Source organism: Papio anubis, chromosome 11 (genome assembly GCF_008728515.1).
Source record: "Papio anubis isolate 15944 chromosome 11, Panubis1.0, whole genome shotgun sequence".
Classification (NCBI taxonomy): Eukaryota; Metazoa; Chordata; class Mammalia; order Primates; family Cercopithecidae; genus Papio; species Papio anubis.
In genome coordinates, this window is record NC_044986.1 from 5,764,289 (window position 1) to 6,669,553 (window position 905,265).

The following is a 905,265-nucleotide window of genomic DNA, read 5'->3' on the forward strand; positions in this document are numbered from 1 at the left end:
GTGTGGGAATAACGTTGTCCTCCTACTGAAAGGCACCAAAAATACCCACAGCCTTGACCTCTCCATCTGGGAATATGATTTTACTCCTTCTCCAAGGGACTGAACCCTCCCACTCATATGTGCTGCTCTCACCATCTGGACCATCTCCATCTGGGAATTGGATCCTAAGCCCACACAGATGTACTCAAAGCCAGCGTCTCTACCCGGCAGACACTCTGACCTCTCGGCCCAGGAGGAGACACAGAGCAGCACAAAGTAATTTGTCAGAGTCTGTATTTTCTCCTCCTCATCCAGAACCTGTGCCTTCTTACTCTCCCTGGGATTTGAATTGGGTTATTTTGTGTTCAGTTTTATTTCCAAGGGTATGTTGTTCTAACTGGTAATGCATTTAGGATGATCTTTACTAATTAGTATGGCAAAACTCCCTTGCCCTTCCCTGCTGCCCCCAAGACGCACAGCCCTCCAAGCCCATACAGATGGAGGATTGGGGTCACCCAACTGAGGGCTGCACAGCAAATTTACAGGAAGATGAAACTGGCAGACTTGGATGCAGTTTTCAGTTCGTGAAAACTGTTGTATGTGAATGAAATGCACGTTGTTGATTTAATCAAGTGGGAATGCGTAGCCTGCCCTAAGAACAGGAGCAGTCTGGCCAAGGGAAACGGGCCTTGAACACTTTTTTATTAGGTGGTTACTCCAATCGTCACACTGGCCAGCCTCCTAGAAGCTTGTAAAGATGACTAACTAAGCCTAATGCTGGTAAGAAAAGCTGTCACAAAGGGCTTTGTGGCAAGGCCTTCTGAGGGATCTAAGCATCCAACATCCTGCACCATTCACACAAGGCCGCCCAAAGCTTCCAATACCCTTGGCTGGGACTTCTGCCAATGACCTGGGACACTCATGTCTTTACGGATGCTGGTGCCTGGAAGACACTTAGTATTTGACCTGCAAATGGGGTAATTGAGTCTTAGCTTCAAACCACTGGGCAGCAGGTCAGAGGGGCATTGAAGGACAGAGTAGCTGTTTCTTCAAATGCTTGAAAGACTGTCACATCAAAGAAAGGGGTTAATGTCAATGAAAGGCCGATTCCCACTCAGTGTAAGGAACAATTCAAACTGCTCCTGAGAGTACACAAGTGAGAGCATTCCTAAATGGAGTGCCAGAATGATTCAGGTTCAAATCTTCACTTTACTACTTCCCTGTTGGATGACCTTGAGGAGGTTATTTCACCCCTCTGGTCATCTCTTTCACTTGCTCATTCTCTTCCTCAGAGTTGTTATGGTGGTCAAGTTCAAAGGCGTGTGATGGATCCCAATTCAAACTATAAATGTTGTCACCTGAAGTGGTCATCATTTTTAAGAAGCAGAGCCAGTGGTTGCCAAGGTTATCGGCAAGGGAATTCATAGGGTAATAACAGTTTCATTCATTGTTCATTGAACTGTATTATTCACTTACATGATTTCAGATAATCCTCTCAAGAACCTCTGAAAGAATGTTGGAATTCTCATCCTGTAGGTAAGGAAAGTGGGGCTTAGAGATGTGAAGTAAATTGCCCAGATGACTGGCATCACTGAAACTGGAACCCACATCTGTGGGGGCTCTTATCTCCTCTGGGTCCCCCACATAGCCCTCTTAGTCAAGGGAAAAGGTTATTCCCAGTGATTCCAACAGGGTCCACTGCAATGCAGAATAGAAAGAAAATGGAAAAGAAGTGTGCACATGTTCCTACAAGTCTCCACCCACTGAAATCTGGTCACACCAGGAGATCAGCACTAGTTTAAAGGTTGTTTGCCTCTTACTCTCTGACAGAGCTGCCCTGCTCCTTCCTGTACATAGCAGCTAAAGCTACACGTGTATAACACTTGAGAAGATCAAAGGGTTGTCTTCTAAAATATGCTGTAAATAGCTATTAAATTCTACTTTAATCTGAAGTATAAATTCTACAAACACAGCTGTGATCTCCCAATGTATTATGAATGTCTGAACAGCTGGGCAAAAGCTGCACTGGTGTAAATGGACTCGTCTCAGACATGTCTGTCGCAGCCCAGCATGAATTGGAAAAATTTTCCTGTGATATCCCTTTGGTTTGTTAATAAATTATTACAGGCAGACTGAGAGTGAGCTAAACCCTACAATTAGTGTTGTGAAGACAGGAGGAGAAAATGTGCCTATGTACACATCGCAGATCAAATTGTGTGCTCTGAAAACCTTGCTGCCTGAAGTTCAGAGTCCTGTATATGATCAAGACCAGGTATCAGTCAAAATGTCATCTGCTCAGAATAAAGAATCTATGCACCCTTTTTTCCTTCTCTTATCTTTCATTCTTTCCATTTCTCCCACTTCTCCCTTCCTTTCTTGCACCCTTCATCCCTTTGTCCTTTTCCTTTGCTTGTCAATTTTTAGTTTTATCAAACTTACACATGTACGTAAGTTAAAGAGCCAATTAATCACACACATTTCCTCACTCCCCTTTCCCCTTCCCAGAAGCAATCACTTTCAACACCTTCAGCTGATTATTTTATCACCTCCATGTCTACAAAAATATGCCTGTATTCCTTCTTTATTTTTCTGTTTCAGACATTATAGAGTTAACTCATCATTTTAGTGAGATCAACAGTTGTTTACATATTGTGACTTTGTAACATCAGACACAGGGATGCCATATAGTAAGCTAAGAGTATTCGTCTTTTCCTGCACAACTTTTGCTTTCTCTGGAGTTAATAAATTTATCTCTTTAATTTGATGAATTGTCTATGTACTCATCCTTAATCCATCAACAAAAGCTTCATTAGTGGTATAATCTCCTCTTAAGACCTTCAGACGCATCTGGATCTTTGTCTGTTTAGTTTTCCTGAAGAAACCTTTCTCAGAGTTTCCCAACCCACTCCAGTCTGAATCAGTCAACCTGTAAGCTTGGGGCACAGCCGTCCCTAGAATCACCCTTCAGAATAATTTGCAGGTTTCCTCCATTTATCTTTTGTCTTCATCATAAGCTCTTTTATTCCTATGTCACTTTCTTGATCTATACTCTATTTTGGTGTGAAGCACATCCGTCTACAGACTCATAAGAAATGGTGCATGAGAAGTGCATCTTTGAGACAGTGCTTGCCTGAAAATATCTTTATTTCACTCCACAATTTCCTTCAGAATTACAAAGATCTCATGCAATTGGCTCTCAGCTATACATGAGTGTTATTGAGAAGACTGAAGCCTTTCTGATTCTGAATCTGATGTGACTTTTTTTTAAACTTATAAAAGCTTATAGATAGGGTCTTCTTTTTCTTCCTGAATGTTCGGAAATTTTATGATATGTGAACAGATTTGGTGAGGCCTATTTTCAACTATTGTGTTACATGTTTGGCAAGCTCTTTTAAACTAGAAACTAATGTTCTTCCATTATTGGAAATTTTCTTGCATTATTTCATTGATTATTTCTTTCCATATGTTCTCTTTTTGGAACCACTATTTCCATATTATTTAAATGTTGAACCTCCTAGACTTGTCCACTAATTATTTTCTTCTATTTTATATTTTTTAAATCTTTCATTCTGCTCTCTGGGGGACTCCCTTGACTTATATTTCAAACTTTCTACTGACTGTGCTCTCTATTTTGATGTTTTTTATTCCCAATAATGTTTTGTTGTTGTTGCTGTTCTTTGAATATTCCTTTTCTATAGCGTTCAGTTCTTATTTCATCATTTCATTATATCCTCTTATTCCTGTAAGGTTATTACTGATCGTTTTTTAGTGTTGCTTTGATCTGGTTTGGTTTTGATGTTGTCGTGTTCCTCTTCCTGTATAGTTCTATTTCCTATAAGTTGTTTTTTTAACTTTAGAAATGCTCGATATCTATCTTCCATGCTAAAGGCTTTCCTCAGATGTCCCTTAATATTTGATTGTCTTCTCCTATTAAGTAGAATGCACTGCCGAGTTGGCCATGAGCTTTAAACACATTAGGTGGAGGTTTTCTTCTATGTGCCTCATTGCTAGGTGGGCTGGATGACTGCTCAGCTGGGGAACCTCCAATATTAGCCTCTTTGTGTCTTTCCTTCGGGTGGCCAAACAACCCAGGAAAGAATGTCCAAATCTTATGACTGGAGGGTGAAGTGTCAGGCTTGTAGGAACTGAGTGAGGGTAGAGGGTTGAAAGAGATTCTCAGGACCCAGGGTGTCCATATTCACCTGCCCCCTAAGTTCTTAGTAGAGTATCTCTGCATTCAATTTTGCCTAGTTCCTCCAGTGCAAAACCCTCCTTTTTATTATTGACAAGGAATAAACTTCCAGTCTTATATCATGCAAGGGGCACAGGGTAGAGGTAGTCACCTAGAATTAAAGAGGGAATCTGGGGTCTGATTCCTTCTTAAACCAACTTCTAAAAACACTCCTTACTTTAGTCACCCACTTTAACTCTACTTCCAGAGGTATCTGGTGCCACTAAATATTAAATCTTTTGAGGTATAAATCATGTTTTGTTTTTTTTTTTTGAAGTGGAGTCTCACTCTGTCACCCAGGCTGGAGTGCGGTGGTACAATCTTGGTTCACTGCAACCTCTCCCTCCTGGGTTCAAGAAATTCCTGTGCCTCAGCCTCCCAAGTAACTAGGATTACAGGTGTTTGGCACCACTCCCAGCTAATTTTTGCATTTTTAGTAGAGATGAGGTTTTGCCATGTTGACCAGGCTGGTCTTGAACTCCTGGCCTCAAGTGATCCACCTGCCTTGGCCTCCCAAAGTACTGGAATTACAGGCATGAGCCACCACATCTGGTTGAGTCATCTTAACTCTAAGTTTTTTCCATTGCCAGTTTAGGATTAAGTTTTCCAGGGCCTGATAGGTAATTTACCCCTTTTTCTATCTTCTTTGTCTCTTTCAAAATTGTATTGTTGTTGTTTCCTCCCTCATTCTCCTTATCCTTTGGGTTTATGCTTGTTTTAAACATCCTTTTATTATGATTTTAGTGGAGCTTCTGGAGGCTATAAACGCAGATGCATATGTTCTATCTTCCACCTTTAGTGGAAAGTCAGCCAAGATTTCCCTTTAACAGTTGAGAAATCACTTGTTTATATCTACCTCTAATATCACGTATTAATGTTTAAACTCATTTTCTCTTGTCCCATTTTCCATGATGATGAAAGACAGCTAATCAATGATTTTCTTATGCACGTTTTCAAGTACTCCATTAAGGCACCATTAAACATAAATGGAAGGAAGTGACTGCTCTTTTTCATTAAGAATCATCTTAACTTTTAATTCGTACTTAAGTGCAGTTTATAATCCATTGTGATTCCTTAGATACTTTTTTTAGTTCTGCTTATTCCTAGTGAGTAATTTCTTGAAAATAAAGCAAGGCTTAAGTAAGTAAATAATTTATTCACTTAATCAGCAAGTATTTATTATTTTCCAATCACTGTGTTAAGCACAGAAATAGCAACAGGAAATTAGAAAAATATGTCATGTGCACAGGAACCTTATTTCCTGTTCTAGTGGAGCTTAAATTCTAGTAGTCATTCTCTAAACTGATGATTAAAATTTGGCATGGCCTGTGTTTTTCGGACTGGCTATTTCTTTCGTGTTTTTAATCATTTTGAACTCTTTTTTGAAGTTCTCTTCTGCAATGTAATGATCCTATTAACACATCAAAAAATTCTCACACAAAAAAGTAATTGTTTTGGATGACATTATTTGGGGGAAGATTAGGTTTTGGTTTCCATCAACTTGGTGTGAGAACTTCACTGGTCCTCTTGGCACGTTAGTTACATTTACATGTAATATGGAAACTCCACTTCACAAAGCTTATTTCCCAAGTTCTAATGGTTACATAATAGAAGAAAGAAGCATCTCCTTATATTATTTTATCATCTTTAATTACAGTTTGCAAACAAACATTTTATGTAATATACTTATATTGGCTTGCCACTAAAAACTATGTTAAGATATTTATGTATTTATAGGAACCGTGTTTGGGACGTGGTTATTATAAGGGCATATAATAAAAATTGAGAATACAGCATATGAAAAAATCCATTGCAAGTGCTATATTTTGCATTTTGCTGTATTTTTTCAGGCTAGAAAACTGGTGTAAAACTTTCACCTAGCAAGAAATATGTGAACCATACTGAAATTTAGAAATAAATGTGTCCTTATGAGGGTTTGGTGGATATATTTAGCTGTAAAATTGCCCAAGGATTTCCTAATCATCACCCTGTGGCAGTGACTACTCATGCCTAATGTGCCTACTGTTGTGCATGGCCTGGAATCCAGGTACAGTCATATTCCCTGAAGCAAGCAATCCTGGGTGCTGCCTCTTCTCCCTGAAAATATGCTTTTTATAAGGAAAGATGGCTGTCCCGGGGGCATTGTGAAGGTGACACCGCCATCTCCTGTCACTCAGGCCACCTGTCCTATTCCAAAAAGCTGAGGGAAGGTGGTTAGACATTAATAATGATCAATTCTGAAGACCCAGCCCAGTCCACATGACATCCCAGCAATGGGCAGACTTATTTATCTTTCCTACCAATTCTTCCTGGTGTTTAAATGTCTCGTAGACTCTCTGGAAGACACAGAGAAAGCCTGTCTTTGAAGAGAAGTCCAGTGGACATTTCACCTTCAGTGGACTTCCATGGGATTGTCTTATATGAATGTCTCCCTCCTGAGGCTGATCCTCCACATCATGGTTCTGAGGTTGTCATTCATAAATGAGGTTCATACGTAATGAGACTCAGCATGTCATGCACCGTGTTCAGACAGAGGGGTCTTTCCTGGCCACAGTTGATTGAGTCAGGAGAGAGTGCCGGCCTGGAGCCTGGCCAGTCAGAATCCTTCCACCAGAGTTTCCCAAATACCAAGGACTCAGAGCACGAGTTTCCTTCTCAGGGAGTTTCCTTCTCCCTGAGCCGCTGAAGCTGTTAGATGAGCACAAGGTATCCCCAGGTCCAACTACATGAATGAAGCTGTTCTGTCGAGTGGGAGAAGAGAGAAGCCAACAGAGAGAGAATGGAGGAGAACTTTCCAGACAGAGTCCGGCTGAAGCTGGACCTGAGATCAGTGGCTTCTGAGGCCCGACCACACTCCTTCCTCCGTGTCTGAGAATATGCTTTGTGTTTCAGAAACTCCACTGAACTTGGCTGTCGCCACCTGCCATCGAAGGAGTCTTGACCAATAGCCCACCCCAGCCCAACACATGCTGTTTGGTTTTCCTTAGAAGCAGATGTTGCTGATTTCCTGTGGTTCTTCCTCAAGCACATTGAGCCAACATTTTCTCAAAAATTGTTCTGTTTCCAGAGTTCACATCAAGTGATATTTCACATTAGAATAAAGAAGGGGAGACAAAAGAAAAAGAGTCTGTTGGGATCAAAGTTGCTTTGAAATACACAGGAAACGTCTCTCTGAGCCAGCAACAATGAGAGTCCCGCTGGCATGTGCAGTCAAGCCACCCTCAGAGGGGATGCTTCTCCCTCTGCTTGTAAGAGAGTCCCTTTTTGGAGCACGGAGCCAAATGAGGGTGAGTTGTCACATTCCTTTCTTTACTGGTTCACTTACTCAGCTCATGCACTATTTTAATAGGCCTCCTACTCAGCGCCAACTGCTTACGGACAGGGATGCATCTTCTCCTCCCCCATCTCCTCCTTCTACTTTGAATCCTGTGATGTAGAGTAGAGGAGGCGCACAACAGATCCTCGTACATGAGTAGATCAACTGTCTTCCTTCATCAAGGAACTGGTTACCATGCGACAAGCCAAATGTATCTCCTGATGCTCCCTAATGGAAAACCTTTATGCCTATATCTAAGGAACCAGAATTATGATGTCTTGATGTTTCTCCTGCATCAAATCCCCAAACCTACCGTATTACAACCAGAACAATACCAACACACAGCTTGAGAGGGCTGTGGCTACAATTTCACAAGGGTTGGAATTATGGATTTTGTGCTCACAAAGAAGTGTTATTAGTGTCAACAAGACTTGGGGTTAATAATAGTGCAATATGCTTAGTTTTATATGTGTAAATATTTTCTGCAAACTTGAGCACCATTCTATAATTAAACATGGAAACAGAAACTTGTGCACATAACTTAAGCAAAGAAAATTTAGCTGAAAGTAAACAGACATCCCACACAACCACTCTACTATAAGAATTCTAAAACCTTATGATTTTAAAAAATATGTAGTTTAAATCTTACAATTGCTTTCCTTCTTTCCAGCAACTGAATATCTTACTATAGACGAGAGGAGGGAAGTGGGAATGGAATAGATTTTTCTAATCTATTAAAATTTTTTTTAGCATACCTTGTTCCAACAACTGTCTCAGACCATTTCACCAAATAGAAAGACTTTCTTTTCTTTCATTAAGCCAAATTATATTTTGAAAGTGTAAAAGCTTTTAGCAGTATTTTCTTCGTGAAAATACACAGATGGAGGGGTCTCCTAGTGGCAAGTGATTTTCCAAGCCAGGACTATTTAAAATATACAGTCATTACAAGGGGGTATTAATGAACAAGACTTCGACAAATAAAGCCATCAGATTTGCACCTGGGAGTAGCTGCTTCAAATAAAATATACTCCTTGACTGAGATCCAACACAGTTTAGTGTCTTGACTCCATGGCTGTGACCTTGCCTGTCTGCTCATGATATAGAGGTATGCTTTGTGTCTCTTACTTTCTTTTTCTTTTTCTTGAGACAGGGTCTTGCTCTGTTGGCCAGGTTGGAGTGTGGTGCCTAATGAAAAGTCCTGGATTTTCTCTTGGGCTATGCAGTATTAGAGCCCAGTGCGAAGCAGAATGAGAGAAAAATACAGAGGTGACTACAGTCAGCAAGTAAGGCCAATTTCCATCATTTAGGATTATAATTATAAAATGGTAAATATCCACACGAGCCTCTAATTTGTTAGTGGAGTGTTTATAGAGCTACTGAGTCATTCAACTGCAATTACGTAAGACACTGTGTTACCATTTGAGAATTATATTTCTTGTCATATTTTATGCCGACTCCTGTGTGTGATGCTGGGCGTGTGAAACACAGAGCACAAGCCAGGCACAGTGGCTCATGCCTATGATCCTAGCACTTTGGGAGGCTGAGGTGGGCCGATCGCTTGAGGCCAGGAGTTCAAGACCAGCCTGGCCAACATGGTAAAACCCTGTCTCCACTAAAAACACACATACACACACACATTAGCAAGGTACAGTGGCGCACACCTGTAATCCCAGCTACTTGGGAGGCTGAGGCATGAGAATTGCTTGAACCCAGGAAGCAGAAGTTACAGTGAGCCGAGATTGCACCACCACACTCCAACCTGGCCAACAGAGCAAGACCCTGTCTCAAGAAAAAGAAAAAGGAAGTAAGAAACACAAAGCATACCTCTATATCATGAGCAGACAGGCAAGGTCACAGCCATGGAGTCAAGACACTAAACTGTGTTGGATCTCAGGAAAGTCGATAACTAGAGTCCCCAAAAGAAGACCTAACATGGTTTCCATGACTGTGATGCTGCTGCTGCTGCTGCTGCTGATGATGATGATGGTGATTCAGGGGATAGGGGGAGTGCTATGCCAAGAGTAATGCTAAAAGTAGCAATTTTTTGAGTACTTACAGAGGATCAGGCTCTGTACTGAGTACTGTAAGTGTATTACCTCATTTAATCTTTACAAAACCCTGTAAAGCCGTTATTGTTATTCAGGACATTTTACAGAGTAAGGACATGATTCCTAGATAAGTAAGTAACTTACCTAAGGCAACCAGCTAGTGAATGGTGAGCTGGGAGTACCCCTAGGTCTATAATGCCAGTGCCCATGACCCTGATGGGGGTTGGATAGCATACAATGCATTCCAGTCCCACCTGATTTTGCTCATTGATCTGAGGCCAGGAGCCCAGGGAGATCTGCCTGCCCACACTTGATTTGCAATGTAGCTGTGTCTGTTTCTTAAGTAAAGTGCAGTTGTATTTTAACTGGGATCTTGCAAATATCTGTTCTTCCAACCTGATACAATTTGCTGCTTCTGAAATGGTAAACTTAAGGAGAGCTTGGAAATTGGATAATTATTTAAACCTTCCAAAAGTTCTTATAAAAAAATTGAATGTAGCATTTAAAATTAATTTTTTGAAGAGTTACTAATGAAAGCATAGTATCAGTGGTAACACTGGTCCTTTGCAAAATTCTTTCATAATTTGGAACTTCTGGGATTGTGGACAAGAGAGTTCATATTCTCAGTGGCAAGTTTATGCATAATCTTTTTGAAATATAGCATAATATCATCTGTGAGTCAGAAAACAGAGAAGTTCTTATCCTTAGAACCCACAGAGCATGGATTAATAATTAGGAGTATGTCCCTGGTTTATTTATATGGAGCTCAGTTTCATCGGCTGTAAAATCTGAAATTGCAGCATCTTTTTCCGCTATATCAGAGAATTATAAGGATCAGTTCAGGTATGGATGTGAAAGCTTTTTGAGATATAAAAAGAAAAAAGCCTTATCCAAATGGAAGTGATTTTTTATGGTTATAGCCACAAAATGAAACAAAAGAATTTTTAAAGCCTCATTCAACTCCCCCATCCTCTGTTAGATCTTCTATTTTTGTGCTTATTGGCAGGAGTTTATAACCAAAGATGCCACTGCCTTTATTCTCCCTCCCTGCTCCCAATTTATGAGAGAGCTAGTCAGTACACATTTTGGATGGAGGGTAATTCAGAACCTTCTCATACTCACACGCCCCAGAAACAAAGGAAATAAAGTCTCCCACCTAAGAAGGGGCAACTTTATATTAATTGTGCTTGTTGAAAGTTTTATATAATACTTCCAGTAAAATAACACCCTAAGGCAGGTGCATTGGGCAACTGAAATGTTATGGCCAAATTATTAGAGGACATCAGAGTTGTTTAGTAGAAAGCAAGACATTGGAGAAAGCACTGACGTCTGACTTCAGTGGAAAGAAAAAACAGTAAGGCTCCTGGTCAAGCATCCAAGCAGCCAAGGTGAACAGTGTACGGTAGAAGCATTCGTTTGCAAGCTGCAGAAAACTCTGCTCAAAGCTGTTTAAATAAGAGAGAATTTATTGGATTACATCAAGTGAAGGGCTAGGGTGGATATGGCTTCTGGCATGATGGATTCCAGAGCCCCAGCCCTTATCTTCGGGGACTGGTGCCTCCCCATTTTCCTGTATCCCTTAATACTATTGAAAGTTTTCCCTTGCTGTGGAAAAATGGCTACCAACAGCCCCAAGACCATGGAAGAAAGGAGTTTTCCTTCTAGGCGGGTTTAGCAAAAATCTGGACTCCACGTGATCATCCCTGCACCCATCCCTGCAGAAGGGAGCTTAGTAGGCGTCTGACTAGTTGCACCTTGGTCACATGGCCACCCCTGGAATTGAGGCCAAACCCAGAGGAACCACAGGGCCAACAGTATGGGAATGTGGGTCCCCGACATGCAATCTTTTGCTACCAGAAGGGGGAAAGGATACTAGGTGGTGACAAACAGCTAGTGTCCACTGTGCAAACCTGGAGAAAGCATAAGGACATCATGACCAGCTCTCTTCATGACACCTCCTTAATTTCTACAAATGAAGTCCAAATCCTGGACTTTGTGATTAGATATCAGACATGTTTCTGTCCTTAATGGAGAACCCATCTCATCAGCTGTGTCCCCACCCATATCCCCAGCATCCTCCGATGTCTTCTCTTGAAAACCAGAGGAAACTTCCAATTAAAAGAATTTTTAAAACTTAAAAAAAAAAAATCCACAGAGATGCACCCTCTCCTTTGGGACAGTATTTTATATTATTAAAAGAGATGCTTCACTTACTATCCTGGCCTGAGGTGCTTGCCTTTGAATTTGTGTTCACTCAATATCTGCAGCAATGCAGAGGACACAGAGTGACTGCTTGGCCTACACCTGGTGGTCAGGAGGGCTTCCTCCAGTTATTCTCCCGTAACCAAGAAAGAGTCCACACCAAAGCTTTGTTCCTCTCCTGAATGCTGAGAAGCAAAATTCTAGCAGTTTTTTTCTGTGTCTGGTAATCAGCAGTGCACTGCACCCTGCTACCCAATCGAGATGAATGCTGGGGGCAGGGAAGAAAGTCGGGCATTTTTATCTGGTTTTTAAACCTCCCTTTTGGCAGATGAGGAGCTGAGATTGCAGCCCCATTGTTTTAATCCTGGACAACGAGCAGCCCATATTGAAAGTACGGTTTGTGTCTCCAAAACAATACAGCATGGAGTAGGGAGAAAATAGAGCCAAGAAGCTCAAAGCTAGAGGAAAATTAATTTAAGCTCAGTGTTTCACAGATAAGGAAATTGAGCATAAGTAGTGCAATGACTTGGTCAAAGTTCTGCAGCTAATCAGATAAATAAACAAGGCTAAAAGGTCTATTTGGGAAGGCATAATAAGTGCTTATACATAGAAAGCCCTCAATATGTGAAAACAGAGTTTGGAATCAAGTACAGCTGGGTTTAAGTCTCCTCTATGTTTTAGCTGTATGGCCTTGGGCAATTTACTGGATTTCTCTACGTTTAACTGAGATAACACTACCTATGTCATACTATTGTCGTAAGGATTGTTGTAAGGATTCAGAATGTTTACCAAAATACTTGCCATTAGTAAGCACTCAAAAATGCATGATTATTCTGGAATTTTACTTTCACAAAGGAGGAAAAGAAGGAAAGAAGGGAGAAAGGAAGACACAAAGTGGTCACTTTTGAAAATCAAACAAATCTGAGAATTTCTTCACATACTTAGAAAGTAAAACGAACAAAAGATAAAAGCCTAAAGAAGATAATACAATGAGATTAAAACAGACCTGGCAGGCCTAAGTGAAGATAACGAAGAGAAAAACAGTGCCACTGCAGAAATCCCAAATGTTTTAGAAGCTGCAGTTACCAGAATCGACACTGCAGAAACCAATTCAATAACATTCAGGACAGGACTGAACAGTCACAGGTAACATAGAGGCAGAAGACAAAGAAACAAAAAAAATGACAGAGAAAATTACTGTTCGGGTGCCCGACATTTAAGCCTCCCAGATTGTCTGGGCTGCACACCTCTGGACCCCCTGGGGAGCCTCAGCAGGGAGGCTGCCCTGCCCCGCAGTGAAGACAACCTGCATCAGGGGCTGCAGCCACACACACAGTACAACCAACACACACACCTGGCCCCAGGTCAGGACCTCAGGCATTTCTCCTAATACCACAGGCTTAGGCTTACATCTGCATCTAACCCCCTTCTCCTCCCATGAACTCCAGGCTCAGATGAAGCATCATGCGCTGGGACGAGGACTCCGACTGCCCAGCAGCTGCCGGAGGGCTCAGGTAGCACAACCCAGTATGAAGGAGCAGGTGGTGAACCCTGTGGTAAACTTGGATGGAAAGGAGCAAGCAGACAAATGTTACCAAAGACTTGGTGACAAATGATTTGGACCTCCACCCGCGCTGCCTGATGAACTGTTCCAGGACACAGTGGTCCCTGAAGCCGCGGAACACGAGCTGTCTTCTATGGATGTGAGACCAAATCAGGAATGCACCTTGCTTTTGCTTTGCCTTTTCCTTTGCTTCGTTCACTGCCGTTGTTCTTTCATCCTTGCTGTCCTGGAATTGGATTCCAAACAAACGGTTCCATGAGGTTTTGCTCATTATCTGTTTTGGGGGGTAATTCAGACTTAGAAAATGATCAAAATGTGATGACAATAGAGATGATATTGGGTTCCATGAATTAGAGAATATGATAGAATAGAGAATGTGCCAATGGAATTAATAATAAAAATGCAAGAGAAAAGGACTTTCAAGAAATGTACCATGACCTAGAATATTATTAGGGAACAATAAATACTGGAATTTATCCTGGTAAGATTACTAAACTTCAAAATAACTAAAACAAACTTATAAATATTCAATAAAAAGAAACAGGTGGTTTATAAGCAAAAATAAAAAATAAAAGATTGGGTAGAATGTCTCCTCAACAACATAAGACTGCAGGATAAAATGGAACAATAAAATGTCTATAATATTTTAACAGAAAAAAATGCAAGTCTGAAAACTGTATACTCAAGAAACTTATTTACATGAGAAGTCTGCAGAAGGACACTCGAAATATCCAAAAGGGATTAATATATGAAACGCGCTTCGCTTGATATAATCTCACCCAATAAGTGATACTGTCCTGGAACAGAGATTTAAATAAAACCTTAAAACCTTTTATCTTCAAATGGGAACATATTTTCTTTCCCATGACCCAATAACCAGAAACTGTAAAGAAGAAAGAAAGAAAGATATTTGCAAGGCAAACACAAACAATGCAAGATATAATTACCAATGTGACAAAAATGCTAATATCCAATTACATCAGGAAGTTTTAACATCAGTAAGAAAAGGTGCCCAGCTGAAAAATGGACCAAATACATGAAAAAGCAATTTATAAAAGAATTCCAAGTGTGCATGTGTGTGTGTGTACAAATGTTTGTTCTTACTCATAATGAAAAAGTGCATATTCAAACAAGAATGTGATATTGCTTTTTACTTAACCTATTGGCAAAATTGAAAAAGGTAGACAATGTTCAGTGTTCCTATAGTGATATGACTGTTCTGGGGGGCAAGTTACAGTAAGTGTTGAGATTGTAAATGTGTATAATCGTTGACCAGCTTTCCCACTTCTAGCATTCTATCATTATAAAACCAGAGGACAGATGTGTAGTAGTATACATTTGTAGCAATCTTCCCGTTAGCATAGTGCTGTGAATAATCTAAATGTCTATTAATAGAGGATAGCTTAGTTAAGTATGATATATCCATTCAACTGAATATCATACAGATGTTCAGCACAATGCTGTATTTCAGCATTCTTCGACCTGGAAAGATATCCATCAATATTTTGGATTTCAGAATGAGAATTTTATAATCACGTTTATATATTAAAAAGTATGTGTGTGTGTGCACACACGCATACTCCCACCCACATCACAAAGGTATCTGAATGCATGAGGATGGTTCTCCATGGGGAGAGAGATAGGGGTTACATTTTTACTTCTTTGTCCTTTCTTAGTGTAAATTTTCTAACTGTCTGACTTTTAAATTTACAGTAAGAGTCATTAATACAACTGCCTTTATTTAAGAAAAACACTACTTAATCTTTTTATACTAAAAGATTGTGACTTTCACTGGAGAGTTCCTGTGACGTTGGTCTTGCTGTGTGCCACTTTTACCATATTAGTGTTCCACAACTAAAGAGCACCCAAATTAGGACAAAGAGAGGCTATGCATTCAGAACTTCTATGGCAAGGGTCAGGCATCATCACTTGCGTTTGGCAGAGATTTGAAGGCAAGCGGGGGAGCTGGAAAGTTTCGTAGTGAAAAACGGAATGGCTTCCAGTGTGATATACTGGCAGGTTATTGGTGTGGGGAAACTGCAGGTGGAGTAATGTGAAGTAAGACATCGTATATAATTGGTTGGAGAACATATTTGGCTTTTTCTGCTGGTTCTGAGTTAGAAGTTGGGGGCAGGGGGAGGGAATTGGGAATGCTGGCAGTCATTGACCACATCCTGGCTGTTCGGAGCCCATTACTGCAGCGATTGGCTTCCTGAACTCGCTGCTGCAGCCTCGTGGGTGTGCATCGTTTTGCATGGTCTGACTATTGCCCGTTTGTATATTCATCTCTCAATGTGCTGCAATTAATTTACACTATTGGCCACACCATTTCTAAAAAATATAGAATTTTTCCCTTGGGACTCAGCCATACCAGCATCTATATTAGCTTAGCAATATACTCAGAATAATATCTAATCTATATTTCCATTATCAGCAAGTATTATCTGCCTCTATTCTTAACTGATTTAATTTATAAGTATGAGTTATATAGCCAACTTTTGATTCAGCGTTAAACTGGAATGTTCATAATACCCCTGCTGTGACTCTGGCTGCCATTTATGGAGCACTCACATGGGATCAAGCACTGGGTTGAGTGCATAACATGTACTATTTCTCTTATATCTCACTACAGCCCCATTGGGATGTCACTGAGTCCCATTTTACAGATGAGGAAACTGAGGCTTGGAGAGGTCCAGGAACATGGCCACAGTCATGGACCTTGTTAAGTGGTATGCCATTTGAGCGCAGGTATGTCTGACTGTAAAGCCGGTGCTTATAAATCCCAGGAAATGTGAGACCCTGTAAAATGATTTGACCACATATCCGGCCTGGGTTACCAAATCCCAGAGAAGTCTGGGAGAGAACGCAATGCACCAGCTCTGAGCTGCAGATCTTGCTTCTTAAAGACTATAAAGGAATCTTAACCCATAATTCTTTTATATACCTGGAGAGTTTCCATCATGGTTGCAGGAAGCAGGATTCTAACTAGTGTCATCCTTTGGCAGTGACCGTAATTCACTTTGATGAGTACTAACCTGCTTGCCCAAGGATGCATGGAGTCCCATCGTGGACAGGGGAACAAGAGTTACAAACCCCCCGCAGGCTGTCTTTTCCAGTAAAACTTTTAGTGCATTTACTGTTGTAGATGGCAAGACACCGCAGATCCATTCTTTACAGAAGAGTTACCTTACAATGTTGTATCAGTGTTTACCAAGTGCAAGGTCAGCTTCTTTATAATTTCATAATTTTCTGTTTGAACTGGGTCCAGTCATTTTCTAATTGCTCCTTTGTTCTTTCCCATGGGAATACATTTCACCACAGGAAATATATCTTGAAAATTTCTAAGACATCTTGGTTTCCCCTCACTGTGTCCTTTCTGCCATTTCTGTTTACTTACTCTGCACCCTGTCTCTCCTGTAATCAAATGCAGCCAGCTTTTCTTAACCAACCTGTGCCATTCAAACGTTGGGACACTCAAGTAAGGTAAAGGCTTCAGACACTGGGCTGGGGACACATTCATATACTGGAGTCAGACTGCTTGGGTTCCCAACGTGGCTTTACTGCTCACAAGCTACATGACCTTGGGCAGAGAACTTAACCTCTTTGTACCTAGTGGCTTATCTGTGAAATGGGGCTAATAAGAGTATCTACCTAAAAGGTATTTTGTTGTATTTTTAGAGTTGTTATGGAAATTGAATGAAACCATGTGTAAACTCTTCAACCAGTGACTGGCACATAGTAGGACTACAATAGCACAATTATTTATATGAGTTTAGGCCCTAAAAGAATCTAAGTCTGAGCCTCAAGGTTGTTCTATAGCACGCAGGGACACAGACAAGCCCTATGAAGGAGAAGCTTGCTTACATGTGTGATATGGTTTGTCCGTGTCCCCACCCAAATCTCATCTTGAATTGTAGCTCCCATAATTCCCATCTGTTGTGGGAGGGATCTGGTGGGAGATAATTTATTCACGGGAGCGGTTTTTCCCATCCTATTCTCAAGATAGTGAGTTAGTTCTCACGAGATCTGACAGTTTTATAAGGGTCTTCCCCCTTCATTGTGCATTCATTCTCCTTCCTGCTGCCCTGTGAAGAAGGACATGTTTGCTTCCCCTTCTGCCATAATTGTAAGTTTCTTAAGGCCTCCCTAGCCATGCTAAACTGTGAGTCAATTAACTCTCTTACCTTTATGAATTACCCAGACTCAGTTATGTCTTTATTAGCAGTGTGATAACGGACTAATATAACACATATACTTGTGGTTTAACACCTAACAGATTCTTTTTTGTAGGTGTTGCTCACGTACTAGTCAAATTTGGTATGGATCTCACTTCTTAGGGCTCTGTTCCAGCATGGGATGGTCTTCTCCCATAGCTGAGGTGGCCACTCTTAATGTCAGTGCTGGACAGACTCCACAGTGTCCCCCATGGTCTTTATGTCCCCGTGTCCATTCCCTTGTTTAAGTTCCTCCCCTTGAGTGTGGGCAGGACCAGTGACTTGATTTTAGCCGTTAGAATACAGCAAAGGTGATGAGATGTCACATTCATGATGATGTTACCTAAGATTACAGCACCCCTCTTGCTAGAAGATTCTCCCTCATGATGGTGTTGGTGAAGCTAGCAGTCACAGTGGGTACCTATGTGGCAAAGAACTGATGGCAACCTCTAGGAACTGAGGTGGCCTCCTGCCAATAGCCAGCAAAAAAACTGAGGCACTCAGGCTTTCAGCCACAGAGAAATGAGTTCTGCCAACAATCACATGAGCTTGGAAGCAAATTTTCCCCCCAACTAGCCTTGAGATTATACTGTGGGTAGTTGGACATCACAGATCACAGAGCACCAGCTTTGAAGCCAGGCAGACCTGCCACTTACCAGATATGTGACCTCAAGAAAATCACTGCATCTGTCTAAGCTTTAGTTTCCTTGTCTGCACACAAGACTAAGAACACCCCAGTGCCCCTCACACGGCTGTGGAGGGGCAAATGTGACACTATATGGAAAGCACTTGGCAGCAACTTCAGACCTGTCAAGTGGAAATTAGGTGAACATTGAGGAGGAGCCAGTTGGTAACCACATGTTGAGTCTCACTTGTCTCCTTGGGTTAGATTCCTTGGCAAAGTTTCTCCATAAAGGGCATTAGCTGGATTTAAAACTTGATAGGCAGATGTCAGCCAGGTAGGTGCCAGCCAGAGGCTCAGACACACTAAACAATGCACAGTGCAAGATGGAGCTCATAGGCGCAAGGCCCAGCAGATGGAATGATCCTGCAGGACCCAGTCTTGGTCTTTATTATTCTGGAGAAGGATGTTTGGGCTGCAAGGGCTGCATCTGTGGCACCACCATGGTTTGCACTCCAGGAGAGGCATCTTGCCTTTCATCTCCCTTAGTGTAAGGCAAGCATGAGAATGACCTTGCAAGCTGGGGACAAACACTAAGCTGGTGGGGTCAGCTGCTCAGAAAACCTGCGCACCTGGCTTGGGGGAAGGTGTCACTGGAGGAAGTTGAAAGTGTGCACAGCCCACATGAAGAGGAGAAACACAGGTGAGATTCCATCCCAGACAGCCCTGAAAGAGCCATCACGGTCAACCAAAAGACCATCTTTACCCCATAAAGGAGAAGTCAAGCCAAAATCTTCCACCAACAGAGAAGTCTGCCTCTTTCCTCACCATATGAGTGTGTCTGAACATTAACAACAAGGAGTTCAGGAGGGAAAGAGTGGAAGGGAGGCTCCTGGACCCTCACTATTATTTTCTGATGGGACAAAAGGAGAGATGAGAATATTGAGTGTAGGAACAGGCCTTTTATATCAAATTGCCATATTCTCAGCCTTACTGCATGTGGGAGATGAAATCGAATTGTTTTCAGATTTCCCTTCCCTAAAATGTTGATCTCTTACTGCAAGTACTCAAAGATGAATGGGATGAATGTTTGCAGTAGAAATTTTATAGCAGACCTCTCTGTTTGTTTTTTAAGGATTTAGCATTAGAAATAAATAACCAACAGAAAAAAAAGAGAGGAGCACCCTAAAAATTCAGGTGCAAGAGTAGAAATCCTATTATTTTATATTATTTTATTTCTTTGCTTGAGCCTTAACCCACAGACTTTCCACCCATACTCATGTGTATTAGTCAAGGTTCTCTAGAGGGACAGAACTAATATATGTATGGAATTTATTAAGTATTAACTCACACGACAACAAGGTCCCACAACAAGCTCTCTACAAGCTAAGGAGTAAAGAGAGCCAGTCCAAGTCCCGAAACTGAAGAGTCTGATGTTCAAGGGCAGGAAGCATCCAGCACAGCAAAAAGATGTAGTCTGGGAGGCCAGGCCAGTCTCTCCTTCACATTTTTCTCCCTGCTTTATATTCTAGTTGTGCTGGCATCTGACCAGATGGTGCCCACCCAGGTTAAGGGTGGGCCTGCCTTTGCCAGCCCACTGAAATGTTAAACTCCTTTGGCAACACCCTCACAGACACACCCAGGGTCAATACTTTGTATCCTTCAATCCAATCAAGTTGACACTCAGTATTAACCATCACAACATGCATCCCTCCAAAAAATAATGGGGGATATGTCTATGACAATCTCAGTAGATACTTGTGAGAACAAAATGTTCCTCATTCACACATGAAAAATAATCCAGGGGCGTGGCATTCTAGCCTCAAGACCAGTTTCAGACGATGGGCCAGGAACCTGCTCTACTGCCCCAAATCCCCTCAGCACCTTGGAGAGCAGCCGCATTCCAGTCCCAGGGTCCTGGCCCAATCCAGGGCTTCACATCGCAGCTTAATTACTTCTCAGGACAGAATTGCAAAGCAGGTAAGGAAGGAGGGAATCCATGTTGCCGGATGTCATTCACACAACGAATTTCTCCTACTTTTATTGAAACCTGCTAGGTGCGTATTTTTCATTCTTCGGAATTTACGAAAACCAAAAATACATTTGATGATGTCATTTCTTTGCTTAAAAACCCTCCAGTGGTTTCCTCTGTCACTCAGAGGAAAAATAAAAGTCCTGCAAGGCCACACAGAAGCCCTCCTACCTGTAAGGTGCCATCTCTCTCCACCCTCACCCTGCTCACTGCAAGCCAGGAAACTGGGATTCTCGCAGTTCTCAGAGATCCCTTAACTGACTGCTGAATCAGAAATCGCATCCCCATCTCCACCTCACAATACTCCAGCTCCCCCTTCCTTACTGTTTCTCCTTATCACCATCCGAAATACTATGTACATTCACACACTTATATATACACGCATATATAGGATTATATATTAAATATATACTTATTTTCTCTAACTCCATCACCCATCCCAACCCAATAATTGGGCTCTATTTTCTTCACTGCTGCATTCCTAGTACCAAGAACACAGAAGGTTCTCAATAAATATTTGTCAAATAAATTAATTAATAAATGAAAAATCTCCTAATGTCAGTAATACTGGCTCCATTTTATGGATGATGAAACTTGGGCTCAAAAGGATTCCAGAAGCTTGAGCAAGGTGGCACCACTGAGTGAACAAGGACCTCAGGATTCAAGTACAGTTCATGTGGCCTGGGTGCCTTTGGTATCTTGCCTCCTAAGCTTCCCTTTGCACTCTCCTCCTCCACACCAGCATTCTCTCTCTCCAGGTATCGTGGCCCTCATGAGTTCTTTTCCTTCTCTTCCAATAAAATCTCTCCAGATAGAACATGAAGATCAATCACATTCAGGTAGAGTTGGCCAAAATTGACTAAAAGATTATTCATCCCTTGGGATGCTTGCAGTCCAAGGGCTTCCAAAGCTTTGCCTGATGCATCCAGAACTAAAAGTGAAATTCAGGCCCCCAGCAGCAACCTTGGTGTTGGAGGGTAGAGGGTCACCAGGGCCCTCTCTCATCACTGCCCCCTGTCACCCCAAGTCACTCTCCTACCTGCCAATGCAGCCTTGAGAGCAGGCCTTGCTCTTAAACATTTTATTCCTAAAACTTTAGCAAGAGGTGCAATTTTTCTTCAGAAAGAAAATGCTCTTGCCTACCAGCTTTTCATCTGCTATGATTTTTGGAGTGCAAATAGTTTTTCATAGGCCTTTTTCCCCCTGAGGTTAAAATGATATGTTAGATCTAGAAGTGGGAAGTGAATTTTTCCAATTATGTTTTTGGTGTTTTATTATTCCAGTCAATCCATATAAATGCAAATAATAGAAAATTAGGAAGATTCTCCTGAAATAACAATCTTTTCTGTACACCAGATGCCTCATTGACACCACAGTCACCATGAGCTTATTAATGCAGTAACTCGCGTTCTACTCCACAGGAGTAAATAACGCCTATCAGCCTATCTAATTAGCTTCCCTGCCAATAACGTTAGGCAGATAAGAAACGCCAATTTCCCTGACAAACTTCTGTCATATTTTGCACACTTTATTGGAAGCACTGTGCATGTTACCCTTGAAACCTCACGGTGCTGCAGAGCCCTTTGCCGCATTTGCAGATGCTCCGAGAGAACTCCAGTTTCGGGGCCGAGGGTAAGGAGAGTGGTGCTGCCACAGGCTGATGGCTTAGATGTTTAAAGCCACCTCATAGGAACAAAGGCAGAGGCCATAGTGGCAGTAAATGGCAGAAAACATAGTGGCAGAGGCCATAGTGGCAGGACACAAGGATTGCCTGAGGACTTCACTGCATCTGTGTCCACATACACAGGGAGAAGTGGGAAACGGAATGATTTTTGGGGGTTAAAAAAGAATTAAAGGTACATCCACTTTGAAGGGTTTTGCTTGTTTCTGATTTCAAATATTTCTTTAAAATCTCAATGACTTCAGCCACTTGTGTGGCCACCAAGCAGGAAGGCAACTGGATGTCATTAATGGATATGGGAAATGCCTCCAGATCCTACGCCAAGACCTGGAGCACTGCTGGGCTGATCTCTCATTTCAACACTTGCACAGAAGTCTCCCATCTGCCCCTGGGAACAGAGACAGGGGCCACGGTGCCGCTGAAGGGATGGCAGTGGGCTGGTATGACCTCTCATGTGGCTGCTGGTGGGGGAAGATGCCAGGGCCACTGCTAATGTGACCGTGACTGAGAAAGGACCAGGCCCATGAGCAGATGAGGGAGCAGCAGAGGAGCAGGTGGAGGACGCCCATCCTGAGCTAGCTCTTCCTCTCCCAGTGCCACCCACACCCTGTATCCCCACCTGTTTGTCCTTGCGGATGCCCACAGTCCATGTTTGCATCAAGACTCAAGGCCATGCCTTTGCATCTAGAAACTCGGCCCATAGCTGCCCCTTCTGGTGTGTGTTCCTGTGCATGTGTGTGTCTTTAGGGGAACACTGATGGGGAGAAGGAGGTGATCTTAGAAAGAAAATATGGATTCGTTTAAGCAGACTGTTTAAAAATTATTGAAGGGTATATCTGGCTTTCCTATACATCAAGCATCCGCTGAAAGAAGGACCAGACTGGAAGGCCACGTGTGTGGCCTTGGATCCAGGGAACAGTGAGGGTGCAGTGGATGATGCAGCAGAATGAGCAATGTCCTCCTCTTCCTGCTCTCTCATACCCCTTCGTAGGGGTCTGCCCTGCCACAGACCATGCAGCAGTCACAGACACAAGACCCTGCCTGCATCTCTGGCTTCTGCAGAGAGAACCAGGAGTGGATCCCTAACCCCAAAGGGAAATCAAAGATGCTGGCCTGGGGGAGGTTCTGGGCCTGATGTTGTGAGGCCCTATAGAGCAACACAAAGTCCCAGGCAGATGGAAGTTATGGGACAGCAGAAACAAAGGTCTTGCAGACCATCCGATTTGCAGGGAAGAAAACGCAGCTAGAAGGGCACAAGGGACCCCGGAGGGCAGGGCTGCTACCTGATGGCTTCTACTTCTACCAAGCTCCTCTGTGCTTCCCAAAATGTGTTTCCCTGAAGTTCCCTGATCCTTAAAATAAATGCTCCTTCCCATAACTTGCATTTGCATGATCTGTGTTACTTCATCCCCCAATACTTAGGACGAATCTGTATAATAAGAGTAAAATAAGCACACCCCACAACTGTGAAACCACTTGTTTTCATAGAAGTCAGCAACAAACCACAGAAGACCTTTAGGGGCCTCTGTTTCTTTCAGTGGGCACTTGGCACATCACCAACAATATGGCAAGTGTAAAGACTGCTTTGTGTAGAAACTGATTTGGTTGTGTGGACCTAGATAGTTACTGTGAGACCAGCTCACTATGAGTACTGTTTTCTGAAGATTGTGCTTCTATCCGAAGCTGATGACTAAGGACAGGTCATCCTGAGGCTTCCGCTGCCCCCAGTCTAGGAGCTGTGTGTGGCTTACAGCGAACACCCTTAGTGTGCTACAGAATCCAATATGAGTGAACAGATGTATATTAATGTTATGCATTTGAAATAACACGTCAACCAATGTCGTGTTACCCTTTTTAAAAAGCAGTGTCAGGAGTTTCAATGCCAAAAGTGGGGGGTCTTTCCTGGAAGAATGGGGGAAAGGAGAGGGCGTTAATCAGCACAGTTTGGGGAATAGATTTCCAAACGGTTGCCCCGACAACACAGGGCACTGTCAGTCTCTGTTGTTGTTGTTACTGGCAGCATTTCTGTGTTTAAAGATTTTAAAAGGCAACAAATTTCCAAGACAAGACAACAAAACAACACCCTATAGCTAAGTATATTTGGAATAGGAAAAGGGAGACAAGAATGACATCTAGAGGGCTCTGGCAATGTTTGTTCTTGGTTTCAATTAATTGATTGATGGATACAGCTGTACCATTCACCTTAATGTTGGTTAACTTCACAAGCCCCTTAGAAACAGAAATAGCACATCCCCCCCCCCCGGAATTGGGCCTGTTAAGTCATTTGAGAAAATGGTATTAAAAAGAAAAACAAATATCGCAGTATTCATGTTATGATATTATAGGCAGGAAAAAAAAATCATACAATTGTGATGACTGTCAACATGCTCATGCATTCTGGCCAAGTTAAAACCAAAGCAAAAGTGTCCATCTCATTCGGGAAAAAGTTACTAATGGACCACATAAATCGTTTTTTCTCTCACAAGTGGAAGTTTGAGACAGGCTTATTATTTTTTTCTTTTTTTACACAATTTACTCTGTACCAGTTAGGAGAGGAAAAATATTTGAGAATCAAGAGCATGCCAACACTCAATGATAAGGAGACGATGGACTTTGAGCATGTCAGTCACACTCTACAATTTGAGATTAATTCCCGGAGTCCTTTGCACACTTAGTCATGATTTTGCTCTTCGAAAGGAAGTTTTTTTCATCCCTGTGCCAACTCCATTGCGAAAGGACCTTTTCACAAACATCTTCTCCAAAATTGGCTTTAGAAAATCTAGTTCTTTGCTCCTGTCCAATCTGGTTGGGCAGCTGTTCAGCAGAATGAGAAAGTAATCAGATTTTCCAGACACCTGGCCATTCAGATCGGGGAGGAGAAAGAGAATACAGCCTTAGGGTTAAAAGTGTATTTCAACAGTAACAACTTTCAAAATCTTATGGCGATAAATCCAATACGTCCATCATCTTAAAGGCAGAAGTTTTGCTAAAACAATAATCTACTTTAACAAGATACAAAATATTATTTGGCGTGATCTACCTACTTGTCTAATTTTTACACTGCTTATATACTTGCTGCTATTCTGTATTTACATCAGGCACTACACATAAGTCATCTTGTTGCTGTTATTTTATAAAGAATATTTCAAGCAGCACTAATTAGCCCTGGGAATCATTTTTAAAATTGACTTAGAAAAACAATCCATGAGGATCAAACTGTAGGTGTCAATCAGAACCACCTTTCTCCTGGGGCCTGTCCTGGGCCATTTGCCAAGTTTCCCCATAAGGATGTCTTCCTACTTGAACAACAGCATCTTCAACTTCTGACTTCACTTCAGGTCCTCATCAGTGGCTCGAGGCCTGGATAGTGTAGGAGAGTGTAGGGCACTTAGTGGTGGAAGAAATAGATCTGCCATCTTAGAGTTCAAACTGGCCTTCAGGAACCTGAAGTTCAACCCCATATTTTGCAGAAAACAAACTAAGTACAAGACCAAAGGTGCATGCCCTGTGTCGCAGGGCTGGAGATTCCAAGAGGTAGCTCTGCCCCAGGGTTTGCGTACGAATCATCAACACTTGTCATGTTTTCCCTCGTGCATGGTTTCAGAAGAATTATAACACACTGATAAGAGGCTAATACAGATTTCACCAATAAGGCAAAACACAGATTTATCCATGATCTGTATGCTGCTTGCGTTATGGGCATCCTCTTGTCCTACTCCTGAACAAAGCTCTGTGAAGTAGATACTGTTATTTTCAACGCATCTGACTCCAAGTTTAGGTTTCTCAACTAGACTAGAACTACAAGAGGAAAAGGAAAGTGAGTGCTTTTATTATCAATAAAGAGACGTACTAAAATGCAAAACTCAGACTTTTTTTTTCTATCTAGGTGCAGGAAAACAAGTGTGGTCTCAGGTTACTGTATTTGGAAGTTGAAATGGGGCCAGAGGGCATAAAGCGTTCCCTGTAATTCTTCACCCACGAGTGGGTGGTTTACTGAAGATTCAGTGCATCCCAGACAAATCACTCTCACTGGCCTCTGGGGAAAAAAGAAATTGGGGTTTTTTTCTCCCTTTTTCATCTCAGAGAGTTTGGTCAGAGAGTTTCCAAAATACTGGTCATGAGAAAACCAATCAAACACTCTTAGTCGGACAACTGCTACGTGTTTTTCCGTGTGTTAATGGAGGAAATCTAAACATGGTAGATAGAATGCCTTCTATTTAAAATCCCCAGCAGGGACGGGCCTCTGAGTCATTGCAGGAAGGGAAGCAAGCCAGTTCTTTCCAGAAATACTCATGATGCCACCTTTATACTGCAAAAGGAATGTATCAGTTCTGGTTATGAGATTCCTGAAACATCCCTAAAAAGACACTGATGCACTTTGCTGGTCATTGAAGGCAGCCCTTGCCAGGGCGGACTCATTAACATAATAAGGTTGTATATTTGCCTGGTTAATGGACTCAGTGACGTTCGCAACAAATACTATAAAAGACTATGTGTCTTCTGCCCTCATAATCATTCACCCTAAGCAATCGAATTAGCATGAATAGCATCCACACTCTTACTACAGGACTAGGTAATAACAGGAACAAAACTGTCACATGCAAAAATAGAAAAAAGGAAAATGCAACGAAAGGAGAAACATTTCATTTATGGACAAGGAAGTCTCATAAGTATTTTAGAACAAAGTACATTCTTAAATTCTTTTTAAAAAGCTACAGAGAAGAGTCTGTTATTCAACAGAAACGTCATGAGTAAACCTTTGGGGAAAGAACAAAAAGTAATTAGGAAGACACTTGAGAAAATATACCAATTTATGGATTGTGACTCATCAGCTTGATCAATGTGGTGTCTTAAAGAATTGATGACTAAATTCATGTTGAATGCTCATAAGAGTAAAACCAAAAAAAGGAAGCTATATTAAGTAAACAAGAAATAGAAAAATGACAGATGCGAAGATTAGTGAAAAGGTCAATAATATAAATAACTAAATCATTATGTTTGGACATAATTTTATCATTTAGGATTTATGTGACATCCTTTTATCCTAAAAGTAGTTTCATAAATCACATTGATTTCAGTAATTATAATGTGATAGATTTTTAGTGAAAAAAAGTTAAAGTTCAAAATGCCGTCAATGACAAAAGGTATTTTAAAATTGTAAACAAAATACTGACATAAAAACAACTGAAATATGATGTAGAAATAGTATTAAATATTCCAAAGAAAGATATTTATTTTCTGAATGTCTTGAACAGTTCAATGAACATAGGAGCTCAATCAATATTCTCCAATAAATATATGAATTAATATTTTATGTGATATTTTATTTAGATCTAACATTTTATCTATATTCTGCATCTGAAAAAAATTCAACTGTTTTTGAAAAATGACCACTTTATTTTTAATACAGTTTCCATGGTTAGGTGTTCACTTTGATTATGAATGAATGCATGTGGAATAAATAAATTGCCATTGGCAAAAAAACCACATTATTTTATATTGAAATGAATATTTCCCTTTGCAGGAGCAAACCCTAAATAATTCAAAACAAATTTGAATATAGTCCAGTATTACTTGTCACACAAATATTTTCTTTTACTAACGTCATCAATCTGCTGACTTTTTCCCATTGAGAACTCTAATAATAAAGGAAATTACTTTTCTGTCACATGTTCCTTGCAAGTATTTGGAATTTACATGCTTTACCATTCTAGTTATCTATTTAAGTATCTAAAATGGAGGCAAATCCTTACCTTAGAAGATGGAACTGGATAACACCAAAACACATGCATTGTGGACAGCGACAGAACTAGGATGAGATTGAGTTTTAATGAGCTGCAAAGTAGAAAAAATCACAATCAAAATTTAGTCTCATGTAGGCAAAAATAAGTAAAACAGCATATAAAAATTCAACATTTTTCTTTGCAGAAAAACGTAGCCTTTTACCTAATCATTTTGGACTTCCGAAAATCTGTGCAGATAGGTGATTTTATTGCCAATTTTCTCACACTTACTGTCAGACCCTCACTGAGTGGCCCTTTTATACCAGAAAAGTTTGGGAGTGAAAATGTCATCTCATCCCTCCTATATGACTAATTGTTCCGGCTGTGGCCTTTTGTTCTTGTTAAGTAGGAAAAGGACATAACATATAGGCATTGTCATCGAGCTGCCAATGATGGACTTCATTTAAAGTTTGCCATTAAGAATGTCCTTCAAAACCATTGTCTTCGAGACTGCATCATTGTGGCATGGGTGGCCAGAGGTCTCAAAAGGAAACAAAAGGTTTTCTTAGCTTAGAATTTAAACCTTTAAGAAGGATGACATTCTTTGTTTGAATGCCCCAGACATTATGTTTCAGAAACTAACACAAAATGCTTACAGGAATAAAGAACATCAACCCGGCTGGGCACGGTGGCTCACACCTGTAATCCTAGCACTTGGGAGGCCGGGGTGGGTGGATCACCTGAGGTCGGGAATTCGAGACCAGCCTGGCCAACATGGTGAAACCCTATCTCCACCAAACATACAAAAATTAGCCAGGTATGGTAGTGCACACCTGTAATCCCAGCTACTTGGGAGGCTGAGACAGGAGGCAGGAGAATCGCTTGAACCCAGGAGGCAGAGGTGGCAGTGAGCTGAGATCGCACCACTGCCCTCCAACCTGGGTGACAGAGCCAGACTCTAGCTAAAAAAAAAAAAAAAAAAAAAAAAATTATTCAAACAACTAATGCAGATTATTTACATTTTCTACTTTAGATTTCTTTCCTTTAGGACTTCAGCAGTTAAAGTAGGAAAACAAACGTCACACCTTTTCTGCTAGTCATCCAAATAAAGGAAGGACACTGTGTATGCCCTGTCCATGCCACATGCACTCCCAAAGTCCCAGGCCCACAGTTCTGGGAGAGCCTGCTTGTCATGGCTTCCTTTTTCCTCCCCAGGGTATGGGATTTCTCCAGGAAGCCTTTGCTGTCCTTGCACTTCAATGGGCATCTGCATTAATAAATGGATTCAGGAGCGCTAAGTGTGAACAGATGTTGCTGAGGCTTACAATGGAGAAAAACACCAAGGGAGGTGCTTTCTGCTTGGATAACTAGTGTTTCTGAGATGATGCCAACAGTTTTTGAATACAAAGCAACCAAGGATAATCCATGCGTCCTCGAGATCAGCACCTTTTGGAGGACAAAGCTGCCCTGTGTCTGGGACAGTTGCTGCCAATTTGTTGGCACTGCATTTCTTTCTTTGGGGAACTGCCATTTGCATGATTGTTATGTAGCTGTCAATCATATAGTCACAGTTTGCCTTTCACAAGGAAAAGCAGATGACCCAGACTCTCAAGAGAACCAACCTCACAGGATTAGAGCCAAGTTGAGGAGCTGAGGCAAGTGATCCAAACGTCTTTGATCAGTGTTCATATGGGACATTGTGTGGATATTAGAAGACAAAGGACCTAAGAGTACCGAGGGACTGAACATACACATTTACTTTTGGTTGTTTCAGCCAAAACACACACACACACACACACACACACACACACACCAAAAAAGAATGTAGAAGGATTTTATCAAGTGATAAACAATTGATCAAGTAGATCTGAGAAAGGAGCTTACTGAAATACCCCCAACAGACTCAAGTTATTTTTGTGTGTAGTGAAGATAGTATCAAAATGGAGGGTTAAGTGGAAATTTGTTTAAGAATCAGCTCAATCAATAACACATCCCCTCCCAACTTCCCATTGCCAGACACTGTCTACTGTCTAGAATTGGCAGGAGATGACAGGTTTATTATCTTTATTTTTTCATTTTTTATTTTTTATTTTTGAGACAGGGTCTCCTTCTGTTGCCCAGGCTGGAGTGCAGTGGCACAATGATGGCCCACTGCAGCCTTAACCTCCTGAGTACAAGTGATTTTCCCGCCTCAGCCTCCAGGTAGCTAGGACTACAGACATGCGCCACCTTACTCATCTAATTTTTTATTATTTTGTAGAGACAGACTCTTACTGTGTTGTCCAGGCTGTTCTCAAACTCAAACTCCTGGACTCAAGCAACGATCCTCCTGCATTGGCCTGCTGAAGTGTTGGGGTTACAGGTGTGAGCCACTGTATCTGGTCAGAGAGGTTTATTCTAAGGAGAAGGTAAACAGAGGGGATCAGGTATAGTGAAATGAAAGAGTATCTTTCTAAAAACAAAGATTGAATAAGGATTACACTCAACGCTGAGACCCATGGACCTCTTCCTTGACACAACTCTCAGCATACTGCCAGACAGGTCTTAAACCTCAAGACAAGTCAACAGAAGATCCTCCTATGAGAAGCCCAAGAGGAAAAACCTAGAGATACAGATGTTAGGATTTCTAATAAAAACATCTCAGCCAATTGCAGTACACAGAAGTTCACAGTTGACAATTCCCAATAACACACAAAATCCTGCCATGAACTTTTTAGTGTCCACTTTTAAACAGACAACCCAGAGACACACTGAAATGAATGAAGGATATTTGTGAAGTCATAATCTAACAAAAACAAAGAAGATAAGAACTCTATAGCAATAGTAATTTATCATGAAAAATGGAGACCAAAACACGCAGAAAAAAAATAACTCAAAGGAATTAAGAGAAAACATAGGAGAAGAAAACCTTAAAAATAAACACCTTAATATTCTTCATGAAAAGGGATGATACTGAGATATTGTATCTACAAATAAGAAAAGAAATCTATGAAAGAGAAACATCGGTTGGATCCTGAGCAAGATGGCCAAATAGGAACAGCTCCAGCCTCCAGCTCCTAGCACGAGCCACACAGGAGATGGGTGATTTCTGCATTTTCAACTGAGGTACTGGGTTCATCTCACTGGGGAGTGCCAATCAGTGCTGGTCAGTTGGTGCAGCCCAACCAGTGAGAGCTGAAGCAGGGTGAGGCATCACCTCACCTGGGAAGTGCAAGGGGGAAGGGAATCCCTTCTCCTAGCCAAGGGAAACTGAGACACACAACACCTGGAAAATCGGGTAACTCCCACCCTAATACTGCACTTTACCAAGGGTCTTAGCAAACGGCACACCAGATTATATCCCACACCTGGCCTGGAGGGTCCCACGCCCACGGAGCCTCCCTCATTGCTAACACAGCAGTCTGAGATCTAACTGCAAGGTGACAGCAAGGCTGGGGGAGGGGTGCCCACCATTGCTGAGGCTTAAGTAGGTAAACAAAGCCGCTGGGAATCTCGAACTGGGTGGAGCCCACCGCAGTTCAAGGAGGCCTGCCTGCCTCTGTAGACTCCACCTCTGGGGACAGGGCATAGCTAAACAAAAAGCAGCAGAAACCTCTGCAGATGTAAATGACCCTGTCTGACAGCTTTGAAGAGAGCAGTGGGTCTCCCAGCACAGAGGCTGAGATCTGAGAATGGACAGACTGCATGCTCAAGTGGATCCCTGACCCTTGAGTAACTTAACTGAGAGACATCCCCCACTAGGTGCAGACTGACACCTCACACCTCACACGGCTGGGCACACCTCTGAGACGAAGTTTCCAGAGCAAGAATCAGACAGCAACACTTGCTGTTCAGCAGTATTCTATCTTCTGCAGCCTCCACTGCTGATACTCAGGCAAACAGGGTCTGGAGTGGACCTCAAGCAAACTCCAACAGACCTGCAGCTGAGGGTCCTGACTGTTAGAAGGAAAACTAACAAACAGAAAGGACACCCACACCAAAACCCCATCAGTACATCACCATCATCAAAGACCAAAGGCAGATAAAACCACAAAGATGGGGGAAAAGCAAGGCAGAAAGGCTGGAAATTCAAAAAATCAGAGTGCATCTCCCCCTCTAAAGGAATGCAGCTCATCACCAGCAATGGATCAAAGCTGGACGGAGAATGACTTTGACGAGTTGAGAGAAGAAGGCTTCCATTGATCAAACTTCTCAGAGCTAAAGGAGGAACTACGTACCCAGCACAAAGAAACTAAAAATCTGGAAAAAAGAATGGAAGAATGGAAAACTAGAATAAACAATGCAGAGAAGGCCATAAACGAACTGATAGAGATGAAAACCATGACACAAGAATTACATGACAAATACACAAGCTTCAGTAACCGACTCGATCAACTGGAATAAAGAGTATCAATGATTGAAAATCAAATGAATGAAATTAAGTGAGAAGAGAAGTCTAGAGAAAAAAGAGGAAAAAGAAATGAACAAAGCCTCCAAGAAATATGGGATTATGTGAAAAGACCAAATCTACATCTGATTGGTGTGCCTGAAAGTGAGGGGGAAATTGGAACCAAGTTGGATAACACTCTTCAGAATATCATCCAGGAGAACTTCCCCAACCTAGTAAGGCAGGCCAATATTCAAATTCAGGAAATACAGAGAACGCCACAAAGATACTCCTCGAGAAGAGCAACTCCAAGACACATAATTGTCAGATTCACTTCATTTCCTTCAAGTTCCTTCATTTCCTTCAAGTTGAAATGAAGGAAAAAATGTTAAGGGCAGCCAGAGAGAAAGGTCGGGTAACACACAAAGGGAAGCCCATCAGACTAACAGCAGATCTCTCGGCAGAAACTCTACAAGCCAGAAGAGAGTGGGGGCCAATATTCAACATTCTTAAAGAAAAGAATTTTCAACCCAGAATTTCATATCCAGCCAAACTAAGTTTCATCAGTGAAGGAGAAATAAAATCTTTTACAGACAAGCAAATGCTTAGAGATTTTGTCACCACTCAGGTCTGCCCTACAAGAGACCCTGAAGGGAAGCACTAAACATGGAAAGGAACAACTGGTATCAGCCATTGCAAAGCATGCCAAAATGTAAAGTCCAATGATGCTAGGGAAGAAACTGCATCAACTAAGAAGCAAAAATAACCAGCTAATATCATAATCACAGGATCAAAGTTCACATACCAATATTAACTCCTTAAATGTAAATGGACTAAATGGTCCAATTAAAAGACACAGACTGGCAAATTAGATAAAGAGTCAAGACCCATCAGTGTGCTGTATTCAGGAGACCCATCTCACATGCAGAGACACACATAGGCTCAAAATAAAGGGATGGAGGAAGATCTACCAAGCAAATGGAAACAAAAAAGCAGGGTTGCAATCCTAGTCTCGATAAAATAGGACTTGAAACCATCAAAGATCAAAAGAGACAAAAAAGGCCATTACATAATAGTAAAGGGATCAATTCAACAGGAAGAGCTAACTATCCTAAATATATATGCACCTAATATAGAGCACCTATATTCATAAAGCAAACTCTTAGGAGACTTACAAAGAGACTTAGACCCCATACAATAATAATAATAATGGGAGACTTCAACACCCCCACCGTCACCACATTAGACAGATCAACGTGACAGAAAGTTAACAAGGATATCCAGGAATTGAACCTCAACTCTGCCAAGTGGACCTAATAGACATCTACAGAACTCTCCACCCAAATCAACAGAATATATACATATCTCTTCTCAGCACTACATCACACTTATTCCAAAATTGACCACATAATTGGAAGTAAAGCACCTCAGCACATGTATCAATGAGAATAGAAATTATAACAAAGTGTCTCTGGGACCACAGTGCACCACACTAGAACTCAGGGATTAAGAAACTCACTCAAACCACCAAACTACATGGAAACTGAACAACCTGCTCCTGAATGACTACTGGATATATAACGTAAATGAAGGCAGAAATAAAGATGTTCTTTGAACCAATGAGAACAAAAGACACAACATACCAGAATCTCTGGGACACATTTAAAGCATGTAGAGGGAAATTTATAAAGCACTAAATGCCCACAAGAGAAAGCAGGAAATGCTCCAAAATCGACTCTAACATCACAATTAAAAGAACTAGAGAAGCAAGAGCTAAACACATTCAAAAAGCTAGCAGGAAGGCAAGAAATAATCCAAGATCAGAGCAGAACTGAAGCGTGAGTATGGAGACACAAAAAATCATCAAAAAATCAATGAAATCCAGAGCTGGTTTTGCAAGACCAACATCAGAATTGATAGACCACGAAAGCAAGACTCCACAAAGAAAGAAAAGAGAGAAGAACGCGATTCAAATCAATTGAAATGGGCTTGCTACTGCCCAAGGTTATTTATAGATTCAATGCCATCCCATCAAGCTACTCAATGAGTTTCTTCACAGAATTGAAAAACTGCTTTAAAAGTTCATATGGAACCAAAAAACGCAAGATTCGCATCTCCAAGACAATCCTAAGTCAAAAAGAACAAAGCTGGAGGCATCACACTACCTGGGACTTCAAACTATACTACAAGGCTACAGTAACTGTAAAAACAGCATGGTACCGGTACCAAACAGAGATATAGACCAATGGAACAGAACAGAGTCCTCAGAAATAATACCACACATCTACAGCCATCTGATCTTGACAAACCTGAGAGAAACAAGAAATGGGGAAAGGATTCCCTCATTTAATAAATGGTGCTGAAATTGGCTACATAAGTAGAAAGCTGAAACTGGATCCTTCCTTACCCCTTATACGAAAATTAATTCAAGATGGATTACAGACTTAAATGTTAGACTCCATTACCATAAAACTCTGTGAGGAAAACCTGTAGTAACGCATTCAGGACATAGCATGGCAAGGACTTCATGTCTAAAACACCAAAAGCAATGGCAACAAAGTCAAAATTGACAAATGGGATCTAATTAAACTAAAGTGCTTCTCTAAGTAACAAAAGAAACTACTATCAGGAGCGGAACAGGCAGCCTATAGAATGGGGAGAAAATTTTGCAATCTACTCATCTGACACAAAGGGCTAATATCCAGAACCTACAAAAGAACTCAAACAAATTTTACAAGAAAACAAACAACCCCATCAAAAGTGGGCAAAAGGATATGAACAGACATTTCTCAAAAGAAGACATTCATACAGCCAACAGACACATGAAATGCCCTCATCATCACTCGTCATTGGAGGAACAAATCAAAATCCATTACTGAGATATCATCTCACACCAGTGAGAATAAATCATTCAAAAAAAGTCAGGAAACAACAGGTGCTGGAGGATGTGCAGGAAATAGACTTTACACTGTTGGTGGGATTGTAAACTAGTAGTTCTGAACCATTATGGAAAAAACAGTATGCATGACTTCTCAAGCGATCTAGGAACTAGAAATACCATACCCACCCAGCCATCCCACATTACTGGGATACCAAAGGATTAGGAAATCATGTTGCTATAAAGACATATGCACACGCATGTTCATTAAGTGGCATCTATTCACAATAAAGGGAAAGACTTGGAATCAACCCAAAATGTCCATCAGTGACAGACTGGACTAAGAAAATGTGGGCCCACACCATGCAGAATATCATGCAGCCATAAAAAGGATGAGTTCGTGTCCTTTGTAGGGACATGGATGCTGCTGGAAACTATCATTCTCAGCAAACTATAGCAAGAGCAGAAAACCAAACGCCACATGTTCTCACTCATAGGTGGAAATTGAACAATGAGATCACTTGAACATGGGAAGGGGAACATCACACACCAGGACCTATTGTGGGGAGGGGGGAAGGGGAGGGATGGCACTGGGAGTTATACCTGATGTAAATGACGAGTTGATTGGTGCTGACAAGTTGATGGGTGCAGCACACCAACATGGCACATGTATACATATGTAACAAACCTGCATGTTGTGCACATGTACCCTAGAACTTTAACAAAAAATACAATAAAATAAAATAAAAAAGAGAAACATCAAGGACTTAGAAAAAGCTCATGAAAAATTAAAATGATAAAAAAAAAACTTAGAAGAATTAAAAGATAAGGTCAAATAAATTTCCCAGATATCAGAGAAAAAAGACAAATGAGAGAAAATTAACATAATAATAAAATAAGAATAGTTTAACAGGTCCAACACAGAAACAAAAGAATTCTAGAAACGAGAACAGAAAAATGAGGGTGGAAGGAATTATCAATAAAAAATACAATATCATGTCCCATAATGCAAGGCTGTGACTTTCCAGATGGAAAGGACTAATCAAGTTTCCAGCACAGTGAGTAACATTCAACCCAAACCAAGGTACATCTCATAAAATTTCAGCAAATTGGATCCTACCAGCTTCCAGATGACCTACAAAGTCTCAGAAGTCAGAAACACTTTGGACTTAAAAATAACCCTGGGAGCTTAGAAGACAATGGAACAACATCTTCAAAACCCTGGAAGAAAAGAAATAATAGTTTTAATCTAGAATTTATTTCCAATGATTCAAGAATAACTAGACTGTATTACTCTCCATTAATACTATAATAAACATTTTCAAATATGTAAGATCTCTTTTTTTTTTGTTCTTTATTTTTTATTTTTATTTTTTTAAATTTTATTTATTATTATTATACTTTAAGTTGTAGGGTACATGTGCATAACATGCAGGTTTGTTACATATGTATACTTGTGCCATGTTGGTTCGCTGCACCCATCAACTCGCCATTTACATCAGGTATAACTTCCCAATGCAATCCCTCTCCCCTCCCTCCCCATGATAGGCCCTGTGTGTGATGTTCCCTTCCTGAGTCCAAGTGATCTCATTGTTCAGTTCCCGGCCATGAGTGAGAACATGTAAGCTTCATATTTTCTGTTCTTGGTGATAGTTTGCTAAGAATGATGGTTTCCAGCTGCATCCATGTCCCTACAAAGGACGCAGAACTCATCCTTTTTATGGCTGCATAGTATTCCATGGTGTATATGTGCCACATTTTCTTAATCCAATCTGTCACTGATGGACATTTGGGTTGATTCCAAGTCTTTGCTATTAGAATAGGTGCTGCAATAAACATACGGTGCATGTGTCTCTTTATAGCAGCATAATTTATAACTTCGGGTATATCCTGCATTTGGATGGCTGGGTCATATGGTACATCTAGTTCTAGATCCTTGAGGAAATCGCCTATACTGTTTTCCATAATGGTTGAACTAGTTTCAACCTACCAACAGTGTAAAGTGTTCCTATTTCCACATCCTCCAGCATCTGTTGTTTCCCTGACTTTTAATGATCGCCATTCTAACTGGTGTGAGATGGTATCTCATTGTGGTTTTGATTTTATGCTTCCTGATGTACAGTGATGATGAGCATTTTTTCAGCATGTCTGTTGGCTGTATGAATGTCTTTTGAGAAATGTCTGTTCATATCCTTTGTCACTTTTGATGGGGTTGTTTTGTTTTTTCTTTGTAAATTTGTTTGAGTTTTGTGGTGGTTCTGGATATTAGCTCTTTGTCGATGAGTAGATTGCAAAATTTTCTCCCATTCTGTAGGTTGTCTGTTCACTCTTGACGTAGTTTCTTTTAAGCTGTGCAAGCTCTTTTAGTTTAATTAGATCCCATTTTATCAATTTTAGCTTTTGCTGCCGTTGTTTCTTTTGGTGTTTTAGACATGAAAGTTCCCTTTGCCCATGCCTATGTCCTGAATGGTACTAATACCTAGGTTTTCCTCTAGGATTTTATGGTATTAGGTCTAACATTTAAGTATGTAAGATCTCAAAATTATACTTCCCCCGACCCTTTCTCAGGAAGCTACTTCAGGATGTACTCCAACAAAATAAGTATATAAACCTATAAAGAGAAAAACATGAGACATACATAAACAGGCCATAAGTACAGGAGACAAAAGAAAAATTTCAGGATGACAGCAAAGAGAGATCTCCAGTGAGAACTGTACACTGGACCTAGAGGGCAACAGATCCAGATTTCTGTGGGTTAGAAGACTCTGAGAGGCACTTCTGCAGAAGTATGAAAGCCATAGAATGTCTGGACGTCTTGAGTGGAGAATCAGGAAATTAGAGAACTTGTGATTGAACTAGTGATAAATCTATAGAAAACTAAGCAAAAGAAAAGAAAAAGAGGAACATGTATTCCCTCCAATGAAACAATATTATATACAAAAAAGAAATATGTATTTCATAGTTAACTACTTCACTCAGCTTGGAGTAGTATTCACATGGTTATAATAATGTCATTACCAAATAATAATCTAACAATAGGATAATTTAACTATAGTGGGAACTGGGTTTAGGGAAGGGTATATTTCTGTGGTGAGGTGAATTGCCTAACTTACATAGAAGGAATTCACAACAGGATGAAAAAATAAAAATCAAAATGTACTATGTAATTTAGAAAGAATAGTAAGATAATCAGCTAAAAGGTTTGAAATTGATGACTCCAGGGGAGGAAACTGAATGAGAAGCAGAGACTGCTGCTTTTGTAAAAATGCCCCTTAGAAAGACCTGATTCCTTAAATATGGTTCACCATTAACTGCAAAGAAACTAAAGCTTTGAAAAATTACATCATTATGGACTAGGTATGCCTGGAGATTCCAGAAAGCACCTGTACAACTGCATTGAGAAAGCCTGCCTGATAAGGAAGCATACACCAGAAGCCAGAACCCAGAGATGGAGAGAAGAGGGAAAAGGAGGGAGAGGGCTGAAAGAGAGAGAGAGAGATAGAAAGAGAGAGAGAGATGGAAAAGGATGGAGAGGAAGAGAAAGAGAGAGAAGGAGAGGAAGAGAAAGAGAGAGAGGGAGAGGAGGTGAGAGAGATATGGAGAGGGAGAGAGAGAAATGGAGAGGTGGGGAGAGAGAAGGAAAGGGAGAGGTAGACAGAGAGAAAGAGGTAGATAGAGAAGTAGAGAGAGTTGGAAAGGTGGAGGGGGAAAGGGAAAGATGAAGACATAGAGAGAGAGGCAGAGGAGAGAGAGAGAGAGGGAGAAACAGAGATAGAGAGAAATTGAGAGGTGATGATATTGTTTAAACTTTTGGCTCCAACCATGCTTGAAACTAATTTCTCTCCTTCAATTCCTCATTTACATATACCAGCTCCCACACCCCCTTTATACAAACTAGTGATTGTAAGTGAAAAAGTTTGACTAACATACCCCAGGCTGAATACAAAATAATAATGGGCCTCCCTCCAACATAACAACTACTGGTTTAGACATACACCTATAACAAATCCAAATTGTCTCACCCCCAGGCAGATGGAAGCTGGACAGATGGCAGCTCTTCCCACCTCTGCCATCATCCTCACAGCACCCATGCATTCACTCATTCATAGGACAAGGTTCATAAAGAGAGCAAAGAGTACAAAGTCTTATCGTGAATGATGCTAATGGGATATTTCTGGCATGTATTTGGTCTGATAGATGAGATTCTTGTTCAGACATATTCACTCCCTCCTGTCTCCCCTCTCCATGCAGAGTGAACTTTCCCACCCTTCAGATTTGAGGACAGCCATGTAAGTTGTTTTGGTGCATGGATCTCAGTCAGACATAATGCTACAAAAGGTATGAAAGGCACTTGCTCTCTTGCATGTCCGTTATTGCCCTGAGAAGAACATGCCCATGTCAGGCTGCTGATCTCAGGAAGACAAGAAACTCATGGAGCAGTGCTTTCCAGATAGCCCAGCCTAGATCAGCCACCCAGCCTGCAGACTCAGGAGCCATGATAAATAATAAAATTAAGTTTTCAAGGCCTGGGTCTGCCCACAGGAACACCTCCTGCCTTTGAAAGGAACCTCTGAATCCATCACAATGTTTAGTTCAAGAGGCGTTCAGTCTACCATTGACTCATTGGATCCATATTGCTTGGTCATCACCCACATACTGGGACCTGTGCCAGATGCAGGGGACCAAGAGTGAGCAAGATGCCCTTGACCCCTATCTCTTGTCTTCATGGAGCACTCAGTGAAGGCTCAAATAGCAGGATTTGCTTTTTAATTCTGAGCTTATTAAAAGCAGCACCCAGGAAGCAGCTGTGCATACCCTTGGGAGAGAGCAGGGCTGGGGCTCAGGTTATGTAAATGGTCCTGACTTCTGAGGCAGGGCCAAGGCTTCAGCATATCAGCTTCCTTCCCAAATCACTGATAGAGGCTTGACTTCCTCAGTGAGAAGCAGAGCCTTTCACTACTCTAATTAGGGTCTAGGATCAACATGTCCCAACCCAGCAACAGCATCACCCTCCTCTGCAAATGACTAATGCAAGATATTTCTTTCAACCAGATTTTAACTGTGGCGAGGACAGAAAGAAAACGGTGCTCTGGATGTTTAAAATCATAGGTGGCTACGTGTCACACACGATGGAGGGCAGAAATGGGAACAGAGTGTCAGAAATCTCGAAAGGATTCTGACTGGTGCAGGATTATGAGGGTTTGCCTGGCACTGGACCGTCTCTTGGTGATGCTTCTGAAGTGTGATGTCTACACTGAGCATGTAGTGTGCAATTAGAACGTGCAAAGACCAACTGTCTACACCAAAAGCAAAGGTCAGCACCCAGCCCCGTCCTGGAATTTGTACAACTTCTCATGGAATGTTGACCCTCCTCTTTGTCATGAGGTAACTGTCTTAGAGTCACCCAAGCTCTCTTCACACGTTTCCTCCTAACATCAGTGCAAAAGCAAGAGAGAGTGAGCAAATTCTTTTTTTTTTTTTTGACTTTTGCTTTTCATTTGTCAATGCTAACATGTTTGAGATGCTTTTGGAATCACCCCTCAGAAGTTCAGTATGTCAAATCAGACATATTTTGGACAGAAAAGATCAAAGGAGGCCTTTTCTTATTCCTAAAGCTTCCTGTTGTCATACAATAAAACATCTTACAAGGGCCAACTTTATTGCTACTGGGTTTAGCAGCTTGCCAAAAGCAGGACTTAGAAAGGTGTTAGACTGATTTTAAGGAAACAAGTGACAAGCTGGAAGAGGTTGGCAGTTCAACACGATTTAGGGTTTTAGTGACTTTGAAACAAATTCTACAATTGATTTCATTGTCCCTAATTATAATGCACATTAAGTCCTGCATCCTTCTGCATGTATGGAAAAATCAATTTAATTTTACTGCTTCTTAATTCATACAACCGTTATAGCCTCTGAAAGTATAATTAAAATGCAGAATGTGTCTAAGTGAATTTTCTGGTTTTATACTAGAGTGGGAGAAATAAAGGCGTGTGCAGAGCTTAGGTTAATTTATTGGAATAAATCATGGTTCCAATTCACGGAGGCTCCTAAAATGCTTTGTTAGAGTTTTCATATATGCATTCCGAATGGGCCTGGTGTTTAAGATCAATGCTCTACAGAAAAAAAACAGCAAAGAAAATCCAGAAAATGATAGTACTCACGGTGGCAGAATACAAAAAGTGCAAGCAATTCTTGTTTTTTCTGGAGCACCGTTTCTCAACACTGGTGCTACTGATATGTTGGGCTGATGATTCTTGGTTGTTGAAAGTTGCCCTGTGCATTGGAGGAGATTTAGCAGCAGCCTTGAGCTCTGCCCACTAGATACCAGTCCCACCAGTAGCCCAGTTGTGACAAGTGAAAATGTCTCTAGATGTTGCCCACGTCCCCTGGGGCAAGGTGGGGAGCAAAAGCATCCCCTGTTGAGAACCACTATTCTAGAGGTAAACTCTATACTCAGACTCTCCTGGTGGAGGTGAACAGGCAGGGCAGTCACACGCTTTACAACCAGGGGTCACAGTTAATTGGCAGCGTATTTTTCTTTATTGATAGTGCATAAAATAAGGAAAGGGGCGCATGGTGATCTGAGGACCTGCAGATGGCTCGGTCTCACTGCCATAAGGACCATGTGGGAGGACACAGAGGATCCCCACCGTGCAGGGCATGGGTGCCAGGCCATAGCATCTGGGCTTAATTCTGAGGGCCCCAGAGGCCACCAAAGGGCCACAAGCAGGGATTGGGCCTAATCAGATCTGTGGTTTGGAAGAATGATCTGGCTGCCAGAAGCAGGCAGAAAAGAATGGGAGGGTGAAGGAGTGGGGCAGTGCTGTACATAAAATAACAGCTCATCTTATGATTGATCAAGTCTTAGATTCAATGAAAGATGGCACTTACTTTTAGATATATGGAAGGCAACAGCATGTGGGACAAAAGGTTTATGTATTACATATTGATTTAATTGTAATAAAATACGCTATTAGGTTTTCTTTTCACTGACATATGTTCTTAGTTACAAACTTCTACATATGGTCTTATTTTTCTTGTACTTTTTTTGTAAATGATACTCTGAATTTGTTTTTAAGAAGGCAGATGTTACACCAGGCATGATTTCATCATATCCTACATGGTATTCTGTTTAGTAAATACCCATCAATCATTGATGTGGTATCTATGGTTTACTACGTATATGCCTGGATCTTTCTGAATAAGTAATAGCCCCTCTTTCTTTCTTTCTTTCTTTCTTTCTTCCTTCCTTCCTTCCTTCCTTCCTTCCTTCCTTCCTTCTTTCCTTCCTTTCTTTCTGTTTTTGACGGAGTCTCGCTCATGCTCCCGGCCTGGAGGCAGTGGCGGCACCTTGGCTCACTACAACCTCTGCCTCCTGGGTTCAAGCAATTCTCCTGCCTCACTCTCCCAAGTAGCTGGGACTACAGGCACGTGCCACAACATCTGGCTTTTTTGGTTTTTGTTTTGTTTTGTTTTTGGTATTTTGTATTTTTAGTAGAAACGGCGTTTCACCGTGTTAGCCAGGAAGTGTTCCATCTCCTGACCTCATGATTCACCCACCTCGGCCTCCCAAAGTGCTGAGACTACAGGCATAGCCAAGTAATGGCCTTTCTAAGGAACCACCATAAGAAGGGAAAATCCTGTTACAAAGCGCCTTGCCCTGCCAGGGACAGCACAGCCTCCTGAAAGCATTTTCAAAGACAGCTCTTTGCAGGAGCCAACCCTGCATTTATACATTTTTCAAAGAACCAGTGAGGGTCCTCTACATACCGGGGACTGGATGAGCTTCTGGGGTGCAGTGATAAGTCAACACCAAAGAGGCGTAAAAGCAGGAGATATGGGAATGTCAGAGTGAGACTGAGGTGGAGCAGAACCCAGGAGAGGGCAGGAGCAGCATGTGTCACAACCGGGGCAGGGACGGAGCCCACGGTGATCTGAGGACCTGCACGTGGCTCAGTCTCACTGCTGCAAGGGCCCACTTAGGTGGCCCCAGCAGGTCCCCATTGTGCAAGGCATATGCGCCAGGCCAGAGCATCTGGACTTGATCCTGAGGGCCACAGAGGCCACAAAAGGGCTGTAAACAGGGGTGGGGGCCTGAGCAGATCTGTGTTTTGGAGGCTTGCTCTGCCAGAAACAAGTGGGACAGAAACAAGTCAGTGACTGAGGTAGAGGGCCCACCCTATGGGCTATGGTATGAACCCAGGTGAGAATATGGGGCCATGGACCAGGGCGGTGGCAATGAGATGGGCACAGGAGCAAATGGACACTGTTACTAATTGGATATGTGGGTGTGATGAGGGGATCTTTACCACCAACTCACTGCAGCCACTCAAAAACGTGCCTCCTCCAGATGTCTACTCAGTCCCTTTCCACCTGAAGTGCTCCCAGTCACCACCCCTCACGCTTTCCCACCCCACAACACTTCACCCTCATCGTTGATAACTTTGTTTCTTCTGTTTGTTTATTTTTGGTGTCCTGTCCCATTCTACAAGAAACAGGTAGTTTACCATCTTGTTCTCTGCTTTATTCTGCAGAGCAGAACAGAAATATCTCAATAGTCATTTGTCAAATGAATTCATTAATGAAATAAAGAGAAGAGAATGCGTGCATCGTCAACAGCAAAAGGATTATGGCAAAGTTTTATTTCACGAGGGAGATCACATGTTCAGTTTTACTCTAGAGAAACTGTGTGTTTATTTATGCAACAAGTATGTTTGGAGCTTCTCTCGGGGCCGTGCCCTGTTCTTACCAGGCACAGGGTGGATGAAGAAGAAGCCTAAACGATGAGAGCAACAGGGATTGTCTTCCTCCTCCCTTCCCTTCCCTGCCTAATGTGTCACCAATCACCCACCCCCACTCTCTTCCGGACAAGGTGGGGGCCAGGTTCGAAACGGGCGAGGGGGCCACGCTGCCGTGAAAGTCTGGGGAGACCGGAATCACCTTTGTGGGACACATCCCATGAGCATGTTACATGTTTTCTCCGGCAAAGGGAGCAGCACTGGAAACAGCCCCTGGGAATTGGCAATGGGTGTCCAAGAGTCTTCAGAGGTAACCTAGGGTAGCCATGAGGATGTGCCCAGGATGCCTGACCAGATGTTCAGGTGAGTGTCATGCCTGAGTACAGCCGGGTTTAGGGGACAGGGTAGATTGATTAAGGGTGGCAATGGGGTTGAGGGAGAAGGGGGCACCGCAGTGCGTAAGGGGCAGAAATGAGGAGGAAGAACGGGAGACCCCGTCACAGGAGGAAACTGGAGCCCCTCGCCTGGTGGGCATCACAACGCTGGAGAAGCCAAGTGGCTGTAAAGGTCCCACCGCGGAGAAGGGGAAGCCAGGATCATGAATGGCCTCTCAAGACATCAGTGGGCCAGGCAGAGGGGCAGAGCTGTGCCAGGTGCAGTGTCCTGCTGGAAGGTACAGAACTTTCCTCTTCCTTCTGTGCATCTCAGAGATTAGACTAAGATGACTGGGGAAGAGAGCCGTGTGTGCCGGGCACCGTGCGGTTGCTTCACACTCACTTCTGTACTGCATCCTCCCCATGGTGATGGGAAGCAAGGGCTGTTCTCATCCCTGCTCAAGGATGTGGATACCCAGGCATCATCTGGGCTCCAGCTTAGACATCCGAGGTCACTCTCACAATGCCCCAGCCAGGGCGTGACCCCACACAGCTGTGCCCAAGGAAGAACCATAGCCTGCAGAGCCACCAGCTCCAGGGGCCCAGCCCTGCCTCCCCTTCCTGCTTCCCTCCCTCCTGCTCCAGAGGCAGCTTCCCGAATGATCTCCCGAAGCATGGCAATGCAGATAGCAGGTGATGGGGCAGGGAGCAACGCTGGCCTGGACAGGGAGGCACAGCCAGCCCCCATTAGCCCTCACCTTCTCACATCCCTGAGAGAATTTTGCCTGGGCTCCAGAGCTGAAAGGCTCAGAAACAACACAACAGTCTTCAGGCCCTTCAGGGGCTGCTAGCTTCAAAGACTTCTCTGGAGGCAGTGCTCCACACCTCAGTGATGCCAGTAAATCCCAGCTCTCAGGACGAACCTGCTGGGTATGTTCTGTTTCCCACCTCTGTCCTCATCTCTAGCTCTCTCTTTTTTCATTTTTGCAAGGTTTTAGACCTCTCATCCATAGATTCTACTATCGAGTTTTTATGAGTACATAGTTATCTTCCAACTACGTACCCCTTTAAACTTTACAGTCTTTTATTAGGGTTGTATTCACGGACAAATAAATATCAGGCACTTGAAACTTTATCTACTGGAAGCTTCTGCTTTGGCCTACAGAATGATCCTGATCTCCCAGCTAAAATAATTTTGTGTCAGTATCAAGTTCCTCTGAGAGACAGAGCTTTCTGAATCTCAGGCCCCTACACAAGACAATGATAAGTTTCACTCAAACTCCCTCTTGTTATTTTGTGAATCTTTTTTACCATTTTTGAATTTTTATTTAGAATTCTGAAGCTATCTGTGACTATTAAGTATATAATTTCCCTGCAGAAATGAACATTAAAGCCTGATTATAAACATGGCATCTACACTACATGTGGTTTGGGTTTGGAGTGGACTTCCGTTGGTTGTCACCTTTCATTTTTAGACAGATTATGAATACAGTTGCTTGTGAAAATTGCAAGGGCATCCAACTAATATTTTAACCACACAATTAGTAACAGATACCACAATTCACTCCTGCACAAATGAGAGGCTGCTGAACCCAATAAAAGCAGCTCGTTTCCTCTAAATATCTATGTCCTTTATTCCTACCTTGTTAGATGCTTAAGTGGGAAAAATTTGAAACACACATCTGACATTGGCCAGATGGAAAAGTTAAATGCCTAATAAGAGTGGGTGTGGCTGGGGGCAAAGATGAGCAAAAGGAAGGCTCAGGCATGGGGTTGCTTTGACAGAAAATCTCACCAAGCTGGGAGCAGAGCCAGGGCACAGGATCCCTCCACCAGGACGGGGGCAGTGTCTGGCTTCCTGGGAGGCAGAAGGTTTGCGATGGCTGGTGTTGGGGCTGCTGCGTTTATTCCCTGGCCCTTCCTTCCTCTGGCCGAGGATATGTCACTGTGATCTACAGATTCTACCCCGTGGCCCCCTTCCCTGAAAGAAGGAGGGAGAGACAGCCATGGCTGTCACCTGCTTTCTTCTTTGTGCTGCAAGAAAGGCAAGAAGATATGTGGAGAATTCGCCTGTGAGGCTCCAACCTGAAAACCACTAATAATAGTGTGTTTTGAGTCTTGCATTTGGATAACACACTCATTTTTTTTTTTCAAGCACTTTCAGGTATTTGGTCCTTAAAACAACTTCATAAATTTGGTCATATGGTTTGGCTGTGTCCCCATCCAAATCTCATCTTGAATTCCCACATGTTGTGGGAGGGACCCGGTGGGAGGTCATTGAATCATGGGGGCAGGTCTATCCCATGCTGTTCTACTGATAGTGAATAGGTTCCCCCAGATCTGATGGTTTTGAAAAACAGGAGTCTCCCTGCACAAGCTCTCTCTCTCTTTGCCCACTGCCATCCGTGTAAGACATGACTTGCTCCTCTTTGCCTTCCACCATGATTGTGAGGCTTCCTCAGCCACGTGGAACTGCAAGTCCAATTAAACCTCTTTCTTTTGTAAATTGTCCAGTCACAAGTATGTCTTTATCAGCAGCATAAACACAGATGAATACATTTGGGAATGTTTATTTTTATTTTACACAATAGTTATTGCTGATTTACCTCTCTGTGTCTCAGGCACCCCTGAGACACAGAGAGGTAAATGAGCAATAACTATTGCCTCTCTATTTTCTCTATCTGTTTCCTCATCATGCTCACATCAGGATACTTCGACGGGGGAGGCATCTGGAGATGTTTTAAACTTAGCATTGAAAGGTAACTCAGCTGCCAAAAAGGATCTCCTTGTATTTAAACAGCAGCCTGTAGGTCAACCATGTGTTGGTGGGTTTTTTTCCTGCCATCTCCTGCTCCTCTCCCAGAGGCACCTGGCTACGGTAGGAACTGCTCTGCTGTGGCTGCAGGTAAGGGATTCCTGTTTCTTGGCTGCTCCTTCCCGGAGCAGGGCCGTCCCACAGGTGTCTGAGACTGGTGTGTTCTCCTGTCCCCACCCTGTCCTGACAGCTCCATCTGCCCCTAGCTTGCTCACCTGCAGCCTCACCAAGGGGCCTGGGCTTTCTTGCTCTGGTCCCCTCAGGTGGGGACAATGGCTTTTCGACTTTTAGTTGCCTTCCACTGAGAGCAATAGAAACGCCTCTGTTCCTCCCTCTCCACCTGATGGTTCATGGAGCCCTGCGGAGTTATCTTTGGTCCTCTTTCTGGCTTAGATAACCCTAAGCTGTGGTTTCTATTCTGTGGTCACCCATTCTGGTTCGGGAGTCAACAATGAAGTCCTTCCAGAGACTGAGAAGAGAGGTTAAACCCCTCTGCTTCTGCGCCATTTCTATTTATCTGAGACTTTTCTACTGATTCCCTCTGCCACCAAGTTTCCACTGTGGACAGAGCTGCGGATGGGAAGGGGAGATGGGCGAACACTGACCTCTCACCACTGGCCTCCTTCCTTCCCTCAGAACTGGAAAGGATTTGTGTGACTTTCACTTTCTGAATTACAAGGAATCCCCTAAGTCATAGCTTCTGCCTTTTTAAGGTAGCATTCATGCTTCCCCTCGCCAGTGGAATTGCAAAAGACAAACATGGTTGATAAGCTATGTAAGCTTCCTTAATTAACCGTCTCGGAAAACATGCCCATCACACTAGGTCAGCCAACTAGGAAACGTCTTCTAACTGGTGACCTTTCAGAGTTTCCTTGCCTGTGAAAGCAACGATGACCATGGCAGAGCATTGAAATTAGGTGGAATTGGCAAAGTTCTTTAAAACTTGCTTCCATTTCTGCAATATGTAGCTTAGGTGGGGAAAAAATGTTAGGGTTTCTTGTTGACAATAGTAAGTTCTATCCTGTAGCCTTAATCAAGTTGGCCCAAAAGACTGGAAGATGAGGGGAAGGCCCCTGAGGGTCAGAGCAGATATGGTTTAGGATTCCAGAGGATAAACTTGCAGGTCTTCTGCTGATGACATGTTCTGTCCCAAATGTTCCTCACACCCCTTTCCGCAGCCCTGGCTGAGTTCTCTTGATTTCCCAGTGGGAGCCACTGGGGATTTGCCTGCAGGTCAGTCCTCAGGCCTCCATTTGCTTTTCAACTTCCCTGAGGGGGCGGGACGCCCACTCCTCCTGCTGGAACATACCCCCAGGCTTAGTGCTAGACTCTGCACTTACTCAAGAGTGCACGGGGGCAGGTGCCCCTTCCCGCTGGAGTGGACTGCCCGACAGCACTGCCAACCACCTCATCTCAGCAGCCAGAGCTCTGCCAGCCTATCTGAGTGCTGCTGGCCTGAGAAATAGGCAGCAAAAACAGCCATGGTGGACACTGCAAAGGAAAGAGGCAAGATTCCAGCGTGGGGAGGAATCGCATTATAATGGCATTCACTGGCTACCTGATGCCAGGTCCACCCCCAGGAACTGACCACACCTCCTCTGTGCTGTGGCCATTCCTGAAGGGACTTGCCTTGAGCTTGAGGAAGTGTTTATGGCTTCTTGGCACTGCTTCATCCTTCCCTGATAGTCTGTGCTTCCTAAGCAGGGCTGTCCAATCTTTTGGCTTCCCTGGGCCATATTGGAAGAAGAAGAATTGTCTTGGGCCACACATAAAATACACAAAATATCATTAAAACACTAATGATAGCTGATGAGATTTTTTTAAATTGCAAAAAAAAATCTCATAATGTTTTAAGAAAGTGTATGAATTTGTTGGGCCGCATTCAAAGCCATCCTGGGCCGCATGTGGCCCCCAGGCCATGGACTGGACAAGCTTGCCTAAGAGATTTATCAGCCCCAAAGTCTGTCTGGTAGTTGCGTATTTTTTTCTTCTTGTTAATACAGATTTCTGGCGAATCCTCAAGAATGGACAAGGTGGAGGAAGGGTGTACCATATTTTAGAGATTGCTAACTACAAGATTGAGGAAGTTCTAGAGGAAGAGAAGCACAGAGGCAGGCAGGCCTGGCACCAGCATGGGCGAAGTGGAACTGCCGATGTCTGCCCTCCTCTCTTCCCTGGGCTGCTCTGTGCCCAGCCCACCCTCGCTGGTAGCCAAGAGCTGGCAGGGCCTCCAAGAGCCAACTTCAACTTCATGTCTGAATAGCACCAATATCCTGGTTTTGAAAGATTTGTGAGGACTTTTGAATTTCACTCCTTTTGGAATTATTTTACTTATTTTCCATGAAAGCTCATGAAAGACTTGGCCAATTCAGTCTAAAGAATCAACACATCTACATGGCAGATTATTCATTTCCTTTACATTCATATGTGAAGCTCTGGGAGGAAGGCGGGGGCCTACCGGCAGAAAGCGGGACATTCTTTCTGTTTGGAATTTGGCTTAGGAGGCCCAGAATGTGCCTCCTCCACCTGGCAGCAGCTAGAGAACCTGGGAAGCTGGGTCCACCAACCAGGATGACGATTTCATAGGCAGCTCAGAGAGATTCTACGGCAAGTTGCTACTTGAGAAAGATGTCAGTGCTACAGAAAAGATACCTGTCAAAGATGAAGCCTCATCACACGTTAGAATAAAGAGCTCCTTTGGCTTCTCAGCTGAGCATGTGATAAACATGGAATTTCTCTGAGCAGCCACAAGAATAAATTGCCAGTAAAGTTGCCAGAATGTAAAGAGCAGAGTCCTTGACTTTGAGCTCAAATGGCCACAGCCATCTTTTTCTGAGCACCTACTGTGTGCTGGGTCTGAGCCAGGCACGTGGCAGGCATTGTTCTGTTGCCACAATCTAGCATGGCAGTTATTGTCACCATGCTCCACAGACAAGCACCCCAGGCCCTGTACAGGGTGGAGTTTTCGATTGTATGACACGGAGATGGGCTCATTCAACCAGACCAAGGAAGTCTGTGGGAGGCTCACAGGAAGAAAGGAGTTGAGCAACGGGGCCTGGGGCTGGCAGATCCAGGCAGACCCAGGGATCTTGGTAGCAGAAACGCATGGACGCAGCGAGGTGACAGAGCACTTAGCAACTCTGCCCCCTAGGAAAATTCCAGAGAGGAAAAAGTTAGAATGGTCTATCTGGCTCATAAGGCTTTGCTAGGGTGGGCTCAGGGCAAGCATGAACTACTCCACTAGAGCATCCGGGAAGGTAGTCGGGCCTTTCCATAGAGTTCACACAGAGGGCTGCCGCCTCAGAATCCTGGGAATGCCAGGTGGGCAAAGGCACAGAGAGAGCTCAGGGAGATCAGATACTTGCCTCAGAAGCAGCAGTGTGTGAGGTTGTGAGCATCAGACTCTGGAGCCTTGAACCCCCACCTTGTAGCTTTGTGACCTTAGACAAGTGGCTTAACCTCTTTGTGCCTCAGTTTCCTCATCTGTAAAGGGGAGCTAATAATAAATACCAATAACTACTTGATAGACTTGCAGTGAGATGCATGCAGACACAAGTGCCTAGAACAGTGCCTGGCACAGCTCAACGGGGTCGCCGTTATTGTCACCATCTTGCCTGAGATCTAGGACCTGCTGCATATTTGCAGAGCCACCCAGTGAACAATGAAAATATGGGGCTCCTTGCTCCAAAACTACTAAGAATTTCCAGACAAGAACAGCAGAGCATTACACAAACGAGGAGTCTTTCTGAGCATGGGTCCCATGGGACTGCATGGGTCACAAACCCATGGAGCCGCCCAAGGTTGGAATTGAAATGCTGGACCATCTCTGTTCCCCCATATCACCTCTCTATGGGGTTCCCTTCTCATTCTAAAGAACTACATACAAGAAGTAGCGGGGTTCTCTGAGGAGCTCAGGGACATGCAAATCCGGAAAGAGAAGCCGAGATGAAGCTGCTGCTTTCTCCAGATGACTGCAGAGAGACTGTGGTGCGGCTTAGTTACCAAAATCAGCCAGGCCACTCCAGAAGCTCTCAGGCATGGGGTTCCAGGGAGAAAAGGCTGTGGGTACAGAGCTAGGTTTCAAGTGATAGCAAGAAGGCCATGAGGGAGCACGAAAGGCCAGAGGCAGCTTGGCTCCTCACCATCTCCAGGTGACAGGCTTTATTAAGAAGTGACTGGTAGGGGAAAGAGCCACACGACAGAAAATGTCAGCAGGAGCCCAGGAGTTGATGCCTATCATCTTCTGCAAATGGTTCCCTTCAGAGAAAGCAGCCAGCGTCACGGCAGCATAATCCCAGCCCAAGCGACACCTTGTCTGGGTCTGAGCTCCCGGCCTGGTTTCCACTCAGGAGCAGACGCTTGTCCAAGAACATCATACACCTTGGCCAGGGAGTGTTTCTCGTGTCAGTCCCCTTTTCCCCAAGTCTCAGACTGCTCTTTCGAAGGTGTCTTTCTGGATGGCTGGGTCCCATTTTGTCTCTGTTAGCGATTTGAGACCATCTGTTGGAAGTCAGAGGAGAACCAACGCGTGTCCTTCCCTCTGGTGCCGTCTCCCGTGTCCCCAGTGTTTTTCAAAAGAGAACAACGAAGTGACTTTCCTGCTGAGCTTCAGCGCTACTGCTCATCAGCTTGGTCCCTGGTGACCATGACAGCCCCATCTCCTTGCCCTGGTCCCAGCTTCCCGCTGTAACTTCTCAGCACTTCCCTCTCTCTCTCTCTCAATCTCTCTCTCTCTTTTTTTTTCTTTTAAGACAGAGACTCACTCTGTTGCCCAGGCTGCAGTGCAATGGTGCGATCTCAGCTCACTGCAAGCTGTATCTCCTGGATTCAAGCGATTCTCATGCCTCAGCCTCCCGAGTAGCTGGGAGTATAGGCGTGAACCACCACACCCTGCTAATTTTTGTATTTTTAGTAGAGATGGGGTTTCACCATGTTGCTCAGGCTGCTCTTGAACTCCTGACCTCAGGTGATCCACCCACCTCGGCCTCCCAATGTGCTTGGATTACACGTTTGAGCCTGGCCCTGGGTACTTCTCTTGCATTGCAAACAAGGGGGCCCCGGCAGCCCTCAGGACCCTGCTTGCTGATTCTGTGCCCCAGCTCCTCCTCCAGGCTCCCAGGGCCAGCACCTGCTGCTCTCCTTCAGAGACTGCCCCTGGGAGATCCTGGAGCAGAGAGCCAAGTGCAGCCAAGAAAATAAGAAACATGATGCCTTTGAATTTTCCTTGTGGCTTTCAGCCACACAGTTCACACTGCCTGGACAATTGCTAATCAGAGACAATCCCTGCATGAGGGCAAAAACCCAAGTTTTTTGACTCCATTAGGGACAACTCTGAGATATCTCATAGATGGTCAGCCTGAAGCAAGGCCACATTGTGACTTTCATGGGTCAAAGCCATTATTGTCCTCATAGGCCCCTTTCTTCAAAAAAAAAATGTTTTAAAGGAATATTAAATTTTATATATTATGACTGGTGGCATAAAGAAAAATATAATCAGGCTGGTTTATAGTCTTCTGATTCTAAAAACAATTAAAGTATCTTCACAGGCTCTAAAATGCCATAAGCCCCAGGCAGAGGTCCCACTGTGCCTCCTGGATGTGCTGATTCTGGGCAGAATTTGGCTCTGATGCTGTCACCAGAGCTCCTGCCCTTGTAGTTCCCTTGCAGCTGCTTCCTCACCTGCTGCTGCTATTCCCAGGAGCGCTTTCTGCCTGAGTCCCCCTTCGCCAGCCGAGATGCCCTGATGTCTGTAGAACCCACGTTCAACCATGTGTCCCCACACTCTTATCCATGTGTGAGCCTGTTCCCAGCTGTCTAGGAACCCCATAAGACCAAGACACGCCTTGTCCAAGTGCATGTCCCAGTGACCCAGCACTGTGTTGGACCCATAATAAAGGACACATATAAACACTGAACAAATGCTTGTTAAATTCATTCATTCATTCATGAATACTTCTTTGTGACAAATTACAGTCTACAGACAACGTTTTAACCAAAAAGCAATTATCTGTAAAAACCTAGAGCTTAATTCCAAGTTTGGGAAAATAAGAAACACGATACCTTTGAATTTTCCTTGTGACTTTCAACCAGTCAGCCTCAGATGGTGCTGACTTTCAGAAAGGAAAAGTCATTCTGAATCAGAGCTGTGAATTCAGTGGGGGATCAAACCAAGCAATACCGTATGATTAGGGTAGAACATGAAGCGTGGCTGGGAAGACATGAGAATGATTTTCTGGAGTTCCAGAGTTTCAAATAATGTAGCTCTGAACACCAGATCAAACAGCTGTTTGAGTGATCATAGAAGCCCTGGAAACCATGAGTAGACTCAAAAACTGATGATTTTGAACGGGAATGGCACTTCCAAAAATGCATCAATTGAGGGTTATATTAAAAATCACATTCTCATCCCATTGTAATAAAATCTTGTTAAATCTCCGAGCTCTGTCATGTGATGACGATCTGACAGTTCTTTGAAAATGTAATGTACTTTTCAGAGTCAACTAAAGCCACAAAATTGCAGTTTATCCAAACATTCTGGCAATCTCTAATAAGGACCTAGGACCTCTCTAACCCCCTATTTCCGTAGCAAAGTAGAAATTTGATCACACACACACACACACTTCATAATGCTTCATTGTCATAAGCATCAGAAACTAGGAGGAGGAAAATTTTCGGCTGATGTGGGAAGCGGGCCACAATTCGTTCAGCAAGACCGAATCTTTATTCCAATTTGGCAAATGAGTACAACCGAGAATTTCTAGTCTTTTCTCTATTGTAGCTATTTGACATTCTCAAGTCCTATTTTCACATCGGAGTGCTAATTCGTGATTTCAGATAACTGCTGTATTATTTTCTTCTTTTAGTAACACTTCACAGCTCACAGTCAGGGCCACATTTTCAGACGATCTTCAGGAGGTTTCGGTGCAGTCTGGTTTTCTGAAGTATTTCCAGCATGGCAGTCCCGCCCACAGCTGGCTCTTCTCTTGATAAAGCTTGGCTGGCTGTGAACATCCTGGCTCCACACCACAGCCCCAAGCTGATCACTTCCTCTCATGAAAACAATGATGGCTTGAAACAGGAAGAGGCTTTCCAAAATATGCCAAAAAGATGCAAAGATACCTTCTCATACATGTTATTTGGCTTTCTATTGTGAATGTGGATTCTCTTACAACATTTCATCTGACGCAGGTGAACAAGGAGTAAAGCTTAGGGTCGGTTCATCATCTCAGTGAGACCCTCAGCCAGATGAGGACACTGGCTCTCCTGCTGCCTCTGAAAGCTTCCTCCTATCCTGTGTAATGAAAAGGTGCTCTCTTCTACCCAGAAGAAACTTTGGCATCAGAAGTTCTGTTGCTCATTTGGTGGGACAGCTTTTCTCACTCCTAGAAGATTCTGGTTTAATGAGTTAGGTTTCTTTTCTCTCCTTGAGGAATTGCCAACCAGCTTTTGTAGGGTTTTGCATCGTGTTGCAGAGTTGGAAAAAGGTGGGACAGATACATGGAGAAGTCGTGGGAGAGGTGTGTAGGAAGGGGATGCTGGGGGACCGGAGCCTGGGAGAAAGGCAGACAGAGGAAGAGGAAGGATTGGGAGAAGTACCGCCCTGCATGAGACATGCCATTCAACAAGAGTGCAAAAGACAAGGAAGGAATTGGGTTAATTTGAAATCACTTTCTGGTGGCTGAGCTGTTATTAAAACTTTGATAGTGCCTTTCATAACGTTCCACTCCAAACCTGATCATCTCAAAAGTGCATCTAAAATGAAAGCTTCCCCTTTGAATTCCAGACTCATATTTCAAACTGGCATGTCCGCAAGAATATTCCTAGGAGATCTGAATTCACACGTGTGAAACTGAACTTTGGCTTTCTTGCCACTTCCCTGTCTCTTTCTCTCCTTCCTGGGGAAGGGGAGGAAACAGGTTTTGATGAAGAATGGCATCTCTGCTGAGATATGAATTATGTGGCTCCCTGGGCTAGGAGAAGAATCTGAAGGCAACCTCTGTTCAGTCACTGCCCATCTGAAAGACCCGGGGTCCTGTGCCTTGAAGGCCTTTGATCATCAGTCATATGTGAGGGCTCAGGGAGGCCATGCCTATGTGATAAGAAATCATGGTCGATGTTTGTTGTACTATAGAAACATCCAGAATGGCTTGGGGCACCGATTCATTAAAGTAGGCCTTTCGAATATGTTGTCATAAGAGCCTTGTATCTGCATGTCCCATTTTTGAAAAACTGTGATTGAAATGATTACGCATAGCATTAATTTTCAAGTTCTTCTTTGCTCCTAAATATTTAATCTCTCACTTAATATTGCCTCCCCTTATTTTGTACCAATAGAACCATTCCCAGTTGGAATTTTAAATAAAAGTAATTGAAACTGTATCTTGTAGCTGGGTAATAAGTGGAGAATCTGTCCATCTGTTGGCAAAGAAGGTAAGTACTGTTTACCTCTTCATTGTACCTGCCTCCTGTAATTTGGGTTGCAGACAGCACCATCTGTTTCCAAAATCCACTTATCTGCAGTCAGGCAAGAGGGTAATAACCTTCCTGGCATGGATTCAATCTGCCTCTCATTCTGACCATCCGCAATACTCCCCCTCCCTTCTGCCTGAAAGATTGGCCACGGGAGGCTGGGAGCCCAGGTCAGCTCAGCCGGGATAGCCCCACCTTCCTCCTAACAAAGAGGATGTGTCCTACGCCCAACAAAACCCACAAGTCTAGGAAACAAAGAGCCTGAGAAAGGACCCTGAACCCGATGAATATGAAGACATTTCTGTTGCCTGGGAGATGACTCCCTTTGTATCCTGGGATCAGCACAGACACATTCTATAAATTTCCTCTCAATGATATTCTCATCTTGCTGATGTGCAGCATATTGAGAAAAGCCTGACATTTGATAAAACTTGGATGGCAATCCACTAAATCTGATTAACCCTTTTTAGCATGAACTGTCACTTCTTGAGATTCAAAGCAGTAGTAAAAGCTTTAAGCCTGAGTACAACACATTTCCAACAGTTAATAAGATATCTTGCTTACAGGCCTGTCTCCCCAACTTTTATGGGGGGGAAGATGGGGCTTAAGCCATCTGGTGTATACTTAGCAAGCCAGAAAGAACTTTGTGAGGTAAAACAGCTGGTTAGTAGTCAGGCTGAAGAAAGGTTTTGGGAGAATTAAACTCCATCTATTCATTGAGCTGAGTCATCTATGAATGACAGTTAAATATGGGAGGATGATTTAGGAGGAGAATGTCTCCATTGACATTTGTATGATAGTTGATTCATTCTTAACTACAACATGGTTAAGAATTTGGGATCATTATTTGTGCTCAATCCAGCATCACAATTGCTACTTTATCGGTATCCTATTCCGCATGTTCAGTTCAAAAATATGTAATGAAGAACCCTATTAGTGTGTACATGGATTTCCAGTGGTTGTTTCTTCAAGTTGCTAACTACCTATGTTGCTACCCAGTTTAGAGATGTTGTCCTAGAGAATTAACCTGTCCACAACTACTTGAATGCCAGAATTAGAGCTCTGCTATTTGTGTGTATCTCAAACTCTGATAAGAAAGGCTTCTAACTCATGGAAGGCAGAATAAAAGGAATGTAAGTGGAACTGGGGGAAATCAGCAGGACATTGTCAGCAGTGATCAAAGCACGCCCATTTGTGCCTGGGCTTCTCTGCAGTGAATGGGGAGGATAGAAACCAGACAAGGCTGCTCTCCAAGGGGTTTAATAACACTCTGGTTCTAAGTCCGTATTTTAATATGCAGAGAATGATGAAACAATCGTCTATAAAAACCCTACTGTGTGCCAGTCACTGTGTTATGGACTGGGGACTCAAAGAAGCCTGTGTCCTGGTTTCTGTACTCAAAAGTTTATAACACAGCTGGAGAGAGACATGCACAAAGAAAATGGGTGACTCATAGCAGCATCAATGTGCCAACAGGGTGGCACGGAAATGGGAAATTCATTCCCCACCCCTCCTGCCCACAGCAGGCATCCCTCATTGTAGCACTCTTTGTGTCTGAACTGAGATGTCGCTTCCGAATTTTCCCCACCATGGTCCTCCAGGCAGCCACTATGAATCAGTTACAGCTGTGTACAAGGACAGCTGTGTGCCATCCCTGGGATAGACTGTCAGTGCTGGGAAGGAGAAGGAGACTCCTCCACAGATCTATGTCTGCTGATATTCTTTTTTCTTTTTTTCTCATTAAACTTTTTTAATGGGTCTCAAAATTCTGTGACAAATTTTTGGTCAAGTTGTTTCCATTAAAAAGTACTGATCTTAAAAACTAATAACTCAAAACTGCCACATGCAAAAAAGAAAACCAAAGTGGTCCACAAAACATTCTCCTTTCCTTCTGAAGGTTTTATGATGCATTATTATCATTAACCAGTCTTTTACTATGAAACTGAAATGGCCAATTGAAACAAACAGTTGTGAGATAGTTCTTCCACCACTGGCAGGGTGGCAGGTATCAGGGATAATATTCATTTAGCCTTCTGAGCTTTCTGGGCAGACTTGGTGCATGTCTGCTGATATTCTAAAGGCCAGTCAGCACACCTCTTCCGAGCTCAGTCAGAAGCAACAGAAGGGTTTTAACCCTTGTAGCAAAATGCCTGAGCATGGAAGGATTTCTCCTAGTGGAGTGTCATGACCGCTGCGGGCAACCTTAGATTCCCTGATGTTATGTGAAGTCTAGGGTATGTTTCCATCCCAGTGAGAAGTGAAGCCGCTTAGACCAGGCCACTGAAGAGCGGATAGGATGACAGGGTCTTACCTGAGTCCTCACAAATAATTCTAAAGATTGGCAGAGAGTGTAGTCTTGCCTGGAAGGGGCATTTTCACTGTCGTGGCAAGCATTCCAGTCCTACCATTTGGCTGAGATAAAGCATGTCACCTGGACCTGCAGCGAGGCATGAGATGGGAGTGTTTTGACTTTGGAAAACAGATAATAACATAGCGGGGAGTAAGACGCTTGCATCTTGCAGAGACTACAGGCCAGACACCACCAGAGCGAAAAGGAAATAGGTCTTTGAGACTGGCAGATGGTTATCATCAGAGCAAAGTTATCTTTGAGAAAGGGAACAATTCACTCATGCCTTTTGTGAATACCTTCTGTGTGCCCACCCCAGGTAGACTACAAGAGCAAGCAAAATTAACCTGGATTCTACCCTGTGATGTTGACAGTCCACTAGGGGAAAGGCAACATTCTTCACCCAGCCCCACCAATAGTGGCGGGTCACCACATAAGATTTTGACATATTACTACACTTGTTTCCTATTGCTGCTGTAACTAATTCTCATAAACTTAGTGGCTTAAAACAACTCAGATTTATTATCTTACAGCTCTGGAGGGCGGAAGTCCAAAATGAGTCTCATGAGGCTAACACCAGGGTGTTAGCAGGCTGCATTCCTTCCAGAAACTCCAGTAAAAAAAAAAAATCTGTTTCCTTGCCTTTTCTAGCTTCCAGAGGCTGCCTGAATTCCTGGCCTCATTCCTCCCTCCATCTCCAAATCTCATCCCTCCAACCATTGCTTCTGTTGTCTCATCTCCTTTTTCTGATTCTGACCCTCCTGCCTCCCTCTTATAAGACACGATTGATTACGTTGGGCCCACCCTGATAATCCAGGATAATCTCCCATCTCAAGATACTTAGTCACAACTGCAAAGTCCCTTTTGCCATGTAGGGTAAATTCACTGGTTTCAGGGATTAGAATGTGGTCGTCTTTGGGGGCTATTGTTTAGCCTATAATAATTACCATCTGTTTTTTCTTTGAGTTCCTTTTACTTCTTCCCTCCCCTCCACCACTCAAGCAGCATGAAGGGCTTTTGTGAACACCTCCTTTGCCCTGGAGGAGCTCTAAGAAGATGAGAGGAGGCTGGGGCAAAGGATGGTCTTGAAAGCCACAGCACTGAATGGCGAGAGCTAGGCCCTTGAGAGAGAAAAGGCTGATTTGAATTCCAAAAAACTTCGCTGGGAAAATCAAAAGCTGAAGTCTGAAGGATGAAGGCAGAAAGTTAATCCATATATAATAGATTAGAAAGAGAAGTTGTTTGTTTCTGTACAAAAGGGGATAAGGCTTTGCCCAGTTGGTTGTAGGAGAAAGAGCAGAGGGGACTGGCATGAATTGAGAACTTGTAGAACCTTGAGAAGTCTGCAGCCCTGACCCACTGCTGAGGTCAAAACTTCAAAAGAAGGATGGGCAATGGGAACCACCAGGTCACCATGGGACTGTGAAGCTGCCCTTGGGTTTCTCCAAGGACAGCCAGATGTGGGTGCCTCTCCAGCCTCCCATCCTATGGGCTTTGGAGTTCCCTACAACCCATAGTGGGGCAGACATGCACCTGAGATGTTCTCATTTCCCTCAAGATTGGAACGGAAGGGCTGAAAAGGAACCAGAGGGCCCAAAGTCTAAGGAAAAGAGAGAAGTCAGCCTTCAGGAGCCACGACTGGTGGACAAGGACAGCGGTTGGGTGGATGAGCTACATCCAGAGGAGGCCATCAGTGTGGAAGTAGCCTGACCCAGGCCGTGCCCCCAGGGCCAGGTGACACAGAGCCCCTCACCACCCCACCCACCCCAGTGTGGTGTCTGGACTGCAACCCAAAGAAGTGGGAGACAAACAGGGAAGAGGACCCTGAACCGCTTAAGCTTAAGTCTCGTTTTGACCACACTTAAAGCAAGAAGTCACGAGGTCATTTTTACAAAGACTGAAATAAAATGGGAGCAGGTGACTTCTGTTTCAGAAAACACCTAAACTATGGACAGTGATGTAGAATTCTTTTCAAAAGATGTTCAGGGAAGATCCTCGTCTAGACAGGTACAGTGAGGGTCACTCATGGGAGGTGATGTTTGGCCTGAGACCTGCAGTCTTTTCTGTCATTTGGTAATCACCAGTTCTGTAAGGTCCCTTAATGCTTTTTGAAAGTGTCAGCCCAGCATTTCGTGTGGGTGTAGGCGAGAGCGAGAATGAGGATGGGCGAACATTGATGGAGGATCTGCCATGGGACTGTCACTCGGCCAACCACTTCACGTGCATCATCTCAGCGACTCGCCACCTTAGGCCTATGAAGTGGGTTCTGTCATTGAGTCTGCTTTACAGATAAGGAAACTGAGGCTCAAAGGAGCTGTCACTGCCCCAGGTCACACAGTGAGGAATTCTCCATCTAGCCAGTTTGTGTCTGGTTATTTTTTTTTTAAAGGGTCTGTCTTCACACAGTCCTGAAGAGGGCAGCTGGCCAGGGCTGACCTGGGGAGCTGGCCTTGGGCATCTGAAGGGGAAGCCACAGGAGGAGGGGAGATCCTGAGCCAGGGATTCAAGGTTAACCTTCCTGAGCCCTGGTAATATAGGGTCCAAGGTATCTGAGCCTCAACAGTTTGCCATTCTGTTCCCCACTTCTGACATTACTGTGCCTGCCTTGGGGTAGGGGGCAGCTCTTAAAGTTTCCAAAACACACACACTGCACATCTTCCCACGTATCAATTTTCTTTTTAAGATTTGGAAAAAAAATAAGTATTTAATTAGGAAATAATTTCCATGTTTTCTTAAGAATGTAATCAAGTATACCGAAAGTGTTTTTGGGGTTATGAATGCATTTTATTTTATTTTATTTTATTTTTCACTTTGATTTTAGGTTCAGGGGTACATGTGCAGGTTTGTTATATGGAGAAACTACATGTCATGGAAGTTTGGTGTACAGATTATTTCGTCACTCAGGTGATAAGCATAGTACCTGACAGGTGTTTTTTTCTGATCCTCTCCGTCTTCCTATCCTCCACCCTCAAGTAGGCCCAGGTGTCTGTTGTTCCCCTCTTTACATCTATGCTTTCTCCTTGTTTATTTGTTTTTTTGGTTTTTGTTGGGGGTGGGGGTTGTTTATTTATTTTATTATTATTTTTTTTTTGAGATGGAGTCTTACTCTGTTGCCCAGGCTGGAGTTCAGTTGCACGATCTCGGCTCACTGTCATCTCATCTCCTGGTTTCAAGCCATTCTCCTGCCTCAGCCTCCCAAGTAGCTGGGACCACAGGCACTTGCCACCACCCCCAGCTAATTTTTTTGTAGTTTTAATAGAGATGGGGTTTCACCATGTTGGCCAGGCTGGTCTTGAACTCCTGACCTCAAGTGATCCACCCGCCTCAACCTACCAAAGTGCTGGGATTATAGGTGTGAGCCACTGCGCCCGAAGCATTTTCCTTGTTTAGCTCCCACTTACAAGTGAGAACATGCAGTACTTGGTTTTCTATTCCAGAATTACTTGCTAAGAATAATGGCCTCCATCTCCATCCATGTTGCTGCAAAGAACATGATCTTGTTTTTTATAGCTGCATAGTATTCCATGGTGTATATGCACCACATTTGCTTTATCCAATCTACAACTGATGGGCATTTAGGTTGATTCCATGTCTTTGCTATTGTAAACAGTGCTGCAAGAAACATACTTGTGTATGTGTCTTTATGGTAGAATGATTTATATCCCTTTGGGTATATACCCAATAATGGGATTGCTGCATGAAATAGTAGTTCCATTTTAAGTTCTTTGAGGAATCACCACACTGCTTTCCACAATAGCTGAATTAATTTACATTCCCACTAGCAGTGTATTCATGTTCCCTTTTCTCTGCAACCTAGCCAGCATCTCTTATTTTTGACATCTTATTAGTAGCCATTTTGACTGATGTGAGATGGTGTCTCATTGTGGTTTTGATTTGCATTTCTCTAATAATCAGTGATGCTGAGGTTTTTTTAATATGCTTGTTGGCTGTGTGTATGTCTTCTTTTGAAAAGTGTTTGTTCATGTCTTTTGCCCACTTTTTAATGGGGTTGTTTCTTTTTTGCTTGTAAATTTGTTTAAGTTCCATATAGATTCTAGATATTAGACCTTTATCAGATGCATAGCTTGCCAATATTTTCTCCCATTCTGTAAGTTGTCTGTTTACACTGTTGATAGTTTCTTTTGTTGTGCAAAAGCTCTTTAGTTTAATTAGGTCTCATTTGTCAATTTTTGTTTTTGTTGCAATTGCTTTAGGTGTTTTTGTTATGAAATCTTTTCCGGTCCCTATGTCCAGAATGGTATTTCCTAGGTTATCTTCCAGGGCTTTTATAGTTTTAGGTTTTACATTTGAGTCTTTAATCCACTTTGAGTTGATTTTCTTATATTACGTAAGGTAGGGGTCCAGTTTCAAGCTTCTGCATATGGCTAGCCAGTTATCCCATCTCCATTTATTGGATGGGGAGTCCTTTCCCAATTGCATGTTTTTGTCAGTTTTGTCAAAGATCAGATGTTTGTAGGTGTCTGGGTTTACAGCCGGTCTCTCTATTCTGTTCCATTGGTCTATATGTCTGTTTTGGTACCAGTACCATGCTGTTTTGGTTACTGTAGCCTTGTAGTATAGTTTGAAGTCAGGTAATGTGATGTCTCCAGTTTTGTTCTTTTTGCTTAGGATTGCCTTGACTATTTGGGCTCTTTTTTGGTTCTATATGAATTTTAAAATAGTTTTTCTAATTCTGTGAAGAATGTCAGTGGCAGTTTGATAGAAATAGCACTGAATCTGTAAATTGTTTGGGGCAGTGTGGCCATTGTAACAATATCAACTCCTCTATCTATGAACATGAAATATTTTTCCATTTGTTTGTGTCATCTCTGATTTCTTTGAGCAGTGTTTCATAATTTTCATTGAAGATATCTTTCACCTCCCTGGTTAGCTGTATTCCTAAGTATTTTATTCTTTTTGTGGCAGTTCTGAATGGAGTTGCACTCCTGATTTGACTGTCAGCTTGGATGCTGTTGGTGTATAAGAATGCTACTGATTTTGTATGCTAAAGTTGCTTATCAGATCAAGGAACTTTTGGGTTTTCTAGATATAGAATCACGGTGTCTGCAAATAGGGATAGTTTGACTTCCTCTTTTTTTATTTGGATACCTTTATTTATTTCTCTTGCCTGATTGCTCTGGTTGGGACTTCCGATACTACATTGAATAGGAACGGTGAGAGAAGGCATGGCTCTAGTTTTCAAGAGAAGTGCTTCCAGTTTTTGGCCATTCAGTATGATGTTGGCTGTGGACTTGTCATAGACGGCTCTTGTTATTTTGAAGTAGCATACACAGAGTTTAAGCATAATTAACATACAGAGACATTGAAGGAAGAATGTCATGTCCAACTGAATACCTACCATGCAAATCAACACTTGAAATAATTGTCTTACCAGCTCAGACAGAGGTTGTTGTTGTTGAACCACTGAAAAGTAAGTTGCACACATCCTGATGCCTCACTATTAAATACTTCAACTGGATCTCTTTACAATATGAACATTGGCTGGGTGCGGTGGCTCATACCTGTAATCCCAGCACTTTGGGAGGCCGAGGTGGGTGGATCACGAGGTCAGGAGATCCAGGACATCTTGGCTAACATGGTGAAACCCCATCTCTACTAAAAATACAAAAAATTAGCCAGGCGTGGTGGTGGGTGCCTGTAGTCCCAGCTACTCAGGAGGCTGAGGCAGGAGAATGGCATGAACCCGGTAGGCAGAGCTTGCAGTGAGCTGAGATAGCACCACTGCACTCCAGCCTGGGCGACACAGCGAGACTACATCTCAAAAAAGAAAAGAAAAGAAAAGAAAATATGAACATTGAAATTATGGATCACTATCACAGCTAAGAGTATGACATAATTTCTTGTCTAATGTCCAGGTCATGTTCATATTTAATCTATGGCAGATGTCTTTTATAGCTCATTTGTTTTCCAGCCAGGATCCCAACAAGTTTCACATACTGCATTTCTTTGTTATATCTCTAATTTGAAATTGCCCCTTTACTTGGTTTTAATGACATTGACTTTTTGAAAAGATAATTCCAGTTGTCTTGAAAAATATTCCATGTTCTAGGTCTGATTATTTCTTTGAGGTTTTCCTTAATTTTTTCTTTATCCATGGACTGCCAAGCTTTTCTAAGTCATGTTTTCATATGTACATATTTTTATAATCTTTGTAATTTATTTATAATTAAAAAGGATAAAAATTTACTCTGATCCAGGTAATTGTACAATGTGTGTTGCATGTATTACCTGATGGAATCCTCACAGAAACTTACAAGGAACACATCCTGACCCTTTTAATATATCCATTTTGAAAATGAGGACACTGGTCTTTAAAGTGTTCAGTCATTGTCTTAAGACTATAGAGTAAATGGTTGGACCGGGCTTTTGACCTCTTTGTGTCTCTCAAGCCCAAGCACACTGTAAGCCTCACGCTTGTGTTGCTCTTTAAGGGCGAAGTCATGTCTTAACCTCGCTAGCCTCCAAGCACAGAGCCCAGTGCTTCTGCCTCAGTACAGATTCAGAAACAGGAATGCTGAGTGAATATAGCCTTCTGCTAAATTCTATAACGTTCTGGATTTCTTTTATTATTTCCTGTGATGTTGTCTCTGTTCTCTCATCCACTAAATTCGCTATAAACTGGCAATGAGGTCAAAAGTCTTTGTTAGATTCTGGTTAAACATTTTTGGCAAGAATGCTTCAAAGGTAATACCGTGTGGGTCAGGATGTCAGCCTACATTCCTATTAGTGATGTGAAGTCCCACCGCTTGGTTAAAGGGTGGCCCCGGGATCTCCTCCTGTAAAGGCTGGATTCCCCACTGTGAGTAGTCAGCAATCCACATGGGACACTTCGGCACTATGCAAATGTTCCGTTCCCCAACATTTCAGAATGGTTTTAGCATCGTTTAAGTCTCCTTGCTGATATCAGTTATTTCCTTGAGGACTGCAGAATGGTGATTTGCCACATTTATCATCATTTCTACATTTATTAGCCAGCATTCTTCTGAAAGAAGAGCTTGCTAGTATAAACTGGAGATAAAGATCATTTCTCAAAAAATGCAGTTTATGCTTTTCCCCCTTCAATTACCAACTTTCAGAGTAAAGAGTTAATGCAAAGCCACCGGAAAACTTACCCCCTCCACCAGCCCCCTCTCAGGGTGCACCACTTGGGGACTCATGTATTTTTATGTATTCTATGAATCAGTCTTTTTTTTTATTTTTTGAAGTTCAGCTTGTCTCCCCCTATCTCATTTAACCAGTAGAGCCCCAGTCATTTTAATAAGACCCCTTTAGCCTTTGAGTATTTCCATGTTTTCTGGATAAAAATGATGTCCCAGTTTTACCATCCATCTTTCTTATCTGAAATCATTATTTTCTGCCCCAAGAATCCTGATTTCCTTTTAGGGGAAAATGATATTTAGAAACAAAGGTCTGGGTGTTAGATAGGTTTGTTGCTACTGAGGAGTCAGAGTCTCTAGGCTCTCTCAGGAGGCGAAGGTAGGATTTTATTTTTAAAAAGCATGAGTTCATATTGCTATTCCAATTCAAATTAAACATTATAGGGTTTTGTTTTTACGCTTTTAGACTTTATAGTTGTATTTCTTTTCTGATACCATGAATATCTTAGTTTCTAATAGCATTAATGTATTTCCTATTTACTTTATCCTACAATGTAGATTAAACTTTCAAAATTACAATACCAATATAATTTCTACCCATGAAATCACTAAGGAACATTCAAACTTTCTTTCTTTGCTGTTCTTTTTGTTGAGGTGATATCTCTCACCCTGTGCTGACCATCTGGAGAGTGTATCCAAATGTAACCAGTGATAGCTCACTCCTGCAGATTTTTTTTTTAACCAACTCTATTTGTAGTTAGTTTCGTTGATTCTATTTGAATTTTCTTTTTAGATTTTCTCTTTTTTTGCCTTTTAGGATTACATTTTACTTTTTGAATAATAGGATTTGAATTGAATAAATCATTTTCAGGATTCAAGGCCATGACCGTATAAAAGGTATTATTTGAGAATTCGCATTTCCTTCTCTACCAGCTCCACCTTAGTCCACTTTCCTGCCTCTGTGGGCAGCCGCTTCCATTCATGCTTTTGTATTTGTGGAAGTTTATTTTCAAGGTAGCTTTTTAGAAAGGAGATAGTCTGGTCAAGGACAAATACAGTAGGTTTGCTGGCTTACACCACATTCCACTGCATAGCGTTCATGTAATTGTGTGTTCCTACCAGAAATATATAAAAGCCTATCTGTCCACAGACTTTCCAACAGTGTGTTTTTCAATGTCTGCATTTTTTAAATGACAGGTAAAAAATGACATTTCAGGGTAGTTTTAGTTATCTTTCTTTTTTATTGTTTATTTTATTTTATTTTATTTTGAGACGGAGTCTTGCTCCGTTGCCCAGGCTGGAGAGCAGTGGCGCCACCTTGGCTCACTGCAAGCTCCGCCTCCCGGGTTCACGCCATTCTCCTGCCTCAGCCTCCCAAGTAGCTGGGACTACAGGCGCCCGCCACCGCGCCTGGCTAATGTTTTGTATTTTTAGTAGAGACCGGGTTTCACCGTGTTAGCCAGGATGGTCTTGAGCTCCTGACCTTGTGACCCACCCACCTCAGCCTCCCAAAATGCTGGGATTACAGATGTGAGCCACCGCACCCGGCCAGTTATCTTTCTCTTATCAGGACTGAGGCAGAGCCTATTTTTATACACCAAGTGGCCATTTACCTTTCTTTTAATCTAAACTCTGTGTTTGGCATCTATTTTGGAAATCAGGTTTATGAATCTTTTATTCTTGTTGTTTTAGAGAACTTTTTATATCCTAAGATATTAACCATTTGCCTTGGGTTTAAGATGGAAATGCTTTCTCCCAGAAAACACAGAAGTAGAACGCAAAAATCACATGAATTTTGAACATAAAATATGAAATGTAAAGAGCTTTCTTTCTTAGGATCCTTGGAGTCGTGGCTTTTGAGGGCACTGGAGAGGTAGGGCTTTCTAATTTGGGCCTCGTTGTCATAAATGATAATAATAGCTACCATTTATTGAACACTCCTCATGAGCCTGGTGCTAGGCTAAGCACTTTATGTTAAATTCTCACACCAACTCTATGAGGTAGGCAGTATGATTCCCCTTTTACCAGTGAGGGAACTGAGGCACACAGATAATTTAGGGCATATGTCCAAGGCCACCCAGTTAGCAGAGGATGACGATGGGATTTGAACCCCAGTTAATTTAACCCCTAAACTGAAGCCCTTAACCTCTAGGCTATTTGCCTCCTACTTTTAAAGGGAAGCCGTAGATCAGAATGACCATTTTCCAATAAAAGTACTTGCCAGAGTCCGTCTGTATTCACGTAGCAGCAGCTTGTCCAAGCGTCATGGTGGAGAGGAGAAAAGGAATCACTCTCTGGGGAGGTAGAAACGTGGCCCCCGAGTTCAGAGGACAGCAAGCCGTCTTGAGAACTGAAACAAGGCCACGGTTCCCAGGTGATCTGCAGCTAAGGAGGATAAGGAGCTATGGGGTCTGCGGGTCCAGCTGTGGCTGTGATTCCCTAAGCAAGGTCTTCCCCACAGAAGCACGTTCAGAGGTGGGGCACCAGAGGATCCGGAAGAGGATGAGATTTTTGAGGCTTTTCTTTTGCCTCTGCACATTCTTTACTGGGCCTCTTAGGGATGAAAAGCCAGGCCATGGGGCCAACCAGCCTGGTCTGAATCCTGCTTCCCCACTCTGTGGCACTGGTTTTGTGCCTCTGACTTAATCCTGGGTATCTCTCCCCATTCATAACCAGCGGAAATAACACTGTAGCTTATGCTTCAATTGATATAAATTGCCTCACACTGCTACCTGAATCATAGCAATTGGCCAATAAAGGCTTCTCATTATGTTTTTTTAAACTTTGTTTTAATAAGTGAACTTTAAAATGTTGCGTAGACTAGAGCAGCCACTGAAACACAGCCACCCTTCCCGCCTGCCATTAGGCACAATACCCCTCCCCAGGCCCTGGAGGGTTCGAACGATGGCTCTTTCTCTTGACGGTTCACAGAGTGTCCACACCTGTTCTCGCCCTCACTTGTTACAGTCACCCAGGGCTGTGTGTGTGTTTTGTTTTGTTTATTCCTATTTTAAAAGTGATTTTCCCTCATCATGAAGGGTATGACTGGCAGACCCAGTTCTCCTGTTTCCAAAGCAAAGCTGACTCTAGATGGTTAAGATCCATATTCATATCCCAAGATCATTTCCCAGGGTCTTATTTAGTGCTAGTCAGCGAGGCTCGGGGAAATGTACTTACGTTATCACATTTTATTCCATGTTGACAAAAATATGGAGGCAGGAAGCATTTTTGCCACTACACTGCAAGTTGGACTCCATTTTGATGAGAAAAATGAAGTCTCAGCAAAGCTGAGTGACTTGCCCAAGTGAAACAGCTAACAAGGGCAGGAGGTGTGATTTTAATCCTAGGTGGTCTAATCCCAAGTCTACTATTCTTTCTTCCTTTTTGCCATTTATTCATTTATTGATTCAATAGTTTAGTGAATAATTTTAAAGCAAGCAATGTTGCAGCCATCACTGCAGTCATGAACTTGGCCAGTCACCCCCTTTCAACCCTAGACCCTTGCTTGCTCTAGGTCACCACTCTCTGATGTTCAAAGTAATCACATCCTTGGGATCCCTTATGTTTTTGTCACCTGTGTTATCTTCAGATATTCCATTTAACCTTGCCCATATTTTGAAATTTGATATGTTTTTTAAGTTTTGAGTAATTCATATTGTTTTTCTTTCCCTAAAGTTTATATGGAGAAGACCCCAGGCTCTTTGACTTACAGTTTCCCATAGATTGGACTTTGCCGACTGCAAGATCCCGATGTGGTTCATCATGTTCCTGGGCCTCCGTATTTCCTGGAATTTGTCAGCTGGATCTCAAAGCTGGGTCACACTCAGGTTGGAACATTTTGGCAAGTCTGCAGGTTGTATTCTTTTATCAGGAGAAAAGAGGGTCTGATTTATGGTCTCTTTAAATGTTAGCAGCCATGTTGCTTAATGCCTGTATCCATTAACTCCCTGGGCGTTAAAGAACAGTGATGTTCTCATTCCATCATTTCATTTCATTCTATCATTTCATTTCACTGGAATAATTTTATTTATTTATTTAGTTTTTTTTTTTTTTTTTTGAGATGGAGTCTCTCTCTGTCACCCAGGCTGGAGTGCAATGGCACGATCTTGGCCCACTGCAACCTCCGCTTCCCAGGTTCAAGCAACTCTCCTGCCTCAGCCTCCAGAGTAGCTGGGATTACAGGGGCCACCACGCCTGGCTAATTTTTTGTATTTTTAGTAGAGATGGAGTTTCACCATGTTGACCAGGATGGTCTCGATCTCCTGACCTTATGATTCACCCGCCTGGGCCTCCCAAAGTGCTGGGATGACAGGCGTGAACCACTGCACCCGGCCTCACTGGAATAATTTCATAAAAAGATGCTTTCTTCTCCCACTGTTTGGTTATCAGTGGTATAGTTCTTAAAGAAAAGGTGAAGTAAATGCTTAATTCTTTTCTCTAATTTTTCCCAGCTTCCAAGACAACGAATTGGTTCCTGTCATTTTCCAAAGGTGACAAGTTAATTGTTTAAAAAGTCATTGCAAATTCATCGATATAAACATATTTGTTGGAGTTCAATGCATTGCAATTCTTATTCATAACAAAGCCCTCTTGTTCCACATTTGGCCAGAGGAAGTAGTCTTATAAGCTTCCTTACTACATTAGTCTGTTTTCACAGTGCTGATAAAGACATACCTAAGACCTGGCAATTTACAAAAGAAAGACGTTTAATTTAACTTACGGTTCCACGTGGCTGAGGAAGCCTCAAATCATGGCTGAAGGCAAAGAGAAGCAAGTCGTGTCTTACATGGATGGCAGCAGGCAAAGAGAGAGAACTTGTGCAGGGGAATTCCTCTTTTAAAACCATCAGATCTCGTGAGACTTACTCACTATCACGAGAAAAGCACGAGAAAGACCCACCTCCATGATTCAGTTACCTCCCACTAGGTCCCTCCCGCAACACATGGGAATTCAAGATGAGATTTGGGTGGGGACACAGCAAACCATATCACTTACTATCCAGTATTATGTGATGTTCCAGATTCATCTTATACATCTCTTGCTCCAGACCTGGAATCAATTATTTCTGTAAGCTCTTGTTTCTTTTATTGGAATATGATATTTCAAGACCACAATCTGGGTTCTTACAATTTTCATTGCTACTGGATGTTCACAGTTACAATGGACAGAGTTGGGCTATATCAATAGATGATTGATAGATAGATAGATAGATAGATAGATAGATAGATAGATAATAGATTTCTCACTCCCCACTCCAAGTAAAAATAAAATAATGTGTGAGTTCATACTGATATTTTAAAATTACATTCAAAGTTACAGGGTTTTGAACTCTATTACATTGAAATTCCCCCTGGCCTTTTTTTTACACTAAAAATGTTGGTCCTAAAGGACGCAGGAAATGGTAAAATTAGAATACCTATAATTACTCACTTGTTTCATCTTATTTACACATACTAGAGTCAGATGGTAATTATTCTGCAGTGAAATGATCTACCCCTCAGCTACACCCCCTTGCTTAGATGGCAAGCATTCTAATACTATCATCACCGGTTATGATTATTGAAAACATTTTAATTTTTTAATTTTGCTTATAGCCATTACACGCTATGATATTTCCCTTTCAGCTTTTATTGAGTCTTCATTACAAGGAAATATATATGTAACACACACTCCAGCCCTTAGGCTGAGACTCTAGGGTCATTCTGATTGCCTGAAGCGTGTTCTTTACTAGTTCCTTAGGAAGATCTCACTTGAACAAGATTCCTTGAGTTTTTTACATTGGTAACCATTTATCTGTGCTCTCTATACTTGAAGATAAACTTTATCAGATGTAAAATCCTGACTTATATTTTCATTTCTTAAATATCTTAAATGTGCTACTTCCTTTTCTTCTGGCACAAAATGTTCTGAAAAAATAATCGTCTGTTAATAATCTATGTTTATTTTCCTTTTTAATTGTATTTTATTTTTTGGCTGACTAGCCAGAGGACTTTTCCTTTTTTAAAAAAAAATAAGCCTAGTGATTTCACTGGAATAGATCTTCTTATTGCTTGTTCTGTGTTGATATTCTCAGGCAAATAGTGTGCTGCTTTGGCAAGTAGTTTTATATATCTTTCTTTATTTCGAGAACGTTTCCTTGCATTAGAGTTTGTATTATTTATTATATGTCTTTCCTTTAGTTTTCTTCTTTAGGGACTACTCTTATCTGTTGGATCTTCTTTGTCTATCTTTAATCCCGTTGTGCATTATCTTCAATTTAAAAAAAAACATATATTTTTATTCATTTCTTTTTTTTATTTTTTTATTTTTATTTTTTGAGATGGAGTCTCACTCTGTCGCCCAGGCTAGAGTGCAGTGGCGCGATCTCCACTCACTGCAAGCTCCGCCGCCTCCTGGATTCACGCCATTCTCCTGCCTCAGCCTCCCTAGAAGCTGGGACTACAGGCGCCCGCCATGACACCCGGCTAATTTTTTTTTTATATTTTTAGTAGAGACGGGGTTTCACCGTGTTCGCCAGGATTGTCTCAATCTCCTGACCTCATGATCCGCCCGCCTCGGCCTCCCAAAGTGCTGGGATTACAGGCGTGAGCCACCGCACCTGGCCTCTTTTTTTTATTTTTAATACTGTATTTTTCAACTAGTATATATATATATTTTTTTTAAAGATGGAGTCTCGCTCTGTTGCCCAGGCTGGAGTGCACTAGTACAATCTTGGCTCACTGCAACCTCTGCCTCCAGGGTTCAAGCGATTCTCCTGCCTCAGCCTCTTGAGTAGCTGGGACTACAGGCATGCACCACCACATCCAGCTAGTTTTTTTGTATTTTTAGCAGGGACAGTGTTTCACCATATTGGTCAGGCTGGTCTTGAACTCCTGACCTCAAATCATCCACCTACCTCGGCCTCCCAAAGTGCTGGAATTACAGGCATGAGCCACTGTGCCTGGCCTTCACCTACTATTTTTAATAAGACATTATTTGTTTGCTTATTTACTCTTGCATTCCTTCTAGTTTAATCCTAATTTCTAATTACGTTTTAAAGTTTGTATTTCCAATTGTTTCTTGAGTTCTGTTACCTGATTCTGAGTTTTTCTAATTCTGATTTATGTTGTTCTTTTGTGTCATGTGTTGTTTTCTCAATGTCTTAGCACGTTTTGAAAGGGTTTGGCTTTTTGGAATGCTTTCGTTGTGGGGATGTTACTCTGTTCCATAATCTAATTTTCCTTAGTGTACCTTGGCCTGGGATTTCATCTTGATAGTAATCTGTTGTCATTCTTTACATGAAATTAGTTTTTCTGAACTTCTAGAAGGTGGCTTGTTCCGATACAGCTTTTGTAACTTCTGCTGTTTGTATATGGTGTACAAATACGACTGCTTACTTTTTGATATTTCATGGCTCTGTTTCCTCCACTTCTACAATTTTATCTCACTTTCCATTTCTATTATCCCTGGGGCTCTTTCCTGCTCAATTTTGATTGCACTTCTAACAGCATATTCTCAATTTAAAGCTCTGTCCTAGAGGTTCCTAAGAGTCAGTTTCAAGATTCATCAGGGCTAGATAGCCTCAGATTCTTCTTAATCCCTGTCTCTTGTCATTGCTCGTTATTGGAACAAGCCAAATCTCTCCACATTTCAACCACTGTTCTCAGATTGTCACACTGTGCTTACCATGAATACCTGCTGACCATCTTGGGGACCCCGTGTTCTCAAGTCTTTCTTCCCCTTTCTCCCATACTGACTCCAAAAGTCTGGCAACCACTGGAGATTGTTTCCCATTTGCTTGCATTTTTGAAATTGCAGGAATACCTTGTTAGCTAGTTTTCCTGTAAATTTTGTCCATGGGTTTTGATTTGCTATGTAGTTGCTCTGTTTTTATGTGGAGATTCTACAAAATTCAAAAACTATGTCCCCTGACAGCTTCTTTGAATTGTATTCTTTTGGGGAAAAAAGGAAATTATAAATTATTTAAAATGCATAAAAATGTAGAGAATAAGATAACAAATATTGTACAATCACCATCCCGCTTAAGAAGTAAAAGCATCACAAATATAGTAGAAACCTACCAGGGATCCCTCTTCAATCACTTTCCATAGCACACCATACCAATCCTCACCACTCCCCAGACGCAGCCAGTCATTAATAAACAAGTCGTGGTATATTCACGGAATGGAATATACAGCCATGAGAAGGAATTGCTTAAACCACAGGTATCAACCTAGATAGACTTCAAGAACTCCGTGCTCTTTCCACAGTCAAATGCACATGACTATCTTAATTGAGCAATGTGTAGCTGCTTTTATATCTCATTCACTGAAAGTTCTGTCTGTCTATGTGGGAAGCTGATGACCTTACCAGTGACCAGAAATTTCCACCAGGGAGTCCTTCCAGTGCCAGCTAATTCTTCAGTAGGCATTTTTCCCATTTGAAACACAGACTTTTCTTACACTTCACGGTTTGTAATTTTCACAGGTTAATATGCTTTGCACCAAGAAAAAACATAATTACTTTGCACTAAGCTGTAAGGAGCTGTACCAACTCAAGAACATAATTATTGCTGTGTTGTGAGCACAGTGGAGTTGATTCTTATTTGTAATCCTGAGTTATTATGCTGCAAGTCTGCAAAATTATTTAGACAGAAATAATTATACCCAATGTAGTCAGATTCAGAGAATCACAGATTGCAGTAAATTAGGAAGCCTGATCCTAAATATATATATTATGTTATCTTGTTTTCGCTCTCTCTTTCCCTGAGTCATTTATCCCTTTCCTTGCAAGTTTTTGATTCACTTAACTGCTTGTCTTTGAAGGTTTTTTTTCTCTTTTCCTAGCATCTTTTAATAAGATGCAAATGATGAGCATACAGGAAGCCAGTCCATCCTCGGCTGCCTGTCTTTTATGAGCGTATGTGATTGTGTAGTTCCTCACCCACGCCCTGGACATCTACCCCCTACTCAGTCAAGCTTAGAGACTCACATAAAAAGTAATTATCAAACAACTTCTAACATGGGCAAGCCCCACTCAGCATAAACCTTTAAGAGTTTGCAGGCCATGTGATGCAATGGCAAGACCACTGGGCTTGGCCTAGTCCGAAAACCTGCGTGCTTGTTCCATCACTTGCAGCTGGGCTAACTTGTGCAAATGCTTTTACTTTTCTGAACACAACTTTCTTTGTCTGTAAAATGTAGTTGACAAGATCAGCCCTACCTAATTCAGAGTGCATACTGTGTACTTTGTAAGGTATTGAATATGATTAAGGAAATTGACAAGCAAGACTTTTTTCCGGGATGACCTCAAAAGTCAGCAAAAGGCAACCAAATCGACATGCATTTGAACAGGGTTTTATTTAACTCGATTTTTCTCAATGCTGGCTGCTCTAGAATCTTCTAAGAAAGCTCTAAAAGATGAACAATGCCTTGGCTTCACCACAGGGATTCTGACTTAAGTGGTTTGGAAAGAGGGCAAAGTACTGTTTTTTAAAAGCTGCTGCAGGTGGTTGTAATGTGCACTCAAGACCGAGACGCTTTGACTGCTTGGCTCAGCTCTAAGGTGATCTAACATTTTACCTTGCAGTGATTTAATCCTCTTTAAAAGTATTGCTGACCCTGCTGCTGGCTTTGAATAATTATAAATTTGTGCTTCCCAAATACAGCTCTGCTCAGAATCATCCCAAAAGGTATTTCAAAGTGGAGATTTCTACAAAAGCCTAGGTCTGCTGAATCAGAATCTCTAGGAGCAAAGACCAGAAATCTGAGTCTTTTTCATAAGCAGCACAGCTATAAATGATTATCTAAATGCCAGCAGGGCTTGTTTTGCTATTCATGGAGGGATTGTTTATCAAGAAAAAAAAATGAGCTCGGAGCTAGGTTTCTCCTTTGAAAACCAAACAATGTAGATGAAATTGAGTGGGCTATCTGAGTTCATGCTAAGTCATTTTATATCTCATTTTCTTCCAAGAATCTTTCCTTATTTAATGTGGCTTTATTGAACACCTGAGTACCTACACTGTGCAGACACCTTACAGGTCCTTGCTAGAAAATATCAGTAAATCAGGTATGACCTTTTCCTCATAGGAGCCTGATGGAGAATTAGTGATCAAAGAACACTGGAAATATTCTTGCATTTTTTTTTTTCGTTTGGGGGATTTTCAGAAGAAATAAACACATAAAACATTTTTAATTTCTTGAAAATGCATATTGTTTGGTGCTTCCATATATCTCTAGTTCTGAGCAGTGTGGAGTCACTTTTCTAGCCATGATGAGCTTAAAGCATCCACCTCACTGAATTTCAAAGAAGGCCGCTTCCTGTCATCTAATCTGCACATCCAAAGGCGGAAGTGCATGATTACTGTGTGGGTGCCGTCTACCTCTGCTCTCCTGAGAGTTATGGAGGAAATGTTCTCATCAACACTCCTTTTGCAAATGCTCCAGCTGCACGAAGGGTTGACTTACGTCCATCCTTTCAAGTCATCTTCTAAAGAGCCAAGATCGCAAGGAACGAGGGAAGGAAAATTTTACTTTACAGAAAGTGTTTTAGTAAATGAGAATCTGTAACAAGCTTTTAAATATCAAATCTGATCTTCCCTTGCAATATAACATTGGAAAAACTTGTGGTATTTGCAAAGGGGTTACGAGATTACAGCAAGGCCATTGCTGTCATTCATGAGATGCCCAAGTCCTTTTTAAGAACAAGCTTATGTGACCAGGTGTTAAAAGCAGTCCCGTCCACTGCTCTCTCCCAAATTTTGGATTTTAATGAATCTCAGCTATCTAAGACTGAGCTAATGGCCCAAAAGATAATCATTCATTCATTCATTCATTCAACAAATGTGTGTCCTGTATGCCAGCCCTCATTAGAGGCTGTAGCAGAGGGTTGCATTCACTCAGCATTCCTGCTTCTGAATGTGTACTGAGGCAGAAGTGTTGGGCCCTGTGCTAGGAGTCTCCATAAGTTAACACGTGAGTTCACCCTCCAAGGGAGACACAGGTGTAAGGCTTATAGTGTGCTTGGGTTTGGCAGACAGAAAAAGGTTAAAATCCTGGTCTAGCCATTTACTCTGTAGCCTTAAGAAAGTGACTGATCTCTCTTTGAAGCATAGGGGCTAGACAATGTCATCTAGAGCTCCTCTGCAACACTTAGGTCTGTGCTTTTATTACTACAGTGTTGCTGTATGCTGGAGAAGTCTGTGTATAGGGTTGGTGCCCGAGTTATAACTCACTTTGTATATGCCCATGTGGGGTTTGTGCCAGGTGGCTCCACCTTTAAATTTGGGTTTAATCTCATAAGCAATTTCCTTTTTGTTCAATGAATCCCTGATGCACATGTGTCTCTGAATAAGAATTTTTAAAGCCTTTCCCACGGGCAAGTTCTGGTCTGCCTGCCTAGCCCTGAATTAAATGAATAATTCGCCGTACATAATGATCTGTATATTAATCCCTGAATCATGAGATTAAAAAACTCCTTGAGAGGTTTTGTATTTAAAAAAAAAAAAAAAAAAAAAAAAAAGAAAGTGACTGATCACTTTAAAGATCAGTGCCCTCATTTGCAAAATGAATATAATAAAAGTGTCAGGATGTCTTCCTCATAAGGTGCTGTGAGGATTCCACAAGGCTGTGTATGTAATGTGTATAGCACAGCATCAGGCTCAAGGTGAATGTTCCATAAATGTAGCTTCTTCGTTCTGATCTTTTTATAGGAACCTGAAAGCCACAGAGTCTCTGGAGAATGGTCAGTATCCCCAGGCGATCACAGTTCAGGTGACAAATAGGTTTCATCACTCCTGCCACCTCCAGCTGATTGACAGGACATTCCAGGAGAACTGTTCAAAGAAAAAACCATTTTTGAGTATTGTGTCGAGGTTGACATTTGATGTCTCAGAAAAGGAATTGCTTAAAACCTGAGTCTAGTGGACCAGAGAAGTTGTTTCCTGTGGTTTCTTCAGACTTTCTGATTTCCCAAGTAGATTTGGAACAGCAGTATATGGCAAGCTCTAGAAACTTCAGCCATCTAGGAAAGCATCCTACCTCTTTTTCCTCCCGATTGTCATTCTCCCTTTGTAGGTGCTTGATTTGATGGAGATAATGATAGGCGAATGGAATCAATTATAAGTTTCTCGTGTTGAGATTCCCGTGTGAACAATGAGTTCTCATGTTAGTACAAGAACCACAAGGTAGCAACAGACCCTGTCCCCACTGCCATCTTCTCTGGGAGTGTTTCTTGGTGCATCTGTCAGGCAGGTGATAGCAGCAGGTAGGAAGAGGAGTTCAGCCTTCCAAGGTTTGCCTGTGGTTCTCTCTCTAAGTTGCCATTAACTGAGACCCATGAGGGAGGGCTCAGGGGATGTACCGCTGAGTATTTAGCAGTCCCTCCCAAGTATCCTCATGCCAAGCTTAAGGAAACATAGACTGACCTGTGACCAGCGTCTCCCTATTTAACTCCTAACTAGTCAGTTACGTCAGCTATGGCAGAGCATTACAAAGTCAGAGGGTCCAAAGTTATGCATTTTAAACACACATTTAAAAATTCAAACGGTACAAAAAGTACTCCATAAAACATGTCTTCTAGCCCAGACTCCAAGTTCTAGAGGAAGCCATTGTTAGCAGTTCGTTTTGTAGACCTCCAATATTGTCTATGGAGATACAAAAACAGGTTCAGAGTATATACAGACATGCTTTTTTTTTTTTTTTTTTTTTTTTTGAGACAGAATCTCACTCTATTACCCAGGTGGAGTGCACTGGTAAGATCTCAGCTCACTGCAACCTCCACCTCCCAGGCTCAAACAATCTTCCCACCTCAGCCTCTCCAGTAGCTGGGACTATAAGTGAACACCACCATGCCCGGCTAATTTTTGTATTTTTTGTAGAGACAGGGTTTCACCATGTTGCCCAGGTGGGCCTCAAACTCCTGAGTTCAAGCAATCCTCCCGCCTCGGCCTCCCAAAGTGCTGGGATTACAAGCATGAACCACCACCGTGCTCAGCCCATGCTCATCTACTTTTTACACAAATAGTAGCATATCACACATCTCAAACTCTTGACCTTGCTTTAAAAATACTTTGTGTTGTGAAATATAACACACATACAGAAAAATACATAAAATATAAACTTACAGTCTAAAGAATTATAATAAAACAAACATCCATGTAACCACCACCCATATCAAGAAATAGCATATATTCAGGAGACTGAGGTGGGAAGGTTGCTTGAGCCTAAGAGTTTGAGACTAGCCTGGGCAACATAGCAAGATCCTGTAAAAGAAAGAAAGAAAAAAGAGAGGCAGGGAGGGCAGGTGGCAGGAAGGGAGGTAGGAAGGCAGGCAGGCAAAAAGGAAGACCAGTGTCTCAGAAGCACTCTTCCTAGGAAAGGCAAACATTATTATGATCAATTTTATGATAGTCACTCACTTGCTTTTCTTATGATTTTGTGGCATAAGAATGCATTCCTAACACCATGGTTTAGTTTTTTGGGTTTGTTTTTTGTTTTTTGTTTTTGAGACGGAGTCTCGCTCTGTCACCCAGGCTGGAGTGCAGTGGTGCGATCTCGGCTCACTGCAAGCTCCACCTCCTGGGTTCACATCATTCTCCTGCCTCAGCCTCCTGAGTAGCTGGGGCTACAGGTGTGAGCCACCACACCTGGCTATTTTTTTTTTTTTTTTTTTTTTTTAGTACAGACGGGGTTTCACCGTGTTCACCAGGATGATCTCGATCTCCTGATTTCATGATCCGCCTGCCTTGGCCTCCCAAAGTGCTGGGATTACAGGCATGAGTCACCACACCCGGCCCATTGTTTAGTTTTGACAGCTTTTGTACTTCTTGTCTGTGGCCAAACACAGTATCTAACATTTTGTATGTGGCTTCATTTTTCCACATGACACCTGTGAGGTTCATTCATGTTACTCTCTACAGTTGGAATGCATTCATCCACGTTGCTGTACATTCCATTGTATGACCATATAAAAGTCATTTATCCCTTCTATTATGATAGGCATTTGGTTGACTTCAGTTCCTGGTATTGTGAATAATGCTGCCACAAATATGCATCCCTGCTGGGCACCTACCCAGGAGTGGAACTGTGGGTTCACTGACAGCACATGATGTAAAGATGTTTCCAAGGTGCCTGCACCAATTTCCCCTCCCACTAGCCATGCACAAAGAGGCCTCATTGCCCCCACATTCTCACCAACATTTAATATTGTCTATCTTCTTAATTGTAGCTACTCTGTTGGTATTAGGGGTTTTAATCTGCATTTCCGTGATTAATAGTGAAGCTGAGTTTTCCACATTTTATGTCATTGGTCATTCCACTTTCCATTCCTGTGAATGGCTTGTTCATGTTTCTTATCTATTATCTGCTGGGTTGTCTGTCTTTTTGTAGTGATTTACAGAGTTTTAAAAAATATTTTGATTATCTCCTCTTTATCAGTTTTATGGGTTGCAAATATCTTTTCCTACTTTTTTCACTTAATAATGTATTATATTGTAAATAGGTTATATCAGGACACATAGAACGGTCTATTTTTTTAAAGGACTCATATGTTGAAGCATTTATGTTTTCTTCTAGTCATTTGCTATTTAAAAAGATAACTTTATTGGAATATAAATTACATACCACACAATTCATCAATTTAAAGTGTGTAATTTGATGTCTTCTAGGATATTCACAGGACTGTACAGACAGCCACAACATAATTTTAGAACATTTTTGTTTCCCCACAGTAACTCCATGCTCATCAGTACTCAATCCCCCTGCTCCCTTGACTTCCCCTTCCATCCCTAAGCAATTGCTAATCTACTTTCTGTATTTATAGATTTGCCTATTCTAAAAACTTTATATAAATGGAATCAGAAAATATATGGCCTTTTGTGACTGGTTTCTTCCCCTTAGCATGTTTTTAAGGGTCATCCATGTTGTAGCATGTACCAGCACTTCATTCCTTTTTATGGTTGATTAATAGTTTATTGTATGGATAACCCATATTGTGTCTATCCATTCATCAAATGAGAGACCTTTGGTCCAGCCAATTACTAGTCAAACAAAGCTGCAGAGAACATAGCAGTCTGTGCACATGTACCATTTTATCTTTAAAATAATAGTATAGCATTGGAATGTCAAATTCAAAGGTTACATGCATTCTGACTTTTAATAATGTGGCCAAATTAGCATCTACTAGTTTCCAGAGGAATGTAATATCATAGCAATAATAGCGAGTATAACAGGCTGAACTGTGTCCCTCCAAATTCATGTATTGAAGTCCTAACCCCCCATAGCTCAGAATGGGACTGGATTTGGAGCCAATGTCTTTAAAGAGGTAATTAAGGTACAGTGAGGTCATATGGACGGGCCCTAATCCAACATGGCGGATGCCTTTATAAGAAGAGGCGATTGAGAAGCAAACAACACAGACCAAGGTGTGACCGTGTGAGGACATAGCAAGAAAGCAGCCATCTATAAATCAGAACTGCAAGAAAACATATTTCTGCTGTTTAAGCTACTCGGTCTGTGGCACTTTGTTATGGCAGCCCCAGCAAACTAACACAGGAGGCATCTTTATCATAACTTAACTGGAATGCTTCTCGTATTTTCCCCACTCACTGGATGCTAGCTTTTGGTTTTACACTGTAGAAAGATTTCCACAATGTCTTACTTTATTAAGAAGTATTTGTAGTGTAAAAATGGGATGTGAACTTTTTCATGTATGTACTTTGCCATCCATGGAGAAGTTCATTTGTTCATTCTTCTTTGATTAATTAATATCTTGCATTATGTTAGTGGATTTGCTATGTCATGTTATCTACAAATTCTTGGGAAAAAACACACTTGATAGTAGTAGATTTCAGTTTTTGTAATAAGTTACTGGAATCTATTGCTAATATTTAATTTCAAACTACTGTAGCAATATTTATAAGTGAAATTGCCCTAGCCTTCTGTCATATCTTTGATATGTCATGTTATCCATACATCCTTGGGAAAAACACATTTTATAGTAGTAGATTTCAGTTTGTATAATAAGTTGCTGGAATCTGTTGCTAATATTTACTTTCAAATTACTGTATCAATATTTTTAAGTGAAATTGCCCTAGTCATCTGTATTGTTTTGTTTTGCTGTGTTTGACAAGTTTTATTTTCCATGTTACTCTGGCTTTAATAAAGAAGTTAGATTATGTGTATTTTGAAGTTTTGACAAAATTTGCCTCTGAGACTTCTTGATAATTCTATTTCTTTCCTGGAAATTCATCGACTTTGATGTTCTGTATCTTTGTTTTCTATTGCTGCTGTAACAAATTATCGCAATTTCACAGCTTAAAACAGAGCCCATTTATGATCACACAGTTCTGTAGACCACATTTCTGGTGGACTCAACTGGGTCGTCTTCTTAGGGTTATGCCAAGCAGAAATCCAGGGGTCAGCCAGGTGGGCACTTGTCTGAAGGCTCTGGGAAATAATCTGCTTAAAACCTCGTTCAGTTCATTGGCAGAGCTCAATCCCTTGTGGCTGTAGGACTGACGGCCCCACGTCCTTGCTGCCTGACAGGGCTCTCTACTCTCTGCTCCTAGAGGCCACCTGCATCCGTTCTTGGGTGGCCCCTTCCATCTCCACACCCACAATGGTGCACTGAGTTCTTGCACTTCAAATCTTTCTGACTTCCTTCTACCACCAGCTGGAGAAGGTGCTCTGCTTTTAAGGGTTAATGTGATTAGATGACCCAAAAGCTCCTATTTTAAGGTCAAATGTGACATACAAGAAGACATCATGGTGGGAATAATATTTCATCATATTTACAAATATTTACATCATATTTACAAATATTTCATCATAAATACAAATTCCAGGGATTAGAGTGGAATATCTTTGGTAGGCGTGGGGGAGTATTTGAATATGTGACCACAGTCTTCTAGGGCTAATGTTGGTAATTTTATGCTTTCCAATTGGAAATCCATTCCATCCAGGTATTTAAGATTTATGCATAGTGTTGATGAGGTATACCTTCATAACAATTATTTTAATCACCTTGTATTTGCTTTTAATTTTTCACTTCCATTTCTGATTTTTTATATTTATGCGTTGTCCTTTTTTCTTAACTATTCTAGCTAGGGTTTCTCTCCCCCACTGCAAAGAATCATCTCTTAAAGGTAATTGATTAGTTTTCGCCAGGAGCGGTGGCACCCCAGCACTTTGGGAAGCCAAGGTGGGCAGATCACGAGGTCAGGAGATCGAGACCGTCCTGGCCAACATGGTGAAACCCCATCTCTACTGAAAATACAATTTTCAGTAGAAATTATCTGGGCATGGTGTCACCTGCCTGTAATCCCAGCTACTCGAGAAGCTGAGGTTGGAGAATAGCTTGAACCAGGGAGCTGGAGGTTGCAGTGAGCCGAGATTGCGCCACTGTACTGCAGCCTGGCAACAGAGCGCGATTCCGTCTCAAAAAAAAAAAAAAAAAAAGTTAATTGATTAGTTTTCTGTTTCTATATTTCCAGTACATTAATTCCCCCTTTTAACTTTATTATTTCATCTTGCTTTCATTTGTCTTCATTATTGTTTGCTTTTATGCTGCATTATTTAAATGATACATTTATTTTCAGCTATTCTTATTTGGTAACAGGTATTTAAAGCTATAAAACTTTTCTTTATCCTTTAGCTACTTTTGTAGTTTGGGTACATAATTCTTTACTTATTATAATTTTCTAGATAACTTTGGTTATCTCCTTTTCAACGTGTGTTTAAAAGAGTTTTTCAGATTTCCAGGTGATAAGAAATGTTCGATTATTAATGGATAGTTTTATTTCATTTTGATTAGAATATACATTCTGTATAATTTCTACTTTTTTGGAATTTTAGTTATATTGCACTTTAATTCCTTTAGGAGTTGCCTATAATTTTAACATACTTAAACCTTTTCTTCATTTATCATCTTTACTTGATTTATTATCTTTGAAAGCATCAGTTGTCTCCTCCCACCTCCTCTGCACTCTTGACCTCCCAATATTTATACTTAAGTTGATTCTACATTTCAAGGTTTACAGTATTTTTTCTGTTCTGTATACATAATTATCATATTTAAATAGATTGAATGCTCACCGCCAATCCTTTCACCCCAACTTTTTCATTTTGCTGGATGTTTTCAATCATGTAATGGTATAAATAAGGGATCAAGTATGCCCTGTGCTCTTGTCTTGCTAAATAAGTGACTTGATTTTTATTCCCCTTTGTCTGATATTTATACAATTTACGTCTTGTCTTTACATCTCAAACTCTCTCTCTCTCTCTCAAGTTTTCACTCTGTACTAGTTTTTCTTGTTGCTCTTCCTGAGTTCATATTCAGTCATTCGCTGCTCACAGGAAAGTTTTCTTCTGCTGTATCCTTGAACATGTTTTCAGTTCCATGTGGCCTTTTCTCTTCTCCAAGAACACCAGATTTGTGCAGTTTGCGGTTCCTTTGTCTGTCTTGCAGGTATAACATTTCTCTATAATCCTTCACACTCTGCTTTTTTCTATCTTATGTCCTCGAGTTTCTTTTTCATGTCCCTGACTGCAATTTTAACAATGTCAGTCTCCTTTTTACTGGTTCTAATTTGGCATTCATATCTGTAAATGACTTGCTTTTTCTCTTTCATTTTGTTCCCAAGCTCTTCACCACCTTCTGTTGTCTTATCATCTACCTTTGAGTTTTTATAGCTCACTTATGTGTGCCTGTTTCAATGTGACCGCACCGTCTTTTATTTATTTGCTATCACAGAGAAGTGTCTGTTTACTAGTACGTGTTGTTTCAGGGCATAATTCTTTCATTTGTGTATTTCGGTCCTACATTTGATTTTTATCAAATGTTCTTTTGCAGTTTTACTTCTGAGACCCATACAGATTCCTTTTTGGTGCTTCTCATCTTTGAATAAGTGTTTTCAAGCCAGGCATTTGCCCAGGTACAGCACAGGGGGTGTGCCAGGACAGTGAGTTTGGATGAGGACTGAAGAATATTGATTGTCCTATTGCTGGGCAATCTACCCTAGAGAGGCATCTCTGCTTTGAGCAAGCAGGGGCTTGCCTGGCTCACAGAGGAGCCCCGTATGTAAAGGCCCTTCTGGCACAAACTTAATGTTTTTATCTTTTCTGCTGCCTGAGATCAAGAGTTGCAGACCTGATCACCACCAGCTGTCTTTCTTTCACTCTGACACTCATACAAGAAGCATCTTGCAAAGACACTGTGTCTTCTTGGGTCCTCATTCAGCCCTGTGTCAACTGAAACTCTGCAATATCACCACATGATCAAGGATGTTCCACCAGAACCCATCACTCCAAGCAAGGTATTTCCGGCTTGGCCACTTGATATCACAGAGCTCAGCTTACTGCTTAATATCTGCAGAGTCCACACCCTTTCTTGGCCTCTACACTGCATTCTCCTGCTGCTGAATTCGGGAGCACACAGGTGTGTATCCCCCCCAAGTAATGTTTACATCCTGGCAAAGGGAAAGGTCTCTCTCTGGAAAGCGATTCATTTTACGATAAACCAAGACAACATGTCCCAGAACGTTGTTTTAAAGCCCAGAATTAACAGGTGAAGCTCTAAGTGCAGACACATAAAGTGGAACCTGGATGTTCGCCAATGTTTGCCATTGATGAGAAATTGAGTAGGAGAATTAGCATTTTATGTTCTTCCTGAGTTGTTACCTCTTTTACTTTCTGTGAGCCAGGAAAATTGGGCCATACCATCTAATAAAAATTCTGCCATCTGCATGTCTGCCCGTGCAGTTACTTTGAAACAAAAGAACCCTGATAGGAAAGCTCAGCTGTGATGAGAATATGTTTGATTTCAATCTCCCCAATGTTAATTGGGGAACTTTCCTGACACAGAGCATAATGAAGGTGGAAATGACGAATATGGTAAATGATTACATGTCAGAGGCATTTTCAGGAATGCTTAATGTCTAGATTTGTTTCCAACTAATGACCAAGATGGTATTAGGAAATTAACAAGAGCTAGACACCGGGGTCAGGCTACTCACTGTGATGAAGCTGATGTAGTGTGGAAATCACAAAATAGCTATTGGCAAGAATTTGAAAGAGTGACTCCAGCAGGCATGAAGGATGCCGGCGAAACACACGTAAGTCAGGGAGTTCAGATTCTGCGAGCCACTTTCACAGACAGAAATAGAACAAACAGAGAAGCAGTGGCTTCTCCAGGAGGCCGTGATTTGTTTACCCAAATAGCAAAACGAACGCTGTCATATGAAAATTAAGGGCTGGTTATGGAAAAGATCGTGCAGGAAATCAAATAAATTGGAGCAACAAAAAATGGCCACCCTCACTGTGAAATAGTATTGGGTTTCTGAAGTCAGAGGAAAACCACTTCCATTTTGGAATGTGATGGAGATAGATTGGACCACTGATTCTGCTCCTTCGCCGTCTGTGATGGGATTCCGTGCCTCTGCACCCCTGCCAGGTTACTCTGCAGCCCCTCCCCTGCCAGCAGACTGTTCTTCTCCAGTTAGGTTGGCCTTGGCCGTGTGACTTGCCTTGCTCAATGGAAGGTTGTGAATGGGACCTGAGCGGAGGCCTTACCGGCACAGTACACTTGAATCAGGCCCTTGTACTCTTGCCTCTTGCTATGAGAAAGCTATGCCCCGAGTAACAGGGGTCAAAGAAGCAACATGTGAATAGGACAGGTGCCAAACCCTCAGCCACAGTGCCAATCTGCCACTGACAGAGCTGCCCACCCATGCCTCAGTTCAAATGAAACTAAATAAACTAAAGAAAACTCAAGTCTCTGACACCAAGTCTAAGGTGATTTGCCTTTTTCAATGGTTTTCTTTTCATAAAAATTCAAAATCCCAATTTTACAAAAATTTAGGAGTTGTGAGTTCTATCTGTATTCTCAGCACATTTAAAAAATTTTAGATTCAGAGGCTACATGCACTGATTTGTTACCTGGAATATTTCATAACAGTGAGGTTCGAGCTTCTAGTGTACCTGCCACATGAATGGCGAACATTGTACCCAGCAGGTAACTTTTTCTAACCCTCAGGCCCCTCCCATCCTCCTTCCTTTTGAAGTCCCCAGTGTCACTTTTTAAAATTGAGGTAAAATACACATAACTTAAAATTTACCATCTTAATCCTTTTTAAGTGTCCAATTCATTGGCATTGAGTACATTTACATTGCGGTGAAGCCATCACCACCATCCACCCAGAACTCTTTAATCTTGCCAAACGAAAACTCTGTACCATTTAACAACAGTTCCCCTCTCTTCGCCTCCTCCAGCCCCTCCTGACCACCATTCTATTTTCTATGTCTGTGAATTTGACTATGCTAGGTTCCTCATAGAAGTGGAATCATGCAGCATCTGCTTTTTGTGACCATTTTATTTCACTAAGCACAATGTCATTAAGGTTCATCCCTGGTGTAGCATGTGTCAGAAATACTTTTTTTTAAGGCTTCCTAATATTCTCCTGCATGAATACTCCACTTTTTGCTTATCCATTCCCTCACTGATGGACACCTAGGTGACTTCCACCTTTTGGCTGTTGGTTGCTTTCCAGCTACTATGAATCATGCTGCTATGAACACAAATGTACAGATACCTGTTCGAGTCCCTGTTTGATTTGTTTGGGCATCTACCCAAGTGAAATTGCTGGATCATATGATAATTCTATTTTTAATTTTTTGAGGAACATCCATACTGTTCTGCATATTTCAAGGTTTTTTTTTTTTTTTTTTAACTCTTCACTTCTGGAGGAAAAAACACTCATACAGAACACAGGCCTGGCCCTGCATATTTTTAAACGAGGAAACTCAGTCTTTAGAGGGAATGGGGAATGCACACAAGCTTACACAGCAAAGCTCTATGTTATGGTAGATAGCTTTGTTTATTCCAGTTTTGCTAGAAAGCTTTCAAAATTCAACTCAGAAGATGCTCTCTCTGAGAAGCCTCTCTTCATGCTCCAAAAAGGAACGACCTGCCTCGGGCCCATGGCCCCATCGACACTGTGCACTCGTCTATTTTGTTCAGATGTCTGTCTCCCCTCCTAACTGAAAGCCCTTGGGAGGCATAATCCCTCAGTGCTTAATTGACATTTATTGGAGGACCGATGCAACGTGTCACCTCTGAATTGCTGTGCCCCCTCAGCCCTCAGTCTATTAGTATTTGGATACATTCCAGCACATACTGGAGCAGCCTCTGCAGCCACCCCTGAGCTGGTTTTCCGGACCTCCCCAAAGCACAGACATGGTTGGTCACTCCCTCCGTGGAAGCCTCCGCTAGCTCTTGTCCTACATCTCGGTCATCATTTCTCAGGGTGGGCCACTGTCCCCTTCACCAGGGCTTCAAGATTTTGTGTTCTTAGCCATCAAGTTTTCCTGCAAACCTGCAGCCACTGAAGAAATCATGTGCCCGTCCCACGATTCCCACCACGCATCCCTCTGCTCCTGCTCCGTCTACCTATCTTGTCCCTCCCTGGCTCTGAGCTCCACGCCACTTTTTCCAGTGGCCTAACAGCAGTTCCCACTTAGAGAGCCCACCCATGCTTTACCCGCTCTTGCCTGTGTCCTCACCCCACCACTCATCCTGAGCTGCTTAGCTTCGTTAATGGCCTTGCCTTCTTCCTCGTCACACCCAGAGGTCCCTCACAGTGCTCTTTATAGTATCTAACAGCTTGCTAGAAATGTCAGCCCGTCCCTCCAGGGCTCTCCAGGCTGCCTGTTTCTTCCTGTGGATGCCGCCACCACCTTTGTGTAGGCCTTTGCCGTCCATCTCACCACCTCCCATGTATCCTGCACGTGATTACCCAATGCAGATGATGCCAACTCTGCCCAAACACCCCCAGTGGCTTTTTACTCTTACACAGGGCGGGCAGACACCTGCACAGCCCAGAGCCTGGCTCCATGACGCTCTGCCTTGTCAGCCTTAGCGAGGCAACAGAAGGAATGTGAAGAATATGAACCCGCATTTCAGCCTTCACTGTGTCACCAGGGAGAGCATGTCCACACATCAAATCACTTCCCCATCTTTACAATGTGGCAATGGTTTCTGGTTTTTAAAGAGAGATCTCAGAATGTCTCCATCTCTGTCTAGACTTCTGTCCTCATTCCTTCACCTGCAAAGTCCTGCACCTCTCAAATCTTTCAGACAAGTTTTGGCACAAAATTTCATCCCAGGCATGATGAGATGACAAAGACCCCGCCCTCTGGGTTCTCCTTTTCATCGCTGCAGATGTTTCCACTTGCATTCTTGCACTTGGGATGCAAACAGCAGCCAGGTTAGGGATCTTCATTGTGGGCGCCTGTGCCCCTGACTGCTGCAACAGCTGCCAAATGCCATGCAGCGGCTGCTCCGGCCCCACAGGGTATGACAGCAGGATCCTAGGAAGAGGCGGCTGACTGAGGACCGTGTGAGTTCGTGAGCAGACAGATGGTCTCCCCTCTGGAAACCTTCACAATATTCTCAGGCTCAGCAAGCATGGAGAGGTGAAGTCCTGGGCTTGGGCGGAATTGGCGCCTACCTGGGCCCAGCTGCATGGGGTGCTACTAGCCGGGGCCCGCAGGAGATGCAAGAAGTGCTTGTTAAGCAGCTGTGATTATGGCAGTTTGCACGGGGAAACTGAGTGGCCCGCTGGACCTCGCCAATCTGTGGCTGCTGCTGGGGTCTGGAGGCTAACAAGCCTCTTCAATCAGACAAGATTAATTTTTGAGAGGCAAAGGCCACTAGGGAGGAAAAAGGGACTGTGAATCTCAAAAGAGCCGATTCCTTACGGAGTGCGAATCCTAACAAGTGCTGGGACCACTGCCAGGGTCTCAGATCTGGGTTTAAGACTCTCAGGCCCAGAGCCAGAAGTGGGGTGGATTTCAACTCTGACAGTTCAGGATTGGCTGGCTAAGAGGGGAACCACATCTGGGACCTGGCCTGAATGTGCACTTCAAGTATAAATGCAGGCCCAGCCACTGACTTCCCAGCATCATGAAAAAACAATTAAACCCCCTCTGCAGGAAAGTGCAGGCGAGGGTACCGCAATCAGCATGGGAGCGGAACGAATGACCTTGAATCCAAGCGAACTTCAAGCGTGGCCAGTGACAGCGCATACGGAATCAGCTATTTTGATTCTTCAGAAGAGATACTGATAAACAGCTCCTCATGGCAGGTTCCTGCACAGGAAGTGAGCCCTGGGGATACAACCAGGGGCATGAGAATGGAGAAAGTGCCGGATCATTACATAAAACAGATGTTACTTATCCATGGAGGAACCAAACTGACGTTTTGGCAGGGCCACGGATGGAAGGACTGGCAAGGTGCAAAATATGAATCAAGCTCCATCAAACAGGCTGTAGGATGTGCTGTCTAGAGTGTCTAGAGCAAGTCAGTCTCCCACCCAAGACTGACAGAGAGCATGGAGGTGCGGGCGGAGGGCAGAAGTAATCAAGGCAGTGCCAAAGAAGGAAAGCCAGCCTGCGAGGACGTTTGGAGCAGTATAGCATTGCGTGATATGCAAGAGCCAGGAGAGGGACTGGGACTAAAGCACAGACATGAGGCTCTCGTGGGAACAAAGATCCTGAGATGGACGATCATTAGAAGACTAAGACAAAAAAAAATACGCATGCTTGCCACAGGACTCCTACAAAGGGAAGCCCACACAGGGCATTTTTAGTGCAGTGATATGATCCTGTGTTGATACTGTAATCATGCATATGTGACATTACGCATTTGTCAAAACCTATAGAACTGTAAGACACAAGGAGTAACCCTGATGTAAACCAACACCTTCAGTTAATAATCAGATAGCAATGCTGGTTAACACCTTCAGTTAATAATCAGATAGCAATGCTGGTTCATCAGTTGTAACAAATGCAGCAGACCAATGTAAGAGGTGAATAGCAGAGGAAACTAGGGAGCGGAAATGCGGGAACTCTGTTCTTTCTGCTCAACGTTTCTGTAAATTGAGAGCTGCTTTAAGAAAAAAAGTCTGTTAATTTTTTTAAAGACAGCCCTATGGGAATGAAGAGCACCCAACTGAGAGCCTGCCTCAAGCTCTTACCCCTGACAAGGCCATGTGAAATATAAGTAACACTGTCCTTATTTAGTGACCCCTGAGTCACCACATAGCTTATGATATGGCTTATTTTACTCTAATCTTATAGTAAAATGATTCCATATTTGAATAAATGTACTTAATTTCGGTTTATCTTTTCCAGATTCCAGAATACTCATATCAAGATTTGGCATTTGTGTTTGTTTCCTTGCTTGATGAAGGACTTCATTTACTTAATGTTTTCATCTTGTTGTTGGACAGATAATACACAAACAGGAGGAGATTTTGCAAAATAATGCCATCATTTTTCATCTACCAGAATAGTACAGAACTTTTCCCCAAACTCAGATGGAATTTCTCATGCCAAATAGCTTGTTAAAACTATACCTTATCATTGAACTTTTTGTTTGGAATCATAAACCAGACTAAATAGAAATTTAGCAAAATTTCTAAAACTTTCACAGTGTCAGTTCTGTATTCAACGCACAAATGCACCCACAAAAGACCTAACATAACCCTAAATTGCAGAAAACAATTAAACAAAAATGCTCCTATGACACCAACAATGTTCTTCTAGTGTGTATCTCACAGTGGTTTTATTTTTGCTAAAGCACAGTTATGTTTAAATTCCCAGTTGTACTTTTCTGCTCCTGAACTTAGATTACACTGAGCAATTTGCCTGTCTCATTCACTTGTGATCTATTGGGGTTCGCAGTGCCTGTGAGACAACTCTATAGCAGAGGGAGCATCATAGAAGTTTGACAATGAGATCCCCCTTGTATCTCAAAGCTGGTGAAGAGATGAAACCTTTCAGTGAGATGCTAAAAATGAGTCTGCAGCTGCCTGGGCTCCCTGGGTAGCCTTACTGAAGGAATCCCACTCAACTGTGACATCTGAACACCGACATGCCTTTGCACAGGGTCTTTCATCTAATGAACAAAGCTACAGCAAGAGCCTGTCTGCACCAACTTGCCCACTACCAATGGATGGCATTAGTGGTCACACTGTCTTCAAGACCTCCATTGGGCTGCTCCCTGGCTGGATAAGCTCATGCTCAAGTTTGGGGGGCTCTATAATAGTTTTAACTTCATTATGTCTGATAAGCACCAAGCCAGTCAGAATGTAAACAAATGCTGAGACTATGAATGTGAAGGTGCTGTGGTCTGAATATCTGTGCCCCGTTTTCCCCCAAATTCCTATGTTGAAATCCTACCCCTCATTGTGATGGTATTACAAGCTAGAACCTTTGGGAGGTAATCAGGTCATGAGGGTGGAGACCTCATGAATCAGATTAGTGCCCTTATAAAAGAGAGTCTTGAGAGCGCTCACCCCTCTTTCAGCCATAAGAGGATACAATGAAAAGAAGGCAGTCTGCAACCCAAGAGAGTACCTCAGAAGAACGCAACCATGCTGGCATCCTGATCTTGGACTTTCAGCCTCCAGAATTATGAGAAGTCAATATCTATTGTTTATAAGCCACCCAGACTATGGTATTTTAATATAGCAGCAGATGAAGACAGAGGGAAGTATGGTCATGCAAATAATAATAAAGAAGATCTTTTTAATTGAAAAAAGATGACAACAGAGTATGTTTATATGTGTATATGTGCGTATGTGCACAGCCTTTGTATATGTGGATATGTATATGTGGCCTTAGGAACAGTCTTTAGAACTCAGCCTGTCAGGAAGGATACAGGTGTCTGTGTCTATGAATTCACTTCTGTTGATGTCTTAGGCAATTTTCTGTTGCTTATAACAGAATACCTGAACCTGGGTACTTGACAAAGAAAAGGAATTTATTTTTTATGGTTATGGAGGCTAAGAAGTCCAAGGTAAAGGGGTCACATCTGGTGAGGGCCTTCGCATTGGTGAGGACTCTCTGCAAAGCCCAAGATGGCACAGGTCGTCCCATGGCAAAGGAGCTTATTGTGCCAGCTCAGGTCTCCATCACTCTTCTTATAAAGCCAGCAGTCCCATTCCTGTGATAACTCATTCATTCATTAATCCATTAGTGGATACATCCACTCATGAGGACAGAGCCCCCAAGACCCAATCACCTCTCAAAGGCCCCGCCGCTCAATATTGCCACATTGGGGATTGAATTTCAACATGAGTTTTGGAGGGGGCAGATATTCAAACCATAGCAGTTGGCTTTGGGAACTGCAAGGATTTGGATTCAAATATGGGAGAGCCACGAGACCCTCCTAAGAGGCTCGTTGGGAACACAGGATGCTGGAAGTAGGGGCAAAGCAAAGTGAAACATAAAGAAGAAACATCTGTGCGGGGAATGCTTGGTGCAGGCACAGCAGGGACATGGGCTTGGAGCCGCCCTCTGACGGCCGGGGTGAGTGTGGCCTCGAGCCCCACACAAGAGGGCAGAGCTGAGGGACCTTTATTCAGTTAACAACTAACAACTAGTCCTTAAAAAGTACTTAGCAAGTGCTGGGCTTCAGCATCCTGGGAGGGTTTTTCATGTAGTCTTCATAAGGGAGGAACGGTGATTGTCATCCCACTTTAAACATTGGACAATGGAGGCACAAAGAGACTAAGTAATTTGCTCAAACTGTCCAGTAGGTAAATACAGGAGCTGCCATCGCAACCCAGTCTGTCTGGTCCAAGTCTTCATTCTCAGCTATCACACTGTGAATCCAGTCGCTTGCCAAGAGTGAGTGCAATGTAATTCTTACCATATTTATTATGTTAATTTTATTATTTTGTTTTAGCAATTATAAAAATCATGATCAGAGGTGGTAGGAAGAAGAATGCTCACTTCCCCACCCCCCCCAAAAAAGTCCATGTGCTAATCCCTGGAGCCTATGGTATATTAGGTTATAAACAAGGGAAACTAAGGTTGCTGATGGAATTACGGTTGCTAATCAGCTGAATTTAAGATAGAGAAATTATCCTGGATTATTTGTGTAGACCCAATGTAATCACAAGGGTCCTTGAATGAGGAAGAGGGAGGCTGGAGAGGAGATCAGAGATATTCTTTAAGAGAACTTGACCTGCTGTTGCTGGCTTTGAAGATGGAGGAAGGGGCCATACACCAAGAAATGTGAGAAGCCTGGAGAAGTCGAGAAAGCGAGGAAACGAATTCTCTCCAGCCTCCAGAAGGGAAGGCAGCGCTGCCAATGCCCTGATTTTAACCCGGTAAGACCTGTATTAGGCTTCTAACCTACACAAGTATGAGATAACTTTGTGTTGTTTCAAGCCACTGTGTTTGTGATAATTTGTTACAGCATCAATAAAAAACTAATATATAAGGAAGATATATTAGGTGAGATAGAGAGTACTCAACAAATACTTTTGAATACTCACTGTCTATCAGGCACTCATGTGTCTCCTTATTCTATCCTTACGACAATCCTAGAAGAGCACCATTATTCACCACATTTTAGAGGTGAAGAAATTGAGTCATAGAGAGATTATTGCTAACTGTGGGTTTGTGGAGCGCACCTGCTTCTAATGAGGGTTTGCAGTTAGAGGGGAGGAGGAGGGGGGCTTACAGACCATCCCAGAGGCTCTGACTCTTCTAGGCTGAGTTAGGAGATTCATGAAAGAGAAGAAGCTGGGCCACGCAGAGCATGGCTGGGTGCCTCAAGCCGTCCTGGCTCCTGGTCCCAAGGGATCTCTCCTGGAATGTTTCTTCCTTTGCCTGATTCTCTCGCAGGCCCATGAGCTCACAGCTGATCCTCCTCCAAAGCAATGCTGACTCTCTACTGCCTGGCTCAGCGGCTGTTCTCTGCATTGAGTCCAGCAGTGTGAAAATGTAAAATCAGGATGCTGGGGTTCCAGTCCCCACTCTGCCACTCGAGCACAATCTGCATGCAGCTTCCTGGGCCTCCATCGTTACTCCCGGTCAAGGGTATGTCTGTGCAGGCAGCTTAGGTGCATGAAGCCTGATGCCTGCAAACCTCCAGACAGCTTTGCTTTGGCCCTTGATTCATGGTAATGAAATCATATTCTGTTCTCCTAATGAAGGTACAACAGTGATTAAACTGCTAAAAAATTATTTAAAAAAAAAAAGAGTTTGAAATTGCATTACTTTTGTCCCCATTTTTTTCCAGTAAAATTTTGAAAATAGTAAAATCATAAGAGAAAAATAAAAACTTCGGAACCAAAATTCCCATTACAATCTCCCAGAGGTTACTTCTTCGTGAATTTCAGACTACTCCGGAGAATTACTTATTCCCCAAAATTAGTTTTTTAAAAAAACAAATTCATCTTCAGGCGATAAAGAACGACCATTATAAATACAAACAATGCACTTTCCCCTTGGCTTTTTTTATAGACACCTCCTATTGTTGAATAATGAAGAAGAGAAGACATAGCTGTGTTTGCAGAACAGGAAGGTACTCCAGTGGGGAAGGGGACTGGGGAGGGGGAAGGAAGAAGGAAAAAGTTGTGGCTGCATAGGTGGGCAGCTCACTGGATGTCTAGGAATAAGCTGTGCTGAAAACTAGAAATAAAAATGTCACCTCCAGTGCTCCATCTGATTTAACTAGGAGAAGATGGCCTTGAATTTAAATGATAATTGATATAACACATTTCAGCAGACATTAATGGTGAGTCTGCTGTTTGCTAGCCCCTGCACCAGGCAAGGAGGATACAGGGATGGCTACACCCTCAATGAACTCACCTAAGTGGAGAGAAGATAAACTGTACTATGGGCAGAATCAGAACATCAGGGAAGCCATTGCTGCGATTCATTATGTTAAGAGGTTAAATGAGAAAACTGTATGGTCGTCTATATGGGTGCCAAAAAAACATTTACTATGATCACAATCCACTTCTGATATGAATTCTAAGTATTCCAAGAGTAGAAGTAAATTTTCTAAAATTAAGAGTATCTATTAGAAACATCCCACAAGCATCATACTCACTAACACATCATTAGACTGTTCTACGCCACTACATTTTGGGGTGATTTGTTAAATGTACTAGTCTGCTAGGGCTACAGTATCAAAGTACTGGAAACTAGTGGCTGAAACAACAGGCATTATGCGGAGCCACAGTTCTGGATGCCAGAGTCTGAGATCAAGATGTTGTCAGGACTGGTTTCTCCTGAGGGCTGTGAGGGAAGGATCTCTTCTAGGGACTCCCTCCCCGGCTTGTGGGCGGCCATCTTCAGACTCACACGGCATTCTTCCTGCGTATGTGTCTATGTTTCCTTTTCAGAGCTACCAGTCAGATTGGATTACAGCCTATCTTAATGACCTCATCTTAATTTGCTTACCTTTGTGAAGACCTTATTTCCAAACTAGATCACATTCTGAGTTGTTGGGGTTGCAATGTCAACACATGAATTTTAAGACACGCAATTCAACCATAACATCACACAATAGATGACTCATACAGTTGGGAACAAGAATAATTGCTATTCTTCAACTTTGTTCTGAAGGCTGTAACTAACATACTAAGGCAAAAACACAAAGCAAGATGTTTAACTATTGCAAAGGAAAAGACGAGATGATAATCATTAGAAGGTTACCTCAATGTCTACCCAGAAAAATCTAAGAGCATTTCTAAGAAACATGATTAAAACTCCTTAACAAGAGCATTTCTTAAAATTCCTGCATATAACATTAAAATCCTTTTCAAAGCAATTTTCCTTTATATCAGTAATAACCCATTTGAATATATAATCTTTAAAACTATATTCACAAAAAGGCTTGTATATGAATGTTCCTATCAGCTTTACTAACAATATAACAAAATACTATTTCTAATCCAAAGCAGAAACAACTCAATTATGCTTCAATAGTTAAATGTCTAAATAGTGGTATACAGTGATGTTTACATTTAACAGTATGTACATGTGTGGTATATAGATTTTTATATAAAAATATGTTCAGTGGAAATATAAAATACATCAAATCTACACTTAGTATGGGTGCATTCATTTTATTGTACACTGATTAACTTCAAAAAACAACTTTTTAAAATTCCAATTGTGTTAAAGGGATAAATCTAAAAAAAAGAAGACATTAAAATTCCAAAGAAAATTTAGAAGAATATTTTTATAACCTTATGGTAAAGAGTAATTTCGTCAACATGAAAGAGCAAAGCAAAAGCTATAAATTAACTGATTACTATACAAAATAATTAACCGGGCATGTTGGCGGGTGCCGGTAACCCCAGCTACTTGGGATGCTGAGGCAGGACAATCACTTGAACCTGGGAGACAGAGGTTGCATCAGTGAGCTGATATTGCACCACTGCACTCCAGCCTGGGTGACAGAGCAAGACTCCGTCTCCAAAAAAAATAAAAATAAAAATAAAAATTTACATTACATAAAACATCGAAATGATTTGTATGTCAAAAGACACCAGCAAAAAAGTTTAAAAACAAACAACAAACTTGGAAAAACTGCAACATATTTGGAAAACAATGGGACTCCATGAAAACCAGTAGTCTAGGGTGTGAAGTGAGAAGAGAGAAAACTGCTGGGACTCCTGGAACCTCGGAGATCCAAGAACGGGAACGACAAGGATGCCGGACCCATGTGATGTCCAAGCTGCCAGGAAGAAAGGCAGGAGGAGAGGCAGGTAGCCAGCACCAGGCGCTCATGCCCCAGCCACACTGGGTAGGAAGCAGTGGGGGCATCCTGTGCTTCTGTGTTTAGTGCAAAGCAACGCTGATCCTCAGGCTTAGCTGCAGGTGCGATGCAGTCAGAGAAGATCAGCCTACTGTCTTCTCCTCCCTAGGTGAGAGCGGGATTAGGACAAGGATTCACTGGGCCAGTACTTCTTGAACCTTTGGATCTCAGAAGAGTTTTACCCTCTCAAAAATGTTTGAAGACCCCCAAAGAACTTTTGTTAATGTGGATTATATCTATTAATGTTTATCGTATTAGAAAATAAAACTAAAAATGCTTCTAAATTCTTAATACAGTTTAAAATAATACTAATAAAGTCATGCTGTATTAACATATGCTATTTTATTTTTTTAAAATAGCTATTTTTTCCAAAGCGAACAAAATGTAATGCAAAGAGTGGCGTTGCCACATATCTCTTTAATGTCTGGCTTAGTAGAAGATGGCTGGATCTTCAGAATTAACCTGTTGTGATCTGTGGTTTTGGTAGAAGTATAATAAGAAATTCAGGCCTCATTCAGATATGCCGTTGGAAAAGGGAGAAGTATTTTAATAGCCTTTTCCAGTCATTGTGGATATTCTTCTTATAGACTATATAAAAACTCAGCAAGTTATAGGTTCTTAAAGCATATTGCAACGTAGAATCAGAAACCCCACCGGGGAACATTTTCTGCTCTTCTACATTAAACTCTTGGTCCATCTTGTGCTTTGAAAGGATCATTTCTCCACATAACACCACGCATTGGTCATTGGAAAATGGCAGGTCACTGAGTTATGCAGATCTTCCAAATGTTGACACATTTCATTGTACAAGATTTAAAAATCATCTTTGTTAAAATCACCACCTGTGTCATCAGTGAAGTATTTAAGTCGAGGGAGGCTGTCAAGCTCATGGTGGCTGATAGGAATGTTCCAAAATTCCAATTTTCACTTGAAAGCTTGAATTTTATCACGAGCAAAAAATAATGTCAGTTGCATTCCTTGAAGTGACAGTCTCGCTTCGTTCATTTTAAAGAAAATGTCCAGCAAATACCCCAGTCTGAACAGCCGTGGTACGTCTGTCAGTCTTTCTCTGAAGTGAAAATGATGGTCCAAGGAAGATGCAGTTCATTCAGCTCAGAACCGAATTAATCGCACAAGTGCTTTTACTTGAGACAGTGCGCACACTGGGTACACACACTTCACATTTTACCACGGAGAATATTAAGGGTATGTACACAAGGGCCAAGGTTCAATAAAATTAATAATTTACCCTGCTTTGTCAAAAACATTCTTAAGTGAAACTTAAGCTTTGTTTTTGTTTTTTTCTTTTGAGACAGAGTCTCGCTCTGTCACCCAGGCTAGAGTACAGTGGCACGATCTTGGCTCGCTGCATCCTCCGCCTCCCGGGTTCAAGTAATTCTCAGGCTTCAGCCTCCTGAGTAGCTGGGACTACAGGTGTGTGCCAATAAGCCTAGCTAATTTTTTTGCATTTTTAATAGAGATAGGGTTTCACTACGTTGGCCAGCCTGGTCTCGACCTCCTGGTCTCAAGTGATCTGCCCGCTTCGGCCTCCCAAAGTGCTGGGATTACAGACATGAGTCACCGCATATGGCTGGTGCTAAAAAAAAATAAATAAATAAAAAAAAATGAAAAATTGTGAGTACATAAAATGACCAGGAGTGTAGTTGGCTACCGCTAATTTGATTCCTGCTAAAGATCACTGTCTTACTCACCACTGCTTTTGTACCATAAGTACAAATGTCTGCACAGTGAAAGAGAAAAGGCATCTTATATTACTGTGAAAAGAACTTTAACCTCACAGACCTCCTGAAAGCGTCTCAGGGACTTTCAGAGTCTATACTTTCAGACACACTCTGTGATGCTATTGCAAGGAAGTCATCAGAAGTTTGTTCAAAGATGTGTGGTCAGATGTTAATTTCAACAACGTTTGAAATAGTCAAAGGCTGAAAATAAGCTGAATGTGCCTAAGGAGGGCACTGTTTAATGACATGTGGTGCAGCCATGCAGTGAAATATTACACAGCAGTTCGGGCCTCAGGGGAATCGGATGAGAGACTGAGATTTGCTTGGGAGGTTTGCTGGGGAGAACATTCAGGAACAACACCTGGAATGACGTGGAAGAAGAATTGAGCAGGTGCTGTTGCAAAAGAGGCCTCAGCTCACCATACTAAGAGCTGGCAGGCCTTTCAGAGGTACCTGCAGGGCAAGGGAACAAGACCTTTATACCCTTGCATCAGCCAGCGATTAGAGGGTATGTGCCTGGGCAGGGGCTCAGGTGTGAGCTGTGAGCTGCAAGCTGTCCTAGCAGCAGCTTGGGGAATAAGTGCCTCATTGCTGAAGGGGATAGTAGAGGTCTGGAGGCAACAAAACAGAGAGAAGTTTCTGGAAGGAAGCAGCTGTTCAGAGGAGGAAGGAACAGTATGAGAAGGGAGGGAGAGGCAGCCTGGGAGAAACTGGGGTGCCTCAAAGACCTGTCCCAGAGGTTGTGACAAGCATCTAGGCAGTGGGGCATTAGAAGTCTTTGAGTGAGCGATTTGATCATTCTGGGATGGAAGTTGCACTTCTGAAAAATTAATCTGGCAGCTCAATTGTTCAAGGAGACGTCAGAGAAGCAGAAAGATCAGTAGAGAAAATAAATGGGAACTACAACGAATGGATTTCAAGGAAAAGAATGGAGCCCTTAGAAAGAATGCTGAAATTGTTGAAGCCACGCTAATGCACTGTGCTTAGTGCTGCTCAGTTCTGTGTCCAGTTACGGCTATCGGAAAGGTCACCAGGAGAAAGTATTCATTGGATCATCGACTACTTTACTCCTCACTCAGCCTGCATCTATTGAGTCCTCCCATGTGCCAAGCAGGTGTTTGATTGTGTACAAGTTTGTCAAAGCTTCACATTCCAGGCATAGCTAACCTGTCCATGGAGGACATCTGGGAAAATTCAAGCCACATGCTGAGAGACTGAAAAGCAGGGAGAACCTTGAGAAGCTTCCGTTATTGCATTATTTAATGCTGGGAACACAGAGCAATCACCTCTGCAAAATTATTTTGCTAAGAGCTTCATGCCAGGAGGTTTAAGACCTATGTCTTATGACTCAGCGTGAGCAAGAGCGGCAGGGATGACCGGGCCCTGCAGAGGCCACTGCTCAGTGGCTGAGCCCGCACGGCAGGCTCAGCACCAAGGTCAGCAGCAGAGCTCCAGCAGGGAGGCTGAGCCAGGCTGGGGCCCAGGCACAGAAGCAGGGGGGCTGGGACAGCGGGTGTGCTGAGCTGCTACCAGGGAAGCAGAGCACAGAGCGGGTGGATTGCTGCCGCTGGTCCCAACCACAAGCTCTCTACCCGTGGCAGTGTCCTGTCACTCACTGGAGCCCACGCAAGTCCATAACCGTGTGTAAGGCCCCAACCCTGGGCTAGGACAAGTCCCATTCTTGAAGAACTCAGAGTGACCCATAGATCCAAAAGTCAAACATCTAATGAGCTCTAGCCCAAATCAGGTGCTGGCGGGTGTGCGATAGGGGCTGAAAGGGTATTAGGGGAGACAGGGAATGACAGTGGAGTCTCGTAGTGGCAGGAGGCTTCACAGAAGCTTTGGCATTTTGGCAGAGCCCTTGACAGATGAGGGTGATTTTAAGTGGAGCCCCTCTCATGTTGCAATAAGAATTTCTGAAATATGAGATGGTTTTCCATATTTTCAAGCACGAAATCATCTTAACACCACGCCGTGAGAAAGTGGGATCTTGCATTTAGATCTCCCCTCTGCCTCCCTTTCTCCCCTACACAATCCACCCTGGAATCCAGGGCTGAATAAATTTTTCTAACAGTGTTTTCATCGTATCGCCCCAAGATCAAAATCTCCTGCCATGATTCTGCACATAGAATTAAAAAAAAAAAATCAACGAAACTAAGAAATGTCTCAGAAAAATGGGGTGGTGGGGAAAGCCCTGCTTTCAAAGCAGCAGCTCTGCTAAGAAAGGCCTGGGAATTGCCAAGACACTGGTCCTGGTAGAGCCCACAAGTGGTCCCATTAGAGCCCAGGCAGCGACTTCTTAGAGCCTGGGAGTTCCTGGACTGCATAGAAAGTTGACAGAGTTTAGACTATGGCATCCCAGGAGTCTGGAGAGCTCTGTTTCCCTCTGAGAGAGTGTCCTTTAAAGGGGAAATTGCCAGTGGGGAGCCTGCAGAGGAGGGAGACAGGATGAGGATAGTCTGGACACCGTGGGGATGGGGACTGATGGGAGAGGCTTAATCCAAGAAGAGCCTGTGGGAGCTGGAACCCCAAAGAAGGAATCCCCGCGGAAGGTGAATCATACCTTCTGTCTGCAGCTCCCAAAAGCAGAGGAAAGACCAGGGCTAAGAGCCACATGGAGCAGACTTGGACTCAGCAAAATGGAGACTTTCTTAGGGACATGATGGCATATTGAGCAGAGAAGTCAACTTGCTCAGCAATTGCCAACACCTAGATTCTTCCTTATATTCATCCCACCCCAAATCTGTCCTTGGAGGCAGTGGGAGGAGAAATGGTATTGAAGCACCATTCTGTGCTGGTCCCCATGCTGGAAGCATAGCGTCCCTAACCTCATGAGTCTTGTAGTCTAGTCAAGAGCAGGGCTCAGCGACAGCCCCCAGCTCAAACTGGGCCTGCCACCTCGTTGAGTAATAATTTTCTTGGCACACAGCCAAGCTCATTTATTTACGTATGGTCCTGGGCTGCCTCCGTGCTGCACTGGCAGAGTTGAATCGTTGCAAGAGAAACCCTAAGACCCATAAAGCTAAAAATACATTCAGGAGAAGTTTGCCAGTCCATGCTCTAGATGAGAAAATGGGCTTCATCTAGTGTACAGCTGCCACACCAGCTCTTAGAGATGTTGTGATGATTAAAGGGTAATTCATGCAGAGTACTTAGTGCAACTCTTGCCACATAGTGTCTGGAAAGTCACAGCTGTTGATGATGAGGAGGGGGAGGGTGTGAGGAACGCCATAGGAGCACAAGAATAGCAGTTGTGGGGGCAGGAGGGAAGGCGTCCTGGAAGAAGTGATGTCTGTGATGACTATCTGAAGGACCAGTGTTAGCCAGGTGGATTACATTCTACACAATTACAATTACATGGAAATACCTCATGTAGGTGTCAGAGTGAGGAGGCATGGTGCGCTGGAGGCCGTTTCAGCTTGGCTGAAGTGAGCACAGGGGAGACAGTGCTGGCGGGGATGTCAGGGCTGTAGAAGACACTTGAGGGGTTTCTCCAGTGGAAATTCAATACAGGTTTACTGGGCACTGACACAATCAGGCTCGAAGTCTAGAAAGACTTGTCCTGACTGCAGTGTGGAGAGTCATTGAGGGACAGAGAGGCAGGGGAGGGAGGGAGACCAGGTGATGTCCTGCTGGAAGATGACAGTGGTCTAGACAAGGATTGTGGCCAAGAAGATGGAAAGCCCAAGAACAGAGGTCGGAAGCTTGAATGGGGTGAATCCAGGTGGTGAGGGAGAGGGAAATGTCAGGAAGAGTCCCAGTGCCCTGGCTGGGGCAACTGGGTGGTGAGGGGCCAGTCACTGAACTCAGAAACAGGGGTGAGCAGGGAGTGGACAAGGGGGAAGGTGGGCAAGAGCAGGCAGAGAGACAGGGGGATCATCACACTGGCTGCAGAAGCAGAGGGCATGCCCGTCAGGGAACCCAGGGGAGGGCAGCGAAAGCACCAATGGCAACAACCTGGGCAGGGATGAAGGGATGAAGGGGCAACTAGGGACAACGAAGCTGCCGGAAAATGGGGGCAGGAGGCCAGCACATCCTCCAGGCCTGAAGGTGAAGGGAGCATCCATTACTGAGTCAGAGGGAGCAGCTGTGCAGAGGGGAACACAAAGTCAACCCCCAGCCCTGCAGGAAAGGGGAAGGGAGAGAGCCCGCAACTCTGCCTGGGCCCTCCAAGTCTCCCGCAGAAACCCAAGGGGGAGGGGCCCGTGGCGCAGTCCACAAGGGTCACCTCCTGGGCACGGAGCAGGGTGGAGATGGGGGAGAGCCAGGCAGAGAGCAGCCAGCACAGACATGGGGACACTGAGGGCCCAGGGGACATCCTGGTGGCCCCTTACCCACGTGGTTGAATATACACGCCTGAAACTTGGGAGAAATATCTGGGCCAGACACAGAGTGAGAGGGACCATCAGCTGAGATGTGGGACAGGCACAGCCAAATTCTGCGAAGGTACTTGGAGAAGCCATCGGTGAGGTGTGAGGGAAATCAGGAGAGTATGGCTTCCCGGAGGCAGGGAAGATGAGGTCCCTCAAAGGGAAGGTGAACTGCATGGAGTGCTGGGGAGAGGTGAAACCAAGGACCAAATATTGCCTATGGATATGATGAAAGATGTATCATCAGTGAACCCAGCATAGGGATCTTACTGGATGAGGGAGGAAAAAGCCCATCTGCACTCAGCTGAAGTGAAGGCATCAGGTGTGGTTCGTCGTGAAGGGGCGGACGTGGCAGAACTGAAGGGCAATGGGGGCTCTCCCTGCACACTGGAGGATGTGGTCCCAGTGGTGAATGTGGAGTCAAGAACAAGGCTCCTGCCTCCCTGGAGGGCTGAGCAGAGCAGAGACATAGCCCCGTAGAAGTTCTTGCTTCCCTGGGCTAATAAGCTCCACACTCTATGGGTTTGGATATGAATAAACCACTGGAACCTTCAGTAAAGGAGAGTGGAACATCTCATCTGTCCAATCTCTTGTTTCCATGCTGTGGGTACTGGGGGTAACAAGGAAGGGCCCTTCATGGGGGACAGAGAATGGAAGGGAAGGAGGATGTAGTGGGCACAGCCTTGCAGAAAATGGGAGAATACTGGCTATGTAAACACACAAGATTTTCCAGGCTACATATAAAACCCAGAGATAGGTGTTATGACCTTGAGAAAATTCCTCGGCCCCTTCAGGTCTCGCCCTAACTCCGTTCATTAACTGAAGGTCGTACCTCCAGCCCCATAGTGTGAGGCTGACAATCAGGTGGGGTGATGATTACCAAGTGCCGGGAAGGAACTGATGTCTAGTAGGGGCACAATACATGTTCGTTGCTTCTCCAAATTCCATGTGTGTTTCTGAAAATACTTGCCTCTTCCATCAACAAAGAAGCCTTAAAAACTGTAAACCCAAAAGAAATAACTTGGTCACCAAGATAAAGAGGTGGAGAATAGTTCACCCTTCTTCTAAGACAATAACATAACCAAATGTCTCTTTTGGAGGGACAGTTTAATCTATAACCTTTCTGACAATAGAAATCTTTAATGACGTAGAACAAAAACAACAACAACAAAAAGAATGCTTTAACACATAGCCTTTCAGCTGGCATTTAAAATACAAATGGAATAAATCTTTTTGTCAGGCTATTCAATCCTTGTTTCCATGTTTGTTTTAATTAGTTCAAGCTCAAGCTACCTAAATTATCAGAGGAAATAATTAAAACAAACTTGCTAAAAAAAATACTTAGCTGCTAGGAAACAATCGAAGAGGGCATTCTATTTTTTCATTATCTCTTAACTGTTCTGGTCTGACAAGAATTATTTTATTGTCAACAGATTTGTTACAAATTTATGAACCATTTTAACCTCTTTCTGTTGCGCTGGGAACATTTTCTGGTGAAGGAGTTTGAAGAAATTGTTCAAAGCAACCTCTTATGAGGAAGTTCCTCCATTTTCCCTGGAGAGCTTCTGGGAGAATGATGCACTCCACCGAACTTATCAAGAACAATCGCTCATGTCTGTGGATGGGAGCATAATATTTAGGACGTTTAGAAGTCATCTTCATAATATAATAAATAGGATGAAGCACTGTGAGATTGTTCATGTCTATTGACCTATGAAAGTGAAAGAAATGATACAACCACATTTAAAAAAGGTAAGAAATAAAGTTCCTTTTAGGGAAATCTTTTTAAAACACTTCACTTTCTGCCATTGATCAAAACACTCCAAAATTATTGTTAGTTGATCTACTTTTCTTAATCAAAACTCACCTCTACATTCTGTAGAGGGCATAGCTGCATCCATTATAAACTGTTAGAAGAAAAAATAGGAGTGAGTGTCCAGTGCGTTGATTACATTGTATTCTTTGGACAGTAATCTGTCAGAGAGAGAGGATTATATGTCTCAACATCACTTTTATTGAACAAGGAAGTAAACTGAAACATTTTCTTTCACCTGTAAATGTCATTATCTCACACGTGAGCCTGGGAGAGGGACATGAGAATATGATCATTCAGCCAAAGTGTTAGCCACTTCTCTTTTGCAGAACGAAAGCTCTCAGGTCAGGGTTCAAGCAATAATTAGGCAATTTCTGTATACATTGCCTCCAATAATGCCTTTGTGTCTATGACAGAGATGATCCAATGAGCGTTCAGGGAAGTGGCAGGATGACAACAGCCTTGTTTTGATCCATGGACCATTTGTAGATTAAAACAAACACAAAAAGAAACTCTGCATGTTAAAAGCCCTTGAAAATGCCTGAGTAGCATAAAGAAGAAAATGTTACAACCTAAGCCCCTGAATATAAATGTATAAAAAGAATTGTCCCCTTACAACATTGAAGAAACTGGTAAATATTCTTTCTTAGAAAGTATCTTGCCTATGGGAACTGGGGGTATATGGAAACTCTCTGTACCTTTTGCCCAGTTTTGCTGTGAATCTAAAATTGCTTTAAACATAAAAGCTATTTTAAAAAATGAAAATAACTTGCATATACCATATGGAACAGCATTAATGTCACTAGGAAAGCACTGGGTAAATAGTTTTGAACATTCTGAGGATTTTAAAGTCACTGTACACAAGACATTCAAAGTCAGCAGCAATTCGCCTGGTCTGCTACCTGCATAACCAGGTAATTAGGGACAGGCAGGGGATGTCTTTCTAATCTCCAAATATCAGACCAGATTTTCAGACTGGAATAATGAAGCTTGACGAGATTAAAGTTGAAAAAGGGTTGATAACAATGAATCTGCTACAAGCTCTGAATTTTAACACAAGGGTAATATTATGCTTTAAATGAAAAGTTAGCTAATCTGCATGTTTTTAATAAAATATAACATTTCACAAAGAAAATGTGTGCCCAACAGACACTAGAGTCATTGACCTTGGAAATATATTACTCAACAAACATTTACCAAGTTCCTACTTGATGCCCAGTGCAGCGCTAATCCCTGAAAATGCAGAATGGAGGGAGACAGAGCCTGCCCTCGAGGAGAAAGACGGACACTGAGTAGCATCGGATGGGATCACTCCAATCACAGCAAAATAACTAAGTATTCTGAGGACGCAGAGATGATTTGAGAAAATGGTCTCCTGTGGCTGAGAGTCAGAAAAAGCTTTGCAGAAGAGATGATGTTTGATTTTGTCTCTGAAGGGAGACTAAGAGTATGCCAAGCAGAGAGGGGATGTTTGAGGTGGAAGAGACAGGGTGACTATATGTATAATATCTATAGCTTTATATATTTACATTTATTCACATGCTTAGGTATATCTAAACACATACAAATCTATATAAACATATAAATATATAAAACTTTGCACTCTAGATGATACATATTATCTTGAAATATCCCTGGGCCATGTACAAAAATTTAAAATATTTTTAAAAGTTAAGAGTGTTTAGATCACCTTCTTAGACCACATAAAAATGGATGACGAAAATTCAACCATTGAGAAGTAAAACATTTCAATCTTATAGATAACACTTGACACAAGAAAAAAATCAAAATTGCAGTTACAAAAACACACAGTGAGGAAAGGACAGTCTTTTCAAGGAATGCTATTGGGGGCAACTGGATACCCACATGCAGAAAAATGAAATTAGATCCTTATCTCACACCATATACAAAAATCAACTGAAAATGGATTAAAGAATTAAACATAAGACCTGAAACTGCAAAACAACTAGAAAACATAACGGGGAAGCTCCATGATGTCAAGCTGTGCAATGACTTTTTTGGATATGACCCCAAAAGCACAGGCAACAAAAGTGAAAATGCAGTTGTCCTCCCTACTGAAACTGCTTTCTGCAGTTTTAGTTACAGTTTCAGTGCAGTGCAATAAGATATTCTGAGCAAGATAGAGAGGGAGAGAGAGAGAGCGACTACATTCACATAACTTTTATTATAACATATTGTTACGATTATTCTGTTTTATTAGTACTGTTGTTAATCTCTTACTGTGCACAATTCATAAATTAAACTTCACCATAGGAATGTATGTGTAGGAAAAAATGTAGTATTTATAGGGTTTGGTACTCTCTGAGATTTCAGGCATCTACCTGGGGTCTTAAAAAGTATCCTCATCGATAAGTACGGACTATTGTAGACGAGTGGGATTTTACCAAACTAGAAAGTCTCCACACCGGCAAGGAAACAATCAACAGAGTGAAGAGACAACCTATGGAATAGAAGATAATATTTGCAAATCCTATGTCTCATGAGGGGCTAATATCCAAAATGCATAAGGAACTCAAACAACTCAATAGCAAGAAAACATACAACTTGATTTCAAAAAATGGCAGAGGGCCTGATAGACATTTCTCAAAAGAAGACATATGAATGGCCAGCCAGGATATGAAAACATGCCCAGTATCACTCATCATTACAGAAATGCAAATGAAAAGCACAATCAGATACATCTCACATCTGTTTGAATGGCTATTATCAAACAGATGTAAGATAACAGGTACTGGTGAGGATGTGGAGGAAAAACTCATACCCTGTTCGTGGGGAAGTAAATTAGTACAATCATACAGAAATCAATGTGCAGATTCCTCAAAAATTAAAAATAAGACACTACATGGTCCATCAATCCTACTACTGGGTATATATCTAAAGAGAATTAAATCAGTATGTCGAAGAGATATCTGCACTCCCATGTGAATTCCAGCATGATTCACAATAGCCAAGAAATGCAATTAAACTAAGTGCCCATCAACAAATGAATACATTGTGTGGTGATTTCTCAAGGATCTAGAACCAGAAATACCATTTGACCCAGCAATCCCCTTACTGGGTATATACCCAAAGGATTATAAATCATTCTACTATAAAGACACATGCACACATATGTTTACTGTAGCACTATTTACAATAGCAAAGACTTGAAACCAACCCAAATGCCCATCAATGATAGACTGGATAAAGAAAATATGGCACATATACACCACAGAATACTATGCAGCCATAAAAAATGAGTTAATGTCCTTCTCAGGTACATGGATGAAGGTGGAAACCATCAGCCTTAGCAAACTAACACAGGAACAGATAACCAAGCACCACATGTTCTCACTCATAAGTGGGAGTTAAACAATGAGAACACATGGACACAGGGAGGGAAACTACACACTGGGGCCTGTTGAGGGGTAGGGGGCGATGGGAGGGAGAGCATTAGGACAAATACCGAATGCATTTGGGGCTTAAAACCTAGATGAAGGGTTCATAGGTGCAGCAAACCACCATGGCACATGTATACCTATGTAACAAATCTGCACATTCAGCACATGTATCCCAGAACTTAAAGTAAAACTTTTAAAAAAAGATGGTAAATTTCATGTTATATGTATTTTAACACAATAAAAAAGTTGGAAGAAAAAAAACCAAAGGAATAGATAAAGGAAATGGAGTATATGTACACAATGGAATACTATTCAGCCTCAAAAAGAAGGAAATCCTGTCATTTGTGACAACCTGGATGAACCAGGAGGACATTATGGTAAATGAAATAGCCAAGCACAGAAAGACAAATACCACATGATCTCACCTAAAAGTGGAATCTAAAAAAGTGAAGTCATGAGAGTGGAGGGCAGAATGGTGGTCAGTAGGGGCTGGAGGTGGGGCACTGGGAGGTGTTGGTCAAAGGGTACAAAATTTCAGTGAGGAGAAATAAGTTCCACAGATCTATTGTAGGGAATGGTGACTATGCTTAATAGTATATTCTTGACAATTGCTAAAAGAGTAGTTTTTGTGTTCTCACCCCTGAAAAAAAGTATGTGAGGTAATGCATAGGTTAATTAGCTCAATTTAGCCATTCCACAATGTATGCATATTTCAAAACATCATGTGCATGATAAATGGATATAACTTTTATCAATTTAAAAAATAATAAATAGCCATTGCAGAGTATTAACACAATAATGATACTGGAAACTTCAAATGTAAAAACCTTATTTAGATGAAGTCACACTCTCATTTGCTTTTTCATTATTAAATCAAAAAAATTAAAAATAGGCTTATCTCTCAACCAAAGACTTAAGAGAGAGAGAAACCTGAGGAAGCCATGATAACACGATTAATCAAAATAAAGGAGAAAATAATGGAACTGGAATATACAAAGAAGATGAAAACATTGATGAGTCCAACCAATGTTTCTATTAAAAAGACAATAAAAAGATAACCTCTGGAAAATCTAATCAAGAAGAATGATTTCCAACAAAAGCACATCATTATGAATGACAAAAGATATAAACACGAATACAATAATTTTAAAGGTAGGGTATAAACAACTCTCTGAAAAGACGTTTTCAAGTTTGAATTAAATGGATGCTCTTCTTAGGAAAGCATAAATAAACCACGGTCAATTTAAAATGAGGTTGAAAGTCAAATAAGCCAAAGTCATTTTAAATCTATCAAGGAGTCCTTATGGTGAAAACTCAAATAAGCCAAAGAGAAAATTTTATGTCTATCAAGGATCTACTTTCAAAATAAAATTTTAAAAACTTCCTGTTGCAAATGGATTTGTGAGTGAGTCCTATCAAACTCCCAAGAAATTGACCATTTCTATGTGATTTTAGCCATTCCATGTCATAAAAAATATGGAAACTGTCCCAATTTATTTTTCCAATGTAACAGAGCTACATTAGTTATCCATTGCTTTATGATGAATTACCCCAAAACTTAGTGGCTTTAAACAAGAACCTTTTACTGGCTCACAGCTTTTGCGAGTCTGGGATTCAGAAGCAACACAGGTAGGTAGTTCGACCTCAGAGTTTCTTACAAGGCTGCAGTCGAGGTGTTGGCTGGGGCAGCACTGATCTGCAGGCTTCTCTGGGGCTGCAGTTTGCAATTCCAAGATGGTTCATTCTCATGGCTATTGGCAGAGGACTCCTTCTTTTCTGGCTGTCAGAAAGCAGCCTCAGTTCCTCACCATGTAAGGCTCTCCATAGGCTTAGATATTCTCTTGACATGGCAGCCAGCTTCTCCAAAAATCAGTCATCTGAGAGAGAACAAGAGTGAAGTTGCGATGGTTTTTATGATTTAAGCTTAGAAGTCACACCCTGTCATTTCTGCCTTATTCTATTCATTAAAACGAAATCACTAAGTCCAGTCCATATTCAACGGGAGGGGAATGAAGCTGCACATCTTGAAGGAAGTGTGTCAAAGAATTTGTGGCTATATGTTAAAGCCAGCATAGCTTGCCTTCTGGCCACAAATGATTTACATATCTTCCACAGGCAAAATATACTCACCCCTCCCCAAGACCCCCTCAGAGATCCATTCCCTTATATCATTAGCTATGTACAGAATGTTTTCCTCTAAGTCAAGTCTAGATTGAATGGGGCTCCTTGGATGCAGTTCCTGAAATAGAGTTCCTCATATGCGCTCCCTTTTGACTGGAGACCTGTGCACCAAAAAGGAACATTATCCGACCCTTACACATCCAATGTACAGTGGTGGGGTGGGCATAAAATAATTGCTATCGACACTTGCTCAAAAAGGGAAATTGGAAGACATGAGGGATTTGCCATACTAATTTTAAAATCCAGCCAGGCAAGCTGTAGATTTTTTTTAAAAACTAGGACTTGGTCCCATTCCTGCCTTGGCTGTTGGCTCTATCCCCTGAACTCTTGGTTCTGCCTTCCAAATCATACTTTCATTTTTGTAAATGGTAACCATGTTTACACCTGCAAAAATTTCTCAACCTGCTTCCAGTCTGAATTTGTGGGTCCAAAATTTTCTTTTCATTTTCTATTTTCTCTCTCCCTTGCAGTCCAAGCTGGTGGTATTTATGCTAATATACTTCTTTTTAAAAGTTTGGGGGTCTCCTGCAAATCTAATTGAACATTCATTCCATTAGACCAAAGCCACAGCCATGGATATCTTCAGGATAAATCCTTTTCTACCTTGAGCTTCTGCTAAGGGACAATTCCCCTAAGCTTCTTGGAAGCTCTACTATTGGATTGAACAATTCTCTGAGGCACCACGTTATATCTTTCCAGGGTTTAAACAGAGGACTTCACAGTAATACTCCTGAATTTATCTGGAGGCAATACTTGCCCATGAGCACCCCGAATGTGATTTTTACCTAGAAGCCATTTATTTATTTCAGCATTGTTTGCCTTCAGGAAAGGCTAAGTTCCAAAAACACAAGTCCTAGCTCCTTTAATGTTTAGTGGCCCTTCCTTTAGATTGTCTCTCTCCTCTCACATTTTACTGTAAACAGCAATAAGAATCCATCTTTATCACTAGCTGCATTTTTATCACTTTGCCTGGAAATATCCTTAGCTAGATTATCTAGTCCATTATTCTACCTCCCACATTATCACAGGTGACAGTGTTGCTAAACTTTCTGCCAACATATAACCAAAGATGATCTTTCCTCCAGTTTTTAATAAGATTTTCCCACTTTTAGAAAGCTCCAATTCATTTTCTGCATTTTTTCGTTAATGTGACTTTGTGAAAGTACATTATCACGACACTGACTTTGCGTGTAGGCGTTGCGTGTGTGTATAAACATGTTGAAGCTGCCTCAATAAATGAAAAGATGTCCCCTTTGAAAAAAATATTCCTTACTTTCCTTTAACACCTATGTCAAAAGTCATCATGCTTCTAAAATTGGTTCTTCAAGGCCTTTCAACATTTCTTCACTAACTCTCCTCAGAGTCCTTCTGGCTTCTGCCTACTGCCCAGTTCCAAAGCTGCTTCCATACTTTAAGCTTTAGTTATAACAGCACCCTACTCTTGGTATCAAATGTTGTATCCATTAGGGCTCCATTAGAGAAGCAGATTAGAGCCACTGGAATATATCTAAAAGGATCTGACCGTATCTATTGGTTGTGAATGCTGGCTGAATTGTGTCTGTATTATGGTTGTGTCTGATGGTGGAGCTTCAAGTCCACAGGGCAGTCAGTTGGGAAGGGAGCGCAGATATCAAGTGGAGTAAAGCAAACATGAGCTGGAGTTCCTGGGCACAAGCTGAATCAAACCCATGAGGACAGACAACAGCTTGTGACAGTCCCACTGCCTTTTCTCTTGGTAAAATGCATCAAGAGACTAAGCACACAACTGGCCCTGGAGTCAGAGAAGCCAAGGAATGTTCAAGGGAGGGTGGAGCAGTTGCCGGTCCAGCTGCTGCCCTGTGCCAATGAGGTGAATCAACAGACAAGTGACAGCATGTGAGCTCCAAAAGCACCTGCCCTGACCATCCACCTGGAAAAACAAAAATGGCTGTGGCCTTATTACATCTCATACAAAAATGTCTGTGGCCCAGCCTAGCTCAAAACTACAGAATAGGAAATTTGAGGAATTGGTTCAGCCTAACCTTAGTTCAGTCAGGCCAAATTGACATATTATGAAGTTACACAATGGTCCGAATACCAAAATGTGAAACCAATGCCCACATTTCACCCAGAATAAAACGACAAACAAATCCCCTTTGTGAAGATGAAATAAAAAATTCTAGCAATAATATTTGCAAGTGGAATGTGTGACTTTATTAAATGAATACAAATACTACGTCATGACCAAGGAAGGCATTTGTAGAAATAAAATTACAGGTCAATGTTAGGAAATTAGTGAATACCTTTTCCTTTCCAACACATTGACCAAATTATCCTAAAATTCACTTGGAAAAATAAATTGGTGAAAATATATTTGGGAGGCTAAGTTGGAAATATTAGCCAAGAAAAGAGGCTAAAAGAAGAGTCATCATGGAGAGAACTGCAGTCTCTAGAAGCTACCTCTATCTTCTAGAGCTCTCTACAGAGAAGAAGTTAGATTTTTTACTGCAAACATTCTGCAGCCATCAGGCATGTCTTGAGCAACCCTGAGACTGCGCTATGAGCCATTATTCTGGAACCAACATGGAGGGAGCAGCATATTTGGTGTTTTTTTGGAATCTAAAGAAGTCTTTGAAGCCAACAAGCAGTAATACTATAAAGTAACCTCTCCATCATGTTTAATGTCAGCACCGTCTACCACAAATGGTGGCCCCCACTTACCTGGTCTCACCTGCCCCTACACACCTGAGGGGAAGAGATCATCAGAGCTCTTCCACCATGCCCTCCCTGCTGTCTCCCCTGCACCATCCTGTCCTCATCTCTCTCCTTTGTCCACCTTCCCTCCCTCTACCCTCCCTCATCCTCTGCCATAATCTGCTCCCTCCTGTATTCTCTTCACAACCCTCCCGACACAGCCCCACACGCTTGTACAAATGAGTGGTGCCATCCTATGTGCATTTTCTTTTCTTATCTTGTAGAAATTTGTCTACATTCCTCTTTTCTAGGTTCTAATTCTTGGTTTACTCTGCAATGAATGATTCATTGTATTGAAATGAGCCAGGAAAATACATCCAGGCACATCTGCGAGTGTGCGAGATGTCCCCATGACTCTCCATTTGCCATTATTTCTCATGACAAGATTTGGTTTGATTCACCCAGATTTGCTTTACATGTGGATTTCCAGAAATATATTTGCAGCCAAAAGATGTTTTTATTTAAAGCCAGTGGTTTGCACGGACTCACTATCCCCAAATCAAACTTCCTGTGCTCTGATGATCTCTTCCCTTCAGGTGGTTGGGCAGGTGAGACTGGAAAAGAACAGCTTTGCCATGCACCTGGGAATGGAATCCCAGAGGAAGTAGCTTCCTGGGTCATTTGCCTGTGGAGGAAAGTTTTGAGTCCTGGTTGGATTAACTCCTAGCATAGAGAAGAGCAGCAGGAAGCACTTTCAAAGCGGCCCTGCCGTGTATTTCTTTGAACGAAGCCTGCATTTCTATTCTGTTCATTATTTCTATTTCCCAAGGTAGATTTCCTCCCTTTCCAACATAGCCCACTTTGGAAGATGCTGCTCAGAGCCACCTATCATCCATCCATCCATCTACTCATCATTTTGACCAAGCACCCCTATGAACAAAGATCCAGCTGCTGAGGCTGTAGGATAGACTAGCCCCTGGCCTGCCCTGATAGGAAGACCCTTCCCTCCTGAGGCTAAAATCGACCCACTCCATCCTTTAAGTACTCAAGTGATACACACTCTGGAGCAACCAAACAGTTTTCTCACTGACAAATACTATCCAGCCTTAGCACCATGTATAGCTTCCCTGGAAATTAGGTCTATTAAGACCATCTGAGGACACAGCTTGCCATCTTCCTAAGAGCTTTCCCGCTGGGCAGAGAGTACACTTTATGATCAGGCAGGTCTCAGGAGGCTGCGAGGGAAGGCACGGAGCTTGAGATCAGAGACCAGGGAATGCGAGGGAATCCCCTGCCTGTGGTGGGGCTCAGCTGGTGAATCAGTGCCAGCACATCTGAACTGCCGGGTGAGTTCTTTCTCTGTGCTGAGCCTGTGTCGGGGCAGCTTTCCCTGCAGGATTCTGAACCACCCCCGCAGAGCCTCCTAAAGGCCTGCCATGTGGCCAGAGAGAGATGGACCACCGGGGTCCCTGCAGAAGACCCTCAAAAGAAATCAGGAGTCAGTGGATGATGGTGGTGTGCGTGCACCCTGGCTAGCCCTAACCGGAACAGCTGCCCTCACCGTGGCCAGGGATGGATTCGTTCATGGCTCTATCCAGCCTGCTCTTTGGTACCAAGCTATCATCTTCTCAGGTCTTGAAGAAAGACTCCTTCACACAAGCAAATTCTAGGATGGGCAGAGGGAAGGAACTGGAGTTTGGAGCATGACTTCGTTTGTAAGACAAAAGGCTCTGAACCATGAATTTCAGAGAGTTTCCCTGGACACAGGGATTCGTGTAAGATCTGAAACAAAAGACATTGTGTAATGTATATCCCTTGATAAGACTCACTTTGTCAAGGCAGGGCAGGACTCAATACAGACGTATTTTAGATTCTGAAATTCATTACTGAGGCGCCTAAAGTTTTATTATAAGGAGTTCAGCAAGATAGGCACTGGGATGTTTCCAAAGTTGATATGCTCAGCAGAGAGCCACATATTAAAGATGATGTTTTAGAGGGTCTTTTTCTCATTGTTGTTGCTGACGACATTGGCTTCTGCTGATTTTTTTTCCTTCATAATTTACTGTGATGGGTGGGTTACACAGCAATTATGTATTGAGTGCTTAACGTGTAAAGAGCCAGGGGTGAGGAGCTAAGGGGAGCCACCAGAAGTTGAAGTAATTGAAAACCAAGCCTGAGGAACATTGAACAAATCTAGATAGGAGTGGAACTGGGTTGAGCCGTCCGTCAAGGAGGCAGGTTGTGCCAGGGACCGGGCCTGGGTTTGAACTGAGTTTGGAAGGATGTGATAGGCATGCTGGGTCCAAGAGGGACAGCACAAACCCAGGTGTGGAAGCAGGGCTGGGGTCTCTGCAGACGTAAAGACCAGCCCTGCAGGTCTGGGGGGACCATGGCCGAGCTGCTGATCCCTGAGCCAGGATTCCATCCTCCCATCCTGAATATGGCAGCTGCAGTTCTCAGGGCCCTCTGCCACTCAGAGTGTGACCTACAGAGCAGCCGCATTGGTCCGGTTGTATAGCTCCTGACTAGTTCCAAAGGCAGGCTGGTTACATTCTTAAAAACTGAAGCCTGGTCGGGCACGGTGGCCCACACCTGTAATCCCAGCACTTTGGGAGGCCAAGGCAGGTGGATCACGAGGTCAAGAGATCGAGACCATCCTGGCCAACATGGTGAAACCCCGTCTCTACTAAAAATACAAAACTGAGCTGGGCATGGTGGCGCACATCTGTAGTCCCATCTACTCAGGAGGCTGAGGCAAGAAAATCAATTGAACTCGGGGGGCCGAGGTTGCAGTGAGCCGAGATCGTGCCACTGCACTCCAGCCTGGGCAATAAAGTGAGACTCCATCTAAACAAACAAAACAAAACAAAAAAAACTGTGGCTAAGTGGCACGTGGCTCTGTCCTGGTCACTGGTCCCGCCTGTGTCCAAGCTGGCATGGCTGGCCTTGGCTCCTAATACTGTGCTCATCCTCATGTAACCGCCTCCTCTGGGTGGGTGGGGGCCACAGGGGTCTCCTGTGGCCTCCTCCCACACTGACCCCTAATTCACTGGGGCCACAGCTCTGTTTTCGTACAGGTCCTCTCAGTAAAGGGGAGCCTAAGACTGGTTGGTTGTTTTTGGAAGGATCTATGTACCTGTGGAAGGAGGTGATGGAACCAGCCCTCGCCTGCCCAGCTTCGCGGGCAAGCATCTATGAGCCCACTGGATCATGCGTGGTGCTGAGATGGATCACCTCTTCATGCCCTTCCTGGGCCCTGTCACTCTGCCTTCTCTCTACTTTGAGCTGCTAAGGGCAAAAGGGCTTCTGCTTCATCCCTGCATGTGGGATCCAGACCTTGCGGGATGGAGAGGGAGGCTGAAATTGCCACTGGGTCCCAGCTGGGTTTAGCATGGACAGTATCACCTCCTGGAAACAGCTGGAGGGCAGGGTGGCATGGAGGGCTGAACTTGAAGCCCTTCTAATCTGGGATGAAGGGCCGGCTCTACGCTCACTTCTTCTCCTGTCAAGGGGATATAATCTTGCCTAATAATGTGGAGAAAATGTCTAGTGAACCGAGGAACATAAAGCAGGCACTCAACAAACGGCCTTTCCATTGGAACAGTTATTTGTTAATAGCTATTTCTAAAGCACCCTGCATGCGTGAACACACACACAACACACAGAGACACAGATACACATGTGTGCACACAACACATGCCCACACACATGTACAAAGTACACACTCAGATGCCCAAGGTCACAGTAGATAAGCTGCGCTGTCATTTCCCAGGAACAAAGCAAGGAGGGCCGTGAGTCTCCTGAGTCCTCAGCTGTTGCTCAGAGCACCTGCCTCTCCCCTGTGGTCTTCACTTACAAAAGAAGAGGAGAACCACTCTCTTTATTGTGTGCAGGGGTAGGGACACCCCTTGCTGTTCCCCAGGTTGGCTGGCAGCAGGGACACATCAGGAAGAGGGGCAGGGACAAGGGGCGCTCTGGAGCTCAGGAACGTTAACTCCTGCTCAGAAAGACTTGTGACCTCTCTGAGGCATCATGGGAGCACGTGTGTCCTGAGGAAAATCTCACCCAGCACATGGATGTGTTGATGGGGACCTTGCCTCGATGAGACAGCCTGGGCCATGTGCTAAGTGAAAAAGATGCCTGAGCCAGTGGCTCCCTGGTACTTTGTCAGTCTGAAAACACCCATAATATGGAGGTTAGTTCTCAGGGTAATTTGGGAAATTCAGCAGCATACTCAGAACTTTCAGGATGAACGGGGCTGGGCTCCATCAGATCCCTGAGGAGGACTTTGTTCACCAGCCTGGGTTAAGCACAAGTGGCAGTGGCCCTAAAAGGGTCTTGTCCCATCTCAGCCAGTCCCCCAATATCGACAAAGGCAGGAGAGTTCCTTGTATCCACGTGTTTTCCTTCATCAAGAAGCACCACCCCCACATGATTCCATGGTGAGAGTCACTTCCAATTATGCTGTCCCATCACTAATGCTCTTTGTCAGGCAGAAATAAGAGCAGTGGCAGCAAGGCAGTTCTAAGAGGAAAATTGTTTCTTTAGTGTAACTGTGACCTGAAGAACAAGCAACCGTTCCCAGGGAAGACACATAATGATAGGTTAGCAAGACTGTCGGGAACTCCACAGCGGTGGGCATTGCCCATTAGAGATGCTGCCCTCCCGCCAGCCTCCCATCAGCTCCTATCTGCAGGGGAAGCTGTCTTCCCGCTCAGGGACACGCCTCCCCAGACAAAGGCAAGGGAGCCGGAGGACACGGTGCTGTGGTAAGCTGTGGGCCTGGATAGTCTAGCTTAGGGAATCAATCCTGGTTTAAATCTCAGCTTTTCCCCCAGAGAGCTCTGGGACTTGAGGAACAGTCTTCTCAGACACAGTGAAATGGCAGTGCCTGCCTCCATAGGTTGTGGATGATGAGTTGGATGTCAGTTGTGACAGCTGCCAATCACTGTGCCCTGCACAGAGCTGAGTGCTCCATGCATGTCGCATCACTTCAGCCTCTTGACTGCCACCACAAGGTAGGTGACCAGTTCAGATGCTCACAGCTGTAAACAACAAAGGGCTCAAAGAAGCGCAAACTAAACTCAAAGTAAGCAGAAGGAAGGAAAGTATGAAGATGAGAGCATAAATAAATGAAATAGAGAGGCGAAATCAATAGAGAAAATCAACAAAACCAAGGGTTGGTTCTTTGAAGAGATCAACAAAATTGAGAAACCTTTCACTAGACAGACCAAGAACAAAAGAGAGAATACTCAAAGTACTAAAGTCAGGCAGGAAAGAGGAGGCATGGCTATGCTGACCTTACAGAAAGAAATACCCAGTTCAAAGAACAAGCAAAACCACCGTTTCACATACAGTAACTGGAAATCGAGGACGACAGCTCAGCAGTGCCATCAGGGACACAGGCTCTCTCTGCTTTGTGACTCCACGCTCACCCAGTATTTCTACACTCTCTGCTTCCCAGCATGTAGAAATACTTGCTAGTATTACACCACGCTCCTGCTCACCGCTTGAGTTAGCCGGTAAGTGTGAGCAGAATGGCACGGGTCACTTCTGGGAGGCTGCTTTACGAGTGGGGCAACGTTCACAGTATGTTCTTTTCCCCTCTCTGGGATGATTGTGGAAGCCCCTTGTGGGAGGAAGCTTCTGTCTGCCTGGGCCACTGAGTTCCTGCAGTGAGTAGCTCCCCTTTCTCCTCCAGGAGGGCTGAATACAGTGGATCAGATAGTAAGAGTAAGTGATGTGTGTTGTTTTAAGCCACTTAGATTTCAGGGTTGTTTATAACTGCATGTGACTGAGAGATTATCCACAGGGCCAACCTGGTGCTAAGGTTGGTTGTCCTGATTACCAGAGAGCTATCCAATAGAGTCCATGCGTAGTCATCACTGGGGACAAAAGCTGTCGTTCTCACGACCATCAAGAGCAGGAGAACCTCTTCCCCAAGGATAAAAAAAAACAAAAAAAACAAAACAAAAAAAACTCCCTTTAGTCTGATTGGGTCCATGTAGGTTTCATGTCCATCTCTGGACCACTAAAAATTGCCAGGGGATGCTCACGCTGATTGGCTGGGATAATGACCAGCTGACACATCAATCCCATTCTTCAGTACATAGATTCATATTATTATTCAAATGACTTATATCATGATTTGATAGTGATGATGAGACTTAGGTTCATTAACTTGCTCAAGGTGAATGATTTGCACAAGTGGTAAGTGGCAGAGCTGGGATTTACACTGGGCTGTCAGGTTCCAGAGACAGAGTCCCTACCACTCTGTAAGCCCTAAGGTGAAGGGCTTTTTGGATGGGCATTTTCCCATTGCCTTATCCTAGCACCTAGGAAAATGGACTTAGGTGGAATAAATGAGTATGTCAGGCTCCAGCCACCGGATGGGGTGTTGAGAAGATTAAATGAGACATTACCTGTTCTAAGCCTCATGGGAGGCCTGACTGGAAAGTCTGGGGGCTTGATTTTGCCACAGCCACAGGGACCCAAACTTCTCAAGTTTTAGTACCTCCTCCATCAAATGGGAAGGAAATACGTTACTCTTCTTATCTATTTACAAGATATTTATAAAAATTCAATGAGATAGCTGGGTGCGGTGGCTCACGCCTATAATCCCAGCACTTTGAAGGAGGCCAAGGCAGGTGGATCACAAGGTCAGGAGTTTGAGACCAGCCTGGCCAATATGGGGAAACCCGTCTCTACTAAAAATACAAAAATTAGCCATGTGTGGTGGTGTGCGCCTGTCATCCCAGCTACTCAGAAGGCTGAGGCAGAAGAATCGTTTGAACCCGGGAGGTAGAGGTTGCACTGAGCCGAGATCATGCCACTGCACTGCAGCCTAGGCAACACAGTGAGACTCCGTCTCAAAAAAAAAAAAAAAAAAAATTCAATAAGATAATACCGGTGAAGGTGTTTTAAAAAGTAGAACAATTACTGCTATAACCATAATGCAGATTGTTATATTTTATGTACAATAATAATTCACCAACACTATAATTTTCTTGGCTCATGACTAAGGGGCTCTAGGAAGCTGATGACAGTGATTAATTGTTAAGGTTTTTCTGTTTTTCATTTCCTCAGACTTCAGATGGCATTTCCTGTCCCCATCAAAGAAATCTATCAGGAAGGGAACAAGTGACAGAGAAGGGTGAGAATTAGCCTTGTCAGAAAGAGGCAAGCCTGGGCACTCGGTGGGCACTGACTGGGATTTTCTTTCTTTTTCTTTCTTTGGTTGTGCATCCTCTGAGTCGGTGAAATTGATGACAGGTCCCCCAGAGTGTGTGAATTAGGTAGAGCTGCAGCTGCACAGCTGGGCCAGGTGTTCTTTTTGTCTTGTCCTTTCTCCTCTCTTCTCTTCTGTCTTCTTTCCTCCCTCCTTCTTTTCCTTTCTCCTCTTCTCTCCTTTTTCCTCTACCTCTCTTCTTCCTTCTTTCTCTCTCATCTTCAAGTATTGTCAATCCCACTTTCTCCCTCTGTGGACTGGTCTGTGGTAACAGGAGTTCTCAAAGACACACATGGCCCTGCCGCTGCTGCTCTGGACTTGGAAGCCCAGTGCTCTCTTGGGGTCTGCACCTGCACCCACCTTCTGGAAGCCCCTCCCCATCACCTCCACACCTCCCTTAACCTGAACCTGGATTGCTTTGCTGCCTGACTCCTGCAGACCCTGATTCCCTGCAACCGTCTTTAACAAACCCCGTTTCCTCTCACATCCCCTGTACCTCAGGGCTAGGGTGGTGGTGATGAACAGGTACTTGTCCTTTTTGCTCCTGGTTGCCACCTCCTGACCACTCCTCCCCCATCCTCCTCCTGCTCCCATGGAGAAATGATGTCCACCACCACCAGTACCTGGCCCTGAGCTACATCTGGGACCAGATGCCTCATCCCAGCAGGTTCCCCATCTGCAATCCCTTACTTTTTTGTCATCTGCTGACCTCCTGATCTTCTCCCTCACTTCCTAGCAACTCCAGACCCTGGGGCCTGGTCCTTCTCGCCACCTCAATGCCTGTTCTTCTTCTCAGGTGCTTCATAATCCCTGTTGACCCTCCTCTTCTTCACCTTCCATGCTCATGGCTGATGACGTTGCCTCCCGTGTCATTGCTAAGTACAGTGGACACTCTCAGGATGCCGTGCCATGCTCTCTGGCTCAGCTATGACCTCAGCACAGTTGAAGAAGTGACAGGACCCACCCCCACTGCCCCTTTGCTCTCAGCTTTGTGCCTCAAGGGCTTCTCTGAAGCTGCTCAGGCTTTCTCTCAGCCTAGAGGGTTGGGGCACTTAATAGCCCCACAGGCGACTCTTAACCAATGGGAACCCGAGCCCGTGTGCCCAGCGAACTCACTCTCCAACTGAGGGTGTTGCTAGGGTTGGAGGATAAGAATAAGGCAAATTGCTGGTTACAGGAGGGGAGGAGCACTGGTGGCTCCTGGTCTCACCCAGGGCAGGACAAGGACAAGGAAGGTTTCCTGGTCATCCATCAGGTGACCCTCTCCACTGACCCAAGCTCCAGTGTATATGGGTGGAGGCTCCCTGCATCCCATCTTCCCCCTCCCCTGGGGAAGGACCAGATGGCTTCTGAGGATATAGTACTAGGAGCAAAGGCACACAATGAAATCAGACTGGGTGGCCACTCGGCTTCCCCAGCTCCAGCAAGAATGTGAGGCTTTACAGAGGGTCCCATGGGTGCTGCTCCAGTGGAGGAGACAGATGCCCAGGGGCAGAAGGGGGGCGGTTAGCTGAAGGGAGGGCACAGGGAGAGCAGGGACCCCTGACGTAGGAAGGAAGTGAAGGACATGGAGTCCTTCCTCCAACAGCATCGTCTCTTCTTCCCTGTTGCCATACATGGCATGATCCATGTGGCAGGAAACATGGTGATGGAGGCACAGCCCTCTGGGGTCTCCATACTCACCTGGGAAGGGGCTCTGGTTGCCTGATGCCTGTGTGGGCTTCAGGTAGGCTGGGAGGACCCTGGGAACAAAGAGCTGAGTCCTGGAAGGAGGAGGAGACCTACCTTCAAAAGCAGGGAGAATGGCAGGTAGAAACAAACGAAACGTCTGGAATAGGAAGGGTGAGTGTTCCCAGAGGGCTTTGGAGGGAACTGGGAGTGGGGCAGAGTGTGAGGGCCCAGCTGCCACGTGCATTGATGAACAGTGATCAGAAAGGAGAAAGGCTGTTTTTAAGCTGACTAGCAGGGCTTTTAAGAACTGTACCTGCTACTCCTTCCCGGCCCTTAAGTTCAGTGGATTTCTGCAAGACCGTTGGTTTTAATCCTTTTTTTCTATTCAAATGTTGCTCATTTGAGTCTGCTTTTCTCAAAGACTGGCTCCCCTGGGGCTCTGGGTTACAATGAGATTATTCAGAAGCAGCCTGTTTGGGTTAAGAACTCTATTTCTCTTCCCCTGGACCCTGGCCAACTGGGTGTGCCCCTTTCCCTCACAAAAGTGAGGAAAGAAAGAACTGGTTCTCTCTCTCTTTCAACATGGTTATCCACGGAGGGTGGTGTGAAAGGATGGCTACTTCAATCATTGACAGGTTGATAGCTTTGAGTAATTAATATGTACACAATTTGGTAAGGCACTATGGCATGAACAATCGCCTTTGGTAACTGTGGCTTTGGCTCATATTTACACCATTGTTAGAAAAGGAACTGCAGCCCCGCCAGCTACTTGGTTACACTTGTAGAGGGAAGAACAAGGTGGCCGCTGAGTACTCCAATCTGCTGCTTTCAATTATGAGTCGTGCTTCACACCAATGAAGGAGGCTTGGAGCCTTAAGAAAAATAAAAGACCCACCTTTCAACTGTCCATTTCTAATCCAAAGTGAGCTCTAATGAATGTCATCAAATAGCAAACCAGCTATGTGACTTGGCGTATTGCATGGCCATTCTGTACCTTGTCCCTCCCAGGCTCACGTGGAGTATTATGATGAAAAAAGACTCTAAACATTGAGGGCATTGAGCACTGTGAGTTCTCAGGGTCCTTCCTGAGACAAAAACCGTAATTCATTTTTGGCTTTTCTAAAACACGAGCCTGTTCCAGCTGTGGATCCCTCCTTTCCTTTTACTTCTGATGGCAAATTCAGCTGGAAGGATTGAGGTGGCTAATGCATTTGAGTCTTCATTGCATGACAGATTTTGAAAATTCCAGGTTGCTTTGCTGAGCAGCAGGGCTCTGGAGGTCACGTTTGCTTTCTGCTGGGTCATCCCTTCCTATGATGACGGCACACTCTCCACAATTCCATGCAAATCTCTTTTCTCAGCCAGGAGGACCGAGGTACTTGGGAAGTGCACCGTTTTAGCTGTCAGCTTTTGCGTCTAATCCCTAGCGGTCCTCCCTTGGGGACAGGGGGCATTTATCCAAGGAACACTAAAAAACAAAACAAACAAACAAACAAACAAAAACAGCCTTGACCCACAGGCCCCTTCTGTCCATTTCACCTCCAGGCTGCCAACTGAGCCTCCTCGGGAGGCACAGGGCCAAAAGAAGGAGCACCTGCCTGCTCCAGAGCTAAAACAACACGGTCTTCCTGTCAAAGAGCACTCATTTCCCTAACATTTCTGAAAAATGAAACATTTCTGAGGAATGCTTCTGATGTTGCTTTTCCATGATAATTGCTTTGCCTTTCAAAGTTTGCTTTTCATGTGAAAAAGCTTTAGCAAGGCAGTGAAACCCCACGATGTCATCTGTGTTCCCTGCAGAAAAACCAAAAAATATGTAGGAGCTTAAAAATAACCCTGCATTTTGCAGGTCGCTCCTTATTTGATATTAAGTGCCCTCCTCTCCAATGCAAGTGGACATAATGCTAAATTAACTGTTAACATTTATTTTTAAATAGTCTAATTTATGCTAATTCAAAAAGATTCCCATTCCCAAACTGCATGTTTTCACCTCCCAAATTGCTGCACTTTTGCATTGAAGGCTGATGAGTCAGGGTGCTGTGATCAAGCTTCTGCGTGGCTTCTGGACTCCTGGTCACTTCCATGGGAGGTGTCCACGGGAGGTGTCCATGGGTGCACATGCACAGCTTGCCTCAGAACCCCGTGGACAACAAATTTGTGTGTTTAGTTTTACACTATGGATATGACCTGCTGTGACTGTTGGGAGGATGGGGGACATCACCAGCACCGTGAGGCTTCCAACTCCGAGGACACATGGGCCTCCTTGTCTCTTAGGGTAGGGCAGCCATGGGAGAAACCATTGGCTCCCACTGAGGGCGCTCCTCTCTCCCCTCTCACCCATAGCAAGAACATTAGGAACTCTCAGGGTGGGGACGAAAATCCCAACACCAACTGCCGTTTTGGGGGCTTTTCGTTTCCACTAAGGGGTGGACCTCTGCTTTGTCCAGTTGATAGGAGAAGCCAGCTGGACTTCCTGGGTCCAGTGGGGACTTGGAGAACTTTTCTGTCTAGATAGAGGATTGTAAATGCACCAATCAGCACTCTGTAAAAACACACCAATCAGTTTTCTGTGTCTAGCTAATGGTTTGTAAATGCACCAATCAGCACTCTGTAAAATGAACCAATCAGCAGGATGTGGGTGGGGTCAAATAAGGGAATACAAGCTGGCCACCCAAGCCAGCAGTGGCAACCTGCTCTGGTACCCTTCCACGCTGTGGAAGCTTTGTTCTTTTGCTCTTCACAATAAATCTTGCTGCTGCTCACTCTTTGGGTTCGCACTACCTTTATGAGCACACTACCTTTATGAGCTGTAACACTCACAGCAAGGGTCTGCGGCTTCACTCCTGAAGTCAGCGAGACCACAAACCCACCGGGAGGAACAAGTAACTCAGAATTGCCACCTTTAAGGGCCGTAACACTCACTGCGAAGGTCTGTGGCTTCACTCCTGAAGTCAGTGAGACCACAAACCTACCAGAAGGAAGAAACTCCAGACACATCTGAACATCTGAAGGAACAAACTCTGGACACACTATCTTTAAGAACTGTAACACTCACCGCGAGGGTCTGCGGCTTCATTCTTGAAGTCAGCGAGACCAAGAACTCACCGGAAGGAACCAACTCCAGACACACAGTGGGGGGTGAGGAGACCCTGTGGCCACACCTTCTACTTCCTCCAGCCAACTGCAGGGGGAGCACTCCCTCCCAGCTGGCCCTCACCTAAGGAAGGTTGGTCATCTCTTCCTCCTCCTGCCTTTGTCATGAAACCCAAGCTCTTCTAACTCATGGCCTGCCCTGGCCAAGCTCCCTGCCCACAGTGCCATCCACTGGCTCTTCCCCCTACTCTCCTTCACCTCCTGCTTCTGTTTTGCAGATATTCCCAGGTCAGTCCTAGCCCAAGCAAGGTCTGTGTGCCTGCTGACTCTTTCTCCACACTGTACCCTGGATTCTCACTGAGCTCGCAGGTCTCTGCCGAAGTCTCCCGGCCTCAGGGAGGACCCCCGGCAGGGGAGATGAGCCCGCCCTTTGGATGACTACCCTTTCTCACCCCTTCCAGTTCTAACGGCCATGTGGAATGGCCTTACTTGGTTACTTGAATATTGCCTGTCCTCTCCCTGAGGAACTTGGGAGACGTTGTTTGTCCTGCCCACCTGGGTACCGAGTCTGAACCGGGCTGGGCTTGGCAGGGACTCTGTAAACATTTAGTATAGACAAGAAAACACTGCCCTTACTGTGGCCTGCCCAACGCCCCTGAGATGGGGACCCATTTTTCCCTCCTTTGGGTTCCATGTGGAGCCTTGATTGTTCTAGAAGCACAGAGGTGGCTACCTCCTGTTAGGAGTCTCTGCCTCCTGTTAGGGTGGCAATGTGCCTGTAAACTGTTTTTGCGAAATCCAGCATGTAGGCATGACCAAAAGGCTTTGTCAGAGAAGCAAGTGAAAATGATATCATTATTCCCTGGGGAAAAAAGTATTTCTAGCCTGGAAAAGGAATGGCGTTCTGCACAAGTACAATATGGGTCATTCCCGCCCCCCTCCCCAGAGTAAGTTGGAAGTAAGTTGCCTGCCTGGTACCGCACTATCCCCAATGGCTCAGCGTTCTTTCTTTTTAAATGATGACATCCTCCTACATAGCCACAGTACAACCAACAAAGTAAAGAAATGAACACTGATAGATCACCGTCGTCCAATCCTCAGACTCCATTCAAGGTTTGCCAGTTGTCCCAATACATCCAATGTAGAGAACATCTAGTTCCAAATTACAAGTTGCATTTACTTGTCGTATCTCTTTAGTCCGCTGTAGTGAGGACTAGGTCATTCATGGCCTTGACCCTTTCCAAGATTATAGGCCATTCAAAAAAAAAAAAAAAAAGCTTTATTAAGATATAATTCAATAATCATAAACTTCCCCCCTTTAAAGGTACAATTCATGGTGTTTAGTTGTGTCATATAGTTGGGCACTATCACCATAATCTAATTTTAGACCGTTTTGATCATCCTAAGGAAAAAACCTGTGCCCGTTGGCAGTTACTCCTCCCAGCACCTGACCACCACTAATCTACCTCCTAGCTCTGTGGGTTTGCCTCTTCTGGACATTTCATGTAAATGGAATAATATATGAAGGGTCGGTGGTTTCATAGACTGCCTCCCAGTTTAAGTCTGGCTGATGTTTTCTTGTGATTTCATTCTGATTATGCATCTTTGGTAGGAATATTGCAGAGCTGATGTGTTCCCAGAGCATTGGTACTGTGGTGGTGGGGGGAGCACGTAATTTTAATTTGTCCCCATACTGATGATGTCCTCTTTTATTTCTTGATTAAGGTGGTATCTGCCAGCCTTTTCCACTATGAAATTGTTTTTCCCTTTGTAATTAATAAGTGTTTTGTGGGAAGACACTTTGAAACTATGTAGGTATCCTGTTCTTCATTAAATATTCAATTTTTTTGTTGATTTATATCAGCATGGACTTACAGAAAAGTCCTACTTCATTCAATGGCTTTAAAATTTGTTACTATCATCATTGATTTTGATGCTCAAATTGTCCCAGATGTGGGCCATCCCATAGAAGCCAATTCATGTGGGCTCCAATGTCTTTTTGAAGTGTGGCCCTTATTTCTTGAACACTTCCTTGTATTCTGGTACAAAATGTTCTAGGCTGTCTTGTATTCCCAGACCAGAGTCAGCCATTTCTTAAAGAAGCCTTGGTTTGTTTGATTGGAGAATGGTATTTAGAAGCCAAAGAAGAGATGGAATTAAGCACTTCCCCAAAGTGAAAAGAAACATTCATTAGTAGCAACAGCTTAAACCTGGGTGCCAAAGGTTGAACAAAGTGACGGGACAGGAAGGAGATGAGGAGATAGTGCTCTGGGGCTAGACAAAGGCATGGAGCCCTTCCTAGTGGCGGGAGGGCAGCATGGTCACTGGAGTTTGCATGGCAAGTTCCGGAGTCCTACATTGCAGACAAAGCACATCAAAAAAAGGAAAGGCCAGCACAGCTGCATGGGAGGCCTGGTGAGGCTGGCTCAGGACCAGCTCCCAAGCCACCTGCTGGGGGCCGGGGGAACAAGGACAGGTTAACCCAAGAGCTCAGCATGAGAGGCTGCAACACAGGGAAGCCGCAGAGCGTGACCAAGGCGGACTGAGATGAAGAATAGGTCATGGTGGCAAGCTCACGATGGTTTACCAGGAAAAAGAAATTCTGTTTGGAATTTAAATAGGGAAACCCTGAGCATGCAAAGTAGCTTCCTACAGATGAAACAGCCCTGGAAAATGAAGGACGACCCAAGGGGGATGGAAGGAGGGAGGGGGAGAAGGAAAGAGAGAGAGGAGAGAGAATGCCCAGCCAGTTGCAGTGAACCAGTGCGCCAGGCCCGTGAAGGAAGCCATCTTGGACGTTCCAGCCTCAAGACACCATGACAAGGTGGCAGCAGATATTATCACGTGACCCAGAGACACTCATGACTGGAGAGGCTAAGTGGCTTGCTTGGGGGTCTCTAGATTCTTGGATTCTACTCCAGGTATCCCTACAGTCACCTGTTTCTGCCAAATACCACCTTATGAGAGGAGGTTTGCTATGGTCTGCCCTTTGTCAGAGCGTGTGTGTGTGTGTACAGAGAGAGAGAGAGAGAGAGAGAGAGAGAGAGAGATTTAAGGAATTGGCTCAGCCATTGTAGGGGCTGACAAGTCCAAAATTTGTAGGGCAGGCCAGCAGGCTAGGAAGTCAGCGTGGAGTTGATGCTGCAGTCTTGAGGCAGAATTCCTTCCTCTCCAGGAAACTCTAGTTTTTGCTCTTAAGGCCTCTTCAACTCATTGGATGAGGATGAGCCACATTATCAAGGGTCACCTCCTTTATGTAAGGTCAACTGATTATAGATGTAAACCACATCTACAAAATACCTTCATAGCAAGACTTGCAGTTGCTTTGATTAACTGGCTACTGCCGTCTGGCCAGGTGGACACTTAGGACCACATCAGAACTCTTTTGTCCAGGGCTGAAACTAACCCAGGAGTTTTGCCACGCATCAGACATCCAGGGAGTCCTCACTTCCCTCTCCAGCTAGCGACACTGCACTCAGGCCACTGTACAACCTGGAGGAGCAGAGGTTTCCTCATGTGTGTGGGAGATAAACAGGGCAGGACAATTCTAGCTTATTTGGGTACAAAGGTTTATTGGCCTACAGGTTCCCTATTTTTTTGAGCCATCATCAATGAAACAGTAGATGTTTAAAAAATTCTGAAAAGGCAGATTGCCAAAAAGTGTGGTGGCAGAAGTTCCCAGACTTTAAAAAGTGAGTAAAATATTAAAAAGTAATTAGAGATAGAATTAAAAAGCAAAAACGAAAATCCATTAAACTAACAAAGAGTTCCATGGACATGAAACAAAGTGCAATACCATAAAAGAATCCAGAGCAGAAGATAACGAAATCTGTAAGAAATTTAAATGATCAAATCTTTGCATGAAAGAATAATCTTAAAATTGATTAAAAAATAATTTCTTTAAATACTAGGAAGCAATCTTTAAGCACCAAGTGTGGTTTTCAAGTAAGAAAAAGACTTTTCCATTTATAAAATACAGTTTATATACTAACTACTTTGAATAAAGATTTTATTAAAGCACATATGAAACTAGGTAGTTAAAAGTAAAGATGGATTTTTAATAGTCCAGAAAGCTTTTGGAAGGCAGGAGAATAAAACCAAAATGTAACTGCATGTGTGAGAGCAAAATTTGGCTTTGAGCATCCTGGAAACCAAAGCAAAAGTAGAACCTAAGAAGCTCACCATTCATGCTTTAGAGCATGCGTTTGCAAAAAGGCAGTATCACCCCCTGAAAACTAGTACTTGGGAAACAAACAAACATTTTTTAATGTAAAAAAGCATATGGATACATAAAGTAGATAATAGATATGCAGTATGTAGTCTAAGTGATATACAGTATGGCTGTACTATTAAAATTTCATCATGAGAGTGATGGAGGGAAAAAATGTCTAAAAAGGCTCCTTGAAAGGTAATTGTGAAAAAAAAAAACAAAAAACCGGTTAAGAAACAGGGTTTCTGCGTAGAAGGGATGTGTCCCTCCATGTACAGAGGCAAACCTTCCCCTGGAGCCTCTTTCCAGAAGGAATGCATGTAGCAGGCACCGTGCGTGGAGGCCGGTTTGCCTCTGCTTACTGTGTTGCAGCCCATCCATTGATTGACAAGCTGAGGACATGCTGCATCCGCATGAAGCGTTTGAGAAGTTTCCTCATCGGTGAATATATTAGCATATTTGTAATTTGTATTAATAAATAGGACATTTCCGCAACATTTTGGCTGTCTTTACTTTTCTTTCTCTAACTGTTCTGTGTTCTCAACAAAACCTCCCAGCTCTAGGGATCCCTGAGGCATATAAGGTCCTTGGGGGGCTGTGGGGTGGGGATTCCAGTCAGGGTTGTGCAGTGCGAGGGTTAACCCAGTAGATGGGGGAAGAGCAGGAGCCCACACACCATTCCACAAGAAAACCATCATTTATCATAGGGCCAGGCACTATTCTGTGTTTTTATTTTTTTATAAATACAATTATATTTTATACATTTTATAATTTTTATTTTTTATAAATACAATTATATTTATAAAGATAAAATTTATATTTTTTTATTTTTATAGATGGACACGGAGATGGAGTCTCACTCTTGTCACTCAGGCTGCAGTGCAATGGCACAATCTCAGCTACTGCAACCTCTGCCTTTCAGGTTCAAGCAATTCTCCTGCCTCAGCCTACCGGATTGTAGGTGCTTGCCAGCATGCCGGGCTAATTTTTGTATTTTTAGTAGAGACGGGGTTTCACCATTTTGGCCAGGCTGGTCTCAAACTCCTGACCTCAGGTGATCCACCCGCCTCAGCCTCCCAAAGTGCTGGGATTACAGGTGTGAGCCACCGTGCCCGGCCTATTCTTTCCGTTTCTGGTGGCCGCTTAAACAATGTGGGGCATGGACTGCCCAAAAACAATCTGTCCCCAGGCTGGGCTCTCCGTGGTAACCTACATGGGTGTGCCCATTTGACAATTTCTAGGGTTGTGGATAATATTCGGTTTCTCACACACTCGACAGAAGATGAATATTTATCTTGGTGCCACAGTTGAAACAGTGAAGATTCGTGAAGAGAAAAATCCCACATTCAAGAGAAAAATCCTACGGTTTCTCGGGGGCGGAACGGATATTTACAAGCATGAATACGCTGGGGACAGTACCCGAGTGGGAGAAGAGCCTCCCAGCTTCCTGGGCTCCACAGCAGCCTCCTCCTAGGCCAGGTTAGACGGGCAGAGGGGCACATCCTTATGGCTTCCACAAGTCTGGCAGGAGCAGAGGTGAGAGCCCTGTCCATTGAGAAGAGGACCTTCTGCCTTCCTTGTTTCTTGCCACCCCAGATCCAGCCAGGTAGGCCCTGGAGAAAGCTCTCCATGTCCAGGCCTCTACAGCTAAATCACACACCCACTAACCAAAGCCCTCTCTTAAATTAGCAGCTGAAAAGAGGCCCACGTGATCTGCAGCCCGAGAGCCCTGTGGGTTTGGTGATGGGAAAGCACTCAGCTGGGGCTCGGCTCAGCTCCTGTCTATCAGGACATACAGCCATGCACGGGACATGGGCACTTCCCATCCGGGCTCCAGATCAGACACAATTAACAGAGAGGATTAAAAACAACGTTTGAGGAAGAGGTGCATATACTAATGTGTGTCACCAAGCACTTTAACAAAGCACAATAGAAACAGCAGCGTCTGTATTTTACAATGAAGGATACAAACATAATATGTCAGACACCATGAGTGTTTTAAAATAACATTTTATTTTTCATTGTCAATGATTAACTTTTGAGTCTATTAGAAGAGTATCATGATTATAGTGAATAAAAAAATATAGATGAGAGAATACAAATATTAGGTTATACAAAGTTAGTTTTTTAAAAATCATTGTCCACCAAAATTTTCAGGACTTTGGAGTTCTGAAAAAAAAATTTAATTTGTGTGTGTGTGTGTGTGTGTGTTTGTTTAACACTTGCGGCAGTTAAAAATTAAGAACACATATGGAGAATCATTTGTGGACGCCTATTATAATAAACAGAAGGACCACAAAAATTAAAACAAGTTCTAAGAACCGTCATATATACAAATTTCTGTACAGAATGAGGACAAAAACAGTTCCCCCAATTAAAACCAGCTCTTGTGGTGCACACATTCTTTTTCAGAAAAGAATGAAAATTTATCTTCCTCTATGCACTTGTTTTTCCATTTGATTCAGTATTTTTAATGCTGTTTCCACCCCATAAATTAGTAACTGTTCAGTAGCTGAGAAATATCCTATTTTAAATTATGCCAGGGGAAATCAGGAGCTTCCCTGGAGGGGCTGAACTTCATTGTCTGATGCAGGCGGGAGACACACCTCAACCAACGAAGTCACACCACCAGCCGGAACAAGGAGGGGCTGGATAAAACATCCCATGGCAGTGAGGAGGATTCCTGTACATCATCACTACACCACTTCCCAAGAGTAAAGGCCTAGCCTCTCCTACTTGGCTGAGCTCAGGGCAACTGAGCTCTTTGCAAATGCAAGTCATTTGGCACAAAAAGAGAGAATGTTTGGGCAAGACTCAGATTCTCTCAGAGGCCCCCAACTCTGATAACCACAATGGCACATCCCGGGCCCATACCCACCTCCCTGACCCACCTTGCTCCATGACACTAAAGGCCACTCACTCCATGGTGAGAACTGAACTCCTCTGACGGAAAAGCAATTGCACGAAATGTTAACATCGCAGGCCCAATGAGGTAAACAGCAGACTCAGGGGACACGGAAGGAGAGGACATGGAGACGGGGGAGGGGCAGCGCACTCTTTCCAGACGGCCTTGCGACGTCACTGCACGATCCCGGAGTCCACCGATGTCTGCTTGCGAGTTGTCTTTGGAGGGGGAGGAGGCGGAGTTTTGCTGGGCAGTGGAGGTGGCAGATGCTAGAAAACATGAGGATGGGGAAGACGTTACGTTACTGATGTCCTGACGGAAAAGAAGCCGTCTCCAGGTGGGGTCTGACCTGGCACAGCCACTCAGCCGGAACCATCCTCTCCACGTGAGTTGGGCTCCATACTGTCTGACTCGGGGCTGCCAGGTCTGCTAGGCTCAAGACTGGGCTGCTATGGGCCTGGGCCTGGGCCTTTCGGACGCCTCTGAGCACTCTCCTACCGTCTGCTCGGTCCCTGAGAGGTACCATTGCCCTTTGCGTGGCCTTTTTAAATTTAGATGCTATCGACCAAGTTATCCATCTACTGTCTAAGGGATAAACAAGTCCTTAGAGGCACTCTCCAGGGGTGAGATGAGAGAACTTCTTTTGCTTTCTGAGCTTCGGGCAAAGGTTAGCAAGCTTTTCCTGGAAAGGGCTAGACAGTAAATATTTCCAGCTTTTCGGCAGGCCACACGGTCTCTGTTGCAGCCACTGAACACCGCTGGTGTGGCCGAAAAGCGGGCATTGACGGTGTGTACAGAAAGGGGTGTGGCTGTGTTCCAAGAAAACTATTCACAGAAACAGGTGGCTGGTTGGCTGGCTTCAGCTCATGGGCATAGGTCACTTGAGATTCACAAAAAAGAACATTAATTTCCAATGTGAAGATAATAGCAAACCCCCTGCTGATGGGCCTGGCTGGAGTGTTACGACTGAGGGCAGCTGCACCCTATTGCTTTTAGGACCGTCATGCCCATCACACACACCTGATGTTCAGGAGACGCTCTGGAAATATGGGTCGATCAAATAGGAAAATGGATGAATGAGTGAATACATGAATGAGCGAATACATGAGTCAGTGGATAAATGAAGAAATGAACAGGTGAGTAAACAAAGAAATGAATGAAGAAGTGAACAGACCAGGGTAGGTGGGAGCATGCCACAGGCAGAGGAACCAGACTGAACGCACAGAACACTATCATCTAACTTAAGGGTAAGGGTGGATTTTTAACAGCCTCTCAGTGTGGGTTTGCATTTAGCTGAATGTGAGAAAAGAGGTTTTCAAGGATAGACAGTGACGTAGTCGAGTCTCTCACTCATCGCCCAGATTTCCTCCTGATTCACAGACAAGTAAATACAAAAATGACTGAGTGCTTAACACAGAGAGCAGAATACATGTGGGAAAGTAAAACTGTTAAAGACATCCTATGAGTATATGACCTTATATTAAGGAAGGTAAAACAACAATGAAGTCTTTTTAAGGCTGGTTAGAACCGTTAAAAGAGACATCTCTTTTGAGGTCTGATGAAACTGCTTGTTTACATGTGAAAGCCATACTGATAGGCCAATGAGGAGCAGGCAAGGACCAGACTAACACAGCCTGATACCAACACAGCACTGCAGATGACCTCTGTGCCAAATATGGGCATGTCAAAAGCTTACCACCAACAAGCAAAATGATAGCTCAGATTACTGAAGGGAAGAGCTGTTTGGAAAGAAATGACAGCTTAGTGGCAACAACTAGAGACAGAGTTGCCCACAAGCCTGAGGCTGATCAATGAGAGTGACAGGAGGATATTGATCACACCCCCATCATGGCAGACGGATGATCATTATCCCAGAACAGCTTTCAGGGCCTGTGCAAAGGGAGGCACCCCAGGAAATGCAGCCGCTTCCGCCTAATGATGACATACTAACCAGCAGCATGTCACCTGAGCATGCGCTCAGGCTGCAAGTAAATTAACAAGAAACAAAGACGGAAGACACTTGGGTCATCAATCTAATTGAATTCACACCCCCTTTATAAATTGAGACAGAGCTAATCCATGTTATCCCTTACTTAATCAACCATATGTGGCAGCGGTAACCCACAATGGCGTATCCAAGAAATTGAGACAATAAAATGTTACCCCAGAGTTGATGTGTAACAAGACGAGGAAGTGGCTGTAATTCTTTTTTTTTTTTTTTTTTTTTTGAGACGGAGTCTCGCTCTGTCGCCCAGGCTGGAGTGCAGTGGCCAGATCTCAGCTCACTGCAAGCTCCGCCTCCCGGGTTCCCGCCATTCTCCTGCCTCAGCCTCCCGAGTAGCTGGGACCACAGGCGCCGCCACCTCGCCCGGCTAATTTTTTGTGTTTTTAGTAGAGACGGGGTTTCGCCGTGTTAGCCAGGATGGTCTCGATCTCCTGACCTTGTGATCCGCCCGTCTCAGCCTCCCAAAGTGCTGGGATTACAGGCTTGAGCCACCGCGCCCGGCCTAATTCTTAAGTTTAGAATTTTCAGTTTACTAGTGTAGGGAGACTAGGGGGAGTTTAGAATTTTCAGTTTACTAGTGTAGGGAGACTAGGGGGAACATTCTTGCCTTTCCAGTAAAATAAAGAGACGAAAACGTGACCAATTAACGTAGCTGTTAGGGAAACAATACTCCAAGCAACCCAGTATTCTTGCTAGACCCCCCGAACCTCGTTTTGCTCTCACAGTAGTTAGAAATGCCCGCGAAAGGTCAGGCTTCCATTTCTGCGGTGCAACAAGCCATCCCAGCCTGCCAGAAAGCGCTCTTCACAGGGGAACCTGGTGCCTCCTCCAGGACCGGTTCCTCATCAAGGCGTCTCTAGGGAGAGGGAGCCTGTTTAAATGGCACTTGGGTCTCGGAAGCGCAATCTGCCTCTTTGATATTAAAGATGACTGCTTGTTAGTTTTCTGATCCAAAGGGAATGATGAAATACGTATGATGTACACAAACACCCTCTCTCTTCCACTCGTCTCATAAGGGATGTAATGATCTTGTGGAACACGCCGGGAACAAGTCTCCATAAAAAAAAGGAAAAGAAACAGCATGTGGGATTTATAGTGTTTATTAAAGAAAAAAAAAAAACAAACCCATGTCTCACCATGATGAAAAAAACAGAGCCACCCAACAGTCTCCTGTTTTCAACGTTCTACAGGAGTTTTGCAGCCATATAATTACTGAGGCTGGATAGCAAAAAAATATGGCCAGCTGTCCAGATATGAAGAGGGATATTTTACTCTTCAGACCACACTGATTTAATTGTCAAAGGCTGTGAATAACATGGCCCGGGGAGGGCTAGGCCTGGAAGCAGAAGTTCCCGCCGCAGCTGAGTCAGTCACTGGCCCGCCTCCATCCCACTCATGCTGCCCTCCGCACACGCCTGGGCCCGCCACGAGAGGATGGGGCTGGGACCCACAGGGCTGAGTGATGCCCGACAGCATCCTTGAGAACCAGGAGAGGAACGGGGTAGATCTGAAAAGAATGTTTCTAGAACCGTCAACTGGTAACTGAGATGCTTGTTTCAATGGCTTTTTATGACTCCGACTAACATTGCACGGGCAGGCAGGCCCAGGGGCTGTTCGGCACCAGGCACGTCGGGTGGGAAGAATGACTAAAACGGTTGCTGGGAGGTACCAGCTTCAGGGACTCACACCAAAGAAGGGTTCCAGCGGGTTGCTTAGGCTTACAAAGGCCAGTGCTGCCAGAGGAAGCCAAGCTAGCACCCCCGAACTAGCACTGGGGAGGGCGCTCAGGGGTGGGGGCACAGTGAGGGTGACTGTCCAGGAGCCAAACCTGGCTGTCCTCTGCAGTCTCTGTAAGGTGAGTGCCTGTCAATACCCAGGAGCTCCCAGCACCAGGTGAGGCTGCCTGGAGGAACGTTTGGAGATGAGAATGTTTGGAGATGAGCTTCTCCAGGGCCAAGCAGGTGTACAACAGGTGCCTGCCATACAGGGCGATACCGGCCAACCTCTTTAAAAAGTCAGACCTCTTGATAGAAAAGCTACTTCTCAAAAATCAAAATTTCATTAGAATTGCATTTCCAGTGGAATGACCTCCGTGGTGATAACCGATGACAATCTTGGAATGTCTATCCTCTTCCTCTTTCTGAGGCATGATATCAAAATGTGCTTTTTGATGCAGTTATTGATAATGACACAGAGCCACAGATCTTACTCACCAGAGTCCTTATTGCTTTGATACCTTTTGCAAAATCAAACCCGGCCCATCATACATGGTTTTCCTCACGTGCTCACTAGCCCAAAGTAAACCTGCTAATATCTGGAATGAGGGACTCGTCCTACTTTGTGGAGGGGAAGTAATGAAAGCCCATGTTTCAGATTGCCGACTTACCCTCTGGTGTGGAGGTGGAGGTGGAGGTGTTGGCGAGCCCAGCAAGTCCTGGTTTTCCATCAAATTCCCGTAATCTGCCACGCTGCCTTTGAGAGGCAGAGGGGGTGGGACGTCGGCCACGTCTGCCCCCGTCATGCCATTCAGCTCCAAGCCTGGAAAACCGGGATTTATTTAAAATCGGCCCAACTTCCCCATGGAGCCTGATTGCTCAGGGAGCTGCTCCACGTTCCCTCCCAGACAGGCAGGCACGCTTGTCAACAGAGCAGATGAGGGCAGGGAGGGGGCGAACACAAAGGGTGGGACCCTCTCCCAGTGGCAATGTTCTAGAAAGAGAATAGCAAGTATCACATGACAACTAAAACCGGAGCATGAAGCAAGGCATACAGCCACTGTAGAAAGGGTGACGTTCACCACGGCCTCTTCTGTCCTGCCTCGGGCCCCCTCCCTCGGGCCCCCTGCCTTGGTGGAAGTTAAACAGCTGGGTGCCACAGGACTGCCTCCGCTGCTGCTGCTACTGATTTCAAAGCCCAGCCAGGCCTCTACAGTCACCCCTGCAGTTATCACCTGGAGAGATTTGCTAAGCAAAGTCTAACATGGTGACCAGCCACCCAGCGTCCAATCTCTTTCCACAGAAAAATCCACAGTCGTATGAAATGAAGTTATTAGCTGTAGCAGTCACTGTGGCTGTTGCTTTAAATAAGCCAAGGGGAAGTACAATTGATTTTTAAAGTAAACTGGAAAAAATAGTCGTTTTCAAACGGAGGAATAATCATTAAGACAGGATATTTTCTCAACCCTTGTTGAGACTCTTAAAAATAATTTGTTTTCTTTTATATTAAAGAGAGAAAAATTGACATTTTTACTGATGAGTCTCTTTTGGAGTTTTCCACTAGGATCCGTCTCATGAAAAATCCTTTTTTAGGAAGATGCATCCTAGGAAGGGCACAGTGTCAGCTTAGAGGGCAGCTCTGCCATGGGGCTGAGGGAAATAAGCCTTCGGTGGGTGACTGTCTCCATGATTGCTGCCTATTTGTTTGCTATTATTGTGGTAAGATATATAGGATATAAAATTTGCCATTTTAGCGATCTTTTAGGGGACAATTTGGTGGCATTAATCACATCGGCCATGGTGGACAACCATCACCATGATGTATTTCTGAAACATTTCCATCACCCCAAATGGAATTCTGTAATCATTAAACAGTAACTTTCCTCCAGCTCCTAGTATCCTCTACGCTACTCTCTTTTTTTTTTTTCTTTTTTTTGAGATAGAGTCTCGCTGTGTTGCCCAGGCTGGAGTGCAGTGGTGTGATCTCAGATCACTGCAACCTCCACCTCCCAGGTTCAAGTGATTCTCCTGCCGCAGCCTCCTGATTAGCTGGGATTATAGGTACACACCAACACACCCAGCTAATTTTTGTATTTTCAGTAGAGACGGGGTTTTATCATGTTGACTGGCTGGTCTGGAACTCCTGACCTTAGCTGATCCACCCGCCTTGGACTCCCAAAGTGCTGGGATTACAGGCCTGAGCCACGCCTTTCTGTCTCTATGAACTTGCCTTAGATCTTTCATTTAGGTGGAGTCATACAATATTTGTCCCTTTGCGACTGATCTATTTCACTTGGCATCATGGTTCTGAGGTTCGTCCGTGCTGCAGCACGTGTCAGACCTTCACGCCTTTCTACGGCTGGGTAATATTCTATTGCACGGACATTTCTTTGGATGTACATTTTGTTAATCTGGCCATCAGCTGATGGACATTTGGCCTGTGTTTGCTTATTGGCTCTTGTGAAAAATACTGCTACGAATATTAAGTATCTGTTTGAGTCCCTGCCTTCAATTCTTTGGAGTACAGGCCTAGGAGCAGGACTGCCGGTTCATATTACATGTTTATTCTACATTGAACTTTGGAGGAACCACTAAATTGTTTTCTGCAGCAGCAGTGATGGTGCCTGTTTTCAATATTAAAATAGATTTTAAACACATTTTTAGAAAGATCATGTAGTAATAGTGCAAGGATGTGAAGATGCACCCTCCAAAGACATATCCAGTGCCCAAAAAGCTCTCTGCCTACTCAAGTAAACTCACACATCCACTCCTGGAGCCAGCCTCCCCACCCACTGACAGTCTCCAAAATCATGACTGCTCCCCTTTCAGCAAGAGGAAAATCAGGAGCAGAGGACACTCACTCACTGCCTTGCACAACCCTCGCCACAGGGCATGGAGCTCTCCTGCCTGGGACCCCTCTCTGTGCCACAGGAAGGAAGGAGAGTGGGCTCCCCAGTTCTGCTGCCATCCTCACCCCCAGCACCTTCTCCCTGCCAAGATTTCTCCTCTCTGCTGGCTCTGAATCCAGTGGTGAAAAGCTGTCTACCACTTACAGTAAGTTGAGTAGAGTCTTTCCAAAATGCAGACCTCTTAGGGCCACCCAGAACCTCAGAATGTGTCTTATTTGGATTTAGGGTCTTTGCAGATGTAATCAGCGAAGGATCTCAAGGTAAGATCATTCTGGATTTGCAGTGGACCCTGTATCCAATGACTGCTGTCCTTCTAAGAGGAGAGGACACAGAGAAGGAGGCCACGTGAAGACAGGGGCAGAGAGGGGAGTGATGTGGCCACAGCCAAGGAGGGCTAGGGACTGCTGGGAGCCACCAGAAGGTGGAGGGAAGCCTGGGACAGGCTCTCCCTTGGAGCCACCAGAGGGAACCAGCTTGCTACCTCCTTGATTTCAGAGTTCTGGCCTCCAAAACCTTCAGAGAACAGATTTCTGCGTTTGGAGCCACTAGTTTTGTGGCAACTTCTAGGGTAATTTAAACATTGGTCAAAACTAGAAAAATAAGCTGTGCCCCTTAGCTTTTGCCAACTGCCTGGAGGTGCTTCTCCAGTGCACAGTCCTAGATACAAGCAGGCCCACGGCCTCCTACAGCTCTGTGTCCTGGGATAGGAAGTGGGGCAGTTCCACGTGCCTCACAGGTCCCCTCCACATGGACCTTGGGACAAACCCTGCACTTTCTGCCCCTCCAGCGCTGGAGACCTGGGGTCTGAGTTTTGGCTTGATTTGCGAAAGTCCAGACTCTACAGCCTGCTCCAAGGGACACTCCCAGGAAGCCAGGTGTTTATCTGAACTCCCACCCTCTGCTGCAAAGGGAGGCAGGAAGCGCTTCTAACCTCAGAGCCTTCAGCCAGGGGAAGTCACAGAGCTATAGCACGATACGTATGTGCGGACTCTTCTACTTACTTGACTGCATGCTGAAGCTGAGCTTGGCCCTTGGTGTAACCGGAGGAGGTGTTTGCTGGGAGGACGGTGACGAGGGGGACACTGAGAAGCGCCTTTCGCTTCCAATGACGTTGATCACCTGGCTCTTCGGTCTCTGGGGCCGCAGCGGACTTATCTACATTGAAAGGAGAGAAAGAGCACAGTTAGGGTCTGTTATGGGCCGAGTTGCATTTCCACCTGAATTCCTGTGTTGAAGTCCTGACCCCCATTACCTTAGAATATGACCTTAACTGGAAATAGGGTCTTTGCAAATGATCAAGCTGAGGTGTGGCCTGTTAGTGGGCAGATTGTAAGACATGAACAGGAAAGGTGGATGGGGAGGAAACTCTGGAAAATCTCATGCCCCAGAGACCCCCACAAAACACACATGCTAGGTGTGAGCAGAGGGGAAGGGAATACCTAGGCAGGAGGGAGCACCCTGAAACACCCCATAAGACACCCAGTAATTGCTCCCTCTGCAGCTAACCTGTTACAATGTAGCTGGCTACATGCTGATCAGGAGGGAAACAGGGCAAGGGGTTAATTCCTAAGAGATACACTCGCACAGTAAGTACAGATTTGACCGCAATACGACCTTCTTGGGGGTGGTGGTAATGAGCAATGCTGCCATTAGGTGGGATTCCTATTGATCACTGAGCCCGAGTGTGCACATCAACTAGCAGCAAGGGAAAGTCCCACAAACCTGGGCGGGAACTAGGCAGGGAAAAGGTGGAGACTTAAGACAGCTGGGAAAATACACAAAGACAAAGGGAGAGGCTTAAGACAGAGGTGGGAGCTTAAATCAGTCCAGTATAAAAACCACAACACAGAACTCCCAGGGGCTGCTCTCCACAGGGTCAGCCTGCTCCTCTCCTGGAGTCTACGCTACTTTTATTTCCTTAATAACCCTACTTTACCTACTTTACTAATTTCCCTACTTTACTAATTGGTCTCTTGGCTGAATTCTTTCCTCTAAGACTAAGAATCAAGGACCTGCACACTTCCCAGTAACAGGTCCTAATCCAATAGGACACGTGACCTTATGAAAAAGGGAAGTTTGGACACGGACACGTGTTCCAGGGCAGAATTATTCCCAGGTGTGCTCAGCATGCTTTGGTCTCTTTGGTATGTACCTGAAAGTCTAGGAACTGGCTGAAGGATTTTTGCTATTCCTTTCCTTTGCTGCTTCTCACATTCTAGGTCATAACCGGGCAGGGATTCTTTTTCTCTCCTTTTCAATGCATTTTTTCCTGCTCATCTCTGGCTTTCGGAGGCACTTGACTTTCCCCCACCGAAGCCCTTTCCCTGTTTGTTCCATCAGTAAGTTGTATGTATATATTTCTTACAGGTTGCTCATCAGGCTTTGGGGAACAGGAGCAGTGACAGAATACTCTGAGGCAGGAGTAATTAGAAAACTTATTAACCCAGCCAAAAAGGAGGGGTCAAGGTTCTCCCCCAAGGAAGGGCAGGCAGGTGAGTGGGCAGCTCCGGCTTGGTGCTAGGTCTGGGGGCCTGGCGGATGGGCTGTGCTGGTTTGGGTGAGCAACTGAGCAGGTAGGCTTCAATGTCTGCCCCAGGAGGAGTCAGCCGAGCCAGGGCCAGTCTGGAGGTTACCGAGGCTGGAAGGAGGAAATGGGAACCAGGCTTGGGAGGAAGATTCAGGCCTTCTGGCAAATGAGTGACAGAGCCAGGCCAATAGGTCTATTTCCAGAACTATACTATGCTGTCAGGGAAGCCAAGTGCCCAGGAGCTGCACCTCCTCTGAAGAAATGGCCTTGTTCCAGGCAGCAGAACTGCCGTGGGAAGTCGGGAAAGGCTGGGTGAAGTGCTGGGCCCTCTGAAGGCGAATGTGCTGGCAAGAGAGATTTGGGATCTGCTAAGGTGCTTCTCCTGGCTTCCCCGCATCCCAGGGCGGGCACATTCTGATTCAGAGAGCGTGAGGAGGCTGGCCTGCTGCGATGCAAATTGCAGCCTGGAGGCTCTGGCTGGAGAGGCTCAGCTAAAGGTCAGGAAATTGTTGATGATGCAAATCAAGTAGGAAACCAAACCCAGCCCCAGGGGTGAGGAGGGAAAATCTTGGCAGAAGCTGGGGTGCAGGGGAGGCCAGCATGGGGGAAGGGCAAGGAGGACACTACAGGAGGGGTAAGCGGGGGTGGGGGGGGGTGGGGAGGGTGCCTGGTGTTGTCCCCAGGGAATGGGTTGCTACTTCTGCTCCTGTGAACCTCCTCCCCACCTCCCCTGCCGCATGGCTGTTTCACAGTCGCCTGCTGGGAAACTTCAGGTGTCTGACTGTCCTCACAGACCTTGCCGGCACCCGTCCCCTGGAGGAGGTGGCCTCTGTGTAGACAGACAGGTCGCTGGGCTGGACCAAGAATAGGAAGCCTGTCCCCAGTGGGAGGTTCGGATGCCCCGCCTCCTGGTGCTGGAAGGCTGAAGCTGACACTGGGCCAGATGCTGAGAAGCCCCACCAATGTTCTGTGCTCTGACCTTGCTGAGTTCCTGCGGATTTGCTGAGGGTGCTACGGCCAACCGTGGGGAAGCAGCCCTTGTGGTGCTGCCCCTAGCCCTGCTGTTTGCAAGGATCCTAGAAGGATGCTTGGGTCACCACAGGCAGGGACAGAAAATGCACTGTGCCGGCTCTGTGCCTGTCATGTGTGTGCTTGTGTCTTTGGACTTTTCACACAAGTCAGCTGTGATCAATCCTGCCACTTGGCACAACTTCTCTGAGGCCTCCAATTTAGCATCTTAAAACGGAGCTTAAATTAAAATGTATGAAAGACTTGCATAGTGTCTGGCACTAAGTAATATTCAAAAAGGCTTCTGTTCATTCCCCTACCCAGCTACGATGTTTTGAGACTTGAGAAATCTACCTGGGGCTTGAGAGAAGGAGACTTCAGCCAACCTCTGGGGTGGTGGGCATCCCAACTTCCGAGAATAGCAGACAGAGCACGCTGTGTGGTCAGGACCCCCTCAATCTGCTGGAGGCTGAGCGTCTGGGTGCTTCGGGCCAGCCTCCAGCCAGTGCCCCCCGAGGCCTGACATCTCGGCCACCCTCACGGGAATTCTCCAGCCCCGCTGCAGCCACAGGCCGCAGAGCAGCGCTGGCCTGCTGGACGTCAAGTCATGGCTGGGGGGTTTGCCTTCCACCTCTAGATAGCCAGGTAGCATGTGACTGCTTTCTGAGTGGCATGAAGTATAGATAAAACCAACTTTCTGGGTTTTAAGTTATAAACAAGCAGTGCAGTACGTCTAACCCTCTAATCATAGCCCACTGGCTGCCCAGGACTGAGACAAGCAAACGCCCATCCATTTCCAGGGAGGGCAACTCCAATCCTGACTTCGCCTTTGAAACTGACAGCCCACGAGAACCCCTTCTTTATTTTTGTTTCCAACTACAGCTAGCACTTTCAGAATCAAGTTCGCTCTGGAAGTGGGCTGTGCCTCATCTTTGCACTCACACTCTGATACAGCTTGTCTCCTCCAAATCTCATGTTGAAATGTTGGGGATGCGGCCAGTGGGAGGTGTCTGGGTCATGGGAGCTGACCTCTCATGAAGGGCTTGGTGCTGTCCTTGCAGTAATAGGGGTAATGAGTGGGTTCTCATTCTATCAGTTCACGTGAGACCTAGTTATTTAAAAAAGCCTGGAACACGACCCCCTGCCCATACTCTCTTTCTCACCATGTGACATGTCTGCTCCCCTCCCCTGCCTTCAGCCAAGAATAAAAGCCTCCTGAGGCCTCACCAGAAGCCAAGCAGATGCTAGTGCCATGCTCATACAGTCTGCAGAACCATGAGCCAGATCAACCTCTTTTCTTCATGAATGACGCAGGCTCAGTTATTCCTTGACAGTAACACAAAACAGATGAACACAGACTCCCAATGTGGTGTACTTCTGGGAGGATCAGCTCTCAGGCCCAGCCCCAGGATGCGAGCCGACTCCTCGGTTTCACCACCTCACACGCTCACAACTGTGGAACGAACGAGACTCACTAGGACCTGTTTTTAAGGTCGGTTCAGCAGCACGGGCCACGTGAAGTCCCTGTAAGTCCTTGTGAAAGACGGCCAGGAGACAGAAAGGTAGAGCAGATGAGACAGAGCAGGTACCCCAGGAGCAGGTGCAGCTGCTGGGGCCTGGTGGGAAGAGGTCTTTGGATTCTAGTTCCGCTGATTTTCACACTTGGGCTATAACTAGCTTAGAGTTCCAGTCAACAAGGGGCGAGGAGAAGGCAGTATCTGACACGCAGGACTGTTTCCTGACCACAAAAGGACTCCTGCTCATCTTCTGGGATGTTAGGACATGGGTAGGAAACAAGTCCAACAGAGCCAGAGCGGCAGAGCCTAGCAGCAGAGCGGCCCTGCCCCAGGCCCTGTGGAAGCTGCACGAATGCTAAGCCCAGCTCTGCGGCTCGGCTGTCCTACTGCCTTGGGACATTCGAGGTTAGGGGAGGAGGACCCCAGGTTTTTGAGTTGCTAATTTACAACAAGCGCAGTCAGAGCCCACTGTCAGCCCTGTTGGCTACAGGTGGGGCAAAGGTAGGTCCCTGAAGCTACCACAGAGCGAGGGAAGATACCCTGTCAGGTTACCGTTTCCGAAAGGATCACAGCCTCCGACTGCTGCAGGGAAATGTCGGTGGGTTTAAATTCTTTCTCAAATATCTCTTGATGTTTGCTGTTCCTTTTTTCCTTCTTCTTGTCCTTCTTCTCCTTCTCCAGGTCATCCTTGTCCAGCTTGTCCTGGGACCTGGAGTGCATTTTCTTTGGCAGGAGAGGCTCCAGAGCAAACCTAAAGGAAAGGTCAATGATGTCTTAATAGGAGAGCAATTGCTTTCCACCCCACAGACACGTGTAAAGTCACTCACAATCCATCGAAGACATTTACAAGGAAAGCAATGATTTAAAAGGGAGGCCAAGGGCGACTTCAGATACACAGTCACCAGATGCAAGGACTGTGTTTCAATCCCAACACGGAAAACTGTGAAAAAGATAGAACACTTAGCACGATACGGCAAATGTGAAGTCTGACCGGATATTTGATGATGACATTAAGGAATTGTTCATTTACGATGGGAGGATGGTATTTAGGGTATATTTCAAAAGGGGAACCCTTGTCTTTTAGAGATTTATATAGAAATATTCTGTGTATTTTTTAATGGGGAAAAATGGACATCAATGCAAAGAAACGTCTGCTACCTTAATCCTGACCAAGGCTCTATGATTACAGATAGACGGTTGTTTCCAGGTGAAAGCACTTTGCATGGCTCGGTCAGAAGCAAGCCAGGGCCAGCTCACAGGTGCTTGGAGATGCCCTGAGGTTTCCAGCTGGCAACTGAGCTGGAGACAGAAGACCTGCATTCTAGCTCTGCCACTTGTGGGTGACTCTTGATGTCCTCACAACCTCTGGCAGCTGTTTCACTTATAAAAGGGTATGAAGACACCACCACCCTTCTGCCTACCCCACAGTTGCTGTAAAAACACATTCGTGGTTACGCCATGGAGTAAATGAATCTTAGGCTAGTTTCTAAGGCATGTACCAAAAGGTTAGTGTGCACGCACATCCACACACGATTGTGATTTGTCACTCCAACACAAGATTGGCATGTCCATCCTGTTTCTGGTCCTAGAAGTCTTATCAGGAGGTGGAAGAAATTGATCCAATTCTAAGACTAGAGTCTCATCCCTAGAAGCTCCTGCTGTGAAGAGGAGTCAGGAGAGGCGGTTGAACGGATGAAGGCATGGGCCCGCCTGAAAAACCGTATAGCATAACTCACATGGGAGGCAGGGCTGTTACTAGGATCTTACATTTTCAAATTATAGCCTGCTCTTTGGAGCTCTGAGTCCTCACAGCAACTTCCAAACCTGACTTCCTTGACTGCCTGGAGAAGAAATTGGCTTTTTCAAGGGGAGCATGATTTCAAGAGAAGAAAATTTAGCCAGCCAGTCATATTTTCATCCTAGTTCTAGTTTCTCTTACATGTATTTCTGAATGGGACACTTGGAAGAAAGCCACTGTTCTCATTAAGAAGGCCATTGCAAGGCTGGACGCGGTGGCTCACGCCTGTAATCCCAGCACTTGGGGAGGCTGAGGCGGGCGGATCATTTGAGCTCAGGAGTTCGAGACCAGCCTGACCAACACAGCAAGATCCTGTCTCTACAAAACATACAAAAGTTAGCCAGCCATGGGGGTGTGCACCTATAGCCCCACCTACTCAGGAGGCTGAGGTGGTAGGATGGCTTAAGCCTGGGAGGCAGAAATTGCAGTGAACCGAGATTGTGCCATTGCAGAGCCTGAGTGACAGAGTCAGATCCTGTCTCAAAAAAAAAAAAAAAAAAAAACAAAAGACAGCCATTGCAACAATCTTGCTCCCCACTGATGTGCTCACTGGACGGCCACTGCAACAATCTTGCTCCCCACTGATGTGCTCACTGGACGGCCACTGCAACAATCTTGCTCCCCACTGATGTGCTCACTGGACGGCCATTGCAACAATCTTGCTCCCCACTGAGTGCTCACTGACGCCATTGCAACAATCTTGCTCCCCACTGATGTGCTCACTGGACGGCCATTGCAACAATATTGCTCTCCATTGATTTGCTCACTGGACGGCCATTGCAACAATCTTGCTCCCCACTGATGTGCTCACTGTTGATTTCCAGGTTGTGTGTCCCATAGTGGGGAGTCAACTGAACCAGGAAGGGAAGGATCATTCGCAAAACTGCGCTTAAATCCGCTGAAGATGCAGACTGCCCAGAGCAAGGAGCACCACCTACTCTTTGCTTCTCCCATCTAATGTGGCTGTGCAGTAGGATGTGCTGCAGGAACATACACTATGTAAACAGTAATGGTATTAAATCTAAGCACTTCATCAATAGCTGTTAACGTCTCCATAAGACAGATAACAGGATATGATGTGCCTCTGAATGGAAGAACATACAAGTACCTATGAAGTCATCCCTAAATCAAATCTGAATCTGATCAAATCGCTAGATTCAACTACCAATATGCAGGGAATATGGAGAATCGAGACACGAATTAAACAATGCGATAGGGCGTGCTATCAGCAAAGTCCTGATGGTGGGGACCATGACAGGATATGCAACCTAGGATTTCCCACAAATAAATTACGTCCCACCTTGAGCCAGCCACAGGCATTTACTGCCCAGAATCTTGGATGGGAATGGGCTGGGTTGAGGGGGTTGGCTGAACTTAATCACAGGGACCAGTGCTGTACAAGGAAGGGGGAGAAGCAGGCACACTTCATTGTGATCTGGAATGTCCCTTTCCAGATGCTATACAAATGCCAGTTACAGCCTGAAATCCCACAGAGGGTGACACATTGTCCCTTGCGGAGGGCAGGCTGGGGAGGAGGGGCTGGGGGCGCGGGCAGGAGATGGGCAGGCCCAGCAGGGAGGGTGCAAGTGTGGTGTTAGAATCTTGGCCGGCCCTCAGAGGCCACAAGATTGAAGGACACAGCTGCACCATCAGCTCTGCGTCTGAAACAGAACCCTGGTCCCTGGTCCCTGGCTGTTCTTGTAGGCCATGCCATACTGCTTCTCTTTCCCATGGAACTCCAGAGATGAGAAAAGGGGACTGAAAGAGACCTAAAGAGATAATATCCACCAAGTGCGAGGTGCAAGGTGGGGACCTTATTTGGATTTTGCTTTAAACAAACTAAAAAAAAGACATGACAATGGAAAATTAACACTAATATATTATTATAATAATATGGAATTCCTGTCAATATTTTTGGTGTGAAATAAACTATATTACTATAGTTTATATAATATAACCTAGTTATGGTTTTAAAAGAGTCCATACCTTTTAGAAATTCATATTGAAATAGCTATAGATAAAATGATATGATATTTGAGATCTGCTGGAAAATATGATTGATACAGACTGAAAAAAAAAGATTAGTTAAAACCTGATAATTGTCAAGACTGGCTGTGGGGCATGGGGGCCCCATTACACTATTCAGCCCACTTTGTATATATCGGAAATTTTTCTTTTTTTCTGAGACAGTCTCACTCTGTTGCCCAGGCTGAAATGCAGGGGTGCAATCACGGCTCACTACAGCCTCAACCTCCCCAGGCTCAGGTGATCCTCCCACCTCAGCCTCCCAAGTAGCTGAGACTACAGGCATGCACCACCACACCCAGCTAATTTTTGTATTTTTTGTAGAGATGGGGTTTTGTTACATTGCCCAGGCTGGTCTTCAACTCCAGAGCTCAAGCAATCCACCTGCCTCAGCCTCCCAAAGTGCTGGGATTTTAGCCATGAGCCACTGGACTCAGCTTTGAAATTTTTCTATAATAAAATGCTTAAAAAATAAAAAATGACTGATAAAATATACCAGTATTGACTTAGATCATTAAGGCATTTTGGGACATCTGGACTTTTCGCACTGGATCTATGATACATCCATAACCATTAGGTGTGAAATATTGTATCTATTATAAGCAACAACCAAACATTTCATGATTTTATTCTAGGTTTAGCAGAACTTGAGATAATGTAGGTAAGAAAAGGATTAGTAGATGCTGTTTAGCTCAGGGAGAAGACCCCGGTTGTGAAATCCTCATGCTTATACAAAGAACCCAGAGAAAGGCAGGTGGAGTTCTAAATTTTCACATTATGAGAAGCAACTGCCTACAGGATGAACTTTATTCTGCACATAACCTGTGACATTTGAGACCAAAGCCTCATTTTCTCCACATTAGTTAGCTAGCAAAGGGTGGTAACCCCAAGAATGAACACAAATCTGGACTGTAATAAAGATGCCTTCCAGTTAAAGGTTAAACAAATGCCTTCTGGGGAAGAGCTGGCAGCCCGAGTTCACATGTGCAATTCACTGCTCTTCTATCTAAAACCTCCCCATCAATTTCCACCCTAACCCCTATGTTCCTAGAAATATAAAAACCTTTCCCTAACTAGCTTGGGGATTTTCTCGGGGAGAAGTTGAATTAAATTTCTTTAGCAATCTTGCTGTAAGTGACAAGCACACATGATTTAAATACCTCTAAATTGAGAATTTCCATATGGACTAGGCCTTATAAATATCAGATGCTGATAAAAATTACTGTTAAGAAAAAATGTGGGGATAGTTTGCAATTATCCATCGGGCACATCAGTCGTTGGCAACAAAGGGCAGTCAGAGTTGAGCCGACCCTTGGGGCTCTCTGGAAGTTTGTGTCTGTGTGTTGAAGGGGCCAGATGCCAGCGGGTTTGATGGGGTGATGGATTGTAAACCAAATGGGATTGGACACACAAACTGTGCAAATCGGCAGTAAAACAATTAGAGGTTCTTCTGTGTTGTTGAAATTGCATGCAATATTTTTTTCTTTTTGTAGAAGAACAAACTTTACATGCTTGCCACTCAAAAATACAAAAAAATACCAATGTTGCAGTTTTCTTTGCAATAATCTGAGCTAATGCAAGAGCCACATTAATGCAAGAGCTCAATAAATGTTAACTATTGGGTACTCAAGAACAAAAATGCATCTCGGAAGTGGCCTTGTAGAAAGAAGGTGGCCCATGGGTACTTAGAATAGTCAAAATCATAGTGATAGAAAGTGGACACTGGCCGGGTGTGGTGACTCACAACTGTAATCCCAGCACTTTGGGAGGCCGAGGTGGGCAGATTACGAGGTCGGGAGATCGAGACCATCCCGGCTAACACGGTGAAACCCTGTCTCTACTAAAAATACAAAGAATTAGCCAGGCGTGGTGGCAGGTGCCTGTAGTCCCAGGCTACTTGGGAGGCTGAGGCAAAATAATTGCTTGAACCTGGGAGGCGGAGGTCGCTGTGAGCCGAGATTGTGCCAGTGCACTCAGCCTGGAGAGGGGGACTCCTCTCAAAAAAAAAAAAAAAAAAGAAAGTAGACATTGTCAGGGTGTCAGGGGTGCGGGGAAAGGAGAATGCGAAGTTAGTGTTTAATCGGTATGGGAGGTAAAAGGTGGGGAATTGTTCAGTGGGTACAGATTTCAGTCTGGCAAGATTAAAGAGTTCTGGAGGTGGACGGTGGTGATGGCTGCACAGCAATGTGAACCTACTGAATCCCACCGAACTGTTCACTTTAAAATGGTTATGATCGCTTGAGCTTGGGAAGTGGAGGCTGCAATGAGCTGTGATTCCATCACTGCACACCAGCCTGGGTGGCAGAGTGAGGGTCTGCCTCAAAAACAAAATTTTTAAAAAGGATAATATGCCTTTTATTTTCCAGAGTTGTCCTAAAAAGTAGGGACAGATGGTCATTCTCAGAAGCACTCACTTAAACACCATTTCCCTTTAAAAGGTAATAAACCTCACCAGAAACAAAAACAAAAAATTTGCTCTCCAAAAACATGAGGAAGGGAGGAAAATAAAAAAGAAGGTGGCCCAGCCATCCATCATGAAAGCCTGACTCTGTGACAGTTGGCTTGGCAGAATGGTGTCACGGGTAGACAGTGCAGGTTGTGTCATGCTCAGACCACACCAGCTCCTGCCTGGGCATGGCCCTGGAGGTGAACAGGAGATGAAAAGTACAAAGTGCTTGGCCAGCAGGGAATGTACCTTGCTTCTTCCCAGGGGTGTCCAATCTTTTGGCTTCCCTGAGTCACTTTAGAAGAATTGTCTTGGGCCACACATGAAATACACTAACACTAACAATAGCTGATGAGCTATATATATATAAAAAAGAAGCCACAAAAACAATCTCATACTGTTTTAAGGGAGTTTATGGATTGGTGTTGGGCCACATTCAAAGCCATCCTGGGCTGCATGTGGGCTGTGGGCCGTGGGTTGGACAAGCCTGTTCAAAGCCGTGCTGAAGAGGACTGAACACTCACTGGACGTTCTAAATTAGATGAAAACCTGACCCAAAGTGGTACCCAAAGAGAGGATGTTTTTCTCAACAACTCACAAGACCTCAAAGTGATATTGGGCACTATGGTCAGAAAGTCTCGGAGGGTCCCAGTTTCAAAGATAATTTTGATGGACACAAAATCCTCAGTTGTAAGAAAATAAACCCAGAGCCCTGGGTGGCTCCTTCCAGATCCCCCAGGCCCTCGCTGCTCAGCCCAGCCCTGCTGTGAGCTTGACTCACCCGTCGGAGCCTGGCCTGGAAGGGGTGCTGTCCGATGAGAGGGAAGAGACAGAGGCCACAGACAGCGGCCGGGATGAGGAAGGCATCGTGAAGGACCGCACCATGGACCGGGGGCGGCTGCCTCTTCTATCGTCCAGACTTGAGGGCTGAGAGCGAGAAAGAGAGAGAGAGAAAGAGACTTGTTTGATGCCTGTGCCTGCCATGGTCAGACTCCTGAGACAAAGTGATCTTAGCAGTGTGGAATCGAGACCATCATCGTTTAGACTTCTGTAAACAGTACCTGTTCTTGTTCTGAGTGGAAGACAAAAACAATGATTATTTTGGAGTATTTTAAAACCTAACCCAATACTGTGAAAGCATCGGAAGGAACCTTCTTAGCCTTTTAATACTCAATGCAGTTTTCTTCAAAGACCGCAATGTGTCAATACATTCCAAAGCCACAGGAGAATGTGCCGACCAGAAAGTTTAATGTAGAGTAACACCTAGCGAGTGATTAAAGAGTCTTTCGATCTTTAGATGAATTTTGTATATCTCTGCATGTTGATAGACTATACAGGCCATCAAAATGCATGAATCCATAATGACTGACCTCCTGTAGACAAAAATAAGATGCTCCTGCTGCCTAATTAAAAGTATGTTTCCTTTCTGCAAGTGACTGATGCCGTGGAGTAGATGAAACCACCGCTGAAGTTGCTAAAGCTTCTCCCACGTGCTAGGTAGTGAACTAGTGATGCATTGTGCCAAAAAAAAAAAAAAAAAAAAGATCTCTAGACGGACTTTTCCATCTTCTTCTTGACATACTACTGAAACAAGTATCCTTGAAATATAGCATGTGTCAACATCCAATTAGCTAGAAAATTCTAGTGTACCTGCACCCCAAGCCAGATGTTGGCACATCTGGGACTGCAGCTGCTGCACAAGGACTTTCCTTTAACCTGAGGATGTGGAAACTAAATTTCTGTAGGGCACTTCCTCTCTGTGTGGCGTTGACTTCCCCACGCTGCAGCCCCACCCCGCCCATCTCATTCAGCCAATCACCTACCGAAGACCTGCTGTAGACCATGGTTCCAGCCCTCTGAGGCCAGAAGCGGTAGATTACAGGTAATATTCATATAACACCACTTCACCATCTGAAAAGTGGGCCTTTCTTAAATATGTGATCCCAAATAAAACAGCATTTGATGTGTAAACTATCTCTTCAATAATAAAAACTTCAAAATCGTAAAAGGGCACAAATTGGCCCCCATTTTCTGCACATTTTCTGTAAAGCAGTGGTCCCCAACTTTTTTGGCACCGGGAACCGGTTTCATGGAAAACAGAGTTTTTCCACAGACTGGCAGGGGGTAGTTTCAGGATGAAACTGTTCCACCTCAGATCATCAGGCATTAGATTCTCATAAGGAGTGTGCAACCCAGAACCCTCACATGCACAGTTCACAATGGGGTTCATACTCCCACAAGAATCTAATGCCGCCGCTGATCTGACAGGTGGCAGAACTCAAACAGTAATGTTCCCTCACCCGCCGCGCACCTCCAGCTGTGGGCCCAGTTCCTAACAGGCCACAGACTGGTACCAGTCCATTGCCTGAGGGCTGGGGCCCCCTGCTGCAAAGGACCAGGTACGCATTTTAGGTTTGCAGGGCATATGGTCTCTGTGGAAACTACCACACGCCGCCACGACAGCACAAAAGCAGCCACAGACAATACAGAAATGAATGAGCATGGCCCGCCTGCCAACAAAACTTTATTTACACAACCAGGCCGGGGGCCACAGTTTGCTGACCACTGGCTCTGAGTGACGTGCATCTGGGATTTGGCAGCAGAGAGGAGCTGGTCAGTCTTGGACTGACCAGGCACCAATGATGGTGCCAGGGGATAGCTCCATGGAGATGTCCATTGTAATTACTCTGCCTTTAGAAGAAACTAAAAGGGAAATGGTTCCTTGGGGATTATCCCCAATTGTGAAAACCTTACCCTATACTTAATCTCAGAAGGTGACCTCAGGTCTTGGCTGAGATGTGTGAGTATGGATTTCAAGGAATGAAGGAAGAGGGCTGGCAGGAGGATGACTCTCGCCAAGGAAGGACAGAGGGTACTCTCGGGGTCCCATATTTGCAGGGCACTCCCTGGGTGCAACCATGGATTCTACTGGGCGGTCTGCCTCATAATTCCTTCTTGATTGAGCAGAGCCTCTAGAAATCAAGACCTCAGGGCTTTACTTTTGTTCCATCTGATGCAATCAGAGTCTCACCCAGTCCTGGCAGGTGTGACTCCAGGGCCAGACACTGACTGAAAGCAGGGCTGGTGGGTAGGAGTTGGGGATATTGGAACTAGGCTAGAATTGTGGCCCTGGCACTGACGGTGTGACCCTCCATAAAACCCGGAGCCGCTCCGAGCCTCAGCTTCCTCCTGAGCACACAGGGAACAGTCCTTCCCGCCCAGAGGGCCAGCGTTAGGACTAAATGAAATGATGCCAGGGACACCCACAGGGCTCACTACCCTGATGGCTGCTGCCGTCTTCACAGCCTAAGCACTCACTCCCTCCAGTTCTCTGACCAGAGCGACCCCCGGCCCTGCCTAACGACCCTGAGTTTTACATCGCTGTCTCCCTCCCAGCTGAGTTGTAACGTCCCACCTCGAGCCAGCCACAGGCGTTTACTGCCCAGAATCTTGGATGGGAATGGGCTGGGTTGAGGGGGTTGGCTGAACTTCATCACAGGGACCAGTGCCGTACACGGAAGGGGGAGAAGCAGGCACACTTCATCGTGATCTGGAATGTCCCTTTCCAGATGCTATACAAATGCCAGTTACAGCCTGAAATCCCACAGAGGGTGACACATTGTCCCTTGCGGAGGGCAGGCTGGGGAGGAGGGGCTGGGGGCGCGGGCAGGAGATGGGCAGGCCCAGCAGGGAGGGTGCAAGTGTGGTGTTAGAATCTTGGCCGGCCCTCAGAGGCCACAAGACTGAAGGACACAGCTGCACCATCAGCTCTGCGTCTGAAACAGAACCCTGGTCCCTGGCTGTTCTTGTAGGCCATGCCACACTGCTTCTCTTCCCCATGGAACTCCAGCACATGGAACAGGTGAAGCTTAATGCTCCTGCTGAGGCTTCCCAGTCAACACCCCTCCCAGCAGCCTCTGAGGAACCCCGGGGTCCCACAGATCCCAGTTAAGAGAACTACTGGGATGGGTCCCCCTGGCAGCTGTGGAGGGAAGGCGAGAGGAGAAATCCTGGAAGCTGGGGGCCAGGTCAGGGGCCAACTGTGATGGCAAAGATGGTGGGGTGAACCCCAGCACTACCAAGGGATACCGCGGCTAGAACTAACTTGAGGGAGGAAGGGTGACTGCTGGGTCTCTCACGGGTCTGGGTGGCCAGTGGGTGTTGTGACAGTAGGTGGGGAGGTAACAGGGGGATGGTGGCATGTTGGGGTTATGGCTCTCCATGGTGTTTGGAGTGATGAGGTGGACGGGAGTAGAGAGTGCAGAACCAGGGTCAATTACCCTGCTCCTAATCAGACTTGAAGAGGTAGATGAAGATTTGGTAAGAAACCTAAAGCTCTTTTTCACAAGCCTGAAGGCCAACACACATGCCTCCTGCACGCTGTGGGCCAGTGAGGGCGCGGGGGCCAATGCCAAACCTGGCGCTGTGGGCCAGTGAGGGCACGTGGCTCAATGTCGAATGTGGTGCTGTGGGCCGGTGAGGGCACGGGGCTCAATGTTGAACGTGGAAGATGCTCATGGGCTCATCCCCAGGGCCCTGCACGCCTCGCTCCCTAAAGGTCAGGAGAAGCTGAGCTGCAGAGCTGTCATCCAGGGAATGGCAGCTCCTTGGAGCCCCAGGACTGGAAAGATGAAAGCCAAGGCAGAGTGGCAGAGGGGCCTGGGTATCGAGAAGTCAGAGGGCGTCCACATCTTCTCTTTCAATGGCTTAAGCTGGCTCAGAAACATTGACAAAATGGTTTACCTCCTTTCTATGGGATTATTTTTAAATTTTAAAATCCATCTTTTTGCAAACAGGGTGATACTAGATGGCTTTTCAAAGTGCTCTGAGATGCTTGCAAGTTTCCAAAGTAGGTAAGACAGGAAAGGCACACCCCAGACTGCTTTTTATTGCCACATTTCTCAGGGAAGGACAGGGGGACCTGCCAGTCCCCTTGCCTGCTCAAAGGTTGCTTGCAGAGCCTGCTGTTGGGGTCGAAGGATGGAGCAGGACTCTGCAAGGTGGGCCCAGAGAACAAAGTATCCCAGGGTGGAAAATGCAACCTTCATTCTGCAAAAGCCTCCCACCCGTAGGAGGGGCGCCCCAGCTGGCGCTACAGAGAAGGGTGGGGAGTTTGCTGGAGACGGTGCTGTCTCACGATGTGCTGGAAATAAGCTCCAGCCAAGGACACACAGCACCCCAATCCACACGGCACCGCAATCCACACGGCACCCCAATCCACACGGCACCCCAATCCACACAGCACCCCAATCTACATGGCACCGCAATCTACACGGTACCCCATTCCACACGGCACCCCAATCCACACGGCACCCCAATCCACACGGTACCCCATTCCACACGGCACCGCAGTTCACACGGCACCGCAATCCACATGGCACCCCAATCCACACAGCACCGCAATCCACACGGTACCCCATTCCACACGGCACTGCAATCCACATCCACACAGCACTGCAATCCACACGGCACCCCAATCCACACGGCACCGCAATCCACACGGCACCGCAATCCACACGGCACCCCAATCCACACGGCACCCCAATCCACACGGCACCGCAATCCACACGGCACTCCAATCCACACGGCACCCCAATCCACACAGCACCCCAATCTACACGGCACCGCAATCTACACGGTACCCCATTCCACACGGCACCGCAGTTCACACGGCACCACAATCCACATGGCACCCCAATCCACACGGCACCGCAATCCACACGGTACCCCATTCCACACGGCACTGCAATCCACATGGCACCCCAATCCACACGGCACCACAATCCACATGGCACCCCAACCCACACGGCACCGCAATCCACATGGCACCCCAATCCACATGGCACCCTACCTTCCTGCCCTTGCTTTCTCCACCTGTGCCCAAAGCAAGCACACTCAGAACTCATGAACCGTGGCAGAGAAAGGGATGTGCAGGATGTCTGGTGAGCCAGACAGCTTTCTGTGATTTTGAAATATACATTAAAAGACTGAGAAAAGAGGAAGTTTTTCACTTAGGAAGAAAATGTCAAGATTTCACAAGTGTTTGTTTCTTAGAAAGAATTAATACAGGCATCAACTTTGAAAGAGATGTGCCGTGACGCACTCCGAAACGCTTCTTGCCACTCAGCTCTGATTGTAATGAGTTGCAGGCTCTGAAGCTATCAAGCACTACTCTAGCATCCTGACTTGCACAAAGGGTCCTCCAGCCCAGCCTTGAAGGAGAGTGCCTTGATTGCCATGTCTGTTCACCTGCAGCAGCTCATGCGGGGCTGGCAGTTCCAGACCCCCACTTGCTGAGTTTGCAACCTCAGAGCAGCAGTTGTGTTATGTTGGCTTTGTTGGGTTCAAGCCCTGCTGGGCCTGGGACGTCTCATCTGATGGACACCAGGCCCTAGGCTTAGAGGCACCAAGGTTCAGTCATGCCCGGCAGAGGCGGGGAGACTGGGAGGGCATGCAGTGTGATCACAGCCAAATTACCTTCTCTCAGGTGTTGTCCAGGTCTCATGTGCATTTCCTACCATGTGGGAAAGAGGCAGAGAAGCTCTGTGGTGCCAAATGTTAGCCCCTGGAGTAGGGGCTAAAAGCACAGACCCGGGAGGTACATGGATGGGGCTTGAACTATGGGTCTGCCATGTGCTAGGGTGTAACTAGTTACCTTCCCATGTCCCCATTTCCTTGACTGTAAAATGGGGATAACTGCAGTGCCTGCTTCACAGAGTATGAGGAGATTAAGTAACTGAGTATCTATATAGCACTTAGGAAGGTCCCTGGCATGTGGGAAGCAGTTTGCTTATTGAGATCAAGGTGTGAAAGAAAAGAGGGTTCAACAGAGAGCAGCTGAGAACTTCAGGGACTGGTGGACAGGCCGCCCTGGGCCAAGAAAAAAGCCAAAATGGCACACCCCACTCGATACCTGGTCTTCAAGGAGCAGAGGAAAGTGCTGTATGTCATCTGGGAGAAGTAGTGCGACTTCCCACAGCTCACCTTCCTTTTGCAGGGGAGTTGAAGCCCTGTGCACACCCCCTCAGTGCCAGCAGGCATGGAATTCCAGTAGACAGAAGAGAGCTTCCTGCTTCTCCGTGCCACACTGCCCCCATCCCTGAACAGTGGGGAGTGGGGACCCTTTGCTGTGCCTGGGCAGACAGTGTAGGCCCCGCAAAGCTCCCAGAGGCTGAGGAAAGATGGGAGCGGCACTCTGAGCTGCAGAGCAGGGCAGCACTCTGACTCACGGTGCCTGGCTTTGCCACCACATCTGCTAAGGCATGGCTCCTGGGGACGGTCTCAAGTGGGCTGTAAGACTTGAACTGTAAGGCTTTTGCATCATTAAAACTCTACAAGCTGCTCTCCACCCTGCTCCTGATGCCAGCCTCTCCTCAGAAACCTTCCATAAACTCATCGCCGAAGCTCAGTTCTGCCCTTTATCCCAAGCAGAGCCTCCTGCCCCAGCCTGGCATCCCTCGTTCTTGGAGGTTGGATGCCTTTCCATGTCTACTCTGAATTTTCTTTTCTGCCCAAAGCATGCCTGTGTCTGCACTGGCCCCTGGCCTGCCATTCAAACGCCTGCCTCTCAGCCTTTGTTGAGGAAGTTCCTTTCTCCAGGCAGTGTCTTCCTGATCTCCTCCCCTGACCACATCTGGCTTATCCTCCTTGGTCTAGATCAATTACCCCTTCCTACAACAGGTAAATCTTTGCTAATAATTTCACACTCCAGACATCCATCACTTCTCCCCTGATGGCCATGATCCTCCGACATCAACTTTGGGCTGGGCCACCTCTGTCACGGGCCATGATGAGTGCTGTTGCCCTGTGGATGACCGAACCCTTTGTGTGTATTATATGACTGTAGGTGTGCGCTGTCAACCAGCTGAGTTGCCTGGGCGCTGTGAGATTTCTCCATTGCTCTACAACAATAAGGTTGGACCGTGTTCACAGCAGGTGAGGGGGCATTTGGCTATCAAGGAAATTCATGAATGTTTATTCGCCCTGGCATTTCCGGTTATTGAAAAGAGGTTGCGGAGCTGCTGGTAGACAGACTGCCCAAGGGGGCTGAGCTCCCTCACATCCCACTTCCTAAGCAGGAACCATGTGCACATGTGAGTTCCTCTGCCCTGGGAGCTTGTCCTAGTTCAACAGTGGGATGCCCAGACACCCACTCTCCTGCAGTACTACCCATACGACCCTCTTACCATGATTCGGACGCCATACTCTTTCTCCACTTTTTCCTTCAGCTGTTTGAAACAGGCCTCCATCCTCTCGTGGAACGGCCTCAGTGCCTCCGTGACTTTGTCTCCATGGATTCTGATCCCTTCGGCCAGAAAAGGAATCTGGAAAATACAGAGGTTGACATTCCTTATTTCTTGGATAATGATCTAGGAAGAGCCACGCACACCTGGGGAAAGGGGAACTGGCAAAATGATCTGCTTTGGTTTCCAAATCAAACCAGTGGATTCAATTCACCAGCAGGCATATTACCACCAAAGACCAGAATGGTTACATGAAAACCATTCGTGTTCTGAATTGACTGTGTCCAGTGTGGTGCGCCCTACACCATGGCTACTCAATCAATTTCCCAGAATAGACTTTTTTTTTTTTTTTTTGAGACGGAGTCTCGCTCTGTCTCCCAGGCTGGAGTGCCCTGGCGCAATCTCGGCTCACTGCAAGCTCCGCCTCCCGGGTTCATGCCATTCTCCTGCCTCAGCCTCCCAAGTAGCTGGGACTACAGGCGCCCGCCACCTCGCCCGGCTAGTTTTTTGGTATTTTTTAGTAGAGATGGGGTTTCACCGTGTTAGCCAGGATGGTCTCGATCTTCTGACCTCGTGATCCGCCCGTCTCGGCCTCCCAAAGTGCTGGGATTACAGGCTTGAGCCACCGCGCCCGGCCCAGAATAGACTTAATCTGTGCTTTTCAGTTGAGTTTGGGAAGAGCTGCACCTCGAATTTGTTTAGATGTAACTTGTTCTGTTAGCAAAGGGTCATGTCAGAGTGCAAACATTCTTTAGCTAAGAATATTGCCGTTACGAGAACCCTATTCCAAAAGGTAATTACATGTGATCTATAGTCCTGAAAAATATTCCTTTTTTGGAAGGGAAAACCAAATTTATTCTTCTTTAAAACTAAAAATAATCGCTTCTCTGCCGACACTGCTGTCACAAAATATCCATGCCAACACTTCACATCCGAGAGTGGAGATGAAGCTGACCTTTAAAAACGTTCTAAGAGAGACATTTTCATTCTCCCAGCTGCAGAGACCCACCAGAGTTGCTGCTGTTGGGGGCGGGAGAAGCAAAAGTCTTCCTTTACGTCCCTGGTCTCCGCTTCCCGCCAGGGCTCGGACTCAGTTAGACATTCTTCCATGTAATCAAGCTAAGAGGCTTCCTCTCAATAATTTATAATTAAATCAAAATACTGATTAAAAACAGATTTTCCTAATAGGACAGAACACCAATCTAAATGAGCAGATTTATTAGTATGAACGATAATAAGTACACAATTGAATTTCATGTGAGCAAATTCAAGAAATCTTATCAAGATGAATCAACGCATCAAATGTATTTGGTTACCATTTATAGCACGCAGCTGTTGCCTCTCTTGATGCTCCAGGAAAGGAGGGAGTAGCAGTGCTCTCCTCACTCACAGCCCTCCTAGCCTGCTTTGAGGTTGCACCGACACAAAAGTTTGTTTTGTTGACAGCTGGGCCCAAACGCTAGGCACACGTCAGGCCTTTCTGGCCAGTTATCACCGAAACGACAGCATGCAGGAGAGATTTCAAAAGACATGGGTTGTTTTAATATTCCCTATGAATTACTTGTGCAGATGGCAGCTTCCCCGGGGCTAGCCGCAGTTTACTCAGGGCCAGCAGTAGAAAATGCTCACTGTCAGCCTTCTGCCTCCTGAGTTCCGCCTTGGGGGATGACGCAGGCAGACTGGGACAACTTTTGGCGGGATGTCGAATGTGTTGTGTCTCTCTCTGGATGCAAAGGCAGGGATGTGTGGAGGCGCTGTGGCAAGGTGAAAGCACAGGCACCCTAGATACTAAAAGCATTTCTGATTTAGGGTGGGCCTTTCTCAGACTATAAAATGTAACCTAGTTTCTGAGTTTTGCTATTGTTGGTGTTGATGGTGGTGTGATAAAACTCTTAATTGGTCAGATTCTTTCTGGCAAAGAAGGTTCTTGCTAGATGACAGTTAAGACCATTTGCTTTAGGTCACTGGTGCTGCTCGAACTGCAATTTGACAGGTGAAATTTAGAAGGTGTGAGAATTCATGACTCTCAACAGTTCCTGACACTGATGGGAAATAACCTTCTTAGAGGACAGACCTGGTCCCGTTTTATGTCTACTTGGGGCTGAACTGCAGGTGTGATTCTAAATGGAAGAAGGTAAGAGGATGCCCTGAGTAAACACATTCCAACGCACAAGGCACTTAACATACAGATAGACCTAGGGTCTTAAATGGTCTCTGGAGACCCTGTAGTTCAGTGGGTTCCACTCTGGCTAAGCATCAGAGTGTCTCGGGCAGATTCCTGAACCCCACTTCCAGAGCCCTGATTTGCTGTAGGCAGATCCCAGGAATCTGCATTTGTAAAGAGCTTCTCAGAGCCCAGAGCTGGGAGAGCACGTTCCCTAAGTTACACCTCTAGTTGATCAAAGCGAGCTTGCTGCCTGCGCTATAAAGGCGCCCTCCTGATGGGCCGTATTTGAAGTCTGCTCCTGTCTGTCCCCTGCGCAGATTCATGCCCTGAAAGCAGCGCAGAACATTTGGAAGCCTTGCTCAGTGCTCCAGGAGCACCACCCCTGGACACAACAGTCATGCTTGTCATCAGCTGGGGATGATGGCTGAGTTCAGCCTTTCATCTTTGTACTTTTCAAAAGAGAAATATGTACACATCACAGTAGTTTAATATGGGACTGTATGGATTTATCTTTGGATACTCGGCAGGGATGCTCCACAATGACAGCTGTGTATGGGGAAAGATGGAACTGTGCCTTTGAGAAAGGGACTCATGACCTGGTGCCAGCTGCGAACCTAGAGGAGGCACCTCGCAGCGTGCACCCTGACTGCAACCTCCACCCAGCGAGGAGCAGGTCAGCCCATCCTCTGTTTCCGAGTTAGCAAGCAGGGCTGAGGAGGAGCTGTCTGGGACTTAGTAACCAACCTTCACAAACCACTGTAGGCATTGGAGCTGTGCTTATTATACATCGGTGATGAAAACTCTGCACATGAGTCCTGGGGCTCCCAGGAGAAAAGCCTCACTCTGCCCTGACAGAGTTTCAGGAAAAAACCAAACCAGATGAACTAATACACAAAAAGAGAACAAAGCATTCTGATAAACTCAAACTTCTTATTTTTAATGAACATATGACTCAGCTGCCAATACCAAGACATGGGTTTTCCAAACATTTGCAAATGAATGCAAAATCACAGGTGATGTTTGCAATATGCATTTTTCACCACTCTTTGATATAACGAAGTTACTAGAAAACTGATTCTTTTAACTTTCCTGTGACCTGCTTTAACATTCATCCTTTAATACAGTTATTAGGAATGATGACACGGTGCTGACATAAAGCTGCTCTCTGGGGAACAAATTACTTTCCTCTGTAGGACTTGAAACTCTTAAAATCCAATTTGCTGTAAAAGCTTACAGGAAAAAAAAAAATCAATAGAACTTTTGCAGACCAAACTAGTTTTTGTATAGCAATAGTTTTATAGCCTGCAGAGGAATTTTGAATTTCGTACCCTTTAGTACAAAATCTACAACATCTGAAATGGAAGCATTCACAATTTTAAACTCCTACTTTTTTAGTGACAGAGGGACACTGTCTACATGAGGCTTACATTCCATGCAAAGAAGCCACAGTTGGCCAACAATGTCCCTTTCAGTCAAACTCTGAGGACTTTCAAAACCATAATTCCAAATGCAGATTTCAAATGCAGACAGATTTGTGACAGTCTGATTTCTTCCCTCTTAATTTTTGTTTATATATACATATAAATAAAACTTCTCACTCATTAAAACAGCTATTATTTAAAAGACAAACAGGCCAGGAGCGCTGGCTCACACCTGTAATCCCAGCACTTTGGGAGGCTGAGGCCGGCGGATGAGAGCAAGAAATCGAGACCATCCTGGCCAACATTGTCTACTCTACTCTACTGAAAATACAAAAATTAGTTGAGCATGATGGTGCACGCCTATAGTCTCAGCTACTCGGGAGGCTGAGGCAGGAGAATCGCTTGAACCTGGGAGGCGGAGGTTGCAGTGAGCCAAGATCACGCCACTGCACTCCATCCTGGTGACAGAGCGAGACTCCATCTCAAAAAAAAAAAAAAAAAGACAAAATAACAAGTCTTGTTGGGGGTGCAAAGAAGTTGGAATCATGCATTACTGCTGATGGGAATGTCAAATGGTGCTGCGACTGTAGAAGAGTTTGGCAGTTTCACAAAAAATAAACACAGAATACCACATGAGCCAGCAAGTCTAAATTTGGGTGTATACCCCAAACTATGGGAGTATTGAAAGCAGGGACTTGAGCAGGTATTTGTACACCCACATTCACAGCAGCATTGTTCACACCAGCCAAAAGGTAGAAACAACCCACATGTTGTTCCTCGACAGATCCGTGGAGAAACACATTGTGGTCCAGCACTATAATGGAGTATTACTCAGCCTTAAAAAGGAATGAAGTTCCAACACACGCTACAACATGGATGAACCTGGAAGACATTCTGCTAAGAGAAACAAGCCAGACAAATAAGGACCAGTGTTACACAATTCCACTCATATAAGGTATCTAGAGTAGGCAAATTCATAGAGACACAAAGTAGAATGGTGGTGACCAGGAGCTGGGTGGAGGGAGGAATGGGGAAGTTGTTCAATGGGTACAGAGTTGGAGCTTTGCAAGACGACAAGGCTTTGGAGATGGACGGTGGTGGTGCTGGTTGTACAACAACAATGTGAATGTACTTACTGCCTCTGAACTGGACACTTAAAAATGTTTGAGATGGGAAATTTTATGTTATTTACATTTTATCACAATTATTTATAACATATATATAAAACATATATTATGTTTGTATAACAATATAAGTACTTAGAATTATAAAAATCCAACCCGTCCTATACATCTAAACACAAATTTAAAAGGACTCGTATCTTGGCTCACAACCAAAGCTCAGCCTTGCTCCACTCTGAGATGTCTCATTGGCCAATGTGCTGACAGCAGAGAAACCACTAAGAAGAGGCCCCGCTGGGATGCCAGAATAAAAATGCTCACAGTGGCCTGGTGCAGTGGCTCATGCCTGTAATCCCAGCACTTAGGGAGGCCAAGGCAGGCGGATCACCTGAGGTCAGGAGTTCAAGACCAGCCTGGCCAACATGGCAAAACCCCATCTTCACTACAAATACAAAAAAAATGAGCTGGGCATGGTGGCACACACCTGTAGTCCCAGCTACTAGGAAGGCTAAGGCAGGAGAATCACTTGAACCCCAGAGGAGGAGGTTGCAGTGACCTGAGATCACGCCACTGCACTCCAGCCTGGGCAACAGAGCGAGACTTCATCTCCAGAAAAAACAAACAAACAAACAAACAAACCTGCTCACAGTGAAGTCTCATAAGAGGAACAGCCTTGCCTTGTTCTTTTTTGTTTGTTTGTTTTTGACGGTTTTGCTCTTGTCACTCAGGCTGGAGTGCAGCGGCATGATCTCGGCTCACTGCAACCTCTGCCTCCCGGGTTCAATCGATTCTCCTGCCTCAGCCTCCCAAGTAGCTGGGATTACAGGCATGCGCCACCACGCCTGGTGAATTTTGTATCTTGCCCTGTTCTGGACTGAGTACAGATCAACTGCACAGCATCTCTGGGCCTCGACTGGGAGCCTAGGACCCCAGCTTAGCAAAGTGGCCTGAGCTATGACACCCAGTCCAAACCCATGCAGGCCTTTGCCTCCGCCTCCCTCAACTCCCTTTACACAGTGTGGCGAGACCTCGGGGACAGCAGCCTCCTCGCCTCCCACATGAGAAAGGGAGGCCTAAAGTGGCAGTGGCCTAAAGCAGCAGAGCAGGCAGGTGCCGGCCAAGCGCTTGTAAGGACAGGCTCTTGATGACCCCTACACTTCAGGCTCAGGAAGGCTCTGAGAAGCACAGACACATCTGCTAGGTTCTGACACTGAACCCGAGGCACCCAGAGTCTGCCCTTTCAAGATGATGGCCCTCTGCGAAAGGCTCCAGAGGCTTCAGGAGCATGAGCAGAACAGTGAAATAACATGCACAACTTCAGCTGGGAAAACACAAATGAGGACACGCACCACTGCCAGAGGTGCACGAACAGGGAGAGGGTGCACCGCAGCTTCTGACCTACGTGCGTTTCACAGGGACTGCACTGGCCCGAGCGCCTTTCCTGGCATAGGCTAGAGCTCAAGGCTTCATGGCACTGAGCTCACCTCAATGTTCTATCAATACAGACAGAGAAAGAGTTTTCCAGCAGCTGGCAGAAATGACCAAGGGGAGGAAAGAGACCTTGTTCCTTTGCAAGAGATGATTTTCTGGGTGTTCAAATTCCTGACTGCAGCCCAGGAGCCGAGCTGATCATGACAGCAGTGGGTGGGTTCACCCAGGGACAATCACAGTCATGTGCATCATGACTGCAGCCCAGGGACCTCCATGCCGGCTGGTGTGTGTGCTGAGCCTAGACCCTCCTAGCTTTCCTTCCCTCCAGCCATGCACGGCTCTCGCTGGACACCTTACCTGCCAGGCAATCAGATCCTTGAGCTTCTCGATCTTTTCATGGGCCTCAGGGTGCTCCTGCAGGTACCGGTCTGTAAAGAAGGCCTGGTGGAGACAGGGAGAGTCACTCAGTGCACCTGCTCAGCAAACACAGGTTTTTGCACACTTACTGTGCTCCAGGCCCTGAGAATAGAGCTGTGCATAAAACAGATACACTGCAGGAGCTCACTGCAGACCTAGGGTCACACCCTCTGCAGCACCCAGGACAAAATGTCCCATAAGGGCAAACACCGAAAGTGGAGCTAATGGGCTGTCTACAGCAGCAATCCTGCTTCTTGGGGTCCAAGAAGGCCATAGCTGACCTGGTGGCTTGGTCCTGCTGGATGGCAGTGAATACAGCCCTCTCACCTACTCACATGCCCATGCCCCCCACCCAGCCCCTGCACCTGCCCAGGCCTGACCTACACCTGAACGCAACGAACTTCTTTGTGCAAGGGCGGGTAACCGCCTCCTCGCAGCCTTCTCTCAGGCAGTACCCCTCTTATCTCAGTTTTCACTCTGTCTAGATCAGGGGTCAACAAGCTTTTTTTGTGAAAGGCCAGACGGTAAACATTTTAGGTTTTGTGGACCATACAGGTCTCTATCACAATTACTCGATGCTGCCACTACTCAACTCGCCAGTTATAGTGTCAGGAAAATAGCCTCAGGCGGTAAGTAAGTACACAGGCACGGCCTTGTTCCAAAAGAGTTGCATTTACAAACACAGGCAGGGGCAGGCCCGTGGTCTAGGATACACCCTGTGTCCTTCAACTTCTACCCGTTCCTACAGAGTTAGGATCCAGGGAGACCAGCGGGCCAGGCCCCCTCCACCGTCAAAGAGCTACCTCCCTAGTCCTGATATTCTGATGTTTTTGTTTATCTTTTGGCCTTTAAGATCCCAGACCTTGCAAAAGCCACTGGAGGCCTGGGCACAGATAAGCCCAGCCTGGCTGTCTGGGGATGCCCAGGGGAGCCTTGCCAGGGGCTCAGGCCTTGACTTTGCTGCAGCCTTCAGGGGCTACCACTGGCTGCTGCTGCCTGGCCTTGGCTGGGCCACTGCTGAGATTGCTCAATGAGACCAGGCGCGTTTCTGGGCTTTGGGGACTTTGGAATTTTCAGTCTGTCCCAGGGCAGGACTGCCTGCCCAGAGCAAGCTGGTGGATCCCGTGCCTTTTCGTAGTTTGTGAAGCCCCCCATGACAGCTGGGTCCACGATGCCGTTCAGGAGCATGGAGAGCGGGTTGATGGGCAGGCTGGGGTCATCCAGGTGCTGCTGCACCATGCTGTTGATCTTGTCGTTCGTCAGCTGCATGGTCTCGATGGCGTTCTCCAGGGGGCTGATTTCCACCTGCAAGGAGAGAGGAGAGCCCGCATGTCAGCCCCATGGCTGCCTCCACTCCCAGGGTCTCACCAGAGGAGCCATGTGCTCTGGGGCAGGCTTCCTGCTCCTCCATGAACCTTTCTTCCAAACAGAATTTTTGGGCAGCTGGGCATTTTATTATTATTGTTTGTTCTCATAGATGAAAATTCCAAAGGAACAAAGCAAAGCTGCTGCTCCGCTCTGGGGGTGGGGGCTGTGTGTGCACGTGGCTATGCACACATGTGGTCATCCCGGGAAAACACAAAGCCTTGAGTGGTGCTTGAACACACCTGCTTCAGAACAGAGACTTCCAATTCTGTTCTTGTTCTCTGCTTGCTGTGCAGAGGGAGATGTTCGGGACTTGAGGAATCCAGGCCCGGGCAGCCTGCACTACCTGTCCAGTTAGGGAGGGCAAAGGAGGCCAAGGGAGGGCCCTGCCATGGCACCACACACCATCATGTGAAGGAGGAGTGATGGGCAGGTGCAATGGCTCCCGCCTGCAATCCTAGCACTTCGGGAGGCTGAGGTGGGTGGATCACCTGAGGTCGAGTTCGAGACCAGCCTGGCCAACATAGCAAAACCCTGTCTCTACTAAAAATACAAAAATTAGCCAGGTGTAGTGGTGCATGCCTGTAATCCTGGCTACTTGGGAAGCTGAGGCAGTAGAATTACTTGAACCCAGGGGGCAGGGGTTGCAGTGAGCCGAGATTGCGCCACTGTACTCAGGCTGGGCAACAGAGTGAGACTCCAAAAAACAAACAACAACAACAACAACAACAAAGAGAGCTCATGGCCCCCGGGGTTGGGAGGAAAAGGCTGCCTGGAGCACTCAGGCTGCCCTCACAGGCCTCATTTACACACCTGCCATGGTTAACGAGACTGTCAGTGCTGGAGGTAGGGGACTGACCATCTGTCCTCCTGGCTCCCAGTGCATGTCTCTCAGAGACCTCCACCCTCTTTCTCTGAGGGCCCCACAGGGCCTGGCCTGGCCAAGTCTCAGCCCAGTGCCCTCCAGCTCAGCCCTAAGGTGCCAGGGCAACGTGGCTGGCTTGGTCTAAGGCAGGGACCACAGCTGCCCTCAGATCTTGCTTGAGCAGACCAAACCTCCTCCTCACGCTGGGCCACGGGGACCACGTCCCAGGGTGACCCCGGCAATAACTTTGCTCCTTCCAAAGGAGGCGTGATGGGCCCCTACCCGTGCCCAAGAGCTCTGGGTATCTTCATGTCTGGCGTTCTTCCTGCTGCAGCCTCCAGGGGACTGCCTGCGAGTTGGGGGTGGGGTAGGGCAGAGATGAACAGAGAATGGGCCATTCTGTTCATCAGCAACCCCAGACTGGCACTCCTAGGTGGCTGTGGAGATAACAGAGGCTCTCTGCCCACCGATGTCACTGTCCTTGAACTGATGGAGGGACAGCCTCGGGGAGATTGTGATACACTGGGTGTGGCCAGCCAAGTGCACACTGCTGAGAGGGCCCCTTGTCCGGTGTCCTGGACAGCAGGCATAGCCATGCTGTCCTGAACCCACAACTTGCTTTGCCAGGCCCTATATTTCATCCCGGGCACAGTTTCACCAAATGCACACTCCAGGGCAGTATTCCACCTGGGCTGACTGTTAACTAACTCCCTGTTACTAATCTCATTTGTGCTAAGAAAGAATCCTTCCTATTTTTATGGAACAAGGTTAGCTGCTGCTCCTACAGATATCCCATGGGCGTTGGTCCAAAGTGGCATAAGGAGGGCACCAGGGTTTGGCAGCAGGATGTCAGTCCTGCCATTCTGGGATTATTTGCCTTCCTGCCCTCTTAGTCTGTTCAAAATGGCCAACGCACCTGAGGAGAAGTTGCATCCTCACGAAAGCTCAGGGCTCCCCTCTCCACCTCCCTAAGCTCCTGCATCCGGCAGCCGCTGGCTGGCAGGCCCCGGCTACAAAGGGCTCATGCGCAGAGGGTGATTAAGAGGATCACGGCCTGTTTAGGTGGAGGGCCTGCTCTTCTGTTGTCTCTTGTATGTACAGTGCTTCACCAGCTACAAAGGGACCCAGCAAAGGCGGTGCATTTTTACCACCTGACACATAACTCCTACAGCCTTCTATCTGTCAGGTGCTGCCTGGCTGCTAGGGGCACAGAAAGGGAACTCCAGAGCAGAAAGTGCCCCCAGGAGGGGTAGGCGAAGAGCCCTGGGTGCTTCGAGTATAAAGAGGTGGCTCTGACCACAGGCGACCTCTCAAACAGAGTGGCCCATAGCTGCCCATAGCTCATGCTGGTGTGGGCAAAGGAGAAGCCTTGGCGCTGGACATGCAGCTGGGCAGACAGGTGCCGGCCAAATCCTAGAGATGAATAATCAGGGGTTTCGGGGGGACTCATTGAAAACTAAATGGCAAGTACCACCCCCCTCAGTGAGTTCTTGCTGGGGGAAAACAAAAGGCATTGAGACACATGAACAAACACTTACATATTTCAATCAGATGTTTTTATATTGCCAGTTGCCTTGGCCTTGACATTTCAATACTGTCAATAAATCTGCTGCTCAACTCCGGTTCATGTAAATGAAACTATCCAATAGCTCACTGCAAATGTGAGTTTCATGTAAATGAAATGGTCCCACGGCAAAGCAAGGTTCAGCTTTGCTTAGAGGTGGAAATCGTTATTTCTTTAAAAAGGGTCAGGGAGGGGTATGTTCTCAGGCTATTCTTACTTGAAATGGGCAAGAAGTATTAATTAATAGTTGTTTGTCACGTAAAAGGCAATAAAACCATCAGGAAAAAATATCTTTAAAAAAGTTCATGTAAATTGGAATTTGTCTTAAGCTTTTCACTTGGTTAACAGAAAGCACTGTCAAACAGCACAGCTATGACTGAATTTAAATATGCTGTAAGAATAAATGAAATCTTCATTCTGGTTTTTTGATAAGCTAGAGTTGGTCGTGATTACACAGCATTTCCACTAGAATATGAATATGCGTGGGCGAGGAGATATTGATGCTCTCAAGAACAGGTAGGGTGGTTACGTGAACTGTAGGGTCTGCTGTGTGCACATTGCCACCGTGACCACGGGGCACGAGCAGGTGAAGAAGGCGTGGCAGACTGTATTGAGGAAGGGAACGGACAATTCCTCCTGGGGTGGGGGCCATCCTTACCATGAAAACAGACTTGACCTCAAACCACCTTAAAATTCCAGGTAATTTATACGCAGTTGTGTATACGGTTCTCTCGATCCACATATTCTGCAAAGGAAACACACACACACAACACGGGTTAGAAGGATGTCAGCAGGTGGACAGCTCTGCCTTAAGGGGGATTTACAGAATAACTCCACAGCAGTCAGGTCCTTCAGCAGGACAGGGTCTGTGGTGCTCAGCACAGGGCACGTGTGCCTTCAGGTAGTACCTCACAAGCCACGCTCTGCCTAACAGTCCCTCAGGACACATCAAAGTATCCGCTGTCCCCTAGCCAACACTGTCCACCACTCTGGTATATGACAATGCAGGTACACTAGGTGAGTGAGAAAGATGTGTACACTCCAAAATGAGGCATGGGGAGCCCCTCATGACCAAAGAGATTTTGAGAAAGGCTCCAAAGAAGTCTTACATTAGCCAGTGTTCCTAAGAAACTAAAAGGGGTAAACACATCTTTGGGAGACTGGATTTAATCCAAGTGACCTCTGATGTTCTGATAAAACCAGTCGGTATTTTAAGCTTTAAAAATTTTTGACGTGGCCGGTTGCAGTGGCTCACACCTGTAATCCCAGCACTTTGGGAGGCCGAGGCAGGCGGATCACAAGGTCAGGAGATTGAGACCATCCTAGCTAACACGGTGAAATCCCGTCTCTACTAAAAATACGAAAAATTAGCTGGGCGTGGTGGCAAGTGCCTGTAATCCCAGCTACTCGGGAGGCTGAGGCAGGAGAATGGCATGAACCTGGGAGGCAGAGGTTACAGTGAGCCGAGATCGCGCCACTGCACTCCAGCCTGGGGGGCAGAGCGAGACTCCGTCTCAAAAAAAAAAAAAAAAAAAAAAGTTTTGACGTAACTAATATGTTTACATGAGAACATAAAGATATGGAAACAGCAGGAGGAAAAACCATCCCCTACCTAAAGCTGATAACCTACATGCTTTAGTGTCTATTGTTCAAGACTTCTTACTAAGTATTAAAAAGTGTGTCTATGCATATTTTAAATAAAAACATCATTTATCTGTGTTCTTTGTAAAATAATGTATTACATATCGCAGGAAACTGTTCTAAGCCAATAAATATAATTCTACTTCTCTTTAGGGATTGCACAAAAACTCCATTGCAGGGGTCAACTGGAAACCCTACCCTACTGCCTCTTTTGTACTGTCTAGCTGGCAACAATCTTCTGCCGTTCCAACCTCCCTGCACTGCAGGGTCACCGAGCAGTCTGAGTCTGTCAACAGGAATCTAGACTTAAGCAGATTGGATAATGGGATGCCAGTCATTCCGGAAAACTGGACAGGCGCGGGGGCTCACACCTGTAATCCCAGCACTTTGGGAGGCCAGAGCAGGCAGATTGCCTGAGCTCAGGCCTTCGAGACCAGCCTGGGCAATGTGGCAAAACCCCATCTCTACTAAAAATACAAAAATCAGCCAAGTGTGGTGGCGGGTGCCTGTAGTCTCAGCTACTCAGGAGGCTGAGGCACGAGAATCGCTTGAACCCGGGAGGCGGAGCTTGCAGGGAGCTGACATTACACCACTGCACTTCAGCCTGGGCAACAGAGCGAGACTCTGTCTCAAAAAAAAAAAAAAAAAAGAATTCAGAAAACTGGCTTGGATCTTGGAAAGCATTTATCCCACACTTCTAAGGGAAGGAGCTGGTTGAAGCCACAGGGACACAGGCAAGGCCTCCATGCCCCAGGCCAGTCCTCCTTTGCCCCGTGGGGACGGCTCCCTCAGGTTTTTGTCCTAGCAATGGAAGCAGGTCTGCCTCTCTCACATCCACCTCTAGAACAGATTCCAGTGCTTTTTCTCATGTCAATATACCCTGAGAGGGACCTCTGGGTTCCATCCTGGGCTTTACGGCCAGCTCCTGCTCACACAGGCCCTGTCTCATCTTCCTCCTTGTCAGTGCCCTCACTCCCCAGCACGTCAGTCACCCCTTGCCAGGTCAGCAGATGTGAGCCACCTTGCTCTGCTCTCGGCCTGTTGGGCAGCTTCCCCAGCCCGCTGCACTTGGAGCTGGGCTCCCTGCTGTAGGGCCGGAGCCTGGCTTCCCAGTACAGCAAAAGACTTTGTACTTATCTGAGGTTTTGGGGGGCATGTGAAGGACCAAATCCTGTGGCTTCCGAACACTTTGTCCAAGTGCCCAGACCTAAACGGGGCCATTAGGGGACTTCAGGGCCATTTAGAAGAAGCATAGCCTCTGAGGCTCAGCACAGCTCAAAATGTCAAGAGCTTTCGTTATTCTTAGCTCTGCACCCAACTGGCTGCGCACCCTTCAGCAGTTCACTTGACCTCCTTGTGTCTATTTCTTTATAGTCTAAGAATATATCTACTTGCCAGATGGGAGAGGTGTGAGGGAAATTCAAGAACTGCCTATAAATCCCACAGTTGAGGGACTCCATGTAAATACTAGCGTTAGTGCTTGTGATGACAGTAACAGGTGCAGACTGCTCTGAAAGCCACTGCCCTTAGCGAGGGTGTCCAGGTTAGACATGCCTAGGTTCTGCCGCACTGCTGCAGACAATAGACACTGCAGTGATCAGTCCTGGAGGAGGTCCAGGGTGCTGGGTTCACCAATAAATAGGGTCTTAATCTTCAAACAACCAACCTGCTGGGACTGCACAATACTGCAGATTCCACCAACTCCAAGCTCCTTTGTGCTCCTTGGTGACACCAAGGAATCTGGCCTCAGGGCTGGAAGGAACTTCCCCATGGCTCTTAAGAGCTGAGATAGGAGACTCACAGGTACTGCCCTGAGGATCCGATGACTGGCGGACCCCTGAGGGACTGGCAGGGAGAGTGCGTAGATGCCACTCTTCACTTGAGGCAACCCTGCTGGAAGGGTTCTGAGCTTTGCTCTGGTCAGGAGTAGGGTGCTAATTCACCTTTGACCTTGGTAGCCTAGATGCCTTCAGACGGCACACAAGAGAAGTCATTCTCAGCAGAGCTGGTCCTCCTTGGGGGACCCCAGACTAATGCCTCCTTGCAATACAGGACTACACAGGGATTTCCGGAGGTTTCCCAGGCAAGATGGATAAACATTAACATTTTTTAAAAATTATGGCTTCTTTGATGCCTTTTCAACATGGATCCACTTACTTGAGCCCAAGAGTTCAAGACCAGCCTGGGCAACATAGACCCCACCTCTATACAAAAAAATAAATAAAATAAAAATACAAATGAATCCATGAAAGCAGTTTGTATGTAGAATTTTTAAAAGGCTCTACGGCCGGGTGCGGTGGCTCACGCCTATAATCCCAGCACTTTGGGAGGCTGAAGCGGGCGGATCACGAGGTCAGGAGATTGAGACCATTCTGGCTAACACGGTGAAACCCCGTCTAAACACACAAAAATAAAAGAAAACTAAAAATACAAAAAATTAGCCGGGCGTGGTGGTGGGCACCTATAGTGCCAGCTACTGGGGAGGGTGAGGCAGGAGAAAGGTGTGAACCCGGGAGGCTGAGCTTGCAGTGAGCCGAGATTGCACCACTGCACTCCAGCCTGGGTGACAGAGCGAGGCACTGTCTCAGAAAAAAAAAAAAAAAAGAAAAAAAAGGCTCTAAAGACGTTTGCTGTTATTTCTACAACTCAAATGCCGTGGTTTGCAACAGGGGGTGGATGTTTTATTTTGCCATTTCTGTTTTTTTTGATGGAGTTTCACTCTTGTGCCCCAGGCTGGAGTGCAATGGAGCGATCTTGGCTCACTGCAACCTCTGCCTCCTGGGTTCAAGCGATTCTCCCGCCTCAGCCTCCCAAGTAGCTGGGATTACAGGCATGTGCCACCACGCCCAGCTAATTTTGTACTATTAGTAGAGACAGGGTTTTACCGTGTTGGTCAGGCTGGTCTCGAACTCCTGAACTAATGTGATCCACCTGCCTCAGCCTCCCAAAGCGTTGGGATTACAGGCATGAGCCACCACGCCCAGTCTGGAAATCTTTTTGATTGGCTGTCCCAACTGGGGTGGTGACACTGGCACCTAGTAGGCAGAGTTCAGGGATGCTGCCAAACATCCCTGGATGCACAGGATGGTCCCCCCCACAGAGAACAACCCAGTCTGTATTGCCAGTAGTGCTGGGGTCAACCCTGCAGTTGTGTGTTGTGCTCCAGTGAAGTTCAGGTGCTGGATACTGAGTTAGGATGAGCACCTGAGTTAGGGATGAGTTCATGTGCTGACTGCTGTGTCACCTGCAGGAAGCCACGTCAGCACCCAGCACCTCAGCATTCCATGGGCCCATTTGTAACTAGCGATAATAGGCACCTGCTTTCTCACCTGGGGCTCACAGGGAAGGCAGGCTACTCATATGGGAGCTCTGGCATTCGGACGGCACAGTCTCCTTATCAAATATCTCAGTGACCTTAGTCATATTGTTAGTGAAATGGCAATTAGTTTTTCTAACTTTGGAGGGGGTAATAGATTAGGATTTCCGCACACAATATACAAAGACATTTAATACTGCCCTGTGGCTGCCTTTGAGGCCATGCTTCTCCACTGGCAGTTCTATTGGTGGTGGAATGATATTTTTTATTTGTTTGTTTTGGTGGTTTGTTTTTTACCGCAAATTCATTGTCTGGGTTTTTCTCTCCTTTCCGGATTGGCCGAGAATATTCAAATCGCTGGACCTCGTTCACCCTGTAAAAACTATACAGAGACAGACAGATCATTAGACATTTAACCCGGCAAACAGCCAATTTGCTTTTGGACACAGGGTCTGGCCTTAGAATATGTCACTGCCGCCTGCAAAATCTCCCTAACCTTGACCTGAAGCCATCGCCTTGGCGTCCTCTCCCAGTCAGGGAGATGTTGGCAGGTGGAAAAATTAACTTGAGTTTTTGCCTCTTCCCCGTCCCCGCCAACACCTCGAGGGAAAACAGAAGCTGAGTAAGAGCGAAATGAGCAAGAACAGAGGAAAGGTGAAGCGAAGGAGAGAGAAAAAAGGCTTTTGTGTTCAATGTATGTGTTTATTATTATTTTTAAAAAGTATCACATACTTTAGTTTCAGATCTACAAAGTACAGATTTTGCAACCACCGCAAGAGTGACACAGAGGAAACGTAAGTAACCTGCCTCCGTGGCCAGGGTGGGAGACAGGCTATCCGCACGCACAGGGAGGGCGTGGAGAGACCGACACTGATTCCTCCCCTGCACTGAAATGCAGGCAGGCTTCCACAGCAACAGAAACTACTGCATCTGAGAAGGCTCTAAGCTTCACTATTTGCTTAAGGCCTCTGAAAAAAAAAAGGTTGCAACCCTTAAAATGTATGCCTTGTGAGAGCAGTCATTTGTAAACACACGGGGTCCCTGTTTATTTCCCATTATTGCTGAAGAAAGGTCAAAGAAACGATGAAAGGTCAAATAAACCACCAAACTTCAGGAAGCAAAATGAAGCAGATCCTAAGGAATATGAAGTCATCAAAGAGATTAATATTTTCACCAGAACATGGATCAAACAGAACAGCAAAGTCTTAATATCAAACACATCTGTTAAAGCAGGTCTTTCTATGCCATTGCTAAGTCAGGTGCGATTCAACCGACAGGCAGAAAATCTCATTCAACTATGGACAGTTGACTCAGGGGGCTTAAAAGCCCCCTCATAATCCTACATTATGGAATTGCTGTGCTGTGAGGCTGAAGGGTTCTCCTGTGTGTCACCAGGAGCAAATGTGCAAATCCCATTTCCCACCTTTCGAAATGCAAACATTCAGGCCGCACTCACGTGTATGGACTTGGCTTTGCTGGAAATGGGCAGGATGCACTGCTGGGAAGCTCCCTAGGAGATTGTACCCCGTGGGGCAGGCCTATAAAGGAGACCAGACGGCCTCCACTGCCCGCTTAGGTTTTTGCCGTCAGCTGACTTTGGGAAAGGAATAGGCTTTGCACACTCCCAGCACACGGATTAACATCTCCTTTCACTTTTTTTGGATGCTGAAAATAATTAGCTTCCCTTGCTCTTCAAAGAGGACAGAAAGAGCATTTGGAAAGCGAATCAAAGGCTAAAAATCATCCTTTAAAAGGTGGAATCATTAGGAAGAGATCTGTCCACACAGCCTCTTACAACCCTCATGTTGGGTAAGAAAAATGGGATGATTACCTTACAATCTGCTCTGACACCGGCCTGTGAAACTTAGGAGGCAGATCGAGTTTGGGCTTCACTGTGAAGCACTGAATATCTGAGGTGAGGGGGTTAAGGATCGCTAAAGCAGCACAGACATCAACCATGAGAGAGGCCCCCCATCACACCCAACCACCCAAATGAACGGCGTCGCCACGGCTTCAGAGTTGATGCGGTTGTCTTAAAGGATACACTGGCCAGGGGAGTTTTTAATATCGTCGCCTGGTGGAGATGTTGTCTTCATTTTCTCGGCGTTTGGAAACTGAGTTAACAGTCGAGCCTCAAAATCTTCCCGGCGCTCATACTCTTTCCCTCGGTAAATGAAAACTTTTCCCTGGAAAGGGTGACATTCATTTAATAACACCACAGAGAAAGGGCCACGAAGAGTTCACATGCAATGTGCTGGTCTTAAAATATGCCTTACGGGTTCTTACAAAATGTCATTGAATTTAAGAACAACTTGTAATTTTTTTTTTTTTTAACTTGCGTTGGCTTTGTTAATCAAGAACACATGGTCATCAAGCATGTAAGTTAATACTGTTTAAGAGGCACTCAACACTGAGCTACTAACATCTGTGCTATGTTTTCATCTTGACAGTAACAACTGATTTAAAAACTATGTGAAAAACCAAATGAACACTCAGAAGCCTACAACAGAGCGGGCATGAAAGGGTTAGAAGGGGGTAAGGCAGCCAGGGCAAGTGGATAATGATGTCCACGCTTTTTCTGGTTTTTGTTTTCTTTTCAGGTAGGCCCTAATGAAGTCGTTTTCATTCTGCCATAAGAAATTTTTTTTTTTTTCCTTGAGACGGAGTCTCGCTCTGTCGCCCAGGCTGGAGTGCAGTGGCCGGATCTCAGCTCACTGCAGCCTCTGCCTCCCGGGTTTACGCCATTCTCCTGCCTCAGCCTCCTGAGTAGCTGGGACTACAGGCGCCTGCCACCTCGCCTGGCTAGTTTTTTGTATTTTTTTTTTTAGTAGAGACGGGGTTTCACCGTGTTAGCCAGGATGGTCTCGATCTCCTGACCTCGTGATCCGCCCGTCTCGGCCTCCCAGAGTGCTGAGATTACAGGTTGAGCCACCGCGCCCGGCCCATTCTGCCATAAGGAATTTAAGAGAGCATGAGCTAAGGTGGGGTCCCAGCGCCTGCGCACGGCCACTCCGCGCCGACTCCTGTGAGACACAGTCGAGGTGAGCAGAACCCGAGGGGAAGGGATGCAGTCCAGAGCCCAGAGCTCCTAAGTTCCTGGCCTCCCCCGAGGGAGTGACTGGAGAAGGACGGAGAGCAGGACTTCCCTTCCTGCACTCAAGAGTGCTTGTGCAGGTCATTACTCATCAACATATGTCAAGATAAAATACACAGAGCTCTTCTTGGAAGGGCTGGGTTTGGTCCATCTCCAATGACACTTTTGTCACCTCCATAAATTCCAAGTTGGAGTGTCAGTCCACTGGGGTTGTTATAGATGGCTAGGCTAGGCTAGGCAGCCTGGGGCGTGGAGGGGAGTTAAGTAGGTAAGTTTTCTTCCTTCCGCAAGGCTGTCTTGTTGAGGTCTTTTCTGCCTGAGTGTGACACAGTCCTCTATAAATACACCTGTAAGGAACGTTTTTCTTGCAAGATATAACAGGTCTCCCTGTTTTCCCGAATTCAACACGTGTGTTCTGAGTGTCAACTGGGTCACAGAAAGGGGCCAATGAGTAGTGTAATGCTGCTGCTGGTTTTGGAAGCCTTCTGCCTCCCGCCACCCACCCTGTCCCATCTAGGGCTGTCTCAACTGAAATGAAAACTGCCGCAAGGAGAAGACAGCAAGCAGGAGTCACCGGGGTACAAGAAACAGAAGTCTGGGGGTAACGCTTTCCAGGACGGGATGTGGTTGCTGAGGTGCTTCTGTTCTTCGATCAGGGGACGCTGGGAAAGAACCTCCAGGCTGGCTGCTCCCAAGTCAGCTGCAGCCTTGCCCCATCTGCAGTCACTCCTGGACAGGTGCCAGAGAGGGAGATGAACAGACAGAGGCAGCCAGAGGACAGCACCTTGCTGCATATTTTTACACTTATCCCCTAAAGACCAAGATTGAAGTCAAATTAAAATTTGTCTAACGAATGGATTTTCAAAAGGATTAAGAGAGATTGTATGACACCGAATCAACTGATCCCTGCTGTGGTCTGAATGTTTGTAGCCCCCAAAATTCAGATGCTGAAACCTAACCACCAAGGTGACAGTATTAGAAGGTGGGGCCTCTGGAAGGGAATTAGGTATTGGGGCTGCACCCTTGTGAAAGGGATCAGTGCCTTAGAAAAGAGGCCCCAGAGCTGCCTGCCCTTTCCACCCTGTGAGAACAGGTGGAAGGCGCCATCTACGAGGAATGGGCCTCCTCAGACTCCAAATCTGCTGGCACCTTGATCTTGGACTTCCCAGCCTCTGGAACTGGGAACAACACATTCTGTTGTTTATAAAGTACCCAGTCTAAGGTATTCTGTTACAGCAGCCCCAGTGGACTAAGACAATCCCCTTCCCTCGCCCCAGCTTATTCTGAGTTCTCCTAAATCACTAAAAAAGAACCAGTTTAAGAATTGAATTCTTTTTCACTTTGTGCTTAGATATGTCTTAAAAGTACCATTATGGAAGAAAAATATTCTATTTATCTCCAAAAAAAAAAAAAAAAAAAAAAAAAAGTCAAGCAGAAACCAGATAAAATGTAGTCTTAATTAGAAATATAAATACACAGTTTGAATATCTTCTAAGGCTATATAAAGCCACACACTTCCAAAATTCAGTAAGATTTAATGTATAACAGACTACTATGAAACTAGCAAGCATTTTTCTTATGCTTTACATAAGAAAGACATAATAATAAAAATGTATATAAAAACTTTAATAGAAAAACGCCGGTGAGTTATAGATAAAAACACGAATAACATTTTCTGAAAATGTCAGTTACTTTGCATTCTGAAATGATCCCTTCGAACATGAAAACAAGGGGAAAATGTACATATAGTCAAAGATATTTATTCCTTGTAAGACCTACAAATATTAATATGAGTACAAACAACAGTGAGATCAATTTTTAGAGAAAAACAAAGCAAAAGGGACAGCTAGTCAGTTCTTGGAGGCTCCTCTCCAGCAGGGCATGAAGCACTCAAACATTCCGCCCACTTTTTGGTAACTTGCTAGTATCACTGGCAGATTGACCCCTGCCAGGTGATCTGTGAAGCGTGATAAATACATTGCTGCAGCCCCGCAGAATGATCCAGGTGTGGCGGGAAAGTCAGTTCAATATTAACCAAGCCTGTTAACCTCTATTTGGACTTTTCATTTTGTCCTTTTGGTGGTGGAGATGACCCAAGACCGTCCCTGGAGCCTGCCGTGCATGAGCTCCTGGCACAACCTGGCATCTACTGGGCTTGGGGGCTGTGACATGTCCTCCGCACCCGGCACTGCCCTCACATAATATTCCACGCAGGCTGCTCTCTTGCTCTGGACTCCGGGATAACCATCCTGCATGGATCCAGAGTTGGTGCCTACATATCCAGAGGTAGATCTCCATCCACAGGGGCCACACGCACCATTTAACACCAAGCACTGCACAAGGCTGCCATGGCTTGGTCCACTTCTCTCCCTTTCTTAAAGATGTATGTTCTGGAGCACACACACTCGAATTAAAGCCTTTAGCAACAGTAAGTGGCTTTAACTCTAAGCTCATTCCACCCTTCAGCTTTGTTTTTTATTGAGAATGAAGCTAATTTCAAACTTGTCTCTAATTCACAGCTTGTAACTAAGCCTCCTTTATTCATTCTCTGGAAGGGAAGACTTTGTTCAGAATCTGTGCTTCTGATCAACCACTGTCTTTGCTGCACGATGAAGGCAAGAGGAGAAGCTGACCGGCAATGACCAGGAGTGACCAGAGGCCAGACGCCTCCATCACCAGGCAGGATACTGAGGAGTGGGCAGCCAGCCTCACCTCGTGGAGCAGGCCAGAACTGTGGGGCTCTCCTGTCAACAGGGACATGTCCTTCCTAAGGGGAGGTTTGTATCCTCTGGGTACTGTGATGAAGAGGTATCTCACACTATTAGTGACTCCCGTGGAATCGGAAACACAGGAGCCCAAATGAGCAACGTCTGGAACCAGTGGAATCACCCAACTGGTTTCAACTGCCCCGGACAGCCGTGCTCAAGACACAGAGCTTCTGCTTCCTAAAGCCAGAGAAATCACACATGGCCTCCTAGGATAAGAGAAAACCACGTGTCAAAAAAAAAAAAAAAAAAAGTCGTAAGAAATATCAGGAAATCATGACCCATTGGTCAATGCCATCCAAGAATGTGTTTTTGAGAAAATGTATAAACAATTCTATGGTAGGCCAGGCAGCATTCTTAATATTTATATAACTTCTCCTTTGGCCTCATGTGAATATTGGGAAACGGGCATCTGGCAGGTGATCACGGTTACTGCTTCAATCACATGTCTGAAAGCACGCGCCTGTCTCAGGGATGGAGCCTGATTTGGAGTTTCCAGCACCGTGGCCATACAGATCCACTTCCAATTTCCCATATAATTAAAATCATACATCTTCACAGCAGCACATTGGGTGGGGACAACCCAAATGTTCATCAATGGATCAATGAATGAATAAAATGTGGCCTCTCCATGCAACAAAATACCATTCAGCCTTAAAAAGGGTGAAGTTCTGACACATGCTACAACCTGGATGAACCTGGAAGGCATTCGGCCGAGTGAAACACGTCAAACACAGAAGGGCGAGTACTGTACAATTCCACTGATACAAGGTCCCTAGAACAGTCAGATTCATAGAGACACAAAGTAGAATGGTGGCTGCCAGGGGCTAGGGGGAGGGAGAATGAGGAGGCAGTGTTTGACGGATGGAGAATTTCAGTTTTGCAAGATGAAAAAGTTCTGAAGGCAGATGGTGGTGCTGGCTGCACAACAATGCGAATGTATGAATACCACCGAACTACACACCTGAAAATGGTTAAGATGGCAAATAGTATGTTACACATACCACACCTCAATTAAAATAATACACGTACATCTCTGAAGGAGGGTCGTTTTAAGGAAACATCAGATGGAAAGGTTATATGCAACCAAAGAAAATCCTGTCAGTCTCTCTCTGTCCCCTGGGCTAACCACCAAGCTATGGCAGTGTGGAGAGCTGCACCTTGCCACGCGGATGCAAACTCCCCACTCTTCCTCAGAACGGGAAGGGGATTCTCTGCTGGGGGAACAATCATGGCTCAGATTAGGCAGAATCAAACTTTACCCGCAGGAATGTGGGGAACCCTTGTCCGTAGTAGCCAACAGCAAAATAGTCAGGCTTGGGCCTGATCACTTTGACGATGTTTTCATAAAACTGAGCCTGTTTTTTCTGGAAGGAAAAAAGAGAATGCATTTCAGGTTTGAGTATTCAAGCATGTGTGCCTCTGGATTCTTCTTGTGGGCTCTTTAAAAGCTCTGGCAACTTCTACAGGGTGGGAGAGGGAGATGGTGGGAGATGGTACTCAGGCTGCACCTGAATTTCATCTCACTCCATCGTTTTGACATTATTTTTCACTCCTTCTCCATCATTTCGCAAAGGAATCTGAACAAACAAAGACCAAATTCAGCAAACAGTTGTGACTTATGGGTGTTTTCAATAACCGAAGAGGTGCCAAAGAAATGCGTTTTCTTCTGATTAAATGACTGGCCCTTAGTACTTTTTAAAAGGTATGGGTCAGATAGTGGGATACATTCAAGGAGAATTTAAAAGAACAGAATTGTTCTGTTCTAAATTCATGACACACATTCCCACATCATTAAGGTGATCTGCTGAATAGAAAAATGACAAGTTGGAGGAGGCAGTGATTAGAAACTAACAGCGTTCCCATGGCAGAAGAAAGGTCTGGTCATTATCTGTCCATTCCTCTCTCATAGAAGGGGTCAGTTTTTTTGTTTTTTGAGACGGATTCTCACTTTGTTGCTCAGGCTAGAGTGCAGTGGCGTGATCTCGGCTCACTGCAACTTCTACCTCCTAGGTTCACGCCATTCTCCTGCCTCAGCCTCCCGAGTAGCTGGGACTACAGGCGCCCGCCACCAGGCCTGGCTAACATTTTTGTATTTTTAGTAGAGACGGGGTTTCACTGTGTTAGCTAGGATGGTCTCGATCTCCTGACCTCGTGATCTGCCTGCCTCGGCCTCCCAAAGTACTGGGATTATAGGTGCGAGCCTCCGTGCCCGGCCAACGGTGGTGCTATTAAAAGTGATTTTTACAATAATAATATATTACATTTATAACTATAAAATCAAAATTACAAACATATATATATATATATATATATTATTATTATTTTTTTTTTGAGACGGAGTCTCGCTCTGTCACCCAGACTGAAGTGCAGTGGCGCGGTCTCAACTCACTGCAAGCTCTGCCTCCCGGGTTCACGCCATTCTCCTGCCTCAGCCTCCCGAGTAGCTGGGACTACAGGTGCCCACCACCACGCTGGGCTAATTTTTTGTATTTTTTAGCAGAGACGGGGTATCACCGTGTTAACCGGGATGGTCTCGATCTTCTGACCTCGTGATCCGCCTGCCTCAGCCTCCCAAAGTGCTGCGATTATAGGCGTGAGCCAGCGTGCCCGGCCTCGGGTCAGTTTTAAACTAGTACAAATGGTCAGAGACTCCTGGGCTGTCAAGACCACTACACAGAAGGTCAGCAGTTGTTTACGTACAATTTGTTCATAGAAGCCTTAAGAGTTTGGTTATAAGAGCTGAATTGGGACTAAAAAGTAAATATTTATGGGCCAAGTATCAACCAGCAAATAAACTAAAATCATCTTCCTAGGCAAAACGGAGGGACATGGCCCGGGTCCCAGAGTGCCTGGGGTGAACCCCAACGTTGACATGGAAAGAGAAATTCCTGAAAAACCAGCTGAGATTGCCTGTGTTGATTTAAATGAAAAGAAATAAAGACTCACCAGCAATTCGCTGAGTTGCTCATAATCAAACATTTCGTTCTCATACTGCTCGGCTAGCTCCTTGCCCAAGGCAATGGCCTCCTCCCACATCTGTGAGTTGAAACAAAGAAAAGAAAGAGGAATCGAGGCCTGAACTGTGCGAAGAGTAAAACAGGAATGCAATCATTCAAAATAAAACAGTGTAGAAGTACATTTGAAGAAATGAAACACTATGGGAGTAACACTGAAAAAATACAAATATTTTCTTGAAGCTCCTGTCTTTTGGCTCGTGACCCACAGCATCAGCTGGTCAAAGAGGTCAATCACTGGCATGTCAAATACGCAGGCCTCTGGCCACGGTAACAGCAGTCTGTTGGCCAGTCCTCACAGCTTCTGTCCTTGCTCTCCTGCTGCCAGCTGGGGCCCGAAGCCCATCTGTCCCAATAGCCTTGGAGCCAGGGAAAAGGAACTGTAGGGTGGAGAGAGGCTGTGGGATTCATTTATGTAGAAACTGGGGGCCTGACTTGGCTCTTTTCCCATGTCATCCACCTACAAAATGCTATGTCGAAAATCATCAATGATCAGAAATATCAGGGCAGACTTCGACTCTAAACTAAAGCTTGCAGAAAGTTTGATGTATGTGTGTGACTATGCTATGGATATAAAGCCGGGTATCATTTTGAAAAGGGGGAACTTTGCAAGGTAAGTTACTTTCTAAATCAGTGATTAAAATGTTGATAAGCTTTTGACACATATGGAATAATTTTTTGAAAGATAGTTGGCCTTAATTTTCTTTATTTTTCTTGGGAAAAACAAAGTGGATTACTGGAGAAAACCACGGAAAAATCAGAGGAACCATCTCTTTCAGGAAGCCTTCCTAGCTGCCTCCCACTCTCCTCCTTTGTGCTTCCACAAAGACCCAGGATCCTGCTGCCTCAAAACTTCTGGCAATGTACGGAAACTAGTATGCCGCTTTGTCATTCTTCCTCAGAGAATACAAGCCCTTGAGGACAGGGGCTCAGCTTTATCAACCTGGAAAACCTCTGGACCTTAACCCAGGGCCTGCCTGACAAGGTTTAGTGAACAGAACTGTTGGATGCTGATTTACAACCAGGAAAGCTTCCTATCATCCTACATGCTGCATTCCCAGCCACGAATCACCACTTCTCAACTGCCGTCATTCCCACAAGATGGTAGCACCAGTCCTTAGCGGGGAACCACACAGCTTCGGAACCACCCAACAGGCCAGGCTTTCCAGGCCCCAAACCTGGACTACCCTTGGCACTAAGCCCCCATCCGCCGGCTGCACAAAAAAAGACCAAGGCCTTGCAGTAAAGAAAGAGTTTAATTGACATAAGGCCAGCCATGCTGTTACAGCAGGTAGCTAGTCAGGCATGAGCGGGGCAGGAGAGGGCTCCCCTGACCTCCTACCAGCGAAGTCAGGTGACTGTCAGGTGACGGTCAGGCAGTTGTTACACTGTCTCTCTAAAATAATAATTGGTTGCAGACAGTGCCAGAGAAAGGCAGTTTCCCAAGAGCTAGAAACACCTGAAGCTGGTAATCAGCAGCTTCCTGGTAAGATTTCAGGAGCTGGCTGAGTGGGCTCAAGCATGTGAATTGAGAGGCATCATGGCGGAGTTTAACTGGTTACCTTCCAGGGACATTCCACTGGAAAAGGGACACACGACGCTGGAAGTAGCCCAGCATATCAAACCCCAAGCCCAAGGTCAAATGGGGCACTTGATCTCCAAGATGTCTGCTTGGCCCTCTTCCAAGTGTACTTTCTTTTCATTCCAGCTCTAAAACTTTTTAATAAACTTTCACTCCGGCTCCGAAACTTGCCTCAGTCTCTTCTTCTGCTTTATGCCCCTCAGTCGAATTCCTTCTTCTGAGGTGGTGAGAACTGAGGTTGCTGCAGAGCCGTAGGGATTTGCAGCCAGTAACACTACTCAAATCAGTCTCCCCAAAGGCTCCCAGGGGAGGGGCTTTTCAAAGGCAGTCTGGGGGAGGGGGTGGTGGTGGCCAGCTAATGGATGCTGCTGCAGATGGGTTGGGTTGGAGACGAAATCACAGGGGGTCAGAGCTGCCCTCTTGAGCTGAGTTGCTTCTAGGTGGGCCACAGGAGTGGGGCTGGTGGTTTGGGTGGAGCCAGGTGTCAGACAAGCCAAAAATCTGAAAAGAACTCAAAAGGCTAATTTACAATAGTGAAGTTACGTATTTTGTGACCAGTCTACACCTTAGCAGAATTCAGGTTTCTCTCCTCTTCCTAGCCTGAAGGCCTTTCATTAGCTTTATAAAGGCGGCTGAGTTTTAGAGAAGGCCTATTATCATTTAAACTCTAAACTAGAGGTCTCCCAGAGTTGGCTTAGCCAAAGCCCAGGAATGATTATAGGAGAGGCATGACTGAGCAGGGCAGGAGCAGGCTCCCCTGACATCCTACCAGTAAAGTCTGGTGACCGTCAGGTGTCGGTCAGGCAGTTGTTACACTGTCTCTCTAAAATAATAATTGGTCGCAGACAGTGCCAGAGAAAGGCAGTTTCCCAAGAGCTAGAAACACCTCAAGCTGGTTACAGGGGGGCGGGTGAGGATTTCCATTAGATCTCTTTTATTGACATGCTTTCCTCACTGTTAATTTTTTTGCAAAGGTGGTTTCAGCTTTTCCTAGCTTACTCGGTCCAGCCACCTGTGCTCTCCCGTTTAAGGCCTCCAATCACTTTGTCAGGTGGGCATCTGCATTATACCCATTTTGCAGATAAGGAACCTAGGGATCAGACTGGTCAGTAGCTTTGCCAAGGACGCACACCAGATAAGCGGTGGGCTTGACCCAGCATGGCCTTTTCGAAAGTCTTTGTTCCTGATGGCCACGGAGCAGCCCTTCCAAGCTGCTTCCCCACCTCCTGCCAGGACGGATTTGAAGAGTCCAGGCTGGCCTTGAACTCGAGGTTCTCGCAGGGGAGACAGACTGCCAAGCCCTAAACATGGGTCATCCTTGGCACTGAGCCCCCACCTGCCCGCTGGCCTTTGCCTTTTCTTTCTGTAGGATGACCCCATTGAAGCCTCACTCACTTCAGAGCCACCTAAAAAACTTAAGAACATTGTTTTACTTAAATGCTCCCAAAATACTCCTGTCATAGCCACGACGTAAAGAAGCCATCAGCTATTTTCGATGAGAGTAAAAGTTATTCTAGAATCAGAGTGGCATTTTAATACTTTGAATAACAAAATAAAAGTAAGCCCAAAGAAAACAAAGATTTCAGAGCTGGGACCAGTGTCCAGGAAGGGCAGGAGGTGGCCCAAGACGGTCCCCGCTCTGCTACCTGGTCCCTTTCCAGAGCCCCCATCTGTCTCCCCCATCCTGCTAAAGGTTTAACGTTGCCTCTCGTTCCTGGAATAGCTCAGTCTGCTGCTCTAAGTCTCTCGTGTGTCCTCTGCTAGAGCCCCAGCTCACATTTTCTAGGAAGGGAGAACTTCCTTACTTTTAATGTTTTTTTAAAGCTCCAGTGACCACTTCCTCTCTAAGCAGATTTCCATTTCAAAGAGAACATTACCTTTCCTTGTGGTCTCTTACACCAGATTATTATTTTTTTTTTTCAGTTTTCTGCAAGTAGATACAAACTCTTTAGCTTCCTAGAATGCCAGGGCTTCTAATTCATTCCTGAGTAAAAGCCTAATCTGTCTTTATCCTAAATGACAGAGGAGATACTTTAGATACATATCAAAAGTAATTGTTTTTAAAAGAAATACAAGTCTTGAGTAAATATCTTCTCAGACTCACCCTCAGGTTACATGGTGGTCTTTTCTATCAGATTTCCTGTAAATATGTATCTCTCATCCCTCCCCACTACCCCCAGCCTGTTTCAAAGGCCTCTGCATCAAGGAGATTTTCATCTCCTTTTAATTGGATGGGGCTTTACAGGGAGTGTGGGTAATTCATACGTCCAACGTGAATACCTTGGACAACGTTTCCGTGCCAGAGAGAAGGCAGATTCAGTAGGATCTAGATTTAGATTATCTCAGTGAAAGAAGCGCTTTAGCCTCTGCGATTGAACACCCTGCTTTGGCTCCGTTCTCAGAAGTGCTACAGGTTTATCAGGTTTGCCACAGTCCCAAATGAAAAAGCCCCGTATCAGCAGACAACTTTATTTTCTGATGGGAAATCTTTAATCCAATTTATGGCATTCTCGAAATTGCCGGTTGACTTGCAGCACGGAGGACGGTCTCCCCACCCCTGCTTTCCCCCAGATGATATCAGACGTGTTCTTTTGAGATGATAATCTTCTCTCTATTTTTCTGAACCTGCTGGTTTCAGGAAGTTCCATTTCTTCAAGTTCCATGTATAGAAACTGGAATAAAAACTTTCTTTTATAATAAAACTCCTTCCTTAGTTCCCAGACAGAAGCAGCTGTAGAGAATGTAGCAGGAATTGATTTCTTACCCATGAGGTGATGTTGATGATTCTGATAGGATGACAACATGGATGTCACAGGACAAGGGAACAGCAGCAGATGAAAGGCAAGATGTCAGCCGGGACAGCCGTCCCTTTCTAATAATTCAGGCTGGCGATGACTCACCAGGATACTGGTGGGCGACTCTGGTTTCATTTGCTGACTAGCTGTAAGTAACTCACCAGTGGAGATACTTTATAGGATGCTTGCATTTCAGACATCCTTCTAAAATTCATCTGTTCTGTTTTTTTACAGCAGTTATTGGGAAAAGAGTCATACTCAATTACCCTCCGAATTTCCAGAGTCCCACACACGTCTCTGACATCAAAATGGATTAAAATCACTGGTGTGGAAGAATCCAGAGCTCTGGGGGAGGTCCATCAGCAGCAGCACAGGGGCCAGGGAGGCCCAGGGCTAGCAGGAGGCTGCGTTCAGTCCGTTCTTTGCTCAATGCGTGCTGAGTGACAGCGTCCCTTCCAGGCTGGTGGCCCTGGTGAGGTGGGCCTGGATGATTCCAAGGGCCCAGCTAGTCTTGGTGTTGCCCGCAACTGTGCTGCAAGGAATGGAGACCCTTTTCAAGCATGTCCACTCTCTCCAGGCCCCTCACGTTTTCCTTGAGCCAGGCCTCATCCTTGGTCCTCCTGGAGTGCTCAGCCGGCACTGACTGATCTCGTGCAGGACTGACTTTTTGCGAAGACCTTTCTGAGGCAGACTCAGGCCTGACTCCCTGCCCCAGCAAAGATGGTCTGCAGTTGAAAGCTGACTGATCTTGCAGTAATGATGCCAAAGTCACCCCAAGTGTGTACAAGATGGACCAGACACGGCAATGTCATACTGGAGCCACTGCCCCATCACAAGGGAATCCCTGCCTTGTCAAATCAGAGTCACAGCTGTGTAATACAGGAGTCACTGCCTGTGTCATCCAGGAGCCACGACCCATGTCATACAGGAGTCACTACTCAGGTCATACAGGAACCACTGTCCAGGATATGCAGGACCCAATACCCGGGTCATACAGGGACCACTGCCTGGATCATACAGGAGCCACTGCCCGGGTCATACAGGGACCACTGCCCGGGTCATACAGGAGCCACTGCCCGGGTCATACAGGAGCCACTGCCCGGGTCATACAGGGACCACTGCCCGGGTCATACAGGGACCACTGCCTGGGTCATACAGGAGCCACTGCCCGGGTCATACAGGGACCACTGCCCGGGTCATACAGGAGTCACTGTCCCAGTCATACAGGACATACTGCCTGGTCACGCAGGAGCCACTACCTGTGTCATGCAGGAGTCACTGCTCAGATCTCATATGATCCACTGCCCATGTGACTTATGCTCATCAACATGGCTTCTTTATTCCACAGCAATTCCTTATTAGTCAAAACAGAAAACTATTCACTCAGCTTGTAATGTGCTAGGTAAAAAATGAATTTTTTTTTTTTTTAACAGAGATAGGGTATTTTTTCTTTTGTAGTTTTGCAAAGACTTTTGTCTTTTGTAGTTTTGCAAAGACTACATTTGTAGTTTTGCAAAGAAAGACCTTGAAAAGCCTAAAGCAGGCAGCAAGAGATATAGCTGGTTCTTGCTCGGTGCTTTAATTGGAGACAGAGAGACACAGAGCTGCTCACTCCTGCCTTCCACAGGCAGTTACTGGCCACTGGTGAGGGAGTGGGCTCCAGAGACAACAGGAGGAGAGGAACAGCAAGTGCAGATCACCCTTTATGGAGTGTTGTAGAAAGAGGAGGAGAAATGGGCAATGGCTGGACAGGGGAGTTGGAACAAGAAAGAACTCTCCTTAAAGATGAGAGCAATAATGGCATGGTTGCAGGTGGGAGGGTGGGAGCCGACAGAACAACACGTGGTTGCTGCAAGGGGAGAGTGCAGATGTGCTGGTGAGATGTCCTGGGATTGGGGGGAATCCAGGGCACAGGGTGGCGAGCCGCCAAGTATCACTGCAGCTGTGACCTGGCCCAGGGTTCTCTATGTACCCAGCATCACTGCAGCTGTGACCTGGTGCAGGGCTCTCTATATACACAGCATCACTGCAGCTGTGACCTGGCCAAGGGCTCTCTACACACCCAGCATCACTGCAGCTGTGATCTGGCCCAAGACTCTGTACACACCCGGCATCACCGCAGCTGACCTGACCCAGGACTCTCTATGTATCCAGCATCACTGCAGCTGTGACCTGGCCCAGGACTCTCTGTATACACAGCATCACTGCAGCTGTGACCTGGCCCAGGGCTCTCTATGTACCCAGCATCACTGCAGCTGTGACCTGGCCCAGGACTCTCTACACACCCGGCATCACTGCAGCTGACCTGACCCAGGACTCTCTATGTATCCAGCATCACTGCAGCTGTGACCTGGCCCAGGGTTCTCTATGCACCCAGCATCACTGCAGCTGTGACCCTGCTCCTTTCTCCCTTTCTTGACCCCGTCCTTTAAATGCCCTGCACAGGACTGCTCCGTGTGCGCCCTCGCTGCCTTGCTCAATGCTGAAAGGAGGAAAGGACCCCATCTGCTCTCTGCAGCAAGTGGAGCATTTCCTCCGTACATCTTCCTCCCAGCAAGAACTCTGGGCTTCCAGGCCAGTGGTGGCCCCAGTCACTCCTGGCACATGCTTTTCTGACTCTGACCCTGTTCAAGGGTCTTTGACACCGCGGAATTAGCTAACTTGAAGTCTCATGACATCACTTCCACCTGCCACTGGCTCTGTGGGACTCAGGCCTGGCCCAATGCCCCACCCCTCGTCTGGTCTCTGGCCCCCACCCTCCCTCCTCTAAGTCTGCTGCCACCATGTTGCCAGAATTACTCCCTGAAAAGAGGAAAATGATGTCATTATTTTCTACTTTCATGAAATTTCCACTGGGTCCTTGTAAGCCAAATCTTTAGGACACAATACAGGGCCACTGGCAAACTAGCTCCAACGTCCTTGCTATGCTCTGAATGTTTCTGTCTCTCCCAAATTCACAGGCTGAAATCCTCAGCTTCAAGGTGTTGGCATTAGGAGATGAGGCCTTTGAGGGTGATTAGGTCAGGAGGGTGGAGCCCTCACGAATGAGTGAGGATGAGTGGCCTCAAAACAGAGGCCCAGGAGAGTGCCCTCACACCTGCCAGGACATGACGACACAGAGAAGGCAACATCGTGGAGCAGGCAGAGGGCCCTCTCCAGACATCGGATCTGCGAGTGCCTTGATCTAGGAATTCCCAGGTCCAGAACGGTGAGAAATGAATTTGTGGTTTATAAACCAGCCCGTCTGTGGCATTTTGTTACAGGAGCACGAAGGGACGAAGGCAGCCCCCGCATTGCTATCTCCCAGGATGGCTCGACTTCCCTGGAAAAGCGAGATGTTGTCAGTAGCTCTTCCCCTTCCGGCGCTATTCTCACACTCTGGAATTCCCGAGCCTTCCAGCCATCATCTGGCAAACTGAATTTCACTCTTCAAGAAGCACTAAATATGACCATCTCTGTGAAGGCTTCTCCAGCTCTCCAAAAGAAGGCATCACTCCTCACCTGTGAGACAGGGAGAGCCAGCGCCCACCTGTGTGATGGGCGGAAGGTGGGTTTCGTTATTTATCTGCTCATACAACAGCCCTGATGGTAGAATTGCCTCGAGGTGGGCCTGGCTCCATCTGGATATTTCATGGTGCAGGATGGCACTGGGCACACTTGGGCTTTGAGTGGAAAAAGCTTGTTAGTGATCCCACATGAACTAAGGGAGCAGTGTTGTTACTGACTCGAAAATGGACTTTCTCAGGCTTTGTCATAAATTACTGTACAGGAGCAAATCATAAAGAACATATGATCTTTCTGAATATTCAGGCCAAATGCTGGCTGAATAGGTTCTGCTAATATCACATTTTCAAAAATTCTAGAAATGCCAACAAGAAACCCATATGAAGGCTCCATTATGTTGACCTGCAATCCCTCTTAATAACAACTGTTTCCAAAGAGAAACTTAAAGGATGAGAAGATTTCACCCAAATACTTGGAAAAGAGATGCAAACATTTGACCAAAAATGGAAATTTGCTCCAAACTCCTATTTTTAGTTTACATAATGATGCAAGATGCTTTTTTTTTTTTTAAACTTTGGTGCAAGGCAAAGTGTGAACTTTGTCAAGGGAAGGTTATTTTCAGGGAAAATAAAACAGAGCTCCAGCTGAAAATAGTCACGGGGCTTCATATATCACTTGGGTTATAAATTATGTATCGCATTTGTCAACCTGCCAGGCTGTTTCTTGATTTCAGAGGTGGCTGGTGTTGGCTAATACTGACTGCCTCACTCTGACTGCACTTTCCTTAGAGGAGGACTTCTATCTTTGACTCTCAGCCTCCACAGAGAAGCCTGGTAATTTTCAGTGAAGTACTTGGATTAAGGGCTTTATTGAAAATTACTAGGCCTCAACCAAACACAATAAGACAGACAATTCAGAGCATCTTCAGAAAAGAACACTGGTCTGCCATGATAAAACCAAACAGAAGGCTTTTGGGGGACGCTCAGGCGGGCGGTAAGAATGGAACGGAAAAGGAGCAAGGAGTCATTATTAGCTCGGGAAGGAAGAAACGTAAAAGAATGAAAATGGAAACAGATGGAAATGACATTTTGCAGAGAAAAAGATTAAGAAACCAAGAGCTAGGCTGAAAGACATTCAAAACTTTAAAAAGCGGTGGAAAAGTAAAAATAGAAGAATGATTCCTTGGGGAAGAAATACAGAAAGATAACAGAACATCATTCATAAAACCAGTGTCCAATATAAAACAGCAGCAAATCCATTCTGCCTTGCTGGTTTCTAAGCACAAAGGCAGAGAAACTTTAATATCACCCGATTCCCATCTCTCCCTGCCCCCCCCCGATCTCCCGGGGAGCAAAGAGAGACACCATTGCAGGGGGCCTGGGATGGGGACCCCTGCTCCCTTAACGGCCTGCTCGGCCTTGTCCGGAGGCAAGCTTGTCCCGGATTCTGGAAGCCCCTATTTGCCCTAAGAGGCTGTAGATATTTCAAACAATGAATGAGTTCTAGGATGTATATCCTTTCCACAGAGAAAGTATGTAAATGAAGATTTCCTTAATTGCATACGGAAACGGGCCACGAGGAGACAAGCTGGGCCAGTGGAGCTGTAGCTGGGTCACGGTTTTGCCAGACTGATGTCCCACTCGGCTTCCATTTTATCATCTTGCAAGCCCCAGTGATCACCGGTCTCCAAGCTTAACTGAGGTCTTAAGTCTCCTTACCCCAATACATTTTTAAAACTGGAATTGCATTTTTTTCCCCCTAAAATGAAATACATGTAAGATCGAACCAAGGAAATTCTTGTGATATAAACACTCCAAGGGCTGCGGGCACATGCTCAGGACGTGAGCCTGGTGCACGTGGCGCCATCAGCCAGGTCGGTAAGTTCTGTGGATGCTGACTGTCCTCCCTGCATGCTTGTCTGCCCGTTCGCTCACTGAATAAACTGCTGTAATCATTCGGACGGAAGATTGTTATTTTTAACATACAAGATTCTAGACAGGAAAATCCAGCCCTGGTCTTGCAAGAATCTGTCTCCATCTGATCCATAACCATTGCAGTGAACATGGTGCTAAAGTCAAGTTAGTGTTAGCCTTGGGAAAGGAGCACCCTGATAAAATCCGACTGCAATGCGGCACGTGGCAGAGTGGGGTGGGATCTGCCCCCAGCCCGGTGCTGGGGACAGGTGGGAGGCATGGCCTTTCGCTCTCCCAGGGGCTCAGTCTGGGTCAGGAGGCAAGATCTGTAACAAACAAAATATGCCTCAAATAAGGAACTTTGTGGAAAGTCTGACTGACGGCCACCTTCTTGATTGTGTGCTGTTTGCTCAAGTGCTGGCCAGAATGTGCTCATCTCACTAACAAATGACCACCTTGAAAGTCCCGTGCCTGTGTATGTGTGTGGGCAGGGGGTGTCTGGGACCTGGCTGTACTCACTGTTCAATTCTGCTTTGAGCCTAAAACCACTCTTTAAAAAGCTATTTTAAAAAAATGGAGTGGAGCCCAGGCCACGGCCCAGATCCCTCAGAGGGAGATCCAGAGGTGGCAGCCACAGCCACTGCCTCTGCTCTTAGGAGCTTATGTCAGCACGGGCCCTGGGGACTCAGGGATGGTTGCTGGAGCAGCTGGGACATCGCCTGGGAGCTTCTCAGAAATGCAGAGCCTTGGGCCCCACCCCAGACCAGCTGAATCAAAATCTGGATTTTTAACAAGATTCCCCAGTGAACTCCAAAAGCCAAGAACGTTTGAGAGCAGTGAAATATGCTCAGAAGGCGGGAAGGCAGCCGTCATGGCAGCCGTCACACGAGACAGCAGCAAGAAGCAGCTGGTCCACGCCGGGCCAGACCATGGGAAGATGCAAGGGCTTGGGGATCAGAGGGCATGTTCAGAAGAAGGCCAGATGCTGTGGGTGATGAGAGGGTACATCTGGAGGTTCGATTCCTACTCTAAGAAGCCTCGTGCCAGGTGAGAGGCCTGGATCGCCTGCAGAGGAGATGGGGGAATCCCTGAGGTTTGGGCATCTTTGAAGCAGTTCACGCTGTGATCCAGAGGCCACATTATTAGAAACCCGACTAGTATCTACCTGCAGGAGCAGAAGGGTGGAGACAGGCATGGGGCCTTGGGGAGGAGAGTGGGTAGGCATCTCAGACAGACCCAGGTGAGAGGGACCGAGAACTTACAAGGAGACACAAAGTAAACTGGATCTAGCAGCAGGGCTTCTGCCCAGATGCCCGAGTTATTCAAAAGTGCCCCAGGTAGAACTGGGCCAAGATGCTGCCGATCTTAGAGCCAGTCTGTCAGCGGGGAAGGCTCATATTCCCTGAGGCATGTGGATAGACAGATCCCGAGGAGCAAACGTGACTTATCCTTGCTAAGCCCGGGAAATGAAAAATGAGATTGTAATGGGATTTGTCCAAAGCACAAATGAAAACAACATCACCGAGGGGCAAAATTCTAAATTTTAATAATAAAATACGTATCGGAAAACTCTGTCTTGCTCCAACAAGAAGATGCTGCTTTTTCTTGATTTCTCACACTTTATCTTCGCAGCTACCTCTTTCTACCTCTCTTCTATTTGCCTCATCTGTATTTCCTTCAGGGCCATGTGAAAGCTCCCAAGTCCCCCTTCCCTCCAGGTTCCCACTGGTAACTGCCGTTCTCTTGACAGCTGTCTCACTGCTACGGAAATGACTTTGAGTCACAGGACAAAAAACATCGTATCTTGGTGCTTGTGATTACGCTCGATCATGCTTTCTTCCGTGCCATTTCCACATATATTTTATTCTTTCCAGACTTGGGTCCCCATTTTGTAACTCTTTTAGAAATCTTTAGCTTTTTAAATATTCATGTAGTATAAGGAGTAGATACCAACAGGCACGCAGGCAGTTCCGGCTGCCTGTGAGGCCCCACAGGACAGCGGGCAGCTTCCGCTTCCCAGCCGAATGTGGGCGGCAGTGCTGGTCTGATGATGTTCTTGGCGCTCAACAAGAGCAAAGTCTTTGACTCAGAGCAGCACCGTCCAACAGGAACCCAAGAGGAGCCACGTCTGTGAATGCTGCATTTCCTAGCTGCTACCTTTTAAAGAGTAAAACTAATTTTAGTACTATCGACTCTATCTAAAATATTACTATTTCAACATGAAATCTATACAGACAAATGAATGAGACATCTGGTGTGGGTATTAGTTTGCCAGGGCTGCCATAACGAGGCACTGACTGGGTACTGGGGACCTCAAGTCACATTCGTTCACTTCCTCACTGTTCTGGAGGCCAGGATTCTGCCATCAAAGTGTCTGCAGGGCTGGTGTCCTCTGAGTCCTCTCTCCTTGGCTTGTGGACGGCCGCCCTCTTGCTGTATCTTCAACACGGTCTTCCCTCTGGGTGTGTCTGCATCCTAATCCCTCTTCTTATAAGGATACCAGTCAGATTGAATTAGGACCCACCCTAATGACCTCATTTTACCTTAATTACCTCTTTAAAGACCCTACCTCCAAATACAGTCACATTTTGAAACACTGAAATTAGGACTTCAACATAGGAATTTTGCGGGGATGCAACTCAGCCCATAAGAACATTTGTTTTTTTGTACTTCATCGTAGAAACATGGTTCACACGGGCCCAGTGGCCGCATGTGGTTCAGGACTCAGTACTGGACAACAGTGAGGGTTAGAGTCCTACCCATTAATTGGGAGCTGGTTTCTCTGGTGCTCAGCTGCTCAGAGGGCTTAAAGAGACATCTAAGACTAATTGATAAAGAAAAGAGGTTTAATCAGCTCACAGTTCCACAGGCTGTACAGGAAGCATGGCAGCATCTGCTTCTGGGGAGGCCCCAGGGAGCTTATACTCATGGCGGAAGGCAACAGGGGCAGGCATCTCACATGGCAGGTGCAGGACTGAGAGCAGAAGGCAGGGAGGTCCCACACACTTTTGTTTTGTTTTGTTTTGAGATGGAGTCTCTGTCACCCAGGCTGGAGTGCAGTGGCTGGATCTTGGTTCACTGCAACCTCCACCTCCCAGGTTCAAGCGATTCTCAAGGCTCAGCCTCCCGAGTAGCTGGGATTACAGACGCCTGCCACCACGCCCGGCTAACTTTTGTATTTTCAGTAGAAAAAGGGTTTTGCCATATTGGCCAGACTGGTCTCAAACTCCTGACCTCAGGTGATCTGCCCGCCTCAGCCTCCCAAAGTGCTGGGATTACAGGCGTGAGCCACAGCGCCCAGCTGGTCTCACACAGTTTTGAACAACCCAGATCTCATGAGAACTCACTCACTCTCACGACACAGCACCAAGAAGGAAATCTACCCTTATGACCCAATCACCTCCCACCAGGCCCCACCTCCAACACTGGAGATTACAATGACTTGGGATTTGGGCAGGGACCCAGATCCAAACCATATCAGGGCCCCACACCAATCAAGGCTCTCCTTCAAGTTTCCTTGGGCTGTGTCACCTGCCAGTTAAGGCCTGTGATGACCTGTGGACCATTTAAAAAGTATTTTTCCCCCAAGATAATTGCAATCTGGGAATGGAGTGTGGAAAGGCATGCCCTGGGCCATTCCAACTTCCAGCTTCTCAACCTTCTGTCATGGCCTTCGCCTTATTCCACTGCATTTAGGAAAGGCAGGAGGATGTTATTTCCCAAATGATGGCACATCCCCAAAGCAACCAGGGATACTCAGGCCTCAGCCTTATTTCTTAACAAAAGTGATTCAAAGTCTGGCACAAAATGGCACACTTTGAGCTTCTACTGTGACCCCCTCCCTCCCGCACTGGCCACCTGGTGGGATTCCCCACATCACAGTCACAGGGGTCAGGAGCCCATTCTCTCAGGCTGCTTCTCCTGCAGGATCCTGCCTACCTAAGCCCCCTCTCTAACAGAAGAAAGAAACTCCACGGCAGAGAAACGAGGATTGAGGCCCAATACGTTTTATGAGATGCTATTCTCACATTTCTAGTTGTGGGGAAGTCGAGTTATTTGGGAGACTAGTGTGGACGTTGTCCTTCTCAGAATACATGCATACTTAGGGGATTTCTAGATGAACTTTTGTTAATCTAGATTGGATTGTGCTCTTGATTGGAACCCGACTCACCTGTCTAACGAGCTGTGTGGTGCACGTGGGTGCCGCTCACACTCACCTGCCCCTAAGGGCACTGCTCCACCCCTTGAAGTCTGGGGTGACCATGTGATCTGCTTCAGCCAATGACATGAACACTGTCATTTTGGGGCAGAAGCCCCAGGGCAGGGGACTCCTTGCTGTCCTCTCTGGCTGTGTCCTTCTGTGGCAGAACCTTTGCTCACCTGGGTTCCAAGTGAAAAGGAGGACATGGAGCATGTGTGAGAAACACACCTGAGCTGTTTGGAGCCATGGAGATTCAGAGAGGTTCAAACTCCAGCGCAGGCCATCCAGACTGCTACAGAAGATGAATTATTTCCTACTGCTCTTTTCCCCAGAAAATGTAATACTTGTTGATGTTAAAATGAATTTTTTGCCTTGCAGCTGATCACTCAGATACTTCAAATTTCATTTTATCAAATTCTTTCCAGCACCTGTTCTTCGTCTCGCTTTAGTTTAAGAGGGATAAGGAGGCTTTGTTCCTTTTTAACATTCTCGTGGAAATATTATGGATATTCCGAAGTGGTTTTTCCATCGGTTTTATCAATACAGCTACTATGAAGAAAATCCTCCTGAAACTCATTCTGATTCAAGGCCAGCCAATGATCACTTTGCCATAGCCCTTGTTCTGTCTCCACCAAAACACAGGGACATCTGAGGACAATCCTTGAGTCAGTTTTCCTTTAGCTGCCCATCCCATTTTGTCACTTGAATTTATTTTTTCTAAGGCGGGCTTTCTCAACCTGGACACGACAGGGATTCTGGTCTATTTCTTTCTGGTGTGGGTGCCATGTGTGCACTGTTGGAGGGTTAGCAGCACCTTCTCTTCCCCTAGTCAGGAAAACCCACAATACCTCCTGCAGATCTCAGTTGAGAACCACTGTTCTGAACCAAACACATTCATTTTGCCCTTCCATGTGATTTTTTTGATGAATACCACAATGTAGAAAAAGATATTTGGCTACCTTTGCTAAAAAAAAAAAAAAAAAAAAAAAAAAAACAGAAAAAGAAAAAAGAAAAAAAAGACTTTGTTTTTTGATTTATCATTTATTGAAGGCCACCTGTCCTGCCATCCATGAGCATTTCTCATATGTCAGGAAGCATGTTAAATGTTGACTTTTCATTCATCTGTTCATTCTTTGCACACACATCTATAATGTAATGAGCACGTGCTGTCTGCCAGGCACTGTTCCAAGCATTAGATGCGTGGTGGGGAATCGACGGGTGAGGCTCTGTCTTCACAGAGCTCAGAGCCTACTGGGGAACTCATTAAAGAAACACACAAGCAAATCTATCATTGCAAATGATAGTAGGTGCCATAAAGGAGAAAAGAGGATGTTTCCGTGGCTGGAGAAGAGGTGACATTTCAGCTGACCCAGGAAGGAGTAAGCCCAGGGCACAGCAGGGAGACATTCTTTGAGTCCACCATGCACACGTGGTCCTCTACCACAAAGAAACAGGTAGCCCAGAATGCCAATCGTGCCCAGAATGAGAAAGCCTGGCTTAGTAAAAGCTAATTCAAGTGACAAAATGGTACAGGCAGCAAAAGGAAAACTGACTCAAGCAATGTCTTCAAGGCAGCGCAGCAGAAACCCGCCGGGCAGTGGCAGGAAAGGGCTGGTGCATTTCAGGACGCAGAAGGGCCAGTGTGGCTGGAACACAGAGGGCAAGGGAGGGAACGATGGTGGAGAGGTCGCGGGAGCCCACGCTGGTCAGAGGATGTGCTGCCACAAAGAGAGCCCAGCAACAGCCATCAACAAATGCACACATGCCTTCAGTCCCACGACCTCTGGCCCTTGGGCCTCCCGGCCACCCCAGGGTCCCTGCCTCCTGCCCTGCCCATTCAGTAGCACTGCTCGCCCTTCCCTAGAACACTATGGAGCCAAGAAGCCACTGCAGGGAAGGGTTGGCTGCATTTGCTCCATTTCTTTGCCAGTTTGCTGAGAAACAGGATTCTCCTGGCTAACGTAGTATAATTTCAGTAATTGGCCCTAATCCTCAAAGCTTCTCATTCCGGAGAACAAAAATATATCCTGTTCTACTACAGCAGCGGTCCTCAACCTTTTTGGCACCAGGGACTGATTTCAGGGAGGAAAATTTTTCCATGGACCGGGGTAGGGGATGGTTTCAGGATGATTCGAGGGCATTACATTTATCGTGCATTTTATTTCTATTACTATTACAGTGTAATACATAACGAAATAATTATACAACTAACCATAATGTAGAATCAGTGGGAGCCTGAGGTTGTTTTCCTGCAACTAGATGATCCCATCCGGGAAAGATGGGAGACAGTGACAGATCATCAGGCATTAGATTCTCATAAAGAGGGTGGCCCCTGGATCCCTCACATGCACAGTTCACAACAGGGATCATGCTCCTGTGAGAATCTAATGGTGCTGCTGATCTGGCAGGAGCTGGAGCTCAGGTGGTAATGCGGGCGGTGGGGAACAGCTGTAAAAACAGATGAAGCTTTGCTCGCTCACCCGCCGCTCACCTGCTGCTGTGCAGCTTGGTTCCTAACAGGCCACAAACTGCACCGGGGCCGAGGACCTGGGGTTTGGGGACCCCTGACCTACAGGACTGGGTGTAATTCACAGAACATTTCTGATCCTTATTTCCAAGCAGCCTTTGGGAGCCCACATGCCATTCTGAAAACTTCAGACTTTCTCCCTGTGTCAAGAATGGCAGGGACAAATAAAGGATGCAGCAATGCTTACTCCGAATGTGAGCAGAATCCCAAGCTTGGGACCACGGGGACTGTGTTAAGTCATTGTTTTCTATGGGGTTTGGTTTACGTCAACAGCCACAAAAAGGGGCAGCCATCATCCCTCCCGGGCGTCACTGTACCTGTGGGTAGGACTGTGTCCCCAGAAATATCTGAAGTCCTAACCCCTGGTATTTCTGATTCTGACCTTATTTGGAAACAGGGTATTTGAATGTAATCAAGGGAAGATGAGGACCTGCTGGAGGAGAGTGGGCCCTCATCTAACTGCTGGTACCTCCTAAGGAGAAGGAGATTGAGACAGAGACTCGCATGAGGAGAAGGCCTGTGATGATGAAGGCAGAACTTGGAGCGACGCAGTTACAGCTGACCAGTGCCAGGGACCACCAGCAACACATGCAAAGGAAAAGGCACGGGGCAGATTCTCCCCTGCAGTCTTCAGAGGGGGGTGGCCACACCAACACCGTGACATCAGGCTTGCAGCTCCCAGCACTAAGCTATGAGAATACATTCACGTTGTTGAAAGCCACCCAGTTTGTGCTACAGCAGCCCTAGGATGTGAACGTCGGTACCTTCATAAAGTGTGCCAGTCACTTTTCTCAAAGGAAAATAAAATAAAACAGGTTCTGAAATGAGTTAGGAATCTTGATGAAACCAAAGAAGGAGTTCCAATGTCACTTCGGTGGCAGGTTTCAAAAACTTCTGAAACTGAAACAGCCTTTTTTTTTTTTTTTAATAGTTACTGCATATCTGAATCACAAGAACTACAGTGATCAAATACAATACTGGCTGATTAAAATGACGGCAGGTTTCCTTTTAGTGGAAGTCAAGTGGAATCTATAATTTTGTTTAAGCCAATTAAACTAGAAGCCACCAGGATGAAGCAATATCCATCCTACCATGGGATTAATTCTTCCGTGACAACAGAAAAATGCAAGATGTCAAAGGAATACATTAGCTCTGTGGGCACGGAAACACCTCCGAATCAGTGTTCCAGACTTAGTTCCCTCTGGTAAGGGTTATAAAAATACTTGGTGCTTTTTTAGAGCATCTATAAAAGGGCTATTGATTTTTTTTTTTTTTTAAAGATTTCTACTTTTAAGTGCAAGCTGAAGGAACATGCATAAAACATTTCAATATACAATTTGTAACAAATTTCTGGTTCTGCAAACATCACATGCTAAAAAAACGTGTTTACAACGTTGCAGGTAGGTGCAAGGAAAGAGGAAAATAAGAAAAATTGCTTTTTGTTTGCTTTTTACCTTGCCTTTGTCGAAGTAGTGGATGATTTCCTGGTAGAGCTGCTCCTTTAGCTGTCCCTGCGTGGTGGCCTGGTACCCGTCCCGCTGGGTGAGGTGGGCCACACACACATCCTCCGACCACTAAGGGAGAAGCAGAGCATGAGCGGCCCCGAGGCAGACACACCCAAGGACGTCAGAATGGTGTGAGCTTTGCATCGGACACGTGTGGGGGCCGCGGTTCTGGAGACACGCGTGGCTGCTGTCAACAGGCTGGGGATTGCCAGGGCAGAGCCTCTGTCTGGACACACCGACAGGCATAAAAGACGTGGGGGAGGCAGAGCTGCAGTGGGGTTCACACAAAAGAAAAACCCAGCAGGTTCTGGAAAGCACAGAACTGGCAGCTTGCAAATGCCACCTCCTAATATCCCGGGACAAATCAGGAACCAGGTGATCCAGGGCCATCCCAAGGGCGGCACCCCAGGGCTCTGGTCTCAGTGTTGTGTGGGTTGGCATTTTAATCAACAGCAAAGACAGTATATGGAAAGGGACCGGAAAGGCTGTCAAGCTCCTTAAGGATGGGGAGGTGTCTGCACCATCAGCCATAGGCATGGTGCTGGGCACAGAGTCAGGGCTTGGCCAGTATTCCTGGAAGCATTGGTGCAGTCAGTGTGTGAGCTGAAGATGCACGAGGAGACACGCCAGAGGGAAGGCAAGGCCACTTGACAGATACAACGTGTCAGCTCCTGAACTTGGACTCAACACATCAGTGGCATTAAGTATAGGGTTCAATAAAATTCAGCAGCTATTTGATGAGGACCTGCTGTGTGCCTCGAGCTGGGTCAAAGAGGAAGTGGAAGACGCCTGACCCCCAGGATGGTGCAATTCTACATTAGAGCATAATGACACAGGACAACACTGTGTGAGCTAGGATCGGGCCACTGTACTCTAGTCTGGACAACAGAGCAAGACCCTTCTCCAAGAAGAAGAAGAAAAACAGAACAAGAAAAAGAACACTGCAAAAAAAGACTCCATGAGCACCTAAGGGCAGGAGGCATGTGCTCCCACTGGGCAGCCTGGAGGCTCACGGGAGGACAGGGTGAGCATGCGCTTGCTTACTGCTGGTCCCAGGAGAGGGAGCTTGACCCTGTTTTCAGCCAGGCCACGGAGGGTGCTGCAAATAAGGCACTAAGTGGGAAGCTGGGGTCTAGGCAATGGGGCAAGGCTCCGTCAGCTGCTTACTGTCTTAGCACATGCCCCTCCCCACTTCCCTGAAACCACGGGCCTGAGGGCACCTCCTGCTAGACATCAGGTCTCCCAGGCACTGGGCATGGGCCCTGAATGGCTCCCCCTTTCCAGGAAGGTCAGGCAGGAGTGAGAAGCCTTTAAGTGGTCTGCAAAGTTTTTCACCTTAAAATTAAACTTGCATATCTCCATCACAATTGGACAAACTCTGTAACTTTGAAGTTTGTACAACATAATTGGTCTACTTTTATTGGAGGATGGAGAATAAAAGTAAAACTAGATTCTGAAATGTAACCACAATAAAATAAATTAAGAACAAGCAGGTTCAGAATCCAAATGACTTCTTTGCATTTTTAAATCAGGTTTGCAAATGAAAACATTGACTAGGGAAGGAAAAATCCTCTCTACCTTCCACTTCCACATGGAGATGTAATAATTTGATTGCTAGGTGAAAAACTAAAGCTTTTATCGCTCTTGGTTTTGACGAAAGATATGCCTAACCAAAAAAGATTCTATTTGAGGATTTTCAGTTAACAAACAATAATATATCTGTCATACTGAAGAATTTTCACAACGATACAAATCATGTCCTTTGGTGAGTTGATTAAATAGCATGAATTCACATTTACAGTAATATCAAAACATACTTAGAAAAAATTGCAAAATGTAATGGGGCAAAAGATATGGAGAGAGATTATGTAGAATTCACCATTAAACTGGAAAATTCAGAAGCCCAGGGGAAATGATAATGCAATTGGGCCTATCGATTTGAGCTGTGAAACAAACCATCATGCAGTTTGTGACAAACCCATCTGTACTCAATAAATCCAATGATTAAACAAATGATGCTTTTATGCACATATATATGTTTTACATTCACACACGCATATAAAAGTTTACATTCTGTGAGAGACGGAGTAAGGGTTGAGTGAGCAGTTTGTCAACCCCATTTTAATTTCCCTGGGGTAAAAGAAATATCTTCACATTTGCAAAAACACCTTGTTACTGAAATTTGAGTTTCGAATAAATGAAGGCCGTCAGAATTCAGAGTGTGAGAGCTGGTATCAGATGTACCAACTGAAATCTCCATCCTCATAAATTATGCTCCTTGGGAGAGCCTTACGTGGCACGGGGCCAAATGGGTCCTCAGCCAGCCAGCCTCAGGAGGACAACTGATGAGGCCTCCAGACTGAGCTGAACTCTGTGTGTTTATTTGTAACAGACACTGCTGTTTCCAGGCAGAGGCCAACTTCCACTCCCAAATGTCTCTAGGGCAGCCTGTGTATATCTGTGTCACAGAAGCTAGCAGAAATTTCAGCATCGGGCCAAAGATGGAAAGAGTCTTACCAGAGTTTTACTTCATAACACAATGTCTTCCTGAACTCCTGTTACCTAACTGACACTACTTAATACCCATTTAGTGTAATTTTCTCTGGTTCTCTTTCATTACATTTTTGGTTTTAGGAGGCTGGCCTAGATTTGGAAACATGACTCCTTGAATGAGTAGTCTTGTGGAATGCCACCAAACTAAATTCTAATTCTTGTAACTGTTCTTATTCATCCAGTTCATAATTTTTCAAATTTTTATAAGGATGTCATGAGCAAGATCATCTAATAACTTGCTGAAGTGGTGAAATATAAAACTAGAGGCTGTACAGCAATTTATCCATCCATCCATCCATCCATCCATCCATCCATCCATCCATCCATCCATCACTGTAAACAAAGGAAGTCAATGTCTGAAGCTATCTGAGTAATAAAAGAACCACTAAGAGTTGACAGTTGTCATGCCAGACCTGTGCTAGGAGCAATACTCTTTAGAAGAATCAGGCAGAGAGCGCCAGCAGAAGGTCTCAACGTGAACTGATAGAGTGAAAAGTCGTGATCTGGTCCCTAACTCTTTACTAAGACAATTAGGGGTGTGTCTCACCCTATCTCTTAGTTGTTCTACCAGGAAAATTCCTTCTTGATATTGTTCTTCACTGTCCTGGAGTCCTCTAGTCCTGAACAAGGAATTGTAGAATCTCTAACTTGCTGTCAGCTCACAGCCAAGGATGGGAGTTTACAATGCTTAGTGATCACCTGCTATGACATCTAATTAAATCTGCATTCAGAAGGGACAAATCTCTAACCAAAGTACTTCCTAAATTTTTTTGATTGTATCCTTGCATTTATTTAGTCAATTTCATAAAACCTTAAGTTATACTTACTAAAATTTGTCATGGAAAAATGAAATTCTCAATACTCTTAGAATGTATAACAATGGAATCATCATGTAATTGACATTACCTTAAGAAGCTTTGCATGGAGAAGCAAGGTGTAAGCCGCCTCGGTGTAGTTATCACACTCCTTGTGCAGGTCACAGAGCTTGTACAAATACCTGAGACAAGAAGACAGAGGTATGTTCTTAAAATGTCACTAAATAATTTGTGTTGAGGATTGCAAGAGCTAAATTCTATGTTCAACAGTAAATCACAGCTATACTTTCTTTTTACAATGTTCATAATTCATAATGCCTTAAAAACTTTTGGTACAGAAAGCACTAAGAAAAACTCAGGAAAAAGATAAAGATGATACACAAAGGTAGAATTTTCCTTTAAATTTCTCATTCCTTTTCATTTTCCCTTAAACATTTTTAATGAGACACCCAATGCTTGATTGTGATTTCCTACATTTCTACTGAGTCCAAATGCACAACGAAATCTGTAAAACTACAAATCCATCAGAATAAAGAGCTCCAATGGTTACAGTCAACGTGATCAAAAGAATTTCTTTGCCATAAAGAAATACAGGTAACTGAGTTATTGAATTCATATAGTATGTTTTTAAAAAGGAGAAATAAAAAAACCTATAAATAGAAAATTAGACAACCACACTCAATGTAATAAACACATCACTAAAAACTCATGCTGTGTAGGTTACATCCTTCTCCTAGTGTCCAGAGTGGGAATCTTCCTAATTATTTGACACTAGACTTTAGAAGTAACCAAGAGAGAGGGGCTCAATCACAGTCCCTCACTTCAGGGAGCAAGGTGAGGAGGGAAGCAAAATCCAGCAGGCAAAGCAAAACATTTCTCTTCTTCATGGAAGAAAGACATAAAAAACATGGGACTAGGGCATCCGTTAACTAACAGCACACCGAAAAATTATCACTCACCTATGTCTGGTAAAGTTATAACTGGATTTCTCACTGGATCATACAACTTACTGTGAAACATTAAAATGTATGTGCTTATCTTTTTGCAAAAGGGCCACAAGAGTTGGTCAACAGGGACAAAACACTGTGAAACAATTATTAGTAGTTTTGCTTCTGAGTTGACTAAAGGTGACCACCAAGAACTCAGCACCAGTCTGGACAACACGAGGGCTGCACGAGGGCTGAGAATGTATCCAGGAGCTCCACCAAACTCTACCTTATACGTTTCGCAATTTTCTACAAAATAAACCTCTGTGGCTATAACACATTTCTCAGCATAGGTAAACATACAACATATATTATTATTTATAATTAACATGCAAACAAGTGTGATGCATACATACCTTATGTACATTTCTTCTCTTTCAATTTCTTTGTAGAAATTCTGAAAAACCATAATACTGTCTTAAGAAATCTGTTCCACAAAAGGTGTCACATGCACATTAAAAATTCAAGATACTTCATCTTCTGTCAAACACGGCCAAATGGACCCAGCTCTTTGGATCAGAACCATAAATTCACATAAATTGCAAAACCATCTTACACGGTTCTTCACTTTTATTTTTTGCTAGTCAAACACAATTCCATTTCTACACTGAACACTATAACGACTAAAATCAACTCCTATCACTTGAAAGTCACTTGTCTTTAGTTAAAACAAAGTATTACCCAAAAAGACATGAAGATGTGATATCTTAGCCATAGTAATCTTATGAGAACAAACGAATACATAAATAAATATCCCAAATTTGGGAATAAGCAGATAAGTATCATCAACATGATTTAAAGCTTTCTGGGCCCAGCCTCAGCAAAAAAGACAATATGATAATATAGATCTGAGGTATGAATACACTAGCCAATATATTAAAGACATATATTAAAAGGTAAAGTAAATTTAATTAACACTGAATAAATAATTCACTTCCCCCAGCTGCACTTGCCACGCCTCATGGGGCTAGTGTTACTGTATCAAACAGTATAGACACAAGACCGTTCCATTATCACAGAACTTTCTGGTAGATAGCACTGTTCCAGGCAGACAAACCTTCCAAACCACGGTTAAAAAAAAACGGGCTGCCTCTGAAAAAGATCCCTGTGTATACACACTGATGGAGAAAGCTTAGTTAGTAGATTAAAACCAATGGATTATTTCTACATCTTTACTGGAAAATATCGTCTGGTTGAGCAACCATATTTCTATCAAAATTATATTTCTTAAGGTGAACATCTCCATAAACACTTTAAAACCTTTTTCACACAGGAGCCACCAGAAGGGCACAGAAGTCACCTAACAAGGCCTAAGGTAAGGAAACATCAGAGTCACTTTCAATGTGCAATTTAGCACCTAAAAATGATGTTAGTTCTCTAGAATTGGAGCCTGAAGTAACTAGTGAATATCACCATTACAGAGACATACAATTATCCAAGAAAATGGCGTAGGCTCTTTAATTTCATGAGCGAAACCCAGCATTGCTTCGACAAATGATGTCTCTGAAAAGAAATGATAACTAAGTCTAGAAAATAAGCGGGGGCACATTTAGAAAAATGCACCAAGATTTTCAAGTTTCGTTGCCTCTGACATTTTAATGTCCTCCAGTTCATATGACACGGCTCAGTAATGAGGATATTTTCAGCAGACAACTCAGCGTCGCAACAAAGAGAATCTGCATCAAAGGCAGACGATAAGTCCTTCATTTCCAACTCAATCTCGCCAGTATTTACAAGCCAGGGTTTCACACCAGCCCCTTCTCTACTCGTATTTTTAATCCTTCCTCAGGTTTTGATCATTTTTCTTTACAATTTCACAACGGGAATATCATGCGACCTTCATTCCTCTCTCGGAGATACGAAATGTCTTCTATTTTCTGCCTGTGCTGAGTCCTGTTCCCTTCCTAGGACTTCAAAACCTCTCCACAACCGAAGTACACTCATCTCCAATCCCAATTTCTATATAAAACCTTTGTGTTTCTTACGTAAAGGTCCACGCGGTGCTCCCACTCCTCCTGGACTCCGCGGGCAGCCTTGTCTCTCAAGTCCCCCCACACCAGGGCTGACTGACGTCTGTGCCAAGCTTGCAGCTCAGCTCCCAGAGGAACCCCATTGGGACCGGCCCCCCAACTCCAATCCACTGCTAGGCATTGATCTTTCAGAACGCAGACATCAGAATTATATTTCCATTTTGGACTAAAACAGATACCAAGATTTTAAAAATACCGGACCGCACTCTGCATTTAATTAGCCTTGTCACGGGGCCATGAAGAGAAGTAACCGGCATCTGCAAAGTAATGACAAGTCTACCCGTCTCAGAGATGGGATGTGTGGATGAGTGCACAGAAGAACTAAGTGACACTCAGCAACGTTAGTGACCAATAATTAAAGATGCTCGATTATGAGGTGTCAGTGAAATCCTAGTTAAAGAATTACAAATATATATCCAAGATCCAATATACATGCAGATATCCTTGCAGGGGATGTCTTGGGGACTTAGGTGGCCAAGGAGCGTGACTGCTCGCATCTCTTGCTTTTTCATTTTCATTTTTCTTCTTTTGTTGTTGAGACAGAGTCTACCTCTGCTGCCCAGGCTGAAGTGCAGTGGTGTGATCTGGGCTCACTGCAACCTCTGCCTCCCAGGTTCCAGCTATTCTCTTGCCTCAGCCTCCCGAGTAGCTGGGATTACAGGCACCAACACCACACCCAGCTAATTTTTGTATTTTTAGTAGAGACAGGGTTTTATCATGTTGGCCAGGCTGGTCTCAAACTCCTGACTTCAAGTGATCCTCCCTCCTTGGCCTCACAAAGTGCAATAGGTGTGAGCCACTGTACTCGATCCCATTTTTGTTCTTTTAAGGGCAAAAAAATAGGACGTGAAGGAGCTCACACAGCTTACAATGTTCCACTAACTGTGTTTTGGTAAGAAACCACAAAGCTGGTTCTAAAGAAAACTTGGCAACAGACTTAAAGAGCATCAGTAAATTCTATATTCATTTTATTTATTTAACTTTTTAACTTTAGGCTTCATTTTTTCTTAGTGACTAAAAGAGTGTATTTTATACATCTCTAATATCTATACATCTATGTTCATTTAGAGATGGTTATACATACCCATCCCTATTAGACTCTGCTGCTGTAATAAAAGTACCAGGAGGAAAGGGAAAACCTGACCAGGAAATGGAGCTGGGCGGTGAGTATTTATGGATAGGACACCCAGCTACCTATCTTTAAAACTCTGGTTTCTTGTTTCTCTTTATTCCACAGATTTATTTTCTAAATGAAAAAACGGTGACCGTTGGGATCCATTTTACCATCCCCAGGAAATGGTTAAGAACATAACACTTGACTTTTCACTAAATGACTCAGGACATTCCCATTTGAAGAAAGTTAATAATGTCAGATAGTCTTGAGAACCCTGGGTGTATTTCTTAGTTAAAACTGAGCAAGTGCCGACCACAGTAACAGTACATGGGCACTGAGGCAGGCTCTGAATGAAAGAGGAACACAAGTTCACATTAGAAAGTGTGATTATAGGTTTTAATACAAGAGTTTTTTTTCCTGACCCTAGATTCAGGTGATAAGAGCCCATATTCAGAGCACACCACCATTTCTCCACTGTTCCACGTCCTGGTGAACCTAAGAGATCTTGCTTAAAACAAATAGAAGACTCAATCATCAAAGTCGGAAAACTAAAAAACTTCTTGATAATTCTTCCTTCTGGGCACTTATCAGCCTCTTAGATCCCCTTAAGGATTAGGAGGAACACTAAAAAGTTATGTCCATAATAGGGAAGGATTTTGTAAAGGTCTCCCTTTCTTTCCCATAGAAAAATACTGGTTCCTATTTCACGTCAATTACATTGGCACCATGACAATACATTACTTTGAATGCTGGCTGGAATGCAAGAAGACAGTGAAGCAAGCGCCAGGTTCTTTCCTGTCTGTAAGATCAAACCAACTGACCTGGGGCAGAGCTTGCTGCTGTACCCCTTGCTCAGTCTCCAGGCGAATATGAAGACAAACACAGTCACGGCCCAGACCTCAGGGTCAGACATCAGAGGCCAGTAATTTCGACAGTAGCCTAAGACACTATGATGGATCTGCAAACATTCAGATTTCTCAAGCTCACAGATTCTTCTGTGTCCAGTTGATCGACGAGACCATCAGAGGCATTCTTCGCACTGTTGCAGTGCTTTACCCATCTTCTTTGGTGTTTTATCTACTTTTTCCACTAGAGCCCTTAGGATATTCATCATAGTTATTTTAAATTGCAGCTCTGATGATTTCAAAACCTCTGCCATATCAGAGTCTGGTTCTAATGCCTGCTCTGCCTCTTCACTGTGTTTCTGTCTTTAGTGTGCATTGTGATAACACGTTGAAAGTGAGTATGATGGACTGGGTAAAAGGAATCCAGTACCGGCTCCAGTGGTGGTTTCTGTTCCTGGGCTTCCACTCTGTGGGTCTCTGTATCTTCTTGTTTCTCTGACTTTGGGGTCAGAAGTTTGTCTATGGATCTAAGAAGATGGAACTAATAATTGTTGATTGTTTTCCATTTATTCAGCTTTTTTCTTGTTGTGAGGACGGGAGTGACAATTTGCAAGCTCTACACGCTAGACCAAAAACTGGTTCCTTATATTTAGACTTTTAAGGAAAGGAAAACGTGTTAGAGAAATGCTTATCATTAGCCTAACCAGGTTGTCCAGCCATGGGATGAAGGGGCGAAGACTGCTCATGATCTTTTAGCTGTGAAATTCCTCATGGCAAAGCACAGATCCAGCACTGATACCACAGTCGATGAAAAGTGAAAGTATTCCTTTTCGTTTATCTTTTTAATCCACACAACTCTGGCTTTTTAAAGAATGAATGATGTGTCATGTTCCTCCTGGCACAGAAGTCCATTTCCGTGAGCATAAAGCACCCACAAGTCCACATACAAGGTGGATGTGGCAGTGAGGGCTATGTATCCAAATGTTATTGGCGACTCTGAAATCCAGAGGCCAGTGGCTGGGAAGAGAAGGGAGGTAAGCAGAGCAAAGCAGGAGTAGTATTTTCTTGCATTCCTGCCATGGGACAGGCAAGGAAACTTGAGGAAAGCCCTACTGCGGCCAGGAGTCAGCCCTTGTGTTTCCTTATAAGAGAAGCAGCGAAGGGAGAAGCAGAGAGCTCTGGAGCCAGGTTGTGGGAGTCACGAGGCTGCTGAGAGCCATGAGGCTGGCCGGGAGCTGAGCTTGTCGCAAAGCTTCCCAAAAGCTCATCAGTACTAATGGATTTCCTGGATTAGGGACCACAACGACACCAGGAAGGCGGTGTCCACAGAACCCAGCTGTATCAGGGCAACAGCAGGAATGCAAAAGGCAGACAGATGGCAGCAGCCAAGGTCACCCAGGCGTCTGCTCTCCATGGTGCCCAGATCTGGTTTCCTGTGGCTGCCGTAACAAATTACCATCAACCTAAAACAACAGATGTTTCTTCTCACAGTTCCGGAGGCCAGAATCTGAAATCCAGGTGTGAGTAGGACAACGTTCCCCTAGAAAGCGCTAGGGGAGGATCCTTCCTGGCCTTCTCAGGCTTCTGGTGGCTCATGGCATTCCTTGGCTTGAGGCTGCATCCCTCCAACCTCCGCCTCCATCTTCACAAGGTCTAGCCTCTGCTTCTGTGTCTTCTCCTCTTTTGTCTCTTATGAGGACACCTGTCATTGGAGCTAGTACCTCTCCACTCACCTTGCAGGTAATCCAGGATAATCCCATCTGAGATTCCTAATTTAATTATATTTGCAGGGCCTCTTGTTTCCAAATAAGGTCTCATTCGCAGGTTCTAAGGACTGGGGGATGGATCTACTTTTGAGGCCACCATTCAGCCTACCTACTACATAGCATGCGTTTATAGTCTCCTAATCACAAAGCCTTAAGGGTGTAATCAAGGAGGCACTACCCTGGCTGCAAAATACGATGACTCATCATTCACAATGACAAGGAGAGCTATGTTAAAACGTCCAGAGATGGGACAATTTTACAGACTTATTCAGAGTGGACAACTTTATGATTTCTTCCCTGCAACAGATGAGGAAACAAGTAAAGGAGATTGTTCTGCCGTGGAAAGCTTCGTGGCTGACTGTCACAGATAAGGGCTGGGGCACTCCCTGCTTCAGTTCCTGGTGTGCTGTGAAAACTGAAAACACGTGATTAACCTTTCACTCACCAGCACATTGACGGTGCAGCTCATGCGATTTTCTTTGTTCTCGTCGTGCATGATGGTTCTATAATCCAAAAGCCTTTCCATTAAGCGCACAACGAGTTTTACAAAAGTTTCTCCTGTTTTGGCGAGGTATTTATGCTTCCTGCAGTGCTCCAGAAGGCTGAAAAATAATTATACACACCTTGTTAATCACACTCAGAAAAAGAAACGGAGGTGCAATTTTAACTATTTTCCATTATTAACACATTTTAATTATTTCTGGGCTACAAAGTTCATTGTAGTCTAATTACGGTCTCCCTAATTATCTCTCCCTGAGAGATATAGAGCTCTATATCTCTCCGACATAAATCCCACTGCTAATCAACACTTACATTTTATCAAATAACACTTTGTACTGTTCGTCTCCTCTGCCTCCTTCCACTTCATGATCCAGCTTGGTGATGATCTCATTTTCAAACTATAATTAAACAGAGGAAGCGTAAATAATCAGCATGGCGGGTATTTCATTTTATGACTTGAGTGTCAATAGCACATAAATCAACAAGAGAGATCATCCCAGACACTACCCTCTGCCTTTGAAGCCTCATTTAAGAGTTGCCAACACAGAACCCCTGGAGTTTCTGATGGTCCCCGGCCACAGGGGGACCTTTCGTTTCCTTCTCTGGTTAATGGAGCCTGAACATGCATGTCCTGATAGCAGGAGCAAGAACCAGGGGAAGAAAGACAAGGAAACTGTAGGGGGAAAAAAAAAATCAAAGCACAGCATGGAAAAAAGTCTCAAATTTCATCTCTATGAACACGTAACATCCAAAATAGCTCGTTGGTTCCTGAAATGAGCAGATGGTGTTTCTCCTGCCAGTGAAGAGTTCTCGGCAATCTGAAAACATCCTAGGGGCCACTTAGCTGCCATTCCTTGATAGATCCTAGTGAAATACCTCACTCTGGCTGAAAAAATGTTCTAAAGAGCAAGAGGAGCAATGTCTCTAAAGACAGACCAGCAGGCACCTCAAGAAGGTCCATCTCCAGCCGATCCTCCATCCCCAAGCTTCTGATTAAATTTCCTGGGAATCAGGGTGCAGAAGGGTTGCCAGTATCAGCTAGTTATGTCTCAGATCCATGCTTTTAGAAAACTCTAAATTCTGGGGAGGTGGAAATCTCTAAAATGTCTTCAAGCGTCTGATCAGGCTGAAAAAACCTCAATAACAATGGATGTGTTTTCTCCATCCTCACTGCCCAGTTCCCCATCCCTGGCAGAGTTCACAGCCACCTCAGTACTGGGACTCTGGCCTGGTGATCAGCCATGCTGCAGGGGACCCTGAGTTACCATCGACTTGTGCCAGTAGAGGGGCTGTGAGATCATTTGCTCCCTTAAAGATGAGACGTACACACTCTAAACTGAAGGAAGATGGACAAAGGAAGAATTGAAGAAAGCTGAATCCAGGGTTCAGAAAGCAGGTACGCCACGGGCATGTACGCAAGGGTCTCCAGGTTCTCTTTAAAGCCATGTTCAATCACCTACTTTCTCAGGCAACAATGCTCAAGCCGTCCACTGTTATCAGGATCCCAGTGGAATTTAAGCTGAGTGAGAGGAAGAATTTTTCTTTGGTCATTGCTCTAGCCAGCCCCAAAACCTCAAACAGTGCCTTTGATGCTGTAATGGAATGAATGTGCTGTGTGTATAGAAACTATTGAATACAGTTGGTCTTAGACCAACTTAGATTGGATAAAGTGCTTAGACTGGATAAAGCTGGAGAGGGCTTAATATGTCAGCAAAGGAGTGGTCTACAGGGTTGATAAATCACAACCTGCATTCTTGGCCAAGCCAAGCCCAGAAGTGAAAACAGCTCATCCAGAGTGCCTGTGACAGACGCTGTGAGCACCAGAGACTTGGGGATGCCCCAGCAGGAGCAGGTGACTATGGCCCCCTGAGAAGCAATAAGCAAGGAGTGGTGATACCCAAGGAGGGGCCTCGAAATGGACACAGACGCCCTGCCTGTCCTTGATCAGTACACACTGCCCAAAGCCACAGCTGAATCACACTACAGATGAAACACAGGCTTTCAGGGCTGGAGAGAAGTATTGATTCTTGCCTGACATCAAGGATTCAGTAACATTCCCAGAACCTGGACCTTAGCGAATCTCTCCAATTTTCTTCTTGATCTTCTCCACGGTCTCTTCCCCCAAATAAACACTTCTTTTGATTCTGTCTGGCCTAAGAAGTTGAGGGATTTTAGCAGCATAGACAGATGGTTCTATTGAAGGAGGAATGACTTGCTTTATTTTTTTCACCTGAAATCTCACATTAACGATTTTTACCGTAAAATAACAACCTTTTGATACTAAACACCACTATCCTGCTCTTTACAGAAAATAATTCTGCAAAAGGTAGTTCTTTTTGGAATCAGATACAAGGGAGAACACTTGGTAGTAGCCCAAAAGTTGGCATTTCAAGGCAGTCCCATCTCCCAGGTGGTGGCATGATCCAGACAGACTTCAAAGACTAAATATTTGATGAGGGCTGATGCTTTAGGACAGATAATAAAGACACAAAATTAAATTAAATTTAATCAAAACATGATTCAGTTTCATGTATGTTTAATGAGTACAGACAACACGAAAGGTACAGAGAATGCAGAGAAAGGTGCAGAGAAACATGGGCAAACACACAAGCATTTAAAATCGCTCCTCACTGGTCAATCCGAAGGGATCTGAACGCGGAGTGTAGGTTATGAAAATGGCACGTTTTCTCTGCTTCCACGTAAATCTAGCTGTCACAAACACCGGCAATGGGGAAGCTACAGCTACCTGGCTGTGCTGCTGATCAAATTTTGACTGAAGAACTTAATGATTTCCAAAAAAAGTGGATGAATGGTAAGTCCATCACAACACAGCTGATTCTAATTTTGCTAACCCTAGTCCAAACTAAGTAATTTACACAAACACCTGGCCACCCTATTCTGTTTATTAGCAAGAATTCAATACCGAGATCTACAGCTAGCCTCCAATTCTAGGATCCTCGTTAATTTTTACAGAACACACTCGAATTGATTCGCTAGTGTGCTGTGAACTGTTACTATAATCAGAATGAAATGATCCTGTCCCACTAAATTGGAGACAGTACACTTGCTGATAGAGCAGAGCTGGTTTTATAAAAATCATGCTTATTATCTTCCTCGTAAATGCACATTGTCTGCTGATTTGCAACAAGGTTCTCTGTGGCTGGGATAAAATTAGCAAGGGTTTCCTGCGTTGCTCAAAAGGTGGCAGAGGCTCACTCACATAATAAGCAAAACCATTATATTTTCTTCTCTTTTCTGAATCACTAATATTGCTACAAAAATATTCACAGGGTGTCCAACTTAAAACACTGAACAGAGAGTCTCTAAGCGTCTGATACCAGCGGCCCTCTGAGAACATGAAACAAGAGAACACTTATGGACAGAAGGCCTTTCGGAAAGTTGCTGTTAAATTGAACGTGATGGAATCAGGGGGTTGAGCTCAAAGTGGTATTGACATCTTGTTAATTCAATTAACTTGAAAAGGAACCACTGCTTTTGCCACTCACTGCCACAGTTAACCATGGCACCTATCTGAAAGATCGTGGAGAGAAGGATCCCAGTAGTGCTAACCCAAAAGCCAATTATATGTGGTTTGGAATGCATAATTTTTGTTTTGGGTGAGATTTACTATTCTTACTAATGCATTTATAATTTTATACGTCTGTAATGTCTAAAATCAGCCTGCACTTGCCAGCCAGCCAGGACCACGCTTTACATAATAGAAGAGCTCCAGCGTTCTGTGGGAGTGCAGCAGGAGGCTGCGCCAGGGTGGAAAGGTTTGCACAGATCACTCACCACCTCGACGGAGGGCTCCGAGGTCATCAAGAGCTGGGTGAAATCTGAAATCTATGGACATGGTCTGCTAAGTACATTAGCAGAAGGGCTTATTTGACCCTTTACAAATAAACCTTAGTACAATGCTGCTGTTTGCCCGGGGTGCTCTAGTTTCTCCTGTATTTAAAGAAAAAAATGCTCAGAAGATACTGCAGGCAGGGGCATGGTGTTGGACCACCTCCTGGTTTCAGAGGGCACCAAGGAATCAGACTCCCTCTGCCTTCTCTCCCCGGAATGGGGCCAATCTGATGAAACTGCACAACCACACCTTACCCCTTGAGGATGTGCAGGAGGAGGTGGGCGGGAGAAAGTTGCTGGACTGCATCTGGGTGGAACTCAGGACTGAGTTCACTCAGCCTTGAGTTCCTGTGCTCAGACACATTCATATCTTTATATATAGAGCATTCTTCTTGCCTAACTGCTCCGAAAACTTAATTACACACTTAATTAATCAGTGGCACTTCATCCCATATTCAAAAACCTCCACATCCTCCTACATCCACCAAGCAGGGGGCTTGCTGACCTTGGAGCTCTCGTGAAACACTCATGAGCCTGGAGGACCCAGTGCAACTCACGTGGAGCTGCCTGGCTGGGGAGCTGTCCATCGCAGGCCATGACACCTTGCTGATGCCTGTGACAGGTGCAGCGGCTCCTTACATCTACACGACACAGATCAGAGTGACTTTAGGGCTGCATGCAATTCCAGTGGAGTCTGGGAACATGGCCTCAAAATTAGTCCTGTTTAATTTGGTTAAAGGGGATTATGGAAGTTTGAGAATCTCTTTGTTGGAGGGCTTTTAAGAATGGAATTCAATATAGTCACTGCTCCTGGAGTCAACGATATTGGTTTCCACAGCCTCTCAGACCATCTTTGGGTCTGGATTCAATGAAACAGAAGCCTCTTGTGCCGTATTTCCTCTTTAGGCAAGAATTATTTTGACATCGAAAGCAAAAATAAACAAACCAACAAATAAAATCCCAATGAATTAAAGAATAAACAAGACAGAATTGCTACCAAACTCATTCACATTCATATTACAGTGGAAAATACATTGGCCTTTCCACCAAGTGGCAGAAGCCGACGACATTCACCCGGCTGTTCAATTACTGGCTTCTGGTTACCGGCACGGGCAGCGGGAAGAGATTATTCAAACAGGAGCCTGGCAACACTGATGACATGAAGATTACTCATGTTCTAATACTGTTAGGACTAAATGGGAATTTCTGGAAGTTGTGGAGCATTTTACTGAGCCTCACAAAGATGACAGAAAATAGCTCCATGATTGAAAATATTATTTTTGCTGGGCAGCTTTTTCCATTCCATTTTTATTAATGGTCTATGGCCCACATGGTCATTTGCTGCAATTCTCAGCTGTTAGTTCTGTATTTTCCAAAGGCATAACAAATGGAATTCTTTAAAAAGATGCCAGGAGGGAATTTAGAAGTATGCTTTTTATTATGAAGCAAAATCCAGTATGAGGGTGAGACTTGGAGTGTGGTCCATGGGAGGGCAGGGTTCTTGGTGAGGTAGGGAGAGTCAGCTTAAGGCCAGGGGCGGGCTCATCTCCTGTGACCACGGGCAGGCTCGTCCAGGTGGATGGGATAAGGGACATGAAGACCCCAATGCCACTCCATATCTCCCCTGCCAGCTTCTCAGTTCCGAAATCTTACCAAGGAGGGTCTCTCCTTTCAAACAAGTGGAGATTCCTAGAGTCCTGAGTTGAGGGGTAAACATGCTACTCTCTGGACTGGGGTGGGGACAGGGCGAGGGGGTGGGATGAACACAGCTGTGGTGGTGTCTTGAGGAGTTGGCCAGCTGTAAGGAAAGGGGGCAGAGAATGTGCTCTTAGGCACCAGGACAGGAAGAAGCAGCAGTGGGGGGATGAGTTAGGAGAATGGCTGGGGCATCGGATCATAAAAAGATTCACAGAAAGTGCTGGAAGAGCCAGGATGACCACAGGCAGCGGGAGCACTCAGAGACAAAAGAGGCAGAAGAGACGAGAAATGGGTTTTTGCTGAGGAGCTGCAGTGAGTGCCTTAGGTCAGCCTGACAGAGCTGGCTCTGGGGAGGTGGTGATGAAGCTCTGCCAAGGCCTCCAGACAGAAGGTCTCTGATGCTAATGGAACTTCCCCTGTGAAGGGCCATGTTCTGGCCGGAGCTTGGCCAGACAGACGCCTAGGAGGCCCCAGATTTCCACAGTGGCCTTGAGTATGGACAGGGCAGGGAAGTGGCACAAGAGTGCCCAGTGATGTAGGGGGTGGCTGATGACAGCGGCCACAGGGCTGGGGGCCACCTCAGGGGCATGGCTACAGTAGGTATCCACTGGGGCTTCCCACATGCATCCCCACCTCCCTCGGCCTGCAGTGTTCACACTACAAGCACTAGGAGGAAAAGAAATCCCTCCACAGGCAGCAGCCTCCTGGCCGTATACAAACAGGGCTGGGATGGGAGAGAGGTGTGAGACTGCTAGAGCGTCACGCAGCGTCCAGTCGCTGGGAGCGCCTTTCTGTCAATGGACCGGAGCTCTATGGCTGTAGACCCAGCCCACAGTGAAACATACGACTTTGAAGGTAGGAGGGATTTCTAAGAAGAATTCACGGCCACTGTGCACATCTGGGGGCCTCCCATCTCACAGGCTTCTGTCTGGCCCAGCCCCTGCACAGCACGGCCCTTCACAGAGGGCTTCCACTAGCATCAGGGACCTTCAGCCTGGAGCCTTTCGTGGAGCTTCATCGCCACCTCCCCAGAGCGAGTGCTCTCAAGCTGACCTAAGGCACTCACTGCAGCCCTGGACAGAGTGTCCCAGGCCACAAGGAGGACATGGCCCATGAAAAGATAACTCCATGCCACCCCATCCTGCCGCCAAGAGAGCCCACTCAACACATGGACCCTGGAGAAGCAGGATAAGGGCGAGGCTGAGTCTGTTCTGAAGGAAAATTTGTGCTCTTTCTTGCACAAGTGGAGACAGGAAATCAGCAGGCTCTTGAGGAGGTGTAAGGGAAAGAACGTTCTAATGAGATGCCCTCTGCTGCGGCTGAAGAGCGAGCACGAGAGCAAAAACTCCAGGCAATGTTAGAAAAGCCCATTTGTAACACATGCTTTTAAAATTCCAGTAATGGTTTGGTGCAGTTTAATCTTGAGTAAAATAGCAGGTTTTTCTTCTGAATCCAGCAGGTCTCCTCTCTACTCCAATCGTAAGAGTAAAATACAACCTGGACATACATATTATTTCATACTTCACAAACAGTAGCACATTAACAGCTCCACTCCAAAAGACATAGCAACCTTTAAAACGTAAGCTCTATCATGGGTTCAAAACACTAAAGTGTTGTAAAAACAAACCCCCTAATGTCTTCCCCCCACTCCAGTAGGGTTTGCACATCTGCTATAAAAGTGGAGGCAACTTAAGCCCTTGCTGAGGTGACTAATAAGGTGAGGTAACTGGGCTTGTGGCAGGAGAGTTAGGCAGCAGCCGACCATCCCCAGCCCAGAAGCTCATGGATGGAGAAGCAGGTGGGGCCAGCCCTGCACCAATGCGCCACACACATGCCCACTCTACACATTTGCCCACATCACCAACAAAGAATAGGGGCCATCCCTTGTGCTTCAGAAGACCAGCTGAGGGACGAGTGGAACTGGGGGCAGAAAGGACTTAGAAAACGTAGATAGAGTAAGTCAAGAGACAAATGCTGTGGCCCAGGAATAATCCTGGCCTAGTGCAACGGTGACTGTGCAAAGAGGATGGAGGCTGCAGACGAGACAGAGGGAGGATTGATGAAGCTTCACAAACGACTGCCACGGAGGCCAGGGGAGCAAGCAAAGGCCAGGCCAGCGCGACCCACAGCCGGAAAACCCAGTGACAAGGAGACTGGCAGAAAAGGGGACGACGCTGCAGGCTTGGGGCATTCCAGCTGGGAAGCTGAGCTGGGCACATCAAACAGAAGAAAACTGATCTTTTCCCAATCACAGAAGCAGATTCACATCCAAGAGAGATTTTTCTAAAACATGGGTTAGTTTTTCTGCCTTCATGTTAAAGATCTTCAATGTACGCTATCCCTTGTCTGCAGAGGTTCAAGCAGATGCCAACACAGGTAAAACAGGTGACTCTGAAGCAACAGTTCAGGGAGCTGACCACGCTCGGTGGGTCCTTCTTGTGGGTGAATCTGTGTCTTCACGCTTACGCTTGGATTTACATACATCCGAGCACGGCATGTTTCATGCCTGTGAAATAGTCTGGTGTTTATGAGATGGAACTAAATATACCACCTGTTTCATGGTATTACTCAAAAACAGTTTGGTTTTCTGGAAAGATGTTTCCTGACGCTGGGGGGAGTGTGAAGCCCAAGGGGAAGACAGTGTTTAAAATGGTGGCACAAATTCTGTGGCTCTCCTTAACTTCAGACCATTTCCTAGCAAACCTGGGGCCCCTGCAAATTGGAGAAAATGAACCACTTCCTCAGAAGACTACTGTAAGATTTTTTAAACCTACCACAAGGCAGCCATGAGACAAAAGAATGTGAGGGAAAAGGGGAACAATTCAGAAACCAAACTCTTATTCATCTTTATTCTAACTGCTCTTAACCTTATTTTGACCCAAAGACTGCTTAAAAAGTGACAAATGAAATGATATTTTAAATACTTTTGATCTTAGTTTTCTGTGCTAGTGACATTTATCTATATAAATACACTTTCCCCCTTAGCCTGATTCTTTAGTAGCAATTTTTCACAAAGTCCTTCTTTGGGCTTGATTTATATAAAATTCAAAAAGTCAGATGAAGTTTCTGCCTAGGAAAAAGCATTTAAATTATAATTCGTAGTTCCAATGAGTTGGCAGTGAAATTGGGGCCATGATATCGTGCCAGCAGCAACAGAGACGGGGCAAATCTTATGGTACTAACATCAAACCATTTGGCAATAATATCAAAAGTTACAAACATATTTGAAATCAGTAATTACATTTATGAGAATGTATACTGGGAAAACTTTCAAAATAAATTCAAGCTATATGCATGAATGTGTTCACTGCACAGTTATTCGCAGCAGTGAAAATCTGCAAACAACCTACATGCTCAGTTATATCAAGAAAGTGATAGTTCATTTTATGCCATCAGTAATATCACTAATATGGTTGCTATGTTGTAATTAAGGGAAAGCTCTTTGATATATTGTCAAACAGAAACAACATTAATAAAAAAATCTAAGTATAGTATTTACAATGTTGTATTAGTACAGTCTTTATACAAACACTTTGTATATACACAGACTGAGAGTGAGCCAGAGAAACAAAAACAGCTGTTCTTTCGAAAACGAATTATCTTTAATATTATTAAAAATAAACACAGGGAGACCTTCTGCTATCTTGGAAAAAAAGAGAGAAGGGAAGGAAAGAAGGAAGGGAGGAAAGAAGGAAGAAAGGGAGGGAGAAAGGAAGGAAGAAGGGAGGCAGGTACTAACACCACTCATCCCAGCACAACTGATATTACACTGGGGAAGTTAAACTAAAGCCCTCCCTACTGTCCACAGTTAGAATAATGTGAAAATAACAGTCACCTTATAAAAAACTGCCTAGGGCTGGGCGCGGTGGCTTACTCCTGTAATCCCAGCACTTTGGGAGGCCAAGGTGGGTGGATCACGAGGTCAAGAGATTGAGACCATCCTGGTCAACACGGTGAAACCCTGTCTCTACTAAAAATACAAAAATTAGCCAGGCGTGGTGGTGTACGCCTGTAGTCCCAGCTACTCAGAGGCTAAGGCAGGAGAATCGCTTGAACCCGGGAGGCGGAGTTTGCAGTGAGCTGAGATTGCATCACTGCACTCCAGTCTGGACAACAGAGTGAGTGTCCGACTCAAAAAAATAAAAAACTGCCTAGTGGAGCAAAGTGCAAAAAACAAATAATGATACCCTAGCCAGGTGTTAGGCTCCTCTGCAATGGGTTTGGAAGCACAGTTGTGGGCGTGTGAAGGTTGAAGGAAACGGCTCCAGCAGTCAGACTCTGTTCATCTCCCGTGCGCTCCTCCCCGGCTTCGGGAGCAACCCCGATGAAATGGCCACGCCCGGGTTTGTATGCAGCGCTGGGCCCCACGCGCCTGCAGACACTGGGGGCTCACCCTGCAGGCTGCCCCCTGCACTCCACAAACACCCAGACCAAGGGAGGTTTGAGCCCTGAAAGAACAGCAGCGTCCACAGCCGCCTTTTACGGTGCCGGGCACCATGCTAGGGGGTGTACAGGTCTGATTTTATTTCACTCTCACTACACGCCTTTCTGGTAGATTCTATGTCATGCCAAGGTTACAAGCTTGAATTGGAGACTTAAAAGATGCTGAGTGATTTGCTGAAGACCCAGATAATACCTGGCTAAGCCTGTGAACCTCAGTCTCCCTGCCCTCAGTATCTAAACTCAACTTCCACTCACGGTGTGGAGCCTGTTTTGGTTTTGTCTCTCTCTTTTCTGTTCAACGAAAGAGCGAAATCATGCTTCGTGGATGCTGCCTTCGTGTGATATGATGAAGACGACCAATGAAAATCTATAAACTACTCAAAGCTCCCTTAAATGATAAACTGCAGAGGTGGGTAAGGATAATATACCCTTTAATATTAGATCCCACCAACACTAAACTATCTTGATTGATGAAGTTTTGATTTCCTTTCATTATAGGAATTTTTCTGCAAATTCCTCTAAAATCTATGTAAAGTGCTTAGTATGTTGACTTGAATTGCTATAATAATTTTTAATTTTTATGTATTTATTTAGAGACAGGGTCTGGCTCTGTCACCTGGGCGGGAGTGCAGTGGCGTGATCACAGCTCACCGCAGTCTTGACTTCCCTGACCAAGGCGTGCACCACCATGCCTGGCTAATTTTTGTATTTTTTGTAGAGACGGAGTCTTGCCATGTTTCCCAGGCTGGTCTCGAACTCCTGCATGCCAAGTGATCTGCCTGTAGCCCTCTCAAGTGCTAGGATTATGAAAGTGGCTACTCCCATCTGGTCAGTATAATTTTTAAAAGGTATCTTTCAATTCAGAGGACTCCCTAGCACTTGGACTTCTCCTAGGTCTCCTGCAAAGCATCATGGCCAAACCATTAGTACACTAAGGAGAAAGTCATACCATGTGCATGTGTGGGGATGTGCATGTGTATGTGTATGTGTGTGGGGATATACATTGTGTGTGTGTGTGTGTGTGTGTGGATATACATGTGTGTGTGTGTGTGAGGGATATGCATATGTATATATACTTGGGATATCACGTGTGTGTGTGGATATACATGTGTATGTGTGTGTGGGGATATGCATGTGTATGTGCATGTGTGTGTGGTGATATGTGTGTGTGTGTGTGTGGATATACATGTGTGTATGTGTGTGGGGGATATACGTGTGTGTGTGTATATACATGTGTATGTGTGTGGGGATGTGCATGTGTGTGTGTGTGTGTGGATGTACATGTGTATGTGTACATGTGTGGATGTACATGTGTGTGTGTGAGAGGATGTGTGTGTGTGGATATACGTGTGTGTGTGTGGGGGGATGTACTGCGTGTGTGTGTGTGTGGATATACGTGTGTGTGTGTGGGGAATATACATGTGTATGTGTGGGAGGATGTGCATGTGTATGTGTATATGTGTGTGGGGATATATATGTGTATGTGTGTGTGAGGATGTCTATGTGTATGTGCCTGCTTATGTATGAGGACTCTGTGTGTGGGGATACACATGTGTGTGTGTGTGGGGATGTGCATGTGTGTGTGGGGGATATATGTGTGTGTGGGGGGGATATACATGTGTATGTGTGAGGATATACATGTGTATGTGTGTGTGGGGAATGTACATGTGTATGTGTGTGTGTGGATGTCTATGTATGTGTGTGTGTGAGATGTGTATATGTGTATGAGATAATAACTCATATGTGTGTGTGTGTGGGTCTCACGATGTGTGTGTGTCAATGAATCTCACGATGTGTGTGTAAGGGGATATACATATGTATGTGTGTGTGGGATGTGCATATGTGCCTATAAATGATAATATGGATATAATATTGTGTGTGTGTGTATGTGCATATGTATGTGTGTGTGTGGATATATGTGTGTGTGTGGGGATATACATGTGTATGTGTGTGTGGGGATACATGTGTGTATGTGTGTGGGGATGTGCCTGTGTATGTGTGTGTGAGATGCATGTATGTATGTGTGTGTGGGGGGATACACATAATGTATATGTGTGTGTGAGGATGTGTGTATGTGGGTGTGTGTGGATATGTGTGTGTGTGTGTGAGGATATATGTGTGTGTGTGGGGATACACAGGTGTGTGTGTGTGTAATGGGATGTGCCTACAATGGCCAATGTGTGTGTGGATGTGCATGTGTATATGTATGTGTGTGTGGGGATATCACATGTGTATGTGGGGGATGTGCCTGTGTATGTGTGGGTGTGTGTGTGGATATGTGTGTGTGCTGGGGATACACATGTGTATGTGTGTGTGGGGATACACATGTGTATGTGTGTGTGTGGGGATGTGCCTGTGTATGTGTGGGTGTGTGTGGATATGTGTGTGTGCGTGGGGGATACATGTGTATGTGTGTGGGGAATGTGCCTGTGTATGTGTGTGGGTGTGGGTGCCAACCCAAGAATACATAAACACCATATACTTATTTTCTTGGGATCCAGGAGATTTTGTTACTTCCTGAGCGTAAGTTATGCAGCAGAGTTGGTCCCTCATGCTGTTTGGCACAGTATGTTTTGAGCACTTTATATACACTTTCTTAGAGGAATTTTCATCAGTTTCATCGCACAGGCAAAAGACCTTAAGTCTCTTAAGGCACACACTTAAGAGAATAAAAGCAAAGACTTTAGCTTTCAAAATACCATAATTCTGCAATAAGCAGCCGGACTGAGAGAATATAACACATGACCTTTGAGTAAACACTCTACAAGAGCACGTACCAAGAAGTGGGAGCAAGAGACTTTTATCCAGGGTTGAATGTGTAAGTAAACCCAGATTAAAAGAAGTAAGTAAGAGCTAAAAATTCAGAATAATCCTCCCGAAAGTTGAGTGCAAGGGATGATAAGCTTCTTCAATAAGGAAAATCACAGGCCTTTTCTGTCTCAAGCTGTAGGAAAATGTGTTTTCCACGTTGGCACCTTTAACTCTAGAATTGTCTACAAGTTTCTTTCAAGGTTTTCGGGTTTGTCTCCTTCATGTCCCCGGCCACTCGCTGCACATCTATGTCCTTACCATTTGGAAGCTTCGGGTCGAATGGAATTCACACTGCATCATATCAAAGAAGATGGGGATGGTGGCTTTGCGCAGCTCCGTCTCGGGAATTAACGTCATTTCTAATATTGGGCCCACCATTTCTGGAATGAACTTTATCTTGTGTTGACCTTGGAATAAAGAAATACAGTATTCAGAAATAAAGAAAAATAGAATTCTAAAATGGGCTTAAATGGATAAAACAATACAACACAGATCACTGTGACTTTGAGCAGCAGGATCCTGAAAATATGCATCAAATTCTCTCTGCAGATGATGATTTTGAACTTTCCCAGCCATTAGTATAAGAGGTGGCCTGTATTCCACATTTTATAAGTGAAGCTATTCAAAGAGCTGCGCAATATAAGCCTGTAATCATGACTTCTCTGTCAGAGAAGATAAACACTGTTTTACAAGCAGCCGATTCTATCACACGGATTCAGAACACATGCAGCTTGATTCCCAGTTCTGAATAGAGCAGGGGCTGCGAGTGGGGAGTCTCAGCCTCTAACTCTGTGCACAGTGACAGGAACAGGAGCCGACAAATGAGAGAGAGCAGATAGTCTCTTGGGTCCTTTTTATCTCCCACATCTTATGAAGATGAGTTTAGCATTTGACACCTCTGTAAATAATGCAGAGTGATTTCTGCAACATTCCAAATGACTCCAATCAAAGTAAATCAAGGCGCCGGCATCCGAGGCTGAAACCCTAAAAACAGCAGTGATTCGACCTTCTCGAGCTATTGTTTGATAGGAAAATGTTTATTTAAAGAACAACTTTATTGTATCTCATCTCACCTAGCTTGTCCCAGATATGATTTTTAAAGAGCTAAGAAAAATGTTTCTCAAAAGTTTTCAAATGTGAATCATAATACGATCATATTAGCTAGCATTTACAATTTACATGACAAGCTCAGGAGAAAGCATCATCTCACTGAATTTTCACAGTAACCCTGTGAGATGGGCACCTTCTTAACCTGTTAAACAGATGAGGAAAGTGGGCTGTTCCCAAAGCTATTCCGCGAGCTGTTCAGAGAAAGGGAGGAGCAGGATTTGAACCCGGGTCTGAGATTATGAAGGCTTAGCTGTGACTCTCATTTTACAAATTCCTTCCCTGTTTGCTTGTCTCAGGATCTTTGCATGCCACTCGGACCCTACCCGCCTCTCTGAAAGAGAAACTGTTTGAGCTGTCCACTCCCTTATTCGTCCTCTATAATTGCAAAATGAACAGAGAGGTCAGTGATCTGTCATTTTCTGTCATTTTATCCACCACTGCTGAGATATTACAATTCTAAAATAAACTCCCAGAAAGTAGAGACTGGCTTCTCACAAGCACTCAATTTATGTTTTTAATTGCAATGGTTTTTGTTGGAAATCTTGGTATCGTACTTTCCTGGGCCTCTATCTCTGACTTAGAAAGATGCTAGCCCAGGATCACCATCGGGAAATCTGGTGACCGGGCCGAGCAGCCGGTGGTTGGGCCTGATGTGGCCAGCCCCTTCCTCCTGCTAGCTGTGGGTTGGCTGCCACTGTCCCCACCCCAGCTGGGGACCCCATATCCTGTGGGTACATGGCTGCTGCACCTCTGAGGATCAGGGTGAGCTCCTAAAGAGCTTGAAGTGAACCAGGCAAGTTCAGAGCGATGGCGGCGGGCGGAAACCACAGCAGCTGCCAAGCTTCTTTCACCGCCTGGACCCTGCACCTCCGGAACGAAGCTCCTGGAAGACTCCTTCCTAAACACGGGGCTGCGGACCTTAGTTAAGGCGACATAACGAAACTCAGAGGCAGGTCCTATCAAAAAGGTGGTCTTTTAAAAGCCGACCCTCTTGTCTTTCAGAAATCTTGATTTTGTTTTCATTTCACCCCACTGCAACTAAACCATTTCATTTCCGAAATATAACAGAAGAATGCCCAAGAAATTAAATGTTTGAATAAAATATTTGCGATATTTTGTTAACACCAACAATGTATCCCAAATTAATCAATCTTATTAATATTTTTACACAATCAGGAAACTAAATTATTGAGTTTTCTTTGCAATTCAGCAAATATACATTTCTGTAAAGAGAATCATTAAACAAATGTGGCTACTATAACTATACTTAAGAAAATAGGTAATCCTCATAATTAGACTGAATGACTTCTTATTGGATGGACATACACACAAAATGTAATTAACATCTTATTTTTAACTTTTACGATATAATTAATAATTTGACTAAGACTATCATTGTGTGATTCTCATCACTTTCCCAAATGTTTAATGTTTCTGAAAGGCCTGTAACTGCTGCAAAGCATTCTCTTGAAAATGCTATTATATTCCATCTCTCAGGTGACAACTTTCCGTGTATTATGCCTAAAAAATGTCAGAGCCAATGTTTCAGAAAACAGATGATGGTGACAGCAAGTTGTTCATCAACCACAATTTCAGTGTCATAAAGTTCTGTCTGTCACCAACAGGTTTTATTGTTCCAAGCTGGGAAAAACATAGAAAGCAGTAACAAGTGGTTGTAGAAGCAGGGATTGGAAAAAGAAGCGACCAAAACGACAGTAGCTTAACCTCTGATTATTACCCTCCTTATTAGAACAGACACACACTGGCCTGGAGCTGGTACCGAGTTCTGTGCACAGTGACAACCCTGGGGACTGACTCTTCGCAAACCAATGGTTCCCAAGGCGAGCAGGAGTGGGAAGGGAATGTTCTCTGGTAGCCACTGTTTTTTTTTTTTTTTTTGGATATTTGTATTATGGATTTTCCCTGGAGCACATCTTGCTCAAATTTAACGATGAACTCAGGTTTGGAACCAGTGAGGACCAAGGTGACTCCTGCAGTGTAGACTTAAAAGAAAAAGAGGGCACGCTTTTGAGACAAAGGAAGGTGATGAGGAGAATATTTTACCTCCAGTCCTTGCCAGTCTCATAGCCCACCTAGAGTCTGTTCTAGTTACAGAACATGGAGCTGCTTCCCCTGGGAACAACATCTTGTTTTCTCACGAAGCCAGGGCCTCCCCTGTCAGAAGCCTCCTTGTAGGTGTTTAAATGATCTCTTTGCAATCACTGGTGTTAAAAAATCTGGGATATTAAACATAGACTCATCCCAGAAAAATCTCTATACACAAGAGCAGGCAGAGCAAAAAGTTCCACCACCCAGCCAAACCCGTTAGGCCACCCTGTATACAGGTTTTAATGAAAAGCATACAATTTGCTCAGTCACCAAAAAACACCCATGAAGGGAATCCCTGCATGAAAAATATCCCAAACCCAACACGGCGGATAAAGATCTTGCTCCAAGCACATTTGTTCTGGCTGGCTCGGGTCTAGCGCTCGCTCCAGTGTGCTGGATGTAATAAACAAAATGTAAATCGAGGCGGCACAGGCAAGGAGATCAGGTACTCCGGCGGGCTGCTGCACAGAGTACGCTTTGATAAATAACTCAGGAGCTGGGTAAAGAAACACATTTTCCCCCCTTTTTTCTTTTGAGAGAGCGCCTGCTTTCGATTTCTCCTTTCAGACTCAAAATATGACAGGTTTGGGAGGGAAAGAAACACATCACTCTGTCCCATGGGGCAGTGCCACGTTTGCCCTTGCATTAAATTGAGCAAAACAGACCCCAGATCCTTCCTCTGAGGCTGGGCATGGAGGAGGCAAGAGCTGAGATGCTCCTCTCTATGGGCCATGCATACTACTGGAAAGACTCAAGGAGGAGACTCGTGGAGCGTTCAGCTGAAGGTCTGCTCAAGTGACAGTTTATTAATTGCAAGCTGATAAATAGATCTGATTTCCATTTCTATTTTCTTGGCAGAGTCAGTGCTATCATCCTGCCAATATGTTCCCAAACCTGCACCCATTTACAAAAAAAGTAAAAAGCAAACAAACAAACAAAAAAACTATGTGCAAAGTAGGCTGTGTACATCCTGGGAAACTGAGATGTGCTGTCATAAATTTGGAGCGTGACAGCCTTGGCAAAGACACTCAGGCACCTGGGATCATGGCAGGAAGGAGCTGGGCTCCTGAGGCCACCCTGTGGGGCTATCCTTAGCTATCCTGAGAGGCTGCTTGGGGAATATCCTGTGGGCTGCAGGTGCTTTGACGATCATCTCCCTCACTTTGAAAAATAACTTATTTTACCAGCAAGGAACCCAGCTCTGGTGGCTGACTGTTATTTCCTATTGTTTCCAAGTCCGTGACCCTAATTGGCCGGTCATGGTTTACTTTTGACCTCTTGGCCGCTTCTCAGGCCAGAGTCAATGTTCCTGGCTAAAAAGCTGCAAAACACACATCTCATGCATTAATCACCATATTCAAATCAGCCACTGACAGGAAGGAAGGGGGAAATTTGCTCTCTTCACTGCAACATTTTCCAAATCAAAAGTCTCCTGTCGCTTGACTTGGCCTATCTGGGGCATGACAGATAACGTCAAGAGAACCAAGTGCTTTGTGTCAGACCCAAGTGTATCCTCAGAAGGCCGGGCCTGCCCAAGCACTTGCAGGGGGCACGAGGAGAAACTCACCATTTCTGGGCCCACCTTTCCTTCCTTCATTGTTATCGTGGCACGTGGCACAAATTGAAATGGAGCCACTTTCAATGGTGATCAATCTCAGGGACTACAGAGGTGACATTAAATATTCTTGAAAACAAAAACAACCCCAAACCAGAAAACTAGAAAGGCAGGAGCACCCATCAGTCAGGGTGATCTCTGGCCAGCTGTGGCTCGAGCTGAGTTTTAGAGGCTCCCTCGGTGCTAGGCAATGACCGTGGCACATGGAGAGCAGTGGAGGATCCTGGGGGTGCTCAGGGGCCAGGGTGAGTCGCATGGTGGCTGCAGCTGTGTACGGGGAGAAGGAAGCATTTCAGTATGTAAATACCCATCAGACCCTCTGCTAGGGTGGTGTCTCCAGTTATCAAAAATGATGTGAAATGTTATTGAGCCACTCCAGAATGAGAACCTTCATTTGAAAGTCTATGTGCAAGCGTCCTCTCGGGGAAGATAGACAACTCACCATCTATACTTCAGAGCTGAAGTGTAGAAGAAAACGGACTCACTCTTTTAGGAGGGGCCAGGGTAAAAGATGGCCTCAGAGAGAGCCTGTGTCCAGAGGAGAGGTCTGGGGTCTGCCCTGAGAGCCCGACTGTGGCAGGTGGAGCTCATGTCACCTCCTTCATGAATGCTGGTGCCTATAAAAGTCCTGGACTCCCTGAATTCCAAGAGAGAACAGCCCCCCTCCATGCCACTGCTGTGAAAGCCCTCTGCCCTCTCCTGCCTCCCTCTCTCCTGGGACCACACTGGGTCCCCGCCTGGCGTGGAGCCTGCCATCTGGCCTGCCAGAGCAAATGACACATGCATCTGTCAGAGCATGATTTTAACAAAGAACACAGAGAGATCAATTAGAATGAATCATGGATGGTCCTCCTCCCTGTTCTAAAAGCCTTAGCACTTTATTACTGAGATCATCGTATATATATATATGTCATAGAACTCTTGAGTTTTGGGATTGGAAGGCTCTTGAAAAATTCAGTCCAACCACTTTATCTAACAGCCCAGAAAGACTGAGCCATGTGAACTAGGCCTCACAGGGAGGCAGGAGTAGGAGAGGATGAAAACTTCAAGATGGGACTTATCATCTCTCTTGACTCTGAGCCCAGAGCCCCTACCTTCCTCCCTGGGATGGCAGGAAGGCCAAGGACAAGATGGTGCCTGGTAAATATCATGTTGCAGAGATCAGCAGGCCCTTTGACAGCTGAGACCCCATACTCAGATTCTGGACATAGGAGCTACTGCAGCAAAGTCATGTGCAGAGACCTAGCACAGAGCTTCCTTGAGGGGTCCTCCACTGACTCCAGGACGGACACCCAGAAAGGATGCAATGGTGTAGGTTCTCTTTGTACTGGGAGGGCACAGGCAGACAGGGCCACTCTGACCCACTCTCCATCCTCACCTGGGAGCATCTGCTGTGGCTTTCCATTCCTGAGAACCTAATTAGGCCTCATGTCAAACCGAACAATGGCAAGGAAGATGCAAAAGCAAATAGTGAGCTGGAAGTGAAGTGTGGCTCGCTGGGTTCCGCGTCTTTCTTGCCATGTTCTCCAGCCACCGCAGGGACTCACAGAGGCTCAGGAAGTAAGCAGGCTGGGGCGCAGCTAAGTTGTCCCAACCTTGGTGCAACAAGTGAAACCCTAATGCAACGAGGCTAACAGAGTGATGCGGACAGACCCCTGCCTGCTTCTAGTAGGAAAAGATTCGCTGAGGTAGAGGGGAGAGTGGAGGGTTTCTCGCAACAAGCCAATGCAGGCTTCTCGTGTCCATTTGAAGGAAGGAAGTAGAGGCCTGGAGATCCTGGGGCAGAAAAGCAACTGATGCTTTGCTCAGGACCAAGGCAAGGCCACCAGCACCCCATGGCCTAGGACACCTCGGCACAAAGCAAGCCCAGGGCTGAAGGCAGGAGCCAGAGGGAGCTTCATCTCAAGGAGGAGTGAGGCCGGATTCTGTACTGTAGAGGTACCATAGAGATGCTGAGGGTACTGTAAAGATGCTGGGAAGATACCAAGTTATTGTCAGTCACTGATTTCTTGAAGGGGCTTATCTACAAGAATTACATGTCACATTGGTTGAAATTTTAATAGTGAATTTATTCTTACTGTTCATGATAAAATTAGTTGGAAAAACTTAATTACTTAATTTATAAATAAAATCATATTAATTTCATATATACACACAGACCCTTCACTGCTTTGAGTGCAGGAGCATGTTAGGCTGCCACCACCTGGTGGCAGCGTACCTAAATACAGGATCTGCTTTTGAGGAGGTGAATTAACCCTTCAGAAGGCAGAGTCTATAAAACTGAATATGCTAGGTGATGGCAACTGTCAAAGCAGGATGAGCTTCCTGTTTGACACAGAAGGAACTGAGGCGACTGGGGGAGGAAGGCAATGCCAGGGAGGGCGGAGCTCCAAGCCATATGTCCACCTGACACAAGAGGGTGCTCTGCGGATTTTTCTTTTTGCCACACCCGTGAGATTTTCTTTCCTTGCCTTTGGTCTTCTATCTCTTAAATCCTGAAAACAGTTACTACAAAGAGTAGCAACTGCTGTCCAAGGAACAGAAGCCATTAAGATCTTAAGACATCCCAACACTGATGAACAGGGCTAGTGTCATGACGCACCAAGGATGCAAGATATTCACCATGCTCCCACATCCAGGCTACTCACCAAGGTTGTACCACATGTCTCTGATTTCAAAGCCAATCTGTCTCCTCATATCTCCGTACCTGGAAATCAGGGAAAAGAAAAACACTGAATCACTCCAGAGGGCATCTGAAAATCGGAATGGAATTAGTCTTAAGTGCAATCAAGCCTTCTAGCACTGAGACAAATAAAGAGAGTGTCAAAGCTTCAACTTCTCTCGCCACCAAAAGGAATCAAAGGAGGAGGGATCTAGCTGGGGGAATCTCACTTTCTCATCACTGAGGAGTACACGACATCGTCCCTCCCGTGGGAACGTGGGGGAAGTTGTGCAGAGTCATGAAAGCATTTCCCTTTCTTCAGTCTCTTGGCTCCTGGGTCCAAGGGGGAGCTTGGTTCCATGCATGTTGTTAGCGTCTAGGCACTGCAGACACCACATAATATCCTACTGCACACAACAGATTTTTTTCCAAAGTTAAAATTAAATCCAGAGTCAGGGCAGACCTCTTCCAAAGTTCTTGCATTTCTCTATGTCATTTTAAATGTAAGGAAGGGCTTAACACCAAAAGATGCCAACAAATCTTCCACCGTTTTGTTTACCAGGGAAAATAAATGCTAATTTTCCTCCCGAAGGGCGCACAGAGGAGGTGTGTGTTTCATGAGTAAACAGAATTTGATGCTCCAGAAGATAAACCTTTATTAGTTTGTGAGCAATTTAACTTTTTCTTTTACTGCCTAAGGAAAAAGCTGATTATATTAAAAATAATAATTTGCAAAATGATCATACAGGATTACAGTTGAGCAGCTGTGTCATCGAGCTTGCTCTGCTCATCCTCGTGTCAGGAGATGTGAGAAGGAAAGCACTGATTATAGACAAACGCGCTGTGGCTCTCGAGACGAAGATCCTGGACGGTAAATCAACAACCTCGGCCTGCTGCCACCTTATTAGAGAAGTCTCTGGTGCCCTAAGCACCTGTCTGTCACTCATGGCGTGAGCAGGCTACAGCCAGAGTGATCATCTCAACCACAGAAGATCAATCTCGCCTGGCAGCTCTGCTGTGGTGCGTGGGAGGCCACGCGCCTTGGCCCACAGTGCCGGCGGAGAAAAGGAACTGGAGCCTATGCCACTCGCTACCAGGACACGCTAGCTCTAAGCGCAGCCCTCAACCAGGTGAGCACTGATGCAGGCAGACTCGGTTAAGGGGGGTGGATCTCAGATGGGGAGACGGCCCAGCATTGAGGCCACAGTAGGAGAGGCCCATCCATGGTTGGCGAAAGCACGCAGGCAGCAAAGCTACTGGATCCGAGTGGGTGGGAGAGAGGAAAGCACCTGCCTAACTCACGCCCCCAACTGCCCAGGAGACACACGACCTGAACACTGCTTGGAAGCTTATACTGCTGGCTCCCCATTCCCATTTTGCTCCTGCACTAAGACAAAGGGATCCCAGCGGCTGCTGCGGCCAGGGCTGGGCAAGGATGTAGCTGGCTGTGGGGTGACCTGGCAGGCTGGCATCCTTGAGGTTGGTGAGGTTCTCGCTGTGCAGGTGGGTGAGTCACCTTCCAGCCAAGCAGGTGTTGGGCAAGCCCAGGAACGTGGCATCAGAAAGAGGTGGCCCCCCCGAACACAAACAGCCCCTGCCCCCGTGTTCCCCAGCAGAGGTGAAATGTTCACAGTGGGGTCGGCCTGGCATGTACTGACCCACTCAAGCTCTGCACATGCTTCTCCATCCCAGCGACACAGAGTTCTTCTCATTCTGGGATGATTCCCTCAAAATAGGATGGCCCAGGCCAGGGGCGGTGGCTCACTCCTGTAATCCCAGCACTTTGGGAGGCCGAGGCAGGTGGATCACCTGAGGTCAGGAGTTCAAGACCAGCCTGGCCAACATGGTGAGACCCTGTCTCTACTAAAAATACAAAAATTAGCCAGGCGTGGTGGCACGTGTCTGTAATCCCAGCTACTTGGGAGTCTGAGGCAGAAGAATTGCTTGAACCTGGGAGGTGGAGGTTGTAGCGAGCTGAGATTGCACCACTGCACTCCAGCCTGGGCGACAGAGCAAGATTCTGTCTCAAGAAAAAAAAAAAAAAAAAAAAGGCCCAATGCTAGGCTGAACTTCATCAGTGTCTGTGCCTTGCTGGACCCGGCTCAGTTACTTCTCTCAGGTCCCAGAATGATTAGAATGATAATGATTCCAGGGAAATCCTAAAGTTCAGACATCCTAAAGTACAGGAGACTCAGCTGCAGTGGATTTCCCACTTGCGGTTTGGGAAATTCAGGAGTGACTTGCTGTATTTCCAGAGCTGGCACCACAATCTGGATCTGGAAGGCCAGGTGCATCCGCTCCTCCCCATCCTCTTTGCCCCTCCCCACCCCTCCCCGATGCTCCCCACCCCTCCCTGCTGCTCCCCACCCCTCCCTGCCTCCCTGCACAATGCCTCTCCATTGGGTGGTGAAGGAGGTTGAGGGGTGAGGGAGTTCCATTCTCAGGTAGACTTTACTGTCGTGTAGGTGGAAGATGACAGTCGCTGGCAGTATTTGAGAAATGGGGGATTAGCAAGGACAGGATAGCACACCCCTCAGGAGAGTCGGGCCTGCAGCGTCAAGGTGCTAAAGATGCGGTTTTAATTGTCAAACAGGACAAGGGCGCTCTAGCCTGGAGCACAGGCAGTGAGGGAGAGCGGGGACTTGAGGGGAAGGGCCGGCTGGATGTCCCTGGCAGCGAGAGGGATCTTTTCCTTGGTTTTAATAAGAAGGCAGCTTTGATGAATCTATACATGCCCCAGAATAATCCCCAAATAAAGTCACAGCTGTCACCAGACCTCAAGAGGGCTTCCCAAGCCATTTCTTCGTTCTTCCCACGGAGGAGGAAAAAAGGATAATTGAGAGTGTAGGGCTAATAAAGCTTATTGCCTGGAAGCAGAACCCCGGGCTGGCGGCAGCCCTGGGGACCATAACTAAGTTCCTCTCTAGCAATAAACAGCCTAAGGGACTGCACCAGTTGTACAGGAGAGAAGCAAAAGGACATGGCCATCCTCACCGGGAAGGAGTAGAGAATCCAAGTCTTCAGACTCCCACACCCACAGCACGCACCCCCGGGACCAGGGACTTTCCGTGCCTCCACAGCACGACACAGCGTCGCATCTTTCAAAGTGCTTTCCTTTCACTTGCTTTTGGAATCAGACTATGAGCTGAGCAAGCCGACACCTCTGTGCCCATTTTCTCAATAAGAGAGCTGAGATTCACAGTGGGGAACACACATGCCTGACTCCACCGAGCCAGGATGGCCTGGAGCTTCTCACCTGCGCCCACCCACGGCATGACTGAGCAGGAGAACGTATGCTTAGGAGGCACACTTCCTACCACCTAGGGCGATCTGGGATCCCACATCCAGGCTGTAACCTGGACATAAAATTGTGTGAATTTGGTCCCTGTGGTCTAACCTTAGCACCTGGTTTCTTGCATCTTCACTCCAACAAACATACCCCCGAGCGACAGCCCAGGCTTGGGGGTAGGGCCAGCCTGAGCCTGAATCTAAGCACACTGGGCAATTTACTCGACCACTCTGACCTCCATCTCCTCCTCTGTAGTGCTGGGAGAATGGTGCATGACGCTCAGTCCTAGGTGTTCGTGAACAACAAGAGAGTGATGATGTCCCTGTCTTATCTGGCAGGCACTGGAGCCACGCTAGGTCCTTCCTTTAAAATCTCAGGCTGGGCATAATATTCCCCTCATGATTGCAATGGTCATTTAGATCGATTCACTTAGTGAACATTTACTGAGCACTTGGGCCAGACACAAAGCTAATGTAGAAATATGACTATTCATATTGGAATATTAATATTACTATAATATGGAGAACAGACAAGACCCACAAACCATAGTGGGCTATGAGCATGGTAAGAGAGACGAACATTAACAAAATAATCACACAAGATAAACATGTATAGATATAGAGATAGAGGAATTGTTTTTGTGAAGGCCAGGATCACGGCTTTGTCGGGAAAACATGGGAACTGTGAGAAAATTTAACAGTGGGCTCAGCTTGCCTCTGGCAGGAGTTTTCTAGGCCAGTAATATTTGCTCTGAGATTTGAAGAAGGGGAGATGAAATCTGGATGAAGAGCGTAGGGAAGAGCATTCCGGGCAGAAGGACCAGCAGGCGCCAAGGCCCCGTGGCAGGCAGGTGGGGAGTAGGTGAGTGCCCGGTGGGTGTGGCTGCAGAACACAGAGCTGGCTCCTTCAGTGGAAGAGGCCGGGGGTGAAGGGGATGCACTGTGAGCAGAGGCTGCAGGAGGCAGGTGTTTTTAAAGCGCCCCCCCTCCGCCACTTCTTTTTAAGTTTCATAAACTTTTCTGACATAAAAAATACATGTATTAACCAGCACATATATTAATATACGTGTATGTGTATAAAGTTTTATGAAATGATGCTTAACCTTACTGCCTGCAATGAATGCTGGTATTTTTTCCTAGATTCTATTTCACTGAAAAAAGAAAAAAAAAGTCTATTGGTCATGACTAGTGTGGGTTGGACTGTGTCCCCTTTAAAGCTATGTTGAAGTCCTAAACCCTGGTATCCATGACTGTGACCTTATTCGGAAATAGTCTTTGCAGATGTACTGAAGGTAAGATGAAGTCATACTGGAGTAGGGTGGCCTCTAGATCCAGTGACCTGCGTCTGTATAAGGAGAGGGAGATTGACAGACACAGATACATAGGAAGACAAGGGAGAAGGCCACAGGAAGATGGGGCAGGGATTGGAGTGACACAGCCACAAGCCAAAGAACGCCGAAGACCGGGGCAGCCACCGGAAGCCAGGAGGGAGGCAGGGAACCTCCAGAAGGAACCAATCCTGCCCACACCTTGATTTTGGACTTCTGGCCTCCATAACTGTGAGACAATAAATTCAAGTCGCCCGGTTTGTGTTCACTGTTACGGCAGATCAGCCGAGGAAACAGATGTGATGGCCCTTTAAGTGAATATTCTGACCCAATCAAAGGTTGAGACCTGCAGTTTGAAAAATGCTTTCCTAAGGAAAGAGCATAGAATGTGAAGGCCTAAGACCAAGGTGTGAGGAGCCCCCTGCCACTCGATGCTGGGGTTCAGGGGTAGGAATCTGACAAGAGAGAGCAGACACCAAAAAGCTTGGAGAGAAACTCAGGAGAGTTCTGAGAGCGAAGAAAAGTGTGTTCTGAGATGGAGGGAAAGAAGAAACCTGTTGAGGATGGAGGAGAATATCTAGGAGGCTGAACACCCTTCCACCTGCCTGGGGGCAGCTGGGACCTGGCTGAGGTTCTGGGGGAATGCTGGGAGGTGGGGAAAGGAGACAAGGAGAAGGCTGAGATGGACCTAAAGGAAGCTGGAGGGAGCTGATGGCTGGGGTGAGGCATTTTTAACTTCATGGGAAAGACTGGTGGGTTCTTAAAGAGGTGAGAGGGGTGGGACCTCAAATGGGAACCAGTGAATGGGAGTAAACCTTGCCAGACACAGGTCTGATGTGACAGTGCCTACCTGCCTGAGGCACGACACACCACCACCGGTGCATGTGGGACACAGTGAGCTTTTCTGACTTGAAGTTGGCACAGGTCACCGCTTGTTAAGTCTAACTCCCTGAGTCTCCTTCTAATAAGTGAATTTAATTTTGAATAATTTCAGTCTCTTGAAAAAAATTAGTACAGACACAAATTAAATTAATCACATCTCCTGTTACAATCAGGAATATACAGTTGCGGCTTCTGATTAGGTCACACTGCAAAATGGGGCTTGCATAGCATGTTTATTTCCTGTTAGTTTCCTTAAAGGTAGTATCTAGAGTTTGACTTAATCTCCTGGAGGTGCAGAACCCAGTGTTTGGTCAGAAGGAGATATTTTGGTCCCATTGTGAAACCTATCCTCTTAGAACACTGCAGACTTGTATAGTTACAAAAAAACAAAAACAAAACCAAAACCTCCCCAAAACTGGAAGCAGCCTAGGGACCAGGTGGGGAGGAGGTCTTTGTGGATGGCCTCTCTGCACTGAGCTGAACTTTGCCATCAAACTTTAACCTCTCGTGCTGAAACTTTAAGTGAGCCCTTTATGCTTAGACATGCATGAGGCCCAATTCATGAACCCTTTTCCTCTTCTGGTCCTGAACACAGAAGCTCCTTTGCAGTCTTTCAACATACTGCCCCACACCAGGGTGCACGTGTCTTGCATATCAAAATTGTCAAGCTGGCTGCTAATCAAAAGTCATCCCTTTTACATTTTGGTCATATTTCCTGAGCCCCAATAATGTAAAAAAGTCTAGGGGGCTGGATTGGGAGGAAGAGCTGCTGGTCAGGTTTAGAATTCTGTTAACATCTCTGTCCTTCCTTGGGGGTCACTAGCACCAAGGATGTCTGAAGGTCGAGCCAGTTAAAATTTCATATTATGGACTTGATTCCTAGGGGTTATTTATTTTGTGGTACACTGGTGAATATTATACTCAATTTGGGTCTGCCATAATCAGTTCTCTGTGTGGTATGGCCCATTCTTTTATTTACTCCCATGCACGTTGGGGAATGTCTTTAGAATGAAAATCCTAATTATCTCCCCAACCTCAGTCATTAGGAGGATGGAGCAGGCAGGTCTCCTGCTGCTGGAATTTCTATTGTTTTGAGCCACAAAGCTGTGGACCAAGCAGAGGTGAGGAGCTGCAGGGCTTGGCAAGGGGGAAGGGAAGGGTAGGCTGAGGGGTTGGGGATGCTCCCTCGGATGCCTTAGGTTGGACTCACAAGCCCTAGAGTGAGAGACAGGCCCCAGATGGAGGCAGTGCTGAGCCTACTAAGTGGGTGTGTCATGGCTCCACCTTTAGACCACACGGCTTTCCCCCTAGAAACAGACAGGTGCATGCATCTTGCTCCATGGGGCTCCAAGTCAGCGCTCACCATTTGCTCAGAGCATGAGGTTGACTCCCAGACCACGAGCCCCCACGCCCTGCCCCAAGCTCCAAGTCGCCCAGGTCCTGCTGCTCCCTTACACTTTGACAACCCAGATCATGTCTCTGCTTATATGTAGATGGCGCCATGCCCTTTGGCATTTGATGTTCCCTGGCAAACCTCTCAGCTGCCTTCACCACCCAGCCGGGAAGCTCAAGCTGCCAGGAGGCTTCTGTCTCCCACGGCTGAGTCCCACAGGCCATCTCCGGGCTGCCAAGGCCCTCTGTCACCACTCCATGTGTGCCCCACTCCATTCATTATATTTGCTTCTCCATTTACCCCACTAGACCATGACCTTCTTTGTTATGAGGTCTGTGTCTTTGTCCCCGGCACCGGGACCCAACTGAGCACAGAGTGCGCACTGAATCCCTTTTAACCAGACAATTTTAAATCACATTTCTAGGTACTGTATGTGCCCGAGAAAATTTAAGCACTGGGGTAGGACATCTTCACATATTTCTTATGCAGGTTTTGCTATTTAGAAATAAAATTTGCAAATGGACTATGAAGGGCTGAAGGCTTATCAAGTGGCATAAAGACTACAACAAATAAAGCTGACCCTCCATATGTGTGTGCCACACGGCCTCAAGGTCAAGGCAGCCTTATCTCAGGCTCCGGGGCTTTGTCCTGGATCTCCTGTCACCTCCACAAGGGGAGTTCTGGAGGGGCCCCTCAGACAGCACAAAGCCCCGAGGCTATCCTGCCAGGGTCTGCAAAGACAACTTGTGAATTGCCTGGGGACTTTTCCTGGGGAAACTCCAGAGTCTCCTGTTGTTACCATTGTGACAAAGAGAATACGAAAGCCCTAAGGAGAGACCCTGGGTGACTCCTGAGGGGGCGATACCAGCTGGCTGTGTTTAATTTTCTGTGGCTTTGAAGCTTCTGAATCCACGCCACTGTGTGGGAAGCAAACGTTTTCTTTAGCAGCCAAAGCCCTTCGAGGTTAATGTTCTTTTTCTTTTTTCTTTTCTTTTCTTTTTTTTTTTTTTTTTTGAGACAGAGGGTCTCACTCTGTCAGCCAGGCTGGAGTGCAGTGGTGTGATCATGGTTCATTGCAGCCCCAACGCCCTGGGCTCAAGAGATCCTCCCACTTCAGCCTCTGGAGTAGCTAGCACCACATGTGCGCGCCACCACGCCTGGAGAATTTTTGTATTTTTTTGTGGAGAAGGGTGTTGTCATGTTGTCCAGGCTGGTCTCAAACTCCTGGACTCAAGCTATCCTCCCATCTTGGCCTTCCCAAGGGCTGGGATTACAGGTATGAGCCACTGCACCGGTGTTAATGCTTGTCTCGATGTTGCCTTAGGCTCTTAACACTCACACCAACAGGAGGAAGGGCCCAGCACAGAGCTGCCCTGCTAGGGCTTGCGGGGTGCTCAGCCCCAAATTGTTTTATTCTAGAATCCACTAAGAAGATGCCAGTTCTTTTGAGGCAGATTTCCAGTTTAAATTCACCTCTCTTCTCCCGCAGGCATCTCCAAGGCCAGGAGCTGCAGCGTGCTTGGCAAAGAGTGGGCTCTGAAGACAGCTGGGGCTGGGCTCGGGTCCCAGCTTCACCCTACAGTGGGCCCTGGGCACGTGGGCAGGCGGCTCCACCTGCTGTGGCCGAGCTGTCCTTTCGCTGGACGGGACAACAGGGGGCGTGTGCTGAAAGAGGTGTGTCTGCACCTAGTGGATTCACAGTGCATTGAAGTGCATTGTGCTTCATTTGCTTAGTGTGCACTGGTCACTACCATCTGCACTACAATTCCCAGCATGAAGACAAATCAACAACAACAGCAACAACCACAAAGCGCCATCGCTCCCTTCCCCTGGGCCCTGAGGGAGCGCGCATTCCACAAAGCAGGAGCCCGCGCCTCTGCTCAGCCAGTCTCCAGAAGATGTAGCCTGGAGAAGTCTGTCTCTTGATGCTAGAAGCCAGGACGAGCGGCAGCCACCTGTGCAGGCCCAGAGGTGGGGGGCTACAGCTGCTGCGTGCCGCTCCGGTAGTCAGAGGCGAGCACCCACTCTGCCTACACCATTCTCAATGCTCGGCTCAGCAAGTGCATTTCTTGTTTCTGAACAATGATCACTGTTTGCATGGATGGCTGTCAGACAGGAATCACCCAGCTGAGGAAGCCTGGCGGAAAGATGGCCAGGTGAAAGGTGATCTTTAGTTAGATAGGTGCAGACCAAAAGCTTGAAGGTTCTAAAAGCAGCCCAGGTGAAAATCGTGGGCCCTGAACTGCCTAGATTAGAATGCTGCTTTGCCACATTCTAGGTGTAGGACTGGCCAAGTGGCTCAGTCACTGTGTGTGACCTTCCTCATCTAGAAACTAGGGCAGATATGAGGGCCTAAGGAATACTTTTGCTTTTTAATGATTATAGCTGAAAAATGCACATGAAATGCTTAGAAAGTCATTGACATAAAGTACTGGCTGAGTAAATGATTTGCTGAAATACACTCATGCTTTGCTAATGACAGGGATATGTTCTGAGAAACATGTCGCTGGGTGATTTTGTCATTGTGTGAACATTGTAGAGTGAACTTAAACCGAGATACTACAGCCTACTACACAGCTCTGCCATACGGTATAGCCTACTGTTACTAGGCTACAAACCTGTACCACATGTTTGTAAGGTACCATGTGACTATAATAAATACCACAGGCAAATGTAACACAATGGTGAGTATTTGTGTATCTAAACAAAGAAAAGTTACAGAAAAACACAGCATGTAGTCAGTCTGTGGTTATGTAGTGCGTGACTATAATTCTTTCTTTTCTTGTTTTTTGAAAGGAGGTCTTGCCATGTTGCCCAGACTGGAGTGCATGGCAATTCACAGGTATGACGATGGTGCACTGCAGCCTTGACCTCCTGGGCTCAAGTGATCTTCCTGCCTCAGCCTCCCAAGTAGCTGCTATTACCACTACTGGCTGAGGACCAGAGCCCAGCTCATGACTATAATTCTTACTCTCCAGAGATCATGTGCTTTGGATTTGCCCTGAAAGTGACATACAGACTCACAGGATATGAGAAGGAGCAGCCGCCGCCTTCTGAAACTCTTTCTGGAATCTCCAACCTCAGTTAGCAGCATGGAGTTGGCCAAGCCTTAGAACGGTCGAGATATTGCAGAGTATTTATATAATGACAAACAGTGACTGATGACTCGGCAACACCACAGCAATTTCAGAACTCTTCTCCAAAGGACTTATGAAAAGAACACCGACAGCAGTGAGAAATTAGTGAAACTGAGGCAAAAAGACAGGAGCAAGACCCTCCGGGTGCCCAAACACGGGAAGAAAGCCCATGCAACAATTGTGTTTCTTGAGACTGAATCATGAGCAGTGCATGATGCAAACTGGGGTTACAGAGCGGAAGGAGCCGGCAAGGATCTCAGCCTTCATGGAGCTTCGGAGATGTTTATTTACAATGATACAAGGTGCCACTTTAGTCCATTCAAAGCTCCTGCCCGGAAGAAGACAGGGGTTTTCTGCTGCCAAGAAGGAACCACCAATAACTCCCCAATGAGTTGTTCAACAATCCCAACAGAGCCAAGAGCTTTCATCAGAAGCTCCTTTCGAATTGAAGAATTAAGCACTAAAGTGAACCATATGTGAAATGACATCAGAATAGTGCACAGCAAAAGGAATTATCTCCGGAAACTGAAATTCTCCGATGTACTAATAGTCTTGAATTACACTGACTTGGAACCTTCCAAGATGAGTCCTGCAATTTTAGATCTTGATTCATGGGTTAGAAAAGGCAAAACCTGATTCATGATTTAAAACCACCCTTTCATTACACCACGATTACATCTCAATTTGTACCAAGTTGGCTTAGAAACGACATGAAAATTATGCTATTAGAGTTGGAGGCTCCTGCCCGCAGTTTCAGAGCTGGACGAGAACTTACTTGTTAAGGATTTTGGCTCTCTTGGCACTTGAAAAATTCTCCAGTTGCAGGGACTCTTGAGTAAGGAAAGCAACAGCCAGGTGAAAGTAGTTGTTCCACAGCTGAAAACCAAAAAGGAGGAGATGCTAAGTTGTTAAACAGCTTGATACAGGATCTCAACAATGCTCTCAGACATTTATCATTTCCTCAGCACACACTTCTGAAAACTTAAAAGAACCCCACACTCACTCTATACATGTTGCTAACCAGCCCCCCACGGTGTAGTTCAGGCCTGGGTGTGTGGGCTCGGAGGCCACAGTGCACATATTCAAATCCCGGCTCTGCCATTTACTTGGACAACTACTCTAACCTCTTTCTGCCTCAGTTTCCTCATGGATGAAATGGGAATTTCAAGAGTATCTATCTTATAGGAGTGCTCAGAAGATCAAAGAAGTAAATATATGCACAGAATTTAAGGCGGTATGGTACAGAGCATGTGTAAGCACTTCATCAATGTTAGTTTATTTATTTATTTATTTATTTTGAGATGGAATCTCCCTCTGTTGCCCAGGCTGGAATGCAGTGGCATGATCTTGGCTCACTGCAACCTCTGTCTCCTGGGTTAAAGCAATTCTCCTGCCTTAGCCTCCTGAGTAGCTGGGATTACAGGTGTGCACCACCATGCCTGGATAATTTTTGTATTTTTAGTAGAGATGGGGTTTCACCACGTTGGCCAGGCTGGTCTCGAACTCCTGACTTTAAGTGATCCACCTCCCTCAGCCTCCCAAAGTGCTGGGATTACAAGTGTTAGCCACCATGCCGGGCCAATGTTAGCTTTTATTAATGTAATTATGAAGCTCTTCAGTTAAGAATAGTATAGATTTCATGCCGGGCGTGGTGGCTCACGCCTGTAATCCCAGCACTTTGGGAGGCCGAGGCGGGCAGATCACGAGGTCAGGAGATCAAGACCATCCTGGCTAACATGGTGAAACCCTGTCTGTACTAAAAATACAAAAAATTAGCCGGGCGTGGTGGTGCGCACCTGTAGTTCCAGCTATTTGGAGGCTGAGGCAGGAGAACGGCGTGAACCCGGGAGGCGGAGCTTGCAGTGAACCAAGATCGCGCCACTGCGCTACAGCTTGGGTGACAAAGCGAGACTCTGTCTCAAAAAAAAAAAAAAAAAAAAGAATAGTATAGATTTCCAAAATTTAGGATGCTACTATACCCCCAAATCATATATACACTAGACAAGGAAAACAAATGTAAAAGGATCAAATATTTCGTGTTTCAATACACCCATATTTCAAGGGTTTAGGGACTACATATGTGTGGTTTAAAAGACTATGGCCTTTAGAAGAAAGTTGTGGGTCTCAGTTTTCTCATTTACAAACCAGGGATAATATTTATTATATCAAAGGAGATAGCTGCAAAGAGTTCTATAAAAATAAAGTGTGAACATTATATTGACCCTATTTGTAATGACCTGAGAAGTAAGTGGCAATTTAAGAGCATTTGTAGGATTTGAGAAAAGTCTGTTGGGTTTGCATTTATCCAACACTTCCCATGAATGGCACACTTTCTATAGTCATGCACCAGCTCATTTGATTACCACAGAATAACCAAGTAGGTGCTGTCATCTCCATTGCAGAGCTGAGATTTAGAGACCAGCCCAAAGCTACAGGAAACACATGAAGCAGAATGGGGGTCTGAGCCTGGGACCCCCAACCTCAGAGCCCACAGTGGGGCTCTTTTTTAGCCCCCTTTATAAAGAAAGGGGAGCAGCAGTCAATAAAATACAAGTCATTCCTTTTGTTTTTGGGACTCCCACCGATTTCAGCCTTGCCACAGCACCGGCAGGAATCACTGGCTGCAGCCACCTGTATTCTGAGAATCATGGTCAGGGGCTCAGCCAGAACAGGACCCATGCCTGCAAGGACACAGAACAGATCTTAATTCCTACCTGCTCCCTTTAACAACAACAACAGCAACAGCAGCAACAACAACAAAACACGAATGCTTCTTTTTACATGACAGCTTCACCAACTCCTAATTCGTTCTTTTCCTATATAGGACCAGGACTGCCTTGGAGGCAGAGCACTCATGGTAGCGGTGGTGGTGTTTAAATTAAGATCTGTTCTGGGTACGTGCAGACACGGGTCCCGTTCTAGATGGGCCTCTGACTGTGACTGTCAGAATGCAGCTGACAGCAGGCAGCAATTCCTGTTAAACCCTCCTCAAACAATAAATACGTGTGTCACACCTGCCAAGGGGCAAAGCTCTATGTGGGCCCTGAAGCACATGGCTTGCAAGGTGTTTGGGCTCACGGTGAGAGTCCAAGGGGCCATCCTCATGAAACAGGAAGAAAGCCAGGGAGCACCAGCATGCTGAGAAACAGGCTCCACCACCAGAGCAGCCACACCTACCACACACAGGAATCTACCCAGCAAGCCACGCATGAGACCTGACCTAGAAAAAACTAGAAAAATGGCACAACAAATACCTAAATAGTCCAGCATGAGATGGGGAAAAAAATACTGCAAAGTATTCCCTCAAATACTATAAACTTCCCCCAAATTTATTTATCAATTCAATGGGATTCCAGCTAAAATCCAAGCGGTATGTTTTTAAAAAAGAAACTCAGCCATCTGATTTTAAACTCTGAATGGAACAGGACATGCACAAAAACAGTCAAGATAATTCTGCAGTAGAAAACAAGTGGAAGGCGGGTCGTGGTGGCTCAGGCCTGTAGTCCCAGCACTTTGGCGGGCGGATCACAAGGTCAGGAGATCAAGACCATCCTGGCTAGCACGGTGAAACCCTGTCTCTACTAAAAAATACAAAAAATTAGCCAGGCTTGGTGGCAGGCGCCTGTAGTCCCAGCTACTCAGGAGGCTGGGGCAGGAGAATGGCGTGAACCCGGGAGGCAGAGCTTGCAGTGAACCGAGATCGCACCACTGCACTCCAGCCTGGGAGACAGAGCAAGACTCCGTCTCAAACAAACAAACAAACAAACAAACAAATAAGTGGAAAAGTAGTGACTCTGCTAGCTGGGCACAAAGGTAAAAGGATTAAGCCTCTATGATATTAACACAAAAAATGGAATTTATACACACATACATTTATAATTATGTTAATTATAATTTCAAATCATTGGAGAAAGGGTCATCTATTCATGAAATGATGTAGTAAGTTAGATCCTTACCCCTATACTAACTACAGAAATCCCAAATGGATTAAACACTTGAAAGGTAAAACAAACACAAAAACACAAAATCACAAAGGTATTAGCAGATTCTAATACAAAATAGTAAAATTTAGAAGTATATAATATTAAGGCAAGGAGAGATTTGCCAAGTAAAACATAAAACCAGACAGCTGTAAAAGAAATACAGATTTTCTACAGATTTCACTGTAGAAAAATGAAATATTTCTATATGATAAGCCTAAAACCATGCCTAGCCTATATCAAGAATTCCAACTTATAAAAAAGGAAGACAGTCAAATACAAACATGAGCAGAAGAAATGATCAGAGAGTTCACAGCAGAAACCCACACAGCTGCTAAGTATTCTTAGCCTAAATAATCATCAGAAAAATGCCAATAAAAACATAAATCAATCATTTTAAAGAAATCAGTGTTGAAGAAGATTCTAGATAGAAAGTGGCTGCTCTCAAACAAGGTTGGTGGGATGGCAAATTGCTCAAATCATGTCAGGAAGGAAAGTGCTCATTTTCCATCAAACTTAAAATGTCGTATCATTTGGCCTAGAGATCAATCTATTCCACAGCAATGCGTGCACTAAGAGGCACATGTATCGCAGCCTTCACGGTAGCACAGCTTGTGATTGTAAAGAACGGGAAACGGCCTCTAGGTTATCAGTGCAGAAATGGCTGAATAAATGTTAGTACATTCACATCGTGAATAAATGTTGGTACGTTCACATCGTGAATAAATGTTGGTACGTTCACATCGTGAATAAATGTTGGTACGTTCACATCGTGGAATATGACAGAGCTGAAAAACACAGAGTATGATCCAGTTCATGTTAAAGGTCAAAAGAAAACACACACAGGCCCATATAAATGCTGAAAGCGTGACCAAGAATTCAGAACAATGAGTTAAAAGTTACTCCTGCAGAGAAGCAGTGAGAGGCAGCAAAGCGGCAGGAAGGAATGTTTCCTATTTTACCTGCTAAACTGATATTCAGCACATATACATTGTATCAGGAGAAAGTATGTTATTATGACATATGAAAACAAGCATTCAGCAGAGAAAATGATAAAAAAAAAAAACTACAAACAAGTAACATGTTTAGATATATGGCACCTGATATATTATTATCTAATTCTGTCCTATAATGCCAATATGATAAAAATTTAAAAATTAAAAATTATAAAAATAAGGGCAATGCAAATGGAAAAGTAGGTGGCTATATAATTTTTGCTATTGGGTAACTTATTTTGGGGTTGGATCACCCAATGGGTAAACAAAAATTCTTCAGGTTCCTTTTGAGAGAGTGAACCATGTTGCCCAGGAAATAAACATGCCATTGGTATCTGCATGCCTTTCAAAAATTTGTAAACTATACTAAAATAACAACTAAGTAATAATAATGACCGATAAAATCATTATTAGCAGAAACACATCAAGAGTACAATGGAAGTGAGAGCCACACATTTTGAATGCACAGTAAGAAATCAGGCCAGGCAAAAATCAATCCTCACAGCAGGCATGCACACACACACACACACACACACACACGCTCTCTCTCTCACACTGCGTGCACCAAAGGAGCATTTCCAAGGGACCATGGGGTCTCGGGGGCAGGGTCTCTGGCCTGCTAAAAGCCACTGCTAGTAGCACAAGGCTGAGAGAGGATATGGAGGGAATACAGAGTTATAAAAGCAAACTGAGCTCGAGGTGCAGACCCGCATCTCCTCCTCTGCTGATCCTCCCTCCACAGTAAGATGAGCTGAGACAATTTTGGCAGCTACACACACTGGGACTCGGTGGCCTCCCTGCTTGGAGAGTTCCTCCTTGTCACTCTGATTCAATAGCTTCTCTCTGAAACAACGCTATCTCCTTCCTTGCTAAATTAAGCAAATACTCCAAAGGCATAATTTTCACTCCTCAGGTTCCAATAGTACATACTATAAATTCCATTTCCGCATCTTGGATGGGAGACCAATTAAGTTCAAGGATTAGAAATACTGTAAGATATTGGCTCAGACCAGCAATTTGTTCCAACATGATTTCTCCACAAAGGTCGTGTCTACCTCTTCTCTTACCTGTAGCTCAAAGTTGGCTTGATCCAGAAATTTTTTGTTCAGCATATCTGCATACTGATTAATTGCTCGCAGGAAGACTCTGAAAGATCAAGAGAAAATTACATAATTATACACTTACGCTCTGGCACTTCGGTAGGTTTGGCATTTCAATTAGATACAATCCCAGACTGTCTGGAATGTGAACTCTCCAAGTCTTGCACAAAGCTGTGAGGTTTTGCCAATGAAAAGACCACGGAATTCTATGCAGATGTTCTCCAAATTAATCAAGGAAATTAGCACATGCAGGATGAAAGAAACAGACCAAAATAACAGCTTCTGAAAGTAACATTTGAAAAGTATCACTTAAAAAAAAATCTAATTTAAAAAAAGAAAAAAAAAGGTGCAAATTAAATCTTTTTCTCAAGTTGCCATGTCTTAATGTTCTATGATGCCACTGATCTTTGCTTAGCTGGCTTTTTCAAGTTACCCATTTGAAAGCACTCTTCGCAGGGGCTATCAGGCTCGGAAGAGGTTGCTGCAGTATCTCTAGGCTTGGAAGCATCACTTACGACTTCAGTATCACTGGCCTACTTTCCGCATGCTAATTTTGACCACTATTTTACTAGAGAAAAAGTTAAAAGCTTTAGTAGACATGAAAGTGATTTGACAAGAATTTCATCAGGAATTTTAATTTCTTGATTCATTGATAATGTATAATTTTAACGCTCTATAATACCATGACTTTATATACTTTTTATAATGAAATATACAATTTGGACGATCACACATGACTCTAGAATACTGTTTCTCACATTCTTAATCATTCAATAGATTTGTTTTATAACCCTTGAAAGTGTTGACAATACTAAAGCTTCGTCCACTACTTTTTCAATGGCCCTTATCCCTTTGCACAAAGGCAGGATGCAAGAGGAATTAGCATTAGGTCACAGATAATAAACTTAATTCCACTTTCTCTATTTAGACAGCAGGGAACAGCCAGAGTAGAAGGGAAATGTAGGTTACTTACTAGTAACTGCTGTCCTCTGACAGCGTTATCTCTTCAGCTAAGTGCACCTGGAGAAGCTCCCCATGCCCTGGCCATGTCACAGCTGCTAAAAGGCAGTGAGCCAGGAAGGAGGGAAGAAGAAATTCACCACCTGGGGTTTTAAGGAGGTCTCTATCACCACCTTCCACCACCACCTCCCGCCTATCACCTGCGGTCACTGCAGATTCTCTCACACTCACACCGCCTGCCGCTCTGAGAAAGGGATTTGCAGACATTATTTCATCAAGAAACCTATCAGCTGGATCTGGGACCAAAACAGCTACGACAAAGGGCCCATCACGGAGTTTGCTCTTTTGGTCACTAAAGAAACTGTAGGCAGAGTTATTTGACTTCTTCCCTGGGGACATTAAAATATAACCAGAAAGGAGGAATGAGTGTTTTTAAGTGACTATTAATGGAGAGACGCAGGCATTGCTGCCTTGTCCATTAACCAAGAGCACGGGTTGGGCAGCAACATTCCTTAGCCGCAGGGTATGCCCGGTTAAATTTGAATAATAGCTCTTATTGCTGAATTCTGTAATTGATTGGAAAAAAGAAAAGCTGAATACAGGACATTTAGGGCATCCTGACAAATTAATAAAGGATCCAGGACAAAAGTTGCAAAATTCAGGACATACTTTGCATATAGTGGATGTCTGGCAACTCTAATCAGCCTCCAGTCTTGGGCTGGGGTCTGTCCTGTCACCTTCAGCCCCCGGAAGTACAGGGTATGAGCTAGAGAGATGGTCTAAGTAACCCATCTGACCTTGGTAACTGTGTTGAGATAGCCTCTGGGGATGTACACGCAGCAACCCTAGGGATCACAGAAGAGCCCCCAAGTATCAGTGGAATACAACACCTTCTTGTCATTACAGGGTGGGCTGTGCCATGATGCATAAGGACATGGGGCTTCTGACCACTCACAGTTTTTTTTTCACTCATTTTTTTCCTTCAGCTTTAGAACTCTGCTATTTGCAGAGTACCCTAGGGTTCTCATGGGCTTTAAGAAGACACTCTTTCCAGCCCTCTATGACAATAATGACAAGTTTACTAAAACACACATTATTATTATAGGGTAATTATTTTGCCTCAAGATAGCACCTAAACAGTTGCAATATGCTGCTTCTAATTAAGCTCTGGGACAATTGCAACTAGTTAAATAAAGACAGTTCTCAAAATGACTTTTTAAAAAATGCGTTGGCCGGACGCGGTGGCTTATGCCTGTAATCCCAGCACTTTGGGAGGCCAAGGCAGGCAGATCATGAGGTCAGGAGATCGAGACCATCCTGGCTAACACAGTGAAATCCTGTCTCTACTAAAAATACAAAAAAGTAGCCGGGTGTGGTGGCAGGTGCCTGTAGTCCCAGCTACTCGGGAGGCTGAGGCAGGAGAATGGCATGAACCTGGGAGGCGGAGCTTGCAGTGAGCCCAGATCGCGCCACTGCACTCCAGCCTGGGTGACAGAGCGAGGCTCCGTCTCAAAAAAAAAAAAAAAAAAAATTTATATATATATATATATATGTATACACACACACACACACACACACACACACCATGCTAAAATAATGTGAAGGCTGAACAAAAACTTTTTAAGAAACTGACAACCGAGAAAGTGCAGGGCTGAGAGGCAGATTCTGTAATTCAGATTCCCTATAAATTTTTTAAAATGCTGGAACAAAAACAACATGGGAATTCAAGTAGCGTGAGGAAAACTGAAGGAAAGATCACATAAAACCATAATCAGTGCAGTAAACAAAGATCAGATGGTGCCTGGGCTCAATGCGTCAAGAGCTGTGTCACTTGCACAGAAACTTCCAGGACATGCATAAATGATCTGCTACAGCCCACACGTGACGGGACAGAAACACAGCTACGCCTCGGGCCAGTCACCTAACGAGGCAAGGAGAAACATAACCAGAGACTGACTTTTAGGTAAGAAAATCTATTAGTCAGCCGCGTGTGGTGTGGGAGGCCAAGGTGGGCAGATCATCTGAGGTCAGGAGTTCAAGACCAGCCTGGCCAACATGGTGAAACTCTGTCTCTACTTAAAAAAAAAAAAAAATTACAGGCTGGGCACGGTGGCTCATGCCTGTAATCCCAGCACTTTGGGAGGCCGAGGCAGGCAGATCATGAGGTCAGGAGATCAAGACCATCCTGGCTAACATGGTGAAACCCCATTTCTACTAAAAAATACAAAAAAATTAGCCAGGCATTGTGGTGGGCGCCTGTAGTCCCAGCTACTCGGGAGGCTGAGGCAGGAGAATGGCATGAACCTGGGAGGTGGAGCTTGCAGTAAGCTGAAACTGTGCCACTGCACTCCAGCGTGGGCGATAGAGTGAGACTCCGTCTAAAAAAAAAAAAAGAAATACAAAAACTAGCTGGGCGTGGTGGTGTGCACCTGTAATCCCAGCTACTCAGGAGGCTGAGGCAGGAGAATCACTGGAACCCAGGAGGCAGAGGCTGCAGTGAGCTGAGACTGTGCCACTGCACTCCAGCCTGGGTGACAGAGCAAGACTCCATCTCAAAAAAAAAAAAAAAATCTGTTAGTTACTGTAATTCATAAGTTATGTCTAATAAATGTGAAAGTAGGGAAAATAAATAAGAAAATCAAATGAGAAGCGTTTGCATACCAATCTGCTTTCTGTTACAGAGGAATACGAGAAGGATCGCAGGCTAAGCCAAGTGTTTGCATGGGAGGCTGCCTTGCCAAAACTACATGAAGGGCTCTACACAGTGCGGGATCCTAGTCCTTTGTCCAGCAGGCAATCCTAGGGCGTGCGGGGTATGAATGTGCCTGACTCTGCATCCTGACGACTCTACCTGTGCTGGACGCTGCTGGAGTTGGCTTTAGGTAAGAGAAGCCCTCCAGATTGTGAGTAAAGTGTAGGTGTTTCGAAGGCAGTGGCCACATCTGCTTGTTCACCCAAGTGTCCTCAGTGCTGAGTCAGCATTTGGTGCACAGTATACGCTCACTAGGTAACGGACACAGGAATGAATGAGTAAGAGGATGGAAGAATAAGTGAATGAATGAATGGATGAAGGAGCTGGCTCAGAAGGTCAGGCTCTGGCCCAAATGGGAGCCTCAGCATTTGGGAGGCTAGAGTATTTGGCTGCCTCTGGCTCTCCTAGAGTCCTTGCAGAAAACCAGGTAGGTTTTCTGTGGTGGGATTCAGCTCTCTTCAGGTTCTTCTTATGCAAACTTCTCATTAGAGATTCTACCAGAAACGCCAGAAACTCAGGGGGAAGGGATCAAACGCCTTGTGAACCACACACGTTATGAAGTTATGTCTTATTCTGAGCCCGGAGAATTAAGTAATTTCTAAAAAAAAAAAAACAAATGCTGTGAGAATTAAATGCTTCCAAGAATGCTGTCCTAAAAATGGTCAAAATCTATGGAAGGATTATTGGTAATCTAAAATTCAGGAGATAAAACCAAACATACAAATAAATAATCCAGAAACAATCACAGGGAAATTATGTCAACCTAAAAAGATTCAAAAAGCGATAAGGTCTCGAAGCCTGTGAATTTTATTTTTAATGGCTCAATGGAGAGAAATGTTATCTCTTCTTGGTAATTGATTCCTGTCTCCAGGAAGCCAGAAGCATCATCTTTATCAAACTTGTCATAACATTATCCACTTAAAAAAATGTGAGGCCAATAGGAAAGGGAGACGGTTCACTCCCAAGCCAATGCAATTAAAACAACAACAACAAACCAGGAAGCTTTCCTGACTTCTTTCTCTGCTATCCTGGACATTTAACCCCATTCGAAACAAAAACTACTAATTCTTGACAGTGTCAAACATGAGTTTAATTGGAGCCTACACATACACACATTTGTAAAATTAAAGTCTTAATTCACGTATATCTATCTATCGATGACTTCATGTCCATTTAAACATGGAGCTACCTGACCTTCAGAATGTTGCTCAGCACCACCAAGAAACGAGATGTGAGGGAACAGACATGTGAATTCGTTGGATTTAATCATTCCACGATGAATGCATGTATCGTAACATCCACTGCACACCATGCACATACACAATTATTATCTGTCAATTGGAAATAGGATTAAAAAATGTCAAAACAAAAAATGTTGCTGAAGTTTTCAAGATCCTCATATTCTCCACCAACAAATGAAAGCGCTCAACCACAGCGCCTCTAAGCTCCGTGGAACTTGGAACCTACAGGTTTTGTTTTTTGACTTTTTAGATTAAAGGTAAGGAAGAGGCGTCATCACATGATACAAAGTTATTTGAACACCGATATGATTCTCCCTTGATTCGCCCTTGACACCTTACAGAATGTTAAGTCTCATTTAGTGAAAGAGAAAGACAAGCCCTGTGAATTCCGCAGTTCTGTGCGTCTTTGGGAGGCAGGTTGGTGTGGCCGGCGAGGCTCTGCCTGCAGGAGGCACCTGCCGAGGTCCAAGCCTCTCGGAAGCACAAAGGTTCTAGAGGAGCTCCCGCCAGCCTTGCTTTTGTTCTTGGACCAAAAGGGCCGGTGGACGCAGTGCGTGGACTCCCACAGGAGACCATCCCCCAAAGCTGCCTATTTGGAAAGCCATGTGCCAGTAAAAAAAGTAGCACAGTCCTAAATAATTATGTGTTAACTGACTAGAGGGAAACTTAGCAAGTGAAAAGTAATCAGGAACCAATTTAACTATTCCAGGCTCCTGGCACAATTATAGGCCCTTGATTATGACAGAGCCTCAGGCCCTTCTAGCACCCCTGTTACCCAGTGTTTGCTGCCAATAAAACAGGAAGATGAGGAGCCTCATTACTAGAGAGGGAGAATGTGGAGAAAGACATGGAACTTCCAGTGGTTACACAGCCCCATTTCATCACAGTGTGAAGCTGTGGGGGTTTTAAAATTCCTTCCCTAAACTTACTTTACGTTACATAATTAGCTTGTTCACTTCAATAAGAGGGCATTTAAATACCTCCGGCATGAAAACAGACTGCTTTGGGGGTGGAGACGATGTATCTTTTAACACAATGTTTTACCCAAAATGGGTGGGAAAGAAAGGAAACAAATTAAAAGCGACACATTCCTCCATCCCTGCAGAAAAATTGAGTCTAGCAATAGTAGCTGGGAATTTGCCTTCAAATGATTTCTGCATAATTCAGGGATGCTGGGAAGAGGCAAGTTAAGGTGAAGTGGTAACAGAGATGCAGAGAATGTCACTTCAGTTCCATGGGAAGGAGAATCAATGCTTCACCTCAGCCGGTCTGTCTCCTGGCACCTCCCCACACGTGGCAGGGTGGCTCCTTCGTCCAGGTGGTGACTCACATGGCCAGTGACTTCCTACCTGGGGACCTTGACGGGGAAATGAAAACCACAGGTACGGAAAGAAGTGACTTCCAAGAAAGACCCCCAGAATCACAAGGGCAAAGTGATGCAAAGCTGGGGGCCTGGATGCGATCTGCCTCGTGTCTTTGGGATTTGGGAAATGGTGGGAAGACAATGTCACTGGAAAGTTTTGGGAATGAGGTGAGAGGGATCAACTGGGCCAGACTGTGAGAGATACGGATGTGGGGCTCTGGAGTCTGCATATTTGCTTGTGGGCAACAGGGGTGGAGAGGGCGGAGGATTTTAAAGCGAGGAAGGGACCTCTGGGGTCAGGAGCAGGAAAGCCAAAAGATTTCATTGCTATTACTTCCTGTCTGCACTACACTGAGTTTCTTTTTTCCAAGATTTCCTTTCTTTTCTTTTTCATATCAATAAAAGCTTAAACATCCATCAAACTCTTAACTGAAACCTAAATTGCCCCGGACCTCTCTGCTGGTCAGCCCTGCTAGGCACAGGCGTGGGCTATGATGCCGACAAGAACATAGAGGATTCCCAGGGCGCGTCTGCTCTAGCCTTAGGCTGTGTCATCCCCACTTGGGCCTCATGAGCCAAGATTACCGGGCCTTTGTCTACTAATCTGATGCCTGCTAAACAGAGTGACATGCTGTATGCATAGCATCCCAGTTTCCACCAAAACAGCATTCCTGGCCAAGGAATTGTCATGGGCCAAAGGTAAGAAATCCTGAAAGTAGTCAGTTCCCAGCCACCGGGTCCTCCATACTCTCCCAAACGACCACCTCTAGTTTCTGCTGCTTTGCTGCGAAGCATTTGGTGAGTACCCACTAAGTTCCAGACACTGTCATTGCTTTCACATAGATCATGTGATTTAATGCTCACAAGTCTTCCGGGGTATGAATCACCCAATATTTTACATATGAGGAAAAGGAGGCTTTTGGATGCATATGCCACATCGTGTATACCACTCATTTATCTGTTGATGGACACTTGAGTATTCCTACCTTCTGGCAACTGTGAATAATGTTGCTATGAACATCGGTGTACAAATATCTCTTCAAGTCCTTACGTTCAATTACTTTGGATATAGACTGAGAAATAAAAATAAAATCCTAAGTTTCCCAAAGGACTGAACAGACCCCTTCTTGGCCAAAGGGGCCCCAGAGAAGCCTTAAAAACTGAATCCAGGCTGGGCGCCGTGGTTCATGCCTGTAATCCCAGCACTTTAGGAGGCCAAGGTGGGTGGATCACCAGAGGTCAGGAGTTCAAACTAGACTGGCCATCTCTACTAAAAATACAAAAAGTAGCTGGGCGTGGTGGCAGGCGTCTGTAATCCCAACTACTGGGGAGGCTGAGGTAGGAGAATCGCTTGAACCTGGGAGGCGGAGGTTGCAGTGAGCCAGATGGTGCCATTGCACTCCAGCCTGGGCAACAAGGGTGAGACTCCATCTAAAAACAACAACAACAACAACAAAAAAAACCCAGAAACAACAACAACAACAAAAACTGAGTCAGGCCATGACCATGATGGGATGAATTCTCTCCTAAGGAGGAAGCAGAAACTGGCTCTAGAAAACAAGAAGCAGACAACTCATTCCTATATCACCTGTAGCCACCTGTCTGGGCCGCAACTGGACTCCCCCTCCCTCTTTGCAGTTTCCATGTGACAGCTTGCCAGTTTCACACTGCATGCCCTCCTGCTGAGAGGCCACCAACTGCAGGGTGGCTCTGGCCCGTCTAAGGAGGATGTGCAGTGAGGGTTTTCGTGGCCTCTGTTTGACGTTTTGACATCAGAGGGCCAAAACCTCCACCCTCAGGTCATCCTAATGCTGGTATTTTTTTGACCATGGGACCCACAAAGAGGCATGGCTCAATCGCACATGCGTGTGTTTCTCCTTCATTAATATTCATGACTTCTTCTACAGCTTATTGATTATGCATACTTAGCCAACCCACTCAGCATAAATTCCTGTCTCATTCCTCCTCCCTGGAAGTGCTTGCTCCTGGCAGAAGCCGGAGGCCACGCTTCCTAGTCTGCGGAATGGCTGGCCTGCAGGCTGCAACCCTTTATGAGAAATAAAGCTCTGCTTTCCCAATTTATGAACCTCATGATTCTTCAGGTGACGATACCCAGAAGTGGAATTGCCAGATCATCTGGTAATTCTATTTTAAAGTTTTAGAGGAACTATCCTACTATTTTCCAGAGTGGGTGCGCTGTTTTACATTCCCAGCAACAGTACACAAGAGTTCCAATTTCTCCACACCCTCATCAACACTTGTTATTTCCCTCTTTTTTCTGATGTAGCCATCCTAATGGGTGTGAGGTGGTTTAAAAAAAGTTTTATTAGAACACAGCAAAACTCTTTTACTAGGGATTACCCAGCCATTTCCCCAGTCCACCAGCAGTGCTGAGTAGGTGTGCCTGTGTTGGTCCTTTAAAGAAAATTTTGCCAAGGTCTGAAAAGTTGTGATTCAGTTCTGATATGTCCGCTTTACAAATTTTGAAGAGTTCTCCACCTACTTTCTTTTGGTGGGGAGTCGGAGAGTTCACACCTAGGTCATCAAAACATAAAATTCGTTGATCAAAAAGACCTTAAAATGCTCCCTCCAAAGCTTACAGACAATTAGCCACTATGAGCCCTAACGTGGAGTGAGCAAATGTCGGGATAAACCAGTTTGGAAATCAAAGTAGGCAGGTTCCCTCAACTTGCACCTCCAGAGCATCAAGCCCACCCTCACTAACAGTCTAATTTCAGGATTATGTTTTAAATATCATAGGTCACCCACTCTCCCTCCACTCTCCCCTACTTGGTCCTTCTTATTCGCCTCTACCTCCTCCCAATCCTGCCTGGTCCACCTATTTCAACTTCACAAAGTAAGTGTTGACGGATTTAGCAGCAGCTTGGGTAATGAAAAAAACACCTCCAAGACAAACACATCAGACATGCCCATCAGCAAACACCAGGAAGTGAGAAGTCTTTAGGGCTGGGGGAGGCCGCGAGAGAGGGCAAAGCCTGACTGTAAGACTCCATCCCGGCAAATAAAGAAGGGTCCTGGGTTGCCCCAGAGTCCCTGCCCCAGCACCCCATGTCTGCTGACTCCAGAATCCTCATCCCAGCACCCCAGTGTCTGCTCACCCTAGAGACCTCTGCCCCAGCACCCCAGTGTCTGCTTACCCCAGAGACCCTGCCCCAGCACCCCAGAGACCGTGCCCTAGCACCACAGTGTCTGCTCACCCCAGAGACCTCTGCCTCAGCACTCCAGTGTCCATCCCTCAGGCCTCCTCCCTCCTCTCCCAGGCTCCTCCTGTTGTCCTGTGATCACTAATTGAATGAGTGAAGGACAGCCATGGATGGGCAGAGGAAGCAGGGAGATCACACCACTGCACTCCAGCCTGGGCGACAGAGCGAGACTCCGTCTCAAAAAAAAAAAAAAGGTAATTAAGGTTAAACAAGATCATTAAGATACGGCCTATCCCATCTGACTGGTGTCTTTATAACAAGAAGAGATTAGGACACAGACACACAGAGGAGAGGCCATTTGAGGACGCGGGGGGAAGACAACCCTCTAGCAGCCAAGGAGAGCGGCCTCAGAATGAAACCAACACATCTCACACCTTGATCTTGGATGTCAGACTCCACAACTGTGTGAAAAGAAGTTTCTGTTGTTTAAGCCCCGCTACCCAATCCTGAAATTGGGTCAAATAATAACCAGAAAGAGCAGGAGCTTCAAGGTCATAAGTGATCTATAAGTGACAGGTCATGTTGATTCATGTCCTATCACTTTGAGGCTGTGCAACCCTCCTCAAGTTAATAACAGCTCTGAACTCTTTTTCCTTATTGAGGTCTTGAGAAGAAGGAGATTAGAAGCCTCAGTGTCTATAGAGAGCCTGGGTCCTACCAGCTGTTCAATAATTGGTAGCTACCGTTGAGAGCATGGTAAAGATACAAAAGATGGCGGCTTCTGTCATCTTCTTTGCTGTATATTTCAAAAGAGGTCTCCGAAGGATCTTCTCAGCTTGCAGTGGGCAAAGGAGAATTGAGGAGGTTAATGTCCATGATAGCCCGGCTGCTGTCAAAGCTCTTAGGAAAAGAGAAAGTCTTGTAGCTGAGAGCTTTCAGCTCCTTCATTTTATGGTGGCTCAGAATTATTATCATTCAATTATTGAGCACGTGGGACTTTTTTCAACTGTCACTGTCCATGTACTATTTCTAAATCTTTTCCTTATTATTGTATTTGTTACAGTGATCTATGATTAAGGATCTTTGATGTCACTTTTTTTTTTAGACAGAGTTTCACTCTTGTCACCCAGGCTGGAGTGCAATGGAGCGATCTTGGCTCACTACAACCTCCGCCTCCCAGGTTCAAGAGGGTCTCCTGCCTCAGCCTCCCCAGTAGCTGGGATTACAGTGTGCACCATCACACATGGCTAATTTTTGTATTTTTAGTAGAGACGAGGTTTCACCATGTTGCTCAGGCTGGTCTCGAACTCCTGGGCTCAGGTGATCCACCCTTCTCGGCCTCCCAAAGTGTTGGGAGGACAGGCGTGAGCCACCACATCTGGCCTGGTGTCACTCTTGTAACTGTTTTGGGGTGTCAGGAACTGCATCCATCTACGACAGAGAGCTTAATGGATAAATGTTGTGTGTGTGTGTTCTGACTGCTTCACCAACTGCCCTTTTCCCTGTCTCTGTCCCTCTCCTCAGGCCTCCCTGTTCCCTGGGACATAACGATCCTGAAATTGGGTCAAATAATAATCCTACAATGGCCACTGGGTGTTCAGTGAAAGGAAGAGCCACACACTCTTACCCGAAACCAAAGCTGGAAATGACGAAGCTGAGTGAGGAAGGTGTGTAGGAAGTGGAGACAGGCCGAACGTTAGGCCTCTCTGTGCCAGTTGGCCAAGCCGTGAATGCAAAGGAAAAGTTTTTGAAGGAAATTAAAAGTGCTACTCCAGTAAACACACGAATAAGAAAATGAAACAGGCTTACTGTTGAAAGTATGGTAAAGACACAAAAGATGGCGGCTTCTGTCATCTTCTTTGCTACGTGTTCAAAAGAGATCTCCGAAGGATCTTCTCAGCTTGCAGTGGGCAAAGTTTTAGCGGTGAAACTTTTTTATGGAGAAAGTTTCAGTGGTGTGAATAGAAGATCCAACCAGCCACAACATTCCCTCAAGCCAAAGCCTAATTGAGAGCAAGGCCTTAAACTCTCTTCAATTCTGTGAAGGCTGAGAGAGGTGAGGAAGCTGCAGGAGAAAAGTCTGAAGCTACCAGAGGTTGGTTCTTAAGGAAAGAAGCCATCTCCATAACATAAAAGTGCAAGGTGAACAGCAAGTGCTGATGGAGAAGCTGCAGCTAGTTCTTCAGAAGACCTAGAATAGACCATTGATGAGGGTGGCTACACTAAAAAGCAGATTTTCAGTGTAAATGCAACCACCTTATATTGGAAGATGTCATCTAGGACTTTCATGTTTAGGAAGGAGAAGTCAATTCTTGGCTTCAAAACTTCAAAGGACAGGCTGACTCTGTAGCCGGGGGCTAAGGCAGCTGGTGAATTTAAGTAGAAGCCAATGCTTGTTGGTTATTCTGAACGTCCAAGCGCCCTTAAGAATTATGCTAAATCTACTCTGCATGTGCTCTATAAATGCAAGAACAGAGTCTGGATGATAGCATATCTGTTTGGAGCATGGTTTACTGAATGTTTTAAGCCCACTGTTAAGACCTCATACTCAGAAACAAGATGCCTTTCAAAAATATTACTGCTCATTGACAATGCACCTGGTCACCCAAGAGCTCTGATGAAGACGTACAAGGAGGTGAATGTTGTTTTCATGACTGCTAACACAACATCCATTCCACAGTCCGTGAATCACGAAGCCATTTTGACATTCAAGTCTTATTATTTAAGAAATACATTTTATAAGGCTATAGCTGCCAGAGAGAGTGATTCCTCTAATGGATCTGACCAAAGTAAATTGAAAACTTTCTGGAAAAAATTCAGCATTCTAAAAGCCATTAAGAATAGTCATGATTCATGGGAGGAGGTCAAAATATCAACATTAACTGGAGTTTGGAATAAGTTGATTCTAATCTTCATGGATGACTTTGACGGGTTCAAGACTTCAGAGGAAGAAGTAAATTCAGATGTCGTGGAAATAGCAGAGAACTAGAATTAGAAGTGGACTGTGAAGATGTGACTGAATTGCTGCAATCTCATGATACAACTTGAATGGATAAGGAGTTCCTGCTCATGCTTGTGAGCAAAGAAAGTGGTTTCTTGAGATGAATCTACTCCTGGTGAAGATTCTGATAACATTGTTGAAATGACAACAAAGGATTTAGAATATTACATAAAGTTAGTTGCCAAAGCAGTTGGCAGAGTTTGAGAGGACTGACTCCAATGTGAAAAGTTGTAGTGTGTGTAAAATGCTATCAAACTGCATCACAGGCTACAGAGAAATCTCGTGTGAAAGGAAGCATCAAATGATGTGCAAATTTCACTGCTGCCTTATTTTAAGAAATTGTCACAGCCACTTCAGCCCTCAGCAACCACCATCCTGATCAGTCAGCAGCCATCAACATTGGCGCAAGACTCTCATCAGCAGAAAGATGAAGACTTGCTGAAGCCTCAGATAATTGTTAGCATTTTTTAGCAATAAAGTATTTCTATTAAAGTATATACATTGCGTTTTTAAGACATACTTTTCACACTTAAGAAAATACATTATAGTGTAAACATAACTCATATATGTGCTGGGAAACCAAAAAATCTGTGTGACTTGCTTTATTGCAAAATTCACTTTTTCGTAGGGAGCCCACAGTATCTTGAATATATAGCTTTGACTATATATTCAAAGAGATAAGATATAATCACCTACCCTAAGCCTAAGAACGGTTTCCACCACTTTGTCCTTGTAAACGAATTACTCCTTTCCCATTTTGTAGTTCAAGTCTGCTACCTTTTCATATCAAGACCATCTGGTCTTTATTCTTTCCTGGACATACAGGAGTTCGACTACCAAGAAACCCTGAGCGTCCTCCTTAACAAAAGCCCAGGCTTGAGATTTGGAAGGCTGGATTCAAGCTTTGGTTGGTGTTGAGAAGCAGGTTAACATGCTGGTTAGAGCAGGGACTCCAGGAACAAACACCCAGAGATGAAATCCAGGCTGTACCACTGACCAGTTGGTTGTGTAAACATTGAGTAGATTTCTCAGATTCTGCATCTGGGAAATGGGTGTCAAGAGCACACCAGCCTCCTAAGTGGTAACCATCAAATAAGCTCACATTGCACAGAGTACCCAGAACAGCTTCTGACACACAGTTAGCAAAATGAAAGACTTAGGAAGTCTGCAAATTACTCTCAAGTACTCAAACAGTGAGGGCCATCAGTTGGTTGTCAATCTTTAATCCGAAAACCCCATTCCACGAGAGTGACCTGGGTGGGTGCTTCGGCTATCCTTATCGTGATCAAAAGCAGAAACCGCAGAATGATAATAGTTAGAAATTATTTTCTGTTGTGAGCTTTGTGTTTTCTTAATGAGTGTAATGATTTAGAGAAATGGGTTCTCCTTGTTGAATTCCACACCATGCAAGGTATGTAGATGAGCTAAAATGTTTCAGGGACTCTCCCAGGCTGTGCGTGGATTGGATGTGTGTGTGTGTAAGAAGCCCAGTGTTGAAGGACAGTGCCCAATACTGGACCCTATGTTCTAGTGGTAAGAAGCTGTGGGTCTGGAGGATGCTGGTTCCCTAAGATGACTATCAGTGCAAACTGAATCTTGCCTCCAGAATACTTTTGGTTTGCTTCTAACGAATCATTTACCGAGGCTCAGGCGGAGCACCTCAAATGACAGGGAAGGGGGTTTTATGAAGCCTAAGAACAGACTGTATGCACTGATTGTACAAAAGTGTTTTTCATAAATGTCTGTGTGTGTGGCTGACTTTGATATGACTTTCTTTGATTATAACCTGGTAGCGAAGTGGTGAGATAACAGTTAACTTACACCCATGTCTAGTGATGACCAACTCACAGTATCTTTGAAAAAAATAACTGAAATATTGCCTTTGCTCAGCTCCCAGTGGTGGGGCTCTCTGCCAAGAGAGGTGTGACTGGGAGCTGCATGAGACTTCAGCTGCCACATCTGCAAAATGGGTTGAGAAAGAAACCTGCCCTGAGGTGACATGCACATGGGTCCCCAGTCCCACCCAGAAACCCCAGTGGAAGCCAAAGGGGTTTAGAGACCTAGAGGCTGTTTTCTCCATCTGCCCATCTCCATCTCCAAAGCAAGAAATCTACTTTCCAGGCATTTCTGATTTCTATTATCGACAGAATTCTTTAATGAACGCCTGATTAATGGCAAGCCTGAGACGACAGGCAGATGATGGTTAAGGTCACTTCCTGTTTCCCAGGAGACATGGCTGGTGCTGTACTGTCAACTGAATTTGAGATGGGTGATTTTTGCTCAGCCCATCTCTTGCTGTTTGACACTTGAGGTCCAGGGTGGAAGGCATCAGAAGCAGATTCTCCCCAACCGTGGGCTCCTGTGCCAGCATCTACCTCACACTTCCTCGCCATGGCCTTGAGATTATCTTTGTTTTCCTGCTGTTCCTTCATCCTGGGACCACTCACAGCTAAGCTGGGAGAGCCACCGCTCCCACTCCTCAAGAACCAAGAGCCAGCTCGGCATGGAGCATCCTGCTCCACTGCCCGCTCTCCCAGGAGGATGAAGCAGCACAGGGCCTTATTCCACTGGAGGCTTTGGCACCACACAGGAGCGAGGGAAGTGCTGAACACCAGCTCGGATGCCAAATGCACCGCAGGGGAGGAGCAGCCTTCCCGTTCTTCCCATGAAGGAGAAGGGAGCTCCCATTGATCAAGCGGCTCTAACATGCTACCTGCTGGGCCAGGAGCTCACAAATGCCCTCTCAATTACTCTCTCCAATTTGCTGGTGGTAATGAAGAATCGATGAGGTTTGCCACTTGCCCAGGCTACCCAGCTTGTAGGTGGCAGAACTCAAAGAATCTGCCACGTGACTGCCCATCCTTCTGTGCACCTCACGGATCAGTGGCCACGTGGTCTGGAGAAGGGCGACGCTGAAACCCAGACTCATCACCCACAGAGGAAGACCCCACAGATCTATTCAAGTGCCTGGTGTTACAGAAAAGTACCCTTTGTGGATAATGATGTTTGGCTTTTAGAAGATACATCAGAGAAACTGCAATTTAAGTGGCCAGCCTTTGCTTCAGCACAATTGGCTGGAAGGAACCACAAGCACTTTGCTCAGCCACCAGAAATATCCACAGGAGAGACGTCCCCATCAGAGGGGACATCTCTGAGAGGCTGGAGGGAGGCACGGTGCCAGACACACACCAGCACCACCCTTAGGCAAATCAGTGAACTAACTGGGAAGAGCGGCCATGGGGAAGATAACGTCTCCTGTGACTCTGGTCTGGTGTTTGCGCCTTACCCCTCATTTTTATGTTGAAATCCTCACCCACAAGGTCCTCCCCCAGCAGAGGGGGAAGCACTGAACACCAGCTCGGATGCCAAATGCACTGCGCGGGAGGGGCAGGCTTCCCATTCTTCCCACGAAGGAGAAGGGAGCTCGCATTGATCAAGCATTGATCAGTCATCCAGAACTTGTGAAACAGACTGGGGCGAGCACACGGGGAAGCACACGGTATCCTCCACAGCACGCTTTCTACATAGTATGTTCTCAGGTCACATCCCAGTGACTGATTATTGATTATTGGTCACAGTCTGTGACTAAGATGCAACCATTCTTAACAGTGCACTTTCCATTCTAGACAGTCTAGTCAAGGGATCAGTACCCTTTTTCTGCAAATGACCAGATAGTAAAGAAGTCAGGCCTTGCAGACCATATGGTTTCTTCTGCATCTACTAACAGACTCTGCTATTACAATAGCGCAAAAGCAGCCACTGACAATAAAAAAAGGCAATGGGTATGACTATGTGCCAATAAAACTTTATTGATAGACAGTAAAATTTAAATTTCATAAAATTTTCATCGGTTATGAAATATTATTCTTGCCTTTTTTCAATCCTTTAAAAACATAAAAACTATTCTTAGCTGGTGGGGCGCGCGCGCACACACACACACACACACACACACACACACACACTACAGATGGAGGGCTGGATTGGGGTCATCAGTTACAGCTTGTCAAACCCTGGCTTAGAAAATTATGTGTGTGCCGGCTGGGTGCAGTGGCTCATGCCTGTAATCCAGCACTTTGGGAGACTGAGATGGGTGGATCACTTGAGGTCAGGAGTTCGAGACCAGCCTGGCTAAGATGGTGAAACCCCGTCTCTAAGAAAAATACAAAAGCTATCCAGGCCTGGTGGCACATGCTTGTAACTCCAGCTACTTAGAAGGCTAGGCAGGAGGATCACTTGAACCCTGGAAACAGAGGTTGCAGTGAGCTGCAATCATGCCACTGCACTCTAGCCTGGGCAACAGAGTGAGACTCTGTCTCCAAAAAAAAAAAAAAAAATTATAAAATTATGTGTGTGCCAATCTGCCATGGCCTATCATTCTTTTTTTTTTTTTTTTTTTTTGAGACAGAGACTCACTCTGTCTCCCATACTAGAGTGCAGTGGCATGATCTCGGCTCACTGCAACCTCCACCTCCTGAATTCAAGTGATCCTCATGCCTCAGCCTCCCAAGTAACTGGGATTACAAGTGTGTGCCACCACACCTGGCTGATTTTTGTATTTTTTGTAGAGACAGGTTTTGCTATGTTGACCAGGATGGTCTTGTACTCCTGACCTCAGGTGACTGGCCCGCCTCGGCCTCCCAAAGTGCTGGGATTACAGGTGTGAGCCACTGTGCCTGGCCTCTTGCTCATTCATTCTTTAAGCAGAAGGAGCACCCAGGTCATGTCTGGAACTGACCTGGTCTGGAAAGGGTGACAAAGTAAATTTAGCAGGGCGGGGGTGGGGGGGGAGGGGTACAGCTGAGCGGAAGGAGGCTGTAGAGGTGACTGGGTGTCTACCTCATGCAGAAGGTGGGGGAATCATCCACAACCATGGGGAGTGGGCTCAGAGCACCTCCTTGGGGATTGGAGGGGACTGTGCTCAGTCTTGGGGACACAGGTGAAAGTGGGGTCTGGGATCAAGTGAAGGTCAAGAGTGAAAGGTACATTTTGAACTTGGTCTCAGTCTGCTTATAAAGAAATCCTTGGAAATCAGTGAGAGAGCACTGAAGAGGGATTTTAGAATAAGAACCTAAAAAAGAAGGCTGAGAAAAAAGCCTTGGAGAATGTCAGTATTTCTTCTGGGCAGAAAAAAAAAATGAGCTTGAGAGAGAAGAGAAGACAAGACAAGACAAGAGAAGAGAGACGATAGGGAAAGGAAAGAAGGGAAGGAGGGAGGAGAGGGGAGGAGGGGGAGGGGAGAAAAGGGGAGGGGAGAGAGATAAAGCGAGAGGGAGAGAAGGACTGAGACATGCCAGAGGGAAAAGGGGCAGATGTGGGGTCATGGAAGATACTGGAGAAGAGCACTTCAAAGCAAGGGCGGCACCAACCGTGTCTGAGACCAGAGAGGGTGGTAATGTGGGCTTACTGATGAGGACACCAATGGTAACTGCAGTAGAACAGATTTCGTTAGCCTCATAGGGAGATGAAGAGTGAGTGAAGGCTGGGGACCTAGGAACCACTCTGTGTGGTCTGGTTGTGAAGGACAAAACAGGGGTGTCCACAGTGAGGGTTAGGGTGAGGTCAAGGGAGCTTCCCTGCAGTAGAAGAATCTGGAGGTGAAGGGACAATCGACAGGGAAGGCTGGAGCCTTCAGATGACTCGGAGCCCCAGATCCGGGGTTTCCCGGGGGCAGATCCATTCTACACCCACCACAACTAGTGCTTAATAAATATTTTTAAAACAAGCGAGTGCCTAAGTGAATGGCATTGTGGCCGGATTTTAAACTGAGGATCTGCCACCTTACCACCATTGTTATTCTTGTCTCTGTCTCTTCTCTCCCCATGTCTAGTTTCGGGCTCACCACTGTCCCTGGGACACCTCTGCTCACCCCATCTGCCTTGAGCCCATTCCTCAAGCTGCTGTTGGGTTTACAGCCCCCACCTCCCTTCCCTGGCTCTGACCTCTTTCCGGGCTCTCCATCCCGGTGCACGGTGTCTGATTTGATGCTATAAAACCTGACAGGTTTCCAGCCACGTGGCCACGCTGGAGGGAGCCCTGGGCATCTCATTCTACTTATGCAAGGACTTACGCAACTGCTCCTTGGTTGCACCGGCCCCTGTGTGTTGGCGACCCCCGAATACCCAGCCAGCCGCTGGAAAGACTCGAAATAGATTTTTAAACCAGCTCCACATCTGCCTCTGCTTTTCCTGCCAGATTCCTTTTCTTTTTTTTTTCTTTCTTTCTTTCTTTTTTTTTTTTTTTAATGACTCCTTTATTTCTTCCATGCTCTTGTCTTAATTATAAAGAGGTGAGTCAAAGGCCAGTGTCTGCAAGGTCAGGCCCCAGAAGCTTTTGCTCTTAGATGGCTACTGGGACTGGGAGTAAGAAAAGGAAAAAACCTAATGAGTTATTGTGGGCACCAATGAGTGTACAAGGGCTCTGGCTTCTAACTTGTTGACTGCTCTGCTACAACAGCCCGCGAGGCAGATTCCACGGCCTATATAATATGGTGATCATGGCTTCTCCACCTTATGGGTTGATTTAAGATGAAATGCGATCCCAGACAAGTGGACCACTGGACAAAAGCCAGCTAGCATCTTGCCCTCGCCCTCTACCCATCACTGGCAAGCAACTCCTAGGTCATGCCAGAAGGACACATGGAGCAAAGACCAAAGTCTGTCTGCAGCAGAGCTCAGGTTAAACACAATTAGTAAGGCAGAGCCGATCAGACACGTGGCCACATGATGCTCTGCTTCCAGGCAGGGCACGGGTGGCCCAAAAGCCACTTTCGCACTTGACTGTGAATATGGGCTGTCCATGGCCCATAGGGGATGGAATTCAGGATTTCCTTGTTCCGTCTAGTAAATCGTATTCACCAATATAACAGTTCTACTTTCCATATAACTCCCCATTTTACCACTCGAATATGGCCACAGCGATGGTTTGCACTGACTTTGCTATTAACAGGAGGCAAATGGGTGATCATGGGCTAACGATCATCTACCTTCTTAATGCTAAGTGACTTATTACCCATAAACACATGCAGGAAGTGCTCTGGGAAGCTCCTGCCCGCCGAACACATGCAAGTTAAGCTTCTTAATTGAAAATATAATCTGTATTGCAGAGATTAAAATATATTGGATTCATTTTGGCTAAATTCTTCCCCATTGTCCCACATACATTTTCTTTATGCTACACAATCAAATTAGTTCCCCTGCTACGGAAATTATTTCAACACAATAAATCAATTTTATAGTGAAGCTATGACTGAATGTCCTATTTAAAGGAAAAGCAAATCAGGGATGGAAACAATTTTCTTACTGATGTGATCAGTATTTGCGCCACGCGCCTTTGGTGATCTCTCTTGGTTTTATCTTTTCTGATTTCTTCATTTTCTTTTCTTCCCCTTTGTGGTCCTTGGGGAAGGCAATCAGTTTTGTGTGGTAGAGAGAAGGCAAGGAGGCAGACCCCTGCCATCAGAGTGCCAGAGCAAGTCACAGAGGGGACCCTTTGCAAGGTTGGCTTCATCATTCCAGTCTCTGATGAAGGGACAGCTCCAGCACCCATGCTCCAAAGCCTTTCCCAGGCCTCCCTGCCCACAGCAACGCAGCCTTCCAGGCTCCTCTGGCCCCTTGTTATACTGTATCTATTTCTATTCATAACACTCACAGTCTCTGACATTGCATGGCCCAGTTACCGGTTTGCTGGATTACTCTCTGAGCCCCTGCCTAAGTAGAAGGCAAACTCCACGAAGGCAGAGGCTTGGTCAGGCTCATTCAGCATGACATCCCCAGCATTTAAAATAGGTCCTGGTACAAAAGTCCAATCATAATCAAAACACCTTATACAATGAGATCACTCCTCCATGCCATGCCCAAAGCATTCATGAGCTTCACTCTCACTGCAGGAAGCTCGGGGAGGGAAAGCAGTTATCAGAGTGGCCTTGAGGCCCTGACATATGCTTGTAGGAGGGACCCAGTGCTGCGCCCCGGCCCTGCCTCCGTCCTTCCTACGCACTGGGTCTTTGCACATGCTGCTGCCTCTCCCCAGGAGGCTGCTGCCTCCTGGACACATGGTGAACTCCTTCCAATGTCACGGCTCTCAGCCATCCCAGACCTACTAGTCTCCTCACATGCTCTTAGAGAACCGCGTGCCTCTCCTTCAGTGTGCCTGCATCACACCTATCATCTCATTCGGTTGCTCAAGCCATGTCCAGTGTGCCTCCTCTTCACCCCCAGCCTCTCAGCTCCCAGAAAACAGGCTCCACACCTGCGTTGGCTCACACAGTTCCCGTCATCTAGCACTCTGCCCAGCCCTTAGCAAGCGCTCGATGCACACCCAATAGGGAAAGAATGGACAAACTTTGCAACGAAAATAATCCACAAGTATATGCATTATTTTCACTTTGAATGTCATTGAACTTAGCAAATCAGTATCTAGTTGTGTCCTTACACACATTTCTACTTAAAGGTGGGAAAAGAGAAGGGAAATAAGTCCTGAGCAAGGACCATGCCCCAGACAGGCTGCCAGCCGCATTAAAGATGCCACCTACCTTCAGTAGAAGGGCCTGATGACTCCCCTAAGGCCACTGTCTTCTTTACCCTTCAACAGAGAGAAGTCAGAGCCTCCGGGTACAAGAATACAAACCAAACACATTGAGGAGTCAAAGTAAGAGCTCAGGCCTCTTCCAAGAACACCAAGAACAGGCAAGGCACTGCTAGCAGCGTGGGAGCGGCACACACAGAACATGCAGGCCCACTGGCAGGTTTCAAAGACTTCCTGTTGTCGGATTTTCAAAGCTGGCCAAGTTCATTATCTCAACTAACCCAACCCTATGAGGCGGCTCCGGGACATGTATTAAGTTGCTATTCAAGAGGCTGCAGCGCAAGATGGTTTTGGTGAATCGCCTGCTCAGTGTTATCAGTGGGTGAATGTGCGCTCCAATCCGGAGCTCCTGACTCCGTGCCTTGCCTGTTCTTGGTGTTCTCGGAAGAGGCCTGAGCTCTTACTTTGACTCCTCAAGGTGTTTGGTTCGCATTCAGTTTGTACCCAGAGGCTCTGACTTCTCTCTGTTGAAGGGTAAAGAAGACAGTGGCCTTAGGGAAGTCATCAGGCCCTTCTACTGAAGGTAGGTGGCATCTTTAATGCGGCTGGCAGCCTGTCTGCGGCGTGGTCCTTGCTCAGGACTTATTTCCCTTCTTTTCTCCCACCTTTACGTAGAAACGTGCTTAAGGACACAACTAGATGTGCCTTCTCTCCACCTCGCTGTGAGTCCTGTAATATAAATGGTGCTGGGTGAGCGGAGGAATGAACGGTGCCCAGCATAAAGGGCAAGACAGCTGGACGCCGGGTTGCACATTTGCAAATCACCTGCATGAACGCGGCAAGCAAATGAACGTAGGAAAATCTGTATGATTTCAGCAAATCCAAGAATTCTGTGTTATGCCATATTTTAGAAAAAACATGGCTTCAATATTTTTTGGTAACAGGTTGTAGTGAGCTAAGCCACTCTCCTAGTCCAAACTCAGATGTATGGCCATGACTCCGAAAGGCCAGGGTTGTTTTTAACTTGGGGTTTTTAAATAAGAATACAACGTGTGTCCTTGCACCGATACCCACAGGCTCATAAAAAAATATGCATTTAATGAGGTCACAGAGTTATCATTGAAATGTCTGAAATACATACTGTGGGTCCAGAAAAACTGTCAGCAAAGCCTCAAAATAGCTTTCCTAAGGTCTGTCAAGTTTTGGGAAATAATCCAGGAAAATGATATGGAGCGTATACAGAAAAGTCAGCTCGCTTTAGCCAGTGACGGCACAGTGGACAGTTTGGGGTGAAATATTTGATTATCTGAGGGGAACGTTTATGTTCCACGCTGATATTCTTCTTAGTGTTGGGGAGGGGGTCTTTGTTCTTGGTGGGGGAGTGGCAATGTTCAAGCCCACCCACACACATGGCCACACGTGTACCTGGGATCCAGTGGGGCAGAGCAGGGTTTGCAGCAAGGGGAGGCTGACAGGTTGCTGCTTCAGGCCCCACTCTGTGGTCTGCCCTGTCTGTACACTTCTGTGTCCCTGCAGAATAATGCTGCTCATAAACCCACCCTCGGTTAGCTTGTAAACCCCATCCTTTTGAGTTAAGGGTCATACATCTTTGCCAAAATCACCCGCAGTCCCAGAAAATAAAATAAAGGCATCACAAAAATGACAACCCAAACAGTGCTTCCAAATATAACAAGGAAAGAAGAAATGAGGCAAACCCTTTTGTTTTTAGGAGTCAATTCAGAATGACTCCAATACAAAGCCAAACAGAACACAGATGGCTTTTTCTAACTTTGTCTCCACATGATTTCTGATTTCCAGAAATAAAAAAGCAACGTTACCCTCCTCCCTTCTAACTAATATGATGGAGTTTTATCACCAGATAGACATAGTGCATCAGTCTCTGTTTCACCCACATTCTAAATAAAGGTGGGGTGAGTGGGGAAAACGGGGAGATCTAAGTCAAAGGGTAGAAAGTTGCAGTTCTGTCCATGAACAAGTCGAGAGCTCTTAGGTACAGCACAGGACCAGAGTTAATAATATTGTATCATATACTGGAAATTTGCTACATGAGTAGATTTTAGGTACTCTGACCACAAAAAATAAAAACTGAAAGGTAACTCTGTGAGATGATGGATATGTGAATTTACTTGAAGGTAGCCATCACTTCACTACATGTATCAACACATCTCATTGTAGGCCTTAAATATACACTTAAAAAAAAAAAAAAAAAAAGAGTAAGCATTCAAAGGCCTGTCCCCAGCCGGGCACAGTGGCTCACGCCTGTAATTCCAGCACTTTGGGAGGTTGAGGTGGGTGGATCACTTGAGGTCAGGAGTTTGAGACCAGCCTGGGCAACATGGTGAAACCCCGTCTCTACTAAAAATATAAAAATTAGCTGGGCGTGGTGGCGGGCACCTGTAATTCCAGCTACTCAGTAGGCTGAGGCAGGAGAATCACTTGAACCCAGGAGGGTGGAGGTTGCAGTGAGCCAAGATTGCACCACTGCAGCCTGGGCGACAGAGAGAGACCCCATCCCAGCTCTTCGGAAAGGATATCTGGAATCCTGAAATTCAACTGATGTGACTTCAGGGGCAGCTCTCATGACAAAGACTGGTCATAGGATTCCCTATGAGTTTGTCGGGGCTGCCCTAACAAAAGGCCACAGGTAGCGGGGCTTGAACAACAGAAACTTCTTTTCACACAGTTGTGGAGGCTGACGTCCAGGATCAAGGCGTGAGATGTGTTCGTTTCATTCTGAGGCCGCTCTCCTTGGCTGCTAGAGGGTTGTCTTCCCCCCGCGTCCTCAAATGGCCTCTCCTCTGTGTGTCTGCATCCTAATCTCTTCTTGCTATAAAGACACTAGTCAGATGGGATGAGGCCCTATCTCAATGATCTTGTTTAACCTTAATTACCTTTTTTTTTTTTTTTTGAGACGGAGTCTCCATTCTCCAGCCTCAGCCTCCAGAGTAGCTGTGACTACAGGCGCCCGCCAACACGCCCGACTAATTTTTTTTTTTTTGTATTTCTAGTAGAGATGGGGTTTCACTGTGTTAACCAGGATGGTCTTGATCTCCTGACCTGGTGATCTGCCCGCCTGGGCTACCAAAGTGCTGGGATTACAGGCGAGAGCCACCGCCCAGGCCCCGTAATCACCTTTTTAACAGCCCTATCTGCAAATACAGTCACATTCTAAGGTACTGAGAGGTAGGACCTCAACATGAATTTTGGATTTCTAATAGTCCACAGAACAGGTTTCCCTGGATGTAGCTCTGCGTACATTTGGTGTTACTTTTCCTTGTTAACACCCCCACCACCATCTTCTAATCCACTCTCTCGGAGGAGGGGCAGCTCTCTGCCATGCCAAGGGCATAACCCCACTGACATTAGGAAGAACGAGCTGGCTTAGCCTACCCAAAGATGAGGAGCCTCCCAGGGCTCAGGCCCTGGGCCACAAGGAGGGGATTTGCTTTTTCCAGGGGCTGCTCCTTCCCCTGCGGGCACTCCCCTGCTCCGTGGTGACCAGCTCCTGTTATTACCATCACAGTTGTTTCTAGATATCTGTCTGCCCATGTGAGTGGCAGGAACCTTGATCTCGGAGTCCGAGTGCTTTCTGAACACACCCCCGCTGCTGTGTGTTACTCACGATGCTGGTGGCCTGAGACGGTCTCAGCCCCCGCCTGCCCTAGGAGGGTGCCAGGTCAGCACACACACGGCAGTGAGCTTCCAGACCCTGACAGACAGGGTTCTTTCCAGCAGCTACTTTCTGGAGAAACCTGAGAGGACTTTGAAAACTGGCTTCCCATGAATGTGCTTCTGGGCCTGGGTGGCTCTTCTGGCTTTAAGAACACAGGGATTTTGTCACATTGTGACCTCTAATTTTCAACAAAAACCTAGCACTGGAGACAGGATCTGTGAGGTTTTGCCTCTGTGTACACACATACATCACCATCTGCCATTCCCAAGAAGGCCAGGAGGGCATTCAAAATAACTCACAATGAATGAAGTCCATTTACACTGGAAGTTGCTCAAGCTTCCCGGCTTCTCCCCAGCATGAATGGGACGCTCATCTGGAGTCTGGCAGGCACTGCGCAGCCACAGCTCGCCCAGAACCCGCTGCTGGAGCCACTACTGGTCTCCAGGTAGTCCTTTATGATTCCTTTCCCCCTTCTTCAGTGTGTAGTTGAGAAAAATGATCTATCACATCATACCTACACACACAACACACACACACTCCCACCCAGTGCTAAACTCGAAGCTAAATACTCCCACAAAGGAAACATTTCCACGGCCTGCCCTTTCCTGTTTTCAGGATGCACTAAAAATAGGCATTATTCGGATCCCCAGGTCTTTGGAGGAAAGTCATGCCATGAGCAGGCTCATCAGCTCAAGTGTGAAAATAGGTGCGTGCAGATGCTTCTGAGTTAAGAGAAGTATTTCTAGTCTCATTTATTCACGGGCATGAAAGGTCATTTTCTCTAGAGGGTGCAAAACTCCAAAAACCACCGCATAAAATATGTTTCACACAAAGCATCTGAACAGAACAAATCGATGTGTACATCGGAGGGAGATCCTATAAAAATGTAACACACACAGGCCGGGATCAAACACAAATAGGAGCAAGCTCAGAGCCAGATGCGAGCCAGAGAGCCAAGAGTCCCTGGAGTATCCTCGAGGGGCTCTAGTTCTAGATGAAATCCCTCAGCTCTTAGGTGAACCTGTCTAACAGGAACCAGCATTTGGCAGCATCCCTGAAAGTACCCCCAAAGGGAAACGAGGCAGCCGGGGGAGCGGGGGGAAGAGGAACCCTGGAGGTGTCTGCTGCAGGGCGAGGGGTGGAGGACGGGTGTGGACCGGGAATGAGGGCCTTCTCTCAGGACTCCATCCTTCTGAAAATGGTCACCTGAGGCAAGCCCCCTGAAGGGTACGGTTAGGGCTGAAGCAAGCCCATAACAATATCAGAAAATGAGAAATCAGCTCATTGATTGACCCAAGGAGGAAACATTTCATTTGACATTTTATTGTGGATTTCGGAAATCCCATTAGCTATTTTCTGGCGATGACTTAAATGCTGTTCCCTAAAAGTCCAGTGCTTGTGGTGGAAGGAACCAAGCAGTGATATCTATTGTCCATTTACCCACTCTTCCATTCCGTCATTGCATGCCTACTCATGAGCTTGTTCTGGGATGTAAAGATGCTTAGAACATTGTTTCTGCTTGTGTGCGTCAGGGCTATTGAGAGTGATTGCATCGCATATGGGTGGCACTCCCAGGGGAGGTGAGGGGTGCACCTGGTGACTTATGGAAATGGAGGAAGATGAGGGTCTGGGGCTAGTATCCAGGTGGGAAGACTTCATAGAGTAGCTGGTGCTTGGAGTGGGTCATACAGCTGAGGTCTGGCTGAGTCATGATGTCTAGCAGAGAGGACGGCATGGGCGATGGCTGAGGGTCAAGGGAGCCCAGAGCTTCAGTTTGTTTGCAGCCCAGGACTGGGGGGGGCCACGGAGCCTCAATGGTCAGGCTAGGCTCTTACATCTCTCCTAAATGGCAATCCTTGAAAGCTTTCCAGTAGGAAAGAGAAGTGGTCTCGATGTGGAAAATGGTATGTGGCAGGAGGTCCAGAGACCAGAAGGTGAGTTGTTTGGTGGAAGGGAGGGAGAGAAAGAGGGAAGGAGGGAGGGAGTGATGGCTGTGAGGGGGAAGGCCATCTGGCTGCCAGGAGGATGGGGGTGGAGGCACAGTGACAATGGGAAACCCTAGCAAGTGAAGAGAGAAAACTAACATTGCTTTTGGTAAATAGAGGAGGGACAGGCATTGCAAACCCAGCAGCCCACTGAACAAGCCCACTGGGACAAGCCCTTAAAAAATTTGGCAGGGGCTAGTCCTCAAGCTCTGGGGGTAAGGACGGAGACAGAGTGGACCCTTGGCCCAGTGCATACCAGTCACCAACCTAAAATGCTGCACAAGTAAAGGAAGTGTGAAGCCCTCACTAGAGGCCATCCCAATTCATAGGGCTTTCCTACCCATGGGGACTTGAGAATGCAAGAAGAAGTCTGTGCCCTGCAGAAGTGCGTAGGGCCTGGGAGCCCAGATCCCTTGTGTTTGCAGCCCCCAGAGGGGCAGTGACAGCCCCCACTGCCAGCCAGTGCACTGGGGAGTGGATGGCTCTGCTGCCCTGTCCTCGGAATCCACACTGGAGAGCTTGGTGATCATCAGTGCTACTTCTATGGACACTGGCTCTCACGAGTGCCGGCTGGGATACCTGCAAACCCGCAAGTTGAACAGCCCCAATCTCTTCTTTGTAGGCAGTAATGGGCCCATCAAGAGCTCTGAGTTCATGACAGAATGCCATGAAAACAAAAGCCAACATTTGAGCCACAAGAATATATGTTGACAGCCTGGCAAACATGGTGAAACCCCATCTCCACTAAAAATACAAAAATTAGCTGGATGTGGTGGCGTGGGCTTGTAATCCCAGCTACTCAGGAGGCTGAGGCAGGAGAATCTCTTGAGGCCGGGAAGCAGAAGTTGCAATGAGCTGAGATTGCCCCATTGCACTCCAGCCCGGGTGACACAGCGAGACTCCATCTCAAAAAAAAAAAAAAAAAAAATAGATACACATTGAGCATGTAGGAGTCCATTTAAGCAGACCAGAGCAAACTTCTTTGTCCTGAGGATGAGGCAAGAGGGGAATGGGTTAGATAGAGGGTGTAGGGAGTTCAAATCTGATCACTCAGAATCAGCTGTGCACAGACAGGGACAACAGTTATGTAAAGGACGAAAGGACGACTACGAAATAAAGAACAACAGACTGAGTATCCCCGATCTGAAAATGCTTAAAACCAGAAGTGTTTCAGATTTCATTCTTTTGGGGGGATTTTGGAATGCTTATAGGCTGAGCATTCCCTAATCTGAACATCCAAAATTCCAAAATACTCCAAAACCCGAAACTTTCTGAGCACTGACATAACATTCACAGGAAATGCTCACCGGAACAGTTTGGATTTCGGATGTTTGGATTAGGGACGCCCTAAGTGTAGGACATAAAGGAAGACCATGAGCTGTTTCTGGTTCTGCCTGGAGGATGTTCCTTCTGCGGGATGAATAAGAATCTCTGCAGGTCCCTTCTACAGGATGAAGGAGAATTTCTGCAGGTTCTTTCTGCAGGATGAATGAGAACTTTGCTCCTCAAAGCATGGCCCCAGGAACAGCTGCCTCAGAAGCATAGAGGAGCTTGGTAGAAATGCAGAGTTGCAGGCTCCTTCCCAGACCTTCTGGATTGGAATCTACATTTTAAAAGAGCCCCAGGCGATTCCTGTGCTCAGTGAAGTCTGGGAAGCACTGGGGCAGACAGCCTTTTGGCCTATTCTTATGCCCAATCTGTCATCTTCAAATATCTCTGTACTAACAAATAAATCACACTGAAAAAGCGTTGAGTTCAAGCTTGGGTTCTTGAACTTAAGAACCATACAAGCTGCCTGCATCACACTCGTTTCAGGGTAATTTTCTGCCATCAGCTTTGGTTGCCCTTTTTTTTTTTTTTTTCTTTTCTTCTTCTGAATGTCACTTAATAAGACATAACAGGAGATAAATCAGTCTCCTAGTTTGGCGCATTAAGAGATTGTAGTAATGTGTTCTAGCAGCCCACTGGAGTTTATGTCCTTCTATTTCACGACAACTGGGGCATTAAATAATCTTAAATCATTGGGCTGTCCGTTGCCTGCTCTGTGGCCACTCCTGTGGCTTTGAAAATCTAATAAGAGAAATCATTCTTTATGGCAACCTCCGCAGCTGCAAGCAAAGCAATTTAGAGAACACTTTTACGAGAACAGTTTCTACATACTCTGCTTCTGTTACAAATTACTCCCTCCCTTTGACAACACTTACAAAATGCACAGTTTAAGTAATACAAATGAGTTATCACATTTCCATAATGTAAACAGTCAAAAAAGCTGTTTCCTATCAAATCCATAATAAGGCAGCGACAAAGCCAGGCCATGCCCTCGGCCTCCCGTGATTCCTGCTAATTGAGCACTCAGCTGCTGGGGCAGAGCTTTCATCCCATTTCGTTCATTTTCAGAGGTGATCTGAGAGGTGATCTGCTTAATGATGGCTCGACTGCTTCATTTCTTCCTTATATTAGGAAGGCTGTAGGGGTGGGGTGAGGGTATGGCATACAACAGGCTCTCATTCACAGAAAAATCCCAGGTCCAATTCTCACTAGGATCTATGTAAAAAGTGCAGAGCAGGCTGGGTGCAGTGGCTCATGCTTAAAACCCAACACTTTGGGAGGCTGAGGTAGGCAGATCACTTGAGGTTGGGAGTTGGAGACCAGCCTGGCTAACATGGTGAAACCCTGTCTCTACTAAAAGTACAAAAATTAGCTGGGGGTGATGGCACGTGCCTGTAGTCCCAGCTACTTGGGAGGCTGAGGCACAAGAATTGCTTGAACCCGGGAGGTGGAGGTTACAGTGAGCCAAGGTTGCACCCTGCATTCCAGCCTGGGTAGTAGACTGAGACTCTGTCTCAAAACAAACAAACAAGAAAAACAAAAGCATGGTATTCCTTTAACCTAACACATAAGATACATGGTGAATTGTTTAGTGTTGTGAGTCATCTCACTGATTAAAAACATTGACATTGAAAATTAAGGAAGTCCTCCACATGGCTGGTCTCAACCAGCCTTAAAAATGATCAGAGGGATCTTCGACAAACCAAGCAATGGGGAAAGCATTCCCTATTTAATAAATGGTGCTGGGAGAACTGGCTAGCCATATGCAGAAAACTGAAACTGGATCTCTTCCTTACACCTTATACAAAAATTAACTCAAGATGGATTAAAGACTTATATGTAAAACCCAAAATGATTAAAAACCCTAGAAGAAAACCTAGACAATACCATTAAGGACACAGGCATGGGCAAAGACTTCATGATCAAAATGCCAAGAGCAGTTGCAACAAAAGCAAACGTTGACAACTGGGATTTAATTAAACTAAAGAGCTTCTGCACAGCAAAAGAAATTATCATCAGAGTGAACAGGCAACCTACAGAATGGGAGAAAATTTTTGCAATCTACCCATCTGACAAAGGTCTGATATCCAGAATCTACTAGGAAGTTAAACTTACAAGAAAAAAACAACCCCATGAAAAAGTGGGCAAAGGATATGAACAGACATTTCTCAAAAGAAGACATTTATGGTGCCAACAAACGTGAAAAAAGCTCAACATCACTGATCATCAGAGAAATGCAAATCAAAACCACAATGAGACATCATCTCATGCCAGTCAGAAGGGCGATTATTAAAAAGTCAAGAAACAACAGATGCTGGTGAGGCTATGGAGAAATAGGAACACTTTTACACTGTTGGTGGGAATATAAATTAGTTCAACCGCCATAGAAGACACTGTAGTGATTCCTCAAGGATCTAGAACCAGAAATACCATTTGACCCAGCAATCCCATCACTGGGTATATACCCAAAGGAATATAAATGATTCTACTATAAAGACACATGCACACGTATGTTTACTGCAGCACTATTTACAATAGCAGAGACATGGAACCAACCCCAAAGCCCATCAATGATAGACTGAATAAAGAAAATGTGGCACATGTACACCATGGAATACTATGAGGCCATAAAAAAGAATGAGTTCACGTCCTTTGCAGGGACATGGATGAAGCTGGAAGCCATCATCCTCAGCAAACTAATACAGGAACACAAAACCAAGCACTCCATGTTCTCACTCATAAGTGGGAAGTTGAACAATGAGAACACATGGACACAGGGAGGGGAACAACACGTACCAGGGTCTGTCAGGGGGTTGGGGGCAAGGGCAGGGACAGCATTGGGACAAATAGCTAATGCGTGTGGGGCTTAAAACCTAGATGATGGGTTGATAGGCACAGCAAACCTCCATGGCACTTGTATACCCATGTCACAAACCTATACGTTCTGAACTTATATCCTGGAACTTAAGGTAAAAACACACAAACAAAAAAGATCAGAGGAATAAAGAAGCTTGGTCAAGGCTGTGTAACTGGGAGAAAGATGTAGACAACCCTATACTGAGTCCAGCATCTCAGGTCACCTCCACCAAGGAGGTGGCAAGGAAGTGGCCAGACCCCACACTGGAGGGGCTGGTTAGCAGCCCAACACATGCCATGATGGCACCACTCAGCATGAAGACACTCATGAGGGTTGAGAGGAGGATGGAAGGCCACGGCGCTGGCACGCCAAGAGCTTCGAAGGGCATGTGGTTTCTGAATTTCCACAAACTGAGACGTCAACAGAATTGAAGGAAGAGACACAATCTGTGATGCAGCCAATGGTGCTGCCAGAAACAGCGACGTCATCCACCAGAAAGAAGCCTGACGGCTCCAGCCCCTCCCCAGGAGTCCCCATGGTTCAAGGCAGTCTCAAAGGAAGCCAGATCACCAGCTGGCCAGCCACTAGCCCACAGGGGCCACTCGCTGGGACAGCCAGAGGGCTACATGCCCCACCCTCCCCACAGACTCATTCTCTGCATTGTGACAATTCCAGGAAAACTCACGGACAGGAGAGACGGGAAGCCTTTTGAGGGCTGGGGCTACCATGAGAAAGACTGTAGGTGACATGAGACCAAGGAGACAGAGAGAAGCTTTGCAGCAGGATGTCCCAGAGATGGTGGCGTTCACACCAGGATGTGCGCTGAACTCAGAGTGGGGGTGAGGCAGGCACCCAGCTATGGCAGGGAGTCAGACAGTACCCAGGGTTTCACGGGGCGAAGCCAGGCCTACCCAGGGCAGGACTCGAAACCCAGAGGTTGCAGAGGTGTTTGGCATCCCGTTCTGCCCCAGGCCAGGCCTGGGAAGGATCACCACCATGCGACACCTCCTTGGATCGGGGAGGGACGAGGCAGCCTGCCGCCAGCAGAGCACGTTTGCTTCTCGATTGGGCGCTGTTTGCCATGACAGTGCGCTGAACGACAGAACTCCATGGAGGATTTGGGCGTCCAGTGTTAGAGGCTGGGTTAAGATCTAAAACACCCCAGAGAGAGGAGGGCGGGCAGGGAAGAGGGGATGGTCCCACAGAAAAAGTGCAGAACCTGAAAAGATAAAACGTCAAAACATGGCAGCAAAATGTTTTGCTTGATGATGCCAGCCCAGGTGGGGGACAATGCTGCCCAACTGTGGGCCAGAGCAGGACGGAGTTTCACCTGTCTCTCAAAAAATGACAGGCTGTCAACACAGAAGACTTAAATACGAAAACAAAGTGAAGAAAGGCCAGGAAAATAAGAAGTACCATAAACTTGATTAGCATAGTTCCAGTAGGCTCTGGAAAACTCTTTTTACCTGCTCTCAAAGTAATATATTGAGAAGTAATATAACGAAGTTATCAAATTAACATTACTAAAATGAAAACATTTTCTTACAAATGGATCTCACTTTTAATCCTAAAACAATTCCCAAACTATTGACAGTGTATTGCATCTTTTCAATTATGGTGAATGTAACGGGTACACTTTGCACATAATATATGTAAGTATTTTCCTTAATTCTTATCCAGAGAGAGATTACGGTAAAATTCCTTTTAAGAAATCAAGACTTTCAGATTCTGAAACTTCCTTTATAATGGCCCCCACTGCCTTTGTTTGGTTTAGTTTCATAATAGCTGAAAAACTATCACGGAGAGAGAAATTTAAAAGTCCCCCAAACAGTTATCCAAGCTTCCCATAATGTAGTCAGTATAAATAGGATGTATTTTCCTGATAAAATTCCTAACACCATGCCAAAGTCAGAGAAAGCTGATGTAATGCTGAATAGGGTACAAACTCCTGTGTCAAAGAAGAAAGTTCTCATAATCCTCAACCTCCTAGGTGCCCCTGAGAGCTCCTGTACCAAAAGTTGTGCCTCTAATGTGTGATGCTGAGCCACATCTTCAGATGGACACCACGTTCACTGCTCCTGAATGCAGGAGCCAAGGGCATGGCCATAGCACCAAGCACCAACAGTCCATTCAGATGAAATCGGTGAATGTGGAAACCTATCCCTAAAATGCTGTGTTCTCACAGCCCCCTTTGGAGGTTTTCGAGTTGATTCACCAACTCAAAATCAATTATGCATAAAATGGGCTGGTCGTGGTGGCTCATACCTGTAATTCCAGCACTCTGGGAGGCCGAGGCAGTTGGGTCACCCGAGGTCAGGAGTTCGAGACCAGCCTGACAAACATGGTGAAACCCCATCTCTACTAAAAATACAAAAAATAGCTGGGCGTGGTGTTGGGCACCTGTAATCCCAGCTACTTGGGAGGCTGAGGCAAGAGAATCACTTGAACTTGGGAGGCAGAGGTTGCAGTGAGCCAAGATCATGCCACTGCACTGCAGCTTCAGAGACAGAGCGAGATTCCATCTCAAAAAAAAAAAAAAAAAAAAAAAAAAAGAAAAAAATGCGTAAAACCTACTTGAGCTAACCACATAAAACCTTCAGCCTCTAATAATCATATTTAACCACAATGTGGGTGCCAGCCATCTGGTCAACCCAGCAGAGTAAGGGGCATGGAGGAACAGGGGCCATGACATGCACAGAAACTGAAAAAAACAAGACGAAAAACTACTTCTGAAATCACAGGAAACAAATCAATAAACTTCTTCCTCTGTGCGGAGATGCCACAGCAAATTGCTGTGTCAATTCTCTTAGCTGCGTTTCCTCTGGGTTCTTTTCTGACTGTACACAGTGTCCAATGAACCCAACATGATGTTCCTGAGGATCTGTCTTGAGGCTTGAACACAGTCGCTGCTACTCCCTGCTGGTCTCCAGCAGCTCCTTGTCTGATCTCCCTAAGGGCACATCTCATTTCTCCACTGTTCCCAGAATGGCCTCCTGTCTCCTACACTGTGTGCCCTTACGGCTGGACCAGATCATGTATATCCAAGTGTCCCCTCAAGGTCTAGCAATGTGTGTTGGGCACTCGAGGAACACGGAACTCCTCACACATGATTTCCAGGGAAGCAAGGCTTTGAGGTAAGCGAGGCTTTGCAATGCCTCGGGACAGTACACTGACCGGTGTCCATGGCAGACTGACCACTCGCGGCCACAGGCTCCCCTAGAACACCTGGGCTCTTCTGCCCCACTCATCAGAGTGCACAATCCCAAAGTCATTGAGTTTCACCCAAAATCCAATTCTCCCCGACAGGTGGCTAGAGTTAGGGGACTGACACCCTTGGGACTCAGGTGCATGGCAAACTCAGGTTGGCCGAGCCAGGCCAAACCTGACTTGAATTTCTCTAGAGCAGACCAGAAGCAGGAAACACAGGCTGCGGAAAAGCTCTGGGCCACAGAGGAACTGGATCAGTATTCAAAACTTGTGCTGCAGGCAGAGAGGACCCTGGATCCTGAGGCTGGCCAGAGAGGGTCATGCAAACCCACAGGGCCACTGCAAGAAAAAGAGAAGGCACACACGAAGCAGGCAGGCAGCCTTTGTCAAAAGATTGCATGTTTTTTTCTTTTTGAGATGGAGTCTCATTCTGTCACCCAGGCTGGAGTGCAGTGGTGCGATCTCAGCTCACTGCAACCTCCCCCTCCCGGGTTCAACTGATTCTCCTGCCTCAGCCTCCTGAGTAGCTGGGACTATAGGCGCCTGCTACCATGCCTGGCTAATTTTTGTATTTTTAATAGAGATGGGGTTTTGCCATGTTGGCCAGGCTGGTCTCGATCTCCTGATATGAAGTGATCTGCCTCCCTCGGCCTCTCAAAGTGCTGGGATTACAGGCATGAGTCACAGTGCCCAGCCAAAAGCTTGCATTTTATGTCCAAGGATCTTTAAATGGCTGGTTCATTACAAACCCTTGCCCATAATACATTTGATTTTCAAATAAATACTAAAACCTAGATGCATATATTCACTGGTGACCACAAAGCCTTGAGAAATCCCTGTTCTACTCATGACAACAGCAAAGTGAAGTCGTTTTGCAAACACCCTTCTTTCTTCCCCCCACCAAAAGAAGCGGTTAGCACAGTACTCACTGAAGTGTGTTTTACACATTCATTTGTTATATTAACCTAATACTGGGGTTATTTAGCTAGGCTCAATATACAGGGTTAGCAGCTCAAACGAAGGAAGCAGCGCTGACTTGTAAGACTGCTTATTGCACAGCGCTGGTGTGAAAAGCAACCCCGGAGAAACCTGATCATTAACCCTCCGATCCAGGCCTAACCTGCACTTCCGCCCAGCACTCAAGTGACACTGAAACCCTGCATTCAAGCAGCATTGAAACAGACCCAGTGCCTGCCCAGTTCTCACTGTAACTGAAAAAAGCTTCACAAATCCTCCCCTTGGTGGATCCTGGCTTCTTTCATAGAGCTCTGATTGCACTGATGCGTGTTGCTAAGACAGAAACATTGACTCCTCTTCCCCAGAGAGTTACGATTTTGACATCTCTTAAGCAGTTCAAGGGTTAGAACAGGCTAAGGGGTTAGGAAAAGCTGGATATCTGTTCTGGAGATTATAGTGAGCGGATATGGCCAGCCCTCCCAGCCTCCGGCCTCGGGGTGGGGTTGCAAGCGCTGATAGGGTTTCTCCAGCCTCATCACTGCCTTCAAAATGGCAAGGAGGAATGGATGAAACAAGCTCAGCCACAGGCAAAGCAAAGCAAAGAAAGTCAGGTGGGGCCCTCCGGAGGACAGGCAGGCCAGGCTCCAGAATTAGGGAAAGAAAAAGGCTGGAGAGGCCATTCTGTGGTGGCCCCTAAGGGGAAAAAAGGCCCAAGAAAAATTAGCTCCCTGAAAGTATTCAAAGATGGATCAATCAGGCATCTCAGGCCTGAAAGGGAAGAAGAAAGTAAACTGGAATATAATTTTTGGTACTAGCATGACTGGTAACGTTTATGCTATAAAAGGGAGGGCGATACCTCCTTTCTATTTTTGCGGCCTGACGTCGTCTTCCTGAAGGGTGATCCCCATGGGCCTTAGACTCTGTCCTTCGATAGGTCCTGGAAAGGGGCAGCTGTCTCCTCTGCAGTCCCCAAGGCTAGAACATAGAATCTTTTCTACTGTGGCCATCGTTGCCTAAGCCCAGTCTCTTTTTGTGGCTCATTTCCTGTTTGGCTTTTCCCAGGAAGCTTTAGAAGAGACCCAGAAGTATCCAGAAAGCACGAGAGAGGAGACAGACAACGGAGAGAAGCCGCAGAGGAGGGGTAGTGTGAAAGAAGCCTTCCAATTCGTCTTCAATATCCTGCTTTGCATGGTGGTCTCTAGGGGGCAATTCCCAAGAGTTCAGGTGAGGACTCCAGGAAATGCCATCGGGGAGGATGCCAGCTGGCCTGCAGAACTTTCCAGAAAGGAAAAGCCAGGTCAGGGTTTGCTGAGCAGGTGGAGTCCACTGGTCACCTTCCCTTTGCTGGGTCTGCCTGGTTTCCACTCCCTAATCACGTCTCAGGACAGAACTCACATGACAGGGCTGCATTTGGAGAAACAGAGTCAGCTCTCAATGGCCGGATGCTCTGAGAAACGCCATGGAGCCTGAGATAAGTAACTTTGCAGGAATACTTTTCTTTTTTTCAAATCCACATCTTTAGAAAGGCAGGAGAAAAGGATACAAGGTTTGATTGTACTGGGTTGAGGCAAGAATGGGCTCCAACAACTTGGTTGAACTAACGAAGTCCTATGCCTCTCGCTGATCATACCCTGGCTAGCTCCAAAGTAGGTAGGTCTAGGAGATCACATCGGGACTTAACCAGTCACACGGAGAGACGACATGTCAGTTTCCTATGGTTGGTATGACAAGTGACCACAAGCTGGGGGGTTTAAAGCAATATAAAGTTATTCTTGCCGTTCAAGAGGCCAGAAGTCCCGATCCAGGTGCTGGCAGGGCGATGCTCCCTCTGAAGCCCGTCTGGAAGACTCTGTCCCATGCCTTCCTCTTAGTTTCTGGTGTTGCTGGCAATCTCCTTGACTTGCAGATGTTTCACTCCCATCCACCTCCACGGTCACACAGCGTTCTTCCCATGTGTCTGTGTCTTCTCTTATAAAGACACCAGCCATTGGATCAAGAGCCTGCCCTTCTCAGCCGGGCACAGTGGCCCACACCTGTAATCCCAGCACTTCAGAGGGCCGAGGCAGGTGGACCATCTGAGGTCAGGAGCTCAATACCAGCCCGGCCAACACAGTGAAACCCTGTATCTACTAAAATACACACACAAAAAATTAGCCAGGTGTGGTGGCACGTGCCTGTAATCCCAGCTACTTGGGAGGCTGAGGCACGAGAATCGTTTGACCCTGGGAGGTGGAGGTTGCAGTGAGCTGAGATCACGCCATTGTACTCCAGCCCGAGTGACAGAGCAAGACACCATCTCAAACAAAAAATAAAGAGCCCACCCTGCTCCAACACGCACCCACCTGAACTTGATTACATCTGCAAAGACCCTATTTCCAAATAAGGTTACAATCACAGGTGACAGGAGTAAGGACTTCAGCGTATCTTCAAGGCGTTCACAATCTATCTTACAATAGACACCTTGGCTGACTCTATCCCATCTCCCTGGACAACCTCGACATCATCCGAATTACTTTATGAATAAAACAATCCCCAGGACACCCTGGGTGGGTTCTCTCCTTTCTCACAACCATGGCTCTCAGGTACCTTCCAAAGCCAAAATGCAGAAAAGCTCTGACAAAGGTACCGGCATGATTTTCAAAAGAGATGATCTGCTAACTGCAGGCCCTGGGCTTCGTAATATAAACCCCGACAAGTTTGCCGGGTGTTTCCTTCGAAATCAACTGCTAACAATTTTTATGCGTCTTCCTAAGATTTAATAAAGCCCAGCTCTGAGCAGATCATTGCTTCCAGCTTGCTCAGGAGCAGACAGCAACCTCAGTCACGAGACAATTTATGGCCCAGCTGGGAAAGAGGGAAATGCTGTGGGGAAATTCTTTTTGGTTGACAATGGTCAAAGCGATTGCTTCTCACTCAAGGAGAACTGAAGGATACTCCAGTACGTTTAAAAATGAACGGAAAACTGCCTCTTAACTGAACCAGGAGCAGGAATTCAACAAAAAGATTTCATTTCAGGTAATGGATGATTTACTGAAAATGCAAATACATTCAGCCCTCTGCTACAATTATCACTAGAATTTCAAAATAGGGGACTTGCTTTCTAATTAATCACAGATTCAGGCTAACCCCCAATAAAGGGGCTCATCTGTGAAACGCCTGATTGGCTGACCTGTGATTTTTGACACTAATTAGCATATAGATATTATTTGTTTGGATAGTAAGGATTTAAGGTTACAGAACATGGTATAACACAGTATGCATGAGCAAATACTAAAATTATGGTGCTCATAACAAGGAAACAATCTGATCTTAATAATAGTTTTAAAATTCACACTGATTCACACTTAATGGATTATTTTCCCTACAGATGGCTTATTACACGTGGTGGGAATAATTGCTTTTCCAATATTATGTTTGGTGGGATTAATTAGGTAGTGTTTGTTTCCCCTCAAGATAATATAAACAAAACCTTGAAATGAATAATATTCAGATTAGCAAGCAGAGACGAAGGCATCCCAATAGGTAATGGGCGGTGAAATCGGGCCTTCTTGCTCCTACACGTCTGAATAATGCATAGCTTTGCGATGCTCCAAGCTGTCATCACTTTCTGCTAAAAATGCTTCCCTCATTTCCCCTCTCATTGAGCTGATTTTCATCACAAGGGCTTCCCATGCTAGTGCCATGAGGGTTTGGTTTATGTTTTCTATATTCCAAGGTGCTAAAACACAACTAGAGAGTTCTGAAATGTATTGCTGTAAAGTTGGGAAGAAAGTATGGCCTGATTGAGAGGTGCTCTGTATTTCTGAGGAATATTATTCTGTGGGTTCATTATGAAAATGTGATGAAAACACATCACAGCAAACGCACCCTTCCTTGGTGTCAGTGGCATACTCCTGCCTGGTCAAATGCTTCCTTGGTGTCACGGGCATACTCCTGCCTGGTCAAATGCTTCCTTGGTGTCACGGGCATAGCTCCTGCCTGGTCAAATGCTCCCTTCCTTGGTGTCAGTGGCATACTCCTGCCTGGTTCTCCTCTCCCGCTTCTGTGCTCACTGCCCATCTCTCTTTTCTTTTCTCCCTCCCTCCATCAAGATGGTCCCTATGACAATGTGTCCCCAGTTCTCTCATCACACATCCTACTCTCTACAATTAGGGCTCATTCTTATGACTCAATGACCCTCTATGATCCAGCCAATATAATCCCTTCCTGCAGAAGCCACTTGCTTCCCAGCTATGGATTTGTCCTTCACGTTCCCGCAGGTTAGCTTATCCCACTGCCCTGGAGGCATCTCAAACTAAGCATGTCCAAAACCAAGTCAATGACCACGTCCCTCCATTCCAATGCCCCCTTCCATCTCCGGTAATGGCATCCACCCACATCTTCTCTTGGCCTGTGCTTGTCTTCCACAACTAGCTAGTGGGCAAATCAGCAGGTTCTCCCTCTCAACCATCCCTCACTCCCACCCTCCTCTGCACACCGTGGCTGGTGTTGATGAACTGGGAATAGCTGCCCCACGCTCTGGGCTGGCCTCCCTGACTCGACGGCCAAGCTCACATGAGGCCACCGCAAGCTGTTCAGAACACCTGACACAGGCGCTATCTCAGTAAAAACTCGAATGGTCCTACCTCCAGCCAATGATGGGCCCCAGCTCACAGCTGCCGCGGCTGAGCGGCTCTTCAGGAGGCATTTCCAGGCTGCTCTCCTCCTTCAGCTGCGCCCTGAGATTCAGGCTAAGCCTCACCTCCAATTGTGGCTCTAGAGCGCCCCCTACCCCTTTCCTGTGCATGCCACATAAATGCCACCTCTGACAGCCTCTCTCTTCCCCTTCCTTCGTCCCCTTGTCCTGGAATCCGCTGTGCAACCCACTAGACCAGGGGTGTTTAGAAGCTCAGCCCTGAGGCAGACAGAGAAGCAAACACACTCTGCAGCAACTATTTTCAACTGAGTTAGAGAGCAGGAATCTGGAAGATTCTTTGCCTGGTGTAGACAGAGCTTTGATGGCATCTTGCAAGGTTTCCTGACCTTCACTCCACATGGCAGGTTTCCTGCTGGCTTGCTTTGGCAGCCATGTAAAAAGAGAAAAGCAAACCCCACTGCTGGATAATCTTCTCTTATGCAAAACGGACCACAGCTAGGCTTGCACAGAACAGGCCTGCAGGTGGAGGTGCTGAAAGGGGCTTGAAGGACTTTCTGGGAGACGGGCAGGTGCAGCTCCACTACGTGAGGATGGGTCTGGCTTCTGACACCACCTTCCCCTCCTCCCCTGCCTTCCCTTGTGAGTAACTGTGATGCTTCGTTGCACTGTAAGAATCTATGTGAATAACAGCTTGCTGACCTGCGTCCATAACAAAATCGAATGCCATATGGCACAGTCAGGTATAGAGAGGTAATGCTCCATCCTTTAACAACAGTCAGAAGTTTTAAGAAAAGGCCTCAAAAATTATACAGCAAGTACAACAACTGCTCATTTCAGACAAGAGGAAAAGAAATCCCAGAGAGGTTAAGAAACGTGACCCAAACCACACAGCATGCTGTAAGAAAGTCAGAGCCTGTCTCCTCCAATTAGGCCCCTGCTATATTTATTTTTACTTAAGAGCATCATTATCAGTATCCAATAGAGGAGATTTAAATATCTATCTCCAACCTGATTTTAGGTTTTTCATGTTGTCAACACCCTAGTTACACCCATCACCTTTTCTTAAGAACAAAAGGAACTTAATGTATCCTAGCTACTTTATCGGGTATCTAGGGGTGAGGCAGGAATCCCGAACCTCATTTGGCACAGAGCTGTGGGCTGTGTTTGTTCAAGCAACCTTGGCCCCAAACCCTCCCAATCACAGTTCTTTTTCTTTTTCTTTCTTTTTCTTTTTTTATCGGGGTGGGGTGGGCAGGGTCTCACTGGACTGCAGTGGTGCAATCACAGCTCATTGTAACCTCAAATTCCCAGGCTCAAGCGATCGTCTTGCCTCAGCCCCCCAAGTAGCTAAGAGTACAGGTGCACACAACCACACCCAGGTATTTCTAAATGTTTCTGGAGGGAGGGGCGATATGCTTTGGATGTCTGTCCCCTCCAAATCTCACGCTGAAATGCAACCCCCAGTGCTGGAGATGGGGCATAGTGGGAGGTGTTTGGGTCATGGGAGTAGATCTCTTATGAATAACTTGGTGCCCACCCCATGGTAATGAGTGAGGTCTGGTTCGATAGTTCACATGAGAGCTGGCTGTTCAAGAGAGCCTGGCACCTCCTCCTCTCTCTCTTACTCCTGCTCATGCCATGTGACATGTCTGCTCCCCCTCTGCCTTCTGCCAGGAGTAAAAGCTTCCTAAGGCCTCTGAGAGCTGCGCAGATGCTGGTACCATGCTTGTACAGCCTGAAGAACTATGGGCCAAATAAACCTCGTTTCTAAATTACCCAGCCTCAGGTATTCCTCTAGAGCAACACAAAACGGACTCACATAAGGGGTCTCACTTTGTTGCCCAGGCTGAAAACTTAAATTCCCAGCATCAAGCGATCCTCCCACCTAGGCCTCTCAAAGCCCTGGGGTTACACCCAAATCCCCATAATAATTCTGTATGTGCTATCCTTATTTAAGAATAGGACAACTTGCCTGGGTGCGGTGGCTCATGCCTATAATCCTAACACTTTAGGAGACTGAGGTGGGTGGATCACCTGAGGTCAAGAGTTTGAAACCAGCCCGGTCAACATGGCGAAACCCTGTCTCTACTAAAAAGTACAAAAATTAGTCAGGTGTGGTGGCGTATGCCTGTAGTCCCAGCTACTCGGGAGGCTGAGGCAGGAGAATCACTTGAACCAGGGAGGCAGAGATCGCAGTGATCCAAGATTGCGCCATCACACTCCAGCCTGGGTGATAGAGCGAGACTCCGTCTTAAAACAAAAAAACAAAAGAATAGGACAGCTCACATAAAACACTACATTTGGCCGGGCGCAGTGGCTCACGTCTGTAGTCCCAGCACTTTGGGAGGCCAAGGTGGATGGATCACCTGAGGTCAGGAGTTCGAGACCAGCCTGGCCATCGTGGCGAAACCCCATCTCTACTAAAAATACAAAAATCAGCCGGGTGTGGTGGTGCATGCCTGTAATCCCAGCTACTAGGGAGGCTGAGGCAGGAGAATTGCTTGAACCCGGGAGGCGGAGGCTGCAGTGAGCCGAGATCGCACCATTGCACTCCAGGCTGGGCAACAAGAGTGAGATTCCATCTCAAACAACAACAACAACAAACAAAACAAAACAAACAAAAAAACCATATTTAGTGCAAATAATGGTCTCTGGGAAAAAAGGAAGTTCAACTTGTAACTAAAATCTGTTCTATTGAATTATATCTGAGGCAGGCCTTAAACTGGACACCCCAAGGACCATGAGGATACAAGAGAGGGCGTCAGTAACAAGTTGAGTTGAGGGGCCAGGTGGGCTGAGAGAGGTGGCCACCCACACTTGCCCTGGAGGGTGATGTGGGCGAGCACACACTGGCTTCCTCATGCTGCATATCCGCGGTGTGTTCCGGGTGAGGAGTGAGTGGGTTCCTACTGAGGAGTGAAGGACCTCAGTAGCCTGCATGACGGAAGCAGACCAGATGACTAGGCAGGTTCTCAGGGCATACTGGAGGCAGAGAGTTGGGTGGGGAAGTGGGTGGTGGTTCTGGCAGAGGCCACATCCTGTCTGTTCTCATCAGGCTTTTAACAGTGAAGAGTCTTTTCTTTCGTGTTGGTTTCTTTTTGATTTCCTCAAGCATTCCACAAATATTTGGTGGGTGCCACCAACACCCTAGGCCCTGTGCTGTATCTAAGGGTGATCCAGCCACAGAATCTGCTGCCTGGCTTCAGAGGGGTTGATCTTCTGTTCACAGGGCAGGCAAGTCGCCCTCATCCCATGTCCCCAGACTCATCCCTTTCACAGCAGGTGCAAGAGGATGAGCTGCCAATGTGGGGGTGGGATGGGGTGGGGGAGAAGCATGCTTTGGTCAAGGACCTCCATCCACCTCAATGGCAAAGCCATCACAGTGCTTGCTGGGAAGGGACCAGGAAACCAGTCTGGGATGCATGCACCAAGGGAGAATGTAAGTGACACACAAAACCTGGTGCTGGCCCAGCGGTGTCCAGACAATGACAGCAGTGCTCCTTCATGGCACCAGCCACAGGTAAGGAGAGGCAGCTACACTCAGCCCACTTGTGTTCTCTCCATGGTGGGGCAATTTTTTCCTTTCCCACTTGTGCTAAGGTCTCTTTGAGATAACAGATTGGACATCAGTTGCAGCATCCCATCCCCTATGAAAAGGACATTCCCGCCACTTCTGTGCTTCTTCAGATGACACAAGGCCACAGGAGCATGCACAGGAGCTCAACGTCCCTGACGCTTTGTGGCCCCAGGCTAACAGCAGGCCTCTTCCCAGGATTATGTCCTGGGAAGAGGCACCCTACAAGAGTCCTCCAGGGCACCTACAAGAGCCCCTTCCTCTCCCGCACTCATACTATTAGCAGATAGATCCCCTTTCTCTTTGCCTTGTGAGTGTGGGGCCAGCAGCGTTGGCAGGAAGCTGCCTGGGTCCTTGCTTTGTTTCTCAGCACCTTTCACATTACAAATTGAACCTGTCAAGTGGGGACTTCCCACCCCTGTTTTTAATATCCCTAACAACTCGGAGGCAGCAACCTGGTGACCAGGAGACAGGACATGAAATTTGTCTGCCAGTATCAGCTCTCAGCGGGTTGAATGTCACTTCACATCATCGGCAGGTTTTCCTCGGGAAGCACAAAATGTAAAGCCCATCACTGCAGGTGGAGCTGCGGGAACGACTTTATTTCTTCTTAAATAATGTGATCAACAGCATACCTGACAAGCAGGCACGCTGCACCTTGAATCAATCAGCAGGAATGCAAAAGCGTACAACGATGTAAGCAACAATGCATCTGAGAAACAGGGAGTCACAGATAATAATGATCACACCTGCAATTTGTCAGTTACCAACTGTCTTTTTTTCATCTCCCCAGCATGACTCCACAGCCCCAAGGCCCCTGTTTGCCCTTCTCCTAGGCATGCTGCTCTGATGGCCCATCTCCCTTGTAAACACCCAGAAAGGCCCCCTTGTACCATTTCACACTTCCAGTTCTTATGAAGCAAGAGAAAAGAGCTTTGCAGCAGAGATGGCCAGTGGAGAGGGCTCCCAACCAGTAGTAGGGCTGCCTGAGTCACTAAGGTCCTAGGGCCCAGGACAGAACCCTGAGCTTCCTTCCCTGGCGTTGGCATAGAACCCACAGTGTCTGGATGGGTATTTCCAGATAGACATGGACCACCCCCACAGAAAACATTAAAACAGAAGATTTAAAAAGAAAAATTAATGCAGAGACCTGGAGTGGTCATGTTGGAAATGCAAATGGTGAAAACAGTCCAACAACAGAGTGGTCTATTAGAAATACTGTCAGAGGCTAACTGTGACTCAGTTCAGGCAGGTCCATGAAATATATCCAAAGGCACTTTGGACACACAGACTTCCCAAAGATGGGCTGCTCTGTGCATCCTTGTCAAGCCACAGATACCTGCTCTGGAGTGGTGCCTGGCACAGAACCTGGCTTGCGACCCTGGGTCAGGAGGTGCTCTGTGAAGGAGGGAGGGAGCCCAGAGAGGGCCTCTTTCCTCACACAGGCCTTCCTACCGCAATCCCACCCTTGTTTAAAAGACGATTTATGGCTGCATTTCCCTGGATGTGCCCTGTCACCAGAAATGCTATGTGTCCCTCTGTTCTCTCTATCTAGCCTATAATAAACAGTACACAGCCAGTGCGACAGGAGAGCAGAGAGGCTGAGCTCTGTCTCCCTACGAGGAAGAGAAATCAGCAAAACCAAAGGAAGGAGGCAAATGCCTGGGGATGCAAGCTCAGCTGCTGATGAGAGCTCCTGTCTGACCGTAAGCAACTCTCCTTCCCTCTCAGGTTCTCACAGAACTGACCCGACAGGGTGCTACTGTCTATGACAACTGCCCCAGCGCTGGCACTCTCAACACATGAGGCTGTGCTGTAAGACTCTGGCACTGGCCACCAGGGACAGAACTAGACATAGGACCCAAAGGGACATTCAGAGTTCTGTCTTAGGACGTCTGGAACTCAAATTAAGGGACTGGTGTAAATCTCTGTCGGGGGTGGGTTGTGGGGACTGAGCCTGAGAATGCCAAGTGGCCATATTCTCTGCCTGCTTTCAGGATAAAGGGGACAGGGCACGCAGGAAGGAAGCTGGCACCTGCTACCAGGTAAAATTCGATACCACTTGCCTCACACGTGCACAGTGAGTATCGAATGGTCCGTCCAGTAAATCCAAGTAAATCCAGTAAAGCCTAAGACATCTACAATTGCTGGAAAATAAAAAGCTCTAAAAACACAATACAAAACTGTTTCCACTCAAAACTACCATGACCTTCATTCTGAATATCACAGAAAAGGAGTTTCATGGTATTAAACAAATATACACAACGTAATTATTATTTACCAAAATTGTCATATGCATTTTCCTTCCAATAAATCCACATGCTGCTTAAGCACTGTGAGCCTATGTGCTGCCCTTTGTAAGCAAAAGTCTTGACTGAAGTGAGAGGGCTGGAAGTGAGAACAAGCGATGTCTTCCCAATCTCAACCTAAGTCACAGTACACAGACTCTAGAATGTGTCTTCAGCTGAAGTAGTCGAGGATGCAAAGTCCCAGCTGTCCTATGCATCCCTGAGGCCCCAGCAACCTTAAAGTCCTGCCTCCCAGACGTTTACAAAACTAAACATGCAATTACCATAGGATCCAGCAACTGCACTCCTGGGCATTTAACTCGGAGAAATAAAAACTTTTGTGCACATACAAAAAACTGCACACAAATGTTCAAAGCAGCTTTATTTAAAATAACTCAAAACTAGAAACAACCCAAATGCCCTGGTATGGTTGAAAATAATTATGCTACATCCGTATTACGGGATACTACTCAGCACTAAAAGGAACAAACGATTGCTACATACAACAACTTGGATGGACCTCAAGGGAATTATGCTGAGTGGAAAAGAAGCCAGTCTCAAAAGGTTACCTACCGTATGATCCCATTTACGTAACATTCTTACAGTGAAAAATTATGGAGATAAAGAAGGCATTAGTGGTTGTCAGAAACTGGGTAGGGTGAGGAGAAGAAAAGTGGCTTTGCCTTTAAAAGAGTAACACAATTTCTTCGTTGTGATATATCACAGTTATGCCAGATGTTACCACGAGAGAAAATTGAGAGAAGGCTCTACAGGATCTCTTTGTATTATTTCTCATAACTGGGGACATCTATAATTGCTGGAAAATAAAAAGTTTTAAAAACACAATACAAAACTGCTTTCCACTCCAAACTATCATGACCTTCATTTTGAATATCACAGAAAAGTAGTTGCATGGTATTAAACAAATATACACAACATAAAAACACAGGAAATGAGGAAAAAAATAAATGCTATCTGGAGTAAGATAACATCATTGTACCTTCAATTAGTTCTGTATATTTTTTTACATATGATCTATAGCGTTCATTTCAGGAAAATCTAGGCGTACCAGAAACCAGGATGTGATCATAAAACAAGACTGACTTCTTCCCAAAAAACTCAACAGAAACAGATCCACAGAAACAGAACCACCAAGAGTCTCTGAGGGACCAGAAGACTGAATAGGGAATTTTAGTTTCCAATTAGCAAAAATAACCAAATGAAAATTCCATAACAGAAACCGAGAACAAAAATGCATGAATTCACCAGCAGATTATATGACAGAAGAAACACAAACGTTAAAAAATGTATCAGAAATATATAGCTAGAATAAAATAGAGAGAGAAAATGAATGAAAAATAAAGTTTTATAAAAAAAAAAAAAAAAGCATAAGACACGTATGTGATGTGGGGATAAGGTCTAACAAATCTGTAATCGAGTTCCAGAAGAAGAAGAGAAAGGGAATGAGGTAGAAGTAACGATAACCGAGATACTGGCTGAGAATTTTCCGAAATATTATAAACTCTAAGCAGTAAAGAAACCAAAAACACACACTGAGATCTATAAAACTGCACTCAGATGCCATTTCTCGCTTGATAAATTTTCAAAGGTACAAAAGTCTGGCAACATAATACGTTGGAAAGGTGGAGGAATAACCAGGCTCGTTTATTTCTGGTGAGATGTTAAAATTCAATAATCCTATGGCGTTCCATTGAGTATTATTTACCAAAATTGTCATATGCATTTGCCTTCTAATTACATCAACCCACTGCAAAGAATCTATCATGAAGACACACTGGCACAACCATGTACAGATGTGTGCAGGAGGCTATAAATGAAGCACCACCTGGAACAGTAAAAGATGAAAAACAATCAAACACCCATTATTAGAGGACTGGTGCAAGAAAATATGAATATGCATGCAATGGAATCTGCACAGTGGTAAAAAGTGATGAGAAATATCTCTATATACTACAACATACCAATCTCCAGAATACAAAGTTAAATGAAAAAAGCAGTATCGATGTTACCATTTAATAAGAAAGGGATGGGAATACAAGTGTGTGTGTGCACACGTGTGTGTGTGTGTGTGGGGGGGGGGGTGTATTTACTGATATTAAAAGTTAATTTACAATGTATAGATAAACAACAAATGAATAAAAATGGTTTTCTGTAGGGAAAGGTAGGGGCAGAAGTGAAAATACCATGAAAACACTTGCTTAGTATACTTGAGGCACATTATTCTAAATGAAAAAGTGCAATCACTAAAAATCAAAAACAAAATAAAATTATCCTAATATCAAATTGATGAGTTTAGCTACATGCAAGGATTCATCTCAAGTGCCGGAGAAACATAATGACTTGATTGTGTATCTCTGCAGGATATATTCTAAGGAGAAAACAAACTCTTCAAGTAACAATTGGTATTGTTATTCTCAAACTATTTTACATGTGTGTGCGTGTGTGTGTGTGAAATATATATTGTATATTATATACTATGTATTCTATATTATGCTGTATATTACAAATTGTTATATATTTTATATATACAGACAAAGCAACAAGACATCATGTTGGTATCATTAGGGACCAAATTTTCAGTGTAAGAAGCAAATTACACATATAAAATCAAAGAATAGAACTAAAATATCCATAATCCTAAATTGGAAATGGAAATATCAGTATGAATTCATGTTGTTTTTTTTCCCACTGAAAATGTATTTCCTTACTTTACATGCTGGTGCAGGGAAAAGAGAATTTAAAAAAAGAAAATGTATTTCCTAGCTCTGCCCACTAAAAGGCTTGGAAAAAATGACTAACTCAGTTGCAGTGAGCACCCTTGTTGTCCAGATTATGATCTCTAAATACCACTTCCCACTAAAAGCAACTATATTTGCTTGGCTTATTCCAGGTTTGGAATGGAAAATGTAAAAGACCAGCCTGAGATATTTTGTCACATCAAAAAGAAAACCATTATCAAAGACTACTTGAGCAGGGTGGTAACGACCCAGGAATCCACCTGAAAAGACCCCCAGTGGACCAAGATGGAAGAATTTGTTCAGCAAAAAGAATCATAACTACGATGGACTGAGACACATGATAATTCATGAAGACATTAAAGAAAAAAAATTACTGGTCATCCTTGGAGGATGCCAGGGAACCAATTCACTATTTAGCAAATAGATAATTAAAATGAAAGAGACAAGCATTTATCCTTCCTTTCCTTTAAGAAACGCTCTCAGGGTACCATCTATTTTATGAAAAAAGTTTGTATCTTGTGAAAGAATTCTGGCTAATGAAAACAGACAGAATAACATAATTAGAGTAATAATTTTTTTAACCCCAAAGGAAAAATAATGGGTCTAGTCAATGATCATCATTGGTTGTCATAACAATTAGGTGAAAAACTACTGTATGTTGAAGGAATCTGGATAAATGCTGGCAGCACTTGATGCCACTAATCAACCTTCATGTTATAAGAGAGACAGAAAAACAGGATGGGAAGAACACCACACCACTTACCAGGTATTCTTGTTAAAAAATAACAAACAAACAAAACCTGAATCTCATTAAGTCGGTAGATCTATCAGTTTACATAAATAAAGGTGACAGAGGAACATGTTAAATAACACCCTGTGGATTCAATCTGCAAAATTCAGAATGTGGAATTTCCTACAGAACTTGAACAAACATTGCAATATAAATTGTAAGGCAAAAAAAAAAAAAAAAAAAAAAGGAGAGCCTGGTGCAGTGACTCATGCCTGTAATCCTAGCATTTTGGAAGGCTGAGGTGGGAGGATCGCATGAAGCCAGGAGTTCAAGACCAGCCTGGCCAACATGGTGAGACTGCACCTATACAAAAAAATTAAAAATTAGCTGGGTATGGTGGTGCACACCTATAGTCCTCGCTACTCAGGAGGCTGAGGTAGGAGGATTGCTTGAGCCCAAGAGTCTGAGGCTGCAGTGAGCTATGATCACATCACTGCACTGCAGCCTGGACAACAGAGTGAGACCATGTACTTTAAAAAAAAAAAAGTAGGAATATCAACCTAAAGATTATCAGAAACTTACCAGATATAACAACCAAAGGCAATAGTTTTACCTTGTTTAGATACTAAATTGCACAACTATAGGAACTATATATAAAACAATATTTTTTAAGGAGTAATAATATAGAGGTGTTAAAAAGTTCTGATTTTTAAGAGATACAACTGAAATATTTATGAATGACATGATATAATGCCTAAGATTTGCTTCAAAATAATGGTGAGAAAGAGTTGGGATGATAAATCTAAGAACCTTAGCTATGGTTGACAGTGGTAAAGGTGAACAATGGTTATAACAGGGCTGTAGTATATGCTATATACTAGAATAGTAATAATATATACTATTCTACTTCTGTACATGTATGAAAGCTTTGATAATAAAAAGTTTAAAAACAAAGATGAAAAAGCACTGAGACTAAATCTCCACTGGAGAAAAAGATATGTTATCTTCCACAGAAACAATGAAAGCTAAAAGATGGTGGAATAATTATCTTTGAAGTGCTGAAAGAAATCAACTGCTAGCCTCAAATTCTAAATCTGAATTATCCTTTGATATTGAATTTTTGAAATAAAATAAATTTCTTTTTCAGACAAACAAAAAGAGAATTCAAAACCAGCAGACCCAGGTGTTTCTCAAGCAGAAAAAAAATGACCACAGATGGAAAGTAAGATATGCATCATTTACTTTTCCTGGAAATGAAAACGATTCAGGCCTACACATGGAGTTATCCGAGGGCAACACAGGAAAGGGGGATTGCAGTAGGCGCATCGGGCTGAGCCCAGTCGGAAGCCAGCTGGAAAAAGGGCATGCTAGGACACCATCACCAACCAGAGGAAAACACTTGCCCTGCCTTTTGAGGATGATTTGAAAGTGGGGAGCCAGCCTCAGGCTCGTGAGAGCCCAGTGATATCAGATCAGTTCACTGAAAGACTGAACTGCTTAGGTAGTTTCACAGAGCCCAGATAGAGGTCTTTTAGGTGATTCCTGAGACAAAGCCACCATCTCACAGATAACAGGTCGTCAAGCAGGAGGGTTGGACTGTGGAAGCACATTCTGAAGAGTATCCTCAAATCCTCCAAATCTTCCTGCTGGCCAGCAGCAGCTCCATAGGGACCACTAGTGCCCAGAAGATGGCATGACCTTGGTGGTCTGACTGCAACTTCCATATGACCACTCCCTGCATGCCTCACCCTCTGGACCTGGCTCCCTGCTAACGGGACAGAAGTGCATCTAGGGTCCTCAGCACAGAGTCCCGCTCCCACCTCCAGAGTGAAGGTGCAATGGTACTGGAACAGCCTGCGAAGTATCAGCCCCACTGCCAAAGCCTGGAGAGAGAAGATATAGGCACAGACCAGAAAGTTCTACATGAAACAGTCAGCAATGGCCATTTATGGAGGATGAGTCATTTACTTCTCATCTTTCATTGTTTTTCATAATAAACATAATTTCCTTTGCACAAAAGGAACAAATTATGTTGAGTATGAAATCTGGCACCAAAAGGTGTGCCTGTTTTAATACTGAGCTCTAATGCAAATCTAATCAAAATTAAAATAAAAAACTATTTTTGCTGGATTTCATGGAATGATTTTAAATTACATTTGGTAGAACAATAGGTTAAACTACAGAAGAAAAATCAGAAAATGAATAGTAAAAGAGCGATGGGCTGCTGGATATTGATTTATTATTTATTTTGAGACAGGTTCTCACTCTGTCATCCAGGCTGGAGTGCAGTGGCATGATCACGACTCACTGCAGCCTCGACCTCCTGGGCTCAAGCAATCCTCCTGCCTCACCCTCCAGAGTAGCTGGGATTACAGGGGGCACACCACCTCACTCAGCTAATTTTTAAATTTTTTTTGTAGAGACAAGGTCTCACTATATTGCCCAGACTAGTTTTGAACTTTTAGGCTCAAGCAATCCACCTGTCTCAGCCTCCCAAAGTGCTGGGATTACAAGCGTGAGCAACCGCACCTGGCCGATGCCAAATATCTAAAACACACGATAAAGAACTGGTAATTAAAACAATGTGGTACTAACTCAAGAATAAAAGGTGATGATGATGATCATTGTTATTTAGAGACAGGGTCTCACTTTGTCACCCCGGCTGGAGTGCAGTGACGTGATAATAGCTCACTGTAACTTCGAAATCCTGCCCTCAAGTGATCCTCCCACTCTGGCTTTCCAAAGTGTTGGGATTACAGGCATCAGCCACTGTGCTTGGCCAAACATGTTATTATTGAAGCAACAAATTGCCCAGAAATTACCCCTAACATTATGTGAAAACCTTAATTGAAAGAACCACTTTTAAACCGTAAAGAATTATTTAACAAATGGTGCTATAATAGCTAGTTGCAATTTAAAAAATCAACTTATATACATTTAATACAAAGCATCAAATTCTAGATAAACCAAAAGTTTAATATAAAATAATAAAATCTAAAATAGGATATCAAATTTATAGAGGGAGGATGCTATTATGGAGAAATCATTTAAAAAGATGGAAAGATAAGTATTTGTATGTAAAATAACAAAAACCAAGTTTTACAAACCTAACCAAACGAGATGGGCAAACACCACCACAGAAAAAATAACTGTGGAAATATGAAATAGGTTACCATGAGCATGGTATAACAATGTTTAAGAAGATTCTTAAGAAAAAAACTAATGAGCAAAGGATGTGAATAGTTTACAAAAAACAGAAACTACATTTGGAAAGAAAATGGATGGGAACTGTTTTATCTTGCAAATAACTGAAAAAATGAAAATTTAGTAAACATAAAACATTTTGCTATGACAGTAACAATTTTTTTTTAAAAGATAATATTGAATTCTGGCGGGAGTGCAATAAAATGAGTAAAATCCTTTTGGAAAGCAATTTGACAATGTGTATCGAGCTCCAGTAATCCGACTTCTGGGAATGTGTCCTAGGAAATAATCCAAAATATAGAAACCATATGCATGAAGACACTCACTACAATGTTATCTATAATAGATACAACTTGAGAGCAACCTAAACGTACAAAAATGATAAAGAGTGTGCTGACAAGTCATGGTATACCCACTGGATAGACTCTTACGCAGCCAGTAAGAAAGTTGGCAATGAAAATTCTGGAGTAACATGGAAAAATTCTTGTGATAGAATGGTAAGTAAAATAGTGCAATACACAGATGATATTACACCATGATTATGAAAGAGTAAAGTATGCATGTAAATAGATCTACAGAAAACCAAACCGGGAAGAGTTGCAACCGTAATAGGATTACATGTGCTCTTTTCACTCCTTCATTTTTCAGAAGATATAGGATGGCTCTATTCCTTCTATAACTAATGAATGTAATGCATTGAAAGGAAACTATTCAGTGTTCCCCTGGCCTGTGAGTTGGATCAGACAGTGTGCCTTCTGGAAGCTTCGGTAACCTCCATGGTGACAAGACTGCAAAGGTGGGCCTAGCCCCTGTTCAAGGGTTTGCTCCAGCTTCACTCATTTGCCTGGCTATGCAGTCCAGGCCTCTGTTCCCAATTCTGACCTGCTACTTCCAACAATTGCCGCCTGTGGCAGACAAGGAACCCAGCAGTCCCATCCAAGAGTGAGCGTGTGGAAGCACAGCTGGGAAACAGAATTGATGGTTCATTATTCAAGGCAGCCGAGCAGAACTTCCAACCAGCCTTCAAGGCCTTCCAGAGCAAAGCAGGAGGTGCGGCAGCTGGTCACAGACCATGTAACACCCCTTGTTGCCACCAAACAGGCTCCAAAGAATGCCCTGCTCTCCCAGCACATTCTACACTCTCAGGACAGGCAGCCCTGGTGCGGAGACCTTTCCCTGTGAGCTCTACGTTTATTTGTTCTTCTGTGGTAGGAGAAAAGAGGATGGAAACACAGTTGGTAGGATCCACGTGTGACTCTGCTGCCCCTCTGGCGGCTCCCACCACCACTCTGCAGAGACCGCCTATCCTTCTTCACGTCTTGAAAAATAAAGGCTGCCACTAAGAAATGACAACTGGATGTCACCACAGCAGAGCTTGCTCTCAGGTCTCACGAAGACGTTGGAAGAAACTGAGGGAGGAGAATATGTAGTCAACTGAATGCTTGTTACCGAACCAAGAGGCAAAGCAGGTAAGAGCAGGCAGAGCGCCTGGACAAGTGTGCGCTAAACGGAGAGGCAGGTGTGTGCCGTGGCTTTGCCCTGGTGACCCCCTTGTGGGTGTTCACGGACCTTTTTAAAATTAATCTTTGCAACAGAATTCTAACCACTTTTCTTTCCTGCAGATCACCCTGATGGGGGAAGTGTCAATGAATCTGAGAACAAGCCTGCTCCAAGCAGGCTGCCTGACTTCTAAAGCAAGAGGAAATCCTGCCTGTGTCTCTCAGGTGAGCTGCAGGCTGCCTGGCCACATCACAGGACCTCGGAGACATGCAAGTCAATGAGTCTGTGCCTTCATCCTCTTTTCCATTCAGCACACGTTTCTCCCCCAGGCCAATGGTTTAGCATCTGGGACTCCCCCAACAGGACTTCTTTCAGAGTGAGAGATGAGAGAGAGAGAGAGAGAGAGAGAGACAGAAAGAGAGAGAGAGAGAGAGAACACAAGAGCGCACCCTTACCCAAGCAACCAACCAAGCTGAAAGCTGCAAGTTCTTCTGTCCTCGAATCTAAGCTTGTCCAACCCGCAACCCACAGGTCACATGTAGCCCAGGATGGCTTTGAATGTAGCCCAACACAAATTCGTAAACTCTTAAAACATGAGATTCATGCACAGATCTTTTTATTAGTTGACCAGCTATTGTTAGTATTGGTGTATTTGTTTATTGTGTGGCCCAAGACAATTCTTCCAACGTGAAGCCAAAAGATTGGACACGCCAGCCTAATCCCAGTAGTGATGCAACACCACTGATCTACAAGGAGGCCAGCGTTCTCCTAATCCCTGCATCCCCGTACCACGGGAGGTGCCAGGGACCTGTACGGAGCTAAGTCAGCATCTACTCATCTGAATTGATAACTGCCCTGCTCCCACCATTTCTAAAATCATCCTGGCCAAAAGGCACCTGGCTCTTGATGTGAGATTGGAGTCCATGTGCACGGATCAGCCCTGCAAGTCTTCTGCTGACCTCTGACTGCCACAAGCCCCTGGGGTCCCCCTGCAGCAATGCCAATGAGGCACGGGGTCCTGAGGCGAGGAGGAACCCCGTCTCTAATGTGTGATGAGGGCTCCTTCAGAGACACCAAGTGTGTGTGCAGCACCTGTGACCCACTCCCAGGGACAAAACAATGAAAGACTCTTCCCTACTGACGCCTCCTGGAGTGAAACGTCCTTCTGCGTTCTTCCACGAAGGTCAAGAACGGTCCCATTCTCAATTATCCCGGCAAAGGCAGTGTTTGTGAGGCTCTGCCGTGTCACTGCTGTGTCCTTATGCTTCCTAAACTCTGTATCATTTTCTCAACAAGCCACAAAACTACTTGAGCCCATTACAATTTGCTATGCCACAGCTCAATGAGCTAATCCTTCTTTCTTGCTAACTTTCTACCAATTACGATTTTGGCAATGCATTTTAGGAAAGTCAGAGTTTTATGAGTTTGCTTCTTGGAGGATGTTAAACAAATCCACTTTCAATTTAAAAATAAAACTGTATGAGTGAGGCAAAGCCCTGGAGCCTCCACTTCCAGCCACATTGGAAACACAGAAGCAAAATCTCCCTCACAAACCAAACACGGAAGCCAAGGCTGTTATTTAAAACAAATACTTGCTAAATGGAAATATATTAAATATGGCTTTACTGTAAATTCCAAAGGAGTAACTCACTAAACTAAATACTGTTGGTGATTTGCTAACTCAAGGAATAAAATACGGACCATGGGCTGAAGCGATCTTTACTTCCTTTGCACTATTTTACCAAAGGTAAAGTTGAAAATATTCTGATGTTCCTTAGCTTGGAGGAAAAAAAAGGACAGAAAGAGATCTGCAATTCTACACCAGCACAGGTGTCGACAGCAGTATGAAACCTCTCAGAACACGGTGAAGAATGATGGCATTTTGCATTTCTATTGTAAGCCCTTAACTTACCTGCACATAGCTTGCCTCTGCAGCCACTGATTTCTGATCTATGCCCAGAATTCTCTGATGTTAAAGTGCTCGGCAAGAGGCTAAGTGCTTGCAAGAACAATGAACAAATTGCCAACTTTGTCCCTAGCAGTTGTCAAGGATGAATGAGCTCCCGTCATTCTGGCCTTCAGTTTTGCAAGTGCCTGAGAGCTCTCTGACTGCAAGGTATGTGAATGGGTAAGCGTGATGCTGTGTGAAATGTAGGGCATGGTATGTCTGTGTAAAAAATAAAAAAAACCTTAAAAAATGTTCACTACCAGGGCATTTTACTCAAAGAACAAAGGCTTCCCCTTTTTACAACATAAAAATATATGAAATAAAATTTTTAAACCACAAAAATGTCTTTAAAAAATGAATATATGCATTCTCAAAGCATGACACGTGCCTCAATTTTCTCGAACTCTATTACGTGGCAATACTAGGAAAAAGCCACTGCTTTGAAAGAATGAGAGATGGTGGAATAAAACAAGTATTGCCTTTGCATGTGATAATCCTTTATAAATTACCAGGCTCTCCCATTCTTGCCAAGGGCACCAGCCTTAGGAGCCTTTTCCCAACAGAGCTGCGGCCCAGGCAAAGCAGTGAGGTCTGAATACACCAGGCTGGGAGGGGCCTTTGTTCTGTGCTGGTTTTCCAAAGTGGATTGTGAAAAGGTGAGGACCGGCCCTGTAGAAAACAGTAACATGTTTCTTTGTTTGAATTTCAGCTTTATATTTATACCCAGATATTTACTCAACTGGCAGAGGGTTACAATTGGTATAGAAGTTCTACGTCAAAACGTGTAGAGGAAAATGTTTGTCCAAGAGATTACCTTATTGGATGACCTCATGCCTTTGTCTTTTCCCCTAATCACCCAAAAAAGGTTAAAGAAAATACAATGGAGGTAAATAATAATAATAATAATAATAACTGGAGATTTGACATACAGAACACGGACTTTGGAGTCAAGCAAAGCTGGTTCTTCTCTGACTTATTAGCCACATGACCTTGCGTGGGATACTAAATCAGTATTGCCTTCAGCTTCCTTACCTGAAAAATAAGGATCACATGACCTGCCCTCTTATAAGGATTTCTTAAAATGATACTTGTAAAGTGTGGCCTGCACTAAAGACACAATAAATATGAAATGCTTTGAGTTTGATTTTCATTATCTTTAATAATAATTTGTGAGAAATCCACCTACAAGTCTAATAATTTGGGGGCATTTCCAGCTGTTTTAAAGCACCACGAATGCTATTTTATTGTGAAAAAGCCATGTGTGTGGATTCACATTACTATAGGAAACACTACATTGGAAAATTATTAATTAACTATAAAGCAGGAACAACAGAATTTGTCAATCACCAAATCAAGTATTTCTGGAAACCCCAGACTGTTCATGACACTGCCTATCTCTCATGGGGACGTGCTGGGCACCTTAGGGCCTGAACATCATGCTGGCATTTCTGGTGATGAAGACTTCAGGAGTCAGCCTGCACAGTTACTAATTTTTGTCCCCATCATCTTGTAAGTAACAGATCTAAACACTGTCACTCTGATCCCCTGCTTGTCATACAGAAGGAAGCTCTTTCTATTTGATAAACATTGCTGAGAGCATCTCATGGGTTTGCTAACGATGGTGATTACATTTTGCCAAGAAACAACACATCTTTTTGAAGAAAAACAAAGTTAAGCTCCTCTCTCCTTCTCTCTTTGCCTCCCTGTGTGTGGCCAGCCTCACAGCCTGGGTGGTGCTTCACCGGGTGATCAGGTACTCTGGCTCAATAGCCTGGGCTCTGGGAAGAAAATATGTCTTTTGAGTTAAATCAGCCTCCTTTAGTGACTTCCTGAATTCAGCTACCTGCAACTCCCTCGCCCTTGCTTAATTCTCTCTCAGATCGGATGAGACAAATTAGCTGGAAAAGGGAGAAAAAAACCTCCTGGTCCAGTGAATTCTAGTTCTGCTTGCTTTATTCTTTACCCCTCAGATCTTAATACAACTTAGTCTCATTTTCTGAGGACTTGGGAGCTCACCAACCTGCCCTCTTTGCCAGGTAAACAAACAGTTAATGAATGGTTGCCTTACTGTACCACATGCTAATGGTCTCTTGGCTGGGGAAAGATCTACACAGTGGAATTTCTGTCTCTTTCTTTTTAAAAGGTAACTGCAGTGACTCAAGGGACACCCATGGGCAAATTCACTTACACTGGACACTGGTCAGTGAGAATATACTTTTTTACTCTAACACAGTGTTTAAAAATCTGCCTAACAGCATGAGGTTCCATTTGATAGCTCCCCTAGTGATGTGATCATGTGGCATCTACAGCTAAGAGGGACACGTGTGCGCATGGATTAGTGAGTGTACACAGCTGTGTGTGCTCCATACCTGCTTTATACCAAATAAACCTGTTAATATAACTGTATTACTTAATGAAATACTATATAAAAGGATAAAATAGGGCTATGAAAAGAAAGTTGACTTTTACATGAAAATGAATTCTAAAGATTTGAAAAGATTAAAAAGATGATTCACTTGAAAAAGTGCTGGCAAGTCAGATGGGTGAGAGACCATTTAAAGACTCACTAAATCTAAAAAGCGTTCAAATTGTTTCATCTATTGTTTTCAGTTCTTTTTTTGAGATGGAGTCTCGCTCTGTCACCCAGGCTGGAGTGCCGTGGTGCCGTCTTGGATTACTGCAACCTCCGTGTCCTGGGTTCAAGTGATTCTCCTGCCTCAGCCTCCCCAGTAGCAGGGATTACAGGCGCCCACCACCACACCCGGCTAATAATTTTTTTCCTATTTTTTATAGAGATGGGGTTTCACCACATTGGTCAGGCTGGTCTCGAACTCCTGACTTCAGGTGATCCACCTGCCTCAGCCTCCCAAAGTGCTGGGATTACAAGCATGAGCCACCACGCCCAACCCTTATTCAACTTTAAAGGTATGAAAACTGGCTCACAGAAAACAAAAGCAAACACTCATCTATAGACACATCTTAAGTCAAATAAAAAAAAAAAAAACAAGAAAAAGCAACTTGACAAATGCACATGCTTTGTGAAATGGATGTATATTTACCTACTAGAAGTCAAAATGAAGTGTGCAAGGTATATATGTGTTTTTTTTAATGATCTATGGCCTTATCAAAATTTTTTTATTAGAAACCAATAATGTTGATAATTGTATAGGATAAAATGCTTCTACATTTTTAAATGGACAATTTCTTAAAGTCAAAAGGCCATGTGAATCACCGCTGCGCTTGAGAGTAACATTCTTTTCTGAAAGGGAAACTGAGCGTGTACCAGTTGAGCTCAGTTCTCCATACAGAGGCAGCTGAGATAGGAATCCCTTAGTCATCGCCACCCCAGTCAGAATCACATTTCCAGTTGAACCAGAGAGATGAGGCCCCCCACATCAACGTGATCAGTAAGATGCATCTAGTCCATTAGTTTTTCCAGCTCTGTGCACACTGACCAGTTGCTCACTGGCACCAGGGACATTCATCTTACGATTCTGAGGATCTAAGAAGGTAAAGTAAGCAATAGGCAATGGCCCATAATGTTTACCATGTGATTTCTAAATTCCCTTCATGAATTCTGCAACAGAGGAACTGGAAAAACAATGGCCTCATGGAGACCAAAGAGTAAGTGGGATAATATAGGAAAAATTTGATTTTCAAAATTTTTGCTGCACCCCTGATTTCTGGGACCTGATAAAGGAGCTTGGAGCAGAGGTGTACAATCTATACCTCTAAACAAAATAGAAAAAAGATCAGGCTGCCTGCCTGAAGCATCCCACAGCTAGAGCCTGAAATGTCCATGTCACCAGTGTCCTGAGTCCCTGCTTTGTGGTCTTAAAGAATCAGAGGGTGAGAAAGACAAAAAGCACAGGAGGCGAGAGAAGGAACAGGAACCCTGGTCTTCTGGGAATTTCCACAATGAAACAGCAGAGAGTTCTGGAAGACACCTGAGTATCACTGAACTGTATTCAAAGAAAGAGGACCAGCAAAAGGATGCTTAACGCTTCCCATCCCCCCTCCCTCTCCCAAATATCCCTAAGCCAAGTCAAACAGAGAAGATGCATACAGCCACTGACAGCCCATGCATTGGAAAGCTTTAAGAATGGTGCTCGGACACAAGTCATCTCTCCAGGGGCTCTGGTTCCTATGTCCACAGCCAGCATCCCCACCCAACCTCTCCAGTGGCCACCCAGCCATGACGCAAGCATGTGGGAGCAAGTCTGATGAGGGCTATTTTGAGAGACTGGAGGATTCTGATGGCTAATAGGGTTTGTTGAAGCTTAAAAGACAAGATCCATCGAGAAATGTTCACAGGAGGATGATTTAGCATGAGTTATTTAAAGCAATCTATCATTTTAGACTCTTCTACTTGTGAGGCCTCTCCAGGGCGTTACATAATAAGGCTGCATGAGCCGCAGGGATCTCCAACGTGGCCTGTATGCCATGCGTGGGCATTAGCGGGGAAACTGGTGAGAGGTGAAATATTAATGTGGCCATCATAGAGATATAGAGAGATCATATTTGACTATTCCCTGCATCCCTTCTCACTAATTACCTGAACTCATACTGCAGTCGGAAACCAGAAGCCACATGGGTTTTTCTTCCATCCTCCAACCACCACCTCCATCTACACACAGGTTGACACCTGTACCTCCCTCTGTCCTCTCCTGTTACAACAAATCACCTGACCTTGCTCCTCTCCAGGCCAGCCCCTCTGCCATCCCTTTCCTCTAGAACTCACTGCCCTCGTGAACCTCCTCCATCCCAGCATTTCCACCTTCACCCATCATCTGCTCATCTCCACCGGAGTGTTCCCAACATGCCCTAAATCAAGAGCAGATACCTACAAACTCTCCTGGTATCACAGCTCTCGATATAGGGTCACCATCTGTCTGATCCTGAGCGCCATGAAAACCCAGTGAGCACCCACAGCCAGGGTGCCTACCTCGTTCCATGCCTTCCTCTGTGCCGCACAGCAGGCTGGCCTCCTCCTCTGCCACTTCACTCCACGGAGGCAGTTCTGGTCCATAGGAGCAGTGACCTCTATGTGGCCATATCCTCTAGTTACTTCTCTGTTCATTTCTACGCTCTCTCTCAGGAATCCAACACTGTCTTCTCTCTCCTGTATTTCTTTTTTCCTATGACTGACTCCTGCTCTTGGTCTCCTTTGCTGACTTATCTTCCACTGCTAAACCCCTGGATATCAAAGTGCCCTGGGGCATTAGCCTGGATTGGCTTCTCTTCCCTAGAGACACTGCCCCCCAGGTGGCCTGAATATCATCATCTGAATTCGAAATTGTACCTTCTAGCCTTACCTTTCTTCTGAACGTCAGTGCAGAATTTCTAGTTGCTAGCTAAACTTCTCCATCTGGCCACCTCCTGGGCACCTCAGAATGAACCAGGCCACACAGCCACACTGGGGGAAATGTCTCCACCAAGGGGGTGAAATTGATTCTTGGGAGGGGGGCAAAGAACATTTTCGATATTATTCTGCTTGTAGTCCTCCAAAGCACACCCTACCCCACAAATTCTTATTCCTTAGCATTTAATTTCTCTTCTTAATTAAATTTGAAGTTAATTTACTCCTCTCCTTAGGAGGGTCATAATGGGGAAAAAAAAATAATAAAGCAGGTTGAGAAACACTGCACTAGGCCAAAACAGAGCTCAGGAACACTCCCATCTTGCAAGCCCGCTTCTTTATCTTTAAACTTTCCACCAATCACTTCTGGCTCAAGCCAAAAATATTAAGACTTTTCCTTGATTGTTCATTTTTCTTCACTTCTTACATCTACTTTGTACAAGTTCATGTGGCCTCCAAAACACACCCCAAATTTCTCATCGTTTTCCTCTTCCCAGTGGCTACCTTGGCCAAAGACATGGCCATCGCTGGTCTAGCTTATCCCCAGAGCCCTCGCTGGCCCTCCAGTTTGCACATGAATCTCCTACTCTCTGCAGAGTGGCCCAAACAGTCTCTGAAAATCATCAGGCAGTGACAGCAGTGCTCTGTTTGAAAGTTTCCAGCAACTTTCCATCTCTAAACGAATGCGGGCTATGGCAGCAAGCCCGGCCTGTTTTCGGTTCCATGGGCTCCCTCCAGTCCCTCTTCAACCAAAAGTCTCTCTCACTGGAGGTATATACGGTTTCTTTAAGCTAAAACACCACCCCAAATCCAAGCTCCAAGCAGAGTATCAATGGTAACCAGGACCAGGACATGCCCTTTCTCTACTGTTTCTGTCAGTATTGGAAACTCACTTCATCATGCGCTGTACTTTGGGAGCTCATGGTCCATGGCAGACAGGCAGCTATTTGAATACTGCTTTGAAAAGGAAGGTCCTGTGAATTACATGCAGATTATGTTTACCTCCAAGCATATCTCGTAAGAAAAAAACACTTTATTCTAAATCCAGCTTAATTCTTAGGCTGAATATCATAAATAAATACATCTATCAATTCATCAGCTTGCTTTTTAGGTCCCATTTCCAAATCATCTGCAGGCTAATAGCTATTTTTTTTTTCTTTGAGACAGTCTCCTCGGTAACCCAGGCTGGAGTGCAGCAGTGTGATCTCGGCTCACTGCAACCTCTGCGACCCAGGTTGAAGCAATTCTCCTGTCTCAGCCTCCCAAGTAGCTGGGACTACAGGCGCGTGCCATCACACCCAGTTAATTTTTGTTATTTTTAGTAGAGATGGGGTTGTGTCATGTTGCCCAGGCTTGTCTCAAGCTTCTGAGCTCAGGCAATCTGTCCACCTCAGCCTCCCGAAGTGCTGGGATTACAGGCCTGAGCCACCGCACCCAGCTGCTAACAGCTAATTAAAAATACGTTTTGCACAATATGCTACAGCATCAGATGGCAATAAGATGGCCATTTACTTAAATAAAGTAAAGGCTACACATTTACCTCAGTGAAGCAATAACATTCAGTTTGAAGAATCAAATCAGATTCCTGGCCCCATAGTCCAAGGGACACTGGGGACAGCTGCAAGGAGCCAGCTTGGCGTTAGCAGGGAGTGGGGAACTTCCAGAGTCCAAGCAGAAGCTGCCACCTATTAAATCCTGCACAGCTGCCTAGACTTCCTTAGCTAAGGCAAAGGAAGGCGCATAGCAAAAGGGTGAAGGGCGAATGCTGGGAAGCTCCTCAAAGCAATACCAAAGTGGGAGGTATTTACGGTCCAGCCTCAGTCCAAAGAGCCCAGCCCTACATCTACCCGCTGCATCTCAACTGCAGAATTCAATCTGTTAACTTAGGATTTTCTGGCTCTTACAGGAAACTTTACTTTAGTGTTTTCCCCTGAATACAAAGAATAAGAAAAGGTGAGGCCGTCCACCATCATCACAGAACAGAAGAGGAAATGGGGTTGACATGGTTTGGCTGTGTCCCCACCCAAATCTTATCTTGAATTCCCACGTGTTGTGGGAGGGACCTGGTGGGAAGTAACTGAATCATGGGGGCAGGTCTTTCATGCTGTTCTGGTCTCTTGAGAGTGAGTAAGTCTCACAAGATCTGAGGGTTTTAAAAAGAAGAGTTTCCATGCACAAGCTCTCTTCTCTTGTCTGCCACCATGTGAGACATGCCCTTCACCTTCTCCCATGATGATGAGGCCTCCCAAGCCACATAGAACTGCAAAGTCCAATAAACTCTTTCTTTTGTAAATTGCCCAGTCTCAAGTATGTCTTTATCAGCAGCGTGAACACGGACTAATGCAGGGATGCTCCTCTAACCTTCTTTGCCAAACCTCTGCATCCCAAGCAACATCACTGAGGCAACAGCAGCAAATCAGAAAAACTAGAAAAAGTGATCTTTTCTGTCTATAAAAAATAGATTGCATGCTGAGAAAAGTGGCAGGTGCTAAAAGCTACATCCGTCAGAGAGTTAAAGAACTCCTTCCCTTTCAGGGTATGGTTAATATTTATATTTACAAACATTAGCATTTAGAACAATCTCTCTCTTCCTAGGACTCTGTGTGTCCATGACATGGAGCCAGTGGCCGCCGAGGTTTGAGCATGAAGAACAGTTCACAGTGGTGTCTGCCAGAGCATGGAGGAAAGAGGCTTCCGTGCGGGTCTTTTGTTTTGAACCATTGGAATCCACTGAACTGAAAAGATCAAGCTGTCAGAGTTCATTTTCTTCCTAAATCAACCACACTGCAGAATAACACAAAATGTTTCACTTTACAACATAATTTGTATCTTCAATTTACTTGCAGCTCTGGGAATTTGACAGGTACAGTATTAAGTAAAAACCTTCTCTGAAGTCTTATTGGAAAGGTTGACCACAAAACAGCAAGTAATCGTGTCCAGCAGCCTTCCTGCCGCTGCAAGACTTGCACTTGTGATGGAACTGATGTGATGCAGTTGGCTGGAACGTACAAACACAGATCAACACAGATCGCCCTCGTGCATTTTGGTGGTAAATTTAGAACAACATTCAATTAAGGAATTAGCTCTGGCTAATAGATCTTAAAGAGAATAAGAGGTATTTGTTCACTGCATATTTATAGCTGCAATTGTTTCTTTGTGGACTCAAATATAAAAAGAGTAACTGCCATTTATTCTCCGAAATGAACTGCTACAAAAGTATTTCATGTATTTTATTGGTTCACTTTGTTCCTAGAACATTTCCTAGGGATATGCCTTCAGCCCAGCAGTTACACAGTCACTGCCTGTTGAGCACCTACTGTGTGCTGGGTAATGGGACAGTGCACGGTGCAGCCACTGAGATGTTCAGAAGAGATTTCCCCCAATGCCAAAGATCCACACATAAATGCACAAAATCCCACGTGACAAATATTAAATGCTACATAGAAGGGTCCTGCATGAAAAACAATGTATAGAAAAGTCACAATGCTGTTAACATTTCGATTTTGTGGAGAAATTATAATTAAATGTTATCATTTCTTTATAGACCTGAAGATGTATTACATAAGTGAATTTTTAAAAATTTAAGTATATCACAGTCAGGCTTCCTTGAAAATGGAGACAGTATATTATTCAACTTTATTTCCAATTTTATGTTGAAAAAATAGCAGGAACTTGACAAAGAATGGTGGAATTGCATGTGTGGTTTTGAAGATAATTTTATTTTTTAAATGGCATTTCGTGAAGCTTCCACATAGCAAGCATGCTGAACCTTGCTACCCAGACAGTCACCAGCAGGTGAGTCCATTCAGGTTCTTTCTGCAAGCATCTTCAAAAGACATTTTAAATGTCACCCAACAAAAAACACTATTAAGAGACAAAAAAAAAAAAAAAATCCTGCCAGTCACTGAGTGGAGAAAGAAATCTACAGCACACATACCTGACCCAAGGATCTTATCCAGAACATATATATATATATATTTATACACATAAATATATTTATGTGTATAAATATATATGTATAAAATATATATATGTGTATATGTGTATAAAGGATCTTATCCAGAACATATATATACACACACACACACATATATATAACTCTTGCTAAGCACAGAAAAATGAGACAAGAGCCTTGAATACAAGAGAAAATAATAATAATGATAATTTCTCATAAATAAAAACGTGCTCAACCTAATCAGATATCAAGGAAAGGCGCGTTTAACACAATCTCACTACACACCACCAGACTGGATAAAGAAAACTCAGTCTGATGGTATAAAGTATGATTGAGACTGCATAGCAACATGAATACTGCTTGGGGGGGGTGGAGATGTGTAAAAAGGTGGAATGAACAATTCTGGACACTAATGAAGCCTTCTCTGGAGTCTTGTTGGAAAGGTAGATGGCGGCTCCTATAGAAGTTGAAGACACGCAGCTCCCCTGCCTACACACCACTGCACACCCATGAGAACGGCTAAAATGAAAAACAATGACCACACCACATGCAGGCAAGGACACTGAGAAAGAGGGAGGGAGGGAGGAAGGAAGGGGAGAGAGGGAGGGGGAGGAGGAGGGAGGTGGGAGGGAGGAAGTCAGCCATGCAGCATTTTCTGCTTTGGGTGGCACAGGCTGGCATCAGCTGTGATTCATTCAGTGGAGCATGAAATCAATAGAATGGGTAGAATGTGAAATTTTACTTACTTATTTATTTATTTATTTAGTGAAAAGGGACAGAATGGATGGGCTAGAATAGAACAGAACAGAACAGAATAAAAACATCGGAGGGTTCTACATAGTCAGGAATTCTCGCTCAGTTACACCTCGATGGGGTTGGGAAGTGCGTCGAGCAGTGATCGGACATGTTTTTCTTCGCTGGAATTGTGTTCAAAACCGCTTGGAAGTCTCTGCTTAGCTTTTCTTGCAAGACATCAGGAGCCTGTGGAGGTGGGGCCAGGGCTGAGATGTACACTGATTTGAGAGCAGGACGCCCCTGCCACAGGAGAGAAGGACGGCAGCTCGGAGGAGGCTCTGGGGAGCTGGCTTCAGGAACTCCAGTCCTATCCACTCGGGCCCGTGTATGACTGGCTCCGAGGGTGGGAGAAGGAGAGGAGGCAGGTGGAGTCCCTGGTTCCTGTGAGGCCCTGTAGACAGTGCCACCTACTGTCACCAAAACTGAGCGTGGTCAGGAGTTGGCATTCATTTACTGAGGACCTCCCTGTCAAGCTCTCTACTCTCGTTATGCCAATGGGGCTTCCCAAGGAGCTGCATGGGTGGTAGGCGTCACTGTTCACATTTTATCTGCCTGGCCTTGAATGAGGCTTAGGAGCAACCAGTTCTGCAGTCTGCGCTGCTACTCACACAGGGCGCCCGCAGCCACTCATTCAACCTCCCTGAATCCAGTCTGCCCTGCGACTCACACAGGGGGCCCGGAGCCACTCATTCAACCCCCCTGAACCTCAGAACTTCACCTGCACATGAGGGACACGGGATCCACTCTGGGGACTGCAGCTCTGTCCTTCCAAGATGCCAGGGCAGACAGGACCACCATTCTGGTGACTGGCTTCTGAACAGAGACACTGCACAAGACCTCTGCTTGACAGTGTGTCAGCCATGTCACATAAAGCAATTTGCAAATGCTGCTTCTAGGAAAACAGCAAGCAAAATGGGTTGACTTAACTACCTATAAATCAAGGAAAACCGTAATTTGAATAATACAAATACCCTCACAAGAAGAGAGTGAATCTCTGAAAGCAAAGAATTGTATTTCTTTATAATGTAACTTCTCAATACACGGACAAAGTGCTCTGAATCTCCAAGGTAATGTCTGTGCTGCACACCCTACCTGTGGGCTCAATTCTCAGATTCAGAGGGACACTGACATACTATCATATCATCTTCATAAAAATGGAGGTGGCTACAGACACCGCTTGTTGCAAGGTCGCTGGAGGTCAGGCTCTGAACAAAGCACCCCACATGTACTTTCTCATTTATTCCCCCAAAACACTCCAGCAAGGCTTGACTTCTGTCTCTAATTTATGGGTGAAGAAACTACAGCACGGGGTAAATCTGCCAAATACTAAACTGACAAAGCTCACAACTGGTGGAGCATGGATTTGACCTGACAAGCTGACTCCAGGGCTCCGCTCTCAACCCTTGCACTGAAGGTGGCCTCTGGCTGGCAGAGGTAGAGAGGAAAGGCATCTGGCTACTCCTTCACCCCAGGCTCAGCAGAATGGGGGTACAGGAGCTGGCAGCCCAAGCACCCTGAGAACAGGCTCTTGCTAATATTTTCAACGCATGTCCCACATGCCAGCTAGGACTGGAGGCAGCCCTGGCATGGACATTGGTGTCACTGTGATTCCAATGCCGTCTTGCTCCCAATCACCACTCCAAACCAAAGCCCACAAGAATCTCGTCCTGCAAAGACACCGCAGCCCTGGGCAGAGTGACTTGGGGAAACTGCCTCCAATTCTCCGACAGCCCCCTAATAAGTGAAGATGAGTCCTATGTTCAGCAGGCAGCTGCTATTATTTGTTCTAGAGGTTTGGCTGAGGTCATATGGCCGAGAAGGGTGGCTGAGAAATGGGGAAACAAAGAGAAAGAGTCACTGCAATAAAACACACATATTTCTCTCTCTCTCTCTTTTTTTTTTTTTTTAGACAGAGTCTCCCTGTCGTCCAGGCTGGAGTGCAGTGATGTGATCTCAGCTCGGTGCAACTTCCACCTCCTGGGTTCAAGCAATTCTCCTGTCTCAGCCTCCTGAGTAGCTGGGGCTACAGGCACACGCCACCATGCCCGGCTAATTTTTTTTTTGTATTTTTAGTAGAGACAGGGTTTCACCATATTGGTCAGGCTGGTCTCGAACTCCCTCGGCCTCCCCAAGTGCTGGGATTACAGGCATGAGCCACTGCACATATATTTCTATATATTTCTAATGGTTACTTAGCATCACTGAGACTCTGTTTTTTTCATCGATCACAGGGAGACACTAGTGACATTTTGGATGAAATGACTCTTTGCGGCAGGGGGCTGTCTCATGCATGAAAAGATGTTTAGCAGCATCCCTGGTTTCTACCCACAAGTTGTGACACCAACAATGTGTGTGGACACTGTTGATTTTCCTCTAGGGGAAACAACTGTCCTTCACTGAGAGCTACCAAAAAGACACGGAAGACTCTGCCCGGCAAGCCCGCGAGGACTCAGTTACCATGACTTCCTCCTCCTCCCGATCTAGACAGAAAAGCATCACACCAGAGGGTCCTATACCGCATAGACTTTCTTCCAAGTCCCAGTAGCACAGGAGGTTTAAACTTAGCATGAGAGGATCGGGAGGAGGATCGTAATAAACTGTATTTCCTCCATTTTGCTTTGTGCGGAGGGATGTTTCATGCATAAAACAGAGAGGGCACTTGGCTTCAGTCCTCATCACGTGAAGTGCCTCCTCTGGCATTAAGTGCCAGCGGGATAAGGCATCCGTACCAGCCAGGCACTCCCGACGAGGTGCGCATGGTCTCTGAGAATTCTTAAACAGACTTTGCCCTTTTCAAACCTTCCTCTAAAGCGAGCTTCCCTAAATGAGAGTCCTGCAGAGAGCTCTTCATCACCGCCACTCCTTTGAGAGTAGCTTGATTTTTCATCTCTCAATTAAAATTTAAAAGAGGCAATCTGAATAAGACGACACAGTTTAAAATATCTAGGCTATGTGCACTACCTTGGTTATAAACAACCAGGTAAAACTCTGGAAATTATTTGCTTTAGTTATTAAGCAACGAGCAACAGCAGCCATGCCATAGAATAACTGGTACGGAAAGTATCTGAAATAATTTATGACCATGCCTTAAGAATGAACAGAACTCCAACAGGTAGCATTTGGTCATAGGTCAGTTTCCATCCCAAGGTGCGGCGGGCTCTGATACACCAACTGCAACCATACCTAGGCCCAAAAGCTGCTGACAGAGAACTGCCAATGTGCCTGTGTCCTCTCTAAAAGCAATCTGTGAAGGTAAAACTAAAATGATAGACGTAGCAATGTAGCCCCAGTGGGGTCCTTTTCCTGCTGCAGGGTCCAGAGCATCATTACTGGATCCAAGTCAGTATCTGTCTTGAAATCCGGATGCGTCACAATGGCCAACACAGCCCCCAAAAAAGTCTCATGTGTTTCTCCGGGTGACTTGCCAGAAATGCACTCAGGTACGGCCCAAGTTAACCAACCTAGGAAGCAGACCTGGGGCCCTGGGGCCTGCAAACTGGGGGCTCTGGGCTGTGAAATGTCTCAGGCTAGGCCAGTGCTTGGAGAGGAAGGCGGCTCAAAGAGCAGTATTGTTAAGTGTATGAGCTGTAGTAAAATGCAGCTATGGAGAACTCTAGGGAAATTTTCATTCCAGAATGTTTTCACTATACTGACTTTGAATTGCTATTTTTTTCACCCCAAATTCTCAGAGATCATGCACATCTCATTGTGGGCACCTGGCTGGTGTTAATACCGCATCCCGCTGGCACTTAATGCCAGAGGAGGCACTTCATGTTATGAAGACCAAAGCCAAATGCCCTGTCTATTTTATGCTTGAAACACCTCTCGGCACAAAGCAAAATGTATAGTCAGCATGGTCTGTGTGTGTGTGTGTGTGTGTGTGTGTGTGTGTGTGTGTGTGTGTCTGTGTGTGTGTGTGTGTGCTGGTACTTAGCTAGTTGTGTTTCGACAGTGTTTCTGTCAACAACTGCTGTATACTGTTTCATAGGAAAAAAATAATTCTAAAGTGTGCCTAAACTCATCAAGCCATTGGATGTGCAAAACCTCCATAGTAAACCAATAAATTTTAAAAATAAATTAAATGAGAAGTCACAATATCAACTAAAATCCAGGCTTCAAAGAAAGGAAACAAGATGTTAAGAAGTAATAATCCAAGAGTTTCTCAAGTCCCAAATGCTGTATAACCGTGATTTCAACCCGCACAAAGAATATTCAACTATGCACCCTTAATTGGGATGCAGAGGTGCTTCTCTGGACGGAGGGAGAACAGGAAAGAAAACAGGCAATCCTCCTGACTCAGCCATCCATAGGCTGCCACTGGTGCCATGGTCCTGGGGGCAGGTCCCCTGCACATGGGCGCTAACTCTTCCCTCTCTCCCATCCTAAGGCAAGTGGTGCCTTAGGATGTCAGGCTGGTGAAAATGCAATACGCCACGTCAGTGGATTGAGGAAAACACTTCCTGGCTGAAAGAAGGATGAATCATGGGGAGAGGAGGAGAGGCCACAGAGAAATGAGCCAAGGTGGTCGTCAAAATGCAGTCAAGAGATCAAAATCCTCCACCCTTTGCAGACTGCAAGCATCATCCTGATCTGTTTGGGACGGTCTCCATATGGCCATGGTTTTTTTTTTTTTAAATGTGTAACACATAGACACTGGAAATAAATAGCAACATGATCTCACAAACTCCAAATAGGGATGAAATTTCAAAGTGTGAAACGACAAGTATAAGATTAATTAATTGAAGATAGAACAAAACCAAACAATAGTTTTTGACTGACAATCTCCAATGTTGAAATGGTCAATGACTGGACAAGACTAAATGGAGCAGGTCAGCTAAATCCCTTTAATTTGATGAGCTAGTCTTTCAGACAAGTCCAATCATAACCAGCCATTGATATAACCAACATGCTGACTGGTAACATCTTACGCATTTCCTAACTGAAAGAATAATCTCTTCTGTTTTCTACAGGCAGAATTTTGAATTCTCAACTGATTCCTTCCCTATGATCTTCTCTTGATCAGTGTCTCCTATATAAAGATCTACATCATGGCCGGGTGTGGTGGCTCATGCCTGTAATCCCAGCACTTTGGGAGGACAAGGCGGATGGATCACTTGAGCCCAGGAGTTCGAGACCAGCCTGGGCAATATGGCGAAACAACATCTCTCCAAAAAACTAAACCCACAAAAAATTAGCTGGGCACGGTCGCATGTGCCTGTAGTCCCAGCTACCTGGGAAGCTCAGCTGGGAGGATTGCTTGAATCCAGTAGGTAAAGACTGTAGTAAGCCATGATCCTGCCACTGCACTCCAGCCTGGACAACAGAGTGAGACCCTGTTTCGGGGCGGGGAAGTGGAAAACTACATTGTGAACCACCAGCTTCCCCTGGTAAATGGCAAGGATCATTTTCACCATCCAGTGAGAACCTGGCAACTGTCTTATTTGCCTTTACGTTTTATCTTGCAGTCAGCTTTGAGTATTGTGACTTCTAGAAAGCGTCGTTTTCTCTACAATTTTACATATTCTATTTTATAATCATGTTCTATGAACCTTTACTTGCAAGACATACCACGTCCTCTGTGAAAGTGTGTGGGCTTCAAAACACTAATCATTATTTCCGGTAGGTCCCAGCCTAGCCTGAAAACGAACAGGAAGTCTCAAACACAAAACCTATGCCAACAGAGAGGAATGCCTGGAAGCAACTGATAATCCCAGTTGCAAACCACACTAGCTCTGAGGAAATGCAAATGCTGGTTTCATGTCTTTATTATCCTGAGAGCAGAGGGTACGGTAGGCAGGGAGGACTAGGGAAGTTGTGAGCTGGAGTAGTTGAATTTTTAAAAATTCTGGTACAAGTCTGAGTAGCTGACAACTGTGGATAAGGTTTTGTTACACACTGTGTAGTCACTATGAACAAGAAAGTCCAATTCCAGAAATAGGGGAATACATTCAGTACTGGCCTCTCTCTCAGCCACTGCATGTTGTAGAAATGCGTTTCTCAAGCAAAAGTAAGGCAGTTAATAAGAAATGGTTTCTTCGAGGTGACAAAGGGATTCAGTTTACCTGGCCGACTCACTTCCTACCAGGTCATTCCTATCACTTAAAATTCTACTAGGAGTTATTAGTATATAAACTCAAGCACCCTACTGGAGCACTAAGGCAAACCCTAAGGCTAGAAGAGACACACAAATTCAAGCAAGTGGTCATATTCTCATTAACAACCAAGGACAACTCTAGGATGGCCATGGAATGACTGCTGGCCCTTAGACTATGCTGCACACACAAAGCGTGAATCTGAGAAAGTCAGCTAATAAGAGTTCCAGGATGGATACCAGTATGTAGGTGCCAACAGGGAAAGGTCTGTGCTTCCAACAGAACCTGAGAGCTTCAGTGAAAACTTAGCAGCTGTTCCCCTCTGGGAAGATTATAAAGCACTTCTGGGTGCTAGTACACAAGCACACTTCTACTCTCTCTGTGCTGTGCTCATCTTAAATGTCATCTTGCCATCTGGCACTCTCATATCCTAGAGCAGAGCTATAATGTCAGGCCATCGCCAATCAGTTCCCATCTTGAACATAACAACCGAGTGAACACCGTCCTTTGGGATATTCATTAAATCCTATAATTTTGATTCTTGATTTACAAGTCGTATCACCAAAACTAATAGATATTGTCTTTAATTACATTTTACAAGCCCCACGTATCGAGGAAAGGTATGTTCACAGAGACAAAGATAAACAAGCATAAGAATATAAGAGACCACAGAGGCTGATTTTGTCCATTTCTAAGCCATAGGTGGTAAAACTACATGTCCAACTGTGCCATTAAAACTGAAACAGACTCCAGAAGCTTCTGGAACCACTGCTCATCCAGCCGAGGCAAGGAAGTCTCTGGTACTTGTTAAGGGGTGGAGGAAGCAGGGAAGTCTGGCAACATATAAAATGTTAATCTAGTAAGATGCAATATAGATACACATATCTGGCAGGTAGATAAAGACATAGAATATGGTATCTGTAATTTCCATAAGGGGATTACTTTATGACAATACTAGGGAGATGTGATTTTTCTAGACTGCACAGCAAGACTGGCTTGTATGAAGCACATTAATAAATGGTGCATACCCTTCTAAAGGTGAAGAAAGTAAGTAGCAATGTAATGAATTCCATGCTCAAAATTCACTCATGTAAGCAGTAAACCTTATGGAAAGTTGTTATGTTTTATGGACACTCGAATAAAAACAAAACAAAAACTCCTAACACTCTCTTGGGAAACAGGAGACCTACTTAAGACCAACAGGCAGCGTAGCTGGGTGGCTCAGGCGCGGCTCTGGGGTGGATGCTCTGGATTTCAGTTTTGGCACTAACACCGCCCAGCTCTGTGTCTTCTGGCAAGTGACCCGACCTCCATGCCTCAATTTTCCCACATGTAAAGCGGACATAAACACAGCAGCTGTCCCGAGGGCTGCTGAGGGCATTCAGGATGTGATGGCATGTGACATCCCCATGGCAGGGACTGGTGCTGGAAGGCATGCCCAGTGTTAGCTCACTCTCGGCTCCACAGTGCGGACGCGCACTGCCTCCCAGAGAATGCGTGCGCACAGGGAAAGGGACGCAAACCCTTCATTTTGAAGCTGGTATTGAATTTTGAAGCTGGTATTGAAGCAAAGGTGTCAAAGAATACTTAAGGGTCTTCCAACCAGCCGTCTCCAGACAGTGTCAAGTATCTGACCACAGGGAGGCAATAACCTTCTTCAAACACCCACCTGATCCCGCTTCTAAACATTCATCTTGTTTATTCAACACAAAGGGCAGCATTTGGGGGCAGAAGGATGTGGGAATAAAAGTTACAGTTATCAGTGACCAACTCCAATCGGGACCTAAAATGCCTCTTCCGTGGCTGACTCTTGTGCTGTGTGACTTCGGGAACTTGTTTCTGCTCAGTGTGTCAACTGGGATAGGAATATGGGTTTGTTTGAGCTTCTGAGTCAGAATCTCTGCAAATAAAAGTGCCTTTCCTTGAAACCAACACCTCAGCACACGGGTACACATACCCAGACCCACATGCACACACATGCAGGTACACACACAGATGAGCACGGGTACACACCCACACCCACATGTACACACACAGATGAGCACGGGTACACACCCACACCCACATGCACACACATGCAGGTACACACCCACACCCACAAGCACACACACAGATGAGCACGGGTGCACACACACACCCACATGCACACACATGCAGGTACACACCCACACCCACATGCACACACACAGATGAGCACGGGTGCACACACCCACATGCACACACATGCAAGTACACACACACCTACATGTACACACACACATGAGCACAGGTGCACACACACACCCACATGCACATACATGCAGGTCCACACCCACACCCACATGTACACACACAGATGAGCACGGGTACACACACACCCACATGCACACACATGCAGGCACACACACAGATGAGCACGGGCACATCCACAGGCACACACCACTTCTCTGCAGGAAGCTCCCATGGAGGAAACACTGGCTGCCCAACGACCTGGCCTCAGAGAACTAGAATCCTTGATGAGACGGTTCAGCATAGCATTTTATGTAAAACAGAAAATAAACTGTAGGATTTTACATTCAGGCTGCTTCCCTTGTCAAGACGCCTTTGCAGCTGCCGTCTGTGTACACGATGAACAAGAGAACAAGGTGGACTTTATTATCACCAAGGTAGACTTTATCCTCAGAAGTCTCATCCAATCAACCGCTGAGAGGACACTGAGCACTGTGGCTTCTCCCACAGGGTTTCCCTGTCCTCAAAACAAAAGACTCTCTTCCCTGTTTCTAAGACGGAAAGGCTTTGGTCCCAAACGCCACTGCACCAACCTGCTGCTGCAGTGCGTGTACCTGTGTCAGGCACCGTGCCCTGTGGAGGGGCTCTAGTGAGGAGGGGTGCTGGCCGGGGAAGGTTGCCACTGGTTTGCAGCGAATTCACGATTCCAAGGAATGCGGATCAAGCCACCTGCTCACCCCACAAACAATAGAATATCCCAGGAGAAGATGGACAAGGTCTCTGGAGAAGGGAACCAGAACCATAGCACTCTCAGGGTTGAGCCCCAGACCACTTACTTAGTGACTGTGTGGCTCTGCACTGCGGCCAGTGCTGCAGCAACCCTTATGTAGCGCAGGGTTGGTGGCAGGAGGAAAACAGTGAAGTAGGAAGAGAGAATGATGCGGCCACAATGTTCCAACTGAAAACAGGCTCTCAATTATAAAAAAAGAAAGAAAGAAAGAAAAAAATCATAAAATAAGTAGATTTTGACTATGCCCTCCTAAACAGGAGACCCTCGGAGTAGAAGCGACATGAATGCAACCTCAGGGAGCCCGACCCGCCTGACCTTTGTCAGAGCAGTGCTCACCCGGGGCCACAGAGTCCACAGCCTGACAGTCAGGATGAGCTGCTCTGCTGGGAGACCTGAAGGTCAGGTCTACACGTGGAGGAGTCAGGAGGCAGAGGAGGGCATCCACCAGGCCAGGCCGCCTCCACAGCCTGTGCTCAGGGGCCTGCTCAGCCACACCTCTGCTCCTGGCCAATGATGTCATGAGATCTATGGCTCCAGGGCGGCGGGGGTTTTGATCCCTGTTGCTGGTGTGTTTGCTTGTTTTCTCTATGTGCAAAATACAGCCATTCAAAACACAACCCGATAGAGCTCTTCACAGGAAATCTAGACTGTCCATCACAAAAGTTCATCCTGACAGAGAAAAAGGGAAAAGACTAGTGCTTTATTTTAAGTCCATCATTTTCTAGAGGACGACTTGGAAGCTGAGAGATGGCCACAGGAATAATTGAAAGTCACCCAGCAGGTGGAAGGGTGAGGAGGAGCAGAGGCCAGGACCCCCACTCTGGTCCCTGGGCCAGGGCTAAGGATACAGCAATGCCAGGGTCTCTGGGGCGTCCTCACCATCTACTCTCAAATGCTGTCTTTGATGTGTGGAAGGAGACTTCAACCTCAGTAACATCTGACGTGGGGTGAACATCACTCCCTCCCTCACGCTTACCCCTCAGGGAGGTTTGCAGGACTCCTGCAGCCATGGTACACAAGGCCAATCTGTCTCTGCTGCCCCAGAAAGCAGCAAAACCCAGAGGAGGCCAAAGGAAAGGTCGTGTTGCTTTGGATTTGTCGAAGGGAAGGACAACAGGCATTAAAAAGAGGCAAAGCCATCACAGAAAATTCAAATGTAGTATATCTCCTAGGGAGATACACTACACACCTACCAGCATGGCTAAAATAAAAAACAGTGTCAACAGCAAAGGCTGGATATAGACAAACCGAATCACTCACCTGGCTGGTGGGAATGTAAAATGGTAGAGCCACAGATTGGCAGTTTCCTATGTCATGAAATGTGCAATTACCCGACAACCCAGCATTTGTCCACAAAGGCATATATGCCACAGAAACAAACTCATGTTCACCCAAAAACAGCCGCAAGAAGGCTGCTGGCAGCTTTATTCATAAGAGCCACAAACTGGGGATAGCCCAGACGTCCTCCAACAGGAAAATGGTTCATCACACTTGGTCCAGTCGTACCACAGAACACTACCCAGCAATAAAAAGGAATAAGCTATTGATACAGGCAGCAACCTAAATGGATCTCCAGTGAATTAAGCAAAGTGAAAACAGCCAGTGCTAAAAGCATACATACAGTATGATTACACTTATGTAACATTTTTGAAATGAAGCAATTATACAAATGAAGAACGAATGAGTGGTTGAGAGAGCTTAGGGATGGTGGGGCGGGGAGGGGAGAGGTATATGTGGCTATAATTGGGCAACAAGCAGAACCTTTGTGACGATGGAAACGCTCAGTGGCTTCACTGCGGTGGAGTCCACAGTATATACAAGTGGTGAAACTGCACACAACTCAATACAAACACTAATGAATACAAATTAAACTGAGGAAATCCGAGTAAGATCAGTGAATTGCATCATCGACTCCCTTATACACAAGATCTCTATGACTTCCTACAACTGCACACGAACCCACAATTATCTCCATAAAAACTGCAATGAGAAAGAATAACAGAGATGAACAGAAAGTTCTTCCGAAAAATCCCATGTGACTGAGAATTCTACGGTCATTGTTAGTGCTCACAGAAACGATAAAAGCCGGTGTACTAGAAAATTAACCAGCAGCCCTCACTGGAGATGATAAACAAGGCACAAGTTCAATACTGAATGAGTAAGAAGAAAACGCTCATGATTAAAAAAACTGAAATACGTGAAATGTCAACACTTTGCAAAAGCCTCGTGCATGGAGCTGACGGTGGCTAGGGCTGATAAAAACATGTGGGTAACATGAGAGCGCAAAGCGACGCTGAGCAGAACCCGTGTGCCCATGACGACAGCTATGGGAGATCCAGGTCCACGCTGTTTTTCTCCAGGGGATGGAGCTCAAGTTCTTACAGCTAGAGCCCTGTGTTGTCATAAGGAAGTCACCACAAACTCAGAGTCCATGTCTCCCTAGAACTGTTTGCCTCACAGAGTTAGGAACAGCGTTTGCAGAACATTTTATTGAAGCCAGCTTGGTCTCCAGGCAACATCACTGTTCCCAGCAGACATGAATTGGGAGCCATAGAAAAGGTGAGAGCCATTCTCCCCACACTTACTTATTTTGCACCATGTTCATGATCACCCAGTCGAAGGGGTAAACGTTCTTTCCAATGAGGTTCTTAAACATGATGAATGTTTCCATTAGGAAATCCTGAAATAAAAAAAAACAAAACACTGAAATGGCCCACCAAGAAAAAGGTAAAAACGATACACCCCCCGTCGATGATTAGATTATAAAAGACCCCATTTTTAAGGGCCAAATGAAAACATCCTGAAAAGTAATGAAGATACATTTCATAGGAGCTGTGAATTAGACCTTTCTGTTTACCCAAGCACCTCCTGTCTGAGCTGGCTCCTTCAAGAATATATTCTGAAATAGTCCCTGAGCATGTCTCTTTAATAGTTAAAGAGTAAATCCCCAAAGGTTAGGAATAGGCATTCAAATCCTTTTTGCTTCTAGGAAAACATGATTTTTACAAACAAGGCTTGCAGGTTACAGCTTTTTCTTATGTTTGCTCTAAATCCATTTTTCATGATGAACAGGACATGATTTCAGGTTGAATACAGGATGCTACTGTCTGTTCCTTTCTCTCATGGAATTTCAAAATGAAAGGCTCCAATAGGAACTCCTGACCATCTGCACAGATTCGGCACGCAGTAAACCATTTGAGTGTATGGCCATGTTGCCAAACTCTCCTAGATGGCAGCTACATCCCCAAAAGCTACCGAGTTACGCTTCTGGTGTCTTAGATGATGCTCTCTGTACTTCGCAGGGCAACTGAAAAGAATCAGGGTTTGGGACACACCCAGCTGCTCTACCCTGCTTCCACGCCAATAAGAATGTGCCTGGCATCAGGAAGGGGCAGCCAGTTCCTAGGGGCTGTCCATTATGTGTGTATCAGAATTAGAAGATTTCCTACTTTCGAGAGCTTGACAGGTGCTCTGAGCTAACCTGAACAAAACAAGTGGCTATCCCAAAAAGCACACATCCCTGGTAGCCCCAAACTCACACAACACCCAAGGTGGGAAAGGAAAAGGCAACCAAGAACTGTCTTAGAAAAGCGAGGCCGTGGTCAGGGATCGTCAAATGAGTGGATATTTCTCATTTATTTAATCTCCTGAATCATAATTAGGTGCAATGGCTGTGAAGGCCAAGGTGGTGAACAGAATTTAAGCAGCCAAGAAAGCAATTCCCAGTACAAGGTCTAAATAAGCAGCTCCTGCAAAGAGGCACAAGTTAAATTTGATGACAATAACAAGCTAATGTTCAAAGTTAACATACTTTCTCTCCAACTCTAATGGCCAAGTCAGGTTCTGGCAGGTGAAGTCCGCGGTGTGAGGAGTTTGCTGTGCCCCCACCGTAAATAAAATGAGTGATCCTGATCACTCTATTTGAGCAGATGCCTCCAGTCTAGGAGACATTAGTGACCTGGACAAAATCAAGTTGGAAAAGTCAGTCCAGATGTCCTCCAAACTCTGCACGTGGGCGCTGTGTCCTCCTGATCTCAGGAGCGGGAGCATCCCAGTCCTCCCTTCCGACACAACAAATGGCTTCTTTTCCAGTTTAATTATTGAAATTCATATTTCACTACTGAGTTTCCTCACTTTGTCAAGAGTTTCCCATTTTAACGACCAGGCTGCATATTTTGTAGGCTGAGTACCGCAATTCAGTCACATCTCTATTTGCATGAAATTGCTGGCTTTCTTGATGATTACTTCTCAAATCCTAATAATTGAGATACAGGCTCTCGTTTTTATTATTCTGGAAGAGAAGCATATTTTCCCAATTCTCTTTCTTTTCTAAGAGACACAGTCCCATACTTCATTAGTATGGCTCAGCTGTTAAATTTTGGTACTTTGCTGATCAAACAAAATGCTGCATCTAGTGGGAGATGAGGCTCTGCAAGTCTTCCTGTTTTCTGCATAATTCACTAGCCATGGCGGTGGCCCCTAACAACTGTGTTTGCCTCGAGCAGCTGACGAGGCTTACCAGACTGTTCCACTAGGGTCTCCAAGTCAACAAGGGGTATTTTGTAAAAATTTCATCATTCAACGTGGATTTATTCCTGTTGCATTTTTTAGTTTTAGTTTCTATTTATTTTATTTATTCATTTCACTCCCTCACCCAGGCTGGAGTACAGTGGCACGATCTTAGTTCACTGCAGCTTCAACCCTGGGACACAAGTGATCCTCCTGTTTCAGTATCCTGAGTATCCAGGGACCACAGGTGTGCACCACCATGCCTGGCTAGTTTTTTAATTTTTAGTAGAGATGGTATCCTGCTATATCGCCCGGGATGGTCTTGAACTCCTGGGCTCAAGAAATCCTCCTGCCTCGGCCGCCCAAAGTGTTGGGATTACAAGTGTAAGCCACTGTGCCCGGCTGCATGTTTTAGTTTGACTATTCACAGGATGTCTTATACAACAAGCAGGCTGCTCTAACAATAGCCATCCATCTATTTCAGAGGCAAGATCATGTCATAACTCTGTCTGCACCTTTCCATCCCTGTCCCCACTTGAATAAAACAGCCATCCTCTCGCACCTGGACTTAGGTCCATCCTTGTCCTTTGTTGTCCCCACGCTTCACTTTTCAAATGATAAATCTGATCAAGGTATCAATGCTTTCCAGACATCACATGGAACCCATTTCTGTAATGGCTTCCCAATGCTCTTAGACTAAAGACAAAGCACTTGACTCTTAGACTTAGGAAATTTCCATTCTGCTCAGCCAAAGGAGTAATCATTATAGACAAGGACCAGCCATAGATTTTCAACCCATCCAATGAAGGATTGTTAGGGAAATAGGACATGTCCACATTTTTGTGGATTCAAAGTTTCATCCAAAGATTATCTGATAATTGCAAAGGTAGGAAGAGGTACATATTTTCACAATGGAGGGATCTGGAAGTTACCAGCTTTTAACCCAGCGGTCAAATTCAGCATCACCAGTAGTGGGTGAGCATGACATGCCCAGCCTCCTGAAGTAACACAGCAGAAAGCTTTCAACACCAGTACTGAAACACTCTTGCCAAAGAGTTGAGCTTGAATCTCAGAACAAGCTTCTGGTTTGCAGAACACACAGGGGGATAAAGAAACCAGTTGAAAGGCATATTACAAGGCAGCATTAAAAAAGTCCAGAATGGGAGATAGTCTACAAAAGCTATGGATTGATCTCTTTAGAAAAACTAAAAAGCAATGCTATGAAAATAAAATAAAACAATGTGATGGTGATGGATTTATTTTAGAAAAAGAAAGATTAAAGAGACACAACCACCCGATGTGATGGGTGAAAAGGACGTAAAAGTTTGGAAAGAATGAAGGAAATCTGAATATAATATAAATATAAAAGGGGTGGTTGGTGCATTCTGATGGAGCAATAAGACCAACAGAGAATGTCTTTCCTCCCCAGAGATGTTTGCTGAACAGCTGAGGGCAGGTGCCTTCTCTGTCTCTCACTGACTCAAAGGGGTTGGCTGTATAGACAGAGATACTTGGAGTCACATGACGGAAGCAAATACGCCAATGTGCTTTCAACTGATGAATTCAGGCGGCAGGTAGCAAGATTTCCATTTTTTTTTCTTTTTTTTGAGACAGGGTCTCATGCTATCACCCAGGCTGGAGTGCAATGGCATAATCTTAGCTCACCACAGCCTCAAACTCCTAGGCTCAAGCGATCCTCCTGCCTCAGCCTCCCAAGAAGCCGAGACTACAGGCATGAGCTATCATGTCTGGCTAATTTTTTTTTATTTTTTGTAGAAATGGGGGTCTCACTATGTGGCCCAGACTGGTCTTGAATTTCTGGGCTTAATAGATCCTCCCACTACAGCCTCCCTAAGTGCTGGGATTACAGGCGTGAGCCACTGAGCCTGGCTCCATTGTATTATCCTTTCAGCTTTTCTGTATTTGTAAAATTTTTTTGTGATCCACAGGGCAAAGAGAATAAGGAAAACACTGGTGAAATCTGAGTAAGGTCAGATAAGCCCTTTTCCTTGCAGAATCTGATGCTAACTGCAGGTAGATGGTGTCAGAATTGAATTGAATTGTAGGACATCCAGCTGGTTTCAGGGAATGGGTTGCGGTGGGAGACACCCACACACTTCTGGTCACAGAAGTGCGAGAGTGTAGGAAAATTTAGTGTGTGTTTTCCAAAGCCACACAGTGAGAATTTGTGAGAAGTGGCAAGACAACACTTTCCGCTAGAAGTCCCAAAGCCCTCCTCCTTTTCCCTTCTAGTTGACTACAGAGAATCGGGGCATATTCTCTGCTTCTGTTACTGAGACGTGGACACGTGGCAGCCAGCAGCCCCTTGGGCAGATCAGCAACTTCAGTGTAGAGGATTCTACAGATTCTTCGTGGTTCGAATCCTAAAGGGTTGGGATGGCCTCCGTCCTGAGAGTTCTGAGCTGAACATGTCTATTGCTTTTCTCTTCCGGATCAGTCTTTCCACTTGTGCTCTGTATGCTCACTATCATTGGTGTTGGTAATCAGTGTGATTTTGTATGAAAATGACTCACGCAACCAAACAGGGCTAAATCTGAGAACCTGAATTAGTACTTGTTAAAAGGAAATAGTCTCAGGAAAATGGCTTTGGCTACTTTCATATTGAAATACTAAATAACATCAAATAATTTTGTACAAAATAATCTTTTATTTAATAGTTGTCAGAGAAAGCCGGGCATAGTGGCTCATGCCTGTAATACCAGCACTTTGGGAGGCTGAGGTGGGTAGATAACCTGAGGTTGGGAGTTCGAGACCAGCCTGACCAACATGGAGAAACCCCGTCTCTACTAAAAAATACAAAAAACTTAGCCGGGCATGGTGGTGCATGCCTGTAATCCCAGCTACTTGGGAGGCTGAGGCAGGAGAATCGCTTCAACCTAGGAGGAGGAGGTTGCAGTGAGCCGAGACTGCGCCATTGCACTCCAGCCTGGGCCACAAGAGTGAAACTCTGTCTCAAAAAAAAAAAATAGTTGTCAGAGTAGAAAAATAGTCATATACTCGGTATAGTTAACAGATAGGAACACATTTTACAAAAGTTCTGACAATTAACAACAGTAAAAAAGTTCACAATCTTTCCAGTCTAAATTTCTGGTACAAAAAACTGCAAACGTCTTTTTTTTTTTTTTTTTTTTTTTTGAGATGGAGTCTCACTGTGTCGCCCAAGCAAGAATGCAGTGGCCCAATCTCGGCTCACTGCAACCTCTGCCTCTCGGGTTCAAGCGATTCTCCTGCCTCAGCCTCCCCAGTAGCTGGGATTACAGGCGCCCCCCAATACCATGCTGGGCTAATTTTTATATTTTTAGTGGAGATGGGGTTTTGCCATGTTGGCCAGGTTGTTCTTGAACTCCTGACCTCAGGTGATCCACCCGCCTCCGCCTCCCGAAGTGCTGGGATTGCAGGTGTAAGCCACCGTGCCCGGTCAACGTCATTTCTTAATGGAAGTCAAACTGTCTGCAAATCATTGATTTTCTGAACTGTTGTGTCTATGGAAAAACATCCCCGGGGAAACTGGGACCACAACACATAGTAAACATCTGATCCTGGGATCTCAGCAAAGACAGAGGGCACACAGCTGGAATTCAGCAAGCTACAGTAATTTTTAAATACCATTTGGCATCACCACTTTTCACTTACCTTGAAGGTTCCTTATCAATCACAGCACTTAATAGTTCAGATTAAATGTTTGCATGTGTGGATTTTTATGAAGTGATTGTTCTGAAAAAGGGCAAAGTACTAATTGGAGTCCTGACTTTTCCAGATGGGTAACTCTTCTATTTCTGAAGACTTTATTATTCAACCTGGAACGTTATCTAAAAAACTGTTCCTCTAGCTTTAAGCTACAACTATTCTTTACACTCACCAAAGCAGGGGGTAGGGTGTAGTTTAGATTCAATTATGGAATAAAATGTTACAAATGTAAAATGTGATTTTGCTATGCCATGATTTCCAAAGAGTCATGGGATATAAACATTGGATACAGGTTACATATTTGAGTATACTCCTACTATCAACTACTCATTAATATTCAGGAAAAAACAGACACAGAAATACAAACATACACATACTCTTGTTCCCTTACTTTTATTGAGAGGAAACTGCTAGGGTTTTAAGGTCTAGACCCATTTTTGTTCTCCTTAGAAATCTTAAAGTACAGTCACACGTTGCATATTAACATTTTGGTCAGCGACAGACTATGTATATGTCAGTGGTCCAAAAATTATAATGGAGCTGAAAATTGTTATCACCTGGTGACATCACAGCCATTGTATTACAACTGCCTATAGTATTCAGTGTAGTCACATGCTGTACAGGTGTGTAACCTAGGAGCAGCAGCCTAGACCATCTAGTCTAGGTGTGTAGTAGGCTCCACAATCTAGGTTTAAGTAAGGGTACACGCTATGAGGCTCGCGCAACGACGAAATCGCCTAACGATGCATTTGGCAGAACTGTTAAGCAACACATGACTGTGTGTATGTGTGTGTGTGTGTGTGTGTATATGTATATGTATATGTGTATGTATATACATGTACATATGTGTATATATATACACATGTATATATGTGTATATATAAATATAAAAATATTGTATCTTCAAAGAATTATTTCTAATACATTATTTTCTTATTGTTGCCACTATAGATATGTAATAAAATTATGCATTATATATATAGCGGCAACAAAAAGAAAATTATGTATTAGAAATAATCCTTTGAAAAAAATCGTGAAGATCATTCTCTTCTTCCCATTTCTTAATAAGATACATGTCAAGTGCAACAACCCTTGTTCTAGAAACACTAGGACACTGCCGTGTTCTGCAGGTATCTATGGGTATTCTGTTGCAGTGGTCCCCAACCTTTTGGGCACCAGGGATCAGTTTCCTGGAAGACAATTTTTCCATGGACCAAGGGGTGGTGCGGCAGGTTTCAGGATGAAACTGTTCCACCTCAGATCATCAGGCATTAGATTCTCATGAGGAGCGTGCAACCTAGATCCCTCACATGCACAGGTCACCATAGGGTTCGTACTCTTATTAGAATCTAATGCAGCCGCTGATCTGACAGGAGGCGGAGCTCAGGCAGTAATGCTCGCTTGCCCACCACTCAGCTCCTGCTGTGTGGCCCAGGGATTGGGGACCCTGTTCTACAGGACTTTATGGATCCTTAGAAATGGAATCTAAGAGTTCAAGTCAACATGTAATCACGAAGTCTGCCAACAAGTTTGGTTGCAGCTTTGCAGAGGATATTTGCCATATGGCAATGTAATTTCAGGTCATTAGGCAGGTAGTTCGTAAGCAATAAATTCCCCTCTATTATACTTTTCCTAATTAAGTTGTATCATAGTTTTACTGAGGATGACTAGAGAATTATTTGGAGAAATGTTGATGAGCTTCCATGATTACAGCTAATTAATAACGGAGTACAACTTAAAGCTGAAAAGTCACTCTGGCTTCTGCTATTAAAAAGTCAACCAATAAATGAATAGGAGTTAATGGGAGACCATCCATGGATAACATCTCCAAATTTTCAATTACCCCAAAGCACAGGAGAGGAGACTGTCACCAAGAAAGACAAGAGACTTCCCTGGGCTCGGCCCCTGAATCATTCTCCACTCAGCCCTAGAAGCAAGTCTGCAAGTCCGGACCCTTGTCTTGTTAGAAACGAGGCTTCAGTCAGACCTTCCTAGGAGGCATTTGAAATCAATCAGAGACAAGTTCTCATGCAAAATCCTATTTTAGATGAATATATTGATATCAGGCTTTTGTCTAAAGTGCTGGCCCTAAAACATGGTTACATGAACAGGGTGAAAGGGACACTTACTACCACATCAGTCCTCATTTTCCCGAAAGTCTTGATCAAGTGGGCATAATGGTAATCCTCCATTTGTCGTAAAATGGCTGTCATGCAAGCCACGAAGTTTCCCTGTAAATGAATCAAAAGACAGAATTAGTTGAGACAGAACAACACTCATGGGAAAAGCCGGAATCATCCCAGATGCTGGGACTTGAAACTGTCAGGGAGAAGCAATGGGGCACGGACAGGGAGCCCTGGGCTCCGCTGCCCCTCTCTCCGGGCTGATCAGCATAAGGCGTGGGTCACTTCCAACCTCAGGAATGGTTTTTTGGTAGGGGGTCCTTAGAAGATCAAGTTGAAAGTAGAAAGAAAAGCAAAACCCTCGAGGGGGTCTCACAATGCTGAGGACATGAGCACACAGTAACATGAATGAGACACACTGGCGCGCTCACACTCAGGGCTGTATTTTATTCTCCCTGACTAGTAATACCTCAAATGTTTCCTGATACAGGGTTGTCCAGACCGGAAAAAAGAGCTTGAAATATTTTTGCATTAAATACAAGAAAATTAAGGACATTGGAAATTAAAGACATGGAAATCACGACTTCTGTGCTCCCCTGGAAACTTGCTGCCGTTATTATCAGGCAAATGTGTGTGCAGCCTCTCCTCTTGGGCCATGACAAAGAAAGGCCTCTAATTTCTCAAAATCAGCCTGTATCCCCCTGCACCCGATGTGGAGGCAATCACCACAACTCCACAATGAGTTATGGCCCAATTCTCCTCCCCGAGAAGAAGGAGAGGAGGAACGCGGGCTCATCAGAATGTCAAGTGGGAGAGCTGGGAGCTTCTCAGACCAGACAGAGCTGGGGAGAAAGGAAGAGAAGGAGGAAAAAAGAAAGCAACACAGAAAATCAAGAATGGGGAAGGTAAAGGGCCAAAGCTGAAAAGTCTGTCTGGCCTCTGCAAATGGAGGCAGACAGTATGTGTGTGGACGTGCGTGTGCACACGTTTGTTTGCGTGCCCTGAAGCGTGCCTGCTTTGGTGGGGGGTTGTGAGCTAGGCAGTTCTGTTGCCATTAACTGCAACTGCTCACTGCTAGGGCTTGTAGCTAAGAACACTGTAAAGCCTTCCTTGCTCTTAAATATTTTCCCCTAAGATAATGACATTGAAGGAACATAGGATATATATATTTTCCCCATTAAACCAGTACAAGTTTGGTAAAATTATAGCATGAAACATACTTTGAGACATGTCTCTATTTTTCCCCTATTAAATGAGCTCTCAAATTGCATTCTTTTACTAACTCTCCTTTTACCAGCAATATATCAGAATGCCTAAATGTCTTCTATATTAACTTGGAATACAGGCTTTACAGTGAAATGTTAAAAGCCAGTATTTTCTCCAATTCATTTTATACATATAGTATACATATCTGCCTCCAAATGAGTCCTCGAAGGACACATTACTCAAATTGAACAAATACAATAATGATGATATGATATCTTCCATTTGCCCAGAAATATAAATTATTTGTGAATGATGATAATTGCTGAGATTTAGATTCCAAGTTGGTGTTCAGGGAAACAGCTAAATAATGCTTGTTTTCCATTGAGGCAATGATTAGTAAAATGGCAAAATGGTCTATTCATGAACTTTTGAAACACATAAATATTTGGCATACCATTCAGCTCAAGAGAGGCTGCCTTTGTGTCTTGTCTACTCCTTGTGACAATGAGATGTGTCCTGTGGATAATCGTGTTAATAATATTACACACCGATCAAGTAAATAATATTACACACCGATGTGCTAAGGCTGTTAGAACTATGGCCCTTTCAACACTGTGACTTTAACAGAACACAACCTCTTTCAATCACACACAACTTTCTCTTCCTGTCCTACTTTACAGGCAGTGAAACTGAGGCTTACAGGTTTCACTCTCTGAAGAAGTGAATGGCAAACCTTGGTGTGGAGGCCGTACTCCAGGGCTACAAGACAGGTACTTACTGGCTAACCTTATTTCTTTACCCCTCGTCCAGATGCACATTTTAACTCTTCCTCTAAGGAATCTGAAGCCACTGTTGATGACCAACACAAGCTAGAGGTTCACTTTCCCCTACTCTTGCAGTCATCAGAAAAAGTTGGAAGAGGGGGAGGAAGAAGAGCCTTCAAAGTACTCTGCCCACATTTGATCCTGATGCAGTTGCTGTGACCCAGACTCTTCCCCATGAGATGAGGAGCTTTTCCTGCTAAGGAAGAGGCCTGTATCAGCCTAGGTGGACCTAGTAGGTGCTGAAATCAATTTTCTGCAGGTCAAACCAGTTCCACAATGGAGACTTACACATTAGAATAAACGAAATCACACAGTCAGCTATTTATCACCAGAAGCAATGTATCAATGTGCTTAGCTTAAACGATCAGGCTGAAAGTAGAAAGAAAAGCATAACCCTTGAGGAGGTCTCAAAATCCTGAGGGTATGAGCACAGAGTAACATTAATGAGAAATACCAGTGCAGCCAGACTCAGGCCAGAGACGTGAACAGGTGATGTGGACATACTGAATTCAGGGAGCGGACCGTCATGTCATGCTGAAAAATTCATGCAAGGCAACAAATGCCAAAACTGTTGTAACACAGAAAACGAAAAACTGAAGAGAACACAGCAGTTTCCATAAAGCAAGTCCTGGGAGTACGTAAATGCCCTGTTGGGAAGTCTCCTGGGACAAGAATATCAGAGAAGGCAACCGAACGGCCCCCTGTTTAACTGCGATGGGGATTCATTACAGGAAGCCCAGAAGGGCCAGAAAGATGGTCATTTCCACAAGTTAGAGGCGGTGCTGCCGGGCACTGTGCGTGCCCTCTTTACCAAACCTAAGGAAGTATTCCAGAAGTCATTTACATCGTTCAGGCTTTCCTTTCTTAGCGAAAGTAAGTCTTGCTTTTTCAGTTCTTTTCTAAGGTGTAGCATGAATTCCATTAGGAAAGGGATGATCTGCATTCTAAAATTCACTGAAATGCCCCTCTCTTTCCTCCCTGCCCTTTGGGAATGGAGTCCCAACCTTGGGGCATCAGTATTTTCACTGGGCAAACACTGCAGACACCATGAAGCCTTATGGTTTCCATGAACACAACAGAACTGTGCAGCATATCTGTGGGCTTATAAGGGTGGATAAATGAGTATTTATGGAAGCCCTTTGAAACCAGTCATTTATTAAGAACAAAAATGAGGGAGCTCTGTGAAAATAAAACTTTAATTCTGTATGCTCAGAAGAAAATTACTATTCTATGCTTTAATTGATTTATTTTAAATGCATTTGGGAGATGACTCCTAAATGAAGCTTTTATCTTCCAGACAATGGGTAGCCTAGCAGGTAGGCTGGGAGCAAAAGCCACGGTGCAGAATCATCCCTGAGCCCGAACATAGGGACCAGGCTCCAGCACCAGTAGCTGAGGAAAAATAAGTCGATAAGTAAAAATAAGACATATTCCTTACAACTTCAAAGCAATGCAAAATGGGGCCACAGAAGTCAGGATACACTTGCAGAAAATTTAAAAACCAGGACACTAAATGCCTAATAAACAACAAAAAAAAAGTGAACCTCATTAGCAATCAAAGATGAAAATGATACATCGTTATTTGCCTGCCAAAATAGCAAAGAAGTATTTCAATGATGATAATGTGAGCAAGGGTGCAGGGAATGAGGACTCTTATATGCTGTTGGTGGGAACATAAATTGCTATAACCTTTTTAAAAAGCGATTTGGAGATAGGTTTGAAAAGTCTTGAAAATAAATACTCATCTCCTCAGTAATTCTATTTCTAATAATCCACCAAAGGAAGTAATTCAAAATAGAAAATTTCATACCCAAAGACGTTCATAGCATTGCTGAAAATTTTAAACATCCACCACAAGAAACTGTGTAAATAATATGATATTTTGTAGGGTTGCAAGATAAAATACAGGATGCCTAGCTCCATTTGAATCTCAGATAAACAAAGAAAAATAAATATGTCCTAAACGTTGCAATGAAATATTACATGAGATATACATATACTAGAAAAAGACATCTGTTGTTTACCTGAAGTTCAACCTGAACTGGGGGTCCTATATTTTTATTTGGCAAATCCAGCAACCATAACTTGTGTTATGATGAAATATTGTACAACCATTAAATCATTAAACGTTAACTATGCAAATATGGAGCATTTTATTAGCATGAGAAAATAATTGAAGAGGAAAACTGCAGTAATTATGTATATACATTTGACCAATGTAAAGAATATACAGTACAAGAAAAACAAAATATGACTAGAAAAGATACCAGATAGTTATGAGTGGAGGGAGAGTAAACCAAGATTGTTTTTATAAAGAGAAAGTATCTCAATATTTTTAAAGGTGGTCCAGAAAGAAAAGGATCCACAAACTCTCCCTGTCTGCCCCTGATCTAGTTCATTTCTTAGTCTCCTGTCTTCAAACATCTCTCTCGCAGGGCTCCCCCTGCTGGTGTGGCCTTGGCTACTGCCTGGCACGGCTCCTGGAGGGAGCCCTGGACAGAACTCGTCCCCGCACACCCCCAGCCCTCCTGAAGTACCTCAGTGCCCCAGTTTTAAATCTGTTTGGGCCCCATTTCACTAGGTAGTTTGATAGGCAAAATGGAGAACAGGTAGGACTGAGCACAGGTAGAAGGAAAGGCAGGTAGAACTGAGCACAAGTAGAACTGAGGCTGGGTAGAAGGAAAGACAGAACTGAGTACAAAACTAAGTGTAGGTAGAATGGACAATAGGTAGGACTGAGGCTGGGTAGAAGGAAAGGCAGGTGGCACTGGGCACAGGTGGAAGTGAGTCTCAGCAGAAGGAAAACAGCACAGGTAGAATGGGGCGCTGGTGGTGGAGCAGGGGGACGTTTGGTGACAGGCAAGTTGAATGTAGGATGTCACTGGAGGATATAAAAACAAAAGGCTAACAAAAACACAGACTGGAGAATGGAAACTCAGGATGAGACATACCTTTTAAACAGTGCCTTTGTCAACTACGCCTAGTGGAAGGTCTAAGTATGAATTAGAAGACAAAATCCAAAGGGTTTTAATTCATATTCTTGAGGAGCTGTGAAGGTGTAATAAAAATGGACTTAGCCATGTGCCTTGGATAGCAGGGTATAAAATTGCTCCTGGTAATTTCATCGGCCAGACAAGCTGTCTCAATCGACCCCGGAGCTCACACTTTGTACCGAGCACAGATCTGCTCTCTGGGACACACAACACAGGCAGAAAATTTAATGTTTTTCTCAGTTCTCTAAATTCCAAAGGCTCTCTGGGCTGTTTCCAGCCTCAGAAGCTGTTGGAGCTGTAAACAGAGACACAAGATTGCCGAGTGTGGAGAGAGCAGTTGCCCAGTTTCAATAAAAGCAGAATTCTAATGACTGAATCCGGGATTATATTTGATGATTTCAACTGGGGTCTTGTTAAAAAGTTTAACCATGTTGTCACTGAGGTAGGTATTTTGAAGAGGAAATCTCATTCAAATGCTTAAATTTCAAACATATCAATGAAAATAAAGCCATCTTATAATCATCATAAAAAGTAATGAAAATGAATTATCCAGTAACATTTTAAAATATATTACTAAACAACAACAACAACCACAACAAACCCATAAAGGTGATGACTTCTGGATGATTATTTTGGGGTGCATTCAAGCCAAAGAATCAATACTGTAAAGCAACATTATGGAAAAGAGAATATAGGAAAAGAGAATGTAACTGAGAGTCAAGGCCTTCTTTTAAAATGATTTGAAATAAATCCAAGTATTACTAAGTTCTCAGAGCTGATAAGATGGAAGGCCTACAGAGCACAACGGCGTTCTCTTTTCTAGAGGGAAGGCCAATGGCAAAATGTTCATATGTGGTCTTTTCTGTAAGAAAATATGAAAGGGAAAAAACAGGGAGTCTAAAAAACAAACAAAACCTCAAAATGTTATAAATTAGCCCCAAACTCCTGCAAAATCTGCATAGAGCTGGAGTTTGTCAAAGTATACATAGGGGGCACCTACATCACAAATTAAAAACTGTTTCAAACATGCATTCCCGATTCCTCACATTAAATGACAGTAAGGCACATATTAAAAATGCACAAAATCACAAGGATCAGGGGACTCCGAGGAGATGCAACTAAAGACAAGAGAATTCTGGAAGCAGGAAAGAGGGTAATGAGCCCTCGAGGCGAGAAGGTGGTGACATTGAACAGGAAGCCTGTGAATCCCTGGTGCAAAACCCTAGGAAGGCCCAGAAACTGGGGGTGCCAGGTACTCAGGAGGCTACATGTGAGGTGAAAAACAACAGTGCTGATCGCTTTGAAGTGTGACCCTATATCCAGTCTGCCTATGCCCAGCATGTCCAGTGAGGGGCTCCCCAACTCACTCCTGGGGAGACGACCACGTGTGTACTCCCCGGACAAGGGAGGTGCCTGAAAAGCAGAACACAATGACAAGAATCACCTGGAAGAAACACCTGTTTAGTCTGATGTCAAATCAAACAGTATACTCCCCTCTCTCTCTTCTACTCAGCTCCCAGCATATCAGCAAGGAGGCTTAAACTAACCCCCGCTAACCTCAGTCCCACACCAAACCTAGGAAGAAGACCAGAAGAATCCTCTTTGGTGAAAATGACCAGCCAAAGAGAACATAAGCACTAATACTAAGCATGGAGGTTCCAAAAGTATGAGAGCTCAGCCCATCCAGGCTTGCCATGCAGGAAAGCCCATGCACCTCCATGCTCTGTGCACACGCTTGGAGACAGAGGTCTGAGCAAGAGCACTGTGCCTTGTGAAAAAAATTCATCCAGCATTAATAAAGGAGGCCCAAACAAACAAAAACAGAACCCAGAGGAAAGGAAGAACATTTAGAGAATGTAAGAGAAGTAAAAAATTATTATTATAATTATTATTGTAGATGTATATAATGTAATGTATATAATTAAAATATAATTATTATAATTATTATTGCTATTATTTTTGAGATGGAGTGTTGTTCTGTCTCCCAGGATGGAGTGCAGTGGTGTGATCTCAGCTCACTGCAACCTCAGCTTACTGGGTTCAAGTGATTCTCCTGCCTCAGCCTCCGGAGTAGCTGGGACTACAGGTGTGCCACACCTGGCTAATTTTTTGTATTTTTAGTAGAGACAGGGTTTCGCCATGTTGGCCAGGCTGGTCTCGAACTCCTGATCTCAGGTGATGCACCCGCCTTGGCCTCTAGAGAGTTGGGATTATAGGCTTGAGCCACCGTGCCCAGCCAAAGAACTATAATCATTATCCTCAGGTAGATATGATATTATATTCATGATTATCATATCTTACTTATATTCCTCCCCTGACTTAGTGATTTTCAGGATAAATCAAATGATTTGCCCTTATAACTATCATATTTCTCAGATTTAAAATAATAACATACTTAGATAAATCTTTCAAAATTCTGTAATCCTTGTAACGTTGTTCTTTCACTTAATATTTGTTGAAATAAAAATGAGATAGTTTCTCTTCTTTGCTTTGATTTTCTCACACATGTGTTTTCATATTATATAGAATTTCTTTAAAGCTACCTCAAAATCCTTTTACGATTAAGGTGGGAGGGGAGTATAGGAAAGAAGGAATAAGTAAAAATATAGAAAGAACGATGTCGTAAAATGAGGACAGAGGATACTGTGCAGTGCTACATATGCTGAACGTCAGGAGTCATCGCTGTGCTCTCAAAAAGCATGTCATGTTTTATTAATTAAATATTTGATGAAGCATAAGACATAATAAAAAGGCTGATTCAGGTATTATTGTTAAAACAGAAGTTCAGGGGAAAACGGGTGTCCACTCTCATCAGTGAACTTATAAAACCTTTCTCATATAAACGACCCACGGTGAAATTGTTCCTTTTTTCATTTAAAGATAAATTCATTCCCACGATGCCTTTATTCAATATATAATTAATTTTTACTCATGTGGTCTCCCAAATGTTATAATTTCTTTATTTTATAAAGAAACTTAGAGTGAGGAATGTTTGTTAAAAAAAAAAAAAAAAATGCCAAAACTATACAAAAGAGAACGCTAATGTCACCTTGTGGCTATTGGGAACTACTAATAACAAAATTAAACCTGTATCTTAAATTTAAACTGAGTGCTTAGTTGAATTCATAGAGTACTAGCATCTCATATCATTCCAGGCACTATAAGGAAATAAATATAATTTAAAAACAAAATCGATTTCATTTTTATAGTGGCAGTAATTGCAGAAGATGTTTATTGGACAAATATACCAAAAGGGAATATTTGGATCTTAAATTACCCATAACAGTTATCTGCTACTTATAGAGTATAATAATTTAAACACATATTCACATTTGTTATGAAGAATAAAAATAAATTATAATCAAATATTACATATACAATTATAGTTTATGGTGTAATGAGGAATATATACTTTGTTTGCAGCTTAATATAATTCATTTGATCCTAAAGCAAGACAGCAAAGCAGAAAATTTTATATTTTATTTTTATAAACTCAATATATCAGGTAATATTAAAGCCTTAGAGAGTTTAGAATTTTCGAAGTCTTATTGCATGATATAGAGGATCTAGAAACACACTGTAATAGAAACAAGAGTAATTCGGTCTTTAAAAAAAAACCTCTTATTATTGAAGAGAAGATCAATATGTCTATACATGTTTTTAAACTGACTTTCATAAAGGACATTAAGATTATCATTATTATAAATGAAAGTTGAAACTCTTTCTTAGCTAAAATGGAATGCCTTATATAAATCATAAAAGGATACTGTCCTCAACATTAACATTGGTTGATATAATAAGGAGGAATGTCACATACATCATTAAATATTAAGTATTTAATATTTATGATAACATTTATGATACTTAAGTATTATAAATACACATAAAATACTTCAGTATTATTCTAAATATTAAGTATTAAAACATTAAATAAATGAATCATAAGGAGAATAAAAGATACTTTGAAATATGAGATTATAGTAAGTAAAAACATAGATAATCTTTTATGGTATTTCTTATAAATATGTATGTATCCATAATATATACATATGTTGCATGTGGTCGTATGCTCAAACGCTGCACATGGCAAGTGATCATCCAATAGCTTATCTACTTACAACTACATAAGCTACCAAAGTGATTTTAGCCATAAATGCCTAATGTTTATTTTCAAAATCACCTACTGTGGTGGACTGAGACTCAATTTGTGGGAACCCACGAGGAATTCTACAGTAGCCCTGTACCTGTCCAGCAGGGTGTGCAGGAAAGCATCAACACAGGAAGCACATCCCACTGAGGTTCTACTTCCACCCCCTGTCTCACTTTCCCCACATCCCATAGGAAATTGAAGGTTCCCTAAATGGGTCCTCCTAGAATGGGTCATGAAAAATGGAGGGGATAAGGCTAAAATGACAAGAAGATTCAAAACCATGAAGAGCACTGCCAAATGCAACACTCAACCAACATTCAATGAGTGTGCAGTGTGTTGACAGCATTGAGTTCCCAGGAGTAGGTCAGCAGGAGACAAAAACAGCCCCTGACCAGGATGACCTCAGTGGGAGGTTGGATCATGGCTTTCTTCTAGGCTAGTGGGGCCACGTCAAAAGGACACAGGAGGTGGTGTGGGGAGGCTCCCCTGGCCACGGGTGGGATGCTTGAGACAATCTGAGTATCAAAATGAACAATGACAATAAATAAATGTAGCAAATTGAAAGAGAAAAACATCCATGTGTCTATACAGACATATAATATAGAAAGATATTCTATTAGATATAGAAACCTGCGAGGTGGCAGGGTTGAGGGTAAAAGTAAAGCTGTGACCTGTGGAAGACTACGAGCCAAAACAACACGGAATGAAGAAGAGAACTTGATAACTGAAGGTTTCAACTCCTAAAGAAATGGTTGGTCCATGGGAGGCTCCTCAATGGGCACTGAAACCTCAAGGTAAAAAGTCTTTGGGGACCAAGACCCTCACTCAATCTGTAAGCAACACCCTATAGATTCTTCCTAATTATAGTCTCGGCCTTTAGGTAGAATGCTAAGCACACAGGATCACTTAAGTAGTTATTTTTTTTGCCAAAAATGTTCCATGATGAGGAAATGAATAGACGGATTCAGAATACACAGCAATTGACAAGACAAATGGCGGCGACCCTTAAAGTCAAAGGGAAAACTTCACAGGGAAGAGATCTTACATTCTATTCGAGAATCACTGTTCATTTTCATAGGTATCTTAATATTACCATGACTACAGGGCAGTTACTCATAGGAGTTGCATGAAGTGAGGAATGATGTGTTCTTCTATCTGGGACCAACTTTTTGGTCTGTCAAGAAAGAAAGTTTACACATGCAGGGATAATGCAAACATGGCAAAATGTTATTATGTAGTGAATGTAGGTGGGCACGTGTGTTTAACGCTAATATTCATTCAACATTTTTGTACATATGAAACATCTCAAAAAGCCAAAGGAAAACAACTTCTACTCACAGTCTACTGAGAAGACTTATATGACCACAATTAATTAAGACACAATGTTACAAATATTATAAAAGGGAGTTATTACAGACTGCCAGGGAATTCTAAAAAGGAGGTATTGCTTTTCCAATCAAAGGAACTATTGCTGAATATAATAATAAAACTACAACCAATGATTTAGGTATTTTAACTTGGGCAAAAGTGAGTAGTACAGAGATTTAAGCAACAGGAATAATCACTCCAAAAAATGTCTGAGGAGCTAAAATATAACTAGAGGTCTTTGTTGCTTTTGCACATAAAGCTCCACCATATGCATGCTTCTTAAGTACAGGAATGGTTTATTTATTTGGACTGTCCACTGTAGAGGTATATTCCAGTCTTAACAAAATACAGTGGAAGTGTAAGAAAGAGTACAAATGTCTTGCTTCCCTGCCAAATATGGATCCCAACATTACTCTCGCTGCTTTCATTAGTTTATAATACTTTTTTGTCTTTTGTCTTTTTTTTTTGTCTGAGATGGAGTTTTGCTCTTGCTACCCAGGCTGGAGTGCAATGGTGTGATCTCGGCTCACTGCAACCTCTGCCTCCTGAGCTCAAGTGATTCTCCTGCCTCAGCCTCCCAAGTAGCTGGGATTACAGACACCTGCCACCATGCCTGGCTAATTTTTTATATTTTTAGTAGAGACGGGGTTTCACCATGTTGGCCAGGCTGGTCTCAAACTCCTGACCTCAGGTGATCCGCCTGCCTTAGCCTCCCAAAGTGCTGGGATTAAAGGCGTGAGCCACCATGCCCGGCCAATACTTTTTGGTCTTATGGCAAAAGTTATACAGATAAATGATACAAAATTAGTTTAAGAGTCAAGAGTAAAGGTTTCAAAGGCAGACAATTTGGAATAATCACTTGACCAAGGGTGTGACTGCTATATAAATTAAAACAGGCTATTTAACCTTTCTGAGCCTCATTTTCCTCATCTGTAAAACTGGGATCGTGATTCTAAAATCTGGAATTCTTGAAAAGTTTAATTAGATATGCATTTAAGGATATTTGCACAGTAACTGACTACATAAATGAATGGTGGCTATCATGATGGTGGTGGTGAGGATGGTGATGAAGAATAAAACACAAAACCATATACAGAAGAATATTTTAAAGTCACAAAGTTGAATACTGAAACACATAAAACATTGACAAGGGAGTCAAATAAGACCTAAAAGGTGCAGGAATATACCATATTCATGGAATGGAAGACTCAATATGGTTAAGACTTATTATAAAACTACAGATATCAAGACAGTGTGGTACTGGAAAGGACAGACAGACAAATAAACTGGCTACACACATACGGTTAACTGATTAAAAAAAAAAAAGTGTCAAGAAAGATCAATGTGCAAACCGTACTTTCAACAAACGGTGCCGAAAAGTTGGATACCCAAATACCAAGGAAAGAAGGAAGGAAGGAAGGAGGGAGGGAAGGAGGGAAGGAGGGAAGGAAGGGAGGGAGGAAAGGAGGGAGGAAAGTAGAGAGGGAAGGAGGGGAGGGGATGAGGGAGGGAGGGACAAAGAAAGGAGCTATACCTTACACCATATACAAAAACTAACTCAAAATGTATCACAGATTTAAATGCAAAACTTAAAACAACAGAACTTTTTAAAGAAAACATAGAAAACTTTTGGGACCTAGGCATAGAAATATATTTCTTAGAATACAAAAAGCATGAAACATAAAATTTTAAAATTGATAAATTGAACTTAAAATTAAAAATTTTTGGTCTTTGAATGACACTATACAGAAAGTAAAAAGACAGACTGCAGAATTGGAAAAAATATTTTTAAAAACACCTATCTGACAAAGGGTTTGCATCCAGAGTATATAACAAACTCTAAAAGACCAATAAGAAAACAACCCACCAAAAATTGGCAAAAAATGTGAGCAGATATTTCATCAAAAAAAGGAACACAAATGGCCAAGATGAACATGAAAACATGTTCTATCTCAGCAGTAAATAGGAAAACGCAGTTAAAACCACATTGAAATATAACTATACACCGATTAGAATGGCTAAAATTAAAAAAACAACCACCACAAAGATGCAGAACAATGGAAACTCACGTTGCTGGTCTGAAGGCAAAATGGTAAAGACTTTTTAGGAAATAGTTTGGCAGCTTCACATACAGCTGATAATATACTTACCACATGACCCAACCATGCTGCTTCTAAGAATTCACCCAGGAGAAATGAGAAGATATGCCTACACAGAGACTTCTATACACATATTTATAGAGCTTTCTTCATAATTGCCACACATAGGGGACACTCCGAACACCTACTACCTACTAAATAAACAAATAAATTATGGCACATCGACATGATGAATAGTATTGAGAACGAATGAGGAACAAACTACTGGTAAATAAACATGAGTGACTCTCCAGCACATCACTCTAAGCAAAATAAGCCAGATACAGAAGGCTAGATACTGTATGAATCCATTCTTATGTCATTCTAGAAAAGGCAGTACTAGAGTGACAAAGAAGAGAGAACTGACTACAGAAGGGCATGAGAAATATTTTTATGGAAATGGAAATATTCTAAATCTTATATTTGATAGTGGCTACACAGCTGTATTGTCTGTCAAAATTTAGAAAGAAGAAGAATGGATGTTACTATATAAAATATATATATATAAAGTATAAAATATAGGTATTTGTAAAGTATAAAAAATATACCTTATATAGATTTATGTATAAGTATATATGCTTTATATAGTATATATACTTATATATTATATATGTAAAGTATACATATATACTTTTTATGTATAAAATCCATATACTTTATACGTACAAAATATAAAGTATATATTTTAAAATATACAAAGAAAATCTGAAAATCACCATGTCCTATAAGCCATATGTAATTAATACTGTATTTCAAAGGATTCCTTCTTGCTCTTACACTTACATAGAAACAGAGTAGTTTCAATTTAATTAATACTTTATTGTAGCTTTCAAATGGTTTTGCTATTCAATATTGCAAGGCCTACTTCATTACCCTTGTTTTTCACATTTTTCTTGAGTATTCCTGCCAACGTATTCTTTTGCATGTACTTTAGAACCACATTATTGAGTCTGAAACAAGGTCCTATTGGGATTCAAATTAGAATTCCATTGAATTTTTAAATTAATTGAAGAGGCTTACAATATCAGCCTTCCCATTTAGACATGCAGACTGTCTCTCCATTTGTTCAAGTCTATTTTTATGCCATTTCAGGAATGTTTTGTGGTTGTCATCCTAAGGATCTTAAACAGCTCTTTTTATTTTTGTTTCTTTTGGAGGGAGTGCTTTTTGAAACAACCCTTTGAATATTTTGTATATTTTTATTTGGATATTACGGTAAACAACTGAATTTAATATGTGTATTTTGCGATTGAACCTACAGAATTCTCCTATTACTTCCAAACTATTTTTCCCCCACTTTGGAGAGGGTTTCTAAATACATCAAACCAAAATCTGTCAATATTTTTGCTTTGTCTTTTCTAATCACTGTAGGTCTTAATTCTGCTTCTAGACTTACTCCTCAGGCTGTACTATCGCGGTAATGTCAAATTATAGTAATGACAGCAAGTGCCTGTTTTAAGTGATTTTCATGGGCATGCTTTTAGTGCCTAATTTTTAACTATTATTTTGAATGTTGGTTTAAGACACTGTATATATCATGTCAAGGAAGTATTCCTAACCTCAGGACCGGCTATAACAAAATGCCTCAAGTTATAGTTATGGATATTATTGGTTAACAAATATGGTTTTGGAAATTATTATAAAACAAGAGTTCTATTATTGAAGAACAGGTAGATCAACAATAAAATAGAGCAGCTGAAATCACATCGTATGGATGCTGTTACATCCTCACTAAGAGAGGAAGAAGGGTACCTTCAAAACAACTTACATGTAAGGTCAAACTATAATAAAATTAAACTTAGAAGATAAGCATTTTTTATAATTCTTATTTCCTAGAAAGGGAATGTAGCCACATTATTTATCAGCTCGCTGAAACCTTTGTGAAAGCACACTGTGTTTCGGACATTGTTCTAGAAGCCCACATAAAGCTCACATTCTATTGGGAGTGCTCTGACAGAGAACTTACTGGCAGCTGAATTTAAACATTAGCTCCACTTGTCAGAGTTGACATTAATTAGTGTCTTAATAAGGCCATCTGGTACCTGGAGTAAGTTAATAGTTATACACTTGGCAAGTATACATTGTAGATGTTTCCCATCACGTTTTGTGGGGGAAAAAATCTCTTGAATGGTCATTGAGAAAAATAATCAAGGGGATATCAGTGTAAATATATAGCTTTGTTTCTAGCTATATATTTGTTTGTTGTAGCATGTCCACTATTATGTAGACAAAACTCATTATTTCCAACTTCCAACTTATTTTTATATAGACATAATGAAAATATGAGAAGAGGCCATTTCATCAATCTTATCAAAATCTAGAGCTTGCACTTTCTAATTACCAAATAAACACTTAGCATTGATCATACTGGCGACTATCATAATTCTAATTAGGGAATACAAAACATTAGTTTATAGAGATTAATCTGCTTGAACAAAATTCATATATTTTAATGACATTTTTTCACTTATGATAATCATGGACATTTCAGTTATTTGCCCCATACATAAAATTAAAAAGGGGCCATGCCAAATCCAATCAAATTCCCTTAACCTAAACCAAAAACTAATCACCAGTCACATAGTGAAGAGCCAAATTGAAAGTCACTTTGCAACAGATGTTCAGTCAAGATTTTTTATTTTTTATTAATCTTGCTTAGATGAGATCTTAACAGCATGCAGTGGAAGGTAAATTCACAAAGTACTACTATAACGACTCATTTTATTACTTTCCAGAATCACTACTTGTTTGTAAAATTGAGTATGTTTTTCACAAGCTAATTATCTGGCTACACAGTTAAAAGTTGTGAAATGCAATGCTCCTATTTCCTGTTTAAATAAGAGGCACACGAGATCATTAAATGAAGTCCACTTGTTTTGAATTTCAACCTGCTGTGTTGGTGTTATAAAGGGGCAAAAAGCAGAAATCTAGGTTGATTGGTTAAATAGAAACAGGGTGAACAGGAGGCATTTGTTTGAAAGAATCAGAAACCTTGGACACTACTATGTGGTGAGTACGGTAGGAATATCACCATTATTTAGTATAAAATCATTATCACAAATAAAAACAATAACTGCAGTACGAATGTGGACCAAGGCACAGACCTATAAGGCCATGATGAGTGCCCCAGCCCCATATCACCTCCTGGACTTTACCTCTGTTGCTCACATTGCTCCAGCCACAGTATCCAGCAAGGGATCCTGGAATTTGCTGTATGGAAAACAGGAGACTTTGTACAGCACCCTCTCTAAATGTACAAGACATTCAAAAGAGAAACCTGCATACATTTTTATATTAAGAAATCATTCTGGGGATTCTGCCACTCCTGAAATAAGTTGATTTGCAGATAACTCACAACTTCTTAAGCTAAATGGTATTTTCATTTTTCTCAAGCTCTTCCATTACATATGACCACCAAGATGCAGAACTAAAAGGTGTGCACCCTTCAGGATTGTACTCCACCTGTGCCCTCTACAGGACGCTTCTCTGCCAGCTGACCACCTGGCTCACTTCCTTCCCTCCTTTTCTGCCTTCTCCATGCACCAGTCAGGTTGATACAAATTGCATAAAGTGTGTATTGTCTCTCCTCACTAGAATATGAACTCCACGTGTGCAGGGACCTTGATTATGCTTGCTGAAGGACCCCTAGCAGACAGCCTTTACAAAGGGGACACACGAACTGTCTCTCCATTTGTTCAAGTCTGTCTGAACAAATGGAGAAGTTTATTTGAACAAACGAAGCTGCCTGAGTGAATGCGCTCAGTCTTCTATTTGTTTTAAAGAACATTTAAAGGCAAAGAAAAGAAGAAAGCCTGACACAAACAAGAAGGAAAAACATTCATTCCAACAAAAGCCTTGAGTCTAAATAAGGGGAAAATGATTCTATCAATTAATGAGTGAATGTACTTCTGACAAAGTTGTAGATTTCATTTGTAGTATTTTTAAAGATCCCCAAGCCTCTAGGTAAATGGCACCGTTCTAAGAAATGTGTTTAGTCAGGCATGGTGGCGTGTGCCTGTAGTCCCAGCTGCTTGGGACTACAAGAAGAATTGCTTGAGCCTAGGAAGTGGAGGCTGCAGGGATCCATGATTGTGCCACTGTACACCAACCTGGGCAACAGAGAGAGACCTCATCTCAAAATAAAAAAAAGAAAAAGAAATTCATGCAGGGAATATTCTTTTTTACAATACACTTAAAACGTACGTTCTAAGACACTGACTGTGCCAGCATTTTCTTGTGTCGAATAGAACTGAATTCATATTTTCAATATAACTTTGTGTTGGGGCTTGTGGAGAGGGCATTTAAATGTTAAAAAAAACAAAAACAAAAAAAAAGCTTGGATTCAGTCTACCCATTTGCTAAAGAGTTTGATCTCCATATGATCACTTTCAAAGTAAACTTTAACCCTGCTCTGATAGAAAAGAATTACCAGATGAGTCTTAAAACAAAAATTTCTGGTTGTTTAATGAAAGTTGCATTAATAAAAGTAATCAAATGTGTGATAAAAAATGCTTCAAAAAATAAAAGACTTAGGAATGATTAAACCAATAAAAAGATCTGTGTACTGAAAACTATAACACATTGATGAAGATGATACAAATAAATGGAAAGATAGCTTATGTTCATGGATTAGAAGAATTAACATTGCTAAAATATCCATATTACCCAAAGTTATCTACAGATTCAACGCAAGTTCTATTCAAGATTCCAATGACATTTTTCACTAAACTTAAAAGAACAATCCTAAGATGTGTTTGGAACCACCAAAACAAACAAACAAACAAATAAAAACAATAACAACAAAAAAACCCAGAATGGCTAAAGCAATCTTGGGTAAAAATAACAAAGACGGAGGCACCAGACTACCAGATTTCAAGATCTAATATAAAGCTATAGTAATCAAAACCATATAGTGCTGGGCATAAAAACAGACTCATCAACCAATGAAACGGGATAGAGTGCCTGGAAATAAATCCACGCACTTACAGTCAATTGATTTTCAACAAAGGTGCCAAAAACACACAATGAGGAAAGGATAGTCTTCAAAAATGATGCTGGAAGAACTGGATATCCGCATGTAAAAGAATGAAATTATAACCTTATCTCATACTATATATAATAATTAACTCAAAATGTATTAAAAACCTAAGGCCTGAAACTGTAAAACTACTAGAAGAAAACATAAAGAAAAAAACCTCTTGAAATTGGTCTGGGCAATGAGTTTTTGGATATAACCTTAAAAAGCACAATAAAAAATAAAGCTAAAAATAGACAAATGATGTTAAATCAAACTAGAAAGCTGTTGTACAGCAAATGGAACAATCGGCAGAGTGAAGAGACTCCCTACAAAATGGGAGAAAATATTTGCAATTCATATATTTGAAAGGGGATTAACATCCCAAATATATAAGAAACTCAAATAACTTAATAGCAAGAAAATAAATGACCTGCTTTAGAAAGGGGCAAAGGAAATGAACAGGCATATTTAGTACATGTGCTGCTAAAGTGATCAGTGGATATTTTTCAAAATAAAAAGCAGCCAACAGATGTAGGAGAAAATGCTCGACATCACTAATAATCAGGGAAATGCAAATCAAAACCAGAATAAAATATCACCCTACACCTGTTAGAATGGCTACTATCAACAAAAGGAATGAGAACAAGTGTTAGGATGCAGAGAAACGGGAGCCCCTCTGTGCTGTGGGTGGGAGTGTAAATTTGTAAACAGCCATTACGGAAAGCACAATAGAGAGTCCTCGAAAAATTAAGAATAAAATTATCAAGCGATGCTGCAATCCCACCTCTGAGAACATACCCAAAGGAAATGAAATCAGTATGCTGAAGACATATTTGCACTCCCATGTACACTGTAGCATTATTCACAATAGTCAAAATAGGGAAACAGCCTAAGTGTGCATCAAAGGATGGATACGCAAAATGTGATCTAAAAACACAGTGGAGTACTGTTCAGCCTTAAAAAAGGTGGAAATAACATCATTTGGAACAACACAGATGGACCTGGAGGGCATATCTTAAGCGAACTACGCAAGGCACAGAAAGACAAGCACAGCATGATCTCACTTCTAGGTGGACTCTACAAGTCGAACCCATAGAAGCAGAAAGTAGAATTGTGGCTACCAAGGACTGAGGAGTGGGGGGACTGGGGAGACGCTGGTCAAAGAACACAAAATTTCATTTAGACATGGAGAATAAGTTCAAGAAGTCTACATCACGGTGACTTTAGTTAATAGCAATGTACTGTACACTTGGAAACTGCAAAGACAGTAGTTTTGTGTGTTCTGTTTGTTTTGTTTTGTTTTGTTTTGAGATGGAGTCTTGCTCTGTCACCCAGGCTGGAGTGCAGTGGTGCGATCTCGGCTCACTGCAACCTCTGCCTAGTGGGTTCAAGCGATTCTCCTGCCTCAGCCTGGGATTACAGGTGCGCACCACCACGCCTGGCTAATTTTTTGTATTTTTTAGTAGAGACAGGGTTTCCCCATGTTGGCCAGGCTGCTCACGATCTCCTGACCTCAGGTGATCCACCTGCCTCAGCCTCCCAGACTGCTGGGATTACAGGTGTGAGCCACTGCGCCCGGCCAAAGCAGTTTTTAGGTGTTCTCACCACGCGAGAAAAATAAGTACGTGAGGTAATGCATGTTAGTTAGCTCAATTTAGCCGTTCTACAGTGTAAGCATACATCACAACATCATGTCGTACATCATAAATAAATAATTTTAATTCATCAATTTAAAAAATAATATTTAAAAATTCTGACATAATGACAATCTAATATGCTGGAGAATTGGTGTGATTTTCCACATGGAACAAAAACACGCGGCTTTGCGTTTGACAGAAAGGGGGTCTGTGAGTCTATTCAATCAGCAGTAACAAGGTTCTGCTCCAGCATGCAAGCACAGCCTCGTGGCTGCCCACCCCCCGCAGAGCTCCACCGTGTGTCTCAGGCATGTGACATCATCAAAAGACATGGCAAAGGCTACAACCGAGCCACGGACTGTGCCTGCTACCCACCCAGCAAGTATAATGCAGACGTGGAATTCAGCCCCTGGAAGCAGAAATCCTCATTTTGCAAACAGGCTTTTTATAGCATTTGAAAGAACAGTCCGCTCAGTGCTCTCTGCTGGTCACCACCCAGCAGATGAAAAACCAAGTGAGACTTCCAGCCACCTCCGGGCCGGGCAGCGCTGGGGTGACGCACATACGCATTCAGGAGATGAGCACATTTAGCAAGAGCACATTCATCTAAATTCCATGAGGAAGGAGGGAAGTTGGGCCCCAAAGATTTAACCCTTCTCACTCTACCACCCCATAGCATAATTCTCTCATAAGGAAAATGGGCAGGAGGCAAATACGGCTTGTTTTTGAAATATTAAAGGCAGTTATTCACCATCTGCTAACTACTGATATTTTTTACCATTTTACCAGGATGGAAAAGCATTTTGATTTTTAACAAATAGCAATTATAAGGCAGCCAGTAAAATTCAAGCTAGGGTTTAGAGGCAATGGGGAAGAAAGAGTCAAAGCTGAGAAAACGCCAACATATCAGGTTTCTGGAAGGTTCAAAAGTCCTACTTTAGTATACTGGGAGGCAAATGAATGGGATCACTGAGAATTTATTCTTGGCTTAGTCCTAATGCCACTCTAAGATTTGGCTTCCAGATGTGACTGTCTGAGCCAGTGTCAAACCCCAATGTCGATGCCCCAGCAGAAGGGTCAAAAGTCAAAGAAGATTTTATTTTGATTTCAGCCAGCATGGCAAGATGTGCCAAGTTCTTAGTGCCTGGAACCTCAAGGCTGTAGGGAAAAGTTGCACATCCCTGTGGCTTCCAAACTAACTACGCACAAGCCTTCCTTTATAACAGAACTTGAAGCAAACCTTTTCTAATCAAGGGAAACCTTTCAGGTGCAGAAGGGATAGGGTTTCTGTGTGGACAAGCATCTGTGTAGAGTGCTCAGCCCATCTGTGTAGCTAGATGTTTCAGTTAAAGTGCAACTGGAACGTGGCTTGGAATGCAGGTGGCAGGAGGCTAGAGGCCACGGCCCATACGCCTTTCATGCCTGCTTCTTGCAAGGTCAGATGGGTGCTCAGGACATCCTGGGATGCAGTTCAGAGGCACTGGGAACACCTCGTTCCAAGGCACTGAGGCAGGTCCGCACTGGCAGGGTCTTACCAGCCTTGCTCCCCACAGGCATCCTTAATGGTGGCAGGTGTCCTCATGGCCTCACCTACCAAGTGTATGTGTGCTGCTGTGGCCCTGAAGGGGCCAGGATGAAAAGTTCTGGAGCAGCAAGGCCGAAGACTACAGGCAGGCATCAGGTGAGGAACAGGGCTGGCCACGGTGTCAATCCCAGGTGAGATGGGGGAGTCAAGGGTGGCCACGTGGAGAAGTGGCCTTCAACGAGATTCCTGGGATTGTGTACTCATTCATTAACAAAAACAAGCATTGTCACTTGCTAGAGGCCAAGCCCGGTGCTGGGGCATAGAAGAAAATACGCAACAAGGTCTCTGCCCCTGTGTCTAATGAGAAATGACCCTTTGAAAGAGTCATGGTATGTGCAGTGTGACAGGGCCATGACGGGGTGACCTGGGTGCTGTGGGGAATGCCACAGGCACGCCTCCCAGGTGAAGGTGGGGATGGGAGCAGGAGAAAAGCAGTCTAGGGAGAAGTGCTGGCTAATCACAACGGCGAAGGCATCGGGAGCCCCCCTCACTCTTTTTTGTTTGTTTTCATTTTGAGACGGAGTCTTCCTCTGTCGCCCAGGCTGGAATGCGGTGGCACGATCTTGGCTCACTGCAGCCTCTGCCTCCCGGGTTCAAGCAGTTTTCCTGCCTCAGCCTCCCAAGTACTTGGGATTATAGGCGTGCACCACCATGCCCAGCTAATTGTTGTATTTTTTAGTAGAAATGGGGTTTTACCATTTTGGCCAGGCTGGTCTTGAACTCCTGACCTCAAGCGACCCACCCACACCCACCTCGGCCTCCCAAAGTGCTGGGATGACAGATGTGAGCCACTGCACCCAGCCTCCCACATATTATTTATGGGAGCTGGGCAGAGAGGCAGAAAGTGAGGCAGGAGCAGAGACCGGAAGCCATGAGCGCCTGGTATGGGATGTAGTGGGCCTGGATGACAGCATTACCCAACCCTGTTCTTGTTTGGTCCTTCGCTAACTGCCAAGAAATATCTGTAGACAGGGTAGGGTAGAGCAAAGGAGTACAAATCAATTTTATCTGCCTTCAAGTTTTTCCTGAGTCTTATGCATAATCATTCAACTTGCATATTCAGTCCTATTCCAGGAAGCTCAAAATGACAGAGAAAAAAAACTGATGATTAGGAAATTCCAACAATTTGGGTGATCACTTAAAGACGAGCATATGCGAATCACTACATCTTTTTTTGGACACAGAATCTCTCGCACTATCGCCCAGGCTGGAGTGTAGTGGCATGATCTTGGCTCACTGCAACCTCCGCCTCCCGGGTTCAATCGATTCTCCTGCCTCAGCCTCCCAAGTAACTGGGATTACAGGCGCCAGTCACGATGCCCAGCTAATTTTTTGTATTTTTAGTTGAGACGGGTTTTCACTATGTTGGTCAGGATGGTTTCAAACTCCTGACCTCACGATTCACCTCCCTTGGCATCCCAAAGTGCTGGGATTACAGGCGTGAGCCACGGCGCCCGTCCAACTACTTCTTATGAGTACTCTAGGTTTGATTTGGTTTTCTACTTTTCCACTATTGTACATAATTTCTATTCCTGCCCATTACAGAGTGAAAAGGTAAAAAGGGTACTAGTAACTTTCTAAGCTAGGGATCCAACAGTTAAAACTCCAAAGACTAGCTTCTCACAATTATTCCAAAGCAACCCCAAACACCTTGGCTAGAAATCCTTCAGTCTAGTGTGTAGTTAATTAGCTATAACTAATGAAGCCCTTCATTTGGTTCTCGGCAGTCAGGAGCAATATGAGATGTTCGAGAGTCTAAACAAGGAAAAGGAGGGGTTCCATTACAACCTACGTTGTGTCATTTGCCTCGGATCTCAAAGGAAAGAATGAAACCCAAAGAAAACATCAAGACTCACAAACAGGTCATGTCATAGGTTACCTGCTCTTCTTCCTGCCTTGCTTCAGGAAGTTACGGCAGACTCCCTCCTGTGTCCTTGGCATTAATGGGGTAAGTCAGGGAACACTGTTTGACTAAGATGTATTTGTTTTCTGTCTTTACCAATAAAACATACAAATATATATAAAACACCTGTCAGTTTGGTACTTAGAAAATTACATGGTCCTTATTCACATATCGCAATTCTTGTCCTTCTCATAAATTACTTTCTGTATTTTTGGCACGTAACAACATAAGACCTCCAAACCTCTCTAATTCAGGTTTCCTGGCAGAAACAGAAGAGATTTAATGGTGGAAATTTGAATTTCAGGATATATTTTGAAAAACAACTTATGTGTACTTGGGTAGCAGCCTACCCAACAGTAGCTTCTTCTACGGTTTCCTTAAACAATTAAGCATGGCTTTTTCATTGTTTCCCAGCAGCCCAGGTAACATCCACATTCATTAAAATGTACTCAGTGGCTCCATTGTCTTGAGTCTAAAGGAATGTTGAATGCATGCACTCCTTCTTGCCCTCTCCCTAAAACTCCTACGTCAAATTTCTACTGAAATAATTTAAATTATAATTTTAAAATATACTGATATAGATAGATACAAATGAACATTAATATTTCTTTTATTTTCTTTTTTTTCTTGAGACAGGGTCTTGCTGTTTCTCCCAGGCTAAAGTGTAGGGGCGTGATCATAGCTCACCACAGCCTTAAACTACTGGATTCAAGTGATCCTCCTACCTCAGGCTCCCAAGCAGCTGGGACTACAGGCATGCACTACCATACCCAGTTAATTTTTTTTTTTTTTTTCCTGAGGCAGTCTTGTTTTGTCACCCAGGCTGGAGTACAGTGGCGTGATCTTGGCTCACTGCAACCTCCTCCCAAGTTAAAGTGATTTTCCTCCCTCAGCCTCCCAAGTAGCTGGGATTACAAGCGTGTGCCACCACACCTGGCTATTTTTTGTGTTTTCATTAGAGACAAGGTTTCAACATGTTGGCCAAGCTGGTCTTGAACTCCTGACCTCAAGTGATCTGCCTGCCTCAGCCTCCCAAAGTGCTGGGATTACAGGTGTGAGCCACTGCACCTGGCCGAACATTAGTATTTCTAAATAATCATTCCCCATCTTAAATAACATAATCAAAGCCGTCTCTGGATATAATTAAATCAGAATCTTTTCTTATTAAATAATTGATAATTCATGAAAAAAAAAAACTGGTTTCCCATGGATGAAAAGCGAATAAATGAATTTTTAAAAGGAACATGTCTATGTAACCTCAAAACGTGATTATAAACAAAACTCAAGAAAATATCAGTATCTTCTTTTTGCTGTGAGTCTCTAACTAACTTTGATAGCCTAAATAGCAGAAAACAAACACCAGAGTTATCGTGGCAGTTATCATGGCTAAATTACCTCATTTCCCACCCACAAGCACAGCTCAGCACCCTTTCCCTTGATCCTGTTCCTTGATGCTGAGACAAGTAACTAAGCTCCACCCTGAGCCTCACTGTAACCTAAGATTTCCTGGGTCCCCTCTATAGACAAGGAGACAGTGATCAGCATAAAAAGGGTGCAAAGGAGAAAGAATCAAAGTCACTAAAAAGGTCACTTCTTAAAAAGCCTCACTTCTTTATAAGAACAGCACTCCCTAAAAAGTAAAGTGCTCATCTTTAGCTTTTATTTGATGCTTGATATCTTCTCTGGTGGTTTCTTGGTGAATAAGAATAAAAGTGGAGTATCCCTTATTCAAAATGCTTGGGACAAGAAATGTTTCATATTGCAGATTATTTCAGATTTTGGAATATTTGTACTATAAACCGGTTCAGTATCCCTCATCTGAAATCCAAAATGCTCCAATAAGCATTTCCTTTGAGCATCATGTTAGCTCTCAAAAATTTTTGGGTTTTGGAGCATTTCCGATTTTGAATTTTCCAATTAGGGATACTCAATCTGTAATAGTAACATTCTACTAAATAAGTAGAAATTGAAGGTACGTTAGGAAGATAGAATTACTAAACTCAAGAAAATCCTGAGTTAACTAACACCATGTTATTAAGTTAAAAGGCATTAAGAGATAATTTTGATAGGAAAAATAGATTTTTAACTTTCTAAATGATAAACGCACACTTTGAGTTGATTTGCTTTTGTATACATTTCTAAGCTACTTTCTTTCAGGAAAAAACCTTGAAAGTTGCTGATTTATGTTGTTCCAAATTTTTACAGATTAATAAAACTAAATAATCAGACATTGTTATGAATTCAAAGAGATTTTCAGTATTGATTTATTAGTTGTGACCACTGTGACATGGTAACACAAAATGTCAATAATGAGGACAGAGACTGAATGAAGGATACATGGGAATAGGTTCTATAATTTTTTTAAACTTTTCTGCAGATCTAACCTATAAAGTCAATCTTTTAAAACCTAGGAGAAATTGGCTGGGCACAGTGGCTCACACATATAATCTCAGAATTTGCAGAAGCTAAGGCAAAAGGATCGCTTGAGCCCAGGCGTTTGAGACCAGTCTGGGCAACACAGTGAGATCTAATCTCCACAAACAATTTTTAAGAAACAAAAAAATTATCCAGGTGTGGTGGCAAGTGCTTGTAGTCCCAGCTACTTGGGAGGCTAAGGTGAGAGAATCACTTTATCCCAGGAAATCAAGGCTGCAGTGAGCCATGATCACACCACTACACTCCAGCCTGGGTGACAGAGCAAGACCCTGTCTCAACACAAAACAAAACAAAACAAAAACGTAGGAGGAATGAAATGTCAACCAAAAAGAAAGGGGTCTCTATGTACGGAAACCACAACACTTATCTCCCAAGGAAACTTGTTTATGATGTTAACATGACAATTTGACATACTCTGATTCCAGCATTTTTTTAAAACGTGGCTACAATTTCAAAAACTAATGTTTGAAAAGAGGTATTTAACCCAGTATTTGTGGGTATGCTGAAACTTCTGTAGTTCCTACAACATATTGAGAGAGAGAGTAAGCCACAGTGATATGGGGGCTGTTTCTCAGAGATGAGGAGAGACTGAGGAAGGAAAGGTGATTTAAAGTAGGCTAATTACACAATTCCTTTTTAACAGGCCATCGGTAAGCGCAGAACCTGATTAAAAATAAATGCTGGAAATACTGTCTTGAGTGAAATTTCACATCTGAACTCCTGCACTGCTGCTGGCAGCTCAGATGCAGCCACTGTCCTCCCCACATGCCAGCCTTTAAAGACTACAAGGACAAAAAGCAATGAACGATGCTATTAAAACTGCATCTCCCTGATAGAATTTCATTAAGCTAAAGAGTCTCTGTCAAACACCCTGCCATAATATTACTTTGTTACGCAGCAAGCAAGTGTACACATTGAACATAATTTTACTCTCCTTTGAGTGAGGCTAATGTCTCTATTGCTTTGGAGAAAAGAAAATCTTGAGCATCAAAGGATGCAGAACGTCCTCCCAAACATTTACCATCAATATTTTTTAATTGAAATAGCACTAAGGCGCTCCATTAAATTAAGGAAATAAATGAAGAAAACCTACTAAAGGAGAGATAAGCCGTAATTTGCAAGCTCCAGACAAGAGCTCATTTCAAGCCACATTCTGACTTGGTTCTCACCAGGACACCACTTCCCCTGAGTTGCACCGGACAGCTCTGCCCAGAGTGACACCTCAAAGCAAAGGACACGTGACCTTGCGTGTTGATGCACTTTTTGGACATCCACCTTTCCAACCAATTACATCATGTATTATGAGCCCTGGAGCAGTGGATCAAAGGATAAAAGTACCCGACACTGAAGGGACGTCACAAGGACGACGCATGGGCCCACAGAGGGTACCCGTGTGCCCATGGGCACCCAGAGCTCCCCAAGCAGATTGGAGCTGACCATGAGTGAAAGCACAGCCACGCTCTCACCTGGAGAGGCCCTCCACACAGGACACACATGCCTTTTACGTTAACATACATGAGGATCAGTATCTTGAGATAAGATCTTGGTATTAGTTTGCTAGAGTTGCCATAACCCTAGGTACACCGTGCACTGTGTACTCTTCTTTACCTCATAAATCACACCCATAATGCATTTTCTGCAATTTCCAGTTTCAGTTCCTTTAAAGAACCTGAAGACATAGGAAAAACAACGTGACTATAAAATGTTCCCCATTTTTACGATTTCTTCCAACCTTTGATAATGGTTCTACCCACATCCAATTCAACAGAAATTGCTTAGCAACTTGATTTTCTTGGACTTTCCATAGCTAATTGAAAAATAAAATACCATAGCTTCCAGTTACACTTTTTTGTTTATGTATATTAAACAAAGCTAAACATGGACCAATGGTACCAACAGGTTTACAAACAAATACCGTGACTCTTAGCAACCACACATCTAAACTGGTGAGTGCACAGTTATCCTCATAAAACCTACTGCCTTCCAGATGCTATTCTGAGGATGCTGAAAGCATCGGCACAGAGAGAGGAGAGCTCTGCTCCTCCACAGAGCCTGTTAAGTGGAGGCCATTTAACAGCACTTGTTTGGGAAATAAATCTATAAACAGAGTACTCAAAAGAGAACAACTTAGAAACGGAGGGAAAAATCAATTAAAGGAAAAAAAACAAAGGGCAAATTCTTTAAAGGTGGAAGATGGAATTCCACGGCCCCCATCTTCGCTTGTAATTCTTGTAATCTTCACCCTCCTCCCTCCATATTACTGAACTCGACTGGGGACCCCGATTGCTCCTCCATCCGTGCCTTAGTCCAGCGCTTGGCTCTATCACACAAAACTCCTTCTTCCCTTTACAGCTAGGGTTGCCAGACAAAATCCAGGACACTCACTCAGTAAAAATGGAATTTCAGATAAGCAACATTTTTTCTAGTGTAAGTATATCCCAAATATTGCATGGATAGACTTAAATTAAAAGTTATTTGTTTTTTACCTGAAATTAAAATTTGACTGCACATCTTATATTTTTATTTGTTAAATGTGGCAGCCCCACATGCAGTTCATTCTTGCCCATTCACACCGTGACTCTTAGCAACCACACATCTAAACTGGTGAGTGCACAGTTATCCCATAAAACCTACTGCCTTCCAGCTGCTGTTCTGAGGATGCTGAAAGCATCGGCACAGAGTATTCAAAAGAGAACAACTTAAAAACAGAGACGTGTGCTGCAACACACACGTCCCTTGGCCTCCTGGTTCTCTGTTCCTTCCTGCCCGCTCCTGCCTCCTCCTTCTTCTCCTGTATCCTCAGTCTAGGGACTCATCAAGGTCCCCTACTTAGCTTCTCCACACTCTTTCTCTGAAAACTCCAAACTCTGGTATATATAAATATCACATCAACTGAGACAGACAGCTTCCCATTTATCCAGGAAGACACAACAGGGGTTAACCTAGGATGCAAAAGCAGAAGGAATGAATGTTTAACTACATGAAATCTTTGAACATTTTTTCTCTGTAATTTTCTCCTAATGCTCCCAGCACTGATTTTGAACTCATGCTCTGTGCTGAAGACTCTGTGAAGGATGGAGGATACAGAAATGTAAAGATAATGATCTCAAAACTGTAGATTCTCAATCTGTAAGTAAGACGATCCTGTGAATGGTGCACAGGACTGCCAGGGTGTAAGTCAACACTAAGAGACATTCTGCACCTGCTGAAGGTGTGGGCTGGGGCCATGGCGGGTGTCGCCAAGCAGGGTGGGCTAAAGACGGGGATGGGATGGAGTGTAGGGTAGAGCTCCAGGGCAGGGTCGTGGTTGACAATGGAAACAAGTATGTTGGGAAGAGGATTTCACCTCAAGGAAGGCTGTCAAAATTGGCCCAATAACCTAGAGTAACCAAACTCATAGAGACAGGAAGTAGAATAGTGGTTCTACAGGTGCTGAGAGGAGGGAGAAATGCGGTGTTGTTATTTAATGGGTAAAGAGTCTTAGTCTTACAACATAAAAAGAGTTCTGGAATTTAGTCATGCACAAATGTGAATGTTCTTAACAATACTGAACTGTACACTTAAAAATGGCAAAGGTGATAAATTTTATGTGATATATATTTTACCACAATTAAAATTTTTTGAAAAGAAAAAAATCAGCCCTGACATGACCTAGCATGCCCACATAGACAAAATGGCCAAGGGCTAATTGGCCTAAGCAAGCAGGCCAACGGGTGATGAGAAAGTTAATAGAAAGCTAAGTAGCTCGGAAATAGCCATATGCTCAACCAAAGCCTTTCCATCTATACTACTGCTTTGATAAGATGGCAAAACAGCACATTCAAAATTGTTGGAATGTGTAGAATATTTTCAGAAACTCCACCTCCACCCAAGATGAATTTATGGTTTCTTCTTTACCCTTTTATTCTACTTTCTCCTGAAAAAAAAAAAAACTTCAGAACTAATCTGCAGACCCCACTACTTAATTTGGGGAATAAATAATATGCTAGAAGTTAGTCCTTGCTACAGTTTGAATGTGCCCCCTCCAAAATTGCCAGTGTGATAGTATTAAGAAGTGTATCCCTTAAGACGTGGGATTAAGGCCCTTAAAAAAGAGGCTTCACTTAGCCCGAGGTTGGCTTGCCTTTCCATCCCACCAGGAGGGGGGATACAGCTTTTTCCTCTCCAGAGGATACAGCAACAAGGCACCATCTTGCAAGCAGACACCAGCCCTCACCAGACAACCAAACTTACTGGTGCCTTGATTTTGGACTTCCCAGCCACCAGAACCATGAGAAACAAATCTTTGTTCTTTATAAATTACCAGTCTCAGGTAATTTTGTTATAACCTCACAAAGTGAACTAAGACCTTAATACTGGTTTTACTTTGATTGGGAAACAGCAACAGAAAGTGGAGGGAAAAAATGGTAAGAGGCATTGAATTTTAGTATGGCACCAACTGTGCAGTGTTCATATGGTCATGTGTGAACTTTGAAAAACCACTGCTTCATTTTGGCACAATCAGGAGTTGTTCCAAGGGAATATTTTTGGTTGGCAGAGTGAGACAAGTTTGATAATCACAGGGATGATGCGGAAAATACTGAACAGATTTTGTGCTAGTCTTAACTTTGGCCAAGAAGTAATGCAAGTCATTAACTTACTGTCATTGAAGATTTCCCTATTACCACCTGCAACCAAAAAAATAGAAAAATCCCTTGAAGTTCAAAAGTTTTATGACTTGATGACTCCACTGTGAACCAAAGTTCTCTAGCTCTACTATTACTGGTGTAAAAAGGAAATGAGCAGATTCTGTTTAGAAAAAACAAAAGTTTCAATTGTAAAGTCTCAAGTATTATACTACTGCATATTAAGTCAAATTATAGTTGTATTTCTATAAATATCTGTATTCAAATACATTAACAAGGATTCTTTTAAAGAGACTAATTACTTTCCACATTTTTTAGATTTCATAAAGATACTTTTTAAAAAATTTCAACTTCTATTTTATCAGACACTTAGACCAATGGAATAGAATAGAAAACTCAGAAATAAAGTTGCACTCCTACAACCACCTGATCCTCAACGAGGCTGAGAGAAAAAAAAAAAAAAGCAATGGGGAAAGGACTCCTTTTCAATAAATGGTTCTGGGATAACTGGCTAACATATGCATAAAACTAAAACTGGCCCTTTAACTTCTACAATATGAAAAAATTAACTTGAGTTGGATTAAAGATTTAAATGTTAACACCTCAAACTATTAAAATCCTAGAAGAAAACCTAGTTAATAACCTTCTTGACATTGGCTTTGGCAAAGAATGTATGGCTAAGTTCCCATAAAGGTATTTCTATGTAGCATGTTTTTCAGATAAATGTTACTAGCATATAAGACAACCTTATTCTTCAAGATGCAGAAGCATATTTGAGTATGCTCAGATTGTTAGTATGCTGGCATTATATATCTGAAACAAGACTTTGTCATCACTTCCACGTGGTTCTGCAAACAGGTAAGAAAACTGTTAAGTGAACTCAAAATTTAGTAACTGAAAATAAAGATATATCTTTGCTATTTTTTAAGAGAAGAATGAAAAAATCTTAGGAGCTCAAGGTCTCCTGGCCAAGTCCAGCAAGCTGAACAGACTGTCAATACACATGATAGGCTTCTTGTCAATTTGGTTTCCAGTAAATCAGCATTTTATCAGTTTAGAAGAATTATAATCCATACAGCATATCACTAATGGAATAAAGCCCAGTGTGAAACTACTTAAACAGCTTATGTTCTACAGGTTCACAGAGGTAATATGCAGAATCCAATTAAAAAACCAGTTTTCATGTGTTAAAGCAGGAAATCAAAAACTCACCCCAGGTAAAGTGAAAGAAGAGGGTGTTAGCAGGTGTCCCATTAGTACAGACACTGGTTCTAGCTCTAATGTCCTGAGACATGGCTTTGGAATGTTCCTATTCTTTTCCTGCCTGTGCTCCTTCCCTTCTTTTCTCTTTCTTCCTCCTCCTTTCCTTCCCTCTCCCTTCTTCCTCTCTGTTATAATATAGCCTCCATGAAGCTAAAAAGCAAGGGTTTTGCCCTGATCTCAAGGCAGGATGCAGTGACTCGGATTTCAACCAAACGGAAATGATGCCAGTTCTGACAGGCCCCATGCACTGCCCAGGACACGTACTCACCACAAAAACAAAAAGTCACATCTGTGGTAAAACTACTTTCTACTTGGTCTGACTCTTTTATTAAATCAGCAATTTTTTTTTTAAGTACTTCAGAACTTCACCAACCTTGAGAAGTCATGAGACAAGGCACTGACTTTGAAAATGAAGGTGAAGGGTACCTTGAGATATGCCTATGTTTCCAGAACAGCAAAGCTCTGGGGCGGTTGGGATGGGTGCATTACTATTATTATTGAGATGGGGAAATCACGACTCTATCAAAAGGAACCTTTTGACTGCCTATGAGAGTGGGGTTTATCCTCTGCATTTTCCAGCCAATGGAAAGGTGAGGTCGCCCAGCCCAAAGGCTGCAAGGCACAATCACCCAGAACACTCTCGGGGCGGAGCCTTCCAGGACAAGCTAGCTCAGAAGGAATTCCACCCCTCTAAGTAGGAGTGGTCATCCCAGCAACAGCTGGCCATGCTTCTAAAGACAGGCAATAGTCTCTCTCTGCCCATAAGTATCTGTATCTTGCCCTTTCAGGTTGGTTTCGAGGGCTTGTTTGTTCTTTTCTCTTTTTACTAAATTATCACTTTGGCATGAAGACTGGTAGAAAAGCTCACAGATAGCTACTTGGGTACTTAAAAGCATATATAATGAAAGATCCATTCACAAACAGGTCTCCAGTAGCTCACAAGTGACGCCAAAGGGGACTTTTTGGTTTTTGCTCTCCCTAAAGCAGCTCCAAGAGGAGGCAGACTACATCCCCTCTAGAAACCATTCTCATTCATGCATTTCGTCTTTGGCCCCTTCCCTACCTCCTGGGGATCAGGGATTCTATTACACTCAGTGAAGACCCTGTCCTGTAAAGCTAAGATAGTTGACTGGGGAGCAACATCTCCATGGACTTAACGTTTCAGATGGAAAGCAGTAGTTAGATAATCCAGCAACGCAAACACAAATGAATATTCAGAGCCACATTTAACAAAGTGGTGCAGTTCCTTTTGGCTGAAGGTCCTGAGGAGTAAAGGGGAAATCTTGTTTCACCGCAGGGATGACTTTGATGTTTTGGCTTTTGTTGTATTCTGGGGGGTGAAGGGGGGACGTCGTTTGCTTGTTTGTGCATGGTAAAGCTGGGTTGTGACTATTTTGAAAATGTCCATACATCATCCCATGTGTAGGTAGGACGCTTTTTCCTACTTATTTTTCTTTAGATCAATTTAATATATCTTGAAATCAACTTGGGAGGCATATTTTCAGCATTTGAATGGGATTTAGTCACAAAAAGTGCCCGTCAGTCAAAAAGCATTATCAAAGCCAACCTGTTTCGGGGTCTTAAAAAACAAGGCAGAGCTATTTGTTCACAATCCATCATTATTGGTACCTGCTAGCAGGAACTCAGGATAAACAGGAAGAGAATTTAGCTACAGCTTCTGCTCTAACTTATCTTGGTTAGATGCCCTGGCTATCCGTGGGAGCTGGACCTGCCATGCTCAGGGCCATGTAACAGAGACCCTCCTTTCAGCAGTAGCGTCAGGAGGATCAGAGAGGGGCCATATGGAGCTGTGTGGCTGGGTCTTCCCAAGCGCTCCATGGATGCTGCAGGAAACCTGAGGCCAGTGGACCAGGGGAAGGAAGACAGGGCAGGGCAGGAAGACAGGGAAAGCTTCCTGAGATTTACAAACAGCCACTCCCGGATGCCAGGACTCCTGGGGATGTGGGAGAACATGATTACACCAGCCGTCCACTGGGTACTCTAAAGAAGGTTGATAGTGAGGCAGATGGCAGGCAGGAGTCATGGAAGAGGCAAAGAACGAAATGAGAACCAAAGGGAGGCCCTGGGTGAAAGAGATGCAGGGCTCAGGGTGCCCGAGGGAGACTGTACACAATGATTAAATGAGGGCGAACATCCTGCATGTGAGGCGGAAAGAAGCGGGTGACCACGCTGGATACTTAAGATTCTCATTATCATGTTCCATCACATAGAAACTACACACACAGGTTTAAAATGACAAGATCATAAATATGATTCTGGGGTTAGGAAAAGAGGAGGAATGGCTGAGAAGGAATCATGGTAGCTGAGTCTTCGTATTACTATTGCTGTGTAGACCACACTTCTGAAGCCTAAGAAACACTGGGGCCTCTGTTTCCCTAAGGTAAGCATCTGCCTTAAGGACCTGCTGGTCTGACAATCCTACCCCGGGGTGTAATTCCTGGAGGAGCTCTCCCGCAAATGTGTCTGGAGATGGTTAAATGCAGGATCTAAGACCACTGTCCTAACAGCGAACACCGGCATCACCCAGGTACCCATCTACGAAGAGGGGTTGCACCTGCTGCCATCTATTCCTACAACAGAAGTATTATTCAGCTAAGAAAACTAACAGACCACAGCTGCACTCATCAACCTAGACAGACTGCAAAACCACAGTGCTGAAACCTAAAAGCAAGTCATGGAAAAATATGTATTGTTTGACTCTGCTTCTATAAATGGCAAAAGCAAGCAAGGCTTAAAAACATATTGTTTAAGGATACCTGAATATGTGGTAAAACTAAAAAGAAAAGCGAGGGAAAACGAGTCCCAAATCTGTGTAGAGACCACATCACAAAGAAGAAGTGCACAGCTGAGCGGGGAGAGCTACTCAGGGACTGGAGCGGGAAGCAGTACAGAGGCCCACTGAATGATGTGTCACCTCTACATATGTATTTCTTCCCTTGCATGAATGATCTGTTTTGATTTAAAAATGAAAAAAAAAGGCTGGGTGCGGTGGCTCACACCTGTAATCCCAGCACTTTGGGAGGCCGAGGCGGGTGGATCATGAGGTCAGGAGATCGAGACCATCCTGGCTAACACGGTGAAACCCTGTCTCTGCCAAAAAAAACACAAAAAAACAAAAAAACAAAAAAATTAGCCAGTCCTGATGGCGGGTGCCTGTAGTCCCAGCTACTCAGGAGGCTGAGGCAGGAGAATGGCGTGAACCCTGCAGGCGGAGCTCGTAGTGAGCCGAGATCGCGCCACTGCACTCCAGCCTGGGCGACAGAGCGAGACTCCGTCTTAAAAAAAAGAATGAAATGATGCTGATGAACATGACCGATCAGTTGGAATAAGGCAGGAACATCTATGGAGGAAGCTCACAGCCCCATGGGCACTACACAGCCAAAGAGGCATCATTTCCCAAAGTGTATTCCCTGGAATGCTGGCCACGGCAGCCTAACAAAAAATAAGTAAGTAAGGAGCCCGTGGGTAAGGAAAGTTAGGAAAACACTGTAATGCTGAACCCTAATCCCTCTTCTACAAACACTTGGTGTACATTAACGTATTCATGTTTCTGAAAGCACTGCTATAGGCAGACAGATTTCATTCTCTTCATCTTGGTGTTGCCCAATCTCATGTGATCAATCTCTTTAAAGAGAACTTATCACTATTCCAAGAAAACATTTGAAAAACACCCCCCAAAACGATTCAAAATCATATAAATTCCATCCTAGCTCAGAAGTATACAAAAGCACTTTATGAAGAATAAATCAGACCTTTCTTGGGAACATTCTAGGCATAGAACCTTTCCAAAGCATTAGAACATATCATTGATTGCTTTGAATAAAAAGAAAAACTACCCATCTTGTTCTTTCTGTCTCTAGCATCCTACTTGTTACTTACACTGATGCCCACACTTAACTTCCAAGTACTGTCTTAAAAATCAAAGAAAACAACTATTTCTCTTTCTTCCCTTCCCAACAATATTCTGAGCTTTTTGAAATACACGTAAAAGAAATATCTACGCATATAAAAGCTTGCATGGGTACACACAAACAAGAAGTAAGGTGTGTAAAGACATACAGCAAGTTGTCAACATTGCTGCGTAATCTAAAGGGGCTGGATAGAAAAGGGGTGGGGGAGAAGAATGATTAGTTTTGACTTTATACATCCTTAGTGTATTATTTTCACTCATTATAAAAAGCTGGCAATACTGTTAAATTATTTTAAATAGGGAGGTTGTTTAAATGAAAACATTTTTCCAAACATGAATTTAAGAAGCAAGAAATCATCAGAGAAGAGACGCTGAAGCAAAAATGTGATTCTCCATCCTTTTTTTTTTTTTTTTTTTTTTTTTTGGCAAGGGGTGAGGAGAGTGGGATTGAAAAAATATTGACAAAATAAGTCAAGTAATTAACAAGGTACTTTCCAAGGCCTTAACAGAGATGCTGCCCTCAAAGACAGGTGTAATTATGGATTTAGAAAATTCATCCTTCATTGAGGGGGGAAGAAAAAAACACTCCTGAAGGAAATGAGAGCTGCAGTCTTGCTGGGCATTGCGAAATCACTACAAGGAGAGGCTTAACTCACGCAGGCTCCCTGAAAGCAAAGAGGGAGCTAAAGAAAAATAAATAGAGGTGTCTGCAAGCGAGAAGCACAGTCCTCCACTGTTCACACCTGCCCGCCGAATCAAAGGCTTCAAATATTAGAGGCTCTTTACTTTCTAATGGAAACACATTCTCAACGTCTGTATGGATTAGATCTCACGCTTGCATATTTCTTCAAGCAGACATGAGTATCAAATAATGTGTAAAAGTCAAGTCTCACTTTTCTTGACATGCAGCCAGTGTTGCCACGTGATGGCCTGGTAGAAGTTTGCTTCTAAAACCACTTTTACATGAGAGCAAAGACCAAAACGATTCTCGAAATAATTTAATACCTTACCCAAGCAGACACATCAGGGAAAGTCACCTCGTAAACAACTCTGAGAAATCAGTGAACTGGGGTTAAATAACTCTACTTCCATGAGGATATCGTCCTCGGAGTCATTGAAAGGATGCACAGAGCCAGAATGACACACCCACTAGTGATGGGTGATTGAATTATTTTGTAATATATGCTTATTCTCCAAAGCATTGAGTCCTTCAAGAAGGAAAACACATTCTATTCTCAAAGGCAAATTTAATTTTATTTGCAGGTTTAAATCTTTTCAAAGGGCACTACTTTGAAACTTCGGAATATTGGCACACTCTGCAGAGCTTTCAGAACATGTAGTGGGCTGGTTGACACTCACAGGAAGTGATTTGCAAGAGTCCAGCAGCAGGGCAGGGCAGGTGTGTGCAGGGACCTCCTTGTATCTCAGTGTACATCCTGTGAGGATTCAGGGCTCCCATCCCAGGGGTGGCCCGGACAGCAGGGCTGGAGCCTCTGCCATGACATCTTCACTTTTCACCAGGTACATGCATTATTTTCAGTATGTTTAGAAAAACAATGCCATCTGAATTTTTCTTATTTGGCCAATTATCTGATCCATAATTTCTGCTATGAAGAAAAAAAATCAATGTCTTCAAAATTCAATAAATGAAAGCTGTGAAATGTCAGCGGCACACATGACAATAATCAAAAGCACACAGACAGCTATATTTCCTCTATGAAACAGCAGGTCCTCATCAGATCACGTCTCAAGACCCCGAATTCACTAATAGGGGATGGTGATGTCTATAAAGACATCGGAGACACAGAGGGCAGCTTTGCTAAGGCCAGTAGATGAACCGGAAGCATGCTTATTAGGGGTATTAGGAACAGGATGAGAGGAGTGTCTCTCCTTTTATGATGTCTGACAGCATCAGCCCAGAACCCGAGTCTAGGAGTCTGCTGAGTACACTGAGACAATGTCCTGCCTGACAGATGAGACATGAAAATCCCATCTGTCTGGCAAGTTGCACTTGGCTTTCCTTAGCTGCCCTTCCTGCAGTTAGAGTGCGGGACTCAGCAGCTCAGCTAAGGCTTTAAGAAGGGTCGTAGACACGGTTGTACAGTTTCACTTCTGCAAGATGAGTAAGTTCTAGAGATCTGCTGCACAACACCGTATCCACAGTTAACAGTACCGTCATGTACACTTGAAACTGTGAAAAGGGTGTATGTAAAGTGTTCTAAATAAAACAAAATACTCAACAAAATGTAATAAGATATCACGGGTCCTATACCAAGAGCTGCTGGCTGTAATACATTGAAGTCATTATGCCACGTGTCACATTCAGAAATCAGTCACAAGAATATTATGAGTTTTTATTTTTCTCTTTGAAGAAATTCAGCAACACCTAGAACAATGCAGTGGAGGGAGAGGATGTGCACGAGGCTTTAAACTTCATGAGGCTGAGGAACCCTCAGAGAAGGAAAACAAAAAGAGGCAGGGGGAGGGAGTAGAGGCCATCCTGCATCAGCCTCCACTCACCAGAGGGGCAGAGCCACGAGCTACGTGCCCAGCACCCTTGTAGTCCACGGCTGGAGCCACCCAGGGAACAGGCCGTGGCTCCGAGGCAGGACTCAGGGACAGACAGAAGAACTGAAGTTCAACGAGAGAGAGCAAGAGGGAAAAAGAAACAGCTCTGCTTTGGCACCTGGTAGATGTGCATTTTCTAGTTTCCTGGGCTCAGCCTGAGGGTTATTCCACAGTAATCACAGAAAGCCCCCCTCTGACTGCATTATCATCCAAATGCACACGGTTCTACATCCTTCAGAAGAAATTCTCAGGCATCTGTCCCTTTACAGCCCCTCTAATGCCGCCTGTCACCTTTGTGGTTCTCCACAGCTTCCGTGGGAGTCGTCTGCCGAGACAAGCCGGGGCCATTCTTCCTGGGATGAGCACTGGGGCCACCTTATGTGGCACCGCCGAAGGCCACAGCGCCTGCTGATGGCTGCACTGTGAGGTCTCTACAGTGGTTTCCATAGGTAATGGGCCAATAACCACAAATGTAAGACTTCATAAAAAATCTCATTCTCACTGTGAGGGAACCAGGAAATGGAGAGAAACCTTTTTTATTTCTTGACTGGGGTTGGGGGGTCTGGCACCGCGTCGTAATGTACCAGGCGACTATAGAGAGAGAATGATGATTTGTGCCAGCAACCTAGCAATCAAGCTTGGAATTCCCTTAACCCAAGTCTCCATGTCCTTGGAAAACTGGACACACAGGACTTACCAACTCCTGCAGCCTTACTAAGGTGAATCAAATTAAAATGAGGTGTATTAAGCGGCCTCTCAGTGGAATGTCTCTACTGAGATTCTGCATATTTAGGGGTGTGTGCTAACAGGAAGAGGTGAACACACACATTTATAACCACCTTTGCAATCCCTGGGACACTCTGAAGTTCTTTCCATAAATTCTATGTGTAACATTTAATTGCCCAGTTGTGGGACATATTGATTTTTACACCACATCTGATGGAGCACCTACCGATGCGAATCATTTTCTTGCATTTTCACTACTTGTCCATTTTTCAAATCCATCATTTAAAAATGAAAGGCAGCTCCGCTCAAGGAAAGAAAAATGGGTTTGATGATGCCCTTTAAGCACCCAGGTCTAGCGGTATAATGTGAAATACACTCAGGGCTGCACTGTTGCCTCTGACAGTAAGGATGAGATGCGCCCTCACTCTTGAGTCTGTGATATCCTGAAAGTCACCAGGTGCCCAAAGGACACACAGGCACCACCCAATCCTTAGCTCTGCTCTCTGGGCGGCTACTTCTGACCCTTGCTCCTATTTCCAATCTCCAATCTCAGATGAGGTTTTCCCACACAGGGTGACCTCAGATTTTGCTTTATTTTATGAAAATCCAACTCGGGCCCTAAAATAGGCACACATGCACTTGCATTTTCATTCTTAAACCCCAAAAGCCAGCTCAGTCTTCTCCTAACTTGTGGGAATTAAACATTCAGACTCATCCAGTGGAATCTCAGTGTAAAGAACATGAAACCTTATCACAGCTGCCACCCGTTGTGGATGGAAATAAAGTTAAAAACCAAGAAACTGATTCTGGATCATCAAATAAATTTCAGTGTTTCCAGTTACGCAATGAGAAGATAAATTCAAAGATGTTTCCTTTGGTTAAACACACATGAAAAAACTGCAGTGTAGGTTAAGCATTTCATTGCTAGGTAAACAAGAAGCCATCACCTAAGAGAGGCTGTATTAACTACATATATTACACAGTGGTAGCAATATACACAGTGAACTAAATTTAATTAATAAAGAAGCTCCACAGTCTTAATGACAGGCAACACAAAAATACTGCAATAGGAAATTAAATTGGAAGTCTATCCTATGTCTTTAGAGAATATCTCAATGTACTAACAGATGATAACGTGCTGACAAATTTGAAAGTTGGGTGTTAATCCACAATGAAGCTCAGTGATCTCAATGTTCATGATGTCACATTTTGTCATGTTTTTTAAAAAAATGAAACGGGGTCTTGAAATCTTGGCTTCCTGATAATATTCAAATCTTAGGCATTAAATATAATATTCAAAAGGATAAGCGACTGATTATCAATTCTTATTTTAGTGAAAAACTCATGTTAAGCTAATACATAATCACTTTTCATATGGTTACAGAGAACTATTATAGAAACTTAACTATTCATCTCAATTGTTTGGAAACCATCAATACAGGAAACTAAATTACAACAGTCATCATAAGAGCTCCAGTATTAAAAGCCTACAGCAAAGATACTCCATTGGGTTGCATGAAATACTTAAATAAATCAGCGGGAGATGAAAATCCAATACTGACTGTCCAGGATTGTCTCCTCAAGTCTTCTCTCAGGGGAACGTGGTGAATAAAATTATTGGACAAAGGAGCCAAACATATACGACTGGCCATTTTAAAGTAATGACTGCATTTTGGTTCCCATAACTGGAGTATTCCCATAACTAAGAAAGCAAAATTCTTCTGCTTCACAATGACAAAGACATTCCCAGTTGTTTGTATGGAACTATTTCTTACTCAAATACTAACAGATGAATGGCCCCTTCACCATATCCCTTGCCAGAAGTAAGCCTTGATAGGATATACTGCTCTAATTCTGCCCAAATCACAGATGAGGCCGGGTGAGCCTACAATCTAGTGTATGTAAGAAGCAAAGGGGAAAAACACTGAATTCTCCCATGATCAGTCAAACGCATCAATTCATTCTTCAAATTTGGGTCTACATATGGTATCAAAATTCTGCCCAACAACTTACGCTATAAGCCAGGGCTCAGAAAACTGCAGCCTGTGGACCAAATCTGGCCCACCTCCTGGTTTGGTAAATAAAGTTTTGTTGGAACTCAGTGGTTGCCCATTTGTTTACATATTCTCTACAGCTTCTTTCCTGCTTCACCAGCGGAGTTGGGTTTTCATGACCTTTGAAATGTTATGATGTTATGGCCTTCAAAGTCTAAAATATTTATAATGTAGAGCTTTTAGAAAAACTTTTAACACCTGCTATAAACTATTCTTTCAATCAACACTTAGATAACAAAGTCAGTTGCCTAGTAAGGCAATCTCAAAATGTGAGAATTGTCCGTGTTCTCAACATGTACAAGAATACATATTCTCTTATTTTCCTGGGAAAAGAGGAAGAGTACGTCCAAATCTTCCAAAAGTGTTACTGGTACCTTGAGGTACAAGTTAAACAAGGCCAAAATATGCCTATCTTTTGCTTCACTAGAAGTTGAACTGTTCATCTGATATTTCTGGAGACAATTCCTAATCAGCCCCCAACTTCCTGGTACAGCTTTCTACATGAGATTCCTGACTTGGTCACATTTAGGCACCACCCTGTGCTGGCTGCCTCATCTCACAATGGTGTGGATAACAGTGCCCGGTTTCACAGAGATTTTAGGAGGATTAAGGTGAGATCGGGATTTAATTCTCATAAAGCTCTAGAACTATGAGTAGTGAGAACTGGTGGGCATAAATTGAGTTGGCTCAAGTAAGACTGGAGAATGAGGGAAGGCTGTATTTTTCTTTTTCCCCCACAAAGGTTCAGTTTCTTCTTGGCAACTGAGGTCCTGTTCTCTGTGAAGTGCAGGCAGGTTTTGGAAGAGATTGCACCTCCACCGCCAAGAAGAAACTGAAAGGCATTAGAAGTAAAATACTTAATAGGCCACTAAGTCTGTTTATATTACGAGGAGCAGGGTGATGGATATGGTAAAAATGGGAATAAACTGATTTAAATTGAAAAAGACCTTCAGACGTACTGAAAGACAGCACATTAGTAAGTTCCAATGGAGCAGGGCTTGGAAAAATGGAGCAGGGAAGGAATCCTGCACTATTCTGTAAGACCAGCTCTTGATTTTTCATATCCTATCAACATTTCATAGTTCATAATGTTGTCAAACAACGAAAATTAAGAGACGTATGTATAAAGCAGCTAACACAATGTCTGGCTCTTTGGGAAGTACATGAGGTTCTTTATTTATTGAGCTCTGGATTCTACTCAATAAATGCCATCCAGGAGGTAGAGGGGGACTTTGGAGAACATAGAGCACCTAAGTTCTGCTCTCACAGTGCAAATCACATCAAGACTCTCTTACTCAAGGAACATGTGCAGAAATCCACAACAATTTTGTACATTGACAGTATATTAAGTAGATGCGTATTCTTATGCACATGTATGTACAAGAATATATGGTAGGCCGGGCACGGTGGCTCATGCCTTTAATCCCAGCACTTTGGGAGGCCAAGGTGGGCACATCGCTTGAGGTCAGGAGTTTGAGACCAGCCTGGCCAACAAGGCAAAACCCTGTCTCTCCTAAAAATATAAAAATTAGCCGGGCATGGTGGCGAGTGCCTGTAATCCCAGCTACTAGGGAGGCTAAGGCACTAGAATAGATTGAGCTTGGGAGACAGAGGTTGCAGTGAGTTCAGCTTGCACCACTGCACTATACCCTGGGCAACATAGTGAGACTGTCTCAAAAAAAGAAGAAGAAGAAGAAGAAGAATATATGGTAGACGATAATGTAATAGATGATGTTCTAAAAAGTCACCTTTTAAATTATTTTGGAAAACTGAATCCCTCTAAGTGCATGGTAAACAGTGGTTATTTGAAGGTAGTGTTAATCAAAATGAGCATTTATTTGGTAAGGTTTACTTGTTGGTAAGTCATACTTGCATGTAAAGAGTTTGCTTAAAGTGTACTATACCCCTAGATGATAACTCTTTTAAAATAACTGACTCTATTCTGTATTCAAACAGAGAGATTATGCATGCTTGTCAAGAAATAAAGAATAGGGGAAGTCTATGGGAGACCGTTGCGTCTTACATGGTATATAGACATTTGTGCTTTAACGGAGCTTATTTAAATTCATGGCAAACATCACCCTGTTTCAACACTTGTCATATGAATCGCAATTTAAGCTGATTTCACTTCAGTAATGTTTAAAAATGTCCTTTAAATACTAACAAAATATGTATTGTCATCGAAGAAGCAAAAGTCCAACAAGGAACTTTACACAGGCCTAATGTATGGAAGGGGAACATTTCTTCGTAAAGCCACATGCTGTTTGCTGTGGCCACCTGCCTCCATCCACTTACGCCACCAAGAGTGGGTGGTTGCCAAACACGTGTCTGAGTTCAGCTTTAATCTGCTTACCCTATTTTCTCAGTAGAGGTTCTGTAAAATACCAAATCGAATGCATCATGCAACTCGCCCACCACAACAGAGACGGAACCTGGAAATCCCAGGGCTGAGAGACCCAGAGGATCAACCAGGCAGCCAGAAGCTGCACTCCTTTATCCATGCTGGAGTCGGAAGCCGAGAAAGCTCCAGAGTGAAAATGTTCATTAACACCCACGGACCAAAAAGGAAAGAGTCAATAACGTATGAATCTGAAGGTGAAGATGTTGGTTCTCTACCATTTTCATGGTGTGAATGAATCACAAGTCTTATTTTAAGGGACTCAAAAGTATCATGAGCAATTCCATGTGACACTATTTACTCTGGGGAAGGAAAAAATCAGTACCATTAAAATAAATTTCTTCATTGTCATATTTGAGTTCAGAGAAGAAAAAAAAATCAATAAATGTTATTTTCTATTAGAACTTAGGGGCATTCAGCTCAGATAGCCCAAGGCATGGTAATGAAAGGGTAACTTTATTGCTCATGGTCATCAAACAGAGCCAGGCCACTCACAGTCAAATGGGGAGGGTGACCGATCTGGAGGCGGGTCATAGGATAGCAAGTCACGTGCAAGGATGGCTTGTCCAACAGGCCAAGAGCAGCCAGTGAGGGTATCGGCTATCATGGCCTCTCAAACCCACATTTACTTTTCTCACCTACTCAACCCTACGTGATCTTCTTCAATATTTAACAAATTCTGAAACAAATGTCTGGGATGCACACTGAAAACACAAATAAAATGAATTTAGGTTTCCTTTCAACTTTATACTGAGTAACAGATCTCTTGGACAATGCTACTTCACCTTTTGGGTGACTCAATTTCCAAATGCCCATCTCTATTTAAAAAAAAAAAAAAAAAAGGTTGGGCACAGTGGCTCACGCCTGTGATCCCAGCACTTTGGGAGGCTGAGGCAAGCGGACTGCTTGAGGTCAGGAGTTCGAGACCAGCTTGGCCAACATGATGAAACCCCATTTCCACTAAAAATACAAAGATTAGCTAGGTGTGGTGGCGCACCCGTGTAATCCCAGCTACTCAGGAGGCTGAGGCAGGAGAATGGCTTGAACCTGGCAGGTGGAGGTTGCAGTGAGCCAAGATCACATCACTGCACTCCAGCCTGGGTGACAGAGTGAGACTCCATCTCAAAACAAAACAAAACAGATTTTCATGTTTCTTTCTTGAATCCACAGAAACAGCCAATAACACAAATGGGAAAAAGCTCTGTAGGATTTGCCTCCCTTGCTTAAATGAGATGAATATTCTGGAATCTTAAGATCCTCCGTCTCCCCTCTCAATCGAGGAAGGTCTAGGAGATCACTCAGAGGCCTCCGTCCAGGCAAGGGGAAGGTGCCAGGGAGCTGTGACTGCCGAGATACAGGGATTTGGATGACGCCAGGAGCATTTGTACAACATTCTAGCCATACTGACTTTAAACTATGAACACCGGATTTTCTAAAAAGAGAAAAAAACATTAAGCAACATTTACAAGCAAAATTCCCTTTCTTTGAATCTCAAAAAAAAAAAAAAAAAGAAAGAAAGAAATCAAAATTGTATAAGAAATGTCTTAAAATAAGTTTTTGATTTTTACTTTAACTTTAGTTAATGGACTAATATATGAGAACCCAGAAGTGAGGAGTGCACACACATTTAGAGTACGGCACAGCTGCAGAATGTGCCAAAGCACAAATTAGGTGAATTGGACATGGGGAGATCTGCAGCCCTACCGCGAAGTGCAATTAACGTGAAGACTGTTGAATTCTCCAAAGACTCAATAATATGAAAAAAAAAATGTTTATGGAAAACATGGAATTGACCACCTATGTGCCCTCAAAGGTCATCAAACATAACTAGAGATTTTTTTTTTATTTAATTCTGTACTTTTCCCATTTGGAGCTTGGTGTTTAAGAACAAAATGCTTACTTTGGGAGGCCGAGGCAGGCGGATCACAAGGTCAGGATACTGAGACCATCCTGGCTAACACGGTGAAACCCTGTCTCTACTAAAAACACAAAAAATCAGCCGGGCGTGGTGGCGGGCGCCTGTAGTCTCAGCTACTCAGGAGGCTGAGGCAGGAGAATGGCGTGAACCTGGGAGGTGGAGCTTGCAGTGAGCCGAGATCGCCCCACTGCACTCCAGCCTGGGCTACAGAGCGAGACTCCATCTCAAAAAAAAAAAAAAAAGAGCAAAATGCTTGCTTTCCAATGTTCAATAGCTTGCTATCATATCACCCATGAGCCATGCTACTAAATAAATACATCTAAAGTCAGGTCGTCAATTCTTAGACCAAATTAGCAAAATAATTTATTGCACTGAGTGCATAAAATGTCAAGGGTAGGTAATCAGAATTATATGCAGGGTGTTAGTCATCTTTAAAAAAAATAAAAGCACATATCCTGTCCACTATGACTGAATCTCAGCAAATGACAGTACCAAAGAGGTGTTCAGGATAATCCAAAGGCCATGGTAATACGATGCCATTATACATGGCACCCTAAGGGTGTGAAGTAGCCTCTTGTGGTATAGATGGGATACGTATATTGTGAGGAATCATTTTAATAGCTGTTATTCAATGAAGAAAACGTGATAATATCACTGAGATTATATTGGAAAAGCTGAGTGCTATCGAAATGCAAAATGATTTGGGTATATTGCTGTTCCAGTGCCTGTTTTTATTTCAAAGTGTAACTAACACAGTGAGATGATGAGGGACGGCTAATGACGACAAAAGAATGCTGGTCAAAGCTACTCTCCAGCCAGACAGGATGCAGCGTCAGCTTCCTGAGAGCCTGGCAGGAGCAGCTGGCATTTTTGGTCAGAATCTGTCCTCTGGTTGCATCAGACAGAACTGGATTTCAATCCAGGCTCCACCCCTTCCTAGCTGTGTGACCTTGGAGGATCATTTACGTTCTCTGATCCACATCTGTGGAGAGACTTTAACAATATCACGCTCACGGTTATCTGGTAAGAACCAATGTATATAACCCACAATGTACCGAGTACCTGGCACCCTGGAGGTGCACAGCCGAAGTGGAGCGTCATTCTCATCAAAGTCTCATATTCAGTCAGGGCTTGGGGAAGGAAAAAAGCAGAACAAAGAGGCTTCCATTTTCCTTGCATTCTCCTCTACCCCATCCCTGTTCCATGCCTGTGGAACCTAAGGTGGGGATGGAGGGCAAACAAGGAAGTTCCTACACCACCCGGCTGGGAGAAGACTCCAGGTCTCCCTGTAGCGGCTCCCTAAAGAAAAGCTTTCTGTGCACCAGGGCAGAAGGCCTGGGAAGGGCAGCCAGTAGTTCCAGCACCAGTACAGAGTGCTGGTAGGCTGGAAGCTCAAGTGTGAAATCCATTCTTACCCCTCTTACCCCTTCCTGTCCTAGTTTTTTTTTTTTTTTTTGGGGGGGGGGGGGGGTGGGGGGGGAGGGGAGACAGAGGCTCGCTCTGTTGGCCAGGCTGAAATATCGTGGCATGATCTTGCCTCACTGCAACCTTCACCTCTCAGGTTCAAGTGATTCTACTGCCTCAGCCTCCCGAGTAGCTGGGATTATAGGCATGCACCACTATGCCTGGCTAATTTTCCTATTTTTAGCAGAGACAAAGTTTCACCATGTTGGCCAGGCTGGTCTCGAACTCCTGAGCTCAAGCAATCTGCCCGCCTTGGCCTCCCAAAGTGCTCGGATTACAGGCATAAGCGCCTGGACCCTTCCTGCCCTAGTTCTGATCAGAAGTGTCACTTTCTGTCGTGGGCATGTAAGCTGCTTTATGAGAAGGTGGCTTCAGCAGGCTCAATGAGACTAGTGGCCTTACCAGCAAGGATTAAGACAAGCCCATTGAGCCACCTACCTGTGCTAAAGAGGTTGGCTCCCCAGTGATGAGAACGGGATAGTAAGAAACCCTATGGAAACTAGCACCCAAGACTGACCAAATAAAGGTCAACAAAATAAAGGGTTTCTGTTTCATTCCTCAGGAGTCCACCTAAAAGAAAGGAGAGACTTCAGTTGGGAGGGGAAAGCCTTGGGGTTTGCTCAGAGCCCTGAAAATGAGGGATTGTGAGGGGAGCAGGGAGAGGCAGAGTGCATGCCCACTCTTCCTTATTCCTGTACATCACTGCCTCGGTTGTACGGAGCATAAAAAAAAAAAAAAAAAACCACCTAGAGCCACTTCACTCTCTTTCAAAAGGAAAACCTCCCGTTTCTGTAGATAAATTAGATTCACAATGATGCATCATAGAAAGCCAGGGATGTCAACTAGTCCTCACGATGCTCAGGTTTTCCAAAACAAATTTGTATTTCAGGCCAATAAACCATCTCTAGTTTCTTAACATGAAAGGAAAAGAAGGCCAGAGGAGTGGCATGTCCCTGGAACATGAACCAGCACTTCAGAAGCAGTTCTGGTTCCCACCAGCAGGAAACACGGCTCGGCTGCCAGGACAGTGGAAGAGCCACGGGCAAGGGGCTTTAAACAAAGTGAGACTCTTAAACCAGAAATAAGCCCAGAAAGAGGAGAGTAAAGGCTCGAGCAGAATATGACAAGGGGAATGATGCAGAAAGCCTTCCTTCAGGGCTCGGCAGAAAAGAAGGCCCCACTGGGGCACCCTTGAGCATTGTGTCTGTCTTGTTCTTGAAAGGCAAGGCTAAAGTGTCCCCAAGTGATTGATTTCGACCCTACAGGTCTAAGGCGATAGGAGTTACTCTTCCCTTGCAGGCATTGAGCACTGGCTGATCTGCGACCACAGCTTCTGAACTGACAGGTGTAACCTGCCCATGACAGACTTAGGTTGGGCTCATCTAAGAGTCTCTCTGGAATATGAAGACGTCAGAGGCGTTCGAACCACAGCGACTCCATTTTGAGTGAAGACTAGGGAAATGAGGCTGAGACTTCCCGGGCTGCATTCTTAGAAAGTTAGGCATTCCTCACCTCTAGATGGTTAAGGTTAAGGGAACACATTGATGATGTTTACTAAACAGACCCAGACTTAGGAGTGTCCTAATATCCAGACATCTTGAGAACAAAGGCATTCCTAATTTTACTTTAAAAATAATAATATCCAGCGCAGTGGCTCACGCCTGTAATCTTAGCACTTTGGGAGGCGGAGATGGGGGGACAGCCTGAGCTGAGGAGTTGGAGACCAGCCTGGGCAACATGGTGAAACCTCATTTCTACTAAAATACAAAAAACCAGGCAGGCGGGGTTACGGGCGCCTGTAATCCCAGCTACTCAGGAGGCTGAGGCACAAGAATTGCTTGAACATGGGAGATGGAGGTTGCAGTGAGCTGACATCACACCACTCTAGCCTGGGCAACAAAGCGAAACTCTGTCTCCAAAAACAAAAACAAAAACAGATAATACCGATTCTTGCAAAATATTGTAATTCAGAAATTTAATCCTTTATCACAAATCCTTGTAGCAGAGCAGAGCTCCCCATATATATGAGTATTGTATCTAGGCTGGACGCGTTCCTCCTCTTACTTTTGGGAATGTCCCACTCTGTCTATGGAGTAGCTGTTCTTTCACTACTTTATTCTCTTAATAAACTTGCCTTCACTTTGTACTGCGGACTCGCCCTGAATTCTTTCTTGTGTGAGATCCAAGAACCCTCTCTTGGGATCTGGATTGGGACCCCTTTCATGTAACAAAGATACGGGAAAGAAAAATTCATGTCCATGGCGAACTCTGTCGTAGCCACATCGGACAGTTGGAAGGGCAGGCGTTTCATCGGCAGCCTCCTAAAGAAGGAAGTTCTGCTGTGCAGCTAAACCGGAAGGCTCCTCTTCGGCAGCTGCTAGTTTGGAGACACTTCTCTCTTCTCCTGCCTTGCACACTGGAGAGGATACAGGTTAATCGCACTGACAGATACGCTGGATCATTGAGAGGTGAGGGTTATTGGGGAGCATTCATGTGGACACTGCAATGACACAGTGATGACGCTCAGACAAATGGGGTCACACTGAGACAGGAAACATCTCCATGAATTTCTATATATGTGGAAAACTGCATAAGCAACTAGTGCAAGAGACAGAACGATCCAGCACCACTGAAGGTGCTGTGGTTCTGGGCAAGGAGTGTGCCTCAAAGGTAATCCCCATTCTGATATTTCCCACCATCAGTAATTTTGTCACATTCTTGGACTTCATCTAAATGGAATCATGTCATAAACACTGGGTGTCTGGCTTCCTTTGATCTACACCTTTGTAAAAGTCCTCCACGCATGCAATCAGCAGTCAGTGCTTTTGGATTGCTGTCTAGTATTCCACTATATGAAGAACCAATAAATCTTTATCTCCCGTTCATTGGTATTTGGATTATTTCCAGTTTGGAACAGACATAGATAAACCTGTTATGAATATTCTTGAACATCTTTGACTTGTATATTCTTGACTTTTTATGTGGAAACTGAGACCTCAAACTTACTATACCATAGAGGTGGAATTCCAGCAATTCTCTGTACAACCCCTGCACAATTCCAAGAAGAAGGCAAAAGAAGAGAGACTTGGATATTTTGCTTAGTTAGCTGTCTTGAACTTTCCTTTATTTTTATTCCTCTGCTTTTAGGAAATCCCACTTGAAAAGTTGCTATTTTCTCCTTTGCAAGTCTATCTTTTTCAACAAAAATCTTAAGCAAAATATAAAAAGCCAATACCAATTGATTCCTAAAATGAATCTTTCTATCAAGTTTCACTTTTTTTTTTCCCTGAGGAAGCTGAGCATATTGACTCATTCTAGACCCTAAAAATAAGCCTACATCCCATCTATTAAAAAAAAAATGTAATAGGGATCCGTGGGCAGAACGATGACTGAAACTCCCTTCTCCCCAGCCAGCCCCCAGCATGATGCTTGCTTTAAAGTCTGGAGCATGATGACACACACCTCACCCATGTGGAATATCTCTCCGAGTCAAAGGTATGGTGAGGCAAATTTTCATCAATATTTTGATTTGTGATGCTGAAGACATGTACTTAAGTAATACAATATGTAAATCGTTTCTTCAAAACAAAAGAAGGGATGCCAGTGATTTTAATAGACTTAGCAAAACAACTGTAAGTCTACTAGACAATTGAACAACTCTAAGCAGTCTTGATCATGCTACAAAGTTCTGTTATACTCTCTTCTTCATATAAGTGGATTTTCTAACCTGCCAATTACGGCTTTCCATTGTCTTCCTGGAGTTATACATCATGCGAATCTCAGATAGCACTGTCCTTGGAGTTGTTTTCTTGCCAGCTCACAGTGCCACCTGTGGCTGAGCTCCGCCTTGCTGTGCATGCATTTATGTTGACCCGTTTTCACTCTTGGCCCCGGAAAACTTCAGCCTTCTGATACTATCAGCCCAATGCCCATGTTTCCTGGCAGCTTTATTCACAGTCACGTTTAAAAGACGGAAGGCAGATTTCAATTTTATGGACTGCCAATAAAGTAAGATTTACAGAAGTTCCCCAGACCGCTGGGAAAATTGCTGGAGCCCGCAGGTGCAACAGCACATCCCCAAGGGAACATGCTGGAGAGTGGCATCTTCTCCTATCTAGTTTTAAACGTCCCCAACTCCTATACATTCCCTTTCCTGGCCCCTTCCAGGCAGAAGAGGGGACTGCAGTTTCCAACTGCTCACACAGAATTAAGCATCTCTTTCCAGCCAGCTCCCAACAGCCTCCCTGGTAAGCTAGAAAATCGGGCTTGGGGGATCTGAGTTAAGAGGGACAACAAGAAGAGTGAGGTGGGCAGAGTTTGGATCCACAGGCTAAGGACTCCTGTCCTGAGCATATCTGGATCCCCAAGGCTGGCAAAATTGTATCCCAAAGGATGCTGCAGGGTAAGAGGGAAACAGACGACATTTTAGATTTCTTTTTCTTCTGGAATGCCTGGACACACTGCCCAAAGTATCCACAGACAAATAAGGTATTTCGTATAAAGCCATTTACAAAAAAACAGACACTCTATAAAGCAGTGCTAGGCTCAGTTCAGCTCAGTGAACAAGGATGGAGTGATGGCTTGGCCACAGGCACAGAGCTGGTGCTAGGTGCAGGGACTCAGGGATATACAGGCAAAGAGGTCTCACTGCCCACTGATGTGTTTGGAGAGGTGGGTGGGTGAAAGGACTTTCCACTTGTCCTCCCAATTTACTCTCTGTAGCCTGTCCCTTCCCTGGGGTCCACCACTTTTCTGTCCTTTCCTGAGAAATAGACTAATAAATGTGGCTACTTACATTTTACTTTACGTTCTAGGAGCAAATCCAGGGGGCCAGGAGCCCTGCACTCGGCTGGCTGCTTAGTCCCTGGCCCAGGCCCCAGGGCCTACCAGGCATCAGAGGGACCCCTGGGTCTGCTGCCCTGAGCTCAGAACACCCAATACTCTTTGGTGGGTGGGAAATTAAGGGTGGGGATAGCTCCTTGGCATCCCAGGTCTTTTCCTCCCCAAGAGACTTCTACTCTGCCCCAAAGGAACTCAGCCTCTGCGCTCTGTGGCTTCTGCTGGTGGAGACTGTGTGCTCTGGAGGGAGTAGGGTTCTTGGCTACGAGTGGCAGTGGCGCTGGCTCTGGAGTGTCCCTAAATGTCAGCATGCAACATTATCAGGCAGGTCCTCCCACTTCATTCCTCAGGCCACTCATAGGACTTCCTGTCCCCTTGTAGAGGGGCTGACACCAGGCTGGAGCCTGCACTGAAGGGATCCCCGAACCCCTGCTTCTACAAGGCACCATACGCAGGTGAGGGGCCAGGCACGTACACGACCCGCACCCTTTGCGCCTGGCTTCCCAAAGCTCTGCCGTGCCATGCCGGCTGGCACAGCACACAGCCATGCAGCAGGGTCCCCAGCCACCCCTCAATCCCTGAGAGAACACACAGAGTCCCCCGGCCTCCAGCTGCTCCGGAGGCGGCTCCAGGGTAGACTCAACAAGTTCCCGGGCCATGCAGCGCCGCCTGCAGCCCAGAAACCCGGAGGACGCGCTGTGGTGGAGCCCCGCGCGCAGGCGGCAGCCGGCGGCAGCTCCTTCCACCTCCTCCTCCTCCACCTCCTCTCCTCCTCCTCCTCCTCCAGCTCCCGCGGCGGTGGGAGGGGGCTCCTCCACTCCCTCCCTATCCCCCACCCCACGCACGCGGGCCCGGCCCGGCCCTGCGCCGCCCCCGCCCCACCCCCGCCCCGCGGGGCCCGGGGCTCCGCCCGCCTCGGTGCCAGCCGGGCGCACAGGCAGCAGGCGCGGGGCGCCCTCGCCTCTAGCCGCCAGGCTCCGCGGAGTAGCTGGGACCTGGAGCAGCGGCAAGGACTTCCCTCCTGCTCCCTCCCCCGCCCCGCCCCTGCCTCCTGGCCCTGGCTCTGAGATCTCGCTGAAGACAATTGCAGTAAATGAGGACATCGGAGGAGCGCGAAGCCGGGTGGCTGTGGCTGGCTCCGCCACGCCGCGAGCAAGCGAGCGCGCGGGCGTCCCCGGAGCCGGCCGAGCCGCTGTCTCCCCGCGCGCATCGCTAAGCGGGGCCAGAGGGACGCGAGCTGCGGCGCAGGGGCCCGCCGGTCCAGGAGGGCCGGGCCGGCGGCGGTGGAGGGGGCGGGCAGCAGGCGCGCAGCCGGCCAAGTCCCCGGAGCCGAGCCTTCCTCCGCGCGAGCCCGGTGAGTCTGGCCGCGGATGCCCTGCCCGAAGTGCTCCGTGCCGCGCCAGGCTTGCCAGGGTCCGCGGCGAGACATGCCCGAGCCAGGCGCTGCACCGACCTCGACTTATCTGTAAGCAGCGGAAGGTAAGCGGAGCCCCAAGTGCCCTCCTCCCGCACCCCCGCGCCCGTCGTACTTGGCCGCGGGCAGAGCACCGCTCGGACAGGCGCCCACCCCGACTCTGGCGCACGCACTCGCCCCCAAACCGGCTTGGCCGGAGACTCGGCGGCTCCCGGGGCCGGGACACCCCCGAGCAGCCGGTAGTGGACCCTGCGCGGGCGCAGGTGGGGGGCGAGGTTATGCAACTGCATCTGACGCGGCCGGGTCACCGAGGGGCGTCTGGCAACTTTGGCGACGCCAGCGAGGAGCGGGGCTGCGCCTCTGCGATGTCAGTTCCAGACAAACGCCACAGCTTCCTGAGCGCCCGACAGCCTTAGCCAGGCAGAACTGGGGGATCCGGGGGCGGCCGTCTCCCATGAACATTTCGAGGCTTTTAAGTATTTTCCAAACTAAAGCGCCCTGGAAAGTACGGCTGATTAACTTCGGGGGGGATGAGTTGGAGCAGAAGGGCCCTGACGCCAGCCGTTGAGGAGAAGCGCGAGCAGCAGTGAAGGCAGATGCCCACGTGAAATGCCAGTCTCCACCACTCCCTGGGGTTGGCACCTTCCCTGGGCTGCGGGCTGGGGTCGGTGCCTGCGGGGCTTCTGGGTGCCTGGCATCCCGAGTCAGACCAGAACAGGCGTGGGAAACCAACCAACGCTGCAGACCTAAGACAGGGCGAGCTGGCGGGCGAGGGCAGGAGGGAGGAGGGAGCTCGCGGGCAGCCCTGGGCCGGGGCAGCGCCTGGAGCCCAAAGTCAAGAGCGAGAGCCTGCATCTTGCTGGTTCATGCTCAGGGCTCCAGGCTGACGTCCCCACTGCTTGGATAAAGAGCCGCTCCCTGTGACCTCAGCATTCTACTACCCAAAAATATGCCACAGGGAGAGGGAGCCAGTGATAAGGAGATGCCAGGAGTGGGGGAGGAGAGGTGCCTCTGGAGTAAATAGGAGAGAAAATGGGTGCGTTTTGCTTATCTACAGCCCAGGGCTCCTGCCCGGACCCCTCTCCTGCTGTTGGTCTGTGCTGGGGGGCTGGATACGCTCTGGGCCCCTGCGCCAGAAGCAGCGGTGAAGGAGTTTACTTTGACCTTGTCTGCTTAGGCACTGAAATTCTGCGGAAGCATCCCGAGGTGAAACTGCAAGAGTGGGAAGGAACTTTGGGGGAGCCCTGCCTTGGCTGGGAAGCCAAGCGATCATTTCAGAAGACTACAGCTCAGGCTAGCACAGGGTAGACGTCTGTGCACTTGAACGCTTTCCCCTGAACGAGGACTTGCTAGAGGGTTACCCTTCCATATCTCAGTGGGGGGACTGTCAGGGTGATTGCGCTGGCTGGGGTCTTGATTAAAAAAATACCACTCACAAGACCCGGGCCATGCCCAGAGTAGTACATAGGTGAAAATGATATAACCCTTATTAAGCTTACACTACAGCAGGTTACCATCATTTCACCATGCAGAGGCGAAAAGTGCTGGTTTTTACTATTCCCCCACACTGTGCTGTTTCTTACATTCATATCCTGTTGAATATTACTTTTGAAAGTTCATATTTATCTTTGTAATTTTTTTGCAAGACTGATTAGCAAACATGCATGGGGGCTCAAAGGAAAAATGGAAGTCCTGCCATCTGCATGCCTCACCAGATATTAATCATTTACTATCCATGTTTACTACTTACATTAGATGGCACTGCTCCTCACGATGGTTTTATTAGAGGCGCATTTGGTGAAGGGGAAAAAAAAGTCTAGCACATCTATCACTAATTGCGTGATTTTGCATAAATTACCTTAGCCATGGAGAGTTTTGTTTTCTTCACTAAATTCATCATTTTGTTTAAAAGATTGAAAATTCAGTTTAATTTCTTTAGCTAAATGAAAGACTCTTTCTTAAAGACAGGATGTCCTTGAAAAGCTAAATATGTCTTTAAACTTACTACAGTTGCCACGACTTTGTATTTTATCATTGTGATTAAGACTTTGAGTTTTTACGTAAGTCAGGCCCTTTACCTTATTAAGAAACAGAACTACTGGTTCAGAAATAGGCTAACAAGGCAAAAGCTGGGGAGCTCCATGTCTGCACAATGAGATTTCTGCAAGCTCTACGGGAGGCTGGGTACTCTATTACTCTGTTTACTTTGGGGGCTTCTCTGTTTTGCCAGTTATTTTCCCCTGTGACAGGAAAGGGAATTTTTGTGTTTTGTTTCTCCCTCTGTAGGGAAATTTTTTTTTAATAAATCAATAAATAAGAGAAAGACTTATACGTGAAAGGCATTCATCTACAAGGAAGACTCCTACACATTGAAATAAGCAGTCCAAAAATCAAAATGATTCTCAGAAATAACAATGGATCGAAGCAGAGCGACAGGACAAACCCGTTCATGTAGACATTTGTATTCTCTTGTTTGCACCCAGCCATGGCTCTCTCATTTAGAGAGACAACTACTGAAGTCTGGAATATGAGAAGCAGGTGACTTACGCTTCTCAGAGACTCAGGATACAGAAACGGTCACAGCTACATCCCAAAGCAGCAGCTCGGTGGTCAGAAATTTACATAGGAGGGCAGTGACAGGTTCACCAGGGATTTTAATGCTTGTGAAGGATGCTGTTTAACCCGTCCATAGCACCCAAGAAGCTCAGTTGGGAAGGCTGGCAAATTCTACATACCTGAGGCAAACCACTGTCATTCTGGGAACGTGAGGTCATAAAAACTCCCCAGATAAAACCAGTGTCATCGTCATTTTTAATAGTCCTTCATAAATGTGAAGCGCCACATCCCCTCCCCACCATAATTCCACTGGTTGGAGACCTACATTCCCCAACCAGAAATTAGCTGGCATGATTTATGAAGCAGATCTTCTTCTGTCTCCTCACATATTTGATTTTAATATTTCATAACATTATGGAGTGACTTCAGTATTTTAAAGCAAAATTTAATATGATTGATACTACATGACGACACTTTCATTACCATGAAACTCTCATACAAACATTCAGAGAAGTCTTTATCAAATACCAGAGCTAACCTATGATACGTATGTAGTGAAACTTGATGACTTTCAATCAGTTTATTTAACATGTACATTGTTCTTATACATTAAGGACAGAATACAGACTTGCAGGAACCAAACTACAGGGACCCTGACAGGATTGCTGTAAACAAGTTGCTTGGACAATGTCTTGTGTTAAGCACTAAGCCATGAAAGTATAGGTTTGAACCTTTGGACCATGTGTGATAATGTGTCTGTTTCAGATCCTGAAGGCACTAACTAAGGTATTTCCAGGCAACCAAGGATCTTACCTCTCACACTGAGAAAAACCGTAACTTCAGAGACATTTCGCGGTTCCAAATTCAAGTCCTTTCAGAGAACCCTGTACTGTAAGTCACAGGATATTCAGTGTGCATCTGAGTCATATGTGCTTTAAACATTATTCAAACCATCATGAATGGGTTGAGGGACTTTGAGGTGTACAAAGATGTCACCAGATGACAAATCACTATCTGAATAAATACAAAACATTCTAACTTGACAACTGTGTCTCTTTCTGCTGGGTATATATTCCCAGCTCTAACTGGGACTGAGAGAAAATTAACTTGAATGGAGAATAGCAGATATTAGGGACAAGCAGGAATTATGATTCCAAATTACTCTATAAACCTTTTGGCTAACAACATATTTCAAAGGGATTTGGAAATAACTCTCCCCAAAGTCATTATTTGTGAATATTTATTTTATAGAGCACTGAACTGTTTATTCAAAGTATTGCACATCCATAGACATGTTCTTTTTCCCACCCTGTCCTGCTGTTAGGAAGTTTGAGCAAAAAAAAGAAAAGAAAGAGATTCTTGCATCTCTGCATACCGTACATTCATATGAATTATACTACTCTATCCAAAAGAATGGTAAAGAAACAAACAAACGAACAAACAAACAAACCCAGCATATCAAAATGCTTGTTGAAGTTTATATTCTACTTAATATGGAAAATTCCAATTCAGTCCTTACTAATCTAGCTTTGGCCATGAAATGAAATGCAGTAAACTACAGCATATGAGAGACATGGGAAGGAGGCTACGGAATGCTGAAAACACTACAGGCAGCCTTGCAGATAAAAGTTGCTCTCACTCCATCTCAGTGGAGATGATCACAGCTATATCCCAAAGCAGGGGTTCCATGGACAGGCACATCCCAGAGAGAAAGAGGAGAAAGCACAGCTGATGGCATGAGGGCCTTCTGACAGCTGTTCAGCTGAGGAAGCAGCAAGGGGCTATGTCATACTCATGCCAACCTTAATGAAATTGAGTAGTCTTTGTGTTTCTAGGTCATTCCACTGGTGATGTGGGATCCCCCACCCTTGTTCTTCTCTAGGAAGGCTCTTGTATTTGTCAACTGCCCTTCTTAATGTTTTTTAAAATCTCTTCTATATGTACTTAGTGGTTAGATTTTAGATAACTCTTACGACCTGCATTTTGTACAGTGCAATCTGCTTATTTTTGTAGTAAGCGATTTTACCATCCTTAAAACTGTAGCAAAGATATAAAACCTGGGATTTTTAAATGGGGCAAACATAGGAAAGGTAGATGGATACGCGGATGGCTTTGTTCAGAGAGGACTTCTGATTTGTGGATATGTACTGAGCTGTTGCAGCAGTGGCCAAGGCAATGTGTAAGGTGTTACAAGACCAAGTGAGAGGACTCCAAGAAGCTCAAGTCCAGGAGAAGAGGAGGTGGTGGCAAGAAGTGGCAGGAGCCTAAAGACTCCCAGGTAGAATCAGGATAGGAGATTACAGGCAGAGAGTGATGCCCTGGCTGAGTTCGTGGGTGATGCTTGAGACTGGACTCCTGAGCCCAGCAGACATTAGTCCTGGAGCTTAAGCCAAGTGGGAGGGTGCTAAGGGCTACAGACTAGTATGGTAGGAGTGAGAAGTGACATCTGGCAAAGGTTGAGGTGCTGGGATCAGAGAGTAGAGGCACAGTTTGGAGTCAGTTTGAGGAGGAACCAGCAGAGCAGGAGGGTCCTCTGTTGATATTTTAAACAAGAACATATATTCTCAGTAGATTAAGACGGTATAACTGGAGGTGAACCAGAAGAGAGGAGTTGGAGACCAGTTGAGAAGGTGTCACAGGTGCAAATGAGCCAGTCCCAGTAGCACTGGGAAGTAAGTTAGGGGACAGCTATGAGAAAAACCTTTTGGCAGGCAAGTCTTTGTAATGTGGCAAGATAGAAAGAAGGGACTAAAGATGCTACCCAAGGCCAGCAAGGCGGTGGGGGATTTTAATGGAAACAGAAGTCTGCGAGCCAGCAGGAACCAGGGAAAGATAGGATTTCTATTAAATATCTGAGTGTGAATTTTCAACTGGAAATACTATTTTAAAAAACAAGATTTTCATTATTTCTTACCTCCTAGAATGTCCAAGAGAAATACTTTCAAATGGGAGGAAAATGGACGAAGCGATTCACAACGCAAATCCTTAAATGACTAAGCATAGTACTGTCTATAACAGGTGCTTAATAAATATTTAATGAGGCTACTAACACAAACCTAGTCAGTGATTTTGCTACCCACTCAGGAAATCCTGATTGGGAAATAATTGTTTTCTTCCATTTCCAATTGTAACTTTTTGTGTAGTAGGAATTAAAGGAAACATCATGAGAAGGCAGTAAAGAGGAAGATGACTTCCAGGGCTAAGCAGTCCTGACGTCCGGCTATGCAGTGTTTAGAAAAGAAAAAAGCACCAAAGGGTTGGGTTCTTTACCACCAAACTCAACCTTGGCAATTCCTTTGGTGAAAATTCAATTGGGTAGAAGTTGAGTTTTTAGAGAAAGAATGTCTTTGGATTTAGCGACCTAGTATTAGGGTAAAAGAAGCAAACGAGGAGAATTGAGAAAATGTATCTCACTGCAGTCAGATAAATTAATGTTCTTCTAACCCAAATGCTGACATTTTGGGTTAAAAAGAGTTTTCACCAGAACTCACCAAAAAAACTGGAGAGTTCATTGGGCCAGCATGAGAGAACGAGATGTCTGTCTCTCAGCCTTAACCTCACATCTCAATTTGACGTCGTGACTTCAACTCCATTGATCTCTGTGCCAGACCCACCAATTTCTCATTTTAAAAATCAATAAGAGTACTGCATAAAGATTATTTTTGTCTTTTTCCCTTGCGTAAATCACATTGCACAGCGTCCACTTAACCGTGCACTTGAGACTCCCATAGCTTAGATAATGTGCCATGTGCAAACGTAGTGTGTGAAATTAAAGGAATGCTGAAAATATGTTTTTCACTTTCAACCCATATTTTTCATTTGACTTCTTGCCCAATGATAACTGCATTTCTCAATTACTTACTTTTCTTGTTTTAATGGTAGTTGTTAGCTCAGTGGCTTCACTGAAGTCATTCACATGTTCATTTAATTTGTTTTGCACTTGCTATTTATATTTTAGTCTCGCTGTATAATATTTATTCTGAATATATATCTACTTTATTTATTGTGTCTATCAGATTTATCCATGTGGCAAAAACACGCAGGGTGAGGCTGAATTACGGAAGTTAGCAGGTGGCTGGACACTGGACCCTCAGACAGAGTGCCCTGGCTCATTGACAGGGTTGGCCCCACAATGCACTGGGCAGGTCAGCTACTGAGTGAGTGGCAGAGACTGGACCCCAACTCACTCCTGGTAATTATTTAAATTCCACACGGAAGCATCAGTTCTAACTCTGTACCTGAAGAGTCAGTGAGAGTGACCACTGGCAAATGCAGCTTTAAAGTATAACTCTAAGCCAACCGTGCAGTTTTTAATCAGCCAGTTAAGGTTGGAACCTTCTGGCGGTGATTCTCAAGCTTGTGTCTCTTAGGTCCTGCGTCCGGTGTCATCCACATGCACAACATATCCCAAGGTGTGCTGTCTTTGTGCACATCCACCTCACCATGAGGGCCGTGTACTGAGCGCTTCCTAGGAGCCGACCTCCTAAGCCCTGACCCAGCTCACAGGGAAGTGCAGTGTAGTGGCGAGAGAAGAGGCTCCAGGCCAGGCTGTCCTCCTTTGCCCTCCTCACTCTGCCAGTAACTATCTGTGTGACCGTGGGCACATGACTCCACTACTTGTGCCTCGGTTTCCCCATCTTTATTAAAAATAGTAATTTCTCCTTCAGAGGGTGTTTGGAGAATGAAAAGTTCAGACATACACAAAGCACAGAATGGTACCTAGCCTGTGTTGAGTGTTATACACAAGTGTTACCTTTTCTTATCTTTGCTCTCCCAGGTTAGATCACTTGCCTAGAGTTCTGGGCTATTAAGTGGAGGGGAAGTGCCAGAACTCAAAACCAAGCAGGTGGTCTCAAAGCCCCAGTTCTTAGGGACTACGGCCAGATATTTACCATGTTAGCAAACCACGGCAGCATGGGCAGACCTTGAGCACCCCCTCTCCAATGTGGAAAATCCAAAGTTATTCACTGTGCCAAGACTGTCAATGTACGAACGACTGCTCTCAAACCCCAGATCCACGACTGAAAAGAGCTGCCCCAAGCCATTGAATTCCTAGAAGGGAACAGAATTCTAAATGTTTTGCATCTCCAACCAGAAATATTTAAAAATAAAAAGTGTGAACATTGCCCTATTCCTACTATGGGTCTGCTCTGTTACAATTTACTTGGAATTTGCCATCCCATAATTAATGGATGTTGTGAAAGACCTGGATTTTCAACCATGACAATGACTGGCCACTAGCTACGTCCTCTGTGGAATATGAATCCACCCCGTCTGTCGGTGCACAGCACAGCCCAGCCAGGCCAAGGCACAGACACTCTGTGAGCCTGTGTGGGAACTGCTAGTGATCATCTCAACACCTGGCTGATGTCTAGGTTCATTCCAGAGAAAAATGGAAGGGGCCCGTCTTCCCTGCTCCCTTGTGACATTCACTCATTCATTAAGCCCTTCCTTCAATCAATATTTCTGGATACTTTTTATATACCACAAGCTTCTCTAAGCTTTGGGGATACAGCAGGAAATAGAAGACAACAAGGGATGAAAAAGATAAAGGAAGAAGGCCAGTAGTTCTTTATCGTGGGGACATCATTAAAATTATGTGAGGTGTTTAAAACAAAAAGTGGTACCCAGTCTGCATCCTCCAGAAGTTCTGATTTGCCTGGACTGGGGTAGAGACCAATATGCTTTTTCCTTCTTTCTTCTCCTTGTTTTGAATGGATTAACTTCCTGGCCTCCAAGTGTGGCCTTTGAGGGTGCCAGGCTGAGGGAATAGAGCCCTTAAGGAAAAATGTGTGTTTACCTCCTTCCTGTGGGAGGACAGCCACCCCCTGGATTTTCTTCTACGTGGCAGAAAATGCTCTCTTTAAAAATTCACACACAAAAACAAAAACCAAAAAAACTTATAAAAGGTTCCATTTCATCCACACCTATGCTCTCCTCCAAAGCTTCAAGAAGGCCGAAGCATACAGGGGTCATGTGAGGTTTTGGAAAGATTTATCTTTTCCTTTTTAAGATCTTTTTAGCGTGCTCAATCCACAGAGAATCACTTCATAGATCATCAGTACTGCTTACTCACTACGAAGCTACCTTCTATTCATGAACTACACAGGCTTTTGCTACTGTTCTCTTTCTCTTTTCCACAAGCCTTGTAAAGTAGCAGGGCATCTGTTCCAAGGAGGTGCTGGAGAGATAAAAAGATAGAGGCAAACGTAGGAATATTTGCTGAAAATGGGACTCTTCATTGAGTTTAACACTTAATGTGTTATGTGTTGGGTGCTTCATAGAACAGGAAACCATACTATGTCCTGCTTCAGGTGCCTGCCCGAGCCTGCACTCTTGTTTTGCCCCAGGGTGAATTGTCACATTCCCTTCTGGACAGGAGATGGGGTTGCTGCAACTGGCCCTTTAAGAGCAGCCAAAACGATGGGCGTTGTGGCTGAAGGCCATCAGAACTCTATGAGCCTGATTCAAGGGAACAGCCCACAGATGTCCCACAGCTGACCTGGACTGATGTTCCAGCACACATCCCCTTCCCTTCCTGTGTCTGTGTGTGCATTTCTCTCGACTCACCATTCCCCTAACACCCTTTCTCTCTTTATACACCCCCATTTCCCTTCTCCTTCCTCTCCATGTTCATCTCAATGGACAACAGCAGTGTGGCACGAGATTCCTAAGTACTGCTCTTCCTTATTTAGTATAATTTCATATTCACTGTTCTCAATTCAAATAACAGGCAAATGAAAGCTGTTTCATTCATATGTTTATGCCCCCCCGATACAGTTTGGCTCTCTGTCCCCACCCAAATCTTACCTCGAATTGTAATCTCCATAATCCCCGTGTGTCAAGGGCGGAACTAGGGAGAGGTAATTGGATCGGGGGGCAGTTTCTCCCATGCTGCTATCATGATCGTGAGTGAAATCTCAGGAGATCTGATGGTTGTCTAAGTGTCTGGCATTTCCCCTGCTTGCGCTCATTCAGTCCTGCCACCTTGTGAAGAAGGTGCCTGCTTCTCCTTTGCCTTCCACCATGATTTTAAGTTTCTTGAGGCCTCCCCAGCAATGCAGAACGGAGAGTCCATTAAACACCTGTCCTTTATAAATAACCCAGTCTCAGGCATTTCTTCATAGCAGTGTGAGAACGGACTAATACCCCCTTGGAAGTGACTAGACCCACGGGTATGCCCCAGACCCTCTATTGTTTTTTTCCCTCTGAAAGCCAGTGATTCATCCTCTAGAGCAGATTAGACAACTGAGGTCAGGAAAGGTACCATGCTCTGAAATGTTATTCCAAGCTATTGAGATTTTTTAATTAAACTCTGAATTTATTTTGCTACTACCATATCTTGGAAGAAAGTTGAGTACTATAAGAACAAAGCTTCTGATAATTCCTAGCAAGTCACATTTTCTACAACAGTCTGGGACCCCAGTATACTGCATGATTAAATATAGAACCTGTACAATTTCTGTGCCATCCACTCATTTCTGTGAGTGTGTGTGCCATCTCCTTCTCTCCCCTCCGCACAGTAAACATTTGTACAACAACCACTCAAGATAGTTATGCCAAAGTTCAGAAGATAAAAATCTCTGGATATGGTTTTACCTCAACAAATAAAACTCTATCCCTTCTCCTTTCCACTTCTCTAATTCCTACTCAGGTTTCATTATACAGCCATGTTCTACCTAATCTGAGGATCCAAATAATGTAGAAAGACTCCTTGGAAGCCACTAATATTGTACACTCATCCTAAATCTTGTTGCCATATCTCAGCTAAGACCCCAGCTCGAAGGATACTGTGATGTACAGTGTTAAGATTCTCTTGCTGGAGTGCAGTGGCACAATCTCGGCTCACTGCAACCTCCGACTCCCTGGTTCAAGCAATTCTCCTGCCTCAGCCTCCCAGGTAGCTGGGATTACAGGCATGCACCACCACGCCCAGCTAATTTTTGTATTTCTAGTAGAGACGGGCTTCACCATGTTGGCCAGGATGGTCTCCATCTCCTGACCTTGTGATCCACCCACCTCAGCCTCCCATAGTGCTGAGATTACAGGCATGAGCCACCGCGCCTGGCCAGTGTTAAGATTCTTAAACCAGTAAGTAGGGACAGATGACTGAGCATAGGAAAAAGACGGTGCTTAGAGGGACCTACTCCACAGAACACTTACATTTGTGTTAAGCAGAGAAAACTGACACACAGCAAAGCAAAGTGAGCATCCTTCAGGCCTACTCTTGTACATCTCTCAGGTGGAGCTTACCCTGACTCCCGAGGGAGCGCTCTCAGTACCTCCCTCCTCTTACATGGTCCTGCACACAGGGGACTGGGGTCAGCCATCGACGTGTCTCTCCGCTGCTGGACTAGACACTGCCCAAGAATATGCCTTGTTTTTTCCTGTGTGCCCAGCATCCAGTATGGTGCCTGGGTCACCCTGGGCATGCAGGCACTGTTCAGTGAGTAAATGAAGGTGACAGATAAGGACTGGAGAAGGCATAGAAGACAAGACTAGATCTAGACCACCAAACACAGACTATCCATGAGGAAGGAGGACCAGGGCACGGTCCTGGAAAGTGAACCAGCGGAAGTGAAGACACAAAGTCAAGACTGACCATGGTGTGTTCAGGAGACAGTGCAGGAAATGGCTTAATGGAAGTCAGCAGATGGAGCATTTTTGAGCCGCCAGGAGAAATCTAGAAAGATGAGCAGGTAGGAAAAAGTATAGATGATCTTATAATAAAAGGCTCTTTGGAAGTGCTACCAACTGGGATGTATCCAGGTATATGCAGAGAAAAGTGATGTGTGCACTTGGAGCCAAGACTAGCAGGACCTGCAGGATGGGGGATGGGGGTGGGGCATGGGGGATGGAGAGCTGAGGGCAGGAGAGTTAAGAAGGCCAAGATCAGGGTGGGAACAGTGTGGAACTAAAGGGAAGAAATCAATAGGAGAAGGAACAGGAAGGAAAAACAAAATGAATAGGGCATGGTGACGACTGATATGGGGGGGATTAGGCTGGGGAATGAATTAAGCAAGCCATTGGCAGCACTTGTTGGAAGCCTTCAGTATAAAAATACTGAAAGACTCTACTAAGCTGGAGATGGGTCTCTTGACCCCAATGCAAAGCAAGTCCAGTCCTGCCTTTAACATGGGGTGTCTTCTTTTGCTCCAAGCTCAGCTGGGGTAAGCACAGTAGCTGTGTTGCTGGGTTGAGTCCAGGCCACCCTTGGGTCTCAGGCATTACATCGTGTTAGACTGCCTCCCAAGAAAGACCACTGAGTCCTCCTCCTCCAGACTACCAGAGACACTGCCAAGTTTTTCATGCACAAAGAGATAAACCTTTGAAGACATTAGATGAAACTTTGTGAGGGAAGGATATGGTTTCATGTTTTTAAAATGTAGCTACTTATTATCATGCACAGAGAAGACAGAGGTTCACAACAGCTGCTGGTCAAGGAAAACATTAAACAACCAACTAACCTGGCAGAGTAACACCAGGATTGATAAGAGGTAGATTTTATTTTTAAGGAATAAAATATACAGTGTAAAGTAGACAATATACAGACCTTTTGTTTATTTTCTCTTCTCTTCACCGTCCCCCCAACAAAAATGACATCTTGTGTTATGAATGCTAAAACTTCGCTCTGTGCACACTTGCAACAAATAGCTCATTCAAACCAAGACAGTCTTTTCAGACTACGCCATGGACTGCAAACTGTGTGAGGGCCGTGAAGATTACAAGCACTAACTCTTTCTGCAGACTTCAGTTAGGATTGTGTACACGGACCCCAAGGGCAGGTTATTTTCTCTACATTTGGCTATCAGCTTAGGAATAGAAGCCAATTACAAGAAATGCTCAAGTCTCCTTTTCTTCCTGGCACAGCTACCTCTGCAGTGAACCGAAGACCATGCAAAGCTTAGGATTTGGCCAAACCAAGGAAACATCGTGGTCTTTTCACACTACGATGATAATATAAGGGGGATCCATTCTGATGGTTGAGTTGATAGGCATTCCCATGGCCTTGCCGGAAAGACAGATTGCATCTTCAGCTCTAAATGATTTCCGTTGTCGTGAACACTACCTCCAAGCAGATATCCTGCCCTGAGAGTTCCGATGGGGTATCCTCAAATAAGACTGGGAAGTGGCAGGGAAAACAGACTCCTTTGATATAAGTCATTTTTGGGGGGGGGGGGGGGAATCAATGTCCTAGTTTTAGTTTCAGATAAATCCTGAATCAAATCATGCTGTTTAGTAAAACAAAAATATAGATTCAGCATAATCAGGAAGGCAACGCACTCCCCAAGTACATTCTAGTATGTATCTTTGTGTTTTCATGCGAGTGAGACTCCCATTAAGTCTAAAAAAGGGAGACCACCTCTTCTGTGTCCTGCCAACTCCCGCCTCTGATGGGCCCCAAACTATCAGCTGATTGTTGCTTCATCACTAGGAAGCCTCCGGGGTCAGTGGGACACTTGCTATCGTACCTAAATGTACTCATGAGCTATGTTCAAAGCACAGCCCTCCTGTCTCACACTCTGTCACTGTCATGATGATGGGAAAGGGGGAGGCAGGGAAATTAGTTCCTTTTACCAATCTCACAGGCGATTTTGGTGAATTGTTGGAACCAACTGTACTGAACTCCTTTTGGCCATTATTAGCTGGCATAGCTAACTGCTGCAAATAAAATTATTTTTTTTTACATTGACATAATGTCTCATTTCAACAAGGCATATTTTCCAGTTGATTTTCACCAACATCATAAAATTTTGGTAATTCATTTCTGCTAATGTAGATTCCATTTAGACAGGATGAGCAAAGGTTAACATCAGCATAAGCTGAAAATCAAAGAACTGGGTAGTGAAACATAAATGAAAAGTCTGGACCATTTAAGAGGGCCATTCTCTGGATCTTTTAAAACATGAGCACCAAACCCCAAGCATCCATGCTTCCCCTCCTTTGTTCTCACTGCCTTGAAGCAGGCCAGTGTGAGCCTGTGTGGTTTACATTATGTGGCTGAAGCAACAGACCATAGGTTTTTTTGTTGGTTGAGTGTGTTTTCTAAAATCACAGATATGCATGAGTGGGGGACTGCACCTAAGATAGGTTTTCTTCTGCCTCGATGCCTACATTTAAGCTCCATGAGTGCCCCTTTTCCCTGCTTTGGACTGGGTGGTCATCAGTTCTTAATGACAGAGGTTTCACTGCAATATTCTATACATCGAGGGAACGGGGCATCCATCTCTGTGTTTCCTCCAAGGAGCCACAGTTCTGCAAGAAAACAGTTCCTCCCACATTGCTCAGTCACACAAGGGTGTCTGAATTCATCTAGTCACCCCTTTTCGGTCCTTCTCATCAGTGACCTCTGAAGAAGACAACAAATATAGGGAAAAAGTAACATTTCACTATATAAAGAAAATTAAACCAGATAATGAATCTAAGACACAGTCCGCCATCTATGGCAGCTGGCTTTGCCCCCAAGGAAAGGAGGACTTCCAGTTCTGAAGACTCAATTGGCGCCTATGAAACAGGTCTCTAAGCTAACTATTTCATAACACGAGTGACTTCATTTAGTGAGCGAGGTTCTGTTTCACCTCCCCTTCCCACTGGGAAGCCGGTGGTGAAGAATGGGATTTCATTTTCACCACTGTCCCATTCTGAGTAGCCTCATGTTCAGGCGCCCCCTCAGCATATGGAAGAAAATGCTGATCCAGTTCATCTTGAATCCCAGCCAGCATCTTTGACTCCAAGGTGTCTGAACAGTGAGAAAGCCACTAGAAAACCCTATAATTTCATACAGTCCCTTGCGGCACTCATCAGACTGCTTGCCTAGCTATCTTGCTATATGCGGGGACTGCTGGGCCCTGGGAGGTGTCTCAGTCAGACTGGCAGCTGATTGCAACCTCCCCTGCAAATCCCATCACAGAGTCAAACTGCAAACCTGCAAATCTGCACGGACATTTTAAGAATGGACAGAATCCAATGGAGAGTTTGTCTTGTCAGCTGATGGAACCCCACAAAGTTGCCTTCAGACTATTGAATCCGTTTTATTTCTAATTAAAACAGATGCTGACTTCCTTCCTTACAGTGCGTTTGCTCAAATATTGACGTATCTTCTGCTAAACACTTAACTATACATAGCTAAATACATACGCAGGCACGTATATACCTATGCATATATACACACATACACACACTTGAAATTCATTTTCGTTCTTTATCGGGGCTCCCTCAAAACAATCAAAGATGACCTTTGGCAAATGACTTATACCCCCATCTCATCATTTCTGGGTTTTTCTTATTCTGATACGAGTGGTTATACCTTCCAGAGGCCTGCTTCAGGTGTGGATTGGATTTTACCTTGTGTTATTTCCATGGGCAAAACCAGAACGACGCTGTACCTCCCTCCATTCTCCCCAAATTGGAAAACAGAAGGAAAAATAAATCTCTCCGAATGTGTTCTCTTAATACCACAACAATGACCGTTTTTGTTCATTTTTTTCCAGTATAATTTGTAGACTGCTTTGTTTCACCTAACATTATTTCGTAAGTGTTTTTCTATGATACTAAATAATCTCTATAATTATCCTTTTAATGGCCACCCAGAGTGAATGTAAACCATAATTTACTTAACTGTTTACCTATTGTTAGCCATTTAGTTGCTTCCATTTTTCACTTATTTAAGTTGGAATGCACATTTTCATAGCAGCCATTAATTTAAAGCAGCATGCAGAGATGGCTCTCCATCACTAATCTAAAAATGCAGGGTTTATATATTTACAACTCACATTTGATTATGAAATTTAATTTGAGGGTAATTAAGACATTTATATTCCAAACAGCTCCTCGACATCTAGCTCTCTCGAGCCAAACAGGCACAACCATGACTAGCCATTTTCACCTCAAGACAGCACAGTCCAATGAGTTCTAAAACACAATTTTCTTATGAAAAATAAACTTTATGAACTCCGACTGCTTTAGAGCCAAGAGATTACCTCCCTGAACCAGAGTCCATGGTTCTCTAGGGTGACCCAGCCGAGGCAAGCCATCGTGAAGAATGCTATTGTGGCTTCATGCTCAGTCCAGAATTCAAGGCAACCCTCGCTCAGTGCTCCCACACCTGCTGTGTTACTGGAACTACCTGGATGTCCTTGCCTAACCGGCACCTAGATACACTGTGGGAACAAGATAAGGACATTGCTCAGATGAGTTTCAGTTGTTTGATGCTTTTAAAGTTTATCATGGATCACTTCAAGTTACAGAGTTTCTTGAGCAAGAGTAGTGGGTTAGGGCATGTGATTCAAACGGATTCAGCCGTTTCAATGGGTGTGGCCTACTAGTCATGCGACTCTGAGCAAGATGCAAAAAAACAAAACAAAACAAAATCGTGTGCCTCAGTTTCTCAATCTGCAGTATGAGGATATGAGTAGTGGCTGCCTTGTAAGGATATGATAAGGATCAAATCTAGAAAACGCAACTGCTATGCATAGGGGAATGCTGACATTTGATTAGCACATAGGAGCACTTAACTACATGCTTACTGAATGTTAACGCTACACTGTAACGTATGTACATTCACTTGCTGAATAAATGCATGAAAGCATGATGAATGGAGTAGTGTGGGAGAAGGTTCCACTTGTCTCAGGGACAGTCCTCTGTAGAATGCCCCATTTCCTTTCATAACAAAATCATTTTCTTAATGGTAATCACTGTAAGCCTTACCCTCCACCCCCAATAAAGAGCAAATGAACACTCTGAAAAGATGTAGCCACCTTAGTAATTCTTAATGTCCAGAAATTCAGTTTTAAAGCTTTAGAAAATGTCATCCAGCCATCAGAAAGAACTGATAGCCTCATTTGAAGCCAAAATAAACCAGCCGCAAAAATTCCTTGGTGTTTTCCCTATCAGGGAATAAGAACAACTCAATTACTATTCCTGTTTGTTTTTTTTTTTAAGTCAGCAATAACAAACTAAACGGATTAAAAATCCGAAGTATTACCATCATTTTTTTTTACTAACAACAAGATGATTTTTATGTACTAGCAACTCTCTATAAAACAGAGAAGAGCTTAGAATTTTTTATTATTATTTGGCCACTGGCAATTAATTCTTCTGATGTGTTGTATTAGTTTGATGGTTGGGTCCAAGACCTAGAATATTTCTTACCCCAGCCAACGGATGCCAGAAAATTATTTCAGTGCAGTCCCTAGCAAATGGTGATGATGAATAGCATGGCAGGACAAACGTATTCAGACACACATTTTTCAGAGGTAGCAGGGAAAATGCTGAAAAATTACTAGTAAATTGCTTTTTGTAAAAATGCTCTCTCTTTCAAATTTCCCCTAGTATGAAGGTCTTCTGCAGAATGATGGCACAAGGCATTCTGACATACCTGGACAACAAAGGCAGTTAAAGAATGAATAGGAGATCGGAGTGAAGGTTAAGATTTAATTTTCTTATTCCACCCTCACTGCCACCCATACTGTCCCCCACACCAAGCTGTCTTGTGTGCATCTGTTTAACCCACTGGGATAAGAATCTCTAAAAGCCACCGATGCTTTCTCCTGAGTAGGCACGCCTTGTCCCTCCTTCCACCTATCATCTAGCCATCCCAAACGGAGTCAAGATATTGGTGCATCTCCAGTCTGTTTCTTGCCTTTTCTCTCTTCTCTAAAACTGCCCAGTTTTTCCAGTTTCAAATTGCAGCAATCTCCAAATATCTCCAGCACCTAGTAAAGTACCAAGGACTTCCTTTGCTGTCTACGCAAGCCTCGCCTTTCAGGACACACGATAGGATAATTGAACAGGAGCCCGAGGCATCCAGAGGTGCAAGGGCTAATACAGTAGTTCTCTGCCAGGCAAGACTCTGCTCCCAGGCTCATTTGGTAATGTCTGGAGACATTTCTAGTTGTCACACTGGGAAGGAACGGTGCTACTTCTTCAGTGGGGAGAAGCCAGGGACCGCTAACCACCCTGCACTGCACAGGACAGCCCCTCCAAAGCAAATGATCCGTCCTGAAATACCAGTAGTGCCAGGATTTGGAAACTCTGGTCCCATCTAAATCAAATGCTACAGAGATTGTTTTTTTGTTGTTCTTACACATGATTACATGTTAGTTGTTCATGGCATAATGTTTGAAGAATGTGATTCCTTCACTCTGTCATTCAGTGAACAGCAGTGGAGGCCAGCAAGGTGACAGGACCAGGCTGACCTGAGACACAGAAGTCAGTTTAACAGAGGGTCAGTCATGTCACTTACTTTCAGATGGGGGCTGTGAAGTTGTCTCTTATTCCCCTTTACGGAATCACCGTGCACCTCGGCCTGTCATGCTAACTCAGTAAGGGCTAAGGATGTGGGGAGGGGTCATGCCTCTGTTGGACAGCTGGGTCTATGAGGAACAGCATGGATTCAGAGGTCACTAAAGCAGGGTCTTGCTCCTGCCTGCGCTACTTATTTGCTGTGTGACACTGAAAAGTGACACAACATCTCTGAACCCTAGTATCCTCTTTGAAATGGGAAGTGTAGCCTTGACCTTCAGGAACATTTGTAAGCAAGGTATTCTGTATGTGGACGAGCAGAGTATCTGGCTCTCGAACCACCTCACTCCAGAAGCAGTGGCCATGCCGTGCGTGTCATAGTTCTTGCCGCATTTTCCAATGAGTGCTGCCCCAGGTCTCTGGGCTGGTTTTTCAGACTCCCCCAGGACAGAACACAAGGTCTGTCAGCAGCCAGGCTGGGGGCAATGTGGACGAAGCCTGTTTTTGTGCAGCTCTCATGGGCCCAGGTCCATGACCTTGCCTCTCTGAGCACTCGGCTCCAGCCACTCGGGCCCTGTACACCCTCCGTGCCTTCCCTCTGACTGTTTTCTTCTCAAACACAAAGGGGTAAAAGGCAAAGCCTCACTCACAAACAACATACTTAACTCTGTTTTCTTGCTTTAAGTGCAACCATCAAATAAGTTCTTCCATGTGCAATAAACAGCTGTGAATCTGCCTAATAAAGTGAAGCCATTTTACCCCACTGGTATTCCCCGAGAGGAGTCATTGGCCACCTGCATCTTTTTAGCTGCATTTAATAATTCAGTCCAGGATGAATTTGCATGATTAACATAAAGCCTCATGGTTTTATTTGCTTTCAGAATTTAAGTACTGAAACAACCACCATTGTTTTCATTTTTGGAGGTTGTGATCAAAACACAAAACTTGATTCTAGAATGAATAATTTTTTTTTTTTTTTTTTTTAAGAATTATTTTCCAGTACCACTCTCCATGGAATCAAAAGAGTTGCAAACACGGCCTTTGTAGATGCAGGGAAACCCACAGTCTTTTTAGGGCTGGTGTTAACCCATGAGAAGCAACCATTCCCTCGACGACTTCTCCTTTATGGTTCCTACCCAGGAGCATGGCCAACTCTCCCACGGAATCCATAATGGCTCACACAAATAGATTTCTTTCCGTTCCTCCTCGGAGGGCTCTCCACATTTATCTGCTCAAGACGTAGCAGCTCCAGTAAGTCTTTAAAACAGCAGCTCTCCCAGATTCCAGCAATAGATTAATGACGTCATCCTCAAAAAATAGTCAAAACGCAAACCAAATAAGTAGCACTTGGTAAACCATCTGCCTAAGAAGGGGAGTCACGCGTGTGAAAAGATAATTTGCAAAGCAGAAGAGGCAGCATCATTGGGTTTCTTGATGAATGTAGTAAAACAGGTTTGTCTAATGGGGAAACATGCATTACTATCAAAAGAAAAAGTGAGTGTATCCCACCTGGAAAAGCAAGCAGGTTTTAATATCTGAGAAGCATTTCAAGCTGTGCTGCCAGCGACCCTCAGCCCGTGTGATTTTCCTTAACATAAAGGCCGACCTCACCTGCTTAAACATAATTAGGAAACAGGCAGTCGTCGCGGTGGCTAAAAGTTTGTGCGGCCGGTGCTTGCGTGTGTATTTCTGTCCCCCTGACGCCTCTGTTGCTGTTTCTGAATGCAGGAACCATGGTCAGTAAGGACACCGGCAAATGCATACTCACAACGTCGGAGAGTGAAGTGGAATCCGCCGCCTGTCTGGCCCTGGAGATGAAATACGCCCTGGACCCCAACCGGCAGATTAAAAAACGGAACAAAGCCCTGCAGGTGCGGTTTAAGGATATCTGCGAGGCGCAGAATGAGCAGAGGGACACGCAGCTGTCCTCGGGCCAGCTGGGGGAGAAGCGGGAGGCCAAGCCCGTGTCCTGCAGAGCAGCCTACCGCAAATACATGACAGTGCCCGCACGCAGGTCCATCCCCAACGTCACCAAGAGCACAGGCGTGCAGACCTCGCCCGACCTTAAGAAATGTTACCAGACGTTCCCTCTGGACCGCAAAAAGGGGAACCTCAAAAGCCTCCCAGCTGCAGATTCCTTTAAAAGCCAAAACAATGGGTTTCTAATGGATGCTAAAGAGAAGAACGAGGCTGGACCCATGGAGGCGGCCCGGCCATGTGGCGCAGGGCGGGTGTACAAGACCACAGCCTTGGTTTTCCATTCCAATGAACACATGAACGCAGCAGACCAGCCTTTGGGGGTCAACTGCGCAGAATCCTGTAAAAGCCCAGAGCTGCTCAGCTATGGAGAAGCTGCGCTCCAAAACTCCGCTCGGCCCCCCTCCGAAGAGCCCGATTACCAGCTGCTCGGGAGGGCCAAGCAGGACCGGGACAGGCCAAACTCCGAGGAGCCCGCTCCACCTGCCCTCGGGAGGGTGTTTAAAACAGAGGTTGCCACCGTTTACGCACCTGCCCTCAGTGCCAGGGCCCCCGAGCCTGGTTTGTCAAACTCTGCGGCCGCCAGCCAGTGGTCACTCTGCCCAGCAGACGAGGAGCGGAGGAGAGCCACACATCTCAATGGGCTCCAGGCGCCCTCGGAAACTGCCCTGGCCTGCTCACCCCCGATGCAGTGCCTGTCCCCTGAATGTAGTGAGCAGCCCTCGCAGACTCACACCCCGCCGGGGCTGGGGAACCAGCCTAGTCCCACAGCGGTTGCTGCAGGTGAAGAATGCCAACAAATCGTGCCTCATACAGAAGTGGTCGACCTCAAAGCACAACTTCAGATGATGGAGAACTTGATCAGTTCAAGCCAAGAAACCATCAAAGTGCTCTTGGGGGTCATTCAGGAGTTGGAAAAAGGAGAGGCCCATCGGGAAGGGTATGTATGTTCACCCATGTCTTAGGAAGCTATGCAGGCTCATCACCACAGGGTCCATCTGTAGCCCCAAACCCAAGTCCGTAATGAGACTAACGCCAGCATTTCTGTAAACAGGTCATAGTCTAAGGGTGTGGTGAGCTCCAAGGGGTCACAGATTATTGTATGATACTAGACTTCACTGCATCCTGCACGATACACTTTCTGATTAATGTTCATCTTTCTGGCCTTGAATTCAAACCATCCCTATGCTTAGAATGAATTGCTAGCCATTTCTTTTTATTCTGCTAGGGCTAAAGGTTTGTGATATTGATAATGTATAGTAACATATGCCAGTCCAAAATATCCATTCTAAATAAGAATAGAATCATATTAGGAAGAGAAGAAGCCATAGGCCTCTTAGGAATCATATTAGGAAGACAAAGGAAATTTCATGTGACATTTGGAAAAGTAAATGCTGACTTGCTTATAATAAATAATTCAAATAATATTGGTATTCAGGACTGTACAAGGCTTTACATAGTAGACACTGTATTTTTCATTCTGTACCTGGAACTCAAGCAATGGGCATCGTGAGGCCAGTCCTGACTGTATATGGTTAGGAGACAGATGCCCTTCCCCACGGGCCGCCCTATGTGTCCGGCGGGGCTGCAGAGAGAATGAGACCAGCTTCACGGCCGATACTTTGTTGCGTTGATAAGACCCTGTTGCACTTCATCTTTTGAAGTTTAAACTGTGCAGCAGCCTCTTTAAAAACAACTGACCTAAAGGTGGGGCTTTGGTTCTTGAGCTCCCCAGTGCAGAAGCCTCCTGTAGGCTGCCATGTGCTCAACTGATACAAAGTAGCCTGCCTGTTCTACTCTGTGTCCGGGGGTTACCGGACTTTGCCTGGATTGCTGAGACCTCTCTTGCCCATTGCCCCTTGAAAGTGTCTGTGTTCCTGCCAGCCTGTGTCCTGCAGGTGACATCGGAGGCAGCGTGCTGTTGCCTTATGTGGTGTGCACCCTTCACTCTGTGAGCCCTGAGCCCTGGGTTTAGCAAGCTAGAAGCCAGCCTGAAATGAGCCAAGTAATGTATTTTCAGGACAGAAAATCACCCGGGCACAAAGTTTCCTTAGGAGGATTGCTGTGGCTGAGTGAGACAGTTGTTTGCTGGCTGCAAAGAATGAGGAGGAAACCCCTCCTGCCTTAAGGTGGAGGCTGAGGCGAAAGGCCCAGCTCCAGCAGCGGAGAGGCTGGGGCAGGTTCTGCCCTTGGCTCTGGCTGCTCCAGCTTGGTGCAGGAGGCCTGTCTACAACTTGATGCTCTGAAGCAAAAAGAATTGCCAGCCAAATGTACAAAAATCTTAACCGTAGATTCATAGGTAATCTAACACCATATAATATTTCCAAAAGGCCTTGTTCCATCTTGGGTTTACATCTCCATTTTCATCCCATTTTGATCAGTACAGATCCAAAAGCAACACTCCTCGGGGGTGGGGTGAGGGATATCAGTGATTTGCTGATCAGTAGTCCACATTCCTGCAAAAAAAGTTAAAGCTCAAACAGTGACCCAGTCACTGACATTGATATAGATGGTAGTGAATTAAACCAGACAGCAAAAGAGAAAGATGCCAACATCACCAGTTGGGAAATAAAGGTCACCAAATGGTGTAAAATGAAATATGTACACTAATGTGCATACTCACAGGGGCGCGTGCCCGAATAAGAACCTGAGAAGGCTGAACACGCACGAGAAAGGAAAACCGTACGATACATGGGAGCTCCTTCTTACACTGCTCTTAGAACAAGTATGGAAGATTGCTTTAAATAAGATCCTCAGGGTTCTCTGAGATGCCATCCATCTGGCAGTGTGGTTCTAAGTTTACTAAGACATGTCTGGGTAGGAATCTGGCACTGAGGGCTTGGGCAAGGGCTGTATCTGTCTGTGCCTTCTTTCTTCACCTGTAAGTTGAGATCACTGTCTGTCCTGCAGATGGGATGGAATGACATGGGATGACCTTCTAATGTGTTCAGCCTAGTGGCAGGTGTGTCTGAATGGGCAGATGTCCGCTAGTGGCATGAGTGTTGGTCTTGCTGGCTAGCAATGCTGGAGCGGGGGTCTGGGGAGGACTTAGTGGTCTTGTGGGCATCCAGTGTTATGAATGCATCCTCTCCATGCCCGGCAGAGAGGCTGCCACACAAGACTCTCGCTGAAACTCTGGAGCTGCTCTGTCCAATACAGTGGCCATTGGCTGCACGTGGCTATTGAAATTCAAACTACAATTAATGACAATTGAAAATTCACAGTCACAGCAGTCACGTTTCAAATGCTCAATAGCCACATACATAAGACAGTGCAGCTACGGAACATTTCCATCATCAGGAAATGTCCTTCACTCCGGTATCCCAGAACATGGCACAGTGCCTGGTTCTTAAGCATCTGAGGACTTGGGTACCTTAAATCAAGACAAAGGATGGTTTTACTTTAAAATCAATCCTAGTTCAGTTGCTTCCAGCACAAGCTCACAGTGGAAGGTAGAAAGGCAGGTCTCTGTTGTGTTCCTGGGAACATTCACTTCCTCCTCTCTCTCTGAGCCCTCTGGACTCAGATAACAAAGAATCAAGTGGTTCCAAACTCCAAGGCCACCTTATGGGGCCCCCTCTTGATCAGTGCCCCAGGGTCGTTAATTTGGCTGAAATTCAAAGTTCCCACCCTTCTTCTCCATGTCAGAACATAGGAGAGGACTGCAGCCTCAGAGACAGGCAGATAAGATGCAAGCTCATTCTCCATCCCTTCCCAGACCCTGGGTACAGCACAGAGTCCCGGGAGTGACAGCTGTGAGCAGTGGCAGCCAGCACGGGTCTGGGACATCTGGAACAACAGGCTCTGGATGGAAGGGAAGTAGCATCTGCTGATTTCCATGGTGTAAATACTGCTACCGTGGCCAATTTCAATCTCACAAAATCCTAAAAATGTAACACTCTGCCCCACCGAGCACCCAACAAATCCCTTGAAGGGCAAGTTCTAGGACTTTAGAACGAGGGGTTCACAGGGCTTACTTTATGTACCAGGTCTGAACTGGGGAGTAGGTATTCTAGTTGCACCTCATGGTTTAAAAAAAAAAACAAAAACAAAACCAAAAGGAAAACAGGAAAATGCACTCTGCTGTGTGTACCTTGATACATAGTTATTATATGATAGGACAATGAACTGAATGACCAAGCTAAAATATCAATGGAGGCCAGGCACGGTGGATCACGCCTGCAATCCCAGCACTTTGGGAGGCCGGGGCGAGTGGATCACTTAAGGTCAGGAGTTTGAGACCAGTCTGGCCAACACGGTGAAACCCCATCCCTACTAAAAAATACAAACATTAGCCGGGCGTGGTGGCAGGCACCTGTAATCCTAGCTCCTCCAGAGGCTGAGGCAGGAGAATTGCTTGAACTCGGGAGGTGGAGGTTGCAGTGGGCCAAGATCCCGCCACTGCACTCCAGCCTGGGCAACAGAGCGAGACTTCATCTCAAAAACATAAAAATCAAAATCAATGAAATTTTTCTTGGAAAACATGCTAAAGCCTACAAATTAGGAGCTGGAGAACACTCTGAAGCTGGGGAAAGTCAGTTCCTCTCCCAACTTACCACCCCAATAAAGCAAACAGGGGCTTCCAATAGAATTTCATCTGCATTCAGAACAGTCAGTCCTAGTGAGGGCAGGCACCTCGGAGCCCATGACTTTGAATGCAAGTGACAAATCTTGCCCCCACATTTCCATACGGTGCTTCAGGATTGACGACCTGGCCCAAAGGGGCCATGGGCCTGTTCCTTAGGAAGCCAGTATTCTTTGAATCCTGCTGATGGCCCTGGGCAATGTATGTTTCTTAGAACATGTTTATCGTAAAATCTCTTTAATAGGACTTCTTTTCACTATTGAGTCTGTCAGGCAAGTGCTTCCCTGTAGTTCTTAACCTGTGCAGGAATTTCTGTGTCACTGGCTACAACCACTTTCAGTAGCTTCCAAATTATTTTTCATAAGAGACTCTCATTATTTTAATTTGCTTATGTAGATTTCCAAAAGGCTTCGGCAAAGAATGTTTATGGCTGAGACAGGTTAACCTCTGTGAGCTTCAGTTTTGTCTGAAATCAACTAGGGGTGGTGAAATACAGTATCTACAAAGCTCCCATCTACAGCCAGCACACAGTTGGCGCTGAATAAAGGACATATCCTTTATGAGCATTTCAGTGGGATGAATTCTGCAAGTAGGTTAGATGTGCAGAAAGTATGCAAAATCATGCCTTTTAGTCCCTTGTAAAACACTGGGGCAATTCACTAAAATCACTCTGCTTTATGCAGTGCGGGCTTGCATGAATGCCAAGAATTATCCTGCTTATTTCAGAGCTCTTAGTATTATGCTTGTCTTCCGGGGAAGTTCAGGGTCACACAGGCTACCAAAATAAGTCACTAATGGGAGTCACTGAAGGCTAAGAACAAGGCAAATGGGGCAGTGAATTTAAAAAACCCAATCAATTATTAGAACAGTAGGAATCCCCTGTAGCAGCTATGGGATTCCTGGGCAGGAGATCCTCAGACGAGTGGGGTGTAGGTCTTGGTGGCTCGTTGGGTAAACTCACCAGCAACTACGGTGTGGCAACCCTGACAGCACTCTTTGCCTCTTAGATTTCCTACGCCAAACATTTAGTGTCTTGAAGTGTCCATTGGCTGGCAACAGCCTAGTGATACTCTGCTATTTGGAGAAGACCAGAAATGATCGTGAGAAGATTTATTTAAGGATATCAAGCACAGGATCAGGATCTGTCACTGCCTAGAGTGAAGCAGATTCTTCTACGGGCCAGGCCTCCCTCAGCATTTGCTGGGTGTTATCTGCAGGCTTGGGGTATGGGGAGAGAGCAAGAGGACCCAGGCCCTTAAACATGACCAGCAGGTAGTGATGAGACCCTGAGGCTTCAGGCTTTGTGACTTTACTAATTCAGAGCAAAGGGAAGAGGATGATTAAGAAAAGAAAATCCCAAGTAACACACCAACCCAAAGAGTCTAGTACCTTGCAGGAAGGGTGGCAAACCCAGTCATTTACCACCTCCCATCATCCCTGCCACCCCATCGTGGGGTCAGTTCCCTGACAGTAGGGGTCCTGTTCATCCTCATTGAGAAAGGGTAGTTTCTTGGTGTGAGGCCCAGCTCTCCCAAGTCTCAGGCACACAGTGGTAAAAAAAAGAAGCTAAAGGAACCCCCTGAGTTCGGGGGCTTTGTGAGGGTGCCGTTCACAGTGATGTTTAAGACAAGGGAGCAAGGAAGAAAGATCTGAGGGATGGAAAGAGTTAATACAAACGAAGCGCGGTATCCTGTATCAAGGTTTCCTTAACTTTACCAAAAAAAAAAAAAAAAAAAAAAAAGAATAGCCAACAAGTAATGAAAGGTCATGTGAAAGGTCATGTGCACACACACATACTTAAGAGGTAAGAACTTAGTTTCATGGACATCTGTGTTTCTTGCTAGGTCTCGGGTCAGTTCCTATATGGCAGAGGTCAGCAAACTTTTCTGCAGAGGGCCAAATAGTAAATACATATTGAGAGCCAGTCTATGTCACAATGATTCAACTCTGCCATTGTATCCTGAAAGCACCCACAGACAATCTGTATGAATGGCATACTTGTGTTCCAATAAACCTTTATTTACAAAAACAGGTGGTAGCCAGATTTGGGCCACAGACCATAATTTATGGACTTCTATTATATGGTTTGTAAATACAGTGACCACATTCATACAGCTAAAAATGTTCAGGCCAGAATATGGGTGCAGGCAATCCAACGTGTGTGACTGCCAAGCACACATGCCCATCATTCATTCACACATTTAGATTTCTGCCACTCATCACCGAAGTAATGGATACTGTGCCAGGCAATGAGGGGATGTGAGAGTCAAAGGACTTAGGGCCCAGCCTTTGAGGGGTTCACAGTTCATCGGCATTCAGACTGTTCAAATATACACTTAATTGCTCATCAGCCCACACAACCTGGGGTCCTGCTTTGGAGCTCTGTGTGTGTATGATACACATATACCTAATATGTATGGATAATGTATATGACAGCATCTCTTGGAAACATGAAAAAGGTCTCATTCTCCCAGCAGCAGGAAGAAAAAGCCATCACAGAACATGTTTGTGTGACGTGACTTGCGTTAACCTAGATACTGATGCTAGATGGGGAGAAATGATATACTTGCTGTATCTTATGTCCTCATATTGACAAATCACTCAGAATCAGGCATTCTTCAGAGAGACCTGTCAGAGGATAGGAAATCTCTGAATTTGCTCTAATTACCAATGCCCAAACAGAATAAACACTGCATCACAATTACAGAGGAAGCATAAGGGGACTATTTAAGTCACAGAGCTGAAAGAACCCACATGGAAGATTGTGCACCGCTGCAGCAGCTGTGCATAAACGCTGAGGAATCGCGAAGGTGTGGGCTTAGAGTCCAATTTCCCAGCTTCCCAGGTTCCCCCCCTCCAAGAGCCAAGGGGAAAGCTGGGCACAGTGAGGTGATCCCATCCCAATTTGGCTGTGCACTCTCTAGCAGGATGATTAGGTTGTTCTTGCCAAAACCTACCCACTTAATAGAGATCAAAGTCTTCCACCTGGTTAGCTGGGAATGGCCCAATTTTGAGGAGAGGAGGTGGGTGGCATTAGACGGTCTCTCAACAGCCGCCACAGTCCTGAAAACGATCTTGTGGCTCTTCTCTGGAATGCTGAGTGCCGTGTTCCCTGGCTCTGGCCAGACGCATCACAGAAAAGCAGCGCATTGTGAGCAGCAGAGAGAAAGCAGCACTGAGCCGAGATCAGAAGCAAAAAGGCTGTTGTTGCCAAAGGCTCTCCTGCGCCTTAGCACTCCCTATTTGAATGGCATGGAGATGTCAGCACTTCCTTTTCTAATATTTTTGATAAATCAGTTTCGATGTCTCTCTCCACATTTATCATAACCCAAAATATTTTAAGTCATTCCAGCCAGCCGGCTGAGGTCAACCTCCCATGCACTTGCTTCTTCCATTTTTTCCAGAGTGAGATTCAGGAGAGGGGTAGGGTGGGGTGACCGGGCTCTCCACTCTGCAGGTCCTGAGATGCTGACCTTCCCTCTCCTGACCTGCGTGCGCAGGCTTATTAACCCCTCTGGACCTCAGCTTTTCTCTGTAACAGACAGCTGAGAATACCTGCCTCCTGGGCTTCTCTTGGAGATGAAATGAATTATGGACAAAGAGGGTCTCAGTCCTCAGACGATGTTTGCGCTCAGTAAGTTTCTCCCTTCGGGGATACTTTGCTACCGGGAAGCAACCTTCCAAGTGCTAAGATTCAGGGAGGTGAAGCCAGGGGATGAGCTTGAACACAGGAAGAGATTTTCTTGCTTTATTTTACAGCGTGGTTTATTTTGGGGATGGGAGGTGGTGGTGAGGATCACTAAAGGGAGACATCAAGCTTTGTCTTGGTGGTTTCCAGAGCAAAGGACAGGACCAGTTCATTTGGTGTCACAGGCAAGGGAGCTGATGTAGAGTCAGGAGACCTGGATTTTGTTGTAGTTCATCCTGGCCTGGCCTCTGAGCTACATTTTTTGGTATGAAAGGAAGATGGTCCAAATGAGAGGAGGCTCCAGAGGCTCCTTCCTGCTCCAAGAACATATTCTATAGAGGTGTCTGAGAACATCACAGTTTCAGCCACTGCCTTATAATACTCATAAAAGTTTGGGGCGGGGGGACCTCTCTGCAGATCTCCGTCAATAAAAGTGTTCAATGATCCCACCGTTCTATTTTCTTTTTTCCTGTTGACACTTCATCAATTCCTTATCTCTCCCAGTACTACAAATGCTAGAATTGGTCTCTGTCCTTCAGGGTTGCAATCCTTTGAATTGTTTTCAGGGAAGCCATTTTCTTTTCTTTTTCTGTTGAAACTAATGGCTTTTATTTATTTGCAATAGAATATTCGAGTTGGAAACCCCAAATATAAGTTATCATTTCTTTGAGATTTTGAAATGGGAAGCACATTTCATATTCTTTCTATCATTTTCTTCATTTAGTTCACAGGGTCACAGTAAGCCTTTTTTATAGCTTATATTTGTATAACTTTGTAAACAATACTTTTAAGTTCTTAAAAAAATAATAAGGCTTTCCATCTCTAATACGAAAAATAAAGCAAAATATATTTGTGAGAATATAAAACACATTTCGAATTCTTGCTTTGGGCTTCATGTAGGTATCACACATACTTGAAAATGTAATTTAAATAATCTTCCTGTGCAGAATGCCAAAATAGATTTCAAATACCTCCTCAGCCTTTTAAGTTGGTAGGTGAATAAAAGCCTCGCCACTGAGCCACTAGGCAATCCAGACAGCCCATTTGCAGATAAAATGAGCAATTCAAGGCATGGCATGAACATTTATGAAATTTATGGATTTGTGTCCCAGAATTTGGATTTTTAAAAAAATGAAATGCAAATTCCAATTTTCAAATAATTTAAAAAACTCCATGCAATTCCTGCTAAGCTATGCAAAAATGGGTTGAGTTCTGTTTCCCACCAGAGCTGAGGGAGAGTTCCAGTGAAATGAGAATCCCCACACAGAGTACCTACAGAGGCCACCAGTGAAACGAGAATCCCCACACAGAGTACCTACAGAGGCCACCTGCTCTGAGCACCTACAATGTGCCAGCCATTCGGTATTACCTTCTTTAATCCTTAAAATAACAACCAAGGTGGGAATGCCCTCCATGAGGAAGCTGCAGCTTGGATATGCTCAGTACCTTCTCCAAAGTCAAAAAGCTGATGAGACATGTTAATGCCAGAATTCACATCTGGGCTGTCAGACCAGACCACACCACTCATCTTTTCTCTCCCCTGAAAATGGGGAACCTAACATGAACTAATGAAAATGCAGGCATTTAAAAAATTTTTTTAAACTTTTTTGCTTATCCAAGTGTGGGTTTTCCCTTTTACTTGAAAAGGCTACAGAAGCTCCTATCCCCCAGGCCTGGTAGGGTTCATGCCAATTCATCTTCTGGTGAAAGCATCTTTCCGGTGCTGGAGACAGCAGAGACCACCCCCCCTCCCCACCCCATTGAAGAGGTCCCATAAAGTGTATTGGGAAGGATCTGTTGGAATCATTAACAGAAATCCTCTCTGTGAGGTAATTTCAGACAAATCAAGGCCATTGATCTTTTAAGGGCAGGGATGTGGGTGCCAGGATGCAACATCTCTCCTTGAGGAACCTGCCTGGGAACCCAGTTCATTAGGCCATTTGTTTTTTGTTTGTTTGTTTTGGTTTTTTTGATGGAGTCTCACTCTGTCGCCCAGGCTGGAGTGCAGTGGTGCGATCTCAGCTCACTGCAAGCTCCGCCTCCCGGGTTCATGCCATTCTCCTGCCTCAGCCTCCCGAGTAGCTGGGACTACAGGCGCCCGCCACCTCGCCCGGCTAATTTTTTGTATTTTTTGTAGAGACGGGGTTTCACCGTGTTAGCCAAGATGGTCTCTATCTCCTGACCTCGTGATCCGCCCACCTCGGCCTCCCAAAGTGCTGGGATTACAGGCGTGAGCCACCGCACCCAGCCCATTAGGCCATTTGTAATATGAGTGGCCCTTCAGAGGACCGTGACATGCCTGTCTGGCTCCTCCTTCTTCATATTGATGTCCACATCCACGTGAACAACAAACATTTGATACTGCATTGTTTGCACTGCAATATAAAAATAAACCTTAAAGATAGGCTGGAAAGAACATTCATGAAAATTGAGATCCTGGAGGAAAAAAATGATCTAAAAATGAGCATCCTTTAACCAATAAGGTAGTAAAGTTTTCTCTCTCAGTATCTCATTGGTTACAGCACTAGGGCTATCCCCCTAGAAAAGTCTCATAATTGGACATCAAGAATTTTATAAATGATCACACCAAACTTTAAAGACTTTAGTCTTTGGCAACAAGAGCTCTCTGCCACATTTGTTTAAAAAGCAAATGCAAGGTCAGGCTTTTGAAACAAAGCACTAAAGCTCCAAGACGTATAAGTTCTCATTAAAAATTGTTAACTAAGCTTGATCTAAAAACACATATCAAAAGAAATTAAAGATAAAAGACTCTGTGGATATTTACCATCAGAACCACTGGCAAATAGACAACATTAATGCTTTCAAATTCGAACCTCTGTGACAGTACAAGAGCTGAAGAAATATGGGAGTCCAGAAGGAAAATCTAGTTTAATACAATATGCTCACATTCTTATTTTCATTCTAGTTTGGTAGCCAGTGCCGCCAAAATTAATTTTCATTAATTTTCAATAAATTATAGCGTAAGCTTTATCTCTCCTCCAGGAAAATAAGTTAATCAACTCGGCCTCAGCTGGAAAAAGTTGTTTTCCTTATTAATAGCTGCTCTTGGTGCCTTCTGGGCCAAGTAACTTGTGTGTATCACTGTCATCATTTTGCAACTTAGCATCTCCCTGACTGCATGAAGGAAGGAAGGAAAACTTAAGCTTTGCCCTGTTTATAATATAGCCAGGCAGTCCACACACAAAATAATAATTACTAGCTTTCCTGATGTTTATGTTATGATTTTATGTTATGAAAATATGATTAAAAGTCACTAAAGCTTTTTAAAAAGTCCTGTCTTAATAACAGTGTTCATCTCTGTATCTGTCCCAGTCCAAATCTGCATGTATCCCTGACAATAATAATGTCTATAAAATACGAATGCACACCATTTTCTTCATCATGCATGATGGCTCTGTGAAAAAGGAAGAATACAAGTTGCTGGGACAGGGCCACAGAGAGGAGCTACAAAAACAAGGAGGCAGGACCGGGCGCAGTGGCTCACGCCTGTAATCCCAACACTCAGGGAGGCCAAGGCGGGCGGATCACCTGAGGTCAGGAGTTCGAGACCAGTCTGGCCAACATGGTGAAACCCCGTGTCTACTTAAAAATACAAAAATTAGTGGGGCGTGGTGGCGGGCGCCTGTAATCTCAGCTGCTCAGGAGGCTGAGGGAAGAGAATCACTTGAACCTGGAAGGTGGAGTTTGCAGTGAACCCAGATCTCAGGCTGCACTCCAGCCTGGGCGACAGAGTATGACTCTGTCTCCAAAACAAACAAACAAAAAACAAGGAGGCGAATGACAGGGGAGACAAAGGGCCGAGGGAGAGAGAGGGGAGAGGGAGCCCGGCTGACCCCTGTGTCCTCTGGGACACGACGCCACACAGGTTGGAATCTCCCTGCTAACTGTGATGCTTTGCCACGATACACCAGTATTGTTACCCTTTAATTCTTGATAATGAAAACAAGCATTAAAAGCTTCCCTAACAGCCAGAGCCTCCCCAGAATTATAGTGTCACCACATCTGGGGAGCTGCAAGGCCAATAAAAGTTAATTTGTCCACACCGTCAAAAGAAAACCACTGAGTTCATTAAGGGTGTTTCTTCCTGGAACACATCCACCAGGACTGCTTCAGGGCAAAAAAAAAAAAAAAGCCTTTATTCCGACATGAAGTGGGCCTGGTTTAGGTGCAAGACCAAGCTATTGACTTTCAAAACTGGGTGTTGGAAGCAGAAGACGACTGACCTTTTTCCTACTTGTTTGAGGAAATTTAAAATGGGCTACTATGAGTACTATTTGGACAGATGCATCACAAAACTGTGCGAGTCCTATTTTCCTTTTCAGAAGCAAAAGGGTATGTTATCAGTTCACCCAAAAGGGCACTCACACAGATTCCTCATTCATTCACTCATTCATTCACTCAAGCATTATTCAAAAAATATTTCTCGGTCATCTACTCTACTCCTGGCCCTGAGGTGGGCACTGAAAGTTCGCCCGCCAGGGAACAGACAAAAACCTCTGCCCACATCGTGCTGACCTTCTCGTGGAGGGAGACAGGGAAAGCGAAATAGCTACAGCTCATGGTATGCTCCATGGCGAGAAGTGTGGTGGAGAAGTCTCAAGCAGGGAGGGAGGGAGAGGTGGGAAGGAAACTGACTTTCACTGGGCATGAAAGGACCGGGCATTACTGATGCACCTCAGGCCCTGATCTGCAGAAGTCACCAAGCTATCAGCTAGGATTGTGAAGAGGAACAAAGACATGTTCCCAGCCAGCAAAACGCCCAGTCCCACAGGACAGAGAAAGTGCATCCGATCATCAGATTCCACGGTGGCATGGTCTGCAAGAGAGCCACAAACAAGGTGCTCGGAGTGTGCCAGAGGGTGTGTTGCGCTGCCCGGGAGGGAAGAGAGAAGCCGGGCCAGGACCAAGGATGCAGGCTTACATGAGGGTTAGAACAGCCCCATGGAAGGAGTGCTTCTGTTCAGAGTTATGTGATTTTGCTTCCTTAACCCATCAATGATTCCTTCATTTTGGAAACAAAGGTCTTCTGGATTTGAAGTGTCTGGGGGCAAGACCTGTGTTTTATTCTTCCAAGCAACTGTTCCCCCACAGGCCATGCACAGAGCGGATGCACAGCAAACACATGATGAACAGGCCTGGGGAGGCCGGTTCGTTATGTTGGCTCATTTGTAGGAAAGTCTGTTAAGGTCTATGACTAGAACACTAAGTAGAAATAACTAGGCTTGTTAAAAATTATCCTGATATGTTAAAGGAGATCACATGGAGTTTACATGTACAGGCGATCCTTCCAGGGTTTAACATCTCGATTGCTGGCTTTAGGGGAATGGGACGTGTGTGATTCTGAGAACTTTGCCCTACCATGGAAAAAAAGTAAAGAGAAATGGGATGACGACAGACCCACCTCAACTTCTGAATGAGCTGTGCTCCAAACATCATTTCTAAGTAATTTGTGTTGAGGTTGCCAGGGTAGCCCTCAAAATCCTTTAATCTATATGGAGATTCAGCATTAGAATGCTGTAAGATCTAACTATCATGTTCTTAGAGATACATTACTTCCAAGCTAAACATAGGATTACAAAATAGATCTCCCTTAATCAACTGGGACACAACTGTATGCAAGAAACACTAAAGAACATGCATGTTCATATTCAGGGAGATTACACGGGTGTCTGAAAAAGAAGTATTTGCCCTTCCCCAGAAAGACATTCTAGACAAATGGAGAATACTGAGTTAACGGGATCCGCTTTACCACCTGACATACATCTACAGGCGAAAGAGCTGGAGAAAAGAGAAACCAATCATACAATATCAAATCGCATTAACGTTCTCGAAACCCATGAGTGGTGGTTATATTAAAGTAACTCTACCACAGACACTGCTGTTCCGTCATCAAAGTCCGAGCAGAAAACATGGGAGACAGTTTTCCAGAGTTTTACTTAACTGTCAGGAAAAAGCTGCTAAGTTTCTCTGGAACAGGGGTCAATCCAACCCCCACAGATCTGAGGCAAAGACACCTTTTCAATTATATTTTTCATTTGCTCCTTCATTCATCATTCCATGTATCCACAAACCATCTCCACTGTGACTGGCATGGCAGATATTCATTTGCTGGGTGAACAAAGAAGGATTAGTCTGCCATGACAACATGGCAAGACACGTGTTCTGGCAGAGGACATCGAGCAGAGGCGAGGACAGTGGGGGAGAGCCAGCCAAAGGGTCCGTGAAGAGCAGCTGATGGAGCTGCTCTGGCAGAGCTCTCAGAAGGTGGCAGCCAGGCAGCTGGAGAGGCATCAACACTCACCCCTGTTCGACATCCCAAAGGCAGGGGAGAAGAGGGGCAGTACTCCTAACAGCCTTACCAGTACGGAGGGTCACTGTGAATTTGTGCTCTTCAAATTGCAACTTCAGTTTTTACCACTAACAACTTCCTTTGTCTGCTTGGAGATCCAAGGCCAGCAAGGATCTCAGAACTGCCCAGCTTAACTTTAGCAAGCTGGGTGCTGGCTGACAGATGGCTCCTATCAGCTACTGGGAAAAAGGGAACAGACAAGCCATCACCAAAAGCCAGTACCGCCTTTGACTGATGAAGGGGTGATCTCGGGAGTTGGTTAAGAAAATCGACTTCATATTCTTTTAGCAACCATAAATTAGCTGTTCCCTCAAATTCTAGCATTTAACAGCTCAAATGCTTATGACAATGTAGTTGCATTTCCATGAGTATATGCTGAAGTCTAAATCCACTTTAGCTCTAAAGAGCTGACATCTGAAATAAGTACACGTCCAGGGCATAATCTGGCAAACTCCTGGTGAGACCTTAGATTCAGAACAAGCCAAATCTACTGCTCAGAGTGGCTCTCAAACATAGGAGGGATTCACTGAAACCAGTGCCTTTACTACTTTTTGAAACATAATTTCTCCCAGCAATAGTAGTGGTATCATTTTATGCCTCTAATTAATGTCACTTTGAGACTATTAAGTGACAAAGCCCTTCAAGATGCTGACATAAATGATGGCTTCGTTATCAAGAAGAGACAGCTAGTGCACAAACCTGGGTAAGAATGCAGAAGAAAAAAACGGTTGTTGCATCCAGTAAGAAAACGGAAAGAACAAGAGAGATCAAACGGGAGAGAATAAATTAACGGCGAAAGAATTTTCTTTGAGAGCAGAGACCATGCCTTTTTTATTTCTGTCACAACCACCATCAACAGCTTAGGTCCATACAGGCAAACCTAGAATACAGCCTCTGAACTAATTCAGTGTGACAACTTCAATACGCTATATGATGAACGTTTTGAAGACCACACTTAGACGGTCATGCCTTGATTTCAGCATTATCCAACGTGGACAATACTAGGAGATAATACCCTCACATACTGGAAGCTCTGAACTTGCTGAAAATTAACAAGCCATTTAAAAGAGCAGCAAATCAGCAATGGGGCCGCTTGCCCTCCTGTGTACTGTATACTGAATACATCTTCCAAGGAGGGGCTCACAGCATGCTGCTTGAACTCTGCAACCAGACCAGGTACACACAAATGCCCCATCCAGTCACCCAGGAATGTGAGAAGAGAACTTTCCATTGAGAATTTAAATCGTATGAAGGAAATAGTGTTGTGGGACTACGGCAGTAAAAGCAGCACATTTAAATCAATCCAATAACCTAATACTAGTACTGTCATTACTCTTAGGTACTGTAAAATTAGTTTCCACTTGCTAACCATTCCTCTACGAGATGCTTGTCCCTTTCTCGGTGTTTGCTTCTAATGATAGCACAGTGAGACTTTTCTTTTTTTTTTTTTCTTTCTTGACCTTTTAACCAAACAATTCATGTTTTGTTACGATTGCCTCAGAGTTGTTAGTCCTGCCTCTCAGGCCCCATCTTCAAGGTCTCGGAGACACGGCGCAGCTTGGATGTGGCTGGGAAGAAAGCTTGCAGTGACCTTTCTCTGACATTTCTCAACACCCTTTCCTAACACCCAGGGCCCTGCTGACTTGGATCTCCCTGTGGTGCCAGCATGAAAGAGCAGATGCCGTCCAGCCCTCCCGTGCCCTGCTCCTTGCCGCCCAGGACGTGGCCGTGGTGCGGCTCTCAGGCTGACGCCCGCAGACACTGCTTCTCCTTTATCGTTCCTGCAGTGGGGTCACAAAAACTGCAGCACCAGCTCTGCCATGGGCCTGCCCTTCTTAGTTTCTTTTCAAATGTCTATCTGTGATGCCCTTTTTTGCTAATGGTCCGTAAAAGGAATAACTGAAAACACGCATACCCCAAATTGTCACCAGTTTTTAAAATAAATATACAAAGGTGCGTATATTCCCTCTTTTGCTACTGTCCAAAACGGAATAACTGAGGACTTGCATGCCCCAAATTGTCACCACTTTTTAAAATACATTTACAAAGGTATGTATGTGTGTGTATTTACAAACAAAATAAATTCAGGTATGTTATATATTTGTAAGTATACAAGTATATATATGTATTTGTACATTCAGGAATTGCTGATAATAACAACTGAAGAATTAGAGCCGATTATTATAAAGGTATAAGGTTGCTGGAGAAACTGGGGAACTGCATGCTGAGCTAAACCTGAGAGGTCCAGGTTATCACAGAGAGGTGGCCCTGAGGTTTCCTTTAAAGGAGGGTGCACTGACTAGAGCTCCACACTGTGTTCTGTAAGTCAAGTTTATTTTACTTTCTTTAAAGTAGAGCGAAGTCCTGTGAAGACAGGTGGTTCACTATGAAATAGAAGTGTAAATGACTCAAAAACTGGACTCCACCAAAACTACCCTGTAAAATTGGCTTGTCCAGATCCCTTCTGTTTTGAACAGAGCATCATGTTCTCTTTCATGCACTGTCGCAGATTCTATGTTCTCAGCTTCCCTATTAACAGTTCGTGTCCAGGCTCCTCTAACAGGCAAGCCCACCTTGACCAAGGAGTGTTCAAAAGGCATCAAGCAAGGGGAGGTCCAGGGTCCCCAGATTGGTCCCTGGGATAAAACTCAGTTCTAGAAGGATGGGAGGCTAGAGGGTCAACAGAACAGAAAACAAAAGCACCAAAAAAAGAGAGTGCCTTGGACTTGTGACACTGTCCCTGGTGCTGAATGCGATGTTTTCCAAGCTATATGCATTGTTAAGAGAATACTTACAACTAACTGCCATGGGACAATAAATAGTGAATGCCACAAAATCCGTATTTACAATGGACATGCTTATCATTAGCACCCAAAGGAGTTCATGTGGGGAGAAAAATGAAGACTAGCACTTTTCACAATTTATATTTGTCAGGGTTTTTCTCCACACTCAGTTGGAATTCTTTAAATAGATAGATGTGTTATTCTGGACTTCAATACGAAAATACAAATATGGACTCTATGACTTGGCTACATTAACATTAACTGAATGCCCAGAAGGTACCAGGTATTGTATCACACATGGAGTTACAAGCCTGTGTATAATACAGGCTCCTCAGAGCAAAAGGGAAGAGTGCTTTACAAAGGTAGCAATTAATCTGCAAGACAGAAAATTTATAATTTGTGACCCAAATGTTCTTCTACTGCAGCTTTTACATCAATAACCTAAGCTTTCTCCTCTCTAAACTTCTAATTCACAAAAGATTTCCAGCCCTACAGTCACTGGAGAAGTATCTGCTCTAGCAGTTTAAAGTTTTTAGATTGTTCTGCCTTATGGCAATGGCAATATAGAAAGAGAATCATTCAAAGTACTATTTTCTGACGTGTTTCCAAGTGAAGAAGGAAAAAATAGGGAAATTCCATAACAGCACTCTGTGTTCCCTGTCCTGTAGAAATAACTTATCTGTTTCATCTCTATTTGGAGAACATATTCAGATGCTGCAGCCCAATTATTAATGTGACCATAAAATTATCAGTGAAGCCAAACCCTACGGCTTGGAAGCTTCAAGGACAATTAGATGGATTATCAAAGCAATAAGCACAATGGATTACATAGTTTTAAGCCCTCTATTGAGAACACTCGTGCTTAATAAAATTTTAGCAGGCATACCCTGATTGACATCAGCTGCTGGCAGCTGCCTGCGAATTAACCACATGACAAGGTCAACACTTTAAATTTTATTCACAAATTAATCTCCTGCTGACATTCATGGACTCCAAACAATTGATTCCTTTAAACAAAAGGAAGATCCTAAACAAAACTTAAACAATACCTCACCTTCATGGTAATGAAGTCCTAAAAATAATTCTCGCACATGGCAGAAACATACATGTATTTAGAAACGGACAGACCACCCATTATGTTTCCAACTAGCTGAAAAAAGGATGACCACAGATACATCTCCAAACAAAGAAAACATAATGCCTCCTTTGCTTCTTACCAACAAACATCAGCCAAACCACGCCATTTTCTCAGGAATTGGTGAATTGGGCTGCGTTGTAAATAAAGGAAGCAAGAGAAAGGATATTGAGTGAAAATGATGTTACAGAAGGAGAAGATAGAGAATAAAAGTCAAGAAGTGTTTCCATGTCATTCAACCACCTATAAGAAAACCTCTATAGTGGCTTCCCATTCAATTTAAAATAATGCCCAGAGGGCCTCTCATTTCATACACATGTCCTCATCTCTCACCACTCTCACCTGCCACATCTGGCCTTTTTCTCTGACTTGCAAAGAAAAGGAGCATCATTTCCACTGCAGGATGTTAACACGGGATGGTCTTTGTGTTTTCAACACCCAACCCTGGATCAACAGATGACTGACTGCTTTTTTATTACCATCCAGGTCTCACTAAAAATGTCACCTCCTTAGAGTTCATTCTAGGCCAGACTGCTTCACAACACTTCCTTAACACTCAGCAGTATCAAAATTATCTAGCCGTTCGCTCATTCATGCATTTATGTTGCCCTTCTGCCACTCCCACGCCATGGTGAGCTTTGTGAGGAAAAGGACTCTATCTTATTTGCAAATGTCTCCTGTAGAACCAGAAAAATGTTTGACACTTAGTAGGTACTTAATAACTATTTGCTTACTGACGGTAACGGGGACATATGTGCTTTCTACAAAGTGATTGCAGTAAAGTCTTTTCAGGATGGGCTTCAGAAAAGCAATTTCTTGGCCAGGCTCGGTGGCTCACACCTGTAATCTCAGCACTTTGGGTGGCCGAGGCAGGAAAATCACTTGAGGTTGGGAGTTCGAGACCAGCCTGACCAAAATGAAGAAACCCTGTCTGTACTAAAAATACAAAATTAGCCGGATATGGTGGCACATGCCTGTAATCCCAGCTAGTCGGGAGGCTGAGGCAGGAGAATCGCTTGAACCCAGATCGTGCCATGGCACTCCAGCCTGGACAACAAGAGCAAAACTTGGTCTCCAAAAAAAAAAAAGAAAAAGAAAAAGAAAAAAGAAAAGCAACTTCTTACTGAAGAACTCCAAGGTCCTGGAAGATTCCTCTTGTACATTTCAGGTGCCTGAAGCCTTTGTCCTCTCATTGTCAGGTCCATTGCCTATCCCAAGCTGCCAATTACATGTGGTGCAGAACACCGGCCACAGAGTACAAGCAAGGTGACAGGGAACATGAGAAGCCTGAGGTCTAAGAATAATGAGATCCTGGACCTGAAGTGTGACTGTATTCTCCTCTGTAAGTGAGGCTAGCATAATTAGAAGGCTCAGGGCTCTAATGCAAGTGAGGCACTGGGAAACTTGGACACTGGGCGAGAAAGGAGTGTTGATGTTGATGAGGCTTGATAGAGATTTGCCCTGAGGTTTAGGTCAGGAAGGTGCCATAAGCTTAGAATTCACACTTTCCTGTAAGCACAAAAAGAGTGCCTTCAGAAAACTGTTAAATACCCCCGGTTTGGCCCACTGTAAGAACCTAAAATTTGGATATGACTAGCACCTATAGACAAGTATTAGGTACTCTTTCTCCTGACTGTAGGTTTATACCTACCAGCACAACACAATAATAGAGCAGTACCTCATATGCAACCCAAGCCAACGGTTTAACAATACATTCAGCATGGACCGTGCTAGCACCTGAGCTCAAGTGACACTTATTTCACTGTGCAAAATGACCTTGGTCAGCACTGAGCTTAGAGCCAAGCTCCAGTAGAATTAGCTGATGGAAAAAGGCTATAAGTCTATATAGGGCAAGAGAGAAGGGAGAAGAGTGATGTCATGATGTGGAAGAGTCTTGGCATGGGGTGGACGAATCTGGAGCCAGGTGGGAAGGTGCAGAAAGAATGCATTCTTGGGGCTTGCCATGAGGAGGAAAGGGGTAAGGACTGAAAACTCACCGTGTCTGATGAGGAACAAGGGGAAGGGATAAGACACAGGCTGTTCATCCCCGTCTCCCTTGACAAAGCCAACGGGAGAATGGAATGGCCTGATGTGGGGTTCCAAAGGCGCCCAAAGTGGGAGGTGATGATGAAAAGACAACAGAGACAGCCATACTGTCACTCCAATTCCGGTTGAAATATGACGAATCACAGGAAGTGCTTGGCAACACTTTGGAGCAGAATATGGTCACTTGATCAACGACCTGCACGGAACTGAGAGGTCAGCTCTGAGTTTTGCAAGCCCACTGAGACAATCACGGCATGTAGCAGACAATCCTTTTGTCAAATGTTGATGTAACAGAAAATATAATGAGGAAAACAAGTTATTTTCAATTTAGAACCCATGATGCAGAGAAGTTTACATAGCAAAGGGGATAAAAAATACTGACTAGCAATGTTGACAGAAGACTTTCTGTGCACACTGTTACTCTGGTGAGTAGCTCTGTACATGGAAATTTGCCCCCAAAGTGTTTATAAGCCAATTCAGATGGAAGCTTTTCTCCTGCCACAAATTTAACATTCCGGTTATCATGTCTGTGCCTGGACATAAAATAATATTCAGAAAATACAAATCTGCATGTTTAAAATGTCAGAGAGGAAAGGCTGGATGAAATAGGAGAAACCGTGAGAGCACAAAACAGCCCCCAACTGTTCCTGGGTGGCTGGACCAAGAAATAGCCAAGGCAACTCCAGCCTGGTCCAGAAAATTCTCATCATCAACCCCTTTATGTGTATACAACCTTCAACAATCTACTACAGAAAGACCCCAAGGTTATTATTATTAATTTTTTAACTAGGGGGGAGAATCAGCAACCTCCTCCACAAAGGCCATAATCTGCCTGGCCTCGGGGGTCTGACAGAACTCACCAGAGAATAAAGTCAGAGAAAGTAATTCAGAAGTTATGGCAATGACAGTAAGACATTCTAACATAAGGCTTGGCATTTTTTTTTTCTCTAAAGAGCCAGAAAGCAAATGTTCAGGGATTTGCAGACCAAGAGGCAAAATTGAGGATACTAGAAATAGGTATTTTCATAAAAATTTTCACCATTTTATTGATAAAAGTAAAAACTTTATTGATGGACACTGAAATGTGAATTTCAGATCATTTCCATGTGTCACAAATATTATATGCTTTCAATTTCTTTTTCAAGCACTTAAAAATGTAAAATCCATTCTTAGTTTGCTGGACAAAACCAGGCCCCAGCAGGATTTGGCCTGCAGGCCGCACTTAGCCAGTCCCGGTTCTAGCAGGACAGGCGGGGGTAGAGCAAACATAAGCCATGGAGTCAGCATATGTATCTGTGGTTGGTTTTTCCTCAAAGTTTCTTCAAAACACCATAAATCTGCATTGAAACATCTGAAATTCCCTGTGCTTATAACAAAATTATATTATTTACTTCATCCAGGAGCGTATGTTCACTTCTAAATTTAATTTAAATACCATCTTAGCTGTAGTGTTGCATTGGTTCTGTACAAGGAAAGCAGAGACAGGAGCAAACTGGGAAACACGCATTAATCAATTTCCATGACCATGATGAGCTTGGCATTGGGAAGGCATCTGATTTGAGGCATCTGCTCTATAAAGCCAGTGACCCCCAGCCACCGCTTGTAATGCTCTCCTGTTCTTATCTTGTAGGCTTTCATATCGGACGGGGCAAGACACAGCTAATTGTGACACATGCAGGAACAGTGCATGTATTATCTATAGGTATGTTAACGTTCTCCTCTTCCCACTTTCTTATTATGAGTGACAAATGATGTTTACCCACAAATGCAAGAACAATCTGGGGCCATGCTGGGATGATTCTATCAGACAAAAAGGGAAGGACCTTACTTGATTGTAATTCTAAGCTACCTCCAAATACTCCACCCCAAGTATAGAACCATGGGATGTGGGAGAGCTTGAACCCATTTGTCTTGCAAATGTATCTTAGTGGTTTCAAGAATTGGTATAAGTTTGATGGCTTGCTCCCTTGGAACCGATAGCCATGAGCCCTGGGCTGTGTGTTCTGGAAAGGTTGTAAAATACAGTGCCTTCAGAGGGTATAGATCAAAGGCTTGAAACCACACCATATGTGCTAGGAATACCATGGGAAGACCTGGGCTGCTCACACCAAATGTGGAATTTTATTTCCTGGGAACTCTCAAGGATTGTGCCGCTTGCCTGTCTCCGGGCAGAATCCCCTCTCCAGAGCCCCTACAGCTGTTCTTGTGGTTTTTAATTTGTTGTTTGTATAACTGACATCAACAAGAATACAGCAGCAACTCCCAACAGGAAGAAGCTGTGTTTGGCTTTCATCAGTAATTTAGGATTTTAAGATATAGTCAAAACCTTCAGAAGGATTGCTATCCTTTTTTCTTTTCTTTTTGCAAATGTAATTTTTCACAAACAAAATATAAAAGTAGTGAGAAATGTTATAAGTTCTTTTTTAAAAAGTTTAGACTGGAGAATAATTTTAGTGATCCACCAAATTATCAAAAAACAATTATCAAACCAAACACCCTCTAAAAAGTTACTCAAAGTTACTGTCCTCTACATTAAGAACACAGACATGGGGAGAGCAGAGGCTTGAGGTTACACAATCTTGAACCCATCAGGGTTCTCCCCCAAGGGAAAGCCTAGATCTGGCCATCTACGCCTCCGATCCAGACAGAGCATACCAGCCTCCGGCCCAGGTTCCTTAAAAGCAAAAGCGAAGTTGGGTCACCTGGAGACCTTGTCTCGGAGGAGGCAGAAGACACCACAGATAGAGATGGGCACCGAAGTCCACATTAGCACATTCCTTAACCGCAGAGGTGCTCAATCAGTGGGCCATTTGCAAAGTCTGGAAGAAGACGTTTTCAGTTGCCCACAGCTGAGGAGCTGCTGCTGGTTATCTAGCAGGTAGAGGCCAGGAATGCTGCTGACATCCTATGCTGCCTGCACAGGGCAGCCCCCCAACCAAGAGCTATCCAGTCCCAAACGTCAGTAGTACTGAGGCTGAAAAAGCCTACCTTACAGAAACCACGCCCACCTTAGAGTGTTGTAAGAGGCACACACAAACTGGTAAGGCCTCCTGGCAGAAGGAAGGGAGGAGGGGCCCCTGCAGCAGCCTGGCATGGCACACCAAGCTGCTGACTGTTCTTGGCAATTGCCAATGAGGAGGTTAAAATGAGGCATCCATGCAGGTCTTTTCTTCAACAATTCCTCCAAATTAGAAACTCAATGATAGCAACAGATCAGAGAAGTTTGCTTAATGGGGAACTTTTCACTCCACTCATATTGCAAAAGAGAATTTTGAATCAACAATGAAGGGTTATAATGCTGACCCAAAACTATCCTTCACCAATATCAGTACGTTAGGAAGTGTAGAGTGCAGATGACCCAGCGTATACTCCAAGTTCAGCTTCTGTCACTTTGGGAGCTAAAGTTCATACTGTCTTTAACGCAACCAAGCAACAGTGAGTCAAGACATCCAGGGTAGGTTCAGAGAATGAGCTGTTCAGCCTAAACCTACGTAATATTCTGTGGGTGATCGGAAAAAAAAAAAAAAAAATATATATATATATATATATATATATGAACACTGTCTAACGTAACTGAAATAATATAAATGAATTTAGCTCTAAATCCAGAACTCACTCCTATAAAAAGTGATATTAAAAGTGACTGAGTAAGTGTCTGAAGGGCAGAAATCTGTCTTTTCAGGAATTACTCAAGTGGTCACTGTTTTGAACTGGCTCAACCACCACTCTACATGAATCCCAATACATCAGCCACTGGTCCACTTGCTAAAAGAACTGGGAGTGACCAAGCACCACAGGAATTTGCCAAGATTTAGGAAGACTCACTAGGTAGAGGATGAGGCACTGTGATTGCTCTGATTATCTCATATGAACAAGGCAAATGCATGACTACTCACTGAGAATTTTACTGCAGATGCAATTTTACAGACGGGTGATTTTGGTGGCATCCTCAGAAACTGAACAGAGATGTGGCCCTCGATAGCCAGCAGACCCAACTGTCACCCCCTTATAAATGGGAGAAGCATCCTGGAAGAGGTAGTGTTTGAGGAAAAGTGGAATTTTAGATCTTTCTTTCCTGATTTTTAAAATCACTCCCTTTGGAGTGATCACAATGACAAAACATCCCTACAACAGCCAAACTTCTGCTGCAAACAGAAGTTACCCTGGAAGGCTTTTGGTCCCAGGACGTCTGCAGAGTAATATTTCGGCTGGATTCCCACTGCCTCCCAAAGCCTTTATTTCATTGAGTCCTGTCAATGAAACAAACTAGTGTGAAACTCAAGAACTGAACCAGTATTCAAATAAAGACTGCACTATGATTACCAAGTTGAACATAGAGAGCTCATCAAATGCTGCTTCCTAAATTCCCTATCATGTTAGAACGGAAATAATTAAACAATGACTCTTAAGGTGGTTATTATGTTGGATAAGAGTTTTCTGAGGTCTGTAGGAAGAGATGATAATGGGAGTGAGAGCTCACTTCTGGTCCATTAATTGAAAAATCAATCAACAGGGAAATCATAAAAAAATGACATGTACCTAACTTAAACATGTTATTTTCATTTGAATCGCATGAATTGAAATCTCACATTTAAATGATTTCAAGTTAGGGCAGCCTTCAGAGGTGAGGCCCAGATGTTTTCGTTGAATGTGGGCACCCCCACTACAGTTCCAAGTTATCCACCATGAGTCACACCGATTTTCCTGTCTTTAAAGTGGAGCAAAGGTGGCAGAATCTGAGATCAGAATCCTTCTGAATCCATACTTGGCCTGTCCCTACCTTTTTCATTGAATATTTTGTGGTAGCCCGCTCTTTCCAAAGCATTGAACTCACAGCAATGACTATCTTCTCATGCCTTATTGGTTTGCATGACATTCAATAATCACATCATTTCAATAGTGGGTACTAACTGTATAAACAGGTCCAGGAACAAATCTAGCATCCTCTTGGTAAGCATGAAACTTGAGAAGTAAGAACAGAGAGTCACAGGACAAAGACTGAGAAGTCAGTCGGTTAAGGGTGCCAACATCATGGGTGCACCACTTACAGCGTGAAAGGCCAGGGCCATGTGGTTAATCTACTATGTCAGCTAAGAGGGCTTATGTAATCCTATCTGACTACCAAACACTGGTATACTAGGAGGAACGGATACTTGGACTGGCTGTGGGAAGCCTCAGGTCTGTCTGATTCTGCCCCGGAGGCTGAGCGCTGCTGATACACAGGGACAGGTAACTTCCCTCAGGGTCCCACTGAGCAAAGAGAAAGGGGAGGGTAAGCAATGGGGACTGAGCTGGATGACTTCGCAGCTTGCGGTCAGTCCGGTGAGTCAACCCCCAAATGTCAGAAGCTTAAGAACAGAAGTCTCTTTGGTAGAAAACTGTTCAAAACCCAGTGAGTCCTTGAGCAGGAAGAATCACCTATTCAGGTGACCCAGTAGCAGTGCACATGGGGGGCCACAGCATCGCGGAAGTATAGACTCCCAGTGAGCCAGAGGGTGTCTCCAAATTTCAGAGGCTTTACAAATCTAAGTCCATGTCTTGTTCTCACATGAAAACTTACAGGCAAGTCCTCCTTCAATTCCTGCATACGAATCTGTAGAGATACAACCCCAGCAGCAGGGGAAAGTGTAGCTCAGGTCACAGTCCCTGCGGTCAGGTCAAAGCCTGGCTCTTAGTTGCAAGGGCCTCAATCCGGGAACTCAGGAACTTTGCTGTGAGTCCCTACACCACCATTACAACCCACTTCTCCATGTGCACCATGGGATGCCTGGAACACCCTGGGATTGGGTAGCTTAAAGGAATTTCAAAATAAATCTTAAAATGTCACATGACTGTGGTTGTCCCAGAGGCTTGAGAACAGGTGGGGCCATCACAGCTGCCAGTGTTCACACATTGTAATTTGTCATACCCTGCTTTCTGGAAGGCCAAAAGCCCTGGAGGGCAATGAATTTGACCCTGCCTGTCTTGCATTTAAACACTGCTTTTCACTCGAAATCCAATTACCCTCTCCGAGCAGCATAGCTGTCCACCGTGTTTCCAGTAATGCCTGGCCCAGGGAGATGAAGAGGATACTGTGTTCAAGACCTGGCTGCCTGGGGCTTTAGCAGCACAGCCCTGTAATAAATGTGTACCTTTGCCATGGGAGACGGTACATATTTCTCTATGAAAAATAATTCACTAGGAAAAAGCATCAAAAGGACAAAAGGTCTTGATGCAATTTCAGGGAGAAAAAAAACCCACCAGTACGACAAGCGAAAGGTGAGACACATCAGCCCGTGAGAGCCTGCCACGTACTTGCAAGGTTAGGGCTGAGCTTCTGCCCTCTCTCTTGGGTGGGGTGTCTGTTCAGTCTCCAGGTCCTCTGGGGTTGCACTAAGGCATCATCGAGGTCCCTTCCAGATCTGAAATCCCAGGAACTGCTTCTTACAATTATGCAAGGGATGGAACTATGGGCTTCCAGAGACAATGCACAGAAGGGTAAAAATGTGGAGAGTCACAAGGCATTTCTCAGCTGGAAAACACCTCTCCCTTATTGGCAAATCTACTGACTCAGAGCTGAGTAACCTTCTTCGGCAGAGGATTGATGGGCTTCCTCCTAGACCACTGAAACTCCAAGTACCAAAAGTGGTATTTTTGACAAATTTTGAGATGGTTGACACAGCTGCATTGTTTTCTAAGATGACAGGCGTCCCTTCGGTTGTGATCTAGACCAATTGTGCTACTCTAATTAAAACCATCTCAGCATGAAAGAAGATTAAAAGAGATTCCGGCTTCCGTTTTCTTTAGTAAAACTTTTCTGGCTTATCTTCCATATTGCTTGTCAAAATATGCTGTAATTATTTCAGAAAATGTTTTATGGATAAATTACTAATATAATCTTTGCTCATAAGCAGTTGAAATTTCTTCTCTCCAGCCCTATTTTGGTAATTCTTTTGTCAGACTAATCTGATGAGTCACACCACTGATGATTCACCTTTTGTTCAGATGTGGTTTCAGAAAGGAACAATGAAACATATCATTGCAAACCAGCCATTCTCTCCTTTGCTGAAATGGTTAATTTGTAAAATAGTACTGCAACAAAATGGCCTGAATTCTAATTTGTACATTTTCATGAAAATAACATGGACCAACTGCAATCCAAAGGCTTTTGGAGATGCAAGCAATATTTAAAAGATAACAGGAATTCTGACTCAGATTCATTAAACAGCATCTTTCCCAGAATTTAGAATTTTCTTGTAAAATGGTAGAATTCCTACCATTAGTTCCAAGCCCTGAGTGACCACATCCTCCTGGAGCACGCCGTGCCTGCTTCATTTCTGGATCATCACAGCCACCACAAAAAGTGGCCTCGAGTGACACTAATAATTCTGCAGGGGATCAATGAGTGGGCTTGGAACCTGACTGGTTGGGAATGCCATAAGGCTCCATGCCACTTGTCTAACACCACAGAGAGGAGGAGCTTGTGAAATGCCTTGCTGTGTACGCCATGCTTTCACCATTTGATATGATGGTCAAGGACAGGTGGAATTTTTTTTTTTTTTTTTTTTTTTTTGAGACAGGGTCTCGCTCTGTTGCCCAGGCCGGAGTGCAGTGGTGCAATCTCAGCTCACTGCAACCTCCGCCTCCTGGGTGGAAGCAATTCTTCTGCCTCAGCCTCCCGAGCAGCTGGGACTACGTGCGTGCACCACCATGCCTGGCTAATTTTTGTATTTTTAGTAGAGATGGGGTTTCACCATATTGGCCAGGCTGTTCTCAAACTCCTGACCTCGTGATCCACCCGCCTCAACTTCCCAAAGTGCTGGGATTACAGGCATGAGCCACCACGCCCGGCCAAGGACAGGTGGAATTTTAAATAACCACTTTGATAAAAATGTCTTAGCCCTTTCCATTTGGGGTCCTAATGGGCATTAATTGAACAGGCGTTTTTCAAGGGACCTCCTAAGAGACAAGCTCTGCACCAGGCACTGGGAGACTGGGAGGAGTGTGAAGCTGCTGCAGACAACTCCATGCATGCCCCTTGCCCTGGAACCCTGGGATGAGGGTCAGGACAGAGCTGTGGTGAGAGGAAGCCCTCTGTACTGAAGGTGGGAACCACAGGTGCAGGACGTAAAAGGCAGGTGAGGAGGAGGTTAAGGAAGCCAGGGTGCCCGACCTGGCAAAGCAGACTCCAAAGAAAAGATAATCGTGGAGGGAGGCCAGGTTAGGGAGGATTTGGATGGTCTCTCTAGAGCCCTCCAGGCTACAGAGTTAGGAACAACTGGCAGGAAGTAGGAGGAGAAACAGCCAGCGCATCCCCAAGGATGGACGGGAAACCTCACGACCCGTGAACACTCCCCCTTACAGCAGCTGGAGAACATCCCAGTCCATCACAATTTTTGACAGCTTCTCAAGCAGGAAGCTCCCAAAGAGGGCAAGTGCCTTCCCCAAATGACTGGAGGATTTCAGGAAAGATGAGGAAAATATCTAGTATTATGAGATTAAATGAAGAATTCACAGAAGTGATGGGCTGCATTTTCTCACATCATCCTTGGTAATTTATTGCAACACCAATAAGACCACAAAACAGAGGGTGCAAAGAGTTCTAGATAAAATCACGCACACTGGCACTTCACTGATTCTGAGTGTATTGCAAAAAGCAAGCTGGTCAGGGTAGTGCACGATCAAGACAGCCGGCAGAACCGGGCGCCTCCTGACTAATGAAGTCCTATTGTTACGAGTGGTAATTGCATTTGTATGCAGAATCCGTGCCAATTCCAGCCTGTCCGGAGCCCACTTGGAGTGGAGTCTCTGCAGCCTTTGTCATTCAGCGATTATCTCTTTATGGAAGTGCCCTTTCCAGCCCTGCTTCAGTGACCACCACTTGTGCATATTAAGTTCTTTAGCAGCATGAACTGAGGTGGGTGGAGTTTCCCTTTTGCCTAATGTTTAGCGCTCCATTTCTAGTATTTACCGTGAGTGACAGGGTGGGAAGATGACGAAAGGAATCCCTGAATGACACCTTACACAATGTTATTCTGGGTAAGGAAATATTTTTGTTTAATGAAGTCACGAAAAAAGAATGATTTTGACAGACCTCAAAATTCTTCTTGAAAATTCCCAAAGCTAATAATCCAAGTTTTTTCTTTTCTATTTGAAATCTAAAAATATATTATTTATATCCCTCGCATATGTATGGATTTAGGTTTAGTCATTTTTACTAATGTTTAATAACACCTTAATTCTCTTATTTAGATGCTATAAAACTCGTTACAGCCGTAAAACTGAAAACTGATTAGCCATCTCAACATATTATTTGTGGAACAATTCATTAAAATTTATTAGCAGAGAAAGGCTAATTATACTGATAGTCGCAGCCTTTGGTTATACCCCAAGGTCAAAGTTAAGGAGGCATTTACCAATGTCCAAAATAGCATGAGGGGGCTGCGCTGTCAGTTTCATGGGAAGATAAAGATAATTCAGTTTTAGAGGAGTATGGAGATTTTTCTGGGGCTCAATACAGGATGCAGTCCTGGTCACGATGTCCCAGGCTAGGTCATAGGAAATTCCATGGGGAATAGAGTGACTAGGGAATTCAGCGGTGCAGGATCCCCGGGGCAGGCTCTTCCTCAGAGAGGCGTCTTGAAAGAACCTGTTTGAGAAGGGACCTCCTGCAGGAATGCGCAGGCTGACGTTTAGAACGGCCACTGGTGACACCAGACGACACACACAAGCAGCCAATGGTTTCCGTGTGTGATGAGAACTATCACTGCTGCATTTAGTGGAGGTGACGCTCTCAGCGGGTATCAGGATGGAATGGGAGCTCCTGACCACATCTAAGAACAAGGGTTCCAGGCTGGTGGCCCAGGGAGGCAGGGTGGCTTTGTAGCCTTCCCTCCAACACTGGGAGCCCGGGACGTCACCCGTCTCTCTAGACAGACGCACTCCCATCTTCGAAAGGAGATGGGCAGGCAAGGTGATGGTCCTGGTCATGGGAGCCCACTCAGGGTTGGGTTGGCCATGAGGGACTCACAGCAACCAGCTTAGAACAGGAGGACAACAGCCCTGCCTTTTCAAGGCAGTTATAACACAGTTTCTGACAAAAGTCGGAAAACTGGCTGCTCTTCGCTGAGGTCAGGAACAGCAGTGTACTGCAGGCTACGTCTAAGAAGGGACTGACCCCTCGGATTATCACGACCCATCTTCCTGGCTTCCTAGGGGGATGGCATAAGATATGCTTCCTAGACACATGGCAGTGCTGTTAGTCATGGGGTGACTTTCCTCGTGGAGAACTTACGATGGGCAGAGGCTTTCCAAATGACTTGGGTCTGCCTCTGCTCCTCGGTGACACTATCTATGGGATGCCAGGTTCTCCAACCCCTGTGCATCTGACCTGCCCTCAGACCCAGGCACCTAGATGAGGCTTAGGCCCCAGAGCCACAGGTGCACTGCAGAGAGTGCCGCAGGTAGGGTGGGCACCTAGGATGAGCTTCAGTCAAGCCAGGCCTCCAGTATGGTCAGGGAAAACATCCAAGATGCATTCAGAAAGCTCAGCTCATCGTCTATCACTTTGGATCCTTTGTAGTAAAATATATGGCTAGGGTATCTGGCTAATGCTCTTTTAAAAAAACTATAATCATAATTGCTTGTTCATAGCATACCAGGAAAAGGGGACAGATCTTATAGTTTGAGTGTCAATATCATGGATGAGCCATTTATTCTGATATTTTAAGCCCTACAGTGATACCATAAACATTGATTGAGGCACCTACTATGTAAAATAGTGGTAAAGGAAGGATACGAAGTTACAGTGAATCATTTCTATGTTTGAAGTGTTGAAAAGCTAGTAACTACAAATCACTGATATTTTAAACTATTAGGATGAGATCCATGCATAATATATATAATATAGGTACATAATATAGGAATAGTATATAACAAAGTATACAGACAGAATAAATAGAATTATACAAATGTATATATTTTAAATGAAAACAGAAAATAGGGCAGCAGCACTTTGCTGAGATTAGAAGTGAGGGGATTTGGTTCAGTTCATCAGTTTATTGCAATTCAACAAACAAATAGAGCAGGTTCGGAGCCGGCACTGCGTTCAATACACTGCGGACAAAAGATGAATTTAAACATGGTCCATCCCTCTGAGTTCCCAGACCTGGGGAAAACAGCTGTGATCCCACAGCAGACAGGCTCTTGTAGAAACCTGGAGACAATGCTGCCAGAGCGGTAACTCATCCCGGAGGTGTGTGGATGAGGGAGGAAGGAGGGTGGACTTCGTTATTCCAGAAAATCCACAGAAAGAAGGGGTGATGTGTCACCTAGGTTTTCAAGGGTAAGCAGGGATTTGAGAAGGAGTTTGCCAGTCTTCCTAAGGTGACTCTGGTAACTGGAGTGGGAGAGAATACAGACTGAGGGAGACTAAGCTGTTCCGATGGCCAAGGAGAAAACTGCTGGAGTTCTGGACTAGAGCAGCGGAAGGTGGGTGGAAAGGAAGGACAACGGGTGTTTTGAGGGTAAATCCACTCGACCCAGGGATGCAGAGGCAGGAGGAGCAAGTCGAGCTAGATTCCAGGGTCTGCAGTCGTCCGGGGCAGTGAATGGGGGCTGCAGGCTGAGTCTGGAAGGACAGAGATGTAGGCAGGGGGAAAGATCTGGTTCTGGACATGCTGGCTTTCCAGGGCCCTTTAGATATGCACACGGAGATGTGTTCAGAAGAGAACAACAAATATTTGGGGTCCTGGTTCTTATATAGCCTGGAGAGGGGGCCAGGGTCATATCCATAAACCAAGGCCCAGAAAGGACTTGCCTAAATTCACCTCTCATACAAGGGGGAAAGCGAAACCTGGGATTGGGACCCCAACTTTCAGCTTCCTCTGGACAATGCTGGTGTTGCCCATGGCGCTCACATAAAACTGGCCAAGTTGGCACCAACGTCAGTTGACATAAATGGTTGTGCTTTGGGGACATGGCTGGTCCTATCCAAAGCTACACAATAAAAGTCAGCCCATATCCCAGTTCGCCTGCCCTCCTGGGCCTCGGCCTTGTTCCAGGAGACCCCTGTGTGAAGTGGGAGCACATCTCGGCCATCACTTCACAGCCAAGCACACTCAGGTCCCCAAGGTGAGGTGATTTAGCCACAGAGGCAGAGCGTGAGTCAGCACAGAGCCACAGTTAGTACTGGGGAGACTCCGAGATCTAATTCAAAGAGAATGAAAGGCAGAGGCCTCTGACCTGCTGGCCACCGGGCCACACGGCCCTGTCGAGGCTGGAGACCCCAAAGACTAAGGGTTTTCTTCCCTTCCAGAAAACAAGCAAGCTCCAGGGCACCAGACTGTCCTGCTTTTAACTCTTAACTGATACACACAGGCGACTGGAGAAGGCAACTTTAAAAACGTGTTCCTCTTAAATTATCTTGAGGATTCAGTGACAGCTTGCTAAAGAAACTGTGGCAGGGCCTGAGTATTTATAGGAGCATGAGACAAACAGAGAATAAGCTGGAGAAGCAAGAAGGATGCCGCTCTGCAAAATCGCATGCGGCAGCGGGGAGAAGTGTTACTACAAAGCCTAGCACAGTCTCTGGGAAGAAAATAAAGCTTGGGTGCAGGCTGGAGAGCAGCCTGAGATGTAGGGCAGATTCTTCTTTCTTTGGAAATGTACAGAATAATCATGTTGTAAGAAAGTTCCCACACTTAAAACTTTCATTTTGAAAAGGGAAAGACCAACCAAGAAATTAAATCTCTCAGTTGCTTTAATCATGCATCACAAGGCGTTGCCAAGAGCACAGCGAGGGCGACACAGCCCCAGGGCACCGAGTGTTTGGGTGGATGATTCCCTTATCTGGAGGGAGAATGGAGGTGCAGGCAGGCAGAGGGCTACAAAGGTAAATCCCTACAGTCCCCAGGGATTCGTGTCTTGTCACCATCCCCAGCCGTCCAGGTTTCTTCCCTTCTCACCCAGCGAACTCTGCAGCCTGTGTTCAAGGTGTTTGTAGGACAGAACACCCCGCACAGGTAAGGCTGGCCTGGCTCCAGCTGCTTCAGACTCATGCTTTGAATCTCAAGAATCAGGACTCTTTCCAGGTTGCCGCTCCTCCCCAGGAGTAAGAATTCCTCATGACAGGGACACTCCCCCGCCCATACATTACCAACACCAGATCCCTCCAGTAGGAGGCAGCAGCACCACCCTCGGCTTCTGGCCTCCTGAGCTGCTGGAGAGAGGCCTGGGGGGTTTCAGGGGGGCTGTGCAAAGCCACAGCCAGAGTCCTGAGAAACCACAACAAGGTTTGGAGCCCAGGCTTCCCATGTGCCTGTGTGGCTACAGAATGAGCCCCTGCGCTGGAGCCGCCCTGGGAAAGCAGGTCCACACAGCATGTCTGGAGACCTGGGACCATGATGGTGCTCAGAACAAACATCGCCCAGAAAACATCGGGCTAGACCTCCACCTTCTATCCACAGAAAAGTGAAAAGGGGATAAAGTGACACTCAGGCTCCCCCTTAGCACAGTGACAGTGGCAGCTGGTCACTCACAAGCAGACCCCGCTGGCCGCACCCATCCTATCCAAGATCTTACTGTAGAATCCTAGAAGACGGGAAGGAGGGGACCGTGGCATGGGAGCCAGGCTCCAAAAAGATCCTGGAGTGTGTCTTGCAGAAACTGTTTCAGGATCTTCGATAAGTTCTGACAGAATGGAACCAGGCCACAGACTCCATCTGGAGTGGTCCTGACGCTGCCTCCAGGCAGAGCTCTATTTGTTTGTGGCAAGGAAGGTGTCTCATTGTGGGAGAACGCAACGTAATTTTTGGCCAAAATAAAGCAGTCCTGGGCAACTGGGACTAAAAGTGAGGTAGAATTTGCCTTTTTTTTTTTTTTCTTCAAGACAGAGTCTCACTTTGTTGCCCAGTGTGGAGGCAACCTCTGCCTCCCGAGTAGCTGGGATTCCAGACATGCACCATTACATCCAGCTAAATTTTGTATTTTTAGTAGAGATGGGGTTTCACTATGTCAGCCAGGCTGGTCTCGAACTCCTGATCCAAAGTGACCCGCCGCCCTCAGCCTCCCAAAGCGCCAGGATTACAGGCGTGAGCCACCGTGCCTGGCCAGAATTTGCCTTTTAAGACTCTGTTCTCATTCATTAATTCTAGCAATATTACTTAGGCAACTGCCAGGACCCAGCCCCTGCTGCAGTTGCTGGGAACAGAAAGAGGATGACGGCATGGCATCCCCTGGTTATGGTGCCTGCATTCGAGAAGATGCATTTAGGAAGATGAAGGCAAGTAATATGGGAACACATAATTATGTGGTTAGCGCAAAAACAAATAAGGAAGGATGGATTGGGCAACCTTTCAGAAGGTGGTCAGACAACAAGGAGGTTATGTGGACCTGAGAAACAGTGGGCCAAGGAGTGCTAGCCATGCCAAGAGCCCAGAAAGGCATTTCAGGTGGGGAGAAAGTGATAACCATGAAGCAGGCAGCAGTGGACAAAGATGTGGCCCCAAGTAGGGCAACCAACCCTCGTACCACCGGTCTGCCAGGCAGCAGGAAGGGAAAGCTGAAGCAAGAGTCACGCGCCCTCCACCAGGCAGGCCCCCAGGCACCATCTGGACAAGCCGCTGGCTCAAATACAGAGGGAGGTCTATGTGCAGGGCAGTCCCAGTGCCCTGGAACATCTAGCAGCAGCTTTTCTCCAAGTCCACTACTCTGACCAGAAGAGCAAGTGTTGCTGCCTTTTGATCCATTTAGCTGTTAAGACTAAAGGGACCTTTGTTCGATGTGAGCCAGAGTTGGCCAGACTGTTAACTTTCTGATGCTGTCCCCTCCAGTCAGGTTTCTGCTTCAGACTCAACCCAGAGACTCGGTGTGTCAAACTCAACTTAGAGACTTGGTGTGGTTCCCCAAGAAAAGTCTTTGAGCAGGAAGCAGTGTCCAGAACAACGCACATTATTCCTTCACACCTCTGCACACCTCTGCACCGGCACCATCCCACACACAAATCCACTGCAACTCACATGTGACAGATGGGGAGATGGGCTGGGGGGCGGACCTCAGGGTCAACTCGCTGGCCACCACTATGGGCGTTTCCAAGTGGGCCCTCACAGACTCACAAGTGCCCTCTACCAAGGAACCTGCCTCTGGTGGCAGATTCCCAGGGCAGCATAATGGGGAGTGCAAACAGGAATCAACTCGACAGATAATCGAGTCATTCTGTTAACAAGAACTCAGATTAGATTATTCTGTGATTACATGGTTCCTTGGTGTGATAAATTGGTTAATAACAGGATTCCCAATGTAGTTGCTTAATGGGAATTCAATAATTACAGGTAGCCAGAATTGTATTGTTAGCCTAGGAGATGCTAGCACCTTCTCTCATTTTAATAACCCAAAACCAACCTGGGGCTGTCGAAAGGGTTACGATCTGGAGAACACACCTTTGATATTACCGAAGCACTTGGTAAAATTACGCTCCTGTACCTAACATACCATATATTCACAGGTTCGATTGACAGGCTCCTGTTTTCCTTGTTAAATGTCCAAGTTGAAGAGATCCCCAATAGATACCTTTATTACTTAGCTCTTGTTTCCATTATAAGATTAGTGATCAACAGATAATAATGGTACAATAATATTTAAATTGCATCTTATAGTTTAGGAGGCTTGTCCACGGGCATTCTTTGGTGGGGAGAGACTGTTACCACAATTCAGCAATTACGATAGCCAGGGAAGGAACTCTTATCTCTCCTTGAAGTGAATGAATTGAAGCTTAACGAGCCCCCAACTCCCAAACCAGCATCAGGTGGAAGAGGCAGGGCGGAAATCCTATGTCCTTCTAATGCACCACATCACAGAACTGAGGCCCGAATTTCATTAATGCAGTATAGCCTTAGATTACACTTTCCACAATTGTCCTTAAGAGGGACTACGCCTCCATCATCACATAGTCTGGATTAGCAAGACTTCAATTCATGAGATTTTATTCTACTTCCTATAAATTAGAGCATAACTCAAAGAGGCTCTTTGAAAAAAGGGAAAAGGATAACTTGTTTTGGGAGCAGGAGGTTACTAGCCAAAAACTTCTCTGACAATTTTTTTTTTAATTTTTTGAGTAATATTAGAGTCTTTGACAATGAGAAAAAATGGAACAGTGGATTTAAAACGTGAAATGGCCCATTAGATGGGTCTTGAACTTGTTTTAAAACTCCAGATAATATAGCTTGGCTGTTTCTGTCTTTCCCAAATGTCAAAATTTGTCTAGGATTAATGGTTCTCTAAATCAATAGGATTTCATGTTTATAAATGGTTTATGGTTCCACTGGTTATAAAATGTTATGAGCTCATGCATTATCATCAACGCTGAGCCTTTACTGAAATCTACTGACATTTAGTCTGGCATCCAGACCAGACATGGAAGGAGGACAGAACGGAATCCTCCCAAGGCCTGGCCCAGACCACAGAGGTCCCAAGGAGGGAGAGGGCGAGCGGAGAGGGAAGCAAAGCTCCTCAATGCAGGGATCATCACAGAAAAACGATGCAGGGACCGGGGGTCCTATCCTAATTGCCAAGGGGACCTGTTAAGACTCAAAGTTAGAAGATCAAATGTAGTCCTTTGCAAAGACATGGAGAAAAGAGAGGGCTCTAGACAAGCTGACAGCAATTTTCGGAGAAATGCTGTAAGAAATAACATAGTTCAAAAATCATCTTTCACACCATCTTCTAACACAAACATTATCACTGCTGGCAAATGTGCTTCCACACTGGCTCTGTGCTTGCACGCCGTGGCTTGAGTGATGTGATTTTACTTTTGTGTTGTCTTTACTGAACACACCCCACACTTCTCCCAAGTAAACTGTGATTAGTAATGACAGAGTACCGTTCAATGGTGTTGACTCCATGAACACACTGTTCTCCCCAGCGATGGGCACTATGGCCCTTACGAGATTTTCAGACAGATAAGCTTTTGCCAGGGAGAATGTCAGCCAAGGTCATTTCCTTTCAGAATTGTTTTAGGTGGGAGGATCAGAGAAATCTATTTCTCTGATCTTGTGACACACTGCACAGGAACAGACCTTGCGTGCACTTGGTATAGATATACGAAGGTGACCCCCGCCCACTCATACTTTTGGTTTTCTGTTTTACTCCATGAAGCCCAGGTGAACAGACTGTGGACAAACAATGGGGTGATTCATATTTCACATTTTTCATTTCCACAAATACATACACCAACTGTGCACGGTAACACAATGTTAAAGATTCACCGAGAGAAGCAAGTAAGTTATTTTCCAAAGGAAGTGAGCCTACTTGAAATACTTCACGGCAGCACACAGCCGAAACATAGTGTATCGACTTGCTGTTATTAAACCATAAAATTACATTATAAACAAACACTGACCATGCCCAAATTTTGCTGTCACTAAGAGGGATCTTCATATGGAAAAGATCAAATGCTAAATTCTTCACTCTCTCTCTTTTCTAGTGTGGAGCTGGATTTTAAGCAGCAAGAAGACAAACTCCAGCCAGTTCTGAGAAAACTCCACCCTATTGAGGAAACTCAGGTCATACCTTCGCCTTACTCTCAGGAGACTTACTCCTCAACTCCCAAGCAAAAATCCAAAACTGAATCTAAAAAGCACGGAAGATGGAAACTCTGGTTCCTTTAACACTCACGGTGTCTGGAGTCTCGAGGCCGTCTTTAGAACCCACTGGAATTTAAGTCAACACTTTTCCAAAATGAATAGGATTGAGGGAACTGTGGTGCCCATTCAGGCACCTCCCACTTCTCGCCCTGCGTACCAAAAAGGCCTTTGTACCAACAGATAATTAACAGAATCAAGGTATTCCGTGTCACTCCTTGCCAGCTGTTCTTTGCAGTTCACTGATGTGGGATGTGAAATCTGAAATGAAACTTACATAGTCAAAGATGATAAGTAAAAATTTTCCCCCCACCCCCAATCTGCAAGTAATACATTATCGACCTGCAAGATGGCAGGTTGTCACCCTGTACACAGCTATAACTCATAATTATTTTCAAGCCTTGATTTTCTTTTTAATAATGAGAAGAAAAAGCAAGCCTTATGTTTGCGAAGGACTTCATTTTTATGTTTCACTTTGCAAATAAGCAGGGGGCGAGTGCAATTTTCAGCACATCAAATTCCGGAGAAAGCACAATTTTTTCAAGTGGTCGGAGACCATGAATAATCTCTAAAATGTGACTATATGTATATTTGCCTTCATGTGCTATAGCGCTAAGCCAAGTGACCACATCTCAGTGTCACATTGACACCTCAAAGTCAGCATCCTCTTCATCTCCAGACTTACGACATGTTTACTGCTCATTTTCCAAATGGCCAGCAGCCAGGAGTCCCCCCAAAGTCAGGATATGCCTTTAATCGCTACAAGTAGACAGGGTCAGAGCTATCAGACACTAAGCTTTCTTAGATCTCATTTTTAATCTTTTGGTACCCAAAGGCCAACTAATACATTCTGGCAAGAATCTGAGAACACACATAGAGATACACGATGGATAATCCAACCACCAATGAATCACAGGCATTCTGTGCCATGGCAGACAGTGTTTTTGTGGATCAATCCTTTGAGAAACTGTTAGCCATGGTAAGTGCAGCCAGACATGATATACAATTCGTTATGCTTTGTATTAACGGTGGAAGACCTGACCATCTCAAAGAGAAATAGCGTGTTTAGTTTAGCTGCTACCAAGGGACAACGTCGCCTACATTTAACCTATTAGTAAGTTGTACTAAACAACATACTTAGGGGAAAGCTGTGAATCAAATGTTTTTAGATATTTTTTAAATCAACAGTAACACTTAGAGTTCTCTCTTGATTACACATTGCAATGTAAATCTTAGTTCCTTTATTTTTTCACTCATTTCTTTGCACCTTGCAAGTATCTTTTTATAGAAATCAAATCCCCTAGTCTATTAATGCCTTTGTCTATCAATTTTTTTGATTTTCACAATAGGAAGTAGGGATCTTACTTTGCCTTTTTTTGGTACAACTTAAATTTTGAATAGTTTGTGAGCATACAGGAAAACCTAGTCTTGAAGTTTCAGTCCAGCAGTTTCACATCTAGCAGAGTGCTGACATGCACACCTCATTGATTAGATGCCAAACACACAGTGGCTGACCTTGGTAAAAGGATCGCACCTGCTTTTATCAGATTGGAGCTACTTCTTGCCATGTATTTTCCTCCTGACTCAATAGCAAATCTGTTTTAGTTCTAAGTGTTTTGATTCTACAAGGACCTAGTGATCAGTAATCAGATCGGACCTTGAAAAAAAATGAAGAGTATATCGTGTAAACATTCTTTGGGGGCCACTCAAACAATACCGCAGTTGTATGCTTTAATTTAAAACACACATGTGCACACACACATCTTTTGCGGAAACACTATATGAGGTTCGAATCCCTGAATATCAGTAAAAGGAAATGAGAAATATTTTTGTGCAAGAACAATGAGGAAGTTGATCCTATAACATGAAGGAAGTGTAATTGTTTCATGTAAACATTTAAAAATGGGTTTCATGTTTTTTATACTGTTTTTAACTAAAGTTATAAAAATGTTTCCAACAAGTTCTCTGTCCTTATGTTTTAAGAATCCCAGCTATCTCAGTAAATTGAAATAAGGGTATTAGCATTTTTCTAATCAGTAATACAAATCTGTCTAAACAAGAGGACATCCTAGTACACAAAATAATGTCACTGTTTCACACCAGTCTAGACCAAAAAGAAAAAAAAAATTAAAATGTTCAGAGTCAAAAAGGAACTTCTGAAGATAAACTAATTCCTCCCTAAAAATTAAAGTATGTTTAAAACGGAAAAAACTATTGTCAAAATCATTTCATAGTTTAATTGCAACTCGTCACTAACAGATGGTGATTCTTCTCTTGGAAAGATTCAAGTAAAAACTCTGATACAAAAGCAAGGTAAAACGCACAGGGTTCCCTTATGTAGATGTACACATGGCATTGCATATAGAGATTAAATTATTATACTTGTCATTAAGTTCTTTATTAATTTTTAAATAAAAAAATCAAAGATGTTTTATGTGGCTATTAAACTTATTTCATGGCCTCAAAAATTGGGGAACATAAAAGTAATCTAAGAAAAGAATAATAAAGGAAGAACGTTTGGGCTGATAGGCATTTCATCGGTCTGCAGAAGACAAGAGCATCGTACAGGCTGGGCCTGACCCACCAGCCAGAGCTGGCCTGGCCTGGGGAGGGGAGGGACTGACCCATGCCCCCCCATGCACCCTGGCATGGAGTTTGGCCACCGGAAGACATGGTGGCATTTTAGAATGCACACAGGCTCACAGCAGGAGGTCTCTGAGGTTTAATTTTTAAATAACCTCAGAAGAGACGGCTAAATACATTGAGTGTTGTCAGAGTAAGCTGTGGCATGTAAATCTTGCCTCCATGGCCCAGGGAAGGTAGCGCCTCTCTAGATCTTCCATCGTGCACATCCCCAGCCTCAAGGGACCAGCGCCTTCTTCCTTTCTTCTTCCCCTCCCTAGTGGGAGATAGGCTGAGCGCCTGCCTCTCCTGCTGACACGAGCCTAATACTAACCCATCTGCACATGTGGGCTGGCGCTTGCGTCACCTGGACGGCCTAGGAGAGGAGAGGCCACGACCCTTTTTCCCAGTATCTGCAACCACGGAGTCCATGTGCAAGGGAGAGGGCATTGTAGACTGAGACTCGAGGCTCCTGCTACCATCGCATGTTCTTCAGGGAGAAGAAGGGGGTTCCTTTTCTGACACATGCAGAAAGGGAAGGAAGGCCCAATGCACAGCCCAGAGCAGGCAGAGGGAGGGGTCTGTCCCATTCTATAATCATTTCTGAGCCAACTATTGGTGCTGCCTCAAAGGTCCTGTTCTACAGACACCCAGATACAATGAAGGGTGCCTACTACTCAGGTGCCCACCAGTCACTCTACAAGTGTGCAACTCACTTCCAAGAAGCAGAAATCCTGTAGTCCTGCATCTGCTCCTTCGATCTCTGACCCGCCAGCAGAAGATAAATGGGGAGAGGCTCAAAGCATGGGAAAACCTTGCTACCTTGGAAACAACTTAGGTAGTTGGCAGCGTTTCCCATGTACCCTGAGAGGCAGTTACTTATCTATAGCCACAGAGAACTGAGATGTGGCTGGACTATTGGGTGTAAATGGTGTCACAGTCATGGCCCAGCCTCAGGCAGACCAATTCCAACCTACAGTCACAAGGAGGATGACTTGCAACACTGTTTTCCTGGGAGACCACACAGGCATATCAGAACCAAGATACACAACTGTTAATTAAAACTGTGAAGACAGACCATCAAATCATGGCCTTTCCTAGAAGACAGCAAGAAAAGGAAGCAAGAAAGAGGCATGAACTTCTCTATGTCATGATGTTAGTAACACCATGGCCTGTTTAGAAAACCTGTCACTGGTGGACCCCTTCCTTGGGAGCATTTTTATTAGCAAGTGAAAGGTGATGTAATTACGAATCAGGGCAGTTTTGCTGGAGCAGTGTCACCTAAAGATCAGAGCAGCTGCTTCCCACACCAGCACGTCGTCTTTGATCTATAGAAACTCTACCACTAGCATATTTGCATGCGCTGCATGTGCAGCCACTTTATTTACTGAAAGTAAACAACTTTGTGGTGCAAAGATCAGAAAGAACATCCGTTTCATGAACTGGCATAAAGTCATCAGGCTACAGTGGATCCTATACATTCTGGTCAATGACAAGGTCATTTTAAGTTGTGCAAAAATTAACTTAAGGCACTCTGGTTTTGCAAATACCTTTGTAGTTTGGTATGAATATGTAAGGACTGCAGAGCATATTTTGCCCATTCAATCATGTGGTTTTTACTTCTTCTGCAGTAAACCCATAGCTGGTAACCAACCTTGAAAAAATACCAGGGTCACGGGAATATAAAAAGAAACCTAAAATTGCTGTAGCTGCCCCAAAGAAAAATGAACTTATAAAACCATTGTTGCACACATACATTTTAGGATGATTTTCTGAAAGCAGGCAGGTTTATTAGCAAACAGCACAATTATAGACATTTTTTATGATGATTATATACAAAAGCCAGACACTGTCTATTTGAAACACATTTTTTTTTTGCAAATGATTTTAAAATCATTTTTAAAACACATTCATACTTAAACTCTATTACAATGGACATCTCAAAATGAATGCTCATGCATGGAGATATAACATCTTTGTGAAAATATTTGGTTATAGTCTTGGGAAAAAGGCACTATTCACTGGGAAACCAATTCTATTATACCATTTTCCAAATGAAGGAGCATGTCAGACCCTTATCAATCACCCAGGCTTAGAGAAAGCACTGGGTTTTCACCAATAGCAAATTCCCCACCCAAGATGCTGTTGTCACAATGAAACACACCCTCCACCATCCCGTCAATGTCCCCCTGAGAGAGTGTTTAGAGTGGAAACAAAATAACTTCCATCACTTGTGTCTAGGGAGTCAGGATGCTCCAGTGGTCACAAGAGTTAAGTGGAAAATCCAGGCAACATCTTCCCCTTCCCTAAGCCCACTTCTGTCAATGTTCAAAGGGAAGTTTTCCTTAAAAGAAGCCCACGTTTTCATTTTAGTGAATTAGTAATTTCTAATCCCCTCGTGTGTATCCAGGCCACAGAAAAATCTTTAGAAGTCCGTCTCACTCCATTACATTTTTAAAGGACCTATTAACAGAATATAAATCTGATCATTTGAAAGAAGCAACAGCAGCTCATGTCACAGGAGACGGAAATGTAACTCATTTCACCAGCTCTCATCTCAGCCTGGAGTGCTTCTTACTCTAGGAAAAGCACACACCCAGTGGCTGGCCAGCCCACCTGCACAAAACACAAGAGCACCTGTCCCAGCCGCGGTCACCTGCTCAGACCCGTGCGTGATGAGGAAAAATGCGGCTTAATGCTGAGGGCTTAGAAAGCTTCTCAAAAAGGAATGCTAAAATAAATCCTGAAGTCTAACTTAATATAAAAGTAAGTATTTCACTCCATGTTTCTACCGCATCAGACTACATCAGAGTAAAGATAAAATGACCTTTTCGTTCTGTGGCAAGGCTATTGCAACACTTCTGTCTCTGGGCATATGCTAAGTATTCACATGGTCTACAGTTCCGTAACTGCCAAATGGAGTTGCTTCGGTTTTTCCTTAAGGATGTAATACTTAGGATCATAGCACATTATCATCCTAGGCACGAGATGCATTCCAATCACCCATTTCAAATATAATCAACTAAAGCAAACAATATACAACTGACTGCAAAGTCGAGTTTTTGTAAAATCCCACAGATATAGATAAAAGCCGTATATTGCATATCCCAACTTATCTAATTAAGTGTGAAGTTCCCCAGTTTTCTATTCCTTACATAAATAGGGGGAAGCTGTCAGGGCATAATCACATTCCCAATTAATAACTTATTCCGATGGAAAGAGGCCACATTTCTAGTACTGTTGTTGACAACATCATACAATAAATCATTAAGTAAAGTATATCAATTTCAGAGTTCTTTTTAATCACTTTAATTTTAAAAAACTCATTTTCAGTGATTACTTAGAATTTTTAAGCTGATTCATAGTTACATAATTTCTACTATATTTATGCAAAACTGAGTAACACATAAAGACTGGAATCTCTAAGGTATATAATGGAATGGTACAGCCTACCCAAAACAGATCTATGAACTATTTTCTGCTCTTTTTCCACTCTAGAAGGTCCACTGATTAAGGTTTTCGTCCACTTTGTCAGGGATACTTTTTGCCTTGATCGTCCTCTAATCTAAAATCGCAGAGCAACAACAATGACTTTAAAAAGTTAATGCACAAATCTATATTTGATGCAAATTGGAAGAGCAAGGGCAGGCATCCTAAACAGGGTAGCATTTCACTCACACTGCTCTGTTGACTCCAGAGAGGGGGGCTCGTGGCTGGCTGGAGATTACAAGGTCCCACTAAACAACTCGAATTTTCAGTGGCGAAGGCCCTTCTTGAAAACATCTTGATGTTGTCATCACTCATTAAATGATTATAGCTTATTCAGAATCTTTTTGAGAGTCCTTCCAAGACAGCTGCGTTTTACAAAAGAACCTCCAAGGATTTTTTTTTACTTCTTTACAGATCTTAGAGATGGTAGAATTGGGAGGAGTCCGTTTAAGACCTCTCTCGTCTTCCCACTTTGAGGCTTCTGTTTGGGAAGGTCAGGGCTGTGGAGGATGGTTCTGGAGGCGGGCAGTTTGCTCTAACTCTTCCATTCCCGGACACTGCTTAGACCCCTATGCCAAATGCTTGATATCAATGTGGCTCCAGATAAGACCAAGCATGGGTCCTCGCTGTCACACCCCCTTCTTAGAACATGCAAGGCTTCTTCCTGAGGAACTCCTCAGGGTTCCTTAGAATACATGGGTTCTTCCAAGCTGGAGCATCCCAAGCCCTTCAGGAAATGGGCACCTAGCTTGTGGTCTGGCCCTTCCAGCAAGGAGATCCTAGAGTTGGACCATGGATACAACATGGTAGACAATAGAAAGGTGCTTATTTCACTGAACAGCTGTCTCCCTAAGCAGGACAGGGATCTAGGAGCAGCTCAGTCCTTTCGATGACTTCTGAAGTGGACCATGGCCATCAGCATCATGTGCCTGTGTCTTATAGAAGGGACTGACAGCATACACGGGAACAAAATCCAGGCTCAAAACAAGTGCTGCCATGCTAGCTGTGGGATCTTGAACTGTTTCTCATCTGTCTGCAGGGCACTGTGAGAATTAAATGAGAATCTTCCTGTTCATTACATAGTGCCTAGCACGTAAATGCATGCTCAGTGAAGAAGTGCCATTATTACCACCACACTTATCATCATGCCTGAGATAAGAGAAATTTCTCAAAGACATCCTGGACCACATGGTCTGTGAGGAGACACCATTCCCTGCAGGTTCTGTTCTACCCTTTGATGAAGCTGCGAGCACATCTTACAATCTCTCCACATTCCCAGCTTTCCATGAAACTTTATGAGCTTTTTCTCTGCCCTCTTCCCTCCAGTTTAACTGTCGGTCAATGGGCTACAAGCCAAGTGAACACACACCCACCATAAAGACCCTAAATAAGGCTGGGCATGGTGGCTCATGCCTGCAATCCCAGCACTTTGGGAGGCTGAGGCAAGTGGAGCTCTTGAGGCCAGGAGTTCAAGACCAGCCTTGCTAACATGGTGAAACCCCATCTCTACTAAAAAATACAAAAATTATCTGAGTGTGGTGGCATGCACCTGTAATCCCAGCTACTGGGGAGTCTGAGGCACAAGAATCACTTGAACCCAGGAGACAGAGGTTGCAGTGAGTCAAGATTGCACCACTGTACTCCAGCCTGCGTCACAGAGTGAGACTCTTATTTTGGGAGGGGGAAAAAAAGACCCTAACTGGAGGCAGGATTGTGCCCCAACTAGACACAGGACCACACCCCTAACCAGAGACTGGACTGTGCCCCTCTGACCAGAGACAGGACCTCCTAATCGGAGAGAGGACCATGACTCACTAACCAGAGACAGTACCATGTTTCCCTAAGCACAGGCAGAATCATGCTCCCCAAAACAGAGACAAAACAGTCTCATGAGACCACCTGCCTCCACTTCCACCCTCTCCCTCACCTGCCACCATCCCGGCATGCTGTCATGTCATCCCCAGCCTTTCTAAGTCCGCCAATCCCAGGAGGGTCTTGGCAGAACCACACTTGGTTCAAGTTCAAGCCACACACTGTTTGCTCTACATAACGCCCTTTCCAGTTCCATTCCTGAGACTGTGCAGACTGCACCTGCAGCACAACCCCAAGAAGACAGGAACGCCGGACCTCAGGGGTCAACGCCGGACATCAGGGATCAACGTCGGACCTCAGGGGTCAACAGGTGGCTCCTGGAGTCACCGCAAATCCTTCTCCATGGGCTCAGTGCCCATTCCATATTAATGTGTTCCAAATGTGTTTCAAGACTATGAATAAGAATAATTATGATGGAGAATAAGAAAAGGCAGGCAAATTTACGTTTATGTAATAATGGAAAAGTCTACTGTAAATAAAGCCAATTTACATGGAAACATTTTATTTCCTGAGTCATACATGTTGTAACCCCAACTTAAAAGAGCACACTTTAAAAAGGAAAATCTGAACCTCACATGTGCTGAAGCCCTAAGACACGAACTGTTTTACTGGATGGAAACACACGAAGGCAGCATTTGTCCATCTGAGGGGCCTGTCTGTGACTCACACAAAACAGAGTCCTCTGTGGTGACACCAGACATAGAAACGCAAAGGACCCCAGTGCTCCATTCGGACTATGCTGTCCAAGAAGATACACTTCACCTCCCTGTTCACACCCCAGATGAGCAAGACACATCTAGGAAAGACCAGGGTACCTCCTCTGATTTCCAGTGAAAACTCCAAAAGGACGTTTTCTCCTTTCATTTCAAGTTATTTTCTGGAAAGGATCTACCAAGGCGAGTTAAATGATAATGTGTACTAAATATTTTAAACATTATCCAGTCTATCTTTGATGGGCATTCGGGTTGGTTCCAAGTCTTTGCTATTGTAAACAGTGCTGCAATAAACACACGTGTACATGTGTCTGAATAAAGAAAATGTGGCACATATACACCATGGAATACTATGCAGTCATAAAAAAGAAAGAATGAGTTCATGTCCTTTGCAGGGACATGGATGAAGCTGGAAGCCATCATTCTCAGCAAACTAACACAGGACCAGAAAACCAAACACCACATGTTCTCACTCATAAGTGGGAGCTGAACAGCGAGAATACATGCACACAGGAAGGCGAACAACACACACAGAGGCCTGTTGGGGGTTGGGGGCAAATGGAGGGAGAGCATTAGGACAAATACCTAATGCATGCGGGCCTTAAAACTTAGATGATGGGCTGAGAGGTGCAGCAAACCACTATGGCATATACATACCTATGTAACAAACCTGTATGTTCTGCACATGTATCCCAGAACTTAGAGTTAAAAAAAAAAGAGAGAAGAAATTATAACCTCTTGAACCTCAAAAAAAAAAAAAAATTTAACAAGACCTACTCATGCATTTTTTGCTGAAGGAAACAAACTTAAGGTAAGGGGGTGGGGAGGACAGCAGTGAACCCCTGGGAAGAGGCACCGTGATCAGAAACTTGATGGACTGTCTAATTAGTAAAATATTCTGGAAAAAAATGAATAGGCTCCTGCCTAATTACTGTTTAAGAGAAACACCTACAATACATGAGTAGACAATAAAATAACTAAGGTGAAGTACCTCAATTACTTTTTAGGGTCCTTCATAAAACTTTATTAATGGCACCTTAAATGTAAACACTATGGAGAAACTGCCAGAAGAATGAGGACTGAGCAGAAAATACATATCTTTTGCTAGAAGACAAGAGCCAAATGTTTCTGTCTTTAAAGTTGGTTTGCTTCCCCTTCAACTTTGACATTCATTTGGAAAATGAGGACATTTTATATACCAGGCTGTATCTCGATGGCTCACTACACTGTAATATAATAAGCTTATGTTCAAACAGCAATTGGAGAAGACTGCTGTCAGTCCCAGTTAAATATCTAAGCGTATGTCACCAAGCACTTACAATGAGTTCGGAATCTCGTCCCATGGAAATGACGGTTCGGTTCACGGTCCGGAGAAGTTTCTCCATGATAATCTGGACGTGTCTCTGAGTCGGCCCCTGGGGAAGGACACACCAATGAACATGAACGCCAAACAGAAACACTAACACGCAAGCCCCAGTGGCTGCCATTGAATCCACTTACCCTGTAAAGAGTAAATCAATTATAACCCTTAATGAGATGAAAAATGGCCCTTGTCAAAAGCAAAAGCTCCCACAAAGAAAACTCAGGGGATTTTATTAATTATAGTCCATTAATGATAATTTGTTATATATATAATCATAGTAATTTAATTTAAGCAAATCTTAAAAATCAAAGAAAATCTGTTTAAACAATATAATGTTTATGATCCCTGATTAGCCCACCAATTAGTTTTCTAAAGATATTTGGCCATCTGTAAATGGAAGGCAGGCAGATAACAGTCCTAGATGGTTCTGCATGTCAAATGCAAATAACTTAAACAGTCACATAGGCTAGAATGTTTAAACAGCATTTAGCAAACTATCTAAACTTCACACTGCTGTGGCATTTTCTATCAGTAAAAATTGACTCTTTTATTAGTGTGGGATGCGATTGTTGATTCTTCTTTGTGAACTCTGAATCTGATTAAACACATGCTCTAGGCCCTTCCCAGCGTCACCACCTCCTCTGCGAGCTTTGGCCAAACAAGCTCTTACACCAAGCTTTTCTTCAATAAAAACACGGAAGAGCCAGAAATGGGATCACTGGAGGCTGGCCTTTGGGTGAAGGCTTCCAAAAAACCTCTCCAAAGGCAATGCTCCTGTAAGAGCTAAGGTTTCTAAGCATCACTAAGAACAGATTTAATCCTATCTTTTTCTTCCAGATCACCAACCAGGCTCTGAGAGAATGAACCAGTGCTACAGGGGAGAGGGTGACCAGGTATGTGGGCATGGTGAGTAGGAGGGATTTCCAAGGTCATGCAAGAAAGGGCCAGGGACAAACCTCATCTACTTAAAAATCCTGGCTACTCTGTCCAGGGCTAAGGGCAAGGACGGACAAAGCCCTGCTTTCACCTTTCCAGGCACACCTGGAAAATCAATAGCATCACATGGGTGCTCATATGTTGGAAGTGAAAGGCATAGGGTCAGACTTTTCCATATGTGCTGGCACAAACTTGCTTTTTATTTTTTCTTTCATTTTCTAGAGATGGAATCTCACTATGTTGCCCAGGCTGGTCTTAAACTCCTGGGCTCAAGCGATCCTCCCAACTTGGCCCCGCAAAGCGCTGGTGTTACAGGCATGAGTTACTGCCCTGGGCCAGCACCAACTTCCGATTTTTAAAAAAGTCCCTGAAAGAAGCATACAATTTAGAAATGCAAAAGGAAGAGGGTTGGCCGGGTGCGGTGGCTCAGACCTGTAATCCCAGCACTATGGGAGGCCGAGGTGGGTGGATCACAAGGTCAGGAGTTTGAGACCATCCTGGCCAACACAGTGAAACCCCATCTCTACTAAAAATACAAAAAAATTAGCCGGGCCTGGTGGCAGTCACCTGTAATCCCAGCTACTTGGGAGGCTGAGGCAGGAGAATCACTTGAACCCGGGAGGCAGAAGTTGCAGTGAGCTGAGATTGCACCACTGCACTCCAGCCTGGGCGACAGTGTGAGACTCTGTCTCAAAAGAAGGAAAAAAAAAAGGAATAGGGTAGAGCTACAAAAGCAAAGCACTGACCTATGGGGAGAGAGCCTCGGGGGAGGAAAAGAGCTGCTCTTCTCCTTACCAATCTCAGCATACCTGGCCTTGTTTTTTTTTTTTTTTTTGACTTTGTGCATGTATTACTTTAATAAAAATAAGAAGAAAGAATGCAGGTAATTAGCCAAGTTGAAGCATCAAAGCCTTTTTGTCTGACGTTAAGGATGAAAATTTAGGTCCTGAAAGGCATTTCACTGAGAAGACACAGGAAATAAAAAATGATTTTCAATGCAGAAGGATAAATGTTATAATGTAATAATCATCATATATACATAAATAAGAATAATTTAAGGGTGCAACTCTACCGAGACAAAAAGAGAGGCTAGACCTTAAAATCAAGGCCATTCATTTTTAAATGAATGAAGCTGTACTGCAAGGCAAATGGCAGGTTCAGACAAATGACAGGACATCATGCACAGAGCCATCGCTCACCACGTCCTTCCTGTACAGCACCTCCAGGATGTGGCTGAGCAGCTGACAGCAGGCCTCCAGGTCCTCCTGTCTCTCCAGATGGTACTTGAGCTGATCGGTCATCATGGGAAGCAGGATCTCTCTGCAGTCTACATAGGACACAGGGTTGCCAGTCAGTGTGAAACCCACCAAAACACAACTATGTTTGCTATAAGCTTGTCTGCCCTTTCAAGCAGTTTGCATTTACATCGTGCAACACGTGAAACTGACATCTGGAGGGGGGTCAATTACTTGACTGTGAGAACGTCACGTCTGCTGTTATTGTAAATAATTCACACATAAACACACTTCCATGCATCTGTGTGTGTATCCGAGGTAAATAGATAATAATTTGCAAACACACAAGATACATATAAACACACACACACTTACATCCCATTGTGTGCACATAAATGCAGACACAAACACACATGGGTTTTTTAATGAAATTTCTCTAACTATAAATTCACTAATTTACAACATTAAAAGAAATACTTCCTACAACACAAATTATTTGAATTGGCAGCTTTTTTCATCCATTCCAAGGTGAGTCAAAAAGTATGGTTTCCTTCTCCTGGGTAGAAGATGCCAATCTTGGAATGTGGCAATTTAAGGCACACAGAGCCCTCACTGAGGAGGAACAGGAAATGGAAACCAGGGCAGAGGCCCCGCTACGGGAACCGTGGCTATAAAATTAAGGGATGCCATGGTGTAAGGATCAGAGGCAAAGCAGGTTTCAATTTCCATTTGTTCTTTCGATAGGAGCATAGGAAGGATGTTCAGAAAATAAAAGAGCAATAGGGAAACAGACACAAATACGATTAAAGGTGAAATGCAATTCCTAATTGTCTCTTCCAGCTGGGAAATCCAACTTAACTGGAGCATCATCCGCTCTCCAGCATGGACTACCTGTTTACAACACCAGTTCTGTGTTTCGACGCTAGTCCAGCCATTCTTGTTTCCTTTAAATGCAGAGCACATGAGGAGACAGCAGTGCTCTAAAACCTTAAATAGACTTAGCCGGTTTTCAGGATTTTATATTTTAAGACTTACAACATTAATGATACATTAAAACATGCTTTGCATTAATGTTTCTTTTATGTAAGAAAACTATAAGCATGCAACATTGGAATGGTTCTTCTGAGTACGCAGAGCACACTCAGAACTTTCCCACAAACTACACTACAGTGAAGGACTGGGGTGCAGGCAGAGAGAAACAAAGATTGAGAAGAAGCACAAACCCTTCTACTCCCCTGTCTCCAGTCGATCACATGTGGGCGGCCCCTGCCAAAGCCCTCCCCAGTTCCAATTTTTATTGATTTCCCAGGAAAGGACTGATAGCAACGCCATTTTTCCAAAAAGTTTTGTCCACTTAACATAGGAAAATGTGAATGTCCCTGCTGATTTCACAATGCCAGTAGTCAATACTTAGGCGGAAGTAATGCAGGATGTGCTAAGTGCTGCACATCTTCTGGAAAGAGGCCATGTCAGCCTCGAAGGCTGTGGTGTCTGGAATCCCTCAAGAGGTCAGTGAGGGAGAGCACAGTGCCAAGATGGGATGGGCTGGCCCTATAGGAGACTGCCCGAGTGTTAGAGCCACCTGAGAACAAAGCCAGTCCAAGAGAAATGAACAAGAAAATGACCTCAAGGGAGTGAATCCAGCCTGGAAACACTAATGCATAGGACCCACTATTTCCACAAATACCCCCAAATCTCAATGCCTTTCCTATAGAATCTACAAACTACATCCAGACTCTTGAGCTGCTGACCTTAACCACAACGCAGCATCCAACGTAGGGTTTAACTCCAAATGCTCTAGCCCAGCTGGCTGAAATGCTTCCTCAGCCCACCCTTATCTGAGCCCAGCCCTGCCAGCACTCTTCCTCGTGGTGCCCACCGTGATATCTCCCAAATGAGTCCTCTTGCCCTTTGGCTGGAAACACATCACGCACCGTGCCAACCTCAACATGGGGAGAGCCCTGGGCCAACCCTGTCACTTGGTCATCCCTAGCACTGCCACCATTCTGGAAAACAAGCTGAATTTCCAAGAAACCTCAGAGGGAGTAGTTAGAACCACTAAGACCCCTGCAGGTAATGATAGTCCCTGACAATGTGACTAAGGAAAAAAATGACTACATAAGCTTAGAAGCCGACTTCCGAAGCAAGCTTAGCATAGACCAAAGAGAGGGAAAAGGTCTAATGGACCAGCCAGTACAGGTTGGAAGGAGGGTGTGTCCCTAAGTGATTCCAGAAAATCAGGGGAACATAGCGCTGGGCTCAGAGACAGCAGAGCTGGCCCTATAGACTCTGGTACCCAGATGTCCCGGCCTAAATTCATCCCTCACTGCACCATTTATCCGTCATGCTGGGTAGGCAGTTGTGGTCTGTGCTGTTCTCAGAGCTAACTGAGTGTGCTGGTCTCATTTGTTAGAATTACTCTGGGGAGAAAGAAGAGGTGTCTGCCTGTTCACCTTTGGCTGGGAGATGCTATCAACCATCTTTGGTTACCTGGTGGGAACGTTCACCATCCACCCCACCTGGAGGACTGCGCTACCTTCACCTGTTTGCTATCCAGCCTCTCTTGAGGAGAAACAACAAAACTTTTAGAAATGTCACTGTCATTTTGTCCCATATAAAGACATTTCATTCACTAAGCCCCCAAGAAGATTTTTTTTAAAAATTGTTATAACCATCCTGATAGACGAGAATCCAACTGCACCTCAGCCTTCATGACCCAGCCATCCATGGCCAGTCAAGATCAAGGCGGGAGGTGGGGCTATGTCTACTTTAACTGTTGGGACAAAATGAGATGACGCTTGAGGGACTTTGTAAAAAGTCATCCAACATGCCTCAGTGAGAGGTGTCCCCCAGCACCATCAGCGTCAGGAAACTACGCCCCTGACCCCAAAACAGAACCAGGTCACTGAGGCTGGCAACCAGGCTTTCCCTAAAGGCCAAAGGTCACTCTGCCCATGCCAGGGATTTCAACCAGGCCTCCAGGCAGAGGGTCATACAGGCTGTGGCACCTTACAGTACCTTCTGTCACCTGGTCCACAGCAACCCATTCCAGACCCCGAAGAAAGTCAACTCCCCAGAGCCACTCAGAGAGGCTGGGAGGACCGAAGCCAAAGGCAGCAAAGCCAAGGAGTGCACCTCCCTGGTGACCTGTGATCTGCAGGCCTCAGCACAGCCCCTGGTGGACCCAGGTACAGGCAGGCCTCCAATGCCCCGTTATCGGAACATCTGAAATACTGATTGCTTTAATTATCTGTTCCTCCTTACTGGGATGCAATCTCCATAAAAGCAGAAGCCTTCTTATTTTCCTTAAATGGCATATCCAAGCACATAAACCAAGGCCTGATGACAGTGGTAGTATGAGTGTGTGTGTCTGGGATTAACTTGCAATTACATGCATGCGGTATCAAACTAAAGTCTGCAGTTAAAAGCAGGTCTGCTGCTCCCAATCCTCAATAAATGGTAGCTGTTAATAGCAATAATACAAATGTCATTATACAAAGTCAGCCTTTTCAACTAAAAATATACAAAGAAAACGAAAGCCATACAGCTGTGCTATCCAGTACAGTAGCCACTCAGCTGCCTTCCCCAAAAGTGAAAACATAAATTTCTTAAAACCTCATGTTTGCCGGGCGCGGTGGCTCAAGCCTGTAATCCCAGCACTTTGGGAGGCCGAGACGGGCGGATCACGAGGTCAGGAGATCGAGACCATCCTGGCTAATACGGTGAAACCCCGTCTCTACTAAAAAATACAAAAAACTAGCCGGGCGAGGCAGCGGGCGTCTGTAGTCCCAGCTACTCAAGAGGCTAAGGCAGGAGAATGGCGTGAACCCGGGAGGCGGAGCTTGCAGTGAGCTGAGATCCGGCCACTGCACTCCAGCCTGGGCGACAGAGCGAGACTCCGTCTCAAAAAAACAAACAAACAAACAAAAAACAAAAACAAAAACAAAAAAAACCTCATGTTTTAAGGGGCTTCTCTTATTTTGTATTTCTGTCTACAGATAGTAGGTTTTTTCAAGAAGTGGTGGGAGTACACGTTTTAAGTAACAGTAAGACTCTAGAATTTTATCTTAAGATAGCAAATCAAGAGCACTGAGGAACGTACACTACAAAGACAGACAGAGGAACAGACAGACACACACACACACACACACCCTACAATGACCTATTTTAAAGCATGAACAGCTGTCTCTGGCAGTCAAGGAAGCAGAATCGCCTGTCTTCCTATGGACTTCACACCTAAATGTCCTGAACACTCTTCCCATGGACAAAATGTCATTTCCACGGGTTTGGCACTGATAGTCCCATTAGTTCCAAAGCAGATGGCCTGGGAAGCCAACAAATAATCCACCAGGAGAAAAAAAAAAAAAAGGAACGCGGGATCTTATATTTTAAAGAAAAACACATCATCTTTTGAAAACTCTGGAACAAATACTCGACCAGAAGTCCAGGAACCTGGGTCACTTTACGGGATTTGGGGAAAGCCTTTTAATCAGTTTACTCACACATATGAAGAAATAGTGCAATCCCCCCTGCTGGCTCTTTGCTTCGTATCTTGGGCAAGTTACTTAAAGTTACTGAAACTCTCTAGGTCTTAATTCTTCTTTTGTGCAAAATGGGGATGCTGTCGGTCATCTCCCAGATTGACCGTGAGAACTAAATGATACAATGCGTGTATTTAGCAAATATGAGCCTACAACAAATGGTGGTAACAGAAGGAATAGTATTATACAAAGTCAGCCTGTTCAACTAAAAGGACACAAAAGAAAACTAATACCTCAGAGCTGTGATATCCAGCCCAGAAACCTCTGAACATGTGAAATCTAATTAGTGCCACGGAGGAATGGAATTTTTAACATTATTTAATTGTAGTTAATATAAACTTAAATGTAAAAAGTGCTACTGGATTTACTTATTAGAAATCAATGTTTGAAACAATTGGGGTATGTGAATCTCATTTTTCAAAGGTAAATTATATTCAATGATGAAAATAAAGATCAAGTGTCTGGTGAAAATTTCACATCCAAACTGAGATGTGCTGTACAGGTGTAAAATACTGGATTTCAGAGACTTCATATGAAAAAAAGAACGTAAAATATGTATCATTAATAATATTTAGAGAGAATTCATGTTGCAGTGATGTTTCAGACAAAATACATTGTTAAAATTAATTTCATCAATTGCCTCATTTTTTAAAACGTGGCAACTAGAATATTTTTAATTACATACATGGCTCACATTCTATTTCTGCTGGACAGCACAGTCTCAGAGTATGCTAGTAAGCAGATGTTAAAGACTTTGTATGTGACTTCTGATTGTTATGAACTGGCATTTATTGTAAGCAGAGTCACGGCCACAGCTCTCTCCTATCAGACACCCCATCACACATACATGACTCCAGGACTGCCAGTGCTTGTCAGTGCTGACTAAGGCTACAGTGACCTACGAGGAAGCTAGAATCAGCTAGCACAGCTGTCCTGGTTTCCTCTGCCACGCACAGAGCTATAAAGGTAGCCAGGTGGGCCCAGGCTCCATGCAAATCGGCTGTGAGGATCACACCAGTCACCCTTTCACGGCCCTTCCCCAGTGTGATCCACAATGATTACAGATGGCAATAATTCAACATCTGTTCATCCTCAGTTGCAAGGGCCGAAGCCAGGATGATTAATGCTCTGGTAATGGGGACAGAGTAAAAAATATTAATCTTTATAAAAGGTATTCAACAAGCATTATCAGCTTATAAATGTCCAAGCAGAATATCCAACCATAACCCCATTACAGTTCTACATTAAAGCAAGATGCAAATACAAGAATGAATTTGTCCATTTAAAACATTCATTTTTATGAACACTGAGTAATGTACTTCTTAATTTTTAGTTTGGTCGCATTAAATAAATGATCCATAAAGTGCATTTAATAACCCTGTGAGTGTGACATAGAACTGAGATCCAGAATAACACTTTTCATGAGAATTAAACAGTAAGAACCATATACATGCGGGGTGTTTGCTATTCATCTTGTATAGTCAATTGTCTTATTTTCCAACCATCTAAGAATCCTGGACCCACATGTTTCAACACGTCCAGGTGCTTTTCTCCCTCCATTCAAGTCTTCAAACAACAGAAATACAGAAGACGGTGCTGACACTGTAAGGATCACAGAGCCAACTACTTAGCTCCACATTTCACAGATGTGGGAACTGGGAGCTGAGTGAAGGGACCTTCAGGATTGCACCCCTATGCACCCTCAGAGTCCGAATTATTAGATGTCTGATTCCTCAGCTGGAGCTCTGCAGGGTAAAGGATCCGTGCAGGAACACATGTGTGTAAACCTGTATGATTCAGGCATTTTTACATAACAGATGCAAAGCAAAATTTTCAAGAATCATTTTAACCTAACAAGTCATGAAAGTTAGCAGTACCAGAGGATAAATGAACATCGAGTTACCCTTGGTAGGTCACTTTTCCTTTCTGCACATTAGTTTCCTAGTCTGTAAAATGGAGTAAACACAAATGGCCTGTGCAGTGTTTCTATTCCAAGCTGCCGGGCGGTACCTTTTAAGTGTTCTGATTGGAACAGGGCCACTGGGCAGAGGGCTGAAAATGTCAGAAATGTGGTAATCTGCAATGCACCCTTGAGGTGTTCAGTATCATGGAATTTGAAATGAAAAGGTGACAGAGCAAGCAAAAGGGTGTTGGAAATTGGAAGGAGGCGGCACAGTAGCACGTGGACTGTTGAACAATAGAAAAAAGAAATTTGTCAAAGATATGTTTTCTGGACATTGGCACAAGGCTTTGTAAAAAAGCGAGCCAGCCTTTAAAGGAAGGCAGTGAGGGAGCAGATATTTTATATCTTTTACTTTGGAAAACTAAAGATTAAACTTCCATTACTCTGCTAGTAACAAGCTGTCAGAAGAAATGAAAGAAGAGCCAATGGAGAAAAATCACAAATGAGTCCCATTTATTAGTAGATGAAAAAATCAGCAAGATGCAAGAAAAATGCCAGAGAACACCATGTGGGAAGAACTGGTCAGGCAGGAAGTCTATTCTCTAGGTGGATGGGAGTACATCAAGGATGTGGCTTGTGTTAAGTTCAGAAAGAATTTACAGGGCTGTCAGTCTGCAGGCAGGATCTCACCACGTGGAAGATGAGAAAACCAAGAGAGAATATACAGCGCTGTGGAATGGTGGGTATTTTTTAAACCAGGAGAATAACGGTAGCAAAAAATATAGGTCTTGGCCCATGTGGTCCTGTACAAACTCCCCTCCTGGTTGCTCTGACAATAAAATACATATGTTAAAACCCTATATTGTGCTGTAGTTCCTCTTAGGGAAAGGACTGTGCACCCAGAGAGGAGTTTACGCCCAAGAAAAGATGGAGGTCCTGAAGCAGAACCTAGGAGACTGCAGGCTGACCTGGGGTTCTTCCCACTGTCCCAGGCTAGTTACTGTAGACAACATATTATGCAGTTACAGAAACCAGCTCCCAGGATCTAGAAGAAATCATGGAGTAAGGAGACTCAGGGACTTGCTTTTCTGGTGCCCAGTGTGCACATGACTAAATACAGGACAACTGACACAGTCTCTTCTCAGATTGTTCTTGTTGCTTTCAACATCCAGCAACAGGAACACAAGCCCACCCAGAAGTGACAGCAGAACTCAACAGACAATGATAAAGTTTACACCAACTCCACCATAAAGAACTGTTGGCACCACCAATTTGATCACAGATAAAAGTCCCCACACAGAAAGAAGAGAAAAACTATTAAAACTCCATTAACATATGAGCACAACACCGTATACTTTATACATTTAATTTATTTGTATGTTTATTTATTCACTTGTTTGTATTTTGTCTTGTTCCATATGGCATTTGAAGTAAATTCAGTTTTCAGAATGCATTACTCATATGGTGGGTGTGAAACAGTTTAAGAAAAGAGTGGGCTGATGGATTTGTAAGAAGCCACCTCCTCGATCAGCACCACGGCGGTGGACAGCTCCCTGCCAGGCTTCTTGCTGAACTCTGGTGTCCTTATCTGAGCATTGAGATAATCACTCTTTTTCAATTCTACATTTTTAAGTAGATGACTCTGAAGACTCTCGAAGGAAGCAAACTAGCTAACCAATGGTCCCGAGCACACGGCAGACATTCAATGAATTATGATGAAATTGAAATGGATACAATTAAAAAACCTGAAATTGAGTTCACCCTCCTACATTCAATAAGTCATTTCTAAAATCCTGCAGTGTTTTAACAAATGGTCTTTTCAAAAACATATATAATGAAAGATAATGATATACAGAATGAGGGATGAAAAAGGTGCAGTACTACAGATGAAAAGTTTTATCGAGGCATGAAAAAAACAGAAGAGAAAATGATGTTTACATTCCACCATTATTTAAAAGAATCAGTCTTCAGGATTCACAGCTGGTACTGTTCATTAGAAGTCATCAGCACAACTATCTAATTAAAGTACTGCAGAATGCTATATGAGTGGTACATTAAGTGACTGTGGCAAAATTGACCCCAACCCCAATTGTTCCTTCTGCACAACATCTACCAAGTTAACAAAACTACTGCAGAGTAGCTCTGGGTTTAAGATCCCTTCCGATATAGCAAAATATACTTCTATTTTCCACAACAGCAAAGCTCAAGATATTTTATTTTGTTTTTTTAATCACAAATGCTTTTATCAAAAAACATTAAGAAGGTATATTATGGGTTTGTTTTAAACATGCAGCTTTTCTATAATTTAAGGCATAATAAGTTGACTAATGGGGTAATTTTTTGAGATACAAATTTCTATCATGGATCAAATCGCAATGATACTGGTGTAGAAATCTGACTTCAATATTTCCTAATAGCTAGTCCCAATAGGTGTCTGGGACTTTGCCCTCAGACTTCAAAGGGCTGCTGTAACTAATGTTTCCACCATTAAAAAGGAGAATTTTACTTTGCTTGATAACTACAAGAATCATTCACCTTGAAAATAATAAGGAAAATCATTTAAACTCACCAGGCCTACACTTTCAAGAAGCTCTGTATTGCTCAAAAATGGAAGCAAATGAAGTTTGAAAAGACTCATGAACACTGTCTACAAGGAGCCTGTTTGCTATAGTGAAAGGAGGAGCCCCAGGAGGGCCAAGGTATGAGCGAATGGCCTCTTTCCCATTCCTACTCACTGCCCGAGTCCACCCACCAGGAAAACAACCAGCAGGCAAACAGAAAACTACACAGGGTACCAAAGAATCGCAGACTTACAGAAAAGCAGCCTATCTAGAGCATTCAACTATCTGCAAGACTAAAAAGGGGTAGTCTTACCACTAAACTTTACTCTCAAAATCTCACACTCCCATCCAAAACAAACTGAGTGAGGACAAAATGATAACGACACAGTAAGCTCCAGAGAAAACCTGTCCATTGCTTTGGCCACTATAGAAACGGGAATACGGAAAAATTACATCTTGAAAGGCAAAGAAGTGACCCAGTGTTCATTGAAATAAGCTTCCCAAAGCTGTCAGGTTCAGAAGGGGGCCAGTGTCAGATTCAGAAAGGGGCCAGGGGGTGAGAGAACATGTTCCAGGAGGACTCTCACCTCCAGTCAAAGGCTTCTTACAAGTATGGCCAATGCACTTTACTAACTTAAAAGGTAATGTTAGCTCAGGTTGCTTCATTTTATTCCAATTTCTGTAACATTAATGCTATACATTTTTGTGAGCATAAATCCTAAACAGTGTTCCAGTGTTTAATTACATGAAAACGTTTCATTTCTATACGATTTAAGCTTTAATTCTCACAGTTTTTGTCAGCTATATGAGCACCAATATAATCACATGGAAACAAAGCTACAAATGCACAAATGATGAAGCTTTGACCTTTCCTTCTCTTTGTATCTATCTTGCTTTGAAAATCTGCTCACTCCATACCACAGATTATATGCAAGAGTCATCTTTTGGTGAAGCACACAATCTATTAACCAGTTTTCAAGTAGTCAAGTCACATGGCGAGACAAAGCTTAAAGCCATCACAGCCCATTGACTCTCACGCACACTGCCCATTCACTGACTCTCATGCACAGCATGCTAACGTGTTACAGGCCCTCCACCTCGGCAGAGGGGCAGGGGTGGGAACATCCAAGGTGGATGCCTCACCAGCATGGGGACCAGCTCCTCTGCACAGCCTCTTCTTAGGAACACTGTTGTGCCCTCTGTATTACCACCATACATTTAAAACGACACAAAAGGAATGCTGTGATGGCAGAGATTTGCCTCAGAATATCTGGGGGATGGGCATATAGATAAAAAAGATGGATCGGCTGGGCGTGGTGACTGAAGCCTGTAATCCCAGCACTTTGGGAGGCCGAGGAGGGTGGATCACAAGGTCAAGAGATCAAGACCATCCTGGCCAACATGGTGAAATCCCGTCTCTACTAAAAATACAAAAATTAACTGGAAGTAGTGGTACGTGCCTGTAGTCCCAGCTACTAAGGAGGCTGAGGCAGGAGAATCACTTGAACCCGGGAACTAAAGGTTGCAGTGAGCCGAGTTCGCGTCACTGCACTCCAGCCTGGCAACAGAGCGAGACTCCATCTTAAAAAAAAAAAAAAAAAAAAAAAAAAAGATGGATCATGAGTTGATAATTTGTAGAGCTGAGTGATGAGTATACTGCCTTATGCTCTTCTTTCTTCTTTATATTTGAAATTTTCCATAGTTTTAGCAAAAAGGTATCTTGAATGCATAGATCTGAACTCTACCCTCCTCCTATTTCCAGAAAACAGAGGATTAGATCAAATGAAAATAAAAGAGCATCTCGATTTTATAAAACGCTCAGAGAAGACTCTTCACACCTCAAGTCTCTCACTTTTCTCCCTCTCCCTTTTCTCCTGATGTTACTCCTCCCCTAAGACCTCTCCTTTCTCCCCTATGATCAATTCATTCAAAGCCAAGACAAGGAAAGACTGCCAATTTCCCCATATGAACCCAAACCTTCACCTCCCTTCAATCAAGTCAACTACACATGTGTAAAGCCAGTCCTGCTGCTTTCTCTGTACTGCCTCCTGGTTAGGAATACCCCTAAGCATTTCATTCATTCAATAAATATCCACTGCAGGCGTGCTGAGGCCAGGCACGCACTAGGTACCAGCAGAAGAGCAAAATCTAGATGAACAAGGCCCAGCTTGGAAAGCTCTCATCCTATGGAAAGCCCACAAACAAGCAAGTAAGAAATACAATGATTCTACATGGGGAGTGTGCCATGAGGAGCCATGAGGTAGCATGTAGGGGGGTATTTTAAGCAGGGTCCTCTTGGAAGAAATACTCAGTGATGGTTAATTTTAAATGCCAAATGACTGCACCATGGATGCCCAGAGGGCTGGCTGAACATTATTTCTGAGTGTGTCTGTAAGGATGTTTCCAGCAGAGATTAGCATTGGGATTGGCAGACTGAGTTAAGCACATCCACCCTGCAGAGTGTGGGTGACCATCAGCTAATCCTTGAGGGCCTGGATAGAACAGAAGGGCAGAGGAAAGTTGAACTTTCTTCTGTGAGCAAATGGCTGCAGTGACACAGCCCTGGTGTCCTCATTCAGGCCAGTCCCACACGGGCTGGATCACACACAGCTATCTTGCTTTGACAAGCCCAAAGATGTGTCTCCTGTGAAGCCCAACAAACTCAGCTGGATGCATCTACAGTTTCCATGTTCTCCAAGAGAGAGAAATAGGGAAAACAAGGCCAGAAACAACCAAGGCACTGTAAGGCCTGGCCTGCTGGGACCTAGACCTGGCAATGAAAGGCTTTTCTGCAGAGGAACAACACCAGCTTCAGAATTCACTGCCAGCCTCTTGCAAACAGATCCACTTGTCATTATATTAGAGGGAGATAAAAAGAAAGGTTTTAGTGCAAAGCAACCAGTGGGCCTCTTTTAGTGAGTAAGGCAACACACAAGCTGAGAAGCAAAGACTTGGGAATCCCACTTCACCCAGGGAGCCCCCACGAAGGAACCCGGAGGACACACACAGTGACGCATTCTGACCACATCCCCCAGAGGATCTTTACTAAGGGCAAGTGCATTCAGTGGCATATGCAGCTAAATCCAGTTATACTAAGTTCTAGAAATCTGAACACAAGGAGAGTTCATTTGACTGATTCCACTGGGATCAGGAAACAGGACAAAAACAACCACATTTGTACAAATTAACAAGAAACAGAAAAAAAAAAAAAAAGCATGAAAATCAGATCCAACATGTCTCATCAGAAAACGGCTTGGCTTTAAATTCTTATACCAAGAGTGGCACAGAATATTTTGCAAAAGTTATGACATTTTTTGTAAGAATGGACCAACTGGAAGATTTCTGGTGATAAATCTTTCTTGACCAGGAGATTAAGATGTCCGTTGGCTGCTTTGAACAAGCAGAGAGCTTGCGGATGAGAAAAACTGAGGTTGTTTTAAGAAAAACACTTAAAACTCAAAGGCAGTAAACAGGACCATTTTCACATTGGCCAAAGCATTCTGAAATGCTTCTAGGCAACCACGAAGCATTTAGAAGTACATTTGAGCTGCCAATTATGGCTTAGACAACTACTACTGATGGGGCAATTCTGGAGCTGCTTGTAAGACATGAAGCTTCAGGCTAATTTTGGTTCATTTAGCCCACAATAATTTGGGATTCATATATTTCATACAATCTCATTTACTACGCTGGATACAACTTGCTTATACTAAGATCAAAATCCTAACTCCATACTTAAAAAGATGATAGTAAGTTAATTACTTCAAAATATTATATTACCTGGTAATTCCATATTAAACAAAGCTAAGTATTTATTCATATCCTGCATACTTTCAAAAGAGGACCTCAGGCTGTCTAAGATAAAAGGCTTAGAGAACAAGAATGAAACAGAAATGGAGCATAGGAAAGAGGGGGAGAAACAATTACAAACACCTAAGCTAACAAAATCATTGAATATAAACAGTAAGTTTCCTTCAAGCTTTCTACGAGCTAAAACAAATGAGCAAGCTTTAATAGAGAAAAAATATCTGGGGTCAGGCTCGGTGGCTCACACCTGTAATCCCAGCACTTTGGGAAGCTGAGGTGGGTGGATCACTTGAGGTCGGGAGCTTGAGACCAGCCTGACCAATATGGTGAAACCTCATCACTACTAAAACTACAGAAATTAGCTAGGCATGGTGGCGGATGCCTATAATCCCAGCTACTCAGGAGGCTGAGGCAGCAGAATCATTTGAATCCGGGAGGCGGAGCTTGCAGTGAGCCAAGATCATGCCATTGCACTCTAGCCTGGGCATCAGTGCGAGACTACATCTTAAACGGAAAAAAAAAAAAAAAATCTAATTGAATCTTTTATGGTTTACATTCTTATTCAAAGAAACTAAGTAACATACAGAACAAAGTTTTGCAACAGAAATTTTTAAATATCTGTAAATATATCCTGAAGAAGATCTTTGTTAAATCAACACTCAAGAAAAATCAAGCACAATTCATCAACAATTTACTGACAATTGCTCTCCATGGACAGTTGACACTTATTGACAGCTGTTAATTTGATGAAGATACTGATGATGGTAGTGCTGGTGACAGAGTATGTCTCTTTCTGTGTCTTGGCATTGAATGGTTAGGAGATAGGGCACCAGTAACTCACCTAATAAGAACCAGATATAAAATTTTCAGGGGATTTTACTTGCTGTGTTATCAAGCTTATTCACTGTAGGAGGAAATCCTGAAGCAGGGTCCCTGGCCATCACCTCTATCATCAGCCTTTCCTTAAGTCCCCTAGAGTCCCCAAGTTTTGGAAGACACCTGGTGAGTGGGCAATTCAGTCTCCAGTGAGAAACTGAAACATGGCCAGTCAGGAATAATGGCTGAATGGAGAGTCATGTGCTTTGAGTCCCAGACAATGGTGAGAACTGACTTTCTTTTATGACAGCAAGAAAGGGCTTCTGACTCAGAGAGAGGTCTACATGGAGGGGCTGCAGAAAGCCCCCCACTTCTTGGTTTGATGTGTTTTTTTCTAGAGAAGAACACTCCCACCTAAATGAAGTCAACATTTTCTTTCAATATTGGCCTTAGCAATAAGTGTACACTCTGGTGCATTTTGTAAGGTTCAGCCAAGAAAGAAGATTAAAATTCACATCCCAGAAGGCACAAAGGACCAAGCCATGCACAGAGTGCGTTCCAAACCCAGCCAGTAACTTAACAGGGACATCTCGAGTCTGGGATCCGTGAAAGCACAGGGGAACTGAAAACAACACCAAGAATGAGGACAATAGAAAATGAATGGAGCAGCCAAACGCCGGTGAAAAAAGGAATCAAATAAATCCAGGCGTCTCAGTCAGAATGTCACTCAACAGACTTCACGTCTGCCTCCAATAAATGAGGAAGTTTGTGGAATTATGCAGAGGTTTTAAGCTTTCAATAAAACTGCTTGACAAGGGTAAAATATTAATTCCATCTGCCAAATAGAAAGAAAATGATTAACAAAAAGGGCAAGGAGATAACATGGGGAAATATAAGGTGTTCTGCAGGATAAATGAGTTGAAGAATCATTAAAATTCTTATTACTTTGAGTAGGATTTGAAGAAATGCTGTCAAAGAATGCAAAGTTCAGAATAAGATAAAACCAGTACTTTCAGATTTAAAGAAAACTTGAATGCTTTTCCTTGCAATCATCACAATGGAGCGAAGTGATTGCCTCCCCGGGACAGACAATCACATATCTTAAAGGCTACAATGTATGCTGATTACCCTAGGACTTTGGTGTATACCTAAATTACAAACTAGGAGCTTTTGCCTTCATTTCTCAATGATCTATCACCTGCACTACATGTCAATTACCCTTCTCTTGTAAGGGCTAAATCTTCCTGTCTTGTAATACAGCAGTTTTAATTGGTTGCAACCTCCACTCCTTTTGTCAAGAGGAGGCAATTCAGAGGGTCAATGTCTTCAGAAAATAAATAACAGGACAAGTGAATAATTCTTGAGGTTCCACTCACCATGCTGTGTGAAGAGGTCACTGTGGACGATTTCGATCAGGCAGTAGAGTTTCTGGATGGTCAGCAAGCCCATGGGAACATTGAGGATGAATTCAGTAAACATTTTGCTGTGACGAAAAACACAAGGGAAATAATTTTGAGACACACAGCAAAAGGATCCAATGCCGTTACAATACTGAGATATAAGGTCATCATACGGTCATTAATGTCACCAGTATGTTCAACACGGCCCCTCATGCACTATGGGGTCAATAACTCATTCCAGGAAATGATGTTTTGAAAGTGTTCGTTTTCACTTCACAACCACTAACATGCCTATAATCCAAATAACAATAACAAGTGTTGGTAAAGACATAAGGAAATGAGAACAGTCACACCAAGCTGGTGGGAAGGTAACACAGTGCAGCCACTTTGGAAAACAGTGTGGCATTTCCTCCAAATGTTAAACATAGTCACCACATGGCTCAGCAATTCCACTTCCAAGCATATACCACCCACCCCAAAAAAATGAAAACATAGATCCACATAACAATTTGTCCATGAATCCAAGTGGCATTGTTCATTACACTCAAAAAGTAAAAACAATCCAGAAGTCCATCAGCTGATGAATGGATGAACAAAATGCAGTATATCCACACAATTCATCTCCAAAAAGAAGGAAGCACTGATGCAAAAACATGGAGAAATCTTGAAAACGTTATGCTAAGTACAAGAAGCCAGTACAGAGGCCACAAGCTGTATGATTCCAGCTCTATAAAAAGGCCAGAAAAGACAAATGCGTAGATACAGAAAATAGATTAGGGGTTACCTGGGACTGCCTAGGAAGGAAAAACGAGCAGAAATGGACACCGGGATCTTGCCAGGGTTATAAAAATGTTCTAAAATTGGACCCTGGTGATTGTTGCACATCTTCGTAAATACACTAAAAACCACTGAACTGAACCGTCTACAATAGGTAACTTTATAGTTTGTAAATAATATCTCAATTTTTAAAAAAATATACTTTCACATTTGGACACAGGAAGGGGAACATCACACACCGGGGCCTATTGTGGGGAGGGGGGAGGAGGGAGGGATAGCATTAGGAGATATAGCTAATGTAAATGACGAGTTAATGGGTGCAGCACACCAACATGGCACATGTATACATATGTAACAAACTTGCACGTTGTGCACATGTACCCTAGAACTTAAAGTATAATAAATATATATATATACACACACACACACACACCCTTTTACGAAAGGCTAACAGACCTATGAAGAAATTGTAGAAGAGCTCTTGTTAGTAACTATATAAACACAAATTAAAGTGGGCAGATATAGTTTCCCAGTCATAATGGCACGGTTCTATACAATGAGAATTCCCAGTACCAGCAATGTTTGGGAAAACCGACACCAACATATGCTGGTAGAATGTTGGTTTCACCTTCGGGCGGAGGGGGGGCAACTAGATAAAATCTACTGAAAATTCTGTAAGAAAATGCAATACGAAGTAATGCCGTTTCTCTTTTTATCCTAGTGATATAAAATAGGAGCAGAAACTACAATTAAGCTACAGGAAACTCTATCCCGGCATTTTATAATATATATATTTTTTAAAAACTTCAATACAACTCAACAGCCATCAGGTAGCACAGTAGCTAGAGGCCTGTTCTTTGTAATCAAAAAGCCCGCGTTGGCCTTGAACCACTGCCATTTACCAGCTGAATTATCACGGACAAGTTATTGAGGATAAAATTAGGCTAACAATAGAACCTATGTCATACCATTGTTGTAAAGATTAATGGACTAATACAAGTGCTTTGTGCAAAGCCTATTTTACATGGTGAAAGCACATAATAGATGCCACATCTATTATTGCTGCTTAAAGATGGGCCAGCATGGGACAGAATCAGCATGAAAGTTATTAACAATGATGATACAGAAGATGCCCTCATGGCATGGGAGAGGAAGATATCTTAAGTGCAGGAGCTGATCACAAAGAATGGTGACTTTTTTTTTTTTTTTTTTGAGACAGTCATGCCCTGTCACCCAGGCTGGAGTGCAATGGTGCGATCCTGGCTCACTGTAACTTCTGCCTCCCGGGTTCAAGCAATTCTCCTGCCTCAGCCTCCTGAGTAGCTGGGATTATAGGCACGTGCCATCATGCCCAGCTAATTTTTTGTATCTTAATAAAGACAAGAGTTTCATCATGCTGGCCAGCTTGGTCTTGAATTCCTGACCTCATTCGTGATCTGCCCGCCTCGGCCTCCCAGAGTGCTGGGATTACAGGTATGAGTCACCACGCCAAACCAAGAATGGTGACGTTTTTAGGTGTGTGTATATGTGTGTATGAAAGGGATCCAGCACTTTCTGATTCTTTTGGGTAGTGAACTTAAGTTTGAGTTATCCTCTTCTCTCATCTCTTCTGTTTATTAAAACATGAGCCAATTTTCTAAATAGAAACAGGTATGTATGTGATTTTCAAAGTCATTTTTAAAAATTGAGGATGAGTTCGTGTCCTTTGTAGGGACATGGATGCAGCTGGAAACCATCATTCTCAGCAAACTATCGCAAGAACAGAAAACCAAACACCGCATGTTCTCACTCATAGGTGGGAACTGAACAATGAGATCACTTGGACACAGGAAGGGAAACATCACACACTGGGTCCTATTGTGGGGGGGGAGGTAGGGGGAGAGAGAGCATTAGGAGATATACCTAATGTAAATGACGAGTTAATGGGTGCAGCACACCAACGTGGCACATGTATACCTATGTAATAAACTTGCACATTGTGCATATGTACCCTAGAACTTAAAGTATAATAAAAAAAAAAAAAATCAGTGTAACAGGCATTGAGGAGGAACACAGGGATGCACAAATCACAGACAGGCCAGCAGCCGCCTGCACCGGCCCTGGCCAAGCAGGTCCTCCTAGGATCTCTAAGCACATGGCTCAACCACAAACTGTGAGCTTCGATGATACCCCTTGAGGGGCTAATTTGTGTGTACAATGAGGACAGGCCTGGCTCTCCGTCGGTGAGGGGCTAATTTGTGTGTACAATGAGGACAGGCCCGGCTCTCCGTCGGTGAGGGGCTAATTTGTGTGTACAATGAGGACAGGCCCGGCTCTCCGTCGGTGAGGGGCTAATTTGTGTGTACAATGAGGACAGGTGACTCATGCGTCCGGTGAGGGGCTAATTTATTGTGTACAATGAGGACAGGCCCGGCTCTCCGTCGGTGAGGGGAGAAGCTGTTGTGTGTGCAATGAGGGACAGGCGGCTCTCTCCGTGGTGAGAGCTGTTGTGTACAATGAGGGCAGGCCCGGCTCCGTGGTGAGGGCCCAATTTGTGTGGCCTGTGAGACAGGCCCGGCTCTCGTGGTGAGGGCATTTGTGTGTACGGCGGGACAGGCCCGGCTCTCCGTGGTGAGGGCTAGTGGCCGCAGCCCGAGACAGGCCCGGCTCGGCACAGGCGGCAGCAGCAGCAGGCCGCCGATGGCTGGAACAAATCACTGTGCAGTTTCTAATTCAAAAGGTCTGGGGAGGAAGCCAAAGTTTGGCTTTCTCTAACAAGTTGCCAAGCGCTACTGGAGCTGCCATTTCGGGGCCCACTCTTGGAGAAGCATGTGCCAAGGAGAAGACTCTACAGCGTGCCAGGTGGGCAGTCACTGCCCGTGAGCCCGTGTGTTTCTCCTTTTCTCATGTAGGGCCTGCTAAGCTAATGGCCAGCACTGTTAGTGCCCCGGGAGCAGAAAATAAATGTCTCCCTGCAGGACACTAAATCCTAGGGAACATCACATTCCCAATGATTCGTGGGGGACAGCGCCTTCCAGAGAGCCTCTCGCCCTTCAATTCCAGGGCACGAGTGACCTATGGTAGACATAAAGAATAAGAAGGATGATCATTGTTTATTCAGTTTCACTGCTCAGTGGACAGATGGCCCTTTACTAATATTTAGGAGGGCTTCGCTGGCCGGTAAAAAATGGCGTCTTCACCCACAGGTAGTTTATTGTGTCAAATCAAAACCAAAACAAAAAGTAGTTGAGGACTGCGCTATTAAATGTCTGCGGTTTAAAAGACTGTGCATCCCTGGGGTGGGAGCAGTGGCGCACATCTGTAATCCCAGTGCTTTGAAGGCAGAGGCAGGAGGGGCGCTTGAGGCCAGGAGTTTGAAGCTGCAGTGAGCTATGATCACGCCACTGCACTACAGCCTGGGCAACAGAGTGAGACCCCTATCTCTTAAAAAATAAATTATAAAGGCTATGTATCCCATTTGCTCACAATGGCACTTTTCAGAATGCAGTGATACCAACAGATGAGGAAACAAACAGCGCACCTGGCCACTGAGAGGCGGCAAGTTAGGGAGAGAAAAGGAAGGATTTGGTGTCCAATCTCACTCCTTGGTCTGCAAGCCCAGTGACCAGCTTTCTCCAAGTTTGTTTGTGGGGTTTTCTAAAAATTATTTTCTTAGCAACTTCTGAGTCTTCTGCTTGAGGCTCAGGGCCCCTCCCAAAGAGGAGTTGCCTCTATTATAGAAGCAGGAGCTGGCACAGGAATATTAAAGCTCTTATGTCAGGATTTTTAGGTGCTGAAAACAAGAGCAAAACCAACAACCACATCTTGAAATTCAAACCTCAAAGTATGCAAAATGCCAAATGGGCATTGTATGCCAATTAGACTGTAAACAATCTTCTTTAAAAATATTCTGAGAGTTGACTGGTGATGCCTTTTCCATATCATGTCATAATTATCAAAGAGTCACAGACACCACTAGCAACACATGTTCCAGGATGATCCAGGGCACTGACATATGGAGACATGAGGCAGAACCCTGAGCATCCCATAAACTAAGTGCACTGAGAAGGAGGTCACACACGGCACGTGACAAGCATTCGCCTAGGCTGCACACTTACCTGAGCTCTTTGGGATCAAACACCAATTTCACATCGTTGACGATCGTTGGTAAGTATTTCAGTGCTGCCCCCTGCAAACCAAGAAACAAGAAGGCTGAGCAGCATGCAGGTTAGGGAGTGCTCATACTAATTTGTAATCCTTATAAGAAGAACCGCAGAAATACTGAGAAGAGAAAGATCACTTCCAGATGAGGGGCTGATGGCTAACACGATGAAAAGAGAGCAAAGAAAAAATTCATCAGGAGCAGTGGTTCACACCTGCAATCCCAGCACTTTGGGAGGTTGAGGCGGGCAGATCGCTTCAGCTCAGGAGTTTGAGACCAGCCTGGGCAACATGGCGAAATTCCACCTTTACAACAAAATTACCCTGGCGTTTGTGGCTTGTGCCTGTAGTCCCAGCTATTCAGGAGGCTGAGGCAAGAGGATCACTTAAGCCCAGGAAGTAGGGGTTGCAGTGAGCCACGATCACAGCATGGCAATCCAGCCCCGGCAACAGAGCAAGATCCTGTCTCAAAAAAGAAAACGAACCTCTAATCTACAAAGAATGCTCAAAGAATGCTAAATTCTTACAGGTTGTCTTGACACATAATAAAATTATTAACAGAAGCCAACACTTACCACCTGCGGCCTAAGTGCCTATACAATGTGCTTTTCTGTGCATGTGATTTTCTCCTTTAACCCCTGCAGAGCTCTGTGAGGTTAAAGCAAAATGAAGACCTGTCCCCTTCAGAATAATCCTCTTCCATTAAATTCACTTCAACTCTTCTACATTCAATGATTAAAGTCAACTGTCTTTGTTCCAATCCAAAAATATTTTCCTGTATATCTGCATATACTTTAATTATGAATCATTTTGTTCTTCAGTAATGTATCTTCTAGAAAACAAACACCCTCAAAAAACAGAGTAATGATATTCATGATAGATCCTGTCATGCTACACACTGTGCTAGGACCCGTGTATATTTGATCTTTAATTCTTACAGACCTCCTGTATTAGTCCATTTTCATCCTACTATGAAGAAATACTTGAGACTGGGTAATTTATAAAGGAAAGCGGTTTAATGGACTCACAGTTCCACATGGCTGGGAAGGCCTCTTAATCATGGTGGAAGGTGAAGGAGGAGCAAAAGCACAACTTACATGGCAGCAGACAACAGAGTGTGTGCAGGTGAATTGTGCCTTATAAAACCATCAGATCTCAGGAGGCGTATTCACCATCATCAGAATAGCACAGGGAAAACCTGTGCTCATGATTCAATTACCTCCTACAAGGCCCCTCCCACAACACAGGGGGATTATGGGAGCTACAGTTCAAGATGAGATTTGGGTGGGGACACAGCCAAATCACATCACCTCCTATTATAAGGTAGCTGAGTAGGAAGGAGAAAAAACCGACAATGGAGACATTCATTACTTTGTCCCTGTTCATAAAGCTAGTACTGAACTAAGCTAGAATTAAATTCAGTTGGGGGAAAGTCAGAGACTGAGTCCCTCTGCTCTCTTCTGTTGGGAAAAGTTGCTAGATTTTAAGTGATCTGACTCTGGCTCTGCCACCTTCTACCTGTGTCTTTAAGTAAGAGGGGAAAATAACATTCACGCCAGATACTTCAAGGGGTTGCATTAAAGCTCAAAATCAAATTGGAAAATGAATAGGGTAACACTTTGAACACTGGAAAATACTACACGATTACAGAAACAATTTTTACAATTGTTCTCCAAAAGCAAGTAGGCAGAAACTCATTTGAAAAGTATTCCCCTGAACATATACAGACGTTGATGGATTTGTAACAAAGGTACACAGTACCACGGGCAAATAAATAAACTTCATGCCCTACTCTCTCACACTGCACAAAACTCAACTTTAAATAGATCAAAGATCTTAAATGTAGAACTTCAAAAACTATAAAACTTTCGGAAGAAAATACATGTGAGTTTGGGCTAAGCAAAGATTTCTTAGATATGATACAAATAGCACAATGTGTAAAAGAAAAAACTGATAAATTGGACTTCATCAAAATAAAGAATTTCTGCTCTTTGAAAGGTACTACTGAGATAACAAAAGAACTACACAGGGAGAAAATGACTGGAGATCATAAATCTGCTAAAGATTAGTACCAAGAATACACAAAGAACCCTTAAAACTCAATCATGAGAAAACAATCTTCCCCTCCCCGCAAAATGGGCAAAAGAGATGAAGAGACAATTCTCCAAAGAAGATAGATGGCAAATAAGTACTTGAAAAGACGCTCAGCACCATTACTCATCAGGGAACTGCAAATTAAAATGACGATAAGATACAAGTAACATCTCTAAGAATCATGAAAACAAAACAAAATTCCTACTCTTCGTGTAACGTGCTCTTTGTATAACACTGCTAGTCTGAATGCAAAAATAGTTCAGCAACTTTAGAACAGTTCAGTAGTCTCTCACAGGTAAACATTCATAATCCGTAGCACCCAGCCACTTTACTCCTAGCTACCTCCTCAAATGAAGTGAAAATCTACATTCACAAAAACTGAAGGCATCCTCATAAGGTTAACAAGAACTCTGGACAGCCATACAGTGATAATTAAGCCCGGAACAGGTTGCCCTTCGGCCCACTTCCTCGTAATCCCAAGTCACGCAGCACTACATACTGGTCATCTGCATCCTCAACGTTCCTGCAAATAGGATTTCCGATATTAGGATCATAAGTCTTTTGTTGAAGAATTGCTTAAGGTGTTTCTCAGATCCTGAATCCCAGGGAAACGGCTGGTGCCAACTGGTTTGAAAACCCTCCACAGAGGAAAGGAATCAGCACTGCAATGCAGTTTCTTCATCTCCCTGTCCCTTCACCCCACGCTCTTCAACCCACTTAGGCCTGCTCCAAAAACACTTAACAATACCTAGCCCCAAACTCCTCCAGCAGACAATCTGAGGTTTCCTCCTCCTGTTTTGGTGGTTCTATGACTAAAACTCTTACTCTGCTGCAACCCAGAGCCGCAGCACATTGACTTGGCATGCACATGGGACAGTGAACCTGTTACAGTTACAAAACCCTTAGGTGGATGTCTCTAGCAGCTTTATCTGTAATCCCCAAACACTAGAAACAACCCGAATGTCCCCTCAAGAGGAATCCATACAACGGAACTCGACACAGTAACACAGAAGCACCAACCACTGTTACCTACAACACAGATGCACCTGAACAACACAGTGATAAATAAAACAAGACATACGCAAGAGGCTGCAGCCCGTATGACTCAATTTTCATAACATTCTGGAAAAGGCACAGCTATAGGAACGGAGAGCATGTCAGTGGCTGGTGGGGAAGGGGACAGGGGAATGCAGGGGGCTCAGGGGCCCTCCCATGGGATGACTGCATTATGCCTTTGTCAAAGCTGGCACAGCTGTCCAGTAAAAAAGAGTAAATTTTATTGTATGTAAATTATACCTTTTTTTTTTTTTTTTGAGACAGAGTTTCACTCTTTCGCCTGGGCTGGAGTGCAGTGGCACAATCTTGGCTCACTGAAACCTCCACTCACCAGGTTCATGTCATTCTTCTGCCTCAGCCTCCCGAGTAGCTGGGACTACAGGTGCCCACCACCACACCTGGCTCATTTTTGTATTTTTAGTAGAGATGGGGTTTCACCATGATGGCCAGGCTGGTCTCAAACTCCTGACCTCAAGTAATCCACCCACCTCGGCCTCCCAAGGTGCTGAGATTACAAGTGTGAGCCACCGTGCCCAGCCTATACTTTAATTTTGTAAGTGACTAAGAATATATTCCCTGGGCATATTTCCATAGTTACCTGGGATGGGAAATGCCTGAAAGAATGGCGGGCTGGTGTCTCAACTCTGGGGCGCAGGTCAAGTCATTTCAGGTGAGTTCAAGTTGCCTCATCTCTAATGTGAGTATTCTGCACCTGCCAGACAAGTTTCCAGGTGCCGGGCTCTGTGGACACATTAATCCCCATGGCAACCTGATGAAGGAGGCCTATTACTATCCCCTTTCACGGAGGAGATGGTGGAGATACGCAAAACTGAAGTCTTTGGCCCAGACTGGCACTGCTGGGATTTGGGGTTGGTCTGTGCAGCCCCAAAGCTAATTTTGCAAAACCACCACGCTTCACCTTCACCAAAAATATAGTAGAGGATAAAGCAACTTTTGCCCCATACATCTCCACTCCAGAACGATCCATGCGATCCATGCTGTTGTTCACCTCAGCGTTCACCCTGTCCTTCAATGCCAACCAGATCCCAACCATCTGCTTTGGGATGCAACTTGTCAAAAGAGCATTAAATAGTAATAATTTCATTCTGATTTCAAAAGTTCTGCTTCCACTACCTCAGTGTTGCTTGGGGAAAAAAACAGAAAACATTTATTGTGACATTTAATAGCCAGCGTTCGCACAGGCTGATTGCTCAGTCTCCCGGTCTCTCTTGTCACTTGCGAACACCCAGAGGGTGAGGCACGAATTGGCTTCATGCATTTTATACTGTGCCCAGCAAAGCATCAACTGCCTGTAGCAAGTTTATAAATACCGTTTCACCAGGGTGAACTGGCCACAAACAAGACAGGCCTTTATGGTCCACCTGCCGCTGGCTCCCCTCGGACCACCGCATGCTGCATGAATCAGGACCGGCAGAGCACCAGGCAGGGCGAGGGCTCCCAAAGGCTTCCCTGCCGGGGTCTTCCCGAGCTCCTAGAATCAAAAATGTCACAATGACACCCCCAGAGAAGGGGTCGTGCCCCCTGAGGTGGGGACATGGAATGCCAGTGATCCCAAAATGTTGGTTTAACTCAGAATTCTGCTTAACTGACCAAGATGATTTTGTGTCTCTCGGTAAACGAGGTTTAGCAAGAACTGGGAGGAACCCACATCTGCTATCAGTCCTAGGTGATGGAACAAAAGTCAGGACAGAGAGAACGGAATACAGAAGAAACATGGGGAGAAGCGCGTCTTATACTGTGGGTCCACCTGTTCTCCTGAAGGGCTGGGTTTCCTCTCCTTCTCCACTCTCCCTCCATGGCTGACTCAGTCTTTCTTTGCTCTCCTCAAGCCTGGCCCCCACCCCTCCTGTCTCATGTCACCACCTCCTACAGAGAAAAACAAAAGCCACCACAAGAAAGGAACTCGCTAAGCTTCCAACCACCCAAACCAAACACTAGACTCCAGCTCCCAGCCTCTGCCCCTGCCTTGGGTTTTCGGGGCACCCGCCTGCTCTGTGGGGCTTCAACCTCTTTCCCTGCTGTCTGCTCAGGGCCCTCCTGCCCTTTGTCCTCTCTCTCTCTCTCCTCAGAGCCTTCAGTTCTCACCCCTCTGGCTCCTGCTTTCTATAATGAAGCCCACGCCAGCCTCTCACCCAGAAAAGCAGCCCCAGGCCCTGCGATCTTCCACTCCATCAGACAATTCCCCACACTGTGGGCCGGGCCCCGCATCCACTTCCCGCACGACCCCTCCTCACTCCCACTGCAGCCTGACTCTGGCCCGCACCACAGTTCTGTTCCTGCCAACGCCACAACGACTTCAGGCTGTTCTCAAGTGGCCTTTCTGATGACACTTTGGCCACCTCACCTGCGGGGCACTCGTGGCCCTCGCTCCCAGGGTGGCCGCCCTCCTCTCCACCCTCCTTCCAGCTCCCTGTGTGGGGCCCCGCTCCCCCAGCCCCTTGCCTGTGGGTTCCTCGGGGTCCCTCTACATATCCCCCAAGGGACCTCACCTCCTGCCATGCCAATGACTCCCAATTCTGATCCATCTCCAGGGCTCTCCTTCCTCCTGAGCCCAACACCCACAGCCTACACCCACCGGGCTCCACCCTTGCTGACCCTAGACATTGCAAACTCCCCCTGCCTTGGTGGAAGCCACAGCTGCTTCGCCTTCCCTAGGGATTCCAGTGCCAGGCACTGCACCACCTAGCCCCAGCTGCATGCCACAGGCCTGGGCATCATACCAGGCATTCTCTCTTCCTCACAGCCCCCTTCTAGACAGCGACAGAGGCCTTGGTTCAGGCTGTTAACTACCCCCGGGACAAACAGCACCTGGGCTGCACCACTACTGCCTCCCATTGGCTTTGCTGCCACAGTGTCCCACCCACCCTCCCTGCCTCCACGCTGACTCCTCAAGGACACTCCTCACTGGCCGCCAGAGCAGCCTTCTGAAAATGCAAATGGAATTTAGATACTGTGGCAACGTCCCCTGCTCGTAGGACATAAAGAACCTCCTCTGCACCCATGGAGGGCTGTGGGCTCTGGCCCCATGGCCCCAGACTCATCCTTGGTACCTGCAGGACTGTTTCCCACCAAGCCGAGCTTCTTCCAGTTTCCCAGATGGGCCAGGCCCCTCTGCCAGCTCAGAGGCTCGAGCATATGCTGTTCCCTCTTCTGGAGTCACTGCTCTGCCGCCCCACCCAAGTCCACCCCAAACACACAGTTAGGCTCTGGTACCCCTCAGTCCTTAGCTTAGACATCATTTCGTCCAGGACACACAGGTGCCAGGTTAGGAATCCAACATTGTTTGGACATGTGTCCTCTCCATCTCTCATGCTGAAGCGTAATGCCAGTGATGGAGGTGGGGACAGTGGGAGGTGTCTGGGTCACGGGGGAGGGTTTCTGATGAATGGCTTGGTACCCTCCCCGCAGTACCTGATGAATAGCTCGGTACCTTCCCCACAGTAACCAGTGAGTTCCCGCTCTATTAGTTCACACGAGAACTGGCGGTTTAAGACAGTGGCGCCTCCCCGCTCTCTCTCTTGTTCCCTCTCTTGCCATGTGACACGCCTGCTCCCCCTTCACCTTCGTCATGAGCAGAAGCTTCCAGAAGCCCTCACCAGAAGCAGATGACTGCACCATGCTTCTTGTGCACCCTGCAGAACCAGGGGCCAAAATAAACCTCTTTTCTCTGTAAGTTACCCAGGCTTGGGTATTCTTTATAGCAACGCAAAATAGATGAATACAGCATCTAGAGACGTTCTTATTTGGACTGCAATGGAAGGTCAATTTGTCCGTATTCCCCATAGACAATGAGCTCCTCACAGGTAAGGACAGGGCCTATTTCAGTCTGCCTTGTCTCCTTCTGTCCTCGCAGAGCACACTGGGCAGTCGACTCCCAGACTGACTGCAAACTTCATATATAGTCGTGATCTCTTTATTTTCAAGAATTATTCCTCTCTGCGTTCAGCCACAGAAATCACCTCCTTAACTAAGGGAAAAAATTGTCTTCCCCATCCAGTTGGATTAGTGAGACAAAGACAAGATGCAAAGGGAACTTGGATTCCCTCCTACCACAGGCTCTGGCTCTCCTTGGCAGGAGGGTTCCATTAACCACTATTGTAAGAGCCACACCTAACTTGATTCATTTCTAATACTGGTTATTTGTCCAGAGTTTCAAGTGTTTTGGATTCTGCTCGTGCGTGCAGGAAAAACCTTCAGTTTCCTCTGTGGAGTGTGGCAGCTTCACTAAATTCAGGTCTCTTTCGAGTGGAAACGGCTCCTGCCTCAATAGCTTGCCAAGACACAGAGCAACCAACAGACGAAGCAGGGGACACCTGCCCTGTGGATAGACAGTGCTGGGTGGAATCTTATCTACAGAAAGACACTTCCAAAAATAAAAATTCATGAACGCATGTGGGGGACCCTAACCAGCACCATCAAAGGAAGGCAGCGCCATGGTGGATGAAGTCAGGGCTCTGGGACGCTGGCCAGGCTCCTCCACCACTTGCTGTGTGAATTTGGGAAGGCAGCCATTTCCTATCAGGGTTTCTCATGGGCAAAACAGTGGTGCTCAACAGGGTCTGCCTCCAGGGGCTGTGGGAGAATGGAATGATGTGCTGTGCGTGTGATATGCTCAACGCATTGCTCCTGCTCAACAGACCTTGGCCACCGCTACCACCAGCAGAGGCGGCAGGACAGCGTGTGGACCCAGGCAGGTGTTGACACGGAAAACCTCCTCCGCGTGCACATCTCTCAGACCTGAATCTCCATTCAGTTCAAACTTCCATTTGTAAAGTGCCATCTACATTGTGGCAAGTATTGAGCAGAATCAGTTCCCAAATCACAAAAAAGATCAGGGTGATAGAAACTGAGGACACTGAAGATTTTACCTGTTTTTGTTTGCCTTTTGTTATTCGTGTAAATCAGTGATGATCTTTATTTAAATAAAACTGTGCTCAGAATGTGCAAAGCTGTTTTGAACTGTGGTGAGAGGCCAGGATGCCAGTCCCTCAGCAGGTATCTGCTCCACGGGGCCTCCCAGGCACCTGCAAGGTTCCCTGCAGCACAGCGGGATAATCACAAATCAATCCACTGGGGGTGAGGAACAAAAAGTGGCAAGGAGGACAAAGTTCGTGGGATGTCCCCAAAAGACAGAGCTGAGTTTGGAGTGAGGCCCACTTATGCCCCCTGACCCCACAGGTATGAACCATGGACCATGGAACTGTATGAATGCCCCCTTATGGCCTGGCCCAGCCAAGAACAGAGAAGAGTACTCTCTACAAAATTCAGATGAAGTCACTGATTTTAGCTTTCTTTATTCCTCGCCTGTTCATTAAGTTATAAGTGAACTTACCAAATAAATGTTTGCTATTTAGGCAAGTAATGTCTTCAGATTTGATTTTAAACTTAGGTAGATTAACTTAATGGCAGTTTAAGTCCTGGCTTCTGTTATTCTATCGACTTGGTAAAGCTTTCGTCTATCCACCTGAGCGGGGACGGTCTGATTCTACCTGCATTTAGTCCTCGGACCAATCAACACGTGGACAGGAGCCAGTGACACACCAAGAACACGTACCTGGGTCCCATACACACTCAGGCATGAGAGAGGCTTAAGGAGAAACTGAAATGACCACCAAATGCATAAGGGCCCCCAACCATTCACTGAGCACTGACGGAAAGCCAGCAAGCCACAGAAAGATAACACAAACAAAATTAGAGAGAAATCCAGCCAGTGGCAAAGCTATTTCTGTTTATATTAAGACAGGCGGGCTGCCGAGTGTCCCTCTTAAGGTTCGGTTCACCTCTGAATATCCAGGCAATCAGGAACTCATCGTATTCAGCAATCACAACTCTTGGGAGGGAAAGTCAGATCACAACTGAACCAGACAGACAAGAACACACTGCAACCAAAGCTTCAGAGGAAAAAGAAGAAACAGGAAAGGGCAGATGATGCTAAAAGTTTTCTAATTGCTGAACTACTTCAGGTTAAAGAAATAAAATTTTTTTTTTCTCCTTTCTGAGACGGAGTCTCACTCTGTTGCCCAGGCTGGAGTGCAATGGCACGATCTCGGCTCACTGCAACCTCCACCTCCCAGGTTCAAGCAATTCTCCTGTCTCAGCCTCCTGAGTAGCTAGAATTACAGACGTGTGCCACCACGCCCGGCTGATTTTTGTATTTTTAGTAGAGACAGGGTTTCACCACATTGGCCAGGCTGGTCTCGAACTCCTGACCTCGTGATCTGCTCGTCTTGGCCTCCCAAAGTGCTGGGATTACAGGCTTGAGCCACTGCGCCCAGCCCAGAAATAAATTTTATACTCGTCTCTAAGCAAATGTAATTGTCCCAGATCTCATGAGAATGCCAACTTAATCCAAACTGAAAACTCAAACAATAAATGCACTTTCCATCTAGTATCAGCTTAAGGTTGTAAGTGTCTCTCTGGCTAAAAATATTACTGATGATGATTAATAGATACTATTTTAAAGTTCAGGCTACATTATTCAGTATAATTATTTTAATTAAACCCATTAGCATATCTTTATATAAGATTAGAAGAGCTATGGGTGATACAAAATAAGTTTTTCTTGAATAATGTATGAAGCAATTATTAATTTACATATTTCTCAAGAAAATTCATATTAAAATGATTCCACTTGGAGGTTTTGAGCTAAAATATATATGGTCCACAAATCCTCCTTTTACACCTTAGTGTTCTGTCTTTGGAAGATGTGGGGAAGAGCCAAACAGTCTCCGGAAATCAGATAAACTTGGATAGGGGAAAATGCACCAAGACCAGCTCTGCCAATTGGTGCCCCTGGACCCACTCTCGGGACTTGATAAAACAGGACGGACGGACGGCTGGACGTGACGGGCTGAGGCGGCTGAAGAAAGGAAATCCAGAGAACTTTGAAGACATTCAAGGATGCATCTCTATGGTGTATGTGACAGCAGTCCAGAACAAAAAGAAAGACGATGGCAACAATGGCTTCAATTCCTTATATCATTAAATTAGGACTGCCTACATCTTATGTATTTTAAATCCAAAAATACTTTTTGTAATCAATTCTCTTAGTAATCAGCTTCCTTAAAGGTGATTCCGGTTTTTCAGATAGCATTCCCCATCTCCACCACCAATGCTTTGGTTCACTCAATCCCAAATGTCAATTTAGCACCTGAGGGACACTGTTCCTACAAGTATCTGCGTGTTGCTCCATCACAAAGCCCAAACTGAAAAAAGCACGAACTTCCTGAGATTCTTCAATGAATCCAGTTAAAGTTCCTGCACAAATCAATTTGTTATGCCTTCCTTGAAGCATGATGTAATACGATGAGTAACGGGTCTCCTGGGCTTCTCAGGGAGAGGGATATTGATATTGTCTTCACTGTGCAGGACTGCTCTTAGCATCTCTGGATCCTGTCCATTAATTGCTCCTACACACACACACACACACACACACAAATAGCTCCTGGCCCATGTGGTTGTGTCACAGATGGATGCCTGGCACACAAAATTCCTCGGCCCTTGGGTCAGCCCAGCAAGACCTGGGCCATGGCTCCTCTCTGGCCACAGATAGCTGTGCCATGCAGCAATGACCATTTTCTCTGCCTTCAGCCTTGGCTAAGTAAATCCCCTGCACTTCTCTCCCATACCCCTTCTCTAACCGTAGTCAGAATCACTGTTCAAATGAGCAACCAAAGCCTGCACCTAACTCATCCTTACTTCCCCAAAGCTAGGCACATAGGAGAACAGAAAAAACTGTGGTCAAGGATGGAATAATCTATAAAAGAACAGGAAGGGTCAGAGTAGAAGCCACCAGAACTCAGTGTGTCAGGACAGGGCTACAATGATGCCCTGCAGATGACTAGGTAAGCAGCAGAAGCCACAAAGCAAAAAGTATGAAGCAAGAGAAAAAGAAAGACTAAGCCAGCCTCAGCACAGACAGCAAGAACACCCTCTTCTGCTCTCTGCTCTGGAGTCAGGATGCTCTCCCTAACCTCCCACAACCCATTTGCCAGGAATTAAGTCACACCAAATAGAAGCATTACCGTAATCTAGGCAAGAACAAATTTGAATTAAACTACCGAACTATTCTTTCTTTATTTTTTTTCCACTTGATACCAGCACAGTCACCCAGCTAAAGAAGCTCATGGAGAGGGCAGCGATCCTTAGAAAAGGTCTCCATAGCCTCCAAATTGGTGAAAATTGGTTACCTGTCTAGACAGCTTCCAGGAGGCAAAGCACGACTTCCAAATGATGGAGACTTTCTGAAAAACACTTAAAATTCAGAAGTCGACAGACAGGAAAATGGTCCAGTTCCACAGCATCTTAAGGGTCTGAACTGTAGCAAAATGGTTTTGCAAACAGTGAGTGCAGAATGAAGCATATCACACTTGTGTTTTCTTCATGGTCTGAATAATCTGACAAAACGGAGCCTTTTAGGAACAGAAGCGGGTGTAAGACGAAGCATGTGCAGGACAAAGGAGGAAGAAAGATGCAGGAATGAGGCAAAATCTCGCAGGCTATTCTGTCTGTCCACTGCGCACCTGTCCACCCTCCGTCACCCTCCACCTGCCTGGCTGTCCCAGGCTCTAGCCCAGCCTACCAATACTCAGGCTCACTGCCATCGAGGATGGCCAGGGTGCACAGACACTCACAGGTAGAGAGAGCAGGACAGGGGAAGGGAAGGCTTTGGGGCAGAGCAAACAGTGAATGCAGAGTGGAGCTCAAGCCCCTGGCTCCCCACCCACAGGCCCACCCCTTCCACTCTCATATGCAGTGCATGGAATTGTGACCCTGCCAAAAAAAGTTCAAGACCTAATCCGGGTGCTATCATTTTAATGTCTGTCCCCTCCAAAATTCAAGTTGAAATTCAATTGACATTGACATTGTAACAGTTATTAACATATGGGGTTTTTTGGGGTTTTTTTTGCTTTTTTTGGTTTTTTTGAGACAGGTTCTCACTCCGTCGCCCAGGCTGGAGGGCTGCGGAATGATCACAACTCACTGCAGCCTCTACCTCCCGGGCTCAAGTTATCCTCCCATCTCAGCCTCCCATGTAGCTGGGACTACAGGCAGGAAAAGAGGCAGGAACTTTAGAAGCAATGTGATTAGGCCATGAGGACTCAGCCACATAGGGAGGATTAGGTCATTGTAAAAGAGCGAGTTTGGCACCCTTTCATCCTCTCTCACCCTCTCACCTTCTGCCATGGGATCACCAGGCAAGAAGGCCCTTAATGCCAGCACCTAGACCTTGGACTTGCCAGCCCCCAGAACTGCGAGCCAGTAAATTGCTGTTCATTATAAAGTACTCAGGTATTTTACTGAGTCTCAGGTATTTTGTTACAGCAGCACAAAATGGACTAGGATATCCTGGTGCCTATGAATACAAATGAACTTATAAATAGAATCTTTGCAGATAAACGCAAATCAGAATTACAGTGGGTCCTAAATCCAATGATGAGTATCTTTATAAGGAAAAAAAAAAAAAAAAGGCCAAGGCTAAGTGTGACGGCTCACACCTATAAACCCAGCACTTTGGAAACCTGAGGCACGAGGATGGCTTGAGCTCAGGAGTTCAAGACCAGCCAAGGCAATATAGCAAAACCCAGTCTCTACCAAAAATACAAAAAATTAGGTGGGCGCAGTGGCATGCACCTGTGATCTCAGCTACTTGGGAGGCTGAGATAGGACGATTACTGAAGCCCGAAGGTGGAGGCTGCAGTAAGCCGAGATCATGCCACTGCACTCCAGCCTGGATGCCTGTGGTCCTAGCTACTTGAGAGGCTGAGGTAGGAGGATTTCTTGAGCCTGGAAGGTGGAAGTTGCAGTGAGCGAAGATCACACTACTGCACTCTAGCCTGGATGACAGGGTGAGACACTGTCTCAAAAAAAAAAGGAAAAGAAAAAGAAGAAAAAGGAGAGGGAGATTTGGATGCCCAGCCGCACACACCACAGGAAGGCAGAGGCAGACGCGAGCATGGTGCGTCCACAAACCACAGCACACCGAGGACTGTGAGCAGCCCCGGAAGCTGGAAGAGACCAGGAAGGAGTCTGCCCTACACCCTTCTAGAGCCTCGGGGAGAGCATGGTCCTGGTGACGCCTTCCTCTTGGACTTCTGGCCTCCAGAACGATGAGGGACCACAATGATGTCGTTTGAAATCCCTTGTTTTTTTGTTTGTGACAGCAGCCCTGAGAGACGAATACATCACCTCACCCCATGAGACACTTGAAGCAAGGATTCTCCCATGACCTGGAGACTAGGATTTGCTTCCATTTTCATTCTATTTCTGACCAATACCTTTGTAAATTGTGATAAAAACGAACATCTGCCGGGTACGGTGGCTCACGTCCGTAATCCCAGCACTTTGGAAGACTGAGGCAGGTGGATCACTTGAAGTCAGGAGTTCAAGACTAGCCTGGCAACATGGTGAAACCCTGTCTCTATTAAAAATACAAAAAAAATTATTCAGGTATGGTGGGTGGGGGCCTGTAGTCCCAGCTACTTGGGAGGCTGAAGTAGGAGAACTGCTCGAACCTCAGCCTCAAAAAAAAAAGAATGCCTAGAAATCCAAAAAGCCACTTGGATGACAGAGCAGCATGGGATTTCTGTCAAGGTTCCTCAACGTTTCCTCCGAGTGTCTGTCCTCTTTTCGTCATGGAGAAGCAATCAGGACGCATGTGCGGCACAACCCTCTCCTGCCCTGGGTGGCACAGAGGGCGGCCGGTGCCAGGCCTGTGGTGGGCACACAGGGAGGCTGGGGCCCTGTGGCAGGAGACACGCCTTGCTGGGGGATGACAGAGCCAGGACTACAACTATACCTTTCCAGGATCAAATCCTGACCTCTCCTCCCCGATCCAGCTCATCCTGCTCCGTGCACTGGGCACCTTCTCAGCTCCCAGCACTACTGCTGTGGCCACTCCTGTGTCTACAGTCCAGCCAGACTTAACCAGCAGAACTTTCCACAACAATGGGACTATTCTACAGCAGCTCTGGCCAGTACAGTCACCGCTGGGCACACGTCCATCAGGCACTTGAAATACAGGTAGGGTGACTGAGGAATGAACATTTAGCTGTATTTTATTTGAATTTCAATAGGGCAGTGCAAATCTAGATGATGTACCATGCCAGCATCCCTCAGTCAGCTCTTTTTATCCTGAAATTCATCCCGGCCCTTGGGTTCCCTCATATCACCCTGTCATGCTTTCTCCCAGAGGATGAACCCTGTGAGCGTGAATGGACCCCACAGGGCAGGGGTCTATGGAGCATGCGGTCGGGGCTCAGGAGCTTCCCTGAGAACAGAGTCAGTGTGTTTTTGGTCATTCTGAGACTCTTCGCCATCCTAGGTCTTACGACTTAGTCAGCTGATTTTGCTTCCTTCAATTAGGAATGCTGTATTTTGACATGTTGTTCTCTAGGAAGCGGCACAGAGCTATGGTGATTTCTGAAATCTCAACACGGATATGCTGTCCTGTGATTCTGACCTCAAGCATTCCCCTTCTCCCTCCCTCTAAATAACGCTGTCTCCTGCTCAGGAGCAAACACAGCCTAAGCTTTGATTCCTTGGACCTTGACCCCCAGTTAAGATCTTAGAGATCTGAAAACGTGAAAGACAGCGCCTGTGTTCAACCTACAGACAAAGGCACAATTCAAAAAGGAAAACGGCAAAGCGATCCAGACCAACCTTCACAACTCACTGAAGTAATGCAGGAGAGGTCCATATAGATAGAGCAATAAAAAGAATATCCTTTCTTCAATCAACAGAAACAGACCCAGCAGTTTCACTCCTCGATGTACACCCAAAAGAATTAAAAACAATTCAAACAGAAGCCCGTACAGGAATGCTCACAGCAGCTCTATCCACTACAGCCAAAAGGTGAAGTAAGCCAGGTGTGCATCAGGAGATAAATGGATAAACACCTGTGGTCTGTCCATACAATGGAATACTACTGAGCCATGAACAGGAATGGGGTGCCAACACACGGATGAAGCCTGAGAATATCCTCAGTAAAAGAAGCCATATACCAAAAAAAGCCACATACTGTATAATGTCATTTATATGAAATACGCAGTAGAAGCTAATCATAGAGACAGAAAAAAGAGTTGTGGTTGTCAGAGTGTGAAGGGGAAAGAGAGAGTGACTGTAACGGTTGTGGGGTTTCCTTTTGGGGTGATGGAAATGATTTAGAACTACCTAGTGGTGATGTACTGTAAATGTACCCTATGCCACTGAATTGTTCATGTTAAGATGGTTAAAAGGATTAACTTTGTTACATGTATTTTACCACAATTAAGAAATAAATTATTAATAGGAAAAAAAAAAGTCCCATTCTCCACTGGAAAATGACACTTCTTGGAATAGTCACCGGGTGCCCTTGTGTACTGACAGCGAGTCACCATCTGTCACTCACACTGCAGCAGACCATGTGACTGATCCACACGATGGTCTCCAGCAGCGACCGACAAACACCTGGGAACCATAATGGAGCCTCAGTCTATGTTAACACGGCCCCGAAATTAGTCACCTTCTTAATGAGTTCCGGTGTCACTGCCTGGTACCCGGGAACAGCCATGTCTTGTCTAATGCAAGCCACTATCAACGCCAGTGCCTTCATTAGGCAAGGTTTAATATAACCTACCCAGGAAAACAACCCCAGGAAGCCAGAAGGGAGAACCATCCCAGTGTCCCAAACAGCAGTCACTGTCCAGAACTGCCGCCCGCACCTCCCACCCCTTAAACAAGCTCCTGCTTCTCTACAGTTGTTTTCAACAATCCTCTAGCTGTGTCTCAGCAAACATTTTACATGATGGGATTTAAACATGAGCATCTAAACTAATAAATGTTTTTAAAATGTAGTCAGATATGTGGGACGGGGAATTTTTATAAATGCCACCAAAAAAGAGAAAGAAAAGCTTACGGTTACGGAATTAAAAGTACTGCCACAGGTCAAACAATCTTTTCTCCTCCAAAGGAAAAGCTGGTTGGGGAAGACTAAACGGCACGGTCTCCACACGCCAGCACTCGGCAGCATCTCTCCTAGAGACGAGAGCATCCACAACCAGGGACTCGAGGGCTCACTCCACTTCCACTCCCTGCCCAGGGCCTCATTCAAACATTACCCATGGCCTGGAAAGGCAGAGCCAGCCTGAAGCCCGGACTTGGCCAGGGGCATTGGGCAGGGGCAGCCCCCTCTCCTGGGCGAGGGAGGCTCTTTCCTATTATCTTAGGCGTCCGGGTCCGAATCCTCCATTTTCCTAAGGTCCCCAGGAGAAGGAAGCAGTAAGTCACTGGGAGTGGAGACTGAGTCTGGAGTGAACAGCAGAACGGAAGGAAACAAAGTGGGTACACAGGAGAAGCCAAGGGAGAAAAGAGGAGGGGGCCAGGTGGAGGAGGCACAAGAGGCCCGAGGGGTAGGGGGCCTGACTCCAGGATGTGGGGGCCTCCAGGGAGTGGCCACTGGAAAGGGCATCAAAAAACACACAGAGAACAGGGGCAAGAAGCAAAGTCCACGGGAGAGACCGAAAGAGGCTGACCAGAGACAAGAAGGCCAACAGGAACAGAGCTGAGTCACGGGAGAGGCCCAAGGACAAGGCACTCCATCGAGGGCAGTGTGGGCCACCGTGTCCAGGGCTCCATGTGTATGGGCAGGGAACAGGATGGCAGAGCCAAGGTGACACAAGGGAGCCGCCTAGCTTCCTCAGGAGTCTGGAGGTTAAGTGTTGGTGACTGCAGCACGGCTGAGGTGAAGTCTGTGGAGGACGACCCAGCTATGGACGGTCTTGTGTGTTAGGGAGAGAGGGTTCCAGACCCCTGGTGCACTAAACTAAGCATTGTGCATTAGGGAGAGAGGGTTCCAGACCCCCGGTGCACTAAACTAAGCATGGAGGTTGGGGGCATTTATCTGCAGTAGTGGGGCCATATCATCAGGAAGCCCCTTAGACTCTGAGGAGTGTTGAACTCCTCTGGACATAACCTTCCAAATGCAGGGCTTTTCCTTTCTCTCTTTCTCTTTCAGTTTTGACCACTGAGGAAGGCACAGTCATAGACCAACTGGCAACCATGGGATTCTAAGTCCCTTTCAGGCTGGGTGACTGAAGTGCAACACAGTTAAACGTGAAAATCATGAAAAGGTCAGCATAAATGCATTCAAATGGACTCCTCCCAAAACCCGGCTTCCAGTTCATTTTGTGGGGTAACATTAAAATAAATACAATATACCTTTCACATTCTCTTTCCAACACACAGTTTAAACACATTGTGAGTTACTTAAAAAGCACCATAATCATTGTTATCTTCAGAGACAGTAATGGAAACAAGAGATTAATTTCAATAAAAACAAGAGTTCAGAGACATATACCCAGGACAAACGAAACAAATACAGTGGAGGTATCTACCATGCACATAACCACTAGTCAGCTGGACAGTTTTTAATAATTTCTAATGAGTATATTTAACACAAGCACAGGAATGACATCTCTGTTTACAGTCAAGAAAAAAATGGTGTTTTGCTGCAGAAGAAGAATGTGCCTGCTTCCAAAATTGACTGAAGGCAAGAGAAAATGTCACAGAAGATGACGGTAAACAGTACAACAATAAGTGAAAAGGACAAAAGCATGCACATCCAATTTACAAAAGGTTTGGTATTTGATGATTTCACAGTGTGCCCAGACGTATGATAAAGAAAACATGAGACCCTTGGTGGCAGCTAACTGGTTATCAAGTTAAATAAAATTACATTTATAATCGCCACCATGAGAAGAGAAAACCCTGCCGCCTTTCACTTTGCATTTGTAAAAGATGATTTAGAACAAATCGGAGAAAACTTCACAACTAAATACGAAAGTGATGGCAAGAAAATAATTACATTTATTGGAAAATGAACTGAGATGATCATCAGAGAAAATTAAATAATTCGGCTGTGGAGCTGGGAAGGGCTAGAATTTGATCAATACAATTGTGTATAAAAATAAAGCTAGGACGAGGGAAGCTCAGGGTGGGAGCCCGCATTATTTCCAAGACGTGTATTTGTAGCCAAAGCTTCATTATCTATTTAGTGACCAATTAATACCAAATTATTTTGGTTCTACTTTAGGTCAATGGTCCTAAATGATGCCATTTCCTAGTTCTACAGCGCTACTTATATTTCATCAGAGTAACCTCACCAAGGCTGGGCTACTACCCCAAACCTCACAGAGACACCGGAGCAAGAGTGGGGGGTGTTTCTTGAGAATGGAGTCTGTGGTCTAACTTGAAGGAGTCTCCCTTGCCCACCCCAGGTTAGCCACTGACTGTTTCCCAGAAGGACTCACAGCACCACAATCCACCCTAAAGGCTCCAGCGACCAACACTCTGCTCAATATTCTCCCCAAGACAGGCCCACAAAGCAGCACTCCTCCGCTCCACTCCCCTGCCCCCGTTAGCGTCACAGTCTCAGCTCGGCATGAGTTTCCGTGACTCGGTCAACACTAGGTTCAAAGTCATAAAACAATGATCCATCTAACTGGATTCTCTAAACATCACAGAACGTCTCAGCACCCACTGGAGAAGCTGAGGCTTCCTCTACCGCGTGAAAAACGGTAAGCCCATCTCCTGAAAACTCACATGACTTTGCCAAGCGTAGTTTGAATCTAGCACTCACGTATCACGAAGAAAGTCACTCGTTAGAAAAATGCCCATTTAGATATTTAATGAACCTGGTGCTCTAAGCACAAGCTGCAGAGTGCTTTTTCCTCTACCAGCCTGACCACATCCCTTGGCCTTCTGGAGGCTTATGTAGCCCATGAACCCCTCTTCTACCAATTCAGCTCTACAGAAATGCTTTGTGTCCCTGTGAGTGAGGTGACTCTGGATGAAATAAGAATTGCATTACCATGAGAAAACGTCGAGTTTGGGCCACCTCAAGAATTTATCCTTTAACAGATACAGATAGAAGCCAAGTGTCTACTAAAACATGTTATTAATTTAACTATGCATTCCTATCTAATGTTCATGGACAGGAATATTAACTTAAAGCAGTTTTGTCCACTCTCCATTTCATAAAACTATTTTATATTAACTTTTTACACGTCCCTCTGACATGAGTGTCTTCATCATCACCAAAACCCATTTCTGTCATCATTTTACGTCAATCTGAAGTGCTTAAGACATGGCACTTTTTATGAACCACAGGAAATTTTTTCCCAAGCCACAAGCACCCATTTAAATAATATTAGCAGTTGTTTTCTTAAAAATTATCTGTTATGTACATATTCATGATCTTTCATGATCTCTGCAATGTAGCCAACTGTTCTATTTTTAAAGTACCAAAAGGTTTATTTATAGTGACATCCAACAATTATGTTCATGCCAACAAGAAAATGCCAAGTACATGTTAAATTTCTTTGCTTCTTTTGTATTCATTCTGCCAGGTAACTTCTAAAATCATTCCAAGCTAGCATGGAGGTTTCAAGCAAATGTGTTTTTTCATTTCAGATAAAAATCGTATAAGGACTCAAAGAGAAGGTTACTCAACTTCTGAGGACTAATTTGGGGGCAAATGTAGGAAGTCTACATAAGTGGGTGGTCACATGACGAAGACCAAGTTCCCTTCCTGCACCAGGGGTGGGGGGGATGGGAGGTGGGGAGTGGGAGGCGGGGTTTCCAGGGCTGGTTCCTAAGACCTGCATAGCAGTTTCATCCAACTGCAGCACAGCCCAGGACTGTAAGGGGCGGGAGGGCTGTGTCTCCCTCACTGAATCCCTCTTGCATCTCTGCACTGACTCAGGAACTCCTGAAGAGCTGAGGCTCTAATACCTTTCCAGCACTTCCCACAGCATTTGGCCTTCAGTTGGTGCTGGAAAACATTTGTTGAATGAAAGCAAGTATGAATAAAATCACCAAAGGCTCTAAAAAGGCATAGTACCCAGAAAGAAGTCATGCCTTCCAAATGCCTGTGTGCAGCCTGGAGTGATCCACAATGTCCCACAACTGAACTGTGACACAATAAGAAAAATGGGGAAAAAATAATAATGACTTATATAATTTAGATCTGTTCTCTATGAAGAGCCCAGGTCCCTCCTGCTCTAAGAAGGCAGAGTTCCTTTCTTTTTCTTTTTTTTTTTTTTCTTTTATTTGAGACAGGATCTCACTCTGTTGCCAGGCTGGAGTACAGTGGTGCAACCTCGGCTCACTGCAATCTCCGCCTCCTGGGTTCAAGCAATTCTCCTGCCTCAGTCTCCCCAGTAGCTGGGACTACAGACGCCCGCCACCATGCCTGGCTAATTTTTGTATTTTCAGTAGAGACGGGGTTTCACTATGTTAGCCAGGATGGTCTCAATCTCCTGACGTCGTGATCCACCTGCCTCGGCCTCCCAAAGTGCTGGGATTGCAAGCATGAGCCACCGTGCCCGGCCAAGAGTTCCTTTCTTAAATAAGATGATAGGGATAATAAACAGCAATGAGTATTTGTTGTTTTATCACTAACTGATGGATAATGCAATTCTCTACTGTCTCTTCGCCCTGATGAGAAAATAAGGTCAGCTGTATATTACCGCCACCTGTACCCCCTGCCCACTGATAGAGCTCCATGCCTAGAATATTGCCTAGCACACACCAGCGGGCTCAAAAGTATCTGGTGGATATAATTTGTTTAGTTGGCATTGATGTGGTTTTTAATATATACTAGTTCACAAAAGCCTGCTTACCGTTGTACGAAAAGATCCAGGAAGTCACATAATAAAGAAAGCAAAAGGATAAGGATTCTTAACCTCCCTTTCTTCCCCTCCAAATTCCAGACCCAAGGTTTCATTATTACAGAGGCCAGGGATTGAGAGGAAGAGGTGAGAATCCAGCTTTGGGAAGACAACCGGCTAAAATGCAGAGATTCGATCAGAGGACAATGAACAAGACAGGAATAAAGGCAAGATTTCCAGTCTTCCATCCCAACCCAAGCTAAGGTGGTCTCAATGCCACAGTAGCTGCCCCGGGCTCCAGAAACATCTCCCTCCCACCACCCAAGTCTTCAGGAGGTAAGATGCCTCAGATTAACCCCCTTTCACAGAGCCAGCTCTGCCCATCAACCAATCCCCACCCTCTTCCTCACATTTGCTGGGGTCTCTGTGCCTTGGTGGGTGGCAGACAGGTGGAGTGAGGGCAGCAGGAGCATCCCTAGGGGAGGACCTACTCTGCATAGGACATCCTGTGAACTTTGAGCTCCATCCCCTCACGCAAACCTGTTAGAAAGGTAGAGCAAAACACATTTTGTGCAGACATTCCCTTGTGTTGTGTTCCCCTTGACAAGCGACACAGGAAACAATCAATAGTGTTATCTCAGCCTCCTGTTTCCAGGCAGGCAATCGTGCCTTGTTGGACAGAATACTGCACCTGAATGCGGCATTACCAGTATTGGTATTTTCCCCTGCAGACTACCAAAGAAGCGCTCAGACACCCTGAGGACAGCCACAACCCCAGTATTGCTCCCAGGCTCATCTAGGGAAAGGGCCTTTTTTCAACATGCTTAGATTGAATGAGAACCGCCTGCTGGTGAGAGAGGGTCTTTGAACCAGACGTCTTTGCTTAATAAAAATAAGGTCAGAGATTATTATAACGTGGTAACTACAGACCTCTTGAACCCACGCCTGGTAAAGAACACACATATATTTAACTAGAAATGGCTTTATGCATTATCTTCCTAATTGTAATATGAAACACTCACTCACCAACCAAGAATTAACTAATTATGAGTTATTAGACACCCACAATTATAAACAGGAGATTATGGGTGAAGGATTTAAGGATAAAGGAGGTAAAAAAAATAACAATTCTTTAATCATCAAATTGCAGAACAATATTAAATAATGGGATTGAGAAGGATTTAGACCCATTACAAATATTAATTTTTTAGGGATAATACAACAAGAGATGGAAAAATATAAATATTTTTACATCCAGAATCTCATCACTACATTTATGACAAGTATCAGCAGCACAATAATGCGGTCAGAAGATGTCAAGCAATCCTAATTCTACATTAAAGCAAGGTAGAGTGGTTGTAATTTGTTTTCTCTCCTGTGCCATAATATACTAAGGGGGCAGAAAGATTATTCAGTTCTGAAGTTTTAAACAGCTTCTAAAAGATTTTAGGCAAATTTTAATGGGTTTTTCTTTTTCTTCCCTGTATCGCAGGAATTTGTTGGGAAGATTAAAAAATCACCTTAGGAAAAACAGAAAACAGAACTCACTAATCATCTTCCATTTAGCCTTTTATATGAGTAATTGAGGAAATCGTTTATAATCACATCTATTATAAAGAATTCAAATTATTCCACTGTTTTATTATCTATCAACAGGAAGCATACTTCCTCACTATGAAGTTCAGTTAGTGAGTTTCTTACATGATTAACTCATATTTTAATAGCCAAAGGGTTTCTCAAATCAAAGCAGTAGGTCAGGAGCAAAAACTAACGAAGCAAAGGGTGGGGAAAATGCTGGCACCCAAGCACACCCTCAAGGCTCACCAGATAAGGCCCCACCAAGGAGCCAGGACTGCTCGCCCAGCTCGGAGGGGTCCTGGGAAAAGAGCGCACCAGGTATTTTATGTCTCCTCAAACGCCACAGCAGGTGCATTTTCAAAATAACTTTCTGATCTCCAGTTCACTTATTCATTTGTCCAGAAAGTGTTGGAACCTATGGCATGCCAGGAAAAGTGCTCAATGGCCAAGAGCTTTGCCCTGCGAGGGAAGACAGATCTGCAAATGACATTCACCAATATGCCTCCCTCTATGTGTTTAATGAAAACATGGTGTCCTTTGCAGAGGACTCTGGGAGTCCAACGGCACAGAGGACAGAAGGCAAGGACAAACTTGGAGAAACAAGTGGCCTCTGCACTGGATACAGAAGACTGACTGCTGACAGCAGCTGTCCTGGGAGAGAGGAAGAGAACAGGCCTTCCAGGGAGAAAGATCCCTGCTTGCAAAGACACAGAGACAGGAAAGCACAGCACGGCCAGGAAAATGAGCAGTTAATTTGTGCTTTGGGCTGTGTACAGAGATGAGAAGGGAGCCAAAGGAGTGTGAGGAGAGAATCCAGCTCCCCAGGGCTCAAAGTGGGGCAAGGGGAAAGGAGACAAAGGCCCAGGGACAGGTTCTGTCTCCTTCCCCTACAGCCAGACAGTTGCTGTCATTCTTGATTCTCCCACATAAGCCTCTGCAACCCTGATACAGTTTGGCAGTGTCCCCAACCAAATCTCGTCTTGAATCATAGCTCCCATCATCCCCACGTATTGTGGGAGGGACTCGGTGGGAGGTAACTGAATCATGGGGATGGGTTTTTCCCATGCTGTTCTCATGACATTATGAGAGTGAATAAGCTTCATAAGATCTGACAGTTTTATAAAGGGCAGTTCCCCTGCACACGCTCTCTTGTCTGCTGCCATGTAAGATGTGCCTTGGCTACTCCTTCTCCTTCCGCCATGATTGTGAGGCCACCCCAGCCTTGTGGAACTGTGAGTCCATTAAACTAAACCTCTTTCTCTTTACACATGATCCAGTCTTGGGGATGTCTTTATTAGCAGCGTGAGAACAGACTAATACAAACCCAGACCCGGGCAGACACCAATTCTCAGGACCTGGACAGACTGAGTATGGCTAATATTTCTACTTACACAAGAAGGAGAAGATGACTGTGAGAAAAGAAAGCATTTGTTTGTTTCCTGGGTAAGGAAATGGCTCCTGCTGGGAAAACCTCCTCTTTGTTACTACAATTAACCTTCCCCAGCCTGCAGCACCAGCTGTCATTCATGGTAATAGAGAGAAAACAGGAACGCACATGAACAAAAGCCTGTAGTTTAGGGATGGATTGCAGAGGAAGTCAAAGAGGAAAGGAAAGCAGGGCTCATGTTCACCCTCTTTGAGGTCAGCTGCTTTCCCGTGAAGAACCACCACATGTATAAGCGTCGCTGGAGGCCAGCAAAGGGGGATCACTGGGGTGGCGAAATGTTCCAGCTCTTGATTATGGGATTATGATGAGAGGACATTTGGGACATTTTCAAAATGATCCAAAATCAGATACTTCAAATGGTTCTATTTTTTTCTTCATGTAAATTTTACCTCAATAAAGGTGTTTTTTTTAGAAAGAACTCATAAGGGGCCATGATTCTGTTTGTCCATGGCCAGAAAGAAGAAATAAAGAGACTCCCTGTTCTGAACCAGGACACAGGCATTTTCCCCTAGCCTTGAAATCAGGCCAGGAAATCCACAGCGACTGAAGCCACCGTCACTGGGGAGGAAACAACTAAGGTTATTTGCTTATGACAAGGCAGAGACTCACCAGGAAAGAGACGGAAGCAGACAGAAGAGCGAAGACAGAAACACACAAGAAACTGCTGACCCTCTGGGTTGGATTTCATGTCAGAAGGGGACCCAGGGGACACACCACCTTCTCAAACCTGAGAACAACAGAAGCATTAAACCTATGAAAGGTCACTGTCTACTCCTAAAGGCAGGAAGTCTCAAACAGGCAAAAAAAAAAAAAAAAAAAAAAAAAAAAAAGGCCCCACATACAGTGTCCACAAATTAATAGGCAAGAATGATTACATGTACTTTGCAGAAGACTCTGGAGTTCAATGGCACAGAGGACAGACGACCATGACACACCTGCAGAAACAAGTGGCCGCTGCACCGGGTACGAAACGTTCCAAATCAGATACTTCAAATGGTTGCATTTGAAGCAAAACTGCCAGCAGCCCCTTCCTCCAAGAAGGTGAACATTAGCTGATAACTGCTCACCTAAGAAAATGATTCTATCTCCTAATAAAAGGAAATAGAAATGGATGGGTCTTACAGTCTCTGAAAATAGTATGTATTTTGCCAAAATACAGCATCATGGGTTCAGGAACATTTCAAATAGATATGACATATTTAATTCATAGAGAAAGCAAAACCTCATTTAACTACCTTGGAAGGTCAAGAAGGGTTGAGAGCAAGATCACATCAGGTTCTGAGGAGGTTCAGAAAACAATTATAAGCTAATGACTACACACTGAGGGGCGGAGAGAGCAGAGAAATTGCAGGCTGGCCAACTCGACCCTCGCGTAGACCAAAAAAAGACCAAAGGTGTCATTTAAAAATATTGAATTATTGAACAGGAAAGTCCAAATTCAAACACAAAATAAATAAAGCTGATTTGTAATAGCCTGGCATTCAAGACAGGCTGAGAGGCAGACTCAGGGTCCACTGTGATAGGTAATTTCAAGTACCCCAGGCAGGGTTTTCTTCCTAGTCCTAGAGCCTGTTCAGCTCTGCACGATGTCATGAGCCAGGTGTGCCAGGAAATACCCAAAGGACCACAACCACACTACCCCAACAGCTTCAGGCGATGTGACATTTTCTGCCTGCAATACGATGTGGCTGCAGTGAAGCAAACCTCAGGAGGGCTGGATATTAAATAGTAATTACAATACAAAAGCAAATATCAGTCAAACCTTGGAGTACAGGAGGGGGTCAGTTATGACAGGGGAGAGATTACTGAAAAGTCTGAAGAATGATAAATTTCCAAAGATGAAATGCTACTCGTTTTCAAAGGAAATTATCAATCCAGCTTAGCATGACCTTGGCAAGAACTCAGAATGTCTCATCCAGAGGGAGACTTGGAGTCCATCGGTTCTGAACTCCTTGGTGGAGATCTGGTGGAAATAAGAGTTAAGAAGGACTCATACATACAGTGGTACCTGAAAAGACTTAATTCTCCTAGGAAGTATGAGCATGCCATCAAATGACTTAATCCCGTTTATAATATGTATTCGTCTCGCAAACCTCATTTTCCTAGCTGTAAGAGACGAATGGCAGTCCAACCACTATACTAATTACCCCAAATTATGACTAAGAAGGATATAAATGAGACCTTGCTCAACTGAATTTAACACAGTCAAAAAAAAAAAAGGAGTTAGGGAAAAGACTTATTTATTTATTTTTTATTGGGACGGAGTTTCATTCTTGTCGCCCAGGCTGGAGTGCAGTGGCGCAATCTCAGCTCACTGCAACGTCCGCTTCCCGGCTTCAAGCCATTCTCCTGCCTCAGCCTCCTGAGTAGCTGGGATTACAGGCACATACCACTACGCCAGGCTAATTTTTGTATTTTTAGTAGAGAAAGGGTTTCACCACGTTGGTCAGGCTAATCTTGAACTCCTGAACTCAGGTGATCTGCCCACCTCGGCCTCCCAAACTGCTGGGATTACAGGCATGAGCCACCTCACCCAGCCAGAAAAGAATTTTTACACATCACACAACTGGCATGCTAATTCTGAGAACGATTAAAATACAAAGGTACAGCACTTCTAAAGAATGACTACCACATTACACACTCAACAGATTTTGTTATTAATCTGTCTCTATGCATACTTAAAAGAAATTACTTCCCAATGCAAGCAAATGAGAGCACTTTGCCCTTTTCAGCCTATGCAACGTTTTCCTTGATGTTCCTTGCCTGTTTTAAAGAGGTGACCATTTTGTTTGGAGAGAGAAGGATTACAGAGAGTAAATGCAGAGAAAACTGCAGAACATAGTTTAAATCCCTTCCTTTATTGATGGAAACAAGGAAATACAGTGTGATAAAAAGTTTCAGTCTGAAGGAACCAGAGCTGCTGAGGCAAATGGGATCGAGAGGTTCAGATTCCAGGCGGGAGTATGGAAGACAGACACCCAACAACACTGGTAAATGCATCCAATGTCCAGAGACTGGTGACGGAGATGATCCTTATTCTAGTGCAAATATGCCAGTGTGGGGGTTACATGAGTGTCAGCATTTGCCAAAACTGATTAAGCTGTATACTTCAGATTTGTGCCTTTCAACATCTATAAATTTATACATCAATTTATAATTCAGCTGTTTTGTAAAGGGATTATTAAACAAACAAAAAGCCAAGGATTAAATACTCCAAATAAAAGACACTGGTCGTCAGATTGGAGAATACAAAAACAGCAGCAATATACAGCTCTCAACACGCTGTCTTTAAGTGTGAGAACAAGGAAAGGCAGAAAGAAAAAGGATGAAGAAGAGATTCCATGTTTGGTTTTCCATTCCTCAGTTACTTCACTTAGAATAATGGTCTCCAATTCCATCCAGGTTGCTGTAAATGCCATTAATTCATTCCTTTTTATGGCTGACTAGTATTCCATCACCTTCTTTATCTACTTGTTGATTGATGGGCATTTGGGCTGGTTCCACAATTTTTGTAATTGTGGATTGTGCTGCTGTAAACATGTGTGTACAAGTATCTTTTTCATATAATGACTTCTTTTCCTCTGGGTAGATACCCAGGAGTGGGACTGCCAGATCGAAAGATCAGTATTGCCTACAAATACATTGCACATACACAGCATGTCATGCTATGACACTCTCACCTCTTCAGCTGATGGAGGCAGCCTGAGTGAAGAGGAGGTACCAGCCCCAGAATCTCCCAGGAGGTTGAGTGGAGAGGAGGTGTCAGTCCTAAAATCTCCCAGGTGGTTTCCTGGGACGCAATGTTGGCAGTGTTGAGGGATGGGGACTGTTGGCCCTGCACCCCCAAAGGGGCTCCTAGTAAGAGCCACAAAACTCTGAAAGCAGACATGCGAGTTTCCAGGAAAGCTTCTGAAGTTTTCCCATGACAAAAATAAAAAGAACTGATACAAAAATTCTATAAGATAAAACCTTTAAGAACTCAGGTTATTTACATACTAAGAGATCCCTGGAAAAATAATGCCCATTTCTCCTCCTATGTCTTCTCTGGAAGATCTTAACCTTTATTTAAAACACAAACAAAACAAACCCGGTGTGTCAATGTCCGGTGTGTCAGCTCAGGATCTCTAATATTGCCTCTGATTAGCAGAGCACATCCTCGTCCACATTCCTCTTCTCGGCACTGAACACCAGGGGTGGAAGGAGGCTGCCGGCCTCCACTCCAGCATCTGGGCTCCGAAGAGAACAACCAATTCCCACCACCTCCTTCCACTCTCCTTCTCCCTCCCACCCATACCCTCCTGCCCCTTCCTGGAATGCCCCCCCATCTCAACTCACAGCCACCCCTCGAAGCTCAGGGCAGTCCAGTCTGCTCCAAGGAGGCCTTATCTGGTGGTTTCAGGGCACTTGCCACTTTCTTTAGGTCCTTGTCTCGCCTGCAATCTCTCGTCTGGACACCCACTGATGCAGTGAGGTACCACATTCCTCATGGCATCTGCCCAGTACGAGTCCATAAGTGGCACCAAATAAGCACTTAATATGCTATAAAGTCCAGTAATCCCACCCATGCCATCCTTGAATCCATGTGAAAACTGCATGTATATTAAAACACTACCCTTTCCAATAACATCCAAGAGGCCCATGTCTGGAGAAGCAGACCGACATGAAGCAGCGCTGGAGAAGTACTCAGCATTGCTTTCTTGATAAGAACTTTTTTTATTTTTATTTTGAGAAAGAGTCTTGCTGTGTCGCCTAGGCTGGAGTACACTGGAACAATCTGGGCTCACTGCAACCTCCGCCTCCTGGGTTCAAGTGATTCTCCCACCTCAGTCTCCTGAGTAGCTGGGATTATAGGAGCCCACCACCACACCCAGCTAATTTTTGTATATTTAGTAGATATGGAGCTTCACCATGTTGGCCAGGCTGGTGTTGAACTCCTGACCTCAAGTGATCCCACCACCTCGGCCTCCCTAAGTGCTGGGATTACAGGCATGAGCCACCGTGCCCGGCTCTCTTGGTAAGAACTTAATTAACAACAAGCAAGCTGACCTCAGAGAAATTTAAGTTACCATGACATTTTCTGTCAAGAATCATCCTCCTTGCTATTCGCACAGGGCATCCAATCCCTAATCGCCACGCTCCCAAGGGCTTCCGGCAGCTCCCTGCCTCTGTTCTCAAAGGCCTGCAGACAGCAGTGAAACTCCAGGCAAGAAGGCAGGAGCAGAGTGCCACAGGTGCTGCAGAATTCCTGCACCCCAGGGACAAGCAGGGCCCCCAACATGGAAATGCCACCAGGAGGAAGGAGGAAGGCACAGGCCCTGGGGTAGATGAGGGAACCCCCGTCAGCCATGGGCAGAGATGGGGCTGAGGCCAGGCCTGGAACGGAGTCTCAGGTTTCGATGGAGCAACTCCACCAATGAGGTGGAAAGGCAATGATCCTGGAGGAGCTGAGAGCAGTGAGGAGAAACCAGGATGCCAGGGTGGGGGGACAGCTGCACATGCTGCGGGAACCCTCACTACTCCCTGGGGCATGCTCCGCCTTTGACCTTGAATTCCAAGGTCCTCACCAAGGTTTATGCCACAACCCCTGTTTTCTGGTTCTTGGTTTATTTTTATTTATTTATTTATTTATTTATTTATTTATTTATTTATTTTTTGAGACAGAGTCTTGCTCTGTCATCCAGGCTGGAGTGCAGTGGTGCAATCTCAGCTCACTGCAATCTCTGCCTCCCGGGTTCAAGCGATTCTCCTGCCTCAGCCTCCCAAGTAGCTGGGACTACAGGCGCCCGCCATCACGCCTGGCTAATTTTTTATATTTTTAGTAGAGACGGGGTTTCACTGTGTTAGCCACGATGGTCTCGGTATCCTGACCTCGTGATCCACCCACCTCGGCCTCCCAGAGTGCTGTGATTACAGGCATGAGCCACGGCGCCCGGCCGATATTTTCTTAATGGATCTTTGCTGATCATTTTAGTTGAGGTTTTGGTGTCACTTGCTGTCAGGAAGTTCTCAATTTATTAGCATCTCCTTGAACGCTGATTTGACTCAACCTTCGCATCCCTCTGTGTAAGAAGGACATATTACTTTGTGCACGTGGCAAGATGTCCACACACTGGATGGAGAAACACAGCACAGAACAGTGCTGGCCACAAGCGTATCATCGGCTCACTCAAAAACACACGTAGCACCCACGTAGGAAGAGAAAGTTTTGTGAACGATAGTAAGCTTCTGAAACACTGGTAAATAATAAAAGTATAAAGTGCCCCAAAACAACACACAGGAATCTAGCACTCAGTCTGGGCAACATGGCGTGATATGGTTTGGCTCTGTGTCCCCACCCAAATCTCATCTCTAATTGTAATCCCCACGTGTCGGGTGAGGGGCCTGGTGGGAAGTGACAGAATCACGGGGGCAGACTTCCCCCTTGCTGTTCTCATGACAGTGAGTTCTCACGAGATCTGACAGTTTAAAGTGTGTGTCACTTTCCCCTCCGCTCTCTCTCCTGCCACCATGTGAAGAAGGTCCTTGCTTCCCCTTCATCTTCCTCCATGACTGTAAGTTTCCTGAGATCTCCGAGTCATGCTTCCCGTTAAACCTGTGGAACTGTGAGTCAAGTAAACCTCTTTTCTCCAAAAATTACCCAGTCTCAGGTAGTTGTTTATAGCAGTGTGAAAACAGACTAATATATGACGAAACCTCATCTCTACAAAAATTACAAAACTTAGCCATTTGTGGTGGTGCTGGCCTATAGTCCCAGCTACTTTGGGAGCTGAGGTGGAAGGATCACTTGAGCCTAGGAGGTCGAGGCTACAGTGAGCCAAGATTGTGTCGCTGCACTCCAGCCTGGGTAACAGTGAGACTCTGTCTCAGTACATCAATCAAATCTATCAACCAATAAAAGGAAAACCATGAAAAAACTTGATGGCCAACTAATTTCTCAGATATAACACCACTCTTTTTTTTTTTTTTTTGAGACACAGTTTTGCTCTTGTTGCCCAGGCTGGAGTGCGACAGCATGATCTCAGCTCACAGCAACCTCCACCTCCTGGGTTCAAGCAATTCGCCTGCCTCAGCCTCCCAAGTAGCTGGGACTACAGGCATGTGCCACCACGCCCAGCTAATTTTGTATTTTTAGTAGAGACAGGGTTTCTTCATGTTGGTCAGACTGGTCTCCAACTCCCAACCTCAGGTGATCCACCTGCCTCAGCCTCCCAAGTAGCTGGAACTACAGGCATGCGCCACCACACCCGGCTAATTTTGTATTTTTAGTAGAGACAGGGTTTCTTCATGTTGGTCAGGCTGGTCTCTAACTCCCAACCTCAGGTGATCCACCTGCCTCAGCCTCCCAGAGTGCTGGGATTACAGGCGTGAGCCACCACACCCGGCCAACACCTTTCCTTTAAATCTTCAGTAGTGACCATATAAAATGTTTAAAGTCAGAATGTGTATTTCTTGGAATTATATGAAAATGACCTTTTCAAAAATCAACTCGACTTTTGTCATGTTTTACCTAATCAGATGAGGACTACTGTTCTTTCTTAATCATTTCACTAGATAGAAGACAATTTATGATTTAAAAAATAGTGATTCGATGAATCACTATCTAAAGGTGACACAAGCAAGAAGAAAATCTACTTTGTTTTAATAAGATACACTTTTTATAGCCCCTTTTTTCTTCTACCTCTTTCCTAATTCAATGTACTATATTGAATGTATAGGATTTCCCAAGGGAAAAATAATTCTACTTGAATTATAAAAGTGTCACATTCACAGTTCATGGAGAATAATACTGTTCAGCTTCTAATCAAAACTATACTGCCTGGCATAGGATTCTAAATAAAGCCAGTGTAATGTACAAATTTAAAATCTGACTTGAGTGATGTCATGAAAAAAACACTGGGCTGAAGAACAGAGAACTGGGGTCTGGTCATCCCACCTAGGACCCGTCTGATACTGAGCAAGTTCCTGAAAAAACTAAATATGTGACTTTCTAACCTCCTAATTCCCTGATTCTTGATGTTGACTATTTGGGTGCTTGAGAAATCCAACCTCATATAACTCCACGATTTCATCAATACATACACAAAAGTAATTTATTCTATCGTAAAATTCTGCAAAAACAGTTTTAATGAAATTTTTTAAGTATTCAATAGAACAGAGCTAATGATTTTTTAAGCTCACACATGAAATATTCTTTTTTCCCTCCTGATAATGCTATAGTGGTAGTTGACGTGTTTCTGAACAAAATGTTTTCTGGGACATATTTAAAGTCTGGTCTCCTCCCAGGCCTCGGTTTGGGCTACTTGGCATGCTGGCAGAACACCAATCCTAAATGAAGCTTTTAACTACCCTTTCCATCAGCTCAGTAGACAGCTCCAAAGAATAGCTGCAAAACCCATTTCACAAAGTCACCAATTTGCACTGGCTTCAGCTGCATTTACAAATGTCCCTTCAGCCTTCCTGCGAGTCCTCTCATCCCTCTTTCTCCACTTTCTGCATTATGAAGCTCTACTTCTGTTTCAACCTCACAGTCTTTCCCTTTCAGGGATAGCCTCCTGCTTAAAACAGGAAGGTTAACGAGGGTTCTGTCTGAAGATTAACATTGCCTTAAAGAGAGAGACGGTCACTCTGTGTCCTCGAAGACTATTAAACAAAAAAGAAAATTGCAAGCCTCTGGCTACTGGCAGCCACTTTTCCCTCGAATGGAGATAAATAAATACTAAGCCAACAGGACGATATCTTCTAAATCCTAAACTCACTCATGCCTAACACTTGGACTCCAAAACTACATGAATCAATTAATTTCCTTCTTTCTAATGTGAACTGGAGTTGGGTTTATGTAATTAGATTACTGGAGCTTTCCAGCAGACTTGAAGTCAAGTAGTGCCAGACCTCTGACTTTGCTCTCCATAAATACTGTGCTGACTCTTCTGGGTCTTTTGCTTTTCCACATGAACTTCTGAATCAGTTGGTCAATAGCCACAAAATAACTTGCTGGGATTTTGATTGGGACTGCAGTGAATCTGTGGATCAAGTTGGGAAGAACTGACATCTTAATATTGAGTCACGTATGAACACGGAATATCTTTCTTTTGATTTAGATCTTATTTGAGGTTTATGCAATTTGCAATCAAAATAGGCCTCAACGCTGCAAACTTAAAACATAAAAAGGATCTACAAACACCTACAGCGAATGCATTTATAAATGCCACATTGTAAGTGAGGTGCAGATGAGCCTTTGCAGACCTAGTATCTTCAGTTCGCTTGAGAAGACATTGTTTAGACTGGTCTGTTCTAAACGCAGATATCTCTGGGAAGGGCTCCTAGGGACAGATGCATTTGAAGAAGTCAGACAAGAGCCAGTAGATGTGGGATATAAATGTTTCCATCAATGAGTCAGCTATTAAGACGCACAGACTTTGCATGATTATGTTCTCTGCCCGTCCCTTTAGAAAGCTTTTTCATCATTTTTAACAACCACCATGGCAGTGCTGGGAGGATCCGAAGAGATAACATGCATCAAAGGCTTTGGTGCCTGAGAGAGTATTGCACAAACAGAAGGGATTAGGATTACTTCGTGCTCCACAACCCATCTGGACAAAAGTGGCAGTATAGTTCCCTCCAAACCATACGAGAGTCTAGGTTTGGCATTTTCCTCCGCTGTATTACATATCCAAGCACCTAATGGTGACCACCTTTGTATCTGCACAACCACCAAGCAGCCAACAGCCCCTGACTATTAAGTGAATACCAGACAAGAGGCAGAGGCAGGACACTCTCCACAAACTAAAGGAAAATGGAAACCCTGTCCTAAAAACCAGGAATGGCATTAGAAATGGCAGGTGGATTCAAAGGAAGAGGAGAGTCAAAATGTGCAGCAAGAGGTGAGTGCCTAGCAGCACCGTGCGACCGGCAGGTACAGCTTTCCCACAATGGAGCAAGGCAGGAACCAACTGGCCCAGCAGTTCCCAGAGGGAGATGATTTTCAAAGAGGGTCTCGGGTGCAGAAGCCCACCCTTGACGTCTACACATTCTATAGGTTTGACGGCTTTTTTTTCCACAGTGTCCCACAGCTGCCTGAGGCAAAGATTTGGGAGAGAATCACAATGCCACCCTTCCTCTTCCTCACTTTCCATAACAGATCCAGCACCACCAAGGCTGCAAAAGTGTCCATCCCTTCATTAAAGTCTACCAAGAGCACGGCCCAGTGTTCTCAACCCGGAGCCATCTCCTTACACCTGCTCTATCGCCTACCCCAGGGGACATCTGGCAGTACTTGGAGACCTTTCTGGTTATCACCACCAGAGAGTGCTACTGGGATCGGGCCAGCAATGCTGCTAAACATGCTTAGATGCATAAGAAACAGACGATCCAGCTCCAAATGTCAAGAGGGCTGTGGTGGAGAACATGCTCTACCCCAAGGCACAAATCTGGGTCACATGACAGCTTTTCACTCTCCGTTCCTCTCTCAATCCCTCTAATTGAAATGGCTGAATCCATCCTTGGAAAAGCCAACTCTGACCTGACCAGCCCTCTCCAGAGGCCTCCTCAGATCCGGCACAGCCCCGCCTACGCCTGGCCCTGCCTCTCCATTCTCTCAGGATCCCCGCCTTCTCAGGACTCTCCCTGTCCAGCCACAGCTGCTGATCTCATAATTTCCTGAATGCAGCAAACACCTTCCTGTCTGCTGCCTCTGCTTAGTTTCCCCACAACCCACACTTTCTTTAACTCCTTTTTGAAACTTTCTTTGAACCCCAAAACTACTTCCAATGCCCCGATATACCTTGTCACTCTGACCTTTACTTTTTCTGAAAATGACTGATTACAATCCACAATGATAATTTTATGTCTGTGATTTGCTTAAAATCACATATTGCAATTGTGCAACTCTATGCATAGGGGATGGTTACTGAGTTCACGCCTGCCTTGCTCACTCCAATGGAACCACCATGAGAATACAGAGCGTACCTTTGTGATTGGTGCTGAAACCCCTCAGTACCTAGCACAGTGCCTGGCACACAGGAGAATGAACATATGATTGAAGCAATTTTTAAAATAGATGAATACATAACTCAATGATGAGGTACTAAGCATAACTCTACTTTAAGACTTGCTCACTTTCAGAGGAACGCTGACTCCTGACCACGATGGAGGAAGGAGAAAGGGGCCCACTGGCACCCTGCATGCTGACAGTAGGTAGAATCCAAGACCGTGGGCACAGATGTGGGAGGAGCACCTGGCAACAGAGATCTTTGAATAAGGTCAAGGGTGGAAGAAAATAAGTTCAGGTTCCTGAGCACTGAAGCCACCATGGCCAAAGGAGATATTTTCCACCAGTAAGTGTCATTACAGGGGGACAAGGCAGGAGGGATGGCAAGGAAGTGCCTAGAATTCTGCAATCTCAAATGAAAGCCTTGTCCTCTAACAGGTGGCAATATGAAGGAATCAACATGGAAAAATGGATCATAAAATTAAAGAAAACATAAACACACACTACTTATCAATGAAATAATTTGTTGCAGGCTTAAAATGCTAAAAGCAAAATTGTTGTATTCAACAATAGAAAAATTAATTTGATGAAAAATCATTTGATTACACATCAATTCAGGCACATGTTCTGAACTGGCATACAGCCATTACAATTATGAGTACACATTAATAATGAAAAGGTGTTGTGATATAATGATAAAAAATCAGTAAACCAAAAACTACGCAGCTTGTAAGTATAAACATTTTGATGTTCACGCACTAGAACTGGAAGAAAACCAATAGAAATACTTGGTTTGCTGAAGAAGCCTCGTGGAAGAGAGATGATTTTTCATTTCAGCTACTGCTGCATTTCTGTAAGGTAGTGCTACTGCTGCAATTTCTGCTACTGCTGCAATGTACCGTGCACAATATAAATGGGGGTGGAGAGGTGGTCAAGGAAACAAGTATATTTATCCAGCCCTCCCCAGATTAATTCTTGCCTATGTGAGTGGTATTGCTCCCTCCAGAGAGGGCAGGAAGAATCCTAGGAAGCAACCAAGAAGACTGGAATGCTGTGGCACCTGGTGAGTTCAGATCTCAGCCAGACTACCCAACCCTCTGCAGGGCCACAGACTAGCAAGCAGTGGAATGAAATGGGGAGCATTTCGACCCACAGGTCCTCTAAAGGCAAGCCATAAAATATTTTCTTCACTTTTCCTTGCTCCTCCTCCCGCTGAGTCTTTCTTAACATGCCACACTTGCAAGCGTGTCATCATCTGTGCAGAGGGCAAACTGATCAAAGCAAAATAGTCCGGAATGTCAGACAGCTGAGGGCAGGCAGCCCGAATGAAGCCAGCCTTGAAGGCTGCAAGAACTGAGACCAGGTGCCCTGCCCACAAATACTACTGCTCACACAGCAGCTCTCTGTGCAAGGCCAGGCCTGGCCACTTCCCACCCCATATATGGCCAGGGACCCACAACCTTAGCATCACCTGGGGGTTGATTAAAATGAAATGTCCTGAGGCCCCTCCCTATAGAGTCAGAATCACATTTAAACAAGACCTCCAGGTGATCATGTGCACACTGGAGTCTAAGAAGTTTCCAGTCCTGCCGCTCCCATGTCAAGCTGACTGTGGGTGCCTGGCTAAGGACTCACTTCCTCTCCAGTCCTCTGTTCACCACTGACCTGACTGCCAGTGGCCTCCGCACTGACGTCCACAATGACTTCTACCATGGGTGAAATTGTGTCCCTCAAAAGGCTACGTTCAGGCCAGGTGCAGTGGATCATGCCTATAATCCCAGCACTTTGGGAGCAGGGGGATCACAAGGTCAAGAGTTTGAGACCAGCCTGGCAAATAGGGTGAAACCCTGTTTCTACTAAAAATACAAAAATTAGCTGGGCGTGGTGGCAGGCGCCTATAATCCCAGCTACTCGGGAGGCTGAGGCAGGAAAACAGTTTGAACCCGGGAGGTGGAGGCTGCAGTGAGCCGAGATCACACCATTGCTAACAGTGTAACAGGCTTCTGGGTGACAGGGCAAGACTCCATCTCAAAAAAAAAAAAAAAAAAAAAGAGGCTACATTCAATTCTTAACCCTTGGGACCTGTGAATGTTTTGGAAACGGTCTTTTTTCAGTTACACTCGAGTTGGCCTGAGGCCATGCCACAGTAGAGTGGGCCCGGAATTTAACATGACTGATGTTCTCGTAAGAAGAGAAGACACACAAAGACAGACCCACAGGAAGAGTGCCGGTGAAGACGGAGGCAGAGACTGGAGCGAGGCGTCTGCAAGGCAGGAAATACCAAGGATCGCCAGAAGCCTAGAGAAAGGCACAGAACACATCATCTCTTGGAGCAGCCAAAGGGAACCTGTGCTGCCGGCACCCTGATTTCAAACTTCTAATCTCCAGGACTCTGAGAGAAGGAAAAAACTGCTATTTTAAGCTACCAAGTTTGTAGTATTTTGTTAGAGCAACTTTCAAGCTTGGCCACTCACCTCCTTGACTCTGGAACCTCCCTCTCTTCTCCATGTTGCAGGAGAACTCTCCAGAAGGCCTGGCCTGTAGCTGATTCTCAGCAAGTGTAGTCATTCCTGTCATGGTTGGCTTCACCTGAGTTGCTAGCCTCAGCTGCCCAATATTCTAATTCAACAAGTCTGTCTCCACACGGACAATGTGACCTAGACGGTCCTCATCCAAACCACCGCATCTGTGTCCCCACAAACGACGAGAGACTCTCAAACAGAGTCCTGACTCGTGCCCATGACATCCTCAGATCAATTAACACCAGCAATGCACACCCCCCCCACTCAAAATCAAGGCGAAAATATTTTATTAGTTGCTCTTAGTAAACCCTTCTGGCTCAAAATGCTCCCCAATTTCTCTAAGCTGTTTGCTGGTCTATGATGGTGCCAACATCTCATTGGCCGGTTTGCTCCAGGCCCTGATTTGTCAGGTCAGAGGGAGTGGAACTCACCGGAGTTCTCACTTCCTTATCTAACTTAGCCAACAATCCTGTACCGAGAAACACAAAGGTCACAGAAGCAGGTGGCTTCCCAGAGAGGAAAGTGGCTCCTGACTCATCCACCATGGCAGCTGCATAGCCCAATGCCAGGAAACACAGAAGGAACTGGAAAAGAAACACAGACAGACGGGAGCTCTAGTGGAAACCAAGGTGGGGCAGACACATTTCATACACGTGGCCCTGACAAAAGCAGCACAGAGTCATCACCCAGGAATCAAGTCCTAATCGCCTTGATCATGACTTTCATAGTACTTTAGAGCGTTTGAAAATCTGGATGCCTCAGAGCAAACCAGATGGAGCACGGCCTTTGCCATAGACAAAGAGGTCAGCCAAGCACTCTTCATGAACACTGAAAACTAGAAACCAGCTAAGTGCCCTCAAATGGAAAATTGGTTAAGTAAGTTATCATACAGCCATGAGGCAATGTGTAACCTTTGAAAATGTGTGCTTGAAAAATACTGAAGGACACAGGCAGATATATATAGAAAAATGCAACACTGTAAAAGCGTGTGTGTGTGTGTGTGTACACGTGAGAATTTATACTATACATATGTTACATTTATATGTGTGTATATATAGGTGTGGGTGTATACATATGTGTGTGCATATATAGCATAATGCTAAATGAGCAAAAAGAGCTCACCATTATAAAAACAAAAATGCTGACAGTGTAATCTGTGGAAGGTAGGGTGATAAATGATTCTTATTTTTCTTAATTAACTTTTTGGCATTTTTCTAACCAGATCACATATTACTTTTAAACTGAGGGCAAGGACACAATAAATGGCTGCTTTGTTTAATGCAACTACCAGGACTTGATATCTTTATGAAAATCTGGAACACGCATATAAAGACGAAGGGGTGAAGTCAGGAGCTGCTATAAGAGAGGCGCCAGACAGGCCCAGAGTTACTCAGTGAAACGTGACTTCCTCACCTGCAAGCAAATCCTACTTCATCTGATCTTAAATTGTCATCATCCCTAACACATTCAGATCATTTGTTCCGAGGACAATAAAGTTCTCTGTGTACAAATTTGTGAGTAGCAGTGTGGATCCCAGATGCTAGCCTGGAAATAAATAGACAAAAAGCAGCAAAAACTTCTCATAAGGAAGAATTCTGGGTAAGATATAAGGCAAGAAAGTACAGTTCATTTCAAGTCAGGAAATTATTTGTAAGGGAATCAAAAAAGGTGCCTCTTGGAGGGCAGAACTAACCCACCAGCTGTATTTACTGAGATTACAGAATAGCTAATTTCAACACAGCCCCTCTCGAGGAAGGCCAGATGGAAATGGTGCTATGTGATGCTTAGAATGGAAAGAGATGGGGAAGCCTGCTCCCTGGGGACAGTGCCCCAGAAGGAAGACAAACCCTCTGCATCTGTGTGCCAGCCTCAGCTTGGGGGGCCTCAAATTCAATTAATCTTCACCCCAGTCCAATCCGCATGCCGGTCGGGAAAGCTGCCTGAGCGCCAGGGGCCTGGGGCTCTACACAACAATGGAAGAAATGCAGAAAGCGAACAATAATCTTTTCATGATAAACGAAGCAGGAGACACAGGCGCAGAGTCCTGAGATGGAGAAAGAGCAGTGTTTTCCCAATGCAGGTTTAGATCCATTAGTGCTCATGAAATAAATTTAGTGCCTGTCAACCGGCAATTTTTTTTTTTAACTGAAATGCATTAGTCTAGAATAGACTAAAGGAGACTAGACCAGAAAATGCCAGAATGCATCACAGGGAATTAGTGCACAACTTCTTCATGAGCATTTTCTAGCTTCATATGCACAACACACACACGCGCGCACACACACACACATACCGGGTAAGCATCAATTTCCCACTGTGGATCATGGTCAAAGTTTCCTTCTATAGAAAATTCTGGAATTCTCAGCCCCAGATAGAACAGATTATGCCAAGGTCCTGCATGGGGTAGTCTTTTCCCAGGGTCATCTCAAGGGAAGGTAGTAATATTTGTGGACTTGAAAAGATGTCAATGCCTGTAAGAACTGACTGCAAAGCCCCAAACGCCCCAATCCAGCACTGCAATCCACAAGTGGCCAAGAAACAGCCACCTGCTGCCAACACAGTGGGGCCATCGCCAAGGTCTCCTTCCACCAGCCTTCGTGACCGGCCCTTTCTAAGTCTCCTCCCCTCCCCTTCACACTCACCTAATTCCTGTGGCATTTCACCAGTTTTTAAGTTGCTTTACGCACGTCCACTTAGATGGAAAGCCCCACCAGGGATAATGTCGGCATCTTTCCAGCCCAAAGCATCCAGCCTGTTCTCCACTGACGTGGATGGCAGGCATGGGCCCTGTTTGCAAACACCATGGGATAGCCAGGGCTTAGCAACACTGTCTCTAGGAGCCAAACGGGGAAAAGAGTGATTCTGGAACTGGCCAAACAGGGTTTAAACCAGGGCGTTACCCCATCCCAGCTGCGTGGCCTTGGGTAAGTTAATGAAGGTCTCTAGGCCTCAGTGTCTTCATCAGAAAGCAATCAAAGTATCTATTTAATAGGGCAATTGTAAAGACTAAATCAGTTGAGAAATACAAAGCACGGTGAACAGCAGGTGATCAGTATCAGCTCCAGTTATTCCGGCACTAGGCGCTCATACTATTTCTATCAACCACTGATGGGGGCAGCTGACCCGCAGGAGGCTCCCCACACCCAGATGTTTGGTGTTTCCTGGGGAAGGCACTGGCTCTACTTGGGTCTCCAAGAGGGGAAAAGGCTTGGAGAGCCAGGTGGGCTGCCTGTGAAGCTGTCTGGATGTCACACACTGCAATCTGACCCATTTCTCCTGGCAGCTAAAGAACAGCACGGTTTTCTGAGAAACGGCAAGTCATCGCCAGATGGGAGTTTCAGGAAAACACCAAAAGAGAAGCCGAGGAGAAAAGGGGCAGGTCCAGCACCAGGGTGCGGGAAATGGTTCCAAGACTTTTCCGCCCTAATTTCAGGAAGAAGAACTGGGGACCTACCAAGCCCAGTGGTTCAAGAAACCACCGCCACAGTAGCACAGAGAAGAGAAGACAGCAGAAGGGAATTCCGAGGCTGTCTGGAGACACCGCAGCTGGGGGCTGAGGGGGCACCTGGGAGGAGCAGCAGCCACAATCGCTTGGGGCAGAACAGAGAACAGGACTGGAGGGCAGAGGCAATGGGGCCAAGGACCCTCTTGTCAGGTGGGAGAGGGAGACGCCAAGGGCAAAGAAGAATCCAGAAGGCAGGGATTGAATTTCCAGAACATCTGGGCCTGGTGAAGAGGCAGCCCAAGGTGAAGACAGGAGATCTGAGATGGTGAGGAAACAGCAAGGGGTGGAGCGGGTCTCAGGGAGGGGGAGGCCTCTCCTCTTCAGAGGGAAACAGACAGAAAGAGGTGATGCTGAGACCCCAAGGCTTTTCTTTTTTCTTTTCTATTTTTTTTTTTTTTTTGAGACTGAGTTTTGCTCTTGTTGCCCAGGCTGGAGTGCAATGGCGCGATCTCGGCTCACTGCAACCTCCACCTCCGACCCCAGGTCTTTTCAGTGCGGCAGTCAGAGCGGCATCATTCACTCAAGGTAGGTGGTGTGCGGGCTGGAGCTCGAGGAGCTGCAGAAAGACTGCTAAGGGAAAGTCAATATGGAATTTCAAATGAGGTTTCAGTAGAATGGTGGGGTGCTGGGGAAAACAGGATGATTCTTTGAAAAATTCAAGCATAATTACCACGGGAAACAGCAATTCCACTTCTGGAGCACTGGCAGCAGGGTCTTCAAGAGGCACCTGTACACCCAAGTTCCCAGCAGCATGAACCACCACCACCATTAGGTGGGAACAGGCCGAGCCTCTATCCAGGGACGAGTGCACGGGCAAAACGTGGACAAGACACACAGCAACATGACAACCTTAAAAAGGAAGAAGATTCTGACACATGCTACGACCTGGTAGAACCTTGCAGACATTATGCCATGTAAAAGAAGCCAAACACGGCTGGACATAGTGGCTCACGCCTGTAATCCTAGCTTTGGGAGGCCAAGATGGGTAGATCACGAGGTCAGGAGATCAAGACCAGCCTGGCTAACATGGCGAAACCCCGTCTCTACTAAAAATACAAAAAAATTAGCCAGGCATGGTGGTGGGTCCCCGTAATCCCAGCTGCTGGGAGGCAGGAGAATCACTTGAACCGGGAAGGTGGAGGTTGCTGTGAGCCAAGACTACGCCGTTTCACTCCAGCCTGGGCGACTGAGCCAGTCTCCGTCTCAAAACAAAACAAAACAAAACAAACAAACAAAAGCCAGACACAAAAGGACAAATGCGGTATGAGTCCACTTCCACGAGGTTCCCAGAGCCATTAAATTCTTAGACCCAGAAAGTAGGACAGTGGCTGCCAGGGACTGAGGGGAGTTGGTGTTTGACAGGGCTGGAGTTTCATTCAGTTTGGAAAGATGAAAAAATTCTAAAGGAGGATGGTGATGATGGTTGCACAACAATGTGACTGTACTTAATGCCACTGAACGGGACACTTAGAAATGGGGAATTTCATGTTATTTGGCCACGGCAGTATGTTTTCAAAAAGCATTTGGCTGCAGCCCCGAGGCTGAGGGCCATTAACTGAGGGACGGTGAGGCGGCACTGAAACATCTGGGCATGCAGGTGCCTGAGGAGCGGGGGTAACGAGAGGTGGCCGCTGGGCAGGGGAGTGAAGGGAGGCAGCGTCCACACACTCCAGGAGCTTCCTGGACATTTGACTTAACATAAAAACTTGCCCAAGCATCCTCCATTTGTGTTTTCTCACTTAAATGACCTTGGAAAAATGTTGTCACTAAATCAATGACAACAGTCCTGTTTAAAATTCTAGCTGGAGACCACGCTTACCCTGCAGTAAATGACATCGAAGTTCCTCCTGCCCTCCCCCTTCACTGACTTGTCAAATCCCGTGGCTGACTCTAATCTGCAAAGTGGATACCAGTGGCGGGTTTGGTACCAAGAAGGGGATGGGGCCCTTCTTTACTAAAAACTCAAAAAAATTAGCCGGGCATGGTGGTGGGTGCCTGTAATCCCAGCTACTGGGAGGATGAGGCAGGAGAATCACTTGAACGGGGAAGGCACCAACCCTTTGGTACCAACATGGGCCATGCTTGGGGAAACAATCTTTAACCTTTAAATGTCACAGTCTGAAAATATACTTTGTCTATGTAAGATGGTTCACAAGGTTATTTCCTTCCATTTAGACACAGCAAAACTGAAAGAGTTAAAACACCACAAAAGCCAGGCTCCCACGATGGGAATCTTTTAAATTTCCAACGTCATCGAGAAAGCACCTATTGTGAAATAATATGATCCAAATTAGCAGAAGGGAGGCGACATATCTAATAAAACGCATCTGTCTTGCAGATGTAAGGTTTGCATCGATGCACACACGTCACTCAATTTGCTTGTGTCTTATAATAAAACACCCACTGAAGCAAGGTCTTCCCAGTCCCTAGTCACTAAGTAATCTGACTTCAAGGGAGGGAGGCAGACACAAATCAAGCCCAATCAAATTTAATAATGTAAGAATATATTTAGCAATCTAAAATTACTGCTGGGCTCAAAACTTCCTGTCATTTTTATCTATTCTTATACTACGCACGTCTGTTTTTCTAAAATGCCACTGAATTCAGTAGTAAATGTACCATACACATTGCTAATTTTAACCTTGGGACAATAAGATGGCTTTGGGCAATATCAAGTTGCCAAAATAACCTAAAATTTTAATGTATGCACCACATATATTTCTTTCTGTATAAATCACCAATTTTTATAGTAAATTCACGTAAAAAAAAAAAATCAAGAAATCATAGTAAAAAGTCCAAATGGCTCCACCGAACAGCTGCACCACCTCTGAGATGAAAGGTAGGCTCCGACTCGATTCATGTCTGCTTATGCTGGTTTCCTTGGCCACAGCAACCATAAGCCACGTCTCAGCACACATACATCTTTGTTCCAGGGCATACGGCAAAGCTTTAAGGCTGGGAAATGACTTGACCAAAATACTTTTAAGACACTAGCCGTAAGAATGCCTTCTAAAATTATACATTAAACGAACATTAAAAGAGGAAGAACAGAAGCGTCTACCACGATCAGTCGAGTGAAAGATGTAAGTTAATCATTTGGAAGGTTCTTGTTCTTTGAAGGAATTAGTGCAGGCAGCAAATTGCAAGTTGCACAGCTCTTTCTGCAATAAGTCAGCCCAGTGAAAACTGCCATCACTGGAATAACCTAGAGTGTGGGGGTCCTGCAGCTGCTCCACGGGCCTCCCAGGCACTTCCGCACCAGTGAGCATCCTAAAGAACACTCAGGCCTCATGAGGGGAAGGCATCTTTCTTCCAAAGGACCACACGGTGAGATCAGGGCATCAAAAGAGGGAAGAAGAACAGAAGAACAGGGCACTGGAAGGCTCGCCCTCATGCACAGGCAAAGATCCGCTGAAGCATGAAGATTCACCACCATTTCCGGGGCATGGACACCCTGAGAAATCAGGTGTAAAACATGATTCTCATCAATTCCCCCAAATTTAAATAAAGTAAATTCAGAATCACTCTTTCCAAAGAGCAGAGAGAGAAGCAATGAAAATATTTAAAAGCACCTGGGGAGGAGGAAGAAAGGATTTCACTGCACATGGAGCGTGATTATGTTCACTACAAAACAGGCTTCGGGGCCTTTCCCTCTAGTTCAGGCTTGGTAGGGCCCACAGCCCCTTCACTCAGCCACAGGCGAAGCCCTTCATCTACAAGTGCACTTTGATACAAAGCTACAGCTAGATAAGAAGAATAAAGTCCAGTGTTCTGTAGCAATGTAGAGTGAAGAAGGTCAACAATAATTTAGTGTATATGTTCAAAAAGCTAGTAGAAAGGATTCTGAATGTTCACAGCACAAAGAAATGAAAAACGTTCAAGGTGATGCTATGCTAATTACCCTAATTTGATCACACCGTATACCTCTATTATCAGCATGTATCCCATAAACATGTAAAATTATTATGTGTCAACTACAAATAAAAGAAAAAAAAAGGCCGTGCACGGTGCTCACGCCTGTAATCCCAGCACTTTGGGAGACAGAGGCAGGTGGATCACCTGAGGTCAGGAGTTGGAGATCAGCCTGAGCAATATGGTGAAACCTCGTCTCTACTAAAAATAAAAAAAAATTAGCTGTGCGTGGTGGTATGCACTTGTACTCCCAGCAATTCAGGAGGCTGAGACAGAATAATTGTTTGAACCTGGGAGGCGGAGGTTGGAGTGAGCCAAGATCACGCCACTGCACTCCAGCCTGGGCAACAGAGTGGGGCTCCATCAGAAACAAAAAACGAAAGAAAGAAGAAAGGAAAAGGAAAGAAAGGAAAGAAAGGAAAGAAAGGAAAGGAAAGAAAGGAAAGAAAGGAAAGAAAGGAAAGAAAGGAAAGAAAGGAAGAAAGGAAGAAAGGAAGAAAGGAAGAAAGAAAAAGAAAGAAAGAAAGAAAGAAAGAAAGAAAGAAAGAAAGAAAGAAAGAAAGAAAGAAAGGAAGGAAAAAAAAAAAAGCACAGCTCTTGAAATCAAATTGAGATCTCTGACATTAACAACTATAGTATTTGGGGCAAGTTTATTAACTGTAATCAAAATACCTACCTCCAAAAACGATAATGAAAGAAGAAAAGAAAGAGAAGCCTGCCTTGGCGGTGGCCGGCACTCACCTTCACCCGGACGGTCTGGTCTGACATGCTGCTCATCATGTCATTGATGGACCTGAAGAGCTGCAGCAAAGATTCCACAAAGTCGGCCTCTCCCTTGTTTTCATACAGTCTGCAAAGAAACACACAAACTGTGGGGGCCTGGCAGAAACACCTCAACATTTTTTGAATCCCTGTCTATAGCCATGAAGGGAATCCCTTGGGTGACAAGTTAGAATGAGAGACCACATCCTCAACATCCATGAAGCAAGGAAGGTGACTTGGCAGCGAGACTCATGCAGACCACTCAGCCAAGGTGGCATGCCTCCACATACAGAGGCTGACTCTTAATGCTACCACTCACTGCCTTTTCATTGTAACATACTACATCTTATAAATCTGAAAAACACAGAAAATATATAGAAAGGGAGGGAGGAAAGGGCCAAGGAAGAGAAGGAGGGAAAGAGGATGGGGAAATTCAGCTTTATTTCTACCCCACAAAAATTACACTATTAAGATGCTGTTGTGTTTTCTACCAGTGTCTTTATTTTTATTTTATTTATTTATTTATTTATTTTTGTGACGGAGTCTTACTCTTGTCACCCAGGCTGGAGTGCAATGGCACAATCTCGGCTCACTGCAATCTCCGCCTCCTGGGTTCAAGCAATTCTCATGCCTCAACCTCCCAAGTAGGTGGGCTTAGAGGTACCCGCCACTATGCCCAGCTAACTTTTGTATTTTAGTAGGGACAAAGTTTCACCATGTTGGCCAGGATGGTCTTGAACTCCTGACCTCAGGTGATCCACTCACCTTGGCCTCCCAAAGTGCTAGGATTACAGGTGTGAGCCGCCAGGCAGCCACTACCAGTGTTTTTAAACCCATTATGTCACAAATTGAAAATCAACAACACACTCAATTTACCAGGATCTTCTAATCCTTTAACACGATATTACAAGAGTTGCTTTACTTTTTATTTCAGAGTAACAGTGCTATACAAATGTATTCATTTCAACATCAGTGGTAACTGAAAAGTATTCAAGAGGTGGGACATATTCAATAAATAGGTAATAAGGAAGTTGTGCATTGGTTACATGTATGCTAATATATGTTACTAATTGAAAATAAGTCTCATCTGTAAATTATTTGTTAGCAGTTACTTCAAGTTGCTGTGTTACTAAAAAGCAACACATTTGCATTTTAAAATACTGTGACTCAGATGTTTTACTAATGCAGAGTTTATTAATACTAGTTTGCTGCCTAATTAAAAATATACGATACCTGAAAACTTGTGTACAATGGAAAGTTTTGTAAACTACGTGATAATTAATTACCCTAGAGGTAGTCTGATATTTAAATGGATTCCACTGTAAAGCAATAAATTCTGTGTAAAATGGGAAATTGCAACCTAGTGGATCTGTTTTGTAAATAAGGGTTTTCAAATGGCATTTGTTTAAGAGATGTACCAAACAATTAAAATGATGTGAGTCATGAACTTCTGCTTGCAGGTGACATGGAGAACACCTGGTAGACTGGTGCAACCCTCGGAGGCATCAAGCTGCAATCATTTTGCCCCTCAGGACATCTGTAATTCCTAGAACTGTATGGGGTAGAAGACTAAAAACCAAAATGAAAACCTCTATAAAGCAAAGTGGAATTTGTATCAGTCATCAGAGAAAATGACTAGAGTTTGGAAAAAGCCAGGGAGAGAGTCCCCAGGTAACAGAGCTGACTCTCAGATGAAAGGATCCTAGAAAGCCAGAGGTATAGTAAATGGAGACAGAGGCATACTAAGGGTACAATGTAGCCTTGAAACTAAGCAGTCTCTGATTAAAATAACATGGTCAGACCCACTTTGTCTAGAAGAAGGCAGGATGAATTATCTCTGGAAGAAGATCACATCATCTGAAGTTTCTACAGTTTTACATACAAAAGGTCTTGACTTCAAACAAAAATTATTAACCTTAGCAGAAAACCAGACCACAGTCCAAGTGAAAGAGGAAAAAGAGAGCAGAAACAGTCCCGCAGATAATCTAGATATTACGGTTTCCTAGAACATCAAAACAACTATAATCATCATATTTGAGAACAGGGAAAATAAGATAAAAATATGACAAATAGAAGGTAAGAGAAAACTTTTAGTAGAGAAATGAATCTATTTAAAAATAATCAAATGGAAATTCTAAAACTACAAAATATAATCTCTAAAATTAAAAATTTATTATATGGATTAACAAAATAGAGAGTAGACACAGCAAGAGACAGAATCAGTAAAATGGAAGACAATCCACAGAAAATAACTAAACAGAAGTACCAAGGAAGAGAAAACAGAAAAGAGGGCTAGGGATGTGCAGGCATATTGAGGAGATCTAACATACATGTAATTCAAGTGCCAAGAGAAAAGGAGGAAGATAATGGGACAAAAGTAACATTAGAACAGACAATGGCCACCAATCGTCCAAAACTGATCAAAGATATCAATCAAAAAATTCAAAAATGCAAGGCAGGATAAATTAACAGCAAAAACAATCCTATGCAACCCATAGTAAGACTGTCAATAACCACAGAAAAGGAGACAAACTAAAAGCAGCAAGAAAGAAAACGATACCATTTAAATTCAAAGATGTATCCATAAGTCTGAAAGCTAATGACTTACCATAAATGAAGAAAATCAAAACAATAGAATAATATATGGAAGAAGAAAATAGCTTCCAATCTAGAATGCTATAGTGAGTGAAAATATCTTTCAAACACAAAGATGAAATAAATCATTTTCATACAAACAGAGCCCCATAACTGGGCAATACTAAAAGAAATAATACAAGGGAGTTACAGAAAGAAAATGATCCCAAAGGAAAAGTGAAATTGAAGGATGAAAAACAATTACAAACATAAAACACATCAAATGAATACTAACTGTATAAAATAACAGTAATGTCTTATGGAATATAAAATATGTAGAATTGAAATACAATAATAATATAAACAGAAGAGAAGAAAATGGCAATCCTAGTGTGCTATTTTTCTGGCCATATCTAGCATTATCAGTGGATTGGTAAGAGTAATCATTTGAAATACTCTAAAACAAGTCCAACATGCATGTTACCATCTCTAGGATAATTGTTAAAAATAATAGTAAAAGAATATCCAAATAATATGTTAAGAAATCAGAAAATGGGATGATTAAAAAAAGTGTAACTGGTATAAAAGAAGGCAAAAAAGGAGTAAAAGGGGAGTATAATACAGACAGGGAAGGGAAAATTAATGTAAAAATAATATATATAAATCTAACATATTACTTAATTATACTACATATCAATGGATGAAATGCTCCATTAAGAAGAATGTCAGACTGGATTAAAGAAAAATACAACTATATGTTGCTAATAAGAGGCACACCGTAAGTATAAAGACACAGAAAGCACCAAAATGAAAGAATGGAAATAGGTATTCCATGCAAATACTAGCCAGAAGATTAAGAGAAACTTTTCATATTGATTAAAGAATAAATCCACAAGACAGACATCACAATTTTAAATCTGTATGCCCCCAATAACACAGCTTCAAAATCTATAAAGCATGATTAATGAATCTTTAATATTTTAAAAATTCTGCAGAACCTCTCATGAATAAAAATGTAAAACAGTTTATCTTGTACCAACCAGCATGTTTAGAACATAGCATTTTGCAGTGATCCTTTTGAAGCATCTTTCTGTAACAAAAGATCACTGTGAAAGTCGCTAGAATCTTCCCTTTTCGTTTTCCCAGATAAACCAGGGACAGCCACTTGTTTTTTCTGAGAAAAAACAACTCAGAAACATATCAATAAACAGATGAATAAGATCTGCTCATTCCTTGCTCTACTTAAATAAGTATTCATTAACAAGGAATGACAGGATCTTTGTCTATTAACTGCATTCTATTTTGTGACCCAGGGAATGAGAGCAAAAAGGTCTGTACAACTTATTCATGATCAATAACTAATTATTTATAAAGCTAACACCAGATGACAGGCAAAAACTCTACGAAGCGCAAGAAACCCAGAAGAGGAGGCAGGCAATAACTAGATTTAGTAATTTGATTCTGAAGGTCTGATGCAGGATATCTGTTTTCTGGCTTTCTAGTTAATGCGATCCGCCCACACAGAAAACACAGACAAACAAAAACCAGTGGAGAAGTGCCCCTGGCTGTCAGGAATCTTTCAGTGGGTTCCCCAGGAATCAAATGTCTTTGGGCCATAGCTTTTAAACTGTTGTTCTCATTTCAAAACAAAATGAGCTTTCTAAACAAAACAAAAAATATAAGACTGCATAGCAAGAAAGATAGTAAGTTAACAATATAAGCTTCAGTATCTTCATCTCCAAAGTTTCACCTCTTTGTTCTTTGGAAGAATAATTACGGTCAATTATCCTGGAATTTAACAAAGCTACTGAATTACAGGAAAACACAGCAGACCATTTTGAAAGCAAAAGAAAAATAAGATCTCCAAAGTTTATCCCAACTGCAAAAAGGAAAACACATTCATGAATTCCAGCTGTGAGCACAATTGTTTTTCTCTCAAGGTAATACACATGCTGGAGGTAAGACGATGAGAGTCCTAGTTTGTTTTCTTCCCCACCTCTGACAGCACCACACAGGAGACACGCTTGGAGATTGTCACGGATCAGACATTCTAGACATCTGCGTGGGACGTGGGGCTCTTTTTCCTTTAAGTAGCCTACACCAGCTAGGAAAACGATTTCATCTACAATTCAGACCTGTGATAGCACAGATGAAGTAACAACTGACATGCTGTGGTGGGATGATGGGGAGCTGGGGTGAGGAGGACAGAAGGGGAGGGATTACTAGAAGACGTCTGCCTTACCATCCAATATTCTAAGGGCATGGGTTTTCTCCCCTCATAAAATCTATGAAATATCTTCTCAGCCATTTCAGAATACCGATTTAAATTTAAGTATTTGTTGTCTCTGCACAACGCAGCTAGGTGCTCTACGTCTCAAAGAACGCTGTGTCCTTCTCTCCCCTCCGGAATCAGGGTAGGCAGCCAGGATCCACATTCAGGAAATGTTCAGAGAAAAAATAATAAAGTCAAACTATGAAAGTCTGGGATACACTTGGGGCTCAAATGCTCATTAAGTATTCATGGAAGGAAGGAAGGGACAAAGAAGAGAAAAAAGGAGGGATGGAGAGAGGAAAGAACAAAAAAAGGAGAGAAGGAAGAAGCTAGGGAAGAAGGGAAGAAAAGGGAGGGAGAGAAGGAACGTGAGTATCAACCTCCCCAGAATCAGTGGGGTACAGGGGCTCACGCCTGGAATCCCAGCATTCTGGGAGGCCACAGCAGGAGGATCGCTTCAGGCCAGGAGTTTGAGACCAGCCTGGGCAACACAGAGAGACCATGTCCTACCAAAAATTAGCCAGATGTGCTGGCACCTGCCTGTAGTCCTGGTTACTAGGGAGACTAAGGCAGGAGGATGGCTTGAGCCCAAGGGTTTGAGGCTGCAGTGACCTATGACTGCATCACAGTACTCCACTCTGAGTGACAGAGGGAGGTCCTGTCTCAAATCATCATCATCCTCATGACCAGGAGCAGTAGCAGCATCGTCAGGATCTCCAGAATCACTGCAGTACTTGGTCAGCTAAAGTCAGGAATGCCCAGACAATGGCCTCAGAGGCTTAGGGAGCCTCACTGAGTTGTAACAATTGCTACAACTTGTCTTGTGACCACTTTGTGTCCTCGACAGTCTCAACTCTTCTAACAAACAAGTTACCCCAGCAAAGAAACTCAGTTTGTGGACCATGCGTGGCTCCTGCTGGGTCCACACCAGGACAAAGGCAGGCAGAGGGATCATGGTCTGTGCCATGCTGCTGACCACCAGAATGCAGGCATTCAGACGACTTTAGCACTGAACACTTCCTGTCCCAAACACAAGGGGCAGCTGAGTACTTCAGTCAGTTTCTATGTAGCCTAGTAGGACTAAACCATGCCAGTGGATCACTTAGGGCCTAAAGAGAAACTTAAAGCCAAAGAGATACTATTGACAGAAGTCTCAGAGATTGACTCCCAAACTAATGGAGAAGAAAGGCTCTGCAAAGCCTAGTTAAGTAAGATTTAGTAACCCAGAATGAGTTAGGGAAGCTCTCAGAGAACAGACCTTCTGGGTTGAAGGTATGAGGAAGAGAATGTTAACTGCCCATCCATTATCTATTTCTCCCTAACTTCTTTACTAAAATCACTCTGGTTTTGTAGAAAGCATCAATCAGCCCATCTAAAAATCCTTTCCAGCTTCCTGCGGGTAGGGTGGTCATGTGACATGGTTCTGGCCAATAAGATGAAAGCACACCATACTTTCTAGGGATGGGGAAGCTCTTTTGAAGGAGAATAGTTGGCACAGCTGTCTCCCCTTTGCCTTCCCCTCTCCTCCACATGGAACGCAGAGCTGATGCTGAGAAGGACAGGAGCCATCTTAGGATTAGGAGATAAACAGACCCCACTAAGGATGGTGGGGCAGAGAGATCAAAGGAGCCAAGGACATCAGGACAGAGTCCTCATGCAAGTGCATGAACTCGGAACACTTCCTCCAGGCTGCACATTATGTGACTAAAAAAAAAGTGAACCCCATATGGTTAAGTTACATAAATGGGGTTTTTCTATTACATGCAGCCAATCATATTCCTAAGCACTATTAGACATCAAAGAAAAAAAAATTACGGACCATGAATCTAAGATTTTGTGCCATTTGTAGTTTGAAATTGAAGGAGATTAAAGAAAGAGGCAGAGAAATAATTTGCTACTGGTCAACCTGGGTAACTCAATCTTTTCTAAAGCAGCATTATAGCATTTACTACAATAGTAGAAACACTATGATTATCTTTTTTTTTTTTTTTTTTTTGAGACGGAGTCTCGCTCTGCCACCCGGGCCGGAGTACAGTGGCCTGATCTCCACTCACTGCAAGCTCCGCCTCCCAGGATCACACCATTCTCCTGCCTCAGCCTCCCGAGTAGCTGGGACTACAGGCGCCGCCACCACACCCGGCTAGTTTTTTGTATTTTTTAGTAGAGATGGGGTTTCACCGTGTTAGCCAGGATGGTCTCGATCTCCTGACCTTGTGATCCACCCATCTCAGCCTCCCAAAGTGCTGGGATTACAGGCTTGAGCCACCGCACCCGGCCAACACCATGATTATCAATGCACGATCGTTTGAATTACAAACCTCTGAATGAAAGGGAAAGTCAGCAGTGTTATCTGGTGAGAATATGCAGATCATCAAATGCCTGAGTCAATGTCATATTGATCACAAACTGCATAAGATTAACATTTTTCAAATAAAACACGACAAAATCTGTAACATCTTTCAAGTTCATCCTCCCATCCTAGTACTGATTTGGGTTTAGTGTCATCAGAGATTTAAAATCAGTGGGGAAAATATAAGAGCAAGGCAGAGGGGGCCAGGAAGTTCATTTTCATAGAATTAACTTTACTGAAATAGAATTAACTGTACTGAAACATAATCAAAATACAAGAAAACATAACCCAGCTTACCATGCTGTGTTTCACCCTGACAATGAGCAAATAAATGACAACTTAGACCCTTGAGGGAAAGCTTCAATCCACACCAAAGGTCATGCATATCCATAATAAGCAAAATAAAAAGGTGTATCTTTAATATCTAAGTCAAGGATAAAACCATGATGCCCTCAAACATGCCATCTTTGTATGCAAAAATGGCAGCACGAGGATTGTGGTTTTAACCATGGGCACCCCAGAGTGCACACAAACACACTTCAGTCTCACATCACTGGTGGTTGCCACCCTGTTTATGACTTCGATAGGTCAACACTTAGTCAATCACTTGTTGCTCTGTCCTTATTTCTAACATGGTAGACAAATGGTCAGATTGTGAATTCTTTCCCCTTCTCCTGGGTCCTTCTGGACATGACTGCTTCAGACAAACGAAAACGCAGTGAGGAGGAAATGGGAAGGCACTGATGTGGGTCCACACTTACAATCGCTGATTTTCGCTAATCGGTTACTAGGGCATCACGCTTTTCAAAGGCAAATGTATTTGCTAATTCAGAGGGACACAGGTTAATGAACCCCATCTGTGTGTGGAACTCACAACAAGAACAATAACAACGTAGGACCATCAACATCCACTGACATCACTCATGGCAGGTCACCCACAAAATAGCCATCCCCCAAAAAACCAAGCAGAGGGAGTGAAATTGCACACCACACCCTCAATACGCTTGCTTTTCACATCCTTTGAATCATACAGTGAAGAGGCGTGGGCCAACTTAGAAAGTTCTCATTTTAGCACAGCTCTTAACCTGCATCTGTATCTATACAATACTAAGGCTCTCTATAAAATAATCAAGTCACAAATACCCCAATTTATTTTACTGAGATAAAATATACATAGATATAATTCACCATCTTTACCATTTTTAAGTATACAGTTCAATGGTAATAAATACATTTATATTCTTCTTGTTCCTCTTTAACCCTTCGATTTACTTTAAAGCTCAAAAATCACTCATAAGTGCATCCACACAGTGTGTGAAAAATGTCACTAGGCTACAGCACTTGAGTATCCTTCCTCATGGAAATACCCTATGTGGGAAGACTTCTCCCGAAATGAAACTTCACTCTACTGAGGAAAAGAGAAGGAAATCCCAGAGTCTGGCCAAGTGAGGCAGTTTCACTTGGTTTTGCCTTTTCATTGTTGTTTTGTTTTCATTTATTTATTTTGTTTTTGAAACAGAGTCTCCCTCTGCCGCCCAGGCTGGAGTGTAGTGGTGCGATCTTGGCTCACGGCAACCTCCGCCTCCCGGGTTCACACCAGTCTCCTGCCTCAGCCTCCCGAGTAGCTGGGACTACAGGCGCCCGCCACCAGACCCGGCTAACTTTTTTATATCTTTTAGTAGAGACGGGGTTTCGCCATGTTGGCCAGGATGGTCTCGATCTCCTGACCTCGTGATCCACCCACCTCGGCCTCCCAAAGTGCTGGGATTACAGGCGTGAGCCACCGCGCCCGGCCTATTTTGTTGTTGTTGTTCTTTTGGGGCTTTGTGCCACATAAAGATACTCTGAAAAGGGCTTCTGAGCCCTCGGTAGATGCCCAGGACTGCACCTGCACCATCGCGAATGCTTTCAGGAGCCAAGGCTGGACTCACAGGCACACATCTCAGAGGAGGAACAGGGCTCTCGCCTCAGCACCAGCAGGGACCCGGGAGGGTAAGGAGAGAGTGCGCAGCCCACCCCAGGATCCCTATCGATTAGTGCTCTCTCAGCCTAGAAAGCAAGGGGAAAAAGAGGAGAAGAAGAAAGGAAAGAATAAGGGGCCGAGAGAAGGGGAAGGAAAGAAGTGAAGGATCTCCTGCCAGTCCTCTGAGAGGCCGTGCAGGGGACAGGTACGCACTGATTGAACAGGATCCTGGAGCGCACGATGAACTTGAAGATGGACTCCAGCGCTTTCATGGCTTTGTACAGCTGCTCGTTTACTCCCGGCTTCTCAGCACCGTCCACGTAGTTCTTCAACACTTTTGTCAGCTTCCTATTCACAATGCAAACACGCACAAATAAGCTCAGGAAAGGACAATATCTCAAATCTTAACTGCTAAGGAAATACACAAGTAGGTTACTTTTATTTGGTTTCCATCTATCAGTCTATGAATATCTGTAAAACGTTTTCTTTTTCTTTTCTTTTTTTTTTTTTTTTTTTGAGACAGTCTCACCCTGTCACCCAGGCTGCAGTGCAATGGCACAATCTAGGCTCACTGCAACCTCTGCCTTCTGGGTTCACGCGATTCTCCTGCCTCAGCCTCCCAAGTAGCTGGGATTACAGGCGCACACCACCTCGCCCAGCTAATTTTTTGTATTTTAGTAGAGACGGGATATCACCGTTTGCCCAGGCTGGTCTCGAACTCCTGAGCTCAGGCAATCCATCCCCGTTGGCCTCCCAAAGTGCTAGGATTATAGGCGTGAGCACCTGGCCTGTAAAACATTTCCTAATCAGTAAATGCGCCTGATAAAATCTCTCTCTGAGCGCAAAGGCTGAGCATTTAATAAGCACTTTCTAAGTGTAGATGTTGTTCTAAGCAGGTGAAATGCGTTATCTAATTTAGCCTCTACAGCACACACTATGAGGCGGTATTATCTTATTTAATGGATGAGGAAACCAGGACTTTGACAGTTAAAACACTAGCTTCCCGAAGGTTAAACAATAAAATCGAAGAGATTTTCATTACAGACAAACTGAGACACAAAAAATGTTTTCAAAAAGGCATGACACCAAAAATATTCTCTGATAGATAGTGGTGACGATTTTCTCAACACTGCACTTTAAAACTATTAGGTAGGGGCCGGGTGCGGTTGCTCACACCTGGAATCCCAGCACTTTGGGAGGCCAAGGCCTGAGAATCACTTCAACTCAGGAATTTGAGACCAGCCTGGCCAACATAGTGAAACCCCGCCTCTAGAAAAAATACAAAAATTAGCCAGGTAGGGTGGCATATGGCTGTAGTCCTAGCTACTCAAGAGGCTGACGCAGGAGAATCACTTGAGTCCAGGAGGCAGAGGTTGCAGTGAGCCAAGATTGCGCTACTGCACTCCAGCCTGGGCGACAACAGTGAAACCTTGTCTCAAAAAATAATAATAAAATAAAATGATTAGGTGAATTTTATGTTATGTGTATTTTACAACTTTTTTTTAAAGGCATGAAATAGTATTTGTTATTGGAGAGCATCTCACTTTTATTCATGTTAGTTGATTTTCTAAAACTAGAGTTCTTACGCTGAAAATTAAAATTTTACAAAGTTTTTCAAATAGGAAGCAGTCTTAAATTTTTAATAAATATTGTAAAAATCCTTATAGAAAAGAGTATAAACAATATAGAAGAACAGTAAGAATACTATCAATGGACACATGAAGATTTTAAAATATTTTTTACATTTCCTAATAAGATTCCCAAAAACATTTGGTTTTAAAAACATAATGACTACTACACTCTTAGTCTATTTATTTATAAATTGGGATCTAAAACCAAGTAACATCCTAATATGAAAACATTTAAAATCTTTTCCATGATAAAAAAAAGTTTACATACTTTAGAATACACAAAAATTGATTAAAATTATTTGTAAATTTTTCATCCTACTACAGAAGCAATTATAGACAGTTGGTATATATTAGAAGCTTAATGCTAATTCATGGCTTCATAAATATTTTCAGTGTTTTCACCAGGGCCTGTCGTGGGGTGGGGGGGTGAGGGGGCGGATGGGAGAGGGATAGCATTAGGAGATATACCCTAATGTAAATGACAAGTTAATGGATGCAGCACACCAACATGGCACATGTATACATATGTAACAAACCTGCACGTTGTGCACATGTACCCTAGAACTTAAAGTATAATAAAAAATACATATATATTTTTTCAGTGTTTAATTCATAGATAGGTTTTTTTAATTCCTTGCTAAAGATGAAGGGAAATGTATTAATAAACTATTTTTACTTTACTATAATTCAAATAACCAGAAAGTTCAAATGATAATAGATCTACTCAAAGTTTTAGGGAATGTGAGAAGATTAGAAGGTTTTTAAAAATCTACAAATGTATGAAATTAATCAACTTCATTAATAAATACATGAAAATTAATATAAATTTCTGCCTAGTACAGACAGACTTTGGGGTATCATAACACTGCTGTTGGATAAATGGGCATAAAATTTTTTGTTGTTGTTGAGACAGAGTCTTGCTCTGTTGCCCAGGCTGGAGTGCGGTGGCATGATCTCAGCTCACTGCAAACTCCGCCTCCCAGGTTCAAGCGATTCTCCTGCCTCAGCCTCCTGAGCAGCTGGGACTATAGGCACGCACCACCATACCCAGCTAATTTTTGTATTTTCAGTAGAGACAGGGTTTCACCACATTGGCCAGGCTGGTCTCGAACTCCTGACCTTGTGATCCACCCACCTCAGCCTCCCCAAGTGCTGGAATTACAGGCATGAGCCACTGCACCCAGCCAGGCATAAAACATTTTAGAGGGTAAAGTGGAAATACATACTATAATATCTGTTGGAAATATCATTATAATTAAGGTTATTAAAATCCTTTGACACCAGGAATTCCAACTCTAGTAACTGTCCTACAGAAACGATTACAAATGAATCAAATGATGTTCACTGCCGCATGATCTGACTAGTAAAAATACATAAACAATGCAAATGCCCAACCTTTGAGAGCCAGTTCAATAATTGGTGATACATCCCTGCAATGAAATACTGCACAGCAGTTCAATACACAAAGTGAGAACTCCCTCATCACCACAGTAAAAAAAAGGCCAGTTTTGTCATTATGCTGTTAAAAGAAAACAGCAGTTACAAAATCAAAGGTCTGTTGTGAATCTGTTCTGTATTTTATATTTTCTCCCTCTAATCTTTTTATCTGTCCTTATGCCAATACCATACTATCTTGGTTACTGATGTTTAAATCTTGAAATTTTGATCTTCTAAAATATTATTTCAGTATTTCAGACTTTTTGAAACATAAATTTTCAAACTAGCTAGTCCATTTTTTTTCACAAAAGCATATAGAATTTTCATTGAGACTGTGTTCAAACTATAATTTGAAATAAACATTCAAGCAGTATTTTATTTTTCAATACATGACCATGGTATATATTATCCAATTATTTACCTCTTTTTACATTTCTCTTAGCAAATTTTGCAATTTTCAGTCATCTATCAGTAACTTTATTCCTTATTATTTTTATTTATTTATTATTTATTTTTGAGACAGAGTTTCACTCTGTCACTCAGGCTCTGCAGAAGCGCAATCTTGGCTCACTGCAACCTCTCCTACCCAGGGTCAAGAGATTCTCCTGCCTCAGCCTCCCGAGTAGCTGGGATTACAGCTGCCCACCACCACGCTTGCCTAATTTTTGTATTTTTAGTACAGATGGGGTTTCACCATGTTGGTCAGGCTGGTCTCAAACTCCTGAACTCAACTGATTCACCCACCTCAGCCTCCCTTCCAAAGTGCTGGGATTACAGGCGTGAGGCACCACACCCGGCCTACGACTTTTTGATAATACCATAAACTGTACTGTACTGTACCATACTGTAATTCTATGTACTTTTAATTCCCTCTCTCAATTATGTGTACACAGACAACTGAAGTTTCCTTTTATGTTTGTTTTATTTTCAAATAAATTATAAAATAGATTCAGGAGGGTTTTTTACATACAAATCACATTGTGAAAATACAGTTTTTCTTTCCAATCGTTATACCTGAAATTGTTTCTTCTTGCTTTACTAATCCCAGTGCAATAATAAACAGATATGGCAAGAAGAGACATCCACGTCTGTTCCTGAACTTACAGGAAAAGCTTTCCATGTTCCAGCATTATATATAACGTTAGCTATGACTTTTCTTAGCTGAGCTTTATCAGATCAAGGAACTTCCCATCTATTCCTACTTTGCCAAGAGATTTTATCATAAATAGATGTTGAATTCTGTCAAAGGCATAAAGCTTCTGAAACGAGACTAGTGCTGTGACATTAGACACTGCAGGCATTGTTAAGGCCTTTGGCTAGGCAAAGATTGTTTAGCCACAAAATGAAAATCCCTGTTTTTTTAAACGATGATTTAGGCTTCAACAAAATTAAAACTTTCTGCTCACCAAAAGACACCATTAAGAAAAGGGATAAACAGAGGCAGGAAGAAAATGTTCAAAAATTGTGTTTGACACAAAAAAATACATATATTTATGTGAATAAACACACAAACACATACACACAGATATCACACACATCAATAATAGACAACAAAATATAAAATGAAAAAGAGATTTGAACAGACATTTCACAAATGGCAAATCAAAAAAATAAACAAGTACTCAGTATCATCAGTCATCCAGTAACTGCAAAATAAAATCACCAAGAGATCTAATTTTGCCCCCAGTACAATAGCTACAAAGTCAGACAATACTAAATGTTGATGAGGATACAGAGCAAATATTCACAGATTACTGGTGGGAATGCAAAACGGTACAATCCTTTTGGAGAACTGTCCGGCAATATCTTACAAAGAAAACTATACACGTATCCTTTAGCCCGGCAATTCTACACCCAGGTGCTTATCCAAGGGAAACAAAAACAAACTTCACCAAAGACTTGGACAAGAATATTCACAGGAGCCTTATTCGGAATAGCCAAAAACTAGAAACACTTCATGTAGCCATCAACAAGAAAATGGCTAAACAAATCATGAAATATTCATACAACAAAATACTGCTCAGAAATAGAGAAGTAAAATCAAATATTTAATGATGCACAAAGCAACATGGGTGAATCCCAAGAGAATTAAGTGGAAGGGAAGACGCCAGACCCAAAAGAGCGCATGACCCCACTGGTGTAAAGTTTAAGAACAGGCAAAACACATTGCTAACAGAAACCAGAGAGTGGCTGCTTGTCTGGGAGTGGATGGGCTCAGATAGGCCAAGAGGGATGTTCCTGGGGAATGGCAACGTTTTATGTCTTGTTTTGGGCAGTGGTTCCAAAGTTATACAAAAACTGTCCAAACAAAATAAAATGAGCATTTTGTTGTACGCAAATTATGACAATTTTTAAAAGTTTTTAAATTTTAAGTAAGCAAAAATAACAATGCTGTTTTGTAAAATACACAACTAGTCATAATCTTAATAACAACGTTAATATAAACACAGGAAATAAATGCTGGCACAGTAGATATCGCCAATGTGTAGCATTATATACAGAAAACTTTTACCATCTGCACTATAACATTTGAGTAATGTGAGATTTCTTTAGTTTTTTGTTGTTGTTGTTGAGCATGTGTTATTTTTAAATGATAGAGGCTGTAGTGAGGATATGCCATTTTTAATTCCATTCATACTTCTACACTTTCAACCATTACTAGCTCATCAAATAATAATCCTTGTTCATAAGGATGACCCTCAAGCAACAGCTTACACATAATAAAAGAACAACTAAATTAACAACAACACGCTTTCATTTTTTAATGTATTGAGCTGAACTACAATTCTCCAAAAACTAACACCATGTGAACAGCCAGTAAGACACCAGGAAGAATATCCACCAACCAAATGTCTCCAGTCACCAACATCTTATGCACTCAACAAGATTCACTGAGGCTTTTTAAAAGCCACATGAAAGACTTTTATATTCATAAAAGCAATCTGCTGGGGTACTGACAGCAGGTCTGTTTCAGTTGTGAGCCAGTAAAGGCCAGACTGCTCACTCAGGTTATGGAATGAGACAGTCAGAAGAGCAACCTTCACTGCAATTATGGATGAGCTAAGAGTAACTATTTCACCAATACATCACCATGAAAAGCTTTTTTTTTTTGAGACGGAGTCTCGCTCTGCCCAGGTTGGAGTGCAGTGCCGCGATCTCGGCTCACTGCAACCTCTGCCTCCCAGGTTCAAGCGATTCCCCTACCTCAGCCTTCCCAGCAGCTGGGATTACAGGCATCTACCACCACACCAGGCTAACTTTTTGGTATTTTTTTTTTTTAGTAGGGATGGGGTTTCGCCATGTTGGCCAGGCTGGTATCGAACTCCTGACCTCAAATGATCCGCCCACCTCGGCCTCCCAAAGTGCAAGGATTACAGGTGTGAGCCACCACCCATGGTCTGAAAAGCTTTTTGGGAGACTGAGTGGATGTGAAGCCACTTCTAACACTGATCAGGTGCCAGAGCTCTAGTAGGGAGCCCTGATGCTCTCAGAGTCAAACTCCTGCTTGCTGTTCTGAAGAGGTGAGGTCTGCAGATCCTCCTGCCATGGTGTCCAGCTCCATCGGCTGGAAAACGCACCTTGCCACCACTCTGCGGGTGGTGCTCACCGCACAGGAGAGCATGCAACGCCCTGGCACGAAGCCTGCTTCACTCAGTTTTACTAATTTTCCCAAACTTACTGGACCACACCCCTCTTATTACATCTATTAATATCCCAGGGAATAAACATTCCATAGAACACATTTTGGAAATTCTTCAAACCAGTTAAAAAGAAGAAATAAAAATAATAATAATTTGCAAAGAGAAGGACTTAGAACCAACAAATGTATCTTAACCTGGAATTAGACAGCAAAAAGAAAGAAAATAAATAAAAGAAGGACTTAGAACCAGCAAATGAATCTTAACCTGGAATTAGACAGCAAAAAGAAAATAAATAAAAATAAATCTGCCAGGCCATCTTATATCTGCACAAACAGCAACCCCCTTGGCACTGGCTAGAGGGGCGGAGCAGATGGAGCACCAGTTGTCAGTGAGGAGCCTGCAGCAGCTCCGTAGGGTGGACAAAAAGGAGCCCAGCCATGCTGGTTTTATGGAAGAGCAGCCCCCAAAGCTGACGCCTCCTTTCCTTCTCACTCGGACCAGTGCTGCTCAGTCCAGTGGGGCTCCAGCATCCATGAACTACCCACGCAGGGGAGCCGCAGACACGGCTCGGGGTGCTGAAGAGGACTGCCTGCTGCCAAAATCTTTCATTCCTTCTCTTGGTGTTCTTTGGGAAGAAGGGTTAAAGATCTCAACATTTACCAAAGGAGAGAGGCTACATGGACAAGAGTCTACAGTAATCCTGTACCTGCCAAAGCCTTCTAGAGGAGAAGAGGACAAGGACAATCTGGCATAATACTCAGTACTGGAATTTGGCCTGGCCCAGAGAATACTGTAAGCATATCACCAATGCAGGGCGACCTTCCATGATGTGGTCACAGCTGTCTGAATCACCACTGACTCCTCTGGAATTTCAAAGTGGAGACATGGGGCTGCTAAGGAACCACCTGAGGTTGCCAGTTTACCAAAACATGCTAACAATACTTATTTTCCAAAATAAAAATTTCTTTTCCAGCAGATTCCAAAGATTGAATGAGAGGATTCTTTTTTTTTTTGAGATGGAGTCTTGAATTTGTCACCCATGCTGGAGTGCAATGGTGCGATCTCAGCTCACTGCAACCTCTGTCTTCTGGGTTCAAGCGATTCTCCTGCCTCAGCCTCCCGAGTAGCTGGGACTACAGGCACGTGCCACCGTTCCCAGCTAATTTTTGCATTTGTAGTAGAGATGGGGTTTCGCCAGGTTGGCCAGACTGGTCTCCAACTCCTGGCCTCATGGGATCCACCTGCCTCGGCCTTCCAAAGTGCCGGGATTACAGGCGTGAGCCACTCCGCCCGGCCATGAGGATACTATTCTTATCTCAGGCCCATCACAGCATAAAGAAAAAATGGTACTTTTTGTTTGTCTCATTAGGAAACTCGTCAAAATCTCCATTTTTCTTTCTCCACCTATGAGAATGGCTGCATCACTCTTTCCCCAACAGCATAGCGTGGCAAGGCTGGCGCCAATGAAGAGATGTGGCTGCGGTGCGGTAAGCTGATTCATGGCTCTCATCTTCTGAAATTCAAGCGAGGAGCCTAATCTGAGAAGAGCTGTTTGGCCATATTTCAATCAAGAGGCAGAATTTTGGAAATGAGCACACCTGGAGGGCGTGCTACGTTTGCTGCAGTCTGCAGGCCACTTCTGCAAATCCCACACGCTCGTTTTGGTCACGAGAGCCAGGAAAAGTGCCCTGCAATGCACCCTCCCCACGGTCCGTAAGGAACTACTCAACATGCCCACACACCGGGCGTCTCCACTCAGCCAACAAAATGTTTTAAACAAACGTTTATTAGCAAGCAAGTGCAAAGAACTAGTCACAGCTCGTTCCGCAGGCTGGAGGACCTCCCAGCTCTTAGCCTTCCTGGAGTTCCACCCACCACCTTACAGTAAACACGTACTCGAGGCAGACAGCAAAGAATCCAGGCGCAGGACTGGGGTATATTAACAGCTGGCTTCAGAAGGCCAGAGTCCTCTGACATGAGTTCGTGACTGCACACAGGGAGGAAAAACAGGTATTTTGCAAAGTATGTTGATGACACAGAAGGGAGTTTTAACTAAATTTACTCACACTAAAGAGAATCCTTTCTACTGATTCTAAGTGGGATGTTCCTAAAGAAACTATTTAAATCTTTATGTTTTGCTGTAACTCACACAACAAAAAGTTTGAAAAATGCCAATAAATTCCACCATGAAAGAGCCGGTAAGTCACCATAATAAATCTAATAATAATGAAACCCAATCATTGCTTAGTACTTTTTAAGTGCCAGGGATTAGTCCAAGCACTCTACATGTAATAACTTATTAAAATTTCCACACGAGCCTACAATCATGCTCTGATTACAGACAAGAAGGCTGAGGCTCAGCGAGGTTAAGCAACTTGCCCAACAGAGCTTGTGAAGGACAGAGCTGCACATCAAGCCCAGGCAGCCTGACTCCAGACCCCAGGGCTCTGCTCTTCAACACCAGGCACGCTGCTAAGCTGGCCCAGGCACCACGCGCAGCCTCTGGTGTCTTCCTAGACCTCTGGGGCACAGACGGGCAGAAGGGTAGACAGAAGGAATCCAAGACAGTGACAGCTGAAGCTTGTCAAAGAAAAGGGAAGGGGCTCTTTAAAGAGCAAGGAGGTACATTGCAAAGTACAAAACTGCATCTAATTCACACTCAACAACCAATCTCCTCCACACAGGAACACATGCATTTATCCATTCATCAAAGGCTCGCGGGGAATCTGTGGTGTCAGACACTCCGCATCCATAGCTCAGTTTCATCGAACATAAACTGAAGATTTCCAAGATAAATGTAAGGTGTGTGGGAGAACAAGAATTTATTCCAGAATATTATGATGATTTATCACATATCTCTTTCAACAAGGTTTTTAGGTATGTTAAGAGAGAAACAATACTAAAAATTATCCCAGTAAACTCAGAGTTTTGAGCGGGGGTAAATATACAGTCATAGACAAAAGTACATGAAAAAGACTCTAAATAGCACAAATACCAAAAAAAGAGGTACTGATTTTAAAACAAAGTAGGAACTTACGTGTAGGCTAAAGTTGCACTAAAGTGTTTCTTAATGTAAGTTTCCAAAACAGGATTAAAATGCTGAAATTTTCTATCAGCAATCAGTCCAATGATAAATACCTGTCAAATTAATCAGTAATATTTTCATTAGCATAACATAATGTAAGCCATTTTATAATCTTCATCAGAACCATTTGCACCCCTGTGTTAGGAAATGAACCAGAACATTTTCACATAGAAGTTGGTGGCTAGTTTACCTCTTCTTACCCTGGAAATGACCTTTGCCTAACTACAGTTTTACAATTAAAAAGAAAAGAAAAGAAAAGAAAAATTGGCCACTCCAATTCATCTTTGATTGGATTTACAACTGAAAATGCGTTCAAAGTCACTGTGACGAAGCCCCCACCCCCAGCCTCAAAGGCTGCAGCATGAAAGAACGCTGTTATCCAAGCACATGAGAAGGAAAGCTCTCTTACCAGAGCATCAAAGACCAATGTGTCAAAAGTCTCACTCTCCGAGTTCTCCATCATGATGTTGAAGAGGGCATCCAACGTGTCCTGAAGAAACTGCATAGACACAGAAGGTCAGCTGATAGTGTGAACCCCCCAGACTCCCCCGACACACTGGAATAGCTATCGTCTCCGCCGTACTCCAAATACCCACCTTGCCCCCAACACTACCTATAAAGCCATTCGGGATCTTTCACAGCCACTAGATGCACAAGACAAAAATTTTGGATGAGTGAATTCAGAACAAAGAAATGATGCCACCAGAGCTAAATGGAGAGGGTCAAAGCAAGGAGAGGGCCTACTGCTTCCCCCAGGCGGCCTTTCCAACCCTCCTCCTGGTTTTCATCAGGCTGGTGACAAAGCGCTGAATGGCAACTCTGGGAAGACGCATCTGACTCATTCTACACACTGGGTACAGGACTCCGGCTAGTGAATGGGCAGAAGCTACATAGGGACAAGACCCAGCTGAGCGGAAGAAAGGACCTTCTACCAACCAGGGTGCCCAGGTACGGAAGAGGATCATGATTCTGAAACTGGAATACACAGCAGTATCCCAGTTTTGGGACCAGAAGGTGCTTACTTTATTCAACAACAAAGTCGAAATTAGTTACAGCTGACTAAAATTTACCAAATAAATTCTACCGCAAAGAAGGACAAAGCATCATACATGTAATTAGGAAGAGACTTCAAAGGCATGTCACACTAAAAGTCAGCTTCAAGTCCCACCCCATCCTCCCCTGCAGGAAATGTAAGATGGCCTGAAGATGACTGTGTTCAAAGTGATGATCCGTATTACAAGAGAAGGTCAAGAAGAGGCAGAATGCCACACAACAAAATACTGGCCATAAACATGAAGTACTGATGTATCATGATTACTCATTAGGGATATACAAAGGGAAACCATCATGAGACATCACTTCACACCCACTATCTGGCCTACAGTTTAAAAGAAGAATAAGAAGAAGTGTGGGCAAGAACGCAGAGAAATTGGAGCCCTTGTACATTGCAGGTCGAAATGTACAACTGTGCAATTGCTATGAAAAACAGTTTGACAATTCCTCAAAAAATTAAACACAGATTTACCATGAGTCAACAGTTTCATTCCTAGCCATATCTCCAAAAGAAAGGAAACATATGTTCACAAAATAACTTGTACACAAATATTATTCATCATCTCCAAGAAAGCAGAATCAATACAAATGTGTGTCAACTAATGAATGGAAAGACAATCTGTGGTCTATCCATGTGATGGAATGTTATTGGCCATAAAAAGGCATGAAGCAGCCAGGCGCAGTGGCTCACACCTATAATCTCAGCACTTTAGGAGGCCGAGGAGGCCGGATCACCTGAGGTCGGGAGTTTGAGACCAGCCTAACCAACATGGAGAAACCCTATCTCTACTAAAAACACAAAATAAGCCAGGCATGGTGGTGCATGCCTGTAATCCCAGGAGAACTGCTTGAACCTGAGAGGCGGAGGTTGTGGTGAGCCAAGATCCTGAGACTGCGCCATTGCACTCCAGCCTGGCCAACAAGAACGAAACTTCGTCTCAAAAAAAAAAAAAAAAAAAGCCGTGAAGCACTGATAGTTGCTACAGCACTGATATACCTTGAAGACACAATGCTAAGTGAGAGAAGTCAGACACAAAAGGCCACGGGGCGTATGATTCAATTTACATAAAATATTCAGAACAGGTAAATCCATCGAGAAGGGAAGCAGATTAGTGGTTACAGGGAGAGGAGGAAGTGACCGCTGATAGCTATGTGGTTTCTTTTGGGATGATGAAAGTGTTTTGAAATTAGACAATGGTAATAGTCGTACAACTCCGTGAAGACACTAAAAACTTCTGAGTAAAAGGATGAATTTTATGGTATGTGAATCATATCTCAATGAAACTGTAATTTAAAGAAAAATAAAAATAAATGGGTGAGGTGATCACATAGCAAGGACATCACAGGGAAGGCTGGGTCAGGCGTTTGGTTCAGATTCCTCCTGGACTGTGCAGCCTCTTCCCGACACCCAGGGGGCCTTCGGAGAGACACGGAGGATCTCAAACTGCTATAGTCCCAAGACTAAAGAAGCAAACCAGAGACTCCTGCTTGCAAAGAAGTGCCATGGAACCGCAGCAGCATCAAGAGCCTCGCCCGCCTCCTTCGGGAGAGAGGACGCCCGGCATGCTCAGCATGAGCCTCGCCCGCCTCCTTCGGGAGAGAGGACGCCCAGCATGCCCAGCATGCCCAGCATGAGCCTCGCCCGCCTCCTTCGGGAGAGAGGACGCCCGGCATGCCCAGCATGAGCCTCGCCCGCCTCCTTCGGGAGAGAGGACGCCCGGCATGCCCAACATGAGATCGGAGACCCTTGAAGGAGTAAAATCCTCTCCATGCTTGGCTGTGCCTGTCACCACCTACTTTATACCAGGAAATGTCACATGCAAACAGTGGCAAACAAAACCACCCTGACCAAAAGGCATGCTGGTCTGGATATCAAGGGCTTAATCAACTCCTAACTATTTGGATCTGCATCACTTTGTTACTTTTGTACCATTTCCCATCATTTTCAGAACGTAAATTCTTTGTGAAGGTCAAAACTTGATGCCATCTGCGAACAGCCGAATGTTCCCCTGCCAACAGGCTCCCAGGTGACAGGACCTGGCTTGTCACAGTTCATGCAAAGTCCCTGAAGTAGACCACCTGGTCCCACCCAGACACATGACATGGTCAGTGGCACAGAAACAGAACTAAAGGGAGATGGAGCTGCACGTATTGGGGTGCGGAGCTGCAGTGGGGCAGGGGCGAGCACCTGAAGGAGGGCCTTCACACGGAGCCATGAAAGGGCTTCATTTGGCACCCCACCCTCTCTCTAAGAGCATGTTCAAAGGGACCAAAGTCACCATTTCCATTTTCCATCTAATGGGACAGCGTATCTTTTGCTAAACACCTTCCTCAATCTATCAAGCAATGCCATCTCTCTCCTATCAGTCATCAATATGCAGAAGGGAGGTCTTGAATAAACAGAACCAAACCCACAATCTATCAGCATCCCTAAACAGTGCAAAAGGAGCCCCATGCAGGTGGGAATTCCTCAAGTCCCGGCTGGCCATTAACGGCCCCATGGCCTCAAGTCAATTCCACTCTCCAGGTTCACGGCGCATGTCAGACATGCCAGCAGAGAAAAAGCACAAAGTTAGGCAAGGTAGGTAAGGGCTGGACAGGTCACCCAGGCTTGCGTGGTACCAGCATGCGTGGGAAGAAGGGAAAGGTATAAAGGCCATGTCCAGGGATGAATAATCAAATGTGAGAATCTATGAGATGAAGGAAATGGAGAGAATGATGGGACAAGATCATTCTACATTCTTCCAGGTAACTGTGGCAACCGGTCATCAGAAATACAACTCATTCCTAATATGATACAGGGACTTCAAAATGAAAGAGGACAAAATTTCATTAACTGGATTCTTCTCAACTACATTCACGTATTCACCTGGTTTCCATCTGAATTAGGGAATTTACAGAACGCAGGGAAGTTTAAAATGCAATTAACATTGTCCAAGCCATTGGAAGAAGACCAGGACTGAGAAGATGATTAAAATTTTAAGATTAGCGAGGACATGTCTGAAGGGCTATACAATGATTCAGGAAACCGGTGCGACCAAATTAATTGATACTGAAGTGAAGCACATTGCTGGTTAATTAAGGCCATTTTAAGTAATTAATTTTTGCAGAGATAAGGTCATTTCTTTCTGCAATCACCTCTCCTAGAGGGTGAGGAACTGAGGCAGCAACAGACAGACCTGGCTGGAAAGTCTACACTTACAGAACGCCACATGCCAGTGACCTGTTTATCATCCCATGGTCAAAAACAGAATCGACTAAAAATGGAAATTCGCTTCCTCACGTACAACGAAAAGCTGTCCCAGCAAATTGTGGGGTATCTGAGAGCAGAGAAGAGCCTAATACTGCCGAAAATATCAGAACCACAAACAATTACAGAATAAAGAATGCCAGAAGCTGAGTGCTCCCAGGGACCTCAGGCCATGTAACATGACTGTCCTATCTCATAGATAAAGATGCTGAGGCCACAGGGCCCGAATAAATAATTACACCCGACGCTGCTGCAGAGCCACCCATGGGAGGAAAACGGCCCAGACAAGTCTCTCTGTGTCGTGATCTTTCTACCACACCACAGACCAATCCTGGTCACTTAAAGAGGATCTCAGGGAGTCACAAGCCAGGGCCAGTACGAATGTTGCTGGCAGTAACAAGGATCATGACAACAGTAAAAAGACCTGAGGCTCCACAGTGACCCTGCAGAAGGCACTACTGTTACCGCCTTCTCATGGCAGGGGAAAGAGAGGCCTAAAAAGGCCACTGAACTGTTGTGAGTCCTGCAGCGAGGACCTGTGGGAAGAGGACATGGAACCCACGATGAGGGTGATTGCAAAGCTAGTCTCCTTCACGGCTAACCCAGACAGTCCCCCCAAAACCAGAAGCCAAGAAGCACTCTGTGCACCTAGAGGTGTATGTCACTATTATTTTGTTTTATTTTTTTGAGATGGAGTTTTGCTCTTGTTGCCCAGGCTGGAGTGCCATGGTGCAATCTCGGCTCACTCACTGCAACCTTCGCCTCCCGGGTTCAAGCGATTCTCCTGCCTCAGCCTCCTGAGTAGCTGGGATTACAGGCATGTGCCACCACACCCGGCTAATTTTGTATTTTTAGTAGAGACAGGGTTTCTCCATGTTGGTCAGGCTGGTCTCGAACTCCTGACCTCAGGGTATCCGCCCGCCTCGGCCTCCCAAAGTGCTAAGATTACAGACGTGAGCCACCGCTCCTGGCCCATATGTCACTATTTTTTAAAGGGGAGTATAACCACAATCCTATACTACCTTTGGAGTCACTGCCTACTTCTGTTAATATACTTTTTTTTTTTTTTTTTTGGAGTCCGGCTCTGCCGCCCAGGCTGGAGTGCGGTGGCACCATCTCTGCTCACTGCAAGCTCCGCCTCCCGGGTTCACGCTATTCCCCAACCTCAGGCTCTGGAGTAGCTGGGACTACAGGCGCCCGCCACCATGCCCAACTAATTTTTTTGTATTTTTAGTAGAGACGGGGTTTCACTGTGTTAGCCAGGATGGTCTCTATCTCCTGACCTCGTGATCTGCCCGCTTCAACCTCCCAAAGTGCTGGGATTATAGGCGTGAGCCACCGCGCCCGGCCTCTGTTAATATACATTTACAAAAAAAGACCCAAAAAGTCCCTTTGGGCTCCACGTTACCTTCACTACTTCACCACCATCGACCTTCATCAGCTGCCTCAAGTTCTGCTGCAGCAGGCTGGTGTTGGAGCGCCACTTCAAGAGCCCCAGAAGGTCCACTGGAAACAGAAATGACAATCAGCTCTTCACAGCAAGAACTCTGTTCTGTCTCCGTTAATCATGCATTAAGTGAGGTTCTCTATAAAATTTTGTGAACAGAGAAATCAACCCTATTTTAAAAGATTCACCTGCTAAATATTCCATTCCTTTGTAGCAACATACTTAACACCTAGTACGGTTGAATTCATTATTCCCAGCGACATTTACCATGAAATGATTTCCATGTAGCAGCTTTAAAAATACATTTGGGAAACTAAAAAAGAACTTGTCTTTCCATTCTACAAGAAGGCAGTTTCAGAGCACCACAACTCCTGAAGAGGCCTGCTCACCCAGAAAGCGCTGCCCAGGCACTGGATACCAAATGATTTGTTTTTCCTGCTCAAGAACAAGCCGCTATTTTTTTATAGATGATATAAATAAAATAACTAACACAAATTAAAGTACTGAGACTGCAAGGTTAAGAGTCCCCGCAGCTACAGTAGCTCTGGACAACTGAGACCACGCCTGCACTGCGGTTCATGCCTGCACTGAGCGAGCTTCCGGCCCTCACCATGTCTGGGCTTCCATAGAAGTTTGTGGTTCTTAGGGTTGTTTTGTTTGTTGCATTTTTTATAGAAAGAGCAAGGAATGAATATACTGGTTTTTAAAGACTCAATGTGGAAGAAGACAGTGTCCAGAAATGTTTTTGTTTAAGGGATCAAGATATTCTTTTTCTTTTTTTTGAGACGGAGTTTCGCTCTTGCTGCCCAGATTGGAGTGCAGTGGCGCGATCTCGGCTCACTGCAACCTCCACCTCCTGGGTTCAAGAGATTCTCCTGCCTCAGCCTCCCGAGTAGCTAGGATTATAGGCACCTGCCACCAAACCCAGCTAATTTTTTTTGTAGTTTTAGTAGAGACAGGGTTTCACCATGTTGGCCAGGCTGGTCTCAAACTCCTGATCTCAGGTGATCCACCCACCTCAGCCTCCCAAAGTGCTGGGACTACAGGTGTTAGCCACCATGCCTGGCCAAGATATCATTTAGGGTAAGAAGACAGGATCCAAAAGCTCCCTAGGAAAGTACATACGCCTACCCAAATTTCACCTGAAGTTATATTAACATCCCATTACTTGAAAAAATACCATTAACAAAGTACATCTAATTTACCGTTATGCTTGAGAACCAACTTCAGCTACAGAAACAGAAACTGTCTGCATAAAAGAAAGAATCAAAATACAAAACCCGAGTTAATACTGAAGAAGGAAAAAAAAAAAAAACTCTAATTATGACTATAGGTAGAAAATTAGGAAATACAGACATCCATTATAATTTCAGCATCAAATTGTACAAAAGGCATGCACACAATAAGCTCCAAAACATACATTTTCATTTATTTCACCCTACCCCCAAGTACAGCTGACAAAGGGAAGAGTTAAAAATGGGGAGACAGAAAAGGAGCACCCAAAGGTCCTGTGGAAGACACCCAAGTGTGAGTTTAAACACCAGCACTCAGCAACCACTTGTTGCTTGGCCTTGGCAAGTAACTTCACCTCAATATTCTCACCTGAACCATGGGCATGATGCTGCCCGATTCACAAGGTGGCTATAAGAATTAACTGACATGACGTGTAGAAAGCACCTAGCAGAATGCCTAGTCTAAAAGCACAAATGGCAGCAGTCATCCCAGGAGATGATGAGGAATTGAGCAATTTACCTTTTTTTTTCTTTTTTTTTTTTGGAGACAGGGTCTCACTCCGTCATCCAGGCTGGAATGTAGGAGCACAACAACGGCTCAATGCAGCCTCTAACTCCCAGGCTCAAGCGATCCTCCCACCACAGCCTTCCAAGTTGCTGGGACTACAGGTGCATGCCACCATGCACAGCTAATTTTTAGTAGAGATAGGGACTCGCCATGTTGCCCAGGCTGGTCTTAACCTCCTGGGCTTATGTGAGCCTCATGCCTCAGCCTCCCAAAGTGCTGGGATTACAGGTGTGAGCCACTGCACCTGGCCAACGTGTCTTCATTTCTAAGCGAAAGGGAAGTCATGGAAAAGGCTCCATCCTGCCCAGACACACGTTTGGTCCTAGGGTTAAGGGAGATTTCCATCTCACAAGAATTACCAGTATTTCCTTAATAGACACTAATAATGTGGATCCCCTTCATGCAAAGTCGGTGGCACGCTGTGCGGTAAGTTTGAGACAAAGTCCAGTTGGGCTAACGAGTAGTAAAACACCTTGGGGCAAAGGGAGTGTCGGAAGAGAACAGGGCTTGTCCAGACCCCATGAAGCTGCCCACGGCAGATGCCCACCCCAGCCCCTTATTACTGGGACTCACGGCCCATATTCATGACTCCTTTCTAATTATATAGTCAGTTAACTGAGAAGAGGAATCACGTCTTATACTTCTTTCATATCCCCCACAGCATCTAGCATAATGCTGAGGACAGAGAAGTTTAATACAAACCTCAATGAATAATTCAGCCACTGCGTTTCCCTAAGTAATGGAACTTCACAGGAACAAATCACGGTTTCAGAAAAATGATTCCCTCAAATGAGAATGTGGGAGTCGATGCTTAGATGCCATTTGGGGCAGCTCCATCTTGTACACACCTGACATGCCACAATCCTGAGAAGGGGAACCGTGGCTGGTGTGAAATGAAAGGCAGATTTCCCGTCAGTCCTGGTGAGCGGCACCACGTCGGAATTTCCTTGTTGCCCGGCAACAGCTGCTGCTGAGAGCAGGGTGCCCTCTCCCTCAGTCTGGGGAGGGGATTACTCTGCAGCTGGTGAGACTCAAGGAGCTTGAAGGGGAAAGGAGGGATCGCCACTGACCCCACCCCCCGGGGGTGGGATGCCCTGGTCCACAGTCCCTTCTCCAGGGTCATGAGGGTTAAGAAGCATTCTGTGGATGGGCCTCATCACCTAACCGCAGCTCAGAGCATTGCTTTGAATGGGGAAAGATGATCAAGTTCCAAGTAATGACTTCCAAGCATGCTTTTGGAACATGACCCAAGTATGAGATGACGGCTTCCTGCACCATGAGCACTGCAACACATGGCACCTACTGAAATGCTGAAGTGTGCCCCACCTGGAGATGTCACTTTGGGGTTAAATGAGGCTCTGGATGCTGTCATCTGTCAGGCAAGTGGAGCTATCAAGGCCACATCCAGAGACTAACATGTCAGAGGGGGGCATCCTTTCCATAACCAAGTCCCAAGTTGAGCCCCGCACTGCTGACCACTTGATATGGTTTGGCTGTGTCCCCACCCAAATCTCATCTTGAATTGCCACGTGTTGTGGGAGGGACCTGGTGGGAGGTAATTGAATCATGAGGGCAGGTCTTTCCCGTGCTGTTCTCGTGACAGTGAATAAGACTCACGAGATCTGATGGTTTTAAAAAGAGGAGTTCCCCTGCACAAGCTCTCTCTCTTTGCCTGAGGCCATCCATGTAAGAGGTGACTTGCTCCTCCTTGCCTTCCACCACAATTGTGAGGCATCCCCCGTCACATGGAACTGTGAGTCCATTAAACCTCTCTCTTTTGTAAACTGCCCAATCTCAGGTATTCTTTATCAGCAGCATGAACAGGAATCCCACCCCCAGCTAAGGCTTTTCATTTGCTCATGGAGACCACTACACAACCACAAGCTAGGACACTTCATAAATGGTTTGAAACATGTATGCAAATGGAATACAAAAGTATCTCAACAGGCTTAAGGCACTTGAGAGACTTACTGCTCCCACACCAAGAAGTTTACTCAGCAGACCAGCAGTGGGAAAGTGTAGCCCAGAACAACAGAGTGCAAAGTGCAGAAACAGCAAGATCTAAAAGCATTTGACTCAGGGCTGGCACATCCAAACACACAGCACACTCAGTGCATGCTGCATGCTCCACTACAATGTCCTGACTTCCAGACGATGGCTTTACTTCTGTCCTGTATTTACCCTATTAAAGTCCAAACGATGACTGTCCCTTAGGCAAATCCAAAACTACTGCCATGATTTACAGACAATCCCCCAGAGACACAATTCCTGATAGCAACAGACATTAATAATCAAAATCCATATCGACCAGTCAAGAGGAAAAAATTGGGTTTTCAAGCTCTGATTCAAGAGAGCATAAAGTCACTCTGCACAGCTGTGATTCGGCTGCATTTGGAAGACGCAATTTTTAAATGTAGGATTTCTGCCTCTTCCAGACAGAGTGACAGCAACAACATCAGTGTGCTCTGAATAAGAAGTACCCCTGGCTGGACAGCAATGTCACTGGAGAGGCTGCAAGCAGTGGTGGTGCAGGCACTCAAAGCAGTGGTGGTGCAGGCACTCAAAGCAGTCGGCCAACTGCCACACAAGGGCATGGCACCAGCTGATGGATGAGTGATCTACCACACTAGGGCTGAGCTTTGGGGTGTGGGAGTCAGCAGGGGGTGCCTTATCCCACACCACGAGGAGGGCTAGAAAGTATCATCCAAACCAGCTTTTAAAAATAAAGATAACTGGTAATTATCTCAGAGAGTAGCTGAGAATGGGGACGACATAAAGAGGGAGGTGAGCTCCCAGCCCACTGTTCACGTAACCCTCACTAAGCCCTTTGAGGCAGGCACTATTCCCGTATCAACAGACAAGGAAGATAAGACTCCGAAACGTGCAGAAGACCCTTATTCAAGGGCATCCCCAGGGTTAACACAGGGCTACGGTCCGATTCCAGGTCTTTGGTCTGACTCCAAATCTCGTGCACTTTCCTTTATGCCACGCTACCTTCCTTTGGCCAAAAATCATTTTAAGAAGTAAATCCATTGCTTCATCTCCCTTTAAGAATAACACAGCTGGGCACAGTGGCTCATGTCTGTAATCCTAGCACTTTGGGAGACCGAGGCCAGAGGTCTGCTTGAGCCCAGGAGTTTGGGAATAGCCTGGGCAATAAAGTGAGACCTCATCTCTATAAAAATTAAAAATAAAATTAGCTGCCAAGCATCATGCTGCACACCACCTGTGGTCCCAGCTACATGGAAAGTTGAGGTGGGAGGATGGCCTGAGCCCAGGAGGACAAGGCTGGAGTGAGCTGAGATCACATCACTGCACTCCAGCCTGGGCAACAGAGCGAGAATGAGACCTTGTCTGGGGGAAAAAAAAAAAAAAAAAGAATAACCCTTAGACCAGAGTAGAAGCGTGAATTTTAAATTACAACGAATGCCACCTTCTATGCATTGACAGATCATCACAGCCCAATGCAATGAATGCCTTACGGGTGACGTTCATACGCCTACAGAGGACACCTCCACACAGGAAGAAGCGTGGAAAAGACGGGACTGAGGCAGAGCTCCTAGGGTGAATGGGTTTCTCCTCTCGAACGCACCGTTCTGGGTCAGTTTGGTGGAGCACACGAGCGTGGAGATCTGGAAGGAGTCCTTGCTAATGGTGCAGCTCCCAAGGCTCTGCATACTCTTGCCCGTGGCCGAGTGGCCCTTTTCTTCCAACTCGGCCTTCGTGGAGGGCAGACTCAAGTACGTGGCTGCGTCTTCCAGCTTCTTCGCCTCGGCCTGCGGGTTTAGTCATGCCACATGTCAAAGGCAATTCCCAAACAGCAACACACCATTTTTTGCCATCCTTTGTTACCCCTAATCCTTGTAACCATCATAATTGCTTTTTATCACATTAAATACACATTTTAACAATTTCCCTTATTCCTGCAGCATAATTCATGTTCATGGCATTTTTATATGGCACCTATTGTTATATTGTATATCATCTTTTCCTGTTAGGAACAACAAAAGGGCTGGTCATCGGAAATGTTCATTGACATAATTAAATGTAGCTAGATAGCAGCTTCCTCACAATGATGGGAAATGTTGGTTCGGGTCAGGAAGCCCAGAAAAGACTGAAACTGTCTATAGCAGCAATACTGCACCAATGCAACCAGATACCTTATAGACGATAAGATCATGCTCTCCGTCTCGCAGGGTGGTACCATCATATCTCATCAGCTTGACAAATGCTAGTGCAAATATTTTCTCAGATTTATCCTTAGCTGTAAAACAAAAAACAAAAAAATTGATGATTGCCTTCAATTATCATGACAAAATAACATTGTAAGATGCTACAAAGGCTGCCTTCAAGAAAACAATTACAAAATTATACGAACAGGTATTAAAGTCAGTCTCATAAACATATGGAAAAATGGACCATGTTTACAAGTAAGAAGACCCCTAGCATAAAGGGATCAGTTGTTCTCAAATTAATCTGTAAATTCAAAGCCATTCTAATCCAAATCTCATAGAAGAGATTTTTCCTGGAACGTGAGAACGGATTCCAGCATAAAGGGCCGAGAAGGGCAGCATGGTCTTGAAGAAGGCCAAGGAAAGCCTGCAACACTAGAAAGCAAGAGTAACTGTCAAGTGACAATAAGAAAGATTGTACGCTTTTAACCTAGGACGCCCAGACCAGCGGAAACGGACAGGGCCTGGAAACGAGAGGCCACAGCAAACAACAGAGGCTGGGAAGGGGCAGACCATTCCACCAAGGAAACTTCGCGTCAATACAGAAAACTACAATCAATTCCTGCCTCGCAATATCCATCACATGAATTACCAATGGACTAACGACCTCCATGTGAAATTGTGCTGCCTTTGGTGAGAGAGTTCATCCCCCAGGTATGTGCAGGTGGGGCTCACTCACTTCATTCAAGTTTCTGCCAAAATGTCCCCTCCTCCAAAAGTGACCACATCTTGTTTAAAATAGTCCATTAGTCACCCTCTTTCCTCTCACCTGATTTAGTTTTCTTTATAATTCTTATCACTACCTGACATGTGTGTTTCTGTGTGTGTGTGTGTGTGTATGTGTGTGTGAGAGAGAGAGAGAGAGAATTTTGTTGATCTTGTTGCTATTTATTGTTGGTTTCATCCACTGGACCCTGGAATGTAAGTGACCTTTTGTTTTACTGCCATTTCCCAGTACATGAAATACTGCCTGGTGCCCAACAGGTACTCAATCCATATTTGTGCCACTTTGGGAGACGGTCAACAAACAAATGAGCTTTCAGATGATAAAGAAAACAAAAACACTGTGGTTTAAGGGGTCACAGTGACAACGGGGACAATCCAATTTCTTGGTCAGAAGACATCTCTCTGAGAAGCTGGACAGCACATAAGCCAAGATGTCAAAGCTTCAGGAAGAGGCAGAGAGAGGCCCTCGCGAGGACCACTGTGACACATCTGGGGACAGCAGGCCAGTGTGGCTGGTGATAGGCAGCGAGAGTCAAAGGCGGGGAAGGACTGATGAGCCAGGACAGATGAGGAACATGGACTGAAGAAATGGATCTGCCACAAATTCCTCAAGTTGCAATCTCAGTAGAGCACAGAAACACAGGCCCCGAGCTGGAAACTATCTCCACAATTACAGATTCAGAGCTTTCTCTTTACAGATGAAAGGACAGAGATCACAGAGGAAGAATCACGCATCCACCCGTCTTGAGTCAGCGGCTCAAAGTATTTACCCTCAGATCCCACTGCCCAAGACAATATGGCTTATCACCTTTGCCTTCCTGGTGTCCAGCAGTATTTTGCACACAATGGGTGCTCAATACATCCTGGCAAATCAAAGGGTTCCATGAATAATCAACCAGCCAAAAAACACAGGAAGAAGCAGAAGTAAAATATAAGTACCCTAGGACTCTGAAAAACAACTCTGTAAAAGGGCACCAGAGTACATAAAATATTTCAAGGTACAAATGGCAAAGAACAGAACAGTTCCTCCTAAGTTTGGGTGGACTTGGAAAAGACAACAAAAAAGACACGCCTCCATGAAAACTGCCAGGGTTCAGAAGGACATGGGACAATAATGGTCAGCAGATGGCTTCTACTGACCCTACCAGACAGTAGTACAGTAAGTGCACCTTTTATTAACATTCTGCACCTTCACATCCGAGGAATGGACTGATTTTTACTGAAGGCTCACTAGCAGCCATCATGAGGTGGACGGTTCACATGACCAGTTTACAGAACCTTAGGAACCACAGTAGAGGTCACGTGTTCTGGAGTGTGGGTAGAGCTGCCCATTCCCTAGGCCGCCCCACCCAACAAGCACACTACAATCAAGGAAAACTCAGCTCCTGGCCAGTTGGAACTGAGAGCTGCAAGTCTGCCGGGCTCCATGGACCACATGGTCTAGTGCACCTGGAGTTGCTGACAGGTTGCTGGAAAGATATTATGTCAACCCATCGACACCAAACTTTCCAATCCCAAGGACAGATCCCAGGTGAGAAATCCCATCACTTGTTCCCTTTGCTAGCCTCCTCTTTAGGGTAGCAAGCGGGGACCAATGTGGCCTCAGCTCTTTCTACCTGTTTCTGCCCCAGGTATCTGCATGCAAGGCTGGCTGGGGAGGCCCCAAAGGCCATGGTCAGTGACCGACGTCCAGGCTTTCATCGGCATCACACTTGCGATGCTCAACATCTTTCCAAAATCCCACAAGCTGTGGCCACCGAGACTTCATTTATTATGCAAACGTGTCCTGGTATGTCGGGTGATAGCATCTTGTCTATAATAAGTACTTAAAACTGACAAGAAAAACAAGGATTTTGAAAATTAAAATGCTACAGGAGCGATCACTCTGCCCTAGTGTAATTTATTAATTAGAGAGAATAAGTTTGTTAAAAGACGGGAGCATGATTTTGAGACAAGTCCTCTGTGGATTCCAGAACCCTGTCCTCACCCTGCTTCCTCCATGGGCCTCAGGGTGATGTATGCATGGAGCCCTAGAGGGCCTAGGGCGCACTGTGGCCCACTAGGCTGGCCCACCATGCCTTGGCCGAGGACACACCTGTGCCCACCGCCACCCCCATTCCACCAGCACCCTCCGCCCACATCATACCTCTGCCTAATTCACGTGATACTCACAGGCTGCCACACCCTAGCTGGTTCTTGCAAACTAATCTCAAACCTCAACTCACACCTAAGCTCTGCAAGAGGAGAAACTCCAGCAGTTTGCTGTGTATACAGCAGGAACTGAATAAAAGCCAAAGGAGGGAAGTGGCCTCGGCACTCCCCCAAGGCACTGGAGCGTAAGGCACTGGAGCGTAAGGCTCCGGCACAAGGACCTGGGTTAGAACCAAAGTTCTTCCACCAACTACTTGGGTGACTTTCAGCCCCTGACCTGGGGTTTCCAAGCCCATTTCCTCATCTGTAATGTGGGAAGTAATAATACTGATACCACATGGGAATCTTGTGAGGATGAATCCAAATAGTACAATAAATTTCTTGTGTCAGGCACATGGTAAGAGCACAGTGAACGATGGCCAACATCTGTTGATAGTTATTATTATTCTACAGCTTCGGCCACCAAGGATGTCATGTACCATTAGCAGATCCGACTTGGTCTGGGGTCTGGTGGCCTAGATCTGGTCCTGTGGCAAGGATGAGATGGCAGGGAACTGCCTTCCAAGCAGGCGGCCTTCCTGCCCCAGCTTCTCCCATTAGACATAAACCCGGATGCCCTTGTAACTGAACCCGTGACCCGCGTGCACTGTTGGGACAGGACAGGAGTGCAATGATGCTTTCAGCAGCTGTCAGCCGCCGCTCCCCGCCCCGCACTCCCTGGCCATGCACCACCCACCACCAGGCACCCCATGCTGCTCGAGACCCCTCCAGTCAGCCACATTCCAGGCCACGCCCCACCACACACACACCTGCCGTTGACAGTCGTGGGCCCGCACCCCAGCTCTGCAGACCCCACACACCAGGCCTCCCCAACTCCCCTGAACAACAGCAGGCCCAAGCTTCTCGAGGGTCCCACAAGGTGGTCTGTACACCATAACATCATGACCGTGCTCACGCATTTGCTCTCCAGGCTGCTCTCCTGCAGCACCTCTGTCCAGGCACACCCACCCCACATGGAGGGCCCAGGGCAGGCCAGGCCCCAGAAACAGTCAGGTGAATGAACACATTATCCCAGCAGCAGCAACCACCATGGAGCCCCTATCCACAGCAGGCACCGTGCCGGAAGGTGGCCAGCCTCCACCTTACCTGACCTTCAAGAATACCCTAGGAGGAGAATTTTCTTGTTTTTGTTCTTGTTTTTTGTTTTTTTGTTTTTTTTTTTTTGAGACAGGGTCTCACTCTGTTCCCCAGGCTGAAGTGCAGTGGTGCAATCACAGCTCACTGCAACCTCCGCTTCTCGGGTTCAAGCAATCCTCCTGCCTCAGCCTCCTGAGCAGCTGAGACTACAGGTACACACCGTCACACCAGGATAATTGTTTTGGTTTTTCAGTAAAGATGGGGCCTCACTGTGTTGCCCAAGCTGGTCTCAAACTCCAGGGCTCAAGCAATCTTCCACCTTGGCCTCCCACAGTGCTGGGATTACAGGTGTGAGCCACGGCACCAGCCAGGAAGTTGTTCTTATCCTCAAATGAAGACACAGAAGAGGCTCATGCCTAAGCTCCTTCCAGAGTACACAGAACCTGAAACTGCCCACTGCACGGTGCGACCCCAGCGGGCTCATCAGTGAAAAACGGTGGTCTGCCCTCCACACCACTCTTTTCCTTTAACTGCCTGCGGCACACAAGCCTGTAGTCAACTCTCTTTGCTACTTATTGTCCCAAATATTAATATGTCTCAGTTCCCAATGCCAAAGAAACACACACCCTGAAAGACAGGAATCATGTTTTCCTTCTGTGATATCTTAAAGTCTAGCACAGGGCTACAGCTTTAGTTGACAATTAATTTAACAAAATGTGATGGAACAAACTTCAGTCATCAATTATAAATTCTTTTTGAAGGAGAGTGATTCCTACAGCAGTTCTTTCCTCCTAAAGTCTTGGCATCATGGTCAGTATCAGAGAAATGTCTATGAGAAAAGCCATCCCTGAGCTCCAGACAGCAAGGGTCACCACAAAAGACAAAAAGGATTCAAGATTTCCAGTTTCTAGACAGGGGGCCTTAAGAGCCCATGTTTGAGAGGTATTTGTTACAGCTCGGTAACTTTTCTGATGGATGACATGGATGAATGACAAGTCAACACAGAAGACCGGAAAGCAAAAGAAAGAAGGGGACCAGCAATACTGGGTAGGAGGAACTGGAGAAAGAAATTAAGATCTCCTGAGATCTGCTCAAGGAAAAAGAGAGAAGAATAAGGTGGGAAGTGAGCCTTATTGTGTTATGATAGCAAGTTCCAGAACAACTGAGAGTGGCCTCTCGCGCTTTCCCCCAGTTCTCCCTTAAAAATCCTTGGGGGAAGAAAGTGCTTGACTACTCACAGTCCTGTGATGACCTGTGGCGGAAGGTAAACCGAAGGTGACTGCGGTTAACGTCCTCTATGGGAATGGCCACCTTCAAGGATTAAGAAAGAAGTTTAAGCACTGTGATCTATATCGTCCAGCGTAACAGCTTTATTCAAATGGAGCTATCAGGTACAACTGTAAACACTGCTACACTGCGGTGGTGAAAATACTGTACATCTAGTCCCCACATGATTTTTCCAAAGACAAAATGCCTTTGCAAAATTTAAACGAGATCACATTGTAACAGTTGCCAAGCCGACTCTGTGATACAGTTGGATTTTTTTTTCTGAATGCTCTAATCATTACTGTTAAGATTCTTTTTTGTTTCCTTTTTTTTTTTTTTGATACAGAGCTTCACTCTTGTTGTCCAGGCTGGAGTGCAATGGCATGATCTCAGCTCACCACAACCTCTACCTCCTGGGTTCAAGCAATTCTCCTGCCTCAGCCTCTCGAGTAGCTGGGATTATAGGCATGCGCCACCACACCCAGCTAATTTTGCATATTTAGTAGACAAGGGGTTTTTCCATGTTGGTCAGTCTGGCCTCGAACTCCTGACCTCAGGTGATCTGCCCACCTCGGCCTCCCAAAGTGCTGGGATTACAGGCGTGAGCCACTGCATCCGGCCAAGATTCTATTTCTAAAAGTTGCCGTTTTTTGACCAGGCATGGTGACTCACGCCTGTAATTCCAGCACTTTGGGAGGCTGAGGAGGGTGGATCACTTGAGTTCAGGAGTTCGAGACCAGTCTGGCCAACATGGTGAAACCCCATCCCTACTAAAAATACCAAAAACATGAGCCAGGTGCCATGGTACATGGCTGTAATCCCAGATACTCAGGAAGCGGAGGCAAGAGAATCGCTCGAACCCAGGAAGTGGAGGTTGCAGTAAGCCGAGACTGCGCCACTGCACTCCAGCCTGGGTGACAGAGCAAGACTCTATCTCCAAAAAAAAAAAGTTGCCGTTTTTCTTCTTAGCCCCAACCTGGAAGAGTCTACACTCCTTCCACAGCTGTGGTGACCTGCCCACAGCTGCACCAAGAAAGCTTTCCTGTTGACACATTACACTCAAAGAAAAAAGACATAATACGTGCTGCCTCTAAGCAAACATTGTCCCTAATTCTCACATCAAACATCTGTATTCCAGAGCCAGTCCCTGGCCTGGTTTTCAAATATTCAAGCTCTTGGGGGCGGGACAGTGTTTACTCCCTGGCGGAGATGTGAGCACGCTGCATTATGAAAATGTACCACGTCAGTGCTACAGAACAGGACCCGACTCCCCAGCAATGACCTTCACAGGCTGGCAGCTCAGCTTTTTTGTTTGGTGTAAAGACAGCATGCCACACATAAAACAGTACCGCGAAGAGAAAGACAATAGCTATCTTAAAAAGACTCTGTCGTTCGTCTCCATGAAAGTCCTATTTTTACATCCAAAAGGAGACGAGAGTAAATGTATTCTAAGAAACGCCAGTGCGGTTCCTTAGCAACCTTGAATGACTTTGTTGGGAGACACTCTGCCTGCCTAGATCAGCTCCCGGGCTGAGGAGGATGTTAGGATGTTTCCTTGGGTTACAAATGAGCATTTCATCATCAGTGCCATGTGATAAAATGACCATGTAAGTAATACCTTAACAGTCTCAAACCAGCGTGGCTGCTTTACTTGGTAGTAAATCACAGATTTGTACTCTGAAATCGCTTCATCACCAGCTCCCGGGAAAATCACATGCTTTAAAAGAAAACATAAAGAGCTCACGTAAGACCTCATAGAGCTGGACACCATATACATATACGCGGAAGGACAGGTACGCTCCAAGAGCACCAACACACCCCACCACAAACGAAAGTGTTCCCAGCAAGGGAAGCACAGATCCACCCGAAGCCAGCGGCCAGCTCCAACCCTTGTTCTCACACATTAAAGATCTTGATGGTTATGACATATGGGGATGACACAGACCTCCATCCCCCCCAGACCCTCAATCCTAATAACTTCAACATTAGGATCTGCAGGAAGTTGCCTGATCCATGCCATAGGTCTAGGGTGAGGGACTGTAGACTAAAAGGTGGGAACCCTCCCCTCTCCTTCCTCCAGCCATGAACGCTGTTTGCTTCACTCCAACCGGAAAGACCAGTGGCAAGGACAGTACCTATGTTTCCAGGGAGACAAGGCAGGCAGTGATGCTGGACAGGGTTCACCCAGAGAGAAAGACATCATGCTTCTCTCGGCGACACTGAGCCTTAAGCACAACCCCATGGGCCCAGAAAAACCCAGTCCTCCAGCCCTGGTGCAAACAGGCACCTCACAGGGACAGCAGCTCTGGTTTGACCTCTGATCATCAGAGGAGGCAACAGCTTCTGAGTATCTCCCAGGTAGACCCTGCAGGCTGCTGTGGCCATGGAAGCAGATGTTCGTGACCACTGGTAGGTAGAGCACGAGGTCAGACCTCCAGCTGTCATGGGCAGGTGCTCAGTTCTACCTCTCGCTAGCTCTCTGACCCTGAGCAATTTAACTGATTTCTTAGGGCCTTCATTTCTCCATCTCTCAAATGGTAATGATGGTATCTGTACTTCTAGCGTGACTGCTAGACCTTTGGGCCTTGGGTTTATGACAGCAAATGAGACTCCATGATAAGGCTGGGCGAAAGTGGTCAAGACCACAGGGACCCAGCCGGGCGCAGTGGCTTACGCCTGTAATCCCAGTGCCTTGGGAGGCCGAGGCAGGCAGATTACTTGAGGTCGACATGGTGAAACCCCATCTCTACTAAAAAATATAAAAATTAGCCCAGCATGTTGGCACACACCTATAGTGCTACAGCCTGGGCAACAGAGCAAGACTCGGTCTCAAAAAAAAAAGACCACAGGGACCCCCTGAGATAGGCCAGCTGCCAGGATCAGAGGACCCCAGGTCCTGCATGACAAGCTGGAGAAAGGGAAGCAAGAACCAACGCTAATCCCAAGAAATGGAATTCCAAAGCCCCACCTGTGACAACTTCTATGCTGTAGCAGAGCCAAGGTGAGCACTTGGCAAGTAAAACTGAAACACTACAGATGAGCCCTCACCACAATAAATACCTCTAATCGTTTCCCATCTTCATCATACACAGACACCGTGACCTCCACGTTCTTTGCTGTTGTTTTGCTTCCTTTATCAAAATCTCCTTGAACTAATGTTACATAGATATCATTTCGAACATCACCTGAGGGGGGAGAAATCATACATTTAAAAACCAATTCATTATTCACAGCATAATTGTGAATTTTGCAAGACTGTCTACCTATCCTCATAAACTATTACAAATACGTATCAGATGATTATGAAATGTTTTCTACATAACAGTCTTACCATTTAAATACATGACAAGAGCAATTTTCATCATCATAAAACTTGCTATAAAGAGGAAAAATCTCAAAGCTTCTAATGATTTGCTTGGTTCTCATCTGGGCAGAGGACACTCTACCCCTCTGGGGGCAGCCAGCAACCAGAGGGGCTCCAATACTGTTGATGGCATCCACCACCCATGGCAGCCCACACCACTATCCCTTGTTAGACAGCTGGCTACGGCTGTCTGAGTCCTCAGTAGCCAAGGAATATCACAGTATCCACTGGCACTCCCAGATAACTGGCGAGGTTGCCTCCTATGCATTCTTCTTAAGAGCACAACTCCAGGAGTTAATCAGATGAGGACCAGCCAGGCGCGGGGGCTCACACCTGTAATCCCAACCCTTTGGAAGGCCACGGTGGGTGGATCACCTGAGGTCAGGAGTTCAAGACCAGCCTGGCCAACATGGTGAACCCTCATCTCTACTACAAATACAAAAATTAGCTACTGGGCGTGGTGGTGCAGGCCTGTCATCCCAGCTACTCAGGAGGCTGAGGCAGAAACATCACCTGAACCTGGGAGGCAGAAGTTGCAGTGAACCGAGATCATTGCACTACAGCCTCGGCAACAGCGCAAAACTCTGTCTCAAAAAAAAAAAGGAAAGGAAAGGAAAGGAAAGGAAAGGAAAGGAAAGGAAAGGAAGAGGATCGCCAGCCTAGGATCAGGGAAGAAACATGGGTCTAGGGAGAAACTCTCTGCATGGCTCTTCCCTTCTGGCAGGACAGGTTAGTACAGGATCCCGACATGGACAGGACCGGACAGGAGAGGACAGAACAAAACAGACCTGTCTATTTTAAAGTGAGATGGGCTTTTAATTATGGGGCGGGTGGGGGGAAACACAAGAAATGAGCTCAAGACTCTTCTTCCTACTGAGAACATGGGAAGCCCCTGGTAATGGCCCGACTGGGAGAACTTCACAAGCTTCATTAGCAACATGATTTAGAGGAAGCCTCGTTCCCAGCCACTGCTCCTCTGCTGCCTGCCTGGCCACCTCCCACGCCCTGACCACCTGCTCTCCCACGGAGCCAAAGAGCGGTTCCGTCAAGCGCAGCAAATGCCCGCTCTGGCTGAAGACCAAGGATCCCTTGCTTTCTTGTTTTTGCTCTTGTTTTTTTTTTTTTCTTTTAAACTGCTCTATTTTGGCTTTTAATGTATCCAACTATTAAATTAAGCTTTCATTTAAAAGTCATTATCATAATAATCCCAGTGGGCTGCTACCACAGCCACAGTAGTTGTACGGAAGGAGGCGCGGCTGCCGCTCGCTGATTCTGACCGCAAGAGAAGTTAAGAAGCATGGAGCACAGGGCGAGGGGCAGGCGCAAGGCCACCAGCCGAGACTTGCTGCTCATTAGCTGTGTGACCTTGGACAAGTTAGCCTCTAAGACCAGCACCACTAAACAGCCTCATTGAGAGGGAAGGCATAAACTACATGATCTCTCAGCCTAAAAATTCTATCAAGGCGCAAACACCATCATCAAAAGGGAACTTCAAGGCCGGGTGCGGTGGCTCATCCCTGTAATCCCAGCACTTTGGGAGGCTGAGGCAGGTGGATTGCCTGAGCTCAGGAGTTTGAGATCAGCCTGGGCAACACAGTGAAGCCCTGTCTCTACTAAAATAAAAAAATTAGCCAGGCATGGTAGTGTGTGCCTATAATCCCAGCTAATCTGGAGGCTGAGGCAGGAGAACTGCTTGAAACCAGGAGGCAGAGGTTGCAGTGAGCTGAGATCATGCTACTGCACTCCAGCCTGGGTGACAGGGTGAAAATCCCACAGCCTCGCTCCCAAGTACACCTCAAGTGCGTTACTCCAGGGCCAGCTCAGAAGTAAGACCTCATTTACAGTAGGCAAACCCCACAGAAGGGCAATTACCATAGACCCTCATCAAATGCCTCCCCAGGTTACAGAATATTCTGGGGAAGAAGGAACTAGAAGCAGACATAGTGGACTCCTGCTACCTTCCCAGCTCAAAGGAAAACTTAGTATTGCCTGCCTGGATCCCTCAGAAGGACTCCAGGAGTCCAGTGAGCCATGAGAAAGTAGCAGAGCAGGCCGCTGGGTGACAGGACAGGCTCTCCGCTGTCCAAAGAAGATGCGCATCCCTGGAAACAGTGACAAAACCGGGCGATACACAGGTTCTGCAGGCTAAAGGCAGGCAGACAGACTGATAACCGCCCACACTCTTTCTCTCTGGTGCCCACAGCCTGGTCAGTGATTACTCAGCCATCAGAGAACACAGGTGACCCACCTTAGCTAGAATCCCTTCCTATGGGATACATACCCACGGACTTAGCACATGGAAACTGTCAGAACAATGGTCAACTGAATCACTTCCCTATGAATCTATCACGAGATGATCTACAAGTTCAGACGTACTTTTTTTTTTTTGAGACAGGGGCTCTCTCTGTCACTCAAGCTGGAGAGCAGTGGTTGTGATCATGGCTTACTGTGGCTTTGACCTCCTGTGCTCCAGGGATCCTCCCATCACAGTCTCACTAGTACCTGGTACTACAGGCGCTCACCTGGTACTACTCCGGGCCTAGACTTAGTTTTTAAGTCTATCCATCATAAGGGAAACACTATTGGCATGAACTGGAAGCTTCTGAGTTTCCCTTTGAACATCAGGACATCCTAAGGACGCCAAGATAAATGCATATTGCCAACCGCTTCATGCTAATTTATAAATCTGCATCTCAAATGCAAATACAAATAATAGGTATACAAATTAGTCCACTCCCATTAATAAACCTAAATTAATTTGCTGCATATAGACTTGACACACACAAGCAATAGCTTCAGAATTGACTAAACGTCATGCTTTTCTTCCTGTACAGGTAAGCCTAGCTAGTATCTAGCCTAACCAATTTAGATGTCTTTCATATGGATTTACCAGACCCACTATTCAATGACCCACAACAGCCCTGAAAGACAAAAGGAGTAGAAAGAACGAGTCTTGAAGTTGTGCTAAAGTAAGCAAAGCAATAACTCCTATAGTATGCACCCTGAATAGCCACCACTCTCCTAGCTATATAGCAGAGGCCTATATAAGGAGGTCACGTTGAACGTGGGGTAGTTTGTCCTCATTTCCACGGCTCATCAGCTGAGCGACTTTAGGCTACAGTTTAATCTGGATAGGAATTAACTCAACACCAATTTGTGGGCCTCCAAGAGCCTCACGTGGTTCAAGTTAAGTTTTGTTTTGAGACAAGGTCTCACTCTGTCACCCAGGCTGGAGTGCAGTGGCATGATCTGTGCTCATGGCAACCTCTACCACCCAGGTTCAAGTGATTCTCCCACCTCAGCCCCCTAAGTAGCTGGAATGATAGGCACACACTACCATGCCCAGCTAATATTTTTATTTTTTTGTCGAGACGGGGTTTCACCATGTTCCCCAGTCTGGTCTTGAACTCCTGAGCTCAAGTGATTCCCCCGCCTCAGCCTCCCAAAGTGCTAGGATTACAGGCATGAGCCACTACACCCGGCCAAGCCACGTAAGCATTACTTGCAAACCAAAAAGTATCACACGGATATAAAGGATACAAATTAACATGCTTCCAAAGATCTCTTGATGATCAAATCAGATTATTATTAACACTATTTGGAAACTGAAATGTATTATGTAAATATGAGTTAACACGGAAATCCTGTTATTGGTTTGGTCAGTTTAGAATTCATGACTTAGAATTCATGGAGCAATGCCAGTATAACGTACACCAGGTGAGCAGGTAAAGGCACAGACATTTCCATTCAGCAACCATCCAACCCTGACATTTGTGCTCAGGTGGGCTTCACATCGGGCAGTTCCCTTTCTGACCTCTTTCCTTCTTTCGACCTGATGTCTATCCAGACATTCACTGGGTGCCCACGTCCCTGTCACACAACCCTTGCAGTTGGGGAGAGCTGAGCCGTCCAGGGGTACAGGGGGCCAGGGAGCATATTCTACCACTCTGGTCACAGCCCCATGATCTATAACCATGCTGGGGCTTAGAGGGTCACCTGCCAGGAGCTGAGCCCTTTCCTTGCCAGAGCTCATACATGATGTGGCCCACACGTCATTCTCCATGGCCGGCTACCCCCACGCCATGCTCAGAAGCCCTGGATGAGCCAGTTCTTACCAGGCATGATTATCTCCGGAAACCCTGTTTTTCGAGCCACAGCTGTGGTCCTGTCCACTAAATGCGGAAACTCTTTTCGGATCTGATGGATATCTCCAGGAAGTAATTTCAAAGTTACCCACAAACCTGGAAAAACAACGGATGCTGTTAAGTCACATTTTATCCTATGCATTTTCAGAAGTTTTCACGAAACCAATTTCAATGAACAAGAGACTTTTCATTCACAATTCAACATCTCGAGAAAAAACATGGGTATATGAGAAAGAGAGGGGCAAGGCAAAAAAGGTGCCCTTCGTGGGGACTCCATGCATCCGACAAGCTGGGATGCCAGCCCTGCCCTAGGGTGACTCACAGGCAGTTGAACGCACATCAGCAGCTGCTGTGCACCCGCTGTGCTGCTGGGCACTGCCAAGGACCAATGCCTCTTTTGAGCGGGTAGACCTTTCAGATAAATCAGCAGGCCGCCTTTTCCCGGGAGGGGGCTGAGAAGTCTGTCATTTTCTAATCTCCCAGGAAAGACAAAGGCAGGGGAGGATTCTGGAGGTGAATTCACAGTTTTGAGAACCCATCAAAGTTGCAAGTAGCTAAGCAGCATCACACAACCTGGGCGAGCAGGGGAGCACTAGGCTGCAGGGCCAACAGCAGGACAGCCCTCCCCAGCCAGGACCGATGCAGCCCGTGGAGCCAGGCCCTCTGTACCACAGCGACACAGCAAAAGAGAACAAAGCTCCAGCGGCTCTCGGCTCCTTTCTCCAAGAGAAAAATGAAGACTTTCAAAGCCTCTAAACCTAGATGCCAGGGGTGTCCTGGGGAGAGCGCAGTGAACCTGGTGGGGTCTATGTGTAAGGGCGTGTGTAAGGGCTCTTCCTCCCTGCAAGGCTGATGAACTGTGGTTTATATAAATACTGAGTAGCAATCAAACAGGAGGCAACAGTACGAGGAAACAAGCCAGACACTTCCAACAAGTCAAAGGCAGGGGCAGGCAGGGGTCGGCCTGAGCTATCTTCTGTGACGGCATTTTTCCCCCCACGGGAAGGGGCTGGCACACGGGGGCCCTCTATCCCTGAGGCCTCGGCGGGGCCGCCTGCTTGCTTCCCCCCACTCAGCTCGGTAGGGCCTCATCTGCCCCTCAGAACATCAAAGCCTCTGTCCTCACTTCTGCTACTAGCATGGGCACGCATGCATGCCTGTGACTGTGTATGTGTGTGCGCGTGTGTGTGTGTGTGTGTGTGAGTCTCTGTGTGTCTGTGTGTATCTGTGTGTGTGTCTGTGTGTCCATGTGTGTCTGTGCCCCTGTGTGTCTGTGTGTGTTTGTGTGTGTGGCTCTGTGTATCTATGCCTATGTATATGTGTTATGTGTGTGGCTAACCCGTGTCTCGTCTGTGTTTCTGCATTCAGGTCCCAGAGCAGTATCTGTCTGTCCAGTCCCAGATTCGGTGTCTGCGTGCATATCCATCTGTGCGGTGAGGGTGCGGCATGTCCGTGCGCCGCGGTTCAGGCTCATATCCGTGCGTGTCCATACATCCGTGCATCCGTGCGTCTGTGTTTGTGGTGCATCCGTGTTTCTGGCGGTGTCCAGGACCGGTGCAGGCAATCAGGCTTATGGTGTCCGTAACCGTGTGCGTGCATGTGTCGGTGGTGTCCGCATCCGGTGTGTGTCTGTGGTTTGAGCTGTCCGCATCCAGGCATGGCCCAGGCATGCGTACGTGTGTGGTTTGTGGCGTCCATCCCGTGTGCGTGGTGCATCCAGGCATGCATCCATTTCCAGGCATCCAGGTGTTCGTGGTGTCCGCATCCGGTGCGGCAGGTCCAGCCATGGCGTCCGGTAACCGCGGCATGTGTCTGAGCCATCCGCATCTCAGTACGTTTGTGCATGCGACAGGTTCAGGTGTCCATATCCAGGCAAGCGCAGGTGGCGTATCAGGCATGTGCATCCAGGCGGTGGTGCATCCAGGCATGCATCCAGGTTCTATTCATGCATCCGTGGCTGTGGTGCATCCAGCATGCGGCATCCGTTTCGGTGGATGCATCCGCGGAGCGTGTGTCCATGGTGACCGGTGACAGCATTGCCCATGACATCCGCTGCGCAGGTGGCGCATCCAGGCATTGCAGCATCCTCAGGTTCCAGGATGCATCCAGGTGGTAAAGACGCTACCGCAGGCGGCTCAGACCAGGTGGCGGTGCATTGTCCGTATCCATCCCCAGGCAAGAAATGTCCCGAGGCCTCGAGAGCAGGGATCTGCCCTCCATCACCCTCAGCTCAGCGCCCTGCCCTGGGTGGAAGGAACTGAGATAGTCGCAGGCCTGTCCTCCAGCAGCCTGCCTGCTGGGCAGCACTGGGAGATAACTGACAGCCCGTCAGCAGTGCCAGCACCTCAGGCTGCTCCCGACGCTCCTGATGGAAGCACCTCTTCTTGATTCAGTCCCGCACCTCACGCCCTGTCCTCTGGCTGCCCACTCCTACATCCGCTATCCTGGAAACGGTGTTCTCTTTTGCACAGATTTACATTACTTGGAGCTGAGAAGTCAAAAGTCGCTGATGATGTTTTGCTCTTTGCCAGCTGGTGAAACCCTCTTTCCTCTTGCTATCTAGTGAGTCCCTCTAATTTATTCAAAAGTAGCTACTGAGCACCTACTATGTGCTATGCAAATACAGGGCACTGCCCCTACTGCAGACATAGGGCAGACCCTCACAACCTCCCCGGCCAGGGGTTTAGCTTCCATTGCCAACGGTCAGATGCTAACTCCACGGTCTCTTAGAGAAATATGCAACCGCAAAGTTCTCATGGGAGAAGTCCTGAGCACACTGCAAGGCATCCTGGGACCACAGTCTCAAGGGTCACAGAGCAAGGGACGTCGGGGCTGAGACCTGCAGGAAGCAAGAGAACTGCAGACCTGTCCCCACCCCAGGGAGGTGGAGCCCCCAGATGCTATGGGAAGACAGTGGGGAGGCTGGGGTGACAGGGACTGTCGTCTATCCGAAGGATGGGGGGCATCCAGAGGGGGGCTCAGGAACAAGAGTTAGGCTCTGACCTGACACCCTGTGGCTAACAGGGAACGGGTAGGCAGGAGTACAGAGCACCGTGAGGATGGAATGGCAGCAGGGCGGCCACCGCATGAACCCAGCTGGCTGCCAGGATGTGAACGCCACTATGGAGGGTGGGAAAGGGGACCAGCGTGGAAGTCAAACCAGCAGAACCACAGGGAGTTGGGGTAGGAGGAGGCGCAGCTTACAGAGACGGTGCCCCTTGCAGGCACAACCACTAGCAAGCCCCGGGGGTACCATTCCTTGGCACAGGAAGACCCGCTCCAGGCAGAGCTGCCTGAAAGGCAAGCACCCATAGTAGGGAAGGAAAGAAGAGTCCCGAAGAGAGGCAGAAGGGTCCACTCTGAGAGCTCACAAGGGGACAGAGATGTCAGAGGTAACAGGGCAAACAGGAAACTGGGACGGGAGGATGCACATGCAGCCACAGGGCTCCTGGCGGGAGATGGGGGCGGGGGCGCTCAGGGAGAGGGTCGATGCTGGGACACAGAAGAGCAAAGATGAATGAGAGAGGAAGTCCAGAAAGTCCACATACACAGAGACAGATGCATTACTCAGGGTAGGACTGTTTCTTGGTGTTTCTTTTCTTTCCTTTTTGTTTAATATATTTTTTTCTTTTTCCTTTCTTTTTAAGACATGAAATTCCAGATCGTGGGAGGGAGAGTTTGAAGGAAGGAAGAACCACCAATAGAAAGCGGTCCCCAAAGAGGTATCAGGGATGGCACCCAGACAGGAGCACATGTACCACTGCCCAGAATGTGCATTTCACTAGACAACTGACCACAAAAGGCAAGTGGGAGCTAAATCCTGCCTCTACTCGCTCACCAAGCCACAGGCCCTGGCACTATCTCCCTACTCACCCAGTTGATGAGGCCCCTTTTTCTTTTTTTTTTCTTTTCTTTTTTTTTTTTGAGACAGAGTCTTGCTCTGTTGCCCAGGCTGGAGTGCAGTGGCGCCATCTCGGCTCACTACAAGCTCCACCTCCCGGGTTCATGCCATTCTCCTGCCTCAGCCTCCTGAGTAGCTGGGACTACAGGTGCCTGCCACCACACCTGGCTAATTTTTTTTGTATTTTTAGTAGAGACGGGGTTTCACCGTGCTAGCCAGGATGGTCTCGATCTCCTGACCTCGTGATCCACCTGCCTTGGCCTCCCAAAGTGCTGGGATTACAGGCGTGAGCCACCACGCCTGGCCGATGAGGCCCCTTTTTCTAATTCACACAAAAGCACCCTGAGCTAACAGCAGCTCCAGACCTGCAGAATAGGTAAGCAGACAGATCTGCAAAGGGCCAGGCACTTCCTCACCCTAACCCCTGGCCCTGGCCTCCAGGAGAGCAAACCAAAGCCCAAACCCTCATAGAAGAGCCTGAGGAATCGGCACCGTGGCTGACGGGGAGCTGGTCTTCCCTGGACACCAGGATGCAGCTAAGAGTTTCTCAAATCTCAGGAGTCTGAGTCCAAAAGCCTCCCTGGAGAATGAATGTCCACAAAATAAATCTAACAGAAAGATGCTCTTTGAAGGACTGCAGGATGTGGTGAGGTCATTCACAGAGGTCAAAGGTTAAGACATGAGGATGGAACACCTAACATTTAATATTAGAAATCCTGCATTTCAAACCCTTTCTCAGAAATGCCAGCCTGCTCAAATATCTTAATACATAAACTAATGCATTAGTGACACAATTAAATTTATTACCACACACTTTAAAAATGGAAATTAAATGTTCCTGATTACCCTGTGTTTTGAATGCTTTCTCACAGGAGAAAAAAAGTGCATTTGGCGTTGACATTTGCTTACCCAGAATAACTAAAAACAAAGAGGATTAGCATACATTCTATCTCAAACAATAGAACCAGATGTCTGGAGTCTTCATGAACTCACTGTCCACATAAAATGTCCCACACCTCTAGGTTCAGAATAATTTGGATTAAATATTCAGGATTTTGTCTATTGTAAAGAGGAAACATGTTGGCATAATCCAAAAATCGGCCAAGGCCAAGTGGTAAGCTCAAGAGACAGGAGGCCCATGTGGACAGAGGGGTGAAAAAATCCAGCGGCTCTCTCTGAAGATGAGTATCTCCTCCATGTCCCTTCCGCTCCTGGGACCGCTAACAGTCACTTGACAGACAAGCAAGGATCAGGTTAAGCCTGGGCTGCTGGTGATAAAATGAGCTCTGGTGGGCAGCGCCCTGCCGTCCCGGCGGCTGATCTGTGCGGCTGCACTCGCTGGCCACATTGCTCACCTCTGACCTGAATTCCACCCACCAGTGGGCCCTGGAGAAAATTCAGGTTCAAGGTAAACAAGCACTAGTCATGTTGCCTAAGGCCATTCTGATTTAGGAAGTCACCTGTGATCCCCTATCACTGTTCTTGTCCCTCGGTTCTCACTGTGACTTGGAAATGCCCACTCCTCCCAGAAGCTGAAGGAACTGGACCCCTGGGCATCAGCCCAAGGTTCTCTGGCTTCAAAGATCTTGGCCACACACCAGTGAGCCTGGCAGCGGCAGGCTTCGGGTCCTCTTTCCCAGCGATTTCCTGCTGGCCTGATACCAAACTCCACTCTCCCTGAATGACTCTAATAAAAGTTTATCAAAACTCTGATGACTGCAAAAGAAACTGGAGATCCCAGGGCAGCCCCAGCTCGAAGCACTGAAGGATCGGCTGGCAACCTTTGCATGGTGTCCCCAGCGGGAGAGTGACTCCAATCTAAACAGCCCTAATTGGACCTCCCTATGGTTTTCAATTAAAGTGCAAATAGGGAGGGCTGTTAATTCAGGAGAAGATGGGTCCTGGGTCAGCTGAAAATTGCTCTGTCTGCAGAGGCCGCATCTCATTAATGTTCTGGGTTGGGGTCTTTGTCCTGCTACTGTTTGCCAGAGACGGGGGTAGTTCACGCCAGAGGAAAGCTGGAGGTCCCTGCAGAGCCCTAGGAAGGCTCATTCTCTATAACATTCTTCAGGCTCAATTCACATTCTCCTTTAGAACAGTGGGAAATGAATCAAGGTAATTGTTTTTTAAAAGTCTAGTGACATAAGGTAGCTGGACGATGAAGCAGGTCTGTTCGCCTAAGCTCTACTGCGTTTACGGGCAGTCTGCACGGATCAGGGAGTGAGACGGTCAAGTTCTGAAGGTGATTTCCCCTTGGGCTGGAGGCGGGGCCTCAGTCACAGTTGTTTCCTGGCAGCCCTCCTGGCCAGCCAAGTGCCAACTGTCACCAGCCCAAGGTGATTGATTCATTCCTTCTGCCAGCAGCAGGTCAGCTGCTCGGGAACGTGTCAGTGCAGGATTAAAAACGGTGAGTGTGAGGCAGGGGGGTAGGGGAGGAGAAATCACTTAAATGACAGAACTCAGGGGAGCAAGTCTGCACAAATGAAGTCACCTTCTTAGGGAGACCAGCAGGGGAGCCCCAGAACAGGCAGTGATTAGCACACAACATGGGCAGAGGGGAGTTACGCCTACCGCCTGCACGTTCCTCTGAACATTTAATCCGACCCCACTCTCCATCCAGGAGTGGGCTCTCAGCAATGTTCACAAAGGTCATGGGACAGAAAACCGTCACGCACCGTACAGGGGGGCGACCATCACACACATTCTCCACCAGGACCACTGTCACCGCCACCATCTTCACACCATCATGATCAACATCAAACTAAAACGCAACCCAGACAGCACTGTCCCACACGCATGCAAATACACACTGATGGAAACAAAATAGGAAAATACGTACCCTGCCCCTTGTGGTTGACTTCTTTGGCAGCGATGACTTTGTTTATAACAGTCTGAAGGAAGTCATTCTCCCCTGCCACCCTGGGTGAAAAACGGGATGACATGTTCAGCGGCTTGTGTCGAATGGCGTCGTCCAACGCGAGCCTGGAGGGCACGGGACGACCAAGACCACAGGAGACAAAGGGGCACAGAGACCCATGGGTCACGGTAACAAGGGAACATAAGAGATCATCGTCACCGAGTGTGAGAGGGAGGCATCATGAGTCAACGCACGACAAAGGATGGGAGAGGTGACAAGAGAAACAGGGAAAAGCATTGATCAGGAAAATGCTGAACCATGAGAGGGAACAGAGCAAACGAGGGCAACCCTCTCCCCAGGAAATAAACGTGCACCAGGCCTCCACTGCGTCTCCATCAGACGCTTGTGTTTAAAAAAAGGAGCTTGTCTGAAAGCCACATGGGTGAAAGGCATTTAATCCCAAAGAATGTTTATGGCCATTCCTCCAATTTCAATAATTCTGAACATAGCATAGGTCAAGGGGCAGATGATCTAAAGGGAAACACAAAATCGAGATTAAAAAAAAAAGTCCCTGGAACGTAACTGCTTGCAAAGGCTTTCTACTCTACTGTCTTGGACTATGTACACAATAGTCCCTAAAATGACTACATGTGAGAAGAATGGCACCGTGTTTGGAGAACACCATGACCTATTCTCATGTGTGGCGCCATTATGAACACAGACCACTCATATTTTCAGGGTCCGTGAATCAGGAGCCTGTCACAGATGCTGTGCTATACGAGAGACTAGCTGAAAACAGGTAGCATATGCCCAAATAGAAATACCATGTAGCACAGCAAAGTGCGCTATGAAATGAGCAAGAAAATAGACAGCATGGCCATGATGTTTAAAATCAATCCTGGGAACAAGGACAGTGCTATCCATCACTGGAGCCACAAGACTCAAGGGAACTGAAGACTGTTGTCATTTACTTCACCAAGTTAAAAAAGACAGGGAGGAAGGGAGATGTGCAATGTGCTTCCTTCCCTAAAACCAACCCTGTGAGATAATAAATCAGTTTTAATGGAGCAAAAAACGGTTTCCTTAGCAAGACATTTCCCAAAGAACTGGTTTCATTGCTTATTTTGCTATTAAAAATCATGCTGTTCTTTTGTTTCTAACACTGCAAATATTCATCTATTAGTCTTCCTTTAATGGAGCACGGAGTCACAAATTACATAAGAGGTACACATGGAATAATGTATTTTCCCAGTGGACATTCCACTACAAGATAGAAAAAGATGGCAGCAAAGCACAGGCAGTCTCAGACAACTCATAACATGTTCTGTGAAAATCAGTGAATCTAAAGCTAATAACCTCCCTAACTTTTCAAACAATCCCTCAAGTTGGGTTTGTTTGTTTTGGGATTTTTCTTTCCTTTTTTTTTTTTTTTTTTTTTTTTTTTGACTTTTCACAGAGGACCACTAGCAGGCAACAGGTAATTTCAACTTAGTGGTACATCTGGGCATCAAGAACCTCTGAGGTCTAATACATAATACAGCATTCAAAACAGTAGGGGCTGCATTATTTCTCACGAGAGAATGAGGCAATTTAATATTATAATTTTACAAAGGTGTATTTTATTTATGACCTCAATATCTGCCCATGTTCCACGATACTGTTCCCCTTGTTTGCTAAGGAAACTTCCAGATTCTGCAGCACTGCGTTCCTTTTATAAACTCTCCTCCCTGGGTGGGACTACAAAACAACATTATCCAGCAGAGCTTTCTGCAGTGGTGGAGACGTGCTGTGTACGTACGGCCCAGGACGGTGCCGCTGGCCTCCTCTCCTGCTGAACACTTGAAACAGGACCAATGTGACCGAAGAACTCAATGTTTAATGCTACTTCATTCTAATTATTATTATTTTTTTTGAGACGGAATCTCCCTCTGTCACCCAGGCTGGAGTTCTGTGGCGTGATCTCGGCTCATTGCCACCTCTGCCTCCCGGGTTCAAGCGATTCTCCTGCCTCAGTCTCCCAAGTAGCTGGGATTACAGGCGCCTGCCACGACACCCGACTAATTTTTGTATTTTTAGTAGTTATGGGGTTTTGCCATGTTGGCCAGGCTGGTCTCGAACTCCTGACCCTCAGGTGATCCTCCTGCCTCAACCTCCCAAAGTGCTGGGATTACAGGCGTGAGCCACTGTGCCCAGCTCATTTTAAGTATTTTAAATAGCCACATGGAGCTACTGGTTACCACACTGGACAGGAGAGTAAACCTAAAGCATTTAAGCCACAAAGAGACCTCTGCCTCTAGTGGTGCATGGTGAGATACATATAACTTAACCCTGACTCCCAGTTCAATAACGCAGGGTTTGCTGTTATTCTTATGACAGGAAGACAGCAAAATCTCCTACTGAGCTGTACAAAAAGCTTTAGGGTGCCACCTGACCAGATCGCCTGCCTGCAAAGAAAGTCATACTCTTCCTGTCCTAGCCAGTGGCACTCAAGTCCCAGAGGAGTCGGGTGGGGTTGAGTGCGGTGGTCCATCACCAAGGATGCATGGGGCAGAGGGAAGCCAACCTCACATCTCCAGACCCCCAAGGACAGGACTCCTTCAGCCACCCAATTACTACCCGCCTCCGAAACCCTTCAGCCAACAGCTGAAAACAGTAACATTTCTAAAATCTAAAAATGTGTTTCAAGTCTGAAATCGATTAAGAAGAGAAATGAGGGAAAAGTAAAACTGCAGAGCACTATGGCAGGGGGCTGCCACTTCCCTTACCACGCACTCTCCCCTAACATCGCCCCCCAACCCCACACCCAGGAGGAAGCCGTCTCTTACAATTCACCTCAACCATTTGGATTCCTTTTCTCTCCTCCTCTGTGAGGAGTAGGAGTGCCCTTAAGTGGCCAACGACCATCATCTGGGTACACTCTTGCTTCCACACGAGGGAAATAAATGCCAATTCTTTCCACCAGTTCCCTGGGTCCTACCCACAAATCAGATAATCAATTTAATGAATCTCCTCCAAGAGCTTTTTCTCAGCTTCCGTGCCTCTTTAAAGACTTCAAGTCAGAACTAGAGAAAGCCGAAAAACGAGCACAGATATGCTCCACTCTAAGCAAAAACCAAGAAACAAAAATCAGCAGCATGATTCTATGCTTTAAAGCATTATTTCCCGCTTTAAAATAATTCATCATAATTTTGTTTGGTTTTCTATTTTAAACACAGCAACCTTCTATGATGAATTTGGAAGTATTGTGCTTTGAAACTACAAATAGCTACTAGAATAAATTAATTATGTAAAGAAACGTTCAGGCTCAGAGAAGAGTCATAATTCTGTGCCTTCTACATGATCAGGCAGGTAAAATCTTCTACTTCCAGGACCATAAACAAACTTTGACCCAGGATTCTTACGGCTACAAAAAAATTCCATGTACTTACAGCAGTGACTAAAGAGGTTTTTCATAATTATAAAATAATCAATTCTTACTTAGGTTTATCTATTTAATTATAAAGATAACTATTACAAGCCTATGTTTTCCACATTATATCTGGCTAAGTACTTGAATTGCTCCATACTTACGGCTGAAAGGGAATGAAATGCTGCTTATCTTCGTCATCTACTTTTCCATTTATTATATCTGTTACATCCATCACTGGAGACAAAAAGAGAACAGACATTGTTTTGGCTTAAATGCTATAATCACAGAACACAAACAAACAAACAAAGGAACATCAGAATATCTTCTAGCAAAAGCTAGAAGCAAAAGCTGTTTTCTCATCGTCAAGCCTAAATTATTTCCATGCTTGAAAGACAAATTAAGTTATCAGAAAACGCTGGCCCAAATGGAAGTGGGGCTCAAATGGCAGAGTTCCATTTAATAATTTCCTTTGCCTATTATCCAACTGTCACCCTAGAGCTGCCCTGTCCAATAGAACTTTCTGTGATGATGGAAAATGTTCCATAACAATGAGTAACAAAAATGTGAAAGCACAGGCCGGGCGCAGTGGCTCACATCTGTAATCCTAGCACTTTGGGAGACCAAGGTGAGCAGATTGCTTGAGCCCAGGAGTTCGAGACCAGCCTGGGCAACATGACAAAACCCCTATCTCTACAAAAAATACAAAAATTATCCAGGCATAGTGGTGTGCACCCGTAGTCCCAGCTACTCAGGAGGCTGAGATGGGAGACTTGCTTGGGCCCAGGAGGTGGAGGTTGCAGTGAGCAGAATTCACACCACTGCCCTCCAGCCTGAATGACAGAGACCCTGCCACAAAACAAAAGAAAAAAATAAAAATGTAGAAAGCATGATGGAGGAATTGAAAACTTACTTTTACTTCATTCATTTAATTTAAATTTAACTAGTCACATGTGACCAGTGGTTACCATGCTGGCCAGCACTGTTCTGAAGCCTCACGTTAGTGCATTCCCCCAAACAATCAAGCAAACAAGTAGCTACCATTTCCCAAGCACCCACCACATGCTGGTATCTGTCGATGCTCTTACAAGAGGACACTTCAAGGCAAATCCTCAGAGTCACCTACCATACTGACGAGAAACCGAGGCTCAAAGACAGGCATGAACAAGCATGCTCAAAGTCTCCAAGACCCAAACTCTTTCAATACTATTAAACTGCCTTCACAAACACATCCCCCTGGGAGGTCCAGGCTTGCTAACATCACAAGAAAGGCTAATATCCTTTGCAATGTTCTTGTGTTAAAAAGACATCCCCTGATTACACTCAGGAGTAAACCCAGACACACTGTCTACCTTTCAAACAATTCCTTTTGCCCTTGGTCATGACAGAACAAGAAAATCCAAGAATAACCCCAGATGGCCCTGGTCACTTTCCCTGTCTCTGCTACTGCTCAACCACCACGCCGGACTTAAGAAAAGAGAGGAAGATGCCTTGTTTATTTTCTTTGCACAAGACCCTTCCCCAGAAGGGTCTCTGTAGCCCAGGGTCTCTATGTTCAGGTAAGAGGATGAGTCTAAATATACTTTGTCCAATACACGAGTAATCATACATTGAGATTTTTCCTTTCTACCATCACCATCACCACCCTCCAAAAAGGGGGAGGGACATGTAGAACCAAAAAAGCAGAATTCTCATCCCCTGCTTGGCCTGGTGGAGCCCATGGGCCTCAGTATTGTGTCCTAAAGGACGACACCCACACTCCACTGAACCAAGGGGACTCAAAGAGCTAAGAGCCCACAGCTGTGTTTGCAGATACAGGTCGAAGAATCCCAAATACCTTGGAACATCAAATGACAGCTGCTCAGAAGATGCATGGTCTGGACACCGGCCCTCACCTGGCCTGGGGGAAGACTTTACCAGCTTCCACCACTCTTGGGGTTGACTGACCCACATGCGACTGCTTTTTACCTACCACATGCGACTGTGGAAAGCACCCACCTTTTTACCTTTTTCCAAGACACCTGAGACCACCAGTTCAGCATCCTTCATTAACTCATTTGGGCAGCAGCCCACTATGAGCCAGAACCAAGGTGGTCTGACCCGGGCAGGCCAGCCCTCACATGCCAGCTGGTCCTGGGTGGCCTTGCTGGGTGCCTGCAGAGCCCCTCTCTGCCATGGGACTCATCTCACCGGCTGACCATGGGACTCCCTTGCCACATCCCCAGTGCCCAGCCCTGGAACACAGCACCATGTGCAGGAAGGCAGCAAACAAGCAGGAAACACAAGCAGAGCCTGAGCACCCACAGGTGGAAAACAGCCCGAGTCCCGCACCCATCCTGAGCCTCGAGGAGAACGCCCTGACGTCACCCGTCATCACTGCTCATCGCGCTTCCCGCACCCATCCTGAGCCTCGAGGAGAACGCCCTGACATCACCAGTCATCACTGCTCATGGCGCCTCCCAAACCCATCCTGAGCCTCGAGGAGAAGGCCTGGACATCACCAGTCATCACTGCTCATGGCGCCTCCCGCACCCATCCTGAGCCTCGAGGAGAAGGCCTTGACGTCACCAGTCATCACTGCTCATCGCGCTTCACGCACCCATCCTGAGCCTCGAGGAGAAGGCCTGGACGTCACCAGTCATCACTGCTCATGGCGCTTCCCAGACACTCTCCTGCCTGCTCTCCCGCACACAGCCCCATGTGGAGGGAGTGCTCCCTGCAGTTTGGACAAGATGTCCCTGACACCAAAGGAGGAAATAAAGGTCTTGGGGGGAAAACTCCCCCAAACAGCCAGCCCAGGGTCTCCACATTCAAGTAAGAGGATGGTGAAAAGACAGAGTCCAGCTGAAGTCAGTGCAGCTCTGTGAGGGAGAGGCCGGGTAGACAGACGGCACCACGTGATGCTGGAATTCAGAGGGCAGGAGAAGGAAGGAGGCAGTGGTGTCAGGACAAGAGTGATGGAGGCACAGGGCCAGCAAAGGCAGGAGAGCAGAAGGCGGGAGGTGAGAAACGTCTCGCAGGGAGAGGGGCTGACGGCTCAGTCCCGCTGGTGGGGCTGCATCAGGACGACTTGCTCGCGGCAAATGGACCCCCACACCCTGCGAGTCAGCAACTCTGCTGCAGAGGCTGCCCTGCAAACAGGCACGGGTGGGATGCTTTAAGCCCCAGGATGCTCACTGCGTAGGTACTACACCGCAAGGCTGAGATACCCTCAGAGCCCAAAGCAAAGGCCTGCTGCAATCACAGGGCTATAGGCTGCAGACACTGAGAAGCCGAATTTTTGAATAACACTTAATAAAATGACATGTTCATAAGATAATGCTAGGTTTGTTAAAAAGATAAAAGTATACACAATGCAAACATACTACTGAACTGCACACCTAAAAGTGGTTAAGATGGCAAAAAAGGGACTAAAAAGACATTGAAAATCCATCAGTAAATAAACGAACACATGGTAGGATGTGATATTGTATTTAAAAATCATATGCCACACACAGAAAAAAAAATTTGGAAACAAACATATCAGAATAAACATGAGGTACTACCCCAGCTATGTAAAACTATGGATAATTTATTTAACTACACTTTTCCATAAAATTTCCATTATTTTTACAATTTTCTATCTTTTAGAAAAAGATAGAAAAGGTTACATTATAAAAAGATTAAAAAACAGAAACGTGACCCATTATTTTCAACCAAAGACTAAGAACTGTCGCCTTAAAGGCCCATGAACACTTTTCTCATTTTGAGGAACTGAACTCTGCTGACACAGACATGCAGAAGTCATTCTGAAGAAAGCCTCAAAATTAAATTTGCATGTGGAAACTGAAGTTGCATACGAACAGGCAGAATACGATTACCAAAATGTTGATCAACTTTCTTAGATGTGGGAAGCATCCCTTCTATCCCTTCTTTTTTTTTTTTTTTTTGAGACAGTGTCTCGCTCTGTCGCCTAGGTTGGAGTGCAGTGGTACAATCACAGATCACAGCAACCTCAACCTCCCAAGTTCAGGCAGTCCTCCTGGCTTGACCACCCCAAGCATGAGCCACCATGACTGGCTAATCTTTGTGTGTGTGTGTGTGTGTGTGTGTGGTTTTTTTTTTTTTGGTAGAGATGGGGTTTCACCATATCGCCCAGGCTGGTCTCAAACTGCTGGACTCAAGCAATCCGCCCACTTTGGCCTCCCAAAGTGCTGGGATTACAGGTGTGAGCCACTGCACCCGACCGAGTGTCCTTTCTCAGTAACAAAGAGAACATCTGGTTGGACGACACAATGAATAAGTTAGAAGCAAATCCTATTTTAAAAAATTCCCCAGATGTGCTGAATGCCACCACGCGATAAGCGGGGCGGGGGGGCGGGGGACAGGTGGTCTAGTGGCAGCAAACTGCCAGTCACTGAGTGGCCCATAGTGACAAACAAGTGATTTTGGTTAAAGCAGAGATACTGGTTTAACTGGACAGGAGTGGGGCCTGTGCAACAATTTTTTCTTTTAGGGAGTGGGGTTGCAGGGGACAGGATCTGACTGTAGCCTAGGCTGGAGTACAATAGCACAATCATGGCTTATTTGCAGTCTGGACTGCCCTAGGTTCAGGTGATCCTCCCACCTCAGCCTCTCGAGTAGCTGGGACCACAGGTGAGTGCCACCAAGCACCCAGCTAACTTTTGTAATTTTTAGTAGAGACAAGGTTTCGTCATGTTGTCAGGCTGGTCTTGAATGCCTGGGCTCAAGCGATCTGCCTGCCTCAGCCTCCCAAAGTGCTAGGATTACAGGCATGAACCGCAGCATCTGACCAAGAATTTTTACTGAAAGCTTGCAAAATTTTTCTCATATTCAGTTAGGATTGAGAACCACTGCATTAAGATATTTACTTTTTGTGCCAAAAATTTACATAGTGAATAGTGAATTTACATAATGAAATGTCTCAGAGAAGAGTTTCTAGTAGGAAACTGGAAATTCCACAAGCAGAATGATCAGGTCTTTACGTTTTTTTTTTTTTTTTTGAGACAGAGTCTCGCCCTGTCACCCTGGCGTGATCTTGGCTCATTGGAACAGTTCAAGCAATTCTCCTGCCTCCCTCCTGAGTAGCTGGGATTACCAGCACCTGCCACCATGCTCAATTAACTTTTTTGTATGTTTAGTAGAGACAGGGTTTCACCACGCTGGCCAGGCTGGTCCCGAACTCCTAACCTCGTTATCAGCCTGCCTCAGCCTCCCAAAGTTCTGGGATTAGAAGTGGGAGCCACTGCATCAGCCTTTTGTGTGTGTGTGTGTGTGTGTGAGAGAGAGAGAGAGAGACACAGTCTCGCCCTGTTCCCCAGGCTGGAGTACAGTGACACAATTTTAGCTCACTGCAACCTCGGCCTCCCAGGTTCAAGCAACTCTTCTCCCTAGCCTCCTGAGTAGCTGGGACTACAGGCATGCACCATGCCTGGATAATTGTTTTATTTTTCGTAGAGATGGGGTTTTACCATCTTGGCCAGGCTGGTCTCAAACACCCAACCTCATGTGATCCACTCACCTCAGCCTCCCACATTGCTGGGATTACAGGTGTGAGCCACTGCGCCCAGCCAGATTCTTACTTGCAATGTACAGACACACATCAACTGAGCACGTCTAGGAAAGCTGGCCCCTCTGGAGTGAGCACAAAGGCCACAAAGGCTCAGTGCTCAGAGCTTGGGGCTGAGGCATGAACATGACATCCCCACTCAGGGCATGCAATGGAGCCAGGCAAACCAGCAACTGCTGAGCAACTGTGACACCAGAAAGGACAGAGAATTCAAAGAACCTGGAAACCCAACATTAACAGCTGCAGGCCTGAAATCTTCCCACAGAGGAAAACAAACGCCTATGGGTATCTCTGAAGCACTTCACACAGGTTCGTGCAGGTTCACACAGGTTCAAACAGGTTCACACAGGTTCACGCAGGTTCACACCGGTTCAGAAAGGTTCACACAAGTTCATGCAGGTTCACACAGGGTCACGCAGGTTCACACAGGTTCAGAAAGGTTCACACAGGTTCACACAGGTTTAGGTTTATAAAAGTTCACACGGGTTCACGCAGGTTCACACAGGTTGGCACACGTTCACAGAGGTTCACATAGGTTCACACAGGTTCACGCAGGTTCACACAGGTTCTTTGCAACCCCAAAGTGAGGGGGAACACCCCATGTGCCAGTCAGAGCAGAGCAGCAAGAAGAAGCCACACTCCAGAGAATTCACGAGCAAAACGACAAGGCTAGAACTTGGCCCCAGGTGGGCTTTCAGAAGCCCCAATATCAGTGGGTACCAGGGACACGAGACCAGGAAAGGAGGGAACCAGAGACCAGTTCCAACAGGAGGAACCAGGGACCACAGGGGGTGTCCATGTGGTCAGCAGATATCAGGGGACAGAAGTCCCTGGTGGCTGCACAGCCAGGGATCCAAACTCCAGTGACCAGATGTAGTGTCTCAGCCAACACTACACAGGTGGGGGCTCCAGAAACAAGGAACTATGTCCCAGCTGCCCGCTTTACCCCAGTGAATAACCTGGGCTTCCGTAATTCATGGAGAACTCCAGGAGCTGGGGGGCCCAACCTAACTCTAGACCCCACCAAGCAAGCGTAAGTGAGCATGTAAGAAACAGTGAAAGGCCACAGTGGTGTCAGCTGAGCCCATGCCCATCAGCCTCTCCATCCATTAGTACCTAGACCTTCATGGACTGTCAACCCAATGAAAACTGAAAAATATTCCAAATTTTTAAATTCCAAAAATTTTAATCAAAAGAAGGTAAAAACTGTCAGCCTATGGTCTAGATTTCATCTTTAAGAAATACAACTATGCATTCGTAGGCACTTATGACATAGTCCCATCTTGTAATCTAATAACCAGAGAATCTGTAGGTCTGCTGTTGAAAAGAGGAGCGACTTCCGTGTGCTGTCAAAGATGTCTCTGATTGCTCAAATGGAGCCAATTATGTCTGAGACAAAAATTAAATATTTTCTTAAAACTACCATCAAGATGGAAAAGAAAAAAAAAAAATCCTGGAAAATGAAAGGTAATTAAATATAACACTAGATTACATGTAAAAGATGCTACAGGCTCTGACAAATAGAGGGGCAATTTTCAAGTCATGAGATGAAAATGTTAGCAGGGCATGAGGGGGCGCGCCTGTGGTCCCAGTTACTCAGGAAGCTGAGGCAGGAGGATCACTTGAGCCCAGGAGGTCAGGGCAGCAGTGAGCTGTGATCACACAGCCTGGGTGACAGAGTTAGACTCTGTCTCTTAAAAACAAAAAGACAGAGAGATGAAAACGCAAAAGGATTTCCCCAGCCCAAGGTCGGGGGGACTTCAGAAAGAAAACCTCACCCTCACCATTTCACTCACAAATGGTAAAATCATTGGAACACTCCGTTAGTTAGCTCTACGGATAAACTGAATTCAAGTAAACTGAATTAATATGCTGCTCTCATTATGTCTATATCACTGCTATGGCTTACTTCTTATGATATAGTAAATCATTTAAATGACTTAAAATATTTTTCCAAAAATTCCAGGCAGAGCACATAGGAATTTTAGGATGGTGAAGCTACCCAGTGGCACTACAATGGGGAATATACAGTATTATTCAACTGTCGAAACCCACACAAGGCACAACATCAAGAATGAACACTAATGTAAACTATGGACTTCACAGGACGACGATGTGTCAATGTGGTTCACCAACTGCAATCAATGTACCAATCTATGGGGGATATTGATAATGGGGACGCAGGGGGAAGGAAGGAGAAATATATAGGAACTGTCTATATTTTCTGTTCAATTTTGCTTGAACCTAGAACCTTTCTAAAAATAATGTTTATTTAAAAGGCAGAGGGGGAATGGACTAAGTTCAGAGTTTCCTGGTAGCCAAGGCAAAGAACGTCTTCCACAGCTGTTCATACAAAAAATCCAGCTGTGTGTCAAGAATCAGGAACCTTTCCCACATGAATATTCACATGAATCCCAAAAATCACAAACATAAAATAAATATCAGAGTGCTAAGTAATGAAATTGTAGCAACCATTAAAGAGAGAAAACCACTTCCCAAAACTATGAAACATGAGAGTGACATTGAAATAGGGCAAATAATTAGAACTTCCTGGTATGCCTTTATCTTTCCTCAACAGAGATAATTGGTCTTTCACATTCCTCGTGCTGTCACCAAAAATAACAGAGCACCAGCACGGCAGAGGAAGAGCACCAACATGGCCAACGAAGAACACCCACGTGGCGGAGGAAGCGCACCCACGTGGCGCAGGAAGAGCAACAATATGAAGCTAACTGCGTCCTCTTCACGGTTTGCTTTCTTTCCTCCCCTTCGTTGCTTTGACTGTCCTGCACAAATCCATTCTGATGTCCATCACCAAGACCTGAAACCCTCCACTGACTGGCTTCCCTACAGACTGAGAATATGGGTCAGGATCTCTCCCAGGGAAAGATGAGATCCACTTTAAAACCAAATATATGATTTACATCTGAAACTTGAGGCCTAGAACATCCTGAGCCTAGCAGGTCAACTGGAAGCCACAATGAAAATAACTAATAAATATATTTTTTCTCTCCAGCAGAAAAGCTTATAAATCAAAGCTGCCCATTGACCAATCAACATTCAGCAGTGGTTCTTTTGAAAGTGACTGTGAAGATCTGAAACTCTCAAGGAAACACAGAGAAATGGATTACCAGCCACTCCAAAAGGTCGCCGCAACCCCGAAGTCAGTTTCCTGGTATTGTTGTCCCTCAGCTCCATGCGACCCACGCGAACAATCTGACAGACAAAACTGATTTTCTCCCTTTTCAGGTCTTTGCTTCCGAGGTCCTAGAAATATTAGTTTCCATAAATTATTTTGGAGAGCCATTATTCAATGCAAGTTTCAATGAAAAGGACAGTAAAAAAATGGATTGAGACTCTTTTCTCAGACCCATTTTTATAATTTTAATCAGTTATTCATAAGATAGAAAGGAATTTAATAACAATAATCAATTACTGTTAAGAGAGCTTAAGATACACATTTAAGGGCTGGGTGCAGTGGCTCACACCTGTAATCCCAGCACTTTGGGAGGCCGAGGAGGGTGGATGACAAGGTCAGGAGTTCGAGATCAGCCTGGCCAACATGGGGAAACCCCATCTCTACTAAAAATACAAAAAATTAGCCAGGTGTGGTGGTGTGTGCCTGTAATCCCAGCTACTCGGGAGGCTGAGGCAGGAGAATTGCTTGAACCCAGGAGGTGTAGGTTGCAGTGAGCCGAGATCACACCATCGCACTCCAGCCTGGGTGACAGAGCAAGACTCCGTCTGGAGGAAAACAAAACAAAACAAAACAAAAAGATATACATTTAAGAGGCACATTCCATGGTAATGGGGTAAATCTTTGTCACGGTCATTCTAAGGGTGGCTAGAGACTCAAAAGATTTCTGGAAAGGCACTCTACTTAGTAATACTAAATTAACCAATATTACAGGCATCCCAGGGACCCATGTTCTAGTGTGGCAGGAAGGCCGAGAGAAATCACTAAAAGTAGTCATTAGAATGGCGGCCAATTCAACCAAACATCTTTGCGTGCACTTACAGTAAACACAGCTCGCAAATTATGTAATCTGTCGATGTCTTTAGGTAATCCTGAACTGGACCAGCGAACCAGGTAGTTTTCACTTGAAAAAGGGAGAAATAAAAGCAAGTTAATTTTCCAAATAACAGAGTACCAAATGTACATCCACATTGCTTCATAATTAATACCACGTAGGTGCACTATACAGACAACTATGAGTTTATAAATATCAAAAATAGCACATACAGCTACTCATCAATTAACATCCACAGCAGAAAAACCCTGCCAAGTTTTAATGTGGGATGTCTTGGGTTGTCACTGTAATGGAACTACTTGCAAATGGTATTTCTAAGTTGGTTTTTTTTTTTTTTGAGCCTATTTGTTCATTTAGAATGACAATACTATAAAATTCAGCACAATGCACGTTTATTTCAAAACCTATGACAAACCAAATACACTGTAAAATAAAAACTGCATCCCATGTCAAGAGGAAACAAAGTCTTTACCAGAAGTGAGAATAAAATCCACTCATATTTTTCTGTATCATTCATACACTGAGTTTTCAAATTTTGAATAATACAAGTGAAGATCCTCGAGTTTTAGCATATACACAGACACACACACAATTCATACATAATTGAACCACAGTGTTTCCATCTGGGCAAAGAGAAAGTTATACTGAAGGCTAAGCAGGAATAACAGACTTACAGTGTTTTCATTTAACAAATATTAATTGACAGTCTGTATGTGGCAGGCACCATTCTAAATGATGCATTCCAGTCAATCATCTTGCAGAAAAAACAACAGGATGAAAGTCACAGAAATGGCATTCAAAGAAACCAAATTTTGAAAAATGGAAATAGTGATATTTGAGGGACCAGGGTACATAAAATCTTATGAAGACAACTTAGGAAACAAAGTATTACTTCAATCTTCAGCTGCACTCTACAGAGTGTACCTGCAATTGCTATAACTTTACGAGCAAATAGCAATCTACACGCGAGAAGGTTCACCCTGACCCAGAGCCCAAACTGGCTGCCATCACACTGCCCAAGACAGCTCTTGGCTCGGCTGCTTGGTCGTGTCCAGCAGCCATTCATCCAGGGCCTCTCAGCATGAATGGCGCGCGTCAGTGGTTCTGATCCCACGTTCCTAACACCAACCAAAAAGGAAAGACAGCCGCCAAGAAATTTCACCTACCTGATGAACTTGGACTCCACAGGGTCATACAGAGACATGAGGACTTCCGCATCTTCTCCTATTTTACAAACCACGTTTTTGAGGTTCACAAACAAGGCCAGAGAAGGGGTTGCAGCAAACTTGGCTTGTCTGTTAATATCTATGTTCTGCTTTTGAGACTGTGAATGGAAGGAAACAGAAAGTCAACCCCAGCAACGCTCATCACTAACACTTGCTTTCTTTATTCCCTACAGAATAGAAAATGGTAATAATTCATTGGCATAACCCAGCAAAGCCATTGGTGCAGTCACCTTCTTATCTCCCCTGCACATTCTTAAATCATGCATTCACACAACAGACAAAAAAATCGTATCCCGTGCAACTGTTGTGCTATTTTCGAAGACACAAAACTTTCAGGTGTCCAACCAATAAATCAAAATAATTATTATATGTGTAGTTATTTAATTTTTTGTTCCCTCATTAGACTAAACCCTCCAAGGACATCTGTCTCATTTATCATTATGTCTTCAACATTTGGTACACAGTAGATGCTCAGTAAATACTTACTGAATTAACAGATGATTCAATTATTCAATCAGTTTTGAATATCTACTGTGTGTATGTGTGTGTATGAGAGGTGGGAGGTGACTGGATCATGGGTGGATTGTTCATGAATGGTTTAGCACCATCCCCTCAGTGCTGTCCTCATGATGGTGAGTTCTCACAGATCTGGTTGTTTAAAAGCGTAGCGTGTAGCACCCCTGTACACCCTCTCTCTTCCTCCTGCTCTACCCATGTGAAGTGCTGGCTCCCACTTCGCCTTCCGCCATAAGTGTAAGATTCCTGAGGCCTCCCCAGAAGCCACTCCCCTTCCTATACAGTCTGCAGAACCATGAGCCAATTAAATCTCTTTTCTTTATAAATTACCCAGTCTCAGGCACTTCCTTATAGTAAGGAGAGAATAGGCTAATGCATACATGATACCATTAAAGATCACAGAAGATGAAAAACCAGTAAGACGTGTGCTGTCTGCCCTCAGTGAGCTTGAATACATAACCTGCCTACCATTAACAGAGAGGAAATGCAGAATCAAGTCTTGTGTCCCATTTGACAGATGAGAACACAAAATCAACATCATTAGGATCCTGTCCCCTAAGATGAAACACAATGCTGTCCAATCCCCTTTCATGTCATGGGTGACATCCTGTGCCACCAGGCTCCGTTCCACTCATGGCTGTAGGACACACACTCCACAGCTACTCCTTTTCAGGTTCTTTCTTAGTGAAAATTCTGGGCTTGACTGATATTGTACTAATGTTGAAAACCTATTACTGAGAAAACGTGTTCCAAATGTAAAAGGCATATTACAGAGAGTCAAACTTACCTTTTCTTCTTGTAACCTTTCCTCCACTTGTTTAGAAGCTATTTCATGAGCTCTGAAGAGACTAATCGTGCTAGTTAATTCTGGATCCAAAATATTCCCATCTTCATCTCTAACCACCAGGTCCAAATCTAGAATTCTAGAACAATAAGAATTTAGAAGTTCATGGACATAGACCAAGGAGGTTGAATTTTCTAGCACAACTCCCACCACAGCAACTGGGCAGGTAAAAACATCCTAGAAAGTCAGGCTTGCCCACAAATATTAGGAATATGAAATTCTTGGAGGTTGCTTTCTTTAGCTCAAAATGTGTCACCTCAGGAGAAGTAAAAAAAAAAAAAAAAAAAAATTCCTCAATTTTTACTTCCATTGCAATCAGCAGTGGCTTTGTCTTCCAATGAAAAGTTTTATAGATCTACAAGGCCCAAGTGAAGTATGTATTACTAATTATTATGTAAAATATGAAAAGTTTGAAGGCATACTTTTTTTTTTTTTTTTTAAGACAGAGTCTTGTTCTTGTCGCCCAGGCTACAGTGCAGTGGCGCAATCTTGGCTCACTGCAACCTCTGGTCCCAGGTTCAAGAGATTCTCCTGCCTCAGCCTCCCAAGTAGCTGGGATTACAGGCGTGTGCCACCACACCCGGCTAATTTTTGTATTTTTAGTAGAGATGAGGTTTCACCATGTTAGCCAGGCTGGTCTCAACTCCTGACCTCAGGTGATCCACCCACCGCGGCCTCCCAAAGTGCTGGGATTACAGGCATGAGCCAGCACACCTAGCCTAAAGCACACTACATATATACACACACATATTCACATATATTTGCAATCACGTATACATCCATCAACCCAAACGCAGAGCTGGCAGTTGTGACAACATCACAGAGTTGAGGAAGGAGAGAGGGAAGAAAACTTGGAGGAGAGATCTTCCCGCCACCTTATTTACTCCCCACTGACCCCGGCAGGGTCCCCTGCATGTCTCCCCTTCTACTTCGAGTCAGTTTCTAGTCCTTACATGAGGCCACAGGAAGATTTTCAATACAGATGTTCTATTGTATGTGAACACCAAACATATGGACGTTATCTACAACAAGGTTAAGCAACTTCCTGGCCAGATGGCTAAATGCAGTCGCCAACTAAAAACACAAGCAACATCTGGCTAATAAATCTGTCCAGTCTATAAGAGTACATATTTTGGGGAACACTGTCTCTGATTCCTCAAATCCAACAAAATTATAAGGTGATTTTTACCACAGTTTTTGTTTAAAGAACACAGGCAGTTGTGTAACAAAAGAGATCAAGCGTTGTGATCTGGCAGTAGGTTCTGGGTTTCTTGTTCACAAAACATGCAGGTCTAAGGGCAGAAATTTAACCGTAGATGCCTCTTACCCTGCCGTTGGGATTTCATATTCCTGTAATTAACAAGCCGATGGAGGCGGGCTTTTTTAACAATATGAAAAAGGAAAGAGAGTCATTTGAAAGAATGATAAATTTCCTTTGGGAGGTTGAGACGGGCAGATCACGAAGTCAGGAGATCGAGACCATCCTGGCTAACACGGTGAAACCCCGTCTCTACTAAAAAAATACAAAAAAACTAGCTGGGCGAGGTGGCGGGCGCCTGTAGTCCCAGCTACACAGGAGGCTGAGGCAGGAGAATGGCGTAAACCCGGGAGGTGGAGCTTGCAGTGAGCTGAGATCCGGCCACTGCACTCCAGCCCGGGCAACAGAGTGAGACTCCGTCTCAAAAAAAAAAAAAAAAAGGAAAAAAAGAATGATAAATTTCAATTAGAGAACATCTTTATAGTTACAAATTAAAGAGGAAAGTGGAATTGCCCATAAATGCCCCATTTAGAAAAACCACCCTGAGACTTCGAGTCTTGAGGTCACACACCTTAAAGTCAGATATGAGTCTGCCAGCAGCTCAAACATATTTAGTCTTTGGAGTTTTGCTCAAGCACTATACCACTGGGAAGGCAAATACAGAAAACTCATTTTTTCCTTTTAATATCTATTGAGCAAATTCCACTGACGGTGAAGCAGGAGGACCAACGGGGCCTGTCAACAGCATCAGGGTAAACAGACTTTAAACAAATAGAGGCTTTTTGCACTGCATGAAAACAGCCTCGGTGGCTGCAGTGTAAGCGGGATGCCTCAAGACCAACAGAAAGACATCTGGAGAAAATGTAAAAAGCATTTTAAGGTCTCATTAGTTATCTTTGTAACATGTCTCACTAACAAGGCAAGCTCCTCCCTCCCAAATACTACTCCTTAACCTATCCCTGAACTAGCCCTAGGAACGTGCTGGTATAGGCAGGGTCAGACGGTGTGGGCATGGTTTGTACTGGTGTGGGCAGGGGTCAGTAATGCGTGGATAGAGTCAGTACTACTGTGGGTTCAGCCAATGTTCGTGGTGGCGTGGTCACTTCTAGTGTAGGCATGATTAGTTCTGGTATGGGCACGTCACTGCTGGTGCCAGGGTAGCTACAAAGCACCAGCTTAGGAAGCCCAGCCAGTAGGTCCTACAGGCCACGCAGAATTGGGGTCCCTCCGGGAACACATGAGAGGATGGCCCTGTGCCAGCCTGCTATGCACATCCTGCCATGTCATCACCTCACACCTGCCAGGGCACATGGTCAGACCCATTGCACAAAGGAGGACCCCTAAGCTCGGAGAAGTTATTTATTCCAAAAGCCTGGGCTGTGTCAGAACTCTCCAATGGCAGAGCCATGCTCCTTCTAGAATGCCACATGCAAACCGTCACACGAAGTGGCTTGTCCGGTCAACTCTTCTACGCATTATTCTCAGCAAACAGTATGCAGCTGGTTCTGAATCAGAGTGAGTTTCCATTATGAAGGTTCAACTTACCACAACAAGGCAATGGAGAGATGAAGCCCATGGAAACCTAAGGCACCTATGAGGACAGTGTGGGAGCCCCCCACCCAACCTGAAATCATGTGTAGAACTCTGTGTGTGTGTGTGTGTGTGTGTGTGTGTGTGTGTGTGTGTCTGTGTTGGGAGGTCTGTGTGCCTGTATGTGTGTATTGTATATGTGCATTTTTCTAGCGATATGGTCGAAGACCTTCATCACATTCTCAAATAGCTCTCCAAACCCCTCCACCCAGGTTAAAAATAAATTTCAAAGGCAAGAATGCCTAAGCAATGAATGAAAAAGACACAAAACATCTTTTCCTTATTAAATCCACCCACCTTAAAACCAAACATTCAACACTGTGATACCATTTTGCATCATATAGGTTTTCTGAAGGAAGCACTAGGAAGATATATGCAGGGTGCTGGGCTTTGGAGAAATTATGGAGGAGGCTGGAGATCCTTGGGCAAAAAAAAACCGTCTTATTAAGGACTGTATTTCCTATCAAAGTAGTAAATTGTATTTGGAAACACTTCCTTCCTTAACTACATTTTTCCGTGATACAATGTACTTTGCTAGCTTCCTGCAGCCAAATTAAGCAGGTGGTCTCTGAACATAAGTTTAAATTATGATACTCCAATAGAAAATCAAATCAAAGCTCCAAAAGTCTGCTTTTTTAAGCAGGTGGTCTTGAAGTGGGTTTTACTGCAATAATAGCTAATATCTCAGGCTTTCCGGAAAAAAAGTAAAACCCTTCTCCTACAGCATTTCTAATCCAAACCCTACATCTTGCTCATAACGTTGCTTTAAGACATTTTTCACACTTCAAAACATAAATTACCAGAAAATTATGTGATAATTCTGATTTTACAGAAAGGTTCTTTGATTTACCCGGACTCCTTTCTGCTGAGTGGCTGGAAGCAAGCCCTTTCTCTCTTCTGACTTCCACATTCCAGTGTGCAAAATGAGGGGGTTGAATTAAACCAGAAGTTTTCCAAATCTGCTGTCCAGCACAACCCCACTCTATTTTTAAAAACGGAGACTTCCGGCCGGGCGCAGTGGCTCACGCCTGTAATCCCGGTACTTTGGGATGCTGAGGCGGGCGGATCACCTGAGATCGGGAGTTTGAGACCAGCCTGACCAACATGGAGAAACTCCATCTCTACCAAAAATACAAAATTAGTCAGGAGTGGTGGTGCATGCCTGTAATCCCAGCTACTTGGGAGGCTGAAGCAGGAGAATCACTTCAACCTGGGAGGCAGAGGTTGTGGTGAGCCAAGATCACACCACTGCACTCCAGCCTGGGCAACAAGGGCGAAACTCCATCTCAAAAAATAATAATAATAATAAAACAAAACAAAAAAACTTGAGATTTCCAGCCAGCATCCCAGATATCACAAATCAGAGCCTTAAAGGATAGGTTTCGAGATTCTATAATTCAACAGCTGTCCAAGTGATTCTGATATAGAAGAGCATTTGGGAACCATGTGGCCACTTTTAAGGCTTCTTACAGTTCCGCTATTCTATGAAAAACCAAATATTATCAGGTGGAAAAGGTCTTGGCCTCATTCTAGTTACAGGACCCAGCAGAATTAGGATCAGAGCAGCTTGTTTCCTTTCAGCGTCAAAAAACACGTGCTAACACTAGAAGGTACAGCTGGAGGCAGGGGTGAGCACTAAAGGCACTCATGCAGAGCTGGGGGGATGCCTGCTGTGGATGGGAACAGCTCTTGCTCTGGCAAGAGACATAATTGCACAAAGCAACTATTTGTTGTTTACTGCAGTGAAATTTAACTGGGCTGTATTTCTGTTTGTGAAATCTGGCAAGCCTACACAGGTGACAAACTTTCCAGTGATCTAATGTCCAGTCCGACTCTCAGAACTTTGGATTCCACAGAAAGAAACCTGTTGCTTGTCACTACACAAGGCCCCGCCAGATCTGGACTCAACGTCAAAAACTATGATCAGAAAGTAAAAGTTCCTTGCTACGGGAGTAATGATACGGTTCCCTCCAGAACGGCGAAAACGACAGGCTCCCTGGCTTCTTGGCTCTATGCCTTGAATAATGACAAGGTTTCAAGAATGGCTCACAAAATTCCCCTGTTCAGAATCCAGTGGAAAATACCTCATCCTTTTCAAAATGAAAAACATGCCATTATTTTGACGGTAGAAATTTTGTTTTCTGATAAAATGTGATCTCGGTCTCTTGAAGGCTTATAGTGATATTATTACATTGGATAATTTAAGAGTGAAATCATCTTTCAAATAAACAAACCTGTTTCCATAATCAATTTTGGCTGTGACCTTCTTCTTCAGTTCTTTGAGCTCATCCTGCGGCAGAGTTCCAGAAAGAATTTGTGATCGCCATTCAATAAGGTCATAGATCATGTGCCGCACACTTCGAAACATCTCCCTGTTATCTTGCTATACAGGGGGAAAAACCCAATCATAAAGATTTTGTTATAAAACAGCATTGTGAAGATGGTAGAGAATGGATATCTCTTCAAATACACATGAGGTATAAGCACTAGATCATGAGATTTAGTTAATGTTGAATTAAAAGGTGCTTTCAGCATACACTGAAACATATTATTTGGATTTGGTTTTCCATGAGACATTAAAATATTAAAAGAATAAAAAGTAATGCATAATCCCCAAGATTTCATCCAACATTCTACGTGCCACTGAAGCAAAAAAGTGATCCCAACATGGGCTAGACCCTGAACGTCAACACCTGCTCGTGAGCTTCCTGCATCTGGATCAGAGACAGGCAACTCTTAAAGCTCCTCCAGAATTAGTCTGAGCCTAAAGATCTGAATCCTACAACCTGCATATGGTCTTCAGAACACCCTGCACCCTGGACCCTTCTCAGCACACTGAGAACCTGAACTCCTCGGCCTTGCTCTCAGCTGAACTATAGGGAAGAAGAAGCATTCCACTCTGGGCTGGCTGCTGCACACTGTGGTGTGTACAACCCACAAGAGACACTTCTGCAAGAGGCCAAATCTCAATCTACAAGCTCTTGGTGCTTCTGTGACAAAAGGAAAATGCAAATACGATGCAAAACTCACACTTCTTACCACTTTCTAAGAATTTTGATGGGACTGACGGTTCAAAGAAAAGCAACAGTTTGCAGCTTGCAATTACAAGTGTACAATGATCAAGGAGATTAGAGATTATCTGAAGGAAAATAACTCAGTGGTTCTTTCCATGAAAAGAAATCTAGGTGGAACCTAATGTGATAAAATTCTAAGCATTGCTGGCCTTGGGAGCTCAGGCCTATAACCCTAGCACTTTGGGAAGCAGAGGCGGGAGGATTGCTGGAGCCCAGGAGTTGGAAACCAGCCTGGGCAACATAAGGAGACCTCATCTCTTCAAAAATTAAAAAATTAGCTGAGCATGGTGGCTCACAGGTGTAGTCCCAGCTACCCAGTAGGCTGAGGTGGGAGCATCGCTTGAGCCCAGGAGGTTCAGGCTGCAGGGAGCTGTGATCGTGCCACTCTAGTCTAGCCTGAGCGACAGAGCAAGACCCTGTCTCAAAAAATAAATAAATAAAAAAGATATCTAAATGTCATGGTCCCTTTAAAACATTAACTGTGTTCACTGCCACTTTTTTTAAAAGCTCCCCTTCTACATAACTGAACCACATACCTCACACTGGTATTTAACCTTCTTTCTAGGAGTTTCTAATATCCACACTGCCTTCTCTTGTCCACTGCTCTAAGGCTGTATCAACTATCTAAAATCCTTAATAGTTTGCTAATATCTACGACCACAGAGCAGAGCCAAAAACTCTTACGATTTTTTTTTTTTTTTTGAGAAGGGGTCTCACTCTGTTACCCAGGCTGGAGTGCAATGGTGCGATCTTGGCTCATTGCAACCTCCACTTTCCAGGTTCAAACAATTCTCCTACCTCTCCTTCCCGAGTAGCTGGCACTACAGGTGTACTCCATCACACCCAGTTAATTTTTGTATTTTTAGTAGAGATGGGGTTTTGCCATGTTGGCCAGGCTGGTCTCAAAGTCCTGACCTCAGGTGAGCCATTCGCCTCAGCCTCCCAAAGTGCTGGGATTACAGGCATGAGCCACTGCACCCAACCCATAGAAAAATATTATAACCATTTTTTGGCTTGGCTTTCTTTGCACAAATCCAACCATGTAAGTCTATCAGAGGCAAATTCAAGTTTTGTAAAAGGAAACGAAAGTGCTCATTAAGAATACCTACTCTAGGGTGATAGACTGAAGGAGGTCCACTGACTATTAGCATCAACTCCTGTTTATTTTGTTGCCGTATTTTTGTTTAAAAATTGCTAAGTTGAAGATGAAACATTGACTACAGAATTGCTCAGATTTACACAAAACATTCATGGCTAACTTTACGCTTTTAGGTTTTTGACTACGTTTGATGACAATTACTGCAACTGCTTATTACTGTGCATTTACAGGAAACCACTGTATAATCAAAAACAACAAGCCTGCCCAACAAGCAGCTGCAGGACTTCAGGAAGTTTTCTATGTTCTCAAGAAATTAACGTACCGACTTCCTTCCACAGCCCTGGCTTGGTGATAATAACATTAGCATATGGGAAATCAACACTCTGAATAGAAATACAAGCTTAACAGAAGGTAATCTCCTGCAAATATGAATTTATGTGCAAAGAAATACCCTGAGGGAATATGAAATGGAAGATGTCAGAGCTTCAACCCCTCTGCATTACTAAGACTTCTTCTGTGATCAGGAGAACTGGACAATTGCACACGAAGCTGGAATGTAAAATATTTCCCTATCCCTGTCACAAACACGGGTAAATCTAGAAGACTCTGCTGTTTTTCTTAAATGATAAGCGGTATTACCCACTGTCAGACAATGGCAAAAATAAATAAATAAATAAATAGTAATTACCCTCTACTGGATCCTTAAATAAGCACCTATTACTGTTTAAAAGGTGACATCAACACACTGCCCGATCCCGTGTTCCAGGGGCCTAAAAACAACCACATTTCTCCTTCCAATGCAAAGAAAGACACATCCGATAGTCCCTTCCGCTACAGCTCACTGTAATACACCCAAATACATGGCAGGTCGAAGGGCACACAGCCCCCAACAGGGGCTAAACTCTCAGTCATGTCGCTTCCTTTGCCTTTGCTGAGTAAAACTCTGTCTCAGAAGCTCTGCTTTTAAGGTTCGCTGAGAAAGAAAATCATCCCATTGGCAAATCAGGGTCAAAAAAGCTCTCTATTTCTAAGCTTTGAATGAATATCTCATTTTCTCACCACGTAGAGCTGCCTCCAGATGGTGGACCACTCTCGGAGTGTCGTGGTGACTTCCTGGATGAGGGGGAGGTCACCCGGGATGACTGTTTCATGTTGCCTGCGAGGAACGAAGGAAAGAGCAGCTGAGTCCACGGTTTCACTGCCTGCTGTGAGTTGTACCTGTAAATTTCACCACTAGGCCATAGTGCTCAGTATTAAGCAAATGGGAAGAAAATCTACAAATAAGACTGCATTCACACATATAAATACATACGTCTCTACGAATGACAAGTTATATTTGTACAGAGCTTGGGAAGGTTCATACGTTACCCTGCACGTAAGCCATCCACCTCATACGTCAAGGTAACATGAAGGAGGCAAATGATATTCCATTAAAAGTCTACAGAACGTCAAGGTCTGGCAAAAGGAAAGTATATTCATAATATGTGTACCCATCTATCTTAAAGATGCCATAAATTATAGCTGGTCCATGTGGCATTAAAATGCAGGTTTGGGTTAAGATGATTTTTACGTTTTCCATCATGCATAAAACACATTACATGATAATACATGAAGCAGTTATCCTTGGCGAAATATGAGAGGTTACAGCTTCCAAATGTCCACGGTTACTCTATCTGATGCCAACTTGGATCAAACTCTGTATCCTCTTTCTTACCCTTTTTCTTCCACCCCAAAAAGTTAACCTTTGACTCATTCTTTTTTTTGAGACGGTGTCTTGCTCTGTCACACAGGCTGGAGTGCAGTGGTGCAATCTTAGCTCACTGCAATCTCTGCCTCCTGGGTTCAAGCAATTCTCCTGCCTCAGCCTCCCAAGTAGCTGGGATTATAGGTGCCCGCCACCACGCCCAGCTAATTTTTGTATTTTTAGTAGAGACGAGGTTTCACCACATTGGCCAGGCTGGTCTTGAAACGCCTGACTTCAGGTGATACACCCACCTCAGCCTCCCAAAGTGCTGGGATTACAGGCATGAGCTACCACGCCCAGCCCCTTGACTTATTCTTAACTCATTACCTATTTATGTGCTGGTTTTCATCAAATTAACTGTTGCTTCCTGGGCATGTGCTCTGGGTCAGGCACTATGCTAAGTAAGACTCAGACTACCGGGGGTTGGGGGGAGAGAGTGAATTTGTGGCTGGTGTAGTTAGGCTAGCTGGTCCCACAGGTTGTCTGTGTGTCCTGAACAGGCAAGAATGTGGCCAGCATGGAATCCTGAGGGATGCTACAATAGGTTCCACCTACATCCCTTGATGTGCACAGAGTCCAGATCTGTGGAAGGAACCCTGACTTTGGCTCACGATTGGGGATCAGGCCTGCAATGACTTATTGATAGCAGAGGGGAGGATCCCAAAGCAAGAGACAACGGGGACCCCAAAAGAACGGTGGTCTCGTGGATAGTTCCAGAACCAGACATCGGAGGGAAGGGTGCAGGTAAGACCATCCCCTAGAAAACTGTCATGAAGAATGACCCTTTAGGCTGGGCGTGGTGGCTCATGCCTGTAATCCCACCACTGTGGAAGGCCGAGGTGGGTGGAACAGGAGTTAGAGACCAGCCTGGCCAACATGGTGAAACCCCATCTCTACTAAAAATAAATAAATAAAAACAAAAAATTCGCCAGGCATGGTGGGGCGCGCCTCTAGTCCCAGCTACTCAGGAGGCTGAGGCAGGAGAATCACTTAAACCTGGGAGGCGAAGTTGCAGTGACTCAAGATTGTACCATTGCACTCCAGCCTGCCAAGGAGGTGCCCACGTTTCCCAGTAAGGATGCTGATGGAAACGTGGTCCATTACAGGCTAAGGTGTCATCCCTACAAAGTCTGCAGGGAGAAATTTCCTTCCGCTCACTGTGAGGATCTGCAACAACAACTGGGCTGTTTGCATCTTGTGGATCCTGGGTGGAGTCCACTGGGGGCTCCTCACACTGGCTATGAGAAGCCTGGAGCTCAGTGACCTCCCTTCCACCATGTGAACAGGGTGAACAGGGCCTCAGTGCATGTACCACGTCCTGCTGTCGGTTCTGGTTCCGCCTTAGGTTCCTCCCTTCTGATAGGCCCAGTGGGTCCCTGGGATTAACACACCAGCTGGCACTAACGCATTTGATCTGGCTTTATGGTCTTATCTTTGTTACCACCTTGTCACCCGCCAGGGTTCAAGAATATATAACCCCAACAATGCCTGCCTCATAGGGCTGCTGGTAAGACTGAAGGAAAGAGCATCAAGGCAGAGCATCTTTAAGAATGAATGGGGCTCGGCGCAGTGGCTCATGCCTGTAATCATAACACTTCGGGAGGCTGAGGCAGGTAGATCACCTGAGGTCAGGAGTTCGAGGCCAGCCTGGCCAACATGGTGAAACCCCATCTCTACCAAAAACACAAAACTTAGCCAGGCATGGTGGTGTGCGCCTGTAATCCCAGCTACCTGGGAGGGTGAAACAGGAGAATCGCTTGAACCCAAGAGGCAGAGGTTGCAGTGAGCCAAGATCATGCTACTGCACTCCAGCCTTGGCAACAGAGCAAGACTTCATCTCAAAAACAAAAACAAACAACAAAAAAAAACGAAACCAAAAAAAGAATGAATGCGACATAGGGCAGTGGGGAGATGCTGGGTCGAAGGGATACCAACTTTCTGTTAGATAGGAGGAATAAGTTCAACAGGCCTATCCTACACAATGGTGACTACAGTCAATAGCAATGTATTGTATACTTGAAATTGCTGAGAGTAGATTTTAAGTGTTCTCACTACAAATAAATGATAAGTATGTAAGGTAATGCACACATAATTAGTTTGATTTAGCCATCCCACAATGTATACATACTTCAAAACATTATGTTGTATACCAGAAATACATACAATTTTTATTTGTCAAATCTAAAAATAATAATTTTTTGGGTGGGCACGGTGGCTCACATCTGTAATCCCAGCACTTTGGGAGGCCAAGGCGGGTGAATCACTTAAGGTCAGGAGTTCAAGACCAGCCTGGCCAACATGGTGAAACTCCGTCTCTACTGAAAAAAAAAAAAAACAACACACACACAAAAATTAGCTGGGCGTGGTGGTGAATGCCTGTAGTCCCAGCTACCGGGGAGGTTAAGGCAGGAGAATCACTTGAACCTGGGAGGCGGATGTTGCAGTGAGCCAAGATCTCGCCACTGCACTTCAACTTGGGTGACAGAGCAAGACTCCATCTCAAAAAATAAAAATATACAACACAAAATAAAAATAGTAATAATAATTTTTTTGGAGAAGAGAACGAATAGGACATAGCAGATGCTCACCCAACAGTGGGGATGACTCTTCATTAGTTACTTGGCTGCCTAACTGAATGAGGGGTCAAGAGACAAGTCGGGGCTGGAGGTCCCGATGTGAGCATCACCCATAGAGACAGATCAGCTGAAGAGGGGAACACAACAGAGGCCATGCCAATCAAGGAGGGGCAACAAAGAAACAGGAGAAGGCTAGGACAGCACCCTCAGAGTAGCACACAGGGGGCAGAGGAGATGGTGACATGCCTGAGCAGTAGGTCAGCATAACAAGAAGACGATGAGAGCATCGGAGTTAAAAGGAGCTTTCAGTGAAACGGGGATCAACAGTGTCCAAGGCTGCAGTAGAGCTCCGGAGGCAGAGGATGAGAAGACACTGCGAGGTCTGGACATAAGGAGGCATTGCTAACCATGACAGTACCGGGAAAAGCATGGGGGACAAAATGAGAATGGCTTTGGTTATGGGGGAACAGGTACAGAATCAGTGGTAACAGGCATAGAGTAATCATCTGGGATGTCTGAGAATGAATGAAGTCAGCGTCCAGAGACAAGAGAGACGAAGCAAAAGAGAACCTCAAGACAGTCAATGCAAGTGAGATACTGTGAGAGAGATCACGAGAGACAGCCTTGCAAGAGAAAGACAGAGCCTCCAAGAAACAGGTCACTCCAGAGAGAGATCATGCAAGAAAGAGGGGCTGACAAGGCAGCCTGCAAGACAGAGACCATATGAGAACGATCATGCAAGAGAGCAGCAAGAGACAGATCCTGAAAGAGAGAGACTCTACAAGAGAGACAGGACAATAAACTTGGAGAGCAAGAAGGCAGGCAGAGGTGGGATGATAGTGTGGTCCACATTGGCACTGGAAAGGGGAAAGGACCAGGAGAAGAAGGGAAGGCGGAAGTCTACAACGACCTGGAAGAAAAGAGGGATGAGATCACCTGTCAAGCCTGAAGCCAGGGTTCTTCAGAGCAGTTGGGCAGCTAGACTTGAGTGGCCGCGGCAAGGGAGACAGACAGAGCCAGGTAAAGACTGTGGGGAACAATCACAGGGAACCCAAAGCAACAGCAGGGAAACTGTTTCTAAACTCTTCATTTCACCATAACTCTATGCATTTGCCCACAGTGGGGCACCTTGGACCAGAAGGCTCAGAAACAGGAACCAAATGTGTCTCTGTCTGCCTGTCTGGTTAGGTGTGACTCTATTTACTGAGACTCAGAATAAGCTGTTGTCCACTTTATTATCATGCTTCATAATTACATTTTACACATATTCTTTTGTATATATCAAAGTGCTTTTTAAATAATCATACACAGTCTCCCCTGTATAAGGATTCTAATGCAGATACAAAGTACACTAAATTCACACTTGATTCAGTTACTTCCACAGAGTAGAAGTTTCAACTTTCTTTTTCTTCCCTTTAAAACTTTGCATACAAAACACTTAATCTGTCTAAAAAGTACCATATTGTAGGTCATCATCGTTCATGCCTCTCAATTATTTTCTTCGTTTTAATGATGCATCATGGAACTATGGAACCCGAACGGTCCCTTTCATATGTTAAAAGTACAGTGCTTGGAAAGGCAATTTTGTAATCAGCCAAAGAGATGTCATTATGCAGTAATCATATGATTAGTAATTTTATAATTTACATATTTAACTGAGTGTGAAGATGCAGCAGAGACAAAAAAAGAAAACATTTTAATGTTCCTTCTTCCAAGTTCACACCTGCTTATTCATTTGCCATTCCTGCCTAATGGGTTCCTGTTCTAGAAATGTCCTTTTAATGATCTTATACATCAGTTTTATGACCTCTAGGACACATACATCACAATTAGACAAAATGTAAACTCATGTATGTCCCAATTTAGCAACTGTTGCTTCACCCTAAACTCCATTTATATCACAGCCTGCAATGTCTTCCCCCCCCCGCCAAAAAAAAAGGGACTCAGAGCTGGGGGGCTTTGGAGTCTCTGTCAAATGAAGTCAGTAGGTCACAGAGGAAGCACAGAGCACCAGGGCAAATGCTTTCCAACAGTGACCCCAGGTTCAAGGACAGTAAGTGCAAGCACGGTACTGACTTCAGACTCTGTAAAGGATCAAAGCCATGTTAAACACAACTCTGAATCACAAGTCCCCTTTCTCTCCCCAAAACTCCTGTCCCCCTGGAGTCAATCACACCCACTGTCTTGACCCTCTGATATTACGCCATCATACGAAAGAGCAGCAAGGCCAAATATAGTTATCGCAATTCTTCATTTAAACATCAAGACCAGACTCACCCTTTTCCTTCAACTATCGCTTCTTTAAGATGAATATATGAAGCAGGAAATATACCCTTTGGAGGAAAAAAAAAAAAATAGCTTTTATTATCAATAGGATTGCTGATTGCAAATCAAACAATAGTACCCAGAAAGGTGGGATGAGCGGTGGCCAGATCGCTCTTAATTTTTTAAGTCTTATGCTAAGCCCCATATGTAACACATCAAAGAAAACACAAAGAATGGAGAAGACGGCAACTCACTCGGCTCATCGTACAGAGTCTGCCAATGTCTTAGAAGCAAACAGACAACACACATGCAAACGAAAAAGTCCACAAAGATACAGGCAATTCGCAGGCTGCTCCATAGGTCACACCTTTTTGACCTCAACACAGGCAGATCAAAGGCCAACTGATGCCTCCAAAGCAATTTTTGGTGATGGTCTCCTCTTTTGAAATGATGAAAGTTGGTTTACACCACCAATTGTCCCTTGTGCACTGACCACGCACCCAGACCCACGAGGACTTTCTCAGAGACCTCCCCAACAGGGGGGCTCTCTGGTAAAATACAGGAAGGCAGGCCGAATTTCACCCGATCTGCACAACACCTGGGGGCACACCCTAGCTTCTGCTGATAAGGTGGCCTGCCTCTCTCAAGTGCAATGCACATGTGAGCTGAGAGAATGAAGCCTGCGGGAGAGTTTTTCAATGGGACATTCTGCCTCAGGCACATTCTATGAAGTGCCAGGAAGAGCTTTATCAAGAGTTTGGGTCCTAGGCCAGGCGGGATGTAATCCCAACACTTTGCAAGGCCGAGGCAGGTGGATCACTTGAGGTCAGGAGTTCAAGACCAGCCTGGCCAACATGGTGAAACCCCGTCTCTACTAAAAATACAAAAATTAGCCGGGTGTGGTGGGGGGCGCCTATAATACCAGCTACTCAGGAGGCTGAGGCAGGAGAATCGTTTGAACTCGGGAAGTGGAGGTTGCAGTGAGCAGAGATCTTGCCACTGCATTCCAACCTGGGTGACAGAGCAACACTCTGCCTCAGGAAAAAAAAAAAAAAAAAGAAAGAAAAACTTAGGGTCCTGCTTCCTGAGCAGGCAAAATAACTCCCTTACTAGAGTAAAGCAGAGGCAAGCAAAGGAAGGTAAGAAAAGAGGCAATGAGGCTGGGGTCTCGGGCAGTGCAACGCAACCCAGCTACCGCTTCCTCCGTGAAATTTAGTGCATGCAGCAGAAATTAAGTGGCACCCCTGTGGCTTCAAGGCATCTGTTGTGGGAACGGAAGCTTCTGCCTGGGTTTCCCCAGCATCCAGCCCTGAATGATGCAGAAAACAAACTACTACTCAAGCTTGGGAAGGGCAGGGGGCAGGCAGCGGGCTGAATGGGTCTAGCAGGCACCAATGATTCATGTTGCTTCTGCCAATAAGGAAAGTGGCCAAACTCCATAGAAAGAAGAATTATCACAGAGAGGGAAGGCATCAGGCAGAAAGTCAAAGGCTCAGCAACAAACAAGGCCGGGCCAGGCTCAGAGGTGCACACCTGCAATCAGCACTTTGGGAGGCCGAGGTGAGAGGATCACTTGAGCCTAGGAGCCTAGGAGCTCACCATCAGCCAGGGCAAGATGGTGAGACCCTGTCTCTGCCAAAATTTTTTTTACAAATTAGCTAGGCATGGTGGTGTGCACCTGTAGTCCCAGCTACTTGGGAGGCTGAGGGAGGAGAATCTCTTGAGCCCAGGAAGTCGAGGTGGTAGTGATCTATGATCATGCCACTGTACTCCAGTCTGAGCCACAAAGTGAGACCCTGCCTCCAAAAAAATAAAACATTAACTTAAAAAAAAAAACAGAAGTCTGAAGGGACCCAACGCTGGGTTGCTGTGTTCAGGTCCTGGTTATCCGGGACACCTCCAAATCCCAGGTACACGCCTGAGTGTCTTACCATGACAGCAATAGGTGTCCACCCAGATGGGGGAGAAAAACGAAAAACCAATCCTAGTCCTGTCCATGTCCACAGGCGGAGACAGCCCTCAATCTCAGCAAACCCACTGGAGAATCACGACGCCACAGGAAGGATAATGACTGCGTGAGGCTGAACACACGTGCGGGTTTGAAATGCGCAACTTCCGCTGGGCCTGCTCAGCACCACCCCGATCAACTGCACACTTTTAACTACAGGAAAGTTGTTTACAGACACGTGGTGTGAGGATTCCTGGGGCCCACATCCCTTCTCTGCTACTGCCTGGGAGGCCCCTTACAAATTTACAATCTCTGTAAAGCTTGAATTTCTTCATCTACCAGTGGGGATCTTAGATGGAAAAATAGCTACGCCCTACCCAGCTCTACTGTGTCGATGAGTTATGAATGAGTTATGACGTCTAGGCACCCAGGTGTAGTGCAAAAGTACTGTGGTTTGGGGAGACATCGTGGGAATGGAGGAGATCTCAAATTGGGGAAGGTGATAACAAATACCAAACAAGATTCAAAGAAAAAGGAACAGCTTGCCTGGGGCACATCCAGCCCAGGATGCCGCAGCTGTGTCCTATGTAGGAGTGGGATGGGGGAGGGGCGTATTACTCCATTATCTTAATCTCTTATTACTAAAGGTTTCAACTGCAGCTTTCCCAAATTCAGAGTTTCATCTGCAGGAATACACTGTTTTTTTTTTAGGGACAGATCTCACTTATCATGACCAACCGAGGCTGGTCTCAAACTCCTGAGCTCAAGCAATCCTCCCACTTCAGTCTCTCAAGTGGCTGGGTCTACAGGTGCATACCACTGGGCCTGGCTGGAATTCACTCTTGACTGTGGAAGGGAAAATCAATGGGCAAATAGAACTTTCCTTGGAGAAATCTACTCCACCATCCACTGGGTCGAATCTGTCTCGTCCCAACTTCATGGCTGTAGGTCACTGGATGTGTAGAGACCTGAAGCCCAGTCTGAGGCTGGCAAGGCCGAGGTGAGAGGTCCTGGTCCCAATTTGCAGATCTGGCTCACTGATTTCCTAACAGTGTCTCTCACATTAGACATGACGGTGCCAGAGGATGGCTGCCATAGGGACCACCCTGGACCCTCCCCAAGTGCTGGTGCAGCGAGAGGAATACCCACTCTGACCTGCTCAGCAAAGCCTGGGTTAGGGGCTCTGGGGAGGGCAGAGTGGGAAGACCCTGGCACTCGGGTCACTAGACTTTGGAGGACTTATTACAGGCTCAGGACCACAGTCCAGAGTCCAGCCCAATAAGGAGATGATGAGAGGCAAATTTAGGACACAAAAGTAAAATGAACCATCCATCAAGCATAATTAGATATGAAAATGTATCAGTTAACGTGGACGGCCCAACCACAGCTTAGAATAGAGGTTACTTCAAAATCTTAACATCACAGAATGAAACAGAAGAGCCATAATTAGGTTCTGAGAAGCTAAGAATGTTAAAGCCACAACAGAATTGTGTACGGGAGTGCCCACCACAATGATCCGAGGTATAATTACACGTCTTGGTTTCAGCAATTCAAACAACCACTCATGCAAACTGCTCTAGGAGAGCAGAACTCCTTTTTTCACAGCTCGACTTAGGCCATGTAAAAACAGTTAAATGCAAGAGGGAAACAGTACGCATGAGCTTTGTAAATTTGCTAATCTATTATTAAGGACAACGTAAGATTGACAACTTTGAGAAATAATTTTTTTCCTGAAGTCGCTTTACTCAGATCATTCTCTGACACACCGAGGCCTAAAAAGGACGCAAAATTCAGGAACAGACGACAACAGGCCAACACTATATCACAACCCAGCAATTCATTCACGAAGATGAAGCTACAATTTCTATATACACATATAGTTCAGAAGAAAACAATCCAAGGTCGTTCACATTCCTACCCATATTTTTTTTTAATTCAGAGAAAGAGATACAGAAGTAAAACTCTCAGACACAAATGAGATGGAATTGATTTCCTCTCAAGGTTTGATTTATGAAGAGACATGCACTGTGTTTAAGAAGAAGGACTTACCTTCTTAGACTTTTTTCTTAAGGTATAACCTCGGTACCACCCTAAAGAAACACAAAGTTGAAACAGTTAGTACAAAGAGACGTCTTAGGGTTCTCACAATACATTCATGATGTGTAGAACTCAGTTTGGCAGAACCAGTGAGGTCAGTCTGTCACCAGCATTTTTCAATGAGCCTAAGGCTTTGGAGATATACTATGGGGTTTCCCAGAGAGCATTTCAACAGCACACTCGGAGCCCAGCTGGCAACCTTCACATGTGGGCCTCCACACCTTCCCCTCCATCGTCTCAGGTGGTTCGGAAGCAGCAGTTTGAAGTTCAGATGCACAGTTCCAAGAGCAGGACTTGGCCTTTCAACCACTGGCCCTGAGCAGGCTCCTTATGTATGCATTTTCTTCACTCACCCTCTGCCTGATTTAGACCAAGATCTCTCCAAGAGCACATACCAGCATCTCGCTGCCCCGAAACAGAAAACCCATTGAGAGATAACTTCCTCCCACTTCAAGACAGGGCACTTTTTCCTGGAGCAGCCATGACCTCACAAAGCACTTCTGTAGCAACAACACAGCCCTCAACCCACAGGAAGCTCCAGGGCCAAGCACAAGGCACACCTGCCCTTTTGGGTTTGGCCCAGCCTCCACTTCTTGCTCCTTCCAAGTGGCGAATGGAAGAAAATAGTGAGAGCAGAAAGAAAGACACACGCGAACCATCTGCATGCCATGGATGCCACACAGAAGAGTCCCTTCAACAAGGGACCAGACCCAGCCACACCCCTGGCACGCCTCTCAGGCTGAGGACAGGAACTCTCCCTGCAAAGGCCTAGGGGTCTACTGTTAGTATCCAGTCTCCAAGCACCCCACCATTTGTGAGGTCAGATGGATGATTTTTTAATCCTAAACATTTTTAAGTCACTCCAGGCCATCTAGCTTTTGGAAAGCTAATCAAAAGCTCAAAGAGGCCAGGCACGGTGGCTCATGCCTATAATCCCAGCATTTTGGGAGGCCAAAGCAGGTGGATCACTTGAGGTCAGGAGTTCAAGACCAGCCTGGCCAACATGGTGAAAGCCTGTCTCTGCTAAAAACTGTAAAAATTAGCCAAGCATGGTGCTGGGCCCCTGAAATCCCAGCTACTCAGGAGGTTGAGGCAGGAGAATTGCTTAAACCCAAGAGGCAGGGAATTGCTTAAACCCAAGAGGCAGAAGTTGCAGTGAACCAAGATCATGCCACTGCACTCCAGCCTGGATGAGAGAGCAAGACTCTATCTCAAAAAAAAAAAAAAAAAAAACTCAAAGACAAATCCCAACTCTGCCCCATAGGAGCAAAGGACCCTGTCAGAGAACAACAGAGGACACTTGGAAAACGTAAGCTGGGTAAATTCCCAGAGAAGAACCAAATATTGGGTTTCTTTTTTTTTTTTTTTTAATTGTTTTATTTTTTGAGACGGAGTCTCGCTCTGTCACCCAGGCTGGAGTGCAGTGGCCGGATCTCAGCTCACTGCAAGCTCCGCCTCCCGGGTTTACGCCATTCTCCTGCCTCAGCCTCCCGAGTAGCTGGGACTACAGGCGCCCGCCACCTCGCCCGGCTAGTTTTTCGTAATTTTTTTTTTTTTAGTAGAGATGGGGTTTCACCGTGTTAGCCAGGATGGTCTCGATCTCCTGACCTCGTGATCCGCCCGTCTCTTTACACTATTAAAAAGTCAAACCTCAGAAACCAAAGATCAGACAGATGTGAAAAAGGGCCACTGTTGCAGCAATTGGCCTCCACGTCTCTCAAAAGGTGAATTCTCACAACCAGGGATGGAAAGGATGACTACGAACCAGAAAGCAATGGTGTCAAGACGAGCAGAATCCCCAAGGGATTACTAAACAGCTGTTTCCTGCGTATCCAGAAAACAGGACAGAAACTGCCAGGACTCTTGCAAAGGTTTTGCTAAGACCCAGTTACGACGAACTGAACTCATTTCACTCTCTTGACATGGAGACTCAACAGACTGATTAGGGGGAACCTCAGATACAAAATGCCTAGATTTCAGCCACACATTTGAAGGATTATCTCCTGATACCCATATTGTCAAGTTCAGTGGTTCTGATAAGCTGGCCCAGTATCAGCGCCCATCTATGATGCAGTGCTCGTATATCAAGAAGGAAAAAGAAAGGTCAGTTGAATGAGTTATGCGAAGCTGTGCACTCAATTTCAACAACTGTCCTTTATCCTATTATAGTCTTCCTGCATTTTCAACATTAACATGTCCTTTCTTTTCTGAAACTGACAAAGATTAACGTCTTAGAATATATAAGGAAATAATACAGAGACAAAAAAAGACAGCGACTAAGTACAGTAAGAAAATGAGGCCGGGAGTGGTGGCTCACTCCTGTGATCCTGGCATTTTGGGCGGCCGAAGTGGGCAGATCACTTGAGGTTCAGAGTTCCAAGACCAGCCTGGCCAACATGGCAAAACCCCGTCTCTACTAAAAATACAAAAATTGGCTGGGCGTAGTGACGCATGCCTGTAATCCTAGGTACTCAGGAGGCTGAGGCAGGAGGATCACTTGAACCAGGGAGGCAGAGGTTGCAGTGAGCTGATATTGTGCCACTGCACTCCAGCATGGGTAATAGGGCAAGACTCTGTCTCAAAAAAAAAGAAAGAAAATGAGCAAATTTATAAACTATGTACAGAAGAAACCCATAAGACCTCCACATGTATGAAGAGATGCTTCAGTTTAGTAATAATCAGAGAAATGAAAAGTGCACAGTTAAGCGTGGCAGAAGGCAGAACACTGCAGGATGCAGGAAGCCCCTGGTCACCGTGGGTGGCAGTGTCCACTGCGGCCACCAGCCTGGGAGCACAGGCCCTGCTTATCCAAAGTCTACATCTCCACTCCCGAGACCCAGCAACCCCCTCCTGAGAACGCAGCCCAAAGACATCTGTGTGCCCTGCAGGGTGAGATGGACACGGGATGCTCAGGGCAGCTTGGTCTTGGGTGGTGGGAAGCGGGGACAGCCTAAGTGCTCACACTTGGTGAGGCAGGCAGTTAGTAAAACATGAAATGTGCACACAATGCAGTTAGAGCCATGGACTAAAGGGACACAGAGAACAGAGTACAATTTAAACGGAGCACCAGGGAAAATAACAAACAGAACAAGACTATAACCACACACTTACATCTGTTAAAAACAGATGCACACCAAACAGCACAAGAACACAGGCAAACGAGAGGCCACTTCAAACACAGCAGAAAGGTTTTCTATGGGAGGCAGGAGGAGGAAGGGCCAAGCAGTAGGCATGAAAGGCAAGGAGTTGTGTGTCTTTATTTAATGTTCATAGACCGTCGATTCCTCTTCTAATGGCATTCCTAAGCAAAATGAAAACCTACGGTTTTCCTCCCCATGATTTTTGGCATGCACTATTTCTTCAACAAAGTGAGCCCACACACCATGTGCCAGAGACCACACTGGGCACCACAAATACAGAAAGAGATTAGACCCAATCTCTGTCCTCCATGAGCTCAGAAACTGGAAGGGCCCTAAGACAAGCAGGGGTCACACCACAAACCCTGCTGCAAGACAAGAGTTCAGCATGAAGGAGAGAGGATGTCCCGGCAGAGGTTTTGCACCGGAGAGTGAGAGAACAGAACAGAACCATTACCTGGCTGCTCTGGGGACATAGCGAAGAGGGGATGAGGCTGGGAGGAGAAAGACTCACAGCTGTTATAGAATTAACTTCTCCCTGGCACAGCTTGCAAGTGGCCTCCACGTAGTCAACCAACTTGCTCCAAAAAAAGAGACATCCACCCAGGGAACAAGCAAATGCAGGCAAAACACAGGTCCCAAACTCGGGGAGGGCACAGTCCAGCACAGGAAAATGGCGGTCTAGTCATTATAGAAGAAAACGTATCACTATCCCTTTTGAAGAGCTGAATAAATTAAGTTTGAATGTGGCTGAATCTAAAGGACAATTTCCTCATCCTTGGGCAATGCCTGCAGCTTGCCTCTGGTGCAGCATCTCACTCTGAGGACCCTAAGGAAGCCCTGGGGACCCTATGGAAACAAGTCGACAACAGGATTGGCATGTGGCATGCCCTTGACCAGACAAGAGTCACTCAATCAACACTAGGGACCTGGCCTCACCTCTCCTATCTGGTTGGCCCAGGACATTGTTTCAAGGCAGTGGTCGGCACCAATATGACCTCTCAAAGCTCTTTCCACTTCCACCAGGAGCTAGAAAGTTCATTTTCTTTGTTCTATGTCGAGCCTTTGTGAGCTCGAGAAAGAGAAATTAACCATAACTTGAAGGTAAATTTAGTCTTTGAACCTTAAAATAAAGAGTTATCATCTAGAAATTATATCCTCTGGAGCAAGCTCTGTAATATCCGGGAAAGGATCACAGAAAAAAAGAAAATCAACATGGCTAAACCAAAAAATTGTCTCAGAGGAAAAGGAGAGCCAAGGAAAGAAAAAGAAAATGCCAGACTCTAATACAAGTCATGAAATTTAGACAAAACAAGAGGAAGACATTGGAAAACAAATGGAAGTACATTATTCTCTTTTTATTTAATGACAAAAAGTCACCATGCTTCCCAAAGTCAAAACTATTAATACTTCTCCAAATGCATTTCTCTCATTAGATTCAGATTAAAACCAAAAAGTTAGTTGAGAAGGAACGGAAATTCATTTTATGCTAAAGAGTCTTTACAAAGACTGAAATATTTTCATCAGAATCTAGAAAGACTGACTAGCCCAGAAAATTAATGTTCACTGTAGACATCTTATCATGATGTCGGTCAAAAAGTCAAACGCCTGCAATCAGATATTCTTAAAGTTACATGTATTACAAGGACCACAGTCATACCTGAGGATTCACTGTTTAAAAAACACATTCCTCAGCCGGGCGTGGTGGCGAGCACACCTGTAATCCCAGCTACTCAGGAGGCTGAGGCAGGAGAATCCCTTGAACCCAAGAGGCAGAGGTTGCAGTGAGCTGAAATTGCACCACCGTACTCCAGCCTGGGCAGCAGAGCAAGCCTCCATCTCAAAAAAAAAAAAAAAAAAACACCACCACACACACATTCCTCTTAAGAAGCAAAGAACAAGACTGCAGTCCCCACATGCCCAGGGGCCACAGGAAATCATTAACTATTCAGGAATGACATCATTGCCCAGTGTTTGTTAACCAGGATTTCAACTTCAACTGACCCGCAGCAAAAGTAAAAAAAAGATACAAGAGCATTTCCCTTCAGATCAGAAAAGTGTCTGAGATGAGTGGTTTGATCCTTAACCTCTACTTAATTTCTCTCTGTCTCCTCTCAGGCACACGCAGCATGTACTGAGAGGAGCTAAGGGAACACAGCTGTCAGCTGTAAACACGGAAAATAAGCAGAAGCCCCCATCACAGCTACTCATCCGCTTAAGGACTGGGACTGGTTTTGCAGAGCTGCACTGGCTTCCAGGCAGAGGCCACTAAAGATGATTTTTTTTTTCAAATAGGACTTTTTTAGGGAAGGTACAGCATGCATCAGATGGGGAAATAAGGGCTATGAACATGGGTCTGTTAATAGGTCTGTGTTTCTCAGAGGAGTCTACCAGGAGCTGGTCACAGTTTGCCTAGAGCAGGGAAGCTTGGCACTACTTCATTCCTCGTAAAGTGGATTTCAAGCTGGAAGTTCAATTTGGTGATTACTATGGGATGTCTTCGATTTGCCCTCTCACCCCCACCTCCTATGTGGAAGGGTTTTGCTAAAACCCTTTGTGAAAAAGCAATTTTGCTACTGAAATTATCCTTTTTATTCATATGCTATATGGGAACCACCCTTTCAAGCAGGAAATTAAGCCGACAACAATAAGAAAACACAATCTTACCAAAACCTCCAGATCTGAACAGTCTTTAAAAAATCAAGCCCATCATTTCTTCCCTTCTGTGCAACAATAACCACAGCATAAAAAGAAATATGGCCTGCTCAAATTATTTGCAAAACACAAAATACAAAAACAAACTGTCTGAAAAGTCAAGGATGTTGGAAAACCACTGTCACCAACAGTTTATTTATTGGATAATTATAACAATTGCTTCAGGCTGGGCGTGGTGGCTCACACCTGTAATCCCAGCACTTTGGGAGGCCGAGGTGGGCAAATCACCTAAGGTCGGGAGTTGGAGACCAGCCTAACCAACATGGAGAAACCCCGTCACTACTGAAAATACAAAATTAGGTGGGTGCAGTGGCGCATGCCTATAATCCCAGCTACTTGGGAGGCTGGGGCAGGAGAATCGCTTGAACCCGGGAGGCAGAGGTTGTGGTGAGCCAAGATCATGCCACTGCACTCCAGCCTGGGAAACAAGAGCAAAACTCTGTCTCAAAAAAAAAAAAATTGCTTCATTGGATGGCATCCCATATAACTGTGATAAATCTCTGTTCATCCCAAGAAAATGGGTATTACAGGTTTAAAAAAGAAGGAAAGGAAATAAGAGATATGAAAACTGTGGTCCTCTGAGACATACTGCTAATAAATCTAAGTGAGGACATTAAAAGAAAAAGTCTCAGTTCACATCAAACACATCAAAACAATGAAGCAGGCCGGGCGCAGTGGCTCGCGCCTGTAATCCACACTCTGAGAGGCCGAGGCAGGCAAATCACTTGAGCTCAGGAGTTCAGGACCAGCCTGGGAAACATGGAGAAACCCTGTCTCTACAAAAAATATAAAAATCAGCGGAGTGTGGTAGCATGCACCTGCAGTCCCAGCTACTTGGGGGGCTGAGGTGGGAAGACTTGAGCCCAAGGGGTAGAGGCTACCTGCGGTGAGCTGTGATTGTGCCACTGCACTCCAACCTGAGTGACAGAGCAAGACCCTGTCTCAAAAACAAAACAATGAAGTAAACTAAAATATCTTAAACCTACTTTTTATAAAGTGGTCAACTATTAACAATCAAGATTTACACATGCTTGGCCAGGCAGAGTGGACCACACCTGTAATCCCAGTACTTTGGGAGGCTGAGGCAGGCAGATCATTTGAGGTCAGGAGTTCAAGACCAGCCTGAACAACATGGTGAAATGCAGTCTCTACTAAAAATACAAAAAAATTAGCCAGGCATGGTAGCAGGCAGCTGTAGTCCCAGCTACTTGGGAGGCTAAGGCACAAGAGTCACTTGTACCTGGGAGGCAGAGGCTGCAGTGAGCTGAGATTACACCACGACACTCCAGCCTGGGTGAGTGCACTCCAGCAAGACTCTGTCTCAAAAGAAAAAAAAAAAAAAAAAAGAGATTTACACGTGCTTGCAGAATAAGGAGCCAATGAGTTTAAAAATGGGAATTTCAGTTTTAAGTTCATCTTAATAAAGTATTAAACAACAGACAGCCTCACTACTACCCTTACGTGAAACAGGATCCATTTGCAAGAAAAGTGAGCCTGAGAAGGGAGCATGACTATCTATGTAACAGAGGAATGCTTTGCCCAGCAGGCACTGAGAAGGTGTGCCATCTACCCAAACATGTACGAGAAAAGATACCAAGAGGCATACGCACCTTCATATGTTTCTAAGATGTGCACAGTGTCTCCGATCTGTAAAGAAAGTTCATCCGCTCCTCTGGCATCGTAGTTATAAAAAGCTGTGATGAAAAAGGGGAAATATATTAGTAATAGTAAAGATAGAAGTGACCATGCGAGTCGTGTTGGCTTGTTTTAATGTTGTTGTTTTTAATACTGAAATACGTTCAGTCGCTGCCTGGATCATCCTCTCTGATACCCACAGAAGTGGCCTTTTCTTTCAGACAAACATAAAGGGTCAATAGTTTAAGGAGGAGAAATTCATAACTACCCGCGACGCCAGATGACCATAACTGACATAAGAAGACATTGTTAATAGCATTCTGATCGACACTTCAATACTATCTTTTATTTCCACTACTAGATTTTTTTTATTTTTCTAACTATGAATCAATTGCACATGGACTAAATATCCTTGGGAAACCAAATTAACAAAAAATTATCATATTGCAATGTTGATATTAAACCAATAGATGACATTACAATCACAGTAGACAAAAATATGTCCTATGTTAGAAGAAATCCTTAAAACTGACAATGATAAGCAAGAAATGTCTGAAATCCCATGTTTATCCTGACATAAAGTTGTTCCTATTTTGCAAAAGGATAATATTGCTCCTACATAAGCCCCTAAAAAGTCATACCATTAAATTCAAACCACACTTTTGCTCATGCATTATAGAATAAAGGCAACAGTCACTGGTGTAAAAAGGATGCTACAAAGTGTTTTAAGGCCCAAAAAGTATTCGACTAGCCCACCCTCAATTCAAAAATATATATATTAATGTTCCTCCCACCCAACAGCCTCTACCTAAAAGGATATAGCATTCAATATAAAACTCATCTTCAAAATCCCCGATCAAAGTTCTCATCCATCCATCCTCCACAGCCCAGCCAGGCGAGGCTACGCACAAAAGGCACCTTCATTGTGGCAGACCTCTAAAATCCTCTAAAATTAAACCATGTCATGTGCAAACTCCTCTGGCAAGCACGGGCCACCGTACCTTCCCACCACACGCTCCCTTCCCTGGGTCCTTGCTTCTACTGAAGGAAAGAAGCCGGTTCAGCCCATATCTTTGGGTACCAACTTCTCCCTCGCCAGCTGGGCCTTCCCACTGGGTGCACCTCATCACAAAAGCCAGACCCAAGTCCGTGTTTGATCTTTCAACTCCGCTCTTCCAAAGAGTCCTGGCACCACACAAAGCTTCCCGTCTCTTGTTCTGTATGAGCCAGTCTTATTTCAGATGTGTGTGTTAAGACATCCCCAACTGGCCTGGCGCGGTGGCTCACGCCTATAATCCCAGCACTTTGGGAGGCCGAGACAGGCGGATCACGAGGTCAGGAGATTGAGACCATCCTGGCTGACACGGTGAAACCCTGTCTCTACTAAAAAATACAAAAAACTAGCCAGGCGAGGTGGCGGGCGCCTATAGCCCCAGCTACTCGGGAGGCTGAGGCAGGAGAATGGCATGAACCCGGGAGGCGGAGCTTGCAGTGAGCTGAGATCCGGCCACTGCACTCCAGCCTGGGCAACAGAGCGAGACTCCATCTCAAAAAAAAAAAAAAGTTCCCAACTGAAGAAAAGTCACCAGAGAGCAGAGCCACCCCCCTTTCAATGTTTCCTGCCCACACCTCCAAGGACAGGACAGTGCTTAGCTATACAAGGAATGGCCTCCATAAACCCAAGCTGCCTGAGCTGAGCCTTGGGCTGTAAGTCCAGAATTTCAGGGGCACGCAGCCTCCTGGTGTTCATGTCCATGGTCTCTACAGATAGCTAAAGTGGGTAGGGCGGCACCTCTCCCCGAGCACCTGGGTGCCTGCCCCCCGGCAAACAACCTGCTCTATCTTCGGGTTTGCAATGGCCAGAATAAGGACAGAATACTGACCTCACAGAATTGTGTGTGCATTCTGTGTCTTAGAGAAAATGATGCCCATGCTGGATTTGGCACAACGGGGTCCATGGTGAACACTCAGGTAACGGTGAAGGCCTTTCTTTTGGTTGTATTTTTTTACTGCTATCAAGACATCTACCATTACCTGAATTCTTGTTAGAAAGCCAAAGCAAGCACTTTGCCACATGTGCACAAAAATTCTATAATATCAAAAGCCATACCTATGATATTGAAAATTCTATTTCCTCAGGTATTTTCCTATATTTTCCCCAAAATTCATAAAATTTAAGTGTCCTCAACTGACAAAGATGGTTATTAGTAGTTATTAAGTTTATTTAGTATTTTACAGTGAATCTTTAACACGAAATAAGTGCATCAGATGAAGGAAGCCCAGGGCAGAGGCTGGACTTCCCCAGCTCAGCATGATCATATTCTTAAACCTTCAGGAACCATAAACGCATTTATCACAGTTCTTAACAGCATCCCCGCCAGCACGCCTATTCTGTTCTAGATGTGGGGAAAAATAAACACGTCAAAAATCATAAAAATGAAATAAAATGAGCGCATCAAGGGTAAATACATTCAGGCACATGTGAATTTGTAAAGCACATACACATGATTCCTTCCTTCCTGTTTCACCTCTAAATACCCTACTCCCCAATCCCTAAAGCAGACAGTGGAAAGCAGTGATTAAAATCTCATACATGGATATGGAAACTTCTAATTTAACTATGAAGTGAGCCAGACAACCCATGATTTTGTAGATAAGAAAAAGAAGAGCCTCAGGGGTTATACACATGGCCCCAAATCATGCAACCCAGTCAAGATCACAACCCCAGATGCCCAGCCCCTAGCCCTTTGTTTTAGGATTAATGATTAAATAATCCCATACATGAAGACAAATTAAAAGACAACTTTGCAAGGGTATTTGACAAGGGAGTAGGAGAGGCGGGCAGAAAGGTGCAGATAGAGTAACAGCCCTCCAAAGATGACTCCAAAAGGCTCCCAGGGTCTGTCCGTCACCTTTCACGGCCACAGGGGCACTGCGAGGGTGATTAAATTCAGGATCTTGGCTGGGTATGGTGGCTCACGCCTGGAATCTCAACACTTTGGGGGGATTACTTTTGGGAGGCTGAGGCAGGCAGATCACTTGAGGCCAGGAGTTCAAGACCAGCCTGGCCATCAAGGTGAAACCCTGTCTCTACTAAAAATACAAAAAAGATAGCCAGGAGAGGTGGTGGGCACCTGTAATTCCAGCTACTCGAGAGGCTGAGGCAGGAGAATCACTTGAACCTGGGAAGCGGAGGTTGCAGTGCACTGCACTCCAGCCTGGGTAACAGAGCAAGACTCTGTCTCAAAAAAAAAAAAAAAAAAAATTAGGATCTTGAGATGAGGGTTAATCCTGGATCATCCAGGTGGGCCCAATGTAATCACAAAGGTCCTTAAAAGAGGAAGACAGGAAGGTCAGAGTCAGAGACAAGGAGAGGAGGTCGAAGAGATGCAAGAAAGAGGCAAAGCAAGCTGAGGAACACAGTGGCCTCGGGAAGCTGGAAGGGGTGAGGAAGCGCAGGCTCCCCCACAGCCCTGAGGGAGCATGGGCCACTGACACCTGCACTTTAGGACACTGAATCTCGTGTTTTAGCCCCTGAGTTTGTGGCAATTCATCACAGCAGCAATAGGAAATTCGTACAAGGAGGCGTCTGACAAGCAATCTGAAAGTGGTACTTTGTGGTTCACTGATTCACTCCTTAAGGCAGCTGGAACAAGGGTCTCCACTGCAGGCCCCTAAACCCAGACAAGTCCAGGGCTGTGGTTCCCAATTCTTGAGTGATATGAGAAAAACAAGAACCATGTAGGGAATTTTTTTTAAGTGAATCCAAAAGTATGTAATGTGAGAGGCTATCTTTTATGCTGATTATTTGGCCTTTCACAGTTGCCCCTTCTTAGGAGGTGAGAGCAAGGACTTCTTGTCTCCTTTAAGAAGGATGAGGATGACAAACGGCATCTGATTTAAGATGTCTTCACCTGACGTGTGACGTCCTACAAAGACGGCGGCCTTTTTGCTGATCGCTCAGTTCTGCTTCTTCAATTTCCTGATCCGTTAGGGTCTGGGAACAACTCCACAGGGAACAGGGTCATGGCATCCCATTCACATCCTGGCAAGGGTGGCACCAGCCTCCCTCTGGGTGGTGGGCTGAATGCCTACTACATTCTCCCTGGTCGAGTCCATCTTCCTTTTATGATGGCCTGGCTGCAGACGAGCATCTTCAGATCCACATGAATTTCTCGACCCTGGACAGCAGACGCCAGTGTAGAAGCTGGACATGTGTGAGATGTGAAGTGGGAAAGCAGACAGAGATAAACGAAGCACCAAGTTCTTTGCTTGGATGATGTTTTGGTTTTTTGGGGTTTTTTCCCTTTTTCAAGGAGAGTCTGCAGCAGCCCAGAGTGAGTGGATCTTTTCCCTAAAATAAAACATTAACAGCCTGCACTGTGCCTCATGCAGCTGTGCCTTATCAGAGACCTAAAAAGGTACTGCCATCACCTCTGTTCAGTCTGATTGTCTATGAACAAGCTGCCCAGGAAAATGCAAAGCGAACCACAATGAGGTATGATCCCATCCCAGTTAGGAGAGTTAGTATCAAGAAGACAAAAAATAACAAATGCCAGTGGGGTTCAGAGATAAGGGAACCGTTAGACACTTGGTGGGAATGCCATTATAGACAACAATATGGAGGTTCCTTTAAAAACTACAAATAAAACCACCATACGATCCAGCAATCCCACCGCTGGGCGTTTATCCGAAGGAGAGGAAATCAGTGTATCAGAGGGACATCTGCAACCCTACGTTTCCTGCAGCACTATTCATAATACCTGAGATACCCAATCAACCTAGGTGTCCAACACGGATGAATAAAGAAAATCAACAAGAAAATCAACGTAGGCGTCCAACAACAAATGAATGGATACAAAACAATGTGGTATATTCACATAATGGAATACAATTCAGCCATTGAAAAAAACATAGTATCTTGTCATTCCCAACAATATGGATGGAATTGGAGGACATTAAGTGAAATACAACAGGAACAGAAAGTTAAACACCACAGGTTCTCACTCATAGGTGGAAGCTAAAAAAAAATTGAGCTTATAGAAGTAAAAAGGAGAACAGAGGATACTAGAGCCTAAGAAGGGTAGGGGGAAGTGGGGATAGGGAGAAATTTGCTAAAGGATATAAAATTACAGCTAGGTAGGAGAAATAAGTTCTAGTGTTCTATAGTTCCTTAGGATGACTACAGTTAACCATAATATACCATACAGTTTCAAATGGCTGGAAGGAAGATACTGAAATGATAAATGTTTGAGATGAGAGACATGCTAATTACCCTAATCTGATCACCATACTTCATATGCACCACATCAACATGTACCCCATAAATACATACAATTATATCATCTCAACTGATGCAGAAAAAGCATTTAAGGAACTGTAACACCCATTCAGGGAAAAGCAAAAAAACCAACTTGACTACTCTCACTTGAGAAAAAACACTACAGTCCATCAACCCACTTCACAGATGAAAACAGAGGTCTACAGGGGCATTGTGACTAGCTCAAGGTGCACAGTGAGCTGATGGAAGCCCTGGAATCCTCGGGCTTCCCTCCCAGGCTATCTCACCACTCCACACTGCCTGGCCCAAGACTTCATCACTCCTCAATGAGATGTACAGTCTTCCCTTCTCTCCACCACCAGTTACTTTCCTGAACTCTCGCTCCAAAGCCTCGACCATTTCGCCCGGCATTCTGAATGATGCCTCATTTCTCCAGCACCCAACCCACCTTTCCATCTCATCTCAGCCCCTCGGCTCCACCTGCCCTGCCAGGCCTGCCACACGCTCCTCTGCAGCTGAAAATCCTTCCTCCCTCCGCCTCTGACTACCCCACTTGTCTACAAGGCCTGCCTTTAATTCCACAGCCTTCTCCAGGCCCTAACAGAATTATTTCTCCCCCTACCAAGAAGTTACAAGCAGACCTAAATGAACGGCTTGCTTCTGAACTCCCTGTACGCTGTGTGCCACCCCACAACCTCGTAGAGTTGCTCATCTATATGTCTGTCTCTCCCATCAGACACAAACTCCTTGAGAGAGGCAAATATTTATTAATCATTGGATTTCCCACAGTAGCTAAAACCATACCTTGCAGGCACTCAATAAAAATACACTGAATTTAACCAGATCCCAAAGTATTCTTCCTCGCGCAGTCTCAAAGAGCGAAAGCAAAAGCTGTAGCATTTGTTCGTCTTCAAAACGCTCTTGCCCTCTGCAAAAAGATCCAGCGGCTGAGACTTAATCAATAAGAAAGAGAAACACAATATTAGCTTTGCCAGCTCTGCTTTGGGTCTTTTTGATCTAAGGAGATAGCCCACCCGCCATCAGTGCTCAGGTCCAAAGCTTCCCCAAAGCATCAAAGGCCGGGGGTGGCCATACATTACTCCTCGAAATCAACTCAGCTCAGTCTCTGCCTCTCTCGCACACCACTGAAACATGATTTCAAGACTTCAAGTAGCAACTTAAACGTTAATTAATTCTTTTAAAGTCAATTTGTGAAAATTAACTGCTCTATCTGTGTTCTCATTTCCTTTCTCTTGCCTTCAGTTGGAAAAGCTTTTCAATGGTATGCATCTTCTCAGGGCTGGGGGAAATACAGGCCATGTCTTCACACGGCCGGCCCGAGGCCAGGGCCCTCCCTGTCTGTGCTCCAACAGGGTTTCACCCTAGGGCCATCCACCTGGTCTGGAACTTCACACAGCCTACACGTTTGCCTGGTCCATGCAGGTACCTTGCATTTCCTAAGCCTCCACAGGCCCCTGCGCTGGTCTACACTGAGCTGGGCTTGGAGAGAGGAGATAAGCCAGATGTAACCCCAGAGAGGAAATCAGCCTAAGCCAGTTCTCCAAGGAACAACCTTTCACCGAGCCCTTCAGGAAACAGCATGTAGACAGAATCAGAACAAGCGTCTACGACCTGAAGCAAAATCCTTCCACTGCTTTTGTTTGGGGACAAATGCCTTAGGCTGGATTAGAGCCTCCCAGAGAGATAAGCCTGAATCCAAGCACTTACTGTATCACACTGCCACCATTTAACCACCTGTTCTCTTCCACTTGACTGTGAGCCTCTCAAGGACAAAAATCTGCATCTTATTTTTCCCAATCATCTAAAAACACCTGGCACACAGCAGGGGAGGGAGTGAGGGAAGGAAGGAAGGAAGGATGGAAGGGAGGAAGGGAGGGAGGAAGGGAGGAAGGGAGGAAGGGAGGAAGGGAGGAAGGGAGGGAGGAAGGAAGGAAGGAAGGAAGGAAGGAAGGAAGGAAGGAAGGAAGGAAGGAAGGAAGGGACAAAGGGAGGGAGGGAGGGAGGGAGGGGAGAATAAAAGCAATAACATGCTTGGAAATAATCTTAAGGAGGTACAAGACTTGTACACTAAAACAAAATGTTGCTGAGAGAAATAAAAGACATGAACAAATTGAAAAATATTTGTGTTCATGGAATGGAAGACTTAGTATTGTTAAGATGTCAATGCTGATCCAAAACGATATACAGATTCAATACAATTCCTATCAAAATCCCAATGACATTTTCCACAGAAATAGAAAAACCCATCTCAAAGGTCCCAGATTAGCCAAAACAATCTTGAAAAACAAAAACAAAATTGGAGGCCTGATTTCAATACCTACTACAAAGCTACAGTAATCAAAACAGTGTGGTACTGTCATAAAGACAAATATACAGACAAATGGGATAGAACAGAGAACCCAAAAGTAAACCCTCACATAGAAAGTCAAATGATTTCAACAAAGATACCAAGACTATTCAATGGGGAGAGGACAGTCTTTTCCACAAATGGTGCTGGGAAAACTGGATATCCACTTGCAAAAAATAATAATAATAAAGTTGGACTATTATATCATTCACAAAAATTAACTCAAAATGGATGAAAGACCTAAACATAAAGCTAAAACTATAAAATTCTTAGAAGAAAACCTAGAGGAACAACTTCATGACACTGGATTTGGCAATGATTTACTGGATATTATATCAAAAGTACAGGCAACAAAAGAAAAGATAGCTAAGTTGGACTTCATCAAAATTAAAAACTCTTGTGCATTAAAGAACATTATTAACGGAGAGAAAAGGTAACCCACAGAAGGGGGAAGAAAGTATTTACAAATCCCATATCCGATAAGGGAATGGTATCCAGAACATATAAAGAATTCCTGGGGGCTGGGCACGGTGGCTCATGCCTGTAATCCCAGCACTTTGGGAGGCTGAGGCAGGCAGATCACTTGAGGTCAGGAGTTGGAGACCAGCCTGGCCAACATGGTGAAATCCCAACTCTACTTAAAAAAAAGGCAAAAATTGGTCGGGGGTGGTGGCTCACATCTATAATCTCAGCACTTTGGGAGGCCAAGGTGGGCAGATCACCTGAGGTCAGGAGTTAGAGATCAGCCTGACGAACAGAGAAATCCCATCTCTACTAAAACTGCTAAATTAGTCGGGCGTGGCAGCACGTGCCTGGAGTCCCAGCTACTTGGGAGGCTGAAGCAGGAGAACTGTTTGAACCGAGGAGACGGAGGTTGCAGTGAGCCAAGATTGTGCCACTACATTCCAGGCTGGGCAACAAGAGCAAAACTCCATCTAAAAAAAAAAAAATGAGTCGGGCATGGTGGCACATGCCTGTAGGTAGTCCCAGCTACTTGGGAGACTGAGGCAGGGGAATCGCTTGAACCTGGGAGGCGGAGGTTGCAGTGAGCCAAGAGCACACCACTGCACTCCAGTCTGAGTGACAGAGTGAGACTCTGTCTCAATAAAATTAAAAAAGCAAAAACCAAAACAGAAAATAACAACCTTGGTGAGGACGTGAGGAAACCGGAACTCTGCAAGTTACTGGTGGGCATCCAAAATGGTGCCGCTGCTGTAGAAAGCAGCAAATGACCATGAGATCCAGCAATCCCACTTCTGGATACCTACCCAAGAGAACCAAAAGCAGGGTCTGCAATAGACATTTGTACATCCATGTTCACAGCAGCATTATTCACAACAGCCAAAAAGTGGAACCAACCCAAGTATCCATCAACGGGTAAATTACTCAACAAAAACGTTACATAGACATACAGTGGAGTATCATTCGGCCTTAAAAGAAAGGACACGTTGACACATTACAACACGGATGAACCTTGAAGACACCGAAGATATTATGCTGCATGAAATAAGCCAGTCACAAACAAATACAGTACCTTACATGAGGTTCCTCTTCCTCGAGTTGTCAAACTCAGAGACAAGTAAGAAACGAAAGTAAGAAAGGTGGTTGCCAGGGGCTGGGAGGACGAAGGAGGAGTGAGTTAGTGTTTAATGGATGCTGAGTTTCACTGGGGAAGACAGAGTTGTATTTTTAGTAGACAGGGTTTCTCTATGTTGGCCAGTCTGGTCTCGAACTCCTGACCTAAAGTGATCCACCCGCCTCAGCCTCCCAAAGTGCTGGGATTACAGGCATGAGCCACCGCGCCTGGCCCCACCCCACATTTCTAAAAAGGACACCACTTTCAAAGTCACCAAGTTACTCCTATTGGGTTCGTATCTTTCTTAGGAACAGAAAGATTGTGTCTCTGCCAATAAAATCCCCTGAGGCAGTATTTCATGCACTGTTTGGATAATAGAATCAAGGAGTCATCTACATAATTAAGGAAACAGAGCTAGCTGGGCCTGGTGAGACAGGGGAACCATCATTTGTTATTCAATATTTCTTTTTGGCTTTTAGTTGGAAACAGGTGGGAGGGATGGTGAAGATAAGAATGTGAAAAGAAATATACAAAAGAGCCTTTCCTCACATTCTAATTGAACTGATAGACACAATAAAAGACATTTTAATATCTTTCTTCAGAATAAAATATCTCTGTATGCCTTATCCACAACTAGCACCAACTATCTTTTCTTTTTTTTTTTTTGAGACAGAGTCTCGCTCTCGTCGCCCAGGCTAGAGTGCAGTGGCACGATCTCAGCTCACTGCAACCTCCACCTCCCGGGTTCAAGCGATTCTCCTAAGCCTCCTGAGTAGCTGGGATTACAGGCATGCGCCACCACGCCCGGCTGATTTTTGTATTTTTAATAGAAACGGGGTTTTGCCACGTTGGCCAGGCTGTTCTCGAACTCCTGACCTCACGTGATCCGCCCACCTTGGCCTCCCAAAGCGCTGGGATTACAGGCTTGAGCCACCACGCCCAGACCAACTATCTTATTTCTGTCTAGCCCAAAAGGCCATGGTGCGGAAACACTCAGGCTTCTTAGGAAGCATAATTCTGAGTTGTGGGTAAGTGCTGGCTTTACTGCTATTCCAAGGCAGAACAGTAAGATTCTACTTTTCTACATTTTCATCTCCCATAAAGTCAATTCTAAGATAGAAAAACACTGGCCTCCTTATTGACAGTCTTTGCAAATCTACCCACAAATAAGAAAAGACTTAGCTGACCTGAAAATTAGCTATTTTTGCATTGAATTTTGCTCAGCAGCAAAGAGGCAAGATAGGGGACAAGATTTAATCTCTTTAATCATCCTTCAAATTTATTGCAACTTGGAAAAATATCGGCTAGTGAAATAGTCCAGTACTGACCCCTTGGGAGACAGGGACTTGATGGTGACCTCACCAGGCAAAGCCCATCACTGGCCAGTCCACAGAGGCTCACTGCAGAGTGGCACCAAGACCATTTGGAATGAGAGCCCAGCAGACCCCAGGATCAGGGGCTGGTCCCAGGGAGCTTCCCGATGGGGACCAGCAGGCAGCCAAGACCTCGCCGATGACTGAGCTGAGTGAGGACCATCTTACTTTCTCTGCTATAAACCTGGCCTGGATTTGCACTTCCCCTCACCAGTCAAACGGGTTCTACCTAAAGCGTTCTGTGAAAACAGGCACAGGCCTGGGGACCTTGCAGGGCAGAGCAGACTGGTCTCCACCTAGAAGGACCTAGCAGAAAAAAGGAGAGGCTTGAAAACTTGGGCCTACAGCCAACTATGTGATACTAACTGATAAAGTGACTCTGCCGTGGACCCGAACTCCTCTTCCTGCGCTTCAGAGAAAAGTCTCAAATCATTTGTTCTGCAAAATATGAAGCCACCCCTTCCCTTCTCCTTTCTCACCTGTGTGTCACATCATTAAATCTAATATCAACGGTGACCAACAGGGAAAGGGAAGGACAAAGCGAACGCTTCAGAGTGCTCATTTATTTCTTAATGGCAAAGACTCTACCTATAGTACATATATATACATATATATACATACGTGTGTGTACATATACGTGTGTGTATATGTACGTGTGTATATATACGTGTGTATACATACATATATACGTGTGTATATATGTATATATGTGTGTATATATGTGTATACGTGTGTGTGTATATATGTGTGTGTATATATATGTGTGTGTGTATATATATGTGTGTGTGTGTGTGTGTATATGTATATATTTGAGGGTGGGTCCGTTTATAATTCACAAATAAAGCCTGCAATCATCCAATCATCCTGAAGGAGGCTTTGTCATTATGCAAATATAAACAGATGAGTTCCTGCCAAAGCAAACCACAGAGTCCCCATGCGCCCTCCCACTTCAGGCCTTGGTCCACAGCCCTACCTCTCCCTGGCTTGGCTCTCCAGGCCCCCATCACCTCAGGATGAAACCCTTCCCTGCCACTCCCCCAGAAGAGTCAGAGGCCTCATGTGTACGCTCAACAGCACCCTTGCACACCCAACAATATACCGCCAGGCGACTGCTCACTGCTGCCCATGCCTGTCACATAGCAGGTACCCAATCAAGGTTTCTCAAGTGCAGCCACCACTGAGGACCCCTCCTCTAATCTCCTGTTCCGTGCCCCCCCTACAACACCATAGGACTGGCGACCCCTTGACCTCTCTGCACCTCAAACCTGCATCTTCTCCATCTCGGCATCCGTGCCTAACAGTGCCTGGCACCTGGAGGGCTACAAATGCTCACTGAGTGAATCACTTAACAAATCAACAGAGGAAGTCAAGGCAGTAAAACTATTACCTGAATGTTAAGCCCACTGGAAACCACTGCGGCTTTGCTTACCTTTATTTCAAACAAATAAATGTGGTGGCTCATGCCTGTAATCCCCAGGCAGGCGGATCACCTGAGGTCAGGAGTTCGAGACTAGCCTGACCAACATGGTGAAACCCCATCTCTACCCCAAATACAAAATTAGCTGGGCATGGTGGTGCATGCCTGTACTCCCAGCTACTCCAGAAGCTGAGGCAGGAGAAACCCAGGAGGCAGGGATTGCAGTGAGCTGAGATCATGCCATTGCACTCCAGCCTGGGCAACACGAGCAAAACTCCGACTCAAAAAAAAAAAAAAAAAAGAGAAACTAAAGAGCAGACCAGGATCTTGACTAGCAGAGACAACTTCCAACAGTCTAACCAGGTAGGCATGTCCTGGAGATCCAACCCCTATGTCCAGAAACAAAGCACAATCTATTTCACTTGAAAAACTGGTGCTAACGATCCTCCCCAGGGCAGCTGTGCACACCCTCAAGGAGCTCGGGGCAGCAGCAAAGACTGAGGAGGTCACACTGGCTCTGATCCAGGGCCCACGTGGGGAAGCTGCAGCCTGGCATGTCAGAGGGTCTCCCTTTCCATGTGTGCGCTAAACTCTGGTTTTTTTTTTTTTTTATCTAATCCAAATTCTTATCTAAGGGGTCTGGAAAGTCACGTCCTACAAACCATAAATTCTCATCAGATGGGTTTTATTTAACCCTATATATGGTGATTTACTTTCCAACCTGACTCTGTCATAACGAGACAAAGAAGAAAATCAAAATATTTCACCCAAAACATGTTTCTTTGCCATATTTTGAAATGGCCCTGCAAAGCTGTTTTATGGGGGAAAATCTGTATCTGTAAAGAATCTCTATTAACACAGCTAGATCTTTTTCTTCCAGACCCTCCCAATCCTAAAAAGATAGTAACTAAGATCTGAATAGGAAACATTTGTCATCTATTGTCTCTAAGGGCACTCACTGTAGGACTTCAAAAGAACTTTGGTCTCCACAATATTTACCTTAACTTGAACTTTCCCTTTCTATCTATCTCAGTTCTTTAGACAAACTCAACCAATTGTCAACCAGAAAATGTTTAAATTCACCTACAGCCTGGAAGCCCCTGCTTTGAGGTGTTCCGCCTTTCTGGACCAAACCAATGTATTTCTTAATGTATTTGATGGATGCCTCATGCCTCTCTAAAATGTATAAAATCAAGCTGCACCCTGACCACCTTGGACACATGTTCTCAGGACCTCCTGAGGGCTGTGTCACAGGCCATGGTCACTCATATTTGGCTCAGAATAAAACTCTTCAAATATTTTACAGAGTTCGACTCTTTTTGACACAGGAACCCTCAGCAGTGACCCTCACCTGAAGACATCTGGGTGGAGGGAAACAGCAAGAACTAAGCAGCGCCCACCCCAGAATGAAGAAGATTCCTCAAAGGTCCCCAACCCACTAAAATCAGGAAGACGTCCCTAGAGCCCTGTGGCACATATTCCAGCATACTAATACCCAGGTGCCCAAAGGACTCAGCCTTCTAGAGAAAACCTACCTGCTTTATCTGACAGAGCCCTGACCGCCCCAATGGCTCCAGAATACCCAGCCTCTGGACCTGTACATCAAGACATCGTCATCTCTTGATCACCTTCTACACAGATGTGGGAATACTCACTGTGCCAAAATGCCAAAATGGAGTCCCTGCTCTGGTCCCCATGAGCTGTGACTTCCCTGTCAACCTACCCTCTGTATGGCTGGCTTCTGAAGCCCCAACAAACCCTGTGAATTTACAATTATGGAGCCAAAGAAGCAACATTCCTGGGTATTACACAAAGACCGTGGACCGTAATATCTAATATCTCCAACTACAGAAAAAAGTCAACACCACCATGAGCCATGTAACAAATGGGCATATATACACACATACATATGCTCACATTCATCTACATACATCGCTCACATGCATGTTAGTGGTATAATAGAACACAGTCTTAGAAGATCAGCTCAGTGACTTTTGAATAATTCTATATGCCATGTACACCCAAGATAGGAAGAGATCCAAAAAGTACCCTCAGGCCCCTCTCTAGGAGATTCTTCTCCCAAAACACCGTTTTCTAATTTTTATTACCACAGATAAGTAATAAATGTTAATGCTTACACTCCAAATAAATGGAATTCTACGTACTCCTTTATGTCTGGCTTCTTTAGCTCAACATTTTGAGCCACATGAATGGTGCTGTATCAGCAGTTTGTTATTTTCTATTGTTGAATAGTATTCCATCATATCAACACATCACAATGTGTTTATCCATTCTCCTGTTGATGGACATTTGATATCAACACATCACAACATGTTTATCCATTCTCCTGTTGATGGACATTTGAGTTATTTGTTTCCAGGTTTGAGTTATTATAAATAAGGCTGCAGCCAGGCACAGTGGCTCACACCTGTAAAACCAGCACTTTGTAGAGCTGAGGTGGGAGAATTGCTTGAGCCCACGAGATCAAAACCAGCCTGAGCAACACAGGAAGACCCCATATCTACAAAAAAATATTAGTTAGGCATGATGGTGGGCACCTGCAGTCCCAGCTACTCGGGAGGCTGAGGCAGGATCACTTGAGCCCGGGAGTTGAAGGCTGCAGTGAGCTATGACCGTGCCACTGCAGTCAAGCCTCGGTGACAGAGTGAGACTCTGGTTCTAAAAAAAAGAAAAATGAAGATAAATAAATAAATAAGGCTGGAATGAACATTCCAGCATGAACTTTTTTGTGAATGCATTCTTGGCCCACAGAATTTCAGCTTTGATAGGAGGCATTTGCACTTTTGGAGAAGTTGCACATGCCAAAGGCATCTTCAGGTGAGCCAGCAGCCCAGTGCCGTCCCCAAGCCTGAAGAGTGACACCTCTGTCCATACTGCAACTAGGAGGGAGAAGGCAGGGAAAGGCAGTCACGCCAGGGATTCGCCAAAAAAAATTTAGTTTCTTTGTAGCTGCTTGAAATTCCTCCTCTGTCGTTGTTACATTATTCAGCTTTGATAAAAAAGTAAAACTGAAGATTAAAAACCAATCAAGCCCTCTGTGAGAAAAACAATAAAGCCTAGAGCTTGTCGGTTGTTAATGATGGACCTCAGCACAGGCTGCTGGAGAGGACTCCCTTGCAGAGACCCCTTCCCTGCATCCCCCCATCGGGTACAGCCTGTGCCCAGGGAGAGCCCACGTGCCCTCCAATGTAGGGGTTTCTCAGGTGACAAAGCACTTTGTCTCCTCCCTGTGGGCTCTGGCCTGAGCCTCCTTTAGCATCCTAGGGAGAATGCCCAGTCTGGGCTCTTGCCCACCACGCAGATGAGAGAAGAGTAAGACAGGTGCCCCCGAGGGTGAAGAGACGAAGAGTGAAGAGGTGCCCCTCAACACCCCCGACCCCTCCCCGAGGGGGCCTCACTTCCACTGCCTCACCATAGAGTCCCATTTTCAAGGCTGGTGGCCCCCCACTGCTCAGGACATAATCCCTGGACCTCTGCAGACCAGCCTGGCCACTCCCTCTGAGCCAAGCACTCAACCTCTGGAATCGAGACATGGACTCGGCCCCAAACCCCTGCTCTGTGCCCTGACAGGCAACACGAGCTCTGGGAAGCTCAGTTTCTCCCTGCATGAAACGGGGGGATGACAGCAAAGGGGTCCCTAGTGAGTGTGTATCAGCTTCTATGTATGAAGGCCCATCCAGCTGGGGTTCACCCTACATGTGCCCGATAAACATTTGCTTAGATTTTCGGACGGCCTGAGTGCGAGCTGAGGAGCTGCTTTTCTCTCCCAGCAAGGCACACGGGTGGGGAGCAAGGATCTGCAGTGTCTTCCCATCTTCCTACTGAGCGGCTCAACCGGGCTCCCCTCCTGAGCCCCTCTCCTCCCACTCACTCAGCTGCACCAGGACCTGGTACAGTCACTTCTAACTAGGCAGAGGGTAGGTGCTGGTAGGCTGTAGGCCTTAGCACAAGAAGGTACAAAGTCACTCTCAGATCCTAGAGGTCAGGACACGCACGACCTTCTGCTGGGGAAATCCCAGGCTTCCAGAAGTCCCGACAGGGCAGAGCTCTGGAGGGAGAAGTCTGCTCAGATGTGTTTGCACACCTCGGATGCTGAGTGCTGATGCGCTCTTCCGAGGCACAGGCGGCCCAGACATAGCCCTCTTGTTCCCGGGCTACAACTGCTGCGATCAACAACTGCGCGGTGGCAGCCTGGGCCTGGCCCAGATGCACCGGCTGCAGAGAAGCGGGCATTTCCATACTTGCAGACAGAAACCGAGCAGTGGCGCAGAGTTCATCCCAGCACAGCCTTGGAGGAGGGAGCCAAGGCTCCCGACTTGACGAGACCTGGGCTGCCTGCCTTTGTCATCTGTTTTAACAGGCATATGGACAGGCCTCACCCAAAGGCTACCCTCAACACCACTATCTGAGCCAGCTAGTGTGCAGTGTCAGTTCCCGGAGGACACAGACAAATCTTTTCTTAGTTAACTGCTTGATAAATTTTCCTTCCCTAGATAGCACCCAAAATGTGTGTGGGTGAGCTGCCCTTCACAGAGGGAGCCACTGATCTGCTCACAACCCCTGTGCAACGTGGCCACTCGGCAGGAATACAGATTCTAGGTAAGGCACTAAATAAAGCAGCGGAAGCCAAGACAGCCATCCCCTCCTGCCTGCCAACCCACTGCACAAAGAACGACTCTGCCCCAGATCTGCGCCTTCTGGGAACCACCTTTAACCCCAGACAGCGCCAGCCTGTCTTCCCCAGCAGCTTAAACTGACACCTGGCCAAACCCCTGTACCCCTGAACATGGGCGGGGCTCCACAGAACACCCGGGCTGCATCCGTTCCCAGCAGGACTGGCTACAAAATGTTCAGGGCCCAAGGCAAAATAAAAATGAAAAGGCCTTTGTTCGAAAATTATGATACATTTGGGCCAGGCAGGGTGGCTCACGCCTGTAATCCCAGCACTTTGGGAGGCCAAGGTGAGCGGATCATTGGAGGCCAGGAGTTCGAGACCAGCCTGGCCAACACAGTGAAACTCCTTCTCTACAAAAAGGACAAAAATTAGCCAAGCATGATGGCACATGTCTGTAATCCCAGCTACTTGGAAGGCTGAGGCACGAGAATCACTTGAACCCGAGGCGGAGGTTGCAGTGAGCCGAGAACATGCCACTGACTCTAGCCTGGGCAACAGAGCAAGACTGCATCTCAAAAAAAACAGAAACAAAAAACAAAAATTATGATACATTTGGAGATGATTAGGGTGGCTATTATTTAAATAAATAACGAATGTCGGTAAGGACCTGACGCAGCAGAAACCCTTGTGCACTGGTCACGGCAACGTAAAATGGTGCAGCCACAGAAAAACCATTTGGCAGTTCCTCAGAAGTTAAATATACAACTACTCTATGATCAGGGAATACCAACATAACTGAAAGCAGGGACTTGAACAGAAACTTGTACACCAAGGTTCACAGCAGCATTGTTCACAATAGCCAAAAAGCAGAAACAACCCAAACGTCTACCAACAGATGAATGGCTAAAATGTGGTATGTACATATAATGAAATATTACCCATACCTAAAAAAGGAAATGTTGACACATGCTACAATGTGGATGAAACTTGAGGACATTATGCTGAGTGAAATAAGCCAGTCACAAAAGGACAGAAGCTGTGTGATTCTACTTACGTGAAGTTCTTAGAGTAGCCACATGCATAAAGACAGAAAATAGCACAGCGGCTGCCAGGGGCTGGGAGGAGGAGGGAATGGGAGTCAGTGTTTAATAGGAACAGAGTCTGTCTTCAGGAAGAAGAAAAGAGTTCTGGCAATGGATGGTGGTGATGGTTGCCCAACAACGTGAATGTGTTTAATGCCAATGAATTGTATACCTAAAAATGGTTCAAATGGGAAATTCTAGGTTATATGTATCTTGCCACAATAAAGAAAATAGAAAAAACTTTTCAAGATGTGACAGCAGAGCCCAGGGCCATTCTAAGGTTGTGGGGGGGGCCTACAGAGCAGCGCAGGCCTCAGGCCCCTGGCGTCGGCTGTGATTCCCAAGAGGGCCTCTCTTTCCAGGACTCAGCTGCCTCGTCTGCAGGGGCAGGCCTCTCCAGCAGCGCTGCTCTGAGCCTGATGAGCAATGTTCTATTTTAATAGTCATTTCAATTGACTATAAAAATACAGCAACACATAATAAGATTGCTTTTGCACCATAGTAGAAATACTTAGCAAGAGATGAGAAATACTTAGCAAGAGGCTATAAAACCCTGTTTGCTTGCTTACGGAGATGCTGCTGAGCAGAACGAAAGCAGACAAGGATAAAGGGCAGGCAGGGGAGACTTTGCCCAGAAAGTGCCCACAACAGTGTGCCCACCGTGATACCTAACACACAGGACCACTCGGAAGTTTTAAAAATATACCAAGCAAACTACTGAAGATCTCTCCACATTTTCTGTTTGTTTCATTTTTAGCTGTTAAAGCTCCATGACATCTGACATCAGAAAACACTCATCTCCCTGCAGTTCCCCAATGCTCCACCTGACTCACATGTAACATGTTTCAGGTGACATCAAAGCTGACCACTGACCACAATGCCCTCGAACCCCAATACACATAGAGCAAGGCTTCCCCCACCAACACAGATCCTGGGAAAAATCTCAACCACAAATGAGGGATATTCTACCCACACTCATTCCCAGGAGGCCTATGACACAAAGGCATTCAGGTGAAAAATGGGAGCTCCACTGATGACAGTGTACTAACACCAGCACCTCCACTGCCATCACCACCAATAACAATACTACCACCACCAACACTACCAAAACTGCTACCAATAGTATTTTCACTATTTCACCGCTTCCGCTGTCCGTACTCACGCCATCACCACGGGATGACAATACTACCATCACCACCATCACTGATAACACTACCACCACCAACACTATCAAAGATGCTACCAACAATACTACCACCACTACCACCTCCTGCCATCCTTTCCACTGCCATGCCGCCAACGCACTACCACCACGCCAAATCACCAGTACCGCTACCGGCACCTTCAAAGTGCTGCCAGCGTGCTATAAATCGCTGCCATCTCCGCTGCCGTCGCCGCCAGTAACCCAGTACTTTATCCCGGCTTGACGCTGCCAAGGTGCTGCCAACTGGTGGCTCGCCGCCGCAAATCGTCGTGTCGCCGCCGCCATCGCGAAGATGCTGCCGCCGCCGCCGTCGCCAGCCAGTGCTACCGCCGCCATCGCCAACCGATGCTGCCACCACCACCGCTGCCAAATTAATGCTGCCAGCGTACGCTGCCACTTTCTGCACCAAATCGCTGCCGTCGCTATTATTGCTGCCAGCGAAAGATGCTATCACTGCCAAAGTCGCCGAAGCAATGCTGCCAGTAACAGCAATGCTATCCGCCAGCGCATGCCGACGAATGTTACGCCGCCGAGCAATGCAAATGCCTGCCATCGCCAGCAATGCTCCCCGGTGCTACCACCACCACCATCACCAATGATACTACCAAGAATAACACCACCACCAACACTAACAACAATACTACCACATCACCAACAATACTACCAATAACATCACCAACACTACTAACAATAATGCCCAAATGCGACATTATGCCAGCAGCAATGTGCCACCACCATCACCAGCAATTACTGCCAGCAATGGCAATGCTACCCATCACCAGCAATGCCACCACCAATACTACCACCACCACCATCACCAGCAATGCGCAATAGCATCTGCCAACTGCTAACAATGTGCCACATCACCAGCGCTAACAGTACTGCCATCGCAGCAATGCTGCCAGCAGTAACCGGTATCACCCGTAAATTGCCAACAATGCTACGCCAGCAACACTGCGCCACCGCAAATCACCTGCAATACTGGCGAGACAATAAAATGCACTTCCACCACCACACCTGGCCTTTAAGCCAACTTAAATACCTACCACGGGCTACCACTTTCCATCACCTACGGAAATATTATAGGAACAATAACCAATGCGCTACCACCACCATCCACCTAAATACACTACTATGTATTTTACCATATCATCAACAATACTACCACCACCATTGGTTACTTAAATGAGTGAGCTGGTAGACATGGTGGCTCGCCTGTAATCCCACACCGTCAGGCAGGCCCGGGTGGTCTGGTCGGGGTTGGGACTCATCCCTGGCCCGGCATGGTGAAATTCCATTTCTGCTAAGAGCAATGGTGGCTAAGCCTGGTGGCTGCACCTGTAGTCCCAGCTACTCAGGAGGCTGAGACAGGAGAATCGCTTGAACCCAGGAGGCGGAGGTTGCAGTGAGCTGAGATTGTGCCACTGCACTCCAGCCTGGATGACAACAGTGAAACTCCGTCTCCAAAAAAAAGAAGAGGCTGAAGTAAAGTTACAAAGTCATTTAATCAGTATATACCCAATGTAAATGAAGAGGCTATTTCCTGTCACAGCGTGTTTCCATTTTATTTAGTTCTAGGAAGTCCTTCGGTTTCCTGCCTCCAGGCCCTATTCTCCTGCCTCAATACTATTAATACCAACAACAATACTACCACTACTACCATTGTGCATGTACTACCAAATGGCTTGATGCTGTACCGCCAGCCAGTGCTGCCGCCTGCGCTTTCGCCAGAACGCACCGCCGACAATTGCTGCCGCCACCGCCGCGGTCGCACTGGTCGCCAGCAGTACTGCTCGGCAGCAGTGTAGGAATGGCGCGCCGCCATCCGCTTTATCGCCGGCAATTCGCTGCCAGTACGCTGCCGCTGCTGCCAGCGCTGTCAATTGCTGTCAGCCAGTGCGCTGCCGCCGCCACTGCCAGTATTTATCGAGCCAGTGCTGCCGCAAATCGCCGCTATCGCCGCCGCTGTCATGATGGTGCGCGCTGGTGATGCTGCCGCCATAAATCGCCGATGCTGCCGCTGCCGCTTCAATCGCTGGTAACGCCGATGCTGCCGCCGTCGCCAGTGCTGCCGCCGCTGCCAGTGCTGAAATCGGTGATGCTGCCGCAAGTCGCCGCCATCGCCGACAGTGCTGTCGCACCTCTCGCCAACAGGCTACTACCAATACTACCACCACCATCACCAACAATACTAACACTACCAACAATACTAACACTACCAACAATACTACCAAGAATACTACCACCACTCTCACCATGCTAAAACACTACCAACAATACTACCATCACCATCACCAGTACTACTATAACCAACAATACTACCACTTCACCACCCCCACCAACATCAATACTACCAACACAATCACCACCAGCAATATTACCACCACCACCATCACCGCCAACAGCAATACTACCAACCACCATCATCAACAATAACATCACCAACATCACCAGCACCACCGCTATCACCAGCACCATCATCATCATGGTGGAGCTAAACTTCATTCTGCCCTGGGAAAGACGAGAAACTCCAAAGAACACTTGATGCATTTCCTCACATCATCCCATATTAGCCCTATGAAGTAGGGCTAACAGCAACCCCATTTCTGCACACAAAGACTCTGAGGCAAAGAGCAGGAAGAAGGAGGGCATGCTGCCGCCCCGCCTCCAGGCATCATGTGGCCTTGCTCTGAGAACAGCACTCCCAGCACATCCCAAACAAAGAGTAATTGTACTGCTGCATCCACAACAAAGGCTGCAGAGTCCCTCTCTCTGCAACCGATTTCCCTTTGCTTCAAAGGGACAGTGACAATTCTGGGCAGTGTCAAAGGCCCCATTGCCCTTATTCCAGAAAGCCCTTGAGACAGGATGAAATAACAATTCCATTAATCCCATGAACGGAACCCCAGTCTAGAGGAGACAGAGCCTTTCCATGTCACAGCTAGGCTAAGCTGACCCTGCAGGCGAGCACAGACCAGACCTCCAATCATCCAGTCAATCCAGACCGACTAACAAATATTTACCACCCAAGATCCCAGGTAAGAACTGCCACCCAAAGAGGAGACAAGACATGATACAGATAAGCTGCGGCGAACTCAAATTAGGAACCAGCTCTCCAAATAATAATAAACTAGGAAAAGCTGTAATGAGAGCTCTTAGCCCCTTACCATGGAACAGTCACTGACTGCTTCTCGTGGACTACCCAATTTATCTAATTTCATTATCACAAAAACTTTACAATGGAGGGATTACTACTCAATCCCATTTCACAAATGAAAAAAAAAAAAAAATGAGGCTTAGAGAGGACATTAGATGGTTGCTCAAAGACACAGGTCTGAAGGGTGGGAGAAACCAGCTTTGGGGGGCTAATTTTTCTGACCCAGTTTCTGTCCCTAGCCACAACACTGCATGCTGCATAACACGCAGCTCCACACTCTGAAAAAGCACAGCCCTCGCACCGACAGCCAGACAGAGCTTTGCCTCTCTGGCCACTCTCCCTTTGGTGCTCCCCGAATAGCCCTCATAAAACCAGCCAGAGACATGTCAAAACAAAAGTCACAAAAAATATCACCCAATATCATACAAGGACTGTCACAAGCAAACCTTATCACAAAGTTCTTTTTAGGTGAAATATTCTTAAGTAATACTTTTCCCCTCCAGATCCTTCCTCCATCAGTCAAACGCCTACATTTTGCTGTCTAACATGAATTTATAGTTATAGCACAGAAAGGACATTCAACACCCGATGCTCTCATCACAGAGAGATCCATCCATGTCCCAGCTCTGCCCTTGCTGCTCTGAAATTAAGCAGGGGATGTACTGATGCCCTGGGAAAAAGGGTTTCACAAGAATGGGTCTCATCATAGGACCAACCCTCACACACCTACCCATTTTGGACTGCCATGTACAGCTGGTAGGTTTGTTCACTGCCAAAGGCTCAGGGCTGAAGGGACACGTGGGAGCCGAAATCCTGCCTGGGTTGCACTTGCCAAGCAACATGTCCACCCAAGGAGTGCCTTCCTGGAATCCCCAGAGGCACTAGATGGCTTAGGGGCTGTCCTGCGGCTCCCCACTCCCCACAGGGAGAGGGCTGCAGGAGAGCAGGAGCTGGGTGTGTTAACCCCATGTCTTCAGGCCCAGGTCACCATCAATAAGCACCTTCAGGACTCAATGGAGATGGATCAGCAAACAAGTGCAGAGGGGAACCCAGAGTGCCAGGCGGGCAGCAAGGACAGGGTGCACCTCCCCCCAGCAGAACCTGCACCACTCCCAGAAGAGGTCAGGATCCCGAAGGGTGGCCAGGGACTCGAGGCAAAGACGAAAGCTCAGTTATAAAGGGAACAGGGTCCAGGGGATGGGCCCGGGCCACGGAAAGGGATTCTGAACACCCAGCTTGCTGGGCCCAGGCATATGACCAGCTCCACATCTGCCTTCTCACGCAACCCCAGTACTGCCCTGGGCCAGGCCCAGCACACACACCCTCAACCTCAGGACAGGCAGCGGGAACCAGGTTCCCTTCGACGGAGAGGATGGAAAATCCAGCCCAAAGGACCAGAGCAGCTCAGAGTGATTCCAGGGAAGGGAAGCTTGGGATCCAGGCTGGACGGCAGCTGCACAGCAGGGCGCCCACATCACAGGCTCCGAGAGGTAAGGATTCCTGGGAAGCAGTGCCTCTGGCTCAGTGTACCTGACCCTGCAACCCCACGTCGGGAAACTTCCCTTCTCCATGTGTGGCCTAGAGCATTTTGAGGGCCCTGGTCCAGGGTGCCTACCCCGATCCCACCCCAAGTAAGAAAGAGGTTCAGCCAGATGCCTCAAAGGCCCGGCTGGACACTACTACCACCTTCACCACCCTGCATGGCAGCATAAATACTGCCAGACCACGGATCGTCGCCGAGCGATATTGCCGCCACCGCCGTCACTTTCGCCAGTGTCGCTTCTGAGCGCCGCCATCGCCAGCGGTGTGCAGCCGCCGCCATCGCCGCCGATGATACTTCTATGACCACCGCCGTCTTGCCAACCGGTGACGCTGCCAGACCACCGCCGAAATCGCCACTTCGGCAGTGATACTGCCAGCCGCCATAAATCGCCGCCAGCGGTGTGCTACCAGCCACCACTTGTCGCCGGCGGTGGTAACTGCCAGCCGCCTGCGTCGCCGCCAGCGGTGTGCTGCCAGTACCGCATCGCCAGCCTTGATTGTGCTGCCAGGCGCCATAAATCGCCGCCGAAGCGGTGTGCCAGGCGCCGCCGTCGCCGCCGAGCCGATTGATAACTGCCAATGCCGCCGTCACCGCCAGCAGTAATACTCACCAACCACCACCATCACCACCAACAGTAATACTACCAACCACCACCATCACCACCAACAGTAATACTACCAGCCACCACCATCACCACCAACAGTAATACTACCAACCACCACCACCATCGTCAACCACAATACGACCAGCACATGATCATGGTAGAGTTAAAACTTCATTCTGCCCTGGGAAAGACCAGAAACGCCACTAACACCACATCATCCCATATCAACCCTAAGAAATAGGGCTAACAGCAACCCATTTTCTGCAAAGGCGAGGCAAAGAGCAGGAGGAAGGAGGGCATGCTGCTGCTGGCCTCAGACCAGTCCTTTGCCTCAGCTCTGGCCAGGCCAAGGGGGCCGCATCTCTCCCCAGTCACAGGCCAGGGATGGGGAACAGGATCGGACCTGCATTCTCGCTGCACTAATCTGCTTCACAATGAGCGTCTGACCCAAGAGGGGAGCCTGTCCACTGTGACCATGAGATAGGCGCTGACGCGCTTCCTCCAGTAAAGAGTGGACAAGTTATTCACGACAGTCAAACACTGGGGAAACCATGTAGCAAGTGTCCATCAAGAGACGAACAAATTAAACAAAATGTGGGCTATGCATGCAGTGAAATATTCTTCAGAGCAAGGAAGTGTTGACGGGTGTTGTGACATGGATGAACCCGGAAGATACCATGCTCTGCGAAATTAGCCAGACACAAAAGGACAAATCCTGTGCAATTCCATTCATATGTGGCTCCTAGAGTAGTCAAATTCAGAGAGAGAAAATATAATAGACTAGAAATTAACGGAGGCTGAGGGGACAGGGAATGGAAAGTTAGCTTTTTCTTTCTTTTTTAGATGAAGTCTCGCTCTGTTGCCCAGACTGGAGTGTAGTGGTGCGATCTCGGCTCACTGCAACCTTCACCTTCTGGGATCAAGCAATTCTCCTGTCTCAGCCTCCCAAGTAGCTGGGATTACAGGTGTCCGCCACCACATCCAGCTAATTTTTGTATTTTTAGTAGAAATGGGGTTTTGCCATATTGGCCAGGCTGGTCTTGAACTCCTGACCTCAAATGATCCACCCACCTCGGACTCTCAAAGTGCTAGGATTACAGGCGTGAGCTACCGCGTCTGGCCAAGAGTTAGGTTTTAATGGGTACAAAGTTTCTGTCTGGGATGGTGAGAGTCTTGGAAACAGAGAATGTGTAGCACAACACTGTAGATATACTTCATGCCAATGAAATGTGCATTTTAAAAGGGTTAAAAGGGAAAATTCTATGTTATATATATTTTTCCATGAATTTAAAAAATTAATGTAATATGCCAAAAACCATAGAACTGTACACTGTAAATGATACATTGCATGGTATGTGAGTAACTGCTCAAGAAAGCTGTTTAAAAAGCCTCTGCCTATCAGGTCAACATTCACCAGCAAGTGAATACCGCAAACCACACCTGAACATTCTAAGTTGTTATGCTCAATAAAGCACCGTGGCAATCATGAGATGCACGGCAGAGACGTGCTCAAAACCCCCTGCTCTTGGCCACTCCGACACTAAGTTGCCTGCATCAGCAAAGTGCCAGAAACTTCAAAGAAACTGCTCACGACCGCCAGCCATACAGTATGTGCATCTGCACCCAAGTGGATTCATGAATGTATGTTTCTCGGGACTGGAAAAGAGGCCGGTAGCAGCAAACCCAGATGCACAGCCAAGCATGTCCACATGTAAAGTAAAGAGTATTTGACTCACTTCATTCATTTCCTAAAAGAAAATCCATAAAAATGATCCCATTGAGTATGGGCTGGACCTAGTGACCCACTTCTAGCCAATAAAATACTGCCAGTGATGGGATGTCACTTCCATGATTTGGTTACAAAAGGGCTCTGACTTCTGCCTTGTGTGCTCTCTTGCTTTTATCGCTCTCTCTCTCTCTCTCTCTCTCTCTCTCTCTCTCTCTCCCCCTCTCTCTCTCTCTCTCCCCCCCCCCCTCCCTCCCTCTCCTTCTCTGCCCTACCCTCTGCCTCCCACTCACCTGCTGTGACAAAACCAGCCCTACATAAGCTGCCCCTATGGAGAGGCCCACGTGGGAAGGAAATGCAAGTACCCTCTGCCAACAGCCACCAAGAAGGTGAATCCTGCCAATACCACTGTGTGAGCTTAGAAGCCGATTCTCCTCCAGTGAGACCCTGAAATGACTCTGTTCCCCGCAGACACCTTAAATGCAGCACTTCAGAGGGCCTGAGCTCCGGCCCAGCTAAGCCACACAGAAACTAGGATGAAAAATGCTTTCTGGCCAGGCGCAGTGGCTCACGCCTGTAATCCCAGGACTTTGGGAGGCTGAGGCGGGTGGATCACCAAGTCAGGAGTTAGAGACCAGCCTGACTGACATAGTGAAACCCCATCTCTACTAAAAATACAAAAATTAGCCAGGTGTGGTGGTGCACACCTGTAATCCCAGCTACTCAGGAGGCTGAGGCAGGAGAACCGTTTGAACCCAGGTGGCGGAGGTTGCAGTGAGCTGAGATTGTGCCACTGCACTCCAGCCTGGGCACCAGAGCGAGAATCCATCTCAAAAAAAAAAAGTTTTCAGCTCCTAGGTTTTGGTGTGACCTGTTACATAGCTGTTGATAACTAACACCCTCTCCAGGTTCTTACTGAGAGCTCTCTTGTCTTTTTACAGCCAATTGTCTGCACCAACATTGCCCACACAAGCCCCAATCCACCTCGCCACTGACACGTGCCCTGCAGAGCCGAGGGCACCCTGGCATCGACACTCTTTCTTCTTTTCCTTCCCAGCCACTTCCTCCTCGGGCTTGGTGTCCTCCCTGGGCCTCTGCTCCCCGGGTCTCCTCCGTCCCAGTCCTCTGTGCAGCTGTTCTTTGGGGCTCCAGCTCCTCAGCTTCTCCTCACTTTCCAAACCCTCCCACCCAGGTCATCTCTGGAGGCTTCCATACCCATCTTCATGCTGACTCCCAACTGCATAAACTGTGCTCCAGCCACCCGACAGCTGCCTTGGCAGGTTCACTTGCAAGGCTCAGAGACCACACATGGCTCTGCCTGCTGAGGGCCTTCCTGCAGCAAGCATTTCCTACTGTCCACCACGGGCACGGCCCTGCACCCTGTGCCCAGTACTGGGGAACAACTGTACCCTGAGTTCATCCTTCTCCAGGACCACCGGAGACCAGCAGCCCCTGCATCCAGGCCTGGACACTTCCCTCCCCTCCCCTACAACCAATCAGTCAGGACATGGCACTCCTTATCCAACCCCACCGGCTCCTCCCCACCCCCACCACCATCAACCCCATTCAGGCCCCATCACCTCCCCTGCATGGCCGCCATGCCTCCCCATCACCTGTCTCCTCTCCTTCCTCCTCCCCGTTCTTCAAACCACTGCCCATGAACTCTTCCTACAAGAAACTCTGATGTAGCTCTGAACCCTTCAAGACCTATCCACTCCAAACCTTTCAATCACCAGCCACTGCTCTGAGTATTAAGTCCAAATTCCTCCAGACAGCTTGGGACGACCCTACTTAGCTCCCAGTCTCACCTCCACTCACCCAGACTGAACTTCAGTGGCCTGTGCACTCTTGCACCTCAGGGCCCTCAGCTAAACTGATGCTACTCCTTCCTACCCCTCTTCATCTCATTAATTCATATCTATTCTCTTCAAGGCACCTATTTTAAAAGCTGCTTCTTCCAGGAAGTTTCCCTTGGTAGTCCTTTCTCCCTCCCACCATTCACAGCTCTGTCTTGTGGCCGTCTACTTACTTGCCATTCCCCCATGTCTACTTTGGTCCGTATCGTATCCCAGGGCCAAGCACACAGCAGTCATTTTGCAGGCAGAGGGTAAATATTTACTGAATGCATGAATTCAGCCAAAATCCACTGAATTATTGCATTAACTTAAATAGCATTCAGTAGGTGCTTGCATCTACTGACTCATTTAACCTAAATCTTATGCCACAACCACTATTACTACCCCCATTTAACAGAGAAAGGTGGCACACAGAGATTAACTTCCCTCGGGTTAACCAGTGCTAGGGCTAGGATCTGATCCCAAGCAGTTTGGTTCCAGCACCTATTCTCTTGACCTCAGAAAAATTAGCTCGCCAAAGAAAGTAAGGCAGTCAGGTTCAAAGAAGGTCTTAAACCTTTCATTTGTTTGTTTTTATTTTTTGAGATGGAGTCTCTCTCTGACACCCAGGCTGGAGTGCAGTGGCACAATCTCGGCTCACTGCAACCTCCGCCTCCCAGGTTCAAATGATTCTCCTGCCTCAGACTCCCGAGTAGCTGGGATTACAGGCACACGTTACCACATCCAGTTGTTTTTTTTTTTTTTTTTTTTTTGGTAGAGATGGGATTTCACCATGTTGGCCAGGCTGATCTGGAACTCCTGACCTCAAGTGATCCACCCGCCTCGGCTTCCCAAAGTGCTGGGATTACAGGCATGAGCCACCACGCCTGGCCTATTCGTTTGTTTTTAATGATCATTTCTAGATGAACAAGAAAAGGAAATCAATATAATTTAGGATAGTAATTAAAATCATAAAAGGTCAGGAAAACTAAAAGAATTTATACTGAGGTCATGAAACATGAAATCTAGTTAAGTATCTTCTAGAAAGAAACATCTTGCAAATAAACGCCCATCCAGAGGAATCATCAGCCATCCCCTACTTTCCATTAGAAGCTTCCCAACAGGACAGATCATGCTTATCTTTTAATGAATTTGTGTAATGTTGAGTGTATTTACAGCAAAAATAAACAGGATAATGGAAGTCCGCTGCATCGCAGATCCCAGGGTCCCAGATGACGGCTCCCTCGGGGCTAGCTTGTTTCATTAAGGAAACTTCCTGCAAATCAGAAGGAAGGAGCAGCTCCATCCATTCCTCTCCCATTCTAATGCTTGTAGGTCTTCAAGATTTATTCTACTGTTCTACCTGCCAACCTGCTCCCAAATGAATCCAGTGCACAGCTTCCACCTGAAACTAAAAGTGAGCTTCACCCCACTTGAAAACAAACCTAGAAGAAGGAATGAACCCATCTTCTCCTTGAGCTCATTCCTCAGGACTCACAAAACACTTGGAAAATGAGCAAATATCGGCCAGGCATGGTGGCTCACGCCTGTAATCCCAGCACTTTGGGAGGCCGAGGCGGGCGGATCACAAGGTCAGATGGAGACCTTCCTGGCTAACACGGTGAAATGCCATCTCCACTAAAAAAATACAAAACAATTAGCCAGGTGTGGTGGCGGGCACCCGTAGTCCCAGTTACTCAGGAGGCTGAGGCAGGAGAGTGGCGTGATCCTGGGAGGCGGAGCTTGCAGTGAGCTGTGATGGCGCCACTGCACTCCAGCCTGGGCAACAGAGAGAGACTCCATCTCAAAAAAAAAAAAAAGCAAATATCAGAGTGACAACACACATCCGACACCCTCTCGGTTCTCCCCTCCTCATGATGCGAGTTTAGAATCCTTTAAACAAAGCAGCTTAAAAGAGAGTAATTGGCAACATTATCTTCCTATGGGACTTTGCAGTCTGAGCGCCTCACCTGCAAAGGCAGGCTGAGAAAGGGGAAGTTTTCTAAGAAAAGGTGATTATACACTATTAAGACAGGTACAATCCACAAATGCTGTTTAACTGGGGTTTTGAAGATGTTTGCGCTGTCAGATTGGTTTTACTTTCGTGTTTAAAAAGATTAGATTAAAAATTAGCATCATGAAATATTTCATCAGAATTTAGGTAATGCAATCTATCCACAAAACAATCTTTTTAAACTGGTTTTTGGGGGCTTCTTTATACGGTATAGCATCTCCTCTCATAACCACAGAATACATCCCATCAAAATTTCTCGTCCCCTCTGTCCACTAGACACCAATAAAAACAAGGAAGCTACCAACACTTTCTGGGAGTTTAAACAGCTGAAATGCCCTCTGGTAAGAGTGCAGGGCAGATAAACCAATCGGGTATATTTTATGAAGAATATCATCCTCCCAGATAATGACCAAACAAATGACTCTGGACCAGCAGGTCCCTGAAATATTGCGATGGAAAAATGTAAATGTACAGATGATAATTACTTTGGTTGTTTATCCATCTGTTTGCTTTCTCATATATATGGATTCATGACTACATTTAATCATCCTCCAAAGAATCATCTTGGTGAAGTTACAGGGCAATATAATAGAGTCACTGTAATTCAATAGACACTTTTGATTTCCCTGATAAGATAGAGTTAGCAATTACTGTTTGCTATCCCAACTCCAGTTCTTGTCAATACAAGTCAAATTTTACTTGATAAACTAATTATAAAAACCCTGGCCAACTACAAAAAAAAGGCACTCTGACTTATTTGAACTGAGAGTTTGTTTACTGAAATAGGTTCTTTGGGCCAGGCGCAGTGGCTCACACCTATAATCCCAGCACTTTGGGAGGCTGAGGTGGGTGGATCACTTGAGGACAGGAGTTCGAGACTAGCCTGGCCAACATGGTGAAACCCCGTCTCTACTAAAAATATAAAAATTAGCCAGGCATGGTGGCAGGCGCCTGTAATCCCAGGTATTTGGGAAGCTGAGGCAGGAGAATCAATTGAACCCCGGGGAAAGAGGTTGCAGTGAGCTGAGATCATACCACTGCACTCCAGTCAGGGTGACAGAGACCGTGTCTCCACAAAATAAATAAATAAAATATGTACTCTGAATATTGAGTATGAAGTGCTCCAGACTCCTGTCATCTAATTTGGAAAACCACCTGGTTTGAAAGAATAAGCAGAATGGTTTGCATGGATGTCTTCCTTCTAGAACAGTTTTATTCCAAATTATTCTCAATCACTCCCAACTGCAAATTAAACCAAAATTACAAAGCAAGGCAAACCACTGAATCCCCAAATATTTGAGTCTGCCATCATCCCTGGAAACCATGGTTAACTCACAGGGCAAATTTCTTATCCATTACCAAGACTACAAAGAAATGACCAGATTAGAGGCAAAAAGATCATTTGTGAAAAACAATTCTCAAAGGTAGGAAAGCATTAGGGAGGAGTCGCACCCTTCTCCTTCTTGCCTCTCCTCCAAATGTCTCAGCCTAGACTCACTCCCAATGCCAGCCCCAACTCAGGGCTAAATCCAGCCACCAGCTCCTGGAGGCTCCTATTCAGGCAACAAGGTAGGCGTGGCCTTCGAAGGACAAAAGAAGCAGTCTCCTTCATTGGGGACATGCGTCACACTTACAGCTGCCAAGACAGGGACCCAAATGCAGAAAGGCCTAATAATCTGACTTCCGGGATTAACAAACACCAAACCAAAGCATCCAAAGGAATGAAAGCAGCGACTCTGATCCACTTCCCTGAACTACAGCCTATCACAGAACACTGGTCTCATGATGACTCTGACTCATCTGGACTGAAGAGTTTGTTTTCTTAAACAGGTATTTTGGATGAGGTGCGGTGGCTCACGCCTATAATCCCAGCACTCCAGGAGGCCGAGGCTGGAGGATCACCTGAGGTGAGTGATTACTAAATCAAGCTACTACAAATAAAAGAGAAAAATTAAAAGATAAATTTAAATGAAAGTAAAAACATTAATGTCCCTTAACCTAGCAGCCTAAGAAATAAGGCAAAAGTAAACAGGTACATGCAGAAATAGAAAAATTCATCCTAGAATTTATATGAAATCTCAAAAGACCCTGAATAGCCACAACAATCTTGGAAAAAAAAAAAAAAGAACAAAGCTAGAAGACTTGCACTTGCTGATTTCAAAATTTAGTACAAAGCTACTGTTATAGTCTGATGTCCCCCAAAATTCATGTGTTGAAACTCAATAGCCAATGTCATCGTTTTAAATGGTAGGATCTTTGAGGGGTGATTAAACCAAGAGGATGAAACCTTCATGGATGGACTCAGGCCCCTTACAGAAGAGTTTAAGGAAGGGGGGTTCATTCCTTTGCATCCCTTCTGCCATGTAAGGGCATGGTGTTCATCCCCTCCGGTGCTCAGCCCCTCTGGCGTTCGTCCCCTCCGGTGTTCATCCCCCAGAAGAAAGTAGCAGCAAGGTGCCATTTTGGAAGCAGGGAGCAGCCGTCATTAGACACAGAATTTGCTAGTGCCTTCATCTTGGACTTCCCAGCCTCCAGAACTATGAGAATAAATTGCTATTATTTATAAACTATCCAGTCTCATGTATGTTGTCCTAGCAGCATAAATGGACTAAGAAAGAACTCATAACCAAAACAGTGTCAATCAAAACAGCTGCCATAAAGATAGATATATAGAGACCAGCAGAAGAGAACAGTGAGCCCAGAAATAAATCCTCACATACACAGTCAATGGTTTCAACAGGGTTGAGTGGTTTCAAGACCATTCAATGGGAAATGGTTTCAAGGCCATTCAGTGGGAAATAACAATAAATGATTTCAACAAATGGCTGAAGACTGGATATTCACAAGCAAAAAAATGAAGCTGGACACTTGTACTATTCACAGAAATTAACTCAAAATGGACAGAAAGCCTAAGCATAAGAGCTAAAACTGTAAAACTCTTAGCAAGAAACAGGGGAAAGACTTCAAGGCACTGGATTTGGCAATTATTTCTTGGATATGACCTCAAATGTACAGACAACAATAACAAGATAGAGAAGTTGAACTTTATCAAAATTTAAAATGTTTGTGTATCAAAGGAGACTATCAACAGAGTAAAAAGGCAACACCACAGAATGGGATAAAATATTTGCAAATCCTATATCCACTAAGGGCTTAATATCCAGAATAAAGAATTCCTACAACTCAATAAAAACAAAGAAACAGATTAAAAACGGGCAAAGAGCTTGAATAAACATTTCCCCAAAAAGATACACAAATGGTCAATAAGGTCATGGGAAAAAAAATGCTCAACATCACTAATCCTTAAGAAAATGCAACTCAAAAGGACAATAAGATACCACTTCACACCCATAAGGATGGCTATGATTAAAAAGAAGACCAAAAAAAAAAAAAACCAGAAAGTAACAAGTGTTGGAGAAAAACAAGTGTGGAGAAACGCAAACCCCTGTGTACTGGTGGTGGGAATGTAAAATAGATAGGGCCACTATAGAAAACAGTACAGCAGTCCCTCAAAAAATTAAAAATAGAATTACCATATGACCTACCAATTCTACTTCTGGGCACACACTCAAAATAAGTGAAATCAGGGTCTTGAAGAGGTATTTGTACATCCATGTTCATAGCAGCATTATTCACAAGAGCTAAAACATGGAATCAACCCAAGTATCCATCCGCAACGGATGCATAAGCAAAACTAGCATATACAAACAATGGAATACTATTCAGCCTTACAAAGAAAGGTAATTATGACATATGTTAAAACATAGTGAAGCTTTAGGGCTTTAAACTAGGTGAAATAAGCCACTCACAAAATGACAACTGCTATATGATTATGAGGTTCCTACAGTCATCAAATTTGTAGACAGAAAGCAGAATAGTGGCTGCCAGGGGCTGGGAAGAGGGGGAAGGGAGAGTTAGTGTCTGATGGTCACAGAGTTGCTTTGGGGAAGATGAAAAGAGTTCCGGTGATGAATGGGGCTGCTGGTTGCACAACACGAACATCCTTAATACTACTGAACTGCACACTTAAAAATGGTTAAGACAGTAAATTTCATGGTATGTATATTTTGTCACAATTTTATAAAATAAAGGAAAAAGAAGCAAACATGTTCACCAGGGAGCTGTTTGGGAATCTACTTTTCCCAATAAGTTTGATCATGTTTCTCTGATTTTCCACTAATGTTTTGTATTCTTTATAAATGGGAGTAGACATCTACTCCCATTTATAAGAATATTTCTTTGTCATGAAATACTTTGAACTGATACCAGAGGTGGGCAAACTATAGGTTAGAAGCCAAATCTCACTGTCACCAGTTTTTGTACTCCTGTGAGTTAAAAATGGTTTTTATGTTTTTAAATACTTTGGAAAAAATCAAAATAAGAATGTTTCATGACATGCAAAAACTATAGAGTATATACACATTTCACTGTCTATAACTAAAGTTTTACTGGAACACAGCCACGCTTATGAACCTATGCACTGTCTGTGGCTGCTTTTGTGTTAACAATGGCAGGGCTGAGGAGTTGCAGCAGAGACCATGATGGCCCACAAAGCCTAAAATATTTACTCTCTGGCCTTTAACAGAAAAAATCTACAGCCAAGCACAGGGGCTCACGCTTGTAATCCCAACCCTTTGGGAGGCTGAGACACAAGGATCACCTGAGCTGAGGCCAAGAATTTGAGACCAGCCTGGGCAATAGAGCAAAACCCTGTCTCTACAAAATGTTTAAAAATTAGCCAAGTATGGTGGTGTGCACCTGTAGTCCCAGTTACTGCGGAGGCTGAGGTGGCAAGATCACTTGAGCCTAGGAGTTCAAGGCTGCAGTGAGCTATGACTGTGCTACTGCACTCCAGCCTGAATGACAAACTAAAAAAAAAAAAAAAAAAAAAACCAACTGTTTTCCAGAACAGCCCTAATTTCAAACATTTTGCAACAGTGCTCACACAAATCTTTAAAAAGTTTCTGCAATTACCCGGGAGGCGGAGCTTGCAGTGAGCTGAGATCCGGCCACTGCACTCCAGGATGGGCGACAGAGCGAGACTCCGTCTCAAAAAAAAGTTTCTGCAATTTACACATTTCAGCCTCGTCCATTCAACAAGTATTTACTAAGCACCAGCCCTGTGGCAAGGATGGCAGTAGATGCCAGCAAGGCAGATGCTGCCCTTGTCCTCATGGAGTTAGATGGTGGAGACGGCCCAGGAACCAGGCGATCCCAATGCAGTATTCAACACTGCCCTCTGATTCACAGGATGCTGGGGCAGCTCAGAGTAGGGCCACCTTCACCACATGAAGGCAAGTATCCAAGGGATAGAGAGAAGTTAGGCAAAGAGCAGGAACACACAGGAAGGAAAGGAGAGACGAGGAAGGAGGAACTCTGAGTTTTAAGAGTAAGTAAAATAGGTCAGGTGCAGTGGGTCACACATGTAATCCCAGCACTTTGGGAGGCCAAGGCAGGCGGATCACAAGGTCAGGCAGGAGTTTGAGACTAGCCTGGCCAACATGGCAAAATCCCATTTCTACTGAAAAATTACAAAAATTAGCAGGGCATGGTGGCAGGCACCTGTGATCCCAGTTACTTGGGAGGCTGAGGCAGGAGAATCACTTGAACCCAGGAGGCAGAGGTTGCAGTGAACTGAGATCGCACCATTGCACTCCAGCCTGGGCAACAAGAGCAAAACTCTGTCTCAAAAAAAAAAAAAAGATTAGGTAAAATAGTTTCAAATTCCCTATTATAAGATCGCAGGAGAATTCATGTTGGAGAGGTTCAAATGGCCCCTCAGCAAATGTCTCCGACCTCCCACAAACCACTGATGTCTCAAAGAGAAGCAGAGAGAATACGCACTTCATCATTTGCAGGGGATGAACCTCCCGTTCGTCCTGCATGTATGTCCTCCTGCTCACCCAGGCCGACTCAGGGCACCCCAAGAGCAAAGTCCTGCTTCCTCCATCTTTTTACCCCCTCCCTAGGCCAGAAGGTAGGACAGGGAAACCTCAGCAAATGCCACGTGCAAAACCCAGGAAGTCCAGGGAGCTCTACAGAATCCTTGTGCATTCTTACATTGTTTAACTTGTACAGGCAGGAGGCAACCTGACTCTAGGGAACACCGAAGGACCCAGGCTGGCTTCTTCCTTACCCCTCTGACAGTGGCAAAAGTTAAATCCTTAAGGACAGACAGTATCATTTCTCATCTTAGCACCTACAGGAACAGCTTCACTCAACAAAAGATGTCCATTGGGAGCGGCTGCAGCTGCAGGCATCTACCATGCAGCAGAAACATTTGTTTCCCCCAAAATGAAGTTGCACTTTCACCTCAACACACCTGCAAGAGCTGCAAATCTCAACACCTCCACAGACTCCGTCCTGACTGTGGGAAGCCCTGCCACACTGGGCGGCCTCCCAGAGGAAGGTCCCCACATCAAGGCCCCAGCCCCGGGCCTTCTGCTTGTCCAGTCCTCCAAAGCCAAGGTCCTCCCAGTCCTCCTCCACAAGCTCAAAAATGCCTCAGACTCCTCCACATACATCCAGGCCAACCTATGGAAAAAGGACTGAAGGACACATATACGAGACACCCCAGAGCAGGAGGGGAGGAGCTGGCCAGGAGGGGACAGTGACACAGGGCCCGGATCTCGGCCTGATCTCAACTCTGGGCACCTGCGGTGAGGGCAAGTTCCCCCAAGTCTGGCAGTAATTTAACCAAACGTCAAGCGGAGAGAGACTTGAAGATATTCTGCAGTCGCCTGTGCATCAGCCAGTGGCGCAGTGCACCCACCTCCACCAGCGAGGGCCGTGGTACTCCAGGGACGATCCGCCTCTTACCTACCACAAAGGGCCTCCTGTGCTTGGCTCAACACGAGCTCCGGAACCTGCACTGCTGGGCCTTATTTCCCCTGGCGCCACCAGACCAGGTCCCACCCGCTGCTCCAAGACAGAGTCCCATACAGCCATACATCCTGGTGTCTTCGCCTCTCCGAACCTCACAGTTGCGGCGTTCAAATGTTCCTCCAGACAGCCTGGAATGGTGCTAATTTTACTTTTCTAGAAATCCCATCAGCCTGTTGACTGGGTTGAGTCAAAAGCAATCTCCAGGTCTTCCCGAGAGGTCAGGTTTTTTGTTTGTTCTGTTTTTTGGAGACAAGGGTCTTGCTATTTTGCTCAGGCTGGGCTTGAACTCATAATCGTCCTGCCTCAGCCTTCGGCATAGCTGAGACAAGGTACATGCCAACACACCCCGCCCCAGCATGGCTTTGAAGGCCCTTCTCTGCTATTTTGCAGTCATCAGCTGATCCAAGTCCCTAATTTTAAACTTCACATTTAGCCTGGAGGAGGTTCCTTCAGAGCTAGGCCTGTGGGCTCAGATAATCAAACGCTCTGAATACTGATTCTGGCGTGCAGCTTTGACTGTCATCAACCTTCCAGAATCCACATATCCAACACGTGGGATCTCCGGAGTCATCAGCATCTCCATCAATATTCTACGAACTGTCTCAGCGGCCCACTTTTATTCCTGTTAACAAAAGACTTCACGCCTTTTTACTACCTGACAATTCTTTGTTACCTTTCTAAGTAACCGCTGGAAGGGGAGACTGAGTGTGTGCTGGCTGGGCTAATAATAATGCCAGGTACTCTGCACCAGGCACAAGATTAAGCACTTTCCAGTGACTCTGCGTCCTTCCAAAGCCCAGGGAGGACTGGGGCCGCGCGTATCCTCAGTCGATAGATGAAGACACATTGGTTCCTGGAAGTGACAGGAAGGCCGTACTCCAGAGCCTGACTGCATAAACCCTGTGCCGCACCACCTCCCGCTTCAGACTGGCTTCCCTGAAATACACGGGAAAGTGGAGCTGGAAAACTCCTAGAAAGTCGACCGCCCATTCAACAGATGAGGCCCCTGACTCCAACCCAGTGGGGGATTCTCTCTTTGGTTTCTATCCATGCCTCTCCAAGTCTGAGCTCATGAGAGGCTTCCAGTAAAAACACACTGTTGCGTTCACTGTGCTCAGCTCAGCTCGGGCTCCTGAACCTGCACTTCTGGGCCTCGCTTCCCCCGGCGCCACCAGACCAGGTCCTACCCACTGCTCCAAGACAGACCTCCACACAGACAAGGATCAGCCATGCATCCTGGTGTCTTCGCCCCTCCAAACCTCACAGCCACACAGCGTGCAAACGCTCCCCCAGGACAGCCTGGAACGGTGTTCATTTTAATTTTCAAGAAAGTGAAAGTATCCCGTCCGGGCTTCTCTCTCTGGCTTCCATCCATGTCTCTCCAAGTCTGAGCTCATGAGAGGCTTTTGCAGTGAAAACACACTGTTGACTCTCCCACCCACCATCCTCTGGGATTATACTGCCCAGATCTTATTTCCGAGATGCTCCATCCCTCCTGGGTCAGAGACCTGGCTCGGTGGGCGTGCAGCAACTAGCCCAGGAGAATTCCCAACTCCAAAATAAACTGGCTTCCTGTGGCCCCCGTCCTCGACGCAGGGAATCTGACGCTGGCACTGCCCATGGGCAGGGGAGATGGGCCCTTGCAGGATGTGATGACGAGACAGGGAGTCGGTCCTCTATCAGCTCCCCTTTCATGTCCTCAGGTCAAGCATCTCAAAAACTGTCAGAAGCCACCTGATATCCAAATAGCCAAAAACCCAGTAGGGGGTACTCACCTATAGAAAACCAGGGTCTGGGCCCTGAGTCCTTGCGCTGATGCCCACACTTCTCTGCCACGGCTAATGCAATCGGGGCAGCACAGGCAGCTTTGTCTCTACATATCTTAGATGCCAACCTTGGCAAAACCTTGCCTTGGCCCGGACTCCTGCGCGCGAGGCCAGTGACCCCAGGCCAGGCCTTGCCCATGCAAGGCCTTGAACCACAGAATCAGAATCTCCAGTCTCCCAAGGCTGGAGAGGGCCAGCCCTGGAAATGCAGGAGGAGGCGCTGCACCCCCTCTAAGGAGACCGAACAGCAAAGCGGCCAAGAGGACCACCAGCGCCCATGCCACCCACCCAGGGAAGGGCACCTGTTCCCCACCCCGACGGTCACAGGGAAGGCTCAGGGAGGTAAGGGGGTGAAGCACGCAGTGCACGCCTGGGCCAGGGAAGTCCAGTAAGGCTTTGCTGCTGTGTCCAAGGATCATGCAACTAAATGAAACACGAAAGCGCCACATGACCCTGCAATTCCACTCCCAGGTCCAAGAGAACCGAGCCCCTGCTCGAACACACACGTAGACATGAATGCTCCCAGCAGCGCCAGTCACAAGAACCAAAAGGTGGAAAGAGCCCACATGTCCATCACAAGTGGAACACACAAACAAATCGTGTTCTACTCATACAGCAGAAGGCTATTCCACCACAGAAAGGAACGAAGCAGCGATCCATGCTACAGTGTGGATGCACATGCTAAATGGACGAATGCAGACACAAGGGCCACACACTGTGGGATCTGCATTTTTATGAACTGTCCAGGACAGATAAATCCAGAGACACAAAACACAGTTTGGTGGCGGCCAGGAGCTGGAGGAAGAGAGAAAAAAAAAAGAAGGAACTGCTAAATGGGTATATGGCTTTCCTTTGGAGTGACAGAAATGTTTCGGACTACACAGTGGCAGTGGCTGCACAACACTGTGACCTTCTAAATGCCACAGAATTGTTCTTGGTAATGGTTGGCTACATGTTATGTGACTCTCACCTCAATTATTTTGTTTTTAAATCATGCAACTGATTCATGAACTTACAACTGTGCCATGAACTGCACTCCCGCCTGCTTCCCCTGCCCCTCCCCCCAATGGTCCCTCCATCCTGAGGTTCTCAGGACAAAAGTCCTACCTGTTAAGCTGGCCTGAGCACTCCTGGCCCTGACCCACCTCTCTCCCATGCATCTGAAGCTGAAGCCCAGGTAGCGCCTCCCTCAGGCTCCTTCCAGTCTGCCACTCTCCCTCTGCTTCCCTCCACGTCCTCAGCGTCCTCCAAGGCTCACCAGGAGCCTCCTTGGTGAAGCTTCCCAGAGACTCCACCAGGCATACTGAGCCCCAGGCCCCTTCTCTGGTCAACAGCAAACACTTGGCAGCTCCATCCTCCCAACTGTCACCCTGTGGTCCATTTCTCTACTAGATTAGGGAGCAAAGTCCAATAAATGATAACATCTCCTGGGTGTCAACACTGAATCCTCATGGAAACACCAAGGGGTAGCAATTGCTTTTCTCCCCAGTTTACAGGTTGAGTACACCAAAGCATAGAGGGTGAGGTAAATTCCAAAACTTACAACTAGCAAAGGGTTCATCCCCAGATCAGTCCGACTGCAAACCATCTCTTAACCGTCTGGGATTCCAGGTTAATGGAATGTAGCCCACGAGAGGACCTGATACTGGACTGCAGAATCAATTCCAATGCAAAAAAGCTTCCATGGAATTTCACCTGTACATGATGGATCTAAACACAGCTGGAAGCTCTGGCTCCGCCCTACAGTCTTTCTGGACAGAGAGGCCCTCGTCAAATGAGACATGTGAAAATGCTCAAGAGATTAAAGGCCCCCCACCAAGCCTCTGAAAGTGACCTGATTAAACGCTTAACTGTAATACCACTCTAGACCCAATAGATCAACCCTTCTGGGTCAGGGCAACAGTAGCTGTGGGGTGATTGTGCAAAATAATGCTTAGAAATAGAGGAGAAGAGGAAAGGAAGTCCGTTTCTCTTTAGTTTCTGGTAAATTGGGTGGTAAATTGCCCTAGAGGCTCCTGGACACTCCTTGGCTTGTGGTCATGTAACGCCCACTTCTGCCTCCAGCCTGAATGGCTGAGTTCTCATGTGTCCCTCCTCTTCTTCTTCTTAACAAGGACATCACACATATTGGATTAGAGGCCCACCCTAATCCAGTATGACCATGCCTTAAGCTGGAGGCTTAAGAATACTGGGGAAGTTTACAAGTCAGACTGCAGGGTCCACTGGGGCCCTTGGGGGCAGGGCCTGAGAGGCATGGACACCAGCTGAGGACACAGCTCTCAGGACACAGCTGAGTTCTCATGTGTCCCTCCTCTTCTTAAACAAGGACACCAGGCATACTGGATTAAAGGCCCACCCTAATCTAGTATGACCACATCTTAAGCTGGAGGCTTAAGAATACTGGGCAAATTTACGAACTGCAGGTTCCACTGAAGTCCCTGGGGGCAGGGCCTGGGACACATGGACACCAGCCGGGGACACAGCTCTCAGCAGTTCATCCGGCTGAACCCTGGCCCATGGCAAGAGCCCAGGGAGATGGGTTCCATGTGCTCCTGCTGTTCCTCCAGGCCCTCATTCGACCTGGGAGGCTCCAAGTCCTTTCTCTCACTCACGGCTTATTCTCATTCTGCTGAACGCCTTCACTCTGCATGTTCTATTTTTTCAGCTTCTCCAACAAGCCACACGAGGCTTGGACATGCTGTTCCCACTGCTGAGAACACCTAGCCCCTCTTCCCCTGAGTATCTTCAGTATGTCCATCAGATTCTAGAAACAATACACCCCTCGCTGGCGTTCGCAGACCAAGTGGCACCTGGGTAGGTGGCCCTCACCTGCACAGCAGGTGTCTTCCCTGAGAGCACTCATCTCTCCGCCAAGCATGGTAACTGCCTGGCCCCAAGTCTTTCCTGCTAGGCAGCCACAGCAACCTGAGGGCAGACGCCAAGCTGATGTTGTTCTTCACTGAGTGCTTAACGCCTAGGAAGGGTGTCACCACGTGGGCAGCTCTGGCTGGATGTCCACTAAATGAACACGTGAAAGAAAGAAGACAGGCCAGGTGCGGTGGTTCACACCTGTAGTCCCAGCACTTTAGGAGGTTGAGGTGGGCAGATCACCTGAGGTCAGGAGTTTGAGACCAGCATGACCAACACGATGAAACCCCGTCTCTACTAAAAATACAAAAATTAGCCAGGTGTGGTGGCGGGCGCCTGTTATCCCAGCTACTTGGGAGGCTGAGGCAGGAGAATCCCTTGAACCCGGGAGGCGGAAGCTGCAGTGAGTTGAGATGGCACCACTGCACTCCAGCCTGAGTGAAAGAATGAGACCCCGTCTCAAAAAAAAAAAAGAACGAAGACCGTAACTCACGGACATCCTCTTTGGAAAGAAAGGAAGAGATCATCAGCTCGTCCTCTAACTCCAAAGTTCACTGCGCCGGGGGGATCCGGAAAGCACATTTCAGTACCTAGTCCCTCTGGAGGGAAGACAGTTAATTCTCTCCTGTTCGCCTCCAGTTCTGGTCAACAACATTCACATCAAATCCAAAGAAAAAGCAGATCAGGGACCGAAATCTGCTAACATGGTCACACATCCTGCACGGTAGTCACCACCGCACTCTCCAGGCAGTTTTCCTCTAAAAAGATGATGCAAAATACACCAGGGCACAATTGTTCTGAGCCTTCTTTCCTCATTGCCTGGAGATAAGACAAGATGTGGGGTGCGAACGGTCTGGGGTGGGCACTAAAAGCCCACAAGTCTCTCCTTCTCAATCGTCCACCCCCAGAAATACCTTTTCCCCTGTGCCTCAACTGCATTTCTACCTCTGTGTCAGTTTCCCGGGGCTGCCACACAAAGTACCAAAGATACTTATTCTCTCACCGTTTCAGAGGCCAGATGTTAGAAATGAAGGTGCCTGCAGGGCCATGGGCCCTCCAAACCCTCCGCGGGAGATTTCTTCCTTGCCTCTTCCAGTTCCAGGGAGCCCTGGCGGTTCCTGGACATTCCTTGGCTCGTGGCCGTGTAATGCCCACTTCTGCCTCCATCCTTACTTGGCTGAGTTCTCATGAGTCCCTCCTCTTCTTAACAAGGACAGCAGGCATATTGGATTAAACGCTCACCCTAATCCGGTGTGATCACATCTTAACGAATTACATCTGCGATGATCCCATTTCCAAGTACGGTCACACTCTGAGGCACTAAGGGCTAGGACTTCAGCCTGTCTTTTCAGGGGACTCAACCCGTAACCTCCTCTGGCACAGAATGTTTATTAAATGATACAGTCATAAAATTGCAAGCATAAGTAGTTGTGTTTTCCCTTAAGTTGATATGTAAACATATGAAATTACTTACGGGAAAATGTTTTTCAAAGCTTTTTTTTTTCTTTTGTCTACTTTTCCTGGAAATCTCAATTCACACTGATGTTTGTACCTACTTTTGAGCTGAGAACAAACATCAAGTCATATATGTGGAAATCTGATGACTCTTAACAGCTCTCTGATATTAAAAAAAAAAAAAAAACAGAATACAACACACTTAGGCGGCTCTGTCACCTGGGACAATTTTCAGGCTTCCCTGGTGCCCCTGGTGGTGCTCCCATGTACCACCAGTTGGTTACCAGGTGTCTGGCATGATGCTGAACATTTTACCCCATCACGTCGCTCTTTTCTCCAGTCATAGGAAGCAGGTACTATTTATCCCCACCCTACAGATGTGCAAACTGAGGCTCAGAGCGGTTTACTAACTGGGCCAAAGTCAAACAGGAATTAAGGAGTTTGCATCCAGCTAGGCACCTCCCCCATGGGTTCAGTTTATGGAGCTCAGGGCCGAAGATTCTCAGTGTTACCAGCTCAGCCCATCCCACTCCAACCCCACCCAACACACACAGCAGGCACACCCCACATCACGCCCTACTGTGACGTAAGTCCATCCTGGAGATTCTCCAGCTACCGCCTGGAGTTGTAGACTTATTTCTGCAGATGCACCTATGCGCGCACGTATACACACACACACACACACACACACACACACACACACACACACACTCCGCAATGTGAAACCCTGTCTCTACTAAAAATACAAAAATTAGCTGGGCGTGGTGGCGTGCACCTGTAATCCCAGCTACTTAGGAGGCTGAGGCAGGAGAATTGCTTGAACCCGGGAGGCAGAGTTTGCAATGCGCCGAGATGGTGCCGCTGCCCTCCAGCCCGGCAACAGAGCAAGAGTCCGTCTCAAAAAACAACAACACAAAAAAATGTTCACATGAGTACCCTGAGTGGTAAGAGGAGGCATCAAGAGATCTGACGGATAAAATGCAGAAGCAGGCCTGGCTACTGCCAGGATTTCACCCAGCTCTAACTACGTGTGTACGTGTGTGTGTGCATAAATAAAAGTGTTTTACAAAGTAAGTCTATGGTATGTTAGGCTTATTGCCCAGAAATGTGGGCTGTATGAAACAGGAAATACTAATAAAAACTGAAAACAAGACTCAACACCACCGTTCAGTTTCTCCAGGCTACTGATGCTTTCCTAACCATAAGATGAATCATGACTAGATCAGTGATAGAGGCAGGAAGCCCAGTGAGAATTTTCTAAACCAGTTTTTAAAAACGTGGGCTGACACATTTAAAAAGAATCTACAAAGGTGTTGCACATATGTGCAGGTAAGCAGTAGACTTTGGCAGGTAATACCAAGTTTTTACAATGAAGTACTAATGCTATAGTATGTATGCCACGATTATTAAAACTTTGTCCTTCAGAAACACTTTCATCCAGTCCTTCATTTCCAGAGACTTAGATCCTTCACTCTGAAGGCTCTTTCCACGTTAATCCCACCTTTAAGTGCCTGTCTATAAATCACAGAGATCAAAGAGGGAAACTGTGCAAACAAATGTTCTAGAGCCCTTGACCACACCTGGCCCCCGCGGCAACTACTAGTCAGACGAAGACTGCAAAATGGAGATTTTATTTTCTGTTCTTCTGGAGGCAACATGGTGGAAAAAGCAAGAATCCTAAAGAATTGGATTTCTGTTAAATTGCTTTTTAACCTTGTCCTCAACTCTCCCCACCCTGCCATTTCAAGGGCCGTTTGCCTTTTTTAAGGCTCCGGACAGGGCTCCCCAGAGACGGTCCCCGCTCAGTTTCAGCACTCACAGCCTCCATTTCCTCAACTAGAAATCAAGGAGGGTGGGGTACCCTTCAACTCTAAAAGTCCATGGTTCTCCTATTTCTCTGCCTGCTTCTCTCGACACGTGGTATCTACCTCTGTTCAGGCTGCAATATCAAAATATCATAAACCAGGCAGCTCACAAACAACGGAAATTCATTTCCCACAGTTCTAGAGGTTGGGAAATTCCAGGACTGAGGGGCAGGTGGATTTGGTGTCTGGCCAGGGCCTGCTTCCTGGCTCATAGAAGGCACCTTCTCACTGTGTCCTCACAGGGTGGAAGGAACAAGCTCTCCGGGGCCTCTTTTAGAAGGACACTCAGTCCTCATGACCTAATCACCTCCCAAAGGCTCCACATCCTAATCCCATCACCTCGTGATTAGGTTTCTGTGTATGAAGTGGGGAGGGGGAGGGTATGGACCATCACTCGTGGAGATGCTGAGAATGGCAGTCCTTTCTCAATGGTAGATTGCATGGAGAATACCTAGGTTTGTTGTTGTTGTTGTTTTGAAACAGAGTCTTGCTCTGTCACCCAGGCTGAAGTGCAGTGGTGCCATCTCAGTTCACTGCAACTTCCACCTCCCGGGTTCAAGTGATTCTCCTGCCTCAGCCTCCCGAGTACCTGGGATTGCAGGCACCTGCCACCACACCCCGCTAATTTTTGTATTTTTAGTAGTTATGGGGTTTCACCATGTTGGCAAGGCTGGTCTCGAACTCCTGACCTCACGTGATCCACCTGCCATGGCCTCCCAAAGTGGTGCGATTACAGGCGTGGGCCACCACACCCAGCCATGCCTAAGTTTTTCTACATCCTTTTAACTTTAATATAGTTTGCAACATTTTAATAACTAGCATACAATATTATTACAAAAATAATGGTCATTATTCTAAAACTAAAAGGTTCTAAGACTCTAGACCAGGGGTCTGCAAACTACAGTCTACAGGCCAAATCTGGCCCACAGCTTAGCTTTATACCGTCCATAAGCGAAGAATGGTTCTCATCTTTTATTCTATTCTATTTTATTTTTTTAGATGGAGTTTCCTTCTTGTTGCCAAGGCTGGAGTGCAATGGCACAATCTCAGCTCAACGCAACCTCTGCCTCCCAGGCTGAAACGATTCTCCTGCCTCAGCCTCCCGAGTAGCTGGGATTACAGGCATGTGCTGCCACATCCGGCTAATTTTGTATTTTTAGTAGAGATGGGGTTTCTCCATATTAGTCAGGCTGTCCACCCGCCTCAGCCTCCCAAAGTGCTGGAATTACAGGCGTGAGCCACCGCACCTGGTCCTCATCTTGTTTTTAAAGGAGGTAAAACTAATATAACAGAAAATTAACCATTTTAAAGTATACAGTTTAGTAGTGTTTAATATTTAGTACATTCCTAATGCTGTGCAACCACCACTTCTGTCTAGTTCTAAAATATTTTCATCACTGCAAAAGGAAACTCCAAAGCCACTGATACCATTTAGATGTCGGTCCCCTCCAAATATCTTGTGGAAATGTGATCCCCAGTGTTGAAGGTGGGCCTGGTGGGAGGGGTTTGGATCACGCACATCCCTCCTGAATGGCTTGGCACCATCCTCCTGGTGAGGAGCAAGTTCTTGCTCAGTGAGTTCATGAGACACCTGGTTGTTTAACAGTGTGGCAGCTCCTCCCCTCTCTTGCTCCTGCTCTTGTCCTGTGATGCCCTGGCTCTCCCTTCCCCCTTCTGCCATGATTGAAAATTTCCGGATGCCTCCCCAGAAGCAGATGCCAGCACCATGATTCCTGTACAGCCTACAGAAACATGAGCCAATTATAACTTTTTTTTTTTTTTTGGATGCAGGGTCTTACTCTGTCACCCAGGCTGAAAAGCAGTGATGCAATCTCACTCTTCTGCTCAGCCTGGAGTGCAATGGCGCAATCTCAGCTCACTGCAACCTCCGCCTCCCAGATTCAAGTGATTCTGCCTCAGCCTCCCGAGTAGCTGGTATTACAGGTGCGAACCACCACGCCCAACTAATCTTTTTTGTATTGTTAGTAGTGACTGGGTTTCACCATGTTGCCCACACTGGTCTCAAACTCCTAACCTGAGGTGATCTGCCTGCCTCGGCCTCCCAATGTGCTGGGATTACAGGTATGAGCCACCATGCCCAGCCTGAACCTTTTGTAAAGGTAAGAGAAGCAGTGGGAGTGGAGAAGGCACAATAACATCAGTAACTGGTTGTGATCAGCTAGTTGCAAACACCACTGCGCTCGGACCAGCCTATGTGAACTGTTTCTCCTTCTGGGTGCGCACCTAAAAGAAGAATCACCGGGTCAGAGGATAGTTCTGGGTTTAATTTTTTAACATAGTATCCTCCATTTTGCCTCTTGGCCTGCAAAATCTAAAGTACTTATTTTCTAGACCTCTGCAGAAAAAGTCTGCCAATCTGTGCTCTAAAAAGAATTTTTTATTCCTTTTAGCTGTTTAATGCTTTATAATTACAAAGTACTTTAGCATATATATTATATATTTTGATTTCATTGGCTTTTCATCACTGCATTTGGGAGCAGAAAAGACTGGTGGCAGGACCCTCATTTTACAGATGATCAAGACCCGAAGGCTCTGGGGAGCCCCACTGGGGTCCCACAATGACTAGGAGCTGGAAGTGGGACTCAAGCACAATCTCCCTTAAAAACCCACTTTTCCTTCTGTTCTTCCACCAGCTAATCCAGTCACTGCAGACAAACATATCAACACGGGGACTAGGAAAGTGTTTTACTGGAACATTTTATTAAGAAGGAACTTTAAAAGTGGCCTTGTAGCAATGTCAATGGGGGAAATTCTAGAACTTATTAAAATACCAGTGATATCCCCAAATCATCTGACGAGCATAGAGAGTCGTGTAACTGACTTGCCCAACCCACCGACACTGCCACATATTTATCCAGCACGGACAAGGCACCCATCTTAGCTCAGGAAGCCAATCGGGATGGGGCCCTCAATGGGTGCTTCCCACAGCCATGGGGGCTGCTGACCCCATCACCCACTGCATTCCTGAGCTGAGCCGACTCTGCCTCAGTCCTGGAAGTGGCGCCCCCTCCAAGACATAATCCCCACCAACAGAAAACTTGTGGTTCTCCCGGCAGCTCACGACATTTTGCTAAGATGAAATCTCTCCCTTTACCTTCATTCAATGTTCGACAAGGTGTGCCAGGGACCACAGCAGGTGCTAGGAAGAGGGAAAGCAACAGGATTCAGCCCTCACCCTCAAGGGCTCTCCGTCTAGCAGGGGACATGGAGACACCACCTGCCCCCAGGGGACTGGAGGGGAAGCATGTCACAGAACTGCAGAAAGCAACACGGGATGAGGCGGGGGTCATCCAGCCTGGGTTGGGATAAGAAAGCTTTTGTCCCTCAGAGCAACAGGGGCTGATGGCCACAGAGCCTGAGTATGGAAATAGCACAGACCATCATCGGGGTCACTTAAGTCTCAGGCCTCCTGCAAACACCCCACCTCCCCTTCCCTTTGGCCTCACTGGGCTGATCCTCAAAGCAACAACCCCCAAGAATAATGTGAAGAAATTTGGCCACTTGGCCATGGTGCCTGGAGGAACAAGACCATTCCTGCCTTTGAAAAATGGGCAGGAAAACACTTATGATGGTAGGAGGATGTGAAAATAAATCTTGTGAAGTTAATAGAAGCACAGCAATTTGAAGGAAAAATAATCACATTTCCCTCCTGCTAAATCGGTATTTGCCCCTAGTAAAGTCAATTATGTTAAAGAAAATAAGTTATTATTTTCGAAAAATAAAAAAGAGGTTGATAAGTGCCTTTATTCCAGCAAATAAAACTCCAAGAAGCAAATGCTTGAGCTGCTGCGTTTAGGAAGGTCTCTAAGCGGCCTGCATGGGATTTCTTAAAGGAGATGTTGGGATGAGCCACACAATTCCCGTTAATCTGCACATCACTCCTGGGATCAGACCTCAAGAGAAACTCATGTTTGTCTCTCAGAAGGGGAAAGAAACACTGCCAGCTCCTAATGATCTTCAGACAGCCAAGAAACTAGGCCGAAGGGCCCCCACACTCCCTCTTAGCTTTCTCCTCCTCCAAATCCTCCGTGCCCACCTGTCCGAATCCTCCGTGCCCACCTGTCCGAATCCTCCGTGCCCACCTGTCCGAATCCTCCGTGCCCACCTGTCTGAATCCTCCATGCCCATCTGTCCGAATCCTTTGTGCCCACCTGCACACTCTGCCAGAACCAAGTCGTTGGGGTTTCTAGCTTTTCTTCCCAAATATACAGAAGTGACTTTGCTGACTTTGCTGCTAATAACACAGTATCATTAGTAACAGTAAACAGCTGTTGAGTGTTTACCGTGAGTTAGGCCATCCCGCCCCACTTAACCCCGGGACAGTTGGCAATGTCTGAGACATCCTGGCAATGTCAATGGGGGAAATTCTAGAACTTACTAAAATACCAGTCATATCCCCAAATCATGTGAAGAACATGCAGAGCTGGAGGGGGACCTGCTAAGTGTCCAGCAAGGTACAGGACAGCTCCCCAGGGTGAAAAATTATCCTGCCCGGAATGTCAATAGTGCCGGCGCTGAGAAACTGTACTGACATGAAACAGCTCATCCAACTCTCCAGCAACTCTGTGCAATAAAAAGTACTGTCGTCACCTTGGACAAGCACACCAGCCGGGCACAGGGGGCTACAGTCACGCACCAGCAGGCAGCAGCAGCGACATGCAAGCCCGAGCATCAGCGGAGCCCCCGCTGCATGCTGGCAATCAATCCCAGGCATCAGTGGAGTCCCACTGCACGCTCGCAATCCCGGGCAGCCTCCCCTGGAAGTCCCTTCTTTGTGTTGATGCCACTTAATATTCACAGGGACCAGGCAATGAGCCTCAGGCAGGTCACTTTGCGGGCAGCACAAGCTCTCAATAGGCAGAGCTGAGTCCCTCTCGTCCAGATGAGGGCTACCTACTGCAGGTCCAAGCTCCTAACAACTACGCCTGGCTGACAAGAACTCATACCCAAAGTTCCATCACCCCAGAATCTGCTCTAGAGGGTTCTGGCTAAGGAACTAAAGGAGGAAAACTCACAGCTCTCTGCGCTCTGGGGGAGACAGGCCTCTAATGTCCTTAACCCTGACTTCTTAAACCTGGCCCCAGGTGCACACAGTCCTCGCATCTCCTCACTACTCTCCTCCTCCTCCTTCCCACTTCCACCTAGGACTCCCAGGCCCTAAGGACTCAAGACCATTCTCACTGGGCCCTCAGTTCTCGCACAAGCCTGTCCCCACAGCCTGGGATGGAACAAAGGGATGTCTCTTCCAGAAGGGGTCCGGAGGCCAATGTGATGAGGCCAGCAGTGCCCGGGACCTGACCCAGATCAGCCACAGACCCTGTCAAGCTGAGGCAGGGGAGCGGGAATTGCAGACTGTAACCTGGGACCAGCCAGGCACCCAGCTGGACAGGAGTGGATCTGGGAATGAGGCCAGGAAGGCCACGAAGGGCATTTTAAAGGGCTTCCGGGCTGGCCGCAGGCACCCACAGTCTGAGGACATCTGATCAGAGAACCAGAATGAATGACAGGCCCTGAGAAGACAAAACCTGAATGTGTTGGTTTAGCTGTGAAAAAATACAACATCGACAGTTCATTACCCACAAGCCCAAAATACCCACAAAGTTCCCAAACCCAAAGAGATGTTTGTAATTCATTTAATAGCAAAAGTCTAGCCTGAGCGGAGAGGAGCTAATGACAGATGGCTTCCCTCGTGTTGTGAATGTTCACACGCTCGTGGCAGCGGAATCAATGTGCTCAACGCCAGGGTGTTGCCCAGAGCTGCTCGGGGGTGTCCAGCACGGGAGCCACAAGCACAGCTCCCACCTGTCTCTCCGCACTGTGACAAACTGGAATTCTGAAACACCACTGGCCTCAAGAGTTTCAGATATGGAAGAGTTGGCTGTATCAGACTATAAACCCCATGAGGGCAGCTGCGGATACCAATGTCTAAGAACAGAGCTGACAAGCAAACAGGAAGGAAGGAAGAAAGAAGGGAAGGAAGGAAAGGACAGGGAGAAGGAAGGAGGGAGGGAGGAAATAAAAGAGGAAAGGAAGGAGGAAAGAAGGAAGGAGGGGAGGAAGAAAGGACAGAAGGAATGAGGGAAGAAGGGGAGAAGGGCGGGAAGAAATGAGTTATTTCGAGGCAGAGTCTTCCTTAACTTTTCTGTGGCTTAGGACAGAGGTTCCTAACCGAGGCTGAAACATACAGGGTTCATCACCATTCGTCTCTATACATAGGTTACACAGCAGCCCAGGCTAGCTGCTTATGCAACATGTTCATCTACTCACAACATAATCAATTACTAGAAAATCTGTCTACTAGTAAGTAAAATAAAAATTATAAAACGTTAAGGAAAGTGAAACTCAAAATGCCACACTGTCCTTTTCCAATTTAAAACAATCACCAGAAACCATATATTTTCTCTATAAGAAGTTAATATTGACTGTATAACAGTTTAACATGAATAGCCCAACACTGCGTAGTACTTTCTCTTCTCAAAGCTCTTCCACACACACTATCCTGCTGTCTCCCCTGGGCAGAGCTGAGATGCACAGATGTGCTAAGATATGCCCTAACTCCAGGTAAGGGGCCCGGGGTTCAGGGAGGGCAGAGGAGGCAGCAGTAAGTGCTGTACCCAGGAATACCAGACCCCATTATTAAGGCTGCCAATCCAGTGCTCTAAACTCCACACCACAGTGTCCCAACGCCTAACTTTTAAGTCACTGTTGCTCTCCTTGATTTAACTTTATAGCCTTTTTCATTGCATACATACTCAGACAAGTGTTATTTCAGAATATAAAGATTCCATTCTATAAAGACAAAAAACACTTAAAAACAAAGACACAGTTCTCATTAGCAAGCTTTAGTACACAGCCCTCTGAGGCCAAAAGAATTTTAAATAGCACAGCAAAGGGGCCTGGGGTTTGCATGTGTTTTTGGATGGTGGGAATAGGAACAGCCAGATAGATACGAAAAGGACAATTGAGGCCAGGCACGGTGGCTCACGCCTGTAATCCCAGCACTTTGGGAGGCCAAGGTGGGCGGATCACGAGGTCAGGAGATCGAGACCATCCTGGCTAACACGGTGAAACCCCGTCTCTACTAAAAGTACAAAAAAATTACCGGATGTGGTGGTACGCGCCTGTAATCCCAGATACTTGGGAGGCTGAGGCAGCAGAATTGCTTGAACCCAGGGGGCGGAGGTTGCAGTGAGCCAAGATTGTGCCACTGCACTCCAGCCTGGGCAACAGAGCAAGACCCCGTCCCCCACAAAAAAGAAAGAAACACACTGAGAAAGCAGCACTGCTCTTGGGCTTGGTACACCCTGAAGAATATCCTGAAATCTATAGGACATAAGTAGCAAAATACACCCCAAGGAAAAAGGCGGCATCTGTCCTTGGCATCACTTCCATCTTTATAGGGACGTGAACATCTGTTCTGCCAACTGACTTTCAGGGTGAAAGTCCTGAGGATATACAACCTCTGTGCTCAACGCCAATGAAGCTGAAGAGTCCAGACTAACACTCCTCCTGGTAATGGAAAATAAGCATTAGTAGGAACACGTGGAGGAGACCACCGAATCCACATTCCCCTCTTCCTGCGAGGTACACAGTCAGGTTACACTTCCCACCCCACTTGCCGCAGGTCTGACCAGAGACTCAGGTCAAGGTGAGAAAATGTGAGCAGAAGGGATGGGTACCACCTACAGCCCGGGCCAGAAAGAAAATCTATGCACAGTCCTCATCTCTTCCTTTCCCCATCTACAGATTGAATGGCAAAGGGCCCAGGAGCCTCGTGGAGGGCAGACTGGCAGGGTCGAAGGAGGCAGAGTCTCTGAATGGCTGGGTAGAGCAGAGCCCCTGCTCACCCTCCCCACTGCCTGCTATGACACAAATGAAAAACAAACTTGTATTGTATGAAGCCAGTAAAATGTTGGGGCTGTTTGTTACAGCAACTAACCCTTAGTCAGAAAGGAAATCACGACTGTTACATACATATACCTAAGTTTACCTAGTGCAATCAATTAAGTTAAATCACTCCCCTGGGTGTGGTGGCTCATATCTCCAATCCCTGCACTTTGGTCAAGTGTTTGAGATCAGGGCAACATAAAAAGACCCTTTCCCAACCTCTTTTAAAAAGTTTTGTTTAATTAGCCAGACCTGTAGTCCCAGCTACTCAGAAGGCCAGGGTGGGAGGATCACTTGAGCCTGGAAGTTCAAGGTTGCAGGGAGCTATGATCACATCACTGCACTCTGGTCTGGCCAGTAGACCAAGATCCTGTCTATAAAAATAAATAAATAAAATAAAACTTAAAACTGAAACAAATCACTCAAGATGGCATATAAATTTTCCATCACACTCCTCAGGAGATGCAGCAATAAATCATAGGTCTAAACAGCAACTGCAACTAGATAAAGACTCAAGGTAACATTTCTGATGAGAGATGTAGAGATCTGCCTTCATCCTGCCCCTTCAGGGCCCCCCAGCAATCAATAAGAACTACAGTCCCTGATCTAACCTCAGAACTAACATTAAAATTCTGACCAGCACTTTGCAACAGGCCGGGGCTACAGAAGCAATGGGGCCCAATGCAGCAGGGCTGGGGAGAGCCTGAATTAAGCTAGAGATTCAGTCCCGGGCAACACGGCCTTCTACTTACAAAGCAATCAATAAAGGATGAAAGAAACTAACATTATCAGGCACAGACCACGGGCCCGGTTTGGGCTAGGTTTTCTCTTTCTCCTAAGAAGGGCCCAAAGAGGTTGGCGTTATCACCATTTTTACAAAGGAGAAACTCAGGCTTAACGTAAATAACCCCCAAGGTCACACGCCTAATAAAACACAAGGCTGATATTCAAAGACACATCTCTACACCTCTAACCTGAGCTGTTTTGACAAGCACATGCTATATGCCAAGAGAAAGGACCCTTTTCTCCTCAAGGCACCCAAATGAAACTTTAACAAACTGACAGGCATCTGTCTGGGGTGAAACCATCTGCCTTTTGAAGGTGGGGAGTGCGTGCGTGGACACTCGGTTTCCCACGTGCATGTGAGCATGTGGATACTTGCAGAATGCCAGGCCAAAACTGAGCTTGTAAGTCATCATCAAGAAGCCCAGTGTCATTTATTTCACAAGCCAAGCCCCCTCCCTTGCCCCATTAGCTCCTGATATTAAAGCACTCTTCTCACTGCCCAAGGCCACGGAGGGCTGTGATTGGTGTGAGTGGGGGAGAGAAGCCAGCCTCCTGGGCTGTGGAGAAGAACAGTGCCCCCTGGAGTTGTGTGGGACAGCCCTGCGTCACTAAGTGTGCGACACCAGCATCAAAGCCCGGGTTTTGCCATCACTGTCCAACTGGGATTCCAGAGCCAGTATGAGGGTGGTTGCCCTACTCATGCTACAAAAACATAAATGATAAGAAAGTGGAAATAAATCCAAGCAGGATGTGTGAATATCCTAATGCTAAATGCAGCTGAAGCCCAGGTAGGTTGAGCTCGAAGAGACTGAGCCAAGCTCACAGAACGATCACACTTAAAAAGAACTGCTCTGAAGTTCCTGTTGGGGTGCCAACCAACTGACTGCGTTGTTCTGTCACTAATTTGATTACAAGGAATTTCCAGATCTGAATACAGAAACAAATCAGAGTCCATCAGAAAGCTCCTAACCTCCCTGGAGTCCAGTAGCACTAGGGACCCACAGCCTTGCAGGAAAAAAAAAAATTCAAAGGCCACTAAAGACAGAGTTCCAGAAACTGTAGATGAAAAGTCTTATGTTATCAAATTCACACAGTTATGGGCTACATTGTGTCCCTCCAAATCCATATGTCAGTGTTCTAACCTCAGAAATTCAGCATCCTGGATGTGTCACTGTATTGGGAGGCAGGGAATTTAAAGAGGTGACTAAGTTAAAGTGTGGTCTTTAGGGTGGGTCCTTTTCCAGTATGAGTAGTGTCTTTTTTTTTTTTTTTTTTTTTTTTTTTGACAGAGTCTTACTCTGTCACCCAAGCTGGAGTGCCATGGCACGATCTCAGCTCACTGCAAGCTCCGCCTCCCAGGTTCATGCCATTCTCCTGCCTCAGCTTCCCGAGTAGCTGGGACTACAGGCGCCCGCCACCACGCCCGGCTAATTTTGTGTATTTTTAGTAGAGACGGGGTTTCACCGTGTTAGCCAGGATGGTCTCAATCTCCTGACCTCGTGATCTGCCCACCTTGGCCTCCCAAAGTGCTGGGATTACAGACATGAGCCACTGTGTCCGGGTTTTTGTTTTTTTTGGGGGGGATGTATTTTCGCTCTTGTTGCCCAGGCTGAAGTACAATGGCACAATCTCGGCTCACTGCAACCTCTGCCTCCCAGGTTACAGCGACTCTTCTGCCTCAGCCTCCCCAGTAGCTGGGATTACAGGCGCCCGCCACCACATCCGGCTAATTTTTTGTATTTTTAGTAGAGATGGGGTTTCATCATATTGGCCAGGCTGGTCTCTAACTCCTGACCTCAGGTGACCTGCCCACCTCAGGTGACCTGCCCACCTCAGCCTCCCAAAGTACTGGGATTACAGACGTGAGCCACCGAGCCTGGCCATAGTGGCCTTATAAGAAGAGGAAATGAGGACACTGACACACACAGAAGGAAGACCATATGAAGACACAGTGAAGACAGCTGTCTGTAACCCAAGGAGAGAGGTCTCAGAAGAAACCAACTGCCAAAACACCTTGACTCCAGCATTGCAGAAATGTGAAGAAACACGGTCCTGTTGGTTAAGCCACCCGGTCTTGTGGTCCTCTGTTATGGTAGCTCCAGTCAACACACAAATTCCACACTGATTTCAACATCAGCCCCAAAGCACTTCCCAGGACATCAATAAAAGCAAATTGAAGAACAGTGGCTGATGGCAAATATAATCCATTTGCATAACAATGTTTCCAAACTGCCTTAAGGTGCATTAATTAGTTCCTGTGAACTCCCATCAGCCCAGCCTCAGTGAGGCAAAGCCCACAGTACCATCCTGAACAGCGCTGCTTCAAAACGGGGAAACCAGACTGGAAGAGGTTCAAACACTCACCCTGGGTCACATGCATGAAAAGTGTCCTTGTCAAGGCTAAAACTCAAACTCTTGACCCCTCCTGGGGTCGCCTCCTCATTTCCTCCCTAAAGGCCTTCCAGATGCACTGAAGGGTCTGAAAAGTGAACATCCTGACAACCACATCTTGACAAGGGACCGCCTGGTGTTAACCGTGGTCTCCACACCGCTGCATGTGCCCAGTGAGCCTTCCACTCCATGATGTCTCTTCAAACTGGATCAAAGTCCTCCCCTGAACACACTCGGCAATTTCACAGCTCAGTGGACCCGCGCATATCGCGCCCCACCAGCACCCTCTGGGTCGGCCACCTTCGCCTGCACTGCGGCAGCACGGGAAGCTGCACGCTGGCTCCCAAATGAAACCAAGGCAAATGCAAAATCCAACTACAATGAAAGACAACTACACACCTACACAAGCAGTAAGGACAGTGACAAATGACGGCAAGGATTCCGAGAAATCTACAATCACATATATGCTGCTGGTGGGAATGTGAACTGGCACAGTTACTCCAGGCAAGTTTGGCAGTTTCTTAAAAAGCTAAACATCCAACTACCAGACAACTCAGCCTCTGCACTCCTGGGCATTTATCCCAGAAAATGAAGACTTAGGTTCACACTAAAACCTGTATGTGCATGTTGACAGCAGCTATATTTGTCACAGCCAAACCCAGATGTCCTTCAATAGGTGAAGAGTTAATCTGGGGCATATCCAAACCATGAAACGATACTCAGCAAAGCAGCAAAATCCTGGTGAATATCCAAGGAGAGATACTGAGTGAAAGAAGCCAATCCCAAAAGCTTAACTCCTATGCAATTTCATTAATGAAACACTCTTTAAAGGACAGTATTATAAAAACACAGAACAGGCAGAGGGTAGCCATGATTTAGGGGAGAAAGGCGTGAAGGGAGGTACATAAGGACAACTGAGGGGTGCTTGCGCTGCTGGAAATGTTCTGTACCTTGACTATCGATGTCAATATCCCAGTCGTGATGCTGCACTACAGTTTTACAAGACATAACCTTAGGGGGAACTAGTAATGGCTACTCATGATCTCTCTGAATTATATTTTACACCCACATTTGGCTATAATTACCTGAAAATACAAAGTTTAATGCAATCATCTGAAAATACAAAGTACAGAGAAGAAGGGAAAAGGGAGGGAGGAAAGGAGAGTGGGGACAGTGTACAAGCATGCACTTGCTACAGCGATGGCCCTGGGGCGCCAGCACCACACCCAGCAAAGGACACCCACACAGCCTATTTCTTCCTCCCCATTTCACTACCTGCATCCACAGAGGTGATAAATGAACAAGAGACAGAACTACTGACACACGCTAAGACAATCCTGATCAGATGTCTGGTATCCTAGGCAAACAATGACATAGAAATAAATTTAAATTTTTTATGTTTCCAAAGTAAAATCAAGTTTGTAGAAATATAATATGCCCTGATTTGGTTTTGCTGCAACTCCAGTGAATGAAAATGCCTGCATTTCTATTTACTTATGATCAAATCTAATTTTTCTTCCCCAAAGTAGCAGCTTGCTTGCTACTCTAGATAACAAAAGAGATCTCTTTTCAACTCCCACGCTCCCAAATTTATTTGGATATCACACAATTCTTAGCAATTATCACCGCTCAGAGCTAATGTGAACGCATACAAGTCAGGTTCCTCACACTGAGCAAATGTGACTTCCAACCCCATTAGAAAGTAAAACGTACCATCAAGAAATCAACTTTTGAAGAAAGGCATTTTTCCGGCAACCTGTTAAATGCACACAGAAGCCACTTGTCGCTACGTTTCTAAACTTTGTGCTTTATTAAATAAAAAGTTAATAAAAGCAATGCTTCACTGAGTACTTGGCATATCTTGAACACAGTGCTAAATTCTCTGCCAACATCATCTCGACGAGTCCTCACAACTTGGCAGCAAGCAGGCTTAGTTCCACTTCACAGATGAGAAAACCAAGCCTAAGAAAGTATGAGTAATTTGCTCCGGGGCCCATTATGAAGAAGAGTAGTGCCAATGCCCCATCCCGTTTGAGAGCTGTACCCTGGAAGTGGCCGAAGTGAAGAGCACACTTGGGTTCACCACCTTCAATGAACTTAGTAACAGATCTCAAGGGTGCAGAGAGCCTCACCCTGCAAGCTTCTCTCCCATCATCTGTATTAGTTTTCCACTGCTGCCATAACAAATTACAACCTAAGCAGCTTAAAAACCACACAAATTTATTATCTCAGTTCCACAGGTCACATGCCCAGCGGCTCAGGGTCTCAAAATCAAGGTATTGGCTGGCTGGGCTCTTAGCAGAAGGCCCTGGGAGGAAATCTGTTTCCAAGCTCATTCAGGGTGTTGGCAGGATCCAATTCTTTGTGACTGTAGGACTGAGGTTTCCATGCTGGTCATCAGCTAGGGGCCTCCCATAGCTCCCTAAGGCCTCCCTCTGGTCCTTGCAAGTGAGTCCCTACATCTCAGGGCCAGCAACTGTGCCTCCCAACATAGGCTCTTCTGACTGCCTGTTTCATAACTTTCACAGCCAAAGTTCCCTGTGCCCATGTGGATGGTCCTGACGACCAACTCCAGGTGACCTGAATCACATCTGCAAAGTCCCTTTTGCCACGTAACGTATCAAATTCACAGAGTCTGGGGATTAGGGCAAGGACCTTTTCGGGGACCATTATTCTGCCTTCAACACCATCGCTGAGATGTGAGTGAGCACATGGTCTTCACATGTGATTCTAGAACATACTGCATCTTTTCACCTCATCTTAGGAACAGGATCCATAGGAACATAATTTTATTGATGTTGGGACATAAGACTGCCTACTGGGCTGTGAGGGAAAAGATCACCTGGCCAGTGTGACAGCTAAGTCAAGGTTTACGCCTGTTAATAAGCCAGGCCCGTAAATATGACCCACCAACTCAAAGCCAAGGGGGAAACACATGCTGCTTAAATTTCACAGGCAGCCCCCAGTGGAATGAATCAGCAGGAACCAGCATTTCCTGCCTTTGCAGAAGGAACCCCAGATCAGCTGTTTACTCCTTTCCCAATTTTACAAAATAAACAACTGAAGTATCTCATTTACAAACAATGCTTCTAACAGATTCCCAGTACTTGCAAACAATAAGCTGTGATTCATGTTTCCAAATGAGATGGAGTTTTATCATTTTCTTTCCCCTCGTGATTCATTCATGGGCCAAGTGGCCAAAGTGGAAGTGTGGTCCACCCACAGAGCCACCAGAGCGCCTCCAGGGAAACACAGCACTGTTGTTAAGCTCCGAAAAATGCTGGCGTTGGTAAGGGTGGTGGAGGGGTCCTCCAGTAATTTTCCCTTAGGTGGAAACAGCCAATCACCTACTGGAAGTAAATCCCTACATCCCAGCACCTACATCCTTCCCAGTCAGCACCCTCCGTGAGAACCACTAAAATCCTCCCACTGCACACTTCCAGACAAGTGGGGAGCCTGGGACGGCCCCAAAGCGCTCATGCTCAGCTCCTCTCCCACCCTCCCTGATGGGGGACTCTGGTTAAAGTGCACTGGATGCCGACGTTGTGGTGCTGTCTCATTATCGTCTACCCAGCGAGATGTCATCTGCACTCAGTGAGAGGAAGCACAGCAGCCACTCTCTTCTCTACCTTCAGCCCTTCACATCTTTCCTGGAATTTCCTGGCAAAACCATCCCAGATACTTTTCACCTTTTAAAATTTTCCAACACTGTTATCTGTGTTTTCTTAACTTTTTTAAATGTACTTTTTCTTAATCAAACATGGAGTTTTCTTAAAACCAAAGTATTAGCAAGAGGTGTGATGTTAGACGTCACCACCATGAGCGCTGGTGAAGCTTCTGCAAGGTGTGAGACTCAAGGGCACCGCCCCATTCTGGCCCATAGCCTCCTCCTCAGAAGGAGACCCGTTCTCCCATCTATGAACATTCTTTTCAGTCTTCTCCAGACCATCCAGCTACGCTATAGGATCCTCACTGACACCACCCACGTCTCTTTGGGGGCAGATGAAGGGTAACAAGGTCTCTTAAAATGTGGTGTCCCAAAGAGAAGCCCTGCCCATCTGCAGGCAGTCACAGGACACTGTAGCAGCTGAACCTGAGGCGGCCACACTTCACATCCAGGAGGCACCACTTACTAGTGATGTGAGCTCGGGCAAGCAATCCACCTCTTCCTTGCCTCTGTAGAATGGGAGCAGTGATGGCCCCCACTGCATCCCCTATGGCCATTACTGCACCCTTGCCATGGGCGCTTGAGTTGCTTCCTCAGCAGGGCCAGGGCTACGGGATGCCTGCTCCTCTGCCAGCCTCCTGCCTCTCCCAACTATCCACCTCCTCCTCCTCCTCCTCCTTCTTCTCTCTCTCTCTCTCTCTCTCTCTCTCTCTCTCTCTGCGTGCTAGTGCTAGTTCCCTGGAAGTCAGTCCTCAACTCTCTCCTTTACACACTACCCCCCAAAGGACCCCCACTGTCGCCACACCCCAAGCATTCTCAGCTGGAATCTCCACCTTGAACCTCCCTCCTCCCATGCAGACTGAAGGCACGTGCCAAGTGCCCCAGACTGAATCCATTAGGTGGTGCACAGGGTGCAGGTTACAGAGTCTGCACACAGACGAGCTCTCCTGCACTTTTGTGAATGTATCTGAGCCTCGGTTTCCTCATCTGCAAAATGGGGAGATGGGGAGGAAGCTCAGCCATAATGGTCTTGAAGCAAGGAGGCCCCCCCTATGCCTCCCAGCATGTGGAACAAGCTAAGTGCAGGCCCGGTGGGACCCAGGGCTGTCCCAGCACTGTCCCCACGACCACTGTTCAGCTGGCTCCGTGGTCAAGGCCCACTGTAAGTCATTAACAGCAGAGAGAAGCAACTGTTCACAGAAAGGAGAGCGCTCCGGGAACAAGGGCGCTTCCCAAAAGTCAGAGGGCCAGGATTCGAATCACACCAGCAGAGGGGCGGGCAAGTCACTGCCAGTGCAGGCCCAGCACGGGCCAGGCACAGAATGGGCGCGGGCTGCTGCTGAGACGGTGCCCTCGGAGGACACAGCGTGGGCTATGGGAGGCCACCAGAGGTCTTTCCAGTCAGGCCGACTGGCCTGGAGGAGGCAGGCGGTCAAGGATGTCTGTGGATGGTGGGACGGGGAAAAGCAAGCCCGAAAACCAAATGGGAAGATCCCGGACCCCGGAGAGCAGGAGAGCAGCCACGGCAAGGTCCCGAGACCAGGCGCACAGGTCAGGAGGAGGTGGGGGTCCGCAGGCCTCGGCGGCGGGCGGCGGGTCCCCAGCGGACGGACCCGTCTGTTGTGCCCCAAGGGAACGCCTCCCTCTCTGGAATGCGCACTCGGGTCCGAAATGTAAACTTGCAACCCGACTCCTTCCATCCCCCCTCGGAAGCGACAAAGAGCCGCGGAGCAAAAACAGGCCCCCGCTCTCCCGGACGGGTCTCCAGGTCCGGGCCCACAGGGGCGCTCGGCCGCTCGCCTTCTCTCCAAGGTCCCACACGGTCCCCAGCGAGACCGCCGAGGGGCAAGGGGCGCCGGCCACCCGGGTCGCGCCCGCTCCTCCCCACCGGGAAAGGGCGGAATTCTCCGCTCTGACCGCGCCGACCTGAGCCCGCCCACCCAGAGCCCGGACGCGGGACGCAAGTTCATCCAAGCAGCAGAAGCCACCGCGAGACAGTGACCCCTGAGCTTCCCTGACGGGCCCAGCCGTGCAGAGAGCAGCTCAGGGGGCTCCGCTGCAGGGGTCCCGAGGAGCGGGCGTCGGAGGGGACACCCTGGGGAGGGACGCCCTGGGGAGGGACGTACCCGCCCCCATTCCCACCCTACCCCCTCCTGTTCCCGACCCGGATTCCCCGGGCTGGAGCGGACGCTGCGGGGGCGCGGGGCGGCGGGGGGCGCTGGACACTGCGCGCGGGGCGGCGGCGCGGGCGGAAGCGCCTCTCCCTGGCCCGGCGGCCGCTCGGGGCGGCAGCAACAGGCTCCCGGCACACCCGCCCCGCCGGAGCCCGGGCTTGGGGCGAGAGGCGCGGCGGCAGCGCTGCTCACCCACGCCGTACTTCTCCTCGCGCTTGGTGGGCACCCAGCGCGTCATGGTGCCGCCGGAGCCGCCGCGGGTCGGGCAGGAAACTCCGCGTCTAGGCCGCCATTTTCCATTCCTTTCGAGCCGCGACAGGATGGGGAGGAAAAAGTTTGCGGCGGAGGCGGCGTCATGTGGGACGGGGCGGGCGGAGCGTCGCGGGCCGGATGGGAAAGGCCGGGAGCGCCGGCGGGAGGCGGGACGGCAGCGGGCTCTGTGCCCGCCCTCGGCGCGGACCCTGGGCCCGGACCCCGCGGCCGCCGGGCGCCCCTTCCTCGGTCCCCGTGCGCCCAGCCCCGCGCCCCGCACCCGGGCACCCCCGCGGGTTTCTCCTGAGTTCCTGGAGCTCCCGGGGCTGGCGCTCACACCGTGAGAGGGGTGCGCCCTTGGTGGGGCGGGACGGGCGGGGGGTTTCTACGCGGGGTAGGAAACGGGCTGCTTGCAAGGCGCGGGGTTAGGCCGGAGCCAGGTGGTGCGAGGTCCCCAACTCGGATTCCTCCCTGGTGGAGAATCCCGGAGCAGAGCAAACAGCAGAAGCCCTGGGAAGGGCCCTCCTGAGCACGTGGCTCATTCATTCATTCAACCAGTGTTACCTGAGCGCCTGCCCACCCATTGCCCGAGTGTGCTGGGGGAAGGGACGCGTCAGGTAACAGCACAGGTAAGTGTCGGCCACTCAAATGGGGTGAAAAGAGGTGGCACAGCGCTGCCGAGGGAGTGCGTTCCCGACAGATGACCTCTTGCTTGGGTACTGAATGAGTGGAGTTTTCCAGAGAGACCAGGAGGAAGCAGTCGCAGAAACCTCAGCCCGGCTTGGCTTGCAGAAGCTGATGCTAGAATAGTGGGACTCAGGATCTGAGGAAGAGAGAAGCCGGGAAAGGAAAGCCCAGGCCACGCGTGGGGCTCAAGAACGGCATCCTCGCCCAAGATGGGAGTTCTCAGGCCCCGGTGTTTCTCTTGACAGTAAAAGGTGGGGGCTTCAGATTTCTCCAAGGGAAAAGTTAAAGCAACACACACCTATTTATTTTTACTGCAATTTCAGAAAAGAGAGGTTAAAACCAAGAAATGGACAAAGCCTCCGAATGAAGGCAGCCCTTTAAATGGAGTAAATTTGGTTTCATGACACATTAATGGGGCGTCTTCTCTCCAAAGACACAGAGACAACTGCACTAGATTAGGAGGCCATCAGGGATTGGAGGAACGAAGGTAAAAAGAAGAAGGTAAGAAAAAAGAGGTCCCTACCTCTGTGGGGTAGGGACAGTGCTGAACAGCAGGGCTCGGGAGCCCACAGGGAGGTGGCCAGAATGGCCACAGGGCCTGGGGAGGACCAGGTGGGGCACCATCCTGGGTGGCGAATGCCCATCACCTACCCTAGGGGCCACCCAGAATGCAGATTAAATAAACATTCAGGAATGGCAGCGGAGCTTTTCCATTTTCGTGGGTTTAGAGGGAACCTGTTGCGTTCAAGAGGATAACGTGGGACCTGAGCATTCTGGTAAGTCAACCCCACATTCATGGAAAGCCACGGGCTCTGTTTTACTGATAAGGAACTGAAATCCCACAGAGGAAGTGGCCGGGCTCACTCACACACAGCATGCACTTGAAGCTTTCTGTGGAAATCAGAAACCTCCAGGCCTCGGGCGCTGTGGTGGTGGCCTGGTGACTCCGACCCCCTGAAGGAGAAGCATCTGTGAAGGTGCTGTCCACGAGAAGTAGGGTGCTCTATGATAAAGGACATGGTGGCCTGACCTGCTCCAGAGCAGTGAGGGCTCCCTTGAGGAGATAAGATAAACCCAGACTTAAGTGGAAACCAGCTAGGTGAACTGGAGTGGGAACAGCACGTGCAAAGGCCCTGGTTTAGGAAGGAACACCACTCCTTCAGAGCACGGAAAGGCCAGGATGGCCGAAGCACAGGGAACAACAGGAAAATGATGTAAATTGAGGCTGCAAGATGTAGAAGGGCCTTATTGGTCGTGCTAGGAATTTGGAATTCTGCAAAGAAGCCTGGGAAATAGATTTTGGTGACACTCGCCTTCTCTTTAATGCGCAGTTTCAATTCTGTTGGTGTGATTCTGCATTGGAGATGGCATGCTGTAATGAATGGCCAGGAGCTTATTAAGAGTCATGTAGACTTGGGAGGCCTGACCTTGCCATGCCTAGCTGCATGGCCACCCTCCTGTTTCTGGCTATTCTGTTTCTAAACCTTGGGGTTCTGACATTCCTACATATAAACTAGGGGTTGTAATATGAACCTCACAGGTCAGTCTTAGGATTGTAAGAGGAGACGTGACTGCATGTGGAAGACATCGTAAAGATGTGCTTCCTCATCTCACCCTACTTCTTGGGCTGGTCACACCCACAAGCATGGCACAGACCCGAGTCCTGCAAGATGTTTTTTGATAACCTCATGGTTCCCATTTTCTAGAACAGTTGCCGCTTGCACTCAGATAAAGGTGACTCACTGAATGCATTAATAAGTGTAGGCAGGATTTGCATACTTTTGGTAGACCGTCATATAATACATTTATAAATCAGAATCTTAAAACTCTAGGTGGAGCCGGGCACAGTGGCCCATGCTTGTAATCCCAGCATTTTGGGAGGCTGAGGCAGGCAGATCACTTGAGTCAGGAGCTCGAGGCCAGCTTGGCCAACCAGGGTTTTAGTAGAAACCCTGTCTGTACTGAAAATACAAAAATTAGCTGGGTGTGGTGGCGCACACTTGTAGTCCCAGCTGCTCAGGAGGGGGAGGCAAGAGAATTGCTTGAACCCAGGAGGCAGAGGTTGCAGTGAACCAAGATCACACCACTGCATTCCTGCCTGTGTGACAGAGCGAGACTCTGTCTCAAAAACAAACAAAGCAGAACAACTCCAGGTGGACCATGGGCCAGGTTTTTGTGATTGTGGCTTCAGTCCCTTGATTGCAACATGTGCCCACGTTTGGCCAAGATGTACCTGTAGCCATAGTCCTGGAAGCTCTGAGAAGATTCGTCAGCATCCCTGGGGTGTTTGGGCAGTGGTCTCATCTTGTGGCTCTAAATCAAGTCCATGGCCGTCTCTCACTGTCCTGTGGTTGCATAAACTCAGAGCTGGCTTCGTCTCCAATTCCAGGAGCCCCAGAGGTTGTGGCCTGTTGACATTTTTACCTCCTGAGTCAATGTGGCTGGACCACAGGTCTCAGTTGCCCTCGCAGACATCTTGCAGGACTTGGGTCTGTGCCATGCTTGTGGGTGTGACCAGCCCGAGAATGCTGAGGCTCTCAGTTGCTCGGTGCTGCCTGTCACTGGGATTTCAGAGTAGTGGCCCCCCGTCTCCAAGATACAACAGAATCTTGCTTCGGAGCCATGAAGAACATAGTTAATATTACAGTTTTAAATCTTGAAAATTATAGTTTTAATTTTTTCAATTCCAAAAAATTTCACACATTTGCACTACAAATTCAGGAGGTAAATGCAGCAAAATCTTGCCTGGTGGAGGTACCAGAAGGCACAGTGAGTCGGTGGGGCATGTTTCTCAGTTGGTGGGGAGAGATGAGAATGGGGCAGGGATGTGGAGATTTTATGCAGGAAAAGGGGCCTGACCACACATTGCTTACCCTTTGAAAGGGGAGGAACAAGGTCTTGCAGGGAGGCCTATGCCCACTGCCTCTTGGATCCAGTGGCAGATCTGGGCATCATACTGGATGACCAGGCATGTGGTCACAATGCACAATGCCACCCTGCCCAAAAGTATATATTCAAGACTTTAGACCCAACTTCCTGCTTACAGGAAATAGAGGAGGTTGAGGAACAAGTGACACCATAAGAAATAAACAGTGAAACAGGCGAGGCACAGCGGCTCATGCCTGTACTCCAAGCACTTTGGGAGGCTGAGACGGGTGGATCACCTGAGGTCAGGAGTTCAAGACTAGTCTGGCCAACATGGTGAAACCCCGTCTCTACTTAAAAAAAAAATCTGGACATGGTGGCAGGCACCTGTAGTCCCAGCTACTCGGGAGGCTGAGGCACGAGAAGCGCTGGAACCCAGGAGGCCGAGGTTGCAGTGAGCAGAGATCGTGCCGTTGCCCTCCAACATGGGCAACAAGAATGAAACTACATCTCAAAAAGACACTGAAACAAAGCTGGAGGGTAGAATATTCTTTCAGGTAGTAATCTGGTCTTTTCAATAGTCAATATTGTAGAGCACGAAGGGGACAGTGGAGAAGAGCTCTTCTAGATTTTAAAAGATTTAAGAAATACAACATTTAAATGTACTGTGTTATCCTTGATTGGAAACTGCTTTTAATTATCCAACACTTAAAAAAATGTTAAAGGCAAGAGGTGGTTTGAACTATGGACTGTTACTAGGTTAGATATGTATTTTTTTATTTTCTTAAGTATAATAATAGTTGTTATCATGGTTAGGTGGGAAAAGATCCTTAAATTTTAGAGATGCATGCTGGAGTATTTAGAAGTGAACCATCATTGTATTTGTTATTTAAAATACTATAGGAATAAACAAGATGAAGCAAAATTGCTCAATCTAGGTATGGGTCTATGAGTGTTTCATCTTTCTACTTTTTTCTCCATATTTGAAATCTTTTGTATAATAAAGTCAAAGTGGGGGAAGGACGAGCTTGAGATTGCAAAATCCGTTTGAGAAGCAGCCACCTTGACTGGCTTCACTCTAATAGCCTGGATGCTGCCTCCACTCTCCAGGTGCACTGCTCAGCATTCTCCAACAAGATCATTAAGGCAGACCCTACATGTTAAATTTCAATCAGTTTCATCGAGCAAATATGCTGTTAAACAGAGACTGCTGTGTGCTGCGTCAGAGTGCCTTATGGGCAAATGTGATGGTAACTGTAAATGCAGACCAAGCAGTCCTTCCCACACTGTGTACACAAAGAAGTGAGCTCTGGAACTGGGAGCCAGGACATCTGCAGGAGGAGAATTCTGAAGTGAAAGGAGGCCTGGATATTGTTTGCAAGGCCTTGTCCCTAGAGCCTGGATGCTCTCAGACCTTCCACCTCGGGGCCTCAAGGTCTAGGACAGTGCCAGGGAGAGTTCATAGAAACAAATGTGTTCCAGACCTTGGCAGCTGTCTGACTCTGAGACAGTAACCTGGCCACTCTAAGTTTCCTCTTTTTTTTTTTTTTTTTTTTTTTTAAGTTCCGGGATACATGTGAAGAATGTGCGGGTTTGTTACATAGGCATACGTGTGCCATGGTGGTTTGCTGCACCTGTCATCTAGGTTGTAAGCCCCACATACATTAGGTATTTGTCTTAATGCTCTCGCTCCCCTTGGCCCCCACCCCCTGACAGGTCCTGGTAGGTGTGTTGTCCGCCCCCAGCCCCCGCCGTGTCCATGCGTTCCTATTGTTCATCTCCCACTTATGAGTGAGAATATGTGGTATTTGGCTTTCTCTTCCTGTGTTGGTTTGCTGAGGATGATGGTTTCCAGCTTCATCCATGTCCCTGCAGAGGACATGATCTTATCCTTTTCATGGCTGCATAGTATTCTGTGTTGTATATGTACCACATTTTCTGTATCCAGTCTTCCATTGGTGGACACTTGGGTTGGTTTCATGTCTTTGCTGTTGTAAACAGTGCTGCAATAAACATGTGTGCATGTGTCTTTATAGTAAAATGATTTCTATTCCTTGGGGTATATACCCAGTAATGGGATTGCTAGGTCAAATGATATGTTTTGGTTCTAGATCCTTGAGGAATCATCACACTGTCTTCCACAATGGTTGAACTAATTTACATTCCCACCAACAGTGTAAAAGCATTCCTATTTCTCCACAGCCTCGCCAGCATCTACTGTTTCTTGACTTTTTAATAATTGCCATTCTGACTGGCAAGGTTTCCTCATTTTTAAGATAGTCTGACTTCTAAGCTGTTTTAAAGATTGAATGAAATAATGGCAGCAGAACTTAGCCCAGGTAAGGACTCTAGGTGAAACAATGGTTTTCTGATGCTGGACATCAGGTGGTGGAGGACTGTGATCCCAGAAAGGAGTGAAACAAATGAGGTGCACCCTGCAGTTGCCCAGCTTCCTTCCTGGAGGCAGCTTTGGGCTGCGCATAGGAGGGAGAAGTCAGCTGAACCCTGGGTCTCACTGGGTGGAAACAGATAATGGAGTTCAGAGAAGCCAAGTCACTAGGATTTGCAGGTCGGAATACCCAGGATGAGGGAGCTGCTCACCCAAAGAGAGAACACCAGAGTTCTGCAGAAGGGCCACCCTGAGTCTCTGAATGAATGCTGATCTCTGCATCTGTGGAGTGAAGCTCCATGAGGCTGGCAGCAGAAAGAACACCAGAGAGTACCAGGCCTGGAATAATTCAGAAAGCTCACGCAGTACTCAATGTTCCCTCCAGCCAGTGTGGAAACACCTCACAATCTAGAGGGTATCAGGCAGAGTCCTCCAAAAGATCACAGCTTTAAACGAAAGGCTACTCTGGTAAGTAATAAAACTTAAAAGCCAGCTCAAGAGAATAAAACTGAGCTCAAGTTACTTGCTGCATGCTGGAACAAAGTCCAGCAGTGTTTAATCACAACAAAGTAAAATCACAATGTCTAGCATCCATTCAAAAATTACTAGCCATGCAAAGATGCCAGAAAATATGGCCCCCAACCAGGGGAAAAAGTCAGTAGAAACAAATGCAGAGATGAAAAAGATGATGGAATTACCAGAGGCCTGAAAACAGTGTTATGAATATACTGTATGTGACCAGAGAGATAGAGAAAACCATGAACATAATGAGGAAAGAACCAGAGGCCAAGGAAGCCAGAGCCAGTGCTTTCATGGGAGCCGTGATTGTCATGTGGGACTGGTGTAGATGGTCTCTGAGGTCACTTATTCTAGCCAGCAAATTCTGGTATTCTCAGTTTCTTCCTTTTAAACTTAGGCAGAAGTGATCCTTCCTATCTCTGGTTGGGAGCACTCACTGTTGCCTGTTCTGAGCTCTGTGAATTACAGTGGCTGTCTACTGGGACTGTGTGTCCCCACTCACTCCTCTTTTGGTAACACCATCCTGATTGTTCTTTGGGGATCCACAATTATGGGCTGAATGATGTCCCCCAAAAATTCGTATGTTATAGTCCTAATGCCCAGTACCTGAGAGTGTGACTGTATTTTGGAGATAGGGCCTTGAAAGAGGTCACTAAGGTAAAATGAGTGAGCACTAATCCAATTTGATTGATGTCATTACAAGCAGAGGAAATTCAGGGCTGGGTAAGGTGGCTCGTACCTATAATCCCAGCACGTCGGGAGGCCGAGGTGGGAGGATCACTTGAGGCCAGGAGTTTGAGACCAGCCTGAGCAACATAGTGAGACCCTGTCTCTACAAATGAAAAAGAGGAAATTTGTACTCACATAGAGACACCAGGGCTACACACACATACAGACCATGTGAGGAGAAGGTGGCCATCTGCAAGCCAAGGAAAAGAGGCCTCGGAGGAAGCCAGATCTGCCCACAACTTCTCAGACCTCCAGCCTCCAGAACTGTGAGAAAATAATTTCTGTCATTTAAGCCTTCCAGTCTGTGATATTCTATTGTAGAAGCTCCAGGAAACTAGTACATCCACCCTCCCCTATTCTCAGTCCAAGAAGTTCAGGAGGGACAGAGCCTCCCCACTGCCTGCTAGGGGTTGTCTCATGACCCAGGTCCCGGTAATCAGTGAAAGCCATTGTCCTTAGCCCAGCACTTACTTCAAGGACCCATCTATTGACTCAGTTTAGAGTTTCTGATGGACCCCTGAAGGCAGAACTACCTGGGCTTTTAAGTTACATGAAGACCGCGGCACTTTTGAGATGGAGTCGCTCTGTTGCCCAGGCTGGAGTGCAGTGGCCCGATCTCAGCTCACTGCAAGCTCCATGCCTCCCGGGTTCACGCCATTCTCCGGCCTCAGCCTCGAGTAGCTTCTGGGACTACAGGCGTGCCAGTCAGCCCGGCTAGTTTTGTATTTCTTAATAGAGAGCCCAGGGGGTTTCACGTGTTAGCCAGGATGGTCTTTCGATCTCTGACCCGCAAGTGATCCGTCACCGGCCTCCCAAAGTGCTGGGATTACAGGCTTGAGCCACCGCGCCCGGCCTTTTTTTTTTTTTTGAGATGGAATCTGTCACCCAGGCTGGAGTCCAGTGCTGCGATCTCGGCTCACTGCAACCTGCGACCTCCTGGGTTCAAGCAGATCTCCTGCCTCAGCCTCCCAAGTAGCTGGGACTACAGGCACGCACCACTATGCCTGGCTAATTTTTGTATGTTTAGTAGAGACAGGGTTTCACCATATTGGCCAGGCTGGTCTCAAATTCCTGACCTCATGGTTCGCCTGCCTCGACCTCCCAAAGTGCTGGGTTTACAGGCGTGAGTCACCATACCCGGCCTTTTTTCTTCAAACTATTTGAACTGAGTTTATGCACTAATGATAGGAAAAAAGCCATGACTATGTAAAATTGCAGGGCTTGGGTCAAACAGATGTCAGCAGGCTCCAAGTTCAGCCACCTCCTAATCATAACACTTTAAATGAATGGGTTAACCTGTCTTAGCCTCAGTCTCCAATTCTGAACTAATCCTTGCCTTGTAGGGTGGTTGGAAAGATTAAACAAAAAAGAATGCACTGGCACATCGTAGGTGCTCAGTAAACATGGCTGACATTTCTCTTTGCTGACTTTTTGCAGTCTCCTGCACAGGAGCTGCAAGGCTGCCCTCTGTCATACATCCTCACTCAGAGCCATCCCAAAGGCTAAGGACAGTGTGGGGGCTGCAGAGCTGGAGGCTGGCCATACTCCAGGGTCTGGCCATCACCATCTGAAGGTTCAAACCACCACTGCTGCAGCTTCCTCTTCGGACCCTGATTCCTTTATCCAGGAGGGTCCTTGTGAACATGCCAAGCTTCCTAGTTATCGCCAAAGAGTCTGGATGAGTGCCTACCATGTGCCAGACTTCCCATTCTTCCCACGGTTGGATGAGTGCCTACCGTGTGCCAGACCTCCCCTTCTTCCCACAGTTGGATGAGTGCCTACTGTGTGCCAGACCTCCCATTCTTCCCACGGTTGGATGAGTGTCCACCATGTGCCAACTCTCCCATTCTTCCCACGGTTGGATGAGTGCCTACCATGTGCCAGACTTCCCATTCTTCCCACAGTTGGATGAGTGCCTACCGTGTGCCAGAACTCCCATTCTTCCCACGGTTGGATGAGTGCCTACCGTGTGCCAGACCTTCCATTCATCACATGGTTCTGCTGATACGTCAGAAGGCACACTAGGGGCAGGCTCCCGAGGTGTCATTCAAGGGGCTCCAACACACAAACCCACACCTTTCCCCTCCTCAGGGGAGGAGCCTGCATGACTGCAGGCTTAAGGTGTCCAGAAGAAAGAGAAACTCCTACTAGCTGGAGGAACTGGGGAAAGTGGACTAAGAGGTGACCTCTGGGGCAAGGGCGGGCGTGATGGAAACATGGCAGAAGGAATGGTCCTCACTGGCAAAGTACTCAGTGCCTGGGACTGGAGGATGGGGGTAGGTGGACAGTGAGTGGCAGGATATGGGGTCAGAGGGTTGGGTACTGAGATCACTGAGCCCAAGGAGTAGTGCAGTCTGAAACTATGCCTTAGGAAGCTCACCCTGATGGCCGTAGGGAAGAGAGACTGTGGAGGGAGGAAACTGGAATTTAGGAAATGGGTTAAGGTGTTTATGGTAAGGGAGGAGACCACCCCTCATATCGTCTTATGCCCAATTTCTGCTTCCAAAGAAAGAAGAAGTAAAAATGAAAAGGCAGAAATGAAATCCACAGGCAGTCAGCCCGGGGCCTCTCCCTGGGCCTGGTAGTTAAAGATCGACCCCTGACCTAATCGGTTGTGTTATCTATAGATTACAGACATTGTATAGAAATGCACTGTGAAAATCCCTATCCTGTTTTGTTCCGATCTAATTACCAGTGCATGCAGCCCCCAGTCACGTACCCCCTGCTTGCTCAATCGATCACGACCCTCTCACATGCACCCCCTTAGAATTGTGGGCCCTTAAAAGGGACAGGACTTGGGGGGGCTCGGCTCTTGAGACAGGAGTCTTGGAGTTTTGCCAACGCCCCTGGCCAAATAAACGCCTTCCTTCTTTAACTCGTGTCTGAGGAGTTTTGTCTGCAGCTCATCCTGCTACAGTGGAATGAATGACTAAAGAAAGGCAGGATTGAATGAATGGGGAATCTTGAGCAACTCAGCCCCTCCTCTGGGTGCTGCAGGAGCTGTGTATGGCACGGAGAGATACAAGCCCAAGTCCTCTGCCCTGGGCACCAGCTGATCTGGCCCATGTAAGGGAGCAGCTGAATGACAGTGGAGAATACATAGCAATCCCAATTAACCTTTTTTAAAACCTGGACAAGCCACCTGAAAGTGAGCATCACAGGGCACCCACTCCCAGACCTCTTCCCAGAAGAGAACACGCCAGTGACCTTCAAATCCGCTCACAAGCCGGTTACCGGGCTCTGTCTTTCCGGTTCCGTGGCTGCGCCCTGAACCAGGTGCTGCGGAGCCACCCAGGAGACCCAAGGTCAGCAGTGGAGTCGTGAGAACTTCTGAGACCGGACCACAGCCAGATGCAGGCAGGTAAACACACTGTTCCCTGCTTGGCTGTCATCCAGGGACCAGGACCGGACCACAGGCAATGAGGAAGTCACTTTTGGGCCACGTCAGATGCACAACCAGGCCTAGCGGGAGGCCGTGGAGCACACAGTGCCCAGCTCAGGCAGGAACTGAGTGTGCCGTGCACTGAGTGCTGGGCATTGCAGGCCTTGTGGACACAATGATGGCCAAGAGATATTTCTGCCCTCCCCCCCCCCCCCCCGGGAGCTCCTGGTCCAGAGGGAACAATAGACTAGGAAAAGCTACAGTGGAAAAGGTGTACATGCAACATAGAGGAGATACAGCTGGGGCCGTGAGTCTGCAAACGAGTCACTCTTCCACCACCTGAAGGACTTTGGGCACATCCAACACCACTTACACTATTTGCTCAATATTTTTCTTAAAATGAAAAAGAAATAAGTTGTTTTTAGGAAGGAGAACCGGTATTACTTGCCACAAATTGAAGATAACAAAAAAAGGCCTGACTACCCGAAGAAAGAAGTGCTCATTCATGTACACACTTCAAACCCTCTCCCGTCCCACACCGCGGACACTATGCCCTCTGCAGGGCTGTCACCCCAAAGAGGGCGAGGCAGGGCTGAGAAGCAGGGTGGGGACATGGGAGGAGTTGGCAGAGGAGGGGTTTGTAGGGGCCCAGCCCTGCAGCAGTAATGGGGCTGCAGAAATAATGAATGAAGGAGCGGAGAAGAAAAAGCACCTGGGCCAGGCGCGGTGGCTCACGCCTGTAATCCCAGCACTTTGGGAGGCCGAAGCGGGCGAATCACGAGGTCAGGACATCGAGACCATCCTGGCTAACACGGTGAAACCCCATCTCTACTAAAAATACAAAAAATTAGCCAGACGTGGTGGTGGGCATCTGTAGTCCCAGCTACTCGGGAAGCTGAGGCAGGAAAATAGTGTAAGCCCAGGAGGCGGAGCTTGCAGTGAGCCGAGATCATACCACTGCACTTCAGCCTGGGTGACAGAGCAAGACTCTGTCTCAAAAAAAAGAAAAAGGGAAAAAAGAAAAAGCACCTACCTGTGGAGAGGAGGAAATGAGCTCCACCAGCAATGAACAGCACAGACGCAGACTGGCAGTGGGAAGCTGTGCATGTGTACACGTGTGTGCATGCACGTGTGCATGTTCACAACAGGTACCTGCAATCTCTAGTGGGGACCATTCACAGGGTCAGGGTGGATGCATCCACCCTGGGGACCCTTCCTTCTGGATTCTGTCTTAGAAGAAGGCAGAGCCAGGAGAGAGTTTTAAGCAGAGAGTGGCACATTTGACAAAGCCAAGCATTAGAAAGTGCATTCTGCTGGATTGGAGGGGCAAGATCATAAATAGAGGGGTTCCAATCACATAAGGAGGACGTGGCCAAGGCAGCAGGGCTGGGGGCTGCCTGCCTCCAGCGGTTCGGCCATGACGGACCAGGAAAGGGCCAGGAACATGCTGGGCCCCAGCACAGTCTCGGAATTCTGGATACAGGGAGATAAACCTTGAACAAAACAGTGCCTGTGCCCTCCTAGCTCCTGGCTGCTCCTCTGACCTGGCTGCAGGTAACAGGCAAGGTCCTCTGGGTGGGTTAGACTCCCTCTGGGGCAGGCTTTGGAAGGAATTTTTTCAGCCTCTGCCACACTCCACTTGAACTCAGAGTTATGAGGACCCCGCACCCCACCCCCAGGTGGACCCATGAATGTCTTCCAGGGTTGACCCGTGACACATACTAGGTTGTGATAATGTTATAAAAATTTAAATTTCAAACTATTTAAATTATCTAATAATTGCACTATATGTAGAATTCCTATTCTGGATGAATCGAGATTGAAAAAGGGATCTTCATTTTCTGAAGCTCATTCTTTTTCTTTTTTAATCAATGGAATAAAACAGGTTTCTGAAACAGGTGCTCTTAGTGTATTTTAGGCATGCTTGATTTTCTTTTCACAAGTAAAAATAGTAATGAAGAAATTCTGTGAGAACAGCACCACCTGAATGGAACTTCCTAAGGCTATCAACCCGATAGCTCCAGGCTCTCCTGCTGCTTGGAAAAGAGTGTTGCAGAGCAGAGGCGCCGCAGGGAAAAGGGGTCTCCTCGATCTTGTTCTCTGAGCTGAGCACCCCATGGGAAGGTGAGCAGACAAGGCTGCCAAGCCTGCAGGGTTGGCTTTGGGTTGGGAGAGCAGGTGGGGAGCCCAGGCCTCTTTATTCCCTGCTGCAGGGGGCACGCCGACAGCTAGAAACTGACATTTATTGAACACTTGCTTCTAATGCGTGAGATGTGAGACAGCGATTTGGGCTGCATATTTCTCTTGGGCTCCACTCGGGCAGGGCCCCCCCTCAGTATTTCCTTCCCTGAGGGGCTTCCCCAGCAGGAAGCAAAGGGATGCTTGATGTCCACAGCTCTTTGGGCGTTTGTATGAACCTAAACACTACGGGTGGAAGCCCGTGGAGCCTGCCCAGGTAACTTTCCCTGCCAGGGCTGCATTCCCAGCTGCAGCAAGCTCTAGCTGCCCCCATTGGCAGATCTTGCCCTGGCTGGCTGGGAGCTCGGCTCCACCCACCCTAGGCTGAGACCATTGACTGATGGGCACAGAGGCACTCAACTCTGACTTCTTGCCTGCAAGTGGGACAGGTCTGTGGGGCTTTTCCTGCTCCAGGGGTCTCCAGGATCAGGGGAAGCTGCTCTGTCTCCAAGGACAACACTTCTTGCCCTGATGTCCTCGCCTCCTGCTTCCTCCCTGCCCTTTTCTTGAGCACACACCCTCAATGTAGCTGTCAACAAGGTTCCCCACCTCATGTGAAGACACTCAGCTATGATGTTTGGAAAGACAGAGGCCAGTGTCTGGTAGCAGGTACAAAGGGAGGGTGTGTGCTGAATCAGGAAGGGGAAGAGAGGTCCCCCAGGCTGACAGGAGAACTGGGCAAAGGGAATCCCATCCCTGAGTTTTGCTGCTCAGCACAAACACTGGCCCTGGGATTTGTAAGGGGGGTGAAGACTTGAGGATGGGAGTGGGGATGGTGATGGCAAAGGTTAGGGGCCTCCCTGCAACTTCTGGTTCCCCAAACAGCTCTTGGAGTCTGGTGGTGTTCCAAAGGTTCAGGATATGACAGTGGAGGGATGCCTGCTCTGAGGGTGCTTGTCCTCCAGTGGGGGACAGGAAATAAACCAGTGAACAAATAGATCAGCCAGATCCTGGCAGCTGGTAAGTGCCAGGGAGAAAACGAAACTGGGTTACAGGGAAAATCTCAATGTGTGTGCGCATGCGTGTGTGTGTGTCTGTGTGTTAGGTGTGCTGTGTGCATGGTGTGTATGTATGTGTGTGGTATGTGTATATATGGTGTGTGTGTGTGTTATGGTGTCTTGGGTGCTGAGTGGTATGTTGGGTGTGTGTGCTGTGTGTTGTAGCATGTCTATGTGGTATGTGCATGTGGGTGAGTGGTATGTGGTATATGATGTGTGTGTGGTGTGTGTGTTGTATATGGTATGTGTGTTGTGTATGTAGTATGTGTATGTTTATGTGTGGTGTGTGTAGGTGTGTGGTGTGTGTGTGTGATGGTGTGGTGTGTATGTGTATGTGGCATGTGTGATGTGGTGTTTGGTGTGTGGTGTGTGTGTGTTATGGTGAGTGGTATAGGGTGTGCCTGATATGTATGTGTGTATGGTGTGTGTGTGTGAGAATGTGTATATATGTGTGGTGTGTGTTATGGTGAGTGGTATGGGGTGTGCCTGATATGTATGTGTGTATGGTGTGTGTGTGTGAGAATGTGTATATATGTGGTGTGTCTGTGTGTTATGGCATATATGGGAGTGTGTGGTGTGTGTGTTTTTGTGTATGATGTGAGTGGTATGTGATAGTGTGTGGTATGTATGTGTGTAGTAGGTGTGTTGTATGTGTTGCAGAATATGGTGTGTTTTGTGGTGCAAGATGAGTATGTAGTGTGGTGAAAGGTATGTGGTGTGTGGCATGAATGTGTGTGTGATGTGTAGTGTGTGTACATTTTGTGTGTGGTGTATGTTCATGTGTATGTGGTGTGATGTGGTGTGGTTGTGTGTGCAGGTGTGTGTGTGTGTATGTATGTTGTAGTGTGTGGTGTGTATGGCATGTGTGGTGTGCATGTGTAGTATTATGTGAAGATATTTGTGTGGCGTGTGGTGTGTGGCCATGGTGTATGTGTGGTAGTTTGAAGTAATGAGTATGTGGTAATGTACATGTGTGTGTGCATGTGTGTGTGTGTGCATGCTTTAGCTGGGGGCTTTCAGGAAAGCCTGTGGGAAGTGATGACAGGGGAGACTGGAGCCCTGAGATCATGTGCTGACAGAAGTAAGAAGGATTGCAAAACCTGGGTGGTCTGTGTAATGTGTGTGGTGCGTGTAGTGTGTGTTGTGTGTGGTGTGTCGTGTGTGTAGTGTGTTGTGAGAGCATTTAGAACTGAGGGAACAGCAAGTGCAAAGGCAGGAATGAGCCTGGCAGATCCTAGGATCAGAAGGGCCTCGAGAGTGCTGAGCGTGGCGGGGCCGGCAGGAGGCATGTGGAATGGCAGGCAAGGGGCGGGTAAGGTAGCTCAGTGTTCAGTTGCTTCTTAGTTACTGCCTGTGTGGGAGGATCATCAACTCAACTAGACACCCTTACTCTCCAAGGCAGAACCCACACCTTAACATTACATATTATCGTTGATGTATGTACGTAAATATACGTGTATAATACATGCCATAGAGTATCTATTTATTATTGCACATTAGCGTGTATTGAGGGCCTCTGCTATGTAGGCTTGTACTGAAGGCTGGGGCTCTGGGAAGGCAGGAGGCCTAGGTTCCACCCACAGTCCGGGAGCTCCCAGAGCCCAGCATCCTGACCTTTTTCAGGTATGCCTTAAAGGTATAGTTCCCTTTTCCAGTGACAAGATTAGAGATTCTTGTTATTTTCAAGTTCACTGTTAGAGTCACTGCAGCTGGGGAAGAGCCTCACTGGCAGGGAAATTTACATAGGCAGATGCCACCAGTACTGCCCATTTGGATGAGGTTAGGTTAGCACAAATGCAGAAAGTGCTGTTGACTTCAGAAAAGCAGACCTACATCTTACATTTCTGCTGGTTTCCTTGTCCTTGAGAAATGCAAGGGGCTGTTTTTGACCTCCCTGGTGGGTCTGGGGAGTCAAAGTTCAAGTCTAACATCTTTGGAGGGCCCTGGTGTCTGTTTACTAAATGACTGGCACTGGCAGCTCTTAAACAAGGTGCAAATGGAAGTATCCAGCCCAAGGGCATGGCAGGAGAGCTCAGGCAGAGCCAGGACATCTCCGAGTGCAAAGCTGTGCTCAAACCTGCTTAGACTCATTCATCAACTTGAGCCAGGGAGCCCTTGGCTAGCTCAAGTCCAACCCAGCATGGATGACCCTAAGTTACCACACTGAGCTATACTTTTCTAAGGAAATTGAAGAATCTCACACTGTGTCTCTGTTAGTCTCAAGCAGAAAATGGAGACGTACATTTTTGTTCTGTTGAAGAAACGTGACTTAATCCTGTTCTGAGAGAAGGAGGTGTGTGGGTGAATTTCTCTATTCCGCAGACTGGAACAGCTACACAGAGCCCTGTGAAACTCAGTGAGTAGAAAATTGTGTGTTCATTCTGCTAGGGGATACAAGTTTCTAAACAGGTTTTGTTTCCATCTTCATTTCATAGAGATAGTTATGTTACAAACTCTAGAAGAGAACATAAGACAAATTAGGTTTTGGTTTTCAAGAACAAATCTTTGGAGTAAATCTTTGCTTTTGTTTGTCTTTTAAATCTTTTTATTGTAAAAGAAATGACAAATCCAGCAAACTTCAGAAATCAAATGTATGGCTTAGTGAATTATTGCAAGGCAGACACTTTCAAGCTAAGAAACAAATAGAACCCTGCTAGCCAGCCCAGAAGCCCCTTCATCCATGAACCTGTCCTCCTCACAGCCCTGTCTCCAGCCCCATAACCGACCACTGTCCTGATTTTTTATAGGAATAACTTTCTTGTGCTTTTTAAAAATATTTTTTATCACCCAAATAGACTCTACATCCATTTTTTATCACCCAGAAATACTCTGTACATACTATAGTCTTACATTTAAAATATTTTTGATTTGTCTTTTAAGTCTCTTTTAATCTCTAGGTTCTTCCTTCATCTCTTTAATTTCCTTAGAGAACCCTCACTTTGTTATAGTTCTATAGGTAACGATAGATGTCACATACACCACCAGTCCTTGTGCTGGTGACTCTGACCATGTAGGGGTCTGAGGCTCAATCTCTCTTAGACTCCTCAGGAAGAGCTTGTGGGAACACTTGCTTTTCTTGTTTTTTTTTTTTTGTTGTTGTTGTTGTTGTTGTTGTTGTTGTTTTGAGCAGAGTCTTGTTCTGTTGCCCAGGCTGGAGTGCAGTGGCAAACTCATAGCTCACTGCAGGCGTGGACTCCTGGGCTCAGGCAATCCTCCCGCCTTAACTTCGTGAGTAGCTGGGACTACAGGCATGCACCACCATGCTTGGCTAATTAAAAAAAAAATTTTTTAGGCTGGGTGCCAGTGACTCATGCTTGTAATACTGGCACTTTGGGAGGCTGAGCCGGGTGGATCACTTGAGGTCAGAAGATCAAGACCAGACTGGCCAACATGGTGAAACCCCATCTCTACTGAAAATAGAAAAAAAATTAGCCAGGCATAGTGGCGCATGCCTGTAGTTCCAGCTACTCAGGAGGCTGAGGCAGAAGAATCACTTGAACCTGGGAGGCAGAGGCTGCAGTGAGCTGAGATCGCACCACTGCAATCCAGCATGGGCAACAGTGGGAGACTCCATTTCAATAAAAAAGAAAATTCCTTTAAACAGAGTCTCACTATGTTGGCCAGGCTGGTCTCAAACTCCTGGCCTCAGGTGATCCTTTTGCCTTGGTCTCCCAAAGTGTTGGGATTGCAGGCAAGAGCCACTGGGCCCAGCAAAAACATTGTTTATTGAGTTCTTGCATGTTCAGAATAATTTGTGTTCATATTTGAGAGCCAGCGTTGCTGGATATAAGGTCCTTGTCTTACTATTCCTCCCCTTCAGTTTCTTAAATATGTGCTCCATTTTCTTCTGGCATGAAACACTGCAGTTAAAAATTGTGAAGATTATCTATTTTTTTTTGTTGTTGTTATTGTTGTTTTTGAGACAGAGTCTCGCTTTATCAGGCAGGCTGGAGTGCAGTGGCATGATCTTGGCTCATTGCAACCTCCGCCTCTCAGGTTCAAGCGATACTCCTGTCTCAACCTGGCCTGGCTATTTTTTTTTATTTTTAGTAGAGATGGGGTTTCACCATGTTGACCAGGCTGTTCTCAAACTCCTGACCTCAGGTGATCTGCCCACTTTGGCCTCCCAAAGTGCTGGGATTACAGGCGTGAGCCACCGCGCTCGGCTCCAATTTTCTTTCCCTTACACATCCCGTATGCTTTTTTTCTAGATGCACAAAATCTTTTGTTTTTATTTTTTAACTCAGCAATTCTACTAGACTTTGCCTTCATGTTGGTCATTTTGAGTTGGTAATCTCAGATGTGCAGTATGCTTTTTCAATATGTAGTTTCCCCTCTTTCTTAATTTCAGGGAATTTTTCTTGAATTATGTTTTTAATATTTGTTTTCTTCCTTTGCTTTGATTATTATCTTAAGGGACTCCTACTATCTACATGTTTAATCTTCTTTGCCTATCTTTAATACTTGTTTCTTTTTCTCAAATCTTTTTATATTTTTTCATTTTTTTAAATGTAAAATTATTATCTTTTTTAAATCTACTCTTTCTTTTCAGGTATTATCTTTTGTTCATTCATTCTTGCGTTCCTTCTAATTTAGTCTTCAATTTTGCTGTAAACTTCTCTTTGACTTCGAATTCTTTTAGGAGTTCTGTTCTCTCATTTGCAACTTTTCCCAAATGTTATTTAACTCATCTGTTGTGTCATTGTTTTGAATGAGTAGGTTAATTTTGTTGATTTGGTTCTGTTTTATGGTCACATCTTCCTGGCATGCTTTGATGGTCTGTAGGAGTGTTTATTGTGACCCTCGTTCTGCTTTTCTTATAGTCATTTTTTATGGGATTTGATCTCGATACTCATCTGTGGTTATTTTTAAGTGAAGTGAGTTTGCCCAAACCTCCCATTTAAGAAAACTGTTCTAACTCCACAGAACTTCTACCTCTCTTGCTTTGGTGCATTGTTTTGTGTTTTGTTTTGTTTTGTTTTGTTTTGAACTTTTAGGTTTGGTGGCACATGTGCAGGTTTGTAATGTAGGTAAACTCATGTCACAGGGGTTTGTTGTACAGGTTATTTCGTCATGCAGTTTTGTGTATTAAAGAGCTTCCTTCCGGAGCTTTCCTGGATCCGTTCCCCTTCCCTGTGGTCTGGATCGTCTCTTTGTCTCGATTATCTCTGCCTTTGTCAATTTATTTATTTTTTTTGAGGCAGAGTCTCGCTCTGTGGCCCAGGCTGGAGTGCAGTGGCCGGATCTCAGTTCACTGCAACCTCCGCCTCCCGGGTTCACACCATTCTCCTGCCTCAGCCTCCCGAGTAGCTGGGACTACAGGCGCCCGCCACCAGGCCCGGCTAATTTTTTTGTATGTTTTAGTAGAGACGGGGTTTCACCGTGTTAGCCAGGCTGGTCTCGATATCCTGACCTCGTGATCCACCCGCCTTGGCCTCCCAAAGTGCTGGGATTACAGGCTTGAGCCACCGTGCCCGGCCGCCTTTGTCTATTTTTATTTCATTGTCTGAAGTGTCTCCTCTGTGCTAAAAGAGAGCTTGGAAGGACAGTTCAAGGGTTCTTAGGGCTTGGATTGCTCCGGCCCCTTCTGACCCTCCTTCCACAGGCCCCCTGCAGTGACCAGTTGTTGGAGGGGACTAAAGCACTCCTGATTTCAACAGCTGCTCTCACAATTCCCCTTGACCTTTGCTTTTTGATGGCTTTTACTTATGGTGCAGTCCATTCATAATTGCACTCCAGTTAGAGGTAGCAGATGCCGAAATTTCATCACCATCATTTGTTGCTACAGTGGGTAGAGGGGCAAATAATATATTCTATTAGCCAGGTCTGGTGACATGCGCCTGTAGTCCCAGCTACTTGGGAGTCTGAGACAGAAGAATTGCTTGAACCTGGGAGGCAGAGACTGCAGGGAGCTGAGATTGCACCACTCCACTCCAGCCTGGGCAACAGAGCGAGATGCCATCTAAAAAAAAAAAAAAAAAAAATTCTAGATGTTCAAGCATAAGCCAGGAACTTGGCAACTAAACTTTCCCTAAAAATTAATGGTTTATGGTATGGTTGAATGAATACTGTAGATAAATAGCAGTTTGACTGTCTCTGTAATTATATTATCGGCTGAGAAGAGTGATAAGTGTTTGTTTGAGTATCACATCTTAATTTGGGAAATTTCGGCCTGATTGTAATTTAGGGATAATTAATAATTTTTTGGTTTTCATTAATAATAAATACTTAATGCTAAGATATTGCATAAAAAGATAAAATCTTAAATCTTTGATATCTCTGTTAATCTCTATATCAAAATGGAAAAGAATTGAAAGATTATTTTAAATAATATTCTACTTTTTTTAGGGACTGATTTAAGTTTAAAATTTAATCTTTAAAATGAACTGAAACTTCATATTTTGTGACAGGTGGGGAAAATCAAGTTATGAATCATTTATATGCCACAGTGAATGCAAAAATTATGAAAAGAGAACACTCTTTTTCTTGGGGTTGAATTCTTTGATAGAGTGCCAAGGGATCGTGAGCTTGGGGCCTGAGCAGAGGTCATCAGGAGAGGACTCCTCCTGGGAATAAAAAGGAATCAATTATCAGACAGTTCTCCATTTTTAGAGCATTTAGCTGATTGTAAATATGTGGCCCAAGTGATCTGGGAATTCCCAGCTGTAGCATGGGCTGTAGGCTCATGTGAACTCACTCGCCTCTGCAGACGCCCTACTTGTGCCCTGACAGCTCGAGCCTTGAGCTCTGGTTTCTCTCTTCCCCTCTGCTTGAAAGCCTTCTTTGGCATCTTGAAGCTTGCCTAGGCGCACGTGGCACAGTTTGGAAGTGGAGTAGAGAGTAAATTCCCCAAGGGCTAAACCACCCAGTGGGGAAGATAATCTGGATAAAAGCTCTACTGGGCATGCTCCGTGTGGTGTCTCAGATGGGCCCGCGGACCACAGGCACACCCTGCTCATTAATGAACCTTCGTAGACTTTTTTTTTTTCTTTCTTCCTTGGCTCTACCCTCCTCACTTTCTTCGTGTGCTTCCTGAGATCACCTTCCCCCAAAGCTGCCTTCACTAAAGTCTTTGTTGCAATATCGCTTTTGGCAAGGGTCCCCTACCCCCAGGCGGTGGACTGGTTATGGGTCTGTAGCCTGTTAGGAACTGGGCCGCACAGAAGGAGGAGAGCCACGGATGAGTGAGCACTACCACCCGGGCTCCTCCCACTCTCATCAGTCACAGCATTAGATTCTCATTGGATCAGGAACCCTGTTGCGAACTGCACACGCTAGGGATCTAGGTTGTGTGCTCCTTATGAGAATCTAATGATAAATGTAACACATGTGAATCATCTCAAAGCCATCTGCCCCCACAATTCCGTGGGAAAATTGTCTTCTACAGAACTGGTCCCTGGTGCCCAAAAGGTTGGAGACCGCTGGCTTTTGGAAATGTAACACCAACAAATTTGGGTACTATCGCCAAAAGTCCTAAACCTAATCCAGCATTTCCAGTCTGAGGAAGGGAGATGGGTTAGAGAAGGTGCAGACAGAGAGCAAGGATGGGTCCACTCCAATCCACGCTTCTGAGGAGTGGGTTCGACCCCGCCTTACAGTAGAGACGGGAGTGTTGGCTGGTAGAGTCCCCAGGCCTTCTCTTTATGGCAGCCAGAGCAGCAACCTCCACTTGACTCTGCACTCCTCAGTGCCCTCCAATTGACGACATGACCTCCCTTGCAGATTCCCCTCTGGGGAAAGTATGCACAGATCTACAATCATGGATATTCACGGATGCTACTTCCTATTTTATTTTATTTATTTTATTTATTTGTTTGAGCAGAGTCTCACTCTGTCACCCAGGCTGGAGTGTAGTGGCATGATCTTGGCTCACTACAACCTCCGCCTCCCAGATTCAAGCGATTCTCCTGCCTCAGCCTCCCAACTAGCTGGGATTACAGGCATGTTCCACCATGCCCAGCTAATTTTTTTTTGTTTTCAGGAGAGATGGGGTTTCACCATGTTGGCCAGGCTGGTCTTGAACTCCTGACCTCAAGTGATCCACCTGTCTTGACCTCCCAAAGTGCTGGGATTATAAGCATGAACCACCGCGCCTGGTCCCTATTTTATTTCTTGACTTAAATGAACATGTATGCTGTTTTGATCCATTCATCCACCTCTTGGAAATTTGGTTAACATAAATTTATTCCTTATGTCAACCCTAGATTCAGTTTCTGTATCTGCAAAGTTGATATCTAGTACCTAGCACACGAGAAGCTCAGCTAGGAAGTATCTAGCTCATACCCCTGTGAGGGCCTGTTGACATATATATTGGCCCCCTGGGTGGTAGATAAGTCTCGCCTTTTTCTTATAGCTTCAGGAACTTGAAGCTGTCCATTGTCTTTTGAGCCTCAGTACAGCCCTAAAGCTAATGAGGTAAATGGAGAGTCCTCTTGTTACTCCTCTAGAGGGAAGCTCATGCTACAGCAGCTGCCTGCTCAGATGCAACCACACTGAGGGTTCTATGGATGGCTCCTCATCAGTCTCATGCTATTCATATATCTTGGCACCTCTTCTTTAATTCAGTTATTATTTTTAAATATCTGAGTTCTTTAGCCTTTTGTTTTCAAATTCCTTTACCAATCCTTTCCTTCTTTTGTCTCTAGTTGTGGCACTTTTGCACAAATGTAGGTATGTCAGAAAATTTGTTTTCCTCACTGAAACTCAAGTGAGAGCCTTCCATGTTTGGCATCTGTATTAGCCTGTACTTACGCTGGTAATAAAGACATAGTCAAGACTGGGTAATTTATAAAAGAAAAGAAGTTGAACGGACTTACAGTTCCACACGGCTGGGGAGGCCTCACAATCATGGCAGAATGGGAAAGGCACATCTTACATGGTGGCAAACAAAAGAGAATGAGAGCCAAGTGAAAAGGGAAACCTCTTATGAAACCATCAGATCTCGTGAGACTTACTCACTACCATGAGAACAGTATGGGGCAAATCACCCCTATAATTCAATTATCTCTTACCGGGTCCCTCCCACAACACGTGGGAGTTACGGGAGCTACAGTTCAAGATGAGATTTGAGTGGGGACACAGCCAAACCATATCAGTATCATAAGGGCAGTTTCTTCTTTTGATTCCTGTGCCCACCTCCACAATGGCCTCTGAGAGCTAATCTACCTCGCTGCTAACGCTACACCCAGGCTTGGACACCAACTTCTTGTCTATGGTTCCTGTGGCTCACATCATGGGAACAGGCACTTTGTTAAAAACAACAACAACAACAACAACAACAAAAAGAAGCTTCTGGCAATAACTGTAAAACAAGCCCTGTCTCATTCATTCATTCAGGATTCATTCAATTGTCATTTGTTGAATGACTGCTGTGTGCCAGAAACCACCCTGCCCCTGCCCTCGAGGATGTCACAACCAGCTGGGGAAGGTGGACCAGTCAATAGTCTATTGGGAACCCAGAGCATGCACCAGGTGTGGTGGTTGCAGAGAAGGGGCCTGGAGCAAAGTCCCGGGTTGTGGAAGACTTTCTAGAGGTGGTGAAGCCATGCTTTGTGGGGTAAGTGGAAGGGCACTGATGGGGAAGGTGAGGCAGGAGAGGAAACACCTTACAAGAAGAGAGAACATGACGTGAGGAAAGCTAAGAAGACACAAATCAGTCTGTGGCTAGTACAGCTTCAGTGTGGGGTGGTGGGAAGGAAGGGTGAGGAGTGATGGGATGGATCTGCAGGCAGGTCTCAGTTGGCAAGAAGCAACGAGGGCTTCATGGGGCAGCAAAGAAGGATGGGAGATGCCAGACCAGATGGGAGATAAGATAAAGCACAACACAAAAGAGCTAAGAGCCTTTATTTTTTCTTTTAAGCAGACTCCCACCCTGTCACCCAGGCTGGAGTACAGTGGCATGATCTCAGCTCACTGCAACCTCCACCCTCCCAGTTTCAAGCAATTCTCGTTTTATTTACCCAGCCTCCTGAGTAGCATGCAACACCATGCCTGGCTAATTTTTGTATTTTTGGTAGAGATGGGGTTTCACCATGTTGGCCAGACTGATCCTGAACTCCTGACATTAACTGATCCGCCCCCCTTGGGCTCCCAAAGTGCTGGGATTGCAGGTGTAAGCCACTGCCCCCAGCCTAAGAGCCTTCTAAACAGGACTCTTGTTGTTGGCACAGTAAATCACCTGAACTTTCAGTCATTCAGCGGTGGCCCTACCCTCAGGAGAGAGTTCCCACATAAAGCAATGGGCTTGTGGCTGCACTGAAATGCTCATCCTTAAGTCACAAACTCCTCATGTAAAGTACAATGATGGGAAGAAGCTGGTTATTAATATTTAGCATAACATGAATCATGCTACCTTCATCAGGCTTTAAGCTAACACATATTGTAAAATGCATTACAGTTTTAAAGTCAGAATTTTAGGGAGAAGGTCCGTAGGCTATAGCTATAGGTTACATGGGGTCTGAGAGCGTCAGTTGACACCAAAAGGCAAAACCTATCTCTAGCAGAGAAAGCCCTGCATATTTCCCTTTCATTAGCCCAGTCCTTTCTTTATTAGACTGTGCTCTTTACACACACATAGAGTTTACCCATTTGAACAACAACAGCACCAAGTTTTGACTTTGCACAGCTCTGGGCCACCCTGACTTCTGATTATTATCTGATAGAGGTTCACAAATCCTTATGGTGTTGGTATGTTTTTAAAAACTGTCTACATTAGGACCTATACTTTTGACTTCAAATTGGTTGTCTTATGAAAATATAATCCTGACACACAATTATAGCAAAGTGACTGATCAAAATTCAACTTCCGGGTGAAGGAAGACCTAGGCAGCTGACAAGTGTGGCACGACTGCCAAGCTATTGCTCATTGCATGGCGTTTAGTGGCCAGCGATGAGAGTCAAGGGTCAAGATGGAAATAAACATTTCTTTGAAGTTTGAGTCTGAGGATTGTAAATTGGGACCATTTTTATCTGTCATTGCTGATGTCACTGGTGTAAAATGTTCTTGTGGAAATGATGAGGTTTATGTAGAGAGAAGTAGCAGGAGCTCCCTGTTGACTGGACATCTGGACATGACTTTCATTTTCTCATTTGTCTTTGAGGATAGAAGAATCGTCATCGCATTGTCCTTGTGGGTGATTTACTTCTCAGAAGACTCTTGGGGATACCCATGTCTGAAAGATACTTGAAGGCCCATTGTTTGGGTCAATTCAAACATTCATTCATTCTTAATTCACTGAAATGCTTCTCGGTGACTACTGCAGTTGCTGCTCCAAGCAAAGATAATAAACAAGCAATGGGCGAGAAAGCAAAGGAAATAGCACTAAGGGTTCTGCAGAGAATTCAAATAAGGGGAGATAAGAGAGAGTGTAGGTTGGGAAGAGGAAATTTAAAATAAGATGGCAGGGGTAAATTTTGAGGACAGGTCCTGGGGAGAGCCAAGACACACCAAGAGGAATAAAGTCGGTGTATTGAAGGGATAAAAACAGCTGATGGCTGGAGAGACGTGAACAAGGGCAGAGGGGGGCAGATCAGAGCTGAGGGGTAGACAGGTATAGGGGATCTAGAGGGTTGGGTTGTATTCTAAATGTAGTGGCAAGCCTTGGGTTTTAGGCTAAGGGTAACATATTTGATGCTTTTTTTAAAAAGACTCCAATTTCTCTATCAAGAGTGCACTGAAGAGGACCAGGAGTCGCCATAGGAACCCATTAGGCTGGAGATCTCCAGAGAGTAGGATAGCTTTGCCCACAGTGGTAGGCCAGGGACATAACAGGACTCAGTAACAAGCTGCAAGTGGGGAGGCAGGCAAAGAGGGAATTCCATGAGGCCTCTAAGATGCTCGGTTTAAGAAGCTCGTGGTTGGTAGTGGAGGTCACCAAGATGAAGGAAGGCACAGACTGTGGGCAAGGGAGGGAAATAAAAAATTCTGTTCGACCCTGTTCAGTCTGAGATCATTCTTAGGCCATGTCAATGGGCAGTTGGATCAAGGAGTCCGGAATTCCGGGAGGAGATGGGGGCAGGAGAGAGGGATGACAGAGTTCAGTCAATGGCATTTGGAGCCTGGAGACAGGATGAGATTATCTGGGAGAAATGTGTGGAGAGGAAAAGAAGGTGGCCACAAGCAGAGCTCACATGTGCCATCAATTAGAGTCAGAAAAAGAGACTGGGGGAGCCAGCACAGGGAGCTGAGGAGGCACACTCAAGGGACCAGGAGGGAGCCCCAGAAAGGATATACGGTCCTAGAAGCCAGGGGAGAAGTGTTTCAGCAGGGAGGAGTGGTTCCCCATGGGGAAGGGGGCTAAGAAGGTAAGGCAAGCACACAGCAGGGACCACTGACCTGGTCACATGGAGCTCAAGTGTGGCCTGATAAGAATGACTTCGCTGGGGTCCTGGGGCTCCGAGCTTGTCTGGAAGAGGCCAGAGATGGAGACAGGGCATAGGAATGAATTGCAAGTGCAGGGCCTGCGTGCTGATGGAGAAGAACTTGATAAAGTAGGAAAGAGAAGGGGAGTGCAGCTCTTGAGATAAGCGGAGGGGTGGGGTGCGGAGTCTCAGGGGCCCTCACTGAATTGAGAGGAATCCCCACAGCAGGGTCCCTAGAAGCCAAGAGTGGGAGTCTTCCCCCGGGGAGCAGGAGGGGGTGTTGGTTTGGGCTCAGACAAGCCTCTGTTCTTGGCAACAGTGTTCCTGTTTGACCAACAGCACTGGGCACCTACGCTGCGGCCAAGGGCCTCAAATCCTTCATCGGAATTGGGCTAGATGCCGCTTCAAGTTCTTGCCAGAGAGACATTAATGTGGAATCGTGGCCGGGTCCCCAGGATCACCCTGCGCACCTCTGACCAGGACCTCCTCCCCAGCGATGGTCTCAAGGGAGGTTTATTTACAGGGAGCCAGAGTCCAAAAGGAATCCCTCGCATTCATGGGGCCCCGAGTTCCTTGCGATGCTGTGGGGTTTGTTTTTCTAAGCCTCCCTCATTCTCTCTGTATCCATTTGCCTTCCAGTGGCTTTGGCTTTTTTGTTGTCTTCTAAAGAGCTCTGCATTTTTCTCGGGCCCACTTCCGCATCTCTGATTCTTGCTTGTTTCTTTCCCTCTGCCTGGCATGACTCATGCCTCCCCCTGGCTGGGTCTGGTTTCTTCTTGGTTTTATGAGCAGCTCCTTTAAGCCATGAAGCTAAATGACTCAGTGGCATCCAGGGACTGAAGAGTTAAGATGGTGTTTTTTGGAGCATTGTGCTGTCTTTAAGCATTTATGAAGTGCTTTCCCCAGGCCGTGGTTGCAAAGAGGCTGAGGACGAGGAGTCAGGCTTTGGAGCAGACAGGTGAGGATTCCACTCTGCCCTTCTTAGTAGTGGGATGTTTGGCAAGTGGCATAACCTTTCTCACATAGGGACCCTGTGTATGGTTGCACAGGCTGCGTACTGCACAACCCTAGAGGGCTCTATCCACGTAGAAGTCCACATGAATAGAATGCCCTGTGGATATGCTGTGTATAACACCGACAGCTCACATGCAGCAGGCTTGATTCTGAGTCTGTTTCCTTCTCTGTAAAACTGAGTTGATCTCACACCATGAGAATTGTTGGGGAAATTGTTATCCATGTAAACCTCCTGATCTTGGCATAGGGTATTGGTCAAGCACGTGGCCATGCTGTGTGGCTGGATGCCGAGAGACATACGAGTGGCCTTTGTCTTTGGTCAGGTTTATTGTCTTGTTTGAGAGGTAAGACGAACCCCTTAAAAATAAATGCTGGGAGGCGTGTGGCCCTTGGCCAGACCCCATGAGGGCCCCGCGAACCCACCCACGTTTAGCACTCCAGTGCTCCCCGGCCGCCGCCCAGGGCCTGCATGAGCTTTTGTTGGCCTGAGGGATTCTGCTTGCCACCTGCACAGCAGGTCAGAAGTGCCAGGGAATTAAAGGCCTTTGGGAGCAGGTTCATCTGGCAACTGGTGAGAGCTGGCACATAAACACCCCAGCTCCCTAGTTCTCCAGTGGGTAACTCAGAGGTAGGTATTCTAGCTGGCTCCTGGAGTTCCCAGCAAAATGACACTCCATCTCATGGGGGAGCTGGCTGATAATGTGCCCTTCCTTGTCTCATTTCTTCACTCTCCTACAGCATACCTGGAGCCTCCTGGGTAGCTTCTTGTATGTCAATTCCAGTCTTTTTGTCTTTTTTTTTTGAGACAGAGTCTCGCTGTGTTGCCCAGGGTAGCGTGCAGTGGCGCCATCTCAGCTCACTGCAACCTCCACCTCTTCAAGTGATTCTTGTGCCTCAGCATTCTCAATAGCTGAGATTACAGGCATGTGCTACTACACCTGGCTAATTTTTGTATTTTTGGTAGAGAAGGGGCTTCACCATGTTGGCCAGGCTAGTCTCAAACTTCTGATCTCAGGTGATCCACTTGCCTTGGCCTCCCAATGTGCTGGGATTACAGGCATGAGCCACTGCGCCCGACCTAATTCCAGTCTTAGGATTGGCTTCTGGGTACACCCAAGCCAGACAGCAATGCTGGGCTGTGCTCCTGCAGAGCCCCGGTGCATTCCTACCGTGGGGCTTCCGGCAGTCTTATTGCAGACTGATTGACCTATTTGCCTCCCTCCTGAAACTGAGCACCAAGCCCATGTCTTCTTTGACATGAAAGCCACCCCAGTGCCAAGCACAGTGCCTGACCTGAAGCGGGCCCTACAGAAAATCTGCTGAGTGCTGAATGCAGTGTGGTCTTCACCCACGTGGCATATCTCCAGGGTGAAAATAATCAAAGTGAGTATATTTTCCCCAGTATCTACTTTACAATGCACTTGATCTTTTTTCATTGCAAGTTTAATGAGTGATCATTAAAAATTGAGCCTATAAATTCAGGTGGATTTCATCACAGATCCTGGAGAAGAGGCAGGTGGAGGATTCCTGCCAAGGTACTGTCTTCTCCCTTTCTAAAAGGGCATGGATATCTGAGCTACCAGGTCAGGACACTGTCTCTGTGTGGCCCACATTTTTCTGGAGTGTGTGGGAATGGACCTGGGGTAGGAGTCAACCTTCCCTGGCAGCAGCAGCTGCTCAGTGTCCCTTGGCATCCTGCACGCAGCGTGCTCAGCCTCACTGCTGGAAGCTGTCGTCTTGGGGCAGGGACCAAAGCAGCCAACCTACCTTGCTCCCACTTCCTCCCCTGCCCCCTTTGCCAAGGTATCTTGAGTGCTCAATACCTAGATGACATTTTAGTTCTGGCTTCTGACCATCTGCCTCCTGGTGATGACTACAATCGCTGGCCCGTGTCTGGTGACCACTAGCATGTTTTCACGGTGACTTGGCACAGGGCTGAAGCTCTTTATCTTGGTTTATGATGGCGGCCATGCAGCCTTTCCACATTTGTCCTTATCTTGACATCACACAGGTCCTTGAGCAGGTCACCTGACCTCTCCATGTGTTAATGTCCTTCAGAGGAAAGTGGAGATCATGGAATATACTGTGTAGAGTCACTGGAGGAATAAACGAGATAGTCCATTTAAAAGTGCTTAGTACAGTGCTTGACAATGAATAAGTGTTTAATCAACATGAGTTACTCTTGGTACTCTGTCATCCAGGCTGGGGTGCAGTGGCGCTAATATGCCAATATAGCTCATTGCAGCCTCAACCTCATGGGCTCAAATGATCCTCCTGCCTTAGCCTTCTGACTGGTTGGGGCTACAGGTGCGCACCACCATGCCCAACTATGTTTTTCAATTTTTGTAGAGATGAGGTCTTGCTATGTTGCCCAGGTTGGTCTCAAACTCCTGGCCTCAAGTGATCCTGTCATCTTGGCCTCCCAAAGTGCTGGGATTACAGGTGTGAGCCACTGTGCCCAGCCCTGGACCTTTTTTAAGTCTCATTCCCCCAAAAGGTTCCCTATGAATCCTGCCAGACTTTCTGTGAAACCTTGGTTCTGAGATTCTCATTGACATTGAACTCCAAACCCTTCACCCACTTTCCACTGATTAGCCCCCTCCACACATATTTCTGGGTTACTACTCACCCCTCTTTGGAGTACTTGCCCCTCTTCATATCCCAAGCTGAGGCCAGATAGTTGACCATGGGAGTGGGAGGGATGTGGCATAGGGTTAGGGAACTATGAACATGTGCTAAGACTTGGGTTGAGAGTCAATGACATCCTAGATACCAGGCCCAACGCACAAGCACTGAGAACAGCAAACAGCTGCCAGATATTCTGGAGGGGGAGGAAGGCCCAGGGACGAGGCCAGGCCTCAGCAACTCTTCAGCCTTTTCCTTCCTCCTTTCCTCCAAGGCTGCCTCTGCTCCTGCATCCCAAACCCCAGCCCTGTAATTACCACTCGCCCTCCTGTCTCCAGTCCATCCTTCACTGATGCATCCTCAAGCCTCTTAGACAGACACTTTTATCCCCAGAGCTGACATCTCTGACACCCCTGGTCATATGCTACCACGATATTTATAGGCTCCTGGGTTGCAGATCCCGATAAGGGGAGGAAGGCTATGGGGGGGAATTAGATGCCGACAATGCAAAGTTGAGCTGGGCAGGGAGCAGCTCTCATTAATGTCCCTGTAAATCATGCGATTGCTTCAGGATGTGCAATGTTTTCGTATTTATCTCCATTTTTCAAGGGGAAAGTGTTTAATCTATCAAAGCCAGTTCTTTATAAATGACCTGTCAGTTGTCAAGGCATCAGGTGGTATCTTCATGGATCTGTGATTCTATCAAAGAGCCGGGGAAGGCTGGATGCCTCATGGTAACATCCTACTTAGAGTCCTCATTGGTAAGCAAAGATGTGTGGAGCCCTAGCCATAAACCAGGAGCCATGCCAGAGTGTGCGGCTATACAGACTAGTCGGTGTCAGGCCATGCTCCCTCAAGAGGCCTGCCGCTTGCAGAGGAAGGAAGCACCTCAGTAAGTCGTTACTTGGTGTCCATGGTCAGTGTGCCCAGAGGACTGTGGTCAGACACCAAAATGGGATGTAGCTCACTCTTTGTGGGGACTCAAGAAAGCCTTTATAAAGGATAGGGTTTTTAAAAATAGTTTTTAAAGGCTGGGCGCGGTGGCTCACACCTGTAATCCCAGCACTTTGGGAGGCCAAGGCAGGCAGATCACAAGTTCAGGAGATCGAGACCATCCTGGCTAACACGGTGAAACCCTGTCTCTACTAAAAATACACAAAATTAGCCGGGCGTGGCGGTGGGCGCCTGTAGTCCCAGCTACTCAGGAGGCTGAGGCAGGAGAATGGTGTGAACCCGGGAGGCGGAGCTTGCAGTGAGCCAAGATCGTGCCACTGTACTCCAGCCTGGGCAACAAAGCGAGACTCCGTCTCAAATAAAATAAAAATAAAATAAAATAAAATAAAAATAGTTTTGAAAAAGTGGTGGTAAAATACACCAAAATGTACCATTTGAAGTGCACATCCCAGTACCATTGAGTACATTCACATTGCGATGTAGTCTATCTCCAGAACTTTTTCATCTTGCAAAACTGCAATTCTATACCCAGTAAACAACATTCTCCCTCCCCCCAGCCCCTGGCAGCCGTCATTCTGCTTTCTGCCTTTATGAATTTGACTCCTCTCGGGATTTCCTATCAGTGGAAACCCACAGGATTTGTCCTGTTGGGACTGGCTTATTTCACTTAGCATCATGTCTTCAGGGTTCATCTGTGTTATAGCCACCCTCAGCATTTCCTTCCTTTCTACAGCTGAATAATATTCCGTCGCATGGATAGACCACATTGTACGTACTCATTTATCCGTTGATGGACACTTGAGTAGTTTCCACCTCTTATGAATATGCTGCTATGAACATGGGTGTAGAAGATGGGTTTTTAAATGATGAATCTTGAAGAGGTAGGATTTCACTGGCAGGGCAGGGGAAAGCAGGGACCAGGGAACACACACAGCATGTGCAAAGGCCCTGGGTCATGCCAACTTGGTGGGCGTGGGCATGGCATGGGGGTTCTGTGTCGCTGGGGCTCAGGCGTGTGGTTCGGAGTGAAGGGAGATGAGGCTGGACCGCAGATTGAGCTGGGACCACAACAGTCCTGTGTGCCATAGAGAGGGTCCCAAGCCACAAGACGTCTTTATGTGAAGGTGGTAATTAGATGCCATATTGCCCAGGAGTGGACCACATTAAAATTTTCCTGAATCTCAATGGAGCACACCAAAGGAAATGATTTGCTCACCAGTCAGAGGGACCTAGTCAAGCATAGTTCTGTGGGGCTGCTTATAAAGCTGGTCTGAACCCAAAGCAGGATTCAGCACCAGATTCTACTATGTCATTGGCAAAACTTTGCCATAACTGCTTAGGGTAACGTGCCCTTTGCAATGCTAAGAATTCCTGAGAATTGGGACTGAGTCTGGTTCTAATAGCTTTGTGGTCTTAGATGAGTTACTTACACCTCCTGAATCTCTGTGTTTTTATTTGTCATGTGAATGATACGAATCACTTTTAAGAATCCTTAAAGCTTCCCCAAAGTCCATGCACTTATAAATTCTATCAATGATGGTGTTAAATATGCTGCTATTCTCCCCCGTTACTCTGTGGGAATATACTTCTACAAATCGTTGACCTTAGACAAATTGCTTAACCTCTCTCTGTGCCTTCGTCTGAATCATTATCTATAAAAAAGCATTGTTAGAAATAATATCTTCCCATTTTTTTCCCCTGCAGGTCACTGTATGTATCTGTATGGAACTTACGGAAGAAAGCATTCTGGGCAAGGTGTTACTGTTCCTTTAACACTTCATCGTATCAGATCATTTTCTCCACCTCTCCAATATCAACACTCAGTGCTTCTCTTCCTGAGCTCTTTCCTCCAGAGTTCCTGATCTTCCTTAGGGCCTAGCTTCTCTCTTGACTTTTTTGCAGAATAATGTCTTCTTGGTCATCCATGTGTTGGGCTGGACCAAGGTCAGATCAGAAGCAGGTGCATGAGATCCCCTTTGCCTCTGTAGCCTGCCTTCAGGTACCCTGGCCCAGTCACAGTGGGTGGGACATATATACCCTTCCCGCCTTGGCTCATCCCTTTCTCTTCTTGGGGAGCTCCTTCCCACCTGTGGCCACCAGAGTCCTTCCGTCCTTCAAGATTCCTGTCAAATGTCCCACCCCCTTGCCAGCTGACTGAAATCACCTCTTCTCACCCAGATAGAACATTTCTTCCCACTCTAATTGAGATCTGCTTACGATTTAACATCCTCCTCCCCTCACAAATATTAGTAGACAGATTATACATGTATGTATCTGTGTTCTATAGGTGGGGCATCTGTGGATTTCACCAGATTCCCAAAGTATCTGCAACAAGAAGTGAATGTTAAGGGCTGCTGAATTATAAAACTAAATGTAAAAACTGAAATCAGGACCGAGGTGGGTGGATCACAAGGTCAGGAGGTCGAGACCATCCTGGCTGACACGGTAAAACCCTGTCTCTACTAAAAATACAAAAAATTAGCCTAGCGTGGTGGCACACACTTGCAGCCCAGCTACTTGGGAGGCTGAGGCAGGAGAATCGCTTGAACCTGGGAGGCGGAGGTTGCAGTGAGTTGAGATTGCACCATTGCACTCCAACCTGGTGACAGAGCAAGACTCCATCTCAAAAAAAAAAAAAAAGAAAAAAAAAAGGAAATCAGCAAAAACAAAGAAAACACAACGTTTATCTCAGCTCCATGGTGAGGAGCTCTAAGCATAATAGGAAAGGAAAAAAACATAAAAGAAAATATAAGAGAGTTGGCTTTCCAAAAAAAATTATTGTATCTTAAATAAATAGCCAAGTTAAACCAAAAATTGATAGAACAAGGTAAACTTTCTTTTTGATATTGCATTAGTTTTCCACTACTGTTATTACAAACCACTACAAAATTAGTGGCTTAAAACAACACAAATGTATTATCTGACAGTTTTGTAAGACAGAAGTCCAAAATGGGTCTCAGTAGGCCAAAATCAAGGCGTTGGCAAGATTGCAAATCTTCCGTAAGTTCCAGAGACAATCTGCCTTCTTCCCTTTTCCAGGTTTCTGCTTCTAGAAGCTCCTTGCATTTCTTGACTCTTGGGCCCTCCCTCCATTTCCAAAGCTAGCAGCACTCAGCGGGGTCTTTGTCATACCACATCATTCTGCCCATGACGTTTCTGCTCCCTCTTCCACATGTAGGGACCCTTTAGTTTCCAAGGGCAGCCATATTAATAAAGTACCACAAACTGGCCAGGCACAGTGGCTCACACCTGTAATCCCAGCACTTTGGGAGGCCGAGGCAGGTGGATCACTTGAGGTCAGGAGTTCAAGACCAGCCTGGCCAGTGTGGTGAAACCCTATCTCTACTAAAAATACAAAAATTAGCCAGGTATGGTGGTGTGTGCCTGTAATCCCAGCTATTCAGGAGGCTGAGGCAGGAGAATCACTTGAACCTGGGAGGCGGAGGTTGCAGTGAGCCAAGATCGCACCACTGCACTCCAGCCTGGGTGACAAGAGCAAGACTCTGTCTCAAAAAAAAAAAGTACCACAAACTAAGTGGCTTAAAACAAGTTGATTCTCTCATAGCTCTAGAGGATGGAATCCTGAAATCTGGGTGTCAGCAGGAGTGGTCCTACTAGAGGTTTGGGTGGCCTTCTCCTAGCTTCTGGTGGCCTCCAGCAATCCTTGGCAGCCCTTGTCTTGTAGCAGCATAAATTGAATCTCAGCTGTGTTGTTGCTTGATGTTCTCCCTATATGTGTCTGTGTCTCCTGTTTCCTCTTCTGATAAAGACAGCAGTCGTTGGCTTAGGGCCCACCCTAATGCACATTACCTCATCTTAATTTAACTAATTACATTTGCAATGATCCTATTTCCACATAGGGTCACATTCTGAGGCTCCAGTGGGCATGCATTCTGGGGGGACACTATTTAACCCAGTGCACTTGTGATTACCTTGGTGCCCCACTGGAGAATCCAGGATAATCTCCCTATTTTTTAAGTCAGCTGATTATCAACTGTATTAGTCTATTTTGTGTTGCTATAAATACATACCTGAGGCTGGGTCATTTAAAAAGAAAAGAGGTTTATTTGGCTCGCAGTTCTGTAGCCTGTACAAGAAGCATGGTGCTTGCCTCTGCTTCTGATGAGGGCCTCAGGAAGCTTCCAGTCATGATGGAAGGTGGAGGAGCAGGCGTGTCACATGCCGAGGAAAGGAGCAAGAGTGGGAGGGAGGAGTGCCATAATGCTCTTTCAAACAACCAGCTCTTGTGTGAACTAATAGAGCAAGAATTCACTAATTACTGCAAGGATAGCACCAAGCCATTCATGAGGGATCTGTCCCCATGACCCAAACAGCTTCCACTAGGCCCATCTTCAACATTGGGGATCACATTTTAACGAGATTTGTAAGGGACACACATCCAAACTATCTGAGAAATCTTCATGTAATTTACAACTTCAATTCCCCCTTGCCACGTAATATATTCACCATATGTGCGGTTTAGATGTGGACATCATTGGGTGGAGAGGGGACATTATTTTGTCTAACACAGACATAAAAAAGGCTCCAGAGCTCAGAGTGATCCAATTTAGGTCACCCCACTGCTGGGCCACTGCATTGCCCATGGAAGAATTTGAGGGAGACCCTAAGAGGCCCATGTACCCCTGGTAAGACCACACTCCCAGCTGTCATCACAACTTGCCCTCCTTATCTCTACAAAATGCCTAGGAGATCAGTTCAAGACGGAGTCTGTAATTAGAACTGGATTTCTCTGCCCTCCAGCATCATGAAGACCTCAGTGTCCACATAAATGACTTCTGACACCAAGGCCTCTCAGCTGCTTCATCTTTTCACATCCAGCCATCTCCATCTTTTCCTTCTACTCTCCTCATCCACATCCTCCCATATTCTCAGTTTTCATTATAGAATCACGTGAAGAGTTGATTTTAGCTTTGTTTATTGAGGCAGGGTCTCACTGTGTTGTCCATGCTGGAGTGCAGTGGCTATTCACAGGCAGGGTCATAGCACATAGCAGCCTTGAACTGCTGGGCTCAAGCGATCCTCCTGCCTCAGCCTCATGAGTATCTGGGGCTAGAGGCGTGCACCATCATGCTTAGCTTTGAGAGATTTAAAACGTACTGATACCCAGAGATAGATTCTGACTTAAAGAATCTGGGGCGGTCCCAGGCCTTCAGTACTGTCAAAACCATCTTGGGCTGTTTCTAATGCCCAGCCGGGGCTCTGAGTCACTGTCTGGCCCCATTTCTGGGATTCTCCTAAGTCTTTATTTTAGTCTCGGACTGGCACCACCTACTTTCCAGCTTACTTCCTGCAAGACTTCCAGTGCCCCACCTGGACTAACACTGCACTGAAATCTTCTATGCATTCATTGTTCATCCAGAAAGTCCTTTAATCCCTGCCTGAAATCCACAAGCCATTGTCCCTATCTCGCACATGCTCCCATTGGAGGGTTTTGAACACAGGAATGACATGATCTGATTTTAAAAGTTAAAGATTATTCTGCCTTCTGCATGGAAAACAGACTGTGGAGCAGGATTGAATCAGGGAGACCAATAATCCAGGTAACCTGGAAGTACCTGCAGTAGCCCAGGAAAGAGGGGACAGTGGGAGGAGAACCACAGCGGTGGAAGAGGTCAGTGTAGGGATGCACTTTCAGGACTTGCTAATGCAGCTTAGTTTAGAGAGAGCAGAATCAAGATGAATTCGTGCTTTTTGCTGGAGCATCTGGGTGTGCTGCACCCTTTACTGAGGTGTGAATTGCATGCTGAGCAGGTGGAGGTAGAAAAACCTTGGATTCAGCATTGGATGTATCAAATCGGAGAGGCCTAGTAGAATCCAAGAGAACATGTCAAATGGGCAATTGTGCGAATGAATCTGGAAGCCCAGAGGAGAGGCTGAAACTGGAAATATGGATTTGGATGTGTTCAATAAATATGTGATGTCTTAGAACCAGATGAGGTCGTCCAGGGAGACATGCAGATGAAGATGTCCTAGGGTATTTGTTTAATGGTCAAGAGGGAGGGGAGGGTTGAGTAAGAGAGACGGAGAAGGAGCAGCCAGTGAGTAAAGGGGAAACCAGGGAATTCTGGCATCCCCAACGCTGAAGAGGTTCGTGAAGAAGACAGTGACCAGCTGACCCAGTGGAGCAGATGTTGGGCAACAGCTGTTCCAAGACTTGCCTGTTGAGTGTGGCACCATGGAGATCACTGGTGACCTCAGAAAGTGCAGGACTCTCGTGGGATAAATTCTATCACCAGAGAGGGCACAGAGAGAAAAGAAGCCAGATTGATCAGCAGGATAATGGCCCTCCAAAAATGTTCACATCCAAATCCCCACGGCCCGTCTTTTAGCTTACATGGCAAAAAGGGTCATTGCACATGTGCTGAAGTTCAGGACCTTGTGATGGGGATGTTTCCTGGATTATCCAGGTGAGCCCGAGGTAATTACAAGAACCTTTACAAGAGAGGCAGGAAAGTCAGAGTCGGAGAGAGACTAGAAGGTGATCCACTGTTGGCTTTGAGATGTGGCCACAAACCAGGGGCTATGTAGAGGTGATGGCAATGTGGGCAGCCTGCAGAGGTGCAAGCGGCTGGAAGACAGCTGCTTCCTGGAGCCTCCAGGAGGCGTGCCGCCCTGCCCCTGCCTTGATTTTACCCCAGTAAAACCCATTTTGGACCTCTGACCTCCGGAACGGTAAGGTAATGAATGTCGTCTATGCCATTTGAAACGATTAGGTGTGTAACGATTTGCTGTGGCAGCACTAGGGAAGGAATCTGGGAGATAAATCGGCATGTTTGCGTGGTGCTGGGGACCATCTAGATCCAGCAAAGAGAAAAAACACTGAAGATGCAGGAGAGAAAGGGGAGAATTGGAGGAGCTGCCTCCTGGAGTCGGCAAGAGAGGTGGGGACTTGGGACCCAGGTGGAGGGGTTGCCCTGGTGCAAGGCGGTAGGCGGAACAATGTTTGGGTCCAGAGGAAGGTAGGTTGTGGGGTTAGTTGGTCAAAGGTGATAAGGAAGTCCCCTTCTGACTGCTTTGGTGCCCTCCGTGAAATAAATGGGGAAGGTTATTAGTGGAGGTGAAGAGGAGGAGGGAAGGAGAGAAGGCCAAGTTATAAAAGGCTCAGTTCAAAAGTGGAGTTAAGGCTGGGCGTGGTGGCTTACACCTGCAATCCCAACACTTTGGGAGGCCGAGGCGGGTGGATCACCTGAGGTCAGGAGTTTGAGACCAGCCCGGCCAACATGGTGAAACCCTATCTCTACTAAAAATACAAAAATTAGCCAGGTGTGGTGGTGGGTGTCTGTAAGCCCAGCTTCTCCGGGGAGGCTGACGCATGCGAATAGCTTGAACCCGGGAGGTGGAGGTTGCAGTGAGCCAAGATCGTGCCACTGCACTCCAGCCTGGGCAACAGAGCGAGACTCTGTCTCAAACAAACGAACAAAAAAATACAAAAATGCAGTTAAGTAATTGTACTTCCTGTAACTTTTCCAAAAGGAATAGTCAGGGAGATACCCAAAGTTGTATCTGTGAGAATGTGTCTTACCATATTGTTTAAAATTGTGAAAAATTGGGAACAGGCAAAACAGCAGACTAGAGGGTTCTCATTGAAGAAATTATGTTATATCCATGATGAATCACACTGCAGCCAATATAAACCATGCTTTAGAAGACCATTTAATTAAATATGAAAATGTACGATCTTGTTAAGGGAACATGGCTACAAAACAAATATGTACAGAATGAAACCAATTTTGCAGAAGTAGTGTGTGTAAATATGTGCATTTAAAAAGACTAAGGAAACATGCCCAAACTTAAATAATAATTATCTTTGGGTGAGGGAATTGCAGATATTTTAATTTACTCTTCTTACTTGTCTGCATTTTTATGTTAAATAGAAATTCTTTTTATATTAAAGGCTTCTATGTGTGTGGAAAAACGAACATAGAAAAGGATGGATTTGGAAAGTAACATTGATCAATTAGCTACTCAGTGCTCTGTATGTAGATTATTTAATGAGCAAAACAACCCTGTGAAGGGGGCAGGACATTTACACGTGACTAAGGAGGAAATTAAGACTCAAAAACCTAAGTTACTCCTTTAATGTAACCTGTAATAAGAATCAAATCCAGTTTCTCTTCCACCATCGTGTCACATGTTTCGACGTGCCCAGTGCTCTGCTAACAAACTCAAGGGCCACAGACATGAGGGACACCACACCCCTGTGCCTCCTTAAGGGCTCAGTGAAGGTGAACACTGGCCACATCCCACTCCTGTTGCCATGAACAGGACACTCACACTGGTAAAAATGCTGCAAAGGAAAAAACACACACACACTCACACTCACACTCACACACATACACAGATGAGATTAAAGATGGTCGGAGATGAAGCCACACCTGGTCTTGTTTGCACCACTCTTTAAGGGAAAGAATTCTGCCCCAGTGATGGTTGGAGTCTCTTGTGGATTGAATTGCGGCCCCCAAAAGTATAGGTTCAAGTACCCATCAATATGACCCATCAAAATGAGCTTGTTTTAGAAATAGGGCCTTTGTAGATGTCATTAAGATGCAGTCATATCGTATTAGGATGGGCCCTACCTACCTCAGTGGTCTGCAGCTTTTTGGCACCAGGGACCAGTTTCTTGGAAGGTAATTTTTCCATGGAATGGGGGTCAGGGGGATAGTTTGGGATGATTGGAGCACATTGCATTTATTGTGCGCTTTATTTCTATTATTATTACATTATACTATATAATGAAATAATTAAACAACTCATCATAATGTAGAATCTGTGGGAGCCCTGAGCTTGTTTTCCTGCAACTAGATGGTCCCATCTGGGGGTGATGGGAGGCAGTGACAGGTCATCAGGCATTAGATTCTCATAAGGAGTGGGTGGCCTAGATTTACCCTGGCATGTGCAGTTCACAATAAGGTTCGCACACCTATGAGAATCCAGTGCTGATGCTGATGTGACAGAAGGCGGAGCTCAGACGGTAATTCGAGTGATAGAGAGCAGCTGTAAATACAGATGAAGCTTTGCTCTCTTGCCCGCCACTCACCTCCTGCTGCGGGGCCCAGTTTCTAACAGGCCACAGACCGATACTGGTCCATGGTCTGGGGGTTGGGGACCGCTGCCTTAACCCAATGACCCAGTGACTGGTGTCCTAATAAGAAGAGGGAAACTTGGAGACAGAGACTCAGAGAGACACAGAGAGGAGAAGGCCACGTGAAGACAAAGGCACAGTAGAAGGGATGCAGCCACAAGCCAAGGAATGCCAAGGACTGCCAGCAACCACAGCTAGAAGGACAGTATAGAATAGATTCTCCCTCTGAGTCCCCAAGAAGGAACCAACCTGCTGGCCTCTTGCTTTCAGACTTCTGGCCTCCGGAACCATGAGAGAATCAATTTTTGTTGTTTGAAGCCACCCGGTTCGCAGAACTTTGTTAGGGAAGCCCTAGGAAACTAATAAAGGGTCATAAGGAAAAGGCGTGGACTTGTGTTTGAAAGGGTTAACATGAGCCTGTGAGCTTGGGATTGCTTCTGAGTAGGGACCGTCCTTGCACACTCAGGTCACCTTGCCTGCCCCGCTGCCTGGAGGAGTCTCTGGACAGTGCAAAGGCAGCGGCTTGGTCCCAAGATTGGAATTTGGAACTTGGGATGCTGTCATTAGACTTCTCATGAGATTGCTGTGCCTGACTTCACAGTAACCAAGGAGTGCTGCACTTAGTAGGGATGCAGGGAATGGGCAGAGTCAACATCCTGTACTTAGTGTGTTGCACTTATTAGTGAGTTAGGAATGCATTTGATTAAGGTGATGGTTTGGGAAACAGTTTGTAAGCTAATGAATCTGATAGGAAAGTCCAGCTAAATGGCTGCTGGTACATATAATGTAAGTCTTTTAAAGTGATGGTCTTGAGCTGCACATCCAATACAGAAGCCACTAACCACATGTAGCCAACTCAATCTTTTAAAATTTAGCTTTCAGCCAGGTGTGGTGACACATGCCTGTAATCCTAGCTACTTGGGAGGCTGAGGTGGGAGGATTACTTGAGCCCAGAAATTCAAGACAGACAGCACAGTGAGACCCTGTCTGAAAAAATATTTTAATTTTCAATTTGCAGATTAGAATAATCACTCTTCTTGGTGTACATTTCCATTGACTTTGACACATGCGTGAAGTCAAGTACCCAGCACCATACTAGAGATGCAAAAAAGTTCCATCCCACCAAAATATCCCCTCATTCCTATATAGGCAGCCTTCTTCCAAATCCCAACCCCTGGCAACCACTCATTACTCTTTATAGCTTTGCGTTTTAAAATGTAAATTAATTAAAATGAATAAAATAAAAAATTTGATTCATCAGTTGCACTAGTCATAAGCTCAATAAACTCAACTTTCATAAGCTCAATAGCCACATTTAGTTAATGGCTACCATTTTAAACAATGCAGATATAAAGTGTTTTCATCATTCCAGAAAGTTCTGTCGTACAGTGCTAGTGAAAGAACATTCATTTAGCGGTTGTTAAATGTTTAGGGGGTCATATTCCCCCATGCATCCTCTTCCTAGAAAAAAGCACATAGAAGAGACATGCAGAAACGTCTGATGCAAAGTTTCAGGGCGTCCATTGATCCATTTAAGCCCCTCTCTAGAGGTTAAGGCTCCCAAGTTTCATGTAAACTTGAAAGTCTAAAAACATTTTGCTCAAGCTTAGTTTTCTGCCTTCTAAGTTCAGGTTAAACAACAAGCCCAAGCATCATCTGGTAAGCTTGCTGTTTCTCTTTAAGAAGCCATGCAGACAGGCAATTATTCACGGAGATTGCTCCGTGCACAGCATCTCGCCTGCTGTGCCGCCTGCTCTTGATTGCAGAAATGAGCTTTTGGAAATCATCATTATTAGTAAATATGAATCGGGAGTGTTTGGAAGACTTAATGGAAGTTTAGCTTCTCCCACATTAAATCTTTTTTGTTAAAGTGTAACGGTAAAGGAGTTTCAGAATAAGCTTAGCATGTTAAAAAGGTAGCTTCTGCCTTGAAACAGTGCTCTGGGTAATTCTAGTCCAGATCAATTCCATTCTGGAAGCTACTTCCTTCCATCCCACAACTTAAGTGTAATTACTGTGTCTGCTTTCCTGACGCTGTCCGTTCACCATCCCTGTTTGATCCCTGACTCCTGATCAGCTCCTGGAGAGACCTGGGGAAAGCCTTTCCCTGTTGTTGCACATCCACTGTTTATAAAACACCCCATGCAAAATGGGAAAGGCCTGGCTTAACCACTGTTAATGGATCCTCATGTCTAGATCCTGGATCACTCTGCAGCAGTATTTCATCAAGGGAAACATGTTGTCTACTTGCCTACACAGACCTTTCTAAGAGTAGACTCAATCATAACACTCGAAGAGGTGATCTGGTCCACATTTTGATGTCTTGTCTGATCATGAGACTTATTCCTTTGTAATCCAGTTGTCTCCTGAGATCTCCAGGTCCCATGGCATCTAGCAAACAGCAACTCAGATACCCATTCCAGGCCCTGTGGAAATCAAAACCCCTCCCTTTGAGTCTGACTTCCTCATGAGTAGATAAGCCATGCCATTTGCAAGACTCAAAGGGAGGGGTTTTGAATTCTGTAGTGCCTGGGGTGGGTCCTACCTCAAAGTTCTACACTCTGTGCCTCTTGTGGTTGTTCCTTATCTCTACCTACAGAACTGTGACCCTGGGCCCTTTTCCTTGATTCATCATCTACCTTCCAACTACCGAGATTACAAGCTGGTTCCATGGAGCAGAGCTTTTCTGCAAGATTACAGGTCCTCCTGGGGAATAGTCACAAGCACGGTGTGCAGCGAGCATATTCTACAATCATACATTCTGTGTTGTCGATCTTCAGAGCCCTCTTGGCCCCTCTGCTGGTTCACGAGGGGCAGTACCCTGCCTCCTGCCATCTTCCAAGCTCCTCTTCTCCCTCCTTTTCCTGCCCCCTTTCTCTCTTCTCTTCTTCTGAGGGATAAGTAGATATTGCCATCATTTTCTAATGCAGAACAGCTTAGCTCTGTATTCCTATGCCTTGGTTCTTGCTAGCACCTGTATCCTTGGGACCTCATTCCCATCCCATATTAATCAGGACCTTTGATTGCAAATGACAGAAACCCAACTCATATTAGCTTAAGGGAAAAAAAAAAAAGGGAATACAGTATTCTACCTACTCATAAAACTGAAGGATATGCAGGGTTGGCAAGGGAGGGCTGGCTGGAGGGTTGACTTGAAGGCCTGAGAGTTCTTTTTGCGCATTTATTCTTACAGCCTATCACAGGTTCTTGGGTTCATAGGCTCACAACTGTCTCCAGATAATGGGGCTGTGGCTTCAGGAAGCCATGGACTCCCATCCTGGCTGACCTGCCTCCAGAAAGAAAGCAAACACTTTCCGGTACAGCACTCTGGGGAAAGAGCTCTTCTTGGCACCTTGAGTTACATGCCCACTTCTGGACCAGTCATGGTAGACAGAGGAACGGGGTGTTATGACTTGTCCAACCTGAGCCATGCATCCTTCCCTGTAATTAGTGAAGCAGTTTTCATATCCTGATAAAAGGGAAAACAAGGCTAGAGGAGACCGGGCGCAGTGGCTCACACCTGTAATCCCAGCACTTTGGGAGGCTGAGGCGGGCAGATCACAAGGTCAGGAGATCGAGACCATCCTGGCCAACACAGTGAAACCCTATCTCTACTAAAAAATACAAAAAAAAGTTAGCCAGGTATGTTGGCAGGCACCTGCAGTCCCAGCTACTTGGGAGGCTGAGGCAGGAGAATGGCGTGAACCCGGGAGGTGGAGCTTGCAGTGAGCTGAAATCGTGCCACTGCACTCCAGCCTGGGCGACAGAGTGAGACTGCATCTCAAAATAAAAATAAAAATAAAATAAAATAAAATAAAATAAAAAAGATGGCTGGAGGAATAAAAATCACCGCTGGTGCATATGGTGAGTTCTGGGTAGGAGCCTGGAGCTTAGACAGCCCATGACATGTTGCAGGCCCCATTATTCACCTTCAACAGAGGCAAGGCCAGAACCAGATCTTTGCTTGGGAAGTTTATATCTTTTTATCTCCTCCTTTCTGGCCCTGGGAAGAGTTCGTAGAAGATAGACAGTAAGAATGTTTGGAAGTCTAGAAATTATGTAAACTCTTGCAAGAGGCACTTTTAGCACAACAAATAGAGCTGGAAGGCACTTCAAAGAGATAATTTCACTTATCTTACTTCCCGCTCAGACTGTTCCCAAAACAGCCTGGATGGACGAGTAGTTGTCCCTTGAATTATTTCCAGAAAGGTGAAGCTATAACCTCTCTCCATAATCAGCATTTAATAACCTTAATCATCTGGAAATTCTTCCTTATTTTCCAACTTAAATTCTTCTCGATGCAGTTGAAAATCATTTTCTCTCTGTGCTCAGGAAAGGGAGACCAGATGGTCAGTATCCTATGTAAAATAGCTTTTAAAAAACTTGCCAGAATTAGTGAACCATCACACAGTCTTTTTCTTCTCTGGGTGAAATAGTCTTAATTCCATCAAACTTTTCTCTTAGGTCTTGTTTTCTAATGTCTAAATTGTCTGAGCTTCTTTTCTCTGGAAAAGACTCAAGTTCTTGCAATTATTTGCTGTGTGTGATGGTATTAAATACTAGTTAGGCAGGAAAGAATCAGCAAAGATATCCCCAATGCTAAATTAACCCAGCTCCGGACTGGGGGACTCCCAAAGAGATATTCTTTGTTGTATGAAGGTTGGGAGCCCCAGAGCCTAGCCCAGTTGGACAATTTTTAAAGCAAAAAGTGTCAATTCATTGCTTATCCATTTCTGTTTTATTTTCGAGATTTTTTTTGGCAGTTCTAAATCATTTGTTGGAGGTGAATTGTTTTTACTGAGCCTAAAATAGGAACACATCTCATTGAGTTGTTCTAGGTTATTAGCACAGGCAGCTCTCAAGAAACCATTTAATGTTCTGCTAGTTAGAGTTGGGAACCCATCACTTATGGCAGGGGAAGAGGTGGAGGAGCCTTTTCTCAAATGTAAATCTAAACCTGGCTGGAAAAGTAACTCTCTTGATTGTTCATCAGGAGGCAGCAAGGGTTCCAACCCACAAACCTTGGAGTCAAAGAAAGATGTGCCCAGGAGCAATGAGGCACAAGAAACACTTTCCGGCTTGCTGGCGACATCCCAGACCCCGGAGTGGCAGCAGACGGGGGAGCCGTGTTCACTCATTGGATGCAGGAATCTCCTGGCAGCCCCTGTGAGAGTTCCACGGGGGAAATTCACAACTTGTGAGTGAAATAAGTGAAAGAAAGAATGAATGAACTGAAGACGCTTCTGATGGGTAGGCAATTCTTTCTAAGATTTGAAATTTGTTTTCCTTCTTGGCTGTGTTCTCTGGGGGGGGTACAGGCAGACTCTACTTCTCTCTCAAGGTGACAACTCACTCCTGACAGTTGTGTGGGTTGTTCACTACGCAGCTCCAGCAGGTGCCTTCCACATCATTCTCAATGAAAAAGAGTCCTCCTGTGGTTGTTCAGTGCACAACCTGCATTACTGTACATGGTGACCCCGTCCATCTCCAACCCTATAGACCTTCCTGTCAACCAATTTTATCCATCTGCAAATGGGCTCAGTACCACCCAGCACATGAACAACAGACATACACAGCAGAGCTGCTTTCTGAGCATAATATACTAAATACAAATTTTGGCACAGTTCTTTCAAATTTCTGTTGATATTTGTAGACATCTACTGCGTCATAAACTTTGTTTTCAATTATGTACACTCGGTGATTCCATTTTTAATATATTTGGGGAAAGTTCAGTCACATTTTCAGAATTGTAATGATTCCCCATAAAACATCTGATTCTGAAATTTTGCATTTATACAGTACAAATAACGTAATGGCAGGCAAATCATGCTACATATTACCATCCTTTACGCTATAGTTAAAGTTTTTACAGCTCTCCAAACAGTGTGCTTTTCAGTATCATAAATAAAGAGCCTTGGGTACAGGCTATTTGTAAAAATAGACTTAACTTGGAGACCCGTTACCTACTTATTTTCTAATACACATCGTATTTCTTCTCAGTCCAGTTTCTTCAGTAATATTTGTATGGAGGTGGAATTTCTAAAAATGCTCTTTCACCCAAAGGGTCCAGTTTACCTGGAATAAGTACCGTGAGCAGAAAAAACATTATCCTCGGTATTGGGTGTGGGATAGACTGGTGTTTGAAGGAGCAGCAAAAACACTATGTCAGTATTGGACGTGGGATAGACTGGTGTTCAAAAGAGCAGAAAAAATACTATGTTGGTATTGGACGTGGGATAGACTGGTGTTTGAGGAGCAGAGAAAACACTGCCTCAGTATTGGATGTGCGATAGACTGGTGTTCAAAGGCTTAGCTGGAAAAGAATCCACTCAGTGGACCTCCATGGACTTTGACTGAGTCTAAGCAAAAACTGCTCCTGTTTTTCTAAGGGAGTGTGGTCCTGGGAGGCGTGATCCAGGGAGGTTTGACCTGACTGGGGTGCCACCCTTCTGCTGTAATGTTCTTTGCATAAGCTGCTCTTAAGGGAAGAGGTGGGGAGGATGACCACGGTGTCGAGGGACGCAGTGAGAATACAGGCCACCAGAGTGGGTGGGACAGACTCACTTGGTGCCCAGTGACAAGTGGGGACATTCTGTTTTATTTATTTATTTTCTTTCTTTCTTTCTTTCTTTCTTTCTTTCTTTCTTTCTTTCTTTCTTTCTTTTTTTTTTTTTGTTTTTTGAGATGGAGTCTAGCTCTTATTGCCCAGACTAGAGTGTAGTGGCATGGTCTCAGCTCACTGCAACCTTCGCCTCCTGGGTTCAAGCGATTCTCCTGCCTCAGCCCACTGAGTAGCTGGGATTACAGGTGCCTACCACCATGCCTGCTAATTTTTTGTACTTTTAATAGAGATGGGGTTTCACCATGTTGGCCAGGCTGGTCTCGAACTCCTGGCCTCAGGTGATCCACCCGCCTCAGCCTCCCAAAGTGCTGGGATTACAGGCGTGAGCCACCGCGCCCGGCCGTCACATTCTGTTTTAAAAGGGGCCCCTCAGTTCCAGCAGTCCAGGAATCTGCTCCTCTTTGGGCCTACAATCCCCTCTCTCTCTCACCCAGAGGTTCCAGGGCATGTCCAGCTGTGGCCCCTGTGGGCTGCCGGAGAGGCAGAGGCCTCTGGGACAGTTAGTGTTGCTGTTCCCTCAAGACTTCATTTGTTCCTTCATTTGTTCTTTGTCCGTGCATTCATCTAATTTCTTGACCACGAACAGTATACCTTGAATCCTTTATGAAATAAAGTAGAGAGACAGGCAACACCAGTGGCCCCAGCTGCTGCCCTAGGTGCTTGTGGGGGAAGTATGTTCGGCGCCAAACCCTGCCTGCAAGGAGCTGGCAGGCCAGCAGAATGGTGAGACCCATTAGGAGAGAGAAGCCATGCCACAGGGAGAAAGAAGTCTCCGTAAACAGAAAGAGTAGAAGAAACGAGGAGGATCTAAAATAAGGTGACTCAATTTCCAACTGGAGGGAAGGGGTGGTTTCTTCCAGTTCCAATCTTTATTGCAAGATCTTCTGAGACTAAAGCTCTGATCACCTCACTGTTCTGGTGGGAAACCATCAGTGGCTCCCTGTTACCTGCAGAATGAAGTACAGATGCCTTGGTGTTGCATTCAAGGACTCTCAAGAGTGACTCCATGCTGCCTTTCCAGGAAGACCTCACAGCCTCTCCCTCCTTCAGTGTAAACTTCAACTTGATGGTCTCACCATCTCTTTTCTGAACATTGATTTTTTCCTTCCTGTCCTCTTCCCAGAAACTAGCAGTAGGATGGCCCCTGGAGATGAGACCCCTTGCCCCACTGTGTAATGTTAGCAGAAGGGGTGATGTGGTGGAGGGTCCACACAGCACCCCTCAGGAGAGTCAGAGGGTTAAAGGTGAAGATGGAGAACAAAGAAGTTCAGAGAACAAAGCCCCTGGTTCCATTTGGAGCATGGGAGAAGGTGACAGTGGATCTGAGTTACTGGCCGGGTGAGACCTAGCGAGAGAGATGCTGGGACCAGGTTGAGAACATTACCTGGCCCCTTGTCAAAGCAAGTTAGTTGCTGGGTTTCAGAAATATCAATAAATCAAAGAAAATGTGCACTGGGAGTTTTGGGGTAGATGCAGTCCAGTGCTTTTCTAACTAGATGGTATTTTAATAAATTTTTAATCCTATCTTTGTGAACTCAAATGATCGATGTTTGAATAAGCCATTTAAAGAGAGATCTTGCACCCATGACGCCAATGTTTTACATGCTGTTAAATAAAACCTATTAAAACCTTAAAGATTTTTCTTTAAAAATGAAACATTGCAGGAAGTGTATGAATATATGCTGGTTTCCTTGGGCATCCAATCCAGCAGGTGCATTAGGGGCACATGAACAGCAAGAACCACATAGCATTGGGTGTTTCTGGCTATCAGAGGACCTCCAGTAGGATCTTGAAAAATCCTTTGTACACACACACACACACACACACACAATTATCACTGGTTACTCTAATTCCTGAAACAAATTCACACCAAGGCACACTGAAAAATTCCTAAGTGAGAGCCACCATGCTGGACTCAGAATGGTCCCTCAGCTGTGACCTCAGGGGCTTTGCTATTGGGCCAAGCATGTAGGACTTTCTGCCCATTTGCCTTTCATTTCCCACCTGTGATTGCGGCCTGGAGACCCTCTTCATCCTCTCCCATTGGACACTCTATCCCATGAGTGAGAGAGGCCAACCAGAGTCGAATCCCAGTGGCAGGCATGGCTTCATTTCAAGTTGCATTTTAATGAGATGGAAAATAGCACCTATTTCTAAGAGAACTCTATATAAATTAGTTATTGATTTCCAAACACTTTGGAAGTGAAATGTGGGCTGCAGTGCCACACCAGGGCCTGAATAATTTACAGGCAAAGCGTAGGTACTAGTTGGTACTGGTGCCACCCCTGACTCAGGTGATGGGGAAACTCAGTCCCCACACTCAAGCACATGTGCATGTTGGAAAAGGGGTTAGCCAGGCGTGATGGCTCACACCTGTAATCCCAGCAATTTGGGAAGCTGAGGCGGGTGGATCGCTTGAGCTCAGGAGTTCGAAACCAGCATGGGCAACATGGTGAAACCTCATCTCTAGAAAAAATAAAAAAATTAGCTGGGCGTGGTGGTGCACACCTGTGGTCCCAGCTACTTGGGAGGCTGAGGTGGGAGGACCGATTAAGCCCAGGAGGTCGAGGCTGCAGTGAGCCATGATCACGTCACTGCACTCCAGCCTGGGCAACACAGTGAGACCTGTCTCAAAAAAAGGAAAAGAAAAGAAAGGGAGTGACTATAGTGAGGTGTGGGGCCTCCAGCCAGTCTGTGTGAGCTTGCTGGACTCCTCTGTGGTGCAAATCCACCGCTGCCACGCCCCCCAGGAACGAGAAAGCCTCCAGGACACAGATGTCACCAGGAGGCCATCCTTGGAAAAACAAAAACTGGCAATTCTAAGCTGGCTGTGGGAGTAGAGGCAACTAGAGATCCTCTTCTCTTTGGGAAGAAAAAGCATCATGATTTCTTTCTACGTAATAGGAAAGTAATAAATGCTCACTGTAGAAAATCTGGTAAATACAGAGAGGCAGAAAGAAGAAACAAGCATCCTAAACTCATCACCCAGAAACAATCAGCCTTCTTGCCGTTTTCTTCTTGCATTAGATTAGAATTCTGTGAGTTTTAAAAAATGCATTTGCCATCATAGTCTTCATATAACATTGTACAGCACAGACTATTTGGTTTCTTGTTAATATTATATCATAAGCAATTTCTCATGTTATTATAAGCTCTGTATAAACATAATTTTAAATAGCAACTTAGCGCATTGCAACTGTACTATTTCCTCAGCCATTTCTCAATTGTCGGACATTTAAGCTACAGAACATCTGATTTTGGCAATAATAAGAAGCAGTGAATGAATGAAACCTTCAGATGATGTGCTTAGAAGTTAACATGTACTCCTACAGCCAGAGGGATCCCCTCTCTCCTCAACCTCCAGAGGGTGCACTCACCGGGTCCACAGTAGTTTCCATGTGGCTCGGCTTCTGAGATCAAATATGGGCCCAGTAATGTCACAGGGGAGAGCTCGCAAGCATTCACAAATTTGCCATTTTCTGTTCATTCATTCATTCATTCGTTCATTCAGTAGACAATTATTGAACACAGCTACGCTCTAAGAACACACAAGCACTAAGGATATGCCATGAATTGGAGAGAGAATGAAGAAAAGGCCTCTGCTTTCATGGAGTACACCACCTAGTTGTCATGGATTGTGTAATTAGGAGAGAGGCGAGGCTGTGGAAGTGAATGATGAGGAGTGGGGAGGCAGGAGGGGGATGGGGTGGACTAGAGGGTTCTTAACTAGTCCGTGGGATTAGCAGAAGCCTACAGGGGGAGCAGGAGTGGGATCTACCCAGGCAGAGCAGGGGCAGGGGCAGGGTCTGACTTGGGAGCGATGCCTCTGCCTCCTTAGGCCACCAGGAAGTCAGAGAGGCCAAGCACACTAGGGGAGTTGGTCACACAAGGCCACGGGAGCTTCGAGTCAGCGATGGGGCGGGGATGTCCCTCCAGCAACAGGGCAGTGTGTGCGTGGGGAGGGTTGGTGGGGGGCAGGTGGGCAGGACACTCCCTCCTGTCCCTGTTCCAGGATGAGGTGGATGAGAACCGTGGAAAATAGGCCTGAGTGAGTGGCTGATGCATGATGCTGTCACTTCGAGGTATAATTAAAGAGATGTATGCTAATTTTTAACTTGGTTAAGGGATATTAACTCAGACAAATGAACCTCTCCTTTCCCAATAATTAGATATCCAAACAAACACACACTTTTCTCCCCAATTAAATGAATGGAAAATTTAAACCACACAGCCCAATTCCAATATGCCCTATTTGTTACAAGTTTCCACTTCACTGCGTTCTTTAACTTCACAAAAGCAAACTACCCTATAAAGGAGCATAATAAAATCATAACAGTAAAAATATCGTTTTGATTTTTGGAGGGCATAAAATGCTCATTTACAGTTGGGAAAAAAAGACACTTATGTTCAGCTACAATGTCACTTTGTTTCTAAGAGAAGATAGCTTAAAGGACATAAGGGATGGTGGCATCCAGGTGGCATGTTTCAAAATTATATTTAATTTAAAGCAGTTATGCCTATTCCTTAGGTATATAAAGGATGGGTCATATCAAGGAAAGTTAATTTTTTTAAATTAAGTTGCAAAATTAGTAAAAGAAGCAAGTGCCACTGATGAATTATACACTCCTTAGTGTGGGCCAGTGATTCCCAGTGTGGCACATGTACTATGAGCAATGATTCAAGGCAGCGTGAAGACAAATACCTTTTGTTTTAATGTCAGCGGCTGCGGCATATGTGTGCAGGTAGCTGGTTGGCCCTGATAGGGCAGAGAGACTGTGAACAAGGTGGGCAATGCCCAGGCACCCCACACATTCCTGCAACCGTACCCTTGTAGTCCCTTCTCCTCATAGTTTTGGGGCTTGATAGAAATTCCCGACACTAGAGTCACAGTGCTTGGCACCTGCCACCCCTCTGCTGTCCAGAACATGGTTCAGAGTGGGTAGGATCACAAGATGTCATAAAATACGGGACCAGTGGATGTACTTATGTTAAAAAAGTGAGAAATTTAGGCCAGGGATGGTGGCCCATGGCTGTAATCCCAGTACTTTGGGAGGCCGAGGTGGGTGGATCATTTGAGGTCAGGAGTTCAAGACCAGCCTGGCCAACATAGTGAAACCTCGTCTCTACTAAAAATACAAAAATTAGCTGGGCGTGGTTGCAGGCACCTGTAATCCCAGTTATTCAGGAGGCTGAGGCAGGAGAATTGCTTGAGCCCGGGAAGCAGAGGTTGCAGTGAGCCGATACCGCACCATCTCACTCCAGCCTGGGCCACAGAGCAAGACTCCATCTCAAAAATAAATAAATAAATAAATGAAAATAAATACATTTAAAAAGTGAGAAATTTAAACATTAGATATGTTTGCCGTAAGTGCATGTGACATTGTTGCTGAGAGCCATGAGGATGATGGCATGTGGGTGTGTAAGGGGTGTCTTCCAGGACTGGTATGTGGGATTCCCACTCAAAGTTGACACCATGGTAATGGGCAGAATCTTACCCACAAGCACAGCAAAGACCAAGTCCTGTTATCCTCATTCTTTGCTCTCCAACTCCAGTGTCGGGTACTGTTTGAATTAAGATGCCAGAGGCACTGCCCAGGTGAATGGCCCATGTCTTCTTGCAGGCAAGTTCTAGCCAATGCAGAGTTCCACATAGTCATGTGTGTGCTCCAGCAGGTCGTGGGGAATTGGAACACTGGGCAGGTGCATGTCAGTGGGGCAGCAGAGAGCAGGGGCCTACCCTGGAGTCCAGGTGGAACGAAACAGAGAGTTCAGCCTAAGAGGGAATGCAGTGCCCCGAATGTCAGAGAAGGCTGCTCAGTCCTTCAAGTGGCTCCAGTTCTCTGAGATCCCAACAGCCTCTGCTCCATGGTGGGGTCACCTGAAAGACCAGTGATTAGCTCCTCCGGCGGGGGGCAGATGACTCGATGCAATGACTCAGAGTCAGACCACATGAGGACGTCCCAACAGTGGAAGAGAGTCAGGGCTTCCTTCCCTGATGCCTAAGTCTGTGGGGGACCGCACATGTTATCACCAGTAGCCGCAGCGACAAAACCCAACAGAAGCACAAAGCGTCTTTGATGTAGGTCTTTCTTTTTCTGGAGACCTTGGCACGTGAGCCATTAGGCAGCAGCTCTTGCACTGTCTCCACTTTTAGGTACACTTCGCTGGTGACCAGACACTGTCCCTCTTCTCTAGATAGGGCTAGATTGAGACAATGACAACACAACAACAACAGCAACAACCACTCCTCCCACCAAATCACACCTTGCAGGAGGCTAAGTAACAAGGTGGACTTGGACCTCCGACACCCAGCTAGGATTCCTGCGTCTGCTTTTTATAAGGCTCGTTATGACTCCTTATTCAAGCGTCTGTTCCTGGATTTCTTTGTGGATACACAAGATTAACACTCTCCACCCCGTAGTGCCATGAGGGTCAAAGTTCTGTTGTGCAAATACCTGGCACATAGGAGCAGCTCAGTAAAATGCTTCCTTATGTGATTTTTTTTTTTTTTTTTAAGATAAGGATCTTGTTTTTCCCAGGCTGGCCTTGAACTCCTGGGGTAGGAGTGATCCTCTTGTCTTAGGCCTCATCTGTCTCCCTTAAAAGATTCCTTGAGGACTGGGTTGGACTTTGCTGTCCTCTGTTTAACTGGCCATAGGCTGGAGTGACCCTGTGCTTTGAGATTAAATGGACGTGAGCCCCCTATTTCCTGCCCAGGCTGTTTTCCACTCCCAAGGGGCTTCAGGGGTCTGAGTGTTGCCCCTCTGGGAGTCACCGCATGGCCATCCTCTCCCCTCAGCTCCCAGCCCTCCCTGCCTCAGGGGTTGTACTCGGCCCCGTTTCTGGGTCTCTCTCCAGACCACTCACAGAAGGCCAATCTACTCTAAGTCTGGCTGGGGATGAGGAAGTTGATGTCATGGGAAACAGGAGCCATCTTCGTCCTTCAGAGCCCGCCCTGGACACGCCTCATTAGCCTCCTTGTCTCTCCCGTTTCTCCCTCCCCTGCCACTCGCCCTCAGGCTGTTCTCCCTTCCGTGTTTCCTGTGCAGCGATTTCTTTGTTTTGCTGCCTGTTTCTAATCGGAGATCACAAACTGGTGGGCTCCAGGAAAGAGACGTGAGCCTCACAGGTGTGCTTTCTTTGGCCCATAGCATTTGAACATTTTTGAAATAGAGGCCAATATCTAACATTTGTTTCACTGCACATGAAAACCTGAAATTCTGTTGTTTTTTTTTTTAAACTTGGACAATCTGGCAACAGGGACACCTTCCTGCAGGAATCAATCTGCCCCTTTGAAGTGGCCCACTCTGTCCACTTGTGACCTGTCTTCCACACTTGTGACCTCCTTATATGGTCTGACTCTGTGGTCCAGTTGGCAAGAGTGGGCCCCTTCGAAGCGGCAGAATGATTCCTGCAGATAGGGGTCTGTGTCTGCCTGCCGCCTCACAGCAGCCAGCTGGAGATCCCCTCTTCTGGCTCGCCCTGTGGCATTTGGGCCTCACCTTGCCCAACTCAAGAGGCTAATGAAAGTATTCTCCTAAGCAAAGTTGCTGATGACAGCTGTTAGTATCGATCAGTGGCTGATCAATCAATTGATTGATCTATCTACCCACCTATTCTATCTTTCTAGCTCATCTGTCTTTTTAAAAGATACATTTGTGTTTATAGTGCTTGACACATTACCTGGCACAGAGTAGGTATTCAGTTAAGTATCTGTTAGACCAACTAGCAAATATGTTACAGATGATGAAACTCACGCCCCATTCCCAGCTTGTCATAAGGCTTGTAAGTGGGAGAGTCAGGCTCACGTCCCAACCTCCTATGGACTCTGTGGCTCTTTCTCACCTCCAGGTCAAGGTTGGGAATGGGGCTTGTCCTGCCCACAGTAGCGCCCTCCGTACGTCCTCATGCTCTCCGACACATTGCAGTGCTGGTTTTGCCCATGTAACTGTTGGGTGCTTTTTTGGCATCTTCCTGGTGCCCACTGGGCAGGTATCTCACTGTCCTTAAAGCCCCTTCAAGTGGGGCGCTTTGGGGAGACCTCACGCTCCTCTGAAGGGTCCACACCCCCCTTGGTGTTTATCAGAAGGGTTCTGTTCCTTGACCGGTGCATCCTGATCTTTTCCTGATCCTTGTTTCCATTGATTTATTCTAGAGTTTGGCCACAACAACTACCCCACCATTGATGGGACGTTCACTACAGGCCACAGACTTCATAAGCACCCTCCCTCCCAGTTGACCTTGTGACAGCAGCTCTCTGAGGTGGGCACTAGGCAGAAGTCAGGCAGGTGGTCTAATTCCATGGTGAATCAGAGGCAGAGCCAGGATGTCATCTCGACCTTGCCCTTAGCCTCCAGAGGAGGGCAAAGTACGCCCCGGTGCTAAATCAGGTCTGTTTTTTTGTGCAGCCAGTAAGGTAAGAATGGCTTTTACCTTTTTATATAGTGGGGAAAAAGGCAGAAGAAGAATATTGCACAATACATGACAATTATATGACATTCACATTTCAGTGTCCGTAAAGAACGTTTTCTTAGAATACAGCCATGCCTACTTGTTTACATATTGTCTGTGGATGATTTTGAGCAAAATCAGCTGGGTGGAGTAGGTGCACAACTGAGACTGCATGGTCCACCAAGACTGAACTATTAACCATTTAACTCTTTGTAGAAAAAGCTTGCCCACCCCTGCTCTAGACGGCTGGGGCCCCAGCATCCAGGCTGTGGGGCTCATAGAACCAGAGGCTCTCCAGAGACTGGCCTGAAATCCTGGAGCAGACTAAGCCTGGGGAGGCTGGGCTGGGATCTGCCTGGTCCCTGGGGAAGAGCAGGATTGGGTGTGGAGATGAGAACGTGGAACGTATTACAGCACAAGCAGGTGCTGTGTGTTTCACCACTTGTCCTTGGCCAGCAGTCTCTCAATCGACCCCAAAACACTTACTGACCGCCAACTGGGTACAAGGCCTTGACCTAGACCACGCTGTGGCAAAAAGATCAATGAGTCAAGACAGTCGCCATCTTGCTCTGAGGCACAGGGTCAGGGCGTATCTCAGATGGGCAGGTTGTTCTGATGGTACAGCCAGCTCAGCACTAATTTGCATGCTTTGTGCTTGCATGGAATGCAAACTCTTATTTTAGTACATTATTAGGGGGAGAGGGAGTGAGAGAGAGAAGTAAATCAGAGGTTAAAGGGAAACCACACCCTCTTTTCTTCACCTGCAAACACATGTACACACAAACACCACCAGGAGTCGTGTGGACATGGAATTACAGTCATGTGTTGCTTAACAACGGGGATATATCCTGAGAAATGCATCATTAGGCAAAATGTTGACATTGTGTGAACATCATCAAGTGTGCTTATACAGACGGGTACAGCCTACTCTGCACCTAGGCCAGACGGTACAGCCTCGTGCTCCTAGGCTCTGTGAAATTCGAAAATTTGAGACACGTCTCAGTTAGTTTAGAAAGTTTATTTTGCCAGGGTTGAGGATGTGCCCGTGACACAGTCTCAGGACGTCCTGATGACACATGCCCATGGTGGTCAGGGCACAGCTTGGTTTTATACATTTCGGGAGCCATGAGACATCAATTAATATATGTAAGAAGTACATTGGTGTGTCTGGAAAGGTGGGACAACTTGAGGCAAAGGCAGGAAGACTGGAAGCGCGGAGGGAGCTTCCAGGTCTCAGACAGGTGATACACAAATGGTTACATTCTTTTGAGTTTCTGATTCGCCTTTCCAAAGGAGACGAATCAGATATGCGTCTACCTCAGTGAGCAGAGGAGTGACTGGGGGTAGAATGGGAGGCAGGTTTGCCCTGAGCAGTTCCTGGCTGGGGTTTTCCGGAGTGATTTTGGGAGCCCGAGATATTTTCCTTTCACAGCTACAAACCCATACGGCAACTTACTCTACTGAATACTGTGTGAACTGTAACACAATGGCGAGTATTTGTGCAACAGGAATTTTTCAGCTCTGTGAGAATCTCATGGGAGCACCATCCTGTATAAGGTCTGTCATTGACTGAAATATCATTATGCAGTGCAATACTGTCATTGAATCCAGGAGTGGGAAGGACGTTAAATTATGTAGTATGGCACTTAACAAACTTTAATGTGTGCACGAACCACCTGGAGAATCTGGTTAAGCTGTGGCTTCTGAATGATAGGTGTGGGGTGGGCCTGAGATTGTGCATTTCCAGCAAGCCTCCAGGTGATCCTGGCGCCACTGGTCCAAGGACCACAGTTGGAGTAAGCAGGCCCTAGCACTGTGCTTCCCTAAGTGTGGGTTTGAAGCCAGCAGCAGCTGCAGCTTGTGGGGACTCATTAGAAATGCAAATACTCAGGCCCCATCGCAGACCCATGGAGCAGACTCTGGGGGTGGAGCCCTGCAATTGGGTTTCAGCAAACCCTGCAGGTGATTCGGAGGCATCTGGAGTTTCAGAACTGCTGCCCTAGTCTCTTCTATGTCCTTCCCTTGCCCCCATCTCTTTCCCTCCATTCAGAAGTCAGCCGGGCTTCCTGCCATCACTTGAGAGAATCATTAACCATTCTTTGATACCTAAATCCCTGAGGCCTCTCACCTGGAGCAGGTGAGGGGGGTTGCCCTCAGGAGAAGCAGCTCAATTATAAGCTGATGCCTGCAATCTGGAACTTCTGCCAGGGTAATTTTCCACTCAGGGGCTTGTTTTTGAAAGAACTGTTTGCTTTCTCTGTCCACAGTGTCTTAGTATGCAGGCCCTGTTGCTCCCGCGGGAGGGAGTCACGTGGGCCATGCTGGTGCACCCGTCTCAGTGGCACTGGCAGGCCTGCCTGGCCGGGGAGCTGCACCCACCAGGGGCCTCCAGAGGCGTCTCATAAGCCAGAATCTTATATTTAAGTCACGCCATTCCAAACCTGCCCTTCCCAATTTTGTGATTCTCTATTTAAATATTTTTGTGTGATGCAACAATAAGAGAAACAATTTTATCTTTAATGAAAGCACAAATTACATGTTTTGGATAGTAGAAAATTATGGCAGAGATAAAATGTTGGTTTCCTAGGAACATAGCTAAAGCCTCTTACTATGGAGTGAGAAAGTGAACCTCAAACCTGCTGAGGAGTGTGTATTTGTACTGCTGATTCCTAATATAAGAATATTACATTTTTATTTTCATGAAAGGTTTTAATTAATAAATTTGACCTTGTATTAGCAGGTGGAGCTTTGGGATTACGGAAGCCCGTATTTTGACTTCTGCCTCTTAAATAAATGAAGCTTTAAAAATGTCGAGAGTAATACTAAAATAGAATGTAGTTAGATTTCACAGTGACTATAATTGTGATTACGATTAGATGACTGTAACGATACGAAAGACACATTATCTTTATAATTTATGATCCTCCTGGACCAAACTCAACATCTTAAAAATGCAACATTTCAGTACCATCTGGGAGATTTGCCCAACAAAATTATGGATAAACAAAGTTCTTTATTGACTCTCTGAGATCCAAGTGGAATCAATTATACATTATTGTTGTCTTTGTCGGCACTGCAAAGTGTAATACAGCTAAAGACCCACATTCCATAAATCATCTAAGTGTAATTTCCCAAGGGGCTAAGTTTTGTATGGAAACAAAGCGTTGTTTGTATTTTCTGCTTAGATTTTTTCGACCATATTCATAGTGGGAGTCGATCCATTTTCCCCGGGCTCCCCAGTGAGCTTCGTGAGGCTTGCTGAATGTGGTGTAAAGTGTTGCCCTGGAGGTTTCAGACCAGTGGGTGTCTGGAGAAGGGAGGTGGATTCGGCTGATTACAATTAAAGCTACAGCTTTTCAATTCCATGATTTTCACTTTAGTACACCCTCAACATCAAAATGCTGAGAAGCTGGTATTTTGCAACCTATGCTGCACAGTTATTTGGGATTATGACCTAAACCTAGCAGTGAAAGATGCACTGAGCTGTATGTCCCTAAAGAAAAAATGACTGTATTTCAGAAAATATGGGGAAAATACCCCCAGTAAAACCCAGACCGTGGGAGCCTAGAATATGCATTGTATCATCCTGTGGATGTCTATCAGTGTTTATGAGGGAAGATACTCTGTGTCTACAGTGTGCCTGCATTTAAAACACAATCACAGGCCAGGCGCAGTGGCTCATGCCTGTAATCCCAGGACTCTGGGAGGCTGACGCAGGCAGATCACCAGGAGGACCAGCCTGGCCAACACGGTGAAACCCCGTCTCTACTAAAAATACAAAAATTAGCCAGGTGTGGTGGTGCACACCTGTATTCCCAGCTACTCAGGAGGCTGAGACAGGAGAATTGCTTGAAGCCGGGAGGCAGAGGTTGTAGTGAACTGAGATTATGCCACTGCATTTCAGCCTGGGTGACAAGAGTGAAACTCCATCTCAAAAATAAATAAATAAAGTAAAACACAATCACAGCCCTTATCTCAAAGGAAGAGGCAATACCAAGGGGGAGACAGATGTTTCTGTTGAGCGCAAACGGAGAAGAATGTGACTGCGACGGGGTGCAAGAACTCTGGCGAGTTCCTTCTCATCTTGCCCTCTCTCAGAAGCTCGGCCTGTGGTTCATTTGGCCTCAGGAAGAGGTGAGGAGCTGGTTGATCTGGGATGGCCATTTAATAGCCCTTGAAGCCACTATAGTGTTGCTCTAGATTCAGTTGGGAGCTGGCTTCTTGGCTGGTCTTCTGTCTGCCATCTTTTGACATCTTCTGCCTCCCATCTTTAATATGTTCATTCCGCCAATTTCCTGAGCCTCCAGTAAGAGCCCACGCTGGGCTTACCACAGGGCTGTCATTGTCAACAGCTGGCCAGGCATTAGAAACAGTGAGCGAGTTCACGGTAAGAGACCCCATGAGGATGCAGAGATTCTCCACTGATGTGAGCCAGAGGCTTGAGGGATGAGAAGACAGGAGTCAGGCAAGTAGGGGAAGGAGTGGATGAGGCTTATGCCAGGCCTTGAATTGAGAGTTCAGAAGGAAACTGTGGAAGATTGAGTGTCGGAGGGTGAAAAGAAGGACTCTGGAATCAAAGCCTGGGATGTTGGCAGAAAGAGATCAGGTAGGGCCTTAGAAATCCTTATGGGAGTCCACCTTTATGCTGAGATGCTGTGGAACCTCTATGGGTTTATTTCAAATGCAGCAGCAATGAAGTCAGGTTTGCAATCTAGAATTCTCCCTTTAGCTGCAGTGCAGAGAATGGGTGGGGTGGAGGAGCACTTAGAAAGTAGCCATCACCATCACTGCCTGAGAGAGGCTGATGAGTTCAACAGGCAGTTCCAATAGAAAGGAAGATTCCAGACATGTGGGTGCATGTTTGTGATATTTGACTTAAATGAGATTCTCAAGTATAGACGTGCTCTTTGAAGGGATGTGGGGCCAGGCTGGGGCGCAGTGACTCACGCCTGTAATCCCAGCACTTTGGGAGGCCGAGGCGGGTGGATCACGAGGTCAGGAGATAGAGACCATCCTGGCTAACACGGTGAAACCCCGTCTCAAAAAAAAAACCCAAAAAACAAAAAACAAAAAAATTAGCCGGGCATGGTGGCGGGCACCTGTAGTCCCAGCTACTGGGGAGGCTGAGGTAGGAGAATGGCATGAACCTGGGAGGTAGAGCTTGCAGTGAGCTGAGATCGTGCCACTGCACTCCAGCCTGGGCGACAGAGCAAGACTCCATCTCAAAAAAAAAAAAAAAAAAGAAAGGATGTGGGGCCAATGCTGGAATCTCTGTTTTCCCAATGGGCAGTCCTTCACCTTTCCTTCCTGAACGTGTCCTCCTTTCCTGCAGTGATTTCGGATGGTGCTGACTGCCATGCCAGCCTTGGGGCTACAAGACACATCCTTATCTTCTCAAGGTTACCATCTCAGCCAGCAGCATCTCCTTGCTCCCTTTGCAAGGGCAGACACCAGGACCCCTGCCCTGTATGGCCCGGGGGGAGTAAGGGGAAAGGGTTCTTCATGCCCAGGGTATGGTTCCAACAGGGTGTCCGTCTTTCCCTTCAGGACCTCACACACTTCTGTCTGCCCTGGACCTGTATGGTCAACCAGGTGAGTAAGCCTCGCTCCGTGGGCACCCCAGAGCCTGCTGATGGCCCAGAACAGCACCTCGTCTGTTGGGAGGCTGCCTCCGGTCTGGTTCTTCAAGTCTGAAGTCACTGTGCTTAGACAAGGGAACAGCTTTTTCTCTGGGGGAAGGACACTGCATCCACTCGGTGTTGCCTCATCACGTGAGAGAAAACTGCAAGGGGGAAGGACTCACTGCCCACAATCCAGGAGAGAGCCGCCGTTGGGAGTGAGTGCCTGGAGAAGAGGCTGTTCCTGGGTCCAGAGTGGATTCCACAGCTCAGAGGTGTGTGTTTGCGTGTGTGTATGTGTGTGTGTGTGTGTGTGTGGTGTGATATGTCAATATTTTGTTTTAAGACCAAGAATATCCAGAATTGTTTTTTGGCCCATAGAAAGCATCCAGTAAGTGTTTGTTATTATTTTTATTATATGATTCTTATCAATAGTAATACTGTTAGGCCCATAATAGATGCCCGACACATATTTGCTAAATATTTGAGCATTAGGCAAAGGAGACTTGTGCTCATTGATATAAATTTGTGACTTAATAGTTTACTTTGGAGCAAGAAAGCATTTTAGTGAGGGATTTTTCTCTTGGTGAAGTGCTATATTCTAGTAAAGATTTTAATCTTCTTCCAGCCTTTCAAATAAGATAGTCATAGGGAATCATGGATACTTGATATTATTGGTGCTGCACTATTGCAGTTCACCAAACAGTTCTGAGCTTCCTGAATACCTAGTAAATAAGGAAAGCCATAGTTTATATATGCCAGCCTTAGGGCTACAAGACACATCCTTATCTTCTCAAGGTTACCATCTCAGCCAGCAGCATCTCCTTGCTCCCTTTGCAAGGGCAGATACCAGGACCCCTTCCCTCTATGGCCTGGTGGGAATAAGGGGAATGGTTTCTTCATCCCCAGGGGGAAGAAACGGCCCTATGATAGGTGAGGCTGACACCAGAACAGAAATGAGCTCTCACTCTCTTTTTTTTCTCTCCCCCACCCTCTTCTACCATGTGGAGGATCTATAGATAATGAAGCCATTCTCTGATACTGAGAAATTCTCAAGCCCAAGAAAGGGCTTTGCAAGAAACAAAAAGTCTGGCTGCCAAGGAACTCCTTTACTGAACGGCAATCCAATATCGTACCCTCAACTTTTACCAGGTATCACTGTGAAAAGCATTCCCAGGAAGAAGGTCTTTATTCCTTCCAAAATGGCCCCCAATCCATCATTCATTAGGAAATTCCCAGTCTCCTGTGTGTATCCACAGGGCAAATTTCTCTGTGCATAGAGGGTTAAAGTTTCTTTTTCAGAGAACCATTAAACTTCCTCTCACTAAACACTAAAAACTATATAAACTATGACTTTCCGTATTTACTAGGTATTCAGGAAGCTCAAAACTATATTTGGTGAACTGCAATAGTGCAGCACCAATAATTATCATTAGCATCCTATTTCTGACATATTAGCAAGTGATTTTGCATATGGCTTCTAACTGAATCCTTACAGCATTGCTGCAAGAACAATACTATTATTATCCCCATTTTACAGATGGGAAGTAAAGGCTTAGGTGAATTTATTCATGTGTAAAATATTCCACAGCTGATGAGAGTTAACATTGACCAAGAATCTGGGAATCATGCTCTCTTCCTTTCTCTACTTGGCTTCTCTATTCTGGGAGCTCCAGAGACACTGGGGCAGAGTGGGGTGTCCTTAATAACTAAGAACAGAATCTTAAAAATTAAATCCAATCTATTCTGAGCTATCATAGGAACTATGCCTGGAAACATTGTTTAAAATATATACTGCTACAGAACCATGGGGTGGAGAAGAAAGAAAAAAGTAAAAATAATAAAATAAAAAAAATACACTGAAATCCTTAAATTCACCATGTTTACATAAATGCAGCTTCCTGCTAAAGATTTATAGGTTCCGTGTGAAGACTATTTCTGAAAGTTAGCAACTCTGAATCATTCTTACCACGTTAAGAATGTATATTCTGAGATCCAGATTGAATGAATGAGGGAGATCTAAGTGTTTTACTCCATGTGCTGGGGGAGATCTGCATTTAGTTCAATTTGATAGGTAGTAATAGAGGCCCTGCTACATATGGAGCTAAGCAGGAAACACAATGACTGATCTATGGCCTGTCTATGTATCTTACACAATTTAACACAGATAGCAAGAGAAATACCCAACTCACTACTAGGTGAGGCGGGTAATGAGAAGTGCTCTCCGTGGGGAAGGAGAAGGAAGCGAGGGCCACATAGATCGTCTCTCATTAGAACTCATGGGAACCCTTCCAGGTGGGCCTGCTTTATATACAGGAAATCTAAGGAACTGACCGGAGCTCACATAGTGAACACAAATCACGACTAGGATTCAGACTCTTCTGGGAAGGTCCCAGCACTTTCCAGGACACCATAAACCTCCAGATAGTTCTATGATTTTGTCAAGAAGCTACCAGGTGTTAACACATGTAGAAAATCAGGTGTGGACACAGGGAGAATGGGGGGAGTGCGGACACAGGGAGAATGGGGGGATTGCAAAAATGTCTCTCTGAAGGGAGTCACGTGGTCTCCGCATTTTGAAGGATGATCAGCTTTCAACAGACTCCCTGGTGAGGTGGCATTTTTGCAGAGAGAAAAGCAGAAGCAAGAAGGTAGCGACAGGAAAGCCTGGGATGCTGCTAGGAAGTGATACCTAATAATAGGAAATGAGGCAGAACAGGTAGTTCTATGTCCTGGGGTGGACCCCTAAGGACACGCATACTGGAATCAGACCAGCATGAGTCTGCATCCTGGTCCTGACTTTAGTTAACACTGTGATTGGGTGGTAAGAACCATGTCAAGAAAGCGTTTATTACAGTACTACCTAGCACATAGTGAGTGCTCAGTAAACAGTAGCCACGTGGTACTAGACACTTGTCAAGTAAAGGGGAACATTTCAGCGTTCTGGGAGCAGGAAAGGACTTGATGTATGCTACTAGGCTTCCAGGTTTCAGAAATCTATGTGGTCTGACCCTTGAGAGAGCTAACTCTTCTTTTAAAAAAATGCTATTTGTCTTGGTTTGTTTAGTGCTGCTATAACAGAATCCCACAGATGAGTAATTTGTTATGAATAGAAATACATTGGCTTATGGTTCTGAAGGCTGGGAAGTCCAAGTTCAAGGGGCTAGCATCTGGTGAGTGTCTTCTAGCTGCCTCACAGCATGGCAGAAGGGCAAAGAGAGGGCAAAAGACAAAGAAGGGGCCAAACTCATCCTTTTATAAGGAATCCACTGCTGCAATTACAACATTAATCCATTCACTAGGGCAGTGTCCCCATAACCCAAACATTAGAACCTATCTCCCCACATGCTGGGGATCAAGTTTCATTAGGACCTACCTCCCCACACACTGGGGATCAAGTTTCCAGCACATGAACTTTGGGGAACTCATTCAAACTATAGCGCTATTAGTTTATTTTTTTCTTATAAAGCTTCATTCTTGTTCACCGTCATTGAGAGATGGCCATAGCATAGTGAAAAAACGGCACATGATGTTTAATTTGTTTTGTGATTGTTGCCTATCTCCAAATTGGTGTTTTGTCAACATTTCAAAATAAAAAGCAGGCAGAAATTGCTGAGTTAAAAAAATGGTTTTGAATGTCAGCTTATTTAAAGAGGGCTGACATGTTAGATCATAATGGTTGCAGACTCCCCTTAGCTTCCTTTGGGGAGTAGCAGTTCTGTTCTTGTAACTAAGAATGCTCACATTCTCCAGAATGTCCTACATCTCTCTCCACTTAGCATGATTATAACTAATAATTAAAACAACTGTTTCCTTCCTCCCAAGTTTTTATTTGATTTTATAAAACTAAGAGAAAGGGGGAGGAAAAGGGCCATAATTCATAATTCTTTCAAAAATTTATCTTTTTAATGGACAAATAATAATTACACATATTCATGGGGTACATAGGGATGTTTTGATACATCTAATGTATAGTGATCAGATCAGGGTAATTAGCATATCTATCATGTCAAACATTTATCGTTTCTTTGTGTTAGGAATGTTCAAAATCCTTCTAACCATTTGAAACTATAAGATATATTGTTGCTAACTATAAAATATATTATTGTGACACTGCAGTAGTAGAGAACACTAGAACTTATTCCTCCTACCTAGCTGCAATTTTATATCGTTCAATATAAGTCACTCTCTATATACCCCTTCCTTCCTACTCTTTTAAGCCTCTAGTATCCTCTGTTCTACTTTTTACCTCTATGAGATCAGCTTTTTAAAGGTTCCACATATGAGTGAAAACATGCAGTGTTTAACTTTCTGTTCCTGGCTTATTTCACTTAACGTAATGTCCTCCAGTTCCATCCATGTTGCTGCAAATGATAGGATTTCATTTTTTAAAAAATGAATGAATAGTAATTCATTATGTATATATACCACAATTATTTTATCCATTCATGTGTTGTTAGACACCTAGGTTGATCTCATATCTTGGCTATTGTGAATAGCACTGTAATAAATATGGGAGTGCAGATGTGTCACTCATACAATGATTGCCTTTCCTTTGAATAAATTCCCAGTAGTGAAATTGCTGGATTATGTGTCAGTTCCATTTGTAGTTTTTTGAGGAAACTCCATACTGTTCTCCATAGTTGCTATACTAGTTTACAGTTGCACTAACAGTGTATGAGAGTTCCTTTTTCTCCACATCCTCATGAATATTTATTTTTTGTTTTTGGATAATTGCCATCCTAACCGGGGTGAGATGATACCTGATTGTGGTTTTGTTTTGGATTTCCCTGATGATTAGTGGCATTGAACATATTTTCATGTATTTGTTAGCCATTTGTATGTCTTCTTTTGAGAAATGCCTGTTCAGATCGTTTGCCCATTTTTAAATCAGATTGTTTGATTTTATGCTGTTAAGATGTTTAAGTTCCTTGTATTTTTTGAATATTAATCCCCTATTGGATGAATGGTTTTCAAATAGTTTTTCTATTCTGTAGGTTGTCTTTTCACTCTGTTGATTGGTTCCTTTGCTGCTCCGAAGCCTTTTAGTTTGATATATTCCCATTTATTTATGTTTGCTTTTGTTGCCTGTGTTTTTAAGGTCTTATTTATAATATCTTTTCTCAGACCAATGTCTTGAAGCATTTCTCCTATGTTTTATTCTAGTGGTTTTATCATTTTTGGTCTTACATCTAGGTCTTTGATCAACTTTGAGTTGATTTTTGTACAGCGTAAGAGGTGGGCATCTAGTTTAATTCTTCTGCATATGGATATCTAGTTTTCACAGTATAATTTGTTGAAGAAGCTGTCCTTTCTCCAGTGAGTGTTCTTGGAAACTTTGCCAAAAATCTGTTGGCTGTGGATATGTGGATTAATTTCTGGGTTCTTTATTCTTTTCCATTTGTCTAGGTATATGTTTTTATGCCAGTACTATGCTGTGCTTGTTACTGCTACAGTTTTGTAGTGTATTTTGAGGTCTGGGAGTGTGATACCTCTAGCTTTTTTCTTTTTGTTCAGGATTGGTTTGGCTATTTGGAGTCTTTGTGGTTCCATACACATTTTAGGACTTTTTTCTTCTATTTCTGTAAGGAATAGCATTGATATTTTGATAGGATTTGCATTGAATCTGTAGATTGCTTTGGGTAGTATTGCCATTTTAACACTATTCATTCTTCCAATCCGTGAGTATTGGATGTCTTTCCATCTGTTTGTGTCCTCTTCAATTTTTAAAATCAGTGTTTTGTCATCTTTCTTGTAGAGGTTATTCACCTCCTTGGTTAAATTTATTCCTAGGTATTTTATATTACTTTTTGTAGCTATTGTAAATGGGATTGCTTTCTTGATTTCTTTTTTCAGCTAGTTTGTTGTTCATGTATAGAAATGCTACTGATTTTGTTAATTTTGCATCCTGCAGCTTTATTGAATTTGTTTATCATTTCTAAGTGTTTTCTTGGTAGAGCCTTCAGTTTTTTTTAATGTATAATATTGTATTGTATTCTTGGCAAACAGGGACAATTCGATTTCCTCCTTGCCATTTTGGATGTTGTTTATTTCCTTCTCTTGCCTAATTGCTCTGGCTAGAACATCCAGTACTATGTTGAATAATAGTGATGAGAGTGGGCATCCTTGGCTTATTCCAGTTCTTATAAAAGCTTTTCTCCATCAGTAAGATGTTAGCTGTGCGTTTGTCATACTTGGATTTTATTATGTTGAGTCACTTTTCTTCTAAACCTAATTTATCAAGTTTTTTTTTTTTATCATGAAAGGATGTTGAATTTTAAGAAAATATTTTCTGTATCTATTGAGATGATCATATGGTTTTGTTCTTTATTCCATTAATGTGATCTATATATTCCATTAATGATTTGCATATGTTGAACCATTCTTGCATTCCTGGGATAAATACCATTTTGTCCTGGTGTGTTATCTTTTTGATGTGTTGTTGGATTTGGTTTTCTAGTATTTTGTTTAGGATTTTTGCGTTTATATTCATTAGGGATATTGACCTGTAGTTTTCTTTATTTGTTATGCCCTTGTCTGATTTTGGTATTATACTGACCTCATAGAATGAGTTAGGAAGAATTCCCTCTATTTCAATATTTTGGAATTGTTTGAAAATAATTGGTATTAATTCTTCTTTAAGGGTTTGATAGAAATCAGTGATGAATCTGTTGATCCTGGACTTTTCTTTGTTGTAAGACTTTTTGTTACTGATTCAATTTCATTACTTGTTGTTAGTCTTTTCAGGTTTTCTATTTCTTCTTGGTTCAATCTTGGTAGGTTGTATGTGTCCAGGAATTTATTTATTCCCTCTAGGTTTTCAAATTTATTGGCATATGGTTGTTCACAGTAATTGCTAATGATCCTTTGTATTTCTGTGGTATCCATTGTGATAACTCCTTTTTCATTTCTGATTTCATTTATTTGGATTTCCTCCAGTTATCTTAATCTAGATAATGATTTGTCAATTTTGCTTATCTTTTTTAAAAATCAACTTTTTGTTTGGTTGATCTGTTGTATTTTTGAGTCTCAATTCATTTGTTTCTGCTCTGATTTGTATTATTTCTTTCCTTTTGTTAATTTTGAATTTCGTTTGTTCTTGCTTTCTAGTGTTTATTAATTTTGAGTTTGGATGGTTCTTCCTTTTCTATCTAGGTCCTTGAGGTGCATCATTAGATTGTTTATTTGAAATCTTTCTAGTTTTTTTTTTTTTTTTTTTTTTTTTTTTTATGTAGGTTGCTGTAAACTTGCCTCTTAATACTGTTTTGCTCTGTCCTGTAGGTTTTTGTATATTGTGTTTCTATTTTGTCTTGAGGAATTTTAAAATTTCATTCTTAATTTTGTTCTTCATCCATTAGTCAGTTAGGAGCCTGTTGTTTAATTTCCATGAATTTGTGTAGTTTTAAAACTTCTCTTGTTACTGATGTCTAGTTTTATTCCATTGGGGTCAGATAATATACCTGATGTGATTTAATTTTTAAAAATATTTTGACACTTGTTTTGTGTTCTAACATATGGTCAATTCTGGAGAATGTTACACGTATTGATTTAAAAAATGTGTATTCTACAACTGTTGGGTGAAATGTTCATAAATGTCTCTTAAGTCCATTTGGTCTATGGTGAAGTTTAAATTCAATGTTTTTTGTTGGTTTTCTGTCTAGGCGATCTGTCTAATGCTGAGAGTGGGGTGTTAAAGTCCCTAATTCTTACTGTATTGGAGTCTATCTCTCACTGTAGATCTAATAATGTTTGCTTTATATATGTGGGTGCTTCATTGTTGGATGCATATGTATTTATAATTGTTATACTCTCTTGCTGAATTGATCTTTTTATTATTATATATTATCCTTCTTTGTCTCTTTCAAATAGCTTTTAACTTGAAGTCTGTTTTGTTCAATATAAGTAGAGCTATTTCTGCTTACTTTTGGTTTTTGTTTGCATGGAATATCTTTTTCCAACCTTCACTTTCAGTCTATATGTGTCTTTACAGGTGATGTGAATTTCTTGCAGGCAGCATATAGTTGGGTCCTTTAAAAATCCATTCAGCCAATCTATGTCATTTAAATAAGCAATTTAATCCATTTACATTCAAGGTTATTATTGATAGGTGAGAACTTACTCCTGTCATTTTATTGATTGTTCTGTGGTTGTTTTGTATATCCCTTGTTTCTTACTTCCTTTTCTATTTTTATTTTAAATTAAAATTAAAATTAATTTTTTTTGAGACACAGTTTCACTCTGTTGCTCAGGCTGAATGCAGTGGTGTGATCTGAGCTCACTGCAACCTCTGCCTCCTGGGTTTAAGTGATTCTTGTGTCTCGGGCTCCTGACTGCCTATTGTTTATTTTTGTGGCTGACTGACTTTCTGCAGTGACAGGTTTGATTTCTTTTTCTTCCTCCTTTGTATATTGGCTCTACTAGTCAGTTTTTTAGTTTTGCATGTTTTCATGATGATCATCATTGTCTTTTCAATTCCAGATGTAGTACTCCCTTCAACATTTCCTTGAAGAATTTCCTTGGTTTTTGCTTCTCTGTGGAATATTTTATTTGTCCTTCATTTTTGGAGGATAGATTTCTTGAGTATAATATTCTTGGCTGGCAGGTGTTTTTTTTTTTTCATTTAGTATTCTACATATATAATCCCATTCTATCCTGGCCAGTAAGGGTTTTACTGATACATCTGATGTTAGTCTAATGGGATTCTCTTATACGTAATTGACATGTTTTCCTTGCTGCTTTTAGAATTCTTTCTTTCTTTTTGACTTTTGACAATTTGACTATAATGTGCCTCAGACAGACTCTGTTTGGGTTGTATCTATTTGGAATTCTTTATGCTTCCTAGACCTGGATATCCATATATCTCTCAAGACTTGGGAAGCTTTCTGCTATTATTTCATTAAATGTGTTTTTTCTTACCTTTTCCTTTTTCTTCTTGTTCTGCAATGACCATAATATGAATATTTGTTTGCATAATGATGTCCCATAAATTGTCAGCTTTCTTTATAATTTTTTATTCTTTTCTTTTTGTCTGCCTGTGCTATTTCACAAGACTTGTCTTTAAGTTCAGAAATTCTTCTGCTTGGTCTCATCTGTTGTTGAAGCTGTTGATTGTATTTTTAATTTTACTCATTGAATTCTTCAGTTCTAGGATTTCTGTTTTTATATCTATTGCTTTGTTGAATTTCTCATTCAAATCATGGATTGTTTTTCTGATTTAATTGAATTGTCTATGTTCCCTTTATCTTACTATGTGTCCCTAAGATTATTATTTTGAATTCTTTCTCTGGCATTTCATGTATCTCCTTGTGATTAGGGTCCATTGCTGGAGAATTATTGTTTTCCTTTGAAGGTGGCTTTTTTGTTGTGGCTTTTTCATGGTTAATGTGTCCCTGTGTTGACTTCTATGCTTCTAGTGGAAGAGTCACCTCTTCCAATTTTATAAGTGGGTTTTATAGGAAAAGATTTATTTATCTGAATGGGTCTTGGGGTGTTAGTTTGCAGTGGTGCATTCACCTTTGTTCTAGGTGTACACAGTAGTGTTGTCTCTGTATAGTTTCTTCGATTGTAATACACATTAATGGTGTTTGCAAGTTTCTCAGTGGCTTAGGCTGATAGAGTTTGTAGTGATGGTGGTGTGGCTTTGCCAGAGATGGGCTCACCAGGCTATTTCTCAGGTCAACAGGTCAAGAGTACATGTGTGCACATGATGGGTTGGCCAACTTAGGATCTGGTTCACTTAGGGTGAGGACACAGACCTGTTACTGTGGCAGGAAGCACAGGCACAGAGTTGCTTGGATGTCCCGGGTGTGGGTGTGTGCCAGGAGTGGCCCATGGGCTGTTTCTCAGGTTTTGGATGCAAGCACACAGCTTCTTGGCCAGCCTAAGGGTGTGTCTGCTGCAGGTGGCCCATGGGGCTATTCTCAGGTTTGGGACATGGACACAGGGCTGCTAGGCTGGCCTGGGGGCATGTCTGCTCCTGGCAGGCACAGAATGATTCCTCAGGCCAGTGACAGGCACAGAGCGATTTCTCAGGCTCAGTATGCAGGTGCAGGGCTGCTTGGCCAGCCTGCAGCATGTCCACCAGGGGTGGGCCATGGGACTGTCTCTCAGGTCCTTATTGGGGGAACAGGGCCATTGGGCAGGCCATGTCTTGTCTGTGGTGTTGGAGCACTTTGGGGCTGTTTTGAAAATCCTGAGCATGGGAATATAACTATCCTCCTGGCTCTGGGGCATATCAGCTGCTCAGAGGCTCAGGGGCCTCTCTTGCTTGGGAGAGAGCATGCAGTGGCTTGGCTGGCTCAAGAGCATGTTCTCTCTAGGTAGGACTGGCAGACTGTTCGTCTGGCTGGTAGTGTGGTGGTGGAGGTTAGTTCCCCTGCTTTGCAAAACCAGAGTCATAGCCAATCCTGGGCCCAAGCTCTGTGCAGCTAGGATTGTAGCATCCAGCTACTTGTGTGGGCTTGGTGGAATGAAGACAGAGCCCTAGTACTCCAGAGGTGCACTGGCCTCCAGAGTAGGGTGTGCCCTAAAAGTGACTCTGGTCTCAAGGTGGTGCTGTGCTATAGTAGCTTGGTTCACAGGAGTGGGTTGGAATGGGGAATGCATACCTTGTGCTCCTAATCTAGGGCAGTGTGGCTGTGTGAATTCCCAGCAGTTCTCCAAACTGGGTTTAAGGATTGTGAGGACCATGGAGATTCTTGTAAGCACCATAGGTGTTTGTGGTGGCAAGGAGGGTTGGTGGGAGTTTTCTACTTACTTTTCTTCACAATGGGAAGGCCCTCCTGACCCCAGGCAGATCTGATCCAGGCAGAGGATATGGGGCTCCGTGTTGCCCTCCTGGACTTCCAATCACCACGGGTGCATCTCTACTCCTCTGCTATATATCAGCACTCTCCCTTAGCTGTTTATTAACTGCATTGGTTCTTGTTTGGGGTAGTGAATGCCAGGTGTCTCCAGTTAGCCATTTTTCTTCCCTAATTTATAATCTGAAGCATTGTTTTTGTTTTGGGGTCTTTGTACATTTGCACATTTATTTTGGTACAGTTGTAAATCCCTGCCTAGAGTAGGGCCAGGTTCATGAACACAGTCACTATGTCACTATGATTAATTGCATGTTTCCCAATTGCTAGGCATTGTGCTGAGGGCTTTATTTTCTCTATAGAAAGTGTAACAAAGGTTGGAGCTAGAGAGCTGAAGTTAGGCACCATGCGTTCAAATCCCTGCTCCTTCTTCCACTAACTCTTTTCTATAGAGATAAACAAATATGACAAGTGACTTTTACTGCATAATCCACTGTGCCGGCTGTAGGTTAAATGCTTCCATACATCCCTTATTTATGAAACACCTTTATCAAGTATGTGGCATTTTCATTTCCATTTTATAGAATAGCGAGGACTTCGAGCAATAAATAGCTTGTCCAGGGTTACACAGCTAAGCACATTGTTAGCATTTGTCTTGTATGAATTTGGAATCAATCTGTTGCAAACAGGGCATGGACATTTGAATTAATAAATAAATAAAGGTCATTCCAGAAACATGTGTTTTTCTGATTCTTAAAAGTAAAGCCATAAAGACACATTTAAAAGTCATTAGATGTGTTGGATTTCAGAAAGCTCCAAAACATCTTTCTACTCTTTGAACTCATCACAGAAATAGATATTTAGAAGAGTGTTAAAATTCGTGGAAAAAATCCCTAGTTGATTTGTATTTAATGGGAAAGGCATGTATGTGAGAGGAAATAAGAATTTTAACAAGTCCCCTGTGGAGAGCAGATCCATCCATTATGTAACACAATTTGTCATGACTTCATGCTATGGTTTGCATGTCCCCTCCAAAACTCATGCTAAAATTTACTTGCCATTTTAACAGTATTAAGAGGCGGGACCCACAATGTAGAATCAGGTGGACATCCACCTTCTGGCCTGGTCTCCTTGTTGCTTTTTGACAACTGCAACTGCAATCTTGAGCCCCTCACGGTCCAGCTTCCCAGTGTGACCTGCTGGTCCTCTCAGGACTCTTCCCATCCATTCTCTCTGGCTCCCTCTTTTTCCATCTCCCAGGGCAGAAAGGGGTAAAGAAGAGCTGCTCATTTAAGTCTCAGGGCCTTGGTCTGAGCCAGCCATCCTTTTCATTCTTGGTGGAATCCCCTTTTCTAGCCCTTTCTCTCAGGCCTATGGAGAGTTACAGAACCAAGATTTTAATTTTAACGGTCTATTAAAATATAATTCACATACCACACAATTCAGCCATTTAACATGGACAATTCAATACCTTTCAGTATATTCACAATTTGTGCAACCATCACCACAATCTCAGAATATTTTTATTACTAATATTCTGATATTAGTAATGAGTTCATTGCTAATTTTAGAATATAACTAAAAACCTATGCCCGCTAGCCATACTGTCCTATCCCCAGTCCCTAGGCAGCCGTGAATCTGCTTTCTCTCACTAGAGCTTTGTCTATTCTGGACATTTCATGTAAATAGAATCATATAATATGTTGCCCTTTGTTTTGACCTCTTTCACTTAGCATGTGTTCAAGGTTCATCCACATTGTGCCATGTATCAGTACTTCTTTTTTATTGTCCGATACACTAGATGTTTGGGTCATTTTTACTTTTTGGCTATTAGTAATAATGCTGCTTTGAACCTTCCTGTAGTGCCTGGGTGGTCCTATGGTTTGATTGCTCTTTAGTATATGCCCAGAGGTGGAACTGCTGGAACACAGAGGCGTCCTATGTTTAACTTGCCAAACTGTTTTCCATTTTCCATTCCCACCCAAATTTTTTAAAAAAGAAATTCCTGTGGGTATTGTATACACTTCATGAATGTTGACCTTAAGAGCAATATGCTGGCAGGTGATACTGATATTTAAAGGCTGAAATATGGTATAGTGGAGCAAGATCTGGGTTCTTTGCCAGGACTTGGAACGGATTACAGAAGTCCCTGAGTTCCAGTAGCCTTATTCTTTTATGTTAAATCAGTGTGTTTGTAGTAGAATTTTTCTGTAAGGTCTTCCAGCTAAGCTGTTTGCAACAACAAAAAATTATTTTATAATAATTAATAATTATATAATTAATTTATAATAATGTTTCAAAAATTATTAAAATAGCACATAAATTGAATAAAAAATTAAATAAGGGTTAATGATGAAAAACACATCTTCATTTAATCTCTGATCCCATCCCCATGTCCCAGAAGTCACCATTTTGTTATATGTACGCTTTTCTATATATCCTTCTGGAATGTTATAAGTTATTAATATATATGTACACATACACATTCCATAGTATACTAAAAATAATAGATTTTATGTATTCCAAAATATATATTTTAGTCTCACATGTGTATATTTTAAATTTTTATTTCAGGATGACCATATTCTAAAACTGACTTCCACTTTGCTTTTCTTCAATTAATAATACTTTGGAACTCTTTTTATTTCAGTCACTTATTCTTTTTGATGAATGTATAGTACTCCATCATATGTCTGTTTCATAATTTATTTAATCTTTCTTTTATTGATGGGAATGAAAGTTTCTAGTTTTGTCATAATTACTTCAGTGTTTCAGTGACTATCCTTCTACAGTCATCTTTGCAGCTGTTGGTGTACCTGTAGAATAACTTAGGGGTTGATAAAGTTGATTGTGCTTGAATAGTCTGTCCTCATTGCCATCTCCATGGCACTTGGCAGGGCTCAATGCACCCCCATGGTAGTACTTTTGGACACTGCTTATTGCTTGGCAGGGCTCCATAAAAGCTGTACAATGAGAAGAGGCAATGTTTAGGGAGGGATGGTGGGTGAGAGTCCATATCAAAAAAGTCCTCCCCACTCACTTATGTCTCTTCTCCCCCCTCCAGCTTACTTCAGACTGGCTTACCCAAGTTCCTCTCTGTCCTTTCTCCATCCCTTGCCACCAAAGACATCCTGTCATCAATGGCATATGTATAGTGTCCATTGCTGTGTTCAGGCCCAACAGACTGAGTGATAATTTATAATCCAAAAGCTAATGAGAGTCCCTTCTTCAAGTGGGACTGGAATTAGATTATTTCCTAGAGGAGGCTAGTAGGAAACAGCAATAAATGGTGAATCAAACACCCTCGAGAGCTTAATATGCTCCAGATGGTGCATTAAACTCTGTGATAAATGAAAAGAGAAATAATTTGGGAGGTGGGGAAGACAGGTCCTTGTTCTCAAGAATCTTGACTCCTGTACTAGAAGGGGAGATAAGAAAACCATGTAAGTGAGAAATTACATAATGATGACCACACATAGTGTTAGCCAATAAATACGTCGGCAAATTAGCAAATGAACTGAATTGAGTAACAATATAAGAATTGTTAGAAGGTGGCACAGGATTACTGCCCAATAAGCACTCCAGCAAGGAAGAGGAAATAATGCATATAAGATCCTTGGCACAATGAATGCTTTTAATACAGTTCCCTATTGCTTATTATAGGATGTGGGTTAAGTGATGATCTGGGAAAAAAGTAATGTAGGAGTGGATTTCTCTTTTCTCTGTTTATATCTTTCAATTTTTGCTTCATATGTTTTAAAGCTTTGTTTATAAGTGCATGCATTTTTAAGGATTGTTATTTTTCTTGATAAATTGTCTCCTGTATCATTTAAAAATATCCCTCTTTCAGGAAGGTAGATTGAGCCCAGGATTTTGAGATTCTACCACTGCACCCTAGCCAGGGTGACATGTGTGACACCTTGACTGAAAAAACATAGGTCCCCCCTTGTCTCTGATTATCCTTGATTTGAAGTCTATTTTGTCTGATATTAATATAGCTATACCATCTTTCTTATGCTTAAAGTGTGCATGGAAATTTCCCTGCCATATTTTTACTTTCAATCTGTATATGTCTTCATATTTAAAGCTGTTTCCTTGTAAATGGTTTGTTGTTGAATCTTGCTTTCTAATCCAGTCTGACAATCCCTGCCTTTTAATTAGGGTATTTAGTTCATATATGTTTAATGTACTTATTGATACTGTTGAGTTTAAAATTCACAACCTCCATTTATTTGCTATTTGTTGACTCTTCTTTGTACTTTGGCTCTTCTTTTTCTTTTCTTTTCTTTCTTTCTTTTTTTTTTTTTTGACAGTCTCGCTCTGTTGCCCAGGCTGGAGTGCAGTGGTGCAATCTCGGCTCACTACAACCTTCGCCTCCTGGGTTCAAGTAATTCTCTTGCCTCAGCCTCCCGAGTAGCTGGGACTACAGGTGTGCACCACCACACCCAGCTAATTTTTGTATTTTTTTTCAACTTTTCTATGGCATTAACTTAGTATTTTGTTTATTTCATTCTACGTCCTTTACTGGCTTGTTAGTGATACTTCTATCTAGAAATGTGTTTTTCATGGTTGTTCTAGGAAATAACATATACAATCTTAATTTATCACACAGCTTCATATATAAGCTGAATATAAAATGTTTTATGTTTTTATATAAACTGATGTTATATAAAAACATAAAACTGAGTAATTCAATTTATCTCCTCTTATCCTTTGTGACAGTGTGGTAATATATTTTATTTCTATTTATGTTATAAATCTCATACTACAGTATTTTAAATTTGGTTATAAACAATAAATTAACTTTTAAATAATTTAAGAAAAATAAGTCCTTTATGCCAACACACATAATCAACACTTTTTGATAGTAGTCTTCATTTCTGCCTATAGATACGAATTTCTATCTAGTTTCATTTTCCTTCAGTTAAGTATTTTTTGCATTGTGGGTATGCTGTTGACAAAAATGACATTCTCATTTTTCATTCATCTGAAAAAGTCTTTATTTCACTTTCATTTTAGAAGGGTATTTCCATTGGACACAGAATTCCAGTTTGAGAGGTTTTTTTTCTTTCAGCTCTTTAAAGATGTCATTTCAATGACATCTTTATTCTGGCCTCCATTATTTCTGGTAAGAATTCAGCTGTCATTCTTATCATTGTTTCCTTGTGTGTAGTATGTCTCTTTTTTTCTTCTTTCAATATTTAAAAAATTTACTTATGATTTTCAGCAGTTTGACTGCAATTTTGTCTAAGTGTAGTTTTTTCTGTATTCATCCTGTTTGGGGGTTACTGAACTTCCTAGATTAGCAAATTGCTATTTTTATAAATCAAAATCTGGAACATTTTCAGTTAATATTTTTCCAAAACATTTTTTCAGCTGCTTTCTCTGCTTCTTTTCTTTAGAGATGTCAATTACAGGTATGTTAAACAGCATGGTACAGACCTCAAAGTCACTAAAGCTTTGGTCATGTTTTGCAATTTTGTTCCCTCTTTGTGCTTTAGGTTAGATGATTTTATTGACCTGCTTTATGTTACTGATAATTTTTTGTCTTCAGGCAGATGTACTTATTCCATCCAACATTTTTTCAATAGTATTATCCAATTGAAAAATTTTAGATACTGTATTTTTAATTCCAGAATTTCTTTCTTTCTTTTTTATACCTTCCATGTCATTCCGAAAATTCCCTACCTCTTCATCTGTTATGTAGTTCTTTTCCTATATAACCAGTGGGACCCATCCAGGGGCAATTTCCTCCCCTAAGGAATATTTAGTAATGTCTGCAGACATTTTATGGTTATCATATCTAAGAGAGTACTAACTAGGGGTGTATTAGTCTGTTCTCGCTTTGCTGTGAAGAAATACCTGAGACTGGGTAATTTATAAAGGAAAAAAGTTTAATTGACTCACAGTTCTGCATGGCTGGGGAGGCCACAGGAAACTTACAATCATGTAGAAAGGCACCTCTTCACAGGGCGGCAGGAGAGAGAATGAGTGCCAGCAGGGTACATGCCAGATGCTTATAAAACCATCAGATCTGTGAGAACTCACTCACTATCATGAGAACAGCATGGGGGAAACCACTCCCACGATTCAATTACCTCCATCTGGTCTTGTCCTTGATATGTGGGGATTATTACAATTCAAGGTGAGATTTGGGTGGGGACACAGAGCCAAACTCTATCAAGGGGGTAGAGACCAGGGATGCTGTTAAATATCTACCAGGCACACAACCACCTCTTACATGTTAAAGAATTATTAAGTCCAAAATATCAATAGTGCCAAGGGTAAGAAATTCTTTTATAGATTCTTTAATGTATTTATCATAGCTATTTTGAAGTCATTTTCTGCTAATCTAACATCTGAGATTTTGTAGTTCTGTTTCTATTTACTGATTTATTTCTTTTGAGTATGAATTACGTTTCTTATTTTTATTAATATTGGATATTGGCATTTTTATTAATATGTTTTAGAGAATCTGTATTCTGCTCTCTTCCTCTAAAGAGTGCTGGCTTTTATTACAGTAAGTACATTACTGACAAATCACTTTGAATTTCATAGGCCTGACTTAGGCTTTGTATAGACTAGATTTCAGATACTGTTAGAGTGATTCATTTCAGCTTTGCTCCTAGTCTTAGGACAAATCTTTTAGTCTTGGGACACGAACTTTACTTTCAGGGTGTTGTCTTTCTGGTCTTTAACAGATATCCTGAAGTGATTACCATGTCTTTCTAACTAGTGAGACCCAAATTCCAAACTCCATTTCCTTTGAGAGAGGCGGCTGCTGAAATCTCTGCTTAAGCTCCTTTTGCCTTCTTGTTGTTGCTTCCTTTTTGCTACTGAGAGTCTCACTTCTTGCTAATGCAACTCAAGGCCAGCCAATGACTTGGAGGGGAGTTTGTTCCTAGATACAGGGGCTCCCTTTTCTGTGCCTCCCTTCTTAGTTGGGTTTCCTCTTTAATTTTTAGTGACCCTAGCAACTCCAAATTTCTCCTCTACCTCTTCTTACCGATAGTCTTACAGCTTTCTGCTTGAAATCTACTATCATTATGGAAAGTGGAAACGCTCTTGCAGGAAAGGCAATATAAACAGGGGTTACAGCAGTGTAATTCCTTTCTTTCAAGGGTTGAATTACCTAAAGTTTCTACCTAATTTTGGTTGTTCTCCAATGCCTTCAAACATTGTAAAAATATTTTGTCCAATGTTTATATTTACTCTATAAACAAAAAGGTCAATCTGACATAAGCTATGTTGTATTACTAGAAGACAGCAGTCTCATCAGTGGATAGCTTTATTTTTTGCATTTTGTTTTGTCCCTGCTATGTTTCTGAATACTAATTTTGGTTGTTACCAATATGATTTTGAATTCATAAATGTTTTTATTTTCTCTTCCATGTTTTTCTTAGTTCTTCCAACTTGCTTATCTTCTTCTGATTTCTTGTAATATTATTTTGAATATTTATATCTCTTTGATCTCCTTTATCAGAGAATCAGGTTGCCTGTGGTATCTTTGAGATGAAGAAGTAATCTCTCAATTTTCAGCAGCCAAAACGTTAGTGGAGCTCTTACAAAGTCCTTAGTCATAGCCTCTCTGTTTTATCATCTATAATGGCTGTATCTCTTTCCTCTTTTTCCCTGGCAATATACTTCAATTCAGATGCCATGTCCTCGATAATGAAAGTTGTATCTCACCATGGTTTCTCCTTGACATTGACCTCTTTTGACTATTGATCAGTTTGCTTTTCTCATGCCCTACCCTATTCGAAAGATCCAATCAAAGGTTAATGAATGGAGTAGCCTCTCAGGACTGCAACACTAACTTTCGTGGACATTTGTGAGTAGCTTAAAGTTGAAAACAAGCATTATCTCTTGTCCATCTTCCCCTTTTTAGGCAGATTTTGTGATATTTTTCAGGTATGCATCATTTCGTACTTTGGTGTTGTGGCTCTTTCCTTGTTCCTTTTAAGAAGATGTTTTCCCTCTATTTTTTTTCTTGATGTTGTTTGAGATGGCTTTGAAAGGGATGAGAGAAGTAGCTTTACACAACTGCCTTTAATCACGTAGTCCCTTTGCCTCTCATTTTAGGCAGTCATAAATTACTAAGTAAGGGCACAGGCAGTCCTTGCTTTTGCATGGTCCTGATATGCACAAATTTCAGTTACACAGTACTATGCTGTCTTTGTCTGTTTTGTGCTGCTATAACAGAATAGCACAGACTAGGCAATTTATAATGAAAAGAAATTAATTTCTCAAAATTTTGGAGGCTAAGAAGTCCAAGATCAAGGTGGTAGCATCTGGTATCTGTTGGGGCCATGTCTTCACATGGTAGAAGGTGGAAGGGCAAGCAGGGACCAACACTGTATCCTCACATGGCAGACGAGTGAAAAAAAGCAAAGCCACTCCGGCAATCCTTTTTTAAAGCAGCATTAATCCATTCATGAGGGTAGAGCCCCATGACCAAAATACCTCCCATTAAGCCCCACCTCTGAACACTGTTGCAATGGGGATTAAGTTCCAACACATGAATTTTGGGGGACACATTTAGACCATGACATAGACAAAATGAGGACTGCCTATCTGCATAATGTTGCAGGAAGTTTTAAAAAATGAAAATGGGAATGTATTTCATAGTTTCTCTTAAAAGTCTATATATTTTTGAGGCCTGATGGGAGCACAATAAAAGCTTTTCTTTCTCTTGGTACTTTTTGTTTTTTGTTTCAAAAGCTGAGTGTAGGCTGAGGACAATGCGGGAGCTAAGGGTGCTCTCCAAGCATGTTTAGAAAGGTTTGATGCGTGCGTCAGCTTTAGAAGTGGGAGTGATTAATATTTGATATTCCAATGTGGAACACTTCATATTATCAGAAAATAACTGGAGACTTTATAAGCTGTTTTAGCCAAAGCTTATCTATCACGGAAAAGAAAATGAAACCCTGAGGAGGAGCAGAATTCAGAGATTCATCTTGATTGACTCTCGCCATCTAGGTTCCATTTTTTCCTGCTCTTCTCTCCCCCGCAACCTGTGCTATGAGGGTGGACACAGACCCAGCTCCTCCACTTCCTGCTGTTGGGTGTGAATTTTTACTGTAGCATTAAGGTGAACCAAGGGGAAGGTAGGAGATTCTTGTTACTGGTTAAAACCTCCTGTGTTATGATCTTTCCTCTCCAGCACAGGTTAAAGGCAGCTATCTTTGCTTAAGGAGAGAAATTACCAGTGTGTTTGTCAAAAGCAAACTGGCAATTTTCTACCCTGAATATGAAGATTCTGACAATTTTTTTGATTTTTTAAAGTTTTAATTGACACGTAGTAATTGTATATGCTTATGGGGGCACAGAGTGATATTTCAATACATACAATGCATAATGATCAAATCAGGGTGATTGACATACCTGTCACCTCACATATTTATCATTTTCGTGTGTTCAAAATCATCTCTTCCAGCTATTTAAAAACATACAATAAATTCTTGTTAACTGTAATCACCCTATAGTGCTATAGAACACTAGAACTTATTCCTCCCATCTAGCTGTAATTTTGTATCCTTTAACCACCATCTCCCTGTCCCCCCACCCGCTACTCTTCCCAGCCTCTAAGAACCCCTATTCTACTCTCTAGCTTTGTGAGATCAACTTTTTAAGTTGCTGCATATGAGTGAGAACTTGCAGTATTTATCTTTCTTTGCCTGGCTTAATTTACTTAACATAATGTCCTCCAAGTTCATCCATGTTGCTGTGAATGACAAGTTTTCATTCTTTTTTATGCCCAAATAGTATTCTGTTCTATGGTGATTTTTGTTTTCCTTTGGATAAATGCCCAGTAGTGGGATTGCTGGATTGTAGAGTAGTTTTCTACTTGTAGTTTTATGAGGTGCCTCCATACTGTTCTCCATAACGGCCGTCCTAATTTTCATTCCTACTAATGGTGTATAAGAGTTTCCTTTTCTCTGCATCCTTGCCAGTGTTTGTTATTTTTTGTATTTTTGATAGTAGCCATTCTAACTGAGGTGAGATGATATCTTATGATTTTGATTAGCATTTCCATGATGATTAGTGACGTTGAACATTTTTTCATATATTTGGCCATTTGTATGTTGTCTTTGGAGACATGTCAGTTCAAATCATTTGTCCATTTTTATTTTTTAATTTTTATTTAGGTATTTATTTTATTTTAATTTTTTATTTATTTTTGAGATGGAGTTTTGCTCTTGTTGCCCAGGCTGGAGTGCAGTGGTGCAATCACTGCAGACTCCGCCTCCTGGGTTCAAGCAGTTCTCCTGCCTCAGCCTCCTGAGTAGCTGGGATTACAGGCACGCACCACCATACCCTGCTAATTTTTTGTATTTTTAGTAGAGATGGGGTTTCATCATGTTGGCCAGGCTGGTCTCGAACCCCTGACCTCAAGTGATCCACCCGCCTTGGCCTCTCAAAGTGCAAGGATTACAGGTGTGAGCCACCGCACCTGGCCTATTTATTCATTTTTTTGAGACAGAGTCTCACTCTGTTGCCCAGGATGGAGTGCAGTGGTGTGATCTTGGCTCACTGCAACCCCTGCCTCCTGGGTTCAAGCAATTCTTGTGCCTCAGCCTCCTGAGTAGCTGGAATTACAGGTGCCCGCCACCAAGCCTGGCTAATGTGTGTGTGTGTGTGGTGTGTGTTTGTATATATATGTGTGTGTGTGTGTGTGTGTATATACATATATATATATATATATATATTTTTTTTTTTTTGTAGTAGAGACAGGGTTTCACCATGTTGGCCAGGCTAGTCTCAAACTACTGACCTCAGGTGATCTGCCCACCTCGGCCTCCCAAAGTGCTAGGATTATAGGCATGAGCCACCATACCCGGTACCATTTGCCCATTTTAAAATTGTATTATTATTATTATTATTATTATCATCATCTTAACTTTTGAGTTGTTTGAGTCTCTTGTATACTCTGGATATTAATCCGTGTTAGATGAATAGTTTGCAAATATTTTCTCCCAGGTTGTCTCTTCACTCTGTTGATTGTTTCCTTTGCTGGTCAGAAGGTTTTTGGTTTAATGTAGTCCCATTTGTCTATTTTGCTTTTGTTGCCTGTACTTTTGAGGTCTTATCTAGAACGCACAGTGGGAAAAGACAGTGTCTTCAATAATGATGCAGGGAAATCTGAATATCTATGTGCAGAAGAATGAAGCTAGACCCATCTCTCACCATATATAAAAATCGACTCAAATAAATTAAGACTTAAATGTAAGACTTGAAGCTGTGAAACTACTAGAAGAAAACATGGGGAAATACTTCAGGATATTGGTCTGAGATTCTGACAATTTTTGAAGTTAGTGTCAGTTTTTTGAACTATTAAACTTAATGAAAGAAATGTAGCTTTACTAGACAACATGTTTTAGATATCTGGTGAGTGTCTGGGAAAGTATTGTGCAACACCTTCTCCTGGTAGAGAAGGGTGAGTGGTTAGAGAAATCCTCAGAAAGAAGTGGCACTGAATTAGCTTTGGCAGGATTCAACCATGTGAAGGAGGAGGAGAGGAAAGTGTGGGGAGATGGGCAATTCTGTGGTTGTTGACAAATGTCTGGTGTGCCTAGAGAGTTGGAAGATCTAAGGAGACATAGGGAACAAGTAAGGCAACAAGTGAGTGCCACTGCTTACTGGAAATTCATTCCTTGTGCTTCTACTATCAGAGCCAGGGGAGCCATATTTTGTGTGTGTAAAGTTTAAAAATCACCCATTAACGACCATACATCGTGACATAAACCTATATTTCAGCTTTTATCAAGCCAGATTTTAAACATATACTGCTATGATAAGAATGTTTGTGTTCCCTGGAAATTCATGTGCTGAAATCCTACCACTGGCCAGGCATGGTGGCTCACATCTATAATCCTAGCACTTTGGGGGGTTTAGGTGGGTGGATCGCTTGAGTCCAGCCTGGGGAACATGGCAAGACTCAGTCTCTACAAAAAATAAGCCGGGCATGGTGATGCATGCCTGTAGTCTCAGCTACCCAGGAGGCTGAGGCAGGAGAATCGATTGAGCCTGGGAGGTTGAGGTTACAGTGAGCCATGATTGCACCACTGTAGTCCAGCCTGAGTAACACAGTGAGACCCTGTCTCACAATAATAATAATAATGATAATAATAATAATAAAATAGAAATTCTAACCTCCAAGGTGATGGTGTGAGGAGGTGGGGCCTTTGGGAAATGATTAGGTGCTGAGAGTTGTGCCTTTACCAGACACTGAGTCTCCTGTCACCTTGATCTTGGACTTCCCAAGCCTCCAGAACTGTGAGAAATAAATATTTGTTGTTTATATGCCACTCCGTTTATGGTATTTTTGTTACAGCTGCCAGAGTGGATTAAGACATATACAGAATAAATACAATGTTATAGTGAACCTTCTAGTACTCATTACCCAGTTTCAACAATTAGGAACATTCAGTCATAATTTAAAAAATTGGTATCTTCACTTGCTCTCCACACACTCAATTACATTTTACTGTTTTTTGAGGTAGTATTTACAAACAGTGGAGCATACAAATCTTAGCTATAAGTTTGACAAAGGGATAAACCAATAATACATCCCTATCATGATGCAGAGTATGTCCATTTCCCCCAGAAGATTCCCTTAGGCCCCTTCCCAGTGAATCCCCACCCCCACTCCCACAAGCAATTGTTTTTCTGATTTATTTCTCACCTTAGATTACTTTTGCCTGTTCTGGAACTTAATTAAAATGGACTCACATATGTACTCTTTTGTATCAGGCTTCTTTCTTTCAGCATAATGTATGTTAGATTCATCCACATTGTTTGATATCAGTAGTTGGTTCTTTTTTATTGCCAAATAGTATTGCATTATATGTAATATTTTACCATATAAACACATAATGTAATATATGTGTCTATAATATATAGTTATGTTATTAGCAATATAATATATAACATAATTATATAACTAAATATATGCTATACTAACATATGCAGCATATGTAATATATAAATATATTTGCAATATATGATTTTATATTATATATGCTATGTATACATTTTTATATATCTAACATCTAATATTATTATTATGTTACCTATTATATATAGCAATATATAATGATATATATACTTTGCTAATGTTTTAGGAATGCATCTATGTGAGGTATTAGTCTATAATATTTTTTCTTACATGTTAGATTTTTGAATCAAAGTTATGCTTATCTTATTAAATTAATTGAAAAGTTGTCCTTATTTCTCTATTTTCAGAGAGTCTGCATAAGATTGGCATTATTTTGGCCTTAATATTTGCTAGAATTCACCAGTGAAAATATCTGGGGTGGCATTTACTTTTGTTTTTTAAATAATGAATTCAATTTTATATTCCATGTCATTCTAATTTTAATAAGTTGTGTTTGTCAAATAATCTGTTCATTTTTCCAAGTTGTTCCATTTATTGACATAATTTGTTTATAATTTTTTTTGTTCTTTTGATATATGTAGGAATTACAGTGATATCACCTCCTTTGCTCCTGTTTCTAGAGATTGATTTCTCTTTTATTTTTCTTTCAATGGTCTTACTAGTGCTTAGCCACCTTTTTTTTTCTATTACAAAGAACCAATTTTTGACTTCATTTTCTTCACTGTCTATGTTATCTTCTTTTTCAGTTCTTTGTTAATTTTTTTACTTACTTTGGATTTACTCCTCTTCTTTTTCTAGATTTGTAAGATAAAACCTTATTTGATTTATGTCTTGTGGTTTATTCTTTGAATGATAGGTTATTTGGAAGTTCATTACTTAATTTCCAATACTTGAGACTTGTAAATTTTGGCTATAGTACATACTTTCTAAGATTTCTACTTTTTAATGTTAATTGAGACTTGCTTTATGGCCCACCATATGGTCTATTTTCATGAATATTCCCTGTATATTTGAAAAGAATATGTGTTCCATAGCGATTAGCTGTGGTGTTCTGTAAATGTCACTTAGGCCAGGGGATTTTGTGGTGTCATTCAGATCTTCTATATTATTGCTAAGTTTTTTCCAATCCAAAACTTTGATTGTGGCTCTATTTCTCTCTTTTCTTCAATCAGTTTTTGCTTCATGTATTTTGAAGCTCTATTATTAGGCACACAATTGTAAACATGTTATTCCTCCCTGATATATTGACTTTTTGTCATTATAAAATGCTCCTTTTTATCTTTGGTAATGCTTTTTATCTTTTTTTTTTTTTTTTTTTTGAGACGGAGTCTCGCGCTGTGTCACCCAGGCTGGAGTGCAGTGGCGCGATCTCGGCTCACTGCAAGCTCCGCCTCCCAGGTTCACGCCATTCTCCTGCCTCAGCCTCCGAGTAGCTGGGACTACAGGCGCCCGCCACCACGCCCGGCTAGTTTTTTGTATTTTTAGTAGAGACGGGGTTTCACCATGTTAGCCAGGATGGTCTCGATCTCCTGACCTCATGATCCACCCGCCTCGGCCTCCCAAAGTGCTGGGATTACAGGCTTGAGCCACCGCGCCCGGCCTGCTTTTTATCTTAAAATCTATTTCATTGGATATTGGTATAACCAGTCCATCTTTGTTGTAATTCGTGTTTGTAGGGTATACCTTATTGTTACCTTTTCACACAAAACATATTTATGTCTTTGTATTAAAGTGTGCCCTTGTAGACAGCCTGTACTTGAGTCTTAGTTTTTTATCCAGTCTGAAAAACCTCTGTTTTTTAAATTAGAATTTTTAGTCCATTTACATTTAATGTAATTGTTGGTAAGGTTGGATTTAGGTATACAATTCTGCTATTCGTCTTCTGTTTGTTTCATTTGCTTTTTGTTTCTCTGTTTCTCCATTTCTACCTTCTCTTGGGTCAATACGATATTATTTTTGGTTCCTTTTAAGCCTTTTTGCTATGTCTAATTTTTTGTAGTGGTTCCTCCAGGGACTACATTTTGTGTTTTGTGTCTTTAAATTATCACTATCAACTTAGACAATTTTTTGTTACTTCATATATAATATGGAACATTACAATAGTAGCTTGATTCCACCAATCTACTCTACTATTTTTGGAAGTTGAAAGTCACCCTCCTCTTTTTCAACTTAATTTAAAAATAGTATCATACAGTAACTTACTATTTTTCTTTTGCTGTATAGTTCTCTGAGTTTAAACACATGTATATCTTCATTTAAACAGTACAATCAAGATACAGAACAGATTCCTTACCCTCAAAAATGCCCTCATCCTATCCTTCTATAGTGACAACTTCCCCTTCATTCCTGGCAGCCACTGACCTATTTTCCATAACTCTGGTTTTGTCTTTTTGAGAATTTCAAATAAATGGTCACATATAATATGTGAGGTTTTAAGGCTTGCTTCTCTCACTCAATATATTAGTCCATTTTCATGCTGCTGATAAAGACATACCCGACACTGGAAAGAAAAGGAGCTTTAATTTGACTTACAGTTCCATATGACAGGGGAGGTCTCACAATCATGGCAGAAGGCGAAAGGCACTTCTTACATGGCAGCAGCAAGAGAGAATTAGGAAGAAGCAAAAGCAGAAAGCCCTGATAAACCCATCAGATCTCATGAGACTTACTCACTATCACAAGAGTAGCATGGGAAGGACCAGCCCCTGTGATTCAACTACCTCCCGCCTGGATCCCTTCCACAACACTTTGGAATTCTAGGAGCTACAATTCAAGTTGAGATTTGAGTGGGGACACAGCCAAAACATATCACTCAGCATACTGTCTTTGCAATTCATCAGTGTTGTTCCATTTATCAATAATTTGCTTTTTAAAAAAATCTGCTGAATGATAGGCCATTGGATGGATGTATCACACTTTGTTTATCCATTTGCCTACTGCAAAACACTTGGATTTTTTCTAGCTTTTGGATGTCACAGATAAAGCTACTATAAATATTTTTGTACAGTTTTTTTTTTTTTTTTTTTTTGAGACAGGTTCTCATTCTGTCACTCAGGCTGGAGTGCAGTGGTGTGATCATAGCTCACTGCAACCTTGAATTCCCAGGCTCAAGTGATCCTCCCTCATCATCTTTTGAAGTAGCTAGGACTATAGGCACGTGCCACCAAACCTGGCTAAGTTTTTAAACATTTTTATTTTTTTGTAGATATGAAGAATGTTGCCCAGGCTGGCCTTGAACTCCTGCCCTCAAGTGATCCTCCCACTTTGGCCTCCCAAAGTGCTGGAATTACAGGTGTGAGCCACTATGCCTTTGTACAGGTTTTTGTGTAACTGTATGTTTTCTTTTTTTCCTAGGGCAAACACCTGGAAATAGGATTGCTGGGTCATATTGTAAGTCAATGTTTACCATTATAAGAAACTGCCAAACTGTTTTCCAGAGTGGTTGTACCATTTTCTATTCCTATCATCCATGCGCGAGACTTCCAGTTGCTCTGCATTCTTTCCAGTATTTGATGTTGTCAGTATTTTTAAAATTTTTAGTCATTCTGAGAGGTTTATAGCAGTATTTTATCATGATTTTATTTGTATTTCTCTAAGTTACTATCCTTATTTAGTATTTGGTAAAGTGCCTATTCAAGTCCTTTTCCCATTTTTGAAAAAATTGAGGGCCAAGTGTGATGGCTTATGCCTTTAGTTCCAGTACTCTAGAAAGCTGAGGTGGAAGGATCATTTGAGGCCAGGAGTTCAAGACAAGCCTGGGCAACATAGTGGGACCCTGTCTCTAAAAATATTTTTTTAATTTAGTTGTTTGATTTCTTCTTTTCTTTTCTGATTATTTTTTATTCCTACCCAGACAAGAGTTGTTTAATTTCTTATTGTTGAGGTTTGAGAGTTCTCTATATATTCTAGATACAAATCCTTTGTTTAATATGTGATTTGTAAATGTTTTCTTCCATTCTATAGCTTGTCTCTATTTTCTTGGCAATACCTTTGGATGAGCCCAAGTCTTTAATTTTAATGAAGTCCAATTTATCAATTTTTTTAGTGAATCATGATTTTGATGTCATTTCAAGAAAGTATTTACCTAACCTCAGGTCTTGATGGTTTTCCTCCTAGGTTTTAAATCTAACGGTTTTATAGTTTTGTATTTTTACATTTAAACTTCTGATTCATTTTGGGTTAACATTTACATAGGTCAAGATTTATTTATTTTGGCATATAGATGATAGCTGTTCTAACATCATTTGTAGAATCATCCTTTATTTTAAAAAATGTAACTCATACTCTTGCTTTCTGAATAGAATACAATAGCTCAGTAAAAATACATGAAGTGTGTAGTTAACAAGTAAGTCTCCCTTTTACCACAGTGCACTAGATCCTTGATTACCTACCCCCATAGATAACCACTGTTAGTAATTTCTAATTTATTCTTCCATTGAAATTCTATGCATATATAAGCATAGGCATATATAGTTCCTTTTTAAATGCATGCACATACACACACACACTCATACACACACACACGGATAATGGCTCATTATACCCACAACTTATAGCCTGCCTATTCACACTTAGTAATATATTGTTTTGGTGAACATTCCATATCAGTTCATGAACTGCCTCGTTCTTTTAAATAGCTTGGTAATGTCCCATTGTATGACTGCCATAATTTATTCAACCAGTTGAGGCTGATGCATCCTTAGCCTGTTTGAATTCATTTCCTATTCAGTTGTATTCTTCTAATAATGATCTTATTCACAGGAAGTTCAGGTTCCTGTCAAACTCCAAAGCAAGTGGTGACATCCCTCCTGTTTAGCAAGAGTGGCAGAGTATAGCAGGGCTGCTTTTTCTTCGAGGAGGAAGAAAGATATTTTCTACAAGTGCAGAAGAATTATCTTCAAATAAAATTCAGACCGACATACATCGAGAATGTCTCTTGTAATGAAATTTTCCTACCTGAGAAGAAGGCAGTGACCCTTATAGTATAGCTTAACAATGGGATTAAATGGTCTTATTTCTTTTCAAGAAATGTCCTGTTAAAGAAGTTATTTCTGACAAGGACTTCTATATCTTTCAACAGCAAGTGCTGCTCACATGTCAAGCAGAATTGTAAACTTGGACACCAAGACCTTCCTAAAGTCACATATTTAGCTGTGGTGTCAGAGCCTGATGTAAGGAAGAAGTAGAGGATGTGGCCGTCTCTTAGATCTCACTGATCCCATGGCTGTTGGCAATGCTGTTGGTTAGACATTTGCCAAAATGTGGGAAATACAAAAATGAGGAAGAAACATGACAAATTTCGGCATCTTGTCATTTTACCAGGGCCCACAAGAGACTGAGACTAATATTTACAATGTGAGGAAAGATGCTGATGTCAAAGGCAGAAGGTGAAACCTTGTTCGTCATCTGTGAAATGTGGTTACAGGGCAGGAAAGATGAACAGTGCCTCGTAAGTATTATCACTCCATGATGTAACTCTGATGAAACTCTTGTTTTCCTGAATTCTAAGTACTTGGCTCAGAGTGTTTTAAATCTTCAGAGCTAAGAGCTTCGTAAAGGTGAATGAATATTGCCTTGTGTTTGGGTGGTGCCATAATTTTAAGTTAAGATCATACAATTCACATGACAGAAGCTTCTGGAAAGAAAATTCCTTGCTTTGATTAAGCTGGCTGGGTCATTAGGACCCTGTTATGCTCATAGCAGTTGGCCATGGTAGAATGAAAAACTATTGTGTTTATGACCTGAGAACTCTTTCAGCTAAATGGAAATGATGGTATTCGTGTAGCGACACAATTATGCTATTTGGTTCCGGGAGCAAATATGGAATTGGTCCCTAATGTGTTCTAATTGCTCATGCAACTTTATAGAATTTTAAAGTCTGTAGTAGTTATACACATTTCTTCCTGCGCAGATGGGTCTTTCTACCCCTTCCCTGGTTATTTGACTACTGTCTGAGGTACAGTTTCATTAATCTATTCTGAATTCTTTGTCCTTCTGATAATTTGAAATTTTCGTTTCTGAAGGTTAGTAACAAAGGTTCCAGATGCCAAGGGAATGAATAGCAGGTACCATGTATTATATATATACTATATGCCAGGCTTTATTCTAGACACAACAAGAAATTAATATTTGCTAGCATCTATTGAACACTTGCATTGTACTAAATACTGTTCTAAGTGCTTTACAAAATAACATCATCCACTTAATCCTCATGAAAGCCCTATGAGGTAGGGACTATTACTATCCCCATTTACAGACCAAGAGGACAGTGAAATGCAGTAAATGCCTAAAAATAACTCAGCTAGTTAATGATGGAAAAAAGGAGTGAATCCAGGCAGTCTGTTCTAGAGCTTGTGATGTTAGCCACAGTGACCTACTTCCCAGATAAGTGAAAATTCGCACATAAAGTATTCTCTGGGCCCCACCCCTGGGCAAGTGCCTGAGTTGGCATGTCATTAAGTATGAAACCAGGTGTGCACTACAGTGCCAGACAGCATGGAGCATGCAGTCATTCACTCCACAAATAATTTTTTAGCCTTATACCTATCTGGGGAAATTAAACACATACTCAGCTGTTGAAAATAACTAATTAAAGAGCACTATGAACTGTGTGTCATGGGAGATAGAAGGAGATAAGATGGCTTCTCATGGTTCTGTGGGTACAGAAAGACCACATGTGGATGAGAGTTGAGAAGAGTCTTGTAGGATATATTAGACCAGTATACCCTGGGAGGGGAGGGAGGCAATTTCTACATAAAGGGAGCAATAGTCATAAGCCAGCCACTTGGATACACTAGGTCTTGGTTTCTTTTTATGAAAATCACAGGCAAAATGAGAAAATTAAATGTGATGACCTCTAAGGTCAGTTGCATCTTTGAAATTCTGTGATTCTCTTGACCTAAGCCTTATGGGCATTGATTAACAACCCTGATAATATACTCAAGAATTCAACAAGTAATTTATTTAATTGTATCCTAGCTATATTCACCCTGGAAAGCCATCTGCCAGCACTTATTTGCTAGAAGGAGTGGGCTCTCAGACTTTTCGTTTGCATGAATCCCTTCCCCGAGTCTAACTCATTTACTTTCCCTCACATCCACAAGACCTTTTCAAAATTATGGAATCCTTTTACCTGGGCAAATAATTTAATGTCTTCAAATGTCTATTAAATGTTCCACATATTAGACCATCAGTGTGATTAATTAATAAATGTACATTTAAAAATGTTTAATCTTCTTAACGATAAACCTTTGATTATCTATTAGTGATCAAAAACTATGTTAATAACAGGGCATATAGCTGTGAACAAATTAATCTCACTTCCTGGTGTCTTGGCATTTGTATCTAGGGTTTTAACATTACTGTAGAATCAGAATGCAGATGTGTCTGGGTTTCCTACTTACGGGTGGCATGACCCTGGGCAAGTTACTTAATTTCTCTGTGAGTCAGTTTCCTTATATGAAATGCAGGACATTTAGAGAATGAACCTGATAGAATTGCTCAGAGGAGTAATAAGTAATTTGGAAAGTGATTTATAAAGAGCTTGGGGAAATACCTAACACAAGGGGTTTTAAGACTGCTTTGTTAAGTAAACAGATTATTGAAGTCCATTGACAGTCATATGTTTTCTGTGCATATTGACATACCATAAGTTAACTGTTATTTTAAATATCACTAAAGTTTGCTCTTTAACTCAATCTATAATTTTTGCAGTGGTAGGACTGCTTGTTGAATCAACTCATGAATTGCTTTTCCAGAAAAAGAGCAAAGTCATAACAGGTGTAGATATGGAGCTCTGCCATGTCCAACATTTTCCTCTTTAATCTATCCCACACTTCCACCTTCTAGCCAAGAACCATCCTTTCTTAGATGTTTTACTTCCGTCACCAGCACTATTTTGCTTTCTGGTATTATTTTCCCCAAATAGACAATATTTTTTAAAAAATCACCTCATGAGAGCTGCTGCCTGAGAAATGACCTATAGGGAAGAAGAGAGTTTTATGGGTGTAAGAATCCCATGCTTATGATGCAGACCCTTCGTGTGTCAAAGCCTGAGCTGGGATTAGCCAGGTTTCTAGGCAAAGGAAATAGACTGTGCATGGACTTGGAAACAAGAGACAGCATCAACATACAACTGCCCATGATGGAAAGAGAGGGGCATGTGTGGACTGAGGGAAGGAGGCACACGACCAAAGAGGTGGCCAGGTCATAGAGAGGTCTGCAAAGCTTTGCCTTTGATGTGAAGACAGTGGAGGACCAGTGAGGAATTTTAAAGGGGTTGTGTAGTATAGAATTTAACATTGCCCCAAAACAGGCCTGGCCTCAGCTTCCAGGAGGTCATCTCTAAGCCCTTGGAATGCCATGCCTGCTGGAAGTGTCTTTGTTTACCTGGAAGCCTCAGGCCAAGCCAGAGGGTACAATGTGATGTAGGTTAGGAGCTTTGAGCCACATGTTATCAGTCAACTTCCAGGGAGCTAGAGACTGAGATCACAGCTACAGGGACAACCACTCGTGCCAACACGATGGAGCTCCAGTGAGAACTATGGACACCGAGACATGGGTGAGCATCCCTAACTGGCAATACTTTGTGCATATCATCATCACACAGTGTGCATGTCCACAAGTCCACAGGGCAAGGACAACAGAAATTCCACACTTGAAGGGACTTTTCCTTCACTCTGCTCAGGATCCTCTTTCCTTGGCGGATTTTACGTTGTATCTTTGATCTGTAATAAATGATAACCATGAATGTAACAGTTTTCGGTGAGTTCTGTGAGTTTTTCTAGAGAATTCCTGAGAGTGGTTTTGGGAATCTCCTCAAACTTGCACTTGGTGTGAGAAGTGAGGGAAATTTTGAAGACTGTGTTCTCTCTAGCTCTCAGTTGGCTACCTCTGTAGGGGTGGTTAAAATTTGCAGTGGATGATACTCATAAGGATAAACTTTCAATATTATAAATGCAATGTTAAAATTTATTAAAATTTAAAACATAAAAATAAAGTAAAAATCATCCATGACCCCAATTCTCTCTCTCTCCCTCATATACCTGTGTGTGTGTGTGTGTGTGTGTGTATATATATATATATATATACACACACATATAATATTTATTAGATCTTTTTTGTTTTAGCCCAGACACCCAGCTTATTTGCTAAGGCTTTACTGGGAAGTGCAATCCCAGGGCAGCAACAGTGAGGGGAAAGGGAAGGAGGCAGGAAAAAATAAAAACCAAATATGATGTGATACCTTATTGAGCTTTCAAGAACTTTGCAGGAACATTCAACTGGCTGTCTTTTGACAGTTGGTCAGGGACTGGGAGGGAGGGATTCTTATCCAAGGCTCTTTCTGATCTCTTGCCTCTTATAGGTCAAATTTTGCCCTATGGGATATCAGCTTCCTGGCATTTCTGTACTTTGTTGCCACCCTCTACAGGGAGCCATTGGTAAAACCAGCTCCCACCCTGTGGCCTAGGGCTTCATCTGGGCCTGGGAGTGGTGGGCAATGCCATGGCCTATATGGGTTTATTGATGGAACAATGGAGTCTGAGCCTGAGCCCAGCCTTTGTCTGGGGAGGCTGAGGCAGCAGGAAACTAGGTCCATGGTGGCAGCAGCTGGGACTCCCATTGAGTAAGCAGCCAAGGCCCCTGAGGTAGGGGAATCAGGAATTTAAGCAAACTGGATCCATTGCAAATTTTTTCCCACTTAAATATGTGCTATTAATATGTTTTTAAACATGTATCTGATTATAGCATAGATAAGATTTTTAATGGAAATATAGTTTCTGATTGGCTATAAATTATGTACTAAGTGCCACATTGCTAGACATTTAAATGGTTTCCATTTTTGGGGGTATTCAATTCATTGTGATGAACATCATTATACATTTTTTGGGACCATATTTCCTTAAGACATGTTTCTAGAAGTAGAAAGGCTATGTCAGAAAGGAAAATCATGTTTTTAAAGTTAAATGAATTTTTGTATCTTGGACTTTTGAATGAGTTTCTTGAGCACCTGACAGATTCTCTTGGCTTGCATTGCAGACTTGGTGCAGAGCTCCTCTGAGTAACAGGTAAAAGTGTTCCCAGCCAGCCAGGGACATCATGTCTCACAGCAAAGCCACTGATTGAGGAGGCAGGAGACCTGGTTTCAAGTCATAAGATAAAATGTCCACAGGATACCTGCAGGTGCCAGCCATGGGGATCTGGTAGGGGTAAGTCAGTGGATGTTGGGCCTGTGGAACAATAGAGGACATACATTTGAATGATTAGCCCACCAGAATTGAGATTACTCAAATTCAGATTTATAAGAAAACACAAACAGCTAAAGCAATGCCATGCAAAAGGGACAAAACTGAAGACATCACATTACCTAACTTAAATTATACTACAAGGCCATAGTAACCCAAACAGCACAGTACTGGCATTAAAATAGACACATGGGCCAATGGAACAGAGTGAAGAACAAAATAAACAAATAGAAACAAAGCCATGGATCTTCAGCCAACCGATCTTTGACAAAGGTGACAAAAACACACTATGGAAAGGACACCCTTTTTAATATATGATGCTAGGAAAATTGGATAGCCATATTCAGAAGAATAAAACTGGACCCCTTTCTCTCAAAGTATACAAAAATCAATGGAAGATGGATTAAAGACTTAAATGTAAGACCCGAAACTGTAAAAATACTAGAAGGAAACCTAGGGAAAACTCTGCTGGACATTGGTCTAGGCAAATAATTAATGATTAAGACCTCAAAAACACAAGCAACAAAACCAAAAATAGACAAATCAGACTTAATTAAACTAGAAAGCTTCTGTACAACAAAAGAAATAATCAAGTGAACAGACAACCTGCAGAATGGGAGAAAATATTGGTAAACTATGAAACTGACAGGGGACTAATATCCAGAATTTACAGGGAGCTCAAGCAACTCAACAAGCACAACAAAACAAATAAACCTAATTAAAAAGCGGGCAAAGGACACGAATAGACATTTTTCAAAAGAAGATACACAAATGACCAACAAATATATGAAAAAATGCTTAACATCGCTAATCATCAGATAAATGCAAATTAAAACCACAATGAGATACCATCTTATAATAATCAGAGTGGTTATTATTCAAAAGTAAAAAAATTTCAGATGTTGGGGAGGATGCAGAGATGTTGGTGGGAATGTAAATTAGCACAACCTCTATGGAAAATAGTATGGAGGTTTCTCAAAGAACTAAAAATAGAACTACCATTTGATCCAGCAATCTCACTAGTGGGTATCTACCCAAAGGAAAAGAAATCGTTGTATCAAATAGATACCTGTATTCATGTGTTTATTGCAGCACTATCCACAATAGTAAGGATAAGAAATCAGCCTAAGTGTATATCAGTGGATAATTAGATAAAGTATGGTACACAATGGAATACTATTCAGCCATAATAATAATAAAATCATGTATTTTGCAGCAACATGGATAGAACTGGAGGCTATTAAGTGAAACAACTCTGAAACAGAAAATTAAATTCTCACTTATAAGTGGGAGCTAAGTGATAGGTACACATGGACATAGACTGTGGAGTAATAGACACTGGAGACTCAGAAGGGTGGGGGTGGTGAGAGATGAGAAATTACTTAACGGGTATGAAGCACAATGTTTGGGTGATGGTTACACTAAAAGCTCAGACTTTACTACTACCCCTTAAATGGATACAAATAAAATTTGAAAAACCATATTTTATAAGAAAACAAGCAAAAACAGGACATGTGCTAGCCAAGTAAAACTTACCTTAGAGGCATATCTGTGACCCTGGTTATTGTAATGTGAACTTGGCAAGCCCCTCAATTTCTCTGGCTTCAGCATAAGATGAGGGTTCACCTTTGTCCATCTTGGAACATCTTCCAGAATGTTTCCTCCCCACAGATCTCATGCTGGGAAAGACTTTGTACATATTCATAGTGCATTTATGAAAGAGCAGTTAATAGTGCTACCACAATGAGTTACGGCACCAACCAAAAATAGTTTTTAAAATGGGTATTTTATTTTATGAGACAGAGTCCTGCTCTGTTGCCCAGGCTGGAGTGCAGTTGCACCATCTCAGCTCACTGTAACCTCCGCCTCGCGGGTTCAAGCGATTCCCATGCCTCAGCGTCCTGAGTAGCTGGGATTACAGGCACCCGTCACCATGTCCAGCTAATTTTTACATTTTTAATAGAGACGGGGTTTTACCATGTTGGTCAGACTAGTCTTGAACTCCTGACCTCAGGTGATCCACCCACCTCGGCCTTCCAAAGTGCTGGGATTACAGGTGTGAGCCATCGTGCCCAGCCTAAAATGGATATTTTAATGAGTTTATGCAGCCTTAACTCAGGCAAGTGCATAACAAATCGATAAAATAGACTATCATTATTGTCTTTTCAGGCTCTGACCATGTGGAAACCACTAGTCAGGAGGCACAGGGAAGCCCCAAAGTGTCTGCTGGCTTTGTGTTTCATGGCCATTTACTCCTCCTAGTAGGAAAGCATCTTTAACAGCATTTTTAAAGGAGAAAGCTCAGCTCTGAGGGGTGAAAAGACCTGCTTGAGGCTGTGTGCCCTTACAAAAATGCAATAGTTGGTACCATGGTCGGCCAGACTCCCAAGCTGGGTATTAACCATCCACTCTCCATTGGGCTGAGTTGGGGAGGAGGGATAGTCAGGGAAGGCTCTAAGGAGGAGGTGAGTTGAGTCATGGAAGGTACATCAGATCTTTCCAGGTCATCAAGGACAAGGGAGGCTGATGGAAACGGCATGTGGGAGATGGGAATCGGCATGGCAGGTAGAAATGAATCTGGATTTAGGTAGGAAGAGATCCGACTGTAATGAGACCTTCTTTAGGATGATTGGACTAAGAAGAAGGGGACTGCTATAGTCTGAACACTTCTGTCTCCTGCCAGATTCCTATGTTGAAATCCTTACCTCCAAGGTGATGGTATCAGTAAGCGGAGTCTTTGGGAAATGATTAAGTCATGGGGGCAAAGCCCTCATGAATGGGATTAGCATCCTTATGAAATAGGCCACAGAGAGCTCCCTCATCTCTTCTGCCAAATGAGGGCTCAGTGAGAAGGCACTAGTAGCTCTGAACCAGGAAATGGGCCCTCACCAGAAAGCAGATTTGCTGGTACCTTGATATAGGACTTTCCAGCCTCTGGAACTGTGAGAAATGCATTTCTCTTATAAGCCACTCAGTTTACCATCTTTTGTTATAGCAGTCTGAATGGACTAAGAAAAGAACTATTGCAAGAGAGGGAGGGGGGCTATCACAACAGGGGGAGGGGGCTATTGTAATGGAAGGAGGGGGTACGGCAATGGAGGGGTGGGGGTTATTGTAACAAAGAGGATACTCCAACCATGAGCTCTGCAAGCTGTCTAAGGTCAAGCAGAAAAATGGTTTTCTTTTACAGGGAGGAGTAAACAAGGCTAGAAAGAACTGGGTGTGCGAGAGCAGGACAAATGGATGACAGTGGATCCAGCACCTCGATGACTGACAGTGGGTCAAGGAATATTTTTCCATGAGGTCAGCTGATTCTCATGAGGGGCCTTTAAGAAAGGGTGGTTTATTGCTCCAAAGCTCAAGGGTAAACCAAAGTGTAGGGACCTGGGGAGAGAAGCCTGAGGAACATTTGGTCAAGTCACGTCCGTGGGCATTTTTGTCCAGATAGGTCAGTGGGGAGGAAGAGTTCAGCTGATCGTTTAGGGTCTGTGTCTGGCTTTGTCACAGATAAACAAGGGGTTGCCTAAGAGTCTTATTTAAATCTTATGGGGAAGGGTGGTTCTTTGCAGTGAGCCACCTCCCCTAACGCAAAAGCATCAATGGGGGAGGATTTCTTTTCTGGAACACAGGGCTCAGGTGAAGCTCACCATTGCTAGCAGGAACAGGTGTGAGCATTTGGGAAAATACAGCAGAGGGCGATCAGTGAGGCAGGCTGTGTTGTGAGTCCCAGATGAGCTGGAGAATTTAGCAAACAAGGAACAAGACAACGGATGGAGCATGGGTGCAGTGGCCTTGTGCTTGTCCTCGTCACGCTTACCTGCACACATGGCTTCTTTTGGCTGGGCCTCAACTCCCAGGAGCCCTTCTCTTGGAACTGTCGGTCCCAGGCCTGGCATTCTCTCCAGAACAAAGCAGGAAGGCGTAGCTGAAGAATCCTGTGACCGCCAGCGGGAGCTGAGCTCACCTTCACAAACAAACTCCTTGCTGGGCCTTTGGGTTGGCGATTTGCCCAGACAAGAAGCTTAAGACTTTGAAGCTGCATTGCTTTGAGGCACCCAATGCTTGAAAGTGAGGACGCAGAGAAAGTCCTGCAAGTGTGTTTGGATGAGATCCCCTTTTGGGCTTGCTCAAGGTCCTTCAGCTATTTAGTTCCCGTATTTGATGGCGAAAATGGACTCAGCAGCTATTGCCATTGGCAAAAGGTACTTGGTCTGGTAAGTTGCATATTTCAATTAGAAGCTTGTGCTTAACTGTAATTTTCTATCACACCAGTTGGTCTTTGCCTTGAAAGAGCCATTTAATTATCTTTGTTTAAAACCTACAGGGTGTAAATGGAAGTGTCTATAAAGGAAGGCTACTAAGAAAAATGACAAGTTATGGGCAAAACACCAAATTTTTTTCTTTCTGGTTGCTAAAGAATGTTTTCGGCCAGGCTTGGTGGCTCACGCCTGCAATCCCAGCACTTTGGGAGGCTGAGGCGGGCGGATCACAAGGTCAGGAGATGGAGACATCCTAGCTAACATGGTGAAACCCCGTCTCTACTAAAAATACAAAAATTAGCCGGGCGTGGTGGCACACGCCCGTAGTCCCAGCTACTCGGGAGGCTGAGGCAGGTGAAACGCTTGAACCTCGGAGGCAAAGGTTGCGGTGAGCCAACTGTGCCATTGCACTCCAGCCTGGGCAACAGAGGGAGATACAGTCTCAAAAAAAAAAAAAAAAAAAAAAAAAAAAGAATGGTTTGTTTTTGATGCAAGCTGGCTGAGAACGGGATTGCGGGGTTCCTAGAATGCCTGGGAATACATTTGGAGAGGAATCCGGGAAGGTCGCGGCTGGTGGGGTAGGAGTGTACCCGGTGGGGTCACAGGCACAAGGCGCTCCGGCAGTGAAGCAAAGCCCAGTGGGATCCAATCTCCAGCTCCCCCGTTTGTTGGGTCCCCATTACAGAGGTTATACGCCAGCCTTGGGGATAATTTTTCTTTCACCATCAAGCAATCACTGTGGCGGTACACGACTTACTTTAACTTTATGAAAATTCTATAAAGGAGGCACTAGCGGTATCTGCAGTTTATAGATGTCACTAAAATATAAGCTCTGAGAGGGCAGGAATTTTTGTCTGTTTTATCCCCTATTATATTCCAGCACCCCTAAAATACCTGTCACCTCATAGGTGACGTGCCAGAGAGTAGGGCTGGAGCAGAGACTGGCCATTTCCTTCTCTTTCTGTTTGTCACACTGCATGCCTTTGTCATTAACATTTCCACCTTCTGCAAGACTAGGTGACCAATCCGATGACTTTGAAGCCCCCTCTCTCAAAGGGACGCTATGACTCTGTGAAAAGTCACCTCTAAAGTGAGGATCTCACCTGTCATTATTTTGTTCTGATCTTTGGTTAGGAGCTTTTGCAAAGTTGGCCTCTGTGGCTGGGAGAGGGTCGTCCTTGCTTTCCTTGGAGTGACCTGAAAGTTTGGGCCCATCCTGGCTTCCCACGCAGTACTGAGAGGCTGTTCAGGGGCCGAGCCCACCTGGGCACCTGGTGAGGGTCCTGAGTTTGTCTGGGGTGGATGCCAGTGCAGACTTGAGTCCCAGCCCTGGCCTCTCCCAGCTCTCCTGAGGCCCCTCTGAGCTGGATGGTGCTCTCCATGACGCTCAAGCCTGCACTGATCTTCTGTCCTCTTCCTCCCCTCCCTCATGCCCACAGGCAGTGCTAATTCAGGCCCTGCTCCCCATGTTGCCCACATGGAATACCATCTGTGCCTTTTATCCATGATTACTTACATCCCAGGTGCCCGTCACAGCTCAAGAGAAACCTTCTCACTCACCTTCCAGCTCACATGATCACTCGTTTCTCCTTTTCCTTCCTTTTTCTCTTAGTGTCTGGACCCAGTTGCTTCCACCCTGTACCATTGCTTCCTATTTTTCATTATCCTTCATCGGGCTTTAGATGTGGATTATACATCCATGTGTGCATGGATCTGAGATGTTCTTGGCTTGATGGAACCATCCCTGCTCCCCATGCAGAGCTCAAGGCCTTCTGCTCTTGGAAGCACCTCTCTTGTACAGTGTGTTGACACGATGGCCTCCTCCACTGGATGGTTTTCTTAAAGTAGATGCCCTTTTTCTTGATAGCACCAGGGTCAGACTAGTGCCTGGCACATCATAGATGCTTAATTAATGTTTCTGGAGTGAAAAAGAAACTTCCCTCCTCACGCGAACACTCTCCTAGCAAGAGGGCTGTTCTCAAGAACCCCTTGAGCAAGCAATGGTGTCCAAGAAAGACGAGTTGAACTGGCCTGTGGTTGGCACCACATGCTGGCAGAGCCCTGCCATGTGCTGGAATGTTCCCTGAGTGGTGGAGCTCTTAGGCCTTGGCGTGACTCTTCTCTCTGGAGCAGAGAGTGGCTGTCAGGGAGGCGGGTGCTGTGGCCTAACTCTGTGGGAAGGGGCGATGGGGCAATGTCAAGTGTTAGGGGTGAGGGGACTAGTTAGTGCCTGGCTCAGTTTCTAATCTCCTTAGGTCCATTTTTATTATTTATCTTTCTTCCCTGGTATTCCTCAAACTGCTCAATTTAGTTATAAGAATGCCACAAATTAGCAGCAAAATGTTTGGGATTCTATTTTCCCATCACTGTTGGGATTTGGCCAGCATACATATCTGGGCTTTCATGTTCCAATCTAGCATTTTAAAAAACAAGCTCCTCATTTATCAATCCCCACTCCACCTGATTCTTAACTAGCATGGTATGTATCAGCACCTTGCCTATAATTTGATATGCTTAAGCCTATCTAGCTCAGAATCAAGTTCAGCATAAGCATTATGGTGGGCGTGATGCTAAAACTCTTTGTCACTCTCAATTAACTTGATACACTTTTTTTATTTTTTTGCAAATGAGTTGGCTGGATTTCAGAGTTGTGTGAGTCCTTTGAACTTTGACCTTGGGTTTTCCTGTCCCTTTGATTTTTTTTTTTTTTGAGACGGAGTCTCGCTCTGTCGCCCAGGCTGGAGTGCAGTGGCCAGATCTCAGCTCACTGCAAGCTCCGCCTCCCGGGTTTACGCCATTCTCCTGCCTCAGCCTCCCGAGTAGCTGGGACTACAGGCACCCGCCACCTCGCCCGGCTAGTTTTTTGTATTTTTTAGTAGAGACGGGGTTTCACTGTGTTAGCCAGGATGGTCTCGATCTCCTGACCTCGTGATCCGCCCATCTCGGCCTCCCAAAGTGCTGGGATTACAGGCTTGAGCCACCGCGCCCGGCCCCTTTGATTTTTTTTAAACTAAAGTTTTTAAAGAATAGTTCAGATTTACAGAATCATTGCAAGGATGGTACAGGAACTTAGTTCCCCTCATTATTAAGATTATAAGATTCTCATATCAAGTGTACATACTATCAACATGACTTGTCACTGTTGATATTGATCTCGATCACCTGGCTGAGGTCATGTTTGTCAGGTTTTTCCACTTCCCTCCCTTTCCCTACTGTGCTCTTTGGCAGAAAGTCACCATATGCAGCCCACACTTAAGGAGTGAGGAGTTATGCCTCTCCCCTTAAGGGCAGAGCATCCACATAAGTTATTTAGAATTCTTTTGAATGGAAGCTTTGTCTGTTCTTTCCTATTTACATATTCAGTCATTTCTTTTTACATTGATATGAACGCTACATATTCATTTTATACTTCGAGTTATAATCCAATGCTACTCTATTTTGTTCACATTTTTGCAGTACTGGCCACTGGGTGCTCTTTCAGTTGGTTCCTGTGTCTCTTTGACACACCTGCTTTCTTCATATTTTTTGTTTGTTTGTTTGTTTGTTTTAGTACTTTTTTGCACTACAGGTTCCTCTAGGCTCATCTTGTGTATTTCTTGACCCAGCCCTAAAATTAACCATGTCTTAAGGAGCCCTGTTTTATTTCACTGGAGAATGGTATTAGAAACCAAAATTTGAATGTTAGTTGTGCTTTTTGCTACTGGTGTGTCATCTCTTATACCCTCTTAGCTGACAGAGCGGCAGATGTATATATACTCATGGTTACATATAGAAATATTTATAAATATGTACACATGTATGTACACATTAATACATGTACATATATACATTTATATGTGCATATTTATATGTATATAAATATGTACACATACATGTACACATTTATAAACGTGTATGTACACGTTTATAAATGTTGCTATATGTAACCATCTATATATTAAGCCATTCCTGGTTTTAGGGGGAAAGTGTTCAGTTTCTCACTATTAGGTATATTAGCTGTAGATTTTTGTAGACGTACTTTATCAAATGGAAGAAGTTCTCTGCTATTCCTAGTTTGCTGAGAGTTTTTTTTTTTTTTTTTTAATTTCAATAGTTTTTGGAGAACAGGTGGTTTTTCGTTACATGGGTAAGTTCTTTAGTGGTGATTTCTGAAGTTTTAGTGCACCCGTCACCAGAACAGTGTACACTATACCCAATATGTAGTCTTATATCTCTTACCCCCCTCCCAACCTTCCCCCTACCCACTGAGTCCTCAAAGTCTATTATATTATCCTTATACCTTTGCATCCTCATAGCTTAGCTCCCACTTATGAGAGAGGACGTACGATATTTGGTTTTCCATTCCTGAATTACTTCACTTAGAATAATGGCCTCCAGCTCCATCCAAGTTGCTGCGAAAGACATTATTTCATTCCTTTTTATGGCTGAGTAGTATTCCATGGCGTATATATATCTCATATTCCTTATCCACTTATTGGTTGATGGGCACTTAGGTTGGTTCCATATCTTTGCAATTGCAAATTGTGCTGCTGTAAATAGGCATGCACATGTGTCTTTTTCATATATTGACTTCTTTTCCTTTGGGTAGATACCCAGTAGTGGGATTGCTGGATCAAATGACAGTCCTACTTTTAGTTCTTTAAGGAATCTCCATACTGTTTTCCATAGTGGTTGTTCTAATTTACATTTCTACCAGATGTGTAAAAGTATTCCCTTTTTACCACATCCATGCCAATGTCTCTGGTTTTTTGACTTTTTAATTATGGCCATTCTTGCAGGAGTAAGGTAGTATCTCATCATGGTTTTAATTTGCATTTACCTGGTGATTAATGATGTTGAGCATTTTTTCTTATGTTTGTTGGCTGCTTATATATCTTCTTTTGAGAAATGTCTATGCATGTCCGTTGCCCACTTTTTGATGGGATTATTTGTTTTTTTTCTTGCTGATTTGTTTGAGTTCCTTGTAGATTCTGGATACTAGTCCTTTGTTGGATGCATAGTTTGTGAATATTTTCTCCCACTCTCTGGGTTGTCTGTTTACTCTGCTGATTATTTCCTTTGCTGTGCAGAAGCGTTTTAGTTTAATTAGGTCCCGTTATTTATTTTTGCTTTTGTTGTATTTGCTTTTGGGGTCTTAGTCATGAATTCTTTGCCTAAGCCCATGTCCAGAATTTTTCTGATGTTATCTTCTAGAATTTTTATGGTTTCAGGTCTTAGATGTAAGTCTTTGATCCATCTTGAGTTGATTTTTGTATAAGGTGAGAGATGGGAATCCATTCTTCTACATGTGGCTTGCCAGTTTTTCCAGCAGCATTTATTGAATATGGTATCTTTCCTCAATTTTTGTGTATGTATACTTTGTTGAAGAACAGTTGGTTGTAAGCATTTGGCTTTATTTCTGGGTTCTCTATTCTGTTCCATTGGTCTATGTGCCTATTTCTATCCAGTACCATGCTGTTTTGTCTTGTAGTATAATTTGAAGTCAGGTAATGCGATGATCCCAGATTTGTTTTTTTACTTAGTATTGCTTTGGCTTTGCAGGCTCTTTTTTGGTTTCGTATGAATTTTGGGATTTTTTTTTTTAGTTCTGTGAAACATGATGATGGTATTTTGATCGGAATTGCATAGAATCTGTAGATTGCTTTGGGCAGTATGGTCACTTTCACAATACTGATTCTTCCCATCCATGAGCATGGGATGTGTTTCTATTTGTTTGTGTTATCTATGATTTCTTTCAGCAGTGTTTTGTAGTTTTCCTTGTAGAAATCTTTCACCTCCTTGGTTAAGTATATTCTTAAGTATTTTATTTTTTGCAGCTGATATAAAAGGGATTGAGTTCTTGATTTGATTTGCTGAGAGTTATTTTTTTTTAATCATGAATGGGTGTCAGATTTTGTCAAATGCTTTTCCTGTGTCAATTGATGTGATCATATAATTTTTCTTCTTTAGTCTGTTGATGTGGTAGAGTACATTGATTTTCAAATATTGAACCAGCCTTGCATGCCTGGAATAAACTCCACTTGGTTGTGAAACAGAATTCTTTTATATGTTGTTGATTTGATTTGCTAATACTTTTTGAGAATTTTTGAGTCTATGTTCATGAGAAATATTGGTCTGTAATTTTCCTTTCTTGTAATGTTTTTATTATATGATTTTGTTATTATGGTAATACTGGCCTCATAGAATGATTAGGAGTGATCTTGCTGCTTTTATTTTCTGGATGATATTGTGGAGAATTGGCATTATTTCTTCCTTATATATTTGGTAAAATTTACCTGTGAAGCTATCTGAATTGGTGCTTTTTTGTGGAGGCTTATTCATTATTGATTAAATTTATTTGAAAGATACAGGGTTATTCAGGCTAGCTACATCTCTTTGTGTGAATTTTTGTAGTCTGTACCTTTCAAGGAATGAGTTCATTTCATCTAAATTATCAAGTTTGTGGGCATAGAAAGAGTTGTTTGTAGTCTTCCTTTGTTATCTTTTTTAATATCCATGAGACAAGTAGTGATGAAATTTTTTAAATTTATGACACTGGTAATTTGTGTCTTCTTTTTTTTTTTCTTGGTTAGCTTGGCTAGAGGTTTATCGAATTTATTGCTCTTTCCAAAGGGCCAGCTTTTGGTTTCATAGATTTTTCTCTATTATTTTTCCTATTTTTGACTTTATTGATATCTGCTCCAATTTTTATTATTCATTTTTCTTTTCTTTAGATTTAAATTGTACTTCCTTCTCTAGTTTGCTAAGATGGAAGTTTAGAGTATTGATACTATAGCTTTGTTCTTTTCTAATACATTCATTTAATGCCATATATTTTCCTCTAAGCACTGCTTTTACTGCATTCCACAAATTTTGACAAGTTGTCTCAGTTTCATTTAGTTCAAAATATTTTAAAATTTCTCTTGACACATCCTTTTGTACCTGTGCATTATTTAGAAGTGTGTTGCTTAATTTTCAAATATTTAAGGATTTCCAACTATCTTTCTATTACTAATATCTTGATTAATACTTTTGTGGTCTGAGAATACACTTTATATTATTTCTGTTCTTTGAAATTTGTTAAAGTGTGTTTTGTGGCCCATAATGTATCTATCTTGGTGAATATTCCATGTGAGTTTGAGAAGAATGTATATTCTGCTGTTGTCTGATGGAGTATTGTATAAATGGCAATTAAATCAAATTAACTGATAGTTCAAGTTGATTGGTAGTATTGTTTAGGTTTACTATATCCTTATTGATTTTCTGTTTGATATATCAATTACTGAGAGAAAGATATTGAACTCTCCAACTATAGTAATGGATTTGTTATATTTCTCTATTCATTTATATCCATTTTTGCCTTATGTATTTTCATGCTTGGTTGTCAAGTGCATACACGTTAAGGATTGTTCTGTCTTCTTAGATAATTGACCCCTTTATCATTATGTAGTATCACTAAAAACTTTCCTTGTTCTAAAATCTTCTTTGTTAGAAGTTTATATAGCTACTCCAACTTTCTTTTTTATTTTTTAAATTTTTTCATTACTTTTTTTTTTTTTATTATTCAGAGGCTTGCAGGGAATGGAAACTCCTGCTTTCTCTAGAATAGTGTTAGCATGGTCTATATTTCTCTATACTTTTACATTAAACTTTACATTTAAAGTCAGTTTCATATAGATAATATATACTTGTGTCTTTTTGTCCTCTGACAATCTGTCTTTTAATTATAATATTTAAATAATTCATCTTTATGATTATTTCTGTATTTTTCTGTTCATTGCCAGGGGTTTCTTTTCTGCCTTTTTTGATTTTACTTGAAGATTTTATATGGTTCCATTTTATCTAATATCTTAGGATATCATTATACATCTTTGAAAAAAAAGTAGTGGTTGCTCTAAGAGTTTACAATACCATCCAGGTCTACCTTCAAATAAAATTATTCTGCTTTATGTATGGTAAGGGTATCTTATAAAGTGAATTCCTAATTTCTCCCTACCATACTGTGACATTGCTGTCATTCATTTCACTTATTCATTTGCTATAATCACCCAATACATTATTAATATTACTTCAAACAAATAGTTATTACTTACATCAATTAGAAATAAGAAAAATATTTTATTTTACTTGCATTTATTTCTTCTCCAGTGCTTTTCCTTTTTTGTGTGTGTAGATTCAAGTTTTTGACCTATATCATTTTTCTTCTGCCTGAAAAAAAAAAAATCTGTTAATTTTTTGGCAGGACAGGTCTGCTAGTGATGAATTTTCTCAGTTTACATTTATAGGAAAAATCTTTATTTTTTTCACTTTTGAAGGATAATTTCTCTGAATATTGAAGTCTAGATTGGCAGATTTATTTTACTCGTTCAACAGAAAATTTTTCATTACATTCTCTCTTGCTTTTATGGTCTCTGATGAATATCTGCTGTAATTCTTATCCTTGTTCCTCTGTAGGTAAAGTGTTTTTTTTTTTTTCTTTTTTCCTTCCTCAGGCTTATTTCTAGATTTTCTCTTTGTCTTTGGTTCTCTGTAGTTTGAATATGATATGCCTAGGTGTAGGTTTTTTTTGTTATTTATTCTGCTTGACGATCTCTGAGGTTTTGAATCTGTGATTGGGTGTCTGTCACTAATTTTGGAAAGTTCTTGGCCATTATTACTTCACATATTTCTTCTATTCCATTTTCTCTTTCTTCCATTTATTCCAATTGTGTCTTTGTTACACCTTTTGAGATTATCCCACTGTTCTTGGATGTTCTGTTTTGTTTTGTTTTGTTCATTCTCTGAATATCAGTTTGGAAATCTCCATTGACCTGTTTTCAAGCTCACTGATTCTTTCCTTGACCATGTCCGGTCTTCTGATGGGCCCATCAGAAATATTCTTCCACCAGATGTGGTGGCTCATGCCTATAATCCCAGCACTTTGGGAGGCCGAGGTGGGTGGATTACCAGGAGTTTGAGACCAGCCTGGCCAACACAGTGAAACGCATCTTTACTAAAAATACAAAAATTAGCTGGGTGTGGTGGCACGTGCGTGTAATTCTTGCTACTCCAGAGGATGAGGCATGAGAATCGCTTGAACCCAGGAGATGGAGGCTGCAGTGAGCTGGGATATCACCACTGCACTTCAACCTGGGTGACAGAGCGAGACTGTGTCTCAAAAAAGAAAATGAGACTGTCTCAAAACAGAAAACGAAAAACAAAACTTCATTTCTCTAACAGCAATTTAAAAATTTCTTTCCTTTTGAGTTTTCTTAGAATGTCTATCCCTCTGCTTACATTTACCATCAGTTCTTGCAGTTGTCTTTTTCTATTACAGTCCTTAAGAAAATATTTATAGTTATTTTACATTGCTTGCCTGATAATTCAAACATTAGGGTTATACCTGAGTTGGTTCTGATTCTTACCTTTTCTTTTTAGACTGTGGGTTTTTTTTTTCTCTTTTGGCTTGCTATATAATTCTACCCGTCCCCACCCCCCACCCAGTTTTAACCATTTTTAGCTGTGTAATTCAATGGCCTCAAGTGCATTCACAATGTTGTACAGCCATCACTGGGCATAAGCAAGGTGGGCTCTCATGGCATCTCCAGGTCTAGCATAGTCTGACATATAGTGGTTGCCAACCAAGTCTTTTTTTTTTTTTTTTTTTTTTTTTGAGACGGAATTTCGTCTGTCACCCAAGCTAAAGTGCAGTGGTATGATCTTGGCTCACTGCAACCTCCGCCACCCGGGTTCAAGCAATTCTTGTGCCTCAACCTCCCAAGTAGCTGGGATTACAGACGGCCGCCACCACACCCGGGTAATTTTTGTATTTTTAGTAAAGATGGGGTTTCACCATGTTGGCCAGACTGGTCTCAAACTCCTGACCTCAGGTGATCTGCCTGCCTTGGCCTCCCAAAGTGCTAGGATTATAGGTGTGAGCCACCTCACCTGGCCCCAACCAAATCTTGAACGAATACATAGAAATAAAGAATATTTGTTTTACTTTTTTTTTTTTCCAGGAAGCTGATTATGTTAGGGCTTAATGTTTTTATGGAAGAGAAGCCATGAACCTGTAACTTAGCTCAGTGCTTCAGTGCTTCTTAAACTTTAGTGAGCATTGGAGTCACTTGGAGAGTTGTTAAGATGGACTCTGCAGGTCTGACTTGGAACCTGAGATTTCGCATTTCTAACATCCTCTCGGGTGATCTTGAAGCTGTGGGTCCCTGGGTCACACCTGGAGTAGCTCTGACTTAGCTCATTCTCTGACTTTGTATGAGATGCCTTAAAAAGTTGGGTGGTTCCCTGGGAAAAGTAGCATCTCCATGTCCTGCTCACTAGGTTTTTCTGGTGCATGGTAGCAGCCATGGCAGCAGGCTAAGGCATTTATTTCCCCTTAGACTATAGTAGTTTGAGTCCCTGGGAAGTTGTGTGGCTCTCGTTCCCAAAATCAAGGCCCATGAGTCAGCATACAACCAGCTCCACCCAGAGCCAAACGTCTCTCTAAGATTAGGATGGTGTAAAGCCAGGAGAGGCTGCAACTCTCTCTATGTCCCAAAAGGAACCGCAAAGAGAAGATTACTCTATGAACTTTGGAGGCCACATTGCTACAAGAAGAGGCTTGGAGTCAATGAATCCTATTTCGCTACTTCCTCTTTCAAAAATAACCCTCAACAGAAATCTTCCAAAAGAAAGCTGTATGTTCTAAATTATTAGGCTCAGTGATTTGATACCGGTCTCTTTACCTGGGATAGAAGGGGACCTGGAGATGGCATCTCATGGTGAAGAGCCTTCTGGGTGAGAAGCTTCTATTTTCCATGTTATTATTTAAATATAATGCAGCTGTTATCACTAGGCGGCTGACACCTTTAGATCTTACAGAGCAGGATGTTAGCCAGCAGCTGTAATGCTAATTATCTTAGGCCCATGCCCACACACTATTGGTGCTTTGAAGACCTAAATATTCAGAATGTTGTTGTTAGCTCAGTTAGTGTTAATCTTTTTGGTAAGAAACATGGAAATGAGTCCAAAATGTCAAGTACATTGGCTAGAGGCGCTCGGATCAGGAGCACAAGTCATGGCATCTAAGGACATCTGAGAAGTTAGACCAGCCTCTCTTCTATAGAACATGGAGATTCCCTCAAATTAGTACCATGGGAGTTTTGTTCCTGTTGCCATTGTAGGAAAGATCTAGTGGCTATGATTCTAAGTCTGCTCAAGTGATCTTGTACATGGTGAAAACCCTCACGCCTCAAGGTATTGTCTCCAAAGAAATTGTCTCCAAAGAAACAATTCCAACTTCGAAGGCATATTTTATTAACCTCAAAAATGAAATATGTGAACTGTAGACTTGGGAGCATTTGTTTGACACTTCAGTGAATTTTTGTATACAGGTCCTGCCACATGGGAGCAAAGCTAAGTGCTTGCTTAAACCGGGCACCAGCCTCCTCCCGGGTGGATGCCATTAACAGAGAGGCTGTGGTAAAAATTCCAGGTATGAGTCTGACTGGAACAACTGGTTTTCTGTGATAAAGGAGTTTCACTGAGCTCCAGAATACCTTATATGTCATCCATTCACCTTCCCAGCCATGGCCTCAAGTTTCCCAAGTGTCTGAGAGTGTCTGACAGTCTCATTCCTGGGAGGACAGTGCAGGCTCATACTCATGAGCCATCTGGGGCACAGAAGCCACTTTTTCCTCCCCAGTGGTCCCATGTTACTCTTCTTCCCAGATGCCATCATCCAGGAAGGTCAAGAGTTCCTCCTGAGCCCCTCTTCTCTGGGGCTCATGGTCCCTGGGACTCCAAACTTCAATTTGTTCCAGAAGATTAAAAATGCCATATCTTGTCACTGTCACAGGATTGAAAGCCATTTTATGTTTGAGGCAGGTTAGAAACTTGTTCTTTTTTAGAAAGATGACTTTTCTCATCCTCAGCCTTGGGCTGTTGAATTTATTGCGTCTCTTCCTGTAGGTGTAAAGGAATAAATTAACATAGCATTTCCTCCTAATTGCTTGATTGCAATTAATTGCCTTTGTGCATCTGAGCACTCATCTTTCATGTGTGAAGGGATGACAATGGAGACAAATGGGGTAACTGTTTTGGATTTTAAAATATTCCCTGATTTTTCTCAGGAGGCTGAGGCAGGAGAATCACTTGAACCCAGGAGGCGGAGGTTGCAGTGAGCTGAAACTGTGCCACTGCACTCCAGCCTGGCGACAGAGCGAGACTCCATCTCAAAAAAAAAAAAAGTTCCCTGACTTTTTAGAATTCTGTAATCTAGTAGCATCCATCAGCACCAGATAGTCCCTGGCTTGCTTGGGCTTCTATGTTTAGAAAACATACTGTGTTGGTTGGGTGTTTGGTGTAATCTAGTACTACTCTATCCAATATAGAGCCCACCAGCTGCATGTGGCTATGGAGCACTGGAAATGTGTTGGAAGTATGAAATACAACCTGGATCTCAAACACTTAGTGGGAAAAAGAAAATGGAAAAATGTCTCATTAATATTATTTGTATTGATTACATGTTATAAGAATAATATTTCAGATATGTTGAGCAAAATAGAATACATCATTAAAATAAGCTTCACCTGTTTCCTTTTACTTTTAAAAAAATGTGGCTACTAGAAAATTCAAATTATGTGTGTGGCTAAAGTTACTTCTATTGGACAGGATTGGTCTAAATAGCTCAGGTTATTGTGTAATTCAAGGAAGAGCTCAAACCTCTTCAAAAACGATGTCAAATCACCATAGGCTTGTTCACACTTCTGGTTACCCACTACATAGGGAAACTTCCTTGCTGTATCAATTTACTTGAAACTCTTTTCAATACCCAGGCTATAATGCTTTTTGAAGAATCATAGCATTTTGTAAAAGATCTCTGGGAATTTCTGATGCATAAGGAACCTAGCTGGTTAGTCATATTGTCTTGATCTTCCTGATGACCAAGAGGAATTCCACAGTAAATGGTTCCCTCACGAGTTTGTAGGAGCCACACATCTGTTTATTAAAGGCAACAGGTGATGTCTTTATTTTGCTTTATGAAAATTAAAAAAATCAACTGGATATGTTGGTTGGAATCACATTTTTGAAATATGTACTTAGTATCTGGGTAAAACTGGACAAATTTCAAAATGCAGAAAAGCCTATGTTACAGAAGACAATACAATTAAGATCAGAAAAATATTAATGTGGAAATAAAGTGTTCAGGAAACTATGAATGTAATTTATAAAGTTGATGAATCCTGTATAATGTAAATTGCACAAGCAAAACTGTCTAATGGCTTCACTGTAGGGCATTAGCTCCCTCAAAGTACCTTCTTTTCTAGATGCTTCCAGACTATTTCTGTGAGTTCCTCAAGGGTTTCCAGATTTAGCAAATAAAAATACAGAATGTCAGATTAAATTCAAGTATCAGATAAACAATGACAAATTTTTAGTATAAGTATGCCCCATGCAATATTTGGGTCCTCTTATAGTAAACAATTATTCACTGTTAAGCTGAAACAATTATTTTACATGGGACTCTGCAGATGTGGTTAAGAATCTTGCCTTGGGGAGACTTCCATGGATTATCCAGGTGGGCCCAACATATTTATAAGGCATGAAGGTCAGAGTCAGAGGAGACGTGACTGTGGATGCAGAGTCGGTGTCAGGCAGCCATGAGCCAAGGAATGCAGGAGCCACCTAGCAGGTGGAAAATACAAAGAAACAAATTCTCCTCTAAGGCCTCCAGGAGACACACAGGCCTTGATTTCAGCCCTCTGAGACACCTTTTGGTGACTTTGGACCTACAAAAGTGTAGGAGTAAATTTGTATTCTTTGAAGTCACTAAGTTTGTGGTCATTTGTTTGACAAATGTTCCTATTGTAACAGCAATAGGAAACTTTTACAAGGGCTGAGCTGGGTTTTCCTATGGGCTCCTCCAGGTCCTACAGCACAACAAAGACCAGCTTCCAACTTCCGGAAAAATATTGAGTGATCCATGATCATAGGCAACCCCTATGATTGATCCCTGTGATTGACCCTTATGATTGCCCATAGGTAATCCAATGTCATATACAACCCCCACACAGGTCCTTTCTCAGCCCCACCCAACCTGGGATCCCAGCATTCTTCTGTCGCACAGCTGTGCGCTTCCAAGCCAAACTGGTCCTGGACCCCAAGACTAGGAGGACATTTCCCCCTTCACCTGAGTCAGAAGTCCACCCAGGTTTGATTTCTTTAGGGCCACTGTTTTGCCCCACTGCCAGCCACAGGAAATGCATACATTTCTCCAGGATGGGTTACCTGGTCTTAAATCCTGCCTGTGTTCCAGGCTGGGCTGGGGGAGGTAAGCTTGGAGTCCCGGTGAGTCTCCCTTCTTGGGGCGAGGTGAGGAACGACCCTCGTGTATCCTTCCTCTAGACCTCGACATCCCATTCTCACGGTCCAACAGTTGCTCTAAGAACATACTCGCAGTACTGTAAGACACAAAAGAATGGGCAAAGGGCAGATTCAGCCATCACTTAGGAGGGAAACGCCTTTCTGTCACCAACACCCTGCAGGGTTGGCAGCTCTGTCCACAAAAATAACAGCGTCTGGGATGACTATGCAGTACTACTCGGCACGCGAAAGCCACGTTGTCTCAAACCCCTTCTTTCCAGTAAAGTCTCTTTGCTCCATGGATTTTGTACGGACCTTTGGCACGTTTCCCCAGAACTAAGAAGAGATTACATCAAAATGCAAACTCAAGCATATCCCACTCAGGAAGAAAGAAACGAGTTTCCCAGTTTCTCTTCATCTAGGTTCAAAAAACCCTCAGCCACCCATCTCACCTCAGGCTATCTTGTTATGCAGTTTTGGAGTGAAATGGACTTGGTCATCATCTCCCAGACCGTAGAGAGAGGAACCATCCAGAAATGTAGAGGAGGTGATTTTAGAGTGTACCGGTGGGTGGTGAATCATGGGTGTGTAGAGCAAGGGACCTTAACCTCAGGCTATTTGTAAGTTACAGTGATAAGATTATTTAGTATAGCTACTCTAGTGGGTGAGTTTTCCAATATTTTCCTCTTCTTTCAGCCATTTCTTCCTAAAAAGGAAAAAAAAAAAAGCTTTTAAGCAAGACTGCCTTAGGTCGTACCTTACTCAGAGTTGGTGCTCAAAAAACACATTTTAAATATGGGGTGGTTGAGAGGAAGCTGAGGAAGAGGGCCCACTTGGTGAGTGTGTTTAAGATTTCCAGGGAGCGGCTAGGGAAGAAGGGAGAAGGAAAGACTGAGCCTTAAGGACTTTAACCCTGAGTGAAGATGATGCTGGTGGTTGCTCTCGCCCCAGTTTCTTGCAGAGTTTTTCCATAGGGCTTGGGAGTACAGAAAATCTAACCAGCTTAAAGTTCTACTGAGAAAGTGAGAAGAGAAGGCACCCATTGCAGAGGCGGGGCCGTTTCCTCTCTCATCTTTTGTGGGCTTGTTCAAGATAAAGTCTTCCCTTGGGGGAGAGGTAGAGTAGGAGTTGGAAGCTCCGTTGACAGTCATAGTAGATCTCTCTAATCATTAAAAACAGGCTGGGTGTGGTGGCTCACGCCTGTAATCCCAGCACCTTGGGAGGCCAAGACAGGCAGATCACCTGAGGTCAGGAGTTTGAGACCAGCCTAGCCAACATGGTGAAACCCTATCTCTACTGAAAATACACAGATGAGCCAGGCATGGTGGTACACGCCTGTAATCCCAGCTACTTGAGAGGCTGAGGCAGGAGAATTGCTTGAACCCAGGAGGTGGAGGTTGCAGTGAGCCAAGATCATGTGGCTGCACTCCAGACTGGGTGACAGAGACAGACTCTGTCTCAACAAAAAAAAAAAGAAAAGGCTGGGCACAGTGGCTCGCACCTGTAATCCCTGCACTTTGGGAGGCTGAGGTGGGTGGATCACGAGGTCAAGAGATTGAGACCATCCTGGCCAACATGATGAAACCCCATCTCTACTAAAAATACAAAAATTAGCTGGAGGTGGCGGCGTGTGCCTGCAATCCCAGCTACTTAGGAGGCTGAGGCAGGAGAATTGCTTAAACTCGGGAGGCAGAGGTTGCAGTGTGCCGAGATCGCGCCACTGCCCTCCAGCCTGATGACAGAGTGAGACTTCATCTTAAAATAAATAAATAAATAAATTCACTGGGGAGAATTTTCCAGGGAACATACTTTCTTATTGAAAATTAGAGGTAATATTGAAGGAGAGGCTACATGAAACTCAGGGCAGCCCCAGGGTCTGGACGTGTTCCCTGAGGTTTCAGCAAATCCCAGTTTCTGCTTTGGCAGGCCCCAAGGGTCTGTCTGCTCAGCCACTCTGAGTGCACAACTCTGCCCCTCCCTTGATTTTCACACTGGAGGCATTTGTGGGGGCGGTGGACTTGAAGGAAAGCTGGGGAGACAGAATTGATTTTCAACTTGAAATTGAATATTACAATAGCTATTCTCTGTTTCAAAGTCCCTGGGGCGCTCTCCTTCAACCTTTCTCTCCTGGCTTTTCTCATCTCCTTGACTTCCCCATACAGAGCAGCTCACCTGTGTCTGGTTAACTTTTTCTAAGTCAATTGAGTGAGAGGATTTTTCCTTCAACCCCACAAGCAGCTGATCAAGATATTTTCCTAAACAATGAGAGCAACCCCCCACCACCCCAAAAGAGAATGTTAGTGCTTTCATTCAGATCACTTTTAAAATCCCACTACACAAATAAATATGGTATATCTGCACTTTAAAATTATATATTATGAAGCACCTTTTTTTTTTTTTTTTTTTTGGTAACATATGAAAATTCAGTCCTGCGTTAGCTTAATAACAACTTCACTGTGTTTTTTCTATCATTGCTATAATGGATTAAAAAGATTCAATGAGAAAGTGCAGTAGTGCACAGGATTATCTTATTATCTTCATTAAATATTGCCTAAGAAAGTGATAATTATTGTAGTCAAACTGTCAAAGCCAAAGTGAGTCACAAGACAAATATTGTAGTTAAACCCTCTAGTTTCTCCAGTGCAGGCATTTGCCTAGAAAATGTAGGTTTCTTAGTTCTTCTGATTAACAGAGGAATGCTTTCTCAGGTGTGATAGACATACAGGATCCCTTACCAAGATATTCCACTGAAGGAAACTTGCAGGTTGTGGATGTAAACGATTTAGGGCCATATCATGCCATTTTCTAAAAGGAAAATTTGAGAAATATTCCAAAAGACTAGAGGCTGCATAATTTGCAGTCAAGACATGCCACCCTCGAGTATTTGTAAACACACTTATGAGCATACGTGCCAGAGACATTTGCATATTATACTTTTTAATTGGTCTCGTGATTCCACATGGAAACCTTTAGTTGAATGAAAATTCTACTCCTCCCTTCCCTATAGACAAGAAAGTTTCCTATAATGCTTTCATAGGCTGGCTTACAAAAGAGAAGAGCAGTAGCTTGAATCATGTTTTTTAGCAAATATGTAACTTTTTCCCTTAGGGCAAGAATTCCCCTCCCTGCTAATCAAGTGACATTAGATATGTGGCAGCTCACTGATGTCACCTCCTCAGCGCTTCTCCATCCTTCAGTCCTCTGACATCAGAGGCCCAGACCAGGACTGGGTCTGTAATCTGTGGGGGTCTTTGTTCAAAAATTAGAAATTTCAAGATGGCAACAGTCAAGCATTAAGCCAGTGCTCTGTTCTGAGCACTGGGCTGTGCACACCTGCCCAAGTTGCATGCTCTTAAAGCTGGCCCTGTTCAGAGTCTGTTTGGCTGTCTCTACCCTATCAATGTGCCGACTTGCCCAATTCACTTTACTTTAGTAAATCCTCTATTTCTACACTGGAAATGAAATTGTCTCTTTCCCTGGCCATAGAAACAGGAGACCCCAAGCTTTCAGGGAACTGAAATGTCAGGAGGAGTGGCTCTCCTTGTGACTCCTTCAGTTTCTTACTGTATTAGTCCATTCTCATGCTGCTAATAAAGACATACCGGAGACTGGGTAATTTATAAAGAGACTTAATTGACTCACAATTCTTCAGGGCTGGGGAGGCCTCAGGAAACTTATAATCATGGCAGAAGGGGAAGCAAACACATCCTTCTTCACGTGGTGGCAGCAAGGAGAAGTGCAGAGCAAAAGGGGGAAAAGCCCCTTGTAAAACCATCAGATCTCGGAAGAACTCACTAGCACAACAGCATAAGGGTAACTGCCCCTTGCCCCATGATTAAATTACCTCCCACAACACGTAGGGATTATGGAAACTACAATTTAAGATGAGATTTGGGTGAGGATACAGCCAAACCATATCACTTGCATCACTGCTAATTAAATATTCAAGCAACATTTCTCCTTTGGGCATTTTATAGCTCACAAACATCCCCTCATCTAACATTATTCTGTTATTTCATATGAATTGGATTGTTCTTTCCTGAAGTTTCAAGATGGATGTTGTGGTCACCGGACACCTAGCAAGTCTACCTAGATAACTCAAAAGAGGAAAGTTAGGTCTAAGAAAAATTTGAGAACATTGGAAGAAATGGATCAAGGTTAATTTCAGAGGAGATTTTGAACTGACGCCAGGAGAATTTATTTCAGCAAATGAATTTATCATAGCGAATAATTATTGCACGGGTAGCATGGGATGGGTGGCACTCATTCATCAGTGAGTGAGGAATGGCCTGCTCGCTAAAGGAATTTATAGTTTAGTGAAAAGATGAGGCATGTATGCCCATGGTTTTAATGAGCATGACAGAAAAGCAGGAATCTGGGAAGGCTTCCTGACAGGTGAATTACAGCTGGGCCTCAAATGATTTTGACAAATAGAGATGGAAAGTGAGGAAGGGTACTCCGGGAAGAACCTTTGTGAGCAAAGGCCTAGAGGTGGGGCAGTCCTGGCCGTGCTTGGGTAGTGGCAGATACTCCATTTATGAGGAAATATGCAGTCCATGTGAAGGGGAGTAGGACATAAAGCTGCAAAAATGGCTGGGACAAGACTTACAAGGGGCTCAGATGCCAAGAGAAGGAGACTGAACTCTACAGAAAGCAATGTGAGAAGTGACTGTGGGGGCTGATAGTGGCTTTTGAATTTGGGAATTGTATGTTGTAATTTAGGAAGATGGACCAGGCAGTTGTGTTAGAAAAAATAGACGCTTGGGAGGATGTGATGAATTGCTTTAATTTCTGACACCTCGTATGAAAGCTGCACTTGCAGTCTTGCAAGACTGAGGCTTGGGGGAGAACAAAAAAAAAAGAAAAAATAAGAAAAAAGAGAAATACTTGGGGTGGGAGGCAAGGCAGTTGGAAGGTTAGTGTTTGGGAGAACCGCAATAATGGCTTGAGCATGATTTGCAGCAAAAGGAATTAAATAGTTCTCAGGGTTGGCAGAGAATGCAAGGGGCACTGCAGATGACTCCATGGTTGGGTGGCTGGAAGGATGTTTGCCCACTTGATAGAAATATAGAGTTTGAGGTAGAAGGCGGTGTGAGGGGCATAAGCATGTCAGTGGGCCGATGGTGAGCAGGGGTGTCTGCTGGCACACACAGGTTAGGACATATGGGAGACGCCACACAGCTGGCAGTGAGCCAGGAGAGTTCACGCTCTGGAGTCCTCTTCAGAGAGTGCTAGCTGGGGCCTGGGAGGGCTGAGAAGGTCAAAGAAAGTAGACATGGAGAGTGGGAAAGAGCTGGGCCAAGGGACAGATCTCCACTTTGGAGGCCATGGGGGAAAGTAGAGAGGAAGTCCAGTTGAGAAAGCTGGGAGGAGCGCCCAGAGTGGGGAACACAGGGTGCTTCATGGGAAGGGAAACTCCAGGAATGGGGTGGCTGGTCAGCAGGGTCAAGGACAGCGAGGGGGAAAGACCACCTGGCGAGGAGGTGAGGAGGTCAGTGGGGGCCTTGAGGAAGCAGTTCTGGTGCGAGGCTATCCAGAGACTGAGCAGGCGGAATGTTTAGACCATGGAACATGCACCTAAGGGATGGGGGAGACTCCTTCAGCTTGCAAAGGTGGCCCTGCAGAGGTTTGACTTTCTATGTGGGGGGTGTCTAAGTGTGTCTGTGATTTGAAGAGAGGGAAGTAGTGAAAGAGAAAATACACAAGAGAGGGAGAGTCACGACCGAGCAGAATGTAAAAGCAGGTGAGAAAAGATGCCAAGGGCCATGTCTTCCTAGATGGGGAGAGAAACGAAGACACCACACAGTTTCCATAGATGCCCTTTCTCTGCTATCCCAAACATCACCAGATGCCACAGATGTTACCTGTTGGAGATGCAGGTTAAATTAATGTATGCCAAAATTAGACTTTATATTATACAGCTTTGTCCAATAAACACCTTCCTGGTGATACTATCAACCACAGGTATGGCGGAGGGCCAGTCTCATCTCGGCGGAGGGCCGCCATTCCATTTCATCTGGAGATTGGCCCAGAGTTCCTTAATCCATTCTATCTTCTCTTTGCTGTGATGTCTCATGCCTCTATAACTACTGCTCTAGCATCTACCTATTGATAGAATTTTTGGGTGTTGGAAGCTGCTTTTCTTTCATGGCATTTTCACATACATTTGACCCTCACTATGACTCTGTGAAGAACTTAGGGCTGTTAATGCTGTATCCACTTCCCAGATCAGCAGCCTGAAACCTGGGGATGTTGAACGATTAATCAAAGTCACACAAGCACTGTTATGGGACCAGAATTGGGCTCTTTTGAACTCCTGATGTAATTCCCTTTCAGCAACATGAGACACGGGGTGAGAGTTCCCCACCAGGCACTTTGACAGCACCTTTTTGAGAGAGTAGTCAGAGTCAAGGCTTTCTAAGTGGAATTAGAATTTGAGGTCAGCCCTGCAGCACCCAGGCTGAGTATGATCTCCTGCTGGTTACTCAAAGAGTGGGAATTTTCTGTTTTCTGAGGTGCGATACCCATCATGGTGTTGGCGGGTTTTATGCCCATATATGTCGTTGCACTTGTACATAGGGTCAAGCAGAGGGGTTGTCTGATGCAAGAAGCACCAACAAATGAGAGAAGACAAAGCAGCAGGAGGCCCAGGAGAACAAGATGAGTTGCTGCAAAGGTGTAATTAGCATCACAATGGGGCAGTGCCAGGAGCCAAGCAAATCCAATTTATTTTTCTGATAAATAAATGCTGCTCTTGTCATTGTGCAATGATATCAGGTTCTCTTCATGCATCCTTTTCTTTCACCAAGAATCCATTAGTTTTGCATGCATCTTCAATTATCCCGTTACAGAGTGAGGAAGCAAAGTTATTTCAGTCGATAGAAAATCTCCTTCTTACTCTCCTATTTGAATGGAGGGAGAAGACCCTGGGACACTAATAATATTTTCTTACATCAGTAAAATAGAAAGAAAAATGATTTATGGATTTCCAAACACAACGAATGCATTGATGCCTGTGTGTAGAACCCATCCCTGTTCACTCATTCATTCAAAAAACATCTGTTGAGTACCTACTGTGCGCGAGGAATGCAGATAAATCCTGAATACTTTGCGCATTTGACAAGGGGCCCATCTACCTTGTCTAAGAGAAGGGACACGTTTTGGGCTATTTCAAATCGACCCCAACAGGAAGAGTGTTATTATGTTAATAATATGGTTGTGAAGTTCTCTCTATTGATGACAAGCCTCTCAAAGAGCTTACACTTTTTGAATCTTTATGAAAAATTCAAAACAGTTCCACGGTCATAAGAAAGGTGCAAGCGCAACACACAGAACACTGGTCTCTTGAACTATTTGGGAGTCAGTTGCTGAGCTGATGCCTCATCTTCCCTGAATACTTTACTAAATTCCTTACAGAAAAGGCATCATTTGTCCTAAACTCTGGAAAAATGAAGAGAATTTTAGATATGCAGGGATGAGCAAAAGGCCATCCCAGATAGAAAGATGAAGCTGAACAAAGGTAGAAAAGTGGAAAATGATGCAGACACACAGAAGATAGTGTAGGGAGAAAACATAATTTTTTTCCTTTCCCTTTTTAGGTTCTTAGCTGAGATGCTTTCCTGAAAGCAAAAGTCAGATGCACAAAAGAAAAAGTTTTGTTAATGCGTGTTCTACCCATCATGGGGGAGAGGCCTTACTTCAAAAGTATTTCTTTCTCAAGGCAGTGGCTTAGGGGCCTTGCTTAAGTAGTATTTTAACAAAGAGCCACAAATCTTCCATGGTGACAAGATAAAGAAGAGAGTATTTTCAGGCTTCTAAAAGGCAAGACAATGTGGGAAAGAAAATTTATGGGGAGAGTGAAGTCAGCTCCTGGATCCTCTCTGACACCACTATCTCTGAGCTCTGTTTCTGAGCTGATAAAGGCAAAGAAGGGGGCAGAGTGTGCGGCTGTGTTTTAACCTTTTAACTTTAGCTAAAATCCCCAGTGTCTTAGAGAGGGATATTTCAGTGTTCTTCAATAGTAAAATTATGGAAAACAAGAACAAATTGTGTGCCACTTAATACTTTTGTCTGTAAACAACAAACCCCAAAACCCACCAGCTGAAGGTAGAAGGAATCTATTGTTTCGCATGAGTGAGAACCAGGCATAGCTTTAGGTATGCATCTGGACGTTCATCAGAAAATGTCCAGACCCTGTGTCTCCACATCTTATTGTTTGACTTCAGTTATGGGCTTCATCCCAGACAATCTTTTCTCTCATGTCAAAGAAGGGCTGCAACAGCTTCAGACCTTGCATTCTCTCTGTTTCTCTCTCTCTCTCTCTCTCTCTCTCTCTCTTTTTTTTCCCCTGAGACAGAGTCTTGCTCCATTGCCCAGGGTGGAGTGCATGGCGTCATCTCCGTTCACTGAAATGTCTGCCTCCTGGGTTCAAGCAGTTCTCCTACCTCAGCCTCCTGAGTAGCTGGGATCACAGGCGTACACCACCACACCCGGCTAATTCTTGTATTTTTAGTAGAGACGGGGTTTCATCGTGTTGGCCAGGCTGGTCTTGAACTCCTGACCTCAAGTGATCCGCCTGCCTTGGCCTCCTAAAGTGCTGGGATTACAGGCATGAGCCACTGCACCTGGCCTTTTTTTTTTTTTTTCAATGGTTGTGAGTTTGAGGGTAAAACATTTTAATTAGCTTTTTTTTTTTTTTTAAATATTAATTCAATAGCGTTTAGGGTACAAGTGTTTTTTGTTACATGGATGAATTATAGAGTGGTGAATTCTGAGATTTCAGTGTGCTTGTCATCCAAGTAGTATACATTGTACCTAATGTGTAGTTTTAAAATTCTTAGTCCCCCTCCTACTCTCCATCTTCTGAGTATCTAAGTCCACTCTGTATGCCTTTGCTTACTCACAGCTTAGCTCCCACTTATGAGTGAGAACATATGGTTTTTGGTTTTCCATTCCTGTGTTATTTCACTTAGAATAATGGCTTCCAGCTCCAATCCAAGTTGCTGAGAAAGACATCATTTCATTCCTTGTAATGGCTGAGTAGTATTCCATGGTGTATATGCACTACATTTTATTTATCCAGTCAATGGGCACTTAGTCAATGGTACTACATCTTTGCAATTGTTCATTGTGCTGCTATAAACACACGTGTGCAAGTCAGACCCTGCATTCTCTCAGGAGAAAATAGTATATTTTTCCCTGGATAGCTAAAAGACATCTTGTTACATCTTGTTGCTTCTGATTGGTCATGTGTTCATCCTTCGATCAATTACTGTGCCCAAAACAATGTGATCTTTGTTGATTGGCTGAGATCTAGCTCATGTGCTTCCCTTGGAGCTGGAGTGAGGCCAGGTCTCTTCCAATAACAAGGAATGAGAGTTTGGTGGAGGTGGTTTTCCAGCAAGAAATAAGGATGTGGTTACAAAAAAAGTAGGATAGACTACAGGAAATAATGGAAAAGAAGTCTGAATGTCCACAGCAGGCAGAGGGTCTGGGGGTCAGATTGGAAAGGTCATGAATACCAATATTGGTCACTCAGGACACTCAATATCTTGGGGTCAGCCTTTATGTCTGTTCAGCGTAATAATAATAGCAATGATTTACTCTGTGCTAGACATTGTTCTATATCCTTTATTCCCATTAACTAATTTTCATATGTGACTAGCACAGTGCTGGGCATACATTGACCTCTCAATAAACATCCACCCACTTGGAGCCACCGTTTAAAGATGCCCAAAGACACGGAGCCCTGAGACAGCATGGCCATCAGAGGTGTGGGAAATCAACCATTCCTGGAGTATATTATGCTCCTACTGTTTAAAATGTTTGCAGCTTAGTAAGAGATAGCCCTTGGCCATAATTGCCTCTTGGTACAATTTAGGACCCAGAGGATTTAGAGGAGTTTCCCAGGAAAGGACTGTTCAATAAAATAGTAGCTCACTGAAGTATAGAAATTAGAATTATTAACCCTGATGGCCTCACCGAGGTGGGTTTATTACAAAGCCTCAGCATCAGGGACCAGCACTTGTACTATCTCCTTCCAAGATCTTAGGAGGGACCCCTGCAGTGTGTCCACATGGCCAAGTTTCATAAAATTTGCAAGAAAACTTTCCTGAAATAAATCACTTGACACTGAAAATCGAAAGGGCAAACAATGTGTCTACGTTGAAACAGAATGGCTATATTCCAGAAAAAAAAACTTAAAGACTTTTAATAAAAATACGTAAAATGACAGGAAGAAGAAAATAGTCTTTGGACATTCATATGAAAAAGTCAAGTCATTTTAAGGGAGGGACACTCAAATTGTAATCAGCCTTTTCAACAGCAACAATTCATACCAAAAGGCAACAGAATTACATATTTAAGATACTCAAGGAAAGAAACTGTGAACCGAGAATTTTATATCCAGCCAAGCTCTCTTTCAAGGATAAAGGCCACAAACAAATTCTCATGAATATGCAAGAACTTAGGGCTATTGTTACCTTGAGCCTTGCTCTAATGGAGGAAGAGTTATGGGCAACTAAAATGACTGAGGGACATTGGCAAAAGGACTGCTGGTGAGCTTAAATATATAACTGATGGTTTTAAGGAGAAATGTAGCACAGGGCTCTCAGCATATTGACGCTGTACAGCTAAGCTATCAAAAATGGGAACCATTTATGAAGAAAAGGATAAGCTCGTTGACTGACTAATTGGTATTAACTGGGAGCAAATGAAATATGATATTTCATATTAGAAGCTAGGGAGAAGAATGAGAGTGCAAAGAAGAGACTACTAGCTAATTTTAATACTTTTTAAACAGTAGGTGATCAATAAATAAAAGTCACAAGAGGAGAGACCAAAGTATTATAAAATGGCACTAGCATAAAGGTAACTACTTTTTATAAAAATACAGCCTTCCTAAATCCCAAAAGATTAAAAATAAAGAGTAGAAAGATAAAAAATAAAAAAGACTATACACTGAGGGCTGGATGTGGTGGCTCACGCCTCTAATCCCAGAAGTTCGGAAACCTGAGGCAGGAGGATCATTTGAGCTCAGGAGTTTGAGACCAGACTGGGCAACATGGCAAGACCCTGTCTCTGAAAAAAAAAGACTATATACTGGAAGACTGTTATATATATTTAAAAATACATGCAAATGTGTGTGTGTGTGTGTATATATATGTGTGTGTGTATATATATGTACACAGGTATATGTGTATGTATATATATCTGTATACATATATACACACACACACACACGCATGTACATATACACATTTTTCTTTTTTTGAGATGGAGTCTCACTGTGCTGCCCAGGCTGGCGTGCAATGGCATGACCTCGGCTCATTGCAACCTCCACCTCCCAGGTTTAAGTGTGATTCTCCTGCCTCAGCCTCCTGAGCAGCTGGGATTACAGGCATGTGCCCCCATGCCCAGCTAATTTTGTATTTTTAATAGAGATGAGGTTTCACCATGTTGGCCAGGCTGGCTTCTAACTCTTGACCTCAAGTGATCCACCCACCTCAGCTTCCCAAAGTGCTGGGATTACAGGCATGACCCACTGTGCCCAGCCCATATATACATATTTATAGATGTCCCCCAATTTATAATGGTTCAACTTACAATTTTTTGACTTTTCTGTGGGTATTCTTTGGTATTAAATGCATGTTCAACTTATAATATTTTTGACTTATTATAGGTTTATCTGGACATAACTCCATCATAAGTCAAGGCATATCTGTGTATATACTCAGAAGCATATAATATAACAGAAGTGAGACAAAATATACTGATAATAATAGCAAATATACCAGGTGTGGTGGCTCATGCCTATAATCCCAGCACTTTGATAGTCTGAGGCGGGAGGATCACTTGAGGCCAGGAGTTAAAGACCAGCCTGGGCCACATGGTGAATTCCCATCAAGAAAGAAGAAAAAGAAAGAAAGTGTGTGTGTGTGTGTGTGTGTGAGAGAGAGAGAGAGAGAAAGAGAAAGAAAGGGGAAGAATAAGTAGAAGGAGGAGGAGAAGGAGGAGAAAGCCTTACCCTATTAAAAGAAAAAGATTAACAGTTTGGCTACCAAACAAAAATTCAGCACAATGCTCTACATTGAAGGCATTCCTAAAATGAAGAGATTCAGATACATTAACAATGAAGGAATAGACAAACTTATACTAGGTAAAATAATACATAAATAAAATAAAAAGAAGGATAAACATTTAAGGGGGAAAGATCGGTGTCTGGTGAGGTAGAACTCAGATCAGAAAGCGATTATAGACAAACATAGTTTATAATCTTCACAATGAAGATACCACAGTTATTAATATTTAAGTATCCAGTAAAAAACCTCTGCTTTATTGATAAAGCAGAATCAATGAGAAAATCGAGGAGAAGTTGTTAAATACATTAATATTAGAATCCACGTCTCTCAACAGCAGGAATACTATATGGACAAAAAAATTAGTAAGACTATGGGAGATCTAATTAGCATGTGTAAGGTAAATTATATACATATGAGCATGTGCAAGATAAATCATATATATATATACACACAACATAAGAGAAGACACTTTATTTTAAAATACATAGGACATTTAAAAGTGGATCAAATCATTCCATAAAAAGGTTTCAATGAATGTAAAGAAACAGAAATAATACATCTAGCATTCTGTGACCACAATAAACCAGAGAAATTAGCATTAGCTATTGTTTTAATTGGAGTTTGACAAGTACCTTATAAAAATTATTTAGAAGAACAAATGCAGAAGATTCACTAGGAGAACCTGAGAGAAGATGAGCAGCAGGGGTGGGGAGCAGAGGCTAAAGGTACAATAAAGCCTCTAAAAGTGAAACATTACAACATATCATAAAGCCTCTTCAACTAAAATGGTGTGGAATTGGTACATGCATAGATAGACTGACCGATGGAACAGAGTAGAAAAACCTGGAAACAGACCCAATTGCATATAGAAATTTATTACTTGTTGAAGATTGGATCTCAAACCAGAGTAGGAACGGCAAGGACACCCCTATCCTTTGGTCAGAGGAAGTTGCAGTCATGGATGCACCAGGTTGGAGAGTGTCTTAGTCCATTTTTTGCTGCTGTCACAAAATAAGTACAGACCTGGTAATTTATACATACAGATATTTATTTCTTATAATTCTGGAGGTTGGGAAGTCCAAGATCCAGGGACTGGCATCTGGTGAGGGCCTTTGTGCTGTGTCAGTCCATAGCAGAAGGTGAGAGGGCAAGAGAACGTGTGAGGGAGCCAGAAGCTAAAGGGGGCTGAACTCACTTTTATACCCAACCCATTCTTGTGATAACTAACCTACTCTAGTGATAATGACTTTAATCCTGTTTGTGAGGGCTAAGCCCTCATGACCTAATCACCTCTTATTAGGCCTCGTCTCCCAACACTGTTGCACTGGGGATTAAGTTTCCAACACATGTACTTTGGGGGAAACATTTGAACCAGAGCAGGTTCATGCTCTTCTCAGAACCTCAGAATACAAACTTATTTGGAAGTAAGATTCTTGCAAATGTAATTAGTTCAGATGGAGTCATACTGGAATGGGGTGGGCCCTTAATCCACTATGACTGATGTCCTTATAAGTGTAGGCGACACAGAGACACGTAGGGAGAAAGCTGTGGGATGACAGAAGCAGAGACTGGAGTGATGCATCTACAAGCCAAGAATACCAAGGGCTGCTGGCAACACCAGAAGCTAAGAGAGAGGCATGAAACAGTTTCTCCCCAAGAAACTTTAGAGAGAGCATGGCCCTGCCAATAACTTGATTTCAGACTTCGAGCATCCAGAGCTGTGTAAATTTCTGTTGTGTAAGCCATCCAGTACTTAGTTATGGCAGCCCTAGGAAGCAGATACACTGGGCATAGAGACTGAGAGGCTGTTGGACAGGAGCTAGGATGAAGTGGCCCACGATGACCCTGTGAAAAAGATGGGGTGGGGAGAAAAGGAGGGGTTTAAGAAATATCTAGGAGACAGAATTCATGGGACTTAGACAGAGGAAGAGGAAGCAGCCAGGTCTGTAAGTGGGTGACTTGTACATACTGTCTCTTGAGACTGGAATAGCTATACAGGATCAGTTTGATGTGGGGAGAGGGAAGATGGTTTTGATTGGGGAAATGATGGGTTTGCTTTTGGAACATGGCTGAATATATGAGACCAGGGTTTAGGAAAATTCAGACTAGAGATTTTGATTTAGCAATTAACAGCATATGCTACAAATCATTGCATCTTAAACATTTTTGACATTAGTTATTTGGGACACAAACGCTGTGACTCCTAACTACCCTGTTCCAACTTCTCGGCTGAAGAAACATTTCTAACATCCAGAAAATTTCACTGTCCAAAGACATTCCAAGGGGATTATTTATATAACAACAAAATAATAGAAATGGCATACTTATCATTATATAATTATCTATAATAACATCTCACAAATCTTAGCAATAGGAGTCTGAAGGGTTCATGTTTGTACCATTACACATTGTCCTAAATCTGAGCACTGAAAAATTATGGGCCAAAAATGCTATGGATGCTAATAGGCATCTCATTATATAACAAACCAAATAGCTCACAAGAAATTTAAGTGATAATGATGAGTCAAACTAATAAAGATTTCTAATTAAAATGGAATAATAGCAGCAAGCCCAAACCACGACAACTTAAGACAACACTAACAATGCATTCATGACAAAGCACTGTCCCTGAAAATTCCACGTGTTTATTTGCACAGCAGAGAAGCAATACTGTCAAGAAAAATACCGAAGCAGAGCCCTCAATAAGAGCTGATACGGCACTGATTTTCATTTAAGAACTCCAGATTTAGAAACACCTTTCACGGGTAACCATTTTAAAAATATAAAAGACTTTGGAGCTACATGCCATTTGTCTGTTAGAAAAGAAAGTGATTTGTCCAAAAAGATTTGCATAGTAGTATTCTCAGCCTATCTCATTCTCCTTCGAAGGGGGAGTCTGATACTTTTGTGTTGGGGTTTGTGTTGTGTTAATCTATTCTATTGATCTGTTCTATTGATCTATGTAATAAGTGAAGAAGAGAAGGGAAGAAAACTAGACTGAATTATGTAGGAAAATGGGAGAGATACTTACAGAGAAAAGTTAGAGCCTTAAAGCCAAGAGGAGCTAGGAGGATTTTTATGAGGGAGGAAGAAGAGATGTGCAGGAAAAACCTGAGAAAAAAGGCAAGAGACTCTGGAGGGTGTGGCTGCCTCGAGGAGTGGGATTTGAAAGAGTTTGCTCATCTTGTGGAGTGCCAGGCAATGCCATTCCCTTTTTGGCATAGGCTGGGGAGACTTCATTAACAACCAAAATAGATTTTCAGGTTTGGGGTATTGGTATTGTTTTGTTTTTATTTAATTTTATTATTTAGTTAGTTAGTTAGTTAGTTAGTTGAGACAGAATCTGACTTTGTCTCCCAGGCTGGAGTGCAGTGGTGCAATCTTGGCTCACTGCAACCTCTGTCTCCCGAGTTCAAGCGATTCTCTTTGCCTCAGCCTCCCAAGTAGCTGGGATCACTGGTGTGCACCACCATGTCTGGCTGATTTTTGTATTTTTAGTAAAGTCAGGGTTTCACCATTTTCGTCAGGCTGGTCTCGAACTCCTGACCTCAGATGATCCACCCACCTTGGCCTTCCAAAATGCTGGGATTACAGGTGTGAACCACCATGCCTGGCCTGGTCTTGCATTTCTACTGGGGTAACAAAGAGATTTAACAGCCTGACAGTACAATGTTGAGAAATCCTTCTAAAGATGGAAGTTGGAAGTTTGTAGGGTGATGAGATAGCTTAGGGTGAGGACATGGCATGGAAATCCTCTTTGCATTGGCCCTGAAGGACTGCTGTCAATGGCTTTTCGGAGACTTTTTATCTGTGAAGACCAAGGTTCTCTCCATGGTGTGGATAAAGTAGTTTGGTACATGGCTTCTAGTGTTCTGTGCTGATTTAGATAAGCAAAGCCCATTTGCTATGAAAGCCTCAAGGCTGAGAATTTGTCTCCAGGGCCTTCAGTTCTGCAAGCACCTAGTTTCTCTCTGCTCTCCTTTGTCTGTTGGGAGGTGAGAACTGGAACCTTCTTCTTGCAGCCAATGGAAAGCTCAGTGTGTATATGGAGTGATGATGGTATTGACTAAGAAGGATATGGCATGGGCAGCAGTTCTAAAATACTCATAAAAGTTACTGAGAACCCAAAAAACCTTTGTTAAGGTGGTTACATCTATTGAGATGTACCACATTAAAACTTACAACTGAGATGTTAAAAATGTTTATTAATTAATTTAAAAATGACAATAACAAAACCATTGCAAGTTCACAAAAATGACATCTTCATCAAATATAACTGTATTTTCCAAGAAAAAGAAAGTGAGAAGAGTGGCACTGTTTTACCTTTTTGCAAATCTCTCTCTCTCTCTCTCTCTCTTTTTATTTAGCGATGGTGAGATGGGGTCTTGCTTTGTAGCCCAGGCTGGTCTTGAACTCCTGGGCTCAAGCGATCCTCCCACTTCAGCCTCCCAAAGTTCTGGGATTACAGTCATGAGCTACTGCACCCAGCTTGCAAATCTCTTTAATGTCTGGCTTAATAGAACATAGCTACATTTTCATAGCTTCTTCTTCAGGTAATATGTTGTGATATATTTGGTTGAACTATATGAGGAAAATCTGGTCTACAAAGGTGTGTACTTGGAAAAAGGACTGCTATTCTAATAGCCTCTTCGGATAAGCATGAATATTCTCCTTTTATACTATATTAAAACTGGACAGTAGATACCTGGGCAAAATGGCTGAATAGGAACAGCTCCAGTCTTCAGCTCCCAGTGAGACCAATACACAAGGCAGGTGATTTCTGCACTGAGGTACCTGGTTCATCTCACTGGGATTGATTAGACAGTGGGTGTAGCCCATGGAGGGCAAGCAGAACCAGGGTGGGGTGTTGCCTTACCTGAAAGTGCAAGGGGTCATGGAACCCTCTCCTCTAGCCAAGGGAAACCATGAGGTACTGTGCCTTGAGGGATGGTGCTATCTGGCCCAGATATTACGCTTTTCCCACAGTCTTCGCAACCCACAGACCAGGAGATTCCCTCGGGTGCCTACACCACCAGGGCCCTGGGTTTCAAGCACAAAACTGGGTGGCCATTTGGGCAGACATGGAGCTGACTGCAGGAGTTTTTTTTTGTACCCCAGTGGCACCTGGAATGCCAGCGAGATAGAACCATTCACTTCCCTGGAAAGGGGGCTGAAGCCAGGGAGCTGAGTGGTTTTGCTCAGTGTATCCCACCCATACAATGCCCAGCAAGCTCAGATCCACTGGCTTGAAACTCTTGATGCCAGCACAGCAGTCAGAAGTCAACCTGGGATGCTCAAGCCTGATGGGGGGAGGGGTGTCCACCATTACTGAGGCTTGAGTAGGCCGTTTTCCCCTCACAGTGAAAGCAAAGCTGCCAGGAAATTCAGACTGGGTGGAGCCCACCACAGCTCAGCAAAGCTGCTGTAGCTAGACTGCCTCTCTACATTCCTCCTCCCTGGGCAGGGCATCTCTGAAAGAAAGGCAGCAGCCCCAGTCAGGAGCTTATAGATAAAACTCCCAACTCCCTGGGACAGAGCACCTGGGGGAAGGGGTGGCTGTGGGCACAGCTTCAGCAGACTTAAATGTTCCTGCCTGCTGGCTCTGAAAAGAGTAGAAGATATCCCAGCACAGTGCTCAAGCTCTGCTAAGGGACACGCTGCCTTCTTAAGTGGATCCCTGACCCCCATGCCTTCTGATGGAGAGATACCTCCCAGCAGGGGTGGACAGACACCTCATACAGGAGAGCTGCAGGTGGCATCTGGAAGGTGCCCCTCTGGGATGAAGCTTCCAGAGGAAGAAGCAGGCAGCAATCTTTGCTGTTCTGCAGCCTCTGCTGGTGATACCCAGGCAAACAAGGTCTGGAGTGGACCTCCAGCAAACTCCAGCAGAGCTGCAGAAGAGGTGCCTGACTGTTAGAGGGAAAACTAACAAACAGAAAGCAATAACATCAACGTCAACACAAAGGACGACCACACAAAAACCCCATTCAAAGGTCACCAACATCAAAGATCAAAGGTAGATAAATCCACGAAGATAAGGAAAAACCAGTGCAAAAAGGCCGAAAATTTCAAAAACCAGAAGGCCTCTTCTCCTCCAAAGGATCACAACTCCTCGTCAGTAAGGGAACAAAACTGGACAGAGAATGAGTTTGACAAATTGACAGAAGTAGGCTTCAGAAGGTGGGTAATAACAAATTCCTCCGAGCTAAAGAAGCATGTTCTAACCCAATTCTAGGAAGCTAAGAACCTTGATAAAAGGTTACCGAAACTGCTAACTAGAATAACCAGTTTAGAGAAGAACATAAATGACCTCAAAAACACAGCATGAGAACTTCATGAAGCATACGCAAGTATCAATAGCTGAATAGATTAAGTGGAAGAAAGGATATCAGAGACTGAAGATCAACCTAATGAAATAAAGCATGAAGACAAGATTAGAGGAAAAGGTATGAACAAAGCCTCCAAGAAATATGGGACTATGGGAAAAGGCCAAACCTATGTTTGATTGGTGTACCTGAAAGTGACGGGGAGAATGGAACCAAGTTGGAAAATACACTTCAGGATATTAGCCAGGAGAACTTCTCCAACCTAGCAAGACAGGCCAACATTCAAATTCAGGAAATACAGAGAACACCACAAAGATACTCCTCAAGAAGAGCAGCTCCAAGACACATAATTGTCAGATTCACCAAGGTTGAAATGCAGGAAAAAATGTTAAGGGCAACCAGAGAGAAAGGTTGGGTTACCCACAAAGGGAAGATCCCAAAGAATAACAGTGGATCTCTCTACAGAAATTGTACAAGCCAGAAGAGAGTGGGGACCAATATTCAACATTCTTAAATAAAAGAATTTTCAACCCAGAATTTCATATCCAGCCAAACTAAGCTTCATAAACGAAGGAGAAATAAAATCCTTTACAGACAAGCAAATGCTGAGGGATGCTGTCACCATAAGGCCTGCCTTACAAGAGCTCCTGAAGTAAGCACTAAATATGGAAAGGAAAAACCAGTACCAGCCACTGCAAAAACATACCAAAATGTAAAGACCACCAACACTATGAGGAAACTGCATCAACTAATGGGCAAAATAACCAGCTAGCATCATAATGACAGGATCAAATTCATACATAACAATATTAACCTAAAATGTAAACAGGCTAAATGATCCAATTAAAAGACACAGACTGGCAAATTGGATAGAGTCAAGACCCATCAGTGTGCTGTATTCAGGAGACCCATCTCATGTGTAAAGACACACATAGGCTCAAAATAAAGAGATGGAGGAAAATTTACCAAGCAAATGGAAAGCCAAAAAAAAAAAAAAAAAGCAGGGGTTGCAATCCTAGTCTCTGATAAAACAGACTTTAAACCAACAAAGATGAAAAAAGACAAAGACGGGCATTACATAATGGTAAGGGATAATGCAACAAGAAGAGCTAACTCTCCTAAATATACATGCACCCAATACAGGAGCACGCAGATCCATAAAGCAAGTTCTTAGAGACTAAAAAGAGACTTAGACTCCCACACAATAATAGTGGGAGACTTTAACACCCCATTGTCAATATTAGATTAACGAGAGAGAAAATTAACAAGGATATTCAGGACTTGAACTCAGCTCTGGACCAAGCAGACCTAATAGACCTCTACAGAACTCTCGATCCTAAATCAACAGAATATACATTCTTCTCAGCACCACATAGTACTTATTCTAAAATTGACCACATAATTGGAAGTAAAACACTCCTCAGCAAATGCAAAAGAATGGAAATTATAACAAATAGTCTCTCAGACCACAGTGCAATCAAATTAGAACTCAGGATTAAGAAACTCACTCAAAACCACACAACTACATGGAAACTGAACAACCTGCTCCTGAATGACTACTGGGTAAATAACGAAATTAAGACAGAAATAAATGTTATTTGAAACCAATGAGAACAAAGACACAATGTACCAGAATCGCTGGGACATAGCTAAAGCAGTGTTTAGAGGGATATTGATAGCACTAAATGCCAACATGAGAAAGCGGGAAAGATCTAAAATCAACACCTTAACATCACAATTAAAAGAACTAGAGGAGCAAGAGCAAACAAATTCAAAAGCTAGCAGAAGACAATGAATAACTAAGGTCAGAGCAGAACTGAAGGAGATAGAGGCATGAAAAACCCTCCAAAAAAATCAATGAATCCAGGAGCTGGTTTTTTTTTAAAGATTAACAAAATAGGTAGACCACTAATAGACCACTAGCCAGACTAATAAAGAAGAAAAGAGAGAAGAATCAAATAGACACAATAAAAAATGATAAAGGGGATATCACCACTGATCCCACAGAAATACAAACTACCATCAGAGAATACTATAAACACCTCTATACAACTAAACTAGAAAATCTAGAAGAAATGGATAAATTCCTGGACACATACAACCTCCCAAGACTAAACCAGGAAGAAGTCGATTCCCTGAATGGACCAATAACAAGTTCTGAAATTGAGGCAGTAATTATTAGCCTACCAACCAAGAAAAGCCCAGGACCAGACAGATTCACAGCTGAATTCTACCAGAGGTACAAAGAGGAGCTGGTACCATTCCTTCTAAAACTATTCCAAACAACAGAAAAAGAGAGACTCTCCCTTAACTCATTTTATGAGGCCAGCATCATCCTGACACAAAAACCCGGCAGAGACACAACAAAAAAAGAAAATTTCAGACCAATATCCCTGATGAACATTGATGCAAAAATTCTCAATAAAATACTGGCAAACCGAATCCAGCAGCACATTAAAAAGCTTATCCACCACAATCAAGTCGGCTTCATCCATGAGATGCAAGGCTTGTCAACGTACGCAAATCAATAAATGTAATCCATCACATAAACAGAACCAATGACAAAAACCACAGGATTATCTCAATAGATGCAGAAAAGGCCTTCAATAAAATTCAACACTCTTTCATGCTAAAAGCACTCAATAAACTAGGTATTGATGGAGTGTATCTCAAAATAATAAGAGCTATTTATGACAAACCCACAGCCAAATCATACTGAATGGGCAAATGCTGGAAGCATTCTTATTGAAAAGCTGCACAAGACAAGGATGCCCTTTCTCACCACTCCTATTCAGTATAGTATTGGAAGTTCTAGCCAGAGCAATCAGGCAAGAGAAAGAAATAAAGGGTATTCAAATAGGAAGAGAGGAAGTCAAATTATCTGTTTGCAGATGATATGATTGTATATTTAGAAAACCTCATTGTCTCAGCCCCAAAACTCTTTAAACTGATAAGCAACTTCAGCAAAGTCTCAGGATACCAAATCAATATTCAAAACTCACAAGCATTCCTATACACCAATAATAGACCAACAGAGAGCCAAATCATGAGTGAACTCCCATTCACAATTGCTACAAAGAGAATAAAATACCTAGAAATACAACTTAAAGGGATGTGAAGGACCTCTTCAAGGAGAACTACAAACCACTGCTCAAGGAAGTAAGAGAGGACACAAATGGAAAAACATTCCATGCTCATGGATAGGAAGAATAAATATCGTGAAAATGGCCATACTCCTCAAAATAACTTATAGATTTGATGTTATTTCCATCAAGATATCATTGACTTTCTTCACAGAATTAGAGAAAACCGCTTTAAATTTCATATGGAACCAAAAAAGAGCCCGTATGGTCAAGACAATCCTAAGCAAAAAGAACAAAGCTGGAGGCATCACGCTATCTAACTTCAAACTGTACTACAAGGCCACAGTAACCAAAACAGATAGCTAGACCAATGGAACAGAACAGAGGCCTCAGAAATAATACCACACATTTACAACCATCTGATCTTTGACAAACCTGACAAAAACAAACAATGGGGAAAGGATTCCCAATTTAATAAATGGTGTTGGGGAAAACTGGCTAGCCATATGCAGAAAATTGGACCCCTTCCTTACATCTCATACAAAAATTAAGATGGATAAAGATTTAAATGTAAGACCTAAAACCATAAAAGCCCTAGAAGAAAACCTAGGCAATACCATTCAGGACATAGGCATGGGCAAAGACTTCATGACTAAACCACCAAAAGCAATTGCAACAAAAGCCAAAATTGACAAATGGGATCTAATTAAACTGAAGGGCTTCTGCACAGCAAAAGAAACTATCATCAGAGTGAACAGGCAACCTACAGAATGGGAGAAACTTTTTGCAATGTATCCGTCTGACAAAGGGCTAATATCCAGAATCTACAAGGAACTTAAAAAAATTTACAAGAAAAAAACAATTCCATCAAAAAGTGGGCAAAGGATATAACAGACACTTTTTAAAAGAAGACATTTATGTGGCCAAAAAACATGAAAAAATGCTCATCATCACTGGTCATTAGAGGAATGCAAATCAAAACCACAGTGAGATACCATCTCACACAAGTTAGAATGGCAATCATTAAAAAGTCAGGAAAGAACAGATGCTGGAGAGGTTGTGCAGAAATAGAATGCTTTTACACTGTTGGTGGGAGTGTAAATTAGTTAAACCACTGTGGAAGACAGTGTGGCAATTCCTCAAGGATCTAGAACTAGAAATACCATTTGACCGAGCAATCCCATTACTGGGTATATACCCAAAGGATTATATATCATTCTACTATAAAGACACATGCACATGCATGTTTATTGCAGCACTGTTCACAATAGCAAAGACTTGGAACCAACCCAAATGCCCATCAATGATAGACTGGATAAAGAAAATGTGGCACATATACACCATGGAATACTATGCAGCCATAAAAAAGAATGAGTTCATGTCCTTTGCAGGGACATGGATGAAGCTGGAAACCATCATTTTCAGCAAACTAACACAGGAACAGAAAACCAAACACTGCATGTTCTCACTTATAAGTGGGAGTCGAATCGTGAGAACATGTGGGCACAGGAGGGGAACATCACACACTGGAGCCTGTCAGGGAGTTGGGGACTAGGGGAGGGATAGCATTAGGAGAAATACCTAATGTAGACGACGGGTTGATGGGTGCAGCAAACCACCATGGCACATGTATACCTATGTAACAAACCTGCACATTCTGCACACGTATCCCAGAACTTAAAGTATAGTAAAAAAATAAATAAATAAATAAAAACTTGATAGTAATAGTTTCCCAAAAGTTAAATGCAATGTGGAATATAGAATGATGTTGATGAACTTATTATTCTTGGCTATATTAAAAACAATTTTTCTATCTTATATTTTGAATAGGTCTTTTACCAATGCATGGTTTTATAACATCATGAACTAACTAGTTGGAAGATACTAGTTTCCTAAGTTAGGCAGCTCTTCCAAATGTTGATGCATTTCATTGGACACAATCAACAACTACCTTTGTTAATATCAGCCCTGATCGCATCAGCAAGTATTTAAATATGAGAAGGCTGTACAGCTCATGGTAGCAGATACAAACTTTCCAAAATCTAATTTTCACTTGAAAGCTTGAATTTTATCAGTGGCAACACATGATGTCAGTTATTTTCCTTGAAGTGACAGACTTACCTCATTCACTCGGGAGGAAGTTCCCGTTGTTTACCAAAGTCTGAAGAACCATAGTTTGTCAGATTCTTTCAAACAGAAACAGTGTTCTATGAAAAAATGGCTAGTTCAGTGTGCAACCCAAATAATTGCACAAGATATCTTATTCAAGACAACTGTGGCACTATGGCAGGCAGCAGAAGTATTTTACGTGTAGTTCTCAATTTTGTCACAATGGATATTAAAAGGTGTGATTTCATTGGTAGAGACAAAATAAAATTCACAATTTTTACTTCATCAAGAACCTTCTTGAGTGAAACTGACTTTTTTCCCTTTCTGTGAGTGCAGGGTGGTGAAGAACACGAGGATGACTAGCACAATTGGATGTGCTACCCTGGCCTTCCGTGGTCACTAAGGCACCGGCAGTTTTACCCACCACGTTTTGCACCGTCCATGCAAATGTTAGCACAGAGAAAGTCAAATTGCATCTTGGCAGTACCATGAAATTGTTTGGGTCTTGCCGACTCTCTGAAAGAGTCTCAGGATGTCCAGGGTTTACAAAGACCCACTTGCTGAAATTCTGGTACAGTTGAACTTCATTACCCACAGATTCAGTATTTGCAAATTCACCAAAATCAATACTCATGTGCTTTTGCAGTCACTTGCAGACAAATTCATGCAGAGTTGCTTAAATCTGAGACACCTGACATGCGTGTTTTCAGCTGAGGTCAAGCAAGGCGACGCTCTGCCTTCTTGTTTCAGCTGTCATCTGTAAACAAGTGACCTTTCCACAGTTTATCTAGTGCCATGTTTTTCACACCTTTGTGTTTTGTTGGTGATTTTACTGTTTAAAATGGCCCCCAAGCAGAGTGCCGACAGTGCTGGTGAGTGTTCTTAAGCGCAAGGAGGCTATGCTGTGCCTCACAGAGAGAATATGTTATTAGATAAGCTTTTATAGGCTTGAGTTGGCTGAGTTTAATGTTACTGAATCAACAATATGTAATAAGTAAGGTGTCTTTAAATAGAAATGCACTTAAAACTAGGTTTATATATATTTTATATATATATATATATGTATGTATGTTTATATAATTTTTATTTTTATTTTTTAATTTTGAGGCAGTCTCAGTCTGTTGCCCAGGCCAGAGTGCAGTGGTGCAGTCTTGGCTCTCTGCAACCTCTGTCTCCCAGGTTCAAGAGATTCTCCTGCCTCAGCCTCCTGAGTAGCTGGGATTACAGGCGCCTGCCACCACTCCTGGGAATTTTTGTATTTTTAGTACAGATGGGGTTTCACCATGTTGGCCAGACTGGTCTTGAAGTCCTGACCTCAGGTGATCTGCCCGCCTCAACCTCTCAAAGTGCTGGGATTACAGGCATGAGCCACCACACTGGCCAAAACAAGGTTATATATTGGTCAGTTGATGAACATATTGTGACTCCAGGCTTGCAGCTACCTAACCCAGTATTTCCCCTGTGGGTGATGATTCAGTATTTTAATTTGCTAATTCAGTGTTTGTGGTGACTTTATAAACCATAACCACCTAGGGTATGAGAATCAACTGTGAAAGGGGAAACGGCCCACACTGACCATCACTTCGTTAGTTAGGATGGGCTAAGCTATCCTGCAGTAACAACATTCCCTTCTCAGTGCCTCAGGATAATAAGATTTGGTTTCTTGCTCATGTTTCCTGTTCCTTTTGGGCACCTGGGGCTCTTGTCCTTACTTCCTTTCCTCTGGAATATGGGCTGACCGAGCCCCTACCAATGGTGACATTGCTGGCCATGATGGTAACTGAAGGACATGTGGCTCACAGGTATTGAAAGAATTCTTCTGGAAGGGGCATCATGTCTGCCCACTTTTTGCTGCCCAAAGTTAATCTCACAGCCACACAGAGTTTTCGTAAGGCAGTCAAGGGCAAGTGCACCACATATCCAGGAGAAAGGCTAGATATTTACCCAATGTTGGGTAAATGGCACTAATGACCATCACATTCATTACATGCCATGGACTCCAGGATGCCATCAGTTGAAGATACATCACTATTTTACGTGCTGCCAAATATAAATAAAGCTGGGCCCCAGTTAAAGTGGTAAAGACAGGTTTTAATCAGTAATAACTATGACAATAGGAAAATGAATCCAGTGTGAATTGAAATCAACTTGGATTTGTACAGAGGTGACTGGGTGTTTTAAAGGGAGAATGAGGGAGTGGGGAACAGGTGAGTGGGGGCTCAGTGGAGTCAAGGAAGTGGAAGTACAAAGGTTCAGTTGGCGTAAATGCAACCAGGACAGCTGTGTCTGCTGGTTGGAATTATGGACGTGACAATGCGATCCTACCATGGAGACTGGGAGACAGAGGCCCTATCCTCAGCTGATGGCCGGAACAAGCAGAAAATCTGGGGGGCAGCTTTGAGTTTTCTCAGGCAGGCACTTTAAGGGGGGATAGGGTTGTTTTAGGGATGTAAGCTTGAGTTGTTGGAAACTATGTTAGTGTTTTCTGGTCTTCATGGGCTCAGGTTGAGGACTCGTTGAAAAGAGTGTTCAGAGGAACCTGGCTAGGGTTTCATCAAGGAGAGAATCTTTGCCTGTGCCAGAAAGAAAGAAGAATGCTGCTAATTAAACTATGACATGCTATCCATTATCAGACTCATCCTGATTTCAAGGGAGTTAAACTATAAAAATACTGGAACTTAAAATTGAGGAAATATGAAAGATGCTGGAGGAAAGCATCGTATTTGAGTATGAAAAGTAATAAAAATTAGAATTCATGTTCACAGCTAACTGTTAATAATTCTTATTACCTCAGCATAGAATAGTTATTATGCCTATCAGTAACTGTGTGTTAGAGCAAACCCAATGGTATGTTATTGCTTTAACTTTTTATTTTGAAGTAATTATAGTTTCACAGTTAATTGCAAAAAAATGAACGGGGAATTTTCATGTACACTTCACTCAGTTTCCACTAATGAAAACTCAAATACAATATTACAACCAGGCAGTTAACATTGGTATAATTCAGATCATACCAATATTAACAATTATCAGTACTATTATTAGAATAATATTATAGTTATTATTCAGATTTCACCAGTTGTATACATTTGTGTGTATGTTTCTGTGCTTTATTTTGTTTTGTTTTGTTTGAGACAGGGTCTTGCTCTGTTGCTCAGGCTGGAGTGCAATGGTACGATCTCAGCTCACTGCAACCTCTGCCTCCTGGGCTCAAGCAATCCTCCCACCTCAGCCTCCCAAGTAGCTGGGACCACAGACACATGCCACCACACCCAGCTAAGTTTCTGTATTTTTGGTAGAGACAGGGTTTCACCAAGTTGCCCAGGCTGGTCTTGAATCCCTGAGCTCAAGTGACCCACCTACCTCAGCCTCCTAAAGTGCAGGGATTGCAGGTGTGAGCCACCGTACCTGGCCTCTATACAATTTGTTAGTGTACAGATTGGTTTAGCTACCACCCCAATTAAGATACAAACCATCATATGTTTTAGTGGCACTAACGATAAATTTTATACACGTGAGTTCAGTGTTCAAATACATGACTCCTATAGAACAGTTGCTATTTGCAACTTAAAATTGGTGGGCACAGAGTTGATGATCTTCATGCTTTGAAATGCTCTGGATTAACTTGAGCAGGTCGGATTGTCTAAAATATGAAATCCTCCGAAAAGTAATTTATGAGAGACTTCTAAAAAGCGCTATTGAGGCCTGTTAATTTTAGAAGGAGATACGGAAAGCGGTGGGAAAACTGGGAAAGGAAAAATAAGGAACATGCATCATGGTTCATACCACATTCTTCAGACTTTTAGACCTCATCTTTAGAGGCATGACTTTATCATACACGCCTGTGATTTTAAAGTGCCCATTATCTTCCATAGTCTCATCAAGTTGCTTAAAGAATAGAAAACAGGAACCATCGGCCGGGTGCGGTGGCTCACGCCTGTAATCCCAGCACTTTGGAGGCTGAGATGGGTGGATCACAAGGTCGGAAGTTTGAGACCAGCCTGGCCAACATGGTGAAACTCCATCTCTACCAAAAATATATGAATTAGCTGGGCATGGTGGTACGTACCTGTAATCCCAGCTACTCGGAAGGCTGAGGCAGGAGAATCTTTTGAACCCAGGAGGTGGAGGTTGCAGTGAACCGAGATCACACCATTGCCCTCCAGGCTGGGTGACAGAGTGAGACTCTGTCTCAAAAAAAAGAGAAAAGAAAAAAGAAAAAGAAAACAGGGATCATCAAGGTGGACGGGAGGCAGGACTAGATTGCAGCTCTGGACAGAGCAGCGTGTGGAGGCTTGCATCGTGAATTTTAGCTCCAGATCGACTGTGAGAAGAAATCAGCAATCCCAAGAGGACCCACAGACCCTATGGAGGAAGCGGACCGCCCCTGTAGGACCTGGGAGACACCCCAAATACTGTGAGTACCTCAACTACGGAAATGGGAACGGGAGACCCTCCTCTTCTGAACACACCCCTGCTGGGAAGCTGGAGGTCTGTCTGCAGGAGAAGTTTCCTACTTACCTGGAGCTGAGTCAGTTTAGAGACCCAAGCGAAATACAGGGGTAGAGGAAGCAGCAGAAAGGCCCTGGGAGCTCGCTGGGTCCCCAAGCAGGTCATTCCTGCTGGCACCACAGGGATCCATCGGGAGGGTGGCCAGAGGAGCAGGGAGCAAAACTCCACAGGGAGAAGGAATTCTCAAGCTGAACTTTGCAACAATTTGAACAGGGTGGGAAGCCTCCTGGCCAGAACTTGGGGGAGGGTACAAACCCAGTGTGCAGACTCCACAGATAGGGGAAGAACCAAGCCCTTTTCTTTCACAGCTGGGAGGCGGGTTGCCTGGGGCAAGTTTTCAAGCCCCTGTCACCCACCACCTGGAAACAGACTTGGGGCTGTTGGGGACTCGGGGCACAGTGGGAGTGAGACTGGGATCACAGACTCGGGGCACAGTGGGAGTGAGACCGGCCCTTCAGTTTGCGTGGGAGTTGGGTGAGGCCAGTGACTGCTGGATTTTCCCCGCTCTCCTGACAACCTGAATGACTCAGCAGAGGCAGCCACAATCCTCCTAGGTACACAACTCAAGTGACCTGGGAATTTCACCCCCATCTGCCACGGCAGCCGCAGCAAGACCCGGCCAAGGAGAGTCTGAACTCAGACACGCCTATCCCTGCCCCCACCTGATGGTCCTTCACTACCCACCCTGGTAGCTGCAGACAAAGTACATATAATCTTGGGAGTTCTAGGGCCCCGTCCACTGCTGGTCCCTTTCTACACTACTACAGCTGATGCTTTCTAGAAAGTGCCACCTCCTGTCAGGAGGCCAACGAGCACAAAAACAGAGTATTAAATCACCAAAGCTAAGAATGCTCACGGAGTCCATTGCACACTCCCCACCCCCCACATCGCCAACTCCACCGAAACAGGCAGCAGTATGGCTGAGAGACCCATAAACGGTTCATACCACAGGATTCTGTGCAGACAACCGCCAGTACCAGCCCGGAGCCAGATAGACCTACTGAGTGGCTAGACCCAGAAGACAGATAACAATCGCTGTAGCTCAGCTCACTGGAAGCCACATCCATAGGAACAGGGAAAGAGTACTACATCAAAGGAATACCTTATAGGACAAAAGAATCTAAACAACACCCTTCAGCCCTAGACATTCCCCCTGACAGAGCCTACCCACATGAGAAGGAAACAGAAAACTAATCCCGGTAATATGACAAAATAAGGCCCTTCAACACTCCCCAAAATCACACTAGTTCACCAGCAATGGATCCAAACCAAAAAGAAATCCCTGATTTAACTGAAAAAGAATTCAGGAGGTTAGTTATTAAGCTAATGAGGGAGGCACCAGAGAAAGGTGAAGCCCAATGCAAGGAAATCCAAGAAACGATACAAGAAGTGAAAGGAGAAACATTCAAGGAAATAGATAGCTTAAAGAAAAAATAAAAAATTCAGGAAACTGTGGACACACTTTCAGAAATGTGAAATGCTCTGGGAAGTTTCAGCAATAGAATCAAACAAGTAGAAGAAAGAAATTCAGAGCTTGAAGACAAGATCTTCGAATTAACCCAATCCAACAAAGACAAAAAAAAAGAAAAAATATGAGCAAAGCCTCCAAGAAGTCTAGGATTATGTTAAACGACCAAACCTAAGACTAACTAGTGTTCCTGAGGAAGAAGATAATTCTAAAAGTTTGGAAAACATATTCGGGGGAATAATCAAGGAAAACTTTCCTGCCCTTGTTAGAGACCTAGACATCCAAATACAAGAAGCACAAAGAACACCTGGGAAATTCATCACAAAAAGATCATCACCTAGGCACACTGTCATCAGGTTATCCAAAGTTAAGACAAAGGCAAGAATCTGAAGAGCTGTGAGAAAGAAGCACCAGGTAACCTCTAAAGGAAAATGGATCAGATTAACAGCAGATTTCTCAGCAGAAACCCTACAAGCTAGAAGGGATTGGGGCCGTATCTTCAGCCTCCTCACACAAAACAATTATCAGCCAAGGATTTTGTATCCAGCGAAACTAAGCATCACATATGAAGGAAAGATAGTCTTTTTCAAACAAACAAATGCTGAGAGAATTCACCACTACCAAGCCACCACTACAAGAACTGCTAAAAGGAGATCTAAATCTTGAAACAAATCCTGGAAACCACATCATAAATTCCTGGAAAAAAATTTATACACATGTATAAATTCCTGGAAAATACAACCGTCCTAGCTCAAATCAGGAATTAGATACCCTGAACAAACCAATAATGAGAAGCGAGATTGAAATGGTAATTAAAAAATTACCAACAGAAAGAAGTCCAGGACCAGAAAGATTCACAGCAGAATTCTACCAGACATTCAAAGAAGAATTGGTACCAATCCTTTTGACACTATTCCACCAGGTAGAGAAAGAAGGAACCCTCCCTAATTCATTATATGAAGCCAACATCACCCTAATAACAAAACCAGGAAAGGACATAACCAAAAAAGAAAACTACAGACTGATATCCTTGGTGAACATAGATGCTAAAATCCTTAACAAAATATTAGCTAACTGAATCCAACAACATATCAAAAAGATAATCCACCATGATCAAGTGGGTTGCAAGCCAGGGATGCAGGGATGATTTAACATACGCAAGTCAGTAAATGTGGTACACCCACATAAACGAATTAAAAACAAAAATTACATGATTATCTCAATAGATGCAGAAAAAGCTTTTGACAAAAACCTGAATCCCTTTATGATTAAAACTCTCAGCATACAAGGGACATACCTTAATGTAATAAAAGCCATCTGTAACAAACCCAAAGCCACATAATACTGAATGGGGAAAGGTTGAAAGCATTTTCTCTGAAAACTGGAACAAGACAAGGATGCCCACTCTCACCACTCCTCTTCAACATGGTACTGGAAGTCATAGCCAGAGCAATCAGACAAGAGAAAGAAATAAAGGGCATCTAAATCGGTAAAGAGGAAGTCAAACTGTCTCTCTTTACTGATGATATGATCATTTACCTTGAAAACCCTAAAGTGTCTTCCAGAAAGCTCCTAGAACTGTTAAAAAAATTCAGCAAAGTTTCTGGATATAAGATTAATGTCCACAAATTAGTAGCTCTTCTATACACCAACAGCGACCAAGCAGAGAATCTAATGAAGAACACAACCCCTTTTACAATAGCTGCAAAAACAAAACAAAACAAAACAAACTTAGTAATATACCTAACCAAGGAGTCAAAAGACCTCTACAAAGAAAACTGCAAAACACTGATGAAAGAAATCATAGATGACACAAACAAATGGAAACACATCCCATGCTCATGGATGGGTAGAATCAATATTGTGAAAATACCATACTGCTAAAAGCAAACTACAAATTCAGTACAATCCCCATCAAAATACCACTGTCATTCTTCACAGAATTAGAAAAAACAATTCTAAATTCATATGGAACCAAAAAAGAACCTGGATATTGTGAAAGCAAGACTAAGCAGAAAGAACAAATCTGGAGACATAACACTGCCTGATTTCAAACTATACTGTAAGGTCATAGTCACCAAAACAGCATGGTACTGGTATAAAAATAGGCACATAGACAAATGGAACAGAATAGGGAACCCAAAAATCAGCTCAAATTCTTATAGCCAACTGATCTTTGACAAAGCAAACCAAAACATAAAGTGGGGAAAGTACACCCTTTTCAACAAATGGTGCTGGGATAATTGGCTAGCCACATGTAGGAGAATGAAACTGGATCCTCATACAAGAATCAACTCAAGATGGATTAAGAACTTAAACCTATGACCTGAAACTATAAAAATTCTGGAAGATAACATTGGAAAACCCCTTCTAGACACTGGCTTAAGCAAGGATTTCATGATCAGGAACCCAAAAGCAAATGCAATAAAAACAAAGATAAATAGCTGGGACCTAATTAAACTAAAGAACTTTTGCATAGCAAAAGGAACAGTCAGCAGAGTAAACAGACAACCCACAGAGTGGGAGAAAATCTTCACAATATATATATCTGACAAGGACTAATATCCAGAATCTACAATAAACTCAAACAAATCAGTAAGAAAAAAAAAAAAATCCCATCCAAAAGTAGACTAAGGACATGAAGAGACAATTCTCAAAAGAAGATGTACAAATGGCCAACAAACATGAAAAAATGCCCAGTATCACTAATGATCAAGGAAATGCAAATCGAAACCATCAGGTGAACACTGCCTTACTCCTACAAGAATGGCCATAATCAGACAATGAAAAAAATAGCAGATGTTGGCGTGGATGCAGTGATCAGGGAACACTTCTACACTGCTGGTGGGAATGTAAACTAGTACAGCCACTATGGAAAACAGTATGGAGATTCCTTAAAGAACTAAAAGTAGAACTACCATTTGACCCAGGAATTCCACTACTGGGTATCTACCCTGAGGAAAAGAAGTCATTATACGGAAAGGATACTTGCACGCACATGTTTATAACAGCCCAATTCACAATTGCAAAATCGTAGAACCAGCTGAAATGCCCATCAATCAACAAGTGGATAAAGAAACTGTGAGATATATATATGATGGAATACTACTTAGCCATAAAAAGGACAAATTAACAGCATTTGCAGTGACCTGGATGAGACTGGAGACTATTATTCTAAGTGAAATAATTCAGGAATGGAGAACCAAACATGGTATGTTCTCACTGATATGTGGGAGCTAAGCTACGAGGACGCAAAGGTATAGGAATGATACAGTGGACTTTGGGGACTTGGGGGGGGGGGGGGGGGTGAGGGATAAAATAATACAAATTGGTGCAGCGTATACTGCTTGGGTGATGGGTGGACCAAAATCTCACAAATCACCACTAAAGAACTTACTCATATAACCAAGTACCAACTGTGCCCTAATAACTTATGGAAAAATAAAATAATAATAATGATAATAATACATTCTACAAAAAAGGAATAGAATACAGGGCACTAAATTGCAGCCCCCTTTCAGCCACAGTTGCCACTTGACAACCACCTGTTCTCAGCTAGACCCTGCCATGAGCCATTATGCAGATTGTCTTGTTTTTTTGGATAATGACCTCTTGAGGTAAGATTTCTTACCGCCCATTTCACAGATGAAGAAACAGATTTGCAGACTGTAGAATGTAAATTACTTGCCCTCTGCCACTCAACCAGCAAGTGGCTGAGCTGGGCCCCACACCCAGCTTCTTTGACTCCCCAGCCCGTGTTCTCCCAGCAGGCAGTGCTGTTTTCCTTTTTGGCTGGGCATATTGTTTCAGCAGGTCTGGAGAGGAGGTTATCAGAACTCTGTAGAGCCTCTCGCCTGGATGGTTGGTTGCCATTTTTCAGCACAACGTCCAGGAGCTAGACCTGCCCCTGCTGGCCTGTCCTGCCATACTTTTTAATGTCGATTGCCTCACTGTCAATTTCAGACTCTCTTCCTCAGGCCCTGTGAGGCTCACCCAGCACATACAATCTTGGCCTCCCCACTCCCCAAGCCACCCAGCCATGGGGTGCTCTGAACAGAGCCGCCTCGTTCTTCCATGGGGCAGGTAGGAGGAGCGTACAATTGCGCAGCGCAGGAAAAAGCAGCTACCACCAGAGGGCACTGTGCCCCTTACATGGTTGGTACCTTGAGGACAAATGGCCCCATCCACTTTCACAGCAGAGGAAGGTGATTCTCTGAGATTTACATTCTCTTTTGGCCCAGACACTGCCTTATGAGGATGAATCACAGTGACTGCTGCATGTTATAGAATCCTTATGTGCTCTGCTGGCATATTGCAGTTGAAAGAAAACGAGCCACTTGAAGGCATTTCCCCTTCCCTCTAACAGTGATGGATGAGGATCGCTGGGGCTGCCTTTTCCCAAAGCACAAATGAATTCACTTGCTCTCTTTAGAACCCACCGTTCAATTGATTCCGACACTAAAATATAATAAGTAGTGTCAGGGAAAGGTCAGCAGATTGCTTGGAATTGCAGGCAAAATCCTATGCCTCCTGGCCCTTGTTGATTTTAGTTAAATACAGTATTCATGTGCCAGTCAGCAGCTCAATCAACTAGAAGGGGAGCTGTGGCTCGGGATGGGGAAAGCCAAGGATTTCATTATGTAATGGAAACTGCTTTTATCCCTAGTATCAAGCGGCCCAGATGTAACTGGTTTTAAATTCTTCTGACCTAGTAGACGCTCTGATGTTGAAAAATATAAAGTGATGTCAACATTCTGGAAGGGAAAACATGAGATGGATATTGGACCAATTCTTTTACAGTTTGGTCCACTGGTTTTCATACACTGTGCATGGGCAGCCACCTTGAGAGAGTGAACGCTGTGGTAGAGGCAGGACCCAGCGTGACTGCAGCTGGCTGAAGATGTGTCACTGTCCATCCATGACAGGAGGCCAGGCCGCTGGGCAGCACTCCACAAATCCTGCTGTTTGACTCTTGCTGTGCTCTGGTCTGCAGGTGGGGAATGGCTCTGGTCAGCCCCCTCGCCATGTGGATTTGGTCCCTCTTTTCCTGTGAAAATCCTTCTTCCTTCTGGGGCTCAGTTTTCCCATGTGTAAAAGGCTGGGCCTATGCTGGATGGACTCTGGCTGAGCCCCTCCATTGCAAGCCACTCCCAGGCTCCCGGGGCTGGTCCTCAGACATTTGCCTAATAAATACCCACTTCCATGACTCACCTGGGTTCCAGCCAAGCTGCTGCCTGGCAGCACGGAATGGTCCTTCCCCATAGAAAGTTGCATTTTAATAGGGGACTGGGGATTTTAAAAAATTACAAAATCAGCACATTCAAATAAAAAAATGAGAGTGTACTACTTTACCACCCATCTTGCTATTAATTACATTCTCTGGGGAATAATCTCTATTTTTCTAGAAGTTTTTCTGTGCAGAGAAACTTATATATGGGTACATATTCTTGATTTTTAACAAAGTTGTCTATTTACTAACAATAATGGTCTTCTCCTGATGATACCATAGGGTTACCCTTCCAAGTAAGAACAGGCAGTTACCTCATTCATTTTGACTGTGGCACAGAGTTCCCTAGCATGGCCGTATCTTAATTAATTGGCCAATTTTTATTGGTTGGCTTTTAGGAGGTCTCCAGTGTTTTGCCTTTACAATCAAGGCTGTGTGAACAACTTCTCCAAATATCCTGGATTGCATGGAGTTGCTGGATGAAAGGCATGTGCATTTAACTGTTATGAGGTTACCAAACGGGTTTCAGTTTATTTCCTTTTTTTTTTTTTTTTTTAAAAGATGGAGTTTCGCTCTGTCACTGAAGCTGGAGTGCAGTGGCATGATCTTGGCTTTCTGCAATCTCTTCCTCTCAAGTTCAAGTGATTCTTCTGCCTCAGCCTCCCAAGTAGCTGGGATTATAGGCACCCACCACCATGTCCAGCTAAATTTTGTGTTTTTAGTAGAGACATGGTTTCACCATGTTGGCCAGGCTGGTCTCAAACTCCAGACCTCAAGTGATCCACCTGCCTCAGCCTCCCAAAGTGCTGGAGTTACAGGTGTGAGCCACCGAGCCCAGCAGATTAATTAATTAACATGTCAATAAAAACCATTTATAGAGCACCTGCTAAGGGTCATGCGGTGTTAAGTCCTGGGCGTGCAGAAGTTATGGAGACAGACTATGTCCTCAGTGCAGTGAAACATGCTGCTAGGGAGAAAAGACAGTCATCTTCGAAAAGGTTGCTGGGTGTAGACCTGGGAAGGCTCACAGACCCTGCAATAGATGATGAGACCCCACTTACTAGAGGAAGAGGCTGAGTTACAGGGAAGTCAAAGAGTTGGTCTTCCACCTGGAGCCAGACCTTCTGCTTTACGCTCATTCCCTCGTGCCATGGTGGGGTCCTATGGGGAAGTTAGTTGATCATCTCCGCAGGTGCCCTCAGAAGCACCGCCTTGGTTGGGAGTTACTTCTAAAGTCTGGTCCTCAGGCTGCCTCATCCACAGGGCTGTTCCAGGTACCAAGAAGCCCAAAGAGACAGGATAGTGATCTTCCTTCTCCTTTTAATCCTCCCTCCCTCTGATTCCAGTCTTGGTGGAGGTCCTAAGGTGGCTTTGAGCGCATTCTGTTGCTCAGAAACATTTGTTTTACATCTTATCCTCCATCTTCTGCTGTAGCCCTCTTCTCTTGGAAATCATAACTCAATGGCACACTCCCCAAGGTGTGCCCTGTCATCTGGTACAGCCCATTCCTCTTGCTGTGTGTGTGGTGTTCATCCAGCCTTCCTTCCTCTAGCAGTATGAGCTTGTTGATGCACTCACCTGTCCTAAGGGTGCTGCTAAAGATGGCGTTTATCTTCATTCCTGCTGAAAGCTTTTCCAGTGCAGGGCCAAGCAGAGCATTGACTAGACCTCCTACTGTCTGCCTTGATGGAAGGAAAGGATCACTGGGTTATGCCTTACAGCTCATGGTGCACAAGAACTACCCAGGGAGGCCAGTGTCAAGTAGACTCAGTGCATAAATGCTGGCTGGCCAGAGACTAAGGAGGTCTAACGAAGAGGCCAACTTTTATAAACAGGTGAGCAGTTGTTGGCCTTAGGATGGGGCCTCCAGGCTTAGCTCCAAGTTGGCTCTCCTCTGAGGAGTGTTGATCTTCACAGGACAGATTCCAGGCCACTCACATCAAAAGCTCCCAGGACAACTTGTTTAAAAAGCAGATTCCTGGGCCCTCCTCACAGGGCTTCTGGTTTCGGTGGGTCTGTGGTGGAGTCTAGAAATCTACATCTTTATTGACATCATGAGTCATTCTTGTGATGGGTGGGATTGAGTGGAAGTGTCCCAAACTTCAAGAATCACTGCCTTGTTCTGAGCTAACAACTGACCAGGGGGCTGCTTGTGACCTGCTGACACATTTTTTGTTCTCCACTTGTACCAAAGAACATGATAAAGTTTGAATTAGTTGGCAACCTTTAAAAATCAGGATTTTTTTTTTTCCTTGACACGGAAAGTGGATGGAGGAGTGGAAACTGACTTAGAGCAAAAGAAGCTGCAGTCTAACATGCCTATGGAGGGCAGTGCTTGGGAGACACAGCCAAAGTGCCCTGCAGAAAGCCCTGAGAGGCACAGCACCAGGAGGCCCTAGGATGTGAGGGGCAGAAGGCAGAGCAGCAGTAAGTGGGATTGGCAGGAAGCCGATACTGGCACCGTTGGCCCCCTAGACAGCTAGGAAGTACATTCTCTAAAGGTATTAAAATGGAGAACATTGGACTTGAGAAGGCAGAGTCAACGTGAGGATTAAACATAGGGGGTTCAATGGAAGTTTGCATCTTGAACCTGGGAGCCCCAGCTCCTAACCCCAACTCTGCCCCTGGAATGTTGCAGCTAGACTGTGTCCCCCAGGCAGGACCCGGGAGGATTCTACCTTGGGGAGATGGAAAGGGCTCTGGCTTGATCACCTGGGGGTGAAGCCCACCAGTCAACAGAGACAACTCATAAGCATGAAGGTCCATTCAGCCTTTTAGGACCTTCTTGCATATGAATAAACAGCCAGGGATGGCCAGAACTTTGAGGAAGAAATTCTCCACTAAGAAAGACAGAACAAAATAAATAAATAGAAGAAAGGAACCTCGAGGAGATGTGACTGTAGAAATCAGAAGAAAATGTCAATAAAAGTCAACTTGCTGTTCTCAAAGACGGAATATACTACATTCAGAAACCAAGAGCAACATGTGAATGGAAAAGAAATGATTGGAAATAGAATGAGCTCTTGGGGATGGAAAGTATAATAGCCATCAATGAAATCAATGAAAATCAAATAGGGAATGAAGGGCCTGGAAATATCTCAGGAAGTAGAAACATAATAAAAAAGAAATGAAAACTATGAAAGCATGGGAGTAGGGGAGGAAGAATCCAGGAGTCCAGTATCTGCCTAATAAGAATGGCAAGAAACAAGAAGGGACAAAATAGAGGGAGGAAGCTATCAAAGATAATTCAAGAGGGGCACAAACCACTGTGATAGAAGGCCCAGCTGGAGCAAAGAATGAGATGATAGTATCCATGGCCACAAAATCAAATGCTCATTTATTGCGGACTACATGTCAAGCACTATTCTAAGGGCTTTGATGTGTTATCTCATTAATCTGCACCACCACTTTACATAAAGGGCATTTATCTTCATTTACAGAGGCATAGTGAAGTTAAGTTATATGTCCAAGGTCACACAACTAGAAGTGGCATTACCAGGTTTTAGACCGCAGTAGTTTGATACCTCTCTCTGTCACCATGCAATGTCAGAACACCATGCATAAAGAGAAGATCCTAAGGTCTGCAGAGAGTAAAACAGGACACACACAAAGAACATGAATCAGATGGTATCAGATTTCTCTATGGCAAACCTGGAAACTGAAAGGCAATGGAGAGATGCCTTCAAAATTCTAAAGAAAAATCATTTTCAACGCAGAAATATACCAGCCAAATTCCCAATCAAGTGTGGGAGTTGAGTAAAGACATTTCAAACAGGCAAGGCCTCCAAAAATTTACCTCCCAAGTAGCTGTTTTGGGAAGTCACCAGAAATATGTTCCAGCAAAATGACGTCTGAGAAAACCGTGGAATACAGAAGACAGGGACCCAGCTCAGCAGAAAGGTATAGGGAAGTCCCAGGGTGACAGCTGGAGGCAGCAGAGCTGAAGAGCCTCGGTTGAAGTCTCACCCAAAAGGGGGCATGGCTGTATTGGGAAGGTTGGGTGCAATAAGAGCTAAAAAAAATTCCACCTCTGTGAATTCAGAGGGTAAATAGGTCATGTTTAGAATAACTAAGAGCAACATAAGCGTAATGTTTACTTATAGTGAAGAAAATACCAGAAAAAAGAAGTGTTGAAAGTGGTAGTTACTGAGAATGGGAATTGTATTTGGAGAGGGATGGGTCAAAGACAGCTGTTATTATAAGCCTTTGATTTTTAAGCTATATTCATGCATCGCATTAAGTCGATTAAGAAAAATATGTAGTGGCTTTCTCCTAAAACACAAATTTCTGGCTTTTTTTTGGGGGGGGGGGAACTAGAAAGTCTGACAGCTCAGGACTGCCATCTTGCATGGTAGCACTGAATGGAGCTCCATAGCTTCTCATCCTTTTGGATGCGACCTGCCTTACCAAGTTTGCCACTGTCCGAAAGAGGCCAACTGCCCTCATTTCCTTTACCTTTGTTTCTAATAGGCATTTGAGTGTGTGAACTGCAATAGAATGAATCACCTCTGTATCCTTCTCACTTGCTAACCTACCTAAGAGTGGGTGTGTAGGAAGTCCATTTGTTGTAGGAACAGGCTCTTAGGTGCCAAAGCTGATATTGACATCAACAGTTCCCTTTTACTGGGGTCCCGTTTAATACCCCAGAGCAGCTTTTTACTAAATCGCTCAGTCTTTAGAAAGCCCCAAGTACGGGATTATGTAAATGGGATTAACACTGATTTAGTGAAATCTGACTTTGAGAGGCTCAGCTTGCCGACAAATGCACTTAAGCCTGATACTCTTAGTGGGGGCTGTCTTCATTGAGCAGAAAGTATATGGTCCCTCCGTTCTGCTTCCAGGAGCTCTCCCTAGAGCAAATCCACCAGGGTGGGGAGGACAAACTCATCTAGTCAGAGCATTGTCAGTAGGAATTATGAAAAGTGCATTTCATACCCCCAGGAACCAACACTCTGATTTGAGTAAAGTGCTACACAGATCTTTGATCTTTTGGCATGTTGTTTAAAGGATGATTGTCATTCTCATAAAAGGAACAAGTGCCATGGAGCCTTAGATCAAGGTGGTCCCAGCATTCAGAAAGAGCAGTAGGGATTCCTTCTTTTTGAGGGGGGGAGGGGGAGAGAGAGAGAGAGAGAATGAGAATGCACATGTGCTTGAAAGTGGAACTGTAGAGAAGCCAACCGGGTGTCTGTGAATCTCTGTCTTGAGCTGTGAACAGGTTAGGAGCCAGTGCATTTGTTTTTCCTCCTTTCAGATCTTTTGTCAAGAACACACCGGAAAACATCTCAGACAAGGGGTGACTTTGATTGGCTTTTAGTGTGTGTGTGCCTTTCCTTTAGTAATTATATAGCAACCAACAACCTCACACAGATATACTTTTCATCTTAAAAAGTAGCAAGTGCAGGAGCCACTGTGGGAAGAACTCTAAAAGCTGGTGATTGGAACCCACAGCCTCGGGCATCCCAACAGTGAGTCAGTGACAGGCAAAGATTTGAGTGCATGTCCCTCTGGGTCCCTATTGTGAATGCATTTTGTTCATTTCATGCATTTGTGGCACATTTCCTGGCACAGTCACAGCTCAAGAAGTCCCAACCCATGATAAAGCACAGCCAAAGGGTTTGCTCAGTTCAATGTATTACAAATGAATTTTCATGCAATTATAAATTGTGTCACTGGTCCAATGTTTAATGGCTAATCACATCCATTTGGGAAATTTTCTAGTCCCTAAGCAAGAGGGTTTCCCACTTTTGAGCCTCATCTCTTCAGGGTTGCAGGTATGGTTCTTCCCAAAGTTAGGCCTCCTCTGCAATGTGTTTTGGAGCTGCTGACGGCCGCCCTTCATCAGCCCTCAAACATCCCAAGTCTTCTGAAAGGAGCCAGGCTGGGAGGCAAGACTAAGGGATGACATTTTGGTTTGCTAAAATTAGTTCAGTTCTTCTGTTCTGAAGCACTGACAGGGAATCTGTGTGTGGATGAAATAAATAGGTGGGTAAGATATTCATCTAATACGTCAAGTCCTGTGTAAAGAAGTATGTGGCAAAGAAGGCGATGGTGATGCTTAAAACCTAAGAAGGATTCATACCATGAAGCCCCTCTTCCTGTTGGGTTTGTTTTCTTTATAAGTTGATCCTAAGTGTGGAATGTTTCTAAGGCACTGATTACTTCAGAGGCTGCGGGATGGGGGAAGTGCATCTGTACCTGAAAACTGTCGTCCTGTCATTCAGGGCTTTCCACAGGGTTTCTCATGGGCCACCTCACCAGTGTCACATGCGGCACTTGCGCAGTGGAATTCTGGTGTGCCCTGCCTATTCCCAGACCTAATGAAGGAGGTTTGCTGTCTTTAGAGCAAACTCCCCAGATGATTCTCAAACACATTAAAGTTTGGGACTCTGTGGATATTCCCTAAGGTGTCACATGCTGTGATCCTGTATATTGCTGATACAAGAAGTGACAGCAAGTCCAAGCCATTCGGGAGCTTCTAGTCTGGTCAACAGAGCAACAGGGTCAACCTGTCACCAAATGCTGAATTATTTTAATCCTCAAGCCTAAACACATGCACTTGCTTCTAGTGAGTGCCTCATGTTCCAGCTTCACCTAGAGTGACATCAAATGAGTTGTTTAATCCACTTCAAACCTAGTTTTGTTTTTCTCATTAAAGAAAGCACTGGTAGAAACAGTTGAATTTTAATCCTTACCTTGATTTAATATGAAGGCCAAGGACAAGACGGTGGCTTTTAAAGATGAACGTTTTGCTGAAGTGTAGATCATTTAAACTCCCTAATACGCAAATGCACTGTAACCTTTTCAGAAGAGAAACTCAAGTACAAGCTAAGACCTAATTGGGAAAATAGACGAGATCTGAAGTTAACGGAAATGACAAAATAAAATGTCAGGAGGGTGGGAACAACTCAAGATTCTACACTTCTCTTCTCTGCACCTCACCCCCATGGCTCCCTTTGATCCGCCTCTAATTCTTCTCTGAACCATTTGGATTTTGAGGCTAAAAATTTTGGAAGCAGAAAAAAGAAAGATGCAAGGAGACAAGGTGAAAGATTTAGTAGAGAGAAAAAGAAGTGGGTGCTTGTGTGGGGGCACAGTTCTTATTCCTTCAAAAAAGTGAATGGGGTTACATTGCCAAAAGGAAGGAAGGCTCATTGTCCTTATGCCTTCTCCCTTACATCTCCGGAGCACTGATGATGTCATTCTTCCCAATTTGTCTTCACTTTTTTGCTTGTCTCATACATATAGGGCTGCTTTGCTTTAGAACAAAACTGTATGAATGGAAATCTTTTGTTAAGGGTGAGAGAAAATCCCCTTCCGTGGAATCCAAGCTCTTAAGCCATCATTTACACATTCAATTACCCACCAAAGAAGCCGTGGAGGCTGTGGGTTCCTAAGTAGACATCTGTGTTTTTGCTTGATAGGCTCTTGCCTTTCCATTTTATTCATGTATTCTTTGCCCTAAAGAAATCAAATACCTGAAAATTAGCTATGAATGCAGTGCATACCAGGGTCTTGTAAGAGATGTTTGTATGATGAATGGAAGAATTTACAAAATATCAGGAGAAAAAAGATGAAGGTTGGCTGAGGTCACTCAGGAAAGCAAATATGATTTGCCTGTTGGCTTTTGCTTAAAGGTTATTTGGCAGAAGTTGTAGGAATATGTGCATAATTGGTAGTTACAACAAGCTTAAGACACTGATTTTTAATAACACATCCATACAACTAAAACTATTTTCGATAACAAATGAACACAAGTCATAATTGCTCTTGCTGAAATTTGTCATACAATTTCATAAAGTACGTTAGTAACCTTCACAACAGCTGGGAGGTGATAATTATTCTAACCATTTTTACAGATGAGGAAATGAATTGTCGAGAGTCGTAGGACTTGCTTTAAGTTACCCAGCTAGGTAGTTGCAGAATCAAGCTAGTTTTGCCTATCTTAAGACTTTCACTGTCATATCCATCACTTTTCTAGAAAGAAAACCACTAAAAATAGTAGAGAAGTTCTTTATTTTTATCAAGTTATAGTGGTTTAAACAATTGTCTTGGGAAAACTTTAAATGCAGTAATATATAATTTTTTTTTTACCATGTATCATTGATTTTTATCTTGAGATCTACTGACTAATTTTGAGAAAACCCAATGAGAATCCAGGTCAGAAGAAAGGTCTATACTTTTAAAAATATTAATTCACTGAGATATCCACTTAATTGAGGGAAAACACATAATGAAGTATGCCCAATCTTTTTCATTCCCATAATAAGCTATTATGATTTCTTAAAATAGAAGATAAATGTCTCCTAAATTGACTGTGTGGATAATGGTGTGTGTAATCGGGTGCCATCAGGGACCCAGGACAAGAATAAACGGTTTGATTTCCCAAGAAGAGAAGCGTTATTGTCTATGTCTAGTTCTGTCCATTTTTTCATGCTGTAAACTTACTCAGCTGGTTAAGAGAGGCATTTCCAAGTTAACGGTCTTAAATCCTACATTAAGATTCCATATGGTAGCCACTTTGTCCACGCTGAGGATGAGCAGTGAGTCTTCGCAAGGATGAGCCCCATGGTGGGTACGACACCGAGGCCAAACACACAGGCTCCCTCTCCAAGTACTGGCTGCTTCCTGCATGTGTGGCTCAAGCCTGCTCTCTGTAAGTACAACACTTTTCAAATGAGGAAGTCCCTTGTTTTTCCTCCCAAGCTCACTTGTGTTTTGTTTCATGCTTCACCCATGGCACAGAAACCTGTGGGGCCTGGTTGCACCAGGCCTTCTTCATCCTTTGGCCCCCAGATACCAGCATGGTGCTCGGCATGAGGTTGGTACTCAAGCGATGTCCAACACCTGCTCATAAGTGAGCACATGTCTGCCACCTTCTTTCTCTCATCCTTCAAGTCCCATGTGTCCCCTCACAGACTTGTGGGGCTGCCAGTTCACCCCCCCAACTTTAGATCCTGTGCCACTTGGCCCCTCCCTTCCTCCTGACTTCAGGCTGTATTCCCTCTCACTTGAAGTCATCCATTCCATCACATCTTTGAGCACCTACTGTTTACCAGGAAGCTTCTAGACACTAAAGATGTTCAAACAAATATGACTCACGGAGCTCACAATCTAGAGGGTTTCCTTTTTTCTTCTTTGATTTTACAGATTTGAAATTTGTGAAAACAAAAGTGAAAGTGATGCATGCTCATTGTTCTAGAAATCTCATTCTAAAAGTATATAAGATAAAATGTGATAGACTTCCGTATTCTTCTAGACATTTTTCTAAGTATATGTGTGTATATGTAAACACACTGTATACATTATTTTGACATTTAACACCTTGCTCTTTAAATCTTAGATATCTTTTCAGGTCGGTATATATAGATCCATCTATTTGAGTCTTTCTTTTACTGTGCAACATTTTAGTGCACTAGTGACTTAAAAATTAATATGTGCATGGAATAATTCATTAAAATGCATTATTTATTCATTCAACACATATTTATCAAATACCATCACCATGCCAGGCATAGTTCTTGGTGCTGGAGATAAAGAAGTGAACAAGACAAAGTCCTTGTCTTTGTGGAGCTGACATTCTAGAAGAGACAGACAAACAGTCAACAAACTGCTAACTACATAGTTTGTCAGATGGAGAAGAATTAATATAGGGAAAATGGAAAGGAGAGCCTGTGTGGTTACGATTTTTATAGTGTAGTCAGAGAGGACCCCTCTAGAGTTGGCACATTTAAGCAGAGACATAAAAGAAGTGAAGAAGTAAGTATACTAATCAGGGAAGGTTTGTCTAGACAATGAAGTGATGTGCTGGCAAATGACTAACAACCAGCTCTCTGGAAAAAAAAAAAAAAAAAGGCCTTGTCTGAAACATTTGTTGATTTCCATGATATAAACATTCCCTCCAAGGCTGATTTCTAGCCACCAACATGAGGTCACTGAATGTGCAGTAGGAAAGAGATGCTTATAATCTCTGTGAGTCAGATGGAGCAGGTGCAAGCTGGCTTGCACACACTGAGGCAGAGGGTATACTTAGTGTGGTACAGGGACAACCAGAAGGACCATATGGCCAGAGTGGACTGAGCAAGGGGGAGAGAAGTACAGGAATTAAAAAGGCAGCCCCAGGGTAAGTGAAAGACGCCAGTCACAAAAGGATAAACACTGTATGATTCCGCTTATGTGAGGTACCTAGAGAAGTTAGATTTGTAAAGCCGAAAGTAGAATGGTGGTTGTCAGGGGTTGTGGGAGGATGAGAAAGGAAGCTATTTAATGGGTCCAGAGTTTCATATTTGCAAGATGAAAAGTTCTGGAGATGTTTTTCACAACAGCGTGAACATATGTAACACTACTGAACTGTGCATTTAATAGTGATTAAGATGGTAAGTTTTGTGTTACGTGTTTTTTATCACAACTTTTAAAAATGTCAGCCTGGGGCCAGGTCACAGAGGGCTCTGTAGGCCAGTGTTAAAACTTTTTATTTTCTCTCTCTCTGTAAAATGGAAAGACTTGGTAAGGTCTTGGGCAAAGAATGACTTGATCTGACTTGCATTTTTGAATTGTTGAGAAGAGACTGCAGGGGTCAAGGGCAGATGCTAGGGAACCAGCAGGAGGCTCTTGCAATAACCCAGGGACCTGGTGTGGGCAGCATGGCTCAGGTGTTACTGTGGAAAGGGCCAGCAGGGATGGGATTGTGGGTTAATTTTGGAGGAAGATGTGGGTGATCTGCTGGTGGATGGCACATGAGGTGGGAGAGAAACAGAAGAGACAGGATGACTCCAAGGCTTTTGACCCCAGCAATAGGAAGGATAGTGATACCCTTTAACGGGGCTGTGAATGTTGCAGGAAGAACAGATTCACGGGGGGAAATCAGGAGTTTGGTTTTGGATGTTTTGAGTTCAAGACGCCCATTTTCCACGCAAATGGAGAGGAAGAATGGCAATTGGAAATGCAAATCTGAAGTTCGGGGATGTCTGGGCTAGAGTTATAAATGTGGGAGTCATTGGCACACGAGGGACCTTCTCACCTAGGGAGTGAATACAGATAGAGGGGAGATGTCTGAAGACTGAGTGCTCCAAAGCTTGGAGGTCGAAAATGAAAGAGGAACCAGCAGAGGAGCCTGGGAAGGAGCAGTAGAGAGGAGGAGGAGAATGGAGAGGGGCCAGTTGAGCAGCAGGCAGGCAGGAGAAAGCAGCTTCTGGAGGAGGAAGGATCAGCAGACACGAATGCTGCTGATAACTCAAGTAGGATGAGGGTTGAGACAAGATCACGGAGCTTAGCAGCTGGAAGGTCACTGGTGACCTTGAGGAGAGCCTAAAGTGAAAATCCAATGGGAATGAATGCCAGAGGAAATGGGAGGTGGGGAATTGGACCTTACCATTGAGATATCTCTGGCCGTGAATTTTGTTGTAAAGCAAAAACAGAGGATCAATGGTTGCAGGAGCTGACAGGTCGAGGAGTTTGATGACTTACATTCTCTTATTATAATTGCACTATATATATACAAACATGGAACAGGGTAGAAAATTCTCATGATGATAGCTCGTATCCAGTTCTAAAAATGAATCAAATGATTAATTAGGTGCAAACAAAATGACAGTACCAATAAAACTCACATCACAACAGTATTAGGAAAGATGATGTTGTTTGCCTGACACTGAATCATTGATGTTAGGTTTCCCAGTAGAAAGGCGCATTTTCATGTTTTTCATTTGCTTGTTGTCTAATTGATCTTTTAAATTTTTTTCCTCTGAGGCCAATGGGCCTTCCCCTCCCCCTTGCATACTGGAAATTACAGCATGTTTGAAGGCTGCTGGGAATGGTCCTGCAGACAGAGGAGCAATGGATCATTATTTATTTAGCCAACCCCATTCTAATCATGCATCAGCAAGCATCCCCATGAGACTCCACCTGATCTCTTGCTTCTCAATTTTTCCTTTCTCAGCTGCTCTCCATATTACCCTACCAGATTTCCCTTCCTAGAGCCCAGCTCTGTTATATCACTGCTCTTTCTGCTTCAAGGGAATCAGCAGCCTCCCTTCTGACCAAGGCAAGTCTCATGTCTCAGTTGGCATTCACGGTACTGCCCTCTCTGGTCCAAATCTATCTTTCCATGGAATGGGGCAGCATTTGTGAATGTGTCCCCAACTATCTTTTCATGTTTCAAAAACATGTATTTCTTTCTCCAAATCCCTGCCCTACTTACACTCTAGGGGCTGTCAGCTCCCCTGAATGTATGAAGGAACTGTACAAAGGGTACCTGATTGGGAAGAGAAGAGTTCTTTATGGAGATCATCACTCCTCCTAGGAAACAATGCAAAAGGCGTGCCTTCCAACAGGAGAAGCAGCTCCCTGGCACATTTTGTTGGCAGGATAACCCTGCTGCGGAGTAAGGGCTCTGCTAAAATGGGATGAAGAGGTGACAGGGTTAGGTCCTAAGGTGCTAATAGCTCATTTTACAAATATGCATCCTTGCACACTTGCACAAATCACCAAGTGTTTGCTCCAACTCAGGCATTTCATAGAATAGGAAGCTATTCAGAAGTCACTTTTTTGTCTCTTGGATTGAGCATCTTAATTCCGAAAGAATCAATCGCCTAAAAATGAATTTTTAGAAATACTTCTTTTGGAAAGTCGATGTTATTTGGGGCGGTGGGGGAGCTTCCTGAATCTTACCTGGGGATAAATAAAGACAATCTACAGCTCTTTTAGTGTTTCATCTTTTCAGACTACAAGTTATCAAAGACTTAAATATTGAAAGCCTCAAATTAGCTGCAAGATAATACCAAAATGCACCCATGTCCTTTACCCTGATAAGAAGCGCAATGAATAATTTTAAATTAATGCCAACCCTACATGCTCTGAATATGTTAAGGGAGCCCTGCAATTTGTATGCCTGGCTGAGCCTTTGCTTGTTCTTTCTGCAATTGAGGAGGATTGGTGCTCCTTAGACAATGCCAGTGACAACGTAGTGTTGTGATTTCCAAATGCCCAAACTGTGAGCAGGCGGCTGTGCTCTGGGCTGCCCAGCCCATCTGTGAAGCTGCCAGCTGCCTTTGAAGTCTCTTGTTGAGTAATCCCTAACATTTGTACTTCGTGTTGTACATTTCACAGTACAGACACAGATTCGGTCTGACTCGGTTCTCACAACCACCCTGGGATGTAGGCGGGGGATGGATTACTAATCATGTTTTCACAAGTCAGGAAACTGAGGCACAGAAAGGTGAAGCGGCTTACCAGAGCTGTGTGCTGTTTTGCCGAGTGGTTACTTTGGGGCTTGGGAACTTTTTGGAGGTCAGTTTGATGTTGTCTTTGAAAGTTAAAATAGGTGCAACCTTTTTGACCATGCAATTGTGATTCTTAGTTTTCACGCTCTATATAATGACCGGGGAAGGTCTTCTAGGGTATTGTCAAGATGAAAAAAAGGCAAGTTGCAAATAGATAGATATAGTATTTGCATAATAAAGAACCCTATGCATCGTAGGTGTAGCGATCTATGTTTGTAAATGTTTAGTAAAAAGGTACACAGCAATAGTTAGCAGTGATTACATCTGGGGAGGAAAATAGAAGAAGGTGTTTCAGGGGAATGTTTCTATTTTAATTGTTTCTACTAGCAGTAGATGTAGTAGCAGTGGCAGTAGCAGCACAGTGGGAATTTTTGGTTCCTTCAGAGTGGATGTTGCAACATGAGATACATGGAGTGTAGAATACCCGTGCTTTTTGCTACTCTAACATTCACTCGTGTTTCAAAAATGACCTTAAAGAAAGTCGGTACCTGGGTTTGGACATCCCCAAAGCATTTCATAAAGCTTTTAAAAATAAGCCCAGCAGAATGTCATACAGTATTGAGGCAGCCCTGACTTCTGTCTCAAGCACTTTCAGAGAGAAACATTCTCTTTGGACCTCATCACACTCTCGGCTCTGTTGCCACATATGCATGACATGTTTCTGCTGCTGAGACTTGTGGATTAAAGGGTGGCCGGGTGACGTCATTCTCGGCTACCCTGAAGATTTGTCAGAAGCATGTAAAAGATTTTCATAAAGAGTGTGTTATAGTGCCAAGAAACCAGCATTCCTTATTCCTTTCTTTAACTCTGGAGAAGGCTTTGACTGCATTACCCAACGAAAAGAGGTCCTCAACTTCCAAAGTGAGAAATAAATGTGTAAATGTTTCCCAGATGTGAGCTGGCTCACCAGGTGCAGGAGCTGCTAAGCGTTTTAGAGCTCAGGTGAATTTATTGGGCCATATTCTGTTACCTGTTGAGCTCATCTAGATTACAGGTTACTTCTTAATATTTCCTCGGAAAGAAGAACTGGACTCCAGCAGAATTGGCTTGACAACTATGGAAATCATAATCCCTTGCCAGAGGATCAGGTGAATGGCTGGGGCAGGGTTCTTTCTTTCATCCAGCAAGCCGGGCATGTGCTTGGAGCTGGTGTTATAGGATATGAAGGGTAGGCTCCTGCTCGCTGGAGTCACTGTCTTTTTTAACAGTTTTAACCTGAGACCCATAGACCTCGTGATTGGGACTTCAAAGGTCTGTGAAACTGCTAAAGCTTCTGACAGTAGTTTGTGTGTGTCTATGAGGGTGTGCAGAATTGCTTCAATCCCACTCACTCACCTGGTCACTAGTACTTATTAAGCACCTGTTATATGTCAAGAATTCTAGTCTGGCCAGGCATGGTGGCTCATGCCTATAAGCCCAGAACTTTGGGAGGCTGAGGCGGGCGGATTGTTGAGGCCAGGGGTTTGAGACCAGCCTGACCAACATGGTGAAGCCCCATCTCTACTAAAAATACAAAAATTAGCTGGGCGTGGTGGCGCGTGCTTCTAATCACAGCTACTTGGGAGGCGGAAGCACGAGAATCGTTTGAACCCAGGAGGCAGAGGTTGCAGTGAGCTGAGATCGTGCCACTGCAGTCCAGCCTGGGCAACAGAGGGAGACTCTATCTCAATGAAATAAAAATAAAATAGTTCTAGTCTAGAAATCATTGATAATAATTTGATAACTTTCCATTTTTTATGCTTCTTTCGGCATCTTTGTAGTTTGGCTGAATCTACTGACATACTTACGTAACAATGCAAGTGTTTAGCTTTTGTCCCTGTCACTCAAGCTGCTGTTGCAGTTTACACACGTATTTCTCATTTGTGAAGTTGAGGACCTCTGTTTTTTGGATAATGCAGTCAAAGCCTTCTCCAGGGTTAAAGAAAAAGAAAGGAAAGCTGGTTTCTTGGCACCACAACGTGCTCTTTATAAAAACTCTTCTATGTGCTTCTGACAATTGCCAAGTTGAATGAGCATCTGGACTGAAGACCCTCATGGAATCTGTTTCCCTGGCAGGAATTCTGCCTCCCTTTTAGAGCATGTTGAGAATCTCAGCATCTTAAAAGCAAAGCCACAATAACGTATCAGATTATTCATTAGGATCACCTGGAAAAGCCTTTCAATGACAACATAGATGTCTCATTCAGTCCCTCAGAGACTTGGATTTAAGTCATCCCAGAAGTCTAGGCATCAATGTGTTCTAACAAGTTCCCACGTGATTCTAAAGTGGAGCTAGGAGGGAGAACTGTGAGCTGCGAGAGACTCTAGCACCTCACGCAGGCGCTGAGCTGCTGAGTCATTCTGAGGTGGGAGCAGCATCAGGCTCATCCGCCCTATGGGATGCGAATGGGGAGGGTCTCAGAGAGGACCTGGGAGGAGACCCTGTAGGGGGATGAACGCTGGGGACAGGAGGAAGGGTTGAACTTCCAATTGTAAGGGAAGGAAGTCTATCCAGGTCGTGAAGAGCAGCGGCAGATCCCACAGGTAACAATGGGTGTTGCCTCCAGGTGTGTCCAAAGAGCCTGTCTTCCTGCTTCCTGGAGGTCCGAGTGAAACAGCTGCCTTGCTGGAGAGGAGAACTGGGTTTGCCATGCAGCTGGGAAGTGAGGTCTGTGGCATGGATGGGTCAGTGCAAGTCTGGAAATTGTGGGTGATGGCAAGAGATTGGAGACTTCCAGCAGCGATGCCAACCCAGGAACCTGTCATTAGTCTCCAGCTTGGTCATAATAAAAATAAAAAATAATTATGGTGAGCAACTATCATAGCACATTAAGTACTTGTATGGCAGCCACTGTGTGAAATGATTTTCTTGCCTTATTTTATTTAAATATTTTATAAAATATCAGAGGTGTGGCTCTTTTTGACTTTACTTCAAAATCCTCACCCAATCTGTCAGCATCTCCCATCAGCTCTGCAGGTAGAATGCATTGCCCTTTGGACTATGCTGCCTTCCCTCCCTCATTGTTACTTTTGTCTTTTGTTGAGACTTCTGCAGTGACCTCCTCACTGCTTTCCTCACTTCCACGCTCTTCCCCTTTCTCATGTTCCTCTCTGTCCATTGCACAGCAGCCAAAGCCCATTTTCAAAATATATAATCCAATTGCATCATTCGTTGTTCAACTCCTGCACCCCAGAAGCTTCCCAACACACTCAGATTTACATGCAAACTTCTTACTTTGCATAGGAAGACCCACAGGATGCTGGCTTGCCCACCTCTGAGAACTCTCCTGCATGTTGCTTATGTGGCCTATAGCCGTGTTTGTCTTCCTTCTGTTCCTGCCACAGGACCTTCGTGTTTGTCACTTCTGTTGCCTGAAATGCAGATCCCCATTCTTCCCTTTACCCATAGTCTCTCTTTGTTTTAGTACCTGTCTCATGTAAACATAAATATGTTTCACAGAGACTTTCCTGAACATGCAGCCAACCGCCTTCTTCACTCCATGATTCACTATCTCTTTACCATGCCTTTTCATTCATCACTACCTAACATGAAGGTATGTATTTGCTCACTATCTGTCTTCCGCACTAGAATGTAAGCTCCAGGAAGACAGAGACTTTGTTATAACCCACACAGACTCTTTTCCCAGTCCCTAGTAAGTGTCTGATATAAAACACGGAAGAATCCATCCAGTAACCCTAAATGGGATAAACCATTGTCCCCATTTTATGGCTGGTTAGAGTAGCAGTTGTCTTGTGATTTGCAGTTGGCCAAATGTCATCATGTAATTTATCCCTCGCAGCTTCTCTGTGACGGAGGCAGGGCAGCTATTATGATTATTCTCTCAGCTTTGCTGGTAACAATACTAAGCCCAGGGCTATTTCCAAGACTACACACATTTGTGGTACATGATGGAACCAGGACTGACAGTACTATGCTCTTTTTCACACCATGCTGCTGACACAGTTATTGGTTTGTTTTGGTTTGCTCGAGTTTCTTAGTAAAAGAGATCTTTGGAAAATTCATGCTTATGAGAGGTTTACAAAGAAGATTTTGCTGACCCTTAGTGAGAAGCAGTTGGAATGGCCCCTGAGGGCTGTCACTGGCCTGGTGTCAACCAAGCACATCTCCTAATTGGAAAAGCAGCTGGAAGAGATACTGGGAGGTGAGAGGTAAATTTTTGGAGGCAGATGAGTGTTTAGGGGGTAGACAGTAGTGGCCCCTGGGTTCCTCATAACAACCCCCCTATTATTGATGTTACAGACAGCAACTGTGGCCAGAGATGTATCTGTGATACCAGTGCTTTTTCACCAATTAATTCAGGAGTGAATAGGAGAGTATCAAGTTCACATATAATCAATAAAACCAACCAAGCAGTCATTCATATTAGTTCTTTAAGGGGAGAAATAATACCACTATCCCATTGTCTGCTTAAATCCTCAGCCCCTAGAATAAAGACCAACATCCTTTCTATAGTCTAGAAGACACAGCATGTTCAGTTTCTGCAGTTATGGCTCTGTTTGCATCTCCAGCCTTTAGGGAGACCAACTGCCCCTGTTTGCTGGAAATTGAGAGGTTTCCTGGGTCATGGGACTTTCTCTGCTAAAACTGGGACAATCCTGGGCAAACTGGGATGGTTGGTCACTCCAGTGTTCACCTTTCCGTCCTTTCTATTCATGTGGACCTTTCCTGGTGTCTTGAATACAATGAGAACTATTCTACGTCAGGGCTCTTGTACAGGATGCTCTTGTACAGGGCTCCGTGTGGAATGTTCCATTCTCTCCTTCACCTAACAAGCTCATGTTTAACCTTTAGGATTTATTGTAAATTTCACTTCTTTCTTGCCCTCTTTCCACTGTCTATGTTCTGAAACACTTCTTTGCAGGACTTTCAACACCTGTGTGCCAGGATACTAAGTGATGAATGAGTAAATGAATGGGTAAATAAATAAGCAGATTGATAGGTTTCTAGAGGGTTTTTTTTTTTTTAATGAAGCATAACATACAGAAAAGTGCATCAGTACATACAGTGTACAGGTCTGTGTATTTTCATAAGATGAACACACAGACTAAGAGTGGAAAATTACCAGAACCCTGTCAACCCCATTAGGCCCTGTTTTAGTTATCGATTGCTGCATAACAAGCCACCTCAAAACTCTGTGGCTTAAAACAAACACAGTTTATTTATTGTAATTCTTCCGTGGGTCAAGAACGTGGGCAGGTCTCAGTTGATCAGTTCTTCTGCCGTATCTAGTGTTGTTCGGGTAAATCAACCAGCTGCATTCAGTTAGCGGCTAATCTCCACTGCTATATACACCCAAGAAGGCTTTCTGCAGATGTCTGGTGCCTCAACGCTTCTCCATGTGGCCTTCCTTTCTCCTTGCAGGTCCTCATTATTCAGTGCACTAGGTTGAGCTTCATAACAGTATGCCAGCTATCTTCTCCATAGAGTGAGAAAGTGGAAGCTTCCAGGCTTCTGGCAGGCTCAGGATTGGCACAGTGTCCTCTCTGATGCATTCTACAGTCAGAGCAAGTCACAAAGTCAGCCCAGGGAAGAAGGTACCGTGTGTGTACAGGAAATAGGGGAGTGATGATGGCCGTCTTTGGAGCTGGCTTTTCACATGTCCCCATCCCATTACTGCATATTCACAATTATAACCATTGTCCTCATTTCAAGTGCCATTGATTTGTTTTTCCTGTTTCAGAAATTTACAGATGCAATAATGTCGTATGTATCATATTAGTTATCTGTTGCTGTTTGACAAATTACTCCCTCAAACCTAGTAGTTTAATACAACATTTATTATCTCACAGTTTTTGAGGGTCAGGAATTCAGGAGCAGCTTAGCTGGACAGTTCTGGCTTGGGATCTTCCATAAGATTGCAGTCAAGATGTCCACCAGCACTGGAGTCATCTGAAGGCTTACCTGGGACTGGAAGAAATACTCTGAAAAGCTTAGCTCATATGGCTGTTGGCTAGAGGCCTCAGTTCCTTGTTATGTGCACATCTCCCTAAGATTGCCGATAACATGGCAGCTGGCTGATCTCAGCATGAACCGATTTGAGAGAGTGAGGAGAGGGATTTTCAGTGTCTTTTATGATCCAGTCTCCAATGTCTTGAACTGTCACTTGCACTTTCCTTCTATTTGCTAGTCCAGCCCACACTTAAGGGGAGAGGCTTAGGTCCTACTTTATGAAGGGTATGCCAAACAATTATGTGGACCTGAAACCACCACAGTATTTGTCTTGGTCCATTTTGTGCTACTGTATCAGAATACCTGAGACTGGATAATTTATACAGAACATAAATGTATTCTTTCATGGTTCTACTGTATGGGAAGTCCAAGATCAATGTGCCAGTAGGTTCAGCCTCTGGTTCCAAGATGGAACTTCATTGATGCGTCCTCCAGGGAAGCTGTTCTCATATGGCAGAAGAGCAGGAGAGAGAGAGAGAGAGAGAGAGAGAGAGAGAGAGAGAGAGAATGTCAGCCCACTTCCACAAGCCCCTTTTATGGCAGCATCAATGCATTCACAAGGGTGGAGCCTCCATGACCTGAACAACTCCCATTAGGTCCCACCTCTCAGTACTATTGCATTGGGAATTAACTTTCTAACACATGGATTTTGGGGGACGAATTCAGACCACATCAGTATTCTTGGTTTTTCCTTCACTCAACATTACTTTTGCAAGATTCATGCATGTTGTTATATTTAACTGTAGATTATTCACTTTTCATGTGGCAACGGATTACATTGTATGTATGTATCATAATTTACCTGTTATATTGTAGGTGGACATTTGGATTGTTAAACACTTGGGGCCATTGTGAAAAGTGCTGCTATGAATAATCTCATACTTATCTTTAGTAAAAATATATAGTCATCTCTTTTGAATATTTAATTTGGAATGAAGTTGGCAATCATACAATATAACAATTGCATATGTTCAGGTTTAAAAGATAGAGTCAAACACTTTTCCAAATTGATGGTAATGGTTTATGTTCCCATGAGCAGTGTATGAGTGTTCCAGTTGATCTATATTCATGATGATGTTTGTCTTTTTTACTTTAGCCATTTCAATGGATGTGTATTGGTATACTATTGTGGTATTAATTTGCCTTTCTCAATTAACAAGTGAAATGGACCACATTTCACATGCTTCTTAGCCATTTGGATATCTTTTGTGTGAAGTGCTTGTTCAAGGTGTTTGCCCATTTTTCAATTGGTTTTTTTTTCCTTATTGATTTGTAGCCATTCTTTGCATATTCTGGAAATGAGTCTTTACACAGATCTGTGTATTGCCTATAGCTTCTCCCACTCTGTAGCTTGCATTCTCATTCTTTTAATAGTGTCTATTGATTTAACAGAAGTTTTACATTTTAATGCAGCCCAAATGAATCAGTCTTCTCATTGATTTTTAGAACTTTGTGTATAATTTTAAAATATATTTTTTCTACCTCCAAATGTAAAAATATTATATGTTTTCTTCTGGAAGCTTTATCTTTAAAATCGATATATACAATCCATTGAAAAAAAAATTTTTTTTTAAAGGCGGGAGACAAGGGTACACTCAATATTTTTCTTCTTTTTTGGCATATACATATCCAGCTGACCTCACACCATTTACTGAAAAGCTCTTTCTTTTCTCATTCCATAATAGCATCACAAATTAGGCCTCTCTATATATGTGGATCTGGTTCTGAACTATATTCTTTTCCATAGGTCTATTTGCCTATCTTTGTGACAATACAATACTGTCTTAATTAATATAATTTTATAATATGATTAGTATCAGGGAACATAAGTCCCCCAACAGAGTTCTTCCCCTTTAGAATTTACTTTGGTTATTCTTGGCCATTTGCATTTCCATATATATTTTAGATTCAGCTTCTCTGTGTTCACAAAAGGTGTATTGGAATTTTAATTGAGACTATCTTAAATATATGTCAATTTGGGACAGTTGACATATTTTCAATATTGAGATTTCCAGCTTATAAAGTTGATATATCTCTCCATATTTTTAGTTCTTATTTAATGTATATAAGTATGATTTAAAAATTTTAGTGTAGATATTTTTCATAGTTTTAAAATACTCTTGGCATTCAAAGTCTTGTGATGTCCTTACAAATGGTAATTTTAAAAATCCCATTTTCTATTACTTTTTTCTCATACATGGAAATACAATTGATTTTTGTATATATACTTTATATCTAACTATATTGTGAAGTCCATTTATTCTAATAGTTGGTGTTGATTCATTTGTATATTCCCAATATGTGTATTTCTTCATTTCTAACTCTCATGCAGTTTTGTTTTTCTTGACTTATTTTACTAACCAGAAATTCTGGTATAAAGTTAATGAAATAACAATAGTGGGCACCTTTATCTTGTTTCTAAGCTCAAGGAAGAAATTTTAATAATTCATTATTAAATATGATGTTTTTTTGTAGGGAATCTTTATAAGACTAAGAGAGTACCTCATATTACTAGTTTACGAATAATATTTTTCATAAATGAGTGTTGAATTTTCAAAACCTCTTAAAAACAGCTTGAGATATAATTTACATACCATACAACCGTATGATTTATCTATTAAAAATTTTAAAAGTTAAAACATTATCATCAGTAAAATTCACTTTTTCTTTTGGTATACAGTCTTATGAATTTCAGCACATTTACAGATTAATGTAAAAACTACTATTGCAAATGGCAACAAAAGCCAAAACAGACAAATGGGATCTAATGAAACAAAGAGCTTCTGCACGGCAAAAGAAACTACCATCAGAGTGAACAGGCAACCTACGGAATGGGAGAAAGTTTTTGCAATCTACCCATCTGACAAAGGGCTAATATCCGGAATCTACAAAGAACTTAAACAAATTTACAAGAAAAAAATAAACAAACCCATCAAAAAATGGGCAAAGGAGATGAACAGACACTTCTCAAAAGAAGACATTTATTCAACCAACAGACTACATGAAAAAATGCTCATCATCACTGGTCATCAGAGAAATGCAAATCAAAACCACAATTAGATACCATCTCATGCCAGTTAGAATGGTGATCATTAAAAAGTCAGGAAAGAACAGATGCTGGAGAGGATGTGGAGGAATAGGAATGCTTTTACACTGTTGGTAGGAGTGTAAATTAGTTCAACCATTGTGGAAGACAGTGTGGCGATTCCTCAAGGATCTAGAACTAGAAATACCATTTGACCCAACAATCCCATTACTGGGTGTATACCCAAAGGATTATAAATCATGCTGCTGTAAAGACACATGCACATGTATGTTTATTACACACTATTCACAATAGCAAAGGCTTGGAACCAACCCAAATGTCCATCAATGATAGACTGGATTAAGAAAATATGGCACATATGCACCACAGAATACTATGCAGCCATAAAAAGGGATGAGTTAATGTCCTTTGCAGGGACATGGATGCAGCTGGAAACCATCATTCTCAGCAAACTATCACAAGGACAGAAAACCAAACACCACGTGTTCTCACTCATAGGTGGGAATTGAACAATGAGAATACTTGGACACAGTGTAGGGAACATCACACACTGGGGCCTGTCAGTGGGTGGGGGGCTAGGGGAGGGATAGCTTTAGGAGAAATACCTAATGTAAATGACGAGTTAATGGGTGCAGCAAACCACCATGGCACATGTATACCTACGTAACAAACCTGCATGTTGTGCACATGTACCCTAGAACTTATATATTTAAAAAAAAAAAACAAACTACTATTGCAATAAACATACAAAACAGTGCTAACACCTCAAAGACTCCTTTGTGTTATGTTTTTACAGTCACACACTTGCCCCAACTCCTAAACTCTGGGAACTGCTGGTCTGTTCTCCATAACCCTAGTTTTGTCTTTTAGAGAATGTTATATAATGGAATCATATGGTATATATATGTACCAAATTTTATCAGACACTTTTCTCTGCCACTTTTTGGATATCATGTGATTTTTCTCCTTTATTCTGTAGTGACTAACTACATTGTTATTTAATGTTAATTCAACCTAGCATCCTTGAATAAACTTTATGTAGTCCTATGCCATATTATCATTTTTACATGTTTGAGATACACTTTGCTAATTTTTTAAGGTTTTTGAATCTAAATTTATGAAAGAGATTAGTGCTAAAATGTTCCTTTCCTGTAATATCTGTGTCAGATTTTGGTACAAAGGTAATGCTGGCCTCAATGAAATTTGGAAAGTTTTACCTCTTTTTCTATTCTTTGGAAGATTTTGTGAAAGATGTGTGTTTGTTACTCCTTGAATATTTGAAAACGTTCAGCAGTGAAGCCATCTGGGCCTGGGGTTTCTTTTTGGCGGAAAATGTTAATGGATTCAATTTCTTTACTACACAAAGAGGTATTCAGATTTATTATTTCTTCTTGTGACATATTAGGTAAGTTGTGTATTTCACGGAGTTTTCCAACTTTATCTAAATAATCAAATTTATTCATATAGCATGTTCATTATATTTTATCTTTTTATAACATTTTAATCTTCAATATTTATAGTTTGAGTTTTCTCTCCTTTTTGATATGTCATTTCAAGGAAACAATTATTGGCTATATTGACTTTTTAAAACATTTGTTTTCAAGTACATTGATATTTGTTCTTTTGCATTTTTTTTTCTAACTTTCTTTGTGTTTGACTTGCTGGGTTTACTTTTCTAGATTCTTTAGTTGAAATCTTATTTATTTTTAATAATTTGTCTTTCTCATACATGAAGTTAAGGCTAAAAATTTCCCTGTAACTATTGTTTTAGCTTCATCCCACAAGATTTTATCTGTTTTATCTGTATCATCATTTAGTTAAAAATATTTCATTTTATTTAGAGTTTCTCTTATGACTCATGGATTCTTTATTCTGAATGATTTCAATTTTTTGAGATGTGACAAGGCTTACTTTATAACCTAGAATATGGTCCATTTTGTTAAACATTTCTTCTATGTTTGAAAAAAATACCATCTGTATCTGAAATTGTTGAGGACGGTGTTTCATATATGTCAATTCAGCCAAATTGGTTAATTTTGTTAGTCACATTTTATGTATTTATAGTATATTTTTTGGTCTTTTTTTCCCTCTGTAAACTATTGAGAGAATTGTGTTAAAATCTCCCACTATAATTTTGTATTTATCTACTTCTCTTTTAGTTTTGTATATATTTTTGCTTTACATGTTTTGAAGGTATGTTATTAGGTGTATATATATTTAGAACTGTGATAGTTATATCATTATGAAATGTCCCTCTTTATCTGCAGACTTCATGCCTTAAAATCTACTTTGATATTGTAGTATAACTACATTATCCATCTTAGTTCATGCTATGCATAATACCTTAGACTGAGTAATCAATAGAAATTAATTGCTTACAGTTCAGAATTCTGGGAAATCCAAGACCAAGGCCCCAGCATATTTGGTGTCTGGTGATGCTTGCTCCCTGTTTCAAAGATGGCATCTTTTTTTTCTGTCTCCTCACATGGCAGAGGGGGCAAACAATCTTACTTAGGCTTTGTCATAAGATTACTAATCCCATTCATGAAGGTGGAGCCCTCATAACCTAATTACTGCTGGAAGGCCCTACTCTTAATCCCATCACTTTGGAATTAGATTTCAACATGATTTCTGGGGGACACAAACATTCAGTCCATAGCACTATCTTTCTTCTGGTTATTATTTGCATCAATCTTTTTTCTTTTCTTTTTCTTTTTCTTTCAATCTCCTATGTGCTGAGATTTTGCATGTGACTCATGTAAGCAGCATAAAGTTATTTTAAAAAATTCAATTAGGCAATTTTGGTCTTTTGATTGACATACTTCATTTACATTGAATTTAATTATGGATATATTTGGGTTTCTATAATTTTATGTTTTAGAATAACATAAATATAACCCACCTATTTTATATTTCTTTTTCTCACATTTTTGGCTTCTTTTAGATCAACAAGTTACATTTTATAATTTTATTTTTATTCTCTTCACTTGTTAATTGCACATTATTTTATTATTGTTTTAGTAGATAACCTAGAGATTACAACATGAATATTGTCTTATTCCAGCCTAAAATGAATTTTTACTTTCATCATTTCTCTAATAGTACTAGAACCTTAGAACATTTTAATTCCTCTTACTCCTTGCATCTTTTGCGTTAGTGTGGTCATGCAAAACTACAAATATATTTATTATATACATATTAGAAAACCACAGGACATTAATTGTTTTGTACAAATCCATTTTCTCTTTCACTCTCTTTTTTTTTTTTTTTTTTTTTTTTGAGACAGAGTGTCACTCACTCCATTACCCAGGCTGGAATGTAGTGGTGCAATCTTGGCTCACCTCAACCTCTGCCATCCTGGTTTAAGCAGTTGTTGTACCTCAGCCTCCTGACTAGCTGGAATTACAGGCATACATCTATCACACCTGTCTAATTTTTGTATTTTCAGTAGTGATGGGGTTTCACCATGTTGGCCAGGCTGGTTTTGAACTCCTGGCCTCCAGTGATTCACCTGCCTCAGCCTCCCAAAGCCCTGGGATTACAGAGTCAATTGATTTTCAATTAATATTCTTTTATTGAATGTTAATTCAATAATTATATTATGAATTACAAATATAAATATAATTTGTATTGACATTTTCCACCGAACATTACTTTTCATTGCAATTCCATGTTTCTCTCTGGGATAATTTTCCTTTGACCTGAAGAAATCTTTTAAATATTTAAGTGAACTTTGCAGCTAATTTTCCCAGGTTTTATTGATATGAAAAAGTCTTTATTTCACCTTTATCTCTGAAGAATGTTTTCTCCTTGAGTTTAAAATTCTAGGTTAGCAGTATTTTCCTGAAGAACACTAAAGTTTTTTTTTCTATTGGCTCTAGTATTCATGTTTTCTGTGGACAAGTCAATTGTTAATTATTCTGTTGGTCTTTTGAAGGCAAATTGGTTTTCCTCCTCAACTGATTGTAAGATTTTCTCTATAGCTTTTATTTTCATTAATGTTACTGTGATACTTTGTTATGTTTTTCTTTATATTTCTGTAGAACATCTTGTATATGTCTGCTGACATCTTTTATCAGTTTTAGAAAATTCTCTGCCATTATTTGTTGAAATATTGCTTCTGTCCATTTTTTTTCCCTCTCCTTTCAGACCACCAATTTCCATTCTTTTTTCCTTTCCATACTTCCGTTTGGATATTTTCTATTGATCTATCTTTCAGTGCAGGTCAACAGTCCTGTATTCTGCCATATTAAATCTGTGGTTAAATCCAACTAATGAGTTCTGAATTTTAAACATTATCTTATTATTTAAAGAACGTGGCTGGCACTTTGGGAGACTGAGGTGAGGCTGGCAGTCAGGAGATTGAGACCATCCCTGCTAACACAGTGAAACCCTGTCTGTACTAAAAATACAAAAAAAAAATTAGCTGGACGTGATGGCATGTGCCAGTAGTCCCAGTTAGTCAGGAGGCTGACGCAGGAGAATTGCTTGAACCTGGGGGGCAGAGGTTGCAGTGAACCAAGATTGCACCAGTGCACTCCAGCCTGGGTGACAGAGCAAGACTCCGTCTCAAAAAAAAAAAAAAAAAAAAAATCATTGATTTTTATTTTTTAGATTGTGGTTCTATGTTAAAATTGTTTATCTCATATCTGTTCATTTTTATTATAAAATTAATGTTATTAATTAACTATAATGTTAATCATAATTATTTTATACCATTTGCCAACTAATTTTAATATCTGGATCCTGTGGGTATGTTTGTATTGTTGAGGGCTTTTTCTCTTGGTTTTTAGTCATTTGGTTATTTCTTTTGGTATACCTAGTAATTACTGAATGTAGATACCCCAGATGGTTTTGTCCTCCTCTAGACAGGATTTAACTCTTCTCTGATGGGAATATAGAGCCATATCTGATTACTCCAATGCAATCAGTGAGTTGATGGTGGTTTGTAGTCCTAGTAGGCTGTGGTAAGGCTCAGTCTACTTTGATTAATCTCTGACTCTTCAAGATTTTTTTTTTAATTTCCTCTAAGATCCAATTAAATTTTGTAAGTCCCCTTTTCTTGGAAGGCCCCAGAATGCAAACTTTTGTCTCATGAGACTGCATTTTTCAAGTTCCCACCTATACTTTTTAGCTTACATTTTGTGTAGCCCCAGAATTCAGCCATTGTTGAGAGGGAACAGGTCCATTTTCTTGAGTACTCCCAAATGTCCAACAGAACTCTGGGCTGGATTTTATATCCCTCTGTAGTGGCCTTTCATCTAGTTTTTCACTGAACTTTACATAAGATTATTAGCCTCCTTTCTATACCCAGAACTGGAAGAGCTGCCAGAGTAACAGCAGCCAGTGGCAGCCAGCTTATTTCTCTAAAGTTCTTTCTTTCCTGGAATCTTAGCCCTCTAATTCCTTAGAAGCTCCCTACTGCTTCCAAATAGGTGATGTGATGGGCATGAGAATGAACCTCACAAACAGCCAATTACTGGGAGCATAATTGATCAAGATTGCCAGTCGCCGGGTTCTGAAATCTATCACTGCCTTTGTGCCGAGGCCATACCTTCAATGGGTTTCTCTTAGTCAGTGACTGACGGTCCCAGGTCTATAAGGTCAACCCAGTCCTGGGAGACACAGGACTTCTCTACCAGCTGACTTAGATTTGGGGCCTCCCTGATGGTTTTGCCTGGACTTCCTTAGGCTGTACCACAGCCTAGGACATCTCCTCCTTTCCTATTCTCCTTCACTTGCCATTAGACTCTTGGATCATGCTCCAATGACTCTTCCTTTTACCAGCTGCCTTTGTCAGGCTGCCTCTGTTTTCTTTCACAAGGCATTTTCCCCAGTAAAATCACTGAAGTACCATCATATCTTGATGTCTGCTTCTTGGAGGATTTGCTTTAACATAGGCTACTTATGTGTTTTGTCAGCCATTGTAGCTGTTCTACATAGAAACCGCCAGCTACCTCAGCCCATTTGGATGTGAATGTCTCAATAAACTTTTGAATTATTAATCTATTCTTTTATTCCCAATATTTTTTGACTCCCCTGTTAGTTTAGCCAAAATGCAAAGAAAATGGGGAGTCAATTTTCATCTTTTATTTCAAAAGTTGAGGTAAATATATAAGATAAATAGGATGCATGAAGAGGACCAAAAGGGCCAATTTTCTTGTTCTGGACAAGAAAAAGTCTTTCACTGGGCACTAGCTGGGGAGAATCAGAGGGAGAAACAGAGTTTGATACTAGTGTGGAACGGTGAAGTGGGGCGTGTTCCTTGTCTTCCCTCCCCACCCTGAGCAGCTCATAAGTACCACTGGAGTGAGAGGGGAGTGGGGATGATGCAGCCACCAGAGAAGCCTGAGTCGCACTGCTTTGCTGGGCCCAGGGAAGCAGCAAAGCCCTAGTCCCCCATCTATGAATGGTGCAGGGGCCGGAGGGTAGATGGGGTGCAGGGGCTGGAGGGTAGATGGGGTACAGTGTGAGTCTAGGCAGAGTAGATCTGAGAATGCCCCACAGGGATTCATTTGCGAAGCCCCAGAGCACTGGAAAAAAATCCCCCAAACCTCTGGAGTCCCTGAAAGATTAAGTTGCCAGATAAAAGCCAGGGTGTCCTGTATTCTTATTTGTTAAGTCTGGCAAACCTGCTGAGAGAGGGATGGAGATGGAGATGGAGATGGCTACTGATTGAAGAGTCCTGGAGGCTGGGGTGAGAAGGCATCACGTTGACCTTGTTGAATCTTACTGGCAGCCCAGATGCCCCTGAGGATGTCTCATCAATGCCAGTAGAAATCAATGCCAATGATCGGTGACTAGAGGCAATGAGGACACCATAAAAGTTGTCAGTAGGACAAATGACATCAAGGACCCCTCCCCTCCCTCCTTCTTTGCTTGACCCAATATAAACCCTCCTCCCTGAATTTAGATGCTACTCTGAGGAGAAAGGGCAGGGAGGGGTCCTTGAATCAACTGGGCTTAACCTGAACTCTCTAAAGTTACATTCATGCCACTGGTAGATGAAGCTTAAGATAGAAATTAAGTTCAAGTAAGAAAGAATAAGTTATGTTTTCACATGCCTGCACTTCTGTTTTGAGAAATTGGCATCTGGAGTCTTGGGGATTATTTAATTTTTCATGAGAAGGATTATGGATTCTTCAGCAGATGATAATCTCTGTTAGGGTAAGGTCATCGTTATTGCCTCTCTACCTCCAGTTTGTAGCTCAGTGTCTGCACATGTAGGTGCTTTGTCTCTCCAAAATTTCTTCTATATTTATTTTGCTGCCTGTCTGTACCTGCTCCTTACTGAATGTGAGCTCCCCGAGGGCAGGAACCTGCTCTGCCTCCTGCTTAGCTAGACCTGTAGAACTTTGCCGATCTTTCTTTAGCTACCAAGTCTGATCATTCCACATAGAGCATTAGAGCCAAAGCTTTGAACTGGAGTCACACATTCGGGCTCCATGTTTGCTCTGTAACCATCTTATCGTTGGAAAATCTTGTCCCCTCTTCAGAAGCCCTGGCTTTGTTCACCTCAGCAATTGTGGGTGGGGTGTGTCCTGTGTGCCAGGCAGTGCCTGGGTATGGGGAAAACAAAGAGGAGTCCATCTTTATCTCAAAAGGGCTTCCTCTCACCAGGAACCTGACAGGTCGGTGCCGACAAGACAGCACAGTAAACACTGTAACAGGATGTGTTCGTGCTACAGGAGGGAGCTGCCCGTTGTGCCAGGGAAAGCGAGGCAGGCTTCCTGGAGGAAAGCTATGTGACCTGGGCCTCGGTATTTGAGTAGAATTCCCCAGCTGCACTGGGGGGTGATGGGTGGGGGGAGATGGAGAACCAGAGGAGGGAACAGCATGTGCCAGGCCACAGAAGCATGCTTGTTTTGGGAGCGGCGAGCAATTCAGAGCGACTGGAGCCTGTGGCTCAAGGATGGAGATCTAAGTTACCTAATATCCAGGGTGAATTTCTCATTTGTGTTTTGAAGTCTTAGATAAAGGTTCTTATCTTTCATTTCTTTCCCTAATTAAATAATTACAGCATTATTGCTGCTTTCTTTATTTTAACTCGATTGAAGCCTCTGTAGATTCATAATAATCTCAAATTTTCTAAAGATAATTTATCTACCCTGTGCAGAGAGCATCTGTGTTGGGAAGCACTAGAGGTCAGGACCTGCCCTAGACAGGAAAGGCAGAAGTTGCCTGTGACCTTCGGAAGCTCTGTTAATGCTTTGAGGCCATGCAGATCCCAATGCACTGGAACAGTCGCTCATAATGGCGTCTCAGAACCCCTGAGAGCAGCAAATGCTTCTGAGGGCAGCAGGAAGTCTCCAGGACGCTGGGAAATTCCTGTCTGATCTTAGAAGCAAGGCCCTTCACTCTGGCTCTCCATAGCCCCTAGGTGAGGAGACAGGTTCGCCAGGACACGCAAGGGGCTGGGGCCTAGCAGAGAGCTTGGAGAAGGGAAGCCCCATAGAGGACACAGCAGCCTCTAGGGCCAGGTCCTGCAGGACAGTGGAACGTTGGCCTTTCAGGGAAGCCTGCAGGTGATGGAGGGGAAGGCAAAGCTTTCATGGAGACCAGGGTTGCCTTCTGTGGGGGTGGGGTCAAGGGAGAGTGCCCACTTCATCCTCCTTTTCTCTTGCCCCCATCCCCTGCTTGCCCTGTGTACTGGGCACATGGGGCTGAACTCAGGCTGTCTGGGGTTGAGTCCCGGCTCTGCCACTCATGACCCACATAACTCTGAGAAAATCTTTGAACAGCCCTGAGCCTCAGTTTCCCTACCTGTAGAGTAGAGATTGTATCTGAATGAGTCAGCAGCACTCCATCAGGATCTGAGTCCCTGTGCCATTTGGCCATTTGTTCCTTTGAGAGGTTGCCCCTCTTCCTGTTTCTACCCTCTGTGCTCTAAAACAAACGCATGGGTGGGAAAACAGGAGCAGAGGTGCTGAGAAGATGAGAATGTTCTTCTGCCTTCTGCACATGCTTCTCAGACAGTTCTCCTCTGTTCGAAGACTGGCTGAGACTGGACAGCCAGTGAGAATGGACAGACCTCTTGTCCAGAAGATGTTTGCGCCCAGAGCTGTACTCTGCTTGGTCCGAGCACACCAGGCACCCTGTTCCTTGACACTCCCCATCTGGCACTCTGTAGCCTCCAAATCTCCTGGAGGACGTTGAGGCTCTCGGGCCCCTGGGCCTCTACACCTGCCAAAGTCTCCCCACCTAATCCCCCCACAGCCTTTTCCACACCTCCTACCTGCATTTCCATGTCCCAGTCTGGTTAACTCCAATATTTCTTTTCCATTTTTGATACCATTGCCTCCAGGAAGTCTTCTTGGCTGACACCTCCCCATATTCAAGCTATGAATCCCTTTTCTGTTGGCATGGGGGTATCTGGTCTTCCCTGCTGATGCTTTTAACACAGAGATCATCAGAATTGGCTCCTTTTTTGTTTCTCTCTTTAAATTGTAAGCTCTGGCCAGGAGAGGTTTTTTTTTTTTTTTTTTTTTTTTTGTTTGTTTGTTTGTTTTGTTTTGTTTTGTTTTTTTGAGACGGAGTCTTACTCTTTTGCCCAGGGTGGAGTGCAGTGGCACCATCTCAGCTCACTGCAATTTCCACCTCACAGGTTCAAGCAATTCTCCTGCCTCAGCTTCCCGAGTAGGTGGGATTACAGGCATGCACCACCATGCTCAGCCAACTTTTGTATCTTTAGCAGAGACAGGGTTTCACCATGTTGACCAGGCTGGTCTTGAACTCCTGGCCTCAAGTGGTCCACCTCCTTGGCTTCCCAAAGTGCTGGGATTACAGGCGTGAGCAACCACGCCCAGCCATTTTTTCTTATTGTGGTAAAATACACATAACATAAATGTTACCACTTTAGTCATTTAAAAGTATACAGTTCAGCAGCACTGAGCACGTTCACAATATTGTCCAACCATCACCTCTATATAGTTGCAGAACGTTCTCAGCACCCAAAACATAACCCTGTACTTCTTAGCAGTCACCCTCTCCCAACCCCCATAGTCTTCTCCCCAGCCTCTGGCAATACCAATCTACTTTCTGTTTCAATGGATTTGCCTGCTCTGAATATTATGTATACATGGAATCAGACAATATGAGGTCTTTGGTATCTGGCTTCTTTCACTTGGCTTGTTATGAAGCTTCATCCATGGTGCAGCCTGTGTCAGGACTTCATTCTTTTCTATGGCCAAAGAATATCCCATGATATGTCTGTTCCACCTTTGATTTATCTATTCTGTTGATGGGCATCCAGGCTGACTGTTGTGAATAATACGGCTATCAACATTCATGTACACGTTTTTATTTGCATACCTATTTTCAATTCTTTTGGGTATATACCTAGAAATTGAACTGCTGGGTCCCATGGTAATTCTTCCTATGTTTAACTTGCCAAGGAACCACCAAAATGTTTTCCGTGGCAGCTGCACCATTTTCCATTCCTACCAGCAACGTGTGCAGGTTCTGCTTTCTTCATATACTTGTCAACACTTGTTATTTTCTTTTCTAACAAAAACAAAACGATAACCATCCTAATTGGCAGATGGGACTCATTTTTGTCTTCCCAGTTTTTTTTTTTTTTTTTTTTTGAGACGGAGTCTCGCTCTGTCGCCCAGGCTGGAGTGCAGTGGCCGGATCTCAGCTCACTGCAAGCTCCGCCTCCCGGGTTCACGCCATTCTCCGGCCTCAGCCTCCCGAGTAGCTGGGACTACAGGCGCCCGCCACCTCGCCCGGCTAGTTTTTTGTATTTCTTAATAGAGACGGGGTTTCACCGTGTTAGCCAGGATGGTCTCGATCTCCTGACCTCGTGATCCGCCCGTCTCGGCCTCCCAAAGTGCTGGGATTACAGGCTTGAGCCACCGCGCCCGGCCTGTCTTCCCAGTTTTATTTCCAGGTTCCAGGACAGCATCTGGTTGGAAGTAGGAGTTCAGGAAGAACCTGCTTATGGGATGAATTCCCCCCACCTGGTCCAAGAGAGGCCACCTCTTGCTCCATCAGACTTTCTGAGTTTCTGTGGGTGACACTGAGGAGGGTGGACTCCTTCTCTCCTTATCCCCACAGAGTTCCAAAAGCCCACTCTGGTTCCCATGGGCAGGGACTGTTCCTACTGTGTTCTACCTCCTGGGCGTCTTCTTCCTGTGTCACCTCCTGCTGTCGCCAAATGGCAGCGACCACATGGAATCTAAACCCGGGAAATGTTATTGTGTTTCCAACCTGCCTGCAGCCTTGGTAAGCTCTGGCTCAAGGCACAACAAGAATTATGATCTGCTTTTTATTTTTTTCCACAATTCTCTTATTGCCACCCGTTGTCACTCTGGCTCTCTGGGTGCTTTTTATCCTCTTAAAATGCTGCTCACAAGAGGCAAGTCATTGCCTTCGAGGGCTGCTCTTTCATGTTAAATCATCCAAAAGCAGCTTGAATATTGATAGCCGTTGTTGTAGAAGCCTAGAACAGGACACAGTTGGTTTTTTTTTTTTCATGCCTGTTTTGGAGACAGCCCTCCCTGGGAAGCCCTTACTTGGCAAACACACGTCAGGCTCCTGCCCATGGTGCCTCCTCTTGGGATCAGGTCACAGACCCTGCATTGCACTGGTTCAGGTGTTTGCAAGCAACAGAAACTGACATCAGCTGGCGTGAAATAAAGGAATTTGCTAGGAGGGGGTGGGGCAGCACATGTAGGGATGGAAAGCTGAAAACCTTGAGCTCAGAGGGGGTGCTCTGCCCAGCTGGGAGCAGGAGTGAATGGTGGCCTCTGCAGGGCACCAGCCTGGGAGAAAGCAATGCCAGCTGGCTGAGTAGAAAGGCCGGGGGCTTTGGCTGGTGATCCCACCACCACTACACCCTGTGTTGGAGGGCTAAGTGCCAAAGGCCAAGTGTGGCCGCTGTTTCAGAAGAAGGGTAGCAGAGGCAGGCAAGTAGGTAGGTGCACATGCTGTCTTCTATGAATTTCAGGAGGGAGTCAGGATTCCTTGGCATTTAGGTCTCCGGAATGAATTCTATTAAGATCCAGCAAGAAAGGATTTAAGAATCATGGTTCAGTGTTTCTCTAAATGTGCTCCATGGATGCACGTTGCATTGGCTTCTCATGGGAAGCTTGTGGAAAATGCAGATTCCTGGGCCTCGCCCCATTCCTTAGAATCAGAATCTCTGGGATGTTGGCGGAGGAGCTCAGAATCTGTATTTTAGCATATTTCCTCGGTGATCTGTCTGTGAAATGAGTTGTGGCCCCAGTTTGCCCTTCAAGCCTCTTAATTTCAAAGCAATGTGTTGGCTGCTCTCTGCTTCCATGAACTTCACATTCCAGGACTCTCCAAGTGTGTAGCAAACTGCATCCAATGATGAGGAGTGTTGAAGCCTGGAAGATGTATTGGGAAAGGAGAGGGTCTAAAAAGGGAAGAGGCACTTCTGCAAGCAATAGGGCAGGTCTTTATGGTGGCAAAAACATTTCTCTCCATTGGTGGCAAAAGCTGAAATGTTTCACTTTTGGACTTTGGTAAAAATGGAGACTTGTTTAGTAGGCAATAAATAATAATACATATCATTTATTGAGTGCTCAATCCTGGCATTTTATTCTGGCAACTCTGAAACATAGATACTTCCTCCTACCACCCCTGGGTTTATAGGGCAGGAAGCAAAGGCACAGAGACATCCAGGAACTTGCCCACAGCTGGCAGTGGCAGAGCTGGAGGGAGTCCAGGTGATCTGGTGGCAGGCCCGCCTCCTGACCCCGTGCTGCCTCCAATTTGTTGACACAATTTTTACAGATGGTGAAAGATCTGCCAATGTGGGTACTGTGGGTGTGTTCTTGTGTTTTCGTTCAATTCCATTCCGTCCTATTAGGCCAGCATGCATAAAGAGTCTAGAAAGAGCCACACACTGGGGAATACAAAGGGGATCAAGACACTGTCCTTGCCTTCAAAGAGTTGGTTCTGTGGAGAGCTACAGAAAAACCCATAATGCTGATAGAACAGTATAACACTTGGGTGCTCTCAGCCAGGGGCTCTTTCTGCATAGCCTGGAGTGGTGGGTGAAACAGGAAAGGAATCAAGGAGGGCTCCAAGGTGGAGGTGACCATCAACCTGGACCTTAATTGATGAATAGGTGATTAGCAGCTAGACAGATTAGAATAAGAGTGGGGAGGAAAAACTAGACATGGCAGGCCTAGTGGCCCAGTGGGCATTGAATGGGACAAGATGGAGAACAGTGGGGTAGCAAGGGAATCAGATATGGGGGAATGGCTGGAGATGAAGTGGGAAAGTTAGGCAGGTTACAAAAAGTCCTGGGTGCATTCCTACTCTTTGTTCATTATCTCGTGTATTATTTTCTATGACTGCTGTAACCGATTACCACAATTTAGTGGCTTAAGCAATACAATTTTATGATCTACCATTCTGGCCGTCAGAAGTCTGAGATGGGTTTCCTGGGGTGGAGATCAAGGTGTTGGCAGGGCGGAGTTCCTTCTGGAGGCTCGAGGGGAGAATCTCTTTTCCTGCCTTAACCGGCTTCTAGAGGCTGCTGACTTCCTCGGCAGGGGGCCCCCTCTATCCTCTTCAATGCCACAACTTTGAGTTCCTTTTGGGTTGAGTCCTTTTCACATTGCCCCTCTCTGATTCTTTCTTCTACTTCTAAGGACCCTTAAGAGTACATTGGGCCACCGAAATAATGCAGGATAGTTTCCCTATTTTAAGTTCAGCTGATTAGTAACATTAATTCGTCTGCAACTTCAGTTCCCCTTTGCCATGTCACATAGGATATCCACAGGTTCTGGGGATTAGGACATGAGCATCTTTGGGGGCCATCATTCTGCCCCTGCATCCTCTAATCACTGAAGGCTTTTAAAATATGGAGCAACAGAGTCAGATCAGAGTTTCTGAAAGATGATCTTGGGAGCAGGTTTACCAACAGAACCACAGAACTCCTTTTTCTGCCCCTCATGGTAGACAAGACATCATTCATTTTTCTATATTCGTATTTTAATGTCACTTTATGACATTTATAGAGAAATGTGGAATGGCAAATTTAGAGGTTCACATTTTGATGTTTTCTCTACATTTTATTCATATCTTGCCTCAGCCCACAGAGAGTTTGATGTAACTTCCAAAAATGCAAGAAATGCATGATGCAGGAACCGTAGTTGAGGAAAACAAGAAAAGGGAAATTTTAAGTAGGAAAAAAAAATGAAGTTATAGAGGGCTAGTTCACTGCTAATGGAAGCGAGATTCGTTAATGTGGTTCCAAACTTCCTAGCTCACAAAGCAGAGAGGGAAAAAGACGGTACGATAAATACAGGTGTACAGGTGAGTTGTTTAGGAGATGCCTAGCCTTTTCTGTGGCTGACACCTGAGAAGAATTTCTGCTTCAGATGCTCACAAAGCAACAGTGTTGGCTGTTGCATACTTTGTCCTTGAAAGCAGCTCTACTGGAGACAGTAATGACCTTGTAAAAAGCCAGTCTCTCACAGTGTCCTTCAATGCTAGCAGATGACCCAATACCAAAGCACATTTCACTGAAAGATCCTACAAAGCGGGTGGGTGGAGTTGGGGGGTAGTGGAAATTTTGGTTATTTATTGCCCCAAACTTAGTGGCCTAGTACAACTAGCCCAATTTATGATCTCTCCCAATTCTGTGGGTTGGACTGGGCTCAGCCAGGCAGTGGCGAGGTGGTGTCATCCATGGGCTCAACTGGATGTGGAGCATGCAGCATGGCTCCCTCCCACGCTGCTATCAGCTATGGGCTGGGGTTCCATGCTTTGATTCTCATCACACAGCAGCAGGGTTCCAAGAGGACCATCCTAAGGGTGACGGGACAGGTGTAGCCTCTGAGCCTCTGAGGCTCAGCCTCAGAAATTATACATCACTTCCACTACATTCCATTGGTAGGAACACATTGTGAGGTTAGTCCAAATTCAAGAGAACGGTGAAATGGCGTTGTTGTCTGTGGTAAATACCCCAGATTCATTGCCTCACGCCATGAAAAGTAGGACGTGGACACACAAAGAGGGAGGCTCGGAGTAGAAGTTTAATAGGCAAAAAAGAGAAGAGCAGCGCTCTCTGTAGAAGAAAGGGGTCCTGGAAAAATGGGTTGCTGCTTCCATGGTGAAATACAGCGAGTTTTATAGATGAGCTTGAGGAAGAGGTGTCTGATTTACACAGGGCACGTAAGATTGGTTGGACCAGGTGTTCCATTTTCATAAGGTGCAAAAAATTGGTTAGAACTAGGTGTGTCATTTGCATAGTGTGCGAAAATCTGGCTACCCCACCCTAATCTTTTATTGTGCACTTGGATTCTCTACCTGCTGGTGCCATGTTGCCTGTTCCTTTACAAATGGTTACAAAGAAAAGGGAAGATGGAGCCTCCATGTTGAACACACCTGGCCCTCAGGTAGCCCTTTTCTATTGGCATGGCTGCCAGCATTCACCTGTGCAAACTTCCAGCTTGTTTGTCTACGTCTGCAGCTTGATTTTTCAGGCTGCTCTTCGTTAGAAAAGAAATGATTTTGGGGGCTGCTTTTCGTTAAAAGGGAAATTCCACCAAGGACTCTGTTGCCCTTAGTATCTGCCTAAATAATTACTTTATAGCTCCTGTATCAATGGGAAATTGACTCCACCTCTTGACAGGAGAAATAGGTGGCTGCTGTTAATCCATCACAGGGGACAGGACAATGGTCAGGTGTGCAGCTCCCTGACAAGCTGGCATGATCCAGGGGTGAAATTGGGAAAAGCTTGAGAACTGGATAGGCAGCCTTGGCGTATCTTTTCAGCAATCCCCATAAGCATCAGCCACTGCAAATGGTCCTCTTGATAAAGATCAGTGAGTGGAGAGGGCAAGGTTTGTTTCCCGCCCAGGATATGGAGGATATTATTTTATATTGCAAATTAAGGAAAGAGTTGTATATTTCAAGAGCCAAGTGAAGAGGAGTTTTCTTCTATCCTGTATTTTTGTTTTCTTCAGTAACGAATTTCAGTTTAGTGGGCCATAGGATGTTCCCAATCTAACAAAACTGGCTCTGGTTAATCATGGACTTGCCCAGGGATATCTGTGGTGGTTCTGCATGGGGTTAACTTGGCTAAATTGAAGTTATGTTTTTTAGACTCTTCCTTCTTGTATGGCCCCAAATGAAAGTTGGCGAAGAGATATCTGTGTGAGATCTGAAGGTTATAATGAGAAGTCTATCTCCCTGTTTTGATGTTTGACTGCTGACAGCTCTAAGCCTCGTTCCTCCCTCTTCTTTTTGATCCCCGGCTCCCCATAGCTGGACAAGCTGATGGAAAAGCCCACTTCTCTTTTCCTTTAGTGCTGGCAGGAGATTCAAACCATACAAGCCTTTGCCTGTACTAAGGAACCCTCTGCTGGTCCCACCCCCTAACCACATATAACCCCTGATCAGGAAAAGCGTTCCCCGATCTCTGAAGCCATGTCAGGCCTGCTGGGGAGGCGGGCCTGCTCCCCCGCAGAGAGCTCAATTATGTGAGTAATAAATTTTTTCATACCAGCTTGTTGTATGTGCATCATCAGTGTCCACAATGGAACCAAGCTTTGAGTGGGGGGGTCTGTCTGTCTGGGCAGGGAGCTGTGGCAGAGATGGAAATGAAGCTGCCAGTAGGACTCTGTGAAGACTGTTCTGGTTAGAGGCTGTGAGGTTCCAGCAGAGTTCAGCTGACTTCTGCCCTTCTCCGCTCTATATCAAGCTCTTGACCGGTGGCCCTACTGATGGACGCAAACTCAGTGCAAAGGCTGCAGCTTTCCGTGACCTTCTCTACACACCCTGGAGTTTTTCTTAGAAGCTGGGGAATGACTCTTCTCTGATCTACTAACTTCCCCTCGGAACTTTACTTCTTCAGCTTTTCTCACAATTGTGTAAAGCCTCATCCTATAAATCCCTTAATCCAAAATACTCAAAGTTTTCTGCTCCTTTGATTAAACCTTGACAGATAAAATAACTCTTCAGGCATTACTTTTTTTTTTTTTTGAGACAGAGTCTCGCTCTGTCACCCAGGCTGGAGTGCAGCGGCACGATCTTGGCTCACTGCAACCTCCTCCTCCTGGGTTCAAGCAATTCTCCTGCCTCAACCTCCCAAGTAGCTGGGACTACAGGTGCCTGCCACCATGCCAGGCTGATTTTTGTATTTTTAGTAGAGATGGGATTTCACTGTGTTGGAGAGACTGGTCTTGAATTCCTGACCTCAAATAATCCACTTGTCTTGGCCTCCCAAAGTGCTAGGATTACAGATGTGAGCCACCGCACCCAGCCTCAGACACTACTTTTAAGATCGGCTACAGACGGCATCAGTGTGTGCTTGACGGAACTGAATTGGAGTCCAGAGAGGTAAAGTAAGAAGTCCTGGACCACATGGAGAACATTGGCCAGTAAACTCTAGGTCTCCTGACTCAGTTTTCTTCCACACAACACTGGGTGTCTCATGGATGCCTCGTGTGTGCTGGGTGCTGTGGGAGGATTTATGTAGGATTCCAAAGGGAAGACACATTCTCTGATTTCAAAAAGCTCACCCCTCTGTTGCATTGTTGCCTGTGGTTAGTAGATTAAAATGACAACTATTACTGCACACATGCATGCACACCCACACGCACACATAGACACCACTTCTCAGTTTACGAACATTTGTCACACCGAGTATCTCAGTATGTCACAGGCTAAGTGACCAGAGAATGGATAATTGTTATTATGGCAGACCAGGAAGTGGTACATTCTTATTCAGTGGGTTAATGTGCAGGGGTTTGGAAGGGAATGTTAGTGTGTGACCTGCCTTTAATTATTCACCTGGGCTTATGCACTGGGTGTGTCATAACCAGTTAGTATTCTGTTCCCTAGATCACCCTGAGCAACCAGTCATGTGCGGGGCACCATGTTTCACGGGTGGAAGTGAGCTTAGAGCAATGATCCCCAACCTTTTTGGTGCCAGGGACTGGTTTCATGGAAGACAGTTTTTCCATGGACTCAGGTCAGGGGGATGGTTTGGGGATGATTCAAATGCATTACATTTATTGTGTACTTTATTTCTATCATTATTACATTGTAATATATAATGAAATAATTCTACAACTCATCATAATCTAGAATCAGTGGAAACCCTGAGCTTGTTTTCCTGCAACTAGATGGTCCCACCTCAAGGTGATGGGAGACAGTGACAGATCATCAGGCCTTAGATTCTCGTAAGGAGAAGGCAGTCTAGATCCCCTGCCTGCTCAGTTCACAGTAGGGTTTGTGCTTCTATGAGAATCTAATGCCACTGCTGGTTTGACAGGAAGCAGAGTTCAGGTGGTAATGTGAGCGATGCGGAGTGACTGTAAATACAGATGAAGCTTTGTTCGCTTGCTCACCACTCACCTTCTGCTGTGCGGCCTGGTTCCTAATGGGCCACAGACTGGTACTGGTCCGTGGCCGGGGGGTTAGGGACTCGTGGCTTAGAGGATGAGACTGGCAGGCTGAATCATGTTTTCGAGGGAAGCTCTTGTTCCTTCCAGCGATGACAAGTTCTCTTGTAACTCTTTAGTTTGAATAATTTCAGACTTTTAAGTAGCAGAAAACAATACAAAAATTATCCAATATCTCCTTACCCAGATTCACCAATTGTTTACATTTTATTCTCATTTGATTTATCGTTACCTATCTATTGACAATATTTTTCTGAGCCATATGAAAGTAAGTTGGAGACAACACTCCCTTTTACCCCTAAATTCTTCAGTGTGTATTTTCGAAGAGCAAGACATTCTCTTACATCATTACAGTACTATTAACAAATTCAGGACATTTGCCATTGATAAAATACTACTATCTAAACCCTAGTCCATATTTATCACTTCTACAATGTCCTTTATAGTTTTTTTTCCCCAAGGCCTGGACCCAATTCTGGACCACTCTTGCATTCAGTTTTCATGTCTCTTTAGTCTCCCTTAATCTGAAGCTGTCTCTTGTCCTTTTTATCATTTCCTTGACCTTGGACATTTTAAAGTTATTTTTTGGACTTTCTCAGTGAAGGTTTGTTTGATGTTTTCCCACGTTCAGATTCAGATTCAGCAGTTTTAGCAGAAATACACAAGAAACAGTACTCTGTCTTTCACAGCACATAATATCAGAAGGCACATGATATTTGTTTGTCTCAATACGTGCGACGTTAAGTTTGATCACTTGGCAAAGGTAGAATCTGCCAACTTTCTCTATGTAAACTTACCATTTTCCTTTGAAATTAACAGGCAATGTAAAGGGATGTGCCTTGAGATTATGTAAATATCATGTACCACCTCCAACTTTTATCCACTAGTTTTAGCACTCATTGATGATTTTCTAACTCCCCTAAGGCCTTTATATTTATTAGTTGGCATTTGGCAGAAGGGAAAACTTTTCTTTTTTTCCTTGCTTACTGTATGTATTCATCTACTTGTTTATGGACTCATGTATTCTTACTTTATTTGATTAGTTACTAACCATTACTAATATTATTTTTAGTGCTCAAATTGTCACAGACTTAGTCATTGAAAGCTTTGTGTGGCTCCTATGTTCTCTTGATATGTCCCTATCATTCTTTGAGCAATTTCTTGCTTTCTGGCACAATACGATGCCACAGTCTTATTTTATATTTTACTTGTCCCATCCGTGAGATCAGTCTAGGATTCTTTGTTCTTTTTAGTGAAGAATGGTATTTAGAAGCCAAAATCTAAACAGCAGATATGCTAACTGCTACTGGTGTGTCACTGATTCTAGATCTTCTCAGTGGACAGAGCTAAGAAATGCATGCATGCGTATACATAAACACACAAGTACATATACTTCAAGCACATATGTATGCCAATATGTTTATTTTTATAGTTATTCTGTGTATGTGTATACATGTATTTGTGTATAGACAAACACACATGTGTGCACACACACAAAAACATGAAAATACATGCATATATGCATGAGTGCATAATGACTACTCCAATTCCAATCTAGCACCATGGGGTACATTCTGATTTTGTCCCTTTCCCTGTCTGTAACCTTTTTTCCAATGGTTAGATGCCTGGCACTGTGTGACCTCTGGCATCTTGTTCATCTCCTGGCTCTTTGCTAAATTTTGCAGCCTTATTCTGTGTATGCTGAGTCCAGCTGTTGCTAAAGAACCAGAGGTGAGCTCCCACTTCCTCTCTCCTTGCATGTTCCCCACAACTTCCAATTGTCTTGGCAACCCCAAACTTCTTAGCCCTGCAGGATCATCAGTCTGGGTTTGGACTTCACTTCCCATACTGAACTCTGGACATTGCTCCTAGAAAATGTGCAGCTTACCTGGTATGTTTCTTGTCTCTCATGGGTTACTCTCCTGCATTGCCTCTCGTCTACTGTCTCAAAACAGTTGCCACATACATATTGCTCAGTTTCATGGCTAGCTGTTATCTTAGTCTATAGCAAAACTGCTATAATAAAATACTGTAAATGGCATGGCTTAAACAATATAAATTTATTTCTTGCAGCTCTAGAAGCTAGAAAGTCTAAGATCAAGATATTAGCAAGATAGGTTTTGTTTTTCAGCCTCTTTTCTTGACTTGTAGGTGGTGACCTCTTGTTTGTGTATGTGTGTGGAAGGGAGCAAGCCCTGTGGTATCTGTTCTTCTAAGGGCACTTATCCTATCCATCAGGGCCCCACCCTCATGAACTCATCTAATGCTAATCGTCTCCCAAAGGTCTCATCTCCAAATACCATCACATTGGCGATTAGGGCTTCAACCTATGAGTTTTGAGGTTGGGACACAAATGTTTAGTCCATAACAGCTATTTATAGCAAGGAGGTACATCTAACACCAGTTACTCTGTCACGGCTAAACTTGGTAGTCTCTGCTTAGTTTTTATTTCACTCCAAAACACTGTATTTAAATTGTAGTGTTGGCTGGGTGCGGTGGCTCACGACTGTAATCCCAGCACTTTGGGAGGCGAAGGTGGGTGGATCACAAGGTCAGGAGATCAAGGCCATCCTGGCTAACACGGTGAAACCCCGTCTCTACTAAAAATACAAAAAAATTAGCTGGGCATGGTGGCAGGTGCCTGTAGTAGGAGAATGGCATGAACTCAGGAGGCGGAGCTTGCAGTGAGCTAAGATTGCGCCAATACACTCCAGCCTGGGCAACAGAGTGAGACTGTGTCTCAAAAAAAAACCCGAAAAACAACAACAAAAAGAAAAACAGAGAAAAGTTGTGTTGGGTCCTTTGAGTTTCAGTCACATCTACAGCCTAGTAAAAGTGCTGGTGGGAAAGATATAACACAGCATAATTTGAGACTTCAAGGTAAGAGAAAAACCAATTTTGTATTCCAGAAAATAGAATAAACTCATTTCTTTTAGCATCTTGTTGAGCCTTCAGGCATTGATATTTATACGTTTTATCAATTCGTGATATCGCTTGGAGAAGAACTTCATTAGCAATCCCAAATCATCTGTGGCCTTCTCATATGATGTGTTTCCGTGTATCTTGGACACTGAGATTTCTGTATTTGTATGTGTGTTTGCTATAGTTCATTTTTTTCTGATTTATAAAAATACTACATATCACTTTTTGCAAATTTTGCAAAATTTTATGAAAGACTAAAGAAGAAACTTAAGTCATTGGTAATATCATTTAAAGCTAACTACTGATAGCCCTTTGAATTTGCCTATGTGTTTAAAACAAGCATGGCTTGCTTTCAAAAAAGTCGATTATTTTAACATCTCAATATACACATGTATTGTCGAAGATGAGAGTGGAAAGAACCTTGAAAGAGATCTCAGCCGGCAATTTTGTAGCTGGGTAAACTGAGGTTCAGCAAGCACACCTGGTCAGGAATGCCTAGATCTCTGCTTTATATCTGTATTTCACACATTGTGCCACTTCTGGAACACCTCTTCAATATTATCAGAGTCATAGATCACTAGTCCTTTTTCCTAATAAACGAGCATCTTACCACTAAAATTCAAACATTTGCCCTTGTGCTGCCCCCAGTGCTATTGCTATCAGTCACCTCACCTTGTGCGTGATGTTACTTTGTAACAATAGTAAGTACATTGCCCAATATACAGAGCAAGGCAATACACCAAGACACCGGGTTGCAGTAGAGAAAAAGGTTCAATCTGTGAACCCCGAATATCTGAGACCGTCTCAGTTAATTTGGAAAGTTTATGTTGCCAAGGTTTAGGACACACGCCCATGACACAGCCTCGGGAGGGCCTGACGACATGTGCCCAAGGTGGTCAGAACATAGTTTTGTTTATACATTTTAGGGAGACATGAGACATCAATCATCACATGTAAGATGAACATTGGTTCAGTCTGGAAAGGCGGGATGACTGGAAGTGGGGAAGGGGCTTCCAGGTCATAGGTAGATAAGAGAGGAAGGGCTGCATTCTTTTGAGTTTCTGATTAGCCTCCCCAAAGGAGACAATCAGAAATACATTTATTTCAGTGTGAGAGGGGTGACTTTGAATAGAATAGGAGGCAGGTCTGCCCTAAGCAGTTCTCAGCTTGACTTTTCCCTTTAGCTTAGTGATTTTGGGACCACAAGATATATATTTTTTCCCCCACAAATCATAGGACCACCAAACAAGGAGAGAGGAGGAAACCTCAAATCTGTCTCCTTGAGGAGGCATGTAAACCAGAGCAACTCCATCTTAAATAGGAGCTGGGTAAAATGAAGCTGAGGCCTGCTAGCCTGCATTCCCAGATGGTGAAGGCATTCTAAGTCACAGGATGAGACAGGAGGTCTGCACAAGATACAGGTCATAAAGACCTCGCTGATAAAACAGGTTGCAGCAAAGAAGCCTGCTAAAACCCACCAAAACCAAGATGGCGATGAGAGTGACCTCTGGTCATCCTCTGCTACCCTCCCCACCAGTGCCATGATAGTTTACAAATGCCCTGGCAACATCAGGAAGTTACCCCATATCATCTAAAAGAGGAGGCATGAATTATCTACTCCTGGTTTAACATATCATCAAGAAATAATCATAAAAATGGACAACCAACAGCCCTCGGGGCTGCTTTCTCTATGGAGTAGCTATTCTTTTATTCCTTTACTTTCCTAATAAACTTGCTTTTACTTTACTCTGTGGACTCACCCTGAATTCTTTCTTGCGAGAGATCCAAGAGCTCTCTCTTGGGGTCTGGATCAGGACCCCTTTCCTGTAATACCTGGATCTCTCCCTGAGAGCAGTGGGTCTCAAAGTGAGGTTCCTGGACCAGCAGCACGAGAGGCATCAGAGAACTTTCAGAAATGCAACTTATGGCTGGGCACGGTGGCTCATGCCTATAATCCCAGCACTTCGGGAGGCCCAGGTGGGTGGATCACCTGAGGTCGGGAGTTTGAGACTAGTCTGGCCAACACAGTGAAACCCTGTCTTTACTAAAAATACAAAAATTAGCCGAGCGTGGTGGTACGTGCCTATAGTCCCAGCTACTCAGGAGGCTGAGGCAGGAGAATCGCTTGAATCCGGGAGGCAGAAGTTGTCGTGAGCCGAGATTGCACCACTGTACTCCAGCCTGAGTGACAGAGCAAGACTCTGTCTCAAAAAAAAAAAAAAGAAAAAAAGAGAAATGCAACTTATTAGGCTCCACCCTCACCTACAGAGTGGAAAACCTGGGGTGGACCAGCAGGCTGAGCTGTGGCCAGTCGGTCAGGGATTCTGATGCAAGCTATTGAGAACCGGGTCTTTGTTTTAGAGGTCCTGATAGAATTGTTCAGGGGTGTGGCCTGAGCTTTGGTAGTTGCTGCTAAAGCTTTTCAGGTGATTCTAATGTGTAGCCCAGCCTGAGAATTATTGCTCTCGAGCCACCTGCAGCTTGCAGGGCTTGCATCTCCAGCAAACTGGCCTCCTGCAGGCTGCTCTTCATCTGAATAATGGCTTTTTCTATTGTTTATGGCAGATTTCTCTTCATCTTTCTAATCTGTATTATAAAACAGTAGAAATTTAATTTCCCTGGTTAGCTTATATTTTACATGAAAAATGGCTAGTTTGAATCAGACAAAAGGGAAGATATCTTTCAAAGGGTAATGACCCCTGTTCAGTCAAGTTGCAGCTTTCTTTTTTTCATTGCAAGGAGAGTGAACAATTCATTTCTCCTAAATTGGTTTTCTTCAGGGTATCTCCCCCAACAAAGGAGCATGCGTATGAAAACAGCCTGGTGGGTGACATAGAAGCAGTCAGCCATGTCTTGAGACCCTCCAGATCACTTTTTTCTCGGTGTGATTGAGAATCAGGGCATTTGCACAGCTTTACGGGAGATCCAGAATTCAAAGAAGAAATTCTAGGGAGGCAGAGACTTCCAGCAATGTACCCACCATGTGTGAAGTGCAGCACCATTTTGCATCTGAAACATTTCATGACCTACTGGTTGGTCTAAGGCAGGCTTCCTCAGTGTCAGCACTATTGATGTGTGGGACTGGATATTATTTGTGGCGGGGGGCCATCCTGGGCATCGTAAGATATGAGCTGCATCCTGGCCTGTAGCCACCAGAGGCTACATTTGTGCCTCCCAGTTGTGACAACCATACATCCCTCCAGACATTGTCAAATGGGGGGCGGGGAAAAGGGGTGGCAAAATTGTCTCCAGTTGTAAACTGCTGGCCTCAGGTGACAGAGGTTGTGGCTGCACCAACTTGCTCTCACTGTCCCTGGATCAGTGGGCATCTGGACTGGCTGTGGGCCTCCGTGCTGGGTGTGGAGTCAGGTGTCTTTAAGAACAGAAGCAGTGGGTCTGGGGATAGGGTGGGGTGGAGCATGCCTCTGGAAAGATCCTACCATAACTAAATACCACCCCAGCAGGTACAGTGGCCTGGCTGGCAAGTTTCTTGGCTTCTCTGGCCTCCTGCCTGCTGGGCCTGCTGGCTCTGCCCTCACAGCGGTCCCTAGGTTCTGGTTTCTAAACCCAATCTTGCTCCTACTCTGCATCCCTGCCTGTTTGACCTTGTATCTGGTCACAGCAGCTCCCCACTTTTGGCATCAGGGCTGGCAGCTCCTGGGCACTCTGCCCTGCTAAACCACTGGAACCAGGTGACCTCTGACTGTGAAGGACAGCCAGATCATCTCAACACACTGAGTGCACTTGGATCCTCAGGCTTCAGACGCTGCCTCTTGAGACAGCACTCTGGCGTTGCTAGTTGGAAAGTGTACTGGCAGCCCAGGGTTTGTTCCTGATCCTCAGATTTGTTCCTGTTTGTGTAGTACTAAAGTCATTGAAACTAGCTGACTGTAGTACAGTGATTTTTTTAAATGTCTCCTTATCACATTTTTACATGTGTTTATTGCTTAGTTCCTAAGGGATGTATTTTTTCCCCTTTCATATAAATACTCTTTTTGAAGGGAGTTTCCTTTTATTAGACTCAGCAGTTTAATGGAATCAACTCTTCAGTGCTCAAAACTATTTCAAAAAGCATAAGCCTCTTTTGCCCCCATCTTTACCTTCCAGGCGACTCTGATTCTATTAGACCAAGAGCTGCCAGCTTCCAACAGTAAGTTCAGTGCACAGAGCATCCTTTCAATGGATCATATAGGTTATTTCATGGATGTCCGTTAGAGGAGGATCACATAGACTCTTTTGGATATTTTACATCTAGAAGAAAAAGCATTTCCCAGTAAGAATTTGTACCCATTATATGGTCTGGGGCTTCCCCACATCCTTCATCCTTACAGAAGTGAGGTGGCATCGGGTACTGCTGAAGCTCTGCTTTGAAAACCCCTGGTGGTTTTACCCTGGAGGATAAACAAGAGCCCCCACTGTTCACATCCAAAATCTTTGGGGGAACCATAGCTCTATAGGATCAGATGTCTGTGAAGGTGGAATTCTGGCAAGGGTTTCCCAAAAGGTAACCATACTGACCTGTTGGAGAAGCTGGCTGGCACCTCCTCTTTCACCCTCTGGAGAGAGCAGCTCCTTGTGTCCTACAGGAATAAAGTGAGCAAGGGGGAAGTGGGGTAGGTGGCCCTTCAAGATTTGTCTGTATGCTCTCTTTTCAGAAAGATTAGGACATTTGGATTAGAGCATTTGCAAGCTCTGTTTGCTTTTGGTAAGAGTGTTGTGGAAAGTCAGGGACCCTGAACAGAGGGACCGGCTGGAGCCGAGGCAGAAGAACATAAATTGTGAAGATTTCATGGACGTTTATCAGTTCCCAAATTAACACTTTTATAATTTCTTATGCCTGTCTTTACTGCAGTCTCTGAACATAAATTGTGAAGATTTCATGGACGTTTGTCACTTCCCTAATAATACTCTTATAATTTCTTATGCCTGTCTTTATACTCTCTTAATCCTGTTATCTTTGTAAGCTGAGAATGTACATCACCCCAGGACCACTGTTGTACAAATTGATTGTAGAACATGTGTGTTTGAACAATATGAAATCTGATTGTAAAATGTGTGGTTGTACAATTTGAAATCAGTGTACAGAACAGAATAACAGCAATTTTCAGGGAACAAGGGAAGATAACCACATGGTCTGACTGCCTGCAGGGTCAGGCAGAATAGACCCATATTTTTCTTCTTGCAAAAATCCTATAAACAGACATGCAAGTAGAAGGAATATCGCTGAATTATTTTCCCAGCAAGGAATAACCCTGGGGAAGGAATGCATTCCTGGGGGTAGGTCTATAGATGGCTGCTCTGGGAGTGTCTGTCTTATGCAGTTGAGATAAGGACTGAAATATGCCCTGGTCTCCTGCAGTGCCCTCAGGTTTACTAGGATTGAGAAATTCCAGCCTGGTAAATTCTAGTCAGACTGGTTCTCTGCTCTCGAACCCTGTTTCCTGTTAAGATGTTTATCAAAACAATACGTGCACAGTGGGATATAGACCCTCATCAGTAATTCTAATTTTGCCTTTGCCTTGTGATCTTTATGGCTCTTTGAAGCATGTGATCCTTGTGACCTATTCCCTGTTCGTACACCCCCTCCCCTTTTAAAATCCCTAATAAAAACTTGCTGGTTTTGTGGCTTAGGGTTGTCATCACGGTCCTACCAACATGTGATGTCACCCCCAGAGACCCAGCTGTAAAATTTCTCTCTTTGTACTCTTCCTCTTTATTTCTCAGACCAGCTCACACTTAGTGAAAATAGAAAAGACCTACATTAAAATATTGGGGGCTGGTTTCTCTGATATAAGAGGATTTGACTTTTATTATTATTACTATTATTTGAATGCAGGTGAGAACCTAGGGCAAAGGCAGGCAAATAAATAGTATTGAGACCATTTCCTGTGGCCCCAAGGGGAAAAAAAAAAATAAAGTAAGAGGTTTTCCCTGCCTCCTTGTCTAGACTCAGGATGGCAACAGATTGAGTGATTTCCATGCCAGTTCTGGCTCACTGGCTGTTTATGCCTGGAAAAGTGATTGAGGATTCTGAGGCTGCATCCAGAGCCAGTAGAACCTAAGTCTTGATTGACTCAGAAGGGCTCCATGGGTCCTGAAAGGGAAGTGGTGGAGTACAGTGGGTGAGGCCAACACAGAAATAACCTCAGGACAAAACAAACAAAATGTGCTCAGAAGAAGACTAGCAGCATATCAGATGCTTGGGTGAGAAAGTTTTCTTTGAGTTTGGGGAATAAGGAAGAGCTTCATTTAGGATAAAACTTTATCTTTTACTTCCTATTTTTGTGTGAGTGGTTTGTGTTATGGCGTTAATGCATCTATAATCTTTAGTAATTTTGAATTTCCCAAACATACAATAATAGGCAGTTCTGTTTCTACCAGGCATCCATGTTTGAGAAGTCTAAAGGAAGATGTCATACAGTAAAGAAAGCACATGGCTTATTGGGCAGATCTGTGTCCAATGTGCCAGTTGGAAGAATGGCCAAGGGCTCAGTTAGTTCACACCTGTGTGGTCTACGTGTTGTTGTATTGGACTGATGACTCCATTGGCTCACTTGCAGAGCCCAGTACCTACCCCTGACCAGTGACTGCCTTTGCTCAGATTTAGTTTGCTTCTCTGGGTTCTGGGTTCTGGATCTTTTAAATTCATCTGCTGCTGTATTTCTGGGCACATTTCAAAGCTTCCTGGATGAATAAAAGTGCATTAAATGCAGCATTGCAGTGTTGCATCTGGTGCAAGTGATCTGTTTTCTTAGTGACATTCTCAAATCTATTAAATAATTTAAAATCATCTCCTAAATTCCTGGCAGGTATTAAACAGCTGTCTTTAAAACGAGTAGAAAGACATTGATACAGGATGAGAAAGTTCTTCTCTGAATTATTCCTCCTTTTGTTCTTCCTCAGGCTGGAAGTACAGGATTGATTAGCACAGCTCTATGTGGGCTGAACCCTGAACCACCTCCCCAGCTGTGAAGTGGTACCCATCCCAAGGGTCTTGCCGGTGACTGGCTGGGCTCATCATGCAGATGCCTGGATAAGACCAGCTTCCCAGTGGTCCCTGACTACCTGGCTGTTAGCTGTGATGATGGCTAAATGCAGTTAATCAGATGGTCATAACATTATCAGCTTGTGAAATCCTTCCTTTCTCAGAGCTTCCAGGGTTTGCATCTTGTGTGTTTGGTTTTATTACACTTGGAATACCAACTGTATTTTAGCCAGCTATTAAACACGAATTATTTCTAAATAATCCTCGTAGCAAATAACTGTAAGATATATGTAGCAAAGTTATATGAATTGTTCTTTACAGTTTCCTAGCATGCATGTTAGAGTGAGTGTCTCAGTTGATTCCTGTGGCTTGACGAAGACTCTCTCCTTGGCTAAACTTTGGTCGGGCTCTCTGATCCCTCCTTCTGATCAGGCCTTGAGTTTAGCCCCTGTCTTGTCCTTTACCTGCCCAGCTCAGCCTTAGCAAGGCTCTCACATATCTGATCGAGTTTCTCATTCCCCAACTTTGAGATCTAAGTCCTTGGCCTGCCTTTAACAAGAATCCTGCTGGGTGAGTTTAGCAGGAACCCCCTGATCCTTGATATTCTTCTGAGCAATTTTCCATCCACTGAACCCTCTGCTCCCCCACCCTTTACCCTGCTCCTTGTCTGTCAAGCCCTTTTGTCCTTATATTTGAAGTTGAGCCCACTCTCTTCCCTATTCCATAGAGCTGACTTCTGTTGCAGTGGTCTTGAATAAAGTCTTCGTTATCTTTTTGTCAAGTGTCAGAATAAATTTATCTTAAACAGGCTACTCTCTAAGGTAAATAAGGCAAACATTGCTCCTATTTTACTGAAAAAGAAACTGAGGCTTTCATTGTTCAGTTCCATAGAACAGATGACAGTGCTCAGACCTGATTTCAGTTCCATAGAACAGATGACAGTGCTCAGACCTGATTTCTGGTTGGTGGAGTCACTTTTAGCTTTGCAGACAACACAGTCTTCCCTTATTCCTTCAAGCCAGAAATCTGCATTTCCTTGCTTGAATTTACTCCACATGGCCAGGAAACTTGACTAGAGATGTGCAGGGGAAAGGGGCCAATCACAACAAGGGTGGTGAGGGCAGAGAAGGGGAGGAGAAGTATATATCTTTGACCTCTGGTCCCCCCAGTGACCAGGTTTTCCTGAGCTGCAGGTGAAGCCACGGCTCCTCAACCCACTTCTGCTTCTCCTCCTGGAAGTTATCCCTAGAATAGGATCCTTTACACCCAGACAGCTTCCACTTAGAATGAATAGAAAGGGTATCTCTCATTGCCTATGTGTCTTTGAGTAGTTTGCTTAACTCTTTTATATTTTGGTTTTCTCTTGTATTCAATATAGGAGGCAGCTAGCTCTAAGACTAATTCCAATTATAAAATTAGTGAGTCCAATATTGAAGACCACTTATTTTGGAAAAGGGAGTAAAAGGTATAAGGAGGGGAGAGAAGCCAGTCACGAACAGAATTGAAATCAGGAGCCCAGCTCCCGGTGTCCTTGTTCTTTCCTCTCTACCCATCTGGATCAGCATCCTGTGGGCTAACCACAGATCTGACTCAGTACCACTGAGCTGCAGTTGGCCCTTCTAGAGCGTGAAGTCAGGAACGAAGAGTCTAAACATCAGCAAGAAGGTTGGCTCTCATGCTTGTGCTCTGCATAGCATTATGCATGTATATCCCATAGCCTAAAATGTACTTACCAATGAACAAAGCTAAGATCAAAAGGATGCTAACCGGATTACAGGTGAGGATGGGAGGTGGAGCAAGGAAGAATGCACCCCTGGATTCCATGTTTAGCTGAATCTCTTCCCTGTGTTCTGTTTACAGACGCTCGGGGTACTGTCTTCAATTCAACAAGAGAATCTTTGTTGCTGGCTTGCAACAGAATCTAATAGGCTTCTTTTCTTATTGTCTGGACCTCTTGGGCACTCTCCTGGGTCTTCTGTGGAAAACGTGTAAATCTTACAGCTGCCATCATCACAATCATTGTCATATCGCCTTGACTGTCTGTGCCATATGTACCCCAACAGAATGTGTGTCACTTGAAAGAGGGACATTGACAAAGCTCTGTCTTTGGATCCCTGGTGATCAGCCCCTGGGGCAGTGCTTTATGAAGAGCTGTTGAATGTGCTATTGAATTTCCTGAACAAAAGCCCTGGTCCTGGGTGGGAAGAGCACAGTTGGAATCCCAGCTCTCCTGCTGATGAGGTTTGTGGCCACAGTGTAGAAAGAGGAGGGCTGCATGGGTGCAGCGCCCCTACCAGCTGTGTGAGTGTGGTCTAGGAGCCTGACTTCTTTAAGACATAGCTTCTGTACCTGCCCCAGGACTCTCATGAGAATTGAAAGTGATTTTTGCAATCGTTTTAATGTAACATCTCTTGTGAACCGATGGACTTTGATGGAGTGAGTTGCCCCAGTAGAGGTTTAGAGGGTGTGTTCTCCCAGGTCAGATGGACTTGAGTCCACGTCCTGGCTGTGCCTCTGCCCAGGTGGGTGACCTTGAGCACATCACTCCCTTTTCTGTGCCTCACTTTATCCTTTTATAGCATAGAGGGGAGTCATAGCATCAACCTGTGGGGTTGTCGTGAAGATGAAATGTGCTGGTCCTCTAGAACACTAAGCCCTCTACACTGTGCCTGGCCACTGGAACACCCAGTAAGTGTTAGACTGTTGTGCCTTTAAATTTATGTTCTGGGTACTTTTTTTGAAACTTCAGTCTGATTTTCCGTGTACCTCTCTTAGCAATGACAAGTCATTTTAAAACATTTTCCTAAAGTAGTTTTTTATTTTGTTTTGTTTTGTTTTGTTTAGCAACTTAAAATAGCAAACATTTATTATCTTATAATTTCTTTGGGTCAAGAATCAGGGCACAGCTTAGTTTAGTTTAGTTTAGTTTTGTTTTTGTTTTTATATTGGTGAGAGTCTCACCTTGCCTCACCCAGGCTTTGGAGTGCAGTGGCTGGTCTGCCTCACTCACTGTAAGCTCCTGTTCAAGCACCTCCCTGCCCGCCTCCCCTGAGTAGCTGGAATTACAGTACGCACCACCACACCTGGCTAATTTTTGTATTTCTTAGTAGAGACAGGGTTTCCATGATATCTCTGTTTCGGCAAATTCAGTACCATGCTGTTTTTGTTACTGTATCTTGTAGTATAGCTCTTGGAAGTCAGCCAGCATGATTTATCTGAGCTTTGGTTTTGGCCAGGAACTGTCTCTGGCACCAGCCTCTTTGGGTTCCATGGGCGAACTTAAAAGCAAGCTCACCCTGGGTAAGCAAGTGAAGAAAGTGGTAAAGCTTAATGGGGGATGGACAAGGAATGGAAATAATGGGGAAGAAGTGGCCACATAATAGGGGGGATGTTTGGTTAGTGCAGGTGGCAGTAGTGGAATGGCGGACATGGAAGGACCCCTGACTCTCAGTTGATTCACCTGCCCTCCTGCCTCCCAAAGTGTTGGGATTAGGCATGAAGCCACCACACCCAACCCTGAAGCTGCCTTCTCCTGGGTCTGCCTCATCCTTGAAGTTTTATTTATTTCTTTATTTCTTTATTTATTTACTGGCATTTGAACTGCTGGTGATATTTATTACTTATTATTTTTATTTGTTTATTTTTCATTATACTTTAAGTTCTAGGGTACATGTGCCCAATATGCAGGTTTGTTACATATGTATACAGGTGCCATATTGGTGTGCTGCACCCATTAACTCGTCATTTACATTAGGTATATCTCCTGATGCTATCCCTCCCCCTCCCCCAACCCCATGACAGGCCCCAGTGTGTGATGTTCCCCACCCTGTGTCCAAGTGTTCTCATTGTTCAATTCCCACCTTTGAGTGAGAACATACGGTGTTTGGTTTTCTGTTCTTGCGATAGTTTGCTGAGAATGATGGTTTCCAGCTGCATCCATGTCCCTACAAAGGACACGAACTCATCCTTTTTTATGGCTGCATAGTATTCCATGGTGTATATGTGCCACATTTTCTTAATCCAGTCTGTCATTGATGGACATTTGGGTTGGTTCCAAGTCTTTGCTATTGTGAATAGTGCCACAATAAACATATGTGTGCATGTGTCTTTATAGTAGCATGATTTATAATACTTTGGGTATACACCCAGTAATGGGATGGCTGGGTCAAATGGTATTTCTAGTTCTAGATCCTTGAGGAATCACCACACTGTCTTCCACAATGGTTGAACTAGTTTACAGTCCCACCAACAGTGTAAAAGTGTTCCTATTTCTCCACATCCTCTCCAGCACCTGTTGTTTCCTGACGTTTTAATGATCGCCATTCTCACTGGTGTGAGAAGGTATCTCATTGTGGTTTTGATTTGCATTTCTCTGATGACCAGTGATGATGAGCATTTTTTCATGTGTCTGTTGGCTGCATAAATGTCTTCTTTTGAGAAGTGTCTGTTCATCTCCTTTGCCCACTTTTTGATGGGTTTGTTTGTTTTTTTCCTGTAAATTTGTTTGGGTTCTTTGTAGGTTCTGGATATTAGCCCTTTGTCAGATGAGTAGATTGCAAAAATTTTCTCCCATTCTGTAGGTTGTCTGTTCACTCTGATGGTAGTTTCTTTTGCTGTGCAGAAGCTCTTTAGTTTAATTAGATCCCATTTGTCAATTTTGGCTTTTGTTGCCATTGCTTTTGGTGTTTTAGACATGAAGTCCTTGCCCATGCCTATGTCCTGAGTGGTATTGCCTAGGTTTTCTTCTAGGGTTTTTATGGTTTTAGGTGTAACATTTAAGTCTCTAATCCATCTTGAATTAAGTTTCGTATAAGGTGTAAGGAAGGGATCCAGTTTCAGCTTTCTACATCTGGCTAGCCAGTTTTCCCAGCACCATTTATAAAGTAGGGAATCTTTTCCCCATTTCTTGTTTTTGTCAGGTTTGTCAAAGATCAGATGGTTGTAGATGTGTGGTATTATTTCTGAGGGCTCTGTTCTGTTCCATCGGTGTATATCTCTGTTTTGGTACCAGTACCATGCTGTTTTGGTTACTGTAGCCTTGTAGTATAGTTTGAAGTCAGGGTATGGATGCTTCCAGCTTTGTTCTTTTCAGCTTATGATTGTCTCGGCAATGTAATTTTGGTTCCATATGAACTTTTAAAGTAGTTTTTCCACCTGTGAAGAAAGTCATTGGTAGCTTAATGGGACAAGTATTGAATCTATAAATTACCTTGGGCAGTATGGCCATTTTCACGATATTGATTCTTCCTATCCATGAGTGTGGAATATTCTTCCACTTATTTGTATCCTGTTTTATTTTGTTGAGCAGTGGTTTATAGTTCTCCTTGAAGAGGTCCTTCACATCCCTTGTAAGTTGGATTCCTAGGTATTTTATTCTCTTTGAAGCAGTTGTGAATGGGAGTTCACTCATGATTTGGCTCTCTGTTTGTCTGTTACTGGTGTATAAGAATGCTTGTGATTTTTGCACATTGATTTTGTATCCTGAGACTTTGCTGAAGTTGCTTATCAGCTTAAGGAGATTTTGGGCTGACATGATGGGGTTTTCTAAATATACAATCATGTCATCTAAAAACAGGGACAATTTGACTTCCTCTTTTCCTAATTGAATACCCTTTATTTCTTTCTCCTGCCTGATTGCCCTGGCCAGAACTTCCAACACTGTGTTGAATAGGAGTGGTGAGAGAGGGCATCCCTGTCTTGTGCCAGTTTTCAAAGGGAATGCTTCCAGTTTTTGCCCATTCAGTATAATATTGGCTGTGGGTTTATCATAAATAGCTCTTATTATTTTGAGATATGTTCCATCAATACCAAACTTATTGAGAGTTTTTAGCATGAAAGGCTGTTGAATTTTGTCAAAGGCCTTTTCTGCATCTATTGAGATAATCATGTGGTTTTTGTCTTTGGTTTCGTTTATGTGATGGATTACTTTACTGATTTGCATATGTTGAACCAGCCTTGCATCCCAGGGATGAAGCCCACTTGATCATGGTGGATAAGCTTTTTGATGTATTGCTGGATTCAGTTTGCCAGTATTTTTTTGAGGATTTTTGCATCGATGTTCATCAGGGATGTTAGTCTAAAATTCTCTTTTTTTGTTGCGTCTCTGCTAAGCTTTGGTATCAGGATGATGTTGGCCTCATAAAATGAGTTAGGGAGGATTCCCTCTTTTTCTATTGATTGGAATAGTTTCAGAAGGAATGGTACCAGCTCTTCCTTGTACCTCTGATAGAATTTGACTGTGAATCCATCTGGTACTGGACTTTTTTTGGTTGGTAGGCTATTAATTATTGCCTCAATTTCAGAGCCTGTCATTGGTCTATTTAGGGATTTGTCATCTTCCTGGTTTAGTCTTGGAAGAGTGTATGTGTCCAGGAATTTATCCATTTCTTCTAGGTTTTCTAGTTTATTTGTATAGAGGTGTTTATAGTATTCTCTGATGGTAGTTTGTATTTCTGTGGGGTCGGTGGTGATATCACCAGGTGATACCTTTACCATTTTTTATTGCATCTATTTGATTCTTCTCTCTTTTCTTCTTTATTAGTCTTGCTAGCAGTCTATCAATTTTGTTGATCTTTTAAAAAAACTAGCTCCTGGATTCATTGATTTTTTTGAAGGGTTTTTTGTGTCTCTATCTCCTTCAGTTTTGCTCTGATCTTAGTTATTTCTTGCCTTCTGCTCACTTTTGAATGTGTTTGCCCTTGCTTCTCTAGTTCTTTTAATTGTGATGTTAGGGTGTCAATTTTAGATCTTTCCAGCTTTCTCTTGTGGGCATTTAGTGCTATAAATTTCTTCTACACACTGCTTTAAATGTGTCCCAGAGATTCTGGTATGTTGTATCTTTGTTCTCATTGGTTTCAAAGAACATCTTTATTTCTGCCTTCATTTTGTTATGTACCCAGTAGTCATTCAGGAGCAGGTTGTTCAGTTTCCATGTAGTTGAGAGGTTTTGAGTGAGTTTCTTAATCCTGAGTTCTAGTGTGATTGCACTGTGGTCTGAGAGACAGTTTGTTATAATTTCTGTTCTTTTACATTTGCTGAGAAGTGCTTTACTTCCAACTATGTAGTCAATTTTGGAATAAGTGCGATGTGGTGCTAAGAAGAATGTATATTCTGTTGACTTGGGGTGGAGAGTTCTGTAGATGTCTATTAGGTCCGCTTGGTGCAGAGCTGAGTTCAATTCCTGGATATGCTTGTTAACTTTCTGTCTCGTTGATCTGTCTAATATTGACAGTAGGGTGTTAAAGTCTCCCATTATTATTATGTGGGAGTCTAAGTCTCTTTGTAAGTCTCTAAGGACTTGCTTTATGAATCTGGGTGCTCCTGTATTTGGTGCAAATGTATTTAGGATAGTTAGCTCTTCTTGTTGAATTAATCCCTTTACCATTATGTAATGGCCTTCTTTGTCTCTTTTGACCTTTGTTGGTTTAAAGTCTGTTTTATCAGAGACTAGGATTGCAACCCCTATCTTTTTTTGTTTTCCATTTGCTTGGTAGATCTTCCTCCATTCCTTTATTTTGAGCCTATGTGTGTCTCTGCACGTGAGATGGGTCTCCTGAATACAGCACACTGATGGGTCTTGACTCTTTATCCAATTTGCCAATCTGTGTCTTTTAATTGGGTGATTTAGCCCATTTACATTTAAGGTTAATATTGTTATGTGTGAATTTGATCCTGTCATTATGATGTTAGCTGGTTATTTTCTCCATTAGTTGATACAGTTTCTTCCTAGCCTCGATGGTCTTTACATTTTGGCATGGTTTTGCAGTGGCTGGTACCAGTTGTTCCTTTCCATGGTTAGTGCTTCCTTCAGGAGCTCTTGTAGGGCAGGCCTGGTGGTGACAAAATCTCTCAGCATTTGCTTGTCTGTAAAGGATTTTATTTCTCCTTCATTTATGAAACTTAGTTTGACTGGATATGAAATTCTGGATTGAAAATTCTTTTCTTTAAGAATGTTGAATATTGGCCTCCACTCTCTTCTGGCTTGCAGAGTTTCTGCTGAGAGATCTGCTGTTAGTGTGATGGGCTTCCCTTTGTGAGTAACCCGACCTTTCTCTCTGGCTACCCTTAACATTTTTTCCTTCATTTCAACTTTGGTGAATCTGACAATTATGTGTCTTGGAGTTGCTTTTTTCAAAGACTATCTTTGTGGTGTTCTCTGTATTTCCTGAATTTGAATGTTGGCCTGCCTTGCTAGGTTGGGGAAGTTCTCCTGGATAATATCCTGCAGACTGTTTTCCAACTTGATTCCATTCTCCCCATCACTTTCGGGTACCCCAATCAGGTGTAGATTTGGTCTTTTCATATAGTCCCATATTTCTTGGAGGTTTTGTTCATTTCTTTTTACTCTTTTTTCTCTAAACTTCTCTTCTTGCTTCGTTTCATTCATTTGATCTTCAATCACCCGACACCCTTTCTTCCAGTTGATCGAATCAGTTACTGAAGCTTGTGCATTTGTCACTTAGTTCTCGTGCCATGGTTTTCAGCTCCACCAGGTCATTTAAGGACTTCTCTGCATTGACTATTCTAGTTAGCCATTCATCTAGTCTTTTTTCAAGGTTTTTAACTTCTTTGCGATGAGTTCGAGCTTCCTCCTTTAGCTCGCAGAAGTTTGATCAACTAAAGCCTTCTTCTCTCAACTCGTCAAAGTCATTCTCCATCCAGCTTTGTTCCATTGCTGGTGAGGAGCTGTGTTCCTTTGGGACGGTTCTTTGTTGTTGTTGTTGTTGAGACAGAGTTTCCCTCTTGTCACCTAGACTGGAGTGCAATGGTGCAATCTTGGCTCACTGCAACATCTGCCTCCCAGGTTGAAGTGATTCTCCTGCCTCAGCCTCCTAAGGAGCTGGGGTTACAGGCATCTACCACTATACCCAGCTAATTTTTTGTATTTTTATAGAGATGGGGTTTCACCATGTTGGCCAGGCTGGTCTCAAACTCCTGACCTCAGGTGATCCATCTGCCTTGGCCTCTCAAAGGGGTAGGATTACAGGCCTGAGCCACTGTGCCCAGCCGATGAAGTTCTTTTGTGGTGATTTATGAGATTTTGGTGCACCCATCACCCGAGCAGTATACCCTGTACCCTATTTGTAGTCTTTTTTCCCTTTCCCCCTCCCACTCTTCCCCCCAGGTCCTCAAAGTCCATTGTATCATTCTTATACCTTTGTGTCCTCATAGCTTAGCTCCCACATATCAGTGAGAACATATGGTGTTTGGTTTTCCATTCTTGAGTTACTTCACTAAGATTAATAGACTCCAGTCTCACCCAGGTTGCTGCAAATGCCGTTAATTCATTCCTTTTTATGGCTAAGTAGTATTCCATTGTGTATATATATCACAGTTCCTTTATCTACTCATTAATTGATGGACATTTGGGTTGGTTCTATGATTTTGCAATTGCAAACTATGCTGCTATAAACATACGTGTGCAAGTTCCTTTTCTGTGTGACTTCTTTTCCTCAGGGTAGATACCCAGTGGCGAGATTGCTGGATCAAATAGTAGTTCTACTTTTAGTTCTTTAAGGAATCTCCACACTGTTTTCCATAGTGGCTGTACTGGTTTACATTCCCACCAGCAGTGTAGAAATGTTCCCTGACCACTGCATTTACACCAATGTCTATTGTTTTTTGATATTTTTGATTATGGCCATTCTTGCAGGAGAAAGGTGGTATTGTATTGTGGTTTTGATTTGCATTTCCCTGATCACTAGTGATGTTGAGCATTTTTTCATATGTTTGTTGGCCATTTGTATATCTTCTTTTGAGAACTGTCTATTCCTAAAATCATTTTTTAATGAAGAGTAATGCATGTTCATTACAGAAAAGAAATGAAGAACAAGTTGCCTATAGTGCCACCCTAAGAACAGACCATTGTTATTATTTTAGCATATTCCATGTAAACAGCTTTCTCTGTGTGTACAAGTTTATATTTCATAATTTTCTATTTTCATTTAGACATTTCAGTTGTTTAAAAATATTCTAATTAGCACCTTTGACAGTTTAAAAAATGTATTTTTCCTCATTTCACATTATTTCCTTCAGATCTTTCTTTATCAGGTTACTGGTGAATCCTTAGCTATGGATGATGAAGGCAGTTTTGTTCTGGGCCCTTTTGCATCCACGTTCATCTTCATGAGTTTTTCTACTGCTAATGTACTAATCAGGATCAGTCCATGCTGCTTGATTTCAGAATGCTTGCTTATTTTTTATATGCTAATTCCAGAGAGTTCTCAGTCTCTCCAAGTGGTTCCAAATTCATTCTTGAATCTATAAACATTTTCTAACTCAGATCCATAGGCATTATAAATGTATTCCTATTTTTCTAGCTCTACATATTCCATTTTAATACTTTAGCTATTGTGCAACTGTTGGAAATTTAGGAAGTGTGGTTTCCTTTTTGATAACACTTTCTTCAAGATAATTTCCTGCAACTTTCCTGGGAGGGGGAGAAATTGAATGTACCTCTTTGGTTTTTGAAGAAAGAATATCTCTGTTGGACTGTAAAATTCCTGGAAGATTCTCCCTAATTACTCAAAAGTTCCTTTATCTCTGTTTTCCCCCTTTTCTTCAGTTTTCCATTTTCCATTTCATCCTATTTAAAGTATATGTGGTAACAAATTCTTTGTTTTTTGGATTTGCTGCATTTGGGCGCTCAGTGTTTTATAAGTACTGTGGAACCTATAAGAGAAAATAGGGACATTTATTGAGCTCCTTCCTTGCATGCTTCTCAGCACTTCCCCGAGGTGTTTAAAATGCAATCTTTACCCCAGACTTCTAAGGTAGACATTATCCTTCCATTTTATTAATAAATAAACCTCACTGGTGTATGCAGAGGAAGAGTCTGGGTGGAGAACCCAGTTGGTTCTGATTCCTTGATGAGTTCTTGCTTTTTTGTCCGATTGACTCTTTAAACTATCCTTGGATTCCTTGAGCCAATGGGTTCCTCTCTTTGTCCAGCCTGGTTTAGGTGGGTTTCTGTCACTTGTAACCTGAGGAATTCTGATTAACATGTACTTGTTTAATCTTCCACTAGACTGTAAGCTTCTTGAGATTAGCTACTGGGTCCACACTTATTCTTTGATCCCTAGGAGAAGGAAGGGGAACATTTTTTTATTTAGACAGGGTCTCGCTCTTTCACCCTGACTAGAGTGCAGTGGTGCAATCATGGCTCACTGCAGCTTCAACCTCCTGGGCTAAAGTGATCCTCTTTGTATTAGTCCGTTTTCATGCTGAAGATAAAGACATATCCAAGACTGAGCAATTTACAAAAGAAAGAGATTTAATTGGACTTACAGTTTCACGTGGCTGGGAAGCCTCACAGTCATGGTGGAAGACAAGGAGAAGCAAGTCACATCATACTTGAGGGCAGCAGGCAAAAAATGAGAGATAACTTGTGCAGAGGAACTCCTTTTTTTAAACCATCAGATCTCGTGAGACTTATTTACTGTCATGAAAACAGCACAGGAAAGACTTGCCCTCATGATTCAGTTACCTCCCACTGGGTCCCTCCCACAACACATAGGAATTCAAGATGAGATTTGGGTGGGGATACAGCCAAACCATATCACTCTTGCCTCAGCCTCCCGAGTAGCAGGGACCACAGGTGTACACCACCACATCTGAAATTTTTAAAATTTTTTTTGTACAGATTGGGTCTTGCTATGTTGCTCAGGCTAGTCCTGAACTCCTGGGCTCAAACAATCCTCCTGCCTTGGCCTCCCAAAGTGCTAGGATTACAGGTGTGAACCACCATGGCTGGCCTGAAGGGAAACATTTTTCTGAAACAAAAATGAGAATAGATTAATTGCAAATTAAACAGAATATTTGATGTGAGGATTACCTGGTAAATATGGGCCATATGGTCCTTTCATATAAAGTTCCTTTGAACTTTAAAATTCTGTTAATTAGAACTAAGGCATGAGTGCGCTAAGATTTGGAAATTCCCATCATAAGGACTTGGGCTTCTTCATAGAAGATAAATTGGCAGTGTGTCACTAAAGGCTTCTCCAGAGGCCATTCATGAACAGCTGGTAAATTAGAAAGAAAGAAAAAAAGAAGGCAGAGTGAGTAAAGCTGACTGCCTGGGAGAAGTTTCTAGTGTCAAGAAAGATGAGAGGATAAGAGGCCACTGGATGTTTGTGCTTCATTGTCTAAAGCGTCATCCAATGCATCACTGAATGCACACTATCCAGTGTAACTGCCCAAGTAATGCAGGATTTATGAATAGAATAAAAGTGTATTTTTTGAATTCTAAATATAGTAAATGCAGGTGAGCTTGGGTAAGGTGCTCTGGCATCTTCCTCTCCCCTTTCATTGTTGCTGCCAAACCGCTTTTTTCTGCTCTCTCTGCTGCCCAGACTCAGATCACACCCATGCACATGGTTCTGTCTTGGTTGGCTCAAAATGGCAAACTTCAGTCTGTATTTCCTTCCTGACTGGTCTCTCAGGGCTAATTGACTGAGTCTCCCTGTGTTTGAGAGACAAAACTATTTTGATTACTAAGCCACTTTGAGAGAATTTGATTGGCTAAGCTTGAATTGAACTTTCACCCTGATCCAATTATCTCGTAAAAAAGATCATGTGATTTAAGGGCCACTCCTGTGGAGAGGCAAATTGTCAGTTAGCTAGAACCTGCTTAAGAAAATATTGCCACAATTTAAACTTGGAGCTACCTTTACAAGTTATAGAGATGTGTATATATATATATGCGCATATATATATACACACACACACACACTTTTTGAGACAGAGTCTCAGTTTGTTGCCCAGGCTGGAGTGCAGTGTCGCGATCTCAGCTTACTGCAACCTCTGCCTCCTGGGTTCAAGCAATTCTCTGCCTCAGCCTCCTGAGTAGCTGGGATTACAGGCACCAGCTGCTGCACCTGGCTAATTTTTGTATTTTTAGTAGAGATGGAGTTTCACCATGTTGGCCAGGCCGGTCTTGAACTCCTGACCTCGTGATCCACCAGCCTCGACCTCCCAAAGTGCTGGGAATAGCCACCATGCCCGGCCACAAGTAATTAATATTTCTATAAGCATTATTAATTGTAGAAAATAACTTACTACCAGTTTGTTGAGGAAAGAAAAACATCCTTTTGTGTATTTCAGGTATGACCCAAACTGTAGTATTTTTGACTTACAGTGAGTTTTGCAGGAGACATCTGCTGTGCATGACCAGACAGCCTTCAGCTTCATGTTTAAGTCCTGTCTTGTCTGTAATGGCTTACAAGGCTGTCAGGTGGCAGTATTTTATGCAAATGATAACTCCCTGATACAAGGTTGTATATATTTTTAATTTAACACATGTGAATGTTCACATAATTCTTGAAAGAAATGAGGTGAAAGAGCAACAGCAAGATAAATGATACCAGGATATATGCACTGGAGAAGAATAAGCTGCAGTTAGTTCAGTGACTTTCTACATAGTAACTTGATTGATAGAACAAAAGCAGGACAAGACAAGAGAAAATAAAAATGGGGCTTAAGCCTATTAATTAGATTAAAGATCACAATGTTGGAAGCATCCTGTGAACACAATTGGCTGAGATATAAGAAAACATTAAAATGTTCCTTGTATCTACTAATAGAGAGACTGGTGAGATATAAAATGAGGCAACTATGGGAAATTGAATGAGAATAATAGAGATGCTTGAAATCATGGTGTTTGGTTCTTTCCTTTGCCCCAAGTAAATACACAGAGTTTCATTTCTCCCTCCCATTATTTGTCTCTTGTGATTGGGCTTGGGTTCATGTGTAGACAGAAGTGGTGTTGAAATCAGAAGGATGAATAATGACCAGAGTATAAAGGGTGGTTTATGTAAGCCTCATGGCAACCACAAAGCAAAAGCCTATAGTAGATACAAAAAAAGAGAAATGGTAAGGAATCAAAGGATACCACTGTAGAAAATTATTTAATCACAAAGGAAGACAGAAAGAGAGGAAGACAGAAACAAAGGGTCTACAAAAAAACAGAAAAATATAAATAAAAAGGCAATAGTCTTTACCAATAATTATCTCAAATATAAGTGAATTAAATTTTCCAGTCAAAAGATATAGAGTGGCTGAATGGATAGGTTGAAAGAAAGACCCGATTATATGCTGCCTACAAGAGACTCACTTTCACTTCATTTTTAAGGATACTCATAGATTGGAAGTGAAGGGATGGAAAAAGATAACTCCGTTCAAATAGGAACCAAGAAAGATCAGGAGTAGCTATATTTATATTAGATAAAATAGACTTTAAGCAAAACATCATAAAAACAGACAAAGAAGGTCACTATACAGTAATAATGTCACTAATTCATCAAGAAGATATAACAATTGTGTGTGTGTGTGTATGTATGTGTTTGTGTGTATGTACCTAATGGGAATGTGTGTGTGTGTGTGTGTATATATATATGCTCAAGAGCACCTAAATATATAAATCATATATTAATAGATCAGAAGGGACAGATAGACTACGATAATAATAGTACAGGACTTTAATACCCTATTTTCAAGAATGGACAGATCATTCAGAGAGAAAAATCAATAAGGAAACATTGGACTTTAATTACATTTTAAGCCAAATGGACCTAACAGACATATGCAACATTATATCTAGCAGCATCAGAATACACATTCTTCTCAAGTACACACACAACACTTTTCAGGATAGATTATATGTTAGCCCAAGAAACAAGTCTTACCAAATTTAAGAAGATTGAAATCATATCAAATATCCTTTCTGACAACAATAGTATGAAATTAGAAATTAATAATGGGAGGAATTTTGGAAAATTTACAAATATATGGAAATTAAACAACATACTCCTGAGCAACCAATGGATTAAAATAGAAATTAAAAATGAAATTTAAATATATCTTCAGACAAACAGAAATGGAAACACAGCATACCAAAACTTATGAGATGCAGCAAAAGCAATTCTAACCAGGAAGGTTGTAGCAATGAAAACCTACATCAAAAAAGAAAGATCTCTAATAAACCAACCTAATGTTATACCTCAAGGAAGTAGGAAAAAAAATAAGCCCAAAGTTAGTAGAAGAAAGAAAGTAATAAAGATTAGAGCACAAATAAATAAAGAGACTAGACAAACAATAGAAAAGATCAATAAAACTAAGAATTAATGTTTTGAAAAGATAAATACAACACACAAAACTTGAGCTAGGCAAAGAAAAAAAGAGAGGAGACTCAAATAAAACCAGAAATGAAAGAGGAGACATTACAACTGATACCACAGAAACACAAAGAATCATAAGGTATTACTATAAACAGTCACATGCCAACAAATTGAATCACCTAAAATAAATGGATAAATTCCAAGAAACATACAACTTACCACAATGAATCACGAAGAAATAGAAAATCAGAGCAGAACAATAACAGGAAAAGGGATTGAATTAGTAATAAAAAGTCTCCCATCAAAGAAAATCCCATCAAAAGGACCTGATGGCTTTACTGCTGAATTCTATAAAACGTTTAAGGAAAAACTGATGCCAGTCCTTCTGAAACTCTTCCAAAAAATTGAAGAAGAGAGAGTACTTACAAACTCATTTTGTGAGGTTAGCGTTACCCTGATGTCAAAGCCAGACAAGGATGCTACAAGAAAAAAATTTACAGGCCAATATCCCTGATGTACATGGCTGCAAAATTCCTAAACAAAATATTAGCAAACTGAATTCAATAGCACATTATAAGGATCATTCACCATGGTCAAGTGGGATTTATCCCTGAAATGTAAGTGAAACCACCTTTGCAAAAATTATAAACAAGGAAATTATGATAGTGAAAGAGATCAGAGCTAATAGACTCCATCTTGCTTCTAACCTTTAAGCTGTCCTTGTTCATTCCTGGGCATAGACAAAACTAACTTTGGGAAGAAATTCAGTTTATGGTTTGACTCTGAAACAAAATTGATAATAGCCCTTTTCTGAAAAGACTCCCTTCTTGCCTGGGGACCAGTCTGCCTTTGCAGCACTAATACATTAGCTACAAGATTAGAAATTATGGTTTATCAGAAAGCCAATACCCACTTAGTAAAATGGACACATGAAGCAGAAGTGGCTTTCCAGGCCCTAAAGAGGGCCCTAGCCCAAGCCCCAGTGTTAAGCTTGCCAACAAGGCAAGACTTTTCTTTATATGTCACAGAAAAAACAGGAATAGCTCTAGGAGTCCTTACACAGGTCTGAGGGACGAGCCTGCAACCCATGGCATACCTGAGTAAGGAAATTGATGTAGTGGCAAAGGGTTGGCCTCATTGTTTATGTGTAGTGGCAGCAGTAGCAGTCTTAGTATCTGAAGCAGTTAAAATAACACAGGGAAGAGATCTTACTGTGTGGACATCTCATGACGTGAATGGCATACTCACTGCTAAAGGAGACTTGTGGCTGTCAGACAACCGTTTACTTAAATATCAGGCTCTATTACTTGAAGGGCCAGTGCTGCGACTGCACACTTGTGCAACTCTTAACCCAGCCACATTGCTTCCAGACAATGGAGAAAAGATAGAACATAACAGTCAACAGGTAATTGCTCAAACTTATGCCGCTCAAGGGGAACTTTTAGAGGTTCCCTTGACTGATCCCAACCTCAACTTGTATACTGATGGAAGTTCCTTTGTAGGAAAAGGACTTCGAAAAGTGGGGTATGCAGTGGTCGGCAATAATGGAATACTTGAAAGTAATCCCCTCACTCCAGGAACTAGTGCTCAGCTGGCAAAACTAATAGACCTCACTCGGGCACTAGAATTAGGAGAGAAGGAAAAAGGGTAAATATATATACAGACTCTAAATATGCTTACCTAGTCCTCCACACCCCTGCAGCAATATGGAGAGAAAGGAAATTGCTAACTTCGGCGGGAACACCTATCAAACGTAAGGAAGCCACTGGGAGATTATTATTGGCTGTACAGAAACCTGGAGAGGTGGCAGTCTTACACTGCCAGAGTCACCAGAAAGGAAAGGAAAAGGAAATAGAAGGGAACCGCCAAGAGGATATTGAAGCCAAAAGAGCCGCAAGGCAGGACCCAACATTAAAATGCTTATAGAAGGACTCCTAGTATGCGGTATTCCCCTCCAGGACACCAAGCCCCAGTACTCAGAAGAAGAAATAGAAAGGGGAACCTCATGAAGACATAGTTTCCTCCCCTCAGGATGGCTAGCCACCGAAGAAGGAAAAATACTTTTGCCTACAGCTAACCAATGGAAATTACTTAAAACCCTTCACCGAATCTTTCACTTAGGCATTGATAGCACCCATCAGATGGCCAAATTATTATTTACTGGACCAGGCCTTTTCAAAACTGTCAAGCAAATAGTCAGGGCCTGTGAAGTGTGCCAAAGAAATAATCCCCTGCACTGCAGGCCATGCATTTCAATCCCTGTATCTTTAACCTCCTTGTTAAGTTTGTCTCTTCCAGAATTGAAGCTGTAAAACTATAAATCGTTCTTCAAATGGAGCCTCAGATGCAGTCCATGACTAAGATCCACTGCGGACCCCCGGACCAGCCTGCTAGCCCATGCTCCGATGTTAATGACATCAAAGGCACCCCTCACAAGGAAATCTCAACTGCAGGACCTCTGCTATGCCCCAATTCAGCAGGAAGCAGTTAGAGCAGGCGTTGGCCAACCTCCGCAACGGCACTTGGGTTTTCCTGTTGAGAGGGGGGACTGAGAGACAGGACCAGCTGAATTTCCTAGGCTGACTAAGAATCCCTAAGCCTAGCTCGGAAGGTGACCGCTTCCACCTTTAAACACGGGTCTTGCAACTTAGCTCACACCCGACCAATAAGATAGTAAGGAGAGCTCACTAAAATGCTAATTAGGCAACAACAGGAGGTAAAGAAATAGCCAATCATCTGTTGCCTGAGAGCACAGAGGGAGGGACAGTGATCAGGATATAAACACAGGTATTTGAGCCGAGCTGGAACGGCAACCCCCTTTGGGTCCCCTCCCTTTGTATGGGAGCTCTGTTTTCACTGTATTTCACTCTATTAAATATTGCAATTGCAAAAAAAAAAAAAAAAAAAGAAGAAAGAAAGAACTTACAGTTTAGAGGTCATGCAGCCTCTGGCTCCTAAGATCAGTGCTTGAGATATTTTGCAGACCCTGCACTGGATAGATCAGCGGACACCACCCAGACCAGTAATCTGGCCCAACCAGTTCTGCCATCCCACCCAGGAACAGAAGAGAGCAAGAAAACCTCACTTTGACCCCCTATGATTCCGTCTCCAACCTGACCAATCGGCCCTTCTTACTTCCCAAGCCCCTACCCACCAAATTATCTTTAAAAACTCTGATCCCCAAATGCTCAGGGAGACTGATTTGAGTAATAATAAAACTTCTGTCTCCTGCACAGCCGGCTCTGCGTTAATTACTCTTTCTTCATTGCAATTCCCCTGTCTTGATAAATCAGCTCTATCTAGGCAGCAGGCAAGGTGAACCCATTGGGCAGCTACATAAATACAGTTTAACATAGGGAAATCAATAAATGTGATACAACACATTAACAAAACAAAGGACAAAAACCAAACAATCATCTGAATAGATGCATAAAAAACACTTGATGAAATTTAACATCTTTTCATGATAAGAACTCTCAATAAATTAGGTATAAAAAGAAAGTGCCTCCACAAAATAAAGATAATATATGATAAACCCACAGCTAATGATATGGACAGGAGGCAGAGAAATACTAGGCAGAGAAGGGGAGGTCCCTGGTGAAGCTCCACCCTCAAGCCTGGACCTGCAGACCAAAGTGAGAAATACGTTCCTGTTTTTCTGCCCAAATGTTGCCTTTTCCAAAACCACCCTGCCCCACCCTGCCCAGCCCCACATTCCTATACCCATAAAATCCCCAGGCTCCACTGGGCAGTGGGCAGAGAGAAGCAGCTTGACTTCAGAGGGACAGCTTGATAGTGGGACTTCAGAGAAGAGTTCAGCTGGGGACGACTGAACTCCAGGAGGAGACTACCTTCCCACTCCATCCCCCTTCTAGCTCCCATCCCACTGAGAGCCACTTCCACTGCTCAATAAAATTCTCCACATTCACCACCCTTCAATTCATCTGTGTGACCTGATTTTTGCTGGATGCTGGACAAGAACTTGGATACCAAGAGGGTGAGTGCAAAAGGCTGTCACCTTGACCCTCCACTGAGCTGTTAAACACGTAAGCCATACAGTGTGCCAAAGCTAAAAAAGCACACTGTAACACACACCCTCTGGGGCTTTGAAGGTTGCACTTATCCCCCAGATGCTGCCGCAGGGACGCAAAGAGTTCTACTCCTGCTGGCACCCAGAAGCACTCATCCTGGCCCCTGCAACTGCTCACCTGGATACTCCCCCTCTCGTGAGGGGTTGAGAGCTGTGGGCTGAGTAAATGAGCCAACCCCTTCGTGAGTCCCACAAAGGGGTCAAGGGAACTACATCGTTTCACTAACGTCATCCTAAATGGTGAAAATTTTTTTCACCATTGGAGAAAACCTTTTTCTCTAAGGTCAGGAACAAGACAAGGATGCCCGTTTTCACCACTTCTATTCAACATAGTACTGAAGTCCTAGCCAGAGCACTCAGGCATGAGAAAGAAACAAAAGGCATCCAAATAAGAAAGGAAGAAGTTAAATTGTTTCTGTTTGCAGATGAAATGATCTTAAATATAGAAAATCCTAAAGACTCTACCAAAACTGTTAGATTAATACGTTCTGTAAACTTGCAGGACACAAAAATCAACATACAAAAGTCAGCAGTGTTTCTCTACACTACCAATGAACTGACCAAAAAAAAATAAGAAAATAATTTCATCCACAATATTTAACAAAAATACCCTCAAATCTCTAAGCTAAAAGGCAAAGTCAAGCTGGGAACTGCTTAGGGCAAACCTTCCTCTCATTCCATTCAAAGTCATCCCTCTGAGGCTCACCTGAGACAAATGCATATCTGATTGCTCCCTCTCCCCTACTGTTTATGTAAAAATGCAGATTCACTGAGCCAGACTAAATTGTGTATTCAGTGGAAGACTGGCCAAGGACTCAGAAGAATGCAACCTTTTGTCTCTTATCTTCTTCTAACTTAGAAGCCCCCACTTCAAGTTGCTCTGCCTTACTGGACCAAACCAATGAACATCTTACACGTACTGATTGATGCCTCATGTCTCCCTAAAATGCACAGAAGCAAATTACACCCCCAACCACCTTGGGCTTCCTGAGGCTGTGTCACAGACGTATCCTCAACCTTGGCAAAATAAACTTTCTAAATTGACTGAGACCTGTCTCAGACATTTTGTGTTCACAGAACTCACTGGCTTCTGAGAGAAAATGGAGAGCACAAGCAAACACATCACTCCATGCTCTGCTGAAAATAATTCCAGCCTGAGAGAAGTCCTTGGAGAGTTCTCTGGTCTTTCAAAGCCAGCAAGAAAAAAAAGCAGGACCCAAATCAAATAGCCAGTGCATAATTAGGATGCTTTTGGTGCAAATAATAAATTCAAACTGAATTCTAAAAGAGTTTGGGATTCATTTGCATGTGGAACTGGAATCCAGTAGTAAGGCAGACCTCAGGGATGCTTTGATTTGGCTGTTCCAAAATCAAGAACCTGATTGCCTTCTGTGTATTCACTCTGGCTTCCCTGCTGTCAGCTGTGTTCTCAGGAGAGGATGGCTGTGGAAGTTCTGGACTTCACAGATACCGAGCAAAGTATCTCCCAGATCAAGGAAGAGCATCTTCCTTGGAAGCCTCAGCAAATTCCCCTCCCTCCAAGGTGGGGCTGGACCTCATCCAAGGTAAAGGCTTGTCAGTGGCTGATGTGGGTCCCTGCTGAAGGACAGTGGAAAGGATGGTTGACAGCTACACTCGGCACTGTCCTGGAAAAGCGTGACCCAAGTTCCTTCTGAGTGGGGCTGTAGGAAGGTCCACCACAGTGAGGTGTCTAATGGCAGACTCTAATCCTAGTAGGGAAAGAGCCCATGCAGGCAAGACTGGCCCCAGGTAGTGGTGTTAGCCACAGTGGCTGTGCCAGGCTCAGCTGCCCGCAGTTCAGCAGGGTGACAAGCAGTCCCAGGAACAATGGCAAAAGGCTCCAAAAGAAGCCATGATCTTTTTTGAAGAAAGGGAAGGGGAACTGGGAGCCAGTGCTGATGTGAAGTCCTGCGGGGGGCTGTTTCTAGACCCCTGCTTGGCCTTCCCAGTGCAGGGTTAGTGGCCTGGTGGATGACCGTCCCCAACTTCATTGCATATTTGTGGTCATTAGCACATCTTGGATGATGACACTCCCCAACCCGCCACCACCCTCCCCACGGTAAGGAGGAGCCGATTCCAATTCTGGGGGTATACCCTGGCCCTCCACGAAGCCCTATCCACCAGGACGGGGGCTCCACATTCCTTTCTATCACTCATCCCCACCAGAAAGGAACTGTTAGGGCACTCCTGATGATGGCCCATTTATTTGTCTATAAAGTATGACTACAAGCCATTGTACTCATAAGTTCTATACAGATATTGTAAAAGATGAGATAAAAGTAAGTATAAATAAAACTTGTAATATTTTCTTTCATCACTCCTGGGGAAAACAGTGGTTGTGCAAGTGTCCAGACGAGCCTTGGGGACAACTGCCCAGACCCACAAGACCTGGAGAGCCTTGAGATCAGGGACTGTGGTTTTTATTTACATATTCATTTTAAATTATTTGTATTGTGATAATATGCACATAACATACAATTTACTATTTTAACCATTTTTTTTATACTTTAAGTTCTAGGGTACATGTGCACGATGTGCAGGTTTGTTACATAGGTATACATGTACCATGTTGGTGTGCTGCACCCATTAACTCGTCATTTACATTAGGTATATCTCCTAATGCTATCCCTCCCCCCTCCCTCCACCCCACAACAGGCCCCGGTGTGTGATGTTCCCCACCCTGTGTCCAAGTGATCTCATTGTTCAATTCCCACCTATGAGTGAGAACATGCAGTGTTTGTATTTTAACCATTTTTAAGTGTACAGTTAGTGGCATTAAGTACATTCACGTTGTGGTGCAAACATCATCTCCAGGATTTTCCATCTTCCCAAACTGAGACCCTGTACCCATTAAACAATGACTCTCCATTTCCCCCTAGCCCCAGCTCTGGCAACCCCCATTCTACTTTCTGTCTCTGTGCATTTGACTACTCTAGATACCTCATGCAAGTGGAATCATACAGTATTTGTCCTTTTGTGTCTGGCTTATTTCACTAATGTCTTCAAGGTTTATCCATGTTGCAGCATGGGTCAGAATTTCCTTTCTTGTGAAGGCTAAATCCTGTTTCATTGTGTGTGTATGCCACATACACATTTATTTTGTTTATCCATTCAGCTATCAACAGACACTTCGGTCGCTTCCACCTTTTGGCTACTGTGGACAATACTGTGAACATGGTGTACAAATGTCGGTTCAAGTTCTTGCTTTCAGTTTTGGGGGACATATATGAGAAACGGAATTGCTGGATTACTTGGCAATTTCTTTTCTTTTCTTTTTTTTTTTGAGACAGTGTCTTGCTCTGTCACCAGACTGGAGTGCAGTGGCACGATCTTGGCTCACTGCAACCTCCGCCTCCCGGGTTCAAGCCATTCTCCTGCCTCAATCTCCTGAGTAGCTGGGATTACAGGCGCCCACCACCACGCCCGGCTAATTTTTGTATTTTTAGGAGAGACAGGGTTTCACCATGTTGGGCAGGATGTTCTCGATCTCCTGACCTCATGATCCGCCTGCCTCGGCCTCCCAAACTGCTGGGATTACAGGTATGAGCCACCGCGCCCGGCAGCAATTTCTATTTGTAAGTGACTGAGGAACTGCCGTGCTGTCTTCCACAGCAGAGGAAGCATTTTACCTTCCCAGCAGCAGTGCACAATCCGGGGTCATGTTGAAGTTCACCTTGCACATCTGGTGGCTAGAACTGTGCCTGGCATCTGGAGGGTGCTCCGAAAATGGCGCTGGAGTGAATACATGAGTGAGGAGGGGAGCTTCAGAAGGCTCTCTGAAGTTCCCGTGGGGCCAGGGAGTGAACCATGCTGGTCTCTGCAGGGATAATGCAATGGCGTGGGCCCGAGAGTTTGGACGCAGATCAGCAGGAAGCTCCACTGAGCGCTTCCCTGGGGGCAGGGTGGGGGGTGTTGGGCACTAGACCTGGAATAATTTGTTTTCCAGCTAAGGTGCCAAAAGGGCTGCCCCTTTCTTCGGAGGACCCCAGCTATAACTTTTATAAAACTAGTTTAGCCCTTGCGAGTGGCCGACAGTATAGATTCTTCTTATCAAAAAAAAGAACAAAAAACCCTCAGACTTTCTATTTTCATCCTTTTAAAAAGGGCACTTGGCTGGTCTGGCCCTGTATTCCTCATCTCATTTCAGTTCTCCTGCAGAAGGCTGTTTTCTTTGCTTAAAAATAGGGCTGTCATCCTATTTGAATGCTCACTGCAGGGTGAGGAGCACAGAGAAGCCCTCAGCCAATGCAGACGGAGGATCTGGGAAAGAGAAGCTGGGACGAGAAAATGCCCTGGAAACCCGAGCAGGGCACACTTTGTGATCAGCCGGGCAGGGAGGAGAAATGAATCTGAGGCCCAATTTCCCTGCATGATGGGCTGGCTTGGAACACAGGTCAGGCAGTGCAGCTGAGAATGAAGAGCTAGAACCCCCGGGGGACACACGAGAGGGGAGGGAGCAGAGTCATACAGTAAGGTGGCCTCACCACAAGCCCAGGGTGTCCAGGCACAGGAAGTGGGGAATGGGGATAGTGTGCACTCCTCACAGACACAGGACAGACTTGTCCGGCAGGCCTCACACTCCTGGTCTGTTTGCAATGCTGCTGCAGTTTCTTTGTCCGCCTTAGTAAGTGGAGGCCTCCCAGACAGCTGCCAGAGGGGCTGGGGAGGCCGGTGCACCAGGCAATCAAGAGCCGATCACTCACTTTGGCATCCTTCCTGGTTTCCGAGCAGGTCGTGAGATGAACTCAAATGCAGCACAGAAACAGAATCCTGCTCTGAGAGACGGGCACTTTGCTGAATTATATCCAAAGGGTTAAATAGAAGCCTATTGAACCAACGCAGGGAGAATCCAGTAAAGTTGGAGCAGTGATCAATTCAACCAGTATTTCCTGTATCCTGCCTCCTGGCAGGATGGGGCTGGGGCAAAGGCTCAACATACCGGTGCTTGTGAGCTATAGAGAAGGAGCAGGAGGGGGAGCTCACTGTGAAGGAGTCAGCTCCTTTGGCTTCTGCCTGCCTGCTAGAGCAAATGCAGCTTTGCCCTGCATTTAGCTGCCCGCTTTCCCTGTGTTTGAACACAATAGGAGATAGCCTTGTGCTCTTTTGGCATGTGTTAAAAAACCCCTCAGTGTTATTTCTGGCCTATATCCCTTTTGATGGCAGCTTGGAAGCAGAGGGGAGCCTATGGCATTGCATTCTCTATGACCTGCCTCCATGCCTCAGTGCCTGAGTGTTGGCCCTACTGGGGAAGGAGCTGACCCTCAGCACAGAAAGCAGGTGGACCATGCAGAGTTCCCGGGCCATTGAGTCACACCAGGTCCTCTAAATGCTACTTAACTCAGTGTTCCGTGATAAGGCTCATTCACGGACTCAGGCAGGATCCTTATACACAGGAACTGTTATTTATTCAGAAATGTGGATGGATTCATTTCTGTGAAACCACACTTAACAAATGTTTATTGAGATTCTATTATGAGCAAGGCATGGAGGCAGCCACTTAGAAGGACCTGTGAAGATCCTGTTAGTCATTCCAAGAAAAGAGGAGGGCACCACCAAAGCCCCTGGGGAACTCAAATTCAAGGTCAGGGGTGGGACAGGCCACTCGATAGGGGTGACATGGTGGGAGACATCATGGGTGATTTGAAATTGGGCTCAGCCCGACTTCCCCTTACAGCAGAGCCTGAGAAAAGCCTTGCAGCCGTAGTTGACTGGGAAATGTGTCCAGGAGGAGGAGTGAGTGAGGAACCAGGAGCATGAAGCTGGGACACTGGAAAGACCAAAGCGAGGAGTGCTGAACCCCTGGGGTGACCAGTCCTCCCTCCAAGGGCCCCTCAGATGAGCCGTAGGAAGAGCATCTCAGGTGTGTCCTCTGGGGATCCATCACACCCCCATCCCCCAGTGGCCAAAGTGGCCCCACGGGCAGCGCTGCACAAAGCTGGCCAAAGCCTGAACAGAATGAGCCAGAGATGGGGAGGAGGAGATTGGATGGGGCCACAAGAGAAGTCCCATTCTGCATTGAAGGGCTAACCCAAACCCACTCATTTCCAAATATTGCTAAGGACATCTAATCCCTGCAGGCCCTTCTTTTGGGGCCATACCCACCCTGCTTCAGTACCCATATTCTTAATACCCTGGTAGAACCCTGTTGTTCATTCATGTTTTAGGTGGTGAAATGTGGGAAGGAAAGGAGAGATAGAGGGAGGGAGCAAGAGAAGGAGGGAGGCAGGAGCAAATATGGAACACCACAACCATCACACATGAAACCATGTCCTGCTCTCTGAAAGTTTTCATCCTGGGGTAAGGGAGAGACCAGAGAAAACCAGAATCAATCCGTATGTCAGGGTAAGAAGTAACATGAAACCAGACTGAGCAGTGTAGCGGACTCATGGCGGGAGCTTGGCCAGGAAAGGTCTTTGGGAAGATGACATCCAAGTTGGGAGCTGAGTGAAGGAGAGAGCCAAGCAGAGGTTCAGGGAAGGGAGACCAGGTAGGAGTGTGATTGGCAAGACCCAAGGGCAAGCTCAACACTCAATGTTTCTGGAATTATCTGGGTAAGCCCCTGCCCTCCAACTCTTCTGGAATGTTCCATGAGGGCAGCATCATGCTGTCTCCTTCCTGGTCATAGTCCTATCTTATCCTGGTGCCTAGAATTTTGTAGTGCTTATTGAATGGGTGAATATGTGAAGTTGCTCATCCTTGTGCCAGGCACAGTTCCTTGAATAGGTGTCCTGCTCTCCTGGGCATACCAAACCCAAAATGTGTACATTTGCTGGTTACATGCTAATGAGCTGGCTCTGTCTTTGAGGCTTTCTTTCCTGTTTTATTTGGGACTTTATAGGGTTGTGGATCTTAGAGGTCATGGGGAGGGGTCGGAGGTTAATGGAAGAGGTTCTGCCCTTCAGTCTGAGCCCTGGCTCTATATTGACCAGCAGGCACATCACAGGAGCCTCACCTCCTCATCTGCAAAATGAGAATAATAATTGCATCTTCACACTAAACGAGGAAATGCACAGGAAAGATCTAGGAAAAGGGTGGAAAGTGAAGGAGAGGTAAGATGTGGCTATCAGAACTCCTGGGAGCCAACTAGTGCCTCTTAAACCCACCTGCTCCACCCACTCATCTGGAGATTCTGATTCAGGGCCAGTGGGCCCTGGGAGTACAGCTTTTCAGAAGCATCTGGTGATTCTGTTGCATAGGTAGGTTTGGTAAACCTTGGTAAACCAGGTTTGACTACTCTGCTGAAGTCAAAGCTGATGGTCACCATAGAGCCGACTCACCACCTCATCAGCTGGTCTCATTTCAGGGAGTGACTAATTCTTTCTGTCAAGGGCTAAATAGTAAATATTTCAGGCTTTGGAGGCCATACGGTCTGTGTTGTGACTATTCAACTCTGCCATCCTATGAAAGTGAGGGCACCATTGACATGTACACAAATGGCTATGGTCACGTGCCAATAAAACTTTATTGACAAAAATGGTCAGTGGGCCACATTCGGTCTGCAGGCCCCTGGTCTCATTCATTGCTAGAGAGCTGGGGTTGGTAGAAAGTTCTTACTTATATTTATATGAAATGTTCCAAAAGGTAAATTATACTGGGCCTATTTCATTTTCAGAAAGCACATGGATTATTGGATATCTTTATGTATAGATTTGTTTGTATGTATATGTCTGTGTGTGTGTGTGTGTATGTATATGTATATACACACAAATGCATATATAAATATAAATATGTGTGTGTATGTGTGTGTACATATATATATATTTTAAACTTATGTTTAATTTTGTTTCCCTTTGACTTCCTTCTGACCTTCTATAACAGGGACTGTTAAGGACATAATCACTTAGGAGGAAGTGGTTTTATTTTATTTTATTTTTATTTATTTTACTTTATTTTATTTTATTTATTATTTTTTTGAGATGGAGTCTCGCTCTGCCGCCCAGGCTGGAGTGCAGTGGCACGATCTCGGCTCACTGCAAGCTCCGCCTCCTGGGTTCACGCCATTCTCCTGCCTCAGCCTCCCGAGTAGCTGGGACTACAGGCACCCGCCACCTCGCCCGGCTAGTTTTTTTGTATTTTTTAGTAGAGACGGGGTTTCACCGTGTTAGCCAGGATGGTCTCGATCTCCTGACCTCATGATCCGCCCGTCTCGGCCTCCCAAAGTGCTGGGATTACAGGCTTGAGCCACCGCGCCCGGCCGGAAGTGGTTTTATAATAATACTTGGGGGCTGGGTGCCACCGGTGGCTCATGCCTGTAATTCTAGCACTTTGGGAGGCTGAGATGGGCGGATCACGAGGTCAGAAGATCGAGACCACCCTGGCTAACTTGGTGAAACCCCGTCTCTACTAAAAATACAAAAAAAAAAAAAAAAATAGCCAGGTGTGGCGTGGTGGTGGGCACCTGTAGACCCAGCTACACGTGAGATTGAGGCAGGAGAATGGCGTGAACCCGGGGGGTGGAGCTTGCAGTGAGCCGAGATGGTGCCACTGCACTCCAGCCTGGGCAATGGAGCAAGACTCCGTCTCAAAAAAAAAAATAAATAAAATAATAATAATAATACTTGGGAAATCAGGGCTCTGCTGACACCTGTTGTTGGTCTTGGTGTGTAGGGATGATCCAAGTAGTCACATGTGTCCCCCTGCCCCACCCCTCCCCACCACTAATGCTGAAGATAGTCTCAGGGTTATCACCTTGGTATTAAGTAAGTGGAAAGCCCTGCCCTGACCAAGACAGGACTGCCAGGCATGGGCCATGCAGGGTCAGGTGGATGGGTGGGGCTATGCAGGCCGTTTTCTTTCATTCAGCACCAGGGGAGGAATCAGAGTGGCCTGGCCTCTGGGGCTTCCTCATGCAGGTGCCCACCTCACCACGCTGTGGGTGAGGGTCTGGTTGCTACTGAAGCAGTTGGTCCCCACCTACTGTCCCCATGGGAGGGAGGGATCAGGTTTGGGTGAGTCCAGGAGGCGGGTGGTGGCTGCATTGTCTGCTGCTGTTAGGCCTGCTGTTTCCCTTGGGGCTTGGGTATTTTGCTGATAAATATCGTATTTCAGAAATTTGCTCAGCACAACTCATTGAAAAATTAATTCATCCAAGCAAAAAATACCTGGCTGAGAGTGACAGTGAATATGTTCGTGCCAAGCGAAGTGGAAAAAGTGGCATGTCCACCCTCAGGCCACAGCGATAGGCCCCCGTCCTTTGCTCCCACAGCTTGGCCTGCAGAAAGGAGCTGCCCTTTGTGCATTGACAGGAGAACACGTGGCTGTCTTTCAGGGAGGGCGGGGCAGGTGCCAGGCACTCTAGGTTTTCCTTTTGGGTAAAATTGCCACAGGACACAAATAGCAAATTGCATTTGATGTTTTCTTAAAACTTCACCCATATCTTTGCCTCCACCTCCTGCTTGCAAACGTATATGGTTTAAAAGCAAACATCATTTCTAACGAAGTCATTGGTTTTCTTTATTCGAAGTCTGTTGAGACATTGGAAGGAAAATATGACAATACTATCTGTTATTTTCAAATAGCTTACTCTTCCCAATGAGTTTAAAGGAGGGATATGTGATTTATCCCTAACTGCGGTTGCTTTGGTTTTCAGTGGTGTTAGAAATGGCTTTGAATATTTAATTGAAGTAGTTGGCACAGAGCTGAACACCCTGGGGGTGCTCAATAAATGATTATTGATTGCTTGCAAAAGCGGGAGGAAAATGAATATTGTGGATAAATGTGACAATATTGGTTGTGCTTCTGTTCCAGTTTTCTCCGTGTTTTGCCCTTCCCTTTGGGTAGTTGGGAGGGAATATGAAATTGTCACCTGGTCCAAACATTGTATAAAGAAGAAGAAAAAAGTTTTCCATTTACAGAAAAGAAAAACAAATGCATATAGGATAATTGACACCTTTTATTTGCCATCCACCCACTGAACAACTATTTATGGGGCCCCTGTAACTTGGCCATGGAAAGGATTACTCCCCTTCCATCCTATCAATTTGTAGCTGGAAAATTTAACAAGGGAATGGAATTCATCAAGCAAACTTGCATCCTCTTCCTAATTTGATTAAAAGGTCCAGGATTCCTTAGTTGGCCATATTATTCTCAGTTCTTTTGTTTTATTCTAGCACCCCGGCGGGTAGGGACTAACAAGAGGAAAAATATATTGCATTGGTCCTGTGTTAGACAGCCCTGTAAATTTCACACATCTGTTTTAGAAGGATGATTGTCTGGATGCACTTGCAGCAAGCGTTGTGCCTTGGAGAAAGGAGAAAAACTTCAGCACCCACCTGATGAGTAAAGAGCCCATAAATAAAAATGTCATTTCTCCCGTAAGGGAAACTAAATTATGAATTCAGAAATTCATAGTCATCTGTTTTTATTGTTGCCTAATGCTTTTTAGATCTGCACAGGCCCTGCAGAAAATCAACTCTGAAATTCTGCATAATTAGGATATCTTTCATAGTCCTAAATGCTAATCCCATTGGAGAACAGATTAAGAATTCACAGGCATGATTTTTGGCATCAGGTACCTGCAGTTTCTTTTCTTTTTGAATAATTCATTGTTTAAATACTTCAGTGCATATTATATACAGCCCTGTATATTGTCTCAGGGGCAAGGGAGAGGTAAGAGATTAATTTCCCATATATTTCAACACTAAACACATTCAAGACTCATTTATGTTGATTTGGTATCATCGGATTGCAATTGCTAACAATGTTACAGTTTTAGTTAGTCACCCCAGGGACCAATTTAGGGAAATTAAATAGGATATTCTGCAGGACATTAATAAGGTCAGAGATCTAACTTTTATAGTAGTTGACTGAGTTATTTGCTTTAAGAAAAAAACAGCAAAAGATTCAGGAAGTGATTTTCCATAAACAGTGCTGATTATTTGCAGTAAATATGGCTTCAGTTAGTGCTTTTCCATTCTCGGCTGTGAATGCTTTATGACAAAATGTGTGAACAGAAAGTAGAAGGTGATGTCTTACAGCTGACTTTTGTCCATGCAATGCTAACCATGGGGGTTCAGCAGTAAAGCAGTCATCATTCAAGGCTTGATGCCATACCCCTTCTCCCATGAAAGTTTCTTAGTGTCCTCACCACGTTGGTGCAGATGCCCTCATAGGAAACATTCCCTGTGCTTTGAGTAACTGCTAGTCAAGGCATCCGTCCCATTGCTGAACAGTGAACTCCCTTTCATCTCTATCACTGGTGCCTTGCACAGTGCCTGGCTCAGAAGCACTTCATCTCTGTTTGTTTAATAAATGAATGAATTTTCAAAGATTAACATAAACTCTGTGTTGGTTGCAAGTAACAGGACCTAAGTCAAACGACTTAAGCCTAAAGGGGAGAGTATTGTCAGGATACTATAGTCTCGTTGGTTCCACATGCAGAATGTGGGTCGGGTAGAACCCAGGGTTCCAGAACTATCTGCATGCTCCCATTTCTGGCCTCTGCCTCTCTTTGTGACAGCTGCTTGCCAGAAGTGCTTGTGGTGTTCCAGCCCACAGCCTCAGCTACCCACTCTTGCTCAGTTCCAGGTTGCGGGTTCTCCAGAACAGACTCTGACTGGCCTCATGTGAACCAGGTATTTCTCCAGGAGTCTTAGTCAGCTCAGGCTGCCATGACAAAATGTCATAGACTGGAAGGCTTAAACAGCAGACATGTATTCTCTCACAGTTTTGCAAGCTGGAAATCTGAGATCAAGGTGTCAGCAGGACTAGGTTCCCATGAGACCTCTCCTTCTGACTTGCAATCAGCTACCTTCTCACTGTGTCCCCACATGGCCTCTCCTCTATGCTCAGGAGGAGGGGTGGAGGAGAGAGAGAGATCTCTGCTCCTCTTCTCATAAGGCCACTAGTCTTATCATGAGGGTCTACCCTCATGACCTAATTACTTTCCTAAGGCCCCATCATCAAACACCATCACATTAGGAGTTAGGGCTTCTTCATGTGAATTTGAGGATACCCAAATATTTAGATCATAACAAATGGCTCTGATTGGCCCTATTTGGGCCAGGTACCCACATCTGGGTCAGCCAATGGCCAGTCAATGAGGTCAGAGGCATGGCCAGCTTCTATGGGCACCATATGGGAGGCTTAGGGGCAGATGTGGGGGAAGAGTTCCCAGAAGAGCGGGACTCTTGGCAAACCAAAAAGCGTTCAGTGTCCTTGGCAATATGCGTGAATGTGGTGGCATGGTGGTGCCTGATGCCACCATTCTTTCGTGACTGTAAATGTGACTGACTTTCTGTCCTTTGGGTGAGAACTAGCTCAGTTTGTGCTTATGTCTGGCACTTCTTCCTTCAGTTGTTTTTGCTGGCATCTAGCATTAAAAATCTACACATGTATAGTTTTAAAAATATATAGTTTATAAAACAGTTTCACATGCACCGACCACCTAATGCAATGTTCACAGCCGTCTGCTCCGGGGATGCTAACTCTATTCCCCATGTGAGGAGATCAAGGCTGGCCACCTGCCCCAGTTCTGCACAGCATTACATGGCAGAGGGAGTCTTGGAGATAGGGTCTTAGGATGGCCAGTTGAGTTCCAGCTTCTCCTTAACAATCTTCCTTCTTTAGTATTAAAATGATGTGTCTGGCAATTTAGAGTCTTTGTCCTTTGGGAGTGATGACAGCTGGTGTCTGTCGAGCAGGTGCCCGGTGCCAGGCTCTGTCCCAAGCCCTTTACTAGTGCCAGCTGCTTCAGTCTCCACAGCAGCTCATCAAAGAAGGCACTATTGTTATCCTCTTAAATGGATGGGGAAGCTGAGGCAAGGGTAGTGTGCAGTTCGCCCAAGGTTGCAAGGCAAGCACTGTGAACATCAGCAGGAGCCACGTCTTCTTACTTGGAGGCTGTGCTTCAAGAGAGCACAGTGGCTGGACTGTGGAGGTTGTGGCCCTGCTGGATGTGAGGAGCAACAGTTCTGAGGGCAGATGGAAGGATATCAGCTCATTCTTCTGCACCCACCCCCACCTCAGTGACCCAGACAGGAAGGCCTGTCCAGGGAGGGTAGAGCTGCTCTCTGCTGAGCTGTGTCTGCACATGGTCAAAATTGACATACTCTAGAACCCAGGGGTGTCAGAGAAGCTAGGGGGCTTGTGGTTAAAGGGAACTTAAGCCAGAAGGGAGGAGGCTTGTCCACAATCACCTGCTAGTTTGTCTTAGGGTCTAGGTGCAAACCCATCTCCAATTGTCCATCCTGTGCTCTTTCCAGCCCTCTGACCTCTCAGTCAAGGTTCTCTCCCTCTGGGCCTCCATTTTCTCCTCCATATAATGAGGAATTGAATCTGACAATCCCAAGGCTTCTGTCCAGACTTATTGACCAAGAATCCTGGAGAGCTGCCTAAGGCCACAGTGCTCCTTCCTCTTGTTGGCCATACTGGCCAGTTAAGATCCAGCCACCAGCTGTGGTCAAAGGAGAGAGAAAAATTCACCCATAGCCTTAATGATCTTCGGAATCTCCATAATCACCACAGGCTGGCTCTGCTCATGACAAGTGCTCGCACTAGCAGTCAGCCAATCGTCAGCAAACCTCTCCATGCTGGTCTCGGAGCAGCTGATGGCCAGTCCTGCTGGTCTCAGCCTTGTCCAAGGCCCTTTAGTGTGTGTAGTGGTGGAAGAAAAGACTTTATTATTTGTTACCTGCCTTGCAGGGTCTGCTGGACAGGAGCAGATAGACACCAGTGGGAACTGGTTTAAATGGTGCCTTTGGGGGCACAGGAATGACCTTCATAGCTACCAAACATGCAAGCAGATCCCCTCTTGATGTCCCTGTTCAATTTTAATGTTTTTATTGCTCAAATGTCTCCCGTGGCTTTCTTTATCACATTGCTTCCAAATCCAAGATGGTGCTCCATGGTGTAGCTCCCTGGGAGTTTCCAGCATGACTCTCAGGTTTGAGTCAGCCATGGATGTCATCAGTTGGGTGCTGACATTCTCACTGACATCCTCGGGAGATCCCCAGGCAGACCTGGGCTGTGTTCTGTTTAAGAAACCGTGAACTCCACTTCACTGTGGATCTCGAGCCAGCATTTAATCTCTGTAGGTCTTCTACTTTAACACTCAAATGAAAATGTTGGCCTAAATGATCTCTAAAGTCTTTTCTGTCTCCTCCTTCATTTCGGTTCCTGTCTTCAATACTTCCATTACCTCTGAAGGTGGAAGTTTAGCATTTTAGCCCCCAAGTCCTAGCCCTGCTGAGTGTGACATGCAAAGCTTCGATCTACTGCAGGAAGGCTCATGGCTCTGGGCTAGGACTGCAGCTCTGTTTTCAGGAAAGTTATCTGGAGGCCCTTCTTC

The 905,265-nt window shown here is 44.5% G+C and overlaps 3 protein-coding genes and 1 non-coding gene across 9 annotated transcripts; 2 read left to right on the plus strand and 2 right to left on the minus strand.

Moving 5' to 3' along the window:
• Nucleotides 1-15,798: 15,798 nt before the first annotated feature.
• On the minus strand, nucleotides 15,799-27,729 carry NPS (neuropeptide S; the record flags this gene model as incomplete). Its single annotated transcript, XM_021942978.2, has 2 exons — nucleotides 15,799-24,744; nucleotides 27,643-27,729. Coding segments are annotated over 2 exons (267 nt in total), but the record flags the coding sequence as incomplete, so codon positions are not given.
• A 102,966-nt stretch (nucleotides 27,730-130,695) lies between these two features.
• Nucleotides 130,696-673,395, minus strand: DOCK1 (dedicator of cytokinesis 1). 4 transcript variants are annotated; one of them, XM_017944437.3, is made up of 52 exons: nucleotides 673,242-673,395; nucleotides 611,384-611,467; nucleotides 603,874-603,914; nucleotides 599,889-599,944; nucleotides 594,351-594,447; nucleotides 591,353-591,501; nucleotides 586,214-586,349; nucleotides 584,851-585,008; nucleotides 583,672-583,753; nucleotides 582,785-582,920; nucleotides 574,249-574,321; nucleotides 570,661-570,803; nucleotides 563,891-564,016; nucleotides 559,472-559,596; nucleotides 558,030-558,128; nucleotides 556,384-556,456; nucleotides 551,060-551,163; nucleotides 550,492-550,675; nucleotides 545,061-545,158; nucleotides 539,759-539,848; nucleotides 539,302-539,402; nucleotides 529,769-529,903; nucleotides 520,376-520,484; nucleotides 474,822-474,892; nucleotides 469,924-470,030; nucleotides 454,884-455,011; nucleotides 452,705-452,800; nucleotides 332,241-332,342; nucleotides 324,480-324,574; nucleotides 246,991-247,069; nucleotides 241,724-241,824; nucleotides 230,907-230,965; nucleotides 223,683-223,831; nucleotides 210,933-211,018; nucleotides 210,565-210,721; nucleotides 204,721-204,761; nucleotides 203,470-203,560; nucleotides 199,960-200,079; nucleotides 181,916-182,005; nucleotides 180,229-180,333; nucleotides 175,152-175,293; nucleotides 174,939-175,017; nucleotides 173,405-173,489; nucleotides 168,809-168,895; nucleotides 165,485-165,661; nucleotides 164,297-164,380; nucleotides 157,743-157,880; nucleotides 150,338-150,483; nucleotides 143,840-144,038; nucleotides 139,237-139,390; nucleotides 135,998-136,149; nucleotides 130,696-131,875 (listed from the first exon to the last, which is right to left on the minus strand). In XM_017944437.3, the coding sequence occupies exons 1-52, from the start codon at nucleotides 673,285-673,287 to the stop codon at nucleotides 131,780-131,782; spliced, it is 5,661 nt and encodes a 1,886-aa protein (XP_017799926.1). In that variant the 5' UTR covers nucleotides 673,288-673,395; the 3' UTR covers nucleotides 130,696-131,779. The 4 variants fall into 4 exon arrangements, with proteins under 4 accessions (XP_017799926.1, XP_017799927.1, XP_017799925.1 ...); XM_017944438.2 differs by having other exon boundaries at nucleotides 570,661-570,740; nucleotides 673,242-673,390; XM_017944436.3 differs by lacking the exon at nucleotides 673,242-673,395 and adding an exon at nucleotides 649,316-650,970 and having other exon boundaries at nucleotides 570,661-570,740.
• INSYN2A (inhibitory synaptic factor 2A) lies at nucleotides 384,317-445,121 on the plus strand. Of its 3 annotated transcripts, XM_009215619.4 has the most exons (4): nucleotides 384,319-384,756; nucleotides 404,219-405,407; nucleotides 426,705-426,776; nucleotides 442,533-445,121. In XM_009215619.4, the coding sequence occupies exons 2-4, from the start codon at nucleotides 404,224-404,226 to the stop codon at nucleotides 442,714-442,716; spliced, it is 1,440 nt and encodes a 479-aa protein (XP_009213883.1). In that variant the 5' UTR covers nucleotides 384,319-384,756; nucleotides 404,219-404,223; the 3' UTR covers nucleotides 442,717-445,121. The 3 variants fall into 3 exon arrangements, with proteins under 3 accessions (XP_031507858.1, XP_009213883.1, XP_003904456.1); XM_031651998.1 differs by lacking the exon at nucleotides 426,705-426,776 and having other exon boundaries at nucleotides 384,317-384,756; XM_003904407.5 differs by lacking the exon at nucleotides 384,319-384,756 and having other exon boundaries at nucleotides 404,137-405,407.
• A 117,745-nt stretch (nucleotides 673,396-791,140) lies between the features above and the next one.
• Nucleotides 791,141-791,215, plus strand: LOC116269592. Its single transcript, XR_004177212.1, has one exon. It is a non-coding gene; the product is annotated as a small nucleolar RNA SNORD60 (small nucleolar RNA).
• The last annotated feature ends 114,050 nt before the right edge of the window (nucleotides 791,216-905,265 follow it).

Coding starts and splice junctions, on each gene's coding strand:
- INSYN2A (XM_009215619.4), top strand. CDS start 404,224: ATGGTCAGTAAGGACACCGGCAAATGCATACTCACAACGTCGGAGAGT. Junction 405,408..426,704: donor GGAGAGGCCCATCGGGAAGG/GTATGTATGTTC, acceptor CTTATCTTGTAG/GCTTTCATATCGGACGGGGC. Junction 426,777..442,532: donor AGTGCATGTATTATCTATAG/GTATGTTAACGT, acceptor TCTCTTTTCTAG/TGTGGAGCTGGATTTTAAGC.
- DOCK1 (XM_017944435.3), bottom strand. CDS start 649,484: ATGGATGGAAGCCAGAGAGAGAAGCCCGGACGGGATACTTTCACTTTC. Junction 599,945..603,873: donor TAAGAAAAAAGTCTAAGAAG/GTAAGTCCTTCT, acceptor TTTCCTCCAAAG/GGTATATTTCCTGCTTCATA. Junction 550,676..551,059: donor ATGATCTTATCGTCTATAAG/GTATCTGGTTGC, acceptor CTAAACCCGCAG/GCCGAGGCGAAGAAGCTGGA.